The following is a 1,030,463-nucleotide window of genomic DNA, read 5'->3' on the forward strand; positions in this document are numbered from 1 at the left end:
CAGAATAATGGGCCCCACATAGCCCTCGATACAGAATAATGGGCCCCACATAGTCCTCCATACAGAATAATGGGCCCCACATAGCCCTCCATACAGAATAATGGGCCTCACATAGTCCTCCATACAGAATAATGGGCCCCACATAGCCCTCCATACAGAATAATGGGCCCCATATTGTCTTCCATACAGAATAATTGTTCTGTGCACTGCAGGAGTAACTAGGGCCTCATTTATGAAGACTGCCTTACAGTAAGATCGTTCTGGTTACCTATAGAAACTAGTTTGCAGCTTTCAGCATTGAAGCAGCTGACACAGTTTTCATCCAAAGAGTCGCTCTTAAAGGGGGCAGCAGCCATAAAGTCGCTATGGTGGGGCAACCTGATATGTCTCTGCAAACCCTGAAATTATAGCAATGGCTATCAACTACCAGTGCAGAAGTAACTTTGAAAATTGTCTCACAATAAGATCATTCTTGTTGCCTTTACCCAATGCAAGAAGTAACTATAGCAACATTTATGAAGATTGCCTCACAGTAAGATTGTTTTGGTTGCCTATAGCCACTGCAGAAGTAACTGATGCCTCATTCATGAGAATTGCCTCACAGTAAGATCGTTTTGGTGGCCTTTAGTCACTGCAGAAGTAACTGAGGCCGCATTTATGAGCATTGCGTCACAGTAAGATCATTCTGGTTGCCTATAGCCACCACAGAAGTAACTGGAGCCTCAGTTAGGAAAATTGCCTCACATTAAGATCATTCTAGTTGCCTATAGCCACTGCAGAAGTAACTGGGGCCTCATTTATGAAAATTGTCTCTCAGTAAGATCTTTCTGGTTGCCTTTATCCACTGCAAGAAGTAACAAGAGCCACATTTGTGAAGTTGCCTCACAGTAAGATCGTTTTGGTGGCCTATAGCCACTGCAGAAGTAACTGAGGCCTCATTTATGAGAATTTTCCTCACAGTAAGATCGTTCTGGTTGCCTACAGCCACTACAGAAGTAACTAGGGCCTCAGTTATGAAAAATTGCCTTACGGTAAGATTGTTCTGGCTACTTACAGCCACTACAGAAGTAACTGGGGTCTCATTTATGAGAATTTTCCTCACAGTAAGATCGTTCTGGTTGCCTACAGCCACTACAGAAGTAACTAGGGCCTCAGTTATGAAAAATTGCCTCACGGTAAGATTGTTCTGGCTACTTACAGCCACTACAGAAGTAACTGGGGCCTCATTTATGAGAATTGCCTCACAGTAAGATGGTTCTTGCTACCTACAGCCACTGCAGAAGTAACTGGGGCCTCATTTATGAGAATTGCCTCACTGTAAGATCGTTCTGTTTGCCTAGAACAACCACAGTGCAGCTGGACAACTAGAACAGTCTGACTGTGAGGCGGCAGTTTTCATACCTGAGATTTGAGATCCTTCAGGACACATTTTCTGCTTTATATATACAGTATATAGATTCACCTATTAGACCTCTAATCAATGTGATGTGATTACTCATTGTCATAATACAAAGGACTGTTTGGGGTTTTTTTTTGTTCTCCTCAACGTTACGACAAATTTGTAAAAATAAACAACTGTTAACGCCAAAGTAAGAAAAAATGAAGAATTTAAAAAAACTAATTTTAAACCCTGAAGATGTCAATTTCGAAACGGAAAATTTAACCAATAATTTAATATACCATTTGCCGCTAGTGAAGCCGCCGGTGTTTTACTAGTATTGGAATAATCCACAGTGAAGATGACTATATCACTCATTTAATTTAATCATTACTTCTTAGGTTTGCTGTTCCTTTACACCAGTCCCCTGCCAGACTCAGCCCTACCCCGCGTCTGGCCTGTTACAATGGCAGATAATACATCTCAGCATTAATATCATACTTGCTGTATTCCCATGTAAAGGAAGTCTAATTTGAGTCCCGTACCTCCAGGCTGCAGACTTTCCCGTCCCAACCACGCGTTTCTGGCTCATCACTATCACCTATTACATGAAATTCACCCAGACGGCTCGTTTCTATAAAATGTCTCAATTTAAGCGTCCTCGTTCCTGTGTACCCGCAGCAGCTTGCCTCCGAAAATGTCACCTTCCCACGACGCCCGATATTATTATTCTATTATTCTCTAGCTGTTGTACAATCTATTCCCCTAAATTATTTCATCTGTTTTGTTCTTGCTTTTGATTTTTTTTTTTCTTTTTACGCACGGCCTTGGGGCAGACTTTGAACTTTTAGAAATACATCTCGATCTGCAGCAAAATGACGACCGCGTCTGTTCTTAACACCGACGCAGATGGAGCGAGAGAATGAATCCTGAAAATTACTACACGGCGCAAAAGTACGTGGACACCTGGATATCGCGCTCAGAGTGTGAAAACAGAAATGCTGACTTTTGAGAAAGGACATGTCAAGGGGTGCAATTTGCCCAACATTTTTGGCTTCATGACCTATCCATTTACAGTGCCTTGCGAAAGTATTCAGGCCCCTTGAATTTTTCAACCTTTTCCCATATTTCAGGCTTCAAACATAGAGATAAAAATGTTAATATTCTGGTGAAGAATCAACAACAAGTGCGACACAATTGTGAAGGTGAACAAAATGTATTGCTTATTTTAAACTTTTATAAGAAAGAATTAACTGAAAATTGGGGTGTGCAATATTATTCATTCCCTTTACTTTCAGCGCAGCAAACTCACTCCAGAAGTTCACTTAGGATCTCTGAATGATCCAATGTTGTCCTAAATGACTGATGATGATAAATATAATCCACCTGTGTGTAATCAAGTCTCCGTATAAATGCACCTGCTCTGTGATAGTCTCCGTGTTCTGTTTAAAGCACAGAGAGCATCATGAAGACCAAGGAACACAACAGGCAGGTCCGTGATACTGTTGTGGAGAAGTTTAAAGCCTGACTTGGTTACAAAAAAAATTCCAAAACTTTAAACATCCCAAGAAGCACTGTGCAAGCGATCATATTGAAATGGAAGGAGTATACCACTGCAAATCTACCAAGACCCGGCCGTCCATCCAAACTTTCATCTCAAACAAGGAGAAGACTGATCAGAGATCCAGCCAAGACGCCCATGATCACTCTGGATGGACTGCAGAGATCTACAGCTGAGGTGGGAGAGTCTGTCCATAGGACAACAATCAGTCGTACACTGCACAAATCTGGCCTTTATGGAAGAGTGGCAAGGAGAAAGCCATTTCTCAAAGATATCCATAAAAAGTGTTGTTTAGAGTTTGCCACAAGCCACCTGGAGACACCAAACATGTGGAAGAAGGTGCTCTGGTCAGATGAAACCAAAATCGAACTTTTTGGGCACAATATCAAACTATATATTTGGCGTAAAAGCAACACAGCTCATCACCCTGAACACACCATCCTCACTGTCAAACATGGTGGTGGCAGCATCATGGTTTGGGCCTGCTTTTCTTCAGCAGGGACAGGGAAGATGGTTAAAATTGATGGGAAGATGGATGAAGCCAAATACAGGACCATTGTTGAAGAAAACCTGTTGGAGTCTGCAAAAGACCTGAGACTGGGACGGAGATTTGTCTTCCAACAAGACAATGATCCCAAACATAAAGCAACATCTACAATGGAATGGTTCACAAATAAACGTATCCAGGTGTTAGAATGGCCAAGTCACAGGCCAGACCTGAACCCAATCGAGAATCTGTGGAAAGAGCTGAAAACTGCTGTTCACAAACGCTCTCCATCCAACCTCACTCAGCTCCAGCTGTTTACAAAGGAAGAATGGGCGAGAATCTCAGCCTCTCCATGTGCAAAACTGATAGACACATACCCCAAGCAACTGCAGCTGTAATCACAGCAAAAGGTGGCGCTACAAAGTATTAACTTATAGGGGATGAATAATATTGCACGCCCCAATTTTCAGTTATCTATTTTTTAAAAAAGTTTATAATAAGCAATAAATATCATTCATCTTCACAATTGTGTCCACTTGTTGTTGATTCTTCACCAGAACATTAACATTTTTATCTCTGTTTGAAGCCTGAAATGTGGGAAAAGGTTGAAAAATTCAAGGGGGCCGAATACTTTCGCAAGGCACTGTATGTAGGAGACACTATTTGCTCCCAAATAATACTGTATTTTTCAGATTATAAGACACACTTTCCCCCTCTCCCTCCCCAAATTGACAGGAAAATTGTGGTGCCTCTTATACTCCAGATATAGCTTACTGGGGATGTGGAGCGAAGTCACAGGAGGCAGAATTGCAGCTCAAAGACATCAGCGGTGGCACGGCATGCTGTGGGCCCGAGGCGGGGAGTAGGGGATATCGTGGTGGTGTGATATGGGCGCCATTGATCTCCGGTCAGTGGATGAGATGGGCTCAGGATAATGGCTGCAGAGACAGCGCATGTGCAGATTGGGATATCAGAAAGTTGAGATCCGAATCTGCACGTGCGTTGCTTCCGATGTGATGGACTTCTTGAAAATGCTTGCGAAGGCGGTGTACACGCAGATTGGCTCTCTGAGATCTCCATCTGTGCGTGCTGCCTCTGCAGCCATTAATTTATGCGCAAACTGAAGAGGCCGGAGCGAGCAAGGCGACCTACAAACATGGCTCAGCTACGCCAGATCAGTCAGGAGGAATCGGCCCAAATTCCACCAACTATAGTGAGAAGCTGTGGAAGAAGATCCAAAACATTTCACCCAATTCATACAGTGTAAGGGCAGTGGCACCGAATACTAATGACATGGAGGGAAACTTTTGACTTTGCAAAAAGTAATAAAAATGCCTTAAAACATTCTCTCCCTCATTATTCTGGCATTTGGCAAATATAAATAATTTTGGTTCCTAATTGACCTAAAATGGGAAAGATTTATTCTGATTTCATGTCAGATAGTGAGAAAACCTGCAGAAGTGTCTTTATAGAGAGCGGAGGGGAAAACCTGCAGAAGTGTCTTTATAGAGAACGGAGGGGAAAACCTGCAGAAGTGTCTTTATAGAGAACGGAGGGGAAAACCTGCAGAAGTGTCTTTATAGAGAACGGAGGGGAAAACCTGCAGAAGTGTCTTTATAGAGAGCGGAGGGGAAAACCTGCAGAAGTGTCTTTATAGAGAGCGGAGGGGAAAACCTGCAGATGTGTCTTTATAGAGAGCGGAGGGAAAAAGTATAAATGTGGCACCCCTGAATATATTAGGGTGCCCCAGGGTACTGCAATCCTTACTCAGGGTGCAGGGCCTACCCCCCCATGGTTCCAGGTTCCTAAGAAACCGGTGTCACTAACATCAGCACAAATCCCAATCACACCTCACATCATGACCTGTCAGACACACCAGTGGGTTGGTTAAGCGGAATAGGGCCACCCACCTAGGGGTCAGGCAGACTGGTGGGAGGGAAGTAGAGGAGTTGAGTGAGAGCCCTCAAAAAGTGAGGAGCTGGGGAGTAGTAACTCCCGGGGAGCTAGACCGAGGTTGGGTTGCAGATGGTGGTCCGAGACCATAGGAGTCGGGGACCGGTTGCAGTGACATTGGAAGGGTACGACGGACATAGTCTAGGAGGGCTGTCGACATCAGAAACCGAAAAGAACTGACCGGTACGGAGTACAACGAGGTACAAGACCCTAGGTCAGGAGCCGTTTCAACGTTCTGATACTTAACCTGGGAGGGAGAGTCTCTTTATGAACTTCCCTAGGAGCTCAGAGATTGAAGGCGACAGCACACTGCGGGGGATAGGGCTTTCCAGTAAAGCGGCCCACTAAGATCCCAAGTGCCAGCCATCAAGAGCACAGCTAGACTAAGGCTCTGTGCGCACTGGGAAATGGAATTTTCTTGAGAAAATTCCGCATGCCCTCAAAGATTACCGCACCCGCGGTAAAAAACCGCGGGAAACCGCACCCGAAAACCGCATGCGGTTTGCTGCGGTTTTACCGCGGTATTATTCGCGGTATTGCCGCGGTTTTGCCGCGTGCGGGTTGGGATGTGCTTTATTGCATTCAATGCAATAAAGCACATTGAAGAAAAAGAAAAAAAAAAAATACATTTAATTCTGATAGTAGATAGACAGAAGAATAGATAGAGGGATAGATAGATAGACAGACAGACAGATAGAGGGATAGATAGAGGACAGATCGCTGCATTTCCCACGGTCGGCAGTGAGTTCACATTACCGGCCGTGGGAAATGACCAGTAATTACCTCTGCTGTCTGCTGCATTCAGCCTGTGTCTGTGACAGTCGCGGCTGGATGTCAGCAGTGCAGGACGCAGGAGCCGGAGCTGTGTGGATTACGCCGGAGCTTTGTTTGGGGGGGGTTAATAAAATGGTGAACGAGGCTTGTTGGTTTTATTTAAAATAAAGGATTTTTGGTGTCTGTGTTTTTTTCACTTTACTTACGGGTTGATCATGTCAGCTGTCTCATAGACGCTGCCATGATCAAGCCTGGGGTTAATGGCGGTGATCCCCCATCACCATTAACCCCTTGTATTACCTTGTCACCACTGCTACACGGTGGCAAGAAGAGCCGAGGACACTCCGGTATTGCCGCATAATGCATGCGACAGTCCCGGGGCAGCTGCGGCTGATATTCTCGGCTGCCGGAGGGGGAGTGAGGCGGGGGACATTACCCTGCCCCTCTCCCTCCCCAGCCTGAGAATAGCGGGCCGCCGCTGTGTGCTTACCTCGGCTGGAAGGTAAATATGCAGCGGAGCCCACGTTCTTTTTTTCCTATATTTCCGTTTTCTTTCTATGTGTGTTCTATGTGTCTGTGTCTATGTGATCTATGTCTGTGATGTCTATCTGTGTGTGTGATGTGTGTGTGTCTGTGATGTGTGTGTGTTTACTCTCTGCACGGCTTCCTCTTCCTGTAATGACATCACTTCCCTGCAAAACCGCAAGCAAGTGATGCACATTACCGGAGGTAAACCGCAAAATACCGCAGGGAATAACGCAGGAAAACGCAGTGAACCGCACAGAATTTGCTGCCTGCGTTATTCCCTGCGGGATTTCATGATTAACATTGAGTCAATGGAGTGAAATCCCGCAGCGATGTGCGGAAAAGAAGTGACATGCACTTGTTTTTGCTGCGGGATTCCCGCAGCAAAACATGCAGCTGTCAAATTCCGCCCAGTGCGCACAGGATTTTTTTTCTCCATAGGATTTGCTGGTGATTCACTGCAGAGATGTTATGAACATTTTCTGCAGCGAAACATGCAGCAAATCCGCGGAAAATCCGCGGCAAAATCCGGTAAGTGCGCACATAGCCTAAATGTAGTGAGCGGGGTCCCAACAGCTTCAAGCCAAGGGGCCACAACAGAGAACTAACTTGTGCACGGAGGCGGCTCCGGATAACCCAGTGACACCGGTGGGAGCGGACACCTGGAAGGCCTCCCCTGTAGAGACTGTGATGCACAGAGACTTTGGTTTATCTTCAGTGTGAATGTCTGCTTTATAATCCTCATCCTGCACCACGACTACCCGCAGTAAGTAACCTGGCTCCCCTGCACCCTGCGCTCCCAAACATCTCACCAAAATCCCCAGAGGCCGGGGCCTTCCCTACCTACGGAGGGTTTGACATCTTGTTGCTCCCCACCATCTGCCCTGGTACTCCTTCCAGCAGCGGCGGTACTCCCATTGCCGCAACCCGCAGGTGGCGTCACGAACCCCTGTAAATTATCCCCCTTTCAAGGATCAGAGCGAGTGCCGAGCCCAGGTCCAGACCTCTCGAGCCACGACCACCTCGGATCCATCCGAGCACCCTGGTCACACAGATGTGTCTTTATAGAAAGCGGAGGGAAAAACCTGCAGATGTGTCTTCATAGGGAGTGGATGGAAACGTCTGCTTTCAGCTGTGTATATTTGTGTATATAGTCTGACACAAATACCATTCCTACTCCTGTCTGGGCTTGTAATGTCCGAAATTGCAGAAGTCTTTCCGAGCACCACAAGAGGCCTTAGAATGGAGGGACACTGAGGAGGCGCCATATTTCTCTTCACTCCTCACTCTCAGTATGTTACTTCTGATCCATATAAATCACTTCTTCCCGGGTTCCCTGAGCTGTGTTATGTGACCTCAAGGGGATGAATACTTTAAATGCACAAATACAATATAGAAAGGGCAGATAAGCAAAAGCAGATGTAATGCCAGTAACAGACGCCATAGGAGAGCGCACAGCGAGCGGCATGAGCTTACAGCCTGATGTACACTTATTTAGTATTACTATACTTAGGAGAATCAGAGGATTAATTGGGGGGGGGATGAAATCAATTTAATGGATTAAACCAACTGTAAACTGAAGCAAGGGCTAGATTTGATCCCATCTGCCCTATTTCCCTATGTATGCAGAGTGAGCTCAGTGCAGACAGACCCCTGTATACAAGGGAGAGATTTCTTTGCTTTGCTTTTCTTGTTTTTCGATCACTGCTCGTTGCTAATAGGATTGGTCTCTGCTCCTGTTTAAATTTGCTCCCTTTCTGGGGTTTTCTTTCCTTTTTTTTTTTATCTGTCGCTGCTCATTGCTAATAGGATCGACCTCCACTCCTGTTTAGCAGCAGTATCAAACACATGGAGTCAAATAAGTTAGGACCCTGCTACACCAAATCGGTGCTCTGGAGAAAAATAGTTATATGTAGGAAAGAACTCCGGCACTCTGAATACCCCAGTAAGAGACTTAAACGAATATAATGTTCAAAATGATTTTTTATTCAAAGAAAAAGAGTCCATAAATAAACGTTTTCGACCTAATTCGGTCTTCTTCTGAAAGGACTTATCTATATTCAAGATACAAACAGGAAAATAAAATGACAATTATCCTATACAGAGAAATTATCATATGATGAAATAAAATGCAAAACCTTTATAACCATTTGGTGAAGGAGAATAGTACTGTGCAGGAATGTGGAGAATTGTGCAAATAGACATCGCAAACCAAAGGGATAAGTGACTGGATAGGTCAATATAAATGATTACCCTATGTACCGATGGAGATGCAGAAAAAACAACGATCCTCCTGTATGAAAACCTCCTTTATGAATCCACCGTATCAAAACGGACCTGATATCGCAGAAGAAAATCCTTGTCTGTACAGGGAATATTTTATACAAGAAAGACTTTGGTTCCTCATAGAAGATTAACAAAAAAGGTATAAGACATTACGCCCCTAATATAGGTAATTTACCTGCTATGCTGAAAAAATTTTTTTGAAAAAAATTTTTTCTTTGATTGAGGGTGTTTACTAATAATATCCTAATAGCCTGACAGGGAAATGACTTTACCACGTGTTTAAGTCAATCAGCTGTTCTATTAAAAAGAAGAAAAATTATAATATAGAAATGTCCAATGACTATTGCCAAAATAACGAAAAAAACCTACCACCACGGTATCATCAAAGATATAAAGATCAATTGCCTTTGGGACTATTCAATGACACAAATTCAGAATGCCGTCCTATGATTATCCAAAATTGGATGTCTATAAAGGGACAAATACGGGAAAAACACTGTTACAAAAAAACTCACCAATGTCTATAAGTGTAAAACACTTCAAAGTTATTGCCTACCTTAAATGAGGTTGGTTTAGGCAATACTAGGCAAATAGAGGAAATCCCTCACGATTATATTGCTGCATATAAAAGAGAAGAAAATACGATTCAAAGTCTATGAAACTCCAGTTAACTAGCTGCATCTCCAAAGGTACTTACCAAAGTAGACATATGTGTGTAGGGAAATGCTCCGTGGACTGCACTGAGAGCATATGGCTGCAAGGGGGGTTTATAACAACCGGCCAATTACATAGGTACCGCCCTAATTAAAGGTAGGAAATACATCATTGGAGTGACGTCCCTATTATCCAACGATAAGGACGGTACTAGGAGTGATTATGATGTAGTATTTACTTATTTTGAAAAGACCTGTCTAAAAAATTAAATTAATCCTTTTGTAAAACTCGTGATGACACCCCTCATCAACCGATGGGTATCCTTAGTGTTTTTCTATTTTAAACCATCGTCTTTGCCTCTGTAACATGCTATATTACCTTTTGATTTCTTTTGATACTTCTTATGGAATGCTACAGGCTATCTGGATAACCGTCTGTCGGTGGTTTTAACCAACTATCTTTATTACATATACTCAATATATCACTTTTGGGATAAGTGATATAGACCTAAATAGATTTTAATTACATGGTTTCAATCATTAACATATTACTGATTACTCTATTTTCCTTCTTTTTCAGAACTACTGAATACATAGATCACTTGAGCACTATCACTTATTCAGGAATTACGAGAATCACTGGAATATCACTGGAATAGCAATCCACTATTTATTCTCTGATATATATCAAAAGCACTGATATAGGAATTGTGTTCCTCTCGCGTGGCTGTGTTTCTGTGATGGTTGGAGGTGGTGTCACGGCCTTATGTTGTTGCGCACACTTGCGGTCACATGACATCCAGACGGGGATCTTCCCATAAGCTACGTAACATGGTTGTCATTCTAAAAACGTCACTTCCTCTGTTCCTGTGACGCTCACAGGAAGTGACGTTACGTGGGATATCCCCTTGCTTATCGTTGGATAATAGGGACGTCACTCCAATGATGTATTTCCTACCTTTAATTAGGGCGGTACCTATGTAATTGGCCGGTTGTTATAAACCCCCCTTGCAGCCATATGCTCTCAGTGCAGTCCACGGAGCATTTCCCTACACACATATGTCTACTTTGGTAAGTACCTTTGGAGATGCAGCTAGTTAACTGGAGTTTCATAGACTTTGAATCGTATTTTCTTCTCTTTTATATGCAGCAATATAATCGTGAGGGATTTCCTCTATTTGCCTAGTATTGCCTAAACCAACCTCATTTAAGGTAGGCAATAACTTTGAAGTGTTTTACACTTATAGACATTGGTGAGTTTTTTTGTAACAGTGTTTTTCCCGTATTTGTCCCTTTATAGACATCCAATTTTGGATAATCATAGGACGGCATTCTGAATTTGTGTCATTGAATAGTCCCAAAGGCAATTGATCTTTATATCTTTGATGATACCGTGGTGGTAGGTTTTTTTCGTTATTTTGGCAATAGTCATTGGACATTTCTATATTATAATTTTTCTTCTTTTTAATAGAAGAGCTGATTGACTTAAACACGTGGTAAAGTCATTTCCCCGTCAGGCTATTAGGATATTATTAGTAAACACCCTCAATCAAAGAAAAAAAATTTTTCAAAAAAATTTTTTCAGCATAGCAGGTAAATTACCTATATTAGGGGCGTAATGTCTTATACCTTTTTTGTTAATCTTCTATGAGGAACCAAAGTCTTTCTTGTATAAAATATTCCCTGTACAGACAAGGATTTTCTTCTGCGATATCAGGTCCGTTTTGATACGGTGGATTCATAAAGGAGGTTTTCATACAGGAGGATCGTTGTTTTTTCTGCATCTCCATCGGTACATAGGGTAATCATTTATATTGACCTATCCAGTCACTTATCCCTTTGGTTTGCGATGTCTATTTGCACAATTCTCCACATTCCTGCACAGTACTATTCTCCTTCACCAAATGGTTATAAAGGTTTTGCATTTTATTTCATCATATGATAATTTCTCTGTATAGGATAATTGTCATTTTATTTTCCTGTTTGTATCTTGAATATAGATAAGTCCTTTCAGAAGAAGACCGAATTAGGTCGAAAACGTTTATTTATGGACTCTTTTTCTTTGAATAAAAAATCATTTTGAACATTATATTCGTTTAAGTCTCTTACTGGGGTATTCAGAGTGCCGGAGTTCTTTCCTACATCAAACACATGGAGCGTTTGCAAGCTCTTTCTTAGTAAGCTTGTAAGTGCTGCGCTGAAGTTTAACAGGATCACCTGGAGCTCACTGTTACTATCTAAAATTTGTTTCAGGTTTTATGAAAATTATCTTTTTTTTGTTATTGATCACTGATCGTTGCTAATAGTATCAGCCTCCACTCCTGTTAGGAAGTGTCAAACACAAGGAGTGCTTGCAAGCTCTTTCTTAATGAGCTTGTTAGTGCTGCTCTGAAGTTGGATGTTGTCACTTGGAGCTCACTGTTACCTCCTAAAATTTGTTTATCAGGTTTTATGAAAATTTACTTTTCTTTTTTTGTTATTGATCACTGATCATTGCTAATAGTATTGGTATCCACTCCTGTTTGTGCTGCTCTGAAGTTGGACAGGATCACTTGGAGCTCACTGTTAAGGCGGCGTCACACGCTATGATATATCGTGCGATATGTCGTTGAAGTCACGGATTCCGTGACGCACATCCGGCATCGTTAGAAATATCATAGCGTGTGACAGCTAGGATCGACTGTGAACGAGCAAAAATACTCACCTTATCGTTGCTCATTGACACGTCGTTTATTTTCATAATATCGGTCACATTCCTGGACGCAGGTTGTTCGTCGTTCCTGATGCAGCACACATCGCTCCGTGTGACACCCCGGGAACGACGAACACAGCTTACCTGCGTCCTGCCGGCTATGCGGAAAGAAGGAGGTGGGCGTATGTTTACGTCCCGCTCATCTCCGCCCCTCCGCTTCTATTGGCCGGCCACTGTGTGACGACGCTGTGATGCTGAACGTCCCTCCCCCTTCAGGAAGTGGATGTTCGCCGCCCACAGTGAGGTCGTTCGGGAGGTATGTACGTGTGACGGGGGTTATCAACTTTGTGCGACACGTTCAACAAATTGCCCGTGATGCACAAATGATGGGGGCGGGTGCGATCGCACAATAAATCGACGTGTGTAATGCCGCCTTTACTTCCTAAAATTTGTTTCAGGTTTTATGAAAATTATCTTTTTTTTGTTATCGATCACTGATCGTTGCTAATAGTATCACCCTCCGCTCCTGTTTTAGCAGCAGTGTCAAACACGTGGAGCATTTGAGAGCTCTTTCTTAATGAGCTTGTTAGTGCTGCTCTGAAGTTGGACAGGATCGCCTGGAGCTCACTGTTACTTCCTAAAATTTGTTTCAGGTTGTCTGAAAATGTTCTTTTCTTTTTTTTGTTATTGATCACTGATCGTTACTAACAGTATCAGCCTCCGCTCCTGTTTAGCAGCAGTGTCAAACACATGGAGCGCTTGCAAGCTCTTAATGAGCTTGTTAGTGCTGCACTGAAATTGGACAGGATCGCCTGGAGCTCACTGTTACTTCCTAAAATCTGTTTCAGGTTTTATGAAAATTTGCTTTTCTTTTTGTTATTGATCACTGATCAGTGCTAGTAGTATCGGTCTCCACTCTTGTTTAGCAGCAGTATCAAACATGTGGAGCGCTTGAAAGCTCTTTCTTTATGAGTTTGTTAGTGCTGCTCTGAAGTTGGACAGGATCGCCTGGAGCTCACTGTTACTTCCTAAAATCTGTTTCAGGTTTTATGAAAATTTGCTTTTTTTTTTGTTATTGATTACTGATCGGTGCTAATAGTATCGGTCTCCACTCCTGTTTAGCAACAGTGTCAAACACATGGAGTGTTGCAAGCCCCTTCATAATGAGCTTGTTAGTGCTGCGCTGAAGTTGGACAGGATCACTTGGAACTCACTGTTACTTCCTAAAATCTGTTTCAGGTTTTATGAACATGTGCTTTTCTTTTTGTTATTGATTACTGATTGTTGCTAATGGTATCAGGCTCCACTCCTGTTTAGCAGCAGTGTCAAACACATGGAGCGTTTGCGAGCTCTTTCTTAATGAGCTTGTTAGTGCTGCTCTGAAGTTGGACAGGATCACTTGGAGCTCACTGTTACTTCCTAAAATCTGTTTCAGGTTTTATGAAAATTTACTTTTCTTTTTGTTATTGATTACTGATCGTTGCTAATAGTATCAGCCTCCGCTCCTGTGTAGCAGCAGTGTCAAACACAAGGAGCGCTTGAAAGCTTAATGAGCTTGTTAGTGCTGCGCTGAAGTTGGACGGGATCGCCTGGAGCTCACTGTTACTTCCTAAAATTTGCAACTACTGTCAAACTCACGGCATGAAAAAAGTCACCCGAACCCCAGGCCACGCGGCACTGAGTAAGTTACCCCATAAAAAACAGCCCTAGTACGACGGATGGATTATTGCACTCCCGCAATCGATACCCCGCAGTCTCATCTTGCCAATCTTATAAGGAGCAGCAAAGCAAGACGGCTGGAGAGACATGAGGTTATTTGAAACGTTCTCTCAATGCACATTAATACCATCTCTATACATTATACATGCAATGTAAAATAGCCTTATTTACAGTCTCCGAGAAATGAGATCTATTTCTACGAGGAGTCGCATCAATTTAATATTTTCCGGGTCAAGGAACAGGAGAAAAAATAAATAAAATAACTCTAAGTAAAAAGCGGCACTGATTATATTCTAATTCCGTCTTGCTTACAGGCTTGCATTTCGCGCGTGCCACGAAGGCGGCCTATTATTTTTCTTTTTTTTTTTTCTTATGTATTGCCAGTTTTATCCCATTTTACATTCTGTTCCTTATAATAACACAAGCAAGTATCTTGCTGCCCTTGGCAAGTAGCAGTTCATTGTGTATGAAAATGTATTTGTTATATCCCCAAACATTTGCTTAGATTATTCTCACAGCTTCTTTATTAAAGGTATTTCAAGTGAGTAACCGCGGTCAAATAAAGCAAAAATCTTTTCTTCTGCTGCCGAACGCGGATTCCAGATTGTACAATTACTGGCGGGATAATGGCATTCTGCAATATTAGTCCTACAAGGCATCTGGCTTGTGCCGCTGTTCCCATAACCAGTTATTCTGCAGTTTTGGCTTTTCACCTGTTGAAAATATAAGATGCCTGACATTTTTATTTTTTAAATTGCGGCCTTTGCATGTGCAATCTTAGTAAAATGTAAGCAAATGAGAAAACAAATATCAAAATGGAAGAAAAAAGGGATCTCATAATGAAATGTGACTTTATAAAAAAGACCCTGCGGCCATGTCCTGTCCTGTAAAGCTTTGTGATGATCTTTAGTGCACAATTTTAGTAATACTTATTCTACCGATATATAAAATTATATTGGTGGCCTTTATATTAGATCAAAGAGGTTGTTTGGCTGTAATAAAATAATAAAAATGAGCTGTAGTGACATCAGTGTGTCTCGCTCTGGGGAGGCGTCTAGGACCAGATGGTCACAATGGCGTATTGTTCACAGGTCTACAACTAGTAGCAGTGACTGACATAAGCAAAATATTAAATAATAAATTTAATTTAATTTAATAAATATTAAAATTCCTACCGGTGATTTGGAAGAAGAAAAAAATCTCACAACGAAATGTGACTTCATAAACAAGACCCTACGGCCATGTCCTTTCCTGTAAAGCTTTGTGATGATCTTTAGGGCACCTTTTTAGTAATACTTATTGATACCGATAAATAAAATTATATTGGTGGCCAACATATTAGATCAAAGAGGTTAACTGGCTTTAATACAATAATAAAAATGAGCTGTAGTGACATCAGTGTGTCTCGCTCTGGGGAGGCGTCTAGGACCAGATGGTCACAATGGCGTATTGTTCACAGGTCTACAATTAGTAGCAGTGACTGATATAACCAAATAAAAAAAATAAATATAAATATTAAAATTCCTACCGGTGATTTAGAAGAAGAAAAAAATCTCACAACGAAATGTGACTTCATAAACAAGACTCTACGGCCATGTCCTTTCCTGTAAAGCTTTGTGATGATCTTTAGGGCACCTTTTTAGTAATACTTATTGATACCGATAAATAAAATTATATTGGTGGCCAACATATTAGATTAAAGAGGTTGACTGGTTTAAATAGACTAAAAAAAATGAGCAGTAGTGTCATGAGTGTGTCCTGCTCTGGGGAGACGTCTGGTAAGTTTGGGACCAGATGGTCACAATGCCTTATTGTTCACAGATCTACAACTAGTAGTAGTGACTGACATAAGCAAATAAAAATAAAAAAAAAATAAATATTAAAATTCCTACCCGTGATTCGGAAGAAAAAGGGATCTCACAATTAAATGTGACTTCATAAACAAGACCCTGCGGCCATGTCCTGTCCTGTAAAGCTTTGTGGTGATCTTTAGGGAACCATTTTAGTAATACTTATTGATACCGTTAGTTAAAATGATATTGTGCCCCACATATTAGATCAAAGAGGTTAACTGGCTTTAATACAATAATAAATATGAGCAGTAGTGTCATCGATGTCTCTTGCTCTGGGGAGGCGTCTGGGACCAGAAGGTCATAATGGCTTATTATTCACAAGTCTACATCTAGTAGTAGTGACTGACATAAGCAAATTAAAAAAAAAATAAAAAAATATATCAAAATTCCTAATGGTGATTCGAAAGAAAAAAGGATCTCCCAACGAAATGTGACTTCATAATCAAGACCCTACAGCCATGTCCTGTCCTGTAAAGCTTTGCACTGATCTTTAGGGCACCATTTTGTAATACTTATTGATACCGATAGATAAAATTAGATTGGTGGCCCATGTATTAGAGCAAGGAGCTTGACTGGTTTTAACAGTATAATAAAAAAAAAAAAGCAGTACAGTTATGAGTGTGTCCTGATCTGGGGTGACAAACTTATTGTTTGCAGGTCTATAACTGGTATTTGGATGTATTGCTTTCTTTTAGTGCTTTAAGAACTCTTCTTTAAGAACTCTTTCCTACCTGGTTGTTCTTTGTAGCCTTAATCTCAGGTGCGGCTGTTTTGTGACCACTTCCTTTCGCTATAAAAAGTCACGTGTCTTACCATCTGACGCCGATTTAGAATATCATTCTTAAGGCCCTGTTACACGCAACGACGTATCTAACGATATATCGCCGGGGTCACGGATTCCGTGACGCACATCCGGCATCGTTAGCGACGTCGTTGCGTGTGACACCAATGAACGGCTGTTAATGAAGGAAAATGCTCACCAAATCGTCCATCGTTGACACGTCGTTTCTTTTCATAAAATCGTTGCTTGTTGAGGACGTAGGTTGTTCGTCGTTCCCGAGGCAGCACACATCGCTACGTGTGACACCTCGGGAACGACGAACTACAGCTTACCTGCGGCCGCCGGCAATGAGGAAGGAAGGAGGTGGGCGGGTTGTTACGGCCGCTCATCTCTTCTCTCCGCTTCTATTGGGCGGCCGCTTAGTGACGCCGCTGTGACGCCGCACGGACCGCCCCCTTAGAAAGGAGGCGGTTCGCCGGCCACAGCGACGTCGCTAGGCAGGTAAGTCCATGTGACGGCTCCTAATCATATTGTGCGCCACGGGCAGCGATTTGCCCGTGACGCACAACCAACGAGGGCGGATGCTTTCACTAGCGACATCGCTAGCGATGTCGCTGCGTGTAAAGCCCCATTTATGCTGGCCACTTTGAAAGGAGCCAGTCTCTGACAGAAGCTATGTCTTATTTTGTGTCTTATTCCCTCTGTCTGTATTCCTTACCTCCTGTTGTATTATTGCAGTGGTAAGACTAGTGTCTTTGCCGGCCTTCTCACTAGTCAGGATGAGTTCAGGGCAAGCAAGGGCCTAGACACGTGACAGTGACTGGGGGAAGGACCTGTATAGGGATGTTAGGGAGCTTAAGGTACAGACCCAGATGAGTTGCAGGAGGTGTCCCCTCCTCCTATCGCCCACCTTCCTTCTATACCATCCCCATTGTCACCTTTGTGTTGCGCTGCATGCTGAGCGTCTGTACGCTATGGCGTTACAGCTGTCCTTTCTGCTCCATCACCAGCTTTCTGCTAATTACCAGTGATGTTTGTAGACCATGCTGCAGCCAATCTTTAAGTGTGACCACTGAGCCCTGTGATTGGCTACACTGGTAATTGGCTTGATATTGTTAGGTAAATAAAGTTAGTTAAATACATTTTCAGGAACCCGGTCCAGTAGTCAGACTGGTAGTCCACTGCCACCATGCCAGAGCCCTCCTGCCTGCCGGCCTCCTTGATATTGATTAGTGTGCTTGGGATATCGGGCAAGATGTATAGACAAATGGGAGGGGATCTATGTTTAGTTATTGGAGAGCAAGGGGCCTATATACTGTCTGTTCCTGCAAAAACTGGCGTATTCTATTTAGCAAAGTTATGCAGAGTCATTATCCGAAAATATATGTATATATAGGAGGGTGGCACAAAGAATAGCTGTCAGCTGAACAAAACATTCTGAGGTGTAGGACGACCTTTAAGGGGGCTTTACACTTAGCGATATCGCTTGTGATATCGCTGGTGAAAGCACCCGTCCCTGTCATTTGTGTGTCACGGGCAAATCGCTGCCCTTGGCGCACAAAATCGTTAGGAGCCGTCACACGTACTTACCTGCCTAGCGACGTCGCTGTTGCCGGCGAACTGCCTCCTTTCTAAGGGGGCGGTTCTAGCGGCGTCACAGCGGCGTCACTAAGCGGCCGCCCAATAGAAGCGTAGGGGCGGAGATGAGCGGGACGTAACATCCCGCCCACCTCCTTCCTTCCTCATTGCCGGCGGCCGCAGATAAGCTGTTGTTCATCGTTCCCGGGGTGTCACACGTACCGATATGTGCTGCCTCGGGAACGACGAACAACCTGCGTGCTCAACAATCAACGATTTTTTGGAAATGAACGACGTGTCAACGATGGACGATTTGGTGAGTATTTTCCATCGTTAACGGTCACTCCTTGCTGTCACGCGCAACGACGTTGTTAACGATGCCGGATGTGCGTCACGGAATCCGTGATCCGGCGATATATCGTTAGATACGTCGTTGCGTGTAACGGGGCCTTTATGGACGAGCCTGAGAACAATTCTTGGTAGAAGGTTGTGTATTAGACTGAAATACAAAGTAACTGCATTGCTGCTTCTGCCTGGTGTAGCCAGGGGAGTGTTTGCAACCCTTTTTAGGCAAGGAGACCTGGGTGCGACGGCTACTTTAGATATCGGAATCATAAGAGTGTTTTACGAGAGAACAAAAGCATAAGTATCATTGAAAGCACATACTGTATTTAATTGGATTTTTTTTTAAAATTACTTGTGTTCTGAGCCAGACAGAGTTTTGGGGGAATCGGCATCTCATAAAGGCAACCAGAACCCAACCCTGCACTGACGAGGAGCTACAACTCTCAAACTGTACAGTCTACGGATGGGATTTTCATATTTGGACAGTGTTCTTTAATCTGATCATCACAATGCTTTTTATCCCCCCAACTACTACTAGTACCTGAGAGTTGTACCTCACAGTCAAGTTCAGAATTAAAGGACAGTACGCATAGATTCAGGGAGCAGACAGAGACGTGGTCAGGGAGCAGTGCAAGGTCTAAAGCCAGGAAGTAATGACAAAAACAGGAAAACAGGGAGCAGGCAGAGATGTAGTCAGAGAATGGTCCAAGGTCAAGAAACTCAGATCAGAACTAGAGTTGAGCGGATTGCTAATAATCTGGGTCCGGCAGATCAGTGTCGGGAGAGAGAGAAAAAGATATATATACATATATATATAAAAAAAATAATAAAATAAAACGAATCCGGATCGTGCACCCGGAATCCCGCGTCCGAGTCGGACTTGGATCTTGGATTTTTCAAGTCCGGGTCTGCTCAACACTAATCAGAACAAGCACAAACACAAGCCAAGAGCACAACTGCAGAACCAGGAAGTACAACTGGCGAAGTTCTGGGAGAGCATGCTCAGTAAAGAAGCAGAGCAATTACCAGGAAGGTGGAACGCCTGAGTAATCAGCACCTCCCAGAACCAGCATGGAATCCTGCACTGCCAAACAACCTGCCAGCAAGTGCTCAGAGAAACACAGCAGAGCATCTCCAAATATGCAAAATGCTCTGCACAGAGGAATAATGTCATTGCTAGCTCTGTAGTTTGGCAGAGCATCATCTGAGTGCAAGATGCTCCGCACAGAAGAATCGTGACATGGAGGAGCTTTTTTGCATATTTTTTTCCGAGGAAGCATTACCCTATAAATCCCCCCCAAAAGTTGGATCTCTGCAATGGATATCCGTTCCTCCCGTGGGCCCTTTCCAATTATCATCCATTATGCATAAAGACAAATATTGAATTCTTTAAGCAATTTTCGAAGCGCAGGGACGTAACGCCGAGAATTTTATAGAGGCAGTAGACGTAGAAAAATGTAGAACGTGGTGAAAGTGGAATACAAGAAAGTGGGAGAATACAGAAGTAGCTGCCAGTGGTCATTTTTGTCTGTCACTCTCCCCCATTGTGAGTAGGCGACAGGTACAATTTAATGAACATCAGTTTAGAAAAGAGAGATACATTCAATCCCCATACAACTATTCAGCATCGTAATTGGTTCTGTTCCCGCACCGCCGTGTTGACTCTTGTCTTTTTCATAACTTCGTTTTCGCGTGTGTGAAGAAATATATACGGATATGAATATTTCAATACCCCAGAGTATCCTATTATTACAGAGAAATGTAACATTAGCATATCATATTGTTACTTAGTTCTCACAAGATAGCAATGTCTCCTATTAATGTACATAGTTGTAACTTTGCCAAACCGCTTTGGTATTTGTCCATTATCCGCGTATAAAAAGGTATATCAGCGCTCTTTTAATCAACTCATGTAATTAGCATGGAAATGGGAAATTGTCTAAGCAAATGTTATTTACTGCGGAATAAACGCACGATAAAGAAAGGTAAATTGATATTTTATTACACTTTATATCACCATCTCCTCCCTCACTAATGGCGTTTGGGTCCAGTTCGGAAATATTTGGGGTGTTTCTTCGATAGCAACAAAAACTTACATGTAAAAATAATGGCACCCTCCTACTTATATGTCATATTTAACCCTTTCGCAGCCAACAATTTAGATAATTGTCACGGTCGTCTCTCTGCTGTAGAGACTAGTGACAGGTTCTGCGCCAGAGTCTCTTTGCTCTGAGACTCCCTTTCCTTAGGGAAGGAGAGGGTTAATATCAGTTTTTCCCTGCCAGCAGCATTCTCATCACCTTTTTAGGTGTTTCCAGTCCAGTTTGGACCACTCCCAGTCCCTATATATACCCTCTGCTCCCACTAGAGGGTGTCGGTGATACTCTGATCTCATTCGGATGCTTGGCCTGGAGGTGGAAGGAGCTGGTGGAGCCCTCTCTGCAAGTTGCTGTGTTGTCTGCAGTCCTGGTGCTGTAAGCACTCTGTAGCATATAGAACAAACGGTACATGACGTGTTTCGGCTAGACTGTTTGTACCGTCATATGGAATAAATCCTATTTTATTTGAATACGTTGGAGTGCTGGAGTTTGTTCTATATGCTATTGGGAGTGCCTTCCCTGGACTCGTACACCGGAACCTGAGTGCCGTCTGGAAATATCCTTTGTAAATGTGACGCCCTGGCCTATCAGGTCAACACAGGGTGTTGCACAATTTTCCTTTCCGTGCGGCATCCATCTCTCCCTTGGTTCCAGGTGTCACCCAGTGATGTGCTAAGACCAGAATACAAATCTCAGTCACACACACACCAGTGGGGAGGTCCAGGAGAGAAGGGGCCGCCCACCTTAGAGTCAGGCAGACTGGGTGGGAGGTGACTAGTCAGTCGTCGGCAGGGGAACAAAGAGAGCAGAGGGCTCTCAAGTAGCTCTCAGTGAGAAGAGCAGGCTGGGGAGTTGGAGCTCCCAGACAGCGTGAGAGAGTAGCCTCAGAGAGTGAGGGGCTGTGGAAGTGGAGGCTCCCGGAGGGTCGGACTAGACCAAAGCACACTAGTAACATCACTGGGAACGGTCACCTGGACGTGCTCCTCCTCCTCAGTGGCAGTGGTACGGCAGAACGTTTGGTTGAATCACTACCTGTGTGTTCATTGACCTCACACATCAGCAAACATCTGCTCCCTGTCTCCCAGGCCTACAGCCCACGGCTCCCCTTCTCCACCATCACCGGGCCCCGGGGCACAACCACCTACTCACGGAGGGGTTAAACACCTTGCTGCTATACCACCGCCACCGGGCTCCCCCACCAACAGTAGCGGTGGTACACCATCTTACCACACACCGTGGGTGGCATCACAAACTTTCCTAATCCCGTGTATATACTCCACCACTCCTTTTTAATTCGAATGTCCGCGTGGACTCCCCAGGTCCGGAGACCCCTCGAGCCACAGCGGCTCCGGATCAGAGCGGCTCGGCTGCTGCTACGGGGGCGGTACATAAGCAGTCTGTGGTGTGCTTATTCTGTGGTGTGGAAGTTTCCCGTTTTGTCTGTTTTACTTCCTCCCTTTATGTTATTTTCTCATGTGCAGGTATAGTTGCTCCTTTGTTTGTATTCCATGTGTACGAGTTTTGGTTTTTCCCCTGTTAGTGTTGTGTTGTTTGTGACTACAGTCCCAGCTTATTCCTTGTGTGGAGGAGGTGGAGGGAAATTAATCAGGGCTTAGATAGGAGTTAGGGTCACGCTGGCGACTCTGACTTCGCTACCATCAAGCGTACCCCTGAGCAAAGGGACAGCACAGGGTCCCCAGTCTGCGGGTCAGCCTAGGTGTCCCAGTCCTGTTATCCAGTCCCCGTGACAGTAATATCTCATGGCCAGTAATACAATGAGGATATAAGAACAAGACTATTATCTATCACATATTTAGCTCTGTGTGCTTCATTTGGATAGGAGTGCTCAGGTGAATTCAGGACCGAAAAGTTTTGCAACCTGGTTCTGTGTCATTATAGGGGAAGTAGGGTAAGGAAGCTGCAAGTGACACCATCTATATAATGTCCACCCAAAAAAAACATTTTGAAAGGGGCTTTGTTATCTTTGCCATGTCTCTCAAGTGGTAAGCACCACAGAAATAAGCTGCGCTGTTAAAGTATCAACCACGGAAATAGGGAGCTGTGCTGTTTCAGTAACGTGTGAGTTACAGAACTTAATGTGGATATCTCAGTAATAAAATTTTTAAGAATATTGTCCACTAAGACAGAGATGTTCATCACCCATCTTTTGGGATATACAGTGTGTCCACCCATATCCTGTCCACCGCCATTAACTTGAGAACGGCAGCAGCTATAGGAATAGAAGTGGTGTCTAGGTATAGTAAAGTAGCCATGCGCTACGCAATGAAACCACATACAGTGGAACCTCGCTTAACAAATAATGCAGTTATCGAGTATTTCGCCTAACGAGCAAGGCTTTCTGTAAATTTGTAACTCGGTTTACGAGAAAGCCTTGCTGTACGAGCAAAATACTCACCGCACACACTTCCGGTTCCGTACATACACCGCGCTCTAACCCGCTCTTGCAGTCCACACAAACACACACAAGCACGCACAAACACACACAAACAAACACGCATGCACACATATTATGCTCACCTTACCTTCTGTTCCCTCGCCGACTTCCTGGAACTTGCATGTATTGGGTAACCAAGGCGACCAATGCCGGACCTTCAGCTCCCAGCACGCTGATGTCAAAGGCAGGAGCCGCTTGCTGCTGATTGGCCAGCGCGCTGCCTTTGAGTAGCGCCTGACAGGGGAAGGTCCTCCTTCCACAGGATGTGTATCCGGTAACCATCGCGACGAGGGAGGAACTTCCCCTGTCAGGCGCTACTCAAAGGCAGCACGCTGGCCAATCAGAGGCAAGCGGCTCCTGCCTTTGACGTCAGCGCGCTGAGTGCGGAAGGTCCGGCATCGGTTGCCTTAGTTACCCGATACACTGCTTGTACGGGTGAACTGCAAGTTCCAGGAGACCGGCGAGGGAATGGAAGGTAAGGTGAGAATAATCTGTGTTTGTACGTGTGTGTTTGTGCGTGTGTGTTTGTGCGCGCTTGTGCATGTGTAGAATGACACAATAGGGCACCAGGATGGGACATTTAACAAGTTGTGGAACGAATTGTCTGCATTGCAATGATTTCCTATGGGAAATCTTGCTTTGCTGAACGAGTAACTTGGTTAACAAGCACAGTCCCAGAACGGATTGTTCTCGTTAACCAAGGTTCCACCTATAGCACCACCTGGTGGAAAACAACGGAGTTAGCATATTTATCTCGAAAACGGAACGAGTTAGAGAAAAAAGTGAATTAAAAAATTGTAGGGCATCATAAATTCAATACGAATAGACACCTTGCATACAGAAATGCAATGATTACAACGTGTAAAACTCACAAGGCTGCGGACGTGAAGTGATACCTCATGGAGACCTTTCTACAAGTCATTGGGTATGGTGGCTGTGTGGAGTGGCCTCCACACTCACCTGACCTGACCCCATTGGACTTCTTTCTGTGAGGTCACATCAAACAGCAGGTGTATGCGACCCCTCCACCAACATTGCAGGACCTACGACGACGTATCACAGATGCTTGTGCAAACGTGTCACCTACCATATTGCACACCGTGCAGCAAGATACAGTATGCTGTGCAGAGTCCAGATGTGCATTGCAGCTGACGGGGGCCACTTTAGCATCAAAGTTAAATGAGCGCCATATGCGTGACCAGCATTCAATGTTTTGAAGGGGTCATGGATTTCATATCATAGCATTTCTGTATGCAAGGTGTCGATTTGTATTGAATTGATGATGCCCTAAAAATTTTTAACTCACTTTTTTTCTCTATCTCGTTCCGTTTTCGAGATAAAAATGCTAACTCCGTTATTTTCCACCAGGTGGCGCTATAGGTGGTCTCATTGCGTAGTGCATGGCTATTTTACTATACCTAGACACCACTTCTATGCCTATAGCTGCCGCCGTTCTCAAGTTAATGACGGTGGACAGGATATGGGTGAACACACTATAGATAATAAAGGAAATTGCCTTGCTCATCTATGAACTTTAACAGAGAGCGAAAGAAATCAACTTGCATTCTCCAGCCAGTTCACATGAAAAAAACCAACTCCAATAACTTTATTTTTTGCATATCAAAGAGAATTTGTCAGCAGGTTTTTGCTATGTAATCTGATGACAGCATGGGGTAGGGGTTAAAACACTGAATTCAGCAATATGTCACTATTTAGGCTATAGGCCACTTTACACGCTGCGACATCGCTAGCATCGGCTAGCGATGTCGCATGCGATAGCACCGGCCCCCGTCGGTGGCACGATATGTGGTGATCGCTGCCGTAGCGGACATTATCGCTATGGCAGCGTCACACGCACATACCTGTGCAGTGACGTCGCTGTGACCGGCGAACCGCCTCCTTTCTAAGGAGGCTTTTCGTTCAGCGACGTCACAGCAGCGTCACTGAACCGCCGCCCAATAGAAAAGGAGAGGAGGAGATGAGCTGCCGGAACATCCCGCCCACCTTTCTTCCTCCTTTTCCGGTGGACGGAGGTAAGGAGATGTTTGTCGTTCCAGCGGCATCACACATAGCGATGTGTGCTGCCGCAGGAACGACAAACAACATCGTTACTGCAGCAGCAACGATAATTGGGAATAGGGGGGCATGTCACCGATTAGCGATTTTGAATGTTTTTGCGACTATTCAAAATAGCTCATAGGTGTCACACACAACGACATCGCTAAAGCGGCCGGATGTGCATCACAAATTCCGTGACCCCAACGAGATTAGCGATCTCGTAACGTGTAAAGCCACCTTATGTGTTGTTATTTACTTACAATAAGGGTTTTATCACCAGGTGCTTATCACTGCTGGACTACAGGTCTCCTGAGTAGCTGTACAATCACATGTGATAAGAACCTCACTGTCAATAGACAATGTACATAAAATTGTGGTATGGGCGGGGTTAGCTTTCTGAGCTCTGCTGAATTGCTACATGTAAGAACTCTGATTGTGTCACAACTGTTGCTCCCAGTAAACTAAAGGCCCTGTCACACACAGAGATAAATCTGTGGTAGATCTGTGGTAGATCTGTGGTAGATCTGTGGTAGATCTGTGGTAGATCTGTGGTTGCAGTGAAATTGTGGACAATCAGTGCCAGGTTTGTGGCTGTGTACAAATGGAACAATATGTCCATGATTTCACTGCAACCACAGATCTGCCAAAGATTTATCTCTGTGTGTGACGGGGCCTTAAGGCTATGTGCGCACTTTGCTTTTTACCTGCTTTTTTTTACCTGCTTTTTACCTGCTTTTTCAACTGCAGCGTTTAATGCCAAAATGGTTGTGTTGTGCTTTTCAAGCAAAGTCTATGGGAATTTGGGTTTCTTGTCCGCACTTTGCAGTTCAAACTGCAGCCTTTTTGTTGCAGAACTTTGGTCAAAAACTCAGCTTTGCAGTGCAAAACCCAAATGGCAAAAACAAAAACAGGACAATTGTTTTTGCCATTTGGGTTTTGCCCTGCAAAGCTGAGTTTTTGACCAAAGTTCTGCAACAAAAAGGCTGCAGTTTGAACTGCAAAGTGCGGACAAGAAACCCAAATTCCCATAGACTTTGCTTGAAAAGCAGAACACAACCATTTTGGCATTAAACGCTGCAGTTGAAAAAGCAGGTAAAAAGCAGGTAAAAAGCAGGTAAAAAGCAAAGTGCGCACATAGCCTAAGTGATACATTGTTGGATTCTTTGTCTCTTTTCCTACATTATGCTGGTCTCAGATAAGGTATCTAACACCTGATGACAGATTCCCTTCAAAATAAGTTATTCTATGCGTTTCAGACATAAGTCATGGATCTGTAGGCATCTATAACAGAAATTCATAGAAAAAACTCACCAAAAATAAACCCAAACCATAAACTGGTCAGATAGTAGCAAAAGCACATGCAAGATGCATACGGTCCCCCCATGATAAAGGTTGAAAGATCACAGGTGCAGAATGCCTTTAAAACAACTGTGATCTTTCAACCTTTATCATGGGGGGACCGTATGCATCTTGCATGTGCTTTTGCTACTATCTGACCAGTTTATGGTTTGGCTTTATTTTTGGTGAGTTTTTTCTATGAATTTATACTAATGTCCTATGATGAGCATCTATAACAGAAAGCAGCAGATCCCACTCTGGCGATATCCAGAGACTGCCATGTAATACAATGTTTCCTGTGCTGGGGCCACCATTGGTAGAAATGAGCTGCCAGCTGTATCTTACCCTCGGTGATAAAAGCAGCTATTTGCTGAGAGTTGCGACTCTCATAAGACCGGCTACCTGGCGGGTGCTCATTCGCTCCCTCTTTAATGTACAGGACAGCAAAATGATAGCAGATTTGGGCTGGAGCTCACATGCATGACCACCGTCTTTGTGATTCCTGCTGACAACCTGCAGACAGTCTGGTGAGTCAGCAGTAGACATCGTTAGTACCGGGCTCTTTGGTAACATCATTCCAATGGAATTGATTATTTAGACATTTATAATGATGGGAATACTAACCCTTTAAGTGTCACGATCACTTTGGGATAGCAGGGAATTGGGGCTCCTAGGCTGTTCCTTGAGCAAGGGGACCGTATGCTTTCCCTAATCTCAGGGATACTCCTGATGGTGGAGAGGCTTGAGTCTCCTCCCTGGCCCTGCTCTGATCAGTCCTGATCCCCCCAGGGAGAAACGGGACAAGAATGTGTTGAACAGACAATGGAAAAAAACAAAACTCTGTCACACAGTGCACACAGTAAGCGATTCAGGAGGAAAAACAAGAGCAGGGAGGAAGCAACAACGGGGTATACTCCACAACCACTCCATGCAATAATCACAACTAAAGCACAGCTTTTACCAGAGTCTGGAACACCACACCTCAGAGACCAACATAGAATAAACTATAGCTGGCATGAGTAGAAGGATTCCAACAGCATAAATAGGAGGGGAGCAGATGTGATAGGTTTCCCCACAACATGTGATTAAAGGGGCAAGCAGACCAGGAGAGATTAACTCTTGCTAGCCTGTCTATGAATCAGCATACAGCAGGTCAACGCCGAATTTGCCTGTGTTAATTCCAGAGAAACCATTGGGCGGAGTGTCAGAATCTGCAATCTGAACAGAGTCCAATGCCGCTATGACAGTTGGTGAAGTTTGTGCAAAACTCCTTGAGACATTAAGATCGGTTTTATAAATATTGTATTATTGGAATATGCTCATCCTCTGCACCTTCTAGTAGTATGCTGTGTAGTGGGGGCTCTTGGGGGCTCTTTAAATCAATACCAGTAGTAGCTGTGCTGAAGTACCGCAGAACGGCCACTACGTGGTGTCAAGAGCTGTGGTGTTGTGGCGCCTTATGCTATTTTACTTCCGCCCGCTGCTGGAGCTCAGGACACCTGAGCCTCAGTGATCTGGTATTGATGACCGTTCCTCTAGCAGAGCACAACCACTTTAATTTTATTTTTGAAATAATCCCTTAGGCCCCCTTCACACGTCCGTGAAAAACACGCACGTGTGTTACGGGCCGTTTTTCGGGTCCGTGTCCCGTTTTTGTGTCCGTTTTTATGGTCCGTGTGGCACCTGTGTGAATTGCGTATGCTAGCCGTGTTTGTGTGCAGAACGTCCGTGTGTGCGTGTGGAATTAACGTGTATGTGTACGTGGAATGTCCATGTGGAATGTCCATGTGTGTTATGCACAATGTCGTTTATAAATGTCGGCTGACAGCAGACAGAGTTGCGCGATGAGAATGAACTCGGGTGAACTTCACCCGACTTCATCCTCATACCGCGGCTCTGTCTGTGTCGAGTACTGATTAGCGGTCACCTGTGAAGGATTCACCGGTGACCGCTAATCCCCCGAGTGACTGAAGTTTCCCCCCCCTCTCTCATACTCACCGTTCCTCGATCCCCGGCGCGGCCCTGCACGGCGTTCACACTGCTGCGGCGGCTTTTACTATTTTGAAAAAGCCGGCCGCTCATTAAACAATCTCCTATTCCCTGCTTTCCCCGCCCACCGGCGCCTATGATTGGTTGCAGTGAGACACGCCCCCACGCTGAGTGACAGGTGCCTCACTGCACCCAATCACAGCAGCCGGTGGGCGTGTCTATACTGTGCAGTAAAATAAATAAATAAATAATTAAAAAAAAACGGCGTGCGGTCCCCCCCAATTTTAATGCCAGCCAGATAAAGCCATACGGCTGCAGGCTGGTATTCTCAGGATAGGGAGCCCCACGTTATGGGGAGCCCCCCAGCCTAATAATATCAGTCAGCCGCCGCCCAGAATTGCCGCATACATTATATGCGACAGTTCTGGGGCTGTACCCGGCTCTTCCCGATTTGCCCTGGTGCTTTGGCAAATCGGGGTAATAAGGAGTTATTGGCAGCCCATAGCTGCCAATAAGTCCTAGATTAATCATGTCATGCGTCTATGAGACACCCTCCATGATTAATCTGTAAATTACAGTAAATAAACACACACACACCAGAAAAAATCCTTTATTAGAAATAAAAAACACACACATATACCCTGGTTCACCACTTTAATCAGCCCCAAAAAGCCCTCCATGTCCGGCGTACTCCAGGATGCTCCAGCGTCGCATCCAGCGCTGCTGCATGGAGGTGACAGGAGCTGCAGCAGACACCGCCACTCCGGTCACCTCCACACAGCTAATGAAGACAGCCGCGCGATCAGCTCAGCTGTCACTGAGGTTACCCGCTGTCACTGGATCCAGTGACAGCGGGTAACCTCAGTGACAGCTCAGCTGATCGCACGGCTGTCTTCATTAGCTGCGTGGAGGTGACAGGAGCGGATGTGTCATCTGCTGCTCCGGTCACCTCCATGCAGCTGCGCTGGAAGCGACGCTGGACCATCCAGGATTACGCCGGACATGGAGGGCTTTTTGGGGCTGATTAAAGTGGTGAACCAGGGTATATGTTTGTGTTTTTTATTTCTAATAAATGATTTTTTCTGGTGTGTGTGTGTTTATTTACTGTAATTTACAGATTAATCATGGAGGGTGTCTCATAGACGCCTGACATGATTAATCTAGGACTTATTGGCAGCTATGGGCTGCCAATAACTCCTTTTTATCCCGATTTGCCAAAGCACCAGGGCAAATCGGGAAGAGCCGGGTACAGTCCCAGAACTGCCGCATATAATGTATGCGGCAATTCTGGGCGGCTGCTGACTGATATTGTTAGGGTGGGGAGCTCCCCATAACGTGGAGCTCCCCATCCTGAGAATACCAGCCTTCAGCCGTATGGCTTTATCTGGCTGGCATTAAAATTGGGGGGGACCGCACGTCGTTTTTTTTTAATTATTTATTTATTTATTTTACTGCACAGTATAGACACGCCCACCGGCTGCTGTGATTGGGTGCAGTGTGACACCTGTCACTCAGCGTGGGGGCGTGTCTCACTGCAACCAATCATAGGCGCCGGTGGGCGGGGAAAGCAGGGAATAGGAGATTGTTTAATGAGCGGCCGGCTTTTTCAAAATAGTAAAAGCCGCCGCAGCAGTGTGACTGCCGTGCAGCGCTGCGCCGGAGATCGGGGAACGGTAAGTATGAGAGAGGGGGGGAAACTGACCGACAGACTGTGAGAGAGGGACAGACAGACAGAGAGACCGACAGAGAGACCGACCGACGGACTCAGGGAGATTGACCGACATACACAGAAATAGAAAGAATAGCCGACATCACTAGAAATAAAAACACCAAACGGACACGGACTATAGGTAGATGCATACGTGTTTACTAACGTGTGTGCACATACCCATAGACTTTCATTGTGTCCACGTGTGCGTGCTCCGTGCAGATAACGGACATGCATCCGTGCAAAACGCAAACACATACGGATGACGGACACGCACACACGGACATAATGAAATAACGGACGTGTGACCACAATCATAGATTAACATTGGTGCACGTTTGGCCGTGTCTCCGGTATATACGGAAACGGACCAAACACGCACGTGTATCACGGACGTGTGAAGGGGGCCTTACATAGGTTTTCAAAGTTTTGGGAGGGAGAAGGAATCATTATAAAGTAAAGAAATAACGTGTTACTTGCTATGCCCCTTGCTCCGCAAGTCTGTGCAGGAACTGGAAATCATGACGCCTTATCCATCACTTACCGATCTCGTGAGTCCACTGGCTGCAGGATTAGGAGATGGATGGTCAAGACATATTTTTCGGATTATAAGACGCGCAAATTTAGTAAAAAAAAAAAAGGTAGAAAAAAATATGGGGTCCGTTTTATAATCTGGTGGTGCCTTGCTGGAGATGGGGGCGGCAGCGGTGGTGGAGCAGGGGTCACAGGAGGCGGGGGCGGTGCTGGAGTACGGTGATGCTGCGGGCAGTGCAGAAGGAGACCCAGATGCTCACTGCAGGTGGTGGCGCTGTGCTGGGGTTGCGGGCGCCATTCTCTCCTGGGGCTGCGGGCGCCGCTCTCTCCTGGGGCTGCGGGCGCCGCTCTCTCCTGGGGCTGCGGGCGCCGCTCTCTCCTGGGGCTGCGGGCGGCGCGCTCTCCTGGGGCTGCGGGTGCCGCTTTCTCCATGGGCTGCAGGCGCCTCTCTCTCCTGGGGCTGCGGGTGCCGCTCTCTCCTGGGGCTGTGGGCGCCGCTCTCTCCTGGGGCTGCGGGCGCCGCTCTCTCCTGGGGCTGCGGGAGCTGCTCTCTCCTGGGGCTGCGGGGCACTGCTCTCTCTCCTGGGGCTGTGGGTGGCCGCTCTTTCCTGGGGCTGCGGGCGCCGCTCTCCCCTGGGGCTGTGGGTGGCCGTTCTTTCCTGGGGTTGCGGGGCGCCGCTCACTCCTGGGGCTGTGGGTGGCCGCTCTTTCCTGGGGCTGTGGGCGCCGCTCTCTCCTGGGGCTGTGGGCGCCGCTCTCTCCTGGGGCTGTGAGCGCCGCTCTCTCTCTTGGGGCTGTGGGCGCCGCTGTCTCCTGGGGCAGCGGACACTGCTCTGTGCTGGTGCTCGCTGCGGGCATTGAGGCACAGGCCATTCCGAAGATGTTGGCGGTGCGTGCTTCAAAGAAATGGCACCCGGAGATTTAGTTATCAGCTCAATGACAAGTCGAGATCTCATCTGCGCATGCGCCGCCTCTGGGTGCCATTGTCTTTAAGTCCACTGCTGAGAGATCAATGGGCGGCGCTTGCGCAGATGAGAGCATGAATCGAGAGCTCCATCTGCCCATTTGCCGACTCTGGGTCCCATTATTTGAAGCCCACACCACTGACCTCTTCAGAATGGCCTGTGCCTCACCGCCCGCAGCCCCAGCACAGAGCAGCGCCGCCTGCCGGATAGAGCAGCACCCTCAGCCCCGGCACAGAGCAGCACCTGCAGCACAGCGCACAGCACTGCCCTTGCCTCCTGTGACCCCTCTCCACCACCCCCGGTAAGCTATATTCGGATTTCCAGACGCACCCCTCATTTTCCTCCCAAATTTTTGTGCGTCTTATAATCCGAAAAATAAGATATGTTGGGCACCCCTAGTATGGATGTATTAAAGGGGCACTCGTTCCACTGATGAATGAGGGTCCTACTAAGATAAGTCACTGATGTAAAATCCAGAAAAACCCCTTTAAGTGAGTTCTCTGTTATCTGCGCGGTATATATTCTTATTCATGCATTATCCTCTGTAATGCCGCCTTTGCTCACGTTGATTTGTTTCTCAATATTTCTTAATAACTTTACTTAGTAACATTTAGATCATAAACGAATATTGATTGTAACTGAGAAAGTCATCACCGGAGTTCATATGCATTTTATATTATTCGCACTAAAGCCTCCCGTGTTTCTGGCTGCTCCGTCCTTGGACTGACGGTGAAATATTATAGAGACGTGTTTATAAATTCTGCCTCGTGCTCCGCCATTAAAGCACCGAGGCCCACATTTATCAAGAATGGCTTGCTGTAGTGGACTTCATGCCCATCACTCCGTATTTATCAAGTGCTGACCTCATAAATGGTCTGGGGTGCACTGCACATAAGGGCCTGGGGGCAAAATGCAACTTGAATATTAATTTGCTCACTTCTCAATGTTAGAAAAAAAAAATGATTCCAAAATTGAAATTGCGCATGGAATTTACAACAATTTACATGTCACAAATTGTGCAAAAATGTGGATACAAAAACAATGAGAAATGTTACCCTGTATATTGTTTTTCCTTTTTTTTTAATGAAAAAGAGATCACATAAAGCTCTTGTATTCAAGGGTGTCCTGTCCACTGACATGTATGGAAACCTGATAGAGGGATGGATAGATAGATAGATAGATAGATAGATAGATAGATAGAGGGATAGATAGAGGGATAGAGGGATAGGTAGAGGGATAGATAGATAGATAGATAGAGGGATAGATAGATAGATAGATAGATAGATAGATAGATAGAGGGATAGATAGATAGAGGGATAGATAGATAGATAGAGGGATAGATAGATAGAGGGATAGATAGATAGAGGGATAGATAGATAGATAGATAGAGGGATAGATAGATAGAGGGATAGATAGATAGAGGGATAGATAGATAGAGGGATAGATAGATAGATAGAGGGATGGATAGATAGATAGATAGATAGATAGATAGAGGGATAGATAGATAGAGAGATAGATGGATGGATGGATGGATAGATAGATAGAGGGATATATAGATAGATAGATAGAGGGATAGATAGATAGAGAGATAGATAGAGAGATAGATAGATAGATGGATGGATAGAGGGATAGATAGATAGAGGGATAGATAGATAGAGGGATAGATAGATAGATAGAGGGATGGATAGATAGATAGATAGATAGATAGATAGATAGAGGGATAGATAGATAGAGAGATAGATAGATAGATAGATGGATGGATGGATGGATGGATGGATAGATAGATAGATAGAGGGATATATAGATAGATAGATAGAGGGATAGATAGATAGATAGAGAGATAGATAGAGAGATAGATAGATAGATGGATGGATAGAGGGATAGATAGATAGATAGATAGATGGATAGATAGATAGAGGGATATATAGATAGATAGATAGAGGGATAGATAGATAGATATCAGCTCCATGAAGGAGGAAGAGAAAATATATATCCTGCTGGGGGAAGAAGAGAGCGCAGTGGAGATAGCAGCGCGGTATGTGAGCGAATGTCATAGACTTCGAGAAAGAGAACTATGATAAGCCATGGACTTCCATAGCCCCCCATCCCAGATGTGGCCCCCCAATCCCCACCCTGGATATGCCCCATCCATCCTTCCTACAGTCCTCACCCTGGATGTGCCCCATCATAAGCCATGGACTTCCATAGCTCCCACCCTAGAGGGATAGAGATAGAGGGATAGATAGAGGGATAGATAGATAGATAGAGGGATAGATAGATAGATAGATAGATAGAGGGATAGATAGATAGAGGGATAGATAGATAGAGGGATAGATAGATAGATAGATAGAGGGATAGATAGATAGAGGGATAGATAGAGGGATAGATAGATAGAGAGATAGATAGATAGATAGAGGGATAGATAGATAGAGGGATAAATAGATAGAGGGATAAATAGAGAATATAGATAGATAGAGATAGATAGATAGACCGATATTATGCTGAATAGATATATAGACAGACAGATGGATAGATTGAAAGACATATATTAGGATAGATACATTTTAGGATGCATAGATAATAAATAGATATTAGCATGGATAGATAAAAATTAGGATATTAGAAAAAAATAACAGGCAGCACTCCAGAAAAAAATAGAAAAAAGTGGACTTTAATAACTAGAATTTAGGATAGATAGATAGATAGATAGATAGATACAGTCATATGAAAAAGTTTGGGCACCCCTATTAATGTTAACCTTTTTTCTTTATAGCAATTTGGGTTTTTGCAACAGCTATTTCAGTTTCATATATCTAATAACTGATGGACTGAGTAATATTTCTGGATTGAAATGAGATTTATTGTACTAACAGAAAATGTGCAATCCGCATTTAAACAAAATTTGACCGGTGCAAAAGTATGGGCACCTCAACATAAAAGTGACATTAATATTTTGTAGATCCTCCTTTTGCAAAAATCACAGCCTCTAGTCGCTTCATGTAGCTTTTAATGACTTCCTGGATCCTGGATGAAGGAATATTTGACCATTCCTGTTTACAAAACAATTCCAGCTCAGTTAAGTTTGATGGTCGCTGAGCATGGACAGCCGCTTCACATCATCCCACAGATGTTCAATGATATTCAGGTCTGGGGACTGGGATGGCCATTCCAGAACATTGTAATTGTTCCTCTGCATGAATGCCTGAGTAGATTTGGAGCGGTGTTTTGGATCATTGTCTTGCTGAAATATCCATCCCCTGCGTAACTTCAACTTCGTCACTGATTCTTGCACATAATTGTCAAGAATCTGCTGATACTGAGTTGAATCCATGCGACCCTCAACTTTAACAAGATTCTTGGTGCTGGCATTGGCCACACAGCCCCAAAGCATGATGGAACCTCCGCCAAATTTTACTATGGGTAGCAAGTGCTTTTCTTGGAATGCCATGGTGTGTTTTTGCCTCCATGCATAACGCCTTTTTGTATGACCAAACAACTCAATCTTTATTTCATCAGTCCACAGGACCTTCTTCCAAAATTTAACTGGCTTGTCCAAATGTGCTTTTGCATACCTCAGGCGACTCTGTTTGTGGCGTGCTTGCAGAAACGGCTTCTTTCGCATCACTCTCCCATACAGCTTCTCCTTGTGTAACGTGCGCTGTATTGTTGACCGATGCACATTGACACCATCTGCAGCAAGATGATGCTGCAGGTCTTTGGAGGTGGTCTGTGGATTGTTCTTGACTGTTTTCACCATTCGTCTTCTCTGCCTTTCTGATATTTTTCTTGGCCTGCCACTTCTGGGCTTAACAAGAACTGTACCTGTGTTCTTCCATTTCCTTACTATGTTCCTCACAGTGGAATCTGACAGTTTAAATCTCTGAGACAACCTTTTGTATCCTTCCCCTGAGCAACTATGTTGAATAATCTTTGTTTTCAGATCATTTGAGAGTTGTTTTGAGGAGCCCATGATGCCACTCTTCATAGGAGATTCAAATAGGAGAACAACTTGCAAGTGGCCACCTTAAATACCTTTTCTCATGATTGGATACCACTACCTATGAAGTTCAAAGCTCAATGAGGTTACAAAACCAATTTAGTGCTTTAGTAAGTCAGTAAAAAGTAGTTAGGAGTGTTCAAATCAAGAAATTCATAAGGGTGCCAATACTTTTGCACTGGTCAAATTTTGTTTAAATGCGGATTGCACATTTTCTGTTAGTACAATAAACCTCATTTCAATCCAGAAATATTACTCAGTCCATCAGTTATTAGATATATGAAACTGAAATAGCTGTTGCAAAAACCCAAATTGTTATAAAGAAAAAAGGTTAACATTAATAGGGGTGCCCAAACTTTTTCATATGACTGTAGATAGATAGATATTAACCTTTTCCTATCCAATAAAATTTCCTGTTCTGGCCATTGAAATCCTATTATAATTGGGAAAAAAACGTCAAAACAGAATTTTGCAATATGAATGAATCTTAGTAAAATAAATCAACATGCAATCAATTTATTCACATGTGAATGATAAACAAGCCATGAGTTTGGGATTTCCTTAGTTGCAGTTGAATTTTTGGAATGTCCCCCCGGGAGGACTCAGGATAAGAAAAGGTTAAGATAGATAGATATTAATATAGATAGACTGACAGACAGGTAGATAATGGATAGAAAGAGGGATAGATAGATATTAGGATAGATAGATAGATTAGATGTATAGGTGATCGACAGATCAGATACATAGCTGATATATTAGAATAGATATATATTTGTTGTAGATATTTACATGGATAGATACAAAGATGCATAGATAAATAGATCCATAAATACAAAGATAGATGCATTGATATTAAATAAATGGATAGAGCCATCAAAATACAGATACAATGATACAAAAATTATTACAAGAAGGAGTATACAAAAAAAAAAAAATATCTGCGCTCCGGTTATGTTAAAATTTTTGTTGGCCTCACAGTCTTAACAGTGTTCTGTGAAGGAGCTCGCTGTCCCCTCCGGTCACTGCTGCGCAGGTGTGCACATGCAACGTCAGGTACTCGGTGACTGCAAGAAACAATGGCCGCCCCACTTGTGGTTTGCACGAAAGAAGAGCAGCGTGCACTGATTAATTTTTTTTGTGGTTAGAGGGTGTCTGGTGTTGATATTTATCGAAGACTTTGTTCACAGTATGGAGAAGGTGTGAAGATGGATGCATAAGTCAATGATAATATATTGTACGGCCAGAGTGCGGATACTTTTTGACTCCCCCTTGTACGTAGATACATTGATTTTCTTTATTGTATAATGGACGCCCGGGGGCGCACTAGATGGGCATCTTCTCTGCCTGGCCATATACACTATACGCATTAGTTAGATAACTCATCGCGGGCTCTTCGCGAGCTGACATCATCTTCCATTGTGTTTACTTGACCTTCCCAGCTCTCTGCATATTGTAAGGTTTCTCCGATGGTTGTGAATGTTCCAGACTTCTTCTCATTATGTGGCAGATAGCAGAAGATTGTGGCTGCAGTGCGAGGATCTCGCTCCTGCCGCGTCTCCACGCATTTCGTATTCCTCTTACGCAGTTGGGTTGATTCACTGCTCCAGTACAACTTCATGATCTCTAATGTAATTAGCTGTCAAAGTCTTATGAATGCTAATTTACGCTCCCAAGCTAAACCTATATAAATCAATATACACTTTTTAATTATTTCAGACAAATGCAAGACCCGGCATTATGTAAGGATATCCAAACTAATTACTGAACATTAACAATTCCCATTTCTCTTGTCTATATCTGACAATTCCTCGAACGTTCTATTACTCCGTTTTAATTTTGAGTATCCCGGGGAAAATAAAAATGTTTCTTTCCAGGGGAAATTGTTATCCAGCGTCCTGATCCTCCTGTGGTGGGAAAGGTAAATCACTACAGCATTGAATTATACTGGGACATCAATAATGACTACAAGCGCGTCGGGCCTCCGAGCAAATGGTTCAAGTTTTCCATTGAGGAAGAAGATGTTAAAACCCATATGTACGGCACTGTTTACTCGTAAGTATATATTGTACCTGCTTCATATAATATTAGCTCTTGGTATGTTGAACAGTTTTCTATAACATTAGCCTTTCTGTAGAATATTGCACATACCAATATGTTAAAAATAAGACACAACCACCAACCCAATGTAATCAGAACAATGCCATATACACTCCTGTGCAAATGTTTTAGGTAGGTGTGGAAAAAATTCTTCAAAGTATATTTGCTTTAAAAAAAATAGAAGGTATACAAGGTACTTATAGTGCATCATTAAGGTATCTCCCGGGCAAAGACTTAAAAGCAGACTGGAGTTTCAAGTCGTGCTGTTCAGGCTCTTTTGGCAATATTGAGGACCATAGACAATTGGTCGGCCAAGGAAACTTATTGGAGCAGATGAAAGACACATCACGTTTACTTACCTTTGAAATCGGAAGATGTGCAGCAGTTCCATCAACTCAGAATTGGCAGCAACCCATGAGACCAGCTGCACTCACCTACTGTTCGGAGAAGTCTGGTCAAAAGTGGTCTTCATGGAAGAATTGACCATATCGTCAAGATGAAAACAAGGTCTTCTGACTCAACTATACACCAAGACATAGAAACATCGGTGTAGCAGGTGATGTGGACTGATGAGTCAAAATGTGAAATATTTAGCTATAACAAAAGGCAGTTTATTCTCCGAAGGGATGTAGTGCAGCCTAATTATGAGGACCTGTAGGGTAGTGAAGCATGGAGGAGAGTTCTTCTAAATGTGGGGCTGCATTTCAGTTAATGGATTTGGAGATTTGGTCAGGATTAATAATGGCATCAATGCTAAGAAACACAGGCAGATATTTATCCATCAGGTAATGCCATCAGGGAGGCGTCTGATTGGCTCCAAAATCATTCTGCAGCAGAACGACTCCAAAAATCCAGCCAATATTATTAAAGGGAAGCTGTCATCATATTTGTCCCCTATAAGCTGCAGCCACCACCAGTAAGCTGTTATATACACTATACTAGAATACTGTATATAAGTGCAAAAAGTAAAAAAAAATAAATATCCAGGTCACTGAAACGGAGGCAGCAATCCACGTACGGTGCAGGAGAAGCTCATATGTCGGCAATGATCAGTAGAAAAGGTCGGTGTTCTGCATCAACGTCCAGGAAGGAGGAAAGATAAAATCAAAGTCTTTATTATAAATCCATAAAATAGTGCAGATATTAAACAAGGGCAGACATGGTACACGTTTCGGACAATCAGTCCTTATCTATAGTCCTACTAGAAATAAGGATTGATTGTCTGAAACACGTACCATGTCTGCCCCTGTTTAATATCTGCATGATTTTCTGGATTTATAATAAAGACTTTGATTTTATCTTTCCTCCTTCAAGGAAGTTGATGCGGAACGCTGACTTGTTCTGCTGTATATAAGAGCCCAGGCTGGTCTTTATACTCACCTGGGGGGGCGATCCTGTCCGATGGGCGTCACTGGTCTCGGTCCGGCGCCATCTCTCTTCCTTCCATCGCCACCCTCCTTCCCTGCTTATTGTGGCTGACTCGTCCTACATCATCCACACAGAGGCCTCCATCGCACTTCTGCACATGCGCACTTCTCTCTAGCCTGCTGAGGAGACAAACTGTGGAAAGAGAGCGCAATAGGGTCTTACCCCAAAAATATATAGGGTGAAATGCACGTAGGTTACCAAGTAGAGTTGTGAAAGTCACAACAACTGTATAGGCATAGACAATAAGTCAGCGGCAGCAGTTACCCCTCAATAGTAGTAGAAATGGGTAGGAAAACGGCTAATTTAAATACCGCGCCAACGACCACTCATGAAGATGATGAAATTAATGTAACTTTTTTTTCATGCTCAGGTCTGGTCTACGCGTTTCAGGAGGCTCTGCTCCCTTCCTCAGGACAATACAAGCACAAGACACATCAAAATCTCAAATTTTGTTGTGTCTTGTGCTTGTATTGTCATGAGGAAGGGAGCAGAGCCTCCTGAAACGCGTAGACCAGACCTGAGCATGAAATAAAGTTACATTAATTTCATCATCTTCATGAGTGGTTGTTGGCGCGGTATGTAAATTACCCATTTTCCTACCCATTTCTACTACTCTAGTCTGCTGAGGGCAGAGCAAAGTATTGTAGTGCACATGCGTCAACATTCTTTGACTTTTCCTTGCTCCTGCGCATTATAGTACTTTGCTCTCAGCAGGTCAGAGAAAAGTGTGCATGCGCCGGAGCACAATGTTGGACTCTGTGTGGATGACGTAGGACGAGTCATCCACACGGGGCTGGGAAGGAGGACGGCGATGGAAGGAAGAGAGGAGGCGCCGGACCGAGACCAGCAACACCCATCTGACCAGACCGTCCCGCACGTGAGTACAATCAAAGATTTTATTATAAGAGTTATACAGATTTGCTTGGGCTTTTATATACAGTATTCTAGAATGCTGTATTTAAGGGCTCACTGGTGGTGGCCGCAGTTTATAAGGGACAAATCTGGTGACAGGTTCCCTTTAAGAACGAGGAGTCCTGGAGGGAATGATCCGGCCCCCACAGAGCCCCGATCTCACATCATCCAGTCTGTCTGGGATCATATTAAGAGACAGAAGGATCCGCACAAGCCTCATACATAGAAGATCTGAGGTCAGTTCTCCAAGATGTTTGGAAAAACCTCCTTCTGAGTTCCTTCAAAAACTCTGTGCAGTGTACCTAAAAAAAAAAAAAAAGTAATGAAGGCGACGGGCGTTCACCAAATATTGATTTGATTTACATTTTTCTTTTGTTCATTCAGATTCCATTTTATTAATCAATCAAAATACAATAATTCTATTTCTGGAAGCTTCTTACTTTTGCAGCATTTTTTGCACACCTGCCGAAAACTTTTGCACAGTGCCCAGTGCACAGTATATCACACAGTCTAATGGAAAAATAACAATATCACATACCAAAGAATATCACACGCCAATAAAATAAAGAACATCACCAAAAATGTCATAAAAACAACATCATACACTGTACCGGTAATTAACATCACATACTCACACAATGTAATAAGAGCAGGATCTTATATAAGGGGTATAAATACAATATCACATGCTACTTTTTTTTTTAATAAAGTACCGTATCTCTGCTTTCTGTACATTGTATCCGGTTTTTAAGGGATCTTTTTTTTTTTTTATAAATGACATGCGGAGGCCGGGTGTCAAAATCTCTTGTGATTTCAGGGACCAAAAATGGATGAAAAAACAGATTTGACGTCTGGCTACAATGTTACCAATAAATGGATCAGTTTTTCATCTTTTTTTTTTAATGTCTTCATGTATGGCAAAAAGCGCTTTGGGCAGAGCCGGGGTTCATCTGCTACCTCTGCACTTCCTAAATTTGCAACCCTGTATGAAAACAGTATTGGGTGCACTTGTGGGTTGGTACCATGAACACAGGCAAGTATTTCGTGAAAAAAAAAGAGCGGACAAATAATGCTGGAGCTGCAGTAAGTGATGCTTAGGGTACGGTTCCACTTGCGTATGACTCGTGTGAGTCTCGCATCAGTATCACCCTGCACGGCTGCACATTTTCCTGACAGCAGCAGGGCAGGTCGGCTGCATGTATTTCTATGCAGCTGCAAGCTCATGCTCCGGAGAGCGTCAGGCCGTGCCGTGTAATGTGATACCGGTGCGAGACTCGCACAAGTCATACGCAAGTGAAACCGTACCCTTATTGTAATGATCACGGGAGCAAGCGGGGAATGGACCCTCTGGGCCGCAGGACACAGAATACCTGAGGGGCTGGACTATGGTTTACACCAGGTTTTCACCAGAGCCTCTGATTGTGAGGGTCTTATGCTGCAGATAGTAACCAGGTGCCACACAGGGAGACTGGTGCTGCGACAGCTGACCCCAGAGGTATGAACACGGAGAGTCTCTAATGAGGCAGGTGCAGCCTGGACGACTGACACAGCAGGCTTAGCTGATGGGGTACGATGCAGCAACAGCCAGTACACAGGCTTGGCTGATGGAATATGATGCAGCAGCGGCCGGTACAGCAGGCTTGGCCGATGGAATATGTATGATGCAGCAGCGGCCGGTACAGCAGGCTTGGCCGATGGAATATGTATGATGCAGCAGCGGCCGGTAAAGCTGGCTTGGCCGATGGAATATGATGCAGCAGCAGCCGGTACAGCAGGCTTGGCCGATGGAATATGTATGATGCAGCAGCGGCCGGTACAGCAGGCTTGGCCAATATAGAACAATTTGGCAGCAGCAGTCTGGGTCTATGAAACAGACAAGTGTAAATAACACAGCAGCAGCACCTGAACACCTAGCACCACGTCTCTAGGAATAGGCCATATTGCCCAAGCACCTCCCTGATGGAGTACAATGCAGTAGCGGCCGGTACAGCAGGCTTGGCCGATGGGGTACGTTGCAGCAGCGGCCGATATTGTAGGCTTGGCTGATGGGATATGATGAAGCAGCGACCAGTATCGCAGCCTTGTCGATAGAGTACAATGCAACAATGGGCAGTATAGCAGGCTTGGCCTATGGAGTATGATGCAGCAGTGGCTGGTATAGCAGGGTTGGCCGATGGAGTACGATGCAGCAGCGGCCAGTACAGAAGGCTTGGCCAATGGGATATGATGCAGCAGTGGCCGGTATAGCAGGCTTGGCCAATGGAGTACGATGAAGCAGCGGCCGGTACAGCAGGCTTGGCCAATATGGAACAATTTGGCAGCAGCAGTCTGGGTCTATGAAACAGACAAGTGTAAATAACACAGCCGTAGCACCTGAACACCTAGCACCACGTCTCTAGGAATAGGCCATGTTGCCCAAGCACCTTAAATACCTGATGCATCACAGCCATAGGCTGAGAGGCACTTCTGGGTTAGGACGTAGTGGTCCTTTAAGAAAAGGTTTGTGCACCCTAGGAGCACTCCAAAGAGTCCTGTGTGGCGTGACCAGGCCACAGGAGACTGCGTCAGGCAGGGACCGGGATTGATCAGCTACCGCAGAGTGGCCGAGAATGGGAGTGTGCCCCTGGAAGGGGGCAGGACAGAGCGGAGACTTCGCTAAGGGCATTACACGTATGTTGTTATTTTATAGCATTACCTGCATGACATCCCTTCCCCCTATTCTGCCTAAAATCATCTGCACGCTTTCCGTCCATGCCTCCTCTCACAGAACCTAAAATACTACATTAGTAACACTTTTCCTATGAAGCACTTTCCATGGGCCACTTACTTTACTGCAGGAGACCGAGGAAACCTGCAGCTGTAAGGGTCTCTGCGCCAGAATCGACTCGTTCTCCTCATTTCACATGTGCATATGAAATGCCTTCACAGCCACACGCTCAGCCATATAGGGGCAGCACATTTATCAGTATCGCTGCTGACATCCCCTATTAAAATGAGGATTGTGTAGCAGAAAAGGCTCGGCGGTGGAAGAGCGATCTCAGGGTCATAGCCCGTTTAATAAAACATGGGTCTACAGCCGTTATATATTGTAAAGATTCATTCCTGCAGACCGGCACTAATAGAAGAGATTGAATGGAGCGGTAGCCAAAGCAATCCTGTGCTAGATTACTGTATTGTATCACCATTACATCACGATTTATTACAAAGGGATTCCAGGACTTTGATATTTATGGACTATATAATTAGGATAGGTCTTCAATATCAAATCGGTGGGGGTGCGACACCAGTCAGCTGTAGACTCTGTGTAGTGGGCATTTTTGGGTACTGCAGCTCTGCTCCCATTCACTTCAATGGTGTTAGTTCCACTAAGGCATTTTATGTTATATAAATTACTAGCTGTAGTACCCGGGATTGTACCTAAGTGTCTCTCTGTCTGTCTCTCTCCCACTCTCTCTTACCCCCACTCTCTCACTCTCCCTCTCTGTCTCTCTCTGTCTCTCTGTCTGTCTCTCTCCCTCGGTCTCTCTCTCTATCCATCTCTCCGTCTCCCTGTCTGTCGCTCAGTCTGTTTCTGTCCCTCTATCTGTGTCTGTCTGTTTCTCTGTCTGTTCCTCTCTCTCTGTCTCTTTCTATCTCTGTTTCTCATTCTGTCTCTCTCGGTCTCCCTATATCACTGTCTATCTCTCTATCTGTCTCTCTGTCTCTCTCCTTGTCTGCCTCTCTCTGCCTGTCTCTCTGTTTCTCTCTATCTGTCTTTCTCCCTGTCTGCCTATCTATCTCTATCTCTCTGTCTCTCTGTCTCTCTATACGTCTTGGTCTGTCTCTCTGTCTATCTCTCTCTGTCTCTTTCTGTCTGCCTGTCTCTGTCTCTCTGGTCTCTGTCTGTCTGTATCTCTGTCTCTGTCTGTCTGCATCTCTGTCTGCCGGTCTGTCTCTTTCCCTGTCTGTCTCTGTTCGTGTCTGTCTCTTTCTTTATCTGTCTCTCCACCGATATCATATTACCTCACACATAAGCTTCTTATATTATGAATGTCCTTCGTTGCCTATAGCAACCAGTCACAGCTCCTATTAATAGACAAAAAAGACTGACTGCACTCCTCGACCTGACGTGTGAACAGGTGCATAACTGAACATGACATAAAATACAAAAAAACAGTTTGCACTCTGATAATGCTAAAGTATGGAAACCATGAATATGTGAACATGGACCTGCATTACTGCTAAGGAAAATCTGAGAAAAATGAGATATTTAGCATATATAAATGGCCATTTGTATATCTGCCCAGTTGCCCCTTCACGGCATATCTCGTAACTGGGTCCCTGACGCTATGCTGAAGCCTCTCTCTAGGTTAAAAACCTCCTGTGTATGGGCAAGTAGGAACCTGCTATATAGGATAAGATTACCTGTGGCAACTGTCATGTTCAGTTATGCACCTGTTCACACGTCAGGTCGAGGAGTGCAGTCAGTCTTTTTTGTCTATATGAAGAGGGTCATACCTTCTGACCGTGCACCCTTCCCCCCCAGTTGCCACAGGTAATCTTATCCTATATAGCAGGTTCCTACTTGCCCATACACAGGAGGTTTTTAACCTAGAGAGAGGCTTCAGCATAGCGTCAGGGACCCAGTTACGAGACATGCCGTGAAGGGGCAACTGGGCAGATATACAAATGGCCATTTATATATGCTAAATATCTCATTTTTCTCAGATTTTCCTTAGCAGTAATGCAGGTCCATGTTCACATATTCACAGCTCCTATTAATGACCTGTAGCTCTCAGCTCTATTGACTTTAATGTAAGCAGGCTTTTTGACAATTAACTAAAGCGCGGTTTTAAATTTGCCCCTCAAAATATAGTCTATGACATTCCCTGAGTCGAATGAGATGTCTGTGCAAAATTTTGTGATTGTAAATGCAACAGTGCATATTCTTTTAGTGGATACACACACACACACACACACACACACACACACACACATACATACATACATATACACATACATATATACACACACATATACACACATACATACATACATATACATACACACATACATATATACACACACACACATATATACACACACACACACATATACGTACACATATACATACATACACACATACATATACATGCACACATACACACACATATACATACATACATACACACACATACATACATATACATACAAACACACATACACTCAGCTTTATATATTAGATAATCACTGCAGTCTTTTCACCATTATCATTTGTAAAGGGCTTTCCCAGAACTAGAATCAATATTCTGAACATGCATCAATTGCCCCTTTTGTGTCCTTAGTTACCTTTTATATGCATTTTTTACACTGGTCCTTGTTTTGATCCCACACATCTGTTCCAGTTTCTGTTTTCCAGCCTACATTTCCGATTACCACTAGTCCTGCATCCAGTCCAGCAGTTGTATCCCTGACTGTCATGCCGGCGTCACATGGTACGATATATCATACGATATGTCGGCGGGGTCACGTGTTTAGTGATGCACATCCGGCATCGTTAGAGATATCGTAGCGTATGAAAGCTACGAGCGACAGTGAGCGAGCAAAAATACTCACCTTATCGCTGCTCGTTGACACGTCGCTCATTTTCAAAAAGTAGTTTCTTCTTCTCTGCATCAGTTGTTCATAGTTCCCGAGGCAGGACACATCGCTCCGTGTGACACCCCGGGAACGATGAACACAGCTTACCTGCGTCCCGCCGGCAATGCGGAAGGAAGGAGGTGGGCGGGATGTTTAAGGCTAAGTGCGCACTAGACAAGTGATTTTTCTCAAGAATTACGCCGGAGCTGTGTTTTTGGGGGGGTTAATAAAGGGGTGAAAGAGGAACTTTTTGTCTTTTATTTAAAATAAAGGATTTTTCGGTGTGTGTGTTTATTCACTTTACTTACGGGTCTTTATCATGAAAGCTGTCTCATAGACGCTGCCATGATTAAACTCGGACTTAAATGGCAGCGATCCGCCGCCATTTAACTCATTATTACCCTGGATTGCCACCGCATCACGGCAACAAGAAGAGCCGTGAGACTCCGGGACTGCCGCATAATGGATGCGACAGTCCCGGGTCAGCTGCGGCTGATATTCTCGGCTACTGGAGGGAGGGGGACATTAACCCTGGCCCTCTCCCTCCCCAGCCTGAGAATACCGGGCCGCCGCTGTGTGTTTACCTCGGCTGGACGGTAAAAATACAGCGGAGCCCACGTGTTGTTGTTTTTTTTATATGTCCGTTTGATTTGTATGTGTATTCTATATGTCTGTGTGTGAGTGTGATGTGTGTGTGTACTTTATGTCTGTGATGTGTGTGTTTACTCTCTGCTCCGCTTCCTCTTCTGTCATAATGACATCACTTCCTTGCAAACCGCAGGCAGTGATGAACATTACCGCAGGTAAATCGCGGCTATACCGAGGGTATACCGCACATCATTTGCTACCCGCGGTATTTCGCGATTACATTACAGTGAATGGAGTGAAATACCGCAACTACCTGCGGAAAAGAAGTGACATGCACATTTTCTCAAGAAATTTTCTCAAGAAATTCTGCAGAAAGAATTTTCTTGAAAAAAACCCGCAGCGTGCGCACAGCTATTTTTTTCCCATAGGTTTTGCTGGGAAATGTCTGCAGAAAGATTACAAACATTTCTCAAGAAATTTCTGCAGCAAAACCGAGGGTAAAACCGCTGGTAAAAACGCAGTGTGCGCACAGGGCTTAAGTCCCACTCATCTCCGCCCATCCGCTTCTATTGGGCGGCCGCTGTGTGACGTCGCTGTGACGCCGAACGTCCCTCCCCCTTCAGGAAGTGAATGTTCACCGCCCACAGCGAGGTCGTCCGGGAGGTAATTACGTGTGACGGGGGTTAACGACTTTGTGCGCCACGGGCAACTAATTGCCCGTCACGCACAAACGACGGGGGAGGGTACGATCGCTCGTGCGATTGCACGATAGATCGTACCGTGTGACGCCGGCTTTAGTCTCCCCTTTTTTCACCAACTCCAAGCACCATTGAGGCATCTGTAGTGCACCTTCCAAGGCAAGCGGAGAGCGCCCCCTGGCTGCCCAAGGATAGTCAGCTAGCAGTGCTGTTCCATTTGAATCAATAGTTCACAAAGGAATGGATTTTATGGGAAGTTGCAGAGTTATGTGACCTGCAGCAGGGACTGGAGTCCAGAACAAAAATTGGTAATATAAAGCATTTGCAAACCAGTGGCAGATGAGGGGCACAATGAAAAATAGTGGACAATCCCTTTAATCTGCACATCCACCTTCTGAGCTGAGTGTTGGTGGTCACTTATGCTCAGTCATAGTATAATGACCCTCTGTTCACTGCAGAACCGCTGATTAAAAATAGCTTTTCGACCTGCTTGTCAGGGATGCAGCAGAGCCCCTGAAGAAGCATGCCAGTATAGCTGAGATATCCCCTGCAGAGGAAGTAGGTAGGGACCATATTGTCTGCTGCCACAAGGCAACGTGGATGATTCTAGCTTGAGCCCGCTCAACACAGATTAGCAGCAAGTAGTTGCCCAAGGCAAAAAGAGACTTACTTTGTCTAGAGTGTGCTTACCCCTCCTCCCAACACATACAGAGTTGCAGCAGTCAGCCTCCAGGAGAAGAAGGAGACTGATTCTGTCTAGAGACCTCCCAGCTGGCATAGAGAAAAGGAAACTGATTCTGTCTAGGGTTTGTTCCCCCAGCACAGATCCATAGCAGTCAACTTCCAGTGGAGTAAGGACTTTAGAATTAGCTGCCAGATGGTAAAGGACACTATTTCTGTCTAGAGTCCGCTCTGAGCTGCCAGAGGCAAAGGAAAAATAATTTTTCTTTCTAAAATCTGCTTCCAGTAACACAGATTAGCATCCATCAGATGGGTATGCTCCTAGCTGCAATAGGGGATAGGAGACTGATTCTCTTGTGATCTTCCTCACCGGCACAGATTTGCAGCAGTTAGCTGCCAGAAGAGTAAGGAGACTTATTCTGTGTAGAGTTTGCTTCCCCCAACACAGATTCATAGCAGTCAACTTCCAGTGGAGTAATAAGTCAGATTCTTTCTAGAGTCAGCTGCCAGGGGGGAAAGGAGACTGCTTCTGTCTAGAGTCTGCTCCAAGCTGCCAGAGGAAAAAGAAGACTAATTCTTTCAAAACTCTGCTGTCAGTAACACAGATTACCAGCACCTAGCTAAGTGTGCTTCCAGCTGGCATAGCGGATTGGAGACTGATTGTCTCTTGAATCTTCCCCCACAAGCACAGATTTGCAGCAGTTAGATGCCAGAGGAGTAAGGAGACTGATTCTGTCTAGTCAGCTGCCAGAGGAGAAAGGAGACTGCGTCTGTCTAGAGTCCGCTCCAAGCTGCCAGAAGCAAAAGAAGACTAATTCTAAAGTCCACTGCAAATATCACAGATTAGCAGCAATCATCTGGGTGTGCTCCCAGCTGACATTGGGGAGAGGAGACTGATTCTCTCTGGAATTACCAGCACCTAGCTAAGTGTGCTTCCAGCTGGCATAGCGGATTGGAGACTGATTGTCTCTGGAATCTTCCCCCACAAGCACAGATTTGCAGCAGTTAGCTGCCAGAGGACGAAGGAGACTGATTCTGTTTAGAGTCCACTCCTATAAGGGAAAGTAGACTAATTCTTCATAGCGTTCGCTCCCAGCTACCAGAAGAGCAAACTAACTGATTGTAACAAGAGTCCAATACCAGCTGCCAGAGGAGTAAGGAGACTGATTCGGTCTAAAATTCGCTCTGAGCTGCCAGAAGGGAAAGGAGACTGATTTTTTTTCAAGAATCAAGTCCCAGTAACACAGATTAGCAGATGCCAGAGAAAGGAGACTGTTTCAGAGCAGAATGAGCCTCCAGCAGCACTAATGGGGAACCATAGAAGCAAGAAAATGATTGAAAATTTTTATTTTGTTTGCTAGAAACACTTTGGAATGGATATTTTCATATTATTTGGATTTTTTACATGAAATGTATTCATTGGATAACCCATTTAATTAGGACATGGCACACAATAGGCGCTTCCTTGCTATATATAAGCTCAGCTACTTGCACCCAGACCTCGGATGAAAGCCTGGCGGAATATTCTATGGCTTCTGTAACAAGATCTGACGTCTCGCTATATTGCCGAGCGTACGCAGCGATTCCTACATCTTGATACAATATTGATACATATATCCTATTGACAGCTGTGCATGTTGCAGAGAAAATGGCAATAAACCGTTGTGCGCTGTCATCACATTCCCAGCATATTCCACTTTCTCTATGAACTTCAAATGACCCTCCCCGAAAACGGGGCCCGCTATGTGGATCCTCATGGCTTCACCCCATTAAGAGTCCCCATCCGTATGTCTATTATTACGCTGCGTGATTATTCCCTATTGTTTGATTATTCTTCTGCTTAGTTCACCCCCAATATTTCACGAATCGCAGCCCAGGAGGATGCGCAGTGACCTCCAGGTGGCCACTAGGTGGCAGAATGACCCTATATATATACAGTACTGTGCTGCTATCCGTCTCTGGAGACTGCTTGATTTATATATTACAGGTTTTAATACATGAAGGGGGATAAAAAGCCTGGACTATTGTTGGAAAGTAATTTTTGATTAAAGATGATGAAGCTGCAAACAAGCCTGCTGATATGTTTTTTCTTTTCTCGGTCGGTGACATAAGACTGGTGGCAGTCCCTGCAAGCTCCATAAATATTACATGAGAGCATTTATTTTCCGTAGGTTGCAAACCGTGAGCCAGTCAGGTGAATGCTAATTACAGAAAATAGCCATCTGATGTTAGCTTTATAGTACGCACATAAAAATAAGGAATTGTGCAATATATTGGATTAGCGAAATCTGCTTCTTTCTCCCCCTGGAGGGATCTTTCACTGTCAAAAGTCTCAATTCAATTCAATCTGTTTTGAATTAATACAGATTTTCCCATTACTGAGATAGGGGATGACAGTTGGTGCCTATAAGGTTCTATGGAATGTGAAGTAGCTCCTCCCTCCTGCATACAATTTTAATACATGTTTCCCCAACAATAAACTCTAGGAAGGATTTTTGAGTATGCTTAAAATATAAGCCCTACTCCAAAAATAAGCCCTAGTTTTGCACTTCCATAAGGAAGTGTCCAAGCAGCTAAAAAAGGTAAAGAATAGGGGGAGACAGCTGCTGTAGAACACAGGGAGACCTGACAGTGACGCACGCAGATCTGTATGTGAGAGCCCATTCACTTGCCAACTCTAATTGCTTGGGGTCTGGTAAGTGCGATTCTTTTACAGGGTGTCTGCTTTCTTTTGGAGGTAAACTTAGCAGTACATAGAGAATAATACATTTAAGCAGGTAATTTATCCCATTGTAAATATGGTATGTGCCCACCACTATAGGACTGGGCTGTCACGGTTTCGCCTCCCCGAACACATGGCTAGGGGGCGGAGCCTTCTCCCGGGCCTCCCTTCCAAAGCTTGGATGCTTTAAAAACTGACATCTCCAGTGAACCAGCGCCAGCTATAAGCTTAGAGCTGCATTGCCTGTGATTGCTGGTCCTGTAAGTGTTATCCTGATCCGTCTGCTTCTGTGCCCCCGTGCCCTGTCTGTGTTCCGTCCCTTAGTTGTCCCTCCATTCCTCTGTCCCCTCTCCTACCTCCCCACTCGGTTCCTTCCTCTGGTACTGACCTCGACTCTGCTTCTGCTCTTTCTTCCGGTCCTCCTTCTGCTCGTACTGTGCTTGACCCGGCCTGCCTGACCATTCCTCGCACGCCCTGCAGCTCTGCTCCCCAGCTGTGCTGTGATCCAGTGTGCGAGCACACACTGTGTATCTACTTCCTGGTTCTTGTTGCTCTGTGTAGTGTCTTCTGCTGCAGAGCTCCGGCTCCCCCTGGTGGCAGCTTGACATGGGCCTTGAGAATTGCAGCTCAGATAAGAAAATGTGCTTCTGAGCCAGTAAGGCTATGTGTCCACATTGCTTTTTACCTGCTTTTTACCTGCCTTTTTGCTGCTTTTTCAACTGCAGCGTTTAATGCCAAAATGGATGTGTTCTGCTTTTCAAGCAAAGTCTATGGGAATTTGGGTTTCTTGTGCCCACTATGCAGTTCAAACTGCAGCCTTTTTCTGGCAGAAATGTGGGCAAAAACTCTGCTTTGCAGTTCAAAACGCAAATGGCAAAAACAATTGACATGTCAATTGTTTTTGCCATTTGGGTTTTGCACTGCAAAGCTGAGTTTTTGTCCAAAGTTCTGCCAGAAAAAGGCTGCAGTTTGAACTGCATAGTGCGGACAAGAAACCCAAATTCCCATAGACTTTGCTTGAAAAGCAGAACACATCTATTTTGGCATTAAACGCTGCATTTGAAAAAGCAGCAAAAAAGCAGGTAAAAAGCAGGTAAAAAGCAACGTGGACAATACTGTAGGAGTAACACAAAATGTTGATGTTCCAGAATGTGATATTTGAATGTGAATGTGATATTTGAATAAATGTTGATTTTTTTTTTTTAATTTTTTTTTTGTGAAATAAATAAATGTGGATTGTTGTTCATGGCAAAATATAAGACATCCTCTGAAAATAAGCCCTAACGCACATTTTGGAGCAAAAAAAATCTAATCTGAAACCCTGTGTTATTTTCGGGGAAACATGGTATCACCAACTGTCATCTCCTCAATAATGGGAAAGTCTGTCCTGAGATTTTACACGTTTTACCCAGAAATTGGGAGTGATTATTTAGGAGGAGAAAGAAGCAGAATCTCTCTGATATGTAACACAGTTGCATATTCTCATGTGTCCTATTGATGTATGGGGAAAAAATTAAAAATAATGGTTACTCTTTAAGGGCCCAATTCATCATTGCATTTCAGACATTTTTTTTTCAGCAAATTTTTGATTTGCAAAAGCAGTATCAATCAATTTACACCTTTTTTTTCAGGTTGACTTTTGTGGTTTAGGCTGTGTGCACACAGTGCATTTTTTTTATGCATTTTTTTTTTTTTTTTTTTTTTTTTACAAATCTGTACCAAAATCTGCTTCCCTTTCCTGAATCCAACGTCGTTTATGAGATTTCTGAAGAGCTGTGCGCATGTTCTTCTTTTTTTCCCTTCCAGATTTGGTGCAGAAAAAATCTGCAGTATTGCAATTGTTGGGGTCTTTTTTCATGCGTTTTTTTAGTCCTTTCAGCCATTGATTTCATGAAAAAAGTGCACCAAAAAGCCACACCAAAAAAGCATACATTTTTGGAGCTTTTTTTTGGGTACATTTTTCTACCAAAAGATGCAGATTTTATGCAGAAAATTTCTGCACCAATTTTCCTACCGTGTGCACATAACTTTAGACTCTGTTCACACAGGGCGTTTTTGCAGCATTTTTTTAGCTGCAGATTTGCCTTGGTTTTATGAAAATCCATGCTAATTAAAACGCTGCTTTTTACAGTCCCAGCACAGTCTATGAGACTTCTGAAATCGCATGCACACACAAACACCTGCAAATTTTTAAAAGAATTAAAATGTCAATTCTTTGCAGCATTTTTGCAACGGTTTTGCATTGAAACAACCCACTTTGTAAAAAAAAAAACGCTGCAAAAACACCACTAAAAACCATTACAAAAACGCACCAGAACCGCAGATGATATCAAGTAGATTTCCTGCGTCAAGATCAGGTTTAGGTCAGGAATAAAGCGCTGAAAAAACGTCTTGTGTGTACAGTCAGTTTTCCGAATTTCACGTCAATGCGGCTTTTCCAGATGTTTTGTGCAGATTCATGAAATACCACTCTTTTTTTACAGTCACACAGTTTGGCGCAACTCTATGTCAGTTTCCATGGAGCGATTTTTGTGTGTGCCAGGTTTTTGGGTTTTTTTCAACAGTTTTTGTGACATTTTGCAAAATGTTTTCCCCACTAAATAGTTGCAAAATCAGTTAAAGATGAAAAAAAAATCTTTTACGCTATGACGTAACTTTATATTTTATAATATTCAATAAGACGAGTTTAAAAAAAAAAAAAAAAAAAGTGAAAGAGAAGGATTATTTGGGGCTTTGCAGTTTAATCATGCCAATTTGGTTCAAAAATGTTACCGAAAACCTCAAGTAAAAAAATAAAATGACTTAGAAAATGGAAAAGGTGAATCTGGTCCTAAGGATTTTATGTCTCACTGATCCACATTTCCTTCTATTATAGTGGCTACTCCAAGCAACATGTCGTGGAAGGTTTAGAGCCCAGCTCCGGCTACAGGTTCAGGCTCAAAGTCACGGGACATAATGGAGAGTATGCGTACAGTCCAGTGGTCATGGTATCAACTACAAGTAAGTTTCCAGGGAACTTATATCCTCTCAAAAGGACGGTAGTCTCTTTACAGAGGTTGTCCAAGCTAAATAAAAACTTTACCAGGGGTGTAGAAGTAGGGAAAATAAACAGAGGCATTTTTACCACCACCCTGAATTCCGCGCACCCATTTTTGGTGGTTTTGTCAGCACCTCAAGTACTGAGGTCACCGGTGGTGTGTCGACATGACCTCTAAGGCCTGAGATTTGCTGCAATGACCAGGTGACTAGATAGGCGACTAATCAGATGTTTCTCTGGTCCCAATCACCAAATCACCGGACTCGATGGTCATGTGATATAAGAATGGAGACCTCTTCATGTCCGGTGCCGAAGAAGACCACCAGACCGGCCTTTTCTGGGATCTATGGGAGTGAAAGCAAGCGAGTACAGCTTAGGTTGACATTTCTACTACATCCAAGTTTTTGTTTAGTCCTCACCCCTCTTTAAAGGGAACCTGTTACCACTTTTTTGGCCTATAAGCTGCGGCCACCACCGGGCTCTTATATACAGCATTCTAACATGCTGTATATAAGAGCCCAGGCCGGGAGTATAACATAAAAAACACTTTATAATACTTACCTAACGGTCGCGCTGTTGGCCATATGGGCTTCTCTGTTCCCCGCTGCGGGCGTCTCCGCCTTTCGGCCATCTTCGTCCTCTTTCTGAAGCCTGGGAGCATGATGCGGCTGCGTCATACACACTCGCCGGTCCTGCGCAGGCGCACTACAATACTTTCATTTGCCCTGCTCAGGGCAGATCAACGTGCACCTGCTCAGGATCTGAATGCCGGTGGGTGTGGATGACGTCGGACTCGTCATGCACCACGGCTAGAGAAGGAGATCAAAGATGGCCGAAAGATGCTGCGCCGGGAACCAGACAACAGAGATGCCCATTAGGCCCACCGCGTGACCGTTAGGTAAGTATTATAAAGTGTTTTTTATGTTATACTCCCGGTCTGGGCTCTTATATACAGTATGTTAGAATTCTGTATATAAGAGCCCGGTGGTGGTGGCCGCAGCTTATAGGCCAAAAAAGTGGTTACAGGTTCCCTTTAAGAGAGTGCAGAATAAATAATTACAAAGGTATATATTCAGAAAAGATTGTATAGTGTAGAGATAAAAGAGGGGGATCATGTAGGTAGGTATACAACACAATGCATTGCATTCATTTTCTCAAAAAAAGTATGTTTTAGTAATGTGAACCTTTAACCAAAACTAGTCAATAGCTTTGGGGGTCACTATTGTCAAAATAGTAAGTTATCATTTAACATTTGGATAGGGGCAAACTGGCACACAATGACTACCTGAATTCCACCAGGTCTAAGCGAATCCCCGGTGAGCGTTGCAACACACAGGGTACATCAGGAACATGATACAACAGTGGGCCCTGGTGCTAGGGAAAGGGTAGCAAAGTCACCTCCTACACTCACCTGAGGCTGATCCTTGCACTCCCTAATGTCAGTCATTATACAGGTCCTGTCCCACAGCACCAATCACGCGCCGAGGCCCTTGCTTGCCCTGAACTCACCCTGGCTAGTGAGAAGTCCAGTGGGAGCACTAGTCTAACCACTACAATAATACAACTCAAGGGAGACAGACCGGGTGAAAATAGACACAGAAAGGAAAACACTCTAAGCTCCTCCAGTGCAGCTAAACACCACAGCTGCAATAGTCACAACTCCTTAGCTTCTCCCAGAGACTTGCTCCTTCCAACTTTGTCAGCATAAGTATGATGAGCTTCTATAACCAGCATCAGATGAGGTCACGTGACTATATATACCGAAGGGGAGTGATCAGAAGAGCTGCACCTGACATTAAGGTTCTAAAGGACAGCCAGATAGGAAAGAGTCCTTAATCCCTACAGCACCAAAAAAAAAGCAGATACATTTAAACACAAGCAGGCCTGCATATAATAAGGCGTTGTGACCTGGTCCCAGACTCGCCAGAGGTCTCCCGAGAGCACGGCACACCATTGACAATAACCATTGACTGCTGAGACATTTAGCCATCACTAGAATGGAGTGTTGGACCCCTAGAACCAGGATCTGCAGATTTGTTTGAATTGGGAGTGTACATGTTCGGCGTCCACTTCCGTCATTGTCTATGGGACTGCTGGAGAAAGCTGAGTATAGTGCTCCATTTCTTTCTGCAGTCCCATAGACAATGAATGGAGCGGAGTTCAAACAAGCTTCACCTCTGCTCCATTCTAAGATATAAGACCTTTAAAACAAGATGACATAGACCTGAATGGAGCACTAAACCCACCTGTATAACGACATACTGGGGGTGTAGTGGCCCCCCAAACCTGATGACCGGTTCCCTAAAATGTGACTTTACACATTGACATAGTGTGAAGCAAACACTCAATTATGCTAATTAATTATACGAGGATGATTATGATAATGAAATACATAAGAACACATGGCCAGTGAAGCCATCACCTCTCCTGTTGGTTATAGTCAATATTTTTCCTCCATTCATTTGTTATTCCTTCTGGAAATTTTATTGCATACTAGCTGTAGTATCCGGCGTTGCCCGGGATAGTAACTGTCTCTCTGTCTATCTCCCAGTCTCTGTCTGTGTGTCGCTGTCTGTCTGTCTGTGTCTTTCCTTGTCTGTCTGTGTCTATGTCTCTGTCTGTCTGTTTCTCTCTGTCTATTTGTATCAGTCTATCTGTCTCCATCTCTGTGTCTGTCTCTCTCTATCTCTGTCTGTCTCTATGTGTGTGTCTGTCTATCTCTCTCTTTCCCTATCTGTCTCTTACTCCGTCTGCCTTTGTCTGTCTCCTTGCCAGTCTGTCTCCTTGCCAGTCTGTCTCCTTGCCCGTCTGTCTCCTTGCCCGTCTGTCTCTTTCTAGGTCTGTCTCTTTCTAGGTCTCTCTCTTTGCCCGTCTCTCTCTTTGCCCGTCTCTCTCTTTGCCCGTCTGTCTCTTTGCCCGTCTGTCTCTTTGCCCATCTGTCTCTTTTCAGGGCTTTCTCTTTCCAGGGATGTCTCTTTCTAGGTCTGTTGCTTTCCCCGGATGTCTCTTTCCAGGTCTGTCTCTTTCCAGGTCTGTCTCTTTCCCCGTCTGTCTCTTTCCCCGTCTGTCTGTTTCCAGGTCTGTCTCTTTGCCCGTCTGTCTCATTCCTCGTCTCTCTCTCTCTCTCTCTGTCTGTCTCTCTCTGTCTCTCTCTATCCGTCTCCCCACCAACATCTTATTACCTAACACAGAAGCTTCTTATACTAACAATTTATTTTGTTCCTATAGCAACCACTGACAGTTGCTATTAATAGCCTGTAGCTCCTACCTCCATTCAGTTTAATGGAGGCAGGATTTTGGAGAGTAACTGTAAAGCGCGGGGTTACATTTTCCCATCAAAACATAGTCTATGATGTTCCCTGAGTCACATGCAGTGTCTGTGCAAAATTTCTTGATTGTAAATTCGACATACACACACACACACACACACACTCTCACACACACACACACACACACACACACACACACACACACACAGACACAGACACAGACACATACACACACACACACACACACATATATACATACAAACATACACACATACATACACTGAGCTTTATATATTAGATGTTGACAACTGGGTGTTACCACTCCCCCTTTATCAGAAGAGGGTGTATTCCTACACTTCATCCAATCAGAACTCAATAAATCAAACCCTGTATGACACTCCCCCATTATAAATTTCTATTAGGAGTAACAGAGGATCAGCACAACAAAGAGCCCTAAGGGAAGATGCGCTAGAATTTTTGAATTTGCAGAATATATAAATGTTTACAGAAGCAGAAATATCCAGAGAGGTGATGGGGAAAGTTTTGAGGTCCCTTGTGCATAGGGTCCCCTGCCAATAATATCTGATTATTGGAAGACCTGGCAATAAAAAAAAAAAATGTCTTCCAAACTATTATTATTAACTATTATTATTCTTCCGTGGCCGGACCATGTTTTTCACATCTTACCTTTCAGCATTGTGTTTTTGTGACAAGCGCCTTCTTTTGGGAATACCGCTTGCATCGCTGTGACAGGCCATGCCATCCGCCGTCTTAATTGGTATCCCGCCGTCCGCTGTCTTGTAGGAAGTATCTGATTTTCTAATGTTTTTTTTAACACTTTCCCAAGGTCAGATATCGTGTCTCTGAACGTGATATATAGGATAACATAAGCACAAGCAATCTGCATCTACCCCATCACTAAATCGCCCCGAGAAGTAAATAATAAATGACGCATAAATAATATTGGGTGAGATATGTTGTTCATGTGTATGTAAAAACAGTGGAAAAAAAATGAGCAGATGTGGATTATGACATAGAAAAGTGTATAAAATTGTAGGGTGACCATCGCGATATCTAGCAGGTCTCTTCCAGAATTTTTTTTTTTATAGGGGTTGTCCACTACAACTCACCTACTGGACCCGCCAACTCACCTGCTGAACCCAACAACTAACCTGCTGAACCCTCCAACTCACCTACTGGACCCACCAACTCACCTGCTGAAGCCGCCAACTCACCTGCTGAAGCCGCCAACTCACCTGCTGAAGCCGCCAACTCACCTGCTGAAGCCGCCAACTCACCTGCTGAAGCCGCCAACTCACCTGCTGAACCCGACAACTCACCTGCTGAACCCGACAACTCACCTGCTGAACCCGACAACTAACCTGCTGAACCCTCCAACTCACCTACTGGACCCGCCAACTCACCTGCTGAAGCCGCCAACTCACCTGCTGAAGCCGCCAACTCACCTGCTGAACCCGACAACTCACCTGCTGAACCCTCCAACTCACCTACTGACCCTTCGCTCCTCCTTCCTTCTGCTAGTGCTTGACACTTGTCTCCCGACTTTCTCCTCTGATCTTCCAACAGAGGAAGTACCAGTGAAAATTGCAGCCAATCAGTGGCCACTGATTGGCTGCAGTGGTCATGCTTCATCTAAGCGGAAAGAAAATCAAGAAACTGTTTTCTCCCACTCAGATGATACATGAGCACTGCAGATCTTCAATGGCCGCTGAGCAGATTTGTTTTGTATTTTTTTTTCTTATCCTCTAAACCGTCCACCCCTTCACCCACTAATAGAACTTTAGACAACACCGTGTTACTTAAAGACGTATTCCCATAATCAAAAGTTATCCCCATCTATAGAAATACAATCCTCAGCACCAAAAAGAAAAAGTAATGGAATTAACATCACATAATAGATACTGTAGACATCTGCAAATAATGAAAACAAAGAAACAAAACTTAAAAAAAATCATCTCAATTTATCTCGCAGGAATTCAAGCACTTACATTCAATGAGGTTATTAATGTGCTGAATTCACGTGGCAAATCATCAACATCCGCTGCTGGCAACTACTTTTGCAGTTGCAGAACAGGTGTGTCCAATAGGCGACGAGTTTGTAGACGCTGCAGGCCATGGTAGCATATTTAGGCTACTTTAAGGGTGGTGTCCACGGGCTTCTCGAAAGCTGACATTTTTCCGCCTCCTCCACTTTCTGAGTGGCCCAATGGGTGGTGTGTACTGACCAACCTCTGTGTCCGCTGCAAGAGCTCTAATCTGGCTCGATCAGTCAAAGGCTCTGCCTGGTTAACGGACTCACTTCAGTTGGCAAGGCTGGTCCGCTCGGCATCGAGGAGTCAGGTTAGTGGACTCACTGCAGGTGACAATGTTGGTCCGCTCAGCATCTAGGAGTCGGGTGAGTGGACTCACTTCAGACGGCAAAGTTGGTCCGCTCAGCATCGAGGAGTTGGGTGAGTGGACTCACTGCAAGTGGCAAAAGTTGGTCCGCTCAGCATCTAGGAGTCGGGTGAGTGGACTCACTTCAGACGGCAAAGTTGGTCCGCTCAGCATCGAGGAGTTGGGTGAGTGGACTCACTTCAGACGGCAAAGTTGGTCCACTCGGCATCAAGGAGTCAGGTTGGTGGACTCACTGAAGGCGGCAAAGTTGGTCCGCTCAGCATCTAGGAGTCGGGTGAGTGGACTCACTTCAGACGGCAAAGTTGGTCCACTCGGCATCAAGGAGTCAGGTTGGTGGACTCACTGAAGGCGGCAAGGTTGGTCCGCTCGGCATCGAGGAGTTGGGTGAGTGGACTCACTTCAGACGGCAAAGTTGGTCCACTCGGCATCAAGGAGTTGGGTGAGTGGACTCACTTCAGACGGCAAAGTTGGTCCACTCGGCATCAAGGAGTCAGGTTAGTGGACTCACTGCAGGCGGCAAGGTTGGTCCGCTCGGCATCTAGGAGTCGGGTGAGTGGACTCACTTCAGACGGCAAAGTTGGTCCGCTCAGCATCGAGGAGTTGGGTGAGTGGACTCACTTCAGACGGCAAAGTTGGTCCACTCGGCATCAAGGAGTCAGGTTAGTGGACTCACTGCAGGCGGCAAGGTTGGTCCGCTCGGCATCGAGTACCATACAGAAGAGCAGTGAAAAAGATCATTTTTAGAGCTCTGCTGGGTACAGATTCACATGGATCTTATGGATACTTATTAAGAAGGACATAATGTACTGGCAGGAGCTTAAAAACAGGAAAAAAATGCATAAAAAAATGTGCACAGTTTATGCTGCAGTTTTCCGGCCCTCACCTGCGATTTTCATGCAGAAAAACCTCCACTACGTGAAGTTTTACATTATGCTCACAAGTATGGACTGAATAATTTTGGATATATTCGGCGATATATTTTGTTTTAAAAAAGGAACATAATAAAAATAAATCACGTATTCAATGGTTGCACATTTCTCGGCGCACAGTGTTTATATATATTTACGGCACATTCCGCAGATTCTTTTGCCCGTTTTACACAAGGTTGTTGTAGGCTTTCCGCTGTGAATCTGTATCATGCGGCATATACCTGCGCTCAGACAGCTTCTAGCATTACCATAGTACAGTCTGTTAGAAAGGAATGTAATCTCGCCGCTGCAGCATTTTAAGCAATCTGCTGCAGTTCCTGAGAAGGCATTGTGCTGGGGCCGCTGCAGCCCAGACTTCCATCATGTCAGCTATCTAAATCCTCTCTCATTCAATTTTCTACGCTTCTCCCACTTCTAAGCTACAAATCTGTTTAAAGACGGAATACAGGAATGTCTTCTTTACACAGATGATGCTTCCGAACTGGAGAAAGTATGTTTTACAGGACAATGTCCATTGTATCAGCAAATCCCGCAGAAGACGGCTAATATTCCCCAAGCTCACAATATACTGGCTACAGACGGAGCAGAGTGAAAAGCGATCATCGGAAAAGCGTATTTTTTAAATCAGTTTTTGTGGTGTTACATATATTTTTAAAAAATGTTTTCTTCTTTACATCAAAATTTTTATTAAAAGCAAAAGTAGTAATTTTACCATTTTCACACTTGTCGCTGCTGCTGCTTTTTTCAGACTCATACTTCCTGTCCTTTCAGCGAACGTTTTCAGCAGGTTCATTATCATCAAAGGCAGGATTACACTGACTGATAACTTTTCTATACACAAGTGATCTTCTCTCACTCCCTTGGCACACACTCATTAGATGCGTCAGCAGGGTTGCCATCAAGGCATTACTGGTGTATGGGGCCCTGTGAAGAGGGGAGCCAAAGCCCTGAGTACTTACTTAGGTTTATTAATCCCTGAGCCGGACCTTAGTCAGAGCTGCAGCCTGCAGAAAATATGGCCACAGCAGATTTGGCCGGCTGTGTTGCTTCAGCCACTTAGTCTGGTTTCAGACGTCCGTGTTTTAGGTACGTGTGACATCCGTTTTTAACACAGATGTCACACATACCCATGTTACCCTATTGTGTACTCACACGGACCATGTGGCCCCACTATTTCACACGGACATGTGTCCGTTCTTTCTCCGGCAGCACGGGTGTCACACGGACCAGAGAAAACATGTGATTTTAAATAAACGATGTTCTATATTTACCTGTATCCAGCGATGCTGTCTCCGGCACTGCTGCCTCCCGCTCCTGATCCCCGCTCATTATTTTCATTGATTATTCACCGCAGTGAGCAGCTGGGAGCAGGGGCATCGCGGGGACAGCGCTGGAGACAGCACCACCGAGGACAGCATTGCTGGGACATCGCTAGTGACAGAGGAGTATCCTGCCAGCATTGTGTGTGCAGGGACATCCAGGAGGTCATCGGATTTCCCAATGAACTCTGATGACCTCCTGATGACACCCCTGTGACAACTGCGCTACAGCGAGTGTCACGATGGTGACTTCCAGGGGTTCATGAGAGTTCATTGGGAGCTCTGATGACCCCCTGGATGTCACTGCACAAACTGCTGTATACTCACCTGTCACCGGCGATGTCCCTGGCGATGTCCCTGACGGTGCTGTCCTCGGCTGTGCTGTCCGGTGCTATCCCCACGATGCTCTGGCTTCCAGATCCTCGGGCAGTGAATAATCAATGAAAATAATGAGCGGGGGTCAGGAGCGGGAGGCAGCAGAGTCGGAGACAGCATCGCTGGATACAGGTGAATAGAGAACATCTTTTCATTGCAGAGACACGTGTATTACCCGGTACGTGTCACACGTATGCAAACACGGATGTCACACATATGACACACATATGACATGCGTGTGACCATAACCATGCGTGTGACTGGTACCTGATTAAACACGGACGTCTGAAACCAGCCTTAGACTGGTCCGACTTGGACTGAAAAAAACTCGGCCGATTTTAGTTCACGTTAGGTCAGTGTGCAATGCAAGTGCGATGCTTTTTAAATTATTTAATGACTAGCAGAGCGTGTGCAATGCGTGTTTGATCCGTGTGTGATCCTTTTTTTTTCTCAGCAGCTGTCATCAGCCATTCAGCTCTGCTACATGGCCGCTGACAGCAGACACAGACAGAGGCATGTAGCAGAGCTGAATGGCCGCTGACAGCAGCCACAGACAGAGCCATGTAGCAGAGCTGAATGGCCGCTGACAGCAGACACAGACAGAGCCACACGATCAGAATGAAGTCAGATGAACCTCACCCAACTTCATTGTCATCTCGCGGCTCTGACTGTGTGGCATGGCCTGATTTTCGGTCACCGGTGAAGGTCTCACCGGTGACCGCAAATCCCCTGAGTGACCGCAGTGAGCCGCGCGATCAGCGGTGCCGTCACTGAGGTTACCCGCGGCCACAGCAGAAGTCCTCCCGCTGAGATCTGTGGCCACGGGTAACTTGAGTCATGTCATCGCTGATAGCGCGACTCACTTCAGTCGCTGCGGGGAGCTCACAGAGAGCGGTCGTGGCCTGTGACCGCTCTCTGTCAGCTTCCGATGTAGCAGAGCTGACAGCGTTGAGGGACCTCTGTGGATTACGTCGGACATGGAAGGGTATTTGGGGTCTTGAATAAAGTGGTGAAAGAGGTTGTTTTTTTTGTTATTTATTTCAAATAAAGGATTTTTGGGTGTATGTCTTCATTTTCTTAATCTTACAGGTTAATCATGGAAGGTATCTCGGGGAGACGCCTGCCATGATTAATCTAGGACTTAGTGGCAGCTATGGGCTGCTGCCATTAACTCCTTATTACCTCGATTGCCACCACACCAGGGCAATTTGGGATGGCCGGGTACAGTCCCGGGACTGTCGCATCTAATGGATGCGGCTATTCCGGGCGGCTGCTGGCTGATATTGTTAGGGTGGGGGGCTCCCCATAACGTGGGGCTCCCCATCCTGAGAATACCAGCCTGCAGCCGTGTGGCTTTACCCTGGCTGGTATTAAAATTGGGGGGAACTGCACGTCGTTTTTTTTATAAATTATTTATGTATTTTTTTTACTGCATTATATAGACCCGCCCACCGGCAGCTGTGATTGGTTGCAGTGAGACAGCTGTCACTCAGAGGTGGGGGCGTGTCTGACTGCATCCAATCATAGGCGCCGGTGGGTGGGGAAAGCAGGGACTACGAGATTGAATAATGAGCATCCGGCTTTTTCAAAAGAGGAGAAGCTGCCGGACCAGAATGAACGCCGTGCAGCGCCGCGCCGGTGATCGGGGATCGGTGAGTATGAGAGCGGGGGGAGAGGGATAGACCGACATGGACAGAGAGAGAGAGAGACCGACCGACAGACCGACCGACAGAGAGAGAATAGAGACCGAGAGGGAGAGACCGACTGACATTAATCACATGTTTCTCAAAACACTGGAAATGAGTGAGGTCTCACAATGTCGGTCAATCTCTATGATTGACCGACATTGTGAGACCTCACTCATTTCCAGTGTTTTGAGAAACATTCGATTAATGTATTTAGAAAAACTAATGTCACTAGGATGGTGTGAGTGCCGATCTGTGTGACATGCATTCTTTTCATGCTCCCATAGAGTTGCATTGGAGAGACTCGCACGAGAAACTGTCCAAAACACAGCTTGTTGTGATTTTTTTCTCAGTCCGATTTGGAGTGAGAAAAAAAAATAGCAGATGGGAGCTGCCTCATTGTTTAACATGTGTCCGAGGCAATGCGAGATTTTCTCGCATTGCACTACTGCGAGAAACTCGCAAGTGAGAAGCCGGTCTTAAAAAGAGTGCGCACTACACATAGCTAATATGCATTTGAAGCGCTTCAAGAACATCACATGCAAATTAGCCATGTTGTAACACCAGGGGCAGTGCAGGGCACGTCATCTCTGGCCCCAGTGTGCAGCAGCATGATGAGGTCATCACGTTGCGACCTCATCATACTGCTGCGGGCAACGCGGAGGTGATGAGGACATGGCGGGGAATAGTAAGTGCTCCATGGAGGAGCTGAAGACAAAGGTGGAATCATTGTAGAGGCCGGGGGTGGGGGTGCTGCCAACCCCAACCCCTGCTTCAGCAGGATGTGCATCCAAGTGCGCACATCCAGCTGAAATGCATCAGAGCGCAAAGAGGGATGCCACGCAACGAGAAAGCCAGGGAGAGTGAGTAAAATTATTTGTTTGTTTTTTGCCTTAGAGACAGAACAGAGACATATTTGCCAGGAGGGGTACATATATACTAGGAGGGGCCCAGTAGGGGGACATATATATCATGGTTGGGGTCATATATTCTAGGAGGGGCTCAAGAGGGGGACATATATACTAGGAGAGGCTCAGGAAGGGCCATATGTCCCTGGAGAGGGACCAGAAAGTGGACATATATACGAGGAGGAGCCCAGAAAGGGGACATATATACCAGGAGGGGGTTTTATATACTAGGAGGGGCCCAGTAGAGGGACATATATTTCATGGGGGGGGTCATATATTCTAGGAGTGGCTCAAGAGGGGGACATATATACTAGGAGAGGCTCAGGAAGGGTCATATGTCCCTGGAGAGGGACCAGAAAGTGGACATATATACTAGGAGGGGCCCAGAAAGGGGACATATATACCAGGATGGGGACAAAAAAAACAGGATGGGGACATATATTCCAGGAGGACCCGGGAGGGGGAAATATATACTAGAAGGAGGACATATATACCAAGAAGGGGACATATTTTTGAATAGTTTTTGTTAGCACTTTCCCTTTATTTACAGTGCTGCTCAGCCTTATTAGCACCTCCTCATTTTTTCATAGACTGTACAATATCTTCAGAAATAAATGAAAATGTACCAATGTTATATCTTCAGGATTTTTTAATTAGTGGTCCAAAGTAACAACAATAAACATGGTTTGTCAACTTATATTTTGCAATTTCAAAGAAGAAACAGAATAAACAGCGTGTGCAGCAATAAAGGCACCTCTAATTAATACTTGGTTACACACCCTCTGGCAGTGATGACAGCCTCCACACGTTTCTTGTAGCCATCTATAAGCTTCTTGCACTTCTCCGCTGGTATTTTCTCCTAATTTTGCTTTGCAGTTTGTTCAAGCTCTTGAATGTTTGCAGGGATCTTTTTCCCAGTGGCAGATTTCAGCTCACCCCAAAAAGTTTCAATGGAAATGAGGTCTGGACTTGTTGCTGGCTATTTTAAAACAGTCCATTTTTTTCTTTTTCAACCATTCCTGCATATTTTTGGATGTGTGCTTTGGGTCATTGTCTTGCTTGAAGACCCATTATCTTCGACTCAAACCAAGTTTTCTTACACTGGGTAGGACATTTTGCTGTAAAATCTCTTGATAATTCTCTGATTTCATGATCCTTGTGATACGGTCAAGGCTTCCTGTATCATACGCAGCAAAACAACCCCACAGCATTATGGATCCTCCACCATGATTAACTGTTGGTAGGTTGTCCTTTTCCTTATAAGCTTCAGTTTGTAAAAAAAAAAAAGTCCAGAATTCTAGGTGAGTGGTGTAAGTATAACATCCCTCTCACAGAGGAGTGAGAAACACAGTAATAAGGCTGTACACTGGGTGGCACTAGGGATACATAGAGGCCGAGGGAAGTCATGCAGGTTGGGGTCAGAACCGAGAGGACGCGGAGAGACACAGGGAGCAGATAAGAGAGTAGTTGTAAGACAAACCGGAGGTCGGGTAACCAGGAGAGAAAGTATGAACACAAGGGGCAGACAACAGAGTAGTCAGGAGAGAAAGCCAGGGTCAGGAGCCAGATGGCAACGGAGGGAGAAGTCAGAGGGGAGTAGACAGAGGCAAGTTAGGAGGTCAGTTCAGGGTCGAGTACCAAAATCAGTCACTATACCAAGACAGCTGCTTGCAGCAATAGAGCCAGAAAATAATACAACTGGCAGAGTTCTGGAGGAGCATGCTCAGTAAGGAAGCTGAGCAATTACCCAGAAGGTGGAACAGCGGAGCAATCAGCACCTCCCAGAACCAACCTGGACTCCAGTATAGTCACTAGGCTGCTAGATCTGTAAGTGCCGCAGAGCATCTCCAGGTCTGTGAGATGCTCTGCACGGAGAACCGTGATAGTAAGAAGCTTTTTGATGGTTATAGGAAGCAATTGAATGTAGTTATTTATTCCAATGGTTGTGCAATTAAATATTAAGTTGAAGGCGCCAACAATTTTGTCCGGCCCGTTTTTTGAATTTTTTTGTGAAATTATGTGCAATTTTCAATTTTTTTTGTGTGTTGTTCCAATACACACAAAGGAAAAACAAAAACACGTGTATAACAAAACGTGTAATTGCAATAATTTTTTTGGGAGAAATACTTCATTTTCTGGAACAATTTTAAAGGGTGCCAACACTTTTGTCCATAATTGTTGATGGAACAAGAGGAGATCAAAGAGACTCTCAGGACCCGTGACCAGAAACCAATTCAGTTCTTCTTGACATCTGGACCAATGTTCTGTTAAAGGTTTTGCCCAGCACTTGACTCTGCCACAGAGTAGAGAGTGGACTCTGAACTGGGGTGTTGCAAATCTTTTTGCCTAAAGGCCCTGTTACACGCAACGACATCGCTAACGAGATGTCGTTGGGGGTCACGGAGTTCGTGACGCACATCTGGCCTCGTTAGCGACGTCGTTGCGTGTGACACGTACGAACGACCGCTAACGATGCAAAATACCAAATCATTGATTGTTGACACGTTGTCCATTTCCCAAATGTCCTTGCTGCTTTTGGACGCAGGTTGTTCTTTGTTCCTGTTCCTGAGGCAGCACACATCGCTATGTGTGACACCCCAGGAACGACGAACAACAGCGTACCTGCGTCCTCCGGCAACGAGGTGGGCGTGTCTTTCATGCTGCTACTCTTCACCTCTCCGCTTCTATTGGACGCCTGCCGTGTGATGTCGCTGTGACGCCGCACGAACCGCCCCCTTAGAAAAGAGGCAGTTCGCCGGCCACAGCGATGTTGCTAGGAAGGTAAGTCCGTGTGATGGGTATTAGCGATATTTTGCGCCACGGGCAGCAATTTGCCCGTGACGCACAAACGATGGGGGTGGGTGCTTTCACGAGCGACTTCGCTAGCGATATCACTGCGTGTAAAGCCCCCTTAATTCTATACAAATTAAGCACTGTTCGTTGGAGACCAACAGAGTGTTGGTGCCTTTGCGGAGGGGCTTTAAAGGAGTTGTCCGACATAAACTCAAAAATGTTTGAGTTTAAGCTAATCTGTGCTGTATTGTCATAAATCACCCCTACATTGTTATTTTTTATTTTCTAACTTTTGTTCCTCTTAAATTCACCCTTTATTCTCTGCAGCTCTCTGTTTACATTCAGCACAAGCAAACTGACCACTTCCTGTGCAAAACCTCAGTCAGAGCTGGCACCGCCCGGCCTCACTGTCCAGCCCCACCCCCTGCACACACATTCCCTGTCAGTATTCTTCCCCGTCAGTATTCTTCCCCAGCACCTGACCTGTTATCACTACAGCATTGCAAATAACAGCCCCACATCAGGCTCTGCACCCCACACCACATCGGGCTCTGCACCGCACACACACACACATCGGGCTCTGCACCCCACACCACATCGGGCTCTGCACCCCACACCACATCGGGCTCTGCACCCCACACCACATCGGGCTCTGCACCGCACACACACACATCGGGCTCTGCACCCCACACCACATCGGGCTCTGCACCGCACACCACATCGGGCTCTGCACCCCGCACCACATCGGGCTCTGCACCGCGCACCACATCGGGCTCTGCACCGCGCACCACATCGGGCTCTGCACCCCACACCACATCGGGCTCTGCACCCCACACCACATTGGGCTCTGCACCGCACACGCACATCGGGCTCTGCACCGCACACGCACAGGGCTCTGCACCCCACACGCACATGGGGCTCTGCACCCCACACGCACATGGGGCTCTGCACCGCACACGCACATAGGGCTCTGCACCCCACACCACATCGGGCTGTGCACCCCACACCACATCGGGCTCTGCACCGCATATGCACATAGGGCTCTGCATCGCACACGCATATATGGCTCTGCACCACACACGCTTATATGGCTCTGCACCGCACACACACATAGGGCTCTGCACCGCACACGCACATAGGGCTCTGCACCGCACACGCACATAGGGCTCTGCTCCCCATACACACTTAGGGCTCTGCACCGCACACACACATAGGGCTCTGCACCGCACACACACAGGGCTCTGCACCGCACACACAGGGCTCTGCACCGCACACACAGGGCTCTGCACCGCACACACACAGGGCTCTGCACCGCACACACACAGGGCTCTGCACCGCACACACACACACACACATATGGCTCTGCACCGCACGCACACACACATATGGCTCTGCACCGCACGCACACACACACACACACATATGGCTCTGTACCGACCCCCCCTACCCCCATAGGGAACACATGTAGGGAATACATACTCACCCGTCCTCGGTCCCCGCCGCTCCTGCACGTTCGCACGCTGTCTGTGCTCTGGCCATATCAGCACAGTAGTGACGTCACTGCCGTGCTGAACAGAGCACAGACAGCGGGACAGTGATGAGATGCAGCGCTGCGCTGCTTCTCATCAGCGCTTTCAAATGTACCGGTATCTGTGATCTGTGATGCCGGTACATTTGAATGTGCGATCCTGAGCAGGGGCCCGGTGCTGGTGCTGACACCACGGCAGCCGCCGCCAGGCCACTCCCCCAGGTGACGGACCCCACAGCAGTGCAGGGGGAGGTTACTGGAGAGTAAAAGAGGTGCGGGGGAATGTGTGGGAGGGTGCAGGGAAGGGGGGCGGGGCTCATTGCACTGTAGTCGCCCAGCAGGGAGGCAAAATGCTGTTCCAGATTTGCATGTCAACATGGCCCTGCCCATGTTGACATGCAATGACCGGAAGCAGCAAAATCGCGGCAGGAGCGGTCACATGACCACTCTGAGCCGGGGGAGAGGGGCTGACAGCAGGGCAGGTAAGTGCTCACTATCTACTTACCTGCCCCAATGTAGCCCAATAGGGTAATAAAAAAAAAAGTCAAAAGAAGCCGGATAACCCCTTTAAGTGATAAGTATCAAGGGATTTTGAGTTTTTGGGGTTTTTTTTTCTTGTTTTACTTAACCATTTTTCTGCTCTTAGTTAACGTTTTTTTTAATATATATAAATTGCAGAAAACTCCTTTAATTACTTAGAAACTGATGAGAAAACTGATATTCTGTCGATACCAAAATGACTTTGAGGTCTGTAGTGGCTCTTAAAATTTATCAAGCGAAGATGACATCAAGAAGTCCAACAATCATAATCTCCAAATGTTGGAAGCCACTCTTGGCATATGCCTTAGATAGTGGGCAGTTGACATCTATTCCTGGCAAACTATTCTCATGCACATTCTCTATGGGTGGAGGAGATTAGGCCACCTCCACATACCTCTAAGTACGAAGGATCAAGGACTGGGCAGATAGAAGTCCAACATGCCCGATCCTTCTTTCCCATAATTTTTCATCAACGGGATCAAAGTTGGGGCCACCTGAAACATATTAGATGTTTAGCCATTCCTGCAAACTTTCAGCTGATATTTCGCTATTGTGTATGGGTTCCTTAACTTCTGTATGACCAATTCTACATTAAAGGGCACTTTACACGCAGCGATATCGCTATCGAGCGTACCCGCCCCCGTCAGTTGTGCGTCACGGGAAAATCGCTGCCCGTGGCGCACAACATCGCTTACACCCGTCACACGTACTTACCTGCCTAGCTGTCGCTGTGGCCGACAAACCACCTCCTTTCTAAGGGGGCGCTTTGTGCAGCGTCACAGCGGCGTCACTAAGCGGCCGCCCTATAGAAGCGGAGGGGAGGAGATGAGCGGGACGTAACATCCCACCCACCTCCTTCCTTCCTTATTACGGGCGGACGCAGGTAAGGAGATGTTCCTCGCTCCTGCGGTGTCACACATAGCGATGTGCGCTGCCTCAGGAACGACGAACTACATCGTACCTGCAGCAGCAACGGTAATCGGGAATGGAACGAAGCGTCAACGATTAGGTAAGTAATTTTGATCGTTAACCGTCGTTCCTGCGTTTCACACGCAACAACGCCGCTAACGAGGCCGGATGTGCGTCACGAATTCCGTGACCCCCAACGACATCTCGTTAGCGATGTCGTTGCGTGTAAAGCGGCCTTTAGGGTTGTGGTATCTTTGTGCTCTCACTGGTGTCAAGATGGACTCTCTCCATGCACGACATGTTATTGGGAAAAAAAAAACATTATTGTTAACTGTGGTAACCATTTCTCCTGTCCACTTTTTGCAATTTGCCACTGCAAATTAGTGGACCAGTCTAACTCAGGGGTACATCAAATGGGCATACAAATTGCATGTATAATAATGAGATCCCGTCATTTGCCATATTATCTATAGTTTTGCCCTTCTCCTCCTGAATGTGACTTGATTTTTATTTATAACAAATAAAGAGAAAGTTGCACTCTGAAATACTAAGATATGTTAACAATATATACTGCTCAAAAAGATAAAGGGAACACCAAAACACCACATCCTTGTTTAAGTGTTTCCTTTTTTTTTTTTTTTTGAGCAGTATATATATAAATATGAACATGTATAAATGCTGAGAAAATACATTTAAAAATTGAGATACTTAGCAGATAAAAAGGCCAGTTTTATGAGAGCCCAACAGCCAACGTCAAAGCATATCTCTAATTGTTGGGTTCCTATCTACTCTAATACCTCTCTTTGGGTTAAAAAACCTCCAATTTATGAGTGGATAGGAACCTGCTAATAAAGAGTTAAAATCATCTAAGGCTGATAAGGAGTGCTCAATCAGAAGGCATGACCCCATAATCTAGGTAAAAAGACTGATGGCACTTCCTAACACGCAAGTGTGAACAGGTGCATACTCAACATGATATCTATATTATAACAAATAAAAAGACAGTTGCACTCTGAAATAAGATAGGTTAACAATGAATATTGGAATATGAACATGTATTACTGCTAAGAAAATACATGTAAAATTGAGATACTTAGTATATAAAGAAGGCCAGTTTTATGTGAGCCCAACAGCCAATGTCAAGGCGTATCTATTAATCTTGGTTCCCTATTTACTCTAGTGCTTCTCTTTGGGTTAAAAAACCCACCAATAATTGGGCGGATAGGAACCTGCTAATAAAAAGAGTTAAAATCACCTAAGGCTGATGAGAAGGAGTGCTCAATCAAAAGGCATGACCCCATAATCTAAGTAAAAAGACTAATAGCACTTCCTAACACACAAGTGTGAACAGGTGCATACTGAACATGAGATATACTAACAAATAAAGAGACAGTTGCATGCTGAAATTATAAGATATGTTAACAATGAATATCGGAATATGAATATACATTACTGCTAAGAAAATACATATAAAATTGAGATACTTGGCATATAAAAAAGGCCAGTTATATGTGAGCCCAACAGCCAACGTCAAGGAGTATCTCTTAATGTTGGGTCCATATCTACTCTAATCTCTTTGAGTTAAAAACCTCCAATTTATGGGCAGATACGGCCACGATAATAAAGAATTAAAATCACCTAAGGCTGATGCAAAGGAGTGCTCAATCAGGAGGCATGACCCCATGATCTAAGTATTTAGTTACTGTGTCTCTCTGTTCTTGAGATATGGCCCCTTCTTCCCTATATATAAATCTAGTCTTTTTAGCCAAGTCGGTGTGGCTATTAACTATTTTTTTTATTTTTGTGAGTGTTTTTATACTAGACCTCACCCACTTAGTTAATAAGAGTAGATTTTGGAAATAAAAGGAAAGAAAGAGGCCATATCATACGGATGGAAAGGCGCAAGAGGATAAAAGAACAAATATCACCAGATTCTGGGACAGCAGCATTTGCACCAGGGGGAAAGAAAAAAAAAAATCACATTTATGAAAACTTTCAGGTTCTCTTTAAAGGTAAGAATAAGAGCAAGATGACATTATTTAGAAACCATGTGATGTTGTGTCACTTAGCCCTACGTCTTATACCTTTATTCTCAAATTGCAGGGTTTCTGTCATGATCTGCGGTGCTCTGCTCTCCAGTAGAGCCAGTATTCTGTATTATGCTCCAGGTGACGGGTTTCTTCTCAGCCTTCGGGTCCTGCGCTGGTGTGGGAATGGGCCTGTGTTCAGGCGTCTCGTTCCAGGTGACTGCTCGGCTTTATTAGAGAGCAACTTCACCTGGAAAGCTGCCAGTTCCTGCTCTGCAGTGAGTTCTCTGGCTACCGTACGTTTTGTTGTTCTTATCTTGTCTCCCTACCCCGGACCTTTGTTATCCTTCTCTGCCCGTTCCCCTTACTCTGACGTTATCCCTCTGACTTTTGACCTCTGGCTTGTACCCTGACGTCAGATCTGTTTGCTCCCTGTGTACCTTATCTGTCTTCCTGGCTTCTGACCTCTGTTTTGTACCCTGACCTCAGCTTTGCTCGCTCCCTGTGTACCTTATCTCACTTCCTGGCTTCTGACCTCTGTTTTGTACCCTGACCTCATCTCTCCTCATTCCCTGTGTACCTTAACTGACTTATTGGCTTCTGACCTCTGGCTTGTACCCTGACATCAGATCTGCTCGCTCCCTGTGTACCTTATCTGACTTCCTGGCTTCTGACCTCCATTTTGTACCCTGACCTCAGCTCTGCTCACTCCCTGTGTACCTTATCTGACTTCCTGGCTTCTGACCTCTGGCTTGTACCCTGACGTCAGATCTGCTTGTTCCCTGTGTACCTTATCTGACTTCCTGGCTTCTGACCTCTGGCTTGTACCCTGACATCAGATCTGCTCGCTCCCTGTGTACCTTATCTGACTTCCTGGCTTCTGACCTCCATTTTGTACCCTGACCTCAGCTCTGCTCACTCCCTGTGTACCTTATCTGACTTCCTGGCTTCTGACCTCTGGCTTGTACCCTGACGTCAGATCTGCTTGTTCCCTGTGTACCTTATCTGACTTCCTGGCTTCTGACCTCTGGGTTGTACCCTGACGTCAGATCTGCTCGCTCCCTGTGTATCTTATCTGACTTCCTGGCTACTGACCTCTGTTTTGTACCCTGACCTCAGCTCTGCTCGCTCCCTGTGTACCTTATCTGACTTCCTGGATTCTGACCTCCGTTTTGTACGCTGACCTCAGCTCTGCTCGCTCCCTGTGTACCTTATCTGACTTCCTGGCTTCTGACCTCTGTTTTGTACCCTGTGTGCTGTTTCTATTTGTCTTAGTTAAAACTGTTATTTAATGTTTTTCATGCTTGTCTCTGCTGCCATCTACTGGTCAGACCTTTCGGCTCCTCTGTTTCTTTTGTCCAGCCCATGGGAGTGTCTGATGACCCTCTTGCATCACATCCTGGGATGTTCATTTCAGCCAGAGTTTTGTGAGAAACACATCCCTTATTGGAGCGGCTGAAGCAAAGTCTTCTGACCACGTAGTAGCTTCAGAGACAAACATCACTGGAGAATTACAATGCCAAGTACTTGGATTACTGCACTCTGCATGTCCTAACCTTTGGAGAAAATAAACCACCATTGTTTCATCTCAGCATGTGCATGTTTCACTCTGGAGCGCTCTGGTCCTGTCTGCCCCACCTATAGGAAAAACGAAGGTAAGATTCTCACAACCTCTCACAACTACGCACCTTCCATCGCCTTTAAGTGGGGACAGAACACCCTGACCTCAGCTCTGCTCGCTCCCTGTCTACCTTATTTGACTTCCTGGCTTCTGACCACCGGCGTGTTTGACTTCCCTGTCTCTAGTAGCTACTAGTGACACCTAGTGGCCTATCGTCACATTTTCCAACCTGCAGGGATCCCCCAAAATCAGTTATCAAAAGACCCAGCTGATGAAATGGGATTATTTAAGAAATCAAATTATATACACACACACTATATTTATAATTTTTTAAATATAGTGTTATAATATATCTATATAGTATAATATATTTAGATAGTATAATATATAGTGTTATAATATATTTATTATATATATATAAATATATAAAAAAAATATAATATATATAAATATATAATATATATATATATATATATATATATATATATATATATATATAAAATATATCTATACATTATATATTTTAGAAGGTCCATGTTTTCACATCTTTTCAACATTGTATTTTTGTGACATGTACCTTCTTTTGGGAATTTGATTTCCATGGCTTGGTGACAGGCCTTGCCATCCGGCGTCTTAATTAGTATTGCTCCATCTCCTGTCTTGCAGGGGGTAGCTGACTTACTAACGTTTTTACACTTTCCCAGGGGCTAATATCTTGTCTCTGAATATAAATGTCTTTGAACGTCTTATGTAGGCTAAAATAAACCCAAGCAATCTACATCTGCCCCATTGTGAAATTGCACTTTGAGAAGTAAATAATAAATGACATGAATAATATCATATGTGACCTAATATTAATCTATAGGTATAAGTATAAAAAAGGAAAAATAGGACCTGATAGCTGCCGGATTATCAAATGTTCTGTATTGTCAGATGAGTTATAGAAAAGTGTTCCAATGCGTCTGTCAAATACAAGAGGAGGAGTAAAGGGTCTAACGCAGAGGCATGGAGAAGGGGGGCGCATTTATGGAGTCCTGTTGATACTTGTGAACCCCTTGTATGTAGTATTATTTTGTGATATTTATTCTGTGCGGTGATGTCACCTTTCATACATTCGATCACCCTGTTGTTACCCCCAGTGCGAGCCGATCAAACACTGCAAGAGGCTCGCACCGGGCTGAGCACCGAGTGTACCCGAGCACAGCGAGGTCAGCATACGTAAAGCATCTCCCAACCCAAACTCTGTTTTTATGTAAAGTCTGTGTTTGGCACGAACGCAGATCCTCGGGTCTGCTCAGCTCTAGTCACAAGGTCAAAAGTGTCCCCTGGTGTACATGTGATGCCCCTGGACTAGTCAGGGTGTCACAGGGTACTGCACGCTCTTTATCTCTAGTGCACGACTCAACCCCCATGGTTCTGGGTTCCTAACCTGCAGTACTGCCTCCATCGGCATCCAAAAATCCCAATCACACCTCGCACCACACCGTCAGGCACCCCAGTGGGCTGCTAAGCTGGAATAGGGCCGCCCACCTAGGGGTCAGGCAGGGAGGTGGGAGGTGACAAGTGAGTTGAGTGGTAGCCCTCGAGCAGTGAGGAGCTAGGAGGGATCGTGTGGCTCCCGGGGAGGAGAAGATTGGGTTGCAGTCGGTGGTCTGGATCCGGAGGAGTCGGAGACCCGGTCGCGGGATATTGGGACTGGGTGCCTGGCTTAGTCTCGGTGGACGATCAGCAGCTCGAGTTCAATAGCCGGTCCGGGACCGAAAGCATGTCGGGGTACTGGACCCTAGGTTGGGAAGAGGTTTCAAGCAACCTGGCAATTAACCTGCGGATGAAAGGGCCTTTATGGACTTTCTCCACGAAGCTCAGAGATCGGAGGGCACTAGTGCAATGTGGGGGATAGGGCTTTCCAAGCAAAGCAGCCCACTGAAATCCCAAGCGTGAGCTCCTGAGAGCACAGCTCCTTCACACAAAAAGTGGGGAGCAGGGCCTGGACAGCTTCAAGCTTACGGGCCACTTGGACACTACTAAAATTTGTGCACGGAGGCAGGCTCCGGACCATCAGGCAGTACTGCAGGGGACGGAGACCCGGAAGAGCTCCCCGAAAAGGGTAGCGGCACCCAGAGACTTGGTTTACTACGTTGTCAGCGTGTGCTTTCCTTCTGAGTGAGTACCTGATCACCCCCCTGCTACGCGCTCCCCTGCAAAACACCCCCATCATTCAGAGTCCCGGGGCCTTCCATACTTGTGGAGGGTAACGTCATCTGGCTGCCCCCATCCATCACCTCGGGTACTCCTAATGGCAGTGGCGGTACTCCCAGTTACCGCACACCGCGGGTGGCGTCACAAACTATCTAATCCCCTGTAAATAATCCCCCCATTATATTTTAGAGTGTCACGAGTAGCGACACTCGGATCCGAGCGGTTCAGCCGCTTCTGGGGCGGTACATGCAGACGCCTAGACTCACCATTGAGCCACCACATCCCTTTGTGCATTCGTTATATACAATAGCAGCTCACTTCAGAGCCATGTATTAGATGATTAGTGGTTGGCTCAGGACCGGGCCCAAGAGATTGGTAACAATTTGTTGTGTCTGCTAAATAAATATATAAATATAAGTCATATAATGATGGTTATACCTTAAATGGTCACCATCGTTGCAACAAACATTTGTATTATTAAATATTATAAGTGAATATAAAAGAATCTGTCACAATTCTCTGTGCAGAGCATATCACAGATCTAGAGATGCTCTGCAGCGCTTACAGATCTGGCATTGTGTCTATTCCTTTGTGCAGAGCATCTTGCCCTTGTGGATGCTCTGCAGCACTTACAGATCTGGCAGTGTGTCTATTCCTTTGTGCAGAGCATCTTGCCCTTGTAGATGCTCTGTGGTACTTACAGATCTGGCAGTGTATCTATTCCTTTGTGCAGAGCATCTTGCCCTTGGACATACTCTGCCGCACTTACAGATCGGCAGTGTATCTATTCCTTTGTGCAGAGCATCTTGTCCTTGGACATACTCTGCCGCACTTACACATCTGGCAGTGTGTCTCTTCCTTTGTGCAGAGCATCTTGCCCTTGGATATACTCTGCGGCACTTACAGATCTGGCAGTGTGTCTCTTCCTTTGTGCAGAGCATCTTGCCCTTGGATATACTCTGTGGCACTTACAGATTTGGCAGTGTGTCTCTTCCTTTGTGCAGAGCATCTTGCCCTTGGATATTCTCTACAGCCTAGTTTGTGTGTCTACTTGTATTCTGATCCCGGACTGTTATTGCACTTCCCTCTGCCCGTTCCCTGTCTCAGACTCCAGACTGTTATATGACCTCGTCTTTGCTCGCTGCCTTTTACTGCTACGTGCTGTTCTGGTATTGTGACCCTCGGATTGTGCCCTGACTACGTCCCTGTTTACCCCTTATTATTGCACGTGACCTCCTGTTATCAGACCCCGACTCTCCTGACTACCCTTCTGTTCATGCGACCCCGTACGGTAGTGACAAGCGTTACAGAATGGTAATATATCTGATTAGAAAAATATGCCTCTTTCTCTAAAAATCTTCAAGTCAACTCCATTTTCTGCAAAGCAAGGTGGATTGCTAGTGTTGCGGGCCAAGGGGGGCAGACCGCGGCTGGGAGTAGGGGCTGCTCGAGCCGCTTGGATCCGGGATCGCTGCGGTGGCTTGTGGGGAGGCCGCAAGTGAAAAAGGGGAAGTTTATATGTACAGGGGAGGTTTTGTCAGTGACGCCACCCGTAGTGTGCGGTGATTGTTGGTGACACCGCCGCTGCCGCTGGAGGTGATGCCCGGGACCGATGGAGTGGGGCAGCTGGATGTTATCCCCTCCATGGGTAGGGGAGGTGTTGTCCCGGGGCCCCAATACAGGTGGCATGGTGCTGCGGAGCGCAATCTGCAGGGTTGGACCGGATGGTGCTGGTGTACTCACAGTTCTGAAATAACTTGACACAGAGTCCAGATGGTAAACCAAACGACCAGCAGCCTCTGGAGGGTGTGTTCGGATCCCGCACCTCGGTACGGTAGAACAGGGGCCCTTCCTCATGTACGTAATGTTTAAGTCCTTGGTATAACTACTCCTCATGAAACGGGGAAGTCCACTCCTGGTGTTTTTGTCCTTTGGGAGCTGTGGCCCGAGAGAACTGACCCATGGGATCTTAGCAGGCAATTGCAGAGCCCTATCCCCCTCGTTGGGCTTCCGTCTCGCTCTATTTGGGCATCCTGTGGGACAAGACCTGAAATCCTGTCCCCGGCTGGTTAATTGGAAAGGGGCTTAAAGCTGCTCCTCGCCCTAGGGTCCAGATACCCTGTCTGTGCACGGCTCCGGACCGAATTCCCGCTGTCGGCACCGGCGGGCTACAACCCTGCCCCGGTGCACTTAAGGTCTCCCGCGACCGGATCTCCGTCGCCTGTGGCCCTATCTACCGACTTCCACCTAGTCAGCTGTCTAGTTGTCTGGTAGTACAGGAGCTCCAACTCCTGACTATCCTGTTCACTGTCTCTTCACACTCTCTGCACAAACTGACACTGTCCCCTCCCATCACACCTCAGAACCCCTAGGTGGGCGTCACCATCCGCTTGGCCCCGCTCACTGGTGTGTCCCTATTGTCATGGGGGGGGTGACTAGTATTTTGTTGGCTGATAGTGTGTACCAGGATGGGGATTGTGTTGGAGGACCAAAGAGGAGGGGATCCTGCACCTAGAAGAGGGATGTAGTCATCTGTGACACTCTGATTTTGTCAGGGCGTCACACTAGCTTAATGAAAGATCAGATTACAACTGTCTATTGAAGTCTATGGAGAGGGCAGGAGCACCCAGTTCATTGAGACAATGGGCAGATGTACCAAAGCTTCTAATGATTTATCTCCCCTGGTGCTGGGTTCACAGCTACAATGCTCAGTACTGCTGTATATTGTCCTCCATGCTGCTGAACATGTGCTATACAGAGACAGGAATCCCTTATGTCTGTGTGTATCTTGTAAGTTAGATAGAAAATGGACAGATGTGCTGAAGCTACCCTGGTGATGGTATCGCGCCACTTGGTTATGGGGTACTCGGTCTCGCGCCTGGTTTTACTAGGGAGTGTCACGTGTGTAATGGCTGTTGCATGGTTCCATGACCCGGGGTGGGGGGGGGGGTCGCTTTTAAAAGGGGGATTATTTACAGGGATTATCAATAAAGTTTTTGTTGTCACGCCACTTGCGGGTTGCGGCTATAGGGATGGAGCCGCCGCTGCACAGTCTCCCGCTGCTGGGGCTGATGTTAATGGCAGCCTGGATGTTGCGGCCCTCCGCAAGTAGGGCCAGGCCCCAGGGGATAGATGATGGTAGTGGTGGTTTATGTCATTTGACAATACTGGGGCGTGGAAAAGAGGTAGGCCACACAAGAGATTGCAATGTAACTGGTTCTTTACTCACGGAGATGTTGCTGGCAACCCATTCGAGGCTGGTCCTCACCACTGGTCCCCTTAGTTCCAGTGCCGGTGTGGTGACCTGGTGGCTTCCTTCTTCTGCACCTGTCTCTGATTGGCGGGTCCCCGTGGCTTGGAGCGTCTTGTAGTCCCCTCCTGGTTGTCTTTCAGTCTTAAGTGGGCTTTACATGCTGCGATCTCGCTAGCGAAATCGCAAGCGATTGTACCCGCCCCCGTCGGTTGTGCGACACGGGCAAATCGCTGCCCGTCGCGGACAACCTCGCTTACCCCCGTCATAGGACTTACCTGCCCTGCGACGTCGCTTTGGCCGGCGAACCGCCTCCTTTCTAAGGGGGTGGGTTGTGCGGCGTCACAGCGACGTCACACGGCAGCCGTCCAATAGAAGCGGAGGGGCGGAGATGAGCGGGACTTAAACATCCCGCCCACCTTCTTTCTTCCTCATAGCCGGTGGAGGCAGGTAAGGAGATGTTCCTCGCTCCTGCGGTGTCACACATAGTAATGTGTGCTGCCGCAGGAACGAGGAACAACATCGCTAATTAAAAGGAAACGATTTTTTGTTTTAGGACGACCTCTCCGTGGCAAACGATTTTTGCCACTTTTGCGATCATTTTAGGTGACTGCTACACGCTACGATATCGTTAATGACGCTGGATGTGCGTCACAAACAACGTGACCCCGACGATAATTCATTAACGATATCGTAGCGTGTAAAGCCCCCTTTAGTCCGTATAAAGGGGGCTTTACATGCTGCGACATCGCTAATGCGGAGTCGTTGGGGTCACGGAATTGGTGACGCACATCCGGCCGCATTAGCGATGTTGCTGCGTGTGACACTGATGAGCGATTTTGCATCGTTGCAAAAACGGGCAAAATCGCTCATCGGTGACATGGGGGTCCATTCTCGATTATCGTTACTGCAGCAGTAACGATGTAGTTCGTCGCTCCTGCGGCAGCACACATCGCTATGTGTGATGCCGCAGGAACGAGGAACCTCTCCTTACCTGCCTCCCGGCCGCTATGAGGAAGGAAGGAGGTTGGCGGGATGTTCCGGCCACTCATCTCCGCCCCTCCGCTTCTATTGGGCGGCCGCTCAGTGACGTCGCTGTGATGCCGCACGGACCGCCCCCTTAGAAAGGAGGCGGTTCGCCGGTCACAGCGACGTCGCCGGGCAGGTAAGTATGTGTGACGGGTCTGCGCGATGTTGTGCGGCACGGGCAGCGATTTGCCCGTGTCGCACAACAGATGGGGGCGGGTACCCACGCTAGCGATATCGATATCGGGACCGATATTGCAGCGTGTAAAGTAGCCTTAAGGCTCTGTACCCCGCCGGTGCTATGGTTCTGCGATTACTTCACCGTACTCCGCCGGCAACCACACCTGAGCCTGACAGGTCACTGCTACACTCTCCCCATCAGTACAGTTACGCCCGTCTCCTTTCACCTCCACTTACTGATTGCTTGGCCCCTCCTCCCTCACTGTCATCTAGTGGACTGCATCGGTTCCACCCCTAAGTGGCTATCCATTGAGTCCAACTCTAGCCCGTCACCAGTAGCGGGGGAGAGGAAAACAGGATGTATGAGTGTTTTGGTGTTACCAGCACTGGTCTTCTGGGTCCCTGGGGGTAGGCCCTGCATCTCTGACAGGATGCAGTTCCCCGTAGCTCCTGATGGCTCAGGGGCGCTACACTGCGTTCACAGCTACACTGCTCAGTACTTCTGTATATTGTCCTCCATGCTGCTGAACATGTGCTATACTGAGGCTGGAGAGCAGGAATCGGTTATGTCTGTGTCTACATTGTAAGGAAGATAGAAAATGGACAGATGTGCTGAAGCTTCTAATGATGTATCTCCCCCTGGTGCTGGGTTCACAGCTACACTGCTCAGTACTGCTGTGTATTGTCCTCCATGCTGCTGAACATGTACTTTACAGAGAAAGGATAGCAGGTATCGCTTATGCCTGTGTATTATGTATGGAAGATATTGGAGTAACAAAGCCTCCACCCGGTAACTGATAATTAGAAACAGAAACTGGTGAAAATGCAGGATAAGTCATATAATGGGCATAAATGGTGGTGTCCTTAATATGAGTATGCGACTGCTTATTCTAAAAAATTATCTGAAATGACAGATACATATTAAAGGTTATGCCTCAACAGTGGGCGAGATGTTCTGCCATGTTAATGGAATTTCAGGCTAAGGCCTAAGACACACGGCATGAAAATCGGAGCGAGTGGAATGCGATAAATCATCGCATAAATCATCGCATTCCACTCGGACCAATATTAGCCTGTGTGTCGGCGCACATGAGCGATTATTTTCTCAGTCCTAATCGGACCGAGAAAACAATCGCAGCATGCTGCAACTGTAATGCGAGACTCTTTGTTGTACCCATTCAAGTCTATGGGGCGAGAGAAAAATCGCACTGCACTCACAGTACACCGGTGTACCGCGAGTGCAGGGCGAGAATGGCAATAGCCGGCTATGGAGGAGAGAGGGAGAGAAATCCCTGCCTCCCCTCCTCAGCACCGGCCCACCCCTCCTCAGCACCGGCCCACCCGTCCTCAGCACCGGCCCACCCCTCCTCAGCACCAGCCCACCCCTCCTCAGCACCGGCCTATCCCTCCTCACTGCCGGCCCGCCCCTCCGCAGCACCGACCCACCCCTCCTCAGCACCAGCCCACCCCTCCTCAGCACCGGCCCACCCCTCCTCAGCACCAGCCCACCCCTCCTCAGTACTGGCCTATCCCTCCTCACTGCCGGCCCGCCCCTCCGCAGCACCGGCCCACCCCTCCTCTGCACCGGCCCACCCCTCCTCAGTGCCGGCCCGCCCCCCGCAGCTGTGGTCCTATCGCATGATCGGACCTCAGTTGCAGTGACACTCGCATGACACTCGGCTCCAGCTGTGCTGCCAGCAGGAGCCGAGTGTCGTGCGAGAATCGCAGTTGTCCCCGTGTGGCCCTGACCTAATATGAAGTCATGACCAACAGCGTGAGTAAATATAGCTCACCCCCTTTATTCTGTAAAGGGGATCTATTAGGATCAACCCTTCTGAGCCGTCTTTATGGGCATTTAGTTCATACAAGGCTGAATAAAATGATACCTTTCATCTGAAGTCTTATTCCAGAGAAATCCATATTTTTCTTAATATGTAAATGAGCTGTTAAGATCTATGGGCCGGACACAGATCTTCCCGGGAATCTGCCTCCTAAGTGTATAATAAATGAAAAGGGGCGTAAACAGTCTGAGACATGTAATGACTGACAGTCTGCTCTCCTGATCTACATGTCTCACATTATAACGCCCCTTTAATTTATTAAACAGGCAGAGGCGGAGTCTCCGAGAGATCTACAGTATGTCCGGCCCATAGATCTTAACAGCTCATTTACATATTAAGAAAAACATGGATTTCTCTTGAATAAGACAACGGATCTCAGATATCAAGGTATCATTTTACTCAACTTTCTATGACCTGCATGGCCATATAGAGATCCCCTTTAACTGATTTTGAACAACTATACAGTATAATCTGTCTGGTGACTTGGAAACCCTCATTCAGTTACTCTGCAGCGCCTCCACAGGAGAAAAGAAGTATTACACAGGTATCATTGGACTAAATAAACTTTTCATGCTTTTGGCTTGCTGACTTTTTTCGTTTGTCAAACTTTCTTAAAGCGCTCCATGGCCGGTCTTCATTGGACATTTTAATTGTGAAGCGTCTGATGAAGAAGCAATAATCTGTCACCCAACCGGCATAACCTTAACATCGAAAGCTAAATTTGATGAGGAGTGTAAGCTAGGTAGCTACATTATTACCTTGTGTCATCTTTTAGGTGCGTTTTCTATGACAGTCCAGGAACAGCACCCTGAGGACATTTTTTGTTTACCTAAATGCATGTATTTGGGGCAAAATGTCATTTTTTTTATTGCAATTTGGTTATTTAAGTACATACACATTCAACTTTGATGTGGTCTGTGGTCATAAATCAGCTGAGAGGAGCTTAAAGGGAATCTGTCACCATCTGTTGCTATCTAATCTGAGAGCAGTATAACGCAGGGGCAGAGATCCTGATTCCAGCGATGTGTCACTTACTGGGCTGCTTAGTGTAGTTTTGATAAAAATCACTCTTTAATCAGCAGCAGATTATCATTACAGGACTACTTGGCGTGCTGCAGGTAGTCCAGGAAATTCCTGAGCTCTGTATAACTGCTGGATCTGCAGAAGAGAAAACATTGATTTTATCAAAAGGACAGCAAATAACTCAGTAAGTGACACATCGCTGGAATCAGGGACTCTGTCTCTACATTATGCTGCTGAGATGGTGGAGCAAAAACCTGGTGACAAATTCCCTTTAAGGAAAAAAAAGACAAATATAGATATGTTAGAAAGAGCTCACTGATACATTCTCAGTTAGCTCATTCCACAGTCATTAACAGTCTGTGAAACACAGAGGCTATAGATTGGGTACAAGGCAAAATGGTTAATGAAACCCAATTGCAAAAAGGATTTTTAGGTAATAATACATGCATTTTAAAACAAAAAATAGTGTACAACAAAGACTGAAAATAATGGATAATTGCTGTTGATCTGTATGAGGCATAGCTTAGTTAGATTCAGTCGGGGTTTGTTGTGAGGACATATTCCATAGTTGTCGGTAATCTCAGTGTCACGGAAATACTCCATCATCTTTTCTTTTTTTCAGGAGAGCCCATGACTGGAGAACATCTGCATCGAGCTGTAAATATGAATGATGAAGCCACAGTCCTAAAAATCCTTCAATCTGGGTCAGTGATTCGGTAATATTTTAATAGCCTTTGTTATTGGCTAATACGTATAACTCGGAAGTATCCTGATATCGTCAGTGTCATCCTCAGGCTCTGTTCACACTGCGTTTCCGCAGTGCATTCGTGGATTCTGTCCGAATCCCCCTAAAAATAGGATTCAGACGAATCAACGATGTGGCCATAGAATTCATCTAGATAGAATCCATGCTCTTCGCCCTATTTCCATTACTATACAGTTAGTGAGCCATAAACTTTTTAGACTATCTGGCCTGTAATAAGTTGACATACCTAATATATAGTGCCTTGAAAAAGTATTCATACCCCAAGAACTTTTCTACATTTTCTCATGTTACACCCTCAATCTTAAAGGAGTTGTCCACTACTTTGACAATGATTGCCTCTCCTTAGGATAGGTCATGAATGTCGGGGTTGTCCACTACTTTGACAATGATTGCCTCTCCTTAGGATAGGTCATCAATGTCGGGGTTGTCCACTACTTTGACATTGATGGCCTCTCCTTAGGATAGGTCATCAATGTCGGGGTTGTCCACTACTTTGACATTGATGGCCTCTCCTTTGGATAGGTCATCAATGTCGGGGTTGTCCACTACTTTGACATTGATGGCCTCTCCTTAGGATAGGTCATCAATTTCAGGGTTGTCCACTACTTTGACAATGATGGCCTCTCCTTAGGATACGTCATTAATGTCGGGGTTGTCCACTACTTTGACATTGATGGCCTCTCCTTAAGGCGGGCTTTGCACGTTGCGACATCGCAAGCCGATGCTGCGATGTCGCACGCGATAGTCCCCGCCCCCATCGCAGGTACGATATCGTGTGATAGCTGGCGTAGCGAAAATTATCGCTACGCCAGCTTCACTTGCACTCACCTGCCCTGCGACCGTCGCTCTGGCCGGCGACCCGCCTCCTTCCTAAGGGGGCGGGTCGTGCGGCGTCATAGCGACGTCACACGGCAGGCGGCCAATAGCGGCGGAGGGGCGGAGATGAGCAGGATGTAAATATCCCGCCCACCTCCTTCCTTCCGCATAGCCGCCTGCGGCAGGTAAGGAGATGTTCCTCGCTCCTGCAGCTTTACACACAGCGATGTGTGCTGCCGCAGGAACGAGGAACAACATCGTACCTGTCGCGGCACCGGCATTATGGAAATGTCGGTGAATGCAACGATGATACGATAACGACGTTTTTGCGCTCGTTCATCGTATCATCTAGCATTTACACAGTACGATGTCGAAAGTGACGCCGGATGTGCGTCACTTTCGATTTGACCCCACCGACATCGCACGTGCGATGTCGCAACGTGCAAAGCCACCCTTAGGATAGGTCATCAATGTCGGGGTTGTCCACTACTTTGACATTGATGGCCTCTCCTTTGGATAGGTCATGAATGTTGGAGTTGACCACTACTTTGACATTGATGGCCTCTCCTTAGGATAGGTCATCAATGTTGGGGTTGTCCACTACTTTGACATTGATGGCCTCTCCTTAGGCTAGGTCATGAATGTCGGGGTTGTCCACTACTTTGACATTGATTGTCTCTCCTTAGGATAGGTCATGAATGTCGAGGTTGTCCACTACTTTGATATTGATGGCCTCTTCTTAGGATAAGTCATGAATGTCGGGGTTGTCCACTCCTTTGACATTGATGTCCTCTACTTAGGATAAGTCATGAATGTCGGGGTTGTCCACTACTTTGACATTGATAGCCTCTCCTTAGGATAGGTCATCAATGTCGGGGTTGTCCACTACTTTGACATTGATGGCCTCTCCTTAGGATAGGTCATGAATGTCGTGGTTGTCCACTACTTTGACATTGATGGCTTCTCCTTAGGATAGGTCATCAATGTCTGATCGGCCGTGATCCGTCACGCCACTCCCCCGCCGATCAGCTGATCTCGGTCCCGGTGGCGGCAGCAGGCGGCAAGAAATGCTCTGTTCCGGAGCTGCCCTGTCTTCTGATAGTGGCCGAGTACTGCACATCCTCCTCCCATTCTAATCATTAGAAGGCAGATGTGCAGTACCAGGCCGCGGCCGATATCAAAAGACGGGGCAGCTCCAGAACTGAGCATTTCTGCTGCCACCGCCAGAACCGGGAACAGCCCATTGGTGGGGGTACGGAGTGTCAGACCATAGCCGATCAGACATAGATGACTTATCCTAACGATAGGCCATCAATGTCAAAGAAGCGGACAACCCCTTTAAATGTATTTTATTGAGATTTTATGTGATATATCAACACAAAGTAGCAAGTATTTGTGAAGTATGAAGGAAATGATACCTGGTTTTCTTAATATTTAAAGAATATAAGTCTAAAATTTGGGATGTGCATTTGTATTCAGCCCCCTGTAGTCTGATACCCCTCAATAAAATCCTAAGTGACCAATTGCTTCCAGAGGTCAGCTGGTTGGTAAATGGAGTCCACTTGTGTGTAATTTATTCTCAGTATAACTACAGCTGTTCTGTGAAGGCCTCAGAGGTTTGTTTGGGAACATTAGGGATCAAACAGCATCATGAAAACCAAGGAACACACCAGACAGGTCAAAGATAAAGTTGTGGAGAAGAGTAAAGCAGGGTTAGATTTTAAAAAAATAACATATCACGGAGCACTGTTCAATCCATCATCCAAAATTGGAAGGAGTATGGCAAAAGTGTAACCTACCACGACATGGCCGTCCACCAAATAGACATCTCAAGTAAGGAGAGTACTAATTAGAGAAGCAGCCGAGAGGCCCATAGTCAGTCTGGAGCAGCTGCAGAGATCCACAGCTCAAGTGGGAGGATCTGTCCACAGGATGACTATTAGTCATAGACTCCACAAATCTTGCCTTTATGGAAAAGTCGCAAGTAGATAGACATTTTTTAAAGCAGTCCATAAGAAGTCCCATTTGCAGTTTTTAAAAAGTCAATGTAGGGGACACAGTGAGCATGTGGAAGAATATGCTCTTGTCAGATGAAACCAAAGTAAACATTTTTAGGCAAAATGCTATGTTTGGCAGAAAACTAACACTGCACATCACCCTGAAAACACCATCCCCAAAGTCATACATGGTGGTGGCAGCATCATGCTGTGGGGAGGCTTTTCTTCAGCAGGGGCAGGGAAGCTGCTCAGAGTTGATGGGAAGATGGATAGAACTAAATACAGGGCACTTCTGGAGATAAACCTGTTAGAGGCTGCAAAAGACTTGAGACTGGAGTGTAGGTTCACCTTCTAGCAGGACAACAACCCTAAACATCCTGCCAGAACTATAATGGAGGGTTTAAACTTAAGTATATTCATGTGTGTGAACGGCCCAGTCACAGTCCAGAAAATTGATGTTTACCGACATCCATCCAATCTCACTGAGCGAGACCTCATGTGCAAAGAAGAATGAGCCTCTAGATGTGCAAAACTGGAGAGACCTCCCCAAAAGACTTGAAGCAGTAATTGCAGCAAAAGGTGATTCTGCACAGTGTCCACTCAAGGGGGCTGAATACAAATGCATGTCACAGTTTTCAGATTTATGTTTTTAAAATATTTTGAAAACCATGTATCACTTGTTTTACACTTCACAAATACTTGCCACTGTGTGTTGGCACATTACATAAAATCCCAGTAAAATACATTTAATTATGTGGGTGTAATGTAAAAAAAAGTGGAAAAATTCATGGGGTGTGAATACTTTTTCAATGCACTGTATATATCTTTTTAGCTGTTGGAAATTATTTTTCTTTATTTTCTTTTTTTACTCAAAGCTCCAAATTCTTTGCATAATCATAAAAATAAATAATATTATTCTCGCTCCCTGCAGTGTAGGGGGAGCTAGGGAGCTTTTTGCATACTGCTTTATTACCAAATTCTACATATAAACACTGTGCAGTAAAATCATGAGCTTTCCCCCGGGACTATCTGTGTTAGGACACAATGTCATTATGTAACTTCATGATTATGCAGCGCTTTTGAAACTCTATATCTGAAAAACAGAACATGGTGCATCATTTTGGGAGTATTTTAGGTAAATAAAAAACCCAAAAGTTCACATATGGATATTTCCTTTAGACACTTAGCGCGTTTGGATGTAGCGGTATGTCTACAATGGGGTAGGCAAGTGTGGACACTGCTCAGGAGCGGGGTATTCTCCACACATATTTGATGCCAACTGTGTTACACAGTCGCCATCTGTCTCTAACATGAGTGGTGGGCGCTAAATACCGATTGCTGCTGTTAGCCACTTAGATGCTGCTATTAATATCTGAAATTGGAATTGAAATGAAATGCTCGCAGGTGAATGTGCACCACCTACCAACTCCACACACATTTAATGCCAGCTGTGTTACACAGTCGCCATCTGTCTCTAACAGGAGTGGTGGGAGCTAAATACCGATTGCTGCTGTTAGCCATTTAGATGCTGCTATTAATATCTGACAGTAGAATTTAAATGGAATTCTCGCAGGTGAATGTGCACCACCTACCATCTCCACACACATTTAATGCCGGCTGTGTTACACAGTCTCCATCTGTCTCTAAGGCCCCCTTCACACTTCCGTGAAAAACACGCATGTGTGTTACGGGCCGTTTTTCGGGTCCATATCCCGTTTTTGTGTCCGTTTTTATGGTCCGTGTGGCATCTGTGTGAATTGCGTATGCTAGCCGTGTTTGTGTGCAGAACGTCCGTGTGTGCGTGTGGAATTAACGTGTATGTGTACGTGGAATGTCCGTGTGGAATGTCCGTATGGAATGTCCGTGTGGAATGTCCGTGTGTGTTATGCACAATGTCGTTTATAAATGTCGGCTGACAGCAGACAGAGTTGCGCGATGAGAATGAACTCGGGTGAACTTCACCCGACTTCATCCTCATACCGCGGCTCTGTCTGTGTCGAGTACTGATTAGCGGTCACCTGTGAAGGATTCACCGGTGACCGCTAATCCCCCGAGTGACTGAAGTTTCCCCCCCTCTCTCATACTCACCGATCCCCGATCCCGCTGCACGGCATTCACACTGCTACGGCGGCTTTTACTATTTTGAAAAAGCCGGCCGCTCATTAAACAATCTCGTATTCCCTGCTTTCCCCGCCCACCGGCGCCTATGATTGGTTGCAGTGAGACACGCCCCCACGCTGAGTGACAGGTGTCTCACTGCACCCAATCACAGCAGCGGTGGGCGTGTCTATACTGTGCAGTAAAATAAATAAATAATTAAAAAAAACGGCGTGCGGTCCCCCCCAATTTTAATGCCAGCCAGATAAAGCCATACGGCTGAAGGCTGGTATTCTCAGGATGGGGAGCTCCACGTTATGGGGAGCCCCCCACCCTAACAATATCAGTCAGCAGCCGCCCAGAATTGCCGCATACATTAGATGCGACAGTTCTGGGACTGTACCCGGCTCTTCCCAATTTGCCCTGGTGCGTTGGCAAATCGGGGTAATAAGGAGTTAATGGCAGCCCATAGCTGCCACTAAATCCTAGATTAATCATGTCAGGCGTCTCCCCGAGATTCCTTTCATGATTAATCTGTAAATTACAGTAAATAAACACACACACCCGAAAAAATAATTTATTAGAAATAAAAAACACTAACAAAGTCCCTCATCACCAATTTATTAACCCCGACAAAGCCCTCCATGTCCGGCGTAATCCACGGACCTCCAGCGTCGCTAAACACTGATTGCTGCTGTTAACCATTTAGATGCTGCTACTAATATCTGACAGTAGAATTTAAATGGAATTCTCGCAGGTGAATGTGCACCGCCTACCATCTCCACACATATTAAATGTCAACTGTGTTACACAGTCTCCATCTGTCTCTAACACGAATGGTTGGAGCTAAATACCGATTGCTGCTGTTAGCCATTTAGATGCTGCTATTAATATCTGACAATGGAATATAGCTGGCATTCTCGCAGGTGAATGTGCACCACCTCCACATACATTTAATGCTGGCTGTGTTACACAGTCTTCATCTGTCTGTAACAGGAGTGGTCGGAGCTAAATACCGATTGCTGCTGTTAGCCATTTAGATGCTGCTATTAATATCTGACAATGGAATATAACTGGCATTCTCGCAGGTGAATGTGCACCACCTCCACATACATTTAATGCCGGCTGTGTTACACAGTCTCCATCTGTCTGTAACAGGAGTGGTCAGAGCTAAATACCGATTGCTGCTGTTAGCCATTTAGATGCCGCTATTAATATCTGACAGTGGAATTGAAATGAAATGCTCGCAGGTGAATGTGCACCACCTACCATCTCCACACACATTTAATGCCGGCTGTGTTATACAGTCCTCATCTGTTTCTAACAGGAGTGGTCGAATTGAACACCGATTGCTGCTGTTACCATTTAGATGCTACTATTAACCCTAAAATGTGCAACCATATAAATCTAAAATAGAAAACAAGTAACCTAGCAGGCCTGCGAGGCCCCAGGTATGCGTTCTTGGGTTAATATCTGACAATGGAATTTAAATGGAATCCTTGCAGGTGAATGTGCATCGCCTGCCATCTCCACACACACATTTAATGCCGGCTGTGTTACACAGTTGCCATCTGTCTCTTAACAGGAGTGGTCGGAGCTAAATACCGATTGCTGCTGTTAGCCATTTAGATGCCGCTATTAATATCTAACAGTGGAATTTAAATGGAATCCTTGCAGGTGAATGTGCATCGCCTGCCATCTCCACACACACATTTAATGCCGGCTGTGTTACACAGTCGCCATCTGTCTCTAACAGGAGTGGTCGGAGCTAAATACTGATTGCTGCTGTTAGCCATTTAGATGCCGCTATTAATATCTAACAGTGGAATTTAAATGGAATGCTCGCAGATGAATGTGCATCGCCTGCCATCTCCACACACACATTTAATGCTGGCTGTGTTATACAGTCGCCATCTGTCTCTAATAACAGGAGTGGTTACAGCTATTATTATTATTATTTTTTTTTTTTTAACTTCGTTTTATTAATAACTCCGAACATGGTACAACTGACATTTGCAATGTTAAAGTAGATCAGTACATGAATAGTGATATTGATCATAACAATCAACAGTCATATAAAGTCCATAATATCTTTTGGACTTAAAATAAAATAATGTTATTATCAATATTTCTTATCATTTGCATATATATCCAATTTTATATTGATCATAGGAGCAGCTCTAACAATCAGCACGACCATATCTTAAAAAGAAAATAGAGGGAGAGAGAGAGAAAGAGAGAGAGAAACAAAAAAAAAACAAAAACAAAACAAAAGGATCCGGATCGTGCACCCGGAATTCCGGGTCGGACTCGGATCGGGTACTCAAATCCAGATCCGCTCAACAGTATTAGACACCGATTGCTGCTGTTAGCCATTTAGATGCTGCTATTAATATCTAACACGGAATGTAAATGGAATCCTCGCAGGTGAATGTGCATTGCCTCCACATACATTTAATGCTGGCTGTGTTACACAGTCGCCATCTGTCTCCAACAGGAGTGGTCGGAGCTAAATGACGATTGCTGCTGTTAACCATTTAGATGCTGCTATTAATATCTAACAGTGGAATGTAAATTAACTCCTCGCAGGTGAATCCGCACCGCCTACCATCAGTCCCCCTGCAATGTGATCGCGGGGAACAGATACACAGTACTGGTTGCTCTGTCCTATGTCGAGCAAAGGGCTGGAAGTTGAGCGGTCAGGACCAGCGGTGAAATGGGGTCATTGGAGATTCGTAAATTACAGTATATCTGTAATTGAATCGCAAATACAACTAAACTGAACAATCCCTTAAACTTTGAAAGAACTTGTTTCTCTAAATTAGTCATTAGTTTGATCACTTCTAAAGCTACCCTCATAGAGAGGCACTAACTCTTGCAAACTTTGATGTCCAGCGATACTCTGCATCAATCAGATTATAAAGGATGATAAATTCAATTTTTGCATTAATCACTCTGCAGGGTCTTGTCCAGACCGGACAGTAATGTGTGATCGTTGTGCCCGGTGGGTGGGCGAGCGGCATAACATTACGCACAGTAAATTATCAGAGAAAAGTAAGGTCCTGCTTGTTATCAGTATAACAGCCCAGGGCACAATTCTTTGAACCTCTTCTCATTATTGATTTATATTAGAAAAATGATCTGGTATTAAGTCTATGCCAGGTTACCTGCCGGGAGAGGATTTGGCAATTGATATAAGATACCAACTGGACACTAGCACCGAATGGACTACAGCGCCGTGATCTCTGTTGGATATAGGAAGCCTGGCCCTGCTTCTCCACATTCACATGTTTATTCCATTTTTTGGGGATTACTCGTGTCCCAACACTATCTGATACTAACCATGCCACACTCCATTGATAAAGGAAATAGAAAATCCCAGATGTTATTCATTATTTTCCTGGAGAAATAACAAAGGGACATCACAACAGAGTTAAAAAAAGACATTCTAACATTATTTCATAGAAAAAAATAGTATTTACTAAAACACATTTGTCAGGAACACTGACGGGTCCTCTTAACGTTTACTTGCACTTCCATGTGACTTTTCAGAATAGGCTGTTATATGTACATGCACCATTTTATGCCTTGTATCCTATATTCTTCTTAAAATTTCCCCTTTTCATGCCCTTCTCTAATTTTTCAGTTGTCTCTGAGGTAGTGGGTGGATACTGGCTGCTATGATGTCTCCCATACACAGTACACACAGACATGAGGAATTACTGCTCTTCTGTCTCTATTTAGCAGAAGTTAAGACTTGTATACATTTCCACCTATCTCTTATTTTTAGTTCTCTCTGAGCTAGTGAGAAGATACCAGCTGCTACGATGTCTTCCATACACAGCACACACAGATGAGGGATTCCTGCTCTTTTGTTTCTATTTAGCAGATGTTAAGACTTGTATATATTTTCCCCTCTTATTTTCAGTTCTCTCTGAGCTAGTGAGTGGATACTGGCTGCTATGATGTCTCCCGTACACAGTACACACAGGCATGAGGAATAACTGCTCGCCTGTCCTATTTTGCAGAAGTTAACACTTGTATACATTTCCACCTATTCCTTATTTTCAGTTGTTTCTGAGGTACTGGGTGGATATGGGCTGCTATGATGTCTCCTATACACATCACACACAGACATAAGGAATTACTGCTCGCCTGTCCTATTTAGCAGAAGTTAAGACTTGTATACATTTCCACCTATCCCTTATTTTCAGTTGTCTCTGAGCTAGTGCGTGGATACCGGCTGCTATGATGTCTTCCATACACAGCACACACAGATGAGGGATTTCTGCTCTTTTGTTTCTATTTAGTAGATGTTAAGACTTGTAGATATTTTCCCCTCTTATTTTCAGTTCTCTCTGAGCTAGTGGATGGATACTGGCTGCTATGAAGTCTCCCGTACACAGTACACACAGACATGAGGAATTACTGCTCTCCTGTCTCTATTTAGCAGGAGTTAAGACTTGTATACGTTTCCACCTATCTCTTATTTTCAGTTCTCTCTGAACTAGTGGGTGGATACTAGCTGCTATGCTGTCTCCCGTACACACACACAGACATGAGGAATTACTGCTCTCCTGTGTTGTGAATACGTTTTACAGTTTGGGGCTCCCTCTTGTGGTCAGTGCTGGCGGTGCAGTTGATGTGTGGAATGAAAGCGACACACCTGCAGAGGACTGGCAATCAGGAGCAGATTGAGCTATTTAACTTAGTAGCTTTCTCTTACCTGCCGGTGGTCAATTGCTCCTGTGTGTTAAGGACATTCTATAACCAGCTCTGCTCACTTCTAGAACTCCTCTCAGATAAGTGGTCTTTGTACCTCTGCTGTTTGTTTTCCACTTTCTTGATGCTTTTTCTGCTTTGATACTCTGCTTGATTCCTATTTTGTCTGTGTTGAGTTCATGGTGGAATGAGATCATTCCCTGCTGGGAGTGTCTGTATACTTAGCTCCATGATTCTGCAAGGTATTGTGCTTGACATGCTTGGTATTAATTCAGTCCCTCATCTGTATTAGTGTTTTTGGATTCCAGTAACATCTGAGTGCTGATATAGTGGGGGAGAGGTTGTGTGACCTCAGGATTTTTCCATATCAGTAGTACTGGTATATATTAGCGTTTTTACGGCTGCAGACAGTTGCTCTTTCCTATCCTTTCCTATAAAGATAGTTTGGGCCTCACCTTTGCTGAATCTGTCTTTTTGGCTTTGTATTGTATTTTTCTATATCACCATAGCCTTTACATGTGTGGGGCTATCTATCTTTGGGGACTGCTCCGAGGCAAATTTAGCTTTCTTATATTTCTGTGAGATTATTTAGTTCTCCAGCTTTGTCGAGGCGTCCAGGTCATCGTAGGCCCGCTCCACGGATACTGTTAGTTGTGTGTCAGGATTAGGTCTGCAGTTCGTTAAGTTTCCAGCCACTCTGTTACCTTTTTGGGATTCCGCATTTTCTGATCCTCCTTTGTCCCTGAATCATAACACTCCTGTCTCTATTTAGCAGGAGTTAAGACTTGTATACATTTCCACCTATCTCTTATTTTCAGCTCTCTCTGAGCTAGTGAGTAGATACTGGCTGCTATGATGTCTCCCGTGCACACAGACATCAGCGAATCCTGCTCTCCTTTCTATATGTAGAACACATTCAGAATCTGTAAAAGCATACAGGATATTATATAGCAGTACTAAGCAGTGTAGCTGTGAATCAAGCCCTGGGATAAGTTAAGTTAAAAATTTTTTAGAACTGCAGCACAATCAGCCCGTTTCTCACTGTGCTCCTCCTTCCTCTCCCGTCCCCCTCTCAAGTGTCTTTAATTGGCGCTATAATCCAATATTTTAGTAAGTTGATAGTCTGTCTTGTGTTGAGCAAGATGGATTTGAGGTGTCATTTCAGTGAATGATGAGTTCAGAAGGCACGGGCAGGTAGGGGATGTTAGAAGTGGCTCATAATGGGAGAAAGAATCAGATTTCTCTGATAGGATATGTTGCAAAGTTTCTGAATTTATACTATTGATTTCGGGAATGGTTGTTGAGCCAACAGCGACAATTTAAGTCTACATGGAGCATTTTTGAAGCTTTTTGGAAGTCGTTATTAAATGTATACCTGAGAATCTAGACACAAACACAGGGTTCTGGTTCCTTACGAATGCAAACCACTTGCGAGGGCATCGCTGTGCTCGGGTACACTCGGTGCTCAGCCCAGTGCGAGCTGCTTGCAGTGTTGGAATGGCTCACACCGGGGGTAACAACAGCGTGATCGGATGTAGTGTGTACAAGGATAAAAGATGGAAAAACCCTGCCCACCACCCCAGAAGTGATCTGGATATGGCGGCCTGCATGTGGGCGGAAACCCAAACTGAACGATTAATGACTTCTAATGGGGTTCAGGACAAGTCCGGGTCCCAAACCGAACTTTATCTAAAGCCTGTATGAACCCGCCAAACCGAACCTCCACGAGTCCGCTCATCTCTAGTGGTGAGGAAATCCACCAACTTATGCACCATAGATATGGCTTGGACATCCGCCATTATAGGGCTTACAGTGGCATTCATTGCCTTCTGGCTCCCATGGTAAAAAAAAACACAGAATGCAAATATAGTCTTATATTGTTTTTGGGAGAAGACACATACAGCCCAAATTTTTCTGCGGGGCTAAACAATTAATTGATAAAAGCCATTAAATGAATTTTTGTGTTAGTGTGTAGGTTGAAGAACAAGTGACTAAAGGCCCCGTCACACACAGAGATAAATCTTTGGCAGATCTGTGGTTGCAGTGAAATCATGGACATATTGTTCCATTTGTACACAGCCACAAACCTGCCACTGATTGTCCACAATTTCACTGCAACCACAGATCTGCCGCAGATTTATCTCTGTGTGTAAAGTGGCCTTAAGACATGTAAAGTTCTTGTCTAATGTAGTTTTCAGGAGTGATCCACTCCTCAGCCTCCTACATTCTGTTTGTGGGGGTCTGTGCACTACTGATTGATTGACACTTTGCCCTAGCACCATGGCTGCGCTATTGGCCTGAAGTCCCCGATTTTTTGCCTCTCCAGCATCGGAGATTCTCAGTGACACAGCAGTTCGGACAGCTTCAAAGCAGCGCTCCCAGGCTATTTAGAAAAGTGCTTGCAAGTGCTGCATTTCTTCCCTAGAAGAGGTGACCGGTCACCTAGCGTCCCGCTAGGTACGAGGAAGTACCCAGCAAATGGTGAAAGGGAAGGGAAACTCTGTGTCTAGAGAAGGGGAAGATGGTTGCCCCTGTCCAAGCCTACTGCTAGGCCCTGGGTTGGGTTCCCTCACTGCCCTAGATAGGTTCCGCACCTATGCGCCAAGCCGGATTCCTGACCCAAGGTATCCCTAGTGCTGGGCCCTAAATAGGGAACAGATGGGAAGAGCTCTTTGTCAACCCCACTAAGCGGTAAAGGACACACACGGGATAACAAACAAGGGAAAACAACAAACAACTTATCTCTAGACGACTCAATAAAAAGTTCACCAAAGAGCAGCAACAATCCTACTGTTGAGTGCAAGCCACCTGTTTGCAATCAGAGCTTGTGAAGGAACTGAATATCACCACTACAAGTCCAGGGAAGATGAAAGTATTTAAGGCTATGTGCGCACGTGTGCGTATTTCATGCAGTTACGCTGCGATCTGCACCGCAGCGTAACTGCATGTGTCCTGCGTCCCCAGCATAATCTATGAAGATTATGCAGGAGCCATGCGCACCTGCCCGAAGCGCGCGTTCTAAGAAGTGACATGTCACTTATTCCGTGCGCTCTGCATGCAACTCCCGCTCTGTCTATGGCAGGGACTGCACTCAGAGCGCATGGAATCGGCTTTTTTTTTTTCCATTACGGACTCTTTCTGCAGCGATTTGAAGCACACGTGTGCTGTTCAAATCGCTGCAGAAATTTCTGCAGGGACAGAACGCTACGTGCGCACATAGCCTAAACCCCAGGGGAAATACAGATGATTAGCAGCTGAAGGAAAGAGGACAAGGAAAAGGAGGAAAAAACCAACAAAGGAGATACCTAGCACACTGAATGCTAACAGCAGGAACAATAGAAAGTCAGGGAGCATTTTGTGCAGCCAAACACTGTGACCTTCTATTGCTGGACACCACAGGACTGTCTGTCACCCGTGACACCTAGTAATGAGCAGTAGACAAAATTAAAACTCTCTCCTTTCTTGATGATTTTTAATAAGTAAACTGCAAAATTTAAGAAGTTTTTGTAAAGTTTTACAATTGCAAGAAAATACTGAAAGTTTTATATTTCCACCAGAAGTTCCACTTCAGTCTACAAAGCCTAGATAACGTCCGCTGAATCCAGATTATCAACTGGCTCTGATTGACTTCACAAAAAATACAATACATTTTATATATATATATATATATATTTATTTATTATTTTTTTTTAACTGTGGAAGATTTTACTATTTCACTCAAATCATTCTAAAAAGTTAAACGAGAAAGTGGAAAGTACCTGACTTTTATAAAGAAACTCATCTACATTTAATCCATAAAAATGTCACTTCTGGGCACTCATAAGAGCTTTGACTGAGATAAGGCATGAAGGGGTTATTCTGAAAATTACAAAAGGTTACATGGAAAACTTCTTGAAAAGTTCGGAGACGTTCTGTTCCCATATTTAAATAAAAAAGTATAAAAAAAAATAAAATAAAACATTCCGACTTGATAATTTGAATTAGAATTGCCGGAGGAAATGTTCCAAGGAGCCGGGTGATAAGACGACGTAAATTATTAATATCAACACCAATGAATTATCAGCTACGGACAAAATATAGTAGGACTAATACAATTTTATACGTCTGGCCACAAAATCATTTTGGACTCAAGGGTTTCTAAATTAGGCCGGTGAACGGTGAGTAAGTGGACTATCGGTGTGATGGAAATCTGCCTTATCTACTAGGGAAAGGTGGGGATGTGCACACAACGTCTTATTCAATCCGCTCTCAAACCTGCCCGGAAAAAGCTCCCCCAAAACACTCAGATTAACGAACCTATGCATTTTTATGTCACAGTCTTTTTTTTATCGTCTTTTAACCACTTACGGTTTCCAAAGAGGCGAAGCGGCTAAAAAAAAATGTAACCGACCATTCTTCTTGTGTCTTCCACTTGAGAGACTCCACAAACTAACTTAAGGCCCCGTTAGACGCAACGACATTGCTAACGATATGTCGTGTGGGGTCATGGAATTCGTGACGCACATCCGGCGTCGTTAGCGACGTCGTTGCATGTGATGCCTCCAAGCGAATGCTAACGATCAGAAATACTCACCAAATCGTTGATTGTTGACACATCGTTCTTTTTCAAAATATCGTTGCTCGTTCAGGACGCAGGTTGTTCCCGAGGCAGCACACATCGCTACGTGTGACACCCCGGGAACGACGAACAACTGCGTACCTGCGTCCTCCGGCAACGAGGTGGGAGTGACGTTCATGCGGCTGCTCTCCGCCCCTCCGCTTCTATTGGTGGCCCGCTGAGTGACGTCGCTGTGACGCCGCACAAATCGCCCCCTTAAAAAAGAGGTTGTTCGGCGGCCACAGCGACGTCGTTAGGAAGGTAAGTTGGTGTGACGCATACCGGCGATATTGTTCGCCACGGGCAGCGATTTGCCCATAACGCACAAATGACGGAGGCGGGTGCTATCGCTAGCGATGTCGCTGCGTGTAAAGCAGTCTTTAGGAAGGTTATGGTGAGCCCATAAATACAAATGTAGAGATGAGAGAACCTGAGGCTCAAGGTTTGGGTTGGGAAACCGAGCTCCAAAAAAACAAGGTTCGGGTTCGAGCGAGTGACGAGTACGAACCACTCAAGCGAGCAGCGCCGTGCTTGGGTATGAGGGATTCCCAGCCCGGTGCGAGCCCCGTACAGTGTTTGATCGGCTAACATTTGGGGTAAAATCAGCGTGATCAGGTGTAGTGTGCACACACAAAACACCCCACCCAAAAATTTTTTTTAGAAACCCCACCCACTCTGCCCTGGAAGTGTTTTGCTGGTGGGCCATTAGCAAAGCACTTCCGGGGCAGGGTAGGCGGGTTTTATATATGTATTTTTTTGGGGGGGTGAGGGGGTTGTGTCTGTACACTACATCTGATCACTCTTATTTCACTCCAAATGTGAGCCGATCAAACACTGCACAGGGCTCGCACCGGGCTGAGCCTCACTCATACCCAAGCACGGCGCTGCTCACTTGAGTGGTTCGTATTTGTCACTCGCTCGCACCTCAAACCCAAACCTTGTTTTTTTTTGGAGCTCGATTTCCAAACTCGAACCTCGAGCCTCAGGTTCGCTCATTTCTAGATAGATGAAATACGTCTGGTGTGTTTTGTAGCGTTTTAAAACCGCTGCAAAAAAACGTTGGCGTTTCCGGAAACGAATTCTGCTTAAAGACCTTGGCGGATACGCCTCAGTTTAAAAGATGTCTTGTGCATGTGCCCCAACACTTCACTCTGACAATCACCGATTGTTTTAATCCCTAATATGTATCATTTTAATTGTGATTTTAACGGAAACCTGTCAGCAGGTTTTTGCTAATTCGTCTGAGAGTAGCATGTTGTAGGCAAAGAGATTCTGAAGCTAACCATGTTTACTTAGATTACTGGGTGCAACCGTTCTGACATTATCAAAGAATGGAGTTTAGCAGAGCAGGGAGTTGTCCCTGCCCACACCAGGCTCTCAATACAGATTGTGCATTGACTGTGAGGTGTCAATCACAGAAGGGGGTGTGCAAACAACATCTTCCTAGTCATATAATGCTAATTGCAGGGTAATAAATCCTTTAGCTTAGGTAAACAATGGCTCAGAGAGGCACAGTTGTTTTTTCTTTTTTAAACCTTGCAGCATGCTGTCCTCAGCTTACATTGCAAAATCCTGCTAACAGATTTGCTTTAAAGGGAACCAACTACCAGAATTTTCCTATATCAAGTAAAGGCGGCACCATGCTAGCATTATGATGCTGAATCCAGGCATACCTTTTGTTGAAAGATCAGATGCTTGGTTGCAGAAATATCTTTAATCAAAGTTGCACAAATGCCCTGCACTTTGATTGATGTGTGCATGGGGGTGGGCCTTTGTGGGCCAAGTCCTCAGTGCATATTCCTCTTCCTGCATCTTGTATTGCATGCCCTATTTTCTTTATTTAAATATTGCGCCACCATTAGTGCTGTTGGCGGCACATGTGCACTGCCACAGTAATTGTCTTCATTAAAACAGCACTGGAGTCCATGCATGTGTGGCGCCCCTGAGGCTTCGGTCGCCACAGGGTTCTGCACCTCATTTAAGGTTCAGTGCCTAATCTGGATCCTGAGGAGGTCAGTACCGGTTTCACCACTTACACAACTCAAACACACAACCAAGTTGCCCTCCCCAATGGTGCCCGGGCAAGGGTAGGGTCTTAAGGCAGTCTTCAAACATGGGGGGCAGCCACCCACTAGTGACAGGGACCCGGGGGAGGAGCAGCCAGCAGGGGGAGTTAGGATCCAACACTACAGTTAGAGAGTTCTCCAGCAGGAGAGGAAAAGAGCAGATGGTCTCACTGGTGGCTCTGGTGGGACACAGGAGTTCATACGGTTGCCGAGGGGAGAGATTCATTGTTCCCTCGGAGCCGGCACCATACAGAGTACAGGACCCTAGGGAAGATCATTCTACAAGTTGGCTTTCCAGAATATGCCGGGTCGGGGAGGTTGCATGCTTCCCTGGCCAACACAGGGCCTGGCCTGAAAGAACAGTGCCATATAGGATCCGGGGCCTTGAACAGAGTCAGGCCTCATTGCGGAGCCGTGGCACCTAGAATTAGGGACAAGAGTTTTCACTCAAGACGGACTGGGGTCCCCAAGTAGCTTTAAGCCACAGGGATCCAACTTACACGGCGCTAGGAGGAAGGGGCCCACCGACCACCACACCGGACTGACCACCAAAGAGATCCGGTTTGACGGGGCCCATTACAGCGGTGATCAGTGCTACTGCGATAGCGACCGAGCTTCTTAAAGAACTGTGAGTAAAGATACCTGGAACCCGCAGAGACTGAGTCCGCCTGCTCTTACCGGCGCCGCTCCCCCGTGCTTCGGCGCCCGCCATTACTACTCTCCTCATCATCCTCCCCGGGACTTGCTCCACCTGTGGGGAGCGATACCATCTTGGCTGCTATTCCATCCGCCCCGGAGGACAGCGACAGCAGCGGCGGCTAATTCCCTGGCCGCGTACCACAGGTGGCGTCACGACAATCATCCACCATCCTATCCCCTTCTATTGGTGTACGTACACCTTGGGGCACGAAACCGGTCAAGCCACCGCAACATCCCAGACCCTCCGCACCGGCCCGGCTGGTGATGAGTAAAACAGGTACCAGACCCGACCTGGACTACCTGCCCCCTGGGTGCTACACATGCGCATACCGCGATCTCCGGCACCATTTTATTGAAGACACTGCAGGGAAGACCCTGAGCAACAGGCGCGCGTGCGCAGATGTGTATATAAAAAAAATCTGTGCACGCACCTATGCCGTTCATTGTCTTCTGCACAGACTTTCTCTCCTTTTTCTTTGTTTATCTTTGTCTATTTCTTTCTTTTTCTTTCTTTTCTTTCTCTCTTTCTTTTTCTCGCTCTTGTTTCTTTTATTCTTTCATTCTTTTTTCTGTCTCCCCATTCTTTTTTTTTTCTGTCTTTCATTCTTTCTTCTAAGCTAGGTCCTTTTAGAACCCTTTTATATAGTGTATCTATGTAAGGAACACTAGATATTACCGTTTTAGGAGACTGGAGTCGTGCCACAGCTGACAATATGTTTTACGCCTGCGGACTTTCAATATTCTGTATATTGTGAAGACTTTTATGCATCAGTTCTTTAAAAATGATTCCGGATTTCTTTCTTCCTCTGCGTCCGGCTCTGTTGTTGGGTATCTGTTCGTTCCTCTTGTCATTTCGTCCGTGTGCAGAAATGTCCCTGAGCGCTTCCTATAACTACAGCAGGTGAAATAGTCTTATAACCGGCCCGGTGATATATTGGGCACTTTTGTGGCGCTTTCCACCCTCTTCTCCATCCACTTAAATTCCTCCGAGAAATAGCGTCTGCCATTCTGTTTTATGTCAAGCCATTTCTCATTTATGGCATTGTATTTTTTCGCTTTGTTGGAAGGTCATCAGAAAATGTTCATCAAAAGCCAAACATTTCCCGAGAAGCCTGCAAGAAGGAAATGTTATCTTGTGTGTTAGCATGTTAATGGGCGCACGCCAAGCAAATCATGGACGTTTAGACGACTTTTTATGTTATTACTTAAATATTCCGCCGTTCTGTAAAGATGACGGAAGTCTTACATCAATAGATCTTGTGTCGGCGTAGCTGACTGTTGCCGTGCCATGTACCATTGCATGGATCCATGAAGGAGCTCAGGGCTAAAGGGGGCTTTACACGCAGCAATATTGTTAGCGAGCGTACCCACCCCCGTTGTCTGTGCGTCACGGGCAAATCACTGCCCATGGCGCACAATATTGTTCGGAGCCGTCACACGGACTCACCTACCTAGCAACGTCGCTGTGGCCGGCAAACCTTCTCCTTTCTTAGGGGACGGTTTGTGCGACGTCACTAAGAGGCCGCCCAATAGAAGCGGAGGGGCGGTCGTAACATCCCGCCCACCTCCTTCCTTCCTTGCCGGTGGACACAGGTAAGCTGTAGTTCGTCGTTCCCGAGGTGTCACACGTAGCGATGTGAGCTGCCTCAGGAACGACGAACAACCTGCGTCCTCAACAATCAAAGATTTTTTGAAAATGAACGACGTGTCAACGTTGGACGATTTGGGGAGTATTTTCCATCGTTAACGGCCGCTCGTTGGTGTCACACGCAACGACGTCGCTAACGATGCCGGGTGTGTGTCACGGAATCCGTGACCCCGGCGATATATCGTTAGATACGTCTTTGCATGTAACGGGGCCTTTAGATCTTAAAGGGGTCGCATTTCCTTTGGATAGATTATCAATATCAGATTTGTGGGGGCTTTATTTTTGTCACTTACATCAACCAGCTGATCGAAGGGTGCAGCAGTTCTTTTCATTGTTCACCATAAGCATCTGTTTCGTTATTAGTTGCTGTACATATCATTGCAGTTCCATCCCATTCAAGTAAATGGGACTATGTGTCATGCCGGATGTGAGGGGACTCCCGGCGAGCGACGCAACACAATGAGAAAATCAGTGAAACAATACAACAAAGGCACTGGCACAGAAGAGAGAAGTCACCTCCTAACACTCACCCGAGGCTGATCCCTGTAATCCCTAATGTCCCTAGACCGGTCCTTTCCTCGTGTGCCGTCACGTGCCTAAGCCCTCGCCAGCCCTGAACCCACCCTGACTAGTGAAGGCCAGCAAGATACTAGTGCCACTGCAATAAGACAACACGAGGAAGGTAAGATAAATAGATAGAGAAAGACACAACAAATTACACTTCACGACAGGAACTTCTCAGCTGCAATAGAAGCAACACTTCAGCTTCTCCAGAGACTGACTCTTTCAAAGTGGACATCATAGATATGAGCTATAGCCGGCATAGGGAGGAGTGAGGAACAGATATTTATAGCTAAGGGAGTGACTGCAGCTGAGGTTATAGCTCCCTGTTAGATCACTGCAGGATAGAAATTGACCTGAACCCATTCAGTGCTGGTTGGATCTAAATAGGCTCCAACTCAGGATAAACAACGAGTGGACACTAAAGAGTACCTGCAATACACAATACGCTGTGAAAGAAGAGCCAGCAAGATCTGACACTGGCATGCATCGTATAAAAGTGCAAATTGACAGATTTATTCCAACTGTACGGTAATACAAATTAAGATTTTTAGTAAATAATTGATCAGTTCTTTGAGCCACCCCTGCCACTTCACCTATATATAACCGCTTCCATGTTGCAGCAAGAGGCAACTGCGGATAAAAGGCAGCCCAGGTCCCAGCGTGTGCAGCAGACGCCACACACACCAGGACTAATATCAGAACTGACCTTCTCAAAAATAAGGCAGACCACACCCAGGTATGGTGCCTAATTAGCATTGCCTGTGAAAAAGAGCAAGGAAGCTGAATGTGAACAGCTACCAACAGGAGGAATATATATTGCAAACCAAAGTCAGGCGTGCATAGTATGGTGGTGGTCAGCCACCAGACCAATGTACCATAACTACAATCATAACAGAGAAAGAAGAGCCAGCACGATCTGAAAGTGGCATGCATCATATAAAAGTGCAAATTCACGGATTTATTCCAACTGTACTATTATCCAAATTGAGATTTTTTTAGCAAATAATTGATCAATTCTTTGAGCCACCCCTGCCACTTCATGGCAAATCTCGATAGGGGGGTCCTGCTCTATATTATTTATTTCATGTGCCATGCGGCCTCCTAGATAAAAAAAAATAAAATAAAAGCAGAACCATATTGGAGCACACATACCTGTAACCTATATATGACCGCTTCCATGTCGCAGCAAGAGGCAACTGCAGATAAAAGGCAGCCCAGGTCCCAGCATGTGCAGCAAACACCACACACCAGGACTAAAAGGATGCTTTACCCGCTGCGACATCGCTAACGATATATTGTCGGGGTCATGTCGTTAGTGACGCACATCCGGCGCCGGTAGCGACATCGCAACGTGTGACACCAAGGAGCGACGATCTACGAGCGCAAAAACGTGAAAAATCGTTGCTCGTTGACACGTCGTTCATTTCCTTAATATTGTTGCTGCTGCAGGTACGATGTCGTTCGTCGTTCCAGCGGCAGCACACATCGCTATGTGTGACACCACAGGAACGACAAACATCTCCTTACCTGCCTCCACCGGCAATGCGGAAGGAGGTGGGCGGCATGTTACATCCCGCTCATCCCCGCCCCTCCGCTTCTATTGGGTGGCCGCTTAGTGACGCCGCAGTGACGTCGCTATGACGCCGAATGCACCTCCCCCTTAAAGGAGGGAGTGTTCGGCAGTCACAGCGACGTCGCTAAACAGGTATGTGCGTGTGACGCTGCTATAGCGATAATGTTCGCTACGGCAGCGATCACCACATATCGCACCAACGACGGGGGCGGGTGCAATCGCTCGCAACATCGCTAGCGATGTCGCAGCATGTAAAGCCCCCTTAATATCAGAACTGACCTTCACAGTGCCAGATCAGCAACTAAAAATAAGGCGGACCAGACCCAGGTATGGTGCTTAATTAGCATTGCCTGTGGAAAAGGGTGAGGCAGCTGAATGTGAACAGCCACCAACAGGAGGAATGTGACCTTCTGATCCCAGATTTCAAGATCACATCAGGCCGCGACACTAGTGACAGTACGCTGCTGTGTCTGATAAATGGTGAGAGGGTGCTGATTGTCAGAGGTGTCAAGAATCAGACTCCAACCAAACTGATATTGCTGAGATAGCATAGGCCATCAGTTTTTAGTGCAAATAAACCCCGTTAGTCACATTAGGTGATAACTGATTGCTGGCGGACTGACCACCGGGACCCTCACCGTTTCTGGTAGAGCAGTGGCATACAGTGGTCAATCACTCTTCCGTGGAAAGGTGATAACCCTCCCATTTTGGAATAAACCCTTTTAATTTCACACCTCCAGTCCTAATCTGAATGTAAAAGGTTCCTGTACGAGAAAGACCCTTTGAAACTTCTTCTTAACTTTTTTTTTTTCCTTCTCCCATTATAGGAGCGTGAAGGCCGATATTCCGGACAAACTAGGATTCAGTCCTCTCATGATTGCTGCACAAAAAGGATATGTCAGGTGAGAGTTCTTATTTGTCACCTTCTCTTCTGCCTCATTGTGAATTCCTCTTCTCATATCTAGGTCAGGGATTGTGGCATGAGTATATTCTGGTCCCAAACTTCAGCACTGATTAGCGCCAGGTGAAATCCCTGTACATATAGGAGGGAGATAAGGGGGATCGTTAAGCTGAAGGTATGGACAAGGGGTAATTGCTGGAAGGACCCTCGGGACAGCGAGTGTCAGAGAAGCTACATAGATATTGAAGGCTGGGCTCACATTTACATCGTGATGCTAAACATTCGCAACTCTGTGCCGTTGGGAAAAAAAAAGTTTATGGCTCCTCGGTATATACATTTCTCAGCAGATGCGCTGTGCAATGGGTTATTAAGGCAATTGGTCATCAACTTTTTGCGGTCTAATCTGAGAGCAGCAGAATGTAGAGACAGAGACCCTGTAGGACATGTGCACACACTGCGTTTTTTCATGCAGTTTTGTCACAAAACTGCATTCTTTGCAGATTTGTTTGCAGAACATGTCGCTTCTTGGTGCATTTTTGCCTGTGTTTTTCAGCCTCTCCACCCATTGGCTACATTATGAAAAATGCATGGCAAAAAAACACACCATAAACAAAGCTTGTTTCCGCTCCCAGCGGCGGGCAGAAATAGTTGCTGAGATGTGCAGTGCAGTTCTGTCAGTTGTATAGTGGCTGCGGCTAGACACTGGATATCCACAGCCTATTCGCATCAATAGGGGACGTGCAGTACCTTGTTTCCCTTGAAAATAAGACAGGGGCTTCTATTCTTTTCTGTGCTAGGGCTTATTTTGGGGGGTGGGGTCTTATATATGCAGCTGTCACTCTCAGCACAAGAAAGCCACCGAGGATTGTGGTGTGATCCTAGTTCAGTGATATAGCACAGCAAGCAGACAGTGTAGATGCAGGACTCAGACTGGTGGGTGGATCCTGTGTCAGGAAGAGGGTGAATATTCATTCACTTAATTAGCTGTGGCTTAGAGCAACAAGGGGACAAGAAAAGTTATTTATCCTGAAATAGGGTTGTACGCAACTAGGGCTCATTTTTGGAGTAGGGATTATATTTCAAGCCTTCTCTAAAAAGGACCAAAAATCCTGTTGGGGCTTATTTTCGGGGATATTTTCGGCCGATCCTTTTTTTAGGACAAGTATTCATACGTATTAGATAATTGGAATAGTCCTGCTGAAATCAGGACAATGTTGATCTAATATATGATGGCATCTTAAAGGGAACCTGTCATGTGGAAAATTGCTATTCACCTGCAGATATGGGCTAAATCTGCAGGTTAAAAGCATTTGGAACCTGCCCAGCGCCTGCACATTAAACTTCACTGCCGGGAGGAACTTACCGTAACTTGATTCCTCCTGGTAGCATTCCGGTTTAAGTCATGGGGGTGGCTACTTAACGGGGTTTAGTCACTGCTCAATGTATGGAGAGCGTCGGCTGTAACCGCCCTCTGCACTGACTGACAGCCGGGTCTAATGTTGAGCGGCTGTCAGCGCGGGAGGTGCGGTTCCATCCGCTGCTCTTCATACACAGAGCCGCTTCCGTGTATATGGGTGGACGGGAGGAATAGTTGTTGGGTTAATAAGAACGTAAAGGACGTTGGGTGTTCACTCACTACCGGAAAGATGGCCGGTGCCGGTACACATGGTGGGACCTCTATCTTCGGTGTAATAACGCTTCATGGCACACTCCGTAATTTCCGCCAATGTGAAGAGGTGTACTCATGGAGCAGATGAACCACGTTCATGACTTGGAATTGACACATTGATGTTTCAAGCAACAAATATTTAATATCGACGTTTCGCCTCTCCCAAGTCTTTATCACAGAATCACAGCATAGAGGAAGAAAGATCTGTAGTATGGCTGAATGCATCTGGTTACAGAGCGAGGTGCGGCCACTCATCTTTTGTTATACGGGAGCGTTGAAACCTCAATATGTAATATTTGTTGCTTGAAACACCAATATGTCATTTCAAAGATATATTTGCTGCGTCAATCAACCTTTTCACATTAGCATGAATTACTGAGTGTGCCGTGAACCATCTGTATCCTCGTACTGACAACCCACCTGCATCCTCTCACTGATAGTCCATCTGCATCCTCGCACTGACAGTCCATCTGCATCCTCGCACTGACAGCCCACCTGCATCCTCTCACTGACAGCCCACCTGCTTCCTCTCACTGACAGCCCAACTGCATCCTCGCACTGACAGCCCACCTGCATCCTCGCACTGACAGCCCACCTGCTTCCTCTCACTGACAGCCCACCTGCATCCTCGCACTGACAGCCCACCTGCATCCTCACACTGACAGCCCATCGGCATCCTCGCACTGACAGCCCACCTGCATCCTCTCACTGACAGCCCACCTGCTTCCTCTCACTGACAGCCCACCTGCATCCTCGCACTGACAGCCCATCGGCATCCTCGCACTGACAGCCCACATGCATCCTCTCACTGACAGTCCACCTGCATCCTCACACTGACAGCCCACCTGCATCCTCACACTGACAGCCCACCTGCTTCCTCTCACTGACAGCCCACCTGCTTCCTCTCACTGACAGCCCACCTGCATCCTCGCACTGACAGCCCATCGGCATCCTCGCACTGATAGCCCACATGCATCCTCTCACTGACAGTCCACCTGCATCCTCACACTGACAGCCCACCTGCATCCTCGCACTGACAGTCCACCTGCATCCTCGCACTGACAGCCCATCGGCATCCTCGCACTGACAGCCCACCTGCATCCTCGCACTGACAGCCCACCTGGATCCTCGCACTGACAGCCCACCTGCATCCTTGCACTGACAGCCCACCTGCATCCTTGCACTGACAGCCCACCTGGATCCTCGCACTGACAGCCCATCCTGTGTTTTATTCTTCTGTGTCTAGGATTGTACAGCTACTCATTGATCATGGTGCCGATATCACTCAGGAAAACGGGAGTGGAAAAAACAGGTAAGTCCAAAAATTTTACCAGTATAGATAGAAAAAGTTGCACACTCACTGGTAATCCAACATTTTGTGCTGCTTCATTTCTTTATAGAATGTGACATGTTACAACATTTTGTAACATGAACAATATACACGGCTGCGGTGGACATTGCTAACATTATCCACCGCAGGCCTGTATATTGCTCAGTGGACACGGCCATTTATATCCCATTCATGTCTCCTGGTGAGAGGCGCGAGAACAACATAAAATAACGAAAAAACGAGAATGGCAGCATTTGCATCAGGTAAAAAAAATGCCACATTTATGGCAAGTGACAGGTTCTTCACCGGTTCATAGTCAGTGATTTAATTGTTTCTCCCAAACTGCATAAAATTGAACTAATGGTTTTATTGAGGCAAAATAGAAAAAAAAAATGCAATAAAGGTAAATGAGAAGAAAAGATAAAACTCTGAGGATTCTTCCACCGACGCTCCAGACTCTTCTGAGAAAATAATTATACGGCGACGTAATTGTGGATTTTTGCAGCAGATGGAATGTGAGAGTCGTAACAATCAGCGTAATTTGCTTGCAGGAAGCAGAATATGTCTTCTTTAAATAACCTATGTATCGTACAATAATTCAGCGCATTTCCCTAAATAGATCATTACACACAATCTTACAGTAAACAGCAGATTTAATTACTTATGGTGTTTGCCGGGGACTATTATTATACTGAGAAAGTATTTCTGTATTTAATGGAGAAAAAAAAAAAACACTAAAAAAGAGCCATCGGGAGAGTTTTACCGTAATGTGACTGCTGTAGAGGTGACGGAATTATAAAGGGGTCCTCCCAAAATGTAAAAATTGGTCATCGATCAGCCGGTGCATTATAACCACAGACAGGTAAAGGGAGAACACTATTTATATTGTTTCTATGGAGCCTGTCAGGAGTGGGAAGTTTTAGGCAGCGGTGGAAGCGGGAAAAATGGGCAAGCGAGTTTCTCAGTGATGGTCCAAACTGTGATGTCTAGATGACAAGGTCAGATTTTGTAGGGTGTTCCTGGTATGCATTGTTAGTACCTACTGAAAATGGTCCAAGGAAGGACATCCAGTGACCTCGTGACGGGTCCATGGCTGCTCAAGACTCACTGATGTGCCCGAGGAGTGAGCGTTAATCCGTCTGGTCCGATCATGTAGAAGAGATTCTGTAAAACAGGTTTTCGATAGAAGGGATGATGAAAAGGTGGCCAATCACAAAGACTCACTGTATATGGGGCTACCTGTCTGCGGAGCTGTCAGAGCAGCCTTGCTGACCACTGTCTTCTGCCGAATGCTCCTACACAGGCCAAAATCCAAAAAAGTCTTGAACAGGAGAATGAAGCGGCAACTCGACCTGGTAGTTGGCAAATCTTTAATCTGTATCTACAGATGACAACATAAACGGGGAGTGGAGGGGGAGTGCGGGGACGGCAGATGGACGACTCCCCGCACTCCCCCTCCACTCCCCGTTTATGTTGTCATCTGTAGATACAGATTAAAGATTTGCCAAATACCAGGTCGAGTTGCCGCTTCATTCTCCTGTTCAAGACTTTGGATTTTGGCCACGCTGTAAGCAGAGCACCACATGGAATGGCTACAGACATGAGTCTTTGTAACAGCTGATCATCTGATTCCGTGAGTACAGCATTGCCAAACAGCATTGTGCAGCAGTGCCCAACATTTCCTTCTTTTGGTATTGTGAATCTCCTACACAGGCCTTGTGAGTATCCAGGGCTTAGTTCTTCCCGAAAATGGTCCAAGGAAGGACAACCAGTGACCTCGTGACCAAGCCATGGCTGCACAAGATTCACTGATGTGCCCGAGGAGTGAACGTTAACCCGTTTGGTCTGATCATGTAGAAAAGATTTCGTAAGACAGGTTTTCGATAGAAGGGATGGTAAAAAGGTGGCTGATCACAAAGACTCACTGCAGATGGGACCTCCTGCCTGCGGAGTTGTCAGAGCAGCCTTGCTGACCACAGTCTTCTGCCAAATGCTCCTACACTGGCTGTGTGAGTATGAAATGGTTAGTACCTACTAAAAATGGTCCAAGGAAAGACAACCAGTCGCCTGTTGACCGGTCCTTGGCTGCTCAAGACTCACTGATTGATGTGCCCGAGGAGTGAATGTTAATCCCTCTGGTCCGATCACACCGAAGAGATTCCGTAAGACAAGTTCTCGATAGAAGCGATGGTAAAAAGGTGGCTGATCACAAAGACTCGCTGCAGATGGGACCTCCAGCCTGCGGAGCTGTCAGAGCAGCCTTGCTGATCACCGTCTTCTGCCAAAGGCTCCTACACTGGCCATGTGAGTATGCAGGGGTTAGTTCCTCCTGAAAATGGTCCAAAGAAGGTCAACCAGTGACCTCGTGACTGGGCAATGACTGCACAAGACTCACCGATGTGCCCGAGGAGTGAACGTTAACTCGTCCGGTCCGATCACGCAGAAGAGATTTCGTAGGAAAAATCGTCACTAGAAGTGATGGTAAAAAGGTGACGCGCTGTAGATGGGACCATCTGCCTGCGGAGCTGTCAGAGCAGCCTTGCCGACCTCCATCTTCTGCTGAATGCTTCTACAGTGGCCATGTGAATGGAAGAACCTCAGAATCGGGCCAATGGAATATGGTAGCCAGGTCTAAATATGATATTTTCTTTTAAATTTTGTGAACAGCTATGTGAGTCACTTACGTGGGGAAGGGATGGCACCGTGATGTGTTTTGGTAGACCCTTTTGAATGGACATGTTGTGGTTACTGTTTGCATATTTGGCAATAAAACTTAAAGGCAAGGTTCACACTGAGTATTTCACGGTCAATATGCAATGCCCTGACTGACCGCAGGAGTCTCGACCCAAACTTACAGCCTCATAGACACATGTAAGGCTGTAAGTTTGGGTCACGAGACCCTTGTTCAGTCCGAGCATTGCAGACCACATATAGACTATAATGTGCCTTTGCCTCATTCCCACACTCCAGAAGACTACACTTCCTATGATTTCTAGCAATGGCCTTGCCGGTACTGCTGTTATTGCCCCACTGAACTCCTGCTTAGTTTGCTGAGCCCAACCACAACACCCTCCTAGTACCATCATGGAGCTACAGTCCCAAAATACTGGTATGCCAATTAAATTCAGTACATGTGAGTACATCAATGTTTGTAATAGTGTATATATTCATACCTCCAAGCAGCACGTATTTCCTCTTTCCCTGCCTGCAAATGTTTAAGAAGTGCCTTAGTCACTCAAAAATACTTCTTTTTGGGGAAGGAGGGGGATGCAGCTGCAGTTTTTCGCTTATTGTTTCTATAAAGAAGCAAGATGTGGCAGCAAGGAGGGAGATAAAACTGCACATTTTAGAGAGGCCTTTTATGAGAGCCAGCCTAAGGCACACCTGTGCAATAATCATGCTGTCTAATCAACATCTTGATAAACCGCACCTGTGAGGTGGACGAATTATCTTGGCACAGAAGAAGTGCTCACTAAGGCTAGTTTCAGACGTCGTGTTTCAGGTATGTGGTCCGTTTTTAACATGGATGCCACATGTACCTATTTTATTCTCTGGACTTACTCACATGTTCGTGTTTTCACACGGACCGTGTGACCCCCCCCTCGTGGCGCCGCAGGTACACACGGAGATATGTCCATTTTTTCTTGGATTGCACACTGATGTGATCCGTGTAACATCAATGTGACATGTACCAGAGAAAACATGGGTCTTTGAAATTAAAAGATTTTCTATATTCACCTTTATCCAGTACTGCTGCCTCCTGCTTCTGACCCCCGCTAATTATGCTCATTGAATATTCACTGCACCTCGAAGCGGGAAGCCGGAGCATCACCAGGGACAGTATTGGGGACCGCATCGCCGATGAGAAGGAGAGTATCCAGCAAACACTGTGTTTGCAGTGACATCCAGGAGGCCCTCGGAGTTCCCAATGATCTCTGATGAACTCATGGAGTCACCATCGTGACACCCGCTGTAGTGTGGATGTTGCTGTGGTATAATCAGGAGGTCATCAGAGTTCATTGGGAACTCCGATGACCTCCTGGACATCACTGCACACAGTGTTTGCTGGATACTCACCTGTCCCCTGCGATGCTCTTGCTTCCAGCTCTGGGGTGCAGTGAATATTCAATGAGTATAATTAGCGGGGGTCAGAAGCGGGAGGCAGCAGAGCCGAAGACAGCAGCACTGGATACAGGTGAATCTAGAAAATATTTTAATTTCAAAGACACATGTTTTCTCCGGTATGTGTCACATGTATGCAAACACAGATGACGTGTGACACATGTATGACACGCGTATGACTAAACCCATGCGTGTGGCTTGTACCTTAAAACACGGACGTCTGAAACTGGACTAAAGGCTGCTTTACACGAGACGAGCTATCGTGCGATGCATCGTCGGGGTAACGGTTTTCGTGACGCACATCCGGCATCGTACACGATGTCGCCTGGTGTGACACCTCCTAGCGACACAGAATCGCTCACAAATCGTGAGTCGTGTACTCGTCGCTAGGTTTCATAAAATTGTTTAATTAAAATGGCGTCAGTTGTTCATTATTTCCGTGGCACCACACGTTGCTCCGTGTGACACCCCGGGAACGATAAACAGCAGCTTACCCGCGTCCCGCGGCACCCGCCGGATATGCGGAAGGAAGGAGGTGGGCGGGATGTTTACATCCCGCTCATCTCCGCCCTTCCGCTTCTATTGGCCGGCGGCTGTGTGACGTCGCTGTGATGCCGAACGTCCCGCCCACTTCAGGAAGTGGACGTTCGTCGCCCACAGCGAGGTCGCCCGGAAGGTATATGTGTGTGACGGGGGGTAAACGAGTTTGTGCGCCACGGGCAGCGATTTGCCTGTGACACAAAAACGACGGGGGCTGGTACGATCGCTCGTGCACGATAGATCGACTCGTGTAAAGCAGGCTTAACACAGATTTGGACAAATTTGTGAACAATATTTCAGAGAAAAAGGCCTTTTTGTACCTAGAAAAAGTCTTAGCTGTATGAATTCAGCTCATGGAGTCAAAACAAAAGTGTTGCGTGTATATTTTTGCTCAGTGTATAATGTCTTGTGCTGCTGCTCACCTGTCTGAATTAATCTGCAGAGCGAGCGCTGGTCCAGAACACCGTGCACCGAGCCGAGCGCGCAGCCCAGTCCCGCCAGCAGTGTGTGTTTAGCTCCCATTAATGGCCGGCCGTGTCTTCACTCATTATTCCCCATCAGGTGTTTTATAAACAAGTGACAGAAAAGGTGGCCAAAAAAAAGGAGCGCTCGGCTCTCTCCTCTTCATGCTCTGTCAAAGTCAATGCAAACCTGTTATTTTATTCACAAGTCACCGGGAAACTAATGTTTATGTTTGTTTTTTGCTTTTGTAAAGCCTTCTTCTTTCTGGCAGAAAGATCTTTTTTTTTTTTTTCGATTATTTTTTTTTTCCTCTGTGACCAGTACATTAATGTAATACAAAAAAAGAACATAGCAAAAAAAAGCACCAAAATAGTAAAATAATAAGAGCCTGACATGAAGAGATGCTGGGCTAACATTAAGGGGTACTTTGCACGTCGCGACATCGCTACTGCGATATCGTCGGGGTCAGATCGAAAGTGACGCACATCCGGCGCCGGTAACGATGTCGCAACGTGTAAAGCCTAGTTGTGCCGATAAACGATCGCAAAAGCGTCGTAAATCGGTGATCGGTGTAGTGTCGGTCATTTCCATAATTTCGCTGCAGCGACAGGTACGATGTTGTTCCTCGTTCCTGCGGCAGCAGACATCGCTGTGTATGAAGCCGCAGGAGCGAGGAACAGCTCCTTACCTGTCTCCACCGCCAATGAGGAAAGAAGGAGGTGGGCGGGGTGTTTACGTCCTGCTCATCTCCGCCCCTCCGCTTCTATTGGCCGCCTGCCGTGTGACGTCTCTGTGACGCCGCACGACCCGCCCCCTTAAGAAGGAGGCGGGTCGCCGGCCAGAGCGACGTCGCAGGGCAGGTAAGTGCGTGTGAAGCTGCCGTAGCGATAATGTTCGCTACGCCAGCTATCACCATGATATCGCATGTGCGACGGGGGCGGGTACTATCGCGCTCGGCATCGCTACAATCGGCTAGCGATGTTGCAGTGTGCAAAGTACCCCTAAGGCTATGTTCACATGTTGCATTTTTGCAGTGGTTTTTTTTTGCTATATTTTTCTATACATATAAAAAACCTGCAATTTAGAGAACCAGAAATCTCATGCACACAATTGCTTTTTTTTTTCCTGACTAAAAATTGGATGTCGATTCTTTCAGCGTTTTTTGCAGAATTTTTCCACCATAAAAAGCAAAGAGGAAGGGCAAAAATGATACAAAAAACACAACCATGCGTTTTTGGTGAATAAAACAAAGTTTATTAAACATGTATTGTAAACAAATAACACAATCTCCACCAAAAAAAACACTGGATCAAAACTGCTTTTTGCAAGCAGCTTCTTTTCTACTAAAAGCAGGTTCACATTTCCGTTGTTTAGGATCAGTCACAATCCGCGGCTCTGGTAAACAACAGAATCCGTATGGCAGATTCCGTTGTTTCCCATAGACTGGTATGAGTGGCGGATTACGACTGATTACCTTGCGTTGCATCCACTGCGCAGCGCATCTGTTGTCTTTCGAATGACCGTTGGGCAGAAACAACGCAGAATGTAACGTTTTTTTGGACCGTCAAAATTAACGCACCGCGCAGGAATCCGTCGCAATCCGTCAAGCTTGTAATGGATGTCTATGGTGCTGGATTCCGTCGTAATCCGTCTTATGACGAAATGCAGCGCTAGATTCCTTCATGCTCTACTGAGCATGCCCAGCATGTTTGGCACATCCACTGGGCTGTCCCAAACACAAACGGATCATGACTGATCCGTCCAAAAACGGACGCACAGCGGATGTAATGGATGCGACGGATCAGGTTTTTTTTTGCAGGATTCCTGTAAACGGAATCCTGTGAAATACACATCCGTTGCGTCAGTTGACATCTAAAAAACGACGGATCTGTCACTGACGGACCTGACGGATTTAAAACAACGGAAATGTGAACCTAGCCTAAGGCTACTTTCACACATCCGGTTTGAGCTGTGCGGCTCAATCCGGCTGTGAAACCTATGCAACAGGTGCGATGAAAACACCGCATCCTTTGCATAAGTTTTTACATGCGGCCCGTCCGTTTTTTTTCCGGTTGCGGCACGCTACTGAGCATGCGCAGTGGAAGAAACCGCATGCGGCGGCCGGATGCGTTTTTTCCGCATCGCGCCGCATCCGGCGTGCTTAGGCATGCATTGAAAAATGCGCCGCAGTGGCAGGATGTGGCGCGATGCGTTTTTTTTTGCCGGAGCAAAAAACGTTGCAGGCAGCGTTCCATCCGGCCGCGGCATCAGCTAAATCTGCCGCATGCGGCAAAAACCGGACCGAACGCAAGCCCATGCGGCACAATATGGCACTAATGTAAGTTTATGCAAAAAAAAAACGCAACCGGCGGCAAAAAAAAACGGTTGCGGTTTTTCTGCAGATCGCCGTATTGTGCCGCAGAGCAAAAACCGGATGTGTGAAAGTAGCCTAAGAGAGCAGGTTTTGCCTGCAGAAAGAAAGTAGCAATAAAGCAATGTGTGAACATAGCCTAAAGCTGCGTGCAAATGTTGCATTTTTATTGCACTTTTGCTTGCAGATTTTTTACAGATCTGCAAAGAAATCCTAATGCCAGCAAAGTCAATAACAATCCTGAAGTGTTGTGCGCATGTTCCAGATTTTTTTCTTTTCAGATTCGGTTGCTGAAAAAATCTGCATCATGTCAATTCTTTCTGCATTTCACCATTGAAAGAAAAAAAAAATGCATAAAAAAATGTAGCAAATCGTAGCAAAAAAAATATGCGTTTTTATTTCGGCAATTTTTCTACCAGGAGATGCAGATTAGTGCAGAAATTTCTGCAACCAAATCTGCAACGTGAGCGCATAGCCTAAAGGGGTTTTTTGTTTTCATTAAACCCTCCTATTTAAAAAAAAAACAGCTTTATTCACCCTCCTCCAAACCCAGCAGACTCCATTGCCGCTCCCATGTCTGTTATTGTCTGCAGCGCTGTTGTGACATCATTAGGGCTGCAGCCAATCAGTGTGCTCAGCACCTCTTAGCGGTTTGTGTCGGTTTGTGTCAGCTACTCTGGCAGAGCCGCAGAGCTCACTTATTGACTATAACTGACATCGAGAGCGGCAGCGGAGACTCACCGGTGGTCCTGGGGACAGTGCGTAAAGTCATAGTGGGACCCGGAGAGAGGAGTTTTCCCGAAATTGAAAAACGACTTTAAATTTGGATCTGTAAATTGAGGAAAACTTATGACTTCCCAGGTTGCTCAATGCTGTTTTATATCGAAAGAGGTCGTCCAGGAAAATAAAAAGATGTTTCATTCACTTGAAAATATATTTTAGTAAATCTTATTCCTATAATTTATACAGCCACTGCAGCAAAATTTGCATAAACCAATAATTCAAGTAAATGCTTTCTCCACTTATGAGCCACTTCTTTCACCTACTTCCCCCAATGACATTTGTTGAATCATCTTGGTCAAAATAAAACAAAACAGAGCAGTGAGGTGTCATGATTTTACAATGGCTTTGACTCTGTAGAGCCAGTGCATGTATGTTGTTTCCAAGATTAGGCCCGAGGGAAGGGGCCTGTTTGTTCTGGCCTTGTTCCGGAGGTCACGCTGCCATATCTTGGTGTTGTTACCTCCGGGACGCCACCAGTAATAGTTCCTGCTCTGCAGTGTGCAACTGGTTCCTATGGGTGTCCTCTGATCAAGTCCCGCTACCCAGTACCGTTCTCCCTGACCTCCGTCCCTCCTGCCCGGCATGACCTCCCTTCCCTCCTGACTCCGGTCCTGTTTCATGTCCTCACCTCCACTCCCTCCTCTGTGCGTACCTGTTCTCCCTGACCGCCATCCCTCCTGCCCGGTCTGTTATCGCTGTCCTCTAGACCCTGGTCCCGACCACCGCTCCCTCGCCTGTACTTACTTGGTCTCCCGGCCTCTGACCTCGGTTTTGTTCTTTGACTTTGGCTTGCCTACCCTTTGGTACAGACGTGACATCACGGCATAGACCTTGGCTGATTGACTATCCCTGCGCTTGTGTTAGCGTCATCTAGTGGGTCTCTGTCTTACTGCACTCATGAGTTCTTCCTCTACCTGAGTCCCAGCGCCCCCCTGTGATAGATTTACAGAGGCATCAGGAAGAAGTGTGAGAGACTCACAGATTGAGCAGCTGCTTTCTAGTGAGGGTTTATCTCATCTCAGAATTGTGTATATACATGTACGACATAGGCAAAGTCATCCAATCGCTGTTCATCTTTTTCACTGGCACATTCACTTGAGTTTAGCCAACAAATTGGACCAGAGTAATGCGGGCGTCACACGGTACGATCTATCGTGCGATCACACGAGCGATCGCACCCGCCCCCGTCATTTGTGAGTCATGGGCAATTGGTTGCCCGTGGCGCACAAAGTTGTTAAAACCCCGTCACACGCACTTACCTGCTGAGCGACGTCGCTGTGGGCGGCGAACATCCACTTCCTGAAGGGGGTGGGACGTTCGGCGTCACAGCGACATCACACAGCGGCCGGCCAATAGAAGCGGAGGGGCGGAGATGAGCGGGACGTAAAAACATCCTGCCCACCTCCTTTCTTCCGCATTGCTGGCAGGACGCAGGTAAGCTGTGTTCATCGTTCCCGGGGTGTCACACGGAGCGATGTGTGCTGCCCCGGGTACGATGAAAAACCGGCACAAAGAAGAATAAACGACTTTTTAAAAATGAGCAACGTGTCAATGATACATGATTTGCAATCGATTTGTGAATGTTCAGAGTCGCTTGTAGGCGTCACACGCAACAACGTCGCAAACAATGCCGGATGTGCGTCACGAAAACCATGACCCCTACGACATATCGCACGATGGATCGTCTCATGTGACGCCCGCATTAGACTTGCTTTCATTTTTTTCATGTGGACCAACACATCACATGAAAACTCAGGTGTATGCGTAGTCTCAGACTATAAGGCTGTGTGCGCTCTGCACCGCACCGAAAATGTGCGCTTCAGAGCGCAGCTGAAAAGCTCCGTTCTGAAGCGCATGGTGCCGGCAGATTCGTGCGCTCTGCATGCTGCTTCTCCCTATAGACAGCATGCAGAACGCACGAAAGAAGTGACATGTCATTTCTTAGAACGCAGCGATTCGGCAAGCAGCCGAATCGCTGCGTTCTAACATGCCACGTGCGCACGGCCCCTGCATAATCTGCATAGATTGTGCAGGGGACGCAGGACGCATGCAGTTACGCTGCGGTGCAGAACGCAGCGTAACTGCATGTAATACGCACACGTGCGCACATACCCTCAGGCTACATTCCCACCATGAAATTTTGACGCTGTGTTTTTTTACTGTTTAAAAAACTCAGCCTCTTACACTTCTAACAAATCGATGGGACAACATTCGTCCGCTTTTGACCCAGTGACAGCTCCTCTTTAAGTTTAATGCAGAAAAAGTATGCAGTAAGTATCAAAGCTCCCCCTAGTGGTGGCTGCAGGCAGTGAAGATCTTATAATATTTGGTAACTGGCTATTCAGGTGATTTAAAGCGCTAATCATAAAAGATGTATGAAGACTTTAATCAGCACAAAATTTTGGTATGTATGGACATTCACTTTACGCGTCTGCGTTGTCCTCTCTGACCCCTCTTTGGTTATATAAACCTTTTAGAAGCTGGAATTGTTTAGTGACTTACCTGAGAAGCTTCTATAGCCTTTGAGCAGAGACCGTTCTTCTGTTTTGCAGTCTCATGCTGGCTTGTTTTGCTGGACACCTGGATATTGTAGAGAATTTAAGAAAAGAAGGAGCATCTTGGGAGACCCGGGATAAGGCTGGGTGCACCGCCATGCACTGGGCAGTAGACGGAGGCAATCCGAAACTCATTGAATGGATGATTGACGATGGGTGTAAGGTACGGAACAAACTTTTTGTCTTTTTTGTTTTATTCTTTTATTATTAGCGATTATTTCAGCAAGCAACACAGCCTTTTGTAGTTTAGTATTGGCTTTTCCTCTGAAATGTCTTGGAGATTCCGCGAAACCTCCTGCAAATAACCTCATACTGTACAGTTACCTCCTCATATTATATACTTAGCAGGGAAGAGTCTTATAATGTATACAGAGTCTTAGGCTGTGTTCACAGTCTTATAGTGTATACAGAGTCTTAGGCTGTGTTCACACTGAGTTTATTTTTAGGAGTTTAAAACCACAAATGTCCAAGCAGAAATCTCTTCAGGAAAGGGGGGGAATTTTGGATGAGCTTTTGTTTTTCTGAAGTTGTTTTGATTTTTTTTTTTTTTTGCTTGAGGAGTTTTTTGGCATCCTTTTGGTTGGACAGTGATTGGTTGGTTGCAGTAAGACACGCCCCCAGCCTGTCTGACAGCGCCTGACTGCAACCAACCACAGACCCTATCTCATTATTGTGATATAAAAGTAAATAAATTAAAAAAATTTGACATAGGGTCCGGCGTATTATTTTACCCAGCACAAATAAAGCCCACGGCTACAGGCTGCAGCCCCCAGCCCTATGGTTATCTTGGCTGTGTATCAAAATAAGAACTGCATGTGACTTTTTTTTAAAAAAATAAATAAATTTGAATAAATAGTTTTAAAAAACGGTGTGCTGTCTCCCCCCAATTTTGATACCCAGCCATGATAAAGCTGACAGTTGGGGACTGGTATTCTCAGCCTGGGGAGACCCATGCTTATAGCGCCCCCCAGCCTACAAATAGCAGCCTGCAGCTGCCTAGGATTGTCGCATCCATTAGATGTGACAATCCTGGAACTTTACCTGGCTGTTCCCGATTGCCCTGGTGCGGTGGCAATCGGGGTAATAAGGGGTTAATAACAGTCCACATCTGCCATTAAGCCCTAGATTAGTAATGGGAGGCATCTGAGACCCCCCATTACTAATCTGTAAGTGAAAAGAAATAAAACACAAACACCCAAAAAATCCTTTATTTTAAATAAAATAAAAAAATCACTGTTTCACCAATTTATTAACGCCTCAAAATACCCAGGTCTGACGAAATCCACACGAGGTCTTACGGCAATTCCAGCTCTGCTACATCTGAAGATACTTTGTGCGGCCATAGAACAATGACCGCACGATCAGTGGTGGCGTCACTCAGGTTATTTGCGGTCACATATGGAGGTTCTCACGGTCCTCCACCTGTGACTGCAGGTAACCTGACCTCAGATGAACTTGGTAAACTCAGTGACCTCACATGTTCCTACATCATGCAGTTCTGAGATTCCACAGCAAAAATCTACTGACAGATTCCCTTTAATAGGGGGTAGCTTTCTTTATTTTTAGATAAGAAATGATTTGCACAGACTTCTACACCTTTGGTGGTGGAAACCTCTCCATTACGCAGCAAAGGAGGCTGGCAAAAGGAATCTGGCAAAAAAAACCTTACATGTCTCCTTATAAATCCAGTAGTATTCGCGGGACCCCTGGGGGTTGTCCTAATATGTCTTATTTATTACATAAGACCTAGTGTGCATTCTCTAACAGGCAGTGTGTGAATCTTTCTGGATCATACATCACTTGATTGATTTCCTTTAGGTCGATGTGAAAGATTCCTGTTCACAATGGACTCCACTGATGCGAGTTTCAGCGGTATCCGGAAGCGCAGACGTCGCTCATCTTTTAATTGCCTCCGGAGCAAATGTCAATGTAAAGGATAAGGACGGGAAGACCCCCCTGATGGTATGTCATCTCACAATGAACAGGGAGCATTGTGGGAAGGGTGCACATATTATTTAGCTTCCCCCACTGCCAGATGGCTGGTTCTGATTGAATGAGGTCAATTAAGGGGAAAACACGCAGAATGGTATATACGGTGATAGTATACTGGCCAGCACTGATAGCGATAAAGCTAGCGGGAGATAGAGCAATGTAATAGATGGTGACATTTAATTACATGTTATTATCATTACATTATATACATGTCTGACGTCAGTCTTATCTGTCCAGAACTCCGAACGTAAATGGCACAGACGTCTCCCTGACATTCTGTATCCGGGGATGATCGACGAGGGTCACGGAAGGGAGAGAGGGGGATGTGTATGTGTATATCTAGTGTAAGACTCTGTATGTAAGAGATATATAAAAATATCATATTTTTATATATATATATATATATATATTCTTCACGAATGGAGAGGTCTGTAATGTTTATCGTAGATGACTTCAATTGTGACAGACAGAATCCCTCCCAAAAAAAATCCAGAAAATCACATTGTATTGTAATTACTTTGCATTTTATTGCATAAAAATAAGTATTTGAGACAATCGAAAAACAGAACGTAATATTGGGTAGAAACCTTTGTTTGCAATTACAGAGGTCGGACGTTTCCTGTAGTTCATGACCAGGTTTGACCAGACTGCAGCAGGGACTTCGGCGACTCCTCCATACAGATCTTCTCCAGATCTTTCAGGTTTCGAGGCTGTCACTGGGCAACATTTAGTTTCAGCTCCTCCAAAGATTTTCTATTGGGTTCAGGTCTGGAAACTGGCTAGGTAACTCCAGGACCTTGAAATGCCTTTTACAGAGCCGCTCCTTAGTTGCCCTGGCTGTGTGTTTCTGGTCATTGTCATGCTGGAAGTCCCAGCACAACCCATCTTTCATGCTCTTACTGAGGGAAGGAGGTTGTTTGCCAAACTCTTATGATACAAGACCTCATCCATCCTCCCTTCAATATGGTGCAGTTGTCCTGTCCTCTTTGCAGAAAAGCACCCCCAAAGTATGATGTTTCCAGCCCCATGCTTCTTGGTTGGGATGATGTTCTTGGGGTTGTAAGATTTCTTCTTTTTCTAAACACAGCGAGTTAAGTTGATACCAAAAAGTTTGATTTTGGTCTCGTCTGACCACATGATTTTCTTCCATGCCTCCTCTGGATCCAGATGATCATTGGCGAGCTTCAAACGGGCTTGGACTTGTGCTGTCATAAGTAAGAGGACCTTTCATGACCTGCATAATTTTAATTAATGACAGTGTAGTGTGTTACTAACCATAATCTATGACACTACTAGCCCCAGCTCTCGTCAGGTCATTCACCCAGTCCTCCAGTGTTGTTTTGGTTTGATTCCTGACCTTTCTCAGAACCATCATTACTCCACGAGGCGAGGTTTTGCCTCGAGCCCTAGGCCGAGTAACATTGACAGTCATCTTGTGTTGCTTCCATTTTCTAATAATTGTGCCAACAGTTGTTGCCTTCTCACCAAGCTGCTTGCCTATTGTCTTGTGTTCCATGTCAGTTTGTTCAGGTCTACAATTTTATCCCTGGTCTCCTCAGACAACTCTTTGGTCTTGGCCATGGTGGAAAGGTTAGACTGTGATTGAGTGTGTGGACAGGTGTCTTTTGAAGAGAACAGGTACAGTTAATACAGGTAATGAGTGCAGAGTAGAAGCTTCTTAAAGAAAAAATAACAGGTCTGTGAGAGCCAGAATTGTTGCTGGTTGGGAGGTGATCAAATACTTATTTCCTGTCATGCAATGAAATGCAAATTAATTATTTAAAAATCATACAATGTGATTTTTTTTTATTCTGTCACAGTTGAAGTTACGTACGATAAAAATTACAGACCTCTCCATTCTTTGTCAGTGGGAAAACCTGCAAAATCAGCAGTATGTCAAATACTTATTTTCCCCACTGTACACTACTCACAAAAAGTTAGAGATATTTGGCTTTCAGTTGAAATTTCAGAATGAACCTAAAATGCCATCTACCCTTTTCCGGTGACCTTCATATGACCCTCTATAATTTTTTGGATGCACATGTCCATCTATTCAATGTTTCAGGACTTTTTAAATAACTTGCTGTTCTCAAACAAGGGACTTAATGGCAAAATTCACAATTGGTGTTCGATCCAAGAATCGCCCAATACATTTCGGGGTTCAATTAGAGTTGGCATTAATCAGTCCTCCTCATCATGCTGTTCACATTTTGACATCAAGACGAGACCAAGATGGCATCTAACAATTGATCAGCAGTACCGCACCATTGTGAGGCTTCAAGCAGGATATTCTCAGATGGAAGTGGCCACTGAGCTTAGAACGTCACAGAGTGTCACCAGCAGGTTCTACATAGATACAGAGAGACTGGAGGAGACCCAGTAAGGCAGAGAAGTGGATGTCCTTTGGCCACATCCCACACTTATGACCACTTCATTGTGAACAATGCTCTTCGGAATCAGATGATGAATGTCACACAACTCCAGGCACATTTAAGGTGGGTGAGAGGCATACAAGTGTCACATCAGATCATTCAAAACCATTTACATCAGTGTGGTCTGCGGGCCAGTTGACCTGAAAGGTACCTGCCCACACCACCAGGAACACACGTCATCTACGTACCTGCCCACACCACCAGACACAGGCATCATGTACGTACTGTACGTGACTACACCACCAGGCACAGGCGTCATCTACGCTGGACGAGGGACCAGTGGCCTCCGTGCTGTTCACTGATAAAAGTCGATTGAAGCTGAGCAGAAATGATGGCTGCCAACAATTTTGGAGACGTCATAGAGAGAGCTGTGCATCAGCCAATGTTGTCACCAGATGAGCCTTTGGTAGTGGTGGTGGTGTTACAGTGTGGACAGGTGTGTCTAGTCAGTACAGAACAGCCCTACACTGTGAGGATGGTACAGTGACAGCCCCTACTACTGGAATAACATTATTAATCCAGTCATTATGCCTCTGCATGAACACCGGCCTAATTTCATCTTCATGGATGACATTGCTCCAGCTCATTGAGGTCGCATGATTATGGAACTACTGCTGGAGGCTGGGGGAACCTCAGATGGAGCAGCTGCACTTTCTCCAGACCTGAATCCCATAGAAAACCTATAGGATGAATTGAGTTGCTGTGCAGAGGCCGTAACTCTGTACCCCAGAACCTCAATGACCTGCGGGCCTCCCTTCAAGAGGAGTGAGATGCCGCCTCTGCAGACAATAACTCCATTTATGACCAGCAGGAGGCGTTACTGTCAGCTGTAAATGATGCTTAAGTCCACATGAGAAATTATTGATATTTTTGGGGGTATACCCACCACTAGTGTTGGCTTTTGTTTCAGTTAATTGTTTCAGATGAGGAAATCACCATTGCATGTTCTACTTAGATGCCCGACTTTCACAATAAAATATCACTGTCATGTGAACTTTTTACATATTACATAAATTTTACCCAAAAGCCAAATATACTTAACTTTTTGTTTTGTGACTAGTATGTGTGTGTGTGTGTGTGTGTGTGTGTGTATATATATATATATATATATATATATATATATGTGTGTGTGTGTGTATATGTGTGTATATATACATATATATATATATATATATAAGGCCTAAAACACACTTCCGCAAAAAAAACGTCCGTGTGACACGGTCCGTTTTTCGGGTCCGTGTTCCGTTTTTTTTTAGCGTTTCTCCGGTACGTATGGCATCCGTGTGATGACGTATGTGGACCGTGTGCACGTGTAAAATGTCCGTGTTTGTGTGTAAAATGCCCGTGTATGTGTACGTGGAATGTCCGTGTGGAATGTCCGTTTGTGTGTTGCACAATGTCGTTGATACATGTCAGCTGACAGCAGACAGAGTAGCACGATGAGAATAAACTCGAGTGAACTTCACCCGACTTCATTGTCATGCCTCGGCTCTGTCTGTGTGCCGCGTACTGATTAGCAGTCACTTGTGAAGGATTCACCAGTGACCGCTAATCCCCCGAGTGACTGAAGTGAGCAGCCCTCTCTCAAACTTACCGCTCCCCGATCACCAGCGCGGCGAGGAACAGCTGTGCAGAGAATACGCGGCAATAATTACTTTGAATATGACGGCCGCTCAATAATCAATCTCGTATTCCCTGCTTTCCCCACCCACAGACGCCTGTGGTTGGTTGCAGTCAGACACGCCCCCCACGCTGAGTGACAGCTGTCTCACTGCACCCAATCACAGCAGCCGGTGGGCCTGTCTATACTGTGCAGTAAAATAAATAAATAATTAAAAAAAACGGCGTGCGGTCCCCCCCAATTTTAATACCAGCCAGATAAAGCCATGCGGCTGAAGGCTGGCATTCTCAGGATGGGGAGCCCCACATTATGGGGAGCCCCCCAGCCTAACAATATCAGTCAGCAGCCGCCCAGAATTGCCGCATACATTATATGCGACAGTTCTGGGACTGTACCCGGCTCTTCCCGATTTGCCCTGGTGCGTTGGCAAATTGGGGTAATAAGGAGTTATTGGCAGCCCATAGCTGCCAATAAGTCCTAGATTAATCATGTCAGGCGTCTCCCCGAGATACCTTCCATGATTAATCTGTAAATTACAGTAAATAAACACACACACCCGAACAATCCTTTAATTGAAAAAAAAACACTAACAAATTGCCTTGTTCACCAATTTAATAAGCCTGAAAAAGCCCTCCATGTCCGGCGTACTCCAGGATGGTCCAGCGTCGCTTCCAGCTCTGCTGCATGAAGGTGACCAGAGCTGCAGAAGACACCGCCGCTCCTGACAGCTCCACGCAGCTAATGAAGGGAATAGCGCGATCAGCTGAGCTGTCACTGAGGTTATTCTCTTCATTAGCTGCGTGGAGCTGACAGGAGCGGATGTGTCTTCTGCTGCTCCGGTCACCTCCATGCAGCAGAGCTGGAAGCGACGCTGGACCATCCTGGAGAGGGCTTTTTCGGGCTTATTAAATTGGTGAACAAGGCAATTTGTTAGTGTTTCTTATTTCTAATAAAGGATTGTTCGGGTGTGTGTGTTTATTTACTGTCACTTACAGATTAATCATGGAAGGAATCTCGGGGAGACGCATGACATGATTAATCTAGGATTTAGTGGCAGCTATGGGCTTCCAATAACTTCTTATTACCCCGATTTGCCAACGCACCAGGGCAAATCGGGAAGAGCCGGGTACAGTCCCAGAACTGTCGCATATAATGTATGCGGCAATTCTGGGCGGCTGCTGACTGATATTGTTAGGCTGGGGGGCTCCCCATAACGTGGAGCTCCCCATCCTGAGAATACCAGCCTTCAGCCGTATGGCTTTATCTGGCTGGTATTAAAATTGGGGGGGACCGCACGCCGTTTTTTTTAATTTATTTATTTATTTTACTGCACAGTATAGACCCGCCCACCGGCTGCTGTGATTGGGTGAAGTGAGACAGCTGTCACTCAGCGTGGGGGGCGTGTCTGACTGCAACCAATCACAGGCGCCTGTGGGTGGGGAAAGCAGGGAATACGAGATTGATTAATGAGCGGCCTGCATATTCAAAGTAATTGTTGCCGCGTATTCTCTGCACAGCTGTTCCTCGCCGCGCTGGTGATCGGGGAGCGGTATGAGCCGGGGGAAGAAAAATACCAAGCGCCAATGTAAGTATGACTGAGAACAGCAGAAAAAAAGGTAAGTATACTGATATTAATTAAAAAAAACAAAAAATAAGATCGCTAGTGTAAAAACGCACACGCACGAAACGTGCTGAACACGGACATACTCCATGTGCGGTACGTGCAGTAAAGGACCCATAGACTAAAGCGGGTCCGTGCCTGCGTGCTGCCGGCCAAAAACGGACATGTCGTCCGTGTAGAAAAGCGCACACACGTACTTACCACACGGACACACTTTCCGTGTGATTTTACATGTGTGTGCCATCTACCATTGAATAACATGGGTCTCCGTGTGTACGTGTCTCCGGTACATGCAAATACGTACCGCACACGTACAAATTAAACGAATGTGTGTTGCGGGTCTCAATGAAATAGGTTTCACTGCCAGATTGACATTCTGAGGTTGTTTTTGTTCTTTTTCTCTGCTTCTTTCTTTTTCTTTTCTCTTTTTTTTTTTTTCGTTTCTTCTCTTTTATTTTAGTTTTTTCCTTCTCTTTTCATCTCTTTAGATATATTTTTTTTGTTCCTCATTGGCTCTTTTTCCCCTCTCTTTCCTGTATGTGTGATGTATTTTTTCCAATGTATATACTTGCGGGTTCTATTGCTGTCAGATTAAAGATATTAAAGATTAACGTCTCTCCTTGTGAATAATAACATGCCTGAGATGCCGGTGTAAGGAGACTTATAGGCCATGCAGTGCTCCTCTGGAAATTAAATATGCAACTTGATTCTTCAGAGAAGAAGAGGACTTGAACTCTAGTGCCACCTTTTGGAAGTAGCAATGCAAATAGCAATAGTCAATATCGATCTTTTCACTAGCCTTGTTCATGACTTAGGATAAAAGCCAACCCAAAATCTCAGTTTGCAGACACGTGTTTCAGGGTGTTGAGCCCTCCACAGTGCAAAGTAGGAGATCTGATTAGGCTGTATGAGTGGCCTCTGACTGTGGTCTAAGGCCTATAAATCTCTTTATACTGGCATATCATTCTCCACAAGTAGAGATGTTTCCCCTTATACCCCAGACAGAGGCATCTCATACAGCCAAATCAGATCTCTTATTTTGCACTGAGGAGGGGCAACACCCTGAAACATTTGCTTGCAAACTGATATTCTGGTTTGGCTTTTATCCTAAGTCAAGTGCCAAGGCTTGTTAACAGGTTGAAATTGGCTTTTAGGATTGCTACTTCCAGTAGGTGGCGCTAGAGTTCAAGTCCTCTTCATGTCTGAAGATACAATTTGCATATTAAAGATGCCTTAACTGTAGGAAAAAAGACAAGGACCCCACATCCAAAAATAATACATTGATACATTGTGGCTTATCAAAAATTGACAAAACTGGACTTGAGGTTCTCAGTTTAACTTTCTGAATAGACTGTATAAAGCCCACTACTTCGTCATGGTGACCCTAAACATTGTGACACCGTGCACCAACCACCATCACAGTCACAATGCACTAACAGGGGGAGCCACCTGGTGACCCGCAGCACCATGCTGCATACATATACATTGATCTATTGCTGCTAATCAAAAATGTACAAAAATGAACATCAGGTTCCTAATGTAATCTTTCACTTGGTGTTGGTGCTGTGCCTGTGGGATGGTGTGCGCTGGAGAAATGGTGGCTCAGCACTGCAGCACGGGTGCCTTGGGGCAGCAGGCCACTCCCACTGCTCGTGCGCTGTTGCTCAACCGGTGGTCGGCAGCGCACCTTTTAGGTTAGAGACCCACTCAGAGGTTCACCATGACACGGTAGCGGTCTTTATACAGTCTGATCAGAAGGTTAAATTAAGAACCTCATGTTCAGTTTAGTAAACTTTTTGCTTAGCCGCAATTAATCAATGATTTCTGGATGAGCGGGCCCTGTCCTTTTCTAAGTATAGCATATCTTGCTCATTTTCTCTCTCCTTCCTTCTTGTTCTCTCTTGCTTTTTTTTCTGTCTCTATCAGTTCCTCTTTTTTTTAACCCCTCCATCACTTTTACTTTATCTTATTCTTTATTTTCCTCTTTTCCTTACCTCACTCCTCTGTTTATTTTGTTTCTCTTTTTCTCTCTCTCTCCTCTGTCCTTTTTTCTCTCTTTTTTTCTCTCTCTCTCCTCTGTTTATTTTTTCCCCCTTTCTCTCTCCTCTGTTCTTTCAAATTAAATCAAATCAAATCAAATAGGCTTTATTGGCAGGACCAAAATACAATACATTGTTGCCAAAGCAAGAAAAGAAGTGTGACAGGGGAGTGGATTGGGGTTGTGGAGATGGGGTTTTAGGGGCATAATTTGGGTCTTTCTCTCCTGGTCTTTTTTTCTCTTTCTCTCAAATCAAATCAATACCGGCCTCCTTCTCTTTATCTCTCTTATCTGTTCTTTTTCACTTTCTCTCTCTCTCCTCTGTTCTTTTTCTCTCTCTCTCCTGTTTTTTTCTCTCTCTCTCTCCTCTGTTCTTTTTCTCCCTTTCTCTTTCTCTCTCTCTCTCCTCTGTTCTTTTTCTCTCTCTCTCCTGTTTTTTTCTTTCTCTCTCTCCTCTGTTCTTTTTCTCCCTTTCTCTTTCTCTCTCTCCTCTGTTCTTTTTCTCCCTTTCTTTCTCTCTCTCTCTCTCTCTTCCTCTCTCCTCTGTTCTTTCGCTCTCTCACTCCCTCTTTCCTCTGTTCTTTCGCTCTCTTTCCTCTGTCCTTTCTTTCTCACTCACTCTCTCCTCTGTTCTTTTTCTCTTTCTCTTCTGTGTTCTTTTTCTCTTTCTCTCCTCTGTTCTTTTTCTCTCTCCTCTGTTCTTTTTCTCCCTCTCTCTCCTCTGTTCTTTTTTTCTCTTTCTCTTTTCTGTTCTTTTTCTCCCTTTCTCTCTCTCCTCAGTTCTTTATTTGTCTCTCTCTGTTTTCTCCCTCTCTCTTTCTCTGTCTCTCCTCTGTTCTTTTTCTCCATTTCTTTCTTTATCTCTTCCTCTCACCCTCTCTCCTTTATTCTTTCGATCTCTCTCTCCTCTGTTCTTTTTTACCCTCTCTCTCTCCTCTGTTCTTTTTCTCCCTCTCTCTCTACTCTGTTCTTTTTCTCTTTCTCTCCTCTGTTCTTTTTCTCTCTCTCTCCTCTGTTCTTTTTTTCCCTCTCTCTCTCTCCTATGTTCTTTTTTTCCCTCTCTCTCTCCTCTGTTCTTTTTCTCTCCTCTCTTTCACTCTTGTTCTTTTTCCCTCTCTCTCCCTCTCTTTCTCTCTTGTTCTTTTTCTCCCTCTCTCTTTCTGTCTCTCCTCTGTTCTTTTTCTCCATTTCTTTCTTTATCTCTTCGTCTCTCCCTCTCTCCTTTGTTCTTTCGCTCTCTCTCCTGTTCTTTTTCTCCCTCTCTCTCCTCTGTTCTATTTCTCCCTCTCTTTCTCTCTTGTTCTTTTTCTCCCTCTCTCTTTCTGTCTCTCCTCTGTTCTTTTTCTACATTTCTTTCTTTATCTCTTCGTCTCTCCCTCTCTCCTTTGTTCTTTCGCTCTCTCTCTCTCCTGTTCTTTTTCTCCCTCTCTCCTCTCTGTTCTTTTTCTCCCTCTCTCTCCTCTGTTCTATTTCTCCCTCTCTTTCTCTCTTGTTCTTTTTCCCTCTTTCTCCCTCTTTCTTTCTGTCTCTCCCTTCCTTTCTCTTTTACTGTTTTTTCCCCACTTTCTTTTTCTCCCCCTACCCTATATTATAGTATTATTAGATTGGATTTTCTTCTGCTCCCGCCGTGTATCGTTAGTATTTGCACGGCACCGTTGTACAAATGTTTGCGTCGCACAGGAGGGTTTCTCCGGAATTCATTTTTTTTTCACATTCTGCAATTTTCTTCAGGTTGCAACATTAAATAACCATGAACGCTTGGTCCGTTTACTAATAGAAAAAGGCGCAGACTGCAGCATCACAAATGAGGTATTAAAAAGCGCTGGGAGAAATTGCATTCTGCGCGGCCGCTATCAGACGTAAAGGTTAAGATAAGGTTCTCTCTCTCTTTTTTCCCGCAGTACGGAATAGGTATCTCAGAAATGGCTAAAGCTTTCAACAGGCAGGTAAGGAGATGATGGCTTTTGCTGTAGAATCCATCAAATGTTGAATAGACGGTTTCCTCACCCCCCTCCCGTCCTTTCATCTTCCTGACAGAATATGCTGGTGATATTAGAGGACATGAAGAAGGAGATTCTTTAAGAGACGCACCGCCGCTCCGTCTAAACCCGCCTTTGATTATACTGACAGCCGAAACGTGGAGCCCTCTGCTATGACATTACATTAAAGCGCAGCGGTTGTACAGGGATACCCGCGCGCTGCCGCTTCTCTTCACATCCCTTTTTGTATTAAAAAAAGAAAGGATCGTCAAGTACATTTTTATAGTTGAAAAATTGCAATCATATAGTATAACGATCTCGAATTTCCCGGGTTGCGCGTGGAACCAGGATATCATCTCATATCACAGTCTAGTAAAAATGTATATAGTGTGGCACGCCTGGGACAGGGTCCTGAGGGGGCAGTGAATTTTACTAGCATTTAAAGGGTTATTCCCAACATTTCAAGTTATCACCTATGCTAAGAATAAGTGATAACTTGCAGATCAGTGGTGGTCCAACCATTGGCCAACCCTTAAAATGAACCAATCGCCAGGATTTTCGTATATAACCTAAAGCCAGTGCTATACTGGCGCTATCAGGCTGATTCTATACATACCTGTAGTGGGCAGCTCGGATGTATAGGTTTTGAAATCCAAGAAAGTAAAGTTTATAAAATCGTCAGCTTCTTGAGTGACAGCAGCTGAGGATCAGATAATATCTGGTGGGTATTCATACTTATCCCCTCCCCCTGTTAGAATTAGCATAAGTATTATACAATTAATTTAATTTTTCACTAGCAGGACCTGTGTGAGGTCATACCCATGTGACCAGAAGGGGCGAGGCCTCAGCCAACAGAAAATGTTGCTTCCTGGTATCAGCTTTGTTGGCTGAGGCCCCGCTCCTTCTTGTCACATGGGTATGACCTCACATAGGTCCTGCTAGTGAAAAATTAAATCGATTTTATAATACTTATCCTAATTCTAACAAGGGGAGGGGATAATTCTGAATACCCCCCAGATATTATCTGATCCTCAGCTGCTGTCACTTAAAAAGCTGCCGATTTTTATAAACTTTACTTTCTTTGCTTTCAAAACCTAAACATCCGAGCTGACCACTACAGGTATGTATAGAATCAGCCGGATATTGCCAGTATAGCACTGGCTGTAACTTATATACGAAAATCCTGGTGATTGGTTCCCTTTAAAAATAGACTCTTAATGGGAACCTGTCAGGTGCAATAGACACCCAGAACCACGAGCAGTTCTGGGTGCATATTGCTAATCTCTGCTCAACCGTCCCTGTATCTAGCAGCATACATAAAGAGATCTTTAGAAAAAGTATTTCTAAAGATCCTTTATGATATGCTAATGAGCACATGGACTATTCGCAAAGGCACTACTTCCCTTGGCTAATCGGCCCTTTTAGCATGTTAGTACACCCCTGTGGGCGTGCTAACATGCTAATAAATGCGCAGCATCAGAGGCATGGTCGCTCTCACTGCTCTCTGCCTCCACCTCACCCGACGCTGGATTTCAGCTCAGTGTGAACGATCAGAACGGCCCCGGACTTCCAGTCATGCGCACTACACCAGTTTGAAGCTGGGACACGTACACCCGGCTTCATAGTACGCTTGACTGGAAGTCTGGGATGTTCTGATCGTGCACACTGAGCTGAAATCCAGCGTCTGTGCAGTGGCAGGCGAGAGGTGAGGGCGACCATGCATCTGACACTGCGCATTCATTAGCATGTTTGTATGCCCACAGGGGCGTACTAACATGCTAAGGGGGCCAACTAGCCAAGGGAAGTAATATCCTCACGACTAGTCACTGGCCTCATTAGCATATCATAAATGTTCTTTAGAAATACATTTTCTGAAGATCTCTTGTATGCTACTAAGATACAGGGACAGTTAGGTAGGGATTAGCAATATACACCCAGAACTGCTCGTGGTTTTGGATGCATATTGCACCTGACAGGTTCCCTTTAAATGGCCCACTGGAATGGAGTTGTGGCTATGCTTCCCCACTCATCAGCTCATTCATTCTTCCGGAGATAGTCCAGTACAATAATCTGATGCAGCACAAAAAAAAGGAAGAAAAAGACCCGCACCACCAAGCGTTACCTTGAGCGGGTGTCACACAACCGTGGGTATCAGCTCAGGCACTCAGTGATCCCGGCTCAGAGGTTCACGTCTGGTCAGATAAAGAATTCCATATGCAGTCCATAAAAGGGATGAGACCGCACTCTCCAAAGTATGCCAAATGATCTTTAGTGAATTACAGTTGCATAGTAAAAAGCAGGAGAGGAGCTAGGTGCAGGCCCCCTCCAGGGCGACGGCCGTTTCGCGTCTAATTACGCTTCGACAGGTCCATAACATATATGGACCTGTCGAAGCGTAACCGGCCGTCATCCTAGAGGGGGCCTGCACCTAGCTCCTCTCCTGCTTTTTACCATGCACCTGTAATTCAATAAAGAAGATCATTTGGCATACATTGGAGAGTGCAGTCTCATCCCTTTTATAGACTGCACAATAATCTGATGTATCAGTGCCATTGAGGATGGATGGAGCGGTGACACATTTCAAAGTCCTGTTATTAGTCACAATATTTGAACCCCCATTGATCCGCAAGTTATGACCTATTATTTTGGATTGATAATAACTTTACATTTTGGAAATACCGTAATCTTTTGAAGTGCGTCCCCTTAAGCCTGCACTAGGCGCAATGATGCCGATTTATTAAGACAGTCTAAAGTACATCCTTTTTGGATTAAATTGCATCAAACTTATTAAAAAGGCGCTCATCACTTATTAAATTTGGTATATTATGCACTTTCCAAAAATTATAAAGTAAAATGTACACCTCCTATGAGCAGTCATCAACTTGCACCAACATTCTGTGCTATTTTTTGATGACAGGTTACTTATATGGAGAACACACGAGAATTGGTAACAAATAGATGTGGTTCTGCACCACCGCAGTACGACCTGTTTACAATCCTGGGGAGGAGTGGATTAGAAGCAGTATTCCCTTAGTAAGGCTCCGGTCCTGGGTGCTCGCTGATGAAACAGGATAGCTGTAGGTGTGTGGAACCATATAGAAGAAAGTCCAGCGGCACACCGAATCTCCGGTAAAAAACTTTTCTTTTTTTATTTGATTAAACGGTGCATATTAAAAAGGCAGTGAAGGAACCGGGTGCAGGATCCCTCTCAGACGACGGCTGTTTCGCGTTAAACACGCTTCCACGGGTCCAGGACCCATGGAAGCGTGTTTAACGCGAAACGGCCGTCGACTGTGAGGGATCCTGCACCCGGTTCCTTCACTGCCTTTTTAATATGCACCGTTTAATCAAATTTACCGGAGATTTGTTGTGCCGCTGGACTTTCTTCTATATGGTTCCACTCTCTATTGGTAAACCTTGCACATTTTTGGTGAGCACAAGACAGGGGTATCCCGGGGAGGGTCAGTACCAACGGCCACTTATTTTTTTATCCAGGCACGCCGATGACACGCAGAATGCTAAAAGTGGAAAAACCCTTTAACAACTCTCATTCACAAGCTACAGAAGAATGTTCCGGTGCAGAAATTGGCTTGTGGTGCAGATGTTAAATTAGCAACATGTCAATTTCTTCCACAGCAAGTTTCTCTTTTTGCCTCTGGGTGAAATCTGTCGAAAACAAACAAACAAAAAAAAAAAAGATCTTACATCACATGTGGACATACCCTAAAATACATTGCTGCTGATTCACAGGCCGGTGCTTTCAGGCCCCTGCAGGGTTGTGTCCCTGTGATTGAGGCTTCTAATAAATATGACATATACGTTTCATACAATGGATTTACTTTCTGACCACAAACACATTTTTTCTCATCTCTCATTTTATTGTTCTTTTCAACATTAGCAAAATAGAAACAATTAAAAATTCAAACGGTTAAACTGGATGGATGCTCTGTAATGTCACATCGCTCCTGTAGTGCCCCCTGCAGGGGAAATTTATGGCCGCCCCGACCTGATCGATCAGTGATCATACGATAAAATGTGAGGCCACTTCAATTAAAAATGTTTCATCTGGGCACAGTTTTGACTGCAGCAGTTCAATACCAGTCGCAATGAAGACCAATATGTGCTAATTAATGCAGAAAGTGATTGGCTGCAGCGATATCCTTGAAACAGGAAATACAGAGACCAGTAGAGAACATGCGACCACTATGGCCAGCGATTGGCTCACATGCTGTCACGTCTGTCTCTCTGCATTATGAGACTAGGGACAGATTCAAAACTTGAGAGTCATTTCCACTCTGACTCTCAATATTAAACGTGGTTTCTTTCCTTTGGCAGTTGTAGGGTTAATGTTAGTATTCCTTGCCAGCAAGCAGACCAATTACCAGCTCAGGTGTTTCCAGTTTGGGACCACTCCAGGTCCCTTCATATACCCTCCACTACCAGAAGAGCGTGCCAGTTATTCTCTTTGCCATTTGGATGCTTGGCCTGGAGGTGGAAGGAGCTGCTGAAACCCTCTGTTGAAGTTGCTGTGCTGACTGCAGCAGTCTGTTATGTTTCCTCCCGTCTGTCTTCCTTCTCTGGTGTGTTGTTTCAATGCAGTGGTTGGGCTAGCGTCCCTTACCTGCCCACTCACTAGCCAGGACTATTGTAGGGTCACTAAGGGCTTTAGGCTCTTGCACAGCAACAGGTGAAAAACCTGTATAAGGACTGGCTAGGCGTGCAGGGTCCAGTTGCAGGTCAGTGGAGGAGATGTTCATCTTCCCTCTCACTAGTCCTACGGCCCTCTGTTGTTAAAGTGTCCCTGATGTACCCCTTGTTTGTCGTGGTGGTACCCCTGTTTTTGTGTGTTTTGGCCATGCTGAACCTTTCCCAAGTCTGTGCCGAGACATATGTCCACCCAGATGAAGCTGAAAATACAGAGACTAGCAGTGTCAGGGGAATTGTAAGGCAAGTAATGCTTCACTAATTTCACACCATTCTTAGTGGTTACAACACAATTTTGGATGGCCAGACAACCCCTTTAGCCTTCAATTAGTTGTGTGGTGCCCATTGGATCCCCAAGCGAGTTGGTTTTCGTCATATTTCCACACATATGGAAGGTAGGTAACCATCCATTTCGGTAGCTTTCTAGCTCAGGTGACCCTCCCTCCTGAATGCATTGCGAGATGCGGCTACACGTGCCATAGCGAGGTACAAACGACTAATAGCGTTAGTATTTAGGGCGCACTTTACATGGACTGTCTAAATAAAAATCAAACACACTCAGCATTGTGATCCATGGTTTATTGATTGCATTCGGAGTACAAAATTGCATTGAAGAGATATTACTGGTCTGAAGGATCATACGGTAGAAACAAGACATTCACAATGACAGAATCGGACATTGACAACCTAACGGGTTGTGTCTGATTGAAAGAAAACAGAAACAGCGCCCCCCTTGTCTGTAGGCTGTGTTGGGTACTGCAGCTCAGCCTGGCTTATAGGTCACTTATATCCGGGCATCCTTCATAATCCCACATACTTTGAGAACAACAGATCTGTATACTCTACACATCAGTGAAAAAACGTTCAATTACTACTTACACGTACTCTCATCGTAACTTTACTGTTTCATTCATTGCCCGGCAAGTGTGACCCCCATAGAAGTGAGTAAGGGGAGCTGCAGACGTACGCTGCCACCGCTCCTATCACTCCTCACCTCCATGTGGTGGACGCTTCACTGAGGACCCCCTGAGTGTGGATCCTAGAAGTGGGATCAGCATTTATCAGTATAAGCCAGGAGTATGCCATACATGTCTAAGGTTGGAATCCCCCTTAAAGGGGTTCCCCAAGAAAAGAATATTAATAGAACAGGTTTTTCGTGAGCAATAGGCAGCTCTGCTGCTGTGACCTGAGGACCAATCTGCAGGTCACAGCAGCTGCTCCGCATTCAGGCCTAATCTTAGCCTCCGCACCCATAGTCTGAATCACATTTTAGCCCCCAATATGTCTCCCCCTTCTTGATAAGCAGGACACTACAGTTTTTGCCATGTGATAATAGAGTAACTGTGAGCGAGGCTAGACATCTCCACCTTAAATTAAAATATGACTGCCAACGGAGGTGCCCCCATGATGGAGGAGTACCTACCATGGAGAAAGGACATGTGATAGCTATCAGCCCTATGGATAAACGGGGTATGTCTCTGAGCTACTTGCTTGGTGTAAAACCAGCTATCTGCAGCCACCACTAGGGGGAGCATACTACATACATATTTATACAGCTCAGCATGAATACTCCCCCTAGTGGTAACCAAAATATATATAGTCAAAAAAACAGAGCTTTCATATAATGATGCAGTGTTACTGTTTCTCAAACTTTTTGATGTTGTATGTTATTCTGAATGTATGATAAGCCAGAATGTGTTCCTTAAAGGGAATTTGTCACCAGATTTTGGCTCCCTCATCTGAGAGGAGGATAATATAGAGGCTGAGATCCTGATTCCAGTGATGCGTCACTTACTGAGCTGTTTGCTGTCATTTTCACAAAATGTTTTCTCTGCTGCAGCACTCATGCATATGCTGGACTACCTGGAAACACGCCAAGTAGTCCTGTAATGATAATCTCCTGCTGATTAATCAGTGATTTTATCAAAACTACACTAAGCAGCCCAGTAAGTGTCACATCGCTGGAATCAGGATCTCTGTCCCTACATTAGACTGCTCTCAGATTAGGTGACAAAAACCTGGTGACAGATTCACTTTAAGCACTTCCATACTATGAATGTTAAATGAAGCCCTACCATTAATATTGTTTTTTTCAAATTAAATGTGTCTATGTGTATGGTGTGTAGTGTGAGTGTGTGATGCAGTGACATTCTGCTCCTCTTCTCAGTGACGTTACCGCACAGCAGATTCTCCGAATCACTATGTGTGAGCTGTAAAGGGTGCTTTACACGCTGCGACATCGCTAGCGATCTCGTTAGTGATGTGACACGCCAGATCGCAGATGTGATCTACCGAGATCGCACATGTGACATGTGCTATAAAAACCGACCTATGTGCGATCTCGAAAGATCGCATCTGCGATCTGGCGTGTCACATCGCTAACGAGATCGCTAGCAATGTCGCAGCATGTAAAGCACCCTTCAGTCTCTTTCACAATGAAAGTCTACAGAGCCTCATTCTGAGGCTCCATAGACTTATATTGTAAAAGCCACTTCCAGGGCACGCAGAGTGCAGCGCGATCTGTAAAGTCTGCAGAACGGTGATGTCACTGAGAAAAGGAGCTGAGGTGGCGCTGGATGCTGGAGAAAGCAGCAGTAGGTGAGTATATTAATACACTGACACTACACACTATATACATATACACGGATTTAATGAAAAAAAAAAAAATGATTAATGAGAGAGCTTGTTTAAAGGGGTTGTCCACTACTTTTACATTCATGGTATATCCTTAGGTTAGGTCATCAATGTTTGATAGGCCTATACCTAAAGTGTCCAGTCCCTTTAAGTTCCTACAAGGTGCCTCTTTCACTACCTTTCATAGAAGGACCATCATTGAAGACTTCTGGATACAATGGTGAGACCACCTGTAACAGCTCCATTAATGTAATGTATAAGATTATCATTAATAATGTGAAAAATATTGCATGACTACAACCTGAAGAGACAATCGATAAAGAATGGCGGGAATATTATAGTATCCATTATTCAAGGGGATTTTCGCTTCAAAACCTTGGAATGTGAGGAGTTTCCATAAGTGGTTGTCACCCATGTTCTGAAAAACTCCACATTTGGTCCATACATGTAGTAAGTTGTACTCCTTGTGCTGCCATATAGTGCATTTCCTCCCTAGGATACCACTATAATATTGCACGGAATGGATCATTCTGTTATTTCTTTCTTGCACAATTTCACAAAATCCTTAGAGGGATTTTCCAGGCTTTTAACACAGAAAATCTATTTTGGAAACTACATTGGTAAAAAAAAAAACCATGGTCCTATGAATGGCAATGCGCGTTTCCAATTAAAACCATAAGGCATGTTTTGCGGGCATGGAAATAAATAGATTCTGCAACAAAAACTCCATGCAAAATTAGTTTTTTCATATCACAATCTCTATTAACCCCTTAACGACCTTGGACGTACTGAGTACGTCATGGTGACATGGTGCTAAAGGACCCATGACGTACTCAGTACGTCCTGGCGAAATCGCGGTCCCGGAGCCCCGGGGAGTGAAATTTATTTACTTAAACGGTGGATTCGGGAAGGAGGGGACCTCTGCCTGACGTCAGGAGGGGTGGTGCCTCCTCCCCGAACCTACAGAGGCTGTGATTGGCTGACGAACGCCGCTCAGCCAATTACAGCCACTGTAATGTTCCAGCCATTGAAAATGGCTGGAACATTGAAATCCAGCCCTGATCAGTGCTGCTGTAGCACTGGCCATTGGCTGGAGCTGGGTGATCGATGCTTCACCCGCCCCCAGCTCTGATTGGAGAGACCGGTCTTGTGACCGCTCTCTCCAATCAATGTGGATCTGCGGCCTGTGACCGTCCCTGGAAGCCGAAGCTCTGCGGGTGCCCATCGGTAAGTTGCTGCCCCCGCTCGCCCGCCCCTGTCCCAGCCGCTCGCCCGCCCGCCCCTGTCCCAGCCGCTCGCCCGCCCCTGTCCCAGCCGCTCGCCCGCCCCTGTCCCAGCCGCTCGCCCGCCCCTGTCCCAGCCGCTCGCCCGCCCCTGTCCCAGCCGCTCGCCCGCCCCTGTCCCAGCCGCTCGCCCGCCCCTGTCCCAGCCGCTCGCCCCTGTCTCCGATCGCCCCGCCGCCACGCTCGATTTACCGCTGTCCCCGCCGCCGCTCCGATCCACCGCTGTCCCAGCCGCCGCTCCGATCCACCGCTGTCCCGGCCGCCGCTCCGATCCACCGCTGTCCCGGCCGCCGCTCCGATCCACCGCTGTCCCGGCCGCCGCTCCGATCCACCGCTGTCCCGGCCGCCGCTCCGATCCACCGCTGTCCCGGCCGCCGCTCCGATCCACCGCTGTCCCGGCCGCCGCTCCGATCCACCGCTGTCCCGGCCGCCGCTCCGATCCACCGCTGTCCCGGCCGCCGCTCCGATCCACCGCTGTCCCGGCCGCCGCTCCGATCCACCGCTGTCCCGGCCGCCGCTCCGATCCACCGCTGTCCCGGCCGCCGCTCCGATCCACCGCTGTCCCGGCCGCCGCTCCGATCCACCGCTGTCCCGGCCGCCGCTCCGATCCACCGCTGTCCCGGCCGCCGCTCCGATCCACCGCTGTCCCGGCCGCCGCTCCGATCCACCGCTTGCAGCCACCCTCCCCCCCCACATGTGCTGCAAGCCACCCTCCCCCCCCCCACATGTGCTGCAAGCCACCCTCCCCCCCCCACATGTGCTGCAAGCCACCCTCCCCCCCTCCCCCCTCCATGTTCTGGGGCCCCCCCTCCTCCATGAGCCATCTCTCTCTCCCATCAGACTCTGCCCCCCTCCCCGATCTGCTGCCTGCTCTCTCCCATCCTCTTCATCTACTGCCCCCTCTCACCCTCCTCAATCTGTTGCCTCCTTCATCTGCTGCCTCTTCTGTCTGCTGTGATCCTGCTGCCTAGATCCATCCTGTAAGGTAGGTATCCCCATCTCACCTCCCCCCCCCCATCCTCTGCCGCTCCTCCACCCGCTGCGCCATTTCCCATCATCCATCCGTTGCGCCCTTTCCCATCCTCTGCCGCTCCTCCATCCGCTGCGCCATTTTCCATCTTCCATCCGCTGCGCCCTTTCCCATCCTCTGCCGCTCCTCCATCCGCTGCGCACTTTCTCATCTTCCATCCGCTGCGCCCTTTCTCATCTGCCGCCCCGCCCTCTCGCATCGCATTATCCAGCGCAGTTGCTTGCTTCCAGACTGGAGTGGATGATGCGATGCGAGACTCGTGCATTGCTCTCACGTTTGGCACTGGTCTTAGTGGCAGGCGCTCATATATTTTTTTTTTTATTCATTTTTTTTTTTTTTTTACTGATGTCTGTATTTTTTATTTCGCCAAACTAATTTTTTTGTATGGGGGGGGGGGTCTAGTTTCCAAAATGGGATCACATGTGGGGGAGCTCCATTGTTTAGGCACCTCAGGGGGTCTCCAAATGCAACATGGCGTCTGCTAATAATTCCAACCAATTTTACTGTGAAATGGCGCTCCTTCTCTTCTGAGCCCCGCCGTATGCCCAAACAATTGATTTCCACCACATATGAGGTACCTGTGTACTCAGGAGAAATTGCACAATACATTTTATGGTGCATTTTTTCCTGATACCCTTGTGAAAAAAAAGCTACCTGTTTGAAAAAACAATTTTGTGGTAAAAAAAATAATAAAATATTTTCACGGCTGAACATTACAAACGTTTGTGAAGCCTCCAGGGGTTCAAAGTGCTCACTAAATAGCTAGATAAATTCCATGAGGGGTCTAGTTTCCAAAATGGGATCACATGTGGGGGAGCTCCATTGTTTAGGCACTTCAGGGGGGTCTCCAAATGCAACATGGCGTCCGCTAATAATTCCAACCAATTTTGCTGTGAAATGGCGCTCCTTGCCTGCCGAGTCCTGCTGTGTGCCCAAACATTTGATTTCCACCACATATGGGGTATCTGCGTACTCAGGAGAAAATGCACAATACATTTTATGGTGCATTTTTTCCTGATACCGTTGTGATAAAAAAAGCTACCTGGTTGAAGCAACAGTTTTGTGGTAAAAAAAATTTTTTTTCTTTTCACGGCTCAACGTTATAAACTTCTGTGAAGCCCCCAGGGGATCAAAGTGCACATCAAACATCTAGAAAAAATATTTGAGGGGTCTAGTTTCCAAAATGGGGTCACTTGTGGGGGAGGTCCATTGTTTAGGCACCTCAGGGAGTCTTCAAACCCGACATGGCGTCCGCTAATGAGTGCAGCTAATTTTGCACTCAAAAATTCAAATGGCGCTCCTTGCCTTCCGAGTCCTGCCGTGTGCCCAAACATTTGATTTCCACCACATATGGCGTATCTGCGTACTCAGGAGAAAATGCACAATACATTTTATGGTGCATTTTTTCCTGATACCGTTGTGATAAAAAAAGCTACCTGGTTGAAGCAACAGTTTTGTGGTAAAAAAAATTTTTTTTCTTTTCACGGCTCAACGTTATAAACTTCTGTGAAGCCCCCAGGGGATCAAAGTGCACATCAAACATCTAGAAAAAATATTTGAGGGGTCTAGTTTCCAAAATGGGGTCACTTGTGGGGGAGGTCCATTGTTTAGGCACCTCAGGGAGTCTTCAAACCCGACATGGCGTCCGCTAATGAGTGCAGCTAATTTTGCACTCAAAAATTCAAATGGCGCTCCTTGCCTTCCGAGTCCTGCCGTGTGCCCAAACATTTGATTTCCACCACATATGGCGTATCTGCGTACTCAGGAGAAAATGCACAATACATTTTATGGTGCATTTTTTCCTGATACCGTTGTGATAAAAAAAGCTACCTGGTTGAAGCAACAGTTTTGTGGTAAAAAAAATTTTTTTTCTTTTCACGGCTCAACGTTATAAACTTCTGTGAAGCCCCCAGGGGTTCAAAGTGCACATCAAACATCTAGAAAAAATATTTGAGGGGTCTAGTTTCCAAAATGGGGTCACTTGTGGGGGAGCTACATTGTTTAGGCACCTCAGGGAGTCTTCAAACCCGACATGGCGTCCGCTAATGAGTGCAGCTAATTTTGCGTTCAAAAATTCAAATGGTGCTCCTTGCCTTCCGAGTCCTGCCGTGTGCCCAAACATTTGATTTCCACCACATATGAGGTATCTGCGTACTCAGGAGAAAATGCACAATACATTTTATGATGCATTTTTCCTGATACCCTTGTGAAAATACTAATTTTTATGGCTAAAGTAACATTTTTGTGTTAAAAAAGTAAAATTTTCATTTTTTCGTCTACATTGCTTTGGTTGCTGTGAAGCTCCTAAAGGGTTAATAAACTTCTTGGATGTGGTTTTGAGCAGAGTGAGGGGTGCAGATTTTAGAATGGGGTCACTTTTGGGTATTTTCTGTCGCCTAGGTTTCTCAAATCACTCCAAATGTGATGTGGTACCTAAAATTTTTTTTTATGTAAATTTTGTTGGAAAAATGAGAAATTGCTGATGAACTTTGAACCCTTCTAACTTCCTAACGGAATTTTTTTTTTTTTCAAAAATTGCGCTGGTGTAAAGCAGACAAGTGGGAAATGTTATTTAGTAACTATTTTGTGTGACCTATCTCTCAGATTTATGGGCATAAAATTTCAAATTTTGAAAATTGCGAAATTTTCAAAATTTTCGCCAAATTTCCGAAATTTTCACAAATTAACGCAAAACATATCGGCCTAAATTTACTACTGACATGAAGCACAATATGTCACGAAAAAACAATCTCAGAATCGCCAGGATCCGTTGAAGTGTTCCAGAGTTATAACCTGTCAAAGTGACACTGGTCAAAATTGCAAAAAATGGCCGGGTCTTTAAGGTGAAAACAGGCTGGGGGCTGAAGGGGTTAATAATACAAATTAGAAATCTTGCAATTTTCGATCTGACCGTCTAGAGCCATTCTACAATCATACTTTTTGTTTCAGGAAATTCACATATACATTAGTAGCAATAAAGAGACTATCAGACCCTATTGTTTAGATTACAGCATCTAATGAGAATGTGCAGGAAGGGAAGGAGGTGAGCTGTGCCATCACCTAGTGTGATAATGTGAATAGTGAATACTTAGTTAACATTTTTATGTATGCATATGACAATCATTGTACAGGAGGTGGATTAGGGGTATCTGGAAAATCATCTATTGTGAATGATAGATCCTATTATCTACTATATATAGAGGTGTTATCAGTCATTCTACAGGAGGAGGTGAGCTGTGACATCACCTATTGTGAATGGTGAATCTTGTTTTATCTACTATTTGTTGAGGTGTTATCAGTCATTGTAGAGGAAGTAGAGGAGGTGAGTTGTGACATCACCTATTGTGTATGGTGGATCCTTTGTTATCTACTATATACAGTTAGGGCCAGAAATATTTGGACAGTGACACAAGTTTTGTTATTTTAGCTGTTTACAAAAACATGTTCAGAAATACATTTATATATATAATATGGGCTGAAAGTGCACACTCCCAGCTGCAATATGAGAGTTTTCACATCCAAATCGGAGAAAGGGTTTAGGAATCATAGCTCTGTAATGCATAGCCTCCTCTTTTTCAAGGGACCAAAAGTAATTGGACAAGGGACTCTAAGGGCTGCAATTAACTCTGAAGGCGTCTCCCTCGTTAACCTGTAATCAATGAAGTAGCTAAAAGGTCTGGGGTTGATTACAGGTGTGTGGTTTTGCATTTGGAAGCTGTTGCTGTGACCAGACAACATGCGGTCTAAGGAACTCTCAATTGAGGTGAAGCAGAACATCCTGAGGCTGAAAAAAAAGAAAAAATCCATCAGAGAGATAGCAGACATGCTTGGAGTAGCAAAATCAACAGTCAGGTACATTCTGAGAAAAAAGGAATTGACTGGTGAGCTTGGGAACTCAAAAAGGCCTGGGCGTCCACGGATGACAACAGTGGTGGATGATCGCCGCATACTTTCTTTGGTGAAGAAGAACCCGTTCACAACATCAACTGAAGTCCAGAACACTCTCAGTGAAGTAGGTGTATCTGTCTCTAAGTCAACAGTAAAGAGAAGACTCCATGAAAGTAAATACAAAGGGTTCACATCTAGATGCAAACCATTCATCAATTCCAAAAATAGACAGGCCAGAGTTAAATTTGCTGAAAAACACCTCATGAAGCCAGCTCAGTTCTGGAAAAGTATTCTATGGACAGATGAGACAAAGATCAACCTGTACCAGAATGATGGGAAGAAAAAAGTTTGGAGAAGAAAGGGAACAGCACATGATCCAAGGCACACCACATCCTCTGTAAAACATGGTGGAGGCAACGTGATGGCATGGGCATGCATGGCTTTCAATGGCACTGGGTCACTTGTGTTTATTGATGACATAACAGCAGACAAGAGTAGCCGGATGAATTCTGAAGTGTACCGGGATATACTTTCAGCCCAGATTCAGCCAAATGCCGCAAAGTTGATCGGACGGCGCTTCATAGTACAGATGGACAATGACCCCAAGCATACAGCCAAAGCTACCCAGGAGTTCATGAGTGCAAAAAAGTGGAACATTCTGCAATGGCCAAGTCAATCACCAGATCTTAACCCAATTGAGCATGCATTTCACTTGCTCAAATCCAGACTTAAGACAGAAAGACCCACAAACAAGCAAGACCTGAAGGCTGCGGCTGTAAAGGCCTGGCAAAGCATTAAGAAGGAGGAAACCCAGCGTTTGGTGATGTCCATGGGTTCCAGACTTAAGGCAGTGATTGCCTCCAAAGGATTCGCAACAAAATATTGAAAATAAAAATATTTTGTTTGGGTTTGGTTTATTTGTCCAATTACTTTTGACCTCCTAAAATGTGGAGTGTTTGTAAAGAAATGTGTACAATTCCTACAATTTCTATCAGATATTTTTGTTCAAACCTTCAAATTAAACGTTACAATCTGCACTTGAATTCTGTTGTAGAGGTTTCATTTCAAATCCAATGTGGTGGCATGCAGAGCCCAACTCGCGAAAATTGTGTCACTGTCCAAATATTTCTGGACCTAACTGTATAGAGGTGTTATCAGTTATCGTGCAGGAGGAGGAGGAGGTGAGCTGTGATATCACCTATTGTGAATGGTGGATCCTGTGTCATCCACTGTATATAGAGATGTTATCAGCCATTGTACAGGAGGAGGTGAGCTGTGACATCACATATTGTGAATGGTGGATCCTGTGTTAGCTACTGTATATAGAGGTGTTATTAAACACTATACAGGAGGAGATGGTGAGCTGTGATATCACCTATTGGGAATGGTGTATCCTGTGTATCTACTATATATAGAGGTGTTATCAGTTATTGTGCAGGAGGAGGAGGTGAGCTGTGACATCACCTGTGAATGTTGGCTCCTGTGTTATCTACTGTGTATAAAGGTGTTATCAGTCATTGTACAGGAGGAGAAGGTGAGATGTGACATCACCTATAGTGTATCCTGTGTTATCTACCATATATAGAGGTGTTATCAGTTATTGTGCAGGGGGAGGAGGTGAGCTGTGACATCACCTACTGTGAATGGTGGATCCTGTGTTACTTTATATAGAGGTGTTATCAGTCTTTGAACAGGAGGAGGAGGTGAGCTGTGTCATCTGTTGTGAATGGTGGATCCTGTGTCATCTACTGTATATAGAGGTGTTATCAGTCATTGTAATCCTTCCTGTGATGATAATGAGACTTCTTAAAAGTCTTCCCGAAAGCTCAGGAAATAAAAGTCTAAAATAGCCCCATTGGCCAAAGTTAAAATTGCAAGATTTCTATATTTTAATTACTTCTGTTAATGTCTGTGGAATGACTAGCGGGAAATCCATTGTCTCTGCAGTGTATGGGGCAGATGATAGCAGCCTGTCTCTACCCCCCAGCTCAGAGACAATTGCAGCTCATCCTGCAGAGAACAGAACTGGTGAAAATGCAGGTTACAAGTCATATAGAGGCCAGAAATAGTGTATTCCTCATGTACACACACGAGAGATCATTCTGAAAAGTTATTGGAAAGTATGGGTATCTCCTAGTAAAACGGTTCGCTGTGACAGCCCTGGATGGGATTTGCCATCTCGGAGGCGCACACAGAGGCCTTCACTCCACGTACTTATTCCTATACAAGTCTCCTTGAAGTCTGGCTATAAGTGAGTGGATATAGGTTATATTAGCACCATATTATACACCACTGATGCAGCGTGTTACTGTAAACATTATCTCTATGTGGCATGTGTAAGCCATGTACAGAAGTGAACCCAGCAGAATTGTATTTAGCACCTTGTGTCATTGTTTCTCCTCTGTATTTAGTCTATTAAATCCATCAGTTATCCTAATGACTATACACACTGTGCATTTTTTATGGCAAGTTTTTAATATCCTACCGTAAAGTGTATGCTGCTCCAGTGCAAGGCTATGTGTCTCCATGATTATAGACTACAAATAAGCTTAAAGGGAACCTGTCACCAGATTTGGTGACTATAACCTGTGGTCACCACCAGTGGGCTCTTATATACAGCATTCTAACATGCTGTATATAAGAGCCCAGGCCGCTGTGTAGAACATAAAAAAACACTTTATAATACTCACCTAAGGGGCGGAGCAGTGCAGACTGGTCATATGGGCGTCTCCGGTGCCGGCGCCTCCTCTTTCGACCATCTTCGTCCTCCTTCTAAAGCCTGGGTTCATGACATGTCCTATGTCATACACCCTCGCCGGTCCCGCGCATGCGCACTACAATACTTTGATCTGCCCTGCTCAGGGCAGATCAAAGTGCGCCTGCGCAGGACCTCAATGACGGCGAGTGTGGATGCGTTATGACAGAAGAAGGAGGACAAAGATGGCAAAAAGAGGAGGCGCCGGCACCGGAGAACGGAGACCAGATCTGACCAGTCTGCACCGCACCAACCGTTTAGGTGAGTATTATAAAGTGATTCTTACGTTCTACACAGTGGCCTGGGCTCTTATATACAGCATGTTAGAATGCTGTATATAAGAGCCCACTGGTGGTGGCCACAGCTTATAGTCACCAAATCTGGTGACAGGTTCCCTTTAAGGCCCTGTGCACGTGCTGCTTTTTTTTTCCCCAAAAAAAATCTGCACCAAAGTCTGCATGCCTCTTCTGAAGTCTAAGAGATTTCTGAAGTGCTGTGCCGATGTTCTGTTTTTTTCCTTGCAGATTTTGACACATCAATTATTGGTCCGGATTTGCGGCTTTTTTTTTTTTACCTATTGACTTTAATGTTGTTATGAGAAAATAAATCACCGAAATCCGCAGGTGTGTTCACACAGTGAGTTTTTGGTGCGGTTTTGCAGCATTTTTTAACACAAAAAACACATGGCTAAAACAGGACGTGATGTCATCAGGAGCAGGACAATGTAAACAGAACAGGAAATGACATCAAGAAAGGGTTGGGTTTTTTTCCTTCTTTTTTTTATTAACCTAGCTTTATTGACAGTCTTTTCCTTGGTGCATGCCAAAAAAAAAAATTGCATCAAAAACCTCAAAAAAAACTGCAGGTGGATTTTGGTGCATTTTTCTGCCACAAGGTGCAGAAATTTTCTGCCCCAATTCACAGTGTGTGCACATAACCTAACAGTCTAATCTGGAAGACGTGCAATCTGTGACCATGGAGACACATAGGTATTCAGAGCAATCGAATATTTTAGATTGATTATTATTAATAAATACAAGTTTTAAAATGCAGCCATGGCTTTTTTGGGGTCTGGGATTGTAGGGGAGCATGTAGCGCAGTTGATCGAAAGAGCTTGGGCCATAAAAAGTGTCCTTTGTATGATTGCTGGGTATCCATCATCCTGGACCCAAGCCAATCACTAAAACGGGAGCACCGAGACCCAATTTCAAGGGGGGTTTAAATAGAAGGTGGTGACACATGCTCACACTCGAACTAATGGAAAGAGCAGTCGGACAACTCCAACAGTGCCACATTGAATGGAGCAGTAACGTGCAAGTGTATTGAAGCTTTAAAGGGGTTGTCCACTACTTTTACATTGATGGCTTATCCTTAGGATATTAATGTCTGATCAGCCGGGGTCTGACACTCCGCACCCCCGCCAATCAGTTGTTCATGGTGTCGGCGGCGGTAGCAGGCAGCCGGAAATACTCAGTGTCGGAGCTGCTCCGTCTTCTGATAGCGGCCGTGGCTGAGTACTGCACATTCGCCTCCTATTCATTTGAATAGGAGGCGGATGTGAAGCACCCAGCCATGGCCGCTATCAGAAGACGGAGCAGCTTTGGAACTGAGCATTTCCGGCTGCCTACTACCGCCGCCGACACCATGAACAACTGATTTGCGGGGGTGCGGAGTGTCGGACTCTGGCCGATCTGATGTTGATGACCTATCCTAAGGAAAAGTAGGGGACAACCTCTTTAAGGGAGCCTGTCAGATCAAAATGACTATTCAAACCAAGCACAAGCATGGTGTGCACCCTTGGCGTGGCTGTGCAGTTCAGTGTACCTTCCAAGCTATCATTGTCAATCAAAGAAGGGGGGGGATAGATTCAAAAGAAGTGGGTTGGAAAGTGCACTGAACTGTTTGTCCACATCAAGGATCTGTGCCTGGTTTAGACAGTCATTTTATACTGATAGATCCCCTTTAATTCATAGTCACACAGAACAGCTCCTAATCATGTGCATAGAAATTATCATACCGACTGCAGCCACTGGAGGGAGCTAACTGCATAGATGCACGGTCAGAATGCAGCCGGCTCCCTCTAGTGGTGTCTGCAGGCAGCCAAAATATAATCTATCCATTTATGTCTCTGCCAAAGATTTGGGGCTTTGTATATGTGTGTGAGTGTGAGTGTGAGTGTGAGTGTGAGTGTGAGTGTGAGTGTGTGTGTGTGTGTGTGTGTGTGTGTGTGATATATATATATATATATATATATTATATATATATATATATATATATATATATATATATAATATATATATATATATATATATATAAAAAACAGCATCGACCAGTATAAGATATAATGAAAAATTAAATTAGCACCGCATTTTGAACCTTTCTGATAAAAGTTAAAACAAATAAAACTTAATTAAGGTCTCTGCCAGCGATCATTGCAGAGTGTGCAGATACATTCACTGCCATAGCACCGGACTTATATATGTCGATATATTGTAAAATACAGCAATATACATGTATCTACCAAAAGCTTTATTGACTAAATGCTCATTGTAAATAGACGCTAAAAAATGGTAAAAAAAAAAAAAAAAAAAAAAAAGTGCAGATTTTACAAATAAAACCTCCAGTTCTGAGTGTGCTTATTGATGCGTAGGTCTGGAAACCTTCTTCCATTCAGTATACTAGAAAATCGTAAAATACTTCAAGTGTACGAGACGTTATAAAAATATTTCCCTTCTTTGGAAAGTCCTCTTTGGTTAAATATACCTAGCGCAATGCACCGCACTGTACTAAATATTCCACATAAATTAATAATTTACAAGTACCTGAGCAAGTACATACAGCATAGCACCAAAGGCCACAGCTCAGTCCTTTTTTTTTTAGGATATTAGTAAATTAAAAAAGTTCAGTTGTCTCAGTAAACAGACTCCAACTGGTGTCGGAGCGTAGTGCAAAGTTCACACAAGGCTGCGACTCCTCACTTCAGGTGGGCCGGCTTGAAGATGGGTCGACGTGGAGCGGGTCTGAAACCAAACAGAACAGTATGTTATCTGATGTAATTCAGCAATGTATAATAGTCAAGGTATTTAGACTTATCTATATTTACTATGTAAAACACAAAATAATTGAATTCTCACTATGACTATGGGATAGCGGGGAAGTGGGGCTCCTAGGCTGTCCCTCAAGCTAGGGGACCCTATGCTATCCCTAAACTCAGGGATACTCCTGATGGTGGAGAGATCTGAGCCTCCTACCTAGCCCTGCTCCTGACAAGTCCTGATCTGATTCCCCCTCCCCTCAGGGAGGGATGGGACTGGAGTGTGATGAAGCCCACAGATTAAGACAGACAAGGGAAAACTAAACTATGTCACGCATCACATGTACACACACACACACACACACACACACACACACACACACACACACACACACACTAAGACAATAAGAGATGGAGGAGGACAGACAAGAGCAGGATGGAAGCTACAACAGAGGTAAACTCCACAACCACACCAAACTATGAGCACAACTTGCACCAGTAGGTCTGGGACATCACATCTCAGAGACCAACATAGAATAAAATATAGCTGGCATGGGTGGAAGGTTTCAACCAGCATAAATAGGAGGGTAGCAGATGTGATAGGCCTCCCCACAACATCTGACCAAAGGAGCAAGCAAACCAGCAAAGGTTAACTCTTGCTAGACTGACTATGAATTGGCACATAGCAGGTTCAAATTGTCTCTCCAGGACAAGAGACAAACTCTAGCGCAGCGCCACCTATTGGAAGTAGCGATCCTAAAAGTTAAATGTGGATTTTTGACAATCCTTTACATATGACTTAGGATATATATGCCAGATCAGAATCCCAATTTGAAGACACGGTGTTTCGGGGTGCTTGCCCCTCGTCAGTGCAAAGTATGGGCTGTCTGATCTGGCTCATGAGAAGCTTTGTGGGGACCACCAAGTCTGCCTGTGTGGAGTCCACACACCAGAGAAACCATCGGGCAGAGTGTCAGAATCTGCAATCTGAACAGCGCCCAACACCGCCATGACAGTTGGCAAAGTTTGTGCAAAACTCCGAGTGACATGAATGTGTTCAGTTCCGTCAAGTTGGTATTTACTAGCAGCAACAGATTTTGGTGGAGGGTAATAGTCATTTAGCCGAGTGGGTATTACAGTCCTTGGTACTAGTGTTCTTTGAAGGGATCATACCAGCCAAGAAGTGGCCAGACGCAGGCAGTTATCTTATGTTCATGGCTCGGGTGACACCCTAATACCAATTGTCTTAAAGAGTACAGGTCTGCGCAAGCAGAAAGTCACACCGCAGGTCAGAATACACCGTGGAAAAAAGAAACACAATGGACATGGGATTTCTCTAAATCCAATCCACTGTGCTTGTGCTGTACAATTCAGCGTTTTGGAAGCAGCACAAACACTGCCTCGAAAAAAAATGCAATTCCTGATTGTGGACATGGGCTCTAGGAGTAAAGTAAAACATAGAAGGAAGGAGGTGGGCGGGATGTTTACGTCTCGCTCATCTCCGCCCCTCCTCTTCTATTGGCCGGCCGCTGTGTGACGTCGCTGTGACGCCAAACGTCCCTCCCCCTTCAGGAAGAGGATGTTCACCGCCCACAGCGACGTCGCACAGCAGGTAAGTACGTGTGATGGGGGTTAACGACTTTGTGCGCCACGGGCAACTAATTGCCCGTGACGCACAAACGTCGGGGCGGGTGCGATCGATCGTGAAATTGCACGATAGATCGTACCGTGTAAAGCAGGCTTTAGAAACTACATAATTAATGCTGCCAATAGGTGACAGCATCTCTTACTGATACTACAAATTACGTCAGGAGGAGACCATGTAAATGGGATCTATCAAAGGTGCAGCAAAAAAATCATATCTTAGTCTGCAATGTTATATAGGGGGAGGATACATGTTATGCCGCTTTTATATATTGCAGACAAGGAAAATACTGCACAGTGGTTGCTAAGGCACTGTACCGTCATAGCGGCGCTGCCATAGTTGTCAACAGATATGATATTGGTGGAGTTTCATCTGGTGTGGGCAGTGTTTGCTAGGATCGAGGGGGCGATTTACCATCTGGATATATTGGCCGTTGCGCTGATGATGATGAGATTATGAGGCCATAATAAGAATTTACACGCCGTACAGGCTTTATTAGTAAGTACCTTCCCATTCCTTTCAGTTATGAAAATTAGTGACCCATCATCCTTGCAAATAGGACAAAATACCATGTAATGTTATAACAATCGCCGTTCTCAAGTCCATTTTACAAATGTATTACGATGATTGTTTTTTAATTGTGCAGCTCAGGTACAATATTGTCACATACAGCTCTGGATGAGACCGACATTATGGGGTTGAGAAACTCGTCAAAACAATTGACAAAAAAGAAAAAAAATTCAATTTCATCACAAAAGTGTATTTACGAGGGGCTGCTGATAAGTCTTTGGCTTTACCCAGACAGAAACAAGATAGGATGATGAAACTTTACATTTATTTCACATACTCTCCACTGATGAAACCAAACTTCTTACATCGGTATTCCAAGTTCTGTAAGCCTAGCAAAAAGAAGGATTTCAGCTGTGCCTCAAACCAGGCATCCGTAGCAGCCATGGCATCAGAAATGGTGTGAAATTTGATACCCTTGAAGTATTTCTTCACATTTGGAAACAGATGATAGTCGGAGGGAGCTAGATCTGGTGAATAAGGTGGGTGGTCACCAGCTGGAAGCCCGGCTCTGCCAGTTTTGCCGTGGTCGCTTGTGCAGTGTGAGCGGAGGCGTTGTCTTGCAGGAACAAGATTCCTTTGGACAGCTTGCCGCACCTTTTGGCCTTCAGAGCTGCCTTCAATTGGTCCAAAAGCTCAATGTAATACCTTGCATTGGTGGTGGAACCCTTTTGAAGGTAGTCCACTAGCAGCACGCCCTCCTTATCCCAGAATACAGACGCCATCACCTTAGTGGCTCATTTTTACACCATGAACTTCTTTAGACAAGGAGAACCACTGTGCCTTCACTCTTTTGACTGCTCCTTGTTTTCAGGGTCATACAAATAAATCCAGGTCTCATCCATAGTGACCAGTCGATCTAGGAAGTTTTTATCAGTCCGGAAATGCTGCAAATGGACTGGGAAGTTTTCACTCGCAGGCTTCTCTAATCTGTTGTCAGACATTTGGGGACCCACTTTGCAGATCGCTTCCTCATATCCAAATGTTCATGGATAATGACACAAACACGTCACGGGAAATCCCCATGATGTCTGCTATTGCTTTAGCTGAAATTCGTGGATTCTCCGGTATGAGGTTGTGCACAGCATCGACGATCTCCGGAACAACAGCCACTCTCGGTCGTCCAGGACGTTCCTCATCTTTGGTGCTGAAGTGGCCCATTTTAAATTTGTCAACCCAGTTCTTAACTGTGGAATATGAAGGGCATTGATCCGCCAATGTCTGCGACATATCACCATGAATATCCTTCGTGGACTTTCCTTGCAGAAACAAGAATTTTATCCCTCCTCTGCTCTCAGTTGCTGTGAATATCACATTATACTCCGCCATGTTGTTTTCCTGCGTGCGTAGAACACTGTTGCCATAAGCAACAAACACAATTTTGAATATATTAGCTACATAAGGCTTTCATGTGATGTAACATTTGTTACCATACAAACAAAAAAGATCACAAAGCCAAAGACTTATGAGTAGCCCTTCGTATAGCAGGAATAAGAGTTATGAGGTGATTCTGGGCCATATCTCCACATAGCTACTTCTGATCTTATGCCATGAAGTCACATATTTTCCCAGAGTGGAGGGAGAGCTATCAGACTTCAAACTCTTATCGCACTCTGCTCGATCACATTGAGGACTTCTGTGCGACTATTCCATCACAGCTGCACAGTCCTCTCTGTTCCGTAACTGTCCAGCTGCACTGTCCTCTATATCATTTCTATGCACCACCGCACAGTCCTCTCTATTCTTTCCTTGCACAGGTGCACAGTCCTCTCTATTCTTTCCCTGCACAGCTGCACAGTCCTCTCTATTCTTTCCCTGCACAGCTGCACAGTCCACTCTATTCTTTCCCTGCACCACCGCACAGTCCTCTCTATTCTTTCCCTGCACAGCTGCACAGTCCACTCTATTCTTTCCCTGCACCACCGCACAGTCCTCTCTATTATTTCCCTGCACAGCTGCACAGTCCTCTCTATTCTTTCCTTGCACAGCTGCACAGTCCTCTCTATTCTTTCCTTGCACAGCTGCACAGTCCTCTCTATTCTTTCCTTGCACAGCTACACCATCCTCTCTATTCTTTCCTTGCACAGTCCTCTCTATTCTTTCCCTGCACAGCTGCACAGTCCTTTCTATTCTTTCCCTGCACAGCTCTCTCCATTTTTTCCCCCCTGCACTGCTGCACGGTCCTCTCCATTCTTTCCCTGCAGCACTGCATAGTCCTTTCTTTTCTATGTTGTATAGCTGCACAGTCCTTTCTTTTCATTTCCTGCACTGTCCTCTCCATTCTTTCCCTGTAGAGTCATCTTTATTCTTTCCCTGCAGTGCTGCAAAGTCCTTTCTTTTCTATTCTATCCAGCTGCACAGTCCTCTCCATGCTTTCCCTGGACAGCTGCACAGTACTTTCTTTTCTATCCTATACAGCTGCACAGTCCTTGCTTTTCCTCCCCTGCACAGTCCTCTGCATTCTTTCCCTGTAAAGTCCTCTATTTTTTCCCTGCATCGCTGCACAGTCCTTTCTTTCCTATACAGCTGCACAGTCCTCTCCATTCTTTTGGTGCACAGTCCTTTCTTTTCTATCCTATACAGCTGCACAGTCCTCTCTTTTCCTCCCCTGCACAGTTCTCTCCATTTTTTCTGCACCGCTGCACAGTCCTTTCTTTTCTATCCTAAACAGCTGCACAGTCCTCTCTAATCTTTCCCTGCACAGTCCTCTCTAATCCTTTACTGCACAGACTATGCAGAAATGTGAAGCTGCATGTGATTACTGTCCATGGAAAACACAGTAACCCACTAGACACCAGGCTTTTTTACTGCCTTAAACAACCATTATCAACTTCACTGTCCTAGACCTCATGAATGTTACCATAAACTCCTTGACTACCCTGGACCACCAGGTATGTTGGAATTTTTTTTTCTTTTCAGAATCCCAGGGATTTTGTTGGCAGGCTAGTCTCTATCCTACGCTACTATTAAACTCCGCATAAATTCATTAAGGGTTTGTACACACTGGCAAATGTATATTTATCAGGAGGGAAATATGCGGCATAGTAGAGATTTTATAATATCTCATCCATGCAAGTCAAAAGTTTACATATACTAAGAGTACTATGCCTTTAAACAATATGGGACAGCCCATATGATGATGTCATGTCTTTGGAAGCTTCTGATAGGGTTATTGGCAATATCTGAATTAATTAGAGACACACCTGTGGATGTATTTTAATGCACACCTGAAACACACTGCTTCTTTCTGTAGCATCATGGGAAAATCAAAAGAAATCAGCCAAGATCTCAGAAAGAGAATTGTGAACTTGTACAAGTCTGCTTCATTCTTGGGTGCAATTTCCAGATTCCTGAAGGTGCTTCATTCATCTGTACAAACAATTATTTACAAGAACAAACAAGATGGGAATGTCCAGCCATCATACCGCTCAGGAAGGAGACGGGTTCTGTGTATCAGAGATAAACGTGCTTTGGTCAGACATGTGCATATCAACCCAAGAACAAAAGCAAAAGACCTTGTGAAGATGCTGGCGGAAGCTGGTAAGATTGTGTCTTTATCCACAGTGAAACAAATACTGTATTGACATGGGCTGAAAGGCCTCTCTGCCAGGAAGAAGCCACTAGTCCAAAAGTAACATAAAAAAGTCAGATTAATGTTTGGAAATGCACACAGGTACACAGACATTAATATTTGGAGACATGTCCTGTGGACTGATGAAACTAAAATTAAACTGTTTGGTCATAATGACCATCGTTACATTTATAGGAAAAAGGGAGAAGCTTTGAAGCCTAAGAACATCATCCCAACTGTGAAACACGGTGGTGGCAGCATCATGTTGTGGGGTTGTTTTCCTGCAGGAGGGACTGGTGCACTTCACAAAATAGATGGCATCATGAGGAAAGAAGATTATGTGGCAATACTGAATATATTTGTGATAAATTCAACTTACAGCAATTCTGCTATGTGTGAATACGGCCCATATTACAGTCCAGAAGACCATGAATTTCTGGTTGACTGCTCATCAGCGCATTTTCTGAAAATGCTTTTATGCTTTTTTTTTTTATTTTCTATATTGCAAAGATAATGAATTTTTCACTCGTACAGAAAATCTGTCTGTAATTCATTGTAGGTGTTGTAGTGGAGCGGTGGGAACACTGTTAGTATTACTGAATAAACAGCCTCCGCAGTGCAAAGACCACACACTGCAATAAATCTAACAGCCCGGGGATCCTCGGGAAGCCATGAATCTGAGCCTGCGCGCTCTGCTCTCCAGTCTTTTAAGTTTGTCTCCTCTCTATCGTAGATCAGGAAGGTAATGCACTTGTGCATTGAGAGGGACACTAATGAATGGACGCCGAGCTCGGGCCTTTCCTAGCCGCATAATCTACAACCAGAAGGAAAGCGTGATCGGCCTTCTCCGATTACGGTCACAATTCATGCCAGGGCTGAATACATCTCACCATTTATCATCTAGTCAATCAGTTGATGCAAAACTCACGTCATACACACATTTGACCATTTTCGGTGCATATGTTCTGAACGAATGGGTGTTTAAGGGTTACCATACAATAGGCAGCAATGCGGCAACATTAGGACCATTGGATAGAGAGGTCCAATCCTGATTGGTCTGTACAGCTATACACCCTTCCTCAGAGGAACTACATTTTGGGCAGAGTGGGAAGAGAGAAACACCTTCTGGGTGGCAAACCTTGTCATCATGGGTGGCCCAATTTAATGGTGATGGCCCCATCTGTACACCACTGGGTACTTTCATGGCATTCTGAAGTGCGCAATGTTCCTAATACCTGTCACGGGCGATATGGAGAATGCTAGGGACAGGGGCTCCTAGACTGGGGAGCCCTAACTATCCCTGATCTCAGAGTTACCTCTGAAGGTGATGATGTCTGAGCCGCCTTCCTAGCCCTGCTCCTGACCAGCCCTGATCTTATACCCCCTTACCCCAGGAGGGGGTCGGGACAGGAGTGTGATAAAACCATAAGAGATATACGAACAGGGGATCCAAAACTTTATCACAGCGTATCACACAGAGGTATAAAACAATAAGAGATAAGGGGGAAAATAAGAGCAGGGAGGAAACAAGACGATGGGAGACCTCCACAACAACTCCAAGCACCACACAATATAATCCCCAGCAGGACTGGGACACAACAGCACACAGATCAACACAGCAATAAACTATAGTCGGCATGGGAAGACAGATTACGCCATCTTAAAAAGGTAAGGAGCAAATGTTATTGAGATTACATGTTGTTGAAAACCTGAGGTAACCAGCAGGATAGCAGAGCTTAACTTTTGCTAGCCTGACCATGGAGGTGCACACAGCTGGTCAATGCCCGAGCCTGCCTGTGTACCTCAGAAACACCAGAGAAACCATGGGGTGGAGTGTCAGAATCTGTAGTGTGAACAGCATCTTATGCTACCATAACAATTGACGAGTTTTGAGCAAAACTCCGTGTGACAATACCAATGAATGACAGCAAAATGTGGCACCAAAGAAGGCTGGCTACTATTTATATAACTAAGAATGAGAATGAATTCCTGGATATCATCGCAACGTCTGTGTTCTATCAAGACAAGATTCCTTCTCCAATTCCTTAAAGGGGGTGAACCAAGATCACAACCTATCTATCTGTCTATGTTAATATCTATCAATCCATCCTAATATCTATCCATCCATCTATCCATTCATCTATCTTATAATATCTATCTCTCTCTCTCTATCGATCTATCTATCCCACTATCTATCTATCTATCTATCTATCCCACTATCTATCTATCTATCTATCTATCCATCTATCTATCCATCCCACTATCTATCCATCCCACGATCTATCTATCCATCTATCGATCTATCTATCTATCTACATATCTATCTATCTATCTATCCCTCTATCCATCTATCGATCTATCTATCTATCTACATATCTATCTATCTATCTATCCATCCCTCTATCTATCTATCCCACTATCTATCTATCTATCCCTCTATCTATCTATCCCACTATCTATCTATCTATCTATCTATCTATCTATCTATCCATTATCTATCTATCTCACTATCTATCTACATATCTATCTATCTACATATCTATCTATCTATCTATCTATCTATCTATCCCTCTATCCATCTATCTATCCATCTATCTATCTATCCCTCTATCTATCCATCTATCTATCCCTCTATCTATCTATCTATCTATCTATCCCTCTATCTATCTATCTATCCCTCTATCTATCTATCTATCTATCTATCTATCTATCCCTCTATCCCTCTATCTATCTATCTATCCCTCTCTATCTATCTAACCTAATATCCATCTATCTTAATAATTGTCAATCCCTATATCTGTGCAGACATGTCGCAGTACCCGCTATGTTCTCTGTGTCTGCAGACATGTCTCAGTACCCGCTATGTCCTCTGTGTCTGCAGACATGTCGCAGTACCCGCTATGTCCTCTGTGTCTGCAGACATGTCTCAGTACCCGCTATGTTCTCTGTGTCTGCAGACATGTCTCAGTACCCGCTATGTCCTCTGTGTCTGCAGACATGTCGCAGTACCCGCTATGACCTATGTTTCTGCAGACACGTCTCAGTACCCGCTATGTCCTCTGTGTCTGCACACGTCGCAGTACCCGCTATGTTGTCTGTGTCTGCACACATGTCGCAGTACCCGGTATGTCCTCTGTGTCTGCAGACACGTCTCAGTACCCGGTATGTCCTCTGTGTCTGCAGACACGTCTCAGTACCCGGTATGTCCTCTGTGTCTGCAGACATGTCGCAGTACCCGGTATGTCCTCTGTGTCTGCAGACACGTCTCAGTACCCGGTATGTCCTCTGTGTCTGCAGACATGTCGCAGTACCCGCTATGTCCTATGTTTCTGCAGACATGTCGCAGTACCCGGTATGTTCTCTGTGTCTGTAGACATGTCGCAGTATCGGTATGTCCTATGTTTCTGTAGACCTGTCGCAGTACCCGGTATGTTCTGTGTCTGTAGACATGTAACAGTACCCGCTATGTCCTATGTTTCAACAGACACGTCGCAGTATGTCCTCTGTGTCTGCAGACACGTCTCAGTACCCGCTATGTCCTATGTTTCTACAGACATGTCTCAGTACCCGCTATGTTCTCTGTGTCTGCAGACATGTCGCAGTACCCGGTATGTCCTCTGTGTCTGCAGACATGTCGCAGTACCCGGTATGTCCTCTGTGTCTGCAGACATGTCGCAGTACCCGCTATGTTCTCTGTGTCTGCAGACATGTCTCAGTACCCGCTATGTCCTCTGTGTCTGCAGACATGTCGCAGTACCCGCTATGTCCTCTGTGTCTGCAGACATGTCTCAGTACCCGCTATGTTCTCTGTGTCTGCAGACATGTCTCAGTACCCGCTATGTCCTCTGTGTCTGCAGACATGTCGCAGTACCCGCTATGACCTATGTTTCTGCAGACACGTCTCAGTACCCGCTATGTCCTCTGTGTCTGCACACGTCGCAGTACCCGCTATGTTGTCTGTGTCTGCACACATGTCGCAGTACCCGGTATGTCCTCTGTGTCTGCAGACACGTCTCAGTACCCGGTATGTCCTCTGTGTCTGCAGACACGTCTCAGTACCCGGTATGTCCTCTGTGTCTGCAGACATGTCGCAGTACCCGGTATGTCCTCTGTGTCTGCAGACACGTCTCAGTACCCGGTATGTCCTCTGTGTCTGCAGACATGTCGCAGTACCCGCTATGTCCTATGTTTCTGCAGACATGTCGCAGTACCCGGTATGTTCTCTGTGTCTGCAGACATGTCGCAGTATCGGTATGTCCTATGTTTCTGCAGACATGTAGCAGTACCTGCTATGTCCTATGTTTCTGTAGACCTGTCGCAGTACCCGGTATGTTCTGTGTCTGTAGACATGTAACAGTACCCGCTATGTCCTATGTTTCAACAGACACGTCGCAGTATGTCCTCTGTGTCTGCAGACACGTCTCAGTACCCGCTATGTCCTATGTTTCTACAGACATGTCTCAGTACCCCGCTATGTTCTCTGTGTCTGCAGACATGTCGCAGTACCCGGTATGTCCTCTGTGTCTGCAGACATGTCGCAGTACCCGGTATGTCCTCTGTGTCTGCAGACATGTCGCAGTACCCGCTATGTTCTCTGTGTCTGCAGACATGTCGCAGTACCCGGTATGTTCTCTGTGTCTGCAGACATGTCTCAGTACCCGGTATGTCCTCTGTGTCTGCAGACATGTCTCAGTACCCGCTATGTTCTCTGTGTCTGCAGACACGTCTCAGTACCCGGTATTTCCTCTGTGTCTGCACACATGTCGCAGTACCCGCTATGTCCTCTGTGTCTGCAGACATGTCGCAGTACCCGCTATGTTCTCTGTGTCTGCACACGTCGCAGTACCCGCTATGTTGTCTGTGTCTGCAGACATGTCGCAGTACCCGGTATGTCCTCTGTGTCTGCACACATGTTGCAGTACCCACTATGTCCTATGTTTCTGCAGACATGTCTCAGTACCCGGTATGTCCTCTGTGTCTGCAGACATGTCGCAGTACCCGATATGTCCTCAGTGTCTGCAGGCACGTCTCAGTACCCGCTATGTCCTCTGTGTCTGCAGACACGTCTCAGCACCCGCTATGTCCTATGTTTCTGCAGACATGTCGCAGTACCCGCTATGTCCTATGTTTCTGCAGACACGTCGCAGTATGTCCTCTGTGTCTGCAGACATGTCGCAGTACCCGCTATGTCCTATGTTTCTGCAGACACGTCGCAGTATGTCCTCTGTGTCTACAGACACGTCTCAGTACCCGGTATGTCCTCTGTGTCTGCAGACATGTCGCAGTACCCGGTATGTCCTCTGTGTCTGCAGACACGTCTCAGTACCCGGTATGTCCTCTGTGTCTGCAGACATGTCACAGTACCCGCTATGTCCTCTGTGTCTGCAGACATGTCGCAGTACCCGGTATGTCCTCTGTGTCTGCAGACACGTCTCAGTACCCGCTATGTCCTATGTTTCTGCAGACATGTCGCAGTACCCGGTATGTTCTCTGTGTCTGCAGACATGTCTCAGTACACGGTATGTCCTCTGTGTCTGCAGACATGTCGCAGTACCCGGTATGTCCTCTGTGTCTGCAGACATGTCTCAGTACCCGCTATGTTCTCTGTGTCTGCAGACATGTCTCAGTACCCGCTATGTCCTCTGTGTCTGCAGACATGTCGCAGTACCCGCTATGTTCTCTGTGTCTGCACACGTCGCAGTACCCGCTATGTTGTCTGTGTCTGCACACATGTCGCAGTACCCGCTATGTTCTCTGTGTCTGCAGACACGTCGCAGTACCCGGTATGTTCTCTGTGTCTGCAGACACGTCTCAGTACCCGGTATGTCCTCTGTGTCTGCAGACATGTCGCAGTACCCGGTATGTCCTCTGTGTCTGCAGACATGTCTCAGTACCCGCTATGTCCTCTGTGTCTGCAGACATGTCTCAGTACCCGGTATGTCCTCTGTGTCTGCACACATGTCGCAGTACCCGCTATGTCCTCTGTGTCTGCAGACATGTCGCAGTACCCGCTATGTTCTCTGTGTCTGCACACGTCGCAGTACCCGCTATGTTGTCTGTGTCTGCACACATGTCGCAGTACCCACTATGTTCTCTGTGTCTGCACACATGTCACAGTACCCGCTATGTCCTATGTGTCTGCAGACACGTCTCAGTACCCGCTATGTCCTCTGTGTCTGCAGACATGTCGCAGTACCCGCTATGTCCTATGTGTCTGCAGACACGTCTCAGTACCCGCTATGTCCTCTGTGTCTGCAGACATGTCGCAGTACCCGCTATGTCCTCTGTGTCTGCAGACATGTCGCAGTACCCGCTATGTCCTCTGTGTCTGCAGACATGTCGCAGTACCCGCTATGTCCTATGTTTCTGCAGACATGTCTCAGTACCCGGTATGTCCTCTGTGTCTGCAGACATGTCGTAGTACCCGGTATGTCCTCTGTGTCTGCAGACACGTCTCAGTACCCGCTATGTCCTCTGTGTCTGCAGACACGTCTCAGTACCCGCTATGACCAATGTTTCTGCAGACACGTCTCAGTACCCGCTATGTTCTCTGTGTCTGCAGACACGTCTCAGTACCCGCTATGTCCTCTGTGTCTGCAGACATGTCGCAGTACCCGCTATGTCCTCTGTGTCTGCAGACATGTCGCAGTACCCGCTATGTCCTCTGTGTCTGCAGACATGTCGCAGTACCCGCTATGTTCTCTGTGTCTGCACACGTCGCAGTACCCGCTATGTTGTCTGTGTCTGCACACATGTCGCAGTACCCGCTATGTTCTCTGTGTCTGCAGACATGTCGCAGTACCCGGTATGTTCTCTGTGTCTGCAGACATGTCTCAGTACCCGCTATGTTCTCTGTGTCTGCACACGTCGCAGTACCCGCTATGTTGTCTGTGTCTGCACACATGTCGCAGTGTGAAGCCCCACAGGTGTTGTGTCGGTGCATTACCTTCAGGGACTCCACTCGGCTGGACCTTGTCACAGGTAGGAGATCTTCTTTTTGTCGTGACGCCACTCTCAGAATTGCGGTCAGTGGGGACCGCCACTGCAGATTAAGGGATGCCTGGGGCTGATGGTGGGTGCAGTAGGGTGTAGTAGCCTCCTGAGAGTGAGGCAAGCCCCAGGGCCCTGTGTAGGTGTGTAGAACCACAAGGCGCAGAATAACTCCACACAAGCAGGATGTCTTTCAGGGGTTTTACTCACAGTTGATGGCAGGGTGAGTAACCCGGGCGTAGCTGGGATGAACCAGGCTGGAACCAGGTATCCTTCAGGCTGACTTATGATGGTGACTACCGACTCGCCTTCCTTAGCCCTCAGTGGTTTGGGGTAACCCCGACTTTTAGTCCCTATGGGGGTCACCCAGGGAAGTTGCTGAAGCCTCTCTCCCCTTCGTTTGCCGTTTGCTTGTCGCCTGGACCAGATCACTCCAGCTGCTTGCCTCCTGTGAACTATGGGCCCTAACTGTGGCTACGTGGCTGCGGCTTTTGTGGTGTTGTGGTGTGGGCTTTGAGGGCCCCACACCGGCAGGTTTAGCAAGGAAAGGTGGATCTATCCCCGCTCCGGGATCTGCCGCCCGTTTGGGCCTGGTACTCCCTAGCAGTCTCCTTACTTCCCACTCTGTGCTCTCTCTTTAGCTGGAGACGGGTTTCGGGTAGCACTCCTAGGTGACCGTTCTCCCCCGTCGGTAGCCACTGCGCGGGCGCTGTCAGACTGCAACAGCCCCAGGGGTAGGGGTCAGCTCCTCTCGGAGCTCCCTGGACTCTGCACTGCACTGAACTGGCTCACTGCTCCTCCTCTCCTGTTCTTGCCTACGCCACCTAGCAACCAGGCTCTCTTACCACACCCCTTGAGAGGAGATGGAGGCTTTTGGCCCCCTCCACTATTCCAGTGGAGGTGAAGGCTTTTCCCCCTCCTGGGATCCCCAGGGGTCCTCTCATAGGTACATGTGTGAGACCTGATCACTATGCGCCTGTGTAGTCACACCTCGGTCAGCCTTCTGGATTACCTGTATTGTACTGTCCCCAGCATGGGTGCAGTACTCAGTGGTGCCTGACCAGGTCAGGGGCGCCACATTCCCCCTTAGTTATCACCAGCACATCCTCGGGCTGCAAGACAACATTTTAAAAATGCATAAAACAGTAAAAACATGGTAAAACATTTAAAACCACCAGGTACCATACATCACCACCCTCCACCCACAAGTCCATTAACCCACCCAAACCCTTTCAGGAGGCAGGTCACCGGTCCTTTTGGTAACCAGGTCTGGGCCATCCGTTTCCCCAGACCTTTCCTCCAATCTGCCTCTCCTGTTGGCCGCGCCTTCAGCCACTTCTGGCAGGATGTAGAGGCGGCTTTCATGGTCTGGTGGTCTTCAGGGCATACCTGGCCTGGTGAAGCCGCGCCTTCAGCCACTTCTGGCAGGATCCAGAGGTGGCCTTCACAGTTGGTGCTGACCAGGTACCCTCTTTGTGGTGGAGAGCCAGGCCCCATAAACAGGCATGCTCTCTGGTCGCAGGTGAGCCAAGGCCCTATATACGGACGTGCTCCCTGGTTGCAGACGAGCCAAGCCCCTAAACAGGCTGACTCTGGTGGTGGTGGTGCCCTCTGGTGTAACTATTTACACTGCGAGAGTTTGTGGCTATAGCCAGTTCATAGCCTTAAGGTTCATTTCTCACATTAGTTTATGTGGGCACATCTCTTAAACAGTAACGTTGCAAACTTTCAAACTGGTCAAACAGTAACTTGGTGTACTTTACTTTATGCAGATTCCTCTACTCTTCCATACCAGGGCTTGGGCCTGTAGGGCTGCGGCACCTGTTGGTTTCTTGATCTCTTTCATCATCCGTGGGTTCTTTGTATTTTCTTTCTTCTTCTTCAGTGTCTGTTTCTCTTTCTTTAGGACATGGTGTTACATCTAGCGCATACCAGCCTCTTTCTCCTTGATGCATGGTAAACTGCACTGTGTCTCACATCCTTAGGTTTCTTCCAGGATGTCCTCTGGGCAAATGAGCTCTCACGTCTCTTCTGTTGACAAAAATGCCTTCTTTCATACCAGGTGCTACGATGAAGCCGTATCCTGATTTTAGGCTAAAATCTTCCACTACTCCTCGACAAAGGGGTCCTCTGACCTGGGCTTTGGCTCTTCTCAGGAACCGTTTCTCCTCTAGGTCTCTGGCCGTTATTTCATCTCTTTGCTCTGGGGACTGCGGTGCAGGGAAAGACTGGGTTCTGTTACGGCGCCGTGTCTTGCGGACTGGATTCTGCGAGGTACAGCTTACAAGCTCCCAGGTGAGGCTTTTGGGCAAATCTTCTTCAGCAGACGGTGTTAGGTCTTCCTCATCCCAGCGGGAATATGGCAACATCTCCGGCTCTGGGTATGGATCCACTGCTGGTGGCTCCTGAGTCAGCTCCTCAGCTTCCTGGCCTCCCCTCCCCCTTAGTTCTTCTGAGCACTCCTTTGGTGGCAGTGCTGGGGATGGACTTTCATCAGCAGGCCCAGGCGGGGGACTCTTTGGCGTGGTTGCTGCAGGGGTTGCCGGAATCCTCTTGGGGGTATGCGGAGGTAGCATGTACCGGTCCACCATCTCCTGTGGGAACCTGGCCTCCAGGTCAGCCTTCAGCTGCCAGTATGCGGGGTCCTCACCTACCAGGGACTTCCTAGCAGGGACTTCCTTAGACTGGGGAGCGGTGTCTGCTCTGGCCTTGCGGGCCGGGGTAAACAATGATACGTCTGTCTTTTCTTGGCGGGCCGGGCAGGGCATCGCTGCGGCGGCCTGGATCGGCGTCGCTGTCGCGGCTTGGATCGGCGTCGCAGCTGCGATGGGGTCTTTGCAGGCTGGGCTGGGCGTCGCTGCAGCGATCTGGGCTTGGCGGGCCGCACCTGACGGGGCTGCGGCCTGGTTCAGCACCTCACTTGCGGCGCGGACGAGCGTTGCGGCTGCGGTAGGGTCTCGGCGGGCCGGGCCTAGCATGGCGGCGGCCTGGGTCAGCGTCACACCTGCGGCGCGGATGAGGGTCGCGGTGGCAGCCGGTTCTCTGCGGGCCGGACTGGGCGTCGCTGCAGGGACCGGGTCTTGGTGGGCCGAGCAGGGCATCGCTGCGGCGGCCTGAGCTTGGCGGGCTGCACCTGGCGTGGCTGCGGCCTGCTTCAGCGTCGCCGCGCCGGACGCCTCTTCAGGGACCGCGGACGTGGCAGCAGGGGTCGGGGCACTCGCGCTGGCAGGGGCATCACTGGACTCACCCATCGGTGGCAGCATCGGGGTCTGAGTCGTCACCGCCCGGTCTGGCACTCGGCGCGCGGCTCTCTCTTCATAGGCCTGAACCGCCGCGGTCATTCCCAGGAACTCCGCACGTCCCTCTCTGATCTGCCTTCCGACCCTGGCCTCCAGTTGATCGCAGAACTCGGCAAGCTCCCGACACCACCAGGCAGTGGAGCCTGGCTCTGGGTCTCTGCATTCAGACGCCATTTTCTCTAACAACAAGCTGCTGGCTTCTTTTCCGTTCCGCCGTCTCTGGACGCTTCCGCTCTCTTCACAAGCGAGGTCAGAACTCTGCAGGGGATCTCTGGGTAGCCACACCTCTTCGTGGGCGGTAACTTCTCCCAGCGCGGGCTGCTGTTGTTTTTCAGCGCGCTTTTCATGGTGGCAATATGGCGGCGCTTCCAATTTTTCAAGCGGACCGCCCAGGCACATGGTCACCTGTCTGGACAGGTCTAGTCCTTATCCTGTTCGTGACGCCAGATGTGAAGCCCCACAGGTGTTGTGTCGGTGCATTACCTTCAGGGACTCCACTCGGCTGGACCTTGTCACAGGTAGGAGATCTTCTTTTTGTCGTGACGCCACTCTCAGAATTGCGGTCAGTGGGGACCGCCACTGCAGATTAAGGGATGGGGCTGATGGTGGGTGCAGTAGGGTGTAGTAGCCTCCTGAGAGTGAGGCAAGCCCCAGGGCCCTGTGTAGGTGTGTAGAACCACAAGGCGCAGAATAACTCCACACAAGCAGGATGTCTTTCAGGGGTTTTACTCACAGTTGATGGCAGGGTGAGTAACCCGGGCGTAGCTGGGATGAACCAGGCTGGAACCAGGTATCCTTCAGGCTGACTTATGATGGTGACTACCGACTCGCCTTCCTTAGCCCTTAGTGGTTTGGGGTAACCCCGACTTTTAGTCCCTATGGGGGTCACCCAGGGAAGTTGCTGAAGCCTCTCTCCCCTTCGTTTGCCGTTTGCTTGTCGCCTGGACCAGATCACTCCAGCTGCTTGCCTCCTGTGAACTATGGGCCCTAACTGTGGCTACGTGGCTGCGGCGTTTGTGGTGTTGTGGTGTGGGCTTTGAGGGCCCCACACCGGCAGGTTTAGCAAGGAAAGGTGGATCTATCCCCGCTCCGGGATCTGCCGCCCGTTTGGGCCTGGTACTCCCTAGCAGTCTCCTTACTTCCCACTCTGTGCTCTCTCTTTAGCTGGAGACGGGTTTCGGGTAGCACTCCTAGGTGACCGTTCTCCCCCGTCGGTAGCCACTGCGCGGGCGCTGTCAGACTGCAACAGCCCCAGGGGTAGGGGTCAGCTCCTCTCGGAGCTCCCTGGACTCTGCACTGCACTGAACTGGCTCACTGCTCCTCCTCTCCTGTTCTTGCCTACGCCACCTAGCAACCAGGCTCTCTTACCACACCCCTTGAGAGGAGATGGAGGCTTTTGGCCCCCTCCACTATTCCAGTGGAGGTGAAGGCTTTTCCCCCTCCTGGGATCCCCAGGGGTCCTCTCATAGGTACATGTGTGAGACCTGATCACTATGCGCCTGTGTAGTCACACCTCGGTCAGCCTTCTGGATTACCTGTATTGTACTGTCCCCAGCATGGGTGCAGTACTCAGTGGTGCCTGACCAGGTCAGGGGCGCCACAGCAGTACCCACTATGTTCTCTGTGTCTGCACACATGTCGCAGTACCCGCTATGTCCTATGTGTCTGCAGACACGTCTCAGTACCCGCTATGTCCTCTGTGTCTGCAGACATGTCGCAGTACCCGCTATGTCCTCTGTGTCTGCAGACATGTCGCAGTACCCGGTATGTCCTCTGTGTCTGCAGACACGTCTCAGTACCCGCTATGTCCTCTGTGTCTGCAGACACGTCTCAGTACCCGCTATGACCTATGTTTCTGCAGACACGTCTCAGTACCCGCTATGTCCTATGTTTCTGCAGACATGTCGCAGTACCCGCTATGTCCTATGTTTCTGCAGACATGTCTCAGTACCCGGTATGTCCTCTGTGTCTGCAGACATGTCGCAGTACCCGGTATGTCCTCTGTGTCTGCAGACACGTCTCAGTACCCGGTATGTCCTCTGTGTCTGCAGACACGTCTCAGTACCCGCTATGTCCTCTGTGTCTGCAGACACGTCTCAGTACCCGCTATGACCTATGTTTCTGCAGACACGTCTCAGTACCCGGTATGTCCTCTGTGTCTGCAGACATGTCGCAGTACCCGCTATGTCCTCTGTGTCTGCAGACACGTCTCAGTACCCGGTATGTCCTCTGTGTCTGCAGACATGTCGCAGTACCCGGTATGTCCTCTGTGTCTGCAGACACGTCTCAGTACCCGCTATGACCTATGTTTCTGCAGACACGTCTCAGTACCCGGTATGTCCTCTGTGTCTGCAGACATGTCGCAGTACCCGCTATGTCCTCTGTGTCTGCAGACACGTCTCAGTACCCGCTATGTCCTCTGTGTCTGCAGACATGTCTCAGTACCCGCTATGTTCTCTGTGTCTGCAGACACGTCTCAGTACCCGCTATGTCCTCTGTGTCTGCAGACACGTCTCAGTACCCGGTATGACCTATGTTTCTGCAGACACGTCTCAGTACCCGGTATGTCCTCTGTGTCTGCAGACATGTCGCAGTACCCGCTATGTCCTCTGTGTCTGCAGACACGTCTCAGTACCCGGTATGTCCTCTGTGTCTGCAGACATGTCGCAGTACCCGGTATGTCCTCTGTGTCTGCAGACATGTCGCAGTACCGGTATGTCCTCTGTGTCTGCAGACATGTTGCTGAGCTCTTTCTCTGGACTTTGCTGCGCTTTCTCTTTCCTCCTCACATTGCTGTCTTCGGTCTCCCTGTGGCGGTGACATCCATTCACTACAAATCTCTTATTATTTTCTTGCCACAGTTACAAAACACAACTGGAAAAGCTAGTCTGAACGGTGACATTTGGAGCCTGCCCCTTCACCTGTAAACATGCACCTTTCCGGGGTGCGCGGCGGATCGGGGGCCGTCACTGATGATATTTCAGACCTTGTTGTAACAGCTGAAGGCAAGTACAAGTCAAAACTGTTTCTGATCCAACTCATTTACAGTCCAGTTCCTCCGCTGCCTGAAGCGCTCAACTTTACAAAAATGTGAGGTGCGGAGAATAAAACTGCAGGGTTTTTTTTCTTCTCTCTGCCAGAGTTAACCTGCGCAGTGCCGGGTGGCAGCAGCACCTGATGGCGGGCTCCTCTGCAGCGAGTGCAGCTTACCTTACAGGAGTGATCTGCACCATGGCTCGGTGATGTTCAGGCTCGGAGCTGGGGCCGCCGTCCGCCCGGGCACACTTTGGATCTGCCGGCAGCGGTTTCTGCGGAGGGCTGGGTATGTGCGATCCCTGGAAGCAAAATACAAAGTCTTTGAAAACTTGTATAAATAAACATTTCAATGCCAAATACTTCAAGTGGAAGCAGAGTGTGACCACCGCCGAATGTGGAGAACTTATACGGAAACACTCAGAAATGCAAATGCCTTTTATTATCCTCTGGATGCCCAGGGGGATGGCGAAAAATGAAAAATCCTGACCTCTGAGTCCAAACAGACAGATATGGCCTCTCCCTATGTGACAATATGAACATTGCCATCACAATTTATACAGAAGGAAAAACGTGCGTCGGTTACATGGTGCCATGGAAGGGGGGCACCCAACATTGACTGCGGTATTTAAAGGGGTTTTCCATGATAGCAAGTGACGGCCAATCTGACTGCCAGGACCAAATGATTCTTATGCCTGCTTTACACGAGTCGATCTATTGTGCGATAGCACGAGCGATCGTACCCACCCCCGTCGTTTTTGCGTCACGGGAAAATCGCTGCCTGTGGCGCACAAACTCGTTTAACCCCCGTCACACGTACTTACCTTCCGGACGACCTCGCTGTGGTCGACAAACGTCCACTTCCTGAAGGGGAAGGGACGTTCGGCATCACAGCAACGTCAGACGGCAGCCGGCTAATAGAAACGGAGGGGCAGAGATGAGCGGGATGTAAACATCCCGCCCACCTCCTTCCTTCCGCATAGTCGGCGGGTGCCGTGGGACGTAGGTAAGATCTGTTCATCGTTCCCGGGGTGTCACACGGAGCAACGTGTGATGCCACGGAAACAATGAACAACTGGCGCCATTAAAAATAAACGATATTTTGAAAGTAAACGACGAGTACACGACTCACGATTTGTGAGCGATACTGCGTTGCTCGAAGGCGTTACACGAGACAACGTCGTGAACGATGCCGGATGTGTGTCACGAAAACCGTGACCCCGACGATGCATCGCACGATAGCTCGTCTCTTGTAAAGCCCCCTTTAGAATAATTGGTCACCACTACTGCTCCTCCGCTGATTTCCCCTTCAGAGCAGAGTTCTGTAGATCCTTGAATAATCAGGAGCATTGGGACCTAAGTTCCTTTCTTTTCTTTAAGATTACGGACCTCCACCCAACTACTGGTGAAGGAAGGTGCTGGGCCGCTCTGGCGCCACACTCCTTCAAAAGTAGACTGTGTGCGGATGTGGCTTCTGGGTGGGGGGGCGCGTATGACACTTACTGGTTTCTTCAGGCCGGTGTTCATCACCCTGCTGACAGTCACCATCATGGACAGTCAGTAACTCACACAACACCAGAGTTCATTTAGCCAACTAGAATAGTTCCGTTTTATTTTTCACACCATTATGAAAGACATGGCCTTCCTTTCTTTCCTTCCTGTCCCTGTGGGGTACTGTTCCTCAACCTGTCCCCCTCCGCTATCTTGGATCTCGTCCTTAAGTTCCGAGGTCTGTGTCTCCTTCCCTCTAACTCCGTTAACCTTTGTCCGATTCTGGGCCCTGACAGCTCTCTAGACGGATGACTTTCTAAGCACTATATACAGATAAGGCTGCACATCAAACTTAGATAATAGTATAATGCCTCAAGCATATGGACAAATATTGGAATATACAATGAAAAATGCTACTTGCTAATTTGAACATGTGAATAATGAATTGCATACCTGCCATGAATATTAGGAAAAAGGAGATATTTAGCAATCGCATTGATCAATGTAACTGAGCCCCAAGGCCTCGTCAAGGCATATCTCTATATTGGGGTCCCTAGCTCTGTGACCCTAACTGTGTGTCATCTCATTGCAATTAAAAACTGCTGTGGGTGGAGAGGGGTAACTAAGGACTTTCTTATATAGGAGTTTTTAATTATCTCCTTTTTCCTAATATTCATGGCAGGTATGCAATTCATTATTCACATGTTCAAATTAGCAAGTAGCATTTTTCATTGTATATTCCAATATTTGTCCATATGCTTGAGGCATTATACTATTATCTAAGTTTGATGTGCAGCCTTATCCGTATATAGTATGTAATTTTTGGCTTGCACTCATAATATATATATTAGTGCTCACTTCAGTTATCCTATTCAGTTATATGTAGACTTTCTAAGCACGTCAGGGTGAGCAGTAGGCTCTGGACTTCTAGAATTTACCTCAAGGTACACGGTGGCCTCCTACTACACTAGCAAGAAGTAAAATTGCACCTTTGGGTCTTCTCAAGTTCTTTTTTACAGCAGTGTGGCGCTCCCCTGCTTTCCGGCTTCTCTCTTCCACTCTTGATCATTGACAGTTTGGGCTGCAGGAATGGCTGAGCCGCTGACCCAAGCTGCTCGCACTCGTATGCTGCAAGCGGTGGCAGACTTGCCTCTGCAGCATTGGAGGGATTGAAGAACAGCGCTTGTGTGGCGCCCCTGAGGCTTCAGTCGCCACATAGGTACTGCACCTCAGCCAGAGGTGTGGTATTCCATCCCGGGTAAGGAAGAGGTCAACACTGGTTCACACAAAGCACAAAACCCAGACTCAGAAATACCTCATCAGACATGGGTGATATACCCGAAGTCAGGCTGGGGGGGTGGAGTCTTAGGAGTGGGAATACAACAGTACAAGTGGGAACACAGTGTGTAGAGTGTGGAGGAGCGAAAGAGGAGCAGTGGAGGAGCTAAGCCCCGCGGCCTGGAGGAGGTACCGCTCGGCCCGGGCACCAACAGAAGGGGTACTAGAGACTACGGGAAGTGCAACGTCATCCCATGGCCTTGTTCCACATATAATCTATGGGTGGAAGGGCTTGGCTGCAACACAGGGACTCATCCCTAAGTTAGGGGAGTATAACCTACCGGCTTCGCTAGCAAAACCAGCGGCTGAGGTGACTGCACACACTGAAGCTACCACCGCACACGAATTCACTGGAAGTTGACCCTCAAGGACCAACGGGATAGAGCTTCACGCCACCCAACAGGGTTCATGAGCACTGATACAGGGGTCAGTGAGCGAAGGCGCAATGCAGGAGGGAGAAGCAAGCGCAGGAGTCGGCCAGGAAAGTGTACCCTTTAGATTAGGTGCACTGGACTCAATCTCCGAGCTACCAGGGATCGGCTGTGAGCCCATCACAGTGAATCTCGGCACTCCAAAGGCGGTGACTGGCGAGTGTGTAACCTTGGAACCGGCTACAGTGAGTAAAGATCTTGAGACTGCATCCCTGTGTGGCTCTGTTATTCGCCTGCACATCCAGTGCAGCAACCCCCGCCATCATAGACTACTACTACCACCACCACCCGCCCTGGGGCCCTGCTCTACCTGTAGAGAGCCATACCAACCAAGCTGCGTCACCATCTGCCCCAGATGTCCCCACCCCGCAGCGGCGGCACCTAATTTGCTGCACACCACAGGTGGAGTCACGAATCAATCATCATCCCCTATATCTTTATTAAACAACACCTCCGGAGTCACGGAACCGGGCCTTGCCGCCGTGACATCCCAGAGCCAGAACCGCGGCCCGGTAACAAGTGCCTCACGGCCCCGGTGGGCGCATCACTTGCAAACAGCTTGAAAGTGCACATTTGTCGCCTATGACACTGGCCACCTTCACCTCGCAACAAACGGTAAACTTAAAGGATTAAAAGTATCTCAATTCTTGTAAATGAAAAGAATATTTTTAATAGTAGGTAAATTGCAAAGTTGTTTTTTTTTGTGTTTACAAGCGCTTTGCAATTTAGCCTATTTTAATAAGATTAGATCACCCTTTCAAGTAGTCACTGCCATGTTAACAAACAGCCTAAATAAATGATACAAGTCAATATAAGAAACAGTAATATATATTATCAGAGAAATCTGATATTTATCCACCTATGAGCCACTTCCCCTTGCCCCCTCCTCCTATCTTATAAAAGATGTGCTGCTGGCTCACTGAATGATCGGATTAAAGTTACTTATTAAAGTCTATGGGGGAAGGGAGAGGAGAAGGTAGAACCTCGGTGAGAGAGATAGAGACATGCGCAGATGGTGCTGCAGCTTTCTAGTAAGTGTTTTATCTCTACACAGAGCTGGATTTACATCTACACTGTATAGTACTGTTTTATATGTCCTCCATACTGCTGCTGCTTTCAAAAATGTGCTACATAGAGACAGTGGAGCAGGAATCCATCATGTCTGGGGGGGAAGAGCTGAGTACAATATGTACACATGATACCAGCTATTCTCCCCCACTAGCTCAGAGACAACTGAGATAGAGCCAGAGGTGAAAACTGGGGAAAAATGCAATGTGTGAACACAGCCTGAGTGCCAGGTACACTCTAACTGGACCTGGTTCTTTTATCCACTAGAAATAGCGCCACCCTTGTCAATAGGTGGTGTCTGATATTGCAGCGTTTAGGTGGCTTTGTGCACTTTGCTTTCTAGTACATGCTGCCAGTATAAAATACAAATAGATACATTATTTAGTGACTGTGTATATGAACACTATCAATAAATGAAGCGAGCGCAGGATTCTCCTCTCGGGCTCGCAAGCCTCGGCCCTGGCTATAACAAGCCGGCTCCACACTGAAATGGTTCTTTGAAGGTCTTTGCACCAGACATCAATGTGTTGCCTTCTCTCCAGAACACTTTGTAGTCATCCATTTAAAAGCCGCGATATAAAACATGCGGCTCATCAAATATGAAGAAACCGTGTATCCGTCATACTTCGGATGGAGCTGTTGGAGCTCGTAGCCCAACTTCACATTTAACCTCCTTAAAGGGATTGTTTGAGGTGATAAAAAAGAGAGATTTTGTTTTCCCACTCATGTCTGGTATTGCAGCAGTCAGGCGCAGTTCCACGCACAGCCAGTACACCAGAGTGGCGCTGTTTTGGGAAAATAATCTGACAGCTGCTTGATCTGAACAGTGATTTAATGAAACAGCTAGATAATAAATTTGGTAATTGAACAATATGGACAGTTAGAGAATCCCTTATACTGGGATCCATCACTAATCTAATATGCATGAATCTCTGGACATTTGTCATCTGTCAATGCAAACATTGAATACAGGAATTTGGATGTGCATTACTGGTAAAAAATAAATAAAAAAAATTGAAACACTTAGCGCATTAAAAAGGGTTTTATGTGAGCCCAGCAGCCAGCGTCAAGGCGTATCTCTTATGCTGGAGCTCTACCTAAATGCCTCTATCCAAGATAAACAACATACAATTTTATGGGCGAGCAGAACCTGCTAACAGGAAATTAAAAATTGCCTTAAGCCAATGAGAAAAGAGTGCTCAGTCAGAAGGCATGACCCCATAATCTAAAATGAGAAAACTGATGGCACTTCCTAACATTCAAATGTGAACAGGTGCAAACTGAACATGAAATATACTCTAACAAATATACAGCTGTACTATGAGAAGATAAAGTATGCAAACACAGAATATAGGAATTTGGAGAATTTGGACGTGCATTATTGCTAAGAAAATAAATTTAAAAATTAAGACACTTAGCTTTTTAGCCCAGATAGAGGCATTTAGGTAGGGACATAGCATAAGATATACGCCTTGCCACTGACTGCTGGGTCACAGAAAATTGGCCTTTTTTATGCACTAAAAAAAACACAGGCCTCGTGCCCATCCAAGCTCCCAACTGCTTGTTTCGAAAACCGAGCACCCGAGCATGGTAGTGTCCACTCATCACTAGTTACGAGTACTGAGCACCTGAGCATGGTAGTGTCCACTCATCACTAGTTACGAGTACTGAGCACCTGAGCATGGTAGTGCCCACTCATCACTAGTTACGAGTACTGAGCACCCGAGCATGGTAGTGCCCACTCATCACTAGTTACGAGTACTGAGCACCTGAGCATGGTAGTGCCCACTCATCACTAGTTACGAGTACTGAGCACCTGAGCATGGTAGTGCCCGCTCATCACTAGTTACGAGTACCCAGCACCCGAGCATGGTAGTGCCCACTCATCACTAGTTACGAGTACTGAGCACCCGAGCATGGTAGTGCTCGCTCATCACTAGTTACGAGTACCAAGCACCCGAGCATGGTAGTGCCCGCTCATCACTAGTTACAAGTACTGAGCACCCGAGCATGGTAGTGCCCGCTCATCACTAGTTACGAGTACCTGAGCACCAGAGCATGGTAGTGCCCGCTCATCGCTAGTTACGAATACTGAGCACCCGAGCATGGTAGTGCCCACTCATCACTAGTTACCAGTACTGAGCACCCGAGCATGGTAGTGCTCGCTCATCACTAGTTACGAGTACCGAGCACCCGAGGATGGTAGTGCCCACTCATAACTAGTTACAAGTACTGAGCACCCGAGCATGGTAGTGCCCGCTCATCACTAGTTACGAGTACTGAGCACCCGAGCATGGTAGTGCTCGCTCATCACTAGTTACGAGTACTGAGCACCCGAGCATGGTAGTGCCCGCTCATCACTAGTTACGAGTACCGAGCACCCGAGCATGGTAGTGCTCACACATCACTAGTTACGAGTACAGAGCACCCGAGCATGGTAGTGCCCGCTCATCACTAGTTACGAGTACCGAGCACCCGAGCATGGTAGTGCTCGCTCATCACTAGTTACAAGTACCGAGCACCCAAGCATGGTAGTGCTCACTCATCACTAGTTACGAGTACAGAGCATCCGAGCATGGTAGTGCCCGCTCATCACTAGTTACGAGTACAGAGCACCCGAGCATGGTAGTGCTCGCTCATCACTAGTTACGAGTACAGAGCACCCGAGCATGGTAGTGCCCGCTCATCACTAGTTACGAGTACTGAGCATGGTAGTGCCCGCTCATCACTAGTTACGAGTACAGAGCACCCGAGCATGGTAGTGCTCGCTCACCACTAGTTACGAGTACAGAGCACCTGGGCATGGTAGTGCCCGCTCATCACTAGTTACGAGTACTGAGCATGGTAGTGCCCGCTCATCACTAGTTACGAGTACTGAGCACCCGAGCATGGTAGTGCTCGCTCATCACTAGTTACGAGTACTGAGCACCCGAGCATGGTAGTGCCCGCTCATCACTAGTTACAAGTACTGAGCACCCGAGCATAGTAGTGCCCGCTCATCACTAGTTATGAATACTGAGCACCCGAGCATGGTAGTGCTCGCTCATCACTAGTTACGAGTACAGAGCACCCGAGCATGGTAGTGCCCGCTCATCACTAGTTACGAGCACTGAGCACCTGAGCACGGTAGTGCCCGCTCATCACTGGTACGAGTACTGAGCACCTGAGCATGGTAGTGCCCGCTCATCACTAGTTACCAGTAATGAGTACCCGAGCATGGTAGTGCCCGCTCATCACTAGTTACGAGTACTGAGCACCCGAGCATAGTAGTGCCCGCTCATCACTAGTTACGAGTACTGAGCACCCGAGCATGGTAGTGCCCGCTCATCACTAGTTACCAGTAATGAGTACCCGAGCATGGTAGTGCTCGCTCATCACTAGTTACGAGTACTGAGCACCTGAGCATGGTAGTGCCCGCTCATCACTGGTACGAGTACTGAGCACCTGAGCATGGTAGTGCCCGCTCATCACTAGTTACCAGTAATGAGTACCCGAGCATGGTAGTGCCCGCTCATCACTAGTTACCAGTAATGAGTACCCGAGCATGGTAGTGCTTGTTTATTACTAATGAGTATGATGCCTTTACAGGTTTTTCAGCCTCTGGGCATAAAAAAAGGATTTTTCCATTCACTGACAGCAAACAGAGATTTTCATATTGATGCAGAAATGATACACAAGGTATTACAAATGAATGTATTATTACGACATAAAACTGTGATACCACCTTAAAGCAGCTATACATGTTTATAAAAACCAGAAACAGCGCCACATCTCTCCACAGGTTATGTCTGGTATTGCAGCTTAGTGCCATTAATGTGCATGCAGGTTGAGCCGCAATACCGCACACAAGCTGTGGATTGATGTGGCGCTATTTTCAGAGGAAAGCAGTCATGTTTTTCTAGTTTACGTGTTTTCTACCTAAAAACCGGAACGTTCATCTTCTTCCACTTCAATTACCAGCGCGCTCACAGTAGGACGGTGCAGGAGGGTACTATTGTATATAGTCGCTTATTCACATTTACTGATCTGAGAGTGTTTAAAGCCGGCGAGCTCAGTGGGACGAGCAGTAATGGAGCGCTTCCATTTAATGTACTGCGTGAGCCGCTCACAACAGTTGTTTAATGTGTTCATCTCTCCAGGCGAGCAATCAGCAAAACAGGTACCAAAACCACAACGACAAGCGGCAGCGAGGAGAGCGCGGAGACGGCTGCCGGCGACCACAGGACCGCCGCCAGGCTGGGCTTATCATTTATGTAAAAGACGTGGGAATTGCGCTGCAACGATGCAATTTTCTTCGTGAAAATGGCAATTGCTGGTGAATAAGTACAGAGTAGGACGCTCTCCTCCGCGTTATGTGTGATGTGATGTCCCCCCCTCCTGTGAGATAGGGGTTATTAAAGTCATCAAAAAGTTCCAGGGCTGTAAGAAGAAGGAGGCGGCAATTTCCTAACAGCGCATTTAGGCACTTACAACCCCAAACTACACATTCTGCGCCTCTAAGATTTTATTACATTGAAATCATAGCAAGATCAGTAAGGAAATATGAAAATGGCAAGATATAAGTGTATAATAAGAGATAGAGGTCATATACTCCAGAGCTGGAGTCACAGCTACACTGCTAAGTACTGCGTCCAGAACTAGCCTGTGCTGCAGTACCAGGAGCAGCCACACACATAAGTAATGGCGCTGTAGCTGGAGCTCCCTCATTTCATCATCTGGGTCCATAAGCAATAACTGTCACGATTCCTCTGTGCGAAGCATCTTGCATATTGTTGGTGCTCTGCCGCGTTTTCCTTAACTACAGAACCGGCAGTTACAGGTTTCCTTTGTGCAGAGCATTTTGCATATTTGGAGATGCTCTGCTGTGTTTCTTTCAGCACTATCTGACAGGGTGTTTGACAGCACCAGATTCCATGCAGATTCTGGGAGGTTCCACCTTCCTGGTAACTGCTCTGTTTCATTACTGAGCATCCTCTCCCAGCACCTCACCAGTTGTACTCTCTGGTTCTGCAGTTGTTCTCTTGGCTCCTGTTTGTGCTTGTGTTCTGAACTAAGCTTCGTGACCCCAGACTGTTTACTGACCCCTCTCTTTCCCTCCCTGTTCTCATTGTTATCTCCTGGCTTCCGACCTCTGACCATTACCTGACCACGTCTCTGTCTGCTCCCTGTTCTTGTAGTTACCTCCTGGCTTCCCACCTCGGACCATTACCTGACCACGTCTCTGTCTGCTCCCTGTTCTTGTAGTTACCTCCTGGCTTCCGACCTCGGACCATTACCTGACCACGTCTCTGTCTTCTCCCTGTTCTTGTTACCTCCTGGCTTCCGACCTCAGACCATTACCTGACCACGTCTCTGTCTGCTCCCTGTTCTTGTCGTTACCTGCTGGCTTCTGACCTCGGACCATTACCTGACCATGTCTCTGTCTTCTCCCTGAATCTAATACATACTCTCCTTGAATTCTGACCCTCGGCTTGTGACTTGACTGTGTTTCTGCTTACTCCCTGAGTTATGTCCTCCTGTTTTCTGAGCCCGGCTTGTCTGACTACCCTTCCGTCTATACTGTCCATAAGTAGTCACTAGCATCATCAGCCCACCATGACAAGGAGCCTTGGTGAGTACACTGCTTGCGCTCCTATCCCCCTATCCCTTTCACCAATATTTTTAATCGCCAGATTTTGCTTCCCATAGACTTATATGGGTACTGGATTTCGGACCGGAACCAGATTTTTTAAATAAAATGAACAGAGATCCGCCAGTCACGTTTTTTTGTGAGTCTACCCAACTCTACTCATCAGCTGTTGTAAAACTACTACTCCCAGAATTTCCAGATGCTCACAGGACTGCCAGGGCATGATGGGAGTTGTAGTTTCACAACATCTGGCATGCAGATCTCTGCCCTAGATGTGGAATGAAGTGGTAGCAATGGGCGTGCACTCAAATAGGGGACCTCTGCTCTGGCGATCCCAGTGGCTGAAGCTCCGTCCATCTGTCCTATGGATCGGTGCTAACTTCTTAGAAGCAGAATACTCCTTTAATATTCATCTTAATGAACTCGTCTGTTAATCCCTTTGGAGGGTTAAAGGGAATTTGTCAGCAGGTTTTTTCTATGTAAGTTGAAGACAGCATGTTGCAGGGGTTAAAACATAGAATTCAGGGCTGCCTGTTTTGGCAAGGGCCAATCTGTTGTTTGTTTTCTGTTTGTTTAACCAGCAGGATTTATCATTGCAGGACTGCAATGTCACATGCATGGCAGTTTAGCATTCCCCTTTCCCTGATTGACACCTAACTGTCAAAGTACAGTCTCTATAGAGAGCCTGGTGTGGGCAGAGTTAGAGGTCTCAGCTCTGCTACATGGAGGTAGCGGCCTCAGCTCTGCTACATGGAGTTAGCGGCCTCAGCTCTGCTACACGGAGTTAGCGGCCTCAGCTCTGCTACACGGAGTTAGCGGCCTCAGCTCTGCTACACGGAGTTAGCGGCCTCAGCTCTGCTACACGGAGTTAGCGGCCTCAGCTCTGCTACACGGAGTTAGCGGCCTCAGCTCTGCTACACGGAGTTAGCGGCCTCAGCTCTGCTACGTGGAGTTAGCGGCCTCAGCTCTGCTACGTGGAGTTAGCGGCCTCAGCTCTGCTACGTGGAGTTAGCGGCCTCAGCTCTGCTACGTGGAGTTAGCGGCCTCAGCTCTGCTACGTGGAGGTAGCGGCCTCAGCTCTGCTACGTGGAGGTAGCGGCCTCAGCTCTGCTACGTGGAGGTAGCGGCCTCAGCTCTGCTACGTGGAGGTAGCGGCCTCAGCTCTGCTACGTGGAGTTAGCGGCCTCAGCTCTGCTACGTGGAATTAGCGGCCTCAGCTCTGCTACGTGGAGTTAGCGGCCTCAGCTCTGCTATGTGGAGTTAGCGGCCTCAGCTCTGCTACGTGGAGTTAGCGGCCTCAGCTCTGCTACGTGGAGTTAGCGGCCTCAGCTCTGCTACGTGGAGTTAGCGGTCTCAGCACTGCTATGTGGAGTTAGGGGCCTCAGCTCTGCTACGTGGAGTTAGCGGCCTCAGCTCTGCTACGTGGAGTTAGCGGTCTCAGCTCTGCTACACGGAGTTAGCTGCTTCAGCTCTGCTACACGGAGTTAGCGGCCTCAGCTCTGCTACACGGAGTTAGCGGCCTCAGCTCTGCTACGTGGAGTTAGCGGTCTCAGCTCTGCTACATGGAGTTAGCGGCCTTAGCTCTGCTTCGTGGAGTTAGTGGCCTCAGCTCTGCTACATGGCTAAATCTAAAAATTAGGATTGTGTCAGAATGGTTGAAGCCAGCAATCTAAGTGATACATCGTTGGATTCAGGATCTCTTTGCCTACAACATGCGGTTGTCAGATTACATAGCAAAAACCTGCTGATGTATTCCCTTTAAGGGGTTAGCAGTTGCCAGGAAACCTCCCACGTGGATTTTCACTTGCCGATGTACAGGACTATTGTACATTTGGGCTTCGTGTCCGATCTGTTGTTTATTTGCTATGTTTGTTCAAGCAACCCTACAATGTCACGCACACATTTAAACAAAAAGAACACCGGAGTAATTATGCATTACAAAATTACAAATTTCATTACACATATATATTTGACACTAATAAAACCGTACATGAACATTAAAAATGAAGTGTTACAGTGTACAAAACACACACAGATGCAAAGGACAAAAATACAGGCTAAATCTCCGTTGCAATAAAGTGATTAGTGTAACAAACAAGGAGGGCCTACATACAGTTAGGTCCAGAACTATTTGGACAGTGACACAATTTTCGCGAGTTGGGCTCTGCATGCCACCACATTGGATTTGAAATGAAATCTCTACAACAGAATTCAAGTGCAGATTGTAACGTTTAATTTGAAGGTTTGAACAAAAATATCTGATAGAAATTGTAGGAATTGGACACATTTCTTTACAAACACTCCACATTTTAGGAGGTCAAAAGTAATTGGACAAATAAACCAAACCCAAACAAAATATTTTTATTTTCAATATTTTGTTGCGAATCCTTTGGAGGCAATCACTGCCTTAAGTCTGGAACCCATGGACATCACCAAACGCTGGGTTTCCTCCTTCTTAATGCTTTGCCAGGCCTTTACAGCCGCAGCCTTCAGGTCTTGCTTGTTTGTGGGTCTTTCCGTCTTAAGTCTGGATTTGAGCAAGTGAAATGCATGCTCAATTGGGTTAAGATCTGGTGATTGACTTGGCCATTGCAGAATGTTCCACTTTTTTGCACTCATGAACTCCTGGGTAGCTTTGGCTGTATGCTTGGGGTCATTGTCCATCTGTACTATGAAGCGCCGTCCGATCAACTTTGCGGCATTTGGCTGAATCTGGGCTGAAAGTATATCCTGGTACACTTCAGAATTCATCCGGCTACTCTTGTCTGCTGTTATGTCATCAATAAACACAAGTGACCCAGTGCCATTGAAAGCCATGCATGCCCATGCCATCACGTTGCCTCCACCATGTTTTACAGAGGATGTGGTGTGCCTTGGATCATGTGCCGTTCCCTTTCTTCTCTAAACTTTTTTCTTCCCATCATTCTGGTACAGGTTGATCTTGGTCTCATCTGTCCATAGAATACTTTTCCAGAACTGAGCTGGCTTCATGAGGTGTTTTTCAGCAAATTTAACTCTGGCCTGTCTATTTTTGGAATTGATGAATGGTTTGCATCTAAATGTGAACCCTTTGTATTTACTTTCATGGAGTCTTCTCTTTACTGTTGACTTAGAGACAGATACACCTACTTCACTGAGAGTGTTCTGGACTTCAGTTGATGTTGTGAACGGGTTCTTCTTCACCAAAGAAAGTATGCGGCGATCATCCACCACTGTTGTCATCCGTGGACGCCCAGGCCTTTTTGAGTTCCCAAGCTCACCAGTCAATTCCTTTTTTCTCAGAATGTACCCGACTGTTGATTTTGCTACTCCAAGCATGTCTGCTATCTCTCTGATGGATTTTTTCTTTTTTTTCAGCCTCAGGATGTTCTGCTTCACCTCAATTGAGAGTTCCTTAGACCGCATGTTGTCTGGTCACAGCAACAGCTTCCAAATGCAAAACCACACACCTGTAATCAACCCCAGACCTTTTAACTACTTCATTGATTACAGGTTAACGAGGGAGACGCCTTCAGAGTTAATTGCAGCCCTTAGAGTCCCTTGTCCAATTACTTTTGGTCCTTTGAAAAAGAGGAGGCTATGCATTACAGAGCTATGGTTCCTAAACCCTTTCTCCGATTTGGATGTGAAAACTCTCATATTGCAGCTGGGAGTGTGCACTTTCAGCCCATATTATATATATAATTGTATTTCTGAACATGTTTTTGTAAACAGCTAAAATAACAAAACTTGTGTCACTGTCCAAATATTTCTGAACCTAACTGTAGGTCTATTCCTCCTGCCAATACAAAGCAACAGAGATATATAATTCACCTAGATGCTATGATTAAAGTGCTTAGTGCAAATAACAAGTTAATAATTGCTATGTTGCCCATAGGGTAGTATATCCATAGTGTCTGGTCAGAAGAGAAGACTGTGAAGAATGCAATCACCATGTATAGAACCCAGTGTCCAAGTTGGACAAATCACTGGGCAAAACATGGATCCACATATGAATCCACGCTCGTCAGCGACGCACGTGCTTCCGGGAGAGCATGGCATCGCACAGCAGTCTCAGCTCTGCTACATAGCTAAATCTAAAAATTAGGATTGTGTCAGAACGGTTGCAGCCAGTAATCTAAGTGATACAGCGTTGGATTCAGGATCTCTTTGCCTACAACATGCTGCTCTAAGGTTAAATAGCAAAAATCTGCTGACGGATTCCCTTTAAGGTGTTAGCAGCTGCCAGGAGGCCTCCCACGTGGATTTGTACAGGACTACTGTACATTTGGGCTTCATGTCTGATCTGGCAGCTACAGAATCTTCCTAATTCACCGCCTGGCTTATTACATGAGATACCGCCTTTTGATCAGTTAAAGCGTTTTGGAGAATAGCGGTAATTGAAATGAAGGATTGTGCTATTTCCGAGCTCTTATTTCCATTTTTTCCCTTTTATACCGGCGTGCTCCTCTCCACGTTGTCCGCGCCAGATATTGTCATAAAGCGTGTAATCAGCCGGCTTCCTGCGCGATAAGACTGTACAAACAGATTCTGCTTATCTGTAATTGTTTGGAGACAGAATATTAGATACATAAAGAGGATGTATTACATACTGGGGACGTCTCGAAAACATGACAAGGAGGAAAATAAAACGTCAGTCTGTTTGGAAAAGCGCAGCTCCACCGATGGGAAGCGTGCCACTTGGCAGCCGCGCCGTGCACTGCCCGGGGAGAAGAGTGCGGATTGCGAGCACTTAGCAACAAATGGCCTCCTACTGAGCACGACCAGGAGCCAACCTGCCGGGCTAAGTGATACCGTATATCACCCCGCGCCTGGCACACCTCACTCGTTAGAAATGCAAATTCAATGTGTCTTCTAAATGCAAAATATTCCAATGGCTGCATTTAGCGGAAACCCCTAATCCTGCTTCAAAGGAAAACTCAGATTCCAAATACCGCCATACTGCGCCAATATAATAGTGGCTCGATACTACTGTACAATACGAAACTTACATTGCACTTACGTAAATTACATTGCAGTGTAAGAATTGGCATTGTCTATATGACTACTAGGATATGAACAAATTGTCATTTTTTTTTTACTTAAAGGGATTGTCCATAATTTGGTCTCTTCTTAAATGCCCTGAGTCCCCAGAGTAAAATAAAAAAAAAACGCCGGAGCCGTTGCAGAGATGTCTCCTGGCGCTTGCGTGATAGTGTCGCAGCCAATTCTTCTGAATATTGATGAGTGCTCTGTCCCCACTTAAAGGCGATTGAAGGCGCGTAGTTGTGAGATGTTGTGAGAATCTTACCTTCATTTTTCCTATAGGTGAGGCAGACAGGACCAGAGCGCTCCAGAGTGAAACATGAACATGCTGAGATGAAACAATGGTGGTTTATTTTCTCCAAAGGTTAGGACATACAGAGTACAGTAGTCCAAGTACCTGGCATTGTGGTTCTCTTGTGATGCTTGTTTCTGGAGTCACTAAGGTCAGAAGACTTTGCTTCTAGCAGCTCCAATAAGGGATGTGATTCTCACAAAAACTCTGGCTGGAACTGAATATGCCAGGAAGTGATGTAAGAGGATCAGCAGACACTCCCATGCGGCCACTAATTAGCTGCAGCGCCTTATGTGACATCACAATATCATACCAGGCCTGGTGCTGACATAGTTGGAACGGCACTGATGCGTGAGGAAAATATAAACTTTTCTTATTTTTCTCGAGGGACCTTTAAATCGGGGTTAAACAAATAGTGGACAATCCCTTTAAATAAAGGTATATTTGGCTTAAAAAAATATTCTTACAATTAGGTTTCATTCAAGTGTGCTTTCTATAGCCACCTTGTTGTGTTGTTAACTCCAGGAAGTAGAATGAGTTAACTGAGAATCTGTCAGTGAGCTCATTGCGTAACGTCTGACCTCCAGAAGTCAGACGTTACAAGTCTATGAGAGTCAGAATGAGATCAGAACGAGGCTCTCATAGACTTGTATCCAGCTGTCACCTCCGGCATGCTGCATGAAACACAGGAGCTGCCGGCAGGTCACAAATCACCGGAGTGGAAGCAAGAAAAGGTGGGGCCGCAGGAAGCTGAGTATAATACACGGGTAAGGGACTTACATTTAAAGCATTACTCAAGCAGTATTTTTATACATTTCAGATCATGCTTTTTTATGCATGACTATGTATATTAGAAATGTTGCCATTTTCACACTGACCAATAGGCCTAAAATACTATCTATACTAATACTGTTTCCTGTTCTGTACCATAAAATTTTCAGTGGTCTCATTATCATCACAGATGGGATAACCAAGGATCCACCATTCATAATATGTGATGTCACAGCTCACCTCCTCCTCTTCCTGTACAATGACTGATAACACCTCTATATACAGTAGATAAGGATCCACTATTCACAAGAGGTGATGTCACAGCTCACCTCCTCCTCTTGTACAAAGACTGATAACGCTATTACAATAAACACAGATTCCACAATTCACAATAGGTGATGTCATAGCTCATCTTCTCCCCCTCCTGTAAAATGACACAAAATACTTCTATATACCTTAAATAACATGTGATCCACCATATAAATAGGTGATGTCACAATGCACCTCCTCATCCTGTACAATGACTGATAACACCTCTAAGTATGTCGATAACAAGGAATCCACTATTCACAATAGGTGATGTCACAGCTCACCCCCTCCTGTAAAATGACTGATAACACATCTATATATAGTAGATAGCATGGGAACCCCTATACCTAATAAGTGATATCACAGCTCACCTTCTCTCCTCCTGTAAAATGATTGATAACACCTCTATATACAGTAGATAATACAGCAACCACTATACCTAATAAGTGATATCACAGCTCACCTCCTCCCCCTCCTGTAAAATGACTGATAACACATCTATATACAGTAGAGAAAATTGGAAACTCTATTCTTAATAAGTGATATCACAGCTCACCTCCTCCTGTTCAATGACTGATAACACCGTTATATACAGCAGATAACACAGGATCCACAATTCACCATAGGTGATATCACAGCTCACCTCCTCCACTTCCTGTTCAATGACTGATAACACAGGATCCACCATTTGCTGTTGGTGATATCACAGCTCTCCTCCTCCCCCTCCTATACAATGACTGATAACACCTTTATATACAGCAGATAACACAGGATCCACAATTCACCATAGGTGATATCACAGCTCACCTTCTTCCCCTCCTGTACAATGTCTGATAATATCTTTATATACAGCAGATAACACAGGATCCATAATTCACCATAGGTGATATTACAGCTCACTTCCTCCCCTTCCTGTACAATCACTGATAACACAAGATCCACCATTCGCTCTTGGTATTATCACAGCTCACCTATTCCCCCTCCAGTACAATGACTGATAACACCCTTATATACAGCGGATAACACAGGATCCACAATTCACTATAGGTGATGTCACAGCTCACTTCCCTCTCCTGTACAATGACTGATAACACAGGATCCACAATTCACCATAGGTGATATCACAGCTCACCTCCTCCCCCTCCTGTACAATGACTGATAACACCCTTATATACAGCAGATAACACAGGATCCACAATTCACTATAGGTGATATCACACCTCACCTCCTCCACCTCCTCTTCAATGACTGATAACACAGGATCCACCATTCGCTCTTGGTGATATCACAGCTCACCTCCTCCCTCTCCTGTACAATGACTGATAACACAGGATCCACAATTTACCATGGGTGATATCACAGCTCACTTCCTCCCCCTCCTGTACAATGACTGATAACACCTTTATATACAGCAGATAACACAGGATCCACAATTCACCATAGGTAATATAACAGCTCACCTCTTCCCCGTTCTGTACAATGACTGATAACATAGGATCCATTTGCTCTTGGTGATATCACAGCTCACCTAGACGCTGCCTGAAAAGCACGCAATACAATGAACAGAAGCATGTGTATGTATTAATGTCTGGCTGTGCAGATGTTCAGGGTTTTTAATGTCTTAACTATTTCAGGTTTTATAAAACACCCGGTGGGTAAATAGAAGAGACGCCCATGCTCCAGAATCTTTCCTCTCTGTACTTTATAGTGCAAGTCCATGGGAAAAATCAAAAGACGACCGAGCATCTTTTGAAGCATTTGCCTTCGTTTCTGCTTGAAAACCTGCGAGCGGATTCTTCATTATTTATTGGAGAAAAAAAGGAAACAGAAAACCACAATAAAAAAAGCCGTAACAAGAACCATGGGAAAAAAAACACCGCCTAATACAACTGTCGGAAAAAACGACACAAAAGGAAAAAAAAGCCCCAGAATTTTCTGAGGTGTCTTCTGTTTGAAAAACCTCGGGGGTTCACCTGAGTTTAAAAGATGCATAGTCTTAAAGTGACCAGACGATCTGCGGGGTCCACCATACCGATCACAGAACTGCACTGCGTGTTCTTGGAAATGAACGTCTGGATACAAGTTATATACGAGCCCCACGTGTGTTTCACTGCACCCCCAGGACAAGGAGTCTCAGACATTTACAATTCCATGTTCTCTCCGATTGCAGAGTTGTAGTAAAAGAAAACTATTACGGATATAGCATTTCCAATTACCAGGAATAAAAGACGGAGCAGATTTAAAGGGAACCGGTCACATCCTATCCACCTCCATGCCTATTACATATTGCAAAATTACATAAAAAATCCTGTACCTCAAATGCCAAATTAAATTTTATGGGAGCCCATGTAGCTACCGGATTAAACCCTGAACTTCACCCACACTGTATGTAAATATCCAGAGTTGTGCCCACTGTTTTCCTTTGCCCACGAGCTAGCCAGACCCCTTCTACTTGTCTGATAATGGCCAGTCATCTGTGCATTCACATTGATCTTTAATCAGCAGGATAGCGAGGGGGCTCCTATGCTGTCCCTCATGTTAGAGGTCCCTAGACTATCCATAACCTCAGTCTTACCCCTAATAGTGGAGATGCCATAACCTCAGGCTTACCCCTAATGGTGGAGATGCCATAACCTCAGGCTTACCCCTAATGGTAGAGTGTCCCATACCTGGCTATTCTCCTGACCAGATCTAATCTGTTACCCCATCCAGGGAAGGAATGGGCATGAGTGTGATAGTAACACAGATGAAAGACAGACATGGGAAAACCAAAACTACAAAGTCACAGGAATAAACAGTAAAGCCCGCTTTACACGCTACAATATATCTCACGATGTGTCGGCGGGGTCATGTCGTAAGTGACGCACATCCGGCATCATAAGATACATTGTAGCGTGTAACAGGTACGTGCGATTGCGATTGAACGTTAAAACGTTCATCGCATGCACGTCGTTCAATTCCTAAAGATAGAACGTCAGATTGTTCATCGTACCCGGAGTAGCACACATCGTACCTTTCTCTAGAATTGCACGTCGGATTGTTCAATGTTCCCGGGGCAGCACACATCGCAGTGTGTGACACCCCGGGAACGATGAACAGATCTTACCTGCGTCCTGCGGCTCCCGCTGGCAATTAGGAAGGAAGGAGGTGGGTGGGATGTTTAGGTCCCGCTCATCTCCGCCCCTCCGCTTCTATTGGCCGGCTGCCGCGTGACGTCGATGTGACACCGAACGTCCCTCCCACTCCAGGAAGTGGATGTTCGCCGCCCACATCGAGGTCGTATGGACGGGTAAGTACGTGTGACGGGGGTTAATCGTTTGTGCGACACGGGCAACTAAATTGAACGTGCCGCACATACGATGGGGGCGGCTACGATCGCATACGATATCGTATGCAAAATCGTAACATGTAAAGCAGGCTTTAGAGACTAAGGAAAAAAAGTAAGAGCAGAAAGGTAGCAAAAGAAAGACAGTAAGGGTTAACACCACAAATGCTCACAGCAATAATGCACGACAACCACCAGTAAGTCTGCATCACAACACCTCACCAGACCAGGATAGGTAAGCTATGGCTGGCATTAATGGAATAGTCCAGCCAGCATATATAGGAGGGGAGACAACGTCATTGGCTCACACACAGCATGTGATCAAAGAGATTAACAAGCAGACCAGCATAGATTAACTGTTGCTAGCCTGACTAAGTCTGTGGGTTGACAGCCGCCTCTACTTGAGCTGATCACAGACATCAGAGAAGTTAGTAGTAGAATGCCATAACAGTTGACGATGGCTGCAAAAATCTCCTTGTGACATCAGATGTGTGTGCCCTCAAATCCTCTCCAACCTAGACAGTACATGAAAAGGCTTCATCTCATCCATGGTAGGGTATACATGTACATCCAGATATGGGACTAGCAACGAGATTGGGAAATTATTGGGGACAAACACTTCCCAATCAACAGAAGAGAGTTGGGATTACATAATGGAGGAGCCACCCTGTCAAATCTGGCTGGAAAATACAAAGGTGAATTGCCGGTGGCCAAACATGGCGCTGTGGGCCACAATGCACAATTTCCATCGGGGTTTATAACTATCACAGGTGTTCTATGGAGTAAGTCTTGCATATAGGCTAAAGGAAAGTTTTGGCCCCCCCTTACACTCCATTACTAATGTTAAAATGCAGCCACAATAATTACGGTCGGTATAAATCAGCATTTTTTTGAAAAATAAGGGTTACTATAGCCATTCGCCAAATACTAATGAGAAGTATTGAGGGTTCATGGGGTTAAATGTTTGTGAAATATTGCCTTTAAAGAAGACTTTCACTGGATTTTTAAATTTACGCTTAGAACCTCCTCCAATCAGTGCCGCTCCACAGATTCTAGAACATTTTTTCTTCTGTGCCCCCCCTGTTCCAAAATGATACCCCTTGGTAACAATGGTGCAAATTTTCCCTTTGGCCATCTGGGCGTAAATTTCAAAACTTCATCATGGGTGCGGCCGTGTTTTGATTGGTGAGCATCCGGAAAAAAAAGTAACCACCCACAAAGAATTAACGTGGTACACGCCCAGTTGGAAAATTGGCATCATTATTTCTGGGGGGCATAACTTTGGAATGGAGGGGCACAGAAGAAAAATAAAAACTGTTCTAGAATCATTGGAGCGGCACTAATTGGAGGAGGTACTGAGTTTAAATTAAAAAAATACAATGGAAGGATGTCTTAAAGTCACAAAGGTGCAACACTTCCAGGCATCTATGCCCTAGAGAGCTGACAGATGCCAGTGCACCTCTGGAGCCTAGTCTAGAGATGCGGGCTCTAGAGGTAAGATCTACAATTCAGATATTTAGGAAAAAACGTGGACATATTTCTTCAGACCATAGCGGTAACCACACTGGTGGACACATACACAAGATTGCCCCTTTGGAAAAATAGTACATGGGTCACCAGACCCTTTGGTGAATGTAGTACTGTCATGTGCTGTCCATATCTGCATACGCAGATTACTTCTATGGCGTTGGACTCTCTTCACATTGCAGAGTCCAACAGGCAACCTGGTCTCTCTTAATGCTCAGCTTGGCGTCGGCTGAGTTGTTTCACTGCTCCCAGACATGCAGGGGTTAATCCTTTTTGGAGCAACGTTCTGAGAGCCAGGTTGTTGATTTCCTTCCACAGCTGGTCTCCTCCTATTTAAGGCTGGGGAGTGTAGTAGGGGACCACCGAAGATAGTCTCTGCTTGCAGTTGCGATTTCCAAGCGTCCGTGTCGATTCCCTGTTTGGTGACCAGCGATTTGTTGTCTGCTCTGCAAGATAACTCCCTGGTGTGACTTACTCCTTTCCCTTTCGTTTATCCCCTCCAGTGTCTTCTTGTCTCCCTTCTGTGGATATTTGTGGTGTGAGTTCCAGTTTTACCCCCTTATCTTTGTCTTGTTGGAAGTGTATTACTTTGTGTCCTGCCCAACCCTGGGTTGGGAGTGTGGGGGTACTAGGTCAGAGCCTAACAGGAGACAGGGCCAGGTCGGGGACCCGGACCTCCCTACCATTAAGGGTATCTCCGGGGTGAGGGTGAGCGCAGGGTTCCCAGGCTTAGAACCAGCATAGGTCCCCCTGTATCCCCTAATCACTTGTGACAACTACAGCTTCTGTTCGTTATAAGCACCATGATGACTATTTTTGTTGTTCCTCTTCATAGTGACGGTGTGATCCCCCTCCCCAAAATATCCTAACTTACCTTCCTACCAACCCGACATATGGGTTACTAAACTGGAGAAGTTGCCATTTCACTATAGAGCAGCACATTTATTTCAGATGTAGCAAAGCCACCGATAAGTCTTTGACCTTGATTTCTGACTCCGTACATCTGACCCATAATGCGGCAAGCGTCCATGTGCAGTAAACGTCTCCGTGAGAAGTGAAGAACTGGACGCTCAGCAGGTTCTGCTCCTGGACCGCCATCAGTTTCTTGTCTTTTTATGCAGCGCTGGGAATATGTGGACACTTCATAAATAAGTAATAATCCTTCTGTCTGTCTTCGGGCCCGATCACTGAGATTAATGGAGGGTGAGTCGCCTTTTCATGCGGAGATTTCGGTGTCTTTGCCCCGTTTATGAATGCACAATGAAGACGAGTCTGGATAGAATCTGTGCGGTCTGCACTTATACAGGACGCAGGAATTACTGAAAGCTACAAGAAAGTGATGAGTCTGTCTTCTCTCTTTATAGGTGTTTAGACTACTTTGTTTTGGGGGAATCTGTTGGTAGTTTTATGCAACTTTATATATTTATGTGTGTATAAGAATCTGCTTTGTTCTGAGCTTCACTGATCAATTGTGCCGTGCAGTGGGACCCCTAGAAAAACAGCTGAAATCTTTGGGGCAACACATAGCTCCCAAGCTTCCCGAATTCAGCGGGACTGTCCCGTTTTGGTGGTCCTGGACTTTGTCCGTACTTCCACTCATTCTCTACATGTCTTCTCTCCGCCGTCATAGTTCAGGATGGGGCCGGCACCTTTTCTCTGCACACACTTAGGGGTACTTTGCACGCTGCGACATGGTAGCATGCCGAGCGCGATAGTCCCCGCCCCCGTCGCACATGCGATATCTTGTGATAGCTGCCGTAGCGAACATTATCGCTACGGCAGCTTCACACGCACTTACCTGCCCTGCGACGGGTTGTGCGGCGTCACAGCGACGTCACATGGCAGGCGGCCAATAGAAGCGGAGGGGCGGAAATGAGCGGGATGTAAACATCCCGCCCACCTCCTTCCTTCCGCGTAGCCGGTGGAGGCAGGTAAGGAGAAGTTCCTCGCTCCTGCGGCTTCATACACAGCGATGTGTGCTGCCACAGGAACTAGGAACAACATCGTACCTGTCGCTGCAGCGAAATTATGAAAATGACCGACACTACACAGATCACCGATTTATGATGCTTTTGCGATCGTGTATTGGTGCTTCTAGGCTTTACATGTTGCGACGTCGTTACCGGCGCCGGATGTGCGTCACTTTCGATTTGACCCCGACGAGATTGCAGTAGCGATGTCGCAACGTGAAAAGCCCCCCTTACATTAATTAAAACAACAATTCTCTTCTATGATCTGGCCTACACCAGGGAATCCAACTCACCACCTGTATCACTGCAGGCAGCAGCTAATGCCATGAGTCGCAGCTTGGACTGACAAGAATGGGAGGAATTTCTATACTTGAAGCTGCACTGCAGCCCCTGAACCCACTGGCAGGTTACACTGATACATAAAGATACATTGTATATACCATAGGAAGTGTATTTCTACGTCATTATATTCTAGAGCAAACATAAAAGTCAGATATTTTTATTCCTATAAAATTACTACAAAATAATGAGAAACAATTACAATAATGATATATTTAATGTACTTTTTGAAAGAAAACATCACAAAGCGCAAACCTATTTGTTCTACCTGGGAATCGAACCCACAACCTACATCATTGTAAGCAGCAGCAAACTTTCAGCGTCATAGCCTGGACTGTGGTCAAAAATTGCCGCATGGTTTCTTTTCTATAAAAGTTGGAAAGTTTGAGAGAAACCTGTCATGTGGCTGTAGAGGTGCTTGTCCTCAAATGAAACTTATATCAGTATTGTGCCAGGCATGAGAAATATAGAGTAGAAGCCATATGCAAATTAGGCAGGAAGAGCAATGGGGATGTGTTAGGCTATGTGCACACGTTGCGTTTTTTCCCGCGGAAACGCTGCGTTTAGAACTGCAGCGTTTCAGTGCCAAATAGCATGCGTTCAGCTTCCTCAGCAAAGTCTATGAGAAAGCCGAAAAATGAATGCACACGCTGCGTATCTAAACGCAGCGTTCTGGATGCCAAAAATCGATGCGGAAATAAAAGCAGCATGTCACTTCTTTTGTGCGTTGTAGCTGCGTTCTCCCCCATTGAAATCAATGATGCGGGTCAGAACGCAGCTACACCGCAGTTCGCTGCATTTTTGTTGGGTTCTGCATGCTTTATCGGCATACAGAACGCAGGCATTTTACCTGGAAGTGAGGTCAAGAGGTTTCCTGTTGACCTCACTTCCTGGCAACGTTCAGGAAAGCCCCCGGTGTCGCCAAAGTGCCCGGCCCGACCCCCGCCCCCCCTCCCGAAAATCCAACATGGCCGCGTGCACAGCAGCGCACCGGCCGCCCTACTCCTCTGTTTCTGTCGCATGTGCAATAACACATGCGACAGAAAACTGCTCCCCAGGCCCTGCCAGGTCACCCCCTATTCCCCCCGGTGTCCTCCGGTGTTCCCCGGTAACCCCCGTACCTGTCACAGCGCTGATCCCCCTTGGCCCCCTCCTCCTTCACAGTGCGCGCCGGTCACATTTGCCGAGCAGCTGACAGCTTCCTGTGTTCAGTGTGAGCTCCGCTGGCTGCTGCTGCTCGGCACACTACAGCTGTGACCTGGGGAGAGTGGGTGTAGATTCTTTGCACCCACTCTCCTCAAATGGAGGGTCTGCACTACTAGAAAATGGGGGACACGTTCCCTGAGCGTGCCCCCCATATTCTAGAAGGTCCAGAGGTGACGTGGGACGTCAAAAATGGATACTGTGGACCCAATTTTTTTACTTTTCTTTTCAATAAATTGGTGAAAGAGGATATGTTTTTGGGGAGTGTTTTTTCAAATAATTTTTTTTTGTTGTCAATTTTTTTTTGCTATTACTGTCAATTAGTTATGTCTGGTATCAAATAGATGCGTGACATCACTAATTGCTGGGCTTGATGCCAGGTGACATTACACATCTGGTATCAACCCCATATATTACCCCGTTTGCCACCGCACCAGGGCAGCGGGATGAGTTGGGGCAAAGCGCCAGGATTGGCGCATCTAATGGATGCGCCACTTCTGGGGCGGCTGCGGCCTGCTATTTTTAGGCTGGGAAGAGTCCAATAACCATGGCTCTTCCCATCCTGAGAATACCAGACCCCAGCTGTCAGCTTCACCTTGGCTGGTGATCTAATTTGGGGGGACCCCACGGTTTTTTTTTTTAATTATTTATAAATAAAATAAAAACAAACAGCTTGGGGAGCCCTCCAAATTGATCACCAGACAAGATAAAGCTGTCAGCTGTGGTTTGCAGGCTACAGCTGTCTGCTTTACCCTGACTGGCTATCAAAAATAGGGGGGACCTCACGTCATTTATTTTAATTATTTTTTTTTTGGGCTAAATACAAGGCTTGGCACCCTTTAGTGCCACATGAAAGGCACTAAAGGGCGCCAGCTTAGAATATGCAGGGGGGGTGGGACGTTATATATATGTTTGACATCCATTGACACATTTTTGGCTGTGTGCCCACAATCAGGGTTTGCAGCGTTATGTGTGCAGAGTGTTTTCCCTGCATCCATAACGCCGCGTTGTGCAGTAGAAGCACAGTGGAAGGATTCTTAGAAATCCCGAGCCCACTGGGCTTCTTTTCTCCGCAGCATAAACTGACCTGTGGTGCAGCTTCCTGAGCCTCAGCATGTAAATATATGCTGCGGAGACAAGAGTGTTCTCTGCAGGTAGAATAGAACTAAAGTCCACAGCAGCCTGAACCCAAATCGTGGGCATGGGCAGCTGCGTTCTCCCGTGGACAACACTCACATCTCTGCAGGAAGGCTGGCACTGTGTACTGGATGTACTGTGGCACTGTCACTGGATCATGTAGTCAAAAACGCACCTGAAGAAAACGCATGGAAAACGCACAAAAAACGCACGAAAAACGCATGCTTTTTTGATGCGTTTTTCCCAAAATGCATTTTTTACAATTGTCCCCTCTGCCAGAGGGTGCGTTTTTTTCTGCACTGAAAAAAACGCAACGTGGGCACATAGCCTTAGGGTATGTGCGCACGTTGCGTACTAGCCCAGCACCGTAAAAGGTGCGCTTCAGAGCGCAGCTGAAAAGCTCCGTTCTGAAGCGCATGGTGCCGGCGAGAACGTGCGCTCTGCCTGCAGCTCCTGCCATAGACAGAGCAGGAGCTGCCGGCAAAGCGCACGGAAGAAGTGACATGTCACTTCTTTTTGCGCAGCGCTTCGGCAGTAGCCGAAGCGCTGCGCTCTGAGACGCCACGTGCGCACGGCCCCTGCACAATCTCCATAGACTGTGCAGGGGACGCAGGACGCATGCAGTTACGCTGCGCTGCAAAGCGCAGCGTAACTGCATGAATTTACGCAACGTGCGCACATAGCCTTAATGTACCTTGACTTCGTCTTCCAAGTGCACTCACACGCCCCCAGTGCACTTCCAGCCTCGTTTGCATATGATTACTCATGAGTGGCACATTATATCCCTATAAAACATGGGAACAATCACCTGCACAACCATACCACTGCTTCCAAATATGAATAAGTGCAGACAGGTGCCCTTTCTCAAGGGTTCTTCTCATCTTTTTCCAGGAGCACACTGCTACTCTGCTTTTCCTTTTGGCTTTCTGCGTAGTGGGGAGATAATGCCCCCCTGAAGACTGACAGCTGAGCTTTGCTTCTGCAACATGGGAGAAGCAAAATGGCCCTAATGCTAGCTGGATCCTATGATGTGGCCAATTTATGAGCAGCGCTTACAAGTTCTAGAGCAAAGTGCTTGGAAGTGCCTGCCTCGTGCCTAAGTAACCTGCCTCTTCCATTATTGAAATAACTGAGCTTTCCTCTAAGAGATGAAGGTCCCTGAAGCCCTCATTTATGAACTTAATGTCTAAAATGTTTTTATTTTATATTTTTGACAAGGGTCTCAGCTCATGGATGTCATGATTCTGCTCTGTGATTCTGTGCTCTCCTCCTCTATGCTGGGCCTAATTTTTCCTCGGTTCACGATCGAGTCCTGTTTGGTGTGGCAGGGGTCTGTTCTTTCGAATCTCGTTCCGGGTGATTGCTCCACTTTATCTTGGAACGCCGCCAGTGATAGTCCCTGTTTTGCAGTGCTCGTCTCTGGTTCCCGTAGGTGTCTGTCCTGATCTTTTCCCGCTATTCCCCTCCCATCTCCTTACCTACTGTCTTGAATCCCTGACTCACTGATCCGGCTCGTCCCTGACTCCGACTCTGCTCGCTCCCTTGTACTTACGTGACCTCTCTGTTTACAGACCCCGGCTTGTGCCCTGACTCCGGCTCTGCTCGCTCCCTTGTACTTACGTGACCTCTCTGTTTACCGACCCAGCTTGTGCCCTGACTCCGGCTCTGCTCGCTCCCTTGTACTTATGTGACCTCTCTGTTTACTGACCCTGGCTCGTCCCCTGACTTCGGCTCTGCTCGCTCCCTTGTACTTACGTGACCTCTCTGTTTACAGACCCCGGCTTGTGCCCTGACTCCGGCTCTGCTCGCTCCCTTGTACTTATGTGACCTCTCTGTTTACTGACCCCGGCTCGTCCCCTGACTCAGGCTCTGCTTGCTCCTTTTTTCATTTACATAATTTCCTGGCTTTTTGACCCTGGCTTGTTTCACTGCCCCTCACTAGGTGTGTCTAGCGACACCTAGTCTACTAACCCGGCAGATCCACTCCATTAATGGGCCTTAGTAATTTGGCTGTCTTCTTACACCCGGGTTCTCGTCATCACAATGGAGTCTGTTTTGCGCCATTCCTCTGTTATTCCTCCTGGAAGTGTATGAATAAATTGTTAACTGGATACGACCATTCCCTTTGTCTCTTGGGTATGCCATTCTACAATCTGACACTATTTGCAATGGCTGGATAAACTCTTCTGAAAAGAAGAATGGTAACATCCAGTTAGCAAATTAATAAGACGTTTTTAGGAGAAGTAACCAAGGAACACAGTTATAAAAAAAAATGATGTTACAGAATAATTTTATACTAAAATAGGATTGATCTGTACATGCTGTTTCTAATAAAACAGGTTTATGATGTGTTGGGTCCCCACCAATTACGAGAACATGATGGTCTAGTCCACTGGTGGACAAGGACAGAAGAGGGACTGTACAAAACTATATATGGGTCCTTTGTAGTCCAATAGCCCATCATACTGCACAAGTCCACCTCTTTGGAGGTAGTATGGGACCCCTGACTTCTTGAGCCCAGTGCAGCTGCACAGGTTGCACCAATGATATGTCCACCCCTGGTCTACTCTACTCTTTATAGTTCGGTCTCTGGGAACCCTGAAGGCTGAGCTCACACTGGTCATCTATAGATCCCCATGGGTATGTGTGATGGGAGGAATCCATGCTTTCATTGTGGGTCTTTTTGGAGTAACACTAAGTGTTAAACTGTGGATAAACCAGAATTATAGAGGTTCATACAGAAGAACATACCTTCAGGCCTCGGAGAGACGGCTTTGCTGGCAGTGGTCGCGTTGGCACATTCTTCTGGATGGGCAGAGGTGGACGTTGTGGATGGTGGAGGATATGCGCCTGGGGGGATTCAAGTATTCCTACAGGATAACTAATATCCACTGGTTGATAATGTGATCGGTGTAGCTTCCCATCCTGCGGGCAACAAAGTAACTGAATGTCAGAGTTATGTAACTTGATGCATAACTATCAAACAGGTATAATTAGAATTAATGGGGTTTTCCGGGACTTAGATATTGACGGACAAGGAATGATTAATATTCGGGGGTCCAGTTCCCAGCAGCCGCACCCATCAGCTAAGAGGGAATGTGACTTCTGGGAATACTATATTGATAGACAATCAGATCTGTGGAGGTTGGACTTTAAAACTGTAGTCCTGGAAAACCCTTTAAAGAGACAATGACATATTATTTAATTCAGTTCATCATTATAAATGTGTTTTTAAATATTTTTTTATATTAATTGATTACAATTGCCTACTACGTTATATTAAAATATTTTTAGGGCCAGTCTGCACATACTGGGTAAACATCTGCACAGGGCCACCATCAGGGCATTACAACCTTTACTGGTGTATGGGGCCCAGTGAAGAGGGGGGCCCAGGGCTGGCTGGGGTAATTACTTAGCTTTATTAAGCCCTGGGCTGGGCCCCCCTCTTCACCGGGCCGCAGTCCCCAGTCCCAGCCGAAGCCTGTAGAAAGTATGGCTGCAGGCTAGGGGGGGGGGGGCATTTTAGCTAAGTGCACATGGTTAATTTTTATGCAAAGTGCTTCAGGTGCATTGCATGCAAATTAGCCATATAGTGGAGTCAGATTCAGCCGGGTAGAGCAGGGCACGGTCTGACGTGCAGCAGCATGATGAGGGCATCACTCTGCAACCTCATCACACTGCTGCAGGCAACGCAGAACCGCTGAGCTGACGAGGACCTGGTGGGGAAAGGTAAGCGCTCCATGAGCTGAAAGCAGGAGCAGGACGATTGCCTGGTTTAGTGGGGGTGCCCGCCGACCCCAGCCTCTGCTTTGCTTCAGCTGGATGTGCGTCAAAGGGCTTGACAGTCCCTTATATGCCTATGAAGCATATTTGAATTCAGTAGACTCGTGTCCAGTACATGAATCACAGGCACACGAAAATTAGAATGCTAGATGTAAACATGCTCTTAGAGGAATGAGGACCCATGTGAGAGCCATTTTGTTGCAGAGACAAAGCTGTGATATTGTCACCGATGTGTCATAGGTGACAGACAGTCATGCGGTTTCTGGCAACAGAATGTCACAGTGTTTAGTTGAGCAAAATGCTCCCTGACTTTCTATTTTTCCAGTATTCATTATATTAGGTAACTTTCCTGCTGGGTTTTCATCTCTCCCCCTTTAGGACCTAGTAGAGCTCTCCTTCCATCCAGCTGCTGATCATCAGTATTCTCTTGGTGCTTAAATACTCCCATCTTCCCTAAACTTGTGATGGTGATATTATTCAGTTCATAGAAGCTATGGTTGCAAGCAGGTGGCTTGTACTCAGCTGTGGTATCGTGAACTTCTACCTGAGCCATCTGTGGATAAGTAGTTCATTCATTTTCCCCAGTGTGTCCTCTTTGTGTCGTCTATAGTGTTTAGTGGGGTTGAAAAAGAGCTCATCCCACCTGTTCCCTATGTAGGGACCAGCACTAGGGACATCAACGGTCAGGTATCCGGCTCGGCGCATAGGTGCGGAACCTATCTTGTGTGGTGAGGGACTGTAGGGACCAGTGGTAGGTTTGATCAGGAGTCACCATCTCCCCCTTCCCTAGACACAGGGGTACCTTTCCCTTACCTTTCGCTGTTTGCTTGGTACTTCCCTGTACCTAGCGTGACAGATGTGTCACAAATTATACTAATTGACTTATTTGGGGACAAATCTTTAAAGTCAAGCAGCCAATATCATAAATAGTCAAGTTTTGAAATACATATACACCTGAACATCCCTATAACGTCAGTCGCCTGTTACTTGACACCGTACCCTCAAGATTGCAATTTCTATTTGGCTTCTTCCGCCCTGTTTTGCTCCTTTGGTGTTTGTAGATTGTCAGCAGTTTGGTCGGACGATCAGCACCAGAATACTATCTTTCTAGAATGTTCTATACAGTTGGTCTATCCCATTGTTCTAGGACATTACCTGACCCCCAGCCGCAGTGAGTACAGAGGGCGCGCTCACCTCCGGGACCTGCAAGGACTTGCTCAGCAGTTGTTTGCACAGCTTTGTACTATATTCTTCATTAGCTTCATGTGAGCGGCCGGCTCTTGATGGACTCGCTGACCTGCAATATAAATAATTGAATGCAACACAGAAGAGCTCACTCCACAATGACACGGTGAAGGGTCTCTTCATTTTTATTCACCATAGCAAACAACGAGAGTAAAAAATGATCAAATACTCTAGCAGGACTGAAAATAAATATTGATTTTTTTTTTTTGGAAGCCACTAGCCTGGTAAATTAGCTTCTGCAATCTGTGGAAATAACACCCAGGAGACCCATCTAATGAATCCAGGCCTCGGACAATAACAGCCTCAAATATGGAGGCTACAGAGCAGTTGACTAGGTTTTCTTCAAGGGTTAGCTGCAAGCAATATATTTTGCAGTTTGTTTTCTACAAGTTTATCTAATATGGCACTGATTTGTCATTGGACAGGACACTGACCCATATTATTGAATAGGGCTGTCCAGATGGCAATTCACACTGAGTGTACAAATAAATTGCAGCGTTCACTACTCTCTTTCGTATTTTGGATTTCACTAACCTTCACAAAAAAAAAATAAATCGGATACCATATAGATCATTAGTTTTACATCCAAATTTTATGGATACATTGCAATTAACTTAGGAAACTGTATTTGATTTTGTAAAATTCACTTACTACACATAGCACCAGAATCCCTGAGGGGACACCGACTTACCGCTCCAGCCAGGTTGCGTCATCCCCCTCACTTCCCCTGTCATCCACATGTGCTGCTGCCTCCTTTCCCTCCCAGGGCCTGTGCATGCAACTCAGGTCTTCCGGGAGTGTGCTTGGGGCACACATGCGCGCACCAGCCTCCTTCTCTTTCCAGGAAATACCTCTCAGCCTATGGCTGAGACACACTATGTATTTAAGGCACCCTCCCATTAGGGGAGGTGCCTTGGCAGTGCCTTAGTTAGTCAGTATACCAGTCTGTCTAGCTAGTTGTCTGGTCCTGAGCTCCTGTCCCGTTATCCGTGTCTGTCACCTGTACCTAAAGGGTATTTTACACGCTGCGACATCGCTACCGATATATTGTCGGGGTCACGTTGTTAGTGATGCACATCCGGCGCCGGTAGCGACATCGCAGCGTGTAACACTAATGAATGACAATCAACGATCACAAAATCGTTCAAAAACGGTGATCGTTCACACGTCGTTCATTTCCTTAATATCGCTGCTGCTGCCGATACGATGTTCGTCGCTCCTGCGGCAGCACACATCGCTATGACACCGCAGGAGCGACGAACATCTCCTGACCTGTGTCCACCGGCAATGCGGAAGGAAGGAGGTGGGTGGGATGTTACTTCCCGCTCATCTCCGCCCCTCTGCTTCTATTGGTCGGCCGCTTAGTGACGCCGCTATGATGCCGAACGCACCTCCCCCTTGAGGGAGGGATTGTTCGGCAGTCACAGCGACGTCGCTGAAAAGGTATGTTCTTATGACACTGCCGTAGCGATAATGTTCGCTAAGGCAGCGAGCACCAAATGTCGCACAAGCGACGGGGGCGGGTGCTATCACGCTCGACATCGCTAGCAATCGCTAGCGATGTCGCAGCGTGTAAAGCACCCTTAAGTCTGCCTTTCCATACCTATCTGCCCCTGTCGTGCCCACCATACCTGTCAGTACCTGCCCACCTGTCTGCCTCACTCATTCCCACCTATACTTGCCTGCACCCGTGTCCACCCCTGAGTCCGCCTCCTATCCTTGGGGTCAGCTGCCACAATCCCGGTCACTGCCTCGGTAGTGATACCTGGCGTCCACCTCGCAATGGGCGCTTAATTAAGCCCCTACCACTAAAGGGTAAGGCCGGGTCCCCCCTGTGGTCCAGTGGGTCCAATAATGCTGCTCACTCTCCTTACACCGGCCTTGAGCGTTACACTACAGATGTAAAAACGGATGCAAAAAATAGACGATGGCACATGATGTGAAAATGGTTGAAAATTGGCCTTTTTTATGTAAATCAGACAGTTTTTCATGAGTTTGTCTGAACCCAGTCTTCTAGATTCAATTTCAAGGTTAAGGCTTCATAGTGACTTGGGCTGAGACACTTATCGCACGGCCAAAGACCCCCACATCACAGTGCAATACAAGTGAATGGGGTCACATTGCAATCAGTAGGAGACGGTAACTGTGATAAGCAAGTTGTAAGAAGTCCAACTTTGCTGGACGTTTGTATACTTGCTTGTTACAGTTGCACTACCCTTGCGATGCCGTTTGCTTTTATTGCTCTGTGGTAGGTCGTAAGGCAGTTGTCATGGCCATAGTCGCCAAGTAGCCATAGCCTTAGTTTTAGGCAACACTGCTTCTCTCATACTTATGCCTTTTGTGTGTGATTTTTATTTATTTTTTTTTTTAAAAAAAAGGTGCAATAATCGCTACGGCAGCTTTCACGAGATATTGCACGTGCGACGGGGGAGGGACTATCGCTGCAGCATCGGTAACACATTGTTACCGATGTCGCAGCGTGCAAAGCCCGCCTTAGGGTACCGTCACACTTTAGCGACGCTCCAGCGATCCCACCAGCGGTCTGACCTGGTCAGGATCGCTGGTGTGTCGCTACATGGTCGCTGGTGAGCTGTCAATCAGGCAGATCTAACCAGCGACCAGCCCCCAGCGACGCGTGGAAGTACTCCGGCTACGTGTGCAGGGAGCAGGGTGCCGGCACTGGCAGCCTGAGAGCGGCGGATGCTAGTAACCAAGGTAAATATCGGGTAACCAAGCAAAGCACTTTGCTTGGTTACCCGATATTTACCTTGGTTACAGCTTACCGCAGGCTGCCAGAAGCCGGCTCCCTGCTCCCTGCACATTCAGATCGTTGCTCTCTCGCTGTCAAAAACAGCGATGTGTGCTTCACAGCGGGAGAGCAAAGTCCAAAAAATGAACCCGCACTGTGTGTAACGAGCAGTGATCTCACAGCAGGGGCCAGATCGCTGCTCAGTGTCACACACAGCGAGATCGCTAATGAGGTCACTGGTGTGTCACAAAAACCGTGACTCAGCAGCGATCTCGCTATGTGAGAAGTACCCCTTACACTTTTAGGTCAGCTCCTTCTGGATAGCTGATAATTTATATATAAGAAATCCCCCTTGAAGCCTGCTCACTTGACTGTCATGAACCACAAATCATAAATACTTCATAAGTCAAGGTCATGCAGTATCGTAGCGGTATCTAGACTTGCATGTTGCATGATGGACTTTGCTCCAGGCAACCATCAGATAAACTCGCCCTTTAATTATAGAGAATCTCATTTTTAAGTCCTAATTAAATTACAGTTTATTTCTTCTACTTCGCGTCTTTAGAAGAATGTGTGTGTTCCCTGCAGGACGCTGACCCATCGTCTACATCCAAAGTCTCCGTGCCACCGACCTACAGCACCGAAGCACAAAGGAGATCAATGTCCTCCAGCTGACAACTGAAGGTGAAGACCTCGGACGTTGTATCAGGTCTTGGGATAAAATAAAGGATAAAGACGTCCACAGAGTAACAAGGAATATATTATTTTATGCTTCGGAGGCCACATGAACTCATTTTAATCCAATTCGAGACAGGTAAATGGAACAGAGAGGAACATGTTTCCCCACAAGGGCTCCGCACACTGTCTGCGGGATCTATGGCTGCCATTTGGTGGTAGGCTCAGTGCAGAAAGACCGGCCATCAGGGTGACAGGTGGTAATGTGTCGCCCAGGGCTATGGGATTCTCGGTCCCGGGCGGTGTATTGCTGGGGAGATGTTCTCACTACTGGGGCTGGTGTTAGTGGCAGCCTGGATGTTGAGCCCTCCGCAAGCAGGGTCAGGCCCCAGAGGATAGGTGATGTTGATGGGCGCAGAAAGAAGTTAGGCCACACAAGGGGTTTCAGTGTAACTGGTTCCTTTACTCACAGTGAGATGGAAACTGATCACCCGAGGAAGGCTGGTCTTGGCCGCTGGTCCCCTTAGTCCCAGTGCCGGTGTAGTGACCTGGTGGCTTCTTTCCCCTGCACCTGTCTGATTGGTGGGTCCCTGTGGCTTAGAGCGTCTGGGGGTCCCCTCCTGGTAGTCTCTCAACGGTAGTCTGTATGACGGTAGCGTGAACCCTGTGGGGTCGGTTCCTCTGGTCCGTTTCCCCAGTTCTCCCGTTGCTACGGTGTCCCGAACTTCAAGGTCAGTGAGGTCCTTGATGGTCTCCTCACTGTGCAGATTTTATCAGGTCTGCCTGGAGCGTTTGCCTGACCTAGGATTCTGTACCCCGTTGGTACTCTGGTTCTGGGAGTATTCTACTGTACTCCACCGTCAACCACACGCCTGGGCCTTCAGGTCAGCGTCACACTCCTGTCTGTGCTTCTTCTCTCTCTCACGGTCACCGACCAACTTCTTTTACTGTCACTGACTGACTCCTTCTGTCCCCTCCCACCTGGTTGTCGTCTAGTGGAGTGGATCGGCTCCACCTCCTGGGTGGCCATCCACTGGGTCCAACCCTAGTCTGTCATCAGTCTTTTGGGGAGTTTGGGGAAAAACAGTGATTAACTGGAATGTTTAGTTGTTACCGGCAGTGGTCTTCTGGGTCCCTGGGGGTAGGCCCTGCATCCTGGTGGGGATGCAGTACCTTGTAGCTCCCAGATGGCTTCAGGGGCGCTACATTAACATGGCACACAAGGTGACAAGAGGAACCCATAGTCGATACTGAACAGATCAAGATGTTTTAAAAATGTTGATTCCATTATTTTAGAATTTGCGGATTGTTAACATTTCTATGCATCTGTGATTTCCATAATTTCACAACTTTTGCTTTTTGGCGTTGTAATGTCAATGTTCAGGGGTGTACATTAATAAAGCTGTTGTCAAACCCCACTTCACCTATTACGGCTGGTTTGACTCTTTTGGGATCCCACTTTCTGCTGTGTTTCGAGCAGCATGAAACAGCCATCAGGTTCCCTTGTGATGTAATCTGGGCCATCCAATCACTTTAGCACTATGGACATAAACATTGTTTGTTGTCCTTGCATGCAAACATTCGGCCCTGTGCGCAAACTGCAGTTTTTGGTGCAGTTTGTTGCCCTAAACTGTATGTATTATCCTTCCCCAGCAAAGTCTATGAAAATTCAAGAAAAGCTGTGCGCACGTTGCTTCTTTTCTGCCTGTAGTTTTAGGTGCAGAATAAAGGCCCTGTCACACACAGAGATAAATCTGTGGCAGATCTGTGGCAGATCTGTGGCAGATCTGTGGCAGATCTATGGCAGATCTGTGGTTGCAGTGAAATTGTGGACAATCAGTGCCATGTTTGTGGCTGTGTAGAAATGGAACAATATGTCCATGATTTCACTGCAACCACAGATCTGCCAAATATTTGTGTGTGTGTGTGTGTGTGTGTGACAGGGCCTTAAGACCTTGTGCGCACGGTGCGTTTTTTTGCTGCGTTTTTTGGATGCAGTTTTAGTCCTAAAACTGCATGCATTTCCTTCCCCAGCAAAGACTATGAGATTTCAGTTTTTCTGTCCACACGTTGCAGCTTTTTTTTTTTGCTTCGTCTTTGTGGTGACCACAAAGATGCAGCATGTCAATTCTTTCTGCGCTTTTGCCAGCGTTTTTGAGACCTTCCAGTGAATAGATATGACTTTAAAAAACACACTGGGCAAAAACACAAAAAAAAACGCAGTAAAACGCGGCAAAAAATCAATGCCGAGGGAACGTTGTTTTTGGGACCAAAAAATTCATCTTTGTGGTCACCACAATGATGCAGCGTGCACACATAGCGTTAAGAAGCAGCAGGTCACTTCTTTCTCTGCGACTTTCCCTGTGTTTTTCCATTAAATATAGTGAAAAAACGCATAGGCAAAAATGCACCAAAACGCACCGAAAACGAGGCAAAAAACGCATGTGTTTTTGATGCATTTTTTTGTCCAGAGGTGCGTTTTGGTGCATTTTTCGTAGGAAAAACAAAACTGCAGTGTGCGCATATACCCTTATCCAGAAGCCTTGCCGCTTTCACCAGTTGTAAACAAGAATGTTTCTATTCACTGACATCAGAAAAAAAGAGATATCTTCCATATATTGAGGAATTACTACAGAGAGAATTCAGAAAAAAATGCAACGTGGGAGAGCAGGCGGCAGTATGCACAAATACAGAGCAGTTACACCTCAGCCCCAGTGCCTGAGGGACCAAAATCCTTTTTTGCTGCATAAGACACCAATATTATGAATGGCACATGGTAGGTGGGCCCCTCTCACAGATGGAGTATCACTTCTTACAAGAAAACCTGTTATAACATATGTTGCTTCTCGCTGAATAAAATGTGCCTAGAGGCCTTCCTTCTATGCCATCACTGAAAACTTCCTGAAATCGTACTATAATTTAATTACCATTTTTTTTATTACTATTTACTCTACAACTGATTCAATTTTTTTTTTAATTTAGTCTTAAAGGGGTTCTATCACTCACCATAAATATATATATTTTTTTACTGGGTGTAAATGCTGCTGTTCTCCTGAATCTGGAGTGGTTTTTCTTTTGTTCCTACTACTTTTTGTTTTTGAGATATGGCCCCTTCTTCCTTGTATCTAGCTCAGATCTTTTTACTAAAGTGGGCGTGGCTGTCAACTCTATGGGCGTGTTCTTAAAGACCACGCCCATTTAGCTATAAAAGACTTGATTTATTTATAGGGAAAAGAGGGCCATATCTCAGGAACAGAAAGGCGCATAAAGGAAAGAAAAACAGCGCCGGATTCAGGAGAACATCAGCATTTATCTTAAATTAAAAAAAAATATATACATTTATGGAAACTGACAGGTGAACCTGGCAAGTGTTTACAAAAGCCTGCATTCCCACCCCGGACAGGGTTGTGGTATGTGCATGAGGTCTAAACTTCAGAGCCAAAAGCAATCCAGCTATATTACGCTACTTCTAAAAATGCAAAAATTTTGGAATGAATGCATCCATCATGGTTACTTACCTTAATTTTTCAATGGTGGTCTTCTTATTTGCAAAAATCCATCTAAATACTGTTCTTCTTTTGAGGTATATAATGAAGGTGACAGCCATTATAAAGAAAACTGCCACCAACACGCCAGTCACTAAACTTCTTTTATCTGTAAAACAGAGGGTGCACGTTCAGTAATATAATCAGTGGCGACATATAGCAACAACATCTCCCAACAGAGTATCAGAAAATAATGTGGTTTTATTTTCAAAAGCAGATAATTTTGCGCTTCTAATCTCTTGAAAGGTCAAGCATAAAGCAAAAGTGTGCAGTCATTAAAGGGAATCTGTCAGATTCTTGCGGCTCAAAATACGGGAAGCCTGGATCAGAGCCTGGTGGCATGATTGCAATAAGGTATTGTATGTCTTTCTCTAAATTTCACGAGTGTGTCACGTGTGACAGACAGTCATGTGGTTTCTGGCCATAGAAGGTCACAGCGTTTGGCTGCACAGAATGCTCCCTGACTTCCTGACCCTTCGCTTGTCTGGTTCCCTCAGTCCCGCTTCCCCCCTTTTGTACTGACGTTCCCTTTTGGCTTCTCACCCCGGCTTGCCCTCTGACTACGGTTCTGCTCCCCATCTGTATCTGACGTTACCTCCCGGCTACCGACCTTAGGCTTCCACGTGACTTCAGCTCTTCTTCCTCCTTTGCACTGATGTGACCTCCCGGCTCTGACTCTCGGCTTGTACGACCATTCTGCTACCTCCCTGTCTAGATACTGGTGACATCTAGTGGGCAGACGCCGCATTACACCTGGGGAGCTCTACATCTCTCCTGTGTACCTGCGCCCCCTGGTGGTAGCATTACACCTATATTCCTCCCAACAGCAGTTATGTCTGGAGACCTCCATACACATTGGATTACTATATCCACCAAAATCTATGAATTAAAAAAGTAACAAACCTGAAGCTCTCATAGGACCGCTATCCACACTACCACCATAACCTGGCGTGTTGCAGTACGGAGGCGCCCATTCAGCTTCACAGTGACAATTCTTCTTATTATTGCAAACCTTGAAAATGCAAAAACATATTAATTATATTAATTCATGTGCATCTAGAATTCAGAACTGATGCTGGTGTTTGCAAACGACTCTTATCCGTGTATTTTTGCAGACTGAGTGCTCCGCACCAAATAATGGACGTGTCTCTGATGTTGATCTGAGTCATGGATCAAACTCACTGATGCGGGTTTATCGGAAATATAAATTAGTTGCTGCCCTTATGTTATCCATTTTTCACAGACTGTTTAATAGGAGAAGCTGGATGGACGGCCAATGTTTTGTTTTGGCATACTGATTAAACTCTGATGGTAAAAACTGACCTGACCCTGATAAGAATCACATCAAAACCATGGATTAAGCTTTTGTATAGGAGCAAGATCTCTGGTGTTGGATCAGCCCCGGTAGGTAGCTGTGTGACGCCCTGACAAAATCAGGGTGTCACAGATGACTGCACCCCTCTTCTGGTGCAGGAGTCCCTGCTCTTTGGTGCTCCATCACAATCCCCATCCAGGTACAAACACCAGCCATCAAAAACCTAGACACCCCATCATTACAATAGGGACACACCACCGGGCGGGTCCAAGCGGATGGTGACGCCCACCTAGGGGTACTGAGGTGTATGGGAGGGTCCAGAGTCAGTTTCAGTCAGAGTCAGACTGAGAGTGAGAGTGAGAGAGTGATGGTTGTCAGGAGTGGGAGCTCCTGAGCTGACAGAGGACTAGGTGGCAGTCGGTAGACAAGGCCTCAGGCGACAGAGATCCGGTCGCGGGAGACCTTAAGTGGACCTGGGCAGGGTTGTAGCCAGCGGGAATCTGGTCCGGAGCCGTGCACAGACAGGATACCTGCACCCTAGGGCGAGGAGCAGCTTTAAGTCCCTTACCAATTAACCAACCGGGGACAAGATTTCAAGTCTCGTCCCACAGGAGGCCCAGATAGAGTGAGACGGAAGCCCAAAGAAGGGGATGGGGCTCGGCAATTCCCTGCTAAGATCCCACGGGTCAGTTCTCACGGGCCACAGCTCCCAAAAGACAATAACACCGGGAGTGGACTTCCCCATTTCACGCGGAGTGGTCACAGTAAAAGACTTAAAAACAAAGTGCAGGTGGAAGGGCTCCTGTTCTACAATACCGAGTGTGGGATCCGAACTCCCCCCCCCCACACACACACCCGAAGGCTGCCGGCTGCTGGTGATCTGGTTTACCATCTGGACTCTGTGTCAAATTATTTCAGGAACTGTGAGTACACCAGCACCATCTGATCCAGCCCTGCAGATTGCGCTCTGCCACACCATCCCACCTGTACTGGGGTCCCTAGTCAACACCTCCCCTACCCGTGGGGGGGAAAAACATCCAGCTGCCCCACTCCATCAGGCCCAGGCACCATCTCCAGCGGCAGCGGCAGTGTCACCAAAATCACCGCACACCACGGGTGGCGTCACTGACAAACCTTCCCTATATTTTTAAAACCCCTTTTTCACTTGTGGGCGATGGACGGGTGCTCAGGCCCGGATTCCCCTCAAGCCACCGCAATGACCCCGGATCCGAGCTTCTCGAGCAGCCCCCCTGCCGCATTCTGTCCCCCGCCCGCAACAGCTGTACCTTGGATTTCATTTTACGAGAAAAACGGATGGCAAAAACCGACATACAGACCAAAGATGGATGAAATTGGATCCGGCAGTATGTGGCATAACTAGCATTTTTGCTGCGTCTTTTAGGCAGCATATCTGGTGCATATATTATGCAACGTTTTACAGTACCAACAAAATGAATAAGATTTCTGAAATCTCATGGAATTGCTTTTTTTTTTTTTATTCCTTGCATATTTTAACCATCAAAGCGTTTTTTTTTCTCAAATCTTTAGAATGTCGTTTCTTTCAGTGTTTTGCAGATCATTTCACACACAGAAAAATGAATTAAAGAAAAAACACCCATATTTTAAGCAGTGCTTTTCCCTGCCAACATTTATCATGGGTTGGGCTAGGATAACCAGGCAGCGGGGCTCCTAAACTGGCCCTCAGGCTAGAAGGGCCCTTAGCTGTATCTGATCCCAGAGGTACGTCTGATGGTGACGATGTCTGGGCCACCTCCCTTGCCCTGCTTCTGAACAGTCCTGATCTAATACCCCTTCTCCTTCAACCCAGGGGAGAGCCAGGACAGGAGTGATAGAACCCACACATAAGGGAAACAGGGGAAACTAAAACTCTATCACGCTCACACAGAGGTATTGATAAGGAAGAAAATGAGACGACTAGAGGACTGCACAACTCCGCGCACAAAGCAATGTGTGTCGCCCGGGAACCAGGGGGTACTCAGATCCGGGCCACGGGGTCACTTCTGTGGGTATCACGGTGGCGTGACCTGGTCTGTGATCCCAGGCTCCACAGTAAAAGGGGATTTGGTAAGGGAGATTGTCCGTGACGCCACCCACGGTTGTGGTGATTGTTTGGACACCACCGCTGCTCTTTATGGGGATCCCGGGAGCGGTGACAGGGAGCAGGTTAGTTGTTATTTCTCCCATCCGTGGGTAGGGGGTTGGTTGTCCCGGGGCCCGGTGATGGGGATAAGCAGGGAGCAGGGCGCAGTGCTGCGGTGCGGTGCCTGAGGGCACGGGCGTACTCACAAGTATTTCACACAGAGTCACTGGTAACTAGGAATTGTCGGTGTTCGCAGCCTTCGGTACGGGGTGTTAGTGTCCCACACACGGTGCAGCAGCTCCTGTTGTTCTTTCCCTGCAGCCAGGTGCCTCTCTCTCCACTCTCTTCCTCTTTCTCCTCAGCCGGGAACGGGGAATCCACTCCCCTGCAGTGATCCGGGTCACCCTAGGTACCGTCGGGCCACTACCCTTCTCCGTCTACCTCTGGCCCCTTCCTCACTGCAGCCTGTCCCGGCCCTCTCGGAGCACGCTTCACTATCAGCCTGGGAGCTACAACTCCAGGCTCCTCTTCTGTCTGTCTCTCCAAACACTCTGCTCCAGCCCCTCCCCCCTGCTCTGCTTTTCTCCTACCCTGGGGGATGTGGTTTGTCCTGCTGCACCGGTGTGAGATCAGATTACCAAGGAGGATTAACTCTTTCTGTGACAACCTGGCTTTGCCAGGGCGTCACAAATGCAATCACCAGCAGGACTTGGGATACAAAAGCACATGGACCGCTGTAGGAAGAGCTATAATCGGCATGGGAAGACAGGCTCCTCCAGCTTAAAAAGGTGGGGAGTGATTGTGATAGGTCTCCTACAACATGTGATGCAAGAGGTAACCAGCAGGCTAGCAGAGATTAACTCCAGTAATGGCTGCTTTACACGCAGCAACATCGCTAGCGATGTCGCTCGTGAAAGCACACGTCCCCTTAGTTTGTGCATCACGGGCAAATCGCTGCCCGTGGTGCACAACATCGCTAGTACCCATCACACATACTTACCTGCCTAACGACATCGCTGTGGCCGGCGAACTGCCTCTTTTCTAAGGGGGCGGTTCGTGCAGCGTCACAGCGACGTCACACAGCAGCTGTCCAACTGAAGCGGAGGGGCGGAGAGCAGCCGCAGGAAAATCACGCCCACCTCGTTGCCAGAGGACGCAGGTACGCTGTTGTTCGTCGTTCCCGGGGTGTCACACGTAGCGATGTGTGCTGCCTCAGGAACGACGAACAACCTGCGTCCAGCACCAGCAACGATATTTGGGATTTGAACGACGTGTCAACAATCAACGATTAGGTGAGTATTTTTGATCGTTAGTGGTCGCTCGTATGTTTCACACGCAACAATGTCGCTAACGAGGCCAGATTTGCGTCACGAATTCCGTGACCCCAACGACATCTCGTTAGCGATGTCGTTGTGTGTAACGCCCCCTTAGGCCCAATCACTAATGAAAACACAGCTGGTTGATGCCCAAGCCTGTCTGTGTAATTCATAAGCACCAGATGAGGCATAGTGTGGAGTGTCAGATTCTGCAGTGTGAACAGTGTCAGATGCAGCCATAACGCTCGGCGAGTTCAGAGCCAAACACCGTGTGACACATTATGTATTTTGCTGCAGAAAAATCTGCTGCAATTCCCCAACGCTTGAACATACCATTGGTCAAAGACGTAGATCAAGAGTCCATTATGGCTATATAAATCCTCAGTAATGTAATTTAAAGGACCACTACCTCGTTTGTTTTTTATTGCCCCTCTGGTTAGCAATCAGTAGTATATGTGTAGTGAGTGTATTAATATACAGTCATGGCCAAAAGTTTTGAGAATGCTACAAATATTAATTTTTACAAAGTCTACTGCTTAAGTTTTTCTAATGGCAATTTGCATATACTCCAGAATGTCACAAAGAGTGATCAGCTTAACAGCAATTACTTGCAAAGTCAATAATGGCTAAGAAAATGAACTTTAACCCCCAAAACACATTTCAACATCATTGCATTCCTGCCTTAATTGTTTGGGACATCTGGAATACAGCTTATTAGGAGAAGAAGAGGTGAGCACTTCCACCAGTCTTGTCTCATGCCAACTGTTAAGCATCCTGAAACCATTCATGTGTGGGGTTGCTTCTCAGCCAAGGGAATCGCACCACTCACAGTCTTGCCTAAAAGCACAGCCATGAATAAAGAATGGTACCAGAATGTCCTCCAAGAGCAACTTCTCCCAACTGTCCAAGAGCAGTTTGGCGCCCAACAATGCCTTTTCCAGCATGATGGAGCACCTTGCCATAAAGCAAAGGTGATCACCAAATGGCTCATGGAACAAAACAGAGATTTTGGGTCCATGGCCTGGAAACTCCCCAGATCTTAATCCCATTGAGAACTTGTGGGCAATCATCAAGAGACGGGTGGACAAACAAAAACCAACAAATTCTGGCAAAATGCAAGCATTGCTTATGCAAGAATGGACAGCTATCAGTCAGGATTTGCTCCAGAAGTTGATTGAGAGCATGCCAGGGAGAATTGCAGAGGTCCTGAAGAAGAAGGGTCAACCTGCAAATATTGACTTGCTGCATTAACTCATTCTAACTGTCAATATAACCTTTTGGTCCTCATAATATGATTGCAATTATATTTCTGTATGTGATGTAAACATCAGACAAACACAAATAAAAACCAGAGGGCAACAGATCATGTGAAAATTGAATTTTGGTGTCATTCTCAAAACTTTTGGCCATGACTGTACGTACCGTGACACCGTCTTCTACCGTTTCCATCGCTGTTCCGGTTTCTCTCCTGCATCATCTGCTCTTTCTTGTCAGTTCACACCCCAGACCATTAATGCCTTTCTTAGGTCGGGGTTACATGAGCGTTGATTTTCTCATGCGAGAGAATCGGAACACTTATGGTAATGGCACTCCCATCAAACTCTGATCAGAGTGTCAGCTTAGTGTGATACAATTCTCTGCCATAAGAGAATCGGAGCACACTGTCAGAAATAGATGGAAAACAAAATTTCTTCTCCATTTTGTGGGTCTGCAGAAATTGGACTGCACTCAGATGTCATCCGTGTGCAGCCCGATGATTTTCATGCACCTATAAACTTGAATCACAGATGCAAAAAAAAAAACAAAAAAAAACCGCTGATCAACACTGCTCCATAGAATAAAAGTGGTCTGAGTGCTATCCAATAAAACCTTGGATAGCACTCGTTCAATGTACATCGCTTGTGTGAGCGAGCCTTAATGTAAGTCTATGGAAGCCTCATTCCGAGTTTTGTAGACTCACAGAGAAAATTACTTCTGGTCCACACAGAATAATGAGCTGGATGGTTACAAGATCCAGAAGAGTATCGGAGCAGCGCTGGAAACGGCAGGCGACGGCAACCGGTAATGCCCTACATAAACTAGTGATTGCTAACGGATGGGGCCGGAGTGGTCCTTCCACAGCTGGACCGGTGGAGGTTACAGACCATTGTGTTGGCCGTGTTCCACTTCTCGGGCTGTAGACAGTGATGAGAAGTTTTATTCTCAGGCTTTTCTAACATCGTTATCTAGTGTTGGAATAATTCATCTACTTTTAGACTTTTTCTACCTTTGAAGTAAAATTATAATGTTAGAACATTGAAATGTTAATGAAAATTTGCTCAAGAAAATGAATCCAGCCTAGAATTTAATTTAAAACCCATATTTGATCACTTCTGTCTATGATGCAAATACCTAATTTAGGAGCCCGAGCACAACCTTAAAGGGAATGTATCACCTGCCGTATTTCTCAGAATTTAAACTACATTCTGATACATATTCTGGTTTTCCAATCTTATTTTATTTTCTCATTTTTTTTTCCGTACCTGACTATGAGGGTGAGCTGTAAGAGAAAGGCTTAGAGAAACCACATGGGCCCGAAGAACCTGTAGACTGCAGGTGCTCATTAGCTTTTATTGGAGTGTTGTGGGCAGTCTCTGATCTGTGCAGAGGTCACAGTACAGGAAGCAGAGGAGGTGAGCTGTGATATCATCTACTGTGAATGGTGGATCCTATGTTGTCTACTGTATATAGAGGTGTTATCATTCATTGTACAGCAGGGGGAGGAGGTGAGCTGTGACATCACCTATTATGAATGGTGTACCCTGTATTATCTACTGTACAGTCTCTGATCTGTGCAGAGGTCACATTACAGCAAGCAGAGGAGGTGATCTGTGATATCAATAGAGGATTCCATGTTGTCTACTGTATAGAGAGGTGTTATCAGTCTTTGTACAGGAGGATGAGGAGAGCTGTGACATTCTCTATTGTAAATGGTGGATTCTGTGTTATCTAGTGTATATAGAGGTGTTGTCAGTCATTACACAGGAGGAGGAGGTGAGCTGTGACATTGTCTATTATGAATGGTGTATACTGAGTTATTGACTGTATATAGAGGTTTTATCAGTCATTTTACAGGAGAAGGTGAGCTATGATATAACCTATTGTGAATGGTGATATCTGTATTATAAACTGCATATAGCTGTGTTATCAGTCATTGTTAAAAGGAGGTGAGCTGTGACATCACCTATTGTGAATGGTGGATTTTGTGTTATCTACTATATATAGAAGTGTTATCAGTCATTGTACAAGAAGAGAAGGTGAGCTGTGACATCACCTATTATGAGTGATGGGTCTTGTTATCTATTATATATTGAGGTGTTAGCAGTCATTACACAGGAGGAGGAGGTGAGCTGTGGCATCCCCTATTGTGAATGGAGGATCCTGTTAGCTACTTGATATATAGGTGTTATCAGTCATTGTACAGGAGGAGGGAGAAGTGAGCTGTGACATCACCTATTGTGAATTCTGGGTCCTGTGTTACCTGCTTTCTTTTTGGCACTGGAGCTCCGACCTCTGCTCGTCTGCTGGACTAGTCCAGTTCTATTTATATGATAGCTATATGTAAACTATCAATTCTAGATTTAAAGACAGACTGAATAATTCCCGGACTGTTATTCCCATGTACTTTTTGTTCTGTGCAGATTTAGCCCTAATAATAGAATACATGACGTGTCATTTAGCTCTTCTTTCTTTCCTTGTACGCTGTAGTAAGCTCCCTTTGCTATAGTTTAGCATTTATGCAAAAGGAACATCTAAAATGAGAGTAAAATATGTATTTCCACCACATATTCTACATCCCATGATGAGAAATTTGCTTCAAAGTCAACCAAGACAGTGTGGCGCTCACCTGCTCGGTATGGGGTCCCTGGAATGACTTTTAAGTTATTTTCTCCATGTTTATTTATTAGCTATATGGAACGCGATTCCACTTTTCTATTACTTTGCAACATATTCAGCTATTCTGCTTAATCCGGCATTTATTGTGCGAGTTTCATTTCATGAAAAAGTATTTTTAATATTTGCGTTATGTGTGTGTATGGCCCGCCATCCTCATCGGCTACAAGCAGAGCTAGGCCGGTAAAGACCTTAAGCGTTAAGTGTAAGTTGAATGATCTCCTGGGTCCTGATGTAAATTCTATACATGGGCCCCATCTATCTGAAAGTTTTGGGGTATTGGAGAAAATTAGACCCAGAAGAAAAACAAGCAAACCATGCAAATCGCCCAGCTCTACAAGGCAGCCATGATGAACACTGATCCACCATGTTGACCACTTGTAAACAGTGTGGTGGGGCCATTAATGTTAGTGAGAAGGGTTTTCCTATGGCAACCCTATGGTAAAGGTGTTTTCACATTTAAGATAGGGTTTTAAATCCCGGACAACCCCTATAATTGGGTCTGAAATTGAGTAAGAATAGGTCTTGCCCAAAGGTCTCAAACATGAGGTCCCCGAGGCTTCATTCTGGAGCCCTCAGGCCTCTGAGTTCCCAAGGTGATGATGTGCAGGAATTTAGGAGGCCGCCGATATCATCGTTTTTTTTTCCTGTTGAATGTGTTTTTGTGATGGAGACATTACTACAAAAAGGGGACCAGGATTGGAGAAATTACTACAAGTAAGGAACCAAGATGGGGGACCTTACTATAAGAAAGGGACAATGATGGGGAACACTACTACTAGAAAGGGACCAGGATTGGGGACATTACTACAAGTAAGGAACCAAGATGGGGGACCTTACTATAAGAAAGGGACAATGATGGGGAACATTACTACTAGAAAGGGACCAGGATTGGGGACATTACTACAAGGAAGGTACCAAGATGGGGGAAATTACTACAGAAGGGGAGCAGGATGGGGGACAATACTACAAAAAGGAGCCGTGGATGGAGTACCTTACTACAAGAAGGGGACCAGGATGGGGGACATTACTCCTAGATGGGGAACAGGACTGCGGAAACTACTACAAAAAGGGAACCAAGATGGGATACCTTACTATAAGAAAGGGACAAGGATGAGCGACATTACTACTAGAAGGGGACCATGATTGGCGAAATTGCTACAAGAAGGGATCCAGGATAGAGGACTTTACTAAAAGAAGAGGGCCAAGATCGGGGCTATTACTACAAGAAGAGAACCAGGATGGGGACATTACTACAAGAAGGGGCCCAGGATGGGGGACCTTACTATAAGAAAGGGACAAGAATGGGGGACCTTACTACTAGAAAGGGACCAGCATTGGGGAAACTACTACAAGAAGGGAACCAAGATGGGGGATGTTACTATAAGAAAAGGACAAGGATGGGTGACATTACTACTAGAAGGAGACCAGGATTGGGGAAATTACTACAAGAAGGGAACCAAGATGGGGGATGTTACTATAAGAAAAGGACAAGGATGGGTGACATTACTACTAGAAGGGGACCAGGATTGGGGAAATTACTACAAGAAGGGGACCAGGATGGAGGATTTTACTAAAAGAAGTGGGTCAGGATCAGGGACATTACTACAGGATAAGAGGATGGTGTACAATACTACAAGATGGTGACAAGGATTGGGGACATTACTACAAGATGGGGACCAGGACAGGGCACATTACTACAGAAAGGGACCAGGATGGGGCCATTACTACAAGATGGGCACCAGGACTGGGCACATTACTACAGAATGGGACAAGGATGGAGGACATGACTACAAGTTTTGCACCAGGATGGTGGACAGTACTACAAGATGGGAACAGGATGGGGGACACTACAACAAGATGGGGACCAGGATGGGCGACATTTCTACAAGATAGGGACCAAGATGGGGCACATTACTACAGAATGGGACCAGGACGAGGCTATTACTACAAGGTGGGGACCAGGATGGGGCACATTAACTACATAATGGGACCAAGATGGGGGATATTACTACAAGATGGGATCAGGATGGGAACATTATTACAAGATGGGGGGAATTATTACAGAACCAAGGACACTATTACAAAATAGGGACCAGGATTGGGGATATATTACAGGATGAGGCACATTATTGCAGGACTGAGGATATTATTACAGGTTGGCACCTGAATTACTGTAGGTTTAATTGGGGGGAAAAAGAAAAACATTTTTATACAATTAAAAACATTCAAAATAAAGTATGAAAAAAGTAATGGATAAATATTTTTATGGTTTCATAGTTTTTAAGGTTGAAGGTAGACTTAAGTCCATCGAGTTCAACTTATTACCTAACATGTTTATCCAGAGGAAGACAAAAAGCCCATGGAGGTCAGACGGTAAGCTCCATATTATGTTTTATGTAAAAACTGAAGTAAAAAACAAAATCTGTACTACAATACATATCATAAACACCATAAGAACTGCAAAAATGGTACAAAATGATAAAAAGTCATATATAGCAAAAATTATATCAGTGAACACATTGGTCTTCTTATATGGTTCAAAGGTACTTTTTGGGACCCTAGGTTCCAGGGTTAGGGTGCGACTGCAATTACGCTTTTGGGTCGAGCCAAGGTTGGTCATAATGCCTCTCGAAAGTAACAGCATTATTAGCAAACGAAGGGGAAAATTAGCCAATAAGTCGTGAAAAACAGCCATATTGTCCTTGTTGGCCAAACCTGGCACCATAATAAAGTTGAATTTGGCTTTGGGGCATCCTCTTATCTATGTATTTGTGGCGCCCTGGACAAGCCAGGACATCACAGGTACTACACCAACACACCCCACACCCCGGTTAGGCACACCTAGGTCAAACACAAATCCTTGTTGCCTTCCTCCAGGGGCTGATGTCCACACCAGGGGGTGGGCCAGGCGGTTGGCCCCACCCACCGAGGAGTTCACAGTCCTGGAGGCGGGAAAAGGGATCAGTTTCGAGTTGGAGTTGAGTTAGGGAAGTGGTAGTAGAGGAGACTGACCGTGTCCGGGTGCGTGGCCCGGGCACATACAGCAAGGTTGGCAGATGGTGGTGACCGTCTGCAGGAGAGGCTGATTGGAGTGAACCGTAAGGACCGGGGACGGGCGGTGGCCCGCCGGTACCAGATCGGGGAGTGAAGAGAAGCCTGCACCATCCGGAAGGGCCTACGGACCCCGATCAGGCTAGGAGTCGCCATAAAACTGGTCAAATCCGTTAGCGAAGGGAACCTCCGGGGTTTCCCAGCAGCCAAGACCCGATTGAAGGCAACAGCTCACACCGTAAAGGGAAACACAGTCACCGCCAAGACTACAGTTCCCAGGGCCAGAGCCTGCGGGCAAAAGGGGCTCCCTCAGCATCCATCCAAGCTGGGGAGCGGGTTACCGGTGGGAAGCCATTGGAAACGTAAACACAACACAGGTGCAGTCACCATCAACCTACCGGGAGGAGAACAACCGCAGCCGTCTGTGGGACCCGTCCATCCAGCCGTTTGTTTGACCAGAGACTCCGTGTAAATTACTGGCTGAGTGAGTACCACCGTGCCGTGCGGCACAGCGCTGCCCCTGCGACCCTGCACCTCACCAGGCCCCGTAACCCGCCTGTCATCCCTAACCCTCACCGGGGCCCCGGGACAACCAACCCCCTTACCCACGGAGGGGAGAACCAACATCCAAGCTGCTCCCTGTCATCGCTCCCGGGATCCCCGTCCAGAGCAGCCGAACCCGAGCAGTGGGTGAGCGCAGCGTCCCCGCCTCCGCCCGCGACATATTCCCTGCTCATCTTATAGAGCCGCTGCATGGAGACTGAAGGGCATACACTATTAAAGAGTTTTCCTTTGGAGAATTGAAAGATAAGCCGTAAAAAAAAAAAATATGAAATGCAACCAGTTCCATTATGAGAGTGTAACTTCTTATCAGCGTCCATATTAGCATTATATGGAAATGATCGTGTTGTAACAGTGCGAGTCCCTCCATTGTCCCGTTATCAGCCCATTACTCTGCTTCAGTTAATCACTTGCTTTTAATAGTCAAATATGATAAATGAATATGTCCTGCGATTAAATGTGCAGAGAAATATTCCTATCATTCAGCGGGCACCAATTGCCAAATTCCCCTCCGTCCTGCCAAAACATCTAATAACCCTGGATTGGAAAACTTACTCCGTGTCCGTGGCATTTAACTGCACAGTCGTGGACGCCAAATACGCTGATGTTCTGACACTGGCGATTGAGACAGATCTAAAAGGGAAAGGAAAAAACAACGTAAATGTGATACAAATCAGAAATCTAGGGGGTCCTCCTTTCTTACAAAAAAATTATGGTATAAGTAGCATAAATAATGGTGAACCATCAAGCTATCAAGGGAAGACCCCTCCGTTAGACTCTACAACACCTTTAGCACCTGGGATTTGGCTTGATTCATCGCACCATTAGGCTCTGTAATGGGAGGATCTCTACAAAGGTCCTCTCCACCCCTTAAAATAAGTTATCCATACCCATTTGGTGGTCAAATCTGGTTATTTCAGTAGGACATCTAAAAATCTAATGTTAGTGGAGGACCCCTGACTGTCCCCCAATTTCAGGTGTTTGGGAATATGCACCATGACTTCTAAAACCTCTGCCTCTTCTGCTTCTGACGTCATCACTAGCTAAGCCAAAATCATTCTCTGGGATGTCCATCAAAGAAGAATAAAGTAGGACACCATGAAGCTTGGACTTCTACCTCCGCCCAGATGACTTTTGGTAGGAACCAATTAAGACAACACAACTTCTCTGACCTCTACCTCCACCCAGATGACTCCTGATAGTCAAAGAGTTAAACCAATAATTACTATCATGCAGAAGCTTAAAAATAGACAAGCCCTTTTTGTAAATAGTTTACCAGGAGTCATTTGGGTGGAACTAAGGGACCAAAGACTTAGAACCATTTATGCCCATTCTACCTTAATTGACATCTCACCAAGCCTGTGATGGCACCACTAACTGAGCCAAAATCATTCTCTGGGATGTCAATCAAAGAAGAATCAAGTAGGACACCATGAACCTTGGACTTCTGCCTCCACCCAGATGACTTTGGTAGGAATCAATTAGGACAATACAACTTCTCTGACCTCTACCTTCACCCAGATGACTTCTGATAGTCAGAGTTAAACTAATACTTACTATCATGCAGAATCTTAAAAATGGACAAGACCTTTTTCTAAATAGCTTACTTGGAGTCATCTCAGTGGAACTGAGGGATCAAGGAGTCATAACCATTTATACCCATTCAACTTTAACTTGACATCCCACCAAGCTTCTGATGTCACCACTAGCTAAGCCAAAATCATTCTCTGGGATGTCAATCAAAGAAGAATCAAGTAGGACACCATGAACCTTGGACATGTAAAGCCATCCAGATAACTCCTGGTAGGAATCAATTAGGACAACACAACTTCTTGGATCGCTACCTCCACCCAGATAACTCCTGATAATCAAAGAAGAATCAAGTAGGCCTCATGGACCTTGGACCTGTAGAGCCACCCAGATGACTCCTGAAAGGAATCAACTAGGATATCAAAACTTCTCAAACCTCTACCTCCACCCAGATGACTCCTGATAATCAAAAAAGAATCAAGTAGGCCTCATGGACATTGGACTTGTAGCGCTGCCCATACGACTCCTGGTAGGAATCAATTAGGACATCACAACTTCTTGGACCTCTACCTCCACCCAGATGACTCCTGGTAGGAATCAATTAGGACAACACAACTTTTCAGACCTCTACCTCCACCCAGATGACTCCTGATAGTCAAAGATGAATCAAATAGGTCTCATGAACCTTTGACCTGTAAAGCCACCAAGATAACTTTTGGTAGGAATCAATTAGGACAACACAACTTCTTGGAGCTCTACCTCTACCCAGATGACTCCTGATAATCAAAGAAGAATCGAGTAGGCCTCATGAACCTTGGACCTGTAGCGCCACCCAGACGACTCCTGGTAGGAATCAATTAGGACATCACAACTTCTTGGACCTCTACCTCCACCCAGATGACTCCTGGTAGGAATCAATTAGGACAACACAACTTTTCAGACCTCTACCTCCACCCAGATGACTCCTGATAGTCAAAGATGAATCAAATAGGTGTCATGAACCTTTGACCTGTAAAACCACCAAGATAACTTTTGGCAGGAATCAATTAGGACGACACACCTTCTTGGATCTCTACTTCTACTTAGATGACTCCTGATAATCAAAGAAGAATCGAGTAGGTCTCATGAAACTTGGACCTGTAGCGCCGCCCAGACGACTCCTGGTAGGAATCAATTTGGACATCACAACTTCTTGGACCTCTACCTCCACCCAGATGACTCCTGATAATCAAAGAAAAATCAAGTAGGACAGTATGACTTCTTGGACCTCTAACTCTGCCCAAATGACTCCTGGTAATCTAATTACTTATAAAGCACACTAACTTAACTTTTTTTTTGCTTAATAGTAAAGCCGATGCTTTAGGAGGGGCATTTTGAGAACATTATTATTAAGTACTACAGAGTCATAGAGTGTTGATTGGTTCCCGTTAATAAAAGAAAATGGAGATTAATTTGGCTGAAGCAATGTCAGCTTTTTATGCTGAGTTAAATTAATTTTTAATAGCTCATATAAATACAGACTAAAAAAAAAAGTACCCAGAAATGGAGCATTTGCACCCAAGTTTGGAAATTATACATGATCGGATATATTTAAATGGGATAGAAATGTAACACTAAGACAATATCTTATCATGTATAGAGTAAAGTTAGAGCTGCAGACAAATATTAGGACTGTGAGACACAATTAGCAGAAAGCCACTTTGTGATGGGGTCAGAAGCACCGGTTTTAACGGAGGTTGTAATAGTGGCCATCAATGGGCTTATTAAATCTGAGATTATTACAGCGAAATAATAAAAATAATGTCATTGAGATAAAAAAAGACGACCTAAGCAGAGATAAAAATTACATTCAAATGAGTAAGTGAGATTAATATTGAAGCAATGCCAGATACAGCCTATGAGTGGCGCTGTTCCTGGAATAGAAAAGACAGAATTTTATTTTTTAATAGTTATAGAACGCTTTTATTAATGTGATGGATACAGAAGTGGGAATATAACAATGTACAATGTAATCTATGCTGTTTGGAGTAGCTTTGGACAAAATCAGTCTCCTTACCCTTCTGGCAGATGAAGAATATAATCCCTTTCTGCCCGGTGTTTGGATTATATAAAGGGCTTATTTTGATCCCGGCTATGGGGTCTTCTTTCTCCTGGACTAAGGGCAGATCATCCGTAGCCATGGAAGAGTTGGAAAAGGAACAGGCTCATGCAAATATTATTATTTATTATAGCGCCATTTATTCCAGCGCGTTGTGCGACACTTTGGTGGACTAAGGGTTACTGCAGGTTGTAGGCTTGTCGGAAGAGGTGGATCTTCAGATTCCTTTTGAAGGTTTCGAAGGTAGGCGAGAGTCTGATGTATTGGGGTAGAGAGTTCCAGAGTATGGGGGAGGCACGGGAGAAATCTTGTATACGATTGTGGGAAGAGGAGATGTGAGGGGAGTAGAGAAGGAGATCTTCTGAGGACTGGAGGTTACGCGGAGGTAAGTACCGGGAGACTAGGTCAGAGATGTAAGGAGGAGACAGGTTGCGGGTGGCTTTGTATGTTATGGTTAGTGTTTTGAAAAAGTAATTGGGCAATGGGAAGCCAGTGAAAAGATTGGCAGAGAGGAGAGGTCGGGGAGTAGCAGGGGTACAGGTGAATTAATTAGGCAGCAGAATTTAGGATAGATTGGAGAGGAGTAAGAGTGTTAGAAGAGAGGCCACAGAGAAGGAGGTTACAGTAGTCCTGGCGGGAGATAATGAGGGCATGCACTGGGGTTTTTGGAGATTCTTGGTCAAGGAATGTACAGATGCGGGAAATATTGGAGTCTGTAGGCAGTGGAAAGGGCTTGGATATGTAGCTTGAAGGAGAGACTAGAGTCAAGGGATAGCCCCAGGCAGTGAGCACGCAGGACTGGAGAGAGTGAGCAGCCATTGACTTTGATGGCTAGGACAGGTGGAGTGATAGAGTGAGATGGGGGAAAGATGATGAATTCTGTTTTGTCCATGTTCAGTTTTAGAAATAAATCAAAAAAGAAGGATAAAATAGCAGACAGACATTGTGGGATTTTGGTTAGTAAGGAGGTCATATCAGGAACGCAAAGTTTGCAAAATGCTTCTTTTGGGTGGGGTCCAAGAAGAGGTATGGGTATTTGAAAAGTTTTCAGCAATGCGGTTCCTGTACCACATGTGTTATACTTCCGCCTGGACTGATTTATGATGATATACACCATTTTATATGATCCTTATTTGGAAAAATCTGATCTGGGATACTTAAATGTTGCTGTTATAAGAAGGCAAAAGTTATTACTGTACAAGTCTAATCTTCTAGACTCTGCTACTGCGACTGTAAAAATGATACCATCAGCCACGCTAACACTTACCCATCATTTACTGGCGGTGGAAATCAATTATAAGTGCCAAGATGCCATGGAAAATCCTTTTTGCAGACCTCAGACACCTACTACCATGTAAAAAGCAACGTTTAGAATGTTCCTAGCTTGCAGAGCAAAGCCTGTAGAAGTCTTAAAGGAACAATCCAATAGAAACGTATACACAGTGTTATGCCTCGTGCATGGCTTGAGAGGAGCGTTGTAAGTTTAAACAAGCCCAGGACGCTAAACATGGGCGAGAGCTGCGTTTTCTGCGCCCCAACACGCTACATAAAATGGTGTTGAGTGAGTGGTTAAATGGTGGCTTTCCTGAGGCTCGCCGATATACTCACCACCCTGGCCAGTTCCTGTTCTTTCCTGCTGCCACGCAGCCTTCCACGTGGTCTCCTGCCTTCCTCCCCTCCTGGGCCCTGTACATGCCGCACAGGGTTCCCAGGAGTGCACCTAAGACATGCGCGCACACACCAGCCCTCCTTTTAAAGGGCTGGTGCGTTATTTCCTGGAAATGCCTCTCAGCCTATGGCTGAGAGGCACTATGTATTTAAGGCACCCTCCCATTAGGAGAGGTGCTTGCGCAACACCTTCAGTTAGTTAGTCAGTCAGTCTGCTACCTAGCTAGTTATCAGGTCCTGAGCTCATGTCCTGTTATCCCTGTGTCCGTCTCCCATACCTGTCTATCCCTGCTGTGCCCACCATTCCTGTCCATACCCGCCTGTCCAGCCTGGCTCAGTCACCCCACCTGTACCCGTCTATTCCTGAGTCCGTCACCGTCCCTGGGAGTCAGCTGCCACAGTCCCAGTCACTGCCCCAAGAGTGGTACCTGGCATCCACCTTACGGTGGGCACTTAATTAAGCATCTCCCACTATAGGATAAACCTGGGGTCCCTACTGTGGCCTAGTGGGTACAGTAATCCCACTCACTGCCCCTACACCGACCGCGAGCAGTACAGTCAGCTATTTGGTTTCCTCCAGCCGCGCAGATAAAAACCACGTTGCACTCTGGTTCCTTTATATTCGGGTAAACTTGCACATATGGAATAAGAAATTATACAATTTTTTATTTTCCTCTACAATTAACCGGCTCTTCAGTGACAGTTACAGATGTCATCTTATTCTCTTCAATAAAGGCTACAGGAAAGTAGTGGAAGTCTGGATTATCCGTATCCTACAGATATACTGCCACATGGGTCCAGGCATGTCTATTTGGCTACTATACCTTAGGCACTGCTTTGCTACTTATCGGATCGCTCATAGAGCCGCTACCCCCGTGCCAGTGTTCTTCAACTGGGCATCCCTTCTTCACTAAGGTCTCCTTTCTGCTGGGCAACACCGTCTCTGCAATTTTCACAAGCTTGCCTCGAAGGAATCTCCTCTACTGCCTAAGATGTTTTTGCCTCTGGAGAGCTAACTCAGCTTTCTAAACATGTCTTCTCTTCTTCACCTGCAGTCTCCAACTGTCCTCTCAAAGGGGAACTACTCTTTCATCGAACTCTAAGGGGATGTGCTCCCGATCAGGACTCACTTAGTCCTGGACGCAGTGGGTCCTGACCTGCGGGTCCGCGAGTCTCCTCCGCAGGAGAATCCAGCTGCTTGTACACACAATCGGGGTTCAGTCCGCTGCGGTCTCCTCGCTGTGTTCTCCCGATGGAGGACGCATGTAAATCCGCAGCAAACAATTGACATGCTGCGGTCTGGAAAGACGCTCCGCAGGTCAGTGTTTTCTGCGGAAAAAACAAGTACAGTGGGCACGGGATTTCTAGAAATCCCATCCACTATGCTTGTACTGTACAACGGAACGTTTTGGACGCAGCTGAAGCATGCGGTGCCAAAACGCTGCAAACACCGATCGTGGGCACGCACCCTAACACTCCTCCCCCTTCCTGGCTGGATAGGATATTAACCCTGTCATGCTTGAACATAGGATCCTACAGCCCACAGGGAAATCTAAACATAGGAACAGTGAGACAATGACCTCTTTTGGCCGGTGTTAGTACTGCAGCCCACATAACATTATCTGTCTTAGGCCTCTTTCACACGTCCTTGTCTCCGGTACGTGTTTGGTCCTTTTCCTCACATCCCGGAGACACGGGCACATGTAGACCCATTAAAATCAATGGGTCTGCGCTCACGTGCGTTTTCTGCCATGGACCGTGTGTACATGTGGAGCATACGTGTGTCCGTGTGCTCCACACGTCAACATGTCCATTTTTCTCCAGCATCACGGGTGTCACACAGAACGCAAACGAACCACACGGAGGTGTTCCGTGTGACACGTGCTGGAGAAAACACGTGTTTGAGAAAATAAAAAAAAAACAAAAAACTTTACTCACCTTCTCCAGCGCTGATGTCTCTGCCGCTGCTGTCACTTGCTGCCGACCGCCGCTCATTATGCTCATTGAATATTCACTTCACTGCGGCCGGAAGCAGCAGCAGCGGGGAGTCGGCAGGACCGGAGACTGTACATCAGCACCACGGACAGCGACGCCAGGGACAGGTGAGTAGAAAGTTCCCGTTCTCCGTGTGTTATCACGGATAACACACGTGGGCCATAAACACGGCTCACGCAGGGCAAAAGGCACCTCTGACACGTCCGTGAAAAACGTGCGTGGTTTTTCATGAACGTGTGAAAGAGGTCTTATACACTATACATTCTACCTTACGTGAACAACACTGATATATCTGGCAGTGCCTGTAGTCTTTATTGTTTCTGGTGTTGTGAAGTAAAGCAGTAGATGAAATGGATTAGGCTACTTTCACACTTGCGTTGGACGGCTTCTGTAGCATTGCGTTGTGTGACGGATGCGTTGCATATAGTGGCACAACGGATGCTACGGATCGTACAAAACAACGGAAAGCTTTTTTTTTTTTTTAAATTTATTTATTTTTTTCTTCTTTACAGTTTTACCAGCAGCAGATTATTGTGAACGATCAGCTGATCGCTCTCAATAGCCGGTGGCCGGTCGTTCAGCTGAGCGCTCTCACATGCCGGTGGCCGGGCGATCAGCTGAGCGCTCTCACATGCCGGTGGCCGGGCGATCAGCTGAGCGCTGTCACATGTCAGTGGCCGGGTGATCAGCTGAGCGCTGTCACATGCCGGTGGCCGGGCGATCAGCTGAGCGCTCTCACATGCCGGTGGCCGGGCGATCAGCTGAGCGCTCTCACATGCCGATGGCCGGGCGATCAGCTGAGCGCTCTCACATGCCGGCGGGCGGGAGCTCAGCTGAATGTTCGGCCACCAAGAGACAAAATAAAGTTTGTGATTTTTTAAAAAAAGAAAAAAAAAAAAAAAAAAAAAAAAAAAAAAAAAAAAAGAGCATGCCAGTGAAATTCTATGGATTGCGCTGCTCAAAAAAAGTTACATACTGCGTTTCTTCTGCCCGACGCAGCGTCAAAATAACGATGCTGTGTCGTCCAGCAGCTGCAACGCTGACACTTGCGTTACAGTGCGTTGTCCATACAAGTCTATGGAGAATAGCGCAGTGCGTTAACGGACTGCGCTATTCTCCATAGCGACGGACTCCCCTGAACGCAAGTGTGAAAGTACCCTTAGATACTTAGCATTGGAGGACGCTTAGTAACAGTGCACAGGTTCACTTGTCCAGTACAGTAAACTATAATACAAGCAGAATGATCTTTAAAAGCTGCATAAGCTATACTTGTAGAAAAGTGGGCCATAAAGAGTTAATCATCTTGGCGCTGGCACTTTATTTAGATGCAGCAGGCACAATTGTGTGTCCGGATTATCCTGCCGGCCGGTCTGAGCAAGTCTCCATATTAGAGCGTGAACAATGTCTCAGTTTTGTCTAAAATGATCGCATTTTATGCTCAGCGGAGAAAAGAATGCAAGAAAACATCCATTCCCATAGACAGATAATGCCCATGAAAAATGCATCCCAGCAGAAAGGAATAAACGGCTTCCAAAGAAAATAAAAGGAACTTGGAATTGATGCATCAACTTCGCTCACGTAAAAAATCACTGTAAAAACTTCAAGTTCACAAAATGAATATTTATAGTGGATCTGTCACCAGTGTATGCTGCCCTCCTCAACTAGCCAAAATAGCACAAAAAAATATATGGTGTCATTTTTGGAGAATACATTGGACATATAATTTAATAGTCTGGTTTATTAATGAATTGAGCGATCTTCCTAACTTTCCCCCTATCCAGGCTGCAGTTGGACAGGGGCAGTTGGACAGGCAGTTTTCTAGAGTTGAATCTTGTTATTTTTCCAAAATTTTAAATGAAAAGTTGAAAAAGACTTTAGTGATTCGAGGGGTACATTTCATGTGTTCTCACCAAAAATTGGGATATTTAATTGTAGGTCAATTTTTTAAATTTCCCTTTGGTGCACAATTTTGTAACCTTTAAAAAGCAACTTCAAATTCTGAATTTAAAGAGGGTGTTGATTACTTTTATATTGATGGTCTATCCTTAAGATAGGTCATCAATATCTGATCGGCCGGGGTTTGACACGCGACTCCCATGCCGATCAGCTATTCTCAGTCTCAGCGGCAACAGGCAGTTGGAAATGCTCAGTTCCGGACCTGCGCCATCAACTGATAGCAGCCGTGGATGGATACTGCATATACACCTCCCCTCAAATCAATTGGAGGCAGATGTGCAGTACCCAGCTGCCAGTGCTGGCTCCAAGTGTTCGTGGGCGAAAGAGTCCCGTTGGGACGCTTTAACGGATACCACAATTCATGATTAGAATATAGTGGTTGCAGGACCCCTATTAATTGGGCACCCCTATTAATGTTAACTTTTTTTCTTTATAACAATTGGGTTTTTGCAACTACTATTTCAGTTTCATATATCTAATAACTGATGGACTGAGTAATATTTCTGGATTGAAATGAGGTTTATTGCAGAAAATAGAAAATGTGCAATCCGCATTTAAACAAAATTTGACCGCTGCAAAAGTATGGGCACCTCAATATAAAAGTGACATTAATATTTTGTAGATCCTCCTTTTCCATACATAACAGCCTCTAGTCGCTTCCTGTAGCTTTTAATGAGTTCCTGGATCCTGGATGAAGGTATATTTGACCATTCCTGTTTACAAAACAATTCCAGCTCAGTTCAGTTAAGTTTGATGGTCGCCGAGCATGGACAGCATGCTTCATATCATCCCACAGATTTTCAATGATATTCAGGTCTGGGGACTGGGATGGCCATTCAAGAACATTGTAATTGTTCCTCTGCATGAATGCCCGAGTAGATTTGGAGCGGTGTTTGGATCATTGTCTTGCTGAAATATCCATCCCCTGCGTAACTTCAACTTCGTCACTGATTCTTCCACATTATTGTCAAGAATCTGCTGATACTGAGTTGAATCCATGCGACCCTCAACTTTAACAAGATTCCCGGTGCCGGCATTGGCCACACAGCCCCAAAGCATGATGGAACCTCCACCAAATTTTACTGTGGGTAGCAAGTGCTTTTCTTGGAATGCCGTGTTTTTTTGCCTCCATGCATAACGCCTTTTTGTATGACCAAATAACTCAATCTTTGTTTCATCAGTCCACAGGACCTTCTTCCAAAATGTAACTGGCTTGTCCAAATGTGCTTTTGCATAACTCAGGCGACTATTTGTGGCGTGCTTGCAGAAACGGCTTCTTTCGCATCACTCTCCCATACAGCTTCTCCTTGTGCCTTTCTTGAAAAATTTAATATTACCACTTATGTATATTAGATTTTATGACAGGGTATTGATCCAGGGAACTAGTCTGATTGCCGGATGTGGAGTCAGGAAGGAAATTTTTTCCCCATTGGAACTTGTTTGCCACATTGGGGTTTTTTTGCCTTCCTCTGGATCAACATGTTAGGCTACGGGTTGAACTAGATGGACTAAAGCCCGCTACACACGCTTCAATATATCTCACAATCCGTCGTTGGGGTCAAGTTGTAAGTGACGCACATCCGGCATCGTTTGTGAGGTATCTGCGTGTGACAGCTACATGCGATCAGGATTGAACGCAAAACCGTTGATCGCAAACACATCGTATCATTCTCTAGAATTGAGCGTTTTGTTGCACGAACCTAGTCAATTGTAACGTGTGACATCCCTCATACGATTTTGTTGTCTGATGCTATGTGCGCAGGTGTGCGCTCTGCACCACAGCTTAAAAAAGGTCTGCTTCAGAGCGCAGCTAAAAAGCTGCGTTCTGAAGCGCCTCACAATGTCTGTCATGCACTAATCTCTGTCAGTCCGTCACTATCTCTGTCCCTCACTCTCAGTCCATGTCAGTCTATCCCCCTCTCTCATATACTCACCGATCCCCGATCCCTGGCGCTGCACGGCATTCACACTGCTCCGGCGGCTTTTACTGTTTTGAAAAAGCCGGCCGCCCATTAAACAATCTCGTATTCCCTGCTTTCCCCGCCCACCGGCGCCTATGATTGGTTACAGTGAGACACGCCCCCACTCTGAGTGACAGGTGTCACACTGCACCCAATCACAGCAGCCGGTGGGCGTGTCTATACTGTGTAGTGAAATAAATAATTAAATAATTAAAAAAAACGGCGTGCGGTTCCCCCCATTTTTAAAACCAGCCAGATAAAGCCATACGGCTGAAGGCTGGTATTCTCAGGATGGGGAGCTCCACGTTATGGGGAGCCCCCCACCCTAACAATATCAGCCAACAGCCGCCCAGAATTGCCGCATACATTAGATGCGACAGTTCTGGGACTGTACCCGGCTCTTCCCGATTTGCCCTGGTGCGTTGGCAAATCGGGGTAATAAGGAGTTATTGGGAGCCCATAGCTGCCAATAAGTCCTAGATTAATCATGTCAGGCGTCTATGAGACACCCTCCATGATTAATCTGTAAGTTACAGTAAATAAACACACACACCAGAAAAAAATCCTTTATTAGAAATAAAAACACACACATATACCCTGGTTCACCACTTTAATCAGCCCCAAAAAGCCCTCCTTGTCCGGCGTAATCCAGGATGATCCAGCGTCGCTTCCACCGCAGCTGCATGGAGGTGACCGGAGCCGCAGCAGACACAGCCGCTCCGGTCACCTCCACACAGCTAATGAACACAGCCGTGCGATCAGCTGCTGTCACTGAGGTTACCCGCGGCCACCGCTGCATCCACCGGTGACAGCGGGTAACCTCAGTGACAGCAGCTGATCGCGCGGCTGTGTTCATTTGCTGTGTGGAGGTGACCGGAGCGGCTGTGTCTGCTGCGGCTCCGGTCACCTCCATGCAGCTGCGGTGGAAGCGACGCTGGATCATCCTGGATTACGCCGGACAAGGAGGGCTTTTTGGGGCTGATTAAAGTGGTGAACCAGGGTATATGTGTGTGTTTTTATTTCTAATAAAGGATTTTTTTCTGGTGTGTGTGTTTATTTACTGTAACTTACAGATTAATCATGGAGGGTGTCTCATAGACGCCTGACATGATTAATCTAGGACTTATTGGCAGCTATGGGCTCCCAATAACTCCTTATTACCCCGATTTGCCAACGCACCAGGGTAAATCGGGAAGAGCCGGGTACAGTCCCAGAACTGTCGCATCTAATGTATGCGGCAATTCTGGGCGGCTGTTGGCTGATATTGTTAAGGTGGGGGGCTCCCCATAACGTGGAGCTCCCCATCCTGAGAATACCAGCCTTCAGCCGTATGGCTTTATCTGGCTGGTTTTAAAAATGGGGGGAACCGCACGCCGTTTTTTTTAATTATTTAATTATTTATTTCACTACACAGTATAGACACGCCCACCGGCTGCTGTGATTGGGTGCAGTGTGACACCTGTCACTCAGAGTGGGGGCGTGTCTCACTGTAACCAATCATAGGCGCCGGTGGGCGGGGAAAGCAGGGAATACGAAATTGTTTAATGGGCGGCCGGCTTTTTCAAAACAGTAAAAGCCGCCGGATCAGTGTGAATGCCGTGCAACGCGGCGCCGGGGATCGGTGAGTATATGAGAGAGGGCTGCTAACTTCAGTTACTCAGGGGATTAGTGGTCACCGGTGAGTCTTCACTGGTGACCGCTAATCAGGACGCGACACAGACAGAGCCGCAGCATCACAATGAAGTCGGGTGAAGTTCACCCGAGTTCATTCTGACAGTGCGGCTCTGTCTGTGTCTGCTGTCATCTGCCATTCAGCTCTGCTACATGGCTGTCTGTGTCTGCTGTTAGCGGCCATGTAGCAGAGCTGAATGGCAGATGACATAGTAAAAACGCATCCCACATTACACACGCTTGGCAAGTCAATAAATTTAAAAAAAAAAAGGTGCTCAATGCATACGTCACAGAACACATGATCTAAAGGATCGCACACAAAATTGACCAATTTAACATAGACTACTAACGCTCGTGTGACAGCAAATGAACGACCAACGTGAAATCTGATAGATCCCGTATGCAACCTGGGCGTGTCACATCGCAAATGCGATTGTACAACTAATTGCAACGTGTAAAGTGGGCTTTAGAGTCTCCCTTCAACCTTAAAAACTATGATACTATGATACTTGTGTAACGTGCGCTGTATTGTTGACCAATGCACATTGACACCATCTGCAGCAAGATGATGCTGCAGGTCTTTGGAGATGGTCTGTGGATTGTTCTTGACTGTTCTCACCATTCTTCTCTGCCTTTCTGATATTTTTCTTCGCCTGCCACTTCTGGGCTTAACAAGAACTGTACCTGTGTTCTTCCATTTCCTTACTATGTTCCTCACAGTGGAAACTGACAGTTTAAATCTCTGAGACAACTTTTTGTCTCCTTCCCCTGAACAACTATGTTGAATAATCTTTGTTTTCAGATCATTTGAGAGTTGTTTTGAGGAGCCCATGATGCCACTCTTCATAGGAGATTCAAATAGGAGAACAACTTGCAAGTGGCCACCTTAAATACCTTTTCTCATGATTGGATACACCTGCCTATGAAGTTCAAAGCTCAATGAGGTCACAAAAACAATTTAGTGCTTCAGTAAGTCAGTAAAAAGTAGTTAGGAGTGTTCAAATCAAGAAATTGATAAGGGTGCCCATACTTATAAACCTGTCAAATTTAGTTTAAATGCAGATTGCACATTTTCTGTTAGTACAATAAACCTCATTTCAATCCAGAAATATTACTCAGTCCATCAGTTATTAGATATATGAAACTGAAATAGCTGTTTCAAAAACCCAAATTTTTATAAAGAAAAAAGGTTAACATTAATAGGGGTGCCCAAACTTTTTCATATGACTGTATATAAAATACAATTTTCGTACATATAATCCCCCCTTGTGCGTTCTCTCTATTCTCCCACTGTGTGGTCTGTCTCTTCTCCCCCCATGCGGCCTCTGTTTTCTCCCCCTGTGCGGCCTCTCTCTTCTCCCCCTGTGCAGGCTCTCTCTTCTCCCCCTGTGCAGCCTTTCTCTTCTCCCCCTGTGCAGCCTCTCTCTTCTCCCCCTGTGCAGCCTCTCTCTTCTCACCTTGTGCGGCCTCTCTATTCTCCCCCTGTGTGGTTGGTCTGTCTCTTCTCCTCCTATGTGTTCTTTCTCTTCTCCCCCTGTGCAGCCTCTCTCTTCTCCTCCTGTGCAGGCTCTCTCTTCTCCCCGTATACAGTCTTTCTCTTCTCCCCCTGTGTGGTCTGTCTCTTCTCCCGCTGTGCGGCCTCTGTTTTCTCCCCCTGTGCGGCCTCTGTTTTCTCCCCATATGCAGCCTCTCTCTTCTCCCCATATGCAGCCTCTCTCTTCTTCCCCTGTGCAGCCTCTCTCTTCTCCCCCTCTACAGCCTCTCTCTTCTCCCCCTGTGCAGCCTCTCTCTTCTCCCCCTGTGCAGCCTCTCTCGTCTCACCTTGTGCGGCCTCTCTATTCTCCCCCTGTGTGGTTGGTCTGTCTCTTCTCCCCCTATGTGTTCTCTCTCTTCTCCCCCTGTGCAGCCTCTCTCTTCTCCTCCTGTGCAGGCTCTCTCTTCTCCCCGCATACGGTCTTCCTCTTCTCCTCCTATGCGGTCTCTCTCTCTTTTCCCACTGTGTGGTCTGTCTCTTCTCCCCCTGTGCGGCCTCTGTTTTCTCCCCCTGTGCGGCCTCTGTTTTCTCCCCATGTGCAGGCTCTCTCTTCTCCCCTGTGCGGTTTCTCTCTTCTCCCCCTGTGCGGTCTCTCTCTTCTCCCCCTGTGCGGTCTCTCTCTTCTCCCCCTGTGCGGCCTCTGTTTTCTCCCCATGTGCAGGCTCTCTCTTCTCCCCTGTGCGGTTTCTCTCTTCTCCCCTGTGCGGTCTCTCTCTTCTCCCCCTGTGCGGTCTCTCTCTTCTCCCCCTGTGCGGTCTCTCTCTTCTCCCCCTGTGCGGTCTCTCTCTTCTCCCCCTGTGCGGTCTCTCTCTTCTCCCCCTGTGCGGTCTCTCTCTTCTCCCCCTGTGCGGTCTCTCTCTTCTCCCCCTGTGCGGTCTCTCTCTTCTCCCCCTGTGCGGTCTCTCTCTTCTCCCCCTGTGCGGTTTCTCTCTTCTCCCCCTGTGTGGTCTCTCTCTTCTCCCCCTGTGTGGTCTCTCTCTTCTCCCCCTGTGCGATCTCTCTCTTCTCCCCCTGTGCGATCTCTCTCTTCTAGCCCTGTGCGATCTCTCTCTTCTAGCCCTGTGCGATCTCTCTCTTCTAGCCCTGTGCGGTCTCTCTCTTCTCCCCGTGTGCGGTCTCTCTCTTCTCCCCCTGTGCGGTCTCTCTCTTCTCCCCCTGTGCGGTCTCTCTCTTTTCCCCCTGTGCGGTCTCTCTCTTCTCCCCCTGTGCGGTCTCTCTCTTCTCCCCCTGTGCGGTTTCCCTCTTCTCCCCCTGTGCGGTCTCTCTCTTCTCCCCCTGTGTGGTCTCTCTCTTCTCCCCCTGTGTGGTCTCTCTCTTCTCCCCCTGTGCGGTCTCTCTCTTCTCCCCCTGTGCGGTCTCTCTCTTCTCCCCCTGTGCGGCCTCTCTCTTCACCCACTGTGCGGCCTCTCTCTTCACCCACTGTGCGGCCTCTCTCTTCACTCACTGTGCGGCCTCTCTCTTCACTCACTGTGCGGCCTCTCTCTTCACTCACTGTGCGGCCTCTCTCTTCACTCACTGTGCGGCCTCTCTCTTCACTCACTGTGCGGCCTCTCTCTTCTCCCCCTGTGCGGCCTCTCTCTTCTCCCCCTGTGCGGCCTCTCTCTTCTCCCCCTGTGCGGCCTCTCTCTTCTCCCCCTGTGCGGTCTCTCTCTTCTCCCCCTGTGCGGTCTCTCTCTTCTCCCCCTGTGAGGCCTCTCTCTTCACTCACTGTGCGGTCTCTCTCTTCACCCACTGTGCGGCCTCTCTCTTCACCCACTGTGGTGCCTCTCTCTTCACCCACTGTGCGGCCTCTCTCTTCACTCACTGTGCGGCCTCTCTCTTCACCCACTGTGCGGTCTCTCTCTTCACCCACTGTGCGGCCTCTCTCTTCACCCACTGTGGTGCCTCTCTCTTCACCCACTGTGGTGCCTCTCTCTTCACCCACTGTGGTGCCTCTCTCTTCGCCCACTGTGCGGTCTCTCTCTTCACCCACTGTGGTGCCTCTCTCTTCACTCACTGTGCGGTCTCTCTCTTCTCCCCTGTGGTGTCTCTCTCTTCGCCCACTGTGCGGTCTCTCTCTTCTCCTCCTCTGCTGTGTGTTGAGCGCAGCGTCCTCACTGCTGAGCAGTGTCCCAGCGATGCAGGAGATCAGTGCTGTCCGCAGGTGTCAGGTGACTTCACTAGTCTCTGCTCCCAGCTTATTAGTATTCATAAGCCAGGAACAGTCAGGACGCTGCGCTCATCATATAGTGCAGAGACAGCGCATGGGAGGAGAGAGCGCACGGTAGAGTGGGGAGACAGTTACCCGGGCCCCATACATCATAAAGAGCTGGGGACACTGTCTGGCAAATAGCGTTGATGGTGTCCCCAACAGCGATTGGGCCCACCTGTTTGTCCAGGGCCCTGGTACTTGCCCGGGTGCGGCGGGTGGTGATGCCGGCCCTGCCGGCTGTGGTCACTATCAGAAAATGGGCAGCTCCAGAATTGAGCATTACAGGCTGCTGGCGGTGGCACTGAGAAAAGATGATTAGCTGAGGTGTAGGATGCTGGATCCCGGCCGATCAGCCATTGAAGACCTATCCTAAGGATAGGACATCAATGTAAAAGTAGTGGACAACTTCTTTAATTTTTGAAAACTTTCTGGAAAAATGTTTTTGTGCGTTACAATAAGGACTTCCCACAAAATAATTTGGTTTTGGTTCCACTTACCTTTCCATGTCCGCACTTTGTCCCGGCCAGTACTAGTCCTGGATCTGGCATGTCATCCCCCAGATATACATGGGTACCCCGACACAGAATTTTGCCTCCTTCTTGTAGGGGGATGTTAGTTTCTATCGAGACAGCATTGGTGCCAATTACGGGCCGGCTCGCGCCACCTTGACACTGTATTTTTCCACACTTGGCATCTCTTAGAAAACAAACACAACAAGAATTTGTTCCACACCATGAAATCTAAAATCACCCTCAATTAACATTATCCCATATAATCTAGGTAGAAAAATAAAACTAAACCTACCGGCTTTCACACTTCATAAAAGATCCAGCAGTGTCTTTCCCGCAGTTTCCATAGGGATCTCCTGCAGAGTTCACTCTCTCGAAGCAAATACCTGGGGCAGGCTTGGCACCTGAAATACCAGCATATTAGCCATGTGTTAGTTATCCTTAGAAAAAACCTCATCTGATGTTTTGCAGATGGTGACATCTGTTGTCAGGCGGAAAGCGTGAAAATTGTTGCAAATTTTATGAGATTTGCAAGATTCAAAGTAACACAGATTTAATTAGTAAAGATCGTGTCAAGCTAAAATAATGGATTCTTTTCAGTATGCACCTATTAGCATAATGATTCGTAATATATGCACATAGCTTCAAAACCGGAAAGCTTGATTCCAATTATATCGCAGAGGGTAAGTGAATTTTACAGAACTGGTAGAAGTAATCGGAAGAAGTCATGGTGCTCATCATCCCTGGAAATAGGATTGACCAATTGTCCAAGCTAAAGGATGCTTTACACACAACGATATCGCTAGCGATGTGACACGCCCAGATCGTTGTTACGATTTGCCGAGATCACTCATAGGTCGTTTTGTAGCGGTCACACGTACACATCTCACAAACGACGCTACATCGTTCAGCGATATATTGTTTGACCAAGGCGGTCGTGTGGATGTTGTTTGTCGTTGGCAGGGTGTCAAACGTACCAATATGTCTGCTGCGTTCCAAACGACGAACAATATTTTGAAATTGAACGACGTGTCAACGATCAATGATTTTCACCCTATTCGCGATAGTTCGGAATCGCACGTAGGTGTCCCTCGCAGCAACGTCGCTAACGATGATGGAAGTGCGTCACGAAAACTGTGACCCCGACGACATATCGTCAGATAAATCGTAGTATGTAAAGCGGCCTTTAGCTTATCAAATCTAGAGCAATTTTCTGAAGGTCTTTATACCTGGTTTCGGCAAAGGCTTTTGAGAACCCTAAGTGAAGCCTTCTACTAGAAGATCGGAATGAAATTTATGATGGACACATTATTAGATGATCCATCTCATTATGGGAAATCATCATTTTCAACTCTTCATACTAAGAAGCCTAGCTCTATCTAACATTGGCCATAAAAATGTTTTTACTTTACTTCACAAAATTTGATGTAGCAGTGCACCCCCACTTGACTAAGGGGTACTATACACACTGCGACATCGGTAGCAATTGCTAGCGATGTTGCGCGTGATCGCACCCGCCCCCGTCGTACATGCGATATTGTGTGATCGCTGCCGTAGCGAACATTATCGCTACGGCAGCGTCACACACACATACCTTGTCAGCGACTTCGCTGTGACCGCCGAACAATCCCTCCTTCAAGGGGGAGGGGTGTTCGGCGTCATAGCGACGTCACTGCCACGTCACTAAACGGCCGGCCAATAGAAGCGGAGGGGCGGAGATGAACAGGACATAACATCCCGCCCACCTCCTACCTTCCGCATTGCCGGTGGACGCAGGTAAAGAGATGTTCGTCGCTCCCGCGGTGTAGCACGGAGCGATGTGTGCTGCCGCAGGAACGACGAACAACATCATACCGGTGGTAGCAGCAATATTATTAAGGAAATGAACGACGTGTCAACGATCACCGTTTTGGAACGATTTTGCGATCGTTAATCATCGCTCATTACTGTTACACGCTGCAATGTCGCTACCGGCGCCGGATGTGCGTCACTAACGACGTGACCCCGACGATATATCGGTAGCGATGTCGCAGTGTGTAAAACACCCTTCTCATGAGATGTTCTACAGAAGAGCTAATCTCCATATTTTTCCATGGACCATTGTCTTTAAAAAAGTTTTCATGAACCAACTGGGAGATATCAAACCCTCTAGAACTCCATCAAAAGCACCTCATTAATTTAACCAATACACTAATCTGCAGTGATGAAGGGTAAAATCCCAAAACAACCATCTACAGATTGAACAATAATTTTCTTTTTGCAAGGGCACAAGCTCTGGTGGATCTGAGAGTGAGATTGTTTTTTTCGTAAACTTTGACATATGCAGACCGCTAGAGATGAGTGAACCCAAACTGTAAAGTTCGGAGTTTGTACCAAACACAGACTTTTAACATTTTTTTTTTTGGGGTACTGTACATATGCTAACCACTTGATCGAGCATCGAGTTTCTTGGCTATGTTCGCTGTTCGGTCCAGTGCGAGACACTTGCAGTCTCTGAATGGCTCTCACTGGGGGCAAAAAACAACGTTTTTGGATATAGTGTATCCAACAAATCCCCCCAAAAAACCTGCCCTCCTTCCCCCGCAAGTGCTCTGTTTATGGCTGGCTAAATATGGGCGGAAAACCAAACTGCCATCCATTGACTTCAATTGGGGTTGAACTAAACTTTATCTAAAGTCCGGTTGAATCCGGCAAACTCGAACTTCCATAGGTCCGCTCATCTCTACAGACCACCAATATTTATTCCGGTAGCCCTTTGGTCTGGTTTGCTGCAGCCTTCCTTCCTTTAGAGAAGAGAGAGGTTTTGATAGGCTACATACTTGTGCACATCATTTTTGCACATGAGGGAACACATTTTTGGGCTTTCAGTAGTACAAAAAGTAGTTGTATAAGTTGTCGAATATGAGATGTAGTCTTCATTCTAGATGTAGAGTGAATTTATATAATTTTTTTCTCATTTTTCTTCCTTGGTCTCAGACAACCTTATTTCATGGTCAACATGCATACCACAAGGCCCAGACTGGCCGTCGGTCTCCTAACTCAAACGTACAGCCTCATATATGTCTAGGAAGCTGTAAGTTTAGGAAAGGAGACCTACGGTCAGTCCGTGCACTGACGTGAAATAAGTCCCTTTAACCTTGTTTTAATTCTGCAGAAACATTACCTTGATCTATTCAATGAGGACCAGTCCTCCAACTCCCCACCGAAAAGTCTCCTTGGAACTATTCAGTTCCATTCTCAAAAAATAAGGGAATATCATAATTTCACTTTGCTGTCACCACAATCACAACAATGGAGGAGTGAGAAGTACAAGAGTCAGTAGTCCCGGATGAGCTTTAATTCAACCGTTTCTTCTGCTAGGGTTTTTTGTTGTTCTAAAACCTAACCCCACCAGAGGGTTCTCTGGTATTTTGGTGAACCAATCCAATCCTGGTATACCTGTCATGGGGTAAATGGAGACAGGACAAGGGCCCCCCTAGGCTGGCTCTAAGACTTGTGACCCTACGGTGTCCCTTATCTTGAAGGTAGGTTTGATGGTAACCAGGTTCGGGTCTCCAGCATGACCCTAATTCCTGTCCGGACCTTGGTCTCACTCCCCCTCTCCCACACCCACGGGGCGGGCCGGAAAACACAAAGACAAAACCCCACAAAATGACACGGACAAGGGAGAATGGAAACTTGTGCACACAGCACTCAAAACACACAGGAGAAACAATATGTGCACTTGGGGGCAACCCAAAAGGGGAGAACGCTCACACCACTCAAAAGCACAGCACAAATCACCATATACAGGAAAAACACCAAGACTTGGATCGCTGGAGTAAAAACTGAAGCTATCATCAGCATCTCCAGGAAGGAGGCATTGCCTTAAATAGGGAAGCAACAACTAAACTTGGCAATCAGCAACCTGAACACTAAGGGGCACTTTGCACACTATGACATCGCAGGTGCGATATCGGTGGGGTCAAATCGAAAGTGACGCACATCCAGCGTCGCTGTCGACATCGTAGTGTGAAAAGCATTTTTGATACGATTAACGAGCGCAAAAGCGTCGTAATCATATCATCGGAGTAGCGTTGGAAATTCCCATGATTTGGGAAAGACCGATGTTACGATGTTGTTCCTCGTTGCTGCGGCAGCACACATCGCTGTGTGAGAAGCCGCAGGAGCTAGGAACATCTCCTACCTGCATCCCGGCCGGCTATGCGGAAGGAAGGAGGTGGGCGGGATGTTTACGTCCCGCTCATCTCCGCCCCTCCGCTTCTATTGGCCGCCTGCCGTGTGACGTCGCTATGACGCCGCATAACCCGCCCCCTTAGGAAGGAGGCGGTTCGCTGGTCAGAGCGATGTCGCAGGGCAGGTGAGTGCATGTGAAGCTGCCGTAGCGATAATGTTCGCTACGGCAGCTATCACCATGATATCGCAGCTGCGAGGGGGGCGGGGACTATCGCGCTCAGCATCGCAGCATCGGCTTGCAATGTCGTAGTGTGCAAAGGGCCCCTTAGGTCCTACTCAGCAGTCTGCAGGGATTACCTCCTGCAGAGCTGAAGACCATGGAACCTGAACCAGCCGACGCCCGGCTCTGGCTGAACAATCCAGAAGCCTCACGTTGCCTGTCAGTCTCAGTAGTGTGAACAGAGTGTGACGACACCGTGCCAGTAGTTCTCTATTCTTTCTGGTTGAATCTTCAAAGTTCTAAAAATATGTTTGTTTTTTTCTTGTGTTATTTCACAGGCAATTCACATCTCAAAAAAGAAAAAAAAAAGTTTCATAAAGAGTGTGGGATATTCTTATAGAGTTTGTACAGGTCAGGGACAAAAACAAGTTGTGAAACATATGATTTGCTTCCATTAAAGCTGAAAAGCATCTCTTGCTTTTGTACTACATACCTCAGTGCTTACCCAGCAGGCTCCCGAAGATAATACTAGGTTTACAGAATCAACATTATCTGTTATCTTGAAAAAAGTGGAGAGAAGCTTCGTAATGTTTCCATTTAGAAATGACCAATTTTAAAAACAATGTGAAATATTCCTTAAACTATCTGGATGCAAAGTTGATAGCAAAAGAAAGGAGGGTATAGCCGCATTTATACCCTGGTCGTCCCCTCCTGCTATAAGTTCATCATCCCATAATTTTAATTGTTTTCAATAAAGATCATTTTTTATTTTATTTTTGACACCCTATGACTTTATGTTAGTTTGTTTCTTCAGTGTATGTAAAAGCTTACATCCACCAAAAACATTAGATGGTTACCGGCTAAACGATGGCTGAGCCAATAGTGCAGCCAGCAGCCATCTTGGCCGTCTTTCCCTGATTTGGCTGCGCGCTCCTGTGTTCTTTATGGCAGAGTTGGTGCCAAACACAGCAAATGGATGGTTACGACCACTAACAGTTAACTAACGATCACTATATAGTTACGACCAGTGGTCATAACTATGGATACCTAAGGTCCTGTAATGCCCTACACATGAGGTATGAATCAGGAGAACTATACTACATTTCTAATTGGAGGTATTTGCTACTACATATTGGGATAGGATCTTGGATATGGGAATACCCCTTTAACATGACGCATCTATAAGGGATAGGCAGGTTACCAGGTTCCACACCCCCCGTACCATATTTACTTAAATAAAGACGATAACCACGACTTTATTGCAGGAATGGCCACAGGTTTATTTTAACCGTATATATGTATACCAAACTCGTGGCTCAAACATGCCACCCATTGTTAAACATAACCTTATACATATATACCCCCCTTATAACCAAAACCACCAATAGATCCATCCGAGAGGGAAACCATCATTCTTAACCCCCCGGCCGTAACCTCCAACCGGCCCAGAGGACCACCTCGGCCGTGACCAACCGGCCCGAGGTGAGGGGTAATAACGTTCCATCGTTAATTACCCCCACCCAGAACCTGCAGGACCTCCGCCCACAAGTTCCCATCCACTCCGAAGCCACTCCCCTTGAGCGACTTCGTACCAACAAACCGACTGTCGGTACTCCCAACCTCTCAGACGGACCTATCACCCCGCCACAGACCGGCCACGTGACACCTTACTTGGCCCGGGCCCTCCACACCCCCAGCGCTTGCTCCAGACCATCCCTCAATCCCAACATCCACAAATCTAAACCCACGTCCGTGAGATGGACCCCATCTCGCCTTAGGTACTGTTCCATGGACTCCTCCAGTTCTCTGTGCCGCACCACCAAACCACCATTCCGCGCCACAAACCTGCCAATTGCCCAGTTTAATTTGCTCCGAGCCCTGTTGATACGGTCCACCGACCTACCAAAACGCCACTGCGACCGAGCTATGATATCCGACCACACAATAACAATGCCCGGGAACGCCCTCCACAAATGTAACAGGTCCAGCTTTATGTCCCTTTTTAATTCTCTCGCCGACCTTACTCCCAAATCATTCCCCCCCACATGTAAAATCAACACATCCGGGTCTCGATCCATGCGGCTATAATAAGCCACCTCGGGGCGCACTCTACCCCAGGTCATGCCCCGAATTCCAAGCCACTTTACTCGGGCTTCCATCACCGCCACTCCAAGCTGCCGACCGTCGCGACGAACATCCGCCCGCAACGCTCCCCAATACACATAGGAGTGACCGAGGATCCACACAAGGCATGGACCTACAAAATACAAAGACCACGAATAAAAACAGCAACAGAACAAGAAAATTATCACATACCAGAATCAAAACGCAAACAAGGAATCCCCCACCCTCGAACCATCACCTTACCAAGTGAGGCCTAATGTACAAGCGAAACCTGGAAGACTCCCACCTCCCAATCCGCCGGATACAATCCTCACTCAAACCCCACCTAGCGGCTTCCGTTGCCGCCCCAATCCGGAAGGAGTGAGACCCGTACTCACTTGGCTCCTCCCCCACCCGTGCTAAAGCCATCTTCAGCACCGCATTGAATTGGTAACGCGACAAAGCCAATCCGTCCGCATGCCTAAGGAAAACGCCGGGGTAACCACCGCACACCCTTAAAAACTCTGAAACTTGTACCACCGGGCACAACTGGTGCCCCGGTAAAGCAAACAACACTACTAAGCGCCCCCGGCCCCTCTGATCCGTCTTCGAAAAACGAAGCCGACATTCCACTCTATCCTCCCTCAGCATTACATCCTCCATCAGCAAACCACCCATCACTTGCTTAGTCGGGCTGACCAATTCACCAATGCGAAAGGCCCCAAAAAACGCCAATACAAAAGCTACCGAAAACAACACCCGCTCATAAGGAGACGAACACAACTCCCCTAAACACCCCACTAAACGAACCAACAATGGCAATGACACCGGCCGCCTCATGTCACGCGACTGGGCCCCTTTGCGAAAACCCTTCATTGCCTGCCGCACCAGAAAATCCTTAGTCGCGTCCCGAACCCCTTGCATCTGAAACAAGAAGGCCAACGCCGCCAACTTGCAACCAATCACCGAAATGGACCGACCTGCCGAAAAGTCCCCACTAATTAACATCAGGAACCCCAACACTCGGCCCTTGTAACCCGACTCCATGAAGTCCCCTCTTTCCAACTCTGCCCATTCCTTCCACACCGCCTGATATCGGCACCAAGTAGCCTCAGATACCGATCTCCTAATTCCCTCAAATGCTATACCGATGCCAGGCCCCACAGCCATTCCGGGCAAGGTTCTCCATCCGCGTCCGCTCCCGGCACCAGCGTCCTGAACCTGCAAAACTGAAACCGCGATAGCGCGTCAGCCACCTCGTTTCGAACCCCTGGCACATGCCGAGCCACCACGCAAATGTTTAACTCCAAGCAACGCAACACCAGATGCCTTAAATACCCCACAACCGACGGGGATTTTGCCGACAGTGCATTGATGGAATGCACCACCGCCATGTTGTCACAATGCATGCAAACCCTTCTTCCGGAAAAAACGGGGCCCCACAACTCCACCGCCACAATAATGGGAAACAATTCCAGCAGCGCCAAATTCCTTACCAAACCTGTTTCCACCCAAAGCCGTGGCCACTTTCCCACACACCAGCGCGTCTGAAAAATTGCTCCAAAACCTGTCGCGCCAGCCGCATCAGTATACAATTCCAGCTGGCTATTGGACAATGCCTCGCTCATCCAAAGGGTCCGACCGTTGTACCGGTCCAAGAACTCCTCCCAAACCAACAAATCCCCCTTCATCACTTTGGTCACTCTGACAAAGTGATTTGGAGCTTTCACCCCCGCGGTTGCGCTCGCCAGTCTCCTATTAAATATCCGCCCCATCGGCATAATGCGACAAGCGAAATTCAATTTCCCGAGCACTGACTGCAAATCCCGCAACCGCACCTTCTTGGCCTGAGACAAAAACCGCACCGACGCCTTTAAATCCATAAGCTTCCCTCCGGCAACCGGCATTCCATCGCCAATGTATCAATTTCGATACCTAAGAAACATAGAGCCGTCACCGGCCCTTCCGTTTTTTCTTTTGCCAACGGAATACCTAGGCTCTGCGCGATCCGCTCTAACGTAAATAACAACAAGGAGCAAACCGAAGAGCCCGCCGGACCAACGCAAAAGAAATCATCCAAATAATGAATCACTGAATGGACTCCTGCCACATCCTTGACTACCCATTCCACAAAAGTACTGAATGCCTCAAAATAGGCACACGAAATGGAACAACCCATCGGCAGGCAGCGATCCACATAGTAATCACCATCCCACATACACCCTAAGAGATGAAGGCTCTCTGGATGCACCGGGAGTAAACGAAAAGCTGCTTCTACATCCGCCTTTGCCATCAGGGCCCCCCGCCCCGCAACCCTTACCAACTCCAAGGCCTTATCGAACGATACATAACATACCGCCGACAACTCTGGTGATATCCCATCATTCATCGACAGTCCCGCCGGATAAGATAAATGATGAATGAGCCGAAATTTGTTCGGCTCCTTCTTAGGTACCACCCCAAGGGGGGAAATCCTTAAGTTGGAGAATGGCGGGTCCTGGAATAGGCCCGCCATCCTCCCCAACTCCACCTCCTATTGCAGCTTTTCCTTCACCACCTCCGGATGCTCTTTCGCGGACCTCAAATTCCCCGGGCGAAACACCGGCAAATCAGATTCAAACGGAATCCGAAAACCCTCCGTAAAACCACGTGCCAACAACTCTGCCGCCCGAACATCTGGGTATCTATTTAAATAGGGAAGCATCGCCTCTACCCTCACTGGCGTCCTCCCTTTTTCCAGACCCCTCCCCCGCCTTTCCCTTTCCTTTCTTGAAGCACCTGGCCAAGGAGTGGGAACCTCCACATCTGGAACACTCATGTTTGAATCGACATGAGGCCCCGAACTTACACTGTCCCTCGTTATATTGCCAACAAGCCCCCTTTTTCTGTCCAGCCGGGGACCCGCCGCTCGCACCCGGGCTCCCGGCACCCCCTCGAAAGGGCTGAGCCGGAGCCGTCATTAACCGCATCCACAAAGAAATATTTTTGTGACCCCACTGGACACCAGGCCGCAGAGCCTTCCGTTGCCGGAACTGCTCGTCATATCTTAACCACCCTAAACCGCCGTATACTCTATACGCCTCCCCTATCGCGTCCATATATCCAAATAGGGCGGAACAATGCTCCGGCTCCTTTTCCCCAATCACACTGGCTAAGATCGCAAAGGCCTGTAGCCAGTTAGTAAACGTCCTCGGGATCAACCTATACCTTCGTTTTTCTTCGTCCTCTTTCTCCTTTTTTGTATCACTCGGCTTCACCTTATCCAAATTAAACTTCTCCAAGGGAAGCAGGGAAAAAATTTCCACATACTCCCCTTTCCAAATCTTTTCCCTCACCTCCTTTTTCAAATGGACCCCTAACTGACTTTCAAAACACACATAAATTTCACTCCGCGCCCTATCATCCAACCGCACAACCTCATCCTCCTTTTCTTTTTCCTTTTCTGCCTCCTTACTCGCACCCACGTCAGCCGCCCCACCGGCCGCCTGTCCCGCACCTACCGCCGAGGTAGGGTCCCCCGCCGCAACCTCGCGCACCGGCGCCTCTGTCTGCACCACCTCCGAGGGGCCCACCCATGCCCCCACCGGAGCCCCAGGCCCAATCTGACTAACCCGTTCCGCCGACAACCCCTGCAACACCCCCAAAAGCTGCCCCCAAAACTCCGGGCCCGGTAAACCAGACTGTCCGACCGCACTCGCCCCCTGCGTAACGCTTCCCGCGGAGGAACCCCCGCCCCCACCCGCACTACCCACAGCATTAAACATTTCTGTCGTCCGCTCACCAGGCTGCCGTTGAACCGAAGTCGGCACAGCCGTGCCACGATCTTCCTGCTGCCACTCCGTCCGACCTGCTGCTGCCATCGACCCTTCTTTCTCTCCGGAGTCCGAACTGCCGCTGCAGGCCACAGGGGGGACATGCGAGGGGACAGCCCACACCTGGCGGCCGTCGACCCCCACGGTCACCGCACCCCGCTCCTCCGGGCGTCTCCTGCTGGACCTCAGTCTTTTGGCGCGACGTGGCGCCGTACCGCCGTCCATCCCTGACGGTCTCCGGTGTAACTGCTGCGCCGCTGCTGTGTCCTCCCCGCTCAGTGGGCTCCCTCCCTGCCGACTGCAGGAAAGCCGTCCTGCCTCTGACACACGCTGGGAACCCCCCCCCAGCACGATCATCGCCGGAGGGGACCGTAATCCGGGACCGCAGCAGGCACGCCGGGCCACCGTACTCCTCCCCCGCTCGTCTCTGTCTGCCGCCGCGCTCCACATCTGCTGCCCGTCCTGAGTCGCTCCCCTGCTGCCTGCAGGGAGTCTCCGACGCTAATCCGGGACGCTGGGCTCCACCCCCGGCCCCTACATCACCGGGGGCTGCCGCTACTCTGGTCCGGGGCCTTGCAGGCCGCGGACCGGAAGTAGGCCTCGCCGAAGCTCCGCCCACCTCCGACCCACGGGATCTCCGGCGAGGATTCCTCCTGGCGGCCGGCAGCTCACCAGCAGCAGATGCGGGGCTCCCTTGTGCCGGAGGGTCCCCGAAGGGGCTCCTTGATCTCCTGCTCCCCCTCCCGCTGGGGGAGTAGCGCACCGGCGGCCGCGACCGCCGAGCACGTAGGACAGGCCCAGGCGCAGGAGCAGCAGGCATCACTGCTCCAGCACCGCAGACTGCCGCCAGCTGCTCCCGCAGCACGTCCACACCCAGGACCTCCGATGCCCCATGAACCAAGTCCATCAAAGCGGCCATGTCAGCCATTAACAGGGGGATGCAGCACGGACGTCCTGGGGCACAAAGTTCACGGCGACGAAAGGGGAGGTAACACATTTTACACCCCCTTTATACCTCCTACTACACCCCCACCCCTTCCTTGCTCTCCTCCAATCCCCCCTCCAGTACCATACACCAATCCTATGCCCCCATCTACCTCCCCCATCCTAACCAAAACCTTTAACTACCCTGCACCCTCCCGATCGTCATGGGCCTGTTCACCCCTATGGGGCTCACTGTCCTTCTTTTCTTGAAATGGGTCATCCTATTGTAGCGGTCGTGGCCAGTGTAGTGGCAGTGAGGGAGGTTAGTGGACCCACTGGCTCACACGGGGGACTCAGGCTTAGCCTTTAGTAGGAGGGGCTTATCTAAGCTCCTACCATAAGGTGGACGCCAAGTACCACTCCTAGGGCAGTGACCAGGACTGGGGAAGCTGAACCCCAGAACAGCAGATGGACTCAGGTATAGACACTGGTACAGGCAGGATGGCTGGGACAAACAGGTATGCGAGTATGGACAGGTATGTGCGGCATGGCAGGGACAGATAGGTATGGGAAAGAGGTACAGGTAACAGATATAGGGATAACAGGACAGGAGCTCTGGACTTGACAACTAGCTAGCAGACTTGTAGCCAAACTAACTAAGGATATTGTGCAGGCACCTCCCCAAATGGGAGGGTGCCTAAGATATATACTGCCTCTCAGCCATAGACTGAGAGGCAATTTCTGGAAATAGTGCACCGGCCTTTTACGAGGAGAGCCGGTGTGCACGCGTAACCCTAGGGACACTCCTGGGAGACCTGGGCTGCACATTCACGCCCCGGGAGGGGAAGGAGGCAGCAGTAGTACACGTGGACGACCAGGAGGGTTCGAGGGAGCACGTGACCCGGTTGGCGTGTTGAATAAGTCGGCATTCCTGCAGAGATGCATATGCTACTGCTATGAAGACCTCCATATAAATTAAACAACAGCAGTCAAGTTGGTCAATATAAGTACTCTCCCCCAAAACATTATGTTGGGGGGAAAGGATACGGCATGTCCTATTACAGATTGCCGTTCCTTGTGTACTCGGTGAGGTGAGCTGCCACAGGAGATACCGGCCAGCAGCTCTCTAGTAGAGGACACAGGACTGGGCACTCCTGTGTATGGAGGAGCCAGTAGAGATAACTGGCCGCAGAAAGATGGTGTCTATTGTGTAAATGGAGAGTATGCGATTTGCCTCCGTACTGGGAATCCCTTCATGGAAAACCAGGTGTCATGATAACACGGAAACCATTAGCTCCGGAGAGCAGGCATTTTATATTAGGATCTACAATCCAATCCATGAAATGGGCAGCAATGGAAACTCGCCGTGGAATTAATGGCGCTTTATGAGCAAACAAAATAGAAAAGAAAATGGAGAAGATATATCAATGAATCATCGAAAATTGTGTAAGTGTCTGGCTATAGCTGTAGGAGGAGACACAACCCGCGGAGAGCGCCCGTAATAATCACTACAAGACAGAAATCGACGATTAACGCTCAGGTAAAGATGAAGTGTTTAAGATGTGGATTCGGACAAGACGAAAAATGCTATTAAAGAGCGATATTATATAATAAACCACAGGCAGCCATTAGGAAACTACTCGAGCGTCACCACAAAGCGACTATCCTGAGGAAAGCTACAACGCAAAATTAATTTGGTATTACAGACGTTATTCCTCATCCTGTTTTTTCCTCTTCGAGGGGAACATCTCTTGTAAACCAATAATAAAATCAATGCCAGGGAAGCGAGACATATTCATTTCAGTCTAGTTACGGAGAACAAGTCATAAAAACTGACTGGATGCGTCTAGATATTGTCTGCACGGTTTCAGGTATCAAGGATAACACAAAGGACGAGGTTTATCAAAGAGAAAATGGCCGCAGCAGCCAGGCCGAAGCCATGGTGGATTGGTTGCCGCGGGTAACAGCTTCTCTCTTCCTTTGCTGCAGTTTTTAGACATATTCCCAATGGAGTGATTGAGCTGTGTGATATCTGTGTCCTAAACCCTCAAAATTTACTGTAAAATATTATTTATCAAATATAGGGCTTAAAGGGAATGTGTCATCTGAAAATAAACTATTGTTCAATTGTTTAAATCAGGTTTTTGTGTTACGTTTATTACTTTAAACCAGTTTTTGATAATGGTTTTATTGTTTCAATATTACTAGCTATACAAAAAGAAATCTGAAAACTTACAATTTTCACACTAGCCATTAGATCTTATACAAGACTCGTAGTTTTTGTTCTATAAAGATGACTATTTCAGCAGCATTATTGTCATCATGCACAGGATCACAATGACTGATAACACAGCAGATTACTCAGGATCCATCATTCACAATATCTAACAACTCACCTTCACCATATAGGTGATGTCACAGCTCACCTCCTCCTCCTCTACAGTAACTGATAACACCTCTATATACAGTAGATAATCCTGAATCCATCATTCACAATATCTGATACCACAACTCCCATCCACCATATAGGTGATGTCATAGCTCACCTCTTCCTCATGTACAATGACTGATAACACCTCTATATACTATAGATAACTCAGGATCCATCATTCACAATAGGTGATGTCACAGTTCGCCTCCTCCTCTTGTACAATGACTGATAACACCTCTATATATAATAGATAACACAAGACCCATCATTCATAATAGGTGATGTCACAGCTCACCTTCTCCTCTTGTACAATGACTGATAACACCTCTATATATAGTAGATAAGACAGAATCCACCATTCACAATAGGGAATGTTACAGCTCACCTACTCATCCTGTATAATGACTGATCACACCACTATTTATAATAGATAACAAAGGATCCAACATTCACATAAGATGATGTCACAGCTCACCTCCTCACCCCTACTGTATAATGACTGATAACATCTCTATATCAACTAGATAACACAGCATCCACCAATCACAATGTGATGTCACAGCTCACCTCCTCCTGTACAATGACTGATAACTATATTTAGTAGATAACACAGAATCCACCATTCACAATAGGTGATGTCACAGCTCACCTTCTCCTAATCTGAAACAATGACTGATAACACCTCTATACAGTGGCATGTATACGTTTGGGCACCCCTGGTGAAAATTACTGTTATTGTAAATAGTTAAGTTGAAGATGAAATGATCTGTAAAAGGCAAAAATTGACACATTTCCTTTGCATTTTAGGCAAAAAAAAATATTTCCGAAAAATAGACCGATGCAAAAGTTTGGACATCCTTGAAGATTTGTGTGCTCAGATAACTTTGACCAAGGCTTCAGACCTTAATTAGCCTGTTACGGTTATGGCTTGTTCACTATCATCATTAGGGAAGGCCAGGTGATAGAAATTTCACAGTTTTATAAAAACACAGGTTCCTCTAACCTTGTGCCAAAATACAGCAGCCATGGGTTCTTCTGAGCAGCTGCCTAGCACTCTGAAAATGAAAATGGTGGAGGCCCACAAAGCAGGAGAAGGCGGTAAGAAGATAGCAAAGTGTTTTCAAGTTGCCCTTTCCTCAATCTGAAATGTAATTATGAAATGGCAGTTACAAGGGACAGTGGAGGCCAAGATAAGGTCTGGAAAATCAAGCTAAATTTCTGTGAGACCTGCTCATAAGATTGCTAGAGAGGCAAATCAGAACCCCTGCATGACTGTAAAAGACCTTCAGGAACATTTAGCAGACTCTGGAGTTTTGGGTCATTGTTCTACTATTCAGAGACACCTGTACAATTATGACCTTCATAGAAGAGTCAGCATAAGAAAACCTCTGATGCGTTCTCACCATAAAATTCAGCATCAGAAGTATGCATAGGAACATATATACAAGCCTGGTGCATTTTGGAAAAAAGTCCTGGGGACCGATGAGGTTAAAGTAGAACTGGCCTCAATGATCAAAGGTATGTGTGGAGAAAAAACGGCACAAAATTTCAGGAAAAGAACATTCGCCAACCATTAAGCATGGGGTAGATTAATCATGCCTTTGGGCTTGTGTTGCAGCCAATTGCACAAGCAGCATTTCACATAAAGAATGGATTCAATGAAATTTCAGCAAATTCTTGATGCAAAAATAACCCATCTGTAAAAAAGCTGAAGTTGAAAAGATGAGAAAAGAGGAAAAAAAGAGGATGGCTTCTACAGTTGGATAATGATCCTAAACACACCTCAAAACCCACAATTGATGACCTAAAAAGGTGCAAGTTGAAGGTTCTACAATCGTCCTCCCCTGATCTGAACATCATTGAAAATATGTGGCTAGACCCCAAAAGAGCAGTGCATGACAGAAGGAATCTCACAGAACTGGAAGATGAGCCAGGAATCTCACAGAACTAGAAGACGAGCCAGGAATCTCATAAAACTGGAAGACGAGCTAAAAATCTCACAGAACTGGAAGACGAGCCAGGAATCTCACAGAACTGGAAGAAGAGCCAGGAATCTCACAGAACTGGAAGATTAGCCAGGAATCTCGCAGAACTGGAGACAAGCCAGGAATCTCACAGAACTGGAAGACGAGCCAGGAATCTCACAGAACTGGAAGACGAGCCAGGAATCTCGCAGAACTGGAAGACGAGCCAGGAATCTCGCAGAACTGGAAGACGAGCCAGGAATCTCGCAGAACTGGAAGACGAGCCAGGAATCTCGCAGAACTGGAAGACGAGCCAGGAATCTCACAGAACTGGAAGACGAGCCAGGAATCTCTCAGAACTGGAAGACGAGCCAGGAATCTCGCAGAACTGGAAGACGAGCCAGAAATCTCAGAGAACTGGAAGACAATCCAGCAATCTCACAGAACTGGAAGACAAGCTAGGAATCTCGCAGAACTGGAAGACGAGCTAGGAATCTCGCAGAACTGGAAGACGAGCCAGGAATCTCACAGAACTGGAAGAAGAGCCAGGAATCTCGCAGAACTGGAAGACGAGCTAAAAATCTCACACAACTGGAAGACTTTTCCAAGAAAGAAAAATGGATGAAAATTCCTCAAACAAGAATTGAAAAACTCTTGGTTGGTTGAAAAAGCGTTTACAAGCTGGGATACTTGCCAAAGGGGGTTATACTAGACACTAACCATGCAGGGTGCCCAAGCTTTTGCATCACCCTATTTTCCTTTTTTGTTAATTTTTAAATGTAAAAGATGAAAATAACTATTTTATTTGTCTAAAACACCAAGGAAATGTATCATCTTTAACTTTATGCCTTTTAGAGATAATTTCATCGTCAACTTGCCCAACTGTTCACAATAACAGCAATTTTGACCATGGGTGCCCAAACGTTTACATGCCACTGTATACAGTAGATAACACTGAATCCAACATTCACAATAGGGGATGTCACCGCTCACCAGAGACCACTCAGACTCACCACCGACATCACAGTGCATGCATAGAGTGATTGCAGACTTTTGTGAAAAGCCTGACATCCTCCTAAATCCCTTTTTCCTCCCTTCACGATGACCTATGCCAAGATTACAAAGTCTAAGGCAAGATTTTTTTTTTTTTTATTATTTTTAATTGTTTTAGGCCCCCTTCACACGTCAGTGATTCTGGTATGTATGTTGCAGTTTTTATCCGTACCAGAATCACGGACATATACAGACCCATTAAAATCAATGGGTCTTCGTACACATCAGTGATTTCTGGCTGACGGTGTTTCCGTGCAGCGCACTCGCGTGCCGTGTGCTCCACACGGAGACAATTCCGTTTTTTTCTGGCATCACTGATGTCCCACGGACCACACTGTGGTGTGATCCATGATACACGTACCAGAAAAACACGTACATTTAAAATAAAAAACTTCTGTCTCCAGTGACGCTGTCTCCGGTCGCTGCTGTCTCTGCTTCCAGGCCGGCTAATTATGCTCATGCATATTCACTGCACAGCTGACCCGGAAGCAGCAGCAGCGGTAAGACAGCAGTGGCTGGAGACAGCATCACGGGAGATTTCAGCACCACGGACAGCAGCGGTGTGGCTTTACACACTGCGATATCGGTCCCGATATCGCTAGTGTGGGTACCCGCCCCCATCTGTTGCGCGACACGGGCAAATCGCTGCCCGTGCCGCACAACATCGCCCAGACCCGTCACACATACTTACCTGCCCGGGCGACGTCGCTGTGTCCGGCGAACCGCCTCCTTTCTAAGGGGGCGGTCCGTGCGGCGTCACAGCGACGTCACTGAGCGGTCGCCCAATAGCAGCGGAGGGACAGAGCTGAGCGGGACGTAACATCCCGCCCACCTCCTTCCTTCCGCATAGCGGCCGGGACGCAGGTAAGGAGAGCTTCCTCGTTCCTGCGGTGTCACACGGAGCAATGTGTGCTGCCGCAGGAACGAGGAACAACCTCGTTACTGCTGCAGTAACGATTTTTGAGAATGGACCCCCATGTCACCGATGAGCGATTTTGCACGTTTTTGTAACGATGCAAAATCGCTCATTGGTGTCACACGCAACGGCATCGCTAATGCGGCCGGATGTGTGTCACCAATTCCGTGACCCCAACGAGTTCGCATTAGCGATGTCGTAGCGTGTAAAGCCCCCTTAAGCCTCAACTCTGCTCTATCCTTTAAGCCACACATCCAAGCCCTTTTCCCCTCATGCCGACTACAACTTAAAAATATTTCCCAGATCTGTGCTTTCCTTAACCAAGAATGAGCAAAAACTCTAGTGCATGCCCTCATCATTTCCCGCCTCGACTACTGCAACCTCTTTCTCTGTGGCCTCCTTTCCAACACTCTTGCACCCCTCCAATTTATCCTAAACTCTGAGGCCCGATTAATCCACCTTTCCCCTCGCTATTCCTGCCCTCGCCACTCTGCCAATCCCTTCACTGGCTTCCCATTGCCCAAAGACTTTAGTTCAAATCACTAACCATGACCTACAAAGCCATCCACAACTTGTCTCCTCCTTACATCTGTGACCTAGTCTCCCGGTACCTACCTGCACGCAACCTCAGATACTCACAAGATCTCCTTCTCTACTCCTCTCTTATCTTCCCACAATCGCATAAAAGATTTCTCCCGTGCCTCCCCCATACTCTGGAATGCTCTACCCCAGCATATCAGACTCTTGCCTAATATCGAAAGCTTCAAAAGGAACCTGAAGATTCACCTCTTCCGACAACCCTACAAGTACAATAACCCTCAGTCCAGTACACCACTGCGCAACCAGCTCTGCCCTCACCTATTGTACCCTCACCCATTCCCTGTAGACTGTGAGCCCTCGCGGGCAGGGTCCTCTCTCCTCGTATACCTGTCTGTTTTTGTATTGGTCATGATTGCTATACTTGTTTTTTATGTATACCCTTTTCACTTGTAAAGCGCCATGGAATAAATAGCTCTTTAATAATAAATAATAATAATAATAATAATCTCTATGTATTATCACGGATAGCACAAGGAGATCACATCAATCAAGGCACACGGAGGATCATATGCACCTTTATCGTGTCAGTGAAAAATGTGTGTGTTTTTCACTGACGTGAGAAAGAGGCCTTATATAGTAATGTTGCAGGCGGGGGTCGCTGCCGCCTCTGGGGCCGCTCGGATCCGGGTTCATTCCTGCGGCTTCAGTGGTGGCCGGACCCGGGCTCGCACGGCCGTCCGTCCTCACAACCGTCGGAAGGGGATATTTACAGGGGATTGATGTGTCAGGTGACGCCACCCGTGGGTTGCGGTGAGGGTTTGTGACACCCCCGCTACCTGGTGATGGGGCGCCCGGGGCTGATGGAGCAAGGGCAACAAGATGGGATCCCCTCCACGGGTAGGGGTGGCGTAGTCCCGGGGCTCTGGTACACGGGAGTAATGGCTGCTGGAGGTGGCGTGCCGGGTTGGACCGGGGGCCAATGATATACTCACTGTTCAAAGAATCTCACACAAGTCCAGTGGTAAACCAAGTTGCCAGTGACCGATCGCTTTTGGCGGGTGTATTCGGGTCCCACACCCGGGTGTAGCAAACGGGGTCCCTTACTCCTGCACTCAGTGTCTCTGTCTTCTGTGGGACAACTCTGCATGGAACTGGGAAGTCCACTCCCGGTACTGTGTAGGTTTGGGAGCTGTGGCCCGCAAAATTTGACCCTTGGGATCTCTGTGGGTTCTGACAGACACCCTATCCCCCGGGTTGGGCTTCCGTTTCGCTCTCTGGGCTTCTGGAGAACAAGGCCTGAAACGTCGTCCTCTGCTGGTTAATTAAAGAGGGGCATGCAACCTTCCTCGTCCTAGGGTCCAGGCACCCCGTCTGTGCATGGCCTCCGGACCAGATTCCCGCTGTCGGCACCGGCGGGCTACAACCCTGCCCCGGTCCACTTAAGATCTCCTGCGACAGGATCTCCGTCACCTGTGGCCCTGTTTGCGGTTTGCCACCTAGTCAGGTAGTCCAGGGGCCCCTACGCCTGACTCCACTGTCAACGGTCTGTACTTGACTACTCCTCAACTCAACTCCACTCCACTGTCCAACCTTGTCTGTCGTGTTCCCGCCCCTGACACCTCAGGACCCCTAGGTGGGCATTCTCATCCGCCTGATCCTGCCCACTGGTGTGTCCCTATTGTCATGAGGGGGTGGCTAGGCTTTAATGGCTGTGTTTTGTACCTGGGTGTGGGTTTTTGGTGGGATCAAGGAGGGTGGACTACTTCTGTGACTACCTGGTTTTGCCAGGGCGTCACAGTAACATAAAGAGTAAATACAAATTCAAAATAATAAAAAAAATATAATCTGATTCAAAATAGGTGATTTTCTGATGACGTATTCCATTTAAACATTATATCTTACAAGCAATGGCATTTTTGATTTTTTGACCCTCACCCACCCCCACCCAAAAAAAAAATAACTTGAAATAAAATGCGGATGATAAATGAGAGACAATATAATCTCAGTAGATGATGTACTATGATAGATTTCCAGCTAAATAAATAATCCCATCCCTGCAAAACATATATGTGTGAAGATGTGTCAAGGTCATGATTGTTCCTGACCATATCAAACTTACAGAGGGGCCCGAACAATGGAAATAATAGAAAATAAATCCACCTTACAGCGCTATCACCTTTTCCCCGAGAATTAAATTAGTTTATAGAGATGTGTATTGATTGAAGGTTGGTGATAATGGGATAACCTATGGCCTCCGGGGGCAGATGCTTTTCATAATATTCCTTAAATAAAAGTGTTGACTTTCATCTATAACAGAGCAGAATTTCACGGTTTTCTTCGGAAAAAAAAGGAAATCAGTCATGGGAAAATTATTTTTATTTACGTAAGTGTGAAAAAAAGTAGAATTTGAAACATTTTCTTTGTCTAATATATTTTAAAAAACTATTTTTCTTTCGGCCTTGAAGTCTTAGAAAATCTGGGACCATTGACAACTAAGCTTTCCTCACTTTTTGCTGAGCTCTATGAACACAAAGATCGAGCATCTTTGTATCTGCCTTCTCCATTGAAAAAAATATAGAAATAAAATGCACCAGAAATCTGGATGATTAAAATCTACCTCATATGAAATATGGATTGCCTATTCCTTGGTTAATAGTCTACTTACTATCGTAGAATTATAACATAGGCAGCATATACACTGAAGAGCAAAAGGGTAACAATGTTTTGACCTTTTGACTTTCAGTCTCTATATCTCACCATCCACTACAGCTTTGAGCATGAGACGTCCTTCATTTTATAGACAATCATCTTGGTTATAACATACATAAATTTGACTTGCGACTATTTAGAATATGATTAATTATGCAGCTTCTTGTCATGTCACTGCATTGTTACTGTTTTGCTCTTAAAAATCTAAATTTTAATTTTATTATTTTGTAAATCCACCTTTGACTTTCAGCACTGCCTGAATCTTTTTGGGTATAATCTTAATAAGATTCAAGCAAGTCTTGAATGAAATCTGATCCCAGGTCTCTTCTACACGTTCCCAATGTTGGTGTATACTGGTCACTCACTTGGGGATGTATACAGCTTTTTCTTCAACTCTACTCACAAGTGTTGGATTGGGTTGAGGTCTGGGGACTGTGGGAAAAATCCACCTCCTCTACTTCATTGTCATTGAACCATTTCATTACCAATCTTGCTTTATGCTTCAGGCTGTTCTTCTGCTGGTACACTATGTCGTCCATTTTAGATGTGTACCGCCCTGAGAGGGGCTCGGCCGCTCCCTTTGCCGGGCCGAGCCGCTCGAGGTCCGGGCTCGGGTTGTCAGTGGCTCGAGCGCCTCCGGACCGGGGGGCCACGTCGCTCTGTTAAGGGGAGACAGTGGGGTGGGACGAGGTTTGCAGCCGGGGGCCGTGTTGTCGTTGGACGGGTCGTGACGCCACCCACGGGTCGTGGTGACGGGATCCACCACCGCTGCGGCTGGAGTGAAGGTGACTCCCGGGATCGGTGTTGAGGGCGCAACCTGGATGTTAGCCCCTCCGTGGGTAGGGGCGGTGTGTCCCGGGGCCCGGTGGAACGGGTAATGGTGTCGGAGTGCAGGGTGCGGTGCCCGGGTGGCACTGGTGTACTCAATATTAATTCACACTTAGAGTCACTGGTAAACCAAAGTTCGGATATGGTCAGGTCCCGCAGCCGGCTGCTTGTGTCCCTTGTGAGGCTGATGGTGGCCCCATTACCTTGCACCTTCTGTTGTGGTTTTCGGCTCCCCTGCCTGGGCAGTGGTAGCCCGCTCTTCGGCGTTTAGCTGCCGGAAGAGCCCTCGGTTGCCCGCAGGCGCTGGCCCATCGGGTGTTTGGCCCTTGGCGGTGGCTCTCACCCGGTATTGGTGGGCTGTTGCCTTTTTTCGGGACTTTGGGTGAGGATGAACCCGTGAGGTCCAGACTGCAATCAGTGAATTTGCCTAAACTCAGTGGCTTCTAAGCTAGGACGGGGTCTGAGTACCCGGTTACTGGTGCTCCGATTAGCTGTTGACTCCCCGGTTCAGGTCCGGCGGGCTCCAACCCTGACCCGGTCCCTACGGTTCCGCCGGTCGCTATACCGGTACTCCTGCAGGCGGCCACCACCGTCTGCCTGCCTGACATTTCGGGGATCCCAGGCTCCAACCCGGGTCCCTGACAGCTTCTCTCCTTCTGTCACTCTCCACACTCCACTCCTACTCACTACCAACTCCTAACACAAACTCTTTGTATTTCCTGCCTCAGGACAGTAGTCTCCTCGGTGGGCGTGCCTTTCCGCCTGACTCCGCCCACCTGGTGTGCCCTATTGGCCCTGAGGGAGGCATCACGTCTCCCTTTCGGGTGATGGGTGTGTCCTCACAAGGGATGGGGGGGTGTGTGTGGTGTGGTGGGTGTTGTTATCTGTGACCCCTGGGTTCCAGGGCGTCACATTCCTCCTTGGTTTAATGCAGACCGTCCGCGGGCTGCCCGACCAACTCCGGTTTATTTTCTTTTTCTTTTTTAACTGGAACAGTTACAAGTATAATAACATTATTACAAACATATAAGATATCTGAAGGTCTTCCCATAACGGGAGGCATTTTACTTTAACGTTGCATAACTTTAATTAACGGAACGGGTTCATGTCCTTCCGAATTTCCCACCCAAACAACCTAGCCTTGATGCTGCCCCTAAGAAACGGGCAGCACCCCCTTTTCCCCAGTCCGGAAACAGGAACACAGCTAGATCACCCAGGCAGGAACGGGTATGGTGCGGCGCACCCGGTAGTTGCCCAAGGGCTCCCCAGAGGATGGTCACCAGTCCCGGTGGTGACCGGACCCCAGCCTGCTCTGCTGCGGGTCCTACCTCCAATCTAATGGACAGAGGTCTAGTTAAATTTGCTCCTGATAATTTAATCTGGAAGGCCTCTGCTTTTAAGTAAGGACACCTAAATGAGATGGAAGGAGTGGGAAGCATATGAATATCATCCGTGAAAACATGCTAATTAGCTTTCTAACTAATTAGTGAGAGAGAGGCTGTAGAATTCATTATGCTTCTGAGGAGCCGTGGGGTTCGCAGGTGCCAAAGAAATGTGTGGCGCCCCTGATGCTTCCGTCGCCACAGAGACATTGCACCCCAGTCAGAGGTGTGATGTCCCATCCTGGGTAAGAAAAGGGGTACATGCCAGTTCACAGGTAAAACTGCACTACACCCATTGCTAGGCACACACTGGGACCAGGGACAGTGGCAGCAACCCTCCCATGCTGCATGCTGGGAGGAGACGTAAGACCCATCCCTGCTCCCATAGGGTGGTAGCTTAGCAACCGGGGGGTGGGGAGAGCCAGCTGAGTGTAGAGCAGAGAGGAAGGTCAGAGTTTCAGTTTACCTCAGAGAGTGAGAGAGTGAGGAGCCAGCATGTAGCTGTGAAAGAGAAAGGAGCTCTGTGAGCTCAGAGTGTCCGCACAGAGAAAGCAACAGAAGTCTGAGAGAGAGTGCGGAAGGAGGAGGAGGTCTGCAGGAGGCAGGCGAGGAGGAGAGAAGGAAAGACAGCTCTAGTCAGTCAGGAGCTAAGAAGAAGAAAGAGACGCTTCCTGGTGAAGATCCTGGGACTCAGAGGGTCCAGGTGACACCAAGCAGAGAAAAGAAGGGATTCCAGGGCCACGGATAGCTGTAGAGCTGTGGTGGCCTGTTCCACAGGAACATCGGTGGAGGGATCAAGCTGCAACAGGGGACGGTCCCTAGAAACCGGAGGAGTGCAAAATTATCTCCAAACAGTAAAAACCGAGGCCCAGGGAAAGTTGTAAACTCCCCGGGCCACAGCCCACAGCAGAACCTCTAGAAAGGGGATAATCATCCGACAGGTGACTCCCCAGCCTGGAGGCTGTAGTGGAGGCTGAGCAGGTTCATCCTAAAAGAGCTAGACTTAGGAAGACAGCTGAAGACAGAGACACCTTAGAGAGAAGGGTACCGGTTTTTACTCCAAGAATCACCCAGAAACGGCGGAGGTCCCTGACAGTGGGTTCCAGTCGTCTGAGGGCACCAGTGAGCTCCTACCAGGACGTGTGAGTAAAGAACTTGAAACTGCACCTTTTGAGTTGCCTCTGTTATTCCGTCTGCTTAGACTTTCACTACACCATAGACTCTCACAAGCACCAACAGTGCCCCGGGGCATTGCTCCACCTGTGGGGAGCAGTACCATCATTGCTGCCATATCATCACCCCGGAGGCCTTACACAGCAGCGGCGGCATACCACAGGTGGCGTCACGAACACAAACTTTATTCAAACCCCAAGTCACCAGCCATATTTAAACTGACACCCACCAGGGCCACGGAGTCGGGCCCCGCCACCACTGACTACCTCCGGACTAGTCCGGCCCGGCACCGGGTTTCCCACAGCCCTGGGGTGGGCGAGTCAAATGCACTTTGTAAAAGAATCAAACTTTGGAAGATGCATATTGTGGTATGGAAAACAGATGTTGGTGGGTCTAAAGTTGTAATAGCATCATAAAGCGTCTTTTTTCACATTTGCAACTTGGTTTCTGCAGTCTCAAAATAAACTGCAATGACACGTGCCGGACCTGGTTAACTTTCGTTGGGATCCATTGGGTTGTGTTGTAGCGTTGACCGATAAGGATATTGCTCCGTTTTGTGCTATTCTGGCCATGAAATATGATGCAATCTGAGCCTTGAATATAAAAGTGAACTGTGATGACTGACACTAGGTGGCGCTAGACACTACTTGCATGCAGTAAATGGAGAGGTAGTCAGGCAGGCCTAGATCATAAACCAGGAGGTCATGACCGTACACTGGGGGCAGACAGTGAGAAGGTCAGAAGATAAGGCTGAAGGTCAGGGTTCCAGGAGAGTACAAACAAAATACAGGGAGAAGGCGGGGATGTGGTCAGGAGGAAGTCCGAGGTCAGAAGCCGGGAAATCACAACAGAAACAGGAGAGGACAGGGAGAGATGGGTCAACAACAGTCCAGAGTCGAGAGATCAAAATCTGAACAATGAGCACCACGGGAGCTAACAGCACAACTGTAAACAGTAAGTATGAGTGGCAGCGTCTTGAGCTAACATGCTCCCTAATGAAGCAGAGCAATCACGAGAAGCATCTGCGTGAACACCACCCAGGACCAGCGTGGAACCCAGTGCTGTGAAACAACCAGCAGAGCATTCATCCTGCAAAATGCACTGCACCATAAGCAACATATACTGGCTCTGCAGGAGAGCATAGCAGAATGTTCTGCACATAGGAATCATGACATGAACACAGCATTATCTTAAAGTATTGATAATTAAGATATTTTACATGCATTCTAAACCAGATAACCTGCTCCTGTATTGAAAGTTCCTGCTGATTCTGCCCCAGGCTAAACAGTAAAGCTGAAAAACTCACTATTCAAAATAGATTTTGATCTCTCGACTCTGGACTGTTGTTGACCCATCTCTGCCTGTCCTCTCCTGTTTCTGTTGTGATTTCCCGGCTTCTGACCTCGGACTTCCTCCTGACCACATCTCCGCCTTCTCCCTGTATTTTGTTCGTACTCTCCTGGAACCCTGACCTTCAGCTTTATCTTCTGACCTCGTCACTGTCTGCCCCAGTGTACGGTCATGACCTCCTGGTTTATGATCTAGGCCTGCCTGACTACCTCTCCATTTACTGCATGCAAGTAGTGTCTAGCGCCACCTAGTGACAGTCACAGTTCACTTTTATATTCAAGGCTCAGATTGCATCATATTTCATGGCCAGAATAGCACAACGCGGAGCAATATCCTTACCGGTCAACGCTACAACACAACCCAATGGATCCCAACGAAAGTTAACCAGGGCCGCCACGTGTCATTGCAGTCTATTTTGAGACTGCAGAAACCAACTTGCAAATGTGAAAAAAGACGCTTTATGCTGCTATTATGACTTTAGACCCACCAACATCTGTTTTCCATACCACAATATGCATCTTCCAAAGTTTGATTCTTTTACAAAGTGCATTTCTTTGGCACCTGCGAACCCCACGGCTCCTCAGAAGCATAATGAATTCTACAGCCTCTCTCTCACTAATTAGTTAGAAAGCTAATTAGCATGTTTTCACGGATGATATTCATATGCTTCCCACTCCTTCAATCTCATTTAGGTGTCCTTACTTAAAAGCAGAGGCCTTCCAGATTAAATTATCAGGAGCAAATTTAACTAGCCCTCTGTAGGTTTGATGTTTCACAAATATAAATCACTCGGAGCGGGAGTGCTAAACGGTCTCGGCAGATTGGAAGATTTGTTACTCTCGAGCGTTAGGGCTTTTAGAATGATGGGTTTTTGTTGCGGATCTGCAGTATTTAATATTGATTTATTTCATTGCTGCATCAGATAATACTGAACAGAATAAAAGATGTATGGAAACTCAAATCATTCCGAGTAGACCGTTCCACCGGAACGTGAGCCCAACAGAGGATTAGTGACGAGCAAACACTGTCATGCTCGGGTGCTCGATGCTCGTAACGAGCACTTGGATGCTCGGATGGGCGCGACTCAAGTACTCAAGTATAAAGGGAAGTCAAGCATTACGGAAGATCTTCCAGAAAGATGCTCGAGTTCCCCATTGACTTCCATTATACTTGGTACATGATACGAGCCCAACCGAACATCCGACTGCGCAATATGAGTACCAAGCACTTGAGCATTGTAGTGCTCGCTCATCACTAGTTACGAGTACCAAGTACCATAGCATGATGGTGCTCACTCATCACTAGTTACGAATAAAGAGCACCCAAGCATGGTAATTACTCGCTCATCACTACTATAGTTACAAGTACTGAGCACCTGAGCATGGCAGTGCTCATTCATCACTTGTACCCGAGCATGGTAGTGCTCACTCATCACTAGTTACGAGTACTAAGCACCCGAGCATGGTAGTGCTCACTCATCACTAGTTACGAGTACCGAGCATGGTAGTGCTCACTCATCACTAGTTACGAGTACAGAGCACCCGAGCATGGTAGTGCTCGCTCATCACTAGTTACGAGTACTAAGCACCCGAGCATGGTAGTGCTCACTCATCACTAGTTACAATGGATGGACGGACTTTATTTCGTATTCTTTCAACTGTCATGGCCTCACATGATGCAATTTGGCAATTTCTTTGGCCGAGAGATTGCTATCGATGAGCTAGATGAAGCGGTTTCTCTTTTCTTGTGAATTCTTCTTCATGGCTGCTCCTCGATTCGAATCAGTGACCTTTGTCTTGGGGATCAACCCAATTACACAATGAGGTATTAGGGAATGTGATAACAGGTAGTGATTTCTAGTATACAGGAAGACATTTTTTTCAAACACCAGGAGCAAAACAGTAACAAAGCAGTGACATGACAGGAATCTGCATAACTGCCAAGCACCCGAGCATGGTAGTGCACGCTCATCACTAGTTACAAGTACTGAGCACCCGAGCAGAGTAGTGTTCATTCATCACCAGTTACGAGTACAGAGTACCAGAGCATAGTAGTGCTCGCTCATCAATCACCAGTTATGAGACCCGAGCATGGTAGTGCCCGCTCATCACTAGTTACAAGTACTGAGCACCCAAGCAGAGTAGTGTTCATTCATCACTAGTTACGAGTACCAAGCACCCGAGCATAGTAGTGCTCGCTCATCACCAGTTACGAGTACAGAGTACCAGAGCATAGTAGTGCTCGCTCATCAATCACCAGTTATGAGGCCCGAGCATGGTAGTGCTCGCTCATCAATCACCAGTTATGAGACCCGAGCATGGTAGTGCTCTTATCAATTGATACGAGTACTGAGCACCTGTGCATGGAAGTGCTCGCTCATCAATAGTTACTTATTAATTAGTTATTTACTAGTTACAAAGCTGATATCAGGAAGCAACATTTTTCTGTTAGGCTCCCGTCCCTTCCAGTCACATGGATATGACCTCCTATAGGTCCTGCTAGGTCGATTGTATAATACTTATGCTAATTTTAACAGGGGGAGGGGATAACTATGAATATCCCCTCAGATATTATCTGATCCTCAACTTCTTTCACTCAAGGAAACCAATCACAAAGATTTTCCTATATAACCTAAAGCCAATGCTATACTGGCACTATCAGGATGATTCTATACATACCTGTAGTGGTGAGGTCGGACAGCGTCGGACTGGCTACCAGTAGAATCTCCAGTAATGCCAGGCCTGGATTCAGTTACCTACATTGCACTCCGGAGCTCTCACCTGCAGCCTGGACTGATCTCAGAGTTTGCAGGTCTTGAACCGCGAGCGCCAAGTGATTGATTCCCCGGCGCTTGCGGTTCAGTTCATGACAGCTGCGGACAGGCCGGGCTGATTCAGATGAGAGCACCGGAGATCAGCCCGGCCTCTATGCAGCTGTCATGAAGTGAACCGCAAGCGCCGGGGAATCAATCACTCGGCGCTCGCTGTACAGTCTAGGCTGCACACCGGAGCTCAGGTGAGAGTTCTGGAGTGCAATCCAGGTAACTGAATCCAGGCCTGGCATTACTGGAGAATCCCCTGGTAGCCAGTCCGACGGTGTCCGACCTCACCACTACAGGTATGTATAGAATCATCCTGATAGTGCCAGTATAGCATTGGCTTTAGGTTATATAGGAAAATCTTTGTGATTGGTTCCTTTTAAGCTAGAAATCTGATACCTTACTATTATCAGAGTTTCCCAATTTAGAGAAAAATTACTTTTACAGTATCGTGGATAATACAAAAAAAGGAGCTAATAAAAGAATTCCACTGTGTCACACAGTAATTTAAAGGGGTTGACCATTTTTCACAATTCATGAGTTCTCTGGAAATATTGTATTTATTGTTATTTTTTTTTTATTTCTGGGATTCACAGCAGTCAGTCAGAATTTGCAAGTGAATCTTACAGCAAGTATTATATTTCTCCGCAGCAACTCCTTAGGAGGAATTGAGAATTAAAGGGTGACTTCTGAAATTAATGGGTGGACAATGTAAGGGTAAACTCATGTTACCGATTTTTTGCAACAATTTTCTCCATCCTAGCATATACAGTGCCTTGCGAAAGTATTCGGCCCACTTGAATTTTTCAACCTTTTTCCACATTTCAGGCTTTAAAAATAAAGATAAAAATTTTAATGTTACGGAAGAATCAACAACAAGTGGGACACAATTGTGAAGGTGAACGAAATTTATTGCTTATTTTAAACTTTTTTAAAAAATAGATAACTGAAAATTGGGGCGTGCAATATTATTCATCCCCTTTAAGTTAATACTTTGTAGCGCCACCTTTTGCTGTGATTACAGCTGCAGTCTCTTGGGGTATGTGTCTATCAGTTTTGCACATCGAGAGACTGAAATTCTCGCCCATTCTTCCTTTGTAAACAGCTGGAGCTGAGTGAGGTTGGATGGAGGCGTTTGTGAACAGCAGTTTTCAGCTCTTTCCACAGATTCTCGATTGGGTTCAGGTCTGGACTGTGACTTGGCCATTCTAACACCTGGACACGTTTATTTGTGAAGCATTCCATTGTAGATTTTGCTTTATGTTTGGGATCATTGTCTTGTTGGAAGACAAATCTCCGTCCCAGTCTCAGGTCTTTGGCTATGTCCGTACTTTGCGTTTTTACCTTCTTTTTTGCATCGTTTTCATGCCAAAACGCATGCGTTTTGATTTTCCTGCAAAGTCTATGGGAAAAGTGGATTTCCTGTCCGCACTTTGCTGTTCAAAAAGCTGCGTTTAATTTGCATAAATTTAGGCAAAAACTCAGCGTTTAAATAAGCAGCATGTCAATTGTTTTTGCCATTTGGGCTGCGTTTTGATAACATTGAAGTCAATGAGAAGTTGTAAAAAGCAAGAAACATCAAAATTCCAGCGTTTTACATGGTTTTTAGCTGCAGAAAGAATGCGTTTTGGACAACAGAAACGCATGCTTTTCTGACATCAAAATAATGAAATGATATGTCCCTTTACACACACACATAGCCCGACAATTAAATTAGTGAAAAATATAATTTTTTTGCTATTTTAGCGATAAATAGTATAAAACCGCTATAATTATATGAAATATAACTATTTTCGTTATGATTTCAATAATTATATTTGTGTTCCTTTTTTTCCCCTTTTTTATTATGTTTGACTGTTTAAACTTTATTTAGCAGTGTCTTAATGTTCAAAACGCATCTGTCTAAACGCAATGGAAAAACAGGTAAAAAGTGCTAAAAACGCGGTAAAAACACACGCGTATTTACCGCGATTTAGTGGTCAAAAGCAACTTTGGCAAAAGCAATTTCTGCCAGAGGATGCGTTTAGAACTGCAACTAGGACGACGCAAAGTGCGGACATAGCCTTTTGCAGACTCCAACAGGTTTTCTTCAAGAATGGTCCTGTATTTGGCTCCATCCATCTTCCCATCAATTTTAACCATCTTCCCTGTCCCTGCTGAAGAAAAGCAGGCCCAAACCATGATGCTGCCACCACCATGTTTGACAGTGGGGATGGGGTGTTCAGGGTGATGAGCTGTGTTGCTTTTATACCAAACATATCGTTTGGCATTGTGCCCAAATAGTTTGATTTTGGTTTCATCTGACCAGAGCACCTTCTTCCACATGTTTGGTGTCTCCCAGGTGGCTTGTGGCAAACTTTAAACAACACCTTTCATCATACCTCCCAACTTTTAAAGAAGGAAAAGAGGGACAAAGTTTGCGGCGCGCATAGCGCGCCGCGGCAAATTTTTAGGCCACGCCCCCTAACCACACCCATTTCACAGTCACGCCCATATCCACTCCCCATCCACACCCATTCAGCACGGACACGCAAGCAGCCGGCGGGCCTCCAGCACGGACACGCAGGCAGCCGGCGGGCCTCCAGCACGGACACGCAGGCAGCCGGCGGACCTCCAGCACGGACACACAGGCAGCCGGCGGGCCTCCAGCACGGACACGCAGGCAGCCACAGTGAGGCGGCCGGTCGCCCGCACAGTGAGGCGGCCGGTCGCCCTCACAGACAGGCGGCCGGCCACCCGCCTTCACAGACAGGCGGCGGGCCGCCCGCACAGAGAGGCGGCCGGCCGCCCGCACAGACAGGCGGCGAGCCGCCCGCACAGACAGGCGGCCGGCCGCCCGCACAGAGAGGCGGCCGGCCGCCCGCACAATGAGGCGGCGGGCCGCCCGCACAGACAGGCGGCGGGGGGCGCCCGCACAGACAGGTGGCGGGCCGCCGCACAGAGAGGCGCGGGCCGACCGCACAAAGAGGCGGCCCGAACAGAGAGGCAGCCGGTCGCCTTCACAGACAGGCGGCCGGCCGCCCGCACACACAGGCGGCGGGGGACGCCCGCACAGACAGGCGGCGGGGGACGCCCGCACAGACAGGCGGCGGGGGGCGCCCGCACAGACAGGCGGCAGGGGGGCGCCCGCACAGACAGGCGGCAGGGGGGCGCCCGCACAGACAGGCGGCAGGGGGGCGCCCGCACAGACAGGCGGCAGGGGGGCGCCCGCACAGACAGGCGGCAGGGGGGCGCCCGCACAGACAGGCGGCAGGGGGGCGCCCGCACAGGCAGGCGGCAGGGGGGCGCCCGCACAGGCAGGCGGCAGGGGGGCGCCCGCACAGTCAGGCGGCAGGGGGGCGCCCGCACAGACAGGCGGCGGGCCGACCGCACAGACAGGCGGCCGGCCGACCGCACAGACAGGCTCCGGCCGGGGGTGAGGGGGGAGGGAGGGAAATCAGCGCTGGGGAGATTAGTTTACTGTACCAGCAGCAGCACAGGCAGCGCTCCTCTCTATGCCACGTCTACTAGGATGGTAGGAGGGAAAAGCAGGGAGGCGGAGAGAGAGTGGGTGGGCGGAGCCCGGGAGCCGGTCGTCCCGCCTGTGGCAACGGGACAAACAACGTAAAGCGTGAAAGTCCCGCTGTATCCGGGACGGTTGGGAGGTATGCAGCATGTTAGAATGTGTATATAAGATCCCGCTGGTGGTGGCCGCAGCTTATAGGCCCCAAATCTGGTGACAGGTTCCCTTTAAAGTGAACCTGTCAGGTGCAATATGCACTCAGAGCCAGGAGCAGTTCTGGGTGTATATTGCTAATCCCTGCCTAACCGTCCCTGTATACACTAGCATAGATAAAGAGATCAAGAACAAATATTTTTAAAGATCTTATATCTTATGCTAATGAGCGCGGGGACTAGTCACAAGGGCGTTACTTCACTTGGCTAGTCGGCTCGCATAGCATGTTAGCATGTTATTACGCCCCTGTGTGAGTAATAACACGCTATGTGAGCCGACTAGCCAAGTGAAGTAACACCCTTGGGACTAGTCCCCGCGCTAATTAGCATAAGATATAAGCTCTTTAAAAATACTTTTTCTATAGATGCCTTTATCTATGCTATTGTATACAGGGACAGTTAGGGAGGGATTAGCAATATACACCCAGAACTGCTCCTGGCTCTGAGTGCAGATTGCACCTGATAGGTTCCCTTTAAAGGGAACCTGTCACCAGAAATTTAGCAAAAAAAATAAAATATTCCCCTTCTGCAGCTCCTGGGCTGCATTCTGGAAAGGTTCCTGTTGCTATTGTGCCCCCTTTGAGACCTAAAAAAATACTTTATGAAGTCTTACCTTTTTGTATGCAAATCTGTTTTTATGGTCACGGGGGCGGGCTGCCTGGCGTCCGTTATTCCCCCTCCTGCCGCTGTACGCCGTCCCCCATTGCTCATTTCCATACATGAGGACGCCTTCCTCATGTAACTGTCCTCCTGAAGTTTTGTGCATGCCCAGTGCCACTCTCGCGGGAGTGAGCACTGTGCAAAGTGTGAACGCTTTTGAGGTGATTGCGCAGGCGCGAGATTATGGGCGGCGCTGTGATTGTCATCAGCAGCGTCATCCAAGTACCCACCCATAATCTCGTGCCCACGCTTCTCACTCTGCCTCCACCGTTATGCGCAAGCACTGTCCATATGAACCATGTTACCTATTACCGTGGGCGCGAGATTATGGGCGGCGCTGTGATTGTCATCAGCAAAGTCATCCAAGTACCCGCCCATAATCTCGTGCAAGCAGTAATAGGTAACATGGTTCATATGGCCAGCACTTGCGCATAACGGTGGAGTCAGAGGGAAAAGTGCGGGCACGAGATTATGGGCGGGTACTTGGTTAACGCTGCTGATGCCCATAATCTCGTGCCTGCGCAATCACCTGAAAAAGCGTTCACATGCGCAAAACTTCGGGAGGACAGTTACATGAGGAAGGCGTCCTTGTGTATGTAAATGAGCAATGGGGGACTGCGTAAAGCGGCAGGAGGGGGAATAACGGACGCCAGACAGCCCGCCCCCGTGACCATAAAAACACATTTGCATACAAAAAGGTAAGACTTCATAAAGTATTTTTGTAGGTCTCAAAGGGGGCACAATAACAACAGGAACCTTTCTAGAAGCAGCCCAGGAGCTGCAGAAGGGAATCTATTACTTTCATTGTGAAATTTCTGCTGACAGTTTCCCTTTAACTGGTAGGGGAGCCAGGATAAAGCAGAGCTGAAGCTGTTGGGAAGCTAGGACCCAGCAGCTCCACAGGCAGGAGACCACTGATCGGTAAGCTAATAGAAGCCTGCAGATGTCACTCTGCATAGGTTATTGCCACTGCTATCTGCAGGAGAGAGAAGTGCTGATTGCACGGTCTCCTCAGCTTCCTGACTCCCCGCGTGTCTGCAGCAGTGAGAAGCCGCACAGGGGGAGTCAGAGAACAGCTGCAGAGAAACGCAGGCTCCGGGCTGGGGATGTCCGCTCTGGGGGAGGGGGGGGTCGGCTCTGGTGCAGGGGGGGGCGGCTCTGCTGCAGGGGGTGATTCATACCTCAGCAGCAGTCACAGGAGTTTCAAGGTGCGCGCTCGGCTCTGTAATGAATAGAAGGGAGAAACAGCGAGGCGGGGCTACAGTGGGTGGGTGGAGCCCGGGACAAACAGCCTCTCGGGCGGGAGTCGGGATCAAAGGCTCAAAAGAGGGACTGTCCCGCTGTATCCGGGACGGTTGGGAGGTATGCTTTTATAGATATCATTGAGTAATGTATTTCTCCTTGTACACTCTTCCATAAAGGCCAGATTTGTGCATTGTACGACTGATTGTTGTCCTATGGACAGACTCTCCCACCTCAGCTGTAGATCTCTGCAGCTCATCCAGAGTGATCATGGGCCTCTTGGCTGCATCTCTGATCAGTCTTCTCCTTGCTTTTTTTGTAACCAAATCTGGTTTTCAACGTCTCCACAACAGTATCACGGACCTGCCTGTTGTGTTCCTTGGTCTTCATGATGCTATCTGTGCTTTAAATAGAACACTGAGACTATCACAGAGCAGGTGCATTTATACGGAGACTTGATTACACACCGGTGGATTATATTTATCATCATCAGTCATTTAGGACAACATTGGATGATTCAGAGAACCTCAATGAACTTCTAGAGTGAGTTTGCTGCACTGAAAGGGGCCGAATAACATTGCACACCCCAATTTTCAGTTTTTTATTTTTTTTAAAAAGTTTAAAACAAGCAATACATTTCGTTCAACTTCACAATTGTGTCCCACTTGTTGTTGATTCTTCACCATAACATTAACATTTTTATCTTTATGTTTGAAGCCTGAAATGTGGGAAAAGGTTGAAACATTCAAGGGAGCCGAATACTTTCGCAAGGCACTGTATATTTCCCATTGTAGTCCACATTCTGGTGTATATATAACCCCATCCTGGGCCCCTCCTAATATCTACTGTCCCCCTCTTGGTATCTATTGTCCCCCTTCTGGGGCCCTCCTGGTGTATATTGTCTCCCTGTTGGGCCCCTCCTGGTAAATATTGTCCCCCTCCTGATATATATTGTCCCCTTCCTGGTATTTACTGCCCCCCTCCTGGTATGTATGTCCCCATCCTGGTAAATATGTCTCTGTTCTATCTAATGCAAAAAAACAACAACATTGTTCTCACTCTCCCCGCCCACATGATGCACAGCGTCCTCCTGTGTAGCAAAGTGGCCAGCAGCTTTCATCGGTGTTGCTGCTATTGCAATGCATGACGTCATTGCCATGCGCCACCCTCAGTCACTGGAACACAGAAGAAAGCTGCCAGCTTCTGTTTGGCCGGCAGAGTTTATTGCAGTATAGGGACCCGACGGGTCTCTGCACCACGATGCATTTCAGCTGGATGTGCAGCCTCGGACGTACATCCAGCTGAAGCAGGGGCTGGGGCAAGCAGGCCCATTCCACCACCGGGCCCGGTCACGGTTGCAATCCCTGTGACTGTGATCGTTCCGCACCCGCCCCTGGTTATTATTAAAAATTTTGTACCATTTATTTTCTACAGCCTCTGTTTTGCACTATGTACTGCAGCTGCAGAATGAGTTAACTGAGGAACCGTCCTTGAGCTCATTCAGTTTGACAAGAGCGTTTGGAACTCTTTTATCTGTCCTCTCAGCTGACTTATGGCCATTGACCACATCAAAGTTGAATGTGCAAAGATACAAAGAGCCTGTAAAAGCCACCTCAACTGGGCACTGTGATGTGTGAAACTTATAAAAAGTAATGTCCTCTTTACAAAATACTCCACTTTTTGTATTGCAATAGAACCAATGTCTTCTCAGACCTGTGTGACCTTCCTTATGCTGCCTGCAGTCAGTGACGTTGGGTTGGCATGATTCTGGTCCATATGGATGAGTCTTGTCTGAGCGGCTGCGAGGACGCTGACCTGCGAGTGTTACAATGTCGTCTGGGATGAGCAGGAATGTCTCCTTGTACGATTGTTGGCAGGCAGGAGAACTTGATTAGTCCATAAACGGTCAGCGGACTGAGCTGCTCCTCTCAATTGAGCCTTGACAAAGTGGATCATCATAGTTTTCTGTGAGACTGAAATTTTAGGATGGATGCGAACCAAAAATGAGTCATTTCCACATAAACACATGAAATGGAAGCTTTATTCTTCGATTTTCCAAATTTGGTCTACTATCCTACGGGACGGCATTTTTGTCACTTTATGTGGCAAAACCAACTGTCTTTTCTTCATATTCAGTTGAGGGCAGGACAGTGGCGTAACTAGAGTTTGATTGGCCCCAGTGCAAAATTCGGGCCTGGGCCCCAAAACCCCCCACCCATCCCCGCCCCCATTGGGGTACAGGATAATTACGTTGACACTTGGCTCTTTTCCTTAGCACCCAGCTTTACCACACTCCAATTTCCCGATATAATATCATACATTATAATGCATCTCATAGTCCTCCATATATTATAATCCACCCCCACAGTTATCCATACATTATAATTCACCCCCCATATAATTCACTCCTACAGTTATCCATATATTATAATGCATCCCCCATAGTCCATCATATCATATAATGCATCTCATAGTACTCCATATATTATAATGCACCCCCATAGTCCTCCATATATTATAATCCACCCCCCACAGTTATCCATATATTATAATTCACCCCCATTTAATCCACCCCCACAGTTATCCATATATTATAATGCACCCCCCATAATTATCCATATAATATAATGCATCCCCCATAGTACTTCATATCATATAATGCATCTCATAGTCCTTTATATATTATAATTCACTCCCCATAGTCCTCCCTATATTATAATACACTCCCCATAGTCCTCCCTATATTATAATACACTCCCCATCGTCCTCCATATATTATAATACACACCCCATAGTCCTTCATATAGCATAATGCACCTCCATAGTCCTCCATGTATTATAATACATTCCCCATAGTCCTGCATATAGTTTAATTTACCCCAATAGTTCTCCATGTATTATAATGCACCCCATATTCTTCCATATAGTATTATGTAGTTCCCATATAGTATTATGTATCCACCATATAGTATTGGGTACCCCCATATAGTATTATTCAGCCCCCATATACCATTATGCAGCCCTCATATAGTATTAGGCTCCCCCATATAGTATTAGGCAGCCCCCGTGTAGTAGCATTCAACCATAATCTCATTTAATGCACCCCCATAGTTGTCTGACAACCGTTATTAAATACATACTCACTTTCCTCGTTCCCCCGCTGCTGTGGTCTCCTCAGCGTATCCACTGTTCTGCCGCTCTGCACATCTCACGTCAGAGAGCAGACACAGTGGGAGAATGATTAGAATGATGCTCATTCTCATCATTACTTTCAATTGTATCAGCATCCGTGATGCTGATACAATTGTGGTCCCTCACCACCCTAGATAGGTTCCTCACCAATGCACTGAGCCAGATACCTAACCCCAGGTATGCCTAGTGCTGGACCCTAAATAGGGAATGGATGGGATGAGCTCTTCATCAACCCCACTAGAGAAGATGCAAGGAGGCTACACAGGGGCAAATGCATGAACTACTTATCTACAGATGACACAGGTAGAAGTTCAGCAAAGTTTCAGCAACAATACTATAGGTGAGAGCAAGCCACCACAAGAACCACTGGGTTTGGTCAGGGGTCACCATTTTCCCCTTCCCTAGACGCAGGGTTCCCCTTCCCTTCCCTTGGTACTCCCCCCATACCTGGCGTGAGAGATGAGCACTGGTCCTTGCGATCTTTCTGAAGACAACCAAGCCAGCGGATGAGAGTGTGACACCCTGGAACCCAGGGGTCACAGGTCACAACACTCACCACATACACGCCCACACTAGAAAGGTACCACCAGTCAAACACAAAGATCTGATTGACTCCCTCAGTGTTAGACAGGCACACCGAGTGGGCGGAGTCAGGTGGAAAGACACGCCCCCCGAGGAGTCTGCTGGTCTGAGGCAGGAAAACAGTAAACAGTTGAGTTCAGACAGTCAGTGTGTACAGACGGTTCAAACAGTCATGCAGGCAGATGGCAGTGGCCGCCTGCAGGAGACCGGGAATACGACCAGTGGAACCGTAAGGGCCCGGGACAGGGTAGTGGCCCGCCGGAACCGAACCGGGGAGCTAACTGGATACCGGAGCACCAGGCAGGGTACTCAGACCCCGACTAGGCTATATGCCACCACCATAGTCGAGTTAACTGATTGCGGTCTGGACCTCAGGGGTTCATTCCTACCAAAGTCCCATTTGAAGGCAACAACCCAACCCGTCCGGATAGTAGCCACCGCCAGAGGCCAGAGATCCAAGGGCCAGCGTCTGCGGGCAACAGGGGCTCCTACGACACATACACGCCGGGGAGCGGACTACCAGTGCCCAGGCACAGTGGTCACACTACAAATACAGGTGCAGGAGAAAGGCGGCCATTGCCAACCCGACTAGGAAGCTGCAGCCGGCTGCGGGCCCCATTCATTCCTCCGTTTGGTTTACCAGTGACTCTGTGTGGTTTAATCGTGAGTACAACAGTGCCATCAGGCACCGCACCATGCTGCACAGCAACACTGCGCCCTGCACCCCTGCCCACTGCCCGACCGGGCCCCGGGACCAACATCCCCTACCCACAGAGGGGTCAACACCTAGCTGCGCCACTACACCACTCCCGGGAGTCCCTGTAACTTCACCGCAGTGGTGGTGTCTACCATCACCACAACCCGTGGGTGGCGTCACGAACAATCATCCCAAAAAAAACAAATACCCGCATCTCCCGTGTGTAACGCCAACCCCCTTGCAGAGCGACGTGACCCCCGGGTCCGTGAGAGGCTCGAGCCACCACCCGTAGAATGCGAGCACGGATCCGAGCGGCTCGGCGGCCGCAGCCAAGGCTGCGGGGCGGTACACATCGACTCTTCTGACGTCACGAACAGGATAGAACCAGTCTACTTACCGGTAGAAGTGCGCCTTGTGGTTCCCATCAGCGGCGTCCCGCTGAAAAATCTGAAGATCCGCCATCTTGGGCGCGAAAGTTTCCCGCTCGATTCGTCTTCTCCGAGCAGTGAAGGCGCGAAAGTGAAGCCCCGCCCCCAAAGGGAGAAGTGCTGTAGAAAGACCAAGGGGGGGACGGGAAGAAGATGTCCGTGCCTGTCGGAGGCTGCTGCTGATGTCCGCGGGAGAAGAAAAAGGAATATGTCAGTGTCGCAGGAGGTGAGCGGAGCGGCGCCCATCGCCGGAGCGGCAGGGCCTGATGGTAAAGCAGCTAGCCAGCGAGCGTCTCCCGCTCCGGACGCAGGAGTGGAGGTCCCGGGGATGCCAGCAAGCCCAGCGGCACCCATCAGAGGACCCGCCGGTGCTGATGACCCTGCGACGGTAACGGAGCAGGCACCGGTAGACCGCTTGGCTGCACCTGAGAAACCTGAATCGGAAAGCAGCGACTCCGATAGCAGCATCCCGGTGGCCACGTATATCCCGCGAGACGGTGGGAACGGCTACCGAATGGCTTTGTCGCCCCGAGCATATTATGTCCTAGCACTGGATGAAGCGGATACGGATTCCGTCTCGGAAGATGAGTCCCCACACGCCGTGCTGGTCCCGGTTTGCAGGCGTTGCGGCTTAACCGGGCACTTCGCTAGAGTGTGCCCCAGCGGTGCCGAACCTTAAAGCTGCAAAATGATCCCCGAAGTTCAAAGTTAATGTTTTAAAGATGAAGTTTTAAAAGGTCTCGTTCCTGCATTCCCGTCTTCCTTTGTTGAACACCCCCATGTTCCCGTGGGGCGCCCTCCGGTACGCCGGGTGGAAGGAGCCTGACCCTGCCTGACTTGTTGAACGTTGCTGGGACCGGAACCTCAGTGGGCGCCATCAGGGGTCGGAGCCCCCAGTGGAGGATGGCAGGGAGTTAGAGGAGCAAGGACAGTTCTACAAATGGAGCCCAGCCCACCGTACCAGCACTGGAGACAGTAGAAGACGGGGCCTTTATTGGCAGTGCCGCAGTGAGTGGGCGTGGCAGTGGGGACCGGTGATGCCCTGTGGTGGACAGGGGAAAGTGACTGGAAGAGGCCGCATCGGCAGCGGAGTTTCAAAAGTATTGGTGGTAGCCCGTTGGCTGCTGAAGTGCCCGTCCCCGTTGGGACTGATGTTGTCCCCATTTCCCCCAAAAGACAAGGCTGAGAACTTGCAAGCCACCCAAAAACTATTGGGCTTGTAAATAGTGCCCAACTGCCCCTCCCCGCAATTGCCAGTCCCCGGAGAGGCTGGTTGGAGGAAGGAGGCTGGGTTCCGGTCACTATCAGGACCAGTGACCATCCTCCGGGTCAGGGGTCCCCTTGGACGTGGGGCCTCTGACTGACTGCCGGGTGCGTAGCACCATACCCGTTCCCGCTTGGGTGGCCTGGGCCAGTTCCCGTTTCCTGACTGGGGAAAAGGTGTGCTGCCTGTTTCTTAAGGGCAGCATCAAGGTTCAGGTTGCTTGGGTGGGAAAGCAGATGGACCCGTACCCCGTTAATGTTATTAAAATGTTTTCCCGTTTGCAACGGTTCAAGTGATGTGCCTCCCGTAAGGGAAGAAATGAAAAAAAAAATGGTTTGAATGTTTTCACTTGTTATTTATCATTTCAGAAAAATAAAACCGGTGTGGACGGGCAGCCCGCGGACGGTCTGCATTAAACCAAGGGGGAATGTGACGCCCTGGAACCCAGGGGTCACAGGTCACAACACTCACCACATACACCCCCACACTAGAAAGGTACCACCAGTCAAACACAAAGACCTGATTGCCTCCCTCAGTGTTAGACAGGCACACCAGGTGGGCGGAGTCAGGCGGAAAGACACGCCCCCCCGAGGAGTCTGCTGGTCTGAGGGAGGAAAACAGTAAACAGTTGAGTTCAGACAGTCAGTGTGGACAGACGGTTCAAACAGTCTGGCAGACAGACGGCAGTGGCCGCCTGCAGGAGACCGGGAATACGACCAGTGGAACCGTAAGGGACCGGGACAGGGTAGTGGTCCGCCGGAACTGAACCAGGGAGCTAACTGGATACCGGAGCACCAGGCAGGGTACTCAGACCCCGACTAGGCTATATGCCACCACCATAGTCGAATTAACTGATTGCGGTCTGGACCTCATGGGTTCATTCCCACCAAAGTCCCGTTTGAAGGCAACAGCACAACCCGTCTGGATAGTAGCCACCGCCAGAGGCTAGAGATCCAAGGGCCAGCGTCTGCGGGTAACAGGGGCTCCTACGACACATACACGCCGGGGAGCGGACTACCAGTGCCCAGGCACAGTGGTCACACTACAAACACAGGTGCAGGAGAAAGGCGGCCATTGCCAACCCGACTAGGAAGCTGCAGCCGGCTGCGGGCCCCGTTCATTACTCCGTTTGGTTTACCAGTGACTCTGTGTGGTTTAATCGTGAGTACAACAGTGCCATCAGGCACCGCGATGCACTGCAACACTGCGCCCTGCACCCCTGCCCGACCTGGCCCCGGGACCAACATCCCCTACCCACAAAGGGGTCAACACCTAGCTGCGCGACTACACCGCTCCCGGGAGTCCCCATACCTTCACCGCAGCGGTGGTGTCCACCATCACCACAACCTGTGGGTGGCGTCACGAACAATCATCCCAAAAACCAAATACCCGCATCTCTCGTGTGTAACGCCAACCCTTACAGAGTGACGTGACTCCCGGGTCCGTGAGAGGCTCGAGCCCGGATCCGAGCGGCTCGGCGGCCGCAGCCGAGGCCGCGGGGCGGTACACTAGGATACTGGGTCTGACCAATGGGACCCCCACAATGACTAGAACAGTGGTGAGTCAGCCTGGACTAGACTGAAGCTCCCTCCTCTTCCAACCTAGTGATCTTCCAGGAACCGCATGTGGGGCCATGGTGCAGATTCTGCAATGTGACCCAGGAACGTCATGTTATTCCGCTGGCTCTGCTAATTGCTAAATGTAATTAATTCTAATTATAATATGGGGATTGACCTCAGGGGTAACAGGAAACATCTGTCAGGCCGTGGAAGTCATCGGTGGTTGCATCATCACTGGTAAATAAGGACATGTTTATCAGGAGCTGTGAATGAGCGGAGGAGAGCCCACTGATAAAACGTTCAATCAGCGCCATTTCCTGAGGAAGTTTTCCACTCAGGAAGCTCAGAGTTAAACATGTTTTCCAGCATCTACAATCCTGACCTGATGATGCAACATATCAGTCCAACTTCATCCCCAGTCCTCCAGCGGTGTCTCCTGTATAATTCTGCATTTTACAGAGCGCATCGTATACCGCCTGTGCTCCACAAATACTATTGCTGAGAATTTTTTCTAAAGCATTTTTTCATGGAGATTTTCAGACTAGAAAAATGGGATACATATATCTTTTTGCATAGCAATTTACATTGCCTTGCAAAAGTATTTACCACCCAAAAAGTATTTACCCCCATGGCTTTATACCTATTTTGCTACATTACAATCTGTGTATAAATATTTTTGGAATACGATTTGTGTGTGATGCATCAACGCCAAATAGTCTAAGTTGGGGAAGTAAAAAAAATATAGGCAAAAATTAAATTTATGGGATAAGATAAATTAAAATTGCCATGTGCACATGTATTCACCCCTTTTGCTATGAAGCCTCTAAAAATGTCTCATGCAAGCAATTACCTTCATAAGTCAGATTCTTAGTGAAAGGAAGTCCACCTGTGTGCAATCTAAGTGCCCCGGGGTCTGTCATAATATACTTTTTTAAAAGGCCACAGAGGCTGCAACACCATTAAGCAAGATGCTCCACTAACCAAACAACACCAAGATAACCAAGAAGGTCTCCAAGCAACACCATGAATATCAAGGAAATCGCCAAACAATACCATGAAGACCAAGGAGATCTCCATATAACACTATGAAGACCAAGGAGGTCTCCAAACAACACCATGAAGGTCAAAGAGATCTCCAAACACCATGAAGACCAAGGTGGTCTCCAAACAACACCATGAACACCAAATGAGATCCCCAAACAGCACCATGTAGACCAAGGAGGTCTCCAAACGACACCATGAAGACCAAAGATATCTCCAAACATCATGAAGACCAAAGAGATCTCCAAACAAGACAGATACAAAGTGGTGAGAAGTATATTTCAGGTTTGGGTTCTAAAAAAATCTCAATCTCTGATGATGCCCAGAGCAGCATCAAATCCATTATCATCAAATGGAAAGAACATGGTACCACAACAAATCTGCCACGAGAGGGCCGCCCCCCAAAAACTCTCAGCAAGGAGGGCATTAATCAGAGTGGCAGCACGGAGACCAAAGGTAACCCTGAAAAAACTGCAGAGTTCCCAAGCAGAGTCTGGAGTATCTGCCCATATGACAGAGTGGCCAGAAAAAAACCTTTACTTACAGCCAAAAATTGGAAGATTGGTTTTGGTTTTACCAAAAGACATGTGGGAGACTGCCCAAATGTATGGAGGATGGAGCTGTGGTCAGATGAGACCAATGTTGAACTTTTTGGCCACCAAGGTAAATGCTATGTCTGGAGTCAAACCAACACAGCTCTACACCCCAAGTACACCATCCCCGCAGTGAAACATGGTGGTGGCAGCTTCATGCTGGGGGGGAGGTTTTTCAGCAGCATGGACAGGGAAAATGGTCCAAGTCGAGGGGAAGATGGATGGTGCAAAACACAGGGATATTCTTGAGCAAAACCTGTTCCAGTCTGTCAGTGATTTGAGCCTGGGATGGAGAGTCACCTTCCAACAAGGCAATGACCCAAAGCTACCGCTAAAGCAACACTTGAGTGGTGGAAGGGGAAACGTGTAAATGTATTGGAGCAGCCGAGTTACAGCCCAGACCTTAATCCAATGGAGAATCTGTGGTCAGACGTGAAGATCGCTGTCACCAGAGGAAACCTCTAACTTGAAGGAGCTAGAGCAGTTCGGTCTTGAGGAATGTGCAAAAATCTTGGAGCCAAAATGTGGAAAACTCATAGAGACATATCCAAAGCGACTGGCTGTGAATAGTTATGCACACTGAAATTTCAGTTATTTTGTCCTATTTGTTGTTTTTCACAATAAAATGAAAACCTAAACGTTCACAGTTGTCGGCATGTTCTTTACATGAGCTGATGCAAACCCTAAAAAACCCCAGTGAAACTCCAGGTTGTGAGGTAGCACAACACAAAAAATGCCAAAGGGGTGAAGACTTTTTCAAGGCACTTTATCTGGCGAGTTGTGTACTCATCGGCCACTTTCGCACAAGTGCAGCTATTATAGACGCTGTGCTATTTTTCCATTAAATGTGATGGAGTCTGAGAAACGTCAGATTTTCTTTATCATCACTAAATCGTTTAGCACAGGTTTAAAGTTTACGGGGGGTTTTTTTAAGTCCCTTTTTTGTGTTGTGGTATTCTTTGATTCCTTTTGCACCAAAATGGCGCATGCGTTTCATGAATTTTGCAAGTCAAAACTGGTCTTTATTTTAGAACTCTATCGATTTCTTTCTGAGTCACACGTTTTTGCAATATGTCACAAGAAATTGCGCCACAGTTTCTGGCTTACACAAAATCAGTGCAATGGGGACTGGAATACATTTGCGACAAATTTTGCAAACTTTTTTAAAAAGTGATAAGTGATGAATGAGCCAAAAACAACTGTAATTAACCCTGTGTACAATAGAAAATTGCTAAAACAAACAGAACACATAAAATAGATTAAAAAAAGATGCAAATTGAAAGATGAACAAACGAAAAACAAAAAATGAACAACAAACTAAAAACTCAACAAAAAACAGACACAAATGCACTGTCACTTTTCTCGAAACTCTGCATTGTTTCCACAAAACAATCAAGCTAAAGAGGCTGATGGTGGGTGAGGAAACAACCTTGGAAGGCAGAGGTTTGTTAAGTGCTCTGTCACATCCAGTGCACTTGAGGCCTCATTTGCATATATATATTAAAACGCTGATTTCTCAGGAATGCAGCAACAAATAGATATATAGGTAATGATGGATTTCACTTTCAAAGACCTGCATGGATTGGGGAGTTGATCTAATTGACAGACTCCCTTTAATGGAGTTGTGTCTCATAAGAGGCAGGGTCACAAGCGTGTCACTGCCTTATGTGATCTCGGAGGGCACAACATATTGTGGATCGCAGATCTGCTTTAGTGCCATTTGTCATTTACCCTGAATTGGAGCGTATTTAATACCTTCTGGTACTGAAGGGTTTAAGGTTCATTTCTATCCTGCAGTAATCTAACAGGTAGTTGTAATCTCAGCTGCAGCCACTCCCTTCTGCTATAAATATCTGTTTCTCACTCCTCCCTATGCCGGTTATAGCTCATACCTATGCTGTCCATTTGGAAGGAGCCAGTCTCTGGAGAAAGCTGAGGTGTCTCTTCAGTTGCAGCTGAGAAGTTTCTGCTGGAGTGTTACTTGTTGTGTCTTTCCCAATCTGTTTATCTTTCCTACCTCGTGTTATCTTATTGCAGTAGCGAGACTAGTCAGGGTGAGTTCAGGGCCAGTGAGGGCCTAGGCATGTGATTGGCTTACAGGGAAAAGGACCTGTTTAGGAACATTAGGGAGTGCAGTGATCAGCCTTAGGTGAGTGTTAGGAGGTGACCCCGCTCTCTCCCTAGCGCCAGGGTCTTCTGTTGTATTGGTGTTCCCCCGTGTTACAACATTCGTAAGGTGTATTCTTGGACCCTGCATGACAGGTCAAGTCAAACAATGACAGACAGCCCCTTTCTGAATATGGCCCCTGGAATTGATCAATGTTCTTTTCAACGGGAAGCCTCATTGGGCCTGATCCTTCCCTTACACCAGACTTGTAGTACTTTGATGGCTCAAATCTCCTCAAAATCCTGGCTTCCCCTCCTATGATGTCCATATGTCCTGATGTGGCTCATGGATGAGGTTTTCTTATAAAGATAACCCTTAAAGGGATAAGAATGGAGGACTGCCAAGCGATCAGCAATGGAATAGGTGATAACTTGCAGTGTTGGGACAATCCCTATAATGTAGTAAAAGCTTCTATGGTTCACTTCACTAGAGGGAAGGAGGACCCAAACCTTACAGAAGACCTCTACAATTCTGATCTAGCTCTGGGTCAGGAGGGGTACTGTTAGCTAAAGAGCCACTCTACTTTTTAACAAGACCCACAATCTTTTTTTTTTTAATTGGTTCTGATGACACTTTGCAAGAAGCTTCTGAATGTGGCCCATCTGGATGGCGATTGAGCTGTTCACCATTTGTGTATCTTGATTGTGGAAAACCGGAAAGAGAAAAGTGTTCACTGTGTACAATTCTATAATTGTGAACTGGTTAGATTGATGAGAAGCATAAAAAATGGTTTTAGATAAATGTGCACCTACCTTGACCCCACAGTGTGACGCATTGCTGCTCGTGAGTCTGACACATGCCACTATAGCAGTATCCATCGAGGGTGTAACAAGGCTGGCCATCATGTAGGTAGACGTTAGCCGGGCAGTGGGCGCTGCTTCCTGTGCAGAACTCCGGAAGATCACAGAAGTTACTGGCGTCTCGGCATGGAGTCCCACCTGGTTTAAGCTGAGAAATAAGAAGGCTAATGTTAGGTAAGCTCAACATTTCTGTGACATATGGGGTTCAGAGTGATCTGTAATCTCCTAATGACATATAAAAAAAATACAGCCTATACATTGACTGAAGCCCTCCCATACACTTTAGATATCTGTTGGCTTGGTCAATCATTCGGCCGGCAGCTATCTCGTCTGAGTCTTCCATACACAGGAGCAACAGAGCACTCCTGTTTTCTCTATGTGAAAGCCGCGGTGGCTTATCGGCAGTCCAAAATCGGACATGTGGGATCCTTATCCTCCCGGAATTCATCTTTTGCGGGCCCACATACACATTAAACTTTTGACCGAACCCATGGATATTGATTGTGTATATGGGGGCCATGGCAGTGCCCGTACAGTGGTACACTGAGCCACTGTGGAGCTGTTATAAGTGCCTCTAGGGTGATTCTTCTAATATTTCCACATCATGACAGATGGATTCTATATGTGCCTCTAGAGTTTTATAGATGCAATTCTATGGCTCCATACAAATTTGTAGAGTGTTGTTGTGGCGCCCCTGAGGCTTCCGTCGCCACAGGTCATTGCACCCCATCCAGCGGTGTGAGGCCCCATTCTGGGAGAGGAAGAGAGTGAACTCCGGTCCCCTGGTAAATCCACACTACACCCATTGTTAGGTACATACTGGGACCAGGGAAAGTGGCAGACAACCCTCCCATGCTGCATGCTGGGAGGGGCCGTAAGACCCATCCCTGCTCCTATAGGGTACAGCTTAGCAACTGGGGAGGTGGGAGGAGCCATCTGAGAGCAGACACAGAGAGGAAGGTCAAGTTTAGTCAGTCTACCTCAGGGAGGGAGAGTGTGAGGAGCCAGCATGTAGTTGGGGAAGAAGAACGAGAGAAAGGAGGGAGGAGGAGGCCTGCTGGAGGCAGGCAAGGAGGAGGAAAGAAAGAAAGAAAGAAAGAAGGAAAGAAAGCTCCAAGTCAGACAGGAGCAGAGAAACAGAAGGAGACGCTTCCTGGTGAAGATCCTGGGACCCAGAGGTCCAGGTGACACCACGTAGAAGACATAAGGAGTCGCAGGGCCACGGGTAGTCTGTATAGCTGTCGGGGCAGTTTAGAGCTACGGTGGCCTGTTCCACAAGAACATCGGTGGATGGATCAAGCTGCGACAGGGGACGGTCCCTAGAGACTGGAGGAGTGCAAAGATCATCTCCAAACAGTAAAAACCGAGGCCCAGGGAACGTTGTAAACTCCCCGGGCCACAGCCCACAGCAGTACCTCTAGAAAAGGGGTAATCAGCTGACAGGTGACCCCCCAGCCTGGAGGCTGTAGTGGAGGCCAAGCCAGGTTTATCCTATCAAAGGCAAGGCTAAGGAAGACAGCAGAAGAAAGAGACACTAAGAGAATGGTACCGGCTTTCACTCTCAGAATCACCCAGAAACGGCGGAGGTCCCTGACAGTGGTCCCAGCAGTCCAAGGGTCCCTACAGCGCTGTGACAAGAAGTGTGAGTAAAGAACTTGAACTGCACCCTTGGAGTGGTCTCTGTTATTTCAGCTGCATAGACATTCACAAGCACCAACTGTGCCCCGGGCATTGCTCCACCTGTGGGGAGCAGTACCACCATTGCTGCCATAACATCATCCCGGAGGCCTCACACAGCAGCGGCGGCCTAATAGCCGCATACCACAGGTGGCGTCACGAACACAACTTTATTCACCTAGCCACATTTTCTACTGACACCCACCAGGGCCACGGAGCCGGGCAGAGCCACCACTGACTACCACCGGACTAGTCCGGCCCGGCACCGGGTGTCCCATAGCCCTGGGGTGGGCGAGTCAACTTTGGCGTCACGAACAGGATTTCGTGCCCGGTCACACCGGGTACTGTGCGCCTGAAGAATCGTGAAATAGCCTGTGTTTTACTGTGAGAAATTGCCGCCATTGAAGCCACTGAGCGCGAGAAGAAGGGGGGCGTGCCAGAAGAAAGGGCGCAAAGAGAAGCCCCGCCCCCTTGTCCAAGAAAAGAGCGCGAAGCGGTGCCCGCCATAGAAGGCAGAGGAAGAAGAAATGGCGACTAGACAAGCTGGCCGGCTGGCAGAAAGAGTCTAAATGCCAGACCAGCAGATAAAGAAGATGGCTCCTGTAAGCGGAGGCCAGGAAGAGCTCACCTGGATCAGGCCTGTGACCGCCGCTGAGCTGAAGGCTGAGGTCGGGAGGATGGCTGACAGGATGAAGGAGCGGGAAGTTACCAGCCTGCTGCTGAGCAACATCAAAAGTCTGCTACTAGAAGAAGCGACGAGCCTGCTGCTGGGAGATCGTGCAGAAGGAGACGCAGAGAGAATGGCGTCCACACGCAGCGATCCATAGCTAGACTCCGCTGACTGGTGGGGCTGGGAGATGGACCAGTGGTGTGAAAGGCTGCAGGCGGAGGTGATGCAGCAGATCCGGCGAGCGACGCGCGGAGCAGCGACCGCCAGAACACCGGAGATGCTACTGAGGGGTGAGTCATTTAATGCCCCTGCCGGCGCGAGTGCCTCAACCCCCGCTACCATGCCCGCGGTCCCTGGAGAGATGCCCGGCATGGCGACGCCGATCCGGGCCGCAGCCACGCCAGGTGCGGCCCGCCAAGATTTCGCCGCCGGAGCGACGCCCATCCACACCGCAGCAGCGACGCCAAGCCCGGCCCGTCCAGCTCAGGCCCCAGCAGCGATACCCCGCTCGGACAAGCAAGATTCCGCCGCAGCGGCGACGTTAATCCACGCCGCAGATGCGGCCCGCCAAGCCCAGGCCGCAGCCACGCCAGGTGCGGCCCGTCAAGAATCGGTCACAGCAGCGACTCCAATACAGGCCGCCGTCATGCCAGGCGCGGCCCGCCAAAACCAGCAGACGCAGACTGTGCTGACCGCTGTTTACCTGCTGCCAGATGGGGAGCCGGAGAAGAATCCCTACATGTAAAGAAATAAGAAGCAGCTGAACTGTATATAGCCCCTGTCTGCCCCTCATTCTTTTTGAAGAAGTCCCTTGTGTTCTGCCCCAATGTTCTTTTCGAAGATGACACCCTTTCCTGCTGTACTGCCCCTCATGCTTTTCGAAGCTGTCACCCCCATGTTTATGTGTACCGGGCCACTAGACTGGAATGTGGTCCCTGGTAAATGTGATGTCTTATGTGTCCTGTGTAACCAGGCCACTGGACTTAGTGGCTGGTTGAGTATTTGTCCCATTGTTGTTTGAAAAGAAACGAACTGCCAGGCTACTGGACTTGTTGTAGCCGAAAATGTAATTAGTTGCACCCATTGTGCCCCCTACCAGAATTAAGGGGGATGTGCCCGAACCGTGCAATGAACTGGAAGTGCACACATAGTTTTCTTTATAAGAAGTTCGTAACGTTCAAATCATTGTGCCTCCCATAAAGGGAAGAAATGTTTTATTGTTTTATGTTATGCATAACAAAAATGTTTTTGCAGTTCTTCCACATGTTTTTGTTGTTTTTCAGCCCAAGGACGTGCTGGGATTTGCTGTGGGGGAGTGTGGCGCCCCTGAGGCTTCCGTCGCCACAGGTCATTGCACCCCATCCAGCGGTGTGAGGCCCCATTCTGGGAGAGGAAGAGAGTGAACTCCGGTCCCCTGGTAAATCCACACTACACCCATTGTTAGGTACATACTGGGACCAGGGAAAGTGGCAGACAACCCTCCCATGCTGCATGCTGGGAGGGGCCGTAAGACCCATCCCTGCTCCTATAGGGTACAGCTTAGCAACTGGGGAGGTGGGAGGAGCCATCTGAGAGCAGACACAGAGAGGAAGGTCAAGTTTAGTCAGTCTACCTCAGGGAGGGAGAGTGTGAGGAGCCAGCATGTAGTTGGGGAAGAAGAACGAGAGAAAGGAGGGAGGAGGAGGCCTGCTGGAGGCAGGCAAGGAGGAGGAAAGAAAGAAAGAAAGAAAGAAGGAAAGAAAGCTCCAAGTCAGACAGGAGCAGAGAAACAGAAGGAGACGCTTCCTGGTGAAGATCCTGGGACCCAGAGGTCCAGGTGACACCACGTAGAAGACATAAGGAGTCGCAGGGCCACGGGTAGTCTGTATAGCTGTCGGGGCAGTTTAGAGCTACGGTGGCCTGTTCCACAAGAACATCGGTGGAGGGATCAAGCTGCGACAGGGGACGGTCCCTAGAGACTGGAGGAGTGCAAATATCATCTCCAAACAGTAAAAACCGAGGCCCAGGGAACGTTGTAAACTCCCCGGGCCACAGCCCACAGCAGTACCTCTAGAAAAGGGGTAATCAGCCGACAGGTGACCCCCCAGCCTGGAGGCTGTAGTGGAGGCCAAGCCAGGTTTATCCTATCAAAGGCAAGGCTAAGGAAGACAGCAGAAGAAAGAGACACTAAGAGAAGGGTACCGGCTTTCACTCTCAGAATCACCCAGAAACGGCGGAGGTCCCTGACAGTGGTCCCAGCAGTCCAAGGGTCCCTACAGCGCTGTGACAAGAAGTGTGAGTAAAGAACTTGAACTGCACCCTTGGAGTGGTCTCTGTTATTTCAGCTGCATAGACATTCACAAGCACCAACTGTGCCCCGGGCATTGCTCCACCTGTGGGGAGCAGTACCACCATTGCTGCCATAACATCATCCCGGAGGCCTCACACAGCAGCGGCGGCCTAATAGCCGCATACCACAGGTGGCGTCACGAACACAACTTTATTCAACTAGCCACATTTTCTACTGACACCCACCAGGGCCACGGAGCCGGGCCCAGCCACCACTGACTACCACCGGACTAGTCCGGCCCGGCACCGGGTGTCCCATAGCCCTGGGGTGGGCGAGTCATTGTACTACGGCGGTGAATTTGAGACCTAAGGCTGCATTGAAATAGCCGAGAAATTTACAACAAAAAATGCCTCCCAAGCTTAGTCTTTAATATCCATGAAGGCTGCAGCCTATGTAACATGCATTATGTTTTTCTCCCTCTGCTATTGACTTAATAAGTTGCTGAATGCTTCACATAAACTAAGTATGCAAACCCCCTCATCCCCTGGTGATCACTGGGGTCCTGTTTTAGAAAATGTTTAGACATGGCTGTGACTTGCAGACCCAGAAAGGCAGAGAATTGGACGTCCTTTGGCCACATCCCACACTGATGACCACTCCATTGTCAACAATGTGCTTCAGAACCAGATGATGAATGCCACACAACTCCAGGCACATTTAAGGGAGGTGAGAGGCCCCCAAGTGTCACATCAGACCATTTGAAACCATGGTCTGCGTGCTAGATAACTTGCAATGGAGCTGACTACACCACCAGGTATAGACGACAACTACGCTGGACAAAGAACTAGTGGGCCTCAGTGATGTTCACTGATGAAAGTCAATTCCCGCTGAGTAGAAACGATGAGTACCAACGATGTTGGAGATATCAAGGAGAGCGATATGCATCAGACGAGCCTTTGGTGGTGGTGGTGGTGTTATAGTGTGGGGAGTGTGTCTAGTCAGTACAGAACGGCCCTTCACTGCATGAATGGTACAGTGACAGCTCCTACTACTGGAATAACATCATTAATCCAGTCATTGTGCCTCTGCATGAACAACACAGGCCTAGTTTCATCTTCATGGTTGACAATTCTCCAGCTCATCAAGGTTGCATCATTAGTGAATGGCTGCTGGAGACTGGAGGACCTCAAATGGAGTGGCCTGCATTTTCTCCAGACCTGAAAACCATAGAAAACCTGTAGGAGCAGCTGTGTCACCGTGTAGAGGCCGTAACTCTGTACCCCAGAACCTCAACGACCTGAGGGCCGCTCTTCAAGAAGAGTGGGATGCCATGCCTCTGCAGACAATAACTCCACTTGTGAACAGCAGGAGACAACGGTGACAGCTGTAATTGATGCCCAAGGCCACAGCAATAATTACTGAGACATTGACAATATTTGGGGGGTATAACCACCATTGTTGTTGGCTTTTGTTTCAATAAATCGTTTGAGATGAGAATTACAGTCTTCTACTTAAATGCCCAACTTTCATGAAAAAATATCACTGTACGTGAACTTTTTACATTTTACATAAATTTCCCCCGAAAGCCAAATATTCCTAACTTTTTGTAAGTAGTGTATATTATTTTTAAAATGTTGTACTGGACATTTATGGTGCAAAAAGCCACAGCCCCTATAGGGTTAAACTGGTTAGAGAGGACGTTGACATCAAGCTTACTTCAATTTTTCAATATGTCATCCATTAATGGATTCTGGGAAAGAAAGTCATGATGGGACATGATGCATTTGACATCCCTTTCGGATCAGTGAATGAATCCGTCATCGCGTGCGAATTAACCTGATATTCACAGACGTTTAGATGAGGGTTTGTTTTAAATCAAATCTCTAGCAACCAGTATTTATAAGGTAGGTATAGTGTTTGCAGTCAAAATGAAGGGATAACATAGACCCCGTTAGAAGTCACTGTGGCCTCATGTGCTGTTGGGAACAGCTGATACATGGTGCTCGATCACATCAAACTTCTCGGACAGGCGGGTCTCCATCAGCTTCTCCCTGCCCGCTGCTCGGAGTGGCAGGTGTCTCCCCACAAACGCACACAAGGAGAGACCTGCCACTTAAGGTTTAACATGGCTTGGTGCGGTACCCATTGCCGAGGCACTTGCTTTCCACATCTGGCTTGCTGCAGAAATTTGGGGATTCTGGGTGTGTGTGTTGTGGAAGATAACTTTATCTTCAGTACTTGTACTAGTCTGTACATCAGCGCAAATTCTCTTGGGCTGGGTCCCAGCTGCCGGGCATACCTTCTTTCAGGCTGACGCTCTATTGGGCGGGACATATTTTCATGCCTCTTAGCGCCATCCACTCCCATGTATCTGGCCTCCATCTTGGGTTGCCCAACTTCAGGAATCATTCTACTTGCGTCACAGGTTAACACTACCCCTTCTTCTCATTGCAAGTGTGCCGCCCCCGGGCCAGTAGCCGGTTCTGTCCGGATCCGTATCTACGATACGGCTCGAGGGGTTCTCCGGACCTGGGGGTCACGCGGACACTCCGAATAAAAGGGGGATTGGTTGTAAAATGTCTGTGACGCCACCCACGGTGTGTGGTGAGATGTAGCACCACCGCTGCCGTTGTGGGGCTCCCGGGGATGTTGGGCTGGCAGCTGGATGTAAACCCCTCCGTGGGTAGGGATGGATGTCCCGGGGCCCAGTGTCTCTATGCTGAGGATAGTGAGTGCAGGGGCCGGCGCACCCGGCCAGGCCAGGGATGTTACTCATGGTCGAATAAAGCACACAAGTCCTTTGGTAAACCAAGGTGATGGTGGCCGGCTGCCGCAGATGGGTGTATCTGATCCCACACCCGGGCTGGTAGTCAAAGTCTCTCTCCTCTGCACTCAGTGTGTTGTAGGTAGGACTTCCCGGTTTGAAACACGGGAGTGCGCTCCCGGTCCTTTGGTTGGGATCCATCCCCGTCTGACGCTGACCCTTGGGATCTACGAGCCCTGGTGGTTGCCCTATCCCTCTCGGTGGGTGGTTGTCTACTTTTTGGGACTTAGGTTGGGACAGGACCTAAAATCCTGCCCTCAATTGGTTAATTAGCTAGGCCGTCGGTGCCGGTCCTGGCTTCAGGGTCCAAGTACCCCCTCTGTGCACACGGTTTCCGGGTTGGTTCTCCGGTGTTGGTACTGGCGAGCTCCAACCCTGCCCAGGTCAACCTCGGATCTCTGGCAGCCGTCTTCCTGTCTGTTACCTAGCGAAGGTGTCAGGGCTCCGACCCTGGCACCTGTCAGCTTCACCTCCACTCCAAACTTAAACTCCAAGTGGAACTGGGACTAGAACTAACTGTTTTCTTGCCCCGGATCTCTAGACCCCTAGGTGGGCGTTTCCTAACCGTCTGGTCCTGCCCACTGGTGTGTCTGTCCTTCCCTGAGGGGGGTGACTAGGGTTTCAGGTCGGCTGATTTAACCCTTTGTGGGTTGGGTGTTATGCGGGGGCCTATGTGTACATCTACCTGGTTTTCCAGGACGCTACACAAGGATTGTGCATCCTACCGAATATGCAAAATGTAATGTGGCTCGGGGTAGTAGCTGTGGGTGAGATATTCATATACACAAATGCTGGGTTCATGTGTTCCCCTTCTAACTCCCTCCATATACATGAACACTCTCATGTGCTCCTCTCCCGACACCCTCCATATACATGAACACTCTCATGTGCTCCTCTCCCGACACCCTCCATATACATGAACGCTCAGCTCATATGCTCCTCTCCCAACTCCCCCGATGTACATGAACGCTCAGCTCATGTGCTCCTCTCCAAATTCCCTCCATATACATGAACATTCGGCTCAAGTGCTTCTCTCCCTATACCCTCCATATACACGAATGTCCGGCTCATGTGCACTTCTTCCAATTCCCTCCATATAGATCAACGCTTGGCTCATGTGTTCTTCTCCCGACTCCCTCTATATACATGAGCGCTCGGCTCATGTGGTTTTTCCTGACTTCCTCCATATACATGAACGCTCAGCTCATGTGCACATCTCCCGACTCCCCCAATATACATGAATGTTCAGCTCATGTGCTCTTCTCCCGACTCCCTTCATATACCTGACTTTTCAGCTTATGTGCTCCTCTCCCAACTACCTCCAAATACATAAATGCTTGGCTCATATGCTCCTCTTCCAACACCCTCCATTCACATGAACGCTCGACTCATGTGTTTGTCTCCTGACTCCCTCCACATACATGAGTACTTTGCTTATGTGCTCCTCTCCCAACTCCCTCCATATACATGAACAGAACACTTGGTTCATGTGCTCCTCTCCCACCTCCCTCCATATACCTGAACACTCGGCTCATGTGCTCCTCTCCCACCCCACTCCATATACATGAACACTCGGCTCATGTGCTCCTATCCCAACTACCTCCATATATATGCACACTCGGCTCACGTGCTCCTCTCCCACCTCCCTCCATATACATGAAAACTCGGCTCATGTGCTCCTCTCCCACCTCCCTCCATATATATGAACACTTGGCTTATGTCCACCTCTCCCATCTCCCTCCATATACATGAACACTCGGCTCATGTGCTCCTCTCCCAACTGCCTCCATATACATGAACACTCGGCTCATATGCTCCTTTCCCTACTCCCTCATAATATACTGTATGAACTCTCTATTCATATGCTCCTCTCCCAACTCCCCTCCATATACATGAACACTCGGCTCATGTGCTCCTACCCCAACTCCCTCCATATACATGAACACTCGGCTCATGTGCTCCTTTCCCAACTCCCTCCATATACATGAACACTCGGCTCATGTGCTCCTCTCCCAACTCCCTCCATATACATGAACACTCGGCTCATGTGCTCCTCTCCCAACTCCCTCCATATACATGAACACTTGGCTCATATGCTCCTTTCCCAACTCCCTCCATATACATGAACACTCGGCTCATGTGCTCCTCTCCCAACTCCCTCTATATACATGAACACTCGGCTCATGTGCTCTTTTCCCAACTCCCTCCATATACATGAACACTTGGCTTATGTGCTCCTCTCCCAACTCCCTCCATATACATGAACACTCGGCTCATGTGCTCCTTTCCCAACTCCCTCCATATACATGAACACTCGGCTCATGTGCTCCTCTCCCACCTCCCTCCATATATATGAACACTTGGCTTATGTCCACCTCTCCCATCTCCCTCCATATACATGAACACTCGGCTCATGTGCTCCTCTCCCAACTGCCTCCATATACATGAACACTCGGCTCATATGCTCCTTTCCCTACTCCCTCATAATATACTGTATGAACTCTCTATTCATATGCTCCTTTCCCAACTTCTTCCATATACATGAACATTTGGCTCATGTGCTCCTTTCCCAACTCCCTCCATACACATGAACACTCGCCTCATATGCTCCTTTCCCAACTCCTTCCATATACATGCACACTCGGCTAATGTGCTCCTCTCCCACCTCCCTCCATATACATGAATGCTCAGCTCCTGTGCTCCTCTCCCGACTCCCTCCATATACATCAACAGAACACTTGGCTCATGTGCTCCTCTCCCAACTCCCTCCATATACATGAACGCTCGGCTCATATGCTCCTCTCCCAACTCCCCTCCATATACATGAACACTCGGCTCATATGCTCCTCTTCCAACTCCCTCCATACACATGAACACTCGGCTCATATGCTCCTCTCCCAACTCCCTCCATATACATGAACGCTCGGCTCATATGCTCCTCTCCCAACTCCCTCCATATACATGAACGCTCGGCTCATATGCTCCTCTCCCAACTCCCCTCCATATACATGAACACTCGGCTCATGTGCTCCTCTTCCAACTCCCTCCATACACATGAACACTCGGCTCATGTGCTCCTCTCCCAACTCCCTCCATATACATGAACACTCGGCTCATATGCTCCTCTCCCAACTCCCCTCCATATACATGAACACTCGGCTCATGTGCTCCTACCCCAACTCCCTCCATATACATGAACACTCGGCTCATGTGCTCCTTTCCCAACTCCCTCCATATACATGAACACTCGGCTCATGTGCTCCTCTCCCAACTCCCTCCATATACATGAACACTCGGCTCATGTGCTCCTCTCCCAACTCCCTCCATATACATGAACACTTGGCTCATATGCTCCTTTCCCAACTCCCTCCATATACATGAACACTCGGCTCATGTGCTCCTCTCCCAACTCCCTCTATATACATGAACACTCGGCTCATGTGCTCTTTTCCCAACTCCCTCCATATACATGAACACTTGGCTTATGTGCTCCTCTCCCAACTCCCTCCATATACATGAACACTCGGCTCATGTGCTCCTTTCCCAACTCCCTCCATATACATGAACACTCGGCTCATGTGCTCCTCTCCCAACTCCCTCCATATACATGAACACTCGGCTCATGTGCTCCTCTCCCAACTCCCTCCATATACATGAACACTTGGCTCATATGCTCCTTTCCCAACTCCCTCCATATATATGAACACTTGGCTTATGTGCTCCTCTCCCAACTCCCTCCATATACATGAACACTCGGCTCATGTGCTCCTCTCCTAACTCCCTCCATATACATGAACACTTGGCTCATATGCTCCTTTCCCAACTCCCTCCATATACATGAACACTCGGCTCATGTGCTCCTCTCCCAACTCCCTCTATATACATGAACACTCGGCTCATGTGCTCTTTTCCCAACTCCCTCCATATACATGAACACTTGGCTTATGTGCTCCTCTCCCAACTCCCTCCATATACATGAACACTCGGCTCATGTGCTCCTTTCCCAACTCCCTCCATATACATGAACACTCGGCTCATGTGCTCCTCTCCCAACTCCCTCCATATACATGAACACTCGGCTCATGTGCTCCTCTCCCAACTCCCTCCATATACATGAACACTTGGCTCATATGCTCCTTTCCCAACTCCCTCCATATATATGAACACTTGGCTTATGTGCTCCTCTCCCAACTCCCTCCATATACATGAACACTCGGCTCATATGCTCCTTTCCCAACTCCCTCCATATATATGAACACTTGGCTTATGTGCTCCTCTCCCAACTCCCTCCATATACATGAACACTCGGCTCATGTGCTCCTCTCCTAACTCCCTCCATATACATGAACACTTGGCTCATATGCTCCTTTCCCAACTCCCTCCATATACATGAACACTCGGCTCATGTGCTCCTCTCCCAACTCCCTCTATATACATGAACACTCGGCTCATGTGCTCTTTTCCCAACTCCCTCCATATACATGAACACTTGGCTTATGTGCTCCTCTCCCAACTCCATCCATATATATGAGCGCTCGGAGTTTCATCCAGAAAACTTGAACAAAATTTAGCAGATTCATCTAATATTCACCCACATGTCTGTTTTTTACAATCTGTTTTCATATATCTACATTAAAATATACCCATATATTTGAATGGGTGAGTCTCATCCAATAGACGCAAGAAAGTAGTACATGCTACAATTTTTTCTCATGGACATTCGGACTGAGAAAAATTTGTTAATTTGAACAGCCCTATTGAATAATATGCTATCCGTGTGCTATCCGTGTGCTATCTAATCAAAAATTACGTATACCACATCCGATTTAGACGCCCATCTACACGGGCTCTAAACAAAAAGAACGGACATTTAAATTTCAATGACTTGACACTTCTTCCACATAACAGCCGTATCGTGAGGCTCTCACGCTCATTCCACAAATGGAGGGCTTTACATTCATCTCGAGGTTAAAATGGCATAGAGCTAACTACGGACAAGAGACCTCGGCACTCATCCATCCACGATTGTCTCTCATATTGCCTTATTAAATCAGATTTTAGACATTTTTAGATGAAGATTTTTTTTAAAAAAAAAGGATTCAAAAAAAATATTATACCGCCATTAAGAGCCAAAAATTCTATATAATGCAACCAATAAATAAATACAACCAGGGAAAGGCTGAGTATATTCAGCAAGATCTCAGCTTCGGCTGTGAATTTTAGAACTTTCCCTAGCGTCAGACAAAAAGAAAAATTTTCTTGGGGGCCATAAAATAAAAACTTTACGATGACTTTCCCTCCAAAATAAATATGTCATAACTGGATGAAAGTGTTGAGTGCCATTCGAAAATGAGAACGATTATTATAAAATGACTCCAGAGAAGGGAGAGTCTGTTTTCATTTAAAGCCGTTGTATCAATAAAGAAGAAGCCTACGGGAGAGCGGCCCCCACGGACTAACACCAGTCTCCCGCCGTTACTCTTATCATTCATTTTAGACAGCTAAAGCTGGCGGATTTTAACTTTTGGCAGAAGAAAAAAAATTTAGTTTTGTAGTATTATCTATACAAAAAATTACAAATCCCCTACAAATAATCCAAATAAGTAATCTTTATTATAAATTACAAAATAACTGTTACGTGAGCACAAAAATGAAATTTATCATCGGCTGGATCTTGGCATCCAGTTATGTAGCGTCCAGCAAAAACTAAGCAGAACAATCGGGTATTTCCTTATAGCTTTAAATATGAGACTTAAAGGGAATGTGGCAACAGAAAATGACCTAGCCTTTAAATCAGGTTTATGATGAATGGTATTTATTATTTATTTTCTTTACTTTTCTATATTGTTGCTATCAATATACTGTATATATATATATATATATATATATATATATATAATGTTTGCATATATATATATATATATATATATATATATATATATATATATATATATATGCAAACATTTGGAAATCGTGCTATTTCCACAATGGTTACTAGGATTTATGCTAAACCTTTTTTCCCCTGTTCTGTACTCGAGACTTTTCAGCAGTCTCATTATCATCACAAACAGGATTAAAATTTTACACATGGTAGATAATCAAGGATCCATCATTTACAATTGGTGTTAATCGAACTTTTTCTTCATGCTATTGTACACACGATTTGTCAGCAGTCTCATTATCATCACAAACATGATTACAATTTTACACATGGTTGATAACAAAGGATCCATCATTTACAATACGTGTACAGACGATGACCGAACCGGCCGTGGCTTTCCTGACCTGAACAGTTTGTGCCTATGAGGCTGTTGAGTTCGGGTTACAAGGCTCGCGGCCGGTATGCACCGTCCCGTGAATGACAGATATGTGAAATTTGCCTAAATGTGTGCAACGACCACGGTTTCTTAACAAATGACTAGGGATGAACGAATATCACAAATATTTGGCAATATTCGACTTTGCGAATATTCAACAAATAGGTCGCCGCTATGAAAATATTCGATGTGCAATGTAAGTCTATGGGAAGCCCGAATAGTTGCTATTCGGCAACTATTCGGGGTTCCCATAGACTTACGTTGCGCATCGGATATTCGCAAATAGTCGAATATCGGCGACCTATTCGTCGAATATGGGTGTTGCCGAATATTTGAGGTATTCGATCATCCCTACAAATGACCACTGATGACATGAGCATTATATCTAATATTACCTTAACTGATGTACGGAAATAACTAGTTTTAGGGTAAAGTTTGGAAATGTCCAACCTGCAAATATCAAAGGTGATCGTTCTATAGACTAGACTGATGTTCTTCACAATGAAGTGTCTAAATAAATCGGACTTCCAATAAATTAGATCAAACCTTTTTCCGAAAATGAAACTACCTCGACCAGGAAAAGCGTAGAGCGGAATAAGCTGCAGCCAGTGGAAGCAAAGAAACGGCCATTTTGAACTCAACGCACCTCTGAGTCCTCTCGCTACCCCCCCAAATCTACCATCAGAGAAGAATCAGGAGGTCCCCATATATATAGGATTGCTGACTAGCAATGAGTGAGCATGCTCAGCACTGCTCATTACTCAATTGAGTATCGGGTACTCGCGGAGTTCAGCTGAGTTTCGCGGGTTCTTGGATATTTCGTCTGTGAAATAACGACCCAACGCACAGGCTCGCTTCACTACATAATGTGTGCAGGCGCCCCAGGGAGAGCCAGACGCAGTCTCTGAATGGCTCTCCTGGGGGGAGGGGTAAAACAAAGTTCTCAGATGTAGTGAGACAAAAATAAAAAAACTCGCCCTCCGTCTCACAGGAAATACTATTTATGACGGGCTGCAAGTGGGCGAAGAGCCGAACAGGTCAATCATTGACTTTCAGTTAATGCTCGATACTTGCATCAAACTCATCCGAGCGTCTAGCGAGCATTCGAGCATCATAGTGCTCGCCCATCACTTTTGGTGACCAATCAAGCCACCATTGGCATGTCCAGATGACTATTATGTATTACGTCCATCTTTAGGTCCTGACTACACTGACATTTTGGCATTCGAAAAATATGTCACATGCAGGAGGGTCATGATGTATTGGGGGTTTATCAATTCCTAGGAAGGAAGAGATGAGGAATAGTCCAACAGGGACTTTATTTACTGGAAAGAGTTATATTCCTGACAAACTAATAGTATTAGAGACAGAGGGAAGACAATCTGAGGAGGAAAATATGGGAAACGTCACACTGTAGATAGCCAGATACAGTCAGAAGAAGAAATGACTCAACGTGTTGGGTCTATGTAGATGTTCCTCAGCTTGTCCTCATTTGTCTGCTGAGCAGGGGATGTATGGACTGTGATTAGCAGAACGGATCTACCTTTTTATAATATGGGCAATTATCACCTATTCTCAGAGAAAGAGAGTCCGCAGGAACAAGGGCTGCTCTGTATTAGACTCTACAGATGGAAGAGGCCCCTAGAGAAGGAGCCCCAGGAGAACGAGAGCGATTCTGCCGAAGTAAGAGCGGATCTGTATTAGAGATTGTCACAGAGAAAAAGAGAGTCTATCAGAGCAAGAGCCGCTCCGAGTCTGTCACAGATAGAGACTGCCAGACTAGGAACAATTCTATATTAGAGTCCGCCACAGAGAGAGTCCACCAGGGTCGGAACCACTCTTCATAAGAGTACGCCCCAGTGAGAGAAGGCCAGAGTAGGAGCAACTCTGTATTTGAGTACGCCCCAGTGAGAGAAGGCCAGAGTAGGAGCCACTCTGTATTAGAGTACGCCCCAGTGAGAGAAGGCCAGAGTAGGAGCCACTCTGCATTAGAGTACGCCCCAGTGAGAGAGGGCCAGAGTAGGAGCCACTCTGCATTAGAGTACGCCCCAGTGAGAGAGGGCCAGAGTAGGAGCCACTCTGCATTAGAGTACGCCCCAGTGAGAGAAGGCCAGAGTAGGAGCCACTCTGTATTAGAGTACGCCCCAGTGAGAGAAGGCCAGAGTAGGCATTACTCTGAATTAGAGTACACCCCACAGAGAGAGAGCCTGCCAAGAGTATGCATTACTCTGTATTAAAGTACGCCTTAGAGAGAATGTCAGACTATGAGTCACGCTGTATTAGAGTCTGCAACAGAGAGTTCACCAGAGTTGGAGTCACTCTGAATTAGAGTATGCCCCAAAGAGAGAGAACGCCAGAGTAGGAACCATTTTGTTTTAGAGTACGCCCCAGAGAGAAAGTCCGCCAACGTAGGAGTCAGTCTGTATTACAGTATGCCCCAGAAAGAGGAATCTGCCGAGTAGGAGTCACTCTGTATTAGATTACGCACCAGAACACCAGAGTAGGAGCCACGCTGTATGAGACTATGCCTCAGAGAGAGAGAACACCAGAGTAGGAACCACTCTGTATTAGAGTACGCCCCAGAGAGAGAGAGTCCGACAGAGTAGGAGTCACTCTGTATTAGGGTACGACCCAAAGAGAGGTAGTTTGCCAGAGTAGGAACCATTTTGTATTAGAGTACGCCCCATGGAGAGAGAATCTGCCAGAGTAGGAGTCACTTTGTATTAGAGTACGCCTCAGTGAGAGAAAGTCTGCCAGAGTAGAAGTCACTCTGTATTAGAGTACGCCCCAGAAAGAGGAATCTGCCCGAGTACGAGTCACTCTTTATTAGAGTACAGTCCAGGGAGAGAGAACGCCAGAGTAGGAACCATTCTGTATTAGGGTACGCCTCATAGAGAGAGAGAATCTGCCAGAGTAGGAGTCACTTCATATTAGAGTACGCCCCAGAGAGAGAACGCCATTGTAGGAACCACTCTGTATTAGAGGTAGGTTATAATGGTTATGTGTGGTATCTGTGAAAAAAAAACCGGTTGCCACATGTACCGGAAACACAGACATGTGAAATTGCCTAATGGAGGGAGGTCCTGAGCAGTAAACTTCTTTATGACATCCACAAGCCCTAAAGAAGTTTTTACTTTTTTTACAACATTTTGTGCAGATTATATTTGGACTTTCCAAACTGGAATTTAACGTTACATATATTCTTGGTTTGCTGCTATCAGACATTTTCATTGGATACAGAGATTAAATTATAAAAACAAATACTGAGATATATAAAAATGCTGACATTCACCTTGCAGTCTTCGCAGCAGAGTCCGTGCGCGCAGACGGCTCCAGGGTACAGCAGGCACGTGCTGGCATTACAGCAAGGGTTTGCACATTCCTGTAAGGAAATTCAGAGAAGTGTCTTAGAATGGCGCGACCATCAGTGTTTTCCTTCATGTCTGAAAATCAGAGTAATGAATCCTCCAAATCCCACTCGGGCACAGAACAGGAATTTCTACACTCACATTATGGTTTTTCAAGATGCTTCGAAGTGAAATGATGAAACATAAGAGCAAGGTGGATACATGTAGTAAAGCCGGGGTCACACTGGACGATCTATCGAGCGATCGCACCCGCCCCCATCGTTTGTGCGACACGGGCAACTTGTTGCCCGTGTCGCACAAAGTCGGTAACCCCAGTCACACGTACTTACCTTCCAAACGACCTCGCTGTGGGCGGCGAACATCCTCTTCCTGAAGGGGGAGGGACGTTCGGCGTCACAGCGACGTCACTCAGCGGCCGCCCAATAGAAGCGGAGGGGCGGAGATGAGCGGGATGTAACATCCCGCCCACCTCCTTCCTTCCGCATTGCCGGCGGGTCGCAGGTAAGCTGTGTTTGTCATTCCCGAGGTGTCACACAGAGCGATGTGTGCTGCCTCGGGAATGATGAACAACCGGAGCACAGAAGGAGGAACGACATTTTGAAAATGAATGACGTGTCAATGAGCAATGATAAGGTGAGTATTTTTGCTCGTTCGGAGGTGCCACACGCTACAATATCTCTAACGATGCCGGATGTGCGTCACGGGATCTGTGACCCCGACGACATATCGCCCGATATATCGTACCGTGTGACGCCGGCTTAAGGTTTCTACACATTGGAAGATGATGGCGCCCGGTGGAGGAAGACTCGTGAACAATATGACTACTTATGACTCTGAAGTTTAGTTTTCTCCTGTTTCTTTATATGGAAGGTCACTCAGGACAGGCAGAAAATATTTTATTATTTTGTCCAACTGTCCTTAAAGGGGCGGTTCAGCCTTTATAAAAAAAAAACGTCTGACCTTACGCTTAATAACTCATAAAATATTATGCTGCCAAAAAAGACGCTCTTCACTGTGTAATGTAAAAGGCTCCGATCCAAGCGTTATCAATCCACACACATAATGAATCACACAGAAGATTTTGGCAAACACCAAACCTCATTGGGATTATCAAATGTTTGTCCTAAAATACTGACTCAACCCCGGCCCTAATAAGTGAATTTATATTCCCTGATAGGAGCATTCATTGCACATTGTTATTTCATGGTTTACAGACTATTATGGGGGGAGGCATCTGGGGATGACGCACTGTTATGGAGGAATTGTGGAGGATGTATTGTTATAGGGGGATTCTGTTGGTGACACACTGTTATGGGGATCTGTGGATGACACATTGTTGTGAAGGATCTATGGGTGATATGTAGCACCCAGGGATATGGGGTACTCAGTTCCGGACAGTGTACGTTTCGGGGATGTCATGGTGGTGGCCGTTCCCGGTTCCGTGCCCTGGGCCCTTTTTGTAATGGGGATGGGGATATTTACAGGGGATTTGTGAATAGAGTTTATTTGTGACGCCACTTATGGTAGGGTAGGGTAAGGGTAAGGTAGGGAGCCACCACTGCAGAATATCTCTACTGGGGCTGATGGTGTTAGCAGCTAGTATGGTAATCCCTCCGCAAGTAGGGTAGTGCCCCAGCGGGTGTATGATGCGGTGGGCGTCGGAAGAAGGAGTCTAGACAGGTATTCAGTGCAACTGGTTTACTCACTTTTCGGGTGTTAACTGGTTGCCCGAGGCCGGCTGGTTTCACCTCCAGGTCCCCTTCGTCCCAGTGCCAGTCTGGTTCTCTGGTACCTTCTTCCCCTGCACCTGTCTCTGGTAAGGGGGTCCCTGTGGTATGGAGCACTGGAGGTCCCCGGTTTGTGGTTTGTCCACCTCTGTCCACCTGACAGTAGCGTGAACCCTGTGGGGTTGGAGTCTCTGGTCCTGTACCCGGCTCTCTCTTTGCTACTGAGTCTACGGATTCTTTAGGGTCAGCGAAGTCCTTGATGGTCACCTTGCTGTGCAGGTGTAACAGGTCGGCTTGAAGCTCTTTCCTGTCCTAGGGTCCTGTACCCTGTCGGTGAGTAGTTCCGAGAGTACTCCACCATACTCCACCGGCAACTACCTCTCCTGGATACCAGGTGACCGTTAACCCAGGTCAGGGAGTCACTTCTCTCCCACCTTCACACTTTCACAGTCAACTCTGAACTCTCTTCTCTCCACAGTCTGCCCCTCCCACCTGGTCAACTAGTGGACTGGACTGGCTCCACCTCTAGGCGGCCATCCATGGTCCCACCCTAGCTAGGTACCATTATATTGGGGGATTGTCGGGGAAAACTGGGATTACCTGGGTTTTTGGTGGTACTGGCACTGGGGTACTGGGTACCTAAGGGGGTAGGCCCTGTATCCTGGTGGGGATGCAAACCCTTGTAGCACCCTGATGGCCTCAGGGGCGCTACAGATACACCGTTATGGGGATCTGTGGATGATACATTGTTTTGGGGGATGTATTGATGATACACTGTTATTGGGATCTGCGGATTATGGTGAATTTGTGGAGGAGGTATTGTTATGTGGGTATTCTGTTAGTGACACACTGTTATGGGGTATGGGGATCTGTAGATGACACATTGCTATGGATCATTTGTGGAGGATGTATTGTTATTGGAGGATTCTGTTGGTGACCCACTGTTATGGAGATCTATGGATGACACATTGCTATGGCAAATGTATGATTGATACACTGTTATGGGGATCTGTGGATGACATTGTTATGGGGATGTATGGATGATTATGCAAAGTTATTGTTATGGGGGCTTCTGTTGGTGACACATTGTTATGTGGATCTGTGCATGAAGCACTCTTATAGGGATCTGTTTGATGGCACATTTGTTATGGGGGATGTACAGTATGATTGATACACTGTTATGGGGATCTGTGGATGACACATTGTTATGGAGGATTTGTGGAGAATGTATTGTTATGAGGGATTCTGTGGGTAACACTGGTATGGAGATCTGTGGATGATGCATTGTTATGGGGATCTGTGTATGACATTGTTATGGGGGATCTATGAATAATACACTTATGGGGATCTATGGATGACACATTGTTATAGTGGATTTGCTGAGGAGGTATTGTTATGGGGGATTCTGTTGGTGACACTGGTATGGAGATCTGTGGATGATGCATTGTTATGGGGATCTGTGGATGACATTGTTATGGGGGATGTATGGATAATACACTTATGGGGATCTAAAGATGACACATTGTTATAGTGGATTTGCTGAGGAAATAATGTTATGGGGGATTCTGTTGGTGACACAATCTTATGGGCATCTGTGGATGATGCATTGTTATGGAGGATGTGTAGATGATACACTTATGAGATATCTGTAGGGAGGTCTGTCGGTTACACACTGTTATGGGGATCAATGGCTGATACATTGTTATGGGGACATTTGTGGCTGACACAATGGAAAGAGAGCATCTGTGGATAGAATCAGCTGTGGATGGGGAAATCTATAAACGGGTCTTATAATATGGGGGTACACAACTGTGTGGGGCACATTTTGCTATGGATGTGTCTTGAATGGGGGCACCTGACCCTTGCATGGTTCGAGAAAATTGTGACCGTAAATATGGGAATTCCCAAAGGAGGCACACTCAGTCACTGAATGGTTAATAGATCCCTTCTCTCAGACAAAACAAAAAGAATATTCATAACGCGAAAATCTTATTCCCCTTAAACTAAAAACTAAAAAAAAAAAACAGCTCCAAACTATTTAGAATATTCATCATTTTATCCTAAAAAATTAAAGATCCTCTAGGAACCAGAATTAGTGAAAACCGTAAACCTAAGAACATTAATACGCAATAATCCGTTCAGGTGGTTTTCTTCAATGCAGATGGATTACAGACATAATGCAACTTGTGAGAATTTGGAAAATATTTAATTCCACGAAAGAAAAAAAGAAAATATTTGAGGTCGTATTAATATTTAATAGCAGAGATTAAGAAACCATTCCTAGTGGTCCAGGAGGACTGCCACCGGCATAATAATAACCAGACGCACAGTAGAAAAGTCACCGGCGCTGACAGAACTAATAAAGGATCCTCAGATAACAGTATTTTCTGCAGAAACTCACTGACCGCAACTGCTGAGAGGAAGAAGAGACTGGAGAAGGCATGAACCATGAATTATGGTAAAGGACAAAGCGACAGACTCTGCATGGCATTTATTAAGTGAGAACTCGGTGGCTAAAAATCATGTTTTTCGTGACTTTATTGGAAGTCGAATTTGGGAACAGTCTTAAAAAAGAATTGTCATAACTTAATAACAAATATAAATATTATAGTAAACGATTCAACATGCTAAATTAACCAATAAAAAATCGTGACGCTTATTTATTTCTTAAGGCCACTTTACAAGCAACGATATCGCTAGCGAGCGTACCCGCTCCCGTCAGTTGTGCATCACGGGCAAATCACTGCCCGTGGCGCACAACCTCACTTACATCCATCACACATACTTACCTGCCTAGCGACATCACTGTGGCCGGCGAACCGCCTCCTTTCTAAGGGGGCGGATCGTGCGGCGTCACAGCAGCGTCACTAAGCGGCCGCCCAATAGAAGCGGAGGGGCGGAGATGAGCGGGACGAACATCCCACCTACCTCCTTCCTTCCTCATTGCGGGTGGCCGCAGGTAAGGTGATGTTCCTCGTTCCCGGGGTGTCACACGTAGCGATGTGTGCTGCCGCAGCAATGAGGAACAACCTGCGTCCTGCAACAGCGACGATAATCGGGAAAGGAAATACGCATCAACGATCAACGATTAGGTAAGTAATTTTGATCGTTAACGGTCGTTTGTGCAATGACGTCGCTAACAAGGCCGGATGTGCGTCACAAATTCCGTGACCCCAACGACATCTCGTTAGCGATGTGGTTGCGTGTAAAGCGTCCTTTAGGGTTCCTAAGAGATCATTTAATAGGGATGATCGAATACCTCAAATTTTCGGCTTCGCGAATATCCGACGATTATGGTCGCCGCTATGCGAATATTCAATGCGCAAGTTAAGTCTATGGGAAGCCCGAATAGTTCCGAATAGTTGTTATTCGGGTTTCCCATAGACTTACATCGCGCATCGAATATTCGCGAATAGTCGAATAGCGGCAACCTATTAGCAAATATTCACAAAGCCGAATATTTGAGGTATTCGATCATCCCTAATAATTAAGCATCACGTTTTTTTTATTTTTTTTTAAGTTTCTTTAGAGATTTGGGTGACCAGGGCTAAAATCATGAAGTTGTATAAAGTACAATCACAAATGAAACAAGTGACAAGAGTCCACTAGAGTAGAAGCCACTTTTTGCATTCTTGTAAAAAAAGGAAAAAAGTCTAGAACAGTGGTTAAAGGGAACCTGTCAGGTCCCATATGCGCTCTAACCTACAAGCAGGGTGATGTGTAACCTAAAACCCCCTTTCTACCCATCCCTGTGTTGTGATATATATTGTAAAATTTATTTTTAATAAAACATTTTATAACTTATATGTTTCATATGTAAATGAGCAGAGGGATTAATCCCCAGAGAGTCACTTCGCCCCATATAGTTTGCCCTCTTTGTGAGGTATCACGCCCCTGTGATCACGCCCCATCATCTCCTGGAATCCTCCGCGTGCGCGCTTCTCATTCACGCAGCCTTCTTAGCTGGGTGTTTGCTTGGCAGCTTTAGACATGCTCTGCGTATAGTCGGAAGCGTAGGAGTCTTCAGGTCATGCACAGAGCACTTGTGAAGCCGACAAGTGTACACCCCGCGAAGAAAGCTGCGCAAATGAGAAGCGCGCACGCGCTGGATTCCAGGAGCTGACGGTGACGTCGCTCATGTAACTCCATGGTATCACGCCCACAAGAGCGTGATACCACAAAAAGAAGGCAAACTAGACGGGGCGGAGCGACGCCCAAGGGACTAGTTTCTCTTCTCATTTACATACGAAACACATAAGTTATAAGGGCAGATCAAAGTATTGTAGTGCGCCTGCGTAGGACCTCAATGCCGGCACGTGTGCATGATGTAGGACTCGTCATGAACCCAGGCTTCAGAAGAAGGAGGACAAAGATGGGCAAAAGAGGAAGCGCCGCACCCAGAGAACGGAGCCACCCATTTGACCAGTCTGCACCATACCGACCGTAATTTTTACGTTCTACACAGTGACCTGGGCTCTTATACACAGTATGTTAGAATGCTGTATATAAGAGCCCACTGGTGGTGGCGGCAGCTTATAGTCACTAAATCTGGTGATAGGTTTCCTTTAACCCCTGCAGCATGCTGTCTTCAGATTACATAGCAAAAACTTACTAACTGATTCCTTTATAGTGGTTGTCCACTACTTTTACATTAATGGCCTATCCTATTTGATCAGTCGGGGTCTGACACCTGGCACCCCCCACCTCTTATCGGTGCTGGCGAAGGCAGCAGGTAGAACGGTATTGCTCAGTTCTGGAGCTGCCCCGCTCTCTGATAGCGGCAGCTGCCGGGCACTGCACATCTGCCTCCTGTTGATTTGAATGGAAGGTGGATGTGCTGTACCTGGCCATGGCCGATATCAGTTGACGGAGCAGCTCCAGAACTGAGCATTTCCGGCCACAGGCTGCTACCGGCGGTAGCACTGAGAACAGCTGATTGGCAGAGGTGCAGGGTATTGAACCCCGGTCGATCAGACATTGATGACTTACCCTAAGAACATTTCCTCAATATGAAAGTAGTGGACAACCTCTTTAAGGATTGATGTTTTGCTGTTTATGACATCCATAAGCCTTCAAATAGCATGTAGGCAAAAACTGTCCAAGCTGAACATCTCTTTGAAAAGTGCACTCTCTCGAAATTACTTGCATTGAACCTGAAGAAATCCCCATCCTCAGTTTGTCCCTGGTCCAGGCTTATACAGATCAAATTATTAGTTTGTTACAGATCAGAAAACTTGTAGGCAAAAAATGTGTTGACTACAACACAATAATGTCTACATATACTTTCAGCTCCAAAAATAGCCACAGAAGAGGCTGATCAGAACCTTAATCAAAACTGTCACGAACAGATGGGGATCACACAGACATCCCACTGCTGTCACCAATATATGACGAACAGCCGGGGGGAAGGGGGTCACTCATATTTCCCACTGCTGTTCATCGATCTGTGATGAAACCACCCCTCACGGCCCCACACTGACATCTCAAAAAAGTTGGAGCGACACGAAATGGCCTTGTTACTTCCGCCAACACGTGACGTTTCACACCCCCAAAGGGTACGTAAGGTCAGCTTGGCACAGGATTACACTGACACTCCCTGTTCATGTGGGCACAGGGAGGCACGAAGAGAGAGAAAGAGCAGGTTGCGCGACCTCCGGCATGACACCCCACTCACTCACAACCCCGACAGGCCGACAGACCCTTTGCACTAGCCCCAGTGAAAAGAGGGCCTACCAGCCAGGTAGCCTGCCACCAGTTCCTCGTTAAATATAAACCTGGTCCTTTAGCAGGATTATATAGGGCCAAAAACCGGCCCAGGTTGCGTGTTATTCTAAAGCCTGCTTTACACGGTACAATTACGCATACGATATCGTATGCAATCGTACCCGCCCCCATCGTATGTGCGGCACGTTCAATTTGTTGACCGTGTCGCACAAACGATAATTTCCCGTCACACGTACTTACCCTTCCATACGACCTCGATGTGGGCGGCGAACATCCACTTCCTGGAGTGGGAGGGACGTTCGGCGTCACAGCAACGTCACACGGCAGCCGGCCAGTAGAAGTGGAGTAGCGGAGATGAGCATTGCCGGCGGGAGCCGCGGGACGCAGGTAAGCTGAGTTCATCGTTCCCGGGGTGTCACACACTGCGATGTGTGCTACCTCGGGAACATTGAACAACCCGACGTACAATTTTTAGGTTTTGAACGATGTGCATGCGATGAACGGTTTTTCGTTCAATTGCAATCGCACGTGGGTTTTACACGCTACAATATTACTTACGATGCCGGATGTACGTCACTTACGACGTGACCCCGCCGACACATCGTAAGATTTATTGTAGCGTGTAAAGCCTGCTTTAGTCAAGCTCACAAACATGGGATTCATGGATCGAGATAAAAGAGCAGTCCAAGATTAAATTATAGATTGAATTGCCTTAATGGCACACTAGATAATACAATATATACAAGATGAATTTACAGGTATTAGGGTCAGAAATGCAGATACAAGTTATTGTTGCAAGCAGATGTACATATGAATCAGTTACCTTTTTCCTTGTTGCTAGGCCTTGGTCCTGGCTTAGCACAGGGGAGGCGCTGTGGAGCCATTTGTTTTCTTAGGGACTCCCTACATGTTTACTGGATGTGACCTCTCTGAGTAGAACCCCAACCATAATGTCTACTTTGGTTTTTCTGAACCCATGTACCTCCCACATACCTCCCACCTGGTGACCTATGACAGGGCTGGACATGGGGTGGGCCTTCGGGTTCCCAATAATTATGAAATGGCAGCTTTTCTCATATCTCCACCTCTGAGCGACCCACGCAGAATATATTACCATCATGTTTCCGGTTAAGATTTTATCTATCCATAGCTAGGAAACATGATGCATCTATTGTCCTCCAGTGGATAGTTAATAATCATGGACTGATACGCACGTCCCACAATTTAGGGAAAATATGTGTGATATGCGTCAAACTGTCCTGAGGTCACAAATGTGCCTGCCATATTTGTGGGAGCTACCGCCAATATTGTACTCCTTACCTGGGATCCAGACTGTCTGAAGTCCCCTTTGAAGCTTCTCTGAAACTAGAAATCGCCCGCCCACATCCCTAGCTGAATTACTTTTGCCACCAGGGGTCTGGCTCTGCTCAGGAACTTCAACCTCACTATAATTCATTTTCACCCCTTACTATTTGGTCCAGGATGGGGTATTGCATTACTATTCTGAATATGGTGACCCCCTTGCTGCAGGTCAGGATGGGTGTAAATAGGTATAATTGTCAGTTGATTGGCATGTATTGAAATGCCATATTTCCTCACAAGAACGAACCAATGTTTCAAAATCCTTGATCCCTATCAAAATTCTGTTCAACAAGAAAATTAAAAAACAAACAAAAATGAAGCAAAAAAAAACCAAATATGGGAACAGAAGTAATTTTAAAGGGGTTTTCCCATTAACTATCTTCTACTACGGGGCACCAAGATTTCTATGTATGCCCCTAGAGAGAGTACAAGTCTTTTCTATCAAAGAAGAGGCAGAGCCCAATTGTCACGACAGGGGCGAGAGGCTAAGCCAGCTGTATAAGACACCACACAGGAAGGGGGAAAGAAAACCTTATAGCTAGGGAAAGAGGGGGAAGTAATGACCCCTGACTACAATTAGAAGCTCACCCTGACTGTCCTCATCAACCCTATACAGGTTTCACACCTGTTGTTGAGAAGGTATACCTGGAGCCCTTTTCACCCTGGCAATTGGACCCTAAGTAAGGATGGAGGGCATGAGCTCTATGTCAACACTACTAACACAAAAGGAGGACACAAGGGAACAACAATACAGGGGAAACACAACTGAAATCACTAGAGCCCTAGTAGATAGCAAAGACAACAATTATCTGAGCTGTAGCAACTCAAGAAGTATGAATCAACACAAGACAAAATTTCCACAGCTCAGTCAGGAACAAACTATAAACCGCATCCAAATACCCCCAGGGTGAGGTTTATAAAGGAAGTGAGAGGCTGACAACTTAGAGGAAAAATTGACAGTCTTCCAGGGTCCTAGAATCCACTGCTGCAGAAACAGCGACCTGTCAGATAATAACATGTGCTGCCAATCTCAGGGATTTTCTAACACTCGCTGCCACTGGATTGTCAGCTGGCCGTGAGACCTCTGTAACAGGCTGTGATACATCCGTGACACCAATGCTGGGTAATCTATACAAACTTTGGTTTGGAAAAAATTCTCTGCTTGGTCCTGATGGGTTCAAATTCACGGCACTAAACATATGACTTCTATATGGACGTGTATTATGGCTACCCAAATGTAGACTTATGGTCAATGTATATAGCAAAACCGCATCTGTTCTACATGGCAGCACATAAAGCGAAAATGAGTCAATATTTCAGAACCACAGACTCTCTGCTTATTGCCTCATGGATGACCATCATTGCCTTGGAAGCATTCTTGAGATGGAGCATGTCATGTATAAAACAGAAGGCATGCAATCATGCAATGTATATTTATAGCATGCTTTGTGCCTTGTATTATAGTTCCATACAGTATAATGGAAATGTCCATTGTTCCTATCCTCAGACCAGAACTGAGACTAGAAGAGAGGAACAATGAATTTGGGGAAAAAAAAAAATAAACACACAAGTGTCTCCTTGGCACTGTCATATTATGTAATTATTGGTCGCAGCCCAACAGGCTGTCACAGTCCATGAGCTCTGGCCAGGATTCGAACCCATGACCTCTCTTACCGTACCCCAAGCGACAACAATATCATTAGACCAAAGATGGAAAATAAACCATTGGTCACAGCCCAACAGGCTATCACAGTCCATGAGCTCTGGCCAGTATTTGAACCCATGACCTCTCAAACCCCAAGCGACAACCATACCATTAGACCAAAGAGGGAAACTAAACCATTGGTCGCAGCCCAACAGGCTGTCACAGTCCATGAGCTCGGGCAAGGATTCTAACCCATGACCTATCGTACACCAAGTGACAACCATACCACTAGACCAAAAAGGGAAAGTAAACCATTGATCGCAGCCAAATAGGCTGTCACAGTCCATGAGTTCTGGCCAGGATTCGAACCCATGACCTCTCAAATCCCAAGCGACAAGCATAACACTAGACCAAAGAGGGAAAGTAAAACCATTGATTGCAGCCCAATAGGCAGTCACAGACCATGAGCTTGGGCCAGGATTCAAACCCATGACATCTTGTACCCCAAATGACAACAATACTACTAGACCAAAAAAAGGAAAATAAACCATTGTTTGCAGCCCAGGAGTCCTGGCCATGATTCAAACCGATGACCCCTCGTACCCCAAGCAAAAACCATACCACTAGACCAACAAGGGAAAGTAAACCATTGATCGCAGCCAAACAGGCTGTCACAGTTAATGAGCTCTGGCCAGGATTCGAACCCATGACCTGTCGTATCCCAAGCAACAACCATACCACTAGACCAACGAGGGAAACTAAACCATTGGTCGCAGCCCAATAGGCTGTCACAGTCCATGAGCTCTGGCCAGGATTCAAACACATGACCTCCCGTACCCCAAGCGACAACCCCTAGACCAAAGAGGGAAAGTAATATCTAATCAATCAGATCAATGGCCCTCTAATAAATAAGTGCAGCCCCACTTGTACCCCAAACGACAACAATACCATTAGACCAAAGAAGGAAAGTAAACCATTGGTCGCAGCCCATGAGGTCTGGCCAGGATTTAAACCAATCATCTCTCGTACCCCGAGCAACAACCATACCACTTGACCAAAGAGGTAATGTAAAACATTAATCACAGCCCAACAGGCTGTTACAGTCAATGAGCTCTGGCCAGCATTCAAACCCATGACCTCTCGTACCCCAAGTGACAACCATACCACTGAACCAAAGAGGGAAAGTAAACCATTGGTCGCAGCCCAACAGGCTGTCACAGTCCATGAGCTCTGGCCAGGATTCAAACCCATGACCTCCCGTACCCCAAGCGACAACCCCTAGACCAAAGAGGGAAAGTAATATCTAATCAATCAGATCAATGGCCCTCTAATAAATAAGTGCAGCCCCACTGAATGAGATCATGACAATTTTGGGGGGGAGTAAATAAATTATGTCTTTTTGTATTAAAAAAATGATAAAAAATGAAATAGACGAAAAGAATATAATTTTTTTGCATTTGGCAAAACTTTTTATATACAGCGTTTCTTTTCTGCTATTTTTAATACATTTCGTGCACAGTTTGGCAGCACATTATTTACTTTGCAAAACCTAAGTGTAAAGAAGATAAAAAAAAAATGAAAATAAAAAAAAAGCCCCGAGAATCTGTGAGATGCAATCAGTAAAAGTGGCAGAGCAGGCAGAGCAGACACAGGCGGAGGAGATGAATTTCTGTGTAGCGCGGTTCGTAACGCTGGGCCTCACACTGTTAGGCAACGATGTAACATAAAGATATTCTACTTTGTCATGTTAAATCACCCCTTTTCAGAGGCATTGTCGGTACAAAAAAAAAAATATTTTTTTTATTATTTTTTTTTCTATTCTTCTGCTCTGCATTTAACACGCTATTTAAACCAGAAGAACTTTGTGCAATCAGAAAATAATTCATCCAATTGGAGAGATGATTAATTTCCGGAAACGATGGTGCATTTTTAGAGGAGAGGGATGATCCTGTGCATGTAAATGATGAGGGTTCAGCGCATGTTGGCTTAAGTGTTATACATTTTAAATATTCGCGTGCAGAGAAGAATGATTGCTCGTAACTCATGAGCACGGCAGGTGCGGTAGACATCGGCAGGAGCAGTAAAACATAATGGACATGGGCTATGGATTTAAGGCAACGCATAGACGCATTGACATTCCGGACATGCGGGGGCACTTAACTCCAGATTACCCATCTAGTCAATTGACACTCCACTTTGTGATAAAAGAAGAAGACCAAGATAAAAAAAAAAATATTCAATAGCAAGTAAGTCAGAGAATATTCAATAAAATATGCTTAACCCCTGTAGGGCCAGGCTATTTTAGGTCTTTAAGACCACACACATTTTATTAGCTTTTTTAATTTGCATAAAATGTATATTTTTATTTTTTTTTTGCATTGTCATAGCTATATGAGGTCTTTAAATACTTCGAAAAACTACCATTTTGGGATATGTACCGTATATTTTTTTTATTTAGGAATTTAATCCACACCATTTAGTTTATGTATAGTGTGGTCCCTAGATTGTCATGCTAGATACAGGGAAGTACCACGTGTATGGCGACAGGGAAGGGAAACCCTGTGTCAAGGGAAGATGGAGAGGGTGACCCTTGACCAAACCTTCCGCTGGCCCCTGGCTCCAATGACCCACCTAGATAAGTTACGCACCTATGCGCCGAGCAGGATACCTGGCCTTGGCTAATCCTGAACTGGGCCCTAGGTAGGGAATGGATGGGATAATAGTAAAAACGTGACTAAGGAAGGGGTAGATGGTGACCCCTGATCAAACCTTCCACTGGCCCCTGGCACCCCTGACCACCCTGGATAAGTTACGCACCTATGCGCCGAGCCGGATACCTGGCCCTGGCAAACCCTGAACTGGACCCCAAGTAGGAAATGGATTGGATAATACTTAGTCAACCCCACTGAGCTCTGAGCTTGTATCCAAGGCCTGTGTAGGTTTGTAACTCTATCACCAGCAAAGACTAAGGGGAATGAGAGTATTTAAAGACACCAAGGGAAGTGCTGATGACTATCAGATAGGTTCTGCACCTGTGCAACGAGCAGGATACCTGGCCCTGGCTGACCCTGAACTGGGCCCTAGGTAGGAAACGGATGGAATAATGCTTAGTCAACCACACTAAGTTCTAAAGAACACACAGGGAACACACACAGGAAAAAGTATATGAACAACTTATCTACAGGATGATTCTGGGAGAGGTATAGCAAAAAACAAACAATGTTTCTCGAGATGAATACAAGTTGCCTGCTTGCACCTAAGGCCTGTATAGGAATATGACTATCACCAGCAGACACCAAGGAAAAATGTGGGTATTTAAGGACACAAGGGGTAGTGATGATGATTAACAGCTGAAATATCCAGTGAGTATGTATATATATATATATATATATATATATATATATATATATATATATATACAGTGCCTACAAGTAGTATTCAACCCCCTGCAGATTTAGCAGGTTTACACATTCGGAATTAACTTGACATTGTGACATTTGGACTGTAGATCAGCCTGGAAGTGTGAAATGCACTGCAGCAAAAAGAATGTTATTTCTTTTTTAATTTTTCTGTTAAATTGTGAAAAGTTTATTCAGAGGGTCATTTGTTATTCAACCCCTCAAACCACAAGAATTCTGTTTGGTTCCCCTAAAGTATTAAGAAGTATTTCAGGCACAAAGAACAATGAGCTTCACATGTTTGGATTAATTATCTCTTTTTCCAGCCTTTTCTGACTAATTAAGACCCTTCCCAAACTTGTGAACAGCACTCACACTTGGACAACATGGGAAAGACAAAGGAGCATTCCAAGGCCATCAGAGACAAGATCGTGGAGGGTCACAAGGCTGGCAAGGGGTACAAAACCCTTTCCAAGGAGTTGGGCCTACCTGTCTCCACTGTTGGGAGCATCATCCGGAAGTGGAAGGCTTATGGAACTACTGTTAGCCTTCCACGGCCTGGACAGCCTTTGAAAGTTTCCACCCGTGCCGAGGCCAGGCTTGTCCGAAGAGTCAAGGCTAACCCAAGGACAACAAGGAAGGAGCTCCGGGAAGATCTCATGGCAGTGGGGACATTGGTTTCAGTCAATACCATAAGTAACGCACTCCACCGCAATGGTCTCCGTTCCAGACGAGCCCGTAAGGTACCTTTTACTTTCAAAGCGTCATGTCAAGGCTCGTCAACAGTTTGCTCATGATCACTTGGAGGACTCTGAGACAGACTGGTTCAAGGTTCTCTGGTCTGATGAGACCAAGATCGAGATCTTTGGTGCCAACCACACACGTGACGTTTGGAGACTGGATGGCACTGCATACAACCCCAAGAATACCATCCCTACAGTCAAGCATGGTGGTGGCAGCATCATGCTGTGGGGCTGTTTTTCAGCCAAGGGGCCTGGCCATCTGGTCCGCATCCATGGGAAGATGGATAGCACGGCCTACCTGGAGATTTTGGCCAAGAACCTCCACTCCTCCATCAAGGATCTTAAGATGGGTCGTCATTTCATCTTCCAACAAGACAACGACCCAAAGCACACAGCCAAGAAAACCAAGGCCTGGTTCAAGAGGGAAAAAATCAAGGTGTTGCAGTGGCCTAGTCAGTCTCCTGACCTTAACCCAATTGAAAACTTGTGGAAGGAGCTCAAGATTAAAGTCCACATGAGACACCCAAAGAACCTAGATAACTTGGAGAAGATCTGCATGGAGGAGTGGGCCAAGATAACTCCAGAGACCTGTGCCGGCCTGATCAGGTCTTATAAAAGACGATTATTAGCTGTAATTGCAAACAAGGGTTATTCCACAAAATATTAAACCTAGGGGTTGAATAATAATTGACCCACACTTTTATGTTGAAAATTTATTAAAATTTAACTGAGCAACATAACTTGTTGGTTTGTAAGATTTATGCATCTGTTAATAAATCCTGCTCTTGTTTGAAATTTGCAGGCTCTAACTTATTTGCATCTTATCAAACCTGCTAAATCTGCAGGGGGTTGAATACTACTTGTAGGCACTGTATATGTATATGTATACAGTACCTACAAGTAGTATTCAACCCCCTGCAGATTTAGCAGGTTTGATAAGATGCAAATAAGTTAGAGCCTGCAAACTTCAAACAAGAGCAGGATTTATTAACAGATGCATAAATCTTACAAACCAACAAGTTATGTTGCTCAGTTAAATTTTAATAAATTTTCAACATAAAAGTGTGGGTCAATTATTATTCAACCCCTAGGTTTAATATTTTGTGGAATAACCCTTGTTTGCAATTACAGCTAATAATCGTCTTTTATAAGACCTGATCAGGCCGGCACAGGTCTCTGGAGTTATCTTGGCCCACTCCTCCATGCAGATCTTCTCCAAGTTATCTAGGTTCTTTGGGTGTCTCATGTGGACTTTAATCTTGAGCTCCTTCCACAAGTTTTCAATTGGGTTAAGGTCAGGAGACTGACTAGGCCACTGCAACACCTTGATTTTTTCCCTCTTGAACCAGGCCTTGGTTTTCTTGGCTGTGTGCTTTGGGTCGTTGTCTTGTTGGAAGATGAAATGACGACCCATATTAAGATCCTTGATGGAGGAGCGGAGGTTCTTGGCCAAAATCTCCAGGTAGGCCGTGCTATCCATCTTCCCATGGATGCGGACCAGATGGCCAGGCCCCTTGGCTGAAAAACAGCCCCACAGCATGATGCTGCCACCACCATGCTTGACTGTAGGGATGGTATTCTTGGGGTCGTATGCAGTGCCATCCAGTCTCCAAACGTCACGTGTGTGGTTGGCACCAAAGATCTTGATCTTGGTCTCATCAGACCAGAGAACCTTGAACCAGTCTGTCTCAGAGTCCTCCAAGTGATCATGAGCAAACTGTAGACGAGCCTTGACATGACGCTTTGAAAGTAAAGGTACCTTACGGGCTCGTCTGGAATGGAGACCATTGCGGTGGAGTACGTTACTTATGGTATTGACTGAAACCAATGTCCCCACTGCCATGAGATCTTCCCTGAGCTCCTTCCTTGTTGTCCTTGGGTTAGCCTTGACTCTTCAGACAAGCCTGGCCTCGGCACGGGTGGAAACTTTCAAAGGCTGTCCAGGCCGTGGAAGGCTAACAGTAGTTCCATAAGCCTTCCACTTCCGGATGATGCTCCCAACAGTGGAGACAGGTAGGCCCAACTCCTTGGAAAGGGTTTTGTACCCCTTGCCAGCCTTGTGACCCTCCACGATCTTGTCTCTGATGGCCTTGGAATGCTCCTTTGTCTTTCCCATGTTGACCAAGTATGAGTGCTGTTCACAAGTTTGGGGAGGGTCTTAATTAGTCAGAAAAGGCTGGAAAAAGAGATAATTAATCCAAACATGTGAAGCTCATTGTTCTTTGTGCCTGAAATACTTCTTAATACTTTAGGGGAACCAAACAGAATTCTTGTGGTTTGAGGGGTTGAATAATAAATGACCCTCTGAATAAACTTTTCACAATTTAAAAAAAAAATAAAAAAAGAAATAACATTCTTTTTTGCTGCAGTGCATTTCACACTTCCAGGCTGATCTACAGTCCAAATGTCACAATGCCAAGTTAATTCCGAATGTGTAAACCTGCTAAATCTGCAGGGGGTTGAATACTACTTGTAGGCACTGTATATATAAAAAAGGAGATCCACAGAGTCCTAAAAGGAAAAAGATTAACCCTCAGCAGAAAAGATACAAGGATACCATTTACACCACAGCATGCAGAATAGAATGTCAGGAAGCATTTTGTGTAGCCAAACGCTGCAACCTTCTACAGCCGGACACCTCAAAACTGTCTGTCAAGCGTGACACACCTGTAATATAGAGGCTATAATATTTTGGCACTATGCTTGGATGGAGCAGCAGGAAGTATAGTGCAGGTCCCAATACATACTGTTCTGGCTTGATGAACATGTGACCCCCAGTGATTGGCTGCTTCAGCCAGAAAAAACAATATGGAGTCCAGCTGGACAGCATTTAAAGAGAAGCAGCAGGATTAGTAAGGGGATTGGTAAGATAATCATAATATATATTTTTATATTATTTTTAGGCACTCTCAAAATTAAAAAGAATTGAGAAGTACACAATCCCTTTAAGAACAAAGACTTTGGGGAGACAGGGATGTATATTTTATAATTACTCTAAAATAAATGGGGAATAAGAAGTGATTCATGATTTTCTTTTCTACTCGGTGCCAGGATTTCAATCATCAGAACAGACTTTTAACATCTGTTCGTGATTACACCCTTATTATTCTTTATTAGACTCGTCATTTTTGCAATGCTTTGCAGTAAATAAGCTTATCTGAAAGGAGAATGCACCTCGGCGTGAGACGCTGCTCCCATGTTCCCAGTCAGCAGAATCCTGGCATTATATCAAAATAGTAAAAAAAAAGTATCCTGAAAGCATCTTTCGAGGATCTGCCTTACAAAGTCTCATTCTACTCAGTTGACTTGGGGAAGTTTCTTGATGATTTTGCCATCTTTGAGTGACTGTCTACCGGAAGGAGTGTGATTGCCGAATGCTCCTATTAAGGCAACACTTTTCTCCAACCCTTAAATGTCCATTTCCCGCCCATATAACAGGCAAGAAACCATACAGATGGGCTCTTTTCCTTGGAGGCTGTAGCACCCACACCGGCGTCCCTGTCTTGTCCTGCCTCCCTCCCCCGGCAGGGATGTCAGCCCTCTCACCCGTCTGGCCCTATTGCGGTGGCTGCTCCATTCAGGTCCCATGCTGCTGTCTCTCAGAGGCTGTGTACCCATCACAGGCTTCCTAGTTCTGTGCTAAGGGTGCACCTGCAGCCACGCCCATTTCTTAAAGGGCCAGCGTCCTCTTAACCTGGAAGTGCCTCTCAGGCAGCAGAATCCTGGCATTATATCAAAATAGTAAAAACAAGGATCTCCCTTACAAAGTCTGATTCTACTCAGTTGACTTGGGGAAGTCTCTTGGTCAATTTTTTTTTATCCCCAGTGTATAATATATTAAACATAGCTGCTATCTTTGAGTGACGGTCTACCGGAAAGAGTGTGATTGCTGCATGCTCCTTTTACGGCAACTCTTTTCTCCAGCCCTTCCATGTCCGGTTTTCCAGCCTTATGACACTCAAGAAAGCATGCAGAAGGGCTGTTGTCCTAGTTGGCTTTTGCGACCCAAAGGATAGTTTCTGTCTGGTCTGGGAAGTCTTCTCTTTTTTTTAGAGTCTTTGATGTTCTAGGACAGGGGTGGGGAACCTTTTTTCAGCCGGGGGCCATTTGGAAATTTCTACCAACCTTCGGGGGCCACACAAAATTATCAGTGTGAAAATGACCCGGCTATATTTGGTCAAACAATTAATTAACTTACCCCTACTGTGGTGGCCGGAGCGGCTTCTCTTTGGTGCAGCTGTAATGTTTGGTGATACTAATCATGTTGCTTCTCACAGCTGCTTTTTCATTTTTGTCTGGGTCTGGAGCGCAGTCAACTCTTTGTGATAAGATTGGTAAATCATATACATCACATAACAGACGCTGTATATACATCACAGGAGATACTGGTGGCATATACATCACACAAGGGGCTGGGGACATGTATATGCCCCCAGCCCCTCCTGTGATGTATATGCCTCCAGTCCCTTCTGTATTGTATATGCCTCCAGCCTTCTTGTGATGTATGTGCCCGCAGCTCCTCTTGTGATGTATATGCCCCCAGCCCCTCTCGCAGGCGCCACACAAGAGGGGCTGGGGCGCAGGCACCACACAAGAGGGGCTGGGGCGCAGGCACCACACAAGAGGGGCTGGGTCGCAGGCACCACTGGGGGGGCACAGATATCACTTGCGGAGCCCTGACATCAGTGGGGGGGGAGGAGGGACACACAAACCTGAGGTGATACACAGCATTAGGTTGTACACAGCACTGAGGGGAGGGGGGCCACAAAGCACTGGACAGGGCACACAGCAGCAGAGGGCTGGTGCTGGACACACAGCAGCGCCGGACTCACAGCACCGGAGAGCAGGCACCGGAGAGCAGGCACCGGAGAGCAGGCACCGGACACGCAGCTCCGATGGCTGGGGGGCGGGCACGCAGCTCCGAGGGCCGGGGGGCGGCACGCAGCTCCGAGAGCTGGGGGCGGGAATGCAGCTCAGAGGGCCGGGGGCGGGAACGCAGCTCAGAGGGCCGGGGGGCGGGAACGCAGCTCAGAGGGCCGGGGGGTGGCACGCAGCTCTGAGAGCCGGGGGGCGGGATCGCAGCTCAGAGGGCCGGGAACGCAGCTCAGAGGGCCGGGGGGCGGCACGCAGCTCCAAGAGCTGGAGATGGGAGCGCAGCTCAGAGGGCCGGGGGGCGGGAACGCAGCTCAGAGGGCCAGGGGGCGGCACGCAGCTACGATTGCCGGGGGGGCGGGAACGCAGCTCAGAGGGTGGGCAACGCAGAGCACTAAACCCACCCACAAAGTAAGTCCTCTCTCGCTGACACTGGTCAGCGGGAGAACGCATTAGTAAGCACAGCAGCACATGTGCGGATTTAAAGGGCCGGCGACGCACAAGATGGCGGTGGCGGCTCGAGCACTGCCACCCCCGGGAATCTGCCCGGGGGCCGCATAAAAGGGCATTGCAGGTCGTATATGGCCCGCAGGCCGGAGGTTCCCCACCCCTGTTCTAGGAGATGACCTTAATCTGAACTTTAAAAATTTCCAGCCCTTGTATTAGATATAATCCACAAGTTGTGTTTATATTCCTAAGCCAATCTAAAGAAGCAGAACTTCGGAGGGTGGGCCTGAGAAAGAAGCAGCATGACCCAATGATACATCAGGAGGCGTGTCTTAGACTACCATAACTGATGGAAAGCACTGTAGCCCAGCTGTGCTGATGGGAAATTCAACCAAGAAGCAAGGTCTGAAGAAAAGAAAAGATGGAGTATGCATCACCTATAGGCTATGACTTATATTTCTTCACTTCAATTCCAGTATTTTCCATAACACATACAGGTGAATCTCAATAAATTAGAATATCATCAAAAAGTTAATTTATTTTATTAATTCAAAACAACAAGTGAAAGACATATATTACATAGAGTCATTACAAACAGAGGGATCTATTTCAAAGTGTTTATTTCTGTTAATATTGATGATTATGGCTTACAGCCAATGAAAACTCAAAAGAAATTTTCTCAGAAAATTGGAATAATTACCAAAAAACACCTGCAAAAGCTTCCTAAATGTTTAAAATGGTCCCTTAGTCTGGTTCAGTAGGCTATACAATCATGGGGAAGATTGCTGACTTGACAGATGTCCAGAAGGCAGTCATTGACATACTCCACAAGGAGGGAAAGCCACAAAAGGTCATTGCTAAAGAAGCTGGCTGTTCCCAGAGTGCTGTATCCAAGCATATTAATGGAAAGTTGAGTAGAAGGAAAAAGTGTGGTAGAAAAAGGTGCACAAATTAAATTTTTGATGCTGTTCTAATTTATTATTCTGTTCTAATTTATTGAAATACACCTGTATCTGGAGCTGGAGAACACCTTTAAGGTCAGTGTCAAAGACCCATCAAGTCCCAGGCACCAACAATATAATATAAGCAGATGACGATGTAACAGCTCCAGATGACTACATAATTAATTGCCCTTGTGAAAAGGATCCCAATTTGTCCTTGGTAACCTCGAGAATGTAACAGTCAGAACTCACTGACTCTACTATATTAATAATTATCTTGGAGACCCTTGCCAGTAATTATTTTCCAGATCTCAGCCTTATTCTCATGTTACTAACCCTACTGAATAAAAAATGGAGATTGATATTTTTAACTGTTCTTCCAATAGCACCTGTAAATAATACTGTTCAATGGAGCAGGACAAGCCTCAGAAGACTCCTAAGCAGCAGCTCCAAGATTAAGAAATAGCATCAGTTTAATAAAACAAGATTTTGCAGAAATAAATTATGTTTTACTAATCATGAAAGTTTTGATCTCTTAATAATTGCCTTATTGAGAGCCCTAAAGGAGTATTCTGATCTTAGTAAGTTATCTAGCTCCAAAGTCGGTGGAATTGTGCATTTTGATGACTTCTTGGCCTGCAGTGGGCCCGTATATTTTTATTGCACAGGGCCCTTTTTTTGTCTGCGTCCGCCAGTGATTGGCATAACTATCGGGCATGCAGAGGTAGCACTTGCACTCAGGTCTTTTTACCTGAGGAGACTAATTAGGAAGATACCAGTTTTACAACTTGTTATTGATTTCTGCACTGTGGTCAAAGAGCCTTAGGTTATTCCTCCTCTTTGGTGGAGAAAGCCATGTCCATATGTGGCCACCAGAAGTGAGATCAGGTGCCAGAAGTAAGATCAGGTACCAGAAGTGAGATCAGGTGCCAGAAGTAAGATCAGGTGCCAGAAGTGAGATCAGGTGCCAGAAGTGAGATCAGGTGCCAGAAGTGAGATCAGGTGCCAGAAGTAAGATCCGGTACCAGAAGTGAGATCAGGTGCCAGAAGTAAGATCAGGTGCCAGAAGTGAGATCAGGTGCCAGAAGTGAGATCAGGTGCCAGAAGTGAGATCAGGTGCCAGAAGTGAGATCAGGTGCCAGAAGTGAGATCAGGTGCCAGAAGTGAGATCAGGTGCCAGAAGTGAGATCAGGTGCCAGAAGTGAGATCAGGTGCCAGAAGTGAGATCAGGTGCCAGAAGTGAGATCAGGTGCCAGAAGTGAGATCAAGTTACCAGCATATGTTTGCGAAGTGCCCTTCACCAACTTAATCTGGCGCTTTATAGAAACATTATAGCAGTGCAAATGTACCGCCCCTGTGTCAGCAGCCGAAGTGCTCAGATCCGGATCCGCGGTGGCTCGAGGGGCATCCGGACCTGGGGGTCTCGCGGCCACTCGAATGAAGGGGGGTATTTACAAGGGGTAAGGTGTATTGAAAGTTCGTGATGCCACCCGTGGTGTGTGGTAAGGTGGAGTACCACTGCTGTGGCTGGGAGTACCCTGTGGCGATGGAGTGGGCAGCCAGGTGTTTAACCCCTCCACGGGTAGGGGGAAATTGCCCCGGGACTCGGTGTTGGTGACAGGGAGGTGCCGTTGGGGAGGCAAGGGTCACTTGCATACTCTCTCAGTCCAATAACGCTGACACCGACAACTGAAGTAAACCAAAGTTCTGGACACCGCTGCCGCTGAGGGGGAGTACGCCTGGGTCCCGTTTCCTTTGGTGTTGCCTGTTGATCTGTGACCTTTTCCCGTGGCACCTTGTTTTTCTCTGGTTGGTTCCTGTAGCCTAAAACTAGTCGGGTCCTGCTCCCCAGTATGGCTAACTGAGGGAGCTTGCTCTCAGGGTTCACGCTTGGGATTTCTTGGACTGTATTGGTGGAAAGTGCTATCCCTCTTGTTGCGCTAGTACCCCGATTTTGGAGCGGGTGGGAACGGATCTTGAAGACTCCGTTCTCGTTGGGTAAATTGTCAGGTTGCCTGAAGCTACTCCCTGACCAAGGACCCATGTACTCCGTCGTGCCCTGGCCCAGCCCGGTGATGGTACAAGGCCACCGTCTGTCCTCCACGACAATTCCGTGGCCCTTCTCACAATCACCTGTGACCGGGGGGTCCAGCTCCTACCAGACCCAGACCAACATCTGCTACCTAGTAGTTCCAAGGAGCCCAGCTCCTGACCTCCTCTCACTTCCACTTCCAACGCTACACTCTCTTCAACTCACTGACACTCCTGACCTCCCCTAACCAACCCTCCACGTGGGCGACCCTATTCCACTCAGGCCGTTCACTGGTGTATCTGGTGGGTGTGGTGCAGAGTGTTCCTAGGATTTTGATTAGCTGGTTTTGGCAACACCATTGGTTAGGGACCCGTAACCAAGGAGGAGGTGGATATTGCACATAAGGGCAGATTGCACAATACCCTGTGATGACCTGATAGGCCAGGGCGTCACACACACATGCGGTATTTGGGAACATGGTAGACCTTACTTCAGGTTCTCCGCAATCACACTGTTCTCCTTCTTCCACATATCCATTTCCACACTTCTGTTCTCCAAATGATTCTGTAACTTCAGGCATGTTATACAGACACATGCCCACTCCCTTTTCCAGGCTGGAGTCCAAGTCCTTCTTGCTGCAGCTGCTGAACACTGTTGGGAATGGGTATCTGCAGGAGAACAGAGGGGAAAGCAATGCTAAATCAGTCAGATCTGTCTTATTGCAAAGAAATATTTGCTAATAATTATGAATTTCTAAAGTGCTGGCTTGTTTCAGGCTGCCAACACCCAAGAAAGTCAGCATGATACTGGTCATACTGGGAAGCGTCCAGCCATTTGTTTGTGGAAGTCACAGAGAGGGACTTTGTGTAAAAAACGGGAAGACTTTCCCCTCCTTTTGGAGACATATGTGGTCCATGTTTTACTCCTTACACAAATACATTTTTTTTGCCCTTATAGTGCCAGAGCATAATATGATTATATTACATCTGGACGTGGACCAGTTGGCACATAAAGAAAATACAAGCCCTATTTTCTCGCCAAAAACAGTGAACCACATCCTTAACATAGCGAAGCGATAACTCAGGATAGTGAGTAAGTGTAGGCTGTAGACACCGATACTGCGAAGGAATTTCCTACTAGTATGAAAAAGATTTATTTTTGATCTTTATTTCCACAAAAGTCATCTATAATACGGAGGAATTTCCCACTAGCATGAATTTTTCTATTTATTTTAGCAAAAAATCAACTAGAGCAAAATCATCAAATTTATTAAAGGATAAAAAAAATTCAAATTCAATTCTACTCGGATCAGCAAATTGTAAAATATTAATAATTTTAGTTAATTAAATGAAAAAAAATTTTTTTTCCTGTCTTGCATTAATTTTGTATCAACAAGTGTACAGTAAAGGTGTTGAAGTTTTAGCTGGTTGTGGACTCATCTCTAGTAACGCCCAATGTAACATCGCACAGTGTGAACGGGATCCAGAAAGGCCGGCTGAAGCCCGGGACGTCCAGCCACCAACAGGTAACAGCTCAACACAACACTCTGCCACCCGTGTCCGTAGCGTACCGGTTGAGGACTGCAACCGACACCCATGACTACCGCCCCTGGCTCCATTACATAAACAGGAGCAGCTAGGTTGTGTGTGTTGGGTTGAGTTTCGGTCACATGGGTGGGGATTCAATGAATAATTGGGTAGAAAGTTGCTAGAGGGGGTGGGGAAAGTAGTATGAAGGTACCTTAGAAGAACATGCGGAATCATCACCTTCTCTACCCAGACTAGTGAACATGCCGCCCACCAGTCCTTAGGGGCACTTTGCACACAACGACATCGCAAGCCGATGCTTGCGATGCCGAGCACGATAGTCCCCGCCCCCGTCACAGCAGCGATATCTTGTGATAGCAGCCGTACCGAACATTATCGCTATGGCAGCTTCACATGGACTCACCTGCCTTGCGACGTCGATCTGGCCGGCGACCTGCCTCCTTATTAAGGGGGCGGGTCGTGCGGCGTCATAGCGACGTCACACGGCAGGCGGCCAATATAAGCGGAGGGGCGGAGATGAGTGGGACGTAAACATCCCGCTCACCTCTGTCCTTTCGCATAGCCGGCGTGAGCTGCAGGACGCAGGTAGGAGATGTTCCTCGCTCCTGCGGCTTCACACACAGCGATGTGTGCTGCCGCAGGAACGAGGAACAACATTGTACCTGTCGCAGTCGCGTAATTATGGAATTCCCAGACACTACACCGATGATACGATTACGATGATTTTGCGCTCGTTAATCGTATCATCTAGGATTTACACACTACGATGTCAAGTGCGACACCGGATGTGCGTCACTTTCGACATGACCGCTCTGACATCGCACCTGCGATGTCGTAGTGTGCAAAGTGCCCCTTATGTTATGGTACCTTTTACAAACATAAAACTCTGGCGGTGGAGTGTTGGGTTTTTTGTACTAACTTTATAACTTGTCATGGCAGCTAGAGGTGAGGAGATTTGGGGTGGCCTTGGTTAATGGGGTCAGGGTCACATTGGAGGTACGTTGACCCTTTATTACTGAGTTATGGTTTAGTTCTTGCTACGTGAAATAAGTTAACATGTCAGGAACATCCGAACAGCAAGAAAGAAAGGAGCCATAGTGGTGACCCACAATGTGGATCCAGGCACCCAAAGTATACACAATAAGGACTATAGAAAATAAGAGGTAGTGACTCAAAAGCAATATCAACCTATACAAAAATAGAGTCAGAAATCCACCAATCTATATGTGCGTAATTCAATTTACTAGATGTATATCATAAAAGGCAACATACAATAGAATACAAAAAAATAAGGTGCTCAGTAAGGAAAATAAATGAGGAGAACACAGCAAAGCCGATCAATATAAGCACAGGGTGGATGTAAAGTGCATGTGCATAATAGCAGCAAAAGGTACCTGGCTCAAAGGTTAGAACCCACCGCTAAACATAAAGTGCATGTGCAAAATAGCAGCTAAGATATTATGTACACAAATATTAGCACTCACCCATAATACCTTGGGTTCTGCAAGGCTGTGTCTCTCCAAGACCCCTACGCGTGTTTCGCGTGGACTTCTTTGTGGGGGTTGATGGTGGTTCAAGTTAAAATTGGAGAAGGGACGACATCATGACATTTGTCAAGCTCCAAGTTGGAAAGTTGGAGTTGTGCAATTGGGGTCTATTTATTCTGGTGCGGTTCAGGGTTGTTAGATCATCCAGGATCTCCTCAAAACGAAATAGTTTTAATGTTTGGTTTTAACCTATGTTGTAATCAATAAAGGCTGCTGTGGCCACATATTTCCATGCCATCCAGTGTTTTGGTGTCTTATTGTTAAGGCCGTAGAAAACTTTACAGTGCCCTAGTCAAGCAAGCCCAGTGGGGTCACTGGGCGGCAATAATCCCGTAACCGTGCTATCGAAGGGTGCAGATGACGACTATGGATATCATGATTTTTACCGTAAACCTTCATACAATTTTTATACAGTATACAGTACAAGAGATTAAACAATTGGAGGTTTAAGTCCTCTCTAAGGGTGCTAAAAAATACAGTGAAATGTAAAACAAAAAGTTTAGAAAATTTTAAATAAAAAAAAAACAAGTTTCAAATTGTGTTTCCCTGTTCAGAAGTTAAAAAAAACAAAACACCATTGCCGTGTGTGTAAAAATCTGGTGAATGTATAAAATTATATTTCAACAGAAAAGTAGCAAAAACTAAATGTGTGTCATGCCTCTCTCTCTGCATTATGACACTAGTGACAGATTCAGGACTAGAGAGTCATTTCCATTCTAGACTCTCAATATCAAATTGGATTTTCTTTTCTTTCGCAGCTGTAGGGTTAATATCGGTTTGAGACCACTCCCTGTCCCTTTATATACCCTCTGCTATCAGTAGAGGGTGCCAGTTATTCTATGCCATTTGGATGCTGTGCCTGGAGGTGGAAGGAGTTGCTGAAAACCCTCTGATGAAGTTGCTGTGGTGGCTGCAGTCTTTGTTCTGACTGCAGCAGACTGTTGTTGTGTTTCTCCCGGTCTGTCTTCCTTCCCTGGTGTGTTGTTTTATTGCAGCAGTGGGTCTAGCGTCCCTCACCTGCCCACTCACTAGCCAGGACTATTGTAGGGCCTCTCAGGGCTTCAGGTTCCTGCTCAGCGACAGGTGAGGAACCTATATAGGGACTGGCTAGGAGTGCAGGGTACAGTAGTAGGCAAGTGGAGGAGGTGTCCATCTTCCCTCTCACTAGCACTAGGGCTCACCGTTGTTTAAGTGTCCCTGCTGTACCCCTTGTTTGCCGTAGTATTACCCCTGGCAAGTTGTGTGTTTGGCCTCATGCCGGACCTTCCCCAGTCCTCACCGTGACAATGTGCCTGCGTCCTTAAATTACATTGCTGTCTTTCTTATACTTGCACATTTCAGCTTTTTAGAGCACATTTAGTTTTAATTTGGATGAGTCACGACACGTCCAACTAATTCACTTTACTCGTTATCTGTACTGTTGGAGACTTTCTTCTTTCTCTTGGACCTAGTTCTACAAATGAGCTCAGAAAAGGTAAGAACCGGCTTTATTATGTACTAATTACAAACCGCCTTGTACAGGTGAGTACGATGCACACCTAAAATAGAGGATCCCATCAGGTACTGGTAAATTTCCAAAATGTATGTATGCGATTTTCTTATCGCAAAGAACAGGCATTAGGTATTCAGCAGATTCCAGTTCTCTTTGCCCCTTAGACTTAGAGGGTCAATGCTTGACACATCAGGAACAGAATAAGCATTTCAGACTTTCATTGGATTCTAGCAAAAAGGAGACCGTTGCACTCTGCAGTGCTAAGATATGTGGAACAATGAATATAGGAATATAAATATGCATTACTGCTATGAAAAATATGTAAAAATTGAGATACTTGGCACACAAAAATGTCCAGTTTTATGTGAGCCCAACAGCCAACGGCAAGGCGACCTAATTTTGCTGGGTCCCTAACAAACTAATGCTTTTCTTCGAGTTAAAAAACCACCCATATGAGGGAGATGGCCAATCTCCAGAGGATGAAGGACTTTACGGCAGAAAAAGATGTGACTAGTGACAACTATACTCGAATATGGGGACCTTGGATCATGTTCTTGGACTCCCCTGAGTTCAGAGAGATACTTGAACGAGTTTGAGAGGGAGAGGTGATTCCCCCCCCCCCTCTTTTCCTTCCCCCTCCCCCTAGCACCTTTAGTTTTTTTTTTGGTTTTTTTTGGTAGTTTTTTTTTTTTACTCTATATCTTACTTTCCTTTTCTTCATTCTTACCTAATCTTTTACGCTAACATATCTTCTTCTTAATTCTTGCTCTTAACGGTTTCTCCATATCTGTCCTATTTCTTCTTTTATGTATCTATGCTTCCGGTTTAGGAGGTCATGTAGGGTATTTAGAATATTAGAGAGTAGGATGTTCTCAACAATATTGTCCTGCACACCCTATGTAATAATAATAATAATAATAATTTTATTCATTTATATAGCGCTATTAATTCCATAGCACTTTACATACATTGGCAACACTGTCCCCATTGGGGCTCACAATCTAGAGTCCCTATCTGTATGTCTTTGGAGTGTGGGAGGAAACCGGAGTACCCGGAGGAAACCCACGCAAACACGGGGAGAACATACAAACTCCTTGCAGATGTTGTCCTTGGTAGGATTTGAACCCAGGACCCCAGCGCTGCAAGACTGCAGTGCTAACCACTGAGCCACCGTGCCGCCCTATGTACAATTATTACTGGAAAAATTTGTTGTAATTGAGTATGTGTCAATATGTTATGCTAATAAACACAGTTCAAACATAAAAAAACACCCATAAATTGTAGTATTTTTAACCCAAAGAGAGCCATTAGTATGATAGGGACCAAGAAAATAGGCCGCCTTGCGTTGGCTGTTGGGCTCACATAAAACTGGCCATTTTTGTGTGCTAAGTATCTCAATTTTTGTTTTTCATAGCAGTAATGCATGTCTATATTCCCATATTCATTGGTCCACATGTCTTAGTGCTACAAAATGCAACTGTCTCCTTTGTGTTTCATTGGATTGTGTGTTTACATTTGCAGAGTATTCCAGTTAAGTGGAAATGTGCACATACAACACAAATAGGAAAAATGCCTTAAGATATTTTAATATCAGCACAAGCAAGGAAACAAATGAAGGGGCGATCTTGTTCGTAACAATGTGCAGAAAATGAAGACGTATGGTGTCAGTGCCTGGCTTGTATACGAGTCTAAATTGGAGAAGATTCATCGTAAGAATCAGCACTAAGGTCAGGAGCACGCCCTGTTTATATTGAAAGATAATGGACGATCATGAGCCCATTTAGGATGGGTTTGGTTGTCTATAGGGAGCCAGAACAGCTGCGATTGACATATATGTCAGCAGTCTAAATCGCGATCCAGCTCTGCTCAAACTCCGCGAGGAGGGCAAATATTTTTGAAGGATATAGAGATATGGCTTGCATAAAAAGAGGATGAAATTAACAAACATTTAAGGTACAAGTCTCTTGTTCTAAATATGTTTTTCTTTTTACCTGGTGTAAAAGCCACTGTTCTCCTGAATCCGGCGTTGTTTTTCTTTTGTTCTTGCGTCTCTCCATTCCTGAGATATGGCCCATTCTTCCCTATATATCAACCTAATCCTTTTTTTTTTTAGCCAACTGGGAGTGTTCTTTAAGAGGAAGTACATAGAGATAAATTTGAGGGCCACACCCCCTTGTAACAACACTAGATTTATATACAGGAACGAGAGCTCATATGTCAGGAACGGAGAGGCGCAGGCACAAAAGAGAAACAACGCCGGATTCAGGAGAACAGCGAAATTTACACAAGATATATATACGGTATATACTGTACATATACATATATACACACACACACACACATACATATACAGTACAGAGCAAAAGTTTGGACACACCTTCTCATTCAAAGAGTTTTCTTTATTTTCAGGACTCTGAAAATTGTAGATTCACATTGAAGGCATCAAAACTATGAATTAACACATGTAGAATGAAATACTTAAAGTTTGAAACAACTGAAAATATGTCTTATATTCTAGGTTCTTCAAAGTAGCCACCTTTTGCTTTCATTACTGCTTTGCACACTCTTGGCATTCTCTTGATGAGCTTCAAGAGGTAGTCACCGGAAATGGTTTTCCAACAGTCTTGAAGGAGTTCCCAGAGATGCTTAGCACTTGTTGGCCCTTTTGCCTTCACGCTGCGGTCCAGCTCACCCCAAACCATCTCGATTGGGTTCAGGTCTGGTGACTGTGGAGACCAGGTCCTCTGGCGTAGTATCCCATCACTCTCCTTCTTAGTCAACTAGCCCTTACACATCCTGGAGGTGTGTTTGGGGTCATTGTCCTGTTGAAAAATAAATTATGGTCCAACTAAACGCAAACCGGATGGAATAGCACGCCGCTGCAAGATGCTGTGGTAGCCATGCTGGTTCTGTATGCCTTCAATTTTGAATAAATCCCCAACAGTGTCTCCAGCAAAGCACCCCCACACCCCCTTCTCCATGCTTCACGGTGGGAACTAGCCATGTAAAGTCCATCCGTTCACCTTTTCTACAAAGACACGGTGGTTGGATTCAAAAATCTCAAATTTGGACTCATCAGACCAAAGCACAGATTTCCACTGGTCTAATGTCCATTCCTTGTGTTCTTTAGCCCAAAAAAGTCTCTTCTGCTTGTTGCCTGTCCTTAGCAGTGGTTTCCTAGCAGCTATTTTACCATGAAGGCTGCTGCACAAAGTCTCCTCTTAACAGTTGTTCTAGAGAAGGTGTATCCAAACTTTTGGTCTGTACTGTATTCACGTCCCCTGAAGAAGTGGGAAACGCGCGTCGGCGTCCAGGCTAACTAACCTCACCACGAATCACTAGTATGCAGTGCAAATTTAATAGCACATGGGAGGAATAGGGAGCAGTAAATAGTACACTTATGTATCCTTATGGAGGAGAAATTTTACCAATTAATGCAGAATGGTTATGATATATGCTAATAACAGGTCAGTGCAGCAATAGAACCTAAAACAGTGGTATTGGAGCAAGTCCAGTGTGAAATTATTGTGACCTTGTTTACACATATGTATGTCAATGGAAAATATTTTTAAATTTTTCAGTGATATATACAGTTAGGTCCAGAAATATTTGGACAGTGACACAATTTTCGCGAGTTGGGCTCTGCATGCCACCACATTGGATTTGAAATGAAACCTCTACAACAGAATTCAAGTGCAGATTGTAACGTTTAATTTGAAGGTTTGAACAAAAATATCTGATAGAAATTGTAGGAATTGTACACATTTCTTTACAAACACTCCACATTTTAGGAGGTCAAAAGTAATTGGACAAATAAACCAAACCCAAACAAAATATTTTTATTTTCAATATTTTGTTGCGAATCCTTTGGAGGCAATCACTGCCTTAAGTCTGGAACCCATGGACATCACCAAACGCTGGGTTTCCTCCTTCTTAATGCTTTGCCAGGCCTTTACAGCCGCAGCCTTCAGGTCTTGCTTGTTTGTGGGTCTTTCCGTCTTAAGTCTGGATTTGAGCAAGTGAAATGCATGCTCAATTGGGTTAAGATCTGGTGATTGACTTGGCCATTGCAAAATGTTCCACTTTTTTGCACTCATGAACTCCTGGGTAGCTTTGGCTGTATGCTTGGGGTCATTGTCCATCTGTACTATGAAGCGCCGTCCGATCAACTTTGCGGCATTTGGCTGAATCTGGGCTGAAAGTATATCCCGGTACACTTCAGAATTCATCCGGCTACTCTTGTCTGCTGTTATGTCATCAATAAACACAAGTGACCCAGTACAATTGAAAGCCATGCATGCCCATGCCATCACGTTGCCTCCACCATGTTTTACAGAGGATGTGGTGTGCCTTGGATCATGTGCCGTTCCCTTTCTTCTCCAAACTTTTTTCTTCCCATCATTCTGGTACAGGTTGATCTTTGTCTCATCTGTCCATAGAATACTTTTCCAGAACTGAGCTGGCTTCATGAGGTGTTTTTCAGCAAATTTAACTCTGGCCTGTCTATTTTTGGAATTGATGAATGGTTTGCATCTAGATGTGAACCCTTTGTATTTACTTTCATGGAGTCTTCTCTTTACTGTTGACTTAGAGACAGATACACCTACTTCACTGAGAGTGTTCTGGACTTCAGTTGATGTTGTGAACGGGTTCTTCTTCACCAAAGAAAGTATGCGGCGATCATCCACCACTGTTGTCATCAGTGGACACCCAGGCCTTTTTGAGTTCCCAAGCTCACCAGTCAATTCCTTTTTTCTCAGAATGTACCCGACTATTGATTTTGCTACTCCAAGCATGTCTGCTATCTCTCTGATGGATTCTTTCTTTTTTTTCAGCCTCAGGATGTTCTGCTTCACCTCAATTGAGAGTTCCTTAGACCGCATGTTGTCTGGTCACAGCAACAGCTTCCAAATGCAAAACCAGACACCTGTAATCAACCCCAGACCTTTTACCTACTTCATTGATTACAGGTTAACGAGGGAGACGCCTTCAGAGTTAATTGCAGCCCTTAGAGTCCCTTGTCCAATTACTTTTGGTCCCTTGAAAAAGAGGAGGCTATGCATTACAGAGCTATGATTCCTAAACCCTTTCTCCGATTTGGATGTGAAAACTCTCATATTGCAGCTGGGAGTGTGCACTTTCAGCCCATATTATATATATATAATTGTATTTCTGAACATGTTTTTGTAAACAGCTAAAATAACAAAACTTGTGTCACTGTCCAAATATTTCTGGCCCTGACTGTATATATATATTTATGGCAAGTGAAAAGTCCACTCTTAAAATCTGATAGTTGGATTCAATGTGGCTGATGATGTACAGGATGAGCGGCTCTGCAGAGTTTCCTTGACGCCATAGCCTACATTAATACAAGCAGTGCCAGCTCTACTACAAGCATCAGCCATTATCACCTTGGAGGGGACTTCCAGTTCCCTTGGGCTCCCATTCTTTCAGACATATATGGACACTACACAACTGGGCTCTACAAAAACTACAACACAGCCCCCTGGGTTGTTGGAGACCCTCTGCGGCCCAAGGAAATACTAATATTTTAAATGGTGCAAGATCAGTAGGGGACTCTGCTACAGAATTATACTGGGGCTCAGCCGCTTAAAGTTACATGTCTCACCATTTCTTTTCAGAGATTGGTTGGACCTCTACTAATGAGACATTAATGGCACATCATATTGACATGGAATTTCTTTAAATGCCCTTCCGCTCAACATAAGGTTTGCTGTGCCATTGATAATAGTATGTGTTGTGGTTGGATTTGCTCTCTAAATTCCAATTTTTACCTTTCATCCTGGCTTAACACTTCAAGAGACGTTGCAAAATTGCCAGATTTGAAAAAAAAAATAAAAAAATGAAACATACGATTCCACGATACTCTGTTGACAGTTGTACGAGTACGTCACTGTCTGATGTGATCTCGGGGAGGGATCTGGGATCAGAAGGTCACAGTGTATCATGGATTGCAGATCCGCTTTAGTGTCCATTTATCATTTACCTTGAGTTGGAGAATATTTCATTCTATCCAAAAGGGTTAAGGTCCATTTTCTAACTTGCAACCTCAGCTGCAGCCAATCCCTTCTGCTATAAATATCCACTTGTTACTCCTCCCTATGCTGGCTATAGCTCATACCTATGCTAACAATGTTGAAGGAACTCATTGCTGCATAGTTGTAGCGTCATTTCTATTGCAGCGGTGAAGTTTCCTTCTGAAGAAACCTTGGAGTGCTTTTTGTTATGTTTTTCCCCAGCTGTTTGTCTACCTTTCTTGCTTTGTCTTATTGTAGTGGTGAGACTAACTTTGCTAGCCTTCACTAGTTATGGTGAGTTTTGGCCAGAGAGGGCCTAGACACAGGATGACGCATGGGGGAAGGATCAGTCTAGGGATGACAGGGAGAGCTCAGCCTCAAGTCACCAGGGCCTACCGTTATATTCTTTCTCCGGTGTACCCTTTGTGTTGCGATCCTCACCGGGAGTCCTTTTATACCTGGTGGTACACCGGAAATCCTTGTGTGGCCTTCACTAGTTAGGGTGAGTCTTGGCCAGCGAGGGACATTAGGCAGAGGTCAGTCTCAAGTTGCCAGGGCTAACCATTGTATTGTTTCTCCGGTGTACAATTTGTGTTGCAATGCTCGCTGGGAGTCCTTTTATACCTGGCGGGACACCCGAGATCCTGTGTAACATGCTATATGTTGCCTTCACTAGTTAGGGTGACTTTTGACCAGTGAGGACCTTGGCACATGATGGCACATGGGGGAAGGACCCGTCTAGGAACATTAGAGAGAGGTCAGCCTCAAGTCGCCAGGGCTTACCGTTCTATTGTTTCTCCGGTGTACCCTTTGTGTTGTGATGCTCGCCGGGAGTCATTTTATACCTGGCGGGACACCGGAGATCCTGTGTAACATGCTATGTGTGGCCTTCACTAGTCAGGGTGAGTTTTGGCTAGCAAGGGCCTAGGCAAGTGACAGCGCATGGGAGGAAGGACCTGTCGGGGGATGTTAGGAAGGGTTCAACCTCAAGCCGCCAGGGCTTACCGCTATATTGTTTATCTGGTGTACCCTGTGTGTTGCAATGCTTGCCGGGAGTCATTTTATATCTGGCGGGACACCGAAAATCCTGTGAGACATGCTATGTGTAGCCTTTCCTAGCCAGGGTGAGTCTTGGCCAGCGAGGACCTAGGCACATGACGGCACATGGGGAAGGACCCGTCTAGGGACATTAGGAAGGGTTTAGCCCCAAGCCACCAGGGCTTACCATTACATTGTTTCTCCGGTGTATCCTTTGTGTTGCGATGCTCGCTGGGATTCCTTGTATACCTGGCGGGACACTCGAAATCCTGTGTAACATGCTATGTGTAGTCTTCACTAGTCAGGGTGATTCTTGGCCATCAAGGGCCTAGGCACAGGACGGTGCATGGGGGAAGGACCCGTCTAGTGACATTTGGGAGAAGTCAGCCTCAAGTCGCCAGGGCTTACCATTCTAATGTATCTCCGGTGTACCCTTTGTATTGCGATGCTCGCCGAGAGTCCCTTTATACCTGGCGGGACACCGGAGGTGCTGTGTAACATGCTATGTGTGGCCTTCACTAGTCAAGGTGAGTTTTGGCCAGCGAGGACCTAGGAACATGACGGCAGGACCCATCTAGGGACATTAGAGAGGTCAGTCTCAAGTCGCCAGGGCTTACCGTTCTGTTGTTTCTCCGGTGTACCCTTTGTGTTGCGATGTGCGCCAGGAGTCCTTTTATACTGGCGGGACACTGGAGATCCTGTGTAACATGCTATGTGTGGCCTTCACTAGTCAAGGTGAGTTTTGGCCAGTGAGGGCCTAGGCACAGGACGGCGCATGGGGGAAGGATCCATCTAGGGATGACAGAAAGTGTTCAGCCTCAAGTCACCAGAGCCTATCGTTATATTCTTTCTCTGGTGTACCCTGTGTGTTGTGATCCTTCCCGGGAGTCCTTTTATACCAGGACACCGAAAATCCTGTGAGACATGCTATGTGCAGCCTTCACTAGTCAGGGTGAGGTCTTGGCATGGGAAGGACTCGTCTAGGGGTGTTAGGAAGGGTTCAGCCTCAAGCCGCCAGGGCTTACCGGTATAGTGTTTCTCCGGTGTACCCTGTGTGTTGCGATGCTCACCGGGAGTCCTTTTATACCTGGCGGGACACTGGAAATCCTGCATGACATGCTATATGTGGCCGCCCAGTGGTTGTAATGTGAATTGCAGCTTGTGAAGGATTTTGCTGGCAGGTAGTGATAGTATATTGAATTTGTATTGTGAGAAAGTAGAATATTTAAAAGTACTGGAAGGTGAGAGCCGAGACATCTTTAGTTGGCAGGTAAGATGTGAACTTGCAAAGTCTCTGACCTGTGAAGGTACAGAGGAGGCTTCCCATGCCATCAGCAATGCACTGACCGCTCCATCAAAACGCTGGACATTTGTTATCCAAACCTGAAGCTATTTGGCCTCAATATAAAGCCGTGCCTCTTTATAAGAGAACTGTCATGTTTCTTATGAGAAAAACATTCTTATTTACCGTACATATATAAAAAACGTTTACCCAAGGTTCATATGGTTTTTTTTTTGCCGTAAACTTTTGTTTGTTGCAAGTTATATCCCTGCTGAATAAAAAAAAGTTATCCTTCCCACACCTCTATTATGTGCTTTCTGCATGATAACCGGAGAAATGAAAGATGTGTATTGTTCCTAGCAATTTATTTGCTAAAACACCCACACTACTAGAAACCCTGCTCCTGCCAGAGGCAATGAATCATGCGGTATGTGAAATGCTTATCTCCACGCTGTATAGAGAAATTAACAACTTAAAAAAAGAATAACTTTATACATCATGTACCTCTCGCGCTGTACTGTACAGGAAAACAAAATATTAGGTCTTTCTTTTTTTTGTCTTGTGTTCTCATTCGTTTAAGTTTTGACCTTTTTTACTTCTGCACTTTTTTTATTACATTTTTTTAGTTCATAAATAACTTTACATTTACCTTATCATCTTTGGGACTTAAAACATTATTTGTGTTCTTTTAAAGGGAACCTGTCACCTAGAATATGCGTTCTGACCTATCAGCACACGCATGTGTGCCCTAATTACACCTCCCTACCCATCCCTGTGCTGTAAAATTGTATAATATGAAAGTAATAAAAAACGTTTTATTACCTTCATATTTCGTATGTAAATAGCAGGGAATGTGGTCACAGGGGCGGCACCTTGCCCTATGGACGTCTGCATATTTCCGTGGTATCACGCCCCTGTGGGCGTGATATCATGGAGAGACGTCCCCGTCGCTCATTCTATCCTGCGCGCATTGCAGCAGGTTTCTTTTCCGGGTGTTCAATTGCCGGCTTCAATTGCCGGCGTCTGAAACTGACAAGGAGAACCCGGAAGAGAAGCCTGCCACAATATGCTCGCAGGATAGAATGAGCGACGGGGACGTCGCTCCATGGTATCACGCCCACAGGGGCGTGATACCACGGAAATATGCAGACGTCCATATGGCAAGGCGCCACCCCTGTGACCACATTCCCTGCTATTAAAATATGAAGGTAATAAAACGTTTTTTATTACTTTCATATTATACAATTTTACATCACAGGGATGGGTAGGGAGGTGTAATTAGGGCACACATGCGTCTGCTGATAGGTCAGAACGCATATTCTAGGTGACAGGTTCCCTTTAAAGTCCCATTTTTACAATTTTTTGTTGTTATTTTTAGCATTTGTTAATGGGTTTTTTTTTTGCGCCAAGTTCTTAAAAATGGCACACTTGATTCATAAATTTTGTGAAAAATAAAAATACTCTTTTTTTTGTATTTAACCGGTTTACAACTTTGTTGTATACACAGTTAAATGTACCATTAAAATTTGTGTCACGCTAGGTACAGGGAAGTACCATGCGAATGGCGAACGGGAAGGGAAACCCTGCGTCTATGGAAGTCATGTGACCCCTGAGCAAACCTACTGCTGGTCTCTGAGGCCCTTCACCATCCTAGATTGGTTATGCTCCAAGCCGGATACCTAACCCTAGGATGACCTTAGAACTGGGCCCTAAATAGGGAATGGATTGGATGAGCTCTTCTTCAACCCCACTAAACATTAAAGAAGACACAGGGAGCACACACAGGGGGAATATGCATGAACTACTTATCTCCAGATGTATTAGGAAGATATTCAACAAAGGCTATCACTCCATTTTGCAACGCCATGCCATACCCTGTGGACAGGGCTTGATTGGAGCCAATTTCATCCTACAACAGGACAATGACCCAAAGCACACCTCCAAATTATGCATGAATTATTTAGGGAAGAAGCCGGCAACTGGTATTCTATCTCTTAGGCCTCTTTCACACGTACGTGCCTCCGGTACGTGTTAGGCAGTTTTCTCACGTACCGGAGACACGTACACACGTTGACATATGTTTTCATATGGTTTAGGACACACGTAAGTATTTTCGAACGGAACATGTGTCCGTTCCGTACTTTCGTGTGTCTGTGTGTTTCTCACGCCGACATGTCCGTTTTTCTCCGGCATCACGGGTGTCACACGGAACGCAAACGTGTCACACGTAATGCAAACGGACCACACGGATGTGTTCCATGTGACACGCACTGGAGAAAAGACATGTGTCTGAGAGAAAAAAAAAATCTTTACTCACCTTCTCCAGCCCTGCAGTCTCTGCCGCTGCTGTCACTTGCTGCCGACCGCCGCTCATTATGCTCATTTAATACTCACTTCACTGCGGCCGGAAGCGGCAGCAGCGGGGAGACGGCAGGACTGGAGACTGTAGATCAGCACCACGGACAGCGACGCTAGGGACAGGTGAGTAGAAAGTTCCCATTCTCCATGTGTTATCACGGAGAACACACGTGTGCCATACACAAGCTCACCAAGGGCAATACGCATCTTTGACACGTCCGTGAAACACGTGCGGGATTTTCACGGGCGTGTGAAAGAGGCCTAATGGAGTGGCCAGCCCAGTCACTAGATCTCAACCCTATAGAGCTGTTGTGGGAGCAGCTTGACCGTATGGTGGAAAAAGTGCCCATCAAGCCAATCCAACTTGTGAGAGGGGGGAAGCATGGGGCGAAATATCTCCAGATTACCTCCGCAAATTAACAGCTATAATGCCAAAGGTCTGCAAAGCTAGAATTGCTGCAAAGGAGCGTTCTGTGCCGAAAGCAAAGTGTGAAGAGAAAATTATTATTTCAAGTAAAAATCATTATTTCTAACCTGGTCAATGTCTGGACTATACAATATGTCCACCCATATCCGGTCCACCGCCATTAACTTGAGAACGGTGGCAGCTATAGGCATAGAAGTGGTGTCTAGGTATGGTAAAGTAGCCATGCGCTACGCAATGAAACCACCTATAGCGCCACCTGGTGGAAAACAACGGAGTTAGCATTTTTATCTCGAAAACGGAACAAGATAAAGAAAAAAAGTGAATTACAAAGTTACAGGGCATCATCAATTCAATACGAATCGACACCTTGCATACAGAAATGCTATGATATGAAACCCATGACCCCCCCCAAAACATTGAATGCTGGTCACGCATATGGCGCTCATTTAACTTTGATGCTCAAAGTAGCAAACGTCAGCTGCAATGCACATCTGGGCTTTGGACAGCATACTGTATCTTTCTGCATGTTGTGCAATATGGTAGGTGACATATTTGACAAGCATCTGTGATACGTCGTCGTAGCTCCTGCAATGTTGGTGGAGGGGTCGCATACACCTGCTGTGTGATGTGACCTCACAGAAAGAAGTCCAATGGGGTCAGGTCAGGTGAGCGTGGAGGCCACTCCACACAGCCACCATACCCAATGACTTGTAGGGAGGTCTCCATGAGGTATCGCTTCACGTCCGCAGCCTTGTGAGTTTTACACTTTCTAATCATAGCATTTCGGTATGCAAGGTGTCGATTCGTATTGAATTGATGATGCCCTACAATTTTGTGTTTCACTCTTTTTCTTTATCTGGTTCCATTTTCGAAATAAAAATGCTAACTCCGTTGTTTTCCACCAGGTGGTGCTATAGGTGCTTTCATTGCGTAACGCATGGGTACTTTACTATACCTAGACACCACTTCTATGCCTATAGCTGCTGTTCTCAAGTAAATGGCGGTGGACAGGATATGGGTGGACACTCTGTATATTCTATTCATTATGCAACTCATTTGAATACTAAAAGTAGGATTTTTCATGGAAAAGACAAAATTGTCTGGGTGACCCCAATCTTGTGAACTGTAGTGTATATTCTGCTTTATGCAGATATGTTTAAAACCTTGGCCAAACTTTACATAAAAATCACAATATGAGTCCACTAAAATGTATCACAGGACACTAGTGGGTAATAATACTGAAAAAGTAATGAAAGAAATGTCAGTCTGTAATCTCTATGCAGTTTGCTACACGAGTGTCCTCCATAAACCCACATCTGCTGTTCTCCAAGAAAGCAGAGGCTCACATCTTCCTTAAGTGCTATGTCCTTATAACCCAGTAGCCAAGTGCGGCATACAGAACAGAAATCAATTCCACTCCGTATAATATGTTCCGGGTGGGAGAGAGATCTCCGAAGCTGCCGACCCCTTAGGGAGCAACTAATGTACTCTGCACCAGAACGTACCGGAGGAAGCGTAGTCTTCAAAGGACATAGGAGGGCTCACCTGCTGAATGAAGACCATGTCTCGTAAGACCCAATTTTTGGACGTGACATGTTCTAAGATATGAAGTTTTCATAAACTACAAATTTACAAAAACAAAATGGGCCTAACTATTTCTCCATTAAAATGCTGACAATGGAGATACAAATATTTCGTGGCAATCTGTAACAGCATGACAGGGAATCCTATCTGTTGTAGCCTCAGGCAGGGAAATTGCCTGCAATAACCTGCTGGCAATACTATCTAGATGTTATGATTTGCATGGAGGGGAGCGGGTTATATGGGATATGCTATATGGAATATTGAAAAGGTGACCTCAGATGCTCTCTGGACCAATAGACACATTGCACACAGTATGGTTTTCTATTTTGGTGTACAAGGAGGATTTTATTCCAGATGGTTAATTTGTACCTTAAGGAGTATTTTGCACTAAATCCTACATTTCTTTAAAAGGAAAAATGCTTAAAAAAAAAATAAAAAAAAATAAAAAGCATATTTAATCCTACAAATCTATTTTTTTTTATTTATTTAGAGAAATTACTGCTTTGTTTTTCTAATACTGAGCTCCAACGCCATTTATAGGCAGAGATATGGCAGATAAAAATGAAACATAAAAATTCTCACTTCCAGCAGCCACCACTAGAGGGAGCTTAGGAGCTGATTGCATATGAAGATGGTATCCACATCTAGTGGAGGATGTAGTCAACAACAAGAGGTGTAATTGTGCCGCCCCCGTGCCAGCAGCCGGCGCTGCTCGGATCCGGGGCCTACGGTACGGCTCGAAGGGTACCCCAGACCCGGGGGTCGCGCGGACACTCCGAATACAAGGGGGGACGTATTTGTACGGGATTGATTGTCGAATGTCTGTGACACCACCCACGGTGTGTGATGAAGTGGGACACCACCGCTGCTGTCGTGGGATACCCGGGGGAGATGTAATGGCAGCCGGATGTTAACCCCTCCGTGGGTACGGATGGTTGCCCCGGGGCCCAGTGTCTCTGTGCAGGTTATGGCGATGGCAGGGGCCCGCATACCCAGGTGGACCAGGGGAAAGTTGGTTACTCACAATTGAATGAATCACAGAAGTCTTTTGGTAAACCAAGGTGCTGGTGGCCGGCCGCCGTGGCCGGTTGTACTCTGGTCCCCCACCCGGGCTGGTGGTCGCTATCCTTTCCTCTGCACTGTTTTTGAGTATTGTGGGCTGCCTGGTTTGGAACTCAGGAGTCCGCTCCTGGCTTTCTGTGTGCCTAAGGAGCCATGTCTGCTGACGCTGACCCGTGGGATCTATGGGCCCTGGCGGTTGCCCTATCCCTCTCTGTGGGTGGTTGTCTGCTTTTGGGACTTTGGTTGCGACAGGACCTGTAATCCTGCCCTCAATCGGTTAATTAGCTAGGCCGCTGGTTTCGGTCCTGGCTTCAGGGTCCGAATACCCCCTCTGTGCACAGCTTCCGGTTGGGTCTCCGGTGTTGGTACCGGTGGGCTCCAACCCTTCTCCGGTCCTCCTCGGATCTGTCGAGCCGTCTTCCCGTCTCCTGCTGACAGAGACCACTGTTTGCCACCTAGCCAAGGTACCAGGGCTCCGACCCTGGCACCGTTCAATTTGAACTTCCTCTGCTGGAGCTACACCTAGCTCCAGCCCACACTCCACTCCACTTGAACTCCTGCTTCACTCCAGCTTAACTCTCGCTTCACTGAACTGTTTTCCCGCCCCGGGCTGTCTAGACCCCTAGGTGGGCATTCCCTAACCGCCTGGTCCCGCCCACTGGTGTGCCTGTCTTGCCCTAAGGGGGGTGTGACTAGGGTTTCAGGTCGGCTGTATGTCACCTAGGTGAGGGAAGGTGTTATGCAGGGGCCTATGTGTGACTATCTGGTTTTGCCAGGGCGTCACATAACAATTAACCACGGGGTCAATAGCAAAACTCCAACATGGCCACTTTCAACAGCAAGCACAGAACATGAAATGCACTCTTAATTTTGGTTTTCTTAAAGGGATTTTCCCAAATATCAAGTTATGCCCCATTTTTTAGGAAAGAAGATAGCTTGCTGATTGTTAGGGGTCTGGGACGCTAAGCGTTTCTTAGAATAGGTCGCAGGAATAGAGAGAATGGGCCGCAGAAGAGAGAAAAAGTGCGCTTACTGAGTGTCAAGTACTATCATTCTGTATAGGACTGATGAAGAGAGCTAAGCTATAATGGTACCACCAGGGGGCACAGGTACACAGGAGACATGTAGAGCTCCTAGGTGTAATGCAGAGTCAGCCCACTAGATGTCACCAGTATCTAGACAAAGAGGTAACATAATGGTCGTACAAGCCGAGAGTCAGAGTTGGGAGGTCACATCAGTGCAAAGGAGGAAGAAGAGCTGAAGTCACGTGGAAGCCTAAGGTTGGTAGCCAGAAGGTAATGTCAGGTACAAATGGGGAGCAGAACCATAGTCAGAGAGCAAGCCGAGGTCAGAAGCTGAAGGGGAACGTCAATACAAAAGGGCGAAAGTGGGACCGAGGGAACAAGACAAGCGAAGGGTCAGGAAGTCAGGGAGCACAGACAGGATGGGCTGAGCAGAGGACAGGGAAAGGAGTAGGGGTACTGGGACGAGGATCAGAATGAACTCACGGGAACCAGAAGCGCACACTGCAGAGCAGGAACTATCACTGGCAAAGTTACAGTGGAAACAGCCCAAAGATAAAGCAAGGCGATTACCGAAACGAGGCACCAAACAAGCCCCACCCACCGGCAAGGACCCGGGAGTACAAACAACCGAGCAATAGACAAAACCCAATGGCTCTGCAAGGAGCAGAGCTAAAGATGAATCGTGACATAAGCACAGTGCTCCACTATTTTTTAGCAGTCCTGTTGTCAATTAATGGAGCACAAAACCACTAAATTCAAGACAGGTACCCCTGTTTTCAGCATTCTGGAGCTGCGTTCACCGGATCACTGGAGGTCCCAGCGGTCTGACTAAAAGCAAAGGTAAGTTATCCCCCAATTCTAAGGTTAAGGGATATCTCGTGATTTTAGGGAAACCCTTTTAATGTACAAGCATAATACACTGCACTTGGCAGCCTTGCTACAAAGTCCAGAAGGCTCCTTAAAAAGGGGCGTCATTTTGGATGAAAAACCAAATCTCCTGGACTCTTTGGAAACTTTTGGGTGTGATGAGCTGATATACAGATTAAAGACTATTGGACCAATGGACGTAGAGCACAGTCCATGGCTTTAAGGGAATACAGACTTTTTCCAGTGCTGATTACACTGATTTCAATGATGTGTTTATTAGATATTTTTTTCCTTGTCAGTTTAAGGTACACAGAAGGCCAGGCACAAGATTGGTAATTAAAGTAAAGCAATCCTTCCATTACTCTTGTTCGTGTCTCAGGGACCTCAATTATGGTAATCTATCTTTTTCCCAGCCAATAATTCCATTATGTGGATGAGGATTGTAGACCAGGTGGAGCCATCACCACATGGACTCTTACATGCAGTCCCAGGTGAGGAGCTAAGCCTCAGGAAAATACCTCCATTAATGCACAGTTAGCATTGAGGGGGTTTTTCCTGGGGATCAGACTTGAATACAGGGGCCGGCTTGGGGTACTTAAGACACTGATGAGGTGATGGCAGATTGTTGCTGCCGGGAGCTGGATACACGCGTTATGTTTGTGGTATCCGTCATCTCAAGACCATACGAGCAGGAGATACGAAAGCTGTGGGCCAACCAAAAGTTGGGAGACAGTGGGTATTGCTTGGTACTGGGGCACTGGAACTATCGGTTTTGGATCTCATGAACTGGGTGAATCTCATTTTGGCAATCTACCCGGAGTTGCTGTAAGATTATAGACCGAGGAATAAAACAAATTGGATGGTTAACCTGTCTAGGTGATTAAAACAATGCACAACCTCAAATCTCCACATGGGCAATGTGGTGCTTCCAGCTAGGTTTGTTGTGCATGAATCTGGGATGCTCTGTCATCCAATGGATTTCCGGTGTCCTTGTTAAAATACAGGGGGTAGATAGTGGTAGTGGTTCGTGGCATAGAAAGTTGCATGGCCATGAAAAATACAACATGTCCATCCCTGAAACTTGGCAAGTATGTGATGTTACACAGTGATATCATAATTGTGGCATCAGGCTATGCTCCTATAACGTTTTACACTCAATTAACTCTAAAGCCATGGAAAACAGGATTTTGATGTTTGTGCTGCTGGGCCATTGGCTGAATGATGCAGAAGAAGTCTGACATGATTTTCCGTCATATATATTTATTTGAGACGAGAAGGTGGCCTGATTCTAACGCATCGGGTATTCTAGAATTTACGTATTGTGTAGTTAATGTATGATTTTTGTTATATATATATATATATATAGATGTTGTTGTGTGTAGTTACCAGTGTTTGTGTAGGGCGCTGTAAATGTTCTGGGTGTTGTCTGGGTGTTGTCTGGGTGTGTGAGAGCGGTGTTGTATGTGTGTTGCGTTGTGTGTGTTGCGTTGTTTGTGGTGCGCTGTGTGTCTGTAGCGTTCTGTGTGTGTGGTGCTGTGTGTGTTGCGCGGTTTGTGTGGGTGTGGAGTGCGTGTGTATGTGTGTTTTGGGGGGAGGTATGTTTTTTGCAGTGTGTGTGTTGCGCGGTATGTGCGTATATTTATGTATGCCACGGTGTTTGTGTGTTGGGTGTTGTGTGTGTGCGGCGTTGTCTGTGTGTGTGTGGGTGTCTGTGTAGGGCGGTGTTTGTGGTTCCCAGTGTGTGTGTGGTGTGTTGTGCGGTGCGTGTGTGGCGGTGTGTGTGTGTTTTGGGGGGAGGTGTGCACCCCTCATCGTGCTCCATCCCCCATGCTGCGCACCCCTCATCGTGCTCCATCCCCCATGCTGCGCACCTCCCATCGTGTTCCATTCCCCATGCTGCGCACCCCCCATAATGCTCCATCCCCTATGCTGCGCACCCCCATCATGCTTCATCCCCCATTCTGCGCACCCCCCATCGTGCTCTATTCTCCATGCTGCGCACCCCCCATTGTGCTCCATCCTCCATGCTGCGCACCCCCCATCGTGCTCCATCCCCCATGCTGCGCACCCCTCATCGTGCTCCATCCCCCATGCTGCGCACCCCTCATCGTGCTCCATCCCCTATGCTGCGCACCCCCATCGTGCTCCATCCCCCATGCTGCACACCCCCCATCGTGCTCCATCCCCCATGCTGCGCACCCCCCATCGTGCTACATCCTCCATGCTGCACACCCCCCATCGTGCTCCATCCTCCATGCTGCACACCCCCCATTGTGCTCCATCCCCCAAGCTGGGGCCGCCGGGGGCGGGTCCAAGCGTGGCAACGTGTGCCGGGGGCGGGGCTGAGCGGGCGAGGCGTCAGCGTATGCCGACTCCCTGCACATGTGTACCGGGAGCCGGTGTACGCTGGTAATCATGATACACATCGGGTAACTAAGGGAAGCGCTTCCTATAGTTACGCGATGTGTATCATGGTTACCAGCGTACACCGGCTCCGTCATGATCCCAGCATCGCAAGGTTATGTCCGCCGGGGGCGGGGCCGAGTGTGCCAACGTGTGGCGGGAGCGAGCGGGCGAGGCTTCAGCGTATGCCGGCTACCTGCGCATGTGTACCGGGAGCCGGTGTACGCTGGAGCGGGTGATGCGTGCGGACGGCCAGGGCGAGCGGCTAATCCATGCGGGGGGCGGGGCCAGGCCGAGGCGAGCGGCCAATCCGTGGGGGGGCGGGGCCAGGCCGAGCCCAGCGGCCAATCCGACAGTTGTCACTGTAACGACACTGTCACGGTGACACAATTTTGGAGCAAGACAGACAGACAGACAGAATAAGGCAATTATATATGTAGATGGGCTTGAGTTGACTGCAGCCGGCCGCAAATAGGTGAAAAAGGCAAAAATTATGTCCGACAGAGCACAAAGTGACTTTGTCTGCATTTTTACAGTCAATGACCCCGTTAAGTCAAACGTCCAAATCCAGTTTTCCAGGACTTAAGACAAAAGCCACAACAGAACCATTGACGTGAAGGTAAAACACTACATGAACTTAGCCTGGTGCTCACAGTGATATCACAATACTGGAATTATGCAAACAGTGATTAGGATAATGACACCTGGGGGGTAACGATCATGGACGCAGGGATTGTGACCGCGACTGGTCCCGGAGGTACAGGGGGCGCACTGACCCCAGCACCTGTTTTAGCTGGATGTGCGTCCAAGGGCGTGCATCCAGCTGAAATACATTGCAGCACAGAGACCTGTAGGCTCCCTGTGTTGAGATGTGCCGGCCGCCAATTAAGTCTGAGAATATACACTGCTCCCCACTACGATAATCCTGGGCATAGGGAGCAGCGAATATTCTGACACAGCCGACAGCACTATAAGTGGGTGCGCATGACAGTGATCACTGTCATGCACTGCGCCGCTTACACTCTGGTCAGTTGCCTACATGCCAGCGCCGGAGGATGACACCGGGGGAGCAGCGGGAAGGTGAGTGTAGTCATTTAGGGTTTTTTTTACTCTGTGCGGCATGCTGAGGTATTATACTTACCAGGATGCAGCCATATACCAGGATGTCGTTATATAGCAGGATGGGGAAATGATTGGGACATATAACAGGATGGGGCTATATACCAGAATGAGTAAGAAAAACAGACTTGACTGGCGCTGGGAGAAAAATAACAGCCACCATTGGTAAGATGTCCAGCTGATTTATTGATCCAATAGCGATAAAATATAGATCATAGTAGTCACAGCATAGATCTAGCACACTCCAGGAAGCAGAATCATGACAGTTGCTACGCATTTCAGCTGTGCTTTGCAGCCTTTGTGAAGGCCTTGACTTAACAAAAGCTGCAAAGCACAGCCGAAACGCGTAGCAACTGTCATGATTCTGCTTCCTGGAGTGTGCTAGATCTATGCTGTGACTGCTATGATCTATATTTCTTCTTATCAAGGGTGGCTGTTATTTTTCTCCCAGTGCCCGTAAGTCTGTTTTTCTTACTGATTCATCAGTAGACGGTGCCTGCAGTCCGAACAGCGGGATTATAAGTGAAAACGTCTGGAGGGGTGAGCTGAATTTCACTCTTTTTTGCATACATATACCAGAATGGGGACATGATGGGGACATATACCAGTATGGGGGCTATATACCAGGACGTAGCCACAATGGGGACATATACTAGGGTGGGGCTATATATCAGGATGGGGACATGATTGGGACATATAACAGGGTGGGGCTACATACCAGGACGTAGCCACAATGGAGACATATACTAGGGTGGGGCTATATACCAGTATGGGGACATGATGAGGACATATACTAGGATGGGGCTATATACCAGGATGTGTCCACAATGGGGACATATACTAGGATGGGGGCTATATACCAGGACGTAGCCACAATGGGGACATATACTAGGGTGGGGCTATATACCAGGATGGGGACATGATGGGGACATATACTAGGATGGGGCTATATACCAGGATGTGGCCACAATGGGGACATATACTAGGATGGGGCTATATACCAGGATGGGGACATGATGGGGACATATACTAGGATGGGGCTATATACCAGGATGTGGCCACAATGGGGACATATACTAGGATGGGGCTATATACCAGGATGGAGACATGATGGGGACATACATACCAGCATATAGTCATGATGGGAGTCATACACCAGGATGGGGGACTTATTTACCAGAAAGTGGCCCAGGATTGGAGGATATTAGTACAACAACAACTTTGCACCAGGGCCCATTGGACTCTATTTACGCCAGTGATGACACCTATATCACATTACATCATACTACAAATTTCCATAAAACAAAAAAGTCACCATGCACAGTGTGACATCACAGCACAGGAAAGGAAGATATAAAGAATCATGATGTCATCATTCAGGTAAAATGGCCCAGAACAAGAAGAAAACAGTATGACGCCTCTTCCATCATCCATGGCCAACTCGTCATCACTAATTTCAATAATTGGAGTCAGACCCGTTAGTTGTTGGGTCCTATATCAGCTCACGGTCATTGTATTTTATATGTATGTCGATACAATCCATTTATTGCTCAGCGTTGGAAAAACTGAGTTACCGTATGATCTATGTGTTAGGAAGTTATCAGCAAAGAATTTAGACCGAAAAATGAAATGGTGTTAAAAGGTGGAGATTCCCTTTCAGGTCAGCACCAAACCCTTTCTATACACAGCTGGTAGCACATTTCCCATTACCACTGCGACATGTTCTCATCTCCCACAAGCTTTAATGAGGTTACAGTATATTTTACGAGTACCACCGGGGTGATATTCAGCTTGTAACCGCTACTTCTTATAAGAAAAAGAAGGAATAATTCCTTCCAACCAAGCTATTGATTCTTTGAGTGGAGAACAAGATCTATGTCTACCGGAGGCACCACTCCTCTGATGTTTACTCCGTACAGCAGGCACCTGGCCGTCAATCACTAGAATTGACAGAAAAAGTCGAAGAAAAAGCTTACATCAATCATAAAGCACTCAGCCTATAACGATATGTGTGGACAGACATAACTACTGTATCCTACACAACAAAATAAACAAAAAGCATAAAGAAAAGGAATAATATTGAGAGCTCAATGCCAGAAAGGAGCACAAACAAAAAGTAAGCCAATGACCTAGTGGATAATGGATTTCCAAGCTGTTTCCTGTTTTGTTTTCTTGGCTTTTCCGACTATAATTTCCTTAATAAATATATTAGCTCATGGTTATTATAGTCTCAGGGATGACCTTATTGCAAAATCGAATTTTCATTGTCACATTTCCAGCTTTGTGTAGGGGTTTTTATCATCTAAAATGTTATATGTCAAAGGGATAATTGCTCAGAGGTCCCTACTTACCGATCATTTTGTAAGGTGTGCTCATACGTAGCAGTTGACGTGTGGATAAAAGCGCGTTTGTTGTGCTTTTAGTGACTATATGTATTTTACAGACGTAACATAATAAAGAAAAGCGTTTCATCTGTGAGAATCGTGCAAGGTATTATGGTATCACAAAACCCATAGGATATATGCATGCATTTTCTTAAAAAGTTGTGCATAAAAAGATGTAACGCTCGTGGTGGGAGTAGGGGCAGCGAGTGGGATTAGTGAACTCACTGGACCACAGGTGGGCTCCCAGGCTTACCCTTTAGTGGAGGGGCTTGACTAAGTGCCCACCGCGAGGCGGACTCCTGGTACCACTCCTAGGGCAGTGACCAGTACTGTGGAGGCTGACCCCCATGACAGGAGACAGACTCAGGTACGGGCACAAGCATCGGCAGATAAAGGCAGGAATGACTGAGGCAGACAAACAGGTGGGTATGGACAGGTATGCTGAGCACGGCAGGGGAAGATAGGTATGGGAAAGCAGGTACAGGGTGACGGTCACAGGGATAACGGGACAGTAGCTCAGGACCTGACAACTAATTAGCTAGCAGACTGGAGATTGACTGACTAAGGCGTTGCACACGCACCTTCCCTAATGGAAGGATGCCTTAAAAACATAGTGCCTCTCAGCCGTAGGAAGAGGGCCGCTGTGAGTGCGCTCGTCTTAGGTGCACACCCGGGAACTCTGTGCAGCATGTACAGGGCCCGGGAGGGGAAGGAGGCAGCAGAGTACGTACAAGGCCATGCAGCAGCAGGGGAGAATGGAACCCAGCCGGGGTGGTGAGTAAGTCAGCATCCCTACAGGGATGCTGGTGCTACAGTTGTGCATAAAAGTTGTGCGTCTCTGTGAAGTAGCAGTGAGTCCCCGGTGCCTGCACACATCAAAATTGAAGCCTGTGTATGTGGCGCCCCTGAGGCTTCAGTCGTCACAGAGTATTGTATCTGTCTTAAGGTGTAAAGCTTATCCCGGGTAAGAGGAGGTAACCACTGTTTTTCACTTACAAAATATTCACTCAGAGATCTTACACAATACACTTACATAAACACTCAGTTAGTGAGCCAGCACTTACATTACTCAGGAAGACAGTCTAGGGAATTCCCGGTCATGATAGCAACGGGTTCCCGGCAGGCTGAGTCATCCCAAGGGTGGGGGCACTGAGTGAGTAAGAAACACACAAAGAGATTCTAGTCAGATAAGTCCAGGACAGAGAAGAGAGCAGACAGCCTTAGGAGAGCAGCGTTTAACAGACTGGGGTCCTGGGGACGGGAGACAGGTGGAAATAGTCCCAGGACCAGGGGCCACAACACCGCACTGAGTCTGCAGGAATGAGACTGGAATAGGCCGAGAGGCAGCCGGTGGTAATGGTGAGACAGATGAGACATGGTAGCTGAGGTCGAGCCTAACCATTCCTACAGTGCCAACACAGTCGGGGTGCAGAGCCATCGGTTGGGGAAAACTTCATGGACTCTAAAAAATCTGCAGGGGATGGGGATTTCATGTCCCATCGTCCACCACCCACTTTCCCAGAGTACAGTGACATATATGATCCGGGGTCGGGTATACAGCCAGGCTCCGTGGCGAGGACCCGCATAACCTGCACACGGAATGAGACACTTAACACAGACAGCGGGGTCCCCAAGTTGCTTCAGGCCATGGGAAGCCGTGAGTCAGCGCAAGGAGGAAGGTCTCACACATTTCCACAGACACCAGTGATTGCCTCTGATTCCCCTGGGACCGGCTGGAGTCCATCCATGGCGGCGGAAAGCGGCACGTCCGGGGAGCTTTAAGAACTGTTAGTAAAAGGAACTTTGAACCGCAGCCCCGGTGTTGTCCTTGTCACTGCCGTCGCCCCGCGCTTCGGCACCATCAGCCGTACCCATCACCCTCATCCTCCCTGGGGCTCGGTCCACCTGTAGGGAGCTTGACTATCTGGGCTGCGTTAACATCAGACCCGGAGGAGAGCAACATCTCGCAGTGGTGGCCGATTCCTGGCCGCGCACCACGGGTGGTGCTGCAAAGCATCCTCCATTCCCATCCAACACTGCTCGTGGAAGAGGAAAAGTCGCAGGAATGGTCGGCGGCGGAGGAGGCCGAGACCCCAGTCACCGCTGCAACCGGTGACACGCTTCCCAGGGACCCTTCGCCCTGCTTCCATCCCCTTTACACCTTGCACCAGCTTGTTTGTCTTTTACATGTAGCCGACAAGGCCACGGAGCCGGGTCAGGCCAGTCACAGCAACCCCACAAAACCACTGGCCCAGTGACGAGTAACCCCTGAGGCCCCATAGGCACTACATGTACACAAAAGAGCGGAACATGTAGGGAGGGACGGCAGGCATAATGCGCAATTACGAGTTTCCCAATCGTGAAGCTGACATCACAGGGACACCAGGGAAGAAAAGGAGAGGAGGAAGCCTGTATAATGAAGACTGGAGGCCGGGTTATCTTCCAGGCAGCACACGCCCCATAGCCCAAAAGATCGAAGATTTAAAAGAGCATTTTTGCAAAACAACCCATCATCCAGGAGGCGTACTGGTATGGCTAATTTCACCTTTATGCCTCTTGTATGCCCATAGTACCAACTAAGAAAATGCAAAAGGGTGACAGATTTCCTTTAAAAGGGATCTGATTTTAGGGTATGCCATACTAAATCTACAGTACTAGGTGAGGGCTTTTCTAACATGCATGAGCGCCTGCATATCCATTTAGGAATGTAGAAAAATTAAACTTTGATTACTGGAAAGTGTCCAGGGACAGTTCAAGTCTTGATAAACGCTCCAATTCTCCTCCCTAAACACCAAATAATGCCATGTACTTATCCTTTATTGACAGCTGCACTGTGTTGAATGGTCATTGTGCTCAGTACAGAAACCTTGCGCATGCGCTGTGTTTCTAGTGTGTGAAGTTCTCTTGTTGTACATGTTATTGAGGGTGATGCTCACAACAAACGAAAGTACTGCACATGCACTAGACCAAGACCGAACAACTCAGACCGGTTTATTGAGTATTAAATGTTAATAATGGTGGACTACAATTTATTGGATTTAGAGTCCTAATTCCCCTGTATAGACATAGATTTAAAGGGATAAAGGTGTGTCCACAAGCTACACCAGCATAGTGACCCTTCACTGTAGTGATTGGATATATCAGTTTAGCTGAGTGTACTTCATGGCTGAGTCTGTCTCCACTACAGACTAAGGTTGAATGACCACAAATCTGGATTAGATTTAAGGTGATTGTGTGTATTTTTAGGAGTCAAGGGCTTTATTTAAAGGCTTCTATGACAGAGGATTATAGTAGAGTCCAACAAGGCCAAGGATCCAAACAACAAAGGGGACAACGTGGGAAGAAAAACAGCAGTACTGTATATTTTGAGTTGCCCCTTGTCACGGTGACTTTGGGATAGCGGGCAACTGGGGCTCCTAAGCTGTTAATCTATCTAGAGGGTCCAATGCTATCCGAATTCTCAGAGATACTCCTAATGGTGGAGAGGCCTGAGTCTCCTTCTTGGCCCTGCTCCTTACCAGTCCTGATCTGTTTTCCCCTCCCCCATGCTGTATATACAGTAAAGGGGGCTTTACACGCTACAATATCGCTAATGTGAAGTCGTTGGGGTCACGGAATTGGTGACGCACATCCGGCCGCATTAGCGATGCCGTTGCGTGTGACACCTATGACCAATTTTGCATCGTCGCAAAAACGTGCAAAATCGCTCATCGGTGACATGGGGGTCCATTCTCAAATATCGTTACTGCAGCAGTAACGAAGTTGTTTCTCGTTCCTGCGGCAGCACACATCGCTCCGTGTGACGCCGCAGGAACGAGGAACCTCTCCTTACCTGCCTCCCGGCCACAATGCAGAAAGGGAGGAGGTGGGCGGGATGTTACGTCCCGCTCATCTCCGCCCCTCCGCTTCTATTGGGCGGTGGTTCAGTGACGCTTCTGTGACGTCGCTGTGACGCTGAACGAACCGCCCCCTTAGAAAGGAGGCGGTTCGCCGGTCACAGAGACGTCGTCGGGCAGGTAAGTATGTGTGACAGGTCTGGGCGATGTTGTGCGGCACGGGCAGCGATTTGCCCGTGTCGCACAACAGATGGGGGCGGGTACCCATGCTAGCGATATCGGGACCGATATCGCAGCGTGTAAAGCGGCCTTTAGAGCCTAGGCTGCTGTGTAGAACGTAAAAATGACTTTATAATACTTACCTAAACGGTCGGTATGGTACAGACTGGTCAAATGGGTGTCTCCGTTCTCTGCGCACGACCTCTATGCTGGCTAGTGTGGATGACGTAGAACGTGTCATGCACCCAGGCTTCAGGAGAAGGAGGACAAAGATGGCCAAAAGAGGAGGCGCCAGACCCGGAAAACGGAGACACCTATTTGACCAGTCTGCACCGTACCGACCGTTTAGGTGAGTATTATAAAATGATTTTTATGTTCTACACAGCGGCCTGGGCTCATATATACATTCTGGAATGCTGTATAGAAGAGCCCAGTGGTGGTGGCCACAGCTTATAGGGGCCAAATCTGGTGACAGGTTCCCTTTAATATTTTTACTCTCCCAAACCAATATGGCTTATTTTTTTCTAAGTTCATTTCTTTCTAATGGAAAAAACCCAAAACACTAAATTACATTTTATCGGGGCGTTTACGATGTTTTAATAAGCCGGTTATGTAAAACATCTCAGGTAATGACCGCTTATTATTACATCATTTATCACTGGAGAAATGAATGATTAACTAAGAGACTGCGAAGATGAGACAACATAAATGATATTATTGATCTTGATAGAAATTACAGAAGACTCGGTGCGTGGTCAATCAATATATTTCTGTTGTGACTGCATGTTAAATAAACAGGTCAATTTTATCACTTCGACTCCTCGTCTTTGTTTACCTAATTAACTAATAATGTCATGCTAAGAAAGATAACTAATTAACTGTAGATAGGTAGAACATCTCTGGCACTGTGTGGGAACAAGGCAAGTGTCTCAATTCTCAAGATGCAATCAGACGCGGTCTAACAATTGATGTTTTCGTGCCAATATAGGTTCTTCTACAAGTCTATGGGAGCTCGCCAAAACAGACAGAAATTGGGTTATTGAAGTATAGTACTAAGGTCAAAGGCCTAAATTACCCATCATTCCTAAAGAAAAAGTTAGTTTACAGATCATTACGGGGGTGTACTAATGGAAACAATGGTGACTATGGAAATTAAGGCGGCCCATAGCAAAGAGCAAACTTGGTCACCATTATAGTGCCCAATTTTGTCACCCATGCCCGTTTTCAATTTAATTTATTTGTTCCCATGCTTGGTGCTCAAAAGCTGATGGAAGACTTTTACATAGCATGCAGCTATATTCCCTACTAAGGTAGCGTTAAAGGGAAACTGTCATCAGATTTGGCAACTATAAGCTGCGGCAACCATCAGTAGGCTTTTATATACAGCATTCTAACATACTGCATACAGTTAGGTCCAGAAATATTTGGACAGTGACACAAGTTTTGTTATTTTAGCTGTTTACAAAAACATGTTCAGAAATACAATTATATATATAATATGGGCTGAAAGTGCACACTCCCAGCTGCAATATGAGAGTTTTCACATCCAAATCGGAGAAAGGGTTTAGGAATCATAGCTCTGTAATGCATAGCCTCCTCTTTTTCAAGGGACCAAAAGTAATTGGACAAGGGACTCTAAGGGCTGCAATTAACTCTGAAGGCGTCTCCCTCGTTAACCTGTAATCAATGAAGTAGTTAAAAGGTCTGGGGTTGATTACAGGTGTGTGGTTTTGCATTTGGAAGCTGTTGCTGTGACCAGACAACATGCGGTCTAAGGAACTCTCAATTGAGGTGAAGCAGAACATCCTGAGGCTGAAAAAAAAGAAAAAATCCATCAGAGAGATAGCAGACATGCTTGGAGTAGCAAAATCAACATTCGGGTACATTCTGAGAAAAAAGGAATTGACTGGTGAGCTTGGGAACTCAAAAAGGCCTGGGCATCCACGGATGACAACAGTGGTGGATGATCGCCGCACACTTTCTTTGGTGAAGAAGAACCCGTTCACAACATCAACTGAAGTCCAGAACACTCTCAGTGAAGTAGGTGTATCTGTCTCTAAGTCAACAGTAAAGAGAAGACTCCATGAAAGTAAATACAAAGGGTTCACATCTAGATGCAAACCATTCATCAATTCCAAAAATAGACAGGCCAGAGTTAAATTTGCTGAAAAACACCTCATGAAGCCAGCTCAGTTCTGGAAAAGTATTCTATGGACAGATGAGACCAAGATCAACCTGTACCAGAATGATGGGAAGAAAAAAGTTTGGAGAAGAAAGGGAACGGCACATGATCCAAGGCACACAACATCCTCTGTAAAACATGGTGGAGGCAACGTGATGGCATGGGCATGCATGGCTTTCAATGGCACTGGGTCACTTGTGTTTATTGATGACATAACAGCAGACAAGAGTAGCCGGATGAATTCTGAAGTGTACCGGGATATATTTTCAGCCCAGATTCAGCCAAATGCCGCAAAGTTGATCGGACGGCGCTTCATAGTACAGATGGACAATGACCCCAAGCATACAGCCAAAGCTACCCAGGAGTTCATGAGTGCAAAAAAGTGGAACATTCTGCAATGGCCAAGTCAATCACCAGATCTTAACCCAATTGAGCATGCATTTCACTTGCTCAAATCCAGACTTAAGACGGAAAGACCCACAAACAAGCAAGACCTGAAGGCTGCGGCTGTAAAGGCCTGGCAAAGCATTAAGAAGGAGGAAACCCAGCGTTTGGTGATGTCCATGGGTTCCAGACTTAAGGCAGTGATTGCCTCCAAAGGATTCGCAACAAAATATTGAAAATAAAAATTTTTTTTTTGGGTTTGGTTTATTTGTCCAATTACTTTTGACCTCCTAAAATGTGGAGTGTTTGTAAAGAAATGTGTACAATTCCTACAATTTCTATCAGATATATTTGTTCAAACCTTCAAATTAAACGTTAGAATCTGCACTTGAATTCTGTTGTAGAGGTTTCATTTCAAATCCAATGTGGTGGCATGCAGAGCCCAACTCGCGAAAATTGTGTCACTGTCCAAATATTTCTGGACCTAACTATATAAGAGCCCAGGCCGCTGTGTAGAATGTAAAAATGACTTTATAATACTCACCTAAACAGTTGGTTCACTGCAGACTGGTCAGATGGGTGTCTCCGTTCTCTGGTACCGGCACCCCTTCTCTTTCAGCCATCTTCGTCCTTCTTCTGAAGCCTGTGTGCATGACACGTCCTACGTTATACACACTCGCCGGTCCGGCGCAGGCGCACTACAATACTTTCATCTGCCCTGCTCAGAGCAGATCAAAATGCATCTGTGCAGGACTTCAATGCCAGCTAGTGTGGATGACATAGGACGCGTCATGTACCCAGGCTTCAGAAGAAGGAGGACAAAGATGGCCGAAAGAGGAGGTGCCGCACCCGGGAATGGAGACACCCATCCGACCAGTGTGCACCGCACTATGCACTGCTCTATTTTTGATAACAAGCCATGGTAAAGCTGACAGCTGAGGGTTGCAGCCCATTACTGTCTCTTTTACCTGAGCTGGTTATCAAAAATAGGTGGAAGCCCACATCATTTTTTTTCTTAATTTATTCCCTATCCACATTTGTTTGGAGGGCAATTACCCCCATTTTGGTTTCTTTTGCAACCAAATAGCCCTTGTTATGACCATTTTCAGTGATTTTACATTACAGAAGTTCGGGTCTCCATTGCCTCATATGAGGTTTGGGTCCGGGGTCAAGTTTGGGTTCCAAACTGAACTTTTAACTAAACTCTGGCCAAACCCAGTGAACATGGTTATCAAAAATAGGCGAAAGCCCAAGTAATTTTTTATTTTTATTGTTCACAGTAGAGTACAGTCACTTTCCACATGCAATAAAGCTTTTTGATTGGCTTCACTGCAGTCTTTCAACAAACTTTATACACATACGAACAGTGTCCAGTATGGAACCCGAACTTTACCGTTAGTTATCACATGTCTAGAAGAAAGGTGAGAATTTGCTAATCAGTGGAGACCACTAGGAATTTTCATTTCGGTACAAAATGGAGTGGCAGAGTGGACCTCTGACCACTGCTCCATTTATTCTCTATGGAGCTGCCAGAAAAAAACACCATAGAGAAGGAAAAAGGTGACAGCTTGAGATTCTTCTGCTTTCATTCTACCGATAAAAAAGTGCCCTTTTCTGACGATTGTTGTAGATCCCTGCGGTCAGACCTCCACCGATCAACAAGTTAGTACCCATCCTGTGGACAGAGATGATGTAAATCAATTTTAATGGGCCAGATGCATGGTAGAAGGGGTACAGCCGCTTACCTGGACTGACATGATGTCACACATGTGCAATGTGAAAAGCCAGCTAAGAAAAAGTCTGTAAGAGGCGGCACTCCTTCACCGATGCCGTGGCCAAAGACCACCATCGATGGAATAGGACGTGCAAATCAATTTGCACAATCGTTATTTGGTTGACTTATGACACTGTAACATGTGCTCTAATGTGCATGGCCACTTTTAGTCAACTTTCTGGCATTATTTAAATACAGTATATTGGTAATAGTTTCTCACGATATGTTGTATTTTTTGTATTTGGGGTGATTGTTCTATGTAGGGTGTCAATAAAAAGCTCTACAAGGGGCATGTGATGCTCGACACAATGTGGCGTAGTGCGATGCTAGTCACTAGGTGGCACTAGATACTACTTGCGTGCAGTGTGAATGGAGAGTTAGTTAAACTAGCCAGGATCAGGAACCAATAGGACATGACAGAACACAGGGAGCAGGCAGAGACGAGATCATTATACAGGCTGAGGGTTAGGATTCCAGGAGAGTACGTATAGGATACAGGGAGCAGGAGGAGCTGAGGTTAGGAGAAAGACTGAGGTCAGAAGCCAGGAAATAATGACAAAGTCAGGGGGGCGAGCAGAGAAGAGTCAACTACAGTCCAAGGTCGAGAAGCCAAGATCACATAACTGTACACAAACAGGAGCCAAGAGCACTTATTGTGGAACCAGGAAATACGACTGGCGACGTTCCAGGTGAGCATGCTCCCCAATGAAGTAGAGCAATCTTCCAGAATGAGAAGCATCTGAGAAAGTCACTCTCATTACCAGCGTAGGACCCAGTGCTGAGAAACAACCCGTCCACGGGAGTGCACGAAAAACAACAGAGCATCTAACTTGCAAAAAAACTCTGCGCGACGGAAAAGGCAAGTTCCGGCACTGCAAGAGAGCATGGAGAACATAACAGAGCACAAGATGCTCCGCACATCAAAACCATGACAGGACACCACCCAATGAAAAAATGCCTAAATACATCAAGCAAAACTTGTCCAAAACAGCTGATTTTGGTAGGACCAGACAACAATTAAGTGGATTAAAATTCAACATGCCCATTTCTTTGATCTTATAGATAATTAGCCGGTGCCTGGGGTGTCAGGTTGGAGCTCTCTCCCCAGTAACATAAACATGCATGAGTTAGGGGTAGTCAGGAGAAATAATAGTATGGTGTGGTAAGTCTGGCCATGTTCTCTATTAATATGGAAAAACATAAAACATATTCTTTAAATTACATGTATTACACATCTGATGGGAAAGCTAATGCAAAGGATCAGAGTTTCATACATCTGATCCATTAGGTTAATTATGGAGGTTGCTGAGAACTTCATTGCCGGCTGATAATAGGGGGATGACAAACAGGCCAACATGAGCATCCGTAATCATCTTTCAACATGATCTACTGTCCTGCTCGATATGAGCTGCAGTATCTCACAACCAAGCCGCTTCGGTGCCGTCATTACGCTAGTAATATTTATGGGCATGATTATGATGCAGGAGGATGCGGTCCAATATAACTGTTCACTCTCAAGACGATGGTTTATAAATAAGTGTCCAATTACAGAACACGTCACCGGCTTCATCGTCTTCCTTCACCCAGTGAAGCTATCCTTTCATGTCCTACAAACTAATGCTACAGAATATGGTTTATGGTATGCTAAAGTGGATGTCTTAAATATATATGTAAAGCAGTACCAAAGAGTTATATTTACCTGCTATTTTTTAACTTCACTGTTGCCTACTTTTAGCCTTTCCTCATTACGTCATAACCTGTCACGCTAGGTACGGGGAAGTACCAAGTGAACGGCAAAGGGATGGGAAATGAAACCCTGTGTCTACAGAAAGGGGAGATGGTGACCTCTGACCAAACCTACTGCTGGCCCCTGGCTCCCCTGACCACCCTAGATAGGTTCCGCACCTATTCACAGGATACCTGGCCCTGGCTGACCCTGAAATAAGCCGTAGGTAGAGAACGGATGGGATGAGTGCTTAGTCATATCCACTAAGCTCTAAAGAAGACACAGGGAGCACAAACAAGGGGACATAAATTAATAACTTATCTCCAGAAGACTCAGGGAGAGGAACTTCAGCAACAACAAAGTTTCTCCAGATGAATACAAGCCGACTGCTTGAACTGAAGACTTGGTAAGGGTATTAGACCTATCACCAGCACAGAGTAATGGGGTTTCAGGGTATTTAAAGACTCAAAGGGAAGTGCTGAACATTAACAGCTGAAAAGGTGAGGAAATCTGCAGGGTTCTAAAGAGAAATGGATAAACCCAAAGTAGGGATAGAGGAAAAGTCAGAGAGCAGCTTGTGTAACCAAACACTGCGACCTTCTATAGCCAGAATCTACAAGACTGTTTGTCAAGCGCGACACACTCATGACATAACCCTGATCACTGATAACATTGACCAGTAGGAGATTGTTAAAGTCTAAAATCCATACACTGTTCCATGCAAGATACCAGGTTGCTGCCCTGTTCTTCCCATGAATTACATTTTAGCTCTAAGTGCGGCTTTGCACACTACGACATCCCAGGTGCGATGTCGGTGGGGTCAAATCGAAAGTGACGCACATCCGGCATCACTTGCGATGTTGTAGTGTGTAAATCCTAGATGATACGATGAACGAGCGCAAAAGCGTCGTTATCGTATCATCGTTGCAGCCTCCGACATTTCCATAATGCCGCTGGTGCGACAGGTACGATGTTGTTCCTCGCTCCTGCGGCACCACACATCGCTGTGTATGAATCCGCAGGAGCGAGGAACATCTCCTTACCTGCCGCCGGCCACAATGCGGAAGGAAGGATGTGGGCGGGATGTTTACATCCTGCTCATCTCCGCCCCTGCGCCGCTATTGGCCGCCTGCCGTGTGACGTCGCTATGACGCCGCACGACCCGCCCCCTTAGGAAGGAGGCGGGTCGCCGGCCAGAGCGACGGTCGCAGGGCAGGTGAGTGCATGTGAAGCTGGCGTAGCGATAATTTTCGCTACGCCAGCTATCACACGATATCGTACCTGCGACTGGGGCGGGGACTGTCGCGTGCGACATCGCAGCATCGGCTTGCTATGTCGCAATGTGCAAAGCCCGCCTAAGTGTTTTGATTGTATGTAAAAGAACAAGCCCACTTGGAAACAATGGGTCATTGAACTGAATGATGAAACAATTAAATCACCAGGAGAAATGGATTATTGTGGAGTGACCAATATATGTTTGGAGCCTGGAGATCTAATCTACTTATACTTAATCTATCACCCCTAATTTCTGTGAACACTAACAATGGAAAAGTAAGTGGACATCCAATATGGCAGCCATTTTCCCCAGGTTCTTGATTGGTAATGTTTGGGTTCTTCCTAAGGTATTCCAGATGCCAAGGATGGGGTCCAACCTTATCCATGGTGGCTTTAGAATAGAATTGAGCAAAAAGATTTGTGCTGCCCTAGTCCGGTGTCAAGTCCTCCATGACCATGGCAGTCTTTAAGTCGGCATACTTGGCCGGGATCCTGGACGCATCTGACATTAACTAGACCCTGCTTGAGGACTAGAAACTAAGCTACAAATGATGTCATGAAATTGACGTGTCTCAAACGCTAGAGGTGCCCGGGATGCTAAATGCGTAAATGTACATATGCCATGGGGGACCACTGTGGACACCGGACCAGGGCAGCATTAATCCTTATGCTCAACTCTAATCTAGAACCATGGATAGGATTGGATCCCATCCTTGGCATCTAGAATACTTTAGATTAGGAAGAACCCATACAAGAAGCTGAGAAAGATATTAACAACTTTTTCGAACTACAATATTGGATGTCCATCTACTTTTCCAATCACAGTACACAGTAGATTAGGAATAAATAGATTAGATCTCCAGGTTCTGAACATGTGATAGTCAATAATCATCCATTTCTTGCGGGCAATTTAGTTGTTTGATCATTCAACTCTTTAAAAATCCGCTCTCATCTCTGTGGCTTCCTGGTGGGTTTGTGCTTTTACACAGGACCAGGGCAGCACAATTGTTTTTGCTCAATTCAAATCTAAATATGTCTCATCTGAGTATTGTTATAGTTGATAGAGCATTTCGATCTTTTGTTGTGGTAAAGTGCTCCTTAAAAATGACCAGCTACCAGGTAAAAAGTGGACAATTTTTTGTCATGCGATGCATACACCTGCTGGCACTGTAGTGTCAGGCTCTGTTCACACCACAGAGTCTGACGTGAAACCTGAGGCTTCTGCATTGTTAAGCCAGAGCCGGGCATTGGCTGATTCAGATTCACTGGTCTTCAGCTCTGCAGGAGTTAATTCCTGCAGACTGGTGAGCTCGACCTAAGAGTTCAGGTTGCTACTTGCCTGCTGTCTCCTCCCTATTTAACCCCTTCAGCCCCCGGGCACTTTCCGTTTTTTGCGTTTTTGTTTTTTGCTCCCCTTCTTCCGAGAGCCGTAACTTTTTTATTATTCCGTCAATCTTGCCATATGAGGGCTTGTTTTTTGCGGGACGAGTTGTACTTTTAAATGAAACCATAGGTTTTACCATATATTGTACTGGAAAACAGCAAAAAAATTCCAAGTGTGGAAAAACTGCAAAAAAAGTGTGATCGCACAATAGTTTTTGGGATGTTTTATTCACCGAGTTCACTATATGATAAAACTGATGTATCTATGTGATGCCTCAGGTTGGTGCGAGTTTGTAGACACCAAACATGTATAGGTTTACTTGTATCTAAGGGGTTAAAAGTTTGTCCAATAAAAGTGGCGCACGTTTTTCGCCATTTTCCGAAACACGTAGAGTTCTTATTTTTTGGGATTTATGGCTCAGTGATGGCTTATTTTTTGCGTCTCAAGCTGACGTTTATAATGGTACCATTTTTGCGCAGATGCTACGTTTTGATCGCCTGTTATTGCATTGTGCGTAAAACTTGCGGCGACCAAAAAACGTAATTTTGGCGTTTGGAATTTTTTTGCCACTACACCGTTTACCAATCAGATAAATTGATTTTATATTTTGATAGATCGGGCATTTCTGAACGCGGCGATACCAAATATGTGTATATTTATTTATTTTTTAACCCTTTAATTTTCAATGGGGGGAAAGGGGGGTGATTTGAACTTTTAGGTTTCTTTTTTTTTTTTTATTTTTTAAAACTTTTTTTTTTACTTTTTTTTTTATTTTACTAGTCCCCCTAGGGGGCTATAGCGATCAGCAATCCGATCGCTATTATCTATCTGCTGATCACAGCAATACAGCTGTAAACAGCAGATTCAGTCACTTTGTTTTTCCCTCTGCTCTCGGCCGAGGGAAAACGAAAGTGAAACCTCGTAGCTGCAGGCGTCATCACATGACCCTGTGCTACGATGGCAACCACCGATAGTCACGTGATGACACACGTGACTTCCGGTGGGGGCGGCGGTAAGTAAAAAACATGGGCGCACGCATTTAGATCTTGCTGCCAGACTTTGGCAGCAAGATTTAAGGGGTTAATGGCCGCGGGTGGAAGTGAATCCACCCGCGGCTAGCAGGCACACATGTCAGCCGTTGAAAACAGCTGATATGTGTGCCGATCCATGCCGCCTGCCCGCGGCAGGGGGCGGGGCTTAACGGGACACGATCCTGGACGGATAGATCCGTCCAAGGTCGTGAAGGGGTTAAAGCATAGCTTCCGTCCTGCATGTGCCGATGATAGGTTAAGCTTTAGGTCCAGTGATCCCAGTCTTGGTGATTTTCCTGTTTATGGTGATCCGTGCTATGCTTCTGAGAGGTGTGAGCATTACCCTGTTGTGCATTACTTCCCCCCTTTCCTTTTTCTTTGATCCTTTGTAGACATATTGTCTCTCCTGTGTGCTTTGAGTGCAGTGTGTACAAGTTTCCGTTCTCCCTCGTCCGTGTTGCTTTGTGGAATTTTGTGTTTGGGTTTTTGGCCCGCCCCAAGGAGTGGGAGAGGGAGAGTAAGATCAGGGCTTGGACAGGAGTTAGGGTCACGCTGGGGGCTCGGACCTGGCTACCATAAAACCTACCTCTGAGATAAGGGACAGTGCAGGGACTCTAGTCTGAAAGCCCGCCTAGGGGCCCCTGTCTCGTCATTACATACCTACCCCATGATACCCCGTGACATTTTTGCTTTTCATTTTTTTATTCCTATTGTTTTAGTTTTTATAATCCATCATATGTTTCCAGATATGTGGGCCTTTTTATTTAGTGCTCATTTTTATGGTCTTTATCAAGGGAGAGGTGCACACAGGGCATATCTTTCGGGTGCTTTGCGTTATTATCCTGTGATCAAAACCCCCTAGGTAAACGCCATATAAAATTGCATCTAAATATAAAGGCTCATATCTCTGGAACTCCATGGCGGATTTAAAAAAAAACAAAAAAACTAGAATGCTCAGGGAAGAAGCGGGAATAATATAAGAGGAAAAATTGTCCGCTCATGACATGGTGACAGGTCCTCTTGTAATAATGAATCTCTATTAAAATTATAAATGATGTCAGTGGCCTATATGAGTAATTACAGAGGAATGCCGGATTGAGCACTACAACACAGCCATTTCTCAGTCCAACAACTGGTGACAGTGGCAGCGAGGGGCTGAGGGGTTAAACATCTGCACGATGATATAGAGTCCTGGCTGGCACTTGCACAGAGAATCTGCTCTCTCCCACAATCACTTTATTGAATTCCCTGTCGTGGTGACATAAAGAATTGTGACAGCCGGGCTAGTATTAAAAAAGGAGAGCTGTATATTTTAAGGCTACAGCTCTTGTGGTGCCGGCTTCTGGTGATTTGATTTAGCATCTGATTGACACTGACAGGCCGGGGTCTGGTCAAGTATGCGACACTTTACAGAATATTGAGTGGCACGATTGTAAATGTAATTTAATACTCACACAATATAATCCAGTTATCAGAGCAGAAGAACTGTCTCCAAGTGTGTGCATCATGGCTGTGAAATGGTACACTGGTCTCCACGATAGCGACATGTAATATACAGTGTTTGGCTCAAACGTTGCGGGTAAAGAAAGCGCAACGAATGGCAAACGTAACCAAATCAGACTGTGGATTGGAAGCTTAAAGGGGTTTTCCATTTTTAGAAAAGTGGTGCCAAAAAGTACTGCATAGCTGTAAAGCAACAAACAGTTAGGGGTACTTTGCACGCTGCGACATCGCTAGCCGATGATAGCGATGCCGAGCGCGATAGCACCCGCCCCCGTCGCACATGCGATATCTTGTGATAGCTGCCGTAGTGAACATTATCGCTACGGCAGCTTCACACGCACTTACATGGTCGGCAACATCGCTGTGACTGCCGAAGAACCCCTCCTTCAAGGAGGCGGTGCGTTCGGCATCACAGCGACTTCACCGCGACGTCACTAATCGGCCGGCCAATAAAAGTGTACACATCCCGCCCACCTTCTCCCTTCAGCTTTGCCGGTGGACGGCGGGCACAGGTAAGGAGATGTTTGTCGCTCCTGCGGCTTCACACACAGCGATGTGTGGAGCTGCAGGAACGACAAACAACATCGTACCTGCGGACGCACCGACATTATGAAAATGAACGACGTTACACAGATCACCGATTTCTGACTCTTTCTCGCTCGTTCATCTTCTCTTCCAGGCTTTACATGTTGCGACGTCGTTACCGGCGCCGGATGTACGTCACTTTCGATTTGACCCTGACGATATCGCAGTAGCGATGTCGCAACGTGCAAAGTACCCCTTAGTATGCACCCTCCCCGGAGGCAGCGCTGGCTCTATGTCACTGCTCCGGTCTCGTTGCTTTGACTGCAGCTTACGTCATTGCTGCAGCCAATCACAGAGCTTGGTACCCAGTGCCTATGCAGAGTTGCTGAGTTGAATGATTTGGCTGCAGTGATGATGTGAACTGTCGATGTGACATCATCGCTGCAGCCAATCACTGAGCTTTGTACCCCATGCCTATGCAGAGTTGCTGACTTCAATGATTTGGCTGCAGTGGTGATGTGAACTGTCGACGTCACATCACCGCTGCAGCCAATCACAAAGCTTGGTACCCCGTGCCTATACAGAGTTTTCCTGAGTTCAATACTTTGTCTGCAGTGGTGATGTGAACTGTCGATGTGAAATCACCGCTGCAGCGAATCACTGAGCTTGGTGACTCTTTATTGGCTGCAGAAGTGATGTGCATTGTCAATGTACCGCCCCAGAGTCAGCAGCCTAGACTGCTCGGATCCGGATCCGCGGTGGCTCGTGGGGTCTCCAGACCTGGGAGGGGTCGCGTGGCCACTCAAAATAAAAGGGGGGTATTTACAGGGAGTTTTGTGTTTAGAGTTCATGACGCCACCCACGGTGTGTGGTAAGGTGGAGCACCACCGATGCCGTTGGGAGCACCCGGTGGCGATGGGATGGCAGCAAGGTGTTTAACCCCTCCATGGGTAGGGGGAAAATGCCCCGGGGTTCGGTGATGGTTAAATGGGGATGCCGTTGGGGAGGAAAAGGTCACTGCGTACTCACTCAGTCCAATGACGCTGACACCGACAACTTGTAAACCGAAATTCTGAGCACCGCTGCAGCAGGGAGGGATCACACCTGGATCCCTTTCCCTTTCCCGATGGTGTTGCTTGTTAGCCTGTGACCTTTCCCTTGGCACCTTCTTTACTGGTTGGCCCCTGTAGTATAGAACTAGTCGGGTCCCGCTCACCTGTATGGCTAACGGAGTGAGCTTGCTCTCAGGGTTCACGCTTGGGATTTTCTGGACTGTGCATTGGGAAAGTCCTATCCCCCTCGTTGCGCTAGTACCCGGATTTTGGAGCGGGTGGAGAGCGAATCTTGAAGACTTCGTCCTCGTCGGGTAAATTATCAGGACGCTTGAAGCTACTTCCCGGCCTAGGGTCGACGTACCCCGTCATGCCCTGGCCCCTGCCCGGAGATGGCACAAGGCCGCCGGCTGCTCTCCTCGGCAGTTCCTTGCCCCTTGACACGATCCCCTGCGACCGGGGTTTCAGCTCCTACCAGGCCCAAACCAACGCCTGCCACCTAGTATTAACAAGGAGCCCAGCTCCTGACCTCCTCCAACTGACTTGTGACCTCTCCTCACGAGAGTCACCACACAACTGACTGCTCCTGACACTCCTGACCCTCCCTAACCAACCCCCCAAGTGGGTGGCCCTATTCCCTTCAGGCTACCCATTGGTGTGTCTGGTGGGCGTGGTGCAGAGTGTTCCTAGGATTTCGATTAGCTTGTTCTTAGCAACACCAAAGGCCAGGGACCCGTAACCAAGGAGGATTGGATACCGTGCAGAAGGGCAGATTGCACAATATCCTGTGACGACCTGATAGGCCATGGCGTCACCTCAATTTTTTGGCACTGCTGCAGCCAATCAACAAAGTCACAGATCTCAGTGATTGGTTGCAGTGGTTATTTGGAATGTCAATGGGATGTCACTGCTCCAACTAAAATAAGAGAGACCAGAGCAGCAGAATGGTGGCATGTGAGTACTATCTACATTTGCATCACATACAGTATATACATTCCTACTTTTCTTAAAGGGGATGTCCAGGTTTTGGATGATAGTCTGCAGTCACTATGTGACTTTAGACTTCTAAATACAGCAGGCATTGCATATTGTTAGGTTTCTCCGCTGACAGCAGGTGGTGACAATTTGCATACTTATGGTCACCTGCCAACTAGACGTTCTCACTTAATCCCCTTGTACTGGGCAAGTCTAGTCAGAATGTGGCCGGTGTGGTGGTTTCTCAAAAGATGAGGGTTTGTGAGTATAGAATTCATCTATTAAGCATTTCTGATATATTCTGTGGATAATGCTATAAATTCCTATGTTAGGAATACTCCATTAAGTCTTGGCTTCAAAACGACTTCCCTCAATAATCCACCTTTGTAGGATTAAAATTTTAGTACCAGTAAAACGGCAAAAATAATGTAATAAAAATAAACTGAATAGTAAAACTGGACAAATATTTAGATTACTTCACCCCTCGATGGTAATCTCTTTCAGCAAGGGCAAGTGAGAAAGTTGGATACTTCGGTTTATGAGGTTCATGTGGTTTTGCTGCGCTGGCTCTTTTCTAGTATATTAAACATTTATATCATTATTAGACAGAATGAAGAATATAATGTATTTTCAGCGCTGCACATCGGACCAAGCAGCTGTAGACGTGTGATAAATGTAGAGCAGTCAAAAATGCGTATAGCTGGCAGAGCTGGTATATTTTCCTTCTTCTTGTTGGTCTCTATAAGTGTACATTTTCCCTCCATGCTTGCTGGGAGGGTGGAATCTTTCTAATGTGATGTGTTGTGTGTTTCCCTGCTGCTCTTCCTCCCCTCTCACAGCAAGCAGTCTCACACACACACAGGAAAGGTCACACCTGCATCTTTCTACTCTATTTACTGTTCACAAAAATATATATTACACATTTATTTGTACAAAGAAATTAATAAACAATATAATAAAAACATAATATATATATATATATATATATATATATATACACACCCACACGATATCTGTATATATAATACAAGATGTATATATATACACACACACACACATGCAATACATTTTATTTATATATATATATATATATATATATATATATATTATATATATCTATAATACTATATATATACAGTACAGACCAAAAGTTTGGACACACCTTTTCATTCAAAGACTTTTCTTAATTTTCATGACTGAAAATTGTAGATTCACATTGAAGGCATCAAAACTATGAATTGACACATGTGGAATAAAATACTTAACATAAAAGTGTTAAATAACTGAAAATATGTCTCATATTCTAGGCTCTTCAAAGTAGCCACCTCTTGCTTTGATTACTGCTTTGCACACTCTTGGCATTCTCTTGATGAGCTTCAAGAGGTAGTCACCGGAAATAGTTTTCACTTCACAGGTGTGCCTGTCAGGTTTAATAAGTGGGATTTCTTGCCTTATAAATGGGGTTAAGACCATTAGTTGTGTTGTGCAGAAGTCTGGTGGATACACAGCTGATAGTCCTACTGAATAGACTGTTAGAATTTGTATTATTGCAAGAAAAAAGCAGCTTAGAAAAGAAAATCGAGTGGCCATCATTACTTTGAAAGTGTCCCCAAATGCAGTGGCAAAAACCATCAAACGCTACAAAAAAACTGGCTCACATGAGGACCGCCCCAGGAAAGGAAGACCAAGAGTCACCTCTGCTGCGGAGGATAAGTTTATCCGATTCACCATCCTCAGAAATTGTAGGTTAACAGCAGCTCAGATTAGAGATCAGGTCAATGCCACACAGAGTTCTAGCAGGAGACACATCTCTAGAACAACTGTTAAGAGGAGACCTTGTGCAGCAGGCCTTCATGGTAAAATAGCTGCTAGGAAACCACTGCTAAGGACAGGCAACAAGCAGAAGAGACTTGTTTGGGCTAAAGAACACAAGGAATGGACATTAGACCAGTGGAAATCTGTGCTTTGGTCTAATGAGTCCAAATTTGAGATCTTTAGATCCAACCACCGTGTCTTTGTGCGACGCAGAAAAGGTGAACGGATGAACTCTACATGCCTGGTTCCCACTGTGAAGCATGGAGGAGGAGTTGTGATGGTGTGGGGGTGCCTTGCTGGTGACACAGTTGGGAATTTATTCAAAATTGAAGGCATACTGAACCAGCATGGCTACCACAGCATCTTGCAGCGGCATGCTATTCCATCTGGTTTGCGTTTAGTTAAACCATCATTTATTTTTAAACAGGACAATGACCCCAAACACCTCCAGGCTGTGTAAGGGCTATTTGACTAAGAAGGAGAGTAATGGGGTGCTACGCCAGAGGACCTGGCCTCCACACTCACCAGACCTGAACTCAATCGAGATGGTTTGGGGTGAGCTGGACCGCAGAGTAAAGGCAAAAGGGCCAACAAGTGCTAAGCATTTCTAGGAACTCCTTCAAGACTGTTGGAAAACCATTTCCGGTGACTACCTCTTGAAGCTCATCAAGAGAATGCCAAGAGTGTGCAAAGCAGTAATCAAAGCAAAAGGTGGCTACTTTGAAGAACCTAGAATATAAGACATATTTTCAGTTGTTTCACACTATTTGTTAAGTATTTCATTCCACATGTGCTAATTCATAGTTTTGATGCCTTCAATGTGAATCTACAATTTTCAGAGTCATGAAAATAAAGAAAACTCTTTGAATGAGAAGGTGTGTCCAAACTTTTGGCCTGTACTATATATATATATATATATATATATATATATATATATATATATATATATATATACATACACACACACACACACACACAGACATGTATGTGTTTAAATTTACATGTATTTTTATTAGGATTTTATGGGCTATAATAACACAAAGGTAGCAAGTATTTGTGTAGTGTAAAGGAAATTATACCTGTTTTTCAAAAATTATCCTAATTAGTAAAATTGAGTCCACGTGTGTAATGCATTCTCAGTGTAACTAACTACAGCTGTTCTGTAAAAGCCTCAGAAGTTTGTTTGACATTAGGGGTCAAGTAGCATCATGAAAACCAAGGAATACACCAGACAGGTCAGGGATAAAGTGATAGAGAAGAGTAAAGCAGGGTTAGGTAAAAAAAAAAATAGCCCAAGCTGTAAACATCTCTTGGAGCACTTTTCAATCCATCATCCAAAAATGGAAGGAGTATGGCAGAACTACAAATCTACCAAGATATGACTGTGGCGCCCCTGAGGCTTTTGGTCGCCACAGGGTATTGTGTCTCATTTAGGGCACAATATCCATCCCGGGTATGGAGAGGTTAATGTCTGATATGTCTCACTTAAACCACACAGTCAGAGAATAAGTGAGTAATTTCTTTGCATAACACATACAGCGGTGGCTTCTCACTAATTAGACCAGGGGTGATCACCATGACAACTGGAAAGTCCCTAGCTTGGTGACTCATCCAGAGGGAGGGGGGAGCACAGGAAAATACAGGAGCAAAGAAAGAATTACTTCAGAACGTCTGGAACACAGAACAACACAGTCATCCGAAGGGCATGCTTGAGAGCTCCTTCGGGTAGAATCGGCCAGACCGGGGGCAGGCTGGAGACACCGGGAGGAGAAGGAGTCCGGTACCGATAGATCTTGTGGGACGGAGGAGTTCAACAGCGGTCGCTGGGCAGAATGAGGCGACTGCTTCCACAGGGCCAGTGCTACTACAGGGTGCAGAGTCCTATGGCAAGTTATACTTCACATTGGCTGCCAACATCTTCAGGACGGAAAGATTTTAAGTCTTCCGTCCACCACCCAAATAGCTGGAGGCACAGTGATACACTGAATCCGGGACTGAGTTCAGTGGCTCGTCCCAAGGCGAGGATCCACTTCACCTGCGACAGGGCTTGGACACTTAAACAATCAAGGGAGTCCCCAAGGTGCTTTATGCCATGGGGATCGACACAGCGCATCTTATAAAAGGAGAGCCCTACAGAGACTGCCATACCAGACCTAACTTGTGACCTTCCCGGGATCGACTGGAGCTTCATCACGGTAGAGATCAGTAGCCGGGGTGCGGTGTTGAACCAGTAAGTAAAGACCTGAAACCCGTACCTATTGACTCTGACTCTGATTGCCGTCACCTTGCGCTCCGATGCTCCCGGTGACTGCTGTGCCCCCGCCATCCTCCCGGGGCCCATTCCGCCTGTGTGGGGCAACAAAATCCCGGCTGCACCACACATCTGCCCCGGTGAGAGATCTTGCAGCGGCGGCCCCCATCCTTGGCCGCATACCGCAGGTGGCGTCACAATCCTAATAGACTTTCCTAACCTCCAACTACTACCTCCATCCTCCCTACCACTGTCCAACCCTCCTTGCTGTACGCCTCGGGTAACAGAACCGGGCCAGGCCATCCCGTGACAACGCAGAGTATCTGCACCCCCGGCCCGGCGACGAGTAGGTTAAAACACCTGCCCCGTGGGGTGCTTTATGACCATCTACCTAAACTAACATCCCAAGGAAGGAGAGGACTTATTAGAGATGTGGCCAAGAGGCCCAGGTTCACTCTTGAAGATCTGCAGAGATCAACAGCTTAGGTGGGAAAACCTGTCCACAGGCAACTCCACAAATCTGGCCTTTATGGAAAAGTGGCAAGAAGAGAGCCATTTTTTAGATCATACCATAAGAACCCCCATTTGCAGTTTGCAAAAAGCCATGTAGAGGACCCAGTGAGTATGTGGAGTATGGTGGTATGCTCAGATGGGACCAAAGATAAACGTTTTGGGCTAAGTACAACAGGTTATCTGTGGCAGAAAACTAACATTGCAAATCACTCTGAGAACAACATCCCCACAGTCAAACATGGTGGTGGCAGCATCCTGCTGTGCTTAGGATTTACTTCAGCAGGGACAGGGAAGCTGGTTAGAGTTGATGGGAGAATGAATGGAGATAAATACAGGGCAATGCAAGAGGACAACCTGTTAGAGGCTGCAAAAGACTTGAGACTGGGGGTGTAAGTTCACCTTTCAGCAGGTCAACGACCCTTTTTTATTTGTTTGTGAACATAAAGTGAAAAAATGTGCACACTTTCACGGGGTATGAATACTTTTTTGCTTCAAATAACTTGAAAATTGTGCCTTATACTCTGAACTCCACAGCATAATACACTGACTAGTTCCGGTACATGATGTTGTAAGGTCTAGTCAGGGCTGGTGGCACCCAAATCGCCGGAAAGCAAAATTGAGCTAGAAAACTGTTCCAGGGAGTGACTGCACCACGGAACAAGTGAGGACTGGGGCAAGGTGAGTATAATTGTTTTTTAAACCCTTTTCCCCATTCACAATTTTGCAAAATTTGCCCAAAAATTTTAAATCTGGCAAATCTGTTTTTTTGTGTGCAAATTTAGAAGCAAATTACACAGTATTATGCCTTTTTAATATGGAATCAGTAGCTTAGCCAGAATTAGGGAACAAAGGAACGCAAGTTTGACTGCACAATCAGATTTCTCAGGGCTTTTTTGCGGTTTGTTATTGCTGGATTTTCATCGCCCCCCCCCCCCCCCTGTTGGACCCAGCAGGAGCTCGCCTTCCACCCAGCTGCTGATCATCAGTATTTTCTTGGTGCTTAAATATTCCCTTCTTCCCTGAACTGGTGCTGGTGATATTATTCAGTTCATTCCAGCTCTGGTTGCAAGCAGGTGGCTTGCTCTCATCCATAGTATCATTACTGAAGCTTTGCTGAACTCCTGCCTGAGTCATTTGTGGATAAGTAGTTCATGATTTTTCCCCCTGTGTGTGCTCCTTTTGTCTTCCTTTAGCGTCTAGTGGAGTTAATAAAGAGCTCATCCCATCTGTTCCCTATTTAGAGTCCAGCACAAGGGATACCTGAGGTCAGGTATCCAACTCAGCGCATAGGAGCAGAACCTATCTAGGGTGGTGAGGAACCCCAGGGACCAGATGTAGGTTTGATTAGGGGCCACCATCTCCCCATGCAGGGTTCCCCTTCCCTTACCTTTATACACTCGCTTGGTACTTCCACGTACCTAGCATGACTAAATGTGTCTTCAGTGAATACAGATTTTCCCATTACTGAGATCGAGGAAGACAGTTGGTGCTTATGAAGTAATATGAAGAACTGCAACTGTCATTTCAGGAGAACTTGCAGCAGAATGTTTGTGTCTGTCTCTAGCTCCTCCCCTCCCCATAGAATTTTCAAAGCGCCAACTGTCATCTCCTATCTCAGTAATGGGAAAAATCTGTCTTCACTGAATAATGAATTGAGAGTCAAAGATGAATCCAGGAGAAAGGAAGCAGATTTGTCTGATAAGATATATTATAAAGTTGCTTATTTTCACTTGTACTATTGAATTATGAAATAAAAATACAAAAAATGTAAAATACAATTTCCTTATAAGAAGAGCTTCACCTTCCAATTTAAAGGGAACCTATCACCAGACTTAAGGCCCCATCACACACGACGATATATCGTGCGATCGCATTAGCGCCCCCCTCGTTTGTGCGTCACGGGCAATTCGTTGCCCGTGGCACACAATGTCAGTAACCCCCGTTACCTCCCTAACGACGTCGTTGTGGGTGGCGAACATCCTCTTCCTGAAGGGGGAGGGACGTTCGACGTCACAGCGACATCACACAGCAGCCGCCCAATAGAAGCGAATGGGCGGAGATGAGCGAGACGTAACATCCCGCCCACCTCCTTCCTTCCGCATTGCCGGCGGGACGCAGGTAAGCTGTGTTCGTCGTTCCTGGGGTGTCACACGGAGCGATGTGTGCTGCATCAGGAATGACGAACAACCGGCAAGCAGAAGGAGGAACGACATTATGAAAATGAACGACGTGTCAACGAGCAACGATAAGGTGAGTATTTTTGCTCGTTAACAGTCGTTCGGAGGTGTCACACGCTACGACATCTCCAACGATGCCGGATGCGCGTCACTAATTCCGTGACCCCGACGACATATCGTTAGATATATCATACCGTGTGACGGGGCCTTTAGTTACTATAAGCTGCGGCCACCACAAGTGAGCTGTTATATACAGAATTCTAGAATACTGTATATAAGAACCCAGACCGCGCTGTATAACGTAAAAAAATACTTTTATAATACTCACCTAAGGTGGCGGTCCGGTCCGATGGGTATCGCTGCTCTCCGGTCCGACGCCTTCTCTCTCTGGTCCGGCACCTCCTCTCTGTGGCGATCGCTGTCTTCCTTCTACCCAACCCACTATGGATGACGTGTCTTAAGTCATCCACAGAGGCCGGCATTGCGGTCCTGCGCAGGCGCACTGTGATCTACCCTGCTGCGAACAGAACAAAGTGCTGTAATGCCACAGTCGCGAGGGACGGTTAAAGACCGCCTGCACATGCGCACTACAATACTTTGATCTGCCCTGAACACAATGGCGGCCAGTGTAGATGATGTAGAAAATGTCATTCACGTGAGGCTGGGAAGGAGGATGGCCATTGCCGCAGAAATGAGGTGCCAGATCAGAGAGAAGCGACACACATCAGACCAGACCGCACCTTGGGTAGATGAGGCAAATGGTGCATGGACCCATATAGTGTAATGGCTATATTTGCATGTAGTAGCTGGCTTACAGACACAGGTAAGAGAAGTATTGACTCAAAATAATATAGAATTACTAATGTTGTATAGAACCTAGTATAATTATATAGGAAACGTCAAAACTCCATATTGCAGACTAGTATGGATAACCTAACCAATGACATCATAGATAGTCAGCAAGCCTCAATGCCCCATAGTAGAAGTAATTATGCCCATGTAACTAACCTGTAGCCATATGTTTGTCCACGCAACTGTGGCGCCCTGGACTAGCCAGGTCGTCACAGGTACTACAACATACACCCCCACCCCGAGACAGGCACATCAGCCAGACACAAAATCCTTGTTGCCTCCCTCCAGGGGCTGATGTCCACACCAGGTGGAGTGGAGCCAGGCGGTTGGCCCCACCCACTGAGGAGTTCACAGTCCTGGAGGCGGAAAAAGGAAGGCAGATCAGTTAGGGAGGTGGAAGTGAAGTAGTAGTGGAGGAGTAAACTGACCATGTCCGGGTGTGTGGCCTGGGCACTAAGAGCAAGGTTGGCAGACGGTGGTGGCCGTCTGCAGGAGAGGCGAATCAACGCGGAACCGTAGGATCGGGGACGGGCGGTGGCCCGCCGGTACCGAACCGGGGAGCGGAGTGAAGCCAGCACACACAGGCAGGGCCTGCGGACCCCGACCAGGCTTGGAGTCGCCATTAGAGGTCAAATCCGTCAGTGACCGGAACCCTAGGGATTTCCTAACAGCCAAGACCCGATTGAAGGCAACCGTCCGATCAGTAGAAGGAAATACAGCTACCGCCACAGCTAGAGTTCCAAGGGCCAGAGCCTGCGGGCAAAAGGGCTCATCCGGCACATATACACGCTGGGGAGCAGGTTACTGGTGGGAATCCATCGGGACCGAACATACACAAAGGTGCAGGGAAAGGCAGCCACCACCAACCGTCCGGGAGAAGTCACAGCAGCCGGCTGCGGGACCCTTCCATCCAGCCGTTTGGTTTACCAGAGACTTGCGTACATTTGTGGCTGAGTGAGTACAACCGTGCCATCCGGCACCGTGCTGCGCAGTCCAGGCGACCCTGTACCTTGCCAAACCTGCCTCCCCGTCACCTCACCGGGACCCGGGACCACCAACCCCTACCCACGGAGGGGGAAAACAACATCCCAGCTGCTCCCTACCATCGCTCCCGGGATCCCCGTCACCAGCAGCGGTGGTGCCCAACTTCACCACAACCCGTGGGTGGCGTCACAAACCAAATCCCCAAACCAAACTACCCCCCTTTCACTCACGGGCGAGGAGTGCCGCTCGAGTCCCCGGATCCGGCCCACCGCTCGAGCCACCAAGCAGCCGCAGCAGCGCCGGACCCGAGCGTTAGCGAGAGCGCAGCAGCGACGGTGTCCTCCCCACCCGCGACACAACCAGTGCCGTGTACTACCTCATTCATTCTATAATGCTGTATATAAGAGCCCACTGGTGGTGGCCGCAGCTTATAGGCCCCAAAACTGGTGACAGGTTCCCTTTAAAAGAGGTAGTGCAGTAGCGACAGGGGTACATATGTAGCAGTCGCACCCCGGACTGGTGTTTGAGGGTTACAAATTTGCATCTGCCGCTGGCAAGGACATTATAGACGGGTGACCCTTTTACAGCTATTGCAATAGGATCCGGGAATTATAAGTTGCGCCTCTGCCGATATTTACCAATGCAAAAAAATGTCTGTGCTGGAATTATTTTTCATTTCATTGGAATGCCTCATCACCGTGCTCATAAGTGCTCATATCGCTATCTAGTGCTGAGAACAGGTGGATATGAAGATGTTATTATGGCAGCCACCTCCGTCCTGTCCCTATAGACGCGGCACTTATTGCCATGCCTCAATCATAAGCTGTTGTCAAGAAAGCTTTAGTATTATCAATTTCAGTCTCCCGCGCTGGGACTTCTCAGCAGTGGATAGTGAGTGCTGGCAGTGAACTGACACTTTAAAAGCCTTGTCAATAGATGTAAATAGCGACAGAAGTATACCGACAGCAGGCATTTACCAGTCTACCGCGCGCTTCCCCCACAGCTACATGACACAGAATTTGCACTTGTGTATATGATGAAAGGGAGAGATCTACGATCCAATTTTGACAGCAGACTCTCTATGTGATATATTGTTATGGGTGCGAATACTTTTGAAACCATTTATTTATATAATAAATAAAAGCATATAGTTATAGTTAAAGAGGAACGGTCACTAGTTCAAAAGAGGCCATTTTTTTGCGCTTATTTTATTCCCACCGCTCTACTGAGTACTCGGTTTTTTGATTAATCAAAATCCGCCATACGGTTCCAGAGATATCAATCTTTTTATTTAGTGCATCCATTTGCGATCTTTACAAAGGGGTGTGGCCCTTAGGATCCCCTGGGGCGTGTCTTTAGGCTGATTTGCATAATTAGCCTGTGAGCAATACCTCCTTGATAAAGGCAAAAAAAGGTAGTAATTAAAAAGGCCCAAAACTCTGGAACTGTATGGCCTAATTAAAACAAATAAAAAAGAATATTCAGGGGCAAAGCGGGAATAAAATAAGAGCAAAAAGTGGCCATTTTTGGCCTGGTGGAAAGTGCCCTTTAATTAACAGTCTCCTACCGTTTTGTGTTTACAGACAGGGTTTTTTTGCAAACTTTAAAGGGAACCTGTCGCCAGATTTTTCCCTTATGAGCTGCGGCCACCACCAACCAGTGGGCTCTTATATACAGCATTCCAGAATACTGTACATAAGAGCCCAGGCTGCACTGTATAATGTAAAAAACACCTTTATAATACTCACCTAAGGGACGGTGCAGTCCAATGGGCGTCGCTGCTCTCAGTCCGGCACGTCCTCCATCTTGTGCGATCATAGTCCTCCTTCACTGCTTCATGTTGATGATGTGTCCTGCATCATCCACACAGAGTCCACCATTTCGCTCCTGCATATGCACACTTTGATCTGCCCCCTGAGCGCAGAACAAAAGTGCAGTAGTGCGCATGCGCGCATGGTCTTTGACCTTTTCTTGCTCCTGCGCATTACTGTACTTTGCACTGCTCTCAGCAGGGCAGATCAAAAAGTGCAGCAGGAAAAGCGCAGGAGAACAATGGCGGCCTCTCTGTGAATGAAGTAGGACGCGCCATGCACCGGGGCTAGGCAGGATGCTTGCACATCACTAATAATGCATCTCCCAACATTTAGTTTCCAGGAATTAATGGAGGTAAATATTGCATCCTCCCTGCGTTATGGCGTTAAAGAAGTGAACTGAAATGATACAAAGCCTTTCCAGCCCTCCCACAGCTTTGATGTAGGTCTTAAGCGGGCTTTACACGCTGCGATCTCACTAGCGAGATCGCAAGTAATCGTACCCACCCCCGTCGGTTGTGCGACACGGGCAAATCGCTCCCCGTCGCGCACAACCTCGCTTACTCCCGTCACACGGACTTACCTGTCCTGCGACATCGCTCTGGCCGGCGAACCGCCTCATTTCTAAGGGGGTGGGTCGTGCAGCGTCACAGCGACATCACACGGCAGGCGTCCAATAGAAGCGGAGGGGCGGAGGTGAGCGGGACGTAAACATCCCGCCCACCTCCTTCGTTCCGCAAAGCCGGTGGAGGCAGGTAAGGAGATGTTCCTCGCTCCTGCGGTGTCGCACACGATGTGTGCTGCCTGTCAGAGTTCCGGGTTTTCCAGTTTTCTTTTGAAAGAGCTTGCCCTTTGTTAACATGGAGTTTTCTGTTCTGTTGCCCTACTTCCTGTCCATCTGTTTAAAAGCCGCCCCTAAAGCTTAGTCCAGTGCCTGAGTATATTGCTTCCTGTGTACTCCTGCCCTGCTGCTCTCATCTCCTGATTGCTGTTTGGATTCAGTGGAATCACCTGACACCAGCTCTGGACTTCACCTCTCATCCAACTGTGCTCGGACTCTGTCTGCTGTCTCTGGACGGCATTTCTGCCCGGTCCCTTCCATTCATATCCACCCTAGGACTCTCATCACGTACGGACATTTTCTGGACTATATCTGCTGCCCTTTGTGTCCCGGCTGCTGTGCATTTAGGCCTTCTGGGGTGATTGCCGGACAGCCCCTGTATAGGGGTTCGCTCTTGGTGGTCTCCCTGGGGGAGTCCGGTGTGCAGCCCCGGGAATTCCCTTTTGCTCTGAACCCAGCAGGTATTTACTGTGTTTATGTTCCACTGTGTATATACTGTTCTGTGTGCATTTTGCAGTTACATATTACTGTGTATATCTTTGTTCTGTTTACATTTTGCAGTTACATATTACTGTGTATATCTTTGTTCTGTTTACATATTGCGGTTACTTATTATTGTGTATTTTCTGTTCTGTGCACATTTTGCGGTTACATATTGTAAAACGTCTTTTGCACCAAGAACTCGTCTCTGGTTGTCATTGCCCTAACGCAATCGAAATCCTCAGTACATACAGTAGTATTACACTGCCGCAGGAACGAAACGATTTTTTGTTTTAGGACTACCTCTCCACGGCAAATGATTTTGCGATCGTTTTAGGTCGCACATAAGTGTCACACACTGCGATATCGTTAATGACGCCGGATGTGCGTCACAAACAACGTGACCCCGATGATAATTCATTAATGATATCGTAGCGTGTAAAGCCCGTTTTAGTGTTTAGACTCACAATGGGGCATTGGGGGCATATCCTAAGGACATGTAATCTGTCAAATTACCACTAGGGATAAAGGGACTCAGGTAGGAAAAGAACTCCTGAGTGTAGTTACACAGAAGCCCACAAGAGGTCGCTAACACAAGAACAGGGATAGTGATCAGTCAGGGTCAATGCTGGGATATCACATCTGTACCGAGGGGGAAACAAGCCAAAGTCAAAGAACAGAGCCGAGGTTGGATACCGGGAGAACAAGTGCACACAGGGGAGGGAGTGGAGGACACGGAACAGGACTGGAGTCTGGAGGACCGGGAAGTTCGAAGGACAGGTCGGGCAAGAGGGACAGGATGGACGGAGGTCAGAACGGATCGGGGAAAAGGAGGTCAGATCAGGTCGGGCAGGATGGACGGAGGAAGGACAAACAGTACCAGGTAGCAGGACAAAAAACAGAGAACTTCTCACAGGAACAGTGAATGCAGCAGAGCTGGAAAAATTACTTGCGGCATCCTGGAGGTAGCAGCACCAAGATATGATGGCGTGCGACCCCCGGAACAAGGTCAGAGCGAACAGACCCCTCCCCAGAGGCCTAAACCCCGGAGGCAGGATACATGCACCGGCTGAGGAACGGCAGAGCCATGCATAAATCATGACATAATCATTGCATGTTAATCCCTTCCCTATGAGTGACGTAAATGTAAGTCACATGTCAGGTGCTGGTGTATCCGGTAGACTCAGAATATCTCTTTTTAATTGATACGCCTCCTCAAAATTAAGAAATCTTTTTTTGCTCTAATTATTGTATTTTCTATAACTGTTACTTGTTTGTATATGAACCTCCTGAATTGTAAAGTGCTGCGGAATATGTTGGCGCTATAGAAATAAAGATTATTATTATTATGTCAATGAAAAAAATGGAAAAATATATGGGTCTTTGTAGAGGGAGAGGAAAAAAATGCAAAAAAACAAAAATGAGCCTGTTAGGGAAGGGGTAATACTTCTTCCATACAAAGGAACTACTTCCAAACACTTTAAGGAATGTAGCTTGCCCGTATGTCCTTTGCCAATTTGTTCGGCCGCTGTGGCTGGGCATGAATGGTCTGCAAAGATTAAGAAGTGCCTGAACCTTTCAGTTCCATCATGGCTGTGTTTATCCTGATGTACGGTACAGTAATTGCCATCTTTGTTGAAGAAAAAGAAAATATAACGCTTAGAAGCAGCGTTTTGATACATTGGATCTGTGTGAACTGATAAAGGAAGGAGGTGAACTCCCAGAGGCTTATCCATCAAAATATGATTATTCCGGAAGATGAAAAACAAGAGGCCAATGCATCCTGTCTAGAGATGAGTGTGTGCCGCTCCTGCAGCGGTTGAACCGCTCGGATCTGGGGGTTGCTGCTGTGGCTCGAGGGTCTCCGGACCCGGGGGCTCGCGGCCACTTCAAATGAAAAGGGAGTATTTACAGGGGATAAGAGTTCGTGACGCCACCCGTGGTTCGCGGTAAGGGGAGCACTGCCGATGGGCGATGGCCTTGCTGGCGTCTGAGTCGGCGTGGAGCTCTCTGCCCTTTACTGATCCAGCCTCTGGCCCATCCATCTGGCCCATCAAGAGTCACTCTCATTTCATCAGTCCATAAAACCTGTGAAAAATCAGTCTTCAGATATTTCTTGGCCCAGTCTTGACGTTTGATCTTATGTTTCCTGTTCAAAGGTGGTGGTTTTTCAGCCTTCCTTACCTTGGCCATGTCCCGGAGTATGGCACACCTTGTGCTTTTTGATACTCCAGTGACGTTGCAGCTCTGAAATATGGCCAAACTGGTGGCAAATGGCATCTTGGCAGCTTCACGCTTGATTTTCCTCAATTCATGGGCAGTTATTTTGCACCTTTTTTGCCCAACACGCTTCTTGCGACCCTGTTGGCTATTTGCCATGAAACGCTTGATTGTTCGGTGATCACGCTTCAAAGTTTGGCAATTTCAAGACTGCTGCATCCCTCTACAAGACATCTCACAAATTTGGACTTTTCAGAGCCCGTCAAATCTCTCTTCTGACCCATTTTGCCAAAGGAAAGGAAGTTGCCTAATAATTAAGCACCCCTTATATAGGGTGTTGATGTAATTACACCGCACCCCTCCTCATTACAGAGATGCACATCACCTGATTTACTTAATTGGTAGTTGGCTCTCAGCCTATACAGCTTGGAGTAGGACGACATGTATAAAAAGTATCATGGGATCAAAATACTCATTTGCCTAATAATTCTGCACACAGTGTATTATTTTCTCCCCCCGGTTCCGTTTTACCATGCATGGTTCTTATACAACCTTATCAGCTGCTATTTGACTTACTTATCCTTACTTTGGACCTATTCGGTAATTATACGGTTTTTTTCGGACAATATATATATATATATATATATATATATATATATAAAAATATATATACAGTATATATATTTTTTACTATCAGTCACCATGACCCTTTGTGGTATCTCATTTTTCACCATCTAATGACGTATATTGTTAATTGATGTCTCAGTACTTGCTTGCAACTGTTGATATATAATCAAGTTCTTCACTTGTTCAAATTGCATTGTATGGTACCTGATTATGATACTGTGATTGTGTTATACTTTATATTGCTAATGGACCATCCCAGGAGCCATTATTATACATCTATGGAGGTCGTTTTGTATTTTTCTGGTTTTTAATTGATTTTATCTTGTGTGTTTTCCATGGATTCAATAAAAATTATGTTACTTTATTATTGTTATTCTCTTGATGTGTGCTTCTAAATTGTGTGACATTCCTCTCTTGTTCTGGATGGGAGAGCAGCCGCACCCATTGGACCGGACCGCTTCCCTAGCTGAGCATTCTAAAAGTGTTTTTTACATTATACACAGCGGCCTGGGCTCTTATATACAGTATTCTGAAATGCTGTATATAAGAGCATACTGGTGGTGGTCGCAGCTCATAGTCTCCATATCTGGTGGCAGGTTCCCTTTAAGTCGCTGAACCGAACGTGCACAGGTGCGCTCAGCTTTACTCCTGTAGAACATAAAGAGATAAGTTTCCAGGAGAATAAGACGAATTGGTCTGACTTAGGTCGTATTTAGAAAATTGAGATAAATACATGCACAAAATAAAAAGTTAGAATAATAAAGTATAACAAAATTAAAAAAAAACATTAAAAAAATGCAAATTATATTCTAAGGCAAGCATAAACCCAAACAAAAAGAAAAGTGTATGCAGAAACGGAGGATCCTTGGACCCACTAAGTTAGTCCAAGTTCCACCTCCATCTATAATACATGTGTACATCTATGATTAACCCATTTTGGCAATGGCCAGTTTATTTTTTCTTCTTAGTGGTTCCATTCCCTATCTTCCAAGAGCCATACTTTTTTTTCTGTTTTGTTTCGAAATAACCAGAAAGATTCAAACCAACCAGATCTGGCATCCAGTTTGCTCCTCGATTGCAGTCGGATGGGCAGTGTTCCCTTCTGGCAATTCTTTATGTAGTTTTTCTATTGGCTTTGCTACTGCATTTAAAAATATGCGAGGGGCTGATTATAAGTCTTTGGCTTTACCCGAAAAGAAACAAGATAGGATGATGAAACTTTACATTTCTTCCACATACTCTCCACTGATGTCAACAATCTTCTTACATCCGTATTCCAAGTTCTGTAAGCCTAGCAAAAAGAAAGATATCGGTTGTGCCTCAAACCAGACATCTGTAGCAGCCATGGCATAAAAAAATGGTGTGAAATTTGGTACCCTTGAAGTGTTTCTTCAGGTTTGGAAACAGATGATAGTCGGAGGGAGCTAGATCTGGTGAATAAGGTGGGTGATCAACCAGCTGGAAGCCCAGCTCTTCCAGTTTTGGCGTGGTCGCTTGTGCAGTGTGAGTGGAGGCGTTGTCTTTCAGGAACAAAGTCTTGTAGGAACAAGATTCCTTTGGACAGCATACCATGCCTTTTGGCCTTCAGAGCTGCCTTCAATTTGTCCAAAAGTTCAATGTAATACCCTGCATTGATAGTGGAACCCTTCTGAAGGTAGTCCACTAGCAGCACACCCTCCTTATCCCAGAATACAGATGCCATCACCTTAGCGGCCAATTTTTGCACACTGAACTTCTTTCCTGTGCCTCCACTCTTTTGACTGCTCCTTGTTTTCAGGGTCATACAAATAAATCCAGGTCTCATCAATAGTGACCAGTCGATCCAGGAAGTTCTTATCAGTCCAGAAACACTAACAAATGGACCGGGAAGTTTTCACCCAAATACTTCTCTGATCTGTTGTCAAACATTTGGAGACCCACTTTGCAGATCGCTTCCTCATGTCCAAATGTTCATGGATAATGAAATTCGTGGATTCTCCAGTATGAGGTTGTGCACAGCATCGACGATCACAGGAACAACAACCACTCTTGGTTGTCAAGGACATTCCTCATCATTGGTGCTGAAATGGCCCATTTTAAATTTGGCAACCCAGTTCTTAACTGTGGAATATGAAGTGAATTGATCCCCCAATGTCTGCGACATAATATCCTTTACGGACTTTCCTTGTAAAAACAAGAATTTTATCCCTCCTCTGCTCTCAATTGCTGTGAATATCGCATTATATTTCGCCACTCTGTTTTCCCGCGTGCGTAGAACACTGTTGCCATAAGCAATAAACACAAAATTTTGAAACCATAAGACTTTTAGACACTTTTTAAGACACTTAAGACTTTCATGTGATGTAACATTCGTTACCATAGAAACAAAAAAGATCACAAAGCCAAAGACTTATCAGCAGCCCCTCGTATATATATTTGGCTTAGATTGCCAAATTTCAAGACTAATAACTTTTTTTTTTCATTTTTACATCGAGGACTTGTTTTTGTTTTTAGGCCAAGTTGTAGCTTTGACTGATCTCATTTTGGCATACATACAGCTTTTGTATGTGCTCTTATTCCATCTTTCCTGAGGACTCCTGAGCCTGCTCCATTCATGCAACCACCACATGTACATTATATATATTGTATGTTGGATGTCATAAAAAGGTTAATTGCTTTGGAAGATGGAGGTGGAAAAGACTGTGCAAGAAAAGGTGGCAAAGGCCCCAGATAATGAAATGCAAAGCACTGTAAAGCCGAAGAACATCGAAGCCCATAATAATCATAGACTTTTCATTACAGATGAGCGGATCAAGATCTGTTAGAAATTCCTGAGATTTGTGGCTTCACATGAATTTGAACACTTTGAGATTCGCATTTCGCAAAAAAACAAAAACAAACTTGCCCATCATTTTTTTCCCACCTAGTGAAATATCAGAGAGTGGACTGACATCGCTTTGCATAGCTGCACAGGTTTCCCAATAATGCCCTGCAGGTATGACATCTTCCGGATTATCATACCTTGTACATTGGGGTCAATACCTGGGACATCACAGATCAGCAGTTCATAGTGGAGCAAAGTGTACATGTGGCGCCCCTGAGGCTTCAGTCGCCACAGGGTACTGCATCTCACCAGAGGTGTGGTGCTCATCCCGAGTAAGGAAGAGGTTGGTGCTGGTTCACAACATCCATCACTACACATAAGTCAGTTGCCCTCTCACCAGGATGGGGTTAGGGTGGGGTCTTTTAGGATAGTCACCATATCGTCTGGGGCCTCCCACCCACTAACTCTGGTGCTCAAGTGGGCGGAGTGACTGATCTGGGGAGCAGGAGCCGCACACACTTAGTCAGTCGAGTTACCACCGGAAACGGATTGAGATGCAGGAGAATACTGTCACTGAGGGGAGAGCTCATAGCTCCCTCAAGACCCTTCAAGGCCTGCCAGCAGAATCTGCCGGGCAGAGGATTTCAAGTCGTCTGGCGCATAACAGCGCCCGGGGCAAAGCAGCATATAGAGCCAGGAGCCGTGACCATAGGGCAGCCCACCAACGGACTCACGCTGCCTGCTAGACGGGGAATATGACCACACCCATAGGACAAAGGTCCCTGTGTAGCTTCAAGTTACAGGGACTCACACAACAGAGCACAGGGAGGAAGGACTCACAAAGTAACTCCCGGGGACCGGCTCCCGAACTATCTGGGATCATTTGGAGCCCATCACAGCGGAGTCTGGCAGTCCAACGGCAGGAGCAACTTAGTGAGTAAACACCTTAAACTGCAACCACTGTGTCATCTGATTTTTTCCGCGCCCCGCGCTTCCCACGCTGGGGTGGACGACTACTCTCAACACCCTCCCTGGGGTCTAGCTCTGCCTGTGGAGACCTGCAACATCTGAGCTGCGTTATCATCTGCCCCTGCAGAGAGACATACATTGCAGCGGCGGCTCACATTATAGCCGCATACCACAGGTGGCGTCACGATTGACTACTACTACTCCCACCATCATCCCCTCATCATCCTTATTGGTTGACACTATGGGATCACGGAGCTGGGCAAGGCCACTGTGACAACCCAAACTCCCCCAAACACCGGCCTGGTGACGAGTAATTCCCCAAGACCCCGCGGGTGCGTCATATACAACAGAAATGTTTTCCATCTCCAGAATCACTCGGTAACTCTCTATCTTGTAGAGTGTAAGCTCTTATGGTCAACAGGGTCCTCTCTCTTCAGTAGAGTGTAAGCTCTTATGGTCAGCAGGGTCCTCTCTCTCCGGTAGAATGTAACCTCTTATGGTTAGCGGGGTCCTCTCTCTCTCCTGTAGAGCGTAAGTTCTTATAGTCAGCAGGGTCCTCTCTCTTGCCTGTAGAGTGTAAGCCCTTATGGTCATCGGGGGTCCTCTCTCTCCTGTAGAGTGTAAACTCTTATAGTCAGTGGGGTCCTCTCTCTCCTGTAGAGTGTAACCTCTTATGGGCAGTGTGGTCCTCTCTCTCCTGTAGAGTGTAACCTCTTATGGTCAGTGGGGTCCTCTTTCTCTCTCCTGTAGAGTGTAAGCTCTTATAGTCTGTGGCGTCCTCTCTCCTGTAGAGTGTAACCTCTTATGGTCAGCGTGATGCTCTTTCTCCTGTAGAGTGTAACCTCTTATGGTCAGCGTGATGCTCTTTCTCCTGCAGAGTGTAACCTCTTATGGTCTGTGGGGTCTTGTCTCTCCTGTAGAGTGTAACCTCTTATGGTCAGCAGGGTCCTTTCTTTCCCTCTCTTGTAGAGTGTAAGCTCTTATGATCCGTGGAGTCCTCTCTTTCTCCTGTACAGTGTAAAGCTGGTGTCACACATAACGACGACGACAACGACGTCGCTGCTACGTCACCATTTTCTGTGACGTTGCAGCGACGTCCCGTCGCTGTCGCTGTGTGTGACATCCAGCAACGACCTGGCCCCTGCTGTGAGGTCGCCGGTCGTTGCTGAATGTCCAGCTTCATTTTTTGGTCGTCACTCTCCCGCTGTGACACACACATCGCTGTGTGTGACAGCGAGAGAGCGACGAAATGAAGCGAGCAGGAGCCGGCACTGGCAGCTGCGGTAAGCTGTAACCAGCGTAAACATCGGGTAACCAAGGGAAGACCTTTCCCTAGTTACCCGATGTTTACGCTGGTTACCAGCCTCCGCTCTTGCTGCCAGCGCCGGCTCCTGCACTGTGACATGTGTTTGCAGTATGCATCGGGTAATTAACCCGATGTGTGCTGCAGGAGAGCAAGGAGCCAGCGCTAAGCGCGGCTCCCTGCTCTCTGAACTGTGACATGTAGCTGCAGCACACATCGGGTTAATTAACCCGATGTGTGCTGCAGGAGAGCAAGGAGCCAGCGCTAAGCGCGGCTCCCTGCTCTCTGAACTGTGACATGTAGCTGCAGCACACATCGGGTTAATTAACCCGATGTGTGCTGCAGGAGAGCAAGGAGCCAGCGCTAAGCGCGGCTCCCTGCTCTCTGCACATGTAGCACAGCGACGTTATGATCGCTGCTTCTGCTGTGTTTGACAGCTAAGCAGCGATCATAACAGCGACTTACAAGGTCGCTGTTACGTCACCGAAAATGGTGACGTAACAGCGACGTCGTTGTCGCTGTCGTTTAGTGTGACACCAGCTTAACCTCTCATGGTCAGCAGGGTCCTCTCTATCTTCTGTAGAGTGTAACCTCTTATGGTCAGCAGGGTCCTCTCTATCTTCTGTAGAGTGTAACCTCTTATGGTCAGTGGGGTCCTCTCTTTCGCCTGTAGATTTGCTATTTTGCTCTGGATCTTCATACGATCTTGTGCTGCCCTTGCTTGACCACTCAACACTAATCTGCACTTAAAGACACCTTGAAAATCCACAATTGTCATATTTTTTCTTCATTGCGCCATCAAGGAGCATGGAAGAGGAAAATTAGAAGTGAGGGTGGGGAGGACGAAATCGGTGAACCAGGTCTTGTAGCCATGTCAGGAGTAGTATTTGTGAGTCAATGAGGGACACAGTATCTTCATGACAAATCCCCTTTATGTTCTTGCTGAAAACCTAATATGTGTCTTTGAAAAACAATGTCACTTACATGGAAGGAATTACTAGAAAACCGTCCAGGTTCAAATAGAAGAAAAGCCAGAAAAGCCTTTCGCGGGTGATAGTGATAGAGTGCTGTAGTTATCTTTCATATCAGTGACTTCCAGGGGACTCATATACTAGAAACAGAGATGTGAGTCTCAATTTCCCCTGTAAATTATGGTGGTCTCTTTGCGAGCAGCAGGAGTCTCACTTAGGAAGCCGTCCCGCTGTGTTCACACACATTCTACAAGACGGCAGAAACTGGAAACAGCAGAAGCAGCATTCAATGCGAATCCGGATAAAATACATTGCAAAAATGTGACGATAACATAGACCCATGGAGTTTTCTTAACATTTCTTACAGCTATGGTTTTAATATTCATCATATGGTGCATATGTTGTCCTTAAAGGAGTTGTCTGGTACAAAAAAAAAACATTTTCAAAATTTGTTTTAGAATTGAATAAGCAAAGTCTACACTCCCTGGTAAATCTGCATGTTACATGTATACATAGCTAGAAATAAAGTAAAGTTGAAAGAAAAGCCATATGTCCATTTGACTTTGAGCTATAATATAATATATGATATGTTGATACACAAGAATAGAAAACTCCATGAGCTCCAAAGCTGATCCATAGGGTATTGTCACACAGTAACTACCGAAGTTCAGGTATGTATAAGGGAATTCCCAGTGAGTGAGTTCTCAGAATGAGGCTCAATAGGATTTGATGGGTGTCATGGGTGTCATGGCACCATTGGATTATGTCATTGAGCATGTCTTTTTAATTAATAAATTGGTGAACAAGGGAGTGTGGGGGAGTCTTTGGTCAAATAAACTATTTTTTCCTGTGTGGTTTTCAACTGTACACTTGCTGGGTTAGTAATGGAGGTGTTTGATAGATACCTCTTCATTACTAACCCTTGGGTTTGATGCCAGCTGTCAATTCACAGCTGACATCAACCCCAAAAATATCTCTCTGATTGCCACCGCACCAGGGCAATCAGGAAAATCTGGGTAAAGTGCCAGAATTGGGACATCTAATGGATGCACCCCTTCTGGGGCGGATTTGGGCTGCTATTTTTAGCCTGAGAAGAATCAAATAAACATGGGCCTTCCCAGCTTGATAATACCAGCCCCACAGCTGCCTGCTTTACCTTGGCTGGTTATCAAAAATAGGGGTGGATCCCACGCTGTTTTATAAAATTATTTAAATTAATCATTTATAAAATTGCGTGTGGTCGTCTCTATTTTTGATAACCAGCCAAGGTAAAGCAGGCAGCTAAGGGCTGTAGCCCACAGCTGTTTACTCTATCTTTGCTGATTAGCAATAATAGGGCGCAAATTTAAAAAAAAAAAATGTACTCCCTATTCCCAGTTTTTGAAGAGCAATTGTCCTGCTCTTAACCCCTATTTTGCTTATTTTTGAAGCCCCCTAGCCCATAATACAACCATCTTACAGCCATTTTACAGCACCAAAGTTTAGGGGTTCAAAGACCCCATATAAGTCCTAAACTTTTTACAGCACCAAAGTTTAGGGCTTATATGGGGTTCGAGGTCAGGGGCCAAGTTTGAATCAAATTTGGCTCGGCTGAACCCAGCAAACCCAAATTTTCACGGGTCAGCTCATCCCTAGCAATGACCCTCTGGTCTGTCAGAACTTAGCATGAAAAGAAATTCAAGATAACAATCAACATTCCTTGAAAATTTAACAAAGCAAAATAATCAGAAAAAAAACCTTAAATTTTAAATATTGTTTTATATAATTTATTCCACATAAATGCCAAAAAATTAAGTTAGGCTGTCATTAAAAACATATAAGCTATAGTAGAAAAATAACTTTCAATGCAATAGGCTAATTATGTCCCACCTGTTGAGGTAGATCCTCTAAATGACACCTATTAAGCAGCACGGACAAATAGTGTTGGTGCAGCAGGATGATATGGAACAATGGAGGCTGTTATGGCTGGAGGAGAAGAACTGGAACCAGAGGAACCGAAGAGTTGAAGCAACAGCAACACATGTAGTAGAGTAGTAATCGAGAAGAAAGTCACAGTGATCTAGTTGTGCTGAGTAGAGTGAACTGATAGAGTGATCTAGTAGGCTTAACTTTGTATTAAGCCTAAGCTTGCCAGAGAGTCTAAAGCAAAACTGGCAGAGAGGAATAGCAGCATTGACTCAGCCGCTTAGCTGAGATGGCCAAGTGGTTAATGCAAAGATGGCGCATGGAAAGCGCTTTACAATAATGATGTGGACAACAACTACCTGAATACTCCAGCAGCTAAATGTTGCCTGGGCCTGCCTGTGAGGCATGCTGTCAGAAGAGCGCACTGACCGTGCTGAGGAACATAGAGAAGCACAGACAAGGAGACCAAACTCGCGGCACTAAATCCAGGAGCGGTGAGTAAAAAAGCCACGTTAAAAAAAAAAAAAAAATCAGAAATATTTAAAGCCAACGTATATTTACACCTAAATGATGTCTGAAAAAATCTGCAACTTAGGATGAGCTCAAATGTCCAATTATTAATTATATTAATTATTATTATATAATGTCCGATTAATTATCCTTTAGAACGTATCCAGTGGCAAAAAAGTTATGGAGACACAACTTTTTTGTACTTTTTTAAACAATTGACACTTGCAGAATCTGTTGTGTTAATATTAGAGTCTATGTAAAATGGATCTGTTAACTGATTACTATTTATCTTCCATTTGAAACCGATCCAGTAAGAAAACTCCTTTACAAATGCAAGAAAAACGGATGGCTAAATACTAATCAGTTAACGGATCTGTTTTCCATAGACTCCAAAGTCAACAAAACAGATCTTGCAAAAATCAATTAGCATATTTTTTGGATTATAAGATGCACTTTTCCTCCCAAAAATTTGGGAGGAAAATGAGGGGTGCATCTTAAAATCCAAATATACAGTTAGGTCCAGAAATATTTGGACAGTGACACAAGTTTTGTTATTTTAGCTGTTTACAAAAACATGTTCAGAAATACAATTATATATATAATATGGGCTGAAAGTGCACACTCCCAGCTGCAATATGAGAGTTTTCACATCCAAATCGGAGAAAGGGTTTAGGAATCATAGCTCTGTAATGCATAGCCTCCTCTTTTTCAAGGGACCAAAAGTAATTGGACAAGGGACTCTAAGGGCTGCAATTAACTCTGAAGGCGTCTCCCTCGTTAACCTGTAATCAATGAAGTAGTTAAAAGGTCTGGGGTTGATTACAGGTGTGTGGTTTTGCATTTGGAAGCTGTTGCTGTGACCAGACAACATGCGGTCTAAGGAACTCTCAATTGAGGTGAAGCAGAACATCCTGAGGCTGAAAAAAAAGAAAAAATCCATCAGAGAGATAGCAGACATGCTTGGAGTAGCAAAATCAACAGTCGGGTACATTCTGAGAAAAAAGGAATTGACTGGTGAGCTTGGAAACTCAAAAAGGCCTGGGCGTCCACGGATGACAACAGTGGTGGATGATCGCCGCATACTTTCTTTGGTGAAGAAGAACCTGTTCACAACATCAACTGAAGTCCAGAACACTCTCAGTGAAGTAGGTGTATCTGTCTCTAAGTCAACAGTAAAGAGAAGACTCCATGAAAGTAAATACAAAGGGTTCACATCTAGATGCAAACCATTCATCAATTCCAAAAATAGACAGGCCAGAGTTAAATTTGCTGAAAAACACCTCATGAAGCCAGCTCAGTTCTGGAAAAGTATTCTATGGACAGATGAGACAAAGATCAACCTGTACCAGAATGATGGGAAGAAAAAAGTTTGGAGAAGAAAGGGAACGGCACATGATCCAAGGCACACCACATTCTCTGTAAAACATGGTGGAGGCAACATGATGGCATGGGCATGCATGGCTTTCAATGGCACTGGGTCACTTGTGTTTATTGATGACATAACAGCAGACAAGAGTAGCCGGATGAATTCTGAAGTGTACCGGGATATACTTTCATCCCAGATTCAGCCAAATGCCGCAAAGTTGATCGGATGGCGCTTCATAGTACAGATGGACAATGACCCCAAGCATACAGCCAAAGCTATCCAGGAGTTCATGAGTGCAAAAAAGTGGAACATTCTGCAATGGCCAAGTCAATCACCAGATCTTAACCCAATTGAGCATGCATTTCACTTGCTCAAATCCAGACTTAAGACGGAAAGACCCACAAACAAGCAAGACCTGAAGGCTGAAGCTGTAAAGGCCTGGTAAAGCATTAAGAAGGAGGAAACCCAGCGTTTGGTGATGTCCATGGGTTCCAGTCTTAAGGCAGTGATTGCCTCCAAAGGATTCGCAACAAAATATTGAAAATAAAAATATTTTGTTTGGGTTTGGTTTATTTGTCCAATTACTTTTGACCTCCTAAAATGTGGAGTGTTTGTAAAGAAATGTGTACAATTCCTACAATTTCTATCTGATATTTTTGTTTTAACCTTCAAATTAAACGTTACAATCTGCACTTGAATTCTGTTGTAGAGGTTTCATTTCAAATCCAATGTGGTGGCATGCAGAGCCCAACTCGCGAAAATTGTGTCACTGTCCAAATATTTCTGGACCTAACTGTAGCTTACCGGGAGGAGGAGAAGAATTGGCGGGGGGCTCTCTGTGCGGCTCTTTGTGTGGGCGGCTGGGTGCCTGTCTGTGTGGGCGGCCAGCTGCCTCTCTGTGCCAGCAGCTGGTTGCCTCTCTGTGCGGGTGGACAGGTGGCTTGCTGACTACCACTCTGTGTGGGTGGACGGCTGGCTGTGCGGACTGCGGTGGTTGTGCGGCGGGTGTCCCAGATGGTCTGTCTGCGGTCCGGGCTTCAAATGATGGCGCCCGGAGTCAGTGTGTGCGCAGATGGAGATGAGAGCTCCATCTGTGTACGCGCCGCTCCGGGCGCCATTTCTTTGATGCACGGACTGCCGACAGAGCATCTGCGACACTCGCCGCACCGGCCTGCTCCACCACACAACCACCGCAGCTTCTGCTGCCAGCACTGACCCGCCGCCGCCACTGCCCGCCACTGCTGCCAGCACTGACCCGCCGCTGCTGCCAGCACTGACCTACCGCCGCTGCGAACACTGACATATAAGTATAAGACAGACCCCATTTTTTTTAACTTTTTTTTATCTCTAAATTTGGGGTGCGTCTTATAATCCGGTGCGTCTTATAAAACGAAAAATATGGTCATTACAAAGAGACAAAAAAAGTTGTGTTTGCAGAACTTTTTTGCCAACAAATCCGTTCTAACGGATGACTAACAGACGTGTGCATTTAGATTAATTCTGCAGAAAACAAAGAATGAAATTCGGACATAATCCTAAAATTAAAAAAGTTCTAATTCTGAATGTCTGACGGTAAATGGGAAAATATGGGAATGTATAAATGCTACTTAAGGGGAGTGAAAATGGGCAAAGTCCTTAACGGGTTAAGATCAGTGGGAATCTAGAAGAAAAGGTCGAGCGGCGCTAAGTAATGACTGACTCTACGAGTTTCTTTACTGCACAAGTTGAATAAAAATCCATCTTAGTGCATTTTGTTCCAGCACATAGATTGTGTTTGCCTGATACAAATCTGTGTCGGTGTTTCCGGTAAGTGTATAGCGCACTCTTAGATGGATCATGCAGAATTTATAAGATTTCTTTCTTCATGTCTAATCTCGACAGGGCAAGTAAATCATTGAGTTTCATCTGCATTAAGGTTGGGTGAGATTATTCCCCTCACATACAATGCTCTGCTCCCTATGTCATAACCTATTTGGGATGCCAGATATGATTTATAGGGAAATGTATTATCGGGTTTCCATCAAACAGCAAATAGACGGGTATGCTTCAGAATTACAGCCTGCCTGACAGGCGTGGTATTGTTGTGCTTTTAACCATAATATTATTGATTTTTACTGGAATATAGTCGCCCCCTCTCCCTCTTATCATTGTAGAAGCCGAAAGAAAATGTTATCTGAAATGATTCTCCGATGACTCTGCCCCATGTTCCTGCTGAGCTTCATCCATTCACTCTTACTATCTACGGGCGGAATTGAAGAAATGTCTATGTTTCGTTTTTTGTACAGGAATGGAGTAAAAACTCTCAATCCGGTCATCTCGATTCTCAAAGCTCGGAGCTGATTGTATGAATAGAAATGAAAAGTAGTAAAGAGATGAGTAGAAATGAGCCATTTCATTTGCATTTGAACAAAAAAGTTTGGATTTGCCTCAAATGGAAATTTTTTGCTCAAATCCAGCCGCAACTCCTCACCTGGTCCTCCACTGGCTCTGGTCTTCTCTTTAGTTTTCAGTGTTGACTGGGTCTCACGTGATTTCTTGACGCTCTGGGCCAATGCATGTCATGATGTCGCATCCAACCAAAGGCACTTGTGGCGCCCCTGCGGCTTCAGGCGCCACAGGGTACTGCACCTCACCCGATGTGCAGTATTCATCTCGGATACAGAGGAGGTCATCACCAGTAAACCACCAAAAGACATCCAAGACAAACACAGGAGCTCTGTCACTGGGACTGGGCCAGAGTAGGTGCCGAGGGTGGCCATTATGAGGTATGTGACCTCTTGCCCACTAGTTCAGCAACCCGGGAGGCAGGGCACCTGCAGGGGAAGTTAGGAGCTATCTCACACATAATTCAGTTAGCACCAGGCGGGGGTCTGAGCCAGGTCGGACTCAGGAACAGATGTCAGACAGAAGTGACAAGAACGGAAATGGGCCTGTGGTCCGGAGCTGGAGGCTCAATCCGAGTTCTTAGGAAGAAGGGGAATCCCAGGGTTCACGGGGAGTGCAACAGGCACCTGTGACCCGTTCCACGGCCCAGGAGCTGGGGTGGAGGGAAGACCACCAGAAAGGACACACACCCTGCGCCATAGGCAACTACTACTCCCAACATCCTCCCTGGGGCCTGAGCTCTGCCTGTGGAGAGCTGTACCAACAGAGCTGCGTTATCATCCGCCCTAGACAAGATCTCCCACAGCGGTGGCTAATACTGGCCGCACACCACAGGTAGCGTCACAAAGACATTGTCCACACCCCAATCCCCATTTTTATTGACACCGTCGGAGTCACGAAACCGGGCCAGGCCGCTGTGACATCACAAACCGACACCGGCCCGGTGACGAGTAATCCCCAAGACCCCGTGGGTGCATCACACTGAAGACTGAAGATAAGATAACCAGAGCCAGCGGAGAACAAGGAAGCAAATCAAATCCCCAAAAAATTCTGATTGAGGCAATTCCAAAATTTTGGTAAAATGTAAATTAATTTGCTCATCAATACTGTCACCGTGTGTTCATGGGGTATGTAATGAAGGGACAGGTGCCACTCGGCTGGCCCTCAGACTTGAGACCCTGCACTGTCCCTTATTTTGGAAGTAGGTTTGATGGTAACCAGGTTCGAGCCACCAGCGTGACCCTAACTCCTGTCTGAGCCCTGATATTACTCTCCTTCTCCCACACAGTCGGTGCAGGCCGGAAAATACAATAACAAGACCCTATAAAACGACACGGACAAGGGGGAACGGAAACTCATACACACAGCACTCAAAACACATAGGAAAGACAATATGTGTACTGTGGAACAACGATCACCAGAAACAGGAAAATCAGCAAGACCGGAATCGCTGGAGCTAAAGCTGAAGCTATCATCGACAAATACAGGATGAAAGCCGTCTGGAGAGACCTCTGAGATTGAAAATAGATTTTTCCAACATCCGAAGCAAATTCAAATTTATATCAAATAAATTCAATGTAATTCGAATTTCATGTTTATAATTCGACTGAATTTGACAAATTCGAATGGGTCCCCCTATATCATGATGGATAGAAAGATCAAGGTGGAATGGTCAAGTACTAGCATTATGGGGGGGACTATGTTTTGAAAAATGTCTTTGCAAACAAAACCTGACTACAATACTTACATACAATGTGTCACTACTGGAGATGTGTGGACCCGTGAAAGGATCGGTTTAAATTAAGATCGGTTTTGGATCTGGACTTGACCTGAACCCCAATGGAAGTCACGAATTGGGCAGTTCGGGTCTCTGCTCACATGCATTCACCCATAAACAAAACACTTCTGTGGCGGGAGGGCAAGGTTTTTCAAATTTTTTTTTGGGGAGTGCACACTGCATCCAATCCCGCTGTTGTTACCCCCAATGTGAGTATTTCAAACACTGCAAGCGTCTCACACCGGGCTGAGCACTGTGCGTACCCGAGCACAGCAATGCTCACACGAGTGGTGTTCATACCTAATGCATCTGAACTCCAAAATTGAACCCTGTTTTTTGAGGAAAGTCTGTGTTTGGTACGAACTCAAGCATCTCTAGTCACTACTGTTGCATCAATTAGATGTGTTTTATGTTTTCTCATGGATATCCATACAACCTAGTGTTGTTTTAATCTTTGGAAATTAATGGCTTTTTAAAGAATTAATCGAACGTGTTGCTGGAATTTTTTTTTCGAATGCTGTTGCATCAATTAGTAGAAGGATTTTTCCACTCTATCCATACCAGCAAATGAATGTTTGCCAGGAGACACGTTAGTAAATGCATCTCTCTCGCTTTTCTAGTTGTCATTTAAAAGTGTTTTTTTGCTGAGTAAATTATTTTTTCTTACAAGGCTCCTTCAAAAAAATAACCCACTTCCTGTAGAGATACAAAGCCCTGAACCCAATTCCTGTAGAGATACAAAGCCCTGTCCCCACTTCCTGTAGAGATACAAAGCCCTGTCCCCACTTCCTGTAGAGATACAAAGCCCTGTCCCCACTTCTTGTAGAGATACAAAGCCCTGTCCCCACTTCCTGTAGAGATACAAAGCCCTGTCCCCACTTCTTGTAAAGATACAAAGCCCTGTCCCCACTTCTTGTAAAGATACAAAGCCCTGTCCCCACTTCCTGTAGAGATACAAAGCCCTGTCCCCACTTCCTGTAGAGATACAAAGCCCTGTCCCCACTTCTTGTAAAGATACAAAGCCCTGTCCCCACTTCTTGTAAAGATACAAAGCCCTGTCCCCACTTCTTGTAAAGATAGAAAGCCCTGTCCCCACTTCCTGTAGAGATAAAAAAGCCCTGTCCCCACTTCCTGTAAAGATACAAAGCCCTGTCCCCACTTCTTGTAAAGATAGAAAGCCCTGTCCCCACTTCCTGTAGAGATACAAAGCCCTGTCCCCACTTCCTGTAGAGATACAAAGCCCTGTCCCCACTTCCTGTAGAGATACAAAGCCCTGTCCCCACTTCCTGTAAAGATACAAAGCCCTGTCCCCACTTCTTGTAAAGATACAAAGCCCTGTCCCCACTTCTTGTAAAGATACAAAGCCCTGTCCCCACTTCTTGTAAAGATACAAAGCCCTGTCCCCACTTCTTGTAAAGATACAAAGCCCTGTCCCCACTTCTTGTAGAGATACAAAGCCCTGTTCCCACTTATTGTAAACCTACAAAGCCCTGTCCCCACTTCCTGTAGAGATACAAAGCCCTGTCCCCACTTCCTGTAGAGATACAAAGCCCTGTCCCCACTTCCTGTAGAGATACAAAGCCCTGTCCCCACTTCCTGTAGAGATACAAAGCCCTGTCCCCACTTCCTGTAGAGCTACAAAGCCCTGTCCCCACTTCCTGTAGAGATACAAAGCCCTGTCCCCACTTCCTGTAGAGCTACAAAGCCCTGTCCCCACTTCTTACGATACGATACCATACACTTTATTGATCCCGTGGGAAATTCTGGTATCACAGCAGCACAACTTAAATAATAGCATGAATTACTTAATTGACAGTAAAGTTGACAGAAGAACATTATACATTAGATTAGGACATACACAGCGGGTGAACTGAAAGTAGAAGAAATAAAGAAGGAAACATTCACCTTGATGATGTAACACTAATGTTATTGTTGTACATTCCCATAGCAGTTGGCACAAATAATTTGCTATATTTTTCCTTCTTATGTGAAGCCCCACAAGTGCAGTGTCGGTGCATTACCTTCAGGGACTCCACTCGGCTGGATCCTGTCACGGGTAGGAAATCTTCTGTCTAGGATTGTCGTGACGCCACTCTCAGAATTGCGGTCAGTGGGGACCGCCACTGCAGGTTAAGGGATGCCTGGGGCTGATGGTGGGTGCAGTCGGTTGTAGTAGCCTCCTGAGAGTGAGGCAAGCCCCAGGGCCCTGTGTAGGTGTGTAGAACCACAAGGCGCAGAATAACTCCACACAAGCAGAATGTCTTTCAGGGGTTTTACTCACAGTTGATGGCAGGGTGAGTAACCCGGGCGTAGCTGGGATGAACCAGGCTGGAACCAGGTATCCTTCAGGCTGACTGATGAGGGTGACTACCGACTCGCCTTCCTTAGCCCTTGGTGGTTTGGGGTAACCCCGACTTTTAGTCCCTATGGGGGTCACCCAGGGAAGTTGCTGAAGCCTCTCTCCCCTTCGTTTGGTTGCCGTTTGCTTGTCGCCTGGACCAGATCACTCCAGCTGCTTGCCTCCTGTGAACTATGGGCCCTAACTGTGGCTACGTGGCTGCGGCTTTTGGGTGTTGTGGTGTGGGCTTTGGGGGCCCCACACCGGCAGGTTTAGCGAGGAAAGGTAGATCTATCCCCGCTCCGGGATCTGCCGCCCGTTTGGGCCTGGTACTCCCTAGCAGTCTCCTTACTTCCCACTCCGTGCTCTCTCTTTAGCTGAAGATGGATTTCGGGTAGCCCTCCTAGGTGACCGTTCTCCCCCGTCGGTAGCCACTGCGCGGGCGCTGTTAGACTGCAACAGCCCCAGGGGTCTGCTCTCCTCGGAGCTCCCTGGACTCTGCCCTAAACCGGCTCACTGCTCCTCCTCTCCTGTTCTTGCCTACGCCACCTAGCAACCAGGCTCTCCACCACACCCCTTGAGTGGAGATGGAGGCGTTTTACCCCCTCCACTATTCCAGTGGAGGTGAAGGCTTTGCCCCCTCCTGGGATCCCCAGGGGTCCTCTCAAAGGTACATGTGTGAGACCTGATCACTATGCGCCTGTGTAGTCACACCTTGGTCAGCCTTCTGGATTACCTGTATTGTACTGTCCCCAGCATGGGTGCAGTACTCAGTGGTGCCTGACCAGGTCAGGGGCGCCACATTCCCCCTTAGTTATCCCCAGCACGTCCTCGGGCTGCAAGACAACATTTTAAAATGCATAAAACAGTAAAACATGGTAAAACATTTTAAAACCACCAGGTACCATACATCACCACCCTCCACCCACAAGTCCGTTAACCCACCCAAAACCCTTTCAGGAGGCAGGTCACCGGTCCTTTTGGTAACCAGGTCTGGGCCATCCGTTTCCCCAGACCTTTCCTCCAATCTGCCTCTCCTGTTGGCCGCGCCTTCAGCCACTTCTGGCAGGATGTAGAGGCGGCTTTCATGGGCTGGTGGTCTTCAGGGCATACCTGGCCTGGTGAAGCCGCGCCTTCAGCCACTTCTGGCAGGATCCAGAGGCGGCCTTCACAGTTGGTGCTGACCAGGTACCCTCTTTGTGGTGGAGAGCCAGGCCCCATAAACAGGCATGCTCTCTGGTTGCAGGTAAGCCAAGGCCCTATATACGGACGTGCTCCCTGGTTGCAGACGAGCCAAGCCCCTAAACAGGCTGACTCTGGTGGTGGTGGTGCCCTCTGGTGTAACTATTTACACTGCGAGAGTTTGTGGCTATAGCCAGTTCATAGCCTTAAGGTTCATTTCTCACATTAGTTTATGTGGGCACATCTCTTAAACAGTAACGTTGCAAAACTTCAAACTGGTCAAACAGTAACTTCTCTTCTTACTTTACTTTCCTCTACTCCTCCATACCAGGGCTTGGGCCTGTAGGGCTGCGGCACCTGTTGGTTTCTTGATCTCTTTCATCGTCCGTAGTGGTCTCATCAGTGGGTTCTTTGTCTGTTCTTTCTCTATCTCTGTCTTTTCTTTCTTCCTCTGTGTCTGTTTCTCTTTCTTTAGGACATGGCGTAACATCTAGTGCATACCAGCCTCTTTCTCCTTGATGCATTGTAAATTGCACTGTGTCTCCCATCCTTAGGTTCCTTCCAGGATGTCCTCTGGGCAGATGAGCTCTAACGTCTCTTCTATTGACAAAAATGCCTTCTTTCATACCAGGTGCTACTATGAAGCCGTATCCTGATTTTAGGCTAAAATCTTCCACTACTCCTCGACAAAGGGGTCCTCTGACCTGGGCTTTGGCTCTTCTCAGGAACCGTTTCTCCTCTAGGTCTCTGGCCGTTATTTCATCTCTCCGCTCTGGGGACTGCGGTGCAGGGAAAGACTGGGTTCTGTTACGGCGCCGTGTCTTGCGGGCTGGATTCTGCGGGGTACAGCTTACAAGCTCCCAGGTGAGGCTTTTGGGCAGATCTTCTTCAGCGGAAGGTATCGGGTCTTCTTCGTCCCAGCGGGAGTATGGCAACATCTCTGGCTCGGGGTATGAATCCACTGCTGATGGCTCCGGAGTCAGCTCCTCAGCCTTCTGGCCTCCCCTCCCCCTTAGTTCTTCGGGACACTCCTGTCGTGGCAGTGCTGGGGATGGACTTTCATCAGCAGGCCCGGGCGAGGGACTCTTTGGCGTGGCCGCTGCAGGAGTCGCCTTGGGGGTATGCGGAGGAAGCAGATACCGGTCCACCATCTCCTGTGGGAACTTGGCCTCCAGGTCAGCCTTCAGTCTCCAGTATTCGGGGTCCGCACCTATCAGGGACTTCCTAGCAGGGACCTCTTTGGACTGGGGAGCGGTGTCTGCTCTGGCCTTGCAGGCCGGGGTAAACAATGGTACGTCTGTCTTGTCTTGGCGGGCCGCGCCTGGCATGGCGGCGGCCTGGTCTTGGCGGGCCGCGCCCTGCATGGCGGCGGCCTGGATCAGCGTCGCTGTTGCAGCCGGCGGCTTAGCGGGCATCGCTACTATGGCCGGTTCTTGGCGGGCCGGGCAGGGCATCGCTGCGGCGGCCTGGATCGGCGTCGCTGCTGCGATGGGGTCTGTGCAGGCTGGGCTGGGCGTCGCTGCAGCGATCTGGGCTTGGCGGGCCGCACCTGGCGTGGCTGCGGCCTGGTTCAGCACCTCACTTGCGGCGCGGACGAGCGTTGCTGCTGCGGTGGGGTCTCGGCGGGCCGGGCCTAGCATGGCGGCAGCCTGGGTCAGCGTCACACCTGCGGCGCGGATGAGGGTCGCGGTGGCAGCCGGTTCTCTACGGGCCGAGCAGGGCATCGCTGCGGCGGCCTGGGCTTGGCGGGCCGCACCTGGCGTGGCTGCGGCCTGCTTCAGCGTCGCCGCGCCGGGCGCCTCTTCCGGGGCCGCGGGCGTGGCAGCAGGGATCGGGGCACTCGTGCTGGCAGGGGCAACACTGGACTCACCCATCGTTGGCAGCATCGGGGTCTGAGTCGTCACCGCCCGGTCTGGCACTCGGCGCGCGGCTCTCTCTTCATAGGCCTGAACCGCCGCGGTCATTCCCAGGAACTCCGCACGTCCCTCTCTGATCTGCCTTCCGACCCTGGCCTCCAGTTGATCGCAGAACTCGGCAAGCTCCCGACACCACCAGGCAGCGGAGCCTGGCTCTGGGTCTCTGTGTTCAGACGCCATTTCCTCCAACAGCAGGCTTCTGGCTCCCTTTCTGTCCCGACGTCTCTGAACGCTTCCGCTCCCTTCACTGGCGAGGTCAGGACTCTGCAGGGGATCTCTGGGTAGCCACACCTCTTCGTGGGCGGTAACTTCTCCCAGCGCGGGCTGCTGTTGTTTTTCAGCGCGCTTTTCATGGTGGCAATATGGCGGCGCTTCCAATTTTTCAAGCGGACCGCCCAGGCACATGGTCACCTGTCTGAACAGGTCTAGTCCTTATCCTGTTCGTGACGCCAGATGTGAAGCCCCACAAGTGCAGTGTCGGTGCATTACCTTCAGGGACTCCACTCGGCTGGATCCTGTCACGGGTAGGAAATCTTCTGTCTAGGATTGTCGTGACGCCACTCTCAGAATTGCGGTCAGTGGGGACCGCCACTGCAGGTTAAGGGATGCCTGGGGCTGATGGTGGGTGCAGTCGGTTGTAGTAGCCTCCTGAGAGTGAGGCAAGCCCCAGGGCCCTGTGTAGGTGTGTAGAACCACAAGGCGCAGAATAACTCCACACAAGCAGAATGTCTTTCAGGGGTTTTACTCACAGTTGATGGCAGGGTGAGTAACCCGGGCGTAGCTGGGATGAACCAGGCTGGAACCAGGTATCCTTCAGGCTGACTGATGAGGGTGACTACCGACTCGCCTTCCTTAGCCCTTGGTGGTTTGGGGTAACCCCGACTTTTAGTCCCTATGGGGGTCACCCAGGGAAGTTGCTGAAGCCTCTCTCCCCTTCGTTTGGTTGCCGTTTGCTTGTCGCCTGGACCAGATCACTCCAGCTGCTTGCCTCCTGTGAACTATGGGCCCTAACTGTGGCTACGTGGCTGCGGCTTTTGGGTGTTGTGGTGTGGGCTTTGAGGGCCCCACACCGGCAGGTTTAGCGAGGAAAGGTAGATCTATCCCCGCTCCGGGATCTGCCGCCCGTTTGGGCCTGGTACTCCCTAGCAGTCTCCTTACTTCCCACTCCGTGCTCTCTCTTTAGCTGAAGATGGATTTCGGGTAGCCCTCCTAGGTGACCGTTCTCCCCCGTCGGTAGCCACTGCGCGGGCGCTGTTAGACTGCAACAGCCCCAGGGGTCTGCTCTCCTCGGAGCTCCCTGGACTCTGCCCTAAACCGGCTGACTGCTCCTCCTCTCCTGTTCTTGCCTACGCCACCTAGCAACCAGGCTCTCCACCACACCCCTTGAGTGGAGATGGAGGCGTTTTACCCCCTCCACTATTCCAGTGGAGGTGAAGGCTTTGCCCCCTCCTGGGATCCCCAGGGGTCCTCTCAAAGGTACATGTGTGAGACCTGATCACTATGCGCCTGTGTAGTCACACCTCGGTCAGCCTTCTGGATTACCTGTATTGTACTGTCCCCAGCATGGGTGCAGTACTCAGTGGTGCCTGACCAGGTCAGGGGCGCCACACTTACACCTCAGAAGGATTAACCGGTTGCTGAAGGTGCTCTTCTGTCTCATGAATAGCTCATATAATGGATGTGCATTATTATTAATAATCGCCATACACTTTTTCAGAGTTCTTCTCTCCACGACCTCCTCAAAAGAGTCCAGATTGCAGCCAACAGCGGAGCTTGCCTTCTTGATAAGCTTATTCAGCTTATTAGCATCAGAGACCCATATACTACCACCCCAGCATATGAGTGCAAAAAAGATGGCACTTGCCACTACAGACTGGTAGAACATTTCTAGCATATTGCTGCACACATTAAAAGACCTCAGTTTCCTTAGGAAATACAGTCTGCTCATCCCCTTCTTGTAGACCCTCTCTGAGTGGCATCTCCATTCAAGTTTGCTATCCAGGTGGACCCCCAAATATTTGTAACTCTCCACCTGCTCTACCTCCTGACCAGCAATAGCGATCGGTAAACATTCCATCTTTCTCCTGCTATAGTTGGCCACCAACTCCTTAGTTTTCTTAACATTTAGTTGTAGATAGTTACCATGGCACCAATCCACAAAATTCGACACCACGCTTCTATATTCCTCATCACCCTGGTCCCCCCTAATATATCCGACTACCACGGAGTCATCCGAGAATTTTTGAAGGTGGCAAAAATCAGATTTATACTGAAAGTCTGATGTATACAGTGTGAATAGAAAGGGCGCTAGCACCGTTCCCTGAGGGACACATACACTGCTCAATAATCTGCTAGACACAACTGCTCCCATCTGTACAAACTGTGGCCGATCTGATAGGTAGTCAGTTATCCAATTTCTCATCCCCTCCTCCACCTTCATATCAGACATCTACTTCTTGTAGAGATACAAAGCCCTGTCCCCACTTCCTGTAGAGATACAAAGCCCTGTCCCCACTTCCTGTAGATATAAAGCCCCGCCCCCACTTTCTATAGAGATACAAAGCCCTGTCCCCACTTCCTGTAGAGATACAAAGCCCTGTCCCCACTTCTTGTAAAGATACAAAGCCCTGTCCCCACTTCATGTAGATATACAAAGCCCCACCCACTTCCTGTAGATATACAAAGCCCCGCCCTACTTCCTGTAGATATACAAAGCCCCACCCCCACTTCATGTAGATATACAAAGCCCCGTCTCCACTTCCTGTAGATATACAAGACCCCACTCACTTCCTGTAGATATACATAGCCCTGCCCCCACTTCCTGTAGAGAAACAAATCCCTGCTCCCACTTCCTGTAGAGATACAAAGCCCCACCCACCTCCTGTAAAAATACAAAGCCCCATCCCCACTTCATGTAGCTATACAAAGCCCCATCCCCACTTCATGTAGCTATACAAAGTCCCTTCCCCACTTCCTGTAGATATACAAAGCCCCACCCTCACTTCCTGTAGATATAAAAAGCCCCGCCCCCATTTCCTGTAGATATACAAAGCCCCACCCACTTCCTGTAGATATACAAAGCCCCTCCCTCACTTCCTGTAGATATAAAAAGCCCCGCCCCCACTTCCTGCAGATATGCAAAGCCCCACCCCCACTTCATGTAGATAGACAAAGCCCCAAACACTTCCTGTAGATATAAAAAGCCCTGCCCCACTTCCTGTAGATATACAAAGCTCTGCCCCCACTTCCTGCAGATATACAAAGCCCTGCCTCACTTCCTGTAGATATACCAAGCCCTGCCCCCACTTCCTGCAGATATACAAAGCCGCACCCACTTCCTGTAGATATACAAAGCCCCATCCCACTTCCTGTAGCTATGCAAAGCCCCGCCCCCACTTCCTATAGATATACAAAGCCCCACCCTCACTTCCTGCATATATACAAAGCCGCACCCACTTCCTGTAGATATACAAAGCCCCACCCCCACTTCCTGTAGCTATGCAAAGCCCCGCCCCCACTTCCTATAGATATACAAAGCCCCGCCCCCACTTCCTGTAGATATAACATCAATATTAAATACAGTGAATTCTAAATTTATCACATTATCTATGAAACGAGGTTCAGGAAGTGAAGCATCGAAGATAAAGAACTAACATCCCAGAGACAAATGACACAAGCACATTTTATATCTCAGTGATGTCTGGATGTCTTGAAGACGCTCTGGCTGTATGTTCCCCGAGTCCACTAAGCCCCCGTGTGTTGTGTGGGTCGGGGGTCGAGCACGTTTTGTCACTGATGTTAAATTTGGATGGTATCATAGCAATTAATTTACCACTGATCCTGTTACTCCCCCGGCAAAATGTATTTTCTGCCAGTTTGACAGGAATATATATTTGGTGGCGCACTTCAAAAGCAGCCGATTTCTTTAAATAAAACACTGACATCGCCCCTCTCTGTCTTAATCACAGTCCTCTACATGATTACATATCTGCTCTCTGCTCCTGCTGATGCTCATGGCAGTGGCAGTAATGAAAACAAGTGTGTTTCAGCATCGCTAAACCGCCGTGTCAGGGATCTTATGGGGAAATTACTGCAAAAAAATACAACGCACGCACGGGCTGAAGTGAGATCTTTAGTATTCGCGAGTTGATATGTAAAATGTGACATTAACCTGTCGATAGATACAAAGCCAGAAACTGGAATGAGAGAAGCTTTACAAGTGAATCTATGAAGATTTCAACATTTCCTACGTGAAATGTTACGGCAACATGACACTACATTTAGCTTACAGCCGGAATTATACTTCAGAGCTGAATTCATAACTCTGCCGGAGATAGTTGACAACTGTGGCCTCAAAGATACAGCAAAAGAAATTAAACTAAGGGGTACTTTGCACACTACGACATCGCAAGCCGATGCTTGTGTGTCGCCCTGGGCAAGCCAGGGGACACAGATAACAACACCACTACACCCCACACTCCAGGTAGGCACATCTGCTAACCAGAAATCCTTGTTGCCTCCCTCCAGGAGTCTGTGATGCACACCAGGGGGTGGGCCAGGCGGTTGGCTCCGCCCACCAAGGAGCTCACAACTCTGGAGGCAGGAAGTAACCAGGCAGAAAGCCCGGGAAGGGCAAGAGTGCAGATAGCTCAGGGGAGAGCTGGAGAGAGGAGATTAGCTCAGGAGGAGCTTGAGTGAACAGCAGAGTAGCCCAGGCAGGGGCTAGAGGAAACAACCAGAAGTGAAAGTGAAGGAAAGGAAAGTGGAAAAGGAGGAAAGCAAGAAGTGGTGACAGAGCAGAGAGAAGGAAAAGCCTGAGAGCCCAGCTGTGTGTAGGGCTAGAACAGCAAGGTCAGCGACGGCGGTGACTGTCCGGAGTGGGACAGTTCGGAAGTTCCTGGAAGGACCCCGTTGGCTGTGTGCCCGGTGGTCTGGAGCAGTGTTCCGAAGGACAGTCAGCACCAGGGCAGGGGCCTCTCGGACCCCGGCAAGGCTAGGAGTCGCCCAATTTGCCGAATCCGTCAGCGAAGGGGACGCAGATCCCCCAGCAACAAAGTCCCGATTGACGGCAACAGCCCGACCATTACCGGGGAGACACCGCCACCGCCAAGGCACCAGTTTCCCCAGGGCCAGCGCCTGCGGGCAAAGTGTAGAGCTCCTCCGGCCCAGATTGCAGTCGGGGAGCGGGTAACCGGAGGGAATCCACCGATACCACCAGACCACACAGGTGCAAGGAAGAGAGACGTCACCGTCACCTACCGGGAGTGCAGGTGCAGCCGTCTGTGGGACCGTCCTACCAGCCGTTGGTTTACCGTACAAACTGTGTCCGTGTCAGGCTGAGTGAGTACCATAGTGCCGCAAGGCACAGCGCTGCCCCCGCGTCCCTGCGCCCTCCAGGCCCTACACCTTGCATCTCTTCACCGGGCCCCGGGATCACCAACCCCTACCCACGGAGGGGCAACACAACACCTGGCTGCTCCCATCACCATCCCCGGGACCCCCACACTGAGCAGCGGTGGTGCCATCACCACAACCGTGGGTGGCGTCACGAACTATAATCCCAACAAACAACCCCCTTTTCACTCACGGGCGAGGAGTGTCGCTCGAGACACCCCGGGATCCGGCCCGCAGCTCGAGCCACCAGGAGCAACTGCCGGACCCGAGCAGAAGGGGTGAGCGCGGTGTGCTGACACCCTCCTCCCCGCCCGCGACAACTTGGCGTCACGAACAGGATCTTACCGCTCTGCCGTCAGGTAGAGGTGCGCCTTGTGACCGCCGGAGATATCCGGCAGAAAAATTTCAGAAGCCGCCATCTTTGGCGCGAAAAGTTCCCGCTCGAGCGTCTTCTCGAGCAGTAGAAGCGCGAAGGCCAAAACCCCGCCCCGAGAGAGGAGGGGCCGGAAAGAGCTAAGGGGGACGGAAACAAGATGTCTGCGCCCGACGGAGCCGCTGGAGGAGCGGTGGTCGCAGCCGCAGCGGCACCCGCGGATGGGAATGGGCCTGCCCAGGTCCCGGCCGTACTGGCGGGAGGTGCCGCGGCCCCCGCGCTTGCTCAGGTCATGCCGTTTTCCTTGCCCTATGCGCCCGGAGCTGCCTGGCTACCGCAGTGTGACGGGAAACCGGATGCCCTACAGGCCTTCCGGAAAAAGCTTAACCCGTTGCTAGAGCTGTACCCCCTGACTGATAAGCAACGTGCAGCGATAGTGCTAGGCCAGTTAACCGGTGCGGCGGAGCAGGAAGCGGAGACCTGGGCCGAGGGGGACCGGCTCTCTGTAGCCACCATCTTCGAGAAGCTACAGACTGCCTTCGAGACCCGGACAGAAGCTGAGCTGAGGATGCAGTTTTACCAGTGCCGGCAGCGAGCTGGGGATAGCATTCGGGACTATGCTCTACGTCTGCAGACCGCCCTCCGCACGCTGAAGCGGGTGAACTCTATTAATGAGGCGGATAGCAACAAGATGTTAGTGGAGCAATTTGCGCAGGGGATGAGGTCCCCTGAGGATCGTAAACAACTCCGGCTGTGGGCCCTGGAACACCCTGATGTGGACTTTGCCGTGTTAAAGGAGCGGGCTATCAAAGCACTACAGCCCCCAGCTGCTGAAATTCTGGAACCCGTCCCGTGGCCCGTCGAAACAGCTCCCGTTGTGGCGGCCCCAGCCAAACCAACCTCCTTACTACCTGCAGCCTCGAGCAGTACAGTGGAAGAACTGGCAGCCCAGGTCCGTCGCCTGGACGGAGACCTTGCCAAAATCCTTGCTGCACTACAACCTCTGACCAGACCTCAACCCCCAGCACAGATACAGCTTGCTGACAGTCCCGAGGATGTTCCCTGGATGCAGCGGAGAAGCACTACCAACCCGCGGAGCAGACTTCCAATCTGCTACAAGTGCCGTAAGCCGGGCCATGTTTACCGACAGTGCCCGTTAAACGAGCAACCCCTGGGGCCCCGGGCCAATCCTCAGGAGTAGAACACCGTGGCCCCCCGGACTGGCGAGACCGATATGTCGGGGCCCGCCCTATCATCCCTGTGGCTGTGGACGGCATACCCGTGATGGCTCTCCTGGACACTGGATCACAGGTAACTACCATACCGTATACCTTGTACCAGCAGTATTGGGCCACAGACGAGCTGGCGCCTCCAGACCCTAGTATAAATTTGATTGCCGCTAATGGACTTCCATTGACCCAGGTGGGGTATAAAGAAGTGGCTATGACAGTGGGGCAAGCTGAACTGCAACACCAGGGCCTGATTGTGATCATGAATGAACCCAGTGATCATAACCCGAAAATAGTGCTGGGAACCAATGTGATGGAACACTGCATGGCTGATGTGTTGAACCTTTTGCAACGGCTAGCCGCCACGGCGGCGGGGAGCCGGCAGAGGGCTGTGCAGCGTGAGATCCGCGCCCTGATGTACCGCCAGCATGTAAGCTCAACCGGAGGGGAGATTGGTGGAGTGCGAGTGATGGATGTTGCTCCATTGACTGTGCCCCCTAGGAGTGAGATGATGATCTGGTGTAGGGCAGCAGTAGGGCCTCAGGGGCGTGACTACCCTGCGATGATGGAACCCATGCCTTCCGAGCACTGGCGCACTGTAGTGGCCGCCCGAGGGGTGGTAGATGTGAAGAAAGGGAGAGTGCCTGTGAGAGTGTTGAACTGTGGGGAGGAAGAAGTCAGGCTCCCCCGGTATGCCACCATTGCCAAACTGCTCACCCTAGACCCTCACACTATCCAGGAAGCCCGTCCATCCACACTCCCACCTACCACCAGCACTTCCCCACCCCAGGGGGACACCAAGGAGTGGCACCAACAGCTACATGTGGGCACTGATGATACCCCTACACATCACAGGGCAGGGGTACACAGGGTAGTGCAGGAGTACGAACAAGTTTTCAGTAAGCACCCCCTAGACTTTGGGCAGATCAAGGGGGTCCAACACCACATTCCCACGGGTGAACATCCCCCTATCAAAGAGAGGTATAGACCTATTCCCCCTGCACATTACCAGTGTGCCAAAGATATGTTGAAGAATATGAAGGAGGCAGGGGTTATTCGGGACAGTTGTAGTCCCTGGGCCGCTCCGTTGGTACTGGTCAAGAAGAAAGATGGTACCATGCGGATGTGTGTGGACTACCGGAAGATCAACCAGATAACCCATAAAGATGCCTATCCCTTGCCTCGTATCGAAGAATCTTTGGCTGCACTGAGAACTGCAAACTACTTCTCGACCCTTGACCTCACCAGCGGATACTGGCAAGTGGCCGTGGCCCCCGAGGACCGGGAGAAGACCGCCTTCACCACCCCGATGGGGCTCTGCGAATTCAATAGCATGCCGTTTGGGCTGTGCAATGCCCCCGGGACCTTCCAACGGCTGATGGAGTGCTGTTTGGGACATTTAAACTTCGAGACCGTCCTGCTGTATTTGGATGATGTGATTGTTTATTCCCAGACGTATGAAGCCCATCTGGAGCACCTGGCCGAGGTGTTCGCGTCCCTTGCCAAGTTCGGGATGAAGTTGAAGCCCTCGAAGTGCCATCTGCTGAAACCCAGGGTACAGTATCTAGGACATGTGGTGAGTGCGGATGGTGTTGCCCCCGACCCTGAGAAGATCACTGCCATCCAGAGCTGGCCGAGACCAACCACAGTGAGGGAAGTAAGGCAGTTCCTGGGCCTGGTGGGGTACTATCGGCGTTTTATAAAGGGGTACACGAAGATGGCTGCCCCCATGCAAGATCTCCTCGTGGGACAGACCAAAGGTGGTTGACCCATTGTAGCCCCACTGTTGTGGGAGGACCAGCATGAAGAGTCCTTTGGCCAGTTGAAAGCGGCCTTGACCGGAGAAGAGGTCTTGGCGTACCCCGACTATGGGCGCCCGTTCATTCTCCACACGGACGCCAGTAACGTGGGGCTAGGAGCGGTCTTGTCCCAGCTCCAGGATGGAAAGGAGAAGGTGATTGCCTACGCCAGCCGGAAACTCCGGCCGACCGAAAGGAACCCTGAGAACTATAGCTCCTTCAAGCTCGAGCTATTGGCGTTGGTGTGGGCTATCACCGAGCGGTTTCGCCACTACCTGGCGGCAGCAAAATTCACCGCATTTACGGACAACAATCCGTTAACTCACCTGAACACGGCCAAGTTGGGCGCGCTGGAGCAGCGGTGGGTAGCTCGGTTAGCCAACTATGATTTCACCATAAAGTACCGAGCTGGTCGTGTCAACATCAATGCAGATGCACTCTCCCGGATGCCCCATTTGTCAGAAGAGGGGTGTGAGGACGACGACCTCGAGGAGATTGAGTTACCTGCGTTTCACCAGCCGCCTACTGAGAGGATACAGGTATGTCAGCAAAGGGTGGATCTGGACCCGCGGCCCAGTCAAGAGTGGCAGGACGCCCAGGACCAAGCGCCGGCTGTCCGCCTTGTCAAGACTCTGGTGGAACAAGGCGCCATGGGAATGGACCCCAGCGCTCCAGCCGAAGCCCAACGCTTGTGGAAAGAACGGAAACGGCTTTACCTACACCAAGGGAGGCTGTACCGTGAGCTGATCAACCCGAAGACCCATGAGAAAATATGCCAGTTAATCGTTCCTCAGGCTGATGTCGCTACTGTACTGCGGGCATACCATGATGGTGCTGGCCACTTCGGGTGGAAGAAGCTGGAGATGCTGTTGAGGGAGCGGTTCTATTGGAGTGGGATGCGTGAATCGGTGGAAGCCTGGTGTCGAGAGTGCGGTCCTTGTACGCTGAGGAGAAAGGACGAGACTAGCCAGAGGGCGCCGTTACATCCCATCGTCACCCATCAGCCGCTGGAACTGGTCGCCCTAGACCATGTTAAGCTCACCCCTAGCCGAAGTGGGTACACCTACGCATTGACCATGGTAGACCACTACTCAAGGTTTATGGTGGTAGTCCCCGTCAAGGACCTGACTGGTCGAACTGCTGCTCGTGCGTTCCAGGCTTATTTCTGCCGACCTCATGGGTACCCCGAGAAGGTGCTGACTGACCAGGGCCCGGCTTTTGAAGCAGAGGTGTTTCACGAATTCTGCCAGTTGTACGGCTGCAAGAAGATCCGGACCACTCCGTACCACGCCCAAACCAACGGCATGTGCGAGAAAATGAATCACTTGGTCCTGGGGCTCCTCAAGACGCTACCGCTGGAAGAACGGAACATGTGGCCGGAAAAGTTACCCGACTTGGTCGACATGTACAATAACATCCCAACCAACTCGACGAAGTGTACCCCAGCGTATCTGATGAGGGCTCGGCCTGGCCGCCTGCCGGTGGATCTGGAGATGGGGTTGGAAGCCCCGGAAGCACTCCCTTCAACAGCAGAGTGGGAAAGTCAGAGGAGGGCCCAGTACCGGCAAATCCAGGAGTATGTGGAGAAAAACCTCAGTCGAAGTCGAGAACAGCAAGAGCACCGGTTCAACCAGAAGGCGCCTGCAGGTCCTTTCCAGCCAGGAGATGTGGTGCTGAAACGGAAGAGAAAAGCCCACAAACTGGATGACCAGTGGGAGCAAGTCCCTTACGTCATACAACCCACTGAGTGGGACAATGGGAAGACCTACCAGATCAGTCGTGACCAAGGGGACACCCTGGCCACAGTTTCTCGGGACCATCTAAAGAAATGCCCCCCAGCGCTGAAGGCAGAGGCCGAAGTACCGGTTCCTCCACCAGTGGAAAAGGCAGCAGAGGTAATCCACACTGTAATGGGTGACTTCCCAGCAAACTGGCCTACACAGAACGGCGCGGTGATACTTCCAGTGATACTGTTCCCACAACCCGTGGATGAAGAAGTAGTGGAAGCGGTCAACCGTGAGCCAGAACTAGTGCCAGTGCCCAGGGATGCACCTGTACCCAGCTCCCCTGCACCTCCGCCTGCCCCACACTGTAGCAGGGAGGAGGAACCGATTGTTCCCTCTACCCCACTGTCTAGTACCACTGACACCGGGCCCCGAAGGTCCACCCGTTCCAACCTAGGTAGACCCCCACTTAGGTACAGGGAGACCGTTCTATGAATGAAAAGGGTCCGCGAATGTAAAGGAGTGTTGTTTGAAAAAGTTTGAAAGTGTTTGAAAGTTCTGCAATGATGAAAAATGATTACCCGAGTTTGTTACCTGATTTGCTGCAGTGATTTGCAACCGGCAGGAGCCGGCACCGTTGTCCCCGTGGGGACCGTTAAAGGTTTAAAATGCATGGGAACTATCCATGGACAAGCCCGTGAACTCTGCAGGGCAACCACAAACGTTAGTGGCTTGTAAATATGTTGGGTACCGTTACCGTTTCCGCAATGCCGCCTCCGGAGAGGCAGGTTGGAGGGAGGGCCCTGAGCAGAGCAGGCCAGGGCCCAGCCACCAAAGGGACCGGTGGCTACCCTCTGGAGGGAAGGACAGATCCCGCTCGGGTGACTTGTGCTGGACTGTGGGTCAAGGGGTGCTGCCTGGGTTTTAGGGGCAGCATCAGGGCCAGGTTGCTTGGGTGGGAGAGAGCGGAAACCGTGACCGTACACCGTTGCAACGTTTAAAGTAAAATGTGCCTCCCATCTTGGGAAGAGTTTATGATTAAAAATGTTATTTATGTTTGATTAACCCTTGTTATCCACTTTTACAGAAAAATAAAACCGGTGTAGGACGGCAGCCCGCGGACGGTCTGCATTTTGCTAAGGGGGAATGTGTCGCCCTGGGCAAGCCAGGGGACACAGATAACAACACCACTACACCCCACACTCCAGGTAGGCACATCTGCTAACCAGAAATCCTTGTTGCCTCCCTCCAGGAGTCTGTGATGCACACCAGGGGGTGGGCCAGGCGGTTGGCTCCGCCCACCAAGGAGCTCACAACTCTGGAGGCAGGAAGTAACCAGGCAGAAAGCCCGGGAAGGGCAAGAGTGCAGATAGCTCAGGGGAGAGCTGGAGAGAGGAGATTAGCTCAGGAGGAGCTTGAGTGAACAGCAGAGTAGCCCAGGCAGGGGCTAGAGGAAACAACCAGAAGTGAAAGTGAAGGAAAGGAAAGTGGAAAAGGAGGAAAGCAAGAAGTGGTGACAGAGCAGAGAGAAGGAAAAGCCTGAGAGCCCAGCTGTGTGTAGGGCTAGAACAGCAAGGTCAGCGACGGCGGTGACTGTCCGGAGTGGGACAGTTCGGAAGTTCCTGGAAGGACCCCGTTGGCTGTGTGCCCGGTGGTCTGGAGCAGTGTTCCGAAGGACAGTCAGCACCAGGGCAGGGGCCTCTCGGACCCCGGCAAGGCTAGGAGTCGCCCAATTTGCCGAATCCGTCAGCGAAGGGGACGCAGATCCCCCAGCAACAAAGTCCCGATTGACGGCAACAGCCCGACCATTACCGGGGAGACACCGCCACCGCCAAGGCACCAGTTTCCCCAGGGCCAGCGCCTGCGGGCAAAGTGTAGAGCTCCTCCGGCCCAGATTGCAGTCGGGGAGCGGGTAACCGGAGGGAATCCACCGATACCACCAGACCACACAGGTGCAAGGAAGAGAGACGTCACCGTCACCTACCGGGAGTGCAGGTGCAGCCGTCTGTGGGACCGTCCTACCAGCCGTTGGTTTACCGTACAAACTGTGTCCGTGTCAGGCTGAGTGAGTACCATAGTGCCGCAAGGCACAGCGCTGCCCCCGCGTCCCTGCGCCCTCCAGGCCCTACACCTTGCATCTCTTCACCGGGCCCCGGGATCACCAACCCCTACCCACGGAGGGGCAACACAACACCTGGCTGCTCCCATCACCATCCCCGGGACCCCCACACTGAGCAGCGGTGGTGCCATCACCACAACCGTGGGTGGCGTCACGAACTATAATCCCAACAAACAACCCCCTTTTCACTCACGGGCGAGGAGTGTCGCTCGAGACACCCCGGGATCCGGCCCGCAGCTCGAGCCACCAGGAGCAACTGCCGGACCCGAGCAGAAGGGGTGAGCGCGGTGTGCTGACACCCTCCTCCCCGCCCGCGACACTTGTGATGCCGAGCGCGATAGTCCCCGCCCCCGTCACAGCTGCGATCTCTTGTGATAGCTGCCGTAGCGAACATTATCGCTACGGCAGCTTCACATGTACTTACCTGCCCTGCGATGTCGCTCTGGCCGGTGACCCGCCTCCTTCCTAAGGGGGCGGGTTGTGTGGCGTCACAGCGACAACACACGGCAAGCGGCCAATAGAAGCGGAGGGGCGGAGATGAGAGGGACGTAAACATCCCGCCCACCTCCTTCCTTCCGCATAGCCGATGGAGGCAGGTAAGGAGATGTTCCTTGCTCCTGCGGCTTCACACACAGCGATGTGCGCTGCCGCAGGAACGAGGAACAACATCGTATCTCCTATTGGTGTGACATTATGAAAATGACCGACGCTACACAGATCACTGATTTTCGACGCTTTTGCGATCGTTTATCGGCGCATCTAGGCTTTACACGTTGCGACATCGTTACCGGCATCGGATGTGCGTCACTTTCGATTTGACCCGACGATATCGCAGTAGCGATGTCGCAGCGTGCAAAGTACCCCTAAGAGTTTTTGCGAGATGGATAAATCTGATAAATTTTCAAGTGAAAACCGCTTTTTTTTTGTTTCTAAAGTTTTTCTTTTTTTCTGAAGAGTTTTTCAAATTTCTTGAAGGCTATGGAATCTTTTTGGTGAAGTCTTCGGCACAAAAACTTAAACATCAACTTAAAGTTTTAAAGGTGTTACGAGATTTGTAAAGTTTTCTGATCCAGAAAGATTTTCTATGCCAATACCCAATTTTTGCTTCAAAAACGCCTTAAAAAATGCTTAAACCCAGGCAAAAAGAAGCTTCAGGAATTTTTTTTTATTTCTTAATTTTATTTGTGTAGTTTTTCCCGATTGTTTCCTAAGCTTTGTCAGAATGTTTTTTTCCAGTCAATCGTATTTTCAAGGGTTTTCCCATGATTTTGTTTTTTTACTGCCATTTTTCAGTTTCTATTAATTCCATTGAATAATTAAGAAACCGCTAGTCTTTTTTTAAAGCAAACAATGGCAAAATACTAAAAAAAAAGTATGGTTGCCTTTCTGGCGTACTTAAAGTTTTCCCATTGACTTGGGTCGATTTGTATCCTATTATACAAAATAGAAGAATTGCCGACACCCAGATGAGATTTACACCTTGGTGTGGTAACTGGGCTGAAGTAAATTTGGCCATTTTTATTTATAAAGTAACTGATTGTTTTCAAAAGAATTTTTCATGTTTTCTTGGCAGTAATGCATATTCACATTCCAATGTTCACCATGTACATCCTTCCATTTTTTCCCCCTTCCCTTTTCGTGAGTGCAACTATTATTTTGGATATTGTATCCAATTGACCTCCCCCCTCCAAGTACTGATGAGTCAGTGATCCTGGTCCTGGTCCATCTGTCTGTTTTCAGTTTTCCTGGTGTAATGACAGGCAGCATCATCAAATGAGCACTGCAGCCAATCACTGTCCAGTCAGGTTCCAAACATGCAAGCATCACCACTAAGGTCAATGATTCGCTGACTTTATTGTATGTAATCATTCCAGAAAAGAAAAAAAAAAGAACGTTGCGAACATCCAAAGCACTGGTGGAGTGAGAAAAAAAAAAAATTAGTAATGTGTATGATTTGGTTTTTTTTCTTAATCTTGGACAACCCCATTTAAAGGGAACTAACCACTAGGGTCTTCCCATATAAAGTAAAGGCATTGTCATACTGGCGCTGCATGGTGATTGGATTGGATCTTTGATTGCAGGAAAAAAACTTTCATAAAAGTCCAGAAACTGGTGCATTCTGTGATTTATGTGTGCACTGGGCCGGGCCTTCTGTGTAAATTCTTCCTCCAGTGTCCTCCTGGCTTACCTTTTTTCATTATTTAAATTTTGCGTCGCCGTTGCTGATACTGGTGACTCATAAGCATTGCTAGTGTAATGATATTTTCATTAAAACGGTGCCGGAGTCCGCGCATGCGCGTACCGCGATCTCCAGCGCCATTTTATTGAAGACACTGTGGAGAAGACTATAAGGGCCCTTTCACACTTCGTTATTAACTACATTCACTGGTCCCGTTGGAGCCTCCATCCAAACCCCCTCGCAAAACAGGTTTCATACGCATGCGCCGATGTGGCAATTGACTGCAATGGTGCAGACAGAGTCACCGTGTGCTCTGTCTTGCACCATTTTCGACGTATACGCTTTCTGCAGGCGGACACTTAGACGCAGTCTACTACATCTGGGTGTTCGCCTGCTGAAAGGGAATACGCCCGAAAGTGGTGCAAGACAAAACACACGATGACTCCATTTGCACTATTACAGTCAATGGCCCCGTTGGGTCATGCATACGAAACCTGTTTTGCGGGGGGGTCAGATGAACGTAGGTAATAACGTAGGTAATAACGCAGTATGAAAGCAGCCTAAGTGGTATTGGCGCATGTGCAGATTTCATTTTTTTTACATCTGCGCATGCGCTGACGAGGCTTATAGTCCACAGTATCTTCAATAATATGGTGCCAGAGATCGTGGTACGTGCATGCGCTAACTCTGGCACCGGTATAATGAAGATATCATAACACTAGCAATGCGCTAACATAAGCAATGGCAGCACAATGCAAAATTAAATTAAGCAAAGGGGAAAGCCGGGAGGATGCTGGAGGAGGAATTTACTCAGAGGACCCGACCTACAAACGTGCACACGTCAATCACTGAATACACCAGTTTCTGGACCTTTATGAACATTTTTTTCTGCAATCAAAGATCCAATCTGAAAAGTGAAGGTATGATTTTAATCACCATCCTAACACCAGTATGGCACTGTATGCACTTATATAGAAAAACCCTAGCGCTTATTTCCCTTTAAGGGTGTTTTTCAGGATATGGTTTTTATCTGTCTTCAGCCTGCCTTCAAGCCAAAAAATAAATAATACACGTAATATGAGCACTCGTAGATTTATGTTGTTTTTTTGGTCCGGTTTAGTCAATTTGTTGCGCGTTGATGGCCAAACTCATCCTGTTAATCGCAAACCCACTTTTTCATCACTTTTCAAATTATGCAAATTCTATAATAAATTCCCTCTAAAGATCTCAAAGCTTAATAATTCGAAAGAGCATACAGGAAATACTGAAACATTTCAGCTCTAAAGCCTTCAGAATTATGAATTCAGCTCTGGACTGGCTATAAAAAGTAATATAATGTATTTCCACAGTGATTCAATTGTTTGTAATGACCAATACCGCTTTAATGAGGAGTGCTGCATTTGCCAGCCCGTTAGTCCTACAGTATAGCAAACATGGATGTGGTGTAGCTTAGACCTTGCGATTTCCATATCAAGTGCCAATCACCTAAATCTCAACTCACGGTAAGAAATGATATATACACGGATACGTAAGTAATCACTCACGCAGTGGATGGGGTCATGATGCAGCCGCCCTTGTCATAGCCTTTACAGTTGCACCCTCGTTCCAGTGTATCATGGTTCATCCCAAAATTGTGTCCAATCTCGTGAGCGAGGGTGACCGCCCCTCCAAGTGGGTTGTCTGAATGGTCCTGTAAAGCAGAGAGAATTTGGTCACATTAGGTCAAGTCTAACCATTGTTGGGTCGGCCCATCAGCTCTCCCAAAAAATCTAACGTGGCCCATAAAAATAATGAACAGCTTTTGAGAAAAAAATGATCGGTTGGTTATTTTTCTAGGGCTACATTGGAAGTGATGAGGTCTCATAGCAAATATGGTGGCAGGAATGAACAACTTTATGTTTGTATCAGTCTACAAATCCTTTCCATTGGACAAATTTCTACTTAATTACCCAAATATGTTCTCCTGCGATTAGTCCTGCGTGCGTTCTTTCCACCCATTTGCAAAAGAGATGCGACCAACTAGCACCAGGGGCTCCTCTTTCTAGGGTGCCGCTTGGGCTGTCTCTTCGGAATTCCTACTCTTGGTTACAGTCGATTTACACACACATGACATCCATATTACTGATCACTGATGACCTTCAAATAAGCCACGGTTGACTTACTAATGGTCACCAGGCAGGAGCAGAAGATATCAACCATTGCCGAAACATTTCTTTGCACCAACCACTACTTGGTGTTTGGTAATTCTTGACTCCTACTTTTCTCATCTTCTTTGCTGACTCTTGATAAACATGGGAGAGTTTTACATTCCCTCAAAGATAGGGATCCAGTCTGATGGTCATCCCTATCAACATTTTTACGAGATGTCTTTTATGGCTGGGAAAGATAAGGCACAAGAAAGGCCCCTTAAAATACCGATGACATATGGACATCTCTTTCCTCTCTCCTTAGATATTAATAAGAATTAGTTTCTGCAAACTAGATCAGGGTGTGCGCCGATGCAGCCTATTTGTTGCCGATTTCCATTAAGAATGTAATACATTGAGGTTCTGCCCTCTCATTATCGGTATATTGCTCAGGTGTATTCATATTATTGGTACAACCTGTGCAGCCGTAAGAGGTAAGGGGGCCCATTTCCAAATCCAATGAAGCAAGCAGGTCCTGCCACATTATTGGATTGCAAAGGGCCCATCTACTGTTCTTGCACAGGGGCCCCTCTTCTATCTGTGTACACCCCTGGTATCAATAGTGCTGTATATCCCAGTAACTTACTAAAAGTATGGGTTGGATCTATGGAATCCTCACCGATTAAGAGAATGATGGGGAACACAGTGGGGATTTAGAGCTATACCCCCTACTACTTTTTCCTGCCGAATCACCTGGCTGTGCATTGACTGAACCACAATTCCCTGCACAAACAGTTGGCCGGATGGGGCCACTGGTCAGGGGAAAACTGTCACAATCATTGGGGCTCCTAAAGTTTGCATAACGATTGCATATTCTAGCGAAAAGATGGGAAAAAACAAGTGTCACAATGACTATGGGATAGCAAAGAACTGGGGTCCTAAGCTGTCCAATAAGCTAGAGGGCCCTATGCTATCTATCACCTCAGGGATACTCCTCATGGTGGAGATGCTTGAGTCTCCTTCCTTGCCCTTCTCCTGACCAGTCCTGTTCCAATGTCCCCTCCCCTTCCCTCCAGGGATGGACGGGATAGGAGTGTGATGAAACCCACAGATAAAGTCAGATAAGGAAAAACCAAAACTCTGTTACACAGCGCACACACAAAGGTAAAAACAATAAGAAATTTAGGAGTAAAAACAAGAGCAGGAAAGAAGCTACAAAAGAACAGGGGTAAAGTCCACAACTGGTCCAAGCAAGAAACACAACTTTCACCAGAGAGTCTGAGGCACAACACATCACGGACCAATAAAGACAAATTTATAGCTGGCATGGGTGGAAAGATTTAACCAGCATAAAGAGGAGGGGAGCAGATGTGATAGGTCTCCCCACAACATGTGATCAAAGAAGCAAATAGACTTGCAGAGATTAACTCTTGCTGACCTGCCTATGCATCAGGTCAATGCCTCAGTCTGCCTGTGTTGATCCCAGATACCAGAGAAACCATTGGGAGGAGTGTCAGACTCTGCAGTCTGAACAGAACCTGATGCCGCCATGACAGTTGGTGAAGTTTGTGCAAAACTCCGTGTGATAGGAAGTTGCAGGATGGCTGCATGGGCCTACTCTACTGAGTGGAAACCAATCCTCTACAGTGACCAGAGATTTTTTACCTTTCCTACCGACATAACATTTCTGAGGAGATGCCCCTTTAAGTTTTCCGAAAAGTAAGCATTAGGACACCGCGATGCTTCGCCTCGTCTTTCACTTTGGCCAAGTTCACGTAGTTTCCTGATTATTCAGCCGAGCTGTCTCCAACAATTGTTATAATCCACACATAGCAATCACTCTCTCACTCTTCTAAGTGAATGACTAGATCCTGATGACTTTTCTCCGAGAAGAGCTGCTTCATTTAACACACACAGATAGAGCTGATGACATATTTGCACCTTTCTGCCCCAATAATCTCAAGGTGATTACAAGCGCTGGATACGATTGCTCAATAACCTTTCTTTTCGTTGTGATTTTTGGTGCTGCGGTCACTGAACGGGTTAAACAACGTGAGAAGCTGATATTAGCAGCATGTAATTGCTGCGCGGCATCATGGCTGGGGTAGAAGCGGAGAGGCCTGGGTCCTTCATTAGCATCTGTGAATCACGACGTTGCGCTCGTGAAGTCACACCGGAGTTTTGACATTTCCTATTAATATGCATTAGATATTTGTAGCACGTTAAATATATCTTGCTGGTTTAAAGATCCACTGATCCATTATAGATCATTATTTAGCTTTAAGAAGCAAGTATTTACGTAGCGTGGGCCTCAGCCCTGACAGGATCGCAGTCCATAAAGGGGTTTGCGGTTGATCATTTCAATTATTTTTTAAAGGCTCAAACTGGTAAAAAGAAAAAGTTACAGTGATCTCTTTCCCGATGTTTCCTGCCGGTCTCTGCTTCCTGGTCCATCTCAGCGAACAGGAAATGCCGAATCTCAGCCAATCACTGCCCAAGGCAGGTCACCTCTGTAGATAGTGATTGGCCAAGAAGCATTTTCCAAGTTAAGAGGAGACCAGGAATACAAGGGAGATGAACGGGAACTTGGTATTGGAATGAGAGGGATGGGGAGGTGAGTATTGTTTATTCTTTCTTTTATGCCAATAAAAGTCTTAAAAACAAAAACAAAACAAAAAAACAACCCAAGAACTAAGGGACCCCCTTAAAGTAAAGTAATCACAATAGAATTACATCTCAAGAGATGAAAATAATGGAAGAAACATGGGTCCAGGGTGAGAGGTGAAGAGCAGTGAACCAGTAGTAGGAGTGATTTCTTATGTATTCTTCTGCACTTTACAAAAACACAAAGCAGCTTGAACTTTATTTCTAAGGTCTTCCAATATGGAGGAATTAAAGAGAGTAGTCCTGTAGTCCTGTCGGTTCACCACTGCGCTCCCCCGTGGGTAGCGCCACAATAGATCCTATGGATCCTACATCCTTTTTGCACCATGTAGAGTGTGCGCACACTACTTTGCCCCCGTGGGCAGCGGGATGTTGGAACTTTCTTCTCACATAATATCCACACAAGCAGCATAAATTTATGTAGATGGAGTGTCCCTTTAAATTAAGGATATAAAATGTAGCAGGTTCCTTCGTTCTTACCATCACGACGCCGCCTGATTTGTCTGCAGTGCACATACTCATGATTGGTGCCATGCCAATGGTTGTACCCTGGAAATGCACCCCGCTGCAGAAAGAAAAAAAAACAGGATAGAGATAAAGCGAGATGTGACTTTATTCAATGTAACTGTCATCACTCAAGTTTCCATTATCACATATGAAGCGCGCTATTTAGTTCTGCTGGTTATGCTGCGGAGAAAACGTTTCATTATTCACACAGAACCTCCTGAAATGGAAAGACATCTCATTTCTACAAACTCCCATTAGCATGGCGCTGTCACTGGATTCATTTAAATATTTGTCAGCGCCGTTATGAAGGCAGTGAAGCAGAGGGCCGGTCACAGCGCAGCGCCGGGAGCTGTCACACCAAGCTCCCAACTCCATGTTAACGGCTTCTGTCTGCAGCCTCACCCGGGGAGGCTGCGAGTAAGCAAAGTTCAGGAGCTCAGTCGCCATAAGGAGATCGGACGGAGTTCATGGAGGCAGGCGCTGATTATAACCAGCCTTTATAGCCATTCAGGGTTATTTGTATCTGCATCTGTTTTATATTTTATATATACTCCTCCTGTGTCCTGACCCCAATCTATGGAAGCTCCATGTACTTGTGTGTATTCAGCAGAATATATCATCTGCCTCCTTCTTATATCCTGTTAATTTTCCCAAAAGTATCTGGTCTATGTCCCCTCTGCAGTATTTGTCGTGTATGTGCTGCTGTTCGTCTGACGGTTCTGACCTTCTGTCTGCGATCACCGCTACCTCATATATCCTATTATTGTGTCCGGTCTCTGCCCTCCTCTCACTCCTGTGTGAAGCCCCTTACATGCCCAGTGTTTGTTCCCTCTACATCTTCCTTGATTAATCTATGTCCCCTCTCCCTCCTGTGTTGGTCTTTGCTCCTTCTTCCTTGGTCTCATCTTTGCCTCTATCCCTTCTGTATCTTATTAACTGCATGACCGCTCTCCCTCCTGCTATCTCTGTATGATGCCCTTTGCACCCTACATCTTTTCTATTGCCCATTCTCTGCCCCATTTTCCCTTTTCAACCTGTGTCCCATCTATGTTACTCCTGCCTATGGCCCTTTTCCCTTTTCACCTCTTCTCCTGTGCCCTGTCTATGGCCCCTTTCACCTCTTCTCCTGTGCCTTGTGTATAGCCCCTTTCCCCTCTTCTCCTGTGTCCTGTCTATAGCCCCTTTCTCCCCTTCTCCTGTGTCCTGGCTATGGCTTCTTTCACCTCTTCTCCTGTGCCCTGTCTATAGCCCCTTTCCCCTCTTCTCCTGTGTCCTGTCTATAGCCCCTTTTTCCCCTTCTCCTGTGTCCTGTCTATGGCCTCTTTCACCTCTTCTCCTGTGTCCTGTCTATAACCCCTTTCTCCCCTTCTCCTGTGTCCTGTCTATGGCCTCTTTCACCTCTTCTCCTGTGTCCTGTCTATGGCCCTTTTCACCTCTTCTCCTGTCCCTTGTCTATAGCCCCTTTCACCTCTTCTCCTGTGTCCTGTCTATAACCCCTTTCACCTCTTCTCCTGTGCCCTATCTATAGCCCCTTTCCCCTCTTCTCCTGTGTCCTATCTATGGCCCCTTTCACCTCTTCTCCTGTGTCCTGTCTATGGCCCTTTTTACCTCTTCTCCTGTGTCCTGTCTATGGCCCTTTTCACCTCTTCTCTTGTGCCCTATCTATGACCCCTTTCACCTCTTCTCCTGTGTCCTGTCTCTGGCCCCTTTCACCTCTTCTCCTGTGTCCTATCTATGACCCCTTTCACCTCTTCTCCTGTGTCCTGTCTATGGCCCCTTTCACCTCTTCTCTTCTGTCCTGTCTATAGCCCCTTTCATCTCTTCTCATGTGTCCTTTCTATGGCCCTTTCACCTCTTCTCCTGTGTCCTGTCTATGGCCCCTTTCACCCCTTCTCCTGTGTCCTTTCTATGGCCCTTTTCACCTCTTCTCCTGTGTCCTGTCTATAGCCCCATTCAACCCTTCTCCTGTGTCCTTTCTATGGCCCTTTCACCTCTTCTCCTGTGTCCTTTCTATGGCCCTTTCACCCCTTCTCCTGCGTCCTGTCTATAGCCCCATTCACCCCTTCTCCTGTGTCCTGGCTATGGCCCCTTTCACCTCTTCTCCTGTGTCCTTTCTATGGCCCTTTTCACCTCTTCTCCTGTGTCCTGTCTATGGACCCTTTCACCTCTTCTCCTGTGTCCTGTCTATGGCCCCATTCACCACTTCTCCTGTGTCCTTTCTATGGCCCTTTTCACCTCTTCTCCTGTGTCCTTTCTATGGCCCCTTTCACCACTTCTCCTGTGTCCTTTCTATGGCCCCTTTCACCCCTTCTCCTGTGTCCTGTCTATGTCCCCTTTCACCACTTCTCCTGTGTCCTGTCTATGGCCCCTTTCACCCCTTCTCCTGTGTCCTGTCTATGGCCCCTTTCACCTCTTCTCCTGTGTCCTGTCTATGGCCCCTTTCACCCCTTCTCCTGTGTCCTGTCTATGGCCCCTTTCACCTCTTCTCCTGTGTCTTGTCTATGGCCCCTTTCACCTCTTCTCCTGTGTCTTGTCTATGGCCCCTTTCACCTCTTCTCCTGTGTCTTGTCTATGGCCCCTTTCACCTCTTCTCCTGTGCCCTGTGTATGTCCCCGATCACCTCTTCTCCTGTGCTGTTTATGACCCCTTTCACCTCTTCTTCTGTGTCCTGTATATTCTCCCATTTCACAACTTCTCCTGTGCCTTGTCTATGACACTTTTCATCTCTTCTCCTATGCCATTCCTATGCCCATTTTTTTCTTTTCTGTTTTTCTCCCTTATCCTGTGCCCTATTTCCCTTTTTTAAACGTTCTCCGCAAGTAGAAAAGGTTTCCCCTTAGACCCCAATATATCTTCTCATACAGACAGATCAGGTCTCATACTTTGCACTGACGAGGGGCAATCACCACAAAATAATGAGTCTGCAAATTGAGGTTCTGATCTGGCATAAATCCTAAGTCATACGAAAAGGCTTGTTAAAGGGTCACATTTGACTTTTAGGATTGCTACCTCCAATAGGTGGCACTAGAGTTTGTCTCCATCTCCCTGAAGAGACAATTTGAATATTTCCCAGAGGAGCACTGAAGCGATAAGACCCCTCACCACTGGCAGCCAGATTGGTGTGTCAGTGTCTGCAAGGAGAAAAGTTTTCCCCTTAGACTATGTTTTCCTGTATTGTCTGTGCCTGCTTTATCCTCTTCTCCTGTATTTTGTCTGTGCCTACTTTTCCCTGTTCCTATACCCCCTTTTCTTACTCCTGTGCCCTATTTCCACGTTTCTGTTATTCTGTGCCCTGTCTATGCCCTTTTTCCCTTCTTTTCCTATGCCCAATCTTTGTCCTGATTTTCCCTTTTCTCTTGTGTCCTGTGTATGCCACCTTTTCCATCTTCTCTACTACTCAGTCTATTCTCTTCTTTTTCCTTTTCTCGTGTGCCCTGTCAGTGCCCCACATTACTATCTTCCCTTCTGCACTGTCTTTCCCTACTTTTCCCTCTTCTCCTATGCCCTGTCTATTCTTCCCTTTCCCTTTTTCCTTACCCTGTCGATCTAGTTCCCTTCTCCCGTAGCCCGTCTATACCCCATTTTCCCTCCACTCCTGCACCCTTTCTTTATCTCTTGCTTCCTCCTGTGCCCCATCTTTACCCCTCGCTCACTCCAGTGCCCTATTTATCCTGCTGGCTTTCTATGGCTCCTTTCAATGTTAGAGTGTCCTTCCAGCACCCCCCAAAAGTAACAATATGCATGTACCCAGTAAAAGAAGCAATCCTATGTGGTGGAGGACATTTAGTCCCCTATGTACCAGAGCCTGGGTGCTACTGCTACCGCTATCCCCCTACCCATGGGTTATATCTATACACTCATAAAGACCTGCTCCCTAAACAGAGCCAAGTGCACAGGGCGTCCGGATCTTCCACTGCACCCCATATCCATATGGCACCAAATGTTCTGTGTTATAACCACCCTAAGTTTTTACATTGCGTCCTTCGGAGGACTATTTTGCTTCACATTTATACTGTTGGCAGTAATGATACCACAAACTAGGAGTGTAAATGAGCCATCACTACCTGGGGGATGACCGGGCGTGTAATGTTAGATACGGTGCATTCTGCAGCCGTGGAGCCGGCGATAATACGGTAGGAGAACTATTAATAATGGCAGGCAGGTCAGGAAGGCTTCTCTAATTATAGGGCATTAATCATAGAAATGAATGTTGTAACTACACAATCAATGCAAATTGGAAAAAAGTAAAAACGTAATTGTAACATTAGTGAATATACAGTATGGATTGCAGGGGGATATTGATCTAGCGATTCTGAGGGTGTCTAATTGCACAATGATTTGTCTGTGTACACCATATACAGCTCCGTAATGTGCACGGTCTCTGCAACTCACTGTGTTCATATCACACTATATTCTTGGGTTCTACAGCTCAATTATTACTATTGAATTGAAAAAAATCTGATCAGGCATTACAGTGAACGGGCATTACAGTGTATGGAGCTGTGATGTTTCGGCTCTGAAGACTATGTACCTCCGATGGCCATGGGACCTGGTAACAGTTGATCATTGGGGTCCCGGGTGTTGAATCTGAAATTGATGACCTTTCTAATGGAAGGTCATCAATTGGAGGGTCAACAATCATGGAATCAATCTTCATAATTATGCTCATCAATGATGGAATCAGTCTTCATAATGGAAGGTCAACAATCATGGAATCAATCTTCATAATTATGCTCATCAATGATGGAATCAGTCTTCATAATGGAAGGTCAACAATCATGGAATCAATCTTCATAATCATGCTCATCAATGATGGAATCAGTCTTCATAATGGAAGGTCAACAATCATGGAATCAATCTTCATAATCATGCTCATCAATGATGGAATCAATCTTCATAATGGAAGGTCAACAGTCATGGAATCAATCTTCATAATCATGCTCATCAATGATGGAATCAATCTTCATAATGGAAGGTCAACAATCATGGAATCAATGTTCATAATTATGCTCATCAATGATGGAATCAGTCTTCATAATGGAAGGTCAACAATCATGGAATCAATCTTCATAATCATGCTCATCAATGATGGAATCAGTCTTCATAATGGAAGGTCAACAATCATGGAATCAATCTTCATAATTATGCTCATCAATGATGGAATCAGTCTTCATAATGGAAGGTCAACAATCATGGAATCAATCTTCATAATCATGCTCATCAATGATGGAATCAGTCTTCATAATGGAAGGTCAACAATCATGGAATCAATCTTCATAATCATGCTCATCAATGATGGAATCAATCTTCATAATGGAAGGTCAACAGTCATGGAATCAATCTTCATAATCATGCTCATCAATGATGGAATCAATCTTCATAATGGAAGGTCAACAATCATGGAATCAATGTTCATAATTATGCTCATCAATGATGGAATCAGTCTTCATAATGGAAGGTCAACAATCATGGAATCAATCTTCATAATCATGCTCATCAATATCTTAGCCCTTGGCAAGCCCTTTTAATATATTTTTGTTCCAGAAAGTCTATGACGGGTAAAAGGTTTATTGGTAACCTCCCTCATGGCCAATGGTTCTTGGGGTTTATATCAATATTACTGATGGGCTAGAGGAGAGTAATGAAATTATACAAAGTGTCCAATTAATAATTATACTCTCTAGCCCCCAGTATTATCCCTGCAGAAATAAGTTGGAGAAGTGAGGGGAGGAGCAGACCTTACAAGCTGTGCATTGTCATGGGGCTTCAGAGGTAGTAATGTCAGTTTTCTCCAGTCCAGGAACTCGTGAAGGCTGGTGAAAGGATCCTGGGTGATCGCACATTTATCTGCATCGCTCCAGATTTCGACACCGACCAGCGCTACCCGGATATTCAATGGTCTGAAAAACTGTATGAAATTAAAAATAAAAAAATGCTCGTTAGTCGTTATTATCACAGATCATATAATTAACACCCCCATTATTTCCAGAACGATAATACAAGGCTACAAGCAAGTAGAGGTGTCGGGGATGAAGGAGAAGAATCTAGTGCTCAGGCAAGTTTGATTTGAAAATGTAGCAAATCTGAAAATCTGTATCCTTCAGATTAGTCCGGGGTTCGCGGTTGCATATCCTTTGTTAGGCTATGTTCACACATCAGTTTTTTGGAATCAGGCAAAATCCAGCGTGTGCCTGATACAACGGATCCGGCGCAGAATATGCAAAAACGATGCGCCGGATCCTTTTTTTTTTTAACGGATACGGTATACTGGATCCGTCAAAAAACAGATCTGGCGCATCCGTTTTTGCATCCGTTTCATCCTTTTTTTTGCTGGATCCATTTTTTACAATAAATTGGGCATGCTCAGTTTAAAAAAACAGATCCGACAGCCGCATCCGTTTTTGCCGCATTGCGCCGGATCCGTTGTCCATAGGTTTTTTTTTATTGTAAATCACGCCGTATCGCGCCAGATCCGGTACGATACGTTTTTTTTCAGAGACAAAAAACGTTCAATGAGACATTCCATCCAGCCGCCGCATTGAGTAATTACGCCGAATCCGTCAAAAGCCGGATGCAACGCAAGGCCATCAGGCACAATCCGGCGCTAATACAAATCAATGGGGAATAATCCGGCGCTGGATCCGTTTTATCTGTTTTTTTCCGGATTGTGCCTGATGGAAAAAAACTGATGTGTGAACGTAGCCTTATCTGTGTTGCCTCTTTGGGGTAATTATTTTTAAGGAAGAGCTTAAGAATAATAATAAAAAAGAGGTAGAAGTCCAGCTCTGACATACAAAATCTTCTTTATTCCAGTTGACTTACACTGCATCGTAAGGCAGACATTGAACACATGGATAGCATTGTCAACGTGTTTCAGGAATACTCGTCACCCTTAACATCATGATTAAGGATGAAGCGTACACCTGAAACGCGTTGAAAACACTATCCATGTGTTCCATCAATCATCATGATTAATGTTGCTGAGTATACCTGAAACGCGTTGAAAACACTATCCATGTGTTCCATCAATCATCATGATTAATATTGCTGAGTATACCTGAAACGCGTTGAAAACACTATCCATGTGTTCCATCAATCATCATGATTAATGTTGCTGAGTATACCTGAAACGCGTTGAAAACACTATCCATGTGTTCCATCAATTATCATGATTAATGGTGCTGAGTACACCTGAAACGCGTTGAAAACACTATCCATGTGTTCAATTAATCATCACGATTAAGAATGCTGAGTACATCTGAAACACGTTGACATGCATTCACACAATCATAATTAAGGGTGCAGAATACATCTGAAACATGTTGGAAACATTATCCATGTGTTCCCTCAATCATCATGATTAAGTGTGCCAAGTACACCTGAAATGCGTTGAAAACACTATCCATGCTTTTGCTATCCATGTGTTCACTCAATCATCATGATTACGGGTGCTGAGTACACCTGAAACGCGTTGAAAAAGCTATCTATGCATTAACTTAATCATCATGATTAAGGGTGGCGAGTAAACCTGTGAACCATGTGTTCACTTAATCATTATAATTATGGGTTCCGACTGCACCTGAAACGCGTTGAACATGCTATCCATGTGTTCCCTCAATCATCATGATTAAGTCTCCCAAGTACACCTGAAACGCGTTGAACATGCTATCCAGTGTTCAATTAATCATCGTTATTAAGGGTGCAGAGTACACCTGAAACGCGTTGAACATGCTATCCAGTGTTCAATCAATCATCATTATTAAGGGTGCAGAGTACACCTGAAACGCGTTGAAAAAGCTATCCATGTTTTCACTGACTACCTCATGATGCACTGTATGTGAACTGGAATAAATAAATAAGTTTTCATATGTCAGAGCTCGACTTCTACCCGTTTTTTTTTGGGGGGGGATTACACTGGCTATGGCGACGCTGTTGCCCAAGCTCCATGTGAAATGAAGATTAGCAACATGGTGAGCTTGATTTTAAACACCTTAACAATATTTGATGGAGACCCAAAAATGCCCAAAGCTAGCCGATAATCATATTTGATGAACAGATGCATGCCATCAGGCTAGGTGCACATGACTGTACTTTCAGTCCGAGTTCTGTCTGAAAAAAACAGAATTCGGACCAATGTTATTCAATAGGACAGTCCGGATGAGCATTTTTTCCCATGGAAAAAAAAAATTGCAGCATGCGCTACTCTTTTCTGTAGTTCTACAGAGACGCGCCTATTCGAGCCTTAATAATAATTGAATCTAAGGGATAGGGGCTCCTGTGCTGTCCCTTATGCTAATGGACTCTAGCCTATCCCTCACCTCTGGATTACTTCTAATGGTGGAGATGCCAGAGTCCAATGCCTTACTATACTCCTGAGAAATAGTACGCTGATATTCCCCTAAGGGAGGGACGACGGGGCAGGAGTGAGATGGAAAACAGATAACAACAGACAAGGGAAAATCAAAACTCTGACACTCTGCACACACACAGAAGTAGACAATGAGAGGCTCCGGAGAAAAGCAAGAGCAGGAAGGAAGCTATAAAAGACAACAGGGGTAAACTCCACAATTAACTCCAACTATTTTGCACCATGTGGCTTTCCTAGGCTCCTGGTTTTCCTGAATGTTGCCGTCTGTAAAACAAGTTAATGGAGGATCTATCAGTGAGCTGTTCTGAAGAGGAGTTTGTAACTTTTTTCTTTTATGGAGTTCCTCTTTATTGATTCATGACCCAAACCCACAACTGAACATTGATGTTTTCATGAATCAGCTGAGAAGAGTTTAGAAAAAAAAACCAGATAATAGTTTCAAACTTCATGACAGGAGGAGCTCACTGACAGATTATTCGTTAGCTTATTCTTCATGATAGGGGAGCTCACTGACAGATTTTTCGTTAGCTTATTCTTCATGATAGGGGGAGCTCACTGACAGATTTTTCGTTAGCTTATTCTTCATGATAGGGGGAGCTCACTGACAGATTTTTCGTTAGCTTATTCTTCATGATAGGGGGAGCTCACTGACAGATTTTTCGTTAGCTTATTCTTCATGATAGGGGGAGCTCACTGACAGATTTTTCGTTAGCTTATTCTTCATGATAGGGGAGCTCACTGACAGATTTTTCGTTAGCTTATTCTTCATGATAGGGGGAGCTCACTGACAGATTATTCGTTAGCTTATTCTTCATGATAGGGGGAGCTCACTGACAGATTATTCGTTAGCTTATTCTTCATGATAGGGGAGCTCACTGACAGATTTTTCATTTGCTCATTCTTCAAGACAGGAGGAGCTCACTGATAGATTTTTCGTTGGCTCATTTTTCATGACAGATTTTTCATGACAGGAGGAGCACACTGACATATTTTTTCCTTTGCTCATTCTTCATGACATGGGGAGCTCACTGATAAATCTTTTTTATAGCTTAAGGGGGCTTTACACGCTGCGACATCGCTAATGCGGAGTCGTTGGGGTCACGGAATTTGTGACGCACATCCGGCCGCATTAGCGATGTCGTTGCGTGTGACACCGATGAGCGATTTTGCATCGTTGCAAAAACGTGCAAAATCGCTCATCGGTGACATGGGGGTCCATTCTCGATTATCGTTACTGCAGCAGTAACGATGCAGTTCGTCGCTCCTGCGGCAGCACACATGGCTATGTGTGACACCGCAGGAACGAGGAAGCTCTCCTTACCTGCCTCCCGGCCGCTATGAGGAGGGAAGGAGGTGGGCGAGATGTTTGGCCCGCTCATCTCCGCCCCTCCGCTGCTATTGGGCGGCCGCTCAGTGACGTCGCTGTGACGCCGCACGGACCGCCCCCTTAGAAAGGAGGCGGTTCGCCGGTCACAGCGACGTCGCCGGGCAGGTAAGTAGTGACGTGTCTGCGCGATGTTGTGCGGCACGGGCAGCGATTTGCCCGTGTCGCGCAACAGATGGGGGCGGGTACCCACACTAGCGATATCGGGACCGATATCGCAGTTTGTAAAGTAGCCTTTATTATTCATGACAGGGGGAGCTTATTGACAGATTTTTCGCTAGCTCACTGTTTATGTCGGGGAGCTCACTGACATTTTTCCTTAGCTCATGTTTCATGACGGAGAGCTCACTGACAGATTTTTTGTTAGCTCATTTTTCATGACGGAGAGTTCACTGACAGATTTTTCATTAGCTCATTCTGCAACCAACAATGTGCAGGGAAACAATCAGTGCAAAATTTTGAATGATGCCCAATTGGAAGACTTATTTAGCCCAAAATGCAGACATTTCAGGAGAGAAGAGACCAAGAGATCAAGTTAAATCTTGAAAAGAAGACTCTAATAATGTAAAATTCCCTTTAATTAATTAATTATTTTAATGAATTCCCTTTTTGTGAGCAAATTGGTGCATAGTTCAGAGGAGTTATTTCTTTGTTTGGGGTACTATATAAATTAGTCACATGATGCAATAAATTAATTAATTCCCTTTTTGTGAGCAAATTGGTGCATAGTTCAGAGCAGTTATTTCTTTGTTTGGGGTACTATATAAATTAGTCACATGATGCAATAAATTAATGAATTCCCTTTTTGTGAGCAAATTGGTGCATAGTTCAGAGCAGTTATTTCTTTGTTTGGGGTACTATATAAATTAGTCACATGATGCAATAAATTAATTAATTCCCTTTTTGTAAGCAAATTGTTGCATAGTTCAGAGCAGTTATTTCTTTGTTTGGGGTACTATATAAATTAGTCACATGATGCAATAAAGTAATTAATTCCCTTTTTGTGAGCGAATAGGTGCATAGTTCAGAGAATTTATTTCTTTGTTTGGGGTACTATATAAATTAGTCACATGATGAAATATATGAATTCCCTTTTTGTGAGCGAATTGGTGCATAGTTCAGAGAAGTTATTTCTTTGTTTGGGGTACTATATAAATTAGTCACATGATGAAATAAATTAATTCCCTTTTTGTGAGCGAATTGGTGCATAGTTCAGAGAAGTTATTTCTTTGTTTGGCGTACTATATAAATTAGTCACATGATGCAATAAAGTAATTAATTCCCTTTTTGTGAGCGAATAGGTGCATAGTTCAGAGAATTTATTTCTTTGTTTGGGGTACTATATAAATTAGTCACATGATGAAATATATTAATTCCCTTTTTGTGAGCGAATTGGTGCATAGTTCAGAGAAGTTATTTCTTTGTTTCGGGAACTATATAAATTAGTCACATGATACAATAAATTAATTAATTCCCTTTTGTAAGCGAATTGGTGCATAGTTCAGAGGAGTTATTTCTTTGTATGGGGTACTATATAAATTAGTCACATAAAGCATAAACTTTCAGTACACCATAAAAAATGATTTCCCGAGCACTCGTAAAACCAATCTTACTAATTTGGAGTTCCAATGGCAAAGCAAGAGTGTATATCGCTCACATTTTCTAAACTGGACAGTCCCTTTAAGTGGTGCATAGTTCAGAGAAGTTATTTCCTTGTTTGGGGTACTATATAAAATAGTCCCATGATGCAATAAATTAATTAATTCCCTTTTTGTGAGCGAATTGGTGCATAGTTCAGAGAAGTAATTTCTTTGTTTGGGGTACTATATAAATTAGTCACGATGCAATAAATTAATTTCATTTTTTGTGAGCGAATTGGTGCATAGTTCAGAGAAATTATTTCTTTGTTTGGGGTACTATATAAATTAGTCACATAAAACAGAAACTTTCAGTACACCATAAAAAATTATTTCCCAAGCACTCGTAAAACTAATCTTACTAATTTGGAGTTCTAATGCCATAGGAGTGTATATTGCTCACATTTTCTAAACTTGACAATCCCTTTAAGTGGCTCTGAAAACGTGGGACATAGAACTGTGAGTGATTTTTGCATTAGATCACTTTGGCAGATGAAGATGTTGAACAGGGGGTCTATTTTCAAACCTTAACGGAGGACAAAAACTATCCTCCTTTTAGCGAGACCAAGACGTATTCATCTTTCATAAATTTATTGCACTTTTTTTTTTTCTCCCTCTTTAATCAAAACATCTTCCAATCTTTTCCTAATTCCGGAGATGACAGCATTAACACATGCAGAATGTTACAGATGAATAATTTAGCTGAGAATATGGCGCGGCGCTCATCAGGCCGGGATGGAATTCTTTTTGGTATGATAATTATAGGCAGTCTTAAATGTTATCAGCTCGTACAGTTATTGCACTGACTTTGCTACAAAAAAACGAAGAAGAGTAATGCAGCTTTGTGATAATGTTGTGAAAGAAAAGGTAACATTATTTTCATGTCTTAAAGGACTGAATTAATGAATGTCTCACCCACAGGATATTGAGCTCCCCGATAGCACTACACTCTCATTTGATTAAGTAGTTAGGTATTGGAGTGAGCGCAACATCAAATGTTCCCCTGAAAATCTTAAGAAACATTTGAAAGAAGAGAAAAAAAAAATAAGAATCAGACAGGCAGTTTCCCCATAGAGAAAAACAAAAGTGCGTCTCTGCAGGGCTAATTAAAAGACGTCATGCGGATTGAAAGCGTTACAATGTATCAGTCACAAAAAAAAAAAATTAATAAGATGAAGATAAAACGCTGCTCAAATACCGCCGAGGTTTAATAGGCACAATGAAATCTGGACTTGACCTTATTAGGTAAAGGGTGTGTATACTTTTGCAAACAATTTTGAATTTCTACAATGCATTACAAAGATGAATCAACTTGGAAAATAGTCTAGATGCTGTTTTATGTCTTTAGCTCTTCTCCATGGACTACAAACAAAGCCTGTGGGCATATCGATCCTGAGGATCAATTACTGTTATGGATTTATTTTTTAATATATGTAAAAAAATGACTATATGTTTCACGAATTTAATATGTAATGACTAGGGATGATCGAATACCAAAATATCCGACGAATAGGGCACCGCTATTCGACTATTCGTGAATATTTGACGCGCAATGTAAGGGCGGCTTTGCACGTTGCGACATCGCAAGCCGATGCTGCGATGTCGCACGCGATAGTCCCCGCCCCCGTCGCAGGTACGATATCGTGTGATAGCTGGCGTAGCGAACATGATCACTACGCCAGCTTCACATGCACTCACCTGCCCTGCGACCGTCGCTCTGGCCGGCGACCCGCCTCCTTCCTAAGGGGGCGGGTCGTGCGGCGTCACTGCGACGTCACACGGCAGGCGGCCAATAGCGGCGGAGGGGCGGAGATGAGCAGGATGTAAACATCCCGCCCACCTCCTTCCTTCCGCATATCCTACGGAAGCCGCGGTGACGCCGGTAGGAGATGTTCCTCGCTCCTGCGACTTCACACACAGCGATGGGTGCTGCCGCAGGAGCGAGGAACAACATCGGACTGTCGCGTCAGCGTAATTATGGATTACGCCGACGCTGCACCGATGATACGATTACGACGATTTTGCGCTCGATAATCGTATCATCTAGGTTTTACACACTACGATGTCGCCTGCGATGCCGAATGTGCGTCACTTTCAATTTGACCACACCGACAGCGCACCTGCAATGTCGTAGTGTGCAAAGCCCGCCTTAGTCTATGGGAAACCAGAATAATTTCACGTTGGACCTAACAGCGAGCTGTGGTGACTGAGGAAAAGGCCGAAATGGATGGGAAAAAGCAGAATCTCTCTCTTTCTTTCTCTCTTCTCTCTCTCTCTCTTTCTCGCTCTCTCTCACTCTCTCTATCTGTTTCACTCTCTCTCTCTCTGTCTCTCTCACTCTCTTTCTCGCTCTTTGTCCCTCTCTCTCACTCTCTCTCTCTTTCTCTCTTGCTCTCACTCTCTCTGTCTCTCTTGCTCTCTCTCTTTCTCTCTATCTCTCTCGCTCTGTCTGTCTCTCGCTCACTCTCTGTCTCTCTCTGTCTGTCTCGCTCTCTCCCTGTCTCTTTCGCTCTCTATCTTTCTCGCTCTCTCTGTGTCTCGCTCTCTCTCTTGCTCTCTCTCGCTCTCTCTGTCTCTCTCTTTCTCTCTCTGTCTCTCTCTGTCTCACTCTCTCTCTTTCTCTCTCGCTTTCTCTCTCTTTCTATCTCCCTCTCACTCTCTCTGTCTCGCTTTCTCTCACTCTGTCTCTCTCTCTCTCTGTCTCGCTGTCTCTTGCTCTCTTCTCTCACTCTCGCTTTCTTTCTCTCGCTCTCAAATTCAAATATGCTTTATTGGCAGGACCAAAATACAGTTAGTATTGCCAAAGCAAGAGAAATACAGTAAGTGGGGTGGGAGGGGATCAGGATTATGGGGAGTTGGGGGGCACAATTTGGGCTCTGAAAGTCCTTTTAGGGGCCTTATGTTCCCCTCAGCTTATGACATGGGGTGACTCTCCCTCTCTCTCTCTGTGTCTCTCTCTCTCGCTCTCTCTCTGTCTATTTCTCGCTCTCTCTCTCTCACGCTCCCGGAAGCTGCGGCAACGTGTATGTAGATGACGCTGTGCGGCCAAGCCAATCACAGTAGAACCACATGCGGATTACAATGCGATTTTGGTGCTTTTTTTTACCGCAGGTGCGGGATTCTTTCAGAGGGTCCGGATTTTCCTTAAGAAAAAGTCACTTTCTAGCGCGCACATGGGCTAAAACAATGTTTAAGCCATAGAACAGAGTCTAGAACCACAAGACATCTTTGGCACAGCTGCTGAGCTCAATGATTGTCTGCAGCGGTGATGTACGATTGGCATATCATCATTGCAGCAGCTAAAACGCCAAGACAGGAGGAGTTGGCACTTGTCCGAGGGAAGGTGCATAACTGCTCTTTTTCTTCTTTTAAGTATATAAGTCTTTTCAGTATATAAGAGCACTTGGGGTTCGGTTTCATTAAAGTGGAAAACCCCTTTAAAATTACTTAAAGAAGACTTGTCACTTACTAAAAAAAAAGTGTTAAATACTTTGTAAAAATCCCACATCTTCCCTGATCCACTTTATGCTGCATTACTCCATTGCAGAGATATTCACATTTGTCTCTTTTGCAGCACAATATGTGAAATCTCTGCTTTGCAGTACAATTGTGAGTTTCTACAGAGTCTTCTCTGGGGATGTGCACTTCATATCCCTCCCTCCAAGACGCTGCCAATCCGAGCTTGGCAGCGTCTTAGTCTGATCGTCTCTTAAACCAGATGCTGAGCTGTGACTGGCAGCGTATTGGAGGAATGGATGAAAGTGCAGACCTTCAGAGATAAAATGCCCAATTGAAATGTAAAGTAGAGATTTCACATAATGCGCACTAGAAGAAACAAATGTGAATATCTCTGAAATGGAGTGAAGTGCAAAACTAAAAAACAGGTCAGAATCAGGTATTTTTTTATATAGGGTATTTTATTTATTTATTTATTTTTTTTTAAGAAAGTGACTATCACAATGTGACTGTTGAATAGTGAGGGATAGGAGCCCCTATGCTGGCCCCCACGCTAGGGCACCCTATCTATCCCTAACCTCAGGGATACTCCTAATGGTGGAGACACCTGACCCCCATTCTTGGCCCTGCTCTAGACCATACCTAATCTGATACCCCACCTCCTATCAGGTGGGGTATCAGATTAGGTGATATTAACTACTGATAAAGATTGACAAAGGAAAAACAAAACGCTGATACACTGCACACATACAGACACACAAGATTAGACAATAAGAGATTCAGGATGAAAACAAGAACAGGAAGGAAGCTACAAAAGACAACAGCGGTAAACACAAATGCACAAAGCAATAAGCACAACTTTCACCAGATAGTCTAGAGCACCACACGTCACCAGACCAATTAAGATAAACTATAGCTGGAATAGGTGGAAGGATTCAGCCAGCATAAATAAGAGAGGAGAAGATATGATTGGCTTCCCCAGAACATGTGATCAAAGAAGACAAACAAGCAGACTAGCAGAGATTAACTATTACTAGCCTGCCTATGAATTAGCAAAAAATAGGTCAATGCCCGAGTCTGCCTGTGTTGATCCCAAACATCAGAGAATTTCTCAGGCGGAATGCCAGGATCTGTAATCTGAACAGAACCTAACAGTGACAGGTATTCTTTAAAGCTCCTGACAGTGTTGTAATTTGAGGCTTGTTGGTTCCAAAGCAAAATTTCTAACAGGGCCCCCGACTCAAACTGTATTTAGTAGTATTTGTATAGTCATAGGGACCGCAGGGACCTACAGATGCAACTAAAATCACTGCACCCTCTAAAATTTTTCTCCTGTTCATGGCATTTTAAAAAGACAAATATTGTGACTATACCTTTGAATTTGGTTTGTACAAGTTACGAGCAATAAACTAGAAAATTTCAATTCCCTGAAAACTAGCAGAGAGGCCGAGAACGGAAAAGAAACAAAAATGGAAAAAAACGAAGAATGAACACACACAATTACGGAATATTAGAAAGCTGAAGGAATTATTCGAAACTATTGAATAAGAGTAATTCCGTCATTAGTCATATAGCACAATAAGAACAAAGCAATATATTATATGTGCACTACAGGACGGTACTAACCTTGTCCACGTAATTGGCCATTTCCAGCAGCCGGTGTTTAACTCTGTCCACATCTTTCCCCTGTCTCTGGAACTGCAGAGAAGTCACATGTATAAGTTGCGTAGTATTGTACGGTGTAGGTGTATATATACAATATGGCGCAAGGAGCGGTGGCGGCAGCAAAATTCCATTCAGCTTATGAGCTGTGTGCATGTGACGAGGGCTGACAGCAATTAGCTGCAGTGCAGAAAATGCAGGGGTATTGCTTTATACAATAGAAACCGCCTCCATATCACAAAAGGGAGGCTGACGCAACCTCCGAAATGTTGTACAAGTGTCGAAATATATGTAAATGGTCATTATCGGAAATTATACATCACTCACAGCTCAGGACCCAATTGGTTATTGTTGTTATTCCTCACATCTGCTTAATTACCTTAGTAAGTATAACAGGCTTCTAAACTGGGTTCGGAAACCAAAATTTATATATATTTATATATTATATATTTATATATATTTATATAAATGTTATATATTTATTAAATTTTATATTTATATATATTTATTTATTTATTTTAAATATAATTTTGTATCTCCATACCAAAATTTATATATATTTATATATTATATATTTATATATATTTATAGAAATTTTATATATTTATTAAATTTTATAATTATATATATTTCGTTATTTATTTATTTTAAATAAAATTTTGTATCTCCATACCAAAATGTATATATATTTATATATTATATATTTATATATTATAGAAATTTTACATATTTATTAAATTTTATAATTATATATATTTAGTTATTTATTTATTTTAAATAAAATTTTGTATCTCCATACCAAAATTTATATATATTTATATATTGTATATTTAGATATATTTATTAAATTTTATATTTATATATATATTTATTTATTTTTTAAATTAAATTTTGTATCTCCATACCGCAACAGAATTTGGTTAAATTGAAGCGGCGACCAAAAAAAACGGAATTCTGGAGATTTGATGTTTTTCTCGCCACCCCGCGTACCAATTAGATTGATTTATTTATATTTTGTTAGAATATTTCTGAACACGGCAATGCCAAATATGTGTATTTTTTTTGTTATTGTTTTAATTATCAATGGGGCAAAAGGGGGGCAATTTGAACTTTTGTGTTTTTTTAAAAAAAAAATCATATTTTTCAAAACTTTTTTTTTTAACCTTTTTTTATTGTAGCTGTGATCATCTGCACCACGCTGTATAGCACAAATGCTGTCTTCCACCCCCGGCTGTCATGAAAACTCATCGGCGCCTCGGAAAAATGCTTGAACTCCCAATTGACTTCCATTATACTCGGTTAACGACCCAAGTCTGTTCGAGCATCAAAACGCACGTGAGACATTGCAGGTCTGCCACCGACCAGGAGTGACCTATGAAGCCTCATTCTCTGAACAAGGCTCCAGAGATTGTAGTACTGATTCAGGGGATGTCATGGGTCCAGTACATCATGGATTACGCTGGAGTTTGGTCGATTTTTTTAAATAATAAATTGGTGAACGAGGGATAGTATTGTGGAGTTTTAATTCAAATAAAATATTTTTTCCTGTGTGTTTTTTTCACTTTAGACCTACTGGGTTAGTAATGGGGGTGTCTGATAGATGCCTCTCCATTACTAACCCCTGGCCTTGATGCCAGGTTACATTACACAGCTGACATCAATTCCAATAAACCATTACCCCAATTGCCAACGCACCTGGGCAATCAGAAGAGCCTGGGCAAAGTGCTAAAATTGGTACATTTAATGGATGTGCCAATTCTGGGGCGAGTTGATATAATTTTAGGCTGTGTAGGGCCTTCCCAGCCTGATAACATCAGCCCCCAGCTGTTTTCTTTACATTGGCTAGTTATCAGCCCCCAGCTGTCTGCTTTACCTTGGCTAGTTATCAGCCCCCAGCTGTCTGCTTTACCTTGGCTAGTTATCAGCCCCCAGCTGTCTGCTTTACCTTAGCTAGTTATCAGCCCCCAGCTGTCTGCTTTACCTTGGCTAGTTATCAGCCCCCAGCTCTCTGCTTTACCTTGGCTAGTTATCAGCCCCCAGCTGTCTGCTTTACCTTGGCTAGTTATCAGCCCCCAGCTGTCTGCTTTACCTTGGCTAGTTACCAAAAATAGGGGGAACCCCACACCGTTTTTAAAATGTAATTATTAAGTTATACTAGGCAAAATAGTACTTGTCATAATTGCCCTGGTGCATTGGCAATGGGGGTAATTTTTTGGGGATTGATGTCAGCTGGCATCAAGCATAGAGGTAAGTTATGGAGAGGCATCTATCAGACAACCCCATTACTAACCCAATAAGTGTAAAGTGAAAGAAAACACACACAGGAAAAAATCATTTATTGAATGAAGACTCCCCCAGACTTTCTCGGGTTATCAATTTATTATCAAAAATGTTCCCACAAAGCTCCGTCGCAATTCACAATCCACAAATGCAGGTATTGGTCTCATCAGAGCCGCTGGGTCCCGCTGTGTGCGGCTCAGATGAGAGTTGTCGTTACTACCCGGTGCCTGTGATTCGAATATCGAGCACTCAAGCAGTTTGGTGCCCACTCATCACTAGAAAATACTCAAACAGACTTTTCAGTAGAGTTCACAGCTCCATCTAAATAGTGTGATGTTACCACTGGGACCAATTATATCAGTGGTGATGTAAACTTTGCAATGTTCACTATATATATATATATATAGATATATATATATATAGATATATATATATATCTATATATATATATATATATATATATATATATATAGTGCCTACAAGTAGTATTCAACCCCCTGCAGATTTAGCAGGTTTACACATTCGGAATTAACTTGGCATTGTGACATTTGGACTGTAGATCAGCCTGGAAGTGTGAAATGCACTGCAGCAAAAAAGAATGTTATTTCTTTTTTTTTTTTTTAAATTGTGAAAAGTTTATTCAGAGGGTCATTTATTATTCAACCCCTCAATCCACCAGAATTCTGTTGGGTTCCCCTAAAGTATTAAGAAGTATTTCAGGCACAAAGAACAATGAGCTTCACATGTTTGGATTAATTATCTCTTTTTCCAGCCTTTTCTGACTAATTAAGACCCTCCCCAAACTTGTGAACAGCACTCATACTTGGTCAACATGGGAAAGACAAAGGAGCATTCCAAGGCCATCAGAGACAAGATCATGGAGGGTCACAAGGCTGGCAAGGGGTACAAAACCCTTTCCAAGGAGTTGGGCCTACCTGTCTCCACTGTTGGGAGCATCATCCGGAAGTGGAAGGCTTATGGAACTACTGTTAGCCTTCCACGGCCTGGACAGCCATTGAAAGTTTCCACCCGTGCCGAGGCCAGGCTTGTCCGAAGAGTCAAGGCTAACCCAAGGACAACAAGGAAGGAGCTCCGGGAAGATCTCATGGCAGTGGGGACATTGGTTTCAGTCAATACCATAAGTAACGTACTCCACCACAATGGTCTCCGTTCCAGACGAGCCCGTAAGGTACCTTTACTTTCAAAGCGGCATGTCAAGGCTCGTCTACAGTTTGCTCATGATCACTTGGAGGACTCTGAGACAGACTGGTTCAAGGTTCTCTGGTCTGATGAGACCAAGATCAAGATCTTTGGTGCCAACCACACACGTGACGTTTGGAGACTGGATGGCACTGCATACGACCCCAAGAATACCATCCCTACAGTCAAGCATGGTGGTGGCAGCATCATGCTGTGGGGCTGTTTCTCAGCCAAGGGGCCTGGCCATCTGGTCCGCATCCATGGGAAGATGGATAGCACGGCTTACCTGGAGATTTTGGCCAAGAACCTCTGCTCCTCCATCAAGGATCTTAAGATGGGTCGTCATTTCATCTTCCAACAAGACAACGACCCAAAGCACACAGCCAAGAAAACCAAGGCCTGGTTCAAGAGGGAAAAAATCAAGGTGTTGCAGTGGCCTAGTCAGTCTCCTGACCTTAACCCAATTGAAAACTTGTGGAAGGAGCTCAAGATTGAAGTCCACATGAGACACCCAAAGAACCTAGATAACTTGGAGAAGATCTGCATGGATGAGTGGGCCAAGATAACTCCAGAGACCTGTGCCGGCCTGATCAGGTCTTAGAAAAAACGATTATTAGCTGTAATTGCAAACAAGGGTTATTCCACAAAATATTAAACCTAGGGGTTGAATAATAATTGACCCACACTTTTATGTTGAAAATTTATTAAAATTTAACTGAGCAACATAACTTGTTGGTTTGTAAGATTTATGCATCTGTTAATAAATCCTGCTCTTGTTTGAAGTTTGCAGGCTCTAACTTATTTGCATCTTATCAAACCTGCTAAATCTGCAGGGGGTTGAATACTACTTGTAGGCACTGTATATAGAGATATATATATATATATATATATACAATACTATACAATACAATACAATAATAATTAGTATTGCACAGTTGATGGCGTTATTATCAATGTATCAATGTATCAGATATTGCCACTGGTTCTCTCCCGTCTAGTAGTAATAAAATCCAGAAAGCATGGCCTGTTGGAAAAGCCGGGAGAACTGGAGTTTGGGAAAGACTGCTCTAAACCAAGACATTAATGGGAAAATGCAAAAAACATTACTGTTTATTGTTTTTTTCTGTAGAATCCTCTATAAACTCCCGAAATAAACGTATATTGCTCCTCATGGGCTGGACTGAACCGCGGGGGTGGGGCTTAGATTTGTTCACTGCAGTCAATCCTTTACACTTTGAATGCTCTGAACCGATGAAAAGGACGGGGAAATATAATTAATGCCACCAGGGAAATATAGAAGGAGAATAATGAAGAAAACTCATGGTCCCCACTGGTGGCAAAAGTATATCTAGCTAGGGAACCATTGATTACATTTTCTTTATAGGCACGCGTCCGATCTGACCCCCATAGACTTCTATATACAAGGAATTAGCTTTCATCTCTTCTCCATCAGGACAAAGTATCTGGCAACGAACCTCCTACAATTGTCTTCGACTTTATATTCATAAGATGTACATCACACAGAAAAATGCAATTACATTGTTGTTATACTTTTATACATTATTGATTTTTCTCTCCTGTGTGGAGAAGACAAATATGACAGGTTGATTATGTTCACTGTCTAAAAAATGCCTAAGTTGCCATTCATTGTAAGTCTAATGAGGTATCTAAATTTATCATATTACACATACAGGGCCATAGATCGCAGCTTGTTGTAGTCAAAAACCATGAAAAACAACCAGTCATGCAATTTGGGAAAAAGCTATAAACTTAAATAACTTTTGAAAAAGTGATATCTAAATAGTCTTTTTTTATTTATTTCTTTTTATTTCTTTTTATTTACTCATTACTTTAAACACATCCAAAGCTGCATTTATTTATTTTTTTCTTGACCGTATTAGCCATACAAAGGCAAAAGCTTTCCCATGCAGAGGACTATGGAAGAATATATGTTTCTTCTATATAAGACTTCTGACGTACATATGTATATATACACAGTTGAAACCACAAGTTTCCATCCACTCTCTATACAAACACATCTGCAGGTTTTTCCCTCTGCTCTCTATAAAGACACATCTGCAGGTTTTTCCCTCTGCTCTCTATAAAGACACATCTGCAAGTTTTTCCCTCTGCTCTCTGTACAGACACATCTGCAGGTTTTCCCCTCCGCGCTCTATAAAGACACATCTGCAGGTTTTTCCCTCTGCTCTCTATAAAGACACATCTGCAAGTTTTTCCCTCTGCTCTCTGTACAGACACATCTGCAGGTTTTTCCCTCCGCTCTCTATAAAGACACATCTGCAGGTTTTCCCTCCGCTCTCTATACATGCACATCAGAAGGTTTTCCCTCCGCTCTCTATACAGACACATCTGCAGGTTTTTCCCTCCGCTCTCTATACAGACACATCTGCAGGTTTTTCACTCCGCTCTCTATAAAGACACATCAGCAGGTTTTTCCCTCCACTCTTGATAAAGACACATCTGCAGGTTTTTCCCTCCGCTCTCTATACAGACAAACTGTATCTGCAGGTTTTTCCTCACTTATCTGACATGAAATCAGAATAAAGCTTTCCTGTTTTAGGTCAATTAGGAACCAACATTATTTATATTTTCCAAATGCCAAATAATGAGAGAGAGAATTTTTTAAGGCATTTTTATTACCTTCTGCAAAGTCAATCGTTTACATACATTTCATTAGTATTTGGTGGCATTGCCCTTACACTATGTGACTTGGGTGAAATGTTTTGGATCTCCTTCCACAAGCTTCTCACAATAGTTGGTTGAATTTGGGACCATTCCCCATGACAGAACTGGTGTAACTGAGCCATGTTTGTTGGTCTCTTGCTCGTTCCAGCCTTTTCAGCTTTGCCCATAAATTTTCAATAGGATGAGATCAGGGCTTTGTGATGGCCACTCCAAAACATTGACTTTGTCATCCTTTGTAACCAGTTTGGCAGTATGCTTCAGGTCATTGTCCATTTTGAAGGCCCATGTCCGCCCAAGCTTTAAGTTCCTGGCTGATGTCTTGAGATGTTTTTCAGTATTGCCACATAATCTTCTTTCCTCATGATGCTATATATTTTGTGAAGTGCACCAGTCCCTCCTGCAGCAAAACAACCCCACAACATGATGCTGCCTCCCCCGTGTTTCACAGTTGGGATGGTGTTCTTAGGCTTCGAAGCTTCTCCCTTTTTCCTCTAATTATAACGATGGTCATTATGGCCAAACAGTTCAATTTTAGTTTTGTGAGACCACAGGACATGTCTCCAAAAATTAAAGTCTTTGTTCCTGTGTGCATTTGCAAACATTAATCTGGCTTTTTATGTTTCTTATGGAGTAATGGCTTCTTCCTGGCAGAGTGGCCTTTCTGTTGATACAGTACTCGTTTCACTGTGGATAATGACACAATCTTACCAGCTTCCGCCAGCATCTTCACAAGGTCTTTTGCTTTTCTTCTTGAGTTGATATGCACATGTCTGACCAAAGCACGTTCATCTCTGGTACACAGAACCTGTCTACTTCCTGAGTGATATGATGGTTGGACATTAGCATCTTATTTGTACTTGCGTATAATTTTTTGTACAGACGAATGAGGCACCTTCAGGTATCTGGAAATTACACCCAAGGATGAACCAGACTTGTGAAAGTCCACAATTCTCTTCCTGAGATCTTTTGACTTTCCCAAGATGCTACACAAAGAAGCAGTGTTTGCAGGTGTGCATTAAAATACATCCACAGCAGTTTCTCTATTTAACTCAGATGTTGCCAATAAACCTATCAGAAGCTTCCAAAGTCATGAAATCATCATATGGACTGTCCCGCATTGTTTAAAGGCATGGTACTCTTAAGCGGGCTTTACATGCTGCGATCCCGCTAGCGATCGTACCCACCCCCGTTGGTTGTGCGTCAAGGGCCCGTCGAGCACAACCTCGCTTACCCCTGTGACCCGCACTTACCTGTCCTGCGACGTCGCTCTGGCCGGCGATCCGCCTCCTTTCTAAGGGGGCGGGTCATGCGGCGTCACATCGACGTCACACGGCAGCCGTCCAATAGAAGCGTAGGGAAAGAGATGAGCGGGACGTAACAACCCGCCCACCTCCTTCCTTCCGCATTGCCAGTGGAGGCAGGTAAGGAGATGTTCCTCGCTCCTGCGGTGTCACACATAGCGATGTGTGATGCCGCAGGAACGAGGAACAACATCACTAATTAGAAGAAAACGATTTTTTGTTTTAGGATGACCTCTCCGCGGCAAACGATTTTTGCCACTTTTGCGATCGTTTTAGATCACACATAAGTGCCACACACTGCGATATCGTTAATGACGCCGGATGTGCGTCACAAACACCGTGACCCCAATGATAATTCATTAACTATCTCATAGCGTGTAAAGCCCGCTTTAGTGTATAACCTTTGACTTTGCAGAAAGTAATAAAAATACCTTAAAACATTCTTTCTCTCATTATTCGGGCATTTGGCAAATATAAATATTTTTGGTTCCTAATTGACCTAAAACGGGAAAGGTTTATTCGTATTTCATGTTGGATAGTGAGAAAAACCTGCAGATGTGTCTGTATAGAGAGGAAGGAAAACCCTGCTGATGTGTCTGTATAGAGAGGAAGGAAAAACCTGCAGATGTGTCTTTATAGAGAGGAAGGAAAAACCTGCAGATGTGTCTGTATAGAGAGGAAGGAAAAACCTGCAGATGTGTCTGTATAGAGAGGAAGGAAAAACCTGCAGATGTGTCTGTATAGAGAGCGGAGACAAAAACCTGCAGATGTCTTTTTAGATAGTGGATGTAAACTTTTAGTTTCAACTGTGTATGCTGTACTTATGATTGACAGATAGAAAATCTTTGATTGTATGCCTGCTTGCTGATAGCAATGTTATCTCATGAGGCAGTGTTCATTTGCACATTTTTCCTCAGCTGCATTTGGGCTAAGAAAAAAATCCCAACATGTTGTGTATGGCCACATATATCGGATGAGACGCGCTCCCTTCAAGTCTATGGGTGCGAGAAAAAAAATGTATGGCACAAACCATCCATATGCCATCTAATTGTCATGCGCACACCTCAAAGGGAAAAAAAACTAATAATAAAAATATAAATAAATGATAGGAGCATAGTATATAGATAGAATAGATATCCTGCAGATATATAACTTTACAACCCCCTACATATTATAAAATTGCACCCTTTAGTGCCTTTCATGTGTTGTTTATTTTACAGTTGCTTAACTTTATAAATAAATTAATGAAAAAAAGGCATGGGTTCCCCCCTATTTTATGAAAGCAGCAAAGGTAAAGCAGACAGCTGGGAGCTGGTATTATCAGGCTGGGAAAGTCCATGGTTATTTGGCCCTTCCCAGCCTAAAAATACCAGCCCGCAACCGCCCCAGAAGTGGCACATATACGGAATGACATACGCAGGACACTTGGCCAACTTTTCAGGATAAGAATCAGAGTGATTTTAATATACATATATGAGTGAACTCTTAGCCTGCAAATTTTGTGTGGCCTGGATGACAGCATCCCATTTGCAGCCATATCTGAGCTCCGGACATTGTATGCAATAAATAAAGAAGAGGAAAAAGCTTTTCTGATATCCTTATTTCTTACCTCGCGATTATCAGCCACGATAACAAGCTCCACATACTTGGTGATCTTCGAAGTATCTCTTTTGTGCTGCCAAAACAGATTATATAGAAGTTTAGTATGATTGTTAGAAGCTACGGGAGGTCATTGCGAGCCAGAACAGGGCTTTCCAAGTCATTGTCTCGCAATTTAGCCTTCCAAATGGATTTTCACACATCTTCAGTTTAAAAGAGCAATGTCTTTAGGTAACAGGGGAAGAAATAGAAGTAGGATAGAGATAGGCTTCATGATCTGTTGTTACTTGGAGGAATTTATGACAGGTTATTACTCTTCATCAAAATGGAAGTAATATACTGGAAACATAAGGTGAGATACTGCTTAGGTTAAGGAACAGTAATCCTAAAGTTTATTTTAAGATGTTTTGCTCACATTGGAAAAAAAACTCCTTAAAGGGAACCATGTACAGTATATATATATATATATATATATATATATATATATAGTAGTGGTATGGCTGTATGGGCACTTCTCTACCAATAAAATGTATACCTTTTTTGTTGAGATCTGATGTGCCAGTCATAAGAAATGTGGTGTAGAAAACACATGCAAATCAGGCAGGAAGTGCACTGGGGGCGTGTCAGTGCACTTAGACTGCTTAATACAAGTGCATTGAAACACCCCCATGCTCTTCCAGACTACTTTCCATATGAATTCTACACTACACTGTATGCAGAATTATTAGGCAAAGGAGTATTTTGATCACATGATACTTTTTATACATGTCGTCCTACTCCAAGCTGTATAGGCTGAGAGCCAACTACCAATGAAGTAAATCAGGTGATGTGCATCTCTGTAATGAGGAGGGGTGCGGTGTAATGACATCAACACCCTATATAAGGGGGGCTTAATTATTAGGCAACTTCCGTTCGTTTGGCAAAATGGGTCAGAAGAGAGACTTGACGGGCTCTGAAAAGTAGTTTTTCCATGTTCTCGACTACCTATTGATGGAGTACAAAGCTTCAACTTATGTGCAATTACATGGAATTCACAGCACAAGCTTGAGCTTTCTTTTTTTGATGGCGATCCGAAGCTGAAACCCCCAGCAATACAATCTCATACTATAGATAGTTGATACAAGGGAAAGGGGATGTCCTATTTTGCACATTTTTGACATATCCACAGTTATAGTCCATAAAGATCCAATAGCTTCTGCGCATGCGCAACTTTTTCCATTGATTTATATGTGAATTCTGAAAATTGAAGAGCGTTTGTTCTCCAGTTACAAAATTGGAAATGTTACTCTAATATGAAGGAATTTTCATTCCCAAACCTCTAGTGCAAATATTTTTCCCTAAAGGGTACTTTACATGCTGCGATATCGCTATCGATATCGCTAACGAGCGTACACGCCCCCGTCGGTTGTGCGTCACAGGCAAATCGCTGCCCGTGGCGCACAACATCGCTAACACCCGTCACACGTACTTACCTGCCCGGCGATGTCGCTGTAAGCAGCGAACCGCCTCCTTTCTAAGGGGGTGGTTTGTTCGGCGTCACTAAGCGACCGCCCAATAGCAGAGGAGGGGTGGAGATGAGCAGCCTGAACATGCCGTCCACCTACTTCCTTCCGCATTGCCGGTGGACGCAGGTAAGGAGATGTTCGTTGTTCCTGCGCTGTCACACATACCGATGTGTGATGCCGCAGGAATGACGAACAACCAGCGGCATGCACAACAACGATATTTTGAAAAGGAGCGACGTGTCAACGATCAACGAGTTTTGACGTTTTTTGCGATCGTTGATCGTCGCTCCTTGGTGTCACACGCTGCGATGTCGCTAACGACGCCGGATGTGCGCCACTAACGACGTGACCCCAACGATATATCGTAAGCGATGTCGCAGCGTGTAAAGCACCCTTTAGCCTATAAATGTGCCTTCAATTAAGACCATGCCATACAGACATGTGCGCTAGAACATGGAAGGATTGATAATGAAATTCTGCGTTCACCATCTTCAAAAGCCGAAGCCGACAATCATAAATCTTCCCAATGTTATTTTTTTGTCTTCTGCAAATATCCACACCAATGATCTTGTTTTTCTTAAAGGTTTTCAGAATTTGCAGTCTCTCTACTTGATTGATACTTTAACTGCCCTGCTATTTATTTTCAGTGTCTCCGTCTACAAATCAATCACTTTATTATTCCAGATTGGCATCAATATTTTTACAGATTTGCATGGCCCACCAGCTAGGAACCGCTGAAAAGATTTCTGGAGGAAGAAAAGGACAAACTTTTTTTGTGTGTGTGTTATAAGGGGTTCCTTAAAGGGAACCTGTCATGTTGTAATTTTTATATTAAACCGCCCCCATTGTGGTTTAAATTATGCAATGTGCATCACTAACATGGTTTAAAAAAATAATCCATGTATTTATCATAAAAAAATACTTTATATGCTTAGGTAAATGCAGTAAATACCTTAGCTTTCAGTCATAGGGGCGGAGCTTTTGCTGGGATCAGTCACTGTCACTCAAGTTCAGGCAGGATTCTTTTTTTTTTTTAACTTAGTCACGCTCCCAGCATAGTAAATTATTTCATCACAGGTCCTTTACCAGAACTTCTCTGCTCAGCTCCACCCATTACAGTCACATGGATGTGACATCATCACAGGTCTGTGCCGCCCTGGTAAAACCAGGGTGTCACAGAGGTTTGCATCCATCTTTCTGTTGCAGATCTCACTCTCCCTTGGGGAGTTTCTAACACTGTGACGCACAACACCAGTGGGCGGAGCTGAGAGGTCTGAAGTGTCTGGGAGGAAACTATATAGGGAGTTTCCAGTTTGCAGTGAACGGTCAGTCTGCAGGAAGCGTAGAGTCTGGAAGGAGCTCCTGTGTGGAGCTTGGGGAGAGGGGCAGTAAGGGCCTCAGGAATAGGCTGCTGCTTGTGGGACCCGAAGTTGACCGGGATAGGGTAGTGGCCCCCCGGTGCCGACTGTCGGGACCCGGTCCGGACCTGTGCACGGAGCAGACACAGACCTCAGGCAAAAGAAGAGCACCTGTAGTACACCCCTGGGTGAGGGGCCCGTCCTCACAGCAGCCGAGGGCACCAGTTACCAGCAATTTGGTTTACAAAAGACTCTGTGCTTATTGAACTCATCACATCAGTGTTTACTAACCGTCCACACCAATACAACCTCATCCAGCACCAGGACAACCGAGCTGTGAGTGTACTATTCCCTGCAATGCCTGCTACCACCACAACTCCCAACTGGGCCCCGGGACTACAACTCCCCTACCCGTGGAGGGTATCCCACCTTGCTGCCCCGCTCCATCAGTCCCGGGCACGGTCCCCAGAGGCAGCAGCGGTGTCACCATCCGTCACTGCAACCCACGGGTGGTGTCACAGACAATCTCCCTTGTAAATATCCTCTTTTTCACTTATGGGCGGCGGACCGCTGCTCAAGCCCGGGTCCGGTTCCCACTCGAGCCACAGAAAAGCCCTGGATCCAAGCGTCCCCGAGCAGCCCCTTAGCTGCGGTCTGGCCCCCGCCCGCAACAGGTCCTTCACCAACACTTCTCTGTTGAGCTCCACCCATTACAGTCACATGGATGTGACATCACCACAGGCCCTTAACCAACACTTCTCTGCTGAGCTCCACCTGAGGAATTTTGTAGTTGAAACTGCTTTAGGGTTCACTGCTTCTTGAAAACATTTGTGCAGAGTTTATTTTTTTCCTGAAGTCTTTTTTGTAGCCTTTTGATTTGACAGTGCATAGATTGTATCGATTTTTTATCAGGAGCCACTTCGAGGAAGTGACATGCACTTTATTTTCTGATCATTAAAGGGGTTGTCCACTACCTTTACATTGATGGCCTACCCTTAGGGGTACTTTGCACGCTGCGACATTGCTAGCCGATTGTAGCGATGCCGAGCGCGATAGTCCCCGCCCCCGTCGCAGATGCGATATCTTGTGATTGCTGCCGTAGCGAACATTATCGCTACGGCAGCTTCACATGCACTTACCTGCCCTGCGATGTCGCTCTGGCCGGCGACCCGCCTCTTTCCTAAGGGGGCGGGTCGTGCGGCGTCACACGGCAGGCGGCCAACAGAAGTGGAGGGGTGGAGATGAGCGGGACGTAAACATCCCACCCACCTCCTTCCTTCCTCATTGCAGGTGGGACGCAGGTAAGGAGATGTTCCTCGCTCCTGCGGCTTCATACACAGCGATGTGTGCTGCCGCAGGAACGAGCAACAACAACGTACCTGTCGCTGCAGCGAAATTATGGAAATGACCGACACTACACAGATCACCGATTTTCGACGCTTTTGCGATCGTTTATCGGTACTTCTAGGCTTTACACGTTGCGATGTCGTTACCGGCGCCGGATGTGCGTCACTTTCGATTTGACCCCGACGATATCGCAGTAGCAATGTCGCAACGTGCAAAGTACCCCTTAGGATAGGTCATCAATGTCTGATTGACCAGGGTCCGACACCTGGCATGCCTGGAAATCAGCTGGTGCCAGCGGTGGCCGAAGGTGCTCCGTTCCAGAGCTGCCCCGTCAACTGATAATTGTCGCGGCCGGGTACTGCACATCCGCCTCCTATTCAATTCAATAGGAGGTGGATGTGCAGTATCCGGCCTGGCATTATCTGAATACAGGGAAGCTCCAGAACTGAGCACTTCCAACCAAGGGCTGCTGATATCGGCACTGAGAACAGCTAATCGGTGACTATGCCGGGTGTCAGTCCCCGACCGATCAGACATTGATGATCTAATCTAAGGACAGGCCATTAATGTTACAGAAGTGGATAACAAGTGGTAGAAAAATACTCCAATGACAACATTTAAACAGTAGTTTTACAGTTTAATTGAATAAGAGGAATCTTTCATTTGTTTTTGATTGAATTTTCTATTTTTTGGGGCTACTAAAAAAACCCTTCCATATGCCAATAGCCGTAGAGGGGACAATGGTCCGTATGTTCTTCAGACCTAACTCCAGGCTGACATCTGCAAAAGTCTCATCAAACCAACACAAGAATGTTTTTTCTCCGGTATGTGAATTTTTTTTCTATTCAATTGCAGATTTCACTAAGAGCCCTAATTGAAATGCTGTGTATACATCGTGGATTTCCAATCTTATTACATATCCTTGTGTCATCAACAGAAAGCAAAATCTTGCTTACTGAGCACTGCACTGCTGACATCTACTGAGAAACTAACCAGAATAAGACAGAATTATTAATCTCATTACTCACATGCGGTGAGGCTGCTCTCTACATCCAGGGTGTAACACTTACATCCTCTACAAATAGATAATATATACACTATATGGGCAAATGTATTGGGATGGACATACCATTGGTGCATCCTGTGAGGCCGCACAGGGGCCCAAGGGGTAAGGATGCCCATTTCTACCTCCAAATCAGGGGCAATTTTGGATTTTTATGAGCTCTTGGGCTGCAAAAGGGCCCATATATTTTTCCTGCACAGGGGCCCTTTTCTGTCTGTGTCCACCAGTGGCCACCAAAATATACCTACAGGGGCTTTATGACCTCCAATTCCAAACCGTATGCATTAATATGGAGTCTACCTCTCATCCAGGTCCTGGATACTACATACAACGTGCCTTTAAGGGGTACTTTGCACGTTGCGACATCGCAAGCCGATGCTGCGATGTCGCACGCGATAGTCCCTGCCACCGTCGCAGGTACGATATATTGTGATAGCTGGCATAGCGAAAATTATCGCTACGCCAGCTTCACATGCACTCATCTGCCCTGCGACCGTCGTTAAGGGGGCGGGTCGTGCGGCGTCACTGCGACGTCACACGGCAGGTGGCCAATCGGAGCGGAGGGACGGAGATGAGTGGGATGTAAACATCCCGCCCACCTCCTTCCTTCCGCATATCCTACGGAAGCCGCGGTGACGCCGTTAGGAGATGTTCCTCACTCCTGCGACTTCACACACAGCGATGTGTGCTGCTGCAGGAGCGTGGAACAACATCGGACCGTCGCGTCAGCGTAATTATGGATTACGCCAACGCTGCACCGATGATACGATTACGACGCTTTTGCGCTCGTTAATCGTATCATCTAGGCTTTACACACTACGATGTCGCATGCGATGCCGGATGTGCGTCATTTTCAATTTGACCCCACCGACATCGCACCTGCGATGTCGTAGTGTGCAAAGTACCCCTAAGATATTTGAGCCAACTTTTTAGGGAAATCTTTTTTTTGTTATAGATTTACCACCGTGTTCCAAAGTAATGGTTTCCCAGTTTTGTAAATATAATGAAATCAAAGACCGGACTTGTGTTCTTTTCCAACCGCACGACCACCAAATAAACCCTGACTGAGAAGATGCTTCCATTTGCACTTTTCCATTTGCCGGAGCCTCCTTTGTAGCGGTTCTGCTGCAGACAATACCAGTGAGTGTCGAGGATTTATGGTGGCGTTCATTTTATTTGTTAGATGCATTTAAGTATTGTTCTCTCGCACAATAAATTGTCACATCTGATCAGTAAAACTGCCAAGATCAAAACCCCTCTCTGTGTCTGAGCGTTAAGCAAAACAAACCGCTTAAAGGATCCATGAAAGGCTGAGATACCAGAGGGAGGGAAGTATCCAGATGTTTATAAAGGCGGAGGAGCGCGATGGGAGTTGTAGTTCCTTTACAGATCTGCGTGTTTTGCAATGAGTGGATCGAAGTGACTTGAAAGAAAACAATAGAAAACAATAAGAATGATTTTCAAATAATTTTCTTTGTTTCCTATTTTCAAAATGTCTGCGAGCGTGAGAAATTCCGTGCCTACTGCTGACCGCCAGTGACCCATGGAGCCTCGCTCTGAGAACATTCTGAGAACGAGGCTCCACAGGATTTGATGAATGTCGTGGGACATTACACCATTGGATAACTTTAATAAACTGTAGAATGAGTGAGTGTGGGGGAGTGATTATTCAAATAAACGTTTTTTTTTCCACTTACCGGGTTAGTAATGGGGGTGTCTGATAGACGCCTCTCCATTACTAACCCCTGGGCTTGATGCCAGCTGTCAATTCACAGCTGACATCAACCCCAAAAGTATTACCCCAATTGCCACTGCACCAGGGCAATCAGGATTAGCCAGGCAAAGCACTAGAATTGGTACAACTAATGGATGCACAACTTCTGCAGGCTGCTATTTTCTTCTTCGTAGATGATTTGTTAAGCCTGCTTTACATGCTGTAATTAATCGTGCAATCGCATTTGTGCGACACAGGCAATTTGTAGCCCATGTCGCACAATGTTGTAACCCCCCCGTCACATGGACTTACCTTCCAAACGACCTCGCTGTGGGCGGCGAACATCCACTTCCTGAAGGGGGAGGGACGTTCGGCGTCACACAGCGGCCGGCCAATGGAAGCAGAGGGGCGGAGATGAGCGGGACGTAAACATCCCGCCCACCTTCTTCCTTTCGCATTGCCGGGGTGTCACACGGAGCGATGTGTGCTGCCTCGGGAACGATGAACAACCAGCGCACAGAAGGACGTTCGATATTTTAAAAATGAGTGACGTGTCAACGAGCAACGATAAGGTGAGTATTTTTGCTCATTCACACTCGCTCGTAGCTGTCACACGCTACGATATGTCAAATGATGCCGGATGTGCGTCACTTACGACGTGACCCCGACGACATATCGTATGATATATCGTAGCGTGTAAAGCCTGCTTAAGAGTCTTATTTTCTTAGCAGGAGGAAGAACTGATGCACTTTGTCACGGTGATTCCAAATCCGACCTGTAGTTAGCCCTGGTTATGGCACGAGTACTTAGCACCCTGTAGCAATTGTAACATGATAGCTTAAATGTAGAGATGACTTCAATGCCTATAACTACAGTAAGAAATCCAGCACTTCTAAAAAAAGACTTATTTTTTCTGATTAAAAATGGAAGCAATGAGGGTAAAGATCCAACATATGGTGGTTTAATGCCTTTAAAGGGGTTGAGCCTTGGTCATTTTAATTAATAGATCTTAAAATAAAAATAAGTTCCACAATTGTATGTGTTAAAAAATATGTTCCTGTCCCAAGATATTCTTATAAATTGGTTCCTGTGTTATGGATGTGTACAACCATGCAGGTACAGGTTTGATACACCACATCTCCTGAGCAGGTGAAGGAGTAAAATAGTATACAGAAATTACAGCTGTGTATTGCAGCTGATTCTTTCTGTGATGTAAAACATTTCATTGCCTGTTTAAAAACTTGTTTTACATCACAGAATGCAGCTGATTCTTTCTGTGATGTAAAACATTTCATTGCCTTTTTAAAAACTTGTTTTACATCACAGAATGCAGCTGATTCTTTCTGTGATGTAAAACAAGTTTTTAAACAGTCAGTAAAATGTTTTACATCACAGAAAGAATCATCTGCAATCCCTAGCTGTAATGTCTGTATACTCTCTTTTACTTCTTCCCCTGCTAAGGAGATGAGGTATACTCGACCTGCTCCTGCATGGTGAGACACATATTACACAGAGGCACATTTATAAGAATATTTCCGGAAAGGAACATTTTTTTAACACATCCAATTGTGGTACTTGTTTTTATTCTAAGATCTATTGCTTAAAATGTACAATTATTTGTGGCCCAACCCCTTTAATCATAAGCGAAAAAGACATGGTATGTGCTGCTATCAAGGTCATACAGCATTTGATTGAAAGATAAGCTCTCTGTTGCTCCACCAATCATTAACCATTAGCTTTAATACACTTACCCATACAAGATCGGAATTTGGATTATTACCGTACTTTTCATTTTATAAGATGCACCAGATTATAAAATGCACACAAAATTTAGAGAAAAAAGGGAAAAAAATGTGGAGTTCATCTTATAATCCGGTGGTGCCTTACCGGAGGGGGGTGGGGTCGCAGTGGTGGTGGAGGTCATAGGAGGCAGGGGCAGTGCTGGAGAAGGGCAATGCTGTGGGCAGTACAGCGGGTATCCCAGATGCTCACTATGGGCACTGTGAGGCAGGAAGAGCATCCAGAAGCGGTCTTCGGTGTGGGCTTCAAAGAAATGGCGTCCGGAGTCGGCACGTGCACAGATGGAGCTCTCAGCTCAATGGCAAGCCGAGATCTCATCTGCGCATGCGCCACCTCCAGGCACAATTTTCCTTAAGTTCGCTGCAGGGAGATCCGTGGGTCGGAGGCAGCATGTGCACAGATGAGATCTTGAGCCAAGAGCTGCATATATACATGCCAACTCAGAGCGCCATTATTTGAAGCCCGCACCGCCGACATTTTCAGGATGGTGGCCCCTGCCTCACAGCCCACAGCACAGCGCCCAGCACAGCACTCAGCACAGTGCGCCACCTGCAGCACAGCTCGCCACCCACAGTAATCCCACAGCACAGGGATGGTGGCCCACAGCATCTCCCCTAACTCCTGTGACCTCTCTCCACCACTCCCGGTAAGCTACATTTGGATTATAAGACGCACCCCTCATTTTCCTACCAAACTTTTGGGAGGAAAAGTGTGTTTTATAATCCTAAAAATACAGTAATCCTAATTAAATATGATGATTTCCAAATTAGGTACAATCTGGCGAGCCAGCCGGGATGCAGTGCGCAGTCGAATACATTCATACATTGCTATAGATTTCTTCTGTATATAGGAACTTGCCCTGACTCAGGAGGACAGGACTTGTCTTCAGTCATGTGCATCCTTCATCAATTGTGTGGAACAGAAGACATTTTTATTTGGTGACATGCCCAAGCCATGGAGTATTGCTTACCCGTGGTAAATAATCCTCTGAGTTTTGTAAAGTGTCATTTAGAGAATCGCCTGAGAGGTTAAAATGTTGGCTACAGGATCCAGGAGGCAGCTTGAGATGTTCGGCTTTGTAGAAGAGGTGGTTGCTTGTAGAGTTAGCCCGTGGCTCCAGGACATATGCTCGGTTTTCAAGTGTAATTAATCCCCTGAAAATAATCATGCAACGTGGTTATTAGAGAATGTTTTTAATTATTCATAAGCCAGAGCTTCATGATACATGCCTAGATGTATGGAGCTATAATGTTTGCATAACTAAAGCTGGCCATAGAGCAGAGATTAAAGGGTTGTCTGCCTCAGTTTATTAATTGCATAGGTTGTATGTCCGAATAACAAAATCTGATGTAATTACCCCCAGCTCTTTGCTGTTACCACCGTTTTTTGTTGATATGGCTGCAGCGGTGACATCACGATGACATCAGGTGACCGCTGCAAACAATCACTTGACTGCTGTCACACTAGGTACGGGGAAGTACCGAGCACATGGCAAAAGGGAAGGGAAAGGGAAGATGATTACCCCTGACCAAACCTACAGCTGGTACCTGGTGTCCCTCACTACCCTAGATAGGTTCTCCACCTATGCTCCGAACCGGATACCTGACCTTAGGTATCCCTAGTGCTGGTCCCTACATAGGGAATGGATGGGATGAGCCCTTCGTCATCCCCACTAAACACTATAGAAGACACAAGGAGGACACGCAGGGAGAAATGCATGAATTACTTATCTATTGATGACACCAGAAGTTCAGCAGAGCTTTCAGCAACAATACCACAGAGGAGTACAAGCCACCTGTTTGCACCCAGGGCTTGAATAAATTGAAGAGTATCACCAGCACCAGTCCAAGGAAGGAAGGGGAATATAAGCACAAAGAGAATGATGATGATCAATAGCTGGGTGGAAGGTGATCTCCTGCTGGGTCTAAAAGGGAGAGAGATGAATCCAGCAGGAAAGCTACCTATGCCAATGAATACTGACAGCAGGAACAATAGAAAGTCAGGGAGCATTCTGCGCAGCCAAACGCTGTGACCTTCTATTGCCAGAAACCACATAACTGTGTCACCCGTGGCACACCCGTGACAACTCAGCAGTCTTGTGCCTTCTAAACTGAGCCCAATGATTGCCTGCAGTGGTAACGTGATGTCAGTATGATTCCACCGCTATAGTACTATCCACAAAGAACTGGGAGTAGTAATGAAGATGCAGTGGCATCGCGTAAATACAGATGGCTGTTGTTATTCATACAGGAAAACTATTTGGTAAAAAAACCTTTAAAAAATAAGGTTGAAATGTGCCCGTAGACATGAGATCAATCCCGCCATTTCTGGTGGAACCAGCTATCTTACATAAATGGAGACCTCCTGATTCCCGACAGATAAAGTCGGGAGAAGAAGGATCACATATGTTGAATATTAATGTTAAATTTGTCCTTAAAGGGGGTGCCCACTACTCGGACAACCCTTTTAAAGGGAGAAAAGCTACCGCCAGAGGTTCTTGCTCCACTTCCCTAATTGAAAAACACTTACATACTCGGCCAAGCTGAGCGTGCATGTGTATGTGTGAGAGAAGGGAAATTGAGAGGAACGACTGTTGGCCGTCAGCTTTTGAATGTTCATGATAGAACTATAAAGTTGGATAACAACACATCAGAACGTTTTTGCACTCCTTTTTTAGCTTTCTCAGCCAAATAAATTACATCGACTCAAGGAAAAAGAAAGATATGTCTCTAATGTCATCTTTATATCGCCACCATGTAATGTCCATCCCATTAAGAATCTTAAAATCATTGCACTTGTTTTTTTTTCCTGTTTTCCAGTACACTATATGGCAAAACTAATGGTTTCATTCAAAAGTACAACTTGTCGCACAAAAAACAAGCTCTCAGATTTGTGTTCCTTGCAGTTTTCCTGATAAATAGTTAGCAGGCACACTTTACTACAGTAACAAAAAAAGGTGATTTTACTCTTCAGCAGCAGGTTCCTACATGCCCATACACATGGAGGTTTGTAACCCAGAGAGAGGCTTCAGTTCAGAGTAGGTTCCCAGTATACAAGATATGCTGTGACATGGCTACCGGGCAGATATTGAAATGGCCATTTTCATATGCTAAATATCTCAATTATTCCTAGATTGCCTTTAGCAGTAATGCATATCTATATTATTGCGTTCATGGTTTGCATTCTTTAGCATTTCAGAGTGCAACTGTCTTTTTTATTATTATATCTCATGTTCAGTTTTGTAGCTGTTCAGACTGCACTTTGGGAATGCTGTCAGTCTTTTTGTCTAGATTAGGCTACTTTCACACATCAGTTTTCTGTATTCAGGTACAGTCCTTTTTTTTGCCGTATCCAACGTTTCCGGTTTTGTTGTGCAAACCGGATCAAACCGGACCCACCGGATCCGGTTTTAAGCGGATCCGTTGTGAACGGATCCGGAAAAAAACGGATCCGGTGGGTCCGGTTTGCATCCGTTTTGCATCCGTTATGTCCGTTTTTTGACGGATCCGTTTTTTAAACACTAAACAAACAATTAACGAGTTCCGTATTCTGATTGGCTATTGGGAAAATATAGTATATATACAGTATTTTGAAGCATATATGACAGAATGAAGACAGAGGCAAGCAGAAACCATGGATGCTATTCTTGCAAATTACACAAAGATCGCTGCAGATTTTATATTTGAGGCAAATCGCTTGGCTATCATCGTCAGAGAAAAGGAGCGACAGCGACTGAGGCGTCAGCGACATCGACGCTTTTGGATCCATCCCCTGACTGCCCAGAGACTGACACGTGGGGTGTTTTCAACCCTATACCTGGAGCTCCGTGGAAACGATGAAAAATTCACAAGCTATGTCCGGATGGCAGTGAATAATTTTGACGTCCTCCTTGGCCTTGTTGCGGACAACATCCGTAAAACGGACACCTACAGCCGGTTCTCTATAACACCCGAGGAGCGTTTGCTGGTTACGCTTAGGTAAGTTTTTTTTTTTCGAACTGTATCCTCCTGTAAATTGACTTTTAACTGTAATGTGTTTGCTATTATTTTTTTATAATTATTGTCTTTCCTTTACAGATTCCTTGCAACTGGAGAGTCGCTTTCGTCCCTCCACTACCAGTTTCGACTAGGAATTTCCACCATCTCGGGAATCATTAGAGACACTTGCCAAGCCTTGTGGGATTGCCTCCATGAGGATTTCATCCCCCAGCCCACCAGGGACAGATGGCTTGCAATTGCTGAACAATACTATAACATTTGTCAGTTTCCAAATTGCCTTGGCTCAGTGGACGGCAAACATATAAGAATTGTGAAACCTGCTGCTTCGGGGTCAGAATACTACAATTATAAAAAGTATTTCTCAATTGTCCTAATGGCAATAACGGATGCGGACTACAAATTTATCTCAGTGGACATTGGCGCATATGGGAGATCCAATGACTCTCAGGTCTTTAAAATGTCCCCAATGGGGCGGCGAATCTATGGGAATACTTTTGATTTCCCTCCTGCAAGACCTCTTCCTGGCACATGTGAGCCCCCAATGCCCTTTGTTTTTGTGGCCGACGAAGCCTTTCAACTCTCCCAACATCTGTTGAAGCCATATGCAAGCCGTGGATTGACGCAAACACAAAAAATATATAATTACAGATTATCCAGAGCCAGAAGAATGGTGGAATGCTCCTTTGGGATACTAACCAGCAAATGGCGAGTGTTGTTAACAGCGATTAATTTAAACATTGAAACTGTGGATGAAATTGTGAAAGCATGTGTGGTACTGCACAATTTTGTTTTAACAAAGGAACCTTTGTCCTTGGATGACCAGAGTTTGGAAGCCACCTCTTTGACTGACTACACCAGTCCTGGATTTAGGAGTAGTGTTGCCTGTTCAACAATCCGTGACAAATATGCTGACTATTTTGTGTCCCCAGAAGGTAGAGTAGATTGGCAAGATCAAATGGTATAAGATTTTTGTTTAGTTTTATAACAAATAAACATAGTTAAAAATAAATTAAAAAATATCTTGTTAACCTTGTTAATTTTAATCTTTCACTCGCTTTAAAAATTTGTAATTTTTACACCGTCAAATTACAACATGTTATGTTTTTGTATTACCTTTATTATTAACTTAACTTGCAAAATAATATTACCCCCCAAAAAAAACAAGAACAAATAAATACTTTTCAACAAAAAACTTTTATTTTTATTACATAAATAAATTATAAATTGGTATATCTTGGGCTTGGGGTGGAGATAGTACTGGAGGGGCTGACAGGTGGGAACACACGCACAGTTGGAGTATTGAGGGTGGAAAGTGGTGTTGGTGGTGGTGGTGGGGAAGTAACAGAAGGTGAAGGTGTGGTTGAGAAACCAAGAGGGAAACCAGGAGATGGGATGGGATTTGGTAAGGATTGAGGGGTGGAGTGGAGGGATTGGGAGACAGAAGAGGTGGCGGGTGAATTAGTGGCTTGAGTTGGGGTCATGATGGGTGTGGAAGGCGAGATGTGGTAGTGGGAAGGAAGTGTAGGGGCAGATGTGGTTGGGAGCTGGTACTGGGCTGCAGGCTGGTACTGGTCAGCAGGCTGGTACTGGGCAGCAGGCTGGTACTGGGCAGCAGGCTGGTACTGGGCAGCAGGCTGGTACTGGGCAGCAGAGGGAGTAGGGACAATGGCTGGAGGGGGGGCAGGTGCTGGAGGAGGGGTGGGTGGAGGTGGTTGGGAGGAAACCTGCGCCAGAGCCTGCCGTGTGGCTTGCATTACATGCATCTGCTGGTCAGGAGATAGCTTTTCCATGCGCTCTAGTACAGCTTGAAAAAAACAATGATTGGGTGATTTACTTGCATCTAAATGCAGCCTGTCCAGACGCGTGCACAATTCGTGCGTATTTTTTTCCATATTGGCATTTATGAAGCTAAAAGATGAACGATTTTGTTCGGCTAATAATTGAATGGCGTTCTGGAAGGCTGCATTTAGATGCAAGAACTCGGGCGCATAGCTCTTTTCCTGACCCCTATGACGCTGACGCCCAGAACCCAAAGGTGTTCTACTGAGGGCAGCAGTGTCAGAGGGGTGGGGTAGGGGAAAAGCTATCTCATCACCAGCAGCTTCAGGTAATGAAGTCTCACGGGAAGCTCCAGCGCAGGTGGATGGGACAGATGTCGATGGAAGGGAAGGTTCAGATGGGTGGGGTCTGTGCCTGTGTTCCCCAGTGGCGGACTGTTCAGGGATCGCTCCTGTCGGGTTCGATGCAGGCTCCTGAGTGCTGCAGACGGTGCTGGTAAAAAGAGGAAAAACAAAACAATAATTTAATTTAATTGCTATACAGTGCCACTGAATAAAAAAAAAAAGGCAAAAAAAAACAGACATAAAATATTATACTTTGTACATATTGTGTGGAATATTTACCTTCTGCACACCATAGTTGTCCGGAGGAACGACAACGCTCTAAAGTAACGGTACTTCGATCTGCGTCCTCCGGATCCACTCGGGGCCTGCATCTCTTGATTCAACTCCTTTTTGAAGCGATCCCTGATAGACCGCCACCGCTTCTGAAGTTTGTCACCTGAAAGTGGAAAGCAGAAAGTGGTTAGTATACAACACATTACATCATGCAGCATAACCTACTGAACTGTGAATACTTACGCTGTTTCTTCTGGCCACGAGAATTGAGCTCCCCCCAACCTTCTACCGCTGCGTGGCATACCTCGTCCCAGAGTCGACGGGTTACGATCGAATCAGCGTGGCGGCGGTCAGCCATGTTCCACAGCGGCTCCCTCTCTCTAACTTCATCGATGAGGAGGTCGATGTTGATAAATCCGGCCTCCTCACCGTCAGAATCGGGAGCACGCTGTGATGCCTGTTCAAAGAAACAAAAAAGAAATTAAAAAAAAAAAAAAATTATACCTAAATTCACACAGATATGAAAAAAAAAAAAAAAAATAAAAAAAACAACTTACACTAAGACCACCGCCACCTCGACGACGACCCTGGGACGGTCTTGGGGGAGCTCTATCGTGAGCCCTAGAAGTTGAAGCCTTTAGTGAAGGAAAAAAAAAACCATTATTTACTTATGTGTTTGGTGTGCTGTGGTAAACAATTCCTGTATGAAACTTACACTCTGACCGCCCGCTCCTTGTATTTCTCCACCCCTTCCGTCCTCTTCTGGCAGCATCTCCTGTGATGTTTCGGCCACCTGTGTAAATGTCGTTTATTTAAAAAAATTTTGTTTTTTTTTTTAAAAAAAAACCCCAAAAAAAAATATATACCTCAGTTTGTGAACCGGAGGGCGGGCTACCAGAAGACGACATATCTTTTTCTATAACAGGCCTCGCACTGCAAATGGCTTGAACAAACTTTGCCCGCAACACTGCACCTGTAAAAAAAGCAAAAACAATGTCTAAGTACATGTACGCAGCTCACATCAGTGATCTGTGGACAGTACTGTGGACATTACCTCAGGGACACTCTCCGCCACAACAATTCAAGACTGGCACCGAAACAAACTGGCACTGCAAATGGCTTGAACAAAATTTGCCCGCAACACTGCACCTGTAAAAAAAGCAAAAACAATGTCTAAGTACATGTACGCAGCTCACATCAGTGATCTGTGGACAGTACTGTGGACATTACCTCTTCCCTGGAGCACTGGACTGGAGGACAGCAGAAGTTGAAGTCAGGAACCAACGGCAGGAGGTGTGTAGAATGTGCTGGATCCTTTTATAAGTTTTGTGATGATGAAAAAAAAAAATTTGCGCATGCTCTGTTTACCAAACCGGATGCGGTCACCGCATCCGGTTTAAACCGCATTGCGCCGGATCCGGCATGCATAGACACCCATTGTATACAATGCCGCATTGCGCCGGATCCGGCAGAATGCGGTTTTTTTAAGGGCCAAAAAAACGTTACATGATACGTTGTATCCGGCCGCCGGATTTAATTATTTTGCCGCATCCGGAAAAAAACGGATGCACCGCAAAGCCATCAGGTACAATCCGGTTACAATGCAAGTCTATGGGGATAAACCGGATGCGATACCGGATCCGTTTTATCCTTTTTTTTCCGGATTGTACCTGATGGCAAAAAACTGATGTGTGAAAGTAGCCTTATGGAGTCATGCCCTCTGACTGTGCAACCTTCCCCTACTAGCAACAGATGATCTTATTCTTCAGTAGCAAGTTCCTATATGCCCAAACATAAGGAGGTTTGTAACTCAGAGAGGTTTAGTTTAGTGTAGGTTCCCAGTAAGGAGATATGCATTGACGTGGCTACTGGGCAGATATAGAAATGGCCATTTTTATATGCTAAATATCTCAATTATTCCTAGATTTCCTTAAGCAGTAATGCATATCTATATTATTGCGTTCATGGTTTGCATTCTTTAGCATTTCAGAGTACAACTGTCTTTTTTATTATTATATCTCATGTTCAGTTTTGCACCTGTTCAGACTGCACTTAGGGAATGCCATCAGTCTTTTGTCTAGATTATGGAGTCATGCCCTCTGACTGTGCACCCTTCCCCCATTAGCCACTGGTGATTTTATTTTTCAGTATTAGGTTCCTACATGTAACCCAGAGAGAGGCTTCAGTTTAGTGTAGGTTCCCAGTAATGGGATATGCCTTTACGTGGCTACTGGGCAGATATAAAAATGGCCATTTTTTATGCTAAATATCTCAATTATTCCTAGATTTCCTTAAACAGTAATGCATATCTATATTATTGCATTCATGGTCTGAATGCTTTAGCATTACAGAGTGCAACTGTCTTTTTTTTGTTATTATATGTCATGTTCAGTTTTGCACCTATTCAGACTGATCTTTGGGAGTGCCGTCAGCCTTTAAGTCTAGACCATGGAGTCATGCCTTCAGACTGTGCACCCCTCCTCCATTAGCCACAGGTGATTTTATTCTTCAGTAGCAGGTTCCTTCATGCCCAAACACATGGAGGTTTGTAACCCAGAGAGAGGCTTCAGTTTAGTGTAGGTTCCCAGTAAGGAGATACGCCTTGACGTGGCTACTGGGCAGATATAGAAATGGCCATTTTTGTATGCTAAATATCTCAATTATTCCTAGATTGCCTTTAGCAGTAATGCATATCTATATTATTGCATTCATTATTTGACTCCCCATTAGCCACAAGTGATTTTATTCTTCAGTAGCAGGTTCCTACATGTAACCCAGAGAGAGGCTTCAGTTTAGTGTAGGTTCCCAGTAATGGGATATGCCTTTACGTGGCTACTGGGCAGATATAAAAATGGCCATTTTTTATGCTAAATATCTCAATTTTTTCTAGATTTCATTAAGCAGTAATGCATATCTATATTATTCCATTCATTTTTTGCATACTTTAGCATTTCAGAGTGCAACTGTCTTTTTTTATTATTATATCTCATGTTCAGTTTTGCACCTGTTCAGACTACAGTTTGGGAGTGTCGTCAGTCTTTTTGTCTAAACTATGGAGTCATGCTCTCTGACTGTGCACCCTTCCCCCATTAGCCACAGGTGATTTTATTCTTCAGTAGCAGGTTCCTACATGTAACCCAGAGAGAGGCTTCAATTTAGTGTAGGTTCCCAGTAATGGGATATGCCTTCACGCGGCTACCGGGCAGATATTGAAATGGCCATTTTTGTAAGCTAAATATCTCAATTTTCCCTAAATTTCTTTAAGCAGTAATGAATATCTATATTCTTGCATTCATTGTTTGCATACTTTAGCATTTCAGAGTGCAACTGTCTTTTTTTATTATTATAGCTCATGTTCAGTTTTGCACCTGTTCAGACTGCATTTTGGGAGTGCCGTCAGTCTTTTTGTCTTGCTTATGGAGTCATGCCCTCTGACTGTGCACCATTCCCCCATTAGCCACAGATGATTTTATTCTTCAGTAGCAGGTTCCTACATGCCCATACCCAGAGAGAGGCTTCAGTTTAGTGTAGGTTTCCAGTAATGAGATATACCTTGACGTGGCTACTGGGCAGATATAAAAATGACAATTTTTTCCTAGATTTCTTTTTGCAGTAATGCATATCTATATTCTTGCATTCATTGTTTGCATACTTTAGCATTTCAGAGTGCAACTGTCTTTTTTTCATTATATGTCATGTTCAGTTTTGCATCTGTTCAGACTGCATTTTGGGAGTGCCATCAGTCTTTTTGTCTACACTTTACTGTAGTATTTTAGGGGGGGAATAGCTTTTTGTATAGAGGTTTGCATACAAGTAATTTGCAAGTTCCCCATTGAATGGAGTGATGGCGGCACGTGTACGTCACCGCTCCATTTATTGTCTATGTAACTAACGGAAATCGCCAAGTACAAATTACCAATAAAATAAAAGGCTCAGTCATCTATTTATATATGGCTGTTATCCCTTTATTAAGTAGCGTAAAGAATAGAGATTCTGAATGTATAACCACTGAGGATGTTTATGTAAAGAAGCAAAATGTAAAGAGGGATTAAAAACATGAAAAAAAATCTACTTAAAGAGATTTTCAAAGGTAGCGTCTTAATGCCAATTTTTGATAATTACAGTGATTAAACCGTCGCCGTGGGCAAACGCTGCGTTAATTATTGCATATTGAGGTCATTGTTTGTTAAATAATTGTATAATGAAGTTTAGAACAAAAATCAACACATTTAGCGAGCTTGAAACGTAAATTGGTTAATTGCACTGCTCAGCTCGAGTCCTCACCTTATTGGAGCTCGCCTGTTGGCAAAGACAATTTTAAGGTCTGTTTAGTTTACGCTTTGCAGGGCAAAGGGGTTATTTTATGAAAAGTGAATTATACAGGAAATTGTACTGTCATATTCTATTAATGAAAATGGGCAAAAATTGTTATGAATGCCAAGTTTTAAGATAAAACGGCTGTCTACGTCTCAAGCTAAAAGCGTTTTCGACAGCCGGCGCGATGTAAAGGAAATTGGCACTGATGTATTGAATGACAGGCTTTTAAAAATGAATGCACCCCGGTGACTGGTATATCGAGCAGTGAGCATTCTAATTAGAGCGCTCGAGTCATCGTCATGACACAGAGGGAATGCTGGTAGTTATCAATGTATCAGACCAAAATTTCCATGATCTCTCTCCCACTACCAGAGTATTTTAATAGCCAGCACTTTGGCACCAGAGGTCTTGTGACCACTATATAAAGCATATAGCATTCAAGTGAGAGCACTCTAGTCTAATATATACTGTAAGCCTGAGTGTATCTATGTGTATGTATGTAATGTATGTATGTATGTATGTATGTGCGTGTGTATGTCCTCTGAAGGAATCTGCACTGCCACATTTACAATCACGACATTTTGCACTCATTCGACTCAGGGAACGTCATATACTATGTTTTGAGGGGACATTTTAACCCCGCACTTAACAGTTTACTTACTGTTTGGATGTGTGAGGTAATATATTGGCTAGTTTTCACAGTTAGCCTGGATATTTATCAGGTGGCCTATAGAAAACCAATCACAGCTCTGCTTCTCTTGCTACAGGTCATTAATAGGAGCTGTGATTGGTTGCTATAGGCAACAAAAGACATTCTTAGGATAAGAAGCTTATGCATCAGTTATGATTTTGGTGGTGAGATGGGGAGTGGGAAATTGGAGAGAGGGAGAGATTGAAAGTGGGAGAGAGACAGAGAGGGAGAGAGTGAGGGAGAAAGGGAGAGTGGGAGAGAGAGGGAGAGTAGGAGAGAGTAGGAGAGAGAGAGAGTAGTAGAGAGGGAGAGTGGGAGACAGAGAGAGAGAAATAGAGAGACAGAGAGGGAGAGAGTGGGCGAGAGAGAGAGGGAGAGAGTGGGGGAGAGAGGGAGAGTGGGAGAGAGAGTAGTAGAGAGGGAGAGAGGGAAACAGAGAGAGAAAGAAAGAGAGGGAGAGAGTGGGAGAGAGAGAGAGAGGGAGAGAGGGAGGGAGAAAGGGAGAGTGGGAGAGAGAGGGAGAGGGAGAGTAGGAGAGAGAGAGAGAGAGTAGTAGAGAGGGAGAGTGGGAGACAGAGAGAGAGAAATAGAGAGACAGAGAGGGAGAGAGTGGGCGAGAGAGAGAGGGAGAGAGTGGGAGAGAGAGGGAGAGGGAGAGTAGGAGAGAGTAGGAGAGAGAGAGAGTAGTAGAGAGGGAGAGTGGGAGACAGAGAGAGAGAAATAGAGAGACAGAGAGGGAGAGAGTGGGCGAGAGAGAGAGGGAGAGAGTGGGGGAGAGAGGGAGAGTGGGAGAGAGAGTAGTAGAGAGGGAGAGAGGGAAACAGAGAGAGAAAGAAAGAGAGGGAGAGAGTGGGAGAGAGAGAGAGAGAGGGAGAGAGTGAGGGAGAAAGAGAGAGTGGGGGAGAGAGGGAGAGTGGGAGAGAGAGTAGTAGAGAGGGAGAGAGGGAAACAGAGAGAGAAAGAAAGAGAGGGAGAGAGTGGGAGAGAGAGAGAGAGGGAGAGAGTGAGGGAGAAAGGGAGAGTGGGAGAGAGAGGGAGAGGGAGAGTAGGAGAGAGAGAGAGAGTAGTAGAGAGGGAGAGTGGGAGACAGAGAGAGAGAAATAGAGAGACAGAGAGGGAGAGAGTGGGCGAGAGAGAGAGGGAGAGAGTGGGAGAGAGAGGGAAAGTAAGAGAGAGGGAGAATGGGAGAGAGAGTAGTAGAGAGGGAGAGAGGGAAACAGAGAGAGAAAGAAAGAGAGGGAGAGAGTGGGCGAGAGAGAGAGAGGGAGAGAGTGGGCGAGAGAGAGAGAGGGAGAGAGTAGGGGAGAAAGGGAGATTAGGAGAGTGAGAGAGAGAGGGAGAGTGGGAGAGAAGGAGAGTGAGAGAGAGAGGGAGAGTGGGAAAGAGTGGGAGATAGAGGGAGAAAGAGAGAGAGAGAGATAAAGAGTAGGAGAGAGACTTAATTACAATCCTGAGCAACAGCCGCACTACTGCTAGTTATTTCTAATTATCAAGTTATCAGACTACATTGCCCTTGATTCCTCTCCCACCTCAAAAGTACGTTTTTTAGATACTGATACTTTTCCACAGAATTATCAGTCTTGTGATCTCTGTGTACTGTACAGAGCATTCTATCCAGAGCACTCTATGGAATACTACCTATTACATCCTTGTCTGAACCTGCTCCTATAAGTTCTCTGACACCAGGCGGTGGAGCTTCAATTTAGACTCAGCACCACACCCTATTTAACTTGCTAGTAGTTTTCTGCGAGTTGCCAGTTATAGATATATATATATATATGGTCTGTTTTCCAGAGATATTCACTGACACTGATTCAAGTTAGCCCTCTGATTGCCTGTCGAATTTGCCTTTGACTCCATTTTGCTGGTTCCTGGACCTTGGTTATCTCCTGTCTTTATCCCCGACTTCTGACTTTGTCCCACATCTGCACTTTTTGGTTTTGACCAGCTTGTTGACTCCTTTGGAAGCTCACTCTAATGGCGGGCAGTCACTCAGTGGATGTAACCCCTGAGGACGCTGTTGTAGGTCCAGATCCCTATATAGCAGCTAAGGGTGAAGGCCAGGGATCCTCAAGGACCTGCTAAGTGAAATGGCATGAGTATATCCATGGAAGACCTATTAAAAACTTCCAGGTTTTCACATACAGAGCAACCTTTACACTACCAATTAGGAATTTAAGTTATCAAACACAAAATATTCCCGTGATCCATGTGTCACCCAGAAAATATTTTAGTAACTAGCGCAATACCAAGGAGGTAGTGATATAGTGATCAGCAACTAGTTTACAGAGCATTCACATTACAGAACTCTTGTTGGTAATATGACAGAGAGAATTAAAATGATTAATTTATGAGATACAAAGTATTTCCTTGATCCCTCAACTAATCACACAGTATTTAATTAACCATTACTTATCCACAGAAGAAGCAATCTTGTGATCACTACATAATGTAAAGAGCATTCTAATGGGAGCACTCTAGTTTTGTCAACCACACAAAGATTTCTAGTGATCCTTCAGCCAATCAGAATTTCTTAGTAAATCAACACAATGCCGTGGAGGTAAGAATATTTTAAGTAGTAAATAATGCACAGAGCATTCTAAAGAAAGCACTCTAGTTAATACTATAAAACAGAGGGAATTCTGGTCTTCAGTTTATAAAACAAAAAGCATTCCCATGAGCCACAATACAATGGAGGCAGCAGTCTTGAGATCACTATATAACATACAGAGCATTCTAATGGGAGCACTCTAGTTTTGTTAACCGCCCATAAAGAATTCTAGTGATCTCTCTACCAATCAGAATATCTTAGTGAATCACCACAATGCTATGGAGGCAAGACTATAGTAATTAGTAAATAATGCACAGAGCATTCTAAAGAAAGCACTCTAATTATTACTATAAAACAGAGGGAACTCTGGTGATCAGTTTATCAAACACAAAGCATTTCCGTGATCCACAATACAATGGAGGTAGCAGTCTCAAGACCCTTATATAATGTACAATGTACAGAGCATTCTAATGGGAGCACTTTAGCTTTGTCAACCGCCCATAAAGAATTCTAGTGATCTCTCTACCAATCAGAATATCTTAGTAAATCACCACAATGCTATGGAGGCAAGACTATTGTAATTAGTAAATAAAGCACAGAGCATTCTAAAGAAAGCACTCTAATTATTACTATAAAACAGAGGGAACTCTAGTGATCAGTTTATCAAACACAAAGCATTTCTGTAATCCACAATACAATGGAGGTATCAGTCTCATGACCACTATATAACATACAGAGCATTCTAATGGGAGCACTCTAGTTTTGTTAACCGCCCATAAAGAATTCTAGTGATCTCTCTACCAATCAGAATATCTTAGTAAATCACCACAATGCTATGGAGGCAAGACTATTGTAATTAGTAAATAATGCACAGAGCATTCTAAAGAAAGTACTCTAATTATTACTATAAAACAGAGGGAACTCTGGTGATCAGTTTATCAAACACAAAGCATTTCTGTGATTCACAATAGAATGGAGGTAGCAGTCTCATGACCACTATATAACATGCAGAGCATTCTAATGGGAGCACTCTAGTTTTGTCAACCACCCATAAAGAATTCAAGTGATCCCTCTACCAATCAGCATATCTTAGTCAGTCACTACAATGCCATGGAGGTAAGACTATTGTATTTAGTAAATATTGAAAACGGCATTCTAAAGAAAGCACTCTATTTATTACTATAAAACAGAGGGAATTCTGGTGATCAGTTTATGAACACACAGAGCACTCTAATGGGAGCACTCTAGTAACTATAACACAGAGCACTCTAGTGATTTATCTTAGTTTTGTGTCTGGTAAATCAAAGACATTTTTTAAGCCAGTTTTTCTTGAGATTGCTTAGCCGTTATTGGTACCAGATTTATCAGATATATAGTGCAATGTTTGTTAAACTTAGTCATCTTAAGCATAACACTTCTGTCCAGTTTAGAGAGGTTTTTGCACTTGTTAAATATACACTTTACTACCAAGACAATTCAGACTTTGTGAATTTTTTAAAGTCTCAATTGATTAATGTGACTGAACATTATTTGCATTACCAACAGTGTCCACTTTCCCACTCATATTGGGCAAAAGCGGAGTAAGGCTATGTGCGCACGTGTGCGCTCTGCACCGCACCTAAAAGGTGCGCTTCAGAGTGCAGCTGAAAAGCTGCGTTCTGAAGCGCATGGTGCCGGCAGAGAATGTGCGCTCTGCCTGCAGCTTCTGCCATAGACAGAGCAGGGGCTGCCGGCAAAGCGCACGGAAGAAGTAACATGTCACTTCTTAGAACGCGCGCTTCGGGCAGCAGCCGAAGCGCTGCGCTCTAAGACGCCACGTGTGCACGGCCCCTGCACAATCTCCATAGATTGCGCATGGGACGCAGGACGCATGCAGTTACGCTGCGCTACAAAGCGCAGCGTAACTGCATGAATTACGTACACGTGCGCACATAGCCTAAAATAGCAAAAAGTGTCAAAATTTGGCGGCACAAAAACATTGTGCTTCAAAATGTGCAACTTTTTGTTGAGAAAATAAATGTTTCATAAACTCTCCACATGGAATAATTTATATACCACTGTGCCACAGATGTAGCAGCCTTGTGATCACTATGTAAAGTACAGAGCATTCTAATGGGAGCACTCTATTACTACCACACACAAAGAACTCCAGTTATCAATTACAGTAGACACAAACTATTCCCATGATACCCAAAGCATCTGAAAGTACTCTAATCGTAATACTATACCGCAGACTAAGCGCTCTACTGATTACTGAATGCTAAAGAGAGCATTTTAATGCTCACATTGTTATACAAGGAGCATTCTACTAATCTGAGGATTTAGAATGTGAACCCCTCTGGGGACAGTAAGTAATGGGGATGCCCATAAAGTGCTGAAAAATACATTGGCACAATATAAGCACCCAAAAAAATATTTTTTTTTTACCTCAGGCCAGAGCAGATGCTTAGACTGACAGATGATCCAGGATGTCCTTCTACATCTCCGTGATAGTAGCAGCGATCCTTAAAGAGAAAACCAAAGAAATGTCACAGCTTACAGTTTTACCAAATGGTTAATGGTTAGTAATCATCACTGCAATCTAAATTATCCAGGCGAAGGACTGCAACTTATCTAAGGCCTCTTTCACACGTCCTTGTCTCCGGTACGTGTTTGGTCCTTTTCTTCACGTACCGGAGACACGGGCACACGTAGACCCATTAAAAATCAATGGGTCTGCGCTCACGTGCGTGTTCTGCCATGGACCGCGTGTACGTGTGGAGCATACGTGTGTCCGTGTGCTCCACACGTAGACATGTCCGTTTTTCTCCGGCATCACGGGTGGCACACGGAACGCAAACGAACCACACGGAGGTGTTCCGTGTGACTTGCGCCGGAGAAAACACATGTGTTTGAGAAAATAAAAAAACTACTCCCCTTCTCCAGCCCTGCAGTCTCTGCCGCTGCTGTCACTTGCTTCCGACCGCCGCTCATTATGCTCATTGAATATTCACTCCACTGCGGCCGGAAGCAGCAGCAGCGGGGAGTTGGCAGGACCGAAGACCGAAGATCAGCACCACGGACAGCAACGCCAGGGACAGGTGAGCAGAAAGTTCCCATTCTCTATGTGTTTTCACGGAGAACACACGTAGGCCATGAACATGGCTCACGGAGGGCAAAACGCACCTCTGACACGTCCGTGAAAAACGTGCGTGGTTTTTCACGAACGTGTGAAAGAGGCTGAAGTGGAATTTGTGCAGAGAAAAAGGGGTATTTTTCCTGCACAATTCAATATTTTATTTTATAGGTTTACAACTTATGTTATTGCTGTGAATGATATTCCTGTGTGAAGTTAAAGCTCTCTACTGTATTTTTTAAAGGATTATAAGGATAAAAAGAGTCTGCTGTTCTCCCAGAAACAGTGCCGCTCCTGCCCAGGGGCTGTTGCTTTCATTTGAACCATTATTTGTGGCCAGTTAGTGGAGGAGATAGAAGGTAGTAGGTGCAATGCGCGCAGAGGTGTGCATGCTCCATTCATTGTCTATGGGACTGTTGGAGAAAGCTGATGTCACAGGTGTGTCACGGTTGACAGACAACCCTGTGGTGTCCGGCTGCAGGAGGTTGCTGTGTTTGTCTGCACAAATTGCTGCTTGAAATTTAATTTTTTCTTCTCTGCTGTGTATTGAGTTCCATGTTAACTCTTTCCCTTTTAGGACCCTGGGGATATCTTGGCAGTTCAGCTTCAAATACTCATCCCCACTCCGTATGTTTATATATACCTGCATTTACCCTTGGTTTGTTGCCAGTGATAAGAGTTTACTCCTATATTGCCCAGATTGCAAGCAGTCGGCTTGCAATATCCTGGAAACACAATGTTGTTTGTTGCTGTCATTCTTCCAAAGTCATCTTCCAGATACGTTTTCCCTGTGTGCTCTTTAGGACTTAGTAGGGTTGACTAGTGCTCATCCCATCCGGTCATTACCTAGTGCCCAGCTCAGGATCAACCAGGGCTTAGGTATCCTGGTTGGCGTATAGGTGCGGAACCTCAGAAGAGCCAGAGGCCAGCGGTAGGTTTTACCAGGGGTCACCATTTTTCCTTTCCCTAGAGGCAGGGTTCCCCTCCCCCCCTTTGCCGTTCGTTTGGTATTCCTCTATACCAAACGTGACAGGTGAGTACAGCACTCTGTTAATTTTGTCAGTTTCAAAGACAAGAAATCTAGTGGTGGGTGACCATTTGCTCCATTTAGACAAGTTTCTGTAGTCATATTCCGAAAAATAAATACATTACGGTTCTCGGAAAATGTTGCCAAAGTCAAAATCATATTTTTATTTTTTTTTCACCACTTCAATAAAAAAAAAATACACACGTTTGGTATCTACATACTCATACTGACCTGGGGAATCATAATTCCTGGTCAGTTTAACCATATAGTGAACATGGTAAATTAAAAAAAATTCCAAAAAATTCATTGTGGAATTGTAGTTTTGCAATTTCAACGAACATGGATTTTTTTCTCCTGATTTCTAGTACGCTATGTGGCGAAAAGACTGGTGTCACTCAAAAGTAAAACAAGCCCTCATATGGCTATATTAATGGTAAAATAAAAAAAAACTTATGGCTCTTGGAAGAATGGGAGGAAAATGCAAAAATGAAAAAAAAAAAATGGAGAATTGCACATACTGTAAGTAGCCGTGACGGAGTTTCTCCATGATGTTTCAGCTAAGACCTTTTGATATATGGACACCACCATTCACTGTTCCCATTAATCTTGGTAAAGGCCATTTCTTACAAAGGTTAATGGGTTCCATTTGACAAGGATATAATCCTATCCCTCTTACACGTTCCTTCTTCATTCATAACTCCCTCAGTTGGGACTATGTATCACCCACCATCCAAATACTCCTTCTGAACTTGCTTTTAACTTAAGACTTCTCCAACCCCCCCAAGAAAAATGTGATAAGAGATATGTCTCATTCCAGTACATGACCTCAACTCATAATAGGATGACTGCTCCGGAGAGTCTGGAACATATATTATTCTGCCAAACCCCCAGCCTCATTTCCTGGTAAAGAACATAATGCTGTTAGACTTAGAGGAATCTATTACACATCATCCCAAAGACGTTTCATCTGCAAATACTCAACCTAAAGCTGTTAAAACAAAAGCTGTAATATTATATATTTCTGCACATTGCGTTCTACGAGAGGAGCCAACGGAGGTGGAACAGTACCAGCTCTATAGTGGTCATTCATCAAAATAAAGGTATGTCTGGAATACGGTAATTATTCTAAGAAGTGGTACAATAACAATATAGTCCTGTATTTCTAAATAACTTTATTTCATTAATCTCATTGGTTATATAGGCATTATCCCTTTATTTAAAGTGCACCAATCACCAGGATTGTCCTATATAACCTAATTCCAGTGATACATGGCGCTATCATGCTGATCGTATACATACCTTTAGTTGTCAGCTCGGATGTATAGGTTTTGAAACACAAGCAAGTAAAGTTTGTAAAATGAGCAGCTTAGGATCAGATAATATCTGAGGTGGGTATTCATAGTGATTCCTGTCCCTTGCCTGTCCGTCCTCCCTCGATCTGCTATTTATATTCTATTATAGAAGAATTTTACTAAGTGACTAGAAGGACCTGTGTTGAGGTCATACCCATGTGACAAGAAGGGGCGGGGCCTCAGCCAACATAGCTGATACCAGGAAGCAACATTATTTTTTTGTTAAAAAAATGTGCCACAAGGAACACACACACGGAGTACTTTTTTTCATAAGCAATATTAATAAATTTATTAAGTATGTAGAAAAAACATACACAGGTTAAAATACAAATAATTCATCAGTAGACGGAGGTATAAAGGAGGACCTCAACCATCATTCACCCACCACACATATATACATGCGCCCTGATATTAGAAATCATGCAGTTCAAGTGTCCGCATGACATGGGAGCTACATTCTTCCCCCCACCGCTTGTGCCTGCTGCTCCTGCTCTGTCCAACTATGAGTAAGCTCCATACTTTTTGAAAGTCTTGGTATTTGATTATACGGACTAGCATTTGCCTTTGGTCAGTGCTGGAGCAGCTGCTCATTTACGGTACTTTTGTATGTGTTAGGACTAGGAGGACGGGTAGGCCCAGGAGGTGGATCCACTGGACTGAGCACCCTACCGAGGGCAAGGTGCCCGGTAGCCGGAACACTACGGGTAGCAGGACAGTCCGTTCAGAGGAGTGGAGTGAAGCAGTCCCTGGGACCACGGAGTCTCTGAAGGTAGTCCGGGTGACGGAGCTCAGGTTCGGAGGCATAGATGATGTCAAGCAGAGTCCGGAACCAGCTGAGCGAGGAGGTTGGTCACCACACGGATCCAGGGATCGGAGATGGTAGGGACTGACGAGATGGCGGACAGGCACCGTTCGGGGTTCTGGAACCGTCAGGACCGGTTGGCGAGACAGGAGTGACTCTACAAGAGAGATAGGTGAGTACGGGACAAGGCACAGGGAGACCTGACTAATGGCTTAGCAAACACGAACAACAGGCCCCGCCCACTTGGAAAGGATCCCCCTATATACCCTGTACCTGATTCTTCAATATCCTGTTGGAGGACGCTGGCCCTTTAAGAGAGGGTCAATGACCGCGCGCGCGCCCTAATGAGCATGCGCGAGGCCCGGGTGCCAGAAGCCAGAGCAGGAAGCGGTGCACAGGAGGCAGAAGTGCCGGGCTGGCTCAGCATCGCAGATGGGCGCCGGGAGCGGGGACCGGGTTGCCTGGAGGACGCAGGTGAGGAGCATGGAGGCTGTGGAGCGGGGGACCGGGAAGCGTGGCACGGGAGCGGGGAAGCATGGCACGGGAGCCGGGGAGCGTGGCAGGGGAGCCGGGGAGCGTGGCAGGGGAGCCGGGGAGCGTGACAGTATGCTGCAGGAAGTTAGAATATGTGCACTGACAAATTGATTAGCTTTTTTCTGCAGCACATTTATGTCATGCAGACACTTGAACTGCATGATTTCTAATATCAGGGCGCATGTATATATGTGTGGGGGGTGAATGATGGTTGAGGTCCTCCTTTATACCTCCATCTACTGATTAATTATTTGTATTTTAACCTGTGTATGTTTTTTCTACATCCTTAATAAATGTATTAATATTGCTTATGAAAAAAAGTACTCCGTGTGTGTGTTCCTTGAGGCACATTTTTTTGTGAAAATGTCGATGGAGTTTTTTCGGTTATATAATCCTAACATAAGGGAAATATAAAGATAAAAAATTCCAATACTTATATGATGTTATCACAGTGTGTTTCCCTTTGGTCTGTGATCTTTTTTGTATTTTTTTTTGTTGACTGAGATCCTACCCCTTCTGGTCACATGGGTATGACATCAGCACAGGTCCTTCTAGTCACTTGGTAAAACGATTCTATAATAGAATTAGCATAAATAACAGGGGGAGGATGGACAGGCAGGGGTGCGGGAATTACTATGAATACCCACCCCAGCTATCGGCTGATCGGAAGTTGATGCCACTCACAAAGCTGCTTATTTACTTGCTTGCGTTTCAAAACCTATACATCCCAGCTGACAACTAAAGGTATGTATAGAATCAGAATGATAGTTTCTAAGAGGGCAGTTTGTGGGACGTCACAGCGACGTCACACAGCAGCCGTCCACTTGAAGCGGAGGGGCGGAGAACAGCCGAAAGAAAGTGACGCCCACCCACATTGCCAAAGGATGCAGGTACGGTGTTGTTCCTCATTCCCGGGGTGTCAAACGTAGTGCTGTGTGCTGCCTCAGGAACGACGAACAACCGGCGCCCTGCAACAGCAACGATATTTGGGATTAGAACGACGTGTCATCGATCAACGATTAGGTGAGTAATTTTGATTGTTAGCGGTCGTTCGTATGTTTCACACGCAACGACGTCGCTAACGAGGCCGGGTGTACATCACGAATTCCGTGACCCCAACGACATCTCGTTAGCGATGTCTTTGCGTGTAAAGCCCTTTAGTCACCGATCTTCCTCTCAGCTCAGGTCATAGATCTTCCTTGCAGCTCAGGCCTTCTCTGGCATCTGACCACTTTAGTATTCTTTTGTGGCAATGGGGCTGTAAGTCCCCACTTCACTGTCACACATTCTTCCTGAACACAATTCTGGTGCCAACTGCTCTTGGCCTGCCCCAGTCTTCTTATATGTAGCAACTGAGACACAACTGTCACCTGACCTGATGTCTCTTCTAAACTCTTTCCTCCAGGAAACATACACTAAGCTCTTTAGTTCCTGTTTACTCTTATAACCTTTGGCCAGCAGATGGCGATGTTTCCTTGCAGAAACTATGAAAGGTTAGCTGTATGTGTTGTCTGCTTAGCTGACTCCCGTACATGTAATCCGTCTTTATCAGCCATATGTGTAACAGTACAGGAAGTGGGGGCATATCTGCAGTGGGGGCAAGTCTGTATCTCACTATAGTAAGTGGGGGCATATCTGCAGTGGGGGCAAGTCTGTATCTCTCTATAGTAAGTGGGGGCATATCTACAGTGTGGGTGAGTCTGTATCTCTCTATAGTAAGTGGGGGCATATCTGCAGTGGGGGCAAGTCTGTATCTCTCTATAGTAAGTGGGGGCATATCTGCAGTGGGGGTGAGTCTGTATCTCTCTACAGTAAGCGGGGGCATATCTACAGTGGGGGTGAGTCTGTATCTATCTATAGTAAGTGGGGGCATATCTACAGTGGGGGTGAGTCTGTATCTCTCTACAGTAAGCGGGGGCATATCTACAGTGGGGGTGAGTCTGTATCTATCTATAGTAAGTGGGGGCATATCTGCAGTGGAGTGAGTCTGTATCTCTCTACAGTAAGCGGGGGCATATCTACAGTGGGGGTGAGTCTGTATCTCTCTATAGTAAGTGGGGGCATATCTGCAGTGGAGTGAGTCTGTATCTCTCTACAGTAAGCGGGGGCATATCTACAGTGGGGGTGAGTCTGTATCTATCTATAGTAAGTGGGGGCATATCTGCAGTGGAGTGAGTCTGTATCTCTCTACAGTAAGCGGGGGCATATCTACAGTGGGGGTGAGTCTGTATCTCTCTATAGTAAGTGGGGGCATATCTGCAGTGGAGTGAGTCTGTATCTCTCTACAGTAAGCGGGGGCATATCTACAGTGGGGGTGAGTCTGTATCTATCTATAGTAAGTGGGGGCATATCTACAGTGGGGGTGAGTCTGTATCTCTCTATAGTAAGTGGGGGCATATCTGCAGTGGGGGTGAGTCTGTATCTATCTATAGTAAGCAGGGGTATATCTGCAGTGGGGGTGATTCTATATCTCTCTAAAGTAAGAGGGGCAGTTCTGTGTCTCTCTATAATAATCCAGTGAAGATCTTCAGTGGGGCGGGTTTGTCTGTCTATAGTAAGTGGGGGCAGATATGCAATGGGAGTAGGTGTGTCTTTCTATGGTAAGTGGAGGCAGATCTGCAGTCGGGGCGGGTCTATGCCTCTATAGTAAGCCGAGGCAGGTCTGTGTCTCTAAGTAGTAAGCCGTGGCAGATAGCTAGTTGGGGCAGGTCTGTGTCTCTCGACGGTAAATGGGGACAGGTCTGTTTCTCTGTATAGTAGGCAGGGGCAGATCTGCAGTGGGGGCAGGTCTGTGTCTGTAAGTAGTAAGCTAGGTCAGATCTGCAGTGGGGGCAGGTCTGTGTCTGTAAGTAGTAAGCTAGGTCAGATCTGCAGTGGGGGCAGGTCTGTGACTGTAAGTAGTAAGCTGGGGCAGGTCTGCAGTGGGGACAGGTCTGTGTCTGTAAGTAGTAAGCCGGGGCAGGTCTGCAGTGGGGGCAGGTCTGTGTCTGTAAGTAGTAAGCTAGGTCAGATCTGCAGTGGTGGCAGGTCTGTGACTGTAAGTAGTAAGCCGGGGCAGGTCTGCAGTGGGGGCAGGTCTGTGTCTGTAAGTAGTAAGCCAGGGCAGGTCTGCAGTGGGGGCAGGTCTGTGTCTGTAAGTAGTAAGCCGGGGCAGGTCTGCAGTGGGGGCAGGTCTGTGTCTGTAAGTAGTAAGCCAGGGCAGGTCTGCAGTGGGGGGGCAGGTCTGTGTCTGTAAGTAGTAATCTAGGTCAGATCTGCAGTGGGGGCAGGTCTGTGACTGTAAGTAGTAAGCTGGGGCAGGTCTGCAGTGGGGACAGGTCTGTGTCTGTAAGTAGTAAGCCAGGGCAGGTCTGCAGTGGGGGGGCAGGTCTGTGTCTGTAAGTAGTAAGCCGGCGCAGGTCTGCAGTGGGGGCAGGTCTGTGTCTGTAAGTAGTAAGCCGGGGCAGGTCTGCAGTGGGGGCAGGTCTGTGACTGTAAGTAGTAAGCCGGGGCAGGTCTGCAGTGGGGGGGGCAGGTCTGTGACTGTAAGTAGTAAGCTGGGGCAGGTCTGCAGTGGGGACAGGTCTGTGTCTGTAAGTAGTAAGCCAGGGCAGGTCTGCAGTGGGGGCAGGTCTGTGTCTGTAAGTAGTAAGCCGGGGCAGGTCTGCAGTGGGGGGGCAGGTCTGTGTCTGTAAGTAGTAAGCTGGGGCAGGTCTGCAGTGGGGGCAGGTCTGTGACTGTAAGTAGTAAGCCGGGGCAGGTCTGCAGTGGGGGCAGGTCTGTGACTGTAAGTAGTAAGCCGGGGCAGGTCTGCAGTGGGGGCAGGTTTGTGACTGTAAGTAGTAAGCCGGGGCAGGTCTGCAGTGGGGGCAGGTCTTTGTCTCTTTGCAGTAAGCGGGGGCCGATCTGCAGTGGGGGAAGATCTGTTTCTCTGTATAGAAAGCAGGGTCAGCTCTGCAGTGGGAGCAGGTCTGTGTCTCTAAGTAGTAAGCCGGGGCAGGTCTGCAGTGGGGGCAGGTCTGTGTCTCTCGACAGTAATCGGGGACAGGTCTGTTTCTCTGTATAGTAAGCCGGAGCATATCTGCAGTGGGGGCAGGTCTGTGTCTCTCGACAGTAAACGGGGACAGGTCTGTTTCTCTGTATAGTAAGCTGGGGCAGACCTGCAGTGGGGGCAGGTCTTCGTCTCTCTAAGCTCCTTAGACTTTACTATTTTTGGTGTCGATTTTCACTTAGTAGAGGGATGTACCCTGGAGATTCAATGCACAAGTACATGCCCCTGAGGAGCGGTATGAGGCATATATTGCAAAATCCAATCAACAGTTTCCTATTTCTACTACACTATACGGATATTTTCCTATAAAAAATGTAGCATTTATAATTATGTATTCTCTCATAACCCAAGACAACCATAGGCCAATGGAAATCAAAGTTACCACCTATATGATGCGATTCACCTGTTGGAGGCACACGCAGACTGAACTTTAAATCAATAGTGCGCCCCTTCCCAGACTTCACCCTGGAATTCTTTTACCTGGCCGCAATCACGTTTATATAGCTCCTTGGAAAAGATCAAACATTTCCAGTAAGTATGAGGAGCAGAACATATTTCTTCCAATCACCAAAATTAGGTTTAATTTAAAATAAAGTGTGACAGATCAAATTTCCAAAGCAATCCACTCCGTGGCTGCCTAATGCAAACCTGTCTCAGCCCCTAAGCTGAGCTGTCATACGTTTGGCAACTTCATCTACACAATGGAAATGTGAGAATGAAACCAGTAATGTGTAAAGAGAAGTTTTACATTTTACAAAAAATGGGCTTAAAATTGGAAAATTGTTTAATGGCTACACATGCTAACGAGACTGGATTGCCAGCTCTGAAGACAACGCACAAATATATTAATTATATGCAGTCATAGAAAAGGAGCTTTAATATATACTATGTATTTGTACAGATAAGAGAAAAAAGAGTCAATATATTACCGTAATGGCAAATATATGGAATTTTATTTAACACATGAAATAATAAAACCACCAAGTACAGAACAACTGGGACAACCAGTGCAGGTGAGGATACAAAAGGATAGGAGATACCACCACGTCACTGACAATGTGCAAAAAATGTAGATGTAGAGGTGGGGATAAGGTGCCTATAGAGTTCTATCAGCAATATATATATATGTATATATAAAATAGTAAAGGGGAGTCAAAAACACAATAAAGTGCTCCAGTGCAAATACATCAAGGATTATAGTAGCATGTAGAAATGACTACAAAAGACTTCCCCTTAAAAAGTGCAAGCGCAATGTAAACAACCACAGAATAGTAAAACAATGACACATACCCATATTACCACCTTGTCAGCGAGAGGGGGTATAGCTCCAAGGACCCCAATGTGCGTTTCGCGTGGGCTTTTTCCGGGGGGGGGGGGGGTTTGGGGGTCACTAATACTATATATTGTAGAGTGTTACTTGGTATATAATAGTATAAATCTATAGTATAGTATTTCTATATAGCATATTATAGCATATATTATTATTTATATATATACAGTGTCGTATATGCAATATTTCTCTAGGGCTTATATAGTCTATATACAGTGTGTCCACCTATATCCTGTCCACCGCCATTAACTTGAGAACGGCGGCAGCTATAGGCATAGAAGTGGTGTCTAGGTATAGTAAATTAGCCATGCGCTACGCAATGAAACCACCTATAGCACCACCTGGTGGAAAACAACGGAGTTAGCATTTTTATCTCAGAACGAGATAGAGAAAAAAAAGTGAATTACAAAGTTGTAGGGCATCATCAATTCAATGCGAATCGACGCCTTGCATACAGAAATGCTATGATTAGAACATGTAAAACTCACAAGGCTGCGGATGTGAAGCGATACCTCATGGAGACCTTCCTACAAGTCATTGGGTATGGTGGCTGTGTGGAGTGGCCTCCACGCTCACCTGACCTGACCCCATTGGACTTCTTTCTGTGAGGTTACATCAAACAGCAGGTGTATGCGACCCCTCCACCAACATTGCAGGACCTACGACGACGTATCACAGATGCTTGTGCAAGCATGTCACCTACCATATTGCACAACGTGCAGCAAGATACAGTATGCTGTCCAGAGGCCAGATGTGCATTGCAGCTGACGGGGGCCACTTTGAGCATCAAAGTTACATGCGTGCCATATGCGTGACCAGCATTCAATGTTTTGGGGGGGGGGTCATGGGTTTCATATCATAGCATTTCTGTATGCAAGGTGTCGATTCGTATTGAATTGATGATGAACGACAACTTTTTAATTCACTTTTTTTCTCTATCTCGTTCCGTTTTTGAGATAAAAATGCTAGCTCTATTGTTTTCCACCAGGTGGCGCTATAGGTGGTTTCATTGTGTAGCGCATGGATACTTTACTATACCTAGACAGAACTTCTATGCCTATAGCTGACGCCGTTCTCAAGTTAATGGCGGTGGACAGGATATGGGTGAACACACTGTATTATAGTATAATGTTGTATAGTATATATTTAAAATTTATTATGGTAAATATTGTAGAGTAGATATATATTTTCAGAATACTATAGTATTTATATGATAAATATACAATATTGATATTGTGCATGTATCATTGTGCGGGCTCAGCTCCTGAGCCTGCTGAATACATGTAGTGTGCAAAATTGAAGTATTTCTAATGAAGTAAATTGATTAGTATTTTATTGTACTGTTTTTATGCATAGTGCATATGGTATATTACTGCCTGATAATAAAATAAAGCATCCAGTGGCAATCGTAAAGAGAAAGACCTATAGAAAAATCTAAATGGTGCTGCGTCTTGGTTGCAGGCATTTAGCCTTTCTTAGCAGTGGTGAAAAGGGTAGGAACTCTTACATTGTCCCCATGGATATTTCTTCTTGGCATGGCTCTCTTCCACCATGAGAAAAACTAAGTACACCCACTTTGAATTCTAGTCAACAATACATTAAGCATTACAGTGTCATTATTTACCAAAACAAGCCAAAATGCAAAAACAATGTGCGAAAAACTAAGTACACCCATATGGATTTCATAAGAGTTAAGGAGGTACAAGGAACAACCAGGTGCTACTTAATTATATGCTCTTGATTAATTGTTCATCAGTAAGTGTGACCACCTCGATAAAAGCAGAAGTTTTGTCAGTTTGCTGGTCCAAAGCATTCAGTGTCACGCTAGGTACGAGGAAGTACCAAGCGAATGGTAAAAAGGAAGCGAAGAGAAACCCTGTGTGTAGGGAAGAGGAAGATGATGACTCCTGACCAAACATACTGCTGGTCCCTGGGGTCCCTCACCACCCTAGATAGGTCTCGCACTGATATGCCAAGCCAGATACCTCACCCTAGGTATCCCTAGTGCTGGGCCCTAAATAGGGAACAGATGGGACTAAACACTATAAAAGACACAAGGAGGACACACAGGTAAAATAATGCATGAACAACTTATCTACAGATGACTCAGGTAGAGGTTCAGCAAAGTTACAGCAACAATACCACAAATGAGTACAAGCCACTTGCTTGCAACAAGAGCTGAATGAACTGAATAATATCACCACCACAAGTCCAGGGAAGATGAGAGTATTTAATCACAAGGGGAATACTCATAATCAGCAGCTGGATGGAAGGAGAGCTCCCCTGTGTCCTCAAGAGTAAGAGATGAAAATCCAGTAGGAAAGATGCCTAGTACACTGAATACTAACAGCAGGAACAAAAGAAAGTCAGGAAGCATTTTGTGCAGCCAAACGCTGTGACCTTCTATTGCCAGAAACCACATGACTGTCTGTCACCCGTGAAACATCCGTGACATTCAGGCTTGTGTTGACACAATGCCATGGAGTAAAGATAGCAGCAATGATCTTGGAGAAGCATTTGTTGTTGGCCGTCAATCTGGGAAGGATTTATTTGCAAATAATTTGGAGTCCATCATCTTCAGTGAGAAAAATTATTCACAAGTAGAAAACATTCTAGAAAGTGGACAATCTTCTCATGTTCGAGCAAATTCTTTTGAAGTTCAGACTGTGGAATTCTTAGACAAATTGCAAGAAACCCAAGAGCTAAAGCTCAGACACTAAAGTCCTCAGTTAGCATGATACATGTGCAAGTTCAAGTGTGGCTTGTTTGGAATGGTTGCCAGGGGAAAGGTTCTTCTGAACATACTACAAGATTTCTGGAACAATGTACTTTGGGCATACCACACTGAAGGAGAGATGTTTAGCCATAATGCTCTGCACCACCTTTGGTGACAACTAAATCCAGCATATCAGCATGAGCACTTCCTGCCAATTATCAAACATGGTGGTAAAGGGCTTGTTTTGCAACCGCAGGACCTGGGCACATTGCAGTCATTGAGTTGACCATGAGTGAAATATGAAGCTAAAGCTTGGCCAAAACTAGGTCATACGAAAAAACGATCCCAAAAAAAAAAAATGTACATCAGGAAAGGAATCAAGGTGTTGTAATGGCCTAGTCACAGTCTTCTTCAAGGAGGGTGTACTTAGTTTTTTTTAATGACTATGTTTTTGGAAAAATAAAACACGCCATTCTCTCAATTATCAAACAACCATTTTATGTCTTCCGTCGTAGGAAGAAAGTCCATAGCAAAAACTCTTCTGCTGAAGTAATTTTATTTTTTATTATTTTTAAACTCGTCTGGATTATTTTCCTTCAAAAAAATAACTTAAATGATTGGAAATGATGACAAATCTCTTTAGTCAGGGATTTGTTCATTCACCCTTTTTCAATCCCATTTATGGTAGATATACTGGTGCCAGGAACGCTCCGAGAAATGCTATTGTTAGCTCGTCCAATCAATTGTTTCAGGTTTATTCTGTTCTATTTTATATTATTTTACAGCGACACAACAGATGAAATGGAAAAAGGCACGATATTCAACAATCTGGATAATCCCATGTAATCTACCTACATTGAGCTTTGATTAATACAAATTGGTTGATTGAAGGCATTTTCAGCACATTGGGAAGAATTACACATAGGTGTATCCCAAATTATCGCAAGGCTAAAGATCATCCATTTTTATCATTGGCAGATTATAACAACTTACTGGTGCCATAGATTCCACCACTGACACTGATGCTGGCACAAAGGGGTGGACAGGATTATAGGTGGGGTGAATATTCATTTTCCATTAACACATGTTGTAATCACTGATGCCGGCACAGAGGGATGGGATGGGCGAGTGAAGGGGTGAATATTCATTTTCTATTAACACACATTGTAATCACTGATGCTGCCACAGAGGGATGGCCAAGTGAAGGGGTGAATATTCATTTTCTATTAACACACTTTCCAATTACTGATGCCGGCACAAAGGGATGGGTGGGTGAAGGGGTGAATATTCATTTTCCATTAACACACATTGTAATCACTGATGCCAGTACAGAGGGATGGGCGAGTAAAGGTGTGAATATTCATTTTCCATTAACACATGTTCCAATCACTGATGCCGGCACACAGGGATACGCGGGTGAAGGGGTGAATATTTATTTTCCATTGACACACTTTCCAATCACTTATGCGGCACAGAGGGATAAGCGAGTGAAGGGGTGAATATTCATTTTCCATTAACACACTTTCCAATCACTGATGCCGGCACAAAGGGGTGGGTGAAGGGGCGAATATTCATTTTCCATTACTACACTTTCCAATCACTGATGTCAGCAGTGCACAAAGGGATGGGCGGGTGAAGGGGTGAATATTCATTTTCCATTAACACACGTTTCAAGCACTGATACCGGCACACAGGGATGGGCAAGTGAAGAGGCGAATATTCATTTTCCATTAACACACGTTCCAAGCACTGATTGCGGCACACAGGGATGGGCAAGTGAAGAGGCGAATATTCATTTTCCATTAACACACGTTCCAAGCACTGATTGCGGCACACAGGGATGGGCAAGTGAAGAGGCGAATATTCATTTTCCATTAACACACGTTCCAAGCACTGATTGCGGCAAGGGATGGGCGGGTGAAGGGGTAAATATTTTTTTTCCATTAACACATGTTCCAATCACTGATGCCGGCATAGAGGGACAGGTGGCAGAAGAGGTGAATATTCTATTTCCATTAACAGGCAGGCATGTGACTATAAACGTCCGGAGCTTACAGCAACACAACAAGCCAATGTACACCAATAAAAGCTACATATCCTGAAAAGGCTGCCCAAGCCCTATTATTGTATGCAACAATAGGAAGAAATCCGACGATATGTAGAGGCTCGTATCCTGAATTTGGAGAAGCATTCTTTAAAGTTACCACAATGTAAAAACACAATCAGACAAAGACATCCTTAAAGTGTGGCAAATAAAAAAGGGCCTCCAAAAACCGACGTGTTTCGGCTTATGCCTTAATTATGGTTGACAAACATGATTAAGGAATAAGCCTCTTTTTACTTAGTGGATACATTAAAGAAAGCTTCATAACATCCATATTAAGAGCCTCCTTCATATTTTCTTTCTTCTGTTGCAATTGAACATTCAGCTCAAAGTGGGCTTTATCCGCCCAGATTAGGATTAAATCCACAAAGGTAAACAGTGATCTGGCCAGTTTCTCAACTATTATTGTATGTTATGCAACCAGGGCTTATTTTTGGAATAGGGCTTATATTATGCTCGAAAAAGGCTTAAAAATCCTGCTAACTAGTTGACTATTCGTACTCGCTATGCTGTTAGCGAGTACTGTCCGCTACTTGCATATTTGTTATTATGAGTAGCGGGCGCAGTGTAAGTCAATGGGAAATACTCAGTAAGTAGCGAGTAACCAGAAAGCCATACTTTTCGTGTGAATAGCGAATAGTACGGCTTTCGGGTTACACGCTACTTAGCGAGTATTTCCCATCGACTTAAGGCCGCTTTACATGCTGCGATCTCGCCATCTCCCCATCATTTGTGCATCTCGGGCATATCGCTACCCGTGGCGCACAAAATTGCACGGACCCGTCACACTACTTACCTGCATAGCGACGTCGCTGTGACCGGCGAACCGCCTCTTTTCTAAGGGGGCGGTTTGTTCAGCATCACAGCAACGTCACTAAGCGGCCGCCCAATAGAAGCGGAGGGGCGAAGATGAGCGGGACGTAACATCCCGCCCATCTCTTTCCTTCCTTATTGCTGGCAGGACACAGGTAAGGTGAGGTTCCTCGTTCCTGCGGTGTCACACATAGCGATGTGTGCTGCCGCAGGAACGACGAACAACATCATACCTGCAGCAGCAACGATAATTGAGATTAGGGGAGCATGTCACCGATTAGCGATTTTGAACGTTTATGTAACGATTCAAAATCGCTAATAGGTGTCACACGCAATGACATCGCTAACGCGGCCGGATGTGCGTCACAAAATCCGTGACCCCAACGACATCGCTTTAGCGATGTCATAGCGTGTAAAGCCACCTTTATGCTACTGTCACGCTTGCGTTGAACGGCATCCGTTGCTATTCGCCGCCTTAAGGAATTACAGTAACCGTTGCAGGAAACCTTTGATTCCTCATAGACTTCTATTAGCTACGGATAGTAACGGATGGCCTTGCATTGCGTCCGCCCCGCGGCGCATCAGTTCTTTTGACGCTGACCGTCAGTGACCGTTGGGCGGATGGAACGTTGTATGTAGCATTTTTCTGCGCTTGGCAGAGTGTAAAAAAAACGCAACCTGCAGGATTCTGTCGGCGTCCGTTGTTTTTATAATGGACGCCTAAGGTGGCGGATTCCCTTAGAATCCGTCACTTGATGGATTCTGTTAACACAACCGCCTTTACACAACTGCGCATACTCAGATGTGTAAAGTCAAGGAAAAAAAAACATAACGGATTTTGCACGATCCGTTGCATCCGTTGTGCCACTATATGCAACGCAACTGTTGCATGTGTCACACAACGCAATGCAACGGATGCCGTTCAACGCAAGTGTGTAAGTAGCCTAAAGCCTGCTTTACATGTTACGATTCTGCAAATGATATCGTATGCGATCGTAACCGCTCCCGTCGTATGTGCGGCATGTTCAATTTGTTGAACGTGCCGCACAATCGATTAACCCCCGTCACACGTACTTACCCGTCCATATGACCTCGATGTAGGCGGAGACCGTCCACTTCCTGGAGTGGGAGGGACGTTCGGCGTCACATCGACGTGACGTGGCAGCCGGCCAATAGAAGCGGAGGGGCGGAGATGAGCGGGACGTAAACATCCCGCCCACCTTCTTCCTTCCGCATTGCCGGCGGGATCCGCAGGACGTAGGTAAGATCTGTTCATCATTCCCGGGGTGTCACACACTGCGATGTGCGCTACCCCGGGTACGATGAACAATCTGACATTCAATTTTTAGGAACTGAACAATGTGCATGCAATGAACATTTTACCGTTCAATCGCAATCCCACGTACCTGTCACACACTGCAATGTACCTTACGATGCCGGATGTACGTCACTTACGACGTGACCCCGCCGACACATCATAAGATATATTGTAGCGTGTAAAGCGGGCTTTACATTGCGCCCGCTGCTCGTAACGAATATGCGAGTAGCGGACAGTGCTCGCTAACAGCATAGTGAGTACAAATAGTTAACTACTCGCTCAACAATAACCTATTTAAAAGAATTTTTTCTTCTGAGACGGACAAAAATCATTAAACAACAATCGAAAACCAGCACAAAAGTGGCCACAATGCTTCACCACAAAACTAAATATAAACTACACAAATAATGATACAATAACATTAATATAACATTCTGCTGATTCAGTTTTCAGAGGACACACGACCCCTGAATAACTGCAGATCTCTATGTTTTTACATGGTTTTATTTATTTTTCATCCTAGCTGTGATGCTGAGTAATTTATAGCTCCAAAGACATTGGACTATAAATACAATAGTAGTAAATCTGCTGCCTAATGTTGATTTGGCCAAACACTTGGGTCAGAACAATAATTTTCCATAGTGGACAAGACAAACGTTAAAGTTTAACATTTCAATATATATTTATGCTTAGAAACCCTCCCGGTTTCACCACAGTCATCAACAAAGACTCCTCGCACTCTCGTGCAGCGCAGGCGCACTTCTCTCTGCCTTGCTGATGACAGAACAAAGTATTATAGTGCGCATGCGCCGTGAAAGGACTAAGAGCACCAATGACGCGCCGGCGCATGCACATTACAATACTTTTATCTTACCTCGTTGGGGCAGAAAGAAGTGCGCCTGCGCAGGATTGCGATGTGGACACTGTGTAGATAATGACGCCTCATCCACATGAAGCAGGGCAGGAGGATGGCTATTGCAAGAAGAGAGGAGGCGCTGGATCAAGACCAGAGACGCTCATTGGAGTGCGCCATCTGTGCGTATAATACCAGGTCTTTTTTGTGCCTTGTGTGAGAGAATACAATCCATTTTGTTCTCATTGTGTCCATCTAGTCTTATAACTAATGATGTCATAGAGCTCAGCTAACACTGAAGGGCGGGAAAGTTTCATATTTCCGTTCACGCACCTACTGCTATACCCTATATAAACTAGTCACATTTACAAATAAAGGAGAATTCTTTGAGTGTACGTTATTAAGCAGTGTGTGCTGTATTGATTTCCCAAGCGCTCGTAAAACAAATCTTACTAATTTGGAGTTCAACATACAGCAAAAATGGTGTAAAAGAGGAACTAAAGGTGCTGGGCATATGAGGAAAACCTGGTGGCAGGCTCCCTTTAAATATCTTCCCTTTGCCTTTTTGCTATCTGCAATACAATATTAAGTTGGATTTAAAAAACCTAGTCTGCACAATTTTTTTTGTCAAAGTTCTTTTGCCAAAAAAAACCAACAATCAACTTGATCAGTTTTTTAACCTTGAAGTCTATGGGAAACGCATCATAATGGATGGTTGTTCGTTATGTCTTCTACCAAAAGATTATTTTTCCACCACTGCGCATGCGCAAAATGAACAGCAGACATGTTCAGAGACATCTCTAGTAAACACGGATTCATTAATTCCAGTACAAAAACAGATGCAATGCAAAATGTAAACCAAATTGTCCATTTTTAAAAGGATCTGTGTTTTTTCTTGTTTTTTCAAGACAAATATTTTCAAGAAAATAAACTTTTATTTAGACATTGCATCTGTATTTGTTCCGCGTGTAACAGATGCAGGTTTTCATAATTTAGGAACCATTAGAAATGGATGAAAATTGGGACATGTGAACACAGCCTTAACTGAACATATGTGTCAGATTGATGTAACCGGGTAAGGTTTTAGTAAACATTAACTAAGGACCCTGTCACACGTCCATGTGTCCGGTATGTGTGGGGTCTGTGTTCACATGTACCGGGACACTGACATATGTAGACCTATTAAAATCAATAGGTTTGCGCACACGTGCGTGTTTTCACATGGACCGTGTGGACTGGAGCATAGGTGTGTCCGTGTGCTCCATATGTAGACATGTCCGTTTTTCTCTGGCAGCACGGGTGTCTCACGGACTACATGGACAGCACACTGATGTGATCAGTGTGACATCAGTGTGACACGTATCGGAAAGAAATCACGTATCTGAGAAATTAAATGATTTTCTATACTTACCTTCTCCAGCACTGCTGTCTCCGGCTGCTGCTCTCTCCTGCTTCCAGGACGGCTAATTATTCTCATGCATATGCACTGCACTGCCGATCCGGAAGTGACAGCAACGGGAAGTCAGCAGGACTGGAGACCACAGAGCGGAAGACATCAGCACCACTGATGGCAGCATTAGGGACAGGTGAGCATAAAGTTCCTGTTCTCTATGTGTTATCACGGATAGCACAAGGAGAACACTCATGTTCCAAAATCACGGCACACGGAGGGCCACACGCACCTCTTACGCGTCCGTGAAAAATGTGGATGAGAGAAAGAGGCCTAACAAAAAGTGGACAATTTGTAACGACAAAAATAATACAGTGTTACATTATTACACTGCATAACCTTATTTGTTTAAAAAAAAAAAAGTAAATATTCTATTTGTTATCTGTGTGCTGTGACATCACTGTGTGTTTTATCCCTGTACTGTGACATCACTGTGTGTATTTTCCCTGTACTGTGACATCACTGAGTGTATTATCCCTGTACTGTGACATCACTGTGTGTATTATCCCTGTACTGTGACATCACTGTGTGTATTATCCCTGTACTGTGACATCACTGTGTGTATTATCCCTGTACTGTGACATCACTGAGTGTATTATCCCTGTACTGTGACATCACTGTGTGTATTATCCCTGTACTGTGACATCACTGTGTGTATTATCCCTATACTGTGACATCACTGTGTGTATTATCCCTATACTGTGACATCACTGTGTGTATTATCCCTGTACTGTGACATCACTGTGTGCATTATCTCTGTACTGTGATATCACTGTGTGTATTATCCCTGTATTGTGACATCACTGTGTGTATTATCCCTGTACTGTGACATCACTGAGTGTATTATCCCTGTACTGTGACATCACTGTGTGTATTATCCCTGTACTGTGACATCACTGAGTGTATTATCCCTGTACTGTGACATCACTGTGTGTATTATCCCTGTACTGTGACATCACTGTGTGCATTATCTCTGTACTGTGACATCCTGTGTGTATTATCTCTGTACTGTGACATCACTGTGTGCATTATCCCTGTACTGTGACATCACTGTGTGCATTATCTCTGTACTGTGACATCCTGTGTGTATTATCTCTGTACTGTGACATCACTGTGTGTATTATCCCTGTACTGTGACATCACTGTGTGTATTATCTCTGTACTGTGATATCACTGTGTGTATTATCCCTGTATTGTGACATCACTGTGTGTATTATCCCTGTACTGTGACATCACTGAGTGTATTATCCCTGTACTGTGACATCACTGTGTGTATTATCCCTGTACTGTGACATCACTGAGTGTATTATCCCTGTACTGTGACATCACTGTGTGCATTATCTCTGTACTGTGACATCCTGTGTGTATTATCCCTGTACTGTGACATCACTGTGTGTATTATCCCTGTACTGTGACATCACTGTGTGTATTATCCCTGTACTGTGACATCACTGTGTGTATTATCCTTGTACTGTGACATCACTGTGTGTATTATCCTTGTACTGTGACATCACTGTGTGTATTATCCCTGTACTGTGACATCACTGTGTATATTATCCCTGTACTGTGACATCACTGTGTGTATTATCCCTGTACTGTGACATCACTGTGTATTATCCCTGTACTGTGACATCACTGTGTGTATTATTCCTGTACTGTGTCATCACTGTGTGTATTATCCTTGTACTGTAACATCACTGAGTGTATTATCCCTGTACTGTGACATCACTGTGTACATTATCTCTGTACTGTGACATCACTGTGTGTATCCCTGTACTGTGACATCACAGTGTGTATATCCCTGTACTGTGACATCACTGTATGTATTATCCCTGCACTGTGACATCACTGTGTGTATTATCCCTGTACTGTGACATCACTGTGTGCATTATCCCTGTACTGTGACATCACTGTGTGTATTATCCCTGTACTGTGACATCATTGTGTGTATTATCCCTGTACTGTGACATCACTGTGTGTATTATCCCTGTACTGTGACATCAACGTGTGTATTATCCCTGTACTGTGACATCACTGTGTGCATTATCCCTGTACTGTGACATCACTGTGTGTATTATCCCTGTACTGTGACATCATTGTGTGTATTATCCCTGTACTGAGACATCACTGTGTATTATCCCTGTACTGTGACATCACTGTGTATTATCCCTGTACTGTGACATCACTGTGTGTATTATCCCTGTACTGTGACATCACTGTGTGTATTATCCCTGTACTGTGACATCACTGTGTATATTATCTCTGTAGTGTAACATCACTGTGTGTATTATCCTTGTACAGTGACATTGCTGTGTGCATTATCCCTGTACTGTGACATCACTGTGTGTATTATCCCTGTACTGTGACATCACTGTGTATTATCCCTGTACTGTGACATCACTGTGTATTATCCCTGTACTGTGAAATCACTGTGTGTATTATCCCTGTACTGTAACATTACTGTGTGTATTATCCCTGTACTGTGACATCACTGTGTGTATTATCCTTGTACTGTGACATCACTGTGTGTATTATCCCTGTACTGTGACATCACTGTGTGTATTATCCCTGCACTGTGCTATCACTGTGTGTATTATCCCTGCACTGTGCTATCACTGTGTGTATTATCCCTGTACTGTGACATCACTGTGTGTATTATCCCTGTACTGTGACATCACTGTGTGTATTATCCCTGTACTGTGACATCACAGTGTGTATTATCCCTGTACTGTGACATCAATGTGTGCATTATCCCTGTACTGTGACATCACTGTGTGCATTATCCCTGTACTGTGACATCACTGTGTGTATTATCCCTGTACTGTGACATCATCGTGTGTATTATCCCTGTACTGTGACATCACTGTGTATTATCCTTGTACTGTGACATCACAGTGTGTATTATCCTTGTACTGTGACATCACAGTGTGTATTATCCCTGTACTGTGACATCACTGTGTATATTATCTCTGTACTGTGACATCACTGTGTATATTATCTCTGTACTGTGACATCACTGTGTGTATTATCCCTGTACTGTGATATCACAGTGTGTATTATCCCTGTACTGTGACATCGCTGTGTGCATTATCCCTGTACTGTGACATCACTGTGTGTATTATCCCTGTACTGTGCCATCACTGTGTACATTATCCCTGTACTGTGACATCACTGTGTGTATTATCCCTGTACTGTGACATCACTGTGTATTATCCCTGTACTGTGACATCACTGTATTATCCTTGTACTGTGACATCACTGTGTGTATTATCCCTGTACTGTGACATCACTGTGTGTATTATCCCTGTACTGTGACATCACTGTGTGTATTATCCCTGTACTGTGACATCACTGTGTATTATCCCTTTACTGTGAAATCACTGTGTGTATTATCCCTGTACTGTAACATTACTGTGTGTATTATCCCTGTACTGTGAAATCACTGTGTGTATTATCCCTGTACTGTGACATCACTGTGTGTATTATCCCTGTACTATGACATCACTGTGTGTATTATCCCTGTACTATGACATCACTGTGTGTATTATCCCTGTACTGTGACATCACTGTGTGTATTATCCCTGTACTGTGACATCACTGTGTGTATTATCCCTGAACTGTGACATCACTGTGTGTATTATCCCTGTACTGTGACATCACTGTGTGCATTATCCCTGTACTGTGACATCACTGTGTATTATCCCTGTACTGTGACATCACTGTGTGTATTATCCCTGTACTGTGACATCACTGTATGTATTATCCCTGTACTGTGAAATCACTGTGTGTATTATCCCTGTACTGTAACATCACTGTATGTATTATCCCTGTACTGTGACATCACTGTGTGTATTATCCTTGTACTCTGACATCACTGTGTGCATTATCTCTGTACTGTGACATCACTGTGTGTATTATCATTGTACTGTGACATCACAGTGTGTATTATCCTTGTACTGTGACATCACTGTGTGTATTATCCCTGTACTGTGAAATCACTGTGTGTATTATCCCTGTACTGTGACATCACTGTGTGTATTATCCCTGTACTATGACATCACTGTGTGTATTATCCCTGTACTGTGACATCACTGTGTGTATTATCCTTGTACTGTGACATCACAGTGTGTATTATCCCTGTACTGTGACATCACTGTGTGTATTATCCCTGTACTGTGACATCACTGTGTGTATTATCCCTGTACTGTGACATCACTGTGTGTATTATCCCTGTACTGTGACATCACTGTGTGTATTACCCCTGTACTGTGACATCACTGTGTGTATTATCCCTGTACTGTGACATCACTGTGTGTATCATCCCTGTACTGTGACATCACTGTGTGTATCATCCCTGTACTGTGACATCACTGTGTGTATTATCCCTGTACTGTGACATCACTGTGTGGATTATCTCTGTACTGTGACATCACTGTGTGTATTATCCCTGTACTGTGACATCACTGTGTGTATTATCCCTGTACTGTGAAATCACTGTGTGTATTATCCCTGTACTGTGACATCACTGTGTGTATTATCCCTGTACTATGACATCACTGTGTGTATTATCCCTGTACTGTGACATCACTGTGTGTATTATCCTTGTACTGTGACATCACAGTGTGTATTATCCCTGTACTGTGACATCACTGTGTGTATTATCCCTGTACTGTGACATCACTGTGTGTATTATCCCTGTACTGTGACATCACTGTGTGTATTATCCCTGTACTGTGACATCACTGTGTGTATTACCCCTGTACTGTGACATCACTGTGTGTATTATCCCTGTACTGTGACATCACTGTGTGTATCATCCCTGTACTGTGACATCACTGTGTGTATCATCCCTGTACTGTGACATCACTGTGTGTATTATCCCTGTACTGTGACATCACTGTGTGGATTATCTCTGTACTGTGACATCACTGTGTGTATTATCCCTGTACTGTGACATCACTGTGTGTATTATCCCTGTACTGTGACATCACTGTGTGTATTATCTCTGTACTGTGACATCACTGTGTGTATTATCCCTGTACTGTGACATCACTGTGTGTATTATCCCTGTACTATGACATCACTGTGTGTATTATCCCTGTACTGTGACATCACTGTGTGTATTATCCTTGTACTGTGACATCACAGTGTGTATTATCCCTGTACTGTGACATCACTGTGTGTATTATCCCTGTACTGTGACATCACTGTGTGTATTATCCCTGTACTGTGACATCACTGTGTGTATTATCCCTGTACTGTGACATCACTGTGTGTATCATCCCTGTACTGTGACATCACTGTGTGTATTATCCCTGTACTGTGACATCACTGTGTGTATCATCCCTGTACTGTGACATCACTGTGTGTATCATCCCTGTACTGTGACATCACTGTGTGTATTATCCCTGTACTGTGACATCACTGTGTGTATTATCTCTGTACTGTGACATCACTGTGTGTATTATCCCTGTACTGTGACATCACTGTGTGTATTATCCCTGCACTGTGACATCACTGTGTGCATTATCCCTGTACTGTGACATCACAGTGTGTATTATCCCTGTACTGTGACATCACTGTGTGTATTACCCCTGTACTGTGACATCACTGTGTGTATCATCCTGTACTGTGACATCACTGTGTGTATTATCCCTGTACTGTGACATCACTGTGTGTATTATCCCTGTAGTGTGACATCACAGTGTGTATTATCCCTGTACTGTGATATCACTGTGTGTATTATCCCTGTACTGTGACATCACTGTGTGTATTATCCCTGTACTGTGACATCACTGAGTGTATTATCCCTGTACTGTGACATCACTGTGTGCATTATCCCTGTACTGTGACATCACTGTGTGTATTATCCCTGTACTGTGACATCACTGTGTGTATTATCTCTGTACTGTGACATCACTGTGTGCATTATCCCTGTACTGTGACATCACTGTGTTTATTACCCCTGTACTGTGACATCACTGTGTGTATTATCCCTGTACTGTGACATCACTGTGTGTATTACCCCTGTACTGTGACATCACTGTGTGTATTATCCCTGTACTGTGACATCACTGTGTATTATCCCTGTACTGTGAAATCACTGTGTGTATTATCCCTGTACTGTAACATTACTGTGTGTATTATCCCTGTACTGTGACATCACTGTGTGTATTATCCTTGTACTGTGACATCACTGTGTGTATTATCCCTGTACTGTGACATCATTGTGTGTATTATCCCTGCACTGTGCTATCACTGTGTGTATTATCCCTGCACTGTGCTATCACTGTGTGTATTATCCCTGTACTGTGACATCACTGTGTGTATTTTCCATGTACTGTGACATCACTGTGTGTATTATCCCTGTACTGTGACATCACTGTGTGTATTATCCCTGTACTGTGACATCACTGTGTGCATTATCCCTGTACTGTGACATCACTGTGTGCATTATCCCTGTACTGTGACATCACTGTGTGTATTATCCCTGTACTGTGACATCATTGTGTGTATTATCCCTGTACTGTGACATCACTGTGTATTATCCTTGTACTGTGACATCACAGTGTGTATTATCCTTGTACTGTGACATCACTGTGTGTATTATCCCTGTACTGTGACATCACTGTGTATATTATCTATGTACTGTGACATCACTGTGTATATTATCTCTGTACTGTGACATCACTGTGTGTATTATCCTTGTACTGTGACATCGCTGTGTGCATTATCCCTGTACTGTGACATCACTGTGTGTATTATCCCTGTACTGTGACATCACTGTGTATTATCCCTGTACTGTGACATCACTGTATTATCCTTGTACTGTGACATCACTGTGTGTATTATCCCTGTACTGTGACATCACTGTGTGTATTATCCCTGTACTGTGACATCACTGTGTGTATTATCTCTGTACTGTGACATCACTGTGTGTATTATCTCTGTACTGTGACATCACTGTGTGTATTATCCCTGTACTGTGACATCACTGTGTATTATCCCTGTACTGTGAAATCACTGTGTGTATTATCCCTGTACTGTAACATTACTGTGTGTATTATCCCTGTACTGTGAAATCACTGTGTGTATTATCCCTGTACTGTGACATCACTGTGTGCATTATCCCTGTACTGTGACATCACTGTGTATTATCCCTGTACTGTGACATCACTGTGTGTATTATCCCTGTACTGTGACATCACTGTATGTATTATCCCTGTACTGTGAAATCACTGTGTGTATTATCCCTGTACTGTAACATCACTGTGTGTATTATCCCTTGTGAGACTGTGACCGGGGTTATCTATGACGGCCGGTATGTCTCGCCCCGGTTGTGCTCACTCCATGATAGAAAGTAAATCCACTCTAGGGTTAATGCTGTTTCCCTACAGGCTGAAGGAAGGGTTAAATAGAATCAGGAACAAGGGCAGGTGTGCCGGGTGTGGGGGAGTTAACACAACTCCCTGAGTTCTCTGCTGGAGAGGCACATGTATATTGTTGTGGACTTTTGTTTGGACATTAAAACCGTGTGCTGTGAACCTTAATGCCTGGATCCCGTGTCTTCTGCTGCGCAGCCGACCACGCTACCTCACATATGGTGGAGAATGCGGGCATGACAGCCGGTGAGGTGTAGCATCCATCCCTGGTGACCCAGCAGCACATGTCCTGGATTCGAGCGGCTATACTACAGCCCAAACCCGGTGACGCCATGGAGGACATACTAAGGCAGCAGCAACAGACTAATGCACAGCTACAAGAGGCTAATGCACAGCAGCAACAGACCAATGCACACCTGCTCCGGGCGTTGGAACGTCAGCAGCAATCCTTGCAAGCGCAGGACACAAGGCACCAAGAACAGCTGGTTCAGGCCAATGCACGTCAGCAGCAATCCTTGCAAGTGCAGGAAAAAAGGCACCAAGAACAGATGGTTCTCCTGGCCAAGTCGATCCGTGCCGGACCGGCAGCAACAACCCCGGGACCGGGTGACGACGGCAGCGTCCGGAAAGCGGTGAGACAAGCATTACAAAAGATGACCCCGGGGGATGATGTGGAAGCGTTCCTGGCGCTGTTTGAGCGGGTGGCTGAGCGGGAAAAGCTGCCGACCCCCCAGTGGGCTGAGGTATTGTCGCCCTATCTGACGGGGGAACCCCAAAAAGCGTACCTGGACCTCTGTACCGAGGACGCCATTGACTATGTGACCCTGAAAGCCGAAATACTGGCTCGGTTGGGGGTGAATACCTATGTACGGGCTCAGCGGGTAAATCAGTGGTTCTATGAGGAAGCCAAACCCGTACGCTCCCAGGCCTATGACTTGTTGCATCTTGTAAAAAAATGGTTGCAGCCTGACACTCTGAGCCCAGCGCAAATGGTGGAAAGGGTAGTAGTGGATCGTTTTGTGCGCACTTTACCCGTCACCGTTCAACGGTGGGTAGGACAGGGTGACCCGAGTACCCTGGACCAATTAGTGTCCCTGGTAGAGCGGCATGTGGCTACGCAGGACTTGATACGGGACACTGAGACTTTGCGTACCGCCCGTCGGTCCGGCCCCTCCAAGCCTAGGGCCAAGGACCCACCGCTGACACCGGTGCAGGAGTCCCCTACCATCCCGTCTGAGGCCGCGGCCGCCATTCCTGAGGTCCGGAAGGTTCTGTACCCTAAACGACAACCCGTCAAGGGGGTTTCCGTCTCCATTAGATGTTGGCGGTGCCAGCGGGTGGGACATATGGAAGCCCAGTGTCCACTCACCACGGAGCCCATGGATTGTGGGGTTACCCGGCGGGGTTCAATGTATGCTCAGGTGGTGTATACCGCTGACCTGGTCTCCCCAGAGACGGAGCCCCACTTGTGCCAAATACAGGTGAATGGATGTCCGGTTACAGGATTGTTGGATTCCGGAAGCTTAGTGACCCTTGTGCGATCCACCTTGAGGGCTAAAGTAAAGGCCACAGGACGTACCGTGGGGGTGGTTTGCATACATGGGGACCGCCGAGACTATCCCACGGGGATTGTCACCATCACAGCACCTTGCGGTCAGGTGCAACATGAGGTGGGACTTCTTAACACTCTTCCCTATGACGTGATCCTAGGAAGGGATCTGCCCTATTTTTGGACTTTATGGAAGGGACCCCCTAAGTCTCCTCAGATATTGGTCAGTCCGGGACCTGAGCCCTACAATCCTGAATCCGGGACACCTGCCGTAGGGGTCCCCATGATAGGGACAGAATGTGAACCCGATAGGTCGCCCCTAGAGGTATTGGCAGGAGAGGCTGAGACGGTCGAACCCATCCCAGAGTTGGAGGCGTCCCCGGATACGTTTGGGACTGCCCAACTCCAGGACCCTACATTAATACATGCCAGGAGTCGGGTGACAGTAATTGACGGGGTGGCACAGCTGCCCGGTGCCCAGGTAAGGTACCCCCATTTCGCTCTTAAGCAGGATTTACTCTACCGGGTAGATGAAATACGGGGCGTGGGGGTAGAGCAGTTGGTGGTGCCCCAGCCGCATCGTCGGCGGGTCCTCGACTTGGCTCATAAACACCTGATGAGTGGCCACCTAGGGGTCAAGAAAACGCAGGAGCGAATATTGCAAAGGTTCTATTGGCCCGGAGTCTTTGGGGAGGTAAAACGGTTCTGCGAAACCTGCCCGGAGTGTCAGCTTACCGCACCCCTGACCCATTTTCGCAGTCCGTTGGTACCGTTACCCATTATAGAAGTCCCTTTTGAACGGATAGGGATGGATCTGGTGGGGCCCCTCGTAAAGTCCGCTCGAGGGCACCAACACATCCTAGTGATCGTTGACTATGCCACCCGGTATCCCGAGGCGATACCTCTCAGAAATACTGCAGCAAAGCTTATAGCTCGGGAGTTGTTTGCTGTGTTCTGCCGGGTGGGGTTGCCCAAGGAGATCCTTACGGATCAGGGTACCCCATTCATGTCTAAAGTGACCAAAGAGCTATGCCGGCTACTCCAGATCAAGCAGTTGCGTACGTCTGTGTATCATCCTCAAACGGACGGTTTAGTCGAGCGTTTCAATAAAACCCTGAAAACCATGCTCAAAAGGGTAATTTCAAAAGACGGGAAAGACTGGGATATAATGCTTCCCTATTTGATGTTTGCCATCCGTGAGGTGCCACAGGCATCCACGGGGTTTTCGCCTTTTGAATTGTTATATGGGCGACATCCCCGGGGATTGTTGGACCTGGCAAAGGAAACATGGGAGCAAGAGCCCACCCCCCATAAAAGTGTGATTGAACACATTTTGGGTATGCAGAACCGCATAAGCGCGGTCATGCCAATTGTGAAGGAGCATTTACAGGAGGCTCAGGCCGCGCAAAGCGGCCGCTACAATAGACAAGCCACCGTGCGGACCTTTAAACCCGGGGATCGGGTGTTGGTATTAATCCCCACGGCAGAGAGTAAATTCCTGGCTCAGTGGCAAGGCCCCTACGAGATAAAGGAAAGAGTCGGGGTGGTCAACTATAAGGTATTGCAGCCCGGTAGGCGGAAACCTGAACAAATATACCATGTCAACCTATTAAAACCTTGGCAGGAACGGGACAGCCTGATGGCTGTTTTTTCCCCATCTCCCTCCTCTTCGGGTCGTTCACCTCCGGCTCTAGCGACCTCCGGAGAGGACGAACCGGAAGTAAGGATTGGAGAAGCCCTCACCAAGACTCAGAGGCGAGAGGCCAGACGGTTGGTTCAGCAGAACCCCGATGTCTTCTCCGAGCTGCCCGGTAGGACCAGTCTGATACGACATGATATTGTCACCGAGCCCCACCTGAAGGTACGCCTGAAGTCATACCGGGTACCGGAGGCTCGACGACAAGCCATATCGGAGGAAGTAAAGACAATGTTACGCCTGGGGGTCATCGAAAAATCCCGGAGTGAATGGGCTAGTCCGATTGTCCTAATACCAAAACCCGATGGCTCCTTAAGGTTCTGCAATGACTTTAGGAGATTGAACGAACTATCCAAGTTCGATCTCTACCCCATGCCCCGGGTGGATGAGCTGATTGATAGGCTGGGACAGGCGCGATATTTCACCACACTCGACCTGACCAAGGGGTACTGGCAGGTGCCACTGACTGAGTCCGCTAAGGAGAAAACCGCTTTTGTTACGCCGGAGGGTCTCTTCCACTATGTTGTCTTGCCTTTTGGGTTACATGGCGCTCCGGCCACGTTCCAGAGGTTGAAGGACTTAGTGCTGGAACCCCACCAGGCGTATGCATCAGCGTACCTTGATGACATCATTATTTACAGCTCCAATTGGCAGACCCACTTGGAACAGGTACAAGCGGTGGTGGACGCGCTTCGAACAGCCGGATTGACAGCCAATCCCAAGAAATGTGCGTTGGGACTCACGGAAGCCCGCTACTTGGGCTACGTGATAGGCCAAGGAGTGATTACGCCCCAAATTAACAAGGTTGAGGCGATCCAGAAGTGGCCTAGACCCCTGACCACGAAGCAGGTTAGGGCCTTCCTGGGGATCGTGGGATACTACAGGAGGTTTGTAAAGGATTTTGCGGGACTATCAGCCCCCTTGACGGACCTTCTCAAAGGCAAGAAGTCCGTCATGGTGCGCTGGACTCCGCAGGCCGAGGACTCCTTCCGGGCCCTGAAGGGGGTCCTGTGCGGACAGCCCGTTCTCGTACACCCTGATTTCCGGAAGGAGTTCATAGTACAGACTGACGCCTCAGAGGTCGGCCTGGGGGCAGTGTTGTCTCAGGTGGTTCAGGGGGAGGAACACCCCGTCACCTTCTTAAGTAGGAAGCTCACCCCTCCCGAGCGGAATTATAGCGTAGTGGAGAAGGAGTGCCTGGCGATCAAGTGGGCCTTGGAGTCCCTACGCTATTACCTGCTGGGACGGCAGTTTAGCTTGGTGACGGATCACTCTCCACTGGTCTGGATGAGGTCCGCCAAGGAACGGAATGCCCGGGTTACCCGGTGGTTCCTTTCTCTGCAGAACTTCCGGTTTACGGTTGAACATAGGGCCGGTGGGTTGCAGGGCAGCGCCGATGCCTTGTCCCGCGGCCCGTGTTTGATGGCGGGAGTTCAACCCCGCACGCTTGAACTGAGGGGGGGGGTATGTGAGACTGTGACCGGGGTTATCTATGACGGCCGGTATGTCTCGCCCCGGTTGTGCTCACTCCATGATAGAAAGTAAATCCACTCTAGGGTTAATGCTGTTTCCCTACAGGCTGAAGGAAGGGTTAAATAGAATCAGGAACAAGGGCAGGTGTGCCGGGTGTGGGGGAGTGAACACAACTCCCTGAGTTCTCTGCTGGAGAGGCACATGTATATTGTTGTGGACTTTTGTTTGGACATTAAAACCGTGTGCTGTGAACCTTAATGCCTGGATCGCGTGTCTTCTGCTGCGCAGCCGACCACGCTACCTCACACCCTGTACTGTGACATCACTGTGTGTATTATCCTTGTACTCTGACATCACTGTGTGCATTATCTCTGTACTGTGACATCACTGTGTGTATTATCCTTGTGCTGTGACATCACAGTGTGTATTATCCTTGTACTGTGACATCACTGTGTGTATTATCCCTGAACTGTGAAATCACTGTGTGTATTATCCCTGTACTGTGACATCACTGTGTGTATTATCCCTGTACTATGACATCACTGTGTGTATTATCCCTGTACTGTGACATCACTGTGTGTATTATCCTTGTACTGTGACATCACAGTGTGTATTATCCCTGTACTGTGACATCACTGTGTGTATTATCCCTGTACTGTGACATCACTGTGTGTATTATCCCTGTACTGTGACATCACTGTGTGTATTATCCCTGTACTGTGACATCACTGTGTGTATCATCCCTGTACTGTGACATCACTGTGTGTATTATCCCTGTACTGTGACATCACTGTGTGTATCATCCCTGTACTGTGACATCACTGTGTGTATCATCCCTGGACTGTGACATCACTGTGTGTATTATCCCTGTACTGTGACATCACTGTGTGTATTATCTCTGTACTGTGACATCACTGTGTGTATTATCCCTGTACTGTGACATCACTGTGTGTATTATCCCTGCACTGTGACATCACTGTGTTCATTATCCCTGTACTGTGACATCACAGTGTGTATTATCCCTGTACTGTGACATCACTGTGTGTATTACCCCTGTACTGTGACATCACTGTGTGTATCATCCTGTACTGTGACATCACTGTGTGTATTATCCCTGTACTGTGACATCACTGTGTGTATTATCCCTGTAGTGTGACATCACATTGTGTATTATCCCTGTACTGTGATATCACTGTGTGTATTATCCCTGTACTGTGACATCACTGTGTGCATTATCCCTGTACTGTGACATCACTGTGTGTATTATCCCTGTACTGTGACATCACTGTGTGCATTATCCCTGTACTGTGACATCACTGTGTGCATTATTCCTGTACTGTGATATCACTGTGTGTATTATCCCTGTACTGTGACATCACTGTGTTCATTATCCCTGTACTGTGACATCACAGTGTGTATTATCCCTGTACTGTGACATCACTGTGTGTATTACCCCTGTACTGTGACATCACTGTGTGTATCATCCTGTACTGTGACATCACTGTGTGTATTATCCCTGTACTGTGACATCACTGTGTGTATTATCCCTGTAGTGTGACATCACATTGTGTATTATCCCTGTACTGTGATATCACTGTGTGTATTATCCCTGTACTGTGACATCACTGTGTGCATTATCCCTGTACTGTGACATCACTGTGTGTATTATCCCTGTACTGTGACATCACTGTGTGCATTATCCCTGTACTGTGACATCACTGTGTGCATTATTCCTGTACTGTGATATCACTGTGTGTATTATCCCTGTACTGTGACATCACTGTGTTTATTACCCCTGTACTGTGACATCACTGTGTGCATTATCTCTGTACTGTGACATCACTGTGTGCATTATCCCTGTACTGTGACATCACTGTGTTTATTACCCCTGTACTGTGACATCACTGTGTGTATTATCCCTGTACTGTGACATCACTGTGTGTATTATCCCTGTACTGTGATATCACTGTGTGTATTATCCCTGTACTGTGACATCACTGTGTGTATTACCCCTGTACTGTGACATCACTGTGTGTATTACCCCTGTACTGTGATATCACTGTGTGTATTACCCCTGTACTGTGACATCACTGTGTGTATTATCCCTGTACTGTGATATCACTGTGTGTATTATCCCTGTACTGTGATATCACTGTGTGTATTATCCCTGTACTGTGACATCACTGTGTTTATTACCCCTGTACTGTGATATCACTGTGTGTATTATCCCTGTACTGTGACATCACTGTGTGTATTACCCCTGTACTGTGATATCACTGTGTGTATTATCCCTGAACTGTGACATCACTGTATGTATTATCCCTGTACTGTGACATCACTGTGTGTATTATCCCTGTACTGTGACATCACTGTGTGTATTATCCCTGTACTGTGACATCACTGTGTGTATTATCCCTGTACTGTGACATCACTGTGTGTATTACCCCTGTGCTGTGACATCACTGTGTGTATTACCCCTGTACTGTGATATCACTGTGTGTATTATCCCTGTACTGTGACATCACTGTGTTTATTACCCCTGTACTGTGACATCACTGTGTGTATTATCCCTGTACTGTGATATCACTGTGTGTATTATCCCTGTACTGTGATATCACTGTGTGTATTATCCCTGTACTGTGACATCACTGTGTTTATTACCCCTGTACTGTGATATCACTGTGTGTATTATCCCTGTACTGTGACATCACTGTGTGTATTACCCCTGTACTGTGATATCACTGTGTGTATTATCCCTGTACTGTGACATCACTGTATGTATTATCCCTGTACTGTGACATCACTGTGTGTATTACCCCTGTACTGTGACATCACTGTGTGTATTACCCCTGTACTGTGATATCACTGTGTGTATTATCCCTGTACTGTGACATCACTGTGTTTATTACCCCTGTACTGTGACATCACTGTGTGTATTATCCCTGAACTGTGATATCACTGTGTGTATTATCCCTGTACTGTGATATCACTGTGTGTATTATCCCTGTACTGTGACATCACTGTGTTTATTACCCCTGTACTGTGATATCACTGTGTGTATTATCCCTGTACTGTGACATCACTGTGTGTATTACCCCTGTACTGTGATATCACTGTGTGTATTATCCCTGTACTGTGACATCACTGTGTGTATTATCCCTGTACTGTGACATCACTGTTTGTATTATCCCTGTACTGTGACATCACTGTGTTTATTACCCCTGTACTTTCACATCACTATGTGTATTATTCCTGTACTGTGACATCACTGTGTGTATTACCCCTGTACTGTGACATCACTGTGTGTATTATCTCTGTACTGTGACATCACTGTGTGTACTATTCCTGTACTGTGACATCATTGTGTGCATTATCCCTGTACTGTGATATCACTGTGTGTATTATTCCTGTACTGTGACATCACTGTGTGTATTACCCCTGTACTGTGATATCACTGTGTGTATTATCCCTGTACTGTGACATCACTGTGTGTATTATCCCTGTACTGTGACATCACTGTGTGTATTATCCCTGTACTGTGACATCACTGTGTGTATTATCCCTATACTGTGACATCACTGTGTTTATTACCCCTGTACTGTGACATCACTGTGTGTATTATCCCTGTACTGTGACATCACTGTGTGTATTACCCCTGTACTGTGACATCACTGTGTGTATTATCTCTGTACTGTGACATCACTGTGTGTATTATCCCTGCACTGTGACATCACTGTGTGTATTACCCCTGTACTGTGACATCACTGTGTGTATTATCCCTGTACTGTGACATCACTGTGTGTATTATCCCTGTACTGTGACATCACTGTGTTTATTACCCCTGTACTGTGACATCACTGTGTGTATTATCCCTGTACTGTGACATCACTGTGTGTATTACCCCTGTACTGTGACATCACTGTGTGTATTATCTCTGTACTGTGACATCACTGTGTGTATTATCCCTGTACTGTGACATCACTGTGTGTATTACCCCTGTACTGTGACATCACTGTGTGTATTACCCCTGTACTGTGATATCACTGTGTGTATTATCCCTGTACTGTGACATCACTGTGTGTATTACCCCTGTACTGTGATATCACTGTGTGTATTATCCCTGTACTGTGACATCACTGTGTGTATTATCCCTGTACTGTGACATCACTGTGTGTATTATCCCTGTACTGTGACATCACTGTGTTTATTACCCCTGTACTGTGACATCACTGTGTGTATTATCCCTGTACTGTGACATCACTGTGTGTATTACCCCTGTACTGTGACATCACTGTGTGTATTATCTCTGTACTGTGACATCACTGTTTGTACTATTCCTGTACTGTGACATCACTGTGTGCATTATCCCTGTACTGTGACATCACTGTGTGTATTACCCCTGTACTGTGACATCACTGTGTGTATTACCCCTGTACTGTGACATCACTGTGTGTATTACCCCTGTACTGTGACATCACTGTGTGCATTATCCCTGTACTGTGACATCACTGTGTGTATTACCCCTGTACTGTGACATCACTGAGTGTATTATCCCTGTACTGTGACATCGCTGTGTTTATTACCCCTGTACTGTGACATCACTGTGTGCATTATCCCTGTACTGTGACATCACTGTATGTATTATCCCTGTACTGTGACATCACTGTGTGTATTATCCTTGTACTGTGACATCACTGTGTGTATTATCCCTGTACTGTGACATCACTGTGTGTATTATCCCTGTACTGTGACATCACTGTGTGTATTATCCCTGTACTGTGATATCACTGTGTGCATTATCCTTGTACTGTGACATCACTGTATGTATTATCCCTGTACTGTGACATCACTGTGTGTATTATCCCTGTACTGTGACATCACTGTGTGTATTATCCCTGTACTGTGACATCACTGTGTGTATTATCCCTGTACTGTGACATCATTGTGTGCATTACCCCTGTACTGTGACATCACTGTGTGTATTATCCCTGTACTGTGACATCACTGTGTTTATTACCCCTGTACTGTGATATCACTGTGTGTATTATCCCTGTACTGTGACATCACTGTGTGTATTACCCCTGTACTGTGATATCACTGTGTGTATTATCCCTGTACTGTGACATCACTGTGTGTATTATCCCTGTACCGTGACATCACACTGTGTGTATTATCCCTGTACTGTGACATCACTGTGTTTATTACCCCTGTACTTTCACATCACTATGTGTATTATTCCTGTACTGTGACATCACTGTGTGTATTACCCCTGTACTGTGACATCACTGTGTGTATTATCTCTGTACTATGACATCACTGTGTGTATTATCCCTGTACTGTGATATCACTGTGTGTATTATTCCTGTACTGTGACATCACTGTGTGTATTATCTCTGTACTGTGACATCACTGTGTGTATTATCCCTGTACTGTGATATCACTGTGTGTACTATTCCTGTACTGTGACATCACTGTGTGCATTATCCCTGTACTGTGATATCACTGTGTGTATTACCCCTGTACTGTGATATCACTGTGTGTATTATCCCTGTACTGTGACATCACTGTGTGTATTATCCCTGTACTGTGACATCACTGTGTGTATTATCCCTGTACTGTGACATCACTGTGTTTATTACCCCTGTACTGTGACATCACTGTGTGTATTATCCCTGTACTGTGACATCACTGTGTGTATTACCCCTGTACTGTGACATCACTGTGTGTATTATCTCTGTACTGTGACATCACTGTGTGTATTATCCCTGTACTGTGACATCACTGTGTGTATTACCCCTGTACTGTGACATCACTGTGTGTATTACCCCTGTACTGTGATATCACTGTGTGTATTATCCCTGTACTGTGACATCACTGTGTGTATTACCCCTTTACTGTGATATCACTGTGTGTATTATCCCTGTACTGTGACATCACTGTGTGTATTACCCCTGTACTGTGATATCACTGTGTGTATTATCCCTGTACTGTGACATCACTGTATGTATTATACCTGTACTGTGACATCACTGTGTGTATTACCCCTGTACTGTGACATCACTGTGTGTATTACCCCTGTACTGTGATATCACTGTGTGTATTATCCCTGTACTGTGACATCACTGTGTTTATTACCCCTGTACTGTGACATCACTGTGTGTATTATCCCTGTACTGTGACATCACTGTGTTTATTACCCCTGTACTGTGATATCACTGTGTGTATTATCCCTGTACTGTGACATCACTGTGTGTATTACCCCTGTACTGTGATATCACTGTGTGTATTATCCCTGTACTGTGACATCACTGTGTGTATTATCCCTATACTGTGACATCACTGTGTTTATTACCCCTGTACTGTGACATCACTGTGTGTATTATCCCTGTACTGTGACATCACTGTGTGTATTACCCCTGTACTGTGACATCACTGTGTGTATTATCTCTGTACTGTGACATCACTGTGTGTATTATCCCTGTACTGTGACATCACTGTGTGTATTACCCCTGTACTGTGACATCACTGTGTGTATTATCCCTGTACTGTGACATCACTGTGTGTATTATCCCTGTACTGTGACATCACTGTGTTTATTACCCCTGTACTGTGACATCACTGTGTGTATTATCCCTGTACTGTGACATCACTGTGTGTATTACCCCTGTACTGTGACATCACTGTGTGTATTATCTCTGTACTGTGACATCACTGTGTGTATTATCCCTGTACTGTGACATCACTGTGTGTATTACCCCTGTACTGTGACATCACTGTGTGTATTACCCCTGTACTGTGATATCACTGTGTGTATTATCCCTGTACTGTGACATCACTGTGTGTATTACCCCTGTACTGTGATATCACTGTGTGTATTATCCCTGTACTGTGACATCACTGTGTGTATTATCCCTGTACTGTGACATCACTGTGTGTATTATCCCTGTACTGTGACATCACTGTGTTTATTACCCCTGTACTGTGACATCACTGTGTGTATTATCCCTGTACTGTGACATCACTGTGTGTATTACCCCTGTACTGTGACATCACTGTGTGTATTATCTCTGTACTGTGACATCACTGTTTGTACTATTCCTGTACTGTGACATCACTGTGTGCATTATCCCTGTACTGTGACATCACTGTGTGTATTACCCCTGTACTGTGACATCACTGTGTGTATTACCCCTGTACTGTGACATCACTGTGTGTATTACCCCTGTACTGTGACATCACTGTGTGCATTATCCCTGTACTGTGACATCACTGTGTGTATTACCCCTGTACTGTGACATCACTGAGTGTATTATCCCTGTACTGTGACATCGCTGTGTTTATTACCCCTGTACTGTGACATCACTGTGTGCATTATCCCTGTACTGTGACATCACTGTATGTATTATCCCTGTACTGTGACATCACTGTGTGTATTATCCTTGTACTGTGACATCACTGTGTGTATTATCCCTGTACTGTGACATCACTGTGTGTATTATCCCTGTACTGTGACATCACTGTGTGTATTATCCCTGTACTGTGATATCACTGTGTGCATTATCCTTGTACTGTGACATCACTGTATGTATTATCCCTGTACTGTGACATCACTGTGTGTATTATCCCTGTACTGTGACATCACTGTGTGTATTATCCCTGTACTGTGACATCACTGTGTGTATTATCCCTGTACTGTGACATCATTGTGTGCATTACCCCTGTACTGTGACATCACTGTGTGTATTATCCCTGTACTGTGACATCACTGTGTTTATTACCCCTGTACTGTGATATCACTGTGTGTATTATCCCTGTACTGTGACATCACTGTGTGTATTACCCCTGTACTGTGATATCACTGTGTGTATTATCCCTGTACTGTGACATCACTGTGTGTATTATCCCTGTACTGTGACATCACACTGTGTGTATTATCCCTGTACTGTGACATCACTGTGTTTATTACCCCTGTACTTTCACATCACTATGTGTATTATTCCTGTACTGTGACATCACTGTGTGTATTACCCCTGTACTGTGACATCACTGTGTGTATTATCTCTGTACTATGACATCACTGTGTGTATTATCCCTGTACTGTGATATCACTGTGTGTATTATTCCTGTACTGTGACATCACTGTGTGTATTATCTCTGTACTGTGACATCACTGTGTGTATTATCCCTGTACTGTGATATCACTGTGTGTACTATTCCTGTACTGTGACATCACTGTGTGCATTATCCCTGTACTGTGATATCACTGTGTGTATTATTCCTGTACTGTGACATCACTGTGTGTATTACCCCTGTACTGTGATATCACTGTGTGTATTATCCCTGTACTGTGACATCACTGTGTGTATTATCCCTGTACTGTGACATCACTGTGTGTATTATCCCTGTACTGTGACATCACTGTGTTTATTACCCCTGTACTGTGACATCACTGTGTGTATTATCCCTGTACTGTGACATCACTGTGTGTATTACCCCTGTACTGTGACATCACTGTGTGTATTATCTCTGTACTGTGACATCACTGTGTGTATTATCCCTGTACTGTGACATCACTGTGTGTATTACCCCTGTACTGTGACATCACTGTGTGTATTACCCCTGTACTGTGATATCACTGTGTGTATTATCCCTGTACTGTGACATCACTGTGTGTATTACCCCTTTACTGTGATATCACTGTGTGTATTATCTCTGTACTGTGACATCACTGTGTGTATTATCCCTGTACTGTGACATCACTGTGTGTATTATCCCTGTACTGTGACATCACTGTGTTTATTACCCCTGTACTGTGACATCACTGTGTGTATTATCCCTGTACTGTGACATCACTGTGTGTATTACCCCTGTACTGTGACATCACTGTGTGTATTATCTCTGTACTGTGACATCACTGTGTGTACTATTCCTGTACTGTGACATCACTGTGTGCATTATCCCTGTACTGTGACATCACTGTGTGTATTATCCCTGTACTGTGACATCACTGTGTGTATTACCCCTGTACTGTGACATCACTGTGTGTATTATCTCTGTACTGTGACATCACTGTTTGTACTATTCCTGTACTGTGACATCACTGTGTGCATTATCCCTGTACTGTGACATCACTGTGTGTATTACCCCTGTACTGTGACATCACTGTGTGTATTACCCCTGTACTGTGACATCACTGTGTGTATTACCCCTGTACTGTGACATCACTGTGTGCATTTTCCCTGTACTGTGACATCACTGTGTGTATTACCCCTGTACTGTGACATCACTGAGTGTATTATCCCTGTACTGTGACATCGCTGTGTTTATTACCCCTGTACTGTGACATCACTGTGTGCATTATCCCTGTACTGTGACATCACTGTATGTATTATCCCTGTACTGTGACATCACTGTGTGTATTATCCTTGTACTGTGACATCACTGTGTGTATTATCCCTGTACTGTGACATCACTGTGTGTATTATCCCTGTACTGTGACATCACTGTGTGTATTATCCCTGTACTGTGATATCACTGTGTGCATTATCCTTGTACTGTGACATCACTGTATGTATTATCCCTGTACTGTGACATCACTGTGTGTATTATCCCTGTACTGTGACATCACTGTGTGTATTATCCCTGTACTGTGACATCACTGTGTGTATTATCCCTGTACTGTGACATCATTGTGTGCATTACCCCTGTACTGTGACATCACTGTGTGTATTATCCCTGTACTGTGACATCACTGTGTTTATTACCCCTGTACTGTGATATCACTGTGTGTATTATCCCTGTACTGTGACATCACTGTGTGTATTACCCCTGTACTGTGATATCACTGTGTGTATTATCCCTGTACTGTGACATCACTGTGTGTATTATCCCTGTACTGTGACATCACACTGTGTGTATTATCCCTGTACTGTGACATCACTGTGTTTATTACCCCTGTACTTTCACATCACTATGTGTATTATTCCTGTACTGTGACATCACTGTGTGTATTACCCCTGTACTGTGACATCACTGTGTGTATTATCTCTGTACTATGACATCACTGTGTGTATTATCCCTGTACTGTGATATCACTGTGTGTATTATTCCTGTACTGTGACATCACTGTGTGTATTATCTCTGTACTGTGACATCACTGTGTGTATTATCCCTGTACTGTGATATCACTGTGTGTACTATTCCTGTACTGTGACATCACTGTGTGCATTATCCCTGTACTGTGATATCACTGTGTGTATTATTCCTGTACTGTGACATCACTGTGTGTATTACCCCTGTACTGTGATATCACTGTGTGTATTATCCCTGTACTGTGACATCACTGTGTGTATTATCCCTGTACTGTGACATCACTGTGTGTATTATCCCTGTACTGTGACATCACTGTGTTTATTACCCCTGTACTGTGACATCACTGTGTGTATTATCCCTGTACTGTGACATCACTGTGTGTATTACCCCTGTACTGTGACATCACTGTGTGTATTATCTCTGTACTGTGACATCATTGTGTGTATTATCCCTGTACTGTGACATCACTGTGTGTATTACCCCTGTACTGTGACATCACTGTGTGTATTACCCCTGTACTGTGATATCACTGTGTGTATTATCCCTGTACTGTGACATCACTGTGTGTATTACCCCTTTACTGTGATATCACTGTGTGTATTATCCCTGTACTGTGACATCACTGTGTGTATTATCCCTGTACTGTGACATCACTGTGTGTATTATCCCTGTACTGTGACATCACTGTGTTTATTACCCCTGTACTGTGACATCACTGTGTGTATTATCCCTGTACTGTGACATCACTGTGTGTATTACCCCTGTACTGTGACATCACTGTGTGTATTATCTCTGTACTGTGACATCACTGTGTGTACTATTCCTGTACTGTGACATCACTGTGTGCATTATCCCTGTACTGTGACATCACTGTGTGTATTACCCCTGTACTGTGACATCACTGTGTGTATTACCCCTGTACTGTGACATCACTGTGTGTATTACCCCTGTACTGTGACATCACTGTGTGCATTATCCCTGTACTGTGACATCACTGTGTGTATTACCCCTGTACTGTGACATCACTGAGTGTATTATCCCTGTACTGTGACATCGCTGTGTTTATTACCCCTGTACTGTGACATCACTGTGTGCATTATCCCTGTACTGTGACATCACTGTATGTATTATCCCTGTACTGTGACATCACTGTGTGTATTATCCTTGTACTGTGACATCACTGTGTGTATTATCCCTGTACTGTGACATCACTGTGTGTATTATCCCTGTACTGTGACATCACTGTGTGTATTATCCCTGTACTGTGACATCACTGTGTGTATTATCCCTGTACTGTGACATCACTGTGTGTATTATCCCTGTACTGTGATATCACTGTGTGCATTATCCTTGTACTGTGACATCACTGTATGTATTATCCCTGTACTGTGACATCATTGTGTGCATTACCCCTGTACTGTGACATCATTGTGTGTATTACCCCTGTACTGTGACTCTGAAAAAGGAAATATAAATTACGTGTAAAATTGGGGAACTGTGTTACAGACTTTTCCTCGGGGTTCAGGAATTTTATGTTACGTCTCGGTGACTCTCAGAAATGAATATTAATTTGGATATGTTTGGATCACTTGTGCTTGGCACATGCCCCGTATGACTATAATAGCCTTTTATAAGTCATCTGTACAAATAATTTCACTTTTATATGGACTTGACAATATAACATTTGACAACAAGGGATTTCCATCCATTTTCCATCTGTATTTGGATGATCCAACCACATAAGCAGAGAGCATTTCTGCCACATCCAAATAATAATAAGCTAAAAAAAACAAATGCGGAAAAAACAGCAAAACACTTCCACATGTTAAATCTGCTCTGCAAATGAAATAAAATATGCATGATTGAGCTACGTCTAGTAAAACGCAGCTGTCGGGCATGTGGTTCCTTATTTAGATTCTCATTTCTGGAAAATGACTAAATAGACACCGGCCACCCTTGAGTAAAGATGACTAAATTACTTCTAAGTGACTGAAAACATCTCAAGCCCATTAGATGAGTTATTAGTTTCAGTGCACATTGGGGATGGTGGTATAGAGGAAGATCGCGGATTGGACCTGTACAACGTTTCTGATTCCTCTCTTCTATGTGGGCTGGAAACCAAGTTGGATTTCCAAGTTTCTCGCATTGATTTATATCTCGGTGTCAAAACACCAAATGTGATATTTGTGTAGGAACGCAAGGGACTTTAATCAAGGGTCTAGTAGAAAGCATAAACGGCCCTAAATGAGCCTCATTTATGAAGGGTCCACCCAAAAAAATTAATAACAAGGGATCTTCAATAGACATTCGAAGGTCATGAGTCATAGATCTGACAAGGGTCAGTGGGTGTTCTCATCCATTGGCCTGGCTGTCTTCAGGAAGACCGCACAGACTAGGGCTTATCCCACTGAACGCCCGCACTTCTTCCCCATGGTTAAAACACTACTCGGACAACATAGGTTGAAGGAACCACCCATTGGTAAGACTTTATTGGTTCACTAACAGGCAAAAACATATAGTACATTCCCAGCAAGGACACGAGATAGTACAAGCAACAGAGTGTCATCCTTCTGGTGGCCCACCAGGAATTAGAATCTTTGTGACTTCGGGGCCTTCAGGGCCAACTATCCTAGCCAGCAGCACTCCGCTTGTGGTGGGCACCCACTGAGAAGATATGGAGGCGAGCTTAGGAAGCTGACCAAGAACAACAAGGTATGTAGCCAGACGACTGAGTAGTCCCAACCTGGAATCTCCAAGCAAATTTGTTAGCTTAGTGATGAGCAGTGAAGCAGTTCTGTGAACCTTCAGCTGGAACCATAGATCCTAGGCTGAAGTCCTGTAGAATGAATCTTGAAGCGATCCCCCACAGCTGGAACCGTAGCCCCTTGGATAAAGTTATGCAGAATATACTAAGTGAAGGAAGCTTTTCTGCGATTTCCCCAGCTGGAACCGTAGCTCCTTGGCTGAGGTTATGTAGAATATCCAAAGTGAAGCAGTTCTGCGATTCCTCCAGCTGGAACCGAAGCTCCTCGGCTGGCATTATGTAGAATCTATCCCTGTGACAGAAGCAGGGTCCTTTTATACCACTCAGTTCTCTTACAGGATTGGTGGAGATGGCTGCTCTTTCATTGGTCGCAATGCATTAGATTCGTTACTTGTGACGAATACTTCAAAGACATACTTATAGGGTCTTTAGATTGTGAGCCCCAATGGGGACAGTGTTGTTGATGTATGTAAAGCATTGTGGAATTAATAGCGCTATATAAGTGAATAAATATTATTATATTATGATAATGGACTAGTACTCGGTATTTGGATAGCATAATCCGAACCTGACTATTTCACTATTCACCCATCTCTAGTGGTGATCAAGATACAGGTATATAAATACAAATATATAGTAAAAATCCAATTATAAATCTACTGTACAGATTTGAAAAGAAACATTATTAAAAGACCATTAAGAAAGAAAATAATCCATTTTTGGGAAGCATAGCAGCAATACAAAAGACAATGAAAAACATCAAAGCGCCAGTATGTAAAAAATCAAGCTCACGTAGCAATAAAGAAATCAATGAAAAGGGTTAAAAAAATGATAGCCAAGCAATGGTCGTATAATGTGCATTTCACCATCAGTTTACTCTAGGACATGGATGTCAAACTCAAATACACAGAGGGCCAAAATGAAAACCTAGTCGCAGGCCCCAGATAGTCTTCTGTACAGATTAATTGGCCCCACACAGCCCTCCATACAGAATAATGGGCCCACAGAGTTCTCCATACAGAATAATGGGCCCCACATAGTCCTCCATACAGAATAATGGGTCCCACATAGCCCTCCATACAGAATAATGGGCCCCACATAGCCCTCCATACAGAATAATGGGCCCCACATAGTCCTCCATACAGAATAATGGGCCCCACATAGCCCTCCATACAGAATAATGGGTCCCACATAGTCCTCCATACAGAATAATGGGCCCCACATAGCCCTCCATACAGAATAATGGGCCCCACATAGCCCTCCATACAGAATAATGGGCCCCACATAGTCCTCCATACAGAATAATGGGCCCCACATAGCCCTCCATACAGAATAATGGGCCCCACATAGCCCTCCATACAGAATAATGGGCCCACATAGCCCTCCGTACAGAATAATGGGCCCCACATAGTCCTCCATACAGAATAATGGGCCCCACATAGCCCTCCATACAGAATAATGGCCTCACATAACCCCCCATACAGAATAATGGGCCCCACATAGCCTTCCATACAGAATAATGAGCCTGACATAGTGCTCCATACAGAATAATGGGCCCCACATAGCCCTCCATACAGAATAATGGGCCCCATATAGTCCTCCATACAAAATAATGGGCCACACATGGTCCTCGATACAGAATAATGTAGCCCTCCATACAGAATAATTGACCCCACATAAGCCTCTATAGAGAATAATGGGCCCCACATAGCCCTTCATACAGACTAATGGGCTCCATATAACCATCCATACAAAATAATGGGCCCCACATAGCCCTCCATACAGAATAATGGGCCCCACATAGCCCTCCATACAGAATAATGGGCCCCACATAGCCCTCCATACAGAATAATGTGCCCCACATAGTCCTTCATACAGAATAATGGGCCCCACATAGCTCTCTATACAGAATAATGTGCCCCACATAGCCCTCCATACAGAATAATGGGCCCCACATAGCCCTCCATACAGAATAATGGGCCCCACATTACCCTCCATACAGAATAATGGGCCCCACATAGCCCTCCATACAGAATAATGGGCCCCACATAGCCCTCCATACAGAATAATGGCCCCCACATAGCCCTCCATACAGAATAATGGCCCCCACATAGCCCTCCATACAGAATAATGGGCCCCACATAGCCCTCCATACAGAATAATGGCCCCCACATAGCCCTCCATACAGAATAATGGGCCCCACATAGCCCTCCATACAGAATAATGGGCCCCACATAGCCCTCCATACAGAATAATGGCCCCCACATAGCCCTCCATACAGAATAATGGGCCCCACATAGCCCTCCATACAGAATAATGGCCCCCACATAGCCCTCCATACAGAATAATGGCCCCCACATAGCCCTCCATACAGAATAATGGGCCCCACATAGCTCTCCATACAGAATAATGGGCCCCACATAGCCCTCCATACAGAATAATGGGCCCCACATAGCCCTCCATACAGAATAATGGGCCCCACATAGCCCTCCATACAGAATAATGGGCCCCACATAGCCCTCCATACAGAATAATGGGCCCCACATAGTCCTCCATACAGAATAATGGCCCCCACATAGCCCTCCATACAGAATAATGGGCCCCACATAGCTCTCCATACAGAATAATGGGCCCCACATAGCCCTCCATACAGAATAATGGGCCCCACATAGCCCTCCATACAGAATAATGGCCCCCACATAGCCCTCCATACAGAATAATGGGCCCCACATAGCCCTCCATACAGAATAATGGCCCCCACATAGCCCTCCATACAGAATAATGGCCCCCACATAGCCCTCCATACAGAATAATGGGCCCCACATAGCTCTCCATACAGAATAATGGGCCCCACATAGCCCTCCATACAGAATAATGGGCCCCACATAGCCCTCCATACAGAATAATGGGCCCCACATAGCCCTCCATACAGAATAATGGGCCCCACATAGCCCTCCATAGTGAACAATGTTAATAACCCTCCATACAGAATAGCATTGAGGGCCACATAAAATCAGCCTGCGGGCAATATCTCTGATTCTTGACCTTTAACACTAGAACTACTGGACTCGTGACACCTATATAGAAATACATGGTGCAAAGTAGTCAAAATGACTACCTCAGTAGTTCTAGTGTTAATCTAACCCAAAAAAAATTATGGTAGTTTTGGCCAAATGTGCCTTTTATGCTACTTATATCCCCTAGATGCAAATCAAACTTGCTTCAAATTTTAGTGACGTGCAATACAGAATTAAATTGTAGTATCGTGTTAGGGTCACACTACGACATTGCAAAGTGACGCACATCCGGCGTCGCAGTCGATATCGTAGTGTGTAAAGCCTTTTTGATACGATTAATGAGCGCAAAATCGTCGTAATCGTATCATCGGTGTAGCGTTGGTCATTTCCATAATTTGGAAATGACCGATGTTACGATGTTGTTCCTCGTTCCAGCGGCATCACACATCGCTGTGTGTGAAGCCACAGGAGTGAGGAACATCTCCTAAATGCGTCCTGCGGCTCACGCCAGCTACGCGGAAGGACGGAGGTGGGCGGGATGTTTACATCCCGCTCATCTCCGCCCCTCCGCTTCTATTGGCCGCCTGCCGTGTGACGTCGCTATGATGCTGAACGACCCGCCCCGCCGGCCAGAGCGACGTCGCAGGGCAAGTGAGTGCATGTGAAGCTGGCGTAGCGATAATCTTCGCTATGCCAGCTATCACCATGATATCCAGCTGCGATGGGGGCGGGGACTATCTCGCTCGTCATCGCAAGTGTGACGCCCTGGACTACCCAGGTAGTCACAAACATTCCAACATACACACCCCCACCCTAGGCAGTTACAGCAGCCAAACACAAAACCCTTGTTGCCTCCCTCCAGAGTCTGATGTCCACACCAGGTGGGGCGGAGCCAGGCGGTTGGCCCCACCCACCGAGGAGTTCACAGGCCTGGAGGCGGGAAAAGCAGTAAGTTAGAGTTTGGAGCAGTTCAGTTTTGGAGGTGGAAGTGAGAGGAGTAGACACTTGAGGTGTCTGGGTAGGAGCCCAGACACTGACAGCAAGGTTGGCAGACGGTGGTGGCCGTCTGTAGGAGTTGGTGGAACTCCGCAGAGCCGTAAGGACCGGGGTCGGGCGTCGGCCCGCCGGTACCGGACCGGGGAACGGAGTTAAGCTAAGCACATAGGCAGGGCCATCAGGCCCCAACCAGGCTTGGAGCCGCCGTCAGTAGTCAAATCCGAATGTGACAGGAGCCCCAGGGGTTTCATAACAACCAAGTCCCGATTGAAGGCAACCGCTCTCACCGTGAGGATATACAGCCACCGCCACAGGCTAGAGATCCAAGGGCCAGCGCCTGCGGGCAAAACGGGCTCCTACGGCACATATACGCCGGGGAGCGGACTACCGGTGGGCAACCACCGGAGTCAAGAACATTTTCAAAGGTGCAGGGAAAGACAGCCACCATCAGCCGTCTGGGGAGAGCACAACAACAACACTGCAGCCGTCTGCGGGACCCGTCCAGCCGGCCGTTTTGGTTTACCAGAGACTCTGTCAGTGATTGTCTGAGTGAGTACACCAGTGCCGTCAAGCACTGCGCCGCGCAGTCCCTGCACCCCAGCCATCCAGCCTCCCCGTTACCACCACCGGGCCCCGGGATCACCAACCCCTGCCCACGGAGAGGACAACATCTCAGCTGCACCCTACCATCTCTCCCGGGATCCCCGTTACCAGCAGCGGTGGTGCCATTATCACCAAGACCCGTGGGTTGCGTCACGAACAATGTCCCTAACCAAACCATCCCCCTTTCACTCACGGGTGAGGAGCGCTGCTCGAGTCCCCGGGTCCGGTCCACCGCTCGAGCCACCGAGCAGCAGCAGAAGCCCCGGACCCGAGCGTGGTGAGCGCGTCCCCTCCGCCCGCGACAACTTGGCGTCACAAACAGGATCGAGCCGATTTACTTACCAGTAGAAGTGCGCCTTGCAGTCTCTGCCGGCGGCGTCCGGCCGAAAAATTGAAAGCGCCACCATCTTTGGCGCGAAAATCTCCCGCTCGAGCGTCTTCCCCGAGCAGGGAAGGCGCGAAAGCGAAGCCCTGCCCCCAACAAGCGGAAGTGGTAGAAAGAACCAAGGGGGAGTGGGTGAGAGCCTGCCTAATGTAGCCGAGGGCATAAAAAGCGGGGACGCCAGGACTCTGCAACATACCCGGTTCCTGGAAGCAGCTTGCAACATGTCCGCACCACCTGAGTCTCCGGAGCCTGCCCCCGGGACGGCGGCGTGGCTGAAAACCCAAGTGATGCTGTTGTGCTGTCGTAACCGGGCCCAAGTATGGGACCTGCTGGATCGCTGGACCGCTGAGTTGGAGGAGCTGGCTGCGGTCGTACGAGCATGAAAGAGGCCATGCTAGAGGAGCTGGTGAGTGACCCACGCCCTTGTGTCCCTGAAGGACCGGCTGCTACGGCTGAAGGACTCTGTCTACCCCTGGTCCCAGCAGGGCCCGCTCCGTGCCTGTACTGGCCGCCCATACAGCCCCGCTCAGGCCGCCGTCCCCGATGGAGGTGGCGGAGTTAGTGCTGCCCTGCCAGGGCCCGGAGGCCCGGAGGCCCGAGAGGACGCCAGCCAACCAATAGCTGGAGCGGTTGACTTAGAAGAACCGATGGCGGGCCTCCGTATACAGACTGATGACGCATCGCTTGCCACTGAGGAACCACAAGTCTGGGATCAGTTAGAAACCATTGCTGTCCTGCCGGGTCCCGTCATTAGCCCCTTAGAGTCAGATGACAACGGCTCGGGGGCTGACACGGAGCCTGTCTCGGAGGAGGAGGGAATCTTCGGCTTGAATGACATGAAGGCCACTTACATCCCTCGGAGCGGAAATAATGGATGCCGGGCAGCCCTTCCTCGTCGCGCCTGCCGTGCACTGGAGGGGCTGGAACCCGTGATTCTTCACCTGGAGCCGGGTGAGGAGTACAAAAGTGAGCAATAGTGGCAGTAGTCCTCCGTTGCAACCAAGTTGTCCCCGTTGGGACCCTCAGCAGTTTGAATGAATGAAAAATAATCCAACCGAAGCTTCATCTGATTGTCTACTTGATTATTCCGGCCGTTGCCGGCAAGTTGTCCCCGGAGGGACACTATGTGTTTACCGTATGCATGAGAAACTGCTCATGGACATGGCCGAGAACTTGCAGGCCACCCACGAACTTGTGGGTTTGTAAATAATTTAGTGGGCTGGTTTCCGTCCGTGCCGCCTCCGGAGAGGCAGATTGGAGGAAGGGCCGGCAGCAGAGGAGGCTGGGGCCCGGCCACCACCAGGACCGGTGGCCACCCTCCGGGGGTCAGGGGTCTCCCTAGACGTGGGGTCCCCTGAAGTGACAGCCGGGTGCGAGACACCGTATCCGTTCCCACTCGGGTAACCTGGACTGGGATAAAGGGGTGCTGCCTGTTTCTTAGGGGCAGCACAAAGGTTTAGGTTATTTGGGTGGGAGAGCGGATGACCACGAACCCGTCCGTTTTAATAAAAATGTTTGAAACGTTAAAGCAATGCAACTCCCATCAGGGAAGATTTGAAAAATATGCATATGTTGAAAGTTTTAGTGTTTTATTTATCTTTTACAGTTTTTGAACAAAAATAAAACCGGTGATGGACGGGCAGCCCGCGGACGGTCTGCATTTTACCAAGGGGGAGTGTGGCGCCCTGGACTAGCCAGGTAGTCACAAACATACCAACATACACACCCCCACCCTAGGCAGTTACAGCAGCCAAACACAAAACCCTTGTTGCCTCCCTCCAGAGTCTGATGTCCACACCAGGTGGGGCGGAGCCAGGTGGTTGGCCCCACCCACCGAGGAGTTCACAGGCCTGGAGGCGGGAAAAGCAGTCAGTTAGAGTTTGGAGCAGTTCAGTTTTGGAGGTGGAAGTGAGAGGAATAAACACTTGAGGTGTCTGGGTAGGAGCCCAGGCACTGACAGCAAGGTTGGCAGACGGTGGTGGCCGTCTGCAGGAGTTGGTGGAACTCCGCAGAGCCGTAAGGACCGGGGTCAGGCGTCAGCCCGCCGGTACCGGACCAGGGAACGGAGTGAAGCTAAGCACACAGGCAGGGCCATCGGACCCCGACCAGGCTTGGAGCCGCTGTCAATAGTCAAATCCGAATGTGACAGGAACCCCAGGGGTTTCCTAACAACCAAGTCCCGATTGAAGGCAACCGCTCTCACCGTGAGGATATACAGCCACCGCCACAGGCTAGAGATCCAAGGGCCAGCGCCTGCGGGCAAAACGGGCTCCTACGGCACATATACACCGGGGAGCGGACTACCGGTGGGCAACCACAGGAGTCAAGAACATTTTCAAAGGTGCAGGGAAAGACAGCCACCATCAGCCGTCTGGGGAGAGCACAACAACAACACTGCAGCCGGCTGCCGGACCCGTCCATCCGGCCGTTTTGGTTTACCAGCGACTCTGTCAGTGATTGTCTGAGTGAGTACACCAGTGCCGTCCGGCACCGCGCCGCGCAGTCCCTGCACCCCAGCCATCCAGCTTCCCCGTCACCACCACCGGGCCCCGGGATCACCAACCCCTGCCCACGGAGGGGACAACATCTCAGCTGCACCCTACCATCTCTCCCGAGATCCCTGTTACCAGCAGCGGTGGTGCCATTATCACCACGACCCGTGGGTGGCGTCACGAACAATCTCCCTAACCAAACCACCCCCCTTTCACTCACGGGTGAGGAGCGCTGCTCGAGTCCCCGGGTCCGGTCCACCGCTCGTGCCACCGAGCAGCAGCAGCCCCGGACCCGAGCGTGGCGAGCGCGTCCTTTCCGCCCGCGACACAAGCATCGGCTTGCGATGTCGTAGTGTGCAAAGTGCCCCTAAAAGCTCAAATTTAAGTAAATTGTCTGGACCTGATAAATTGGAACTATTTGCATATGGGCCCAAAAAATGGCCACTGTCATTTTTCACAAGGCAGAAGATTGCATGAGGCAGAGAAGGCTTGTGCGTGGAGATGAGCGGATCAATCCACGGAGCATCAAGTTCTAGGTGAATTTCCTGAAATCTGTGGTGTCATGTGATTTCAAACTTTTTGAGATTCGATTTGTGATTTGGAAAAGAATAAAGAAATACTTCCCCAGCATCATTTCCCTCACTGCTGAAGCTGCTGCCTTCCCATAATGCTCTGCAGCTATGGCATCTTATGGGTCATCATGCCTTGTAAAGTGGGGGTCAGTACCTTGGACATCAGAGATCTGCGGTTCCCAGTTGGCCACAGTTTGTAAAATAGAGTCATTTTTCATCCAGAAAGTCACTGGGTAAGAGTCTCTCCTGTAGGGGATAAGCTAAATATAATTAGCAGGGTTCTCTCCCTTCTGTAGAGTGTAAGTTCTTATGGTCAGAGGGGTCCTCTCTCTCCTGTAGCGTGTAAGCTGTTATGGTCAGAGGGGTCCTCTCTCCTGTAGAGTGTAAGCTCTTATGGTCATTGAGTTCCTCTATCTCTCCTGTAGAGTGTAAGCTCTTATGGTAGGTGGGGTCCTCTCTCTCTCCTGTAGAGTATAAGCTCTTATGGTCAGTGGGGTCCTCTCTCTCTCCTGTAGAGTATAAGCTTTTATGGTCAGAGGGGTCCTCTCTCTCTCCTGTAGAGTGTAAGCTCTTATGGTCAGTGGGGTCCTCTCTCACTCCTGTAGAGTGTAAGCTCTTATGGTCATTGGGTTCCTCTATCTCTCCTGTAGAGTGTAAGCTCTTATGATCAACAGAGTTCTTTCTTTCTTTCCTTCCCTTGTGTATTTTCCAAGCAGTTGGAAGTTTTTCAGGTTTAAGATTGGCATACATTTATTCACAGCCAATAAAATTTATTTGGAAAGATTTTTTGGGTTGGAAGTTGGCTAATTTGAATTTCAAAAGACCTGTTCATCTCTACTCACAAGACTATGTGCATCTATGCCGGCCTCCCAATACTGCTTTGTAGCTATCACATCACATGGTGTAGTCAGTCAATCAGGAGAAACTATGATAGCCTGTATAAAAGTAATGGCAGGGAATGCAGCAGATATTTTGTAGTAAATCTGGATTGTGAGACAACATCACAGCTTAGTCCATAGCAATTGAGATGTGGACAGAAAACCATAAAAGACCAAATAAACATTACAGATAGTGTGTGTAGCAGAACATCAGTGGCGAACAGCTACCATCTGTTTACCCATAGCCATTACTGGATATTAAGGTCACCTAGATATTTACTAAGGTTGTGTTTGTGTTAAGAGATTAAAAAAGTGTTACTCTCACACGGAGTTTTGCACAAATTTCGCCGACTGTCATGGCAGCGTAGGGCTATTTTCAGATTGCAAATTAAGGCCCTCTGCTCCATGGTTTTTTTGCTGTCTGGGATCAACACTGCTAGACTCGTCTGTCAGACAGCTGTGTGCTGATTCAAAAGCAGGCTAGCAAGAATTAATCTCTGCTGGTCTGCTTGATCCTTTGGTCACATGTTGTGGGGAAGCCTATCACATCTGCTCCCCTCCTGTTTATGCTGGTTGAAACTTTCCATCCATGCCAGCTGTAGTTTATTCTATAATGGTCTGTGAGTTATGGTGTCTCAGACTTACTGGTGAAAGTTGTGCTCGTTGCTTGATGCGGTTGTGGCGTTTACCCTTGTTGTTTTTCTTTCCTGCTCTTGTTTTTCCTCTTTAACCTCTTATTGTACTTTCCTTTGTGTGTGTGGTGTGACAGAGTTTTGGTTTTCCTTTGTCTGTTTTTATCTGTGGATCTCATCACACTCCTGTCCCATCCCTCCCTGGAGGGACGAGGAGGGGGGATTAGATCAAGAGTGGTCGAGAACAGGGCTAGGAAGGAGACTCAAGCCTCTCCACCATCAGGAGTATCTCCAAGGTTACGGATAGCATGGGGGCTCCTAGCTTGAGGGACAGCTTAGGAGCTCCGGTTCCCTGCTATCCCATAATCATTGTGACAGTTACACACAAATTTTCAGAGCAATTGGAAGTTTTGCTGTACCTGAGATTCATGGTGAATTGATTCCCTACAAATTACATTTTTGGGGGAAAATTAGACGAAGCTGGCGAATTCCAAATTGAATTATCTGTAATAAATGGCCACTCTGTGAATGAACGATCTCATAGAATCATATCATAGAATCATAGGATGGTAGAGTTGGAAGGGCCCTCAAGGGCCATCGGGTCCAACCCCCCGGCGACTGCAGATTTTCCTAAATCATCCCAGCTATAGGTTTATCCAGTTTCTGCTTGAAGATTTCCATTGATGGAGACCTCACCACCTCCGGTGGTAGCCTGTTCCACTCCCTTGACATTGACATTTCGTATTGGCAGACAGGTGGGAATTATTTTCTCTGGATGTAAATTTTTCCAATTTTTATTTTTAGTGAAGAAAAAATAATTTTGAGCATTTCTAACTGTATCATCAGCGGTAACTGTATTATGTTGTCTTGTTTGGTTTAGACACCTTAGAGACCAGTGGTTTAATGGATGGCGCAGCTTAATTTCCTTATGATGTTGTCCACATGAAGACACAAAGACTTTTGGACTCCCTTTGACATCTGAACCTGCTCCTCACATGTTTCTTTCAGACGATGATTTAATGGAACTCATTTACTTGAATGTTTTGTTCTTTCCAGGCTGCAGAGCGTGCCGGCAGAAGCCAAATCTCCCTTAGGTCCGCAAGTTATTTGATCTGTTAGTTCCACTTAATGATGATGTATTGTTTGAGATCAAGTCATGGTTCCCCTTCATGGACTGAGATTGGAGAATCCTTCACTAATTAGCACTTCAATGATTTGTTCTCTCTCGTTCGCCCAGACTGGTCCAGCCTTCGCATGGGCCATAATGGTTCTTCCGAGATAAAACCCGTGCATTCATAATAAAGAGTTTATTCCTCAAGACTCCTATAATTGAATTCCTGGCAAGGAAAGCTTTGAAAGCTATTCCTGAGTGAATGTATATAGATATCCATGTGCGTATAGGAATCCATGAAGTGTGCACATGAAGGAGACAGCTTATTTTCCATATTACTGGCCATGTAACTCCCCGTAGTGGGTTAGATCCCATTTAACACATTATATATCATTTTAGATATAATGAATATTAGTCTAGACTTGGATTATATACAAATTATGGTCATAAATTTTAAGACACTGTCAGATTTTTTTTTTTTCAAATTTTTTTCCCCCCACCGATGTACTGACTTGAAGAAATAGCTTAAAGGGAACTTGTCTTCAGAAATCACTGTTACCCTGCAGATATGGGGTTAATCTGCAGGTTAATAGGATTCTAAAACTGCCCGGTCATTGCACTGCAAGTGCAGCTACCTGGAGGAAATGAAATTTATTCCTCCTGGCAGCCTCAGGTTTTCAGCCGGAGCAGTTTCAGTCTCTGCTCAGCATATAGTGTGCGGCAGCTGTAGGGACCCTCTGCTACTGACTGACAGCTGACTGTGTACTAATGTAATGGAAAGCCAGCTGTCAGTTAGTGCCGGGGGCGTGGTTACTGCTGCCACTCATTATACACTGTGTTGTGACTGAATCTGTGCCGGCGCCACCCTTATGACTTGAAGCAGAATGCTGTCAGGAGCAATAAAATTAATTTCCTCCCGGCAGTGGGGCTCTAAGAGCAGTTACTGGGCAGGTTCAGAATGCTATTAACCTGTCGATTAACCCCATATCTACAGGTTAACAGTGTTTATTCACATCACAGGTTTCCTTTAAATTTAAGAAGTAACTAAACCTTATTTAGCTGGCACTTGAATTGCCCGTACATCGGTGTGGCAGTCCTACTCCGGAGATGCCCAACATTCGTGAAATAGACCCTCGAGAAATGCACAGCTCCTCCAGTCTGAGCATCGACACAGCTTGGAGTATGGATTCCATGGAAAGCATAGTCTCCAAATCGTTTGCTTTCTATTAAATCCATATTCCAGAGTGTGTGCACTCTTAGACAGAGGCTATACCTTATTGTCTGCTGAGCTACATACTTCTTCAGGGCCTATTGCGCGATCAGTACGGGTCTCAGGACCAGGGCCCCCGCTACTTGAGGGCAATTCAAGTGTCTGTGAAATATGAAAAATCAAGACGGAGGTTTATTTTCTCTTAAAGGAGTTGTCCACTACTTGGACAACCACTACTCATTCCCCTTGTTCACCCCCGCAAAAATAAATAAGCCTATACTCAGCACCAGTGCGGACGTGGTTCCAGTGATATCAAAAGCTGCATTCCCGTGGCCCACTTGACATTGTTATGACATGCGTGCCCCACCGCGACCAATCAGTCTTGGCTTCCTTCACTCAGCCTTTGGATGTTTGCGCAGGGTGTGAGCACTGCTCTGACTTCCTGCTCAAAAGTCTGAAGGTGGGGAGAAGGAAGGCAACACTGATTGGTCATGGAGCTCGCGTGTCATAACACTGTCATGTCGACACAGTGAACACGGCTTTAGACATTGCTGGAACCACGGACGCACCGGAGGTGAGTATAGGCTTATTTATTTTTTGTGGTTGTGAACAAGATGAATGAAAAAGGTGTTGCCCAAGTAGTGGACAACCCCTTTAACTAATTTTGAGTGGAATTGAACTTTTAAAAAAATCCAAATTCACCAAAATGTGGATTTTTTTGTCATTTACTTAAGTCCTTACACTTCCCTTACCGCTCACCTCTATAGCCCCGCTGCGTCATCCATTCAGTCCTCACCACATCTTTAGATCGCCGCTATTCAGTCTGAAATCTTTGGGCCACTAGCACAGTGACTGGACTTTTAGTTTTGTTCATGTCAAGGAGGATTCTATGCAAGTGCGCGAAAGGTGACGGCATCATGACATCACAGAATGTGCAATGAGTATGAGCCTGTAGGTGTAACACCCTGGGGTTGATGGGGTTTTACCCGACTCGCCGCCTGGCCGGGGGTGGAGATCCTCTGCGTTGTCACAGGCTAGCCTGGCCCGGTTTCGTGACCCCGAGGCATACAGGAGGGAGGGAAGGCAGTGGACGGGAGGAAGGATGGAGGATGGGGGTGGTAGTGACGGTGAGGAAAGTCTTTTTAGATTGTGACCCTACCTGTGGTCCGCGGCCAGAGATGGGCCGCCGCTGCGGGTGATGCTCTCCGCGGCTGATGGTGAAGGTCGCTGCCGGGATGGTGTCGCTCTCCACAGGCGGATGTGCAGTACCCGGCCGTGGCCGCTATCAGAAGATGGGGCAGCTTTGGAACTGAGTATTCCCATCCATCTGTTGTCGCTGCCGGCACCAAGAACGACTGATCGGCGGGGTTGCCAGTTATAGGACCCCGGTTTATCAGACATTGTTGACCTATCCTAATGCGGGCTTTACACGAGACGATATATTGTGCGATATGTCGTCGGGGTCACGGTTTTCGTGACGCACATCCGGCATAGCGCGCGACGTCGTCTCGTGTGACACCTCCGAGCGACGCAGTATCGCTCACAAATCGTGAGTTGTATATTCGTCGTTAACTTTCATAATATCATTTATTTTCATGGGTGCAGGTTGTTCATCGTTTCCATGGGATCACACGTTGCGTGTGACGGGGGTTAAACAAGTTTGTGCGCCACGGGCACCGATTTGCCCTTGACGCAAAAAACGACGGGGGCAGGTACGATCGCTCGTGCTATCAAACAATAGATCGACTCGTGTAAAGCAGGCTTAAGAATAGGCCATCAATGTAAAAGTAGTGGACAACCCCTTTAAATGTGCACAAAATGAGCTTCTCTGCCCACATGTTCCACCACCTGTGCTGTACAACAGTCTACTTCTCTCACTGGCACAATTAGTTTTCGCTCCATTTTGGTAGTACCTTCTAACTTTCCCTGGTATAGTTTTTTAACAAATAGTCATCAATACACGCCACCTTTTTAGTTAATATATAAAGCCACATAATAATACAAGGCGCCATTCTAGGCACTTGAAAAATGAGATTCTTTCGGTAATCTGGTCCCTGGCAGAATTGATATTATTCACAGTAATTGTTGTAATTACTTTGCGAGATATATTTGCAAGGTCTGCCATCAATTAGTACATGTCTCGCTCTGACAGAAGTTAGCGCTCATCTGTGTTTTCATATATTTAAGTGAAAAATTATTGATGCCCATATTTCATTTGTAAAACCGGTCTTCCATTTGGCAGGCTGGCAGAACTAACAGGTTTGCTTTGACAATCCTGGTAATGAAAAAAAGCACAATGTTATAAAATATACCAATGCGGCTTGTGAATAACAATGATATGGAGCGTCCATAAATTATTGATGTATTGGACAGGTTTCTATTGAAAAAGAGAAACAATTCCCTACATTTAACTAATGTATAATGAAGACTGCTTTCCCATTCATGTTACTTTCACTTAGGATTTTTATATTTTTTCAGCCATTTTTATTGCTCCGTTACATTTAATATAACAAAATAAAGCAATTCTGAGAATAGTCTTACGTTTTGGGTTCACAGATCCTATCCAAACCTATGCCCCAGCTATTACAACTGTCAATACAACGGTAGACGTTGCAAGAATACTTTACTGATTGCTACACTGCACTAACAACCTAACTGGGCTGCGCAACTACCGCGCTCTTACTACTGAGGCCCACGCTAAAGCCTATGGGGCGTGCACACCGGTAAAGGAGTCACAGTACTGTTGAGGGGAAATGAGTCCACTCCCGGGAGCTTGATACCGATGACCTGTTGGTGCGCACTTTCCTTCCAGGACAGCCGGCAACTTCTTCTCTTCCACAGACCCACAGGGTTCTTTGACTCTTCCACACACCGTTTTTTCTCGTCTATGGGATTGTCGACCTGAGGAGCTTCCCAGTCCCGTATTGGCTTGACTACCACTGGGACTCTGCCACGTTTATGCTCACAGTCTCTCTTTCAGAATAGGCACCACGCTTCTTTCCCAATCACCGGTGCAGAGTCTTTGTTGTCTTTGTTGTTCATGCAGAGGCATCATGACTACTTTAATGATGTTATTCCAGTAGTAGGGGCTGTCATTGTCCCATTCACAAAGTGTAGGGCTGTTCTGTATTGACAAGACACACCTGCCCGCACTATAACACCACCACCACCAAAGGCTCATCGGGTGACAAAAGTGGTTGATGCGTAGCGCTCTCGTTGATGTCTCCAACATCATTGTCAGCTATTATTCCTGCTCAGCATGGTTCCTCATCCAGCAAGACAATGATGTTTGTGTCTGATTGTGTGGTCTGATATCCTTGCAGGCCATATAGCATTTGGACCACACTGATGTAAATGATTTTGACTAGTCTGATGTGACACTTGGATGCCTTTCACCTCCCTTAAATGTGTCTGGAGTTGTCTGCCATTCAACATCTTGTTCTGGAGGACATTGTTCAGAATGAAGTGGTCATCAATGTAGAATGTTGCCAAAGGACGTCCACGTCTCTGCCTTTCTGTGACTGTTCCAGTCTCTCTGTGTCTCTGTACAACCTGCTGGTGACACGCTAAGCTCAGTGGCATCTTCCATCTGAGAACATCCTGCTTGAAGTCTCGCAATGGTGCGGTACTGCCGATCAATTGTTAGGTGTCATCTGGGTCCATGAGGTCAAAATGTGATGAGCATGATGAGGAGGATGATTTAATACAAATTCTATTTGATCCCTGAAAATTATTGAGAGATTCATGGATCCATCACTTCTTGTGGATTTTACCAATAAGCTCTTTGTTAGAGGACAGAAAGTTGTGCAAAAAGTCCTGAAACATTGAACAGGTGGACATGTGCATCCAAGAGTTTAGAGAAGGTAACATTAAGGTCACCGGAAAAGGTTAGAGGATATTTTAGGATCATCCTGAAATTTTACCCGAAAGCCAAATATCGTTAACTTTTTGTGAGTAGTGTAAAAGATCGTACACGTTATAGTGAGATCTCACTCTTATGCCTGCTTTACACGAGACGACCGATTGTGCGATTTCACGATCGATCGTACCCGCACCCGTCGTTTGTGCGTCACGGGCAAATCACTGCCCGTGTCGCACAAAGTCGTGACACCCCCGTCACACGTACTTACCTACTTACCTGCTGAGCGACCTCGCTGTGGGCGGCGAACATCCTCTTTCTAAAGGGGGAGGGACGTTCGGCGTCACAGCGACGTCAAACAGCCGCCGGCCAATAGAAGCGGAGGGGCGGACATGAGCGGGACGTAAACATCCCGCCCACCTCTTTCCTTCCGCATAGCTGCCGGGAGACGCGGGACGCAGGTAAGCTGTGTTCATCGTTCCCGGGGTGTTACACGGAGCGATGTGTGCTACCCCAGGTATGATGAACAACCATCGCCATTTTAATTAAACAATTTTTTAAAACTGAGCAACAAGTACACGACTCACGATTTGCGAGCGATACTGCGTCGCTCGGATGTGTCACACCAGACGACGTGAACGATGCCAGATGTGCGTCATGAAAACCGTGACCCCGACGATGCATCGCATGATAGCTCGTCTCGTGTAAAGCCCGCATTAGCATTAACTAGCATTGTTGCATCCTGAAACCAATCATTTGCCTATCGGGAAAGACAGCAATTACCATTTGGTAACCGCTTAGTGAAGGATGCAGCAAAGGCTCGAATAGTGCAAAGAGCGAAATCTCACGATAGCTCACAACTTTTGCTTGAATTTCAGGTCTTTACCGGGGGCATTAGGGTTTCTACGGTGCCCGTTTAGCAAAAACTTATGTTTAGCAAAATCACAAGTCTTGGTCTGCCTACTCTTATTAAATATCTGGACAGTCGTAGATTAATGATAGGTACTTTCTAATTCAAAGGTGACATTGAATATAAAAGGACTTCTTTAAGTCATTTAAAAAAAAAAAGTCTGATACTGAAAAACAAAAATCTCAGTATTTCTGTATCCAATAAATAATTACCAAAAATTAGTTACTGCACTAACTTTACCTTACAGACTACCTATCATCAGTCTCTGGTTGCCAATTTTATTTAAGAAAACAATGGGCATTCGTAGACCGATGGTTTGACTACATATGACTTTTTTTTGTTAAAAAAATAAAAAATAGCATACTAAAGGACCTCACTTGCTTGAGTCTGAACTTCTGGGATGGCAGGATCTTCACATATAAAGTAAGATTTTACAGTCTTTCACAGCCCCCTTTACTGTAAAAGTGCAAAATTTCATATTCTATCATCAGATTGTAGGTCAAGCCCCCTACAATGTAAAGTGCATGGTTATGTAAAGTGTAATGTGTTATGTGCTGTAAATGTGTTAACCATGTGTATTAGTCAGATATAGCAGAGTGGAGAATGTTAAGCAGGGTGTAGTATGAGCTAAAGGTTTAGGTTGTCATTTATAAGAAGTAATGTAAAGCATAAGATGTTATATAGATAGGTTTTGTTAGTAACAGAAACAGTTCATGTCAGGGTCAGGTCAATAGGGAGTGGTGGCATGGGCCTATTGTGTAGCATAGAGTCACTTCCTGGAGTGAGCTCTGCAGTGGGGTTCCTGAAGTGAAGACATGGCCTTGTAACTTGGGCCCGTCTAGGACCCCGGAGGTTTCCTCAAAAGGTTCCGGAGCCTACAGCTCACCTCGGGATGGGCTTAAAAGAAACCAGGGACTAGACGGCCATCGGGGCAGAGAGAACCTTGGACGGTCTAAAGGAAGCCGACTTATCAGAAACCATCTGAGGCAGTGATAGGACTACAGGTAGCCAAAAAGAGAAGAGGGGGAAGCGGCGGCATAGTCCCAGTAACCGGAGGACTGGGTCCCAGTTAGCAGGAGAGCCCTGGGAGAAGGTGGTAGCAGGAATGTAGAATTGTGTTCATGTCTGTCATAAATGTGGAAGATAATACTGTTCTATGGTATTTTGCCTAGAGAGCTCCAGTGTCATGTGTCGCTCTACTGCGTCTACGATGGTGACTGGTTGTGGGGTGGTGGAGCTGCCCTGAAGAGATCCGTAAGTGTCGCTCTACTGCGTCTACGATGGTGACTGGCTGTGGAGTAGTTGACGCTGCACTGAAGAGATTCGTAAGTGTCGCACACCCCGTCTGAAGCGGTTTACCAACACTGAGTCCCTCTGACGAAGGAGTGTGGAGCTATCACGGCCTGGTGTCCTCACCTTCCTTCAAAACCTTCACTTTTAATTCATACATAGCTGTCACATTATTTACAATTTCGATTTTGGCCAAATATCTTAGCGGAAGTCAACAACGACCATGGCACCTAGAGGTGTAAACCATTTAATAATCACATTCTGCCGATAGACCTCCATAGTAGACCGAGGCTTAATAAAGACCCTTCATAAACATGTTCTGGTTATCGAAATTTTTAGAGGAAAGAGAAAAAAAAAGTTGTGTCCTTAAAGGGTTAATTCACAGCATATATTGGATATATTTTGTGTTCATAACTAATAGCAAATACGGTTTATTTTTCCAAATTCTAACAAAAGAAACAGCTTCACGGCAAAATCAACATAATCCAAAGTATGAGAGCATGCCACCTGCAGCTTAAACAACACCTAGTAATCAAAAAGAAAACAAAAAGTCTAATTTCCCATAAAGCAACATGATCATCCTAAGGAAAAATGACACACAATATTAAATATCTACAATTGTTTAGACAAAGAGAGGCTAAAAACAGACGACCCAAAAATTCCGGGGTTGCATCAGCGAGGAGCCGTGTCGGTTGTCCGCTGGACATTAGATAAGAATGCAAAAAGTTGCAAGAGAAGCAGATTTTTTATTACAGATAAATATCGAGAGTTGTAACATATGCTGTTAACATTGCTTTGACCTTAAAAGCGCTTCTAATTTTTATATGAGCATATATTATTTTCGTCAGTCAGTCTAAACCTTGGTCTTTTCCAGCTGTTCTTTGCCCGAAGGCTCCGGCTAGACTATTCAGTCCCAGGACATCAGTAAGATGAAATATAAATATGGTCCGTAGGGGACAGTCAGTGATGTAATTCACTCTTTACAATACCGGATTCCGGGAGACGAGCAGTTTCAGCTGAATTAATTTGCACCCTGAAAACATCAACATGAAGCAGAACTCACGCGAACCTTGTATATTTAGCTCTAAGGGTTCGATTTCATTATTAAAATGAAAAATATATAAAAAAAAAGCTAATTTTAAAACATTACTTTTTGGCTTACTATATATTATACAGTATATCTATATACAGTGTGTCCACCCATATCCTGTCCACCACCATTAACTTGAGAACGGCGGCAGCTATAGGCATAGAAGTGGTGTCTAGGTATAGTAAAGTAGCCATTCGCTACGCAATGAAACTACCTGTAGCGCCACCTGGTGGAAAACAACAGAGTTAGCATTTTTTTCTCGAAAACGGAACGAGATAGAGAAAAAAAGTGAATTATAAAGTTGGAGGGCAACATCAATTCAATACGAACCGACACCTTGCATACAGAAATGCTATGATTAGAACGTGTAAAACTCACAAGGCTGCGGATGTGAAGCGATACCTCATGGAGTCATTGGGTATGGTGGCTGTGTGGAGTGGCCGCCACGCTCTCCTGACCTGACCCCATTGGACTTCTTTCTGTGAGGTCACATGAAACAGCAGGTGTATGCGACCCCTCCACCAGGACCTACGACGACGTATCACAGATGCTTGTGCAAACGTGTCACCTACCATATTGCACAACGTGCAGCAAGATACAGTATGCTGTCCAGAGTCCAGATGTGCATTGCAGCTGACGGGGGCCGCTTTGAGCATCAAAGGTAAATGAGCGCCATATGCGTGACCAGCATTCAATGTTTAAGGGGGGTCATGGGTTTCATATCATAGCATTTCTGTATGCAAGGTGTCGATTTGTATTGAATTGATGATGCCCTACAACTTTGTAATTCACTTTTTTCTCTATCTCATTTAGTTTTCGAGATAAAAATGCTAACTCCGTTGTTTCCACCAGGTGGCGCTATAGGTGGTTTCATTGCGTAGCGCATGGCTACTTTACTATACCTAGATACCACTTCTATACCTATAGCTGCTGCTGTTCTCAAGTTAATAGCAGTGGACAGGATATGGGTGGACACACTGTATACAAAAAGTGCACTATATTGGTTAACCAGGAGGTCAAAACAATGCTCACCAGTGCATTGTCCTTATAGACTTATATGGGGACCGGCATTTGGACAAATATTCGGGATCAATTCCGGGCTGGAGCCAATTTTTTAAGTCTAGTTAGTCCCGCCGATCCCGGACATCTATGAGCCACTATTCTTGAGGTTCCCGTCAAGAAGCCACAGATTACTGACCTAGTCGCTGGTCCAGGGTCAAGCTTAGTTATTTGCTCTTCCCTAGTTGTTGTCTTTTGCACAGAAATATTGGAATATTACTGCAGACATCACTCATTCATCTGGTAAGTACCTCGCTTCTTACAGAGCGCAGTGCACGTACAACAATGAGAACCGTACCGTGAGATTGTGCGCGGTGATCACCGCCGTCCCGTCTTCCATGAAGTGGGTTGTAGTGAAGTTCCTAGCGAACAATCCCCTAGAAAATAATGAAGAATTTGTATTATTAACTCAGGCAGGAAAAAGAGCCATATATTTCACCATCTTATTTCCATTACAAGACATGAAAGAGCTCATTGAAAATATTAAAATAGAAAAACTGGCTAATCACCATCTGTGTTTTCAAGGAAATCTCCGCTTTGAGTTATAAATGGTAGAAATTGAAATTAATTATTATACGGGGGAAACTGAGTAATTAAATGGGAGTATAAAATCTGCCTTGGCTCGATTCACCAGGATGCATCTCCAAGTCCGGCTATTATTTACGCTTCATTATTACTGTCTATGCATTCAGCTACATCATGTCTACAACACTGTGGCTAATAATGGAAGAAGCATTGGCACCAAAGTCCGGGAACAGAAGCTTCAATGTTCCAGGTCTTCTATTCGTCACCTTTAAAAGTATTTTCCCCCAACTTTACCCATGAGAATTACAGTAAATTCTGGACCGATATAACATTTTGGCAGTAGGTCCCCACTCAAATAGGTTTTCCAGGGAAATAAATGGATGACCTGTCCTAAGGATCGGTACAGACAACCTTGGACCCTCGCCGATCCGTCATATGAAGGGGTTGAAGCGCTCGGAATGCAGAACAATAACTGGAACAACTTTATATTTTAATAGTGTTCGGTATATTGTACGATATGTCACATTCTGAATGTGGCAATAATTGTTATTTTGCGGATGTAATAGAATAAATCCAGTCATAAACAACATGTTATCGGGCCATCTGTCTCCAGGAAAACATTTACATTCTGATCAGTGGTGTTCGGCTGAATCAGGCAGCAGGTGCCGGGATAAAGGAGTGTCAGCCTCATTCTTATCTGTAATCTAATTCATTCTCCAGAACAATTCTGATGCAGAATCTAATTTATTGGTAATGGCACAAGCTGGGTCATTGACCTTGCGGCTCTCAGCTCCTTGATTATATTACACTTGGTGCTAGGTCTATTCCTCATAAATGCAGGAAACACAGCTCAATTCTCAGCTAATAGACAGATCTGTGCAGCCTGGATCATATCTCCACCTATCCTAAATATCTATCCATCCATCCTAATATCTATCTATCTTAATATCTATCTATCTATCTATCTATCTATCTATCTATCTATCTATCTATCCATCCATTCATCCATCCATCCATCCATCCATCCATCCATCCATCTATCTATCTATCTATCCTAATATCTATCCATCCATCCTAATATCTATCTATCCTAATATCTATCTATCCTAATATTCATCTATCCTAATATCTATCCATCATCTATCTATTCTAATATCTATCTATATATCTATCTATCTGTATATCCTAATATCCCTCTATCTATCTATCTATCTATCTATCTATCTATCTATCCTAATATCTATCTATCTTAATATCTATCTATCTATCCATCCATCCTAATATCTATCTATCCTAATATCTATCTATCCTAATATTCATCTATCCGAATATCTATCCATCATCTATCTATTCTAATATCTATCTATATATCTATCTATCTGTATATCCTAATATCCCTCTATCTATCTATCTATCTATCTATCCATCTTAATATCAGTCAATCTATCAATCCTAATAACTATGTATCCTAATATCTATCTACTGAAATAGTCTATCTATTCATCCATTCATCCATCCAAATATCTATATCTATCTATCTACCTTAATATCTATCTATCTATCCTAATATCTATCTATTGAAATAATCTATCGATCCTAATATTCCTCTATCCTAATATCTATCCATCCATCCATCCATCTCTCTATCTCTCTCTCTATCCCTCTATCTATCTATCTATCTATCTATCTATCTCCATCCATCCTTCCTAATATCTATATATCTATCTATCCTAACAGCTATCCGCTAATCTTATTGAGAAGTGGATGGAACCACAGCAATTCCGCCATGAAGTGGAGACCCCGTAACATTACAGAGTGGGGGGCCAAGTGCTGAGGAACAGAGGGCAGAAAAGTCACCACCACTCTGCTGACCTCATAATTGCAGAGTCCAGACCTCCTCTGGTAACATCAGCACAAACACTGCGCCCGCTGGGAGCTTAATGGCAGCTGCAGCCGTACATCACCAAGCACAATGCCGAGCCGTACATCACCAAGCACAATGCCGAGCTACACATCACCAAGCACAGTGCCGAGCCGTACACCACCAAGCACAATGCAGAGCCGTACTTCACCAAGCACAATGCCGAGCCGTACATCACCAAGCACAATGCCGAGCTACACATCACCAAGCACAGTGCCGAGCCGTACACCACCAAGCACAATGTCAAGCTGTACATCACCAAGCACAATGCCGAGCCGTACATCACCAAGCACAATGCTGAGCTACACATCACCAAGCACAATGCTGAGCCGTACATCACCAAGCACAATGTTGAGCGCCGGATGTAGTGCTGTAAAGCAACCACCACCAGACTCTGGAGGAGACTTGTTCTGTGCAGTGACGGAAAACACTGCTCTAACTGTATCTGATGGATGAATCTGGGATTGATGATTCCAGGAGAACGTGCTCCCCTGATTGCAGTGCGCCCGCTTTACAGTTTGGTGGAAAGAATTGTTTTTCAGGGCTCAGCCCCTTAGTTCTAGTTAAGGGAAATCTTAATACTTAGCAGAAGACATTGTGGACAATTGCAGCTTCCAGCTTTGTGGGAAGAGTTTGGGGGAGACCCTTTTCTGCTCCCCATCACTATGTTCAGTGACCAAGGTCCATACGGAAATGGAGGGGGGAGTTTTGTGTTGAAGAACACGAGTTGGACCTCACTCCCGTCCAACACCTTTGGGATTACGTAGAACGCAGATTGTGAGTTCCCCCCAACATCAGGGTCTGAAGAGGAAAAAATTCCCACAGGCACCTCCAGAATCTTGTAGAAAACCTTCTCAGAAGAGCAGAAGATGCAAAGAGGCGACTGAGAGGCGATTGATTACTTATCTGTACATATGTGCACAGTATGTATACACTTATACAGCGCATTAATCTCTCACCAATCTCACTTTAAAGGTGATGAAAGAAAAATGTAGTTTTAATCTTGTCATTGATTTAATCACATGTGTTGCTCATATTTAGAAACAGAAGAGCATGGCATTGATTTCTCTCTGGCGTTCATCCCAGTGCATGAAAGACGTGATACCACCTCAGATGACCAATAACTTGGACTAATTAGATCCATGCACTTATGGAGTTGAATGGCCCATCCTAAATAGACATTGAGTGTTTTATTAAATGTCTTCCATATAGAAGTCATTGATGACATAAGACATTTCTGTATAGGCAATGACATAAGTATGACCATAGGCGGATTACATTATAATGAGGGCAATCTGGGCTACCTCCTGGGGCCCGGAGCTCTTGGGGGTTCTAGGTCATATTGCCGTTATTATAATGTTTTGTGTGTTGCCATCGGTAACACCTACCTACCTTCCCATTCCCCCCAACACACATCTCCGGGCAGGGAGCTGTCCTGGAGCTACACTTCCGGCAATACAGAATAGCAGTGCTGCTTCAGGGGAGCCCCCATCACCTCTCCTGTGATGTGCCGATACAATCACATCATCGTGCCAGCATGTACGTGCTGGCATCTGTACCGCCCCCGTGCCAGCGTCTGAGTCGCTCGGATTCGGAACCGCGGTGACTCGAGGTGTCTCCGGACCCGGGGGTTCACGCGGACACTCAAATTCAAAAATAGGGGGGGGATAGTATGTAAAGGGGATGTGTAAGTTCATGATGACGCCACCCACGGTGCGTGGTAATGTAGGAGACCACCGCTGCTGTTGGGGAGCCCGGTGGCGATGGTGTAGCAGCAGGATGTTTAACCCCTCCGTGGGTAGGGGGTTTGTGCCCCGGGGCCCGGTGGTGTTGGTGAAGGGGGTGCCATTGGAGAGAGGTAAAGGGGCTATTTCAGTGTACTCACTCAGTCCAGGAATAATCACACCGACAGCTTGTAAACCAGAATTCTGAGCACCACTGCAGCATGGAGGGAGCACGCTTGGGTCTGTGCCTTTAGTGTTGCTGTTAGCCTGTGGCCTTCTCCGTTGCACCTTCTCACTAGTTGGACCCTCAAGCTTGAAACTTTTTAGGTACCGCTCACCTATATGGCTAACGGAGTGAGCTTGCTCTCAGGGTTCACGTGTAGGATTTCTTTGGACTGTAATTTGGAAAAGTCCTATCCCATCGGTGCGCTAGTACCCCGATTTTGGAGCAGGTTGGGGATGAAACTTGAAGACTTCACCCCTGTCGGGTAAATTACCGGGACGCATGAAACTATTTCCCGGCCTAGGGTCCACGTACCCCGTCGTGCCCTGGCCCCTGCCCGGTGATGGCTCAAGGCCGCCGGCTGCCCTCCTCGGCAGTCCATGCCCCTTGACGCGATCATCCCCTGCAACCGGGGTTCCAGCTCCTACCAGGCCCAGACCAACGTCTGCCACCTAGTAAACTTCAGGAGCCCTGCTCCGGACCAGTGGCCTCTCTCTCCCAGAGAGTCACCGTCCACCTCCTACTCCTTTCACTCTGGTTTCACTTCTCTGTCACTTTTCCACTTTTCCCTACCAACCCCCCATATGGGCGGCCCTATTCCCTTCAGGCCCCCCAGTGGTGTGTCTGGTGGGTACGGTGCAAAGTGTTTCTAGGATTTTGACTAGCTAAGCAACACCAACGGACCAGGACCCGTAACCAAGGAGAATGGATACTGTGCAGAAGGGTAGATTGCACAATAACCTGTGACGACCTGATAGGCCAGGGCTTCACACATTAAAAGGAACATCTGGACTTCCGGGGATCAAGACAGACCGCCGTGGGAATGGGAGCAAGGTGATTATTTGTTGTTTGCTTTTTTTTTTTTCCAATATGGGTATGGGATGTATGCCTGTATAACGGGAACTATGTAGGGACTCACACTATATATAGGGGGCTATGTAGGGCTCATACTGCATATAGGGAGCTATGTAAGGGCTCATACTGTATCTAGGTGGTTATATGAAGGATAATTCTGTATATAGGTGCTATGTGGGGGCTCATACATTATATAGGGAGGCTATGTGAGGGAACATGTATATAGGGAGTTATGTGAGGGCATATGCTATATATAGAGCACTATGTGGGGGTTCACACTGTATAAGGAGCTAAGTGGGAACTCAAACTGTATATAGGGAGCTATGTGGGGGCTCATACTGCATATAGGGCGCAATGGGATAGCTCACACTGTATCTAGGAAGCTCTATGAAGAATCGTACTGTACTGTATATAAAGTATGTATTATGTGTGGCTCATACTGTATTTAGGGAGGCTATCTGGGGATCATTCTCTATATTGGGGCTGGGTGGCCCACATCTTCTAAAATGCCCGGCTGTCTTCTGAGTGCTGTCATGTTCTCCTGGAAAGTATATGTCTTGCTTACAGAAGAAACATGTTAGGAGTACTTGGCAACTTTTGAATGTTGTGCTAAGGAGGATGAGAAATCGGAACCCTCAAGGAGATCCACTGAGTTTTTATTTGCACAACACACCTCTGTCACCTGAGTGTGCCACATTGAATGGGAGTAAGGAAGACATTTTCAATCTTATCTTGACATTTTTTTGACCCCCTAAAAATATGGGATATACAAAACACACACAGCACAGAGAGGAGAACTCCTTGACTCATCGTAGGAATGGGCAACGTGGTTTTTTTTCTTATTAGTGGATGGGCACCATATTGGGGGAGACAGATAATGTGGCGCCCCTGAGGCTTCCGTCGCCACAGGAACATTGCACCCCAGCCAGAGGTGTGATGTCCCATCCTGGGTAAGGAAGGGGGTAAACGCCGGTTCATAGGTAAATTTGCACTACACCCATTGTTAGGTACACACAGGGACCGGGGATAGTGGCAGCCACCCCCAATGCTGCATGCTGGGGGGGCCTTAAGACCCATGCCTTCTCCCATAGGGTAGGGCCTAGGAACTGGGTAGGTGGGAGGAGCCAGCCGAGTGTAGAGCAGATGCAGGAAGGTCAAGTTTCAGTTTGCAGACAGAGGAACTGAAGTAAGGAGGAGAGCTGAGAGGAGTAAGAAGAGTAGTGCTCTAGTCAGTCAGGAGCAAGAAGGAGAAAGCGATGCTTCCTGGTGAAGACCCTGAGACCCAGCTAGGTCCAGGTGACACCACAACCGAGAAATACAGAAGGGATTCCAGGGCCACTGAACCGTTTCCAAGCACAGGGCCTGTTCCACAGAAAGATCAGGTGGAGGGATCAAGCTGCAGACAGGGGACGGTCCCTAGAAACTGGAGGAAGAGAAGTCAATTCCAAAACACTGGAGAATCATACTGAGTGGGGTTACTATGAGGGCATCACTATGTGACGCCCCTGAATTAGTCAGGGTGTCACAGGGTACTGCACTCTTTTCGTCTAGTGCAGAACCCACCCTCCATGGTTCTGGGATCCTAAATTTTGGTATTGCTCCATCAGCATGCAAATCCTAGTGATACCTCTCACCACACCCTGTGAGGCACACCAGTGGGTGGTCTAGCTGGAACAAGGCCACTCGCCTAGGGGTCAGGCAGACTGGTGGGAGGGATTATATACAGATCAGTGGTAGCCCTCAAAGAGTGAAGAGCTAGGGGAGTTGGAGCTCCCTGGGGGCTATTGGCTAGGTCGCAGACGGTATTCTGGGACTGAAGGAGTCGGAGACCCGGTTGCACACAACACTGCCTGTGTGAGTACGCTGTCCTCCCCTGCTTCCAACCTGCACCACACTACCCTACACCTCCGTGGCCTCCCCTACCTGTGGAGGGATTGTCATCTGGCTGCTCCACTCCATCTCCCCTGGGTACTCCCATCGGCAGCGGCGATACTCCCTTACCGCACACCACGGGTGGCGTCACAAACTCTTATCCCCTGTAAATTCCCCCTTTTCATATGAAGTGGCTGTAAGCCCCTGGGTCTGGAGACCCTCGAGCCACAGCAGACCCTGGATCCGAGCGGTTCGACCGCTGCAGGGGCGGCACAACTGTGTGGCAGAACAGTGTTGGTGCATCATAATGTGTAAGGATACTGGGGCATCTTAATATGTGTGTACAGGACACTGGGGGGCATCATAATGCATGTGAGGAACACCATGGGAAGCATTGTGTGGGTAAGAGCAAAGTGGAAGTATATAATGTGTAATAGACGCAATGTGTGGATGTCTTGTGTAGAAGGTGTAGAGTGGCGGTAGTCGTGGGTGAGGGATTGACTCTGGATGCCCTAGCCACTACATAAAATGCCGTGGTCCTGGCTGGGTGTGTGTTGACTTGTTTAGTGTGAGCTATGAACCCCTGTAGGTCGCATATTGCCGCTGACGTCAGCTGGCCAGGACCAGATGATGACTCATACTATTTAGAATACTAACAAATATAATGGTCACATATCTTCTCGCATGTTAGAGTTTTGTACAGCATTATCAGACACAGTTCAAGTTTCCACTGGCTTGCGTCAGATTTAACTGGTCATGTGACACCCAACGCAACCCAGGTCAGTGTTACAGCACACACTGTGATGGTCATCTTACATCTTCCCTTCCAGCAGTCCCACATCCAGTCTCCTTAAGGGTTCCATCGTGACTGGAGCAAGAATTGGACATTTGGAGGGAAACTGCTCTGGTAGGGGACTACATTTACAAGGCAGTTAAGGTTAAACCGGTACCTTGATTGTTAAGGGGCCTGGCCACTAGAGTTCTGTCCTCCGGCTCCAATTGTCGGGAACACTCAGTTTGAAGATCGGTCCCTAATTCTCTAATTTAAACACTGTTAACACTCTATGTCTCTGTCAACACTCAAGGTTCACGCTATCTCACCTTCCGTCTCCTCTCCTCCTTTGTTGCTACAAGGCACCCACTGTATGTGACCTATGCAATCGACCAACTATACGTTTGTCACTTTTGCTTACTAGGTCTTCATTGGTTACTTTCCCTTTCACTTGACCCCTCCCATGGTGGGCTAGTCAAAGCAATTAACTATTGCTGACCCTACATTCTGCCAACTTCCTACACAAGTGCTCTGCAATACATTTCCACATACAATACTTAGTATACAATATGTCTTATACTCTACCTATCATTACTAACACTTATCATACATCACAATACAATTCACATTACACATTATTTTACAAAAGACACAGGACACTGCTCATATTACACAACAATAATATGATTAGTGTCTTCAGGAATATAAACGCAACAATGAGCCATAATCCACCTATCTTATAAAGGCATTGTGGGGAACTGTGGGGGAGGGGTATTATGGTAGCATCATACTGTGTGAGAGGGAATCTGTGGGGACATCATAATGAGTATGGGGGTCGTCATAGAGTGTAGTGGTCACTTTGGGTGCATCATACTATGTATGTAAGGGGACACTGAGAGGGCATCATAATGACTATGGAGGTCATCATACTGTGTAGTGGTTACTATGGGGGTATCATGCTATGTATGTAAGGGGGCACTGTGAGGGCATCATAAGGAGTATGGAGGTCATCATACTGTGTAGCGCTTACTTTGGGGTCATACTATGTATGTAATGGGCACTGTAAGGGCATAATAATGAGTATGGAGGTCATCCTACTGTGTAGTGGTTACTACGGGGGCATCATACTATGTATGTAAGGGGGCACTGGGAGGGCATCATAATGAGTATGGAGGTCATCATACTGTGTAGTGCTTACTTTGGGGTCATCATACTATGTATGTAATGGGCACTGTAAGGGCATCATAATGAGTATGGAGGTCATCATACTGTGTAGTGGTTACTACGGGGGCATCATACTATGTATGTAAGGGGGCACTGGGAGGGCATCATAATGAGTATGGAGGTCATCATACTGTGTAGTGGTTACTTTGGGGGCATCATACTATGTATGTAAGGTGACACTGTGAGGGCATCAATGTGTGGGAACATCTTTAAGGCATTTTTTCTCTGTGGAGTGGCATTATTGGGGCATCCTATTGCATGGAGGCAATGAAATTGCATCAAACTATGTGGGAACAATAAGGGGTATTGCTATGGCAATTTTGGCGGGGCATGGTTGGAAAAGTGACTTAATATGTGTCCCTTTTTTTATTCTTCAGAGTTGAGAAGTATTTAGTAACAGAGCTCAGACTGTAAAAAAATTGTTTTCAAAATTTGGTTTCTACCCAAAATATTCATACTGAAGCAGCAGCTAACATTTGGTAATAATTAATAACTTTTTTGATGAGCATTATATTGCCATTTTTCTGTTTTTTACTGCGGTCGGCCATTTTTGCAAAAGTAACAAGAAGAAATGTGGTCATATCAGGTGTTACATTTCTTCTAGAGGAACTGAATACAAACCAAGAGCAAAGGAACATTATCATAATTTGCTTATAAGATATTTCACAAATGACATCCAATATGGCCGTACTTCCTGTTGTTGGTTTTGTAAAAATGCATGCCGCAAATGTATGGAAAAAATAAGTAGAAGGCATAATTATAAAAGTCTGGCTGCTATTCTAACTTCTGATTTAGTAATATATGACCAATTTTAATCTGTGGGTGGAAAGCTTCTTAAAAATAACTATATTATGGAAGAACAGGTTTTAATAATGAGGATTTTTAGAAATATGTTTGATAAATATGTAAAAATTAATGTCCAGGATCGTCCTTCATAAATACATCACCATCGCCAAGCAGCCGGACAACAATAATAGCATCTGATAAACTGTGAAAAGCACCAACACATAGAATAAATTACACCGGAGATAAATGAGAGGCTAATTAGTGAGTGACATTGATGGATGATTGAACGATGCGCTAATTCCTGAAGCCGTATTCATTCAGTTAGTCATAAAATAATGCTGAATACATTATTATAAACCTAATTATTAAAAAGAACGGGCTCAGAGTTAAAGAATGAATGCGCAGACCTTGTGGAACACGTGTTATTGAAAGATGTAGGAAATTAGAGATATTAGAGAATGGAATAGATTAGATGGATAAATAAAAAAATAAGCTCTCAAATTGCAATATAAAAAAAGTTTGAAAAAAAAGTTTTAAAGTGGTGTTGTCACTTGTTATAAACATATATTTTTTTTTACCCGAAGTAAATGTCACTGTTCTCCTGAATCCGGCGATGTTTTTCTTTTGTTTCTGTGCCTCTCCATTCCTGAGATATCTGCCTGTCTTCCTTCTCTGTTCATCAAATGTTTTAGCAAAGTGGGCGTGGTACTCAACTGCTCCTTGTGGGCGTTTAAAAAACAAAACATTTACATACAGGAAAGAGAGAGCCATATCTCAGGAATGGAAAGGCGCAGGGATAAAAGAAAAACAGAGCCGGATTCAGGAGAACAGCGGCATTTAGACCAGGTAATAAAAAATATATCTTTATGGTAAGTGACAGGTCCCCTTTAAAGCTTGAGAAAGTAGCTGAAATGTCATTTGATATGGTGGAAAAAAATACCATACTTTTTCACATTGCAATTTTGACTGTGCTACTATTTGGAAGGACATTGAATTGATCCTTGTATTTGCATCCATTCTCCATGCATAGTGTTGCCTGTCTTTTTTAGATACATATCAAAAAATACATTATCCACTGTGTGCACCAAGATACTTGCAAACATTGAATACATGCATTTTAAACTGCATTACTGACCTATAAACTATACAGATAAAATTGAGGTACTCAGAGCACAAATTGGTCAATTCCAATTCTTTTATACCCACCAGCCACAACTTTCAATGAGGGACCCTTAACCCTCATAGTTGCATGACCTACAAATGTGAAGGGCAGGTGTATTTCTTGTTAGAAAAATTAAAAAATATATATAGCAGAGCTGTAGATAATAAGTTGCAGGAAATAGTGCGTTACGGATGTACCGCCCGAGTGCTCGGACTGCTCGAATCCGGGTATGGTCGTGGCTCGAGGGAGCCGGACCCGGGGGCCTAATGGACACTCCAGAATAAAAAGGGGATATATACAGGGGAGAGTTTGTGACGCCACCTGCGGGTTATGGTAACGGGGAGTACCGCCGATGCTAATGGAGTACCGGGGCTGATGGTGTTGGGGCAGCCTGGTGGTGATTCCCTCCGCAGGTAGGGAGGCCTTGGGACTTGGGAGGATGATGCTGGGGAGCGCTGTGTGGGTCGCAGGGCAGGCAGTAGGGTTGGGGCTGCAGGGTACTCACTCAGATCACCATAGTAGTAGCAAGCAGGTGAGAAGAATTCACAGGCACAGATGTTAAACCAAGTCTCTGAGTGCCGCTGCCTTCTGGGAGAACCCGTCCGGGTATGCCTCTTCCTATAGCCCTGTTCGGTGATCCGAAGCTTCTCGTCCGTGCACACATTGTTAATGGTTGACCCTTCGGCTTGAAACCATCCAGGTCCCACTCTCCAGTTATGTGGAGCAATGCCCTTGGCTGCATGACATGGGATTTTCTGGATGTTATTTGGGAAGCCTATCCCCCTCGGTGTGCTGGCACTGCCAATGGGAGTAGAACATGAAGACTTTACTCGTTACAGGCTAATTGTCAGGTTGCATACAGCTTCTCCCCGACCTAGGGTCCATGTACCCTGCCGTGCTCAGTCCTGGACCGGTTACTGGACCACCAATCCAGTCCCCTAAGACCAGGTCTCTGACTCTTGTGGTCTCAGACCACCTTTCTGCAACCTAGTCGTCTGCTAGGGGCTACAACCCCTCCCTGGGAGCTCCAACTCCCTGTGACCTCTCCTCTTGAGGTGACCACTTAACTCCCTGCTACTTCCTGAACTCCTCACTATATCCCTCCCATCATCCTGTCTAGCCCCTAGGTGGGCAGGCCCGTTCCCAACTGGTCCTACCCACTGGTGTGCTGGCAGGGTGTGGTGTGAGGTGGCATAGGATTTTGTGTGATGGTGTTCAGTGCCCCGGGTCAAGGCTCCCAGAACCAAGGAGGGTGGGCCCTGCACCTAAGATAAAGGCAGTGCAGAACCCTGCAACACCCTGGTATAGAGAGGGCGTCACACGGACAACGCGTTTCGGCGGTAGAAGCCGCCTTCTTCATGGTCCAAGCCAAAACTCACTGAGTGTTAGCTTGGACCAAAAACCCCTCCATCAACTCACAAAACTCACAAAAACCCCTCCACCAACATTGCAGGACCTACGATGATGTATCAAAGATGCTTGTGCAGACGTGTCACCTACCATATTGCACAACGTGCAGCAAGATACAGTATGCTGTGCAGAGTCCAGATGTGCATTGCAGCTGACGGGGGCCACTTTGAGCATCAATGTTAAAGGAGCGCCATATGCGTGACCAGCTTTCAATGTTTTGGGGGGGTCGTGGATTTCATATCATAGCATTTCCTTATGCAAGGTGTTGATTCATATTGAATTGATGATGCCCTACAACTTTGTAATTCACTTTTTTTCTCTATCTCGTTCCATTTTCGAGATAAAAATGCTAACTCCGTTGTTTTCCACCAGGTGGCGCTATAGGTGGTTTCATTGCGTAGTGCATGGCTACTTTACTATACCTAGACACCACTTCTATGCCTATAGCTGCCGCCTTTCTCAAGTTAATGGCGGTGGACAGGATATGGGTGGACTGTAGACTATACATATAAAATTGTGGTACTCAGAGCACAAATCGGTCAATTCCAATTCTTGTATACCCACCAGCCACAACTTTCCATGAGGGACTTTAACCCTCATAAGTGCACAACCTACAAATGTGAAGGCCAGGTGTAATGCAACAGTAATTGAAAGCAGCATTAGACTTAGAAAGAAGTGATCAGTCAAATACGGAGGCAGTGACCATCTTCATACATATGCAAATATATATATATATATATACAGTGCCTTCAAGTAGTATTCAACCCCCTGCAGATTTAGCAGGTTTGATAAGATGCAAATAAGTTAGAGCCTGCAAACTTCAAACAAGAGCAGGATTTATTAACAGATGCATAAATCTTACAAACCAACAAGTTATGTTGCTCAGTTAAATTTTAATACATTTTCAACATAAAAGTGTGGGTCAATTATTATTCAACCCCTAGGTTTAATATTTTGTGGAATAACCCTTGTTTGCAATAACAGCTAATAATCGTCTTTTATAAGACCTTATCAGGCCGGCACAGATCTCTGGAGTTATCTTGGCCCACTCCTCCATGCAGATCTTCTCCAAGTTATCTAGGTTCTTTGGGTGTCTCATGTGGACTTTAATCTTGAGCTCCTTCCACAAGTTTTCAATTGGGTTAAGGTCAGGAGACTTACTAGGCCACTGCAACACCTTGATTTTTTCCCTCTTGAACCAGGCCTTGGTTTTCTTGGCTGTGTGCTTTGGGTCGTTGTCTTGTTGGAAGATGAAATGACGACCCATCTTAAGATCCTTGATGGAGGAGCGGAGGTTCTTGGCCAAAATCTCCAGGTAGGCCGTGCTATCCATCTTTCCATGGATGCGGACCAGATGGCCAGGCTCCATGGCTGAGAAACAGCCCCACAGCATGATGCTGCCACCACCATGCTTGACTGTAGGGATGGTATTCTTGGGGTCGTATGCAGTGCCATCCAGTCTCCAAACGTCATGTGTGTGGTTGGCACCAAAGATCTCGATCTTGGTCTCATCAGACCAGAGAACCTTGAACCAGTCTGTCTCAGAGTCCTCCAAGTGATCATGAGCAAACTGTAGACGAGCCTTGACGTGACGCTTTGAAAGGAAAGGTACCTTACGGGCTCGTCTGGAACGGAGACCATTGCGGTGGAGTACGTTACTTATGGTATTGACTGAAACCAATGTCCCCACTGCCATGAGATCTTCCCGGAGCTCCTTCCTTGTTGTGCTTGGGTTAGCCTTGACTCTTCGGACAAGCCTGGCCTCGGCACGGGAGGAAACTTTCAAAGGCTGTCCAGGCCGTGGAAGGCTAACAGTAGTTCCATAAGCCTTCCACTTCCAGATGATGCTCCCAACAGTGGAGACAGGTAGGCCCAACTCCTTGGAAAGGGTTTTGTACCCCTTGCCAGCCTTCTGACCCTCCACGATCTTGTCTCTGATGGCCTTGGAATGCTCCTTTGTCTTTCCCATGTTGACCATGTATGAGTGCTGTTCACAAGTTTGGGGAGGGTCTTAATTAGTCAGAAAAGGCTGGAAAAAGAGATAATTAATCCAAACATGTGAAGCTCATTGTTCTTTGTGCCTGAAATACTTCTTAATACTTTAGGGGAACCAAACAGAATTCTGGTGGTTTGAGGGGTTGAATAATAAATGACACTCTGAATAAACTTTTCACAATTTAAAAAAAAATCAAAAAAACAAATAACATTAATTTTTGCTGCAGTGCATTTCACACTTCCAGGCTGATCTACAGTCCAAATGTCACAATGCCAAGTTAATTCCGAATGTGTAAACCTGCTAAATCTGCAGGGGGTTGAATACTACTTGTAGGCACTGTATATACATATATATATACACATACATATATATATGTATATATATATATATATATATATATATATATATATATACACACATACATGTATATATATATATATATATATATATATATATATATATACACATACATATATATATATATATATATATATATATAAAATGATCAGCACCTCCTGAACAGATGCCAGCTGCTGTGACTGCAATATATACAAACCAAAGACAGAATTGTGTTGTAGTGTGCTATTGGAGGTGGTGACTGCCTGTATATTTTGGCTCTTTTGTCTTTTTGTTGCTATCTTCCTGCTCTTACTTTACTCCTGAGTCAGAGGTTTGGTTTTCTCTCGTCTGTCTTTATCTGTTTTCCATCACACTCCTGCCCACTTCTTCCCTTGTGGTATCAGAGTAGTACTGGTCAAGTACATAGCCAGGAACGGGACTCCAGCATCTCCACCATCTGGAGCAACCCCAAGGTTAGGCTATGGGACACTATAGGAGCCCCTGTCCCCCACTATCCTAACAATCACCAGAATTAGACTGAACTGTGTAGAGTAGTCACAGTGGGTGTCATGGCAAAGGTAATATGGTATGTCCTTCTCTCACTGTATATGAATGTATGTCTTCACCTAGTTGTCTAGTAGTAAGACTTCTGAATTAAGGCTTGACACTTTGAGAAAAATTGTGAGACTGTGTAAAGTAACCGAGTCCAGGTGTGAACAGAGACCTAAGTAAAAAGATTGGACAAATTGTTCTGTAATTTATTACCTTAGTTTACTCTGAAACTTTTAAGAATTGTCACTTGTTTCAGTGTTACATCCGACAAGCATATTGTGCTTCTTAAAGGGACAGTTGTGTTCAGTAAAGTTGAACTATTTGATTGCATTTGCTCTGCGATTGTCTTCTTCTAAAGAGAAGCACTCGAGATCCCCTCCTTACATGCCACTCATTATAAATGTTTTCTACGTTTTCTAAACATCTCTAATTAACACATGCTAATCATCTGTTTCCGCTCCTGACATTACTAATCAATCCTTGATTTCCTCCGCTGATAATTATACCATGTTTCGTTGCTCATCATAATATTTTTTTTTGATGTACTAACAACTATTCCCACCATAGAAATGTTCCTATATCGCCGCCATTGCTGCATCAGTCGCTCTGTGTCATGGTCAAGAATAAAGCCTCGTTATTTAGTATTGGAAAATAATATTATTATTATTATTATTATTATTTATTATTATAGCGCCATTTATTCCATGGCGCTTTACAAGTGAAAGGGTATACGTACAACAATCAATATCAAACAATATGACTTGCAGATGAGCCGCACAAAGAAGGGGCCAGGGTATTAATATTTTCAGTCTGGTATTCTAGAACATAACGTACCATATGCTAATTATTGAAGCCCATGTTCACTTTAAGGGTTTTCCCGCTGTTGGTATGGAAGCCATTACTGTTCACAGAAAGTCTAATTATCATTGTACAGTCTAATTAATTGGAGCCGATGCTGTGAGTATCTACAATGCCTCGTTGGGAAGTGGAGGTGGATATTTTTTGAGATTTATTAAAAGAAAATTCAGTGCAAAGGTCTGTTATCTTCACACAACCTCTTAGGGAATTCGGAAATAAAGTGAACATTCCATTCCACAATTGTTTATTTTCAAAACATTCCGAAGGCTTCAATTAATTATACACTCACCTTACCGGTGATCCGCCACTCCTGATCCATTGATAAGATCCAATCTCTGCACTTCCAGTTTGGCCTCGATAGACAAGTGACCACTGCAGCTAATCATCAGGATTTTCCTATATAACCTAAAGCCAGTGCTATACTGGCACTATCAGGCAGATTCTATACATACCTTTAGTGGTCAGCTCAGATGTTTAGGTTTTGAAATCCAAGAAAGCAAAGTTTATAAAATCGGCAGCTGCTTGAGTGACAGCAGCTGAGGATCAGATAATAGCTGGAGTGGTATTCATAGTTATCCCCTCCCCCTGTTAGAATTAGCATAAGTATTATACAATCGATTTACCTTTTCACTTGCAGGACCTGTGTGAGGTCATATCCATGTAACCAGAAGGGGCGGGGCCTCAGCCAATAGAAAAATGTTGCTTCCTGGTATCAGCTACATTGGCTGAGGCCCCGCCCCTTTTGATCACATGGGTTTGACCTCACACAGGTCCTGCAAGTGAAAAGTTAAATCGATTGTATAATACTTATGCTAATTCTAACAGGGGGAGGGGATAACTATGAATTCCCCCCCCAGATATTATCTGATCCTCGGCTGCTGTCACTCAAGAAGCTGCCGATTTTATAAACTTTACTTTCTTGGATTTCAAAACCTAAACATCCGAGCTGACCACTATAGGTATGTATAGACTCTGCCAGATAGTGCCAGTATAGCACTGGCTTTAAGTTATATAGGAAAACTTACTGATGACTATTTTTTTGCATCTTGCAGCTGGCGTTTTTAATTATACAATTTTTAGGTAGAAACGAGGTTTTGATTGTCTCCTATTGCATTTTAATGCAGTGTTGTGGTGACCCATAAAAACGTAATTCTGATGTTCTGATTTGTTTTCTTGCTATGCTGCTTACCGATCACATTAATTGATTTCATATTTTGATGGATCGGGTGTTTCTGAACTTGGCAATACCAAATATGTGTATTTATTATTATTATTATTATTATTATTATTATTATTATTTTTATTTTCATTGGGGGAAAAGGAAGGTGATTTGAACTTTTAGGTTGTTTTTTTTTTAAAAAATTTTTTTCATTTTCGCCAGCATTGAGATCCTGCGCAGGCGCACTTTGATCCGTCCTGAGAAGGGCAGATAAAAGTATTGTAGTGCGCCTGCGCAGGACCTCAATGTGGCTAGTGTGGATGACGTAGGACGCGTCATGCACCCAGGCTTCAGAAGAAGGACAAAGATGGCCGAAAGAGGAGGCGCCAGTACTGGAGAATGGAGACACTCATCCGACCGGTCTGCACCACACCGCCCCTTAGCTGAGTATTATAAAGTGATTTTTACGTTCTGCACAGTGGTCTGGGCTCTTATATACAGCATGTTAGAATGCTGTATATAGGAGCCCACTGGTGGTTCCCGCAGCTTATAGTCACCAAATCTGGTGACAGGTTTCCTTTAAAGTTGACCATTTAACCTTCGAAAAATAAATGCATCCACATGGGATATTTGCGTAAGCTGTATTTTTATATGTTGCTAACTTCAAAGACATCTTTCTATTATTGACAAGTTGACTTTAGTTACCCCGCTCTAGAAAGGTCAACATGATTATATGGTATCTGTGACATGTTATTAAAGAAATCTAAAAATGGTATTAGGGTTAGAAAACTTCTAAACGAAAGTCCAACACAACCCAACGTACGGAAGCCTGATCCGTGGTAGACCACAAAATTATAGTGGTATTCATGCCTTTAAGAGAACTATTCATCAGACATGCATTTTGTTTCAAAAATATCCATACGGTTTTCCAAACCTGATACAAGTCCATTAAAAATAGAATGAAGATGTAAAAGGTTACATTTCCTTTTCATTTGAGGTCCTAATTGGTGAAGGATCAGGGAATTTGAGGACCGTCTGTTTCAGGCTCATCATCATTCACTTTACCCGACCAGTTGTCATTGTACACAAGCTTCAACAAAGAAAAGAAAAATTGAAAATAGAGATGAAAACTAACATCAGAAAGCTGAACATTAATCAATCTTCATGGCACCCCTTCAAGGGTATCCTCAATGATAAGTTATACTAAAGATGAATGTTGCTTGTGACTTCTCCTGCTGGCATCCTGCCACAATCCATAGAATGGGTGAGAATATTGTGATAAAATTAGAAATACGAAAATGAAATAAAAAGCAGAATTCAAATAAAAGTAGATGTGCGGAAGTTCCTATCCTGGGCACTAGAGGGCACTAAGGTGGTATAAATACAGCATCTCATTTTACATCCTGCTGTAAAGACGAATCTTAAACCCTCTCAATTACTATTTTGTCAATCATTAAAGGGAACCTGTCACCAGATTTGGCAACTATAAGCTTCGGCAACCACTAGTGGGCTCTTATATATAGCATTCTAACATGCTGTATATAAGAGCCCAGGCCGCTGTGTACAATAGAACACAAAAATCTCTTTATAATACTCACCTAAAGGGATGTGTGGTGCAGACTGGTTGGATGGGTGTCTCCGTTCTCTGGTACTGGTGCCTCCTCTTTCGGCCATCTTTGTCCTTCTTCTTCTGAAGCCTCGGTGCATGACGCGTCCTATGTCATGCACACAGGCTGGCATTGAGGTCTTGAGCAGGCGCACTTTGATCTTCCCTGAGCAGGGCAGATCAAAGTATTGTAGTGCGCCTGCGCAGGACCTCAATGCCGGCTAGTGTGCATGTTGTAGGACGCTTCATGCACCCACGTCTCAGAAGAAGGACAAAGATGGCCGAAAGAGGAGACACCGGTACCAGAGAACGGAGACACCCATCCAACTAGTCTGCACCGCACCGCCCTTTAAGTGAGTATTATAAAGTGATTTTTACGTTCTACACAGTGGCCTGGGCTCTTATATACAGCATGTTAGAATGCTGTATATAAGAGCCCACTGGTGGTGGCCGCAGCATATAGTCACCAAATCGGATGACAGGTTCCCTTTAATAAGTGAATGACAGGTCTGATAAACCTCCTCACATGACACAATAAAGCAATATAAGAGAACTCGATAGTCGAGTCAATGCTTTGCTCTCTGTGTGGTCAACATCCCTTTTCTTAACCCTTCTATATGTCACAATATGATTGCAGGATTTGGCCGTGTCCCCTCACCCCGACACGTGTTTCGGTCAAAAGCATCCTCAGGACCAGGTACCAGGACCAATCTATTATCAGGTATATGACCTTTTCTTATCAGTTATTTACTTGGGCTACACACAGTCATCCTTGGCCACTGGTTCTTTATTTCCTTCATCTACTGGTTTAGCATGTGGTCACCTAAATATCTAGACATGCATTTAATGCTATTAGGGATTGCTCCTTAAAGTATGATATTTTCACTGGTTGGTAAATAATTTTAGTATCACTTGCATGATAATTTTCATAACTATTTTTTTTTAAAAGAGTTTTGGTCATTTGGTCATCCGTGTCCCCTTGTGCATTTTGTAATACCATTAGAGTTGAGCGAGTACCTAACTATTGGTACTCGCTAAACTCATAATGAGTACTGCCTAATAGTCGCATATTCGTTCTGAATAACGTGTGCAATGCAAGTCTATGGGCAATACTCGCAATGTAATAAGTAACCACAATGCCGCACTATTCGCTACTTGCATGAATAGTACGGCATTCGGGCTACTCGTTACTTTGCCAGTTTTTCCCCATTGACTTGCATTGCACACGCTATTCAGAACAAATACGCAAGTATTAGACAGTACTCGTTATGAGTATAGCGAGTACCAATAGTTAGCTACTCGCTCAACTATAATTACCATCCTTGAAGCACCGTTTTGCAGTATTGAATTGTATCTTCTTTTATTCAATTTTTTTTAATCTGAATTCAAATAAAATTTTAATTTAATATTAATGACTTGGTCACTTTTTTTTAACCTTGATTAGTGGTTGCTAATATGGGGTATACATGTCACTGTATTGTCAGACATGGCCATTACACAGCACTGTACCGACTTACCAACCTGGCCAGGTTGCATCCTCCCCTGTTGCCCTGCGGATATCCACATGTCCTCCTGTTCCTCCTCCCAGAACCTGTGCAGGACCTGTGTAGCTAAGGTCTCCCGGGTGTATGCTTAGGCCACGTGTGAGCGCACCGGCCCTTCTCATAAAGGGCCATTGCACTATTTTCAGGAAATGCCTCTCAGCCTATGGCTGAGAGGCACTATATATGTAGGGCATCCTCCTATTAGGGGATGTGCCTGTGCAACATCCTTAGCTTGGCTACCAGTCTGCTAGCTAGTTGTCAGGTCCGAGCTCTTGTCCCGTTATACCTGTGTCCGTCACCTGTACCTGCCTTCTCATATCTATCTGCCCCTGCCATGCTCACCATACCTGTCTGTATCCGCCTGCCTTTCTGCCTCAGCCAGTCCACCTGTACTGGTGCCTATACCTGAGTCTGTCTCCTGTCCTGTCCTGGGGGGTAAGCTGGTATACCTGGCGTCCACCTAGCGGTAGGCACTTAGTTAAGCCCCTACCACTAAAGGGTAACCCCTGTCATCCAGTGGCTCCACTTCTCCCACTCACTGCCTCTACACCGGCCGTGAGCATTACAAGTACATAGCAGGGTCACATATATTAGATTATCTCAGCACAGGAATATTTTTTTAAACACATCCAATTTCGGAAATTATTATTCTTCCAAGGTCTATTGATTAAACTGAACTTTAAAATTATCTTTGTTCATGGGAAACCCCGTTTTAAAGGCCCCGTTACATGCAACTACATTGCTAACGAGATGTTGTTGGGGTCACCAAATTCGTGACGCACATCCGGCCTCGTTAGCGACATCGTTGCGTGTGACACGTGCGAGCGACCGCTAACGATACAAAATACTTACCAAATCGTTGATTGTTGACACATCGTCCATTTCCAAAATATCATTGCTGCTTTAGGACGCAGGTTGTTTGTTGTTCCTGAGGCAGCACACATCGCTACGTGTGACACCCCAGGAACGACGAACAACACCGTACGTGTGTCCTCCGGCAACGAGGTGGGCGTGACTTTCATGCGGCTGCTCTCTGCTCACCTGCTTCTATTGGACGCCTGCTGTGTGACGTCGTTGTGACGCCACACGAACCGCCCCCTTAGAAAGGAGGCAGTTCGCCGGCCACAGCGACGTCGCTAGGTAGGTAAGTATGTGTGACGGATACTAGCGATATTGTGCGCCACGGGCAGGGATTTGCCCATGACGCACAAGCGACGGGGGCGTGTGCTTTCACGAGCGATATTGCTAGCGATGTCGCTGCATGTAGAGCGCCCTTAAGGGTTCTGAAGTCTGTATTCATCCTGGATTGTGATGAAGGGGGCTATATGTATTATTTGTGCTTTATATTGAGGGCATAACCTATATGAATGTTTGTTACATACAAATCTTAATACATGAGCTGAGCAGAATGATTTCTGGACCTTGTGCCATCGGTTCCATTGGTAGTCTATGACCGCTGGACCAGAAGCCCTGCGAACCTCCTCCTACCTGCCGGCAACCCCAACTTTTGTTCTCATTAGCCCAGTGTGATGCCATGCCAGAATTGTACTGGGATGACTAATAAAGAGTGGAGGGGTGGGTTGCCAGCAGGTAGGAGAAGGTTCATAGGGCTCCGGTTTGGCGGTTATGGACTACCTGTATCCTGCAAATAATTTTTCTAAACTTGAGTTCAAACATTTTGCTTTTTAACATCTACCCGATAGTATTACGTTAGGAAATATGCCTTTGCCGTTGAAGCTTTGTTCTGTTTTGATGTCAAGAATATCCAACAGATATAGTAGAACTTAGCGGGAAATCTGTCAAAAGGCATTATACGTAAATGGGATCCATCAAAATTCTTTTTCTTTTTGCTTAGATACATTTCATATGTCCTCACCGTAACATTCATAGGTCAGCGATGATTAGAAGCTTTAGCAGTTAGCAATTCTGCAACAAAGCGATAACTATCACAATAGGGGCTATGATGGTTAAAAAGAAATAAAACATTGACATAAACCTAATTATGGGGCCAAAAATCCCCTTGATATTAAAAAATGGACCGATAAAGTTAGAGTTAAAAAGTAACAAAAATAAAGTATAGTTTCTCAAAAATTATTTTTATGCTAAGAAAAAAACCCTTTGAATTTCGACCTAAAGCTTTTAAGTGTTGGGAGCAGACGATTAGCCCGTAATAAAAATATATGGACGTTGTGCTTTAGGTAAAAAATAGACTACAAATGCGGGACTAATGAATGGCCTGTGCCGATAACCCGCTGATATCACCATGAGGTGTTGTTGAAGGGTTTTGAAAGAAAGTTTTTTTGTGACCAGCGCTCTGCACGCAGGTATTACTGCAAATAACAATGACTATTACCGCCGACAGTCCACAATTATGCATGTTATACACCATTACATTCGGAGTCAGAGGAGAGGTAATCATGGAAGAAGGGACACATGTATGGGAAATATTGCTGAATATTGCTGACCAATATCAAACTACATTTTGGATTCTGGCTTTATTTTAGACCTGTGTTCTCCAACTCTAGTCCTTAAGAGCCTCCAACAAACCGATCACATCACATTTTCAGGATTTCCTTAGTATTGCACACGTGATAGGATAAGGCTATGTGTGCACTAGACATTTTTCGCTGCGTTTTTGCGCGTTTTTCGGGTGCGTTTTTGTTCAGAAAAGTGCACGACTTTGCTTCACCAGCAAAGTCTATGAGTTTTCATTTTTGCTGTCTGCACACAGCGTTTTTTTTTAACTGCATTTTTGTGATGCCCACAAAAACGCAGCATGTCAATTATTCCTGCGTTTTTCACCCATTGAGTTCAATGAGATGTTCAAAAACGCAAATTGCAAATATAGCTGCGTTTCTATGACTAAAAATGCAGCTATAAACGCAAGGGGTGGGTAGTACAGTGACGTGTACAGGAAGAGGATTCCTTCTATTGGTAAACACAGAAGAGTGAATCCTCCCAATACCGCCACCGCTGCTTCCAACTCCCATCCTGCGCCATGTCCGCTCCCGTCCTGTGCCATGTCCGGACGGGAGGTGGAAGCAGCTGCAAAATCAAGAGTGAACAGTAAAAAAAAATAAAATATCATATTCACCTGTCTGCAGACTCCCGGGACACGTCCGATGGCTGCAGGACCTGCTGGTGATCAGCTGATGCGGCACCTGACCGCATCAGCTGACCGTATAAGTCTCGCGGTGAGGCCGGCTTTTTACCGCCCAGCCGGCTTAAACTATCAGCTGATTCCGTCAGGTGACTGCATCACTGATTACCGGCAGCTCCTGCAGCGATCGGACGGGAGTGTGTGTAGTTTTTTTTTTCTACTGATGCATCAGCTGATTGTATAAACGCCGTTTATACAATCAGCTGATGTGTCATGTGATTCACATCCTTGAACCTGACACATCATCTGATCGCTTTGCCTTTTTTCCGGCAAAACCGATCACATAATATTGGATCGGATTGGATATTGTGGGACCCTTAACCCAGGATTACTGCGGGGGGGGATCTTTATTTTAATAAAGATGGAGTCACTGATTGTGTTGTGTTTTATTTCTAATAAAAATATTTTTCTGTGTATTTTTTTTTATCTTTACTAAAAATTCATGGTGGCCATGTCTAATATTGGCGTGACACCATGAATTTCGGGCTTAGGGCCAGTTGATAATACACAGCTAGCCCTAACCCCATTATTACCCAGCGAGCCACTCGGCATCAGGGCCGCTGGAAGAGTTGGATACAGCGCCAGAAGATGGCGCTTCTATGAGAGCGCCATTTTCTGGGGCAACTGTGGACTGCAATTCACAGCGAGGGTGCCCAGAAAGCATGGGCACCCTGCGCTGCGGATTCCAATCCCCAGCTGCCTAGTTGTACCTGGCTGGACACATTTTTTTTTAATTATTTCATGAAATGGTACAGGACCCCACAAGAGGGGGAGCACTACTAGACCTTGTACTAACCAATAGGCCAGACCGCATATCAAATATACAAGTTGGTGGTTACTTGGGGAATAGTGATCACAAAATAATAAGTTTTCATGTATTCTTTAGTAAGATGTCTAGTAGAGGGGCTACAAGGACACTAAACTTCAGGAAAGCAAATTTTAAACAGTTGAGAGATGATCTTAGTGCAATAAACTGGGATGATGTACTAAGTAATAAAAGTACACAAAGCAAATGGGAGACTTTTATGAGCATCCTGAATAGGGCTTGTGCAGAAAATATACCCTATGGGAACAAACATGCTAGAAAAAGGAGGAAACCCCTATGGCTAAATAGAGCTGTAAGGGAAGCAATAAAAGAAAAACAGAAAGCCTTAAAAGAATTAAAGAGGGTAGGTAGTGATGAGGCATTATATAATTATAGAAAATTAAATAAAATATGTAAAAAGCAAATTAAGTTAGCTAAGTTTGAGACAGAGAGACTCATTGCGAGAGAAAGTAAAAATAATCCTAAAATATTCTTTAACTACATAAACAGTAAAAAACTGAAAAGCGATAGTGTTGGCCCCCTTAAAAATAGTCTTGGTGAAATGGTGGAGGGGGATGAGGGTAAAGCCAACTTGCTGAATGACTTTTTTTCTACGGTTTTTATACAAGAAAATGCCATGGCAGATGACATGACCAGTGATACCATAAATTCACCCTTGAATATTACCTGCTTAACCCAGCAGGAAGTACGCCGCCTCCTCGAAATCACTAAGGTTGACAAATCTCCGGGCCCGGATGGCATACACCCCAGAGTACTACAGGAATTGAGTTCTGTGATAGATAGACCATTATTTTTAATCTTCTCAGATTCCTTAATAACAGGGTCGGTACCGCAGGACTGGCGCATAGCAAATGTGGTGCCAATATTCAGAAAGGGGACAAAAACTGAGCCGGGAAATTATAGGCCGGTAAGTTTAACCTCTACGGTTGGTAAAATCCTTGAGGGTTTCTTGAGAGATGCTATACTGGAGTATCTCAAGAAAAATAACCTTATGACAGAGTATCAACATGGGTTTATGAGGGATCGATCCTGTCAAACTAATTTGATCAGCTTCTATGAAGAGGTAAGTTCAAGCCTGGACCAGGGAAATGCAGTGGATGTTGTGTATATGGACTTTTCAAAAGCTTTTGATACGGTGCCACACAAAAGGTTGGTACGTAAAATGAGAATAATGGGGATAGGGGAAAATATGTGTAACTGGGTTAAAAACTGGCTCAGTGATAGGAAACAAAGGGTGGTTATTAATGGCACATACTCGGACTGGGTCTCAGTTCATAGTGGGGTACCACAGGGGTCAGTATTGGGCCCGCTTCTTTTCAACATATTTATAAATGACCTTGTTGGGGGCATGCGGAGTAGAATTTCAATATTTGCAGATGATACTAAACTCTGCAGGGTAATCAATACAGAGGAGGATAATTTTATATTACAGGGAGATTTATGTAAATTGGAGGATTGGGCTGAGAAGTGGCAATTGAAGTTTAATGTAGATAAGTGTAAGGTCATGCACTTGGGTAGAGGAAATAAAATGTATAATTATGTACTTAATTGTAGAACACTGGGTAAAACAGACACAGAAAAAGACTTGGGTGTATGGGTGGATGGTAAACTTCACTTTAGTGGACAGTGTCAGGCAGCTGCTGCCAGGGCTAATAAAATAATGGGATGTATTAAAAGAGGTATAAGTGTTCATGAAAAAAATATAGTTCTACCTCTGTACAAGTCACTAGTGCGACCGCACTTAGAATACTGTGTACAATTCTGGTCACCGATATATAAGAAGGACATAGCTGAACTGGAGAGGGTGCAGAGAAGAGCGACCAAGATTATTAGAGGAATGGGTGGGCTGCAATACCAAGACAGGTTATTAAACTTGGGGTTATTTAGTTTGGAAAAACGAAGGCTTAGGGGGGATGTAATCACAATGTATAAATATATGAGGGGACAGTACAGAGACCTTTCCAAAGATCTTTTTACACCTAGACCTGCGACTGGAACACGGGGGCATCCGCTACGTCTTGAGGAAAGAAGGTTTAATCATAATCACAGACGAGGATTCTTTACTGTACGAGCAGTGAGACTATGGAACTCTCTGCCGCATGATGTTGTAATGAGTGATTCACTACTAACATTTAAGCAGAGCCTGGATGCCTTTCTTGAAAAATGTAATATTACCAGTTATGTATATTAGATTTTATGACAGGGTATTGATCCAGGGAACTAGTCTGATTGCCGGATGTGGAGTCAGGAAGGAAATTTTTTCCCCATTGGAACTTGTTTGCCACATTGGGGGTTTTTTGCCTTCCTCTGGATCAACATGTTAGGCTACGGGTTGAACTAGATGGACTTAGAGTCTCCCTTCAACCTTAAAAACTATGAAACTATGAAACTATGATACTATGAAATTCATGAAGTAATTAAAAAAAAGTGCTTCCCTATATTTTTGGTTCCCAACCAAGCGCAAATAGGCAGCTGGGGGTTGGGGGCAGATTTACCTACCTGCTGTACCTGGCTAGCATACAAAGATATGGCGAAGCCCACTTAGTTTTTTTTTTACGTTTTTGGGCAAAAAACTCCTGCATACAGTCCTGGATGGAGGATGCTGAGCCTTGTGGTTCTGCAGCTGCTGTCTGCTCTCCTGAATACACTAGTGGATGGAGTATACTGAGCCTTGTAGTTCTGCTCCACCTGCCTCTCCCTTCAGCATACAATACTGGAAGGAGCATGCTGAGCCTTGTAGTTTTGCAGCTGCTGTCTTCTCTCCTGCATACACTAGTGGAGAATGAAGGAGAACAGATTGAAGCAGGAAATGACATCAGATCTTTTTTTTTCTTCACCAATCTTTAATGGCATTGTTCACTGATAAAAAAACGCATAAAAACGCAGTGAACAAAAACGCAGCAAAACGCAGCAAATCGCAGTAAAAACGCATGCGTTTTTTAATGCGTTTTGCATTTACGTGCGTTTTTTCGTGGCCAGAAACGCAGCGTTTTTGATGCCACAAAAAAACGCCTAGTGCACGCATACCCTTAGATTCCATCACCTGTGCTACACTAAGGAAATCCGGCAAACATGCAATGATGGTGGCTCTTGAGGACTGGAGTTGGGGGGACCATAAGGCTGGGGCTATATGGTGGCATATGTCCCAGCAATTCTCAGAGAAGTTTTGCCACTAAAAACATTTGTGCAAATTGAGTCACATGGAGTTTTGCACAAACTTTGCCGACTGTCATGGTGGCATTGGCCTCTGTCTAGATTGCAGAATCTGACACTCCACCTGATGGTTTCTCTGGTATCTGTGATCAACACCGGCAGACTTGGACGTCAACCTGCTGTGTGCGGATTCATAGGCAGGCTAGCAAGCGTTAATTTCTGCTAGTCTGCTTGCTCATTAATCACATGTTGAGGGAAGACTTATCACATCTGCTCCCCTCCTATTTATGCTGGTGGAATCCTTCTACCCAAGCCAGCTCTAGTTTATCCTTTGTTGGTCTGTGAGGAGTGGTGTTCCAGACTCTCTCTGGTGAAAGTTGTGCTTATTACTTGGAGTGGTTGTGGCGTTTACGCCTGTTTCTTTTCTAGCTTCCTTCCTGCTCTTCTTTTCCTCCTGAATCTCTTATTGTCTTATCCTGTGTGTATGCGTGCTCTTCAGCCTTAGTTATGTCAGTGACCTCAACATATAGGGCCATGGGTAAACCGATCATAACCCTTCTTCACTGCTGTTGTATCACACAAATTGCTATGACTAAGAGCAAATGAATGCTCAAAACACGTAAGCAATATTTTAAACAATTTTTAGTAGGTTCCAATAAAGTCTTTTTTACCAGAAGATATCCTCCTTCCTTCTCTTTGCGGATGCTGGATTGTTCAACTTCCCTTTAGCCTTTTACTTGGGAGCTGGCCCACGCTTTCTCCATGCACCACACCCAGGCTGTAACCAAACATTGTGGGACTGGTGAGATGATTGTGACTCTCTCTTACCCTATCACACATGAATTCTTCCATTTGTTCAGTGTTTTTGGCTTTCTCTCTCTATTTCTATTGCTTAGCTCTGAGCTTTGATGTTATCTCACTATCCAGATTCACTATAAAAATAACTGCTGCACTCCCTGTCTCAGCTTTTATACAGGCTACTATAGAATCTCTTTATTGTTTCTGTTAAACCCTGTGATATGGTAGCTGCAAGGCTGTGATCCTTCTCTGGCTGACACAATCTTCTGCTATGATGATCTACCACTAGGTGTCACTAGATACAGCTAGTGGAGGGGAAGTCAAACAAGCCATGGTCTGGAGCCAGGAAGTCAGGTATTGAACACAGGGGAGAAGCAAAGCCAAGGTCGGGGTACAACTCAGAGGTCAGAAAACAGGTGGTCATGTAAGGTACCAAGGGTGAACACGAAGCTGAAGTCAGGGTACGAGCCAGAGGTCAGAGGCCATTAAGTCACATACAGTACACAGGGAGAGAACAGAGTCAAAGTCAGAGTACGAGTCAGAGATCAGACACTGGAAGGTTAACATCAGAGTTGGGGGGAACAGGAGAAGAAGGGTAACACAGATCCAGGGTAGGGACATAAGATCAGAGCAAGCACATACGGGAACCAGGGCACTCACTGCAGAGCAGAAACTATGACTGGTGGCGTGAGGTTTCTTCCTAATGAAGCAGAGCAATCACCCGGAACAAGGTGCCCGAGGAGAGGCCCCTCTCAACACCAGCGCAGGACTCGAGAATGGGAACAATTCATCCGCCAAAACATATACAAAAAATGAGACATGATCTGCTGAGTAGCAGAGCATCGCGGATCAGAGCCATCGTGGTTAAACAGCTAAAAAAAAGAAATGGATCCGTTTTTTTTGCAGCATCAGTCCCATCAGTTCTGCCACTATCTGCAACGCATCCGTTGCATCAGTCACACGACTGATTGTGACTGATGCAACACAATGGAAGTGTGAACATAGCCTTACCCAATTTGCACAAAGCCACTCGCAAATTGTTTAAATTAGTTGGGTTCAGGGTCCAAGGAGTTCCTAAGAAAGAAAAACAAACTTAATTTTTTCCACGTTGAATCGATTCACTTATCTCTAGTATTCAGCACCCGCTGCCCTTTCTATTTCTAGTCCTCAGCTTTGTAGAGTCATCGTGAAATTCATGGGTCACTACAGACATAGAAGATATTTCTATCCTCACAATTAGATAGGAGGGTTAATTATTATTGCAGGAAAATATAAAAACATGAAGAAGTTTTTATGCAGCGTTGTAAAGCAACAAAACTTAAGTAACGGGTAATGAGCTCTTCAAGGGTCTGTATTTATCCGCGCTGTGATATTTATATGGACGCCCATTTCAAAGACAGTGTTTTCTCCTCGGCATGCAATTAAAAACATCTCGAGAAGCCTTAGATCCGTCTTCTATCAATATTACAATAGCATGTTGTCATGAATCAACTTTCAACATGAAAAATAGTGTGCCCGCATCTCACAAAGCTTAATTAGTACGTTCTGCCGAAGCTTCGGAGGTAACAATGCGATCATTAAGTGCCACAAAACTGCTGTGTAACGGTACCGGAGAGTTATCCTTCACTTGGTAACTCACTGTATAATTACTGAATAGACTCATATTTGGTAATTCCAGGTTTCTTGAGCTTTCTTGTCAATTTCTATAAACAGGGGTCAATATGTTAAAGGGGATGTCTCAGTTTGCCAGCTCCTGTCTATATGCGCCATTAGGAATTTGTACACCATTCTCCTACTTGGGACATCCCTTGTCTGGTGTCCTTCCATAATAAGCGTCTCACACTGGGCCGAGCACCAAGCATTCCCGAGCACAACGATGCTCTCTCGAGTGGTCACCATACGAAAGCACTCGAACACTGATTTTTTTTGCAAAGTCCATGTTTGGAACAAACATCGAACTTTACAGTCTCATCTCCACTCATTAGTGTACCGCACGGATCCGGGATTTGCTGTGGCTCGAGTGTCTCTGGACCCAGGGGCTTGCGGCCACTCAAATGTAAAGGGGACTATTTACAGGGGATAAGAGTTCGTGATGCCACACGTGGTTCGCGGTAAGGGGAGTACCGCCGCTGCCGATGGGAGTACCCGGGGGAGAGGGAGTGGGGCAGCCAGATGACGTTCTCTCCACGGGTAGAAGAAGGCCCCGGACTGTGGATGATGGTGGAGCGGGGGTGCACAGGGCCGGTTGAAAGCAGGGGAGGACCATGTACTCACTCAGGCAGCATCGGTGATGGTGCGACCGCATAGCAGACTCTGACAACAAGGTGAACCAAGTCTCTGGGTGCCGCTGCCCTCTTGGGGGAGCCAGTTCGGGTATCCGTCCCCTATAGCACTGCCGGGTGATCCGGAGCCTGCCTCTGTGCACAAATTGAAAGTGTTCTGGTGGCCCATTGGCTTAAAGCTGTCTGGGCCCCGCTTCCTCCTTGTTGGTAGTGGAGCTGTGCGCTCAAGGGCTCACGCTTGGGATTGCTGTCGGCTGCATGGGTTAGAAAGCCCTATCCCCCTTGTTGCGCTAATGCCCTGGTCTCTGAGCTTCTTGGGGACAGTCCATAAAGTCACTATCCTCCGCAGATCAATTGCCGGGTTGCCTGAAGCTGCTTCCCGACCTAGGGTCTTGTACCCCGCCGTGCTTTCGGTCCCAGACCAGTTATTAGACTCAGATGCCTCCCGTCCTCCAAGACCAGGTCCAGGCACCCAGCCTCAATACCCTGCGACCGGGTCTCCGACTCCTCCGGCCCAGACCACCGTCTGCGACCCAACCTGCCACAAACAGGGAGCCACTACTCCCCAGCTCCTCACTTCTCGAGGGCTAACACTACTCTGTTCTACTTCACTCCCACCAGTCTGCCTGACCCCTAGGTGGGCGGCCCTATTTCAGCTCAGCAGCCCATTGGTGTGTCTAACAGGGTGTGGTGTAAGGTGTTGTTGGGATTTTGGATGCTGATGGAGGCAGCACTATAGGTTGGGAACCCAGAACCATGAGGGGTTGAATACTGCACCAAGAATAGGAAGTGCAGTACCCTGTGACGCCCTGAATAGTCCAGGGGCATCACATTAGCATATGGTGAATAAAAATATATTTTTAAAACACATTAGTAGGCGTACCAGCTGGCATATGCCCCACTTCCGTACCCCAACTGTACCAGTTACAGATATTGCAATGGGGTCCAGTTGCATCCAATAGCTAAGGGTAGAACCTGGCTCAACTGTACTATGTGGTGCTCTGAAGTAAAAAAACAATCAATGAACTAGTAAACTTTGGCACTCATGAAAAAATGGGAACATTTAAGACATTTTGGAAGTATGCTTTTATATGTGATATCAAATGAATTGTACGTTTCGTAGACGGGACGTACAATTCATTTGATATCATGAATAAAAGCATACTTCCAAGAATCCTTGAGCTTTTCCATTTTTTCTTGTTGAGTGCCGAAGTTTACCTAATCCATCAGTTGCATTCAATGAAGCCTCGTGTGGACATGTTCCCAAATACTATTGAGCCTAAGGGGGGCTTTGCACGTTGCGACATTGCTACGGCGATATCGTCGGGGTCAAATCGAAAGTGACGCACATCTGGCGCCAGTAACGACGTTGCAACGTGTAAAGCCTAGATGCACCGATAAATGATCGCAAAAGCGTCGTAAATCGGTGATCTGTGTAGTGTCGGTCATTTTCATAATTTCGCTGCAGCGACAGGTACGATGTTGTTCCTCGTTCCTGCGGCAGCACACATCGCTGTGTATGAAGCCACAGGAGCGAGGAACATCTCCTTACCTGCGTCCCGCCTGCAATGAGGAAAGAAGGAGGTGGGCGGGATGTTTACGTCCCGCTCATCTCCACCCCTCCGCTTCTATTGGCCGCCTGCCATGTGACGTCGCTGTGACGCCACACGACCCGCTCCCTTAGGAAAGAGACGGGTCGCCGGCCAGAGCGTCGTCGCAGGGCAGGTAAGTGCATGTGAAGCTGTTGTAGCGATAATGTTCGCTATGGCAGCTATCACAAGATATCGCATATGCGACGGGGGCGGGGACTATCGCGCACGGCATCGCTACAATCAGCTAGCGATGTCGCAGCGTGCAAAGTAACCCTAATACTTTAACACAGAGAACCTCCGCAGTTATCTCGTATCCACTCTACGTAGGGTTTCTCCCATGAGCCACCGTTTGGCCATGTAATGACCCTTTAAAGTGAGAAATCAAGTTTAATGGATGTTTTCAACAGAACGTGAAAAAAGTTTGAAGGACGTGTGACCTTGAGAAGATTATGGTATCACTTTATTTTCCACTTTCTATAGGGTATTTGAGTCTTTGTGGCTCGGTAATGCTGCATTTACATTACTTGCAGACCAATATCAGCAGCGAGTCTGAATATGATTATAATTACAATGGAGTGCAATTGAATGCATGGCACATGTTGCTGCGAGCTCTCCGCAATGCCTCCCGCCTGCCGTTGCTATGGTTCTGTCTACCTCTAATGTCTATTTGAAGGTCAAACCGGCTTCTGATAAGAATCTCCTCTGGATTGCATGGCCAAAAATCGCTCTGTTCTGCCAACTTCTTCAAAGTGTTAACAAATTGAGCTCCTGACATTTGCTCGTCCTGCTTCTGCTGATGAAAACAAAATTGTTCAGCGATGATTAATGGCTTTTGGTGAATAAACCTGTGACATGGCTCTCACTATTGTAGCTTAAGTGGTGATGGGCATATTCATTGCAATGTGGAAGAAATCAGATTAAATGGGCAATGTTCTCTTTACGGACAGATAATCGGTGCATATAATGCAGATGAAAGCTCGGTGCCTTTCAAATAGTTTTTAAAGAAAGATTTCATTCAGACTCCGCAATGTCTTACTGAAAAACTTGTGTCTTTGTCATTTTCAACATGCACCACCCGTACTTTCCGGCAGATTATAGGATATGCAAACTGTTTATCTACATATACTTGTCACACAGAGTTTTGCACATAGTTTATCAACTATCATGGCGGCGTTGGGCGCTGTTCAGATTGCAGATTCTGAAACTCCACCCGATGGTTTCGCTGATGTCTGAGATCAACATTGGGAGACTCGGGTGTCAACCTGCTGTGTGCTGATTCATAGGCAGACTAGCAAGAGTTTTAGGGGTACTTTGCACATTGCGACATCGCTAGCATCGGCTAGCGATGCCGAGCGCGATAGTACCCGCCCCGTCGCACATGCGATATCTTGTGATAGCTGCCATAGCGAACATTATTTACGTGCCCTGCGACGTCGCTCTGGCCGGCGACCCTCCTAAGGGGGCAGTTCGTGCAGCGTCACAGCAACATCACACGGCAGGCGGCCAATAGAAGCGGAGGGGGCGGAGATGAGCGGGACGTAAACATCCCGCCCACCTCCTTCCTTCCGCATAGCCGGTGGCGGCAGGTAAGTAGATGTTCCTCGCTCCTGCCGTGTCACACATAGCGATGTATGCTGCCGCTGGAACGACGAACAACATCGTATCTCCTATTGGTGCGACATTATGAAAATGTCTGACGCTACACAGATCACCGATTTTCGACGCTTTTGCGATCGTTTATCGGCGCATCTAGGCTTTACACGTTGCGACTTCGTTACCGGCACCGGATGTGCGGCACTTTCGATTTGACCCCAACGATATCGCAGTAGCGATGTCGCAGCGTGCAAAGTACCCCTTAATCTCTGCTAGTCTGCTTGCTCCTTTGATCACATGTTGTGGGGAAGCCTATCACATCTGCTTCCCTCCTATTTATGGCAGTTGAAACCTTCCACCCATGCCAGCTATAGTTTAGTCTATGTTGGTGTGTGAGGTGTGGTGTCCCAGACTTACTGGTGAAAGTTGTGCTCATTGGTTGGTGTGGTTGTAGAGTTTACTCATGTTTTTTGTAGCTTCCTTCCTGCTCTTGTTTTTCCTCCTGAACCGCTTATTGTCTGTACATTTGTGTGTGTGTGTGTGTGTGTGTGTGTGTGTGTGCTGTGTGACAGAGGTTTGGTTTTACTCATCTCTCTTTATCTGTGGGTTTCATAACACTCTTGTCCTGTCACTCCCTGGAGGGAGGAGGGGGAATTAGATCAGGATTGGTCAGGTGCAGGGCCAGGAAGGAGACTCAGGCCTCTCCACCATCAGGAGTATCCCTGAGGTTAGGGATAGTATAGGGACACATAGCTTGAGAGACAGCCTTGGAGCCCCGGTTTCCTGCTATACCATAATCATCGTGACACTACAGGATACATCAATAATTCACAATTTCAGAAACACAGGCACCAAAACTAACAAGTGTCTCTTTTTTGGAGGTCCATCCCTATTACCAAAACACCCTGAATGTTCTAAACTTGTTTGGGACTGAGCAAATCTCAGGATTTGTCCGGTTTAGGAAAGCCATTTTCCTACAGCCAATTATGGAATTCTGAGTTTGGGTATGTGCACGTGACATCTTTTTCCGGTGGATACCTTCCCTAAAAAAAAACCCAGACAAATGCCAAAAATGAATGCGCACTGCAATGTCAAAATGACTTGCTGTGCATATGATCTACGTTTTAGCTTCTTTTGACCTCTTCAGGCTTCAAAAACTGTGAAATGGCTAATAGAAATTATTGGTCCATTTTGCAGCTTCTTCTGCTTGGAAGTAGCTCAATAGTTTATATCAAATTGTCCCAAAATTAAAAAAAGACCAGCAAAACCAAAAAAATTGTTCAGAAAGATGCCAGACGTTACAGGAAAAAGACGTTGTGACCGTATATTCTTAATAAAGGATTGTTAATGGTTGTAAAAGGCGGTCTTGATACAGGAGGACCTGTCTTGCTTTTTCGGGCAGGTGCATAATTGGTCCATTGGCACCACGTATGGACTCATTATAGCCCGTGTGCTAGTACATTTATCTAATTTTCCACATACCAGCAGTTCTACCGTGATGTGTATAGTGTGGACGCTGTCAGTCATGCCAAAAGAGGTGCATGGTCTGCGTGAAAAAAATAAATAAATCTCAGCATGCACTACTTTGGTTCGTTTTATGGACCAGAATAATGCATGGAATGAAAGGCAGCGCCAGCACCTGTCTGCAATGCCGATGCGTACACGGAGCTAGTGATGTCTACAATTGAGATGTGACTAGCCTGATTCTCAACCTGGCCTTAATCAGACAACCCACTGGAATCAAATAGCACTGTGCAATACCAAGTTTCTTCTGTGATGGTCCTGCACAGAAACTGAGCACTTATTTCCCCTGCAAATCACAATTGTTTGATGGATGTCGAAGCCGGTGGACACTTAATGATCAGCCGATTGTCAAGGAAGCCAAGTTGGGTTTCTCCAAAACAGACAGCTTCTTCATTGCATTGACTAACCATGGCATTTATTACATCAGACCTGGGCAAAGGGTGGCCCGCGGGCCACATCTGGCCCGCCTACTGTCTGTGACCAGCCCGCCCATCTTCAGCCGTGCAGTGGAGTCGGGCTGCTGCGTGCCAGGCAGGGAGCGATCCTTCAGCTCCGCACAGTGTAGGCAGCGGAACGCAGGAATCTTTCCTCTGTTCCCTGCCGGCACTTTCTCTGTGACACACGCGTGTGCTCTGATGTTATCAGTACTGCGCGGTGTGTGTCATTTCAGTAGTTCCCGCCGGGCAGGGTAAGAAGCGGTACAGCATTGGCCTTCACGGACAGAAACAGCGGCGGGGCCCCTCAGGGAACAGCATCGGCGCAGCCAGGGCACGTACAAGAGAAGGAGCAGCTCAGCAGGGGGCACATACGGAGGTGCCTGAGGATGTTCACAATAAGAAGGGAGAGGTAAGTAGTGACTGATAAGCTGAGAAGAGGACAATGGGGGAGGGGGGACAGGTGACTAATACTAGGGGTGTAGTGATGTAGTATATTACAGGTATAGTATATGGAGGGGGTGTAGTATATTACAGGTGTAGTATATAGGGGTGTAGTGATGTAGTATATTACAGGTGTAGTATATGGATGGGGTGTAGTATATTACAGGTGTAGTATATAGGAGTGTAGTGATGTAGTTTATTACAGGTGTAGTATATAGGGGTGTAGTGATGTAGTATATTACAGGTGTAGTATATGGAGGGGGTGTAGTATATTACAGGTGTAGTATATAGGGGTGTAGTGATGTGGTTTATTACAGGTGTAGTATAGGGAGGGGGTGTAGTATATTACAGGTGTAGTATATAGGGGTGTAGTGATGTAGTTTATTACAGGTGTAGTATATGGAGGGGGTGTAGTATATTGGGTAGAACTGAGTTAATTATATTAGTCCGGCCCTCTAAACCCATCCCAATTTCTCATGCGGCCCCATGGGAAAATTGCCCACCCCTGTATTACATGGTGTAGCTCATGGTCATATATTAAAGGGATTCTCCACTACTAGGACGACCCCTTCTGATTTCACGTTTCCTTCAGGTAGAATAATAAAGCTTAAACTCACCTCTTGTACCTACACCATTCCAGCAGTGACGTAATTCGAGTCCCGACACTGCAAGCTCAGATACCACTGGAACGGCGCCGGCATGGGAGGTTAGAATACTGTAGGCTTTATTATTTTACCTTAAGGAAACACGTGGAATCAGAAGGGGTTGTCCTAGTAGTGTACAACCCCTTTGAATGTGTCTTTCATAAATATATATTATATATTATGAAAAACATTTCAAGTGGACCAATAACCAGGATTTTCCTATATAACCTAAAGCCAGTGCTACACTGGCGCTATCATGAGGATTCTATACATACCTTTAGTTGTGAGATTGGATGTATAGTTTCTGAGATACAGGCAAGTAAAGTTTGTGAAATACATTTACTTGATGATAGATGCAATGAAATATCAAGAGGTGGGCCGGGTTTTGCTAGTTATTCTTGCCCCTGTCTGCTGCCTGTCCTTCTTCCCCACTATCTGCCTGCCTGTCCTTCCTTCCCTCTGTCTGCCTGCCTATCCATCCTCCCACTGTAGTAACAGAGGCAGGGGGAGGAAGGACAAGCAGGCAGACAGGAGGGAGGAATGACAGTCAGACAGCAACGGGAATGTTTAGAATCCATATGATAGTGCCAGTATAGCACTGGCTTTAGTTTAAATATGAAAATCCTGGTGGTTGGTCCTCTTTAAAGTGGTTGTCCATAGCTTGGACAACCCCTTCTGATTTCACATGTTTCCCCAGGTGTGTGTGTGTGTGTATTATATACATATATATATATATATATATATATATATATATATATATATATATATATACACACACACATAAAAAGCAAAGGACTAGAAAGGGAAAAAGTGGAAGACCAATGGGTGGTGGAGAAAAATAAGAAACAAGAGAAGATCATGGGTGTCATGTGGAGGATCCCACGAGAGAGGAGTACTGAGGACTTATCAGAGTTACAGCAGCCAAGAAAAGGCCCTAGGTGTCCTTAAAGACCTGGTTGTAAATTTTCTCGAAGGAAAGAACTGGAGGGAAAAAACATTATTGAGTAAAGGCCGCTTTACACACAGCAACATCGCTAGCGATGTTGCTAGTGATCGCACCCGCCCCCGTCGTGCGTGCGTCACGGGCAAGTCGCTGCTCGTGGCGGACAATATCGGTAGTACACGTCACACGGACTTACCTTTCTAATGACGTTGCTGTGCCCGGCGAACAACCTCTTTTCTAAGGGGGAGGTTCGTGCGGCGTCATAGCGACGTCACACGGCACGCATCCAATAGAAGTGGAGGGGCGGAGAGCAGCCGCATAAACGTCACTCCCACCTCGTTGCCGGAGGACGCAGGAACGCTGTTCGTCGTTTCCGAGTGTCACACGTAGCGATGTGTGCTGCCTAAGGAACGACGAACAACCTGCGTCCCAAAAGTGCAACGATATTTGGGAAAGGAACGACGTATCAACGATCAATGATATTTGCGGTACTTGGGATCGTTAGCGGTCGCTTGTAAGTGTCACACGCAACGACGTCGCTAATGACGCCGGATGTGCGTCACGAATTCCGTGACCCCAGCGATATCTCGTTAGCGATGTTGTTGCGTGTAACGGGGCCTTTTTTCCTAAATATAAGGTAGTTCTGTGAGGTTGGAATGACAGTTCTCCAAAACAGGTGGCAGGTGGCTGCAATACACTGTCCACTTTCAGCATTTTTCACGGACACAAGGTGTGATACTTTATACCCTGCATTCAATATGTCATTTATCCACAGGCAGCTAGGGGGAATTGAGAATCCTTCTGCAAACTGTTGCTAGGAAACTATATCCAGAATAAATAGTAATAATTTGAATTCAATGCATTGAGCCAACTTCATGATTTGTTTTAATCAGCAGCTATGGAAAATTTTTTACATGCACACCTTAAAAAAAGTATATATATTTTTTTTTTACAATGCAACAACTCTTAGTTTTGTTTTCCAAGACCTACAAAGTCATTAGCTTGATAGACGGATGGAATCCTACTACAAGGAGTTTGACATGATGGGACACATAGGCAAAACAGCGTCACTTCTATATACAACCTGAATCCACTATTCATAGTGCGATGGATACATGCTGATTTGTCAAACAGACAGCGAGGGAAATCAAACCCGAGACCTCGTCTCACGTGGTGTATCCATTCTTCCTTCCCGAACGGCGCCTTCCATGATTTATACAAAAACAGTTCACTGTGGTAAAAATCAATTTCAAGAGTTAAAACGAATCTCATTTTTCTGCATCAGACTAAGACGATTTGTTGTGTGTGTAAAAGGGAAGATGAATATAAATTTAGCCTTGGAGAAAAACAATTAATTTATAACGAGATTTTCCAAAGCTGGGACGTATCACCAACAAAAAGCTGCCGCACAAATGACTTTTGGGTGTAAGCTGGAAGGAATCATTTGTAAACGAATCTCGTCTTAAATCTTTTCCATAGCTGATTTAGACGTGAAACAATGTTTCTTGTTTGAGTTCGGAACTGATTAAAAAGAACCATAAACAGCAGGATACAAAACTCCGAATTTAAAGTGTAACTCATTTCAGGAGAACTTGCAGCAGAATGTAGGTGTCATCCTCTAGTTCCTCCCTCCTTTCACCCCTACTCTTTAGATAGACGCTTTGAGGAGAACTTGCAGCAGAATGTGGGCGTCTTCCTCTAGCGCCTCCCTCCTTTCCACCCCTACTCTTTAGATAGAAGCTTTGAGGAGAACAGGTCCAAATGAGGACTCTGCCCATTGTGGGCATTAGGGAAGTACACATGCACAAAGGTCTTGTCAGCCACTGAGAAGCTACACTCATTGGAAGACGTGCTACACCTGGAAATCACAGCCCATGTTGACGAGTGTTCGCCCCGTCAGACGAAGTGGAAGGAGATGGTCTGCCCATTGCATAATTACAGTGTGGAATGGGCAAAAACCTGGAGAAAGTGAGATGGCCTGCTGGAAGAATCCCCACCCTGCCTGAGGCAGAGCTGTACAACTGGCTGCTGAGGCATACACAAGACTGTGCCATTTTGTGAGGAGAAGTCGAGGCAAGAGAAGTGTGTGATGGAGGTTCTGGTATGGCATACCCATCTTAGGGAGGTCAGGAAGCAGTGAATAGTGGAGGAGCATGGTCCTTGTGAAGGAGGAGGGATGACTGGGTGCCTTGGCAGAGAAGGACGTCCAGTGTTCCAAGCATGAGTCAAAGGCTGCATTCTACATTCCAACCCAACTCACGGGCAGGCTGAACAACTTAAAGCCCTGCTGGCCCAGTGGCTGGTAAATTTCCCATCAACTCCACCAAAGGCCTCACCTCTTGTCCAGATTCCACAACCATTGGCGATCCCCTTCTGAAGCAGAGCCAAGCTACAACAGCCTGGTGGGGAAGAGCTGGAGCACTGGATGACCAGGGACACCGCCATATACTTCGACCATGGACGAGGTTTCAGCTTTGAGATGGAGGAGCGGACCAGGCAAAAAGTTTCCGTCAGCTCCCTTTGACTTTGACCCAGTCTACGAGAGAACGAGGAAGTGGGGTTTGGAGCTGGTACACGGTGGCCGTCACCTTACTGCAGTAGATGACTGAGGACTTGCCCATGCCACCTCAACTACAGCATAGGGTGATTCCTCCACGACCCTCTACATTCTTGAGCCTTAGTGGAGAAATTATTCTGGGTCTCCACGAAGCCGCCGGAGGAAAAGAGGCCAATGGACTGTTGAGGTTCATCTGGCTGTAGTACATGTGGCCCAGCGTGCTCACTCGGCCATTTATGTGCATTGAGCTGGGGCCAAGGAGACCTGGGTTTGAGCATCGCCGGGTATTGACCTACTACCACATGAATTTGGATATCTGGAGGCTATTGTTGTGCTGGTTGCAAAGTTCTCAAGTCCCTGACTGCCTCCAAGCCTGGACTCCTTTAGTGTTGACCATAAATGGCCAAAGTAGTTTCTTTCTCCTCCCTTTGTTTAACCCTGGACTTTGTCCCACATGGACTGTGTCCTTGCCAGAAGACATTTGTTGGGGGGAGGGAGATAGATGACCCCATGTCCCAACTGGGTGTAAAGCCCCCCCCCCACATTTAGCGACTTACCAGCGATCCCGAAAATGATGCGACCTGATAAGGATCGCTGGTAAGTCGCTGGGAGGTCGCTGGTGAGATATCACACAGTCAGACCTTACCAACGACTCAGTAATGATACAGGTCGCAGTAGCGACCTGTATAACGATCTCTGCTGTCATTGGGACCCTGTCACACAGTGTCAAACATAGCGATGCGTCCCGCCCAGCAGAACATTGTCTTTGAACAAAATAAACCAGAGCAGTGTGTAACGATCAGCGATTTCAAAGCAGGGGCCAGGTCGCTGCTTAGTATCACACATAACGAGATCGCTGGTGAGACTGCCATTACGTCACAAAACCTGTGACTCAGCAGCGATCTCGCTAGCGATCTTGTTATGTGAGAAGTACCCCTAAGGCAAATGGACTACCTATGCACTTGAACTGCTGTGGCTACTGTTGTGTAGGCCTGGGGGCCCCCTTGTTAAAAATAACTTGAACACTTGTTTCGTGGGTTGTGCTGATCTGAAAGGGGAGAGAACATCATTTACCCTCTGGAAAAGAAACTGTTATTTGTATTTTTGTGGCGTACATTGGCATCTTCTAGGTCGTTGAATGGTCAGTGATGACCATTAGTAAAAACGAGAGTATGTAAGGTAGGTGAACTGTTGTAGTAGAATCCCTTCCCCTGAAGACACCAAATGTGTCACTGTATTGTCAAGTCTCAGCATCCAAGAGCACAAGACTCTGCTTTTGTACTTCACCTCCTCTTTAAGAGGAGAAGACAGGTGTATACAGAAGCGTCTGGGAGCACAAGGCTCTACTCCTGAGATGATGATAGGACCCCTGAGCCTCTCCTCTCTTAGGAGGTTAGACGGGGAGCCTCTGCATGGAAAAGTGAGCTTCACAAACTGTACAATAGCATTGGGCTGGGTTGTGCTTGGACTCACCAGTAAGATCGGAAGGAACCCAGTGGGAACTAAGATTGTGTCTGAATGTACCTAACACAAATGAAATGTGCTGGATGATATGTGCCTGCTATCTGGTGTGTAAAGTTGTTGCTGAAGATGAACTACTGAGTAAAGAACTGTTTAAAATGGACTGCTGGTCTCCTCATGAGTATGAGTCGTCATTCAACATGTGAACTGCAAGGGTACGTAGCCCTCAAGAGACAAGTTCACATATGCAGCCCAGACCAGCTCTTTCATGTAGCGTGCCGTGGTGTCTGGAGTAAACCCCTCATCCAGGACTGCAGCCCCGTGCCACTCTATACATGCAGTGATGAAAAAAGTATTTAGTCAGCCACCAATCGTGCAAGTTCTCCCACTTAAAAAGATGAGAGAGGCCTGTAATTGACATCATAGGTGACCACAACTATGAGAGACAAAATGAGAACAAAAAATCCAGAAAATCACCTTGTCTGATTTGGCAAGGTTTTTTTTGCAAATTATGGTGGAAAATAAGTATTTAGTCACCTAAAATTATGCAAGATTTCTGGCTCTCACAGACCTGTAACTTCTTCTTTAAGAGGCTTCTCTGTCCTCCACTCATTACCTGTAGTAATGGCAACTGTTTGAACTTATCAGTATAAAAAGCACCTGTCCACAACCTCAGTCACACTCCAAACTCCATGTGTAGATCAAAGAGCTGTCGAAGGACACCAGAAACAAAATTGTAGCCCTGCACCAGGCTGGGAAGACTGAATCTGCAATAGGCAAGCAGCTTGGTGTGATGAAATCAACTGTTAGAGCGATAATAAGAAAATGGCAGACATACAAGACCACTGATAATCTCCCTCGATCTGGGGCTCCACACAAGAGCTCCCCCCATGGGGTCAAAATGATCACAAGAACAGTGAGCAAAAATCCCAAAACCACAAGGGGGAACTTAGTGAATGACCTGCATAGAGCTGGGACCACTGTAAGAAAGGCTACCATCAGTAACACACTACACCACCAGGGACTCAGATCCTGTAGTGTCAGACGTGTTCCCCTGCTTAGGCCAGTACATGTCCGAGTCTGAAGTTTGCTAGAGAGCGTATGGATTATCCAGAAGAGTATTGGGAGAATGTCATATGGTCTGATGAAACAAAAGTAGAACTGTTTGGTAGAAACACAACTCGTCATGTTTGGAGGAAACAGAATGCTGAGTTGCATCCAAAGAACACCATAACTGCTGTAAAGCATGGGGGTGGCAACATCATGCTTTGGGGCTATTTCTCTGCAAAGGGACCAGGACGACTGATCTGTGTACATGAAAGAATGAATGGGGCCATGAATCATGAGATTTTGAGTGCAAAACTCCTTCCATCAGAAAGGGCATTGAAGATGAAATGTGGCTGGGTCTTTCAGCATGATAATGATCCCAAGCACACTGCCAGGGCAACGAAGGAGTGGCTTCATAAGAAGCAAACGAAGATCCTGGAGTAGCCTAGCCAGTATCCAGATCTCAACCCCATAGAAAACCTTTGGAGGGAGTTGAAAGTCCGTGTTGCCCAGCGACAAGCCTAAAACATCACAGCTCTAGAGGAGATCTGCATGGAGCAATGGGCCAACATACCACCAACAGTGTGTGCCAACCTTGTGAAGACTTACAGAAAACTCTTGACCTCTGTCATTGCCAACAAAGGATGTATAACAAATTACTGAGATGAACTTTTGTTACTGACCAAATACTTATTTTCCACCATAATTTGCAAAAAATAAAAAAATCTTGCAAAATCAGACGCGGTGATTTTCTGGATTTGTTTTCTCATTTTGTCTCTCATAGTTGTGGTCTAGCTATGATGTGGATTACAGGCATATCTCACTTTTTTAGGTGGGCGAACTTGTACAATTAGTGGCTGACTAAATACTTTTTTTCCTCACTGACCAACATGCAGGGTCCAAATTTTGCCCAGGGACCCATTGGACTCCAGTTACTTCACTGGCTACAATTATAATAAATTGGAATACCACTTTAATTTATGCTGTCAACTTTTTTCCTACTGAGAAAGATATTAATAAGCCATATTTTTAGCAGCTCAGTGTGCCATTCTTCGTAATAGCCAAATTATATGGGTCAAAAAGCTTCAAGTATCCTTGAGTAGTTTGGCACAGTAAGCATGAAAAAAGCTGCAATTAACTAGAAAGATATTAAATAGTTTTAGTCCACTATACAGCTGATGATGGGTCACAATTACTCAAAATTTAGCAAGCAACATTTTGCAGAAATCTGGCAAATTCACCAGTACATCCATTATTACAAAATTATATGGTACGAGGTATTATAGCAAAGTAAAACATGCACAGAAGCTTTCATGCCAAAGTACAAAGCAATATTAAAAAGGCACAAGATTATTAAATGCTTTAACGAGAACCCTACAGCGCCTTTTGACCAAATGTACCTTTCCTGGATATTATTACCAAGGTGTTCCGAAATAGTGAATTGTCTCGCACCCCCAGCAGTGCCAGCCACATACTCGTTTCTCTATTCACAGTTTGACGTATTGCAAAGAATATTAATAGCAAGACAGGACTCTTAAAACTTTAAAAATAGTCATGACTCACCAATATCAAAATAGGAAGAAAAAAAAGAATGTCAGCAGCGTTCATAGCAAATAGGACAACCATCAGTCAGAATAGAAAACAAAAGGATGTTAAATGCCAGAGAACAAAGAAAAGAGTGCAATCATTAATGAATATAGAATCAAACGATGATAACAGTACAGAACCGTGCATAAATTTATCCATTTAAAGGGCATGTAATTCGGGAAATTAACCGTGGGAAGCAAGATTTACATTAAACTTTTTTTTTTTTCAAAGAAAAACATGATTTTTTTTTAAATTTTCCATGTTACTAATTTGAAAAATTCAGAAACGTAGCTTTTTTTTTATAGCGCTTTTCTAACTTTTTAGCTTTTAGGTCTGCAGTCTCATTATCAATACTGCATTAAAATGCGTAATATAATTATAAAGCAGAAGGCAGACTTAAAGGGGTTGTCCACTACTTTGACATTGATGGCCTATCCGTAAGAGGATCTGTCATCAGATCAAAAGTGGCAAATTTTGGATCCCATTTTATACCTGTTCATTCACTGAGTATTCTGGGTTTGTGTCACGCTCCCGGGATCCCGGCAACGCCCGTCACTCTCCGATCCGGTCCCCGGGTGCTCTGACTGCGGCCGCTGCTCCCGCTCTCCCGTCTGTGTGTACTCCGTACTCTCTGCCCGTCGGTCCCGGCGTCCCGCTGCTGTCCGGGACTCTGCTTCCGGCTCCCTTGCATCTCCTCCTCCTCTGCGTCCTGCACTGGTCTCTGGCGCTCGGGCTTCGCGCATGCACTAGGGCACGGGCGCACTCACTCACCTATTCTTAAAGGGCCAGCATCGCTGAAACAGGATATGGCTGATTGAAGGTACAGGGTATATAAGACTTCCATTTCCTTGTGGGTGGTGCCTGTTCAATGTGTTCTTGTAGCTTGCTTCATGCGCTAGGTGTTCAGGTCCCTCTGTGTTTCATACCCAGGTTAACCCTGTCTCTGCTTTCAGTGTCCGACTGCCAGCCTGAGTGTGTCCAGCCTTCCGGTTTCCCAGGAGTTACCCCGGTGACTATCAGCTGTGGATCCTGTCATCTTCCACCAGCCTGTACCCGTTGCCGGTTCTGGATTCCATCTGGCAACATCAGCCTGCATTCCTTACTGGACCCGGACTCCGTTTGTTGTTACCACCCGGCACCTGTACCCGGTCCCAGTAATCCGTCCTGCCCACGTCTACCGTTGGACTACCAGCCATATCCCGTACGGACATCTGAAGGACGCGAAACCCGAACTCACTTGTGTCCCGGCTGCTGTGCATGTAGGCCCTCTGGAGGGGCCGCCAGACAGTCCCTGTACAAACCAGGGTACACAGTTTCTTTAAAGGGGTGGTTCACCCATTTTCATTACTGGCCACATTGCTATTATGTTGAGAAACAAGGTTTCTCTTAAATACCTTGTGTTGTCAATAGTGCCTGTGAGTGTGAGTGTCCCAGGTTCCGTGACCGCTGATGTCCGGTGATGTCATGTCAACTGAGGCGGACTGCAGTCTTCCTGAGTGACTGGGCTGTGGGCGGCGTTTCATCACTCCTACAAAATGTATTGACGCACAATACCAAGTTGTCATATCACACAAGTTCAAAAGGCAGCAGGGGGGCTCATATAGCCATGTCTCTTTGTGTCAACCCTCTTACATGCTTCCAGTGTTATATTGTCCATCGTCAAATCAAGTACCAAGTAACGGCCACCTCTTCTCATCCTGCTAGATGGCATCCTGGAACAATGTTACTGGTGTCATCAACTAAGGGGTACTTCTTACATAGCGAGATCGCTAACGAGATCACTGCTGAGTCAGAGGTTTTGTGACCTACCAGTGACCTCATTAGTGATCTCGCTGTGTGTGACACTAAGCAGCGACCTAGCCCCTGCTGTGAAATTGCTGATCGTTACCCACTGCTTTGGTTCATTTTTTGCTCGTTGCTCTCCCACTGTGAAGCACACATCGCTGTGTTTGACAGTGGGAGCCAACGATCTGAATGTGCAGGGAGCAGGGAGACGGCTTCGGGCAGCCTTCGGTAAGCTGTAACCATGGTACATATTGGGTATCCAAGCAAAGCGCTTTGCTTAGAAACCCGATGTGTACCATGATCACGTGTGCAGGGAGCTGGCTTCTGGCAGCTGCGGACGCTGGTAACTAAGGTACATATCGGGTATCCAAGCAAAGCGCTTAGCTTAGTAACCCGATGTGTACCATGGTTACGAAGCACAGTGTCGTTACACAGGTCGCTGGTGGCTGATCTCTGATCGCTGTGGAGATCTGCCTGATTGACAGCTCACTAGAGACCATGTAGCGACGCTCCAGTAATCCCTGCCAGGTCAGATCGCTGGTGGGATCGCTGGTTGCATTGCTTAGTGTGACGGTACCCTTACTAACTGTTTGAGACACTGTTTCAGCAGCCTGTAATCTATGCGTCCTTGGGTGCCCTCACAACGGAAAAGAGAATTCAGTACAGTGTTAAACACATAATTATCATTAGTGTTTACAGTGAAAATATAAGAGTGAAATTTTGTAAGGGAGCAAGTAAGCAAGGCATGCCCCTTTAAAGGGGGTGTCCACTGCTTTGACATTGGTGGCATATCCTTAGGATAAGTCATCTATGTCTGATTGACCGAGGTCCGACACCCCGCACCCCCGCTGATTAGCTATTCACGGTCGAAGTGGCAGCAGTCTGCCAGAAATGCTCAGTTCCGGATCTGCTCCATCTCCTTATGGGGCCACCATTCTAATCAATAGGAGGTGGATGTGCAGTACCCAGCCAGACCTCTATCAGAAGATGGAGCAGCTGCGGAAGTGAGCATTTCCAGCAGCCTGCTGCCGCTGCTGGGTCCAAGAACAGCTGATTGGTGGAGGTGCGGGGTGGCTAACCCTGGCCGATCAAACATTGATGACCTTACCTTTTAAGGAGATGTGTCATGCTTGCTGGGTATGAGAAATGGGGGATGTGTGTTCAGATCTATGGGAAACTTGACGCACAACAAAAATATAACAAACAATACCACAAGTAAGAGGGAACACAGGGAACACTATAACAATGGTTTGCCCTAGTGAGAGGGGTAGATGGGACACCTCCTACACTCACTTGCAGCTGTCTCTACTCTCATAGGCAGGCCCTATATGGTCTCCTCGGTAGTCACCAAGCAGGAACCTGAGAAACCATTTAGTTGCCCTGGCTAATGCATGGGCAGGTGAGGGACACTAGCCCCACCACTACACTAATATGAGACAAGGAAAGGTAAGACAAACAGGGGACAACAGCAACAAAAAAGATAAAGTCCGACTTCTGGAACACTCTTAGACAGGACCTTCCACCAAGGTGGTCAGAGTACAATCGATTTGTATCTTCAGCAGGGATTGCTGGGAAACACCACTACTTAAACAACAGGGGTGTGGCTACAAAGCAGCTGCAGTTGAAATGCACTGCTAGGAGCTGCTGTCAAGAAAACTAACTAACTCGTTAGACACGAAAAGAAATAAAACTACTGTTAAGATAGAGACTTAGATGGTAATGAGTGACTCAAGTCCTGAAGCTGTCACTGGTCTGCAGACAGAGATAGGACCATGACAGTATGAACCACAGTATGAACTGGTTTTTTTTGTGTGCTAAAAAGAGACTGATTATTATAGTGTGAATGGCGTGCACACTAGGAACATACAGTATGGATGGACAAAGAAAAACCTGGAAACAAGTGGTTTAATCCCCTGAGGAGCCAAGGCATTGTCATACAAGAGGCTACTTAAAGTTCTGCAGCATCTGGAGGGCCATGGGTTAAGGAGCACTGTTTTACAGTCCCTTGGTCTGTGAGCGTGAAAGCTATAATTTAGTCTCATTTGTAAATGTATCAAGAGCAGGGCTTTTCACCTCTGACCACCTTCACAGCTTGACTTTCAAAACTAAATAAAAATAAAATAAATTGCGACAGTCACAGTTTCGTACTACAATTCATATGCTAATTTCATCCTAAAGTCCCCAAAGATTCAATGTCCTCCTTACTCGTGATTAAAATGACAGTCTAGAATTAACATGTCCTTGATGCCATAATCTTTACTCCTGGAGAGGTGATTATCAGACGGCATTTCAACTTGAGATAATGCATTTCAAATCACGTTAAAGGCACTTAAATTGAAATGCAAATAAGGGGGGGAAAAAACTTCAAAAACAACAAAGGTTTGATATTTTCTTCATTTTTACAAAGGACGTCAGATCTGTATTCCTCATCATCACATGAACCCTGTATCCTACATCTACAAGAAGACTCAATTAAGAAAGTCAAAAAGGTCGTTCTGCAACATCGTTTTGTCTTTAGCTATGCAAAACAAAAGATTCAAAGAAATCAACAATGTGTTCTGCTGTTTTATCCCAGAACTTATTTTGTAAATGTCTTATGTAAAAGACAATTCAGTCAAAAAACAAGTTTGGTGGATTCTTCTTCTATGACAGTCAAACCCAAAAGGTTAAGGCCCATTTACACACAATGATATCGCTAACGAGATATCGTCGGGGTCACGGTGTTGGTGACGCACATCCGGCCTCGTTAGCGATGTCGTTGTGTGTGACACCTTTTTGCGATCAGTAACAATCTCAAAAAGGTGTCAAATCGTTTGTCGTTCATTTTTAAAAAATCGTTCCTCGTTTGGAACGCAGGTTGTTTGTCGTTCCTGCGGCAACACACATCGCTATGTGTGACACCGCAGGAATGAGGAACATCATCGTACCTGCGGCCGCCGGCAATGAGGAAGGAAGGAGGTGGGCGGGATGTTCCGGCCGCTCATTTCCGCCCCTCCGCTTCTATTGGGCGGCCGCTTAGTGACGCCGAACGAACCTCCCCCTTAAAGGAGAGATTGTTCGGTGGCCACAGCAATGTCGTGAACAGATATTGATCGCTACGGCAGCGATCACCCCGTGACGTGCCACCGACGTGGGCGAGTGCTATCGCTCGCGACATCGCTAGCGATGTCGCAGCGTGTAAAGCCCGCTTTATTGTCTCAAGAGCCCGGGGTTAACAAAAGTTTCTTGCATGAACTGACACCTCCATATCTATTGATGTTTGAGGTTCGGGACAGTTCGCAAATCCTACTCCCTTAAAATCTTTAAAAAAAGAAAGATAATTTATTTTTATGATAGTCTTCCTGTCATGGGTGTGTCACAGATGACAGATAGTCCTTTGGTTTCTGGCAATAGAAGGTCACAGCGTGTGGCTTCGCAAAATGCTCCCTGACTTTCTATTATTCCTGATGTTAGTATTCATTGGTATAGGTGGCTTTTCTGCTGGATTCATCTCTCCCCCTTTTGGACCCAGCAGGAGCTCGCCTTCCACCCAGCTGCTGATCATCAGTATTCTGTTGATGCCTAAATACTCCCACCTTCCCTGGACTGGTGCTGGTCATATTATTCAGTTCACTCTAGCTCTGGTTGCAAGCAAGTGACTTGCTCTCATCTGTAGTATCATTGCTGAACTCCTGCCTTAGTCATCTGTGGATAAGTAGTTCATGTTTTTTTCCCCTGTGTGTCCTTGTGTGTTCCTTTAGCGCTTAGTGGGGTTGGTGAAGAGCTCATCCCACCCATTGCCTATTTAGGGCCCAGCACTAGAGATACCTAGGGTCAGGTATCCGGCTCAGCGCATGGGTGCGGAACCTATCTAGGGTAGTGAGGGACCAGTTGGATCAGCAGTAGGTTTTGTTAGGGGTCACCATCTCCCCGTTTCCCTAGACGCAGAGGTTTCCTTACCAAGTGCAGATTGAATTAAGTCAAAAGTTGAACTTTACTACAAAAGACTGCAGATAAGGTGGCACACAAAGCGTTTTGGTTGTTAGCACTTTGAGGCAATGGAAACTTGGTGGTTTCAACACTTTTGCAAGAGACAATTCTTGAACATTAATTAATCAGAAATCTCATATTATTATAGTCATTTTAAAACTCAATTCAATTCAAAATACTTCTTATAGGATGAGTAATCCAGAAGAAAAAATTATTTAAAAAATATTTTTTTTATTTTTTAAAAATATTGTTATTAACAAATAGATTAAAAATACAATTAATAAAAGAAATATGAATCCTCCAATGCAAAAGACACACACAAAAAGGCTACTGGGGGGTATGAACAGTAATCACCCTAAAGCACTCAAAAATGGCAACACCACAGCAATACAGAGTTCGCTGCTAGTGACCCTGGTATTATATGGGTAACCAGGGTGTCAATACACCCATAGTATAGTAAATAGATTAATACACCAAATTAACCCACCAGAGACACTACCCCTGCCATTAATCCATTAGCATCCAAACTCCTGAAACACTAATAGTAATAGTGCCCCAATAATTGGGTGAATAAAAACTGCATACCTGTATGTGACTAGATGTAAATATGCTCTCCCAGCATGCCTCTAAAGCCAAACGCGTTAGTGATGTCACTGCGTGTAAAGCAGCCTTAGGCTATGTGCGCACGTTGCGTAATTGCCTTAAGACTAGGGCCCCTGTGCTGTCCCTTATCTCGAAGGTAGGCTTGATAGTAGCCAGGTTGGAGCTCCCAGCATGACCCTGTCTCCTGTCTCCCCTCCACACATGGAGTGGGCTGGAAGCCAAGTAACAAAAATTTGTGCACACTGCACACAAATAAAGGAAGGACAGTATGTGAACTGGGAAGAAATGCAATAGGTATAGGAAATAAGTGCACAACTGAAGAACTCAACACCACGCAAAACTGCAACTTGTAGATCACCATAGAACTGGATAACCACAGGAACTGAGCTAGCAGAAGCTATATCTGGCACTCAGCCCCAGTATCCAGTACCCTATAAAGGGTGAGGGTGGCTGAGGATGGTAATCAGCAGCCTGAGCTCCCAGCAGATGATCACAAGCCAACAGGAATTAACTTCTGCTGTACTGGGGAGCAGTGAAGCCAGAACCAGCCGATGCCCATAACCGGCTGTGCAACTCAGGGAACCCAGGCTGTTTGTCGGACTTTACAGTGTGAACAGAGTCCACTGCCGCCAGGACACCCAGCAAGTGCAACGCCGACATTTATTGGAAATTAATTCTTGTGCTTTTCCCTTAAAAGCTTGTCTTGATCCCTTTTCCATTATTAAAGGCTTAGAGATCTTCTCTGAGAAGCATCCAGCAGATGTCCCCCATCATGTTCACGTTCCATCTACCCTGGTATCGTCGTTCCATCTCATTGATATACTGATGAAATCTTTCTCCTTGCTCTTCATTAACACCACCAAGGTTTTCAGTAAAGTCATCCAAATGGGAATGTAAAAAATGTATCTCAAATTCATCAGACAACCCAAGGTTAAGCATGTTGTCCTTCATGAGGTTCTGGACCCACAAAATTGCCTTCCTTCAATTTTGCTTCGGCCAGTCCCTGAATTTTGTACACAGGTACTTAAAAGTCTCTACTTCTTTGGGTAGAGCTTTCAGAAACTGCTTCATCAGTCCAAGCTGAATGTGGATTGGTGGAAATGGAATGTTAGTAGGATCAACTAAACTTTCCACACCTATGTCTTTGAGTCCAGGTTGGAAAGATGTTCCCATTGGCCAACTTTTTGGGCTCCAGTGATGAGTCCTATCACCGTTGTCCCACTCACACAAAAAGCACGGGGACTGCATGTATCTTCCTTGCTGCCCAAGAAGCAAAGAGAGAACTTTCAGAATACCACATATTGACCATCCTTGATCCTTGTAGTTGTTTCTTGAGAAAGAAGTCTAAATTCTCAAGTGTACGGAATTCCCTACAGACTCTGAAGCATACTGGCTGCCATTGTGCACTAGCAGCTTTCAGACTTTTTTTTTTCTTCGATGAATCAATAAAGAGTCTCGACTCACTCACATTGTACTCAATATAAAACTTTTCCATCAACCCAGGAACATCAGTGCAATACACTAGAGAATCGTCTTGAGAAAAGTATGGAAGGAATCTCTTTTCTCTGCTTCTGAACCTTGAAACACAGGTACCAGGAGGTTGCAGTTTCTTTTACTTTAGTCTAGAGCCAGAAAGTTCTGCAAAATGTTTTAGAAGGTCCAAGTTCCTGACTAAGGCTAAGTTCCCATTTCCGCTAAAATCTATCAGTCACAATCCACTGCTCTTGTAAACAACGGAATCCATTTAGCGGATTCCGCTGCTCCCATAGACTTGTATGAGCAGCGGATTGTGACTGATGATGCTGCGTTGCACCCTCCGCCCGACTGATCAGTCGTGGAACGACTGACCGCCGGGCGGGGGGAACGCAGCATGTAACGTTTTTTGAGCAGCGAGATCTGTCGGATTTCGCTGCGCATGCTCTCTGGCTCCCTGCACACGTCACCAGCTTTGGTTGGTTACCCGATATTTACCCTGGTTACGGTGCAAGGAGCCAGCGCTAAGCGGTGTAGGCCCGTAACCAAGGTAAATATCGGGTAACCAAGGTAAACATCGGGTGCTTTGCTGTTACCCGATATTTAGGCTGGTTACGTGTGCAGGGAGGCCGACACTTCCCCGCTCGGCCCCGCCCCCTCCCGCACTCCGCACATGTATGTACACACACACACACACACACACCTGTCCCCAGCCATGCAGACAAGCACTGCCACTGACACCCTCGTCTGGCCCCGCCCCCCGCTCGGCTCCGCCCCCTCCCGCACTTTGCATGTGCACACACATACATACATACATACATGCACATACACACACTCACTCACTCACACATACACTCACCTGTTCCCAGCCATGCAGACCGCAGCACTTCCACTGACATCCTCAGCGCCTGGCCCCGCCCCCCGCTCGGCTCCGCCCCCTCCCACATTCAGCATGTGTATACACACACTCACACACTCACACCCTCACACACACACTCACTCACACACACACACACTCACACACTCACACACTCACCTGTCCTGCAGTCCCTGCGGCACTGACGTCCTCAGTGCCACGGCCCCGCTCGGCTCACCATCCCCCCCCCGAACTCCGCCCCCCGCACACAACGGAATCCGACAAAGAATTCTGTTTTTTGTCATCCGTTGTACAGCGTTGAACAGCGCATAAGTCACATGCGTCAAGCGACGCATGTGACTGATACAAAACAACGGAAATGTGAACTTAGCCTTACAGAAACATAAACATGTGGAGTCCACGGCTTGATCACCTAATTGTGCACCAAAGTAATCATAATACAATTTTTGTAATGCTCCGTCGTTGATTCTTCACTGCAAAACAACCGCAAAAGTTGTTGAGTGAGTTACGACACCCCCATTTCAATGACATAGTTAGAAACCGAAGCTTAATGCACCGCAACCACTAAATATTGCAATGAATCGTGGTAAGCACAGCACCACACTCTAATGGACTCTGACTAAAAGACAATTTGCCTTTACTTCCCATAGCGACCACAGTGAAGCTTTCAGTTCTTAAACTCCTGAGGTAAAATGAAAGCAGTGCGCTGATTGGTTGCTATGACACCACCACACTCTACTGAACTCTGACTAAAAGACAATCTGCCTTTACTCCCTATAGCAACCAATCACAGTGCAATATTCAGATATTAAACTCCTGAGGTAAAATGAAAGCTGTGCTCTGATTGGTTGCTATGACACCCCCACACTGTTATGAACTGTGACTAAAAAAATAAACAATCTATGTTTACTGCCCTTAACAACCAATCACAGTGCAGCTTTCGATTCTTATACTTCTGAGGTGAAATGAAAGATGTGCTGTGATTGGAGGCTATGGGCACCACCACACACTCTGGGTTAAGAAAATCATCTCTGGTCACAGCAGCCAATCGCAGCACAGCGTCCATTAACTTCTAACCAATCTAATGACACCAAAATCATCCACCAAAGGTCACCCAAAGGGGTCAAAGTATGGAGCAAGAAAAAGCCTATAAAGTCTTTGTGAAAAAAACAGTATATGATGGAATTTTTTCGATATTTTTACTGAGTTTAGATCAGAAGTGTATGCCGTATTTTTCGTTTTATAAGACGCACCCCAAATTTAGAGAAAAAAAAAGGTAAAAAAAAAAATGGGGTCTGTTCTATAATCCGGTTGTGTCTTACCACTGTGCTGGCTCTGCTCTCTGCTAGTACTGCTCTCTGCTAGCTCTGCTCTCTGCTGACTCTGCTCTGTGCTGAGGGTGGTGAGGTACGAGCCCATTCTGAAGATATCGGCGGTGAGGGCTTCAAAGAAAGCCAGAGACTGCTTGTGCGCAGATGAGATCTTGAGTCCTCACCACCAACATCTTCAGAATGGCCCTTCCTCACCACCTGCCACAGAGAGCAGCGCTGCCAGCTGCTGTACAGAGCAGCCACCGGCCACCGCAAAGAGCAGCTGCGTGCCGCCTTTCAGAGCCGCACAGAGTAGCCACTGCACACAGCAGCATCGTATGCCATACAGAGCCGCACAGAGCAGCACAGCACTATCCTTGCCTCCTGTGAATCCTCTCTACCAGCCCCCCGGTAAGCTACAGTAGGATTATAAGATGCACCCCTCATTTTCCTCCCAAATTTTTGGGAGGAAAGGTACGTCTTATAGTCCGTAAAATATGGTAAATATCACCTCTTTTCAAACAATTTTACCCTTGCAGACCTTTGTAACTAGTAACTCATTCCCTGAATGGGCTATTTTCCCATAGGCCCAGCAGAATGACGTCACCCACTAAAGGCCCCGTTACACGCAACGACGGATCTAATGATATATTGCCGGGGTCACGGATTCCGTGACGAACATCCGGCATCGTTCGCGACGTCGTTGCGTGTGACAGCAAGGAACGACCGTTAACGATGGAAAATACTCACCTTATCGTCCATCGTTGACACGTTGTTCCTTTTTAAAAAAACGTTGATTGTTGAGCAGGCAGGTTGTTCGTCGTTCCTGAGGCAGCACACATCGCTACGTGTGACACCTCGGGAACGACAAACTGCAGCTTACCTGCGGCCGCCAGCAAGGAGGAAGGAAGGAGGTGGGCGGGATGTTACGTCCCGCTCATCTCCGCCCCTACGCTTTTATTGGGAGGCCGCTTAGTGACGCCGCTGTGGCGCCGCATGAACCGCCCCTTTAGAAAGGAGACGGTTCGGCGGCAACAACGACGTCGCTAGGCAGGTAAGTACGTGTGACGGCTCCTAACGATTTTGTGCACCACGGGCAGCGATTTGCCTGTGACGCACAAACAACGGGGGCGGGTTCTTTCACCATCGACATCACTTACGATATCGCTGCGTGTAACATCCTCTTAAGGCTGAAAATATACCTGAACAACACTTCTTAGGAGGCTGCACACTCTAAGGCCTGCGCCACACATCCGTGCCTCCGGCACGTGTTTGTCATTTTTTACACGTACCGGCGGCACGGAGACACGTTAAGCAATGCTACCCTATGGTAGCAGGCACACACACGTAAAACCACACGGAACGTGTGTCCGTGTGCGTTTGTACGTGTGTGCGATTTTCAAAGCGCTGACATGTCAGTGTTTTCTCCGGCAGCACGGGTGTCACACGGCCCGCACCCGTACCACACGGGTGTAGTGTGGATGCGGTCCCGTGTGACACGCGCCGGAGTAAACACACATGTCAGGGAAAAAAATAAAAAACATTTACTCACCTTCTCCAGCCCTCCTGTCTCTGCCGCTGCTGCCTCTTGCTGCCGACCGCCGCTCATTATTCTCATTGAATATTCACTTCACTGCCTGGCAGCAGCAGCAGCGGGGAGACAGGAGGGCTGGAGACCGAGGATCAGCACCACGGACAGCAGCGCGGACATCAGGAAGGACCAGGTGAGTATAATAATTACCGGTTCTACGTGTGCTATCGCGGATAGCACACGTAGAACACACGTGTCACGCACGTACCAGAGACACGTACTTACCTGCACGCAACACGCAGGGAAAATACGTGTCTCTCGGCACGTGCATGAAATTCATGTGAGTGTGGCAGAGGCCTAAATACTATCACCTCCAGACTAAAAGAACGGGTTCAGATGTGGTTTACTTTGTGCATTTCCACATTTCCATTTCATAGCAAAAACATGCACCTTTTTTGAGAGGTTTTGCCAAACCCTGCAATCGGACAAATACTTACAGAACAACTTAGATTCTGCTGCAAGTCCAGCATATCCATTCTGTCGTGGACATGTTGTTGAGTAAATACAGGAATTGTCTTCACTATCAAAAGAAAATTAGACTGCAGTAGTTCAAATAAAATTTGCAAAAAAAATAAATCTTTTTTAGTTAGCTAGCAATATGGAACTTTTGTAGACAGTGCCCTCAACATGTCTGCAATGTCTGAACATACAGTATGTCATGAGTGTATCACTGCCTGATGTCATCTGTGATCAGGTCACAGCATATTGTTGCTCACAGATCAGCTTCAGTGCCCGTTCATTGTTTACCCTGAGTAGAAGTGTGACGCCCTGGCAAAGCCAGGTTGTCACAGAAAGAGTTAATTCTCCTTGGTAATCTGATCTCACACCAGTGCAGCAGGACAAACCACATCCCCCAGGGTAAGAGAAAAGCAGAGCAGAGGGGAGGGGCTGGAGCAGAGTGTTTGGAGAGACAGACAGAAGAGGAGCCTGGAGTTGTAGCTCCCAGGCTGATAGTGAAGCGTACTCCAAAAGGGCCGGGACAGGCTGTAGTGAGGAAGGGGCCAGAGGTAGCCGGAGCAGGGCGGTGGCCCCTCGGTACCTAGGGTGACCCGGATCACTGCAGGGGAGTGGATTCCCCGTTCCCGGCTGAGGAGAAAGAGGAAGAGAGTGGAGAGAAAGGCACTTGGCTGCAAGGAAAGAACAACAGGAGCTGCTGCACTGTGTGTGGGACACTAACACCCCCGTACCGAAGGCTGCGGACACCGGCAATTCCTAGTTACCAGTGACACTGTGTGAAATACTTGTGAGTACGCCCATGCCCTCGGGCACCGCACCGCAGCACTGCGCCCTGCTCCCTGCTTACCCCATCACCGGGCCCCGGGACAACCAACCCCCTACCCACGGAGGGGAGAAATAACATCTAGCTGCTCCATATCATCACTCCCGGGATCCCCGTCCAGAGCAGCGGTGGTGTTCCACAATCACCACAACCGTGGGTGGCATCACGGACAATCTCCCTTACCAAATCCCCTTTTACTGTGGAGCCTGGGATCACAGACCGGGTCACGCTACCGTGATACCCACAGGAGTGACCCCGTGGCCCAGATCTGAGTACCCCCTGGTCCCCGGGCAGCACATTTGGCGTCACGAACAGGATCGAACCCATCCAGTTAGCTGGTGGAAGTGCGCCTTGCCCCGTCCGTCAGCGGTGTCCTGCTGAGGAAAAATCCCGAAGTCCGCCATTTTAGCCGCCATTTTAGGCGCCAAAAACAACAGCTTGGCGCCTTCTTCTCCGAGCGGCGGGCGCAAAAAAGAGGCTCCGCCCCCTGAGAACGCGGGCGGAAGTGAAGCTCCGGAGGACCGGAAGCGAAAGGAAAACTTTAAAAGTTGCTGGAAGGACTGCTCCCGAGTACCAAGGGGGAGCAGGAGGAAGGAACCGCAGTTCATGTGACCAGGACTGTAAAGGCAGGGACGCCAGGACTTTGCCTAATTCCGTTCCTGGACAAGCAGTAGCCGCAACCCCGATGACATCTTACCCGGCTCCGGCAGTCCGTCCAGCCGCCACGGTGATGACGTCGGCTCCGGCAGTCCGCCCGGCCGCAACGGAGGTGGTACACGATTGGAAGTCTGCCCCAGTTGTGGCGCCAGCCGCTCCCAGGTACCCCGTCACGGCTGTGGAGCAGCCGGAGTGCACCTGCAGAGAGGAGGAGCAGGCCAGTGAGAGATGGAGCCCTCGGCAGTTAGCGAGGCCGGTTGTAGCCGGCGCCGAGGGCATCCAAGTGGGCCTGGCTTCTGAGCAGGAGGCAAAGCACGGAACCCGTGCCCCGTACTGGGAGTGGCGGCGGCGGCAGTGGTAGTGGAGCATGGACAGCTACCCATAAGTTAAAAAGTTGACTGTTTATGGACTGTCACCCCTGTTGAACGCCCTCAAGTTCAGGAGGAGGCCATCTACTCCGCAGGTGTGGGGTGGCAGAACAGTTTAGAGTGTAAGAAAACGTACCTCCCGATGTGGGAAGATGTATGATTGTAATGTGTTTATTTTTCCTTCTTTTTTTCCAGTTTTAATAAATGTTGGTGGCCAGACGGCCCAAGGACGGGCCGTGTTTTACCAAGGGGGTGTGTGACGCCCTGGCAAAGCCAGGTTGTCACAGAAAGAGTTAATCCTCCTTGGTAATCTGATCTCACACCGGTGCAGCAGGACAAACCACATCCCCCAGGGTAAGAGAAAAGCAGAGCAGAGGGGAGGGGCTGGAGCAGAGTGTTTGGAGAGACAGACAGAAGAGGAGCCTGGAGTTGTAGCTCCCAGGCTGATAGTGAAGCGTACTCCGAAAGGGCCGGGACAGGCTGTAGTGAGGAAGGGGCCAGAGGTAGCCGGAGCAGGGCGGTGGCCCCTCGGTACCTAGGGTGACCCGGATCACTGCAGGGGAGTGGATTCCCTGTTCCCGGCTGAGGAGAAAGAGGAAGAGAGTGGAGAGAAAGGCACTTGGCTGCAGGGAAAGAACAACAGGAGCTGCTGCACCGTGTGTGGGACACTAACACCCCCGTACCGAAGGCTGCGGACACCGGCAATTCCTAGTTACCAGTGACTCTGTGTGAAATACTTGTGAGTACGCCCGTGCCCTCGGGCACCGCACCGCAGCACTGCGCCCTGCTCCCTGCTTACCCCATCACCGGGCCCCGGGACAACCAACCCCCTACCCACGGAGGGGAGAAATAACATCTAGCTGCTCCATATCATCACTCCCGGGATCCCCGTCCAGAGCAGCGGTGGTGTTCCACAATCACCACAACCGTGGGTGGCGTCACGGACAATCTCCCTTACCAAATCCCCTTTTACTGTGGAGCCTGGGATCACAGACCGGGTCACGCTACCGTGATACCCACAGGAGTGACCCCGTGGCCCGGATCTGAGTACCCCCTGGTCCCCGGGCGGCACAGAAGCATGTATTTCATTCAATCCGGTACTGAAGGGGTTAAGCTTCTTTCCTATCCTGCAGTGATCTGACATGTAGTTGTAACCTCCACTGCAGCCACTCCCTTCTACTATAAATATCCTCTCCTATGTCGGCTATAGCTCATATCTATGCTGTCCAACTTGAAGGAGCCAGCCTCTGGAGAAGCTTCGGTGTTTCTTCTTTTACAGCTAAGAAATTTTTGCTGGAGAAGCTGTGGAGTGGAGACTAGGGTCTGGGCACATAATGGCACATGGGGGGGGGGGGGGATAGACCATCTGTCTTCCTTCCCTTGTGTTGTATTGTTGCACTGGTGAGATTAGTGCTATCACCGGCTTTCTCACTAGCCAGGGTGAGTTCTTCAGGGTGAGGCCATAGGTAAGTGACGGTAAAGGGGGGACGGACTCGTATAGGGATGTTAGGGAGTGCAGGTGTAAGCCTCAGGTGAGTGTTAGGAGGTCACCCCACTCCCCTCTCCCTAGCGCCAGGGCCATCTGTTGTATTGATACCCTGGTACGCAATGCCCTGTGCATGAGGTAATTTACATGGCTATATCAGAAGAACTATACTACATTTCTAATTGGAGGTATTTGCTAATATTGTTATTTTACCTACTACATATTGGGATAGCATCTTGGAGATGGGAGTAACCCTTTAATTATCTGCATCATAAATTCTTATGTTAATACTTCAGACACTAATCTTCATTGCTGTTCTGTCACACACTGTCTGTAAAGTTTCTTTAGTGTTTTAATGTTTTTTCTCTGTCTCTTTGGCTATCCATACTTTGCAGCAATTGACTGCTGCATTCCCTGCCTCTACTTTTATAGAGACTATGATAGTCCCTCCTGATTGGCTGTGCTATACCATGTGATGTGATACCTGCAAGGGCCAATATAGGGAAGCTTGCCTGGCTATGATTGATATCATGTGAGCCTTTTCAGTCTGATGCAATATTCTGCAATATGTAACTCGCAAATTGTACAAATTTAACAGTTTCTGCAAATTTCCAAAATTGTACACAAATTTGATTCACATTGTATTGTTTTACTCATTTCTGCTTTTGCTTCTAAGGGGCACTTTGCACACTACGACATCGCAGCTGCGATGTCGGTGGGGTCAAATTGAAAGTGACGCACATCCGGCGTCGCAGGCGATATCATAGTGTGTAAAGCCTTTTTGATACGATTAACGAGTGCAAAATCGTCGTAATCGTATCATCGGTGTAGCGTTGGTCATTTCCATAATTTGGAAATGACCGATGTTACGATGTTGTTCCTCGTTCCTGCGGCATCACACATCGCTGCGTGTGAAGCCACAGGAGCGAGGAACATCTACCTGCGTCCTGCGGCTCACGACAGCTATGCGGAAGGAGGTGGGCGGGATGTTTACGTCCCGCTCATCTCCGCCCCTCCGCTTCTATTGGCCGCCTGCCGTGTGACGTCGCTATGACGCCGCACAACCCACCCCCTTAATAAGGAGGTGGGTCGCAGGCCAGAGCGACGTCGCAGGGCAGGTAAGTGCGTGTGAAGCTGCCGTAGCGATAATGTTCATTACGCCAACTATCACCATGATATCGCAGCTGTGACGGGGGCGGGGACTATCGCGCTCGGCATCGCAAGCATCGGCTTGCGATGTCGTAGTGTGCAAAGTGCCCTTTAGTCTGCTTACTCTTCGGCAGGACTCCCCTAACCACCAGGACTCCTACATAATATGACTGTCAATAACTCAAACAAACAGGCAAGAATAAACGATACATGGGTAGTATGTAAGGGGTGGGCAGATCCCTTACAAGGAAGAACAGGTTTTCTCTGAAGTGGTTAATGCTGTCCCCATAGAAACTGTACAGGAGGGAGGAGGAGCCGGCAGCTTAGGGGGAAAGGAAGTGTGTGCTGAAGGCAGTTGTGTTCAGGACGGGAGAGAAGGAACAGCCAGGGGCAGAGTGTGGGAGCTGGAAGAACAGGGAAGCCGGAGAGAAAAGGAGCGGGCGGAACCTCATAGTGTGAAGCAGTCCCGGTGTGGGTCCGGTCTGTGGGTAGCCGTAGTGGGAGCCAGGTGAAGCAGAGTAGCCGGGCACATCCCCACTGGAGGAGACGTCAGGGCAGGCTTTCCCCAGCTAAAGAAAACGTGAAGTCATCTTTTACTGCCGGATGTGTGAAGGATTGTGAAAATAAAGAATGTCTTTTATTTGCACCGAATCATGCCTGGAAAGTGTTTGTGCGTCGGACGACATGTGCACTACCACCACACTCTGCCCCACCAAGACATCTCCTGTCCCGATAGTGACGGCGGAGCCAGGGGTGAGCCTAACCGAAGGGGCCACGACTACAATCCCCGAGGCGCCCCTGGCACCCCGTTACAAGTATATAGGATGTAAATAAAAGATTGTCCCAAAGATCACCCCCGTTATTACTTGTATATGAAAGAATGGCAACAATTTCATTTTTCAGGAACTTTTAAACTTCTAAATAAATCAGATAATATCTTTACACTTCTCTCTCTATTCCTTAGAGAAATCCCGTGGATCAAAAACAAAGTATAGCGGCTTTAAGATGATGCACCAATGGAACACAAAACTCAGATTATTTGCCAAGCCATCTTTGCCTTCAGCTAAATCTTTGAAAGTCTGGTGTTAATACTTTGATTCAATCATCAAATCTTGATGGCACTCAATGATGCAGGAAAACCATTATTTGCATGCTTGCTGCGATCTTAAGTATGATGCACCTGTATTTCAAATAGGGAAAGTGTGATTTTGGAATTAAAATAACACTTCTCTCCTACCTAGAGGGTTCTCACTTCAAGGACCTCTGACAGTTCAGACTCTTAATGCGTTCTTAGATCCTGAGAACCTACAGGACTCGATGTGGGAATGAAGTGATTGTGTTTACATGTTGGATATCAACATCAGATCATTTATAATGAATATGAAAATGTTACTCAGAATTTGCTATTGATGTTAATCCCCTGGTAAAATTTTTAAAAGTCAAGCCTTGGGATGAAAATAAAATGGTTTTGCTCAAGAATGTGTCTGATTCTATATCCTCAGACCTCTTGCATTTCTGCATATAACAGTTCTGCATATATCCAAGCCATACCAGTCTATGGGGACAAGTCTCTACTTTTGGAGTTGAAATATGGTAGAATTCAACAGAAAAGTAAATTTTGTCATGTTCTATCTGGTACAAAATCAGCATTTCGCCCGTGGAAGAAATATTCATAATACACAGACGTGTGGCGACACCATATAGCAGCACACAGAGTGCAGAGGTACCCCAGGGCCTGTTTCAAACACCCATGAAATACAGACTGTCACACCACAAGATCTCCTGACCTGAGCTAACTGCATTCTACAAGGGGCTGCTAAGTCTTTGGCTTTACCTAGAAAGAAGCAAGATAGGATGATGAAACTTGACATCAGTGGATAGTATATGGAATAAATGTAAACACACTTCTTACATTGGTTTTCCAAGTTCTCTAAGGGCGGGCTTTGCACGTTGCGACATCGCAAGCCGATGCTGCGATGTCGCACGCGATAGTCCCCGCCCCCGTCGCAGGTACGACATTGTGTGATAGCTGGTGTAGCGAAAATTATCGCTAAGCCAGCTTCACATGCACTCACCTGCCCTGTGACCGTCGCTCTGGCCGGCGACCCGCCTCCTTACTAAGGGGGCGGGTCATGCGGCGTCATAGCGATGTCACACGGCAGGTAGCCAATAGCGGCGGAGGGGCAGAGATGAGCAGGATGTAAACATCCCACCCACCTCCTTCCTTCCGCATATCCTACGGAAGCCTCGGTGATGCCGGTAGGAGATGTTCCTCGCTCCTGCGACTTCACACACAGCGATGTGTGCTGCCGCAGGAGCGAGGAACAACATCGGACCGTCGCGTCAGCGTAATTATGGATTACGCCGACGCTGCACCGATGATACGATTACGACGATTTTGCGCTCGTTAATTGTATCATCTAGGCTTTACACACTACGATGTCTCATGCGATGCCGGATGTGCGTCACTTTCAATTTGACCCCACCGACATCGCACCTGTGCAAAGCCCGCCTAAGCCTAGCAAAAAGAAGGATTTCGGTTGTGCCTCAAACCAGGCATCCTGTTGTGAATGTCAGTTATGCTTTTGCTGCTGTGAGGCTCCCTCTTGTGGCCAGAAATGGTTTGGACAGAGACCAGGTGTGCTGGAGCAATGGGCGTTTCCATTGCTAACTCTCTGCCTATTTAAACCCTGGCCTCCCTCTTGGCAGGCTGAGCCAGTTATCATTGTCCTGTAGCTCTCCAGCCTTTTCATCTTGCTCCAGACCACATCTACCCCAGATAAGTGCTTGGTTCTTTCTTATGTTGTTTTTGTTATTTTGTTCTTATCTGGGTTGTCAATTATTGTGGTTGTTTTCAGTTTATTTGCGTGCAGGATTCTTCTCTCTCTGTTGCTTAGCTGGAAAGCTCCCTGCAGCTATGTTTGGATTTTTACTTCTATAAATCCATGTGTTTGTTGCTTCTTGAATTTGTAATAGTTCCTGTTTCTGTTCATTGGTTTGACAAGAGCGCCTGATATAGGACGGAGTGCAGATCGTGCGATCTGAGGACCTTTTTTGTACTATCAGGTATTTGGGTTTTTGTAGGGTTTTTCTCTGGCCACCATCAGCCACTTTCCTATCCTTTCCTATTTAGTCAGTGCGGCCTCACCTTTGCTAATCCTATCAGCCATCTGTGTACTGTATTTTCCTATATCACCATAGTCTTTGAATGTGGGGGGCTTGCTATACCTTTTGTGGTCTATTTCTGAGGCAGAGAGTTATTCATCCTTCCTTCCTTTAGGATAGCTAGTTCTCCGGCTGGGTTTGCGGTGCATAGGATGTTAGCTCACCCCTCAGCTACTTCTAGTGTTGATGGTTAGTAAGGGTATGGCGGCCAGATTAGTTGCCAATGCTCTTGTCACCTTTTTGCCAATGATCTATTGTGATCTTCCATGGTTCCGAATCATAACAGCATCCATTACAGCCATGGCATCAGAAATGGTGTGAAATTTGGTACCCTTGAGGTGTTTCTTCAGGTTTGGAAACAGATGATAGTCGGAGGGAGCTAGATCTGGTGAATAAGGTGGGTGGTCAACCAGCTGGAAGTCCAGCTGTGCCAGTTTTGCTGTGGTTGCTTGAGCAGTGTGAGCGGAAGCGTTGTCTTACAGGAATAAGATTCCTTTCGACAGCATACCACGCCTTTTGGCCTTCAGAGCTGCCTTCAATTGGTCCAAAAGTTCAATCTAATACCTTGCATTGATGGTGGAACCCTTTTGACAGTAGTTCAATAGCAGCAAGCCCTTCTCATCTCAGAACACAGACGCCATCACCTTAGTGGCTCATTTTTGCACCCTGAGCTTCTTTGGATGAGAACCACTGTGACTCCACTCTTCTGACTGCTCTTTGTTTTCAGGGTCATACAAATAAATCCATGTCTCATCCATAGTGACCAGTCGATCCAGGATGTTCTTATCAGTCCGCAAACGCTGACAAATGGACCGGGAAGTTTTCACTCACATGCTTCTCTGATCTGTTGTCAAACATTTGGGGACGCACTTTGTAGATTACTTCCTCATATCCAAATGTTCATGGATAATGACACAAACACGTTCACGGGAAATCCTCATGATGTCTGCTATTGCTTTAGCTGAAATTTGTCGATTCTACAGTATGAGGTTGTGCACAGCATTGACGATCTCCGGAACAACAACCACTCTCGGTCATCCAGGACGTTCGTCATCATTGGTGCTGAAGTGACCCATTTTATACTTGGCAACCTAGTTCTTAACTGGGGAATAAGAAGGGCATTGATCCGCCAATATATGCGACATATCACCGTGAATATCCTTTGTGGACTATCCTTGGAGAAACAAGAATTTTATCACTCCTCTGCTCTCAGTTGCTGTGAATAGCCGCCATTTTGTTTTCCCGTGTGCGTAGAACACTGTTGCCATAAGCAACAAACACAACATTTTGAAAACATATTGTAGACACATAAGGCTTTCATGTGATGTAACATTTGTTACCATAGAAACAAAAAAAGATCACAAAGCCAAAGACTTATCAGCAGCCCCTCGTATATGAAGCAGATAACTAAGTTCATAGGCATATATAAGCAATAAGCCCAGGTTGGGAGACCAGCCGTCGGGCTGAGCCTATTGTTGCGAGAATGATCCACATTTCATGGATGTGTGAAGCCAACCTAATATGGAGCTGTATATATCCAAAACAATGCTCTATAGACGCTATATACATCACCTTGCATTGCTTGAGACCTGAAAAGGGGTATGATGTTTCTTTTTTTGCATTTTTTTTGTTTAGAAACGGCATAGTTCTTAAGTCCCCATTAGACGTGCTGTTAATAAATGAAGAGCAGTCATAAAACATATTCCCTTCTTGCTGGGTGATGTCTGCAACTCCTAAGCAGTAATGTTATTCGTATGACCGCTGTTATTCATGGTTCTGAGGGCGGGCGCGTGACTGGCGCTGGCCTGATGACCAAATGAAGGACAATATTGGAGGGCATATCTATTTGAGTCGACGAGTTAATTACACACCTAGCATTACAGCTCACTCCTGTTCATGTGAATTGTGCTGAGCTGAAATACCAAACACAGCATATATACAGAGATATATAGGAACAAAAATGGAAAAAGACCCATTTCTAATTTAAGGTGGTTATTCAGCATTACAAAAATAAGCTTGCTTTCTTTTGAAAACAGCACTACACCTGTCTATAAGTCTCCGTCATAACAGAACGTACAGAAACTCAGCTTACAGCATAATACAGGGATAACAATAGGGGTGGTGTAGAAGGAAGGCCCTGGTGAAAGGAAAAGGGGACACTTCTTACCACTCACCTGAGTCTGTACCCTACCCTCCCTAACGTTCCAATATGGGTCATGCCCCCTCTCGCTGTCACATTCCTAGGCCCTCGCTTGCTCTGAACTCACCCTGGCTAGTGAGAAAGCCGGAGAGAGCACTAGTCTTACCACTGCAATAATACTGTAATGCCTGATTGGAGCCACAGACTCAGACTGGCTGTAAGGGGAATCTAGAGAAAAGCCGCTCACAAAGCAGGACCCCAAGAACTCTGCAACCCTTTAACCCCTATACAGGGATGTGGAATTACACAGAGCACCAGAGATCCCTACCTGTAGTAGGCTGTAGTCCGTGGTCGTCAGGCAGGGTCAAAAACCAGGAGATGCAAAACAGGAACCAAATTGGCAGGCAAGGGCGTAGTGAGGAGACAAAGCAGAGGTCAAATCCGGAACTGGCAGCAAGGTACAAAAACGACAGGCAGAAGGGTAGTAAAAAAACAAGCAAAGGTCAGCGCACAGGAATCAACATACAAACAGCACATGAGCCAGGAGTACAGAACTATCTCTGGCAGTGGTCATGTGACAGGAGGGGGAATAAGAAGGGTGTGGTGTCTTCCCATTGGCTGCAGGTGAATGTTGGCAACTTCAGCTGGAAGACACACACGCCACCTACAGTCAGCCAGTGGTACTGCAGGTTCCAGGGAAACCCAGCCTAGTGGATGAGCGGAGCCTGTGCTCTGCAGAGCAACGGGCACCGACTCCTCTCCCATCACCAGCACTATCCATGGTGGGAACACGGCGTCATCTAGCGATCGGAGCAGACGTCGCAGGAGCGGGCTCCGGTGGGGACGTGACAAATACAACACAAGGGAAAGGAGGCAGTCAGAGGTAAAATAGACATAAAAAGGAAAACACTCCAAGGTCCTCCAACGCAGCTAAACAACAAAGCTGCAATTATCAAGACTCCTCAGCTTCTTCCTGAAACTGGCTCCTTCGAAAGTGGACAGCATAAAAATAAAGATTCTATACCCGGCAGCAGATGGTAAGACATGTGACTTTTTATAGTGAAGGGGAGTGGTAACAAAGAGCTGAACCTGGGATTAAGGCTACAAAGGATAGCCAGATAGGATAGAGTCCTTTTAATCTACAGCACCAAAAGAAAGTAGATTCACTCAAACACCAGCTGCAGACCTGCGCATATTAGGGCATTGTGACCTTCTGGTCCCAGAGTCGCCACAGGTCCCCCCAAAGCAGAACTCACTCATGACAGTTGTGTTTGGGGTTACAGCTCAGCTCCATTAAAGTGACGGTAGCAGAACAGTAGTACCACACATAACCTATAAACAGTTGGCGAATATCAGCCATGTTAACCAACACTAGAAAACCCATTTAAATACCAATAGATGTCCTGCATTTGCTGAAAACATTACTCAACATCTGAAAAAAAAACAAAAACACAAGTGCCTAAGACAACAATCAAAGGCCATTCTTATGTTAACGTTCATGACAAGAGCTGCCAAACAACAACAGATTCATCGTTCTGCCCATATCAACAAAACCTGACAGTCTCTAGTCCAGATCTCTTGCAAACCATAAGCTCCGAAAACAGATGTGTCAACCATCTTTTCCATTACTGCGGCATCAATGCCAATTACGTTACAATATGTTTTCCTTCAGGCTGTGTGGAAAAAAAAGGGAAAAACAGATCTGTTTCCTCAATCACAACATCAGTGATCACTCGGTTCAGATGTTGCGTGGCACATTGGGGATAGCAATTAGGATTTGATAGTGTCACTGAAGGAAAATACTGTCACTAGGAAGGAGAACTTTATATTGTGAGATATCAATTAGTTTACAAATATGAAACAAAAAAAATATCAGCTGTCAATAATAACTAGAATCCTTATCCAAGATCCAGAATCTAAGATTGTCGTACCAGTCATGGTGTTTAATGAAAATGGCCATTGTGTCCTTTCATATTCTGTAACCTTAGAGAGGATTTCCATACAAAAATAATAAAAAAAAAAATAAACAAAAAAACAATAAAAAAATAAAAAAAACAAAAAAAAAATGCCAAGCGGATGACCGCTAATATTGATGTTGTCACCTACTCATTCTCAGACTCATTTAAAGGAACCTGTCACCGCGCAGTGAAATAAGAGTAAAGTGTGCTTTACACGAGATGATCTATCGTGCGATAGATCGTCTGGGTCATGGTTTTTGTAACGCACATCCGGCGTTGCTTGCAACGTCGGGCTGTGTGACACCTCCTAGCGACGCAGTATCGCTCACAAATCGTGAGTCGTGTACTCGTCGCTAGGTTTCAGAAAATAGTTTATGAAACATGGCGCGGGTTGTTCATCGTTCCCGAGGCAGTACACGTCGCTCTGTGTGACACCACGGGAACGATTAACATCGCTTACCTGCGTCCCGTGGCTCCTGGCCGGTAATGCGGAAGGAAGGAGGTGGGCGGGATGTTTACATCCTGCTCATCTCCGCCCCTCCGCTTCTATTGGCCAGCCGCCATGTGACGTCGCTGTGACGCCGAACGTCTCTCCCACTTCAGGAAGTGGATGTTCACCACCCTCAGCGACGTCACCCGGGAGGTAAGTATGTGTGACGGGGGGTTAACGAGTTTCTGCGCCATGGGCAATCAATTGCCCGTGACGCACAAACGACGGGGGCGGGTACGATCGATCGTGAAATCGCACAATCGGTCGTCCCGTGTAAAGCAGGCTTAACCAAATTAGCAACGCATAGAAAGTAAATTGTATCCTTAAAAGGAACCTGTCACCAGATATTGACCTTCTAAACTAAAACTAGCACCTTAAACAGCACCTGTTCTGCATTCTATGAAGGTGTACGTTACCCCTGACCTCCCCTGTAACCCCCAAAAATACCTTTATAAAATATCCCGCCCTGTATATACACTGTGTGCAGAATTATTAGGCAAGTTGTATTTTAGAGGATTTTTTTTTATTATTGATCAACAATTATGTTCTCAATCAACCCAAAAGACTCAAATATCAAAGCTTAATATTTTTGGAAGTTGGAGTGTTTTTTTTTTAGATTTGGCTATCTTAGGAGGATATCTGTTTGTGCAGGTAACTATTACTGTGCAGAATTATTATGCAACTTAATAAAAAAACAAATATATTCCCATCTCACTTGTTTATTTTCACCAGGTAAACCAATATAACTGCACCAAATTTAGAAATAAACATTTCTGACATGCAAAAACAAAACCCCCAAAAAATGAGTGACCAATATAGCCACCTTTCTTTATGATGACACTCAGCAGCCGACCATCCATAGATTCTGTCAGTTGCTTGATCTGTTTACGATCAACATTGCATGCAGCAGCCACCACAGCCTCCAGACACTGTTCCAAGAGGTGTACTTTTTTCCCTCCCTGTAGATCTCACATTTTATGAGGGACCACAGGTTCTCTATGGGGTTCAGATCAGGTGAACAAGGGGGCCATGTCATTATTTTTTCATCTTTTAGACCTTTACTGGCGCGAGATTTTGCCCGCCAATGTGGATGGTGTCCAAGGCGTTATCCACGTCAATCAGCACAGGAGGAGGGCAAAAAGAGGGAAAGGAGGGTAAGGAGATGCAGATTAGGACCCCCATCAGACCAGACAATTTACATACAGGGTAAGAGATTTTATAAAGGTATTATTGAGGGCTACAGGGGGATCAGGGGGTAATGTGCACCTTCATGGAATGCAGCACAGGAGCTGCTTAAAGTGCTAGTTTTAGTTTAGACGGCCAAAATCTGGTGACAGGATCCTTTTAAGGATACATTAATTTTACTTGCTATGCATTGCTAATTTGGTTACGCTGATATCACTGCATTGCTCGTAAAATTGTAAAATTAAGCCATCTGGGACCAAAGTAATCCAAGTAGGTGATAACAATAAAAAAAAACAAAACAGATAAGGAACTTAGCTAAAACTTTGAAAAAAAATGTATTAATATATTGCAACCTTTGATTATTATTTTTTTCAGTGTGTGATTGGGTCTTCTTACCCCACAGATTCATCAAAGGAAGGGGCAAAAGTATTCAGCTAATTCTTGAGTGTGACGCATAGGAGGTCTTGTATTAAAGGGGTTGCATGGTCTAAAATGACAAGTCTGCAGTCACTGTATGTGTTACTATATGTGACTGCAGACTTGTAAATTCTCATATCATTAGCACTGTGCGCTGCGAGGATTCTCCGGTGACAGAGCCTGGAATGGCAATAGTGAAAGACGTCCATACAAGCAGCGTGCGATGCATGTCACACAAGTCCGGAATGGTAGCCCCGAAAAATGGTGAAGAAGCCTCAACTTCAATATCATCATAAGAAGCATCTGCTCGAATTTGCAAAGAAGTAGGAAAAGTGGACAGTATAAAATTGGAAATGGGTGATTTGAAGCAATGAGACGAAAATCAATAGACGGCTTTGATGGGTGCAAATGGGTCTTGAAGAAACAAAGGAAAAAAGGGGCTAACGGATCGAGAAATTGAAGGAACTGTCAAGTTCAGTAGAGGAAGCCTGATAATATGAGGGTGTTTCACAGACAATGGAGTTGGATACTTGACCAGGATCAATGGTTGTCTCTATACTGAGCTATTTGTGAGTGTCCTACAAGACTAGTTACTTTATACACTCGAGTACTATGTGTATGAAAAGGACGACAGTTTTACAGCAGAAGAACAACCTGAAGCATATATTGAGAACAGAGAAGAAATGGCTCAATGACAGTGAAGTAGAGGAGCTGGATTTTCCCCACAGTCCCCAGACCTCAACCCAATTAAACACTTGTGGACAGAGTTGAAGAAAAAGCTGTATACATCCCCAAGTGAGTCGACTAGTATACACCAACACTGGGAACGTGTAGAAGAGACCTGAGATCAGATTTTGGTAGATACATGATTGAGTCTGATTGAGAGCCCAGAAGGATTCAGGGAGCATTAAAAGCCAAAAGGTGGATTTACCAAATACTAACAAAATAATACAAATTTAAATTTAGATTTTTAGGAGCACAACAGTAACAATACAGTGACATTACAATAATCTCCATAACTAATCATATGCTAAATAGTTGCAAGTCACATTTATGTATGATATAGCCAAGATGATTGTCTTTAAAATGAAGGTCATCTCACTCTCAAAGCTGCAGTGGATGGTGAAATATGGAGCCTGAAAGTCAAAAGTTCAAAACATTGTTACCCTTTTGCTTGTCACTGTATGTGTAGATAAATATAAATTTTTAAGAATAGGTACAGTAAGCAAATTGTTTGAAATAACTTAGTTTCCAAAACAATAGCATCCCTTTAATAGTGGTAGAGAAAATATATGAGAAAATATGAGAAAATATAAAGTGTATATATGGAACAATATGGGATTTACTGCTATTTGTCTGATGTAGCTCCAGCCTAACTCATAAACTGGAGTAAGAAGGACCCTTGAAGGCTACAACAAAACATAAATCATAGTAAGCGTCTCTATCTGCAGGTATGCATTATATTACCTTTATTGCAGTATATCACATCTTAAACTCAAGTGCCCCAAATGTTTTATATTGTTTTTCTTGCATTTACTCATAATTAGAAACATGCTCGGCTACATTTTTTTATGCCTGGCCCCAACTAGATGGCTTTTTTTTTCACAATACCAAAAAGATGCTGATAGACCGAAGTGATATTGCGTCCTCGTCCTTCAAGCCTCATTACCTCTCATTAACTTATATCAGCGATTATTACATTATGCCAGCTGAATTAAAGGTGCAGGTTGCCCGATAACTCCCGCCATTTATTGCTGCATAGGAATTATTATTCTGAGAATCTCCATATGGGGGAATATAAACTGTAACTTCAGAGAACGTTTCGGTGCAGCACAGATACTTATCAATGTTCAGTAAGGGATATTAAGATGACCGGTGTGAGACTATGTGCAACTTCACAAACAATTACCGTATTTCCCAGATTATCAGATGCACTCCCCCCCAAAACAGGGGGTAAAATGGGGGTGCGTCTTATAATCTGGATATGGCTTACCAGAGCAGCGGGTAGTGGAGCGGGGTCACAGGAGGCAGGGTCGGCGATACTGAGGGCTCTGAGGAGGTGGCTGTCAATGCAGTGGAGTGGCTCAGGAGGGTCGGCGATGTGGCGGGTGCCATTGATCTGACAGCAGGCTGCGGGATCCATTGAATTGCCTGCGGTTGATGTGATGGACTTCAGTAAAATTGCCTCGGAGGTGGCGTGTGAGCAAATTGACACAATGGACTTCAAGAAATTGGCCGTGGAGTCCTATCTATGCACGAGCCGCTTTCGCGGCCGTTTTCTTTAAGTCCATGGCGTCAATCTGATCACACGCCACCTCTGTGGCAATTTTCTTGAAGTAATTCTTGTCAACAGCAGGTGATTCACTGGAACCCGCAATCCACTGGCAGATTAGTTGCGCCTGCCGCCGTGACACCCCTGAGCCTTCAGTATCAGCAACCATCCGTTCACTGACCCTCCTTAGCCGCGAAACCCCCTCCTGCAAGCTCACACTAGGATCTTAAGGGGAATCCTCATTTTAATATTAAAAATTATGTTTTCCTCCTCTAAATTTGGGGTATGTCTTATAATCCGGTGCGTTTTATAAAACAAAAAACATGGTATTTTTATTCTTCTAAGGCAGGGGTCCCCAACCTTTGGCTTGCGGGCCGATGATATATGGCTCGCGGCCGTCTTCCAGCTTGGTGCATAAACTAAGCTATTAACAGGAGGTCTCAATTCGGTGAGTTTTGTGAGTAGGCCCACATGAAAGAGCAGATCTGAATGGGTGTAAAGTTGGAGGAACTCCTGGATCTTGGTACGCCGCCTCAGTGTAATTTCTGTGGGAAAACTTTTGCAGACATTATACTGGTAATAGGGGCTCCGGCTGTCACTACTGTGAGGGAGGCAGGAGCTGGACGTGGCTCGCAACCATCTTTCATAACTGGATATGGCTCTCAAGGTTAGAAATGTTGTGAATGGGGACCTCTTGTCTAAAGGCTGCTTTACACGCAACGACATCGCTAACGAGATATCGTTGGGGTCACGGAATTCGTGACGCACATCCAGCCTCGTTAGCGACGTCGTTGCGTGTGACACCTACGAGCGACCGCTAACAATCACAAATGCTCACCAAATCGTTGATCGTTGACACGTCGTTCATTTTCAAAATATCGTTGTTCATGCAGGACGCAGGTTGTTCGTCGTTCCTGAGGCAGCACACATCCCTACGTGTGACACTCCGGGAACGACGAACAACAGCGTTCCTGCATCCTCCGGCAACGAGGTGGGAGTGCCGTGAATGCGGCTGCTCTCCGCCCCTCCGCTTCTATTGGTGGCCCGCTGATTGACGTCGCTGTGACGCCGCATGAACCGCCCCCTTAAAAAAGAGGTTGTTCGCTGCCCACAGCGACGTCGCTAGGATGGTAAGTACGTGTGACGCGACCTAGCGATCTTGTTCGCCACGGGCAGCGATTTGCCCGTGACACACAAGTGTCAGGGGCGGGTGCGATCGCTAGCAATGTCGCAGCGTGTAAAGTGGCCTTAAGGCTTCTACAATGAAAAATCTAGCATGTTTATGTATGTGTCTCCATGGTAACAGACAACAAACAAACCCTGTGTAGTCTGATCCTTCGGTCACTTTTCTATGTTTCTTGGTCAAATTCACACTTCAGTTTATCTCATTTGCAAAAAATTAGAATGATTTTCATCAGTAATCAAGATAGGAGGAATCTCTCCCGCAATCTCCTGGTAATTAAAAATGCCTGAGTCAAAAAGGAGGAGAGCTGGTTCATGTAAAAAAAAAGGAAAATTGAACAGTAATGTTGGTTACATTGATACATTGATATGTCCCCAGAGCTGCTGCTTTAAAAAAAAAAAAATCATGAAAAATTAATCTAAGTACATATGTTTCATGCACGTTTGCACATTTTTTTTTTGGCACTTTTTCTAAATTTAAAAAACGGAAACAGGGGAGGTGATTTATTAAGTAAAATGCTTTTTTATATATTTTTATATATATATATATATATATATATATATATATATATATAAAAAATTTATTATTTAATTTTTCTGTATGTCAACATATATGTGCAGCATATAAACATAAATATTTGTATATAAAAGAATAAGTTAACATATTTTTAATAAATGCCATGAAAATATAAAAGTTCTAATCACACCCTTTCCAGGAAGTTTAAGCAAAATGTAAAAAGAAGAAAAAATGAAAAAGTAGAAAAAAAGATCAGAAAGTCATGTGGACACCAAGATGGTATCCATAAAAAGTGCAGCCTGTACCGCAAAGATCTCATACAACATCCATCTGATGCCGCTCTTCTCTTTAAAGCGAGTAGACAAGATGTCAAGTCAATAATTGTTCTCGACAACATTGTAGTTTTTAGGCATCTTCCAAAATCTCAGTGGCTCTTACGTACTGTCTTCCCGACTTGTTAAGTATTTTGACCAGCCTTTGATGTCACCAACTAGGACTGTTCAATAAATAAAGTGAAGGGCATCAACAATGCCCTCTATGGGAAAGCAGCCGCTGTTCTACAGAACGTGCAATAATAACAGCCAGGCGGCTCACAGACAGTGACAGATACAGTTCACTCCGCTCGCGTACTTTCAGGAGATCCAAGCAGTCGTCAGTCATTGTCAGATGTGATTGGGCACCTCTCTAGATTTCTCTGTTAGGATAAAAAAATAATGCTTACAAAAAAAAGCTATCTTTCTAGTTGACAAGATGTGTCCCCAAGGGGAGCCCTTGCCAGTCAGGGTGGCCAGCTGCTCCAAATCATTCAGTCTTTTTAGGAAACTTCTTTTGAAGTTGTGCCATTTCCTTTTACAGTTCTCGGTGGCACACTTAATCGGAGCGGCTGCTATGACTTGCGTTTGCTGCACTGGGGAAACCTTCTGCTTTTGATGAGGAGAGGAAGAATGACAGTCAGTGAAGGATACAGGGGTCAGGAGTAAGCCCTTGACGGTTGGCATTGTAGCGCCAGACTTTTATGTCCATGCTGAGAATTCCTAAAGTCTTTTATGGGCTAAATTCACAGCGGCAGACATTTTCCCGACTGCCGTCTGCCTTTCTCCCCGCAGTATCAGATCTTTCATATCCATAAAACGTCAACCCCCCATTGGTATCTACTACTCATATGGTCCCAACATGTCCCACCATAGTCAACAGTACTAACAATCTAGTTTGCTTACTAAATATGTGACGCCCTGGCCTATCAGGTCATCACAGGACATTGTGTAATCTGCCCTTCTGCATGGTGTCCATCTCCTCCTTGGTTATGGGTCCCTGGCCTTTAGTGTTGCTAAGAACAAGCCAATCAAAAATCCTAGAAACACTCTGCACCACACCCACCAGACACACCAATGGGTAGCCTGAAGGGAATAGGGCCGCCCACTTGGGGGGTTGGTTAGGGAGGGTCAGGGGTTTCAGGAGTAGTCAGTTGTGTGGTAACTCTCATGAGGAGAGGTCACAAGTGAGTTGGAGGAGGTTAGGAGCTGGGCTCCTCAGTTACCAGGTGGCAGACGTTGGTCTGGGCCTGGTAGATGCTGGAACCCCGATCGCAGGGGATCGTGTCAAGGGGCACGGAACTGCTGAGCAGGGCAGCCGGCGACCTTGAGCCATCTCCGGGCAGGGGCCAGGGCACGGTGGGGTACGTGGACCCTAGGCCGGGAAGTAACTTCAAGCGTCCTGGTAATTTACCCGACGAGGGCGAAGACTTAATGATTCTTCACCCACCCGCTCCAAAATCGGGGTACTAGTGCAACGAGGGGGATAGGATTTTCCCAATACACAGTCCAGAAAATCCCAAGCGTGAACCCTGAGAGCAAGCTCACTCCGTTAGTCATACGGGTGAGCGGGACCCGACTAGTTCTATACTACAGGGGCCAACCAGTAAAGAAAGTGCCAAGGAAAAGGTCACAGGCTAACAAGCAACACCATCGCGCACGGGATCCCAGCGGTGTTAAGAATTCCGGTTTACAAGTTGTCAGTGTCAGCGTTATTGGACTGAGTGAGTATGCAGTGACCCTTTCCTTCCCAATGGTGCTCCCCTCTCACCATCACCAAGCCCCGGGGCACTGCCCACGGAGGGGTTAAACACCTGGCTGCCATTCCATCGCCACCGGGCGTTCCCAACAGCAGCGGTGGTATCCCACCTTACAACACACCATGGGTGGCGTCACAAACTCTAACCACAAAATCCCCTGTAAATACCCTTTTTTATTTTGAGTGTCCGCGCGACCCCTCCCGGGTCCGGAGATTCCTCGAGCCACCGCGGATCCGGATCCGAGCAGCAGCTCGGCTGCTCGCGCTGGGGCGGTACATATACATATTGTTATACTTGCAAATCTTCCGTATTATTTGGGAGGACTCTAATAACACAAGGGGGAAGAGGCGTAATCTGAAGCTCCTGGACCCCAAAACAAAACTTGTATTACGCCCAGAGCTGACAACAATCAAAAAGTTTCCTGGACTGTCCCAAAAGTTTGTAAAATAAAAAAAAACACCTGGACAGGGATTAAAGGGAACCTGTCACCAGGTTCTTCCCTTATGAATTGCGGTCACCACCAGTGAGCTCTTATATACAGTATTCTAACATACTGTATATAAGAGCCCAGGCCGCTGTGTGTAACGTAAAAAACACTTTTGTTATACTCACCTAGGGGGCGGTCCGGTCTGATGGGTGCAAATGCTCTCTGGTCCGACTCCTCCTCTCTACTGCGATGGCCGTCCTCCTTCTTCACAGGCTCGTGTGCATGACACATTCTATGTCATCCACCTAGGTTGGCATTTCAGTCCTGTATTTTGGGACTGAACCCAAACTTGCCTATCTTTCCACAAAAAGGCCAAAAATATCAATTACCAAAGCATCAAGAAACAATACTTTTGCTAAGCTTTTTCTGGATGAGAAAAAATACTTTCTGGTGCCTAGTATGCATATCAGAAGAATCTTGAGGGAAATATAGCAATATCTAATTACATGTACTGTTACTATCTCACACAACATTAAAAAAACAAATATATATATATATATATATACAGTACAGACCAAATGTTTGGACACACCTTCTCATTCAAAGAGTTTTCTTTATTTTCATGACACTTGATGAGCTTCAAGAGGTTGTCACCGGAAATGGTTTTCCAACAGTCTTGAAGGAGTTCCCAGAGATGTTTAGCACTTGTTGGCCCTTTTGCCTTCACGCTGCGGTCCAGCTCACCCCAAACCATCTCGATTGGGTTCAGGTCTGGTGACTGTGGAGGCCAGGTCATCTTTTGTAGCACCCCATCACTCTCCTTCTTAGTCAAATAGCCCTTACACAGCCTGGAGGTGTGTTTGGGGTCATTGTCCTGTTGAAAAATAAATGATGGTCCAACTAAACGCAAACCGGATGGAATAGCATGCCGCTGCTAGATGCTGTGGTAGCCATGCTGGTTCTGTATGCCTTCAATTTTGAATAAATCCCCAACAGTGTCACCAACAAAGCACCCCCACACCATCACACCTCCTCCTCCATGCTTCACGGTGGGAATCAGGCATGTAGAGTCCATCCATTCACCTTTTCTACGTCGCACAAAGACATGGTGGTTGGATCCAAAGATCTCAAATTTGGACTCATCAGACCAAAGCACAGATTTCCACTGGTCTAATGTCCATTCCTTGTGTTCTTTAGCCCAAACAAGTCTCTTCTGCTTGTTGCCTGTCCTTAGCAGTGGTTTCCTAGCAGCTATTTTACCATGAAGGCCTGCTGCACAAAGTCTCCTCTTAGCAGTTGTTCTAGAGATGTGTATGCTGTTAGAACTCTGTGTGGCATTGACCTGATCTCTAATCTGAGCTGCTGTTAACCTGCAATTTCTGAGGCTGGTGACTTGGATAAACGTATCCTCCGCAGCAGAGGTGACTCCTGGTCTTCATTTCCTGGAGCGGTCCTCATGTGAGCCAGTTTCTTCGTAGCGTTTGATGGTTTTTGCCACTGCACTTGGGGACACTTTCAAAGTTTTCTCAATTTTTCGGACTGAATGACCTTAATTTCTTAAAGTAATGATGGCCACTCGTTTTTCTTTACTTAGCTGCTTTTTTCTTGCCATAATACAAATTCTAACAGTCTATTCAGTAGGACTATCAGCTGTGTATCCACCAGACGTCTGCAAAACACAACTGATGGTCCCAACCCCATTTATAAGGCAAGAAATCCTACTTATTAAACCTGACAGGGCACACCTGTGAAGTGAAAACCATTTCCGGTGACTACCTCTTGAAGCTCATCAAGAGAATGCCAAGAGTGTGCAAAGCAGTAATCAAAGCAAAAGGTGGCTACTTTGAAGAACCTAGAATATAACACCTATTTTCAGTTGTTTCACACTTTTTTGTTAAGTATTTCATTCCACATGTGTCAATTCATAGTTTTGATGCCTTCAATGTGAATCTACAATTCATGAGTTATGAAAATAATGAAACTCTTTGAATGAGATGTGTCCAAACTTTTGGTAGATACTGATATAGATATATATATAATATTAGAGGGAGGGTAAAGTTCATACAAGTTCAGAAAATGAAGGAATATATAAAAGAAAATTGTGGGAAGGTTTCATTAAGGCTACTTTCACACATCCGGCTGTAGCAGTGCGGCACAATCCGGCGCTCTGCTGAAAAAATGAAACCGGTTTTTTTTTGCCGTCGGTTTTGTTTTTTCCAGCATTGACTTGCATTCCGTCCGTTTTTTGCCGCATGAGGCAGATTTAGCCGATGCGGCGGCCGGATGGAACGTTCCCTGGCACGTTTTTTGCTCCGGCAAAAAAAAACGCATCGCGCCGTATCTGGCCGCTGCGGCGCACTTTTCAATGCACGCCTATGGACGCCGGATGCGGCGCGATGCGGCAAAAACCGCATCCGGCCGCCGCATGCGGTTTCTTCCACTGCGCATGCTCAGTAGCGTGCCGCAACCGGAAAAAAACGGACGGGCCGCATGTAAAAACTTATGCAAAGGATGCGGTGTTTTCGCCGCATCCGTTGCATAGGTTTCACAGCCGGATTGAGCCGCAGTGCTCAAACCGGATGTGTGAAAGTAGCCTAAATAACATACTGCAAGGGAATTCCCGCCCCTGAGGCAGAATAGCTCATCAGGTGAAAGTCATATAACTGATGTCTAGTTAGAGTCCAGCCAAGCAGAGGCAGAGGTCAATTTTTTTTTTTTTGCGCCTGCCCACGAGGAAGCTAATCTCAGGCACTGCAATTCAAACTTGCTCATCATTCCACAAAAAGGCCAAAAATATCAATTACCAAAGCATCTAGGAAACAATACTTTGGTAAGCTTTTTCTGAATGAGAAATATACTTTCTGGAGCCTAGTATGCTTATCAGAACCATCGAGGGGAAATATAGCAATATCTAACCACATGTATTGTTACTAACTCACACAGTTTTTTTTAAAAAAAACAAACTATATACAGTATATATATATATATATATATATATATATATATATATATATATATATATATAGATATATAAAAAGTAAAATTAGAGGGGGGGAGGAGTTCACAAAAACTAATTTTCTATTAAATCAGCCCTATTTTTCCGCACAGCTGCCAAGTTGTTTGCTGCAATAATGCAGTACCCATAAAACTCTATGGGCCACGCTATACCTTTCTTTCAATCCCTATGAATTTATATGAAGGAATAAGTAAGAAAAAATTGTGGGAAGGTTCCATTTAATACCATATTACAAGGGAATTCCCGCCCCCGAGGGGAATTCTTTCAGGAAAGAATAGTTCTGTAATGTGGTACCTTATAGAGAAGCACGTGGAGCGCTTATTTCTCTTTCCTACAGGACCTCAGAGACTCGATGAAACTATACGGGCTTCGTTCCCGTGTTTTCACCTTTTCAGTAATTCAGGGACTGCGCGATACATTTATACACGGGCAATTAATGCAATTGCCATTTGAATTATTCACGTGAAAATAAATGGCAGCTATTTTGCAATGTATAGCACTTTTGAATGACATTTATAATTCATCAGGAACCTATACATGTATCTGTCTTAATATGCACCAAGATGTGTGAGCTCCGTTAGTTAATAGATGCAAGCTGGACCTCCGCCAGTTCTAATCTTTGTGATGATAGAATCTATGAAGCATGCTTCCATTTAATATGTATTAACCAAAGCCACAGACCTTCTGCATTATGCAGTTTGTTACTGTCAAATAACAACTATCTAATGAGTAGGGAATAAACATTTAGAATTTAAGGCGAATTCAGGGTAAAGAAAAGTTTGTCTTTTTCATTTATCAATTTTTAATTTGCAGAGGATCATCTTCAGACAGGGTCATACTTGGAGCAGAATAACAAGAAGTAGCCGCATCTTACCACTGACAATGCACAATAGACACAAAGTGATGCCACAGAACGTGCATAATGCACACAATGATGTCACAGTACAGGGATAATACACACAGTGATGTCACAGTACAGAGATAATACACACAGTGATGTCACAGTACAGGGGTAATACACACAGTGATGTCACAGTACAGGGATAATACACACAGTGATGTCACAGTACAGGGATAATACACACAGTGATGTCACAGTACAGGGATAATACACACAGGGATGTCACAGTACAGGGATAATACACACAGTGATGTCACAGTACAGGGATAATACACACAGCGATGTCACAGTACAGGGATAATGCACACAGTGATGTCACAGTAAAGAGATAATGCACACAGTTATGTCACAGTACAGGGATAATACACACAGTGATGTCACAGTACAGGGATAATACACACAGTGATGTCACAGTACAGGGATAATACACACAGTAATGTTACAGTACAGGGATAATACACACAGTGATTTCACAGTACAGGGATAATACACACAGTGATGTCACAGTACAGGGATAATACACACAGTGATGTCACAGTACAGGGATAATACACACAGTGATGTCACAGTACAGGGATAATACACACAGTGATGTCACAGTACAGGGATAATACACTCACTGATGTCACAGTACAGGGATAATACACTCAGTGATGTCACAGTACAGGGATAATAAACATAGTGATGTCACAGTACAGGGATAATACACACAGTGATGTCACAGTACAGAGATAATGCACACAGTGATGTCACAGTACAGGGATAATACACTCAGTGATGTCACAGTACAGGGATAATACACTCACTGATGTCACAGTACAGGGATAATACACTCAGTGATGTCACAGTACAGGGATAATAAACATAGTGATGTCACAGTACAGGGATAATACACACAGTGATGTCACAGTACAGAGATAATGCACACAGTGATGTCACAGTACAGGGATAATACACTCAGTGATGTCACAATACAGAGATAATAAACACAGTGATGTCACAGTACAGAGATAATGTACACAGTGATGTCACAGAAAAGGGATAATACACACAGTGATGTCACAGTACAGATATAATACACACAGTTATGTCACAGTACAGGGATAATACACACAGTGATGTCACAGTACAAGGATAATACACACAGTGATGTCACAGTACAGGGATAATACACACAGTGATGTCACAGTAAAGGGATAATACACACAGTGATGTCACAGTACAGGGATAATACACACAGTGATGTCACAGTAAAGGGATAATACACACAGTAATGTCACAATACAGAGATAATAAACACAGTGATGTCACAATACAGAGATAATGTACAAAGTGATGTCACAGTACAGAGATAATACACACAGTGATGTCACAGTACAGAGATAATACACACAGTGATGTCACAGTACAGGGATAATGCACACAGTGATGTCGCAGTACAGGGATAATACACACAGTGATGTCACAGTACAGGGATAATACACACAGTGGAGTGATGTCACAGTACAGAGATAATAAACACAGTGATGTCACAGTACAGGGATAATACACACAGTGATGTCACAGTACAGGGATAATACACACAGTGATGTCACAGTACAGGGATGATACATACAGTGATGTCACAGTACAGGGATAATGCACACAGTGATGTCACAGTACAGAGATAATACACACAGTGATGTCACAGTACAGGGATAATACACACAGTGATGTCACAGTACAGGGATAATACACACAGTGAATTGTGCTATTCTTGGTGTGTATACTGTTTAAATCTAACAGATCACTGATGTCAAGCTCCATCCAACCTTATATTAATGACCGATGCTAATGATCGTTCATTAATATATAAGTCCTGGGGGTCCAGATGCAGCGGTGTCCTCTGTACCCCTATAGCCACACCTCTACTGGGCCCCATCCCGCTGTGTCCTTGTGTATGCATTATAGATCAGTATCACTACACTGTACATGTCTGCTTTTCACATTTTACAGTTTTTCCTGCTGGAATTCCATCTTGCACAGTCAGAGCCGGCTCCCAGTATCAGATTGCAACAGCATGAAGTTATGTACGAGTTTCATCAGCAGAATGCACAGGGCAGCCCAGACTGCGGCCGTCATAGCCACAGTATTCAGCTGTTGCCAGTAATGTTTTCTTATTTGCTAAATGACTTCCTCTAGGGTGATGTTGGGTAAGCCTTTGATGGAGTTCTACAGCCCCGAGGGATCTGTCCACATTTACTGCTGCATGCACTTTTGACAAGAGAACACTGAACACTTCATTAGTCTGAGGACAAGAGTCATAGGAGGTTACATATTTAAGTGAAGCTAACCAGCTCTGCCCCATACGCTGAACATATTTGTCCTTGCAAATTAATAAACTGCAGTTTCCGGAAAGAATTTTTTGATAGAATATTCAATTAATAATTAAAATCTTTACTGTCCTGCAGAGACCTTAAAGGGACCTAGATTTTTATTTTTATTAATTAAAATTAGATAGTGAATCTTATTGGGGCACATTTCCTAACAAATTTGTGCCTAACCTTGAGTTTGCCAATTTTGGTACATTATTTTGTACCTTTATCCAACAATTTAATTTTGTAGCCCCCGTGACAAGGAGAGTGTCAGGTGTGTGTTACGCTTGCCAGACAGTCCTGTGGTTCCCGGCTGTAGAAGGTCGCACCGTTTTGCTAAACAAGCTGCTCTCTGACTTTCCCTTTTTCTTTGCTTGGGGTTTATCCCGTTCTCTTTAGGACCCTGTGGATTTCCTTACCTTTTCAGCTATTAATCATCAGCACTTCCCTTTGTATCTTTACGCTGTGCTTGGTGATAGGTCCAATACCCTTAAAAAGTCTTTAGTGCAAGCAGTCGGCTTGTCTTTGTGAGGGCCTAGGCTATGAATCAATTGTCCAAAATAATAAGATAATCTGTCTTTGTATAACCATTACTTAAATACTATCATGCATACTAGGGTGCACATCCTGGAATGTATTATTGAAACTAATCATGCTAAGCTGAACAAAGCAGGCATTCAGGAGGCTAGCTTAGACTGTCAGTAACAAGCTACTGACATATGTGCATAGACTTTGCTTATCTCCAGGTGCCTTATCAAGGACAGTATAGTCATGTAGGAAACTGTAGTCAAATAAGTTAGTAAGTGAAACCAAGTTAGATAATTGGTTAACAGTAATACGAATGTACTGAATGAATTGTATAACTGTGCTTGTTTTGCAATATACGGGTTAGATGAACATTGAGCTTCTTCTGGATAGATATACGTCTCTGTGTGGTCATTTTTCCTGATTCATATACAACTGCGCATGGAATCCGAGACCCTGAGAGAACCCCTAGAGGTCTCCCCCAACAGCTGGTACACAAATTGTGCCTGCTTTAGTGCAAGTAGTTGGCTTGTATTCATCTAGAGAAATTTTGTTGTTTTTGCAGTTCCTCTCTCTGAGTCATCTGGAGCTCAGTTATTTGTATACTATCCCCTGTGTGTATTTCCCTGTGTGTTCTTTAGATCTTAGTGGGATTGACTAAGTGCTCATCCTGTCCGCTCCTTACCTAATGCCTATTAGGGTCAGCCAGGGTCAGGTATCCAGCTCAGCGCATAGGTGTGAAATCTATCTAGGGTGGTGAGGGACCCCAAAGACCAGAAGTAGGTTTCGTCAGGGGTCACCATCTCCCCTTTCGCTAGACACAGGGTTTCCCTTCCCTTTTGCTGTTGGCTTGGTATTTCCCTGTACCTAGGGTGACAGAGAGGCGATTTAGAGAAAAAAATGCAACTATACAAATGCATAACATGCCAAAATAAGGCAAAAATTTAGGAGAATGAACTGTTTGCAGACTGTCTAGGCTAATTTCATCAAGCCTAAATATTGGACACAATTAATAAAACTGCTGAAGAACTTGTAGACTGGAGATGCCTCAATGCCTTCTATGGCGTAGTGTTCTGCGCATGCTTATTTAACAGTGCAGAGGTCACTGTGCAGGGAGCAGGAGGAGTTAATTTTTGCTTCTAACAGAGGTGTTACGTTTCCTAGTAATCCTACTTTTGATGAAAATGAATTCAGGAGGGCCACGTCTATCTCCAAAGGAGGGGGAAATGGGCATTATGATAAACTCTTGGTCTACAAGGGGCGCTTATTTTGTTCTTGCACAGGGACCCTTTTCTGTCTGTGTCCACCAGTGAATGAAATAAACTATCAAACAGGCTAAAAAAGCTGGTGCTGAGCAGGAAAAAACCCTTCGGAGGCAAAGACTCTGCAAGTGCTCTGTTCCACCGAGAGCACTTAACATATCATTTACATATTACTTAAAATGCTGCTTTCTTGGGAAACCGACCGAACTTTCAGCGTCTCCCATTCTCACACCAGTTCGCCCCCTATCTGTCGGTGTCCCCCATGGCTCAGTTCTTGGACCCCTGCTGTTCTCCATCTACACCTTCGGCCTGGGACAGCTCATAGAGTCCCACGGCTTTCAGTATCATCTCTATGCCGATGACACACAGATCTACCTCTCTGGACCTGACATTACCTCTCTACTAACCAGAATCCCACAATGTCTGTCTGCTATTTCATCCTTCTTCTCTGCACGATTCCTAAAGCTTAACATGGACAAAACAGAGTTCATTGTCTTTCCTCCTCCTCACTCATCTCCTCCAACAAGCGTTTCCATCAAACTTGATGGTTGCTCACTCTCCCCAGTCTCACAAGCTCGTTGCCTTGGAGTAGCCTCAGCCATCTCTATTAGTGATGAATGAGCATGCTCGGTAATGCTCAATATGAGATGGAGCACAAGGGTGCTCGAGATGCTTGGTACTCAATCTAGTATCTTGCGGATGTTCAACTCCCTGTCCATTTTTTCTCTCTCTCTCGGACCTCCTGGTTGGGTATTCCAGAAAAATGGTCGAGTTTTCCATTGACTTTTATTATGCTTGTTAATACTTCATCGAGCATCAGATCAGGGTGCTTGAGACACTTGGTACTTGATTGAGTATCTTGCGGGTGTTTGACTCCCCGTCTGTTTTTTTCTTTCTCTCTCTTGGACTTCCTGGTTGGGTTTTCCGGAAAAATGCTCGAGTCTCCAGTTGACTTCCATTATGCTCGTTACTCGAGCGTCCGACCTACTTGATTCGAGAACAGAGCACTTGAGCATTTTAGTGCTCACTCATCACTAACGATTATCTCTAAATCACAGGACCATTTTAGGACCATATAGCCCCTCTGCTGCATAGTAGAGGAGGGTCCAGGTGCAGATTTTACAGTGGAGCCCAGGATCTTTCGCACAGGTTTGAACAGGCTGCCGAACACTTTTCCAAAACTGATCAACACCTGCTTATTTCCATACGAGAGTGAGCAGATTGCAGCTATTATTTGTAATTACTTGTACAACTAGACAATGGTGGATGGCTGCCCAGCTATCGCTCTGTCCTGATGCCCAGAGACTCCAGTCACTCAAAGGCAGCAGAGCAAACCTCTGCAGGAAGCAGAATCCGGGCACTAAAGGGCTCCTCGCTGTCTAAACCTAAGCCTATTAGTAATGGCTTGAAGGCTGGTGATGGCCAATGATGCACGGCCAGTTAGACACCCGGCAGATATTCTTACACACTGTCAAATAAGACTGTTTGTTAGGAGACCAAATCGATGCGTGTAATATGCTGAGCCGGCTGTGCTCAGCTTCAGGGTGTATTAGCATGGACACTGGCAGTAACAAGCTTTATTACTCCAGCACCGAGGTTACAAATTACTCCACTGTCTTTGTTATACAGCAAACAGGCACTGCGACAAGGAAAGATGGCACCCGACGCCTCATCTGTCTGCCAGCGCAATACAAATGTGCCTTGACCCTTCCTAAATTTCAAGCCAATGCAGTCATATTCACCGGCACCAAAGACTGGCACTTCTTTAGTCACCTGCATATCAGCATTCTTGTGTACGGGCGCCGACTTAATTAATTCTGATTGGCACTCAATCAATATCGCATTTTAATTAAGCCGCAACCAAGAATGACAACAATGAAGGAAATGATTGTAGAAATGCTAATTCACAGGAAGATTCACATCAATGTTAAATATATGATCATTTACCGATCGACTGGGCTCAACGGCAGCAGCAGCCATTATTGCACTAGAGATGAGGAAATCTTCTCGAAATTTGTATTTCGAGACAGATTTGCTTCATTCGATCCAGTCCTACTAAAATCGTTGTGATGGAAAATTACCCGGTTGCTGTGAGAAGATGTTTATTATGTTCTGAGGTCTGTCCATACCCCAAAGAATCAGAAATGGAGGAAAGGGGATAAACCCCCTCACCCATCATACTCATCGGTCTTATGTCTTAGGTCCGCACCAGCTTTCTGGTCCCCCACGAGGTTCTTCTATTCTTCTGGGCTTTCGCATCCAGCACTAAGGCCAGTAATTGCTCTTTCACGGTGACTTGGGAAGACAGAGGACGTCACTTAAAGGAGTTGTCCACTACTTGGACAACCCCTTCTCAGTTCCCTATGCAGCTGGTGCAGTTCAAGCAATAATGGAACTTGCGTTCACAGGGCCTATGTGGCCTTGTTGTGATATGTGAACCCCTCGATCAATCACCACCGGCTTCTGTCTTCCTGCCTTTGTACGGTTAACCAATTAACAGGAAGTGAGCGCTGCAGTGGACACTCACTACCTGTTGACTACTTAACAGTGTGAAGGCGGGAAAAAGGAAGCTGGCGCTGATTGGTCACAAAGCTCATGTGGACCTCAGGAACACGAATTCCAACATCGCTGGAACTGCGCCGGCACCAGAGGTGAGTATATGCTTTTTTATTTTTATGAGGATTGAGAAGGCGTTGTCGAAGTAGTGGACAACCCCTTAAGTCAATGATGTGTGTTGCCCCTTCACGGGAGCACATACCTCCAGTTACTAGCCTCCACGCAGTAGGTTGGTAGACAGCACACGTCATTAATGTAAATGACGTGCCTCGACCTCCTCCCAAGTGACCAGATGAGTCCAATCATTGGCTTCACCATCAAAGGGTGTGACGGAAGAGCCGACAATTGCTGTATGGGATTGGGGAGTGGCCGCAGAGACGACCTAAGGACAGTTGAGATCTAAGAACAGGTAAAAATTGTAGATTTGATTATTTTTTCACTCCTCCTTGCCCCTCGGCTGCATTCATGTAAATTGAATTCCTGAAATATCAGATTCATCAGAATCTGAACTTTTCATAAAATTCCTAATGAATTGGATTCCACTTGGAAGCCACTTGCGACACTCAGTTGCTTTTGCATGTTAAGGGTAGTGATGAGCGGACTTGCAGATAACCGGGACCGGGTCTGGCACCTTTGAAACCATGAGGATTAGCTGAGTAAGTTTTTTTTTTACTGTTTTTGCATTTTTTCCGCATTTGTCAAATTTGTATTTTTTTAGTTTTGAATTTATGCATCAAAAAGGGCTCGTGGTTTTACGGGATTTATCGTTTACAACATTTTAAAAAGTCACTTAAAAAGTAACAGATTCACGCCAGTCACCAGATGGCGTAACAACCAGTGCAGAAACATCCCGGAACCCTGAGCTCCCGTTAAGGAAATGTGCATGCGATGCCTTTTTTGCTCTGTAACTCACCTGAAAAAGTGCTAAATAATCGTTAAACAGAATGAACTTTTACATTTCTGTGTAAAAAAATCCTCCTTCAGTCTTTTGAAATTCTTCTTTCTGCAATGGTTACGTTCCAGAACCAGTGGTGTACCGCCAATAGTGGCTGACAATGCCAGCACCGGAACCAGGCCCCCTCGCAACACGGGCCTGATAGCCACTGTTCAGCTATATTGGCATCTTGAATGCTAATATAGTTGAAATCAATGATGAAGGAGGGAGCGTTTCATTTGATACTCCCTCCTCCATCATTCTCCCTCATCTTCTGACGCTACATCGATGATGTCACTAAAGCGCGCCAACTGTGCCGACATGAGCAAAGCTGCAGACGTCTCATCAATGGAGACCAGAGCAGCAGGGGAACGTCTTGAAGTGAGTATTTTTTTTTTTTTTTAATCTATGAGTACACTGATGGCCATAATTCTATATGGATGACTATGAGGTGTGCATTATTCTATATGGATGACTATGAGGTGTGCATTATTCTATATGGTAGACTATGGGTGTGCATTATTCTATATGGTGGACTATGAGATGTGCATTATTCTATATGGTGGACTATGAGGTGTGCATTATTCTATATGGTGGACTATGAGATGTGCATTATTCTATATGGTGGACTATGAGGTGTGCATTATTCTATATGGTGGACTATGAGATGTGCATTATTCTATATGGTGGACTATGAGGTGTGCATTATTCTATATGGTAGACTATGGGTGTGCATTATTCTATATGGTGGACTATGAGATGTGCATTATTCTATATGGTAGACTATGGGTGTGCATTATTCTATATGGTTGACTATGAGATGTGCATTATTCTATATGGTGGACTATGAGATGTGCATTATTCTATATGGTAGACTATAGGTGTGCATTATTCTATATGGTGGACTATGAGATGTGCATTATTCTATATGGTAGACTATGAGGTGTACATAAATTCATGTGGTGGACTATGAGGTGTGCATTATTCTATATGGTGGACTATGGGGGTGTGCACTATTCTATATGGTGGACTATGAGGTGTGCATTATTTTACACTGACAAGCAAAAGGGTAACACTATTCTTAACTTTTGCCTTTCAGGCTCCATATTTCACCATCCACAACAGCTTTGAGTGTGAGACGACCTTCATTTTGGAGAAAATCATCTTGGTTATCTCATATATAATTTGACTTGCAGCTATTTAGCATATGATTAGTTATGTAGATTCTTGTCAGGTCACTGCATTGTTACTGTTTTGCTCTTTAAAATCTAAATTTTAATTTTTATTATTTTGTTAGTATTTGGTAAATCCACCTTTGGCTTTCAGCACTGCCTGATCCTTCTGTCATGCTCTCTTTCAGATTCAAGCATGTCTCAACCATAATCTGATCCCAGATCTGTTCTAAATGTTCCCAGTGTTGCTGCATACTGGTCGGCTCACTTGGGTATGTATACAGGTTGTTCTTCAACTCTACCCACAAGTGCCATATATTTTTCCAGAATACTTTGTGCGGAGTGGTGGGGATCATATGTACCAGGATGGGGCAATATAACACCAGGACGGGGCCAAATAATACCATAATGGGGCCATATAATACCAGGATAGGGCCATGTAATACCAGATGGGGGCCATGTAATACCAGGATGGGGGCTCCGTAATACCAGAATCGGGGCTCTGTAATACCAGAATGAGGGCTCTGTAATACCAGGATGGGGGTCATATAATACCAGGATGGGGCCATATAATACCAGGATCGGGCCATGTAATACCAGGATGGGGGCCATGTAATACCAGGATCAGGGGAATATAATACCAGGATGGAGGCTTTATAATACCAGGATGGTAGGCATATAATACCAGAATGGGAGCCATATAATACCAGGATGTGGTCATGAAATACCAGAATGGGGGCCATATAATACTAGGACGGGAGCCATGTAATACCAGGATGGGGGCATTATAAAACCGTAATGAGGGCCATACAATACCAGGATGGGGGTCATGTAATACCAGGATAAGGGCCATATAACACCAGGATAAGGGCCATATAATACCATGGTTGGGGCCATGTACCAGGATGGGGACATATACATGAGGATGGTGGACAAAGATACAAGAGACTCTTTCCCTCAGCACCCTTCTTTCCCATGCTCTGCTATACATCTTTCTCTCAGCACCCAGCTTTGCTATGATAGAAAAGCTGGGTGCTGAGGGAAAGATGTATAGCAGACCATGGGAAAGCTGGGTGCTGAGGAAAAGATGTAAATTAGAACATAGAAAAGCATACTGATTAAAAAGTATAAAGCAAGTCCCCAAAAAATTACACAACACAAACATAATCCCTGTACAGCAGTCTAAAAAATGCATCAAAAACATAAAGTTGGCTGTTTGCAGTCAAAAAATGTTGCCGCAAATTTTATGCCATACACCTTTTCTAAAAAAAGGATCTTTGCGACTTTCTTGCTAGATCATCTCCAATTGTCATGTGACTCATGTCTACAACAAACTGTAAAATTGGTGAAGCCGTGTAAAAAAGTATTTTTTATGCAAATGAAGCAAGAATTTCGGCTCCTTTTGCTTAGTAAATCAGCCCCTGTGTGCGTTGGACCGTCCTATTGCCTCTTTTTATGTAAAGTTACTGAGGTCTGAATGCAACACGAAAGACAGACACCGCTGAGACGTGACGCGCTTAGTTTGTCAGGATCTGGGCATATGAAAACAACTCACATTTCCAAGATTATTTTTTCAGTCTGTAAAACTCCGGCATCTGAGATCTGAGTGCAAAATAAAATGTTTTTGTTAATAAAAAAAAAAAAAAAAAAAAGAAATAAAAAAATATTTTCTCTGGATTTCTCGACTCGGCAATCCAGCCAGATCCACATCATATACCTCAGTGAACATGAAGCAAAAATGTCTCCATTGTTAAGTCGCCTGCATATCAGGTGGTGTTACCAGACTCCGCAGGTTTATACTTTTTTTGCTTTTTTACTCTCCTTTCCGTGTGTAAATGAAAACGCTGGTAGATGTCCAGAGAGGAGACGAATTCTGGGAGGACGGTGAATATGAAACACTCAGCTCTTTGTCTAAACTTTACCCTTTATGTCTAGACAAGGCCTAATTACTAAACATATAACAGAAAAAAAAGATATACAACGGGTTTGTCCAGAACTAACTCACCGGTGAACTTTTCAAAGGATACGTGTGACAGAGTGACTGTAGGATTGCCGGACACAGGGGCTCTTATACTGTTCTTCACGCTAGGGGACCCTAGGCTATCCCTAACCTTTGCATTACCCCTAATGGTGGAGATGCCAGAATCCCCATGCCTTACAGTTCTCCTGTCCAGAACTGATCTGCCCCCCTCCTCCATCCCCAGGGAAGGAAGAGGCAGGAGTGAGATGGAAACACAGATCACATAAAGATAGACAGGAAAAAAATAATCCAACAGACTGTAAATGTCGCGGGCGGAGGGGACGAGCTCGCCATGCTCGGGTCCGGGGCTTCTGCTGCTGCTCAGTGGCTCGAGCGGTGGACCAGACCCGGGGACTCGAGCAGCGCTCCTCACCCATGAGTGAAATGGGGATGGTTTGGTTAGGGAGATTGATCGTGACGCCACCCATGGGTCGTGGTGATAATGTCACCACCGCTGCTGGTAACGGGGATCCCGGGAGAGATGGTAGGGTGCAGCTGAGATGTTGTCCCCTCCGTGGGCAGGGGTTGGTGATCCCGGGGACCGATGGTGTAACGGGGAGGCCGGATGGCTGGGGTGCAGGGACTGTGCGGCGCGGTGCCGGACGGCACTGGTATACTCACTCAGACAATCACTGACAGAGTCTCTGGTAAACCAAAACGGCCGGATGGACGGGTCCCGCAGCCAGCTGCAGTGTTGTTGTTGTGCTCTCCCCGGACGGCTGATGGTGGCTGCCTTTCCCTGCACCTTTTAGAATGTTCTTGACTCCTGTGGTTGCCCACCGGTAGTCCGCTCCCCGGCGTATAGGTGCCATAGGAGCCCGTTTTGCCCGCAGGCGCTGGCCCTTGGATCTCTAGCCTGTGGTGGTGGCTGTATATCCTCTCTGGGTGGACGGTTACCTTCAATCGGGACTTTAGTAGCTGAGAAACCCCTGGGGTTCCTGTCACATTCGGATTTGACTATTGACGGCGGCTCCAAGCCTGGTCGGGGTCCGATGGCCCTGCCTGTGTGCTTAGCTTCACTCCGTTCCCCGGTCCGGTACCGGTGGGCCGACGCCCGGCCCCGGTCCTTATGGCTCTGCGGAGTTCCACTAACTCCTGCAGACGGCCACCACCGTCTGCCAACCTTGCTGTTAGTGTCTGGGCTCCAACCCAGACACTCAAGTGTTCACTCCTCTCTCTTTCACCTCCAAGACTGATCTGTCACTTTTCCCGCCTCCAGGCCTGTGAACTCCTCGGTGGTTGGAGCCAACCGCCTAGCTCCGCCCCACCTGGTGTGGACATCAGACCCTGGAGGGAGGCAACAAGGGTTTTTGGTTTGGCTGGTGTAACTGCCTAGGGTGGGGGTGTGTGTGTTGGCATGTCTGTGACTACCTGGCTAGTCCAGGGCGTCACACAAACTCACAGGAACAAACAGTAACAGAGACTAAAGAGAAAAGCAAGAGCAGGAAAGCAGCAACAAAAGGTGAATTTTCTCTCATGCGAGAGCATCAGTTGTGATATGCTAATGACACTAGGCTCAGACATGAGCATGAGCCGAGTGTCATTTACTGTGATCCAATTCTCTTGCATGTGAGAATCAGAACACAGGTGCAGAGAAGCTGCAGAACTTAATTTCTCCACAGAAAAAACAAAACTTGACTAAGAGAGAACGTCGAAACGCATAGTCCCATGCTACTGCTATATGAATAATTTCTGACATCTACTACTGTGTACCGGATTTATATATAATTTTAATTGGATATCAATAAATATGGACCTTTTTAATATCCTGAGGTCTGCGCTGGATTTCTTCTTCTTTTTCTTCGTACTTAATTTCCCCATCCTCACCATTGTCTGCCTCACATGTATTTTGGACTGCACTTGGGTGACATCCAAGTGCAGTCGAATGTTTTGCACGCATTTATTGACTTGAATAGGTTCTTGCTGTCTGAGTCACTATCAATCTCAGAATCCTGTGATTTCTTTCTCATGCCAAATCGACAAGAGAAAAAAATTGCAGATGAACACTGGCTAATAGCATAACACTGGACCGAGAGCTATGCAATACAACATCCAATAGCACTTGGCCATGTTGTACGCTCATCTGAGCGAGCCCTAACAAAGATCCTACAACTGGTTCTTGTCACACTGGTTGTGTATGACAAGTATGGCGGGGGGTGTTCAGACCTACGAGCGTCTGACGCACAACAAAACAGAACAAAGGGGACACTGGGAACACAATAACAGTGGGGGGCCCTGGAACTAGTGAGAGGATGGTAGAACACCTCCTATCGTCACCTGCAGCTGTCCCTACTCTCCTAGCCAGTCCCTATACAGTCTCCGCAACTATCGCCTAGCAGGAACCTGAGACCCCGAGAAGACCCTATAGATGCACTGACTATTGAGAGGCAGGTGAGATACACTAGACCCCACCACTGTACTAACCAGACAGAAGGTAAGGTAAGACAAACAGGGGGAGATAAGCAACAAAAGGATAAAGCCGAAGAGTAGAAAACCTTCACAGCAGAACCTTCCTCTAAGGCGGCCAGAGGACAAATGAGTTTGTATCTTCAGCAAGGAATGCTGGGAAGACACCTCTATTTAAACCTGAAGGGACGTGGCTACAAAGCAGATGCAGCTGAAACACTCAGCTAGGAACTGCTGGAAAACAAAACTGACATTAATTCCTGATGTACTGAAAGAAATGAAACCATGTTTAAATGAAGAGTCCCAGATGGAAATGAGGGATTCCAACTCTGAATCTGTCACTAGTCTCCAAAAATAGAGAGACGACAGTGACAATTCTGTTGCAACATACATAGTAGAAAATGTAATGGACAGGAAAATACCGCAGGCCCAAAACAAAAACAAATGATTCCTAAAATTGAATGGGATTTTCTAAAATCACATTTACCAAAATACACATAGAACAGGATTTTCTAAAATCTCATTTACAAATATTACATCGGCCATGGCACGCAGAGCCGCTAAGTGCAAACAAGCCCCCAAAAAATAATGCCAGGATCGGACAAACATCAGTGGGTGAGGCAGGAGAGGCATGTTATCACCATGTAAAGACTGGAATAACATACAGTTAGGTCCAGAAATATTTGGACAGTGACACAAGTTTTGTTATTTTAGCTGTTTACAAAAACATGTTCAGAAATACAATTATATATATAATATGGGCTGAAAGTGCACACTCCCAGCTGCAATATGAGAGTTTTCACATCCAAATCGGAGAAAGGGTTTAGGAATCATAGCTCTGTAATGCATAGCCTCCTCTTTTTCAAGGGACCAAAAGTAATTGGACAAGGGACTCTAAGGGCTGCAATTAACTCTGAAGGCGTCTCCCTTGTTAACCTGTAATCAATGAAGTAGTTAAAAGGTCTGGGGTTGATTACAGGTGTGTGGTTTTGCATTTGGAAGCTGTTGCTGTGACCAGACAACATGCGGTCTAAGGAACTCTCAATTGAGGTGAAGCAGAACATCCTGAGGCTGAAAAAAAAGAAAAAATCCATCAGAGAGATAGCAGACATGCTTGGAGTAGCAAAATCAACAGTCGGGTACATTCTGAGAAAAAAGGAATTGACTGGTGAGCTTGGGAACTCAAAAAGGCCTGGGCGTCCACGGATGACAACAGTGGTGGATGATCGCCGCATACTTTCTTTGGTGAAGAAGAACCCATTCACAACATCAACTGAAGTCCAGAACACTCTCAGTGAAGTAGGTGTATCTGTCTCTAAGTCAACAGTAAAGAGAAGACTCCATGAAAGTAAATACAAAGGGTTCACATCTAGATGCAAACCATTCATCAATTCCAAAAATAGACAGGCCAGAGTTAAATTTGCTGAAAAACACCTCATGAAGCCAGCTCAGTTCTGTAAAAGTATTCTATGGACAGATGAGACAAAGATCAACCTGTACCAGAATGATGGGAAGAAAAAAGTTTGGAGAAGAAAGGGAACGGCACATGATCCAAGGCACACCACATCCTCTGTAAAACATGGTGGAGGCAACGTGATGGCATGGGCATGCATGGCTTTCAATGGCACTGGGTCACTTGTGTTTATTGATGACATAACAGCAGACAAGAGTAGCCGGATGAATTCTGAAGTGTACAGGGATATACTTTCAGCCCAGATTCAGCCAAATGCCGCAAAGTTGATCGGACGGCGCTTCATAGTACAGATGGACATTGACCCCAAGCATACAGCCAAAGCTACCCAGGAGTTCATGAGTGCAAAAAAGTGGAACATTCTGCAATGGCCAAGTCAATCACCAGATCTTAACCCAATTGAGCATGCATTTCACTTGCTCAAATCAAGACTTAAGACGGAAAGACCCACAAACAAGCAAGACCTGAAGGCTGCAGCTGTAAAGGCCTGGCAAAGCATTAAGAAGGAGGAAACCCAGCATTTGGTGATGTCCATGGGTTCCAGACTTAAGGCAGTGATTGCCTCCAAAGGATTCGCAACAAAATATTGAAAATAAAAATATTTTGTTTGGGTTTGGTTTATTTGTCCAATTACTTTTGACCTCCTAAAATGTGGAGTGTTTGTAAAGAAATGTGACAATTCCTACAATTTCTATCAGAAATTTTTGTTCAAACCTTCAAATTAAACGTTACAATCTGCACTTGAATTCTGTTGTAGAGGTTTCATTTCAAATCCAATGTGGTGGCATGCAGAGCCCAACTCGCGAAAATTGTGTCACTGTCCAAATATTTCTGGACCTAACTGTATATCCAATTAAAAAAGACAACAGGATAATTGTAATTACAGTTTTTAAGAGGATTTCACTTAGACGACAGCAAAAAAGGCGCTATAATTCTTCATATGGCGCACGTGGCATGATATACTGCTGACAGATTAGATTATTATTCCTTATACCACCATGGAGAACATTTATGGCACTGCCTAAGCAAAAACTGGTTTTTTTTGTCTTGTTTTTTTTTTTTTTTTTTTTCATTGCAACCAATCACAGCACAGCATTACTGAGCAGTTCAGAAAATGAAACCTGAGCTCTGATTGCTTCCTATGGACAAGGACAGTATTTCTTCTTAGGCTTCCTGCAAATGTTAGAGAACAGAATCCATTTTGTTCCTATTATGTCCATCCTGTCTTTTAGCTAATGATACCATAGAGTTCTAATAAAGCAGAAACTTTCAAGACACCAAAAAGCAAGTGTGTGCTGTATTGATTTTCCAAGCGCTCGTAAAACAAATCTTATTAATTTGGAGTTCCATGTTTGGAGGCATAGAAGGAGTTTATTTCACTCACACAAGTACATTAGACCCCTAGTCAAATTGAGAACCCCCTTACTTCCAGCCTAATACATACAGAGAGGGGTGAGCGGCGGTGGTGGAGCGGCTCAGACGGTCTCAGGAGGCCGGGTAGGCAATGCTTTGAGCACGAAGGAGAAGGTTTCGTGGCTCAAGAGGTTCAGTGTGGAGAGGGTCGGCGATACTGCTGGGGGCTTGTGGGGTGTCACGGCGGCGGGCACCATTGATCTGCTGTCAGGCTGCTTTGAATCTCCCGCAGTTGACGATATCAACTTTAAGAAAATGGCTGCGGCGTATGCACAGATCGACCCGATTGACTTCAAGAAAATGGCCGCGGAGTCCTATATGCGCATGCACCGCCTCCGTGGCTATTTTCTTGAAGCCGATCTCGTCAACTGCGGGAGATTCATAGCAGCCCGCAGTCTGCCAGGGGATCAATGGTGCTCGCCACTCACCACGTACCCGCAGCATTGCTGACCCTGCGCCACTGCCAGGGTAAGCCATATGCGGTTTGTAAGATGCACCCCCATTTTTCCACCAGTGTTGGGGAAAAAAAGTGCATCTTACAAACCAGAAAATACAGTATTTTTTTTATTGAAGATTTGTCTGTGAGCCAGATGCAGCCATCAAAAGAGCCACATCTGGCTCACGAGCCATAGATTCCCAACCCCTGGTCTAGAGTCCTAAAAAATAAATCTCATACCAACAGACAAGATTACCCTAAAAACAAACCCCAAACTATATCCTTATTAATACAGAAAACAAATCAGGTCAGTCCTCCCCTTTAAAGAGGATATTTTACTGGATTTTTTTCAATTTATACTAATTTCCTTCTCCATTTTCCGCTGATTCTGGAACAGTTTTTCCTTTTCTTCTGTGCCCCCCCATTCCAAAGTTATGCCTCCGCAAATAATGGTGTAAATTGTCCCTTCGGCTAGCTGGGCGTGTACCACGGAACTTCTCTGTGGGCGTTTGCTTTTTCTCCTCTGATGCTGGCCAATGAAAACACGGACACGCCCACAATGAAGTTCTGTGGGAAACGCCCATGTGCTCAAAGGTAAACTTGTACTATTATTACGGTGGGCATAACTTTGGAACGGAGGGGCCCAGAAGAAAAACAAAAACTGTTCCAGAATCAGTGGAGTCGTGGAAATTGGAAGATGTAAACTAAAAAATCCAATGAAAGATTCCTTTAAAAAGTAGATAAACTTGTAAAAATTCCTTATATGTCTTTCATAGCCCCTGTCCAGCAGAGATAATTGGTGGAGTCTAGAATCTCACTGATTTCTCAAACCAAGGGGCAGAATCTAAGCTCAGCATCTTCTATGTGACCCTTGGATTTAGAGGGCCTATCCTAGGCTGGTCCATATGGTTGTCAGTTTGCAAGTGGACCCTGAAGTGTTTTATTGCCGCAGAAAGGACGTTACTTTGACCTGATCAATGGCTCAACTACACGAAAGAAAAGCCGTCAACTATATCCAGCATCTGGAAAATATATAGAGAAGGATCTCAGCATGAGTAGCTGAAGTCAACGGGGACACAAGGGTCGTTTACGTGTGACTGCGACTTGTTTTCATCACATAGAAGACCTCGCATGGATTTATGTTCCGCCATATGTATATATATTTTCCACAGACAGCGCTCTGTACAGTATGGAGACGGTTCATGACACTCGAAGGAATTCTCTTTAGGGTTTAGATAACAGATTCTACTTGAATTGCGCCTCAATGTAATTATTCAAAACATTGAAAAAAGAGCAAAAGATGACTTAAAAGACTAAAAAAACATATGTTCTCTGTCAATTTCTACAGGAAGAAAACCATACAGAGCTAACAGAGCTTGCAAAGCAATGTCAACTCTTCTCACATTATCTGGAATAACTTGTTAAAGGGGTTCTCCATGTCTGGGGACGGATTATTCTATATTTGTAGTTAAAAAAAAACAAAAACTTTTTTTGCATCTAGGTTTCATTAAAAATGTGCACCATTTGGGTTTTGCAGGCTCTTTGTTTCTGGCACATTCAACTTTGATTTTGGTCTGTGATCCTAAATCAGTTGTGAGGAGCGTAGAAAACATATAAAAAAAACTGCAATATTTTTAATAAAACCCAATAACAAAAATGAATTTGTGCAAAAAAAAAAATATGCATTTAAGTATTAAAAACAATTGCCCCAAAAGTGAAAAACTCTTTATGCTTCGTTCACACCAAGAGACTTATTAAACACTGGGCAACATTTTTATTTTAACATTCGCCCATCTCATTTTTATAGGGCACATGTCCAACCTGTGGCATTTGAATGCTAAATAGTGCACATGAAGAAGGTAATCCCATACCGGGCTGCAGTGATGACAAAGTCTGCAATGCACGGAAGACAGGATAGATAGATAGATAGATAGATAGATAGATAGATAGATAGATAGATAAATGGATAGATAGATAGATAGATAGATAGATAGATAGATAGATAGATAGATATTTAGAGAGATAGATAGATATTAGGATGGGTAGATAGATAGAGAGATAAATGGATAGATAGATAGATAAATGGATAGATAGATAGATAGATAGATAGATGGAGAGATATATGGAGAGATAGATAGATAGATAGATATTTAGAGTGATAGATAAATAGATAGATAGATAGATAGATAGATAGATATTAGGATGGGTAGATAGATAGATAGATAGATAGATAGATAGATAGATAGATAGATAGATAGATAGATAGATAGATAGATAGATATTAGGATATAGATAGATAGATAGATATTAGGATGGGTAGATAGATAGATATTAGGATGGGTAAATAGATAGATAGATAGATAGATAGATATGAGGATGGATAAATAAATAGAGAGATAGATATTTAGAGAGATAGATAGTTAGTGAACGACAGGACTCCCAGCGAGTAATGCAACACAAAAGGGAAAACCAAGGAAGCAATGCAATGGAAGGCCCTGGCACTAGGGAGAGGGGGTCACCTCCTAACAATCACCTCAGTCTGATCTCTGCACTTCCTAATGTTTCTAAATGGGTCCTTCCCCCATGTGCCGTCACGTGCCTAGGCCTTTGCTGGCCCTGATCTCACCCTGACTAGTGATGGCCAGCGAGACTCTAGTTTTGCCACTGCAACAAGACAACATGAGGAAGGTAAGATAAAAATGTTCGGAAAGGCACAGCAAGTAACACTCCACAGCTTCTCCAGCAGGAAACTTCTCAGCTGCAACAGAAGTGACACCTCAGCTTCTCCACAGACTGGCTCCTTCAAAGTCGACAGTATAGAATGAACTACTGTTGGCATAGGGATCAGTGAGGAGCGGTTATTTACAGCAGAAGACAGTGGCTGCAACTGAGGCTACAACACGAGTTAGATAAGACTAACAGGTTGTGGAAGGCACAACAAATAAAACTCCACAGCTTCTCCAGCAGGAACTTCTCAGCTGCAACAGAAGCGACACCTCAGCTTCTCCACTGACTGGTTCCTTCAAAGTAGGCAGTATAGAATGAACTACTGTTGGCATAGGGAGGAGTGAGGAGTGGTTATTTACAGCAGAAGAGAGTGGCTGCAACTGAGGCTACAACACGAGTTAGATAAGACTAACAGGTTGTGGAAGGCACAACAAATAAAACTCCACAGCTTCTCCAGCAGGAACTTCTCAGCTGCAACAGAAGCGACACCTCAGCTTCTCCACAGACTGGTTCCTTCAAAGTAGACAGTATAGAATGAACTACTGTTGGCATAGGGAGGAGTGAGGAGTGGATATATATAGCAGAAGAGAGTGGCTGCAGCTGAGGTTAAAACTACCTGTTAGATCACTGTAGGATAGAAATGAACCTTAACTCCTTCAGCATCGGCTGGAATTAAATAAGCTCCAACTCAGGATAAACAATGAGCAGGCATTAAAGAGGACCTGCAATCAACTAAACGCTGTGACCTCCTGATCCTAGATCTCCTCGAGATCACATCAGGCAGTGCTGTGTTCGATCGTTCTGAATAATCAGTGCTGCAGTGTAAAGTATCATGAGATAGTAAAGCAGAGATGGAAAGCTGGATCCTCTGTTATCAGACTACCACGTGCGAATAAAGTAAATAATCGTTTATATCTGTTCTCTCCCGTTAATATCCTTTATATCTTCTATAGATTTGCACCTTGTTCCTTCGCATATTAGCAGACATACCAGCCATTAGAAGCTCAGATGTATTTCCATGTACAGCTGGAAGCCGCTGTGATGAAACACTTGGAAATTATGATTAGTTACAAAGCGTCATATTTTCTCATTCCGGGCAGATTTACATACCTGTTGCTGTTTCACTGGAGCACAGAGTTACTTAGAAAACATAAAGGAGAAAACATCATATTTATGCTGGAAATGTAACGTGGTAACAATGTTTGGTGCTGCACAGCTGCCGTGCTGCGCCCACAGAATACTAATCTCAGGCTTCTTACATTAGTCCGGTCTTCTGCCACCAGTGTTTTCTGTGGTGGATTCCATTAAAAGGGATCTCCAATTGTCAGATGTGCACCACCAATGTATAAACGTTTAGGTGTAAAACATTTTCTATATCTAATATAGAAAGCTGAATGTGTGTGTGTGTGTATGTGTGTGTGTATGTCCGGGATTGGCATCTGCACCGTCGCAGCTACAGCCACAAAATTTTGCACACTCACACTTCTGGACCCCGAGAGCGTCATAGGCTATGTTTTGAGGGGAAATTTTAACCCCGCGCTTTACAGTTATTCACCAAAAAACCTGCCTCCTTTAAAGCGAATGGAGCTGGGAGCCACAGTGCAGCCAGAACTTCAGAAGAATTCGCAGCCACGCCCTTATATGGAATGTTAGCGTGTCACAGTGCAGCCAGGGAAAGAGACAGACACAGACAGGGAAAGAGGCAGACACAGATAGGGTAAGAAACAGACATAGACAGGGTAAGAGACAGACACAAAGAGACAGACACAGACAAAGAGACACACTGACAGACAAAGAGACAAACAAAGAGACAGACACAGGGAAACAGACAGACAGGGAAAGAAAGGGAAAGAGACAGACAGGGTAAGAGACAGAGAAAAACAGATAAAGAGACAGACAAAGAGACAGACACAGGGAAAGAGACAGAGGGAAAGAGACAGACGGAAAGAGAGGGAAAGAGACAGAAAGGGAAAGAGAGGGAAAGAGACAGACAGGGAAGGAGACAGAAAGGGAAAGTGACAGAGATAGATAGACAGACAGGGAAAGAGATAGATAGACAGACAGGGAAAGATTGAGATAGACGGAGAAAGAGACAGAGACAGTCAGAGACAGACAGGGAAAGAGACAGACAGACAAAGAGATAGAGAGAGAGACAGAGAGATATATACAGAGGGGGAGACAGACAGAGAATGTGTCACGCTGTACTCTAAGATGTACAATAGCAGTACAGCGCAATAATGTGGGACTGAGAGGATTCTTGAAACTATCTGAGAAGGTAGTTAGCTGGTAAACCACTAGGGGGCGTAAAAGTGGATGAAACGTATGAGCAGGGAATTCCCTAGCAGAGGTAATACTAGTTAAGCCCACCAGATGGCAGTAGAATCGTCAGACAGCCGTGTCACAACATGAGGTCTTGTAAGTACACAAGGGCAAAGTCTAAACGTAGTCAGAGGGAAGCAAATAGTCAGTAGCCGGGAAATCAGAGCCTAGAAGCGAGGGGGAGTGGGAAGACAAGACAGAATAAAGGTAAACAGATAAGGAACGAACAGGGAGACAGCGAGAGAGACACTGATGGAAACAGACAACAGAGGAGGTTAACAGGTCAGGTGAACACGGAGGTCAGGAGGGGGCACGGCAGACAACAGGTCACTCAAGAGCAGAACACAGCAGAGCCAGAAGTATCACTGGCGAAGTCCAAGAGAAACAGTGGAATTCATACTAAGCACTTCAAAAGACCATATTTAAATCAATATATCCATCTTTATTAACATGATTTAAAAACATAAACACTAGACATTTTCGACATGTTTAAAATCAATCAACAAAACAGGGTGTGAGATAGAGGGTCCACCATAATACATTCATTTATAGTATCACAGAATATTAATGAAATTCTCATATACTTTACTATCACAAAGCATTTGAGTTTACAATAATGCTTTGTTTTGTCTAACCTATCAAAATGTTATCTGTATATTCTCCCTAATAAAGCAGCCTGACCTCCAGAACGAGGCAGAAAGGATTAACCCCTAACGTGACTTGCATCAGAAGTGAAACTAAAAAAAAGGCTCAGCTCCAGCTGAGCCAGGAGTCAATCATGACAGAATGGGAAAGAAACAGAGAGACAGTTACTATCCCGGGCGTTAATACATTTTATTTATACATTCTATCCCGGGAATGTTAATACATTCTATTTTGTTAACAACAGTTATTAACCCGGGCGAAGCCGGGTAGTACAGCTAGTCTTTAATAATAATAATGAGCAAATTGTCCAAAATTCATATTCGATAGTTTGATGATAAAACTTGGACAGGAAATGTTATTCATATCAATATAGCCACATAGCTCCCTGGTGTTCAATGGGATTTACATCCGGACTCATTGCTGCCACTACAGAACTCTCCAGTGCTTTGTTTCCATCCATTTCTGGGGGCTTTTTGAAGTCTGTTTGGGGTCATTGTCCTCCAGGAAGACCCATGACCAAGGACGCAAACCCAGCTTACTGATACTGGGCATTATATTTGCACCCAAAATCCTTTGGTAACTTCAGATTTCATGACGTCTTGCACACAGTCAAACTACCCAGTGACAGAGGCAGCAAAACAACCCCAAAACATCTTTGAACCTACACCATATTTGACTGTGGGTATTGTGTTCTTTTCTATGTAGTCCTCATTCCGTTTCAGTTGGGCCTTGCATTTTAGAGTTTCTGTCCCTGCATGATACACAGGTGGGGCACGGCTTGGCAGCCCGCCGGTTCTACTAGTATGGGCGTCATCTAATAAGCTGCGGGCTTTTGACTGTGTTATCTGCATGTGTGAACAGCGCTCTATGCAAGCCACTAGTGTGCAGTTCTATCATCTAGCAATCGCCTCCTCAATTTCATGGAGGTGTGTGTGTGATTTGCTCCTCCTGCACCTGTGATGCTTACACTTAGTGGGGGTTTAGCTGTATCCTGATAGAGTATTAGTTTTTGGCCTGGGCGATGTACACACTGCAGCCCATCTTTGCTGTAAGTAATCATTCCGTTTTTGCTAAACAGAATGATGTGCTCTACCAAAAAGCTTTATCTTGGTCTTATCTGTCCACAAGACACTTTCCTAGAAGGATTTTGGCTTACATAAGTTTTGGCAAACTACAGTCTCCCTTATGTCTCTGTGTCAGCAGTGAGGTCCTCCTGGGTCTCCTCCATAGTGTTTTATTCCATTCAAACAGAGAGTTGACACTGACACTGATGCACGCTGAGCCTGTAGGACAGCTTGAATTTCTTTTGAGCTTGATTGGGGTTGATTATTCACCATCTGGACTATCATGCATTGCAAGCTTTCATCAATTTTTCTTTACCATCCATGTCCAGGGAGATTAGCTACAGTGCCATGGGTTGTAATCTTGTAAGCTTGAGATTGTTGATATTTTTCAACAATATTGGTTCTCAAGTCCTCAGACAGTTCTCTTCTCTTTCTGTTCTCCATGCTTAGTGTGGTACACACAGACACAGAAAGCAACAATTGAGTCAACCTCTTCCATTTTTATCTAATTTCAGGCGTGATTTTCATATTACCCACATCTGTTAGTTGCTACAATGCGTTTGAATGAGGATCAGATGCTTGAAACAAAGTCGTCTACCCACAGTTTTGGAAAGGTGCCAACAATTTTCATTTCCTCCCGACAGTGGGGCTCCTTGCAGGTTCAGAACGCTATTCACCTGCAAACTAATCACATATTTGCACTTTAACGGTGTTTGGGAACATGACAGGTTTCCTTTAAACTCATTTGAGCACCTATTAAACTGACACCTCTCCACTTTATTGGGGGGTAGGGTATAAGGGACATCCTTTTTCAAGATGAATACGTTTCCATCTCTGGAACACAGACCAATGAGACATTTATGGCATATTCTGTGGATAGATGATAATAATACTCATTGCTCCTGTAACAAACATGTATCATGGTTCCGATTTGCGGAGCAGTTTGTGCTCTGTTATGTTTTGCCATGCTCTCCTGCAGAGACGGTACTTGCCATTCAATTGCGCAGAGCCTTTTCCGGTTTGGATGCTCTGCTGTTTGTCTTGAACATCTATGGATGGGTTGTCTCTCTGCTCTGGATTCTACACTGGTCCTGGGAAGTGCCCACTCAGAAGCTCCTTGTTCTGGGTGATAGCTCTGCTTCATTAGGGAGGTTATTCGCCCAGAACGTCGCCAGTCGTACTTCCTGGTTATACAGTAGTGCTCTCGGCTCCCGTAGTGTTTAGTGATCTGATCTATGCTCTCGACTCTGGACTGTTGTTGACTCTTCTCTGCCTGTCTCACAGTTTTGTTACTTCGTGACTTCTGACCTCAGACCTCCTCCTGACCATGTCTCCGCCTGCTCCCTGTATCCTGTATGTACTCTCCTGGAATCCTAATCCCGGGCTTGTATCTTGACCTCATCTCTGTCTGCTCCCAGTGTCCCATCGTGTCCTCCTGGCTTCTGACCTCGGCTTGTCTGACTACCTCTGCCTTCACTGCACGCAAGTAGTGTTTAGCGCCACCTAGTGACAGGCATCACACATGTCAGTAAAGCTGATGGAACACTTTGTATTGTACATCACTTCTCTGACATGGCACTGGGGGATATTGTATTTGGGCTGGTGAGTCTTAAGTGCTGGGGATGCTTTAAAAAAAACAAAACAGTTTGTCAATGTAGAGTATTATGTCTCATTGTATGTCAGTATTTAAATGCAAATTTTGGGAGAAAACATGACTATGGATCTGTGTTACATATGGATATTTTAAAATTATGGCAAGCAGGTGCGAAAGATTTACTTGTCGCCCAGTGTTCCTCTTATTATATCACCAGCTCCGTGCAAAGGAACCTTATGGAACATTTATTGGAGGATGCCAGGGGTAAATGACTAAATAAGTCAAATAATCAATACAACTTCTGTTTTAATGTTTGCCCATTGTATTACAAAAAAAAAAAAAGTTGCACACCGAGATTTATTTTCGGAAAGACATAATAAAACTTGTTCTTGTTTGGCAAATATGAAATGCAATTATAAAGCAGTTATAAAACAAAATCTATGGGGATTCCTTCATAAGAATAAACATTTTGGTTTCTCAACCATCTCAAATAACCCAGCAATTATCCTGCAAATTCTGGGGTAAGAAATCTGATAGAATTCATAAATTGTACATGTAAGCGAGTGTGTCCTGCGAATACCTGCCGATAAAACACAATGTCACCAGATGGATTAGACCCAGAGCCAGATCCTCATTTTATGTAAAGCTCATTATTTCACCGCATTTACCAACATATCGTACAAGATTAGAGGCATCCAAATGTCAGCTAATAACCTGCAATAGGCAAGTCCCCCCCCCCCCCGGACCCCCGAAACACGGAGCATTAAAAGGCCCATGTAATGATAGCTGCCGGTACTCTCATGGCCTGGCGGACGGCCATTCCTCTGCAGCAGACTTGTTCTTCAAATGTGAGGCACAAGAATAAAAAACAGATGTTGCTCTTGGAAATAGCAGTGTCATACATGTGGCAAGTGGCCAAATACAGCAAGAAAAAGATAAATATTTTACAGGCGGGATGAAGACTTACTAAAGAGACTTGTTAATAAAAGGCAACATTGTGGCTGCTGTTGTCAGGAACCTAAGTCACAGGAAGAGGTAAAAAAAGAGAAATGATAAGATGACTAAATGTGACGAGTAAGGCGCAAATCTGCCGAAATTTGCTCCAATTTGGCCAGAGAATTTGATTTGCATAGAGTCTACTCAATTAAAAAGGTTGTCCTCTACTTTTATATTGATGGTCTATCCATAGGATCAGTCATCAATATCTGATCGGCTGGGGTCCGACACTCCGCACCCCCGCCGATCAGGTGTTCTGGAACTGCCGCCGCTGGCACCGAGAGTTGCTCTGTTACACTAGGTACAGGGAAGTACCAAGCGCGTGGCACAAGGGAAGGGAAACCCTGTGTTTAGGTAGAGGGAAGATGGTGACTCCTGATCAAACCTACCGCTGGTCACTAGAGTCCCTCACCACCCTAGATAGGTCACGCACCTATGTGCCAAGCCGGATACCTGACCCTAGGTATCCCTAGTGCTGGTCCCTGGGGTCCCTCACCACCCTAGATAGGTCAAGCACCTATGCGCCAAGCCGGATACCTGACCCTAGGTATCCCTAGTGCTGGGCCCTGGGGTCCCTCACCATCCTAGATAGGTCACGCACCTATGCGCCAAGCTGGATACCTGACCCTGGGTATCCCTAGTGCTGGGCCCTGGGGTCCCTCACAATGCTAGATAGGTTCTGCACCTATGCGCTGAGCCGAATACCTGACCCTACCTATCCCTAGTGCTGGGCCCTGGGGTCCCTCACCACCCTAGATAGGTTCTGCACCTATGCGCTGAGCCGAATACCTGACCCTAAGTATCCCTAGTGCTGGGCCCTAAATACTGAACGGGTGGGATGAGCTCTTCGTCAACCCCACTAAACAACTATAGAAGACACAAGAGGGACACACAGAGAGAAAAGCATGAACTACTTATCTACAGATGACTAAGGAAGACGTTCAGCAGAGTATTCAACAACGATACCACAGAAGAGTACAAGCCAAATGCTTCCAACCTTGGCTTGAAAGAACTGAAAATATCACCAGCACCAGTCCAAAGGAAGGGGCATTTAATCACCAAGGGAATACTGATAATTAACAGCTTTGTGGAAGTCGAGCTCCTGCTGGGTCCAAAAGGGAGAGATGAATCCAACAGAAAAGCTACCCTTACCAATGAATACTGACAGCAGGAACAATGGAAACTCAGGATGCATTTTGCACAGTCAAACGCTGTGACCTTCTACAGGCATAAACCATATGACTGTCTGTCACACGTGACACACCAGTGAAATTCTCAGTCTCAGAAGACGGGGCAGCTCCTGAACTGAGCATTTACAGTATTTACAGTACAGTAGCCAGTAGAGTATTCCCTGTCTACTGGACGGGAGCCCGGCAAACCACCTGCTACTTGCCGGCATTTTTGGCTCTTCTTTTGATTAACCAGCCTGGCGCAACATCTTGTGAGCGTCATGCAACAACAATAATGTTAGGTCAGAGCGGCTAAAGTGGAGCCATGGATGCCAGCAGATAGGAGGCAGTTTGCACAGTCACGGAATACTGACCCGGCTTCTGGAATGGAGTCCTGTGAATTTTTTTCCCATCTCAAAACAAAACCCATATGAGATTACAAATACATAGCTAACTTTAAAGGCCCCGTCACACGCTACGATATATCGGGCGATATGTCGTCGGGGTCACGTATTCCGTGACGCACATCCGGCATCGTTTGACATATCATAGCGTGTGACAGCTATGAGCGACTGTGAATGAGCAAAAATACTGACCTTATCGTTGTTCGTTGCCACGTCGCTCATTTTCATAAACTCGTTCCTCCTTCTGCGTGCTGGTTGTTCATCGTTCCCAAGGCAGCACATGTCGCTCCATGTGACACCTCGGGAACGATGAACACAGCTTACCTGCATCCCACTGGCAATGCGGAAGGAAGGAGGTGGGCGGGATGTTACGTCCCGCTCATCTCCGCCCCTCCGCTTCTATTGGGCGGCCGCTGTGTGACGTTGCTGTGACGCCAAATGTCCCTCCCCCTTCAGGAAGAGGATGTTCGCCGCCCACAGCAAGGTCGTTCAGTAGGTAAGTACGTGTGACGGGGGTTAACGACTTTGTGCGACACGGGCAACAAACTTCCCGTGACACACAAACGATGGGGGCAAGTGCGATCGCACGACATATCGGCGCGTGTGACGCCTGCTTAACAGTGAAACTTATGACCATGGGATGTGTCTGGCATTGCAGCTCAACCCCATAAATTTTGCAAAATCATTCAGACATAGCCAATGACTGGTGCTGTTTCTTGACAAAATAGTCATGTCTTCTAAATATGATTCATCCCTTTTCTTGCAGTTCCATATAAAAATTCTCATCAGTTTATGATCACAGCCTCGATTTCCTATTTCACTTGTGCACAATGCAAATTTCAAAGCAACTCAAAATATTTGTATATTTTTGGATCATAACTTATAATTTGTAAAAGGACATAGAAGGAGTTCCATACAATTACATAGATAAATCTACAAAGCCAAGTGTCAAACCAGGACTTCTTTTCTGCAAGATCATCAGGCTAACCCTACTGGTCTGCTGAGGTGTTGTGATTCAAACTTACTGGTGGTTGTTGTGGTTTATTGCTGTAATCAGTTGTGGTATTAACCCTTGCTCTCTTGTTGCTGCCTTCCTGCTCTTGCTTTTCTTCTTAGTCTCTTACTGTTTGTTCCTTTTGTGTTGAAGTGTGTCTGAGTTTTGTTTTTTCCCCGTCTGTCTTTATTTGTGTTTCCATCTCTCTCTTGCCTCTTCCTTCCCTGTGGTAGGGGCGGCAAATTAGTTCTGGACCGGAGAACAGTAAGGCACAGGACTCTGGCATCTCCACCCTCAGGGGTAATCTGGAGGTTAGGGATGGCCTAGGATCCCCTAGCGTGAGGGACGGTATAGGAGCCTCTGTCCCTTGCAATTCTACAGTCACTCCATGACACCTATCCTTTGAAAAGTTCATTGTTGAGTTAACTCTGCTCAAACCCCTTCTATGGCTTTTTTTTCTTTTATATGTTTTCCCCTGTCTGTCCTATTATGTGTTACCATCACACTCCTGCCCCTTTTTTCCCTAGGGGGGAGGGTCAAATATTAGGTTTGATCAGGAGAATAGCGAGGCACAAGACTGAGGCATCTCCACCATTAGGGGTAACTCTGAGGTTAGGGATAGCTTATGGTCCTCTAGCATGAGGGACAGTATAGAAGTCCCTGTCACTCACAATTTTACAGTCACTCCATGACACCTATCCTTTGAAAACCTAATTGGTGAGCTATAGCTTTGGTCAAACTCCTTGTTTGGCTTTTTTCTATTATGTTTTCCCCTGTCTGTCCTAATCTGTGTTACCATCACACTCCTGTCCCCTCCTTCCCTGTGAGGAAGGTAACAGATTAGGTTTGGTTAGGAGAATATCCAGGTACAAGACTCAGGCATCTCCACCATTAGGGGTAACCCTGAGGTTAGAGATCGCTTAGGTCCCCTAGCATGAGGGACAGTATAGTAGCGCCTGTGTCTTGTAATCCTAGAGTCCCTCTGTGACACCTATCCTTTGAAAAGTTCATTGATGACTTAGTTCTGGTCAAGCCCCTTGTCCCTTGCTAACCTGCAGTCACATCATGACAGTTCCATTGAGTGATGGTTACGTGACCAATTGTTCCAGCAAACAGAGCAGAATCCTGACAGTGTTATGATTCAGCGAGCTGCAGACAGATAGAGTGACTGCAGAAAAACGTGATTGGCCTGGAAAGCCCCTTTAAGTCACACCCCTTCATCATATAATAGTGAACAATGGAAGTCATCAGGATATAACAATTGTGTATTCTCCAACATTCTCTACTGATTTTCTATTTTAAGCTGTTTGTTTCATGGATATGGCTAATTATAAGCAATTATCAGAACAAGCAAAGCAAAACTCCAAACTAGAAAAAAAAACAACCTAAAGCACGCTAAGCATTAAGCCAATAATAACATAAAACAAAGACGTGCGTCCCAGCGTTACACTGATGGACAGATATACTGTGAATACTGTAATCCTCTGTGTTTGCTGGAGGATTTCCTAGGGTCTCATGTTAAATCAGATTAAATTTCCTGATGGAATACAATGGTCGAAAAGTCAGTTATGATCTAGAAAATGGAGAATGATTTCTGTCCCCTGCGAGGTTCTTTAATCAAATCAAAATTTGCTTTGGTGTCATCCAAGAATACTATTATTTCATGGCATAGAATGTATTGACATCTTTTTTTTTTATGGAGCAGATATAAGATAAGCAGAGGCATAGCTATAGGGGGTGCAGCAATCACATCTCCAGTGCCTGATGGGAGCCCGAAGGCCCTCTGCTTCAAAGTGGAAATTCCTGCACATAATTGGTGGGGGGCGCGGATAGATTATGTCTTGAATCCCAGATAAAGAATTCAAAACTGAATAAAAATTAAAAGATGAGATAGGAATCTCGTCATAGGCAATGATTTAGTCCCAATTAACATCATGATTTAACAAAAAATATTACTGTGATGTCCGTCACTAGGTGGCGCTAGACACTACTTGTGTGCAGTGAATGTAGAGGTAGTTAGTAGTGATGAGCGAGCATGCTTGTAACTACTCGGTACTCGCACGAGTATCGCTGTACTCGGGCTGCTCGGCGGGGACCGAGTAATCTCGCGATACTCGTGCTGTACTCGTGGTCTTCATTTCTGCATGTTGGCGCTCTTTTGAGAGCCAGCCCTCATGCAGGGATTGGCTGGCAGACCACTGCAATGCCACAGCCCTGTTAGTTGTGGAATTGCAGTGATTGGCCGGCCTGCACAGCGTGACCGAGCCTTTATACCGGCCGGCGCGCTGTGCTCTGCTCATAGCTATCCAGACAGTCAGTGCAGGGAGAGTGTTGCTGCTTCAGGGAAAGCTTTGCGGCCCTTTATAGTTAGTTCCGGAGCAGGGCTGCAAACAGTGTGACCAGAAGTCCTTCTCAGGACTATTCTAGTTGTATACAGGCAGGCAGGGTATAGCCAGGTCGGAGTACAGTAGCAGAGTCCTTCTCAGGACTATTGTTGCTATATACAGGCAGGGTATAGCCAGGTCGGAATACAGGCTAGTGACCAGAAGAGTCCTTGTCAGGACTATTGTAGCAGTATACAGGCAGGCAGGCAGGCAGGGTATATAGCCATTCCTAGTGGTGACCGTATACCAGCCTTCATCATATCTGGGGCTGGTGTACACAGTGTAAAACAGTCCAGATAGTGTCAGACTTCTCAGTAATTGTCGCTCCTAAAAACCAGTTAGGTTCTTATTGCGTCCGTGCTTGCATTTAAAAACAGCACGTGTGTGTCTGTCGGTGGCAGCGTACAGGTGCGCGTTTTGCACAAACAATTATATAACGCACAAGTCTAGTGTATAATACACGTCAGTCAGCAGTGTCTGATAGTGTCAGACTTCTCAGTAATTGTCGCTCCTAAAAACCAGTTAGGTTCTTATTGCGTCCGTGCTTGCATTTAAAAACAGCACGTGTGTGTCTGTCGGTGGCAGCGTACAGGTGCGCGTTTTGCACAAACAATTATATAACGCATAAGTCTAGTGTATAATACACGTCAGTCAGCAGTGTCTGATAGTGTCAGACTTCTCAGTAATTGTCGCACCTAAAAACCAGTTAGGTTCTTATTGCGTCCGTGCTTGCATTTAAAAACAGCACGTGTGTGTCTGTCGGTGGCAGTGTGGCGCCCCTGACCTGGTCAGGCACCACTGAGTACTGCACCCATGCTGGGGACAGTACAATACAGGTAATCCAGAAGGCTGACCGAGGTGTGACTACACAGGCGCATAGTGATCAGGTCTCACACATGTACCTATGAGAGGACCCCTGGGGATCCCAGGAGGGGGAAAAGCCTTCACCTCCACTGGAATAGTGGAGGGGGCCAAAAGCCTCCATCTCCTCTCAAGGGGTGTGGTAAGAGAGCCTGGTTGCTAGGTGGCGTAGGCAAGAACAGGAGAGGAGGAGCAGTGAGCCGGTTCAGTGCAGAGTCCAGGGAGCTCGAGTGAGGAGCAGATCCCGTGGGCTGCTGTAGTCTGACAGCGTCCGCGCAGTGGCTACCGACGGGGGAGAACGGTCACCTAGGAGTGCTACCCGAAACCCATCTCCAGCTAAAGAGAGAGCACAGAGTGGGAAGTAAGGAGACTGCTAGGGAGAACCAGGCCCAAACGGGCGGCAGATCCCGGAGCGGGGATAGATCCACCTTTCCCTGCTAAACCTGCCGGTGTGGGGCCCTCAAAGCCCACACCACAACACCTAAAAGCCGCAGCCACGTAGCCACAGTTAGGGCCCACAGTTCACAGGAGGCAAGCAGCTGGAGTGATCTGGCCCAGGCAACAAGCAAACGGCAAACGAAGGGGAGAGAGGCTTCAGCAACTTCCCTGGGTGACCCCCATAGGGACTAAAAGTCGGGGTTACCCCAAACCACCAAGGGCTAAGGAAGGCGAGTTGGTAGTCACCATCAGAAGTCAGCCTGAAGGATACCTGGTTCCCGCCTGGTTCATCCCAGCTACGCCCGGGTTACTCACCCTGCCACCTGAAGTGAGTAAAACCCCTGAAAGACATCCTGCGTGTGTGGAGTTATTCTGCGCCTTGTGGTACTACGCACCTACACAGGGCCCTGGGGCTTGCCTCACTCTCAGGAGGCTATTCCAACTAACTGCACTCACCATCAGCCCCAGGCATCCCTTAATCTGCAGTGGCGGTCCCCACTGACCGCAATACTGAGAGTGGCGTCACGACAAATAGAAGAATCCCTACCAGTGACAAGATCCAGACTGACAGCGGAGTCCCTGAAGGTAATGCACCGACGCAGCGTGCCCGGGGCCCGACATCTGGCGTCACGAACAGGATAAGGACTAGACCTGTTCAGACAGGTGACCATGTGCCTGGGCGGTCCGCTTGAAAAATTGGAAGCGCCGCCATATTGCCACCATGAAAAGCGCGCTGAAAAACAACAGCAGCCCGCGCTGGGAGAAGTTACCGCCCACGAAGAGGTGTGGCTACCCAGAGATCCCCTGCAGAGTTCTGACCTCGCTTGTGAAGAGAGCGGAAGCGTCCAGAGACGGCGGAACGGAAAAGAAGCCAGCAGCTTGTTGCTAGAGAAAATGGCGTCTGAATGCAGAGACCCAGAGCCAGGCTCCGCTGCCTGGTGGTGTCGGGAGCTCGCCGAGTTCTGCGATCAACTGGAGGCCAGGGTCGGAAGGCTGATCAGAGAGGGACGGACGGAGTTTCTGTGGATGACCGCGGCGGTTCAGGCCTATGAGGGGAGAGCCGCGCGCCGAGTGCCAGACCGGGCGGTGACGACTCAGACCCCGATGCTGCCACCGATGGGTGAGTCCAGTGATGCCCCTGCCAGCGCGAGTGCCCCGACCCCTGCTGCCACGTCCGCGGTCCCTGAAGAGGCGTCCGGCGCGGCGACGCTGAAGCAGGCCGCAGCCACGCCAGGTGCAGCCCGCCAAGCTCAGGCCGCCGCAGCGATGCCCTGCTCGGCCCACCAAGACCCGGTCCCTGCAGCGACGCCCAGTCCGGCCCGCAGAGAACCGGCTGCCACCGCGACCCTCATCCGCGCCGCAGGTGTGACGCTGACCCAGGCCGCCGCCATGCTAGGCCCGGCCCGCCGAGACCCTACCGCAGCCGCAACGCTCGTCCGCGCCGCAAGTGAGGTGCTGAACCAGGCCGCAGCCCCGCCAGGTGCGGCCCGCCAAGCTCCGATCGCTGCAGCGACGCCCAGCCCAGCCTGCACCGATCCCATCGTGACAGCGACGCCGAGCCAGGCCGCCGCCATGCAGGGCGCGGCCCGCCAAGACCAGGCCGCCGCCATGCCAGGCGCGGCCCGCCAAGATAAGATTGCATCACCATTTACCCCGGCCTGCAAGGCCAGAGCAGACACCGCTCCCCAGTCCAAGGAGGTCCCTGCTAGGAAGCCCACGCTGGGGGAGGACCCCGCATACTGGCAGCTGAAGGCTGACATGGAGGCCAAGTTCCCACAGGAGATGGTGGATCAGTACATGCTCCCTCCGCACACCCCCAAGAGGATTCCGACAACTCCTGCAGCAACCACGCCAAAGAGTCCCCCGCCTGGGCCTGCTGAAGAAAGTCCATCCCCAGCACTGCCACGACCGGAGTGCTCGGAAGAACTAAGGGGGAGGGGAGGCCAGGAAGCTGAGGAGCTGACTCAGGAGCCACCAGCAGTGGATCCGTACCCTGAGCCAGAGATGTTGCAATATTCCCGCTGGGATGAGGAAGACCTAACACCGTCTGCGGAAGAAGATTTGCCTAAAAGCCTCACCTGGGAGCTGGTAAGCTGTACCTCGCAGAATCCAGTCCGCAAGACACGGCGCCGTAGCAGAACCCAGTCTTTCCCTGCACCGCCATCCCCAGAGCAGAGAGAAGTCACGGCCAGAGACCTAGAAGAAAAACGGTTCCTGAGAAGAGCCAAAGCACAGGTCAGAGGACCCCTTTGTAGAGGAATTGTGGAAGACTTTAGCCTGAAGTCAGGATACGGATTCATCGTTGCACCTGGTATAAAGGAAGGTATCTTCGTCAATAGAAGAGATGTGAGAGCTCATTTGCCCAGAGGACATCCTGGCAGAAACTTAAAGATGGGAGACTCCGTACAATTTACCATGCATCAAGGAGAAAGGGGCTGGTATGCGCTAGATGTAGCACCATGTCCTAAAGAAGAAGAAAGGAAAGACAGCGATAAAGAAAGAAAAGACAAAGGACCTACTGATGAGACTACCACAGATGAAGAAAAAGGTCAAGGAAGCAACAGGTGCCGCAGCCCTACAGGCCCAAGCCCTGGTGAAGAGGAGTCTGCATAAGTTCATGTAAAGTAAAGCAAGTTACCAGTTTGAAAAGTTTGTTTTTGCAACGTTTTACAAGTTTAAGAATGTGCCCACATAAACTGATGTGAGAAATAAACCTTAAGGCTATGAACTGGCTATAGCCACAAACTCTCGCAGTGTAAATAGTTACACCAGAGGGCACCACCACCACCAGAGTCAGCCTGTTTAGGGGCTTGGCTCGTCTGCAACCAGGGAGCACGTCCGTATATAGGGCCTTGGCTTACCTGCAACCAGAGAGCATGCCTGTTTATGGGGCCTGGCTCTCCACCACAGAGAGGGTACCTGGTCAGCACCAACTGTGGAGGCCGCCTCTACATCCTGCCAGAAGAGGCTGAAGGCGCGGATCCACCAGGCCAGGTATACCCTGAAGACCACCAGACCATGAAAGCCGCCTCTACATCCTGCCAGAAGTGGCTGAAGGCGCGGCCAACGTGAAAGGGTTTGGGTGGGTTAACGGACTTGTGGGTGGAGGGTGGTGATGTATGGTACCTGGTGCTTTTAAATGTTTTACCATGTTTTAATGTTTTATGCATGCATTTTAAAATGTTGTCTTGCAGCCCGAGGACGTGCTGGTGATAACTAAGGGGGAATGTGGCGCCCCTGACCTGGTCAGGCACCACTGAGTACTGCACCCATGCTGGGGACAGTACAATACAGGTAATCCAGAAGGCTGAACGAGGTGTGACTACACAGGCGCATAGTGATCAGGTCTCACACATGTACCTATGAGAGGACCCCTGGGGATCCCAGGAGGGGGAAAAGCCTTCACCTCCACTGGAATAGTGGAGGGGGCCAAAAGCCTCCATCTCCTCTCAAGGGGTGTGGTAAGAGAGCCTGGTTGCTAGGTGGCGTAGGCAAGAACAGGAGAGGAGGAGCAGTGAGCCGGTTCAGTGCAGAGTCCAGGGAGCTCGAGTGAGGAGCAGATCCCGTGGGCTGCTGTAGTCTGACAGCGTCCGCGCAGTGGCTACCGACGGGGGAGAACGGTCACCTAGGAGTGCTACCCGAAACCCATCTCCAGCTAAAGAGAGAGCACAGAGTGGGAAGTAAGGAGACTGCTAGGGAGAACCAGGCCCAAACGGGCGGCAGATCCCGGAGCGGGGATAGATCCACCTTTCCCTGCTAAACCTGCCGGTGTGGGGCCCTCAAAGCCCACACCACAACACCTAAAAGCCGCAGCCACGTAGCCACAGTTAGGGCCCACAGTTCACAGGAGGCAAGCAGCTGGAGTGATCTGGCCCAGGCAACAAGCAAACGGCAAACGAAGGGGAGAGAGGCTTCAGCAACTTCCCTGGGTGACCCCCATAGGGACTAAAAGTCGGGGTTACCCCAAACCACCAAGGGCTAAGGAAGGCGAGTTGGTAGTCACCATCAGAAGTCAGCCTGAAGGATACCTGGTTCCCGCCTGGTTCATCCCAGCTACGCCCGGGTTACTCACCCTGCCACCTGAAGTGAGTAAAACCCCTGAAAGACATCCTGCGTGTGTGGAGTTATTCTGCGCCTTGTGGTACTACGCACCTACACAGGGCCCTGGGGCTTGCCTCACTCTCAGGAGGCTATTCCAACTAACTGCACTCACCATCAGCCCCAGGCGTCCCTCAACCTGCAGTGGCGGTCCCCACTGACCGCAATACTGAGAGTGGCGTCACGACAAATAGAAGAATCCCTACCAGTGACAAGATCCAGACTGACAGCGGAGTCCCTGAAGGTAATGCACCGACGCAGCGTGCCCGGGGCCCGACATCAGCGTACAGGTGCGCGTTTTGCACAAACAATTATATAACGCACAAGTCTAGTGTATAATACACGTCAGTCAGCAGTGTCTGATAGTGTCAGACTTCTCAGTAATTGTCGCTCCTAAAAACCAGTTAGGTTCTTATTGCGTCCGTGCTTGCATTTAAAAACAGCACGTGTGTGTCTGTCGGTGGCAGCGTACAGGTGCGCGTTTTGCACAAACTATTATATAACGCACAAGTCTAGTGTATAATACACGTCAGTCAGCAGTGTCTGATAGTGTCAGACTTCTCAGTAATTGTCGCTCCTAAAAACCAGTTAGGTTCTTATTGCGTCCGTGCTTGCATTTAAAAACAGCACGTGTGTGTGTCGGTGGCAGCGTACAGGTGCGCGTTTTGCACAAACAATTATATAACGCACAAGTCTAGTGTATAATACACGTCAGTCAGCAGTGTCTGATAGTGTCAGACTTCTCAGTAATTGTCGCTCCTAAAAACCAGTTAGGTTCTTATTGCGTCCGTGCTTGCATTTAAAAACAGCACGTGTGTGTCTGTCGGTGGCAGCGTACAGGTGCGCGTTTTGCACAAACTATTATATAACGCACAAGTCTAGTGTATAATACACGTCAGTCAGCAGTGTCTGATAGTGTCAGACTTCTCAGTAATTGTCGCTCCTAAAAACCAGTTAGATTCTTATTGCGTCCGTGCTTGCATTTAAAAACAGCACGTGTGTGTCTGTCGGTGGCAGCGTACAGGTGCGCGTTTTGCACAAACAATTATATAACGCACAAGTCTAGTGTATAATACACGTCAGTCAGCAGTGTCTGATAGTGTCAGACTTCTCAGTAATTGTCGCTCCTAAAAACCAGTTAGATTCTTATTGCGTCCGTGCTTGCATTTAAAAACAGCACGTGTGTGTCTGTCGGTGGCAGCGTACAGGTGCGCGTTTTGCACAAACAATTATATAACGCACAAGTCTAGTGTATAATACACGTCAGTCAGCAGTGTCTGATAGTGTCAGACTTCTCAGTAATTGTCGCTCCTAAAAACCAGTTAGGTTCTTATTGCGTCCGTGCTTGCATTTAAAAACAGCACGTGTGTGTCTGTCGGTGGCAGCGTACAGGTGCGCGTTTTGCACAAACTATTATATAACGCACAAGTCTAGTGTATAATACACGTCAGTCAGCAGTGTCTGATAGTGTCAGACTTCTCAGTAATTGTCGCTCCTAAAAACCAGTTAGGTTCTTATTGCGTCCGTGCTTGCATTTAAAAACAGCACGTGTGTGTCTGTCGGTGGCAGCGTACAGGTGCGCGTTTTGCACAAACAATTATATAACGCACAAGTCTAGTGTATAATACACGTCAGTCAGCAGTGTCTGATAGTGTCAGACTTCTCAGTAATTGTCGCTCCTAAAAACCAGTTAGGTTCTTATTGCGTCCGTGCTTGCATTTAAAAACAGCACGTGTGTGTCTGTCGGTGGCAGCGTACAGGTGCGCGTTTTGCACAAACTATTATATAACGCACAAGTCTAGTGTATAATACACGTCAGTCAGCAGTGGCTGATAGTGTCAGACTTCTCAGTAATTGTCGCTCCTAAAAACCAGTTAGGTTCTTATTGCGTCCGTGCTTGCATTTAAAAACAGCACGTGTGTGTCTGTCGGTGGCAGCGTACAGGTGCGCGTTTTGCACAAACTATTATATAACGCACAAGTCTAGTGTATAATACACGTCAGTCAGCAGTGTCTGATAGTGTCAGACTTCTCAGTAATTGTCGCTCCTAAAAACCAGTTAGGTTCTTATTGCGTCCGTGCTTGCATTTAAAAACAGCATGTGTGTGGCAGTCGGTGGCAGCGTCAGGCTCCATATTGTCCCTGGATAGAGACGTGCATGATGGCCTGTAAACATGAAGTGCCCATTGTAAGGAAGTGGGTCTATTGTAGTATAGCCCTTAGGCAGGGCAGCCAAAAATTGGGAGGCTCCACATTGTCCCTGGATAGAGATGTGCATGAGGGCCTCAAAACATTGTTCCCATTGCAAAGGAGCGGGTCTCCTGTCGTTGTAATGCCCATTCAGAAAGAATGGGCGAAAAAATTTACCACTGGGGGTATACCTGAAACAACGGCTTAACTATTGTAACGGTCACCATGATGGCGCATGAGGAGAAGGAGGAGCAGTCCAGCGATTAGCCAAAGTCCAGAAGTGTGTTACCATGGGTGAGTGGAGGTACATGGCAAATTCCCGTTACAAACTTTAAATTCCGCTCTCATTTGCTGGTGGTGTGGTGAAGTCTGGCCAAATCCAACCCTTGTTCATCTTGATCAGAGTCAGCCTGTCAGCATTTACAGTTGACAGGCGGGTGCGTTTATCTGTAATGATTCCACCTGCGGCACTAAAAACACGCTCTGACAAAACGCTAGCGGCAGGGCAGGCCAGGACTTCCAAGGCGTAGAGAGCCAATTCATGCCACGTGTCCAGCTTGGATACACATTAATTGTAAGGCACAGAGGAATGTCGGAGTACAGTTGTTTGATCTGCAAGGTACTCCTTGAGCATCTGGCCAAACTTAGGATTTCTTGTGTCACTACCCCTCACCTCAGGGGCTGTGGTATGTGAGGGGCTGAGAAAACTGTCCCAAATCTTAAAGACTGTTCCCCTACCTCTGGCGGATTGGACTTGTGCCCCTCTCGGCTGTACGCCTTGGTTGTCCAGTGATTCCTGACCTATGCCGCTAGCGTTTTGTGAGGGGAATGCTTTGCCTACTTCCGTGACTATGGCCTTCTGGAACTGCTGCATTTTGCCTGACCTCTCCGCCTCGGGAATAAGAGACATAAAGTTCTCCTTTTAGCGTGGGTCTAACAGTGTTACCAACCAGTAATGATTGTCGGCCAAGATGTTCTTAACGCGAGGGTCACGAGACAGGCAGCTTACCATAAAGTCAGCCATGTGTGCCAGACTCTTAACAGCCATCACTTCAGTATCCTGACCAACACGATGACTGAACATGCTGTCCTCCTCCTCCTCCTCCTCATCATCTACCCTGTCCTCTGGCCATCCACGCTGAACCGAGGATATGACTGCATGTCATATCCTCAATTTGGCCAGAGAGTTGCTCCATGTCTTCATCCTCCTCCTCGTCATAGTCCTCCACTGCACGTTGTGATGAGACGAGGCTGGGCTGTGTGTTATCATCACCCACACCCACTACTGTTTCTTGCTCAAACTCATCGCGCTCCGCCTGCAATGCATCATGGTTGTTTTTTGAGCAGAGACCATTTTAGAAGGCAGAGAAGCGGTATGGTGACGCTAATAATGTCGTCATCGCCGCTCACCATCTTGGTGGAGTCCTCAAAGTTTTGGCGGATGGTGCATAGGTCGGACATCCATCTCCACTCCTCAGGTGTTATGTGTGGAGTTTGACCCATTTCCCGACGGCTTAGGTGATGCAGGTACTCAACAACTGCCCTCTTCTGCTCACATATCCTGACCAACTTGTGCAGAGTTGAATTCCAACGCGTGGGGACATCACACACCAGTCTGTGTGCCGGAAGATGCAAACGGCGTCTTAAGCCGGCAAGGCCGGCTGAAGCAGTAGGTGACTTTCGAAAATGTGCAGACAGGCGGCGAACTTTTACCAGCAGATCAGACAGCTCTGAGTATGACTTTAGAAACCGCTGAACCACGAGGTTGAGCACATGGGCCACGCATGGAACATGTGTCATCTGGCCTCGCCTCAAAGCCGCCACCAGGTTCCGGCCATTGTCACACACGACCTTTCCTGGCTTTAGGTTCAGAGTTGTGAGCCAGTGATCTGTCTGCTGTTTCAGAGCTGTCCACACCTCTTCTGCATTGTGGGGTTTGTCACCTATGCAGATTAGCTTCAGCACTGCCTGTTGCCGCTTCGCCGAGGCAGTGCTGCAGTGCTTCTGTGTCGCCCTGGACAAGCCAGGGGCCACAGAGCACAACACTTAAACACCCCACACTCCCTGCAGGCATATCATAGTCAAAACACAAAATCCTTGTTGCCTTCCCCAGGGGCTGTTGTCCACACCAGGGTGTGGAGCCAGGCGGTTGGTCTCCACCCACCGAGGAGGAGGGAAAACACAGGCAGTGAGAGTTAAGCTAAGGAAGTGGAAGGAGGAAAGTAGTAGAGAGGAGAAAAGTGACAGCAAAGAGCCTGAAGTTGGTCCGGGTGTGTGGCCCGGACAGGACAGCAAGGTTGGCAGGATGTGGTGACCGTCTGCAGTGGAGGCCGATTGGAGTCTGCCGTAAGGACCGTGGACGGGTGGTGACCCGGCCGTACCGGACCGGTATACAAAGAGAAGCCAGCACCATTGGCAGAGGACTTTCGGATCCCGGCAAGGCTTGGTGTCGCCGTGAATTTTCCAAATCCGTTAGTGAAGGGAACCTCAGGGTTTCCAAACAGCCAAGTCCAGATAGAAGGCAACCGTACAACCGTGAAGGGGAGACACCGCCACCGCTAAGGGCAACCGTCTCCCAGGGCCAGCGCCTGTGGGCAAAAGGGGCTCCTCCGGCCCATATCCAAGTCGGGGAGCGGGTTACCGTTGGGAAACCATCACTACCAACACTTAACTTAGGTGCAGGGAGAGACAGTCATCACTAACCTGCAGGGAGGAACAACCGCAGCCGTTCGAGTGACCCGTCCATCCAGCCACTTGTTTTACCGTGAACTGTGTCATCATCATTGGGCTGAGTGAGTACCTCCGTGCCGTGCGGCACAGCGCTGCCCCTGCGACCCTGCACCTCATCAGGCCCCGCAACCTGCCTGTCATCCATCTCTACCCCATCACCAGGCCCCGGGACAACCAACCCCCCTACCCACGGAGGGGAGAAATAACAACAAAGCTGCTCCCTGTCACAGGCTCCCGGGATCCCCGTCCAGAGCAGCGGTGGTGTCCACACAATCACCACAACCGTGGGTGGCGTCACGGACAATATCCCCAAAACCCAAACCACCCCTTTTCACTCACGGGCGAGTAGCGCCGCTCGAGTCCCCGGGATCCGGCCATCGCTCGAGCCAACGAGCAGCAGCAGCCGTAGAGCAGCGTCAGCCGGACCCGAGCAGTGGGAGAGCGCACCGTCCCCTCCTCCGCCCGCGACACTTCCAGCTTGGGACTGGTGTGGAGGGTAAAGTGGATCAGGATGCGCAGGAGGAGGAGGAGGCTGAGGAGCATGACATTCCGGAGCTGTAGAGTGTGTGTGAAACCCTGACTGAGGTAGGGCCTGCAAAACTTGGTGTGTGAAGGACGTGTTCCGTCCCTCGCTCAGACTGGGTCCCAGCTTGCACAATATTAACCCAGTGTGACGTCAACGAGATGTAGCGGCCTTGCCCACATGCACTTGTCCACGTGTCTGTGGTTAGGTGGACTTTGGCTGAAACAGCGTTGTTCAGGGCACGTGTGATGTTTTGTGACACGTGGTTATGCAATGCGGGGACGGCACACCGGGAGAAATAGTGGCGGCTGTGGACCGAGTAACGTGGGACAGCTGCCACCATCATGTCGCGGAATGCTTCTGTCTCAACCAGCCTAAAAGGCAACATTTCCAGCGCAAGCAGTCGCGAAATGTTAGCATTTAGAACTGTGGCATGTGGGGTGTTGGCAGTGTATTTGCGCCTGCGTTCAAAGGTTTGCTGAATGGATAACTGAACGCTGCGCTGGGACAAGGACGTGCTTGATGATGGTGTTCTTTCTGCGTAGGCAACTGCAGGTGCAGGAGTGGAGGAGGCTTGTTCGCAGGCAGCATGGACAGGGGATTGGCTCGCATGCACAACCAGCGAAGACGTAGCAGTGACATCAGCAAGCACTGCTCCTCGACTCTGTTGTACTTCCCACAAAGTCGGGTGCTTGGCTGACATGTGCCTGATCATGCTGGTGGTGGTCAGGCTGCTAGTTTTGGTACCCCTGCTGATGCTGGCATGGCAGGTGTTGAAAATGGCCTTTTTAGAATCATCTGGAGCCAACTTAAAAAACTGCCAGTGTCAGAGTTCCGGGTTTTCCAGTTTTCTTTTGAAAGAGTTTGCCCTTTGTTAACATGGAGTTTTCTGTTCTGTTGCCCTACTTCCTGTCCATCTGTTTAAAAGCCGCCCCTAAAGCTTAGTCCAGTGCCTGAGTATACTGCTTCCTGTGTGCTCCTGCCCTGCTGCTTTTGGTTCCTGATTGTTATTCGGATCCTCTTGGAAAACAACCGACACCGACTCTGGACTTCATCTGGTATCATCTAGCTGTGCCCGGACTCCGTTTGCCGTCTTTGGTCGGCACTTCTGCCCGGTTCCTTCCGTTTAATACCACTCTGGACTCACATCACGTACGGACATTTTTGGACTTACCTATTGCCCTTTTGTGTCCCGGCTGCTGCGCATTTAGGGCTTCTGGGGTGATTGCCAGACAGTCCCTGTATAGGGGTTCGCTCTTGGTGGTCTCCCTGGGGGAGTCCGGTGCGCGGTCCCGGGAATTCCCTTTCGCTCCGTCCCTGGAAGGTATTTCCTGTATTTATGTTCTACTGTGTTTTTGTTCCGTTTATGTACATATTTGCTGGTTGCATATTATAAACGTCTTGCACCAAGAACTCGTCTCTGGTTGTCATTGCCCTAACGCAATCGAAATCCTCAATACATACAATAGTATTACAGCCAGACTCGGGAAGACCTAACATTTGTACAGGCACCTTGTGTCGTGTTGTTCCGGGGAACAGTTGCCTGACGTCTGCCTGGGGCCACCACTCTGCTTCTTACTGCCTGTTGGGATGCTACGCCTCCCTCCCCCTGTGCACTGCTGTCCTCGCTCTGCATATCCTCCTGCCAGGTTGGGTCAGTTACTGGATCATCCACCACGTCGTCTTCCTCTTCCGCACCCTGCTCCTCCTCCTGACTTCCTGACAATTGTGTCTCATCATTGTCCACCCCTTGTTGAGACACGTTGCCAACTTTGTGAGAACGTGGCTGCTCAAATATTTGGGCATCTGTACATACAATCTCGTCATGGCCCACTTCAACAGGAGCTGGCGAGAGGCCAGAATTTGTGAATGGAAACGTGAACGAACAGCTCTTCCGAGTGTCCAAGTGTGGGATCAGTAATGTCCGTGGACGTGTACTCGGCCTGGTGGTAGGAAGGAGGATCAGGTTCTGAAATGTGCGGTGCAGTATCACGGCTACTGACACTTGACCGTGTGGAAGACAGAGTGTTTGTGGTGGTGCCAATCTGACTGGAAGCATTATCCGCTATCCAACTAACAACCTGTTGACACTGGTCTTGGTTCAAGAGCGGTGTACTGCTGCGGTCCCCAAGAATTTGGGACAGGACGTGCGAGCGACTAGATGTGGCCCTTTGTTGTGGCGAAATTAGAGCTTGCACACAACCTCGGTCTCTGCCTGCACCACCATCACGTCCACTTCCTTGTTCGTTGACAACGCCCTTGCGCATTTTGGAATGCTGTGCTGATGTGTATTCACTAGACTTGTGCGTTATATCCAAGTTTTTGCAAAACTCACACAAATGCAGCGGAAAGCTGCCACCAACAGGCACACACGTGCGGTTTTTAAATGCAAGCACGGAGGCACTAAGAACCTAACAGGTCTCTATCCAGGGACAACGTGGAGCCTCCCAATTTTTGGCTGCCCTGCCTAAGGGCTATACTACAATAGACCCACTTCCTTCCAATGGGCACTTCAGGTTTACAGGCCATCATGCACGTCTCTATCCAGGGACAACGTGGAGCCTCCCAATTTTTGGCTGCCCTGCCTAAGGGCTATACTACAATAGACCCACTTCCTTCCAATGGGCACTTCAGGTTTACAGGCCATCATGCACGTCTCTATCCAGGGACAACGTGGAGCCTCCCAATTTTTGGCTGCCCTGCCTAAGGGCTATACTACAATAGACCCACTTCCTTCCAATGGGCACTTCAGGTTTACAGGCCATCATGCACGTCTCTATCCAGGGACAACGTGGAGCCTCCCAATTTTTGGCTGCCCTGCCTAAGGGCTATACTACAATAGACCCACTTCCTTCCAATGGGCACTTCAGGTTTACAGGCCATCATGCACGTCTCTATCCAGGGACAACGTGGAGCCTCCCAATTTTTGGCTGCCCTGCCTAAGGGCTATACTACAATAGACCCACTTCCTTACAATGGGCACTTCAGGTTTACAGGCCCTCATGCACGTCTGTATGCAGGGGCATTGGTGAACCTCACAATTTTGGACTGCCCTGGCACAGGAAAATACTACAAAGACTCACTTCCTCAAAATGGGCACATTAGACTCAAGAGGCCTTCATGTACGTCTCTTCTCAGGGACATCGGAGTGCCACACAATGTTTTCACGTAAAATCTTTCATGTATTAATCTCAAAAAGTAACATACACCAGCTCTATCTCACTATTGGGTATGTGCCCTTAACATTTCCGCCATGAAAAATCATTTTGGGGTCATTTTGGAAGGTTTTCTGGTGAGTCCGTAAAAATGGCGTAAAACGCGGACAAAATTGTTCACAGCTGTGACTTTTCAGTGATAAATGCTTCAAGGGGTCTTCCCCATGCTGTTGCCATGTCATTTGAGCACTCTTCTGAGACTTTTGTGACATTTTTAGGGTTTCTCCATGCTGCCGGGGGGTCATTTCACAAAAATACTCGGGTCTCCCATAGGATAACATTGGGCTCGTTGCTCGGGCCGAGTACACGAGTATCTTGGGAGGCTCGGCCCGAGCTTCGAGCACCCGAGCTTTTTAGTACTCGCTCATCACTAGTAGTTAGACAAACCGAGACCAGAAACCGAGAGGACACGACAGGACACTTGGAGAAGACAGAGACAAGATACAAGCCGAGGGTTAGGATTCCAGAAAAGTACAGGATACAGGGAGCAGACAGAGAGGAGGTCAAGATACAAGCCGAGGGTTAGGAGTCCAGAAAAGTACAAGATACAGGGAGCAGACAGAGACGAGGTCAAGATACAAGCCGAGGGTAAGGATTCCAGAAGGCATTGCCACATAGACAGCGGCGGACACCATGTCATACCCAGTTAACAAGGAGACAAGAAGAGAATAGTCATAACAGTCCAGAGTCCAGAGTCAAGAGCCAAGATCAAATCACTGAACAGAACACTACAGGAGCTGAGAGCACTACTGTACTACTGTATAACAGGAAGTACAACTGGCGATGTTCTGGTCGAGCATGCTCCCTAATGAAGCAGAGCAATCACCAGGAACGAGGTGCACCTCCCAGGACAAGTATAGCACCCAGTGCTGAGAGACAGCCCATCTATAGGTACTCAAGACAAACAGCAGAACATCCAAACCTGTAAAAAGCTCTGCGCGATGGAACAACAAGTACCAGCGCTGCAGGGGAGCATGGCAAAACATAACACAAAATGCTCCGCACAACAGAACTGTGACAATTACATACTTGCCAACAGTCCTAATTTTAGTGGGACTGTCCTGCCAACTATACTGCAAAGGGACATGTTTTAATAAAAAAAGGGGGTTGTTGTTATGCAAATGTACATTGAAAAGTGGAGATTTTAATGGTATTTTTTGGACAGTCGGAGAGCTTAAAAAAGACCCAACTGAATTAAATACCTTGCAATTAATATCCCTGAGTTCCTGTGATTCTGACACCGTTTTCTGTTTTGTGCTGCATAACTCCTCTGGAGTTATTCACATTTTTCTTCTGTAGTGCGTTATGAGAAATCTCTGCTTGCAGTTCACTGGGCGTTTCTTCAGAGTCTTCTCTTGGTGCATGTGCATTCACGCCTACCTCCAAGAGGCTGCCAATTACAGCTCATCAGTATCTAAGGCAGGTTTTACACGTTGCGACATCGCTAGCAAATGTGCGAGCGCGATAGCACCCGCCCCCGTCACACATGCGATATGTGGTGATTGCTGCTGAAGCGAACATTATCGGTACGGCAGCTTCACACGCACATACCTTGTCAGCGACGTCGTGGCGACCGCCGAACAATCCCTCCTTCAAAGTGGAGGTGCATTTGGCGTCACCGCGACGTCACTAAGCGGCCGGCCAATAGAAGCGGAGGGGCAGAGATGAGCGGGACGTAACATCCCGCCCACCTCCTTCCTTCCACATTGCCGGTGGACGCAGGTAAGGAGATGTTTGTCGTTCCTGCGGCTTCAAACATAGCGATGTGTGCTGCTGCAGGAACGACAAACAACATTGTATCTGCAGCAGTAGCGACATTATGAAAATGAACGACGTGACACAGATCAGCGATTTTTGACTGTTTCACGCTCGTTCATCGTCGCTCTTAGGATTTACATATTGCGATGTTGTTACCGGCGCCGGATGTAAGTCACAACAACCGTGACCCCGACGATATATCGCTAGCGATGTTGCAACGTGTAAAGCCCGCCTAAGACTGCTAGATCAGCTGCCAAGATGTGATTGGCGACATCTGAGAGGGAGGGGTGAACGAGCATGCCAAAAGAGAAGACACTGCTTTGCAAACCATTTGGGCATTTCTTCAGAGTCTTCTCTTGGGCCATGCGCATTCACGCCTCCCTCCCAGATGGACTCTGTACACACTTCCAACAAGCAACCTGGTTTCTGCTAGTAGCACTGTTCTGTCAGGTGTTTTATTTACCACTACTTCTGGAATGTTAGGAGTGAATGCCTCCTGGAGCAGGGGCTGGTTTCTCGATGAACCAGGTTTGCTAATCACCATTTTCAGCTGGTCTTCTCCTACTTAAGTCTGGGGAGTTTTCTGTACCATCACCAAACAGAGTTTCTGCTGGCAGTTGCGATATCCCAGTGTCCGTGGCGTTCCGCTTTTTGGTAACCAGCGACTTGTTGTCTGCTCTATTTGAGAGTACCCTGGTGTGACTTGCTCCTACCCCTTTTGGTTTATTCCCTCCGGTGTCGTTTTGTCTCTCCACTGTCGTTGTTTGCGATGTGAGGGTGTTTTAGTTTAATCTCCTTGTCTGTCTCTTGGGGGAGATTGTTACTTTGGGTCCTGTACATCCCAGGGTTGGGGGTACGGGGGGAAGTATTAAGACCGGGCCAGACAGGAGACAGGGCCAGGGCGGTGACCTGGACCTTCCTACCTTCAAGGGTACCACCAGGGTCAGGGTGAGTGCAGGGTCCACAGTTTTAAGGCTACTTTACACACAGAGATAAATCTGCGGTAGATCTGTGGTTGCAGTGAAATTGTGGACAATCAGTGCCAGGTTTGTGGCTGTGTACAAATGGAACAATATGTCCATGATTTCACTGCAACCACAGATCTGCCAAACATTTATCTCTGCGTGTAAAGTGGCCTTTAGGGTCAGAGTAGCCTCTCCGGTGTCCTTCCTGCACCCCTGACAGCAGGAGTAACAAGGATACTGTAAAAGCCAAACAGTGCCAAATTTCTAATGAAACCAAATTGCAAAAATGTGGAGTTTTTTTTTACCAAAATAAATGAATTAAAGCAAAAGGAAAGTAGTAACCAAAGGTGGAAAAACCTACTGTTCAAATTTGGGGGATTAAAAGATGTTCTCCCATGAGAGACCCTTCATTGTTACCCCTCTATAAATCACTTGTAAGGCCACATCTGGAATACGGGAACCAGTTTTGGGCTCCACATTTTAAAAAGGACATTCAGAAGTTAGAGTCAGTTCAAAGGCGGGCAACTAGACTATTACAAGGAATGGAGGCCTCCCATATGATGACAGGTTGAAAAAGTTAGATATGTTTAGCTTAGAAAAAAGACGTCTCAGAGGAGATTTCATTTATATGTATAAATGCATGTGTGGTCAATATAAAGGACTGGCACATGACTTATTCCTTCCAAAGACAATACTAAGGACCAGGGGGCACTCACTGCGAGTGGAAGAAAAGCGATTCCAACAGCTAAATAGGAAAGGGTTCTTTACAGTTAGAGCAGTCAGACTGTGGAATGCCGACCACAAGAGGTAGTAATGGCAGATACTATAACAGCTTTTAAAAAAGGGCTGGATGATTTCCTCAGTACACACAACATTGTTGGTTATAAATGACTTAGTGACAAAATGTAGAACTGGTGGAGGAAGGTTGAACTAGATGGACCTAGGTCTTTTTTTAACCTAAGTAACTATGTAACTAACTATGTAACTTTTCCACTTCAAATCTGATAAATGAATAATCGAGGGGTTGTCTTCGTTGAGACCTAATGATCACAAGTAGGGGGGACCTGATCCTGTAACTTGGGACTGAATGGATCCATATTTTGAGCATGATTGCTGTTATTCCATTCATTTCTATGGGACAGGGGGAGATAGCTGCAATACCAGACACAGCCTTTGAATAGGAGTGGCGCTATTTCTTTTTTTTTGATCTTGGATAACTTCTTTGAATTATGTAGTGGTTTCTGTAGAAAACACAGTGATCTGCCCTTGTTGCATTTTTTTTTTCACCTACAATTCCCCCTTTAAGCTGATTAAATCCAGTTTGATCCACAATGGCTCAGTAAACGGCTTCATTTCAGACTCCCACAGTGCCGCAAGTTACGGTGTTGGAGACGTTGATCAATCGTTCTCTTGTTTTCCAGTTTTAGGCTATTCCAGAGATTTATCAACAAGTCGAAAACATTTTAATTCTGCCACAAGATAAGAGTTACGTGTCAAGGTTTCATCAAGAAGCTTATAAAGAAATAAGAGATGTAAAAGACACAATAACAAGGCGATAGTGGCACCATACAAAGAAAAGATAAACAGGGCGTTGTGGGCGATTGTGCTGCACGGTGACAATCTCTCATGTTCCCTCCTTTGCAGTATTGAGTATGAGGTAGTGGAAATGTGTCGCCCGGGGACCAGGGGGTACTCAGATCCGGGCCACGGGGTCACTCCTGTGGGTATCACGGTAGCGTGACCCGGTCTGTGATCCCAGGCTCCACAGTAAAAGGTGATTTGGTAAGGGAGATTGTCCGTGACGCCACCCACGGTTGTGGTGATTGTGTGGACACCACCGCTGCTCTGTATGGGGATCCCGGGAGCGGTGACAGGGAGCAGCTTTGTTGTTATTTCTCCCCTCCATGGGTAGGGGGTTGGTTGTCCCGGGGCCCGGTGATGGGGTAGGGGTGGATGGCAGGCCGGGTGCGGGACCTGGTGAGGTGCAGGGTCGCAGGGGCAGCGCTGTGCCGCACGGCACGGTGGTACTCACTCAGCCAGAAATCAGGACACAGTTCTTAGTAAAACACTCAGCTGGATGGACGGGTCCCACAGACGGCTGCGGTGTTTTCCCCTGACCCAGTTTGGTGGTGTAAGTCCTTTCCTGCACCTTCCGTACACTCCTCCTGCGCTCCGGCTTCCAGCTGGCTCCCCGATTCAGTACCGGTGGGCACCGCCCAGCCCCGGCTACCTACGGTTCCACCAACTGTCTCCCCGGCTCCCTGCAGCCGGCCACTACCGTCTGCCTGACTCTCTGCTGCACGAGGGCCCTAGGCTCCAATCCTAGGCCCCAGTCTGCGTCTGCCTCCCTGCAGACCTCTTCTCTCCTCCTCCGCCTGAACTTGACTGGGCTTGTTTCCTGCCTTAGGCCAGCTAACTCTTGGGTGGGCGTCTCCATCTCCTGACTCCGCCCACCTGGTGTGTCAGTCTGAGCCCGAGGAAAGGAATCAAGTTTCACTGGGGATGTCTGCTGTGAAACTGCTGGGGGTGGGGGTGTGTGTGTGGTTACCTGTGGCCCCTGGCTTGTCCAGGGCGCCACAGAAATTCTTACACTAAGGGGTACTTTGCACGTTGCGACATCGCTACTGCGATATTGGCGGGGTCAAATCGAAAGTGACACACATCCGGCACCAGTAACGACGTCGCAACGTGTAAAGCCTAGGTGCGCGGATAAACGATCGCAAAAGCATCGTAAATTGGTGATCTGTGTAGCGTCGGTCATTTTCATAATGTCGCACCAATAGGAGATACGATGTTGTTCCTCGTTCCTGCGGCAGCACACATCGCTGTATGTGAAGCCGCAGGAGCGAGGAACATCTCCTTACCTGCCTCCACCAGCTATGCGGAAGGAAGGAGTTGGGTGGGATGTTTACGTCCCGCTCATCTCCGCCCCTCCGCTTCTTTTGGCCGCCTACCGTGTGACGTAGGAAGGAGGCGGATCGCCGGCCAGAGCGACGTCGCAGGGCAGGTAAGTGCAACAATGTTCGCTACGGCAGCTATCACAAGATATCGCATGTGCGACGGGGGCGGGTACCATCGCGCTCGGCATCGCTAGCATTGGCTAGCGATGTTGCAACGTGCAAAGTACCCTTATTATTATTATTATTTATTATTATTTATTATTATAGCGCCATTTATTCCATGGCGCTTTACAACTGAAAGAGGGTATACGTACAACAATCATTAACAGTACAAAACAGACTGGTATAGGAGGAGAGAGGACCCTGCCCGCGAGGGCTCACAGTCTACAGGGAATGGGTGATGGTACAATAGGTGAGGACAGAGCTGGTTGCGCAGTGGTCTACTGGGCTGAGGGCTATTGTAGGTTGTAGGCTTGTTGGAAGAGATGGGTCTTGAGGTTCCTCTTGAAGCTTTCCACGGTAGGAGAGAGTCTGATGTGCTGAGGTAGAGCGTTCCAGAGTATGGGGGATGCACGGGAGAAATCTTGTACGCGATTGTGGGAAGAGGAGATAAGGGAGGAGCAGAGAAGGAGATCTTGTGAGGATCTGAGGTTGCGTGCAGGTAGGTATCGGGAGACTAGGTCACAGATGTAGGGAGGAGACAGGTTGTGCATGGCTTTGTATGTCATGGTTAGTGTTTTGAACTGGAGTCGTTGGGTGATGGGAAGCCAGTGAAGGAATTGGCAGAGTAGCGAGGCTGGGGAGTAGCGAGGGGAGAGGTGGATTAAGCGGGCCGCAGAGTTTAGGATAGATTATTGATTAGTATTATTAAAATGATATCCATTATTGTCAAGTAATACCTAATCTTCTTACTATGGATCTTGCTTCTGACATACATTGCCATAGATACTGTCACGGGGTGGCAGGGGATAAACGGGGGTCTGGGGCTCATAAACTGGCCCTCAAGCTAGGGGAGACCTAGCTGTCCCTGATCCCAAAGATACCTCTGATGGTGCCGATGTTTCAGCGGTTTGAAGAACATTTACATGCAAGGGTTTTTTTTTTATAATTAATCACCAAAGTCCACTTACTTATATACACTTCTATAGAATCTGACTAAACACAAGCTTGACACCGAATTACCGGCCAAGAATGAAGTGAATTAATACAATATCGTTAATGAAATATTATTTTATTATCAATAAACTCACAAATATACACTTTCAAACAAGAGAGCCACCTGGGGGGCACATGGTTCCAGAATATCTGCATATCATCTCCATCCTATATGTAACGTATCAACATTAAATCCAAACACAGGATAGTTACACCCAGTATTTATACATAGATACTAATCAGATCAAAATTACATCCAGTGTCTATTCACATTGACATATGGTGTATAACCTCATAATGATTCCGCATCAGCATATAATCTTAGAAAATGCCCACGCCCCCTTTTGAAAAAGCAGGGGCGAAACGTACGTCAGGGGTGGTGGGACGCATGGCCAGACGAATCAGTCAATAATGTAAGTATCCATTCTAATACTCAATCCCTAAAAGTGTATTTTAAATACTTTATCTGCAACGCATATCTCTGCTGTATTGCCCTATCATGTATACATAGGTAACGAGTGCCCTTTCTTGCGTTATCAGCGTGATATAATGGGGACTAGTCGTCAGTAGATGGTGGTGACGCAGTGGCTGAATTGTGTCTTATCATATATACAAATCAGCAGGTGCTGAATAGATATATCAATAGATGGCAATGATTTAGCCGTGCGTGTGATCTGCTTTAGCATACCAGTGACGTTTAGAGGGTATTGGACTATATATCTGTCCACCTCAATATGCCGCGCTGATGAAAGCATAGAAGAGGGTTAGGTGATGATATATTGGGCAGCAGCAGTGATATGCCCATTGAGATTAGCCGTGTATGTCTGGATGACTAATTGAAGGTTGCTCTCTTGGGCATTTTCTAAGATTATATGCTGATGCGGAATCATTATGAGGTTATACACCATATGTCAATGTGAATAGACACTGGATGTAATTTTGATCTGATTAGTATCTATGTATAAATACTGGGTGTAACTATCCTGTGTTTGGATTTAATGTTGATACGTTACATATAGGATGGAGATGATATGCAGATATTCTGGAACCATGTGCCCCCCAGGTGGCTCTCTTGTTTGAAAGTGTATATTTGTGAGTTTATTGATAATAAAATAATATTTCATTAACGATATTGTATTAATTCACTTCATTCTTGGCCGGTAATTCGGTGTCAAGCTTGTGTTTAGTCAGTTCTTTTTTTATAAGACTGAAGCCAAATAGCTTAAGGCCTCTGCCACACTCACGTGAAAATCACGCACGTGCCGAGAGACACGTATTTCCCCTGCGTGTTGCGTGCAGGTAAGTACGTGTCTCTGGTACGTGCGTGCCACGTGTGTTTTCCGCATGCTATCCGTGATACCATGCGGAGAACAGGTTATTTACATACTCACGTGGTCCTTCCTGCTGTCCGTGGTGCTGATCTTCGGTCTCCAGCCCTCCCGTCTCCCCGCTGCTGCTGCTGCCAGGCAGTGAAGTGAATATTAAATGAGAATAATGAGCGGCGATCGGCAGCAAGAGGCAGCAGCGGCAGAGACAGGAGGGCTGGAGAAGGTGAGTTAAGGTTTTTTTTTTTCTCTGACATGTGTGTTTTCTCCGGTGCGTGTCACATGGGACCGCATCCACACTACACCCGTGTGGTACGGGTGCGGGCCGTGTGACACCCGTGCTGCCGGAGAAAACACTGACATGTCAGCGTGTAGAAAAACGCACACACGTAAGAACGCACACGGACACACGTTCCGTGTGGTTTTACGTGTGTGTGCCTGCTACAATAGGGTAGCATTCCTGAACGTGTCTCCGTGCCGCCGGTACGTGCAAAATATGACAAACACGTGCCGGAGGCACGGATGTGTGTCGTAGGCCTAAAGGGGTATTCCATGTTATTAAATTGCTTTATTTATACAGTATGAAAATTAGCAAGTTTGCAATTGACTTGTTTTCTCTATCTGCCATCATTATCTTTCTCTGAGAGCATTTATCTTACAAGGTGTACATGTCATGATCCAGGCCTGGTCATGTCAGTTAACTCCTATCAGCCTCATTCTGGTTTCAGGAGACACTGTATCTAGGTACTGCACTAGCATTCCAGTGCTGGTTATAGTTTTGATCTGCAGCCTATGACTGGCTCTGGTGAGAATTCCTGTTTGATCTGACTCCTTGTTACCGTGCCCTGACCTGTACTCTCCCCCGTTCATCTGTCTGTCCCAGTCCCTGGCTTCCCTCTCCTGTCATTTGTTTACCCATCATGCTTCATCCTCTTCCCATGTTTGTGTCCCCTCCGGTCTTGTCTTCTGTTCACTGTGCCCTTTGTGTTTCCCTCTGCATACCTGATCTCCTGGCATCCGACCTCGGCTCTGTTTTCTGACCTGATATTGATCCTCCCTCTGCAGTGACTTGACTTTCCTGACTAGACTCTGACTGCTTGACTACTCTATTGCCCCCTGGTGGTTTGCCTGTGAACTGCCTGCTGAAGTTACTCTGCTGTACTTTAGCTTCCTTTCTGTTACAGTGTTACTTTGACTCTCCTTCCCTACTCTGCTGCCACCTAGTGGGGAATACGCTGTACTACGTATTACCTGCTCTTTCTACAGTGTGACAGTACAGCTTATTTCCAAGAAGCTTGGCCACCAGAGTTTGGCTGAGTATAAGCACCAGTTAAATTCTGGTAGAAGAGTTAACTGATAACACTGCAGTTAACTCTTTCCAGCCCATTGATTTCTTCACTATCAGCTCCTAAATAAGCTACTCACTTCCCTCCACCTCACTCTCTGGTAGAGGAGTTAACGCCTAACATTCTAGCTAACTCTTTCTAGCCCAGAGATTTCTTCACTCTCAGCTCCTAAATGAGCTGCTTTTATCAGTCCTGCATATTTACAATTTCACATCCCCATCAGCAGCAGTTTTCTGGCAGGTCTCCTAAACACTCCTCTCACTTTACTGAGACCTGTGCTGTTATCTCTATATGTAAATGTAGTTATAACAGTGTAGACTCAGAACAAATACTGAAAGACATTAATGTTTAGTGTCAGAAAGAAGCTACTCACCAGAACTGTCACTCAAGGAGGAATGACCGCCCCTCAAGCAACCATGAAGTAAGGAGACTCCAGGGCTATGAGCTGCTCAAGAGACATCTTGAGAATACCCTTTCAATTGTCACACAGCTTTTGGCTCAAAAACTCGCTGAATATCATGGCAGTATCTAGCGCTGTTCATACCACAGACTCTGGACACTCCACACTGGTTTCTCTGAGGCTTCTGAGTTGCACACACGGGCCCAGGCATTGACCAGCTGTGTGTTCATTAGTGTTCAGGCTGGCAGGGGTTAATCTCTTCTATGTTACTGGTTACCTTTGGATCATATGTTATGAGAAACCTATCACAGCTTCTTTCCGCCTTTTTAAGATGGTGGAAACTGACTTCCTGTGCCGATTTTAGCTTTAGTAATACCGGTCCATGTGCTGTTGTGATCCAGTTGCTGGTGTACTGTCAAGGGAGAAATTTAGGTAAGACTGCTAATGGAGTCTTTGTTCAGGGTAAATCCAAAGGACGGGTCCAAATTAGCTATCTGCGCAGATATAATAAATGAATCAGACAATGATCACAACGAGACGTGTTCACTGTTTGAGTCAGTATAGGCGTCTGACTCGTGTATTCAATAGCTCAGATATCAGTATTACATTTCAACCTTCAGACATGTACAAAAGTATCAATCTGTCTTTTCTCACACATCGAAGCAGTACAGGGAGGAACGCAGGGACATAGAAACCCAGATTTCATCCCACAGATAATACATTCCCTCTTTGTGTGAAACCACTGCTAAGCATGAATACCTTCTCTGTTCATTGTTTGTACATTTGTCCATTCGTCCTTGGTTAACTCTTTCTTGAACATACAGCTTAGAATCATATTATGGCGTCTGTGCGGTTGTCATAAAGACACACAGATAATTATGCAACAACATTTATACTTTGATTATTTACATACACAGATAATCTTATTACATTTAAACAAACAACCTATAGCCCAGGCTACCTTCACAGTACCACTGAGTGCTGTTTGATATGTTGGGGAAATTCTCTTGTTGTCTGTTTATTCCCTCTTTACTCCTTATTTCCTCCTGATCACATATTGTCTACCTCTGTGTGATTGCTGTGAGTTTTTGTTTCCCCATTTGCCTATATTACCACTCCTGTCCCAGCCCTTCCCTGGCGTGGTGTAGATGGGGTATTTGAGCAGGGCTCGGCTGGCGGTCCAGACCTCATCACCATCAGAAGTACGTCTGGCATAAGGAACAGCTAGAGCCTGAGGGCCAGTCTAGGAGCCCCGGTCTCCTGTTATACCCTTATACTTCATGACATTAATATAGTAATTTGCTAAGTTAAATTATTTTTGATGCTGGATAAGATTAGAAACAAAAATATGAAAATGTAGTTACTCTTTAAGTATATACTGAAAAAAACATGTCAGGAGAAGTCCCTTTAAGCCCTTGTTCAGTGGTGAATGGAACTTACAATGTAAAAAATGGAAACTATAGGGGGTGTTATATCACTGGTGAAAGCACCCGCCCCCGTCGTTTGTGCGTCAGGGGCAAATCGCTGCTCGTGGCGCACAATATCTTTCGAAGCCGTCACACGGACTTACCTGCCTAGCGACGTTGCTGTTGCCTGCGAACTGCCTCCTTTCTAAGGGGGAGGTTCGTGCGGCGTCACTAAGCGGCCGCCCAATAGAAGCGGAGGGGCGGAGATGAGCGTTCGTAACATCCCGCCCACCTCCTTCCTTCCTCATTGCCAGCGGCTGCAGGTAATCTGTAGTTCGTCGTTCCCAAGGTGTCACACGTAGCGATGTGTGCTGCCTCGGGAACGACAAACAACCTGCGTCCTCAACAATCAACGATTTTTTGAAAATGAACGACGTGTCAACGATCAACGATAAGGTGAGTATTTTTGATCGTTAACGGCCGTTCGTTGGTGTCGCACGCAACAACGTCGCTAACGATGCCGGATGCGTGTCACGGAATCTGTGACCCCGGCAATATATCGTTAGATATGTCGTTGCATGTAACGGGGCCTTATATCAAGCTTCTTATACAGGGCAATAACAGATGACTTTTAAGACACTTGAACCTCCTTGTGATCCAGCTATTTTGTGCTATCTCTCTCCAGCATCTTAAGTGCATGACTTTACAGGGTTCATAATTCAGAACTACAACAAAGACTTTAATCTTAAAGACAAAAAGAATACAGCGCGTACACAGAGTAATTGCGGCTCATGTCTTCTACTTTTCACAAAGGTGCATTGGAAATAAGAGGGAATCCGGATATGCATTTGATGTAAAGTGCCCGCAGTAAAGTAATATATCATTGCTTACTTGAAAGACTTGAAATTAAGCTGCGGAGCGCACGGCTTGTTTAGTATTAAAAAGCCGGCGTATGGCACAAAGTTAAAATAAAACAAACCTTAAGCTAAATATCCCCCAGGTTTAATTGGTTTCTTGTGACTCCTCTCTTGTATTCTGTCCGCGAGATCAGACAGGTTGTATACATATATATTAGATTTCGGTTTAGCATACCCAGGCATATTTTCTCCATGCTCACTGAAGCGAGCCATTGATTAGGAGCGAGCACCAGAGAAACCACCCACAATGAACCGCAGAAGCGGGCGGCTCAAACCATTACACAAAAAATGCATAATGGCTTATCAGAGACCGGGCTCAATCTATTATATAAAGCTGAGTGTATGTATGTATGTATATACTGTATGTGTGTGTATGTTTGTGTTTATGTGTATGTGTATGTCCGCTAAAGAAATCCACACTGTTGCATTTACAATCATGAAAGTTTGCACATATGTCTCATTTGATTCAGGGAACATCATAGACTATGTTTTGAGGGGAAAATGTAATTCCATGCGTTACAGTTTGTCGCCAAAAAACCTGCTTACATTAAAGTCAATCACACACAGAAAGAGACACACCCAAAAATAGACACAAACATACAGAAAGTGACACACACACAGAAAGAGACACACAGAAAGAGACACACACAGAAATACACACAGAAGGAGACACACACAGAAATACACACAGAAGGAGACACACACAGAAAGAGACACACAGAAAGAGAGACACACAAATACACACAGAAGGAGGCACACACAGAAAGAGACACAAACACATAGAAAGAGACACATACACAAAGAGTCACATATACAGAAAGACAGAAAGAGACACATACACAAAAGCAGACACACACAATAAGAGACAAACACACAGAAAGAGTTACCCCCACCCCTACTGAGTATTGTTCTGTACTATAGTATTTTATGATGAGTGTGTTATATTTGTGCTGAGCGATATTGCTGCAAGATGATAGGTTTCCCCATCATAGCAGAGACGAATGGGTGTAATTTGTGGTTTATTAGTAATAGGAAGAGTGATGTGCAGGTGCAGCAGGCTCAGATATACAATAGATACATGAGGTAACAGAGAAAACTTGGAATAAGGTGGGAGGACTGACAATGAACTGGTTAACCAGACAGGCCAGCAATGGTGTTAGTTCTGCAGAAAGATTCCTGGTGCGAGGACGGAGGACGAGCCCTGCACTAGGGTCCGTCAGGCAACCGAGAGGTCTCCTCTGTGGTGTCCGAAGCCTCCAGCTCTCCATGTGATGGGCACAGTATAATCATCCGAGGAAGAGATTGGACATGGGAAGCCACGAAGCCAAGAAATGGGGAAAATCAGAAGTTTAGACTTGGTTGCTGAAGGGTTAATACCCAGGGCGAGGGCTAGTCAGGAAAAGTACCCAAAAGAACAGCAGCAGCAGAACAGGATTGTATGGCCATGTCTGGCTTGAAGATTGAAAGGCAAATAAAGAATCTCTCAGTGTGATGTGTTGCCCTGCTACGTCTATGACGGTGACACATGGTGGGGTGGTGGACACACCCTAGAAGGCTTGAGTAACTGTTGCACCCCCCCCCGGCCAGACAGAACACACGCACAAGTTCAGTCTAGCTGTAACGGGGGCAGGGGGCGCCTCAGGGGGTGTAGTCGCGGTCTCTCGCCCAGGGGGCGGCAGGCTGACCCCCGGCCCGGCCGTCACTGTTAAAACGGAGGTGTTGTTTGTGGGGCAGAGTGTAGGTGGCAGGGACGCTTCCATGTGGGCCATTTGCTTCTTGGTAACAACCTTTTCTCTCGGCTCACAGGCCTCTTCACCACTCCCAGTAAAGAGCCACAGACAGGCAGTTGATGAACCAAGAAACATTTTATTGAACACAGCTTCCACTCTTCTTTACACCTTTCAGCATCAAGTCACTTTCGTTTACAGGTTAAACTTCTTGCTGACAGTTTCCTCTTTCCCCGGTAACTTTCCCTCGCCTGCAGGGGACATGCATTAACCCCCTAGTAGCTGCACACTGAACCCGGATTTACTATAGGGCAGATCTAGCACAGACTACCGGCTCCGGATAAGTTCTCACCTCTCCACTTCTTTGCGGGGGAACTACTTCACTTGTTTTCTACGGGCGTTTCCATTTACCTTCACGTCTTTGTCAGGGCACTACCCTTCGCCTGCAGGGGCCACTTGTTATCCCCCTGATAGCTGCACTGCACTGTAGTACACACTACCGGCTTTGGGACTAGTCTTGACTCTTCCACTTCTTCTGCCACTGCACCACTTCCACACTCTGCCCTGTCACCTCAGACTTCTTTCTCCAGTCACATCTCACTGCACACTGGACTCTGCATTCAGAACCCTTCCTTCCCCACCTAGGCTGCCCTGCCCCTTCTTCCCTGCCACTGTTACCAGGGGAACCACTGCTCTAAACTGGCACCTAGTGGGGAAGCAGTTTATGACAGGTAACATTTTACCATTAACATTTGCAATTTGCCAACATACTACTGTGGCGTCTTCAGGGGGGGAAAAAACGCTCCTTCACTACCAGGGGTCCGACTACCCCTTACATTCCTCCCCTCTTTAACCTCAGCCTCCTGGCGAGGTTCGTACCTGCAAAACAACACATGTAGGAAAACACAATACTTAAAACACACAGACTGGCACACAAGTTTGGTGCCCAGAGTCCCTCCAGGGAAGCTCCCGGTCTTAGTCGCACATCTGCCTGGAGGCCCTCCTCAGGCGCTTCCGGTCTTAGCTGACCTTCTGCCCGGAGGCTATTTCCAAGCGCTCCCGGTCTTTGGTTGGGCAGAAAACAACAAGACAACAAGATTCCTTCTTAACAGTCACGGAAGGAGTCCACGCACAGTTCTGCATTAAGCTCCTCCCGGGTTCAGTACTTTTAACGTTACTGTTACTGGAAACATTCACCGGCTTTCAACAGTACCGGTTTTCAACGGCAAACAAATCAGTCTCTTCCGGACGATTACCTCTGGTTCTGGGATATCTTGCCAGTACGGGGCCGTACTCCTGAGGGGGGCAGAGGGCCTACCTTAACAGACGCGGGTGCCTGCGGAATCTGTACGGATGCTCTTGGTGGCCCGCTCCCCAGAGTCAGCCGGGACTTGTAGGTGGCCCGGACTTCCGTCGTCGTTTCCCTGGTAACGGCATCCCATGAGGTAAAAACCGTGACCTTCGCTGGTTTCTCCGAGACTCCAGTCACGGCCGGTATCATGCTTGCTGGCAACGTGATTGTGGGTAACTCTCCCACCGAGCTCTCCATCGGACGTCCTCTTCCGCATCCTACGGGCACCAGCGCGCCCGCTATGGCTTGCTTGTCTGTCCTGGCCTCAATTTTGTGTAGCACAGGTAACTGGAACGGTTGCTTCTGCTGCTGGGATTGCAGTGGCGCCGGGGAAGGTGGAGGCGGTTCTTGTTTTCCCGCTTTAGCACACACTCCGCCCCCGGCTTCACCCACCAGGTCTGCATAGCGTTGGTGACGCCTTTTCTTTCTTGCGGCGCCGCCCACATCTCTAGACCTCTGCAGCTTCTTGGGGCAAGTACCTCCCCTCTTTGGGCGGTGCACTCTGGGCTTCTTCCTCCCAGGCCAGCCCAGCGCTTTTTGTTTGGCGCCAACTTTTCGCGCCTCCACTGAGTCCATGAGGACGGCCGCCATCTTGCCGCCATCTTGTGGCCCGTTCAGCACGTCAGGCACCACTTGATCTTCCTCACAGTCTCTGGTTGGGGCTTCTTGCATGCAGGCTTGATCCTGCCGACTACGCCAGTTTGTAACGGGGGCAGGGGGCGCCTCAGGGGGTGTAGTCACGGTCTCTCGCCCAGGGGGCGGCAGGCTGACCCCCGGCCCGGCCGTCACTGTTAAAACGGAGGTGTTGTTTGTGGGGCAGAGTGTAGGTGGCAGGGACGCTTCCATGTGGGCCATTTGCTTCTTGGTAACAACCTTTTCTCTCGGCTCACAGGCCTCTTCACCACTCCCAGTAAAGAGCCACAGACAGGCAGTTGATGAACCAAGAAACATTTTATTGAACACAGCTTCCACTCTTCTTTACACCTTTCAGCATCAAGTCACTTTCGTTTACAGGTTAAACTTCTTGCTGACGGTTTCCTCTTTCCCCGGTAACTTTCCCTCGCCTGCAGGGGACATGCGTTAACCCCCTAGTAGCTGCACACTGAACCCGGATTTACTATAGGGCAGATCTAGCACAGACTACCGGCTCCGGATAAGTTCTCACCTCTCCACTTCTTTGCGGGGGAACTACTTCACTTGTTTTCTACGGGCGTTTCCATTTACCTTCACGTCTTTGTCAGGGCACTACCCTTCGCCTGCAGGGGCCACTTGTTATCCCCCTGATAGCTGCACTGCACTGTAGTACACACTACCGACTTTGGGACTAGTCTTGACTCTTCCACTTCTTCTGCCACTGCACCACTTCCACACTCTGCCCCGTCACCTCAGACTTCTTTCTCCAGTCACATCTCACTGCACACTGGACTCTGCATTCAGAACCCTTCCTTCCCCACCTAGGCTGCCCTGCCCCTTCATTCCCTGCCACTGTTACCAGGGGAACCACTGCTCTAAACTGGCACCTAGTGGGGAAGCAGTTTATGACAGGTAACATTTTACCATTAACATTTGCAATTTGCCACCATACTACTGTGGCGTCTTCAGGGGGGGAAAAACCGCTCCTTCACTACCAGGGGTCCGACTACCCCTTACATAGCAAAGTAGAGTGGAGCCCTGACGGCCATCATCTGGCTCTCCTCTACATCCTAAGTCATGCAGCAGGACAATGACCCCAAACATATTTTAAGAAACCCCTTAGAAATTAATGGAAGCAAAGCGCTGGAGAGTTCTTAAGGGACAGCACTGAATCCGGATGTAAATTCAATTGACACCTGTGGAGAGATCTTAAAATTACTATTGAGAGATGGTGCTTTCAAATATGAGAAAATTCCAGTTGAGAGGTTGCTCTCTTGATGAAATTTTCCATACAACACTGATTTTGGCAATATATTGACATTTCAGGACCACCTCCATACTGCCCATGAAGGCCACCAACTGGACTCCCAAGTTGTGGACAAGGCTTTGTGGACAAGGTTTTGTGGACAAGTTGTGGACAAGACAAGACCTTTTTGGTCTTGAGATGAGCATCGGCAGGGTGCTGACGTTGGCCATGACTAGGCAGATCTGAGGTCTTCAAGACGTTTCATCAATGTTTTCCTCTTCATGATTTAACAGTTACTTCTAATGAAGAAAATACAGAAGACGTGGCAGACGCCGCTCTCGTACAGCTAAAATACTAATGACAAGGACTTTCACTCAATCAGTCGGCTAATAAGCTGGGTGATTTTATTCCTTATGTAAAGAAAAATGAAAGGTCAGGCCAAGTAGAGATCATGCTAGAGTCTGTGAAGTCTACTTAATCCCACAGGCAATAAAATGCAAATAACCAAGAAACCATAAAACTTATGATTTAGACAAAAGTCTTTAGACTAGCATTACTTAACCATCCACAAAGCTATGTCATATCAATTAGGGGAAGGATAACAGATACACAGATTTAATGAAGTATTCCAGCTGAGGCAATGAAAAAATAATAAACAGCTCCTTCCACAAAAAGCAAATGAAATCAGCCTTCCCATAAATTCATGGTAACTACATATTCGTTCACAACCACTTAATATTATCCCATTTATCAAAGCTTTGTCACTTCCCCTTTTGACATTCACACAAACCATTTGTGGAACGAGTATTAGATGTTCTTTACAATTAAAGGGATTGTTCACCAGTGATCAACTGATCTGTTAGGAAATAAATAAGAGCTCACTGCAGCGCCGCCGCAGGAGAAACAGAGTATTACACAGTTTGCATTGCAATTAGGGAGCTGTCTGAGTATTGAACCCTCCAGAACAAGAATGAACCAAGTTCAGATGGCTGACAGAGACCATTGTAAAGCTGGGTTTACACACTGCAACATCTCAAACGACATCGCTGTAACGTCACCGGTTTTGTGACACAATAGCGATGTTGTTTGCGATGTTGCAGTGTGTGAAACCTATCAGCGACCTGGCCCCTGCTGTGAAGTTGTAATCGTTACAAATCGTTCAGGACCATTCCTAGGTCCTTTGTTTCCCGCTGTGCAGCATGAAGTTTCAGTGTGTGAAGACTTTGCAGCGACTTTGTTAGCAACTTCCCTTTCAAAAGGCTGCTTATCAACGTCCCCAACAACCAGCTAGGTCGCTCTGCAGGTCCGGATCGCTGTTGCGTTGTTGGCCAGGTTTGCCTGTTTGAACGCTCACCAGAGACTTAGCAGAGACTTAGGGAGGTCGCTATTGCGTCACCAAACCGGTGACGTTACAGCGATGTCCTTTGCGATGTTGCAGTGTGTAAACCCAGCTTAAAGCTATTCAGGCTATAATCTACTAGAAGAGATAAAAGGTTTAACAATAAGATAATTAAATCTGTTGGATCTTGGTTAATGAAATATATAATGACTAGTGATGAGCGGGCACTACCATGCTCAGGTGCTCAGTACTGGTAACTAGTGATGAGCGGGCACTACCATGCTCAGGTGCTCAGTACTAGTAACTAGTGATGAGCGGGCACTACCATGCTCAGGTGCTCAATACTCGTAACTAGTGATGAGCGAGCACTACCATGCTCAGGTGCTCAGTTCTCGTAACTAGTCATGAGTGAGCACTACCATGCTCAGGTGCTCAGTACTCATAACTAGTGATGAGCGGGCACTACCATGCTCTGGTGCTCGGTACTCGTAACTAGTGATGAGTTAGCACTACCATACTCAGGTGCTCTGTACTCGTAACTAGTGATGAGCGGGCACTACCATGCTCAGGTGCCCAGTAATCGTAACTAGTGATGAGTGAGCACTACCATGCTCAGGTGCTCAGTACTCGTAACTAGTGATGAGCGGGCATTACCATGCTCGGGTGCTCAGTACTCATAACTAGTGATGAGCGGGCACTACCATGCTCAGGTGCTCAGTACTCATAACTAGTGATGAGCGGGCACTACCATGCTCTGGTGCTCGGTACTTGTAACTAGTGATGAGTGAGCACTACCATGCTCAGGTAGTCTGTACTTGTAACTAGTGATGAGCGGGCGCTACCATGCTCAGGTGCTCGGTACTCGTAACTAGTGATGAGTGGGCACTACCATGCTCAGGTGCTCTGTACTCGTAACTAGTGATGAGCGGGCGCTACCATGCTGAGGTGCTCGGTACTCGTAACTAGTGATGAGTGGGCACTACCATGCTCAGGTGCTCTGTACTCGTAACTAGTGATGAGCGGGCGCTACCATGCTTGGGTGCTCTGTACTCATAACTAGTGATGAGTGAGCACTACCATACTTAGGTGCTCGGTACTCCTAGCTAGTGATGAGTGAGAACTACCATGCTTGGGTGCTCAGTACTTGTAACTAGCATGGCAGACCCTGTAATAGCTCTGGCTAGTGAGTTGGCAGGTGAAGGACACTAGTCCCACTACTGCACTAATAAAACACCAAGGGAAGGAAAGACAGATGGCGGAAAACATAACAACAGACTGTTGCAATCAGCATAAAGACTGCAGCCTACACAGCAACTTGCAGAGAGAGCTCCACCAGCTGCTTCCACCTTCAGGCAAAGCACCCAAATGAGTAAGAATAAGCAGTAATCTCTACTGGAAGCAGAGGGTATACATAGGGACTGGGAGTGTTCCAAACTGGAAACACCTCGGAAGGTAATGAGAATGCTTGCTGGCAAGGAATACTGACATTAACCCTCTCCTCCTCAAAGGAAAGGAAATACATTTATTCTACAGAGTCTCAAGGCAAAGAGACTCTGGCCCAGATCCTGTTACTAGCCTCTACAACAGATAGACAACTGTGACAGTATTACAGAAGATTCAACAAGTATAATCAATGAACTAAGGGTAGAAAAGTTTTTGGTCATTCAAGGAGGACCAGCCAACTCTTCGTAAGACACCTGACCGCACCAAAAATAAGCCCAAAAACAATACCAAGTGGTCCCATCCCTTGTATCCTAATGTTAACCTATTCCAATGCCTTTATAGTAGGATATTACTTATATAATTTTTAATCAGCCATTCTAGTTGACCCTTTTCCTTCGGGCTTTGAAGACACAGACACCGGTTAATGTAGATTTTGGATGATTTTAGGATTAAGGCCTAAGACACGCGGCATAAAAATCGGAGCGATTGGAATGCGATAAATCATTGCATTACACTCGGACCAATATTAGCCTATGTGCCGGCACCCATGAGCGATAATTTTCTCAGCCCTAACTGGACCGAGAAAATAGTCGCAGCATGCTGCGTGTGCAAAGCGATCCTTGTTTCTCTCGCACCCATTCAAGTCTATGGGGTGAGAGAAAAATCGCACTGCACTCGCTGTACACCGGTGTTCTGCAAGTGCAGGACGAGAATGGCAATAGCCAGCTACGGAGGAGAGAGGGAGATAAATCCCTGCCTCCCCTCCTCAGAGCTGGCCCGCCCCTCCTCAGAGCCGGCCCGCCCCTCCTCAGAGCCGCCCCGCCCCTCCTCAGCACCAGCCCCTCCTCAGCACCAGCCCCTCCTCAGCGCCAGCCCTTTTCCCCGCAGCTGTGGTCCGATCGCATGATTGCAGCTCAGTCACAGTGACACTCGGCTCCCGCTCTGCTGCCAGCGTGAGCCGAGTGTTATGCCAGGATCGCAGTAGTCCCCATGTGGCACTGAACATGAATTCTGAACCCATGAACATGGCTAACTTTAAGGATCAGTTTTTGAACATCTGTATACAAGAAGAAAAGATGTTTGACCAGATTTTAGGATTGAAGTTAACAAAACTATTATGTCTCAATCATTTATTATTTTTTTTTCTTTTATGGAAATCCGCTGCTCTATTTCAACCTTCCTCTTCCTGTCCAGTGGATTTCAGGCATGAGCGCCCTGTAGCATTAAAATTACTTTAAGTATAGTCTAAAACCACATGTAAAACAAATGTCTGCAATACCAGAACTTGTTACAGAGTACAAAGCCAAAATGCGGCACAAAAAGGGAAGAGACAAGGATGCTAGACCAGAGGACAAATGCCAAAGTATGAACAAGGCTTTAATTATCAAAAGCAGTCATTAAAGTCTTTCTGAATGCATATATATATACAGTATATATATATATATATGTCGCGGGCGGAGGAGGGGATGCCGCGCTCCCCCCACTGCTCGGGTCCGGCTGCCGCGGCTGCGGCGGCCTGCTGCTGCTCGGTGGCTCGAGCGATGGGCCGGATCCCGGGGACTCTAGCGGCGCTCCTCGCCCGTGAGTGAAAGGGGATTGGGATTTGGGATAGTTTATTGTCCGTGACGCCACCCACGGTTGTGGTGATTTGTTGGCACCACCGCTGCTCTGTATGAGGATCCCGGGAATGATGGTATGGAGCAGCTAGTTGTTGTGTTGCCCCTCCGTGGGTAGGGGTTGGTGATCCCGGGGCCAAGTGATGAGGTGGGAGATGCAGGGCTTGGTGGGCGCAGGGACGTGGTGGCAGCGCTGTGCCTTGCGGCACTGTGGTACTCACTCAGCCTGAGACGATGACACAGTTCTCGGTAAAACACACGGCTGGAAAGACGGTTCCCACGGACGGCTGCACTTGCTTTTCCCCAGTAGTTGACGGTGACGGTCCCTTTTCCTGCACCTAAGATGATGATGGTTGTGATGGGTTCCCACCGGTAACCCGCTCCCCGGCTTAGATATGGGCCGGAGGAGCCCTACTTTGCCCGCAGGCGCTGGCCCTGAGAAACTGGTGCCCTGGCGGTGGCGGTGTCTCTCTGTTACGGTTGGACTGTTGCCTTCTATCGGGACTTGATTGTTGGGAGACAGTCGTCCCCTTCACTGACGGATTTGGCAAATTATGGCGACTCCTAGCCTTGCCGGGATCCGAAAGGCCCCTGCCCTGGTGCTGACTGTTCTTCGTATACTGCTCCAGACCGCCGGGTCACCACCCGTCCGCGGTCCTTCCAGCAACCTCCGAGCAGTCCCCCTGCAAACTATCACCGCCGTCTGCTGACCTTGCTGTCACTGTCCGGGGCACACACACCCGGACCAACTTCAGGCTTTACTACTGTCACTTTTCACTTTAGCTCCACTACTACTTCACTTCCTTCTACTTTCACTTCCTAAACTCATCTGCTTGTTTACTCCTCACTCTAGCTCTTCCCTGAGCTGTCTTCCTGGTTTTCCCGCCTCCAGAGCTGTGAACTCCTCGGTGGGCGGAGCCAACCGCCTGGCCCACCCCCTGGTGTGGACATCAGCCCCTGGAGGAGGGCAACAAGGATTTCTGGTTAGCTTTGGTGTTCCTAACTGGGGTGTAGGGTGTGGTGGTGTGATGACCTGTGACCCCTGGCTTGCCCAGGGCGTCACATTCCCCCTTAGCAAAATGCAGACCGTCCGCGGGCTGCCCGTCCAACACCGGTTTTATTTTCTGAAAATATATAAAAAGGTAAACGGTAACATATTTACATCTTATAACTTCATCCCAAATCGGGAGGTACATTTCTTAAACGTTGCAAAACGGTTCACGGTTACGGTTTCCGCTCTCTCCCACCCAAGTAACCTTGCCATGATGCTGCCCCTAAAACCCAGGCAGCACCCCTTGACCCAAGTCCAGCACAAGTCACCCGAGCGGGATCTGTCCTTCCCCTCCAGAGGGTAGCCACCGGTTCCTGTGGTGGCTGGGCCCAGCCAGCTCTACTGCGGGCCCTCCCTCCAACCTGCCTCTCCGGAGGCGGCAATACGGAAACGGTAACGGTAAACAACCTATTTACAAGCCACTAACGTTTGTGGTTGCCCTGCAAGTTCACGGGCTTGTCCATGAGCAGTTCCTCATGCAACTTTTTAAACGGTCCCCACGGGGACAACGGTGCCGGCAACGGCCGGTTCTCTTAATCACGGTAGAATCAGGTGACTTTCACGGTAATCATTACTTTCATCATTTTTAAAACTTTTCAAACAAAACTCACATAGACTTGTGGTCCCAACGGGGACGGCTGCAGCGGACATCCGCTGCCATTACTGGGCATTTTCGTCCTCCTCACCCGGCTCGGGGTGGAAGAACACAGGCACCAGCCCCTCCAGTGCATAGCAAGCACGGCACGGAAGGGCCGCCCGATACCCGTTGTTTCCACTTCGGGGGACATACGTGGCCTCCATGCCATGCAGAGCAACGACTCCCTCATCTTCCTCCGACACGGACACTGGACAGGTCATACGTGGCGTGATGCACGGGCACAGAGAAGGGAGGTGGCATTGGGGCCAGGGGCAGACCGGGTCCCTCAGCCGCAGCGGCCGGTCCCTCAGGGACACAGGGGCGTGGGTCACCCACCAGCTCCTCCATCGTGGCCTCCACTCCATACACTCGCGCCACAGCGACCAGCGCCTCCACCTCTGCGGTCCACTGCTCCATCAGCCCGCAGATCTGGCTCCGGTAGTGACGGCAGATCCCCGCCGCCCGGGCCCTCAGCCATGCCGCCGTCCCGGGCACCAGCTCGGTCGCCTCCGCATAACTCGGCGGGGCGGACACTCCCAGCGAAGGTCGGGGGGGTCGTGGGGCCTCAGTGTTTCTATTTGCACCGCCACACTCACATGCAGCCAGCCGCCATCGCGTCCCCCTTAGCTTCTTTCCGGCCCCTCCTCTATTGGGGCGGGGTTTTTGGCCTTCGCGCCGCTGCTACTCGAGAAGACGCTCGAGCGGGAACTTTTCGCGCCAAAGATGGCGACTTCTGAAATTTTTCAGCCGGATACCTCCGGCGGTCACAAGGCGCACCTCTACCCAACGGCAGAGCGGTAAGATCCTGTTCGTGACGCCAAGTTGTCACGGGCGGAGGAGGGGACGCCGCGCTCCACCCACTGCTCGGGTCCGGCTGCCGCGGCTGCGGCGGCCTGCTGCTGCTCGGTGGCTCGAGCGATGGGCCAGATCCCGGGGACTCTAGCGGCGCTCCTCACCCGTGAGTGAAAGGGGATTGGGATTTGGGATAGTTTATTGTCCGTGACGCCACCCACGGTTGTGGTGATTTGTTGGCACCACCGCTGCTCTGTATGAGGATCCCAGGAATGATGGTATGGAGCAGCTAGTTGTTGTGTTGCCCCTCCGTGGGTAGGGGTTGGTGATCCCGGGGCCCAGTGATGAGGTGGGAGATGCAGGGCTTGGTGGGCGCAGGGACGCGGGGGCAGCGCTGTGCCTTGCGGCACTGTGGTACTCACTCAGCCGGAGACGATGACACAGTTCTCGGTAAAACACACGGCTGGAAAGACGGTTCCCACGGACGGCTGCACTTGCTTTTCCCCAGTAGTTGACGGTGACGGTCCCTTTTCCTGCACCTAAGATGATGATGGTTGCGATGGGTTCCCACCGGTAACCCGCTCCCTGGCTTAGATATGGGCCGGAGGAGCCCTACTTTGCCCGCAGGCGCTGGCCCTGAGAAACTGGTGCCCTGGCGGTGGCGGTGTCTCTCTGTTACGGTTGGACTGTTGCCTTCTATCGGGACTTGGTTGTTGGGAGACAGTCGTCCCCTTCACTGACGGATTTGGCAAATTATGGCGACTCCTAGCCTTGCCGGGATCCGAAAGGCCCCTGCCCTGGTGCTGACTGTTCTTCGTATACTGCTCCAGACCGCCGGGTCACCACCCGTCCGCGGTCCTTCCAGCAACCTCCGAGCAGTCCCCCTGCAGACTATTACCGCCGTCTGCTGACCTTGCTGTCACTGTCCGGGGCACACACACCCGGACCAACTTCAAGCTTTACTACTGTCACTTTTCACTTTAGCTCCACTACTATTTCACTTCCTTCTACTTTCACTTCCTAAACTCATCTGCTTGTATACTCCTCACTCTAGCTCTTCCCTGAGCTGACTTCCTGGTTTTCCCGCCTCCAGGGCTGTGAACTCCTCGGTGGGCGGAGCCAACTGCCTGGCCCACCCCCTGGTGTGGACATCAGCCCCTGGAGGAGGGCAACAAGGATTTCTGGTTAGCTTTGGTGTTCCTAACTGGGGTGTAGGGTGTGGTGGTGTGATGACCTGTGACCCCTGGCTTGCCCAGGGCGTCACACATATATATATATATATATATATATATATATATGTATATATATATATATATATATATATATATATATATATATATATAAAAAAAAAAAAGGGAATACTTAAACAATAAAATGGTTAACATTCGGCGTTATATTAGATGAGGGAAATTGTGTAGAATAATAAGATGTAAAATTTGGAAACAAGGCATTTCCTTAAAGGGGTTGTCTATCTACTTTTTATATTTTTTATTTACATAAAATATACCAACTTTTGGTATTAGAAGTATTTGGTACAATAGTATAAAAATGAACATCCTTTTTGTTAAAGTTTTTTTCAAATAGTTTGAAAATCAAGTTACCCACTAGGAGACCTCCCCGATTCACTGTAATCTGTCAGAGTTACATTTTCTCCAGCACTCCTACGGGTTAAATGAAGTATTTGTCCAAGCAGGTTTTTGCAGCCATTGCCAACTGTCATGGAGGCGTCAGGATCTGTGGAAACTCCACAACTTCTCTGCTGTCAGCTCAGGGAGACTCGGGCATCGACCCACAGACTTGTAGTTCATAAGCAGGATAGCAATAGTTAATCTTTACTGCTTGTTATAGTCACATGCTATGGGAGAGCCAGTCATATTCACTCCCCTCCTATAAATGCTGGATGGACACTTTCATTAGCGCCAGCTATAGATTGTCTATACTGATCTGGAGAGGTGGTTTGTGCCAGACTTAAGCGGGCTTTACACGCTATAAGATATCTTACGATGTGTCGGCGGGGTCACGTCGTAAGTGACGTACATCCGGCATCGTAAGGTATGTTATAGCGTGTGACAGCGACGTGCAATTGCGATTGAACGAAAAACCGTTCATCGCATGCACATCATTCCTTCCTGACAAATTGAACGTCAGATTGTTCATCGTACCCGGGGTAGCGCACATCGCAGTGTGTGACAACCCGGGAACGATGAACAGATCTTACCTGCATCCCGCGGCTCCCTGCCCACAATGCGGAAGGAAGGAGGTGGGCGGGATGTTTACGTCCCGCTCAGCTCCGCCCCCCCGCTTCTATTGGCCGGCTGCCGCGTGACGTCGATGTGACGCCATACGTCCCTCCCACTCCAGGAAGTGGACGTTCGCCGCCCACATCGAGGTCGTATGGTAGGTAAGTATGTGTGATGGGGGTTAATTGTATATGCGTCACGTTCAACAAATTGAACGTGCTGCACATACTATGGGGGCGTTGCAAATCGCATACGATATCGTATGCGAAATTGCAACGTGTAAAGCAGGTTTTACTGATGGTGGTTGTGCATAATTGCTGTGAGCTGTTGTGGTGTTAACCTTTGTGGTCTTTTTGTTGCTGCCTTACGTCTCTTGATTTTCTCCTTACGTTCTTATTGTTTGTTTCTGTGAGTTTAGAGTGTATCTGAGTTTTGGATTTTCCTTGTCTGTCTAAATCTGTTTCCATCACATCCCAGCCCCTTCCTTTCCAGGGGGAAAGGACAGATTAGCTCTGGTCAGGAGTATAGCTAGGCACGAGACTCCGGCATCTCCACCATTAGGGGTAACCCTGAGGACAGAGATAGCCTAGGGTCCAATAGTCTGAAGGACAGTATAGGAGCCCCCTATCCCTTGCTATCCTGCAGTCACATTATGACAGTTTTACATTATTTTCAGTGAAATCAATAGACTCTGTATATAAAGAATGGATGACTGAGTCCTCAGAGAGTGAGGGAGAAAATCACTCTAGCTACTCTGTGTTTGGCTGATATGATATATGGGCTTACATCAAATCAAATTGACCTCCCAGTCGCCAAATTAATAAGGCGCAGTTATTTCGTATATGTGGCGGTTCATTGAGGTATATATATATATATATATATATATATATTTACACAGGGTGGTCCAAAAGTAGGTGGACAGTATGTGTAACAGAGTTATCAAACATGGTGTAAAGTGAAACTGACTCAGTTGCCCTTAGCAACCAATCAGATTCCACTTTTCATTCTTCACAGACTCTTTTTAAAATGAAAGCTGAAATCTGATTGGTTGCTAAGGGCAACTGAGTTAGTTTCACTTTACACCATGCTTGATAACCCTATTACACATACTGTCCACCTACTTTTGGACCACCCTGTATATATACAGTATATATATATATATATATATATATATATATATATATATATATATATATCAACTCTCTATGCATTGACTTCCTTGTGACCCTGTGATTGGTTGTGGTGTACAAGAGAAGCCTATCAGAAGACCCAGAGTTGCACTGGGTGGGGCTGTGCAGCAGCCTGAACCAATGATGAGGCAGGAGGTGTGTCTTAGTCTACCTCTTACTCCCTGTAGGCACTGTAGACTGTAGCTAAACTGTAATCATGGATTACAGCTAATGGAGTAGAGCTAAAAAGCAGAAAATTAGCAAGCACAAATGAAACTAAGTAGCATATCATTTACATTTTCATATTATTTTTGAGCTCCTAATTGGTCTATTTTTCTTGATTTCAAAGGATGTAGTATTTTCCAGTTATTGTACATAATGGATAATATGTATTTTTACATAATACCTATTTATAGGACAGACTGCACTAAGAAAGAAAAAGCAGACTGGGAACTTTCCCAGCACATATGCTGAGGTCTGAGCTGAGCCTGACTAAATATGTAACTTTTGAACCTAAAAAGTCATGCAGTGACATAATTCATAAATTACTTTGCAGCCTATAAAGGTACGCGAGGTGCAAACGTCTCTCATGAGACTTCTGATTTAGGATCTAATTCTGGACTTTGATGAGGTCACTGTGCTCCTATGATTGTCGACATTGTGCAGAGCCGAAACGCAACAGCTCAACACTATGTATTGTGCAATAGGTCAAATATAGCTCACATTTCTGACCTGTAAAGACGATAAGGATGAGCTGACTTGTGGATGTTCGGCTGGACTTTAGTTAAAAGGTAGCTAAATTTGATCCCAGAGGTCGAACCCCATATAAGTCCATAGGAGTCGATGGATATCATGGAACATTACACCTTTTGATTACTTTGGAACTTTGAGGATTTTTTTAAATGAATAAATTGGTGAACTAAAGGACAGTGTAGAGGAGTCTATGCAAATAAACTATTTTTCCAAGTGTGTGTGTGTTTTTTAACTGTATGCTGACTGGGTTTTTAATGTGGGTGTCTGATAGATGAAACTCCACTACTAATCCCTGGGCTTGATGCCAACGGTCAATTCACAGCTGACACCAACCCCAAAAACATTATCCTGATTGCCACCGCACCAGGGCAGAGTTGGGCATAGCACAAGAATTGGCTCATCTAATTGAGGCGCCACTTCTGGGGCGGCTGCGGGCTGCTATTTTTAGGCTGGGAAGGGCCAAATAAGCATGTGCCTTTGCAGCCCCCAGATGTCTGCTTTATCATGGCTGATTATAGAAAATGCCATTTTTATTTATTAATAAATACTTTAAAAAAAAACAAAAACAACTGTGTGGAATCTCCTCTATTTTTGATATCCAGCCAAGATAAAGCAGACAGCAGTAGGTTGTAGCCCCTAGCCCCCAATAACCTGTGCTGGTTATTAAAAACATGGGGGACCCCACTTAACTTTATTTTATTTTTTATTCAATTTGTTCCCAGCAGTGTCCATCATCTTCCCCATGCCGAAAGCTTAGTGATTGGCTGCAGCCTTTCAACATACTTTATCCAGCAGATGTTCATGTTCAAGTTCGAGCCCTAGGTGTCCGGTATGAACCCCAAACTTTACTGCTCGGATACGCTCAAACCTAAAAATGAATTATAGGCCAATGGAATTACAGTAAATATGGGTCATTAGGACAGATATCATAAAAGATTTGTAGTAACAAAGAAAACCCCAAAGTTTATAAAAAAATAAAAAAAAGGTTCAAAATACAAACCACTGAAATATACAGAACTAAACACATTTATAGTCATCTGTAGCAGAGACAAGTTGTGTCTATTACATACACAGGCTCAGGGTTTTGGAAGCAGAGAAAGGTCCAGGGCTACAAAATACTGGACACGTTGGTAGACAACGAGGATGAGTCTGTGGCATGCAACAGGGTCTCCAAAGGCTCATCCTCATGATAAAAGGGCACAGGTACAGATCCAAGAATTCTGGATTAGGCTTACAGGTACAGATAGAGAGTTTAAAGTCTGGTTTAGACCCCAAGAGCCCCCTTCCTTAGTATCAACATGAGCCAACTGTTTGCACCTTTTTTTCTGGAGTAAAAATGGTTCTTTCTATAACTTTACATTACTTACTATGATTAGTTCTCATACTTTGCACTGACGAGAGGCAATCACCGTGAAACACTCTGTAAATTGAGGTTCTGATTTGGCATAAATCCTAAGTCATATGACAAGCCTCGTAAAAGGGTCACTTTTGACTGTTAGGATTTCTACTTCCAGTAGGTGGCGCTAGAGTTTGTCTCCTTCCTCCCTGAAGAGACAATTTGAATATTTCCCAGAGGAGCATTGCAGCTATAAGGGGTACTTTGCACGCTGCGACATCGCAAGCCGATTGTAGCAGATGCGATCTCTTGTGATAGCTGCCGTAGCGAACATTATCGCTACGGCAGCTTCACACGCACTTACCTGCCCTGCGACGTCGCTCTGGCCGGCGACCCGCCTCCTTCCTAAGGGGGCGGGTCGTGCGTCGTCACAGCGACGTGACACGGCAGGCGGCCAATAGAAGCGGAGGGGCGGAGATAAGCAGGACGTAAACATCCCGCCCACCTCCTTCCTTCCTCATTGCAGGTGGGACGCAGGTAAGGAGATGTTCCTCGCTCCTGCGGCTTCATACACAGTGATGTGTGCTGTCGCAGGAACGAGGAACAACATCGTACCTGTCGCTGCAGCGAAATTATGAAAATGACCGACACTACACAGATCACTGATCTTCGGCGCTTTTGCGATCGTTTATTGGTGCTTCTAGGCTTTACACGTTGCGACGTCGTTACTGGCGCCGGATGTGCGTCACTTTCGATTTGACCCCGACGACCTCGCAGTAGCGATGTCGCAACGTGCAAAGTACCCCTAAGACTCCTCACTGGCAGCCAGATTAGTTTGTCAGTGTCCGCAAGAAGAAAAGTTTTCCACTTACACCACATACCCTTATACACAAGATAAAAAAGAAAAGTCACTTAAAAAAAGCAAAAGATGAATTGGAGCCATAGCGCTCGAGATCATGATATCCTAACTGCCCCTTTACTTCCATCAGTAAATATCGGATGGTTATAAGTTCAGCTGCAGGATAGAGGTGCAAAGATCTGAGTTTAGGGTGCAGGTAGTGTGATACAGATACAGTCTAGCATTAAAGATTTAATTGTGATTTGAAGGTCAGGAGGCAAAGACAAAACTAATACTCTATTTACCTCCCGAAAATAAGGCCTACCATAAACATAAGCCCTAGCATGATTTTACAGGATTTTTGGTGTATGCTGGAAATATAAGCCCTACTCCAAAAATAAGCCCTAGTGACAGTCAGGTCCGGCATTAGGGGAAGTCAAGCTACGCAATTTCTCAGGGCCCTACTATCTTAGGGACCCCAGCTGTTGTATTCTGAGGTTAAGATTGTTTAAGGACCTTTGGTAACTTCACAGTCATGTGACATGATGTATTCAAAGGTCTCTTAAATGCTGAAGTCTAAAAGAACTGAACAGGAGACAGGCTGGTATGCAAGACTGGCATTAGAGGGAAGGGAGAGCAAACTGGGCAATTTCAGAGAGCCCAAGTATTTATATACTGATGATAATAGTGCTTCAGGGCCTTTGTGACATCATGTCATGTGACTAGGATGTCACCAAAGGTCTCTTAATTGCAGGAGTCTATGGAGGGAGGGAAGGAAGGAATGAAGGAAGGAAGGAAGGAAGGAAACTAGGAAGGAAGGAAACTAGGAAGGAATTTATGAAGGAAGGAAGGAAACTAGGAAGGAAGGAAACAGGGATGGAAAGAAACTAGGAAGGAAGGAAGGATGGAAACAAGGAAAAAAGGAAACTAGGAAGGAAGGAAGGACGGAAACAATGAAGGAAGGAAACTAGGAAGGAAGGAAACTAGGAAGGAAGAAAACAAGGACGGAAAGAAACTAGGAAGGAAGGAAGGATGGAAACAAGGAAGGAAACTAGGAAGGAAGGACGGAAACAAGGAAGTAAGGAAACTAGGAAGGAAGGAAACTAGGAAGGAAACTAGGAAGGAAGGAAACTATGAAGGAAGGAAACTATGAAGGAAGGAAGGAAACTAAGAAGAAAGGAAACTAGGAAGGAAACTAGGAAGGAAGAAAACAAGGATGGAAAGAAACTAGGAAGGAAGGATGGATCAAGGAAGGAAGAAAACAAGGAAGGAAGGAAACTAGGAAGGAAGGAAACTAGGAAGGAAGGAAACTAGGAAGGAAGGAAGGAAACTAAGAAGGAAGGAAACTAGGAAGGAAGGAAACTAGGAAGGAAGGAAGGAAACTAGGAAGGAAACTAGGATGGAAGGAAGGAAACTAGGAAGGAAGGAAAGTGGATGAAAGCTAGGAAGGAAACTAGAAACAAAGGAAACTAGGAAGGAAACTAGGAAGGAAGGAAACTAGGGAGGAAACTAGGAAGGAAGGAAACTAGGAGGGAATGAAGGAAACTAGGAGGGAATGAAGGAAACTAGGAAGTAAGGACGGTAACAAGGAAGGAAGCAAACTAGGAAGGAAGGAAGGAAACCAGGAAGGAAGGAAACTGTTTTATTTTCTGGGAAACACGTATGTGGTGCACACAGAAAAACTGATCAGCAGTGACTGGCCCTGAAAGGCAAATGCCTCGCCGACTATTCCCTTACTGCATGCAACCGCTCATATACACGGAGGAAGGCTTTTCTTTTTCTGCATCTTTTTGAAGGACAATATTCTAGTTCCTCTACGGTTGCATTTTTTATATACAGCTATTGATAGTGTCCAAGATTAAACAACAACACCATAGCTACTTTCTTCCAGGATGGCACCTTACCTGTCTGTGGGTTGTTTCTGGTATTGCAGTTTAGCCTCATTGAAGTGAATAATGAAGTTTTTCTCATTTTGAACAAACCCTTTAAACATATGTATCAAAAAGCATAATAATATTAAACCATGACGATAAAGCTAGTTGTAAAATGTAGCCTGACAATAAGACATAGAGATAAGTCATAATGTACTTGTACGGAGAAGGACACTCAATCACTGCATGGAGCAAGTAATCACTCTTCAGTGTTTTATTGCCTATATGACACATTCACGGCTATATGAATATGTAGTAAGTACATTAGCAGACAGGTTATCCATTTTCATGAGCTCTATGTCCTGTAACAGAAGAGGTGATTAATATGGAGATTGCATAATTGTCTCTGGATTTATTTAGATTTATTTAAACAGAAATGCGGCAATGAAGAGACTGTCTGCAAGATGGAGTAATACATTCTGGGAAACCAAGAAAATCATAAATATATTAAACCTGAAGATACAGACTGCGAGGAGCATATCCTCCTTTGGACACTTTTTCCTGCTGGAGTCTTACCTCGGAAACATGGGGCACTGCAGCCAATCACTGGCCTTAGCGGTCATCCTCTACAGCTTGTGATTGACTGCAGTGGTCACATATCCCGGAATCGTAGAGTCACTGTTGCAGGGGATCAGAGAGTCTCCTTATCTTACCCCTTTAGCCTCACCCTTAGTAGTCATGCGGTATATATTTTCATCCTAATGGCACCTACACATGTGACCCTGTACAGAAGCTCATTGCATTTTGGACTACTAATATATATGCACTCTGTATGCCACCATATACTTTCCTCCACACGATGCCTGGACAATGTGGTACAGCATGTGACAGTACAGTGACAAGCAAAAGGGTAACAATGTTTTGAACTTTTGACTTTCTGGCTCCATATCTCACCATCCACTACAGCTTTGAGTATGAGACGACATTAATTTTATAGACAATCATCTTGGCTATCTCATACATAAATTTGACTTGTAACTATTTAGCATATGATTAGTTATGCAGATACTTGCCATTTCACTGCATTGTTACTGTTTTGCTCTTGGTGGGGGGTGGAATATATTTCTTCTTGTATACTACACATTACAACCTGTTCTCACATTCCCTAACAACTCAGTGTGCTATTAGGTTGATTCCCAAGCAAGAAGTCACTGGTTCGAATTGAGGAGCAGCCATGAAGATTTCCAAAAGAAAAACAAACATCATCTAGCTCATCAATAGCGGTCTGTGTGCCAAGAAAATTGCCAAACTGGATCATGTGAGGCCATGACAGATAGAAAAATACAAAATTAATTCCGTTCATCCATTCAAAAGCCGAGAGGTGACGTGCAAGCAAAATATTGGAGTCAACAACTCGGTCAATCACAAGGTGTATCAGTTCTCGTGAGACAAACCCGGCAGTGGAGGCAGCTCTTATGCTTCATAATAGTGAGATCACAGACGTCCATACAAGCACCATGTGACACCGATTCTAATCTGGAATGGTGGCCTGAAAAAAGGGGAAGAAGCCTCAACTTCAACATCATCATAAGAAGCATCGGCTCGAGTTTGCAAAAAAGTAAGAAAAGTGGAAAGAAGAAGATTTGAAACGGGTGATTTGGAGCAATGAGATGAAAGTTAATAGACGGCTCTGATGGTTTTAAATAGATCTGTAAGAAACAAGGGAAAAAGAAGCTAATGGATCAAGAAATTGAAGGAACTGTCAAGTTCAGTGAAGGTGGCCTGATGATAAAGAGTTTTTTTCACTCCGTAGGCATTGGATACTTGACCAGGATGGATGGTGGTCTCAATGCTGAGCTATATGTGAGTATCCTACAAGACGAGTTACTTCATACACTCGAGTACTATGGGTATGAAAAGGACGACATTGTGTTCAGCAGGACAACGACCCGAAGCATACGTCGAGATTGGAGAAGAAATGGTTCAATGACAATGAAGTAGAGGAGCTGGATCGGCCCCACAGTCCCCAGACCTCACCCCAATCCAACACTTGTGGGTTGAGTTGTGGTAAAAGCTGTATATATCCCCAAGTGATGGGACCAGTGTACACCAACATTGAGAACATGTAGAAGAGACCTGGGATCAGATTCCTTTTGAGTCCTGCTTGAAACTCAGAGCGCCCAGAAGGATTCAGACAGTGCAGAAAGACAAAGGTGGATTTACAAAGTAATAAAAATTTAGATTTTTAGGAGCAAAACAGTAACAATGCAGTGACATGACAAGAATCTGCATAACTAATCATATGCTAAATAGCTGCAAGTCAAATTTATGTATGAGATAGCCAAGATGATTGTCTATAAAATGAAGGTCGTCTCACGCTTAAAGCTGTAGTGAATGGTGAGATATGGAGCCTGAAAGACAAAAGTTCAAAAGATTGTTACCCTTTTGCTTGCAAGTGTATACGACACGGCACCTAATCTGTATAGCAGCTCATTAAAGAGAACCTGACACTAGATTTATGAACCACAGACAGCACAAATCATTCATTGACTACAGTATTGCAGCTGTGTATGTGTTACTCTGAAACATTGCAGCAATAACAGTTTACAAATCCGTCTGAGGACTATGAGTCTTGGATAACTGGTCCAAGCCCAGTCCCCATTCCCGTAGACTTGCAAATCTAAAAATAAGGAGCGCTGATAGTGTAATACCAGATGGATAAGTGCGGTATACCAGAAATACACACTCACCTGAATCAGTTGTGAAAGTCACAACCACTAGTACGCATGAGATAATGGCATCTGCTGCAGCCCCACGTGGATGAGCATACAAAATGGAGTAGAGAAGGGGTTAACGCCGCGCATCAGCCACACGAAGATGTAGAAATGTTGATGATGATTAAACTTTCTTTTTATTCCATAGGTCTATGCGTTTCGAGGTGAAAACCTCTTCCTCAGGACCAGTACATCAACAAAAAGCAGATGTACTGGTCCTGAGGAAGAGGTTTTCCCCTCGAAACCCATAAACCTATGGAATAAAAAGAAAGTTTAATCATCATCAACACTTCTACATCTTCCTTTGGCTGATGCGTGGCATTCCCGTAGACTGGCAGGTCTCTCCCCATTAGTCTTAAAATGCAAGACAGGAAGAAGCTGCCGTCGATTAGCATTGGACTGGTTTTCCTGGACATATATCCACAGATGTGTTTTCAAACTATATTTTTGCCAAAGTTAAAACATACACGGCTGCAATAAAGTTGCCAGTATCCGATTGTTGCTGTTGGTTCATGAATTTGCTTTCAGGTTCCCCTTAAGTCCTTATTGTTCCATATTAGTAATCCCTAAGCACTCCATGTGCCTCCATATGTATATGACACTGCTCCACGCTGGCACCTACCCATATCACCAGTACAGCATCTACCATGGCTCGCGGAGTGCTTATAGATCCATATTAGTAAACTATAGGCACTTCCATTTGCCTCCATATGCCTTTTCCACAACAATGAGTCCATAATACAGCGGACATTTTTATATGGCACATTTACTTGATACTTATCCTCCCTTTTGGATTCGCTCCTGGTTCTCTGCATAAAATAATTGCGTGCAAAAACTGCAAAGTGTAAATGAGGTCAAAATGTCGGTGGAAAGAAAATCTTTATTGGTGTCAAAAAGACTAATTGAATCCTCAGTAAAACATGGAAAAAGCTCAAGGGGAACAATCTTCATAAATCCACACTAAAGAGGGAAATCTAGAGTTTTGTATTATTTCGTAATGTGAGAAAGAATCAACTAATCCTGATTTGTTTCTTGTACGGAGACTGAGGTCCATTCATTGAGTTCTCCAAAGAATTCTCTACAATCAGAAGTAAAAGAAATCTCCAGAATGTCTAGTGCCGAGGGTGGAGATGTAGAAATAGCTGGCGCATCAACGACCTGGTGCCCGATGAAGACCCAAAGACGCAACTCCACAAATACTAGTATTAAAATATACACATGGCCCTGTTACACATTTTAGATTAGGAGTTCTATAATCCTTGGGCTATAATATTCTTTTTAGTTGATGCCATCAATCGTGATGGGTGCTGAATTACATGCTGTTAAGGCCGCTTTACACGCTGCGACATTGCTAGCGATGTCGCTAGCGATCGCACCCGCCCCCGTCGTTTGTGCGTCATGGGCAAGTCACTGCCCATGGCGAACAATATCGCTAGGACGCATCAAATGGACTTACCTTCTTAGCGACGTCGCTCTTGCCAGCGAACAACCTGTTTTTTAAGGGGGAGGTTCGTGAGCCATCACAGCGACGTCAATCAGCAGGCCACCAATAGAAGTGGAGGGGCGGAGAGCAGCCGCATTCCCGTCACTCCCACCTCGTTGCCGGAGGACGCAGGAACGCTGTTGTTCGTCGTTCCCGGGGTGTCACACGTAGCGATGTGTGCTGCCTCAGGAACGACGAACAATCTGCGTCCAGCACGAGCGACAATATTTTGAAAATGAATGACGTGTCAACGATCAACGATTTGGTGAGTATTTCTGATCGTTAGCGGTCGCTGGTAGGTGTCACACGCAACGACGTTGCTAACGAGGCCGGATGTGTGTCACGAATTTTGTGACCCCGACAACATATCATTAGTGATGAGCGAGTACTAAAAAGCTCGGGTGCTCGAAGCTCGGGCCGAGCCTCCCAAGATACTCGTGTACTCGGGCCGAGCACCGAGCCCAATGTTATCCTATGGGAGACCCGAGTATTTTTGTGAAATGACCACCGGCAGCATGTAGAAACCATAAAACTGTAAATTAAAAAAAAAAAACGTGCGTGTGTGTGTAAGCGTGCATATATATATACACGCGGAGTGGAGTGCGGGAGGGGCCGTAGCCGAGCGGGGAAGTGTCGGGCTAAAGGCACGGTCATTCTGTGAGGGCCGGCCAATCACTGCAATTCCACAAGTAACAGGGCTGTGGCATTGCGGTCTGCCAGCCAATCCCTGCATGAGGGCTGGCTCTCAAAAGAGCGCCAACATGAAGACCACGAGTACAGCACGAGTATTGCGAGATTACTCGGTACCCGCCGAGTAGCCCGAGTACAGTGATACTCGTGCGAGTACCGAGTAGTGACAAGCATACTCGCTCAACACTACATATCATTAGATACGTTGTTGCGTGTAAAGCAGCCTTTAGCGTTGGAGAATACCATACATCAGCTTATGTTGTTGGAGGCCATATTGAACCTATAGCAGAACGAAAAGTGTGAACTGTTACTTTGTTTAGTCTGTATTGTACGATCTCTTAGTTTTTCTTTTCATCAGTACTTTACTGTATCTTTTATGCTGTTGATGATGAAAGTAAAGGTTGTTGCAAAAAATCCCCCAGTTCATTCTCTCACAAAGCGCTAATTAAGGCTGAGTTCATGTTTGCTGTAATCAGCCATTACAACGGATCCTGCAGATATCCGTCAGGAAAATGCTTTCTGCCAGATCCATTTTTTTAACATAGGAGTCATTGGCGAACGGATACGTTAACAGATTACTATTTATTTTCCATTTGCAATGGATCTGTTTGTGAGTTTTCATTTACCCTTGTCTGTGCCTATTTGTGGGCTTTTGGTTACTGGGTTTCCAGCTCGCTCGTAGGGTGGGGGAGAGTAGCATCAGGGCTTGGACAGGAGACAGGGTCACGCTGGGGGCTCGAACCTGGCTACCATTGAGCCTACCTTTGAGATAAGGGACAGAGCAGGGACCCCAGCCTTAGAGTAAGCCTAGGAGCCCCTGTTCCGTCCGTACATACCCCGTGAGAGATGCTCGATCAAGTAATGTGGGGAGCACGTTCACTCATCACTATTCGTAAGACATCATGAAGATTAGTGATGGGTGATCATGCTCGCCAAAGCTCGTAACTCGATTGGGACTCGAGCATCTGAGTTTGAAAATGCTCGTGTTTCCCATTGACTTCAATTATACTTGAAACTTGAGTCATGTCGGAAAAACTATACACTCGATTGAGTAACGAGCAGTGACAAGCATGCTTACCGATCACTACTGAAGATCAATGTAGAAATGACCTGCAATGTCAAAAGTTGAGATATAAATTTTCCAAGATACTCAAAAGATCCTCCCAGATTCTTGGAACTCAGCGTTGCTGATGTCTCATCCGAGCTATAAGATGTATTTTTGCATTTAACTATAAAATAAGCCCTGTTCTTGCTTTTTTGGATTTTGCAGAATATTAAGTAATATCTGCAGAAAAGTATGAAAAGTCACCTCAACAGCAACAAGTCCCATTACTTGGTAAATAAAACATAGTCAGGATTCCATTTCCATAATGACCTCTGGAACTTTTGTTCTTCATGAAATCATCTTATTTAATCTTACCGAGATTGCCTTTCCTTTGCAGTCATCAAGAATGAATAGAGGAATTAAAATCCTCTTGTTCGAGCTCGCGGGGCCGCAGGATGAACAGATCTGGGGGAACTTTAGAAGTGACAGAAACTGCAAAGTGAAGGACATCTCCATGTTCCCTGGAAGACTGATCAGGGCTGCGATGTATAATGTGCTGTGCATTAATTATCACTTCCATGGGTGAATCATCAAATTAATTCAAGTTAAAATAAATCTAATTACAAGACAGATGCTCGGGTCTGCTTGCCTGGGAACAGTGGCTACCAGAGCGTTACCTATAATAAGTGCTCATTACAGTCCGCTATCAAAAATGGTTGTTGGAGTAGCCAATGATTGTGGTTCATACTGAGAATTTGATTTTGGTGGGAGAGTGATTTTAGGTCACTGGAATATTGGGGTCATGAGGTCAGATTTTTTGCAATGGTCCCAATTGTTGGTCTTGCTAGAATCAGCAATCTAAGGCAGAGGTGAAGGGCCCCTTGCAGATCCTGTGGCTGGGTCCCCCCATCAAACCCCACATTTACATGGAATGAGCACAACATACTAATAAATCATACACATGCATCTAAACATTATGCACATATAGAGTGGCATGCAAACGTTTGGGCACCCCTGGTCAAAATTACTGTTATTGTGAACAGTTAAGGACATTGAAGATGAAATGATCTCTAAAAGGTGTAAAGTTAAAGATGACGCATTCCCTTTATATTTTAGGCAAAAAAAAAAAAATTCATCTTTTACATGTTTAAATTAAGAAAAAAGGAAAATGGACAGATGCAGAAATTTGGGCACTCTGCATGGTTAGTACCTAGGAGTACCCCCTGTGGCAAGTATCACTGCTGGTAAACGCTTTTTATAGCCAGCCAAAAGTCTTTCAATTCTTATTTGAGGGATTTTCATCTTTTGGAAAAGTCTTCCAGTTCTGTGAAATTCCTGGCTCGTCTTGCAGGATCTGCTCTTTTTTGGAGGCATCTTCCAGTTCTGTGAGATCCCTGGCTTGTCTTTCATGCACTGCTCTTTCTTGGAGTCGTCTTTCAGTTCTGGGAGATTCCTGGATTGTCTTGCATGTTCTGCACTTCTTTGGAGACATCTTCGAGTTCTGAGAGATTCCTGGCTCATCTTGCATCCTCTGCTCTTCCTTGGAGACGTCTTCCAGTTCTATTAAATTCCTGTCTCGTCTTGCCTGCTCTGGTCTGCTTTGGAAAAGTCTTTCAGTTCTGTGAAATTCCTGTCTCATCTTGCACACACTGCTCTTTTGAGGTCTAGCCACAGATTTTCAATGATGTTCAGATCAGGGACTGTGAGGGCCATTGTAAAAACCTTCAGCTTGTGCCTTTTGAGGCCATCTATTGTGGATTTTGAGTGACGTGTGTTTAGGATCAATATTTATTTGTAGAAGCCATCCTCTTTTCAACTTCAGCTTTTTTACAACAAAATGTCTGTGAGAGCTGTGAGAGGAAAATCAGAGCCCCTGCCTGACTGCAAAAGACCTTTAGGAAGATTTAGCAGACTCTGGAGTTATGGTACATTGTTCTACTGTTCAGAGACACCTGCATAAATATGGCCTTCATGGAACAGTTATAAGAATAAAACCTCTTATGCATCCTCACAATAAAATTCAGCATTAGAAGAATGCAAAAGAACATCTAAACAAGCCTGATGCATTTTGGAAACAAGTCCTGTGGACTGATGATGAGGTTAAGGTATATCTCCTTGGTCTCAAAGATCAAAGCTATGTGTGGAGAAAAAATAACACAGAATTTCAGGAAAATAACATATCGCCAACCATTAAGCATGGGGGAGGATCAATCATGCCTTTGGGGTTGTGTTGCAGCCAATTGCACAAGCACCATTTCACAGGTAGATGGAATAATAGATTCAATGAAATTTCAACAAATTCTTGATGGAAATACAACACCATCTGTAAAAAAGCTGAAGTTGAAAAGAGGAGAAAAGAGCATGGCTTCTACAATTGCATAATGATCCTAAACACACATCAAAATCCACAATAGATGACCTCAAAAGGCGCAATCTGAAGGCTATAAATTGGCCCTCACATTCCCCTGATCAGAACATAGCTGAATATCTGTGGCAAGACCTCAAAAAAACAGTGCATGCAAGAAGAGCCAGGAATCTCACAGAACTGGAAGAGGAGCTAGGAATCTCACAGAACCGTAAGATGAGCCGGGAATCTCACAGATCTGGAAGACGAGCCAGAAATCTCACTGTCACGAAACTGGTGGTAATAGCTGGAGCCCAATGGCAAGAACCAGGGAGAACACTGGAAACGGCAAGTACACTGACAAAAGGGAACTCAGGTACAGTCTGGGACTTGTAGTTCCAAGGCAGGTGCGGATGATAAACAGGTTGCTGATAGGCGCGCGGGATACAGATTAGGAGGAAGGAATGATCCGGAAAGAGACGGTTCCAGCAAGAGAGATTTACACAATACTCAAGCAATGAAGGTTGAACCAGGCTGGATACTTAAGACAAATAGGTGGCGAGGGAGGAGCTTATTGGAAGCATGCTCCACCATATTGGCTGAGGGCAAGGTTAAGAGCGGGGTAACCAGAGAGTAGGTAACCAGGGCATTCTTGACACTCATAGAACTGGAAGACGAGCCAGGAATCTCACAGATCTGGAAGACGAGCCAGGAATCTCACAGATCTGGCAGACGAGCCAGGAATCTCACAGAACTGGAAGAGTTTTCCAAAAAAGAATGCATGTAAATTCCTCAAACAAGAATTGAAAGACTCTTGGGCTGCTACAAAAAGCATTTACAAGTTGTGATAGTTGCCAAAAGGGGTGCTGATAGATACTAACCATGCAGGGTACCAAAACATTTGTATCAGCCTAGTTTCCTTTTTTGTTAATTTAAAAATTTAAAATATGAAAATAGTTTATTTTTGCCTAAAATGAAAAGGAAATGCGTCATCTTTAACTTTACGCCTTTTAGAGGTCATCTCATCTTCAACTTGCTTAACTGTTAACAATAATAGCAGTTTTGACTAGGGGTGCCCAAACTTTTACATGCCACATGGTAAACACATGCATATACAAAATGCACATGTAGACATCATACATATATGATGACATTTTGTTGTGCATTTGTTCACTCGACATTCCGAGAATGGGGTTCTGAAATGGCCCATTAGGAAGGGGTGGTGGCTACACAGGCGCACCTTTGCCCGATTCATTGTCGGAGATGGTCAACTGTTGGCTATGTTGGGCAGCCCCATAGAATGAGATAAGAGGTGGCCCGCATGCACAGCCACAAGCCCCTTCTAATGGGACATTTTGGAGTCCGACTCTCGAGATTGGTGAAGGTCCTATAGGTCTTCATCAATGACCAAGTCATCACCTATCCTGTAAGGGATATTGTGTTAACATTGGAGTAACCTTTACCTTCTCTACGCGGGTGGCTCACCCAATTTTATCCCTCTTCCAAGCTGACAGGCCCTTTTTCAACCTGGAGGAACAATAACCCAAGACTTGTAGAAAGCATTTAGCAGCGTAACAAGTCACTTGACTCTTTCTCTGACAAGTTTATGCTTGGAGACAAGTTAAGTGCTCTTTATGAGCATGTGGGACATTATGTAATTTATGGGCTTTTTTTGGTGTACTTTACAAAAATAACTTGCCAGCTCGACTGCAATTCCCCTGGAGAGTATCATAAGTTTTCTGGTGATATGAATACATATTTATGATTACGTTATAACTGAGACAATGATAAATGAGTCTCCGAGGTGCGCGCTCGGTGCAGTCACTCCCTGTAACACAAAGCCCACTCTCTCCGCATTTCTTCTCCCCCCATGCAGACTCATTTAGCTTCTCCTGATTGTCCTGTACAGCAGAGTCAGAGGCTTATTTGTGCCTGTAGCAACAGAATGCATAAGTAAGACGGGTTTATTGATTTCTTTCTATATAAGTTGTGGGCAAGTCACGAATTTGTGAGTTTGCTGTTATCTGCGACTTTATTGCATCACATCGAAGAAACCATCCATTACATAATTGACGTAAGAAATCCTTTTTTTTTTTTGCGTGGGATTTTGAGATTATATCTTCAGAATGGTGACACACTTATGAAGAACGTGAGTCAAAGAGGTTTTCCAGTTGGAGGCTAATAAAGATGTGTCCACAAAACATGTAGAAAAGCATGGTCTTACTGCCCTAATGCCCCACCACATGGCAGAACTGCTTTTTGTGAACATACAAGTGTAAAATAAAATGTCCAATAACCTTCTCAATATTCATGATTGGCATTCTGCATGCATTATAGGTACTGGAGCTTTTGGACCCTAATTTTCCAGTATTTATTGAACATGATATTGTCCAGTGACTTGCTAGCTTTTAATTGAAAGACACCTATGACTATATGTAGTTTAACAGACAAGCGATCATGAGTACAGAGAAAAAGACCTGCCCCCACTTTCTATATAGAAAGATCCATCCCCACTTCCTAAAGAGAAAGCCCCATCCCCACTTGCTATAGAGAAATAAAGACCTACCTCTACTTCCTGTAGAGACAGAGGCTTCACACCCACTTCCTGTAAAGAGATAAAGACCCGCCCCCACTCACTTCCTATAGAGAGATAAATATCCACCACCACTTCCTGTACAGAGGTAAAGCCCCATCCCACTTCCATTAGAGAGATTAAGATTTGCAAAACTTCCTGTAGAGTGACAAAAACCCACCCACTTTCTGTAGAAAAATAAAGACCCTCCCCCACTTCCTGTAGGGAGGTAAAGACCCGTCCCCTCTTCCTGTAGAGAGATAAAGCACGATCCCACTTCCTATAGAGAGATTAAGATTGACAAAACTTCCTGTAGACTGATAAAGACCCGCACTACTTCCTGTAGAGTAATAAAGACCCATCCTACTTCCTGTAGAGTGATAAAGACCTGCCCTACTTCCTGTAGAGTGATAAAGACCTGATATAACAGCTTGGTAATCCACCAAGTATTAAATACGCCTAAAATATAACTTTTAATAAAAATATGAGATAAAATGGAGGACCAGACATACATATATAGCGCGATTGCGCCTAAAAATTGTCACAGTTGTGATATCCTATATCATAAGTATTAGGAAAATACTATCACGGACAATAATAGCTAGTAGGCAATAGAATAATCGGCATTGAATAACCCTCATTTAAATAATGGATGGAGGGAGAAAAAAGGCAACAATCTCACCCGTCTTCACTTCATTAGGGGTGAGTGTTCCTCAGCCGCAGAAGGTATAGGAAACGGAGTTGCCACATTAATAAGATCCTGTGGCTTCCACATGTGTTCCACGGGTTCCCTTACAAACAACTCCGATGTCATAACATGGAAACTTTTTCCTTTTCTCAACGCGTTTCAATAAATCATCAGGAGAATTAGAAAAGAAATGTGGTGTCTTTTCAGTGAAACCGGCATATCCGCCGCAAGGTTCAGACACCCATCCAAAGCCACATTGATATGTCACTCATAGGACCGGCACATCAGCCACTATATGGGTCCAAAGAAAACCAAATGAGTCTCCAAGAGCAAAAGCAAACGGCCTCACAACATCAGATAATATCAGTTCGGATGGCCAAATACAGTTTGCGTACTTACCAAGGTCCCGACACGTGGCACTAACTGGTACTATGCCACCGTGCCGAGCGCCGGCATAAGGTTTAAATAGCAGAGCATTACCGCTCTGAAGACAGGCGTGTGACGTCACATCCGTCCCACGGGTGCCCGCCCACTTCCTGCGGGTCATCCCGTATTGAGACGCATGTGACCCAGGATAGAGTCCTGGAACGCAGGACGCTCCGCGCATGCGCAGATGAACGGCCGCTGCCTCTTACAGTGCAGCAGGCGCATCAGCCTGCTGTCGTCATGTACGGGAATCTTGACAGAGCAAACATTCCACAAAATCATGCCCCGAGACACACTGTCCCAGGTTTAGCAGATGATCCAGATTAGATATGGCCATGCCATTATGGTAAAGCGGACAATTTTGAGACAACAATTTATATATTGTGGTCCAGATGGACTAGGAAGGGGAGGGGGAGGGGGGGGGGGGTGTTGATGGGAAGAGGGGACCTGGAAAAATATTTAGAGCACCCAGAGGGGAAATCTGGTCAGGAACAATTCAGGAGAAAACTGGACCCAAACGGATGGGAAACAAAAAGACCCATCACCATGTACATTTGGCCCTATTTTCTGATCTTACGCCTACCTATCATGTGGGGGTCGGCACCCTCAAGAGTACGGTGGTTGGTGCCCCCACTCGGCCGTCGTATAACCCTACCAGAAAGCTCACCCTATTGTTAAGTTTACACAAAGGGTGCAAAGGATAACATCTCATTTAGGCCCAGGGGTCTCACTGTCCTGAGCCAGAAGATCCATCTCGTCTCTTGTTTCAGAATCAAATTGTCCCAGTCTCCCCCTCTCATGGGTTGTGGTACCAGATCAATTCCTTGGAAATAGACGGAGTTGGGGTCACCATTATGTTTTTCAGCGATATGCCTTGCCAGTGGAGTATCAATTTTGTGACGAATGTCCCTTAGGTGTTCCCCCACTCTACGCCTAAACTCTCTTTTAGTTTTTCCCACATATTCTTTTGGGCATGTGCAGGTAGCTTTATACACAACACCTTTTGATCTACAGTTGATAAAGTGCTTGATAGTATAGTCCCTGCCGGTCACAACAGAATGGAATTTTTTCCCTGTTTTTATTGAGCCACATGCTATGCAACCGCTGCATTTGTAGCAGCCTTTTATGTCACTTCGGATCCAAGAGGAGTTTTTGGGGATGAAGTGGCTATGCACCAACCTATCGCCTAATGAACGCGCCTTTTTAAAGGTAATGGTGGGGAGCGGTGTTAGAATGGGTGCAATGTCATTGTCCATCCCAAGAATTGGCCAATGTTTATTAAGAATTTTACGGAAGTCCTCAGCTCCATTATTATAGGTAGTGATGAAGCGTACTACCTCTTCCTTCGAGCTGTTTTGTGGGGCCGGATTTAACAGGGATGTCCTATTTCTAGCACTAGCTTCACAAAAGGCTTGGTTGATGACGCCCTCTGGGTACCCTCTCTGTTTCAGTCTCACATTCAGGTCTGCCGCCTGTTCCAAGAAGAGGGGGGTCTCTGAGCAATTCCTTCTGAGTCTCAAAAATTGACCCTTAGGAATCCCCTTCTTTTGACTCTTGGGGTGGCCACTCTCCCACCTCAAAAGAGAGTTTGTTGCTGTCGGTTTCCGGTATGTACTGGTCCTGATCTGACCATCCATACCCCTTTCAATCAGCACATCGAGGAACGGGAGTCTATCTTTGTTCCATTCGAATGTGAACTTGAGGCCAAGGTCATTGATGTTAAGCATTTCAACCATGTCCCTGAGTTCGGACTCACTACCCCTCCACAATAGGAACACATCGTCTATAAAACGACACCAAAGGAGTATCTTGTCTGTTGAGACAGGTGAGTCCTCTCCAAAAATAATAGTCTCCTCCCACCAGCCCAGGGTAAGGTTAGCATACGACGGGGCACTGGGGCTCCCCACCGCTGTACCCCTGAGCTGGTGGAAGAAGGAGCCCCCAAAAGTAAAGGTGTTACATTTAAGGTCAAATTCCAACAATTCCAAAATAAAGCCATTGTGACCATCATACTGTCTGCCTCTACTTCTGAGGAAGTATTCAACTGCCCTCAAACCATCTTGATGTTTTATAGATGAATAAAGTGCTTCAACGTCAATGCTCACAAGTAGAGTCTCCTCATCCAGCACCACGCCCTCCAGTTTTTTCAAAAGGTCCGTGGTGTCGCGTAAGTATGATCCAAGGGCCAGCACAAAAGGTCTCAATACCCTATCAACATAGATCCCCACATTCTGGGTAATGCTGCCGATTCCAGAAACTATAGGTCTCCCACGTAGGGGATGAAGACCCTTATGAATTTTTGGGAGACAATAGAAGGTTGGAGTAATTGGGGAAGTTGGTAACAAAAACTCAAACTCAGACTTGACTATAAGGTTGCTTTCCAATGCTTTATCAAGAATTACTCGTAGTTGCTTTGTGTAGCTGATGGTGGGGTTGCCATTAAGTTTTTCATAATTATCTGTATCTTTAAGTATATCTAAACATAGGGTCTTATATTTACATGTGTCCATTAGTACAACATTTCCCCCCTTGTCAGATTCCTTAATGACTATATCATCATCCCCTTCCAAATCCATCAGGGAGTCCATTTCAGACTTACTGAGATTAAATTTTCTTCTATGTTTACTCATAAGGGATTCAAGATCCCTAGTCACTAGGTTGGAAAAAATGTCAATAGAATTGACATCACTGGTGATAGGTGGCATCTTTTTACTTTTCAATTTAAGGTCAGTGAAGGGGCCTTTTCCCACCGAATTCGGGTCCAGATCGGACAGATTAAATAGAAACCTCACATCCTCAAGAATATCCTCAGGTATCCCCATTTCTCTAGCGACTTTTTTATTTTCAAGTGAAAAATGTTTTTTCCATTTTAGTTTTCTAACAAATAGATTCAAGTCTTTGACCGCCTCAAACAAATTAAAGTCCGTGGTAGGAACGAACGAGAGTCCTTTGCTTAGGACCGTCATAGCTGGGGCGGACAAAGTTTTACTAGACAGATTAATTATCTGGTTTGATCTGTTTGTGGGAACAGGTTCGGGGGGGTCTTTTTGCTCCGCAGGTAGTGGCCCTGATCTAAAAAATGACCTGGGTTATGGCCACCTCTGTTCTGATATCTCCCTCTACCTCTATTTTTGTTTTTACGGTTACGGCTACCACCCTCTGTATCTGAGGCTTCCGTATCCGTCGAGGTCCCTTCAGTATCACTCGGTTTATTGAATCTATTTATTGGGAAAAAATATGCTTTATTATCACGGAAGTCTTGTTTGTCCCTCACATAAAATTTGTGCTTTTTTTCTTTTAGATGGTATTGGTGTTTCTCAATAGTGTTTTGTAAAGCCGTCTCTTTGGCCACAAATTCACTCTCGTTTACAAATTTTCTGGTAACCTCCGTTTGCTCTTTTAGTTGAATGTCTAGAGTCGCTAAGTTCTTTTTTTCCTCTTCCAATAATAGTAACATCAATTTTAGAGAACACTCAGTTATTTCCTTTTGCCACTTTATAGTCAGTTCTGAATTTTTATACCGAAAATTGGGGGTCAGGGATATTCTGAGGTTACGAGGTACAATTCTATCCTTTAGGTAACTTTCAAGAGATTGAATCTCCCACCATGAGGTAATTCTATTTTTATATACTTTCGTCAGCTCCCTGAATGCACCATTCAGGGATGGCGTGTATTTCTTTTGTGTAAAGGTCCCCTCTGAAAAGACCTCCCTAGCCTCTGAGGCCCACACACTTGTGTCTAGTCCTGTGGCCAAAAAGCCAGCCATATCAATAACAAGAGTAGAATAAAGCACAGGACTAGACACAAGTGTGTGGGCCTCAGAGGCTAGGGAGGTCTTTTCAGAGGGGACCTTTACACAAAAGAAATACACGCCATCCCTGAATGGTGCATTCAGGGAGCTGACGAAAGTATATAAAAATAGAATTACCTCATGGTGGGAGATTCAATCTCTTGAAAGTTACCTAAAGGATAGAATTGTACCTCGTAACCTCAGAATATCCCTGACCCCCAATTTTCGGTATAAAAATTCAGAACTGACTATAAAGTGGCAAAAGGAAATAACTGAGTGTTCTCTAAAATTGATGTTACTATTATTGGAAGAGGAAAAAAAGAACTTAGCGACTCTAGACATTCAACTAAAAGAGCAAACGGAGGTTACCAGAAAATTTGTAAACGAGAGTGAATTTGTGGCCAAAGAGACGGCTTTACAAAACACTATTGAGAAACACCAATACCATCTAAAAGAAAAAAAGCACAAATTTTATGTGAGGGACAAACAAGACTTCCGTGATAATAAAGCATATTTTTTCCCAATAAATAGATTCAATAAACCGAGTGATACTGAAGGGACCTCGACGGATACGGAAGCCTCAGATACAGAGGGTGGTAGCCGTAACCGTAAAAACAAAAATAGAGGTAGAGGGAGATATCAGAACAGAGGTGGCCATAACCCAGGTCATTTTTTAGATCAGGGCCACTACCTGCGGAGCAAAAAGACCCCCCCGAACCTGTTCCCACAAACAGATCAAACCAGATAATTAATCTGTCTAGTAAAACTTTGTCCGCCCCAGCTATGACGGTCCTAAGCAAAGGACTCTCGTTCGTTCCTACCACGGACTTTAATTTGTTTGAGGCGGTCAAAGACTTGAATCTATTTGTTAGAAAACTAAAATGGAAAAAACATTTTTCACTTGAAAATAAAAAAGTCGCTAGAGAAATGGGGATACCTGAGGATATTCTTGAGGATGTGAGGTTTCTATTTAATCTGTCCGATCTGGACCCGAATTCGGTGGGAAAAGGCCCCTTCACTGACCTTAAATTGAAAAGTAAAAAGATGCCACCTATCACCAGTGATGTCAATTCTATTGACATTTTTTCCAACCTAGTGACTAGGGATCTTGAATCCCTTATGAGTAAACATAGAAGAAAATTTAATCTCAGTAAGTCTGAAATGGACTCCCTGATGGATTTGGAAGGGGATGATGATATAGTCATTAAGGAATCTGACAAGGGGGGAAATGTTGTACTAATGGACACATGTAAATATAAGACCCTATGTTTAGATATACTTAAAGATACAGATAATTATGAAAAACTTAATGGCAACCCCACCATCAGCTACACAAAGCAACTACGAGTAATTCTTGATAGAGCATTGGAAAGCAACCTTATAGTCAAGTCTGAGTTTGAGTTTTTGTTACCAACTTCCCCAATTACTCCAACCTTCTATTGTCTCCCAAAAATTCATAAGGGTCTTCATCCCCTACGTGGGAGACCTATAGTTTCTGGAATCGGCAGCATTACCCAGAATGTGGGGATCTATGTTGATAGGGTATTGAGACCTTTTGTGCTGGCCCTTGGATCATACTTACGCGACACCACGGACCTTTTGAAAAAACTGGAGGGCGTGGTGCTGGATGAGGAGACTCTACTTGTGAGCATTGACGTTGAAGCACTCTATTCATCTATAAAACATCAAGATGGTTTGAGGGCAGTTGAATACTTCCTCAGAAGTAGAGGCAGACAGTATGATGGTCACAATGGCTTTATTTTGGAATTGTTGGAATTTGGCCTTAAATGTAACACCTTTACTTTTGGGGGCTCCTTCTTCCACCAGCTCAGGGGTACAGCGATGGGGAGCCCCAGTGCCCCGTCGTATGCTAATCTTACCCTGGGCTGGTGGGAGGAGACTATTATTTTTGGAGAGGACTCACCTGTCTCAACAGACAAGATACTCCTTTGGTGACGTTTTATAGACGATGTGTTCCTATTGTGGAGGGGTAGTGAGTCCGAACTCAGGGACATGGTTGAAATGCTTAACATCAATGACCTTGGCCTCAAGTTCACATTCGAATGGAACAAAGATAGACTCCCGTTCCTCGATGTGCTGATTGAAAGGGGTATGGATGGTCAGATCAGGACCAGTACATACCGGAAACCGACAGCAACAAACTCTCTTTTGAGGTGGGAGAGTGGCCACCCCAAGAGTCAAAAGAAGGGGATTCCTAAGGGTCAATTTTTGAGACTCAGAAGGAATTGCTCAGAGACCCCCCTCTTCTTGGAACAGGCGGCAGACCTGAATGTGAGACTGAAACAGAGAGGGTACCCAGAGGGCGTCATCAACCAAGCCTTTTGTGAAGCTAGTGCTAGAAATAGGACATCCCTGTTAAATCCGGCCCCACAAAACAGCTCGAAGGAAGAGGTAGTACGCTTCATCACTACCTATAATAATGGAGCTGAGGACTTCCGTAAAATTCTTAATAAACATTGGCCAATTCTTGGGATGGACAATGACATTGCACCCATTCTAACACCGCTCCCCACCATTACCTTTAAAAAGGCGCGTTCATTAGGCGATAGGTTGGTGCATAGCCACTTCATCCCCAAAAACTCCTCTTGGATCCGAAGTGACATAAAAGGCTGCTACAAATGCAGCGGTTGCATAGCATGTGGCTCAATAAAAACAGGGAAAAAATTCCATTCTGTTGTGACCGGCAGGGACTATACCATCAAGCACTTTATCAACTGTAGATCAAAAGGTGTTGTGTATAAAGCTACCTGCACATGCCCAAAAGAATATGTGGGAAAAACTAAAAGAGAGTTTAGGCGTAGAGTGGAGGAACACCTAAGGGACATTCGTCACAAAATTGATACTCCACTGGCAAGGCATATCGCTGAAAAACATAATGGTGACCCCAACTCCGTCTATTTCCAAGGAATTGATCTGGTACCACAACCCATGAGAGGGGGAGACTGGGACAATTTGATTCTGAAACAAGAGACGAGATGGATCTTCTGGCTCAGGACAGTGAGACCCCTGGGCCTAAATGAGATGTTATCCTTTGCACCCTTTGTGTAAACTTAACAATAGGGTGAGCTTTCTGGTAGGGTTATACGACGGCCGAGTGGGGGCACCAACCACCGTACTCTTGAGGGTGCCGACCCCCACATGATAGGTAGGCGTAAGATCAGAAAATAGGGCCAAATGTACATGGTGATGGGTCTTTTTGTTTCCCATCCGTTTGGGTCCAGTTTTCTCCTGAATTGTTCCTGACCAGATTTCCCCTCTGGGTGCTCTAAATATTTTTCCAGGTCCCCTCTTCCCATCAACACCCCCCCCCCCCCTCCCCCTCCCCTTCCTAGTCCATCTGGACCACAATATATAAATTGTTGTCTCAAAATTGTCCGCTTTACCATAATGGCATGGCCATATCTAATCTGGATCATCTGCTAAACCTGGGACAGTGTGTCTCGGGGCATGATTTTGTGGAATGTTTGCTCTGTCAAGATTCCCGTACATGACGACAGCAGGCTGATGCGCCTGCTGCACTGTAAGAGGCAGCGGCCGTTCATCTGCGCATGCGCGGAGCGTCCTGCGTTCCAGGACTCTATCCTGGGTCACATGCGTCTCAATACGGGATGACCCGCAGGAAGTGGGCGGGCACCCGTGGGACGGATGTGACGTCACACGCCTGTCTTCAGAGCGGTAATGCTCTGCTATTTAAACCTTATGCCGGCGCTCGGCACGGTGGCATAGTACCAGTTAGTGCCACGTGTCGGGACCTTGGTAAGTACGCAAACTGTATTTGGCCATCCGAACTGATATTATCTGATGTTGTGAGGCCGTTTGCTTTTGCTCTTGGAGACTCATTTGGTTTTCTTTGGACCCATATAGTGGCTGATGTGCCGGTCCTATGAGTGACATATCAATGTGGCTTTGGATGGGTGTCTGAACCTTGCGGCGGATATGCCGGTTTCACTGAAAAGACACCACATTTCTTTTCTAATTCTCCTGATGATTTATTGAAACGCGTTGAGAAAAGGAAAAAGTTTCCATGTTATGACATCGGAGTTGTTTGTAAGGGAACCCGTGGAACACATGTGGAAGCCACAGGATCTTATTAATGTGGCAACTCCGTTTCCTATACCTTCTGCGGCTGAGGAACACTCACCCCTAATGAAGTGAAGACGGGTGAGATTGTTGCCTTTTTTCTCCCTCCATCCATTATTTAAATGAGGGTTATTCAATGCCGATTATTCTATTGCCTACTAGCTATTATTGTCCGTGATAGTATTTTCCTAATACTTATGATATAGGATATCACAACTGTGACAATTTTTAGGCGCAATCGCGCTATATATGTATGTCTGGTCCTCCATTTTATCTCATATTTTTATTAAAAGTTATATTTTAGGCGTATTTAATACTTGGTGGATTACCAAGCTGTTATATCAATTTTCATACGGTATATCCATATCCAGTTGCTTTATTCTACTGATAAAGACCTGCCCTACTTCTTGTAGAGTGATAAAGACCCGCTCTACTTCCTGTAGAGTGATAAAGACCCATCAACTTCCTGTAGAGTGATAAAGACCCATCAACTTCCTGTAGAGTGATAAAGACCTGCCCTCACTTCCTGTAGAGAGTCAATTAAATGCTCCCACTTCCTGTAGTGTTCAAACAATACCAGCACTCACAATATACTTCTCTTGTGATATATTTATTTCAAATTTTTCATATCCACTCCATATTTATGACAAGTTTTGGCTTTAAAACATATAGCCTTCTTCAGATATCCTCTAGAGTGATAAAGACCTGCCTCTACTTCCCGTAGAGACAAAGATCCACCTACACTTCCTGTTGAGAAATAAAGATCCCCTCTTCCTATATATAGAAAAAGGCCCATCCCTAATATCTGTAGAGAGATAAAGATCCGTCCCCACTTCCTGTAGTGAAATAAATCCCCATTCCTCTTCCTGTAGAGAATAAAACCCATCTCACTTCCTGTAGACTGATAAAGACCTACCCTTACTTCCTGTAAAGAGGCAAAGATCTGCCCCACTTCCTGTAGAGAAATACAGACCCATATATATATATATATATATATATATATATATGCCCCACCCCCACTTTCCATAGAGACACAGAAGCCCCACTCCCAGTTCCTGTAATCCATCTTGGTGTCTCTGTTGCAAGCAGTCATTGTCAAGTTAAAAGAGAAATGAGAAACTTGAGTAAAGTGATTTGCAAATTACTTTAATTAGACCATGTTCTGGTAGTAGTATTGAAAAATGGGCCAGTCAGGACCAGTAACTGCAGACAAGTTTGGTTCTGTGTACAGTTCCATGTGTTCAGCAACATAGCGGATGGGTGCCAGAGCTGCCTTCCACAGTGGTGCATCATACCATTTTTTCCATGCAGAATATCAGTCAGAGTGGAAAATCAGCCATTTGCACTGGCACACTTGCTATCATGGGTCCATGTCTTTCCCCTGGGTGGTGTTAAGCACGTGACTAGCGGGGTTTACCTAGTACCTGGTAAACCCCCAGAAGATGTTACAACACACAGGGGTTCCAGGTTTCACGATACAATGAAGGTCCCTGCCGTTAGGGAGAGGTGTGAGGGGACACCTCCTGAACTCACCTCAGGCTGACTCCTTAGCTCCCTAGCATCCCAATACAGGTTCTTTCAACCTGTCGCAAGCAGGATACTTTATTCCCTCAGCTGGCCCTAAAGTCATCCAGCCTAGTGAGTAGGCCGATGAGTTCACTAGACTCGCCACACCAATACAGAAACACAAGGGTAGGAATACAAACAGGGGAATAGACATGAAAGGAAAAGACACTCCAGGCGGCTTCAGTGCAGCAAACACCACTGCTACACACAACACAACAGACTTCTTCCAGGGCAGGCTCCTTCCAAAGTGGACCACATAGAAATGAGGATTCAGTTTCTATCACAGGCATCATGTGATGAGATCACATGATTTAAATAGGGAAGGGGAGTGATCCCAAAGAGCCACACCTGAGATTGACAGCTAAAGCCCGCAGCCAGGCAGGAAATGGTGCTTAACCCTTACAGTACTACAAGGAAGGAGGACCTGTGACCTTCTGACACCAGATTCACCTGGGGTCTCCCTCGTGACAGGTGGTCCGTAGTGATGAGCGAGTATGCTTGTTACTACTCGGTACTCGCACGAGTATCAATGTACTAGGGCTACTCGGCTGGGACCGAGTAATCTCGCGATACTCGTGCTGTACTCGTGGTCTTCATGTTGGCGCTCTTTTTACAGCCATCCCTTATGCAGGGATTGGCTGGCAGACCACTGCAATGCCGCAGCCCTGTTGTGGAATTGCAGTGATTGGCCAGCCCGCACAGCGTGACCGTGCCTTTAGCCCGACACTTCCCCGCTCGGCTACGGCCCCTCCCGCACTCCACTCCGCGTGTATATATATATGCACGCTTACACACACACGCACGTTTTTTTTTTTAATTTACAGTTTTCTGGTTTCTACATGCTGCCGGGGGTCATTTCACAAAAATACTCGGGTCTCCCATAGGATAACATTGGGCTCGGTGCTCGGGCCGAGTACACGAGTATCTTGGGATGCTCGGCCCGAGCCTCGAGCACCCGAGCTTTTTGGTACTCGCTCATCACTAGTGGTCCGTTGTGCACAAAGGTGCTGCAGCATGAACAGATCCACACGAGAACTATGCAATAGTCATTCTAAAAGGGCTAACTCTTGGTTTTTAAGTGTGAAGCTATTATTTATCCAAATGTATTTATTTTACTTATATAGTGCCGACATATTCCTCAGCACCTATTCCCATGGTAGATTTTGTTTTTCTCTAAATGCATGTACTTTTGGCTATAAATAATTTTCGTAATAAGGAAGGATTCATTAAAAGTTTTGGACCATTGAGCTTCTACAGTAAAGAGCAGACTGCAGAAAGTTACCAGTAAATAACCCTCATCTCTTCTAAGCTTATGTATATCCAAAAAAACTTTACATTTTTGACACTTTCCTGTCCAAATAACGTAAGTCAGAGAACTTCTTTATGGAAACAGTAATTTACTCTTAAGCTAAAAAGTAATCTGTTGTGTTCTTGGGAAAAGTGATCAGACATGTTGGAAATTTTTTTCTCTGCCGAGGCTCATTACAGCGGAGTTGACACATGCAAATGGAAGTCTGCCAAGTCATTACTATGCTGTGTGCGATAATTAGTATGCCAGACATTTCGGTAGTGGACGTATTTATGTGAAGAAGACTGACGTCACAAATGTTCCTATGAAAGCCAACAAAATTCAATGGGCTCAATGGTAATGGGGGGGAAAAAAGTGTGAAAATGAAATGTTTATGTGAAAATTAATATATTTGAGATTTAGACTGTAATCTATGCTGGTTTTATTTCATAAAAAAGTTAACTACTTCTGTACCATTCGCTGCTCTAGAATTTTGTGGCACGCAACGATAAAGGGGGCTTGATAAATTAGAATGGAGCACAGCTCGATATGATTAGTTCCTCATCTGGTGGCCCTGGCTAGAGATGAGCAAACCAGCAGATATTCGGGTTTGCCCATCACTAGCCGTGACCCATCCATGGAACACGTGGACTGCCACTTATTTGCAATACTACATTTCCATATTTGCAAACCTGCTGATGACTGTCCCATAAACGAAGTATAATTTATGTAAACCCTGCCCAAAAGTGGATGCTTGGAGGCGTTCACTACCAAAACTTGGTTTCCTAATTTTGGATATTGAAATGTTGGCAATTATGTATTTACTTTGCAGCAATGAGTTCATGGGAAATATCTGGCTGCAAGATTCTTTAAGTGGTCATTAGAGTTGTCTGCTTGGGGTTGGAAAAGTTGAATGATAAACCAGGTCCATTTTAAGGGGCAGTATTTATGGAACAACTAGACATGAGTGTATCTGTCAAAATTCTATCGGAGCACCTACGCGTGTCCTGGCCACCAGGTTTGATCCAAATAAGATCAGTCCAAATAGAAAGTGCTCCAATTTTGGTGGCTCAGTGGTTAACACCATGGTTGCTCAGTGGTTAGCACTGTACGGTAGCTCAGTGGTTAGCACTGTATGGAGGCTCAGTGGTTAGCACTGTACAGTAGCTCAGTGATTAGGACTGTACAGTAGCTCAGTGGTAAGCACTGTACAGAGGCTCAGTGGTTAGAACTGTACAGAGTCTCAGTAGTTAGCATTGTATGGTAGCTCAGTGGTTAGCATTGTTCCTTTAGATCAGTGGTTAGCACTGTATGGTGGCTCTGTGGTTAGCACTGTACGGTAGCTCAGGTTAGCACTCTATGGTAGATTAGTGGTTAGCACTGTATGGTAGATTAGTGGTTAGCACTGTATGGTGGCTTAGTGGTTTGCAATTTATGGTAGCTCAGTGGTTAGTACTATACAGTGGCTCAGTAGTTAGTACTGTACAAAGGCTCAGTCGTTTGCACTGATGCTTTGCAGTGTTGGGGTCCTGGGTTCAAATCTCACCAAGTACAGTGGCTCACTGGTTAGCACTGTTGCTTTGCAATGCCAGTGTCCTGGGTTCAAAACCCAGAAAATAGGAAGATTTAGTGGTTTGCACTGTTGCTTTGCAGCGCTGGGGTCCTGGATTCAAATCCCATCAAGGACAAAAGCTGCTAGGAGCTTGTATGTTCTCGTCAGCTTTGTGTAGGTTTCCTTTGGGTTCTTTGGTTTCCTCCCACACTCCAAATACATACTGGTAGGGAATTTAGATTGTGAGCCCCAATGAGGACAGAGATGATGATGTATATAAAGTGTTGCAAAATATGTTAGCGCTATATAAGAATAAAGATTATTATTGTAAGATTATTAAAGTTGTCTGCTATTTCTGGCTAAAAATTTGAGGATTTTTTAAATTGTCTCTTCAGTGAGGAAGGAGACAAACTCTAGCACCACCTATTGGAAGTAGCAATCCTAAAAGTCAAAAGCCTTTTCATATGACCTAGGATTTATGCCAGATCAGAACCTCAATTTGCAGACACAGTGTTTCGGGATGATTGTCCCTCGTCTGTGCAAAGTATGAGATCTGATCTGGCTGAATCTGGCTACCTCCAATAGGTGGCACTAGAGTTTGTCTCCTTCCTCCCTGAAGAGACAATTTGAATATTACCCAGAGGAGCATTGCAGCTATAAGACCCCTCACCACTGACAGCCAGATTGGTTTGTCAGTCTCAGTCAAGGATGATTTTTTAGGCATTTGTGGCGCCCCTGAGGCTTCCGTCACCACAGGAACATTGCACCTCAGCCAGAGGTGTGATGTCCCATCCTGGGTAAGGAAAGGAGTGAACGCCGGTCCACAGGCAAATCTGCACTACACCCATTGTTAGGTACACAAAGGGACCAGGGACAGTGGCAGCAACCCTCCCATGCTGCATGCTGGGAGGGGCCGTAAGACCCATCCCTGCTTCCATAGGGTGGGAGCTTAGCAACTGGGTGAGTGGGAGGAGCCAGCCGAGAGTAGAGTAGAAAGAGGAAGGTCAAGTGTAGTCAGTCTGCGGGAGGCAGAGGAGACAGAGAGAGTGAGCTGAGAGGAGTGAGAAGAGTAGTGCTCTAGTCAGTCAGGAGCAAGAAGGAGAAAGTGACGCTTCCTGGTGAAGACCCTGGGGCCCGGCTAGGCCCAGGTGACACCAAGCAGAACTAAGGGGATTCCAGGGCCACAGACAGCTTTCAGGCTGGTGGCCTGTTCCACAGAACAATCAGGTGGAGGGATCAAGCTGCACACAGGGGACGGTCCCTAGAAACTGGAGGAAGAGAAGTCAATTCCAAAGGTAAAAACCGAGGCCCAGGGTAGTTGCAAGCACCCCGGGCCACAGCCCACAGCAGAACCTCTGGAAAGGGGGTAGAACACCCAGTAGGAAAACCCCTGGCCCGGAGACTGTAGTGGAGGCCAAGCCAGGTTCATCCAGTAAAGGCAAGGCTTAAAAGTCAGCTGAAGAAAGGAACACAATAGAGGGGTGCACCGGCTTTCGCCCCTAAATCTACCCAGGATCGGTGGAGGTCCCTGACAGTGGGTTCCCGCAGTCCAACGGCACCAGTGTGCACCAGCCAGGAACTGTGAGTAAAGACTTTGAAACTGCACCCCCTGGTGTTGCCTCCGTTATTTCACTGCATAGACTTCTATCACTACATCGACACTTACAAGCACCAACTGTTGCCCCGGGGCACCGCTCCACCTGTGGGGAGCAGGACCATCCAAGCTGCCATTCCATCAGCCCCGGAGGCCCCATACAGCAGCGGCGGCTTAATAGCCGCAAACCACAGGTGGCGTCACGAATATTATAAACTTTAATCACCCCCACTGAAGCCATATTAATTGACTCCCGCCAGGGTCACGGAGTCGGGCCCCGCCACCACTGACGACCCCTGGACTAGTCCGGCCCGGCACCGGGTGTCCCATAGCCCTGGGGTGGGCGAGTCACATTCTTCTGCCTGAACCCAACCTAATGGATAGACAGACCTACTACCAAAGTTCCTTCAAAGTGAGGGTTGCTCTTTTCTTGGCCTATGAATTTGCAAAAAGTCTTATTTTGTTCCTTTCATACAAAGAATGTATTTTCATACAATGTCATTTTAAAACGATCCCATGATACACTTAACTCGCGTGCACGATGGTGGCCTGGAGCATGCACGGAGCCTGCAACATAAAATGGCATTTGCTGCTCAGAAGAATTACGCGGGGGGGGGATGCACAAGTTGAATTTATGAGTCATTGTAATTCATTTATTAACCATTAGGTTCTGCTTTTACAACTGGTTTTCATCACAGATTTTCTCAGCCCTTTGCCAAGTCATCTTTTCTAACAAGACATAATGCACCTTCATTCAATTTGCTGCTTTCTCTGGCTCATCAGTCTCTTATTCTCCCGGGGAATGAGACGTTTCTCTATGCACGTAGAGTCCGCAATATGATTGTCCATTACCTTCCACTTTTCTTTGTCACATACGACTCAGTTATTCAGGCCTGCTCAATAAATAACTGATGTGATTAAAGCAAGGGAAAACGATTAGGATCCTCGAGAGCGCAGATACTGCTCCGATTCAACGCAAGCCTGCCACGTCATTCTGGATTCCCACCTAATATCTCTTGTCCTTAACCTTCTGCCTAAAAGAATATTTCAGGGAGGAGAAGAAAAATAATAATCCCAGCTGATTACTTGGACACGTTTTTTACATTATTGCTGGAATTTTCAAGAGCACTCGTGTGTTAGAAATGCAATGCCGGAGAAATATTCACGTCGTCCGTGAAGTCATTCTGCAAAGGGACCTTCACTGCTCGGGGCTTGGACAGAAAACTTGGCACCTGCTCTCAAAATTGTGACATGTGTTTCATCCATTTTCACTAGTAATATGAGAGAGGTCAGACATACAGTTTGCAGTCCTATCAAGGTATGAGGCACTGAAAAAGTTTATAGAAGTTTTACTTGCCTCAAGGCTGAGTTGAAGTTCCAGATTCAACCCATGGACAAATGTGACAGCGTTTTTGAAAAAAAAAAAAGCAATTGTGTATTTTGTAACCCCTGTAGCGCCCCTCGGGGCATGTACATTTTTAGAAAAATGGTTACCAGTTCTGACATTTTCGGAAGGCATGGTTGTGACGACATGGACTCTCATGGGTTAATGTTTCTTAAAATCCAGCCAGACAGCATGATAGATTGTCTATAGACGGGGGAGAAGTCCCTCATTGTTTTTACAAGACTCTTGTTGACTCAGTGTAATTGTGTTGGCCACTGAAAGCTAGACTATTGTTCTCCATACATTTCCAGTAACCATTGTATTGTAGTTGAGTATTGATAATGTAATTACCTTAGTAGCCATTGTCTAGACGGTGACTCCCAGTTTACATGTACACCCTCAGCCTTTCTAAGCACATCATTTGAATGAGCATTGTCCATGTAGCTTGAAATTCGTCCAATGGGAGAAGCAATCTTGTCCAACCAATGGATGAGGACGCAGTGTGTCCAGGGGGAGGGCTGTGGCTATAAGAGAGGACTTCTTTAAGCCACCAGGTTGTTGATGGTGGTTGGATTCAGTCTAAGCTCTTTGGAGCTGACTGGAGGATCAGGACATCTTATGGCTTCAATCTAGGGACTCCGGATCCGGTTGGAGACCATATCCACAGCCTAGGGATTTCGGCTCCGGCTGCCAGGATTGTAACATCAAACCAGGACTACCTAAGGAGGACACGCAGGTTGGGACAGTTCAGTCACCTGTTACAGACTTTGCAGACCTCAGACAGCTTGGAACCTGTGAGGCATGGACATTCTAAATCCCTGGTGAGCCAGCGGAAGGGTGAGACTCTGTTGCCTGATACATTTGTGTGTTTTGCTGGTTATGTGTTATGTGCTGTTAATTGTTTGGGGATCCAATAAAGTCTAATTATTGTGGTTCCCTCACCCTGTGTTGTCTGAGTAGTGTTACGCCCACGGTTAAGGAGGCCGGCGTTCAGTTGGGATGAGCCCTGAGCCACGCTGTCTTTCTAAAGGTGGCGGGTTTTAGTGGACAAGAGCGCCCACTGAGCCCCGTGTCTCCACAATGGTCACAAAAGCTAAAATGTTGTACCAGTCTTGATTAATGCTTAGAAGATGCTTAAACTTTAATTAAAGAACTTGTCCCCTACTTTACATTAATGGTCTATCATTAGGAAAGCTCATCAATGTCTTACCAACCGGGGTTTAACACTGGCATTTCGCCGATCAACCATTTTCGGTGCTGTCGGAGGCTGAAAATGCTCAGTTCTGGAGCTGCTCCGTCAACTGATCGTAGTCGGGTACTGCACTTCCGCCTCCTATTGATTTCAATGGGAGGCGGATGTGCGATACCCAGCGGCGGCCGCTATTAGAGGACAAGGCGGCTACGCAAATGAGCATTTCCAGCCACCTGCTTCCACCGCCAGCATCAAGAACAACTGATGGGCGGGAGTGCGGATGTCAGACCCCGGCAAATCAGACATTGATGATCTATCCTAACGATAGGTCATCAGTGTTAAAGTAGTGGACAACCTCTTTAAGATTAATGGATAAATGGGTAATGTCACGCTGTACAAAGGGCTAGTAAGACATAGTACAGCGTCTTCCCCACTAGGTGGCAGCAGAGTAGTGAAGGAGAGACAAAGTAACACCACAACAGAAAGGCTGCTGAAGTACAGCAGAGTAACTTCAGCAAGTATTTAACAGGCGAACCACCAGGGGGCAATAGAGTAGTGAAGCAGTCAGAGTCTAGCCAGGAAAGTCAAGTCACTGCAAAAGGAGGACCAAAATCAAGTCAGAGAACAGAATCGAGCCAGAAGCCAGGAGATCAGGTATGCAGAGGGAAACACAAACAACAGGCAGGAGCGGGAAGTCAGGGACCGGGACATGCAGACAAACGGGGGAGGGTAAAAGTCAGGACACAGTAGCAAGGAGGCAGGACAGATTGGGAACACCTACCAGAGCCAGTATACATGCTGCAAGTCAGAAATATTACTGGCACTGAGCCATAGGTAGAGCGGCAAGATATAGCATCCTTGGATCCGGAACGAGGCAAGGGAAGTTAACCCCTGACATGACCAGGCCAGAGGTGGGTATAACCACAGCAGGGAAAAGCTGGCCTGCATCATGACAGTTGTCCAAAAACTAGAGATGAGCGAATCAGGGCTGCTGTTTTGTGTGGATAAAAAGCAGCGACTTTTTTACAACATGGAGACAAGAGCCTTCAATAGGCACCTGACCGCCATTAGAATTCAATTGGTGCACCTTTTCCAACCTTTCAAATGTCACAGACACAATTGTCTGATATCCAAGGGGATAAACTACTGTGATCAGAGCTAGAATTGAGCTCACACCAGTGCATATCGTGTTGAGTGGGCCGGTTGGGCACAGTGGTTTGCTGGGTGCTCACGCCGACTCTAAAGGGGGCTTTACACGTTAGCGATATTGCTAGCAATTGCTAGCGATATCGAGCGTGTAAGTACTCGCCCCCGTCGCGCATGCGATTGTTTGTGATCGCTGCCCTAGCGAACATTATCGCTACGGCATCGTCACACATACTTACCTGGTCGGCGGCGTCGCTGTGACTGCTGAACAATCCCTCCTTCACAGCGACGTCACCGCAACGTCACACAGCGGCCGGCCAATCAAAGCAGAGGGGCGGAGATGAGCAGGACGTAACATCCCGCCCACCTCCTTCCTTCCTCATTGCGGCCGGCGGCAGGTAAGGAGACATTCCTCGCTCCTGGGGTGTCACACACAGCGATGTGTGCTGCAGCATGAGCGATGAACCACAACGCTAAACAACCCGTACCGATTTTTGACTTTGGGACGACCTCTCCATGGTGAACGATTTTCACCATTTTTGAGGTCGCCTAAGGTCGCTGGTAAGTATTACACGCTGCGATATTGTTAATGACGCCGGATGTGCGTCACTAACAACTTGACCCCGGCGACCAAACATTAACGATATCGTAGCGTGTAAAGCCCCCTTAAGTGCATCCATTTATTGCCATTTGGTTTGGTATGTCAACGCCCCATATATTATACAGATTCATACAGACAGTATCATGAAAAAATATATATAATAGCAATACATAGATCAAGATAATTTAAGATTCAGTAAACTGCTGCGATCAGAGCTAGAATTGATCTTGCACCAGTGCATAGAGTGTTGAGTGGGCCGGTTGAGCGCAGTGGTTTGCCGAGTGTTGGCGACAGCTCCGAGTGCATGCATATCATGCTATTTGTGTTGGCATGTCAACTCTGCCCCATATATTAAACAGAATCATACGGACAGTATCATGGAAAAATATATAATAGTAATACATATATCAAGATAATTTAAGATTCAGTAAACTGTTGTGATCGGAGCTAGGATTAAGCTCATACCAGTGCATAGAGTGTTGAGTAGGCCGGTTGAGCGCAGTGATTTGCTGGGTGCTCACGCTGGCTCTGAGTGCATCTATTTATTGTCATTTGGTTTGGCACACCAACTCTGGCCCATATATTATACAGACCCAAACAGACAGTATCATGGAAAAATATATATATATATAATAGCAATATTTAGATCAAGATAATTTAAGATTCAGTAAACTGCTGGGATTGGAGATATAATTGAGCTTGCACTAGTGCATAGTGTTGAGTGGGCCGGTTGGGCGCAGTGGTTTGCGACAGCTCCGAGTGCATCCATATCATGCTATTTGTGTTGGCATGTCAACTCTGCCTCATATATTAAACAGAATCATACAGACAGTATCACGAAAAAATATATATAATAGCAATACATAGATCAAGAAAATTTAAGATTCAGTAAACTACTGCGATTGTAGCTAGAATTGAGCTCGCACCAGTACAAAGAGTGTTGAGTGGGCCGGTTGGGCGCAGTGGTTTGCCGGGTGCTCACGCCGGCTCCGAGTGCATCCATTTATTGCAATTTGGTTTGGTACTTCAATCATACAGATAATATCATGGAAAAATATATATAATAGCAATATTTAGATCAAGATAATTTAAGATTCAGTAAACTTATTCCAACTGAACATTACAAAAAGAGATTAGAGTTGCTCGAGTCTCTCCAGTTGAAATAAAGTTTCCGTTCCCTCTTATCCTTTAATTAAAATGTAAGCGTACAGCCGACTCTCCGATGGGAGCGTGGGCCATATACCTCAGAAAGGTGGAAATCCCAGTAGTCAGCCCATCACCAATTAGCCATTTAATGCTCATCCCATTGATATGCCACACGTATTTTAGATAAGGAAATCCCCCTTTAGCATCAGGTCTAAGGTGCCTCATAATTCTGCGTGGTATCATTCGCTTGTAAGAAAGTCAGGAAAGTTGGAGAAGTCAAGCAGTGAAACTGTCAGACATGTATGATAAATTAAACAAGTGTTTAATGAGAGACATATTTTTGCAGCCCATTGGGACCAATTAAATTGGCATCATTAGCTTGATACTGGTGAATCACATTGACAGCTTTGAACACTCGTGTCCATTTACAAAGCAAGGTCTGACAAACAAAACATAGAACTGTCCTTTCCCAAAGTAGCGTTACGTGGCGTGATCACTCTCCATCACATCAATCCTCCTTGGACGGAATAAGTTCTGACCTTGAAACTTCATCGCAATAGAGGTCATCACTAACGAACATACGGAAGAAAGGAAATAATTGTTGATACACTCATTAGATTCTTAGAATATGCAACCATGGGGACGCCATATCCCATATGGCTTTACAGTAGACAAAGATATTTTTTGACTTGCTGCTGAAGTCAGAGATTGAAGTAATCAATTAGGTCCTTGATCCAGAAGAGCGGTTCTGAAATTAGGTTCTGTTCCACTGACTTGTCCATCCACATCCACAATCTAGGAACTACCATGTTTTTCCAAAAATAAGCCCTCCCCCAAAAGTAAGCCCTAGCAGGGATTTTCAGCATTTTCGGAGCAAGGCTTAAATATAAGCCCTGTCCCGAAAATAAGCCCTATTCGTGGCTAAATAATGATGAAGTGTCCATGCAACTAAAAATGTTACAGATACTGCAGAGAACTTCATTATAGACAGCGGGCACCCCACAATCACACTCACAAGACACCAAGCGGGAGGACCTGCAGTGATCGCATCCCCGCACACATCCGATCTCACACACACACACACACACACAATCAGATCGCACACACAAACATCGGACCACACACACAAACATCGGATAGCACACATACTCACCACATCCAGCGACACCAATTTCTTCTCACCGGCAGAATCCTTTGAGGCAGTGCAGTGGAGCACAAGGACCTGCCGCAATTCTTGCTTACGGGACCTGCGAACACACGTGACTTCCTCCCATCATTCCCTGCAGCCAGAAGCTTTCTGTAATGCTGGATGTGATGAATGTGAGTGTGTGTGTTTGTGTTCTGCGATCTGCTGTGTGTGAGTGTGTCAGCCAGAAGCAGGGGAGGACGGCGTGCATCACCCACCGGAGATCATAGGGAGGACCTGGGAGCCATGCAGACGTCCGGGTCTGGTAAGTTTGAGTCTTCTGGGAAGTGTGTGTGTGTGTGGGGGGGGGTCTGCTTTTTAAACTTACCCCCAACCGTGTTTCTCCAAGAATAAGACCTCCTCCAAAAAGAAGCCGTAGTGCTTTTTTGGGGGGCAAAAAAAAGTATAAGACCGTGTCTTATTTTTGGAAAAACTAATATGTCACCGTTACCTTTCCTCCAGTATTTTTGTACTGCCCCCTCCATTAGCTATTTGTACAGGGAGTACATTAAAATAGTTATTCATTGCTGCCTTCTGCCATTTCCAGCGCTGCTCCGGTCCTCTGCATCATTTGCTTCTTTAAGCAGAATTTCTCTATGGATTAGCAGTCACTTTCTCCCTCCAAGTCTATGCGACTCAGAACGAGGTTTTCATAGGCTTACATTAAGACAGTAACCAACAGCCCGGTGTGTGAGCCGGCAAGAAAGAGTTGCAATCCCATGATACAGAAGAGGAATTGAGCAGTGCTGGAAACGGCTGAAGGCAGTTATGGGTGAGAATGTGATTGCACACACTGTACACATATTTAATGATGGCTACTGAAGTGGTCAATAAGAAAACAACTCTAAATTGGTACTTTACGCACTCCAGTTTCTTGCATTGTAAATGTCAAAAGAACCTTGTGCCAGATTCTTCATGTTGAATTGGACACACAGTGTAATAGCGGCTGCAGAAAAGAATAAAGCCATCATCACTCAAAGTATTAGTACCTAATGAGGAAACTTATGGTAAGGGTATGGTTCTACTTGTGTATAGCTTCCAATATGAGAGCATCGGAAGCGATATACTAATGACCCTCTGCTGCGAGCATCAGCTGAAGGTCATGCGACTGTGATGTGATCTTGCCATTGTATTACAGCTGCATAAAAGAGGGAGGGAGCACTTTCTCCCCATCTCCTCCGCTGCCTTTCTCTGCGTACATCGCACTGCACTCGGATGACATGTGAGTGCAGTGCGAAGTTTCACACGCTTCCATAGAGTCAAGATTTGCTGCTAATGCATCATGCCATGATTCATTTCTCAACGCCCCCCCCCCCCCCGTGTTAAAAGTATTGATTAATGTTTTGGGGGGGGAGGTTGCCTATAAGCTTCTAAATAGAACCTGAAAAATGCATGCAAAACAATAAATAAAAAAACACAGTTTAATTTTTTAGATAGATTGTTTCAGTATTAAAGACACATTACAAAAACTGCACCAAAAACACAGAAAAAAAAACACAGCAAAAATGCATCAGTCAGAGTGGGTTGCTATTGCGTTTTTTTGTGAACACTTGCAGAAAAAAATGCAGATTTTTTTTCCACTTGGGAACAAAAATCCTTTTGGTGGGAGGGTTGTATGGAGTGAACTCATGAGCAGAACTTATTCTATACACAGCAGGTGCCAGCTGTATCATACAGCAGACACCCATGATAACTTCCACAGCATTTAAATAGTCAGACAGAGTGAAATCTGTGTGTCAGCCCCCCAAAGATACATAGCCTCTCTACCTCTATAGAAAAAAAAGAGCATAAGGCCCTGTGCACACGTTGAGTATTTGGTGAGTTTTTCACCCCAGTATGTGTGTCACGGTTGTCTCTCTGCATTATGAGATTAGTGACAGATTCAGGTTTAGAGAGTCATTTCCATGCAAGATTAAATGTAGTTTCGCGTGTAATGGGCAGCAGCATATTCATTAATTATTCATTCACTCAGGGGCTTCTGCTTTGGGACCACTCCCAGTCCCTATATATATATATATATATATATATATATATATACCCTCTACTCCCTGTAGAGACTGGCGGTTATACTGAATCCTCAGTCTAAGACTTGGCCTGGAGGTGGAAGGTGCTGTTGGAACACTTGCTGTCTGTTGTGGTATAGGCTGGAGTCCTGGTGCCTGACTGCAGCCAAGAAGTTGGAGTTTATCGTTTGTTGATTCCATTTTTTTCCTTCCTTCCCTTGTGCACTGTTTTTAGTCTAGTGTTGGGACTAGTAATCCTTACCTGTCCATTCACTAGCCAGGACTACTGTAGGGTCACTCAATGCTTCAGATTCCTGCTCGGCAACCGGTGAGGAATCTGTATAGGGACTGGCTAGGAGTGCACTGTACAGTTGCAGATAAGTGGAGGAAGTGTCCATCTTCCCTCTCACTGGCGCTAGGGACCTCCATTGTTAAAGAGTCCCTGGTGTTCATCTTGTTTCTCATGGTAAAACCCCTGTTTTTTTGTGTTTTGCCCCAAGCCGGACCTTTTCCCAGTCCATGCGTGACTATGTGTAAGCCAAAACCAGGAGTGGATGAAAAATGCAGAAGTTCTGATTGTTCCATTTCTGATTTTGGCTTACAAATACGGATATAAAAAAGTAACCAAATACCCAATGTGTGCATATAGGATAAGAATGCAAATCACCCTGTGTTTCCCATATAGTAAATTAACAAAAAAATCTATAAAAAAATGTAACCCAAAATATGAAAAAATATAAATTACCAAAAGTGATATAGATTGCATTATTCTAATATTTCACATATGGTGTTCTAAGCCGTTTTGTTTTGCTTCTCTGTCTGTGCTGTTTCTTAGAGAACAGTAAATGGTGCAGTGACCGTACGCCAAGTCCTCCTCCATTCCGTCCCCTGCACTGCCTCATAATTCAGTTCTGGGTAAAGGACTTATAAAAGACAAAATGAAACTTAATTTCTCAATATTAGGAAAAATAATGAAAAGAAGAAAAATCATAATTTTTAAGGTCATTGTCTGGGTCACAGAACGTTATTACTTAAGAGACCGAAATTATCCCTGATAAACAAGAGCAAGAACATAGACGAAATCCATGAAAGTTCATTGTGGCTTAGATCAAGAAAATGAGCTCTGATTATGAAATTGTATGAAAATGTGAAATGGAAAAATGATGTGCTGACCTTGGCCACCAACCAGGAACCTGATTTCTAGGGCAAAAGTAAGAATGATGTAAGTATTATAAAACCCACAAAATTATAGTGTATATATATATGTATATATATATATATATATATATACATATATATATATTGATAGATAGAGATATATCTGGTAAATTAAATATTGAACACATCATCAATTTTCTAACAAAATATATTTCTTAAAGTGATATTGACAATTGACATGAATTTCCCACCAGATGTCGGTAACAACCCATTCAATCCACACAGACAAGAAAAATCAAACAATATATGTCCATAAATCCAGTTATGTGTAATAACGAGCATTGAAATGGGGGGAAAAGTATTGCATACGCTCACTGAAATTTATTTAAAACTTTGTACAAAACTCATTGTTGGTGATGAAGCTTCCAGACGCCTCTTGTATGGAGAAACTAGTCGCCTGCATTGCTCAGGTGGGAATTTGGCCCATTTGTTCCATTCTTCCACACAAACACTTTTCAGATGGGCGGCATGGTGGCTCAGTGGTTAGCACTGCAGTCTTGCAGCGCTGGGGTCCTGGGTTCTAGTCCCACTAAGGACAACATCTGCAAGGAGTTTGTATGCTTTCCCTGTGTTTTCATGCATTTCCTCCGGGGTCTCTGGTTTCCTCCCACACTCCAAAAACATACTCATAGGGAATTTAGATTGTGAGCCCCAATGGGAACAGTGTTGCCAATGTATGTAAAGCGCTGTGGAATTAATAACGCTATATAAGTGAATAAATATTATTATTATTATTATTATATATCAAATCCTGAAGTTTCCCTGGGGTGCTTATATGATCTCTGTGCTTTAGTTCCTTTCATAAATTGTCTAGTATTTCACAGACTTGTTCAAATAATGTTGAGCCATCTTTAAATGCAATTGAACATGCTTTTTGTTCAGCATTGGACCAGGGGGCACTCACTGCGAGTGGAAGAAAAGCGATTCCAGCAGCTAAATAGGAAAGGGTTCTTTACAGTTAGAGCAGTCAGACTGCGGACTACCCTACCACAAGAGGTAGATACTATAACAGCTTTTAAAAAAGGGCTGGATGATTTCCTCAGAACACACAACATTGTTGGTTATAAGTGACTTATGACAAAATGAAGAATTGGTGGAGGAAGGGGGAACTAGATGGACCTAGGTCTTTTTTCAACCTATGTAACTATGTAAAGAAGTCTTGCAGGGTGAGCATGCATACAGGCCATGTAGGTTGAATGTGTTACTTATTGATTTCAGGGAAACAATTGTGCCTGCTGAATCCGGGTCTCTCTGTAGCACTTCACAGGTGGTTATTGGCTCTTGGATAACTCTTCTGATATTTCTTTTCACTCCTCTGTCTGAAATCTCGCGGGGAGAACCTGGTCGTGGCCAATTTATAGTAAAATAATGTTGTTTCCACTTCCAGATTATGGATCCAACAGTGCTCACTGGGACCTTCAATAGTTTAGAAATTCTTCTGTAACCAACGCCATCAGTATGTTTTGCAACCATATGGTTGAGAAGTTCTTGAGACAGCTCACTCATTTTACCCATCATGAGATGTTTCTTGTGTGGTACCTTGGTAATAAGACCCATTTTAATAAGCCATCAATTGAACCAGGTGACCTTAGGTATCCCTAGTACTGGACCCTAAATAGGGTGGGAAGAGCTCTTTGTCAACAGCACTTAATGCTAAAGGAAGACACAAGGAGGACACACAAGGGAAACAGCATGAACTACTTATCCAAAGATGACACTGACATAAGTTCAGCAAAGCTTCAGCAACGATACCACAGATGAGTACAAGCCTCTTGCTTGCAACCAGAGTTTGAATGAACTGAATAATATCATCAGCACAAGTTCAGGGAAGATGGGAGTATTTAACACAAGGGGAATACTGATAATCAGCAGCTGGAAGGAAGTTTAGCTCCCCTGGGTCCTAAAGGAAAAGAAATTAAAATCCAGCAGGAAAGCTACCTAGTACAATGAATACAGGCAGCAGAAACAACAAAAAGTCAAGGAGCATTTTGCACAGTCAAATGCTGTGATCTTCTATTGCCAGAAATCACCCGCGAAAAAACCTTTCAAATGTATGTTTGTAAGAATGACTGTAGGATCAGATTACACAGAATGACTTCACAATCAGATTACAGAGAATGACTGCAGAATCAGATTACACAGAATGACTGCAGGATCAGACTACACAGAATGACTGGAGGATCAGATTACAAAGAATGACTGCAGGATCAGATTACACAGAATGACTGCAGGATCAGATTACACAGAATGACTGCAGGATCAGATTACACAGAATGACTGCAGGGTCAGATTACACAGAATAACTGCAGGATCAGATTACACAGTGACTGCAGGATCAGACTACACAGAATAACTGCAGGATCAGATTACACAGAATGACTGCAGGATCAGATTACACAGAATGACTGCAGGGTCAGATTACAAAGTGACTGCAGGATCAGACTACACAGAATAACTGCAGAATCAGATTACACAGAATGACTGGAGGATCAGATTACAAAGAATGACTGGAGGATCAGATTACAAAGAATGACTGCAGGATCAGATTACACAGAATGACTGCAGGGTCAGATTACACAGAATGACTGAAGGATCAGATTACACAGAATGACTGAAGGATCAGACTACACAGAATGACTGAAGGATCAGATTACACAGAATGACTGAAGGATCAGACTACACAGAATGACTGCAGGATCAGATTACACAGAATGACTGCAGGGTCAGATTACACAGAATGACTGAAGGATCAGATTACACAGAATGACTGAAGGATCAGACTACACAGAATGACTGCAGGATCAGATTACACAGAATGACTGCAGGGTCAGATTACACAGAATGACTGAAGGATCAGATTACACAGAATGACTGAAGGATCAGATTACACAGAATGACTGCAGGATCAGATTACACAGAATGACTGAAGGATCAGATTACACAGAATGACTGAAGGATCAGAATACAAAGAATGACTGCAGGATCAGATGACAAAGAATGACTGCACGGTCAGATTACACAGAATGACAGAAGGATCAGACTACACAGAATGACTGCAGGATCAGACTACACAGAATGACTGCAGGATCAGACTACACAGAATGACTGCAGGATCAGACTACACAGAATGACCGAAGGATCAGATTACACAGAATGACTGCAGGATCAGATTACAAAGAATGACTGCAGGATAAAATTAGACAGAATGACTGCAAGATCAGATTACACAGAATGACTGCAGGATCAGATTACACAGAATGACTGAAGGATCAGATTACACAGAATGACTGCAGGATCAAATTACACAGAATGACTGCAGGATCAGATTACACAGAATGACTGCAGGATCAGATTACACAGAATGACTGCAGGATCAGATTACACAGAATGACTGCAGGATCAGATTACAAAGAATGACTGCAGGATCAGATTACACAGAATGACTGCAGGATCAGATTACACAGAATGACTGCAGAATCAGACTACACAGAATGACTGGAGGATCAGATTACACAGAATGACCGCAGAATCAGACTACACAGAATAACTGCAGGATCAGATTACAAAGAATGACTGCAGGATCAGATTACACAGAATGACAGAACAATCAGATTACAAAGAATGACTGCAGGATCATATTACAAAGAATGACTTCAGGATCAGATTACACAGAATGTCAGAAGAATCAGATTACAAAGAATGACTGTAGGATCAGATTACACAGCATGATTGCAGGATCAGACTACACAGAATGACTGCAGGATCAGATTACACAGAATGACTGCAGGATCAGATTACACAGAATGACAGCAGGATCAGATTACACAGAATGACTGCAGGGTCAGATTACACAGAATGACTGCAGGATCAGATTACACAGTGACTGCAGGATCAGATTACACAGAATGACTGCAGGATCAGATTACAAAGTGACTGCAGGATCAGATTACACAGAATGATTGCAGGATCAGACTACACAGAATGACTGCAGGATCAGATTACACAGAATGACTACAGGATCAGACTACACAGAATGACTGCAGGGTCAGATTACACAGAATGACTGCAGGATCAGATTACACAGAATTACAGAAGAATCAGATTACAAAGAATGACTGCAGGATCAGATTACAAAGAATGACTGCAGGATCAGATTACACAGAATGACTGCAGGATCAGATTACACAGAATGACTGCAGGATCAGATTACACAGAATGACAGCAGGATCAGATTACACAGAATGACAGCAGGATCAGATTACACAGAATGACTGCAGGATCAGATTACACAGAATGACTGCAGGATCAGATTACACAGAATGACTGCAGGATCAGATTACACAGTGACTGCAGGATCAGATTACACAGAATGACTGCAGGATCAGATTACAAAGTGACTGCAGGATCAGATTACACAGAATAACTGCCGGATCAGATTACACAGAATGACTGCAGGATCAAATTACACAGAATGACTGCAGGATCAAATTACACAGAATGACTGAAGGATCAGATTACACAGAATGACTGAAGGATCAGATTACACAGGGCTTTGTTTGCTTGTTTGTTTTTTACCATGGAAATACAATAGCCTGTATAAGAGCTTTATAGTCACAAAATGATAGGACATTTTAAATGACGTCAATTACTTGATTTATTTTGGAAGCATTGTAATAATAAAAGCAAAATAGTTGCTAAAGTGGATATAGCATTTTATCCCTTGAAGCCCAGAGAATTTTTTTTTACAACACGACCTGAGTTGTCTAGTTATAAAATAAAAAAATAACATCCTACTGTCCAGTCCTTTGCTGTATGGGCATATGACCACTGCAGTCAGTCATTGTCTGCAGCCGATCAGAGGTCACATGTCTGTGTTAGGACATCTTTGCAGTTAGTAGACTGGCGGGAGATCTGGAATCAGGAGGTGTGGGATCAGTGTGGTGGGTATGGCTGATTTGTGTCTATCCTAATGTTATTTCGAGTCATTTGTCTAGCTACATTGTGTATACATTTATATCTTGACTTTTCAATTAACTTTCCAAGACTTTTAACTAAATATTCAGGCAAAACCAGAGTGATGCCCCCTTGAGTCCTCTAAAGATTGTTGTAATCTGTTACTTATATTGTAAATCCTTTGCTTTCTTTCTTCGGCTACAACCAATACGATACTTTTTGCAACGTAGCCCCAAGGAATAAGCACAAGTTACAAGGAAACGGGGAATGTTCTTACTGTAGTACAATAAAGTCGTGCTGTGATCCTGCGAACTCAGATAATTGCAGAGAAGAATCTCCACATGTCCCATACATCATGAAAATATACAGATTATTCCACCGCAGTACCGGAAGTTGCCGAATATATGAGATTTAAGGTCAAGGCTACAGATGTTTACACTAAACATGTTGCTTAAAGGCAATGTGGAAATGTAAGGCTTTTCTCTTCTCTTATTCGCTCGTTCTTTCAAACTTTTAGTTTTTATTTCTAAAAACGGCCACTTTTATCATTCATCCTTGAATACACATTAAAGCAACTATCCAGACATAATGGATTCCTTGTGTTATTCCCAGCGCAAAGTTTAAAGGAGTTATAGCATAAAAAAATATATATACTCAATCCCGGGCCTTATATTTACGGGGACAGTTCACTGGGTGGCTGTTGCCCGCTTCCGTGACCCTGGGGGTCGCTTTGAAGGAGGTTATGTACAAGGGAATATTTCCAAAGTTTGTATCGTGATGCCACTTGTGGGTTGCGGGTATGGTGATGGAACCGCAGCTGCTCAGTTTCACGCCACTGGGGCTGATGTTAGTGGCAGCCTGGATGTTGGGCCCTCCGCAAGTAGGGCCATGCCCCCAGGAGGGTAGGTGACGGAGTTAGGTGCGGGAAGAAGGTAGGCCACACTAGGGATTGCAGTGTAACTAGGCTCTTTACTCACGGCAGCTTGATAACTGGTTCCCGGAGGAAGGCTAATGTTCACCGCTGGTTCCCTTAGTCCCAGTGCCAGTTTAGTGACCCGGTGGCTTCTTTCCCCTGCACCTGTCTCAAGTTGGTGGGTCCCCGTGGCTTGGAGCATCTGGGGGTTCCCTCCTAGTTGTCTCTCAGTCTTTATCCCGTACGGCAGCAGTTTGAACCCTTTAGGGTTGGTGTTCTGTTCCAGTCTCTGGTTCTCCCGTCACTGCTGGTGCCCCCGGACTTTACGGTCAGTGAGGTCCTAGATGGTCCCCTCACTGTGCAGATTTTATCAGGTCTGCCTGGTGCGTTTGCCTGACCTAGGGCTCTGTGCCCTGTTGCTGCTATGGTTCCGGGAGCACTTCACCGTACTCCACCGGCAACCACACACCTGGGCCCTCAGATCACTGACACACACTCCCGTCAGTGCGGTCACGTTCGACTCCTCTCTCTTCCACCCACTGACTGACTGGGCCCTCCCACCTGGTTGTCTTCTAGAGGACTGGATCGGCTCCACCCCTGGGTGGCCATCTATTGGGTCCAATTCTAGTCTGTCACCAGACGTTGGGGATGGGGAAAACTGGGATTATAGTATGTTTTGGTGTTACCGACACTGTTCTTCCAGGTTCCTGGGGGGTAGGCCCTGCCTCTTTGACAGGATGCAGTACCTTGTAGCTCCTGAAGGTTTTAGGGGCGCTACATATTCACAGGATAGATGATAAATGTATGATTGCTGGGGGTCCGGCTGCTGAGACCTTCATCAATATTGAGGATGGACTAGTTAAAAGTCTTCCCTATGAATAGAGTTGTTCTTGAATACGTGCAAACACTCCTCCTACAGACCAGAGCAGAAGCCGCACAAGTTCATTAATGCTTCATTCATGAAATGGATTTTAGGACCCCCGATCTTGCCATTGGAGGGTGCTAATTCCAGGTCTTTCTTTAGCTTTCCACAGGTGATTCTTGGCTCTTGGACAACTCTTCTGATAATTATTTTCACTCCTCTCTCTGAAATCTTGCGGGGAGCATGTGGTTGTGGCCGGTTTTTGGTGAAATGATGTTCGTTCCACTTCCAGATTATGGTCCCAACAGCGCTCACTGGAACCATCAGTAGTTTAGAAATTCTTCTGTAACCAATGCCATCAGTATAAGGTTGTGAAGGTCTTGAGACAGCTCGCTATTTTTACCCATCATGAGATGTTTCTTGTGTGGCACCTTGGTAATGAGACACCTTTTTATAGGCAGTTGAACTAACTGATATTATTTTTCACTAAGTCCAAGACTGTTTTCTAATTACTGATAAATATCAGCTGGTGTCATGACTTTCCATGGCTTTTTACACCTCTTTTTCTTCAGGTGTTCAATACTTTTTTCCCTGTGTCATTTCTCAGTATTACACATCACTGAATTTATGGACATCTATGATTTGATTTCTTTGCCTGTATGGACCACTCATTCTACTGATTGGAGCAGAAGCCAACCCTTGCTCATTAATGCTTCATTCCTGCAATAGATTTTTGGACCCCCGATATTGCGAATGTAGTGTTTCGCAGAAGTCAGATCACCAGCAATCATACATTTATTATTACCTATCTCGTGAAATGGTTATACATGATATTTAAGGGACAACCATTTTAAGGATTATTTTTTAAATTCTTTTTTTTACCTTTATTATGAATGAAAGAATATCTTCTCAGTTAACTTGCTTTAGTGATGTTCCCTTCTAAGTGCTGTTGTGGCCGTGCCTTCTCTTCTTGGTTCCCATGATGGATGATGTCACGTACATAAGCCCCCCATTCACATTAGAAAAAAGTCATCCAAACCGTACTTTTCAGAGTGATTGGTCGACCACCTGATGGATATGTTAGGAATAATCCTTTAAGTGTAGCACTCGTCTGGGTTGAGGCGGCAAGAGGGAGTTGACCAACTGGACCCAAGTGGGACTTGGGCTTACCTTGACGTGGGAGAGGCTTAACTAAGCACGTAGTGAGTATATGCCAAAGCCTCAGATGGTGAGAATGGGCTTGGCTGCCGGTAGATGCCAGGTGCCACTCCCAGGGCAGTGTCTAGGACTGTGGTAGCTGACCCCTAGGGCAGGGATGGGTTCAGGTACGGACAAGCAGAGTCTCTAGAGCAGGGAGGTGCAGACAGGATGGCAGGTGCAGGCAGGTACGGAGGGTATGGCAGGCACAAACAGGTATGGGAAGGTGGGCACAGGGACAGGTTATGTACACAGGGAAACAGGGCCTGATAACTAGCTAGCTAGACAGATACTAACTAACTGATCACGTTGCACAGGCGCCTCCTCTAGTGGGAGGATGCCTTAAATACCTACTGTCTTATGTGTAAAAGGGAGCTGCCCCTTTAAGACCAGGGAACGCGCGCCCAAAGCGCACTCCTGGAGGACCTGTGCAGTCTGCTCTGGGAGCAGGAGGCAGCAGGAGCACACGTGTATGGCTGTAGAAAGGCGAGGGAGGATGCAGGCCTGCCGCGGAGGTAAGTATGTCAGCGTCACTGCTGCAGGGACACCGGCATTGCAAGCATAGACATCACAAGATGGTGCAAACCCCATAGCAATTGCCCCTTTTGCCCTCTCTATGATTAATCTCTGGCTCACAATCTACTCCCATAATAAATATAATTTCAGGAAACGAAATTAAAATAAATGTTTAAAAAATGTTGAGGAACTGGATTACCATCATAAGAGGGCGAGGAAAACTTTACAGTGATGTCACCTGTAATTGGATTTGAGCCTAGACTTTCAGAATTATTAGTCTCATACTTGTAACTACTGGCACCAGTGCATTACTCATATTTAAAGGGAATCCGTCACCATTGGTGACTTTTTATTTTATTATTTAAATAAATAATTTAAAAAAAAAAGGCAGGCAGTCCCCCCTAATTTTCATCCCCAGCCATGATAACGCCAGCCGGGGGCTGGTAGTCTATTAGATGTGACAATCCCGATGCAATACCGGCTCTTCTCGATTGCCCTGGTGCGGTGGCAATCGGGGTAATAAGGGATTAAAAGCAGCGCACAGCTGCTACTAAACCCTTGGTTAGTGCTGGCACAGGCATCTATGAGATACCTGCATCACACTAACCTGTAAATAAACAGAGACACAGAGAAAAATCCTTCATTTGGTATAAAATATAAAACGCGCCCTTCTTCACCTCTTTATTAACCCCCAACACCCTGCAGCTCCGGCGTAATCTACACGAGGTCCCACACCGCTTCAGCTCTGCTACATAACACAGCCAGCGGCAATAGAGCACGACCGCAGACTGTGCAGACAATGACTGATCCGCGATGACTGCATGGTAGGCAGATACTGTCACAGGCTGGGGCCGCGGTTTGCCTACAACCAATCACAGACGAGAGGACGACCGGTGGGCGGGGAAACATGGAAAGCTGTGTGTATACAATGCACAGTACAGGAAGTGAATGCGCGACCCGGAAGCAGTGTGCCGCCATGACACAGAGTCTCAGTAAGTATGAAACACTGTTTTATTTCTGTTTTTCCTCAGTGCCGGATCGTGCTCCCGGAAATCTTTGAAACCGCACGGATCCGGACTTTTACAGTTCGGATCCGCTCAGCCCTAGTCACCAGTTTTATTCTTCCTAACCTAAAGACAGCATGATGAATGGAAAGAGCCCCTGATTCCAGTGCTGGATCACTTACTGGACCTCTTGCTGTAGTTTTATCTGCTGAGCTATGCAAGTCCTTTCAATGCTGAGCTCTGTATAACCTCTCCCACCTGTTTAACAGCTTTCACTGTGCATAGGTAGAAAACCGACAATCAGTGGTGTGGGAAAGGTATAGCCATAACCAAATATCAAGGACTGTATAGCAGGAGTTCATCCATGAGAGAGGACTAGCAGAGCTGCAGCATATAAACAGTATTTTATCAAAACTAAAGAATGAAACCCGACAACGACCCTGTTCATTTGTGACAAGACGACTTGTATCTGTAAGCACCTCCTTTATGACCCCATCAAAGTGTCATTCTTTGGTTGTAGAACTTTTAAAACTGTGATAAAGACATAATCATGTATCCATTGGAAATGGGCAGAGCGTATACCCCGGATTTAAGGAGCGATTATTAATTTAAAGCACATTTGTTCAGCGCGGCCTAAGGCGACGAAGAAAGTAAATACAATTTTCATCAGAGGAGGCTGATGTAAGGTTTAATGCTTCACAGCTGTCACTGCGCTGCAGGACCATCCCTGGGTTTTGACCAGACTCCTTTGGTTTGTATGTGGATTCAAATCAGTAAACAGCGTCCGCAGTGGATACAAACGCCACCCAGAAAAAAATTAAAAAAATAAAATAAATAAATAAATAAATAATAATATATCTATATATATATAGTACAGACCAAAAGTTTGGACACACCTTCTCATCCCTAGAACAACTGTTAAGAGGAGGCTTTGTGCAGCAGGCCTTCATGGTAAAATAGCTGCTAGGAAACCACTGCTAAGGACAGGCAACAAGCAGAAGAGACTTGTTTGGGCTAAAGAACACAAGGAATGGACATTAGACCAGTGGAAATCTGTGCTTTGGTCTGATGAGTATAAATTTGAGATCTTTGGATCCAACCACCGTGTCTTTGTAGAAAAGGTGACCGGATGGACTCTACATGGCTGGTTCCCACCGTGAAGCATGGAGAAGGAGGTGTGATGGTGTGGGGGTGCTTTGCTGGTGACACTGTTGGGGATTTATTCAAAATTGAAGGCATACAGAACCAGCATGGCTACCACAGCTTCTTGCAGCGGCGTGCTATTCCATCCGGTTTGTGTTTATTTGGACCATCATTTAGTTTTCAACAGGACAATGACCCCAAACACACCTCCAGGCTGTGGAAGGGCTATTTGACTAAGAAGGAGAGTGATGGGGTGCTACACCAGATGACCTGGCCTCCACAGTCACCAGACCTGAACCCAATCGAGATGGTTTGGGGTGAGCTGGACCGCAGCGTGAAGGCCAAAAGGGCCAACAAGTGCTAAGCATCTCTGGGAACTCCTTCAAGACTGTTGGAAAACCATTACCAGTGACTACCTCTTGAAGCTCATCAAGAGAATGCCAAGAGTGTGCAAAGCAGTAATCAAAGCAAAAGGTGGCTACTGTGAAGAACCTAGAATATAAGACATATTTTCAGTTGTTTCACACTTTTTTAAGTATTTCATTCCACATGTGGTAATTTATAGTTTTGATGCCTTCAATGTGAATCTACAATTTTTAGAGTCATGAAAATAAAGAAAACTCTTTGAATGAGAAGGTGTGTCCAAACTTTTGGTCTGTACTCCGCCTGTACTCCGTCTGTACTCCGCCTCCACCGTTCTGCACAAGCACTGGCCAGCTTACCTCACGTCACCTCTTTGAAATTGCGCGATGGGGGATGGCCTAAAGCGACAGGAGTCAGTCTAACGGACACCAGAGAGCCCGCCCCCGTGTACCATTATCAAGATCTGAATACAAAAAGGTACCACTTTATAAAGTCTTTATTTTGGTCAGAAAGAGGGCACAAGAACAATAGGAACATTGCTAGTATGCAGCCCAGGAGCTGCAGAGGGGGAATCTTCTAGGTTTAGTGCAAAATTTCTGATGACAGGTTCCCTTTAATGTAGCACATGTTGGCAACATGGATGTCATTATTATACAGCAGTACCGAGCAGTGTAGCTGCGAATAAAGCCCTGGGTAAGATAAACTCTTACTAAAAAGCAACATAATGGAGGACATAAGGCAATACAGAGCATTGTAGCTGTGATTCTAGCACTTTCATGAAATAAACACCTACTAAAAAGCATCATAATGGAGTACATAGGGCAATAAATAGCATTGTAGTTGTGAATCCAGCACGTGGGTGCGATAAACACTTACTAAAAAGCAGCATAATGGAAGACATAAAGCAATAAATAGCATTGTAGCTGTGAATTCAGCATGTGGGTAGGATAAACACAAAAAAGTAGCATATTGGAGGACGTAAGGCAATAAAGAGCATTGTACCTGTAAATCCTGCACTTGGGTGGGGTACACTTTCTAAAAAGCAGCATAATGAAGGACATGACACAGTACAGAGCATTGTAGCTGTGAATCCAGCACTTGGATGAGATACACTTACTAAAAAGCAGCATAATGGAGGACATGAAGCAGTACAAAGCATTGTAGCTGTGAATCCAGAACTTGGATGAGATACACATACTAAAAAGCAGCATAATGGAGAACATGAAGCAGTACAGAGCATTGTAGCTGTGAATCCAGAACTTGGATGAGATACACTTACTAAAAAGCAGCATAATGGAGAACATGAAGCAGTACAGTGCATTGTAGCTGTGAATCCATAACTTGGATGAGATACACTTAATAAAAAGCAGCATAATGGAGGACATGACACAGTACAGAGCATTGTAGCTGTGAATCCAGAACTTGGATAAGACACATTTACTAAATAGTAAAATATTGTGGGTGTGGGACATTATGCAGTACAGAGCATTGTAGCTGTGAATCCAGCACTTGGATGAGATAAACACTTACTAAAAAGCAGCATAATGGAGGACATAATGCAGTACAGAGCATTGTAGCTGTGAATCCAGCACTTGGATGAGATACACTTACTAAAAAGTAACATAATGGAGGACATGACGCAGTACAGAGCATTGTAGCTGGGAATCCAGCTCTTGGGAGAGAACAGAATGCAGCAACAGTTTTGTGTGTCAATCTTTCTCTCTTTCATTATACCTCTCCTCCTTCCTCCATACTTCTTCCCTCTCCATACACTTCAATAGACAGCTGTAAGTCTATTTTGTTTGGACCCAGATAAATTTTAACTATTTTCGCAGTACCTGATATGAGGAAGAGGTGTAGTGGAAGAGAAGAGGCTGATAAGTGGAGAAAGCAGCATATTTCTAATACATATTGTGATGACACAGCTCTGTAAAATGTCTGGCAGAGGTTAATATTCTTAATTTAGCCAGAGTCATTGTTTTCCCCAGGACTATCAGAGCCTCCCATTGTCTGAGAATGTGGATGGTTAAATTAATGTAACTTCCCCAAGCCTCTCTGTCTACATAACTCAGATGAGAGCGCACCCACTGACCCACGTGTCTCCACACATATTTCAAAGATTCTCATATTCTCTTATGGTAAAAACTTGTGCAAAGTTTATTACAATGACAATGACCATTAAGGAACCTTGTATTAAATAAGTGTCTCTTTAAATTAACCTCAAATGGGTGGATAATTATTCATTAACCAGGCGTGTACTAAATACCTCTTTTGTCTCTGCACATTAAAGGGCAAATATATTGACAGCCCTTTAAATTGAATTGTTTCTTAATTTAGCCAGTCATTGTTTTCCCCAGGACTATCAGAGCCTCCCATTGTCTGAGAATGTGGATTGCTAAATTAATGTAACTTCCCCCAGCCTCTCTGTCTACCTAACCTAGATGAGAGCGCACCCACTGACCCAGGTGTCTCCACACATATTACAAAGATTCTTATATTCTCTTACGGTCAAAACTTGTGCAAAGTTAGTTAAAATAACAATGACCATTAAGGAACTTTGTATTAAATAAGTGTCCCTTTAAATTAACCTCAAATGGGTGGATAATTATTCATTAACCAGGCGTGTACTAAATACCTCTTTTTCTGCTTTTGTCTCTGCACATTAAAGGGCAGATATATTGAGAACTCTTTAAATTAAATTGTTTCTTAATTTAGCCAGAGTCATTGTTTTCCCCAGGACTATCAGAGCCACTCATTGTCTGAGAATGTGGATTGCTAAATTAATGTAACGTCACCCAGCCTCTCTGTCTACCTAACTCAGATGAGAGCGCACCCACTGACCCACGTGTCTCCACACATATTACAAAGATTCTTATATTCTCTTATGGTCAAAACTTATGGAAAGTTTGTTAAAATGACAATGACCATTAAGGAACTTTGTATTAAATAAATGTCCCTTTAAATTAACCTCAAATGGGTGGATAATTATTCATTAACCAGGCGTGTACTAAATACCTCTTTTTCTACTATTGTCTCTGCAGATTAAAGGGCAGATATATTGACAGCCCTTTAAATTAAATTGTTTCTTAATTTAGCCAGAGTCATTGTTTTCTCCAGGACTATCAGAGCCTCCCATTGTCTGAGAATGTGGATTGCTAAATTAATGTAACTTCCCCCAGCCTCTCTGTCTACCTAACTCAGATGAGAGCGCACCCACTGACCCACGTGTCTCCACACATATTACAAAGATTCTCATATTCTCTTACGGTAAAAACTTGTGGAAAGTTTGTTACAATAACAATGACCATTAAGGAACCTTGTATTAAATAAGTGTCCCTTTAAATTAACCTCAAATGGGTGTATACCGTAATTATTCATTAACCAGGCATGTACTAAATACCTCTTTTTCTGCTTTTGTCTCTGCACATTAAAGGGCAGATATATTGACAGATAATTATTTTATTCATGAACCCACTGGGCAATATATGATGTTATTATGAATAGTAATTCAGCGCTGGGTAAACACACAGATCTCTTCTCTTCTTTCCTGTTGTAATTCATTAAGGACTTTATAAAAAGCCCATAAAACCATTTATCTTCCCATTTTTTCAATGCTTTAGCGGTGACAGGAGAGTAATGACTAATCATAAAATTGTGACACCTAATTCTGGGCTGAGCAAATATAAAATGGATTAATTAGGATTGCTCATCTATCGGCAGTGAGCTGATAAAACATTTAGGAGCGTCGCTCCATTAACATATTGTAAATGTATTATTTACAACTGCTCAAAGCTTTTTCTTTCTTAGAAGTTTTTTTTTACTTTTTCCAAGCAGTCATGAAAATAAAAATATTAACCAATTTGTTACTTAATTACGGCTTTACATTTGGGTTTCCTTTTGACATTCCCTACAACTTGTATTTTCAAGACCAATTACTGTACGGGCAAAAAAAAGCAACATTGTTTCTTCATTGTTCTTTAATCATTGTATGAGAAAATGGTATCTATTTTAAGGATATCACTTGTGTTTCAGATCCTTAGCAATTGGAACATCTCGGGGGTGGGGGGTGTTTAGAGTTTTCTACGGGGAGTTTGAATTTGATCCGCTCACAAAAATTCTACATCAAAAAGTTCATCAAATAATCAATAAATCCACTTTGTTATATAAATAGTGACTTTCTTGAGCGTTTTTTTTTCGAAGAGGTTTTGAAAATCTCATTGCAGAAAAAAAGAGGCGATATGACAATTCTTTAAAGGGAACCTGTCACCACTTTTTCGGCCTATAAGCTGCGGCCACCACCAGTGGGTTCTTATATACAATATTCTAACATGCTGTATATAAGAGCCCAGCCCGGGAGTATAACATAAAAAAACACTTTATAATACTCACCTAGAAGGTCACTCTGGTTCACAACGGTCGGATGGGTGGCGCCGTTCTCTGGCCTCTTTCGGACATCTTGGTCTTCCTTATTCTGAAGCCGTGTCCACGTCATACACACTTGCTGGCATTGAGGTCCTGCGCAGGTGCACTACAATACTTTGATCTGCCCTGAGCAGGGCAGACCAAAGTGCGCCTGCGCAGGACCTCAATATCGGCCTGTGTGTATGACGTGGACGCGTCATGCACCGCGGCTTCAGAAGAAGGAAGACCAAGATGGCCAAAAGAGGAGGCGCCGACCCATCTGACCGTTGTGCACTGGAGCGACCTTCTAGGTGAGTATTATAAGTGTTTTTTATGTTCTACACACCGGCCTGGGCTCTTATATACAGCATGTTAGAATACTGTATATAAGAGCCCAGTGGTGGTGGCCGCAGCTTATATGGCAAAAAACTGGTGACAGGTTCCCTTTAAAGGCCCCTTTCACACATCAGTTTTTTTGCCTTCAGTCACAATCCGTTTTCCCGATGGGTCGACAGATCCGTCGCAGATTGTGGCTAAACTGATGAGACAGAATAAATAAATTATTGGAGCATGATCAGTTAAAAAAAAACAGAATCCGTCGCCGGATTCCGTCATTTGATAGATTACGACAGATCCAGCGCCCCTAGGCTTCCATTCTATCAAACAACAGACGGTGATGGATCTGTTGCTGTCCGTTTTTTCGACATATACAAAAAACGTTACTTTGGCCGTCGTCTCCGTCCGACAGACGAACATTTTTCGACAGATCCGTCGACCAACGGAGGAAACCTGTGGCCATCCGTCGCAATGTATCGCTAATACAAGTCGATGAGAAAAAAATGGATCCAGCGGCAACAGTCCCCGGATTCGTTGTTTTAGAATTCGATGGATTGTGACTGATTGCAAAAAACTGATGTGTGAAAAGGCCCTAAGCTGCAGCCACCACCAGTGGGCTCTTATAAACATTACAGCATTTTTTTTCCACCCTGAATTTTGCAGCCTTTTTGACTTAGCAGAAACTTTGGAAGGCCCCTTAAAAGGGAACCTGTCACCAGATTTGGGGCCTATAAGAGCCCAGGTCGCTGTGTAGAACGTAAAAATCACTTTATAATACTTACCTAAACGGTCGCTGTGGTAGATTTGGGTCATATGGGAGTCTCCGTTGTCCGGTGCGGCACCTCCTCTTTCGGCCATCTTCGTCCTCCTTCTGAAGCGTGTGTGCATGACCCATCCTATGTTGTACACATTTGCCGGTCCCGCACAGGCGCACTACAATACTTTTATCTGCCCTGCTCAGGATCTGAATGCCAGCGAGTGTCGATGACGTAGAACACATCATGCACCCCGGCTACAAAAAAAGGACAACAAAGATGGCCGAAAGAGGAGGTACCGCACTCGGAGAACGCAGATATCCATCCGACCAGTCTGCACTGCACCGCCCTTTAGGTGAGTATTATAAAGTCATTTTTACCCTCTACACAGCAGCCTGGGCTCTTATATACAGCATGTTAGAATGCTGTATATAAGAGCCCACTGGTGGTGGCCACAGCTTATAAGCCCCAAATCTGGTGACAGGTTCCCTTTAAGGCGCCTTCCAAAGTTGCTGCTAAGTCAAAAAGGCTGCAAAATTCAGGCTGGAAAAAACAATTTAAAAAACTTCTGGGGAAAAAGAAACTTCAAGAAAAAATAAAGGATCCAAAACAACAAAACAAACTTTAGCTGAGTTCACATATCCAGTAATGATCCATTAGAATGGATCTGTTGTCAAAAAGATCTGTAACACAACTTTATCTATTTTGAAAATATTGATTATTACAGGATCCGGTTTTTTAACATTGGAGTTTACGGAAAATGGATCCGTTAACTGATTGCTATTTATCTTCCATTTGAAATGGATTCTTTATATATGTCTTTACATATGAAAGGGTACTTTCACACTTGCGTTTTTTCCCTTCTGTCACAATCCGCCCTTTTGGAAAACAGCGGAATCCGTTAACGGATTCCACTGTTTCCCATAGACTTGTATGGATGACTGATTGTGCCAAAAGTACCTGCGTTCCTTCCGCTGGCCGATGCTGCGTTGCGTCCGCCGGGCGGAAGGAATGCAGCATGTAACGTTTTTTTGAGCGGCGAAATCCTCTATTTTTCACAGCGCATGCTCTTTTTTTTTTTTTAATCACAGAAACTTTATTTTGTCTCTTGTTGGCCGAACGTTCAGCTGAGCGCCCGGCAGCCGGCATGTGAGAGCGCTCAGCTGATCGCTCGGCAGCTGGCATGTGAGAGCGCTCAGCTGAGCGCCCGGCCGCCGGCGTGTGAGAGCTCTCAGCTGAGTGCCCGGCCGCCGGCATGTGAGAGCTCTCAGCTGAGCGCCCGGCCGCCGGCATGTGAGAGCGCTCAGCTGAGCGTCCGGCAGCAGGCTATTGAGAGCTCTGAGCTGAGCGTCCGGCAGCCAGCTATTGAGAGCGATCAGCTGAGCGTCCGGCAGCCAGCTATTGAGAGCGATCAGCTGAGCGCCCGGCCGCCGGCATGTGAGAGCTCTCAGCTGAGCGCCCGGCCGCCGGCATGTGAGAGCGCTCAGCTGAGCGTCCGGCAGCAGGCTATTGAGAGCTCTGAGCTGAGCGTCCGGCAGCCAGCTATTGAGAGCGATCAGCTGAGCGTCCGGCAGCCAGCTATTGAGAGCGATCAGCTGAGCGCCCGGCCGCCGGCATGTGAGAGCGATCAGCTGAGCGCCCGGCAGCTGGGTGATCAGCTGATCGTTCACAATAGTCTGCTGCCAGTAAAACTGTAAAGAATAAAAAAAAAAATTAAAAAAAAGCTTTCCGTTGTTTTGTACGATCCGTTGCATCCGTTTTGTCATTCTATGCAACGCATCCGTTGCATCCGTCACACAACGCAATGCAACAGATGCTGTTCAACGCAAGTGGGAAACTAGCCAAAGAAAGACATATGGCTAAATAGCAATTTGTTAATGGGAATGAAGGTTTTGCCATCTCTCGGTGTTGCGTCCACTCTCCACTGTAGTAAGGTGGAGGTTTATACCCCATGTGACTCTTTTTGGAATTTTTCATGCGTGTGAAAATGGAATTAAATCAAAATAAGTAAGTTCACACTTTTACAAGAGCTCCTAACATGAGTCCGATTGGCAGTCTCTAGGGCTCACATAATGTCAAATGCCTAAAAATAGGGACATTTAAACATTTAAAACACCTCCCCTCGAACCTCCCAAAACAATTGGGTGTATGCCCACTTTTTGGTGGGGCGAGCATATAGCCCACCCTTTTCATGATTTGGACTGTAGGATTGTCCTGGCAAACTGGGAACAGTTGGCGAGTATGCGATTTCCTTCCACATCCCCAATGAGTTCATATTAAAGGGGTTGCCTATTACTTTAACACTGAGGGCCTATCCTTAGTATAGGTCCTCAATCTCTAATCGGCCGGGGTCTGGCACCCGAGACCCTCACCGATCAGCTGTTCTTGGTGCCGGCGGTGGCACCCTGTGACTAGAAATAGAAATGCTCAGTTCCAGAGCAACTACGTCTTCTGATAGTGGCTGAGGGTGGGTACTGCACATCCACCTCCTGTTGATTTGAATGGGAGGCGGATGTACAGTATCGGAGCAGCTCCGGAAATGAGCACTTCTGGTCATAAAATGCTGCCACCGACACATAGAACAGCTGATCGGCGGGGGTGGCAAGTGCCGAACCCCGGCGGAGCAACATTGATGACCTATCCTAAGGATTGACCTTTAATATTGAAGTAGTGGACAACCTCTTTAAAGTAAAAGTCCCCTTTCTATGATATATATCTTCATACAGTATGAGACTTCGCTTGGGTCCACCCCGTGTTAGGCATAGTTCTACATTTTTAAAGCGCACCAATCACCAGGATTTTCCTCTATAACCTAAAGCCAGTGCTATACTGGCACTATGAGGCTGATTCTATACATGCCTTTAGTTCTCAGGTCGGATGTATAGGTTTTGAAACACAAGCAAGTAAAGTTATAGAAATGTACAGCTTTTTGATTGACATCAACTGCCGGGTGGGTATTCATGATTCCTGTCCCCCTACCTGTCCATCCTTCTCCTGTTATTTATGCTAATTCTTTTATAGAATTATTTTACTAACTGACTAGAAGGACCTGTGCTTATGTCATACCCATGTGACCAGAATGGGCGGGGCCTCAGCCAACAGAAAAATAATGTTGCTTCTGGTATCAGCTATGTTGCCTCAACCAACTCCGCCTCTTCTGGTCACATGGGTATGACATCAGCACAGGTCCTTCTAGTCAATTTGTAAAACTATTGTAAAATAGAATTAGCATAAATAACAGGGAGAGTGAATCACTGTGAATACCAATCCGGCAGCTGCTGTCAATCAAAAAGCTGTACATTTCTATAACTTTACTTGCTTGTGTTTCAAAACCTATACATCCGAGCTGACCACTAAAGGTATGTATAGAATCAGCCTGATAGTGCCAGAATAGCACTGGCTTAGGTTATATGGGAAAATCCTGGTGATTGGTGCGCTTTAAAGGGACGGCGGCTTAGCTTAAAAAAAAAATGGCAAGGCCAAGGGAGACACCCCCTTTAGGGAGGCTTTTAGATTTGCCCTTTAATGTAGTTCTCGCATTTTTATAGTGTATCGTTATGTGTTGATTAACTGTTACCTTTATTTTGAGAAATAGGAATTGGAGCGCGGTATATTCCAGTAACAACATAACATTGCAGCCATTTCTCCAAAACTAATAACGCACATTTCACATTAGTATAAAAATCCATAGATTTTCTGTATTGATGCTTTTGCCATTAATGTACAGTACGGCAGTATAAGACCGGTAAGATGTGAGCGCCTCATAATTACACATAATACATTTTCCGCCACTTGACACTTTAATAACAACAATTAAAGGGACTGAATTAAAATGGATGGTTTACGGTAGCGGATAGCAAATTTTACTTTGTAGCTTCTGTATTCAGGAGGATACTACTACCTGTTCTTAACCCCTTCAGCCCGGGCACTTTCCGTTTTTGCGTTTTTGTTTTTTGCTCCTTTTCTTCCGAGAGCCATAACTTTTTTATTATTCCGTCAATCTTGCCATATGAGGGCTTGTTTTTTGCGGGACGAGTTGTACTTTTAAATGAAATCATAAGTTTTACCATATAGTGTACTGGAAAACGGCAAAAAAATTCCAAGTGCGGAAAAATTGCAAAAAAAGTGGGATCATACAATAGTTTTTGGGATATTTTATTCACCGTGTTCACTTTATGATAAAACTGATGTATCTATGTGATGCCTCAAGTCGGTGCGAGTTTGTAGACACCAAACATGTATAGGTTTACTTGTATATAAGGGGTTAAAAAAAAATTCACAAGTTTGTCCAATAAAAGTGGCGCACGTTTTGCGCCATTTTCTGAAACACGTAGCGTTCTTATTTTTTGGGATCTATGGCTCAGTGATGGCTTATTTTTTGCGTCTCGAGCTGACGTTTATAATGGTACCATTTTTGCGCAGATGCTACGTTTTGATCGCCTGTTATTGCATTTTGCGTAAAACTTGCGGCGACCAAAAAACGTAATTTTGGCGTTTGGAATTTTTTTGCCACTACGCCGTTTACCAATCAGATTAATTGATTTCCTATTTTGATAGATCGGGCATTTCTGAACGCGGCGATACCAAATATGTGTATATTTATTTATTTTTTAACCCTTTAATTTTCAATGGGGGAAAGGGGGGTGATTTGAACTTTTAGGTTTTTTGTTTTTTTTTTATTTTCTAAAACTTTTTTTTTTACTTTTTTTTTTTATTTTACTAGTTCCCCTAGGGGGCTATAGCAATCAGCAATCCGATCGCTGATCGCTATCTGCTGATCACAGCAATACAGCTGTAAACAGCAGATTCAGTCACTTTGGTTTTCCCTCTGCTCTCGGCCGAGGGAAAACGAAAGTGAAACATCATAGCAGCAGGCGTCATCACATGACCCTGTGCTACGATGGCAACCACCGATAGTCACGTGATAACACATGTGACTTCCGGTGGGGGCGGCGGTAAGTAACAAACATGGCCGCGCGCATTTAAATCTTGCTGCCAGACTTTGGCAGCAAGATTTAAGGGGTTAATGGCCGCGGGTGGAAGCGATTCCACCCGCGGCTAGGAGGCACACATGTCAGCTGTTGAAAACAGCTGATATGTGTGCCGATCCACGCCGCCTGCCCGCGGCAGGGGGCGGGGCTTAACGGGACACGATCCTGGACGGATAGATCCGTCCAAGGTCGTGAAGGGGTTAAAGGAGTTTTCCACCTTTGGAGAACTTTTTTTTTTTTCTGTAAATTCATATATTTGGAGCTAAAAGTCATTTTTGTAATTGGATTTCATTAAATGTTTTGCCCTCTTTGCCTTTTATAGTTGTTGGGTTGCATTAGCTATTGCTGGCTGTAAAATGTTTTTTGGGTTGCCACATTAATAAAATGCAATAAGAGGCGATCAAAACATTACATTTACCCAAAAATGGTATAATTAAAAATGTCAGCCCAGAGCAAAAAAAAAATAAGCCATCACTGAGCCCTAGATCCCGAAAAATGAGAACGTTACAAGGGAAAATGGTGACAAAAGCGCAATTATTTATTTTTATTTATTTTTTTACAAATTTCTGATTTTTTTTTTTACTACTTAAAAATAGCAAAAAAACTACACATGTTTGGTATCTACAAACTCATACTGACCTGGGGAATCATAATGCCAGTTCAGTTTTACCATATAGTGAACCTGAATACACCATTGACCACATATAGTGGTTAATGCATTACTGATAAACCTAAATAACCCAAATGAAAAAATACAAACCCAAATAGTAAAAATGTTACATTTTATTTTAAATCATTTAAAATGTAAACAAAATAGGGAAGAGACCTATATGCAGGAAAATTATATATCAACAATAAATATGTTCAAGATTTTTGGTTAAAATGTAAATAAAATAGGGAAGAGACCTATATACAGGAAAATTATCTATTAACAATAAATATGTTCAAGATTTTTGGTCAAAAGATAAAAGTACATAGCACACATTTTTTTATAAGGTAGGAGGATATCCAACCACAAGGTCCCACCCCACCCGACGCACGTTTCGTAACAAAATGCTTCATCTTGATGCAGGACCCTGCGTCTTCCATTACTTATCTTAGGTGATGTACTCCAATTGAATGGGTTCTTAATATATGGTGTGGCTTTTTGTACATTTATGCACATGACTTCTGAATATACATAGAATTAAGAGGACATGCCTGTGGTTGGATATCCTCCTTCCTTATAATAAAAAGGTGTGCTATATACGGTACTTTTATCTTTTGACCAAAAAATATTGAACATAATTATTGTTAATATATAATTTTCCTGCATATAAACTTCAGTACATACCATATATCTATATACCCTACTATATTTATATAAGCTAAAAAAGTTTCTTTTACCTATTTATTACATGTAAGATGTCCGCCTGTTTTTCTTTTCTGTTTTTATGTTTACTATGTGTTTGGGGTCTCTTGCCTATTTTTTTTTTTTTTTGAACCTTCTTTTTATTAGATTTTAATAACAAAAACATATAATCAATAATCATAAAATACTACAAAATTACAGATAATGTATCTCCTCGAATAGCCTATTTTGTTTACATATTAAATGATTTAAAATAAAATTTTAATATTTTTACTATTTGGGCTTGTATGTTTTCTTTTGGGTTATATAGTGAACCTGATAGTTTAAAAACAAAAAAACAATGGTGCAAATGCACTTTTTTTTTTTGCAATTTTTTTTCCTGTTTTGCAGAACAATATGAGGCAGAATGAATGGTATAATTCAAAAGTACAACTCGGCCCGCAAATAAACAGCACTCATATGACAATATTCATGGAAATATAAAAATGTTATGGCTCTTGAAAGAAGGAGAGAAAAAAAAGGAAAACAGAAAAAAGAAAATTGCCGGAGGGTGAAGGAGTAAACTTTGATGTGGTCTGTGATCATAAAGATTACAAAAAGACAGATAAGAAAGTTACATACTTTCCATCAGACTATAAGATTGAGCTCACTGAATTCTCTCAGTTACCTCGTTCTGCAGCTAGCAACAGACAATGCAGCACAGAGGCAATAGGAATGAAAACCAGTAGCAAAAACAGGTTTTTAGTCCCAAATACTTGCATTCAAATAAAAAAAAATGTTCGGTAAAATGGACAATCCCTTTAATGATGAATGCCGCCATTTATGTACAGAAGAGTATTCCATCCATCATGTTCTGCAGGGCCGGACGATGACGTGACATTCAGTGCAGGAGCATCGCCATCTCCATCACCCCCAATTTGCATAAAATACTAATGAAAAGTGACTGTACTTACTCATTTCTTTGCACATTCAATCGCAGTTCTCCTTCTTTAGATTTCACCAGGAATTTCAATGCTGATGGATGACCCTTGAAGAAGGCAAAATCGTAATTAAGATCCAGGTAATGAGCTAAGCAGATAGAATGAGCAATCACATCTCCGGCTATGAGGCTGCAGTCACAGATCTCGCCTCGGAGATCTCCGGCCCCGTGATAGGTAAGAAGCCATAAGAAAAGAATCTGATATAAAACATATTGCACTGATAAAGCCCCAAAAAATGCAATTACCAGGAGAGTAAAGGAATCAAAAGGAAGTCCCCCCCTCAATGGCGCCGTGACACGTCAGTCAGAAGGGTATAGGACCTATTCTCCTCTCTCTGCCCATGGGTGACTGTTAGGGTATGTGCACACGACGCAGACATTTTCAGCATCACATCTGCATGTTGTGGTAAAAAACTAAATAAAAAACCGGATCACTTTTATGTACGGTTTAGGTGGGTTTTTTGTTTTTTTTTTCTGGAAAGAAGAAAATGTTTTTTATCAATAAAGTCAGGGAAAAAGAGGAGAGAGAGATGGAGAGAGAGGGAGACAGAGAGAAAGATAAAGATAGAGTGATAGAGAGTCATAGAGAGATGGAGAGAGAGAGCGATAGAGAGAGACAGAAAGAGACAGAGAGAAAGATAAAGATAGAGTAATAGAGAGTCATAGAGAGAGAGAGAGACACAGAGAGAGACAGACAGAGATAAAGATAGAGACAGAGGGAAAGATAGAGAGAGAGAGACAGAGATAAAGATAGAAAGAGACAGAGGGAAAGATAGACAGGGAGAGAGAGAGAGAGAGACAGAGAGAGAGAAATGGAGAGAAACAGACAGAGGGAGAGAGAGAGATAGCGATGGAGAAGGAAAGAGAGAGAGAAATAAAGATAGAAACAGTGAGATAGAGAGAGAGATAGAGAGAAAGAGACAGACAGAGGGAGAGAGAGAAAAACAGAGATAAAGATAGAGACAGAGAGGGAGAGATAGACAGAGAGAAATACAGATAAAGATAGAGTGAGACAGAGAGAGAGATAGAGGCACAGAGAGAGAGAAATGGAGAAACAGACAGGGAGAGCGAGAGCTAGAGAGAGACAGAGAGATATAGAGATAGAGACAGAGGAAGAGAGAGACGAAGTGGGAGAGAGAGACAGAGAGAGACAGACAGACAGAGAGGAAGAGAGACAGATAGAGAGGGGGAGGAAGAGAGAGACAGCGAGAGAAAGAGAGAGGGGGGAGAAAGAAAGAGATAGAGAGACATAAAGAGAGATAAAGATAGAGACAGAGAGGAAGAGAGAAACAGAGCGGGAGAGAGAGAGAGAGAGATGGAGATGGAAAGAGAGAGAAAGAGATAAAGATAGAAACAGAGAGATAGACATAGAGAGAAAGAGACAGACATAGAGGGAGACAGAGATAGAGAGACAGACAACGAGGGAGAGAGAGACAGTTAGAGTTAAAGATAGAGAGACAGAAGGAGAGATAGAGACAGAGAGGAAGAGAGATATGGAGCGGGAGAGACAGAGAGAGAGAGATAGAGAGATAAAGATAGAGACCGAGGGAGAGAGAGAGAACCAATATTTGACATGGTGCAGATTTTTTTCTGCATCGAAATCTGCACCAAAATCGCATGGAAAAAAAACCCCCACAGTGTGCAAAGCAAATAAAAAAAACACATTTTGCTGGCTTCAGGAGAAGCATGCAGATTTAAAAAAAAAAGTGTCAAAAATCCTGTCAAAAACTGCAGCGTGCGCACAGGGCCTAAGGGTGTGTGCACACTTATTAGGACTTGGAAAATAGATTAGAAATTTCTGCATCTCTTGGCAGAAAAATGTAGCATGAAACCGTCTGTTTCTGCAACGTTTTCGGTGCGTTTCTGTCAAGCGTTTTTGGTGCAGAATTTTCCCATTTATTAGTATGTGTGAAATCTGCAGCAAAAATAACGTGCTGCGGATTTATTTCTGCATCTAATCTGCAAGGAGAAAATACTCAACATGTGCAGGAGACTTCAGGATTCTCATTGACTTTGCTGCCATAAGGAAAACCTTTAGGTTTTGTGACAAACCTGCTCTCAAAAACACATAAAAAAACAATGCAAAAATGCAACATGTGCACACAGCCTTATGGCGCAGTTGTACCGCCCCGCGCTCGGCCGCAGCCAAGCTGCTTGGATCCGGGCTCGTTTGGTGGGTGGCTCGAGCGCCTCCGGACCCGGGGGTCACGTCGCTCTGCAAGGGGTTTGGCGCTACGTGTAGGGACTTCGGTGGGGAGGTTCACGGCCGGAGCCGTGGTAGTTTTTAGGGATTAAAGTTCGTGACGCCACCCACTGGTTGTGGTGAAGGTGGACACCACCGCTGCCGTTAACTAGGCTCCCGTGGACGATGTTATGCAGCCTGGTGTTGACCCCTCCGTGGGCAGGGGGTTATGGTCCCGGAGCCCGGTGGTTGTGAGGTGCGGGCAAGATGGTGTGGTGCGGTGTGCGGCCCGAGGGCACTGTTGTACTCACTATGACAGATACACCGGAGTCTCTGGTAAATCAAAAAGGATGGTGGTCGGTGCCCGCAGCCGTCTGCGCTGTGCCCCTTTCTCAGGTTGGTGGTTCCCACCTTTCTCCTGCACCTCTTTAGTAGAATTTGACTGCCTATGGTTCAGCAATGGTAGTCCGCTCCCCGGCTTGATGTGTGTCGGGGAACCCGTTTGCCCGCAGTTGCTGGCCCGTGGGATCTCTCTGCCTGGACGGTGGCTTTCTATCCCCCTCGGTGGGCTGTTGCCGTCTTTCGGGTCTTGGAACAGGAAAGGACCTAAGATCCAGACCTCAATCAGTGAATTTGACATGGTCCAGTGGCTTCTGGACCTCGTTTTGGGTCTGAGTACATTCCCTGGTGCTCTGGTTTCCAATTGCCTCCTCGGTTCAGTTCCGGCGGGCCACTACCCTGTCCCGATCCCTTACGATTCCACCAGCCGTCTTCCCGGCTCCTGCAGGCGGCAACCACCGTCTGCCTCCTTGCCAGAGGTGACTGGGCTCCAACCCAGACACCTGGTGTTAGACTGTGGCAGACCTGGGCACAGGTCTGCACTTGAACTCCACTCCACTTCACTGTCTAAACTAATCTACACGTTTTTCCTGCCTCAGGGCTTGTGAACTCCTCCTCCGCTCCCTGGTGTGAACATCAAACCCAGAGAGAGGTGACAAGGGTTTTGTAGGTTGGCTGCTGTCACCTTATTAGGGGCTGGTGTTTGTGCAGGGGGTCTACCTGTGACTACCTGGCTAGTCCAGGGCGTCACACAGTCACATACTGATTTTTACTGATATGTTCCATAAAAGAAGTTATTCAAAAATGTTGGTATCTCTTAACTAGAGATGAGCGAACCGGTCGTGCTTCGGCTTGAGTTCGGTTCGTCGAACGGAGGTCCCGTTCGAGTTCGGTTCGTCGAACGTTCGACGAATCGAACTCGAACCGCATAGGAAACAATGGCAGGCAATCACAAACACATAAAAACACCTAGAAAACACCCTCAAAGGTGTCCAAAAGGTGACAAACAACTCACAACACAACACAAACACATGGGAAAGTGACAAGGACATATACTCATGCGAAAACAAAAGAGCTGGACAAGGAAAAAGAGGAGGAGACACAGATATAGGCATGGCACGCCCTTCTAAAATCATGTAAAACACCGCAAGGTGACTCCAAGCAGAGTCTCCCTTTTATCCAAAAATTGGGCCACACACACACCCACCCCTTCAGTGGCAGCACTTGTGCCCCAGTTGTACACTTCACATGTACATTTGCATCAAGCACATTAAAAAATACGCCATCCTTAACCGTCCCCAGTATGACACCGGGGTAGGTAGCAAAGTCTTTCCTGATCCCAGCTCTGTTCATCTTGGCTCCTTTTTAAAAACACTGTAAGCAAGGGTTACTCCAAGCGGGGTCTCCCTTTTTTCCAAAAATTGGGCCCCACACACACCCACCCCTTCAGTGGCAGCAGTTGTGCCCCAGTTGTACACTTCACAGCTAGATTTGCATCAAGCACATTCAAAAATACGCCATACTTAACCGTCCCCAGGATGACACCGGGGTAGGTAGATAAAGTCTTTCCTGATCCCAGCTCTGTTCATCTTGGCTCCTTTTAAAAAACACTATAAGCAAGGGTTACTCCAAGCGGAGTCTCCCTTTTTTCCAAAAATTGGGCCACACAGACACCCCATCAGTGGCAGCACTTGTGCCCTAGTTGCAAACAGGATGTTTTGATTTGCATTAAGCACATTCCAAATCCACAAGCATTTACTCTCCCCAGGATGACACAGGGGTAGTAAATTCCTTCTGGATCCATGACTTGTTCATTTTGATGAACGTCAGTCTGTCCACATTGTCACTGGACAGACACGTGCGCTTATCTGTCAGCACACACCCAGCAGCACTGAAGACACGTTCAGAGACAACGCTGGCAGCTGGACACGACAAGATCTCCAAGGCGTAACTGGAGAGCTCTGGCCATTTTTCTAGATTTGAAGCCCAAAATGAGCAAGGCTCCATTTGCAAAGTCATGGCATCGATGTTCATTTGGAGATACTCCTGTATCATCCTCTCCAGCCGTTGACTATGTGTCAGACTTGTTGTCTCTGGTGGCCTTGCAAAGGACGGTCTAAAAAAATTATGAAAAGATTCCATAAAATTGCTGTTACCAGCACCAGATACGGTCCTACTGGTACGTGTAGACTGTTGAAGATGACAAGACCGTCCCATGTTTGTCAAGTTACAACTGGGAGATTCACTCCCTGCACCACGGTTGTTTGGTGGAAAAGCCGAGCTAAGATCGAGTAACAGCTTTTGCTGATACTCCTGCATACGTGCGTCCCTTTCTATGGCTGGAATTATGTCACAAAATTTGGACTTGTACCGGGGATCTAATAGTGTGGCAAGCCAGTAGTCATCATCACTTCTAATTTTGACAATACGAGGGTCATGTTGGAGGTAATGCAGCAAGAATGCGCTCATGTGTCTTGCGCAGCCATGCGGACCAAGTCCACACTGTGTTTGTGGCATAGAGGTGCTAACCGTTCTTTCTTCCTCTGACATCTCCCCCCAACCTCTTTCAACTGAAATTTGACCAAAATCTCCCTCATCCGCTGAGTCTTCCATGTCCATGGACAGTTCGTCATCCATTTCTTCATGTTCTCCTGCACCTTCCTCAACATTTCGCCTGCTACCATGCGCCCTTGTTGATCCCTGTCCCCCATGGTCCCATGCCTGCCGCGTTGGTGATGATGAACGTCTGGACCTTGGTGATGTTGTTGTCCCTTGAGCATATGAATCCTCCTGTAGTTCCTCCCCTTCCTGTTGTCCCATCCCCTGACTCCGAATAGTGTTTAGCGTGTGCTCCAGCATGTAAATGACTGGAATTGTCATGCTGATAATGGCATTGTCAGCGCTAAACATATTCGTCGCCATGTCGAAACTGTGCAGAAGGGTGCATAGGTCCTTGATCTGAGACCACTCCATCAGGGTGATCTGCCCCACCTCTGCATCTCGTTGGCCCAGGCTATACGTCATGACGTATTGCACCAGGGCTCTGCGGTGCTGCCACAGTCGCTGTAACATGTGGAGAGTCGAATTCCAGCGTGTCGCCACATCGCATTTCAGGCGATGAACCGGCAGGCCGAAACACTTCTGGAGCGATGCAAGTCGCTGAGCTGCGGCGGTTGAACGGCGGAAGTGAGCAGACAGTTTTCGTGCCCTGGTCAGAAGGCCATCTAGGCCGGGATAGTGTGTTAAAAATTGCTGGACAACAAGGTTCAACACGTGAGCCATACAAGGCACGTGTGTCACCTTGCCCAGGCGAAGGGCCGCACCCAGGTTTGCAGCATTGTCGCACACGGCCTTACCAGGCTGCAGGTTGAGTGGAGACAACCATTTATTAAACTCGGACCGCAGAGCTGACCACAACTCCTCAGCTGTGTGACTCTTATTCCCAAGACAAGTCAAGCTAAAGACCGCCTGATGCCGTTGCGCTCTGCTGCCAGCATAGTAATGAGTGGTGCGTGATTCCTTCTGCGCAGTGAGAACGCTGGTGGCCTGACCAGGCAGGCTTGGGGCGGAGGTGGAGGACCCAGATGAGGTGGAGGAGGCAGAAGCAGTGGCGGACCTTGGACAGACAGAGGATTGACACACAAGTCGTGGGGACGGCAAGACTTGTGCAGCAGACCCTTCACCATCTATCACCATAGTTACCCAGTGCCCAATCAGCGACATGTAACGTCCCTGTCCATGCTTACTGGTCCAAGTATCGGTGGTGAAATGCACCCGTTCACACACAGAGTTTCTCAAGGAAGCAGTGATGTTGTGTGCGACATGCTGGTGTAGCGCGGGCACACCTTTCTTAGAGAAGTAGTGGCGACTGGGCATCTGGTACTGGGGCACAGCGACAGACATAAGGTCTCTAAAATCCTGTGTGTCCACCAGGCGGAAAGGCAGCATTTCGGTAGCCAAGAGCTTACAGAGGGATAAAGTCAACCTCTTAGCTTTGTCATGGGTCGCAGGAAATGGCCTTTTATTCTTTGTGAGGAAAGTGCAGGCATAGACATGATGTTGCCTTCATCCAACGTTGGTGCAATCGATGTCTGAGAGAGCTGTACACACGCACTTGTTTCCCCTTCCAAACCAACTGACGACCTACCAAGCAAACTGCCTGTTGCGGTTACAGTGGTGGAAGCTGTGCGTGGAAAACCAGGTGTGACAGCTGTCCCCACAGTTCTAGAAGATGAAGAGCGCGCGGATGCACTAGAAGGGGCAGGCGGTGGATGGTTCGCTCCGCTAGGCCGCATTGCAGCACGGTGAGCTTCCCACCGGGACATATGATATTTATTCATGTGACGATTCATGGAAGAAGTTGTCAAACTGCTGAGGTTTTGACCTCTACTAACAGAATCGTGACAAATTTTACAGATCACATAATTTGGGCGATCTTTTGCTATGTCAAAAAAGGACCAGGCTAGGCAAGGCTTAGAGGGCATGCGACCTGTTGATCAACCCCGACTAGTGCTCAGAGGCAGAGTGGTGGCTGAGGATGCAGTTGTAGACGTGCTACCACTACTCCGACTCTGTCCAGGAAGGCGCAAGTTAACTTCGTCATCAGTTGCATCCTCCTCCACCACCTCTGTTGACCTCCTCGAGTGCCTGACTGTGGGTTGACAGTAGGTGGGATCTAGAACTTCCTCATCAATTGTTGTGTTTGCACTCCCCTCACCCTCAGACCGAGCCTCTTCTTTCCCTGACCGAATATTTAAGTTGTCATCCCAATCTGGTATCTGTGTCTTATCGTCATCAGTATGTTCCTCATTGTCTATAACCACAGGTGTTACAGTTGGTGAAAAAGGGTCAACATTATGCTCAGAAACGTGGTCCTCATGGCCTGAATCAGAGTCACAAAGGTTCTGGGCATCACTGCAGACCATTTCCTGGTCTGTACTCACTGTAGCTTGGGAGCAGACCTCTGATTCCCAGGCTATAGTGTGACTGAACAGCTCTCCAGACTCAGCCATCTCAGTTCCACCATACTGTGCAGGGCGGATGGAGACTTCAGAGCTGGGAGAAAGCAAGTTTGATTGGGATGACAACTCAGAGGACTGGTGGCGGTAGTTGAGGTGGCGGAGAGGGCACTTGTTTGACCACTTGAGATCCATTCAAGCATTTTCCTTTTTTGGCCATCATCTACCTTTGTTCCAGTTGTCCGTGTCCGTAAAAAAGGGAGCACATCGGATTGTCCACGGTAAGTAGTAGACATCTTACTTTTGCTGGAAGATGGTCTACCTTCAGCAGATGTTAATGGAGCTTTGCCACCTTCCCCACGGACAACCCTTTTTTTCCTTTTCCAACACGCCTCTTACCCTTTCCACCAGCATCTGTCATTTTGCCACTCATTTTGATTGCGACAAGATTGTGCACTTAAAATGTGGTAGTAAAAATTGAGAGGTGGTGTAGATTGCAGCGGTGGTCTAGCTTTATTAACAGCAGAATAAACAACAATAATTATCCCTGACAATGCAACTACGGCCCTTAAACTGGCAGCATAGTTTGCTAGTATAATGGCTTAGTAACAATGAGTTTGAGTGTGCAATGCAGAGGTGCTGCAAATATCTTTGCACTTGTGGGACGATACAGAAGTCCAACAGCCACGTTTAGGATGCCACTAAGTTCACTCAGTGTTTGCTAGTATAATGGCTTAGTAACAATGAGTTTGAGTGTGCAATGCAGGCAGACGTGCTGCAAATATCTTTGCACTACTGGGACTAGACAAAAGTCCAATAGCCACGTTTAGGATGCCACTAAGTTTCCTCAGTGTTTGCTAGTATAATGGCTTAGTAACAATGAGTTGGAGTGTGCAGAGGACAGGAGGGTACAGTGCCAGGGTTGTGGGTCTGGGTAGAGGAAAGGAAGCCTCCCTTTCTATCCCTCCTAATGGGGAAATGCAGCGAGGAAATCCCTGACCTTAGCTAAACAGACGCTGTCATCTTGTGTAGCTGTTAAACTCTGTTTTCAGGACCTGTCACCTATGGCTCTGACCCTGCCGGTATGAACCCTTAAAAGGACTGATAGAAAGTGCTATCCCTAAGCTGTCCAGCGCTGTGTATGGAGCGTACACAGCTGTATCGGAGATAGGAGCTGCGCCAGTGATGACTGACACCAAGGACGCAGAAGGCAGATAATGGCGTGCTGGAGGAAAATGTCCGGTTTTATAATGCAGGGACATGTGACATGGAAATCCTATCACACATGCCGTTGCTTCTCTGGCTAAAAGTCCACTTAGCTGTGTGTGTGTCTGGGATTGGCTGACATGCTGGCCCGCCCCACTACACGCGCGCGCTTAGGGAAGGAAGACAAGGAAAAAAAAAAAAAATGGCGATCGCCATTATCCATACAGCAGTGATCTGAATGCGCTGTTCCCGCACACTATACACTGAAATGTCATAATAGTGTGAGTCACAGAGTGACTTACACTATTACAGCGGAAAGCCAGCTAGGAATTTGCTGGTCTTTTTGCTGCTAGAACCGTTCTCGAACGGATCTAGAACTATCGAGCTTTAGCAAAAAGCTCGAGTTCTAGTTCGATCTAGAACAGCCCCCAAAATCACTCGAGCCGCGAACTGGAGAACCTCGAACCGTGAACCGCGCTCAACTCTACTCTTAACCCTTATGCCTTTTTGCTTTTTACTATTATTGATCACATCACTACCTCCTAGAGGACAAGCACCACTCTCTTCCATCCTCATCTGTTAGCCGCCATGCAGCTTGCTCTTTTTCTTACACACTTGAAGGTGGAAGTGTTATTTCCTGACCGGCCTTCATAATCCAATAGGAAATTCCTATTATCATTCTCTGTCATTATTGGCGGTATACACTGACGGTCTGCTTCCTATTAGTTTATTGCCACTTCTTGGAAAAAATCCAGCAACAAAAAAAAAGATTCTAAGAATTCTTCTGCATCCTTCAGCTCAAATAAGAGTCCTATCCAACGGGCTGAAAGTGATTAGAAAGTCATTTCCAACTAATGTGTCAAAATTGTACAAGAAATACTAACAGACGAAAAGACCAAAAAGCAGTAAAAAAATTGCTGCAGGATTGAAAACATCTCAAGGTTGATCCTTATATTACAGAGCCGTTGTGGATTTGTTGCGTGTAACTTGTACGGAGCTGATCTATCTTTGGGCCCTTCCACACGTCCATGCAAAAAAATAAATGTTTTGCACGGTCCGTTGTGGAGTTCCGTGGGCTATCCGTGTGTCAGTGTGTGTCGCATCAGTGTGCTGTCCTTGTGGTAGCCGTCTGACATCCGGATAGCACACGGACAGAATGAACTTGTCTACTTACCTGTCTCCGGCGCTGCTGTCACACTTGCTTCCGGGTCCGTGGTCAGTGCAATGAATATTCATAAGGCATAATGAGTGGGCCCGGAAGCAACAGCAGCGCCAAGGTAAGAAGTACTGGAGACAGGTAAGTATAAAAATCCATTTCATTTCAATGAGGTGTCCTCTGGTATGTGTCACACTGATGTCAAATGGATCACATCATTGTGCGGCCCGTGTGACATCCATGCTCCCAGCCCGAAATGGACATGTCTCGGTGAGGAGCACCTGGACATACATGTGCTCCATACAAACACACAGTCCATGTCAAATCACCAACATATGAACAAAACCCATTGAATTTAATTGGACTACGTGTGCCCATGTCTCCGGTTCACGTGGAAATGGACACCAAACGTACCGGAGACACAGATGTGTGGCAGGGGGCCTTAGAATCAGTCTGGTGTGAATTGAGTAACGAGTGTCAGGGGTCTAGGGCTCAGCCACCCCCATAGGTAAAAGTACTGTGTTATGCTTGACAAAGAACTGTGTTATGTTTGGTATGGCCACTAGATGGCCATGGTGTAGTGATCGGGTTAATTGCAGGGAGGAGTGTAGTCAATAAAAAGGCAAGTAATCAAGAAATAACCAGGAGAGTCCCTAGTAAAGTAGGAGGAATAAGAAGCTGTGTCTGCGGGAAATGAAACAAGCAAGGAGTCCCGTTAACCTAAATTTGGTCGGACCTTCTGGTCAAATTCGGACCCCAGACACGCAGGGTCCAAGTTTGGAGAGGAGTGGTTGCAACTGCGTTATTACCAGGAAAAGTCGGACCTTTGGTCGGACCTTCGGGTCAAATCCGGACCCCAGACACACAGGGTCCTAGTTTGGAGAGGACTGGTTGCAACTGCATTATTACCAGGAAAAGTCGGACCTTTGGTCGGACCTTCGGGCGAAATCTGGATCCCAGACACTCAGGGTCCTAGTTTGGGGAGGACTGGTTTCAACTACATCCCTAGTAGTGGGTTAAGTCCGTGCGTTCTGGGTGGCGTCCATTTCCCTGGATAGATACCAAAAGAATCCCTTCAGAAGGTAGAAGGTTAGTGTGGCCCTAAAAGAGAGGGCAAATACCCAACGTGAGAGCAGAGGAGTGCTGCCGTAATAAGCCCCTTCAATAGCGAAAGCTAATTCCCTGTGGGTGGGAAAAAGTGTGCTAAAGGACTTTATGGATCTGCTAATGTACAATGACGTCAGAAGAGGAGATGAGGGGCTTGAAGACATTCAAGGAGGCCTAAGTACCAAGGAAGCGGTTGGCCGGCAAAGTGTATACAATACCATTTGCTATTTTAACAAGATTGTGCCTGCATTCTGCTTGACAAAGATCTATGTTTGATGCCACGAAGTAAAGTTCCTGTGATAAAAAGAATATTGCAGGTGTCTGTGTCAATGCAAATGTATTTTATTTGTTTATTTGCACAAGAGAGGCGACCAGGGCCTGAGGTGGTGACATCGGGCTGTGCTGCAGTCAAGAAGCCTCTGCTGCGACTACAAACTCCCCCGTCTGCCCCGCCAACATGAGTGTAATAGAAGTCAAGGAGAAACTTGAGCATTGTTAAACTCCGATGCTCGATCGAGTAGGAAACATATCAGTAGTCACTCAGGATCACAAACAAAATCATAAGGCCATAGTGTAGACTAGAAACAAGTCACGTTCAAGGACAGGATTCACAAAGTCAAAGCAAAAAACTAGAGTCAGTAACACACTGTTGAGGAGAGCCATAAGATGAAATACTTAATTAACCTCTTGACAAGGGATTGTGGGAAATGTCGATTTGCCTTCTATAATTCATGTTTCAGATCATACACATGACACAGATTTAAAGATGGCTGCCATTTCCTGTTCTCCACACCTTGCCTGGAATGCAAGGAATGTCTAGATGTAAGAAGACCACCATATAAGGAAGGACCCCTGGTCAAGCTAGAAGACCAACCCACAGATCAGATGACACTATGGATTCCATCACTGAAGTCAGACCCGCCCATCAACAGCAACACTGATCTCCCCATTGGCTAGCCCATGAACTGTCCCACTAAATGGGCACATCTGAACTTGTCTAGCCTATATTAGAAGACGCACGCTCTGTACTCAGTCTCGTTGGCTGTCATTTTTACTGTGATCAAGAAGAGATTTCATATCCGACTGTGTCTGGTGTGAATTCTTTATGCATGCACTTGGTCTATACCAATTAGGCCAGACAGTAGGCAACTAGTGATCTCTGGTTAAGAGTTCACCCCAACAACACAACTAGAGGCAGATAGCTGGGAGTTTAAATAGTGTGTGCCCCACCCTAGGCTCAAAGCAGGGCGTTAACGAGACAATGTAAAGGAATTAGCCTACAGGTGCCTTGCCTGAAGTACTACAAGTCCCAAGATGCTAAACAGAACTGCTCCAGTGTTGCGTTGCGTGGAACAGCACAGCCTAGTGACGGAAGAAGAGATAGAATGAGTGAATACAGATGTGGATGTTACTACAAGGACTATAAAAGGTGATCGGTGCTACATTTTTAATGAAACCCAGTTGCAAAAATTAATTTTAGATGCATTTAAGTAGAGAAAAAAAAATGTCCGTTATATCCTTCAAATTTTTAGGAATAACTAATGGAGAAGTTGAGCTTGTGATCAAATTTGTAATTGCTGCGGTGGAGGGGGTTTGACCAAGGACTAGTGATCAATGTGGAATCCACCAGTCAGTTTTTTGCTTTTCTTCATTAATCACCTTTCCAGTCGATAGGTGGGGAATGTCAGTGGCTACCGTACATCTAAAAGAATTAATATAGACAACATAGTTACAAAATAAATGCAGAAGCAGAAAGATTGGGCGCAAGTCATGGCACAGTATAGTACAAGGATGTTTCTGTCTGCAGAAATCACTCAGGCAGAGCGGATGTGGTCTGGTTGGCAGCCACAAGGCATTTGTGCAGTAGTAAAGATCTTCCTAATGTGACAGCCTCACCTTCTCCTGCACTTACTGTTCCTGGAACAAGCTTGTCCTATCTGGCCCATTCCCAGGGAATAACTGTAGCCGAGCCGCAAACATACAAATCCCTGTTGTTGTGCTCATATGGACAAAAATCTGGGGAAGTGGCCACTATTCATTATATTCAGGATAAGGATACATCCCAAACCCATATGGCCATGCGAGCTGCCGTGGGTTTCCGCTTGGACAGTTTGAAACCCCCAAAACCGCAAACACATTAACAACATACCGTCAATTAGATAATTATATGCGATAGACTTTCATTACCAGTCAGTCACGTTTGTATTTATCCCTTTAGGAAGAGTAATAATTTATAAGACTTGATTTCTCCCAAAGACAAATTTTCTGCAACTTAAAATTATCGTCACCGTCACTGAGGTTTTCAATGTTGCTTATGAAGCGGATATACTATATACTAGCTGTAGGACCCGGCGCTGCATAGGATAGTAACTGTCTCTCTCCCACTCTCCCTCTCTTTCTTTCTCCTTCTCTGTCTGTCTCTTTCCCTGTCTGTCTGTTTCTCTGTCTGTCTATTGTTCTGTCTGTCTCTCTGTGTGTCTCTCTGTTTCTCTCTGTCTCTTTCTATCTCCCTGTCTTTCTCTCTGTCTCTCTATCTGTCTGTCTCTCTCACTCTGTTTTTATCTCTCTATTTCTGTCTCCATCTCTGTCTGTCTCTCTGTCTCTCTCTGTCTGTCTCTCGCTCTGTCTGTCTCTCTATCTGTCTATCTCTCTCTGTTTCGCTCTGTCTCTTTCTATCTCCCTGTCTGTCTGTCTCCATCTCCGTCTGTCTCTCTCTGTGTCTCTATCGCTATCTCTCTGTCTGTCTCTCTCTGCCTGTCTCTCTATTTCTGTCTGTGTCTCTCTGTCTGTCTCTCTCTCTGTCTCTCTCTGTTTCTCTGTCTCTTTCTATCTCCCTGTCTGTCTTTCTCTCTGTCTGTATATCTGTCTGTTTCTCTCTGTCTGTCTCTCACTTTGTCTGTTTTTTGGTCTGTCTCTCTGTCTCTGTCTGTCTCTCTTTCTCTTTATCTCTCTGTCTCTGTCTGTCTCTCTATTTTTGTCTGTTTCTATTTGTCTGTCTCTGTCTATATCTCTCTCTGTTTCTCTCTGTCTCTTTCTATCTCCCTGTCTGTCTCGCTGTCTGTCTCTCTATCTGTCTCTCCACCGAAATCATATTACCTCACGCATAAGCTTCTTATACTAAGAATGTCCTTCATTGCTTATAGCAACCAATTACAGCTCCTATTAATGACCTGTAGCTCTCAGCTCCATTGACTTTAATGGAGGCAGGTTTTTTGGAGAGTAACTGTAAAGTGCGGGGTTAAACATTCCCATCAAACACAGTCTATGACGTTCCCTGAGTCACATGATGCATCTGTGCAAAATTTTATGATTGTAAATGCGACGGTACAGATTCCTTTAGCGGACATACATACACACACACATATACATACAGCTTTTTACAGTATATTAGATATAGTATTCAAAGAAGTTTTTAATGTGGAGTTTGAAGCAGAACAGCTTCAATATCAAGGCAAAAAACAAACAAAAGATGGCTTTTTCAGGTGGATTCCAATACAGAAACTGCTTGAAAAACCTATCAAAAAGTTTTCAAAAGTATGATCAGAAGCATTTCTATGCAAAAATGATTTGCTGTGCAGATATTCAGGCTTTTGACCATTCTAACCCTTTTCAGGTTTCTAATAAAGCAAAGCAGTTAAAGGGGTTATCCGGCTTCTTTGACATTTTTTTTTTTATTTCCCTATTGGGCTACATTGGGGCAGATAAGTAGATAGAGACCACTTACCTGCCCTGCTGTCAGCCCCCTCTCCCCCGGCTCAGAGCGGTCATGTGACAGCTCCTGCCGCGATTTTGCTGCTTCCGGTCATTTCATGTCAACATGGGCAGGGCCATGTTGACATGCAAATCTGGAAACAGCATGTCGCCTCCCTGCTGGGTATCTACAGTGTGATGAGCCCCGCCCCCTTCCCTGCACCCTCCCACACATTCCCCCGCACCTCTTTTACTCTACAGTAACCTCCCCCTGCATTGCTGTGGGGTCCGTGACCTGGGGGAGGGGCCTGGCGGCGGCTGCCGTGGTGTCAGCGCCAGCACCGGGCCCCTGCTCAGGATCACACATTCAAATGTACCGGCATCACAGATCACCGATGCCGGTACATTTGAAAGTGCTGATGAGAAGCAGCGCAGCGCTGCTTCTCATCACTGTCCCGCTGTCTGTGCTCTCTTCAGCACAGCGGTGACGTCACTACTGTGCTGATATGTCCAGAGCACAGACAGCGCGCGAACGTGCAGGAGCGGCGGGGACCGAGGAAGGGTGAGTATGTATTCCACATGTGTTCCCGATGGGGATGGGGATGGGGATGGGGGGGGTTGCAGAGCCATATGTGTGCGTGTGCAGAGCCATATGTGTGCGGTGCAGAGCCATATGTGTGCGTGTGCAGAGCCATGTGTATGCGTGTGCGGTGCAGAGCGATATGTGTGCGTGTGCGGTACAGAGCCATATGTGTGCGTGTGCGGTGCAGAGCCATATGTGTGCGGTGCAGAGCCATATGTGTGCATGTGCGGTACAGAGTCATATGTGTGCGTGTGCGGTACAGAGCCATATGAGTGCGTGTGCGGTGCAGAGCCATATGTGTGCGTGTGCAGAGCCATATGTGTGCGTGTGCGGTGCAGAGCCATATGTGTGCGTGTGCAGAGCCATGTGTGTGCGTGTGCGGTGCAGAGCCATATGTGTGCGTGTGCAGAGCCATATGTGTGCGTGTGCGGTGCAGAGCCATATGTGTGCGGTGCAGAGCCATATGTGTGCATGTGCGGTACAGAGCCATATGTGTGCGTGTGCGGTGCAGAGCCATATGTGTGCGTGTGCAGATCCATATGTGTTTGTGTGCGGTGCAGAGCCATATGTGTGCGTGTGCAGAGCCATGTGTGTGCGTGTGCGGTGCAGAGCCATATGTGTGCGTGTGCGGTACAGAGCCATATGTGTGCATGTGCAGAGCCATATGTGTGCGTGTGCGGTGCAGAGCCATATGTGTGCGGTGCAGAGCCATATGTGTGCGTGTGCGGTGCAGAGCCATATGTGTGCGGTACAGAGCCATATGTGTGCGTGTGCGGTGCAGAGCCATATGTGTGCGCATGCGGTGCAGAGCCATATGTGTGCGGTGCAGTGCCATATGTGTGCGTGTGCGGTGCAGAGCCATATGTGTGCGGTGCAGAGCCATATGTGTGCGTGTGCGGTGCAGAGCCATATGTGTGCGTGTGCAGAGCCATGCGTGTGCGGTGCAGAGCCATATGTGTGCATGTGCGGTACAGAGCCATATGTGTGCGTGTGCGGTGCAGAGCCATATGTGTGCGTGTGCAGAGCCATATGTGTGCGTGTGCGGTGCAGAGCCATATGTGTGCGGTGCAGAGCCATATGTGTGCGTGTGCGGTGCAGAGCCATATGTGTGCGTGTGCGGTGCAGAGCAATATGTGTGCGGTACAGAGCCATATGTGTGCGTGTGCGCGGTGCAGAGCCATATGTGTGCGCGTGCGGTGCAGAGCCATATGTGTGCGGTGCAGAGCCATATGTGTGTGTGTGCAGAGCCATGTGTGTGCGTGTGCGGTGCAGAGCCATATGTGTGCGTCTGCGGTACAGAGCCATATGTGTGCGTGTGTGGTGCAGAGCCATATGTGTGCGTGTGCAGAGCCATATGTGTGCGTGTGCGGTGCAGAGCCATATGTGTGCGTGTGCAGAGCCATATGTGTGCGTGTGCGGTGCAGAGCCATATGTGTGCGTGTGCAGAGCCATATGTGTGCGTGTGCAGAGCCCGATGTGGGGCTGTTATTTGCAATGCTGTAGTGATACCAGGTCAGGTGCTGGGGAAGAATACTGACAGGGACTGTGTGTGCAGGGGGCGTGTGCAGGGGGCGGGCAGAGGGTGGGGCTGGACCCTGAGGCCGGGCGGTGCCAGCTGTGACTGGGGAGGTTCAGCACAGGAAGTGGTCAGTTTGCTGGATCTGAATGTAAACAAAGAGCTGCAGAGAATAAAGGGTGAATTCAAGAGGAACAAAAGTTAGAAAACAAAAAATAACAATGTAGGGGGGATTTATATGACAATACAGCACAGATAAACTCAAACATTTTTGTTAAGCTAATGTCGGACAACTCCTTTAAAAGAAGGGACATCTCCACTGTTCTGGTGTTTTTTACTTCGAAAACATTCTTTAGTTTACAATACAATATAAGTTGATGGGAAAGCTTAAAAGATGCCTGAAGACAACGGGATGTATTTTTGGAGCATTTTGCCTCCATTTTTGCTTAAAAAATTACTAGCGGTTTCTTCATTGAACAAAGGTAAAACTAAAGCGAACAGGAAATGAGTAAAAAAAAGACTTCACAAAAACCATAGGAAATCCTCGTAAAAACTGCTAGTGGTTAAAACTGTCAGAAAAACGATCAAGAAATGACCGAAAAAAAATACACAAAAGACGCTTCAGAGAAAAACCGGACGGTGAGCAGGGTGCCATGGGTATGTCACAGGTGACAGACAGTCATGTGGTTTCTGGCAAGAGAAGGTCACAGCATTTGGCAGCGCAAAACGCTCCCTGACTTTGCATTGTTTCCCAGCTGGATTTTTATCTCTCCCCCTTTTTGACCCAGCAGGAGCTCGCCTTCCACCCAGCTCCTGATCATCCGTATTGTCTTGGTGCTTAAATACGTCCATCTTTCCTGGACTGGTGCTGGTGATATTATTCTGTTCATTCAAGCTCTGGTTGCAAGCAGGTGGCTTGCTCTCATCTGTAGTATCATTGCTTAAGCTTTGCAGAACTCCTGCCTGAGTAATCTGTGGATAAGTAGTTCATGCTTTTCCCCTTTGTGTCTTCTTTTAGCATTTAGTAGGGATGACGAAGAGCACATCCCACCTGTTCTATATTTAGGGTCCAGCACTAGTGATACCTAGGGTCAGGTATCTGGCTTTGCAAATAGGTGCAGGTCTAGGGTGGTGAGGGACCTCAGGGACCAGCAGTAGGTTTGGTCATGAGTCACTATCTCCCCCTTTCCTAGACTCGGGGGTCTCCTTCTCTTTCGCAGCTCGCTTGGTATTTCCCTGTCTCCAGCATGACACAGTGTCAGAGACAGTTAAGGTTGGGACTAGAGCACAGTGGGAGGGGTTATCAGGTAGGGAAAGAGACAATTCCCTTCTAGAAGTCAAATAGGGCTCTGTGTGTAACAAGGCAGTTGTATGGTCTAAAATGTCATCAAGGCTACAAGCAGTAGATGACTCCTGACACGTAGAAAAAGAGAGACTGAGACTAAAGGCCGCTTTACACGCTGCGACATTGCTCAAGCGATCTCGTTAGGGTCACGGAATTTGTGACGCACATCTGGCCGCTTTAAGGATACCGTTGCGTGTGACACCTATGAGCGATTTTGCATCATTGCAAAAACGTGCAAAATCGCTCATTGGTGACATGGGGGGTCCATTCTCTAATATCGTTGCTGCAGCAGTAACGAGGTTGTTCCTCATTCCTGCGGCAGCACACATCTCTCCGTGTGACACCGCAGGAACGAGGAACCTCTCCTTACCTGCCTCCCGCCCGCAATGCGGAAGGAAGGAGGTGGGCGGGATGTTCGTCCCGCTCATCTCCGCCCCTCCGCTTCTATTGGGCGGCGGTTCAGTGACGCAGCTGTGACGTCGCTGTGACGCTAAACGAACCACCCCCTTAGAAAGGAGGCATTTTGCCGGTCACAGCAACGTCGCCGGGCAGGTAAGTAGTGTGACGGGTCCGGGCGATGTTGTGCGCCACGGGCAAGCGATTTGCCTATGTCGCACAACCGATGGGGGCGGGTACCCACGCTAGCGATATCGGTCACGATATCGCAGCGTGTAAAGTGGCCTTAAGGCAATGTGATCTATAGGAGCTGACCAATACATTGAGTAAAGGACTGTGTCAGGTTCAGAGACTGACTGTTAAGCGGGCTGTACACGCTACGATATTTCTAGCAATTGCTAGCGATATCGTATGCAAAAGCACCCGCCCCCGTCGTGCATGTGATATCGTGTGATCGCTGCCGCAGTGAACATTATCGCTACGGCAGCGTCACACGCACTTACCTGGTCGTCGTCGTCGCTGTGACTGCCGAACAATCCCTCTCTCAAGGGGAAGGTGCGTTCGGCGTCACGGCGACGTCACTAAGCGGCCGGCCAATCAAAGCGGAGGGGCGGAGATGAGCGGAACGTAACATCCCGCCCACCTCCTTCCTTCCTCATTGCGGGCGGGATGCAGGTAAGGTGAGGTTCCTCGCTCCTGCGGTGTCACACACAGCGATGTGTGCTGCCGCAGGAACGAGGAACAACATCTATAAACAACCATTAACAATTTTTGGTTTTAGGACGACCTCTCCATGGTGAACGATTTTCACCAGTTTGGAGGACGTTTAAGGTCGCTGGTAACTGTTACACGCTGCGATACCGTTAATGACGCCGGATGTGCGTCACTAACGACGTGACCCCGACGATAAAACATTAACGATATCGTAGCGTGTAAAGCCCCCTTTAGAATCGAAGTGACTCAGAAGGGGCTGCACCAAAAGGACGTATAGCCCTAAGGTAACTGGCCAAGATGGATTAGCTCGTGATACAAAGTGGCTGTCCTGGGTGAGAGTTCTTTAGGTGTCAGAGCTTTAAGCTTGACACTGACCACATTGGCAAACCCCTTACCCGCCTCTCCTGAGGAAAATCAGATCTGGAACCTCAAGAAAGGCAGGATGGTTTTCACGGATAGTGTTGTGATACTAGGCCGGGGTGTGCTGGAAGTAGCTAAACCTGTGAGAACAGGAACACCTCAAATGTGTTTATAGACTGGACTATATACTTGGAGATATTCTGTGTTGCCGGAACGTGTGAGAAGTTATGTATCCGCTGCCTGGTGAACATAGTTGTTTTGGAAGAATTGATAAGTAAAATTTTGTTGCGTAAAACAAAGTGGTGGCCTCTTTATGGATATGTATTAACAAAAGGTCTTGGCCAGCCAGTGCCATCAGCGACATGTGGCACAAGCAGGAGTACCGCCCCTATGACATAAAGGCACACACCCAGCCAGGACCTTGCTCTTCATGTAGCGTGCCGGGGGCATCAGGGAGCAGCTCCTCACCCATAACAACCCCATGTGCCCCAGTACACCTTAAATGGGGGGAGGGTGTTGAGAGGGCTACTTTTCAGCCTAGTTTTTAGTATTTTGGGAGTATATTAAAGGGAACATGTCACATTAAAAAAATCTATTAACCTGCAGATATGAGGTTAATCTGCAGGTTAATAGCGTTCAGAACCTGCCCAGCACCGGCAATTAGAGTCCCAATACCGGGAAGAAAAAGAACTTTCATTTGCTAGGCAACATTTGGCTTCCAGTCATAGAGGATGTGCCAGAATGTTTTCAGTCACCGCTCAATGTATCGAGAGCGGTGGCTGTAACCGTGCCTCTGACACTGACTGACAGCTAACTCATCATTAGAGCCTGCTGTCAGTTAGTGCTGGGGGCAAGGTTACAGCCACCACTCAAAATATACAGAGCGGTGACTGAAAACATTCCGGAACCTCCCCTATGACTTGAAGCTAAACGCTGCTGGGAGGTTTAAAGTTAATTTCCTCCTGGTAGCAGGGTTGTAAGGGTATGTGCGCACGTTGCTTTTTACCTGCTTTTTACCTGCTTTTTTGCTGCTTTTTCTTCTGCGCTGTTTAATGCCAAAATGGATGTGTTCTTCTATTCAAGCAAAGTCTATGGGAATTTGGGTTTCTTGTTCACACTATGTTGTTCAAAATGCTGCCTTTTTGTGGCAGAACTTTGGTCAAAAACTCAGCTTTGCAGTGCAAAACCCAAATGGCAAAAACAATTGACATGTTGCTTCTTTGAAAAGCTGAGTTTTTGACCAAAGTTCTGCCACAAAAAGGCAGCATTTTGAACAACATAGTGTGAACAAGAAACCCAAATTCCCATAGACTTTGCTTGAATAGAAGAACACATCCATTTTGGCATTAAACAGCGCAGAAGAAAAAGCAGCAAAAAAGCAGGTAAAAAGCAACGTGCGCACATACCCTAAGTGCCGGCATCGGGCAGGTTCAGAATGCCATTTTACTAACCTGCAGATTAACCCCATATCTGCAGGTTAATAACATTTTTTCATGCAACAGGTTTCCTTTTAAGTAATGAGTAAAATGTGAGCATGTTTTAGGCAAAAGTGATAACAAAACGCTCCAAAAAGGTGCACAGGTGATTTCCGATCTATTATTTTGTCTTCGTATTGACTTCTATTGTAAAGTATGGAGAAAACACCTGAAGAATGGTCAGGTACCTCTTTTAACTTATTGTTTTGCAAATCTGAAGTGGTTAAAAAATACTCAAAAGCCTAAGGATTGGAGGGTTGTTTTAAAATATAAAAATGAATACGAAGTCTGTTTTTGAGTGGTCTATCAGGCAGGTTAACCCACTCCAAACCTGTCTGAAAAAATATCATGTGTAGGAAAGCACTGTTTTAATGGATCATGGCGACTGTCTGAACAGTCGAAACCGCCTCCAATCACCCCATTCATCAGACAGTATGCAATCATAATTAGGCTATGTGCATTTTTCCTTGCAGATTTGAATCAATACTGCAGGGAAAAAGGCATCCCAGCAAAGTCTATGAGAATCCTGACTTGCTGTGCACACGCTGCTTTTTTTTCATTGCTGCTTTTTTTTTTTCATTGCTGCTTTTTTTTTTTCATTGCTGCTTTTTTTCCATTGCTGCTTTTTTTTTTTTTTTCATTGCTGCTTTTTTTTTTTCATTGCTGCTTTTTTTTTTTTTTCATTGCTGCTTTTTTTTTTCATTGCTGCTTTTTTTTCCATTGCTGCTTTTTTTTTTTTTTCATTGCTGCTTTTTTTTTTTCATTGCTGCTTTTTTTTTTTCATTGCTGCTTTTTTTTTTTTCATTGCTGCTTTTTTTCCATTGCTGCTTTTTTTTCATTGCAGATTTTGTTGCAGAAAAAAGAAGCAGCATGTCAATTCTTTTTGCGTTTTTTTTGGTTTTTTTCTGCGTTTTTATAATCCCCTGTAGAGCTTTATGACTAGAGTGGATTGTGGCGCCCCTGAGAAACCAGGTTGCCACAGGGTAATGCATCTCCTGGAGGTGTGATACCCATCCTGGATTCTAAGGACTCCTGTGTCAGTAAAAGCCACTAACAACACACCAGCACCATCAGGTACACACCTGCACCCCAACACCAGGCTGGGAGACTGCCTAGCGACAGATGACAGGGATGGGCACTCAATGTTTAAATGGGGCATCCAATCCATGGGGGGAAACCCAGCAGGGGAAGGGAACAGTGATGTGGTGGATGGGAGCTGGCAGGAAGTGAGTTCAGTTAAAGGGGTGGTTCACCCATATTTTTTATTGTCTAGTTTGATATTACATTGAAAAACAATGTTTTTCTCAAATACCTTATGTTGGCAATAGTGCCTGTGAGAGGCTATTGCAGACCGCTGTTCCCCGCTCTGGTGACGTCACTTGAAGTTCCGCACACGTCACTTTCCTGCGGCCGGCTGCAGTCTTCCTGACTCACTGAGCTGTGGGCGGTGTTTTACCGTTTGTCACAGCACAGCGCGTCTCCTGCTTGCAGTGCCCTGCTGTGAGGGAGGAGGGAGCAGGAAGCAGATGGGCTGTGATGAGTGGGGAAACACCGCTCACAGCTCAGTGAGTCAGGAAGACTGCAGCCGGCCGCAGGGATGTGACGTGTGCAGAACTTGACGTGCCGTCACTGGAGCGGCGAACAGCGGTCTGCAATAGCCTCTCACAGGCACTATTTCCAACATAAGGTATTTGAGAGAAACATTGTTTCTCAATATAATATCGAACTAGACAATAAAAAATATGGGTGAACCACCCCTTTAAGTCTGTGACAGGAAAGAGTTCAGTCAGAAGTGAGGTGTGAGAGGAACAAAAGGTTGAGAGGAGAGTTCTGTGGGCCCCGCAGTCTGGGCGATGTGAGGACTGGGGTCCGGCCTGGCCACCGGTGTCGGGTTGACCAGAGGAGCAGGCAGAGAGAAGCAGAGGACAAGAGCAGTGAGGAGCTGGAGACGTCAGTTGGTCTAGTGGCACGGCAGCCCCAGAACTGTCAGGAGCCGAAGCTGCTTGAGTACCTGTGTGTAGCCTGGGGCTGGTAACTGAGCTCAGACCAGGTTCTGTCTGTTAACCGCTGGTGAAACTAAAGGTGCAGGAAGGGTTCATCTCACACCGGCACGGGAGTCTGAGAAGAAGGGATTACCTGGAGTCCACCTTGGTAGAAGACAGTACCGGGCGGCTGCATCTTTTTACCGTGAGTAAAGTGACATCAACCACAGCACTTGTGTGGACTGAATCATTGCCGGCACACTGCACCGCAACACCAGCTCTAAACAGTACTACCACCATCATCACCTGCTGGGGAAAAGCCCTATTTGCAGAGGGTCCAAGTCATCAGAGCTGCATATTCCATCAGCCCCAGCAGAAATCTGCAGCGGTGGCCCCCAAGTCTGGTCGTACACCACAAGTGGCGTTGTCACTACAAATCCCCTTTTTATTTTATTCCCCTTTTTACTTTTTATGGACCGACTCCCCCAAGGGCACCATCCACGATCACGACTATCCCCCCGAGTGTCGCACAAGGACCGAGTACCCCAAGTGTACCGCCCCGGGGCCCGGCCGGCTGCCGATCCGCTCGGATCCGTGCTCGTTGGTGGGTGGCTCGAGCTCCTCACGGACCCGGGGGTCACGTCGCTCTGAAAGGGGATTGGCGCTACACGTAGGGACTTCGGTGGGGGAGGATTTGAGTTTGTGATGCCACCCACGGGTTGTGGTGAATGAGATGGACACCGCCGCTGCCGTTGACTAGGCTCTCGGGGACGGTGTTGTGCAGCTTGGTGTTGACCCCTCCGTGGGTAGGGGGATGATGGCCTGGAGGCACTGTTATACTCACTATTACAAACACGCTGGAGTCTCTGGTAAACCAAACAAGATGGTGAACGGTGCCCGCAGCCGGCTGCAGTTTTCCCCTTAACAGGTTGGTGGTTTCCACCTTTCTCCTGCACCTCACTTATGTTGAAAACGTCGACTCCTATGCCTGAGCAACGGTAGTCCGCTCCCCAGCCTGGTGTGTGCCGGGAGAGCCCTCTTTGCCCGCAGACGCTTGCTCCTCGGGTCTCTATGTCTGGGCGGTGGCGTAACCCTAATGGTTGGGCTGTTGTCTTCAGCCGGGTCTTAGGTGGGATAGGTCCTAAAGTCCAGTCCTCAATCAGTTGATTTGACTCAGCCCGGTTGTTTCTGGGCCTCTTACTGAATCTGAGTACCCCTCCTGGTGCTACGGTTTCCAATCGGTTCCCTGGTTCAGTACCGGCGGGCCGCCGCCCGTCACCGGTCCCTACGGTTCCACCGGCTGTAATCCCAGCTCCTGCAGGCGGCCACCACTGTCTGCCTCCTTGCCAGAGGTGACTGCGCTCCAACCCAGACACCTGTGTAGGCTATGGCAGACCTAGGCACAGGTCTGCCCTTAAACTTCACTCCACTCCACTTCACTGTCAAGACTAGACTAGACTGCTGTTTTTCCCGCCTCTTGGCCTGTGAACTCCTTGGTGGGTGGAGCCAACCACCTGGCTCTGCCCCCCTGGTGTGAACATCAAACCCGGAGGGAGGTGACAAAGGTTTTGTAGTTTGGCTGCTGTCACCTTACTAAGGGGGTGGGGGCGTGTGTGTATGGGACTACCTGTGACAACCTGGCTAGTCCAGGGCGTCACACAAGCTCTGGGGGCATTGCAGGATTATACCGCAACACTTTTCCTCATACATCATGCATCCGACATGGTGTGTGAAGCTCCCAATAGCTCAGTAACCCGGAGTCATCATGGTGACAATCCAGGGTTACCATGGCAACGAATAGGTCCCTCTTTTCACATTACAGGGACCTGATCCCCATGGAGAGGTAAATTATCCTTCTCTCTGCCTTCTGAATGCTGTGATCTCATCATTCAGGGGGTTAAATTGCCAGGTGCGGCTCAGACACCTCTCCGGGTGTTGAGAGCCGGGTCGCGACTGTAACATCAGCTGGAGACCTGGCACCACTTTTGGGGGTAGTGCCATGTCTCAAAAAAAAAAACAAAACAAAAAAAAACAAAGAAAAAAAAGCAGGAAAAAACGTGCCAATGCAATAAAAATAATGCACGGTTTTTCCTGCCAAAATATGTTTTTTTTGTGCAGAAAACTGAAGCAAGGTGGGCACACAGCCTTAAAAATGGAAAGTTCCTTTAAGACCCAGGACTGCCAAAATTAAGACTTTCCAATTTTGCAGCCTGCAGTACAGATCCTATAATGTGAATTTAACCAGAGGGTGCAATTACTTTTTAATGCTGAAATAAACCTGTTATTATGAGAGCGACATGCGCTTTACATGTGTTTGTCCAAATCTACAATTTAACATAGTAAAACCAAGAAACAGACAAACAAAATGTTACAAAAATGGGTTTCTGGGATGACAGATTGTCTTGGCTGTGGGCGCGGGGGACATCTCAGTAGATCTTCAGTGAAGTTCCTCTGAACGTGTGAGTCCGCACTGCCAGTAGGCACAGTTTCTAATCAAGGAGCTTGTTCTACCCCCGTGTAAGTTCAATGTCTGGAAATATTCATTCTCTTTCCTCTTCCTCTGCTTACCGAGCTGACAGGCAGCACCGCCACAACGCCTCCGTTTGTAAATCTTATTGCATTTAAAGGAGGAGAAGACAATTCTCTTCTTCGGGAAAACCCGTCGTGAGCGTTTCCAATTTGAGGAAGATAAGTGAACTATATTTAATAAGAAGAACATGACATTATTTGATGAATGTGACACTAATTAGAATAATCGCATAATATTTCATAAAGGGAAAGTCATTCGGAGAACATTTCAATTAAAGCAGAGGATTAAAGCGGGGGAGGGGTGCAATATTGTTTGTGAGTAAATTGTGAAGACCTTTTTTGCAATGCCCGCTCTGATCGTCAAACTTTGCTTGTGACTAAAGGCCGCTTTACCCACATCGATATCGCTAGCGGTGTGACACGCCCAGATCGTTGTTACGATTTGCCGAGATCGCTCATAGGTCGTTTTGTAGCGGTCACACGTACCCATCTCACAAACGACGCTACATTGTTCAGTGATATATTGTTTGACCAAGGCGGTCGTGTGGACCTCCTAACGATTTCGGCAACGACAGAGGCGTATAATTGTGTCCACCTTATCAACCATGCCTGCCAAATCAGAACGCAGTTGATACCACCAATCAGAGCGGAGGAGGCGTGGAGCATTACTCGTAACGACACGCCCGCGTCGCTGATGACGGACGCACTAACGATGTTGTTCGTCGTTGGCAGGGTGTCAAACGTAGCGATATGTCTGCTGCGATCCAAACGACGAACAATATTTTGAAATTGAACGACGTGTCAACGATCAATGATTTTAGCAACTTTTAAGATCGTTACTCGTAGGTGTTACAGGCAACGACGTAGCTAACGACGACGGAAGTGCGTCACGAAAACCGCGACCACGACGACATATCGTCAAATCGTGGCGTGTAACGGGGCCTTACGGCTGCTTTCACACTTGCGTTGTTTTGCATCAGTCACAATCAGTCGCCTTGAGGAATTACGGTATCCTAAAAAAATATTTTGCAGGAATCCGTTTTTTTTTTTCCATAGGCTTCTATTAGAGACGGATTGTGACTGATGGCCCTGCATTGCATCCGCCGCGTGACGGATCAGTCGTTTACTGGTGGGAGCAACGAAGCATGTAGCGTTTTTTCTGTGCGACAGATCGTTTTTTTACTGTGAGCATGCGCACAGTAAAGAACCATGATGACTGTAAATTCAGTTCCAGCGTCCGGAACGATTAGCTGATCGTTCACAAAAGCTAATCTTTCACAAAAGGTAAAACAGTAAAAAAAAAACAAAAATGGATCATTTTTTTGCAGCATCAGTCACACCAGTAGTGCCACTATCTGCAACGCATCCGTTGCATCAGTCACACAACTGATTGTGACGGATACAAAACAACTCAAGTGTGAAAGCAGCCTAAAAAAAAATTAAGTAATGTACACACAAAAATATATATTGTGGTTCATACAAAAAGGTGCGTCATGTCTCCATACAACTTCCATGTTGTAAGAGCCTAGCAAGCTTAGGGTACTTTCACACATCCGGATTTTTGCTCTGCGACACAATACGGCGTTCTGCAGAAAAACCGCAACCGGCTTTTGTAACGCCGGTTGCGGGTTTTTTTGCATAGACTTACATTAGTGCCGTATTGTGCCGCAGGGGCTTGCGTTCGGTCCGGTTTTTGCCGCATGCGGCAGATTTAGCCGATGCGGCGGCCGGATCGAACGTTCCCTGCAACGTTTTTTGCTCCAGCAAAAAACACCGCATCGCGCCGCATCCGGCCGCTGCGGCGCATTTTTCAATGCATACCTATGGAGGCCGGATGCGGCGCGATGCGGAAAAAAAACGCATCCGGTCGCCGCATGCGGTTTTTTCCACTGCGCATGCTCAGTAGCATGCCGCAACCGGAAAAAAACGGACGGGCCGCATGAAAAAACTTATGCAAAGGATGCGGTGTTTTCACCGCATCCGTTGCATAGTTTTCACAGCCGGATTGAGCCGCAGGGCTCAAACCGGATGTGTGAAAGTAGCCTTATGGGCAAAAAGACTGACAGCACTCCCAAAATGCAGTCTGAAGAGGTGGAAAACTAAACATGACTTATATAAACAAAAAAAGATAGTTGGACTCAGTTTTGCACCTGTTCAGACTGCATTTTGGGAGTGTCGTCAGTCTTATGGAGTCATGCCCTCTGACTGTGCACCCCTCCCCCATTAGCCACAGGTGTTTTTATTCTCTAATAGCAGGTTCCCACATGCTCATACACATGGAGGTCTGTAACCAATAGAGAGGCTTCAGTTCAGTGTAGCTTACCAGTATATGAGATATGCCTTGATGTGGCTACTGGGCAGATATAGAAATAGCCATTTTTGTATGCTAAATATCTCAATTTTTCCTAGATTTCCTGTAGCAGTAATGCATGTGTATATTCTTGCATTCATAGTTTGCATGCTTTAGCATTTCAGACTGTCTTTTTTTGTTTGCAAGCTTATGGGGTCCTACCATCCCTCTGTGTACCTCTGAGTTCATATGGAGGCACGCAGAAGTTTTCTTTTTTGGATTTATACATTATTTTAATGTAGGAACTTTCTTTGGGTAGCCACACCTCTTCGTGGGCGGCAGCTTCTTCCACCGCGGGCTTCTTGTGTGTTCTTTGGCGCACTTTTCATGGTGGCAATATGGCGGCGCTTCAAACTTTTTAAGCGGACCGCCAAGGCACATGGTCACCTGTCTTAACAGGTCTAGTCCTTATCCTGTTCGTGACGCCAGATGTGAAGCCCCACAGGGGTTGTGCAGCATTACCTTCAGGGACTCCATGTGTGATGGTCTGGTCACAGGTAAATTATCTTCTTTGGATTTTCGTGACGCCACTCTCGGTGTTGCGGTCAGGGGTCCGCTGCTGCAGGTTAGGGGACGCCTGGGGCCTGTGTTGTGTGCAGCTGGGTGTCGTGGCCTCCCGAGAGTGAGGCAGGCCCCAGGGTCCTGTTAGAGTGTGTGTGGAAGCACACGTAGCAGAATAACTCAGGCACAGTCCAGACAGTCTTTCAGGGTTTTTACTCACAATTGATGGCAGGGTGAGTACCCGGGTGTACCTGGGATGAACCAGAGGAAATCAGGTACTCCTTTAGGCTGACTTGTGAGGGTGACTACCGACGCGCCCTCCTAGCCCTGGCGTTTTTGGGGTGACCCAGACTTGTAGTCCTGCTGGGGTCGCCCAGGGAAGTTGCTGCTGCCTATTTTCCCCTCGTTTCAGCCCGTTTGCTTGTAGCCTGGACCAGGTCACTCCTGCTGCTTGCCTCCTGTGAGCTATGGGCCCTCTCTTTGCTACGTGGCTGCAGACTCTGGTGGTATGGTGATGGTCTGAAATGCCCCCTCCGGTAGGTTTGCCAGGGAAAACTGAATGAATCTCTGCACTGGGACCTGTAACCCTAACGGGCCTGGTACCTCCCTGGCAGTCCCCGTACTCTGCCACCCCTTTGCTCTTTCTAGCCTTGGGTGGATTTCGGACGGCACTACCAGGTGACCGTTCTCCCCCGTCGGTAGCCACTGCACGTGCGTTGTCAGATTGTGCCAGGCTCCAGGGTCTGCTTCCTGCGTCTGCTCTCCCTGAGCTGCACTCACTAACTGACTGGCTCACTACTCCCTCCCCACTGTGCCTGCCTACGCAACTTAGCAACCAGACTCTCTACCACACCCCTTGAGTGGACATGGAGGCCACGCCACTTCCTGGATTCCCCAGGGGTCCCCATCAAAGGTAGATGTGGGAGACTTGATTACTATGCGCCTATGTAATCACACCTCGGTCAGCCTTCTGGATTACCTGTACTGTACTGCCCCCAGTATGGGTGCAGTACTCAGTGGTGCCTGACCGGGTCAGGGGCGCCACAATAACATCAGGGCGCCTGTGCGAGCTGGCACATTCTCTGCGAAGGCGCGAGATTTTGCCTGCGATGTGGATGACATCACCTGCATCATTCACGTAGCCGGGCAAAGTCTCGCACCTGCACAGATACACTGCCGGATTGCGCAGGTGCACCGATGTTTTGGCTCTGCCCAGAATAGGGCATAGCAAAGTGCGACTGCGCGAGCCAAAAATTTCTCTGCACAGGTGCAAGATTTTCCTGGGCTATGTGGATGACATAATGTGCTTCATCCACGTAGCCGGGCAAAATCTCGTGCCTGCGCAGAAACACTGCCAGCTCGTGCAGGTACACTGATGTTTTAGTCTTTGCCGGCAATATGGCAGAGGAAAGTTCGACTGCGCGAGCCAACAATGTCTCTGCACAGGCTCAAGATTGTGCCCAACTACGTGGATGATACAGGTGACATCATCCAAGTCAATCATCAAAGGAGGACGGCGAAAGGAGGGACAAGAGCAGCAAAATAGGGTGCCCATCGGACCAGACCCAACGATTAGCATACATGGGGGATTTTATACAGGTATTTGTGGGGTCTACAGTGGGGTCAGGTCACAAGGCCCACCTTGAAAGAATGCAGCACAGGAACTGCGTAAGGTGCTAGTTTCAGTTTATAACGCAAAAATCTGGTGACAGGTTCCCTGTAGGTAGGACCTATCACCAGGGCAAAAGTGGCCAATTTTTGCTCTTATTTTATTCCTACTTTTCCTCTGAGTAATTCCTTTTTGTCTTATTTAAAATACGCCATACAGATCAGGAGATATCGATCTTTTTATTTAGTTCTAATTTTTATAGTGTTTACCAAGGGGGCGGTTCTCACAGGGTAATAATATAGAGTAGCCTAAAGTTACACCCCAGAGGATCCTGTGAACTGCACACTTTACAAAAGAGGGGAAAAAAACACTTAAAATTTCGGGGAGCAGCAAAAATAAGATAAGAACAAAAACTGGTGACTTCTGACCTGGTGACATCTCCTCTTCAAATAGCTCAATTTATTTGAGGATGTCCCGATAATAAGCAATGAGTTTATAAAAAAGTACATGGTATTAATATGTGAACCTTGGGAAAGAATCATATTAGACAAATTATCAACATTTTCTAATCACCATTAACAAGTTAACAAATGAGGCCGGTTAATTTAACCAGCGTCCTGAACGTTTCGGCAGTCCGGCAGCTGTACCCAATTATCTAAATTGTAACCGTCTGGGGGTGCTTGGGCTTCCTCTCTCTGTACTGAATTTTTTTGCAATAGTTACGGTATATGTTTCTCTAAAATGTGACTTTCGAGGGGTTTTTAAAGGGAATGTGTCGTTATGTTTACATCACATTTTTATTTTGTTTTTTTTATTTTATTTTTTTAAGTTTACATTAACATCAGTATTTAATTTTTTATTTTTATTTTTTTTTAGAAATCCTGCAATTTTTCTACTGGCGGTTATTCTAATAACTGGGGTTATTCTAGTCTTATATATTTCCTTTTATTTCAAGAAATGCAGATGTACATTAACAGCAATAGACTGACTCTGAGCCTATCTTTTGTATTGAATTATGTAATGAGTGCGTGCAAATGTCATTGTGAAGGGAGAGGGTGAACTTTGACATCACCTATAGTGAATGTCAGATCCCGTGTTATCTACTGTGTATAGAGATGTTATCAGTCATTGTACAGGGGGAGAAGGTGAGCTGTGAGATCACCTATTATGAATGGTGCATCCTGTATTATCTACTGTATACAGAGGTGTTATCAGTCATTGTACAGGGGAGGAGGTGAGCTGTGAGATCACCTATTATGAATGGTGGATCCTGTATTATCTACTGTATATAGAGGTGTCAACAGTTATAATACAGAAGGAGGAGGTGAGCTGTGACATCACCTGTTGAGAATAGTGTATCCTGTGGAATCTACTGTATATAGAGATGTCATCAGTCACTGTACAGGAGGATGAGGTGAGCTGTGACATCCCCTGTTGCAAATGGTGAATCCTGTATTATCTACTGTATATAGTTGTGGTATCAGTCATTATACAGAAAGAGGAGGTGAGCTGTGACATCACCTATTGTGAATGGCGGATCCTGTATTATCTACTGTGTATATAGAGGTGTTATCAGTCATTATTCAGTAGGAAGAGGTGAGCTGTGATATCACCTATTGTGAATGGTGGATCCTGTGTTATCTACTGTATATAGAACTTGTGGAGACACGGGGCTCAGTGGGTGCTCTCGTCCACTAAAACCCGCCGCCTTTAGAAAGACAGCGTGGCTCAGGGCTCATCCCAACTGAACGCCGGCCTCCTTAACCGTGGGCGTAACACTACTCAGACAACACAGGGTGAGGGAACCACAATAATTAGACTTTATTGGATACCCAAACAATTAACGGCACATAACACATAACCAGCAAAACACACAAATGTAACAGGCAACAGAGTCTCACCCTTCCGCTGGCTCACCAGGGATTTAGAATGTCCATGCCTCAGAGGTTCCAGGGCTATTTACTCAAATCCAGCAGCACCCCGCTTTTGGCGGGCACCCACCGAGAAAAGAATAATGCCAGATTTAGGAAGCTGGCTGAGGTCTGCAAAGTCTGTAACAGGTGACTGAACTGTCCCAACCTGAGTGTCCTCCTTAGGTAGTCCTGGTATGATGATACAATCCTGGCAGCCGGAGTCGAAATCCCTAGGCTGTGGATATGGTCTCCAACCGGAATCGGAGTCCCTAGATTGAAGCCATAAGATATCCTGATCCTCTAGTCAGCTCCAAAGAGCTTAGACTGGATCCATCAGCATTCATCAACCCCCTGGTGGCTTAAAGAAGTCCCTTTTTATAGCCACAGCCTTCCACTTAGATACACTGCGTCCTCATCGATTGGTTGGACAAGCGCGCCTCTCCCATTGGATGAATCTCAAGCTCCATGGACAATGTTCATCCAAATGATGTCTACAGAAAGACTGAAGATCTCTACATGGAGTCTGCAAGTCAGACTCAACAATGGCTACTAAGGTAATCACATTAGCAATACACAACTACAATACAATGGTTACTGGAAAAGTCTGGAGAACAATACGTCTGGCTTTCAGTGGCCAACACAATTACATTGAGTCAACAGGAGTCTTGTAAAAACAATGAGGGACTTCTCCCCCGTCTATAAGCAATCTATCATGCTGTCTGGCTGAATTTTAAGAAACTTTAACCCATGAGAGTCCATGTCGTCACAGAGCTGTTATCAGTCATTGTACAGGAATGGGAGGAGGTGAGCTGTCCTTTATTATATACTGTATACAGAGGTATTATCAACCATCAGAAAGGTGTTATCTGTCACTGTAATCCTGCCTGTGACGATACTGAAGCTTCTGAAAGTCATCTGTAAACAACAGGAAGTAAATGGCTAAAATAGACCCAGTGGCCAAAGTGAAAATTGCTGAATTTCTGTTTATAATTACAGATTGCAAATTGCAATTTTAACATAAAACCTTGATTTAAAAATTATATTATTTTCTGCTCCATTTCCTGTAATCACCTCTCTCCATTCATTGGAGCTGCTCCATATTAGCAGTAATGTAACGTATGCTTCACCACAATCCGCCATCACCCGCGAGTCACCATACATTCACGACTACTGCAAAGTGTTTGACAATTCAACATTATGAAAAGGAACTAAAATCTGCAAGCGGCCATAACAAAATGCCAAGGGGAATTGACCATTGTAGACCCCTGTCTCCTGAAAGACAATCCCTTTCAGGTTGCAGCAGCAGTGCCACAGGGAAAAAGCAATGAATGCCTATGCAATATATTATATCTAGGTTCACACCGAATTTAGTGCAGATGTTCTACACAGATTTCCCATACGTAAAATCTGCAGCATTTTCCAGTAGCCACAAAGTAGATGAGTTTTCATTTAATCTCATCCACATGCTGCTTTTTTTGGGGGGTGTATATTCTGTGCGGAATTTTTTTTGTGTTTTTTTTTGTATATTCGCAGCATGTTAGTTATTGGTACGGAACAAAAAAAATATAACCCTAAAAATATCAACTTTATTCAAGCTTACTTAAAAACCATCCAAATTACACATAGTGAACTAAAGTGCAAAGCAAAAAGGGAGGAGGGTAAAGGGTACTTTACACGCTGTGACATCGTCGTTCGTGCGACATTTGGTGATCGCTGCCGTAGTGAACATTATCGCTACGGCAGCGTCACACGCACATACCTGGTCAGCGATGTCACTGTGACCACTGAACAATCCCTCCTTCAAGGGGGAGGTGTGTTCGGCATCATAGCGACGTCACTGTGGCGTCACTAAGCGGCCAGCCTATAGAAGAGGAGGGGCGGAGATGAGCGGGACGTAACATCCCGCCCACCTCCTTCCTTCCTCATTGTCGGTGGACACAGGTAAGGAGATGTTCGTCGGTCCTGCGGTGTCACACATAGCGATGTGTGCTGCCGCAGGAATGACGAACAACATCGTACCGGTGGCAGCAGCAATATTAAGGAAAGGAGCGACGTGTCAATGATCACCATTTTTTAACGATTTTGCGATTGTTGATCGTCGCTCCTAGGTGTCACACGCTGCGATGTCGCTACCGGCGCCGGATATGCGTCACTAACGACGTGACCCCGACGATATATCGGTACCGATATCGCAGCGTGTAAAGCACCCTTAAAGGTCACACCCTAAAAGGTTCACCTCCCTCCTGTCCACTACTTGGCGCAGAGGTCGGCACCCTAATGATAGAAACGATATGGCGCCCCCACTGTCCGGAGGCTATACCTAAACTTCCCTACCTTGCCCTACCAAAGATATGAAAGGTGCTCACATCTACGGACAAGGTGCAAAAAATCTTATGAAAATTTAAACAAGTGGACAATCCAAATTATATAAATCAGACACACACATGCACCGATTCCACCTCACAGCATTATAGGAGGTTTTGGAACATCTTGGGGCAGGAGTAGGATAAGGGGCCACATAAATAGATATACCCTACTAATAGATTCTCCCTCCGGTCCACTGCCTAAAGCGGGCTTTACACGCTACAACAAATCTAATGATGTGTCGGCGGGATCACGTCGTAAGTGACGCACATCCGGCATCGTTAGTGTTGTTGTAGCGTGTGACAGCTACGTACGATTGCGATTGAATGTAAAACCGTTCATCGCATACACGTCGTTCATTTCCTTAAACTTGCACGTTGGGTTGTTCAATGTTCCCGAGGTACCACACATCGCTCCGTGTGACACCCCGGGAACGATGAACAGATCTTACCTGCGTCCCGCGGCTCCCGCCGGCAATGCGGAAGGAAGGAGGTGGGCGGGATGTTTACGTCCCGCTCATCTCCGCCCCTCCGCTTATATTGGCCGGCTGCCGCGTGACGTCGCTGTGACGCCGAATGTCCCTCCCACTCTAGGAAGTGGATGTTCGCCGCCCACATCGAGGTCGTATGGAAGGGTAAGTACGTGTGATGGGAAATAATCATTTGTGCGACATGGTCAACATATTGAACGTGCCGCACATACGATGGGGGCGGGTACGATCGCATACGACATCGTATGTGATATCGTAAGGTGTAAAGCAGGCTTTACACGGAGGTCGGCACCCTAGTGATAAGCGATATGGCGCCCCCACTCTCCAATGGCTATTCCTAAGCTGCCCTAATGCACCCAAGAAGCAAATGAATAAAGTGCTTATACTAAAGTAAAGTGCAAGTGCACAACAGTATCATTCAGCAAACAAATACACTAATTAGAATAGTCAATATAAAAGTGCTTATGCTGAATAAAGTGCATAATAGTTTTAAGCAGCCATTGTTAAAGTGCTTATGCTAGATAAAGTACATAATAGCATTGTTTAGGCAGACAAAATGATCATTGGGATAGTCAAAAGACACTATCGTATCAATGCCATGTGTGTGTCCTTCAAATTGCCTCAATATGCCTCAACGCGTTTCTACCAAAGGGGTCATTAGGAGGCCAGATACAAAAGGTGTCAACAGGATGCCATGATATGTAGATAGGATATAGGTATAGGTTATAGGGGGTTCCGACCTCCCGGCTAGGTTTTGGACAGGAGGGAGGTGAACTTGTTAGGATGTGACCTTTAAACTCCTACAAACTCACTAGTTAATAGGTATGTGAAACAATAGCATAAATCCCTAACTAAAACTTAACATTTAATAATAATTTTAAAAAGTAAAAAAACACAAATCATATAGATAAAATGACCCGCACAGAAGAGAGGGAAAGTCAGTTCCTACAACGTCCACTCCCTCGTGCGCCCTACCTAGCTCACCGACGGCTGTCCCTTTATGTATATGCACTGCACTTTATTTATGCGCACTGCACTTTATCTTTGTGTGTAGGGGTTCACAGGGACTTAGCAGGGACAGCCGTAGGTGAGAGGGGGCGCCACAACGAATCTTTAGGGTGCCAACCTCCACGGCTAGGTAGGGCGCAGGAGGGAGTGGACATTGTAGGGACTGAGTTTCCCTCTCTCTTCTGTGCACCGGGTCATTTTATCTACATGATTTGTGGTTTTTTACCTTTTAAAATTGACCTTTACCCTCCTCCCTTTTTGCTTTGCACTTTAGTGCACTGTGTGTAATTTGGATGGTTTTTAAGTAAGCTTGAATAAAGTTGATATTTTAAGTAAGTTTTTATGGTACGGAATCAGGATAGATTTCAATCTTTTCAACGGAGAGAGTAAAATCTTCACCAAAGCTGCCACAAGACCTGCAGCAAAATTTGCCCGTGTCACTCTGGATTCTCCTGCAGATTCTACAGCAGAAAAGCTACAGATACATTTTTGAAAAATCTGTAACCTGTGAAATCCACCTATTAGTTCATGTTCTGCTTCATAAAGGGGAACCTTTAAATGATCCATATATACAACCCTAATGGCTCATGCAGATGACTGTATTTTTAGTCCAAGTGCAATCTGACAAAACATGAGATTGCACTAGGACAAATGTTATTCGATGGGGACATGCTTGAGTGTAAGGGGTTAGCAAGCAGAAGACAGTGATATCGAATGTTCCACTACAGTCATAAACAAACACCGCCATCTGCTGGTGGAACAGAACCATCAGGAACTGAAGTGTAAGGAGTGTGTTTAATCAAGGGAAGAGTTTGATGGGAACGTTGAGTCAGGTGACAACTGTGGCGAAGTTACAAAATATAAGACGCCAGTAGGGGAGCAGATGTGTATGCACTGGAGCAGGCCTGTATCGACTGCAGTGGAAGTACCCAGGAGCGAACTGAGTGTGAAGAAAACCCGTCTACTGTCTCCAGAGGAACCCGAAGACCGAGTATCATCTCCAGAGCAACCCAAAGACCTAATACCATCTCCTGAGTAACCCAAAGACCAAGTACCATCTCCAGAAGAAGCAAAAGACCAAATAACATCTCCAGAGAAACCTGAAAACTGAATACCATCTCCAGAGAAAACTGAAACCAAATACCATCTCCAGAGGAACCCAAAAACTGAATACCATGTCCAGACAAATCTGAAGACTAAATAACATCTCCAGAGGAACCCGAAGACCAAATACCATCTCTAGAAAAAAATGAAGACCGAGTACCATCTCCAGAGGAATCTGAAGACCGAGTACCATCATTAGAGGAAACCGAAGACCAAATGCCATCTCCAGAGAAACCCGAAGACCGAATACCGTCTCCAGAGGATGGCCAAACTTCATGGTCAAACATAAAAGACAGATTACTGGAGACCAGGAAACAAACATTCGCTCCAGTTCAGTGTCCGAGTGAGCAGAGCCATTTCTTTCCGCCTTGATGTGTGGTACTAAGAGAATATAACTAGTTACCAAAGTTAGACTGTTGATGCAGTTAATTGCAATGCAACAGCGTCAAGCCTAATGTGCCGATCAGATAGAAAGACGTATATAGAGTTTGTGTTTCCCTGCGTAATCGTGTACTGTGACTATAAATATGATGATACTGATGCTCCCGAGAGGGAAAAACTGGTTAAGGCTATGTGCGCACGTTGCGTAAATACATGCAGTTACGCTGCGCTTTGTAGCGCAGCGTAACTGCATGCGTCCTGCGTCCACTGCACAGTCTATGGAGATTGTGCAGGGGCCGTGCGCACGTGGCGTTTTAGAGCGCAGCGCTTCGGCTACTGCCGAAGCGCTGCGTAAAAAGAAGTTACATGTCACTTCTTCCGTGCGCTTTGCCGGCAGCCCCTGCTCTGTCTATGGGAGGAGCTGCAGGCAGAGCGCATGGAATCGGCTTCACTACGGACATTTCTGCAGCGATTTAAAGCGCACATGTGCTCTTCAGATCGCTGCAGAAATTTCTGCAGTGAACTGTACGCAATGTGCGCACATAGCCTAAGGGGTGCTTCACACATAGCGAGATCGCTACCGAAATCGCTGCTACGGCACGGTTTTGGTGACGCAACAGTGACCTCATTAGCGATCTCGCTGTGTGTGACACTGAGCAGCGATCTGGCCCCTGCTGCGAGATCGCTGCTCGTTACACACAGCCCTGGTTCGTTTTCTTCAAAGCCGCTCTCCCGCTGTGACACACAGATCGCTGTGTGTGACAGCGAGAGAGCGACGAAATGAAGCGAGCAGGGAGCAGGAGCCGGCGTCTGGCAGCTGTGGTAAGCTGTAACCAGGGTAAACATCGGGTAACCAAGGTGGTTACCCGATATTTACCTTAGTTACCAGCCTCCCCAGCTCTCACGCTGCCTGTGCTGCCGGCTCCGGCTCTCTGCACATGTAGCTGCAGTACACATCGGGTTAATTAACCCGATGTGTACTGTAGCTAGGAGAGCAAGGAGCCAGCGCTAAGCAGTGTGCGCGGCTCCCTGCTCTCTGCACTTGTAGCTGCAGTACACATCGGGTTAATTAACCCGATGTGTACTGTAGCTAGGAGAGCAAGGAGCCAGCGCTAAGCAGTGTGCGCGGCTCCCTGCTCTCTGCACATGTAGCTGCAGTACACATCGGGTTAATTAACCCGATGTGTACTGTAGCTAGGAGAGCAAGGAGCCAGCGCTAAGCAGTGTGCGCGGCTCCCTGCTCTCGCGGTTATGATCGCTGCTTCGGCTGCTGTGTTTGACAGCTAAGCAGCGATCATAAGAGCGACTTACAAGGTCGCTGTTACGTCACAGAAAATGGTGACGTAACAGCGACCTCGTTGTCGCTGTCGCTAGTGTGAACCAGCCCTAACACTAGTGAAATTTGTTAACTAGAATCTTTAGTAGTTATATGTAATAGATTAGTCGATTGTTACCCAGCATATTGCCAACTGTGACCTGATTTGTCTTATCTTGAACGTTTGTTTCACTAATTTATTAATTACTTGTTCTCCCTCTCTCCCTGTTGCTGTAAAATAAATACTTGTGAGTCACCACTGAGTTCCTGGCACCTGTTTACAGTAGTATGACTTTTTTTTCCTCGACCAAAGACAAAAAATTGCATTGTGCAAATCAGATGGCACTCGGTCAATAGGTCCGTGAAAAAAAGCGGACCACACTCATCCAAGTGCTGTCTGATTTTTAAACGCTGACAGTATAGAGAAGATGAAGAAACTTTTTTGTTTTTAGATCTTCTCCACATTAGAGACAATTGGATCACACTCTGATCATAGTGTAATTAGTAATTTTTGGCTGAGAAAATGTGACGCCCCTGGACTAGTCAGGGCGTCACAGGGTACTGCACTTCCTATTCTTTGGTGCAGAATTCAACCCCTCATGGTTCTGGGTTCCCAACCTATGGTAATGCCTCCATCAGCATCCAAAATCTCAACCACACCTCACACCACACCCTGTCAGGCACACCAGTGGGCTGCTTAGCTGGAATAGGGCCGCCCACCTAGGGGTCAGGCAGACTGGTGGGAGGGAAGTAGAGAGAGTAGAGTTAGCCCTCGAGAAGTGAGGAGCTGGGGGGTGGTGGCTCCCTATTTGAGGCAGGTTGGGTCGCAGACAGTGGTCTGGGCCCGGAGGAGTCGGAGGCCCGGTCGCAGGGTATTGAGGCTCGGTGCCTAGATCTGGTCTTGGAGGACGGGAGGCATCTGAGTCTAATAACCGGTCCGGGACCGAAAGCACGGCGGGGTACAGGACCCTAGATTGGGGAGCAGCTTCAGGCAACCCGGCAATTAACCTGCGGAGGATAGTGACTTTATGGACTGTCCCCAAGTAGCTCAGAGATCAGGGGCACTAGCACAATGAGGGGGATAGGGCTTTCCAACCCATGCAGCCCACAGAAATCCCAAGCGTGAGCCCTTGAGAGAGCAGCTCCACTACTAACAAGTAGGGAGCGGGGCCCGGACAGCTTTAAGCCAACGGGCCACCAGAACACTTCTAATTTGTGCACAGAGGCAGGCTCCGGATCACTCGGCAGTACCAGAGGGGACGGATACCCAGACGAGCTCCCCCAAGAGGACAACGGCACCCAGGGACTTGGTTTACCTTGTTGTCAGAGTCTGCTTTGCGGCCGCATCATCACCAACACTGCCTGAGTGAGTACATGGTCCTCCCCTACTCCCAACCGGCCCTGCACTCCCCTGCTCCACCATCATCCAGAGTCCCAGGGTCTCCCTTACCCACGGAGGGAACGTCATCTGGCTGCCGACTCAATCTCCCCCAGGTACTGCCATTGGCAGAGGCAGTACTCCCCTTACCGCGAACCACGGATGGTGTCACGAACTCTAACATCCCCTGTAAATACCCCCTTTCCATTTGAAGTGGCCGCGAGCCCCTAGGTCTGGAGACCCTCGAGCCACAGCAGACCCCGGATCCGAGCGGTTCGACTGCTGCAGGGGCGGCACAAAAACATATGGTCGTCTGCTTCGAGCCTAAGAAAACCCAACAAACCAAGAAGCTTAGATGACCTATTTTTGGTAATCTTTTTAGAGCGTTAAGTGGGGGAGGTGGGGGGCTCCTAAGTATCTCCAGTAGGAAGTATAAAGAGGGTCTTGTTTTGCATTACACAGGCAACACATTGATTTTAATGATGGCATTGCAAAGATATTGAGCATTTACTGTCAGGTAGATCAATTGCAGTACGCTGAAGCTTTATCATCTTATTGTCAAAGATTCCAAGGAACCACCTAAAAGTTCTTTTATACTGCACGATTATCATGAATGTGTTCTAAGAAATGCTAATTTTATGAGAATATTGCAATGTAAACAGGTCTGATCAACCAATGAATGAGCAAGATGCCTGTTTGTTGGGTGAAATGGTCTTTTGGTTTGGCCAAAAGATCATTCTCGACAGCACAACGTCCCAAGGCTGTTAATGGCCGCCGATCAGAAAACAACTGTCATTTAAGATAACAAAGGTGAAAATAAGAACCTATATCATGTTTTTAGCCTCCACTGTCTTCTATACGGCAAATACAGCTTCGTAATGGGCAATTACCTTCTCCGTAAAGCTCCTGCAAAGCAAATTTTCAAGGTTTGGCTCATCTCTATACAAAGACCAATATTTATCAAAGGCTTATGTCAAGTTATCGAAGAGATAGACCTGGTTTATCATGAAAAACTTTTAGCAATGTTTCCAGTAATTTATCAAAGACTTCCAAAGCATCAGAAAGTGATGGCGAAGAAAAAACTTGTGCTAGATATATCCATCACAAAAAGTAATTGGCGTCATGGGGGTTGACTTTTCAATAAATCTGGCTGGATTGTCACAGCCCAGGTTTACTGTCCGGAGAGTTTGATAAATGAGTACGAGCAACAACACGGGCTATTAGTTAAGTATGGAGCAAAGTGAGAACCAAATATGTTGCACTAGGTTCATGTATGGAAAAAGATGCATGTAGAATGGTCTGTAGAGTTACATATTCATGTCTTTATGCATCCTCCGAGTTCTAAAAAAATAATTAAAAAACATAAACAAAAGTAAAATAAAAATGTAAACTCAATATAAAACCTATAACAGGATTCAAAGTTCGGGGTCCCTAAAGAAGTGCGACCCTAAAATTTCACAGCAGTCTTCTGTTACACTATTCGAAAATTAAGTCTTGCATATTGTTATGGCTACAAATTTTCGGAAACATTCTGACATTAAAAGTAGGCAAGCGATTTGGAATTATTTTCTAAGGTTGAAGTGAAAAGTTGCGACAAGCTATAGGAGGCAGCTTCTTAGAGGAAAAAATCTTCATATAGATCAAGAATAGTGGAGAAGGACAATATCACATTGATCGAGCTACGCTGAGCTAAATGGGAAGTCTTTTTGTCCCATAATGGATCTTTATTGTACCAACGTGTTTCAGTACCAAACTGGCATATTTTTTAAGAAAAAAAACAAACATTTGGAGTTTTACCTTGAGAAATGCACTGGATCGGCACCAAAATGCATTGAAACAGCAGAGAGCAATTTTGGAACACACAAGGATTCTCATTTACTGCAGCAAAACACAACCAATGTGATATAGTTTTCCTCCTCTTGTCTCACGGGTGACTGACAGTCATGTGGTTTCTGGCAATAGAAGGTCAACATGTTTAGCTGCGCAAAATTCTCCCTGACTTTCTACCATTCCTTCTTGATATATTTGGTATCCTATGCATCTCCTCTGCTTTATTTGCATCCCTTTCCCTTTAGGACCCTGCAGAGTTCTTCACCTTTTTAGCTGCTTTTCATCAGCACATCCTTGGTGTCTATATATACCATAATTTTCCCATACTCAGTGTTGGTGATAAGTGCTCTACCCTTTACAAGTCTTCAATGCTAGTGTCATGATCCAGGACCGGTATTCTGTGCTCCAGAGTTTCACAGAAACGGCCTGGTCATGTCAGGGGTTCCCATCAGCTCCCATCAGCCTCATTCTGGTTTCAGGAGACACTATATATGGTCTCTGAACCTGCATTCCTGTGCTGGTTATAGTTTTGCTCTGCAGCCTGTAACTTGCTCTGGTGAGAATTCCTGTTTGATCTGACTCCTTGTTACCATGCCCTGACCTGTACCCTTCCCTGTTCGTCTCTGTTGTTTGTTTTTCCCTTTGCATACCTGATCTCCTGCCTTCCGACTCGGTTCTGTTTTTTGGCTTGATTTTTATTTTCCCTTTGCTGTGACTTGACTCTCCTGGCTAGACCCTGACTGTTTGACTACTCTATTGCCCCCTGGTGGTTTGCCTGTTAACTGCTGGCTGAAGTTACTCAGCTGTACTTCAGCTGCCTTTCTGTTACAGTGTGACTTTGACCGTCCTTCATTACTCTGCTGCCACCTAATGGGGAATACACAGAACTACGTCTCACTTGTCCTTTGTACAGTGTGACAGCTAGCAGTCGGCTTGTATGCTTCTGGTGTAACCTCGTTGATGTTTGCAGTTCCTCTTTTTGAGGCATCTGGAGATAAGTTGTTGTTTTCTTCCCTTGTTTGTTTTCCCTTTGCATCCTTTAGAGCTCAATGGGGTTAACAAAGAGATCATCCTATCCGCTCCCTACGTAGGGCCCAGAATCAGGGTCAGCCAAGGGTCAGGTATCCGGCTTGGCGCATAGGTATGGAACCTATCTAGGTTGGTGAGGGAACCCGATGCCAAGCAGGTTTTGTAAGGGGTCACCATCTCTCCCTTCTCTAGACACACGGTTTCCGTTAATCTCCCTTTCACTGTATCATGGGTACTTTCCTGTACGTAGTGTGACACCTCTATGGTCAGTCTTAGGCTTGAGAACCTGGATGTGACTGTTACTCCTGTAACCATGTTTCTTTCTTAGTATAATGCACAATGCTGACACCGCTATTTCTGTCTTCAAATATATAAACTGGTTTTGTAGTTGTTTTTTTTCTTCTTTTTTTTTTGGGGGGGGCACAGTTTTTAAAGGGACTGTGTCATCAGAAATTCATGTTTTATTTAAATCAGGTGTTTAAGTTTTATGTTAAATGCATTTTAACTTTTTTTGTGTAATGTTTTTTTATTTCTCTCAAGTTTTCATATCACTGTCTATATATATATATATATATATATATATATAAATATACAGTTAGGTCCAGAAATATTTGGACAGTGACACAAGTTTTGTTATTTTAGCTGTTTACAAAAACATGTTCAGAAATACAATTATATATATAATATGGGCTGAAAGTGCACACTCCCAGCTGCAATATGAGAGTTTTCACATCCAAATCGGAGAAAGGGTTTAGGAATCATAGCTCTGTAATGGATAGCCTCCTCTTTTTCAAGGGACCAAAAGTAATTGGACAAGGGACTCTAAGGGCTGCAATTAACTCTGAAGGCATCACCCTCGTTAACCTGTAATCAATGAAGTAGTTAAAAGGTCTGGGGTTGATTACAGGTATGTGGTTTTGCATTTGGAAGCTGTTGCTGTGACCAGACAACATGCGGTCTAAGGAACTCTCAATTGAGGTGAAGCAGAACATCCTGAGGCTGAAAAAAAAGAAAAAATCCATCAGAGAGATAGCAGACATGCTTGGAGTAGCAAAATCAACAGTCGGGTACATTCTGAGAAAAAAGGAATTGACTGGTGAGCTTGGGAACTCAAAAAGGCCTGGGCGTCCACGGATGACAACAGTGGTGGATGATCGCCGCATACTTTCTTTGGTGAAGAAGAACCCGTTCACAACATCAACTGAAGTCCAGAACACTCTCAGTGAAGTAGGTGTATCTGTCTCTAAGTCAACAGTAAAGAGAAGACTCCGTGAAAGAAAATACAAAGGGTTCACATCTAGATGCAAACCATTCATCAATTCCAAAAATAGACAGGCCAGAGTTAAATTTGCTGAAAAACACCTCATGAAGCCAGCTCAGTTCTGGAAAAGTATTCTATGGACAGATGAGACAAAGATCAACCTGTACCAGAATGATGGGAAGAAAAAAGTTTGGAGAAGAAAGGGAACGGCACATGATCCAAGGCACACCACATCCTCTGTAAAACATGGTGGAGGCAACGTGATGGCATGGACATGCATGGATTTCAATGGCACTGGGTCACTTGTGTTTATTGATGACATAACAGCAGACAAGAGTAGCCGGATGAATTCTGAAGTGTACCGGGATATACTTTCAGCCCAGATTCAGCCAAATGCCGCAAAGTTGATCAGACGGCGCTTCATAGTACAGATGGACAATGACCCCAAGCATACAGCCAAAGCTACCCAGGAGTTCATGAGTGCAAAAAAGTGGAACCTTCTGCAATGGCCAAGTCAATCACCAGATCTTAACCCAATTGAGCATGCATTTCACTTGCTCAAATCCAGACTTAAGACGGAAAGACCCACAAACAAGCAAGACCCGAAGGCTGCGGCTGTAAAGGCCTGGCAAAGCATTAAGAAGGAGGAAACCCAGCGTTTGGTGATGTCCATGGGTTCCAGACTTAAGGCAGTGATTGCCTCCAAAGGATTCGCAACAAAATATTGAAAATAAAAATATTTTGTTTGGGTTTGGTTTATTTGTCCAATTACTTTTGACCTCCTAAAATGTGGAGTGTTTGTAAAGAAATGTGACAATTCCTACAATTTCTATCAGATATTTTTGTTCAAACCTTCAAATTAAACGTTATAATCTTCACTTGAATTCTGTTGTAGAGGTTTCATTTCAAATCCAATGTGGTGGCATGCAGAGCCCAACTCGCGAAAATTGTGTCACTGTCCAAATATTTCTGGACCTAACTGTATGTATATATATATATATATATATATATACTAGAAGGTGGCCCGATTCTACGCATCGGGTATTCTAGAATTTACGTATTGTGTAGTTCATGTATGATTTTTGTTATATATATATATATATATATATATATATATATATATATATATATATATATATAGATGTTGTTGTGTGTAGTTACCAAGTGTTTGTGTAGGGCGCTGTACATGTTCTGAGTGTCGCGGGGGGTGAGAGCGGTGTTGTATGTGTGTTGCGTGTGTTGCGTTGTTTGTGGAGCGCTGTGTGTCTGTAGCGTTGTGTGTGTGTGTGTGTGTGTTGTGCGGTTTGTGTGTGTGTGGTGTGTTTTGGGGGAGGTATGTTTTGAGCAATGTGTGTGTTGTGCAGTATGTGCGTATATTTGTGTGTGCAGCGTTGTCTGTGTGTGTGGGTGTCTGTGTAGGGCGTTGTTTGTGATTCCTAGTGTGTGTGTTGTGCAGTGCGCGTGTGTGTGTGTGTTGGGGGGAGGTGTGCACCTCCCATCGTGCTCTATTCCCCATGCTGCGCACCCCCCATCGTGCTGCATCCCCCATGCTGCGCACTCCCAAACGTGCTCCATCCGCCATGCTGCGCACTCCCAAACGTGGTCCATCCGCCATGCTGCGCACTCCCAAACGTGCTCCATCCGCCATACTGCGCACTCCCCATCGTGCTGCATCCCCCTTGCTGCGCACTCCCCATCGTGCTCTATCCGCCATGCTGCGCACTCCCGATCGTGCTCTATCCGCCATGCTGCACACTCCCAAACGTGCTCCATCCACCATGCTGCGCACTCCCAAACGTGCTCCATCCGCCATGCTGCGCACTCCCAAACGTGGTCCATCCGCCATGCTGCGCACTCCCAAACGTGCTCCATCCGCCATGCTGCGCACTCCCAAACGTGCTCCATCCGCCATACTGCGCACTCCCAAACGTGTTCCATCCGCCATACTGCGCACTCCCCATCGTGCACCATCCGGCATGCTGCGCACTCCCAAACGTGCTCCATCCGCCATGCTGCGCACTCCCAAACGTGCTCCATCCGCCATGCTGCGCACTCCCAAACGTGCTCCATCCGCCATGCTGCGCACTCCCAAACGTGCTCCATCCGCCATGCTGCGCACTCCCAAACGTGCTCCATCCGCCATGCTGCGCACTCCCAAACGTGGTCCATCCGCCATGCTGCGCACTCCCAAACGTGGTCCATCCGCCATGCTGCGCACTCCCAAACGTGCTCCATCCGCCATGCTGCGCACTCCCAAACGTGCTCCATCCGCCATACTGCGCACTCCCCATCGTGCACCATCCGGCATGCTGCGCACTCCCAAACGTGCTCCATCCGCCATGCTGCGCACTCCCAAACGTGCTCCATCCGCCATGCTGCGCACTCCCAAACGTGCTCCATCCGCCATGCTGCGCACTCCCAAACGTGGTCCATCCGCCATGCTGCGCACTCCCAAACGTGGTCCATCCGCCATGCTGCGCACTCCCAAACGTGGTCCATCCGCCATGCTGCGCACTCCCAAACGTGCTCCATCCGCCATACTGCGCACTCCCAAACGTGCTCCATCCGCCATACTGCGCACTCCCCATCGTGCACCATCCGGCATGCTGCGCACTCCCAAACGTGCTCCATCCGTCATGCTGCGCACTCCCAAACGTGCTCCATCCGTCATGCTGCGCACTCCCAAACGTGCTCCATCCGCCATGCTGCGCACTTCCAAACGTGCTCCATTCGCCATGCTGCGCACCCCCCATCATGCTCCATCCGCTTGGGAGTGCGCAGCATGCCGGATGGTGCACGATGGGGAGTGCGCAGTATGGCGGATGGAGCACGTTTGGGAGTGCGCAGTATGGCGGATGGAGCACGTTTGGGAGTGCGCAGCATGGCGGATGGAGCACGTTTGGGAGTGCGCAGCATGGCGGATGGACCACGTTTGGGAGTGCGCAGCATGGCGGATGGAGCACGTTTGGGAGTGCGCAGCATGGCGGATGGAGCACGTTTGGGAGTGCGCAGCATGGCGGATGGAGCACGTTTGGGAGTGCGCAGCATGGCGGATGGAGCACGTTTGGGAGTGCGCAGCATGGCGGATGGAGCACTTTTGGGAGTGTGCAGCATGGCGGATAGAGCACGATGGGGAGTGCGCAGCATGGCGGATGAAGCACGTTTGGGAGTGCGCAGCATGGGGGATGGAGCACGTTTGGGAGTGTGCAGCATGGCGGATAGAGCACGATGGGGAGTGCGCAGTATGGCGGATGGAGCACGTTTGGGAGTGCGCAGCATGGCGGATGGAGCACGTTTGGGAGTGTGCAGCATGGCGGATAGAGCACGATGGGGAGTGCGCAGCATGGCGGATGGAGCACGTTTGGGAGTGCGCAGCATGGGGGATGCAGCACGATGGGGAGTGCGCAGTATGGCGGATGGAGCACGTTTGCTCAGCCTCTCTCCTTCCAGCCTCCCTCAGCATCAGCCTCTTCCTCCCAGCCTTCCCAAGATCAGCCTCTCTGCTCCCAGCCTCCTCCAGCACGCCGTGCTCCTCTGCCGACACTCACCCACACCCGATCGCATCCACTCACCCACACAACCGATCGCATCCACTCACCCACACAACCGATCGCATCCACTCACCCACACAACCGATCGCATCCACTCACACACACAACCGATCGCATCCACTCACACACACAACCGATCGCATCCACTCACACACACCCGATCGCATACACTCACACACACAGACACTGACGATATTGCACATACGCGCTGATACTCACAACATCCGGGGATATCACATGCTTCTGGCCATGTGATCCTCCGTCAGGTCGTGGAAGCTCACAGCACAATATCGCCGCCGAGAAGCAAGCGATATCCCAGGATGTTGTGAGTATTTGGATGCGATGTGATGTGTGAGGTATGTGTGAGTGTGATCTGATTTGTGTGTGTATGTGTGTGTGTGTGTGCTGTTATGTTATGTATGTTCCGCAGCTGCAGGACCTTGATGTGTGGATGCGATGTGATGTGTGTGTGAGAGTGAGTGTGAGAGTGAGTGTGAGCCGGTGTACACTGGTAACTATGATACACATCGGGTAACTAAGGGACCTTAGTTACCCGATGTGTATAATGGTTACCAGCTTTCACGGCCTCCGTTAAGATCCCAGCATCGCAAGGTTATGTGTGGCGCTGCTGGGATCCTGACGGAGCCGGTGTAGAAGCAAGCGATATCCCAGCATGTTGTGATGTGTGAGGTGTGTGTGAGAGTGAGTGTGAAAGTGAGTGTGATCTGATGTGTGTGTACTCACCTGGGAATCGGAGCCCCGTGTCAGTTGGGCGGCCAGAGCGAGCGTGCATTGCGTGAGGGGGGCGGGGCCTGCAGAGAGCCGGGGCGAGAGGCCAATCCGTGTGGGGGGGCGGGGCCATGGCGAGCCCAGCGGCCAATCAGCTTTGTGTCACCGTAAGGACACAATTTCGGAGCATGACAGACAAACAGACAGACAGACAGACAGACAGAATAAGGCAATTATATATATAGATATATATATATATGTGTATATATATGTATATATATGTATATATATGTATATATGTGTATATATATGTATATATATGTGTATATATATGTGTATATATATATATATATATATGTATATATATATGTATATATATATATGTGTATATATATATATATATATATATATATATATATATATATATATATATATATATATATGTATATACAGTGCTGGCCAAAAGTATTGGCACCCCTGAAATTCTGTCAGAGAATACTCAGTTTCTTCTTGAAAATGATTGCAATCACAAATTCTTTGGTATTATTATCTTCATTTAATTTGTCTTCAATGAAAAAAAAATAAATAAATTTGTCATAAAGCCAAATTGGATATAATTCCACACCAAACATAAAAAAGGGGGTGGTCAAAAGTATTGGCACTGTTTGAAAAATCATGTGATGCTTCTCTAATTTGTGTAATTATCAGCACCTTTAACTTACCTGTGGCACCTAACAGGTGTTGTCAATAACTAAATCACACTTGCAGCCAGGTGACATGGATTAAAGTTGACTCAACCTCTGTCCTGTGTCCTTGTGTGTATCACATTGAGCATGGAGAAAAGAAAGAAGACCAAAGAACTGTCTGAGGACTTGAGAATCCAAATTGTGAGGAAGCATGAGCAATCTCAAGGCTACAAGTCCATCTCCAAAGACCTGAAAGTTCCTGTGTCTACGTTGCGCAGTGTCATCAAGAAGTGTAAAGCCCATGGCACTGTGGCTAACCTCCCTAGATGTGGAAGGAAAAGAAAAATTGACGAGAGATTTCATCGCAAGATTGTGTGGATGGTGGATAAAGAACCTCGACTAACATCCAAACAAGTTCAAGCTGCCCTGCCCTGTTCAAGCTGTCCGAGGGTACAACAGTGTCAACCCGTACTATCCATCGGCGTCTGAATGAAAAGGGACCATACAGTAGGATACCCAGGAAGACCCCACTTCTTACCCCGAGACATAAAAAAAGCCAGGCTGGAGTTTGCCAAAACTTACCTGAGAAAGCCTAAAACGTTTTGGAAGAATGTTCTCTGGTCAGATGAGACAAAAGTAGAGCTTTTTGGGAAAAGCCATCAACATAGAGTTTACAGGAAAAAAAAAGAGGCAGTAAAAAAAAAAGAATATGGTCCCTACAGTCAAACATGGCGGAGGTTCCCTGATGTTTTGGGGTTGCTTTGCTGCCTCTGGCACTGGACTGCTTGACTATGTGCATGGCATTATGAAGTCTGAAGACTACCACCAAATTTGCAGCATAATGTAGGGCCCAGCGTGAGAAAGCTGGATCTCCCTCAGAGGTCATGGGTCTTCCAGCAGGACAATGACCCAAAACACTTCAAAAAGCACTAGAAAATGGTTTGAGAGAAAGCACTGGAGACTACTAAAGTGGCCAGCAATGAGTCCAGACCTGAACCCCATAGAACACCTGTGGAGAGATCTCAAAATGGCAGTTTGGAGAAGGCACCCTTCAAATCTCAGGGACCTGGAGCAGTTTGCCAAAGAAGAATGGTCTAAAATTCCAGCAGAGCATTGTAAGAAACTCATTGATGGTTACACAACCTTTAGCCAAAATAACTGCGAACAACCGCTTCCGGTAACCAAGTATTAGGCTATCGGTGCCAATACTTTTGTCTGGCCCATTTTTGGAGTTGTGTGTGAAATGATCAATGATTTGATTTTTGTTTCATTCTCTTTTGTGTTTTTTCATTGCAAGCAAAATAAATGAAGATAATAATACCAAAGAATTTGTGATTGCAATCATTTTCAGGAAGAAACTGAGTATTCTCTGACAGAATTGCAGGGGTGCCAATACTTTTGGCCAGCACTGTATCTATCTATCTATCTATCTATCTATCTATCTATATATAATATATGTATATATATATATAAAAATTAAGAGTCAAGCATACAACTCTTGCAATTTTCATACTGGACACTAAGTGTTCTACAACAGATGATTGGTTCCTGTTCTGCTCACCATTCACATCCTCCTTAGAGATGAGCGGATCTGTTGGCGTTCGGGTTCGGTGGGTTCAGCCCTGACCTGAACCCCATTGGAAGTCACTGATTGGGCAGTTTGGCTCTCCGTCCACATGCAGCCAGCCATAAACTGAACATTTCCGGGGAAGGTTTTTTTGTGCACACTACATCCGATCACACTCTTGTTACCCCCAGTGCCAACTGATCAAACACTGCAAGCAGCTTCCATTGGGCCGAGCACCGAGCGTTCCCGAGCACAGCAATGCTCGCTTAAGTAGTCAACATACATAAAACACCCAAACAACAATTTTTTGTAAAGTCTGTGCTTGGTACGGACACTGAACTTTACTGTTCGGGTTCGCTCATCTCTAATCCTCCTCTATCCACAATTACATTTGCTTTATGGGAGAACACTCAGCTTAGCCGCTCCGAAGGCTTCTTTAAAGAAAGATTAATTAGTCTATTGTTGCTAATGTCCGTGTGCGTAGTGAGTTTTACACTGTGACCACTGTAAAAATTCTGTTGTTTTCTTTTTAATTATAGATCCTTATATGAAAATGTATACTTTTTTAAATAAAATTGAAATGGTGGACCGAAACAAATATTAATTATATTCCTAAATCTCTATTCATTGTAATAATCTAATCATTTTTCCAATACACTTTAATTAACCATTCCCTACCATTCGCTCACTATGCTATCTGACTGCTTTTTTATCTACTTCCTGATGATGCTTTGTTTGAATATTCCCCAGTGCATTCTGGAATACTGAAAGGAAGCGTCATCAGGGGCAAAGGCTGTGGTCACTGGCGGAGCCCCTGTCCCTACCCTGTAATTAAGCATCATCAGGGGCTGTTTCAGGGGCTGGGCTGCTCCCTTCTCTAATGAGCACGTGTCGGTTGTGGTTGTCAATTCTGAAAATGATGTCACTATCTGAAGTGTAATGAAGAAGAATTTGGGTATATGCCGCGCTATCACCACAGAATCCGATGTTAATTTTATTCCTTTATTCTTTGTACAGCTCAACACATTTCAGAAATGTCTGTCTCCTTCATCAGGACATCAAAGAACAGTCCTGATGAAGGAGACAGATGTCTCTGAAACGCGTCGACCTGTACAAAGAATAAAGGAATAAAATTAATATCGGATTCTGTGGTGATAGCGCGGCATATACTCGATTTCTTCTTCTTTACACTTCTATGTCTAACCTCGGGGCTGCGGCTATTGCCATCTCTACACGTGCTTTCAGGGGTTGTGACTTTCACAACCACAATAGGTGAGTGCACCTAACTGTTATTCTTGTTCCCTTACCGGGTAAGACCCTATTGCGCTTTTTGCTCCACAGTTTTATCTCCTGTACTATCAGAGGTGGCATTAATCAATGCTAGACTGGTTTTCTCTTCACAATGCGCATTGACAGTGCACTCTTTTGCCGGCTGATCACTTCTCATTAAAGGCAGTGAGGGAGTGCACTGGCACTATGCATTGAAAGTAATATCGCACAGTGAGCAGGGGCAGGCACATGCTGAGCATAAATACACTTTTTAACCACTATTCATACCAAAGACAATCAAAACAATGTCTTATTTATTTTTTAGCTTTTATGAAAACCACTGATCTGTTTTACAAGAAATATCTACCTTTTGCAATCCAAAGGCAAAATAATCTGAAGTGGAGATTTTGTGCTCTTTTTTTCAATATGGCGTTAGCTAATGGAGAGAATAATATCTGCTTCACCGAGAAGGAGCAGACAAGGTAACGGTGATCTATTTATCTGAAGCATCCATAAAACATTTTTTAAGGGAATTACAAAGACTGGTTACTCAACAAGGGCAAAACATAATCAGCTCCAAAACATAATGTCATGGAAAAGCGAGCAGCTCACAAAAAAAGGCGAGCTTCAGATGAGCAAATAGTGGACATTACTGTGTGCTTATGTAATGGTGCAAGACCTCATCCGACCATCAGTGAGACCCATATTGAACATGTGGAACAAAAAGTGAGAGTCTCCATTAAAAGACCAAGAGGCCAGTGTGAAAATTGGTAGAGTTCTCTGGTGAGGCATGACAACGGGTATGGTCGAGTCATTAATGAAGACTTTAAATAAACCCCCCACCATTACCTTCCCTAAAATAAAGAGACTGCACACCAATATGGACTTTATTGACCACAGAAGCCTTTATTGTAACAAAAACAACACAAAAAAACGAAATATACTCAACAGAACCGGAGGGTGGTCCTCGAAGCCCCGAAAACCTGCCGACGGGTATTCTACCCAAACTGTAGCCAGACTGATGTTTTACCCCCAGCAGCTCAAGCACTGGCTCGGAGGTACCAGTTAACCAACAACCTGGCCTCATCTGAACACACGCCCCCAACCCGCGGCCCACCAGGCCTACCACGGGATTCTTCTACCCGCCGCCATGTAAAGAGTCCACATGAGGGGTCCAGAACCTTACGGGTCCCCCCCCCACCGTTACGCTACAAACCCCAAATTCCAACTTCGAGGACCCTCCTCCCCTTCGCTATGCTGCTATGACAAGAAAAGAAAAAATGGGAGGGTGGGTGGGAGATTGTTCCATTTGCTGTGCCCAAATGGATGACCCCACTAACTGACCACCCGTTATAAACCCCTTAATTGTTCCCGCCCCTACTAACTACCCCCCCAATGCACAATTCAAAATCCTCTATCTCTGCCCCCTCTAAATATCTTTAACCCTTGCCTAACCCCAATAACTTAATCCTTTTATTCCCATCCTAACCCAGTCATGTCGGCCTCCCTTTTAAGACTGTGCCCAGTACGGCCTCTCTGGAGTTTGATTTTTTGTTTCTTTTCCCTATCTATTCAAATATGGTAAATTTGAAAAAAAACAAGTTTTCAACTTTTTTTTTTTTTTTAAGAATTCATTTAACAGAAAATTCTGTTTGTTTTTTTGATGGCCTAGTCACTTTAATGTTTGCAAAAACTAGAAAACCTGTACAGAGGTGACACAGTGAGGTAACAGATTTGACTCAGTGATGAGAAACTGGTGTAGCAGAGTTGGCTGGCAAAGCAACTGAGGTCAATGCAGTAGAGCTGGAACAGTTGTGCAGCAGAATTGACGTGGCATAGCTAAGTTGAATGTAGCAGAGCTGACAGTGAGGTAACAGATTTGACTCAGAGATGTGAAACTGGTGTAGCAGAGTTGGCTAACAAGGCCACTGAGGTCAATGCAGCAGAGCTGGCATAACTATGCAGGCAGCAAGGTTGACATGGCATAGGTGAGTTAAATGTAGCAGAGCTGACACAGTGAGGTAACAGATTTGTCAGTAATGTCAGTAATGAGAAACTGGCAAAGCAACTGAGGGCAATGCAGCAGAGTTGCTTTGACATAGCTGAGTTGAATGTAGCAGAGCTGATGTGGCGCTCCTGCGACCTCAGGCACCACAGGGCATTGCACCCACTTAAGGTGTAATGTCTTCCTGAACTCCAAGGGACTAGCACTGGTATGCACTAATGATGTGTCGGTCGCGAACAATCCGATACAAAGATCCGGCTCCTTGCTGTGACCGACAAGAGCCGGATCACCTAAAATCTGTAAACGGCTCTTTTCGCAGCTGAAATCCCGCTCAACCGCGGCTAAACTCCGCCTACTCAACCATCTAATTGGTCACTTGTAAGTGGACGGGGTTTAGTCGCGGGTGGACAAGGTTTTTGCGGCATTACTATAATCTATGATCTGAAAGATCCGGCTCTTTTTGATGAGCGGATCCATGGGAACCGGATCACCAAAAAGAGCCGGACTGCCCATCACTAGTATGCACAAGCCAGACCAAATTGCCCACCCCTGTCCAAGCCCAGGGGGGAGTTGTCAGTTTGGGGGAGGAGAGCAGAAACAAGGAGTTGAGGGTTGGAGGTCGAGCAGTGAGGAGCTCTCCTGGCAACCTCTGTGGACTGTGAGGAGGAAAGTGAACAGTTGCCGGTGGAAGTCAGACAGGACTCCCGGAATCGTGTGTGCCAGGTGCAGAAACCTAGACCAGGGAGAAGTTTCAAACCCCTGGTAAATCTGGAAAGGGAAAGAGAAGGACCGAACAGAGTCTGCCCCACCAGAAGCCTGAGACCTAGCTGCAAGAGTGAGCCTGGGTAGACAAGTAAGGAAGCTTACCTCAGAGAGGTTCCCTGCTGCAGGTGTGCAGGCCAGTACAGGAAAGAGGAAGAGGTAGTACAGGAAGAGTCTGCAGGGGAGAATACCAGTGTCAGAACCCGAGGAGAGTGGGATCCTGAGGCCCACTTTGGTGAAGACCAGCCTCCGGGGCCCACCAACACTCCCAGTGAGTAAAAAGACTTTTAAATGACTTCCCTGTGTTGTCCCAGTGACTTTCGTGCACATGTGACGCCCTGGCGCCGCCAGGTGTTGCACACATATTTGGCCCCCGCATAACACCTTCCCTCACAGGGTTACATGAGAGCCAGCAAAACCCTAGTCACCCCCCCCCAGGGTAGGAAAGGCACACCAGTGGGCGGGACCAGGCAGAAGGAAAACGCCCACCTAGGAGAACCCGGGGCGGGGAAAAGTGCAGTTTCTGTTTGGAGTTGAGTTGAAATGTGGTAGTTCAGAGGAGTGAGGAGAAAGTCAAGTTCAGGTGAAGCCAGAGAGGAAAGGCGTCGGGGTTGGAGCCCCGGCCTACTGGCTAGGTGGCAGACAGTGGTCCGTGTCCGTCAGGAGACGGGAAGATGGCTGCCGGAGATCTGAGGTGGACCAGGACAGGGCAGGAGCCCACCGGTACCGACACCGGAGAACCGACCCGGAAACCGTGCACAGAAGGGGTACCTGGACCGTGAAGCAGAGATCGGAACCATCGACTTTGTTAATTAACCAGTTGAGGACAGGATTACATGTCCTGTCCCACCCAAAGTCCCAAAAGCAGACCAGCAGCCCAACGAGAGGGATAGGGCATTCGCCAGGGCCCCTTTAGATCCCACGGGTCAGCGTCTGCGGGCAAGGCTCCGACCTATAGTTCTGGGAGCGGACTCCCGTGTTCTATACCCAGAAGTCCAAGGAGAACTAAGAGCAGTGCAGAGGAAAGTGACACAGACCATCACCCCAAGTCAGGGACCAGAATACACCAGGCCACGGCGGCCGGCCACCAGCACCTTGATTTACCATTGGACTCGTGTGATTCATTGACTGTGAGTACACTGACATTCCCCGGTCTGACCGGGCATGCCGGCCCCTGCAATCACCATCCTCAGCACAGAGACACTGGGCCCCGGGGCATCCATCCCTACCCACGAAGGGGTTAATATCTGTCTGCTATCCCATCACCTCCGAGTGGTCCCCAACAGCAGCGGTGGTGCTACATCTCACCACACACCGTGGGTGGCGTCACCAAGTGATTACAACAATCCCCGTATATATACACGTCCCCTTTTATTCGAAGTGTCCGCGCGACCCCCGGGTCCGGAGAGTCCCTCGAGCCACACTGCGGATCCAGATCCGAGCAGCCCGGCTGCTGGCACGGGGGCGGCACACACCCCCTAATAGCGCAGGGCGACACACTGACACAGTGAGGTAACAGATTTGACTTAGTGATGGGAAACTGGTGTAGCAGAGTTGGCTGGCAAAGCAACTGAGGTCAATGCAGCAAAGCTGGCACAACTATGCAGCAGCGTTGACTTAATGGAGGAACTGATGTAGCAGAGCTGAAACTGTAACAATGTTCAATCTTGCAGAACAGCACAATGATGTAGCTTCGTAGATGCCTGCCACCCGAACAGAAGACAGAGGATTCAGGAGAGGTGAATGGGACTTCACTCTTGCTCCCATTTGCAGTTTGGAAGCCCCTATCACGCCCAAGATGTTACAACTTCTCCTTGATCCTGACTGTCAAGTCGGTATTTAAACCAAACTAATATCGTCCAAGTCGACTTCCCTGTGGTCCTCCTTACATGTGTGTACAAAGAGCACAACCGCCCGCGCGCCGACTGCTAACTCTCCCATTGTCATCTTGACAATACCTTAAGACGTGTTCTTGTAACCGTCTAACCTTCATTTTTCAGCCAAGAGTCTGGAGCTTCTCCGTGGCTGAACTTCTGCCGTATACAAAGCCATAGCCAATTTATTTTAGGTTATCAGCAGATTCGAGAAGCGTGCCAGCTATTTCTGCTTCAAAGATCATTTCTGTAATTCTTGTAAAGCTTAATGGCTCTTAGACTTTAATAAATCATGGGCGAGAGCTCATTCTTTTATACTTTACAGGACACGATTATGTCAGGCAAACAGCTATGTCCTTCTGTCCCCGATTGGGGAATTCTTATTAGACAAGCATCCTCGGGTCATTATATCTGACAAGAGATCCTCAGCTCCGCTTGACTATTTTATGTGTCTGTTTGAAGGCTCTAAGCATCCAGCCTGCGAAAAGAAGTCCTGTGGGTCAATCTCGGCTACATTCATATCACACCATATAATACTTTTCAGCGGTTTCTTTGTAAACAGAGAGCAGAGGGGAATTAGATCCATGTCAATCACTCCGGTGGCTTGGCGCTGAGGCCGCCATGTCTTTGCACATCCATGTCTTCAAGGCATAATGGAGTTTGACAGGTTTAATGAGTATTTTACCTAATAATCTAAAGTCGGTGCATGGGACTGATTGTGCCGGTGGCAGTTTTGCCCTCAGCGATGAGGTGATATAAATAAATAATGGATCTTGGTTTGTATTTACGTAAAACGAAATATGGATCAAACAAAGGTGAAGAGAGTTTGTTTTTTTTTTTTAAGGAGGAAATTATATATCGCAGTTTTTATGGGTAAATCCAAATAGACAAAAAGTATAATAACTCAGCTCAGGGGGCCTATTTAAAGGTTTGGGGAAAAAATCTGTCCTTTTCATAAAAGTAATATTTCTGGGACCCACTTTAAGCCCCGTGTATCATTATCAGACTACGTGTGGACTCTGTAGGAATCGTGTGAACAGATTTGAGCTCAGTTTGTGAATTCTGCAGCTCTCTCTGCCTCTCTCTCAGCAGGAAGTCACAGCACCATCTCTAATATTAAAGGGGTGGTTCATCTCTTTTTATTACTGACCACATCGATATTATGTTGAGAACCAATGTTTCTCACAAATACTTTGTGTTTGCAATAGGGCCTGTGAGCAGTGCTATTGCGGTCCGCTCACCCCTTTCGCATGACCCCCGGGCTCCGTGACCTCTGATGTCCGGTGATGTCACGTCAACTGAGGCGGGCCGCAGTCTTCCTGAGTGACTGGGCTGTGTTTGGTATTTCACCACTCATCAGTTCAGCGTCACAGCCCATCATCTCCCTGCTCCCTCCTCCTTCACTGCAGAGGGCGCAAGCAGGAGTGATGCTGGGCTGTGATGAGCAGTAAAACGCCGCCCACAGCTCAGTCACTTAGGAAGACTGGAGCTAGCCGCGGTGATATCAGGTCAACAGGAAGTTGACGTGACATCACCGGACATCAGAGGTCACAAAGCTCGGTGGTCACATGAAAGGGGTGAGCGGACCGCAATAGTGCCGCTCACAGGTACTATTGCCAACATAAGGTATTTGAGAGAAATCTTGTTTCCCAACATAATATCAATGTGGCCAATAATGAAAGGGGTGAACCACCTCTTTACCTTACCCATAAACATAACATAACAGACGGGCAAATTTTATCTCTTCCAACTGCCCAGATATACGAGTGTTTGGCTCAGTTGGAAGAGTGAAAAAAGCAGCTGTCAGACTCCTGGCAGCAACTTATCCACCCTTAAAATAAAAGGATAGGGTGTTGAAATCCCAACTGCCCTATCATTCTCTCCCCAGACATCATCCATCAGGAGAGAGAAAGAAGTTCTCCAGGCTCCTCAAATGTGCATCAGAGTTCAGCCAGTACAACCAAAATCTCTGACTTCCATCGATTGTGTATGGAAAGACTTTAGTCTTCAACCTACAATATATCATAAAAGTGAGTACACCCTTCACATTTTTGTAAATATTTTATTGTATCTCTTCACGGGACAACACTGAAGATCTGACCCAGTGATACAGTGTACAGTGTCAGTGTGTAGCTTGTATAACAGTGTAAATTTGGTGTCCTCTAAATAACTCAACAAACAGCCATTAATGTCTAAACCACTGGCAACAAAAGTGAGTACACCCCTAAATTTTGTGATTAGTGGGGGTTCGACCACTGGGGCTTCCAGTGAACGGTACTCTGAAATTCTTCATAGGACTAGTGGCTGCACGTCACACTATCACTCCATTCTTTGTCTATGGGACTACCAGAAAAATGTGGTGTACTTGGATATCTCCAGCAGTCACAAAGACATTGAAAAGACTGACCACCATTTTGTTCTTGCAGGAAATTTCTAAAAATAAGTAGCGGGTCACTGCAGTTGGATTCAAGCCGATCACAAAGTGACCTATCTTGTTGCCAGCTGCCAACTCCTAAAGGGAACCTCTCATGTAAAAAACGTTATTAACCTGCATATATGGGGTTAATCTGTAGATTAATAGCGTTATGATGCCTTCTGGCCGCTGCACTGAGAGCCCCAATCCGGGAAGAAATTATGTTTATTCCTTCCAAGACCTTAGGCTTTCACTCATATGGGTGTGGCTGGAGCGGTTTCAGTCATACCGCTCTGAGCATAGTAAGCGGCATTTGAAACGGCGCCACCGACACTGACTGACAGCCGACTCAACACTGCATTAGTGTGACAGCCGCACTGCGTCAGAATGCTATAAACCTGCACATTAACCCCATATCTGCTGGTGTGAAGGAAGGTGGTGGCGGCGAGTCGCACGGGTGCCACACTCCTTCACCAAGGCGACTCTGTGTGCAAATGTGACTTTGGGTGAGGTCCATCACCCCGTTGGCAGTAGTCTCAGACTGTAAGTAACACATGCAACACCAGAGCTTGCTTACCCAACCAGAAACGTTCACTTTTTTATTCTTCACACCTTTAGAGTATAACAGTCATGACTTTTCCTTCCTTCCTTCCTTTCCTTCCTTCCTTGCATTCCTTCCTTCCCTTCCTTCCTTCCCTTCCTTTCCTTCCTTCCCTTCCTTCAATCCCTCCCTTCCTTTCCTTCCTTTCCTTCCTTCCATCCTTCCCTTCCTTTCTTCCCTTCCTTCCCTTCCTTCCCTTCCTCCCTTCCTTCCTTTCCTTCCTTCCTTGCATTCCTTCCTTCCCTTTCTTCCTTCCTTGCATACCTTCCTTCCCTTCCTTGCTTCCCTTCCTTCCATCCTTCCCTTCCTTTCTTCCCTTCCTTCCCTTCCTTCCTTCCCTTCCTTGCATTCCTTCCTTCCCTTCCTTGCTTCCCTTCCTTTCATCCTTGCCTTCCTTTCTTCCATTCCTTTCCTGCCCTTCCTTCCATCCTTCCATTCCTTCCTTCCCTTCCTTGCTTCCCTTCCTTCCTTGCATAGCTTCCTTCCCTTCCTTGCTTCCCTTCCTTCCATTCTTCCCTTCCCTTCTTTCCTTCCTTCCCTTCATTTCCTTCCTTCCTTCCCTTCGTTGCTTACATCCTTCCCTTCCTCTCCTTCCTTGCTTCCATTCCTTCCTTCCTTCCCTTCCTTGCTTACCCTTCCTTCCTTAAAACCACAATATAATAGAAGTTCGAGGTAGAATGACCAGAAAACCACATAAACTATACCTCAAAGAAAATATCTTTAATAATATTAATTTAAAATATAGACACCATATGTCTTCCAGACAACAATAAACAAATACTAAGTGAGTGAAAGCTTAGTTGAAAAATAGAAAGATGTGAGAAAATGAGTAATTAGATCAGTGATAGGTATCGGGTTTCATAGAACCTAAACTAGATCCTTAAATGACCCTTCCTACCAGCGGAGGGTGTCGTAATGTTTAGGACCCCCCCCCGCTCCAGATGGCTGGCCCTCACTGTCCCTATTTTCTACTAGCTTGTGTCCACCACCAACAACCAGGTGCAAAGTGTATTAAAGACAAACTACATGTAATACACAATAGCGTTAAATGTAGGTTTTTTCACTGAATAAATATTCAATCTGAAAACTTGATATTTGTTAGAAGGGAGCGACAGGGTCTGCCACGCAGGCTCCTGCAGCTCCTCCCGACGCGTTTCCCCCCCTTCTAACGCAATGAAAGGGGGTTCATCAGGGGTACTAGGTAGAAGACACCTGTAAGAAAGACAGACATGTGTCACTATTCAAATTCAGGAATATACACGCTTCCTTGAACCAATGTGTGCAATGAAGATGACTTACTTAAAAAATGGTTAAAGCCAGTGACTCGATAAGTCTTCTGACCAGGATAAGTGCGACCAGTATTACTGTATCCTTTTTCACAAAATCCCCTATTGTTCCATCAAGATAAATGGACTTATAGGAGGGGTTATGTCTTTGGACTTACTACAAAACAAAAAGAGTGAAGAGGAAAAAGTCTCTTAGGACAACATACAGATGGCACAGAGTCACTATGACAGGGATCATGGTAATAGACAAATAGAAAGAACCTGATTCCTCCTCAATGAACCATGGCCCAACGGATGTATATTAGTCTCCAATTTACGTGGAAAGAGAATCTGCGATGTGTCATCAAAATTTCACCGCTAGAGCCATGATGGGGTAGGGGGCCAATTATATCCACCCTTTGCAACCAATGAGTCAAGGTAGGGGTTGTTCCAGCCTAAATCCTGGAGAATTTTCACCACAAGGTTCCTATATGTAAAATAAAGGAGTATACATCATACCCCCATTTAGTATATCAACATGCGTAAATTCTTGAATAACACACATGGCGTAGGATCACTATAATATAGATGGTAATAAAAAAATAAATGTAGAAAGAACCTGATTGTTCCTTAGTGAGCAGGGGTCCAGCAGATGTATTTTACTTTCCAATTTAAATGAAGAGAGAATCTGTAATGTACAATCAACATTTCCCTGTTAGAGCCATGATGGAGCCGAGGGCCATACCCCAAAAGGCAATTATATCTACCCTTTGATACCAATATGTCAGGGTCGGGGTAATTCCAGCCTGATTCCTGGAGAATTTTCACCACACGGCTCCTATATATGAAATAAAGGAGTCTCCATTATACCCCCATTTATATATCAACATGCATAAATCCTCAAATAGCGAAAGATATACCTGCAAGAGAAAAGATACCATCCAAGGAACATCTATGTAGTAACCTGCTGCAATCAGCAATAAATGATAGGCCACCGATAGAAGGGAGAAAAGATAATGAATGGCCTGTAATGAAAAGGACTTCCTTATTAGTCCCAGATATTACAAGGTACTGAGGTCCCACCTATTATAGGTCAGACCTACAAAAGCAGACTAAATCAGTATCAATGGGGAGCCCCCTTGAACATACAAAACATTCACCCCTCCTGGTTTGGGGGGAGGTACATACCCAAAGAAGTCCTCTAGACCACTCCACCTGCAAAGACCCTGTCCGGGTCCCGAGTGCCGATACACATCTAAAACGCAGGGAGTGAGGTTGGAAATCCAGTATATTGCCTGTATGCTGTGTGATGTCGGTGTCCTGCACATGGATCCATTATGAAGAGGTATTTAAACTCGCCGCGTCCCGGAAGTTGGGGGCGGAGTCATCTTCCCTTCCCTGCTCGTTTTAAGAGTGACAGGAAAAGGGACCTATGGAGATACAGGATCTCCTGATGTCATGAACGATCACGCCCACTTCCTGTTTGCGTGATTGAAAGGAGAATGATCCTATCAGGACCAAGAGTCTGACTCTTGGCATGATGGTAACACCCACCTCTTGTTCCCAATCAGTTTTAGCAGGGAAGATGCTAATCGTCCTATGCAAGAAAGACCTGCCCAGAGGTATGCGTCATATGATTGACGCTGTAACGAATGACACTGCATTTAACGCCCACCTCTTGTTCCCAGTCAGATTTAGCAGGGAAAATGCTAATCGTCCTATGTAAATAAAGACATGCCCGGAAGCATGCGTCATATGCGTGACGCTGCGTTTAGACCAAACTGCTTATTTTGCTGGAGTGACTGGAAAATATGAAATCACCCCATATGTCTCACATTATGGAATGCCTATTATAATGTATACATAATATGACGAACGGAGATAAACGTCATCCCTAATCAGATTAAGCATTCCACGCTCAATAAGGACCAAGGAGTGAAGCGGGTAATAGCAGTGATAGATTATACGTACTGAGGGGAGCACAACAGTGTTAGGGATTATTTTCCTGTTGGTACCAATTCTTGTCATTTATCCCCCATTTCATATCTCAAGTACTTATAAGAGAGACCCTTGATCTTGCCCTTTGGTGACCTATCGCTTATTGAGGACCCCCCCCTTCCTATATTTGTCAATAAATTTGATATATGTATATAGAAGCACTAATCCCTCAAAACACTACATATGGTCCAAGGAAATTAAAATATAGCATATAATATAGAAAAGAAAAAAAGGAAACAAGGTGGGTATGGATGACCCACAAAGAATTTATATCACAGCTTTCTATCAGTTATAGCAACCCTTTCAAACGATTAGATGAAGCTGACATAACTAATGTTCTCGTTCAGACCCCCCGGGGAGACTACACCCAGCAAAAAAATCCATCTTGCTTCACGTTGCAAGATGGTTCTGTCCCAGTCTCCTCCACGTACCGGTTTTTTGACCACCTCTATGACCTGAAAAGAGATGGTTCTAGTGTCGCCATCATGGTACTCATTCACATGCCGTGAGATGGCCGTATCCCTTTTGTGGCTAATGTCACCTAGGTGTTCTCCAATCCTCACTCGCAGCTGCCTCCTGGTTTTGCCAACATATCCCAGGGGGCAGCTGCAGGTACAGAGATAGACCACCCCCTGGGTCCTGCAATTAGCAAAGTCTCTGATCTTAAAAACCCTGCCAGTCCCCAGATTGGAAAATTCTTTGGTCTGATTTATAAAGATGCAGTAGCTGCATCTACCACATCTAAAAGTCCCCTGTGGTTTTCGGTCCAGCCAGGTCCCCTCCCCTCTTGGGGGTATGAAGTGGCTGTGTGTGAGGTGATCCCTAATGGATTTCCCCCTCCTGAAGGTAACACTTGGATGTGGAGAGATGTATTTACCTATATCCGGGTCTGATCTTAAAATGGGCCAGTACTGTCTGAGTATCTCCATAACCCTAGGGTTTTGGTCGTCGAATGTAGCCACTAATCTTGTGATCTCATTGTCACCCAGTTTGTCTTTTGGCCTGAGTAATTCCCTCCTTGACTGAGACTGCGCATATTTATACGCAGGTTCAATAACCCTTGGTGGGTAGCCTCTCTGCTGGAATCGTCTTTTCATCTCTTGTGCCTGACCTTCAAAATCACTAAGGGAGGAACAGTTTCTTCTTAATCGAAGAAACTGTCCCTTAGGGATACCTCTCCTGAGGGGTGCTGGGTGGTAGCTCTCCCACCTCAGGAGACTATTTGTGGCTGTAGGCTTTCTATAAATGGTTGTAGTCAAATTCCCTTCCGAATCCCTATTGATTTTCAAATCTAGGAATGCCAAGGAGCTAAAGCTCATCTCGTAGGTGAATCTCAGACCGATATTGTTTAGGTTCAATTTGTCCAAGAATTGCACAAACAATGATTCGCCCCCTGTCCAGAGGACGAGGATGTCATCTATATAGCGCCCCCAAAATTGTATATGGGGGGAAAAGATGACATCCCCGTCCACGAACACGTGGGTATCCTCCCACCAGCCCAGGAACATGTTGGCATATGTGGGAGCACAAGGGCTCCCCATTGCCGTGCCCCTGAGCTGGTGGTATATCTTGCCGTCAAATGAGAAGTAGTTATGTGTCAAAATGAAACGTAGCAAGTTGGTAATAAATCTGCTGTGCTCACGGCATTGGTTTCTGCGCGTAGAGAGGAAGAATTGCACCGCCTCCAACCCTTTGTCGTGAGGAATACTACTGTAGAGCTGCTCTACATCAATAGATGCTAGTATGGTATCTGGTTCTAATATAATGCCCTCTAGCTTGGATATAAGATCACTGGTGTCCCTTATGTATGAAGGCAAGCTAGTAACAAAGGGGCGCAGGATCGTGTCCAAGTATATGCTGGAATTCTGGGCGATGGCGTCAATTCCTGAAACAATAGGGCGACCCCTCAGTGGGTGCAACCCCTTATGGATCTTAGGGATCGCATAAAAAGTGGCGGAAACAGGGAATTTCTGGTACAGAAATTCAAATTCTTTCTCAGAGATAAGTCTTGATTCCAGGGCTTCATTTAGGAGGGCTAGAAGTTCTCCCAGATATTCCCCTGTGGGGTCCCTGGCGAGAATTTCATATGTGGTTTTATCCGCTAAAATTCTCTTACACATACCTGGATAATCCACAGTATTCATTACCACCAGGTTCCCACCTTTATCAGATGGCTTGATGGTAATCTGTGTGTTTTTCTCCAAATCCGATAAAGCCCGCCATTCCTCCATAGTAAGATTGGACTTAACCGGTCTTAATTTAGGTTGAATGGCACGGAGATCATTTTCCACCAATTTGGAAAATATATCAAGGCTGCTAAAGTCCATATTAGGTGGCATCTTTTTATTTTTGGGCTTAAGATTGGTAAAGGGTCCTGATCCTAGGTTCTCCCCGCTCAATTCACTCAAGCTAGACAGTAAACGAACATCTTCTAGCATCTCTAGGGGGATGCCTAGACGGGCACATTCAGCCTCATCATTGTGTGCGAAGAATTTTTTCCATTTTAGCTTTCTAAGAAACAGTTCAATGTCTTTCACCCAGGTGAAGGGGTCAAACCTGACAGTTGGAACGAAGGAAAGTCCATAACCCAGGACTCGTCTCTCAATATTAGACAGATGGTAACTAGACAGATTGATAATCTGATTCTCTACATCGGAATGGAGATCTACTTTCTCCGGGTAGTTCCCTGATTTTGATGTCGTAGATTGTAGGGATCTCGTCCCCCTAAAAAATGAGTTGATGCCCCTTGTTGTGGGCCTAAAGGGGTAGATTGTCCAGGAGGAGATACCATAGGGGGGGTTACATAGTCTATGGTTCTTTGTTGAACTACATTTTGATAGGGTGCTCCATAGGGCAATGGCAAACCAGATCTTCCAGAAGGTCGACCCCATTGTCTGTATCTATTGCCCTGCCTATCCCAATTGTTAAATCTGCCCTGATTATTCCTTCTCCCTCTACCCTTATTCAATTCAGGTCGTCCTTGGGATTCGGAATCAGAGCAGTCAGAGGATGAAATGTCAACTGGGGGACCAGTAGCCCCAATAAGGGGTTCCTTCTGCTCAGAGAAGTCACCCAAGTCTCTTAGGAAATGCTTATGTTTCCTAATCTTTAGATTTTGTTGGTACTTGTCCACTGAGACTTGCAACGATGTCTCTCTTGTTACAAACTCAGGGTCCCCCTTAAATTTAATTGCCTCTTCCCTTAGGTTCTGTAGGGTTTTAGAACTATTTTCCAGCGTGATCTTCTCCTCCTCCAAGAGGATTGTCATTAACCTAATGGAGGAATTCGTGAGCTCTTCCTCCCACCTACCAATGAGTCTCTCAGTTCTCGACCGTTCTGCGGGAATCAAATTGATTCTTAGACCACGGGGAACAATCCTTTGCTTTATATATCGTTCCAATGATTGCACTTCCCACCAAGATTTTATATTAAGTTTGTACACGTCTAATAGTTCAGAGAAGAGATTTCTAATGGTGCCCTTCCCGGTTCCCTGGCTATCAAATCTTTCTATTTGTCTATTACCATGATCCCTGTCATAGTGACTCTGTGCCATCTGTATGTTGTCCTAAGAGACTTTTTCCTCTTCACTCTTTTTGTTTTGTAGTAAGTCCAAAGACATAACCCCTCCTATAAGTCCATTTATCTTGATGGAACAATAGGGGATTTTGTGAAAAAGGATACAGTAATACTGGTCGCACTTATCCTGGTCAGAAGACTTATCGAGTCACTGGCTTTAACCATTTTTTAAGTAAGTCATCTTCATTGCACACATTGGTTCAAGGAAGCGTGTATATTCCTGAATTTGAATAGTGACACATGTCTGTCTTTCTTACAGGTGTCTTCTACCTAGTACCCCTGATGAACCCCCTTTCATTGCGTTAGAAGGGGGGGAAACGCGTCGGGAGGAGCTGCAGGAGCCTGCGTGGCAGACCCTGTCGCTCCCTTCTAACAAATATCAAGTTTTCAGATTGAATATTTATTCAGTGAAAAAACCTACATTTAACGCTATTGTGTATTACATGTAGTTTGTCTTTAATACACTTTGCACCTGGTTGTTGGTGGTGGACACAAGCTAGTAGAAAATAGGGACAGTGAGGGCCAGCCATCTGGAGCGGGGGGGGTCCTAAACATTACGACACCCTCCGCTGGTAGGAAGGGTCATTTAAGGATCTAGTTTAGGTTCTATGAAACCCGATACCTATCACTGATCTAATTACTCATTTTCTCACATCTTTCTATTTTTCAACTAAGCTTTCACTCACTTAGTATTTGTTTATTGTTGTCTGGAAGACATATGGTGTCTATATTTTAAATTAATATTATTAAAGATATTTTCTTTGAGGTATAGTTTATGTGGTTTTCTTACCCTTCCTTCCTTCCTTGCATTCCTTCCTTCCCTTCCTTGCTTCCCTTCCTTCCTTCCCTTCCTTTCTTCCTTCCCTTCCTTGCTTCCATCTTTCCCTTCCTTCCTTCCTTCTTTCCATTCCTTCCTTCCCTTCCTTGCTTCCCTTCCCTTCGTTCCTTCCATTCCTTCCTTCCCTTCCTTGATTCCTTCTTTCCCTCCCTTGCATTCCTTCCTTCCCTTTTTCCCTTCCTTCCTTCCTTCTTTCCCTTCCTTCCTTCCTTTCATTTATTCCTTCCCTTTCTTGGTTCCATCCTTCCCTTCCTTCCTTCCATTCCTTCCTTCCCTTCCTTCTTTCCCTTTCTTCCATCCTTCCCTTCCTTTCTTCCCTTCCTTCCCTTACTTCTCTTCCTTCTATCCTTCCCTGCTTCCCTTCCTTTCTTCCATCCTTCACTTCCTTTCTTCTCTTCCTTCCTTCCCTTCCTTCCTCTCAGTTTGGGGCACTACTCCTCTACTGTTCCCTCCCCACTAACTTGGATCTCTTCCTCAAGCTTTGAGGTCTGTATCTCCTTCCCCCTGACTCATTTCACCTTCATCCAATTGTAAGCCCCCGGCAGCTCTCTAGCAGGACGACTCTCTATGGGGTACTTTGCACGTTGCGACATCGCTACTGCGATATCGTCGGAGTCAAATCGAAAGTGACGCACATCCTGCGTCGGTAACGACGTCGCAACGTGTAAAGCCTAAATGCACCGATAAACGATCGCAAAAGCGTCGTAAATCGGTGATCTGTGTAGTGTCGGACATTTTCATAATGTCGCACCAATAGGAGATACGATTTTGTTCCTCGTTCCTGTGTAACGGGGGCAGGGGGCGCCTCAGGGGGTGTAGTCGGGTCTCCTCGCCTTGTGGGCCGCAGGCTGAACCCCGGCCCGGCCGTTACTTGCAAAACAGGTGTGTTGTTGGGGCAGAGTGTGGATGCATGGGGCCCATTCATGACAGCGTTCTTTCTGTGCTCTCCAGCTCCTTCTTCACTTTCAGGAAAGAGACAATTGCAGGCAGCGGATAAACCAAACACCGATTTATTAAACAAAGCTTCCATCTTTTTGTTTGCAGCAGGTTTACTTTAGTACGTTACAAGTTACAGGTCCTTTTCTACAAAAACGGTTTCCTTTTTCTCTACGGGCACTTTCCTTTGCCTGCAGGGGACATACGTTAACCCCCTAGTAGCTGCGCTCTAACCCGGATTTACTGTAGGGCAGATCCAGCACACACTACCGGCTCTGGATAAGTTCTCACCTCTCCACTTCTTTGTCAGGGCACTAACCTTCGCCTGCAGGGGCCACTTGTTATCCCCCTGATAGCTGCACTGCACTCTAGTACACACCACCGGCTCCGGACTAGTCCCAACTCTTCCACCGTTTCTCATGGGTTTCCTCTGTTTTCTAGCCAAGAGTACTCACTCAGGCTGACTGCCTCGTCTCACTCCCACACTCTGCCCCGTCACCTCAGACCGAGCTTGCTCGCCTCTCACATCTCACTGCACACTGGACTCTGCATTCAAAACCCTTCCTTCCCCACCTAGGCTGCCCTGCCCCTTCCTTCCCTGCCACTGTTACCAGGGGAACCACTGCTCTACACTGGCACCTAGTGGGGAAACAGTTTATGACAGGTAACATTTTACCATCAACATTTACAATTTGCCACCATACTACTGTGGCGTCTTCAGGGGGGGAAAAACGCTCCTTCACTACCAGGGGTCCGACTACCCCTTACATTCCTCCCCTCTTTAACCTCAGCCTCCTGGCGATGTTCGTACCTCCAAAACAACACATGTAGGAAAACACAATACTTAAAACACACAGACTGGCACACAAGTTTGGTGCCCGGAGTCCCTCCAGGGAAGCTCCCGGTCTTAGTCGCACATCTGCCCGGAGGCCCTCCTCAGGCGCTCCCGGTCTTAGTCGCACATCTGCCCGGAGGCTATTTCCAAGCGCTCCCGGTCTTTGGGTGGGCAGAAAACAACAGGACAACAAGATTCCTTCTTAACAGTCACGGAAGGAGTCCACGCACAGTTCTGCATTAAGTTCCTCCCGGGTGCAGTACTTTTAACGTTGCTTGAGCTGTAACATTCGCTGGCTCCTAACAGCACCGGCTCCCAACAACAAACAGACGTCTCTTCCGGATGACCACCTCTTCACGCTGGGTGGTATGCACGCAGCCATTCGGCCCGCTGGCGCTGGGCCCTCACATGGTCGGAGAGGGACTGTCCAGGTAAGCGGGGTAGCCTACGAAACGGCTCATAACCCGGTGGCTCCGGTACTTCCTTCTCCGGTTCAGGCCCTTCAGCCTCCTGCGGGGGTGAGGGGGTAGCTGGATGGGACCGCAGTGGGCTGCCGACAACAACTACCGGGTGCGACACCATACTCTGATGTATCACCAGTAATGCCGATGCTTCTCTTGGCTTGTCTCCAGCCGTAGGTTCGGCGACCGCTTTTGGCGCAACCGTCGGGGTACTCTTCAGACCACAGGCTTCAGCGAGCGCTTGCTTATGCTGAGCGCGCCACGCTCTGTTCTCCATTCTGCTTGGTCCAGGTATTGGAGTTTGCTTCTTCTTCCACTGCCGGGGTTGCAATCGCGCTGGGGAAGGTGGAGGCGGTTCTTCTTTTCCCGCTTCTTCCCATACTCCGCCCCCGGCCTCACCCACCAGGTCGGCACAGCGTTTGCGACGCCTCTTCTTTCTTGCGGCGCCGCCCACGTCTCTAGACCTCTGCAGTATCTCGGGGCAAGCACCTCCCCTCTTTGGGCGGTGCACTCCGGGCTTCTTCCTTACAGGCCAGCCCAGCGCTTTTCGTTTGGCGCCCACTTTTCGCGCCTTAAATAAACCCATGAAGACGGCCGCCATCTTGCCGCCATTTTGTGGCCCGTACAGCACATCAGGCACCACTTGGTCATCTTCACAGTTTCTGGTCGGGGTCTCTCGCATGCGAGCCCAATCCTGCCGACTACGCCAAAATGTAACGGGGGCAGGGGGCGCCTCAGGGGGTGTAGTCGGGTCTCCTCGCCTTGTGGGCCGCAGGCTGAACCCCGGCCCGGCCGTTACTTGCAAAACAGGTGTGTTGTTGGGGCAGAGTGTGGATGCATGGGGCCCATTCATGACAGCGTTCTTTCTGTGCTCTCCAGCTCCTTCTTCACTTTCAGGAAAGAGACAATTGCAGGCAGCAGATAAACCAAACACCGATTTATTAAACAAAGCTTCCATCTTTTTGTTTGCAGCAGGTTTACTTTAGTACGTTACAAGTTACAGGTCCTTTTCTACAAAAACGGTTTCCTTTTTCTCTACGGGCACTTTCCTTTGCCTGCAGGGGACATACGTTAACCCCCTAGTAGCTGCGCTCTAACCCGGATTTACTGTAGGGCAGATCCAGCACACACTACCGGCTCTGGATAAGTTCTCACCTCGCCACTTCTTTGTCAGGGCACTAACCTTCGCCTGCAGGGGCCACTTGTTATCCCCCTGATAGCTGCACTGCACTCTAGTACACACCACCGGCTCCGGACTAGTCCCAACTCTTCCACCGTTTCTCATGGGTTTCCTCTGTTTTCTAGCCAAGAGTACTCACTCAGGCTGACTGCCTCGTCTCACTCCCACACTCTGCCCCGTCACCTCAGACCGAGCTTGCTCGCCTCTCACATCTCACTGCACACTGGACTCTGCATTCAGAACCCTTCCTTCCCCACCTAGGCTGCCCTGCCCCTTCCTTCCCTGCCACTGTTACCAGGGGAACCACTGCTCTACACTGGCACCTAGTGGGGAAACAGTTTATGACAGGTAACATTTTACCATCAACATTTACAATTTGCCACCATACTACTGTGGCGTCTTCAGGGGGGGAAAAAACGCTCCTTCACTACCAGGGGTCCGACTACCCCTTACACCTGCGGCAGCACACATCGCTGTGTGTGAAGCCGCAGGAGCGAGGAACATCTCCTTACCTGCCTCCACCAGTTATGCGGAAGGAAGGAGGTGGGCGGGATGTTTACGTCCCGCTCATCTCCGCCCCTCCGCTTCTATTGGCCGGCTGCGGTGGGACGTCGCTGTGACGCCACACGAACCGCCACATTAGGAAGCAGGCGGTTCGCCGGCCAGAGCGACATCGCAGGGCAGGTAAGTGCGTGTGAAGCTGCCGTAGCGATAATGTTCGCTATGGCAGCTAACACAAGATATCGCATGTGTGACGGGGCGGGGACTATCACACTCGGCATCGCTAGCATCGGCTAGCGATGTCGCAGTGTGCAAAGTACCCCTTAGCCTGTTGGGGTGTGTGACCTCAGAGTTTCCTGACTGACCTTAACACCGAGACCATGTCTTCTCACACTTGAACCCTGGCTCCTCTTGAAACCTCCCAACTGTCCTCTTTCCCAGATCTGTCCCTTTAACCCTGCCTCTTCCATCCTGCTGCTATTTCAGTGCCACCACTAGGTGGCGCCTTTGGTAACTGTCCCGCTTCACTGTACCTGGAACCTGCACCCAGCCAGCAGCACAACCTGTATAATTGGTATATAACGCATAAAACACATTATATTAACAGTACAGGGGCAAGTCCACCCTCTATAGGTGAATGGTGTTTTTTTTACATAGCATATCAGTTGCAATATCAGCTACAGTCCATGCATGAAAGTGTCACTGTTTTCGGGGAAAAAAAGCCTTTTTGTAGTTTTCAAAACTCTCTTTAAACCGCTCCCATCTTGTTTCCAATGGGGCACGACCAGACGCCACTAATATAGATGGTTTTGATTTTAGACACGCTTATGCCTTTGCTATTAAGCAGTAAGCACGTCTTGTGGGTTTTGCTTTGTAATGAAATGTGTTATATAAGAAGATAATTGTGTTTTTCCTTTTTCTCAGAAACACTTGGAAGTTTTAATTACAGAACAGCCAGCTCTATATAATAGAATAATGGCTGCTGGATTCCGCCTAATGAACTCCCTGTCACATCTCGTCTTGTTTTATCTCTTCCTTCCTCCCGCCCTCCGTGCGTTGTTAAAATTGTCAGGTGTTAAAGATACTTCATCATCCAATTCTGCTGCATCTGAGGGATCGTGCTCTTCTGACTTGTGTAAATGTCCTTTCAGCTAAAATCTAAAGACATATTAGCTTGTGTCTAAAGGGTGCTTTACACGCTGCGACATCGCTAGCGATTGCTAGCGATGTCATGCGCGATAGCACCCACCCCCGTCGTTCGTGCGACTTGTGGTGATCGCTGCCGTAGCGAACATTATCACTACGGCAGCGTCACATGCACATACCTGCTCTGCGACGTCGCTGTGACCGCCGAACAATCACTCCTTCAAGGGGGAGGTGCGTTCGGCGTCCAATAGAAAAGGAGGGGAGGAGATGAGCGTCCGGAACATGACGCCCACCTCCTTCTTTCCTCCTTTTCGATGGACGCAGGTAGGATGATGTTCGTCGTTCCTGCGGTGTCATACACAGCGATGTGTTGTGCCGCAGGAACGACGAACAACCTGCGGAATGAAACACCAATGACATTATGATTTGGAGCGACGTGTCAACGATCAACGATTTTTGCCGTTTTTGCGATAGTTGATCGTTGCTCCTAGCTGTCACACGCTGACGACACCGGAAGTGCGTCACTAACGACGTGACCCTCATGTCGCAGCTTGTAAAGCACCCTTTAGTTTCGGTTCACAACATGTTCGAGTCTTTCTTCAGTATATGCAGAACGGAAGGTGGCAATACATGCTATAGTGAATATATATATACGAGGGGTGATCCAAAAGTAATGATAATCAATAATAAACACAATGAATATATTAAAAAAAATATATATTTTTCTACATAGTCTCCTAATAAGTCTATACAATATATATATATTATTGCTACCCCTCGTTTAATTAAATAAAAACCTACAATGGTCACAGAAATAACTTAAATCTGACACAAGTAACAATAAATAAAGAATCTATCGATGTGAACAAATGAAGGTCAGACATTGCTGCTTTTTGCTTCCTCAGAATTTTAAAAAAATAAAACTCATGAAATCGGCCTGGACAGAAATGATGGTTCCTCCTTAACTTAAAGGGAACTTGTCACCAGTTTTGGGGCCTATAAGCTGCGGCCACCACCACTGGGCTTTTATATACAGCATTCTAACATACTGTATATAAGAGCCCAGGCCGCTGTGTAGAACATAAAAATGACTTTATAATACTCACCTAGAAGGTCGCTCCGGTGCACAACAGTCAGACGGGTGGCGCCGTTCTGTGGGACCGGCGCCTCCTCTTTCGGCCATCTTGGTCTTCCTCCTTCTGAAGCCTGTGTGCATGACTTGTCCTACGTCATACACACAGGCCGGTATTGAGGTCATGCGCAGGTGCACTTTGATCTGGCCTGAGCAGGGCAGATCAAAGTATTGCTGTGCGCCTGCACGGGACCGGCGAGTGTGTATAACATAGGATGCGTCATGCACACAGGCTTCAGAAGGAGGACGAAGATGGCCAAAAGAGGAGGCGCCGGCACCAGACAACGGAGACGCCCATATGGCCCAACTGACCATACCTCCCAACCGTCCCGGATACAGCGGGACTATCACGCTTTGCAGAGTTTGTCCCGTTGCCACGGGCGGGAGGTCTTTATCCCGGCTCTGCCCACCCACTCTCTCCCCGCCTCGCTGCTTTTCCCTCCTACCATCCTAACACGTGTCTTGAGCATTACACAGCAGAGCGCGCTAGTCTGTGCTGCTGCTGCTGCTAGGGTAATAAATGTCCCCAGCGCTGATTCCCTCCGCTCCCTCCCCCCTCCTCCCTCTCCTCCCTCTCCTCCGGCCCGGAGCCTGTGCTCCTGTTTCTCTGACTCCCGTGTGTGTGTCCAGAAAAGGGCCGGAGCGGGGAGCGCAGCCCATAGCGGAGCAACGGACATGACAGGGGTTGTAAGAACAGGCACGGATGGGGTAAGACAAGGGAGTGCAAGGTTTGAATTAGTCACGTGGTAGGGGGTCTGATATTGGATTGGAGGGAAGTTTGGGATAGAGGAGGAGAGAAGAAAAGTGCAGGTACCTTATGAGAAGAGGAGGAGCCGTTGGGAACTTTCAGTCGCGTGGAACCAGGAACGGAGGAAGACCCGCCCTCTTTATTTAAAGGTGTAGAGATTGTATTGATTAATATATTAAAAAAAAATAGAAGCGTTAAAGTGATTACATTAATTTGCAGTTATGCTTTAGGTTAGATTTATGTCATGGCAGCGGAGGTGAGGAGGTCAGGGATGGCCTCGGTTAATGGTGTAAGGGATCACATCGCAGGTATGCTGACCCTTCATACTTGGTTATGGTTTAGTTCCGGCCGGGACGGTTCCCGGGGAACGGGTTTAAAGTTGGAAGGGACAGCACTGTGACAATGGTCAGCCCCGAGTCGGCGTGGTGCGACTGGGGATGGTTTCTGGTGCTGTTTCTAAGTGGGTTTAGGCCATCCAGGATCTCCTCAAGGAAAAGTTGGAGTTATGATGTTTTAACAGTTTGATATGTTAATTGTTTTAATAAAGGCTGCTGTGGCCGTATATTTCCATCGTCACTCAGCGTTGTGTTGTTATTGAGTGCATGGGGACACTTTACAATACCCTTGTCCTGATCTATCGTGTGTGCAGTGTTTGCTTCTCAATGTTGCAGGCACACGGTAGATCAGGACATTGGGGAGAGGACACTGTTCTTACCACTTGTGTCCTCTCCTGCAGGTGCACAGCACTGGCCGGTAATATGCAAAGATAGAAGCATTGCTAATGCTTCTATCAGCTACCGACCACATGATCTCCTGCCTGGCAGAGCTGCTGCATCTTAGGCTAAGTTCACACCTCCGGTTTTGCAGAGCCGGCCAATCCGGCTCTAAAACCTATGCAACGGATGCGGCGACAAAACTGCATCCTTTGCATACGTTTTTTACATGCGGCCCGTCCGGTTTTTGCCACTTGCGGCAGGCTACTGAGCATGCGCAGTGGAAAAAAACGCATGCGGCGTCCATAGGCATGCATTGCAAATTGCGCCGCATCGGCCGGATGCGGCGCTATGCGGTTTTTTTTTGTTGGACAAAAAAACATGCCAGGCACCGTTCCATCCGGCCGCCGCATCGGCTAAATCTGCCGCATGTGGCAAAAACCAGACCGAACGCAAGCCCATGCGGCACAATACGGCACTAATGTAAGTCTATGCAGGAAAAACCGCAACCGGCGGCAAAAAAAAACGGTTGCGTTTTTCCTGCAGAGCACCGTATTGTGCCGCACGGCAAAAACTGGATGTGTGAAAGCAGCCTTAGGCTAAGTTCACACATCAGTTTTTTCCAATCAGGCGCAATCCGGTTTGTGCCTGATGCAACGGATCCATCTCAGATTGTGAAAAACTGATGCGACGGATCCGTTTTTTGTTTTTTTTTTGTTTTTTTTGTTATGCTGAGAGAGAGACAGAGACCCCACCATCACTGCACAAACACCGGCACTACCTCACACGCATCATCACCGCACACGCCAGCACTACCCAGCACGCATCATCACCGCACAGGCAGGCACTACCTCACACAATCATCACCGCACACGCCAGCACTACCCAGCACGCATCATCACCGCACAGGCAGGCACTACCTCACACGCATCATCACCGCACACTCCTGCACTACCGCACGCATTATCACCGCACACGCCGGCACTACCCTGCACGCATCTTCACCGCACACAACCCGGCATTACCTCAGTGACGTCACCGCTGACAGCGCGACTCCCTTCAGTTGCTGCGTGGAGCTGATAGAGAGAGGCGGTGTTCTACTGCCGTTCCTGTCAGCTTCATGTAGTAGGGGACCTCTGAGGTCACGGGACCTCTGTGGATTACGTCGGACCTGGAGGGGTATTTGGGGATTTTAATAAAATGGTGAAAGAGGGTGTTTTTTTATCTTTTATTCCAAACAAAGGATTTTTTTGGGTGTATGTGTTTATTTACTTTCACTTACAGGTTAATCATTGGGGGCGTCTCATAGACGCCTGCCATGATTAACCCCTTATTACCCCGATTGCCACCGCACCAGGGCAATTCAGGAAGAGCTGGGTAGAGTCCCTGGACTGTTGCATCTAATGGATGCGGCAATTCCGGGCGGCTGCTGGCTGATATTTTTAGGCTGGGGGGCTCCCCATAACGTAGAGCTCCCCATCCTGAGAATACCAGCCTTCAGTCGTGTGGTTTTATCTTGGCTGGTATCAAAATTGGGGGGGAACCGCACGCCGTTTTTCTTTTAATTATTTATTTATTTTACTGCACAATATAGACCCGCCCACCGGCTGCTGTGATTGGTTGCAGTGAGGCAGCTGTCACTCAGCGTGGGGGCGTGTCTGCCTGCAACTAATCATAGGCGCCGGTGTGCGGGGAAAGCAGTGAATCAGGAGAAGCCGCCGGAGCAGTGTGACAGCCGTGCAGCCCTGCGCCGGTGATCAGTGAGTGGGTGAGAGAGAGTGAATAAGTCAGTGAGTCAGTCAGTGAGTGAGAGAGTTTGAGAGTGAGTGATTGATTTTCTGACAAGCAATGAATTTATATCATTTCTGGGCATGCTCAGAAGTAAAAACCGGATACGGTACATGCTTCCGGCGTTTGAAGCATGACACCGAATCCGGCTCGCATAGACTTTCATTATGCACCATGCCGCACAGCGCCGCACCCGGAGCTATGTATTTTTTTGCCGCTGGCAAAAAACGTTCCTCTCTGCGTCCTGTGCGGCCGCCGGAGTGATGATGTTTTTTGCCGCAAGTACATGCGGCACAATCCGGCGCTAATAAAAGTCTATGAGGAAAAACCACACCCGGTGGAAAAAAAAAAACAGATGCGTTTTTCCCGCAAAGCGCCGGATTGTGCCGCACAGCAAAAACCTGATGTGTGAACATACCCTTAGCTGCACACCCTGTTCAGCTCTCCTAGGTCCTAGCTGCTTGCACACCCTGTTCAGGTCTCCTAGGTCCTAGCTGCCTGCACACCCTGTTCAGGTCTCCTCCTGGGTCCTAGCTGCCTGCACACCCTGTTCAGCTCTCCTCCTGGGTCCTAGCTGCCTGCACACCCTGTTCAGCTCTCCTCCTGGGTCCTAGCTGCCTGCACACGCTGTTCAGCCCTCCTCCTGGGTCCCAGCTGCCTGCACACCCTGTTCAGCTCTCCTCCTGGGTCCTAGCTGCCTGCACACCCTGTTGAGCTCTTCTCCTGGGTACTAGCTGCCTGCACACCATGGTCAGCCCTCCTCCTGGGTCCTAGCTGCCTGCACACCCTGTTCAGCCCTCCTCCTGGGTCCTAGCTGCCTTCACACCCTGTTCAGCTCTCCTCCTGGGTCCTAGCTGCCTGCACACCCTGTTCAGCCCTCTTCCTGGGTCCTAGCTGCCTGCACACCCTGTTCAGCTCTCTTCCTGGGTCCTAGCTTCCTGCACACGCTGTTCAGCTCTTCTCCTGGGTCCTAGCTGCCTGCACACCCTGTTCAGCTCTCCTCCTGGGTACTAGCTGCCTGCACACCCTGTTCATCTCTCCTCCTGGGTCCTAGCTGCCTGCACACCCTGTTGAGCTCTTCTCCTGGGTACTAGCTGCCTGCACACCATGGTCAGCCCTCCTCCTGGGTCCTAGCTGCCTGCACACCCTGTTCAGCCCTCCTCCTGGGTCCTAGCTGCCTTCACACCCTGTTCAGCTCTCCTCCTGGGTCCTAGCTGCCTGCACACCCTGTTCAGCCCTCTTCCTGGGTCCTAGCTGCCTGCACACCCTGTTCAGCTCTCTTCCTGGGTCCTAGCTTCCTGCACACGCTGTTCAGCTCTTCTCCTGGGTCCTAGCTGCCTGCACACCCTGTTCAGCTCTCCTCCTGGGTACTAGCTGCCTGCACACCCTGTTCATCTCTCCTCCTGGGTCCTAGCTGCCTGCACACCCTGTTCAGCTCTTCTCCTGGGTACTAGCTGCCTGCACACCCTGTTCAGCTCTTCTCCTGGGTACTAGCTGCCTGCACACCCTGTTCAGCTCTACTCCTGGGTCCTAGCTGCCTGCACACCCTGTTCAGCCCTCCTCCTAGGTCCTAGCTGCCTGCACACCCTGTTCAGCCCTCCTCCTAGGTCCTAGCTGCCTGCACACCCTGTTCAGCTCTCCTCCTGGGTCCTAGCTGCCTGCACACCCTGTTCAGCTCTCCTTGGTCCTAGCTGCCTGCACACCCTGTTCAGCTCTCCTCCTAGGTCCTAGCTGCCTGCACACCCTGTTCAGCTCTCCTCCTGGGTCCTAGCTGCCTGCACACCCTGTTCAGCTCTCCTCCTGGGTCCTAGCTGCCTGCACACCCTGTTCAGCTCTCCTCCTGGGTCCTAGCTGCCTGCACACCCTGTTCAGCTCTCCTCCTGGGTCCTAGCTGCCTGCACACCCTGTTCAGCTCTCCTCCTGGGTCCTAGCTGCCTGCACACCCTGTAGTTAACTCCCTGCCTGTTCTGCACATTGCTGATCTGTGGTGGCTCAGAGCGATCACGGACAGCTTCTGCAGTTTCAGTTTGCTGGATGGGTGTAGATGGGGAGTGGATATGGGTGTGGCCGTTTGTAAAATGGGTGTGGTTAGGGGCGTGGCCTAAAAATTGCCGCAGCGCGCTTTGTCCCTCTTTCCCTTCTTTAAAAGTTGGGAGGTATGCCCAACTCTACTGTTGCGCGACCGTTAAGTGAGTATTATAAAGTCTTTATGTTCTACACAGCGGCCTGGGCTCTTATATACAGCATATTAGAATATTAAACCAGAGAAAGACTGGGAATCATAGTCTACACATAAAAAATGCGTCAAAGCTAGAATCTTGCATTAAAAGTTTTTTTTATTTTTTCCAAAAAATTGATTCAGCAAGATTATAGATACATCATGTTAAATAACATATAAATCACATATAGGTTTAAACAGGAGGGAATCCTGACAAGAAACACTAAGGTCCAAAACTAACCATGGGAAGGTTACAATATCCTATGACACTCAGAAAGAGAAGGCCTCACATAGGTTACTATCATTCAAGACATATAGTCCGCATATCCAAGACATAATCACCATGTGGGCGTTCAGAGTGTCAATAGGGATTAAGGTGCATGCTGCAATGGAGGCAGGGGAATTACAATAATTATTGCAATAGCAAAGTGCAAAGTGAGAACCTGGTTATCCCCTAACACAAGATGCAGTAATGCAACATATCACATATTTTACCCATGTTCAAGTGGATGCCAGCGTGGAGAACGTGCCCCGACACGCACGTTTCGTTAGCTTCCTCGGGGGGCCGTGGTGTGATGTGTGCATACCAGGGCGGCTGGTTTAAATGTAGGAGAGGGGAACACGTGGCGGCACTTGATTGGACGCACGGGAGGTGTGTCCTCCTGACAGAGGTGAGCGTCTTTGGGCATTCCCGGAAGTGACGAGGGTGTTTACTGTGTCGTCACACAGGCACCCCCGTCACGCCGTACGGAAGCCGGCAGACGCCAGCATGTAAGGAAAAGAACACCGCGCATGCGTCGCATCGCCACGCGCTCCCCAATACAAGGTAACTGACAGCAGCATATTATAAAAATATAAATAAGCTGTATCGTAATATGAATAACCAGAGAAAGGTTCTCAATGAATCAAGTGAGCATACAGAGCAGTCAAGCCACTCCATTACAACCCGGTGAGAACCAGGTAAAGCAAATCTCATCATATGTGTTACATGAGATATACAATGCAATAGTTTCCTATACCTGGGTAGAATTGTAGTCTAATTTAACCCAAGGATATCCACTGACTATACATGTAATTAGATCATCATGGAAACATGCAAATATACCAAATATTAAATATATAAAAAAATGCGTGGCGATGCGACGCATGCGCGGTGTTCTTTTCCTTACATGCTGGCGTCTGCCGGCTTCCGTACGGCGTGACGGGGGTGCCTGTGTGACGACACAGTAAACACCCTCGTCACTTCCGGGAATGCCCAAAGACGCTCACCTCTGTCAGGAGGACACACCTCCCGTGCGTCCAATCAAGCGCCGCCACGTGTTCCCCTCTCCTACATTTAAACCAGCCGCCCTGGTATGCACACATCACACCACGGCCCCCCGAGGAAGCTAACGAAACGTGCGCGTCGGGGCACGTTCTCCACGCTGGCATCCACTTGAACATGGGTAAAATATGTGATATGTTGCATTACTGCATCTTGTGTTAGGGGATAACCAGGTTCTCACTTTGCACTTTGCTATTGCAATAATTATTGTAATTCCCCTGCCTCCATTGCAGCATGCACCTTAATCCCTATTGACACTCTGAACGCCCACATGGTGATTATGTCTTGGATATGCGGACTATATGTCTTGAATGATAGTAACCTATGTGAGGCCTTCTCTTTCTGAGTGTCATAGGATATTGTAACCTTCCCATGGTTAGTTTTGGACCTTAGTGTTTCTTGTCAGGATTCCCTCCTGTTTAAACCTATATGTGATTTATATGTTATTTAACATGATGTATCTATAATCTTGCTGAATCAATTTTTTGGAAAAAATAAAAAAAACTTTTAATGCAAGATTCTAGCTTTGACGCATTTTTTATGTGTAGACTATGATTCCCAGTCTTTCTCTGGTTTAATATTGTTGCAACTTGGGTTTAGTCGTTTTGGATTAAGCAATGACTCTACATTTTGTCCTTTTTTGTTATATTTAAGCATATTAGAATGCTGTATATAAGAGCTCAGTGGTGGTGGCCGCAGCTTATAGGCAGAAAAACTGGTGACAGGTTCCCTTTAATATTTTGTTGCACAACCTCTTGAGGCAATCACTGCTATCAAACGATTCCTCTAACTGTCAATGAGACTTCTGCGCCTCTCGACAGGTATATTGGCAGCTCCTCAAGAGCAAACTGCTTCAGTTGTTTGGTGTTTGAAGGTTGCCTTTTCCAGACTTCATGTTTCAGCTCTTTCCAAAAATGCTCAATAGGATTTAGGTCAGGGCTCATAGAAGGCCACTTTTGAATAGTCCAATGTTTTCCTCCTAGCCATTCTTGAATGTTTTTACCTGTGTGTTTTGAGTCATTATATCCCTTTACAAGACCCATGACCTGCGACTGAGACGAAGCTTTCTGACACTGGGCAGCACATTTCTCTGTAGAATCCCTTGATAGTCTTGAGATTTCATTGTACCCTTCACAGATTCAAGACACCCTGTGCCAGATGCAGCAAAGCTGCCCTAGAACATAACAGGGCCTCCTCCATGTTTCACAGTAGGGACAGTGTTCTTTTCTTGCTATGCTTAATTATACCGTCTATGAACATAGAGCTGATGTGCCTTGCCAAAAATTTCCATTTTTGTCTCGTCTGTCCATAGGACATTCTCCCAGAAGCTAACTTCCTATGAGAGCAGATAGAGTGCCAGCATTCACAGGAGAGCAGCATTTCTCCTGATGAGAGCGATCCTGTTCTGATCAGGAGAAATGCACAGGTGATCAGACTGTGCAGTACTTAAGTCCCTTAGGGGGACTAGTAAAAAATAAGTAAAAAAAATGTAAAAAAAAGTTTTTAAAAATATGAAAAAATAAAAAACCTAAAAGTTAAAATCACCTCCCTTTTGCCCCATTGAAAATAAAACAGTTAAAAAAAATAAAAATATTTACACATATTTGGTATCGCTGCATTCAGAAATGCCCAATCTATCAAAATATAAAATCCATTAATCTGATTGGTACACGGCGTAGTAAGAAACAAATTCCAAACGTTAAAATTATTTTTGTTTTGGTCGCCGCAACATTTTTTTTAAAATGCAATAACAGGCGATCAAAACATCAAATCTACACAAAAAATGGTCTAATTAAAAATGTCAGCTCGAGATACAAAAAAAAGTAATCACTGAGCTGAGTAATCACTGAGTAATCACTGAGTTATCACTGAGTTATCCTCCACTTTTGGATTTTTTTTCCCATTTTCCAGTACACTATATGGTAAAACTAATGGTGTCATTCAAAAGTACAACTTGTTCTGCAAAAAAATAAGCCCTTGGAAGAAGGGGAGGAAAAGCAAAAAGGAAAAACGGAAAATCACCCGGGGGTTAAAAGGGGTTAAAATAAAACCGATTGATTAGCTGAAAATAGAACAATACTAGTGAAAAAATGAAAAGTCCGGGTTCCCAGAATGTAGTGAGGCAACAATGGAGAATAGGTTGTTTTCTCAAGGCCAGAATGGCTCCCTCCGTTTTTCCGGGGTAATTCAGGGCAGATGGGCTGCACTTTAGAAGTTTGCAGGTAACATCAGTGCAGTAATAAGACATAATGTACGGACTAATGAAAAGTGATGGATGGATTATACATTATATGGGTTGGCATAATGCTAATTAGTAAGATTATTGCAGCATGTACAGATGGCACAAATCACACTCGCACGTGATGAGTTATCTATAGTATTCCAGAAGACGAGAGAGAGAAATCTACCAAATCCATAAAAGGCTGATCAGTGCTCCACAAGTCTGAATGGGGGATCTTACAGCTCAATGGAACAGCAATAATTATCACTCACCAGCAGAATAGTGAGTGCAGCTCTGGAGTATAATACAGGAGTAACTCAGGAGCAGTACAGGATCAGTAATGTAATGAATGTACACAGTGACTGCACCAGCAGAATAGTGAGTGCAGCTCTCTAGTATAATACAGGAGGTAACTCAGGATCAGTACAGGATAAGTGATGTAATGTATGTACATAGTGACTGCACCAATAGAATAGTGAGTGCAGCTCTGGAGTATAATACAGGATGTAACTCAGGATCAGTACAGGTAAGTAATGTAATGTATGTACACAGTGACTGCACCAACAGAATAGTGAGTGCAGCTCTGGAGTATAATACAGGAGTAACTCAGGATCAGTAATGTAATGTATGTACACAGTGACTGCACCAGCAGAATAGTGAGTGCAGCTCTGGAGTATAATACAGGATGTAACTTAGGATCAGTACAGGATAAGTAATGTAATGTATGTACACAGTGACTGCACCAGCAGAATAGTGAGTACAGCTCTGGAGTATAATACAGGAGTAACTCAGGATCAGTAATGTAATGTATGTACACAGTGACTGCACCAGCAGAATAGTGAGTGCAGCTCTGGAGTATAATGCAGGATGTAACTCCGGATCAGTACATGATAAGTAATGTCCGCATGGCACCCTTTAAATAACATAAAATATTTTAGAGTAGGACTGCCCCATAGAGATTTGCCGTGACGTGGCGGGGTAGCTCAAAAGATTGCAATTTTTTGCCAAAAATCTCCATTTATTAATAAGTACAGTTTAGAAATTGTGCTGGCTTCCTTTTCTAACAGGATAAGTAATGTAATGTATGTACACAGTGACTCTACCAGTAGAATAGTGAGTGCAGCTCTGGAGTATAATACAGGAGGTAACTCAGAATCAGTACAGGATAAGTAATGTAATGTATGTACATAGTGACTGCACCAATAGAATAATGAGTGCAGCTCTGGAGTATAATACAGGATGTAACTTAGGATCAGTACAGGTAAGTAATGTAATGTATGTACATAGTAACTGCACCAATAGAATAGTGAGTGCAGCTCTGGAGTATAATACAGGATGTAACTCAGGATTAGTACAGGAAAAGTAATGTAATGTATGTACACAGTGACTGCACCAGCAGAATAGTGAGTGCATATCTCTAGTATAATACAGGATTAGTAGTGGGTGGACTCGCAGATAATCTGGGACCGGTGGACCTAATCAGATTTTAAAAAAATCTGGTTCCGTCCCATAATTGATCCCAGTTTTCTGGCTGGATGACGATCTCCATATAAGTCTATGGAGACAAGAATCTGGCAATTAAAATGGTGGTAGAAGGGATAGGGGGATAGAAGCAAGTGCTTCATACTTACCAAGACTCCAGCGCGGCTGTGAATGCCGCTGTGAGCTTCAGGCAGAGACTGAGTGATCCGCACGTTCAGCGGTGACTTCACTCAAGTTAGTTGCAGTCACAACTGGAGGTTTCAACAGTCCCCCACCTGTGAACGTAAATCACCTAAGTGATGTCACCGTTGATCACGCTGCTCACTCAGTCTCTACCAGAAGCTCACAGAGGGCAGTCATGTTTTATGACACTCACTGTGAATTAAGATGTAGCAGAGCTGGAATCATCGTGGGACCTTGTGTGGATTAAGTCGGGTCTCCAGGAGTGTTTTGGGGGTTAATAAAGTGGTAAAAGAGGTGCTATTTTGTCTTTTATTTCAATTAAAGGATATTTTTGGTGTTTGTGTTTTGTTTTTTTCTAATTTACAGATTAGAATTAAGAGGGGGGTCTCATAGACGCCGCCCATTACAAATCTAGGGTTTACTGGCATCTGTGAGCTGCGATTAACCCTTTATTCCCCTGATTGCTACCATACCAGGACAATCAGGAAAAGCTGGATCAAGTGCCGAAATTGTGACATCTAATGGATGTGGCAATCTTGGGCTGCTGCAGGCTGCTATTTTTAGGCTGGGGAGGGCTCGATAACCATGGGTCTACCCAGCCATAGAATACCATCCCCCAGTTATCAGACTATATCATGGCAGGGTATCAAAATTGGGGGGATAGCATGCCGTTTTTTTAAATTATTTAAATAAGTTTTAAAAATCTGCATGCAGTTCCCCCTATGTGGATACACAGCCAAGATAATTGCATGGCTGGGGGCTGCAGCCTGTAGCTGTATCCTTTATCTTTGCAGGTATCATTATATGGGGGGGAGCCCACAGACATGCGGTAACTCAGAGTGGGGGCGCATCTGACTGCAAGCAATCACAGGCGCTGGTGGGCAGGGAAAGCAGTGCATATGCATGAGGCTATTAAGCGGCCCCGGAAGTGAATGCGGAGCCTCGGTAACTATGAAGCGCTTGCTTCATTCTTATTTTCTTTATTTTTCTTTATTTCCTGAGTTGCCAGGTCTGGATCAATGCCCAGAATTCCCTTGAGAGTTCTGGGCCCTGGCACGGAACTGTGGTATGTTTGAAACCGCACTGACCCGGACTTTCACAGTCTGGGTCCGCCCATATATATACAGGATGTAACTTAGAATCAGTACAGAAAAAGAAATGTAATGTATGTAACCAGTAACTGCACCAGCAGAATAGTGAGTGCAGCATTGGAGTATAATACAGGAGATAACTGAGAATCAGTATGTCGCGGGCGGAGGGGTGGGGAACGCCGCTCGTCTGGGATCGCTGGCGCTCGGGTCTGGTGCTTCTGCTCCTCGGTGGCTCGAGCACGGGGCCGGACCCGGGGCTCGAGCAGCGCTTCCTCGCCCACGAGTGAAAAGGGGAGGTTTTTGGTGGATGTTTGGGGATGTCGGTCGTGACGCCACCCACGGGTTGTGGTGAAGGCGGGCACCACCGCTGCTGGTGATGGGGGATCCCAGGAGCGATGGTGGAGAGCAGCTAAGGTGTTGACCCCTCCGTGGGTAGGGACTGTTGGTCCCGGGGCCCCGGTTGGGGAGTAGGGAGGAGGTATAGGTGCAGGTGCCGAGTCGGGGAGGCAGCGTGGGCGCGGGTGCAACGTTGCGGTGCAGCGCGGTGCCGGATGGCACTGTTGTACTCACTCAGACACAGAAGGGCAGAGTCCCTGGTAAACCAAACAGCTGGATGGACGGGGCCCACAGCCGGCCGCGATGTTCTCACTCTCCCCGGACGGGTTGATGAAGGCTGTCATTTTCCTGCACCTGTGTAAGTGTATTTGACTCCTATGGCTTCCCACGGGTAGTCCACTCCCCGGCGTGTACGTGTCGGGAGAGCCCGTTTGCCCGCAAGCGCTGGCCCTTGGTTCTCTGGCCCTTGGCGGTGGCACTTATCCGGACGGGTTGGGCTGTTGCCTTCTGACGGGACTTAGGTGGGAATGAACCCCTGAGGTCCAGACCGCAATCAGATAATTTGACCTTTTCGGCGGCTCCTAGCCTGGTTGGGGTCTGAGTGCCCTGCCTTGGTGTTTGGCTTCAATCTGCTCCCCGGTTCGGTACCGGCGGGCCACCGCCCGACCCCGGTCCTACCGTTCCGCTGACCTACACCAACTCCTGCAGACGGCCACCACCGTCTGCCGACCTTGCTGAACGTGCCTGGGCTCCAACCCAGGCACCAACAGTTTTTACTCCTCTCACTTCCACTGCCACAAACTCTCTCCTGTCTTTTCCTGCCTCCAGGCCTGTGAACTCTTCGGTGGGTGGGGTCAACCGCCTGGCTCCGCCCCACCTGGTGTGGACACCAAGCCTGGAGGGAGGCAACAGGGGAGGGTGTGTGTGTGTGTTAGTGTACTGTGACCCCTGGGGGTCCAGGGCATCACACTCCCCCTTGGTTAAATGCAGACCGTCCGCGGGCTGCCCGTCCATCACCGGTTTTATTTTCTGAAAAATATAAATAACAGGGAAAACCAAACAAACGGTATGCATATTTTCAAATCTTCCCTGACGGGAGGCATGTTACTTCAAACGTTGCTAACAGTAATAATAAAACATTTTTAATAACAACGGACGGGTCCCAGTTCTTCCGTTTTCCCTCCCAAACAACCTAAACCTTGATGCTGCCCCTAAGAAGCGGGCAGCACCCCTTTTCCCCAGTCCGGAAAACAGGAACCTGGTTCAGGTCGCCCAAGCGGGAACGGGTACGGTTTCTCGCACCCGGTTGTCATTCAGGGGGCCCCACGTCCAAGGGGACCCCTGACCCCGGATGATGGTCACCGGTCCTGGTGGTGATCGGACCCCAGCCTGCTCTGCTGCGGGTCCTTCCTCCAACCTGCCTCTCCGGAGGCGGTTAACGGAACTCCAGCCCGGAATTATTTACAAGCCCACCAGTTTGTGGGTGGCCTGCAAGTTCTCGGCCATGTTCATGATTTCTCATGTGGGCAGGCCTTTTAGGGGTTAAGAAAACATAACTTAGGGTCCCAACGGGGGACAACAGTTCTGCTGCAACGGGGATTCGCTGCCTTTACTTGAGGTCGCCTTTCTCATACTCCTCCAGCTCCACATCCGGATGGTACGGTGTGGGAGGGGACTGGGGCCGCCTAGGGACACTGTGGCTTTTTCTCTCCTTCACATCAAGGGCGATCCGGCCCCTTTCCCTGCAGTGTCGGTTGTACGTCACCAGGTCACCCAGTTGCAGGTCACGGCCAGGGTGGCCCGTTGGGAGATGGGAGTTCACATCTCGGCGAGCCACAAAGATTTCGACCTCCAGGCCCGGCTCGTAAATGAACCCATATCCTCGTTGGGGATCGAACCGCCTGACCTGGCCCTCGTAGATCGGGCCCCGCACCCGGTAGGTGGCGTTCCGGAGATTGTCTTTTTCCCGGATTGTGCTGGCCAGCACTTCAGATCTCTGCTGCTCCCAGGCAGCAATCTCGCGGCCCAGCTGGCTCGGCTGCCGATCCCAAAAGGGGGCACCTGCGTACCCCTGCTGCGCGCAGGTCGGGTCCCACCGGATCTCCCCCGTACCGGCTATGACCGATACCCTCGCTGGGAAGTCCTGCGGTGACGCGGCTTGGGATGCTGCCTTACAGCAGCGACCCGGCGCTGCCTCAGCCGAGGCGTGGGGTTCAGGGATGACAGGCCTCACCTGCTGGGCCCTCCTGCTGGCGGCTTCCATTACTTCCATGGCCGGGTGGACTGCCAGGGCCGGGACTCCCTTGTGCGCGGTCACTTCCAGGACCGGCGGCTTTACCTCACGGACGGACACCTCCTGAGGAACCTTCCACGGTAACGGGATTGGTGCGGGTTGTTCATAGGGTCGTCCGCGGGCAGCGCCTACAGGCTTGTCCTCTGGGGCGGGCGAGTTAGACTCCACTGCCGGTGTTGGGGGCAGCGGACCGATTGGCGGGGCAGCGACAACCGATACGGGTAGCTGGGGAGGCAGCAGGATGAACGGGGCACAGACCGGGCCCCTCAGCCGCAGCGACCGGTCCCTCCGGGACACAGGGGCATGGGTTGCTTAACCGCTCCTCCAGCACTGCCTTGCGTTTCCGCACGGCCGCCGCCACCTCCTCCATTTCGGCCACCCATCGCTCCATCAGGAACCGGACTTGGGCCTGCAGGCGGCAGGACATCTGCGCTGTCCGGGCCTCCACCCACGCCACTGTTCCTGGCGCTGGCTCCGGGATCTCAGGCTTGCCTCACGGGACGGACATCTTGCGCATGAGCTTCCAGGAACCGGATGGATGGCAGAGTCCTGGCGTCCCTGCCCTTTATCCCTTCGGTTACATGAGGCAGGCCTTCACCCGCTCCCCCTTGGTTCTCTCTCGCACCTCCTTCTTCTGGGGGCGGGGCTTCACCTTCGCGCCTTCCCTGCTCGGGGAAGACAACTCGAGTGGTAACTTTCGTGCTCAAGATGGCAGATTTTCAAATTTTTCGTCCGGACAACGCCGGCGGGGACTGCAAGGCGCACTTCTACTGGTAAGTAGACGGGTAGGATCCTGTTCGTGACGCCAAGTTGTCGCGGGCGGAGGGGTGGGGAACGCCGCTCGTCTGGGATCGATGGCGCTCGGGTCCGGTGCTTCTGCTACTCGGTGGCTCGAGCACGGGGCCGGACCCAGGGCTCGAGCAGCGCCTCCTCACCCACGAGTGGAAAGGGGAGGTTTTTGGTGGATGTTTGGGGATGTCGGTCGTGACGCCACCCACGGGTTGTGGTGATGGTGGGTACCACCGCTGCTGGTGAAGGGGGATCCCGGGAGCGATGGTGGAGAGCAGCTAAGGTGTTGACCCCTCCGTGGGTAGGGGCTGTTGGTCCCGGGGGCCCCAGTTGGGGAGTAGGGAGGAGGTATAGGTGCAGGTACCGAGGCGGGGAGACAGCATGGGCGCGGGTGCAACGTTGCGGTGCAGCGCGGTGCTGGATGGCACTGTTGTACTCACTCAGACACAGAAGGACAGAGTCTCTGGTAAACCAAATGGCTGGATGGATGGGGCCCACAGCCAGCCGCGATGTTCTCACTCTCCCCGGACGGGTTCATGGCGGCTGTCGTTTTCCTGCACCTGTGTAAGTGTATTTGACTCCTATGGCTTCCCACGGGTAGTCCACTTCCCGGCGTGTACGTGTCGGGAGAGCCCGTTTGCCCGCAGGCGCTGGCCCTTGGATCTCTGGCCCTTGGCGGTGGCACTTATCCGGGTAAGTGCCACCGCCAACCCGTCTGGACGGGTTGGGCTGTTGCCTTCTGACGGGACTTAGGTGGGAATGAACCCCTGAGGTCCAGACCGCAATCAGATAATTTGACCTTTTCGGCGGCTCCTAGCCTGGTTGGGGTCTGAGTACCCTGCCTTGGTGCTTGGCTTCAATCTGCTCCCCAGTTCGGTACCGGCGGGCCACCGCCCGACCCCGGTAACTACAGTTCCGCTGACCTACACCAACTCCTGCAGACGGCCACCACCGTCTGCCGACCTTGCTGATCGTGCCTGGGCTCCAACCCAGACACCAGCAGTTTTTACTCCTCTCACTTTCACTGTCTACCACAATCTACTGTCTTTTCCTGCCTCCAGGCCTGTGAACTCCTCGGTGGGTGGGGTCAACCGCCTGGCTCCGCCCTACCTGGTGTGCACATCAAGCCTGGAGGGAGACAACAAGGGTTTGATTGACTTGTGTCACCTACCCAAGGGAGGGTGTGTGTGTGTGTGTGTGTGTGTGTTAGTGTACTGTGACCCCTGGGGGTCCAGGGCGTCACAAGTACAGGATAAGAAATGTAATGTATGTACACAGTGACTGTACCAGCAGAATAGTGATTGCAGCTCTGGAGTATAATACAGGATGTAACTCAGAATCTGTACAGGATAAGTAATGTAATGTATGTACACAGTAACTGCACCAGCAGAATAGGGAGTGCAGCTCTGGAGTATAATACAGGATGTAACTCAGGATCAGTACAGGATAAGTGATGTAATGTATGTACAGAGTGACTGCACCAGCAGAATAGTGAGTGCAGCTCTGGAGTATAATACAGGATGTAACTCAGGATCAGTACAGGATAAGTAATGTAATGTATGTACAGAGTGACTGCACCAGCAGAATAGTGATTGCAGCTCTGGAGTATAATACAGGATGTAACTCAGGATCAGTACAGGATAAGTGATGTAATGTATGTACACAGTGACTGCAGCTTTGTAGTATAATACAGGAGGTAACTTAGGATTGGTACAGGATAAGTAATGTATGTACATAGTGGCTGCACCAGCAGAATAGTGAGTGCAGCTCTGGAGCATAATACATGATATGATTCAGGATCAATAGGGGAAAAAGTAATGTAAGTTATGTACACCGAGATTGCACCAGCAGAATAGCGAGTACCGCTCTGGAGTATAATAAAACATGTCATTCAGATCCATGTGCCATATACTAAGATATCAGAATTATAGATAACACAAGGTTGGTGGAGGGCTTGTTACGGATTTTGCATTGGGGCTACAGAAGGGTATTCAGTTACCCCTAGTTTGCCAACAATATATTCTTCAAAAATCCCTTTAATTAATATTGTCCCACAAATGACCCCAGAAAGCAGTGTGGAATCTGGGAAGATCTGACAGTGTGTATAAGATACAGAGTTTTCCGCACAGTTATCTCTCCACATCTCAGCCGCATTGAGAGGTAATGAGTGTAAATGGAATAACCCGGAATACAAGGTAACAATAGCTAACTGCAGACATCATCTAGAACAACTTAAGAAATGTCTCACACTGAATTATATGTTGGGCGCCGGGCGCAGAAAATAGTCGAAATTGTTTCTGTCCCCTACATTTGGAGCAAAATATAATGTTTTCTGCAGGTTCCAATGTTCTCTGTTCATTCACCATTGTGTCGCTAAAAGCATCTCATAGGGGCATGAAAAAGAAATCTAACCTTTGGAAAGATGGCACCTATCGGCTTCCACTGTTCACCACTGAAAAGATAAGGGACTATTATTTCATAATGTCCGCGATGCTCCTCTTCTGTCTGTTTCCTAGACAATCCCAAATTACAGTCCACATTCTCTCCTAGACAAAGCAAAGAAGAAAAGAGACTCGTCTTAGAACCAAGCAACCTGCAAACACAGACATTACTGTCCCGATGACTGCGCAGCCACCGCATGATTAATATGTTCTAGGAAATCTCTTAATAAATCAAATCAATTAAACGTTTCCAGCAAATTTTGCTTTGCGAAGCAGGAAAAAAAAAATCATTGTTCTTTACTCTGAGCAAAAAAAGAAGCAAAGGGTAAGAAAGCATTTAATATGGAGAACATAGAAACAAGAGCAGATGTGGAGGGTCCTCCTGAGTCAACCGGTACATACAAGGGTGTAGAAGGAGCATCGGACCATGGCCCTGGTGGTATATACGAATCCAGCTCTATAAATGGCAAGAGGTATTTTGGGGGCTTAGTTACAGATTTTGTATTAGGGAGTTTGAACTTCATAATAAAATAGTTAGTAAGATTTAAAGAAGTTTTTCCATAACTAAAAATGATCTTCCTACCCATTTATAGGGATCAAGCCTTAAACGGGCTTTACACACAATGACATTGCCAACGAGATGTCGCTGGGGTCATGGAATTTGTGACGCACATCCGGCCTCGTTAGCGGCGTCGTTGCGTGTGACCCGTTAACGATCAAAATTACTCACCTAATCGTTGATTGTTGACACGCTGTTCTAATCCCGATTATCGTTGCTGTTGCAGGACGCAGGTTGTTGGTCGTTCCTGCGGCAGCACACATCGCTACATGTGACACCGCAGGAATGAGGAACATCACCATACCTACGGCCGCCCGCAATGAGGAAGGAAGGAGGTGGGCGGGATGTTCGGCCTGCTCATCTCCCCCCCCCTCCACTTCTGTTGGGCGGCCCCTTAGTGACGCCGCTGTGACGCCAAATGAATTTCCCCCTTAGAAAGGAGGCAGTTCGCCGGCCACAGCGACGTCGCTAGGGAGGTAAGTCTGTGTGATGGGTGTTAGCAACCGACGGGGGCAGGTGCTTTCACCAGCGACATCGCTAGCGATATCGCAGCATGTAAAGTGCCCTTTAGTGATTCTGATGAGTAGGCTCTCCAAAGAGGTTCCGGAATACCATGGAAGTCAAGCATGCTCACCTCCACTTCATTCATCACATAACTGGCTGGGTGTGTGGTTTTGTGTTGTGCCAGAGTAGAGTCTTGTACTCTCAGACACTTGGAGAGGATTCGTCGGGGTAGCTGACTTCATTCACACACCAGTTAGTATTAACTGTTGACCTGACGTTTAAGGGCTTGACCACTAGTCCCGTCCTTTGGCTCCTATTGTCTGGGGCCGTTTTATTCAAGGGATGGTACCTAGCCTAAATGTTGTCCCCGCTCTGTGTCTTGGTCAACACTCAGGGATTGTCTGTAGCCTAAATGTTGTCCTCGCTCTGTGTCTTGGTCAACACTCAGGGATGGTCTCTAGACTAAATATTGTCCTCGCTTTGTGTCTTGGTCAACACTCAGGGATGGTCTCTAGCCTAAATGTTGTCCTCGCTCTGTGTCTTGGTCAACACTCAGGGATGGTCTCTAGCCTGAATGTTGTCCTCGCTCTGTGTCTTGGTCAACATTCAGGGATGGTCTCTAGCCTAAATGTTGTCCTCGCTCTGTGTCTTGGTCAACACTCAGGGATGGTCTCTAGCCTAAATGTGGTCCTCGTTCTGTGTCTTGGTCAACACTCAGGGATGGTCTATAGCCTAAATGTTGTCCTTGCTCTGTGTCTTGGTCAACACTCAGGGATCACGCTATCTTGTCTCGTCTCTTTTCTTCTTTTATTGCCAAAAGTCACCTAATGTAGGCGACCTTCACGACCTACAGACTATCTGTCCGTAACTATCACTTACTAGATCTTCACTAACTCTATGTTGTCCTCGCTCTGTGTCTTGGTCAACACTCAGGGATGGTCTCTAGCCTAAATGTTGCCCTCGCTCTTTGTCTTGCTCAAAACTTAGGGATGGTCTCTAGCCTAAATGTTGTCCTCGCTCTGTGTCTTGGTCAACACTCAGGGATGGTCTCTAGCCTAAATGTTGTCCTCGCTTTGTGTCTTGGTCAACACTCAGGGATGGTCTCTAGCCTGAATGTTGTCCTCGCTCTGTGTCTTGGTCAACATTCAGGGATGGTCTCTAGCCTAAATGTTGTCCTCGCTCTGTGTCTTGGTCAACACTCAGGGATGGTCTCTAGCCTAAATGTGGTCCTCGCTCTGTGTCTTGGTCAACACTCAGGGATGGTCTATAGCCTAAATGTTGTCCTTGCTCTGTGTCTTGGTCAACACTCAGGGATCACGCTATCTTGTCTCGTCTCTTTTCTTCTTTTATTGCCAAAAGTCACCTAATGTAGGCGACCTTCACGACCTACAGACTATCTGTCCGTAACTATCACTTACTAGATCTTCACTAACTCTATGTTGTCCTCTCTCTTTGTCTTGGTCAAAACTTAGGGATGGTCTCTAGCCTAAATGTTGTCCTCGCTCTGTGTCTTGGTCAACACTCAGGGATGGTTTCTAGCCTAAATGTTGTCCTCGCTCTGTGTCTTGGTCAACACTCAGGGATGGTCTCTAGCCTAAATGTTGTCCTCGCTCTGTGTCTTGGTCGACACTCAGGGATGGTCTCTAGCCTAAATGTTGTCCTCGCTCTGTGTCTTGGTCAACACTTAGGGATGGTCTCTAGCCTAAATGTGGTCCTCGCTCTGTGTCTTGGTCAACACTTAGGGATGGTCTCTAGCCTAAATGTGGTCCTCGCTCTGTGTGTTGGTCAACACTTAGGGATGGTCTCTAGCCTAAATGTTGTCCTCGCTCTGTGTCTTGATCATCACTCAGGGATAGTCTCTAGCCTAAATATTGTCCTCGCTCTGTGTCTTGGTCAACACTCAGGGATGGTCTATAGCCTAAATATTGTCCTCGCTCTGTGTCTTGGTCAACACTCAGGGATCACGCTATCTCGTCTCCAGTCTCTTTTCTTCTTTTATTGCCACAAGTCACCTGATGTAGGCAACCTTCCCGACCTACAGACTATCTGTCCGTAACTGTCATTCACTAGATCTTCACTAAGGGGTACTTTGCACGTTGCAACATCGCTAGCATCGGCATTATGAAAATAACCGACGCTACACAGATCACCGATTTTCGACGCTTTTGCGATAGTTTATCGGCGCATCTAGGCTTTACACCTTGCGACGTCGTTACCGGCGCCGGATGTGCATCACTTTCGATTTGACCCCGACAATATCGCAGTAGCGATGTCGCAGCGTGCAAAGTACCCCTAACTCTTATAGAAGGAACCGTCCTTTACCCTATCATCTAACCCCTCCCACTGTGGGCCAGTCCGAACACTTAACTACTTCTGACCTTGCTCACTGTCTGTTCCTGGGCAGAACTCAACTCCGTAACATTGCACAACATCATACATGAATACATTACACATCACATCACATTACCATCTTGACACAGGAAATATCAGAGTTCACATAACACAAAATTTATAAAGACGCAGGAGACAGTTCACATTATACTACATGACAATACAATATTTGATTGAAAAGGAAAAGAGTTCCAGCGCCAGGAATGAGAAAATTAAAAATCCATTTTATTGTGCCAATGTATATTAAAATTCCAGCAGGAACAGCATATCGTCGGATGGCAGCAGAACAACGCGTTTCGACGCCTCAGGTCTTAATCATGTTCTTAATATTTGATTGGTGTCTTCAAGGGAAGGAACGTGACAGCACCCTGGCCACTTCCTTACAAGTGTGGGAGGAAACCGGAGAAATTGGAGGAAAACCATGAAAATACGGGGAGAACCTACAAACTCAACAGATATTTTGCTTGATGGGATTTGAAGCCAGGACCCCAGCGCTGCAAGACTGCAGTGCTAACCACTGAGCCACTGTGCTGTATACTGGCTCAGTGGTTAGCACTTGTCAATTCAGCTTATCATATTTATCAAATGTACCTGGAAAAAGGAAGACCTCCTTGATTCCTGGAAGAGTAGGCAAAAATTCTATATGTTGGTGAAGCATTTTTTGTGCTTGGCACCCCGACACTCTAACTCCAGATGTGGAATCCCAAATTCACATTTAGCAGCCGTGCAGTGGCGTAACTAGGGTTTGATGGGCCCCGGTGCAAAGTTCAGACCTGGGCCCCACTCCTTCTCCACGTACACTGACACTTGGGGTATGGGATGATGACACTGACACTCGGGCTACGGGATAATGATGCTGACACTTGGCACACTATCCTTAGCACCCAGGTTTCCCATGATCTAATATCCCTCTATCAGCACCCTGCTTTTCTATGTTCTGATATCCATCTTGTCCTTGGCACCCAGCTTCCCCATGCTCTGCTATACATCTTTCCTTCAGCGCCCAGCTTTCCCATATCAGAGCATGGGAAAGCTGGGTGCTGAGAGATGTATATCAGAGCATGGGAAAGCTGGGTGCTGAGAGATGTATATCAGAGCATGGGAAAGCCAGGTGCTGAGGGAAAGAGTCTTTTTCTCTCAGCACAAAACGTTCCAATCTCCTGCTTGTATCTTTGTCCCCCCTCGTATATAGTTTTCACTTCATATATTGGAATGCACCTCCATAGTCCTCCATGTATTATACTGCACCACATAGTCCTCCATGTTTTATAATGCACCCACATAGTCCTCCATGTATAAAGTAGCCCTCATAGCCCTCCAATTATTATAATGAATTTCTCATAGTTCTTCATGTATTATAACTCACCCCATAGTACTCCATATATTATAATTCACCACATAGCCCTTAATGTTTTATAATGCACCCCCATAGTCCATATATAAGGTAGGCTCCATAGTCCTCCATATATTATAATGTAGCCCCCATAGTCCTATATGTATTATAACACAACCCCATAAAACTTAATATTGTATTATGCAGCCTCATACCCCTCCATATATAATGCACCCCTACATTCCATGTATAAGGTGTCCTTCATTTTGTATTATGCAGCCCCATACTCCTCCATGTATAATGCACCCCTAGTCCATGTATAAGGTGTACTTCATATTGTATAATGCATCCCCATAGACCTCCATGTATAATGCAGCCCCCTAGACCTCTATGCATGATGCAGCCCCCTAGACCTCCATGTATAAGGCCGCATGGCACATGAAATACAGAATGTAGAGTAGGACCCCCCTATTGAGATTTGCCGTGACGTTGGCAGGGGTGGCTCAAAAAATTGATCAATTATTTGCTAAAAATCTCATTTTTTTTATTATAGTACAGTTGGAATAAATTTGTGAATTTTCACTTTTTATATGATGCATGCCAATTTCAGATCGTGCTGGTTCCCCTTTTTTCTCTGTTTTGACCGTAGTTATGCTACAAATCTGGTGTCTGACCAACACCATACCATGCACGCCTGATTTTGGTTTGCAATATATTCCTCCTGTTGGTAGCTGTTCAGACTCAGTTACCTCACCCCTTTCCACAGGCAATGCTAATTAAGCACCATTCTTGGATCTGGTCCGCCTTTATCAATGGTTGCTGGTTGACACTGGGAGGATCAGTTCTGATATAGTCCTGGTATGTGTAGGGCTTGCTCCACATGCTGGGACCTGGGCTGGTCTCTATCCACAAGTGCCTTTTTTGCAACATGGAAGCGGCTATATACAGGTTGCAGGTATGTGTGCTCCATTATGGTTCTGCTTTTAACTTTATCTAGGAGGCCGCATGGCACATGAAATACAGAATGTAGAGTAGGACCCCCCTATTGAGATTTGCCGTGACGTTGGCAGGGGTGGCTCAAAAAATTGATCAATTATTTGCTAAAAATCTCATTTTTTTTATTATAGTACAGTTGGAATAAATTTGTGAATTTTCACTTTTTATATGATGCATGCCAATTTCAGATCGTGCTGGTTCCCCTTTTTTCTCTGTTTTGACCGTAGTTATGCTACAAATCTGGTGTCTGACCAACACCATACCATGCACGCCTGATTTTGGTTTGCAATATATTCCTCCTGTTGGTAGCTGTTCAGACTCAGTTACCTCACCCCTTTCCACAGGCAATGCTAATTAAGCACCATTCTTGGATCTGGTCCGCCTTTATCAATGGTTGCTGGTTGACACTGGGAGGATCAGTTCTGATATAGTCCTGGTATGTGTAGGGCTTGCTCCACATGCTGGGACCTGGGCTGGTCTCTATCCACAAGTGCCTTTTTTGCAACATGGAAGCGGCTATATACAGGTTGCAGGTATGTGTGCTCCATTATGGTTCTGCTTTTAACTTTATCTAGGAGGCCGCATGGCACATGAAATACAGAATGTAGAGTAGGACCCCCCTATTGAGATTTGCCGTGACGTTGGCAGGGGTGGCTCAAAAAATTGATCAATTATTTGCTAAAAATCTCATTTTTTTTATTATAGTACAGTTGGAATAAATTTGTGAATTTTCACTTTTTATATGATGCATGCCAATTTCAGATCGTGCTGGTTCCCCTTTTTTCTCCATGTATAATGCAGTCCTCTAGACCTCCATGTATAATACACTCCTATAGTCCATGTATAAGGTTTATTATGCAGCCCCATAGACCACCATATATAATGCAGCCCCCCAGGCCTCCATGTATAATAATGCAGCCAGCCTCCCCAAGCCTCCATGTATAATAATGCAGCCAGCCTCCCCAGGCCTCCATGTATAATAATGCAGCCAGCCTCCCCAGGCCTCCATGTATAATAATGCAGCCAGCCTCCCAAGGCCTCCATATATAATAATGCAGCCAGCCTCCCCAGGCCTCCATGTATAATAATGCAGCCAGCCTCCCAAGGCCTCCATGTATAATAATGCAGCCAGCCTCCCAAGACCTCCATGTATAATAATGCAGCCAGCCTCCCAAGGCCTCCATGTATAATTATGCAGCCAGCCTCCCTAGGCCTCCATGTATAATAATGCAGCCAGCCTCCCCAGGTTTCCATGTATAATAATGCAACCAGCCTCCCCAGGCCTCCATGTATAATAATACAGTAATACAGCTAGCCTCCCCAGGCCTCCATGGATAACAATGCAGCCAGCTTCCCCAGGCCTCCATAGATAACAATGCAGCCAGGCTCCCTAGGCCTCCATGGAAAACAATGCAGTCAGCCTCCCCAGGCCTCCATGTATAATATGGATAACAATGCAGCCAGCCTCCCCAGGCCTCCATGTATAATAATGCAGCCAGCCTCCCCAGGCCTCCATGTATAATAATGCAGCCAGCCTCCCCAGGCCTCCATGTATAATAATGCAGCCAGCCTCCCCAGGCCTCCATGTATAATAATGCAGCCAGCCTCCCCAGGCCTCCATGTATAATGCAGCCCCCTAGGCCTCTGGCCACCGTGTACTCACTAATTTATATAAAAAAACAACAACAAGTACTCACCTCTCTCCTCCTTCTACCGCTGCTCTGTCTTCACCTCTCCTCATTCCAGCGCTGCTGTCCTCACCCCTCTCCTACGTTCCCCCGCTGCTCTGGTCAGCGTCCTCTCGTCCTCTCTTCCTGCGCTCTGTGCTTTCAGCACAGCAGTTGCACAGGTGTGACGTCACCGTGCAGGCACAGGTGAGAATGATGATGCATAGAGTGGCGCCAGCTGCTCCATATTCATTATTGCTGTGTGCGATGATGGGGGAAGGGGGCCCTGTGCCGCCGCTGACACCGGGCAGGGTCATATAGCTGCCACGTGGTTTGTGACAGAACAGCACAGCTCCTCTCTCACTGAAATGAGCTGGCTGCTGATCTGCCAGGCGGCTGCGGGCCCCTAACCTGCCGGGCCCGGTCGCAATGGCGACCCTTACGACTGCGGTAGTTACGCCCCTGCAGCCGTGTAAGATTTGTGGTGGGTTATGGCTCATGATACGTCTGATAACATTACATGTACAGAAGACTGTAACGCCCAACATCCGGAGGCGCATTGTATTTCAGGAATCTGTATGTAGGACGCCATGTCTCATCAGTTATATCTCCTCTAGCGCTGACGATAACGGATTAATATGGTGAATTCTGTGCACTTGGCCAGTTAGCCGATGTAAGCAGCATTTATCGAGCCAGCTCCAGTACATATGGTACAAATTTTTTTACAAGAATTTACTGCTACCTCATGCTGGCAGATTTATTGAATGCAAAAGTAAAGCAAAAAAATATGGAGTTTGATACGGCATTTCATTTATCAGGCCAGAACTGTAGGAAACAAAATTGGATTGAACATCCAAAAATTATACATTGATCGATTGCCGCTAGGGACAAATGTACAAAACTGAACATGAGGTTCTGTTACGATGTGTCTGCAGGTTTCTTGTTTGGTCATGGGAGGACTCAAAGTGAGCAGCATGACACAGCAGGAACGCCAGGGTAGAGTCACGCCAGGGGAGAAACCCCGGCAAGCGTGGAAGACACAAGGTACACCAGGAAACAATGCAACCTTGGGCCCTCACTCTAGGGAGAGGGGAGCAGGGTCACTTCCTAGCAGTCATTTGAAGATGAACCCTGAATCCCTAACATCCCTAGATGGGTCCTTCCCCCATGCGCCGTCACGGTCCTAGGCCATAGCTGACCCTGAATTTACCCTGAGTAGTGAAGGCCAGAGAGACGCTAATCTCGCCACTCCAATAAGACAACACGAGGTAGGTAAAACAGGTGGGGAAAGACACAACAACAAGCACTCCAAGGTTTCTTCAGTAAGGAACTTCGCAGCTGCAATAGAACTAACACCACAGCTATGCTGCACCGAGCTTCTTCAACATAGTCAGCTTAAGGCCCGTTTCACACGTCAGTGAAAAACAGTGACGTTTTTCACTCGCGTGTAAAACACGCACATGTCCCTGCGTGTGCCGGGATTCACGGCACACGTGGGTTGTCTAAGTGCAATCCGGGCTCCGTTCTCCGTGGCCCGTGATTGCACTTAGTAATCAACTCACCTGCGCCCGCTCCCGCTCTCCATGGTGCTGATCGCTCCCGCTGTGCAGCATCCGGCCGGCGGTGACCCCTGCAGCAGCTGCTTCCGGGTCGGCTGTGTCGTGCATCATTAAGATGCGCGACAGTAATCAGCCGGCTTAGAAGCAGCAGGCAGAACGGGCTGCAGAGGACATCGCTGGACGCCGGGTGAGTTAAAATGTTTTTTATTTTAAAAGCATGTTTTTTTCTGGCACATGTTTCACGGACCACACCACTGGAACATCAGTGATGCCAGAAAAAAATGGACATGTCTCCATGCGGCAATCACGCACTCGCGGGTACGCCGCACGGAGACACGTGCAGTGACAAATCCCTGACGTGTGAGCAGACCCATTCATTATAATGGGTCTGCGTATGTCCGTGATTCTGGTACGTTTAAAAAAAAGCACAAATGTACCAGAATCACTGACGTGTGAAAGGGGCCTAAGCTATAGCCGGCATAGGAAGGAGTAAGGAGAGGATATTTATAGTACAAGGGAGTGGCTGCAGCTGAGATTACAACTACCTGTTAGATCACTGTAGGATGAAAAGGAACTTTAACCCCTTCAGTGCTGGGTAGAATTAAATATGCTCCAACACAGGGCAAATGGCGAGTGGGCACAAAAGCGGATCTGCGATCCACAATGCGCTGTGTCCCAGATCCCCCCCCAAGAGCACATCAGGTCGTGACACACTCATGACAGGTTCTTAGTTTAATATTCTGAGTGTATGAAGCCCAGAACCACACCACGGTGAACCTCTCAGAGGGTCATTAGCCTAAAAGTTGCAGTGCCTACCATCGTAAGTGCTCCAGCTGGGCAAGTGACCTGGTTATTTATAAAAATAAAAAAATGCACAAAAAAACAATAATTGAGTTCAATAAAATCAGCAACTAAATAATCTAAATCGTAATACTCAATGCTATTATTACAATACTCAAGCAGAAGTGAACGCTAACCTGGTTTGGCTGCCACAGAGGAACAACAGGAAACAGGACTCAGGTTGTTAGAATCTTTTTGCTCTAATTGGCAACAGTGACTATAACCTTTATTTTAGGTTTATAGTTACATTTTTTATTCAGAATGCTGCCCCAGCCCTTTATCTACATACCTTGGTGAAGACTGGCCACCATGTGTCACGAGTGTGGTACGGTTTGATGTGATTTCGGGGCAAACTAGGATCAGAAGGTCACAGCACATTGTGGATTGCACACTTTAGTGCTCACTCGCCATTTACCCTGAGTTGGGGAATAATTAATTCCATCCTGCACTGAAGGAGTTAAGGTGCATTTCTATCCTGCAGTGATCTAACAGGTAGTGTAACCTCAGCTGCAGCCACTCCCTTCTGCTATAAATATCCACTCCTCACTCCTGCCTATGCCGTCTACAGCTGATTCGTATGCTGACCATGTGGAGGAGCTCGTTGTTGCATTGGAGTGGGGTCGTTTCTATTGCAGCTGTGAAGTTCCTTACTGAAGAAACCTAGGAGAGCTTGTTGTTGTGTCTTTCCACACCTATTTGTCTTGCCTACCTTGTGTTGTCTTAGTGCAGTGGCGAAACTAGCGTCTCGCTGGCCTTCACTATTCAAGGTGAGTTTTAGGTTTAGTGAGGGCCTAGGCAGATGATTGGCGCACGGGGAAAGAAACTGTCTAGGGATGTTACGACATTCAGTTATCAGCCTCAGGTGAGTGCTAGGAGGTGACCCTGCTCCCCTCTTCCCTCCGATGTTTCAATGTCCTGGTGCACCCTGTGTGTTGCATCATTCGCTAGAGGTCCTCCCCTCCCCCAATGTGACACTACCCTGATGTTCCCACTGTGTATTGGCTGGAGTCCTCCCATGACCAGGCAAGAAACCAGCATTCACATCGTGACACCATGTCCTTCCACCTATGTAGGATACCCAGTACACTGGGCAGAGGATCGATGCAACCTTTTAAATATGTTTTCTTTCAGCTTTATCTGTCCCAAGATGCTGAGCTTTGAAAATAAGAATAAAAAAATAAACCTGATTTTTTTTGATACTCTGTTGGGAAATGTTTATACTACATGTGTCCATATGTGGACACCCATTGGCTGAGATGTGAATTGCATCCCTTTGAGGGTTTTGTAAGGTTAGTTTCACACTTGCGTTGTGCGGCATCCTTTGCATTGCGTTGTGTGACGTATGTAACGGATGCGTTGCATATAGTGGCACAACTGATGAGACGAATCCTGCAAAAAAACACAATCTATTGTAACTTTTTTTCAGCAATTTACTCAACTGAGCATGCTCAGTTGTGTAAAGACGGATCCGTCACAGGAATCCGTCAAATGACGGATTCCGACGGATTCCGCCACCATAGGCTACCATTATAAAAACGACGGACGCTGACGGAATCCTGCACATTGCAATTTTTTGACGCTCTGGGAAGCGCAGAAAAACGCTACATGCTGCGTTCTTTCCGCCCGGCGGATGCAACGCAGCGTCGGCCAGCGGATACAACGCAAGGCCATCCGTCGCAATGCATCGTCAATACAAGTCTATGGGAAATAGCGCACATCCGTTAACGGATTGCGTTGTTTCCCAAAGCGGAGGATTGCGACGGCTGGCAAACGACACAAGTGTGAAAGTAGCCTTAGCAGGATGTTATCACATCTTAAATCTATATTGTGAGAAATTGAAGTCCTTGGGGAATTTCACCGATAGGTAAGGGCGGATACATCTTTATGGATGCATAGTGTTTTGGGTGATATTATATCTATCATCATTACTCATATCTCAGCTGTAATCCCTTTAATTAGACTTTGATCTTTGACGTTTCCCCCTTGCTCGCTCTCGCTGTCAGGTTGCATTAGCACACAGTGTGGTATCTGTTAGAATCCAAGGACTCCTTTACCGCGTTTGTCGGAGTTTCCTTCGTGAAAGGTCAAAGCGGCCGCCGAGTTGTACGCAAAATTTTTCAGCAAAATCTTAATAATTTTGAACATCGGTAGCGAGAACGCTGCTCCGAGCCCCGTGACATTTCATTGCGCGAGTTGATGAATGTTTTCAACTAGCGCACCGTCTGAAATATTCCTCAGTATTCCTCTTCATCTTGTGCCTTGGATTTCTAAGTAGAGATGTATATTGTGCTTTATCGGAGACAGCTTTACTGACGGGGGAATTTATGCCGATGTTACATTTCCTACGCGGTGTGTTCAATGCTACACAAAATCCGCCGTATATTATTATACATATCTTAGAGGGGAATTGTTAAGGGATTATTGCTAACATTTCTTGTAAGTCTCGTAAATCCAATATGTATTGTAGAAGATGGGAAGGAATATATATTTCTTAGATGATAAATGGGTTTTCTTACTCTTTAATGTGAATAACTAATCCTTTTTAATTAGCGGGGTCAGACGCAATGTATCCTTCGGATCAGTCGAAGGGGTCATGGCGGTCCATTGAGTATGGTGACCCACACATACAATTAAAGAGTAACCATCATTTTAATATTTTTTTTTCTTCAATAAATCATTTGAAAGTATCTTTCCATTTTCAGTTTTTGGAGAGTTTGCTGTAACTTTAAAGGGAACCTGTCACCACTTTTTTGGCCTATAAGCTGCGGCCACCACCACCGGGCTCTTATATACAGCATTATAACATGCTGTATATAAGAGCCCAGGCCGGGGGTATAACATAAAAAAACACTTTATAATACTTACCTAGCGGCCGTGCTGTGGGCCTTATGGGCGTCTCCGTTGTCCGGTGCCGGCACCGCCTCTTTTGGCCATCTTTGTGCTCCTTCTTCTCTAGCCGCGGTGCATGACTGGTCCGACGTCATACACACTCGCCGGCATTCAGATCCTGAGCAGGCCTCCTCTTTCGGCCATCTTGGTCTTCCTCCTTCTGAAGCCTGTGTGTATGACGCATCCTACCTCATACACACAGGTCCTGAGCAGGCGCACTTTGATCTGCCCTGAGCAAGGCAGATCAAAGTATTGTAGTGCGCATGCGCAGGACCGGTGAGTGTGTATGATGTAGACGCTTTATGCACCAAAGCTTCAGAAAGAGGACGAAGATGGCTGAAAGAGGAGGCGCTGACACCAAACAATGGAGACGCTCATATAGCCCACAGCACGACCCTTAGGTAAGTATTATAAAGTGTTTATGTTATACCCCAGGCTGGGCTCTTATATACGGCATGTTAGAATGCTGTATACAAGAGCCCAGTGGTGGCCGCAGCTTATAGGCCAAAAAAGCGGTGACAGGTTCCCTTTAAAAATGCAAAAATATGTATTTTTCGTTGCTGGTGTATTACGGCATGTATTCTGGGGTGTGGCAGTCTGGCGCTATTTGGGTATTACTGGAATTTGCTAATTATGTAAATATAGAAAAAAAATAATAAGGTAAAGACACATGCACAGTGTTCTCTCCTTTATTAATAACTTATTTCTCAATGATGCCACTGTCTACAGTGCACCCCGGCCAGCCGGAATAATGGAAAATATGTGTGAACATTGATGTAGATGGTGACTGGGATCCGTACAAGGTTTCCATTACAACAGTGTAAGGGAGGCTAAGCACTGGGGGCACAATTATTAGGCAGGTAGTATTTTAACTATATCATCATTTTTATACATATCATCAATTTTATACATATTTTCGAGGTGTATAAACTTGCATGCTTATTGGCTGAAGCAGATCAGGTGATGTGTATTTGCGTAATGAGGGACGGTGCGGCCTAAGAATACAACGACCTCCTTCAAGGTGTGCAGAATTATTAGGTAGGTTGTTTTCCTCAAGGAAAATGGGCCAAAAAAGATTTAAACTTTCACAAAAAAAACCTTGGGTGTATGGCAAACTCAACTTTAGTGGTCAATGTCAGGCAGCTGCTGTCAAGGCTCATAAAATAATGGGATGCATTAAAGGAAGCATAGTTGCTAATGAAGAGAACATAGTTTTGGCTCTCTATATAAGTCACAAGTGCGACCACACTAAGGGGCCCTTTGCACACTAAGACATCGCAAGCCGATGCTGCGATGCCGTGCGCGATAGTCCCCGCCCCCGTCGCAGCTGCGATATCATGGTGATAGATGGCGTAGTGAACATTATCGCTATGGCAGCTTCACATGCACTCACCTGCCCTGGGACTTTGCTCTGGCCGGCGACCCGCCTCCTTATTAAGGGGGCGGGTCGTGCGGCGTCATAGCGACGTCACACGGCAGGCGGCTAATAGAAGCGGAGGGGCGGAGATGAGCGGGACGTAAACATCCCGCCCACCTCCTTCCTTCCGCATTGCGGCCGGGACGCAGGTAAGGAGATGTTCCTCGCTCCTGCGACTTCACACACAGTGATGTGTGCTGCCGCAGGAACGAGGAACAACATCGTACCTGTCGCTGCAGCGAAATTATGAAAATGACCGACACTACACCGATGATACGATTACGACGCTTTTGCGCTCGTTCATTGTATCAAAAATGCTTTACACACTACGATATCGCCTGCAACGCCGGATGTGCGTCACTTTCAATTTGACCCCACCGATATCGCACCTGCGATGTCGTAGTGTGCAAAATGCCCCTTAGATACTGGGTACAATTTTGGTCTCTGGTGTTTAAGAAGGACATAGTTGAACTGGAGCGGGTGCAGAGAAAAACAACCAAGGTTATTAAGGGAAAATAAATAAATGTAGTAAAAACAATAATATATGACCCCTAGAAGACAGAAAGACAGTAGAGATAAGCAAATCGATTCAATACAAATTAAATTTTTGTTGAATTCATTTTAATATTCTTAAATGATCATAATGCGCATCACCTTGCATATCTACCACCATTTTACACATGGCAGAGGACTGAATCCGTCAGAGAACCATCACATGAACTTGGGTACTGCCAGGCAAACTTCACCATAATGCCTTGCAGCTATAACGTCACATGGTATAATACAGCCAATCGGGAACAACTATCATAGGCTGTATAAAAGCTGAGGCAGGGAATGCAGCAGCCATATATTGGTGAATCCAGATAGTGGGAAGATATCACAGCTCACAACTTAGCCATAAATATAAGGAGAGAAAGCCAAAAATACTGAAGAAACTGTACAGATAGTGTAGCAAAGATTAATGTGTGACGGTAAACAGAATGGTGTCATACACTTCTTTTCGGGACAATTGTTTAGTATATCCAAAGTGAGGAGAATCGATTAACTGTGAATCAAATTTACTGGGTGAATTGGGCAAAGTCAGCAAATTCGAAAAGATGAATAGACAAAGAGATAGAAGGACTCAAATTAGCAAAGCAAAAAGTAAATCTGGACTTCTGTGCACTTTCCCGCCATTCCTAGGACGGCTTCTCAAGTTTACTGGTGACACTTTATTTCATTAGTTCGCAAGTAATTAATGGATGCTCTGCAACGAGGAGATACAACATCTGGCAGCCTTAAAACTTTTTCCTTTTAACGTTGATTATGCAGCATTAATGCTGGGCCCCCAAACATCTGCGACTAGTGGCATTGTAGCTTCATCTGGCCATGACCGATCATCCTCTCCCCTAACACAAGGACGCTCGTCCTGAATATTTAGCTACGATACTGTCAGTGTGAGATTCTTCAATTCTCAGTGTATCAGGAACGAATGTTTGTTATCAATCAAAACAATGTAATGCATAATTGCCCAAGTGGTGGCGCTATAGGGATACAGATCAAAAGCTTCCTAAATTGCTCTACGAATTCTAGCCGACCATCAGGTTGTCATCATTCGGAAACACTGGTAGTGATGTATGACTGCAAAATACCTGACAGGATCCTGCAAAATTATATTTTTAAAAAATGGACAAGTAAGTTTTGTTTGCAGAACTTTTTACCAATGGATTGCTGCTGGATCCGTCCTAAAGGGCGCCTAAAGCGGGCTTTACACGCTTCGACATCGCTAATGCGAACTCGTTGGGGTCACGGAATTCGTGACGCACATCCGGCCGCATTAGCGATGCCGTTGCGTGTAACACCGATAAGCGATTTTGCATCGTTGCAAAAACGTGCAAAATCGCTAATCGGCGACACGGGGGTCCATTCTCAAATCTCGTTACTGCAGCAGTAACGAGGTTGTTCCTCATTCCTGCAGCAGTACACATCGCTGCGTGTGACGCCGCAGGAACGAGGAAGCTCCCCTTACCTGCCTCCCGGCCGCTATGATGAAGGAAGGAGGTGGGCGGGATGTTACGTCCCGCTCAGCTCCGCCCCTCCACTGCTATTGGGCGGCGGTTCAGTGACGTCGCTGTGACGCCGCACGGACCGCCCCCTTAGAAAGGAGGCGGTTCGCCCGTCACAGCGACGTCGCCGGACAGGTATGTATGTGTGACGGGTCTGGGCGATGTTGTGCGGCACGGGCAGCGATTTGCCCGTGTCGCGCAACAGATGGGGGCGGCTACCCACACTAGCGATATCGGGACCGATATTGCAGTGTGTAAAGTAGCCTTTACACACTACAATATATCTTACGATGTGTCGGCGGGGTCACGTCGTAAGTGACGCACATCGGGCATTGTAAGGTACATTGTAGCGTGTAACAGCTACGTGCGATTGCGATTCAATGGTAAAAAGTTCATCGAAGGCACGTCGTTCAATTCCTAAAAATTGAACGTCAGGTTGTTCATCGTACCCGGGGTAGCACACATCGCAGTGTGTGACACCCCGGGAACGATGAACAGATCTTACCTACGTCCTGCGGCTCCCGCCGGCAATGCGGAATGAAGGAGGTGGGCGGGATGTTTACGTCCCGCTCAGCTCCGCCCCTCCGCTTCTATTGGTCGGCTGCCGCGTGACGTCGATGTGACGCCGAACGTCCCTCCCACTCCAGGAAGTGCATGTTCGCCGCCCACATCGAGGTCGTATGGACGGGTAAGTACGTGTGACAGGGGGTTATTCGTTTGTGCGACACGATCAACAAATTGAACATGCCGCACATACGATGGGGGCGGGTACGATCGCATACGATATCGTATGCTGGATCGTATGGTGTAAAGCAGGCTTAACAGATGATTACTGGACTTGTGAACTCAGCCTAAAGGGGACTTTACATGCTGCGACATCGCTAGCGATAGCACCCACCCCCGTCGTACGTGCGACATTTGGTGCTCGCTACCGTAGCGAACATTATCGCTACGACAGCTTCACACGCACATACCTTGTCAGCGACGTTGCTGTGACCGCCAAACAATCCCTCCCTCAAGGGGGAGGTGCCTTCGGCGCCACAGCGACGTCACCGCGACGTCACTAAGCGGCCGCCCAATAGAAGCGGAGGGGCGGAGATGAGCGGGACGTAACATCCCGCCTACCTTCATCCTTCCGCATTGTCGGTGGACACAGGTAAGGAGATGTTCGTCGCTCCCGCGGTGTCACACATAGCGATGTGTGGTGCTGCAGGAACGAGGAACAACATCGTACCGGTGGCAGCAGCGATATTAAGGAAAGGAGCAACGTGTCAGCGATCACTGTTTTTACATGATTTTTTCGATCGTTGATCGACCCTCCTAGGTTTTACATGCTGCGATGTTGCTAACGGCGCCGGATGTGCGTCACTAACGACGTGACCCCGACAATATATTGTTACTGATGTCGCAGCGTGTAAAGCCCCCTTTAGTCTAACCAGTCAGTTTGCCAGTGTTAGGCTGAGTTCAAGAAATCATCCGTTAGAATGGATCCTGCAGAGATCTGTTGGCAAAAAAGTTCTGTAACACAATTTTTTTGTCCGTTGTTAAATAACTGATTTCTGATGAATCTGTTTTATTTTTAACATTGTATCTCTTTCTGAGTGTGTGTCTTTCTGTGTATGTGTCTTTCTGTGTGGTCTCTTTCTGTGTGTCTGTCTTTTTCTGTGTGTCTGTGTCTTATGTGTGTGTGTCTCTTTATGTATGTGTCTCTTTCTCTGTATGTCTCTTTCTTTGTGTGTGTGTCTCTTTCTCTGTCCATAATAAAAGCCTATAATAACAGTTCCGTTCCCAGCTCCATTGACTTTAATGTTAAGGAGATTTTGTTGGCGAATAACTGTAAAGCACTGGATTAAATTTCCCCCTCAAAACATAGTCTATGACGTCCCTGAGTCAAATGAGGTGATTGCAAAATTTTGTGATTGTAAATGCGACAGTGCGGATTCCTTAGCGGACATATATACATACACACAAATATATACATACACAAACACATACATCACACACACATACATATAAACACATACATACAGAAACACACACATATACATACATATGCACGCACGCATGCACACACACAGTATAGACTAAAAGTTTGGACATACCTTCTCATTCAAAGAGTTTTCTTTATGTCTACCACAGCATCTTGCAGCGGTGTGCTATTCCATCCGGTTTGCATTTAGTTGGACCATCATTTATTTTTCAACAGGACAATGACCCCAAACACACCTCCAGGCTGTGTAAGGGCTATTTGACTAAGAAGGAGAGTGATGGGGTGCTACGCCAGATGACCTGGTCTCCTCAGTCACCAGACCTGAACCCAATCAAGATGATTTGGGGTGAGCTGGACCGCAGAGTGAAGGCAAAAGGGCCATCAAGTGCTAAGCATCTCTGGGAACTCCTTCAAGACTGTTGGAAAACCATTTCCGGTGACTACCTCTTGAAGCTCATCAAGAAAATGCCAAGAGTGTGCAAAGCAGTAATCAAAGCAAAAGGTGGCTACTTTGAAGAACCTAGAATATAAGATATATTTTCAGTTGTTTCACACTTTTTTGTTAAGTATTTCATTCCACATGTGTTAATTCATAGTTTTGATGCCTTCAACAATTTTCAGAGTCATGAAAATAAAGAAAACTCTTTGAATGAGAAGTGAGTGTGTCCAAACTTTTGGTCTGTACTGTAAACATACACACACATTGTGAGACTCATGTGGGATTAGTGGATGAGGGCAGGTATATCTCACCCCGGTATCGGTACTATGTGACTTAGCCTGGTCAGGATCACCTGGCTACTAATGGATTAATGGGAGGTGAAGGACGGAGGTAAAAGGAATCTGGGAAGTTGGGGGAGGGTCTCCATCTGGGCAACACAGTAAGCCTGTCTGTGTAGGAGACACTCGTAAATTGGAGCAATGCTTGATGTCTGTATGGTTTAGCTGGAAGGGAGAAGCCCTCCAGTTGGTAGTTAGGATATTATCCTGTATAGTTAGCGCCGGACAGGCAAGGATTTATTTTGTTGGTGTTTTTTTTTCTTTTGTTTATGCTTCACTGCAATAAACCTGACCAAGCGTCAGTTACACCTTGAATTCGGCTGTCTGCCTGAGGTGAATACGTGCCCTTTGAACCCAGCAAAGGCGATCCCGAAGCGTGTTATCACATTGTGGTGGAGAATGCGGGCAGCACGTTAAAGCGCATCATAATGGATGACGTGGTGAAAGCGCTGGTACAATCCGCAGCTGTGCAGCAAGAAGCTAATCGCTTGATGTCGGCACAGTTGAAGGAACTGGTAGAATCGACGGTTAGAGACCGCCAACTTTTGCAGCAGGTGGCGCAGCATCTGGCGACCGTACCTGAGAGTAATGCGGAGGCTGACCAGAGGGTGATTCATGTGAGTCGGTGCTGGCAGAAATTAACCACAGAGGACGATGTGGAAGCTTACCTGACCACGTTTGAACGGACGGCGGAGCGGGAAAAGTGGCCAAAGGAGCGATGGGCAGGCTTGCTTGCCCCGTTTTTGGCAGGTGAGGCCCAAAAGGCCTACTTTGATCTCGAGCCTGAAGCAGCGCATGACTTTGATAAACTAAAAGCCGAGATCCTTGCCCGGCTGGGAGTGACGACGGCCATGCGAGCACAGAGAGTTCACCAATGGACTTATCAGCCCGATAAACCACCACGGTCACAGATGTTCGACCTTTTTCACTTGACCAAGAAATGGCTACAGCCCGAGGTTTTGACAGCGCCAGAGATGATACAAAGAATTGTCCTCGAGAAGTACCTAAGAGCTCTACCGCCATCTCTGAGAAAGTGGGTAAGCCATGGAAACCCCATGACAGCGGATCAGCTAGTGGATCTAGTGGAGCGTTATTCCTTGGCAGAAGGACTTATGGACGATGCTACACATCCTCGCTCTTCCCCTTCTCGACGAGGATCTGGTAAGACTGGTCCAGGGTCATGGGGAGGAGGAAAATATCCTAAGGCAGTGGAGGAGGAAAACAGGACTGCTGGCCCTGTGAGGGCTAAGGTGCCAAACTATGGTCTTAGCAAGGGGCCCGTGAGGTGTTTCCGCTGCCAGGAGGTGGGCCACATTGCTGCAAACTGTCCAGTAACTGCAGAACCGATGCAGTGCGATGTCACAGACTTTGAAAAACGCATGGCTATGGTTGCACGGGTAGTGTGTATTGCGGCATGTCAAGGCGATATGAAAAAACACCTGTGTGAAGTGTCCATTGATGGCAATACTGTTGTTGTACTATTAGACTCGGGAAGTGTGGTGACTCTGGTAAAGGCCAGTCTGGTAGCAGTCCCGATGGGACAGTCAGATAAATTTTCTGTGACGTGTGCATGGAGACACCTGCTCGTACCTCACAATGGTCTCCTGCATTACTACGCCCTATGGGTCTGTGCATCATAAGGTGGGACTAGTACCAGCATTATTGCATGATATCATTTTGGGCAGGGATTTTCCCCACTTCTGGCAGTTGTGGGAGAACCAATTAGTACCCCAGGGTAGCCGCACAGATGGTCCTTCTCCCACACCTTGTGTGGGCCCGGAGCCACTAGAGGATGCCCCACAAGAGGAGTCAGAGATGGAATCCTCTGAGAACAACCCCCAGTTCCCCTTTTCAGTTCTGGCGGGTGATTCCGATGAACCTGGGGCAGAGGCGGACACGGGTGGCTGTCCCCCTTCCTCTTGGCTGAATTCGGAAGTCCAGAAAGATGACTTCCAAAGTGAGCAAATGAGAGATCCTACCCTTTCTCAGGCTATAAAAGATGTTAAAATGATAAACAGGGTGCAGGTGGATGCAGGTACTAGGCTATCTTACCCCTACATGGCACTGGAGAATGACTTTCTCTATCAGATAGAGAAGAAGGGGGATGACACAGTACAACGATTGGTTGTGCCGAGAGCCTACAGGCGGAGAGTGCTGGACCTGGCACACGGACAAGTGATGGGGGGACACCTGGGGGTCCAGAAAACTACCGAAAGGATATTACACTGTTTTGTTTGGCCAGGCATGCATCATAGTATCATAGTTTTTAAGGTTGAAGGGAGACTCTAAGTCCATCTAGTTCAACCCGTAGCCTAACATGTTGATCCAGAGGAAGGCAAAAAAAACCCCAATGTGGCAAACAAGTTCCAATGGGGAAAAAATTTCCTTCCTGACTCCACATCACGATATTCGCACCTATTGTGAGTCTTGTCCTGACTGCCAATTGTCTGCACCTAGGCCCCGTTTCTGTAGCCCCTTAGTACCTCTGCCTATCATCGAGATCCCATTTGAGAGAATTGGGATGGATTTAGTTGGACCCCTCCCCAAGTCTGCACGAGGACACCAGCACATCCTTGTCATCTTGGATTATGCCACTCGTTACCCCGAGGCCATCCCTTTGCGTAACACGGCCACCAAGACCATTGCCAAGCAGCTGGTCCATGTGTTTAGTCGGGTTGGTGTCCCAAAACAAATACTCACAGACCAAGGAACCCCCTTTATGTCCAAAGTAATGAAAGAAATCTGCAGGCTGTTACAAATAGCACAGTTACGCACCTCCGTGTATCACCCTCAAACGGACGGACTGGTCGAACGGTTTAACAAAACTTTGAAACAGATGCTCCGTAAGGCGATAGACAACGACGGGAAGAACTGGGACTACTTACTCCCGTATTTGCTTTTTGCCATCCAGGAGGTGCCCCAGTCTTCCACCGGGTTCTCTCCTTTCAAGCTTCTGTACGCCCGACGTCCCCGTGGACTGTTAGATGTCGCTAAAGAAACCTGGGAGGGACAGGTCACCCCGTTGAAAAGCGTAATAGACCATGTAACCCAAATGCAGGACCATATTGCGGCTGTGATGCCCATCGTTAAAGAGCATATGATACAGGCTCAAGGAGCACAGAAAAGGATTTATGATAGGGGGGCCAAGATCCGTACTTTTGCACCAGGAGATAGGGTGTTGATCCTGGTCCCCACGGCAGAAAGCAAATTTCTGGCAAAGTGGCAAGGCCCCTTTGAAATTATGGAACGGGTGGGTGAGGTAAACTACAAAGTGTACCAGGCTGGTAAAAGGAAGCCTGAACAGATTTATCACGTGAATCTGATAAAACCCTGGAAGGACAGCTTTATCAGCAGGTCTGGCCCTTCCGGTCTGCAAGCAGACCATACCGGAGGTCGGGACTGCGGAGACTCTGTCGGAGCGACAAAAGACAGACGTCAAGCAGTTTGTAATCAACAATCACGAGTTTTTCTCGGAAAAGCCCGGGCAGACCACTCTCATTAAACATGACATCATAACAGAGCCTGGGGTAACAGTTCAGGTAAAGCCCTACCGAATACCGGAAGCTCGGCGGGAAGCTGTCTCCCGAGAAGTGAAGACAATGTTAGAGTTAGGTGTAATCGAGGAATCGCATAGTGCCTGGTCGAGTCCGATTGTGTTAATACCGAAACCAGACGGCTCCATTCGATTCTGCAATGACTTCAGGAGATTAAATGTGGTCTCCAAATTTGATGCATACCCTATGCCACGGGTCGATGAATTAATAGATCGGCTTGGAAAAACCCGGTATATCACGACCCTAGACTTAACGAAGGGCTATTGGCAGATCCCGCTAACAGAGGCCGCTAAAGAGAAAACTGCGTTTTCTACACCGGAAGGTTTATACCAGTATGTGTATATGCCGTTTGGACTACACGGGGCGCTGGCAACCTTTCAAAGGTTGATGGACCGAGTCCTGAGGCCCCATAGGCAGTATGCTTCTGCGTATTTGGATGACAGTCATATACAGCCTGGACTGGGAGACGCACCTCCAGAAACTACAGGCGGGTCTAACAGCAAACCCCAAGAAATGTCATATCGGGTTGGAAGAAGCCCGCTATTTGGGATACGTAATTGGGAGGGGAATTTTTAAACCCCAGATTGACAAGATACAAGCCATTCAGAACTGGCCGCAACCAGTCAACAAGAAGTAGGTGAGAGCTTTTTTGGGAATAGCCGGCTACCACCGACGGTTCATTCCCAATTTTGCGGCTACCGCTGTTCCCCTGATGGACCTTACCAAAGGGACAAACTCTGTCATGATCAAATGGACCTCGGCAGCCAAAGAAGCCTTCCATAACTTAAAACTAGCTCTTTGCTCTCAACCTGTGCTAATGACTCCTGACTTCCGCAGCGAGTTCGTGGTCCAAACGGATGCTTCTGATGCCGGTATAGGGGCTGTATTGTCACAACTGAAGGACAGAGAGGAACATCCGGTCCTTTATCTTAGTCGGAAACTTAATTAGCATGAACGCAACTATGCCATAGTGGAAAAAGAATGTTTAGCCATTAAGTGGGCTCTAGAGTCCCTTAAATATTACTTGATTGGAAGGAAGTTCCGGCTGATCACTGACCATGCCCCTCTCAAGTGGATGCACTTGAATAGGGAACGGAATGGCCGAGTGACCCGGTGGTTCCTTGCACTTCAGGCCTACCGTTTTACAGTGGAGCACCGCCCGAGGGTGCGGATGGGGAATGCTGACGCCCTGTCTCGTGTGCACTGTTTTGTGGGTGCCGTTGCTCAGCTGCAGTGGACTGAGCAGAGGGGGGGGATATGTGAGACTCATGTGGGATTAGTGGATGAGGGCAGGTATATCTCACCCCGGTATCGGTCCTATGTGACTTAGCCTGGTCAGGATCACCTGGCTACTAATGGATTAATGGGATGTGAAGGACGGAGGTAAAAGGAATCTGGGAAGTTGGGGGAGGGTCTCCATCTGGGAACACAGTAAGCCTGTCTGTGTAGGAGACACTCGTAAGTTGGAGCAATGCTTGATGTCTGTATGGTTTAGCTGGAAGGGAGAAGCCCTCCAGTTGGTAGTTAGGATATCACCGTGTATAGGTAGCGCCGGACAGGCAAGGGTTTATTTTGTTGGTGTTTTTTTTTCTTTTGTTTATGCTTCACTGCAATAAACCTGACCAAGCGTCAGTTACACCTTGAATTCGGCTGTCTGCCTGAGGTGAATACGTGCCCTTTGAACCCAGCAAAGGCGATCCCGGAGCGTGTTATCACAACATACATACACACACATATATACACACATACATACACACACACATACACATACATACACATACACACACATACATACACATACATACACATACACACACACACACATACATTCACACACATACATAAACATACACACACATACATACACACATACACACACATACATACACATACACACACACACACACACACATACTTACATACACACACACACTTACATACACACATACATACACACACATACACACACATACACATACACACACATACACACACATACATACACATACACACATACACATACATACATACATACATACACACATACACACACATATATATATATACACACATACACATACATATACATACACACATACATACATACATACACTCAGCTTTATATGTTACATTTCCTCCCACTTGACACCTTTTCACTGTTTTTCAGTACATTATATGGTAAATTTGATGGTGTCATTCAAAACTACAACCCTGCAAAAAAAAGCCCTAAGACGGCTCCGAAAATATTTTTGGAAGAAAACTGTAAAATACAGTAACATGAATTTTCCACAGCGGGAAGGTGTGAAATTGATTATGCATGTGGCAATATGTGTGCACGGGATCATAGTTTTCTATGGTAAGGTTAGAGTGCCTATGATCCTGAATATTTCCATGTGTATGACTCCGAAGGACCCTTCTCCCCATCCATCATGGCAGGGAGCATGTGAGAAGCTTCACATCTGCTGTTCTACACCATCCCATGAGTTAAACCCTTCTTCAAGTCCTTGTCTATCCGCAGATAAAGGACCAGTCAGCACATCCTATGACATGCAGAGCGGCATCAATCACCTCCTGTGCCACACAAGATCTGACGCTCTTCTTCTCGCACTGCTCGCACAGTCTCCTGTTCCCTCAAGTCATGAACTTATTTTCTTCTTAAGCTTTTTACTTTCTTAACATTGCATAATGTCAGAATCTGTGTTGAAAATTGAATTGTAATATAAAAAAATGAAAAGAAGTTATTGCGGCAATCCTAACGGCCAACAATGATCATTTCTTTTTCACATCTGTCTTACTATTCCAATTTTACAACAATACAAGCCATTGTGTAGTGTCAAAAGCTACAATTATCCCAATACTCTGTTTTTAAATACCCCTGTATATTTCTAGGGAAGATAAAAACTATAATGACACATACTCTAAAATAATAATTTTTTATTAAATATATTATTAAAAAACAACATTAAAAAGCAAGGATGCAGACCACTATGAGAACCATATACAGACCTAATAAAAAAAAATATATATGATAATTTATTACAAAAAATAGTATACCGTATCTAGCACTTTATAAACATAAAGTGCAAGGCAGGATATTACACTATTGACATAAAGCGCTAATATGGTGTCAAACGGATACAACAAAAGTGCAGTACTTGTGAGAAAGTTACAAGGAGTGCATATATACATGGGTCAGCTGAGTTTATAGATCAAAAAGTACTATGCCAGTGCAGAAAAAAATTCATCTGTCTGTATCATGAACTTTAAAAGCTAAGTTCAGAGAGCTAACTATCACGCGATCTTCCAGATAAAGATATCTAACACTCCATGATTAAGATCCATATTGATACCTGTTTAGCAGTCTAGGTGTCCAGCAGTCTGTATATCGGTCCCCCACCACTGACGCGTGTTTCGTTTTCTACGTCAGGGTGCGTATCCTCATACTTATACTGTGGCGTAATGCCAAATTTTGCTTTCTGGACATGCACCTACTAATATACAGATCTACAGTACCTACTAATATACAGACTGCTAGACACCTCTATACCTGTATAGTGGTGTCTAGCAGTCTGTATATCGGTCCCCCACAACCAATGCGTGTTTCGTTTTCTTTGTCAGGGTGCGTAACATCATACTTATACTGCGGCCTGATGCCAAATGTTGCTTTCTGTACCTGTACCTACTAATCTAGCAATTTTTATTGTGTCGTTTTGGAAAAGGTTAATTAATAGTGGTTGTAGATTGTCAAAATTTATAGTGTTGTACAAAATATATAGTAAAGGAAAGTAAAGTAAAGGAAAAATAGCAATGACGATGGACTGGGAAATGTAAAAAATATCATGGCTAAGAATGAGGAAACCACTGGCACCAGCAGAAGAACCGCCATTACCACATGCACAAACCATCCAGGCAATAATACTATCAAACAAAGGCCACAATTGCCTCAAGCAAGTGTATTAGTTGGGAGGACTCTGAGGGTATTATGGACTAAATAGCACATAACTCATCTTAGTTAAAACAGGATGATGTTACCTCTGAGAGCAACACTGTCAGTCTCAGTCAGCGTTCTACACAGAACAATTAAGAAATAACGTCTGGAACACCAATTCTGAGTCTGAACTGGGTGCAAAAACCTAAAAAATCTACTCTATAAGGAGAGAAGGTATGCACACCAGTAACTATGTAAGGGGAATATATGAAAAGCAGAAACTGCTGTGTGAATACTGACATGAAAAATCCAATAGCTATATGCAAGAGTGAAAATATGAAAATGGAATCTGCATGACGCATCTATAAGGGATAAGCAGGTTACCATGTTAAAAAACCCCCGTACCATATTTACTTAAATAAAGACGATAACCACGACTTTATTGCAGGAATGGCCACAGGTTTATTTTAACCGTATATATGTATACCAAACTCGTGGCTCAAACATGCCACCCATTGTTAAACATAACCTTATACATATATACCCCCTTATAACCAAAACCACCGATAGATCCATCCGAGAGGGAAACCATCATTCTTAACCCCCCGGCCGTAACCTCCAACCGGCCCAGAGGACCACCTCGGCCGTGACCAACCGGCCCGAGGTGAGGGGTAATAGCGTGCCATCGTTAATTACCCCCACCCAGAACCTGCAGGACCTCCGCCCACAAGTTCCCATCCAATCCGAAGCCACTCCCCTTGAGCGACTTCGTACCAACAAACCGACTGTCGGTACTCCCAACCTCTCAGACGGACCTATCACCCCGCTGTGACAACAAAACAAAACCATCCATTTTTTTTTATTATTTTTTTTGATAAAACCATCACCCTTTTCTTTTTTTTTTTTTTTTTATTATTTTTCTTTTTAAGTATTTTTTTTTTTATAAGGGCGGGCGGGTGGGCACAAAGTTCACGGCGACAAAAGGGAGGTAACATTTTCTACTCCCCCTTTTATACCTCCTACTACCCCCCACCCCTTCCTTGCACTCCTCCAATCCCCCCTCCAGTACCATCCACCAATCCTATGCCCCCATATACCTCCCCCATCCTAACCAAACCCTTAACTCCTTACTACCCTGCACCCTCCCGATCATCATGGGCCTGTTCACCCCTATGGGGCTCACTGCCCTTCTTTACTGCCATGAACATATGAATAAAGAGAAATTTAGCTATTGAATTGATCAATGCAACAGAGCCCCAACACTACGCCAAAGTATTTCTCTACGTTGGGGTCCCTAGCTTGTGTGTGTCCTCTCATGCAGTTAAAAAACTTACCGTGTATGGGAAGCTGAGACCCAGGCTATATATGCGTATAATGTGGACTGGCAATAGGTGCGGTGGGGCCGGGTTCACAAACCAAAGACTACAAATCAATTAAGAAATAACGTCTGGAACACCATTCTAAGTCTGAACTGGGTGCAAAAACCTAAAAAATCTACACTATATGGATACTATATTGATCAATTCAGTAGCTACATTTCTCTTTATTCATATGTTCATGGCAGTAATGCAGATTTCAATTTTTCATACTTTCACTCTTACATATAGCTATTGGATTTTTCAAGTCAGTATTCACACAGCAGTTTCTGCTTTTCATATATTCCCCTTACATAGTCACTGGTGTGCATACCTTTTCTCCATATATTCTGCACAGAACAGTCTGTCTGATCCCAAATGAATAAGAGGGATAATTTTTGGACCATTTGTAAATTAAAAAAAACTTGAAAAGTCTTCTAGTAGATTTTGCTAAGACCTCAGTTCCACTTACGTTTTGCACAGGCGAGTGCAATCTGATAAAACATCAGACTGAACTTGCACCAGTGCAAAACTATGGGGCAGTGTTCATCTGCGATTGATTTCTCATGCAATATCGGCTTGAGAAATGAATGCAGCATGCTGTGTTTGGCAGCGAGTCTCGGCTCACACGCCTCCATACAAGTCTATAGGCGCATGTGAAATATCACACTGCACTCGCATGTCATCTGACCGCAGTGCGATGTATGCAGAGACAGGTAGCGGAGGTGATGAAGAGAAAGTTCTCCCTCCTTCTTCTACGCAGCTGTGATCTGATTACAAAATCGAATGACAGTCGCACGATACTCGGTTGACACGCGCAGCAGAGGGTCATTAGCATATAGATTTCGATGCTCTCGCATCGGAAGGTTTGCGCAAGTGGAACCCGAGGCCTAATAACAGGCTGCTGATTACTATCAGGTTACCATCCACTTCTATGTTGAGGTCACTTTCACTTTAATGGGACTGTGTATGCATTAAAAAGATTGAAAGGCGTTAGTTACTGTTTTAGGAAACCTCAGAGAGTTATCAGCACATTAAATGTTCCTTTAGCCGCACTCTAGAATGCTAACAATGAATAAGGGAACACTGGTATTGCATTACTGCTATAGCAATATTTATAAAAAAGCACTCCGCCCTATAACCAGGCTGTGTCCATCCTCCTTTATAGCTGATTCCTTCCTGCCCAGACATGTAGGTTTTTATTCCAGGTAGCTGCATTTCAAGTTAGGGTCCTGATATATAAGAGATCACCTTGTCGTGGTTTCGGGCTCACATTCATTGGCCAATACATAAGCTAAGTATCTCTTTTTTTCAAATATTCCCATAGCAGTAATGCAATACCAGACTTCCCTTATCCATTGTTAGTATTCTAGAGTGCAGCTGTATATATTTTTGTAGTTATATTTTCTGATGGCACCTGTTCATACCTTGTATGTTATGGGTCATTCTTTTTTGATACATTAAATATTCCTTGGGCATGTAGTATGCAGTCCCCACCTCAAACGAAACATACACACAAATATACACACCGCTCCCAAACTCTTCTCCAGGATTGCCAAGTGGGAATTAAACAGTCAATCACATGCGATTACCTTGAATAAGGGGGTCACCATTTTTTAAAGAGTGGACCGGTAGTTACTGGTTCATCAGACTGAAGAGTTGGAATAAGAGGCTCTATGTAAACCATTTTACAAGGTACAATTTAGCACTTGTCGCCACTAGCCCCTTTGGTCAATCCAAGCCTGTATACTTCTTCTACCCTTTCCAATAGCATTGTTACTTCATTAATCCCTTGCTTGTCTATCCCATGTCTCATCCAGTCATGTCAGGTCATTTTTCTCTATTTTTTCCACAGATGAATTCCTTTTGTTTGCTAATAGTGGAGTTCCTCAGGGGAGGGAACATCTACTTTAATTCCCTCCTCCGAGGAGCAAAAAATGTGATAACTAGAGCTGAGATTTTTTCTACTAGAGCTCAATAGCAGGTAGTTCCTCTTCTTTTGTGAAATATTCACCCATGGTCATGTGCGTTAGGGGAGGGAACATCTACTCTAGTTCCCTCCACCAAGGAGCAAAAAAAAGTGGGGAAAACTAAACCTGGACTTTATTTCTACTATAGCTCAATAACAGCTCCTCTTCTTTTATGAAATATTCCCCCAATGTCATGTGCCTCAGAGGAAGAAATATCTACTCTAGTTCCCTCCTCTGAGGAGCAAACAAAATGTGATAACTAGAGCTGAGGTTTCTTTCTACTAGGAGTCAATAGCAAGTAGCTCCTCTTCTTTTTTATGAAATATTCACCCATGGTCATGTGTCTGAGTGGAGGGAATATTTACTCTGGTTCCCTCCACCGAGGAGCAAAACAATGTAGTGATAACTAGAGCTTAGCTTTCTGTCTACTAGGGCTCAAAAATGAGTAGCTCTTCTTCTTTTATGCAATATTCAGGGTCATGTGCCTCCGGGAGGAAACATTTACTCTAGTTCCCTCCACCAAGGAGAAAAAACGTGGGGAAAAATAAACCTTGACTTTCTTTCTACTAGGGCTCAATAACAGATAGCTCCTCTTATTTTATGAAATATTCACCCATGGTCATGTGCGTCAGTGGAGGGAACATCTACTCTAGTTCCCTCCTCTGAAGAGCAAAAAAATGTGATAACTAGAGCTTAGCTTTCTTTCTATTAGGAGTCAATAGCAAGTAGCTCCTCTTCTTTTTTATGAAATATTCACCCATGGTCATGTGTTTAAGTGGAGGGAACATCTACTCTAGTTCCCTCTGCCGAGGAGCAAAACAATGTAGTGATAACTAAAACTTAGCTTTCTTTCTACTAGGGTTCAAAAATGGGCAGCTCTTCTTCTTTTATGCAATATTCACCTAGGGTCATGTGCCTCTGGGAAGGGAACATCTACTCTAGTTCCCTCCTCTGAGGAGCAAAAAAAAAATGGGATAACTAGAGCTGAGCTTTCTTTTTACTAGGGCTCATTAATGGGTAGCTCCTCTTCTTTTAGAAAATATCCAACCATGGTTATATTTGCAGAAATCTTAAGGAGACGTGCTCCTTGAAGCATCAATTGTATCTCCTACGGTAGCTCCTGTTCTCCTATGAAATATGCACCCATGGTCATGTGCATCTAGGGAGGGAACATCTACTCTAGTTCCCTCCTCCGAGGAGCAAAAAAAATGTGTTAACTAGAGCTGGATTTTCTTTCTACTAGGGCTCATTAATGGGTAGCTCCTCTTCTTTTAGGAAATATTCAACCATGGTCATATTTGCAGAAATCTTAAGGAGACGTGCTCCTTGAAGCATCAATTGTATCTCCTACGGTAGCTCCTGTTCTCCTATGAAATATTCACCCATGGTCATGTGCATCTAAGGAGGGAACATCTACTCTAGTTCCCTCCTCCGAGGAGCAAAAAAATGTGTTAACTAGAGCTGAACTTTCTTTCTGCTAGGGCTCATTAATGGGTAGCTCCTCTTCTTTTAGGAAATATTCAACCATGGTCATTTTTGCAGAAATCTTAAGGAGACGTGCTCCTTGAAGCATCAATTGTATCTCCTACGCAAAAATGAGATTCCTCCTTCCTAACAAAAGTTTAATTACTACATATAAGAAATACACAGAACAAGAAACTGTGAAATTTTGCTTTGACCTCCAACAAGCTCATGTTCGAGCACCACAGACTAGCGGAATGCATTTAATAGATACAGAAAACATAAATGTTGCTTTTTTTTAAAGCAATTACTGTACAAAAAGCAGAAAGCACAAAAATATGTTCTATGTTTTCTACAAGACATCACTGGAAGTTTTCTTCAAAGGTCATCCAGAAGATTAAATGTCAGCAACGGACAGAAATCAATGGAGAACAATCTGTTTGGTTTCTCTGAAATACTCTCTAATTTCATCACAACAGGTGTCTCGCGCTCGGCTCTCGGATAATGAACACTTCAGCTGGATCAGATAAGTGTTGAATGTGTACTTAGAATCAACTGTCAAAACACCTCATTACAATGTGTTGCGTATCAACAATAAAGCCGAAAAATCTTTGTATGCTGCACAAAGTGGCTTATACGGGGCACGGTGATTGTGTAACTTTCCCTAACGACTGCATGAAATTATTCTATAAATTAAGTCAGCACCACTTGATACCTCCTTGAAGGAAAGAAGAGAAATTGAAATGGCAGCTCTAATAGGGCTCATAGATATAATATAAGGAGACAACCACCTCAAAATACCCCCAATTGGCCAGAGTGCTCTGAATGGCTTAGTGTGCTCATTTATTTTTGCTAAGCTCACCTAGTATGATGGATCCACTAAGGCGCAGATTGGGGTACACATGAACCAATGGTGACGGCACAGTGGTGAAGACCATAAGAATGGACTATGTTGGACAGAAATAAAAAAAAGGACGCAAACAGATTGCAGAGATGATTATTACAGCATAATGTGAATATTTTCTAAATGACAATTTGCAATGCTTACAGCAAATGATGGGTTAACCAGCAGGTCAGAAAAGCAGTAGATACAAGTTGTAGAAATCACAGGAGTTTGAAAAGTTAATTGCAGCTGAAGGAAATGGATGGTGGCAAACTGTAAACAAATATCAGGCCAAGACAGTACTGACTGAATACTCAGACATATCATGTGTGTCTAAGATGACCTTAAAGTTCCATAGATGATCAACATAGATTATAATGAGTACATGCTCTATCCATGGAAAACATGGCAGAACACATATGTGAAAATTGGATCTCTGAATGAGGCCTAAATGTTGCTTCAAGTCTCGGATTACTGACAGCTGTTGCTAATTGAATACCCAAATGGTCGTTACTGGAAAAACCTGCAGAGAAATCCAGATCTCTCGACAGTGGTAAAAAGTGAGCATCAGGGGGTCCCAAGCTTCCCTACTCCATAGTTAACCCAAAGTCAAAATTGTTGTAGCTCCATGTGTTCCATGACTCCTAGGTAGGGCTTGTGTGTCAGAAATGTTCCCTATAGTAATTATACCTACAGTATAAAAAGTGATATTTAGTAAAATCTGTAGATTTTATCTACATGTGAACTGTAAACGTTCCTCAGAAGTGAATCTGCAACTTAATGGCTTCTCCATCTTAAAACAGTTTTACTAGCAGCAACAAAAGGCTGAAGTTATATGGAAGTCATTATCCGACCTCCAACATTTTGAAGAGTTGCTATACACACACATTTAGGCCTGTTACACATAAAAAAAGCCATAAGCATGGACCTTGTATGCAACCCTGGTCCCCACTGGTCTGTAAAACCAAGCCTGAGATGTCGTAAGGAGCATGGCATGATTCTTCATAGAGCAGTCCGTGAAGAAAAAAATCATGGCAGAACCTATATGTGCCTTTGTATGACATCAAAGTTGCAGTATGGACTATACTTCCTTGTAAGTCGAAGATCACTAATCCGAACAACACAGATCCATACATTAGACGGCTTGACACAACGTCACCTTGCGGACTGATGATCCCTTGACGTCACACCAGGCTGCCTAATCAAAAGAAGAGTAAGGGATGCCATAGATAATAGACAGTTCTCCTAGGTCACATTCCACAGCCACACATTCCACATTTGGCCGATGGACCGAGTCCTCTGAATCAATTATCACCAATTCTGATGGACCAGGTCCTGAAATCAAGTCTCACCAATTCTGATGGACCAGGTCTTGAAATCAACTCTCACCAATTCTGATGGACCAGGTCCTGAAATCAAGTCTCACCAATTCTGATGGACTGGGGCCTGAAATCAAGTCTCACCAATTCTGATGGACCAGGTCCTGAAATCAAGTCTCACCAATTCTGATGGACCAGGTCTTGAAATCAACTCTCACCAATTCTGATGGACCAGGTCCTGAAATCAAGTCTCACCAATTCTGATGGACTGGGGCCTGCAAATCAATTGTCACCAACTATGATTGACCGGGCCCTGCAAATTTATTCTCACCAATTCTTATGGAATGGGTCCTGCAAACCAATTCTCACCAACTATGATTGACCAGGGCCTGCAAATTTATTCTCACCAACTCTTATGGAAGGGGTCGAGTAAATCAACTGTCCTCAATTCTAATGGACCGGATCTTGCAAATCAATTCTGACCAACTCTGATGGACCCAGTCATGCAAATCAATTCTCACCAACTCTGATGGACCAGGTCCAGTAAATCAACTGACGTCAATTCTGATGGACTGGATCTTGCCAACTCTGATGGACCCAGTCCTGCAAATCAATTCTCACCAACTCTGATGGACCCAGTCATGCAAATCAATTCTCACCAACTCTGATGGACCAGGTCCAGTAAATCAACTGACGTCAATTCTGATGGACCGGATCTTGCAAATCAATTCTCACCAACTCTGATGGACCGGGTCCTGAAATCAATTCTTACTAATTCTGAAGGACCAGGTCCTGCAAATCAATCCTCACCAACACTAGTTGCAACTGTTTTGGCTGGAATACCCCTTTAGTGAGTTTATATATTGTGGACACCACTTTTTACGACCTTCTTCATGGCAAATCAGTTCTGCGTAATGAAGGTTTATGTATCCGAATGTTTACCAATGAAATATGGGTAAGAGCCTAGAAATAAAGGTCAGAGGTTGCTTTAAATATTTTCAAGGTAGTAAAAATAAAACATCATATTTATTGTTCCATTTACACCGGAGGAAATATATTATTGCACGGCTGAAAAGAAACGGTCTTGTAACTTCAGCGCTACTTAAGATTCTGGAGCGGTGTCCGGCAGCATTTTTATGGATCAATACTGAGGTGTTTTATTTGCAGGGGATTCAAGCAGTGAATTGCTATGTCACATTGCAAATAAAGAGTGAGAAAATGGTTCAGATTAGTTTCCACATTGCACCTGGAATTATAACAGTATTAGCAGCTAATAAGCAAAGTGAATGTGTTATTTATACGTACGGCTACAAAGCGTCACCTCCTCCTAGTAGTTTATAAAGAACTTTTTATGATGTCTCCACCGAGGAGTCCTTACCAATCAACTACAAAATGCAATCTTCCCGAGATATCACCGTCTCAGAAAATTTCAGGTAGGTACCATCAAGAGCCAGTGCTTTCTCATATAGCCGGCTGACCAAACGAGGAGTCAACGACGCCGGAACGTAAGAGAAGGTTCACCATTATCCTGACCAGCATTCAAGGAATACCGACCTGACAACTGGACCTGAGTCCTGAAAATGTATTAGCTCATCTCTAATTCTGACATATCACAAAAGTGAGTACACCCTTCACTTTTTTCTAAATATATATCTTTTCATGGGACAACACTGAAGATCTGACCCTGACAGTGTCAGTGTGCAGCTTGTATAACAGTGTCAATTTGGTGTCCTCTAAATATCTCAGCACAGTCATTAATGTCTAAACCGCTGGCAACAAAACTGAGTACACCCCTAAGTGAAAATGGTCCAATTATGGCTCTCCGGTGTCATGTGACTCATTAGTGTTACAAGGTCTCTGTTGTGAATGGGGAGCAGGTGTGTTACATTTGGTGTTATCGGTCAGCTAATTGCCCGTGACGCACAAACGACGGGGGCGGGTACGATCACTCTTGCGATCGCACGATAGATCGTACTGTGTGACACTGCCCTCAGTCTAATCTCAGGAACAGTTTCTAACAAAAATTACTTTCCAAAATTGACACCATTTATAAGTGTAACGCCTGGTCCCACCAGACCCCGTGGGGGGCGCGCTCCCTCACATGTGCCCAGTCCCAGCATGGCTCCCACTTGCACTCCCAGTCTTAGCCACCAGGCAGCGACTGTCTTCCTCTTACCGGTCCCATGGCTCTGCAGGCGCTGCCCCTGCTCCGGGTCCTGCTGTACGTCCTGCTCCCAGGCCTGCTGCAGCCTCTTCCTGTCTCCCGTCCTTACACAGAACTGCAGTAAGTGACTCTAGGCTGCGCGCGAGGCCACACCCCCTTTCTTAAAGCGGTATGTCCCGTTTTCTGGAAGTGACCTCAGAGGTCATCTGTTACCTAATGGGTATTTAGGTTCACCTCCCCCAGCAGCAGGCGCCCGAGCAACGCTTCCATTAGAGCCTTGCCAGTGTCCAGACCCCCTTGTGCTGTTATCTGTTTTCTGTGTATTGTTACCTGGTTCTAATCCCTTATCTCACCGTAGTGGCATCCGTATCATTCCGGCTGTGGACGTCACCGCTCATACCGACAGTGGACGTCACCGTGCCTTACCTGCCGTGGAAATTATCTGTACCGTACCTGCTGTGGACGTCACCTGCTGTGAACATCTCCGGTGCCGTTTCCGTGTTCTGCCGGCTGTGGACGTCACAACCTTGCTACACCTGGCCCTACAGAGACTCCTACTACCGGTTCCTGGCTGCCGTGCATTTAGGCCTTCTGGGGAGGCGGCGCACAGTCCCTGTATAGGGGTTCGCTGCTGGTCGCCTTCTCGGGGGAGTCCGGTGCACGGTCCAGTGGGTCCACCTCCGGACGCTCGACGCTCCTCGGTGAGCGTAACAATAAGCCTAATAACAATGCCATACTGTGCTAAATAATACTGCATTCCAATACCCAAATAACAGTGCCACACTATGCCTAAATAATAGCCCATAATGCATCGAATATATACAAAAGTGGCTTCAGACCTATAGAATCCCTTCACTTTACACTTTATTGCCTCTTGTGGTCTGTTGGAAGGTAGCTATGTGGTTTACTCACAGCAATGATCCCCCCCAGATCAGGGGTCCCCAACCAGCTGTCAGCTCTGGGTAGTGTCGCTCACAACTGTATCTGTGTCCACAGATGGTACTATTACTTAACGGGCCACTCAAGGGGCATTATTACTTTATAATGGCCACTCTAGACCATGTAACTAGATAAAGAGCACTTGGGGAATTATTATTTGTTAAGGGGGCACCTTAAGACAACGTAAATATTAAGGCTGCTTTACACCAGGCAATCTATCGTGCGATAGATCGTTGGGGTCACGGTTTTTGTGACGCACATCCGGCATCGCTGGCGATGCCGGCCTGTGTGACACCTCCTAGCGACGCAGTATCGTTCACAAATCGTGAGTCGTGTACTGCTCGTTAGGTTCCATAATATCGTTTACTTTAGTTGACCATCGTTTCCGTGGTAGCACACGTCGCTCCGTGTGACACCACGGGAACGATGAGCAGCTCACCTGCCTCCCGCGGCCGCCGCCGTCTCTATGTGGAAGGAAGGAGGTGGGCGGGATGTTTACGTCCCGCTCATCTCCGCCCCTCCGCTTCTATTGGCCGGCGCCCGTGTGACGTCGCTGTGACGCCGAACGTCCCTCCCACTCCAGGAAGTGGACGTTTGCCGCCCACAGCGAGGTCGCACGAGAGGTAAGTATGTGTGACGGGGTTTACTAACTTTGTGCGACACGGGCAGCGATTTGCCCGTGACGCAAAAAGGACGGGGGCGGGTACGATCGATTGTGAAATCGCACAATCGGTCGTACCGTGTAAAGCAGACTTTACTGTCACACTAGGTTCGGGGAAGTACCAAGCACACAGCAAAAGGGAAGGGAAACCCTGTGTCTAGGGAAAGGGAAGATGGTGACCCCTGACCAAACCTACTGCTGGTCCCTGGGGTCCCTCACCACCCTAGATAGGTTCCACACCTATGTGCCAAGCTGGATACCTGACCCTAGGTATCCCTAGTACTGGACCCTAAATAGGGAACGGATGGGATGAGCTCTTCTGCAACCCCAATAAACAACTATAGAAGACACAAGGAGGACACACAGGGGGAAATGCATGAACTACTTATCCACAGATAACTCAGGTAGAAGTTCAGCAGAGTTTTCAGCAACGATGCCACAGTGGAGTACAAGCCACCTGCTTGCAACCAAGACTTGAATGAACTCAAAATATCACCAGCACCAGTCCAAGGAAGAAAGGGTATATATACACCAATGGAATACTGATGATCAGCAGAGGGGTCGAAGGAGAGCTCCTGTTGGGTCCAAAAGGGAAAAAGATGAATCCAGCAAGAAAGCTACCTAGCACAAAGAATAGTAAAAGTTAATGGAGCCTGGGGTAGAGATCAGGCGCTGGACCCCATGTGGGAAAGTAATGGTCGTTTTACTTTTTTATAGCTAACGCAGCCTATGCAAGGCTATTTTCAGAAAGGAGGGATATTACTATGTTTTAAGGGGGATTATGACTTTCTAAGATGGGCATTTGGGCTATTATTGGTTTATAAGGGGACGCTAGATGTGTTATTTGTTTTTAAAGGGTGAACTTGGGTAATTATAACCTTCAAAGGTGCAGACGCTATAAAGATTTGTTCGCATTGAATATGGTTCTCAAGGTAAGAAATTTTTGAGACAACTGCTCTAAATGGTGACGTAGACCTCCTTGGATCAATTAACCATTCCCCCTCCTACAATCAGACCCGAATACAAATTTTGGTCATTTTAATAGACTTTATATAACTTTATACTGCAGAACAACCATATGGGGGTAACCTCTCACAACTGGTTGTAGATACTGTAAAGGGTGCTATACACGCAGCGACATCGCTAACGATATATCGTTGGGGTCACGTCGTTAGTTACGCACATCCGGCGCCGCTAGCGACATTGCAGCGTGTGACACCAATGAGCGATGATCAACGAGCGCAAAAACGTGAAAAATCCTTGCTCGTTGACACCTCGTTCATTTCCTTAATATCGCTGCTGCAGCGACGGTACGATGTTGTTCGTCGTTCCTGAGGCAGCACACATCGCTATGTGTGACACCGCAGGAACGACGAACATCTCCTTACCTGCGTCCACCGGAATGGAGGAAGGAAGGAGGTGGGCGGGATGTTACGGCCGCTCATCACCGTCCCTCCGCTTCTATTGGGCGGCCGTTTAGTGACGCCGCTGTGACGCCGAACAAACCGCCCCCCTTAGAAAGGAGGTGGTACGCCAGTCACAGCGACGTCGCTAGGCAGGTAAGTCCTTATGACGGGTGTTAGCGATGTTGTGCGCCACGGGCAGCGATGTGCCTGTGACACACAACCGACGGGGGCGGGTACGCACGCTAGCGATATCGATGTTGCGGCGTGTAAAGTACCCTTAAGGCTGTGTGCACACATTTTTATCACTTTTTTAGTGCAGTTTTGTCACAAAACTGCATGCAAATCTTTATGCTAAGTCAATGAGAATCCTGAAGTTTTTTTGCACACGCTGAGTTTTTTTTTCTTGCAGATTTGGTGCAGAAAATACTATGCAGCATGTCAATTCTTTCAGCGTTTTTGCAGTATTTTTCACCATCGACAGCAATGAAAAATGCATGTGTGAAGCCCCACAGGTGTTGTGTCGGTGCATTACCTTCAGGGACTCCACTCTGCTGGATCTGGTCACAGGTAGGGAATCTTCGGTTTTGATCGTGACGCCACTCTCAGTATTGCGGTCAGTGGGGACCGCCACTGCAGGTTAGGGGACGCCTGGGGCTGATGGTGGGTGCAGTCGGATGTAGTAGCCTCCTGAGAGTGAGGCAAGCCCCAGGGCCCTGTGTAGGTTTGTAGTACCACAAGTCGCAGAATGACTCACACAGGCAGAACTGTCTTTCAAGGGCTTTACTCACATTTGATGGCAGGGTGAGTAGCCCGGGCGTAGCTGGGATGAACCAGATGGGAACCAGGTATCCTTCAGGCTGACTTTATGAGGGTGACTACTGACTCGCCTTCCTTAGCCCTTGGTGGTTTGGGGTGACCCCGACTTTGAGTCCCTATGGGGGTCACCCAGGGAAGATGCTGCAGCCTCTCTCCCCCTTTTGTTTGCCGTTTGCTTGTTCCCCGGACCAGGCCACTCCAGCTGCTTGCCTCCTGTGACCTATGGGCCCTCACTGCGGTTACGTGGCTGCGGCTTTTGTGGTGTTGTGGTGTGGGCTTTGAGAGCCCCACACCGGCAGGTTTAGCAGAAGAAAGCTGGATCTATCTTCGCTTCGGGATCTGCCGCCCGGTTGGGCCTGGTGCTCTCTAGCAGTCTCCTTACTTCCCACTCCGTGCTTTCTCTCTAGCTGAAGCTGGCTTTCAGGTAGCACTCCTAGTTGACCGTTCTCCCCCGTCAGTAGCCACTGCGCGGGCGCTGTTAGACAGCATCAACCCCACAGGTCTGCTCCTCACTGAGCCCTCTGGAGTTCTCCTCTCACTGACTCACTGCTCCTCCTCTCCTGTTCTTGCCTACGCCACCTAGCAACCAGACTCTCCACCACACCCCTTGAGAGGAGATGGAGGCTTTTGACCCCCTGCCACTATTCCAGTGGAGGTATAGGCTTTGCCCCCTCCTGGGACCCCCAGGGGTCCTCTCATGGGTACATGTGTGAGACCTGATCACTATGCGCCTGTGTTCCACACCCCGGTCAGCCTTCTGGATTACCTGTATTGTACTGTCCCCAGCATGGGTGCAGTACTCAGTGGTGCCTGACCAGGTCAGGGGCGCCACATTCCCCCTTAGTTATCACCAGCACGTCCTCGGGCTGCAAGACAACATTTTAAAAATGCATAAAACATTAAAACATGTAAAACATTTAAAAGCACCAGGTACCATACATCACCACCCTCCACCCACAAGTCCGTTAACCCACCCAAAACCCTTTCACGTTGGCCGCGACTTCAGCCACTTCTGGCAGGATGTAGAGGCGGCTTACATGGGCTGGTGGTTTTCAGGGTATACCTGGCCTGGTGGATCCGCGCCTTCAGCCTCTTCTGGCAGGATGCAGAGGCGGCCTCCACAGTTGGTGCTGACCAGGTACCCTCTTTGTGGTGGAGAGCCAGGCCCCATAAACAGGCATGCTCTCTGGTCGCAGGTGAGCCAAGGCCCTATATACGGACGGGCTCCTCCTGGTTGCAGACGAGCCAAGCCCCTAAACAGGCTGACTCTGGTGGCGGTGGTGCCCTCTGGTGTAACTATTTACACTGCGAGAGTTTGTGGCTATAGCCAGTTCATAGCCTTAAGGTTTATGGTTTTCTCACAATAGTTTTTGTGGGCACATTACTTGAACTTGAGAACGTTGCAAACCAAAACTTTTCAAAACTTCATCTGGTAACTTCTTTCTTTACTTTACTTTACTCCTCTTTACCAGGGCTTGAGCCTGTATGGCTGCGGCACCTGCTGCTTTCCTGCTCTCTGTCGTCGTCTGTGGTCGTCTCATCCGTAGGTTCTTTTTCTCTGCTTTGTCTTCCTTCTCTTTCTTTAGGACTTTGTGTTACGTCCAGGGCATACAATCCTCTTTCGCCTTGATGCATAGTAAACTGGACTGAATCTCCCATCTTTAGATTTCTGCCAGGGTGTCCTCTAGGCAGATGAGCTCTCACATCTCTTCTGTTGACAAATATCCCTTCTTTGATACCAGGTGCTACGATGAATCCATATCCACTTCTCAGATTAAAATCCTCCACTACTCCTCTGAAAAGGGGTCCTCTGGCCTGGGCTTTGGACCTTCTCAGGGCTCGTTTTTCTTGCAGGTCTCTGGCGGTGACTTCTCTCTGCTCTGGAGATGACGGTGCAGGGGATAGTTGCGTTCTGTTGCGGTGTGTCTTACGGGCTGGATTCTGTAGGGTGCAGCTCACAAACTCCCAGGTAAGGCTTTTGGGCAGTTCTTCTTCTGCAGATGGTGTCAGGTCTTCCTCATCCCAGCGAGAATAAGGCAGCATCTCTGGCTCTGGGTATGGCTCTGGAGTCAGCCCCTCAACCTCCTGGCCTTCTCCCCCCCTTAGTTCTTCCTGGCACTCCTTGGGTAGCAGTGCTGGGGATGGACTTCTTTCTGCCGGCCCAGGTGGGGAACTCTTTGCCGTGGTTGCTGCAGGAGCTGTCGGGATACTCTTTGGGGTGTGCGGAGGGAGCATGTACCGCTCCACCATCTCCCGTGGGAACTTAGCTTCCAGGTCGGCTTTTAGCTGCCAGTATGCGGAGTCCTCACCTACCAGGGATTGCCTAGCAGGGACTTCCTGAACCTGGGGAGCCTTGTCTGTTCTGGCCTTGCAGGCCGGGGTAAATGGTACGTCAACCTTGTCTTGGCGGGCCGCGCCTGGCATGGCGGCGGCCTGGTCTTGGCGGGCCGCGCCTGGCATGGCGGCGGCCTGGTCTTGGCGGGCCGCGCCCTGTATGGCGGCGGCCTGGATCGGCGTCGCAGCTGCGATGGGGTCTGTGCAGGCTGGGCTGGGCATCGCTGCAGGGACCGGGTCTTGGTGGGCCGAGCAGGGCATCGCTGCGGCGGCCGGGGCTTGGCGGGCCGAGCAGGGCATCGCTGCGGCGGCCTGGGCTTGGCGGGCCGAGCAGGGCATCGTTGCGGCGGCCTGGGCTTGGCGGGCCGCACCTGGCGTGGCTGCGGCCTGGTTCAGCGTCGCCGCGCCGGGCGCCTCTTCAGGGACCGCGGGCGTGGCAGTAGGGGTCGGGGCACTTGCGCTAGCCGGGGCATCACTCGACTCACCCATCGTTGGCAGCATCGGGGTCTGAGTTGTCACCGCCCGATCTGGCACTCGGTGCGCAGCTCTCTCCTCGTAGGCCCGAACCGCCGCGGTCATCCATAGGAACTCCTCGCGTCCCTCTCTGATCAGCCTTCCGACCCTGGCTTCTAGTTGATCGCAGAACTCGGCAAGCTCCCGACACCACCAGGCAGCGGAGCCTGGCTCTGGATCTCTGCTCTCAGACGCCATCTTCATTAGCAAGCTGCTGGCTTCTCTTCTGCTCCGCCGTCTCCGGACGCTTCCGCTCTCTTCGCTGGCAAGCTCAGAACTCTGCAGGGGATCTCTGGGTAGCCACACCTCTTCGTGGGCGGTAACTTCTTCCAGCGCGGGCTGCTGTTGTTTTTCAGCGCGCTTTTCATGGTGGCAATATGGCGGCGCTTCCAATTTTTCAAGCGGACCGCCTAGGCACATGGTCACCTGTCTGAACAGGTCTAGTCCTTATCCTGTTCGTGACGCCAGATGTGAAGCCCCACAGGTGTTGTGTCGGTGCATTACCTTCAGGGACTCCACTCTGCTGGATCTGGTCACAGGTAGGGAATCTTCGGTTTTGATCGTGACGCCACTCTCAGTATTGCGGTCAGTGGGGACCGCCACTGCAGGTTAGGGGACGCCTGGGGCTGATGGTGGGTGCAGTCGGATGTAGTAGCCTCCTGAGAGTGAGGCAAGCCCCAGGGCCCTGTGTAGGTTTGTAGTACCACAAGTCGCAGAATGACTCACACAGGCAGAACTGTCTTTCAAGGGCTTTACTCACATTTGATGGCAGGGTGAGTAGCCCGGGCGTAGCTGGGATGAACCAGATGGGAACCAGGTATCCTTCAGGCTGACTTTATGAGGGTGACTACTGACTCGCCTTCCTTAGCCCTTGGTGGTTTGGGGTGACCCCGACTTTGAGTCCCTATGGGGGTCACCCAGGGAAGATGCTGCAGCCTCTCTCCCCCTTTTGTTTGCCGTTTGCTTGTTCCCCGGACCAGGCCACTCCAGCTGCTTGCCTCCTGTGACCTATGGGCCCTCACTGCGGTTACGTGGCTGCGGCTTTTGTGGTGTTGTGGTGTGGGCTTTGAGAGCCCCACACCGGCAGGTTTAGCAGAAGAAAGCTGGATCTATCTTCGCTTCGGGATCTGCCGCCCGGTTGGGCCTGGTGCTCTCTAGCAGTCTCCTTACTTCCCACTCCGTGCTTTCTCTCTAGCTGAAGCTGGCTTTCAGGTAGCACTCCTAGTTGACCGTTCTCCCCCGTCAGTAGCCACTGCGCGGGCGCTGTTAGACAGCATCAACCCCACAGGTCTGCTCCTCACTGAGCCCTCTGGAGTTCTCCTCTCACTGACTCACTGCTCCTCCTCTCCTGTTCTTGCCTACGCCACCTAGCAACCAGACTCTCCACCACACTCCTTGAGAGGAGATGGAGGCTTTTGACCCCCTGCCACTATTCCAGTGGAGGTATAGGCTTTGCCCCCTCCTGGGACCCCCAGGGGTCCTCTCATGGGTACATGTGTGAGACCTGATCACTATGCGCCTGTGTTCCACACCCCGGTCAGCCTTCTGGATTACCTGTATTGTACTGTCCCCAGCATGGGTGCAGTACTCAGTGGTGCCTGACCAGGTCAGGGGCGCCACACATGCAAAAAAAATGCAGCAAAAACGTGCAAAAGATGCATGCAAAAAGACACATTAAAAATGAGGAAAAAACATGCATGTTTGTGCTACATTTTTCCTGTTAAGAGATGCAGAAATGGTGCAGAAATTTCTACAACCAAATACTCATTGTGCGCACGTAGCCGAATTCTATCGAGCTCTTCTGTGAGAACAATACGTGACTATTTGGACGTAAGTAATCATATGGTTGACAAAGAGGCATAAATAATAAGTTTTTGGACAGTTTTAAGGACTTTTTTCCAATAAGAAATGTTTCACCATTTATAGCTTTGTGTAACTTAGTAGGAGAAGTAAACTGAATCCAATATGGATTTCCTATAAGTCAAATCCCTTTTACACAATAAAGCTCTTTGGGGAAATAATTTGCAATTTTCTTGTAATAAAATGTGACTTTTCTGTATATTTCAGTGGTAGTTTTGGCAGTAAGTGAAGCTTTTGTTTCCTTAGGAAGTGAGGAAAACACCTGTGTGTGCCAGCTCCGAGCCGCGAACCCGACCTGTCCCGTGTTGTATTCTTCCTCATGTTACATTAGTCACTTCCTCTTCTGTAATCGCTTTCCCAAATTAGGCCAATTGTGAGAGAGCGGGGGTCCTCCAAAGGTTTTAGTGCGGCATCTGGCTAGGAGTGATTTTATAATAATAATCATAATAATAAAATCTAAAAGGTCCATACATTTATTTACTGACCATTGAAATAGCAGATGGGTTATAAATTACACTCGCGGATACCCAGGATCGGTGGGTCCAACCGGGTTTTAAAAAAAAAAAAACGATACGGGTGCGGAATTGATCCAGGATATCTGGTGAGACGCCGGTCCCCATATATATCTATGAGGTTCAGAAACTGGTGATTTAAAAATGGTGGTAGAAAGGATAGGTGGGATTGGTGCAGGCGCATTATACTTACCAGTCTTCAGTGCGGGATTAGCGCTACTTCCAGGGCCGCTCATTTACTTCATAGATATACACTGCTTCCTCCGCTCACTGGCACTCCCCACATCTCTGATTAGTTGCCCCCCACCCTGTGGGACAGCATTGTGAGGAAAAGAAAAAAATCAAACCAGCTCACCCAATCGAAAAGGAAACCACAAACCCAGGACGGTGCACGGACAGTTTTATAGTTGGCCAGACTGAAACAACGGAAATCTACCGCCATGGCTGCTTGTTTTTTTTAATGCAAACCTAATAAATGGACAATTTTTAAAGAATCTCCTGATCTTGGATGCTGGATTTTCTATCCTCCTTCCAGCATGTCTGACTGCTTTCAGTCAGATGCTGTCTGTGTGTCTAAATTGCTATAAAAATAATTGGCGTAGGGTCCCACCATATTATGATACCCAGCACAGATAAAGCCTAAGGCTACAGGCTGCAACCCCCATGCGTGCACTTATCTTGGCTGTGTATCAAAATAAGAGGAACCGAATGTGGGTCTTTTATGCTTAATTGTTTAAATAATTTTAAAAAACGGCGTGTGGTCCCCTCAATTTTGATACCCAGCCATGATAAAGCCAACAGCTGGGGGCCGGTATTCTGAGGCTGGGGAGACCCATGCTTATTGGGCCCCCAGTTTAGAAATAGCAGCCTGCAGCTGCCTAGTATTATTGCATTCATTAGATGCGACAATCCCAGCACTTTACCCAGCTCTTCCGTTGTCCTGGTGCTGTGTCAATCGGGGTAATAAGAGGTTAATAATAGCTCACAGCTGCCACTAATCCCTATATTAGTAATGGGAGGCATTATTGAGACCTCCTCCATCACTAATCTGTAAGTGAAAAGAAATAAACACAAACACCAAAAAATCCTTTATTTGAAATAAAATAACAAAAAACCCACCCCCTTTATTAACTCCCAAAATATCCAGTTCTGAAGTAATTCACATGAGGTCCCATGGTGATTCCAGCTCTGCTACATTACTGAAGTCACAGTGCGAGGGCATAGAACATGACTGCCCACTGTGAGTTTCAGGCAAAGACTGAGCCGCGCAATGAGCGTTGATGTCCCTCAGGTTATTTGCGGTCACAGCTGGAGGTTCCCAATGTCCTCCACCTGTGACTGCAGGTAACCTGAGGTCACTGAGTTCACAGACCTGCATCTCCTGACAGAAAATCGCTTTATTTTTGCAAAGAGATGCAGATTTGGTGCTGAAATTTCTACACCATATTCCTGCACCCAATCTACACCTCTTTATAATAAAAAAATAATTTCAATATCGCATGATGTTTTGATGAATTTTTTTTCCAGGAGGTATAGATTGGGTGCCTTGCAGGGATGGAGGAGGGGAATTTTAGACTTTTGTGCATTCGGTCATCTGTCCTGTCTTGCCTGTGCCTTTACCTGCCTGGCCTGCTTGTCCTGCCAGGACAAGCCATCCAGTCTGTACCAGACGTCCTGCCGTCACCTGATGCTGTCCCTATATTCCCGACCCCTTGGGTCAGCTGCTACTGTACCAAGAGATCCCTTGGAGTGGTACCTGGTGGCTACCTTCCAGCACAAGCCTAACCTCACTATCAGAGGCTCTAGTGAAGACGAAGTAGTCGCTTAGTCACACCCCTCCAGGATGAGCCCGATGCCGTGGTACAGTGAGTTCACACCCATAGACGTTACAACTATATTGTGAACTAGACACCTGGCACTGAAAGCCCATAATGGGGTGACTATCAAGAGAAACATAAATGTGTATACCCAGATCATAAAATTATTAACCTATAATATAGTAGGTCAAGAAAGTATGACAGTAAATACTAAAAAAAGTAATAAAAACAACAATGATGCAAAAGGAACATAGAAAGGGTAATGTGAAATCCATGCTGAGCAGAGGGTGAAGTCTGACTCCGTGCAGCCGGTCATGTCCTTCAGCCATCCAACTCCCCCAACCAGGTCTGCATAGACCTTGTGCACTTTTTTCCATTTTTCAAAACATTATTTAGTCAATTCAATGGCATCGAAATGTAAAAGAGGAGGAAAAATAAAAATTGGCGCATCCTTAAGGGGTTAAAAGCCACTATACACATGTTGATGAGTGTTGGCAAGACCGTAGGGGTACTTTGCACACTGCGACATCGCTAGCCGATTGTAGCGATGCCGAGCGAGATAGTCCCCGCCACCGTCGTAGATGCGATATCTTATGATAGCTGCCATAGCGACCATTATCGCTACGGCAGCTTCACACGCACTTACCTGCCCTGCGACGTCGCTCAGGCCGGCAACCCGCCTCCTTCCTAAGGGGGCGGGTCGTGCGGCGTCACAGCGACGTCTCACAGCAGGCGGCCAATAGAAGCGGAGGGGCAGAGATGAGCGGGACGTAAACATCCCGTCCACTTCCTTCCTTCCTCATTGCAGGCGGGACGCAGATAAGGAGATGTTCCTCGCTCCTGCGGCTTCATACACAGCGATGTGTGCTGCCGCAGGAACGAGGAACAACATCGTACCGTCGCTGCAGCAAAATTATGGAAATGACCGACGCTACACAGATCACCGATTTACGACGCTTTTGCGATCGTTTATTGGTGCTTCTAGGCTTTAAACGTTGCGACGTCGTTACCGGTGCTGGATGTGCGTCACTTTCGATTTGACCCCGACGAGATCGCAGTAGCGATGTCGCAACGTGCAAAGTACCCCTAAATCTCCCAAAAGAGCGAGTGTCCGGCAAGTATCTCTGTTACCACTTATCTTGGAAGGAAACAATGGGCTAAGGTTGGATAAAATGTAACACGTGCCCCACGTCTCCTTCATTAGCAGATGGGTGGAGGGCATGTCTGGCGTGTGGGACAATCTGGAATCTACGAGCAACGTCATGAGTCATAGGATGATTGGGACAAAATATCAGAATTCACTCAACTTTACTAGAGTTGATAAAAAGTTAAAACAACTTTTCTGTATATTGACAGCAAATCTCATGACAGCGCACGGTAAGATACATTATACTCAGGCTCGAAATCATCTACAAAGTGGGTCACCGCTCCTGGGGTTCCTGCATGCTCTCTCAATCATCTGGTCAGTCAAAGTTGCATAAAAAACAATATAGTCTCCCGGGAGCTCGACACTCGCACAGATTGTTCTTATCTGCACCTTGTAAAGTCTCATTCGGACTTCAAGGATAATTCTTGTATGCAAAAAATGGACAGGTTTTTTTTTTGGATCGGGCTTTCATCAGCGTTTGGTCACGGTGTTAATTTATTTGGCGGATGAGTCCATTGTCCAAATGCTTTGTGGTTTCTTTTTGGACAAGAAGTTTTCTCAAGCTTCTCCTATCAAACACATGTAATAGATTGCCAGTGCCCCATGATGTAAATATTCTTAGTTGTGTATACTGTTGAATATTATAAATGCATGTGTTAGTATTCAAGTGATTTTTAGAGAAGAACAGGTCTGAACAGAACCCGGCATTGCTATAAAACTTGGCAAAGTTTGTAAAAATCACATTGTTTGTATTGTAGATGTCATGATCCAGCAGAGTCATAGTTCTATTTTATGCTCCAAGTCACAGGTTGCTTCTCAGCTTTCGGGTCCTGCGCTGCTGCGGGGAGGGGCCTGTGTTCAGGCGTCTCATTCTGGGTGAGTGCTCGGCTTCATTAGAAACCAACTTCACCCGAAACGGTGCCAGTTGTAGTTCCTGCTCTGCAGTGAGTTCTCTGGCTCTCGTGAGTTTTGTTGTTCTTATCTTGCCTCTCTACCCTGGACCTTTGTTACCATTCTCTGCCCGTTCCCCTGACTCTGACCAGTCCAGCTTGTACACTGACCTCGGCTCTGCTAGCTCCCTGTGTACCTTATCTGACTTCCTGGATTCTGGACTCTGGCTTATACCCTGACCTCAGCTTTGCTCACTCCCTGTATACCTTATCTGACTTCCTGGCTACTGGACTCCGGCTTGTACCCTGACCTCTTCTCCATTCGCTCCCTGTGTACCTTATATGACTTCCTGGCTTCTGACCTCCAGCTTGTACCCTGACCTCAGCTCTGCGCGCTCCATGTGTTCCTTATCTGACTTCCTGGCTTCTGACCAGCAACGTGTTTGACTTCTCTGTCTCTAGTAGTTCTAGTGACACCTAGTGACGTATCATCACAGTAGACTTTTTTAAAAAATAAATAAATTCTTGCATATAATGATCCCTAGTTAACAAAACAGCTAAATTAGTAATCTTGTACTTTCCCCACTGGCAACTGGGGATTTTTTCAAATCATATTTCCTGTCCTTGCAGTAAAAGTTTTCAGTAGGCTCCTTATCAGCAGAGACAGGATTGCAATGTCAGGTAATGCATCTATATGTAGCCGATAACAGAAGATCCGCCAATCACAATAAGTGATGTCACAGCTTACTCTGCTTCCCTCCCTAATAACTTTTACACATATTCGTTAGATGCTTTAATATAAAAGATAGGGTCGGGGTGTCTTCGCTGTGGTCAACTTACATGTATTGTTTCCTGAAACCTAAGGAAGCATGAGTCTATAAGGAAGCTCAGTGGTCAGTGTGAAAATTGTAAGATTTCCACTTTTTATTCTGAACATAGATTGTAATATGTATGTATATATTGATATTGAGATACTCTCTCTGGAGATGGTTATGCTATATGTGTCACTCTAGGTATGGGGAAGTACCAAGCAAGCGGAAAAAAAGTCATCCTGCGTCTAGGGAAGGAGGAGATGGTGACCCCTGGCCAAACCTACTGCAGGTATCTGTGGTCCCTCCCCACCCTAGATAGGTTCCGCAACTATGCGCCAAGCCGGATACCTGACTCTATGTACCGTATCTTTAGTGCTGGACCATAAATAGGGAACCGATGGGATGAGCTCTTCGTCAACCCCACTAAACACTAAAGGAAGACACAAGGGGACACACCTGGGAAAAAGCATGAACTACTTATCCACAGATGACTAAGGTAGACGTTCAGCCACAATACTACAAATGAGAGCAAGCCTCCTGCTTGCAACCAGAGTTTGACTAAACTGAATAATATCACCAGCACCAGTTCAGGGAAGATGGGGGTATTTAAGCACAAGAGAATACTGATGATCAGCAGCTGGGTGGAAGGCGAGCTCCTTCTGGGTCCAAAAGGGGGAGAAAGCTACCTATACCAATGAATACTGACAGCGGGAACAATAGAAAGTCATGGAGCATTCCACGCAGCCAAACTCTATGACCTTCTATTGCCAGAAACCACATGACTGTCTGTCCCCCGAGACAATATGTTTCTTCATGTTGCCACTTAGTGGTGGTGATGTGAATATATACAGTCGACCCCACTTGGAGTGACATTGGAGCTAATGACATGCACCAAGATCTATTTCTTATGGGGTGACATAATTAAGTCATTGAGGGTTCTATATAAACAGAAAGCGAGCCCTCAGAATGATTTAATATGGTCAGCCCAAGTGGCCATTATATTCCTATCGTATCTATCTGTTGTGTGGTTCCTCTTCAGCTCTCTGCCTTTTATATAAAAATAACAACTTTTATATACTTTTGTACTTTTCTGTACATCGTGTATATATGGAACTAACCTTGCTCTTTGTGCTTACCCTTTTACTGTTATTTTATACCTTCCTTACGCTTTTTTATTATTATATACTATATTCTATTCATCATTTACTGCTGTATATTTATTATACCGGTCTTGTTGGTTTTCTAGCCCATTTTTCTCTCTGGTGACATTTACATGTGTTTCTCACGTTCTTTTTCATTTTTTTTTTTATTGCAGTTGGCATAAAATAGGAAATAAAAAAAGAAAAGTGTCGACTTGTATGTTCCTCTAAGTGAAGTCTTGAGAATGAAGATGAAGGCAGTTAAGGTCAGTGACTCACCAGCTGAATAAACTGGTGACATGCTCTGAATAAAAGCACGGCGGGAGATGGACAAAAAGGGGATTTTTAGGAGTCACCCCTGAGCTGCACGATCAGCTTAATCCCCGGTGTTCTTGGAATATTGCGGCTCCGGGACTGCGAGGCTCTGCACAGGAACGGCTTGTGGTGGAGCTCGGAATATGACTGTGTTCATTATGAAAGTAGATGAAGTGCAAAATATCATTAACCCAACCGCTGGAAAAACGCTGGACAGTGGGACAACGAATAGAGAAGAGTCAAGCATTGAGTATTGGAATGCTACCAAAATATAAATGGGTCAATTCCTCCTGCTAAATAGGTCGTAAATGGTGGTAATAATTCTTTTTATGTCTTTCCGGCAAGTCTTCACATCCTCAGATGACCATAAAGTATTAGACAAAAATGCCCCTGAAGGTTCCAAACCTCCCAACATTTCAGCCTACCCAAGGCACAGCTATAGGTACTCCCAAAAATGTCAGCCACAGATATTCCGCAAGGATTCCAAATGTCTACTACAGTGTAGGAGTTTCTTACAGATGCAACCTGGGACAATCCAGAGTCTGCCCTCTTGAGTACTCCAAGGCTTCAATATGATCCAGAATTCTAGACCCCTCAGATCCCGACACAAAGTGTGAGCCACAGATGCCCCCAAGGGTTCAAAACAATGCTTTACTTCCAGGCTCTCACAAAGTAGCCATCATAGCTGTCCTTGTCACGGAAAAGGTTAAGTTAGCCCTCTAGAGTGCCAATGATGCCCCCAATATTCTCCAAATCCAAGTGCTTTCACCAAGAGTTCCCAAGAGGACACTGGTGGACAGGAAAGGTTCACTGTACAAGAACTATATATGGGCCCACGAGGTCATAAAAATGCAAAATTGTACCTGCTTTGTAGGTGGGAATGGCACCCCTTGCCTCTTGGGCCCCGTGGTTGCACTAATGATATGTCCACCCCTGCAAGAGGACCAGACCAGCTAGAGATGTCTCCACACAGGGCATGCCTCAGATCCTTACACTCATACCAACTATAGATGCCCCTACATAGTGGTTCCTTCAAGTGTACCAATTATAGATGCCCCCACACAGTGCTTTCTTCAAATGTACCAACTATAGATGCTCCCACATAGTGGTTCCTTAAAGTGTACCAACTATAGATGTTCCCACATAGTGGTTCCTTCAAGTGTACCAACTGTAGATGCTCCCACATAGTGGTTCCTTCAAGTGTACGAACTATAGATGCTCCCACATAGTGGTTCCTTCAAGTGTACCAACTGTAGATGCTCCCACATAGTGGTTCCTTCAAGTGTACCAACTATAGATGCCCCCACAGAGGGCTTCCTTCAAGTGTACGAACTATAGATGCCCCCACAGAGTGCGTCCTTCAAGTGTAACAAATTGTAGATGCTTGCACAGAGTGTTGGCCTTAGATACCACCAAGAGTACCAGCTATTGATGCCCTCAGAGTGCCATGGACAAATAGCCCCAAGGGTCTACCACAGCTGTCCTAGTGTTCTATGAACAGATGCTCTACAGATTTCCATCCAAAGATGACCCCAGGGTTAAACTTCACATTTCCAACCCCAACAGCATCAGTCACAGATGCCTCCTTAGTGCTAGCCAGAGTTTCCTGCAGTAGGGAACCCAGATGCCACCAAGGTTAACCATAGATCTTCTTTGGAATCCTTGTCACAGAATGTCAACAATGGATTCTTCAAAGATGTCACCAAGACTCCTGCTCGCACTCCCCGTACCTCCCACACTGGGCTTCTTTCTCCTTTAATATTAGTAACATGGATAGATTGCATTGGAATTTATTATTGTTTTCCTACTATGTGCGCTACAGATCCTTGCAGTCAACCATAATATTTCCACCCATGACCATTAGATCCTTGTGTGTTGAAGAATATAAAATCTGATATAAGTTGCATCCACCTTTTACCTTTCCTCAATTTCAGCACAATTTCTTACAACAGAAATTCAACTAATTCACTTGACCTTCTAGTGAAACCCCAACAGGCTTCAATTCACATCACGACCACTAGATGGCAACAAGAAGACACATATAGCATAACCATCTCCCAACAGAGTATCTCAAAATTATAAAAAAAAAAATCATCTTTTTTTCCAAGCTCCACATCTCGTATCACTCATCTCAGGATATCTCCAGCCATCATGTAGGAGGATAAGGAGGGACACATCTGTATGTGATATACATGTTTATGTATGTAGATTTTTTCTGTACTTTTTTTTCTGTTGTTTCGCTGTTTGAGAACATTAAGGTTATGAAGAAAAGAGAACAAAGTCAGATTACTGTGACAACCATGATAATTTCACTTCCTCTTCTCATTATTTCCCTGCTGTAAGTAAACATACGTGATCCCATCGCCCCCAAAACACAGTAAATATTTGTAAATACTGCTCGGTTCAATAAGAATACTTCCATCGAGTCAAGTCTGTATCTGAGCGTCATGTATTTATACAGGTCTATGAGAGGTCGCGTTTTACAGAGCTTAATAATGGATGGAAAGAAACATACAAACAAAGATAATAAATGTATGCATAATCCTAACATTATCTGCGGTGAAAAGAATATTTTCAGTCCTTTAAGTGGTTGTCAACCTTTGGACTTTGTTTTAATAAAATGCATCCATTTTGAAATAGAAATCATTTTTGCTATTGGATATCATTAACATTTTTGCATTGTTTTCTTACTGCAGCCTCTGTGTTGCCATGTTTATTGCTGATGACATGGGCCACTGATGGGTTGCTGATGACATGGGCCGCTGATGACATTGGCCGCTGATGACATGGTCTGCTGATGACATGGGCCGCTGATGACATGGGTTGCTGATGACATGGGCTGCTGATGACATGGTCTGCTGATGACATGGGCTGCTGATGACATGGGCCACTGATGACATGGGTTGCTGATGACATGGGCTGCTGATGACATGGTCTGCTGATGACATGGGCTGCTGATGACATGGGTTGCTGATGACATGGGCTGCTGATGACATGGGCCGCTGATGACATGGGTTTCTGATGACATGGGCCGCTGATGATATGGGTTGCTGATGACATGGGTCGCTGATGACATGGGCTGCTGATGACATGGGCCGCTGATGACATGGGCCGCTGATGACATGGGCTGCTGATGACATGGGCTGCTGATAACATGGGCTGCTGATGACATGGGCTGCTGATGACATAGGCCGCTGATGACATGGGCCGCTAATGACATGGGTTGCTGATGACATGGGCCGCTGATGACAGGGGCTGCTGATGACATGGGCTGCTGATGTCATAGGCTGCTTGTGATATGGGCTGCTGATGACATAGGCCGTTGATGACATGGGCCGCTGATGACATGGGCTTCTGATGATATGGTCCACTGATGACATGGAATGCTGATGATACGGGCCGCTGATGACATGGCTTACTGATGTGCTGATGTCATGGCCTGTTGAAGACATGGGCTGCTGATGACATGGGCCGCTGGTAACATGGGCCGCTGATGACATGGGCCGCTGATGACATGGGCTACTGATGACATGGGCCGCTGATGACATGGGCTACTGATGACATGGGCCGCTGATGACATGGGCCACTGATATATGATTTTATATTGATGGCCTATCCTTTGGACAGGTCATCAATGTCTGATCGGCTGGGGTTCGACACAAGGCATCTCCTCCATTCATCTGTTCTGAGTGCCGGCTGCGGCAGCCTGTGGCCAAAAAGGATCAGTTCCTGAGCTACCCCGTCAACTGATAGCAGCCGTGGCCGGGTACTGCACATCCACCTCAGTCTTAAAGAGGTTGTCCACTACTTTTACTGTGATGACCTATCCTTAGGATAGGTTATCAAAGTCTGATCGAACATTCCGCATCTCCGCCGATCAGCTGTTTTCGGGAGTGGCAGTATGAGCCGGAAATACTCAGTTCAGGAGCTGCTTCATCTTCTGATACCGGCCACAACTGGGTACTGCCTCCTATTGATTTTAATAGGAGTCAAACGTGCAGAACCTGGCCACAGCTGGTATCAAAAGATGAGGCAACTCAGGAACTGAGCATTTTCATCCGCCTGCTACTGCCATTGGCAGCGAGAGCAGCTGATTGGCGGGGTGCTGGGTGTCGGACCCCTGCGGAGCAGACAGTGATGATCAAAAACCATGAACTAAGAATAGCCAATACATGGAAACATAAACCTACTTTTAGAGATAGGGAATAGCATAAGGTCATTGTCATTGTCCATTTGGAAGACCCATTTCTGCCCAAGTTTTAAAGTCCTGGCTGATGTCTTGTGATGTTGCTTCATTATTTCTACATAATCTTCTTTCCTCATGATGCCATCTATTTTGTGACGTGCACCAGTCCCTCCTGCAGCAAAACAATCCTACAACATGATGCTGCCTCCCCCATGTTTCACAGTTGGGATGGTGTCCTTAGGCTTCAAAGCTTCTCCCTTTTTCCTCTAATTATAACGATGGTCATTATGGCCAAACAGTTCAATTTTAGTTTCGCCAGACCACAGGACATGTCTACAAAAATGATACTCTCTGTTCCCTTGTGCATTTCAAACATTAATCTGGCTTTTTTATGTTGCTTTTGGAGTAATGGCTTCTTCCTGGCAGAGTGGCCTTTCAGCCCATGTTGATACAGTACTTGTTTCACTGTGGATAATGACACAATCTTACCAGCTTCCACCAGCATCTTCACAAGGTATTTTGCTTTTGTTCTTGGGTTGATATGCACATGTCTGACCAAAGCACGTTCATCTCTGGTACACAGAACCCGTTTCCTTCCTAAGCAGTATGCATGGCTGGACATTCCCATCTTGTTTGTACTTGCGTATAATTGTTTGTACAGTTGAACAAGGCACCTTCAAGTATCTGGAAATTGCACCCAAGAATGAACCAGACTTGTGCAAGTCCACAATTCTCTTCCTGAGATCTTGACTGATTCCTTTTGACTTTCTCCTGATGCTACAAAAAGAAGCAGTTGTTTCAGGTGTGCATTAAATACATCCACAGATGTGTCTCTAATTAACTCAGATGTTGCCAATAACCCTATCAGAAGTTTCCAAATAATAATAATAATCTTTATTTCTATAGCGCCAACATATTCTGCAGCGCTCTACAATTCAAAGACATGACATCATCATATGGGCTGTCACATATTGTTTAAAGGCATAGTACTCTTAAGGCTGCTTTACACGCTGCGATATCGGTATCGATATCGCTAGTGTGGGTACCCGCCCCCATCTGTTGTGCGACACGGGCAAATCGCTGCCCGTGCCGCACAACATCGCCCAGACCGGTCACACTACTTACCTGCCCGGCGACGTCGCTGTGACCGGCGAACCGCCTCCTTTCTAAGGGGGCGGTTCGTTCAGCGTCAAAGCGACGTCACAGCTGCGTCACTGAACCGCCGCCTAATAGAAGCGGAGGGGCGGAGATGAGCGGGACTTAACATCCCACCCACCTCTTTCCTTCCGCATAGCAGCCGGGAGGCAGGTAAGGAGAGCTTCCTCGTTCCTGCGGCGTCACGAGCAGCGATGTGTGCTGCCGCAGGAACGAGGAACAACTTCGTTACTGCTGCAGTAACGATTTTTGAGAATGGACCCCCATGTCACCGATGAGCGATTTTGCACGTTTTTGCGACGATGCAAAATCGCTCATAGGTGTCACACGCAACGGCATCGCTAATGCGGCCGGATGTGCGTCACCAATTCCGTGACCCCAACGAGTTCGCATTAGCGATGTCATAGCGTGTAAAGCCCCTTTAAGTGTATGTAAACTTTTGTCTTTGTAGAAAGAAATAAAAATGCCTGAAAACATTCTCTCTCTCCCTCATTATTCTGGCAAATATAAACAATTTTGGTTCCTAATTGACCTAAAATGGGAAAAGTTTATTCTGATTTCATGTCAGATAGAGAGGAAAACCTGCAGATGTGTCTTTATAGAGAGCAGAGGGAAAAACCTGCAGATGTGTCTGTATAGAGAGGGGAAGGAAAAACCTGCAGATGTGTCTGTATAGAGAGGGGAGGGAAAAACCTGCAGATGTGTCTTTATAGAGAGCAAAGGGGAAAAACCTGCAGATGTGTCTGTATAGAGAGCAGAGGGAAAAACCTGCAGATGTATGTTTATAGAGAGTGGAGGGAAAAGCCTGCAGATGTGTCTTTATAGAGAGCGAAGGGAAAAACCTGCAGATGTGTCTGTATATAGAGTGGAGGGAAAAGCCTGCAGATGTGTCGTTATAGAGAGCGGATGGAAAAACCTTCAGATGTGTCTTTATAGAGAGCGAAGGGAAAAACCTTCAGATGTGTCTTTATAGAAAGTGGAAGGAAAAACCTGCAGATGTGTCTTTTTAGATAGTAGATGGAAACTTCTGGTTTCAACCTGCCATCCATGACGTGATTTACCCCCAGGATCTCTGTTTCGGCCATTCCTAGAGGTATCCGCTACTGAGACACTGAACAGTAAGTGAATGCATTCAGCGCATGCTCAAATATGGGTGATGGCAAAGATCGAGGTCACTTAGGAAATCATCCATAAATACTTTTAAGTACAAGTAAATGATAAATACCTGTATTTTTGGCTCTAACTTTATAACCAGCTATAATAAATGTATCTCTGAAAAATAGAGATGGCTTTCCTCGCAGCTGCTAATTCCGCAGCACCCACGAGTCCAGTGTATGGGGGAGTTTTCTGTAATGATTGCACCTGCTATTGGCACACTGTAAGTAAGATATAACGGGATTGTATGGGCTGGGTGGAATTACTGGAAAATATTAGGAATGTACTAAACGGTGATATTTAACGCTAAAACCATACAATTAATGAATCAAGTCTGGACTATTCCAGCAATTCCCCGCTCCTTCCAGCCTTTGTGGAATCAAAATGCAACAGAAAACTCTTTTTAGGTATAAATGCTTCTTTCTTTCCAGCACAAAATCCGTGGAATTTACTGTCTCACCATCGTGCGTGCCAGGCCGGTATCCAGTGTTTTATACTTCAATCCAAAATGTTTAACAGGCCATGAAATATTCACTTGTTCCTCTGTTAGAGCTTGGCCTCCATAAGAGAACAGTAAAAGATGGGGGATGATGTGTATAAACTGTAGGATATTGTCTTAAATGGTCCTTGTACTTTCTGACAACTTGATTACATGTGATAAATAAGGAGATAAATAGATAATCTGATCATTTATGTAAAAATAATGTTGTCTCACCCACAAATAAATCAATGCCAAGTACAGGCCACCAATTAACTTTGTTTGCCGCCTGTTGTCAAGTGTAACCTGTATCTAGCAGAAGAGATGGATTACAGGAAGTGGGGGCGGGTCTTTATCACTGTACAGGAAGTAGGGGCGGGTCTTTATCACTGTACAGGAAGTGGGGGTGGGTCTTTATCACTGTACAGGAAGTGGGGGCGGGTCTTTATCACTGTACAGGAAGTGGGGGAAGGTCTTTATCACTGTACAGGAAGTGGGGGTGAGTCTTTATCACTGTACAGGAAGTGGGGGCAGGTCTTTATCACTGTACAGGAAGTGGGGGCGGGTCTTTATCACTGTACAGGAAGTGGTGGCGGGTCTTTATCACTGTACAGGAAGTGGGGGAAGGTCTTTATCACTGTACAGGAAGTAGGGGAAGGTCTTTGTCACTGTACAGGAAGTGGGGGTGGGTCTTTATCACTGTACAGGAAGTAGGGTGAGTCTTTATCACTGTACAGGAAGTGGGAGAAGGTCTTCATCACTGTACAAGAAGTGGGGTGAGTCTTTATCACTGTACAGGAAGTGGGGGCGGGTCTTTATCACTGTACAGGAAGTGGGGGCGGGTCTTTATCACTGTAAGGAAGTGGGGGCGGGTCTTTATCACTGTACAGGAAGTGGGGGCGGGTCTTTATCACTGTACAGGAAGTGGGGGCAGGTCTTTATCACTGTACAGGAAGTGGGGGAAGGTCTTTGTCACTGTACAGGAACTGAGGGCGGGTCTTTATCACTGTACAGGAAGTGGGGGCAGGTCTTTATCACTGTACAGGAAGTGAGGGCGAGTCTTTATCACTGTACAGGAAGTAGGGTGAGTCTTTATCACTGTACAGGAAGTGGGGGCAGGTCTTTATCATTGTACAGGAAGTGGAGCTGGTCTTTATCACTGTATAGGAAGTGGGGGAGGGTCTTTATCTCTGTGCAGGAAGTGGGGACAGGTCTTTATCAATGTAGAGGAACTAGAGCTGGTCTTTATCACTGTACAGTGGGGGCAGGTCTTTATCACTGTACAGTGGGGGCAGGTATTCATCACTGTACAGGAAGTGGGGGCGAGTCTTTATCACTGTACAGGAAGTGGGGGCAGGTCTTTATCATTGTACAGGAAGTGGAGCTGGTCTTTATCACTGTATAGGAAGTGGGGGAGGGTCTTTATCACTGTGCAGGAAGTGGGGACAGGTCTTTATCAATGTACAGGAAGTAGAGCTGGTCTTTATCACTGTACAGTGGGGGCAGGTCTTTATCACTGTACAGGAAGTGGGGGCAAGTCTTTATCACTGTACAGGAAGTGGGGGCAGGTCTTTATCATTGTACAGGAAGTGGAGCTGGTCTTTATCACTGTATAGGAAGTGGGGGAGGGTCTTTTTCTCTGTGCAGGAAGTGGGGACAGGTCTTTATCACTGTGCAGGAAGTGGGGACAGGTCTTTATCAATGTACAGGAAGTAGAGCTGGTCTTTATCACTATACAGTGGGGGCAGGTCTTTATCACTGTACAGTGGTGGCAGGTATTTATCGCTGTACAGGAAGTGGGGGCGAGTCTTTATCACTGCACAGGAAGTGGGGATAGGTCTTTGTCGCTTTACAGGAAGTGGGAGCTGGTCTTTGTCTCCTTATAGGAAGAGGGGGTGAGTTTTTGTCACTTTACAAAAAGTGGGGGCTGATCTTTATTACTGTACAAGAAGTGGGGGTGGGTCTGTTTCTCTTTACAGGAAATTGGGCAGGCCTTTGTCTCTTTACAATAAGTGGGGATGAGTCTTTGTATCTTTACAGGAAGTTGAGCGGGTCTCTGTCTCTTTACAGGAAATTGAGGTGGCTCTTTATCTGAAATGGGGATGGGCCTTTGTCTCGTTACAGGAAGTGGTGGCAGGGCTATGTCTCTTTACACAAAGTGGGGTGGGTCTTTGTGTCTTCATAGAAAGTGGGGGCTGGTCTCTATCTATCTACAGGAAGTGCAATGGCTCTTTATCTCTGTACAGAAAGTGGGAGTTGGAACTTTGTATCTCTACAGGAAGTTGGGGTGGGTCTTTGTTTCTCTACAGGAAGTGTAAGAGGGTCCTCCTCGTGTACAATGACTAATAACTCCTCTATTTCTGTTAGATAACACAGGATCCACTTTTCACTGTAGGTGAAGTCACAGCTCACCTCCTCCTCCTCCTGTACAATAACTGATAACACCTCAATATACAGTTGATAACATAGGATCCACCTTTCAGGATAGGTGATGTGACAGCTCACTTCCTCCTCCTCTTGTCAATGACTGGTAACAACTGGTACATTACACATGGTCCAGCATTCACAATAGGTGATATCACATCTCACCTCCTCCTTCAAAATGACTAATAACATGTCTTTACACAGTAAACAACACAGGATCCACTATTCACAATAGGAGATGTCAGAGCTCACCTCCTCCTGTACAATGACTGAAAACACCTCAATATACAGTAGATAACACGGGATACACCATTCATCATAGGTGATATCACAGCTCACCTCCTCCCCCTGCTCTACATTTTTTTTTATAATACCTCTGTAAATATTAGATTACACAGGATCACCCGCTCACCATGGGTGTCTGGTGGAAGGAACAGGAGCTATACAGTAGGTAATTTTCGGATGGTACGTTCCTTTAGGACATGGCCGCTCCTCGACACTTTGCTCTGTGCAGGGTGAGCGTCGTTCTCCGGCAGCAGCCAGCACAGACTAGGGCACCATATGTTCCTATAAGCTAAGGTGTGACTTTTGGGAATTTTTGCAGCAAGCAGACAGCCACAAGAAAAGGAAATGAGCGCTCGAAAACATAACAAACAGACTAAACGGGGCTGATGTCAGCCGCATAACTAATGAGAAATTAAACAGAGAAAACGATTTGTATCTTTTGGATCCAGCACCAGGTAAATGCATTAGACATGCTGTTGGTTTTAACATGGAGCATACAAGACATCATTAATAAATGACACATATTTACAAACTGTGATTAAACCTGTGTCAAGAAAACTGGCATTACTAATCGGGCAGCCTGGCATGCACCCACCCTGGTGCCAAGTGGGGTTAATTCTATATACCATGTGGTGAAGGGTACTGTACTGTATATACATCTGTGGAGCAGAAGGCCTCCATCTACAGTCATATACTGTGTAAGCAAACGGTATGTGGGACTAATGCCAGTTATAGCTGCCACTCCTGTGGGCACGTAATCCTTGTCAAGGCAATAAAGCTTATTATTTCCCTATGTAGTAGGGCAGGGTCTTGTGCAGAAACAAACTACAGAATGATCTGAGCCCCTACGGTATGCAGTTTCATGTGGGTTAATAAAATGCAATAGAGAAGCTCATATCACCGGCATTTTATAACAGCCCCTTGTCATATATGACATTAAGTTAGGAGATACTTTATTAGCAATAGTGGACATTGGCTAGAATGAAGGTGTTCTGCGCTCCTTATACTCTGAGCCATTACTATTCCTTGAATTCTTTCCACCACTAAAGTATTGAGGAGCCACTTATCCCCCGAAAAGATGTGATGTTTTGCAAGAAAATACGAATGTAATTAGAGTTTTCCCTTTGACCCTCTTTTTTCTGCTTTTTAATAAAATATCACGTAAAATGTAAACAATAAAAACATTGTTCTGATATATCATTTTCTAATGCTTGAATTTTGATTGTTGATTATCCTACCTAGAACCTTAGCCATAACTTTCACCCTAATCCTGGCCCTTACTCTCGCCCTAACTCTAGCCTTAGCCCTAATCCTGGCCCTACCTTAGGCATTAGCCCAAATCCTGAGCCTAACGCTAGACCTTGAGCCTTAGCCCAAATCCTGGTCCTAACTCTAACCCTACCTTTAGCCCTAGCCCTAATCCATTCCCTAACTCTAGATTTAGCCCTTATCCTTGCACTAACTCTAGCCCTACCTTTAGCCCTAGCTTTAATCCTTTCCCTAACTCTAGCCTTAGCAATAATCCTGGCACTAACTCTAGCCCTACCTTTAGCCCTAGCCCTAATCCTTTCCCTAACTCTAGATTTAGCCCTTATCCTCGCACTAACTCTAGCCCTACCTTTAGCCCTAGCTTTAATCCTTTCTCTAACTCTATCCTTAGTCCTAATCCTGGCACTAACTCTAGCCCTACCTTTAGCCCTAGCCCTAATCCTGGCCCTAACTCTAACCCTACCTTAGGTACTAGCCCTAATCCTGGCCCTAACTCTAATCCTTCCTTCAGCATTAGCCCTAATCCTGGCCCTAACTCTAGCCCTACCTTTAGCCCTAGCCCTAATCCTGGCCCTAACTCTAACCCTACCTTAGGTACTAGCCCTAATCCTGGCCCTAACTCTAATCCTTCCTTCAGCATTAGCCCTAATCCTGGCCATATCTCTAGACCTAACTTAAGCCCCCATGATAATCCTGACACTAACTCTAGCCCTACCTTTAGCCTTAACCCTAATCCAGGCCCTAAATCTAGCCCTACTTTTAGCTCTAGTCCTAATCCTGGCCTGAACGCTAACCATACCTTTAGCATTAGCCCTAATTCTGGCCCTATCTTTAGACCTAACTCTAGCCTTAGCCCTAATCTTGGTCCTTACTCGAGCCCCACATTTAGCCCTAGCTCTAATCCTGGCCTTACATCTCGACCTAACTCTAGCCTACCTTTAGCCCAAGACCTAATCCTGGCCCTAACTTTAGACCTAACTCTAGCCCTTACCCTAATCCTGGCCCTAACTATAACTCTATCTCTAAACTTAACCCTAATCCTGGCCCTAAATCTAGCCCTACTTTTAGCTCTAGCCCTAATCCTGTTCCTAACTCTAGCCCTACCTATAGAACAAATCCTGGCCCTAACATTAACCATAATCGTAGCCCTAATCCTGGCCCTAACTCTAGCTCTACCTCTAGCCCTAGCCTTAATCCTGGCCCTAGTAAAGGGTAGGAAAAGTACATAAAACACAACATTTTTAGGTGGCGTAGGTTTTTTTTTGCTTTGTGTTTTTTTTTACATGTATAATAGATTTTAAAATTTGGGACAGCTCTCCAGCCCTCCCAGCAGGTTCCTTTCTTTCTCTTGCACAATTAAAAGTGAGAGGAGAAATAAAGAGCTATGGGAGAGCACAGTGCTGCAGGGGTGCATTGCCCATGATTCAATACTGTTGCTGCCTATGCAGAGTGTAGCAGTGGAGATTAATTTGTAGTTGGCTGCTGAGCTCTGCATGCCAGATGACAAATTAAATTATACTGGTAGCTTTGTCATCTCACAGGCCTTAATAGGGGAACTCACTGCCCCCGGACATTGCACCAAGAAGAAGTGGCTCATTTCGGTAAAGTCCTGGCTCTTTGACAGTGGGTGTAGGAAAGGGATGTCATTGTACAGGAGGAGGAGGTGAGCTGTGACATCAACCATTGTGAATGGTGGATCCTGTGTTACCTGCTATATATAGACGTGTTATCAGTCATTGTACAGGAGGAGGAGGTAAGCTGTGCCATCCCCTATTGTGAATGGTGGCTTATGTGTTACTTGCTATATATAGAGGTGTTTTCAGTCATTGTACAGGAGGAGGAGGTGAGCTGTCCCATCACCTACTGTGAATGGTGGTTGATGTGTTACTTGCTATATATAGAGGTGTGATCAGTCATTGTACACGAGGAGGAGGTGAGCTGTGACATTATCTATTGAGAATGGTGGATCCTGTGTTACCTGATGTATATAGAGGTGTGATCATTCATTGTACAGAAGTAGGAGGTGAGCTGTAACATAACCTATTGTAAATGATGGACCCTGTGTTACCTGCTGTATATAGAGGTGTCATCAGTCATTGTACAGGAGGAGGAGGTGAGCTGTAACATCACCTATTGTAAATGATGGACCCTGTGTTACCTGCTGTATATAGAGGTGTTATCAGTCATTGTACATGAGGAGGAGGTGAGCTGTGACATCACCTATTGTGTGAATGGTGGATCCTGTGTTACCTGCTGTACATAGAGGTGTTATCAGTCATTGTACATGAGGAGGAGGTGAGCTGTGACATCACCTATTGTGTGAATAGTGGATCCTGTGTTACCTGCTGTACATAGAGGTGTTATCAGTCATTGTACATGAGGAGGAGGTGAGCTGTGACATCACCTATTGTGTGAATGGTGGATCCTGTGTTACCTGCTGTACATAGAGGTGTTATCAGTCATTGTACAGGAGGAGGAGGTCAGCTGTGACATCACCTATTGTGTGAATGGTGGATCCTGTGTTACCTGCTGTACATAGAGGTGTTATCAGTAACTATAATCCTGTCTGTGATGATAACGAGGCTCCATAATACCTAGTGTGACCATTGTGAAAATTGATTTATATATCATTTTTAACATAAATAGTGATTTTGACATTAAAAAAATACATTTAAGAAACAGATTTAAACAGTAAATAATTTTCTGATAATACATTCCCTTTATCATGTTTTTGAGGTCCCTAGGTATAGGACAAAAAAATCACTAGGGACAACAAACTTTAGGAGATAAGGGAATGTAATGAGCGTACCAATGGGCACAACATAACATATACATACAAATGCTTGGCCTTGTAATTCTCCAGGGGACAGAGTATTATTTTTCTTCAAATAGGAATAGAATAATTTGCAATGCAGAGGGATAAGTGTGAAGATTACCCAAACCATTTTTGCAGAAATGGGAGGTTTACAGCACAAATACATACGTGAGCACTGAACACAGCACTAATGGAGCTATTAACTGTGCACAAGATGTTTGTATAGGAAAAATAAAATATTCCCAACAATTCAACCTGGAGGTTATAAAAAAAATATAATGTGGCCGGTAATATTCCTTACCCCATTATTTCTATTTAGGCGGCTGCAATTTCACAGACTGTTCTAGAATTACCATGTATACTTATAATAATCACATTCTGTTCACTGTATACACCCAACTGGGATAACAATACTGTGTGTCCAACATTCAGCGCCGCTGTGCGGCCTCAGACCCTGCCCGGCCGGACTAATGCTCCATCATTACATTCATATGGACCAGGAAAGTGGCCATCATTACAATAAAAGCGTAATTATTATATACCGTAAGTAAATCAGAAAATTCCCAGGAGGCTCACTGTATACAATAGATAGATAGATGGATAGGAGATAGATAGATAGATAGATAGATAGATGGATAGATAGATAGAGGGATAGATAGATAGAGGGATAGATAGATAGATAGATAGATAGATAGATAGATAAAGGGATAGATAGATAGATAGATAGATAGATAGATAGATAGATAGATAGATAGATAGATAGATAGATAGATACCATAGATAGATAGATAGATAGATAGATAGATAGATAGATGGATAGATAGAGGGATAGATAGATAGAGGGATAGATGGATAGATAGAGGGATAGATAGATAGAGGGATAGATAGATATATAGATAGATAGATAGATAGAGGGATAGATAGATAGATGGATAGATAGGAGATATATAGATAGATAGATGGATAGATAGATAGAGGGATAGATAGATAGAGGGATAGATAGATAGATAGATAGGAGATATATAGATAGATAGATGGATAGATAGATAGATAGATGGATGGATGGATGGATGGATAGATAGATAGATAGATAGAGGGATAGATGGATAGATAAGAGATATATAGTTAGATAGATAGATAGATGGATAGATAGGAGATAGATAGATAGATAGAGGGATAGATAGATAGATGGATAGATAGGAGATAGATAGATAGAGGGATAGATAGATAGATGGATAGATACAGTGCCTTGCGATAGTATTCGGCCCCCTTGAATTTTTCAACCTTTTCCCACATTTCAGGCCTGTTCTGGTGAAGAATGAAGTGGGACACAATTGTGAAGTTTTATTGCTTATTTTAAACTTTTTTAAAAACTAGCTGTACTATCCGGCTTCGCCTGGGTTAATAACTGTTAACAAAATAGAATGTATTAACAAAAATGTATTCTGCACACAAAAACCACAAAACAAATAGATAGAAATGTATTTATTAAAAGGCAAAAACTAAGCTAATGGAAGCATTTCACAACATATATTTCAACACCACAGATATTCTACACAGATTTGCTAAATTAGCCAAGTAATGTGCTCCGTCTGTCTCTTTCCAGGTCTGTCTCTTTCCACGTCTGTCTTTTTACCCGTCTGTCTCTTTCCCCGTCTATCTCTATCCAGGTATGTCTCTTTCCCCATTTGTCTCTTTCCCAGTCTGTCTCTTTCCCCGTCTGCCTGTGTCTGTCTGTCTCTTTCCACGTCTGTCTCTTTACCCGTCTGTCTCTTTCCCCGTCTATCTCTATCCAGGTTTGTTTCTTTCCAGGTATGTCTCTTTCCCCATTTGTCTCTTTCCCAGTCAGTCTCTTTCCCCGTCTGCCTGTCTCTGTCTGTCTCTTTTTTGTCTGTCTCTATCTCTCTGTTTCTTTCCCCATCTGTCTCTTTCTAGGTTTGTCTCTTTCCCAGGTCTGTCTCTTTCCCCGTCTGTCTCCCCATCTCTTTGTCTGTGTCTTTTCCTGTCTGTCTCTTTCCTTCTCTGTCTCTATTTCTCTATCAAGTAACACAACAGGCAGGTCCGTGATACTGTTGTGGAGAACGTTAAAGCTGGATTTGGTTACAAAAAGATTTCCACAATTTTAAACATCCCAAGAAGCACTGTGCAAGGGATCATATTGAAATGGAAGGAGAATCATACCACTGCAAATCTACCAAGACCCGGCCGTCCCTCAAAAATTTCATCTCAAACAAGGAGAAGACTGATCAGAGAAGCAGCCAAGAGGCCCATGATCACTCTGGATGAACTGCAGAGATCTACAGCTGAGGTGGGACAGTCTATCCATAGGACAACAATCAGTCGTGCACTGCACAAATCTGGCCCTTATAGAAGAGTGGCAAGAAGAAAGCCATTTCTCAAAGATATCCATAAAAAAGTGTTGTTTAAAGTTTGACACAAGCCACCTGGGAGACACCAAACATGTGGAAGAAGGTGCTCTGGTCAGATGAAACCAAAATCAAACTTTTTGGGCACAATGCCAAACGATATGTTTGGTGTAAAAGCAACACAGCTCATCACCCTGAACACACCATCCCCACTGTCAAACATGGTGGTGGCAGCATCATGGTTTGGGCCTGCTTTTCTTCAGCAGGGACAGGGAAGATGGTTAAAATTGATGGGAAGATGGATGGAGCCAAATACAGGACCATTCTTGAGGAAAACCTGTTGGAGTCTGCAAAAGACCTGAGACTGGGATGGAGATTTGTCTTCCAACAAGACAATGATCCCAAACATAAAGCAACATCTACAATGGAATGGTTCACAAATAAACGTATCCAGGTGTTAGAATGGCCAAGTCACAGTCCAGACCTGAACCCAATCGAGAATCTGTGGAAAGAGCTGACAACTGCTGTTCACAAACGCCTCCATCCAACCTCACTCAGCTCCAGCTGTTTACAAAGGAAGAATGGGCAAGAATTTCAGTCTCTGTATGGAGGACTATGTGGGCCCATTATTCTGTATGGAGGACTATGTGGGCCCATTATTTTGTATGGAGGGCTATGTGGGGCCCATTATTCTGTATGGAGGGCTATGTGGGGCCCATTATTCTGTATGGAGGGCTATGTGGGGCCCATTATTCTGTATGGAGGGCTATGTGGTGCCCATTATTCTGTATGGAGGGCTATGTGGTGCCCATTATTCTGTATGGAGGGCTATGTGGGGCCCATTATTCTGTATGGAGGGCTATGTGGTGCCCATTATTCTGTATGGAGGGCTATGTGGGGCCCATTATTCTGTATGGAGGACTACGTGGGGTCCATTATTCTGTATGGAGGGCTATGTGGGGCCCATTATTCTGTGTGGAGGGCTATGTGGTGCCCATTATTCTGTATGGAGGGCTATGTGGGGCCCATTGTTCTGTATGGAGGGCTATGTGGGGCCCATTATTCTGTATGGAGGACTATGTGGGGCTCATCATTCTGTATGGAGGGCTATGTGGAGCCCATTATTCTGTATGGAGGGCTATGTGGGGCCCATTATTCTGTATGGAGGGCTATGTGGGGCTCATCATTCTGTATGGAGGACTATGTGGGGCCCATTATTCTGTATGGAGGGCTATGTGGTGCCCATTATTCTGTATGGAGGGCTATGTGGGGCCCATTATTCTGTATGGAGGACTATGTGGGCCCATTATTCTGTATGGAGGGCTATGTGGTGCCCATTATTCTGTATGAAAGGCTATGTGGGGCCCATTATTCTGTATGGAGGGCTATGTGGGGCCCATTATTCTGTATGGAGGACTATGTGGGGCCCATTATTCTGTATGGAGGGCTATGTGGGGTCCATTATTCTGTATGGAGGACTATGTGGGGCACATTATTCTGTATGGAGGACTATGTTTGGCCCATTATTCTGTGTGGAGGGCTATGTGGGGCCCATTATTCTGTATGGAGGACTATGTGGGGCCCATTATTCTGTATGGAGGACTATGTGGGGCCCATTATTCTGTGTGGAAGGTTATGTGGGGTACATTATTCTGTATGGAGGACTATGTGGGGCCCATTATTCTGTATGGAGGACTATGTGGGGCCCATTATTCTGTGTGGAAGGCTATGTGGAGCCCATTATTCTGTATGGAGGGCTATGTGGGGGCCCATTATTCTGTATGGAGGGCTATGTGGGGCCCATTATTCTGTATGGAAGGCTATGTGGGGCCTATTATTCTGTATGGAGGACTATGTGGGGCCCATTATTCTATATGGAGGGCTATATGGGGCCCATTATTATAATAATAATAATAATATTTATTCATTTACTGTTTATAGCGCTATTAATTCCATAGCACTTTACATACATTGGCATCACTGTCCAAATTGGGGCTCACAATCTAAGGTCCCTATCTGTATGTTTTTATGGGAGGAAACCGGAGTACCCAGAGGAAACCCACACATGAGGAGAACATACAAACTCCTTGCAGATGGTGTCCTTGGTGGGAATTGAACCTAGGACCCCAGTGCTGGAAGACTGCAATGCTAAACACTGAGCCACTGTGCCGCCCTATTATTATGTATGAAGGACTATGTGGGGCCCATTATTCTGTATGGAGGACTATGTGGGGCCCATTATTCTGTATGGAGGGCTATGTGGGGCCCATTATTCTGTATGGAGGGCTATGTGGGGCCCATTATTCTGTATGGAGGACTATGTGGGGCCCATATTCTGCTTGGTAGACTGTGCGGGCCTATTATTTTCTATGGAGGGCTATGTGGGCCCATTATTCTGGATGGAGGGTATGTGGGGCCCATTATTCTGTATGGAGGGCTATGTGGGGCCTATTATTCTCTATGGAGGGCTATGTGGTCCCATTATTCTGTATGGAGGGCTATGTGGGGCCCATTATTCTGTATGGTGAGCTATATGGGGCCCATTATTCTGTATGGAGGACTATATTGGCCCATTATTCTGTATGGAGGGCTATGTGGGGCCCATTATTCTCAATGGATGACTATGTGGGGCCCATTATTCTGTATGGAGGGCTATGTGGGGCCCATTATTCTGTATGGAGGGCTATGTGGGGCCCATTATTCTCAATGGATGACTATGTGGGGCCCATTATTCTGTATGGAGGATTATGTGGGGCCCACTATTCTGTATGGATGACTATGTGGGGCCATTATTCTGTATGGAGGGCTATGTGGGCCCATTATTCTGTATGGATGACTATGTGGGGCCATTATTCTGTATGGAGGGCTATGTGGGGCACATTATTCTGTATGGAGGGCTATGTGGGGCACATTATTCTGTATGGAGGGCTATGTGGGGTTCATTATTCTGTATGGAGGACTATGTGGGGCCCATTATTCTGTATGGAGGACTATGTGGGGCCCATTATTCTATATGGAGGGCTATATGGGGCCCATTATTATAATAATAATAATAATATTTATTCATTTACTGTTTATAGCGCTATTAATTCCATAGCACTTTACATACATTGGCATCACTGTCCAAATTGGGGCTCACAATCTAAGGTCCCTATCTGTATGTTTTTATGGGAGGAAACCGGAGTACCCAGAGGAAACCCACACATGAGGAGAACATACAAACTCCTTGCAGATGGTGTCCTTGGTGGGAATTGAACCTAGGACCCCAGTGCTGGAAGACTGCAATGCTAAACACTGAGCCACTGTGCCGCCCTATTATTATGTATGGAGGACTATGTGGGGCCCATTATTCTGTATGGAGGACTATGTGGGGCCCATTATTCTGTATGGAGGGCTATGTGGGGCACATTATTCTGTATGGAGGACTATGTGGGGCCCATATTCTGCTTGGTAGACTGTGCGGGCCTATTATTTTCTATGGAGGGCTATGTGGGCCCATTATTCTGGATGGAGGGTATGTGGGGCCCATTATTCTGTATGGAGGGCTATGTGGGGCCTATTATTCTCTATGGAGGGCTATGTGGTCCCATTATTCTGTATGGAGGGCTATGTGGGGCCCATTATTCTGTATGGTGAGCTATATGGGGCCCATTATTCTGTATGGAGGACTATATTGGCCCATTATTCTGTATGGAGGGCTATGTGGGACCCATTATTCTGTATCGAGGGTAATGTGGGGCACATTATTCTGTATGGAGGGCTATGTGGGGCCCATTATTCTGTATGGAGGGCTATGTGGGGCCCATTATTCTGTATGGAGGGCTATGTGGGGCCCATTATTCTGTATGGAGGGCTATGTGGGGCCCATTATTCTCAATGGATGACTATGTGGGGCCCATTATTCTGTATGGAGGATTATGTGGGGCCCACTATTCTGTATGGATGACTATGTGGGGCCATTATTCTGTATGGAGGGCTATGTGGGCCCATTATTCTGTATGGATGACTATGTGGGGCCATTATTCTGTATGGAGGGCTATGTGGGGCCATTATTCTGTATGGAGGGCTATGTGGGGCACATTATTCTGTATGGAGGGCTATGTGGGGCACATTATTCTGTATGGAGGGCTATGTGGGGCACATTATTCTGTATGGAGGACTATGTGTGGTTCATTATTCTGTATGGAGGACTATGTGGGGCCCATTATTCTGTATGGAGGACTATGTGGGGCCCATGATTATGTATGTAGGGCTGTGTGGAGCACATCTGAACTATGCCCACTTTGAGGCAGAATATGCACTGATACATTGTAATGAACCATAGGACAGAAGAAAGAAAAAAACCATATATGCTGTTGCTGTATTTTGTTCAAGCAGGATTATCATGTTCTGGAATGAGATCTCGCATGTTTCCATTCATCGACATACAGCAGTGAATTTGACTATATACACAAACCATATTACAACATTGCAGAATTGTTTATAACTAATTATTATAATTCATTTCAATATGATAAAGCTGCATTGAAATGCAAATGCCGACCCTCCCCCATTCCAGATATATAGCTGCATTATTAATATATGATCCTATGAAATTAGTTCCCTATAAATAACATATTAGATTCCAGAAATTACCAGTTCATGCAAATAACTAAGAAATCCTGCGCCGGGAAGGTGGTAATAACTCACTGCCCCCCACCAGTATTATCATTAGCTGCCGTCCCCGCTGGCCCTGCTGCCGTATATGAAGTATTTATACCGGGGGGGCGGTATACCTGTTTATTAGGCTCAGCCAGTCCCTGCCGTACGCTTCCAGTGCGGTATACGGCACATTTATTGCTTGGCTTATCCGCTATCTCAGCTGACTTGTTAGTTTAATGGAGCGCACTAGTTCTAAATTAACCGCAGGGTGTAAAACGAGGAGTAGTTATAAATATATTACAATGGGACACGTGTATATACCTGAGTGCCAATAATTAAGAACAGAATTAGCGAGATTAATTCAAGGGATTTTATGCAAATGAAGCTCAATCATTGTGTAATGAAACATTCCGTTATGTTCTAATAGACGGTAACGATTGCAAGTAACAATGTCCGACCATTTGCAAGAGCTCTGCTTGCTGCTATGAAATGTCAACATTCAAAAAGATGAGCCCTTTCCCACTATAAAATGTAATATTACATCATGAAGCAGGTGTGTGTGTGTGTGTGTGTGTGTGGAGCGGGCTCCGGAGCTGAGCCTGCACCATACACTGTGGGTGCTGGATATTAGAGATGAGCCAATCTTTTCAATTTCACTGAACTGGGCCAAAAAACTTGATTTGTGGCGAGAAAATTTGTGCGATGGAATACTAGAAAACTTTTAATTGTTCAGAAAATACCCATGTAGAAGAGGAGAGAGACAGAGGAGCCCGCTGACCATAAGAGCTTACACTCTACAGGAGAGAGAGATGACCCTGCTGAATATGAATATAAGAGCTTATACTCTACAGGAGAAAGGACCGCACTGCTCATAAGAGCTTACACTCTACAGGAGAGAGAGGACCCTGTTGAAGATAAGAGCTTACACTCTACAGAAGAGAGAGAGGGTCCCACTGACCATAAGAGCTTATACTCTACAGGAGAGAGAAAGAGGACCCCGCTGACCATAAAAGCTTACACTCTGCAGGAGAGAGGACCCCACTGGCCATGAGAGCTTACATTCTACAAAAGAGAGATAGAGAGAGAGGACCCCGCTGAATATAAGAGCTTATGTGACGCCTTGGACAAGCCAGGTAGTCACAGATAGAGCCCCGCACAACACCAGTCCCCTAACAAGGTGACAGCTGCCAAACACTATAACCCTAGTCACCTCCCTCAGGGCTGGATGGACACACCAGGGGGGCGGAGCCAGGCAGTTGGCACGCCCACCGAAGACTTCAGAGAGCCTGAGGCAGGAAAACAGCACACAAAAGGAGTGGTGTTTAGTTGAGAGTGGAGTAGAGCAGGTCAGGCCTGTGTGACAGGCCTGTAGGGGGTGGGCAGACCCCTTACAAAGGAGCCCGGAATGTTGATGCTGTTTAATAAAAATGTTTTTATTGTATGTATATTGGGTTAGGGTACCCCCTAGTGGCCGGGTGGGACGACTGTCTCATAGAAACAAGTGGTAGGAGGAGCCGGCAAGTTAAAGGGGAGGGAGGCAAAGTGGTGTGGAGAAAAAGTGTGAGATCTGGCAGGCAGTTGGTTGTGGGACGGGAGAGAAGAAGCAGAGCAGGGGCAGAGTGTGGGAGCTGGATAAATGAGAAGCCGGAGAGTAAAGGAGCGGGCAGAATCTCAAGCGCGAAGCAGACCGGTGTGGGTCCGGTTTGTGGGTAGCCATAGTGGGAGCCGGGTGAAGCAGAGTAGCCGGGCACATCCCCACTGGAGAAGACGCCAAGGGCAGGTTTCCCCCAGCTAAAGCAGTGTACAGCCATCTATATCTGCATATCTGCCGGTTGTGTGAAGAAGCGGTGAACAATAAAAAATGCTTAATGATTTCACTGAAACACGTCTGAAGAGTGTTTGTACGTCGGACGACCGTTGCACCACCACACTCTGCCCCACCATGACACCTCCTGTCCCCAAAGTGACGGTGGAACCAGGGGTAAGCCTGATAGCCAGGGCCACGACTACAATCCCCGAGGCACCCCTGGCACACCGTTACATGTGGCGTAGTCGGCAGGATGCGAATTACATGCAAGGGGCCCCGACCCAAGAAGACGGAGACCAACTGGTGCTTAGGGCACAGGATCCGGATTATTGGAGAAGATTCCCGATCCCATGGTGGGAAGAAGAAGCAGTGCCTGCAGCGTTGGACCGGGCACAAGATGGCGGCAAGATCGCCGTCATCTTCAAGGACGCAGAAAGCGCGCGAAAAGTTGGCGCCAAAAGAAGAGCCTGGGGCTGGCCGGTGCCGAAAAAGAAGTTCGGAGTACTCCGCCCAAAGAGGGGAGGTGCCGGTCCCAGGGCACGAATGAAGATATGTGAAGTGGGCGGTGTTCCAGAGAAAAAGAAGAACCGCCGCGGAGGGGTCGACCTGATGTGTGAGGCTGGGGGTGGAGTATACCCAAGAGCGGGAAAAATAGGCCCGCCTCCACTTCCTCCAGCATCTCCACTGACCCCGCCGCCATTATCAGAGTTGCCGACTGCTAACGAGATGGAGACCTCCAGACAGCAGCAAGATGTGGTGGCCGCGCTGGCAGCCACTAACCTGGGCCGAGGACGTCCTTAGCAGACTGCGGCTGCAGCTGCGGAAGCACTTCCTATCAACATACCGGCTGTAACAGGAGGACAAGAGCGCCCGACCAAAGTGACCTGGGTTACAACGTGGGACGCTGTGACCGGAGAGACCACGACTGAGGTCCGGGCGACGTACACCGCTCAGCTGCCATCGGGGAATCGGCCCCTGGGAACCCCATACCCATACCTGGAGACACCCCCTCCAGTCGCGGTGGGACCGTCGACACCTGTTCCAGTTCAGGCTCCGGAAGATTCACACGCCCGGAAGCTGGAAAAGGACAACTGGGGTTTCTTTTGGGACCCAGTACAGCCATCACCCCTGCCTACACGAAAGTCCCCATCCCCAGAACCGGACCCGGTACAGGAGCGGCTGCTCGCCGAGACCGTGGCCCGGGAAATGATGGGTGGTTCCCGGAGTGAGGAGTTCGAGCAACAGTGCACCACAGGAATTGTGGTGAAGTTTAATCAGAAGGAGGGTTACGGCTTCATCAAGGATGAAGAGACCGGCGATGACTATTTTTATAACAGAGTGAACCTGGACGTTGAAGGCTTACCCCAGCGCCTGCACACGTTATATCCGGGGGAAAAGGTCCGGTTTATGCGAGAGGTGGGATGCCGAGGCCTCTTTGCAGTCGGCGTAACCCGGATGCCTACCTCACAAGAGGCTGCTCAATGGCAGCAAGAACTGGAGTGGGAGGAATGCCAGTACCGGCGGCGGTCGCAGCCAAGACCGGTGCTGGCTGAACTCTCCTACCCGAGACGCACCTTGGCCGTAACTCCTGAAGTGATGCCCGGACCGACTGCTGACCCGGAGAAGGGAACCCCGGCGGTGATGGCTATTAGCCAGAACATAACCACACATCCGGTAATTGTCATGGACATACCTCAGCCGCCTCGTGCAGCGACCCCGTCACCCCCATCGGGGGTTGAGGAGACCAAGGCACCGGAGCCCACCGTCGGTTATGAGCCCTTCCAGAGGCTGCGCCGGCTGCCCGGGCAGTCCTTGTCGGACTATGTGAGGGCTCAACGAGCCGAATGGAAACGGGCTTTGCACCCGGAGTGAAGTGCCCTGATCGGCTTGTTTGAAGATCGGCGTTGTTTTGAACCGGAAGAAGTTTTATTGTTTATCACCGTTTAAGCTGCCGAGCCCAGGGAGAGCCTGCTGCTGGACTGAGCCAGGGGCTCCCTCCGCGTCATTGAAGAAGATTTTGCCGCTGTGTGTTCCTGCCGTCTAAACGTCTAAGACCGGGAGTGCTGCAAAAGCCTCCGGGCAGAAGCTCCACTAAGACCGGGAGTGCCTGCCGACGGCCTCCGGGCACGACTAAGACTGGGAGCTTCCAGGAGGAACTCCGGGCGCTGGACTGGTGTACCCCCGTTGGGTGCCCTAGGGTACGCATGGTTGTCGTTCTACTAAAATGACTTTGTTTAGTTTTTAAATGTGTTTTAGGGTTGTGCCTTGCCGGGAGGCTCAGGCTTTAAGAGGGGAGGTATGTAGGGGGTGGGCAGACCCCTTACAAAGGAGCCCGGAATGTTGATGCTGTTTAATAAAAATGTTTTTATTGTATGTATATTGGGTTAGGGTACCCCCTAGTGGCCGGGTGGGACGGCTGTCTCATAGAAACAAGTGGTAGGAGGAGCCGGCAAGTTAAAGGGGAGGGAGGCAAAGTGGTGTGGAGAAAAAGTGTGAGATCTGGCAGGCAGTTGGTTGTGGGACGGGAGAGAAGAAGCAGAGCAGGGGCAGAGTGTGGGAGCTGGATAAAGGAGAAGCCGGAGAGTAAAGGAGCGGGCAGAATCTCAAGCGCGAAGCAGACCGGTGTGCGTCCGGTTTGTGGGTAGCCATAGTGGGAGCCGGGTGAAGCAGAGTAGCCGGGCACATCCCCACTGGAGAAGACGCCAAGGGCAGGTTTCCCCCAGCTAAAGCAGTGTACAGCCATCTATATCTGCCGGTTGTGTGAAGAAGCGGTGAACAATAAAAAATGCTTGCTGATTTCACTGAAACACGTCTGAAGAGTGTTTGTACGTCGGACGACCGTTGCACCACCACACTCTGCCACACCATGACACCTCCTGTCCCCAAAGTGACGGTGGAACCAGGGATAAGCCTGATAGCCAGGGCCACGACTACAATCCCCGAGGCACCCCTGGCACCCCGTTACAGGCCTGTGACAGACTGACAGGTGCCAGGGTTGGAGCCCGGGCACCTTTGGCTAGGAGGCATACGCAGGCCTCTGTCTGCAGGAGCCGGGAAGATGGCTTGGTGGAACCGTGGTGGACCGAGACAGGGTAGTGGCCCGCCGGTACTGACCCGGGGAACCGACTCAGAAACCGGAGCACAAGAGGGGGTACTCAGACCCTGAAACGAGGTCTAGAAACTACTGGACTGAGTTAATTAACTGATTGCGGTCTGGACTTTAGGTCCTTTCCCACCCAAACTCCCTCATAGAAGACAACAGCCCAACAAGGGGGATAAGCAGCCACCGCCACGGCTCAGAGATCCCACGGGCCAGCGTCTGCAGGCAAAGGGCTCCTCCGACATACACAAGCCGGGGAGCGGACTCCTGTATTGTAAGTTCAGGTAGTACATCATCACAACCAGGTGCAGGAGAAAGGCAGAGACCACCAACCGGGTGGGGTAACCCGACTGCAGCCGGCTGCGGGCACCGACCACCATCATCTTGGTTTACCAGAGACTCGAGTGTTTCATTCTAATAGTGAGTACACCAGTGCCCTCCGGCCGCTCATCTCCCTGCACCGCCAAAGCACCCCCATCGGGTCCCGGGGCCACCATCCCTGCCCACGGTGGGGTTAACAACTTGCTGCATACCATCTCCCCCGGGTGTCCCGTAACTGCAGCGGTGGTGTCCACCTTCACCACATCCCGTGGGTGGCGTCACAAACTTAAAACACAGCTCCGGCCGTACACCTACGTTCCCAAACCGCCAACCCCCTTTTAGATCGGAGTGACCGCAGGGGCCCCCGGGGCCGGAGACGCTCGAGCCACCCACCAGCGAGCCCGCATCCGAGCACGGGGCGGCACACTTACACTCTACAGGAGAGAGATACTATTATGCTGACCATAAGAGCTTACCCTCTACAGGAGAGTGAGGGAGAACAGGAGAAAACACACGACCATTATCCAAGGTGCAAAACAGTGAAATCTTTATTGACATAGGGGTAGGTGCGGGGCGGCACAGAACAAGTGAGGGCATGGATCATCTATCAATGACCAAAATATACAAACAATTGTCAAAATGGTAGATATATTGGTCCATCCATAATATACTGCGATAAATCATTTTTCACACGTAAAGACATGTCAAGATGAAATATAAGATATCAGGAGAGTGAGGGAGAGGACACCGCTGACCATAAGAGCCTACACTCTACAGGAGAGAGAGGACCCTGTTGAAGATAAGAGCTTACACTCTACAGGAGAGTGAGGGAGAGGACACCGCTGACCATAAGAGCTTGCACTCTACAGGAGGTAGAGATAGGACCTTGCTGACTATAAGAGCTTACACTGTACAGGAGAGTGAGGGAGAAGACACCGCTGACCATAAGAGCTTACACTCTACAGAAAGGAGAGAGGACCCTGTTGACCATAAGAGCTTACACTCTATAGGAGATAGAGATGACCTCGCTGACTATAAGAGTTTACACTCTACAGAAAGGAGAGTGGACCCTGCTGACCATAAGAGCTTACACTCTACAGGAGATAGAGATGACCCCGCTGACCATAAGAGCTTACACTCTACAGGAGATAGAGATGACCCCGCTGACCATAAGAGCTTACACTCTACAGGAGATAGAGATGACCCCGCTGACCATAAGAGCTTACACTCTACAGGAGATAGAGATGACCCCACTGACCAAAGTGGCTTACACTATAGAAAGCAGATAAAAACAGCACTGGTCCCACAGTTAAAGTCCAAGGCTTTATTTAACACTAGAAGTCCCAGAGAGGGGTCATTTAACATTTCTACCTTTGGAACCCAGAGACGGGTCAAATGACCTGAAGGATTTTAACTAACATCTTATAATCACCGTCTTTTGTTCTGTAATTAAGGCCATTACTGTCGCACCACGGGAGGTTGTTGTTTTCCATTGAGTTTAGCCATTTAGTTTCTAGTTAGTTCTATTCAGTTTATTGTATTTGTTAATATAATTGACTAAGGGTCATTTGACCCTCTTTCGGGACTTCAGGGGGGAGCTCGAAATTTCTGGGACTTCTAGTGTTAAATGGATAAAATTTCAAGGCATATGAAAAAATTCATAGCAATAGTGGATAGGCTGAGATCAAGGCAACGCATTTCTGAACTGAACGGTCCTTAGTCACTGCCTGAATTCAGCGTGTTACATTGGTGCTGGATGGAGCCCTGCGACCTGCCTCTCAAGTTGGATGTATCAAAATCTGGCATTATTTAACCCATTAGGTAAACGCTGTAAATAAAACATTAAAATGTCAAAATTGCCCATTTTCAGTTGCCGCACCTCCTCAAAAAAAATGCAACAGAAAGTGATCGAAACGTTGCACTTACTTCAAAATGGTAACATTAAAAACATTTTTTGGGGTATTTTTTTTACCATTTTCCGCCACTTACATTTCTTTTCTCCATTGGTAAAGTGAATGGCGTTGAACTACAACCTGTCTAGCAAAAAAAATCAACCCCCTCATACAATTATGTTGATGGAAAAATAAAAAAGTGCAAAAATGAGAATTTTTGTACTTTTTACAGAATTACCGCAGGGTCTTTTCACAACTTCTTTAATGGTTGAAATTACATAGTACTTGTAAAAATAAGCAATTTTGGACCTGCTTATACTGCGCACTGTTACTTTTATGCAATGTAGACACCCAAACTGGATGCCTTATTCAAGATGTGGCATAAAACTGCTTGGATCAACTTTCCTTAAAGTGAAAAACCCTTTCCTTTAAATAATATTGTGTCTTGTTAAAGGGAATCTGCCAGCAGGTTTTTGCTATTTAATCTAAGAACAGCATGATGTACGGCCAGAGAACCTGATTCCAGTGATGTGTCACTTGCTCCGTGATTTGCTGTAGTTTCATTACAATCAGTGTTTTATCAGCAGGAGATAATCACTGCAGGGCTAGATCAGCTAATCTGTGTAACCCCGCTCCCACCACTGATTGGCAGCTTGCTGACAATATACATAGGAAGTAGCCAATCAGTGGTGTGGGTGGGGTTATACATGGCTCAGCATTCATTGCATAGCAGAGAAAACAGGGATTTTATCAAAACTGCACTATGCAGATCAGTAATTGATAAATCGATGGAATCGGGTTCTCAATCACTACATCATGGTGCGCTCAGATTCTATAAGAAAAAACTACAGATTCCCTTTAATAGCTTGGTCTCCATGAGGATACAGATTACCTGCACTGATACATTGTAGCAAACTATCAAGGAAAAACACAAATTTATGCTGCTGCTGTATTTAGCTCAGAGGTAATTGTCTAGAGTGGATGCAACTGTAGCAAACTCCCAGTTGTGAACAAGATTTGATCTGTTTTGGTCTCTAGCCACTGAATGGTCAAAGAAATGTTTTCCAAGTATTGGCAGCAATCAGAATGTGTATGGGGAAAGATAATTCATTCACGACCGAAGGTTTAATCTAAAGAATATAAGAGCAGCCTGTTACATTGTCAGCCAATCACTTACCTGCATGTAATACTTCGTTTTCCCACTAGTGGCCGCTGTAGAGGAGCTGTATGACTGGCGGGTGACTGATCGATCGCTGCCGGCTGCAGTGATCAAGGGTTTGTCATTAGGAGATAATAATATTGTATCGGCCTATGTACTTGTGATTGGGGAGAGTGGTCCACAAGTATAAATTTGGGCTCTATTCGGTCCCCAGTGTAGACTAGAATCATATTCCAAATAAACCGCATAAAAGACAACCATGGACCTGAGCCAGATCATGTGTTAAAGTTATGATGATAACCATAAAATGGATTTTGCGTTTTGGGGCTTTAATTGTCACCACTTTGTATATTTGTGGTGTGATAAAGAAGATTTACAACTTTCTAAAAAAACTAAAATAAACTAAAAAATAATTTTTTTGCACTTATTGAAATCTTCATCGTTGTCAAGATTTCTGCTTCTTGTCAGTGAATAGATACATTCTTGTTCGCATGCAAAGAGGAAAAATCTGCACAAAGAGTTTGCCATGAAATGATCTGTTATTTATACAGCTGAATTTGATACATTTTACCACACAGCTATATTGTAACTAGTGATGAGCGAGCACTACCATGCTCGGGTGCTCAGTACTCGTAACTAGTGATGAGTGGGCACTACCATGCTCGGGTGCTCAGTACTCGTAACTAGTGATGAGCGGGCACTACCATGCTCGGGTGCTCAGTACTCGTAACTAGTGATGAGTGGGCACTACCATGCTCGGGTGCTCTGTACTCATAACTAGTGATGAGCGGGCACTACCATGCTCAGGTGCTCAGTACTCGTAACTAGTGATGAGTGGGCACTACCATGCTCGGGTGCTCTGTACTCATAACTAGTGATGAGCGAGCACTACCATGTTCGGGTGCTCAGTACTCGTAACTAGTGATGAGCGGGCACTACCATGCTCAGGCGCTCTGTACTCATAACTAGTGATGAGCGAGCACTACCATGCTCGGGTGCTCAGTACTCGTAACTAGTGATGAGTGAGCACTACCATGCTCAGGCGCTCTGTACTCATAACTAGTGATGAGCGAGCACTACCATGCTCGGGTGCTCTGTACTCGTAACTAGTGATGAGCGGGCACTACCATGCTCAGGTGCTCAGTACTCGTAACTAGTGATGAGCGGGCACTACCATGCTCGGGTGCTCAGTACATGTAACTAGTGATGAGCGGGCACTACCATGCTCGGGTGCTCAGTACTCATAACTAGTGATGAGCGGGCACTACCATGCTCGGGTGCTCAGTACTCGTAACTAGTGATGAGTGAGCACTACCATGCTCGGGTGCTCTGTACTCGTAACTAGTGATGAGCAGGCACTACCATGCTCAGGTGCTCAGTACTCGTAACTAGTGATGAGCGGGCACTACCATGCTCGGGTGCTCAGTACTCGTAACTAGTGATGAGCGGGCACTACCATGCTCGGGTGCTCAGTACTTGTAACTAGTGATGAGCGGGCACTACCATGCTCGGGTGCTCAGTACTCGTAACTAGTGATGAGCGGGCACTACCATGCTCGGGTGCTCAGTACTCGTAACTAGTGATGAGCGGGCACTACCATGCTCTGGTGCTCAGGTACTCGTAACTAGTGATGAGCGGGCACTACCATGCTTAGGTGCTCAGTATTTGAAACAAGCAGGTTGGACACTCGGATGGATGCAACTCAAATACCTGAGTATAATGGAAGTCTATGGGGAACCTGAGCATTTTTCCAGAAGAACTAGGTATGTATTCGTATTGGTCGTCAGTCTCAGAATGTAATAAATTAGGAGTGTGTTTCTATTCTCTGACAGCAAGAAAAGTATAAAAGCTGCGAAACTGAGACGCAAAGTATATTAGAAAGTTACAGAAGTTGGCGCAGTTACATAGAATCCTTTATAATAATTGCGGTTATGTATAAATTGGGTGTAGTATGTTTAAGTTTAACCCTATAGTGACTACTAAAGGGAAATTAGAAAATTGTGATCCTTACGGCTCATGGTGCACACGACCATTGAAATCGGACAAGTGCTATTGTTTTTGGATGTTTGCAGTCGTACCAATGTTATTCAATGGGGCTGTGCACATGGTTGATTTTTGCCAAGGAAAAAAAATCAATGACTTTTTCGCAAAAGTCGGATCAAATCTGGTAACACCATTATAAAGGTCCGTGGAAAACTTTGGACACCTGATGTTTGTGGAGAAGGTGGAGAAACTTTTTTTTTATTCTCCACTTCCGAGAAAATCGGATCCCACTCTGATCATCCCCTGAAGAAACTCTGATCGGCACAATGGACATTTTTCTCGGATGTGGAGGACATGCTTTTGTGCACTGACCCCTTATTGGCATCTACAGTAGACCGGCCTTTTCTTCCTATGACCCACTGTACTATATGGTATATATCCTGCTCAAAAAAATAAAGGGAACGCTAAAATACCATTTTGTTGTTTAAGTGTTCCCTTTATTTTCTTTGAGCAGTATGTATATATATATATATATATATATATATATATATATATAATTTTTTTCAGCACTGTATATATATATATATGTATATATATATATATATATATATATATAAATATGTTTTTTTCGTATGTTTTGGAGCTGTATATATATATATATATATATTCTTTTTTTTTATTTATCTTTTTCTTTGAGCAGTATATATATATATATACATATATATATATATATATATATATATATATATATTTATATAGATAGATAGATAGATAGATACAGTACAGACCAAAGGTTTGGACACACCTTCTCATCTCTAGAACAACTTTTAAGAGACTTTGTGCAGCAGCCTTCATGGTAAAATAGCTGCTAGGAAACCACTGCTAAGGACAGGCAACAAGCAGAAGAGACTTGTTTGTGCTAAAGAACACAAGGAATGGACATTAGACCAGTGGAAATCTGTGCTTTGGTCTGATGAGTCCAAATATGAGATCTTTGGATCCAACCACCGTGTCTTTGTAGAAAAGGTGAACGGATGGATTCTACATGGCTGGTTCCCACCGTGAAGCATGGAGGAGGAGGTGTGATGGTGTGGGGGGGCTTTGCTGGTGACACTGTTGGGGATTTATTCAAAATTGAAGGCATACTGAACCAGCATGGCTACCACAGCATCTTGCAGCGGCGTGCTATTCCATCCGGTTTGCGTTTAGTTGGACCATCATTTATTTTTCAACAGGACAATGACCCAAAACACACCTCCAGGCTGTGTAAGGGCTATTTGACTAAGAAGGATAGTGTTGGGGTGCTACGCCAGATGACCTGGTCTCCACAGCCACCAGACCTGAACCCAATCGAGATGGTTTGGGCTGAGCTGGACCGCAGAATGAAGGCAAAAGGGCCAACACGTGCTAAGCATCTCTGGGAACTCCTTCAAGACTGTTGGAAGACCATTTCCGGTGACTACATCTTGAAGCTCATCAAGAGAATGCCAAGAGTGTGCAAAGCAGTAATCAAAGCAAAAGGCGGCTACTTTGAAGAACCTAGAATATAAGACATATTTTCAGTTGTTTCACACTTTTTTGTTAAGTATGTCATTCCACATGTTTTCATTCATAGTTTTGATGCCTTCAATGTGAATCTACAATTTTCAGAGTCATGAAAATAACGAAAACTCTTTGAATGAGAAGGTGTATCCAAACTTTTGCTCTGTACTGTGTGTGTATGTATATATATATATATATATATATATATATATATATATAAATATATATATTTTATTATTTTTTTTTGAGCAGTATGTATATACTATAAATAAATGACTTGATATTGCCTGATATAGTAGAGCTGACTTTCTTAAGTGTAAAGCGCTGTGGAAATAACAGCGCTATATAAATGAATAAATATTATTATATTATTAAGTATTATTATTATTATCTGTGGTTTTCCATAGACTCTTCTTCGGAGTTTTCACCGTACAGCAGCATTGTAGCCGTAAAGGGTTAACTGACAAATTCATCTCTCAGATGTAGCAGAGAGCTACAAGTTATTCCGAGCTCCGGGAAGATGTCAAACACGTCTCTGCTGCCTCTGGATTTCGGTGCACTGCGCCCCCCAGTGGTTACATAGACTTTTCAATGAATTAAACAAGAGTTTACATTTGTTTTGGGGTCTTTTTTTTTTGGAGCTTGCGCTGACAGGGCATGCTGGCACTTGTAGTACCTCTTCGAATTGGGTACACCGCAGTGCCATACACAGAGGAGAACAATGGGAAGTGCGAGCGCAATCAGTAATACAACGTGCCAGACAATGCGGAGAGGTTGCCCAAGGCAGCGAGTAAAAAAGGGAAAGAAATGGAAGCGTCCGCGAGGAAAGTCTGGAAATCTTACCTTGTGCCGTGGAAGAAACGGAGACCCAGCTAAGGCACATGAGCAGCACGAATGTCTGCAGCGGGAGCGAGGAGCCGTGTTCTGCCTTCAGCCCTTCTGACATTTTATCCTGACTGAGGCGCAGCGTTCATCAGCTGCTGCGGAGAACAGCACCATAACATACAGGGGACTCAGGATGTGAGAGATTTCCTGCATGCAGCTCCGTTAACCCCTCCTGCCGGGGATGATCATCTAAGTCTTTCTCCCTTCAAACTTTTTTTTTTTTGGCAGGGGGGGAGATATGTTGACCGTTGCAATAAATGAGCGTTCAACTGTCTATGTTGGCTAGCGGGAGGCATTGGGATCGTTAGTGGAGGAAGGCCGGCCCGCGAGAGACGCCGGTGCCAACACTTACAGTTCTCAGTACAATGGAACAAATTATCGTCCTCCAGACTTTCTCAGCCGCTCTACTCTGCAGGATCCTAAAGAACCGACCCGGGACGAAAGAACCTGCCGGTGTTTGCAGATCAAAGGGAAAAGTTGGTTGGATGCCTGTGCCCAAAATTTATGAGGTCATGCGCCATTAGATAAAGATACCCTGTAAGGTCGGAATCACACGTGCAGTTTTTGGCGCAGTTTTTTGAGCCAAAGTCAGACCTGGATTTACATCAATTAGGCTGAGTTCACATGTCTTGTAATCATCCGTAATAACGGATCCTACAGAGATCCGTTGCCAAATTGATTTCTGCCGGATCTGGTTTTTTTTGTAACATGAGAGTCTATGGAGACCAGATCCGTTAATGGATTGCTATTTATCTTCTGTTTGAGACAGATCCTGCAACAAACAAATGGATTTGTTACAAATGCAAGAATAACTGATGACTAAATAGTAATCCATTAACGGATCCGTTCTCCATAGGCTCCAATGTTAAGTAATCGGATCCGGCAGACAACAGTTATTTAATAACGGACAAAAAAAGTTTTGTTTGCACAACTTTTTTCCCAAGGGATCTCCGCAGGATCCGTTCTAATGGATGATTACTGGACATGTGAACTGTGCAAACTCAAATCCTGCGAACAGAAGAAACTTTACAGCATCAAAAGAGCGTGAGGCAAGTGAGATCCACGCAGCCTGTGAGCTCCGCTTGAAAGCAAACAGCTTGTAAGTGTGCATCGTGATGAGCGAGCACTAAAGTGCCCGAGTGCTCAAGCAGGTTGGACGCTCTAACAGGCTGAACTTGGGTAACGAGTATAATGGAAGTCAAATATTGGGCAGTCCGGCCACATACCACAAGGGGGCACAGTGACTCAAGTAGGAAAAGAACTCCTGAGTGTGGTTAGACAGAAGCCCACTAGAGGTCGCTAACACAAGAACAGGGATAGTCGATCAGTCAGGGTCTATGCCGGGATGTCACGTCTGTACCGAGGAGAAAACTATAGAAAACTATACAAAGTCAAACAACAGAGCCGAGGTCAGATACCAGGGAGCAAGTAAGCACAGGGGAGGGAGTGGGGAAGATGGGACAGGACAAGAGACCGGGGGACAAGAAGGTATCAAGGAAAGGTTAGGTAGGAGGGACGGCGGTACGGATGGGCAGGAGGAATGGAGATCGAGACAAGCCAGGGAAACGGAGGTAAGGTCAGATTGAGGACGGAGGTCAGGTCGGGAGACGGAGGTCGGGTTGAGGGATGGAGGTCAGGTCAGGACGGGCAAGAGGGACAGAAGTCAGGTCAGGCAAGAGAAACAGGTCAGGTCAGTACTGGATAGCAGAACAAGAAACAGAGAACTTCTCACAGGAACGGTGTACACAGCAGAGCCGGAAATATCATTGGTGGCTTCCCAGAGGCAGCAGCACAAAGATATGGTGGCGTGACCTCTGGAACGAGGCCAAAACGAACAGACCCCTCCCAAGGAACCAAAACCCTATAGGCAGGATACATGCACCGGCTCAGGAATGGCAGAGACATGCATGAATCATGACAGTACCCAAGCTCCCCAATGCGCGATCGAGTATCGAGAACTTCCGAGCACGCTAGTTCATCATTAAATGTGCACTCTTTGACTAGGCAACTGGCCACCACTTATAGACTGCAGAGGTGACAAATAAACCATGTAACAATCGCTAAAGTATAGAAAATCCCTCCATTCTTGAGAATGCAGAATATTTTATATAAGTGATACATTGCAAAATTTCTTGTTACTACAAGCACTTTACAATTTTACCCTCTTACGAAGTTGAGACAACCCTTTATAGAGTAACTTTCATTTTAATACTTTTCCAAAAATCAATAGTTCACAAGAAAATAAGAAACTTTGTATTCCATCTTCAGTGAAATGTGCTTCTTTCTTCTTCTGGACTGATCAGTTATTCTCAAAATCCACAATTCATGGGCAAAATTTGTGTTCACTGAAAAATGTTTTCCTATTACTGAGATAATTGATGGCAGATGGTGCTCATAAAGTTCTATGGAGAACTGTAAATGTAGTTTGCAGCAGAATGTCTATTACTGCCTCTAAGGGCGGCGTTACACGCACCGATTTATCGTGCGATTGCATAAGTGATCGCACCTCATCCCATCGTTTGTGCGTCACGGGCAATTTGTTGCCCGTGTCGCACAAAGTCGTTAAACCCCCATCACACATACTTACCTCCCGAACGACCTCGCTGTGGGTGGCGAACACCCTCTTCCTAAAGTGGGAGGGACGTTCGGCGTCACAGCGACGTCACACAGCGGCCAGCCAATAGAAGCGGATGGGCGGAGATGAGCGGGACATAAAATCCCTCCCACCTTCTTCCTTCCACATTGCCGGCGGGACGCAGGTAAGCTGTGTTCATCGTTCCCGAGGTGTCACACGGAGCGATGTGTGCTGCCTTGGGAATGACGAGCAACCGGAGCACAGAAGGAGGAACGACATTATGAAAATGAACAACATGTCAACGAGCAACGATAAGGTGAGTATTTTTGCTCGTTCACAGTCGTTCGTTGGTGTCACACGCTACAACATCTCTAACGATGCCGGATGTGCGTTATGGAATCCGTGACCCTGACGATATATCACCCGATATATCATAGCGTGTGACGCCGCCCTAACTGTCACGGTGAGAGAGGACACCCTGCAAGCGGCACAAAACAGAGGGAAAACCAGAGAAGAAGTACAATGGAAGGCCCTGGCGATAGGGAGAGGGAAGCGGGGTTACCTGTTAATACTCACCAGAATATGATCTTTTTACTTCCTAAAGTTCCTAGATGGGTCCTTCCCCCTGTGAGCCGTCACGTGCCTAAGCCCTTGCTGGCCTTGAACTCACCCTGACTAGTGTGAAGGCCAACAAAACACTAGTCTCACTACTACAGTAAAACAACACTAGGAAGGTAAGACAATCAATTGGGGAAAGACACAGGTGGTGGTTGCAGTGGTCACAGGTGGAGGCCCGTGTGAACCTTCAGTTACAAGATGGCTTGGACAAACTAAATGTTTGGAGATCGACTCAGTAAATGAGATTCTATGGAGAGAAATATAAAGTTATGCACATGGGCACTAATAATATTTGGGCCCATGTGCTTTTTTTGGTGAAAAAACATAAATAATTATGTAAATGGGAAAAAAAAATATTGTTCTGAATGTAGTGGATTGACAATTGGGATCAGGAGGAGCCAAAAATGTGCTCTTTATGGCCAAGTGCATCATGCATTCTGGATGTAACTTCCTTTTACCCTTTTTCAATTGTAATAACTATGTAGCTTTAGCGGCAAGATTATTATTGTATTGCGGCCCAGAAGAGTCAAAGTTACCAGTCACGGTTACTATTGTCATGGAAGAGCAATGAATGGCTGTAATGGTCACATCAGGAACTGTGCTAATATCCCTCATTCTGTAATAATGTCCTCCATCATTTTCCCTTCATTCAATAAAGTTCTCCATCCTGGTCCCTTTCACTAAAATGTCCCGCTATCATGGACCTTTTTTAGTAATAATGTCTTCCATCCTTCCTAGCCTTTTCCTATAATACTGTCTTCCATCCTGGTTCCATCATTCATTAATGTTCTACTGAATGGTTCCTTAGTAATGGTCCCTTCATTCAGTAATGTTCTCCATTCTGGTCCCTTTCAGTAATACTGTCCCGCTATCATGGATATGTTTAAGTAATAATGTCCTCCATCCTGGCCTCTTCCTATAATAATGTAATAATGGGCCTCTTTCTGTAATAATGACCCTCATCTTAAGCCCATTGCTTTAATAATTTCCCTATCCTGCCCTCTTCCTGTAATGATGTCCTCCACCCTGGTCCCTTTCAGTAATAATGTCCCACTATCATGGATCATTTTAAGTAATAATGTCCTCCATCCTAGCCTCTTCCTGTAATAATGTCCTCCAACCTGGTCCCTTTCAGAAATAATGTCCCATTATCATGGATCATTTTAAGTAATAATGTCCTCCATCCTAGCCTCTTCCTGTAATAATGTCCTCCAACCCGGTCCCTTTCAGAAATAATGTCCAACTATCATGGATCATTTTAGGTAATAATGTCCTCCAGCCTAGCCTCTTCCTGTAATAATGTCCTCCAACCTGGTCCCTTTCAGAAATAATGTCCCACTATCATGGATCATTTTAGGTAATAATCTCCTCCAGCCTAGCCTCTTCCTGTAATAATGTCCTTCATCATGGACCCCTTTCTGTAATAATGACCCTCATCTTAAGAACCTTCCTTTAATAATTCCCACTGTCTGGGTATTTCCTGTAATAATATCTTCCATCCTAGCCCCCTTCCAGTTATAATGTCCCCCATCCTGGTATGCGTCACCTGGCCAGGCTCTCCAACATCAGTTGCCGGTGGCAGAGAATAGGTGCTTTCATCGGCGGGCCCCCTTTCTACTCAGGCCCATTTGCAGTCGCACCCGCTGCATCCTGGATCATTATGCCCTTAGGTATATAGACCCTAGTAACATGATGCAGGACCCTACTAAGTTGAGACAGAAATGTCTTTGAATTTAAATAATATGGACTTCTACAAGGCTTTTAACTTCTAAAAAACCTATGAAGTACATTTTCATCACAGATTGCGGTCATAGTGTGCAAAGCGGGCTCAGGAGCCGAGCCCGCCCTATACCGGGCAGACGCTGCTGTATTACCCATCCATCATCTTCTTGTAACAGCAGCGTCCAGAGTAAGCTCCAATCACTGCTGTTTAAGTATTTTAATGTCACTGTCGGTCACTGACAATGACACTTAAATGGTAGCCGCTGACAGGTGGGGACTCACTCCATGGCTGCCATTTTAGTCAGCTCAGCCTCACATGTTAGTTACAAAATACAGTATACCACAGTTCGTTTGCATTGAAGTATATAGCATTTCATATAGGTTCAAGACGATTAAGCAGAATAAAAAAATAATGTAAAAATGAAAAAGAAATGTATATATCAAAAGTTGAAATCACAGTTTATTTGTGTTCAAAAATTATTTTTTATTAAAAAATTTTTATTCTTTTATTAAAAAATAATTTTTGAACAGAAAAACTGATATATATATATATATATATATATATATATATATATATATATATATATATATATTATACACAGTGCCTACAAGTAGTATTCAACCCCCTGCAGATTTAGCAGGTTTGATAAGATGCAAATAAGTTAGAGCCTGCAAACTTCAAACAAGAGCAGGATTTATTAACAGATGCATAAATCCTACAAACCAACAAGTTATGTTGCTCAGTTAAATTTTAATAAATTTTCAACATAAAAGTGTGGGTCAATTATTATTCAACCCCTAGGTTTAATATTTTGTGGAATAACCCTTGTTTGCAATTACAGCTAATAATCGTCTTTTATAAGACCTGATCAGGCCGGCACAGGTCTCTGGAGTTATCTTGGCCCACTCCTCCATGCAGATCTTCTCCAAGTTATCTAGGTTCTTTGGGTGTCTCATGTGGACTTTAATCTTGAGCTCCTTCCACAAGTTTTCAATTGGGTTAAGGTCAGGAGACTGACTAGGCCACTGCAACACCTTGATTTTTTCCCTCTTGAACCAGGCCTTGGTTTTCTTGGCTGTGTGCTTTGGGTCGTTGTCTTGTTGGAAGATGAAATGACGACCCATCTTAAGATCCTTGATGGAGGAGCGGAGGTTCTTGGCCAAAATCTCCAGGTAGGCCGTGCTATCCATCTTCCCATGGATGCGGACCAGATGGCCAGGCCCCTTGGCTGAGAAACAGCCCCACAGCATGATGCTGCCACCACCATGCTTGACTGTAGGGATGGTATTCTTGGGGTCGTATGCAGTGCCATCCAGTCTTCAAACGTCACGTGTGTGGTTGGCACCAAAGATCTCGATCTTGGTCTCATCAGACCAGAGAACCTTGAACCAGTCTGTCTCAGAGTCCTCCAAGTGATCATGAGCAAACTGTAGACGAGCCTTGACATGATGCTTTGAAAGTACGGGCTTGTCTGGAACGGAGACCATTGCGGTGGAGTATGTTACTTATGGTATTGACTGAAACCAATGTCCCCACTGCCATGAGATCTTCCCGGAGCTCCTTCCTTGTTGTCCTTGGGTTAGCCTTGACTCTTCAGACAAGCCTGGCCTCGGCACGGGTGGAAACTTTCAAAGGCTGTCTAGGCCGTGGAAGGCTAACAGTAGTTCCATAAGCCTTCCACTTCCGGATGATGCTCCCAACAGTGGAGACAGGTAGACCCAACTCCTTGGAAAGGGTTTTGTACCCCTTGCCAGCCTTGTGACCCTCCACGATCTTGTCTCTGATGGCCTTGGAATGCTCCTTTGTCTTTCCCATGTTGACCAAGTATGAGTGCTGTTCACAAGTTTGGGGGGGTCTTAATTAGTCAGAAAAGGCTGGAAAAAGAGATAATTAATCCAAACATGTGAAGCTCATTGTTCTTTGTGCCTGAAATACTTCTTAATACTTTAGGGGAACCAAACAGAATTCTTGTGGTTTGAGGGGTTGAATAATAAATGACCCTCTGAATAAACTTTTCACAATTTAAAAAAAAAAAAAATAAAAAAAGAAATAACATTCTTTTTTGCTGCAGTGCATTTCACACTTCCAGGCTGATCTACAGTCCAAATGTCACAATGCCAAGTTAATTCCGAATGTGTAAACCAGCTAAATCTGCAGGGGGTTGAATACTACTTGTGGCACTGTATATATATATTTGGCATTGTGACGGTAAAAGTTTGACCCATCCAAATATGACATTTTTAAAAAGTACCATAAACAATGAAAACCAACAATACAGTGGAGGAAAAGATAAATATACGAGCAGACTACGATTAAGAATCCGCTGGTTCTGAAAAAGTTTGTAACTCTTTTATCTGTGTTTTACTGAGTTCCTTTGAGTTGATTTATGACCACAGATCACATCAAAGGCAGACAATAAAACATTTTGTAGATTTTACATCATTTTACACCATAAGGAGTCCGAAAACCCTTCATAGAGAACCTGTGACCTCCTGATATCTATTTTACTTGTATTTTCACAAAAATAGGACTTCTAGGGCACCTTTTCTTAGACTTCAATACAGTGGGGAAAAAAAGTATTTAGTCAACTAAAAACATGCAAGATTTCTGACTCTCAGAGACCTGTAACTTCTTCTTTAAGAGGCTCCTCTGTCCTCCACTCATTACCTGTAGTAATGGCACCTATTTGAACTTGTTATCAGTATAAAAGACACCTGTCCACAACCTCAAACAGTCACACTCCAAACTCCACTATGGTGAAGCTCAAAGAGCTGTCGAAGGACACCAGAATCAAAATTGTAGCACCGCACCAGCCTGGGAAGACTGAATTTGCAATAGGCAAGCAGCTTGGTGTGATGAAATCAACTGGTGGAGCAATAATAAGAAAATGAAAGACATACAAGACCACTGATAATCTCCTTCACTCTGGGGCTCCACGCAAGATCTCACCCTTGGGGTCAAAATGATCACAAAAACAGTGAGGAAAAATCCCAGAACCACATGGAGCGACCTAGTGAATGACCTGCATAGAGCTGGAACCACTGTAACGAAGACTACTATCAGTAACACACTATTCCGCCAGTGACTCAGATCCTTCAGTGCCAGACATGTTCCCCTGTTTAAACCAGTACATGTCCGGACTCGTCTGAAGTTTGCTAGAGAGCATTTGGATTATCCAGAAGAGTATTGGGAGAATGTCATATGGTCTGAAGAAACCAAAGTAGAACTGTTTGGCAGAAACAAAACTCGTCGTGTTTGGAGGAGACAGAATGCTGAGTTGCATCCAAAGAACACCATACCTACTGTGAAGCATGGGGTTGGCAACATCATGCTTTGGGGCTATTTTTTTACAAATGGACCAGGACGACTGATTCGTGAACATGAAAAAATGCATGGGGCCATGTATCATGAGATTTTTAGTGCAAACCTCCTTCCATCAGCAAGGGCATTGAAGATGAAATGTGGCTGGATCTTTCAGCATGATAACCATCCCAAGAACACTGCCAGGGCAATGAAGAAGTGGCTTCGTAAGAAGCATCTGAAGGTCCTAGAGTGGCTTAGCCAGTCTCCAGATCTCAACCCCATAGAAAACCATTGGAGGGAGTTGAAAGTTTGTGTTGTCCAGCGACAGGCCCAAAACATCACTGCTCTAGAGGAGATCTGCATGGAGGAATGGGCCAACATATCACCAACAGTGTGTGCCAACCTTGTGAAGACTTTCAGAAACGTTTGACCTCTGTCATTGCCAACAAAGAATATATAACAAAATATTGAGGTGAACTTTTGTTATTGACCAATTACTTATTTTCCCTCATAATTTGCAAAAAAAATCTTACCAATTCAGAAAAGGTGATTTTTCTGGATTTGTTTTCTTATTTTGTCTCTCATAGTTGTGGTCTACCTATGATGTCAATTACAGGCAAATCTCATCTTTTTATGTAGGAGAACTTGCACAATTGGTGGTTGACAAAATACTTTTTTTCCCCACTGTATTTGCTGTTCATTTGTATTTTGGATATTTTAAAATTTTGACATTTGGGTATTACCAGTTGAGGTTTCGCTGCACGGTTGCCCAACCAGTGCCAGGCGTGTAGCGAAACACCCATTTACCAACATGAAGAATGGTAACACCCAGTTGGCAATTTATATTTTCTGGACAGAACCAAAGAAGAACAGCAGAATATTGTGTTCTAAGAATTATTAGTTCCTAGCAAATAGAATTATTTGCTTAAAAAAATTGGAAATAGAGGCAGATCTTCTTTAACGTAAGAATATTTTCTTGTAAAAATTACATTAACGTTGGCCATTTTTCAACATTCTTTAAGAGGCACATTTTTCTTTTAGTTTTTTTTATCACGTTGTTTTCAGACCTCTAAAAAGTATTCTCATTCTGATATTGAAATATTTTTTGCATTTTTTTTGTGATACATGAGGCCAATTTTTATATATTTTTTTATTATTTTTTGTTTGTATTTCTTTTCTTAAGATATCGGTGTGAAAAGCAAAGGGAAAAGTAAATCACTGTCTATTTTTCCCTGTGTTTCACTTGGTTTATGATGACAAAAAACATTAAAATACACTTTAAAATGTGTCACCTTTCTGTAACAATCATTTATATATATCATACGTGATGATTTTTGTCCTGGACGCGGCTCCAAATAGAGTTTACGTTTTTCTTTCTTATTTTTTTGTGATTTATGTCACACATTGTTAAGGGTGCTTTACATGCTGCGACATCGCTAAAGGAATAGCCCGGACTGCTGCCCCAAAGGGGCTCAAGGGAGGGCAGCATGACTAGGAGGGATGCCAGGCCATAGGATCAGTAAGGGGTTAATGTAGAAAGTTAGTTTGAGCGGGAAATCTGGGGGTGGAACTAAGGGGCAGTTAGGACTAGGGGTCAGTTTGATTGGTCAGGGGGTGGTGCTGTTGGGGGGGTCGTATATAGGTCAGGTCAAAGGGTGGGAGGGCATTCCTACCTGGACGGTGACTGGAATTGTTCCCGCCCGCCCACCCTGATGGTGGATTCAACATCGACGACAAAGAGGAGGAAGATCTTAATTTGTCGCAGCGGCGGAAAGGAGGGGGGTGTCTGAAGGTGGGGGTTTGCACAGAGGAGATGACAGAACCCAGTGCCGGAGCGGGTTACCTCTAGCGGTGCAATTGTTTGGTGAAACGGGTCCTTGCTGGGTTGAGTCTCAGCGGGACATGGTGTGGGCAACATCTGGCTGGGGCTCTCGAGTCGGTGTGTTGCGTCTGAGGGTCAGGAGGTGGGCCGATGTTGCAAGGAACAGTTTGGTCAACCTTCAGTTACCCCCCCCCTCCTTTTTCGGGTGTTCTTCAATGAAGATATGTATTGTTATATGGCTTATGTTTTGTTATTAATAAATAGGGCTGCTGTGGCCTTTATATCCAATGCCACGCAGTGTTTTGTGTTTATTTTAGATAAGAACCCTGGTGGGTAGGGGGTGTTGGGTGAATGATAAGGCCTTTAGTCAGACATTCCGGAGTCCCGATATATCGTCAGGGTCACGGTGTTTGTGACGCACTTCCGGCGTCGTTAGCGACATCGCAGCGTGTGACAGCTAGGTGCGACGATCAGCGATCGCAAAAACGGCAAAAATCGTTGATCGGTGACACGTCGCTCCAAATCATAATGTCATTGGTGTTTCATTCCGCAAGTTGTTCGTCATTCCTGCGGCACCACACATCGCTGTGTATGACACCGCAGGAACGACGACATCATCCTATCTGCGCCCATCGGAAAGGAGGAAGGAAGGAGGTGGGCGGCATGTTGCGGCCGCTCATTTCCTCCCCTCCTCTTCTATTGGGCAGCCGTTTTGTGACGTCGCTGTGACGCCGAACGCACCTCCCCTTTGAAGGAGGGATTGTTCGGCAGCAACAGCGACGTCGCTAAACAGGTATGTGCGTGTGACGCTGCCTAGCGATATTGTTCGCTATGTCGCACGAACGATGGGGGTGAGTGCTATCGCTCGCGACATTGCTAGCAATCGCTAGCGATGTTGCAGGATGTAAAGCACCCTTTAGACCTGTGGGTTGCTTTTCAATACGTAAATACATTTTTAATTATTGCTGATTTCCCCTGTAACTGTGTCTGGCATATAAGCCTCACAGTGCGAATTGCGCCACCTATCTGCACCACAACACTTATCTGAGTCTGCGAAGACCCAGCAGCTCCTGACCCCTGTTGGCATCACTGGGATGGGAGGAGGTAGTGATGTTTCTGCTTCCTATACTATAAAAACGGCATTGATCTCTATGTATCCAGAGTTTAGGAAGACAGATACAGTAATAAACCATCTCTGCCTTCCCTATGATGACGCCGTCTGTTTTGGACAGTGGTTTTCATGCTCCTGCGGCTGCTGACTCTGCAAGGGACTTCTAAAACATCACTGCAGAGTTATACAGATTGGCCCAATGTTTTTAGTAATTGGTTTGCAAGTAGTTAAAGGGGCAGACCAGAATTTCCAAGGGGCAGTACCGCAACTGCCTATGGGAAAAAACCCCAATATATTTTTCCATAGTCCAGTTGGAATTAGCAGACCTGCAATGCCAGATGCAACCAGTGGAAAGGTGTGGCACTGTTTTTTTTTTTGCAAACAGCCATGTTTTGTGTCCTTGACATTGGCCCTCTTATGTACTGTACACACTCCATCGGAAAGGGTTCATTTAGTTCTACTATCAGTAACATGTCTGGCTAATGTTCCTGTGAGAGACCATATGCTTTATACAACGCTCCTGGCTCATAACCAGCACAGTTCAATGTGTCATTAATGCGTCGAGCGTTGCTTCTGTACTGGCCTTTCTCCTCCACAGCTGCCCTCAGTGGAGGCATATCCATGGGAAAGAGTCTGTGAATTAGGGCCCAGTGCCAGTAACAAAGAACGATGGCTACTATTACACAGCACTATCATTCCCATCTGGTCAATTATACTTCCGCTTGTCAAAAATGGACGCACGGTAGAAATCCTTGGTGCGTGGGCTGAGATATGAAGCCTGAAATATTGAGACTTGACTGTGAAGAGGAACTTGTCACAAATGCAGGATCAAAATTCTCATTTATTCTGCCATTTTTGTCTATACTCTTGATTTTGTTTGTTTGTTGTGATTATTTTAGCTTTTGTATGCCTTAAAGGTGCACAGAACAATTTGCTTAAAAGCCTTTTATTTATATTCTTGTTCTGATAGCTCATACAAAGGAGATTACTCAGCATTGAGTGGTGTGGATGTATGAGCTGTGCCTGTTCCACTCCACACAAGCAACAATCAGAGCTAGCTTTGATCGTACTAATGATGGTTCTGGTGCTTTATTCATGGACTGTTGGTGGCTCTGGTGCTGTATTTATGTGAAATGATGGTTGTACCACCTTTAATACCACTGTCTAATAGACATATGCTTGACAAAGACCACCAGGTCGAAACGTTGCTGTAAAACAAGTGATGGAATAAAGAATTGCATGTTTTTTTACCCAGAGGAACACTGTCATCCTTACTATTGGTATGTTATTTCAAGTGATCCCTTGATCTTGGATGTGCACTCCTGAGGTCCTGATTGTGCTGTTGCACAGGCACATAAGTCTTTTAACCAAGGTGCTGTAGACTTTTCTTTTTTCGATATGTTAATTCTTGATAGTCATGTGAAACTGAACCACAGGCCGTGATTCATATCATACTGTGTTACTCCAGTAGATAGAACAAGTGTAAAGAAACAAAAAGCAAAAATAAATTGAAAAATATATTAAAGTACATAAATTTAACTTGAAACAGTTTAGCATATGATGAGTTATGCAGATTCTTCTCATGTTACGGCATTGTTACTGTTTTGCTCCTGGTGTTTGAAAACATTTTTTCTTTTTATATACTACAAATCGCACCCTATTCTTACATTCCCTAAAAGCTCAGTGTGTTATTAGGTTGATTCCAAAGCAAAAAATCACTGGTTCATATTGAGGAGCAACCATGAAGATTTCTAAGAAAAGAGAAACAGCATCATCCAGCTCATCGATAGCGCTCTTTCTGCCAAGAAAATAGCCAAATTGCATCATGTGAGACCATGACAATTTGAATAATATTAGTAACTGTGAGATCACAGTCGGCCATGCAAGCACCGTGCTATGCACGTTACACAAGTCTGGAATGGTGACCCGAAAAAAAGGTGAAGAAGCCTCAACATAAGAAGCGTCAGCTCGAGTTTGCAAAGAAGTATGAAAAGTCGACAGTAGAAGATTGGAAACTCGTGATTTGGAGCGATAACATGAACATCAATAGATGGCTCTGATGGGTGCAAATGGGTCTGGAAGAAACAAGGGAAAAAGGGGGCTAATGGATCGAGAAATTGAAGGAACTCTCAAGTTCGGTGGAGGAAGCCTGATGATATGGGGGTGTTTCACAACCTTGACCAGGATCGATGGTGGTCTCAATGTTGAGCTATATGTGAGTATCCAACAAGATGAGGTACTTCATACACTCGAGTACTATGGGTATGAAAAAGACGGCATAGTGTTCCAGCAGGACAACGACACGATCGTAGGTCTAGATTGGCGAAGAAATGGTTTAATGGCAATGAAGTAGTGGTGCTGGATTGTCCCCACAGTCCCCAGACCTCAACCCAATCAAACGCTTGTGGGTAGAGTTGAAGAAAAAGCCGTATACATCCCCAAGTGAGCCGGCCAGTATACACCACCGTTGGGATCGTGTAGAAGAGACCTGGGAGCAGATTTTGGTCAAGACATGCTTAAACCTGATCGAGACAAACATGACCAGAAGGATTCAGACAGTGCTCAAAGATAAAGGTGGATTTACAAAATACTAACAAAATAATAAAACGTTAAGCTTAGCTTTTTAAGAGACAACACTAACAATACAGTGACTTGATAAGGATCTGCATAACTAATCATATTGTAGTAGTTGCAAGTCAAAGTTATGTATGAGATAGCCAAGACGATTGTCTATAAGAGATAATAATAATAATAATAATAATAATAATATAAAGATGTAGTGGATGGTGTGATATGGAGCCTAAAAGTCAAAAGTTCAAAACATTGTTGACCCTTTGCCCGTCAGTGTATATATATATATATATATATTTATGTATATGTATATATACAGTGTGAATATATATATATATATATATATATATATATATATATATATATATAGAAGGAGACAGTGTGGAGGAAATGTACCATGAGAGGGACACTGGGGGGGTGAGAGGGGCAACATTTTGTGCAGGGAGCAAAGTGAGGGGCAGTTACTTATTCAGGAACACAGCACAGGCAAATCTTTTTTATTCAGGAGGCATTATATCTTATTTAAGGGCACCTTGTTGTAGAATAGAGAAATCTACAGAGACAAAGGAGAAAAGAAAGAGAACAACATCAATCAAAGAAGACATGACCTATAAAGTACCTGGTTGTAAATGCATATTTTTGATGCTTACTATGTTTAATCAATATTGTGGTTTCTGAATGGTCCGCACTGTGATGATGACTGGTAAAAATAACTGCCGATATCTCCATATTACCGTTAAAGACCTACTGGGAGTTGTAGATTATTGCGACACTCAAGTATTTGACAGAGGCTTAACTTATATTGCAATGATTGTTGTGACATATTCTCATATGTAGTGATAGTGGTTCTCATGCTGCATTCATGGATAGTTCTGATGATGTATTCATGTACTGATACTAGTTCTGGTGCTGTATTACTGTACTGGTGGGGGTTCTGGTGCTGTATTCTTATATTGATGGAGATTTAGTGCTATAGTTATGATCTGATGATGGCTCTGGTGTTGTTTTCATGTACTTATGGTGAATTTGGTCCTGTACTCTTATACTGATAATGGTTCTGTTAATGTATTCAAGCACTGATGATGGTTCTGGTTATGCTATTTTCCTATACTGATGGTGATGGTTCTGGTGCTGTATCCATGTGCCAATGGCAGTTCTGGTGATGTATTAAGTTATTGATCATGGTTCTGCATTTTTGTACTTGTGGTAGTTCTGGTGTATTTTTTATTGATAATGGTTCTGGTGATCTATTCCTTTACTGATGAAAGTACCAGTGATGGATTAATGTACTAATTATGGTTCTGTTGCTGTATTTATGTACCGATGATTGTTCTGTTGCTGTTTTACTGTACTGATGTTGGTTCTTGTACTATATTTATGCACTGGTGTTGGTTCTAGTGCTGTATTCAAGCACTGATGGTTGTTCTGGTGATGTAGTCCTGTAATATATTCATATACTGATGATAGTTCTGTTGCTGTATTCCTATTGTGATGATAGTTTTGATGTTGTATTCCTGAACAGGTGTTGGTTCTTCTGTTTTATTCATGTAATGATAGTGGTTCTGGAGCTGTATTCCTGTACCGATGTTGGTTCTGGTGCTGTATTTATAAACTGATGGTTGTTCTGATGCTGTATTCATGTACTGTTAATGGTTCTTGTGGTGTATTCCTGTTTTTGTATTCTTGTACTGATAATAATAGTGGTGATGTATTTCTGTACTGATGATGGTTCTAGTGATGTATTAATGTACTGCAGTTGGATCTGGTGATATATTCATGTACTAATTAGCGTTCTGTTGCAGTTTTTATGTATTTATGGTTCTGATGTTGTATTCCTGTACTGTATTGGTTCTGGTGCTTTATTCATGCAGAGGTGGTTTTGGTACATTATAAATGTAATGATGGGCCTAACCTGACAGTACAAGTAATGAACCATGTACTGATGGTGGTTCTGGTGATGTATTCCTGTGCTGATAAGAGTTTGGACGTGTATTTCTGTACTGATGGAGGTTATGTTACATGGATGTTTTTCTTTACTGATTGAAGTTATATGGATTTATTACTGTACTGATGGTGGTGCTGATAAATTTCTGTACTGCTGGTGGTTCTGGTGATGTGTTTCTGTATTGACGAGGGTTGTGATGCTGTGTTTCTGTACTGATAGGGGTTCTAGTTATGTATTTCTCTACTGCTGGTGGTTCTGGTGATGTATTTCTGTGCTGTTATTAGCTCTAATTATGTACACATGTAAAAATTCATAACTTGTAACATTAGGTGATGCATGGCTATGTTAATAAAGTATTGTGTCATTTGAAAAGTTAAGGTTTACAATGTTTTATTTATCTTAGGAGTATTAAAAGGGTTGTTCAAATTTGGCTGAGCTTAGGGTAAGAAAGGGATAGGCATATGATCACCCCATGGGGTGACAGGGGGGAAGAACCTGTTTAGAGACATCAGGGAGTTTAGGGTGATTGACAGGGTTACCCTTCTTGTGGTTCCCTAGAAGCAGTGATTCTCACCCGATCCATCTCGCTGTGTGATGTTCAGCCTCTTAGGTGAGCGCGACAACCAGAGACTGCCCTGGAGTGGGAACCTGGTGCCTATCGTCAGTAAAGTCCAATCTCACCATCAGAGGCTGCGGTGAACACTGTGTAGGTACTGATGGTAGTTCTGGTGATGTATTCCTGTAATGTATTCATATACTGTTGATGGTTCTGTTGCTGTATCCCTATTATGGTGTTGGTTTTGATGTTGTATTCCTGTACTGGTGTTGGTTCTTCTCTTGTATTCATGTAATGATGATGGTTCTGGTGATGTAATTATAAACTGATGGTTGTTCTGGTGCTGTATTCATGCACTGATAATGGTTCTTGTGCTATATTCCTGTTCTTGTGGTGATTTTGTATTCTTGTACTGATAATAATAGTGGTGATGTAGGCACTTAGTCTCGCCCCTCCAGGTAAGCCTGATTCAGAGCGAGGTGAGGCTACGCCCCTTCTCCCCAACCTATTATGGTGACACAAGGCTCTATATATTGTTCTTGCACAGGGGCCCTTTTCTGTCTGTGTCCGCCAGTGGTGGAGTGAAATTGGGTATAAGGCTGAAACATTCACAGAAAATTTACAATTTATGTAGAAGTGCCAAGGTCGAAAAGCACCAGTGTGGATGGGTAGGTGGTGTCATCCTTTGGTTATGGTGCCTGCTGCTAGGCATTATAGAAACCAGTCCTGCTTACCCCGCACAGCACATTAATGACTCTCTAATGACTAATTTAATGGAAATCTTTGTATTTTATTGGATTTTCTTATTAATATTAATTATGACTGTGAAAAGCAATAGTAATTTTGAGTTAAAGTACAGTACTTGAAAGGTCTTTAGAGCACAGAGCTGTTTCTGTGATTTAACACTGGGAACTGGGAATTGAGATATTAATGTAATCGTGCCGCTAATGCCTGTGTGTGGGCTGCTACATTAAATAAGTGCACCCCTCCGCAGTGCTTAGAGGTAGCTCAAAGCATAACAGATGCACGTGCGTGTCCCCAATGTGTCCATGTGTCTGTGTGCGGTGCTGCTGTAATAAATACTATATTTATCTCCGCTCACATCTGTAATAGGTAATAAGTATTTGCAGATGTTTTATGGATTTGTAGTTTCAAAGACTCTCAGACGGGCGATTCTGAGGAATAATGAAATGCTCGATATAACGGTAAAACGCAAATTTAGAGCTCGTAAGTTTTAGCCCTGCTGAAATGTTCATTTTCAGCCTTTCCAAACTTGTCTTCAGACACGCCTAACCCTTAAGTGCTTTGTGGGACGCACCAAGTGTTACAAGCTCGTAGACCAAAAATAATATGTCTGAATCCAAAAGCAAAAGATTGCAAAATACAGAATTCTCCTCTAAAATAAAAAATTCCCTTAAAGCTCCTGCACACGGCGCAATCACCGCTTTATACAGATCCATAACCTGGACTACCATAAAAGTGAATGTGACATCGTATGTCTATCATTTCATTCAGAGCCTGGGTTTAATTACTATGGTAGCTTGCTCTGGGGTTTTTCAATTATCGGGCCATATTTCTACTCATAAGGTTTTATTATGGAGCCCCATGGTCACTTTTATGCATATTTGACATCATTTATCCATTTTCCTTTTAATGTAATGTCATAGTGTATTGTACATAAGAGCAGGAAAGGCCGAGCCTGGACCTCAACCCCATCCAACGCATTTGGGGTGAACTATAATGAAGATTGTGAGCCCGGACTCTCCCCGACATCAGTGCTTGACTGGAAATATGCTCTTCTGAAGCTCTTGCATAGACAATCGCGCTCCTGTGGCTTCAGCATCTCTAGACTTCTCTCCTGTGGCTGCAGCATCTCCAGACTCATCTTTCGTGGCTGCAGAATCTCCAAACTTCTCTCCTGTAGCTGAAGCATCTCCAGACTTGTCTCCCATAGCTGAAGCATCTCCCGACTTGTCTCCCATAGCTGCAGCATCTCCAGACTTGTCTCCCATGGCTGCAATGTCTCTAGACTTCATTTCCATGGCTGCAGCATCTCTAGACATTTCTCCCATGGTTGCAGCATCTCCAGACTTTTCTCCAGTGGCTCCAAGTCTCCAGATTTATTTCCTGTGGCTGCAGTGCCTCCAGAGTTGTCTCCCATGGCTGCAGCATCTTCAGACTAGTCTCAGGTGGCTGCAGTCTCCAGACATGTCTCCTATGGCTTCAGCATCACCAGACTTCTCTCCTGTGGCTACAGCGTTTCCAGACTTGTTTCCTATTGCTGCATTGTTTCCAGACTTGTCTCCCATGGCTGCAGCGTCTCTGAACTTGTCTCCCATGGCTGCAGAGTCTGTAGAGTTGTCTCCCATGACTGCAGCATCTCCAGACGTCTCTCCTGTGGCTGCAGCATCTCCAGACTTGTTTCCTGTGGCTGCATTGTTTGCAGACTTGTCATCCGTGACTGCAGCATCTCTAAACTTATCTCCCGTGGCTGAAGAGTCTCTGGAATCGTCTCCTGTGGCTGCAGAGTCTCCAGACCTGTCTCCCATTGAGTACATCTGGGACATGATTGGTGATTACACAGAAGCTGCCAACAGAGGAACTTGCTGATTTGCCTAAGTGCATTCAGCACGACAGAACCTTCCTCAGATTACTATTAATAACCTCACTGATACCTTGCAAGGACATTTCTGCATGGGGCGCCCATACTCTATACTTAAAAAATCGAGATGCTTTGAAAAATATGTTTCCATTTTTTTAGCATTTGAAGATTAGTAACTTGTCTATTTTTCCTGTGAGTGCCATAACGCCATGACTTTTCCTTCTTGCTTTTGCTATTTCATTGTTGAGGAATGTAAACTGTTTCTATACCGTGCTCAGCATAAATGAGTGCTCTCCATTTGAAAAGTAACATTTTAATCAATATCTCACTGAACACAAGAACAATTTCCAAAATTTGGACAAGAGTGAGTTTCATGGAACATTTTTTTAATCCATCACCTGAAAGCATGGTTAATAAAATCTTCAGTTTTAAGGTTCGCTCACACTGGCGTATAAATACGAGTGCAATCAAATAAAAAAAAAGCCATTGCACTCGGACCCATGTTATTCAATGAGTCAGTGCTGATCTGCAATTTTTTCCTCGGCTGTTTTCAGGCTGAGGATAAAATTGGAGAATACTGCGTAAAGCGTCCGAGACTCGCCAATGGAAGTCTAAGGGTGCGAGAAAAAAACGGAAGCCACACGGACCATCTTAGCGGCATCCGCTTTTTATGGATAAATTAACATTTTGTAGCATAGAATACTGTAAATCTTCCTATAAATGCAATTGCATACGGATACTAACTGAGAAAAAAAATGGCACACTCGCATGACTTCTGCATGAAACTCATCTAAATTTTCTGGATGAAAATTGAACCAATTTTGTATACGCCGTAGATCCTCTCGTCTGAAAGGATGATTATGCGAATGACACTCTGATCTCAGTTTGATCAGTGTCCGCATGCTGTGATCTGATTCACTCAGATGAGCGAACCGGAGCACACTGTGAGGGGAAGATAAAGAGCAAAATGTCTCCATCTTCTCTAGTGTTGATTCCACAGAAATTGGACTGCCACTCAGATGTCATCCGAGTCCAGTCCGATGATTTCCACCCATCTGTAAGGTGGTGCTGGACTCGTGCACCCTGCCACTGAAGACCTCAGTGATGTTGAGAATAGCGTACATATTATTGATGTGTTTGTGCTAATGTTTCACATGTGGCCACCCAGTGGCCGTCTTCGGGTACTGCTCCTTGGCAAAATATTGAAGGTTGCCTAGTGATAGGAGAATCAAGACAGTGAACAGTTAAGAACACTGGGAAGTGTTAGGGAGAATAGATATAATGGTACTTTACATGCTGCGATATCGGTCCCGATATCGCTAGCGAGCGTACCCGCCCACCGTCGGTTGTGTGACAAATCGCTGCCCATGGCGCAGAACATCGGTAACACCCGTCACACAGACTTACCTTCCCTGCGACGTCGCTCTGGCCGGCGATCCGCCTCCTTTCTAAGGGGGCGGTTCGTGCAGCGTCACAGCGACGTCACACGGCAGCCGTCCAATAGAAGTGGAGGGGCGGAGATGAGCGGCCGGAACATGACGCCCACCTCCTTCCTTCCTCATTGCCGGTGGACGCAGGTAAGGAAATATTCGTCGCTCCTGCGGTGTCACACATAGCGATGTGTGCTGCAGCAGGAACGACGAACAACATCGTACCTGCAGCAGCAACGATATTATGAAAAGTAGCGACGTGTCAACAAGCAACGATTGTTCACGTTTTTGTGCTCGTTGATCGTCGCTCCTTGGTGTCACACGCTGCGATGTCGCTAACGGCACCAGATGTGCGTCACTAATGACGTGACCCCAGCAATATATCGTTACCAATGTCGCAGCGTGTAAAGCACCCTATAGAGTCATAGACCAGGTTTAGTTAAGGTAGAGAATGTCACGATTCTCTGTGCAGGGCATCTCACAGACCTGGAAATGCTCTGTGGCGCTTAGGCTGTGTGTGCACGTTGCGTTGTTTTTTTGCGTTTCTGCAGGGTTTTGAGCTGCACCGTCACATTGTCAAAATTGATGCGTTCTGCTTCCCCAGCAAAGTCTATAAGAATTATGCAAAATCCGTGCGCACAATGCTTTTTTAAACGCAGCGTTTTGATTGTCAAAAATTTGACAAAATCTCTGCATTTAGAAAAGCAGCATGTCACCTCTTTTGAGCGTTTTGGTAGCGTTCTACACCCATTGAAAACAATGAGTTATTGTAAAACGCTACCAAAATGCTAAGCAGTGCGTTTGCACTGCTTTTTTGTTGCGATCCGCATGTTTTTTTTGACATAACAAACGCAGATCTTTCGGTTTCTCTCTCTGTCCATGTCGGTCTCTCCCTCTGTCCATGTCGGTCTCTCCCTCCCACTCCCTCTCTCATTCTCACTGATCTCCGATCACCGCTGCTGTGCTGCACGGCGTTCACACTGTGGCGGCTTCTCCTCTTTTGAAAAAGCCGGCCGCTCATTAAACCATCTCGTATTCCCTGCTTCCCCCGGCGCCTATGATTGGTTGCAGTCAGACACGCCCCCATGATGAATGACAGCTGTCTCACTGCAACCAATCACAGCTGCCGGTCGGTGTGTCTATATCAAGCAGTAAAAAAATAAATAAGTTATTTAAAAAAAAACGACGTGCGGTCCCCCCAATTTGGATACCAGCCAGGGTAAAGCCACACGGCTGAAGGCTGGTATTCTCATGATGGAGAGCTCCACGTTATGGGGAGCCCCCCAGCATAACAATATCAGGCAGCAGCTGCCCGAAATTGCCGCATCCATTAGATGCGACAGTCCCGGGACTCTACCCGGCTCATCCCGAACTGCCCTGGTGCGGTGGCAAACAGGGTAATAAGGAGTTAATGGCAGCAGCCCATAGCTGCCACGAAGTCCTAGGTTAATCATGGCAGGCATCTCCCCGAGATACCTTCCATGATTAACCTGTAAATTAAAGAAAATAAACACATACACCCAAAAAATCATTTATTTGTAATGAAAGACAAAAAAACACTGTCTTTCACCACTTTATTAACCCCTCAAAAACACTTCCAGGTCCGACGTAATCCATGCAAGGTCCCACAACGCTTTCAGCTCTGCTACATCGGAAGCTGACAGGAGCGGCAGTAGAACACCACCGCTCCTGTCGGCTCCATGCAGCAACTGAAGTGAGTTGCGCGATCAGCTGTGCTGTCACTGAGGTTACTCACAGCCACCGCTCTCGGGTGGAGCACTGCAGCTGTGGCCGCGAGTAACCAGAGTGAAAGCAGAGCTGATCGTGCGAGTCACTCAGGGGATTTGCGATCACAGGTGAGTCCTTCACCTGTGATCATAAATCAAGCCGCGGCGCACAGAGTCACGCAATCACAATGAAGTCGGGTGAAGTTCATCCGAGTTCATTCTGATCGCGCGGCAGTGTCTCGCAGCCAGCCATGCTCTTTTTGACAGTGCGGTCCCACTCGGCTCTGCTGCAAGTGTCGCGGGCGGAGGAGGGGACGCCGCGCTCTCCCACTGCTCGGGTCCGGCTGCCGCTGCGGCTGCTGCGGCCTGCTACTGCTGCTCGGTGGCTCGAGCGATGGGCCGGATCCCGGGGACTCAAGCGGCGCTCCTCGCCCGTGAGTGAAAGGGGATTGGGATTTGGGATAGTTTATTGACCGTGACGCCACCCACGGTTGTGGTGATTAAGTGGACACCACCGCTGCTCTTTCTGGGGAGCCCGGGAGTGATGGTATGGAGCAGCCAGTTGTTGGTTTGCCCCTCCGTGGGTAGGGGTTTTGGTGGTCCCGGGACCCAGTGATGGGGTTGGTATGGTGGACAGGCGGGTATGGGGCCTGTGGAGGTGCAGGGGCGCAGGGACAGCGCTGTGCCGCACGGCACGGAGGTACTCACTCAGCCAGTAAACACGACACAGTTCTCGGTAAACAAACGGCTGGTTGGACGGGTCCCTCGGACGGTTACGGTGCTGCTGTTCCCTGCAGTTAGCGGTGACGGTCTCTTCCCTGCACCTATGTAAAGTCTTTTTGGTAGCGATGGGTTCCCACCGGTTACCCGCTCCCCGACCTGGACATGAGCCGGAGGAGCCCCTCTCTTGCCCGCAGGTGCTGGCCCTGGGAAACTGGTGCCTTGGCGATGGCGGTGTCTCCCCTTAACGGTCGGACTGTTGCCTTCAATCGGGACTTGGTTTTTAGGAGACAGAGGTCCCCTTCACTGACGGATTTGGCAAATTATGGCGACTCCTAGCCTTGCCGGGATCCGAAAGGCCCCTGCCCTGGTGCTGACTGTTCTTCGTATACTGCTCCAGTACCGCCGGGTCACCATCCGTCCGCGGTCCTTCCAGCAACCTCCAAGCAGTCCCCCTGCAGACTATCACCGCCGTCTGCTGACCTTGCTGTCTCAGTCCGGGGCACACACCCGGACCAACTTCAGGCTTTCTTAACTGTTCCTTTTCTGTCGCCACTCTTACTGTCCTCCTTTACCACTTCCTTCTACTTCACTCCCCTAGCTTGAACTTGCTTCTCACTCAAGCTCTGCCTGAGCTCAACTGCCTGGTTCTCCCGCCTCCAGGGCTGTGAACTCCTCGGTGGACGGAGCCAACCGCCTGGCCCACCCCCTGGTGTGGACTCCAGCCCCTGGAGGAAGGCAACAAGGATTTTAGGTTAGCCTAGGTGTACCTGCCGGGAATGTGGGGTGCATGTGATGTTGTGACCTGTGACCCCTGGCTTGCCCAGGGCGTCACATTCCCCCTTAGCAAAACGCAGACCGTCCTTGGGCTGCCCGTCCAACACCGGTCTTATTTTCCTTTTGTTTTTCTGTAAGATAAAAAACGGTAACATATATACAAGTAGAAAAACATCATCCCACATCGGGAGGTTCATTTCTTAAACGTTACGGTTTTAAACGGTTAAAGGTTACGGTCTCCGCTCTCTCCCACCCAAGTAACCTGGCCCTGATGCTGCCCCTAAAATCCAGGCAGCACCCCTTGACCCCAGTCCTGAACCAGTTACCCGAGCGGGATCTGTCCTTCCCCTCCAGAGGGTAGCCACCGGTTCCTGTGGTGGCTGGGCCCCAGCCTGCTCTGCTGTGGGCCCTCCCTCCAACCTGCCTCTCCAGAGGCGGTAAATGCGGAAACGGTAACGGTAACACAACTTATTTACAAGACACTAGCGTCTGTGGTTGCCCTGCAAGTTCACGGGCTTGTCCATAGAAAGTTCTCTATGCAACTAAGGGGTCCCCACGGGGACAACGGTGCCGGCAACGGCTGGTTTCCAATCACGGTAGACAATCAGGTGACTGTTCGGTAATCAATTCTTCATTTTCACAACTTTTAAACAACCACACACAGACTTCTGGTCCCAACGGGGACGGTGCAACGGTGCTCCGCTGCCTTACTCAGATTCTTCTGCTGAGGCGGACCCATCCTCCGCCACCAGCATATCAAACATGCACTGACATGCCTGCTGTGACAGGGGTACCCGGTACCCATTTCCACCGGTACGCGGGGTATGGAAAACCACGGGGTCTCCTACATAGCGGGAACGCTCACTTGCCTCTTCAAACTCAGCAGCGGACCCGGGGCTGGGGCTGGAGTCGTCATCTCTTGTTCCTGCGTCAGGCGGGTTACCGCCAGCTGCCGCAGCCTCCTGGCCTCCAGCATCTAGCACTTCAGACCCTTCTGCGGTAGCACGGAGCAACAGATCAGGCGAGTACACACTGAGGCACCTCATAAGTAACGGCAAGGGTGATGCATAGGCCGAGACTAGGCCGGGCCCCTCAGCCGCAGCATCCGGTCCTGGTAGGACGTAGGGACGTGGGTCACCAGTCGGTTCTGTTACATCTGTTCCCCTCCCGTACATCGGGGCAGTTGCAATCAGCATCTCCACCTCGTTGGTCCACTGCTCCATCATCCTGAAGATCTGATCCTGCTGACGTTGGTGGAATTGAATCACCCGGGCTTTCATCCATGCCACGGTCCCGGGCTCGGGGTCTGGCACAATCACTGCTGGGGCTTCTGGCACATTTTCATTAAGGGGCCGCGGTCCTAGCGGTTCCCCTGGGAACAATTCGGGGATGTCCTGAGTGTCTGCAGCCGGTTGGTCCGCCGGGGCGGATTGGCAGGGTATCGCTACCGGTTGGGCAGGTAGCGGGCCTAGTGGTGGGGCGGCAGCAGCTAACGCGGGTAGCGGGGCGAGAGGCAGGGTGAGAGGAGGCAGGCCGGGCCCCTCAGCTTCAATGGCCGATCCCTCGGGAATACAAGGGCGTGGGTCTCTTACCCGCTCCTCCAAATCCTCTTCCACCTCGCGTCTCCGCATAGCAGCCACCACGTCCGCCATGTCGGTCTCCCACTCCTCCAGGAGGAGTTGCATGTGGGCCTGCAGACGGTTACTCAGCGGGACGGTCCGGTCCCTCAACCACGTTGCCGTGCCGGGCGCGGGGGCTTCCTCGTTGGGAGTTGGGTTGTACATCTTGGCAATCGTGCCTTCCAGGAACCCAGTATTTCTGCAGAGTCCTGGCGTCTCTGCTTTTATAGCCGCGGCTACATGCGACCAGTCGCCATTTCGTCCCCCTTAGAATCTTTCCGGCCCCTCCTCTATCGGGGCGGGGTTTTGGCCTTCGCGTCTCTACTACTCGAGAAGACGCTCGAGTGGGAACTTTTCGCGCCAAAGATGGCGACTTCCGAAATTTTCCGGCCGGATACCTCCGGCGGTCACAAGGCGCACCTCTACCCAACGGCAGAGCGGTAAGATCCTGTTCGTGACGCCAAGTTGTCCCGGGCGGAGGAGGGGACGCCGCGCTCTCCCACTGCTCGGGTCCGGCTGCCGCTGCGGCTGCTGTGGCCTGCTGCTGCTGCTAGGTGGCTCGAGCGATGGGCCGGATCCCGGGGACTCAAGCGGCGCTCCTCGCCCGTGAGTGAAAGGGGATTGGGATTTGGGATAGTTTATTGTCCGTGACGCCACCCACGGTTGTGGTGATTAAGTGGACACCACCGCTGCTCTTTCTGGGGAGCCCGGGAGTGATGGTATGGAGCAGCCAGTTGTTGGTTTGCCCCTCCGTGGGTAGGGGTTTTGGTGGTCCCGGGACCCAGTGATGGGGTTGGTATGGTGGACAGGCGGGTATGGGGCCTGTGGAGGTGCAGGGGCGCAGGGACAGCGCTGTGCCGCACGGCACGGAGGTACTCACTCAGCCAGTAAACACAACACAGTTCTCGGTAAACAAACGGCTGGTTGGACGGGTCCCTCGGACGGTTACGGTGCTGCTGTTCCCTGCAGTTAGCGGTGACGGTCTCTTCCCTGCACCTATATAAAGTCTTTTTGGTAGCGATGGGTTCCCACCGGTTACCCGCTCCCCGACCTGGACATGAGCTGGAGGAGCCCCTCTCTTGCCCGCAGGCGCTGGCCCTGGGAAACTGGTGCCTTGGCGGTGGCGGTGTCTCCCCTTAACGGTTAGACTGTTGCCTTCAATCGGGACTTGGTTGTTAGGAGACAGAGGTCCCCTTCACTGACGGATTTGGCAAATTATGGCGACTCCTAGCCTTGCCGGGATCCGAAAGGCCCCTGCCCTGGTGCTTACTGTTCTTCGTATACTGCTCCGGTACCGCCGGGTCACCACCCGTCCGCGGTCCTTCCAGCAACCTCCAAGCAGTCCCCCTGCAGACTATCACCGCCGTCTGCTGACCTTGCTGTCTCAGTCCGGGGCACACACCCGGACCAACTTCAGGCTTTCTTAACTGTTCCTTTTCTGTCGCCACTCTTACTGTCCTCCTTTACCACTTCCTTCTACTTCACTCCCCTAGCTTGAACTTGCTTCTCACTCAAGCTCTGCCTGAGCTCAACTGCCTGGTTCTCCCGCCTCCAGGGCTGTGAACTCCTCGGTGGGTGGAGCCAACCGCCTGGCCCACCCCCTGGTGTGGACACCAGCCCCTGGAGGAAGGCAACAAGGATTTTAGGTTAGCCTAGGTGTACCTGCCGGGAATGTGGGGTGCATGTGATGTTGTGACCTGTGACCCCTGGCTTGCCCAAGGCGTCACACAAGTCTATGGGGATTCTGCAGAGCCGAGTGGGACCGCACTGTCAAAAATGTCCATTCTGGATGCTTTTCAATGCGTCTCAGAACGGCTGCGTTCTGAGATGCACACGCTGCGGAATAGAACGCAACGTGCACACATAGCCTTACAGATCCATTCCTTGTGCAGAGCATCTTGCCCTTGGAGATGCTCTGTGACGCCGTTCTTGGTAGTGAACGAGCAGCTTGGTCAGTATACTGGAGTCCAGATTATTTCTGGGAGGTGCTGGTCACTCAGCTGTGCCTTCTACCAGGTAATTGCTGAGGCTTCCTTGCTGAGCGTGCTTCTCCAAAACTCTGCCAGTTATATTCTTTGGATCTGCTGTGTTGCCATAGTTTGTGTGTCTGCTAGTATTCTGATCTTAGTATTCTAACCCCGGACTGTCATTGGACTTCCCTCTGCCCGCTCCCTATTCCAGTCGTGAATTCCTGTCTTAGACCATGGACCGTTATCTGACTACGTCATTGCTCGCTCCCTTTTACTACTACATGCTCTTCTGGTATTGTGATCCTCGGAATGTGCCCTGACTACGTCTCTGTTTACCCCTTATGATTATACGTGACATACTGTTACCAGACCCCGGCTCTCCTGACTACCCTTCCGTTCATGCAACCCCGTAAACTGATGACAAACGTTACAGAGAATACTATAAAGAAAAGTTCAGAGAGAATTGGTAGTGTGCAAGCCAGCAAAATACCTGGGTTCGAGAGCGGGTATACATGGCAAGGCCCAAAACCAGAAACAGAAACTGTAACATAGGATGGCACCAACAGAGCAGTGGAGCGCTCTATTCCACAGTAGTGCGTACCAGACCCCAATCCGGGTCTTCTGGGTCGCAACTGTGCAGGGCTGATATAGACTTGGGCAAACAGGTTGTTACGGAGAAGCGAAGTGAATGAACGGGGTCTGTGGCCAGTGCAGGCTGGCCAAAACTGTTAGCAGGAACTGGGCGTGCCCATGGCCAAACAGGAAAGTATGACTACTGGGTGGAACAGTGGTGTCAGCAAGGGAAGGAAAGAACAGTGTAAGAGCAAGAGTAGTACCAAGAGCCAAGGAGCAGTCTTTGGGAGAAGTGTCTTTTAAAGTAAAGTGTTCCATGCTTATAATGTTCAAGTATTGTGCCCTTTATCCTGGTCCTCAAACAATCTAGGAGATACCTTCCCGCTAAGGCCAGTTTCACACATCCGGCATTTCGCCGTTTTGCTAGATTCGTCACACTCCAGTACAGTGCAATACAGTACAATGGCATCGCGGCAAGCTCCGGTCACATGCTCTCATGAGCCCAGTGCATGTGACCGGAGCTTTCCGCGATGCCATTGTACTGTATTGCACTGTACTGGAGTGTGACGGATCCGGCAATGCGGCGAAATGCCGGATGTGTGAAACTGGCCTTAGCGGGAAGGTATCTCCTGGATTGTTTGAGGACCAGCATAAAGGTATGGTGTGAGGTAAATCCGGAGATATGACGATAAATCATGATATTCAAGTTATGTCAGGAAGCCCTCTCCTGGTGTCACCCCCCCTTTCCTTCACACAACTCCTTCAATCAGAAAATTTACCACAGGGATAAACGGTTTGTTTAGCAGATAGGTGTCAAAGGAACTGGTCTGTGTTCCACTTACACCTCCAACAGCCATCTCCTGTGATATGGAAATTGGATGATTGGGGAACACTGGACACAGGATGACTCCCTGCCGTGACCCTGTAGTAGGGGCTGCTATCTAATTAGCAAGCATGGAACTATCCAGACAGAACGACTCCAGTAAAAAATGGTTCATATCTCGCAAGCCATATTTCCGATAAATATGGCAACCATAAAAATGGTGTCTCCGCATGCGGACGATGCTGGCACACCCTTTTTATGGGAGCAGGACCTGGGGAAATACCCCAGGCGTGATATCAGCCAATGGGGAACTAGTAGACAAGTCATGAGTCCTCTCGTTCTGTAGCTAAATTCATAACTGTCACAATGAGAGCGTTGGCGTCTGCCTACGACGCTCCCAGGCCAAGTTATGGCCATATCCCCTGTTGTGGATATTGTCCATAACTCCAGCCAGGGGTGGAGCAGTGCTCCCTCTGAGGTCACTAAGGTAGGAGGGGACCTGGATTTGCCCAGGTTGATAACCCTACTTCGGCCATTTTCCAGTGTTCTTTCGCCGGGGGTCACGTGTAGGAAACATCTGTGGGAAGGATCCTAGAAACCTGGTCTACAGCGCCCCCCTGTGGCCAGACGCACAAGGTAACTGCTGGAACTGTGTATGCCTGTTTGTAAACCATGCTTTATCTGTAACTGTACTCTGACCTATGTATATTCTGTAGATTCCATATTGTATATATTGTAGTTTCTAGTGTGCTTTAGGCTGATTAAATTATATAATTAATCTTGGGCTGTTCTGTTATCTCGATCTTGAATCCCACGTCCGTGTGTTCGGCTAATAGTTACCGTGAAGCGGTTGGTGGCAGCGAGTTGTGCCAAGGATTATTGTGGGGAGGCCAGTGAGATTCGGGGAGGTTTTATATATTCCGCCCGCGGAGGTCGGGGGAATATATACCCTACTCTCACCGGGGACCCTTCAATAATCGGCATAAGTAGTATAGCGGCCTCCTTGCTTATTGTCGGGCAATTCCATAATTGGCCTGACTATAAGAGGGGCGCTAGAGAGCGCGTCACGTGCTCTGTCTGTCGGTCGGGAGGTATAAAGGAGGGGTGACCCCCACTTGTTACCCCCCGATTGTGACGTACTGGAAGCCAGCGCGGGGGATTTCTGAGTGACCCCCCCCGGTGGTTCGTGACATATTGGTGGCATAGCGGTGGGATCGAGATAATAGTGTGTGTGAGTGTGAGACCCATACTCCCAGACACTAAAGACTGCCTGCAGCAGCTGTGGCTGCTGGGGTCTTCAGACTAGCTCAACACTAGAGTGTCAGAGTGCAGATACTGTAAGGTGTGTGGGTGCATCAGGTGTCAGTTCTGTGTCAGTGACCAAAAGTCTGCAAGAATGGCTGATGGCACCAGGAGCAGAGCTATGCAACTGGCCAATGCTAAAGCAGGAGCCGAAGAGAGGGAGGACGGTGCTGTGGACAGTAATGAGGAGGTTGACCACGAGTCCTCCAGGAGCTCGACGCCAGAAAACCATTCTGCAGAGGACAGCGCACAACCTGGCAATTATGGACAAGATGAGGAGCAGCTCACCCAAGGGTCCTCAACGAGCCAGATGCCAGCCCTCCGCTCTGCAATGGACAGTGAATCACCAGGCTCCGCAGCGGGCCGCAGATCACCACGTGCCATTCCACCGAGCCTGGGAGGCTCGGATAGCCTTCTTCAAATGGCTATGGCCCTTCTCCAGGCTGGAGACCAGGAGGGCTACAAGGAACTCCTGGCAGAGCGCAGGGCAGAGCGGCAGGCAGCGCGTGAAGAGCGCCAGGCAGAGCGTGAGGCTGCGGAGCGACGGCAACAGGCAGACCGTGACCACCAGCTGCAGCTAGCTCAGCTCCGGCCCTCATCAGCCACACGTGACCTTCAAGACACCAAACTTCCAAAGGTCCGTGTTGAGGACTTCCCAGTGCTGGAGAAGGATGGAGACTTGGACTCTTTCTTGACTGCTTTTGAACGGACTTGCCTGCAGCACCATCTGGACAAGGACCAGTGGGCCAAATACCTGACCCCCCGTTTAAGGGGTAAGGCCCTGGATATCCTTGGGGACTTGCCTGCTGAGGCAGATCAGGGCTACGACACCATCAAGCGGGCCCTGATCCAACAGTACAACCTCACTCCAGAGTCCTACCGCAAGAAGTTCCGGAGCCTACAGAAGGGACCAAAGGACTCCTGGGCTGACCACAGGCGGGCACTTGCCCGAGCTGCCGACCACTGGACCCAAGGCCTGCAGCTTTCCACCGGACCGGAGATCCTGGACTTGTTCATCACGGAGCAACTCTTGTGGAACTGCCCTGAGGATCTCCGCCAGTTCATCCGAGACCAGAAGCCAAAGGGGTCCACGGCTACAGCTGCCCTGGCCGATGACTACACCAACAATCGGGCTCCTGAGGCCAGGAGAGCAGCCACCAGCAGCACCTGGAGAGGGGGTAAGATGAACTCTGCGACTGCCCCACCTGCCCCTAGACTGCAGGGGGTGTCCCCCTCAACTCCCCTCTCCAGGCCCGTGGCAGAACCAAGACGGTGCCATCAGTGCAACCTACCTGGACACTTCAAGGCCATGTGCCCTCAGCGTCCCAAGGCCCCGGCTCCGTCCCCGTCCCAAGGGCCGCCCAAGGTGTATTGTGTGGGTGGGGGTGGTGGTAGGTCCCTGGACAGCTTCCAACCTGTCACCGTCGGCCGGTCTGTGACCATAGGACTGCGAGACAGCGCCTCGGAGGTGACTCTGGTGCGGCCTGAGATGGTGTCCCCCCAAGACTTGATCCCTGGAAAAACCCTCGCTGTCTCCGGGATTGGAGGCATTGACCCGGCGCTGCCTGTTGCTGGCATTTATGTGGACTGGGGCGCAGGGCGAGGGTTGAGAGAGGTGGGGGTAACTGATCGGATCCCTGCAAATGTGCTACTTGGGACAGATTTGGGGCCGATAACCTCCCAGTTTGGGCCCCCCCCAAGGGCTGAACCTTCAGCCAGTACTGACAGGCCTCCGGACAATGTTAATGTGTTATCTATGAATGATGTAAGGGAGGAGGGAGTGAACTCTGATACTTCTGCTTGCATAGACACACACACAGCTGCAGCTGTGACAGGGGAGGGGGTCAGAGAAAGGTGTGACCATGCCTCTACAAGTGATCAGCCAGTGAGCTGGGATCTGTTGCCCTCTGCAGGGATAAGCAGAGAGCAGGGTGCTGCAGGGGGAGGACCAGTGTGTGGGGTGGGGGCTACCACAGCAGATGCGGGGTCCCCAGAGATTTCACAGCGGGGTTCTGTTGCTGCAGGGGGGGAACAGGCAGGTGAGATTGGGGCCGGTCCAGGAGCGGAAGTGCTCCCAGGTAAGATCTCGGTACATGGTTCCCCCACAACCGGGGTGTCAGGAAGCCAGGTAGGTCTGCCTGAACCGGCGACTTGGTCAGGAACGGAGGAGGAGCAGGCACGACCCACGGTCGCAGCGGCTGTGGCCGCTGTCACCCGCAGTGGGAGTGCTGGAAGCCAAGGGGCCTCCCGGAGGTCCGATAGCTCTTCCCCTTCTGACCAAGTGGCAGCCGAGTCAGGTGGAGGCCAGGACACAGGTCCCGGGGTACTGACTGAAGATGTGACAGTCTCGTCGATTCTGGCCACATCTAGTCAGGGGTTTCAGGCAGCGTTAGAAGCTGACGACAGCCTGAAAGCTCTTAAGGAGCAGGCGGCACAGCCTCCCTCGGACTCGGACCCGGAGCGAGTGGTCTGGGACCAAGGACGGCTGTACCGGATCACGGTCCAGCAGGGTTCACCGGAGGCGTGGCCCAGGGACCGACAGTTGGTGGTACCCTATCCGTTCCGGACGGAGTTGTTGCGGATCGCACATGAGATTCCGATGGCCGGACACCTAGGGATCGCTAAGACCAAGGCCAGGTTAAACCAGCATTTCTACTGGCCAAAAATGGGGGCCGATGTGGCTGCCTACTGCCGTTCGTGTGAAACCTGTCAGAGAGTGGGGAAGGCGGGGCCACACCCCAAAGCCCCACTGGTATCTCTGCCAATCATCGATGAGCCTTTCAGGAGGGTGGCTGTGGATCTGGTCGGCCCGCTGGCCATCCCCAGCAGCTCCGGGAAACGCTTCATACTGACGGTAGTGGACTATGCCACCCGGTACCCAGAAGCAGTGGCCTTGTCGTCCATTCGGGCTGACAAGGTGGCCACCGCATTGCTGGAGATTTTCTCCCGAGTGGGTCTTCCCCAGGAAATGCTCACTGACCGGGGGACCCAATTCATGTCCCAGCTGATGGAGGCCCTCTGTAAGCAGGTCCAGGTGCGACATCTGGTGGCCAGCCCGTACCATCCACAGACTAATGGCCTGTGCGAGCGGTTCAATGGCACCCTAAAGCAGATGCTTAAGATGTTGGTCGACTCCCACGGGCGTGACTGGGAGCGGTATCTCCCACACCTGTTATTTGCTTACCGGGAGGTTCCACAGGCCTCAACGGGATTCTCACCGTTTGAGCTCCTGTACGGGCGACGTGTGCGGGGCCCCCTGGCTCTGGTGAAAGAGGCTTGGGAAGGGGATTTGGCCACCCCTGGAGTGTCGGTTATCGAGTATGTCATGCGCTTCCGGGACAAAATGCAGGCCTTGACGCAACTGGTACACGACAATATGGCTCAAGCCCAGGCCGATCAGAAGCATTGGTACGACCAGAACGCTTGTGAGAGGACCTACCAAGTGGGTCAAAAGGTGTGGGTACTGGTCCCCGTACCACAGGACAAGCTTCAGGCAGCCTGGGAAGGCCCATACCTCGTGTACCAGCAGCTCAACCCTGTAACGTACCTGGTCACCCTGGACCCTGCTCGTGGAAGGCGGAAGCCCTTTCATGTGAACATGATGAAGGCACATCATGAGCGGGAGGCATGTGCGCTCCCCGTGTGCAACCTGCCCGAGGAGGGAGAAGCGGAAACCCTCTTGGATATGCTAGCCCAGGTTAGGGCAGGCGGATCCATTGAGGATGTGGAGGTTGGCCACCAGCTCTTGGAGGACCAACGGTCCCAGCTGTGGGCCACCCTACACCCCTTCCGGGGGTTGTTTACCAACCAGCCCGGAAGGACTGACTTGGCTGTCCATCACGTGGACATTGGGGATCATCCCCCGATCCGGCGTTCAGCATATCGGGTCTCCCTGGAGGTGCAGCAACACATGCGCCAGGAGATTGACGAGATGCTGAAGCTGGGGGTGATCCAGGCATCCAACAGCGCTTGGGCCTCGCCTGTAGTCCTCGTCCCTAAGAAGGACCGAACCACTCGGTTCTGCGTGGACTACAGGGGGCTCAATGCTGTCACGGTCGCCGATGCGTACCCAATGCCACGCATCGATGACCTGCTCGATCAGTTGGCCGGGGCTCAGTACCTGACCATCATGGATCTGAGCCGGGGATATTGGCAGATCCCCTTGACTCGCAAGGCCAGGGAACGCTCTGCCTTTATTACCCCATTTGGACTGTACGAGTCCACGGTGATGCCATTCGGGATGAGGAATGCCCCTGCCACTTTCCAGCGGATGGTCAACACCCTGCTCAAGGGACTTGAAGGGTACGCGGCCGCGTACCTGGATGACATTGCCGTCTTCAGTCCCACCTGGGAGGACCACCTAGAGCATCTAGCACAGGTGCTCAGGCGGATCCACCAGGCAGGTTTGACCATCAAGCCGGGAAAGTGTCAGCTGGCCATGAGCGAGGTCCAGTACCTCGGTCACCGGGTAGGCGGGAGAACACTGAAGCCCGAGCCTGAGAAAGTGGAGGCCATCGCGTCCTGGCCCACCCCCAGGACCAAGAAGCAGGTGATGTCCTTCTTGGGGACCGCTGGGTACTATAGGAGGTTTGTTCCATGCTATAGTAGCCTGGCAAAGCCCTTGACGGACCTCACCAAGAAGAAGCTGCCCTCTGCAGTCGATTGGACAATGGACTGCGAGACAGCCTTCCGGGCCCTAAAGGACGCCCTGTCCAGCCCGCCCGTGCTACAGGCAGCCGACTTCACGCGGCCGTTTGTAGTACAGACCGACGCCAGTGACTTCGGCCTCGGTGCGGTGCTCAGCCAGGTGGACTCTGCGAGCCAAGAGCACCCAGTCTTGTACCTGAGCAGGAAGCTGTTACCAAGGGAAGTGGCCTATTCCACGATGGAAAAGGAGTGCCTGGCCATAGTGTGGGCCCTGCAGCGTCTGCAACCCTATCTATACGGGCGCCACTTCATCGTGGAGACGGACCACAATCCCCTCAGCTGGTTGCACACCGTCTCTGGGACGAATGGACGGTTGTTGCGATGGAGCCTTGCGCTCCAGCAATACAACTTCACCATTCGCCACAAAAGGGGCCGGGACCACGGTAACGCAGACGGGCTGTCCCGACAAGGAGAGGTCGCGGACGGGCGCACGGGGGAACACCGGAGTGTGCTGCCCCCTAGCGCCCTCAAAAGGGGGGAGGTGTGAGGTAAATCCGGAGATATGACGATAAATCATGATATTCAAGTTATGTCAGGAAGCCCTCTCCTGGTGTCACCCCCCCTTTCCTTCACACAACTCCTTCAATCAGAAAATTTACCACAGGGATAAACGGTTTGTTTAGCAGATAGGTGTCAAAGGAACTGGTCTGTGTTCCACTTACACCTCCAACAGCCATCTCCTGTGATATGGAAATTGGATGATTGGGGAACACTGGACACAGGATGACTCCCTGCCGTGACCCTGTAGTAGGGGCTGCTATCTAATTAGCAAGCATGGAACTATCCAGACAGAACGACTCCAGTAAAAAATGGTTCATATCTCGCAAGCCATATTTCCGATAAATATGGCAACCATAAAAATGGTGTCTCCGCATGCGGACGATGCTGGCACACCCTTTTTATGGGAGCAGGACCTGGGGAAATACCCCAGGCGTGATATCAGCCAATGGGGAACTAGTAAACAAGTCATGAGTCCTCTCGTTCTGTAGCTAAATTCATAACTGTCACAATGAGAGCGTTGGCGTCTGCCTACGACGCTCCCAGGCCAAGTTATGGCCATATCCCCTGTTGTGGATATTGTCCATAACTCCAGCCAGGGGTGGAGCAGTGCTCCCTCTGAGATCACTAAGGTAGGAGGGGACCTGGATTTGCCCAGGTTGATAACCCTACTTCGGCCATTTTCCAGTGTTCTTTCGCCGGGGGTCACGTGTAGGAAACATCTGTGGGAAGGATCCTAGAAACCTGGTCTACAGCGCCCCCCTGTGGCCAGACGCACAAGGTAACTGCTGGAACTGTGTATGCCTGTTTGTAAACCATGCTTTATCTGTAACTGTACTCTGACCTATGTATATTCTGTAGATTCCATATTGTATATATTGTAGTTTCTAGTGTGCTTTAGGCTGATTAAATTATATAATTAATCTTGGGCTGTTCTGTTATCTCGATCTTGAATCCCACGTCCGTGTGTTCGGCTAATAGTTACCGTGAAGCAGTTGGTGGCAGCGAGTTGTGCCAAGGATTATTGTGGGGAGGCCAGTGAGATTCGGGGAGGTTTTATATATTCCGCCCGCGGAGGTCGGGGGAATATATACCCTACTCTCACCGGGGACCCTTCAATAATCGGCATAAGTAGTATAGCGGCCTCCTTGCTTATTGTCGGGCAATTCCATAATTGGCCTGACTATAAGAGGGGCGCTAGAGAGCGCGTCACGTGCTCTGTCTGTCGGTCGGGAGGTATAAAGGAGGGGTGACCCCCACTTGTTACCCCCCGATTGTGACGTACTGGTAGCCAGCGCGGGGGATTTCTGAGTGACCCCCCCCGGTGGTTCGTGACATATGGCACGCACACAGAAAGTCCACCCACCTGACCACGACCCCGGTCAACCATTCCTATCCCTTTGCTCTGTGGAGAGGACCGGGGAGCAGGCCAAAGTGAGAGAGAGGCAGCATCACAGCCGCAGGACCGAGTCCATGCCGTTGCCCCGGCTCCCCCTCCGCTCATCTGATTTTTGGGCATCAAACGCTGCAATTTTTGTCACTGACAGGCATCGGTTGAATAAGTGTAGTCCGAGCGCTATCGGATAAGAAATCAGTTTAAAGGGAACCTGTCACCAGATTTGGTGACTATAAGCTGTGGTAACCATTCTAACATACTGTATATAAGAGCCCAGGCCGCTGTGTAAAACATAAAAATGACTTTATAATACTTACCTAAATGGTCGGTTCGGAGCAGAGTGGTCAGATGGGTGTCTCTGTTCTCCGGTACCGGCACTTCCTCTTTTGGCCATCTTTGTCCTCCTTCTTCTGAAGCCAGGCTGCATGACGTGTCCTACGTCATCCATACTAGCCGACATTGAAGTCCTGCGCAGTCGCACTACAATACTTTGATCTTCCCTGCTCAGGGCAGATCAAAGAGCGCCTGCGCAGGACCTCAATGCCGGCCTGTGTGCATGACATAGGACATGTCATGTACCAAGGCTTAAGAAGAAGGAGGACAAAGATGGCCGAAAGAGGAGGCACTGCACCCGGAGAACGGAGACACCCATCCGACCAGTCTGCACGACAGCGACCATTTAGGTGAGTATTATAAAGTGATTTTTATGTTCTACAGAGCGAACTGGGCTCTTATATACAGCATGTTAGAATGCTGTATATAAGAGCCCACTGGTGGTGGCCGCAGCTTATAGTCACCAAATTTGGTGACAGGTTCCCTTTAACACTCGCCCTTAAGGCCCCGCTACACGCAACTACATCGCTAACGAGATATCGCTGGGGTCACGGAAATCGTGACGCACATCCGGCGTTGTTAGCGACGTTGTTGCGTGTGACACTTACGAACGACCGCTAACGATCTCACTTACCTCAAATATCGTTGATCGTTGACACTTTGTTCCTTTCCCAAATGTCGTTGAACTTCTGAGACGCAGGTGTGACGCCCTGGCCTATCAGGTCATCACAGGGTATTGTGCAATCTGCCCTTCTGCATGATATCCATCTCACCCTTGGTTATGGTTCCCCTGACCTTTGGTATTGCTAAGAACAAGCTAATCAAAATCCTAGGAACACTCTGCACCACACCCACCAGATACACCAGTGGCTGGCCTGAAGGGAATAGGGTAGCCCACTTGGGGGGTTGGTTGAAGGGGAGGTCAGGAGTGTCAGGAGTCAGTTAGTTGAGCAGTGACTCTCAAGAACAGAGGTCAGGAGCTGGGCTCCTTGAGACTACTAGGTGGCAGACGTTGGTCTGGCCTGGTAGGAGCTGGACCTTGGTCGCAGGAGATCATGACAAGAGTCAAGGACTGTTGAGGAGGGCAGCCGGCGGCCTTGTGCCATCACCGGGCAAGGGCCAGGGCACGACGGGGTACGTGGACCCTAGGTCAGGAAGGAGCTTTAGGCATCCTGGGAATTTACCCGACGAGGACGGAGCCTTCAAGATCCGTTCTCCACCCGCTCCAAAATCGGGGTACTAGCGCAACGAGGGGTATAGGACTTTCCCACTACATAGTCCAGAAAATCCCAAGCGTGAACCCTGAAAGCAAGCTCACCCAGTTAGACATAGTGGTGAGTGGGACCCGTTTAGCTTCAGGCTAAAAAGGACCAACTACAGAAAAGAGGTGCCAAGGTCAAGGTTACAGGCCAACAAGCAACACCAACGGGCACCGTATCCAGGCGTGCTCCCTCCCTGCTGCAGGTGCATCAGGAACTTTGGTTTACCACAGTTGTCAGCGTCAGCGTTATTGGACTGAGGGAGTATGCAATTGCCCCTTACCGTCCCAATGGCACCTCCCCGTCACCATCACTGAGTCCCGGTGCATCACCCCTACCTGTGGAGGAGTTAACCATCTGGCTGCCTGCACCATCGCTTCCGTGTACTCCCCATAGCAGCGGTGGTACTTCACCTTACCACGCACCATGGCCACCCATGGCGTCACGAACTGTCAATACAAACACCCCCTGTAAATACCCCCCTTTTTATTCCGAGTAGCTGAGTGATCCCTCACCTTCGGGTCCGGAGACCCATCGAGCCACCGCAGATCCGGATCCGAGCAGCAGTGGCAGGCTGCTGACGTGGGGGCGACACACAGGTTGTTCGTCGTTCCTGAGGCAGCACACATCGCTACGTGTAACACCCCGGGAACGACGAACAACAGCGTTCCTGCGTCCTCCGGCAATGAGGTGGGAGTGTCGATAATGCGGCTGCTCTCCGCCCCTCTGCTTCTATTGGTGGACCACTGTGTGACATCGCTGTGACACCGCACGAATCGCCCCCTTAGAATTGAGTTTGTTCGGCGGCCACAGCAACGTCGTTAGTAAGGTATGTGCGTGTGACGCGCACTACCGATATTGTCTGCCATAAGCAGCGATTTGCCCTTGACGGACGCACAACGGGGGCGGGTGCGATGGCTAGCGACATCGCAGCGTGTAAAGTGGCTTTTACTCAAAGTAGTTGATGCAAAACTTAGTACACCCAACATCAAAAACTACTACATTTAGCATTTTGTATGACGTCTGTAAAAGGCTGCAGGGGGCGCTAGATGAAATACAGGCAGCAGTGGCTTTGTAGGCCACGTGTTATACATATATGCAAATTTCCAATATAATCTGAAAGTATTTCAGAGCACATTTCTTGCAGCCTTGGAATATCTATGTCTCACCTGCTGCTTTGCCCGAGACATTTTTTTATAGTTGTGGAATATAAGGATTGGCATATTTAAAGAAAAAGCTATATAAGTGCTGTTACTGTAAATGTGCTGTCACCATCTAGTGGTGGTTCTCACTGTGCGTGGTCTACTTTTTGCCCTTGGTCATTGATAGTGAAGTACAATAGTGGATGATGGACGTGTCTCACATTATTTGTGCATCTTCTTAATGACCACACAGTAAGGGCTCATTCAGATGTGTTTTTCATGTCCACGTGCAATGGCGAGTTTGATATGAGACTCCAACAACATCAGACAAGTGATTTTGTCTGCAAAAAAAAATACCCCAATTTGTGAACGGTCCCATAGACTAAGGTTTCCGCTTTTTATAGGGGCACTTAAAGACTAATAACCATCCTTTTAATTTTTTTTTTTTTTATTTTTTTTGTAATAAATCGATAGTGCAAATGGAAATAAGAAACTTTATATTTTTTTCTCCTCCTGGACTGGTCATTCATTTTCAATATCCTCAATTAACGGATAAAATTTGTCCTCAAAGATTTTCCGATTACTGAGATAGGAGATGGCAGTTGGTGCTCAAAAAGTTCTATGAAGAAATGTCACTGGGAAGTTACAGTAGAATGTTTGTGTTGCCTTTAGCTCCGCCCTCTCCATTGAATTTTAAAAGCACCAACTGCCATCTCCTATCTCAGTAATGGGAAAATTTGTCTTCATTGGACGCAAGTGTTAGCCATAAACTGGGAGTGAAACATCAATCCAGTAGGTGAAAGAAGAGCGAAATCTTGTATGTTATAAGAAGGGAGTAGAAAAGGAGATCTTGTGAGGATTGGGGGTTACAATTGTAACATAATAGGAATTGTATTAAATGTGTTTTAAGCAAATGTCTCTTGGAATTATTTTAGGGCTGAATATCGTCTAATTGTTCCCAAAAATGGTTTCCAAAAACTAATGTATACTGAGTATATTCTGGCACTGGATTAATAAATCGATTTCTTAGACCTGATGAGACTGGTGTACTTACCTTGAAAATCCATGTCAAAATGTGTGTATGATCCTAGAGACTAGCCAGAGAATGAAAGAGCTTTAGGCTGTATGCACAGTTGCGGAAATTCATACGAGTATCGGATCGTACCACTCGGTATTTCGGTCTTTCTATGTAGCCAGTCGGGGCTGTGCGATTCGATACTTGCACAAGTCACATTCAAGTGTGACTTCAGCATAAGAGCCCAAGTTTATTCCTAAACCTGCGCCCACCCTGACTGATTGACGGCTCCTCAGTGTCCCTCCTCCCTGCTGCTACTTAATCTCGCCAAACTATCCTGATGACAATTCCTCAGCGTCCTTTCTCACTGCTGCTGCTGCAGAATCTCCACCCATCTATCCCGATTGGTAGCTCAATATTGTCACCTCCTCCCTGCTGCTGCTGAATCTAAGCACACCTAACCTGATTGATTGTTTTGAAGTGTCCCTTCTTTCTGCTGCTGAATTGCCACCCATTTATCCTGACTGGCAGCTCATTGTTGGCAATTTCTTCCTGCTGCTACTGAATATTCATACATCTAGCCTTATTGAAAGCTCCTTAGTGTTCCTCCTTCCTGCAGCTACCAATTTTCCTCCTACCTAGCCTAATTAACAGTTATAATTGTCCCTCCTCCCTGCTGCTGAATCTCTGCACACCTAGCCTAATTGAGAGCTCCTCAGTGACCCTCCTCCCTGCTGCTGAATTTCCTCCTACGTAGTGTTATTGACAACTTCTCACTGTTCCTCCTCCTTGCTGCTGCTGATTCTTCACACATCTAGCCTTATTGAAAGCTCCCCAGTGTTCTTCCTCCTTGCTGCCAAATTTCCTCCTAACTAGCCTAATTAACAGATATAATTGTCCCTCCTCCCTGTTACCAAATCTCTGCACACCTAGACTGATTGACAGATCCTCAGTTACGTTATTCATGCTGTTGCTAAATCTCCTGCCTAGCACGATTGACAGCTCTTCAGTGTCCCTCCTCCTTGCTGCTGCTGATTCTTCACACATCTTGCCTTTTTCAAAGCTCCTCAGTGACCCTCCTCCCTGCTGCTGAATCCACTCCTACCTAGTGTGATTGACAGCTCCGCAGTGTCCCTCCTCTTTGCTGCTGCTGCTGAATCTTCAGACACATAGCCTTATCAACAGCTTCTCAGTGTCCTTCCTCCCTGCTTCTGCCAAATATCCTCCTACCCAGCCTACTTAACAGTAGATATGAGCCACGCCCCTAGAGTTCGAGTTCGGTTCGTCGAACGAAGGCTCCGTTCGGCGAACGTTCGGCGAACGTTTGACAAACCAATTCGAACCCCATTGAAAACAATGGGAGGCAAACATAAAAAAACACATTATACATGTACACATACAGTTACTAAACATTGCCATTACACTTACAGGTCCCCGCGACGCGTCCTGCACTCTGTCTCCCGTCGCTTTTCCTTCCGATAATCGCTGCATCCTCCCGGTAACCAGCACTGATGATAGGACCTTCCGTGACGTCAAAATAGCATGTGACCAGTTACGTGTCTATTATCTCATTTGCTACAGACTGGTCACATGGCTAGACGTCATGCTTGGTCCTGTCAGTGCATCTCTCCGGTACGCGGTGCTCCTTTGTGCATCTCCGTGTACCGGCGAGATGATCTGGCACATGATCGGCTTCCCCGTTCCTGCATGTGGGCGCTCTTTACACAGTCAGCCCACATGCAAGGACTGGCTGCTACAGCCGGTGAATTGCGTCACCGGGAATCACGTGATCGGAGCACCGTTGCTATAGTAACCCGCCTGTCAGCGGTGATGTCACCTCTTACAGCCCGCAGCCTCTGCTCACTCACTGAGTGAATAGACTGCACAGGAGCAGCAGCGTTCTTCCTCCCATGCAGTGCTGTCTGATGTAGCAGAGCTGCATGGGTTGAAGGAGAAAGAAGACAGAAGAGCAGGATCGTGGAGGGCTGAGAGGGAGTAATAAACATGGAGTCTCTAAGTGTGTCTGTGCATTTATTTTTATTAAAGTATTTTTTCTCTGTGTGGTGTCTTTTTTTTTTAACCCTTTATTGGAGATTCTTAATGGCCGGGTCAAACTTGCCTGACATTAAGAATCTCTGGCTTAATACTAGCTAGTAAAACAAAGCTGGTATTAACTCATTATTACCCAGCAAGCCACCCGGCTTCAGGGCTGCTGGAAGAGTTGGATACAGCGCCAGATGATGGCGCTTGTATAAAAGAGCCATTTTCTGGGGCGGCTGCGGACTGCATTTCCCAGCAGAGGGGTCCAAAAAGCTCGGGCCAACCTGTGCTACGGATTCCAATCCCCAGCTGCCTAGTTGTACCTGGCTGGACACAAAAATGGGACAAAGCCCAAGTCGATTTTTTTTTTAATTATTTCATGAAATTCATGAAATAATTAAAAAAAGGGCTTCCCTATTTTTTTAGTTTCCAGCTGGGTACAAATAGGCAGCTAGGGGTTGCAGGCAGCCGTACCTGCCTGCTGTACCTGGCTAGCATACAAAAATATGGCGAAGCCCACGTCATTTTTTGGGGGGGCAATAAACTCCTGCATACAGTCCTGGATGGAGTATGCTGAGCCTTGTAGTCCTGCAGCTGCTGGCTGCTCTCCTGCATACACTAGTGAATTGAGCATGCTGAGCCTTGTAGTTCTGCAGCTGCTGTCTGCTCTCCTCCATACAGACAGACAGCAGACAGCAGCTGCAGAACTACAAGGCTCAGCATACTCCATCCAGGACTGCAGAAAAAAAAAATATCCATAACAAGAATGGTTATGATTAGGTAAGTCTAACTTCTGAAATGCGTCAACCGCGTGTTTATAACTTGCTGCACTATGTTTTTTAATTAGTTAGTACTAAAATATTTTCCCTATGAAGACGTTGCTGCTGGATATTTTTTTATTTTTGCTGCAATCACGTTTGAGCCTCCCTTATTTCATGCACCGTCTCACCTTCTCTACAACATGAATTTACCAGCATAATATCATACGGTGAGCTGTATTTTTCCTTTTTTTTACTCATGTCCATCCAGGACTGTATGCAGGAGTTTTTTGCCCCCCCCCCAAAAAAAAATTACGTTGGCTTCGCCATGTTTTTGTATGCTAGCCAGGTACAGCAGGCAGCTACGGGCTGCCCCCAACCCCCAGCTGCCTATTTGTACCCAGCTGGGAACCAAAAATATAGGGAAGCCCTTTTTTTTAATTATTTCATGAATTTCATGAAATAATTTAAAAAAATGACGTGGGCTTCGCCCAATTTTTGTGTCCAGCCAGGTACAGCTAGGCAGCTGGGGATTGGAATCCGCAGCGCAGGGTGCCCAAGCTTTCTGCGCACCCCTGCTGTGAATTGCAGTCTTCAGCCACCCCAGAAAATGGCGCTTTCATAGAAGCGCCATCTTCTGGCGCTGTATCCAACTCTTCCAGCTGCCCTGGTGACGGGTTGCTCGCTGGGTAATAATGGGGTTAGAGCTAGCTGTATATTATCAACTGGCCCTAAGCCCAAATTTCATGGTGTCACGCCAATATTAGACATGGCCACCATGAATTTCTAGTACAAAAAAACAACACACAGAAAAATATTTTTATTAGAAATAAAACACAACACAATTAGTGACTCCATCTTTATTGAAATAAAGAACCCCCCTCCTCCGCAGTAATCCTGGGTCAAGGCTCCCGCGCCGTCCAATCCGGATCAAATATCTTCTAATCGGTTTGCTGGAAGGCAAAGCGATCAGATGATGTGTCAGGTTCAAGGGCCTGAATCACATGACACAGCAGCTGATTGTATAAACGGCTTTCATATAATCAGCTGATGCATCAGTGCAAAAAAAACCTACACAATTCTGTGCAGACCCCTGTCCGACAGCAGCAGCTGATAGTTTAGCCGGCCGGGCGGTAAAAAGCCGGCCTCACCGCTCGACTTATAGTGTTAGCTGATTCCGTCAGGTGACCGAATCAGCTGATCATCGCCAGGTCTGAGAGAGAGAAAAGAGAGATAAAAGAGAGAGAAAAGAGAGAGAAAAGAGAAAGAGAGGGAGAGAGACAAGAGAGAGAAAAGAGAAAGAGAAGAGGGAGAGAGAGAGAGAAGAGAGAAGAGAGAGAGAAGAGGAGAGAAGAGAGAGAGGAGAGAAATGAGAGAGGGGGAGAAAGAGAAGAGAGAGAGGAGAGAGAGAAAGAGAGAGAAAGAGAGAGATAGTGAGAGAGAACAAGAGAGAGAGCAAGAGAGAGAGAACAAAAGAGTGAAAAGAGAAGAGAGAGGGAGAGAGAAAAGAGAGGGAGAGAGAAAAGAGAGAGGGAGAGAGAGAAAAAAAGAAAATGAGAGAAAAAGAGAGAAAAAAATAAGAGAAAGAGAGAGAAAGAAAGAGAGAAAGAGAGAGAGAAGAGAGATAAAGAGAGAAAGAGAGAAGAGAGAGGAGGGAAGAGAGAGAAGAGAGAGGAGGGAAGAGAGAGAAGAGATAGAAAGAGAGAGAAAGAGTGAGAAAGAGAGAGGAAGAGAGAGAGAGAGCAAAAGAGAGAGAAAACGAGAGAGAGCAAAAGAGAGAGAAAACAAGAGAGAGAGAGAGAACAAGAGCGAGAAAGAGAGAGAGAGGAGAGAGCAATGCAGCTTCTCTCCGTGAACTGCTCTGATTTTAGAGGTGTGTCCCGCGGCTCACAGCTGATGTCCGGCTCCTCCCCTCAGTGCATAATTAAATTAAATGAAATCATAATTATAAATAAATAATAATTATAATTTAAATTCTTTAGCGGGGCAGCCAGGACTTGAACTCGTGAACTAATGCTTCTTAGGCGGGAGCTCTAACCATTGAGCCACTGGCTCTAATGAGAAACATAGGAAGATTTGGTTATCTTGACCTCTGCATTGCAGAGTGAAGTCTGGTGACAGCGTGGCTCACTTCAGGTGCTGCGTGGAGAAGGACACAGATTGCTCGTGTTCTACGGGGCTCACTGTCATCTTTATGTAGCAGAGCTGACAGTGTCGTGTGGATTACTTCGGACCTGGATTGTTGTTTGGAGATTAATAAAGAGGTAAATGAGGGGGGTTTTTGTCTTTTATTCCAAATAAAGGATTTTTCGCTGTGTGTTTCTTTACTTTCACTTACAGGTTAATCATGGAAGGTGTCTCGGGGAGACGCTTGTCATGATTAACCCCGTTATTACCCCGATTGCCACCACACCAGGGCAATTCAGTATGAGCCGGGTAGAGTCCCGGGACTGCCGCATCTAATGGATGCGGCAATTCCAGGCGGTTGCTGGGTGATATTGTTAGGGTGGTGGGCTCCCCATAACTTGGCGCTCCCCATCCTGACAATACCAGCCTCCAGCCATGTGGCTTTATCCTGGCTGGTATCAAAATTGGGGGGACCGCATTTTTTTTTTTTTTAATTATTTATTTATTTATTTTACTGCATGATATAGACCCACCCACCAGCGGCTGTGATTAATTGCAGTGAGACAGCTGTCACTCATCGTGGGGGCGTGTCTGACTGCAACCAATCATGGGTGCCGGTGGGCGGGGAAGGCACGGAATACCTGATTGAATAATGAAGAGGCAGCCATTTTCAAAAGAGGAAAAGCCGCAGGAGATTTGTGACAGCCATGCAGCGAGGCGCCCGTGATTGGTGAGTAGGAAAGAGAGAGGGATTGTGCTAGGGATGCAGGACGCATGCAGATACGCAACGTGCGCACATACTTACTGTGAAAAGCCATGCTTTTGGTGATCGAACCGTTCTCGAACTTAACTCGAACTGCCGAACTTTTAGCAAATCGTTCAAGTTCGTCGAACGACTCGAACACCCCCCAGAATCACTCGAACATGAAATTGGCGAACCTAGAACATCGCTCAACTCTACTTAACAGCAGTTGACTCTTCTCCCTGTTGCTGCTGAATCTCCTCCTACCTAGCGTGACTGAAAGTTCCTCAGTGTCCCTCCTCCTTGCTGCTGTTGAATCTTTATAAACGTAGCCTTATTGAAAGCTCCTCAGTGTCCATATTCCCGGCTGCTGTCAAATTTCCTCTTACATAACCTTACTAAAAGCTCCGCAGTGTCCTTCCTCCCTGCTGCTCCCAAATTTCCTCTTACCTAGCCTAATTAACAGTTATAATTGTGCCTCTTCACTATTGCTGAATCTCTGCACACCTAGTCTGATTGACAGCTCATGTGTCCCTCCTCCCTGCTGCTGAATCTCATCCTACCTAGTCTGATTGACAGCTCCTCAGTGTCTCTCCTCCTTGCTGCTGCTGAATCTCTGCACACCTAGACTGACTGACAGCTCCTCAGTGTCCCTCCTCCCTGCTGCTGAATCTCCTCCTACCTAGTCTGATTGACAGCTCCTCAGTGTCCCTCCTCCCTGCTGCTGAATCTCCTCCTTTCTAGCCTTGTTATTGTCCGTCCTTCCTGCTGCTGCTCATTTTTTTTCCCCACTTAGCCCGATTGAAGGCTCCTCAGTGTTCCTCCGATCAGTCAGGCTGGGTGGGCAGCGATTGAATACATTCGGGTTCATGAGCGCCTTCACCATTCAGCTCTGCTACAACTATATGTGAAATTAAATTTATACACTGTATTTTCCGCCATACTGTACTCTGTGCTTGCGTCTTATTTTAGTTGTGATACCTGTAAGGCTCAGCATAACTTGTACTCCGCCTGCCTTTGTGGAGACTGAGTCATTTTTTTCCTTTTTTATTATACAGTCCTGTAAACAGTCTATTTTCAGATTAGCGTCTCTCTCTGAACAGAATACAGCGACTCTGCATGGTTATTTTCATATTATCTAAGCCTACAATATGTTTAGCACGTAAATATCAGTAATCAGTGGCTTATGTTAAATACTGTATAAAAATAGCACGAAATGCAGCTTACAGCTGTGCGCTTAGCGTGAAAGCTTTAAGAATCTCCTTGATTTGTACATTATGTATCATAGTCATTCGAAGGAATCATCTGTATGTGCGACAGACAGTATTGAGCAGACACATAACGTCTTCAAGGGGGATTTCACTTTTAACAAAGTGTTCTCCAAAGTTTTGCTGACATGTTATATAACAAAGTCAAGTAAGTGGTTATGTGGCGCCCCTGAGGCTTCAGTCGCCACAGAGTATTGCACTCAATTTTGAGTGTTATGCTACACCCAAATCCTGAAGAGGTCACTCCCCTTTTCACCACTTACAAACTCAAATACACACCAGGTTGCCCCTGTCCCCACTGGAGACTAGGCTAGGGTTGGGTAATAAAGGGGTCGCCTACAGAGTGGCATTTACAGGATACTCTCATACAGGGGCCCCAGTCCCACTAGTTTAGGACCTGGGAGTTGGGAGGAATGGCCAGCAAGGGGAGTCAGGAGCCAGCACAACAATTAGGTCGGTGTCCGACTTGCGATTACCGCACGTATATCTCACGCGAGTTTCACGGTGCATCACCCATCACGGGCTCACACGTTGCTCACAGGAGCGGCATATTACTTTAAGTTTCCTGTCTTGACGCTTTGATGTCTTCCTTGGACTACCAGTATGTTTGCCTTTAATAACCTTCCCATGTTGTTTGTATTTGGTCCAGATATTAGACACAGCTGACTGTGAACAACCAACATCTTTTGCAACATTGCGTGATGATTTACCTTCTTTTAAGAGTTTGATAATCCTCTCCTTTGTTTCAACTGACATCTCTCGTGTTGGAGCCATGATTCATGTCTGTCCACTTGGTGTAACAGCTCTCCAAGGTGTGATCACTCCTTTTTAGATGCAGACTAACGAGCAGATATTATTTGATGCAGGTGTTAGTTTTGGGAATGAAAATTCACAGGGTGATTCCATTATTTTTACCTCAAAATTGAGTGATTCCATCAATTTTCCCCCTATTTGGTCTTGAAAAGTAACTGTTACTGGCTAGCACGTTATGTTTTCATGTTTTTTTAGTGTTTCTTTAAGCCAGAAAGTTGCCATTTGAAATGACTTTAGTTTTGTGTCGTGTCTGTGATCTGCCCTTTTTAAACAAAAGTAAACAACTAAATGAACATCCTCAGAGCCAGGGGAGTCCATAATTTTTGCCAGGGGTTGTATAATAAAAGTTTAATTCTTGAGCATACTATTATGTTTGTGGGGATATCGTCTTTACATTTTTCTCCTGAGTATACTGCAACTGCCCCCGGTAAAACAGTTCACTCTCCCACAATGTCGAATGCTGGAATAGGTTTTGTGACACAGACACCAATTGACTTCTGCAAATGCACAGTACTGCACAGTTTGGTACACAAATTGATACAAGGAAACTTAAAGATTTTCAAATCTTGTGTATACAAGTCAGAAACTCAGTATATTCATCTAACGGCGAGAAAGAAAGCAAAATGATGACCATCGAAAAGAACACTGGAGGGCATGATTGAAGAAGTAGATGGACTTAGGCGGGCTTTGCACGTTGCAACATCGCAAGCCGATGCTGCGATGTCGCCACGCGATAGTCCCCGCCCCCGTCGCAGGTACGATATCGTGTGATAGCTGGCGTAGCGAAAATTATCGCTACGCCAGCTTCGCATGCACTCACCTGCCCTGCGACCGTCACTGTGGCCGGCGACCCGCCTCTTTCCTAAGGGGGCGGGCCGTGCGGCGTCATAGCGACGTCACACGGCAGGCGGCCAATAGCGGCGGAGGGGCGGAGATGAGCAGGATGTAAACATCCCGCCCACCTCCGTCCTTCCGTAGAGCCGCCGGCGGCAGGTAAGGAGATGTTCCTCGCTCCTGCAGCTTTACACACAGCGATGTGTGCTGCCGTAGGAACGAGGAACAACATCGTACCTGTCGCGGCACCGGCATTATGGAAATGTCGGTGAATGCAACGATGATACGATAACGACGTTTTTGCGCTCGTTAATCGTGTCATCTAGCATTTACACAGTACGATGTCGAAAGTGACGCCGGATGTGCGTCACTTTCGATTTGACCCCACCGACATCGCACGTGCAAAGCCGCCCTTAGAGTCTCCCTTCAACCTTAAAAACTATGATACTATGAACTTAATCAAGATTTGATATTTTTTCAAATTCATTGACTGCAAAGAATTAAAGAGATGTTTCAGCCTGGTCAAGAGGATGGGCACAAGTCTTAGCTGCTGGGAAGGGGTTTGTCATGATAGGTACGACATCATTTGCCGAATACCAGGCAAATGACGAAAAGAGAGGTGAAGAAAGAGAGGAACTTTATCTCAAGGAAAGGGGAAGATGATGACCCCTGATAAAACCTTCCGCTGGCCTCTGACTCCCCTGATACCCTTAGATAACTTCCGCACCTATGCACCAAGCAGGATACCTAGACCCTAGCTGACCCTGAAATAGACCCTAGCAAGTGATCGGATGGGATGAGCACTAGTCAATCCCATTAAGTGCTATAGAACACAGAGGGAATACAAACAGAAGAATGCAAACAGACAACTTATCTCCAGGATGACTTTGGGAGAAATGCAGCAACATACAGCAACAAGTCTCCACATGTGATTCCAAGCTGACTGCTTGCAATTTGGACAGCATAAGGCTGTGTGCGCACGTTGCGTTCAGTTACTTGCAGTTGTAAACACATTCTCTGGCAGAAATTGTCTTTGGCAAATTTGGTTTTGACCACAAAAACGCTAAAAATACGCTTGTGTTTTTACCGCGTTTCGATTGCATTTTGACCTTGTTTTTACCACGTTTTAGATGCTTTTTCATTGCTTAAAGTCAGATGCGTTTTCAATACAAATACACTACTAAATAAAGTTTAAACATTCAAACACTATGAAAAAAAAGGAAAAAAATGATAACAAATATCATGCTTAAAAACATACCAAAAATAGCTATTTTAGTTAAAATGTTAACTGTGATCTAATAGTTATGTTTCAAATAATGTTAAAGTGAACCTGTCAGCAGAAATTTCACCCAAAACCTAAAAGATTCCCCCTCTGCAGCTCCTGGGCTGCATTCTAGAAAGGTCCCTGTTATTATTGTGCCCCCTGTGAGACCAAAATAAAGACTTTATAAAGTGCTACCTTTTTGTATTCAGATAGTGTAAATGTGACACGGGGGCGGGCTCTCTGGCGTCCGTTATTCTGCCCCCTGGTCCTGTATGCCGCCCCCATCGCTCCTTTCCATAGCTGATGCACCGCCCACTGCTCCAGCCATCCCCGCGCATGCCCAGTGCCAGTCTCACGGGACGTGTGCGCAGGCAAGTGATTATGGGCGGGGCTGTGATTGTTATCAGCAAGTACCCGCCCATAATCTTGTGAGCGCGCAAACCTCACCAGCGGTCACACTGTGCTCAGTGTAGATGCTAGACTATATGGGCTGCTTCCAGGGATGACGTCCCTTTTGTCACGTGATAGGGGCGTGTTCAAAATACTATCACGTGACAAAAGGGACGTCATCCCTGGAAGCAGCCCATACAGTCTAGCATCTACACTGAGCACAGTGACCGCTGGTGAGGTTTGTGCGCTCACAAGATTATGGGCGGGTACTTGCTGATAACAATCACAGCCCCGCCCATAATCACTTGCCTGCGCACACGTCACCAGCGGTCACACTGCTCAGTCCCGTGAGACTGGCACTGGGCATGCGCGGGGATGGCTGGAGCAGTGGGCGGTGCATCAGCTATGGAAAGGAGCGATGGGGGGCGGCATACAGGACCAGGAGGTAGAATAACGGACGCCAGAGAGCCCGCCCCCGTGTCACATTTACAGTATCTGAATACAAAAAGGTACCACTTTATAAAGTCTTTATTTTGGTCTCACAGGGGGCACAATAATAACAGGGACCTTTCTAGAATGCAGCCCAGGAGCTGCAGAGGGGGAAGCTTTTAGGTTTTGGGCGAAATTTCTGCTGACAGGTTCCCTTTAAATTATTGATTTTCATTCATTTAATTGTCAGACTATGTGTGTGTGTAAAGGGACATATCATGACCTCAATATAATGTTAAATACGCATGCGTTTATTTTGTCAAAAAAGCATGGAAAACGGTAGTATTTTGATTTAGGTTGCGTTTTGAAAGTTCTCATTGACTTTAATGATAGCAAAACGCTGCCAAAATGGCAAATACAATTGACATGTTGCTTTTTTAAACACAGATTTTGTCAATTTTTCTGCAACTAAAACGCTGCGTTTTTAAAAGAATCGTGCGCACAAGAAAGCCCGATTTCCCATAGACTTTGCCTGTAAATCAAAACGCATGCATTTTTGCATTAAAATGCTGCAGCTGAAAGCACTGTGGAAACACATGAAAAAACGCAAAGTGTGCACATAGCCTAAGGGGTAGTTTGCACGCTGCAACATCGCTACTGCGATATCGTCAGGGTCAAATCAAAAGTGACGCACATCCGGCGCCAGTAACGACGTCGCAACGTGTAAAGCCTAGAAGAGAAGATGAACGAGCATGAAACAGTCAAAAATTGGTGATCTGTGTAACGTCGGTCATTTTCATAATATCGGTGCATCGGCAGCTACGATGTTGTTTGTCGTTCCTGCAGCTCCGCACATCGCTATGTGTGAAACCGCAGGAGCGACAAACATCTCCTTACCTGCGCCCGCCGTCCACCGGCAATGCAAAAGGGAGAAGGTGGGCGGGATGTTTACATCACATACGCTGATGGAGCTCTAGGCTCAAGATCTCATCTGCGCACGTGCTGCCTCCGGCCCATTGATCTACCAGCATTGGACTTAAGGTAAATGGCGCCTGGAGGCCATTTCTTTGAGGCCCGTACCGCCGGCATTCAGGATGGCAGCCCCTGCCTCACCGCCCACAGCGCAACGCAGCAGAGCCTCTAAGTGCCACCATCCGAAGCGAGCATCTGGGACACCTGCTACACCAATGGCAGCATTACCCTACTCCAGCACCACCCCTTCTCCGACCCCACTCCATCATCGCTGCCGCCCCCCCTCCGGTAAGACACCACCGGATTATAAGACAGACCCCATTTTTTTAAAAAAAATTTTCTCTAAATTTGGGGTGCATTTTATAATCTGGTGCATCTTATAAAACAAAAAATACGGTAAGTATGAAGGAACAATTTGTGCAGTCAAATGCAGTGACCTTCTGCATGCGGACTCCACAGTGTTGTCTGTCGACTGTGATACATGAGTACAGGGTTTTGGCGTATGCAACATCTGCAGGCTTATGCCGTAGAGGGACTATCAATAACAGGCATCAGATGACACTGTTATATACTGTATTGTATGACCTCTCCAGTTCTGTCTGTATCAGTACTTTTCATGCAATACTCCATGTGAGGCTAGTTTCACACTTGCGTTGGACGGCTTCCGTAGCATTGCGTTGTGTTACGGATACAACGGATGCCTTGCATATAGTGGCACAATGGATGCTACGGATCGTACAAAACAACGGAAAGCTTTTTTTTTTTATTTATTTTTTTTTCTTTCTTCTTTCTTTACAGTTTTACCGGCAGCAGACTATTGTGAACGATCAGCTGATCGCTCTCAATAGCCGGCAGCCGGTGGCTCAGTTGAGCGCTGTCACTTGCCAGCGGCCGGGCATGGCAGCGGGCGAGCGCTCAGCTAAGCGCTGTCACTTGCCGGCGGCCGAGCATGCCGGGGGGCGAGCGCTCAGCTGAGCGCTGTCACTTGCCGGCGGCCGGGCATGCCGGCGGGCGAGCACTCAGCTGAGCGCTCTCACTTGCCGGCGGCCGAGCATGCCGGCGGGCAAGCACTCAGCTGAGCGCTCTCACTTGCCGGCGGCCGAGCATGCCGGCGGGCGAGCGCTCAGCTGAACGTTCGGCCACTGTGAGACAAAATAAAGTTTGTGATTTAAAAAAAAAAAAAAAAAAAGAGCATGCGCAGTGAAATCCTGAGGATTCCGCTGCTCAAAACAACATTACATGCTGCGTTCCTCCCACTGGGTGGAAGCAACGGAGCATCGCCCAGCGGAAGCAACGCAGGTCCTTTTGGCACAATCCGTCACCCATACAAGTCTATGGGAAGCAGCGGAATCCGTTAACGGATTCCGCTGTTTTCCAAAAGGGCGTATTGTAACGGAAGGAAAACAACGCCAGTGGGAAAGTACCTTTATGATGATGAGGATGGTTGCTCCTTCTCCCACAATGAGTGCAAAATGGGCTAAACATTTCTTGTTGTCTTGTACTAATACCAATTAAATATTTGCGCTTTTAAAATCTTAGTTTGTTTAGGACATTTTATGTTTACACTGGAATATTTTTGTTACATTTTGATGGTTTTTATGTCAATCGCAAAACTCTGAAGAATAAAATGTAAATATATTTATTAACAAGAGACAGGAATTGCCGCTTTGTCAGTAGACAATCCAAGGAAAGGTAATTAAAAAAAAAGCAAAAGTAGACAAGACAACATTTCTTTTAACAATGTCACTTTCTGAACAAAGCTCCTCCAGAACCTTCTCCAAAATACATCTATAGAAATCTCACAATGAATAATTAATTCATCGGTCGTGCTTTTGTAAGTGACAGTATCCTTGAAATGTCATCTTATATTATTGCGCTTGGTAAAATTATTCTTTTGGAAAAAAAAAACAACTGAATTATTTGATTTTTTTTTTTTTAGTGATTGTGTTCACATTAAAGGGAACCTGTCACCAGAATTTTTGTTTATAAACCGTGCCCGTCACCTTTAAGATCATGTGAATAGGGATCCTGCAATCCTTTTATATTCTCAGACATGTTCGTGCACCTCAGAAAAAGAGTTTTATACTTGTCCTGCGCTGTAAATTGCCTGGTCCATTGGATGTCTCCAGATTGCGATCAGCGCTGCCCCAGTCCCTCCTTAAAATGCTGCCATTTAATTGCATGCAAGTGGATGATCTCTCTCTACGTCATTCACACAGTGCCCAAAGTCTCGTGCCTGCACATTGGAATCATATGCTCTTCAATAGGGCATAGTAGTGAGGCAGTGCTTTGCGCAGGCGCGACACGTCAATCTTTACATCATCCACACAGTACCCAAAGTCTCGCGCCTGCACATTGGAATCACAGGCTGTTCAATAGGGCACACTGAGGCGTCTGGACAGATCTAAGATTCCTTTGCGCAGGCTTGAGACATCAATCTCTACATCATCAACACAGTGCTCGAAGTCTTGTGCCTGCACATTAGAATCATAGGCTGTTCAATACTGCACAGTGAGGCGCCTGCGCTGGTCTTCAATTCCACTGCACAGGCGCGAGACTTCGGTCTGAACATCTTTCACACGGGGTCTGAAGTTTTGCGCCTGCAAATCGGAATCACGGGCTGTTTAAAAGGGCACAATGAGATGCGCCTGCGCAGTTCTCCAATTTCACTGAACAAGTGCGAGACTTCAGTCTCTATATATCATACACACAGTGCCTGAAGTCTCACGCCTGCACAGTGTAACCACTGGCTGTTCAATAGGGCACAGTGGGGAGCGCCTGCGCAGGTCTCTAATTCCACTGCACAGGCGCAAGACTTTGGTCTCTACATCATCCACACAGTACCCAAAGTCTCGCGCCTGTGTGACGCCCCTGAACTAGCCAGGGTGTCACAGGGAACTGCACTCCTTTTTCTTATGGTGCAGAACCCACTCTCCATGGTTCTGGGATCCTAACTGTTGGTATTGCTTCCATCAGCATTCAAATCCTAGTCACCTCACACCACACCCTGTTAGGCACACCAGTGGGTGGTCTAGCTGGAATAGGGCCACCCACCTAGGGATCAGGCAGGCTGGTGGGAGGGACTTCGTCAGTTGAGAGAGTGAGGAGCTGGGGGAGTTGTAGCTCCCTGGGTGACTTTCGTTAGGTCGCAGATGGTGGTCTGGGACTGGAGGAGTTGGAGACATGGTCGCAGGGTATTGGAGAAAGGTGCCAGATTTAGTTTTGGAGAACGGTCGGTACCGGAATATCTAGTAGTCGGACCGTTACCGAGCATGGCGGGTTACTGGACCCTAGATCAGGGAGTAGCTTCACGCAACCTGATAATTAACCTGTGGAGGATAGTCTCTTTATGAACTTTCCCCAAGAGCTCAGAGATCGAAGGCACCAACACAACGAGGGGGATAGGGCTTTCCAACCAATGCGGCCCACTGAAATCCCAAGTGTCAGCCAACGAGAGCACAGCTCCTCCATCAAAATATAGGGAGCGGGACCTTGAAAGCTTCAGTCGAGGGGTCACTCAGAAACATCTAAACATCAATGCATGGAGGCAGGTCAGGCCCATCAGCAATATCAACGGGAATGGATTCCCGGACGAGCTCCCCAGAGAGGCAGCGGCACTCAGAGACTTGGTTTACTCACGTGTCAGAGTCTACTTAATGCTCGCACCAACACCCACATGGCATGAGTGAGTGCACTGCTTCCCCCCTGCGTCCTGCCTGCTGCGCGGTCGGCACCATGTTTCCCTGTGCCTCCACCATCCAAAATCACGGAGCCTTCCCCTACCCGTGGAGGGAACGTCATATGACTGCCCCACTCCATCTCCCCCAGGTACCCCCATCAGAAGCAGTGGTACTCCCCTTACCGCGAACCATGGGTGGCGTCACAAACACTAATCCCCTGTAAATAGACCCCCCCCCCCTTTTATTTTCGAGTGTCCGTGAGCCCCCGGGTCCGGAGACCCTTGAGCCACGGCAACCCCCGGATCCGAGCAGTCCGACTGCTGCAGGGGCGGTACACTTGCACATTGGAATCATGGGCTGTTCAATAGTGCACATTGAGGTGCACCTGAACAGGTCTCTGAATCCACTGCACAGGTGCGAGACTTCAGTCTCTACGTCATTCACACAGTACCCAAAGTCTTGCCCTTTGCAGTGTAATCACTGGCTGTTCAATAGGGCACAGTGAGGCACCTGCGCAGCTCAAAGACTCCATTGTGCAGGCGCGAGACTTCGGTCTCTACATCATCCTTACAGTGCCCGAAGTCTCGCACCTGCACATAGGAATCACAGGCTGTTCAATAAGCCACAGTGAGTTGCACTTGAGCAGGTCTCCGATTCATCTCCACAGGTGTGAGACTTTGGTTTCTACATCATCCACATAGTGCCTGAAGTCTTGTGCCTGCACATCATAATCATGGACTGTGTCAATAGGGCACAGTGAGGTGCGCCTGCGCAGGTAATAATAATAATAATAATCTTTATTTCTATAGCGCCAACATATTCCGCAGCGCTTTACAATTCAGGAGGAACATATACATATCATATACATAAACATATACAAACAAGTAACAATTATAGAGGATACTGATCAGGTCTCTGATTCCACTGAACCAGTGCGAGACTTTGGTCTGTATGTCATCCATAGAGTACCCAAAGTCTCGCACCTGCACATTGGAATCATGGGCTGTTCAATATGGCACAGTGAGGTGCGCCTGCGCAGTTCTCCAATTACACTGATGAGACACGACTTCGAGCACTATGTAGATTACGTACAGACGTTGTCCACTTGCATGCAATTAGAAGAGGTGGCATTTGAAGAGACCGGGGTGGCACTGATCGCAACCTTGAGACATCCATTGGACTGGACCATGTAATTTAAATACAACATGGGACAAATACAATACTTTTTTTTTTTTCATATCTGACAATACAAAGGGGATACTGGAACCCCATTAATATGATCTTAAAGGTTATGGTCATTGTTTATAAGCAAAACAATCTGGTGATAAGTTCCCTTTTTAATGTGATATCTATTTTATATTGTTTCATTGCAATTTAAGCAAAACAAAAATACTTACTTGTTAAAGTGTTTGCCATTTCAGTTCCGCATATTTACTGTTCTTTGACATTGTTTACATTGCTGCATTTACTTTTTGTTAAAGGGAACCTGTCACCACTTTTTTGGCCTATAAGCTGCGGCCACCACTGGGCTTTTATATACAGCATTCTAACATGCTGTATATAAGAGCCCAGGCGGGGGGTATAATAATAAAAAACACTTTATAATGCTTACCTAACGGTCGAGCGGAGGGCCTTATGGGCGTCTTGGTTGTCTGGTGCTGGCGCCGCCTCTTTTGGCCATCTTTGTGCTCCTTCTTCTCTAGCCGCGGTGCATGACGGGTCCGATGTCATACACACTCGCCGGCATTCAGGTCCTGAGCAGGCGCACTTTGATCTGCCCTGAGCAGAGCAGATCAAAGTATTGTAGTGCGCCTGCGCAGGACCGGCGAGTATGTATGATGTAGACGCATCATGCACCCAGGCTTCAGAAAGAGGATGAAGATAGCCGAAAGAGGAGGCTCCGGCACCGGACAACGGAGACGCCCATAAGGCCCTCCGCGAGACCGTTAGGTAAGTATTATAAAGTGTTTTTTATGTTATACCCTCAGCCTGGGCTCTTAAATACAGCATGTTAGAATACTGTATATAGGAGCCCGGTGGTGGTGGCCACAGCTTATAGGCCAAAAAAGTGTTGACAGGTTTCCTTTAATTATTATTTTTTATTATTATTATTATTATTATTATTATAGCAACATTTATTCCATGGCGCTTTACATGTGAAAGGGGTATATGTAATAGGGACAAGTACAATAATCATAAACAATACAAGGCACAAACTGGTACAGGAGGATAGAGGACCCTGCCCTCGAGGGCTCACAGTCTACAAGGGATAGGTGAGGATTCAGTAGGTTAGGGTAGAGCTGGTCATGCGGTGCTATATCAGACTGAGGGTTGCGGCAGGTTGTAGGCTTGTCGGAAGAGGTGGGTCTTCAGATTCCTTTTGAAGCTTTTAAGGTAGGTGAGAGTCTGATGTGTTGTGGCAGAGCATTCCAGAGTATGGGGTAGGCACGGGAGAAATCTTGCATGCGATGGTGGGAAGTGGAGATGAGAGGGGAGTAGAGAAGGAGGTCTTGTGAGGATCGTTAATTAGGGAGCCCTCACTAAAAAATATATTACAGTTGGAGTTTCCCTTGAAAGCGAAGGTGTCCAACCTTTTGGCACCTCTGGGCCACATTGGAAGAAGAATAATGTTCTTGTGCCACACAAGGACCTTTGGTCATGTGACCATAAGGTCCTTCTTCCCTTGGAAAATGCACTGATTATGCAGAAGTGGAATCTGTTTTTTAGAAATGGTGAAAGTGTATGTACATTCATTATACGTGACATTGTGACACATATTAAAAAAATATAATTATTTTTTAAGTATACAATTTGTGTAGGACACAATCATAGCCATGCTCTCCGTAGGTTGCAGGTTGAAAACCGCGGCTAGGGTTTGTCCCATGAAGATGACCCTTCATTCATATACCCTATCAGAAGATATAGTTGTGATACAAGAAGCTCAGAAGATGGTGACCCCTTTTACGAGCTACTATGACAGATTTGATACAATTCTAAAGTATCGGTTCTTGGTTTTTGGAGAAATTGTTTTTAGAGAAGCGGTCATTTAACCCTAGAACGCATACCTGGGGCCTCGCAGGCCTGCTAGGTTACTTGTTTTCTATTGTAGATTTCTATAGTTCGCGTTCTACGGTTAATGGCACATTTGGGGTTTTTTTTTTCATAGAAACCATAATATAGAAAAAGTTCCAGATGCATTTGTAATCAACTCGGTATCATATTCTTGAGTTTTAGTGGTCAATGGAAGATCTTGAATTGAGTAGATAGAGACTTCTGATAAGGGAATAAGTCGGTAGATCTATTGTATATAAGGTGCAAAATACTACTGGGTTTATATTTTTGTTCAGTATATGTACCAGTACAATATGCCTGTAAAGAAGAAGAATAGTTCTATAGACAGAAAAATTCTCTTAGAACAAGTCTTAGGGCGGCTTTGCACTGCACACTACGACATCGCAGGTGCGATGTCGGTGGGGTCAAATCGAAAGTGACGCACATCCGGCGTCACTTGCGATGTCGTAGTGTGTAAATCCTAGATGATACGATGAACGAGCGCAAAAGCGTCATCGTATCATCGGTGCAGGCTCCGACATTTCCATAATGCCGGTGCAGCGACAGGTACGATGTAGTTCCTCATTCCTGCGTCAGCACACATCGCTGTGTATGAAGCCGCAGGAGCGAGGAACATCTCCTTACCTGCCGCCGGCGGCTATACGGAAGGAAGGAGGTGGGCGGGATGTTTACATCCTGCTCATCTCCGCCCCTCCGCCGCTATTGGCCGCCTGCCGTGTGACGTTGCTATGACGCCGCACGACCCGCCCCCTTAGGAAGGAGGCGGGTCGCCGGCCAGAGCGACGGTCGCAGGGCAGGTGAGTGCATGTGAAGCTGGCGTAGCGATAATTTTCGCTACGCCAGCTATCACAAGATATTGTACCTGCGACGGGGGCGGGGACTATCGCGTGCGACATCGCAGCATCGGCTTGCTATGTCGCAACGTGCAAAGCCCGCCTTAGATTTTTTAGTTCAACTCATGAAAAATGGGAGCGAAAACAAAAATGGGTTTATATTTTTGTTCAGTATATGTACCAGTACAATATGTCTGTAAAGAAGAAAAATAGTTCTGTAGAGAGGAAAATTCTCTTGGAACATCTTAGATCTTTGAGTTCAACTCATGAAAAATGGAGCAAAAACAAAAATGTGTTTAAGTTTTTGTTCAGTATAGATATACATCTCTATATACAGTAACTGTTTATTAGGGGTAAAACAAAAGTAATCAGATTTTTCTTTTCCAAAAAATTACTAAAAAATAATGAAAAACAATTATAACCGTTACAATTTAGGATATTTTTGAAAACTAAACATCACAGAGCAATAAATAATTAACATATTTAGTATTCCTGTAATCCTAGCAACTTGTATAATACAGTGAACAGGGGTCCTGATTCACTTTGAAAAGTCACCTAATTTTTGCGCAATGCAAAGTTTTCACGCCAGTTTCCGGCATCTCCGTCAAAATGGCCAAGACAGGGCGCGGCAATACCCAAATGACAAATTCATTAAAAGTGGCAATGTTCTTTGTGGCAGAAATGTTACTCCATTTTTTGCTTGTTCCGGTAAAATAGTTTTCGTGCTTTAGGACCAGTGGTTTCTCTATTAATTCCATCTTTTGATTTGACAACATAAATGCACAACATGTTATCCATTCGGTGTCTTGCCAGTTGGATCCACTCTCTGGAAAGAAATATGTACCAACTGTCTGCCTATTATCAGACGAGGCAGTAATTTGCTAGAGAAATGGATTTTTTGGAGCGCGAATTACGTCTTTGTGTTCTTTTTATAAACATGAAATTTAATTAACGCTTTGTAGGACGTCGAGCAGCGGTGTCCGGTAGGTTGAATGTATCCAGTTAATAATGAGATGTGGCTAATAGGATAGAAGAGGGAAGAAGTAAGTGTACACCATATAATTAAATTACCTGTGTAATCTGCTGTCCATATTGGGTTTATGATGACACATCTGCGCTACGTTCATTGTGAACTCTTCATTCATTCATTGATCCGTCAGTGCCAACTCAATCTTGTTTGTACAGCTTGTGGAATAGCCTAGAGGGGAACTAAAGTCTTAATAGGGAGACAAGACCCACAGCTTTAGCAGGGAGAGGGCTGAGATTAGAAGAAAAGTCACTTACGGTAATCCTCCTAGTCCCAGCACGATGGCTCTCCATGTCTTTAATCTTCAACCGGAGATTTGTGCCTGATAATGCTCATCATAACCACTCCGGGGCCATAACAAGCTGCTTTTAGGTGGATTAGAATAAGATAGGCATGAATTCAAGGCCAAGTTATGGTATTCTGCAATGACCCTTTTGATAAGCATGCAGTGGCCACCTTACACGTTGTCTCTACTTTTCCCGAAATTAGTTTTGTACAGCTTCTCTTGAAGTGGTCAAGACATTTGATTTCTTCTGAACAATGTTTGGAGCAAATCAAATCTGCCCCCAAAAGACATTTCTTATGTTCTGGGAAAGGTTTGAAAAGTAAGGTCCTCCTCTCACTTCAAATTGGTCTAAAGATCAGCTTTGGATCTGCTGGTGATGGCTTTTTGGACATAGACAAGACCAATCCTTTGACCAATGCGAAGCAAGTGGAGGACAGTATAGAGAGCTATGGTAGAGAGCCTATGGTCCCATCTCAGGCATCAAGGTGTAGGGTTTTAGGTAGAGATGAGCGAACCTGAGGTTCAGTGTTCGTACCGGACACAGACTTTTGCCAAAAAACAGAGATCGGGTGCTTTACGTATGCAAACAACTCACGTTAGCATTGCTGCGCTCAGGTACGCTCGGTGCTGCACTCCCCCAAAAAAAAGAAAAATCCCAACCACCTGCCCCTGGAAGTGATCTGTTTATGGCTGGTTGCATGTGGCAGAGACCCTACTGCCAAATTAGTGACTTCCACTTCAGTTCAGGTCAAGTCCAGGTTCCCAACTGAACTTTATCAAAAGTACATGGGCTTGCTCATCTCTACTCCTGGGTCATCATCGTCATAACTTTGAAACTCTATCAAGCTAGGGGTGGACCATGGATGACACATTTTTGGAGGGCATTTTAAAGGCTTTTATTTGGTTGCAAAAGTTCAATCTACCAGGCTAACACTATTCTGGGGGTGATGCCATCTGTCTCCCACCTCTTCTGTCTGGCAGATCGACACGGAACCGTAGGACCGGGGTCGGGCGGTGGCCCGCCGGTACCGACCCGGGGAGCGAAGTGAAGCCAGCACAAACCGGCAGGGCCTGCGGACCCCGACCAGGCTTGGAGTCGCCGTTAAACAGGTCAAATCCGTTAGTGACCGGAACCCCAGGGGTTTCCTAGCAGCCAAGACCCGATTGAAGGCAACCGTCCAAACAGCAAAAGGGAAATACAGCTACCGCCATAGCTAGAGTTCCCAGGGCCAGAGCCTGCGGGCAAAAGGGCTCCTCTGGCACATATCCACGCTGGGGAGCGGGTTACCGGTGGGAAGCCATCGGGACCGAACACACACAAAAGGTGCAGGGAAAGGCAGCCACCACCAACTGTCCGGGAGAAGCCACAGCAGCCGGCTGCGGGACCCGTCCATCCAGCCGTTTGTTTTACCAGAGACTTTGCATCCATTTGTGGCTGAGTGAGTACTACCGTGCCGACCGGCACTGCGCTGCGCAGTCCAAGCGACCCTGCACCTTGCCGACCCTGCCTCCCCGTCACCTCACCGGGCCCCGGGACCACCGACCCCCTACCCACGGAGGGGAGAGAAACATCCCAGCTGCTCCCTGCTATCGCTCCCGGGATCCCCATCAATAGCAGCGGTGGTGCCCCAACCTCACCACAAACCGTGGGTGGCGTCACGGACCAAATCCCCAAACCAAGCTACCCCTTTCACTCATGGGCGAGGAGCGCCGCTCGAGTACCCGGATCCGGCCCACCGCTCGAGCCACCGAGCAGCAGCAGCAGCGCCGGACCCGAGCGTGGTGAGCTCAGCGCCCTCCCCGCCCGCGACACATAGGTTCCATTTGGCCCCTAAAGCTGACCATACACTGTAGCTAAACACTTGAATGTGCCGAATTCATTATCCGGCATGAATCACTGTCAGGAACGTGGTGCGTTACAGTCTGTCTAGTCTAGGTTTACGCTGTTTAAATATTAATAAATCTGCCCCATTATGTATAGTTCAGATGCAGTCAAGCATCAAGCAAAACAGCTATGGGAATAGGTGATCAAAAAATTAATGTTATTCAGTATAAAAAAAAGTAAAAAACCTTTCTTAGATGGGACTTCATTACTACGTGTAAATATATCAAAGAGCGATCCACAGGTCTGTCTAATGATCGATGTTATACCCAAGGGACGTTCACAACTTCTGGAGGAAAGAACTCAACATGCAAGAATGTGTTAAGAGTTACTAAAATTACATATTATTTATATCAACTTTTTTGTATTACATTCTTACATAAGCCACTAGGCGTAAGATTAGACTTGTAGTTTCTGTTCTTTTCAGCAAATACATGGACATACACCTGAATAGAAGTCTTTTCTGCTGTTGCTCTGATCTGCATAAAGGTGTCACGCACGAACTTAGAGAGGGTACAGCGTGGGGCAAGACACACAACAAACGGGTTCACCACAACAAACAAGGGGTACACCAGTGACACTTAAATAATGGGGGCCCTGGTGCTAGGAAAGGGGATGATGGGACACCTTCTGCACTCACCTACAGCTGCACCCTGCACTCCTAGTCAGTCACTATACAACTTCCACACCTATCGCCGAGCACGATACCTGAAACCCTGTAAGAATCCTGGCTAATGAGCTGGCAGGTGAGGATCGCTAGTCCCACCACTGCACTAATACATCATGAAGAGAAGGTACAACTGACAATGGAAACACCAAAAGATAAGGCCAGCTTCACGGCTTCAGTCAGACACCAGGACTGCAGCCTAAACCGCTTCTCACAAGAAGGGCTTCAGCAGCACCTTCCACCTCGAGGTCTACTACAGAATGAATTTAGAATAGGTGGCACCTTCTACTGGGAGATGTGACCCTATATATGGGAACGGAGTGGTCACAAACTGGAAGCACCTGAGGCTAGAAGTCAGAAGCTGCTGGAAAGTAAAACTAACATTAACCCTTTCACCACCAAAGGAAAGTGAATTTGTTTAATGTGACGAGTCTCAGGTGGCAAAGAGAGACACGTTATCAGTCATTGAACAGGAGGAGGAGGTGAGCTGTGACATCACCTATTATGAATGGTGCATCCCATGTTAACTAAAGTACATAAATGTGAAGAAAAACCAAAGACAAAAATAATATGGATGTATACTTTGCTGTATGCTGAATAAAAGCATAGTGCATATAAATACACATAAGGTACTTAGTAAACACTGTTTTTAATTAAAAAAAAAAAAAGCATAAAGCCATCCAACCGCAACAAGGTGTACCCAGTCGGGACAGTACCTACACTCTCTAATACTAAAACCTTACCATGGGTCAAAATATTATACAGCAGGGTATATATCCATATTATTTTTGTCTTTGGTTTCATTCAACATTGTATATACAGTGATCAGGAAGGCAGAGACAGTAATAAACCATCTCTGCCTTCTCTGTAGTGAGTCTGGCTGTGCCTGACAGCCGCCTCTCCACTCTTGCAGCTGCATGATCTTGTATAGCTGCTTTTTTTGCAATATTATTTTCATTTTAGAATTTCACTGCAGAGCAAAATGTGGACCGCCCAGACAGTAAAAATCTAAAGGCAGTTAGTGTTTATGTTGTCACGTAGTGACTACCGGGGTTCCGCCAGGTACACGGGAAGCAAGCGCCGCAACACACAGGTGCACAATACAACGGTGGGCCCTGGCACATGGGAAAGGGGAGCAGGGTCACCTCCTAAACTCACCTGAGGCTGATCCCTGCACTCCCTAACTTTCCTATATGGGTTTTTTCACCCTGCCGCCGATCACGTGCCTATGCTTGTCTTTCCCTGTATAATGTGCAGGGCAGCGAGAAAGCTAGTCCCACTCTAGGTTAAAGATACAGAACGGATTACACTGACATAGGTAAAATAAACAGCAATCATACAAAGCACTCCAAAAAACAAGAGGTAATAATGAGGAACAGACCAGAGGGGAAAAACCAAAGAGGACTATGGGAGGGAAAACAACACAACTTTCACTCTGCAAATGTTCTCTGAATGGCTTCCTGGTCCTCAGCTCACAGGTTCCCTCTAGAGGCAAGCAAAGCAGAAACTATCACCAGCAATTACCTGGACTGGGAGGTAAGTCTTTATAGCAGAGCTAATTAGCAATAGAAAATGGCTGGTGATTGCTTTCATTCAGAGTTCAGGAGACCAGAGGATCTACTTAATACTAACAGCGCTGGAAAAAGGAGAATTTGCACAGCCAGCAGTATTAACCTGAGCAAGTATGTATGAAGCCCTGCGCTGTGATCTCCTGACACTAGAAGTAGGAGGGACCACTCTCCGTTGTGGTACCCTAGTGATGCATGTAAAATAGAAAAAAATAAATTAAGAATCTTAAAAAATTAATTTAACACAAAAGCCTTATTTAAAAAACAATAAATTATTTTCTGATGACATGTTCCATTTAAAGGGGTGACATTTATCACCCCTACTGTTCATTTCTGTGAATGTCTTATTCACTGGGTTAAAAAGGTCCTGATTCCTCCATTCCTCCTCACTCCTGGATGGAACGCCATAGTTGCACATGTGATAAAAGGTGATAATGTGGTGGAGTGTGAGACAAGTAAGAAGAAGAGAGATTCCTGCTGTCCTGCACTAGATCAGGTGTGTTTGTATAACGAGTTCATGTATTTAATTTCCCATATCTAGCCATAGATTTATTTCCCTTTTCTCTTATTTAAATAAATATAGTAACATAATAAGTACCATATATTTGGATTTATAAGATGCACCACAAATTTAGAGGTAAAAAAAGGTAAAAAAAAAAAAATGGGGTCCGTGTTACAATTGGGTGATCTCTTACTGGGGGATATGGCAGAGGTGGTGGAGCAGGGTCACAGGAGGCAGGGGCGGATGTGGAGCAGGTCGATGCTCCGGGCAGCGGGTGTCCCAGATGCTGTGATGTACGCAACTTTCAGAAACTGTCAGTGATGTGGGCTTCAAAGAAATGGCGCCCGGAGTTGACGCGTGCACAGATTGAGCTATCGGCTCAATGACAAGCTGAGATCTCATCTGCACAAGCGCCACCTCCGGGCGTCATTTTCCTTAAGTCCACTGCCGGGAGATCAATGTGCCAGAGGCGGTATTCTGTCCCACTTAGAGGCGATTGAATGCAGGTAGTTGGGTAGAGGTGTGAGGAGCCTTACCTTCGTTTCCACTAGGTGAGGCAGAAATGACCAGAGAGCTCCAGGGTGGATGGATTCAAATGTACACACGCTGAGGTGAAGCAACGGTGGTTTATTTTTTTGCAATACATTGATCAAGTGGCTGTAACTGTGGCAGGGGTACTTTGCACGCTGCGACATCACTAGCCGATGCTAGCGATGCCGAGCGCGATAGTACCCGCCTCGACGCACATGCGATATCTTGTGATCGCTGCCGTAGCGAACATTATCGCTACGGCAGCTTCACATGCACTTACCTGCCCTGCGATGTCGCTCTGGCTGGCGACCCGCCTCCTTCCTAAGGAAGCGGGTCGTGCGGCGTCCCAGCGACGTCACACGGCAACCATCCAATAGAAGCGGAGGGGCGGAGATGAGCGGGACGTAAATGTCGCGGGCGGAGGAGGGGACGCCGCGCTCTCCCACTGCTCGGGTCCGGCTGCTGCTGCGGCTGCTGCGGCCTGCTGCTCGGTGGCTCGAATCCCGGGGACTCGAGCGGCGCTCCTCGCCCGTGAGTGAAAGGGGATTGGGTTTTGGGATAGTTTATTGTCCGTGACGCCACCCACGGTTGTGGTGATTTGTTGACACCACCGCTGCTCTGTATGGGGATCCCGGGAGTGATGGTATGGAGCAGCTAGATGTTATTCCTCCCCTCCGTGGGTAGGGGGGTTGGTTGTCCCGGGGCCCAGTGATGAGGAGGGTGATGCAGGGCTTGGTGGGGTGCAGGGACGCGGGGGCAGCGCTGTGCCGCACGGCACTGTGGTACTCACACAGCCTGAGACGATGACACAGTTCTCGGTAAAACACACGGCAGGAAAGACGGTTCCCACGGACGTCTGCACTTGCTTTTCCCCAGTAGTTGACGGTGGCGGTCCCTTTTCTTGCACCTAAGATGATGATGGTTTCGATGGGTTCCCACCGGTAACCCGCTCCCCGGCTTTGATATGGGCCGGAGGAGCCCTACTTTGCCCGCAGGCGCTGGCCCTGAGAAACTGGTGCCCTGGCGGTGGCGGTGTCTCTCTGTAACGGTTGGACTGTTGCCTTCATTCGGGACTTGCTTGTTGGGAGACCCAGAGGTCCCCTTCACTAACGGATTTGGCAAATTCACGGCGACTCCTAGCCTTGCCGGGATCCGAAAGGCCCCTGCCACTGGTGCTGACTGTTCTTCGTATACCGCTCCGGTACCGCCGGGCCACCACCCGTCCGCGGTCCTTTCAGCAACCTCCAAACAGCCACCCCTGCAGACAGTCACCGCCGTCTGCTGACCTTGCTGTCTCTGTCCGGGGCACACACCCGGACCAGCTTCAGGCTTTCTTAACTGTTCCTTTTCTGTCACTACTCTCACTGTCCTCCTTTACCACTTCCTTCTACTTCACTCCCTAGACTGTTCTGCCTGGTTTTCCCGCCTCCAGGGCTGTGAACTCCTCGGTGGGCGGAGCCAACCGCCTAGCCCACCCCCTGGTGTGGACATCAGCCCCTGGAGGAAGGCAACAAGGATTTTAGGTTAGCCTTGGTGTTCCTAACTGGGGTGTAGGGTGTGGTGCTGTTATGACCTGTGACCCCTGGCTTGCCCAGGGCGTCACATTCCCCCTTAGCAAAATGCAGACCATCCGCGGGCTGCCCGTCCAACACCGGTTTTATTTTCTGAAAAGATATATAAAAGGTAAACATAATACAACTTATGACATCATCCCACATCGGGAGGTTCGGTACTTAAACGTTGCAAAACGGTAACATTAAAACGGTTCCGGCTGCCGCTCTCTCCCACCCAAGTAACCTGGCCCTGATGCTGCCCCTAAAACCCAGGCAGCACCCCTTGACCCCAGTCCAGCACAAGTTACCCGAGCGGGATCTGTCCTTCCCCTCCAGAGGGTAGCCACCGCTTCCTGTGGTGGCTGGGCCCCAGCCTGCTCCACTGCGGGCCCTCCCTCCAACCTGCCTCTCCGGAGGCGGTAACGGTAGCTGCAACAACAGATTTATCTTTGCAAGCCACTTAACGTTTGTGGTTGCCCTGCGAGTTCTCGGGCCTGTTCATAGAAGTTTCTATGCAAACAACTTTTTGAAGGGTCCCCACGGGGACAACGGTGCCGGCAACGGCCGGTTTCCAATCACGGTAGACAATCAGGTAAATCTTCGGTTATCATTCTCATTTTTGCAAAACTTTTTTCAAACTTTCAACTTGTAAACATACTGACTGGTGGTCCCAACGGGGACGGTGCAACGGCGCTCCGCTGCCGTTATTCAGAGTCCTCAACATCACCTGAGGGAGGGGGCGCAGCGCTCACACGGGACTCCTGGCTGCCCCTCAACTTAGCATCCAGCGCGAACCACCCCCTCTCCCCACATAGCCGGGTGTACTGCACGATGTCGCCCGGCATCAGGTTACAACCGGGATGCTCCTCAGGCAGGTGGGCATTCACATCCCGCCGGGCTATAAACACTTCGGCCTCCAGGCCCGGTTCATATATAAATCCATAGCCCCGGCGGACATCAAACCGCCTCACCTGCCCTTCGTACAGCGGTCCCCGGACATGGAAAGTTGCCTGACGGAGGCTCTCTTTTTCCCGGATTGCACGGGCCACCAACTCCGCCTTCCTTCTTTCCCTCTCTTCAATCTCCGGGCCCAACGGTACCGGCTCCCTGTCCCAGTACGGCGCTGCTGCGAGCTCCGGCGCACAGGTCGAGCCCCGCGAGACCTGTTGGACATTGCCCACTGCTGGTACTCTGGGCGTCAGGTCCCGCGGTGTCTTGGCCTTAGACGCTGCTTTGCATCGGCAACCCGGCGCAACCTCAGCCGAGGTGTGGGGGATGGGCACAGGGGCTTTCCGCGGTTGGGCCTTCGGCATGGAGCGGGTCATCGGCTCCGGCTCGGGGACTTTCTAGGGGGACGCCTCCGGTTCGATTTTCGGGGCTTTCCAGGGCAGCACCTCCGGTCGACTACGGGCTCCGGCTACAGATCGGCCCGCCTGGGCGGGCATGCTGGGTATCGCTACCGGTTGCGGTGGTAGCGAGCCTAGTGGCGGGGTCACGGCTTCCGAGACGGGTGGCGAGGGAGGCAGCAGGGGGAGAGGGTTTGGACCGGGTCCCGCAGCCGCGATGACCGGCCCTTCAAGGGCATCGGGGCGTGGGTCACTCACCCTCCCTTCCTCCGCTTCCTCCTCGCGTCCCCGCACAGTCGCTATGACGTCCGCCATGTCGGTCTCCCACTCCTCCATGAGGAGCTGCATCTTGACCTACAGCCTTTGGTAGAGCTGCGCGGTCCGGATTTCCACCCACGCCGCGGTTCCAGGCGCGGGGGCTACGGTGCTGCGGGACGGCATGAACATGTTGCTGGCGGCCTCTCCCAGGAACAAGATGGCTGCAGGGTCCTGGCGTCCCTGCTTTTATAGCCGCGCTCACATGCAGCTAGCCGCCATTCCGTCTCCCTTAGCCTCTTTCCGGCCCCTCCTCTATCGGGGCGGGGTCTTGGCCTTCGCGCCTCTACTACTCGAGAAGATGCTCGAGCGGGAACTTTTCACGCCAAAGATGGCGACTTCCGAAATTTTCCGGCCGGATACCTCCGGCGGTCACAAGGCGCACCTCTACCCAACGGCAGAGCGGTAAGATCCTGTTCGTGACGCCAAGTTGTCGCGGGCGGAGGAGGGGACGCCGCGCTCTCCCACTGCTCGGGTCCGGCTGCCGCTGCGGCTGCTGCGGCCTGCTGCTGCTGTTCGGTGGCTCGAGCGATGGGCCGGATCCCGGGGACTCGAGCGGCGCTCCTCGCCCGTGAGTGAAAGGGGATTGGGTTTTGGGATAGTTTATTGTCTGTGACGCCACCAACGGTTGTGGTGATTTGTTGACACCACCGCTGCTCTGTATGGGGATCCCGGGAGTGATGGTATGGAGCAGCTAGATGTTATTCCTCCCCTCCGTGGGTAGGGGGGTTGGTTGTCCCGGGGCCCAGTGATGAGGAGGGTGATGCAGGGCTTGGTGGGGTGCAGGGACGCGGAGGCAGCGCTGTGCCGCACGGCACTGTGGTACTCACTCAGCCTGAGACGATGACACAGTTCTCGGTAAAACACACGGCAGGAAAGACGGTTCCCAAGGACGGCTGCATTTGCTTTTCCCCAGTAGTTGACGGTGACGGTCCCTTTTCCTGCACCTAAGATGATGATGGTTTCGATGGGTTCCCACCGGTAACCCGCTCCCCGGCTTGGATATGGGCCGGAGGAGCCCTACTTTGCCCGCAGGCGCTGGCCCTGAGAAACTGGTGCCCTGGCGGTGGCGGTGTCTCTCTGTAACGGTTGGACTGTTGCCTTCATTCGGGACTTGCTTGTTGGGAGACCCAGAGGTCCCCTTCACTAACGGATTTGGCAAATTCACGGCGACTCCTAGCCTTGCCGGGATCCGAAAGGCCACTGCCACTGGTGCTGACTGTTCTTCGTATACCGCTCCGGTACCGCCGGGCCACCACCCGTCCGCGGTCCTTTCAGCAACCTCCAAACAGCCACCCCTGCAGACAGTCACCGCCGTCTGCTGACCTTGCTGTCTCTGTCCGGGGCACACACCCGGACCAGCTTCAGGCTTTCTTAACTGTTCCTTTTCTGTCACTACTCTCACTGTCCTCCTTTACCACTTCCTTCTACTTCACTCCCTAGACTGTTCTGCCTGGTTTTTCCGCCTCCAGGGCTGTGAACTCCTCGGTGGGCGGAGCCAACTGCCTGGCCCACCCCCTGGTGTGCACATCAGACCCTGGAGGAAGGCAACAAGGAATTTAGGTTAGCCTTGGTGTTCCTAACTGGGGTGTAGGGTGTGGTGGTGTTATGACCTGTGACCCCTGGCTTGCCCAGGGCGTCACATAAACATCCCGCCCACCTTCTTCCTTCTGCATAGTCGGTGGAGGCAGGTAAGGAGATGTTCCTTGCTCCTGCGGCTTCACACACAGCGATGTATGCTGCCGCAGGAACGAGGAACAACATCGTATCTCCTATTGATGCGACATTATGAAAATGTCCGACACTACACAGATCACCGATTTACGACGCTTTTGCGATCGTTTAGCGGCGCATCTAGGATTTACACGTTGCGACGTCGTTACTGGCGCCGGATGTGCGTCACTTTTGATTTGACCCCGACGATATCGCAATAGCAATGTCGCAACGTGCAAAGTACCCCGTAGTCTTGTGATGATTGTCCTAGAGCTGCTACTGGTCAAAAACTTTGCTTTCTAAAGCCCAAAGGAGAAATAGTTGTGCTCCTCACAAATGCACTGACTAAAAGTGAAAGTAAGATTGAGGGCAGGATGTGAGGTCACATGGAGGGCTGAAAACACGCCCACAGGCTGGACTAGAAAGAACCAGGGGAGCAGAAGGGCCTAACCAGTAGGTGGCAGCAAAGGACAAGCATGAACATATATATAATAAAAGACATTGAATAACATTAATTAAATAACAGTGGCTATGATCATTAAAGGTTTTAAAGAAAACAGATAGGAACAGCACAGGCGGCGCATGCATAGATGAGATCTTGAGCTGAGAGCTCCATTTGTGGACACGCCCATATTTGAACCCCGAACCGCTGATATTTTCAGGCTGCCCCTGCCTCACCGCCTGCAGAACAGGCCCCAGGACAGTGCCTTGCAGACCCCAGCACAGTTCCTGCCTCCGGCGACCCTTCTCCACCACCTCCAAGTAAGGTGTATTCGGATTATAAGACGCACCCCTTATTTTCTTCCCAATTTTATGGCAGGAAAAGTGCGTTTTATTATCCAAAGTAGACGGTAAATATTAGTCTGATCGTGACGATCCTGCGTCACTTTTCCAGCCTTATGATGTATATTTTTTTCCGATATAAAATCTTGTCATCAGCTCTAAATTGCTTATGACTAATGAAAAAAAAAGTGCAGTTTCCTTATTAAATTACAAACAGGAAACAATATTTAATCTACAGGTAGGATATATTCAATAGAGCGCTGCCAACGCCTCCGGCGCGGCGTATTCTAAAGACCTTGTGGCAGAGGGCGTAGAAGAGGGGTAATTTACAATTACAAGCACCATTTTGCTGGCTGTTTAATGGCACCGTTCTAAGAATGTGAGACCCTGGAACTGCTTTACTGATACACAATACCACAGGGAGAAGAGTTTTAATAGTAGCAATTAATGATTCTGGCAACTGTCCCCCGGAGTTCCATTTGAAGCCTTTTTGCACTGAGTATGTGATCTCGCATATTTATAATTATAAGTGTTGAAATGTCATCTCTATAGAATTTCATAGAAAAAAAAAGTTGATTTTTTTTTTTTTTAGCAAACTCAGAATGTGTTCTCTTTGTAAATTGAGCGGCTTCATCATTACCCTGAAATCTGTCTATTGCTGGTGATGAGAACAAAAACGCTGCCTAATAGCTGATAATTTTACCCCGTGCTGGAGAGAAGAATCGCTCTGTCGTCTTATGCAAATTATTCCCGCGATTGTAAAAACTCCAGAATCAATGGGACGTGAGACAAACAGGACAACATTGTATTCTTCCACTTGTCTTGTGCATGAATTGCTGCACGTATCCTAACATTTGGTTGAGGGGTTAGTAATAGTTTATTTATTTATTTTTTTTTGTATTGTTATATTTTTTGTGTTTTTCCTTTTTTGTTATAGTCCTGGTGGTCTAGAGCGGCCGAGAATATCTCCTTCCTGGGTGATAAAGGAGTACATTTTTATATCCATTACCCTTCTTGTCTAAAGGCCGCTTTACACGCTGCAATATCGGTACCGATATCGCTAGCATGCGTACCCGCCCCCATCGGTTGTGCGACACGGGCAAATCTCTGCCCGTGTCGCACAACATCGCCCGGACCCGTCACACTACTTACCTTCCCAGCGACGTCGCTGTGACCGGCGAACCGCCTCCTTTCTAAGGGGGCGGTTCGTTCAGCGTCACAGCAACGTCACAGCAGCGTCACTGAACCGCCACCCAATAGAAGCGGAGGGGCGGAGATGAGCGGGACGTAACATCCCGCCCACCTTCTTCCTTCCGCATAGCGGCCGGGAGGCAGGTAAGGAGAGCTTTCTCGTTCCTGCGGTGTCACACGGAGCGATGGGTGCTGCCGCAGGAACGAGGAACAACTTCGTTACTGCTGCAGTAACGATATTTGAGAATGGACCACCATGTCACCGATGAGCGATTTTTCACGTTTTTGTGACGATGCAAAATCGCTCATAGGTGTCACACGCAACGGCATCGCTACAGCGGCCGGATGTGCGTCACAAAATCCGTGACCCCAACGAGATCGCTGTAGCGATCTCGTAGCGTGTAAAGCCCGCTTTAGGGTGGCAATGGATTAATATCTGATACCTGTTATGCCCAGACCAGAGTCCCTCTCCCGGCAGGGACTTTAGTTCTCTCACCTGCCTGGCCATCCTGTGGTGGTTGCCCCATCCCGGGTACAGTGCACTGTAACCCGGAAGTGCCTCTCATGTCAGCTGAGAGGTTTCAGGTATTTAAGGCACCTTCCCATTAAGGAATCTAATTGTCTAACTTCATTTTAAAAGACGCATCTCAAATTTAGAGGAGGAAAATAGGAAAAAATATTTTTTAATGTTAACAGGAGGGTCTGTCTTGGTGCTTCTTATAATATCTCACCAGGGGGAGTGGCGGTGGTGGAGCGGTTCAGGAAGGTCACAGGAGGCAGGGTCAGTGATGTTGCGGGCTCAGAGGAGAGGGTGTCGCGTTTCAAAAGAGTCAGTAGATAGAGGGTTGGTGATACTGCGGGCTTGGTGGTGTCACAGTGTCAGGTGCCATTGATCTGCCGGTGGACTGCGGGCTCCGTTGAATCGCCCGTGGTTGACGACATTGACTTCAAGAAAATGGCCACGGAGGTGGCGTGTGTGCAAATAGGACTCCACAGACATTTTCTTGAAGTCCAAAGCGTCAATATGCGCACACGCCGCCTCCGTGGCCATTTTCTTGAAGTCTAATGCATCAACCATGGGTGATTCAATGGAGCCCGCAGCCTGCTGTCAGATCAATGGCGCCTGCCACATTGCCAACCCTCCATCCTGCAGTGACACCCCATCATTTGAGCCCTCGGTATCGCCGACGCTGCCTCCTGCGACCCCCTGCTCCACCACCGCTACTCCGGTAAGCCATATAAGATGCACCCCCATTTTTGGGAAAAATGTGCATCTTATAATCTGTAAAATATGGTATATTATATATATATTATTATCTTATCTAATATTCTATATATTTAGCCATCTAGCTCATATCTATCTCTCTCTCTCTATCTATATCTATATTTTTTGGATACTTCTGTAAAGTTTTCTCCTTTGTAAACGAGTTCTTTGGCGGCCATGCTATATGTATCTGCTCTCAGATGATCTCATATCTATATTTTCTGCCAGACGCTGTTGAGCGGAGTTTTCCCACAAATGTTAGTTGTTATGGACGTGAACCATACATTGTGCATTGCCTTGGGGAGGGATCCCACTTTTTGCACAGTCTGTTGGATAATTCACTGCGCACTTCATGAAGATTTTTGTTTCTGACAAAGTCCACGGCGAGGAGCCTGCCGCAGCCTTGGGGGACAGTATTTTACTTTTCTCATCCATCAGTTAATTCATCTCCCGGTCGTCACTCATGCGAGACACATTGGCAAACAAAGGAAAGCGAATTACATTGTATTTATAAGCTTTTCAGCTCCAGCACTTGACAATTCACCTTTGTGGAGCCAGAGAGCGTCAGACCTGCGAGAGGATATCTACAATGCACCATTAGTCCGTGTGTGAATTAGTCAGTCATGTATCAAACTGCTGATTAGCCCCGGTCCTGTCTGGACTATTTACCATCACTGGCATCCTGACTGTCCGTAATCATCTGCTGTCACTCAGCCTTAATCAGTCATTTACTCGCCTGTCATGCAAAGATCCTGGCATTTGCAATCATCGACCAACGGTCCAACTTTTTGTTGCAACGTTCACCTGATCTTATTTCTTCCTGTTTCTATTGTCTTCTTGTTTTGTAATTAAACTTTTAACCCCTTTTGGGTTACCGACCGGTGACCGATTTTTGTTCTTTCAGCAAGTATGATGTTCATTGGCATTTCTCCCTTCTAAAGACCCAAACATTGGGACCCCCTACAATAGTAATTAATTCATTATTCCCATATAGAAATCTTTATTTGTTGAAAAATAGTAAAAAATCACACCACAGTGTAAATATATAATAAAACAATGTGTCACATCAAATGCATAAAAACACAATGCATAAACAAATAAAGATTTCTATATGGGAATAATGAATTAATTACTGTTGATACCATATTCCCGAGACCTTGAGTCTAAACCTAAATAATACCCCCTACAGTAACAAAAAAGGGAATTCTCAGGAGCTTGAACAAAGCAGTGGTCAACTGGTAAAAAGAGGAAAGATCCCCAATACCAGTTGACCACTGCTTTGTTCAAGCTCCTTCTCTCTGTGAATGTAGGGTGAGAAGGAACCAATTAGTTGGGACTTTTATTCTAGTGAATGATGGTAGCCCTATTTTGGAGCCCCCAGTAATCATACATTTCTGATATATTCTGTGAATAGGTAACTGTGATGACCAGTGTTTGTCCACTCTCGTGAGGGGGTCAACTGTTCTTAATTAGGCCAGACATATGGGTCTTTTGTTTGTTAAACCGAGAGAAGTTTGTCATTGTCTATGTAAAGGCCCCTTTACACACTGAGACTTTCTAGCGATCCCACCAGCGATCCCAACCTGGCCGGGATCGCTACAAAGTCTCTGGTGAGTCGCTGGTGAGCTGTCAAACAGGCAAACCTGGCCAACTATGCAGCAGCGATCCGGACCTGCAGAACGACCTAGCTAGTCATTGGGGACGTTGTAAAGCAGCTTTTTGAAAGGGAAGTCGCTAACGAAGTCGCTGTAAAGTCCTTTTACACACTGAGACTTTCTAGCGATCATACTGCACAGCGGGAAACAAAGGACCAAAGAATGGTCCTGAACGATTTGTAGCGATCAGCAACTTCACAGCAGGGGCCAGGTCGCTGGTGCGTTTCACACACTGCAATGTCGCTGGGGAGGTCGCTATTACGTCACAAAACCGGTGACGTTACAGTGATGTCGTTTGCGATGTTGCAGTGTGTAAAGCCACCTTAAGACTGATCAGAGCTCTAGCTATGGTCACTAGATTTTGTAAGGGATGTTGATCCAGGGAACTAATCTGATTGTTGTATATGAAGTTGAGAATTAATGTTTCCCCTAGTATGGGGCAATTAGCATCTGCCTCATGGGGTTTATGCCTTCATCTAGTTTAACATGTTACGTTATCAACGGAACTCAATGGACTTTTGTCTTCTTTCTTAAGCATATTAAATAAATTCTCTGTGCTATTGATTTATGCAAAGTTTGCTAAAATGATAGTGTGACGACATGGACCCTGTCAATGTCTAGCAGGGGTTAAATTTTTTAAGATTCAGCCAGACATGAAGGTAGTTTGTTTATAGACTTTGGACATTGTTTTTACAAGGCTCTTGTTGACTCATGTAATTGTGTTGGCCACTGAAGCCCAGATAACTCAATTGTGCAAAGTTCTCATTGTATTGTAGTTGTGTATTGCTAATGTGATTACCTTAGTAGTCATTGTCTTGTCTGTGCATTCCAGACTACATGTATACCCTCAGTCTTTCTGTGACCATCATTTGGATGAACATTGTCCATGCAGCTTGAGATTCATCCAATGGGAGAGGCGATCTTGTCCAACCAATCGATGAGGACGCAGTGTATCCAAGTGGAAGGCTGTGGCTATAAAAGGGATTTCTTTAAGCCACCAGGTTGTTGTTGATGGATGCTGATGGATCCAGTCTAAGCTCTTAGGAGCTGACTAGAGGATCAGGATACCTTGTGGCTTCAATCTAGGGACTCCGGTTCCGGTTGGAGACCATATCCACAGTCTAGGGATTTCGACTCCGGCTGCCAGGATTGTATCATCATACCAGAGACTACTTAAGGAGGACACTCAGGTTGGGACAGTTCAGTCACCTGCTACAGACTTGGCAGACCTCAGACCGCTTCCTAAATCTGGCATTATTCCTTTCTCGGTGGGTGCCCGCCAGAAGCGGGGTGCTGCTGGATTGGAGTAAGTAGCCCTGGAACATCTGAGGCATTGGAAATTCTAATCCCTGGTGAGCCAGCGGAAGGGTGAGACTCTGTTGCCTGTTACATTTGTGTGTTTTGCTGGTTATGTGTTATGTGCCGTTAATTGTTTGGGGATCCAATTAAGTCTAATTATTGTGATTCCCTCACCCTGTGTTATCTGAGTCGTGTTCCGCCCACGGTTAAGGAGGCTGCGTTCAGTTGGGATGAGCCCTGAGCCACGCTGTCTTTCTAAAGGCAGCGGGTTTTAGCGGACGAGAGCACCCACTGAGCCCCGTGTCTCCACAGATAGTGTAATAATTTCATATTTATTAAATGATTTATAATACATCTAAATAATAGATATATTGAGGCAGGGCATAGATACATGCTGACATAGTCTTATCTATGGATATTCATCTGGAAATGTCTAGTGGCTTACCTCATCCATACAGAAGAACTCCTTAAATAGCCCTTTTGAGCAGCTGCATTGGACATATATACCATGACACATGCTGGGATGGGGGTCTCTTCTTCCGAATTTCTTTGCTCAAGCAACACATGCTGGCAGAACCACAGCAGGTCACTATGGCCTAACCCATTCAGGATCCAGGGAAAGATGGATGTGTGCCGCCCCGGCGCAGACCGCGGGGTGCTCGGATCCGAGGTGGTCGTGGCTCGAGAGGTCCGGACCCGGGCTCAGCAGACACTCAGATCCTTGAAAGGGGGATTAATTACAGGGGAGAAGTTCATGACGCCACTTGCGTGTTGCAGTAATGGGAGGACCGCCGCTGCTGGTAGGAGTACCAGGGCAGATGGTGGTGAGCAGCAAGGTGTCAGTCCCTCCGCAGATAGGGAAGGCCCTACTTCTGGGGTAGTTGGTGAGATGTTTGGGAGCGCAGGGTGCAGGGAGCCAGGTTACTCACTGTGGGTAGTCGTGGTGCAGGATGAGAATTATAAAGCAGACATTCACACTGGAGATAAACCAAAGACTCTGTGCATCACAGTCTCTACAGGGGAGGCCTTCCAGGTGTCCGCTCCCACCGGTGTCACTGGGTAATCCAGAGCCACCTCCATGCACAAGTTAGTTCTCTGTGTGGACCCTTGACTTGAAGCTGTTGGGACCCCGCTCACTATGTTTTTAGTGTAGCTGTGCTCTTGATGGCTGGCACTTGGGATCTTAGTGGGCCGCGTTACTGGAAAGCCCTGTCCCCCTCGTTGTGTTGGTGCCTTCAATCTCTGAGCTCTTGGGGAAGTTCATAAAGAGACTCTCCCTCCCAGGTTAATTATCAGGACAATGAACTGGCTCCTGATCTAGGGTCCTGTACCCCGTCGTGCTCAGTACCGGTCAGTTCTTTTGGATGTCTGATGTCGACAGTCCTCCAAGACTATGTCCGTCGCACCCTTCCAATGTCACTGCCACCAGTCCCTGACCCCTCTGGTCCCAGACCACCGTCTGCGACCCACCCTCAGTCTAGCTCCCCGGGAGCTACTACTCCCAGCTACTCACTCTTTGAGGGCTCTCACTCCACTCTCCCTGAAACTCTAACTCAAACTGACTTCCTCCCTCCCACCAGTCTGCCTGACCCCTAGGTGGGTGGCCTTATTCCACTTATCCAACCCACTGGTGTGTCTGACAGGACGTGATGTGAGGTGTGATTGGGATTTGTGCTGATGTTAGTAACACTGGTTTGTTAAGAATCTGGAACCATAGGGGTAGATCCTGTACCCTGAGTAAGGATTGCAGTACCCTGTGGCACCCTGATATACTCAGGGGCGCTACAGATGAAGAACTAGACTTCTACTGATTTAGTAAAGAAATGGACTATTATTGAACTCATCATGTAAGCTAACGAATAATACTATTTTTTCATTTCTGTAACTGAACTAATGAACTGTCCTATTTTTAGTCAATCATTTTTACTCAATATAAAATACATCTATTTATTTTTACATTTTTGAAGTCTATTTTTCATGCACCTCATCACGTAGTTAAAGAAAAATATATGTAAGATATTTATTTTTTTAACAGATAGGAACCATTTAGGTTACGTTTTCGTGATCAGAAGAGACTGTGGTGTGGATGCAATGTCAGCCCTCCTGAGGGGCTGCGAGTGCTGTCAGAATTTTGGGTGCTGGAGACCTTCACTCTGTTCTCCCTGTGGAGAACACTCGCATCTCCGCAAGAGTAAATTGACATGCTGCGGATCGGAAAGCAGCACCACATGTCAGTTTACGCTACATAGAAAAGAAGCACAGTGGACAGGAGATTTCCATAAATCCCAGCCACTGTGCTTGTGCTGTACAACGCAGCATTTTGGAAGCTGCAAAATTACGCTGCATGTAAAATGCTACAAATAGTGATGAGCGAGTACTAAAAAGCTCGGGTGCTCGAAGCTCGGGCCGAGCCTCCCAAGATACTCGTGTACTCGGGCCGAGCAACGAGCCCAATGTTATCCTATGGGAGACCCGAGTATTTTTGTGAAATGACCCCCCGGCAGCATGGAGAAACCCTAAAAATGGCACAAAAGTCTCAGAAGAGTGCTCAAATGACATGGCAACAGCATGGGGAAGACCCCTTGAAGCATTTATCACTCAAAAGTCACAGCTGTGAACAATTTTGTCCGCGTTTCACGCCATTTTTACGGACTCACCAGAAAATCTTCCAAAATGACCCCAAAATGATTTTTCATGGCAGAAATGTTAAGGGCACATACCCAATAGTGAGATAGAGCTGGTGTATGTTACTTTTTGAGATTAATACATGAAAGATTTTACGTGAAAACATTGTGTGGCACTCCGATGTCCCTGAGAAGAGACGTACATGAAGGCCTCTTGAGTCTAATGTGCCCATTTTGAGGAAGTGAGTCTTTGTAGTATTTTCCTTTGCCAGGGCAGTCCAAAATTGTGAGGTTCACCAATGCCCCTGCATAGAGACGTGCATGAGGGCCTGTAAACTTGAAGTGCCCATTGTAAGGAAGTGGGTCTATTGTAGTATAGCCCTTTGGCAGGGCAGCCAAAAATTGAGAGGCTCCACGTTGTCCCTGGGTAGAGACGTGCATGAGGGCCTGTAAACTTGAAGTGCCCATTGTAAGGAAGTGGGTCTATTGTAGTATAGCCCTTAGGCAGGGCAGCCAAAAATTGGGAGGCTCCACGTTGTCCCTGGGTAGAGACGTGCATGAGGGCCTGTGAACTTGAAGTGCCCATTGTAAGGAAGTGGGTCTATTGTAGTATAGCCCTTTGGCAGGGCAGCCAAAAATTGGGAGGCTCCACGTTGTCCCTGGGTAGAGACGTGCATGAGGGCCTGTAAACTTGAAGTGCCCATTGTAAGGAAGTGGGTGTATTATAGTATAGCCCTTTGGCAGGGCAGCCAAAAATTGGGAGGCTCCACGTTGTCCCTGGATAGAGACGTGCATGAGGGCCTCAAAACATTAAGTGTCCATTGTCAGGAAGTGGGTGTATTATAGTATAGCCCTTAGGCAGGGCAGCCAAAAATTGGGAGGCTCCACGTTGTCCCTGGGTAGAGACGTGCATGAGGGCCTCAAAACATTGTTCCCATTGCAAAGGAGCGGGTCTCCTGTCGTTGTAATGTCCATTCTGCAAAGAATGGGCGAAAAAATTTACCACTGGGGGTATACCTGAAACAAAGGCCTAAGTATTGCAATTTGTAATGGTCATCATGGTGGCGCATGAGGAGAAGGAGGAGCAGTCCAGCGATTATCCAAAGTCCAGAAGTGTGTACCCATGGGTGAGTGGAGGTACATGGCAAACTTTAAATTCCGCTCTCATTTGCTGGTGGTGTGGTGAAGTCTGGCCCAATCCAACCCTTGTTCATCTTGATCAGAGTCAGCCTGTCAGCATTTTCAGTTGACAGGCGGGTGCGTTTATCTGTAATGATTCCACCTGCGGCACTAAAAACACGCTCTGACAAAACGCTAGCGGCAGGGCAGGCCAGGACTTCCAAGGCGTAGAGAGCCAATTCATGCCACGTGTCCAGCTTGGATACCCAATAATTGTAAGGCACAGAGGAATGTCGGAGTACAGTTGTTCGATCTGCAAGGTACTCCTTCAGCATCTGGGCAAACTTAGGATTTCTTGTGGCACTACCCCGCACCTCAGGGGCTGTGGTACGTGAGGGGCTGAGAAAACTGTCCCACATCTTAAAGACTGTTCCCCTACCTCTGGCGGATTGGACTTGTGCCTCTCTCGGCTGTACGCCTCGGTTGTCCACTGATTCCTGACCTATGCCGCTAGCGTTTTGTGAGGGGAATGCTTTGCCTACTTCCGTGACTATGGCCTTCCGGAACTGCTGCATTTTGGTTGACCTCTCCTCCACGGGAATAAGAGACAAAAAGTTCTCCTTGTAGCGTGGGTCTAACAGTGTTACCAACCAGTAATGATTGTCGGCCAAGATGTTCTTAACGCGAGGGTCACGAGACAGGCAGCTTACCATAAAGTCAGCCATGTGCGCCAGACTCTTAACAGCCAGGACTTCAGTAGCCTGACCAACAAGATGACTGAACATGCTGTCCTCCTCCTCCTCCTCCTCCTCCTCATCTACCCTGTCCTCTGGCCAGCCACGCTGAACCGAGGATATGACTGGTGTGCATGTCATATCCTCAATTTGGCCGGAGAGTTGCTCCATGTCTTCATCCTCCTCCTCGTCATAGTCCTCCACTGCACGTTGTGATGAGACGAGGCTGGGCTGTGTGTTATCACCCACACCCACTACTGTTTCTTGCTGCAACTCATCGCGCTCCGCCTGCAATGCATCATGTTTGTTTTTCAGCAGAGACCGTTTTAGAAGGCAGAGTAGCGGTATGGTGACGCTAATAATGGCGTCATCACCACTCACCATCTTGGTGGAGTCCTCAAAGTTTTGGAGGATGGTACATAGGTCTGACATCCATCTCCACTCCTCAGGTGTTATGTGTGGAGTTTGACCCATTTCCCGACGGCTTAGGTGATGCAGGTACTCAACAACTGCCCTCTTCTGCTCACATATCCTGACCAACATGTGCAGAGTTGAATTCCAACGCGTGGGGACATCACACACCAGTCTGTGAGCCGGAAGATGCAAACGGCGCTGAAAGCCGGCAAGGCCGGCTGAAGCAGTAGGTGACTTTCGAAAATGTGCAGACAGGCGGCGAACTTTTACCAGCAGATCAGACAGCTCTGGGTATGACTTTATAAACCGCTGAACCACGAGGTTGAGCACATGGGCCACGCATGGAACATGTGTCAGCTGGCCTCGCCTCAAAGCCGCCACCAGGTTCCGGCCATTGTCACACACGACCTTTCCTGGCTTTGGGTTCAGAGGTGTGAGCCAGTGATCTGCCTGCTGTTTCAGAGCTGTCCACACCTCTTCTGCATTGTGGGGTTTGTCACCGATGCAGATTAGCTTCAGCACAGCCTGTTGCCGCTTCGCCGAGGCAGTGCTGCAGTGCTTCCAGCTTGGGACTGGTGTGGAGGGTACAGTGGATGAGGATGCGCAGGAGGAGGAGGAGGCTGAAGAGCATGACATTCCTGAGCTGTAGAGTGTGGGTGAAACACTGACTGAGGTAGGGCCTGCAAACCTTGGTGTGGGAAGGACGTGTTCCGTCCCTCGCTCAGACTGGGTCCCAGCTTCCACAATATTAACCCAGTGTGCCGTCAACGAGATGTAGCGGCCTTGCCCACAAGCACTTGTCCACGTGTCTGTGGTTAGGTGGACCTTGGGTGAAACAGCGTTGTTCAGGGCATGTGTGATGTTTTGTGACACGTGGTTATGCAACGCGGGGACGGCACACCGGGAGAAATAGTGGCGGCTGGGGACCGAGTAACGTGGGACAGCTGCCGCCATCAGGTCGCGGAATGCTTCTGTCTCCACCAGCCTAAAAGGCAACATTTCCAGCGCAAGCAGTCGCGAAATGTTAGCATTTAGAACTGTGGCATGTGGGGTGTTGGCAGTGTATTTGCGCCTGCGTTCAAAGGTTTGCTGAATGGATAACTGAACGCTGCGCTGGGACAAGGACGTGCTTGATGATGGTGTTCTTTCTGCGTAGGCAACTGCAGGTGCAGGAGTGGAGGAGGCTTGTTCGCAGGCAGCATGGACAGGGGATTGGCTCGCATGCACAACCAGCGAAGACGTAGCAGTGACATCAGCAAGCACTGCTCCTCGACTCTGTTGTACTTCCCACAAAGTCGGGTGCTTGGCTGACATGTGCCTGATCATGCTGGTGGTGGTCAGGCTGCTAGTTTTGGTACCCCTGCTGATGCTGGCACAGCAGGTGTTGCAAATGGCCTTTTTAGAATCATCTGGAGCCAACTTAAAAAACTGCCAGACTCGGGAAGACCTAACATTTGTACAGGCACCTTGTGTCGTCGTGTTGTTCCGGGGAACGGTTGCCTGACTTCTGCCTGGGGCCACCACCCTGCTTCTTACTGCCTGTTGTGATGCTACGCCTCCCTCCCCCTGTGCACTGCTGTCCTCGCTCTGCATATCCTCCTGCCAGGTTGGGTCAGTTACTGGATCATCCACCACGTCGTCTTCCTCTTCCGCACCCTGCTCCTCCTCCTGACTTCCTGACAATTGTGTCTCATCATCGTCCACCACTTGTTGAGACACGTTGCCAACTTCGTGAGAACGTGGCTGCTCAAATATTTGGCCATCTGTACAGACGATCTCCTCATGACCCACTTCAATATGAGCTGGCGAGAGGCCAGAATGTGTGAATGGAAACGTGAACAGCTCTTCCGAGTGTCCAAGTGTGGGATCATTAATGTCCGAGGAGGACGTGTACTCAGCCTGGTGGTAGGAAGGAGGATCAGGTTCAGAAATGTGCGGTGCAGTATCACGGCTACTGACACTTGACCGTGTGGAAGACAGAGTGTTTGTGGTGGTGCCAATCTGACTGGAAGCATTATCTGCTATCCAACTAACAACCTGTTGACACTGGTCTTGGTTCAAGAGCGGTGTACTGCTGCGGTCCCCAAGAATTTGGGACAGGACGTGCGAGCGACTAGATGTGGCCCTTTGTTGTGGCGAAATTAGAGCTTGCCCACGACCTCGGCCTCTGCCTGCACCACCATCACGTCCACTTCCTTGTTCCTTGCCAATGCCCTTGCGCATTTTGCAATGCTGTGCTGACGTGTATTCACTACTTGTGCGTTATATCAAAGTTTGTGGAAATTGCACACAAGTGCACCTGTACGCTGCCACCGAAAGGCACACACGTGCGGTTTTAAAAACCAAGCACGGACGCACTAAGAACCTAACAGGTTTTTTTTGGGGAGCGACAATTACAGACAAGTCAGACACTATCTGGACTGTTTTAGACTGTGTACACCAGCCCCAGATATGATGAAGGCTGGTATACGGTCACCACTAGGAATGGCTATATATACCCTGCCTGCCTGCCTGTATACTGGTACAATAGTCCTGACAAGGACTCTTCTGGTCACTACCCTGTATTCAGACCTGGCTATACCCTGCCTGTATATAGCAACAATAGTCCTGAGAAGGACTCTGCTACTGTACTCCGACCTGGCTATACCCTGCCTGCCTGTATACAACTAGAATAGTCCTGAGAAGGACTTTTGGTCACACTGTTTGCAGCCCTGCAACTGAAAAAGCTATAAAGGGCCGCAAAGCTTTCCCTGAATCAGCGACACTCTCCCTACACTGAATGTCTGGATAGCTGTGAGCAGAGCACAGCGCGCCGGCCGATATAAAGGCTCGGTCACGCTGTGCAGGCCGGCCAATCACTGCAATTCCATAACTAACAGGGCTGTGGCATTGCAGTGGTCTGCCAGCCAATCCCTGCATGAGGGCTGGCTCTCAAAAGAGCGCCAACATGCAGAAATGAAGACCACGAGTACAGCACAAGTATCGCGAGATTACTCGGTCCCCGCCGAGTAGACCGAGTACAGTGATACTCGTGCGAGTACCGAGTAGTAACAAGCATGCTCGCTCATCACTAGCTACAAACACTGATTGTGTGGACGTACCCTTAAAGCTAGGAAAAACTGAAGGCAAAGGTCCTATCCATTTGCTACTGGAACATGTGCGTATGTCTCCTCTCCAAAGAAGCTGTATTGCTAAGAATGGAGAGAAAAATTGGCATAAGGGCCTTGACAAAAGGGGAAACATCAGGCCCAGCTATCCCGGCTGGATATAAGACTGGATGCCACAAGCTGGCGCTCAATTTTATCTGTGATATTTATGTCAAGTATGGAAGCTCCAATACTACAAAGACCCAATACAATGGTACAAGGGTAAAAAATAACCAAGGGGTTCAGAAGGAAGAGATTAGATTAGAATGGGCCCTTTCCTCCATGGCTACACCTACTGCACCATGTGAATGGTTATATTATTTTATACCATATTAATGTTAATAATAGAATTATAATAGTAATAATAATCAATATGTAAATGATAACATGAATAATACAAATAGTAATATATATATTACTATGACTTAAATTATTATTATTATTATTATTATTATTATTCACAATGTTAATGATAATAATAATGCACATAATAATATTACTACTACCATTAATAGTAATAATATTACTAATGCTAATATTAGCAACACTAAAAAATAAAAATGATAATAATAATAATAATCAGTATGCAAATAATATGATGAATAATTCTACTAATAATATTACTACTACTAAAATTATTATTATTATTATTATTATTATTATTATTATTATTCTTCACAATGTTAATGATAATATTAATAATGCACATAATAATATTACTACTACCATTAATAGTAATCATATTACTAATGCTAATATTAGCAACAATAAAAAATAAAAATGATAATAATAATAATCAATATGCAAATAAAATGATGAATAATTCTACTAATAATATTACTACTACTAAAAATATTATTATTATTATTATCAATGTTAATGATATTAATAATGCACATAATAATATTACTACTACCATTAATAGTAATCATATTAATCATATTACTAATGCTAATATTAGCAACACTAAAAAATAAAAAGGATAATAATAATTATCAGTATGCAAATAATATGATGAATAATTCTACTAATAATATTACTACTACTAAAAATATTATTATTATTATTGGTGTTGTTGTTATTAAAAATAATCAATATGTAATTAGTAATATGAATAATACTAATAATAATATTGCTACTACTACTAAAAAAATCTTAGCATTAGTAACACCAAAATAATAATTATAATAATAGTCAATATGTAAATAATAATATAATACTAATAATATTGCTACTACTACTACTACTAAAAGTTCTTCTTATTATTGTTAATCAATATGTAAATAATAATATGCATAATACTAATAATAATATTGCTACAACAACTACTACTACTACTACTAATAATAATATTGTTAATGATAATATTAATAACGCTAATAATAATATCACTACTACTAATAAAAATAGTAATAATATTACTAATACTAATATTAGTAACACTAAAATAAATAATAATAATAATAATAATAACTTTAAGAGATGCAAACACCCTTCTTGTCCTCAGGACCAATAGAATCGGGGTAGAAAGGGTCATGGCTTACAAAAGAAAAGGTATTTGGTTTTGGAGGGATTCCTAGACATCATAGGGGCAGGGTATTCTAAGATTGAAGGATTGGGCAGTATAGATGTGATGACGAGCTGCTCCGTCCTCACCCAAGTGTCAGTCGTGTCCCATTTACCTGTTTCCTTTTTTCAGGAGCCTTAGGAGGCAGGCACTGCTCCCCTCATCAGCCCCCTGTCACCTGCAGACAATGCATCATCAATGTACATCTATGTATTATCACTTACATGTAACGCACATTTCTGCTTGAACAATCGCCCGGTGCCAGGAGAGTCGCGTTTTTGTCAGATATTTATACAAACTTCTCCTTGTTTTCCTCCTGGGTGTTTTGATCTCTTTTAGTTTTCCACTTCTGACTATCATGTTGTAAAACCCATCCATAAATTTCTGAAACCTATCTCTATAAATCTCTCTTTTTCCCCAAGTCCCTAAACTGTCTCCGCGAGCAAAAATGTCCTTCTTCAACCTTTCGGTATTTTCCTGTGATGCCAGATTTTTTTTTCGCATCTCTAAGCTATTAACTTATGTCCTCCTTTCTGCGGATAGCGATGTGTATTACACTAGAGAGCGCCGCAGTCGGTTGCTGTTTTTTTTTGTTGTGAACATCGCACTTTAAATATATGAGTCTTATCATCGTGTGTAAATGAGAGGAGTGCAATGTAAAGAATAAATAATGCTGCCTAGAAGCCACCCGCAATGGTTTATTTGCTGTCTGTTACTATAGAAACATATTGGTTAGTTTAGCTGTCATTTTAGAAAAAGCTGGACTGTGTGTGGACATGGGAATTAACACCATTTCTAACCGTTAGATGACTTTTCTCCAAAATTTTTCATCCAGTTTCCCCATTCTAGCTTTAATTTTTAGTCATCTCTGAGCTACTGGGTGAAGATTAGCTGTTTCATCGCTCCCATACAAAACACACACAGACATTAGGGATTCCTGCTCTCCTGTCTGTAGGACAGGTTCAGCAATAGCCACCCAGAGGATCATATACAGCAGTACTGAGCAGTGTAGTTGTGATTCCAGCTCAGAGCTACATATTATACAGGAGCATGGAGAACATTATACAGCAGTACTGAGCAGTGTAGTTGTGATTCCAGCTCAGAGCTACATATTATACAGGAGCATGGAGAACATTATACAGCAGTACTGAGCAGTGTAGTTGTGATTCCAGCTCAGAGCTACATATTATACAGGAGCATGGAGAACATTATACAGCAGTACTGAGCAGTGTAGTTGTGATTCCAGCTGAGAGCTGAGATAAATGTTATACAGCAGCATGGAGAACATTATGCAGCAGTACTGAGCAGTGCAGTTGTGATTCCAGCTGAGAGCTACATATACAGCAGTATGGAGAACATTATACAGCAGTACTAAGAGGTGTAGTTATGACTGCAGCTCAGAGCTACAAATTATACAGCAGTATGGGGAACATTATACAGCAGTACTGAGCAGTGTAGTTGTGATTTCAGCTTATAGATTAGATAAATATTATACAGCAGCATAGAGAACATTATACAGCAGTACTGAGCAGTGTAGTTGTGATTCCAGCTGAGATAAATATTATACAGCAGCATGGAGAACATTATGCAGCAGTACTGAGCAGTGCAGTTGTGATTCCAGCTGAGAGCTACATATTATACAGCAGTATGGAAAACATTATACAGCAGTACTGAGAGGTGTAGTTGTGACTGCAGCTCAGAGCTACACATTATACAGCAGCATGGGGAACATTATACAGCAGTGCTGAGCAGTGTAGTTGTGATTTCAGCTTAGAGATTAGATAAATATTATACAGCAGCATAGAGAACATTATACAGCAGTACTGAGCAGTGTAGTTGTGATTCCAGCTGAGAGCTGAGATAAATATTATACAGCAGCATGGAGAACATTATGCAGCAGTACTGAGCAGTGTCATTGTGATTACAGCTCAGGGCTGAGATAAATATTATACAGCAGCATGGAGAACATTATACAGCAGTACTGAGCGGTGTAGTTGTGACTGCAGCTCAGAGCTACACATTATACAGCAGCATGGAGAACATTATGCAGCAGTACTGAGCAGTGCAGTTGTGATTCCAGCTGAGAGCTACATATACAGCAGTATGGAGAACATTATACAGCAGTACTAAGAGGTGTAGTTGTGACTGCAGCTCAGAGCTACAAATTATACAGCAGTATGGGGAACATTATACAGCAGTACTGAGCAGTGTAGTTGTGATTTCAGCTTATAGATTAGATAAATATTATACAGCAGCATAGAGAACATTATACAGCAGTACTGAGCAGTGTAGTTGTGATTCCAGCTGAGATAAATATTATACAGCAGCATGGGGAACATTATACAGCAGTGCTGAGCAGTGTAGTTGTGATTTCAGCTTAGAGATTAGATAAATATTATACAGCAGCATAGAGAACATTATACAGCAGTACTGAGCAGTGTAGTTGTGATTCCAGCTGAGAGCTGAGATAAATATTATACAGCAGCATGGAGAACATTATGCAGCAGTACTGAGCAGTGTCATTGTGATTACAGCTCAGGGCTGAGATAAATATTATACAGCAGCATGGAGAACATTATACAGCAGTACTGAGCGGTGTAGTTGTGACTGCAGCTCAGAGCTACACATTATACAGCAGCATGGAGAACATTATGCAGCAGTACTGAGCAGTGCCGTTGTGATTACAGCTCAGGACTGAGATAAATATTATACAGCAGCATGGAGAACATTATACAGCAGTACTGAGCGGTGTAGTTGTTACTGCAGCTCAGAACTACACATTATACAGCAGTATGGGGAACATTATACAGCAGTGCCGAGCAGTGTAGTTGTGATTCCAGCTGAGAGCTGAGATAAATATTATACAGCAGCATGGAGAACATTATGCAGCAGTACTGAGCAGTGTAGTTGTGACTGCAGCTCAGAGCTACACATTATACAGCAGCATGGAGAACATTATGCAGCAGTACTGAGCAGTGCCGTTGTGATTACAGCTCAGGACTGAGATAAATATTATACAGCAGCATAGAGAACATTATACAGCAGTACTGAGCAGTGTAGTTGTGATTCCAGCTGAGAGCTGAGATAAATATTATACAGCAGCATGGAGAACATTATACAGCAGTACTGAGCAGTGTAGTTGTGACTGCAGCTCAGAGCTACACATTATACAGCTGTATGGGGAACATTATACATCAGTGCTGAGCAGTGTAGTTGTGATTTCAGCTTAGAGATTAGATAAATATTATACAGCAGCATAGAGAACATTATACAGCAGTACTGAGCAGTGTAGTTGTGATTCCAGCTGAGAGCTGAGATAAATATTATACAGCAGCATGGAGAACATTACGCAGGAGTACTGAGCAGTGTCATTGTGATAACAGCTCAGGGCTGAGATAAATATTATACAGCAGGATGGAGTACATTATACAGCAGTGCTGAGCAGTGTAGTTGTGATTCCAGCTGAGAGCTGCAATGAATATTATACAGCAACAGGGAAAACATTATACAGGAGTACTGAGCAGTGTAGTTGTGATTCCAGCTCAGTGCTGAGATAAATATTATACAGCAGCATGGATAACATTATACAACAGTACTGAGCAGTGAAGTTGTGATTCCAGCACAGAACTGAGATAGATACTATACAGCAGCATGAAGAACATTATACAGCAGTACTGAGCAGTGTAGTTGTGATTCCAGCTCAGAGCTAAATATTATATAGCAGCATGGAGAACATTATACAGCAGTGCTGAGCAGTGTATCTGAGAATTCAACTCTGGTGTGAGATAAAACACCTTCAAGAAAGCTGCAGCAGACGTCTGTGCTTCTCTCTCACTCTTTTTCTCCTCTCTCTCTTCTTCATAGACTTCAATATGTAGCTGTAATCTGGTTCCTAAGTGAGCTTAAATATATTAAAGACTTTTCAGAATAGGCTGCAATATGCATGTATGTATATAGAATAACACAGTTTCTGCCATTATATGACTTGAATTATGCATTTTTCACCAGCTTTCACCTTCTAGCTCAAATTTTCAGTTGTCTCTGAGCTAGTGGGTAGAGTTTAGCTGCTATAATATCTCCAATACACAGTATACAGAAACAGGAGCAATTCTTGCTCTCCTGTCTCTATGTAGCACATGTTCACAAGCAGCAGCATCCGCATGGAGGACAGTATACAGCAGTACTGAACAGTGTAGCTGTGAATCCAGCACCAGGGGGAGATAAATATTGTTAAGCAGCCCTATCTGTGTATTTGTCTCTGCCTCTGTCTCACACTTTGCTCCTCCCATTTTCATAGACTTAAAGAGGCAGCTGTAATCTAATTGCTCAGTGAGCTGGCAATCTGTCTTGTCTTTACCAAGATGGATTTTAAATGTTTTTCAGTTGGCATGGTGAATTCATGAGGGAAGGGGAAGGGAAGAAGTGGCTCATAAGTGGAAAAACAAATAGATTTTTTTGATAAGATATATTACAATGCTTCTTATATTTACTTGTAATATTGATTTCTGGAAAGCATCTTGAAACGATAGCACTTAGTAGGGTAAAGGTCCTTTTTAAATGACCACTATTGATCTAATTTCTAGGAGCAGTGCAAGTAATATATACTTTATTGTTATTTATGATGAAAAGAAAAAGAAAGAAAGGAAAAAAAGATGAAAAGAAAGAGGGAAGGAAGGAAGGGAAGGCAGAAGTAAGAAAGACAATGGAAGAAAGGAAAGAAAGAAAGGAAGGAAGTAGGAAAGAAAACAGAAGGAAGAAAAGAAGTAGGAAAGAAGAAGAAAGGGAAGTAAGGAAAGGAAGGAAGTAGTAAAGAAGAAAACAGGGAAGGAAGGAAGTAGGAAAGCAGAAAGAAATAAAAGAAGGAAAAAAAGTAAGTAGGAAAGAAGAAAGAAGGGAAGGAAGTAAGTAGCAAAGCAGAAAAAAGTGAACTAAGGAAAGGAAGTAAGTAGGAACGAAGAAAGAAGGGAAGGAAGGAAGTAGGAAAGCAGAAAGAAGTGAAGGAAGGAAAGGAAGTAAGTAGGAAAGATAGAAGGAGGGGAAGGAAGTTAAAAAGAAGAAATGAAGAAAGGAAAGGGAGGCAGTATGAAAGAAGCAGGATTAAAGAAGAAAGGAAGGAAGGAAACAAAAAAAATATGAAAGAAGGATAAGAAGGACAGGAAGAAATGGAAAAGAAGAAAGGAAAAAGTAGTAAGGAAGGAAGAGAAGGAAGGAAAGGAAGAAAGAAAAGGAAGTAGGAAAGAAGAAGGAAGGGAAGGAAGAAAGAAGGGAAGGAAGGAAACAAGGGAAATGAGAAAGAAGGAAGTAGAAAGGAAGGAAAGGGAGGAAGTAGGAAGGAAGGACAGAAGGAAAGAAAAAAGGAAAGAAAGGAAGGAAGTAGGTAAGAAGGAAGGGAAAAAAACGTAGGAAAGAAGAATGAAGCAAGTAGGAAAGAAGAAAGGAAGGAAAGAAAGGAAAACAAGAGAAAATAAAAAGGATGGGAAAGACAGGAAGAAATGGAGAAGAAGAAAGGAAAAAATTAAAGAGGAAAAAAGGAAGTAAAGAAGGAAAGAATGAAAGGAAGGAAGTTGGAAAGAAGATGGGAGGAAAGGAAGGAAGGATGGCTAACCTGAGAGCCAACAGAAATCCAGCAAATGTTAAAGGGGTCTGGATGGAGAAGACATGAGATTAGCACAAGAGAAGCCTTATAGATGCCTGAATGATTTGTCTCAGAATTTCTATGCAAGGAAAGACTGCTAAATTTTCATTTGTAGATTAAAATGTGTTGAGTGCGTGTTATTTAGAGGCCGTTAAGGTTAAATTTGTTATATACTTGAAAGGAAATAATTAAACATAAATAAACAAAGCAGCAGCGTTCCATCTGTATTCCGGATGCCTCAGATCAGCTATTTCGGGCGAGGTTACCTGCTGCCGCTCATCCTGGACCATACCATATCAATCATTTCTAAATTCAGGTCTTAAAGAGGATCTCAAATGAGAATTTTAAAAAAAATGCAATGTTGAGTGTTTAGAAGGATTATCCAGAACTACAATATTGAACTCCAGAACCAGAGACACCACATGGCTAGCTGCTACAGGACCCGTGACCAGTAGAAGTACAAAGTGTACGGAGCTGTGAAAAATAATCCCATCCCAGGACTCTTCGAATTTAGGGACTTGCTATCGGCTGATCGAGAGGAGAACAATCCCTTTAATACATTGGTTGCATAACATGCAAAACAATGCAGAACTGCAAAGTGTATCTCACATCTTGTACCAATGTGTTCAATAATAAAGCATACGTTAGACATATTATGGAACAGTTAATTATGTACTATAATAGTATTATTTATGCACTTTATGGCAGTATTATTTATTATTCCGATAGTATGCAGGTATTATTTATTTAGTCAACAATTATATTTTATATTTTTTGTGCACTGGATTCTGGTTATAGTTACGCATCGTATGCTGATATTATTCCTTACCGTAAGATTTATTATTTATTAATTGTGCACTGTATGCTGGTGTTATTTATACACTGTTTTCTGGATATGTTTATATACTCTGTGCTGGTAATTTGGAGCATTGTATATAAATATTAGTTATGTATTATACCGTGGAAGGTAAACTTAGAAATGGAGGAACAGACGGCACAGTTTTCAATAATTCATGACCTCTACAATGATCATAAAGCCGCAACATGGAGCTATTTGTAATAAAATCATTTTTTCTTCTTTAGACACATGTCTCAGTGTTATAGTAGAGTTCCTAAGTATGAATGTAGATGTTGGAGGCTGCTGTATCATACAGAAGACCTTCAATATCAATATCCATATGCTTTAGCTATGACCAATGACCAATGAATTACTCTGTACAATTATGATTTACTTTTACAATGATATATTTTAGTTATATTTGCTCTATATCTGATTATTAAAGGGAACCTGTCTCGCAGGCGCGAGACTATTGGCGGCGCTGTGATTGTCATGAGCAGCGTCATCCATGTACCCGCCCATAATCTCGTGCCCGCGCTTTTCCCTCTGCCTCCACCGTAATAGGTAACGTGGTTGATATGGCCAGCGCTTGGGCATGACGATGGAGGCAGAGGGAAAAGCGAGGGCACGAGATTATGGGCGGGTACTTGGATGACGCTGCTGATGACAATCACAGCGCCCATAATCTCGCGCCTGCGCAATCACCTTACCAGCGTTCACGCTTTGCATAGTGCTCAGTCCCGCGATAGTGCCACTGGGCATGCGCGAGACCTCGGGGGCACAAAGTTACATGAGGGCGGCGTCCTCATGTATGTAAATGAGCAATGGGGGACGGCGAACAGCAGCAGGAGGGCAAATAACAGACGAAATACAGCCCGCCCCCGTGACCATAAAACCACATTAGCATACAAAAAAGTAAGAATTTATAAAGTGTTTATTTAGGTCTCAAAGGGGGCACAATAGCAACAGGAACCTTTCTAAAATGTAGCCCAGGAGCTGCAGAAAGGGATTCTTTTAGTTTAATTGCGAATATTCTGCTGACAGGTTCCCTTTAAAGAGGTTGTCCACTACTTCTACATTGATGTCCTGTCCTTAGGATAGGTTATGTATGTCTGATCAGCCAGAGTCCGACACCCTGCACACCCGCCGATCAGCTGCTGAAATACTATGGAGGAAACCCAGGAGGACCCCACTCCTGACACAGAGACATAAAAACGCTAGACTGCAGTTTCCCAAAATATACGTGAGTAACCAAAATGCTTTTGGGAAAGAGTCTTGTGGATAGATGAGACCAAGACAGAGCTTTCTGGCAAAGCACATCATTCTACTGTTTACCAAAAATGGAATGAAGCCTACAAAGAAAAGAACACAGTACCTACAGTCAGGTATGGTGGAGGCTTAAAGATGTTTGGGGATTGTTTTGCTCCTGCTGGTACTGGGTGTCTTGACTGTGTGCAAGACATCATTAAATTTGAAGATTAATAAAAGGATTTTGTTTTCAGATGTTTTCAGATCATTTGAGAGTTGTTTTGAGGAGCCCATGATGCCACTCTTCATAGGAGATTCAATAGGAGAACAACTTGCAAGTGGCCACCTTAAATACCTTTTCTCATGATTGGATACACCTGCCTATGAAGTTCAAAGCTCAATGAGGTTACAAAACCAATTTAGTGCTTTAGTAAGTCAGTAAAAAGTAGTTAGGAGTGTTCAAATCAAGAAATTGATAAGGGTGCTCATACTTTTGCACCGGTCAAATTTTGTTTAAATGCGGATTGCACATTTTCTGTTCGTACAATAAACCTCATTTCAATCCAGAAATATTACTGAGTCCATCAGTTATTAGATATATGAAACTGAAATAGCTGCTGCAAAAACCCAAATTGTTGTAAAGAAAAAAGGTTAACATTAATAGGGGTGCCCAAACTTTTTCATATGACTGTATATGGATAGCTACATAGATAGATATAGTTTTCCTATCAAAGTTTTAGCAATATATCGCAATCGATATATAACATCTTTATGATTTTTTTTCTTATATTGTCACTTTTGTGCAGTAAATCTCACTTTGCCCACATTAGACCTGTTCTGTGAATATCACTTTTCAGCAGTCTTATTATCATCACAGGCAGGATTACATTAACCTTGTTCTGTGAAGATCACTTTTCAGCAGTCTCATTATCATCACAGGCAGGATTATAACATTAGACCTGTTCTGTGAAGATCACTTTTCAGCAGTCTCATTATCATCACAGGCAGGATTACACCGTTAGTCCTGTGCAGATCACTTTTCAGCAGTCTCATTATAATCACAGGCAGGATTACAATGAAAGTTAATACCCCCATACAATTGAGACATAATCTACAGTTCAGGATAGGTAATGGTCACCTCCTTTCCATCTGACAGTGACCTCCGCACATCTGATGGAGCATCACTCCCCTATAAAAGTCAATACGTCATTTCCACACTACAGGTCCCAGAGAATGCCCATAACACTATTCTATAGAAGTAAAAAAAAAACCCACAATAAAAATATTAATAAATAATAAGTTCAATTAGACAGAAATATTATGTTTACGTATCTTGTCGTAAGGAGAAATCTAGGCGATACATTTCCTTTAATTTTGATGAAACTGGTCCTGTGCTGTATTAATATATTCCGCTCTCTATATGTGGTTGCACAGGGTAATATAATGGCATTACTTTCCCAGGAGACCTTTTCCATTTTCGATTCTAGAAGTAATATAACATCGTGAATATGCTTATAAGGGGGGGAAAAAAGGACAATTTTTCATCATCTATTTCACTGGTGTATATTAAACACAGGAAACGACAAGAGTGTTGATGGGTTTTATGATGTGTCTTTCCCACCTCTAACGTATCTCTCTAAAAGAGCTACTTGTGCTACAGCTAAAGGATAATATATGCAAATGAGTTTTTGCTACAGTCCATTCCTTAACAATAAAAACTCCCGACAGTTTTAATCATATCATCCTGTACATGGTACAAGTTCTTTAGTGATTCCTGTCTGTAAATTAAAATTAGAACATGCAGTCATTTTCTATTGCAAGAAAAAGGTACATCGAAGGTAAAATAAGAAGCATATGGAAGGTAATTCCCTCTCTGGAAAAACCCTTTCAATGTGCGTATCATACCATTTGCGCTCCCAGCCCAGAAGCACCAACGTCACCCTCCGGTCCCCGTGCCTCCTTCCCGGTCCCACGGCCCCCAAGTCTCCCCCACACTCCCGTCAGCACCCCAGTGGCTCCCTGCGCTGAAGCGCCGACGGTCTGCCCCAGCCTCCTCATCCTCCATGCTTCTTGGTCTGATGTCTGGATCCCGAGGCCGACACATGTGTACTAGGGTGCTGCCACGCTCTCTCCCCTATTCTAAAAGGGTCAGCACCACCCGATCTAGATGTTCCTCCTATGACCCTTGCAGTTACTGGGTATTTAAGGCATCCTACCCCATTGGGGGGTGCTTGTGTAACGGGGAGCCAGAGGTGCCTCGGGGCTTGTAGTCGTGGCCCTTGCTATCAGGCTTACCCCTGGTTCCGCCGTCACTTTGGGGACAGGAGATGTCATGGTGGGGCAGAGTGTGGTGGTGCAACAGTCGTCCGACGTACAAACACTCTTCAGACGTGTTCCAGTGAAATCAGCAAGCATTTTTTATTGTTCACCGCTTCTTCACACAACCGGCAGATATGCAGTTATAGATGGCTGTACACTGCTGTAGCTGGGGGAAACCTGCCCTTGGCGTCTTCTCCAGTGGGGATGTGCCCGGCTACTCTGCTTCACCCGGCTCCCACTATGGCTACCCACAAACCGGACCCACACCGGTCTGCTTCGCTCTTGAGATTCTGCCCGCTCCTTTACTCTCCGGCTTCTCCTTTATCCAGCTCCCACACTCTGCCCCTCTTCTGCTTCTTCTCTCCCGTCCCACAACCAACTGCCTGCTAGATCTCACACTTTTTCCTCACAACACTTTGTCTCCCTCCCCTTTAACTTGCCGGCTCCTCCTACCACTTGTTTCTATGAGACAGCCGTCCCACCCGGCCACTAGGGGGTACCCTAACCCAATATACATACAATAAAAACATTTTTATTCAACAGCATCAACATTCCGGGCTCCTTTGTAAGGGGTCTGCCCACCCCCTACACTTGTCCAACCTGTCCACGTAGCCAGTCTGCCAGCAGAGGAGATACCTAGTATCCTGAATACTGAGAGCAGGAATAATAGAAAGTAATGGAGTATTTTGTGCAGCCAAATGCTGTGACCTTCTATTGCTAGACACCACAGGACTGTCTGTCACCCATGAGGTCTAATGGCCCTGTCACACACACAGATAAATCTTTGGCAGATCTGTGGTTGCAGTGAAATCATGGACGTATTGTTCCATTTGTACACAGCCACAAACCTGGCACTGATTGTCCACAATTTCACTGCAACCACAGATCTGCCACAGATTTATCTGTGTGTGTGACAGGGCCATTAGGGGAGAACTTTTCTCCTTGCGGAGACTAACAAACCAATCTGTCTGTCAGTAGTGAGGAGTCTTATTAGCTTATAGTTTCTCCTATTTTCTAATAATTGCTCCAACAGTTGTTGCCTTCTCACCAAGCTGCTTGCCGATTGTCCTGTAGCTCATCCCAGCCTTGTGCAGGTCTACAATTTTGTCCCTGGTGTCCTTAGACAGCTGTTTGGTCTTAGCTATGGTGGAGAAGTTGGAGTGAGATTGATTGTGTGGACAGGCGTCTACTATACGGGTAACAAGTTCAAAGAGGAGCAATTAATTAATCAATGAGTGCAGAGTAGAAGCTTCTTAAAGAAAAAAATAACAGGTCTGCGAGAGCCAGAATTCTTGCTGGTTGGGAGGTGATCAAATATTTATTTCATGCAATAAAATGCAAATTCATTATTTAAAAATCATACAATGGGATTTTCTAGATTTTCTGCATTTTGTCCGTCACAATTGAAGTATAACTACAATAAATATTACAGACCTCTCCATTCTTTGTAGGCGGGAAAACTTACAAAATCGGCAGAGGATCAAATACTTATTTTGCCCTCTGTATATCATGAGGAATACAAATAATTACTGCAACAAACAGGAAAACAGCTCAAATGGATACTGAAAATCAAAGACCTCATTCAATTTAAATGAATATATGAGTCTACGACCTTCCTTCTGATTTAAGAAAATAAAGGCCACATTAATATTACTGGCGGAGAGCGGGAAGTATGACACGGATTACTAATGCTGCCTTTTTAACGATGGCTTTGTATCTTGTAACCTGACAATAGAGTCTATAATAAAACAAGACAAGCAGAACTAACACGAGAAACCCTCATACATTACCGCTAGATACACTTAGAACTCTAACATTGTTTTTCGAGACCTTAAGTGAAGCGTGCTGTTCATAATTAATTAATTGTGATATATTATTTTTCTCTGTTGGTTGTCTTACTGTCTACTACTTAGCAGAAGTTCGTGTTTTTCTTTCTTTTTAAAGGAGCATTAACCACAGATAATATGCAGAGTCTACTGTTAGCTAGACTTTCCATCACCCCCCCCCCCCCCACCCCTCTTACCGGGGCAAATTTTCAGTAAGCTGCTCTGCTTCTGTGTCTAATTGCCCTGGCATCCCCTCCACATTGGCACACTACACCTTTAATTTAGCCACACCCTTGCTTAATTTATTTCTTATGTAGGTTAGCACTCCCACCCTCTTGGTACACAGCCCCCAAGGTACATGCTCCGCCTCTCCACTAGCTACACCCCTGCTTAATACCGATTTCTTATGCATAAAGTGTAATAATCCAGCAGGGGGAGCCGGAACACCTGGTATGTGCAGGGCAATGAAGAATCAACTAGGTGTCACTAGCTCCACCAGTGGATCTTAAGGGGATAGTCATACGAGCCGGGGTCAGTGCCAAGAGGTCACATGGTAGTGGGGATGAGGCAGAGTCAGAGTCAATGGAGAGACGGGTCAGAAACCAAGAGATAATGTCATGGACCAGAGAAAAACAATAACCAAAGTCTGTCACTAGCCGAGGTCAGGAGCAGAGAGAGCAGGTAATAGTGGGGAAAACACAGAGACGGAAAAACAGAGAGGGGACCAGAGGGGGAGGACGGCAGTCAGAGAGGACGAACGTATAAGGAGGACGGGAGTCAGGGAGGACGGACGCAGTCAGAAGAACGGGGAGTCAGGGAGGACGAATATAGTAAGGAGGACGGGAGTCAGGGATGATGGACAAGGTAGATGAACAGGATCAGGCAACTTACCGGGACCAGCAGACTCACTGCAGAGCAGAACTTTAACCGGCGCCGATCCAACGGAAGTGACCCCCAGATAAGGTGTCGTGATCCTGGAAATGAGGCACAGAGGCAAAATTCTTCCCACCATCCACGCTCCGAGGAACACTGAGAACTCTGCGACAGCAGAGGGAATGTGAGCCATGACATAAAGTTCATGTTAATTTCCTGAATTAGATGGAATAAAAGGTCCTTCACGAGATGGCAACAGAATTGTCACCTCATATTAAAGCCCCCTTCACACGTCCGTGCACAAAATGAACGTTTTGCATGGTCCGTTCTGTAGGTGCGTATGTGTGTACGTGTATCTGTGTGTGTTATGTGTGCTGTTTGTGTGCTATCCATGTGACATCCGGATAGCACACAGACAGCATGAACTTGGAAACTTACCTGTCTCTGGCGCTGATGTGATCCATGTGACATCAGTGTGACATGTACCGGAGAAAACATGTCGCTTAAAAAATTATAATTTTTATACTTTCCTGTCTCCGGCACTGCTGCTGCTGCTTCCAGGTCCACAGTCAGTGCAGTGAATATTCATGAGCATAATGAGCAGGCATGGAAGCAAGTGTTACAGCAGTGCTGGAGACAGGAAAGTCTAAAAATATTTTTTTTTTGACTGACGTGTTTTCTCCAGTATGTGTCACACTGATATCACACAGATCACATCAGTGTGCGGTCCGTGAGACACCTGTGCAGAAAATGGACATTTTGCCTTGTGGAGCACCTGGACATACCTGTGCTCCACACAGACACACGGTCCGTGTGAAAACATGGACGTGTGCGCAAGCCCATTTAATTTAATGGGTGTTCGTGTCTCCAGTACATGCGGAAACGGACGTCACACGTACCAGAAACATGGATGTGTGAAGGACGCCTAACAAGTAGGGATAATTTCACATTGGACTTTAGACGATGTATCATTTATTGACATACTAAGGTCTTCTAGGAAGGCTACCAGCTTATATGTCTCTGACATCTGCAGAGTTATTGAAGAGCATTTCATACAAGGCTTCATCAGTTTTTTGGTTATGGAGTATGAAGTCCACTACATGTGCTTTACGATAAAGTATTGAAGGGCTCAAAGTTTGGGTCTAAAAATGATATGAAATGGAGGAGGTTGGAGTAACGAAGATTTAGTAGCCAAACTACAGCTGGGAAAAGCCCTATCTGGTCAAGTGTGTGAGTGAGAGAGTAACTTTCCATGAAATGCATGAAGAGCTTGAGTCCACCACAGTGGGAATGTCACGGTCATCTCTTGTTGAGTTTTGTGACCGGCTCAGGTTTGGGCTCTCTCTCATACCATCTTAGACCATGCACATTAAATGTGTATATTTTTTAGGCACACGAGGGGGTTAATGTCAGTTTTCTGTTGCAGCAGCAGACTCCTCAATGCTGCTCTGCTGTTCCTGCTGATGTCCACTTCTGGCCTGGATCAAAACCTTCTTCTTCCAGCACGGGGTGCCGGTTATACAGCATCATTCTGGAGCTTGGCCCGGAGGTGGACAGATGCATTTCTTTAGCTTCTGCAGTTATCTGGTGTTTGATTAAGTGAAAGTAATTCCTGGTGTTGTTACTTTCCCCTTTCCTTTTTCTGTTCCAGTTCACCCCCCTCTGTTTCCTCAGCTGTTGGTTTATGGGTGTCTGAGTGTTGCTGTTACCCCCTGTCTGTTGTTTTTGTTGGTGGGGGTTGGCGGATCTCCATCCTGGTTTGTCCCCTTGGGTGTGGAGGGGACATTCTCATCAGGGCTAGGACAGGAGATAGAGAGAGGATGGGGGCTCAGACCTCACTACCTTCAAGTGTACCTCTGGGTTTAGAGTAAGCCTAGGGAACCCCCCTAGCTTGAGGGTGAACGCAGGGGTCCCCCATCCAGTCACCCCTCGCTTCCGGTCACGCAAATCATGACAGGGTATTGATCTAACATACACAGCAAATCTTTATTCTGGTTCCTAGAAGTGTTACAAGTTAGTAAGTTAAATTATTCCAAGCAAGGTCTTCAAATACCGTATTTTTCGGACCATAAGACGCACTTTTTTTCCCCCAAAT

At 46.2% G+C, this 1,030,463-nt stretch overlaps 3 protein-coding genes across 4 annotated transcripts in view; 1 reads left to right on the forward strand and 2 right to left on the reverse strand.

The window, feature by feature from the left end:
- Positions 1 to 131,873, forward strand: part of FANK1 (fibronectin type III and ankyrin repeat domains 1) — a 153,690-nt gene extending 21,817 nt beyond the window's left edge. The window contains exons 2-11 of the mRNA XM_075348444.1: positions 37,603 to 37,780; positions 53,349 to 53,473; positions 83,973 to 84,054; positions 105,723 to 105,797; positions 108,712 to 108,777; positions 119,626 to 119,791; positions 121,447 to 121,590; positions 131,064 to 131,141; positions 131,234 to 131,278; positions 131,370 to 131,873. Coding sequence (XP_075204559.1) covers positions 37,603 to 37,780; positions 53,349 to 53,473; positions 83,973 to 84,054; positions 105,723 to 105,797; positions 108,712 to 108,777; positions 119,626 to 119,791; positions 121,447 to 121,590; positions 131,064 to 131,141; positions 131,234 to 131,278; positions 131,370 to 131,414 — 1,004 coding nt within the window. The 3' untranslated portion in view covers positions 131,415 to 131,873. The remainder of the gene's footprint in view (positions 1 to 37,602; positions 37,781 to 53,348; positions 53,474 to 83,972; positions 84,055 to 105,722; positions 105,798 to 108,711; positions 108,778 to 119,625; positions 119,792 to 121,446; positions 121,591 to 131,063; positions 131,142 to 131,233; positions 131,279 to 131,369) is intronic.
- Positions 131,874 to 149,935: 18,062 nt separating this feature from the next.
- ADAM12 (ADAM metallopeptidase domain 12) lies at positions 149,936 to 929,184 on the reverse strand. Of its 2 annotated transcripts, none has more exons than XM_075348446.1 (23): positions 929,063 to 929,184; positions 844,851 to 844,984; positions 753,831 to 753,904; positions 536,628 to 536,706; positions 472,253 to 472,329; positions 456,843 to 457,026; positions 447,096 to 447,161; positions 437,964 to 438,035; positions 427,231 to 427,400; positions 421,466 to 421,550; positions 417,740 to 417,885; positions 323,834 to 324,011; positions 300,377 to 300,466; positions 283,280 to 283,475; positions 237,285 to 237,393; positions 236,978 to 237,176; positions 220,432 to 220,509; positions 208,500 to 208,608; positions 207,570 to 207,705; positions 200,577 to 200,679; positions 198,351 to 198,524; positions 169,922 to 170,046; positions 149,936 to 150,625 (listed from the first exon to the last, which is right to left on the reverse strand). In XM_075348446.1, the coding sequence occupies exons 1-23, from the start codon at positions 929,163 to 929,165 to the stop codon at positions 150,580 to 150,582; spliced, it is 2,733 nt and encodes a 910-aa protein (XP_075204561.1). In that variant the 5' UTR covers positions 929,166 to 929,184; the 3' UTR covers positions 149,936 to 150,579. The 2 variants fall into 2 exon arrangements, with proteins under 2 accessions (XP_075204561.1, XP_075204560.1); XM_075348445.1 differs by having other exon boundaries at positions 200,538 to 200,679.
- LOC142310505 (uncharacterized) lies at positions 458,111 to 462,895 on the reverse strand. Its single transcript, XM_075348039.1, has 5 exons — positions 462,824 to 462,895; positions 462,510 to 462,723; positions 462,273 to 462,429; positions 461,705 to 462,141; positions 458,111 to 458,127 (listed from the first exon to the last, which is right to left on the reverse strand). The coding sequence occupies exons 2-5, from the start codon at positions 462,622 to 462,624 to the stop codon at positions 458,111 to 458,113; spliced, it is 726 nt and encodes a 241-aa protein (XP_075204154.1). The 5' UTR covers positions 462,625 to 462,723; positions 462,824 to 462,895.
- Positions 929,185 to 1,030,463: the final 101,279 nt, after the last annotated feature.

The sequence above is a fragment of the Anomaloglossus baeobatrachus genome, chromosome 5 (assembly GCF_048569485.1).
Source record: "Anomaloglossus baeobatrachus isolate aAnoBae1 chromosome 5, aAnoBae1.hap1, whole genome shotgun sequence".
Classification (NCBI taxonomy): domain Eukaryota; kingdom Metazoa; phylum Chordata; class Amphibia; order Anura; family Aromobatidae; genus Anomaloglossus; species Anomaloglossus baeobatrachus.

Excerpts from the sequence above, each read along its gene's own strand:
- LOC142310505 (XM_075348039.1), bottom strand. The coding sequence starts at position 462,624 with ATGGCTGACCGCCGCCACGCTGATTCGATCGTAACCCGTCGACTCTGG. Across the intron at positions 462,430-462,509 it reads TCGTGGCCAGAAGAAACAGC|GTGACAAACTTCAGAAGCGG; the intron begins GTAAGTATTCAC and ends TTCCACTTTCAG. Across the intron at positions 462,142-462,272 it reads ACAACTATGGTGTGCAGAAG|CACCGTCTGCAGCACTCAGG; the intron begins GTAAATATTCCA and ends TCTTTTTACCAG.
- ADAM12 (XM_075348445.1), bottom strand. The coding sequence starts at position 929,165 with ATGTCAGAAGGGCTGAAGGCAGAACACGGCTCCTCGCTCCCGCTGCAG. Across the intron at positions 300,467-323,833 it reads GTGATTGCGGAGAACCTGAA|GAATGTGCAAACCCTTGCTG; the intron begins GTAAGGTCTACC and ends ATTTCCTTACAG. Across the intron at positions 237,394-283,279 it reads CGTCACACTGTGGGGTCAAG|GTGCCAAGCCTGCCCCAGGT; the intron begins GTAGGTGCACAT and ends CTGGTATTTCAG.